This window comes from Vicugna pacos, chromosome 22 (assembly GCF_048564905.1).
Source record: "Vicugna pacos chromosome 22, VicPac4, whole genome shotgun sequence".
Taxonomy (NCBI): domain Eukaryota; kingdom Metazoa; phylum Chordata; class Mammalia; order Artiodactyla; family Camelidae; genus Vicugna; species Vicugna pacos.
The window spans coordinates 15,299,473-16,452,905 of NC_133008.1; the positions used below are offsets into that span (position 1 = coordinate 15,299,473).

General features: G+C 39.1%; 1 protein-coding gene and 3 long non-coding RNA genes across 10 annotated transcripts; 3 read left to right on the forward strand and 1 right to left on the reverse strand.

The window, feature by feature from the left end:
* Positions 1–55,236: 55,236 nt before the first annotated feature.
* Positions 55,237–651,140, reverse strand: LOC140688427 (teneurin-2-like). 3 transcript variants are annotated; one of them, XM_072947267.1, is made up of 6 exons: positions 651,086–651,140; positions 486,769–486,882; positions 301,714–302,013; positions 227,345–227,620; positions 59,368–59,462; positions 55,237–55,293 (listed from the first exon to the last, which is right to left on the reverse strand). In XM_072947267.1, exons 3-6 carry the CDS (start codon positions 301,937–301,939, stop codon positions 55,276–55,278), a joined length of 615 nt encoding a protein of 204 aa, XP_072803368.1. In that variant the 5' UTR covers positions 301,940–302,013; positions 486,769–486,882; positions 651,086–651,140; the 3' UTR covers positions 55,237–55,275. The 3 variants fall into 3 exon arrangements, with proteins under 3 accessions (XP_072803368.1, XP_072803367.1, XP_072803369.1); XM_072947266.1 differs by lacking the exon at positions 651,086–651,140 and adding an exon at positions 487,772–487,921; XM_072947268.1 differs by lacking the exons at positions 486,769–486,882; positions 651,086–651,140 and adding an exon at positions 457,652–458,023.
* Positions 92,286–181,737, forward strand: LOC140688428 (uncharacterized). Of its 5 annotated transcripts, none has more exons than XR_012063117.1 (6): positions 92,286–92,473; positions 92,899–92,986; positions 151,026–151,284; positions 152,378–152,581; positions 157,392–157,498; positions 168,932–169,053. It is a non-coding gene; the product is annotated as an uncharacterized lncRNA (long non-coding RNA). The 5 variants fall into 5 exon arrangements; XR_012063116.1 differs by lacking the exon at positions 168,932–169,053 and adding an exon at positions 158,511–158,562; XR_012063119.1 differs by lacking the exons at positions 157,392–157,498; positions 168,932–169,053 and adding an exon at positions 181,648–181,737.
* On the forward strand, positions 463,016–479,091 carry LOC140688348 (uncharacterized). Its single transcript, XR_012062989.1, has 5 exons — positions 463,016–463,083; positions 463,196–463,451; positions 473,540–473,703; positions 478,215–478,533; positions 479,006–479,091. It is a non-coding gene; the product is annotated as an uncharacterized lncRNA (long non-coding RNA).
* On the forward strand, positions 535,497–539,707 carry LOC140688349 (uncharacterized). Its single transcript, XR_012062990.1, has 2 exons — positions 535,497–535,562; positions 539,120–539,707. It is a non-coding gene; the product is annotated as an uncharacterized lncRNA (long non-coding RNA).
* Positions 651,141–1,153,433: the final 502,293 nt, after the last annotated feature.

The window sequence follows — 1,153,433 nt, forward strand, 5'->3', positions numbered from 1 at the left end:
AGCAGGAACAACACTCACTTGAACTGTGAGGTATGGCTTGATCTTAATGCTCAACTTTTTTCTTGGGTATCTTTCTAAAACCTGATTAGGGGAACAGAGGAACCTAAATCATCACCAGTACGTGGACAGAACCTGCCCATTGAGGAAGCTTGTTCTGAATCTCACCTCATTGTTTTATCATTTTATCCAATTCATTTTCCTTTTAAACATTAGTTCATTAAAGCCATATGTGTTTTTAACAGAGGGAAAACTTTTGTATCTCTCTGTATTGATGCAGTTTTCAGTCCTGAGCTCTTGAACTTCAGAGGTTTGCTGGTCTGCGCTGCCCAAAGGGTTTGTCTTACGCCTCCCTCAGCCAAGCTGGAGTTTACTTCCTGACGATAGAATCAAATAAACAGAATAGAACAAAAGTAGGAATAGAATAGTTTTCCAATTGCACTCACTTTGCTTGAATTAATAAAGATAAATCGTAAGGATGTTAAAAATTGACCCACCCATGGATTGTATTAAGATCCAGTACATAAAAGTGTAAACACATGCAGCTGTCAGCTGGGATCTCTCATGAATATACACACATATTAGTCTAAATGTTTTTGCCTTCGAGATTTTTATAATATGGTAGGAACTTCTCGGGAGAAATGAAAAGGAAGCCAATTCTCAAATTTCCTATGCATGAGAATTGTTGGAGGAGCCTGAACATGTGGAATGCAAGCTCTACTCTCAGGAAGTCTGGATTCATACGCTTGGAGTGAGGCATTGGGATCCTCATTGTAAATAACACACCTTGCCCCGTCCCAGACAACTTTGATGCAAGTAGGTTATGACCACACTTTGACAACAGTCCAGCTCAGTTTAGCAAACATATTTGCTAATTATATAGCAGGTCCCATGCTAGGTGCCCAGGGATGCAAAACTGATTAAGGTATAATCTTGACTCCCTGAGCTCACAGCATAGTGGTGGCAGTGACGTGAGTCTACTTGTGTTTATGTCATTTTGCTCCATTTCTACAAGAGGGAAGGCCACTGGGGAAGTCCTCATCCCTTAGAAAAAGGGTGGGCAGTGAAACAATGGTTCTGAATTAATATCTATACTATGGCATAGAAGGTCCAAAATGACCAGGCCCTGGGTACCATTCCCCATCTCTCACGCCATCCTTTCTACACTACTGGTCTTCTCACCTTAGGGTCTTTGAATGTGGCATCCTTTCCCCAGACTTCACCACTGCTTTCTTTCAGTCACTTAGGTCTCAGCTCAAATGCCACCAACCCCATACCGCCTTCTCTGATATCAGTCTAAAGCAATAATAGTTGACACCCTCCAAAGGCACCATCCTCTTTTATTTTTTTCATAGCCAATACTACTGTCTGAAATGATTTCATTCATTCATGTATGCCACTAGTGCCTGTCCTCCCACTAAAGGGTACTGAGACCTCGTCTTTCTTTTCTACGTTGTAACCTTGCTCCTAGAACAATATTTAGCACAGAGTTATTTGTTAAATATTTGCTAAATGATTGCATAAATAAAAAAAAAAGCAAAAAACAATGTCCTAAGTCTTTTCCATTCTGTCTATTCTTATTTCTTAGTGTTGATGTGAAGATCAGCAAAAAGCAAATGGATGTATAAGGAAGATGGAAATCAAAAGCAGCCATAAATGCAAAACATTCTCACACCATTATTTTTATAATTATTATTATTAACTATTCAGAGCCAGCTGCGAATGGAGACATTATCTTTTTTATAAGGAGAAGCCAAAGAACTGTTTTCTGTTATCCAAGGGTCAGGGAAAGTGGGGGATGGGGAAGACAGAAAAATAACCTGGGAGATGGAGGTAGACCAGAACTCTAAATTTTCTTTTCAAAATCATAGATGAATAAAAACATTTCTTCTCTCAAGACTGCTTCTCTTGAGAGTTGGAAGAGGGGAGAGGAGGACTCTGAGTCTGGAGTGGTAGCTCTCTCATTTACAAATACCAACATTTCAAGTGAGGCAAAGCTAAAATAATGTATGTCCTCGAAAGACATAGCTTTTCTACAGCACAATTTGAGCCCAGTTCTTGAGAAAGAAAAAGAAAAGCCAGAATACCAAGTTGTATCAAACAAGGCTTGAATGGGAGTTTAAATCCACGACAGCACTGTTATGAAGGAAGATGCACCATCTCAAACTATTCAGAGCAAGTTAAAAAAAAAAAAAACTGGACTGTAAACAGTCTTTGGCCCAAGAGTCACGCACTTATTTAAAAAACGTTTTTCAGTCAATTATGATCAAGAGGGACTTGAAAGCTACCACAGACGTACACTGAAAAGGTATAGCTTGAGACTTGCTTCTCAGGAATGTATGAATTGTTCCGATTTCTCTCTTTAAGCGCTCCCCACAGCTGTGCCCTGTCCTCTTGGTTGAAACTGATTATCATTATTACAGAGACACTTCCCAAATCACACATACCATCATCAGACCTCAGAGCCGGTCGGAATCGGGCTGTAGCTGCTCCGGCTGTCCTGTACCCCGCCGACCCCCACCCTGTCCCCTGCCACCCGGCCGGCCGCTGACCTCTGAGAAGGCTAACAGGCATTTATGGACGCGTCATGTTCAACATAACCCTATTCTTAAAACACATACATATATTCATTATTAATCCCACTTCGCTTCGAATCCTCGGGTTCTACAAACATAACCTCCAGATCAGGATGGTCCATGTAAGAGGGGGGTGGAAACTTGCATTTCTCCCCATCACCGTGAAGCCATCCATCCTGCTAATGTTTGAGAAATAGGGATAATGGGGAAAGGCCTGGCACTGTCAATGGAAGAGGTAGCAAAGGGGAACAAGTGGGTTGATCCAATGCCGGTGGTCAACAAAAGCAGTGAGACAAAGTCCTGGGGCAATGGATTGCCTGGTTTCACTATTTAAAAACATCACATTCCTTAAATATACCTCTCATGATGACTAGGGTCAATAATTTACCACTACGCACTTTATACACACAATTTAATTTAATCCTTAAGACAACCGTGAGAGTACCTTTCACTTCCATGGTGCAGACGAGGAAACGCAGGCTCTCAATGCTAAATAACTCATTTAAAGTCACGGGGCTGGTGAGCAGTAGCAAGAGGGTGGGTCTCACCCACACCGTGCTTTCCCCAGAGCCAGGGACGTGAGGCCCCCATCACCCTAGCATGGCTTTTCTACCTTCGATCTCACAGATGAGGAAACAGGACCCACAGAATTCTTTGCCTTGTCTACCACCAGAACGCCAATTTCTAGCCAAAATTAGAGCTCAGGGCACTCGGTAATGAGTGAGGAAAAATACATTATTTATCTCCAAATGCAAGAAGGTAGAAGAAGGTAGCCACTATATACAAGTTCTTTGGCGTTGTTACGGGTGACACACTACTGACCTGCACTGTGCTGAAAAAAAGAGCTGTATAAGATTGTAAGTCAACTATACCTCATTAAAAAAAATAGAAAGAAAAGAAGAAAAGGCACCCCCTCCAAACAAAAACAAAAGCAAAACAAATTTGGAACTAGCTGCCAAATAACTTTGTAATAGAAAACAAAATTAAAAAAAAATTAGATTTCTGGGGTCTCCTGAAAACTGGAAGCTCTACCTGTGCCGGATTTCTGTGTAGCTGCCTTGTGAGATCAGAGTAGTAAGTACCCCAAGAAATGGGACGGATATTCCCCAGGTTGCCCCCGTGATGACCACATTTGTCTTTTAAAAACAGGACATTCACTAGCCAGAGCCTTGTTCTCTTCATTCATTTACCTGAGCTGATTCCCCTAAACAGGCGAATTTTTAGGATTCCTGGTATAGAACCTTTCTTTGGCTTTCTTTCCTTTCGTTCTTTTTTTCTTTTGGCAAACAGACACCTTTATGTAGGTACATGCTATTAAAATGAACATCGGCGGCAGGTGGTGGTTGGTGGAGATGGAAAAACTGTAGCCGAGAATATGCAAAGCAGGTTGCTAACAAAAGGTGGGAAATTTATTACAAGGAAGGTAGACTCTCAGCTCCATCTCTCCAAGGGCAGGTGGCTGGGGTACCACTACCAAGCTTTGCAATGAACTTATCAGTAGAATAAGTAGGTTCCACTCTATACAGGCATCAAGTTCTGTAACTGGGCGAGGGATGCTCACCGTGGCTGTACGTCAGAACCACCTCAGAACTTTAACAAAATGCTCCCGCAGATAAATTAAGTAAGTGTCTCTGGGAGTGGGTGCAGGAAGAGGTCCTCAGATGATTCTAATATATCTCCAGGGTTGATAACCACTCACCATTTAAGAGCACCAGGGCACAAGTATGAAATGGAGACCATACAAGGTCGTCCGAAGGCACGTTTCCTGGGTTCAAGTCCCAGCTCGGCCACTCACAAGCCAATTATGGGTGACCCTGGACAAGTTATTTTACTAAACTCTAAGCTAGTAATGGAGTAAAATTAAAGGGGGAGAATGCATGTAAAGTGCTTAGAATACTAATCACTCGAGAAATGATCACCATTATCACCATCGTATGTTGCGGACGGCACCGATTCCCATTTGAGAGACAGGTAATTAGTGATAAATTTTGTCACAGTCCTCCTAAATTAGGTATCACTTCAAGACCTCCCATCTCAAATACAGCACCTCACCGGAGCAGTTGACAATTAATGAGTGCTCTTAGAATCTGAGCCAGTCACAAAGCACTCAAAGGAACAGATGGCTCGGCAGGAATGGAGTCCTGACTTGCTAAGGGACAAAACTCACTTGCGAATGAAATTAATCAATTAATTCCTTCACTCAGGATACATACAGTGTTTACTGTGTAGCAGGCATTGTGCAGATGTAGCCATTCTTTCTTTGCTCGGCCATCCTTCCATGACTTATCTTCTTTTTATGTCTTAGATTCTATGCCTTAGATTCAGTTGTATAGTTTTACACAACAATCAGACGTCCCAGAACAAGGTGGCCAGAGCTCAGAGCTTTAGTCCCACCTGGGACTAAAAAGACCATTCAGATATGGACCCTCTGCTAAGGGGTACCGGCGATAAGTGGGTACGAATCTATCCAATGTACCAAGAAGTAGAAAAAGAGAATTATGAATGTTCAAAGGCTGGCACTATCTCACGTGTTGGTTATAAAAATAACATTAATTTAATACTGATCAAATAGGAATCAATTTTCGCTGGTAGCAGTTTAGCAGGTAACGGCCTAAAACTACACATTACATTTTCGTTTAAACTTTTTACTTTAAAATAATTTAAGAGCCACTGAAGTTGCAAAAAACCTAGAGTTCCTGTGTAGCCTTCACTCAGCTTTTTCCAATGAAGTCTTACGTCACGAAAGTATATTACCAAAGCCAGAAAACTGACTCTGGTATGATATCATTAAGTAAATCACAGACCGTATTCAAATCTCAGCAGTTTCTACATGCATTCATTTGTGTATGTGCGTGTGTGTATGAGAGAGAGAGAGAGAGATACTATGAAATTTAATCATATGATTATACAGTATTTTAAAACATAGAGAAGATACGTAAGAAATACTATCTCATGGTGACACAGTTTAGGGGGCGAAACTCAACAAGCTAAAACTAGGGCTCCTATTGGAAAAACACCACCATACTTTTCAACACAGCAGCTCTGTTCCAACTGAAATTCAAAGCAATATTTGGGTAATATTTTCACCAGGATGTATAGTAAAATTTTGAACTGAAAGTTGCATTTATACAGGCACAAGGAGGAGAGGTAGATACATAAAATTCTGAACCAGATGATCATTCTAGAAGATTTCCTACAGAACAAATACTTGAAACCTGCATTCTCAAGTACTTCAGGTGTGGAAGGAAAGCAAAAAGCAAATGTACCTGGAGAAATGATAGCTCAGAAATTATCGGAAATTATCGTGTAAGCATGCGTTGTCCTTTCTGTGTTTGAGGAAACCAAAAGTAGAAGTAAACAATTACACTATTTCCCCAAGTTTCCATCACACCGAAAAAAACCACAGCCCTCCCTCTTCACCCTCCCTTTCTTTCTTCCTTCCCTTATTTCTTAAGAAATACTTCTGACAAAAAAAAGAAAAGAAAAAATCGAAGATCTGATTTCCCTAATACCCTTACAGCCTTTTAAATGAACGCATACATGCTTATAATTACAACTAAGGCATTTGCTATTTTGCATCAATGGAATTTAAGAAATTAAAAACCAAAAGGAGGTTTTCAGGAACACAGCAGAATTGCCTTTTTAATAATAGATTTGGCTCCTCTAATCCATTCTTAATCTAATTAAGACAATGAAAAGCATTGAGCTGCCATCTCAGAAAATGGCAAGGATGCTATAAACAGAGTGCAATAAAGTGATCAGTTCACACCCCATCAAATTTACTCACAGTCTGAATAACTGTTCTTCTTTTCTGTGTTTCATTTTTACAAGTTAACAAATGTTTTCATTCAGTTTCCACGGCTTCGTCTTCAGATCAAGCTCAGGCTGTGGGACTTCGAGTTCTGGAAAGTGTGTTATATCTGGTGAGGCAACACTCAGTGTGTTTGAGATTAGGGAGACCTACAAATTGACGCTAACATCTCCCTAATAATTAAGTGGTAAACCTTTGGCATTGAAAATAGCAATGGTGTTATTAATATCCAAACCGGCACCAAAACAAACAGCATTAATGGAACTTAATTAAATGATATTATGATTGTGTATTCTTTGCAAGCTCAGCTGATTACACTGGTTATCTTTAGATGAGTATTTAAATCTGGCAGCTAAGATTCTATCTAATGGCTTTTGTTCAACTATTTCCAGGAAAAAGAAAGGCGGGTTTTTTTTTCCCCCCAGTCAAAAGTAGAAAAGGAGTAATGGAGGAAAAAAAGAAACGATCTTGGTCTCTAGTACCACCACAGCATAAGAAATATTAAGGGGATGAAGGCTTAGTCCAACTGGGGAGTTTTCCTTGCCTTTCTTTTTGTTCTTAAGCGATGTGCAACTCGGGGAGAAAATGGACTGATGCTGTCTTCCTTAATTATAATTAAGATAGTCTGACTGTTTACTCAACGATGACACTAATGATTCAAAACAAAAAACCCCTGCCCTGTCACATGTCTGAGTCTCTCGTCCTGCCAATCGCCCAAACCCAGGGAATGCCAACCGGAAAATCTATTATATCTTGAAATTTTAACAGCGAGTGAAAAACAATGACTTGCTGTTTGATCCGGCAGAGGCAAAATGACGATAAATAATGACCAACAGTAGAGACCAAATGAGTCAAGGGGTCTCAATCTCAGGATCAGGGACCTACAACCTCCTCATCGCTTCGTTCAAAACAAAACAAAGCAAAAAAACACTTAACAACAATAACATCTGAACTCCGAAATACACCAGCAGTAAATTTCCTCAACTGCGAGACTCAATATGGGTCCATTCACCTGATAACATTTACCGTCCTCTAACTCTTCTTAAGGAAGAATCGTAGAAATGAACAGGTATTTCTAAACATAGAGGACAAAAAAAAAAAAAAAAGCACCCTACTCATATTATTCACAGTAACAGTCCAGAATAGAAATATGGTTATCGTATAAGTCCTTATTAGGTGCCAAAATATGTGTTTTGTTCCGAAACAAGATAAAGTTGTTTAGAATGTTTATGAGTATTGTCACAGGCTCCTCGCAGTCCTCATAAATTATAATTTCACTCTTAGATTCCTCGTTTACATAAAAGAACTAACAGGAAGGATGCTGCGCCCCCACAGAGGAAGGCACTACCTGCTCCCAGCCGGAGCTATCCCTGAGGAGGGAGCACACAGGTGGACGAGATCTCCCTCACGTACTCTCTGTGAGGGCTGTGTGCTTGTCCTGGGGGAAAGCCAAAGGGGAAGGAGAGTGAGGGACAGACAAGCTTTAAGACGCTGACACTGAGGGACGTGGTTCGCAGGAACCTGGACGTGACTTGCTTCCGTTTCCCCAGCATTCCCGGCTGCTCCTGGGTCATCCCCACAGACCAGAGCCCTAAGGGTGGACCCTGTGCCCTTGTGGATTTTGACGTGTTTCTCTCTTCCTCGTGCAATTGGAAAACGAGAGGCTGGAAAAACCTTCCTTTTATTTTCCACAATCCTTAAATCCAATCCTAGGACTCTAACCTCAAAGTAAATCCCATGAATCTTAAGAAGTGAATCCTATGAATCCAATCGAACAGCGGTTTCCACTTCCCAGATATAAATGCCAGATAATATTTCCTCTCTCCTGTGAGTTCACAGACCACACCGCTTCACTCTTGCCTTGTAACGAGCGTCAAGAGGCAGAACAATGTACTGACACTAACCAAGGCAGTGGACTGTGGGGGGCCGGGGTTCCTTTTCTATATCCCTGCCACCTTAAGGCATGATCTTAAAGATGTGACCTTGAACTACCCCCCACCCCCGCCCCTGGGAAGGTTTCTGCATATGCAAAATGCCTGGTTCCCATTAAATCTAAAGTAACACAATGGCTCGCTATGGGCCAAAGATGGCCTGCAGACAGGTAGCATTGTTTATCCTACAACAGTGTTGACACATATTTTGAATTAGTGATATTCAGAAACTAGGAACTTTTCTCATGAAAGTCAGATGCTACATTGCTATTGTTCAAAGCTGGCGTCCTTAGGCAAACCCGCTGGACCTCTGCTGCAGTCAGTACACGCCCTCCAGCCCACCCTGACCGGGGCCCTCTATTTGTCCAGACAAGAGCAGGTACACATTCAGATGAACTGGGAACCTGAGGACCCTGGACGCCTTCCTCTAAAGATGCCTTGAATTTTAAAACATCTAATTTATCACTGGGCGGTTTTCCAACGTTTCTTTCTGTGCTTAAGCCAAGATCAAGAAAAAAAGAAAACAAACAGTAAAAATCAACACTTCTCTCTAGTCAGAACAATACAGGGTTGAAAACGAGTGATTTCTAGGTAAAATTTCTTCCACGCTTGCATTTTAAAAGCATACTTAGCAGGTTATTTCCTTGTCGATATTCCCTTTAACGCTGTTACAAACGTGACGCTAACACTCAGGCGTACACACAGAGCCCAGTTTATTTCCTTCTTGAGAGAATGCAAATGTTTTAGACACAACTACCTGGTCCTGGCAGGGTGCAGACTTGCCTTTCTGTGTCAGGGCGCTTGGATTTACGGAGCTCACTTTTCTCAGTCGGTGACAGTGGGGTGGCCCCTGGTGTCACTGCTTCCGATCGTGGTTGATGTAGGGGGGACCTTCAGGTTCAATGACCACGCTTTACAGGTGACCAAACTGACCTAAAAGGTGTTGTCAGTTTCCCGACTCCCTGGTCTCTGCCCCTTTCTAGGCAGGGAGAACGCTGAACAGAAAAAGCGTCCACTGAACTCCCTGTTTCTTCATTTGTAAATTAAGCGATGATACTTGTACCATTTGGATTAAATGACTACCGTGCCAGGCACCTCACAGGGTCCTGCTGTATAAGAATCTTAGCTAACCTTGACTGAACTCAGATTACCCTCCTTCTAACGCTGGCAGGGAAGGAATATTATTAACCTGATTTTCACAGATTAGAAAACTGAAGTACCTGGATGCCGAGTGACTTGCCCAAAGTCACAGAGTAAGCCAGGGAGCCCACCGTGGAAGGCACACTGTCCGACCCGAGAGCCGGGGGCTTTCGGCACCCTGCTCTCTGCACCATGCTCCTCGAACTGCACTTCATTGTTGACAGTCGCTCTTCATTTCGATAATGAAATTATTTCCATAACCAGACCTGACTCTTCCACACACATATTTCCGCCTCCTCAGATCTACCCAAAGGAATTTTTTTTTTAATTCATGACCTCTTTCCCTTAGCTGTGGTTCAAATGTTGCCATTTTGCACCGAGAGCAAATACATCTATTTTTGTTATTGGAAACTCTCCGGGGGACAGTTCCATTTGCGAACAAGCCTCTGGAAGCTTTTCCAAATGCCACCATTTGGAAAACCTTTGAGTTGAACGCTGCCACACTTGTCATGTGCTGGTCTCATGTCATCGAGGAGGTCAAAGAGAAGTCACATATTCCAGTTCCCCTCCAAACATTCCGTATGTCAGGGCTGTGCTACATAAATGTAGCATGCTTGTCGTCAGTGTATGATAACAGTTTGTCAAATACAATTCACTGAGTCCAATTGAAATTAATGAAGGGTGTAAAAATGACAGCTATCTGACATATTTCAAATCTCAATTTGACATTTACAACCTTTTAAAGTTATTTTTAAATGCAGCAGTGTTTAAAATGTATTGAATATATCATATGCCGCTAAGCCAGTGTTGGCTGACTGGGTGCGTAGCCATGGAAATTAACACAGGGCCACATTCCCCAGCCTTAAAAAGAAGCAGGCAGTGTATCTATAGATGTTAAAGGAAATCAGGCAAGGTATCTTATGGAAATTAAATGAATGCCACTTTCTACCTCTCTCGTTTGGGGACGGGTGTTCATTGCCATGGAAATGTGTGTCTTGATGAAACTGTGGCACAGGTAGAAATGTGCACGTGTAAGCTCAGCGATGAAGGAGCTGGAAGCAGAGGGCACTGGATGGGGAGACAGCTCTATTTAGGAAGGCATGGTGCTGCTGAGAGCTCTGTCGGGGGGATGTAAAAGAAGTCAGCAGGGTGGGACTTGAGAACTGGTGTTCCAGTCAATCATGACTTGGTAATTCTGAACCTGGACATGACACTGTGTTTTACGTGTAAAATAAACACTGGGACAAATTTCACAGGGTGGAAGGATTGATCAATTGTGGTGGATGTGTAGGAAACTGCTTCAGAGGATCTGGACCATGATACAAAAATATAAAGTGTTATCATTCAGTTGATATGTTAACTATCCTTAAACTAGACTTCCTCCATCTAGGGTTTCTGGACAAAACTCTCTCTTCCTCCTGACAGGGACATCCCAGTGCAACAATGTTGCTCAGGGAGGTGCACGAAAAACAGAGGGTGAGGGGCTCTGAGAGGGAGGCAGCCTTCTTTGGTGGCAAGACCTGGATGCAACCCAAGTCCAGGGCTTCTTCCATCTTCTCTCAGCAAGACAATGCTCCAGGGGGTCAGACCGAGGGGACCCTATTTCAACCATGACTGCTCCTCTTTGGCCTATTTTATATACTGCCTTGTGAAAGGAAATCTGTGACCAAGGAGAGGCAAATTAGAGCTATTGATATTGATATGGTAAATGCCACTATGACCTCAAAAGAAGGAGTGACAAGATTAGTCCACTGAGAATAAGAAGGAGAGAAGGCGTGGGAGCCTGTAAAGGAAAAGCCCCCGGGAACAGTCAAGTTTACCAGATGACCATTTCTTCTCATCAAATAATGTGCATGGAACCGGTGGGAGGCCAGGATTCCTCTTGGTAGCCCCAGGGCTTAGCCGAGGGATGGGCCCATCGTCTGTGTGATAGAATTTGATGACTGAATGGAATTACAAGGGACTGTCTTCTTAGGAATGAGAGTGGGTTTAATACATTGAGGCTTCCTGGTTCAGGGATTTGAGAAGGTTGTAATTAAGAGCTAATTAAAGATCACATATTTTCCTACGAAAAGGACACTGAGAGTAACTAAAACATTCAATGGAAATGAACCAGCATGAGCATCAAGAAACATTCATCTGAGACTTCTGGAATAAAACAAGACAGGATTCAGACACGTCGTAAGTGCTGTTTTATTCAACTTAGGCCACCTGTCCCCTGCGCACCACTCTAGCCTGTTCCATCACTTAGAAGATGGAATTCACAAGAAGCCAAAGAAGCCAAAGGGGGCCGGCCACTGGCCCACGACAGACAGACCAGCACAGGACAGCACTGGTTCTCAGATACAAACCCAATGGCCCTATTTGTTTCTAGCATCGGAAGTTCATTCTGTCAAATCATTATTCAGAGCGATTGATTCTGTCTTATAAAGCACACCCAGATCAAGGTTTTTAAACCCAGGCTGTTTCTTTTCTTTCACTTTGCTTTCCTTAATTTTCCAAAAAAAAACCAAAAAAAAAAACTAAATAAATTTTTGCATCCTCCAGACAGGAAGAAAAGCAGAAATCGAATTCAGACTGATTAGTTTGACTTGGGGAAAAAAGAATGACTTGAGAAGAATGAATTGGAAATGGAGTTATAAAACAGCCATATGGCCCACAGAGAATCACTTCAACAGAACTGCATCTTTTTGATTGGATATCCAAATAGTAATGATGTTGTGGACTGGAGTCAACAGGCATGAGCTGGGAACGATACTCCACCCGTGCAATCCTGGGCGGTAACTTTCCTGATTCTCAGTTTTGCCGTCTCTAAAATGGGGGTAATAGTGCATGTCTGGCTACCTTGAAGGGTTGTTATGAATGGACTTGACACAGAACGTGTAAATTATTATACAAAGCATGGCCCCTACACGGTAAAGGACAAGGTGATAGAAAGAAAGAGTCACCCTCCACCTCCTGCAAATGATTTCCTAAAATTTAGACAAGGGTAGGGTGTTTGCTCATGAATAACAAAAAAAACTGTTCCATTCATTTTGTTGTTGTTGTCATTTATGAATTTGACTAAAATGCACAGGGTATAGATTTTCTCAACTGAAAAAGCTTGCTGTTGCCTCTTTGACCACAAAGAAATGACAGCAGTCATCAAACAGCAAAGTCACTGAAGAAAAAGAGAGAATCTATTTCCCCTTCCAAGAGAAGACATTCAGGTGTCCCAACTGACAAGCTTTCAATACCTCTTTCTACTGAAGCACAAAAGCATTTTCAAGAAACAGTGGACAACCCTCCAAAAAAATTATGTTTTGTTTTTTTGCAAATCTGTATGCTCCGGCGAGACACAAAGCAACGAGCTCTAGTCCATTAGTATGACAGGTAACGCTCTTACTAACAACTGCCTTTTACTCCCTCTGACAAATGTGCCTGGTGCCACGGTTGACGTTTGTGTGGTAATCAGGAGTGATGGAGAGGGGACGTCGGTGCTGCCGAAAGTGCCCCCCGATTTAATGTGAACGATTTGTCAAACGTGCTGTGATAGCAATGCTGTCAGACCCGGGCAGGGAAGCACTCTGTCATCTTTGCGCCAACCAAGGTCACTTTGGCAGGGAAAGGAGGGCTCTCGCCAATGAAATTTTCATGTTTATCGGTGATGCGCATGGCCTACTTTCACAACTTGTTTTTCCTTCTATTAACAGATAACCATCGCGGGGTTGGGGAGACACTTCCCTGGAGAGAAGCCCGCGACAAGAGACGGTCCCCAGGGTGAGCCACTTGGCATCACTCAGTGCCAAAAACCCAGGTTGCAGACAGAAAAGCCAGGAGACGGTGTCAACCAAATGCATCTGGGTGTCTTTGTTCCTGGCTGAATACAACGATCACGTAGCTTGCGTTTCCAATACCACGTTGACAGTATTAATTGTTATCATTACACTGGTGGTATGACTTCTAGTTTTATACCTTGACCTTCTAGGCATCAAATAGCCCCCAAGCATCAAAAGGACCAAAGGTTAGATGTGGTCTTCACATTATGGGCTCAATGCCTTGGCCAAATGCTTAAAAAAAAAAAAAAAAAAAGGAAAGAAGAGAAAAGGTGGATAAAAGAAATGGAAGAGTGTTTTCTGTTACTGAACTAGAAGCAACAGACTCTCTAGAGGAGGCTGGGTTGGACGTCTTTGTTTCACATTTCCGCCAGAGCCTTTCAGACCTCCATCACCACACTGGGCGTATGTCCTCCACTAGACTGGAAGCAACGTAGGGCAGGGGCTATGTCTTATTGAATTTCATATCATTATCCTCTAGCGCAGTGTCTGCTCAGTAAATCTTGATGTCATGAATGAGTATCATCCATAGAAATGAGTGCCAGAAAACTGAGTGAAAAGAAACCAGGGTCCAAGCCAAAGATGGCCAACTGGGCGCCAGCACAGCGATGCGTTTTGTTTGTGGATGAACAATGCCTGAAAAAAACCCAATGATTTAGTAGACAGAAGAGATGGAGTCAGAAGCCCAGAGGAGTGGTCATCAACTGGTGATGTCCAGATCAAATGGGGCACAGAGGCAAAATTCTGACTACAAATATGTTTTGTTTAGAGCAGGCAATGTGAGCCTGCAAAATCTTACTGTGTGAGAGTGTGTGTGTGTGTGTGTGTGTGTGCGCACGCACGTGTGCTTAATTAACTGCTAACATTTAAATATTGGGACTTTTTACCTAAAAGCATAGATTTGGGATTCTTGGAGAGGGGGGATTGGGGAGCCCTGGCAATGCTGGCCTGAGTCTCAACAGTTGCCCCCTTCAGATGGCGTTCAGCCTCTAGCTTCCCCAGCCCTGAGAGCCTGATGCCAGCTGCCATTTGTCACCACGTTTGCACTATTACTTTCCTAATAGCAGGGAGACATTTCTCTCTACGAGGTCTCAATCAAAAGTGGCTCAGAGCACTGAATGATCTCCCTCACAGCTGGCTCGCTCCCTCTGCATTTACATGATCTGTCCTGGCCCGGTGGGCTTTGGCACTTGTGACACTTGAGCTCCGCTTTCTGGTGGGGTGGCTTTCCTGAGATCATCAGAGCAGCAGCAGGTCCAAGTCAGGGCCAGCAGACAACCAGGGCCTTACAGGCTTTGTGGTACAAAATTAAAATACTGATTTCACGTGGAGCGCCTCACTAAAGACAGACAGGTAAGACTGAAAACTATTTTTACAATACTCTAGAGAGAACTAGCCCTTCTGAGATCTGTAATCTCATGTCATCAGCAGCAGCAGAGCTAGCAATACCATCCCCATTTTGTAGATGAGAATACCAAGGTTGTATTTGAAAGGCACAAAAAATAAAAAAGAAACAAAAAAAACCAAGGTTATGAGCAAAGTTACATCACCGGCAGGATGAACAGGGAGGCCTGGCAAACCTACTACATCTGAATCTCATGGGCTAGGACCGGAGTGCCAGGATTTTCCTAGAGATCCCCACGTGAGTCTAACGTGTAATCAGGGTGGTTGAGAACCACTCTCTTAGTGTAATGGGCTGAGAGTGTTTCTACAAAATTTATATGGCGAAGCCCTAACTCCCAATGTAAATGATATTAGGAGGTAAGGTCTTTGGGAGGTTAAATAGGTTGAGATGGGGTCATGAGGGTGGGGTCCTCATGACGCTACTGGTGCCCTTACAGGAAGAGACCAGAGAGCTTTCTCTCCCCTTCCTTCCTTTCTCTCTCCTTTTCTCTTTCTCTTTTTCTCTCTCCCCCTTTCCTGCCCTCCTCCCTCTCTTTCTCTGTGAGGTGAGGGCACAGTGAGAAGGCAGCCATCCATCAGCCAAGGAAGAGAGCCCTCACCAAGAACCCAACCACCCTGGCACCCTGGTCTCAGACATCCAGCCTCCAGAACTGTGAGAAATCAATGTCTATGTTTAAGCCACCTGGTCTATGGTATTTTGTTGTAGCAACCTGCGTTGACTAATACACTTTAGGAGTAGAATCTTCCTCCAGCCATCACCTTTAAGATTAAAGAACGGCAAACACAGATGTCTCGGCTCAAGTCCAGGGCTGGCCAGATGGACAGGGAAGAGGTGCGGGGATGGGAGCTGCCCTGGGCTAGGCTTCAGGGGATGGGATTTCCAGCCTTTGTTCTAAAAATCGATGCTTTGGGATATCTGAGGAGAATGAGCAGTTTTTCAAGTAGGTGAATGTGTAAGAATCTGAACACTACAGCTTCTTCAGGGTTCCAGCCCTCATGTGAGATCAGAGATGCTGACCTCTTTGCAGGGACCCATATATGCATAGCTTCAAAAAGTTCCTCTCTCAACCCCGATGTGTATTCCTGGTTAAGTAAGAATCACTGGGTGAGATGATAAGAACCCTTTATCTCATAGACAAAATCTCACAATTGATGAGAAATGTGAGGAGAATATGGCCAATGGACCCCCGTGCCTGAGCAGGTGCAATTACATTAAGAGGATGTGGTTACACCAAATGTTTACGCACATGTTGAAAACTGAGTTCTCACTAGAGAGTTACACAGGATTTGATGTAGAAATTGTCCACTGTGTGATGTCTGTTCTAGCCAATGAAGAGAAAGACTGGATCTACACATAATCCTCAAGCACACATGCAGGTGACCTAATTATACTCAGTAGCAGTCATCCCAGGGGATGACTTCTCAGTGGGGACAGAAGGCTATATTTAAAGGGAGCACTTTGGGGTGAACAGTGATTCACTGGCCCTTTTTGGATAATGTGACTTATTTTAATCATTGCCTTTGAGAGTCACAGCGTGTCCTACTGTGACTGTTTATTCCTTGTTCATACTTCTGTGTCCAGTATACAGACAAAAGCTGATTCATAGTAGAGTCTTTATATTGAATGATGAATTTAATATTTTTAAAAAGAGAATTAAAAATTGAGTACTGCTATTTTCAAACACCTGTTTATGAAAATGGTCTTTAAAAATTTTTTTTAAGTGAACAGAGAATCATTACATTCTCCTATTTAAAATTCTCTAATGATTCCCCCTGGACTACAGCATAGAGTGGAAAGCATGTGGGAACTCTAGGAGCATATGTACGATCTGGCCTGGACAACATCTTTGATTTCCTCTCTCACTGCACTGACAAGGGATGACCTTGTCATTAATTGCGGGTCAAGAATCACACTTTACTGCACACCTCCAAGTCTCTGATCAAAATGCTTCCTTCTGCCTGGACTATCACCCTTCTGTTTGCTTCCCCAATATGTCTCAAGGTTCAGCTCTATAAAATCTTTCTGAATCTGTCCAAGTAGAATTAATCATTCCTTTTCTTTTTGCATCATCTAACAAGTGTCGTTCATGCCAATTTCATTGGCTTACATCACTTAGTAATTGTGCATTTTTCCCTCCTAAAAAAACTTACAAACTATTAGAAGCTTGGTTCTAGGTTTGCTATTAAACTTAGGCATCTGCCAAAAGATTCAGGGCATTGTAGGCACCCACCAACAACAGCTGGAACACACTGATGCATCTCAACCTGGTGCCTCAGGAATCGGAAGCACACTCTAGAGGACTTACTTTTCTTGGATAGGGGAAAACAGTAGATGATTTTTGAATAATAAGCCTCATAGAAACCCAAATCCAACATAAGAATTTACTTACAGATCTGGAAACCCATGAGATGCTTAGATCCCAAGAAAGCTACCCCAGAAGACGAACAGCGACTAAACCACTTAAAGCAAAGCCCCCCGATGATGATCCAGACCAACATTGATCTTCAGTATCGATTTGCGATACAGAGGAGGGGCTTGAGAAAATGCCCGTTGCCCTAGCTCATCAACAAAATGGTAATTTGCGAATTACTAGCCATCCAATTTGAGTTTCAAAGCCAAAAGTGGAGGCGTGAGCTATTTTACCTGCTCTAGTTTTAGCTGCCAAGTGTGTGCTCTTTTCCTGTCTGTACTTTCTGCCATTCTTGACAAGTATTTCTTGAGCACCTACTATATGCCAGGCATGATTTTGGTAGTAAACAGGGTTGACAGGCCCTGCTCTTGCGTTTCATGTTTCTCTTTCCTTTTTCTTTTTACTGTCATCTATCATTTTGGGTCTTTGCAAATTAGGTGCTTTAAGAAAATTGGAAAACAGGTTGGGAATATTTTATTTCACCATAACCAGGTCTCTGAGTTATGAAAATGGGGGGAGTTCACTACTCATTTCTGAGACATTTCAAAACAGACATAAAACTTCAGAGCAATTAAAGGAGATACTCAAATGAAAATAAGCACTTCTATACAGTGTCTTTTTCGTGCCCCACTGTGATGTCCCCTCCCCCTTCCATCTGCTGGCTCTTATATGCAAGTGCTCTGTCTTTAGTGAGGCCTGGAGATACAGATCCTTCCGTTCTCCCTCACCACTGACGAGGAAGAGACAACAGTATCCGTTCAACTTCTTCGTTCCTATTCGTTCAGCTGATTTTACGGTCTTTTAAAAAAAATACTTGTAAGTATCCTGCAGGTATCTCCTAACCTAGACCTCTTCCCTTAATGCCCAGAAATGATCCGTGACACCTGAGAGCCAACCGAGACCTCCTCCCTAAAACAGACATTAAACAATTCAAGGAGTCAACTCGGGTCTAAGTTTCAACAAGAAAGCCTGCCATCATACTATTACCTCACAGCATCTAATGGAATTTAAGAAGCCACGTGGTCTGTAAATTGATTACTAGCCCATAACATGGGCAAAGTGACATTCTCAGTGGTCGAGCATCTAGTGACACTTCAGTGTCTATAACCTTCCTTCCACACCACCCCTCCGCTTTGTGCTGCTTCAGCCTACTGGATCTTGCTTCAGCCTACTGGATCTCTTGGTGTTCTGCTACATCTGAGAATCTGAAAGAGCAGAGTCGTATCCAGCTCAGGATCCTTGGCCTGGGTGTTCCTTGGGAAGTCCTACCCTATCTTTCCCCAAAGTAGGCTCCCTGTAACATCAACCAAGTCTCAGATCAAATGTCCCTGTTTTTAATGACACCTCCCACGACCATCCTCTTTCAGGGAGCCCTCCTCCTGACCAGTTACTATCATACTGCTCTGCTCTGATTTATTCCACAGCCTTTATCTTCATGAAGGTTTCCTCTGTCCCTTGTTTATGTATGTATTTTCTTTCTCCTTTCCGGCCCCACTGCTGGACAACATGTAAGTTCTCTTTATCAGCATTTCCTCGTCTGTCTTGCTGTCTTTTTCTTTCCCTTTCCTTGTATCATCAGAATCCAGGAAAGCCAGTGCAAAGTATGCACTCAATTCATATCAACTGAAAGAATGTATGAATTTGTATGAGTTTAAATGCATTCATAAGGTGTGTTTTCCTCTTCAGTAGACTTGAGCAAAAAGCCTAGTCTCAACAACATATATGCTGCCCCACCCCAAGCCCCAAGCTTGCTCGACCCAAACCATGACCCAGAACACTCAATCTTCAGTAGAAATTGACAGAGAAACATGTTTTTTTTTTCTTTGCTCTGCTCTCATCAATAAAAAAAAAATACAGATGGTGAGGCAATATGAAGGCATGAACCCCAGGTGGAGAGGTGACACACACGTCTCACAGATGGCCAGCAGGGGGTTGCATACGAAGCAGTGAGTTAAAAGGTCCTGGATATCAATCAGGAAGGAGAAGATGCAGAAAATTGTTTGGCTGATTTTTTTTCCTTCTTTGGCGAGAAACAGAATGAGAAACAAACAAGAAGCAGCTGAGGAACGTAGGGGCCAAAACCACTCGATTATTCTCCACCCTGCAAAACTGCAGGGACGAGGAATCTGGAGAGTAATAAAAATGCTGGCGGAAAGAAATGTGCCAGCAACTTTAATGATCAGAGCTGTATGCACGGCCAAAGGTTTTCCCACGTTCCCTGGCAACAAAGGCTACCTTCTCTGAGTTGTTCCAGGTCCCTGGTACCCTCCTCTCTCCCCTTCCTTCCTTTCCCCTTCCTCTTCCTCTCGACATCCTTCTCCATCCCCCAGCCCCACTTCCTTTTCTCTCTTTCAGTTCCCATTGTTAAATACATGCACCCTAGGAAATGAGAATGAGAAATTGGTTCCAGTGGAATGATGTTGAATGTAACTGTTGGTGAAAATATGTTTGCAGTTTTTTTTTACTCAGCAATAGCATAAGTTAAAGGAGGAGATTTATGGTAAGAAATCATATTAATCAACTAAATTAATGTATAATCTCAGTGATTCATAGAGTAAGAATAACAAATAAAAACTGGGCTCAGGAAAATATCCTCACCAGGTACAAGACTCAAGACCCAAATGAAAGATGACTTTGTAATCTACTCACACACTAAGATCAAGGACATTATTTCGTCATTTCCTTATCAAATATGCAAAAAACACAGTCATTCCCTCATGGATTCTTTCGGTCTTTGAAAGTGTTCCTTGTAGTTCATGGAGTAAATGATAAATCAAACTTGTGCATACCTTGTTCTGTCTTTATGCTGTGGCAAGTGACATTTTCAAGTGCAAAAGTAGATACAGGTTAACAATATGGTATATTTTAGACTGACGCTGTCTGATGTAGTAGTAGTCAGTAGCCATGTGTGACTGTTTATGTTTAAGTGTAAATTCATTAAAATTAAAGAAAATTAAAAATTCGATTCCTCAGTCACATCACCCACATTACAAGTTCTCAGTAAGTTAAACATGGCTAGTGCCTGTGTGCTGGAAAATACAGAGGGAGGATATTTCCATCATTGTGGGAAGTTCTACTGAATACTCCTCCATGGCAAACATTTATTATGCCAGGGGTAAAGAACGAGTTATCATTACATACGTGAAGTATCTAGTTGCTGCTCACATATTTCTGTTAATTAGAGATATTGGTGCAATTATTTACATAATGGCTTTCTCCCTGGATGGACTGCTAACATCACAAAGGCTTTTCTTTTTCGCTCTTCCTGTAACCTCAAGACCCTGGCAACATTTGGCCTTGCACCATGCCAACACCTGATAAATATTTGCTGAGTGACTGAATGATGGAATACACGTCAAACAGCAATGGCAAATACTCAAAACAAATGTACGTCTAAGGACAAAGAAAAAGAGAGAAAATGCCATTCAGTTAACATATAAATACGAGTAAGTGCTTCATTTTTTTCCTCATTGTTTTATCTGCCTAGAAAGAATCCAGAAATCAATTCCACCCTTAACATATGGGGATCCACTTGCCTAGATGAGCAAATGAACCCTAACCATATCAGCTGAAGAAACTGTGAAATTAATTGTGTTGACATCTACTTGGGCAGAAAACAGTTAACCCAGCGTGACAGGGTTATGATAGTGACTGAAAACTCCTCGGAGGCCCTCGAGAAAGAGTTGTTTTCATCTCATTATGTCTGCCTTGATAATTACAACCAACTCATCAGCCTTGAGTTGAACACCACATATAATCACTTTCCTGCATATTTTTTGAAGGAGGAAGCATAATAAGGTAAAATCTGCAGACTAATTTATGACATTTGTGGATCTATTTTCAGGAAAAGAAAAACTACAACACAGTGGGGGATGCTGAAATTCTCTTATAAATGGTGTAGATATTTTTAAGAACTGTGCTTAAAATTAAGACCCAAAAAATCTTTCTTACATTAAAATAAAGAGCAAGCACCCAACATTTAACACTCATTCTATTAACAAAAAACTTTATAACTTGTTGCCCAAATCAATCTCCGTCTTTAATTTCAAGAACATATTACTAGAAACAAAAGTGGAAATCCCATATCTGGTTAAAGGCACAGATTAAAACCCTAAATACAGGAACATACCATTAGTGAGCGCATAGAAGGGAAGAGTTATTGCCCAGAATGAACATTAACATATTTGTGCAATAAAGTAGCCTTGGGAGGACTTTTTTTTTTTTTCTCCTGGATTCCCTGTATCTGTAAATGAAAACAAAATAATGAAGCTCTTAATGTTATTCTCAATCACCTCACGGAGCTTTTATGCTCAGCAAGTCATCTGTCAGCTATCATAAGGACATTTTACTAATCAAAAAACAGTGAACAATTTTTAAAAAAAATCACATCTCTGCACTAAACACAAAACTCAAGCAATCAGCAACAAAGTTAAAAAAAAAAAAAGAAACAACTTCAACAAAACCATCTGGCTACTTCTATTTCAGGTCATAGCAGCTAAAAATGGCATTAAAGGAGATCAGGAGGAAACATAGTAACTGCTCTGCCCCAGAGGGGTTTAAAAGCGAGAAAACAGGTCTCTAAGTTTTGCCATGGGGGTCCCCAGACTCCACCTGGCAGCAGGAGTTCTTCCCTGATGGAATCAAACAGATCCATAGAAAATTCTTAATTTCGAGTTGCTGATAATGTTCAGATCTGATCAGATTTTAATTATGTGAAAGAGGCAGCACTTGAGAGTTACCTGGTTTATTTTTAACTGTGAAGCGTTAGGTGTAGGTGGTTTTGTAAAAATCAATTAAAATGCCCATCTGCAAATGGGGAATCTACATTTGCGTAAAGTTCCTAATTAAAGAGCCTTAGCCCACTCTTTTTCTTTGCCCTTGACAATCCGCTGCCGTACTAGGACGACGCACACACAAAAGCACCCGAGCCCTACCCTTAGCTGCCTGTTACGTTCCCCACTAATGCTAAGCACAAAGTTGTACACAAAGACATAAGAAGTCACTTTCCTTCCACCAGCCTTGGTTTCTCCCCTATATATTCTCTGCCCTTTAATGTTTGCTTCTGTGTTCATTTATTCCAAGTGTTCATTTTATAGCTCAAAAGGAATGCCTAAAAAAATTTTTCTTTCAAATGCCTTCTGAAGTGAAACAAAACCCTTTAATCTTTGAGGCTTTTCTAGAAGAGAGCAGTTGCTCAAATGAAGTTCAAAAGAACTCTTAATGTAAGAACTTTCCTGATGGGGGAGGGTGCGATTAACCCAGAGTCTGAATTATGCTTGTCTAACTTAATTTCCAGTTTAAGAGAATCACTTTTTCCCCCTTTACTTTGATAACTGCCAACATTTACATATATTACACAGTGCTCCCAACATTAAAATACTCTGACAATCATACCTTCAACTCTGTGTTGACGTGCTAGCGACTGCAGGAAACAGTATAGCTGTTTTGTAGGAAGGCTGTGATTAGAACACTTCAAGGTTCACAGTAGGTTCTGAATTGCCCCCACACGGAAATTCCAAGATGCTTTTCATCTTCTAACACGGGGTTACCCACCTAGTCAAATGCAATAATCTCCTTCCTCTTTAGACATCATTTGTATCCATATTTACCCACGCTGGCAAAATGTAGAAAGATTACTCCTTCCAGCTTTTTTTTAATTACCAAAATTGAAGTTGCTTTTAAAATACCACAGTCCCCCTCGAGATTTCAGGAGAGCAGGAGATCACCATGGCAATAAGAGAGTGGTGCCAGCATCATCTTGGCACTGACTCGTTACACATCTCAGGAGACTTTTGCACAGGAGAAAAACTGAACTGGTGTGTGAGAAAAGCAGGCACTCTCCCTTCAGTCCTTTATTTGGGGAATGAAATGACAAATTCCACGTTACAGAAGGTAAATAGGAAACCGTTGTAACCATATGCCTCCCTCTAGTACGCACAATTAAAATGCAATATCAATCTGCTCTCCTGGTGTGTAAAGTAAAAACGGAAAGTTGACAGACAGTAGCCCACAGATGATGTCCACGTGCCAGCTTCACTCTCCTCCTTCATGCTTTCCTGATCTCTCACAAAGCCAGCTCTCTGACTGCAAGAGGGGTTAATACATCTAAACTCCCGGGATGGGGGTGTCATCTCACTGCCTCCTGTCATTCATTCATTCTTTCAGTCCACATTCCCCGTCTGCTTAGAACACGCTAGGCAATGGAGAGCCAGGGCTGAAGGGCACAGAGCAGTAAGTGTACTGCGGAGTGGGAGCGGTGTGTGTGTGCGGGCACGCGCGTGTGTGTATGTGTGCATGTGTGTAATTATGAAACAGTGTGGTAAGTAAGTGGGAAAGTCCACACAGAATATTATAGAAATACTGAATATATAGTATTACATAGGCTCTTAAAAATAATACGGTAGCCTTATAATATTAAAGTACCTGTAACAAATAAATATTAATTTTAATGTAATAACTTACTAGTGCATACACATCAGTAGTCATATAATGCTATCATTTCTAATCATCTCCACTGTTCTCTCAAATGCTGCCCCTCTCCCGTGGTGTCAAATGCCTGTTCTATCTGTTTCATTTTGTTTCCTTTCCTTTGTTTGTTTGTTTGCGGTGGTGGGGGGAAGTAATTAGGTTTATTTATTTAGTCACTTTTTTAATTTAGGTACTGGGAACCAAACCTATGACCTTGTGCAAGGAAAGTGCACTCTCTACCACTGAGCTATACCCTCCCCCCGTTTTATCTGTCCTTTTTAAGTGAACCATTCGTGGGACTTTCCAAAGCAACACTTGCCCCAGGCTCACTTCAGGCAGAAGAAACCCTCATAACTCCGAGAGGGTGGGGGGCTGCAAAGGGAGGACTAAGCCCGTGAAGTTTTCCCTTAAGAAGCTGGATTTGCAAAAGCAAGGCTGCGACCTGGCTTCTTCATGTGTTTTGGGAGCACCTGTTCCAGCACCGTGGTGTCCCCGGAAGGTAAACTGATTGCCGGAGAACACCTTGGACCCTTCCCTTCAGATTCGACACAGACGTCTTGATGGAAGAAGAGCTATGTCTCAAGGCTGCTGATTTTTTTTTTCCTACCATTCACACAGAAAATTCATTGATGGAACAATGAAATCAATGGGAGCCAGCCCAAGAGAGTTTTGAAACTGAGGGTCTGTCTCTAGGGGTGTCATTGGAGGAGACGGTCCGGTAGAATGGGGCAAACAGGGGTGTGGCAGAGCCAAAGCCTAGCTTCCTGCTCCCTAGCTGTGGGACACCAGAGCAACAGCGTAGGTTTCTTCTGGTGCCTCAGTTTTCCTATCTGGAAAACAGAGATTTTATTCACTTTTGTCAGTCAGGTTTACTTGAGATAATGACATTAAACCAGCACATAATTAGCACTAAGTCAGTGATGCTGTTCCTCCGTCACCCCAGTTAATTGCTAAGTCACTAGAACACAACTTGCCATCACACTAGATTATCCACTAGGGGTCACCGGAGAAGGTGGCATTCAAAGGGAATTCAAGCCAAATCAAAAAGGGGAAACCCAAATAAAGGCGGGGAGGTTTTGCCTTCTGTTAACTTCTCAGGTAGATGTGAACATTTACACACCGAAATTACACTCAAACCAAACAGCTGTTCTGTCTTTCCATTAATCCCCATGCTCAGTGACGGCAGTGGAGTTTTTCCCTCCTTTCCTTTTTGGAGGGTGGGCCATGAGGGGAGAGACGGCAGATAGGGTTTACACAAGGCTGTTCTTGCTAAGAATTTCAACCAGGATCAATTTGTACATTACAAACATTAAGTGCAAACACTCTGACCAATCCTAGATCTGAAGTTCAATGTCAAAACCAGCCGTTAGTTTATATGTCATGCTTCGATATGAGGCTTCCTTTCTCAGACACAAATAAGTCTGAAATTGCTGAAGGAATACTAAACAACCAAAGAAATCCAAACGGCTCTCTGTTTACTCTCCTTAATGAGAACAGCAATACAAGAAATATTTCACAAACGCTTGAGGGCTAGTATTTTTTTGAGGAAGTAATTGGTTTGAAAATTAACCTTTTGTTTCAGAATGGGTCTGTTTACTGTGAATGTTAGTGATGTTAGATTTCTTGTCATCCGTCTTGATCAGGGACAAAACCAGAGTCAGTTCTCATCAACTCCCTCCTATTTTACTGTGTAAATGACTTCCATTCTCTGGGACTTAGTTTCCCCATTTTTCACAAGTCAGCCTTGGGCTACATATTTCTTGATGACAGAGTTTCTGCGATTCTAAGTGACCAACAAAAACTTGACTTTATTGCTTAAAGCCTTTTGGTTCATTTTTGCTAATTTCTCTTTTGATCACTCTGTCTCCCAGTAACCTGTCTTTTCCTTCTCATTTTAAGAAGTTAGGGGCTGTCTGGAGAGACAGTAGCTGCCCGTGTACAGGAAGATTTATCTGATAATACAGTGAGATGATTATTTTAAATCCTTGAAACTGATGCTCTTCAAATGAAGGACTCAAAAATGCCCTCTCGATTTTGCACTTATCGGTCCTGGCAGATTCCAATGAGTCATTTCAGTGTCGGGACCATTCCAAGGTTTGGAACCATTCTGTTTTCATTTGAGCTGGGGTCAGAACAAATATAATGCATTTCCAACTGCCAGAGCCAATCAGTCTTTCACTTCCTAATCTGGATTTGTAAGTAAAATTGCAAGGACTTTGGTGTATTAAACATAGTGTGACACAGGTGAACTGATCGGATTTTCTTCTCTGTCATCTAGGTCAACATATGATTGAAGACAGAAAATCACTGCTTGAGGTTAGTTCTTTCCCTATAAATGGAGACTGGAGTACACAGTTCTCTTTCCCTCAACTGTCTGAGTCTTTGCCACTGTAAAAATAAATAGTGAAGCATGCCACAAAATTGCAGTTACTATGAGAACATCCAATTCTGAATCTAGGCTTTAGAAATGTTCTTTTTAATGAATGAAAACATCATCTTTTGTAGTAAACAAAACACCCAAAAATTACATATCTGTGTAGAAGGATAGCTGGATGTGAACACTATTTCTCAATTGATTATTATCTTGATGATTCTTGATTTCCAATATCTAGAAGAGAGAGACTTATTTCATAACAACCCAGGTTTCTAGAACCATATTCAGTAACTACACCTCGATGTGGGTTAAAGCATTATATTTTTATAGATTATATATTTTAAAGATTAAAATAAAAAGCCATGTGCTTTCTCAAATTTGCATTTCTCATGCTGCATTTAGGTGCAAAGTCTTATGCTATCTATCAATGAGAAATACAACTTCTCCACTGGCTGGCTAAAGACAGAAGGAAAAGAAAGCTGGCACCTGGCATTGTATGACACGATCTTAATACAGTTTAATTTTAGCAGTCGATACATCAAGCCAGATTTCTAATCTACTAGCAGATTTAAAGAATTTAAGTTCTTGAATGCCGCATATTTAAAAAAATTGTTTTATTCAATATCCCTTCTTATCAGGCAGGAAATGTGTAACTTGAAGAATGTACATGAAAGCCTAGATGTGCAAGAGAAAAGCCACATTTCAGCAAAGAAAGGTGTCCCAGTCATCCCGCAATCTACATGTGGCTGTCACCAATGACATCTGCAGGATATGCCTAACATGGTGTGCCCACACGGGTTCTGCTGAGGTAAGAGAGAAGGTCGTAAGCATTCTTGCCATACAAGGGCCCATTCCAGAAATGCGTGTGACAAGTAATACGAAGATCTGCCATGGCAGTATATGTCAACACTCTAAAAGATACAGCTGTGACCGGAGATACTGTTTCCAATTTCAGGAGTGGTCCTATGAACTGAGTGGACAGACTCAAGGAATACAATGTATAATTTATCATCTAATGGCAAATCCACAAATCTTAGAATGAAGATGAGGAATTAGCATTTATAGTTTTAACTGAACTCAATTCCCAACTTCTTTTCCCAGATAGGTAGAAGTCTACAGCAATGAACACTAAGCGGAGTCCCAGGGTCTTGGGTGAGGCTCATGGCTAAATGGGATTTGGCAAAGAGCATAGGGCTTATAAGCCCCAAATGCAGTTCAAAAAAAGTATCATTTCAAAGAGCCCAAACAGAGGTGGAATTTACGTCTGTAAGAGGATGATCGAGTTAGGGGTCTGTGACTAAAAGAATTTCTCCGAAAGATGGCAGAACATGGAAAGCTTTTCCAAGGCTATCCTTTACACAAACAAACAAACAAACAAACAAAAACTTATATTCTTAGCATGAATGCGCAAAGAAGGCCAGATCAAATATTCCTTAGTGATTCAATTGAAACCCCAAGTCGTCCTTTTTATAATAGCTCCAAAATAAAAGGAACTTCAACCTCCACCAACTGAGGGTTATTTCCACAGGGATGTGGGCTGTGACTGTTTTATCTGGTACTGTATTCCTTCAGAGACTTGGGCAGGACCATGTCAAGAGGGAACCCTTGGTAAATGTTTATTTAAGGAATAACTGCTAAATGAAAGAAATTACAGATTTCAAATGTTGAAAAATCATAATTCTTGAAAAAGTTTTCAAGTGCAGAAAAAGACCACACACAATAGCATCAATTTAAAAACTAGCTTACCTAATAATTTTTGATACAAATCTCATTATTTTATTAAACATTTTACACAATACACAGAAAAATAGCTGAGCCCATAATTTCTCCATAATATTGAATATTATAATTATGACAGGAAAAAAAATCAAAAGGAAGTTTATGTTTTTCCAGTCTATAAGGAATATATATTTTGCTCAAGTAGTAAAGAATTTATATCTTTAAAAATATGATAAAAGCTAAAACTCACCAAAATTGAACAGTCTCACCTCGAGCTCATGGAACATAGGAAAAATTTCCACATTTAAATCTTTAGAAGTGACCAGGTTTTGGTGAAAGAAAAATCCATAAGACAGGCAGCGTGAAACCACATCTCTGAGGCACCATTTGTGTGAGTAAAACAACTTCACAATCAATGTAAAATTTTATGGGCAACCGATGCGAGGACTGAACTGATGGTTCTAAATATGCTGACGTGACAAAATGCCAGGAAGGATCTGGGCCGCCTTATACCCTTAAGCTGCATCCTATAAATAACACAGTTTAGAAGACCCACCAAAGGAGAATTACAGTAGTCTGGACTTAGAGTAATAAAGGGGTTTACCAACATTTCCACGTTGTTCTTGCTGAGCTGGGGCTTTGCTTCCAGGAGGATAAAAGGGCACACGAGTAACCATGGCAGGATGTTTACCCATTGATGAATCAAATGTCAACACAGCACAAAGGCGCTTACAACTTGGGGATGCTTTTAAGATCACATTCGGTAAACGGTTACCAGAGAAGCCCAGCTCAGCAAGCACTTGGAGCTGAGGAACTGAACTGCGATGGGATTTCAATTCAGTTTCATCCAACTGCGTGACAGTCCTCGATATCCAACTTGGGTAAAACCCTCACGTAGAAGGGACGGGTGTCTTTCCTCATTCTGGGTCGGCATGTACTGTACGGAGCATGGAATAATCACCCCCTGAGGACCCCTGTATCACTTGATTTCAGCTCCCTCAGTGCGTTTTCCTATTCTTTGCCTTCACTTCTTTGGAGACTCACCATCTCAACAGTGTTAAAATACATGCCAATTGCAAAGTATTATGAAACTGTTTCTTCTTATTGCACCAACTGTTGTGGTGTTTGAGAGCAGCGAGTATGTCCTATTCGTTTTCCTTGTAAATGATTATTAAGTGTAATGCCACCTGTAATTTTATAAGTGGCTCCTCTGTGTAGAAATTGTATTAAAAGCTTCATATGCATCATTGCTGCTGCTCCTAACCTCCTGCAACGACACTGTCCTCGCTGTACAGAAAAAAAGAAAGCGATCTGTTAAAAAAAAGTTTACTTTATTTGTAAAGGAGCATAGAGCTACTATGCATGATGACTATATAATGTTGCCTACTGCAAACACACTACTACTAACCATTAAGTAAATGGTCAGTGAGTGAAGTGCTTCCAGGCCCGCCTCTAAAGAGCTGAGGAGAACAATCTTTCATTCCACACCGAAAAGAAACAAGACTCACGGGAAATTGAAATTGATTGGAATAATGCCTGCACGATTTGAATACTCAATATGTTGGTTGGTTGAGTGGTAAGTATTACATTTATCCACAACAAAACACAAAGCATCAAACCAAAAAACCACACCCCCCCCTCTAAAAAATAGCAAATGTTTATGTTGTGGATTAAATCTGGGAGAAGTTGTGCTCTAACAATGAGAGAAGTTTTTATTGTAGAACTTTGTCAGAGCTTTTAATATGATAATAGCTATTCTGAAGTGCCAAGAAAGGGCTATTATATGAATTATTTCTCAAACTTATTTCACTAAGGAACACTTTCTTTGCAGAGGTCTGTACTGGGCTGATTTTCTATGTATTATATCTTAGAAAATTCTACCCTGGGGAAGCTAGAGTAATCAGAACTCTTCAGACTACGTTGTGCATTTAATGCTGACACATAAATGGATGAAGACCAACTACATTAAAATCAGCATTTTATTTTCTGCAGCTAGGTTTCAGAAAGTATGATTCAGCCCTTGGTAGTCTGACATAATGGGCACTTTTTAACAGACATGCATTGTTTTCCAAGAAGAGAAGAAAGTAATGCAGGAGAAATTTCCTGTATCATTGTATGCAAACACATAAAGAATTTTTTTTATGAAATTCTGAAAAAAATTGCCTGATTAAGACAAATGAGAGAATAATAGATCAAAACACAAAATCCATATGTTCAAAAGGGAAGAAATGGTTTACTGGAGAAAAAAAGAGAAAGAAGTAACTGCCATTTATAGAGCCTCAAATCAAAGATAAAAATACTGCTGAAGACAGTCACATTTCCCCACTATTCTAGGTATGCATACAATTGAATCTAATGTATACCATTTTAATATCATGATTCTATCTGATTTATTAGGAAAAATAAACAAATGAAAATAAGACATTCTGAACAGAAGGAAAACAAGGAAGAAAGCCTTCCTCTATTACTGTAAACTTAGTATAACAAAACAGTGGAGTAACAGTGCAAAAAATGCATGCACATGCTCAGACACACACACACACACACACACACACACACACACACACACACACACACACACACACACAAGTGTATCTTATGGAGCAGAAGGCCCTAAAGACTACTGCACAGGATAAGACTTCAGGTGAAAATGTTAATGATAGATCAACTTTGAGGTGAAAATTGATCCTTATCTGATGCATGCATACATATATTTCTAAATGGATTACAATGTTTAATATTATTAATATTATGTTTTGGATTACTCAGAGACAATAGTACTTATTTATTGGCACTTATAACTGGGATTCTTTTAAAGCTGAGAACCAATTCAAGCTATCTAAAATACTAGAAGAATCTTACTACATGGAGATTTTAAATATCTTTGTGTGAAAAACAAAATAAATATCTTATTTTTTTCTGGGGTAAAATATTACCAATGGATATGCCAAGCAAATGTTTACCATACTCTAAAAATATTGAGGGTACTTATCAAGAAAGAAATCTGAGTTTGTTTTCAGAAAAATAAAATTGAGCAGAAAATTCAGTGGAAAGTGAGTAAGAGATCAAGCATATAATCTCAATAGAAATAAATAATATACATTTTAAAATAATTATTAGTACTTACTGTATAGAGAAAATGATCAAAATGACACATCAAACTACGATCAGGATTTTTTAGAGTGGCATTTCAAAATCATTTTACTTTCACTTGTATATTTTTCCAAATTATTGTCTAATAAACATATAGTTTGATTTTTATAATCATAAAATTAATAAAAGTTACTCTTTAGATCATGACATATTTTTGAGGCATACACTTTGGTAGAATATGAACATAACGTTTTTGAGTACTGTTTAATACGGGAGAGAATTCCCACGGCATAACAATGAATGCATGGAACAAAATCCTGATTCTTAAGATATTCATTTGTTTAAGTGGGTAAAAAAAATACATTTGGGTGAGAATATGGGTGATTTTTATTGTGTAATTTTTTTCTGAATTTTCTGAATTTCATGCAAGGACCATTCTACTTTTATAGTTAGAAAATATGTATTTAAACAAATGTGCTAATTTCTATTGCTATCATGAAATTACTGGAGAGTGTGTATCCAAGAAAACATAGGATGGAATATGGTACAAAATGTGATATTCAGCATTCTTGTGTCTTCCTCATAATAATTCACCTTTATTTTTAAATTCTGATGTTAGTTTTTTTTTTTTTCCCCTAAGAACCAAACTGCGTACTCTTAACAAAGAGTTAACTTTCATTACTGATGTGCTGGTATTCAACAAATGTTAATCAATGTGTATATACTGCATTAACGGAACATTGAGAGAAACAACAACTAAAAAGTCTGTGGCTTTATAAAGATGGTGAAGCTGATACTCATTCTCTCATCGAGAGAAACATTTGTGTCATCTGATTTTTAATGTTTCTTGGCAGATCGGCAGATTGGCAGATCTGAAGGCAAGTTTCAGGAACAAAGAGATGAGATGAATTACATGGGACTCAAACATAAATGAAATATAGAAGTCCACACTTCAGTTGTTGAATAAACCAGCATCCTGTCCTTTACAAAACTAAGTAATTCTACGTAGGTGCTACACGTCTCTTCCATGGGTTCAGTAATTTTCTGTAAATCAGGTATACGTACTTTTAAAAATGATTAACTATTACATCAGTAGGCATCTATAGTAGATTCTACTTTATTTAATTTTTGTTTGTTTGAACTTCCTAAGCGATTGTGGGAACAAAAGTGGTTTAAAAAGGTAATCCGTAACTAAGTTCAAAAGGAAGTTATCTTTTAACAATGCTGAAAACCAACTGTACCTGTAGCTACATAGTTACCGTCTAAAATAAATTTTACTCAACGCACTCAGTTGATGGAAAGAAATAATACGATCACAGTCTGCCTAGAAAGATGATAAGTGATGTCTCACATTAAGGAAAAACTCGATGCATGAATATTCAAAAAAATATGCAAACGACTCTATACCAAGGCACCGTATCTAAACATTGCCACCAGACTTAGGCTATTAGCTATAACCAAGTGGGCAACCAAGATATTTAGAGCATGAAGACAAGAAGAAATTTCCCCTCAAATGCCAGCTTTCTACTACATCATCCAGCAGACATTGTCATGTTGCAATTAAGTTGCACACTCATTCCATTTATGATGAAACATATGGAAACTTAATTCTCTGAGAAGGTGAACAATAAGCCCTGGGAATATCTCTCACTTTCAACAGATTGAAATGGTTTGATCACCTCCTGCCATTTCCTGCCTTTTTCTGAGCTCAGATGCCTCTTCGGATCTCAGCGTGCGATTCTCATTAATGGCAGCAGAGGGGGGTGCGGGAGCTGTAGGTGACCATGCCTCTGCATTAAACCAGACCTTTGCGAACCACCAGGCTCGTGGGCTAAGGGGGGGAAAAAGTGGGAATTTCCCAGCCCCAGTAATGCCTTCTGACATATAAAAAGGGAAAATAGTTACACCTTTCATTGCATCACTGTGGGAAACTAATTTGTTTTGACATACTGAGAAGTAATCTGATGTTCGTATTTATTCCGAAAAAGGCTGTATTAGCTAAAAACAAATTTCATGAATAAAACCAGGGGTACAGAATCAGACACGTACATCTACTGAGCAGGGCTGATATGTAGGGAATTAACCAATGTTCATAAACTTCTCTTTAAAGGGACCTAATTTCTACCACTTGGAAATCTTTCCCCATTCCTCTCTCCAGCACTGTGAGGACCCAGGACACAGCTGTCTTCACGAACACATGGAAACATTATACCCCAAACACTAGCGGGCACTGATCCGACCCGCTTGTCTCATGCTTCTCCTTCCAAAGGGCCTTATAAATGATCTTGATTGAAGAGCTGTTTCAATACTCCTCTTGGCACAATGACAGTCACTGAAAACGTTCCTGAGCTGCAGCCTGCTTCACACAAGCTAACGCTCCACCTTGTGTATTTATCTTCAGTCTATGAGAAGCTAAGAGCTAAAATTCTATTCAAGCCTAAGAACTGCACCCCCAAGTCCCTCCTCCAAACTCTTCTGGTTAGGAAAGGCATATAGAAATACATTGTGCATTAAAGATAACAGAAGGAAAGGGGAAAAAAAAAAACCCAAGGAAACCACAGTGAGTGATAAGGGACTTAGAGTTACAAGTATTAAAAGAGATGAATTGCATTAACCCCTGCCCTTCCCCATTACATGCACTGCCCACTGGAAACAACAACAGAATTACGAAAATCCCACACTCTCTAATGGGATGGTAATAGGATTCAGAGGCCATTAGGGTAAAGACAATCCATATTTTACACTGTAATACGCTCAGACTGAAGTTGCCGCGCCCTTCCTCAGAGACCAACAATTACCAATTTAACATGAACAAATCCACAAGTGCTTTCAAAAATGGCAAAATCAGCCTAAGTTAAAAGCCAAAGGTCTAGATTTTATAACTGCATATTTTTTTTTTTTTGTGAAGTCAAGTCATCTAGCTAAATTGAAAGAAATTTTTGACTCTGATACTGATTATTTCTCGTTCCGGAAGGCTTTGGAAATGAGAGATCCTGTGACTGTTAGGAGGTGGTTATAATTCTTTACAAAAGGGATATATTTTCTCACGGCAAGTACTTTCCACTTTTCAGAGATTTTTTTTTTCTAAAATGTTCTTTTTTATTCTAGAAAAAAATCAAAACTATTTTTGGTATTAAGAGTTTCTACAAAAGATGTCTGAGTGAATTAAATAGGACACGCTGGAGAAGAAAAGAGTGAGGCAGAAGTGGACATCTTGACATTATCCTCATGGAAGCAAAAATCGGGCTAAGAGGTGTGAAAAATTAAAACAGATAGAAATGACAGTTGTGAACTCAAATCATTTAATACGCATATTGTCAGGGGGACAGTAAACTAACCAGCTTCTTAAAGTTTATTAGTATAATTTAAAATAATTTTTTATGATTTGACTAACATTTGTATTAAATTGTTACCTAAAGAAATTCTGGGATGGCTGTAAGGTTGTTTATGATTTTGTTAAGACAATGAATTTTTTGGAAAATATTTTGATTGATGAGGACTTAAATCTGCACCAGAGATGAAGAAAAGGATTTATTTGTCATTAATCTACATGTTCCTCTTTTTAACTTCCCTGACACAATACTAAAAAATAAAACCCCTGAAAATAGATAGCAAATGTTACCAAAGTATAGATTAACAGCCAGCTTCCCTTCACCCCCTGCACTGTATCATGTATGCTCTGGTTCTTCCTAAAACTTCCATTATTCTTCCTGAATCATAATACAGTTCCAAAGCTGCCTTAACCTTATAAATACATGGATATAATCTCATTTTATAATTTTTATAAAATACTTGCTCCCTTCTTTAGACAACAAGAAAAATAAATGACTGAACACAGGGCTGGAAGATCAAGGCAGAAGGTAATTTAAAATAATGAAGAGAAGATAATGTATCTGAATGTTCTTTCTACCATATTCCTCATACGTCTCACCAAACTCATCACACATTTGAAAATTAAAAGGTAGTAACACCTGGATTTCAGCTCTGTTAGAATCATGAAAGATGAAGGTTGCCTACCCTTTAATTCCAAACCCATTTTTAGTTAATTTTCAACCAACTAAAAACCAGATAGAAGTGAACTGGGTGCTCTGACACCAGTCATTTAAATGTGTCCATCTAGAGAGAATGATGGAGTAGGAATCTGGGACATCTCCGGTGTGGGATGCAAACATGCATCTCAATGTGTTAAAAGGAAGACTGACTCCTGTTAGGGTCTTTCATTTACAAGCAACCAGAGATAGCCCCATCTTAGCAAATCCGAGAACTCAAAGACCTTATTCAAACAATGAAGGAGAAGAGAGGGAACAGACAGCAGAGGAGGATGACTTGACAGAAGAAAATCCTCATGTATAGGGAGGTCCCTAGCCCAACTCAAAATAAATCAATATTCATTCATTCTGCATCAGCATTTCCAATCTCCAGTTCTTAGCAAAGGGTCTCATACTGAGTAACCAATCCATATTCACAGTGACACTGCCCAGAGTCCACAGTCTTTTAAAGTGGTTCCAATAGCCAAGGCTCCACATCTTAAACCAATCAGTAAGGTGGAGAGAGGGAGTCATCACTTTTAGGATTCACCAGAACAAGTCTACTACTGTCCATGATAAGTAACATAATCGGAGACCAGCAAGAAAACCACAGCTAAAATGTACGTGCCCCACTTCTGACTAAAAGGATGGTCCTTGCATAAGACTTGAGTCCAAACAAGGATATCAATCCTTTCCAGTTTCTCAAAGATGTGGTAACTTCTTTTTAATTTATCAGTGCCTTGTGATTACTTATGTACTTAAAAATTCATTCAGGAGTTACTGATTAAGTGAACTTCATGCCAGATATTGTTACTAGGCTTCAGTGTTCGGCAGTGGACAAGCAAGACCACATGGTTCCTGCCTTCACTGAGCTTAAAAGATCATGTGGAAAGGGACCAGTAACGGGTAGTTTAACAAAGTAAGAACAGTATCACAATAAGGTAAATACATTGTTAGATATATATATAGGGTCACAGAGAGGAGAGGAACAGTCCAAGAAAACTTCTAGGAGGAATCAACATTTAAACTGGGACCTAAGATGACTAGGACTTAGCCAGGGGCAAGCTGGCGTGTTAGGTTAAAAACAAGAAGGATGAGCATTTGCAAAGGCACAATTATGAAAGCTGGAAGAACTGAAAGGAATTCTGTAGAGGTGGAACGGAGAGTGCAGAAGCTCGCAAGAGCAGATACAGGGGCACAGAGGCAAGGGAGATGAAGCCAGGGAGGCAAAGATTACACTGTAAACTCCTTGAGAACAGAAAATATATTGCATCTCCCTCATTTAATAATTTGACAGCAAAGTAAGGACTACATTACCTATTGTAAGTACTCTATAAATATTTATCAAATATCTCTTGGTGATGACTGGAGCCACTCTAAGCCTAAAGTTCTGTTAAATACTTCATGTGATCACTCTCTGAAAACGCTTATAGGTTTTGCTTTGTTTTGGTGTGTGTATGTGTGTCTGCTTGTGCACTGAAAACTGAAATGCCTTCTTTTTTGCTCCCCATCACCTCCTACTGTCTTTCTTTTGTATATCTATTTTTAAATTTAAGTACAGTCAGTTTAGAATGCTGTGTCAATTTCTAGTGTACAGCATAATGTTTCAGTCATACATGAACATACACATATTTGTTTTCATATTCTTTTTCACCATAAGTCACTACAAGATATTGAATATAGTTACCTGTACTATGCAGTATGAACTTGTTGTTTATCTATTTTATATACATAAGTTAGTATATGCAAATCTTGAACTACCAATTTATCCCTTCCCACTCCCTTCCCCTCTAGCAACCATGTTTGTTTTCTATGTTTGTAACTCTGTTTCTGTTTTGTAAATAAGTGTCTTTTTTTTTAGATTCCACTTTATATCAATATAAGTGATATTATATGGTATTTTTCTTTCTCTTTCTGGCCTACTTCACTTAGAATGACATGCTCCAGGTCCATCCACGTTGCTGCAAATGGCATTATTTTATTCTTTTTATGGCTGAGTAGTATTCCACTGTATAAAGATACTACAACTTCTTTATCTGGTCATCTTTGGATGGACATTTAGGTTGTTTCCATGTTTTGGCTACTGTAAATAGTGCTGCTATGAACACTGGGGTGCATGTATTAATACAAATGGCCAATGGGCACATGAAAAAATGCTCAATATTGCTAACTATCAGAGAAATGCAAATCAAAACTACAATGAAGTATCACCTAACACCACTCAGAATGGCCATCATTCAAAAGTCCCCAAACAATAAGTGCTGGAGAGAGTGTGGAGAAAAGGGAATCCTCCTACACTGCTGGTGGGAATGCAGTTTGGTGCAGCCATTATGGAAAACAGTAAGGAGATTTCTCAGAAGTACTAAAAACAGACTTACCTTATGATCCAGTAATCCCACACTTGGGCATATGCCTCCTCTTGTCTTATTTCTGACTACTCCCCTCTAGCCATTGTTGTTTGCAATCCCTGGATTATGGTTTATCATGGGGGAAACTCAGCTAAGAATGCAACCTACCTATGTAAATGGACACATATGGGAACTGGCTATTGATGGCCTAGTTGCAAGCGTGAGTGATCTTCATGTGTGCAAGACATGGTAAGTTCTAAGCCATGGCATGCAACCTCCACTTAAATGAATAATCATTTCCTTTCAAATTCAGACAAAACCAGAAGTCCTGCTGCTGTTTTCTCTTGCACGGGATGGTGTGTAAGAGGTGCTGGCAACCCCACTGTCAAACAGTTCATAGCTGCCTGCCAGCAGTGTCTACACTTTTTTTGTGCATGACTTTTCTAGAGAAAAACTTGATCAACATGCTCAACTGTACAGCAATTTGCTGAACTGTCAACAGTTTTAGCTTTATATATCAAATAAATCACAGTTTCCTAATACATTTTCCAACATCGGGGACATTTAGTTCATAAGAACAAAAAGAAATGCAACATATAAATCATCAAATCACTCATTTCTAAGAGTTGAGGAGACTGAATTGGCAGCTAAAATAGAAATAGTGTTTTGGATGTAATAGTCGAGTGTTTAAAAACAATTTACTATTTTGTTCTGTTAATATTAAAAATACCTTCAAAAAACATTCTGGAGAATCACAGTCTTATAATAAACCATAATCAAGTAATTACAGCTTGGGTTTCTGTCAAGGTTCTTGCCATGTAAATGTTCATTTATCTGAAATTTGCTTAAAACAAATAGATTAGAATCATGTCAGGAACAAGAATGACATGACTTTTTTGTTAACACTGATTAATGATCTTAGTTCCTAACGTCATTAGTCGACAAGCATCATTTTACCATTTGAAAAATGCTCTACAGAATCTCTAGGTCGCATCTAGTTGTGAATGTTTGCCCATTTCTGATATTCTACTGACCTCTAGAGACTATCTGTGTGTGTATATAAATCACATATGATACGTGGTTATAAACACATGAGACATACATCCTAAGTGCCACGGAGACTGAGAAAAAAAGAATCCTCACTGCATAAGCCCATTTCATTTTAGAAAAATATGCATAAATTGTTTACATACATCTTCAAACAAGACCTTATGTCTACACATTTAATACTAAGCATGTTGATGACAGTTTCCTTGTGTTTTTGCTTGTACAGAACTCATAGAAAAGTGAATAGCAGAAAAACTGATCCTATCTTTGGTTTGTGACTTGCCAGCAGTAAGGGGTAACAGAGAATTCAGACACGCTGGTCTGGCTTTTCATTAAGCCAGATTTATTTTCAGTTGAGACCAGATCAGTCTATGTGAGAATCTTCTTCCCCCAAATCATGCTTGCCGGATTGCTTTCCCAATCCTCCTCCCGACCAGGCAAAGCATGTCAAGTTTACAGCTTCCTACTGAGGGCCCTGACGGCTTTGTCATCCTTGAATTTTTTCCCCTCAGTGTTTCCAATGGTTAAATATATCCATGAGTGAAACATGCAACATTAAAATCATTTCTAATTCAGGACTAGATCATCAACTCCTTGAGAGTGACGTCTGGTTCATCTTGGCATCCCTGGTACCTAGCACACTGCATGTCAGATCGTGGGAAATTAGTAACATCAGCTGAGAGTACAACCACACTGCATCTTACTAGCAATATGCTCATTCTCTCCCCTTTCTCTCTCCCTCTGAATATAGACATAGATACAGAGATCAATATAGATACAGCTGCAGAGATGGAGATACAGGCAGAAATACGCATGTACATATATAGAGTAACCATATATATATACATGCATATAAATGTGCACACATACAGAAATGACAAGTGGCATCACTTATATATGTACAACTCAGGACTGTCAACAATTTTTCTAGTAGTCACCGAGGTTTTCCATTTTCAGTTTTGTGTACTATGTTAACTATTTAAATTCTCAAGTACGATATGGATTGAAAATTACTGGTCATTAAACTTTATCATCAGCTATACCTCACCATTTAAAAATTTCAAGTAAATTTCTTTCGAATAAACTCAACTGTAATCTAGGGATGAGAAAATATTTTTGAGTATCAAGAGTGACAACATTTTTTGCCCTTTAGGGTATCTGTACCAACGATATTAGTCCTATGTATTTCATCAGTTACATTACATTACATAACAAATTTAGAAACAGAAACATCTTGTGAAGTTTGATCAGGCACCTCAAAGTGCAACCAATTATTTATAGGCACGTTTGTCAAATAGGGATGGTATAAGAGAAGACACTGTTACAAAGTGCCAGATATGACCACAAGATTTTGAAAATGTCCAAGCCACAACTAACATATAAGAAAAGGGGAGGAAATCAAATTCTGATTCTGTAGCAACATATCCAGAAGATGGACTCTGGCAACCTGTTCTGCAAACTTGGAAGATGGCTGGTAACATCCATGCCTATTCTGTGATGACAGCCTCTCTGGAAGAGCCAGCTACCCTTCCAATCCTTTCACCATTTCTACCTAATTCTAAGATCTAAGAAGTTTTTAAGTATTTAACGTCGTTTGGAAGTTTCTTCTGTATAGCATATGTTCAATATCTTGAAGTAATCTTTAATGAAAAACAATATGAAAATGAATATATGTATGTATATGCATGACTGGGACATTGAGCCGTACATCAGAAATTGATGCACTGTAACTGACTCTATTTAAATAAAAATAAATAAATAAATTTAAAAAATAAATAAAGTCATTTGGGACTTTGGCAACCTCTGGGGTCAAATCCTAAATATAAATAATTTTTCAAGGGTTGACTGGCAGTGACTGATGATGGAAATGAGACAGACCAGTGTTGGAGATTAATTAAGTGAGGTTTGGGTACCAATTATCCACTTTTGTACTTACTACTAGAAGAATACGCTTATGAGAACTCTGATAAACTGCACAAGGTATACTTGGCTTGATCCAAGGAGCCTTATAAAATTCCAACTGGGTACAATGTCCAACCAGTTAATTAAAAATGGTAGTTGGTTGGGTGGTACAGGAGGAGAATGACATAAGCCAGAACAATGAACCAGTTACTTGGCATCATTCAGACTGCTTAATTTACTTTTTGTCTCTTAAACACGTGGGTAAAATATGGGCATATTAACAGCTATAGTAAACTATCATTTGCAAATCAAAAAGGGGCACCTCCAAGTGGAAATGCAGTCAGTTTTAGTGAATAGTTTCAAAACCCTAGCCACTTAGACTTTTTACATAATTAGCTCTTCTGAAGGAAAATTCACAGGTTTGAATTTTGCTGTTCAAATATGCCTTTCCATACCATTAGCAGAGGTCCCAGTGATTAGAGAAATGATTCATGTCAGGTAGTTAGAGAAGACAGGGGAGTCAGAGAAGAAATCTGGGTAATCCCTATGCTGGAAATTCAAACCCTGGATAATCAGGACTGTACTATATATGCAATTATGATTCTGCCCAGTTAAGAAAAATCTGTAATCCACTCAGTTTCAAGCCTATAAAGTCACATTTCTCAAAAACTTGTATTTCAGCCTCCAATGGCTTAAAAAGTTCTCCTTGCTAGATTGTCTCCAATTACAGAAATCCTTCCCAAGTACAAGGCTACCGAAGTATATTAAACCTGTAGGATACCATGTAGCTGGCTGTTTTACAGAGCTTTACAGCGCACCCGATCTCCATGCGTGATGTAATACTGCTGAAGCAACTCACTACGATCTGATAACACTATTTGTTCGGCTCACAAACATTGTCTTACATATAGGGGTCAATTGTCTTTGAACAGAAGATTCAGAATAGAAAGCAAAGGGAGGTACAAATAAATTTATATCAACTTTAAGAATCCCTCCACCTATCTCAACACACATGCCAAGATTCCATGGGTAAACAAACACAGGCTTGCTATGGATTCAACAGACTTCTGGTCTACCCAGCAGTAATGGAGCTCTTGCAATGACCCCAGATGTGTGAGCTGGGAAAAAGATTTGGTCACAGCTGTCTGACAGAAGAACTGATGGCAACAGTGTAACGACAGCGCCAGTGCAGGGCTCAGAATTGATACTGCATGAAGAGGTGGTTGGTGCCTAGGAAATAACGGCTAATAACAGACTTGTAAATTGCCATTGAATTAATACATATCCCTTCAATGAATGTAAGGATGGGTATGTTGTGAATTTGTGAGTGTTAATTTTTCCAGGGTTTTCAGAACTCTCTGAGAACACACAGAAGCAAAACAGTCACGTGAGGCAGACTGAAGGCAACAGAAAAAAAAAATATATATATATATATATATATATTTTTATATATCCACCTACATTCAAGGTATGAAACAATGATTTCTAAGCCTTTGGGATCTATTTTTTTCCCTGGCATTGTAATGCAGTCAAGTGTATGAGTGATGCCTTTTGTGTTTGATAATGTCAAGTTTGAATGTCATGGGCAGCCCCCATCTCTGATGGTATTAAAATGGTGGGAAGATGAAAAGCTTGGAAAAAATAAATGGAACAAATTAGATTAAAGTGGTTGGAGGACAAGGCAAAGCACTCATCTACAGCTTGGTTCTGAGGGGATGCTGGTAACCCTGTCCACCTGACAGGCTGATTAAACCAATTTCCGAGGGAAACGGTGGCCCTCCACTTTCTTAATTGTGCTAATAATTATTTTTGCTTCTTGTCACTATGAAGTCTATTGGATGCAAGAAAACATCTTTTATGTTAACGTATAAACTTCCATTATATGTTTAGAGGAGTTTCCACAACCAAGCTTGTCATTCAAACATTCTGGGCTTCTCTGAGTTCAAGGTAAGTGAGGCGACATTCGTAGAAAATAACAGACACACAGGCAATTCAGGGAGGCTATTAATTCCAACAAATAAAGTATATACCTTTTCTGAGAGATTAGAGCTTGAAAGATCTTAGAAACCCATTCTAATCAAGGTCGGGAAACTTGAGATGAGCCTAACACTAATTGATTATATCCAAATAATACGGAGAGAATGCCACACCTTCTAAACTACAGGTTTCATCTCTGGCGAATGGTGAAGGATTTTCTTATGAAAACAAATGCATACATACAAATTCCCTGCCTAATGAGGCCATGACATATACAGCACACACAAGAAATTGCAATAATTACAATAGGAAGGTGTTTCTCCCAGTCACTCCCCTCCCCTCAACAGTGTTTCTCTACCACCTGTATCGAGGCTATTGCAACAGATGATTCAGTGGCTTTCCGCCTCAAGACTGGGTTTTCCCTGTTTTTTTTCAACAACATCCCTAGAAGGTAAAGCAAAAACCCACTCATAACAATAGCTCCTTAAGGTCACAATTTAATGGGAAAGCAGATGGTCCCTAGATAGGCATTTCAGCATCACTGTCTATGGCGAGGGGCATAGTATGGACCCACCCTATTCCAAATCTCCCCTGCTCCCATACTAAGAAAACTCCTCCAGAAGCTGCCAGGTCACATCTTTCCAGTGGCTACTGAATACCTGCCATCCAGGGGTCTCAGTTGTCCTAGCATTGGTCATTCATTTTGCTATCACTTCCCTGTGATTTTGCTCATGAGGATCACTTTATGTTTTCACCTTTCACTCCGAATTCAAAGACTCCCACCCTCAGGATCCCCTCAACCGTCAGCGACCTTGTCATCTTCGCTCTCCTCAGGAGAGAGCTAGGACCCAGCACATTTTAACCCACTAGGCAAGTCTCCAGATCTGGCTGACATTTTCCGTCTTCCTAAGGTTCTCACTGAGAAGACAGACATTTTTTACTGTTGTTACTAGAGGTACCATTCGGCACATTTAACTCAGGGTGCTGGGAGTATAGTTAGTGCTCGATAACTGGAATGAAAAAAGAGAGCCCCGAAAGCAAAGAGCAAATCAACCAGAAAAAGAAACCAAATTCTCCCGCCCAATTGTAAAGCTCTTCTTATTTAAAGACAGAAGGAAAGAAAAAAAATCACTATGGGTCAAACACAAAAAATGTATTTGCATCAAAGCAAAAAAAAATTTTTTTTTTGAAATAACCTCACCCCAGTAGACTTACAGTGCTAATTACAAAATAGGAGTAGCTAACACTCATGCCTTCTAAATATAAGCTTTTTCCTCTCAGAAAAGAGAAATAAATGAATGGGTGTTAAATCAAAACATCCTATGGACCATTTCACACCTCAGGAATGAAAACTGACAAAGGAGGGCTTCAACGCAAAAGAAAAAATGCATCAAGAAAAGAGCCTGGACTAAATTCAAGGAAAGAAAAACTGAAAGCTCTACCACATAGGTGCATACATTTCCTATCTAAATGTGCTTTTCTGATAGCCAACGTCCCCTTTGCACTGGAAAAATGATACACACTTCTGTTTCACAACTGAAATTGGTTAATTGATCATTTCCCCAAATAAATACTCCCATAGACAGAGGTCATTGGTTGCCCGAAATTGCATCAGTTTGTGTCTGGGTTCTAGAATCCTGGGCTCCTCTGGGATGTCTTTGTCATTTTATCAGAGTGATTACCAGCAGAGTAGTTCCAGCGTGGGTCCTCTCAGTCTCTTGCGCTGGTGCTTCCCCTCTGCCTTCCCAGTTTCTCCATCAAGCCTGTGGCTTTTGCTTTGGAAATCTGGCACTTAATAGCCAATGTTAATCATATTTCCTAGTCAGGGAAATCCTATTGGGCTAATTTTTCAAAATCACATAATAAAAGAACTTCAGTGACAAACCATGGAGGTTTTTCGATTGTTTTTTAAAGGATAGATCTATTAAGCACTTAATATTCAGTGGGAAAACAGTCTCAGAGCAATGAAATTCTATTACTTTGGAGGTTGCATGCTTTTAATTTCTTAATATTTCATTACATGTTGGCAACTGGTGCATATTTTTATAATGCGTTTGATCATTACTCTTCTCGGGGTATTCTATTTCAGTTCTTCCTCTGACATCATATTTGCATGTTAAAGGGTTTTAGCATTCAGGGATGAAATGTTCTGAATAGTAATGTGCAGTTAACTTGATTTTTTAAAATCGGAAAACAGCAAACAGACATTATATATAGGGACCGAAGAGAACAATCTCATAATTTAAAAATCTAACTCAAGTTTTAATAGCTTTCTATAGAACATCATAAAAGGTAATGCTTCAATATAAGTCATTAATTAGCAAATTATGCAAAATGCTATCAGCGGAGTTTGGGGAGAAGGATCTTTCTCGCTGGCTTTTCTAAGTCGACCGCATTTCTTTTTTTTCTGTAAAAAAAATGATCTTTTCTTTGCTCTCCAGCAACATCTACTGGAAAAGTCAGAAAAATGCTATTTATATAAATCAGATAGTTTGTGTAAGGATAGTTTTGGTTACCATCTGCTTAAAAAGTACACGTTGAACCACCATCCAGTTTACAACTGATTTATTTCTGCCTACTTTAATTCCACTTAGTTTTCCACGAGGATAGTTACTAGTCCAGTGGTACAAACAGCCAAGCTACAACTTCACGTTTAGCATCTCCTCACCTCAAAGGAGTCATTTTCATAAATAAAATTAAAACGCATATATGATGCAAACAACATAGTTCTCTCGGCCCATCTTCTCAACACTTGTCACTTACTTAAGAAGTCATCATCATTATCAGCGGCAGCCTAAAACACTCCATGGTTAGGTAACGCAAGAGTCAAAGAAAAGATTTTTTGAGAGAAAGCTATGTAAAATCACAGATTGAATTTGAGAAGAGCTACTCAGGAATCTGCCAACTTTCTTAAGTTAAAAAAAAAGAAAATTACATGTGATGTGATTTTAAAAATTCACTCTGCCCCCACCAGCATGATTACATCAAACATTCTACAGCAGTTTCTTTTCCCATTGTCCACATCTCTCCCCACTCTTTCAACCATGATGGAAAAATTAAACTTCCCCACACCTGTATGAGGGGCTTCCCAGAGAACTCCTGTTGGAGATTATCTCTAGATGATGCAGTGTGGTGTGACCCATAGTCCGTTTGGTTCCTCTCCCCAACATTCAGCAGCTCCTGAGGTCCTCATAAAATTGGATTCACGGGCTGCACCCAACAAGATGCCCTTAGATGGTCTGGCAAACACGAGACATGCCAGAGCAAGGAACTGAGGGGCAAGTTGCTTGGAAACTTGGGAAGAAAATCATCTTATCACTAAATAAATATATAAAATATTTTCTGCCTCATGGATGCTGAACTCAACAATGCCACAGGATAGCAATTCTAAGACCAAAGCTTGTGGAAGCATTAAAGTCACCTTTCTCTATCTCATTCCAGAGAAGCATTCTTTAAACAGAATTTTGTACTTTTAATATTCAGATTTTCCCATCCCTCAAAAAAGCCATCTAAAAATTAATTCAAACATTTTAGGTCACATTCCGTCCAGGTAAAATCCTGGATATAATTTGGGTTTCATTTTCCTTAAATAAAAACTCTGGCTAATTAGGTTTTTTTTTTTTTTTTGGCATTCTCAAATCTCAGTTCATTCATGCCAGCAATAAATTTTAGCAGCAGAGGCAATGAACATAAAATTAATGAAGGCTGGGGTTAAAAATAAATTGCCAAAACTTTAAAACAACAGCACCAGCGACAAAAATCTGGCACTGGGAGGCTACAGTATATTGCATTTTGTGTTTATTCAATGTTAAAATAGATGTGAGCCTTTTAAGCTTCACCCCAAAGCTCTTTAAAGGAGAAATGCCATCAAATATAACCCACAACTCTCATTCGTAGCGCACAAAAGGGACAGATTCCTCAAAGCCACCTCCAGTGGAAGTCCGCATGTATTCTATGTTGAGGATCCTAATGCAAAGTTCCGACTTGAGGCTGATAATTAGCCCCTTCATTATAGAGCTGCTGAAAATCCAGGAAGTCTGATAAAACAGCACCTCCAGAGTTAACTCCCATTTCAAACTGTCATAATTCAGTTATCCTAATTATTTACTAGATCCTTTTCTAACACATGCCCTAACCTGATGTTTTAACTTTGTATTTCATTTGGGACAACACTTAATCTCCATTTATGAGACATCAACCTGACACAGGTTTAAGGAGACAGAAGCAACGCTTTGCCCACAAGATCCAAGCCAAATACAGCCCAGCAGCTAGACTTAAATAAACTCTATCCTTGCTTAAACCTCCGGTGAAAAATTATTATAACGTAGCAGAAGTTGAGCGAGAAGGAAAAAAAATCTCAAATCCCATCTCTCTCCCAGGGTTTAAGTCCCGGAGTTCAAAAACAAGATTAATCCAATTATTATTATTTTTTTCCCCGTTAGCTGTTTAGAATTTAACGTAATGCAAAGTGCTGTTCTGATCAAAATCATCTTTCCCATCTCTCTCCCCTGAAATAAAACGGAGGAGAAATCATTCCGTATAAATGCATTTACTATACAAATCTATTTTCAATTGAATTTGCTGCATGCTCTAATTCATCAAAATTAATACAGGTACTTTCTATGTTAAACAAAAGGAAGCCGACTGAAAAATCGGCTTCTGCTGCAGATGCCTTTCTCAATTACAAAACGGTGAAAACAGAGATTTAACTAAGCCACTCGGTCAAACCCTCCGATGGGCGCTCTTACCTGTCTCAGCTGAAGGCTTCCTTCCCTTGTTAGCAGCGTGCAGCATCTCCACCAGCTCGCCCCAATCCTCACCACCGGTCTCAAATTACACCGCTAAATCCACCCCCTGCCTTTTTCCCCCCTCCTTTCTTTCTTTTCTTTCTTTCTTTCTTTTTTTTTTTTTCCTTTTCTTTTCCCCAGCAAGAAAATGCTTATTGAAAGTGATTAGTTTCTGTTGTCCCTTTTAAGTCCCTCCTGCGGGAAGGAACAGGGGAGCAATGTGACGCCACCTTTTAATCTTTTGTAAGAGTGAAAAGGGAGAAAAGGAATGCTCGATCAAACTGAGCTGCACACATGACTAAAACTCGCAGGAGAGGCTGCCGCTGCCTGGCGAAAGCACCGCTAGGCTCGAGTGTAAGAACAGAGAAGAGGGAAGAGTCAATGGAATGTGACAACGTATATGCATCAAAGGCAGGAGGAGAGAGAACAATGAGCGAGGGAAAGACAGCGAGGAGAGAGGGAGAGAGAGATGGAGAGAGCGAGGGAGAGAGAACACGGGGGAAAGACAGAGCGGGTTTCAGGCAAAGGATTCTGAGAATAAAGCCACAGTGCAGTGTCTGGCAGCTTCTGTTTTTATCTCAGCAAGCATGATACACTGCCTCTCTCATTTAGAAACACATTCGTGTATCTTCCAGGTTTGAAAACTGAGATAATCGCCATGTGTCTCTGGTTTTTGTCTGATTGGCGTTTTAACTGTGCGGTGTACCTGTGATTTTTTTTTTTAGGACGCATTTATGTGCAATTTATTTCGCATATTTATTTATGTAGGCAAAAATGAAAGCTGCTAATTTCTACGGCAATTTGCAACGTAGTTTTACTGGCAGATGGAACTCGACTTATCATAACTGCTGACAAACTGCCACGGGTAAACAAAAGAAGAAACAAATGCTTCGTCTTGATAATTGTCTTTAAAAGAAAGAGCCCGCACCAAAATATTAGCACTTGCGAAACCTCTGTTTCCTGGTTAAAGTTGGAAAGGTGGTTTCTCTCCATTAGTTTTGTTAAGAAAGGCAAAATAAAAGGCAGGGCAAGATGTTTGAAGGGAAGGTGTTGGAAAAGAGCTATTAGGGAAGCGAAAACCTCAATTCTTTCTGGTTTCCCTCCAAATGTGACAACACGCTTGCTTTCTCCTGAGTCCTGGAATGGAGTTTTTGAGTCACTATTTCTACGGACTTTTACGGCATCCTTCTGCCTTCCTGTACCACTTTAAAGTACGTTCCATTTTTAAAACAGAGTCCAAAAGGAACGATTTCCGAATTCAAATGGTTTCAAATGGTGTTTCACCCGCTTTGTTCCATTTCTACTCATCTCCTGCCACATGGGGGCTAGGATTACACAGTTAAATTCCCTAAGTGACCTCTTTTATAAGGATGTAAATTGCTTATTCCAAGGTCAAGTATTTGGTGTAAGTTAAGTCACTGGTGAAAATAACTGCCCGCTTTCCATGGTAACCCGAGCTAAGGCCGTAGAAAGCCAGCAAGAAGAGGAGACATTCGAACATTTGACTGACCATCTTTTCAAAATTAAGCAATTCTTTCTCATAACAGAAAATAAATCGCATGTGTCCTACTTGTAACAGTTACTATTTTGGAAAAAAACTAAAAGCAAAACAGAACAAAACACTCAATCATTTCACTTGAACTGCAGCATATCCCAGCAATATATCCCTGGACCCTAGGCACCTGGTATGTTCCTGCATAAGCCACCAGATACGGGCCAGGAATGAGACCTTCTCCCCCTACCCTGGCCACACTGCTGTATCCGAAGAGGGACTGCTTGATCTTGTTAAACCTGAAGTGTCAACATGTTCATGGTTTGCCACTAGGAGGTAATATTTTTTAGCTTGGACCCAAATAAAGAAGTAACAACCTTCCTCCATCCCCTGAATGGGATCAGGATGAAACCCGACTTATCGTGGCGGCAGAGCAGAGGATGGAGAATGCGCCGGGGCTGAACAGAAGGCAGCTGGCCAGAGAACAGAGCGTGCTCAGATGTGCAAGGGGCAGGAAGCTGCCGGGCCAGCAAGTAGCTGGGGAGGTGGTGGCCTGGTAAACCCAGAATTCTCTGCAGACACTTCAAAGAATGTATTGGAAGCAGCCTCCTTTCACTGGCATCATTGATATGGGCTCTGTGGTTAAAATTAATTTCATACAAGGGAGTAAGTAGACTGAGAATCTTCTGCCAGTAAAAATAAAGACCCTGTAACATGAATATAACCGTTTCAGTGCACTAAAGGCAGGGGAGGGGCCTGGGCCTTACGGAACAGAACGGGATCAGCAAAATATAGTCGATGAAAGATAAAAAGAAATCAGAGCGACCAAAGAGACTTTTTTTTTCCTAAAGCTATAAATGGCTATCAGTGTTGTTGCTTATTTTTACCACTTCCTTAGTGAGGAGTTGGGTACCCTGAGTGGGCAACGTTTGCAGTTTGATATATGTGACTTATTCTTAAGATATCTTGAAGCGAGGGGTGGGGTGGACTACCTGACTATACTGGGGCGCCCAAGGTGGCCCAAGTCACGTTAATATTTCTTGCTAGAATGTGACTTTTACACATTTTATTTCTCTGTGGGAGAGCTCTCTGCTTATGCAATTCTACGGTGGGGGAGACGATGGTTAAGGACAGGTTTTGAACGCAGTCTGCCTGGGATGGAATCCCAGCTCCCCCACTGGCTGGCTGTGTGGTCTTGACTGAGTTACCTTGCCTCTCTGTGGCCCTTTCTTCATCTTAAAATGAGTATAACATTCCCTGCCTCACGGGGTCGCCATCCAGAATAAACAACACACGTGATATTGTGATTTCTGTTTCCGGCACAGAGCGAGTGCTTCATGAATGTTTCCTCTTAGGAAATCCACCGAAGAGATTTTCTTTTTTTTAATAGCTAAAATAGACAATATTTTCTCACCTCAAAACAGACGACTCATAAAGACTTAATTCCACTCCCACCTGCCTTGTAAGCTTTAGTTACTCAGCCTGCCCTCTGGGTCTTTCCGCTTGGATAACATGCTCAAAACTCAAGAAGTTCTGCAACCAAACTCACGCATCAGAACAAGCTGTATCTCCCCCTTCCCTCAGCGGTGTCACGTGTGTACATCCTGGAGTCCTTTAGGGTTCCTTCCTTTCCTTTTTCTACCATTCAACCATCAGAAACTATCACCTACCATCCCTCATATCTTTTAAAGTCACTGTTTCATTTCCAGACTTTATTTAATGCCTTCTCCATCTGGGCACTTTGGCCTGGACTGTTGTGATAATCCTTAAACACATGGAAATCCCTCTCCATGCTCTTCTGTCCTGAAATACATGAGAGGGGACAAAGTGCAGCACCCACCCCTCGAGGGACAGTCTGAGGGTCCTACCAAAGACCCAACCAGATGGTAACACCACAGCTTTCTCCTTCTCTTAAGACAGCACTGGGAATCGAAGTGAAGGACGGTGACATTATTCTAGGAATGACCTTGAATCTGCTCTAATAGATGAAGCCGCTAATCTCCGGCAAGCCAATACTTTACTATTAGTGCCCTGTTGGTTGTGACACTTCGCCCAACTGTTATGACACAGCTATTGAAAACAACCATTTTAAGAGGTTTTCTTTTGTTCTCCGATTCATTCTTCACAAGCCAGAATAACCTCCTTCAGATGCCACTCTGAATGACATCCATCCCCAATAGTTATTGACTGGTCAATTGAAAGTCTGTTTTATTTCATTATCTTACGTAGAGGCTTAAGAAAAAATCACCAAAGGTTCAAAAACCCTGATAGTAAAAAAAAAAAAAAAAAAAAATCACTATCATCTGAAGAAACAAAGAGCATGCAGAAAAAAAAATTGAGGGAAAAGAAAGAGGTGTGTCAGGCTGATAATAAGATTGTGTCAGTTTCCTGGCACGTGTGATATTGGTGATTATTGTCAGTCTTTTCACATGTCTAATTCGTGATTTCTTTTCTCATTCTAAACACATATCCATTTTTATAAGAAAGCATCAAAGGTTCACAATTCTTTGGAGAACTAGTGAAAAATCACTTAGTGGAATATTTTTTTTTCCTCCCTCCGTATTCAGTCACCTCTGCGGTTTGACACCACCCTGCCCCGTGGGAATGCTTACATTCTGTCTCGTCTTCACAGGAGTCCCCAGATCCCCCAGCCTGACCCAAGCACACCCCTTCCAGACCCTCATGCTCATTCCTCGTTATCTTTAGAGTGTCCTCGTGTTCTTCATCACAGTGTGTTTAGCTCCCATCTCTTTAGGACCCGGACAAGTTACAAGTCCTCTGCAGACATTTCCTTGACCCTCCTAAGTGCTACAGCGATGCCACTGCTTTCATCCCAGGAACTGCTCAAGTGTTCCAGCAAAGGTGGTGTGTGTAATAGCAAGGAGCTTGGCTTTGCAGTTGCTCCGGGGTCTCAATCCTGACCTGAAGTTCGCTTCCTAATTGTGGGACATCGTTCAAATCTATTTCCTCTTTCAACTGCACTCTCTTCCCCTGTAAAATGTCATGATGACAATTTCACTAGGTGATACCTGCAAAAACCAATGAGCCCAACAGCTGGCACCTCCCCAGTACAGAATAGTGAGTAACACTGTAAGTCCTTATTAAATGACCGGGATTTATCATTGCCTCTAACTTCTGAATTTCGTGACAACGCACCAAATGGCTATTAGAACCATTCAACAGAAGATGAGGCTGAGGTTTAGCAGAAGTAACTCACTCAAAGAACAAACGGCAGAGTCAGAATAAAAACCCTTGTCTTCCCACCTTCTAGCGATTTTTTATCCGTCCCCATCATTTACCACTTAGCCTATATCATCCTGGTTTATTATTATTTGGGTTTTCTAGTTTGTGCCCTATTTTTCTAATCGTATTATAGAGTAAATGAGAGCAAAATTCATGTTTAAAATGTCTTTGGCATCTTTAGTATTTTCATAAATCTTTAAACAAAGTAGCTTGCCTCCTTGGTACATGTTGATGGCTTGATCATCTGGGCTCATGGGGATTCAAGTTTTTAACCGTATTTAAATTCAGTAACACTTTTTTTTTCTTTGAGGAAACGGCTTCATTATCCTTTCTATGCAAAATGTCCTAATTAGACAAAATAATATAAAAGAGAAACAGCACATGTGACTGGGGCATGGAGATAGAAAAGAACAGTGTTCTCTGCAAAAAAGCTGTCGGGAAGTGATACTCATCGATTTGATTCCTCCTACTTGGCATTTATAGTCTGCGTGACGACAGGAGCCTCAGGCTACCCATTTGATGCACGGAAAAGTGGAGGTTATTAGCTGAAAGTCATCCATTTCCGGTTACACAGAAAGGCAGAAATAACCTCTCAAATACCCGTGGCATTCCGTCACCTTTAGTTTTTTCTTTTAAAATAAACGTAGTAATTATATTCTCATTTATTTTCTTTCTGGCTATTAGTCTATACAATACTAAAACAACCCAGAATAATGTAAAATATTCAGTCAACCAACATGCATGTTTTTCGGTGTATGGAGTGATAAACAATGCTATTGAATTTTCAACAAGTGGAATGAATGCTGTTATTTCAAGTATGGACCGTGGTCTCTGCCCGTCTGTGCAGAAGTGAAAAGCAAGAGAATTAAGAAGAGAAACGCCCTGTGCACTCCACACAGGGTAATTAACGTGATCAAACGCTTCCTGTCTTGTAACCGGTCTTCTGATATTTGCATAAACTTTGTGAAGTTAGACTACGTTGTTCAGGCTGTATTCCTGGCACCTTAGAGCAGGGCTTAACTTACAGTGGGAGCTCAGTACATATGTGCTTGATAAGTGAATGAGCGAATGGGGTCATCTCCCAATTTTGCCTAAAACCATCGATTTCTAGTGATTTTTTTTATGCCCACACGACTGGTTTATATACATCCACGTGTATGTTGTGCACTGCCACCTCCACGTGTTAGTCCCCAAGGATGCTGCTTTGCTAAATGTGTGCTACCCTTTGTTCACTGCAACATGTCTGCATCCTCGAAGAACCCTTTCGAGATTATATGAGCTCATGGTACATGCTCTTTTTCTCCAATTTCAAAGCACCCATTGCCTGGAACATTTTATTACATATAATTTTCCAAATTAATCTTGTTCTGACCTTGGATATCTCATACTGTGAGTGAACTGTGATTCTCCTCACATCTCTAGTTTAGTCTTACTTCATTGCATAGATTTTAAGTTTCCTGAAGGTTGTAGGAACTAAGTGTCTTTCCTGTTTTCGTATATATCATTCTTCCTTTGAGAACACTCTTATAGATAATGTGTGTGTATTATATACATATATATATATCATGCTGATTTGATGTTTATACTGAAAGTGCTCATAGATATAAAATTCTATCATTCGGAAATTATGTGAAAAATATAATAAAGTCCTTGGCCTTTAGAAAACCGTTGTTAGAACACTGCTAGAATAGCGACAAAAGTACATAGAATTTTTTTTTTTTGGAGCTTATTCACCCCTTAGGTGGTATGAAAGGTCATTCCTTCATTTACTGCAATATATTTTTTTGAGTATATGCTCAAAACCAGCCAGCATTCTAGCTCATGCAGAGACTAACTCATTCCAACAAACTGAGATTCTTAGGGTACAAAGAATTAGCAACTGCCCTCTGGAAGAATATAATTTTCCCCCAATCATTTACACGGAGGCTGTAAGTCAGGTTATGCTGACCTGCTGGTTACTGATCCCTAGAGAGAGGGCTTCTCAATTCCATAGGGTCTTGTCTGTGGGGTCATTTCAGGCCCTATTAGACACTTACTTACTCCGGGAGGTTAGTTTTTCCTTAGGGGAGATATGATGGGAAGGAACATTGTGGAGGACACCTCACCTTAATAAGCCTTACTCCTTGGATACAAGGAGCTTTCTTAGGAAAGATTTTTCATCCTTGCAGTGGTTCTATATGGATTCACTGGAGCTTTCTTAGGAAAGATTTTTCATCCTTGCAGTGGTTCTATATGGATTCACTGGAGATTCAATTCACTGGAATTGTCTATAAAGCACTAGTTTTCAAAAAGAAAAAAAAAATCATTGTCCAAAATTATGAAAAGGACATAACTTCTGAAGTTTGGGGAAAAAAACCCTTAATGTATTCTTCTTACAGTAAAGATGAGATAATTCAGGTCCATTTTCAAATCTGTTTCCAAAATTGCAGTAAGTATATAAGATGATTAAAGGCTGGTGATATAAATAGTTTTCTGAAATTAGTTTATCGAAAATTCTAATGATATCAGACCTTACTTAGCCAATTAAAACAAATTATTTTGCTTATAAAATTGCTAACATTAATTACCACGTTCTGGCATGTTGGTTTTTTTGTCTGCTGAAGAGAAGTCCGTCCTGTCTGTTCCCCGTCTCTGATTTGCACAGTGATTTGAACACCCCGTTAAGTGAAAACCAAAGTGGCAGCCACTTCCTCATAAAGTCAAAATGGAAAGCAAATCAAGAGAGAACCTCAATTCTCTGTTTCCCATGGTGGACTGAACAGAGCTGGCCTCAGAGAAACTCTGAGAATTTACGTTCCTCTCCATCGAGTTGAATACAGGCTTTGGTGGACTATTTGGTTCTTGTTACCCATGTTTTTCAATACGGAACACTTGAAAGCATCCAACCAGAAGTTGCACAATGATCACAGCCCTGAACGTATTCATCAGAAAAATGCATTCACTGCTACAGGTTTGATTTTACAGTCAGCAGTGTACTGCAGTGTTTGCCAGGTTCTTCAGCACTCTTATACCTGGGACAATCACAAAAGCAATTCACAACCTTACTTATCAGATAGTTCTGTTTTTTTTTTTTTTCAATAATCTGGTTGCTATTTGTAAAATCCAGGATAAAACAGTGCAATTTCTGATGCTGAATATCTGAAAAGCTCTGGAAGCTGCTAGGAAGAGATATGCACTAAAATATGTAACGCGATGGAATTACAACAAACAGACATTCTGGAGGGTACACACTCAAGTGCATCTCCGAGTGCGTGACATTTAATGGCGCGACTTTCAAGGTTTACAAATAAATTCTGCATTTAAACGGTGCCCCGATCCACGCACAGTCTTTCTTCGCTCCCGATTTAATTCTCTCATTAAAAAAAAAAAAAGAAGGTAGAACCCTCTCAAAAAGAATGATCAATCAAAACAACCACCACTGAATAACTGTTTTCAGGATGAAATGAAAGGAAGGCTCTCAATTCAATAGTTTATTTCACGTGCTGGTTCCTAAATATCTGGATACATTCTGAAATGAACCACATCTTTCCGACGAGAATTTAACCAACGCAAAAAAAGTGGTGATTTTAACAGCTGACAAATCCCCTGTAATAAGGGGCTTAAAAAAACAATACAAACAAACCAACCACTTTTCCAGTGATTAGGCTGTGCAGATGTCAAGGAGGAGTGTGTCAAAGGCTCCCTTGAAGAGCATAGGTGCCCGTTAAATCTTTTAGGTGGAGTCTTCACTCTGCGTGTTCATGTAAGAGAGAAACAGGAATTGTGTGCACCACTGAGAGGCAGTGTAGTGCAATAGAAAAAGTTACAGTGTTTCAATTTCAGATCTGCCACCATCTCAGTATATGGCACTGGCCAGGTCCCAGGTTGCTTAACCACTGCCTGCCTCCACTTCTCCATCCACTAAATGGGACTAACATCTTCCAGCTTCTGATAATAAGATTAACACAGAAGCATTAGCATACTCATAGAGACAGACAATTCGGTGTTTTCCATGTGCAGTCAGATTCCACTAAAGCGAAATCTACTCCAAGGGAATAAGGAAACGTACTTTGGAAGCTGAGTGCTTTCTTTGAGGCTGCTGGGGCACCAATTAATAGAGTGAAGCAATAAAGCACTCAATAATCCTGCACTGGCTGAAAGAATTAATGCAGCTCACCTCTGCTGCTGTGAGTGCAATAAATATTAACTGACGATGATATTGACAGGATGCTGTGTACAGTCACAGTGCTAAGTGAATTACTAAGTTTACAATTGTTCAGGAAACACATTGATTAATTATTGGCAATAAGGAGACCCTACCTGTGACCTCATTTACTTTATGATGGTATCATCGCATGCATTGTAGAACCTTAGTTCTAGAACCTTAATAGGCTTACCCTAGTGACTTAGGAGATTACACATAAGGTTATCCTTCAGAGCACATTCAGAATCTAGGCACTCCTTAAAACTTCCATTGTCATCGCCCTGGTGCCATCTGTCATCATCTCTCTTCTGGATTATTGTAAAGCCTCCTAATGGCTCTCTGTGATCTCCACTTTCAGCTTCCGTGTCAGACTGCAGCAAGAAGGACTTCCAATGTATCTGACCTTCATGTGTCCATATTCTTACGTGGTTGTCTCCTTTCCTGACTCTGGGATTGGCCATGTGACTTGCTTTGGCCAATGGAACACAAGCAAATGCCATACAAATTAAAGGCATGAGAGGCACTTGTGAACTGGGGCTTGCCCGGCTGGAAGGGTGCCACAACCAGAAAAGAAAGCCTGGTCTCGTCTCGTGGAGGGTGAACGATCATACGAAGACAGAGAGAGAGAGAGAGAGAGACCCAATCATTTCCTGGAGTCCACCCATCACCTGACCCACCAGCTGCGAAGTGAGTACAGGCAAGCCTAGCCGAAGAACTGACCAGCCAACACACTGAAATTTGAGAAACAAATTCCTGATCCAAGCCACCAAATTTTGGTGTAGTTTGTCATCTAACCACAGGTAACTGAGACAGGCTCCTACTTACTATTCTCAATTCTGCAACCAGAGGGACCCTTTTTGTAATACAAGCCAGATAATCCCACTCCCCTGCTCAGCACCCTCCAAGAACCCCTCCTCCCCTCAAGAGGCCAAGGCAAAGCCTTCCCTATGCAGTAAAGACTGGACACGCTTTGTCTTCCCTGCAGTTTATCAGACCTCGAATCCTACTCATTTCTCCCTCGTTCTCTTCCCATCAGCTACACACGCCTCTGCCTAGAATGTTCTTCCTTGTGAACACGGATTATTCTGTCACATTTTCTGAGTTTCCTCCATCATTTTTTTTCCAGCAACGCCTACTTGATTTAAAACTGCATTACCCACTCACCTCAAATTCCCCCCCCCTTTATTCCTTCGCCAATGCACTGAACACACCTAAATCACTATAGTCGCTTATTTTTGTCATCATCTGATCCCTTTTCCAGAACGGAAGCTCCAAGAGAGTGGCAGGGGGTTGTTTTCTTCGTGCACTGTTAGATTCCCAGCACCTAGAACCATGCCTTGTCCACAGGACAGATTTAGTAACCATTTGCTAAATTACAAAATGAATTCTTCTGGGTTAAGGTGCCCTGAATGGATTCTACATTGAGTGATGAGGCCGAGAGTCTGTAAGGGCACACAGCTGATGCAACTGACAAAAGGTTTACAGGCCATCGCTTACTTGACGGAGCACAGAAGTAGCCTGGAGGTCAAGGAAAAGAGAAGGGCAAGGAGGTTCCTTGGTAAGTATCTTATCCCCAGGTCTCTTCAGCAGGTAGGGAGGATTGCAATCAAAAGCAAAGAGGTGATTCAACACCAAAATCGCCACCCTGGAGACGTTAAGGAGGAGCCCCAGGGAGGAAAACGAGACTCTCCAGGCCTGCTTGAGTCAGAAAGGCATGAGGTCCAAAGAGAGAGATACACAGAAAGGGTAAACCTGGTCTTGTGCAGGAAGGGGAAGTTTGTGATGTGCTCATACGGTTTTCAGAACAAAGCCCAAACATAAAGAGAAACACACCTGAGGCTCTGTCTTTCCATGTCGACGTCGGGGCTGAGGATATGCACTGAAGAAGAACACCTGTTCCCAGACTCAGGCGTGGGCCCAGAGGTCTGATGGGCTGGCACTTAGACTCCATAAACACGTGTATTACAAGGTTTGTCACTGTTTCCTTAAAAACCTAGCACTTGATTTGACCCATCAGAAAGTTGGCCAAGTCCCAGTTACAGGCTTCATCTGAATACTTCACTTTGTGAAAAAGTCCACCTTCCAAGGGCACAGCCTGGGCTGGCAGCGCGGCCCCCGGCTTGCAGCACAGGTGTGTGGCCGATAATTTACTTTCGTTAGTGCCGAACAGACGTGATCTGGGATGATTTCACCGTCACCTCTCTGACTCCATCTTGGTACAGATCTCATCCGAAACCATCCATTCTTTCCCTCCTTGCCCACACTTCATTTTCCCTGTTGCTCTGCAGTTATTTATTATCTGGCTCAGTAATTACACTGTTTGTAATGGCCATGCAAACTCTATTGTTATTGGGGGGAAAATGCCTCTTTGCCCAGCTCCAGAGTCCTGTGTGGGGAATAAAGGAGGCTGGTCTTCTACTGCTCTTCACATCCAACTTGCTGCGTTCGGGTTTCCTAAAAATGAAACTTGCCCAAAAGCGAAGTAGGCAGGAGATGGGTGGTTGGAGGCTGTTGTGGCTTCTAGTTCCCGCTGCTGGCTAGCGCCCCCGGCCTGGCAGCGGGGGGCGCTCCCTACCTCACTGCCCTGGCTCCTGGTTTCAGAGAAGCTGGCAACGCCCAGCCCTTTGGAATAGCGAGTCCCCCCTCCGCCCCACCGACCGGCTCCTTCGCTGCTTCTGTTACTCATCCCTGCCCTTTTCCTAAAGCGAAACACCGAGAGGCAGAGAGCTATTTTCCCAGCCCAGCAGGGGATGAGGCTGAAGGTGGGGCTGGGACTCAGTACATTTCTTATGCATGTGGGGTTCTCCTGTATATATTTCAGCATTTGATCCCATTTAACATAAAATATTTACATCTTGATGTGTGGTAGGGGAAATGTCATGTTTTAAAAAAAATTCCTTTAGCTTAATTACAAAAGATGTAAATGTGGTCTCACTTGTGGGGGGGGGAAGTTACTCTTAACAATGAGGTGTAAATTGGTGTCTGCTTAATCTGCTCACAGTAGGAATAAAACCTCACACTCGCCTCCTCGCCCTTATTTTTGCAGTTGTACCTGGGAAATTAATACATTCCTTGGTAGCATCTTGGATTTCTTAAGGAAACAAGAGACGGGAGTTACATGCTTGGTCCTTCCACCAGCTGCCAGGACATTTACTTTTGCTCCATTTCCAGCATCTCTTTTGGCCTGTGGACTGCAGTTGTATTGTCTGACCTCCGTCACAGGCAGCAAAAGTCTAGCCTTCTTTGGTCTCCTCTCTCTCCCTGACAATTGTGGTCTCCTGCACATCCCAAGTGGAGTCAAATTAACAGGGGAACCAGCGTTATTTATACAATGACCTTGTGCTCCTGGGGGAAGTGCAGGCGCTATTCTTTCACTTGCGATGTTTTACATTTCAAAGAACCTAACTCTCTTTGATATTAAAGAATGAAATGTGCTTTAATAGGTTAATCAGGCTGCATCAGGTTTTCCTGTGTGTGGTTTGGCTCCAAAGGAAATGATGTGGCTCCTGGTGGATGAATCCTGACAAGGCGGAGGGCTGGGGGGCAGCTCCACGTTAATATTTGAGAGAATAAATACACTGAGGTACCTAAATCCTCAAGAAAAATGCTGGCTTTGCTTACCTCGGTCCATCTGTGGGTAAGAGAGGGCTTCTCAGCATCGGCACTGTTAACATTTGGGGCCTGATCATGCTTTGTTGTGGGGGGTGTCCTGTGCACTGTAAGACATTTAACAGCATCCTTTGGCCTCTCCCAGCTGGAGGGCAGTAGCACCTTCCCCGTTCATGACAATCAAACATCTGCAGACACTGCCATACGTCCCCTGGTTAAGAACCACAAGGTTAATTGAAAAGTAGTGGGAGATGGTGGTGGGGGGGGATTTCTTTTAGGGCTTATGATATGTAGAGAGTGTACTGGTTTAAATGATAATTAAGATAATGGTAGCGAACATTTACTGAGAACTCACTATGAACCAATTAGCACGATGCTAATTACTTTACATCTTTGATCTCATTTGATCCTTAAAACAAACCTATGAGGTAGTTATTGTGATCCGCGTTTTACAGATCACAATACTGCATTTTACAGTTAAGGGAAGCGAGGCTTAGAAGAGTTCAAATAATTTGCCCAAGACTCCACCACGGTTGGAAAGTAGGTCAGTTAAGTAAGTCTAGATCCAGAACTGGGGTGCATTCAGCCTCTCTTCCCTTCCTGGGGGTTTTATAATCTTCTTGGGGTTATAACCTGAGGATCTAAGTTAAATTCAGGAGTTGATTAAGCACCACTAAGTTGAGGAAGTGCATCTACAAATGAAATAGGTCTGAAAAAAATAAGGTGATGCTTGCCCTCAAGTAACACATGCAAAATCGAAAGTATAACACAGAAATAAGTAAGAGAAGCCTGTAGTGACGGCCATGACGGTGGTCTGAGGGCAGAGTGCTCCGGGCCAGAGCTTCTCAGGCCTCCCTGTGCAGAAGGATCACCCGAGGTCTTATGAAAATGCAGGTTCTGATCCCGAGTAGGTGTGGACTGGGGGGCCTGGGGTTCTGTATTTCTAATCAGCTCCTGGGGGGACGGAGCTATTGGTCTGAGGACCACCTGTTTTTCCAGGAGGCTCTGATGTGCTAGGAAATGTAGCTTCGGTGCATCGGAGAAGTGAGACCCGACAGCATGTATCAGAGACACCAGGAAATCAGCACAAACGAGGAGGGGTGCAGGAGGGGGCAGGACTGCCTTGGCGGTGAGAGCCCCACGCGTCTCTCAGCCTTTCCCTGGCACATCCGAGTGGCGTGCCTACTCATGCCGACTGCCCACAGACACAGCTAAACATCTGCTATTGGAAAGGACAAATATTAATTTGAAGCACGGAAACACCTACCCAGTGAACACAACTTGTGTTCTGCAAACAGATTACACGCTTATGACCGGTTTTGTACTTAGAATACCTCTCTGTCTTCCACACACTCTGCTGTCGGCTCCCTAGATGTACTTCCATCTCCCCTCCAGACCTGGTGACTTGAATGACTATGGAACTGCCCCCCCCACCCTACCCCCCCAGCTAAGGGCTGATAGAACAACGGACAGTCATATGAGGGCGAAGCCAAAACCAAACAGATTTTTTTTTAATCCAGTGCAAGTCACGGTTAAAATTACGATTACAAGGGTTGTAAACCAGATTGCCATTTATTTGGCGGCGTTCAGAGAGACAGAATTGACTCCTGGAATAAACATTCACAAAGAAATGGCTGGGGAACTGATCTCCACTCGTGACTGTGGCATCTCCACCCAGACCCCAGGGACTGCTATGGATCACAGACTATTTTGTGACATCTGGGTTTGACCAAGGGGTCACATTAAAGGGGATGGATTTTGAGTCACTTGACCATCTGAACACACTGAGTTAATTCTTCATTCACGGTGCTGGGGAGCACAGTAGAGGAATGATTCACTGGGGTGGAGGGATGGACCATATGAAAGCAAAGGCTGAGAGGCTGAGGACCAGAATCACTGAATTACTGTTAACATTCCACTTGGCACAGAATGGGAAGGGAGTGTGTGTATTTGAGGTTACTGGTATACCACCATTCATACTGTATTGTACTGATGGAGTGAGACTGGGAGCTTAGGTTCATTCATTAGGCACCTAAATCCTCAGCACCTGCTGTGTGCCAGACCCCAGGACGTGCAGAGGAACTCTCTGTCACCCCTGACCTCGAGGGCCACCTGGGACAAAGTGGCTCCCATTCATGAGTCCTCCGGGCCACACCTTTATGATTTTTGCCACGTCTGCTACCGACTGTGCGGATATTTTTCTTTAGATAATCTCACTTCACAGTTTTAACTTGGCCTCATCTTCAGCAAGAACAGCTGTAAAACTGTATGTCTGAGATGCTTCTCAGGGCTGACCAAACCTACTGCTAAAATATTAAAATATACTTCTGTGACTACTGGCAGATAAAGCCTGCCCCAACCACCCACCCCGCTGGCCTGGCCCCCTGGACCCCTCCATGATCCAGCAACATCACAGGAGTCAGGCCCAGCCCAGGAGGGGCTTCTAGGCCTCTGATACTGTACTCTGGACAGTGTCTGTTCTGACCGGCCTGAGCCCATTCCTGACCAGCTGTAGTTCCACAAAACACACAGGATTTCCTGATCGGGGGTTTTGGAGAGGGCTTGTCCACATTCATCTTAAAAACGAAATAACCCCTCCTGCCCCAAAAGCCTGTTGCATGGTGGTTAGACACATCAATCCGCAGCGTGAGAAGTGATACTTTCTCTGAGCTTCAGGTTCCCTCTTCTGCAAGGTGAGCGTCATACTAATAAATCCTACTCCCCGGCTTAAAGCAGGGGTTTTCAGCCTCAGCTCTGTGAACATCGTGGGCTGGATAACTCTGTTGTGAAGACTGTCCTCGGCTTTGTAGGACACAGAACAGCATCCTTGGCCTGTATCCACGAGATGCCAATAGCATACCCCCATGTCTCGGCAATCCAGAATGCCTCTAGACATTGCCTTAAGTCCTCTGGGGGACAAAATCGACCCCAGTTGAGTACAAATGGAATAAATAAATGAACCCTGTAAACTTTTCAGCCTACTACCTGGCGCTGACTGCAAGCTCAGGAGTATTCATAGCACTTATTAAGCAAGCACTTACTATATGCCTGGCACACCTGTAAGCACTTTAAATCTATTATTTCACTGAATCCACACATAACCTTGGGAGCTAGGCCCTTTTAATCATTCCCATTTTTGAGATGAGGAAAATAAATGCCAGAAAGGTAAAGACACTTGCCTGGTGTTTCACAGTTAGCAAATGACAGGGCCACGATTCTAACACAGGTGACCTGTCAGCCAAGGACTTGCTCTCAGCCTTTTTGCTTTCCTCCCTTTGGAGAAAAAGAAGTCGCCCCCAAAACAGGCATCCTGGGGACAATCATGGTAAGGATGATGAAAAAATTAGATAGCACACGATATGCCAAGATTTTCACATTAAAAATTACATTCCAAGTAGACTGGTAAGTATACAAGGCACCTGGCATTAAGTTCTTGTATGGATCACACATAATTAAACATTCATATCCTGGGGTCTGTGTACACACATGCACTTTTGGCAAAATGATTAGAAAAATCTTAACTTTCCCCAAACTCACAGAGATTAAAAAAAATACAAACTTAGCATGTCAAATAAAGAAATCTGTATCCTGCTGGAACTGGTATGATGAGGGGTTTAGGGAGTTGAGGAGCCGTGGAAAGAGGCCATGCTGGTGCAGCACATGGCAAAGCACTGGGGAGGTCAGGCTGTGTTCAATATGGAGGCCACGTATTGGAGAGGATGACCATGACAACCTGTGGTGGGGCCACAGGCTGCAGTCCCCATTGGTTATTTGATTTTATGTTTTTACTATTATTGAAGTGTAGTCAGTTTACAACCTTGTATGTTTTCCCAGAGATTTTTCTCACCCCAGTGTACTGGGCAGCCACTGTATAGCATTTGCATGGACACAGGCTAGCATCTGTTTGTCAAGGTTGGTCTCAGAGAACCCAGAACAGTCCACTGACCTATTGTGGAGGCCTGAGAACTTAGTAACAATCTTGACGGTCCTTCTGCTTACCAGCAGCAAAGAGAAATACTCTGTGGCATTAAATGCCCCCTGTAAACAATATATAAGTGTATGTTGGTACACAGGTACTGTTCCCCTCGACAAACAAAAATTCACACACCAACAGCAAAATCAACGCAAGCAGAACAAGAAAAATGCAAACACAGGATCTCGATGTGAGATCTGTCTACATGAAGGAGAAGGTGAAATACAGACTAACAATCCAGAAAGAGACCAATATTTCCTTCCCCTGAAGTTTTAGAATCCAGGCTAATACTGAATTAAGTTTGTCATTGTTGAACACAGAAAAATGGGAGCTTTTCTACATTTGACTGAAAATCTTTGCATTTCTACCAGTCTGAAATAGAAACTTGCAATTAAATCAATTAAGCAATGAAAATCAAATATTCCATTAAAATCTAATTTTCCTCGTATCTGATTGGCTGTAACTCAACTGAGTTGGAAACAGATGAGAGAGTCAAAATGACTCAAAGTCTGAGGCACGGAGGCAGGAGAAAGGGAACATTTCAAACGTGTTGCTGGGAAATCTAATAAGGACATTTTATCTTTCTTCTGCTTGTGTAAGTTTAGCCATTAGGGGTTCCCCAAACATAGGCTCTCAGAACAAATTTAGCAGATTAAAATGCGAATAGCAGGATTCCTTTCTCTTCTGTCTTCTTTCTGCAAACGTGTCTTTGAAGTCTCTTTTTCCCCTTAAGGAATGTAAAAAGGCTGGTCCACGCTCCTACGCAAAAGGTGCTGTGTGTCTCTGAGCACCCAGCAGGCCTGGAGTTGAGTTGCTACGACTGACAGTCAGATTGGAACGGGCTGTGTTTGCTGATTCGAGGAGGTACTGGGACCCGACGTGTCCAGGACGGATTTCTTCCTCTTAGTAGCAAAACGGAGTCGTTGTCTCTTGGAGACGTTGGGAAAGAACGTGTCAAATGACTTAAACATTCTTTTCCCTTCGACCCTTAGGGGTGACACAAGCCAGCTATTTCCATCCCAGCTGTCACCCTGGGGAGGGAAGGCTGACTCTCCAAGAAGGAAGTGGAAAAATGACTCCACATATTGTTCAAAAAGCAAGTCAGTGAAGAGAAGACAACAGCTTACAAGGACAAAGCTTTTCCAAGTTTGACACAGATCAGGGTGCCCAACCAAGTCTGAATTAAACAGAATATCAAATGTGAATTTAAAAAAATACTATGTTAATAGGCAAAAAGGAAAGAGAAAGAGAACATTCAGGAACCACAGTGTGCTTCAAATATTAAACACGAAGGTGCTACTGTATCTCTAAAATGGCTTTAAAAAAATTCAATCATCAGAACCATTTTTAAAGCCAAAAGTGTTGGATTCTTCCAGAGAGCTATCCACATATTTGACTGCCACAGCCAGCCCCAGATTATGCGCGTCTGAGAAAGCACAGAGAACCACAGAAATTCTTCCAAGTGCCACTAGAAACGTATGCATGCCCACGTCTGTGTGCTAAAGGAGAAAAGGAAGTGTTTAATTTGGTGGCTCCCCTATAGTTTCCAGAAAGATGAGTGATGTGAAATTTGTGGTTTTAATCCTTACATTAAAAAAACAATAATTTACAAGGATTTTCTTTGCTTTGCTACTTGCACACCCTCCAAAGCATCTGTCGTCTTTGAACAGTTGGAACCGGCTGGAGGAGGAGGTGGAGGAGGAGCAGAGAAAGAGAAGTTCCTTTGAAAGTAAACAACTGCTCTTGAGTTTCTTATCTCTGCTAGGCTCTCAGCCTGATCCATTTCTTGGCGATGCAGATCATGGTTAGGGATACAGGTTCTGGGACCAGACTGCCGGGATCCGAATCCCAAGCGCTTCTGTTTATCAACTTAGTGACCTTGGGCAAATGACTTTACCTCTCTGTGCCTCAGTTTCCTGAGCTGCAAAATGCGAAAAATAACAGTATACATGTCCTAGGAGTGTTAGGACAATGAAAGTCATTCTAAGTGCCTTTTATTCACAGATAAGTATCCGTGGCTCTGAATGGACCTGTCAATGCTGCCCCTACCCTGGTACCGGTACTGTAACCCCCAGTCCCCTTTGCCGCTGCATTCATTTAAATAATGCAAACTGTACAGTGAGGTTACTGATCATAAGCATCTGATCAGAACCACTGTCAGAGAATGAATGGAAAAATCATCCACTCCCTTTAAAAACAGATATGCTCAAGTCTTTCCAAAGAGTCTGCCTCTGTTACCATCTTTTATGTTTAGAGTATAATATATCCAGTTATTGAGCGAAGGCATGGTAACCTTCCTGACTTCAATTTAACCGCTTTATAAGGCAGGTCTAGAGCAATGTCATTGCCGTTTTAGAACCAAGATAAATAACAATTTATTGTCCAAAAAATTGGAAAGCAGTACCACAGAGGTAAGTAAAGAAATAGATATTGCTCTGGTGATAATTCTGAGCAAAAAAAAAAAAAAAAGACACTGTATCAGAGGAAAGTCCATATGCCCCACTCAGTCCTGTTTGAGGAACTCATCGCACCCTTGGCCACGCAGTTGCCAGATCTGAACCGGCCCCTTCCATTTTGACAGGAGACCCGCATCTAGCCCTCCTCCTCCCGCTCCGAGGGAGACACTTGGGCTCTGTCCAGCCGGCCCTGCCCACCTGGAATCTTCCAGGCCTTTCTGTCACAATACCGCTTTAGAAAAGCCTGTGTGAAGGGGGGGACTCTGGTATTTAACTCCATCCATCAATGTCAACCCCACTTTCCCCTCTACCCCGACAGCTTGGTACATTTACCTAAAAGCTGAATAGTCTAAATGGATGGGTTTTGTGCTGGTCTCATTAGAAAGGGAAATTAGCCAGGCACTGTTCAGCTGTGCAGAAGGCGTGCTGGTCCTGAAAGCCTATTTCAAGCCCCGCCCCCAGCCTTTTCCTCACCCCATGTGATGTCCGTGATTCCTTTAACATTCCTTAAAGAGTTCCTCATCCATCACTCCAGTTCCCGTCTCCTTCTCTCGCTGCCCAGCCCCACACTAGGCACAGGTCTAGATGCTGCAGGGGAGTCAAGTGCTTTCATGCCCCTCTACACAGGTTTGTATTTAGAGTTGGCTTTTGAAAACAAAACAGAACAGCAACAACAAGTCAGGATTATTTGCTGACTTAGGATCTAATGTTTCGGTTCTTGAGGGCCCCTCCAGCCCAGCTCACACCAGCCTCTCCCAAGCCCTGAGTTCCTCCCACACCAACCTGCTCTCTGCTCTTGGGGACTGTGGGTTCCCAGCCACCACTGGGCCACGGCATCTGCTGTTAAGTGTTTCCAAAACAGCCTTCCCTGCTCGTCACTTCATTCACTCTCTGTCCTTTAGTTTTTATCTCATGATGCTTCCTCAGAGCAATCTTTGATTCCACCAGGTTTGGCCCTCTGCCTTCAAATGTGTTCTCTAAAACCATGTTTCTGTCCTTTGAAGTATTTTTCCTCAGCTTGTAATTATCTTTTTTATTTGTTGCCTATTTGAATAATGTCTTGCTTCGCTACCAAATTAGAATTCTGTTCCAGGGAGCAGGAACTATATCTTACTTGTTTATGCATTCATTCATTTATTCATTATTACTAACTTCCCATTGCACACCAGCACCTGTGATGGTGCTTGGCAACTAGTAGGTATTTACTAAGTCTTTGTCAAATGAATGAGTATCATGACCCCGCAAGAGGCGATGCCATCAGGATGCTGAAGAATATAATTGAAGACTGTAATTCGCCTATTTTCCTCTCACTTTTGAGCTCCCCGAAGACAGCAAGAGAAGAAATCTCAGTCTTATGCACAAGACCTATTTATGGAATATGCCCAAAGCTGCAAACCCCTCCAATGCCAATGGATGCTCAAGGCTGTCATGCCAGCGGGTTTACAATGCTAACATGGCACCATTATTTTGTGGGGGGGAAAGGGATAGGGGCCCATCTTTGGTTTCATAATCTCAGTTGCATTCAGCTTTAGCTAAATATGCAGCTTCTTAATGAAATACTGCAAAACTCAGAGACAAATATTAGAGGTTTCAGAGAATCAAAATAAAAATCATGTGAAAGAATTGGAACTCTCAAAAATGATGCTACACGTGACAGCTGAAATCTCCCGATGAACTGAAAAGAAATACTGTATCCTCTTGACTCTGCCTAATAGAGACCTCAGTATATATGTGCTGCTTGAACTTTAGAAGGTTAGAGAGCTCTGATTAATAACACAGCCATCCCAAGCTATTTCATACAAGTGGACCAAGGATTCTGCCACCCTCCTGGCATGTTCATTTATGAGAGCTCTGCACTGACAGGGGCCTAGAGATACTTTCTAGGGTACTTGAGAATTTCGATTAATAAGTAATAGACCAAAGTGATTTATTGCAGGTATTCTATCACACTTTTTCTCCCCAGAAAACCCCCAACATAGCTGTTCAGCGAATGAACAATTGGAGAGGATTCACCAAGGAGCTGCTACCTTCCGTCCTTGCTCCAAGGAGGTAAGCCCCATCCTCCTGTGCCCTCACCAGTGGCCTGGAAGTTGACCCCCACTCTGAAGCCCTCACTTTTAAACTAGCCTCCAGAGGTTGCTACAAGCGGTCCCAATAAAGAGCAGGCTGGGACCTTTCAAACTTCATAGAAATGAACATTCTGCTCCTCAAAGAAAGTATACTATGCAGTAGGTTTCTACAACCACTGAAATTACGCAAAATTGATGACTAGCCCTCGGTAAGAGAGAGAAACAAATAGGAGAGAGAGAGAGATGCAACAACCTCAAGACTTCTATTTTACATGTTTATACAGATAAGTTTGTGTCTACATCTCCACAAAGAAAGATTTAATTGTTCTATCTAGATCAATAAAATAATCTGTAAACTTTTATTTTGCTTACAGATTCACTTAGTTTATTGTAAAAGAAATATATTTATAAATGTATTTGTTTTGCTGATTGATAGACAGACAAATGGATGGATAGACAAAATAATCAATCACTTTATATTTAGCTTACAGGTTGTTTACTGCTCACGTGCTTACTGGTCTCTTCTCATGGGCATGGGAGCGCGCTAAGGATAGAAACCTTGTATTTCTAGGTAACCATTTCATTCCCAAGGCAGAGAAAAGTGCCTGGCATGTCCTAAGGACTATTTTCTGTTTTTAATAATAATCACGTCACACTTTACCTCATATAAATACAGCTGCATTACTGCACAAGGAGATACCAACCCGGTCACTTATACTGGACTTCACGGATGGTTCAAGAGACTTTCCGAGGCAATTTGGATCATGCTTAATCTTCACTCTCCGTGGTGATAGTAACTTTAAAGTCTTCTCCGCCACAATAGGGCTGCTCCAGTGTAGGGGAGGGGGTCACTCATTGTGTAGAAATTACTCAGACCATCGTGACGCTCTGGTTCTGCAGGGTGACCCGCATCCTGTCATTGTGTTAGCCATCAGCCTCTTGAAAGCAAACTACCAGGCTCCTGAGCGGCGTGGTGCTATTGACAAGTGCTGGGACACAAGCCGGGGTGTGCACAGTGTTGCAGTAAATGAGGTTCCTCTTTCTCCCTCCATGAAACTGCTAGAGTCATAAATTGATCACCACTGCACCAAAATAGAAAGTGATTTCTGACTCCATGGCGGAACAAGAATATTTATATTAATATTTTGATCCCAGAAGGCAAGAGATGGGAGGGACCCTGGCAAGAACATAAATCAGAGCCAGGGACTCTCGCACCACAATAAAATCTATGTTGGGCACAATGTGGTCCGGGAGAAGGGCAGAGCAACCGCGTGCACCGTGGCTTGAAACTCTCACTAGGTACTTCCAGGCACCATATGCTGGTTTCTTTAAGTAACCCATTACACAGAAATTAAATATCTTGTGACAGATTGTTTTGACAGTGGGGAAAAAAAAGAAAGCGGGGGAGAGTGGGAGAGATTTAATTTTTTGAAAAAAAATGCATTTGACTGAAGGCAAAATGTTAGGTAGATGTTAATTTAACAGATGTCTAGTTTTGCATCATCAGCCTGAAACGGGCAATTTCTGGCAAGCCTTCCTACTACCTCGCAACACAAAATCCTCTCAGTTCCACAGGGATATGCCTTTCACAACCTTCCATGTGAGCCATATTCATTCAAAGGAAAATGCCTGAAATTACTCAGGGAAGATGCTAACACCTGGCAATAGTTTTGAAGGAGGAGTCTGTGAATGCACCAAGGTATAATGGAACAAAATTCAGCTCACAGCAACTTTTTAGTTGCGAGAGAAAGCAGGAGGAAATGAATTCACACTGCAAAAACAGCTAACACATCACAAAGTTACTGCCTGTGATAAAATCACCTCAATCCTGTAACTGCTAACTAGTCCGTACATCCTACAAATACGTCAAATCTCCTTTGGCATTATAGTGAGGTTGTCTGAAACGTCATCTGGAAAGGGACACTTCAGGACTTCGTTGTTTACCAATTACCTCCAGATCAGGTCTGTATAGAAATGTAATACTTCAGGGTTATTTTCATCTAAATACCTAATTTATATATGACTGCATAAACACTGGCTTGGAGAGCAGTATACCAGTTGACAGACGACGGTAGGTTCAATATTTGGTAGACATTTAAACAACTAATTCGGATTTTGTAACTTTATTTTCATTTTGGAGCCATACACTTTCTTTTTAGGACACAGATATTTTGATAAGCCTTGCAAAGGTCAAGCGCGCCAGATACGGTGCTCCTATTGATTCAGGGGGAAATGTCCTTCAACATGAAATAAAACAGAGCTTATAGATTTCGGATTGGTGTTATCCTCAGTTGTTTCATGCCAAACATACGTTGAGATTCCTTCCTTGGTAGAAACCGTAAGCTAACTCTGCTAGGAGGGGCTGAATGGGGATACCACTATGAACACGGACCCTGGCACGGTTCCCACTGTGATGGATGTTTCTGGATGGAAGGAAGGGAGGCAGGAAAGGAGGGAGAGAGGGAGACAGGTAAAGCAGAATTCTCCTACAAAGGATGAATAATCTATTCTTATAGTTAAAAGGCGTCTCTACCACTCTGCAGGATTATTAATTAGCACTACTTATTTTAATAGCAAAGTACATTTTACAACGAATGTAATGAAACATTGCACTCTCAAGAAACTGCATACGCTATTGCTCCTCCCCACCTGCAATGCACAGAGGTTTCCAACAATCACACAATACCTTAGCTCGTGTGTGTGTGTGTGTGTGTGTGTGTGTGTAAAACAATTTGATTCAGCATTTTTATTTTTAGGTATTTAAAGTAAATGGTCTATATCTTGTTTTCTGACAGAATATGGCAAAAGGCCATCTTTAAGGGCTGAGAGAGATTAATGATATGATGGCAACCTTTGGAGAATGAAATAAGATTGGTCTGGTCTCCAAACAATTCAATCCAGGGAAGTGTGTGTGTGTGTGTGTGTGTGTGTGTGTTTGTGTGCACCTCTGTGACATGTAATAAATACTGAGTTACAGAACACTGTCCCCAGGTAATTCTATTCTGCTTTATAAACATCACAACCATGGGAAATGAGGAAAATTAGCCCTGTGAATTCAAAGAGCCTAAGATGCATATTGGAAAAAAATCCAAAAGGGAGCCAGACAGTTTATACCAACACGTATTGCTTCTCACGGGAGCTGTACCAAGTCAAGGACATGATCTGAAATTGAAGAAATTGGTAAGGAAAAAAAATTTTTTTAGCCACTATAGGACTGCAAAAAAGAATAAGAAAAAAACCTGTCAACACAAAAGATTCCTTTCTTACTCTCTGAAATTCTAATCCAGTAATCATGTCTTCCTTCTAAAGCGCCTTTCATCTGACTGTCTCACAGTCCTTTATGGTATTAAACAGTCACGGAATCCCTGAGGTGGCTAAAATTATTCTAGTCATTTTACAAATGTATCTGTTCTCTCAAACCTCTCATCTTGGGGAGGGGTAAGTCTGGGAATGAGAATCAGGAATCGATGAATGACCAGAGTCCTGATTCCTTTAACCGGCTTTTATCATTACTTGGGGGAAAATTCCGTGGTTTGCTCCGGGAAAGTGCCCTGATGAATTAAGTGTACGTTTTTGATTTGTTGTCTGTTATCTTCCTAGATGCCAATGTCTTTTTACTCTTACACTTGTTTTCTCCTCTCTCCTCCTACCTTTAATTGGAAAGACTGAAGTATATGTTAGAATATGATAAAACAGTGACATAGAAGTAACTAAAAATGCTAGAGCAAACGAGTGTAGTGGATACTTTCACATCTTTGGGTCTTAAAGAAAATTTAAGAGACTACAATTAGGTAGTCATATGACCTTCCACTAGGCATAGGACCTATCCAAGCCTCAGTTTACCTATCTGTAAAGAGAAGGTTAAATTATAGAAATTCTAAATCCCTGAAGCTCTACTATTTGTTGTGTGGGTCCATATTTATAGTCAATACAGTTTCTGTATTTTGGCATGAATCATTAAGAACATAAGATAAAAAAAAATCTAAGATAAATATTTCAAAAATATTCCCTAAACTAAATGTGGTGGAGGGGCATTTATAAGGTCAAAACCAACCATCCTTTTTCCTTCAAATGCCATTGTTCCTAATGGATCCTGAAGCGCAAATACCCCAGTTCGGAGCCCACTGCCAGAGAGATGCTAGTCCTCCAAAGTAAGTGGACCTCAAGATCAAGTCCCACCAGGACGGCCCTGCACTTCAAACTGACATGTTACAAATGTATCAAGTGCAGTCAATGTGGCTACTCCTTTGAAGGGGAGATAGATAACGTGGAGCCTCGGTACCCAGATTCCTCGGGAGAGGAGGCCAGGATGATGATGGAGGTGTCAGTTATGGGGCAGGGGAGAGAAATATGGCCTAAGGGTGTTAAGCTGTAAATGAGCACACTGGAGTTGACAGAGATTAGTTCAGCCGTTGAGTGTGGAAGGAAGCCAAGGGACCACGGAAGCTCTGATGCTTACTTCTCATGATTTCCACCCTGGAGAGTGCCTGTTCCCTTCTTTAACTGGAGTCCCTGCCAACATCTGTCTGGAGGACCCCTAAATCAGGAGACTCTCGAGTGTAGGCACCCATTCCCAATAGATCCTACCCGCTCCTTCCTCACATAGGCTTACATCTCAAAGAATATTTACCTTCCGTGCAACCTTCTGTCACTTAAATGTCCAGTTCAGCGGTTAGCTGAGCGTTAGGCACCTGGGGAGGTCTGAGCTAACAGAAGCACTGGGCTCTCTTTCTGGAATAAAGATTTCCTTTCAGGTCAGGGATGGAAACCTCAGCAGTATAAGGCTCCCACTGTAAGATTCCTGAACAGCTCGTACCATTTATAGGGGATAATTCCAGAAGACAGTGACTCACTTAATACAGGAATATTTTACAGGTCAGCCACTAGTTTCTGATATTAAAAAAAAAAAAATCGAGGACATTCCGTGTCTAGCTCTCCAGCAAATGACACAAATCACTTAGCTCCATGTGCTCTTCCATCAGTGGTCTACACAGCATGATGATGAAGCATGTAGATGCTGGAGTAGGAATAATGGAGTTCAGACCTCTGCTTCCCCACCTTCTAACCTATGTACTTGGATAAATTATTTAATCTCCCAGGGTCTCATATTCCCCATCTGCAAAACACTGATAACATTTCCTAACTCATGGGATGGTTCAGCACACTGAGTTGCTTCATATGTGGTAAGTCTCCATCAACTTTTTCCTAATAACGTTATCATTTGCAAACAATTATTACCATTGAAGATGCATCCTACACGACAGCACCACATTTGTTCCTTACCAAATTACTGCTATCATTGGCATGTATGACCTATCAAGTCTCAAAGCATGGTCCTAATTTAGTCGTGGAGGGTGTAAAAGGCAACCTTGTCCTTCAGCCTGAGTAGCAGATGTAATCAAGATGATTATGCCCAAGTTAAGATGATAAAATGCAATCCTAATGCAAGGTACTATTTAAAGGAGTTTTTTAAAAAAAGATTCACAACTTTGGATACATCCATAAAAGGAGAAAACCGCAAATATTATGTGAAAGCATGAATCAGATTTCAGTGTAAATGGCTTCTGTTAATGCTCTTTTAACATATGTGATGTATAATGTACCATTGGAAAGTCATACATTTTTGAAGATGCAAAAATTAACTACGGTTGTTTTCTTTATATGGGAAAGATAACAATTAAATCTTTTCGAAAATTTGTTTACCCAGCGAGGTGGTGCTCTCAATGTTGGACTGCCACTGTGCACAGGTGTCTGAGTGATATCACTTAAGAGAAGTGGTTATTCGATTGATCTGTCTTCAAGCGACTACTTTTTAAGACCATTTAAAAAGACCGTTAAAAAGACCAAAATGCTTGAATGTAGTTATAAAGAAAATAAACAAGTAAAAGTATCTGTTAAGCCCTTTTTTGTCAAAGAACATGGTTGGCAGTGTCATATATGTCATCTTATACAAGCTTTGGGATAACCTAAGAAGTAGGCATTATTACCTTCATTTAATGAGGATATTTACTAAACTCAGGGAGAGGAAATAACCATACTGCCAAACCTGAGTTCAAGTCCAGGTTTCCCAGAATCTAAAATCCATGCTCCTTACACAGCATCACAACAGTCACAGCAAGCTCAATTACTAATATTGATCAACATCAATTAGCAACTATCTCCATTAACTTGAAAAGGGTCACTGAACAATGACTACATCATTGCTGGTGGTGGTGGATGAGATATTTGGATACTACGGTATTAAAAAACAAATCTTTGTAAAATATGCTTTCACATGTTGCCTAGAGTTATTTGAACAAATATTAATACTATCCCCCAGTTACATATATATTTCTTCATAGCTCACTTTACTGCCTGAAACTGTATTTCATGCTGTATATTTATTCTTATTTTTAAATTCTATGTCTCCCTCTTGAATATTGACCCCACAAGGTCAGGGGAGAAATTGTTTCATTATGATTTTATTATTTCTGATTCTCCAGCCTCTCAGTAGGCACTTGGTCCCCATTTGTTGAATGAAAGAATGATGAATGAATAAATAAATGAATGAATATATTGATACAGCTAGATATAAATATACATATAGATAGACAGGTCTACATGTTCTGAAACCCAAAGTCTTATTACATAAGAGATAGCATGAAAGTCTCCTGGTAAGTTTCAGGGAAGATGATGTAAAACCATCACCTTACACACTGAAACTACATGTATCCTATTGCGGCCATCAATATTTCCCAGCTATAACATGACACTGTAAATGTGCCCCTGGTATTATTAGACTAAGTGATACCATCGATTTCCATGGTATGTAATAGGATACTTTAAAATACACAGCTCAGGCAGACATCGTCTTCTGAGGCTTTTCCATCCTAACATACACAGGTATCATCTTCTATGCTGACATCCTCTCCTGGGCTCCATGTCCAGTATATCACTAAACAATGAAACATTTATGTACTTATTCACACTAGAGGGTCAAGTATGCATTGGATTAAGAGGTTAATTAAGCTCTTTGGAATCTACCCTTCCTCCCAGTACAGAGTTACTCCTTGATTCTAAATACTGTAAAATACAGTCAACCACAGGACTGAAACCTAGGCAGGTGCTGTGGGTTGAAGTGTGTCCCCCACAAAAGGTATGCTGAAGTCCTAATCCCCAGGACCTCAGAATGTGACTGTGTTGGGAAACGGGATCATTGCGGATATAATTATTCTAATTAAGATAAGGTCACACTGAATTAGGGTGGACCCTTAATCCAGTGTGACTGGTGTCCTTTCAGATGATGTGAAGTTACAGGGAGAACCTCATGTGACAACAGAGGCAGAGACTGGAGGGGCGTAACTGCAAGCCAGCAAAAACTAACAATTGTTTGCAGACCACCCCTAAAACTAGGAAGAGGCCAGGAAGGACTCTCCCCTGTGGGCTTCAGAGTGGGTACAGTCGTCCTGATTTTGGACTTTTAGACTCTAGAACTGTCTGAAATTTCTGTTGCTTTAGGCCACTCAATTCTGTGTTATTTCATTATGGTCGCCCTATGAAACTTACACAATCAGCACTGTGTTTTGCATGGAAGAGAAAAATCCTTTAGGATGATGTTGGGAACCTTGTGAGAATAAGGCATCAGGTCTACCATGTTATTACTTAGCATGGGAGACTGCCTGCAAAGGGGGCCCAAACAATGCTTCTCATTTCTGCATCTGGGCCTCTTTGCTATTCTGTTCCATAGGAAGTGGAGACTATTTTCCTTCCCCTTGACTTTGGGCTGACCTTGTAATACTCTCACTAACAGAATAACAATGGCCAGTTTCTGTGCCCAGGCCCCCAGGGGACTTTCAGTGGAGGAAGGTCAGGCCAGCCCTTAGGAGGATGAGACCACCTGGAACAGAGATGAGCCCTCCCATCTAATACTTCCTACACCCGAGTTATTAAGCTTGCAAATGCACTGGAATCCCCTGGAAGATTTATTTAAAACAGACTGCTAACAGACTCACAGACATAGAACACAAAGTTATGGTTACCAGTGGAGGGGAAGGGGGTGGGAAGGGATAAACTGGGAATTCGAGATTTGCATACTACTATGTATATAATAGATAAACAACAAGTTCATACTGTGCAGCACAGGGAAATATATTCAATATCTTGCAGTAACTTACGGTGACAAAGAACGTGAAAACAAATATGTGTGTTCATGTATGACTGAAGCATCATGCTGTACACCAAAAATTGACGCAACATTTTAAACTGACCATACTTCAATAAAACATAAATATATATACGAAAAACAACTAAATATAAAACAGATTGCTGGGCCCCACTCAGAGGTTTTGCTTCAGCAGCTCTGGGATGGTGTCTGAGAACTTTCGTGTCTAACAGCTTCCCAAGTGACGCCATGGTACTGGTTCAATGGCCACACTTTGAGAATCACTGCCCTAGACCAGTCAGCCTTCAGTTAAGCCCTGAGTTGGCTGTGGTCATGTGACTGACCCCAGGTGAGTCCAGCAGAAGAACCGCTCAGTTGACCCGTGAGTCCTGACTTTCAGGATGGTTTGGTCCATAGCTAGAAACAACAGTGATCCCATGTTATTCTGGACACCTGGGACTCTACCTTATTCTGGCATCTTGTGTGGCGGACTTCTAACTCACTACCGGCTTTATCCAATCTTTTAAATTTCCACTGCAAAAGCCATTTGTGATTGACGGGTGGAAACCAGAAAATGGAACTGTTGGCAGAGGTAAAGTTCTTGTTTGGAGGAAAATAAAACACAAATGCTATGAGAGATGGCTTTATGGATGTAGGGATACATAAAGCCGATGCAAAGCATATGCAGAACAAACAACTGATTGTTTTTTGTTTGATGATGACCCAGAGATATTTCTCTCAAATGTCAAGGTAGTTAAGAAGCTCACTAACCATCGGATTCCAGGGCTTGACTGCTCAGAGATTTGGACAAAGGCAGTCAGGGAGAGCACCCAGTAATAGGTATTTTTAATAATTACCTCCACTCCTGGTGACCCTGATTTATACACCCAAGGACACCAAGGAAAGACCTAGAGGTAAGATCCTGGCGGCCAATGTTTCTAAGTCTCAGTAGAGTTCACACACACAAAGGCTCTTGAAAAATGTGTTAAACCACCAGCCTGGTTGGGAACATCTTCTCTTCAATATGAAGAACTGTGTGATCAATTTCCTCTTTGTGGTTATATTCACTTTCCCTTTCCCTTCTCTATTTGGCTTTTAAAATATGGTAGAAAAAACCCTCCAGCTGGTTAAAGTTCAAAGGCTTCTGGCTCACCTCATCCACCGGCAGCGGATCCTCCTGTCTGCTGGTAGGTCATCACAGCCCACCTCCACCCACCTGCTACCACTCTCCCTCCATACAACCTGCCTGCTGCCCAGGGCACTTCCAGGCTGCGTGGGCACATTAGGAGCACAGAGTGCCCAGTGCATAAGGCGGGGCTATTCCAGGACACCAGCTTCACCATCTATGGCAACCACTGAAAGCAATTCCTGTTTATGCTTTACGGCGTGTGATTATCTGCTACATGTAATTGTGAGCCCACTCCTCAAATTATTGACTTGTATGTCAGTCAGCTAAAATCAATGTTATTTCAAAATATTTTCCTAATGTGTATCGTTTCAGAGAAAACCATATTACTGTTGCTCACAACCCTCAGAGAGATAAAGTGGAGGCCATTATATCTTCAGCGTAAACCTCAGTTTTAAATGCTTTCTGTAGTTTGTAGTCTTGTTTCCCAAGAACATAGAAAGCAATTTGAATTATGGCCAAATTTCAACAAAGATATATTGATTCTAGAAGGCAATCTTACTATTTACATCACTGAACTTTGATGGCTGTGTGTGTGTGTGTGTGTGTGTGTGTCTTGATTAAAATTCCTGCTGCTCTGAAACACAGATTGCTTTCATCTTAGAGAAGAATTTCTTAAAGTTTTCAGTTTACCTTGAGCCCCATCCCTCCCCCCAAACACCTCATTCTCTGAAGAAAAAAAAACCCACAATTTTTCCTTGTAAAAGATAGGCTCCCTGTGGCATTTAATGAGTTACCCATCATTAACTCCGCAGGATGCAGTCAATAAATTTAATATGTGTGTACTTAAATGAAAGATCTGACAGCTATAAGTTGTAACCAGGAATTTGGTATAAACAGAGATTTTTATGAGTAAAAAAAATAAGAACAACATCATTGGACCTTACATGAACAATAAATTTTTTCCTGGCTACTTCCTTCCTTCAGGTTTTATTAGAAGAAGGAATTGATGCTTCAGGGCATTTGGGAACAAGATGGGGACAAAGTACCATAATATTAGAAGCAGAAATCTCCAGTGAGATCATTTAGTTTAATATCTATCCCTTCTTCCATCTTTTTCATGAATTGGGTGAAGAATTAATACAGCTTCCAGTTCTGGGTTGTTCACCCTCCCGTTTAGAAACCTTTTTAAGGAGGGTGAGAAAGAGAACCAATAAAGAAAGCTAACTTTATTTTGTATCTAGGAAGCTCTGGGATCCAGGGGAGTAGCTTTTACTATCTACCATGAGTCATGTGCCAAGGGAGGTACTTTATTTAAGTAGTTCTCTTTAGTTCTTAAAAACCTCAGTTTTCATAGATCTAAGGAGAGATTAATAATTTCTGTATTATCAACTGAGGCTTAGAGATTTTAAACCACCTACCCAAAGTCACACAGCTAACAAATTATGGAACTGTTATCAATCCACTTGACTCTCCAAACCGCTCTACTGTATCAAGATATTTGGCTTTTAATTCATGAATAGGCATTTTTTTTTTTCTGTAAAGGGCCAGAGAGTAAATATTTTAGGCTTTGAGAAGCATATGGTCTCTGTTACAACTAGTCAGCTCTGCCGTGGTAGGCGAAAACAGCCGCAGACAGTACATAAACGAGTAAGTATGGCTGTGTTCCAATAAAAAAAAAATTATGGACACTGAAATTTGAATTTCATTTAATTTTCATGTATCATGAAATATCACGCTTTTTTTTCAACCATGTTCCAGTTTATAGTCAGACAAAAAAATACTGTGGCTGGCTGAATCTGGCCCCACAGCCTTCGTTTGCAAACCCCTCTTTTAATTTCCTAAGGATCTGGAGTTCCGGGGCTAGGTTTCTCGCTTCTAACACAGAGCAGGCTCTTGCTAATATTTGGTGATTGGATTGGAAATGTGGCTCTCGATGGTGTCATTTTTATCTTTCCAATTGTATCTTCCTCGATCTCTTTCTACTTGAGCCTAAATTTACTCCATTGCTGTAATTTAAAATTTTTCAAAGAAAAATAAAAGTTGAATCATTTAAAGTTACTGTACCTTAAAAACGCACCTAAAGTGGCACTGGTTTTGCATGCATGAAAGCTCAAAGCCTCGACAACTCCCAAGAGCGATTAATCTTCTAACACTAATTAGATATTTGCTAATTAGCGTCTGATGTGTGAAATGAAAAAACATTTTGAAGCTGAAATGAATAGGGTCTAGAAAGATAGGGCTGTATTCCAGGTCCCCCTTTTCCATATTATTATCATATTTCATAAATATTAATAAGATCACATGATACCAGCTGCTCTATAAAATTCTCTCTCTGAACGAAGGCTTTTGTTTGATATAATAGGGATGTGTCAATATTTTGCATATGGAAGAAAGCACTCAATGAAGGAAAGCATTTTTTCCCCTCAGTGTTAAAGAGATGTCATATTTCGTGAATCACTTTTATGCTCGATCAACCAGTCCTACTTTTCAGCCTAGACTTCTTCCTATAAGGGAAGGTACAAAACCTTTCTCCAAATGATCACTTTTCTTCCTCTCTTACACCTTAATCTTATCTTGGTTTAAAGGAGAACTTAATAGAATGGGAAAAAAAAATCTGAAACCTATGATTCTGTGTAATGAAATAATAGAAATCATTACATAATGGTCAATTTCAATAAGGAATTTGACTGGTAAAAGAGAGTAATTTGAATTTCAGTAATTGTATGCATGAGGACAGTCCTAAAAAAACCTCCATATGCCATCTTAGTAAAAAAAAAATTATAAAGAATGGGATAGAGTTTTTAGTGCTTCAAGCTCACACACATAGGCTATCATATTCAAGTCATAAATATTAATTCATGTTGTGTTCATAAAATGTAACATTTTGATACGAAATATTTCTCCAGGGAGGGCCCACATTAAACATATTTGTTTCTGAAAGGAAAGACCTATAATAATAAACTATTTCAGTTGGTGTGGGATTTTTTTTTTTTTGAAAAACCACTCACCTGTGAATGCTGGTCATATCACAAATTACATCTAATTACAGCATTGATACAGTAATTTGAGATGATAGCTAAGCACAAGTTGACAAAGGTGACATTGAAACATAATGACGATGAGGTGATCGTCTTTTTAGGCTGACATTTTGTGATTACAATAACGCTGATCAAGATGATTAAAACCATAATGAAGGGAAAGCTTTAAGAACCAGAACAACACATACGGGGACCAGAGAGGGGCTAACTATTGTTTCGTCTTCTGCTTTGAAGACAACGTATGACTTGTCCCTTCAGTGTAAAGTCAGGCACTTGCACTAGCCCCGGAGAACTGTGGAAACTGCCCTTGGTAGATGGTACTTCCCACCTACTCACAGAAGTGTCTGTTTTTTAAAGCTGGGATGGGAGGATAAGGTCACCCAGGCCAATTTATCCATTTACCCTGGGGATTGTTTTCCAGTTGGCTCTGAGATTGTTTCTCAGCTGCCAGATGCAAAACACCAATACACTATCTGCACTGATCCTCAGTTACCAGCATCTTCAGCTTAAAATTCATGGTGATCCCGAGGCTCTGCACTGCTGCAAACAACAAGCGAACGGGGAAAGTCTGGCAGACACCACCCCTTCACTTATCATTAAATGAGAATAAAACCAGACAGCTTTTAATTACCAACAACAGAGAAATAAGTCAAGGGGAATCATACCCAATCAAGACATCACCAGTCAATCCAGCAGGCAGGCTGGCCGAACTTGGAAAATGAACGACATTCTGTTCTTTGTTCAAATGAGCTTATTTAAAATTGCAGCAAGTTCAAAGTATTTGATGAGACTTGTAGCTCCAGCTGAATTCTGACCCTCATTTCAAAAGTGGAGGATAAATGTGTCTCAGTTATTTAAAATGGCCTTCCCAGCTCTATGTGTGTTCTCAAATTTGGTTTTCATTTACCTAAGGTATTTGGGGTCTTAAAGGTTCACCAGAGATTCATGGGTATTCACCTGGAAGCAATCTGCAAGACATCTCCACCACCAGGTAGGTGGGTCCAATTGTCCCATTTTACTGGAGAGGCAACTGAGATGTAGACTGACAGGTTTGGACTATCAGTACTGAATCCTAATGGGAAACTTTCCATTATCCTATGGCATCTTACATTCTGCAACACTTGAAAAGTTTTCTTCCTCCCTTAAAGTGTAAGGTGACTGCTCGTTTTAGAGCTCAGATACCATGGCTTGGTTATTGCCACTTATTTTTCTGCGAATCGAAGAGGAATGTCATAGTGTGAAATGCCTGACATCCAAGTGTGCCCCGTTCCTAAGTAAAGGCTCCATGTGGTGTGCGAGCTTCATCCTCATACATTCCACGCTAATGATGCGCACCTGGATTGTAACAGCACCTTTTCCCAGGGGTCACCTACAACTTTAATCTTAGCAACACACTCAGGAAGAGGACCAAGATCATGGGAGCCAGCAAAGTCTTACACGTGTCCACACTCAGTGTCAGGGGTAGAAAGCAGTGGCCTTTTCTCCAGGTCTTATTTTGTTTTATTTTAAGAAAAAAGAAATGACCATCACTCAGAGATAAATATCCTCTTCCTGATGGATAAAGCTAATGTTTCCCCACTTTAAGTCAATCTCTCCTCAGAACTTTTCATCTCTCCTTTTATATCAGATGCTGACTATTGATACAATAATTTGAGATGATAGCTAAGCACATGTTGACAAAGGTGACATTGGAACACAATGATGCTGAGATGATCATCATTATGGGGCTGGCACTTTAATACACACATCTTATACAGTATCTCCTTTGTTCCTGACAACCCTTCTTTGCAATTTATAGATTAAGAAATCCAGATCAAAAAAAAACATTAAATCATCTCCATCCCTCAAAAGTATTTACTGAGCGCACACAGCATGCTGACCATCATGTTGGGGCTGAGCATCTGATTTTGAGCCAAAGAGACAACTGACAGTCTAGACTCTCACCACCTATCAGGGCTGCCTGAGATCTTAGGACAAGTAGCTTATGAGCTCTGTCTGTCTGTTGTCTGACTCCTAAAATTGCAGGTATCCCAAATTTCCAATCTTATTGCATTCTTTTTTATTATCAGGAGTCATCAAGAAGAGTCCCATGAACCAATTCTACTCTGAAGGTTGTTTTTGTATGACTCATAAGCTAAGAATGGTTTTTCCATTTTTAAATGGTTGTTTAAAAAAAAAGAAGGCAGCATGACAGAGACATCATGGTTCACAAAGCCTTAAATATTTACTATTTGGCCCTTTATAGAAAAAGGTTGCTGATGAATGATCTTTATGAGGTAAAGTTAAATCTGCCTCCAAGGCCTTTTACATGATTCCTAAATAGCTTTGTACAGACAGTATGTGCTGCTGTTTTTAGAGTTTTTTTGGTGGTAGTGGTTATTATTTATTTGCAACTATGTTCTAGTCATCGTGAGACACATTTTTTAGCACATCTATCCTATTACCCCTCAAAATGAGCCTAGGTAGGCACTGTTATTATTCCACTTTGCAGGTGAAGGGACTTAGGCTCAGGATGGGCAAGTATCAGACCACGTGGTCTGACAACTAGTCAGGATGCAGACCTTACTCTGTCCAGTCCCATCATTAGCCGAAACGGCACCCATACGCTGATAAGAAAAAGGTGTCCCCTCCTGATGAATGCAGACTGTGCTGGAAAAAGCTGCCTGGCAGGGAGATCAGGAGCTAGATTTCAGCCCCACTCTCCCTCTGGCCAAACTTCTCAACCACAAGTGGGTTGAGTTTATAAGCCTCTTGGGTAAATTGCCTCTTGTTCCTGAGCTCTGATTCTCATGCATTCACCTTCAGTGAGCATCCTCGTGTTTTGTAGCCTCTTGGCATTGTTTGCTCACTTACTGCTTTTTTTGTTTTGTTTTGTTTTGTTTTTAGGTGAAGTAGAGTCAGTTTCAAATGTTGTGTTGATTTCTGGTGTACAGCATAGTGATTCAGTTAAACATATAAATTCCTTTTCATATTCTTTTTCATTATAGGCCATTACAAGGTACTGGATATAGTTCCCTGGGCTATGCAGTAGGACCTTGTTGTCTGTTTGCTCACTTACGACTTTGGCTGTTCTTTAAGCAGAGTTGGGGCTTCCTCCAGGCATCATGACCATGGCCAGCTCTGCTAGGCTTCTGTGTGTCTCTCAGGCCCTGATGCCCCTAGCTCCTGGTAGTCATGTCAACCCTTAGAGGTTGCATGAAGAAGGGGCCAAAGGGGGAGCCTGAGTAACTCTACCCACTGACATGAGCCACAGAGAGGCCTGTGTCAAATGAGCAGGGCATCCTTCCTCAGAATGGTCCATAGCTGATGTTGTGCCTGTGGGCTCCTCACTGGAACCTTCTGAAAAGGCACATCTAGCAGGCACTGGAACAAGCAGAGAAAGGAGACGGCAAAGTCACCTGAATTCTGATTTCAGAAGTTCTATCTATTTCCTTGAAAACAAAAAGACAGCTCTTTCATCACAGAGAAATGGTGATTTCGCTTAACCTAGAACAACCATGCTAACAGCATGCTTCTAATTGCTCAAAATAAGAAAAAAAAAAAAAGGAATCACATGAAGGAGAAATTTTATCCTTAAGACACGGAAAATGCTGGGTTCCAGGGACTCTTGTTCAGGCGTCAGGTGTTCTGCAAAGGTGCATATGGCATGAGGAATAAGGAACAGTAGGAGTGTCAGCGCAGGGTGGAAGCATGTTGGAGGGCGGGCGGGCGGAAGGGGACATCTCATCAGCTCTTCCCTGTATTATTCCTAGACCACCCACAGCTACCATCCTTATTCTCAGTCTCTCCTCCTCGATCCTGCACACAAAATTAATCTTTCTAAAAATTGTTCCATCCTGTCACCCCATTGCTCAAATAGGCTTCAAATGGTTCTCACTGAAAATTAAGTCCAACCGCCTTTACATGGCCTTTCCATCCACGTAGGGCTGCCAGATAAAACACAGGACACCCAGTTCAATTTGAATTTCACCTAAACAATGATTTTGCTTGGATCATACCATGCTGAAAAATTATGTGTTGTTTAGGTGAAATTCAAATTGAACTGGATATCCTATACTTTTATTTGCTAAATCTGCAAATTCAAAGGCATTTTTAATCTGGCCCAACCCGCCTTTGGCGATTTTTCTCTTCTTGCTTTCCCTCAGAGTGGTTTTCTTGCTCTCTGAAATGCACAGGGAACACTGCCGTCTCCAAGTCTTGCTCACACCAGCGCCCTCACCTGGAACACCCATTTTATTTTTCTCTTTATCCAGTGAAGTACTACATCACAGTCTCCCGAGAGTATTCTTGGCCTTTGAAAAAATTAGATCTATAAGAAGTCTATGGAGTCCTCATTTGACAACGAGTAAATAAATGAATTGTTTTTATCAATAGTTTGACACCGCTAGTGGGGTGACATCTTTGGTCATTTAAGCCCTGAATTGTTATGCTGGTCTGACCACCCAGTCATGCTCCAGATGTGTCCTTCCTTAGGGACATGCTCAGTGACTCAATAAGGCTTAAACCTCAAACCAGTTGCTCCTGGTGCCTCTGAGAGGTTCAGGAGCTCGTCTAAGACCACCAGTCTGGCAAGTGACAGAGTGGCTTTTGAACCTAATTCAAAGATGTGTGTGTGACTCCTAAGCCATGCTGTCAGGTTTTTCTTTTTTCTTTTTTTTTAATTTTACCCCCCATGTGTATTGCACATCTGATCTTTTTTCCCATCACTATGCATTTCCCTCCGTGCCATTTTACCTCTGTGCTGTACACAAGCGATGGCTACGTGGCCAGCTTCTTTGCCAGCAGTATCACCCCCAAACTTCTACCACAATTCATTATACTCCAGTCTGTGAAAGATCTTCCTAAAACCACAATGAACATGGTACCTGCAAGTGCAGGAATCTTCATCCTTCCCAAGTGTATTGGCTGGTTTTTCCAGTTTTTCCATTTTCTGACCCCAGTCTACTGTTTTCTTTTACCGGTATTAATCCCTTTCAAGGACATTGTTTCACCCAAGCCATATCTTCTTGGAATATTTCCATTTTTCTGCTTCCCTGTCCTGTCTCCTGGAACCCTGTCCTTTCCCATCTCAAACACTCAAGGTTTTTCAACTTTCTACTCATATTTTACCTCCTTTGGGAGGACTTCTTTGATCATCCTACTCAGAAGTTACAGAACTTTTAAGTTTAGGAGGAAGGCTCCACAGTTCATCTCACATCATATTCTAGTTTGCACACTCATTTATTAGATATATATTTATCTTCCTACAGGACAAATATCTTGTGAAAGTTGGTGACCATGGTCCCCCATGTCTTACCTTCATTGCATCATCTAGATAGATTATTTACTGTACTTTATAGGGTGTATACACACACACATATTTCAATTTTAATTAGTTTTTACTGTATTTTCACGTCTTACCTAATAATAAAACTGTAAGTGTCTTATAGTGACAAAGAACAACTATTTTGGTCCTGAGATCTTAGGCAAGTCATTTACTTTTTAAAATATTCAGTCTCCTCACCTGCAAATGGGGCTAAAATTAGCTCCTATCCCATAATGTGGCCATGAGATTGAACAAGACCCCACAGGCCACTCCAGGCAGCTGCATTTGGAGAAAATTCCAAGTAAACATGTGCTGAAGAAATAAATGATGTTGAGAGAGGTACTCTCTCCCGCTCTACCCAGGAAGTGTGGCCTAACTTCTAGCATCAGCGAGGATGTAAAAAAACAGTGCTGGGTTTAGTAATGGTTTACTGAGGTTCAAGGACAGGGAGAGGAGGGCCAGAGTTCTAATGCCCATTACAAGATAACTTGTTGGGCCATTATTTACTATAATGAAGTAAAATTTAAAAAAAAAGGCTTTGATTTGAACCTTAATCTGTTTTCTCATAAAAAATGGTAGTCTCTGAAAACAATATAAAGGAAACCTGTCATTCTTGCCTCGAGCTTTAAAATCACCGGTAGAAAGACATACAGGGTATTTTTGGGCAAAGGCAGCCATCATCCAGGGCTCCAAGAGGCAGGAGGGGAAGTATACCACCAGAAACCCCTCAAAGACGAAGGAAGCCACGGCTGCACTACTTCTCATGTTTAACAAGGTCTGTAAACGCAATATTAGCTGTCCTGCAATACTCTGGTGTCATTTATGGGAAGGCAGCAAGTGGAACCTCTCCAGGCTCCCATGCTCCCCGCCGTCACGGACCTGGGTATGGCGGCTCTGCTTTTCCTTCACTTCAGTCGAGCCTGCACTCTCTTCAGCCTTCTGCTCTCAGACGGAGAAGTTAATGCAGTTAGATTGCTGCCGGGCTTCCAGCGGGACTACTTCAAATGATATTACTTCCATTTGTGACGTGCATCGCCAGCCGTGCTCACATCTGAGGCAAACAGCAAACAGACGTCGAAGTCGGCTTGCTGGTAAGAGAGGAACCGAGTGTCCCCCGCTCCCCACCCCGCACAGCCGGGCAGCAACAGGGCTATAAATCTGTCAATTTCCTAAACTCCGCGGCGCTGTGCGCCAGCCTCCACCTGAATGGGACTCTTGAGCCAGGCGACCGATGGCTCCGTGCTCACAGGACTTGGAGGGAACTCTGTTCACAGATCACAGGCCCATTTTGGCCACACGGATCGATGCCAGGGGAGCGAAAACTTAAATCAGGGCTTTCTTCGGATAACTGCCATTTGGGGAGAAAATCCACTTCGGGCCAAAAGGGAAGGCCCTCCAGAGCACCCCCTGGGCAGAGTTCCTCCAGGACTGAAAGGCACCATCGTGGGGAGTTAAGTACTAAGCTCAGGGCCTGAGCGGACAGTCAGAGCCACACAAAGGGTGCCACCCATGCACACAGATTATTTACCTACAAACTCTTGGGCAGCCCTTCCTAGTTTTCTGCCTTATTCTTTTGTTTATTTATGTTTAATTATTACACGTGGAACAGTGTTTATCAAATTATCCGTGCAAACAACTGATTTCTTTTTTAAGTTTCCATTCTGTCAGAGGCATTAAATATAAGAAGAAAATGAACTGCAAGGAAAATGGATATCCTGGCCATGTCCAGTGGCTCTAAAAGTCTCGAACGTTCTCATTGTCTCTCCATACCTGATGGTGGATCGGTAGCAGTCCGTTCTGCAGTCGTACCTGAGGAGCACTGCTTTGAAGTAAAGGCTATACAAAACTGCGTACAACACTGCACCTCCAAGTCATTTAATTTTGGAAGACCAGCCATTCCTTTCTTGTCTAGTCGACTTGTCAACTTCAAACATCTTGGTATGGGGTCTCCTGAGGACCCGTGAATGCTGTAACCTCTGTCACTTCTGTTTTCTGTCATCACAACAGACAGTTTAGAATTTAGAAAGGCTAAGAGAATATATTACAGAATTTGGAAAATTTAACTTGAAATCAGTGGGGTTTGTGTGTGTGTGTGTGTGTGTGATTTTATAAGATTTTACAAGTCACTTAGTTCTGAACTAATCATCAGAATCCAATCAATTCTTTATATGGTTTTACATGGAAAGTCACTGCTTTCAAGGTTTTAGAAGTTCTTCCTATCAAAAGTGCCACCCATTCCAGCTCTCCCTCTGTGTTGACTCCATGTGTTCTGATGCTCTGGGCTTAAGATACATGGTGGGTACTCCATGAAGGACACAGAGGTTCCTTTAAGTGCAAAAGGTGAACACATTTGGATGTAACGAAGAAGAGATGATACTAAACCAAGAAACGGGGGAGTGGATTCCAGTTATTGCAGCATTACTTAAAATCATAGGACTACAGTTTGCTCAAGGGCTTAAAGAAACTCCTGCAGATCATGTCCCAACTACCTTATTCATAAACGTGAAAACCAGAACAGGGACTTGAGAGTCGTCGGTCTGCAGCAGGACCAAGAATTTGACTCAGAAGGCCAGGGGACAGTGATTAAACAAACTATTTCTGACTGATATGCCTTTTTTCCACCTAAGTGTGACATAAAATTGAAAAAAAGATGTACACGTCACTTACTCATTCAGTTACCAACGCCTACTGTATATAAGCCCACATGAAGAAGAGATAAGGTTCTCCCCATGAAATGAGCCAAGTCAAAGTTTTCTTACCGATACTGTCTTTAGCATTATTAGAAACAGATGGAAAGTGGACTGTTAGAGAACTCTTTCTCTTATTTTTAATTGTGCTGCTCCAACCACTCCCACAGTTCTTAAATAAACTTAAATTAAAGGAAAAACTATCTGGGAATGTATAATGCAGAATTTCAAAGAGCCTAAAGACAGCTGTTAGTGGCAAAGGGCAACCAATACTGGGCTAAGATGCTTCTACAAACACACAATAAGGAGAGACAAGGGTATGAAAAGCTGACAGCAGCTCATTGTAATGAGCGCAAGAGAGACGGTTTTCATACGTAAGTAATTTCAGTCCCTGAGTGAACAGTCACCAACACTGGGCACGTGTTAAGTACCACAAAGTGCATGGTGAAAGAAAAGAATGAAATTCGGAAAAGTTAAATCACTTTCTCCATTTATACAGCTAGACAGACAGATAGGGGTTTGAATTCCGGTGGCTTAGTATGTGCCAGACACTATTATAAGATGTTTGCATGCGTAATTTTATTTAATCCTCTAAACAAAATCTAAAGTATTATCATAGCTCCACTTTAAAGATGAAATCGAGACTCAGATGAGGAAATTCAGCTAAATTAACAGTAAATTAGGTACAGAACTGGGATTCTGAATATGGAGTCCATGCCTGGTTCTTGGCTCCACTCTTTTTCTCCAATACCTTCTTCCAACCGGCAGCAAGGGAGGGGCAGGGTATTCAACCAAACACCACGCATGCCTAGTGCAGGAACACTTCCAGTCCATTTTAACTTCCAAATGAGGCAGGGACGCTGGAAGACAATGACCTTTCTTATCTAAGATGAATATATTTCCAATTACTGCACACCACCGCCACATTACATCATTCCAGATCGCTTCCTAATTCTCAGACCTCCAAATTGTCAGACTTTCACTGGACACTTTAATTAGTGAAGTTTATCTAAATAAAAAAAGAGGCAATATGAAATTTGTCAGAAGACTGATTTTATATGGCTATCAAAGCAAAGGCTGAATACCTTGTATGGACTTATTAAAAAAGTGTTTAATGGACTTGAGCTCAAACTATTTCTCATTCTTTCCCACCCCTCCCAACAAAGGGTGGAATTTCTTGGGAGATTTCAGAAAAGCTACAAGGTGTCATGATGCAGCCATTCTGATAGGGCAGAAACATCCTTTGCACACGGAAGAGGAACTCTGTTTTTTCTCATCAGAGCTAGAATGCCCTGATGCTATGTCATCTGATTAAACTTTCATTCAATAAGCATGCAGTGAGTGCCTACAATATACTACGTTTAAAGTACAAGGATTCAGGGTCCCTGCTCTCACAGAATTCTGAATCTATAATTCAGAAGGCACGTGTAATTTATTCAATGAAAAAATAACTATGAAAGAAGTATGCAGAAAATATTATGGGATCACAGATAAATAACCAACTGCTTCTATCACTGGAATCAGGGAATGTTCTAGGAGAAAAGGGGCCATTTTCTCCTATCTTTGAGGTATTAGCATCAGTTTACCGAGTGGGACAAGGGGTAGAACAATCCAGACAGAGGGAACGGTAACACTCTAGAGAGGGCAGAAAATGCAAAGCATGGGAAATCAAATGGTGGCTCTGAGAAGATGCCATATGCCTACATGCAAAAGGAAAAAAATTCGTAACATGAAATTCTGATTATCCAAATATTTGATATTCTGTTCGTATAATTTATGAGGGTCTGCTGAATTTTTTGAAGGGGGTATTCTCTCTCTTTTTTTTTTTTTATTAACAGAGGCACTGGGGATTGAACCCAGGACTGCGTGCATGCTAAGCATGTGCTCTACCACTGAGCTATACCCTCCCCCAGGGTACTCTTTTTCTGTTGAATCTTTATGCCTACTAAACACGATCCTTTGGGTTTGCCTGTGCATGAGGGCCTATGGAATATTTCAGATGTATCGTTTCTGCATCAATAAGTTAAATTCAAGAATGATTTCCTTCTAAGTGGGGATGCAAAGTTTCAGTTGTTCTTCATGAATAGCAAGTCTCTCCTTCCTTCTGAGAGTTGGGGGTGTGGGGCGGATGAGAAGGGAGTATGGCAAGGAGAGTGGGGGACACTCTGTCAAAGATCATATATTTCCAAAGTTCATTCTCCATGCTAGGACACAGGGGATCTACTGCACGTGAGTCCATGGGGACCCCATGCTTTCCTGAGGTGTGGGGTGGGGGGTCATATAAGGGTAGAGCATATGCCCTCAGAAATATTTGCATAATCATTTCAGCAAGATTCCTTGATCTTCCCTACATGACAGATCTGTGAACATTTCAGGAGCTGATTTCCACAGACACTGGCTGAGATTTTATTCTAGAAAACAAGTGTATGCTAATCAAGAAGGTATTAACCACGGTAGAGGACCCAGACCAACCAATTAACCAATGGATAGGAATAAGAAAGTATCTAATTTCCTAGGGATAGAGATCCAGAGAAATTGATGTTTTTTTTTTAATTTTGTTGGAGAATATGAAAACAAATATATGTATGTATATGCCTGACTGGGACATTGGGTTGTACACCAGAAATGGACACAATGTAACTGACTGTACTTCAGTAAAAAATTTTTGCTGGTATTTATAAAATAACCTTTTTTTTTAAAAAAAAGAGCTATAAAACAGTAAATGTTGACTACAAAGTAATCACGAAGTGCAAACCAGCCAAAAGAAGAAAAAGTTACACTGCATTTCCAAAGCATTCAACAGTTGTCATTGTGTTTTGGTTACATAACCAGTAGTATATAGGCCTGCTATAAAAACATTAAAAAATACACAACCAGGCACTGCCCTGCTCCGCTGTTAGCAATCTGTTGCAGAATATTCCATTCTTCTCTTCTGGATGTGTCTGTATCTGTGTGCATGTATATATTATTTCTTGCATGGATAGGGAGCAATATATAGATAGTTTTTGCCATTGGTAGCTGACTACATACATTCACATCCTGGGTGTTTTTTCAGCGACGACTCCCTGTTATCCCACTGTTCCAAACACACCTACGTATCTAATTATCTCCTTAGGCATTTTTAAAAACCTGGATTCTTGCAGTAGAAGTCTCCTTTTGTTGTTCATGAAGGCACAAGAAGCTGCTATGCAAATATTGGCTGTTTGTGTTTTCTTCTAGTTTTTAAGGCCAAGAATACATTTCTTCCTTCCTACGGCAGATCTTTCTTGCTTGATTAGGTGGGCTGGCCATTTACAAGTAAATCAATAGTAATGACTATGGAGAAAGACACATTCCCTCCCCAGTTCCATGCCCTGGTAATTAGGAGATAAGAAATAGACATACCTCGAGATATAGAATAATACCAGTAATAAAATAATGCAAAGTATATTCTTCTAATAGTGTCAACCAAGTCACATAACTGCTGAAGAGAGTCCCTAGGAACTTAAGCAGGGCTCACAATCTGCTTCTTTATTTTCCCCTTACACTTCTCAAAAAGGACTGTAAACCTGCTAGAAATGTCAAGTTCAGGGTGACTTCTACAGTAGATTTCTGACCTGAGAATATAGAAGGAGCTCAATATAAAAAGAGATAGCTGGTGAGAAATTGCCATGGGGACACACAGAAACGGGAGAAGGGTTTAGGCTTGGTCCTTTAGGTCCCAGGTTGATGGGACTGTAGTGATACCCAGGGTGTCATTTACATAGTGGAGTCGACCCTACGGAAATGTCCACATTCTGGAAATCCTATCATACTTAAAGTCTTTTGTTAAGGAACTGCCAGCACACTCATGCTTTTTTTTTTTTTTTTGGATAGCAGATCCCAGTGGAACTGAGCCATAAGTTACTCTTTGGTTCTTGAAATAGAGTGCTTAGGTTGGTACTTTGGGGGCTCAAGACCTATAAATAACTCCTTGAGGGAACACCCTTATATAAGGAGCATCCGACCGAAAAAAAAAATGATATTGGTCAAAATATTATTACTCCTTGACATTAAGGCTGGTCATAACTGTGTCATAATATTGTGACACATTATGGTGTCACATTAGACCCACCCCTATGAAGTACCAGTCCAGGCAATCCACTGGCACAGATTCACTCATTCAAAGGAAACTCTTCCTGATATTCTAGAGGGTGGTGAGCAGCTTGAAGACAGGGCAGTGGGTGATTTATGCATCTGATTTGGAAACTGGCCAACACAGTTTGGGAAGCTCGACATAGAAACTGCTCATCAAGCTGATTAACAAACGCAAACCAGGGATGATTCTTGTTAACAGCACCAGGTTGGGAAATACCAAAATATTGTGTTTCCCATAAGATACTTACAAGACTTACCATGGGCACCACTTCAAATATTTATTGTTTGTGCTGCTAGCTTCTTCCAGGTGGGGTGAGGATTTAATTCGCAATAGAGAGGACTGATTTTTTTTTTTAAACACCATTATTTGAGAGGATATGAACATGTTTATATAGTAAGAGAGTGGTTCTTGACTGTGGCTGCATGTTAGATTCCCTTGATGTTGTGAATGGAATGTTCACCTCCCCCCAACATTCATATTCTAAAACCCTGAACCTAATATGTTGATACGTGGAGGTGGGGAATTTAGGGGGTAATTAGATCATGTGGGTGGGGCCCCTGTGAATGGAATTAGTGCCTTTATTAAGACAAAGCCACTGAGCTAGCTCACTCTTTCTCTCTCCATACAAGAGGTCAACAGTCTGCAACCCACTAGGAGTTTCTCACCAGAACCCGTCCATGCTGGCACCTTGACTGCAGACTTCCAGTCTCCAGAACTGTGAGAAAAAAATTTCTGTTGTTTATGGTATTTTGTTACAGTAACCAGAACTAAGACTCAGGGAGCTGTTACAAAAATATTAATAGTCTGGGTTCCCACCACAGTAATTTTGATTTCATTGGTCTGTGGGTGGGGAGGGAGCTGTGCACTGGGATTTTCTGAAAGCTTCCCAGATGATAATAAAGTACAGGCAGTTTCACAGTCCACTCAAAGTGTGATCTTCAGACAGGCAGCCTCACCCAGGAGGTTGTTAAAAATACAGAAGTAGGTCCCATTCAGATCTACCAAACCAGAATCTGCATTTTAACATGATCCTCAGGTGAATCAAACAAAAATCATCTTTTGAGAAGCACTAACATAGGAAAAGGAGAGAGAACAATAAAGTGAGGGTATTTACCAACATTTGGTAATAATAAAGACAAACTGATTAAAATAACATGTTTATTAGTTGTTCACTATGTGCCAGGTCTTCCCCTGTACATGCCTTAACTCCTTTAATTCTCAAAACAGTCTAGGCGAGGAGATAGTGCTATTTTTTTCCTTCTAGTTTTATTGAGATATAATTGACACATACCAGTGCATAAGTTTAAAGTGTGTAGTGCAATGATTTGATATGTGTATATTGTGAAAGGATTATGCCACAAGGTTCGTTAGCATACATCACCTCACGTAGTTACAATTTTTTTTTCTTATAATGAAAACTTTGAGATCTGCTTACTTCATCTCTGTTTTCCAAATAAGAAAACTGAAGTTAATGGACTTAGGTAAGGTCTCACAGTTACTGAGGGCAGACTGGGCACCTGCAAGAACCTTCTCCTCTGTATTAAAGAAACATGAGGCTGAACTGCCAATGATGAATGACATTGAAGGACTTGGCATCCTAATTCGTTGGCCTAATTCAGCAATGCTGACTCAATGGGGATGAGGGGTTATATGAAATGTGAATGGCTTTGTTGTTCTCATCTAAAAAGAACCCTAGTCAAGACAGCCAAGGTGAACACCTAGTAAATGTAAGATATTAGGCAATCTGGGGGCACTATGATCACCAAGCTACTCAGCAATCAGACCACATTTGAAATTTTGAATTTGGATCTTAACTTCATTCCAGGGTCATGAAGCCCCATGGACCTCAATAAAGCTCACCAAATCATAGGTAACATCTCCAGAAAGGAAATGCAGAGCAAATGCTTTCTTTTTTTAAGGAAAATTATGAGACTTACATTTTGAGAGTGATTTTCTCAAAACAGCAAGGTCTCCCTGGGTCAATCTAAAATAAACATTATTCTATTAGGTGCTAAATAAATATTTGTTGAGTTAATGAATAGGGATACAAAGTACTATCTCAAAGGCAATGTTATTCTAGCAGCCCTTGCATGAATGTGGGTTTTATCTGGACTTTACAGTTTCTCTCTCTCTCTCTCTTTTTTTTTTCCCCTCAACATGCCATGATCAAATATCAGGGGATTTCACTCACACGTAGGCGCAAATCCAGGTTTCTAGCTTTTCTTTTAAAATTGGAAATTCTGTTAACACTGAGCCAGTGTTCCTACGTGCAACGGTAGCACTGACTGCGTGGCTGGTCTCATGGTACTGAGACGCATGCTCACTAGTTACGGGCTGTCCCACCGAGAGTGGGCTGAATGGCAGTCCCCAGAAATACACACTTGTCCTGATTCTTGGAACCTATAAATATTACCTTATACGGTAAAACAGTGAGTACTGCCTTATAGGGCAAAGGATGTGATGAATTATGATCTTGAGGGGAGGAGCTTACCTTGGATTATCCAGATGGCTCCTCAGAGCCCTCACCTGTATCCCTATATGAGAGAAGCAGAGAGAGACAGACACACAGAGAAGGTGACAAGAAAAGGGAGCAGAAGGAGATGTGACTGCAAGCCAGGGGATGCCGACAGCTTCCAAGGGATGAAAAGGATGAGGAGTGGTTCCTTCTACAGAGCCCTCAGAGAGACAGAGCAGCCCTGTGGACACCTTGTTTTGGACTCCTGGCCTTCAGAACTATGAGCAAATAAATTTCTGTTGTTTGAGGCATTTTGTTAAGGGAGCCCTAAGAAACGAATATAATACCGCTTGCATTTGGTGGCCACATGTCTATACAGGACATTTTTATTAGGACAGAGCATTTTTTTTTGGTTTTGTTTTGTTTTTAAATGGACAAAGGAGAACATGGTAGTAACCAGTCTTATCTCCCGGGGCGGCATGAGACTCTCAAAATCCAGGCATTATCCCTTAGAATGGATCTGGTTGGGATTCACTCATTTTTGTTCTCTGCCAGAACACTTGTTATCTTAATGTAAAAGTTATGGCTTCTTAGATAGATTTATATTTTTATATTCTAACTTTATAAAATGCCAGGATGAATGTTATTTCCCTTCAGGTATTAAATAAATAATGTAGGCAAATGATCCTTAGAGATTGAGCACTCCATCACCTCATTTTACAAATGGGAAAACTAGACCCAGAGAGAAAGTGAGGGGCCCAAGGTCACACAGATAATTAGGACAGAGTTGGGCACGGACCTCCTCACCCTTGGTTCATTGCTCACTTCGCATCCCAGCCCTCTTTCATGACCTAACTCTTTCAAGTTCTGACTCTTCGCTTTTGATCATTGAAATAAGGTTGACTGTGGGATCCATTTAGCTTAATAGAATGCCACTTTTGTTCAAAAGTAAGTGTAGACATGCCCTCAGTCTATAAAAGGGAATGCTTTAAGTCCATGTCCAAATGGGGACTTTTTCTAAGCAAGCTAATTTATCCAGAACATTTAAGCTACTTCATGTTTAACTGTAAAAAGGTCTTGTCATGATATGAGCAGTATTTAATACACTAAAGAGTAGGGATATTAAAAGAAATTAGACAGGAACAACTCAACTGGTAACTGTCTAAAGGGAAGGGAGAAATGTAGAATACATCAATTCATTAGAAAGATTTGAAAGGTCTTAAGAAAACCTGAAACTACGATTGTGCTATAGAAATTGAGGGTTAACACAGAGAGTTCAGCTCTCAAAGGACACTATAAATTAATATTGTACACCAATGTTCTTTTGGATATAAGTAAAAAATAAAAAAGAAAGTAGAACCTTTTAATTAAATTTTTTTCTAAAGGTAATTTTTTTAGAGCAATCACAGTTGCCCCAGTAAGGCAAGAGTTGACTGATACAGAGTTGCATTAGCTAACTTTTACATCTTTCTAAGCCTCAGGAGGCCAAGTCCACTTTTGGACTCTATTCTGCATAAATTTCACAGTTCAACACAATGGCAACACTTTCTTTAATGCTGATCCCAGAACTCCCTACAACACATGGAATTTGCATTGCTGAAGCTAATTCGTGAAATAATAAGGATTTCTGCAACCAGTCGGAAGGCATATTAAAATGCCACGTCCATATTTGACTGTGCCAAGAACCCACCATACACAGTGATAAGCCTGACTCACTAATGCCCCATATAAACCACACATGATGAATGCTTCTGCAGAGTCTCCAGATAAATCCTGTGGCTCTCACCATGTCCAGTCTTAGCCATGACACTGCCTGTTTATTCAAAGTCAATGGATATTCAAAATTTGAGCTTCATTGCTCTAGCGCTCTTCCAGTAAGCAAAGGTGTTAGAAATGAAACCAGCTGACCTCTTCCCAAGGAAAAATTCACATATTTGAGCAGCGATATAACTCGCTTTTTATTGGCTCAAGTAGTGGATTTGGCTTCACCCACTTAATCTGAGACATTAAAAGTTATCTTTGACAACCTTTGTCTCTGGCTATGAAGAGCCTGGATGTCTTTTATTTCTGAGACCTGTCCGTCATGACACAATTCCCTACATCACCCTCTGCAATAACAACCGTGACCGCAGCCCTTCCAGAATGCCCAGCTCCACCTGACCCTGTTGTTGGCCACTTGACCCTTCTATCACTATGATCTCACTGAATCTTGGCTCATTAACAAGAGGTGAGCCCTGACTGATAGGCAGTTGTGGTAAACAGGATCTGGCACCCAAAACCAACCAACAAACAATTCAACCACGCCATTATTTAATGAATTTGGGTAAATAACCAAGAAAGAATTTAGTGTTTAAGAAGTGGAGCTGAAGGTGAGAATTGAATTTGGGAGCTAAGTCAGACAGGCCATAACAGGCCCCGTGGAGGTAGAGTTTCAGGAAAGCAGGACCAGTGAGCAAGCAATGCCGTGATGGAGAGAAAGGATTAGATCACACAAAGACTACAGAGAATAACACAGAGAGAAGTCAAGCCACAAGCAACATGGACACAGCACTGAAATGATGGAGCATGGACTCTAGTCTGCAGAGGTCCTTGGGACCTTTTGCATCTAGAATAATCACGCCAGAATAGTCTACCTATGTCCAGAACAACTCTCATTCTTCATCTTCCATAGACATAATGGGCCAACTTTCCATATTATTAACCTCATGCAAAAATCCCACCTTCCCACTTCTTCCTGGAGGAACATGAATGTGCCTGTTTCTGGCAAGCAGGAGAGAGATTAACTAAAAACATTATATAGACCTAACCATTCATCTGATGATGTTACACCATTTTCCAAGTTTGATTACGTACTATTTGAGATATCTCTTTGCTTCCTGTGGAGATCCTGCTGTTTCATAACCACTTTGTTTGATGTTATACGGGCATCTCGAGTGATGGCATCTTGATATGCACTGCACAATAAGACCTAATCTAACACAGACGCAGCCTGGCTACAGAGAATACCAAAATACTTTAAAGCTCAGATGTGCACTTCCCCAACTGCTCGTTGCTGGGTATTTTAAGGCATCAGTTGATTAAATATCTGGTATCATTAACTCGAATTTTAACTTCAATTAAATGTCTAGGCTCCATTTAGTCTATGCTCACAAATGGTGAATCAAGTTTCTAATTTTCAACACTTTGTAACTTAAGTCTTCCATTTTAGAATGTTTTCTATGTTCTTTTAGGTGTCTTCAAGTACTCACTTACCACATTTTTAATGGTCCATCTTGCAAATGTCATATTAAAGTTAAAACTAACATTAACTTAATATTAATTTGACATGTTTCCTGGAGTGCCTAGATCCAAACTACTTATGTGTGTGTAGGTGTGTATATGTGTGTGTGTGTTTTAAAAGACAATCACCTTTTGATTATGAATTGTAAGTCAAAACCCACTTCTAAGAAATAATAAATTCAAACAATTTTGATATCTAAAGGAATTGGTTACATTTTTCGACTCTTCATGGTCTTCTCTAAGTAAAATATAATTTCATGTTTACTTAGAGGTAGTGATCTTTGGACACCTTGAGTTTTTCCCCTTCTTTTGAAAGTTATATAACCGTTTTAGCTGTTGAGCCATTAGCTCCAATGTAATAAATGTGTATTACACACCTAGAATCCTTATTCAAGAAAATGTATTGTTTTGGCACAGACTGTGGTGTTCCTGGTTGAATGATTCAATGCCTTAGAAAGAACTTCCAATGTTAATGTTCAGCGGCCCTGTATTCCTGTTCTATAAAGGCTTGGAAGACCATGAAGATAAACGGATTTGAGAAGTCAACCAGTCCCAAGGCTTGGACCGGGTCACCCAGCCCAGCAGGGAAGAGCCACCCCTGAACAACCCTGGCTTCCCCTTCAGCAGCTTCAAGAACTCAAATGCCCACTAGCACCGCTGTGATGAGCAGCTGAACCTGTGCTGGGAGTGGCGGAGTCCTGGCAAGACAAGAATAAAAGTGTCCTGCAGAACAGATACATCCTGTGTTCTGCTGGAGCTGAGGTTCTGCATCTCTGGAGGGTCCTCTGTCACCACTTGATGCTAAATTCCCAGCAGGTGCAGCTCCTTTTTGACAATGACGTTCTCCCTGATCATATGACCATGAAGCTGCTCTGGCTCTCCCGCTGGTCCGGCAAGCCCTCCCCTTTGGTTTTACGATAATACAGTGTGAAAGAGAAGAGGAGGTAAGGATCAAGCCCACCACTCCCACCCCTGCCCCTTCCCTCCCCAGATATTTGTGTGAAATTAACCTTGGCTTTGTTTTTTGAAATAACTTTTTAAAAAGCTTTAAAAAAGGGACCAGTGGTAGATCTGAGAGTGAAACTTTGAATCAAGGATCTTCACTGATCAACCAGTCAGCATGTATTTGGTGACCTGTTATATGTCTAGTATTGGAACAAACCTTGTAGGAAGTATAAAATAAAGATAAGACAGTGTTACTGTCTTGGAAGAGGTTCTTGCCTGGATAAGAAGATATTATGAAAGCATAGAAGCCATGAAAGAACCACACAGGACAAAATTTAACTAAATGCATGGTTGTTCTCTGTCAGAGCAAGGAAACAAGAGTGGCCTCCAGTGGACGGGAAAGCATTATGGATTTAAACCCTGTACTGCAAGAGGAAAGGGTGTGGACTGAGTAGAGCTTTGTTCTTTCCACATTCTCAACAGAAACACTGCTGGATAAACCTACAAGAAATAAGCCACCATAGTGGGTCATATGACTTCTCTCCCCCAAAGCTACATCTGAACACAGCCTGGGCCCTGCCTATGTGGCTGATTCTCCAGGCCCCAAGAGTCCTCTCTTTCCCCTTCTTCCCAGTGATTTCCACCACTGGTTGCACCTGAATCAGACTTAACATTCTATCATTTGGACTCTTTGGAGACAATATAAAATGAACATGGGCTTTAAAGTCATAAAAATCTTAGTTTAGTTCTGATCTGATCCTTCTGCTCTCACCGTGTGACCCTGGGTTGATCATTCGGTCTTAATTTTCATGTTGGATTATTAGAGGATTAAATGGTAGAATATATGACAGGTGTCTGAAACATATACCTAGTCTTGTGGAGAATATATAAACACTCACATGATCAGCCGATGGTCTTTACCTCTGTCCTTCTCACTAAAACCCCAGTTAACCTATACACATTATCTAGAAATTTCAAATTGAGCTGGAGAAAATGACCAACACTCAACTATTTGGTCCTACAAAAATGACAGCTTCACATGATACAACCTAATATAAATACATGCACCTTTTTTAGAGTTTTCTCCACTCTTATTGAATTGAATACTTTCGCGGTCTCTTGAGATCCTGAGGGAGGTGCGTAAAAGGCAAGTTTTGATTTTGGTCAAGGAAGAGGAAAATCCAATTTTGGAGGCTGGCTTTATTGGCGTCTATAGTAGGGTCATTGGACAGAAAGTGAATGTCATTGCTGAGTGTCTAGATCTGAACCAACGGATAAAGAGAAAGGAGAAGTGAACTGAGACCACCAAATATTTGGTCATAGGGTGGGCCCAGTTCTCTCCCACTCGAACCCCCCTCCCCTCCACAACCCCCTTGCACAAAACACTCACTCTGGGAGACACAACAGGAATTAGCTGACCTGCTATGCTACGTGGAATGGCATCAGCCTTCCTGAAATAGCATGAATCCAGGAAAGAACTCAAGCTAGGCAAGAAACTATAGGTTTGTTTACTGTATATGCTTTTAAATGTTCCCAGATAAAACCTCCATTTGTCAATGACCCAGTAGGGAGTAAATGAAAACGCTTATTCAGACCCCTCAGCAGAGAGAGCTCCCTTAATCCGCTCACTGATGAGATAACGCTGTAGGATTACAATAATCAACTTGCAGTATGTCCTCTATTAGTGCTTAAAACTAGAGCAGTTTACAAGCACGAGCAGACGTTTCTTCATTTACATAATATAGTGACAGACTTTCACCCTTCTGAGACCATCCATTATCTCCGTACCCCTCCCTTGAAGTATTTCAAATAGGTACAATTATATTGAGGACCATTTTAAAATCACATTCTAAATGTCTGGACTTAAAAGAATATACATATTCTTTTATGTATTTTAAAATTTTGTGTATACATATATATATGTATGTATACATACACGTAAGTTTGTGTATGTCCCATCACTTATTTAAGTCACTAAATTATAAACATATCTAGATATTAACAGTGACATTAAACTTCTCAGCTTCCTCGCAGAGTGAGAATTACAATGAAGTGTCTGTGAGACGGGTATGTAAACAGGGAAAGTAATCATCACAGACTCTTCTTAAAATACTTTCTATATCACTATTAGTTTATGCAGTGACATTTTAAAGTTATTTCCCTCTTCGTCCTTTCCTAGTTAGCCAATGTAACGCCTGCTGACAAAGAAGGCGCGTCCCGATACATATATTTTTTAAAGTTGGTTAAAATTCACATTATGAAATTGCAAAAGTTTAGATAATTCATTCACACTTGGCTTTTTTCCACCCACTTTTCTAAAGGAAATTTAAAGTGTCAAAAATACATATCTTGTGCTCATTATTAAATGCTAAATACCACAGTGTTTTGAGCTGCCTCGTGGCCATTGTAAAGAAAACAGGTGTTCTGATAGATTATAAAGTGTGAGTCAGATGATGTGTAGGACAGAATTTTAATGAAGCTGCAAGCACAGAACTCTGACTGGCCTCTTGAATATGATGCTAAAACCCTGAAAGTAGTTTTAAAGACAAAATAGCAAGAACACAACTCAGGAAGCCTGCATTAATAATCAACAAATAAATGGGGATGTGGAAAATCATTATAGTGAGGGACCTTAGCATTTCATTGCAATTTAATATAGCATTCACCTAAGAAGAAGGTAGGTGTAATTTGAAAGGACATGTATGTCTTTGTATATATGCAAATATACAAGGAAAGTCTCTTAATCACCACATTAAGTTACCAGTCAAGATCATAAGCAGAAGCCACGATTTTTCGAGATGCAGAGGTGCCCCTGGAGATGGGGAAAGGGTCATGATTATCGAATCAAAGGATAATTAGCAATTTCTTTAATTGGGTTTCTATTTAGAGATCTTTTGTGAAATCGAACTTTTCTCCTTTTTGCTTTTTGTTGAAATGTCTGGGGAAAATATGTAAATGAAGCTATGCTTGGATTTTTAGGTGTTCAATGAAATTTCAAAAGAAAGACTTAGGCTTCATATCTTCAAACTCTTAAAACGTTGTGAAATAAACACTATATATTAAGTTAGAGGATATCTTTCATTAACAATAATGAATTTTTATCTGGTTTCTTTTACAGAATCCTAGATCTTACCTGGTTTTCCTAGATTTTCCCCCTACACTTCCCCCACTTTTAAATATGGTTATGTATAATCCATATCAATACTTTAAATACAAATATTAGCATTTTGATATGTCTTCTGGCACTTGTATACAATTACTGTCAATAGAAATCTCTAGAAAATTGTGTCCCCTCTGCTCATATTCTAGCTATTTCAGAACAAAGCTTACTAGAGAGCTTATCAAAAGGACAGAACTTGCACACACATGAAGTTTCCTTTGGTCAAATAAACAAAATTAACAAGAAAACTGGAAATGAACTTGGCCCACATATTTACAGAGTAAACTAAAAATTGTCCTATGTTTTGCCTCTCAATCTTCTTCAACTGACTTCAGGCTCTTTGAAGGCAAGGCTCTGCAGACTTCTCCCTTGGCACCCCCAGCACTTAGCATGGTGGCTGGTTCTACGGCCACTGGGAATATTTCATCAAGATTTGTTTGCATGAACAAGAGGTCTAAATGTCTATGCATGATACAGAGTTCTGAGAAAAATATCAAGACTACGTGAAAAGGCAGCCCACAAAGTAGACTCTAAATTACATGTCTTGATTTACAAATCATCTAAAATCTATGAATAACACAATCCTGTATTGAATCCATACGATGACTGTGATATGAACAATGCTGCTTCCCTATTATTTGTGTTATGGAGACACATGCATGTATTTACTCATGGTCTACATCCTGTAGGCAGTAGAAAAATCGTGACTTCGCCAACTCTTTTCATGTGTATGCAGTATGAAGAGAGCAGGACTGTTGAAGTTTCATGCTTTAAATGCACTTTGCCAACGACCTACTTCAGATTAAAACGAAACTATGTGCCCTGTGGACAAGAGCCAAAATATGTTTACAACTCTCACTTCCAGTGTTTACCTTTGAGAACTCACTGATCATGATCAGAGAGTTTACTTTACCATCTCATGTGAGTTGTTTCCATTTCTAACTCTGCACCTACAGTCCTTTTTGTCGGAAATGACCTCTCCTGGCTTCTTACCTATAGAAGATCTACCTGTCAGTCATCAGGCCCTGCCCCTCCTTTAAGAAGCCCTAGCCAAACTTGCCATGGGCTCTCTCATGTCTCTGGATATCTGTGAGCATTTGTTTTCTAATAATCGCTTACCACTTGATAAACAACAAGTTCCTACAGTATAGCACAGGGAACTAAATTCAATACCTTGTAATGGTCTACAATGAAAAAGAGTATGAAAAGGAGTTACCCCCCCACACACACACATATATACATATATATAAATGAATCACTATGCTGGACACCAGAAATTAACACAACATTGTAAACTGACTATACTTCAATTAAAAAACAAAGAAATAGTTAAGAGAATATTTGGTGAAAGAACACACAATACTTAGATGCCTTATCATTCTTCCTTCCCAGAGAACTAAGGCACTGATTTGACCATGGTGAGACAGAGGAGAACAGAGTCCTAGTCAGCAAGATGATGACTGTCGGTCAACTCAATAGCCAAGCTAACAATAGGATGGCAGAGAAGGCTAAACTGCTTTTCATCTCATAGGAGTGGCTCCTGAATGTCTAGGATGAGATATTTTGAGATACAGGAAAGCTCCTGCTGAATGGATCTGGAGGAATCACAGAACATGACTGACTACTCCCAGCTAAGAATAAGTGCACTTCATTACAGCAGATGGAATGTGTTCAGCGTATCCAGTCAAATGCACCTGCTCTAAAGTGGCCATGCCGGGGGATTTTTGAGAATGACATGATACCAAAGGTAGGGCACAACTTGCCAAAACAAACATTTAGCTGCAGAAGTATAATGAGGTTTCACAGAATCTACATAGTTACCAGTGTTTCCTACCAAACAGGCTCATGAGGCATGTAAATATCTACTCTAAATCTGAGCATTTTCACTTCCGGGGGAAGGAGACTTCTCTCATCACCCCGGTTTTTCAGCCTGTGTTTGCTGTTTACTTTCTTTTCACTGAGTTTTGCTCTGTTATTAAAATGATATTCTGTATTTTCTTGCCCCTGAACATCTCCAAGTAAAACATATTTTAGTGCCCAAAGAAGTACAGGCATACTTTAAAGAGGTCTTTTGAAAACCCTCACAGCGTCCCTGGGTCATGTAAGTGACATGTTACTAAGGAAGATAAAAGAGAGCTCAAAGTAAACCATTATTCCTTGCTTTCTCTCCAATTAAATTAAAGCCAACAAATGGCTTAAACCCTGGTGGAATGAGAGTTACAGATTTTATCTCACGTCTATGAAAAATGAGACTTTGGGGAAACCTTTGTGTTTCAACTCTTCCACAATAAAATCAGATCTTCAAACTAGTTACACCTAGTCCCACTTTCTTTCAAAATCCAATCCCCCATCACTCCTTGATTCGTGGACTAATCAATTATAATTTAAGGGCACTGACAACTAGCCGCGCTCTGCGATGGCTCTTATCCTCACTTCAACGTAAGATACGATGCCACAACTTCTCCATTTAAAATCATAAAAGGGAGGGGGAAAAAAAAAACACCAGAAAACTACTTCATAAAAACAGACACCACCATGGCTCAGGCACAGGAAGGATTAAATTGCTTCTCCTGGACTTTCATAGGTAATTCTGACATTTGTGTCACTGGAGGGCAACGGATAAACTATACTTTAAACATAATTTTGTAATAACTCTCAGCCCTCTTCTAAACCTAAGAAGTGTAGTTAGGAGGCTAAATAGACTGTCAAAGAAACACCAGGAGAAGGAAAACAAACATTCAAAGGACGCTATTCCTTCCTGCTTTTTTAGAGGCACTGACAGTGCTCTTTCTATCAATCCCTTACCGCCAATGATTCAGATGGGCCCCTGGAAGTGTAGGGATTGTAATCCGTGTAACATAAAATAAAGATTATGCTTATTAACCACCATCATGTGCCTCGGCATCCAGTGTGAGGGTATTCATTTTAAAGGAACTATTTTGAAACCATGTTGATGAAACTCAGAATTTAAACAAGTGGAGTTTACAGTTGCCAGAAGAGCTGAGTGGGCCATGCCAAGTTATTTTAGCAACTAACAAATATATCTCAGTTTATATATCAGAGGTCTCCTCCTGCAAACATCCACCCATCTAAGCACACCGTTCTGTGCCTTCTCAAATGCTTTCCGTGATTCTTTGTGTCTCCTTCCTTGCATTACTTAAATAATCCAGTCACCAAGACATCTTTTGATACCTTCAAGATATCTTTTAAGTTCATTCATAAACAAGTCCAACTAACAGTCAATTATGTTCAAATCTAGAGCTTTCTAGCCCACTTCCCAGGCAATCCTGAGGTTGCCTGTCTGCTTCAGCTCTCTCTAAAATAGAAAATTGCACAACTCAAATGCTCAGGATTTCAGCTTTGCTTTAAAATCCAGATGTGTTGCTTATAAAGGCTGATCATGAGCTTCTAAGAGCACCTCTACAACTTGAGAACTTCTACCTCAAATCCCACTCTTCCTGGAGAAAGTCAGAAATAAAAGCATTCTGTAGTATTTAGGAACCCCAAATTGTCGAATGTCTCCTTGGTTGAGCCAATTAAATGTGTGGTTGGACATATGTGGCAAATGTAACACATTCTTTCATTCTATGCCAATGGCAGACATAACTAATGGATCACCTAATTCTTTCTGCTTTGTTCAGGCTTGGCCTGCTAGTGCTTACAACACAGCCTACCAGGCATGCCAGGCAGTCACAACCAATGGATTGGAGCTGGTACTTGCAACCTTAGTTCTAGTTCATTTCTCTTATTCATGGAGGAAGTTACTGAGGTTCAACAAAGAGAAGTAAATTCCTTTCTACCTCAAAGGAAGTTAATGGCAGAGTCCTTAAGATTGCCTCTATGGCAAGTCCTTTTACAACAAAGGTGTGCAAACTCTGTATCTACTGTAGGAATTGCTAGCAAAGAAGCATTCAGGTTGAACAGTGCCTGACAGTGGTTAGAAGGAGGCTGTTTTTATTCTAGGGTGGGAGAAGGAGGAGGGAACCAGTGTGCAGCGCTTCCTGGCCTCTCCATCTGACTGTCCACAGTAGCTGAAGCCTATTCTTTCCTCAAGGCCAACTCACATTTTACTTTCTCACTGAAATTTTTTCTTACCCTCCTGGCCTGTCCAAAACCAAAGACAATCTCTTTCGTTTTGAACGCCCACAATCTTTTATCTCACCAACTTGGAGAACAGTCAGCATTGTCTTCTGGTCTGTTTTATCTCTTCTCCACTAGATTATAGATTAGTTTAGGATATGGGGCCATTCTTACTTACCTTGGAATTTATGCTCATCTTTTATCACAGTGCTACATCCATAGAAGATATTTAATAAATATTTGTGGAATGCATGGCAGAGAACAAAATGCCCCCCAAAACAGGGATGGCAGCATGGACAAGGTGAATGCCATGCTCAAACATGACCTCACCTACTTCCCCAACTCCATTTCTCTTTCTCTCTCACTCACTTTTAAATTCTGTCCCACAGAGCACTTCACTCGGAATCCATCTCATCTTAAAATGAGAGATGAAGAGAGGCAATGATTTACATTTGTATTTGGAAACATAGCGAGACTGGGGATTATTTATGTACGTGACAATACATTGAAAGAATTGCAATTACAATTCAAGGGATGTAGATATAATCACAGGTGGAGCTCTCCAGCCCAGAAGCCAAACAACAATGACAATAAAACCAAACTGTATTAAATTGTCAACATTTTTTCTTTTCTCTTTTTTTTCTTCTCATTTCTTTTCTTTGAATAGGCATTGACTTTTTTCTATAAACACAGTTTGGAAAAATAACAATTGAGACATATTTATAATGTGAAACATAAAATGCTGACCCTCTGTCTTTGTTTCCCTCTTCATACCAAGGGTCCTTCTAATAGCAATAGCATTTGCAAAGGGAATAAGGTGAGCTCTACAAATTAGTGATAGCTTGCTTTGATATAACATAGAAATTCACTAGCTGCATCACAAGGTGCCACTGGCCATGTCATCGACACTATTTTATAGAAATCCATATTAGTGGGCACATGTAAATTGCTCTAGAGAAGAAGTTAGCAAGCATACTACTGCGTTTAGAAGACACAAGGCAAAGAAAGTCACTCAACTTGAAAACTTTAGAGGTTAAGTTATTCATGCATTAATAGGAGCTACGTTCTGAACTGAGCAAATGCATTTCATATTTTAGTATATTAAAAAAATAAACATCAATTAAATTAAATTGAACAAATATTTATGGAGAGCCTATTTGTGCTGAATGCTGTGCTAGGCTCTGGATGCAAGTTGAGATGACATACTGGACCTTCTTTCAAATGGATAAAGATGGGGTGTATGTATATACGCACAATGGAATATTATTCACCCATGAGAAAGGACATCAGGCCATTTGTGACAACATGGGTGGACCTTAAGGGTATTATGTTAAGCAAAGTAAGCCAGTCTGAGAAAGACAAACACTATTATGATATCGCTTATCCATGGAATCTAAAGAAGCAGAACTCATCAAAACAGAGTAGAATGGCAGTTACCACGGACTAGGAGGTGGGGGAAACAGGAAGGTATTGGCCAAAGAGTACAGATTTCCAGTGATAAGATGAATACTTATTCTAAAGATCTAATGTACAGCATGGTATTATAGCTAACATTACTGTATTATACACTTGAAAGCTTCTAAGAGAGTAAATATTAAACATTCTCATCACAAGAAAGGACTAGTAATTAGGTAATGTGCTGCTGGTGTTAGCTAATACTATGGTGGTGATCATTTTCCAATATAAAAGTGTATTAAATCAAGATGTTGTACACTTTAAACTTCTACAATGTTGTATGTGTCAATTAGATTTCAGTAAAGCTGCGGAAAAAAAACACCTTATATAATTCAGTAAAAGATATGCTGATAGTGGAAAGGCAGCCAGATGTGAGAGTTAAATACCATTCTTTATTTACCTTCATTTTTATTTTAGGTCTAACTGCGATATATCGCTCTACCATTCAATTTACTCCCACCAGATGGGCTTGGGAGTCAAGTAGAGTGGCTCTGACATTTAATAGCTTTTAAAGTGCATTGGGTTACTCAGCCTCCCTACGCTTAGAATGGGCTAAGAAATAATGAGAATATCTTCATTTAACAGCATTATTGTTAAAAGTATGTGAAGCGATGCTTGTGACATACTTTTGTGGTTCCTGGCACGTGCTAAGCGCTCAATACAACTTTCACTCTTATTACTATTATCACCAATAGTCATGACCTCTGCTAGAAAAATCAAACAGCCTTAATTACCCATTAAATTCCAAATTATCTGATTCTAGAGTGTGTAATTGTTACACATCAAAATACCACAATTGGGATAAGAAATATAATTCCAGGAAATAATCAACTGAAATTAAACATGTTAATTAAGTGTCAATTAAAGGCATCTACCTTAAAATTTGTTCTTGAAATAAATCTGCAGAGAAAGTACAACTTTTCAAGTTAATCCAATAACTTTGGCATTCTGAATGTGCTCAATTATTTTAAGTGAAGTAAAACTATCTCTAAATAAATCTCCCACGTGAGGAAACTGATTCAACAATGACTCAAGGGGAAATACAGCATCGCTTCTCACCACAATTAGAAATTTTAATATATTTAATTTAAGGACAATTAGTCTACACTCTACAAAGTTTACACCATCTGACAGTTACAGATAACACCCTAAGGTAGAAAAACATAGACAGGAAGAATGACCTTTATTTGTCACAGTGAGAAACAGGACACCCTAAAATATGAAACGATGTGTCAGACATCAGAGGAAAAACTGAGCTTGTGATTCTAACACGTATGTAATTTTGAGAGAGGGTTATGAGACCGCCCTGTGTTCAGCAAAACTGATCAAAGTGAAAGAAAGCATCTACTGTAACTTCATTTTTAAACGTGAACAGCTTCTAACACTGGCCTGTTTCTATTGGACAGGACTAGCTTTAAGAAAAAGGAAGGGTTCCCCGAGTGGGTGTCTCCTCCTGGTATGTTCGGTGTGATGATGTATAAAAGACAGCTGAAGTACTCTTTTGTTCTGGCTGTATTTTTTTTTTTCTTTTCCTTCAAATTCTGTGACTGTGTGGAGCCAGCAGGATCTGGTTTATAATTTAATTGAGCTGAGGTTTACACTCATAACTAAACAATAAAGTTAAAGTAATGAGTTTCAATCACAGGACTGTAGCACCTAGTTTAATTTACATAGATAATTAAAATCACCACCCCTACTGTCCTTTCTTTGTACTTGGAGCTGTCCTAGCAAGACAGCTGGGTATTACCAGTATCCCTTTCCATTCACGGGGGAGGGAGGGGAGAAAAGGGGGCGTGGAGGGCCGTTTAATATAACTCACCTTTCAAAACTGAAAATGCCCAAAGCGAATGAAATAGGTTGGGGCCAACTGGCTTTCAGTTCCAAGGGAAAATGATTCTGACAGTTAAGGTAAGTTTAACAAACAGTCACTAAGTGTTTCAACAGGAAACATGCCCCCCGACTTTACTCTCCTGCGTGTTCAGTGGGGTTTCCTTGGTAAACTTAACTGTGGCTCTTCATCTGCTGAGTCATGGAGCTATTTCTATGGGCAGTGATTTCTCCTTCTACTAATCACCTGCAAACTATTATTTAACTGTCAGATCCCCATAGTGAAGTGACAACTTCCAATTTTACAGTAGGAAGAAAAAGAAAATCCACAGAGAAAGAACCTTTATGGATTTCATTTAAAAAAAAATTCATACTCCGTACTCACTCTTCTGGTAATTTATTTATTTCATACTCCGTACTCACTCTTCTGGTAATTATTTATTTCTTGGCGAATCACTTTACTAACCCACCCACAGCAACTTGGTACTTGTTTTAGTTTAGTTTATTTTAGCTTAGTTTAGTTTAGTTGTTTTAGTTTTCATTGAGTTCTGCAATAAAAGTTAGAGCCTAGCAGCCTGATATTGTTTGACAGGGTGGAAGGGGAAGCCATTATTACTCGTGACACTAATGCCACCATTTGCATGATGTCACCAGGTCCAGGCCAGGGATAAGATGCCTACATTTATCCTGAATTGAAGATACTTGGTGGTGACAGGCATTACTGTGAGCGCTGCCACAATCTATGTGCTAATTTTTACAGAGGTTGGGAATTTTATGTAAAAGATGTATATGTGGCCCTAGGTTTCTTAGTTATCTTTGTTGGATCACATTGTATTTTTAATATTTTATTAAACACACTCTACCTCTGATATTGACAAAGCACTACCAAAACTGAGAGATCCTATTTTAATGAGGATTTACGTGGAGAGTTGGTACTATACCCCATTGCCAGTGAGATACTACTCACTCTAAAAAATTTAATAACTCAAATTACTTGGGAGTAATAAAGTTTAGAGATAATATTGAATTATTTTTTTCTTTTGATTTCTAAGGAGAGAAGCTATTCTATTTATCTGAAAGCACGTCATACTTAACAAAATTACAATTAGTTTACCATTAAGAAACTTGATAGTTGAGTTCTTATACTTAAGAACAACATACAGAAATCCAATTACAAATTCAAAAAATGCTTCCAGCAACTTGTTTTGCTTTAATAATATGTATTAATAATTAACTGACATTTTACACTAGAAAATTTGTTTAAGTCTGGTGGCTAATCACGTCAGCGAAGATAGGACATTCACAAACAAATTAATTTGGATTTATTTAATTTAGACATGTTTAAAAAGTAGACTCAAGATGACAGGTAATTTCCAAAGCCAGAAACTCATGTCTAGAAATATCATCAAATACTACACAGCAAATACTTCTATGTGCCAATTATGACCCTAGTTAAAACAATCACTCGTGTCCTGCAACTAGAAATCAAGCAAGAATTCAATAAAGTAGAACGGTGAAGCTAATAGTCTCAAAGAGCTACCCTCCTTTCTCACACTCTCTTACCTTAATAATAGGATTGGACATCAGGAAATGGACCAGAAGTCAAGCAACCCTTAAGTCTCATTATCCCAAATGAACTCTACACCAGGAAATGTGACTCGATTGCTGAGTCTTATTTACTAAGAATAGCTTTAAACTAAACTTCAGATATCAGCATATTTGTAGCAGTGAGATACCAAATTATTTTTCTTTTCTGAAACGTATTGATGTGCGGTTTCTGATTTTTTCATTCCAGCCTGGAATGAAAACCAACTTTCACAAACTTAGCTGTAGTTAAAGCTAGTCTCTCCAAGTCATTCAAAGCAGAACCTTTTGAGAAGAATCATCAAGGGGTTTTGTAAATAGGTGGAAAAAATAAGGACAATTGCATGGAATGACTTGCATGTATCTCCTTGTCCTTGCTAACAGTCAATTCGATATTGCATGGATTCTAAAAAATTTTTGCTAGAGTCCATGTGAAATATTATATGCTACTCTAAAAACATCTGATGGAGTAGGTAATCCATAAATGGGGAGCTCTCTTTGAAGGCATTTATATCACAGCAGATCATAGCCATGCTGATCTTCCTGTGTGAAATAGCTCTTCTTTCCACTGGTCCCTGGGTCAATTCTTACTCATATTTTAAGCCTGAGCTTAAATATCAATTCCCTAAAACAGATTTCCCTTGTCCAAGGTCATAAAGATTATGCCCCTTTCATATTGTCTCATCATCCCTTTCATTTCCTCCCACAGAATCTATCACAATTAGTGACTGTACATCTTCTAGGGTTTTCAGCTCATGCCTGCCTCTCCCAGCTCCATGAAGACAAAGCCTGTTTCTGTTTCGTGCGTTGCCATCTATTAAGGATTTTTTGAAAGAATGAATGAATGGCCACCTAGTTTGAACAGTTCATGTTTCTCATACACTTTATAAAATATCCAGACTCCATACAAATGGACAATTTTTAAAGAATAAGTTTACCTGCATCTTTCAACTCCCCTCCTATATCCATTAATTTTTTTTTGCATTCTTTTTAATTGATATATATAGTCAGTTTACAATGTTGTGTCAATTTCTGGTATATATCATAATATTTCAGTTATACATATACATACATATGTTCCTTTTCATATTTGTTTTCATTATAGGTTACTAAAAAATATTAATATAGTTCCCTGTGCTATACAGTATAAATTTGTTTATCTATTTTATGTATAGTAATTAGTATCTGCAAATCCATTAGTTTTTATATGATGACAAGAGTTTGGCTGACAAAGCAATCCTTTTCCTTGTATCCATATACATCCCTTGTTTTTTTAGGGTCTCTGTGTTTTATATATTTGTACTCAGAATAACTAAGTAGCAGTTAAGATCATCACATGTTCTGCTCCTGTGTGAAGGCTCAAAAATAATACCAACAGTAGAATAATAACCATGAATTTTATAAACGTATTTTGCATTTGACTAATTTACTCATGTTCAAGATTGGAGGTAACTAATAATTCATCAGTCTTTTTCCATATGCAAGCCAAGAAAATGATAACATCAGTTTGAATATCAAACATAATGATACCGAGGCAGCTTTCAATCATCACTACGAAAATGATAGCATCGGTATGAATACTGAACACAATGGTACTGACGCAGCGTTCAGTCATCTGTGTTAATCCATCGCCACCAATAAGCGCAAAGCCTCTCTTTACCCTTGATTTGTTTTCCCCTTTAACCCGTTGTAAGAGCTGCTAAGAGGTGAAAAGATGGAGCCCACCACTTCCATTTTTGCCTCTGCTCAACCTCTTTGAATGGGGTAACTAAAAGTAGTATAACATCCTTTAGGAAAAGGAGAAGGAGGGGAAGAAAGGACAGCAGGAGAGGAGGAGGAGGCATGGTTAACTCACAAAGAGGATTATGGGTCTCCAGATACTCCACAAGGAATTACATTTGGGAAGAAATTCTGAGCTACCGAACACAGGTTTGCCAATAACGGAAGAGAGAATGCAATGACATTAGACATTAACTCTGGATCAAAACCACACAACTAAAGGTGGGTCTAATGTCAGTGCTCTGGAGAGGCATAATGAAGTTCAGAGAAGTTATCAAGACTTTCATGTACAGAATCCTCCTCCACAGAGTCACCAGGCTCTTTCTGGTCTTCCTACCTCCAAGTGGTTAAAGCAATATTTCTGCCAGTGAGATGCATGTAATTTTTCATTATATGGTTTCAAATCAAGTTCCAGTCTTAGAAAACAGAAACAGAAAATCAACATTGTGAAGTATTATAGATTTTGCATGTCTAAACAGCTGTGATGAATTAGTCACAGTTACAATGAACTGTAGGAAAAATCTACAGGCAATGTATTGCTTTTGCAAGTTTTATATTAAAGTAAAAGAAAACCCTCAAGTAGTATTATATAATAAATTATTGTAACAGTGGTTGGTAGTAGAAGTAATTTAAATAAGATTAATTTAACAACCTTTAAATATCAATAAGTTATAAATATCTTCATGCATGGGGGTCCACATTTCGCTTTATTTAGAAATAATGAATAATGCCAGTAGCCTAATATAACCCTAATAAGAGAATAGGAATACACTGCACTTAAACAATTTTCATTAGAAGAGCTCAAATATTGCTTCCATTTGACAGAAACTGCATCTGTTCAATATTAGCCATGCAAAAGAGAAGTTCTGTGAAGTTTCCAAGTTAACGTTGCAAAGGAAAAGCAAACTAAATCCCAACACAACCAAATCATGAGATCCATCTCGCTGGCCGTGATCTGTTCTTAACTCTCATGGGAAGTAGTTGTCACAGCTCAGAGAGACCTAGCTCTTGACAGTGAGATCCTGGAGTCTCAAATAATCTATTGTAGAGTTTTTCAACTTACTTCTTTATTTCTGAACACCAAAAAAAGGCAAAGCAAAGCAAAGAAAAGAGAAAACAAAAGAAAAGAGGGAGGGTGTTATTCTATTGCTATATGCATCATGCATTTGGAGTAACTTTCAAATTGCCGCCATCATCCTCATCTTCCCATCTTTCTCCTCCTTTTTCTCCTTCTGCATCACCCCCCACCCCAACTTCTTTCCCTCTTCCTCCCTAAAGACTGAACTTCCACAAGGGTGCTGTCTAGGTTAAGCATCAGATCTGTTAAGGAATAAAAAGGAAGGTTAAACATTGCATATACATTATGTTCTAATGGCTTTTTCATTGTGTGCTTTCAATGTTTGAAAAACATAAGAACAGTAAAGATTTTGTATTGTGCAGTATTGAGTTATTTTTAGCTCTTAATCGTTTACTGTATTTCCAAATTCCCCACAGCAAAATGTATTACTTTGATTAGTAAATAATTGTAATATGTAAACTTCCAAATGTTATTTCTAAACTTAAATGAGCTATGGTCCCTGCCCAGAAGAATGTATGAAGATCAGAGTCTTAAATATCTCACATAAGAATGCATGTAATAGACTTCTGAGGGTTGATTTTGGGAGTGGAAGGTATACAAGTGGAGTGGGTGGGTGCTCCCTGCTCTGCACGGACCAGACAGCTGGACATTTGACTGGAAGAACAAAGAGAAGACACAGAATGGCTTTGAAGAGTGACAGAGCACAGCTGAAATAAAAGAAGACTAAATAGGTTTCGGACCAACTCCTTAAGAGTTGGGTTTGACTAGGAGTCTAAAACAGAACCACCAAAACTAGGGAGAAGAGGTTTGGTTGGATTGATTTATTAAAACTGAAAAAAGTGAAGTTTTAACCTATAAAGCAGTAAGTTAACAAAATAAATAAAATATAATTCACATAGACATATTAGGAGACTGACATTATGTAGGTGGTTTTTAAAACCTACTTCTTAGATGAATTATGTGCTACTGTTCACTTTAATACTTAAACTAGCAGTCTCAAAAGTTGGTGTGAACACTCTTCTGGAAGGTTGATAAAAATCTAGACCTCTGTTTTCTACACACATTTTGACGTTTGGGCTTAGAAGTGTCTCAGGAATGTGCTTTTTTAAGTGTGAATCCCCACCTGAAGCCAGTGCAATCACTCAAGAACCACACTCTGTAAAACACTGTAAAATCCCCAATGGGGATTCAGTGATTTTTTTTTTTTTTTACTAAAATCAACTATTTAACCAGCATGTTTTTCTAGGCAGATATTCTTAGACATCTTGAAAAGAAAAGAAATAACTTAACCAAGCAAAATGTAATGTCCTATAATTATGAAAGACTCCATTATAGACAGGGAAATATACAAATGCATTGGAAGGAGCTCAACAAAGATTTGAAAATGGCCAAGCTTTTCTGTATTGTTTGTCCAATGAATATTAAAATTCATAGTTGAACGAAATAGCAGTTAAAGAAAATGAAGCAAATAAATGGATTGCAAAAACTGTAATCTGAAAGTGGCATTTTATTTGTATCTTGAGCATATAACACATTTTTCTTTCATTAAACTGGTGCATGCTGTTTTCTTGCGTCTATTCATCCTATTAGCTCCTGATTCATAATTTGACTGCTTATGGTCCTGATTGTTAAACAAAAAGGAAGAAATAGGTCACTTAAGTTCTTCTACCAGAGGCTGCAGATACACTGGGCTCAAATAAGGCAGTCGAATTCTTAATATGGCCAGAGTGCATCACAATATTGTTATCATAAACTCTACCATAAATATATGCATTCTGGTCATTTACAAGTGAAAAGTGGTCAGAGTTCAAGTCAAAAATGAAATATTCCTAGCACATCGTAGCCATGCCAAAAATATCTAGAGCAAGCAACATGACCTAGTACTTTTTTTTTCGGTTTTGTTTCCAAGTTCCCTACTATCTTTGTCAAATGTCAAGTTCAGAAAAATAGTTCCTTTTTAGAGGTGACAACTATACAAATGATAACAAAAACCAAGCTTTCTCTTGACATATTTCTACTTCACCTTTTTTTTCTCTTTCCCCAGTACTTCTGCTATGATAATTAATTGGTTAGTTCAATAAATATTTATTTCTAAGAACTGCCATCCCAAACCAAAATATGGTGGGGGAGTGTGTGGTGAAATCCAGCCACCCCAAGTCCCCGTATCTTCCTTACTAAGAAGGAAGGAGCAATTGATTTAACAAGACCTGACATTCATTCACTCCAGTTAAAGGCCACCAAAGAGCTCCCACTCTTGGTTCCAACTGTAGAGTGGGTGATGTGAAGATGGGCAGAGGGTTGGAAACAACGAGATGGAAGGAGGATGTGAGGAATGCTGATGGGGAGGAAGAAGTCAGTAAAGAGTAAACCATGAAATATGAAAATGTACTGAACCTTATGCCACTGACCACTAATAAGAAATGGATTAAGAGAACTCTGAGAATGTATCTACACAAAGCCCACGATCAACGTGAACAAGCAGCCAGAGCTACAGAATGAAGTGCTCACTGAAAATCCATAATGGATGATCACCTGGTACAGACCATGTGCTGGTGGCCATGCAAGAGAAGACACGTGGTGAGGAACATGCTCCTTGCCCTCAAGGAGCTGACTCTCTAGCCTGAAGAGGGGAGAACCCCCACAATGACCTCGACCCTGAAAAGACCAGCACATCGTGATTCCCAGCTAAGTGCAGGGGAACACAGGTTATATGACTGGCAATCAAGAGGGATGAGCAAGAATGAGTGAGGCAAAGAGGTAAAAGAAGGGCAGCTCAGGTAGATACAGAAGCTTGACCCAAGCCATCTGGAAAAGGACAATAAGCAGCATGTTTGCAAAACAAATGATTTGCATGACTAGTATCTACAGCCTGGGTATGGACTAAAATGACTACAGATAAAGAGAGATTGGTGATGCTTATGAAAGTCTATGCTCTGATATCATCCTGAGAAGTATGGAATTAATTCTATAGTAACAGAAGCTGCTGAAGATTTTAAAGTTGATGAATAAAATGAGCAGTTGTGAGCATGGAGCAAACTGAGGAGGTCATTTATTATCTGGAGCCATCCAGGAATTTTTCCTTCTGCCAAACACCTACCCGTCTTCCTTTGGAGGGGCTGCCTCTGTCCCCTGGACTCAAGAGTCATCGGGGCTAGGGAGTGCAATACCCACCTCATCTCATCACACCCTTGGGGGACCCTATCTTCTCCTAGAATCTTCCACCCATCTTATAGGTACATCTAGAAAGTAGGCATGAAAAGCAAGCTCATTCCATCACACACTGCTTGCCTGGAATTTGGACTTGAGCCCATGATGGAGATGAAAACAAGGTAAGTACCCCCTTCACCTGCAGCACCCTCACCAGGTAGCTCTTAAAACTGCTCACAAATTTCACTCTTTCCTTCTCCTTGGCCATCCAAGTCACCTTTGTTCCTGCCCATGGCTTTCTATTTTTAAAAATTTTTTTGAGACATAACATGGACAATTTATTGACCACAAGCAACTTGGCAGATGATCCTTTTACATTATGTTGCACTGATTGAGAGCATACAAATCATCTCTTCACAATAATAAAACACACTCAGTAGGGAGAAAAGGACATTTATATTTTGGGTTTAGTATTCAGTGGACAGAAACCTCAAAGGCTGAAGTGATTATTAAACAGAACAGTTGCCAACTAAATATGGGACAGATCTGCTATAAAAAACAAGGCCCTGCAACTCTGTCCCCTCTGCTCTCAGGCGCCACACACTGTCAGCTTTATCACACACACGCCTTACAGAACCCACACACTCATAAGCACACATGCACACACCTGAGAGAATACAGGCACTTAAATATTTATACACATAAACATACACACATACATTTACATACATATACACACTCATTTCACAGAACATACTTTCACATACATGCACACACATACGTACACACACACACACACAGACACACACATCTTCACTGGTTGGATCAAAACAGGGCAGACAATAGGGACTAAGTGTATCTTCCTTACAGTGCGTCTTCCATCTAATCAAGAGTCACCACACCTGTCTCTGTCAGTTCAAAGTCATTGGGAAGCTCCCAAGAGCAGCCATCTTGCATCCATCTTTTCCTTTTTTTTTTTTTTTTTCATGGAAGTTTCAAACATGGCCCAAAATAAAGAGAACAGCAGATGCACTCATATACCCATCATCCAGCTACAAAACTCACCAACGCATCATGATTCTTGTCTCCTTTAAAGCCCCATCCACCTTCACCCTACCATGGAAAATTCTGAAGCGAACTCTAGAAAGAACATTATGTTATCTATAAATATTTCAGTATGCATTTCTAAAACAGGATTTTTTTTTTTTTTTGCCAACATCCCCCATGCTCATGGTTCTAGCGTTGGTTCTTTGCCTGGTTCAGTAATTCTCTGAGATTCTACTTTCCTTCCACTAAATCCCTCTGTTGCTCATTTCCCCAAAGTTGTCTGTGTTGCTTGCAGCTGAGGAGAGATACCTGATGAAGTAACTGTGATGAAAGCATCTGATGGTGGGACAGTGAAGGGCGCCCCCAGGACAATGTTAAGGACTCAGGGACCTTTGTCAGCAGTAGAAGAAGGTTACAGAAGACACAGTGGAAGGGGCCAGAAAAGGAGCACAGGATGAAAAAAAGCAAGGAGAGAGGACTGGCCAAACTAGGGGGGAAAGCACACAGACCACAGTCACTGTATTTTGGCAGCTATGGTACATTTTGATATACTTTAGAATTTTTTCTTTCTTTTGCATTAGACTGAGTTTTCGTTTGTTTACAACCACTATTCATGAAGCTCAACCTTGGTTTTACAATAAAATATAAATGATTGTACATTTTAAAATAACCCCTAATAAAGAGAATATTTTCATTGTCTCACTAATGACACTCCCACACAGGTCATCCTCTCCTGAAACTGAAGAGGGAAGATGATGAGACATTTTACAATTTGGAAGACAACGTTAACGAAATAAACCATGAAAAGGGTAGTTTGCCTGAAGTCACGTTGTGCCATCATCCTTGGGAGGACCCAAAGGTTCTCTGCGAGGCCGTCTGTGGAGGGCTGTCTACTCGGTGCTGGTGTGAAAACTTTCAGACAACAACTGCTTTGTTTCTCCCTGCACCCGCCCAGCTCCTGTGTCAGGATGGAGGAGTGCGCAGCTGTGTAGTAGGAAACGTTCAGACCCAAGGGCCAATGTCTCAAGTATAAGAACGAACCCTCTGGTGGAAAAAGATAATCCCTGAAATTCTTACTCCTCATGGCAATGCCACACCTGCTTAGAAGTTAAGGTCTAAAACCTGAACTCTCCAAAATGTGAGCAAAGTGGTAGAAACATGGCCAATGTAAGTATGATCACTGAAGTACAAAGTCATTCCGTAGACGGACCTAAAATCAGACTCTAAAGATTAATGTCTGCAGAAACAGGAAAAAAAGCACCAAACCTGATGCTGCTTAAGAGTTGCAAGTGCCTCTGCATCCAATGAACGGAGCAAAAAAAGAACAGCAGATGGCACAGACGACAATGTAATCCTAGACGCACGGAGGTCATGTTCAACGTTAAAAGCATGCAGCTCATTAGAACAACAAACTCGCCCCCTCCCCGCCCCTCAGAAGAACAGAGATTTGTAATCTGTAATTGGTCGGAAATGAAAGGCCAGCTCACAGTCTCTGGTCAGCTCCCACAAGGAGCCTCCTGACATAATTCTGAGGCTGTTAGGAGCCAATGATCTGAAGGATATTTTTGATTAGAGGTATACCAGATGGACAGATATCAGAGGCGAGCCAGGTTGCATCAAATCACAAGGATGGTTGTTATTTCTCTGATAACGAAGAGACTGTTCCAACTTGGGTCCTCCGCATTCACTCTCAAAGGAGACAACTGGCATTCGGGAACACTTAACTACCAAGTCGCCCTGTCCCACGCCACTCACCCTGTGGGTGACCCAATAAATATTAATTAAAGATGATAAAAAGCAGCTCATTCCGGGCCGAGGCAGGTTAGCTGATCAGCAGTGCAGCACCTACCCTTCTGCGACACCCCAGGTAGAAGAGGGAGGCAAAACGGTTTTCCTAATTGAAACTACAGGGGGTCTTCAGGTAACAGAATGCAATTACCTAACCTGGAATTTGGCCAGAGCAATGGGGTGTACGCCTCATGTTTCCAAAGAGGAGGTCATAATGGTGCAAAACAGCAGGAGATCTTCCGTCCACACTGGCAGGAAGTGACAAAACTGACCATGGTGAATGTGGAACTGTCAAAGGTACACGATGGTCCTGCTAAGAGAATGCATTACGGAGGTATCTGAGTAAGGATCTGTTTTGTAGGAGAACATCTCTTTAGAATTCATGAAAAGAGTCTGAGGAATGAGACCCCTGCTGCAAGGTGGGAGTCCTTCCTGTGCCTCTGCTTTTTTTGTGAACTGTATTGAGAGGGATCCTTCTGTATTGGGAAGTGTCGACAGTTCACCAGGCGCCAGGGGAGATGTAAGTGGGGGTAGATTCTTTCTCTCCAAAACGTCCCATTAGGATGGCTTGTCACTCATGCATCCTTCTCACCCGAAGTTTCTTCCCCTTTGATGCTACCATCCTACTCAGTCACTCTGACCTTCTAACACTGTAGGTAGCCTCTATGTAGCCAGAGGACGATGTTTTGACATGTGAAACAGGCACTGACTCCTCCTCGGCCAAAAGTGACCATCTAGATGGATTAAATTGCTGCAGGATTCTAATTATGCAAATAGTTTCTATAGACTCTTTCACATTTAAATTTTACGCTGCCCTTGTTTTTAAATCTGCCCGTGATGCGCTTCCGTGCCTATTTTATTTTGCAAGTCTCTCTAGGAGTACTGATTTAAACTCCATTTTTGAGGACAACGAGGAGGGGGAAAAAAAATCAAATCTACAGATGGCTAGCATCTGTGGTTCTACGGTGTTAACATGTACAATAACACACAGTCTCTAATTGAATACAAGAATGTAACTCAATCGACGGTCTGTGCTAACATCATAAACCGTGACAGTGCAACCCAAGCAATTAATAAATAGTAATAGCACCTCTCAATTGAATTCTGTCAGGAAGGGGCATTGTAATGGAGCTTCCTGCAGTATACTTTTCTTGAATTACACCTGCGAACAAAATAAAAGAGGAAACTCAAAAAATCATGTCGCAGCCATTAATTTTTTATGTGTGTCACTAAGGAGAAAAACCAACGACGACAACAAAAGAGAAGACGTATAATGGACAAAGAGGAAGTGATTAGTCACTGATTGCTGCTGTCTGGGAAGAGTTTTGGTCTCAGTGACATTAAGTTTCAGCTTACCAAAATCCATCTGAACCTACACATCCCCTCGGTGTCATTTTAAAAATCGAAGTAAACATCAGCATTGAAAGCAGTAATACAAAGAGACAGGGCAATCTTCTAAAGCTACCAGGCATTTCTCCCTGCTGCTGATAAACATACCCTTGAACAGTTCAGAGCACTAAACGAGGAGGGAGAATTTTGTGAGTCTTTCGAGCAACAGACTGAAATGAATCACATCAAGATCACAGCGTCACCCTGCAAGTCCTATTGTCTGCCCTAACTTAATTTCTAAAAGGACTTGTCCTAGTTCTGTTTTAAAATCCATTCCAATTGATTTAGAGTTCAAGATCATCTATATTTGTGGCAAGGCTGAAGCTCCCTTGCTTGCACTAGGAATTCTCTTTAGTCTGGGTTAGTATATGGCAGAGGAAACTATTTGAGAGCCTGCATAATATTCTGCAAAATTTTAAAACCACTGAAAAATGAACCTTGGCTTTGAGGTCACCAGAAGCAATTTTTAACCAATGACTTAACTACTTCTTGAGCTGAAAAACATTTTACACTGAGTATATGTTAGGCTAGCTTTATTATTTATTTACTTACATTTTTAATTGAAGTATCTTTGATTTAAAGAGTTTGTTAGTTTCAGGTGTACAGCATACTGATTTGGGGTCTTTTTTTTCAGATTATATTACAAGATATTGAATATAATTCCCTGTGTTACACAGTAAATTTTTGTTACTTATCTATTTTATGTATAGTAGTTTGTATTCATTAATCCCAGACTCCTAATTTGTCCCTCCTACCTTCCCTCTCCCCTTGGTAACCAGAAGTTTGTGTTTCTATGTCTGTGAGTCTGTTTCTGTTCTGTAAATAAGTTCATTTGTGTCATATTTTGTATATTATATATAAGTTATGTTCTATAGTATTTGTGTTTCCCTGTCTGACTTATTTCATGAAGCATAATATTCTCTAGGTCCATCCATGTTGCTGCAAATGGCAATACATTATTCTTTTTTATGGCTGAGTAATATTTCATTGTATATATGGAATATATATATTCATATATACATATGTATATATATATAAATAAAATGGAATATTACTCAAGAGGGTATGGAGAAAAGGGAACCCTCTTTTCTCCATACTCTCTTAAGCCTATTATTATTTGTAGACTTTTTGATGACAGCCATTCTGATTGGTGGGAGGTGATCCCTCACTGTGGTTTTGATTTGCAATTCTCTAATCATTAGCAATGTTGAGTATCATTTCTTGTGCCTGTTAGCCATCTGTATGTCTTCTCTGGAAAAAATGTCTATTTAGTCCGGCTCGTGTTTTGATTGGGTTGTTTGTTATTTTGATTGGCGTGTATGAGCTGTTTGGTGTATTTTGGCTATTAACCCCTTGTCAGTCACAACATTTGCAAATATTTTCTCTCTTTCTGTAGGTTGCTTTTACATGTTGTTGATGGTTTCTTTTGCTGTGCCAAAGCTTTTAAATTGGATTAGGCCCCATTTTAAAATTTTTGCTTAGGCTAATTTAAAAAATTCAAATTGCTATTGATTGCAATTGTAAAAGAACTGTAAGTCTTACATTCTTTTGGTTTTGTTTAGTCTCTAGTCTGCAAACAATGAAAACTAATTTAAGGAATCCTAAACAAGACAGGGATTTTATTGCAAGGATGCTGAACACCTTAAAGAATCCACATAAAACAGGAAAGATGAGGACTGCAGGAAGGGCAGAAATTAAGGTACTTCCACAGAGTACTGCCAGCAGTTATTCTGCAAACTTCCTTAACATGCATTAATTCCCAACTCCCATTCTCCACATTTCCAGAAGAAAATCTGCTAAATACTGCTCATTCCAGCTCGGGTTGTACATCTTGTTCTTACTCTAATCATTTGTTACCCAGGGAGGCTGGGTCATAAAATACACCTGGCTGCCCTTGTCCCACCCTTGTGCTCCTGTGAACAGAGACTACATTAAAGGAAGGATGCTGCTGTAGGCTGAGGAAGCATCGCCAAAGAATTTTCAAGTGCAACTCAACTGCCGTTTTGCTAGTGCCAACTTGGTCTCCCTGTTTTTATGTCCATTCTGGCTGTTTGTACTCTCAGTTGTGCAAAAATTGAACTTTGGAGAGGAAACTTTACATTGCTTTGTGATCTTAAAAGGAAAGCAGCATGCCTACGTACCAGTGTATTTAACGATGAGTTTGCCTTAGCTTACAAAACTGAGGGAGGCATTTGAAAAAGTTAACCTTGAGGCCTTCTCAACAAACGTGTGTGGTGTTTGTTCATTTGAAATTATTAAAATAGAAACTCTATATTAAAAAGTTCCACCATTGGAAAGATGATGGATCATCTAAATAAATTCATTTGCCTTTGTTAGATTGAAAATGTCATCTAACTACAGTGCATAAATTTTGGCAACCATATATTAAAATTATTCATAATAGTCTAAATGAAATCTCAAAAATATGAATTACTGTAGTTGCTTGAATATATTAGGTTTTTCTTATCCTAGCATTTTTATCTAGGGTCATCTCTTCAGTCCAGCTTTAAGTCTTGCTCATAACAGACTAAGGTAGACAGTTAGAAAAAGGGCATAATTGGATTTTTTAAAAAATCTTCTATTTTCCTAAGAATAAGGAAACACATTTATAGTTATTTCTCTAAACTTTCACTTCACTAGCAATCATAGCCCTCTTCATGTATTGGCTTTGAATATGTCTGTTCCATACCTGTTTGTATCTGTAATTCTCTCTAAAAGCAGGAAGGCCCCCTAAATCCTCTTGCTCCGGACCGGACACAGGATCAGTACTTGCTGAATGAATGAATGTATAAACGAATGACAGAGTGAGCAAGAAATCATATAACATCATAGGGAAGTACTGAAAGAGTTTCCTAACTGTCCCTGAGTTGGTTTTTCAAACATTTCATCACATTTCTCCCTTGTTCAGAAAATTTTAGGTAATTCCTTATTATCTAAAGAATAGAGTTCTACATCCTCTAAACCTTTACAACTGTAGGTAAGTCACTTCTCTAACCTTTTCTCCCACCAGTTAATTGCTCAATTTTCTGCAAGAAATCTGCTTCCTTCCCTTTGGCACTGTTGTTGCTCTGTTCCGTCTCAGAAACAGCTGCCTGTTCTCCACCTTGTGAGCCATGGGGGAATATTCTCATAAATTTCCAGTATTAAGTATAGGGAGTCTCACACACACACCAAGTACTAGTTGAGTGAACCAGCTAACGGATAGATCATGAAATGCTAGTCATCCTTTAAGAATGAACTCTAGCATCATTTTTTTGCTGTGAAGATTACCCAGAGATTCCTTTCCATCACCCAGGTAACAGATTCTGTCTCCTCCTCAGCCAGGTGGGTCCTGACCACACATGCTATCCCAACGTCATTCTCTATGCCTACTGCCCTATTTCACATGGTTTGTTTGTTCAACATCCCTCTCCTAAGATAGCAGCACGACAGCTCTATGATGTCAGGGAACTTTTTCCTTCTTCCTTGTTAATAGGTACAGACACATAAATGCTAAGTGAGTAGACTCCTGTAGAAAGATATGCACATATCAGTTACTCCCTTAGGTTCACAATTTTTGTCCTCAGGTCTTTCTCACTGACAAATGCTTAAAAGTTAAGACAGTAGGTAATTCATCTTTGATCCTGCATACATAAATGCACTTTCCTTTATTCAATATTAATAGTAGTAAAGCACAGATTTATTAAGTGCATACTAGATACCAGAAAATGTGCTAAGGGTATTACACACTGCATTTTATTTGATCCTCCTAGGGATCCTTTTAGGTAGAAACTACTGTTACTTTTATTTTCACATGAGTAAGTAAAGGCTTCAGAGAAGTCAAGTCATGTGATTTAAGAGGTCATAATGGATTCAATGCCAAGACCAAGACTGAACACAGGCGTATCAGACTCCACAATTTGGGCTCTTAATAAACAAGGTCCCAGGACATTTCTTGTTGTATCAATAAAAGTTTCCTGAATGAATGTTTCAATGGATACACATTTATCAAAAATGGAAATATCTGACTTTGACTTGAAATTCAGAATCATGGAATCCTACAGCAGGAAGGGCTCCTATCAATCACCTCACCTAACCCCCGCCCACTCCCTACTCATCACGTACGTCTTCTCTAGGATTTCCTGGCTAAGAGTTTGCCCTGCCTCTGCTTGGAAACCTCTAGGGAAAAGGTCTCTAGAAATAGACTTCACTACTGTAGATCAGTCTTGGATTTTAGAGTGAGTCAAAATCGTTTTATAATGAACCCAAATTTGTCTTCCTGAATATCCCATGGACACATCTGTTTCCTTTCCCCATGACCACTGCATTACTTATAACCATTGCTTGTAACCACACAGAAAATTTAACACTCAACATCTGTTTAACCTGTTCCTCTTGATGGCCAGCACCATATCCCCATGGAGCCTTCTCTTGAAGAGACAGAACATCCCCAGTGTTTTGACTGCTTTTCACTTTCTCATAGCACCAGGGGTAGCTTACTGGAAAATATGAAAAGCTTTGTAAAAAGTATTAGAGAGAGAGTCATACCCATATAAAATAAAAGGAATTATTTGCTCACAATCTTCTTAATAATGTTATGTATTATTGAACGGAAGCTAACATTCATTGATTCTTCCTTACTTTGTGGAGTGGTTATAGTCAGTGCATTATATGCACCATCTTGTTGCATCCTTATGAAGCATCAGGATGTAGGTGCTGTTATTAGAAATTTTAGTAATTTCATTTTCTAAATCATGAAACTAAGTCTCAAATAGGGTTATCCACTCTTCAAGGACATTCAAGTAGTAAGTGGAAATGATACTACTAATAAAAATAACCTCTCTGTGATTCTAAAACCTCTGCTCTTAACCACTACTCTACACTACCTCAAAAACTGCAAATTAACTATATATAAGTAGACATTTACAAAGTATAGAATGCCATTTGAATTTCCAAGATTTCTATAATTTTATAATGATATAAATTAAAGGCTTCTCTGCTATCTTAACTTCTCTCTTGCTCTATCTCAAGCAGTAAGTTTTACACTGAAAACATCCTTTTAGTCTTTAAAATACTAACAAAGCAATAGCCATAAAATTGAAAAAAACTTCTCGTCCTCCCCTTGTTCTCTCATCCTCTTTATTTACATCTTTTCAATCTGGTTTTGTTCTGCTTTGTTAGGGCAGCAATTACTGGAAATCACATTGCCACAGCTATTATGTGATACCCAAAGATCCCACATGCTCTGTTCATTCTCTGGATGACTCCTGATCCCTTGGTATTTTTTTTGGATTAGGTAGTTCATTGAGTGTGGGTGGGAAAAGAGTAAGGAGATGAATGTACAGGTGAGTGGCTGTACAAGTTTAATTGGGACTTTTAATAGAACACCTTGTGGACCATTCAGACAAGAGAGGAGGGAGCTGGGTATCCTTGACAACACTGGAGGTATACAGCTAAACAAAAGAAAGACCAGGAGCTTCACAGTAGGAGATCCGAGCAAGAGATCATTGGGGTAACAGCTGACAGCCTTTTGGTAAAAGCCTCAACATTTTTCAAATATGTTCATGAAATGTACCATGGACAGTGGGTCACTAGAACATTTGAACAAAAGGTCACTAATAATTGGCATCGTGGCTGATGGAACCACCATAAAAACTGATGTTGACTGTTAAATTTTCTGTGTGGTTACACGTAATGGTTATAAGTAATGCAGTTACAGACGGAAAGAATGATCAGTGAATAAGGAGTCAGAGCTGGCTTTTAGCACCGCTAACTCTGCTTCCTTGAGCTGAGTTTCCCCACAGGTAAAATGGGGTTAAAAAAATGTTTATCCTACTTACCTCACAGGTAATTGAAAACAGTGTTCATGACAGTTTGGGGATACTGTATGGTCTCATCTGAAATTAAAGTGGACTTCTTAATGATCATGTGTGAAATCTAATAACAGCAGACATTTATTGTTTAACTCCATGACATTCAGACTCTCTGCAGTAAACAGCTCCTAATTTTAATTCAGGGATATGCTTTCTTTCAGTCTCAGTGAATGAGATGCCATCTACTTCTAGGAGTGGACCCTTGCCCCTGGTAAAAGCCATTCAGCACAGTTTATTCCTTGTGTCCCTGGGACTAGTTCAGGAACCAAGAAGTGATCCATGAGATTTTTGCAGGAAGCTCTCTTACCATCCTGCAGGTCATGATAGATGAAGTCAGTGTGGACTTGAGAAATATAAAGATGCCAAGTGCTAACAACAACATGGGATTCCTGCATCTAGTTACTTTACCCCAGGACTGCTCACTACATCATACAACTCATTCCCTTTTGTGTTTAAGCAAGTTGAGTCAGAGTTTTTATCACGTGCAGCAGAGATTAACTGATCAATCATTAACTAATAAATCAAGAAATAACTTGAATCTAATTAATTTTGGTTAGAAAGCCATGCTTGAACAATAGTCTATATTAATATTTGCCAAATATTTATGATGATGCAACCCTTTTCTCATAAAATATCTACCAGTTTTAGAGAAATTACTGATAATATGATAAACATTTTGAGACTTGTGGGTATAAATGGTCACTGCTTTCAATAGATCTTAGTCTTACCGTATCTGAAATGGACAATATTACTTCATCAAAAATAGATTATACCATTTAAAAAACTGGCACATGACATACAATTATGTTTTATGAAAGAAGACATACAAATGACAAATGGGGAAAGTGGAATTCAACCTGGTTAAAAAAAAAAAAGGTACTCAAAACATTAATAGATGGAGTTAGTCAACAGTAGTATATCAATGCTAGTTTCTTAGTTTTGGCAAATGTACAAAGGTTATGTAAGATGTTAACAAAAGACTCTACTATCTTTGTACCCTTTATAAATCTAAAACTATTTCAAAATAAAAAGTTAATTAAAAACATTTATATACATTTTGCATATGAAGTTGGAGAGATTTTTTAACACCAATATAAAATGTGGCTTAGTGTACTGGGCAAAGGGTATCCTTATAACCTGCGATAGTAGAGTAAGTGAATGCCAACTTTCTGGAGGTTAATTTGGTTATATTTATCTAAATCCATAAAATTAGCTCACACTTTGGTCCAAATAACCTCTTCCAGAAAAATAATTCTTAGGAAATAACCTCAAGGGTAGGCAAATATTTACGTTGAAGGATATTTATGTAGGTGATATTCTTTATATTAGTTAAAAGTTCAAGCTATATCCATATCCAGTAATAGGGATCTAATAAATGATGAAACATTAATACAATGGAACACTACTGTACCAGGAACAAATCATACCGTAGTTAAGTAACAATACCTAGCAAAATGAGGGTAATACTAAGTAGAAAAAACGTACATCAGCATGTAATATATATAGTACAATGCTCATCATTTTATTATTCATTTCTGAAAACCATATATATATATCAAGCCCCTATTGTGTTTGGTGCAGGGGGATTTAGACAGCAGTGAACGAAAAGCACAAAAATCTCTGCCTTAATGGAGCATATAGTCTAGAGGCCAATAAGAGCAATAAACAAGGATAATATAGAGAATGTTAGGAGGTGGTATTTTTATAGAGAAAAGCAAAGCAGGTTGGGAGACAGGGAGTGTGGGAATGACCCAGGGCAGTATAAGAATTTTAAACTGGTGGGTCAGGAAAGATCTCTGAGGAAGTCATGCTCGAACAAAGGCCTGAATCTAGTGAGGGCTTGTGGCTTTCTAGGGGAACAGTGATCCAGAAAGAGGCACTACAGAGCACCCAGGCTTGGAGGTAAGGGCATGCCTGGAGATTCCTAGGACCTGCAAGGAGGCCAGGGTACTAGGGAGTAAAGGAAATGGGAGAGGCTAGGACAAGTTCAGCAGAGGGTAGACGGCACAGGTCCGTGAGCACGTGGCTTTTACTTGGAGGGAAAGGGAGAGCCACTGCAGGGGTCTGACATGAAAGAGGGGCATGGTTTGATTGATGTCTCAAAGGAATCATTCTGGCTGCCATTTTTGAAAACAGATTGAAGGAGTCGAGACTGAAACTGGGACAATGCATGATCTGGGGGACCATCGATGGTGGCTCAGACCTGAGGCAGAGCAGGGGAAGCGGTGAGCAGTTGAGTGGTGAGCTGGAGATGCTTCTAAATTATAGTAACTAAGAGAACTGGATGTAGGATGAAGGGCAACATGACTCAAAAACTACTTTATAAAAGATTCTGATCTGGGAAAATAGGAGGAGGAGGTTTCCACTGACTGAGACGGGGGAAGGCTGCAGCTGGGGACAGCTGGGAGGTAAGACCAGGAATTCAATTTTGAACATGTCAAGTCTGGGGTATTTATTAGACTTCCAAGTGCACATATTAGGGAAGCAGTTGAATATTTAACTATGGAGCTCAGGGGAAATCTCACCTGAAACTGGGTCTCATAAAAACTGAGACACAAGCCTGGGCAAGATCACCAGAGGAGGGGAGAGCCTACATGCCGAAAGGAAGGTTCCAGGGAGGGAGCCATGATGAGCTCCAAAAGTAAGAGGTCAGGGAGAACACACCCTTGCCCTTGTTAGAGAAAAGGCAGGCAGAGGAGACTCAGAAAAGGCAGTGAATGCGTTAGGAGGAAAATCTTCCTGGAGGCCAAGGGAATAGACTGTTTCAAAGAGGACAGAGTGATCTGCTGGGTGAAATGACACTTATGGGTCCAGTAAGATGAGACTGAGAATGGACCATGGATTTGGCAACATGGAGGTCATTAATGACCTTTACAAGGTCAATTTGGTGGAACAGAGTGTGTTTTAAGAGAAGGAAAGAGGACAAGGAGTGTTGACAGTGATTTCCAGGCAACTTCCTTATAAAAGAAGGGAAGTTTAGAGCCATTGCTAGCAGAGGAAGTGAGGTCAAGAACAGATTTTTAAAAAATAACATGCAATATAAAAGCAAACTTTGGACTTACAGTTAAGATCCAAGAAAGGGAGAATTTGTGTTGAAAGAGGAGAGAGAAACATTCCAGGAGTGACACATTAGAGCAGGAGAAAGGGACGAGATCTAATAGTCAATTCATGTTGGTGTGTGTGCGATTCAAACATGATCTGTAGATTCTGTGGCATTTCGTGTAGTCTTTGTTCTCTCAAATATTTCAAAATATTTTTCCAACAATTTTACAAATTATAAATGTTAGGGCCAGAAAATATTATGTTAATAATTTATAAGAAAGCACTGAACATTTCTTTAAATTTTGCACTACATATTGTTGCAATGGATTCAGAGGAAAATGGCTGAACACAAAATAAGTAACGCAGACTTGGGTGAGGTATTCCACTTACGTTTTCAAGACAGCCAAGCAACGATCCTACACGTTTGTCTACCATGTTAGATTTAATGGAGCTCTTTGTTTGATACTTAACTAAGCAAAAGATTAAACAGAAAAGATTTGTGAAAGTAGAGATTCCATTAGTTAATATGATGATCTGAATGTTTGTGTCCGCCTAAAATTCATATGTTAAAATCCTAACCCTCAAAGGAGATCGTATTATTAAGTGGGGGGGGCTCTTTGGAACGTGCTTCAACTATGAGGATAGAACTCTCTCTAATGGGATTAGTTCCTATTAAAAAGGCTGCAAAGTGATCCTTAGTCCCTTCCAACACGCGAGGGTACAATGAGAAGTCTGCAACTCGAAGGGGGTCCTCATCTGGCCGTGCTGGCACCCAGGTCTCAGATGTACAGCCTCCAGAACTGTGTGCAATAAATTTCTGTTGTGCCTAAGCCACCCATTCTGTGATATGTTGTTATAGCAGCCTGAATGGAGTAAGACAGTTAATCAGAAGAAAAAATGAAAAAAAAAATCACAAGAGTTGAAAAGGCATCAATGCACACTCACAGACACAGAGCTGACAAACATAATGACATATACCTACCATACCCACATGCATACAAAACACACGCATAAACGCACACAGTCACATGCAGAGTTACAACTCACACAAACATGCATCCATGTAGATAAATACACACACACATATACAAATGTACGCACCTAAATAGCCACAATCACACGCACTCCTACCTAGAAGCCCGCCGACAACCATGCACACATGCACACTCACACGGATGCACACAAGTCTGCCTAGTTCTGGTTCAAGCTGAGGGTCTTTGGTTTCCTCTGTGCTTTCTTTCCTCACAGATCATTTTCCACATGTTTCTGCAAACCCAGATATTAGCCTGAATAACCGAGATTCTTACAGAGAACTTTTTCAAGTGACATGAACATGCAGGCCTTGAGCCAAAGACAGCTGGAATTAGACTCGATCGTGGCCTAAATCCTCAAAGAACCTATCTCCACAAACCTCCACACTGGAGCACTACGTAAGATGAGATGCCTTCAGGTCACTCTTGAAAGAAATCCAGTCTAACTCGTAAGTTACTCTGCTCCCTCCACTGACAGATTACAACACTCTCTTGATATTTACGTATATGTATGTACATTTTTTCTGAACTTTTACATAAAAATTTTCAATAAATTATTCATAAATATGAAGTATAATTGCTCTTTTGATTTTTTCCCCTCTCCACTTTAAATCATAGAAAACATAAAAAGGCATACACCAGGCACTGATTTGGTCCTTTGATTAAGGCTCACCCTGCCCGGGCAAAGCAAACAGGTGACAGAGTTGTCACCTCCAATGTGTATAGGTGCCTCAACCAAATTCCACTCAGCAGTTGAGTGACAGAGGGGGAAAATAAAGCATTAAATTATATTCTTCCCTTTAGTGATGTGTTCTCTGGACCTATATCCCTGCACTTGTAACTTGTGTTCGATTTTATTTAAGGAATGGAACAGAGACAAAAATATCAGTCAGACTGTGAGCTCTCCGAGGGCAGGAGCAAAGTTCTTGGAGTTTCTCTCTAACACCAACCCAAGTACAGCTCTGGAATACAGTAGACACTCCTGTAAATTGATGTCATTCAACCTTCAAGTAGAGTCGCCGCTCTCCATGTAGAACTATATTATTCCCCACTCTCTATAAAAATCATTCTGAAAATAAGACGTGATTTCATTTTTTTTTTCCCTAGGAAATTCGAAGGGTACCTTACGAATCATGATGATGGGGGAGGCATTTCAACTCGATATCGGGAAAGTTTTAATGGGTGTGTGTGTTTGCAAATGTGCATTCTGTATAAAACTGGCGTGTGTACGTACATGGAGGCAGAGGCCCCTATTGGGCTTCACATGTGGGTATACACATGGGTTCGCAGGTATAGTTCATTATTAAGGCGGCTTTACCTACATCAAAGGGAGAGCAGCACCTGGAATCAACAGCCAGCACTTTGCAGCCCAATAGGTTCCAGGATACAAAATGTGTACCCTCTGCCCTCCTCAATTTGCTCTGCTCTTCCCCCTGAGACTTGTGACCAGATTGAGGCCTCTGGTATCACAGTGACACAGTCCTTCACAGGCCTCCCTATTCTGTTCCTCAACTCACTGCACTTTGGAAGCGACAAACGCCACTTCCCAGGGAGCTGCAAGACAGCCTCTCAGCGACAACGGAAGCCTATTTCCCTGCCCCCCTCCTGCCCCAAATTCCATCCTCGTGACACAGAAGCACAGTTAGAGATGAAAAATACGGTTCATTATCTGGGTAGCGCTGAGAAAAATGTTATGGCTTTATTTAGCAGTTGCTTTTATGCTTTTAAAAACATGTTAATTTCATTTTTTTAAATGTAATTGTGCATTAAATCATCTCAGACAATTGTGTGATTTGGAAATAAAAGTCCAACAAAATAAGTAAAAGCTATAATGTGGTTTTTTTCCCTTACCGCTTTTTGTAGTCTGTTTTTATGTTCCTCAAGCATTAGTGTCTTCTCTCCTTCCTGGAAAGATTAATCTGGAGGCTCACGGAGACTCTTGCCTTCCTGTCTTTAGTTCTCCCGGCGCTCTGAGCTTCTCCCTGTGGCTTCTGCATCTACTTCTCATGAATTACCAGCCCCGACATTAGGACTTATAAAGCCTCATAATCCCTTAGTCGACTCCCTAATAGGACCACCAGCTGGATGAAGACCTCAGCCCTGAGGGAGACATTTAAAAATAAAAAACCTCAACTGCCTAAAGGAAAAATATGAATCCCAGGCTCCAGAACCACGCTGCACTCACACAGAATACTGTGGATAGATTGTTGGTTTTTACTGGAATAGAGACAATGGAATGTATGCAGTATCATCCAGCATGTTTGAGAGATGTTTCTCTCTTTCCTTAAAGAAACTTTGGTCTATCTGACATGTACGTAGTCATTGTTCATATCTCCTACTCGAAGCATTTTGTGAGGGATGAGACTTTCTGATGGACATGAATGATGGACTGGGATGCCTGAGTGGGGCTGCCATGTCATGAATTGATTCAAGATTAATTTCACACATGTTAAATTTTTTTTCAAACGTTCCTCAACGCATATGAACAAACTCTTTTGTGTTACTCTCCATAGTGTGTTTTAACGTTGATTATCGTTACAAGGGGCTGTACTTCCTCTAAGGGAAGGTGTTCTGGTCTGCTGGTCTGTTCTAACAAAGTTCCGCAGACCAACAACAGCAACATATTGTCTAATGTTTTGGGAAGATGGTGGTCCAAGATCAAGGTGCTGACAAGTTTCATTTGTTTTGAGGGTTGTGAGGGAAGGGTGTGGTCCAGGCCTCTCTTCTTGGCTTACAGCTGGTCATCTTCTCCCTGCATCTCTTCACATTATCTTCCCTCCAGCATAACTCTGTGTACCATCTTCCCTTTTTACAAGGACACCAGTCACATTGGACTCACTTCCACCCACATGATCTCATTTTAACTTCATCACTTCTCAAGGAGCCTATCTCCCAAAAAGCTCACATGCCGAGGAAATAAGGGTTAGGGCTTCAACATATGAATTTTAGGGAACACAATTTAAATCATAACAGGATGTAACACTTCTGTTGTTTTCCAGCGGCGTTCACCCAACTTAAAAATACACAGCTTTCCAAAGACTGATACTCTGAAAAATCACTAAAGATTAACTTCTCTTGCACAGTTTTAGAATGCATGTTTATATGATACAGGCAATAGTACAGATAAAAACACACTTAATTTACTTATTGTGCAACCCTCAAGACAGATATACGTGTATGTAGGTGCACACGCACTAACCTATACAACTACCAAATTCCATGTACATAACCAGCGTTGAAATTAACTTCCGCTCGGGGCTACTATGAAATGTCAATTAAACTGCCAAACTTTCAGAGCTTGGCACTCTATCTTCCTGCCTTGGGGAGCTTTTGTATTCAATTTATTGTTAAATAAAACAGCTAACTTGGCAGCGGAGTTAGATTAACAAATTATAATGAACTTTATTTTTTTTGCTTAAAAATATAAGGTGAGCTAATATTCCTGAGGAATAAATTTCAGAGAGATTAAAGATTTTGAGAGAGGTTATTTGTTTCTAATCATTTCAAGTTGAGCAGTAGGGAAAAAAAAAAAGTGCCTACCAGCTTGTTTGACTTAAACAGCAGTGTAAAAAGAACCTGACCAGAAACTAATAGTGGTTTTGTTTAACATTTCTTTTATTAACATTTAATATTTTATTAGGAGGAACTTGATGTCAGAAGCCAAGAGGAGCCAGAGAACAGCTGTGGGCCTCAAATTTAAATGCCTTCCATTTGACCCATTTATATTCTTTTGTCACTTGCTTAAACTCACAGGTGCCCATACATGTGGACACTCACGCGCACACACACAGTTAATTAAATCAGCTTGTCTGCAAAGCCCACTCATCTGATTACGCAGCTGGGGCTACTGTTGCTCCAGGAAGACCCCACAATTCTCCTCTCCACCAAGGGGGATTAGGGAAGTTTCAGGAAGGCCACTGGGGCAACAAGGCATCTTCTGTCCAACTGCACTGTACATGTTAGTTATTATTGGCATTTGTGACAAGGTGTGGGCGGGCGAACTCCATAGAGGGGCTGGGCTAAGAGTTTTACATGTATTATCTAATTCAGTCCTCTCAAGAATCCATAAAGGTGAGGCAAAGGAGAATTAACAGAAATTAAGTGACTAGCTCACGGATGTAAATATCATTAGTGGGGACTGCTGCCGCTTCTGAAAGTTTGACAGTGTGAAGGGCGGGGGAAGAAGCCGAATTTATCGTAGGAGAAAGACTGCCTTTTCAAAGTCAAATGTGTATGTCTCAATTTAAGTGAGAGAAGAGGGCTGAATGTTTCTATTTTATGACACTGCAGCTAGCATTTATTGAGCTCCTACTGATTGCCAGACACTGGTCTAAGCACTTTATATATAGCATCTCCTTTCCTTTAACTGGAAGACAGTTACCCTATGAGATAAATTCTGCTGTTATTTCCAATTTCCTGAGCTTCAATACTTTACTTAGGTCACCCAACTGGGATTTAAAGGGCCCTGGCTTGTTCTAGAGTGTTTATTATTTTACTATTAGTCTGTGATAGGATAAAGCCAACTTTGTCATATCAAGCAACTGGTGGGTAGCTTGACTACCCATAGGGTGTGTTTATAAAAATTAGAGTGTGTTATCCAAACTCTTAGACTGAATTTTATATTAAATAAATGAAAGTAGTATATCATTTAAGAAATTCTGGAAATAGACCTTTTTTTTCCAAAGAAGACATACAGGTGTCCAACAGGCATATGAAAAGATGTCCAGCATCATTAATTATTAGAGAAATGCAAATCAAAACCACAATGAAGGATCACCTCACACTAGTCAGAATGGCTACCATCAAAAAGTCTGCAAATAATAAATGCTCCAGAGGGTATGGAGAAAAGGGAACCCTTCTACATAGTGGCTGGGATTATAAAGTGGTACAGCCACAATGGGAAAGAGTATGGAGGTTCCTTAAAAAACTAAAAATAGAGCTACCATATAATCCAGCAATCCCCCTGCTGGATATATACCTGGATAAAACAAAAACTCTAATTTGAAAAGATACATGCACCTCAGTGTTCATAGCAGCACTATTTACAATAGCCAAGACATGGAAACAACCCAATGCCCATCAACAGATGACTGGTTTAAGAAGATGTGATGTGTGTGCACACACAAACACACACATACACGGGAATATTACTCAGCCATGAAAAAGAATGACATATTGCCATTTGCAGCAACATGGATGGACCTAGAGAATATTATGCTTCATGAAATAAGTCAGATAGAGAAAGACAAATTCTGTATGACCTTACTTATATGTAGAATCTAAAAAACAATACAAATAATCTATATACAAAACAGAAACACTCACAGACATAGAGAACAAACTTCTGGTTACCAAAGAGGAGGGGGAAGGGACAAATTAGAAGTTTGGGATTAACAGATACAAATTCATATACATGAAATAGATAAGCAAGAAAGATTTACTGTGTTGCACAGGGAATTATGTTCAGTATATTATAGTAACTTATAATGGAATATAATCAGAAAAAAATAACTGAATTATTATACAGTACATCTGAAACTAACTAAATGTTCTTTTTGGAACATTTTATTTTGAAAAAAATTGTTTTTACATTTGTAGTGGTTTAAAATTGAAAAGCAGAATATTTTACAACACCTGAAAATTCCACATATTATCATATTGTAAATAACCTGTATATGTCAATAAAAAATTCTAAAAAAAAATCTGAAGTTTAAGCAACTAAATTATTCACCATAAGGTTATTTTAGTATTAAAAAAGTAAAAAAGTCAAAACCAAAAAATCTTAAGGATCTTAACTAAAGGAGAACTCAGACTATAGCACATCCAAATGAATGAATAATATTAAACCATGAAAATAGCATGTACAATGATTTACAAATGGTGTGGAAAACTACTCTTTGTATAAAGTTTTAAATAATACTGAGTATTGTTTCCATAGTAAGTTTGCAACTATATAAAAGTATTTGAAAAAAAGGTCTTGAGGGAAATACACTGACATGTTGGCAGGATTTATTCATATCCAGATGGTAAAAATTAAGGGAGGGGTTTCACTTACACCTTCTAGCCTTTTTTCAAATTGTCTATCAGTAGCACATATTATATAGTCAGAGAAAATCATATTTTTGATAGATAAGTCTACTGCAACGAGATATAACTGAAATAACCAACTCAATTTTTGTGCATTCAATGCTCAAAAACAAGGATCAGCAAACTTTTTCTGTAAAGAACCAGAGAATAAATATTATAGACTTGCAGACCAAGGGGCAAAATTGGGGATATTATGTAGCTAGATACTTAACAAGAAAGCAAACACATCCTCCCAGTTTTTTGACAAAATTCAAAATACAGTATTCATGATGGAGTATAACTTTTTGTAATACCAATGAAAAGGCTGCAATTCTTTTGGTATGTATGTGCTCACATTTTGCTTAACTGGGGTTCCAAGTTAGCATTCCCCATCACCAAAGTTTACTGCAAACGTTCATCTATTAATGCTGATTTGTAACGAGATTTTACGTATTTTATCTCTGAAAATAGCTTTTCACAAAGATAGGTGGCAACCTGTGGCACTTGAAACGTCAGCGAGCTGTAACTGCTTCACGGCAATTTATGCCGTGCCGAGCAGCGAGCGTCACACGTGGCCTCTGCTCTAACTACAGAACGGTGCCCTTTGTCGTGTGAAAGCAACCGCATACGTACACCAATAAGTGTGGCCGTGTGCCAAGAATCCTTTATTTCTAGGACACTAACATTTGAATTTCAAATAATTTTCAGGTGTTGCAAAATATTATTCTGCTTTTGAATTTTAAACCATTTCAAAAGTATAAACAAGTTTTTTTTTTCCAAAATGAAATGTTTAAAAAAGAAAAGACGCATCTCTTTTTAGCTAGTGGTCCACACAGTCACAGGCAAGGAGGCCATGCTGGGTCTGTGGGTTGGAACTGGCCCATCCCTACACGCCTCTCTTGTAAACTTCATCTGACACCTACCTCTGAGAGCATTGAGTATAGTAATATATCCTTTCTAAAAATTTTAAATACCTTTATGTAAAATGATGTCTCTAGTATATCTATGAATTAACTCTCCTGTGGGTAAATAAACTACACAACCAGACAGTGAACCATTCAAGAGACATTCGGAAGGAAATGATTACAGCATCAGATAGAAAATCGAGATTCTGAGAGCTAAACTCAGTGCTCTGTCCTCCAGATCGCTGGATATTTTTTATGGGAATTCTAGACTGTCAGGAAATGTGCTGAACAGACCCATTATGTTATCCATTTAAGAAATAACATCAAATACTTAGAATCTTAAAAATAAATTTGTCTAGTCTGTTAAAGTTCTGTACCCCGTTCTTACATTCATATGTCATTTCTCCCCTGACTGGCTATTTGAGACCTTAGGAGACCACAAAAGATGCATCAGAGTTTTGAGCAGGAAAATATTTGACGGAGGCTCAAAGAAGATGAAAAACTGTTGAAACACAGGAGCTATCTGTTTTGACCATATTTTTAGTGCAAAATTCCTCATGAAAACACCTCCATTGGGACCATCTGGGTTCCTTGTTAAAATGTGGATTTCCAAGTCCTAGGTGTTTCTCACAGCAGTCAACTTGGAGAATGAGAGTTTTAGAAGTTGTTTCAGGCAAACATGGCATGGCTTCCATTTACAAAGCGTAACATGTCTAGATTTCCCTCTTGAATAAACTTATATGTATAATCTGCCTCTTCCACTCACTTCCTTATGAGGTATAATTTCTTTTCAACAAAGGGATGACATTTGGAGATGCAATTTTGCACCTAGTAAAAAGATGTATGTTCTCACACAAAAATATCATAAAAAGTAATCAATGCTTATTCTAGGCAACTATTTATATAACTCATACCTTGGGAATGTGTTACACCCAGAGATGGAGAGAAACAGAAAGGGAGTGGTCAGTTAAGGGAGGTAACCAGGAAAGGTCTCAGGTTGGGACAGAAAAGAAGACCCAAGGGACTTTTGGATTAAGAGTGCCACATGAAGCGTATCTGTTAGGAGTAGGGATTTAAATGCGCAAAGCAGAGAAAGGAAATTCGAGAGTCAATCACAAATCAGGACCTTTCTCAATAACTCCCTAAAATTGTTTAAGGAAATCATGTTCCTTGAAGCGTCTTCTGAGATGCCCAAGGTACTTTTAAAAAATTCATATTCCTCGACCTATTCCAGACCTATTGATTCAGCATCTCTGCAATATGTTCATAAATCTATTTGAAATCACCTGACAAGTCATGCATTAAAATGTGTTAAAATTGATGGGTGAATAAAGAAAATGTGAATATGTGTGTGTATTGTGTGTGTGTTACACACACAACACACACACAATACACACACATACACATTGGAATATATATACATATACACAATGGAATATTATTCAGTCATAAAGAGAGAATGACATCTTGCAACTTGTGGCAACATGGACGGATCTTGAGAGCAATATACTAAGTGAAATAAGTCAGATGGAAAGACAAATACTGTATAATCTCACTTATCTGTGGACTCTTAAAAAAAAGAAATAAAAAGAAATACAATCCCCTAGCTCACAGATACAGAGATCAGATTGTTGGTTGTCAGAGGCAGGGAGCAAGGGGTAGGCAAAATGGGTGAAGGCTGTCAAAAAGTCCAAACCTCTAGTTATAAAATAAATCATCGAGATGTAATCTACAGCATGGTGACTGTAGTTAATAACACAGTGCTGAATTTTTGAAAGTTGCTAAGAGGGTAGATCTTAAAAAGTTCCCATCACAAGAAAAAAATTCTGTAACCCTGTATGGTGATGGATGTTAACTAGATTTATTGAGGTGATCATTTTACAGTATATACAAATATCAAATGATTATGTTGTATACCTAGAAGCAATATAATGTTATATGTCAATTATATCTCAAGTAAAAAGTGTTCAAATGGCCCACTCCCTGGGCACATGATACCAGTTTTCCTTTTGAGCTGTTAAAAATCCTTAAATTTATTCATTTCAACAAACAATTTATTCATCTAGCCACAATAAAGGATTCTACATACAATTTAAAAAATGAATTTGCTGTGGTAGCCTCAGAAAAAGTCCACAGTCTAGTAAGGAAATGCAGGTAAGTGGGCTGCCACAACACAGTGATAAATGCAGGTAAGTGGGCTGCCACAACGCAGTGATAAATGCCGTGACAATCAATAAATCCAAGGTGCCAAGGAAACACTCAAAAGTGAAAACAAAAAATGTATGTTCAGGTAAATAGCCCATTTTGCCTTCAGGATACTGTAATCTCCTTCTTCTCAGGTGTTTTTTCCTTGGTGACGATATTTTTTTAATCCTAAACTATTTATTCATGATTGAAATTTCCCTACTTTGACCATATCTTTGATGCTGTTTCTAAAAAGTGATCTATGAACCATTTACATCAAAATTATCTGGATGCAAATGAGTCAGTCCTTTGCCTTCAGTTGAGGGCTTAATCTATTCTGGACTGTTCCTCATGAAATTTTGTTATTAGTTTGGGATAGAAGAATCCCAAACCTTACACTTTTTAATTTAATTGTGTTCAGAGAAATAACATGTGAAGAAATTTCCTCCTGTTTCATACATGACTGAACTGAATAATTTGGGGGTTGAGTAGAATGAGACAGAGCAAAAGCTCTTGTTTCCAATTATTCTGATCTAAGAGAGAAGCCATGATAAACTCAGAGTTTTGGATAAACCTGGGTCTGATCCAAGGTCTAACTTACTAGCTGTGTGTCCTTGGACAGCTTAATCTCATTGCTTGTCTCCACTTATAACTATACTTGAGTTAGTAACATACAGATCATGGCCACAGCATGTATATTTGATACACACACAGAAACAAATGTACCTGCACACACACACACACACACACACACGCACACACACACATACACAAAGTACTTGTAAGTAATTGTGCTTATTTTGCAATATTGTGAAGATTAAATAAAAAAGTGAGTATAAAGTGATGAGCATAGATCCTGGCTCACAGCCGGTGCTCAGTGAACACTGGTGGTAGGGATGAGGGAAGGAGAGAAAAAGACCAGGAGCAGGAGGGATTTGAGGTTAAAGTGAAATTAAAAAAAAAAATTGAGAACTTCTATTACAAAAGTGAGACAGGAAGGTAAAAACTTTTTAAAAAAGGTTTACTCCTCCTATTTTGAACAGCTTGACTTTTTTGTAATTAGATACAAGATAGCCTGTGTGCTGGTTCGAGCAGTAGCCACGCCTCTCACCCACTGAACGGACATCATTAGAATAAGCACAAGACAGAGCAACCACAGAAGGGTTGTTAGTATTTCATCTGAATTCCAAAAATGTCAAGTCAGATAGGGCTGGTGGATGGTGATACAAAACCCATTTCCAGTTATCATATGTTAATGAATGGAAACAACGTGCAACCTACAAGGATGGAGAAAAACCCAGAATGAGCAGAGTCCAGCGTCTACATGGTTACCTACAATCTCAGCCTCATTAAAATATGCAGATCGTATCATTAGGAGAGAGTTTTCCGGCAGAGCCTTCTCCTAGAGTTCAGTCACGGGCACGTATTGGCAGTTGTTAGTACAATGAGTTTAACCACAGCTATATCCTTCTAGGTAAAAACAAAAAATGCTAAAGAAGGCAAGGGAACAGAAGCAGCTCTTACAAACCATGTTTTCATTTGGAGTGTGTTTTTTTTCCTCCCTCAAAGTATGAGTGTTTTTTTTTTTTCTTTTTAAGTGGCCGTTAATAGTTATTTGTTTTGTCCAAAAACATACCAGAACCTCATGTCGCAACTTCATACTGGTTTTCCAACCTTGGGTGCACACAAGAAATAGATTTAATGGGATAACACACATTGCACCTAGGTTTAATTCAGCACCATGATTAAGAGCAGCCAGTGATGACAAAGAAGAGTGATTTCAAAGACCTTCCCTGCCCCAACTTCAGTTTCAACCCAGATGAAAGCATCCTAGTGTTGTTCTCAGTTCCTGACTTCCTCCACATCTCCCTTCTTTAGTTCCTTCATTACTGCCTCAGTGCCTTCCTCCCTTCTCTTCTCCTTCCTTCTTAACGTCTAACCTTCCTATCCATCTCTCTGTCTAATCTATCTTTTTGGGGAGGAGGCAGGGTAGTATTAAAAAATGTCTCACCAATAAGCCTAACAGAATCTCACAAATGAACACTTTTGACCTGAAGGCCCAGGAGAGATACCACCTTGAGAAAACTGGTGACTAAACAGGAAAACAGCATGGTAAAAAGGAGATGAACAGGCAATCACCGTGACTTGTGCATATCGACATTTATCAGTGCCATAATGTGAAAAGTGCACATAAAGAGTAGATGCTGTTAATATTATTACAAATAAATACCACTTACTTAGTTTCTTCTGTCAGTGGTTTTCCAAACATAGTCTGAGGCCTCTGAAGGTCCCTAAAGTCAAAACTATTTTCATAATAATGTTTACATATTATTGTGTTTTTCACTGTTGGTGCAAAAGCAACGGAGGATAAAACTGCCAGTGTCTGAGCATAAATCAAGGTGGTGGCACTAAACAGTGCTAGCAGTCACTGTATTTTTCATCACTATTTACTTGCAGGGGAAAATGCTAGTTTCACTCAAGAATGCCCTTGATGAAACAGTAAAAATTGCTAATTTTATTAAATATTGACCTTTGAGTGCATTTTAAAAACATGCTGTGTGATAAGGTGGTTAAGTATACATGAAGCATTTTCTGCTGCAAATATCCAATAGCAGTCTTGAGGAAACACACCTGTGTGATTGTTTGAGTTGTGAACTGAACTATTCACTTTTTTATGGGACATTATATTTACTTAAAATAATTACTGAAAGACCACCTATGGTTATTCTGACTTGAATATTTAACAAATGCTCTCTGAGAAATGAATGAAGTAACTTAGTCACTTTAAGGAAGTCAACTCTTATTAGTATTTGTTCCCAAGGATAACATTCAGGCTTTCAAGCAAAAATTAACTTCATGTGAAACATGAATCCACCACCATGAGCTTTTCAATACTCAGCTTTCCAGCACTTCAAGACTCTTCTGATGAGACTGATGGTAATATTTACACATGTGATTTTTTGACATTTTATAACGAAATGTGTCAGTATGTGGAAGATCTGCACATTTCACTGAGCCAATATTTTCCAGATGACCAAGGCATGGTGTTACAACTTACTGCATAAGAAAAAAGATCCATTCCAAGTTCAAGAAAGGCCAATGGGTTTTCATTTAATGGAGTAAAAAGTTATTTACATAGTTTCAGAAAGATCCCACACTGTAAAGTCTTTGAGAAACTATCACTTGTTGAATTTTTATATTAACAATATCCATAATCAGCTGAAAATGCTAATAAAAAGTCTTTACACTTTGTATCTAAATGTCTGTATGAGGCTAGATTTTCTTTATATGTTTCGGCCAAAACAATGAACACAGTTGTACTAAGTCAGGGTTGAAGATATTTAGGAAGAATGTCATTCTTCTAACTTTTTTTTCTGCAAAACATTTTTTTTTTATGTTAACCTTTGATGAGTTTATTTTGCTATTTTTTAAATTAATAAAAATAAAAATTAAAACATTTCTTGGCTTTAATTTTTAATACAGTAAATATTTGCAGATATAATGTATATAAAATCCCTTTGGGTCAAAATTTTTAAGAGTGAAAAGGGATCTTTTAACTAAAATTTTGATAAATGCCATTCTAGGTACATTCTAGGTATTAAATCGTTAGCAGCCTATATATTATTTAATAATTTTAAGTATAAGTTATTTTAATTGAATTATATTCCTATACACAAGTTTAATGTAAGTGCCCACCAAAAGAAATATCCCTTAGAAACCAGATATTGCATATATTTGTGTTTATAATATTATGGTATGCCCTATCAATTACATTATTGTTGCAACATAATATACTTGAGGAAGACACACTAGCCTGAAACATTTCAAACAATGCTAGGCTTGCAAACTTTTGGAGGTCCATTGACTACACTGGAATCACTGAAAAAAGGGAGAGAAAGTTTACAAATAATGTAGATTTTGTCATTTTTCTAGGATTTATACAACTTGCAAAAAAAGCATGTCAGTAAATCTTTTACCTATCACTTTAAAAAACAATATAGTAACCATTTACTCTGGAGATAAACATTTGCCCATAGAATGAATGAAAAAACTAAGAGTTGTAATGGGCTCTTGTGACTCGAAATAAAATTGATACCATGCATGAATCAACAAACTGCTCTACCCTAGAACCCTCAGAATGAAGCAAAGATGAAAGCTCTGAAAACCTGCACTAGTTAACAAAGACACGGATATTGAATATGAATGTGAAATTAAAAGAATCTCACGGATTCTGTGTTACAGTTTGAACATACAGTACACTTAAAGTTCTGTAAAACTAAATTAATCAATTAAGGACTATAACTGAACACTTAACTATTTTATCTACCTTTTAAAAGTTTTCATAATTAACTTGGCCAAAAACATTTTCATTTTTAAAATCTCATCGTTTGGCTAATGGGGCAGCTTTTTTTCTTGAGATCACTTTACATTCAGGCTAGGTGAGATTTCTAATCCTCTACACATTTCATTAAGGAAAAAACAACTTTACAAATGGGAATCTGAGAATCAAAGAATTTGAGAACCTGCCCACACTTGCACAGTTAGGGAGCATGAGAACTGGAATTGGAACCCAGGTCCACTGTCAAGCTCATTATCTTTCCATAGGCTGCTGTTCACATAGCATCTTTCCCATGGCCCAGGGACTGCTCCCACATGAATATACGTGGAGAGGGTTGAATCTCTTAATTCCAGAGGTTATGCTTGATCTTAGAACAACATAGGGGTTAGAGGTGAAAATCTGCTTATAACTGTCGAATCCCCCCAATACTTAACTACTAAAATCTAATGTTGACCAGAAGTGTTATCGACAGCTTCAACTGTCGAATAACATATTTTGCATGTTACTTGTATAATGTATTGTATTCTTATATAATAAAGTAAGATAGAGAAAATGATATTAAAATTCGTAAGGAAGAAAAACTGCATTTTTAGAAATATTTAAGAAATGTAAAAAAAAAAATCCATGTATAAGTGGATCCATGCAGTTCAAACCCATGTAGTTCAAGGGTCAACTATATATATATATACATATATATATATATATATATATATATATATATATATATGTATATATATGTGTGTATATATATAATCTGTCGATCTATGTCATTAACAATCATGCAATGAGAATGATTATATATATTTGTCAAACAGCTCTGGCAGGGTGGACAGTCACATCTGCATAATATGCAGAGCCCAAAGGACACACTGCTCACAATGATAAATCTATGTAGGTACACAGCTCAATATTAATCATGAAGATATTAAAGTTTTGTTTTTTTTTTTTTTTGAGAAAGTACTACACAGAGGTGGGGAAATGGCAAATGTTAACACATATATGATAGTGTTATCATCCAAGAACCGAAAAGCATTCTGTTTTTTGTAAGTGTGTTTGTTTTTAGACTTTCAATTCCCACCCCAATTTGTTTATTGTCCAGTGGGGATGTAGAGAAGTTATTAAATTCCTCAAGGTCACACAGAAAGTCACGGCTGTTCTTGGGAAAGGGGCTTACAGGTTCCTGAATCCCAGTCAGGTCCTGTTGCTTCCTGCAGTGGATGGGTCCATGTGGAATGAAAGAATGCTCTTAAGCAAATTCCAATTACGGTTTATTAACTTCACACGTAGCATTTATCTTCCAGTTTCCAAAAATAGCAGAACCAATTAAACTGTCTGTTTAGCATGAAGTTTTTTTTTTAACTTTTAATTTTTCTTCAGATAAAGCCTTTATAGAAAGATAAGTGGAACATTATAGATACGGGCGGAGGGAAGGAAGCCATCACTTCCCTGTCACCACCACCATCTTCTTGGACTGTCATTCTAAGGCAACCAAGGCAAGGCCACTTCTGTTCCTGAATCGATAACAGGACAACCTCAGTCAAGCAAAGCAGGCCACTTGGGGCATGAATGGAGAGAAATGAAAATTAATTTTTTTTATTCAAGACAGTTGCTAATTTGAAATCAAAGCCCAACAAATTCTTGTGTTTTGTCCACTGTCAAAACAAGATTAAATAATTGCAGCAAAAAAAAAATAGCAGGCTTGTAAAAGAAGCCTTCAGAACAGTGTTTTGCTTTACACTTAGAACACTGTGGATAATTTCCAATCTGAGGTATACAAGGGAGAGTTAACTTGGTGAAAACCCAACAGGGAGCTAACTTTTGAGATGTTTCCTTTAAATCTCTCTTTTACAACTATTCTATTAAGGAACCACATGCCCAACTGAGGGCCACAGAGAGTTGGAATTGGAATTTCTACATTGGATGTCTTTAGTCAGAAAGAAAAGGCAGGATGTGTTTGCTCTGAACATTAGAGGGAGAAGAGTGAAATAGGAGACCTCAACTCTCAATTTGGCTAGATTACCACCAACTTCCAGAAATTACAAAAGGTCTAAAAAGCAAAAGGGTGAACAAATGGGGGCTCCAGCTTGTTTTGCCAGGAATGAAGTTGCACGTCAAGGAAGAGTCCCTGAAACTGAGGCTCAGAGAAAGAAAATGATTTTCCACCTATCACACTGCTGGGACTCAATCCTCAGCCTCTTGACACTTGATCTAGTCCATTTCCCACGATATGGCAATGCTGCGAACTGGAGATCACTTTTCTTCCTCCTCTAGATTTTTAACATCAAACCTCTCTTGACTTTTCCCCTATTATAGGTACCCTGCTTATGGGCCACTCACCACACACCTGTCCGTCTAACAAGAGCTGTGGGAACGTCATTGGACGTGCTCACACGGTCCTGTTAAATGTGTATGGTAATTATCTGACACTTCTAAGAGGTGGCAACCATCTTGAAATCATAAAATTGCAATTATCTTATCAAATTTAATATTCTGTGCACTTCAGAGCTTAACGTTTTTTATTGGAGATTGCGCTTCAGTGTAGCTGACTGAAGTCAAATTCTTACAGTAACGCACCTACGTCCTTTCATTCTCAGAGTTTCATTACTATAGTAATTAACTTCTTTGTTCCCACTACCACAATTCCATCTGTCTGTCTAGCTGTCTGTTAATCTGTCTGTCTATCTTTCTATCCAGCTGTCTATGTATGTATGTATGTATGTATCCATCCATCAATCCATCTATCCTCTTTAGAAAAGAGCTAAAAGTCCATTCCTCCTTTACAAACATTCAGAAAACCCTACTTAATGGGAAGTGATGCTAGCTCAAACCCGAAGAGACAATAAACTAGGATTGTACTTGCAAGTCTAACTCACAAGTAACCCAGTGTGCCTCACTCTGTACAGCGTAACAAGGAAGCACTGTCACCAGCATGCAACGTTAGGAACCAAGGCCAGGCCATTCAGAAGTGGTATCTTCATAACTGGCTTACACGCCTTCTGAGTGAAGGAATCCTCTCCAGAAGAGCCAAGGTCTTGTAGATTCAGATTTCTTTTTTAACTCCTTTCCTAAAAAAACTAGGGTCCTGCAATTCTAAAGGATTTATTCAGAATCATTCAGCTCTCCAAGAAAAATAACAGATTCCTTGACAATCCACTGGTTGCCCTTTCATCAGATTTTTACAACCAAATTGCTAATTCGTTTCTGGAGGATAGACCTCCTCCACTAGGCCTCCGTAAATAATTTTAAAAGAATGAACGGTTTCTGAATTTTACTGCAGGATCTCTTTCTACTTGATCCTAAGTGGCTATACCCACCTTGTGTTGCTTCCCCGAGCCTCCATGACCAGTCACGTGACTCCTGGTACTCTGCCAAGGCACTGGCTCAGAGCACTGAGTAAAGGCAACCCCTCTACCTTCCCCTCTACGGAACATATCATCATTCTTAGACCCACATCCAGATCAGATTAGCAAGAAAATATTACCTTGTGTTCTTTAGCCCTGCAACTGTGAACAAATCTTTCTAACTTAAAACGCAAAAATAAAAACCAAACCAAATTCATTGCAAATAGATTCTAAACAAATGAGCCACTCCACCTGACTCCAAGCAGCAAACAAACAACAACAACAAAAAAAAAACCAACAAATAACCATTGTGAACACGGCTCTTAATTTCTGAATGCACCATAACACGGAATAGCAGAATCATACCAGACTTTTAAAGGTTCTCCTGACATAGTGGAAGGGCAATGTTGATTTATAATTGCATGGCAGCCACATAAAATTAGCAATTATATTTGTCAATAGAGATAAATATAATTTCTGTGCTTAGGATCTGCTAACTTGATTTCCATGTTGGTCACCATCTATTATTGCAAAACTTTCTATCACTGGCTTATTAAAGCTTCATTATGGCAGAAAATGTTAATGCTCATTTGGTTCCAGTCCATGCAGAAAGCTTTGTAGTCACAAATGATTGACACAAATAATCTTTTCTAGTAGACTATTAAACTTGTAAAGATTGACTATTTAAACAGAGTCATTTTTGGAAAATGTTACGTGTGTAGAGACACAAGTATAAAGGAAGATAACAAATGCTAAAAATACGGTGAAATTATAAGACGATGATGAAACAAAACACCTTTGCAGTTTTTCTGAAATAGAAGTAAAGGTTTTCTTCTTCAGGACAGTAAGTGTAAGATTCCGGTTGTGACGGCTCCCGAACCAAGTTTCTATTCTGTGTAGTTTCTTTTAATAAACATACACAGCTAGAAAAAAGTTGATGTCATATTTTTGCTAAAAGAGTTTAGGTTTTCAATCGCCAATAAAAATGAATTGTAACTAAAAATGTAAAGGGCTAAGAATGAAATGAAAACTTAACTGGCAATCAGAAAAACCATCACAGAAGTAATTTGTTAATGGCTAATGACTCATTAAACAGAACACTGGCATCGTAAACCGTATAAGCACTTTAAAAACTGTGGCCCCAATTAAAAGGTTACACATAGCAAAGCATATTTGGGAAAATGCCAGAAAAGTCAGACTTTACTCCGCCAGACATTCAGAGTTGTGTCTAACATATTGCATTTAAGCCTCAAATTTAGAAAACTGATTTATAACATTAATCTTTACTTGCGAAAGTAACAAATGCTTATCATAATCACACTGTAATTAAAAAATAAAGTCTTGCAAGAGTCTCTTTCTACTGTAGCTTATAAGATGCCATTTCTGCATTGAAAAATACACTTTTTAAGTAACCATCAAACATGTTTATTAAAACCTAATTACACAGACATAAAATGTGCATTTTGATGCAGTGCTAGAACTAATCCCTGGTCTGATGATCGTCCTATCAGCCAAACTTCAGATTAAACACACACACACACACACACACACACACATTTTACTTTTTATCTGTTGTCAAGATTAAACACTCCTGGTAGACTGCCTGATGGAATAATTTGATTAGGAGAGTGCTGAAAGTTTCCACGCAAATCTAAAGACAACTCTGATTCTTAATACAGAAAAACAAGTCAGAATGAAAGTATATTCAATTATGCATCGTTTGGGAGGACAGAGATGTTTACTGGTGGCATCATTTTTGAATACGGCAAAGGTAGACTATTCAACTGAGTATAAGAGAAAAGTTCTGTATCACAGGAGAATCACAATTTTAAGAATATTTGCTCCCTCTTCCTGTGCATATTAATTGTTAAGACTGCTGAATTGTTTGAGTACCACAAAGAGAAAGTGGGAATGTATACAGCGTACATTTCATTCAATAATCAGTGATTCAACATACAGGTTCCTACAAACTGCCTACGTGAGTGAGGTATATCGGAACAGTATCTGTATTTGATGCTGGATTCCAGCACAAAGAGAGCGTTGCTCCAAGTTTTAGAGGAAGAGGATTAAACACAACTTTGCCTGATAGTTTTTCCAAATACTATACACTTTGAGTTACCTATTTCTAAGAATTATGAAATAAAAACACTTTCCCCAGGGTCCACGAAGTTCAGGAGGGGTTTTGTTTAGAAGGGGGAATATTTTAAAAGGTTATCTTTGAAGCCGCCTCTGAAAAGGCATGTGGCGACACCCCCTCAACTCCAAACAAGAGTGAGAATGACCTATTTTACTTTGCTGTCTTTTTGTAAATTTCATTTTACCCGTGGTTAGCACGTGGCTTTAAGGATTAAGATGCCGAACTTACTACTGAATCCAAAATTAAGATTCATTTCCTCAGAACTGGCTGGGTAAACTCTGGTTCATCCTATGATGCATGCCTTGATTGTATGTATAGCACATGGATACAATTGGCAAAAGGACCTAAATCCAAAACACTTTATGTGAATCCCAGTTCAGCTTAGGCCTCCTTGCACACAATCAAAAGGGATGGAGAGATTCTGCTCAAGTAAGAAAATCATTAGCAACAATTTAGAAATAAGTCAGAATTTGGCCAAAAGGTAAATAAGCAATTTTTACGATCCTGAAAGAGACAGTTAAAGATGCGCTTTCAAAAAAATCATTTTCCATTGAAAACAGTATTTTTTGGAAAATTGAAAGTCAATCCATTTATAAATTAAAAAAAAAAAGCTTTCCTATCTATTTATTTATTTTTACCTAACGGGAATAGTAAAAATATATTTAGCTATCATTTATAAATTTACTTCTTGGAAGATGTTTTCACAGTGCAAGATGTCAATGACCAGCAACATTACAGTAAATGAGAATTCTGGAAACAATAATACACAGTTTGTCACGTTGGATGAACTGAGACACATGTAGGTTTTTGGGCTCCATGCATCTGATTTACCCTTTTCTGTTACAGATATCAGACATGACGGAACTCTAAGGCCAGATACGGGTGTGATGAAGAGTTCTGCTGTGCTTTTCCAAAAACCAACTGCACTTGGAGCAGCGGGCTGTTTTATGATAACAGTAGGGAGAAAGTAGTATTCTTGGGCCCCACAGGAAGACGACTGCAGGGGAGTTAGGAGTGGAGGAGGAGGAGCTTCACTGTCTCTGAGCATCGAAATGTCAAACTATCTTTAGGAAGCTTTCAGAGCCATGAAAAGAGAACCATAATGGTAAGTTCTAGTATTACCTTCCTCTTCAAGGATATTTAATGGTCTGATAGTCCAAAGAATAGAGAATATAGCCGGACTGGGGGTTTAGATGTGAAATCAGTCATCGTTGGATCTTTTCTTTCTTAAGGGAAGATTATGTTTAGATCAGTATCATTAAGAATTGGCATCTTCATTTAGTCACGCACCCTGGATATTCATGGGCTTTGGGTTAAGGCAGATACTGGTAAACCCCAGCTTTGTAATTCCGTACCTCTGTGACCTTGGGCCTGTTTCTTACGCAGGCTGACCCTCAACTGCCACTCTGGATAATAACACATTTACGAGGTGGTTGCCAAGTCCAAGGAAAACCATGCAGATGGTGAAGCAAGTGCTTGGAGCAAAGGAAGAGCTCAGTTTATGCTTCTCCCTTTCAACATCGCTTCTCCTCATCTAACAGCACAAAAAGTCTTTCAAGAGAAAAACAATATGAAAAGGAATATATGCATGCATATGATGACTGAAACATTATGCTGTACACCAGAAATTGACACATCATTGTAAACTGACTATACTTCAATTTTTAAAAAAATTTAAAGAGTACTTGAATTTTAAAAATTAAAAAAAAAGAGAAAATGTGAACTAATGATATTTTTAATTGAGCAAAACAAGATACGTTCACCTTCAGTAACTTTCCACACTATTTCTGCAGCCCGGCTTCATGAAAAGCACCATATTAGAATCCTTAAATAAGCATACATGAAAACTTCTACCAAACCAGAGTGTGGCTATGAGTTAGCACCTAACACCCAAGGTGCTTACAACTGATGCCAGAGAGAAACTGCATGTGATATCACCTGCAACTTAAGAATCTCTAATAACGTGCAATTACTAGAAAAATGTGAAATATTGGGAGACATATGGTTTTTAAAATCTTTCCCAGGATAACCAGTGTGGCATGGCAAGTGTGAGACCCCCTTTTTTGGGAAAGTTATGGATCATAAGTTAGACTCATCTATAGGTACTATGTATGCTGATTATATGAATTAAATTTGAATAGTTGAGTGCATTTCCGGTAAATGCATAGTCATGTGCTTTTTTTGGTTGTTTTTTTTAGAGAATTTACTTGGAAAGAAACGAGTCTCTTGCTAATACTGATAAAGGGGATTTGAAAGCTGAAACGGTGTCCAGTCTTTTCCTGCAAGGGCAATTGACCATAATCTCCTGCAAGAGAGTAGAGTCAGACCTGTTGTGAAGAGACATGGTCAGTTCTCAACTTTTGCAGAAGAGGTTTACAAATGATTTGGTCTCTTCCGCTAAGGTAAGTATATTTATGGCTCCTCACTCTAATGTTATGATGAAAATGGGTTCAGTTCAGATAATGCTGGATAACAGGAAACAAAATAATAATACTGGATGACGGGGAACAAAAAATACCTAATACAGTATTCATGATCCAGGCTCATATTGGCAATTCATCACCAAAAGATTTCACTTGTCTTTCCCTGTAACTGCTATAAAAACTGTGCATCCAGATAGATGATTAGATTGTAACAGATGCTAACTTCTTTATTACTCGTATGCAGAAAGAGGATGCATCCTTGTCAAAGGTACAGCTCTTTAGTAACATGCGGTTGTAGACAGCACTACGGTTTACAAACTTAACATTGCACTATTCTCTTTATGGGAGGGAGAAGGAAAAGAAAACAATGCTCTCGATAAGATACGTTTTCTCCAGCTCACTGGTGCTTTTCCTTATGGCTTAAACTCTTCACTCCTTCCTGACACGCAGTCTCCCAAGATAAAAATATTACTCTGAGTCAGCAATGCAACCGCATACAGTGAAAGTAAAAAAAATTGTCCTTAAGTCTCCTGGAGGGGTTCTGGCCCCTATTTACCCAAAAGTGAGCTGGGCAGCTCCCTGGGATTTCACACGCAGCCGTCTTGATCTTTCTTACTTGAAATTTCATTGCGATCCGAACCCAGAGCTTCCTTGTGTCTGCCCACCGACTCACCACCACTGGAAACATTCTAGATTCACACTTTAAATGTTTTCTTCTATGAAATACAGCTCTCTGACCTCTAATAACTGAGAAAGGAACCAAACAACTAATAGTCTGGAGAAGTGGAAATGAAACAAATGTATCATGTATAAAATAGATGTTTTTTGGAGATCCTCAAATGCTCAGATATACATATATTACTGAAAAGACATTCACTTGCATTTGAGTTCTCAACAGTTGCCCTGGAATAAACACTTTCCTCTGGGCAGCTGCCAGCCAGCTAGTAGTTAACAATTGGCCAAAGTGATCCAGAGTGAAATACTCAGGGCTGGAATTCTAATTCTGCCACTTGCTGTCTTTATGATTTAGGATAATTTCTCTTATTCTCTGACCTGTGCTCTCCTTAAATATAAAATGGGGATTAAAAACCAGAGAAGTATCTCATGTGACTGGTGCGATGCTTCAATAAATTTGCCCATGTGAAGGGCTTATCAAGGTGCCTGGTGCACAAAACATGATCAATGAACTTGAGCTGCTGTCATCATCGGTAGGCATGCATGCCTGGCTACGTTTGCAGTCGTGACAGTGATATTGAGAAGGACAAAACGATAATTCCTTGTTTTGTCCCTTAGGATACATGATCTGTAGAAATTAAGCTAGAAAACACGACCTGTTCTTAGACCTTTTCTCTTGCCCCTTTCTGGATTTCCATGAAAGAGTAGCACCTCATGGTTTTATATTTTTGACTCTATGGGGATGACAGAGTTCGTTGCATTCATTATTTACTTCAGTACCCTATGGAGTGTATTAGTCTGAAAAGAATTCAAGGAAGGGGTGCATATGTGTGTGTGTATGTGTGCATGTGTCTGTATCCATGTGTGTGAACCTGACCAGCCAATTGGCTCTGAAACTTGACTGTCACATCTGTCTTTTGGGCTACATAGCTTATTTCTGTCTCTAACTTACAACTATTATGCTTTTCATGGGCCATTAATCACTCAGATTTGTTAAGCTTAAATTCATCTCAAGTATACTGTCAAACACTATCTGATCAATAGGCAATCAGTATCTGAAATTATCAAGAGTATGAGCTTCTAGGTGAAACAAATCAACAAAAATAAAATGTGTGAGTTAGAATCATACTACCAGAAATAGTTAAAGTAATTTATACCTTATTATAGAGATACATTTCCTTTTGCTTTGTGCCACACGTTTATTTCTCTGTCATAAAACTTTGGCTGCTGATTTTGGTATACTGTATTTGAGATGTAAGTAAGGTGCATGAAATAGAAGTATCACATATTTTTCTAAAATATTTATTGAGTGCCCATCTATGTAGATATGGTGCTGAATCACCAGAGTTCAGGGCAGTATAATAACTCTTATAAACATTTAAAAAATCTAGGGAAGGCTGAGTTTGCTGGAAAATTTTCAACACATTGGTATCACAATGTGACATTATTCTCCAATGAAAGTACATTTCAGTAGGTATTTCTGTGCATCTTCAAAGTTTGTTGGGGGGTAATGTACGAAGAACATTCTAGAAGAAAGCTCTCTCTAGGCCATCTAGTACATGGACCTCAAGGAAGAAGCCTGCTTCTAATGTGCCTTCTGTAAAGGAAAGAGTCCACATCTTTCTTGTATTCTCTTTGAAATATATACAAAGAACAATGGTGTCCCTGAAAGGAATTCAAGCATCCCCCGGAAGAACGTTTAAAAAAAGACTTTCTGGACTTCTATAAATCTTAATTGTTTTTTTAAAAAAACATAACAATGTATCTGAATATGAACTAAAAATTGTATACCCTCCCCACCAAAAATGAAACAACAACAACACAAAAAACCAGTAGTGACACAGAAAGTGCTGTGCTATGAAAAATATAAAACAGTGCTATGAACCTGTTGGGATGTTCAGGTGGGAGTGCCAAACACTGCACTTAGTCTAGGCGTTCTTCCTACCAAAAGGTGCATGGTGCTCACTTATTAGCTGCTTGTTTGTGGGTTGAAAGGGAAGCAGAGTTTACGATTTCATTGCAAGTGGATAAGCAACTGCAGTTTATTTCAACAGTGTGAGCAGCACAAATCACACAATCCCGAAGTTACAGAGTTGAAAACAGAAGGTATTCAAATAAAGAAGAGTCCCCCTAAAAGCCCAGCCAGGAGGCAAATAAAGTAGACATTTGACCTAACTGAAATTCAGCAGATTTCTTAAAGACACATTTTTGGGGGGTGGTTTAGGGAAACTGACATTGTCTTTGTTAGTGTTTTACAGAGGCATTTATTTTTAGTTATACAGCTGAAACTCTCCAGCCCAATGAACTGTGGCTGTCTGTGGTGTGTTCAGCAGACAGAAAAAAAAAAGACATTTTGCCATTAGTTCTAAAAATATCAGTGACATGTCAGGGTCATCATTTCTATGTTAAGAACCATGGTGAGTTAGATAGAGATGAACTTATGTCTTTCACACTCAGCATCTTGAGTGCAAATGAAATTTTGAAAGAACCTTTCATAGTTTTTAAGCTGAATATGCAACTCAATTCAAAATCTAAAACAAGCACACCTGTAACACATGGAAAATGATGGGGGATGACTCGCATCTGAACTCCATGTGGGAGATGAAAATTATTTTAAATTGACAGTATCCTTTTAATATCTATAATATAATACATAATGCTATATCCTGGAGATATGATAGTGAGATGTTGTAGATATTATCTTAAAGACATTGGATAATATCTTTTAGAGGTTGGATGGGGCACTAGATTGAGAGAGCTTTGAGACAGGCTGGATCAGGCTCTCACTACATTTGCAACTTGGGACCAGTCACTTAACCCGTCTGGACTTCAGTTTCCTCAACTTTGACATGAGACAACCGCTCCTTCCACACCAAAAATTCTGCACTTCAGAAATGAGAGGGACTAAATATGTCTGTCCTATTTTCTGTGAGATACACCAAAGCTTAATATGCATAATATAAAGTCTAATATACCTATATATTTGTATAATAACAAATGTTCCATATAGATATACGTATGTATATGTAATGCTTGAATAAACGTGTTTATCTTTACATCCGGTAATATGCAAAGGGATCTGGGGGCTTTTCTAGTTTGCAAACTGCAAACAACAAGTAAGAAAATATTTAGGAAATTTACTTTTGAGTGACATCGGCTAGAGTCTCAGCGTATGTATGTCGGTTTATGTGACTGATTAAAAAAGTCTGCCACCTCACACCCACTAGGATGGTTACTACTGAGAAACAACAAGAACAACAGAAAGTAACAAGTGTTGACAAGGATGTGGATAAACTGGAACTCTCACGCACTGTTGGTGGGGATGTAAGATGGTGCAGCCATTATGGAAAATAGTCTGGTGGCTCCCCACAAAGTTAAAAATAGAATTTTCATGTGATCCAGAAATTCCACTTTCAGTTCTATATCAGAGAGAATTGAAAGCTGAGTTTCTGATATTTGTACATTCATGGTCATAGCAGCATTGTGCACAATAGCCAAAAGATGGAAGTGACTCAAGCGTCTACCAACGGAGGACTAAACAAAATGCAGTATATACACACAATAGAATGCTGTTCAGACTTAAAAAAAAAGGAGGCGGGGGAGGCTAGCTCAAGGGTAGAGTGCATGCTTAGCATGCATGAAGTCCTGGGTTCCATCCCCACCAGTATTTCCACTAAAAAAAAAAAAAAAAGGAAGGAAAATCTGACATATGCTACACTGTGATGAACTTTGAGGACATGATGCTATGTGAAATAAACCAGACACAAAAGGATAGATCTTGTATAATTTCAATTACATGAAGCACCAAAATCACCCAAGTTCTTAGAAACAGAAAACAGAACAATAGTTGGCCAGGGGTTATGGAGAGAGGGGAATAGGGAGTTAGTGTTTGATGGGCACAGAGTTTCCCAATGGGCAGAGATGAAAAAGACTTCTGAGGATGGATGATGGTTGCACAATATATGAATGTACCTAACGCTTACTAAACTGTACACTTAAAAATAGTTAAGACTGTAAAATGTATGTTATACATATTATCCCACATTACATACATACACACATAATACATACATGAGAAGTGTGACTTGAAGCTGAATGTATCTGTTGTCTACAGTGCTCAGAGAAACAGCATTTCACGATGGCTAAGAGGACAGAGCCTGGAACTGGACCGCCTGCCTTTGAATTCTGGCTCCACCCCTCACCCACCATGCGCCACTTTGGGTCAGTTATGTAAATGCTCTGTGACTCCTTTTTCTCATCTGTAAACTGAGGACAGTGACAGTACTCTCTTCAGAGAGCTGTTGTGACACAGACACGTGTGGATATAGTAAGGCATTTCCCAAGGTGCCTGGCAAATATGAAACATGGTATCAGTGCTGCCTCTTGTTATTACTTAGTGTTTCTGCCGCTAACAAAGTTCTGCTGCAGTGCCTTTTAGGCACGATGTCAATTTCATCCTCCTAGTGGTAGCAAGGACATCCTCTTAGCTTGCTTGACGTTTTGAGATATCTCATAATTATAACTAAAATATTGGCTGCTCTTAAATGAATAGGCAAATGAGAATATTTTCTTATTTTCTTTTTTTGGCTGTAGTAAACAATATTTAGTCTACAATAATTTGAAGGTTTGGGAAGGGAAAGGGTCGTTGCAGAAGACTGATACCTTGACCCGTGTGATGGGAAGAACTGATGGCCTCCCTGAGTCTAAGACCATCAGTAAAAGGACATATCACATAAACAGATAACTCAAGCTGCCTTGAGTTCTGTGTCTCTTTTCATCAATGATCATGTTTGAAAATCTTGGCATTGTTTGCATAGCAAGTATTTCGCCTGGATGTTTCTCGGAAAACAGGAAATTTTGCTGTGACTTAAGGAGGGGTGCTACACGAACACAGGAAAAGGTCTCTAAAGAAACTGTTCACTTGTTCGACAAAAAAAAAAAAGAAAGAAAGACAAATGTGTTGTCTTCTGGGAGGGAGGTGTCTATGGTATAAAAGAGACCGTTTTCAAAGATGCTGAAGAGTGGCTTCTTTCAAAAAGGACTTGAACGTTTTGCATAAAGTTTGGGGAGGCAGAGAACAGCTTTTCAAGGCAGGAGACAAATGAACTTGAAAGATCTAAATTAATAAGCTTTCACCTGTGCGGTATGATTGCATACCTTTTCAAGGGATTGGTATGCTAGAAACAGGCTCTCTGCTAAGGTAACAGACTTTCCTGCCTCTTGACTGCTTTAGAGATCGCCAAGATGCGAGACGAGAGCTTTCCAAGATGGCTCTGAGGCTGAGGAGGAAAGAAGTTATTAAAATCATTTTTACATTTGTGCCTAAGGTAAGAAAGATCTGTGAGAAGAAACTATATGCTTCCAAACATAGCTGGAAACAGCAGAGGGGACAGAGGAATTCTCACTCTTGTGTTTAGCTCTGGTAATAGTCTTCTCTCCGGGAAATCAACTACAGGGTTCTTCGAGATGCAGCTTGACTTACGAATGTGGAAATTCAGATATTGGCAAATGTATACCTTTAATATTATCTGCCTGAACCTGACGAACAGATGGCATAAACTAAAATCAGCTTACCAGAAATAATTATACCAAATGAATATTAGATGGATGAAACCTAAAATTTGATGCTTTTTATATTAAGTCAAAATTAGAAATAGATAAGCTCATTTATGTAGCTAATAAATTGAAAGCAGAACATCCATCTTGTGTAAAAAGGAATACTCTGAAATGGAAATTAATATCCTAGTGCGTAAACACTTTGAAGCCCAGCTACCTCTATCTAGTCTATATTTTGTCTGAAAATGATGTTTTTACTAAACAACACAGTAAAGCCTCTGGAACAAAGGCACAGCACATAAAAAATAGATCTGTGTGTGTGTGTGTGTGTGTGTGTGTGTGTTCATGACAATCAGAAACGTACTTAGAAAAAAAAATAGAGTTGGAAAAGAAAAAACAGGTCAGATTTAGTTCAGTTTGATTCATCTGTACTTACTAGGCACCTACTATGTGTAAAGCCCGTAGTGCTAAGTCTAGAGAAGAAACCACAAAGATCATTATCTACTTGTGGGATTCGGTAAGTCATTGAAACAATGAAAGCTCTCTTCCCTTTCCCTGGGATGCTCAAAGTGGTTTGAGGTCCCTCCTTTTGACTAGAGTGTAACTGAACAATCAGATACAGCGGGGCATCTCTTCCAAGGGCACGCCCAACTCCGTATAGCCAACTTTGAGATTTCAGGGTTGTCAACCAAAAAATGAACACCTCTGCTTCATTTTGCCCAGCAATCCAAGTGGCACCTACTAAAGAAATTGTCTCCAAAATGTAGTGCACAGTAGCTCCCCTGAGAGACAGCCAATGAGAAAAAGTTAGTAAGACCACTCAACATTCATTCAAAATTCATGATTCACTTGTCCTTTCTAACCTCCGAAGGACAAGAAATTGGTGCCCTCTCATCATCTGGCTACCAGAGACACTATATTATTTTATGAAGAATCTATGAAATTGATTTGTAATAAATGCCCGTTTGGAGGTCAAGGTGCAGCTGAGAGCAGCTGTGTGTCTTCTGAAGAAAGGTCATGACTATTGCATACAAACAAGCCTGAAAACTATAATCACCCTTGAATGATCCCTTGGGTCAATGACAATTTAAAAGCTTTATAAACCCAAGGAGATTAGGGGAGGCACAGAGCAGCCTTTAAAAGCAAGAGCCAAATGAACCTGAATTATCAAAGATAAGTGGAATAGCAGATTCAGTTAACTTCTTTATCAACCAAAATTAACGTACTGACAAATTAAAAGCAACAGAGAATTACATGCCTTCCATATCTGGCAGAGACATCACTTCGAAAAAAAAATAAAAAGAAGATGGATAATAAAATGTTTTATTTTAATGTTCCCAGGAGATACATTTGAAAAATATACACATATATCGACAACAAGGGGATAAGCCATGCTTTTGACACTTTGAAATGAAGCATTTTAACATACACCCTTTTTCAGGAAATTTGATATTTTGTTTGGACTAAGACGAGATACCTGTTTCAGAGGAGAGCTGTATTTTCATTTCAAAGCTCAGAATAAAAGCCAAGTGATGAATTGCATGTTTTGAGTTTGACTACTTAGAAATTCCTTTGTTGTAATGTTTACTCATTGAACAAGAAACTCTTAATAATAGGGAATTTCTTTGGCTTCTCAAAAGAAAGAATTCAACATTAATGACTGCATGTGACATTTGGAAGATTGACATGAATGTAGGAGGAACAGATAAATTGGAGCTAGAAAGATCAGAAGGGGACCTATTGATCAATTTATGATCCTGCATTGCTTTGCTTCATACTTGTGTGTGTCAGAAACACAGAATCCACTTTCTGGGGGAAAACATCTCAGTTGATGCCTGCATGCTTCTCCTATGCCCTCTCTGATTTCTGGTAACAGCATCCTTATTTTCTTTGAAGAAGCCTCCCTTCTGTAACCTTAGGGAGCCTCGTCTGGGAGGGATAGCTCCATTGCAGACTCCTGCCGTGGACATGTTAACCAGATCTGGGATGATCGTGATGACGTTAATTCAGGGATGAACGTGCCTGAAAAGCAGGCCAGTCAGAGTGCCAGGGCTTTGGCTGGAACTATGGTAGAGTAAGGGTCTGATGTCACTTATAGCCAGAACTCCAAGATAAGCTGGCCTGAGAGCCAGGGTAACAGAAGAAAAAAGAATTAATGGCTGGGGGAGTGGGTAGGTAGAGAGGGGAAGAGGGAGAGGGGGAGAGAGAGAGATTTTTCTGGTGTCCTTGTTTTTTGAACCCTGGTATTTAGCTATGCCTGAAGCCATCCATATTCACTCCTTGATCTTCCTAATTAGATGAGCCAACAAATTCCCTTTCATGTTTATGCCGGTTTGAACTGCAGCTCCTCTCGTTTGAAACAGTAAACACCCTGACTGGTACAGCTCTTCCAGTTTGAGAGTGAGTCGAATGCCTGTTGGAAAGGGAAGAGAATGTTCTCACCACCACCGGCTTTCCAAGAACAAATTCCGTTCTCGTGCTACCGAGGAATGACTCAAGGGCATCACACTTAACTCCTCTGCCATCCCTTTAATATACCTTTCTTGGTGATCCCCTGTGACCTTGTAACATGATTATAGACATGGATGCTTTACAAGAAGTGAAAATTCAATTGGAATGATTCAAAGTGACTTTGATAAACTACAATCTGGGGGACGTGCATATTCTTGAAATACACATTTTCATTGATTACCTGTGTCCCTAAGCAGTGAAGAGATGGCAAATTAGAAGGCTTAAAACCCTCACAGACAGGGATGGAGGAAGACTCTAAAACACGTTAGTAATTGGTCAGAGCACGATTCGCCCAGTGAATATTCCAAAATGAATCAGAGCGGCTACGTACCAAAAGATCCCTTTCCCTTTCAAAATTCACACACAGGAAAACTGAATGCTGAGATGAGTGGACGGCTGAACTGAGTTTGATGTTTCTGCATTGGCTCAATTTACAGTTCATGACTCTAGTCCTTAAATTATCCATTCTTTTGATCCTGAATTAATGGTAGATTTGGACTCCAGGGCCCGTCTCTCCCTGGCCTATGAAATACATGAGGGATAAAAGAGATAAAAAGGAGCTTGGCCGGCCTCTAATTTAATGGCTTCCCTTCGAAATGAATAAACTGAGGTAAAGAAAGTTCAATGTGATTTGTCCAAAGTCACACAACCAGTTAATGACACAGTCATTTTGAAGTTTCCTGTCTCTTATTCTTATAATGAGATTCAGAGATGTTCAGAATGCTAGGTTTCATTATCAAAGGAAAAAGATAGATATGTCTTTTTTTTTTTTTTAAACTCCTCAAGCAATAGTGACCAGGCATGCTTAACCATTTCTTTCTTCAGTTACTGGTGGAAGATGGGTTTTCTGAGACAAAAAGAGTGGGCCATTTCAAGAAAACAAGTGTATTAGAAAGAGAATTTTTGAGTCTTTACATGAGCTGGAAAGCTTTAAAAACTCTATTTAAAAAAAAAATGATTTAACCTGTTGTTGCCAGCTTCTATTTTACTCAGTTATATAAGGAACTGAAGCTTCCAAAGGCAGTTACAATATATTGTGAAGTTCTCTCTCTGGGCTGTTTCCCATTTCTCACCCCACTTTGCTTGCTCTCTCTATCTCTCTTCCTCCATCCCTGGAAGTCTGACATGCTGTCAGAAAGCTCACCTCCTCACTCAGCTCCCCCCTCACCTACAGAAAGGCATTTACCTTCGCACATCTGCCATGTTGGCTTCCGACAATAAGATTCTGAACTTATTGTCAGCAAGTCTGATTTAATATCAGCACAGAGGCATTAAATTAAATAGATCCACGCATCAGGGTTCGAAGTAACCTGGGCAGGCATTCTGAATAAGGTGCGTGCCTAAGTCTCCTTTCCAATTTCCAAAACATTCCATTTTCACCACACCTCCTTTGCTACTGATGTAGCAGGAAACCACAGCATAACTAGATTCTGGTCTCATTCTAGCTACAAACTGGCTCTGTCACTCTGGGTTACCCACATCTTTCCTCTGCGTTTCTGTTTCCAACCATAAGAGAAGAGGCTAAACTGAGCATTCATTTACTGATAAATCTGACAAATATTCAGTGAATTCCCACTATGCCCTGGGCATGTATAATTCACTGATGAGAAAAGACCAGAGAGCCACAGCCACCCTCCTCCCACAGAACCTTCCAGTCTAGGGCCACATTAATTTCTAACTTTTAATGCATGTATATTTACAAAGAGCCAATTCTTTAGGAAATTTTGGGGGGAAAAATTTTTGCCCATCACTCTACCTGGAAGCCAGAAGCAAGCACATAACTGACTTGAACTAATGTTTGCAAATTCTATTAGATGGTTTATTAAACCCAAGCTTTATTTTTTTTCGTAAGTCACTACTGTACCTACGTAGGCAGTGTTTGATGCTCTGATTTAACTCTTGAGTCATAGAAAAAGCCATCACTTCCCCTCCCCAAATGAGGAAACCTTCACGGACTGCAGCCTTCGGGAAGACACTTATTATCTGGCACCTGCTCCCAAAATCACCCTTGAGAAAGGCAGCGTCATCCCACGGGCCTCAGACAAGTGTGGAAGCGAGAGGAAAAAGAGCAGGACAGGATTGGTACGATGACCCGGGCTATTCTTTTCAGTTTCTCTCATTTCAGTACAGAATCCCTTACTTCAGAGACTGCCTTCATACAGATGAAACAAACACTAGTAATGATGGGGAGAGGGAGATGCTGCAAGAAGAGGCCCAGGTATCTGAATCACGAAGACAAAGACCCTTTACATAGTTTCCAGTCGCTTCTTTCTGGCACCACACTGTCTAGTCATATAAAGCTGTAATTGAAACCATGTGGCGTGTGCACAGGGCTCATTACAGGCTCCTCCAGAGTAATCTCATGGCCAAGTCCTGTGGGGAGACTCTGACAATCTTGGGGTCAAGATATCATCGCTTAAATATGAGAAACGATACACGGACTTGCCTCCTCAAGGAAAACAAAACTGGTTTGAATTTAGTGTGTACAGATAAAGACTTTTGTTCCCAGGTACACGTTTATGATTTTATTGACATCTTTTATAAAAGAGGAAATACACTGTATGCAATAGTGTAGCAATTCACTTTATAATATTAAAAGGTAGCAGTTATAATAATGTTTAAAACAGTGATTTTTAAAAAATTAGAAACGATATATTCTTGCAAAATATTGCATTAACAATAGATATCAACACATTAAAGAGCCAGGAACAGTGAAATATGATGGGGTATTAATAGTAATATCCCACAGAGAAACATCCTTACTTTTTGACTAATAAGTCATACCACCCATTAAGGTATCTAATTTAGCACTGAGTGAAAGTCGTGAGAACTAAGCTGAGTTAGTGCCGGCTGAGAATGAGGGGAAAGTTGCGAACATCCATTCTGATGTGAACCTGAGCCCCTCCTTGTGAGCTGAGATCATCTGCCGCCCCAATGGTACTTGCTTTCTTCCCTAACGCTCCCAACATTAGCTGTTCCTTAAGACTTACCAACTTGAAAGAGTCCATAGACCTCTGAATGTAAGTACACACGTACGGGAAGTCAAAGAACAGCTTACAGTTCTGACAGTCTTACTTCCTCCATCCACCCCTCACAGATCAGGACCTATGCATGCGCATCCAAGAAAAGACACAGTTCTTGGCATAAGGAAAATAAAACGAAGTTTGACAAGGTCCTTGCTCTCCTGGGACTTACATTCTAGCAGCAGGGAGGTCATTAGCAGGTAAACGCACAGGGTACATTTTGCAAATAATGAGTCATAAGGAAAATAAAGCAGGAAAACACGATCACCTGTGTTAAGGGATGAGGAAGGGGAGGAAGAGAGACATTTGGGATGTTTGCTCAGTGGTGACAAAACGAGTCCTGTGAAAAGCCAGGAAGAGTGTTCCAGTGATGGAGAAAGACAAGCACAAAGGCCCTTGAACGAAAAATGAGCATGCATTTTTTTGAGAAAAATAAAAATAGCTTTATTCATATACATATATATACATATTCACTCTTTAAAAACTATACATGTATACATGTACAGATGTATAGTTTTTAAAGAGTGAGCAAAAAGAGGTTTCATATTTGAAGCTGGGGGAGCAGGCAGAGCCCGGAACATGAAGATATTTAAAAACTATATGAACTGCTTTTTCCCATCCATCCATCTACCCATTCATCCATCCAACCATCCATCCATCCTTCCAAATATGTCTCATACGAGACAAAGGGACCACTTTATTTCTTTTCTTAATGAAAATGTGCTTCAACCCAGTGTACATCTGAAATTACAAAGGACTGACATACCAAAGAATACAATTACACACACACACACACACACACACACTCACTCACTCACATATCTTTGGTACCTGAACACGTAGCCACAGCGTGGCCAGTCTCAGCTGTAGCCACAACCCAGAAGGTACCCTTCACTCCCGTTGAAGTACCGAGAGCCACTCAACCTGGGAGCCTGGGCGCATCCACCCACCTTCACCTCCCACTCCCCATAAATTCTCATTATCACGGTGTCAGCACTGTAGCCTGTGAACCTCTTCACTGCCCAGGCTGACAGGCAGGATCTGCTTATCAATTGGCCAGTGCTTCGTTTCACTGCTGTCTGCAACACCAGACTCTTATTTTTTCTCATCCCGAGAACCAGCGCTGAGTACCCCCAGTAAAAGCAGCGGGCACACACCCTAGCACTGCCTGCATTCTGTAGCTTTCACATCTAAATTGGTCACATTACAATTTCAGTTGGAAAGTAACTGCAAATTTTTATTTTCCCACACTCAATGCTTTCATAGTCCATCTTTAAAAAAAAAAATAAATGCCTTACCAGAGAAGAAGGTGCAAATAAAATTCTTTTACAGGTTAAGGACAGTTAGCATACCTACAGTAGAGTGTGTTTATAAATGATGGGCTGTTTTTGTTTTTGTTTTTGTTTTTTCTTTTTCTTTTGGCATTGTTCAGCTACGTAGGGCTAAGAACCACAAGAACTTGGTTAGGAAATCGCTGAATTGTTCTTCCACTGCCATAAGAACTCATGCAAGTTTACCATCTTGCATTATAAAGTGATTTTACTGAAATTAAGGCATTTTAGTTCCCAGTTATTTGGCCATAGAAACTTTCTTGGTGCGTTTCTGCAAAACCAGTTCCGTTGATAATAAATGCATTTAATTTTCATTCTAACGTGGTATGTCTTGCTCCCTGGTGCTATGTGTTGGCTGACAGCATCAACTTTTGCACATCCCTAATCAAATTTTGTCTAACAAAAAGCTGAACTAAGCATATTTGTTTTCCTATTTATAGCAGCATGTGCTTACATAACATATGAGGTAGCGAGATTAAAAAAAAAAATCCAAATCTTAAAATGCATTCATTATGTTTAGTTTAAATAAAAGCTATGTTCTCCCATTAAAAAGAATATTAAAAACAATTGGATGCAGATAGAAGCTTATTGCTTATTTTCCAACCAGTATAACCGCTGTGTTCATCCACAATAAAACAGAACAGTGGGCAGGAATTTATTGCTCCTGGGGAAAATTTTTCCCCACCCTCCCCATTTGCACAGTTGCCCTGGCACGACGCCCCTCTCACGTGGCACACAAGTCTCTTTGGTCGCCGGAGTACAGTACTGAATTATTACAATGTAGCCGGGGAGGGAGGGGTGTACCATTGTGCTGCATATAGGAAGCGATTTCTCTATATCAATAATTCTGACTGCCACTGGGAACCACTGTAGCTGAAACAGATGTTTCATGTTGATAAGTGGGGACTGGGAAAGGAATTTTTATCCCACTGTTCATTTTTCTCTATTTCCACTCCCCGTACCTGGCAGCGGCTCCTCCAGTACAGCTGTCTCTCGCAAGCCAATCTGTTCAATCCAGGCTCCCAGGTCTCATTTCATAAATCAAACTCAGCCCCGGACAAGCCACAGTCTCAGAGTACCTGCGCCACTCTCCGCGGCGGTAACGCCTCTGTCACAATGAGAGACACCAGGCCAATTGTGCTGAAATTAGCGCATCGTCACAAGTCATTAAGAAAGACAGCCTGGGCAGGGGATCTTCATGGTATTCCGCATTAACCGTTGAGGAGGTGGAGAATCACATAGGTGGCATTTTGCACTAGGCATTCACCTTCAAATGCAGCATCTGGGAGAAAGCCCAGAATTTCCCCGGGGAAGAAGTTCCAGGCCATTCCACTGGGGTCAGGTGCCACTGCTCATGTTTGCAAAGCATTCCCTCGTCCTTTTCACTGGAAATCAAACTTTACTGGCTGAGCCTTGGGTCAGAGATGCTTGCTCAACTCTGGGTTGTAACAGCTCAGTCGCTCGGTGAGGATCAAGGGAGATGCTTGTTAAATTAACTGGGAAAAAAATTGCTCAAGAGCGAACTATTTCACCACACTCTAACAGAGACTAATTTAAATGCAATTTCAACTTACTTTAATAACGAAGTACATATCATGTAGTAATTATTTAAAACACTTACCGTTTATTAAGTACCCATTATGGGCCAGGGATTCTGCCAAATTCTTAACACATGCTGCCTTACTTAATCTGCACGATCATCTCTGCAGTGGGATTTGCTCTCCCCTCCCCACAGAGTAGGAAATTCGAGAGGTTCCGAGGCTTACTTAACGTAGCTAAACTTCAAAAACCAGATCTAAAAAGTTCTAAAGCCCACAGTCATGTTTCTGTTAATTCTGATACTCCGTGCGTGTGTGTGTATTTGTTTTCAAGACTGAGATGGGACTGATGAGTGAAACAATTAAAATGTAAGTTGTGTTACCAAAGGTAGGCATTCCATGGGTAGCAACTCCCCTAGAAGTTTAGGTGTTCACTGCCTAATTTTTATAAGATTATTGTGTGTTTGAAGACAGTCAGCATAAAACTTTGAAAAATGGTTAGGGATAATAGCTCAGGGCAAAAGGTGATGAGAGGGAGGTGAAGGTAGGTGTCTGGAGTTCATGAACCCCTGCTGGCGGAGCGTGATGCGTCAGTTCCAAGTCACATATTTAGAAAGGCATCAGAAATTAACACACTTTGGCCCAGGAGATGTGTGGCTAGACTTTTTGAATGATAAATTCTCCAAATTGGAAGGCGGAGCAATTTAATCGATGCCAAACAAACAGACAAACTGGGGCAAAAAGCCACTAGTTTTATTTGTAGATCTCTTCCAGGCTCCAGAGGTAGGGCACCAGGAGGGAGTGCTGATAAGAGCGATTCAGAACTGCTTTCAGTTGGTCTGAATAGACCCAGTCAAGAGGCAAGAAAGGGAGTAGATGGCTTTTCAATGTTCCCTCAATTTTTAAAGTCCAAGAGAAAAGAGAGAAAAAAAAAAAACCAAACAAAACCAAACCTCAGCAAGAAGCAGAATTCAAATTGTTTACAATTTTTTTTCATTCCAACTCATGTCACTTTGACTTAAATCTCAGTCGTTAATTCATACGGTCAACACATGGTTTCATGAAAACAGGAAGCCACCTTCCTGTTACTCAGCGTTACCACCAGACCCCCAGCTGAAGAGGTCCACCAAACCCCAGGGAAGATGAAACGTTTCAGTACAACATCAGTTACGTACAATGACACCGTTTAGCCACAGCGATTAGCACGTACAGAAGCACCAAGGAGAAGCCAGGCTAGACTGAACAGACAGCCATCAAGGGTCTGAAAATCAAATGGCTTTTCTGCATTTATTTTCCTGCTCCATTTGTGGTGTCCAGACGAGGGACGGCTTGGGCAGCCTCACCATGGAATAAGCAGTGTTCGAGCCAACACTCTCAGTGTTGGATCCAGGCAAGCAATGGCTGAGGGCTTGGAAAACCATAGCATTTGCTCTCTGAAGACCTGGAATCAATTCTGCCTTTGCCACACCCTGGCTCACGATTCTAGGTTAGTGACGCCCTCCTCAGATTTTTTTTCCAGGTATAAAATGGGGATGATGAGACCAACCTTGCCGTGCTGCTGGGAGAATAAAACGGATGTACAAAGTCCCTTTATGACAGCTTTATTTGTTTGCTACTGAGTTATTCATAGTTCTTACTTCTGTCTTGAATACAATTGCTTTGAAATGACTTGCTTTTAATTTGTTTCCTCTCCAGGGATGGGCACTCACTGAGAGCAGAGACAACTTTGCAACTATGTTTATGTCCAATATCTCTGCCCAGAAGTAGGACAAAGCCTGCTTCGTGTGTGTAAAATCAATAAACAGATGAATGGCTAACATCTGTCTCTTACGATGAAGACTTTAGACAGGCATTTGTTAATGTTGGCATTATTTATTTACACTCTACGCTGGGAAATTTGGGGACATCTAAAGATGCTTTTGACTACTCTTACTAGTTCTGCTAGTACCAATGCCATGAGTATAAACACGTGATATTGATGGAGCACTAAATATAAGCACTTTTTAAAGTGTTTTATGGATACTAACTCTTAAGTCTCTCCTTAACCCCACAAGGTAGGTGTCGTTATACACAGTTTTCCAAAGGGCGAAATCGAGGCACAGAGAGATTTGAGCTTGTGATCACTTGAATGTCAATAACGAATAATATGTATAATTCAACGTGTGTCTTCGTCTGATAATACTGATGGTGTGACAATCTTTCCAGGAACACATTTTCAATACAGTAATTTGTTTTAATATCCGCCCAAATGTTCATTTATGTCACAAGCTGACTGAGCTTTGACCTAGCATGAGGTATTTTAGCTACAGGTTGAAGACACAAAGTTCCTCGCCTGTTTCCTGGCCAGTATAAACTCTCACTCATGTGTTCTCTGAATAAAATTACTGCCAACAATATGATAGGAACTAGTGTTAAGTTGAAGAACTGCAGGAACTTTTGGAAGAGAAATCTGCTTTTATTTATCCAGAACCAGCAACCTACCTCTGGGCGAGTTCTTTCTCTACGTGAGGGATAAGCCGGGATGCCTCTTTTAACGTGTATTTGTTCAAGGTGTGATAACTTCTGTTTTTATTTTAGGTATTCGCTAACAGTAGGGTCTGATTTTTCTCCAGACAGTTCATTACTTTTATATTGAAACTTGATTGTCCCCAAATGTCTGACTTTTCCTGGTTGAGAGCTTATTCATTTGTTACATGTGAAAGTCACCAATGTAATTTTTTTTTTACTATAACAGAGTTCAAGACAGTGTGCGTGTGTCTGTGTGTGTACATACATATGACTTTGAGACAAATTTACTGGATATTTGTTGTGTGGAAATATATAAAAAATTAATATTATAAGTTGTTTAAGACTTTGTAGTTCTTCTTTATGACTCTGCTGTTAAAATTTGAGGCTGGCAGTATTTTCTTGCATTAGTAAAACCTCCTAAGGTTATCTTACTTATCTACCACCATAACACCAGTCACTATGAAGTGAGGAAACATAAAATATAACTATTAAACATTTATTTGCCAATGAATATGCAAATATTTAATGCTATTTTAAGTAAGTCTTTCTGAACTTAATGAATTAACTTACTGGGATAAAATGACAAATGTTTTGAGTAATCGTAAGACAGATTTTTTTTTTACCATTAAATCAAACACTACAAAAATTCATAAACCCTAATTTAGCTGTCTTTTTTAAGTTTTAAAAGTTAGAGTTACTATGTGTAATAAGCTCCCTTTTTCCAAGTTAAAGGAGATATTATTTCAGTGACACATTAGAGAATAATAGCAAACAAAAGACACTGTTTACATTAGTCTAATTTTTCCCCAGTTAAGATGTTCTTCAGAAGTACTTGTACTATAATCCTCACCTCTTTCAGGACAAACAAAAATATTTTATCAACATTTCATGGTACATTTCCCACCATTGAAATCTATCTGCTAAGGCAATTATTAAAAGTTCTTTAGTAATAAAAATGCAGGATTCATATTATCTACTCACAAACTAGTTCTCAGACTTTCAGAATTCAGTCTGTGTCAGATTACGTACATAGTAGCCCCAGGGTAGGTAAATCTTTTCTGTAAAGGGCCAGGCAGCAAATAATTTAGGCTTTGCATCAGATGGCCCCATAGTTGCAACTTCTCATCGCAGTCTTTGTAAGCCAAGCAGCCAGAGATAATACAAAGGTAAGTGGACTTTGTTTAATTGCCCTGTTAAAGCTTTACTTACAAAAACAAGCTTTGGTCTGGATTTGACAGACAGGTGGTAACTTTCTGACCACTGCCAGACCAGCATCACTGAGTCCATGTGGAAACCAACCATCACTGCATGGGCACTCCCTTTCTCGGGCTTTATGATTTCAAAATGTTGAACAGATAGAGAAAATATCGAGCTATTGAAAGGTCCTGACCACCTGAAAGACTCTCACAGAATTACAAACCTTATCCTCATTTCCTTCTCAACCTGAGTGGCCCATTTCAAAGGCCTTCAAGCGGTGTGACCTTCCGTGCTGTATACACAGCAATTTCATTCTTAGCCCAGTAAAGGTAATGTTTCATAACCCATTCCTATATAAGCAAGTTGGCCAACTCCAAATCAAGACACCTGTATAACTGGGTCAGGAGTCCTACGTCTTCATAACCAGCCTGTGATAAACTCAACAGGGTGCTCACACAGCTAACTGATCCCTTGTCCTGAGAAGGTCAGAGGTCAGGGCTCTCACTGAAATCTCAACACATTATGTCATTTCTCCTTTTGCTCATCTAGTCATTCTAAGGCATAGGCAAATCATGCAATTTTTGAAAAATGTCTCAAAGATCTCAAATCTCTAAGACATTTTAAGTTCTTTTAAAATTATTATTTTTATTAGAACAGTTAACTCATTCACTGTGTAGATTTTTAAAAAATGAACCAAGAAATGATAAAAATATTTTTGTTCTGATAAAACTGGCAGATAAAGGCCAAGCTCTCATAGCAACAACAGTATCAAGTGTTGGTAAGATTGGAGGGAAATAGACATCTCTTAAGCTAGTGGTGGAAGCTTGCGTGGTACAGCAACTTTGAGGACAACGAGACAGTATTTCTTAAAACTAAAAACTGACATCCCTGTAATCTAGCAAATCCATTTCCAGGCATCAACCTTGGAGAGCCACTCACACATGTGTAAGGGTGTTCAACACAGCATTTTGTGTAATATAAAAAACTGCCAATAATATGAACATTCATCATTAGGAAATGGTTACATAAATGATTCACTCATGTAATATAATGCTATCAACAGTTGAAAGGAATGAAACCTAGTTATGTTATTGATATGTCATGACCCTGTCTCAGAAAACATCACTGAATGAAAAAACAAGTTAAAAAATGATAGGAATTTATAAAAATGATTACTTGTAGGGAAGTGAAAAATAGGATTGGGTTTCTATATGTAGAGTGTCTGGAATGGAAGAAACTGTTCAAAAATACTCAATTATTTTGGAGAAGACAATTTTCTTTTTTGTTATTTTCTCTTTTGGTAGAACAAAGTTTTTAAAGCAAACCCCCGAGGCTCAGAAAGCTTAAGAGATTGACCCAAGGATACATGTCCAGCAAGTGGCAAAGAAGGCACCAGATGCTAGGCAAGGTCACCAAGTGATGCCCCAGCTGTAACCCTTCTCTGGAGTGTCAACGTTCTCCCAATAGGAAACAGTGTAACTCCCCTCCACTGCCTCGTCCATCTTCACCAGAAAAGCACAGAAACTCATTTTCAGAAGGGAAAAACATAAAATTATTATAAAATCGAGTAAAAAATAAAAAAAACTCTGTTCATTAGAGAAAGACTTCCCACATCCCTCACCAACGTAACGTATGAAAGGTAGAGATAATTTTTCTCCCTTCTGTTTCTACCTAAGAAGCAGCACTAAGACCATATCACAGAGCTATTTGCCAGTAACAGTCACCTAACTGTTAATGAAGTATGGAACAAAATTACTCTGCAATGGAGTTTCCTCATTAGAATTTAATAAAAGGGGATTTATAGAGTTTAGATGATAGAAAAATAGAGAGATAGCCGGAAAAAAAAAAACGTTATACTTAAGGAAGTGCATGCTAATAAATTGTACAAGACGTAGAATACTATGTTTTATACTTATTTTGATGAATGAGTTTCAGAAACATCCATGGATAGAATTATGCAGCAATTTTACTTGAAAAATCAAGAGTTGAAGGGACACAAAGAAGAGGAAATTATTATTAGCTTTGGCTACTATAGAGGCAGGTAACAGTCAGTGACTAACACTAAATTTTCTTATATCACTTTCCTCTCTGCCCACCTCAAAACAAAAACCAAAAAAGCCTGTTATAAACATTACTTTTTAGAATATGTTCAGCATTATGACAAAAAAATTGCCTTTAGGCTGGCCTTGGAAAATGTTAATATTCAAGTAAATGTTTAGATTAATACCTAGGAAATCTGAAGGGCAATTAACTCTCCATGAAGGAGAGTGGTCTTGGAAAAACTGACATGGGAGGGTGAGCATGCAGGCATTTTCAAAGCAGCCAGCTTTAAATTACCTCCAGGAGGGAGGTGGGAAATAGATGCCTCCTGGGTCACTAGCTTGCTGGGAAGTTGAGGGAGGCGGTTAGCAAACAGGAATTCGGAACATCCATATGCTCATCAGGAAGAGCTACCTGGAGTCCTCCATGTGATCAGGAAGAATTACAACTGACCAGTTGGATACAACCAAACACAGCTATCATTTGAATCTGGTACAGATGCTTGATTTAACTGGGCACCTGGCTTAATACATCAGCACATTGGAGATGCTCAAAAAGCTGGAAGGGAGGAAAATGAAAGAGATAGAGAAAAGAAAGGGAATCTGAAAGCAGAAGAGGCGAAGGTAAAAAGAAGGGAGGAATGGGAGTGAGGACAGAGATAGACGACATGAGAAAGAAAAAAGTTTAAAAGAGGGAAAGCAGGCTGCCCATGATTAATACTACACGGTGCCTTCTTGTCGGGGGGTTGAACAGTAACTACAATATTGAAGGGAAATATTCTTGGTATTTTTTTCACATTTCCTTAGTAATTATAGATACGACAGTTATGTTTAATTTGGACAGGAAAAATAAACACCTGCCCTAGATCCACCGAAGTCTGCTCCTACACTCATAACCACCATGGCGCTCTTTGTTCCTAAGCCTGGATAATCCTTTTCATGCAGGGCTCCTGGAAGCAACTTCCACTGAGTCGCAGTTGGCACCCTGGATGAACACAGTTTGCCATCTCTCCATTAGGATAGTTGTCCTTGTTCTTATTTCACTTAGCATTGAAGCTTTTATCTCAGGAAACTCATTGTATTATGGAAATTCTATTTAATAACAAAAAACATTTATTTTCATTAAATTGCTATGAGTAGGATGATCTCAATGTATTATTTAAGAGACATGAAAATATGACTGTGTTATCTATAGTTATCTCATTAAAACAGGATCTAGTTATAAGGTATAAAGCACTGGATAGACATTTTTAAAACAAAATCTATTTACCGTAAATAAATTATGTCTGAAAACATCAGACAGTGGTAATTGGGGAAAGGTTAGAGCTGCCATGTAAAATGGGACATTTTTCCAGCCACAAGAGATGGTTAAATGTATAAATTAAATTAAATAATGCCTTTATACTGTAACTGAATTAGAACTGGCAATTATACATTATAGATAAAATGCTCCATCTCTTACAATTTGGCCTTGGTAATGATTTAGAATCCTGTTCTTTTCAAGAAAAATATAGGTGGTTAAGAATGCTTCATGACTCTCAAAGTGGTGAATATTCATGAAATGTCACTGAATTCTTTGTGACTTAGTCTAAGTTAGGAGTAGCCACAAGATGAAGCGGGGTAATGCTATTAATAATATTTCCACATATAGAGAACTTAACCACATGCCAATCTTTTGCATATTTGTATACAATTTATTATTCATTCATGCATGGACTCTAGGAAATTGGTATTATTATTCCAGTTTTCAGAGGGAGAAACCAGCCTAGAAAGGTGAAGTAAGTTTCCTAATATCACAAGAAGCAGAGATGGGCTTCAATTCAAGGTGTTTTCACCCTTGGATTTAGTGCCTTTAACAGTGGTTGGATCACTGAATCACAGCTCAGACAGCAACCCACAGAGATTCTTGCATCTTAGCCCCAAAAGCAGGTAGAGCATCTCTACAAAGCAAACCATCTCCTTTCTAAGTCTTCCCACTCATCACAGACAGGGATCCTATGATTTTAGAGCTCCTGATCCCATTTACAAAAGAAAAAAAGTTATGAGCTATATTACTTCATCGAGATGTCTTACCCTCTCCATAAAGCTAACTTGATCATCTGCCTCCTGTGAAAAACTCAGTGTTGATTCTCTTCTGTGATACATGTAGAAAAACCACATTTGATTGTTTTCTTTAGAATGCCTGGATAAAATTCAGGGGTAAGACATTTTGTGCTGCAGATATCTTAATCTTCTTTAAAGTAATTTAAAAAATTTGTTGTATGAGGTTCAGAAGCTCAATAATTGAACAGAAATTCATTTTTTGAGATTACATCTGAAATCAAAATAATTACTTACTTAGAAATAGTTTGGCTTGGGTATTTTAAGACTAAAATATTCATGAAAAATATATCTTGGTTTAGAAATGTTTTCATGTGTTATTAAATTATTTGATTATCTTATTGCATTATTATGATTTCAAATATGCTTTTATTTAATACATTTATATTAAGTATTTTAGAGCATCTGAAAAGTACCCTGTCCATCATATTAATTAGAAGTCATTTTTATATTAATTTTTTTTTGGTAAAGAGATAAAGGTATTTCACAGGAGAATAACTCAAAGGTAAATTATCACTTTGATATTTTTGTAGTTACACAGACCTCTTTTTAACTTTAAATAAGATATATTTGAGTTATTCTTGGATTCATAGATCTGGACTATACTGTATTTTTGCAAATACACTGACTTAAAGGTTAGGAGTTTTTTCAATAAAAAGGCAGTAATGATGTGCATTATCATATTTTATTCTGAAATGTTTCTTAGACTTTATCTTACTATTTTTTGAATTATGTTAATATTCATATTATATTTTCAGTTTAGGAGCAAAAGACAAATGTGGAATAAAGACTATATATTTGCTGGAAAGATACAAATAGAACAAATGTTACACTGCACTCTGTTCAAGTATTAACTATGTTTAGGCTTTAACTCAAGAAACAACTTTAGTAAAAAATCACTCCTTAAATCGCTTCAACTTCCTTTCTAATTAGGAGCTCAGAAATTTAAGGACATGAACCAAAACCATAAAAGAAAAAAAAAATTCCTCAAAGGAGCCAAAGCATAAACAGAAAGAGTCCAAACACTGGTCAGAATCTCAGCCTGCTGTTCTTCACCCTTCCTGAGTCTAAATCCTGAAACTAATTTTAAAGCCTTAGTTGGTTGTTTTCCCTACAATAACGCCTAACACAATACACTGTACACAGAAACCATTAAAAATGTTTGTTCGAGTTCTAAACTGAGTAGAGAACTCTCACAACTTCTGGAAACTGGCCACAGTATCTAATCTCTAGTGACATTGACTTGAAACCCATCAATGCCTTATAAATTCATTTTAGGGGCAAGGGATATGAGTCAACTGCTGTTAATAAGTTTTGTTAAGCGGGGGAAATACAGAAATACTTGTGTCTACTATTCAACGTTTATTCAGTGCTTATTACCAAAATTCAATTAATCTTTTGGATAGGAGATACAGCAACGTATTTTTGCTCTTGGCAGAGCAAGAGAAAACAAATTTAATCATCTAAGTGCTATATTTTAAAACAGCCTAGTAAATTCTCAGATTTGCCTTAAAACATTAAGGCATTAATTTATATTTATTCTGTTAATTGACAGTCTAACATGAGATTCAATCTTTGTCCAAAGGCTCATAATAGGAAAGTTTAAATTTTAGGGGCAGGGGAGTGGCTGTCTATCTCACTACCTTGACATTTGCTGAATGTGAAGTTTCATTTCCCACCCCCTCCTCCCCTTTACAGATAATTTTCAGAAGTGCTGAGGAAATGAGGGAGAAAGTTAGCATTTAAAAGTGAACCAGAATAGAAAGGAAAAGATGTTTTTCACTTATGAAAAGCAGCACCAATAATTATTCAATGAATTTGGAAATCAACTCCAGCAGAGAGGTATATGAGATTCCTGCTGACATTGGTCATCTAAGAAATAATGATTTATTGCTGTTTGGTATACGCTTACTTACGCGAATACAATTTTCCACAGTGGAATCAAAATAAAATAAGAGTTCCAACTGTTCGCAAGGTTTCTTTAAAGAGACAAAGAGAAACAAATTGAGCACTAGTGAGTGTGTTTAGCCAAGCTGATTCACTCTGTGACTGCGAAGAGTACAGCAAGCTGAAGGAAAACAGGCAGTGGGGTTACCTTAGCCGGTTTTTTATTTTTTAGGTACAGAGGAGAAATGATAAAGGCTGTGACTATGGAAATGACAATTTAGAGCGATATCAGACACCACTGCTTTTCAATCTTTCATTGCTTCATGATGCAAAACTCAAATGTTTGTAAATCAGATGCAAATACGGGGAGTGTGCGTCCGTGGTCCATGATGAGCTGTTTTGTGGGTATAAACCAGTCATGGTGCTTTTCCAAATTGGGAATGTCTCATAGAAAATGTCTATGGTGGCAAGCGGGTAACTGAACAAGGGTAAATGTTCATTTCCAGGGGAGATTTCGCTCCATTAGAATTTAACTTCTATATATTTTCTCCCATCTTGGCCACTATTTTTCTCAAGTATAGTTACATACTCAAAAGTTTCAGTTCACAGAAAGCATTGAAACATACAATGAAAAAATAGTGCAGTATCACACCTAAGTGCAAAGGAGTAATGATTCTTACTGTAAATAACATAAATGATTAAAACTTTTTTTAATGCTTGTGATGTAGTAGTAAAAATATTACTTGCAGGCATTCTGGATGAGAATGTCCTATGAGAAACAGCAGGTAGGAAAAACAAGTTTATCTTGTACTTGCTAAGTCGTGATCCATATGTACGTGGATATACAAATGGATAAATGTGTGTTTGTGTATAGGGGTAGAAATGTCTAGGCAGGCAGGCATTTATACAGATTTCAAGAACAAATGCAATGTATTTTGTAGAAAACACTAGTGAGGCAAGCAGGGAGGAGAGACATGAGAATGTAATGGGAAACAATTATCTCATTTTTCCTTCTTTTTCAATTGTTTTCCCAGGCTTGGGTTTGTAGGGATATAATCCCATTTTTTTCAAGTAATTTTCTTTACTTTTTATAAAATATTTTTAACATCCTACCCCGCCCTTATGTGTCTGAATAGATACAATTTTGTCCCTAGTTAAACATTCCAGAGAAATCTCCCTGCCTTCTTTGCCATCAAGTTAAACACGAGGGGACCAATCTTACCTATTTTGTATAATTCTCTTTTGAAAAATCCTTCTTTTTCACAGGCTGATATTAACCAAGCAATGAAATAAGGTATACCATTTGCTTCTGTATGTGATGGTTCAAATAAAAAGAAATTAGTAACTGTTTTAATGACCTACAGTCTAAATGTTATACCCTTACTATGAAAATTTCGTAGCAATATTATGGCTAGGCTAACAATAAAGATTCATAGTTCATTTGCTTTATATTTAAATGTTGAATTCCTTTCGTTATGAAGGGTTTTAGGTTGGGGACTCCTTAACCGAAACAGAGGACAAAATATACTTAATTTGGGGGGTATTGTTTCTATGTAAGCCATTCAACTAAATATTCTGAATCATTAAACACTCTTGAATTTCTTGAGTTCCATGAAATAGTTGGCTTGTATAGAAACACTGGAAATATGAAACAGCAGTAGATTACTTACTTCTATTTGCTGTTACCTGGACCCTTGAAAATTATGCACTGACTTATATGTTAGGTGTTGTTTGGCTCTGACATTTGTAGGCAACACGAATGATCTGGGATTCAAAATGGTTCTGCTAGAAGAAACTTTTTGAGAGCTGTCACATTAGAGTTTAACTGATATGTTATGAATGGGAAAATGTCCATTTTTAAACCCCTTGAAGTCCAAACCTGTTTGGGGACACTGTTTGTTTGTTCTGATGTTTGCTGCGAGGGCAGCCCCATGGGGCCACTCAGTAGGCTGCACCACTTCGCATCCTCCCTGGTCACCCTACTGGTGATGGCACTTCCAGCAGAGAACAGCTAAAATTAACAGACAGTAACCCAGACCCCCTGCTTCCTCCAGAGGCCCAAACGCCAGGAATCTCGGAGAAAACTGTCAAAAATCTCAGACACTAAGGGAGAGGAGGAGGACACAAAATAAATTAATGAATGGTCGCAGGCGAGAGGACCAAGAGGACACTTAAAAGAGACCTAAGTGTTCTCCTGAACATCTCCATCTGCTGAATGCTTCCTGCTGACGGGGCAGTTTATGCTGATTGTCTCATTTCAGCTTTGCCATGAGTGATGATGGCCACATGATGATCCTATGTGATACCATAATGATGCCCATTTGATAGATAACAAAACTATAGTTTAGGGAGGTAAGTCACAGTCAGGATTCATCTTGGTAGATTGTTGCATACATTCTTATTATTTTTAAATGCAAATTACACCATGCCACTCCTCCCACAAAAGCTCTTCAATGGCTTCACTTCCATATAAAATAAAATCAAAACTTCTTACACATCACAGCCCTATATGATTTTGCTCCCATGCCCCCATCAGTCCCGTCTCTTACACCCTCCAGCTCAGCCATATAAGGCTTGATGGAGATGCCCTTTCCTTCCACCAATTCGCCAAACCGTTCTTCTCAGGACACTAGGACATGTTTGGTTCTGGGTACGCCCATGGCTACCTCCATCTTTTTTATAATTCACATCTCAGCTCAGATAGGTCTTTAGAGAAGCTTTCCATGACCTTCCCTAGGAAGATCTTTGATGCTCTACTCACATGCTACCATATTGCATTTTCTGTTCTGCATTCCTCACTTTTGATTTTTGTCCCATTCTTTTTCAGGATTTCCCCACTGGAATTAAATTCCAGAAACACAGGTACTGTCTTGTATACACCTATGTCTGCAGCACCTTGAGGGGGACCTGGCAAAGAGTAAATGTGCAACAGTAATCTGGGATAGGTTAATTTAGTCCTCACAACAGTCTTTGGGGAAACATAGGAGGCAAGCTTACAAATGAAATCTCCACTGTTCAAGCCACAGAGCTGACTGCATGGAAAAGAACAATTAAAACAAACCCACAGGCAAAATCATGACCACTTTTCTACAAACTCACGCTAGACCCTCATCCCTGTCAGAAGCAGTCTTAATGAGAGGCATTGATTTTGAAGGAGAAAATGGCTGATTGCAAAGCAGGTAAAACTATGAGAAGGCTTTCAAAGATATTTATATTACAGGATTTCCATTCAAAAATTCCATTTATAGATCTGCCAGAAGAGAGGGAAAAAATACTATATGTGTATATAAATGCTTTGTGGGAATGTGGAAAATGATGGGTTTAACACCCAGAGGACATTACAGATGAAGAAGAATTTTATTTTTGTTAGTGATGGAACATGTTATCAGTGAACTACTTCTAAGCATTATGGGGTCCAAGAGAACAAAGCATGGGACTATCTTGTCTGAGGCTCTAACCACTGTTAAGAAGGAGAGGAAATACATTTTTCTCTGGGTATTGAGCTCAGCTTCGACTGAACAATTATTCAAGGTGGATATCATTTATAAGGGTAACCAGGGATAAAAAAAATACTTTTCCCCCACACTGTTCAGGGTTTTACACTAAAACAAGGCTACTCAATTTTGAGATAAAATCAAACACATCACATACATCTTTCAAGCCTTCAATATGACAGCACAGGAAACGTAGCCCAGGCAAATTTATCATTCTTCATTTTTGAAAAAGGCACATGTGAAATTTCAAATTCACTTTTCTCAATTTCAAAACTTCTTTAAGTAATCAAGTGTGAGTGAACAGAGATGATATAAAAAAAGAAGTTTAACTGCGACCCCGGCTCAGAGATCTACTAGCACATTTAAGTATTCAGCAAAGGTGTGCTTCTGATTATGAACATATTTAAACATATTTAACATATTAAAATGTTATTTTTAAAAACAGAGGCAATGACAATCTTTAGGAATTTCAATAACCTGTGAAAGTTTGCAAAAAAAAAAAATATGGAACTGAAATTTGGTTGTGCCAATCCCAGGCACCTTACTGCTTTAGATGCAGTTGGAATCCATTCCCTACTAAGCGTTTCCACGTAATCATAATAGTGAGAGGATTGTTTCTTTAAAAATCCATAATCTGTTGGGAAGAGGGCATTATCTCAATTTCTATACCATTTTGTCTTCTGCAAGAAGAGTATATTTACTCAAAATTGAGATATTCAAAGATGTGCAAGATTAACAGTAACCAATTAAAAAAAAGAGCACAGAAAAAATTCTCAATGAGAGAATACGGATGGAAAAATTGAGCAGAGTGCCAGATGCTGAAACCAGAGATGGTTACTGTTGACTCATTCCCTCTCTCTCCTTCCTTCATCAGTCCCTCCTCCTCGCTCTCCTTCCTTCTCTCTTTTTCTCTTTCTTTTCTTTTTCTTTCTCTGAACATAAAAACTGGACACACCCGCACATCCTGACCAAATGACGCCCTCTCAGCCCTCTCCTGTTTCTCTCAGCCTTTCAGCTGGGAGAACCGCAACTGGACCGTGCCTCTCCTTGTGGTTTTTTATTCTAGGATCTTGAAAATTTTTGTGTTTATGTGGCTGGTGGAGCTTTTTGTAATGAAGATGATCTTTGAGATAATCATTTAGGAATCAAAATAAATCTACAGCATACTTCTCTGTTTCTTTCCTAGAATTCAACTTGCTGCTACGTCTCTGAATTCTCCCCAAGGATTTGCCAACAAACACTAAAAGTCAACACTTAAGAGAGAACTGTGTCGACAACTGCCCACGTTTTGAGAGAGTAGACAAATCAGTTCAGTTAAAACAATAAATTCATCAAATACAAGATGACTCCCGATCATGGCAAAGCAGTTAAAACAGTAGCTGGGATGTGGAGACGTCATAAAAATGCTTAAATCCAGATACTCTTTAATAAAACATCTGCAAGATTATTTTAAACTAATATTATTTTGAACAGAAGTGCACATAAAGTGATCTTACAGTACCATTTTTATATAGTACCAATATTAGCATGACTAATATTAGGATTCTAGGAGAAATATATTTTACCGGCAGCCTTGTGGCCTTTAACAGTTACTAGCCAGATGTATCTCAAAGGTGCTACAAGACCTGTGTAATTCTTGGAAAAAATCTCCTCTTACACAATAATGGGAATAGCAATAATAATAATAGTTACATTTACTAAGCACTGGCCATAGGCTGGGCAGTGGACAGAGAGGTAAAATACCACAGAACTTAAGAGAAATGGGGAATTTAGATGAGGTTTAAATGATCTCCCCAAGCTCGCACAGCAAGTTACCGGCCAAAGTCGATTTGCAACAAAATCGGTCTGGTTCTAGACACAGGCACCATTTGGCTAGAACAGGTTCATGAATAGACATTCCCTGTAATCTCTCTGTGAATCACAGCCCTATGGATAATATTTTGTTTTATGCAATATATTCTTCTTCAGACCAACATACTGCATAGCCAAAAAGCTACGCTGGCCAGACAGATGAGAACTATGTGGAATGGAAAGCAGCTGTTAGCAATATGCACCCTCCTTTTTTTTATTTTTTATTTTTTTTTAAGTAGCAGGGCTGAGGTTCTCTCTCATTTACGAGGATATAAAAAAGCAACGTGAGAGATGGTGAGCAGCAGGGAAGAATGGGGCTGGATTACTTACTATGCTGGTGTTGCTTACAATGAAGAACTTAAATCTTGGTTGACTGCGTAGTCAGATACACATGCTGGACAAAGTGTAAGAAGAAAGTGGATGATTGGGGGCGCTTGGGATGTACTGAAAAACAGGTAATTTTGCTTTGCAAATACCTTCCCGTGGTGGACATTTGTGCTGTTTCCCCCACAAGACTGCTATGTCTTTTGCGTCATGGACATGCTGTAAACTTGTGAAACCTTTATTATGTCTGAACTAAATCCTAAAGTCATGCTGACTTTGGGCTCCTCTCCCTGTCAGCGTTAAAGAGGGGAAATCTCGCAGCTACCACAAACAACCATGAGACTAACACATTGTCTGCTAGGAGTGGTCTTTACAAAGGCCATCAAGGAAAATAAAAATGACCTCTTTGGCTTGTAGGAAGAGATCAAGAGAGAAAAACAATGAGGCTACTGTAAGCAGGAAGGATGCATTTAGAACCCTTGAGACTTCTGGAGGATTTGGGAGGGTGGGCCATGGTTAAGAGGCATGACAAACGTAGTCGGAGAGACAACATCCAGTAACAGTGCAGAAGCTCATGAAAATCTGAGTGATGTCGATTTTAAGAAAACACTTTTCAAAATATAGATTAATTAAAGAATTTCAAAGAGTGACTGACTGCAGTGTACTCCTGTGGGATGTGGTGTCTAGGGTCAGAACAAAGGGATTCCTGGTTCTTAAGTTTATTTTGAAGCCCCTTGCATCCCTAACATCAATGGTGAGGGTGGAGGAAGCAAAGACGAAGCTACTATGACTCAGGCTAAAGAACACTTAAGGGTGTTAGGATAGTGGGACAAGGGGAAACAGGTAGACTTGTCCCTCCTGACCCCAGGTCTTCCTTGTCCTCTGCATCACGCAAGGTAGACTGCTAAGACCCGGAGTCTAATTTAAAGAAACACGAGAGGAATGTGACACGTGCAAAAATGAGTAGCCACAAAATATTCCAGCTCTTTCTATTGACCTCTTATCTACAGCAGGGTTTCTAAAGATCACATTACCCTTAATACTAGTAACAATCACACTGGGATTCTGCAACTAACAGTAACACTTGGTGACTGAGCACTCGCTGCAGGGTCCACAGACATCTGGCAGATTCCTGCTCCAAGGCCCCTCAAGTGTCCAGTTACTGCCTTTAGTGCTAGCAAAGAACCTTCCTTTCCCAATACATACCTGCCTTAGCCGAACGAACTGCTCCAGATAATGATCAACTATGCAATGCCCGGAAGCCTGACCACCAGGACGGGTCACAACCCCCCTACCAAACTCCCCTCCCTTCCCTGTTAACCCAACATCGATCAACCAGAAACTCGTACACAAGCCAATCACGCACCTGCAACCCCCTTGTCCCTGGTGCCACATCAGCACAGGTCGTAAAAGATCACTCTCCCTTATAAAAGCCCTCCACAAGCAACTCTCTGTGCACCCGGACACCCCTCACCTCTGGCCTGCTGCTGTCTATAACAGACCCAATAACCCCCTTTTCTACTACCATCCTTTGTCTTTGGGAAGTTCTTTTAGCACCCGCGTATTGGCATGACACGTGCTATGTGTCAGGCGTTGAGTGAAGTACGTCCCAGGGATGGTCTCAGCTCATCTTCTCAGCAGCCTTGTGAAGCACCTGTCGCCCCCCGAAGCAGCAGCCACTGCTGTTTTCCAGGTGAGGAAACTGAGATGCAGAGAGAGAGTTAAGTCCTATTCCCATGTTCACATCGTTACTATGTTGTAGAACTAAGGACAAATAGACTATAATACTTTGCTCTTTCTCTTATTTCTACAGAAATTGCACATACGCTCCGGAAGGTAATCTAAAAATGTCTAAGGGGAAAAAAAACTCCAAAAACACGTATCAAACATCACAAACTATACGTTATGTAGAGTTGAAACTACAGAAATGGAAGCATGCATGTAGTATGCATTAGACTAGTGCCTGGCACACAGCAGGCACTCAGGGAGGGTTATTTACTTACCTCCATTAACCTATTTAATCCAGAGGCTCATCCTCGGAGCCGGGCATTATCACCCCGTTTATCCATGAAGCCACTAAGACCCTAAGAGGTCAAGACGCTGTTGACCTCAAGCCCAGCTCTTCCCATCACGCCTGCCTGCTTCTCAAAAGACCGATTCACTTTTTTCCTTTAGTTTATTGGATTATTTCCTTCAATTGCCCGGCTTGTTTTATCAGTCATCAGAATTACAGTTTCATACTGCCCTCATCTGTCTTGGGAGGAGTTAAGTGGTATTTAGAAATAGCTCCCAGATACTTGAAACTCTCATATTTACATTTTCAACACTTACAAATAAATTTTTCAAACTGTAGAGCAGGTACCATAACCAAACATATAAAGCCATCCATATTCCTCTTGGACGTTCACATGAAACTGCACTGTGCAAAACCTCATGATAACTACATTTCATTGGCAAATATTTATTGCATTTTTGATATACTTATAATAAAACAGCTTAATCCATCATTTCAACTAGATATGAATGCATGATTTTTTTCTGTAGATCATGGTATTTCCTTTATGAAACAGTGTAACTCCCAGGGCTGAGAGTATGAGGTTAAAAATAAAAAACCTTCAAGAATATTTTCAATAATTTTGGAATAAGTAATATGCTAACAAGTGCACAAGTCTCCCTGCTCAAAGCTGAACAGAAGATTTTTTTTTCCCACATAAAATACCAATTTCATATAATCAAAACATGACTTTCACAAAACAAAACAAGATGTAATTTCACATTTCTGGGGGGAATATTAAGAGCCTTGAGAAGATGTCTGCGTTAATTGTACTGTGAGGTGAAGCGTTCTTAAAGGGTTGCTCTCTCATAATAACCATCTGGATAGAATTCTGATCATAACAATTAAAAATAAAAGTGATGAGACTGCAGCAAAATTATTATACTTATAAATATTAGGAACCATTTAATAACCTTCGTTTTATTATAAAACATAAGTCTGAGCAGAATTTCTTCAAAAGTGCCATGAGGGGGCTCTTTTCTAATGTTGAAAACAGGTGATTTTGTGACTCATTACGATGAGTGTGAGGTAGGAGGGATTCTGAAGGAGCTCATGTTTTTGTGTGTGAGGGAGGGGTGGGGGTGGGGGACGTGGTGATGGTAGACAGCATTTCAGTTGTTCAAAGTACTCCAGAGACATTGTAAAAAGGGACTGAGGTACGCTGGGGTAAGGGGACTGTAGAGAACTGCAGAGAAATGTAAGAGATGTACAGGACCTTGAAGGACACATGGACATGTATTAGGTTGACAAATTCAAGAACATTTGAGATTTAAAAAAAAAAAGCAAGACAGAATGAGTGGATGTATTGGCCACTGGCCAGAAAACAGTGCATGGGTTACAGGCAGAGAGGCAGATTTTTGAAAGACGTGTTTTTAATTTGACAGTTCACAACCACAAAAAGGATTTGTTCTAAAGAGGCAATCTCAAGTACTACAAAGAGACATGGGATCAGGGACAGCAAATGTTAGTGCAGGGCATTTAAGGGGTTTGGAGAAAGCAATGATTTCACTGCAGTGGAGAGTCTGCAGTGAGAAGAAAGGGAAAAATATACGTCCCATGTGAGAATCATAAAATAGTTACTCGTGAATTTCAGAACACATAAAGTTGAACTTTGCTCATGGCCGAGGTTGAATGAAAACGATTCCCAAATTGCTCAGGTAAAACAAAACGCTTCCTGTAGACCGACGCTCCCCACACATCCCTGAAGATGTGGGCTGTCCTTTTCCACTGCGCACATCATGGGAACGGTTCAGTGATAAAGGACAGCAAATGTTTCAGGACAGTTATTAAAAGAGGACTTATTAACACTGTAATATTTCAAGGAGGCTTTCTTAACACCAGCGCATCAATCCTTCAATGTCTCTTTCCCTAATTTGCATAAACATTGTAATTGACAGCTTGTTAACAGTTCATTAAGAACACAGGAACCTTGTGAGAAACAACAGCCTGACAACCCCACGGGGGACAGAATACCTAGCCATGCATTTTACCCACCTCAACATCCAGCCAGTTCACCAACAGTAGATCCAAAAGGTGGCTTGGCTGGTCAGTATGTGCATACAGACAAGCGCTCAAACATCATGCCATAAAGCTCTCATTAAGGGCTGACTGGCAGTTAATTTGTGTCTTTCAAGCTAGCTAACTCCGCTGAGTAAATGTCTCCATGATCCCTACAAATACTAAAATCATTCTATATAAATAAACGCAAGTGTTACAAACACCCTCCAAATCATAAGAGGAAATTGGAAAAAACAAGAGAGAATGGCAGACATTAACGATTTGCATTTCCTATGTGCTGCTTAAAAAAAATATATATATATAGTTTCATGTGTGACTTTTTCTTCTTACTGGTCTAAAATGGAAAATTTTCCTGATTGCAGTGTGAAATATTCTGAACAGGAGCAGGAGTCAACACTGCACCAACGCAGAGAGAAATCTATTTGTGTTTTCCTGGTAAGAGCGCATCGTAAAACTACAGGCTGTTGTCCTTCCTTATCTTTGGATGAAAGCCTGATTATAAGCTCATTTCAGTTGAACAAATCTCTCTGGACTCCCTGCTGAGCAGGGCATTTAAACTTGAAAGCCAAGAGGTCTTCATTTTCTGTACCCTGACAGTGTGCTCCTTGCAGCCCTGGCATCCGGATTCACGCGGATGCATTAAGATTCAAGGGGGCGCCCCACAGTAAGGCCTTAAGTAACTCCACTTTACATTTTTCTTCTGGAAATGGACATCAAAGAGACGACGGCTATCAGCGGCGTGCATCCTAGGAACTCCCTCCTCTCCCCACCTGGAGTCATCTTCTCACAGGGAAGGGAAATGCAAAATAAGCACAGAACCGTCCTATAGAACACTCCAGTATGGACAGAGAGGCTGCCTGATAACATGTGGCTGCAGAGTCCTTTTGCAATATACGGGATTGGGAGAGAGCTGAAAAATCCCTTGAAAGGGTATCTTCCTACCTATTCGCTCTGGACTACTGACGTTCATAAAGGCTCACAGCTGAAGTCATGGATATGTTGATTTGCTGGGATAAATAGATCTCCTGGGATGCTGATTGGGGAATATAAAAAAAATGATCATGTTGAACTGCATGTTGTGGACTTCAAAAGAATTGAGTATTGTGAAAATGCTAGCCTAATGTTATGCATTCATAAATATATATATATATGCACATATTTGGCTAGGTTATATCCAATTGAAACAGAATAACTGTTCTAATGACCAAACTACCATCATCACCATCACCAATGGCAAACGGGTATGATGATTACTTATTAAAGCCATGGGTGGACCCTCTCAATGGGGAAGGCAATCTTAACATTCCTAGGAATACTACCACAAGTACCGTGTGAGACTTGAGAACAGTGTGATATGAGGAATCTTACATGCACTAGCTCGTACAATTAACAATAATCTTACGTGGTAGGTTTTCCCATTGTCTCTGTTTTATATAGGTAAGGAGACAACCTCCCAAGAAACTGTCTGGTTTACAGAGTGAGTAGAATTAGAAGAGCCATTTTAAACCCAGACTATCGAGCTCCAAAATCTGTGCTCTGGACTAGCAGATTAAATTGCCCATTGAGTCTCTCTGTTCACGGAAGCTCTTTCTAGGGGTTCCAACAGGGGCCACCTGCTGAGTGGACTGGACTCTCTTTAAACATCTCACGGATAACACCCTGTGATGAGATGCTACACCAGGAGTAGTCTGATCTCTAGTTACACGGAGCTACAATAGGCACTTAAGGTAGCTGACTGACTGAGAGCAAGGTTAATGTGCAGACAGTGGAAATGTTAATTTTGGTATAAGTGACTACTCCGTGAGAAGGTTTTGCAAAACAACCATTAACACTCAAATATAATTATCTTTATTGCGACTGTCAGAAAAAACAACACTGAATAGCATGGATCAGTGGCCTAAAAGTGACTGTTTCTTTTGAGATGTCAACAATTCTTTTTTTTTTTTTATATGTTTTGTTAATTAGAGAATACTCTTAAGTTTTAGTATCAACATTATTACTGCTTAACTGTGACCTCAAAATACTTTCACTATTTCATAAGCCTTTTCCAGTTCTTAATGCTCTGACCCCTTCAATCCTAAATTTGAAAGAAGGTCCTCTCTGCTCTGGTTAATTTAATTTAGTCTTGAACTCCAAAAGATGTGTATCTATTCTTTTTCATGATGGTCTTTAAATCACAAATGCATCCATCCCCTCACTTATTTCACTTTGCAACAAATGTTTCTAGTTTATTAGTAAACAAAACAAAAACTTCTTCTACCCTGAAACATTCCAGAGGGAGAGACAGATAAGAAGCAAAATTAGTGATATATAAGCAAATGGCATAGCAGATTGGAGGGTTTTAGTGCTCTGGAAAAAAGACAAGGGCTATCAGGGTAAAGTGGAGGTGGGAAGGGAGTTACCATTAGCTAGAACAGCCTTATTGAGAAGGTGATGTTTGAAACTGGGGACAGGGTTAGACAAGAAGATACCTGGGAGAAGACAGCTCGAGGCAGAGAGCACAGCCAGGGTGAAACTTCCCAAGTTGGTGCAGGTCTGGCTTGTTCAAAGACAGCGTAGCTGGGGAGGAGCAAGGCTGGGAGGACGGGTAGGAGGGGAGGTCATAGACCTTCCAGGGTTCCACTCAGCTATGCCACACTTGTGTCATACCCATTACAGGTAGACACGGGCCTCACAGTATGCTATAGACGTGAGCATCTAGGCGTCCACATGATCCTATGATTTTGGTACTACAATGCTTTAACAATTTAAATCATATTATTCAAAAATCAGAAGGTTTCTCAAAAATTGGATTTCAGGATTCTGTAGAAGAATCGGAGAACCGGTGCCCCCAGAGTTCATTCCCGGGGCAGGGCAATGACTAGCTGTTCACTTTTCACGGACATGTGCTTTTCAGGCTGCAAAATACTCTTGCTTCTGGCATCCTGACTTGTTAGGTGCCTGACCACACTCTGCAGAGATTACAGCTCTGTCCCTGCGTACACAGTTATCTTTTACTCTCTCTTCTTCTATCATTTTAACTACCACTTTTTCCCTTCAAGTTCAACTTAATTCTAACTCTCTCCATTAAAAAATAAAAATTTCTCTGTTGCTACAAAGTCCTAGAATGTTTACTGTTGGCAAAACCGGAGTGAGTCTCTTCTTGTTACTTGCAACTTCTCTTTTAACCTGATTTTAGTTCCAATAAGACCTGAGTTTTCCCTCCTTGGTTCTTCTCAGCCCTGTAACATAGGTAATTTTTATTCATAGTTTTACTGAAGAGAAGTCACATAACTCATCCAAAGAAACAGAGAAAGTCATGTGAAAATTCAGGATTGCAACTTAGCCTGTCTGGCTGTCGAATGGATGTACTTTGTATAATGTTAGGCAGGGGATGTGTTGAACTGTATAATGTAACTTTTAAAAAGCCATTTCTTTGCTTCCGGCCTTCTGACTGAGCAGGGCTTTTCAGAGTGCTAGGCAAAGTGGGAAATGATGCTGATGAAATGTTCTCTTTGTAACTATCTAGCTATCAACATATTTAAGTAATTATCTTTACATTTACGTCTTTATACATAGATACAATACTGCATACTTTATAATATAAATATACATGTGTATATGTATATAATTCTAAGTTTGGATTGTTTAATATGGTTATCCACCTTATTCAAATTATTTAACTTCCCTAAATGCTTTGTCTTATTTAATGATAACATTTAAACTACCCTGAAGCGATCACAACTTAAAAAAATGACATATCTATTTATTGATAAATATATATGATAATGATTTATATTTGTTCTTGATACCAAAGGACACTGTATGATCTATTCATCACTGGTTGCTTTGACCAATTTTGATTTCCCCATTCTTGACCTTGCAAAACAAAATAAGACAAACCCTAAGAATAAGTAACATTTTCCTCCTTTGAGAAAATATATTTGCAAGATTTATTTTTACAAAAAATGTTATGAAAAAGAAAAGTACAGACATTAATCACATAAAATTTTGAAAGTATCCAAATCTCCAAGTCTTCCAAATGGTCACCGATTCTTTACTATTTAAGCCCTGATCATTGTTCCGGATGTAGCTGGATGGTCAGGGGTTTGTTTGCAAAATGTTGCCTTACTAGTTTCATACTGGAAGAAAATATAAGTAGTCTATGGAAATGGAAATACTGTAATAAAATAGAGCAACCAAGCCACCGTTACAAAGTGACATGTTCATGTTCACCTTCACCGGGGACTACGGGTACAAAGTATTGCCCAGAAGATGTAAAATATTTTGATTCTATCTGTCTCTGCAGAGCAGTTTAATCTGATTGGGATGGAGACTAAGATACACATGGACATGCAGAGATATTAAGTGACACATTAGCCAATTAATTAATTAATTAATTAATTAATTGGCTAATGTGTCACTTTAATTAATACAGTAAAAAAATACAGAAATGTCAAAGGAAAAGCAGTAAAAAAAATACAGAAATGTCAAAGGAAAAGCAGTCAGTCTCTGCATGTGCACAAAGGGAAGGAGGGACACGAATTATCAGAAAACTGAATATTAAATATTGGACCTTTGAGGTCCTATCCATGCTCCAGGAGACCTTAAGATTGTCTGTGAGCCGAGGAGTATTTGAAGACCATCTTGAGAAGTGACCTCTAATCCAAAGTCCTAATGGAAGACCTCGTTTCTGTAAACTTCTCTGTACCTATTTGATACACTTTCTTCCTCTCCAGTGGAAGACTCAAATGTTTCCATTGGAGAATCTCTCAGCTGTCTTGTCCTCCTTTATTTCCCAGTTTCTTCCTATAGAGCCTTGGAATGACATATATGGGCTTTTATTTACCTTACATTATCTGCTGCTTCTGTCACAGGAGAGCAAGCAGCATGTTATATGTCAAATGCAGAAATGGATGTCCTCTGGGAACAGGCATTCCAGGTCTGCCATTAATACGTTAAAAAGAAATTCCAGAAATATATCAAATCCTCTCTTTCCATATAACCTTGGCTTTTTAAAATTTTTTAATTGAAGTGTAGTTGCTTTACAATGTTAGTTTCAGGTATACAGCAAAGTGATTCAGTTATACATATACATACAAATTATTTTCTCTTTTCAGATTCTTTTCCATTATTTGGTATTATAAGAAATTGAATACAGTTCCCTGTGCTATTAAGTCCCACTAAAAACATCAAATACACACCCTTTCACATTATAAGGAAGAGGGGGAGCATTTTGAAATAAAACATGAATGAAGGGAGGAAATAAGAGAGATTCAGTATTTACAAAATATGGCACTCACTGCATGTGTGTTTTAGAAATCTCTCCATATACATTTATTTTTAAAAAAGAATTCAAATTCACCCAAAGGTAATGTAATAGGGAAAAAGAAATCTGACTCTGTATTAGATCTGTTCCTTTAGCTCCAACCTGTGCTGTGTTTCCTGTTCTCAGTCACGCTGGTTCTGCCCCTTTTGTAAAAAAACGTTGCCTAGAGCCTGAAATATACAGGAGAGCCCATTCTCAAGGCTCTGACCTTTAAGGGTACAACACTCTTCCATTCATATAGAGATTAAAAAGTTGCAGAACAGAAAGTCACACTTGTCTTGTTGGAGGTTACAGGAACACTGTGACCTGATCTAAGTGGTCAGCAGCAAGAACAAAGGATTCTGACACCAAGAAGTTGGCAACAACCAACCCCATGCCCTCCCCTTTTTAGTATAAAAGGAGCCTGAATTCTGACTTGAGTAAGCTGGTCCTTTGGACACTAGTCCACCATCTTCTCGGTCTGCTGGCTTTCCAAATAAAGCTGCTATTCCTTGCCCCAACACCTCGTCTCTTGATTTATCGGCCTGTTGCGCAGTGAGCAGTACAACTCAGGCTTGGTAACAGTTATGGAAGTACAGCCACACGGGCAAGGGTACCAGTGCTGCACGGTGGCCTTCTGCATCACTGCAAAGCCAGACAGACATCCCTCGGACCCTGGTTCTCTCTCCTATAGCTGCATCTCAGTGGGAAAGTTATTTCACATTTCTGAGCCTCTGTTTTCTTGACTATAAAAGGGGCACTGTTCCACTGATCTTGCAGGAATGGTGCAAGGCTTAAATTAGATGATATAGGAAAAGCCCTATATGGTGCCTGGGTCAAAAAAAATTATAAATGACAAATGTAATTAGCCAACGATGTGTGCCAAGCAAAGGGGGAAAAAAGAAGCAAGGAAAAAAAGTGTCTAAGTTCCTTGGGCTGAAGTAAGAATAAGCAAAAGGCCCAGTGCCACAGGGAGGCAATATGAATGAATACGATCAATATTTAAGGCATCCATCTGGCAGCGTGGCATACATAGACTCTCCTGGCATCGGGGGGGAGGTGGCAGAGAGATGCAGTGGGACAGCAGCACGGTTCTCCAGGCACAGAAAGATGAAAGGGAACAGGGATGGTGGCTCTAGAAATGGAAAAAAAGTGGTGGTGGGGGCGGCAGATCTAAGAGACTCTGCTGGGAAAGAATCAGCAGGTGTTGGTGATAAATTGGACATGGAAGGGGAAGCAGAGAGTCGAAAATAACTCCCAGAGAAGGGCTTTAGGGAGCTCGCAAAACACTGGTGACAGTGAGAAAAGGGAGGGAGTGATAAGTGTCCTCCTATTACCTTCAAAGTGAAAGACCCAACTGACAAAGTTGGCAAGAAGCTCTTCTCAATTTATAATTCTGGGCAATTAAAGTTTGGGACAAGGTGAAGGGGGCTAAGGTGTACATAGAGGTGCTAAGACAACATCTTCTGATGGGTTTGCTTTGAAATTATGAAATCAATTTAGCAACTGATGAAAACAATAACTCCACAAAGAAAAGTAAAAGAAAAAAAAATACATACTCCATACTCTGCTTGGTCATCAAATGACCATCCTGCTCCAGGAATAAAAGGAATCATTTACACATGGCAAATTTCTATAGCCCACTAAGAGAAAAAGACAGCGGTTGTCTGCATGAATCTGGTTTGGAGTAAGACTGTCAGTACCCATGTCCATTGTACTCCTGAATATGCTCTCAGTAATCATTAAAATAGAAATGAAATAAACATGGCCAGGGAATGATGCTCATATAATAGTAGCATTGAGGTGACGTCACAGTTGTACATGTTTTGCAAATCCTGCCATAAATTTAGCCTAATGTGGTGGTGTGTCAGTACCTGCATCGTCCACCACTGTCATCACCAGCCTTTTAGAGGCATGTGACAGCCTGTTCATCTTGCGAACAGTTGCAAAGCAAAACAAAAGTAATGTTATATCTTAAGTTGCTTAAAAACTCCTTGCAATTAGGAGCCCCAAATGTCTCTAAATCAAAACATCCCAGCAATGTTTTCAGGATTGCTGTAAATGCAATACAGAGATGAGAATTTACAGTGTTTTACAGGCAGGGAAATTGTGATACCAGATTGCATTTACTTTTATCTTACCCAAAGTAACATTATCTTCTGCAAGCGTAAAGAAACTGCACTATCATATAAATCTATTTAAAAGAATTGGCACTGTTACAAAAATCCATATACTGTGGTTTATTTTCTGAAAATCACGCAAATGTCAGTGTCTAAAAACAGAGACTTGATTTCTTCCTGGATTTGCCACTAAACACCCCTTTCTCCATCACTCTTACACACGTATCCCTCAAACTGTGTTAAAAGCAGGAACAAATTTCCTAACCCAAACTGGAAAGTCCTTGGCTCTCCAACTGACTATAAATTGCGTGGCTAAGTGCACATGGCCACAGGGCTGTCACAGCTACTTCTCCTGACAATTCATCATCGCATACTAATTCTATAATATCATTACTGCGTCTCTTCTCACTGTACTGATCCAACCGGTTAATTTAATCAACCAATAATAGATTCAGAAATGGATGCAAGGGGCCCTAGCACTTCAAATTTCATTACTGGCGACGTATCTCGGTGAGGAGGGTGCATTCCTCACCATCCGATACGATCTCCAGAAGTTAGGTTACCTAATAAGGTAGCTGAGGCTACCTCGAATACTGCATTTGGAAAATGACAACCACAGAATTTTCTTTCACAATCAATACTTTTTTTTTCTTGTTAAAGTATACTAACCATGTCAACAGGGAAAAAAAACGAACTCTTTTTCTACGCTTCCTAAGTGCAGGGTTCATTATGGATATTAATAAGACATAAGAACTCAGAAGTTTTCATACGAGTAGAAGAAATCAGAGTTCTATGATTAACTACAAAGTGAGCCATTCAAGGATGGACAATTAATTTTATTAAATTTTAATCTTCTCTGCAAATGTCAATGATAATTAGAAAACATTATTCTTTAACATCACAGTCCATCTTGCATGTCACGAAGAGTAATAAGTTAATTTATTACAAAGAAAAAAATGGCCTGAAAACACAATGTTAGAACATATACAACAGGTAAAATAAATGTCACAAATATGCACATATGATTTATTCAAACGTACAGTAAAAGCTGTAGAATTTTTTTATAAGTGTCTCTTATTTGAAAGAAAAAGTTTTCTTTTAACACCTTTCTATCAAAAAGGAGTCGCCCAGCGATCCTCAAGTTGGAAGAGTGACAGAAAAGTCCAAGTGTGCTGAAGTCTGTCAGCCAACGCTATGGCTAGATTTGCTTGACAATTAACATGTGGATTAATTAAATGCTACTCGCTTGCCGTGGCAGTGATTTCCACCTGTTCAGACTCAGGAGGCAGGAATATCAGCTTGCAAAGAAACTTTTCTCACTAGTGCATCTCAAAATCACCACCAACCTGATGAAAACGTCTAACACAACAGTGGGCAAGCAGTATAGCATTAAGGTTTATCGTGGTGGTGTTTCCCATGTGAGTTCTGAACACATGAATATACTTGGTCTTTCCACTGATTTTTCCCCCTACTAATGCGAAGAATGACTCTTGCTTCTCTGCATGGAGCAATGTTCTCAAAAGCCCTAAGATGAGAGGCCATAAGCTAGGAGTTCGTGTACTGAAAATTGACCTAAGATGGCTTAAATTTTGCATTTAATTTTACTTTTAATGATTTAAAATCAAGAGACTTCATACTCATATCTGTACTTCTTTTATGCAAAACGCAAAATCTGGCATCGTTCTCCACCCAGACACAACAATTGGACGAACCTGAGAAGTGGGACGCTCACTGTCCAGTCAATCAGGGTCCTAGCACAACCTAATGGCTCCACAAATCGCTGGCTGAGTGTTAGCTACCGTTTTTCATCTCATATAGAACCAACTGTATCCATTTATGTTACCTACATTACCTGGACACCTGTAGCTATTCGAATTTCCAAATTCTCCTTTAAACAATCCAAAACTTAAAACGGACAGATTCTTTTAATGCAAAGGATTTTTTTTAAATAAAACATGTCTTCATCATAAGATTATTATTTCTCTTTTAAAAGATGCTTTGAGATTTTTCTGAATAGGATGATAATTTGACAAGACAGACTCATGCATTTAGAGATATTGACCTTAAAACTCCATGGGGAATGGCTTTTATCAGTATCAGAAATTTTATAGCAAAATGTGTTTCTACAAAAAGTCAGTACCTACCTGGTCTGAATCTTTCCTCTTTGTTAAAAAAAAAAGAGAAAACTGTCATCAGGTTTATGCTTCTGTATAGCTATTTTGAGAAACGAGTGGAAATTTGGTAAAATGTCCATCCAATGTCACCCTTCGCTAAATGTGATTCAAATCATGTTTGCCCAGGGTAAACGCAAGGCATGTTTATGAGCACTGTAATATAACAAAACAAATAATTTTCCTTTCATCAATATACAACAGCTTTGTTCATTATTGAGAAACGTTAGGTGGTAAAGTATTGAGTGCTATGCATTTTATGCTTAAATCAATGTACTGTCTTGCAGTTACGCCACCTAATGTGTTTTTAAGTCATCCACTACAGAGATCAATGTGATTCTTATTTGATATTCAGTGTTAAGTTCAGCCTCATAAATTTAGAATTGCACTCTGTTATTTTGATGGTTATATATTAACCACGTTCTGAAAGTTTTATGATTTTCTACTCAGCCAGGCTGTAAATCATATGGGGTTCCATACGTAAGGCATAGGGTCTGGCTTGATCTTTATGGCTCTGCTCAGAAGGCAACAGATGGATGACTGGATATCTGAGGGAAGTAAACCTACAACGTGTTTGGATAAATACCTGAGGTATGTGAGTGTGAAAGGCATGGTTCAGGAGATTCAAATTGGATAACTCAGGGCAACCAGCCTGACAGACATGGATAAGAATGCCACAGCGAGGAGGTGTCACAGACTGGCATCCTTCACATTAGTACCATCCCTGGGATGGGCCCTGACCTCTTTCAAGTTCATGGTGTTCACTGGGTGGTGAGTCTGACAAACACGGCTCCACGGGGCTAAACGTGCAAGGAGTGGCCTCATTAAGAGAGTTGGATCCCATTGCTCCTCAATCTAAGACCTACAGATTATTTCAGAGACTAAAAATAATGATCGATACCAGCATCACCTCCTGGAAACAAGCTGGGTTGTAACACTGGCATAAGAGTAACACTCTCTAATCGAACAGTTTCTTACTTCTGTCAAAAACTGATAGAATCAAATTAACAATGGTCATCAAAACCAGTAAAAAAAAAAACACAAAAAACAAAAAACAGATAAAGCCTTTTTAAAAAAAGATGCCAAAATGGTACAAAATTAGATACAGGAATAAAAATTTCTTTTATATAAATGATCTTCCTCAGTAAAATTACAGATATCAGTCCACTATAAAATTTTAATCCTTAGTTCTATTCCAAGAGATGAACAGTTAGCAGGATCTCAAATACTCATGTTCTCTGAAGATGCCTATGTAGTCCCTTTACAATATTTCTGTCATAAATTGAAGTCACTTTTTTTTTCCCTTTCGATGACATATTTTCAGACTCTGCATCAGCTCCCTAAGTTAAACATGAAACATCTTAAACTAGGACTACACTGACAGACATGACAAAACATTTCAAAGGGAATTATGCTAGGCTGGGCCAAAAGTCAGATCAATTTTGATTTAGCAGCATTTAGCAGAAATGTAACAGCCATTGTTTTGTTTCTCCCCCAAACCACTGGAAAGTACAAACTGCCTGATCTTTCTGTTTCCCCTGGTAAGTATTTCCTTTATTTCTGATTCAAGGGACAAACGTAGTTAAAAAGTATTCCATATTTTCTTTCACTACTTCCAAGACTGGTAAGAGACAATCTCATTATGAGAACAAAAAGTCTGACCTTGCCCACAAGTACAGGTGGTAACAAGCCAGGTAATCATTTTTCTTACTGAAAGAATATCTGTGGGGCAAAAAAAAAAAATCCGACAGATTACTGAAAGATAGAAATTGGGCTATCTTTCAGTAATCCATCAAATCTTTTTTAAAGAAGGAAAAAAAAATCACATTATATTTGCAAAGTTTGCCTTTGGTTCACAAGATTGATGTTACATCAGTGGTTCTCAAAGTTGAGTGATCATCAGAATCTTCTGGAGCCACATGGATTGATTCAGGAGGTCTGGGGTGGGGGTCTGAGAATTTGCGTATCTAGCAAGTTTTCTGGTGAGAAACTCTGAGGCTGCTAGTTTGGGGACCATACTTTGAGAACCATTGCTACAAAACACTTCCCAGTGACTTCCGTTCCTCTTTCTCTGGGAGACTGTTTTGCAAAAGAAAATTTGGTCGGGGTCTAAGAGCTTTGCAAATTGTAAAAGTTCCCTAAACTGGAGAGACTCGGGTCACCTGTTACATCTAGATGACATTTCAATATAGCTTCCAGGTGAATCTTCAAATCTCACTGCACTCAATTTGGTAGCTAGAGATTTATGCATCAAAATACATCTTGCTCAGCCTTCTGATAATGTTTTTGAATGAAAAGACTCACATTTAAGTAGCACATGTTTTTCTGGCCTTTACATTTCTGTATTTTGTCCTTTTCTACGCATACATGTGGTTTGGTCAGCAGTAATTTAAGTCAAAACAGAGGCACTTGGACATAAACGTGCTATGATACATATGAAGATATTGTAAAGAGAACACCTAATTACTGACAGATGAAAAAAATTAAGTCTTCATGGTTTCAGGTGCACTCTCCACACTGAGGAGGATGCTTGTCAAAATTGTGTGAATTTTGGTAATGTGGTTTAGCAGACTGACAGTGACACTATTCTAGATTATTTTCTAATTTTGAAAAACTTCTTCAAATCTCCTTGGAACCCCACGGTAACATTTTAAGCTAAGTCATTCAACTGTCTCTCATTATCTCACACACACACACACACACACACACACAAATAAATCATTATCACTCATCCACACACACACACACACAAATAAATGGAATAACCAATATTGTAGTTTTCGAAAACTGAGAATTTACATCAGGTTCATGTCTTGACTCTGAGACTGACTCCTTCTCTTTCAGTTCAAGGCTCAACATGCTCCAGAAAGACTAGACTTCTGTGTTATGTAATTAAAAGCCAAAGATACATTTTCTCAAACAGTGCGTTTCTAGGTGCAAAGGAATTAGTAATTGGTCTAGTAATTTTACATCCAACTCCCCAGATTATCAGAAAACAGCCATGGTTATGCAAGCACACATTTATACATGTAAAAACACGGTTTAGCTTTTTCAAAAATTTATTTTAGTTTTCATTACTTACATCACCATGCTGTCCTACACTCTTAGCCTCAGAGGGTTTCAGTAACGTGCTCAACGTCACACAGCTGAGCAAATGGCAGACTCACATTGGGAATCCATCTCAGTGACAAGCTCATGGTCTTTCACCTCATAACCCTACTTCCCCAAATTGACTCAATACATTATTCCTCTGTTCATAGAATTTATGCTTACAATTTTTTTTTCTGGGGAATACAACATGTAAAACAGAAGAATGCCTCTCCAACATTGGGCTTCGGTTACTGGATCACTCGGACGTGGCTGGAGGGATATAGGTCGAGTTTCCAGTCATACTCGCAGGTAGCCGCCTATTTTGATAGAACATCCTTTACAACACTGAATACAATGCACTGATGTGTACTTTAAAATACAGAAAGCTAACAATGAAAGGAACTCCCTTGTCTAAGGACTCAGAAACACTCCTTCTGAGCCCACAGTCAACCTCTAACTTAAGTAAGAATGACAGCGCGGCACTCCTCTCAGGAATTCCTTCTGGAATAATTTCAGCCCTGCTTTATGGACACTAAGGAAGCTGTCAGTTTATCTGATCTTCAAACGCACTGTGAACCCTATGGGGAGAATCTCTGGCAAATCAGAGACTGTTTACTTAAATGCATTTAACTCCCACCCCCCCTTTTTCCAATACAAAAGCTGCATTCTCTTTAACAATTTACTTGTTATTTGGAAGCTTTGCTAATTTTTGTAATTGAATTGCAGGGAATGCAGACATGATAAAGACATGGCAAAGAAGAGTTTTATGTCTACACCACAGAATGGAATAAATCAATTCACTGAGCATATGGCTTATTAGGCTTAAACAGCCCTTTTCCAAGATGATTCTAAGCACCATATTTTGAAAGATAAGGTAGTGGGCTGTTGTTTTTGGATATTTGCCTTCATAAAGACAGGCCATCTGTCCCAACAAGTGAAAAGAGTCGAACGCTTTGATTGCTATTTTCCTAATCAAGACTAATTCTAGTCTATTTTACTCTACTGATTAACCAGATCTGACATTACATCTTGGAGGTGTTCACTGGTATCGCCAGTGAAAGAATTCCATGCTGTCCACAGGTATTTCTACACATTCCATGGTGAAAATGCAGGAATTTTATTTTCTGATGGTAGAGAGAAATGAAACTAAAACAAAGTACTTATATCATAATGAAAGCATAGAATTTATACTTTTTTTAAAAATAGGGGAATGAAATTAATATCAGTTGCAAGGTTCTACCCCACCTCCACTCAATTCTTCTTTAATACTTGCCTTGTGACCTCATCTTCTAACTTAAAAAAAAACACTAAGGACAGTAGAGGAATTTGAAAACTACTAGAAAATTCTGCTATGACAGATCATCACCAAGTGTTCGAGATTCCATCAAGGATCACATATGTATCTGGCATTTCCCTTAGAGTCAATAAGCTAAAAAACCTTGAATAATAAAAATGGCATAAGCACTTTTCATATACTAACATAATTTTACTTAAAATATTTTCGCTGTATAAAGGAATTATATTCTTCTTATTCAACAAATCAGAAAAACAGAACAACACACAAAACCGTCTATAATCCTATTGTGTGTGCACGCCACTGTTCATATTTTTTGAGCACAAACTTCTAGTCTGCTTTCTATGTGAGTTTATCTTTTTTTTAAGCTTAATTGGTTCTATAATGTGCATGCCAATTTTTAGACTGCTTATTAACTTAACAATAGATGGGTGAACACTTCCCTATGTTATTAAAATTTCACAATTACTTTTAAAATTGCCCCTTCAGGATATGGAAGTGTCTTGGACCCTTTTTGGTACTTTTCAGTAAGTTTATCCACTTTGTTCAGTTTCGATATTCATTTTCTTGAGCCCTGAAAGCTGAGAGAAAACAAATTTCCATCTTAATTTGGATACACCTCTTTTCACCACACACCACTGTTAGCTACTCCTTATAATAAGAATACATTTTTTTTAAAAATAGAATGGATGTAGCTGCTTATTGTTACTACTTAATCCTTTCCAAATGACGTCTCTGAAGCTCTTTCTATGTAGGCAGAAGACTTGAGTTCATTTTGGCAACTAATGTGACCATTAAGATGGCCTCCCAAATGATTTTTGGGTAAAGTTGGCTTTTAAGTTTTATGTAGTGGGATTACTTCATTACAATAAGTGACAGCACACCCTATGAAATAACTATATATATATGCTTGTGTGTTTTTAATTATGTATACATTAGATTTCGGGGAAAATACACAGAAAGCCTACAGGTGTGAAATACTATTTCTTGGCTGGTACCTGGCCTCAAAAGTAAGTACTTCGGCACAACTCTAACATACTCGATAAGCTTGCTATTATTAACTAAAGACTGCATTTCAAGTACATTATGGCATCACTTGAAGTAATAGCAACTGAAATGTATCTACTTAATGGAATCGATCTTTCATAAAGACAGTGGTAAAGTATTATCAGAAGTCACTTATTGAACTTCATTCTCAATGATATAATAAAAAGTAGCATGTCAGGAATAAAAATGTCATTTGTCACCTGAATCTCGGGCACCTCAGAAATGTTATCAAGAAGTAGAGGCATTCCTTAAGAAATACAGGGAAGGTAAGGAATACTCATCTACTGAAGCTTCTTGTCAAAAGATCCCAAGTTCATTCACACTTAGACTCAAACACTGAAGTCACATGTATACATAGAGGTACATTCTTGAGAAGGAGCAATATTTATTGCATTTCTTTTTCCAAGTAAACTCCTTAACACTTCCACTTCCAAGATTCCTCATGATTTTGAGAGGTGAAAAGATTTAAGAGATTATACTTTGGTGGAGAATAATTTATTTTCTCTATTGTGTTTCTCTAGTTTTTTTTTTTTCTTCCTACGTGCTTGGTTTTCAAGATAAATTTGTTTGATTTGATATCTTTAAGTATAACAAGAAATCACAATGGGCCACAATGGAATTAAGAGGATGCAATGAAGTATACGGGTTTCTCTAGAAAAACAAAATGAGGGTTTGGTTATGTCTGATTCTCTGTATGAATTTCTGAATACTGAAATAATCAGAACGTAAACAGACCACTGTTCACTTTTTGTACCTCAGTATTAAATGGGGATGGGTTTTCTCTCCAGGGGAAAGGTCCCTTTAAGTGAAATTTGAAAGTAAATGGCGTGTGGATCAATATCTGCATCTTATGCTTTTGTTTGTTCTTCAAATGATTTTATTTCATTACATATAATCAAGTCAAATATTAAGGGAGTTCACAACTTTAAAAAAAACAACTATTGATTTCTGTCTTTATTTTGAAAGCTAGAAGATCTGGAAAAATCAGATGCTGATATCAAGGTGACAACAACCAAACAGAGCAAGGCATGTCTCCGTTAACCTGACACATATCTAGTGCTCTGCAGTTCCCATCACTTGCAAAAAACATGCACGTGGATCTCTAACCACCACACACCCAGTTCTGTATATCCCCTACCTGGTTCCTACCAGCATTTGAATTTGAGACCACTATTTTCAAGTACCCTGTCTCTCCACAAATCAGTCACTGCCAACCATCACTGTAATAGTAATTCTCCAAAACAAGGACAATAATCCTAGGAAAGAAGATGACCTTGAACGTCTCCGAAGCAATGGCAAAGCACATGGTATATTTCAAATGTGTATAGAATGAACCTATCCTCATTTCTTTTGTTTGCGTATTTGCATTCAGTGTTTATCAAATGAATTGCTGGTGTATGTTTTCCTTGAATGTTTAATTAATACTGTAAACAAACACCATATTTTTAAAAAATAAATTATTAATCAAGAATTACATTTACCCTGGCATCAGGAAATGCTGCATTCTGTCCACTACCAAATGTCCATGGGGCTCAGGAGCCCAGCAATTAAACTGATAACTCCAATGACATATCTATAAGCTAAAATTGAAAAAAAAAAAAAAAAACAAACCCTAAAGTAGGTAGGTACTTTCAAACCTATAGGAACACTTCATTCCCCAGAGAGGCCATAGGATGCAGACAATGTTACAAAGAACCGGAATCAAATGAATTTACTTACAAAACATAAAGAGATTTACAGAAATAGAAAATAACCTTAAGGTTACCAAAGGAGAAAGGTAGGGTGGAGCGATAAATTAGGGATTTATGGTTAGCAGGTACAAACTACTGTACATAAAATAGATAAACAGCAAGGTCCTACTGTATAGCACAGGGAACTACATTCAATATCTTGTAATAACCCATAATAAAAATAATATATATGTATAACTGAATCATTCTCCTGTACACCAGAAACTAATACAACATTGACAATCAATTATACTTCACTTAAAAAAAAATTAGAATCAGAAGTGTCTAGATTCCAATCTTGCTTCAGTACTTACAGTGTGATCTTAAATAAGACATTCTTCTTGTGTAAGAGTCAGTTTCCTCATCTATAAAATAGTTTTTTGTTCACAGAATTTTGTGAGGAAGAGCCGTGCTCATTATAATCTAAAACATTTCATGAACTATAAATCACGGAACAATACTGATGGTAACTGTCTTAAAAATCCAACTGATAAAGCAAGGATGGTGATTTCCTGCTGAAACGAATTCACATTTTATATTTCAAGGATTTGACCCGCCCTGAAATTTTCAATCACTTCTACTTCAGCATATGCAACTAAGCATGCAACTGCAAAAAATAACTGAGCTCTTTAAGTCCATCGATAATACTTAATTCCATGAATATTCATGCAGAGAATAATGCAATTTCCACAGGCTGCCTAATGTCAGGCTGTAAAGAGGGAGAAGCTGATTCTGATTTGGAAACTAAAGCAAACCCATCATTAAACATCCTGGATGAGAAGTGACAAGGTGAATTACTACACACTCTGAGCAAACTTTACAAGTAAGTTTAATTAAACAAGTCTGTTCATTTTTTGAAACCTCATTTAGACACATTTATTTAGGTGCAGCATTTCTACCGAGAGACTTGGGAGCTACTATCTTGGACTCAATTACTAAAGAAACTCTCAGCACGATCTCAGACTTCTAAAAGGGGTCCTATTTGTATCCTGTGTATTCTGGTATTCTTCTCTGGTTGAAATTAAAATGGAAAGTTTTAACAGCACATGATAAACAACACTTTAAGTTTAAAGACATGAAAAGGCTTTGTGCTCGGGTTTCTAAAATCCTGGGTTATCTAGGTGAATCCATGACGTTATCTTTGCTTCAACAGATAATGCTATGAAATGGGAAGACCTGTGTTAGTTCCCCTTTTGGACTGATTACCAGCATTGATTTAGTATTTTGTTGAATGCACTGTATCTAAGGCAAAGGTTTGCAGGGTTTACCTCCTGGGATTACAGAGTGAGGCTGAGTTAGGAAAAGAGGAGCAACTCTCACAGAGCTTTGCTGAGAGCATCTTGTAAGCACCAGCAGGTGTCTCTGAAGTCGTCACTTGCTTGATTTAAAATACAGCATAATAGCCTGGCATTACCCAGATTACTTTTATATAAAATATACAAGATTCTCCCAGGACAGGATCATATAATGTGACTGCCTGTTCAAGAAATGGAAACCTGTTCAACAATTATCTCATTTAATCCTCACAGCAAGCCAAAGGGACGGCATAAGATGCCTATTTGTACCAAATGAGGAAATAAGGGAACAAAAAGACTATCTACCTTGACCATGGACCCACAGCTAATTAGCAGCAGAACTGGGGTTTGAGCCCAGAGGCAGGTAACCCCAAAGCCTGTGCTCATCCCGCCATCGCGTTCAGAAATCATGCATGATGTCTAGACACAACAAGCATAGGGGCCGCCAAAAGCAGAAACAACCCAAGTGATGACCAACATGGTACATCCATGTGATGGAATATTATTTGTCAATAACAAGGAATGATCTATGGATACATTCTGTAGCACGGGGCGAATGTTGAGAAGAAGATGCTACATGAAAGAAGCAAGTCACAAAGACCACGTATTGCATGATTCCATTTAGATGCAATGTCGAGAACAGGCAGTTAGAGGACAAGACACACTGATGGCTGGATAGGGCTGTGGTTCAGGGGAAGGGGTGGGGGGAGAACGGGGAGCGACTGCTAAAGGGTTTCTTTGGGGAGTCCTAACAACATTCTAAAATTCATTATGCTGATCCTTGTGCAACTCTGTGACTATCCTAGAAACTGCTGGATTGTCTACTTCCCGTGGCTGAATGTATGCTATGTAAATTATACCACAATAACACTGTTACTGAAAAAAAGAGTCACAGGAGAAACTTGGAGAAGCAAGAGCCATCCCTAAAGGGCACCAAGAAGCAACTGGAGATAACCAACACCCAGAGAGAGGGACGTTACAGATTTCAACGGTCAGCAGCCCTGGGTTTACTGTCCCTGGAGAATGTGGTGAATGATAGGTTCATGCCAGAGCAATTGTGGCAAACTTCCTAGGGAGTCACGGGCAGCCCTGCTGACAAAAACGGTTGAAAGGGCTTCCTTCAAAGGCTTCTCTCTCGTGAAGGGGCTAGAGCAGAGCTTGATCGTTTTTACTCGCTTGAACTCACCTCGCTTGAGACCCAAGGGATTGTCAATCATAATATTTGCCTGCAGGAATCCTGCCTTCACCGTCATGATAGGGTCTTCTGATCTCACCCTAGGCTGATGGATAGTCAGTCATTTCATATATCCCCCGATCACCGTCATGAGTTCTTTCTCAGGGAAATGTACCAGGAGATTCTCTGGTTTCAGACCTTTCATCCGCCCTCCTGCCTCTCAAACCCTGCAATGCCTCTCTCTGCTTCTCCCTGTCTCCTACCCATCTTCAAGTTTAATGACTTTCTCTTGGCCGGGAGACAAGAGGAGAGGCACAGATGGCAGATTTCGAGATTTAAATTGGCTTAAAATTTAGGTGCCATTTCCTTCATGAAAGGTAAAGGATGGAAATCATTTCACAATTCTCCATGAAACCATTATTTTTAAAGAGAGGGGAACTGTTGGTGAAGGCGTCGTGTTTCACGTTTTAATACATGCAGCTGTTTTCACGCATTTCCCTTAAAAATGAAAAGAAAAAAACCCTTGGGTGATAAGAAAATGATTTTTTTGTTTAATAGTAACAGTATCAAGCTATAAAGAACCTCAGCCAAGGATGGAAGGAGGTTAGTAATCATGTCTATACTAATTTCAAAGTCACCACCAACTTTCTGGGTTATTCCCTCGTGGAAGTTTGTACATCTTTATAATGCCTTCAGAATAATTTATCACATAGTAAAGATTTTAAAAAATCATTATCCTTTTGATCTAAAAATCCTTATACTTCAACTTTAATATGTTCTTTCTGAAGAAGTTGCCACGTATATTTTCGTCCTTGGAGAAATCAGCAGCAGAGCACTCAAGCAAGGTTTTAGGGTCTTCCAATCCTATTTTCAAAACATTTCATAAAGGTTTTTTGTTGTGTCTGTCTAGCATGACACATACTTCTGGGTGCAAAATGTGAAGACCTTCGAAACATTAAGACAAAACCTAAGTTGGTGAGACCGTGAGACGTGGAGAGCCAGACATTGAAACTAATGGTTTAAAGTTAGTTTAATATTTTGAATTACTTCTTGCCTATGGCAAATATGCTAGCACAGCACAAGGAGGCTATGGACAACATTGATTTGTGTTTCTGTCTTTAGGCGACTTCAAACTGTTTTTTTGTTTGTTTGTTTTTGTTTTTGTTTTTTTACTAAAAAAACGCAAGGGTAGCAGACTTTTCAGTTTAGTTCGGCGTTCCCAGGGAGCATCTTTGTGAAGGCAATTGCACACGAACTAAATGTTGTAGTATTATTCTCTCAATATCAGGGGTATTTTATTCCAAAGCAACTTTGTTTATTAACCGAAACTAAAACACACACACACGCATGCCTGTGCATACAAACACACACTGTGTAGGCTGAGAAACCTTTGAGGAAAGGAACAAGAGCCATAACTAAATCCAGTCTCCCTTGTTCCTGTAATGGGGTCACGTCAAATCCACCAAAAGGTGCACAGTTTGGAGCTTTTAGGTATTAGCTTTAAGGAAATGTTCCTTTTGTCAGGCTCTGTGACTACAGAGAAAGACCAAAAGTAACACAAAGGGTCACCCTGCAGCCTGATCACACCGCATCACTGCAGCACCCGGGCATGGCCACCCAAGGGTGGATGAGGCAACAATGTCTCGGAGTTCTGATACTGCTGGCTCTGAAGAAGGCTCTTTTATTTGAAAAAAAAATTCTATTAGAACAAAAGGCATTAAAAATAGTAATTTATTGAGTGTTTACTATGTGCGAGGAACTGTGGCGTGCCTTTGGTTTACGGTGGTGTCCCATGATGCACCCTAGAGAATTCCCTGACGGTGGGAGATAGAGAAAGGAAAGAGAGAGAGTCTCTGCTTCAGCGAGAGGAAGGGATGGAGACAGAAATCTGCTCAGATGTCAGCATGTCATTTCCGGCTAATACTCATGGTGTGTGTGTCTTCACACACTTAATATATCCATGCTTGATACACACTCCTGTTATTATGTTCTGTGCGTTACTCTAAGCACTCAACTTTTATACCTACTTATCACAGGATAGGGCTGCGCTCACAAAACCATGCATTCTCTCTACCTTAGAGCCAATTTAAGGGATTTTCCAGCGGTGATTGCGTCTATATATGATGATGATTTTACCTCTTGTTTGAGTACAGAACTAAGGAAAGATGAAACACTGATATAACACACTAGCGTATTTAACCGTCGCGATGACCTTTTAGAATGAGTGTTAAGATTCTCTTTCGTGATTTTTCCAAAGATGAAAGAGAATCTCGGAAAGCTTAAGAGACTGGCTGACCACCCAACTTCCAAATTGAGAGAGGTGGGATTCTAACTCGGGTTTGTCTTACTCTAAAACCTAGGCCTGAACTGCTTCTTTTATTTAAAAAAAAAAAAAGGTACTGCCAATTGTATTATTTTAAAGGGATTACTGAAAAGCTTTAAAAAATGACATGGTCTATTAAAGAAAATTTAAAAAGAAAGGAGGGAGGCATTATTAATAATAATTATAATAACCAAATAATTATTATTAATTATTCACTTGCTGGAGAGGGAGGGAGATTTGTTTTTCTCCATCTTACATTGTCTTCCACCACTAGGGAAATGATAAAAATCAGCTGAATTTACAACTAAAAATAGTCAAAACTAATTAATTAACTTACTGACTACAACAAAAGCTAATTTGTCAGTGAGTTTTATGCCATTTGCCAAAATTCAGAGTACCAGTGTTCTGGTAGGAAAATGCACTCCCACACCTAAACTTGGAAAGTCGAGGTCTTCTTAGGGAAAAAAAAAAAAAGATTTGTGACTTAGTTCTAAATGGATCACGAAAGCCCACTGATCATTTCACATCGGGTATAACTTTGAGTAACTACATAACTACCGAACAGAGGGCAGTGGCTTTGATGAAAATTCTCTGATTAAGCTCGCAGAGAAGCCACATTTTTCAGTTAAGCCTTTTAGCCTTTTATTCAGAATATTTTATACTCCCTCCTTTTTAAAAATTAAAGACGTCTTGTTTTATAATAATGCCCCAAATGCTGTATAAATTATGAGACTCTTACCGACTGTCCACGCTTCTCAGCAAACATAACTCTTAAGAGTTCTAATTTGAGACATTCCAAGCATCTGCCCCTCTCTCTAAGCATCCTTGCTCTAGATCAAGGTCCTTTTGGACAGAATATGATGAAAACTATCATTTAGCATCACTCCTTTAAGTTGAAAGCCACAAAACACACACAGCAAGGGGCACGGTTAAGTCATCGACTATATATAAGGCATTGGTGCAGGAAATACAAGGTCTTCACAGATGTAAGGATGTAATGCCTGCTCTCGGCTTCCACTTCCTTCCCACCCTCCTCTCCATTAGCCATTTTAAAAAATCAAGCATCAGCAACTGCCTCACTTCAGAATGCTCCATCAAATGCCATCAATGTCAAACCCAAAGGTCTCTTCTCATTCTTCTTCCTAATTAGACGCTTCAGCGTCGTTGACCTTGCTCTTCTTGGTAATCTCTGCTTCCAGGAGGAGGAAAGATTGGCCCCTCTTTTCTCAGTATCCTTTCTCCACCAACTTTGTTGATTCCTCTTGCTTTGGATCGCCCTTGAAAAAGCAGCATTTCTAGGACCCTGTCCTTGGTCCTGATCACTGTGCATCCCCTGTCCCAGACATCCCACCCCTGAGGTAGCCCCACTTCAGTCCCATGGGTGAGAGTTTCCTGATCTCTGTTCCCAAGTTGCCATTCTGCCTTATTTTCACTAATGCATTTCTGAGTGCCTATTTAATATCTTCATACTAAGTCCAAGAAAATCCATATTCTCCAAACCTGAACTTCTTGTTTCCCCGCCAGATGGTCTCCTCTTCCTCACCTCTTTCTCATTTACTGCCTTTCTTCTAACCTCATCATCCTCCCTGTAATCCTCAGAATCACTCTTGAACCCTCCTTCTCCCTGTGAACCCGTCTCCGTCCTCTCTGGTCAGTTGCCAGCCACTGTCAAGTTGCCTGTAAAACCCCCCTTCCCCGCATTCTTTCCCATTGTTCTCACTGCCTCAGAAAGGACCATGATGGACTCTTAGCTGTCTAATTCCTCCTTCTGGTCCAAGCCCTCCCTCTCCAAATACAGATCGCACATTTAGAGTAACTTTTCTAAAATTCAACTCTCATCAAGTCACTCCTTTGTTAATAACCTTCAGCCACCCTCGTTTACTTATACAGTAAAGTCAAAGTATTCTGCCAGGCAATTCTAAGTTTTCCAAACGTTGTCCCAGAGTGAACTTTCCAGTCTCCTTTTGTTCACTTCCACTTTCTCCCCCACCCCTGAGAGATGGCTCTTTTCTCTATTATGAGATTGTTCTTTATTTCCCCAACTTTAACAGCACAGTCACAGCTGTGGATTCTGCAGTATCTTCAGTTCAAGATGTCATCAACTCCCTTTCTGTTCTTCCTGTAGCTTCAAAGTCCAGCCCAAATATTAACTTCTTAGTGAAACCTCTAATTGTGGGAAAATAGGTATTCTTGCCTTTATTAGATAGGAGGTACTGCATGAAGCCCATTTCAACATTTTACTCATTTACTTTTCACAGCAAATCCATGGGTAGATTCTTCCATTTTACCAATGAAAATACTCAGGCTCAGAGAGATGAAGTCATTTTCCCCATCCCAAAGGGTAGGAAGTGGCAAATCTGAGCTTTAAACCCAGACAATCTCATTTCAAAGAAATGTGCTTAATGACTGCACTATTGTACCTCGTGTTACCATTTAGGTCTCTTTCTTCCTGCTAGGATGTGACTTACTTGAGGGCAGGAATTATGTGAAATTTATCTTTGTGTTTCCAGCTCCCAGCATGTAGTAGATATTCAATAAATGTTTGATGACTTGTGTTCTGAAGGAGGGATACTGCAGTGTTCTGTAGTTCAAGGCCTTCTGCACTGCAGACTATGACTTGGCTTCTTGCATATTTTGTTCACAGCCCACATGTTTCGCTCTGCTTCTCATCCTGGTTCATTGTTGGCTTCAAACCCTTCCCAGCCTCTTTATCTCAAACTCTCTGAATCTGGGATGGTTGCATATCTGTATTTACGACATTAGACTCCTTAATTAATATGCAACTCCCTTTCCTTAAAGAACAGAATGAAAGCACAAATGAAATCAGCTTTTAGATTCCCTTTTTGATATACAAGGCAGACCTCCCACTTACGACAGGTGCCCAGAAAAAGGGGATGGCCACGCTAAGTGGAGATGGTCTAATCCCCATCACCTTGGCTGGAGGATCAATCCAAGAGCAAGGATTTACATTTCTGCCCAAGGATCTGATAGCGAAGGGTTAAGAAGGAGAGTCCAGAAATCATGCTGAGTCACTATCATGTGATAAATCCATAAACTTTAAAAGCAGTCTAAATTGATTAAATATGGCCACAAAGAAAATTATTTTAAAAGCGATAGTAAAAAAAAAAAATCTGTACTATGCATGGGGTGTTTACCACGTGTCAGACTCTATGCTAACAGCTTGACAGATTTCATTTGATAGTCATGAGCATAAAAGAACATAAAAGAGGTACAAGCATTATTCCCATTTTACAGAAGAGGACACAAGGGTTTTGAGAGCTTAGTGGTAAATTGGCAAGGTCAGACGGCTCATAAAGGACAGAGCTAGGATTCAAAGCTTGCCTATCTGACTCCAAGATCCATGCATTTAATAGCCATGCTACCCTGCCTCTGACGTGTTCATATCACAACCTACTGACACCTAATGAGATTAGTTCTGTTGTCCTCAGCCACACAGCTGGTTAGTTTTAGAGCCAGGGCAAGAACCCAGGTCTCTAGACTTTTTCTTTAAACCCTCCAGCCTCTCCCATGAATACGTCATACCAATATTAACATGTAACATGGAGTGTACATGCTCCTGCCCTGTCTTCAGTATAGCTGGGTTTTTTAAAACAGAAATAAATTGAAAGCTGAACAAAGGTCACGGTCAGGGATATCAGCAGAGTCTTCCTAGGGGAGATAGTGATAGAAATCACTGCTATTTTTAATGCATCATGCCCACTTGATAGACCCTCAAGAAAATGATCCTGAGTCCTGCTTTGGCACCTATTTTTGATATATATTTCAGGAAAGCAACAAAAGGTATACAAAATCAGGCTGTTACTCCTATGTCTTCAAAATACAGTTATCCCTCTTTCTTAACTTACTATTTCAGCAAGAACAAATTTTGTACCTTTTATATAATAAACACACATTTTTTTTTCTCCTATTACTTCTTGGCTCATTGGTTTCTTAACTCACCAGGTCAGTGCCTGTCCAAAATAAGCAGCACCAGATTTACATTAAACCATGGACACACATGCAGTCAAGCTAAGTTCAATTCTTACTCAACAAAACGTACTCAACAACAGACGACTGGATAAAGAAGTTGTGGTATATGTATACAACAGAATACTACTCAGCCATAAAAAAGAATAAAATAATGTCATTTGCAGCAACATGGATGGAACTGGAGATTGTTATTCTAAGTGAAATAAGCCCAAGAGAGAAAGAAAAATACCATATGATATCACTTATATGTGGAATCTAAAAAAAAGACACAAATGAACTTATCTACAAAACAGAAACAGACTCAGACATAGGAAACAAACTTATGGTTATCGTAGGGGGAAAGGGGAGGGAAGGGATAAACTGGGAGTTTGAGATTTGCAGACACTAACTACTACTTATAAAATAAACTGTATAGCACAGGGAACTATTCTCAATATCTATAGCAACCTAGAATGAAAAAGAATATGAAACTGAATATACGTACATATATATGCATGGCTGAACTATTTTGTGTATAGCAGAAATTGACACAACATTGTAAACTGACTATACTTCAGCTAAAAAAAATTAAAAAAAAAACTTTCATGGGTTCGATACTTTGCTATAAAGTACAGTGTGATTTCACCAAGTGAATGTTTCCTAATCTTTCATTCGAGTTTGATCCCTTTCTCTTTATCACTCAAAACACAAAGCCTTGCTTTCACCATTCATCTTAAATCAATCTCAGCCGTATCTCCAAATAGACATGCCACATTCTTGCTCCAACGGGAATCCTATTCTTCCTGGATTGTGCTCAAGTGGTGGCAGTTTCTCCTCCCTGTGCCTTCACACCACTGGGTCGGAAGACATGAAAGAGGGACATCTTGCTCCTTGTCACTGGTAGATCATGCTCCCTCAAGCTCTGTAAATATTCTCAGCCTTGAGTCTCTTGCCATCTGATTATAACTCACATGACCTCTCATCCACTGACACTGTATCTCTCTCCTGCCATCATTCTGCCTCCTTTCTGGATAATTTTGACTCCCAGCTCTCTGTCACTTACTAGGACTCCTCCTCACTACCCTGGTGGCGATTTCAGTACACACACAGGTGATGCTTCCAACACTTCCAGTTCTGTTGATGTGAACCACGCTTGCCATAGTTCTTGTGTTCTATGCAGCTTCAGCGACTCATGCTCATGGTCATACCTGTCAGTTTTGAGAACAACAACCCTTCTCTAATCTCCCCTTCATGTGGTCTACTTTCTCATTATCACTGCCTACTTTCATAGCTCATTCTGTCTCATGCCCTGACCCCATTAGTCTTTTGACGTCCATCAGCACCTCCACTCAGCTGATTTTTATGACCATCTCTCACCCCATGATGCTCTCATTCTCATCCTTACTTAGCTTAACTTTCATGATGAATCATTATAATCGCTACATTTACTCCGTGTACTCACTGACCCCTCTACTGCTTTATGGTGTTTGGTATTGGCTTGGTAAAACCACTGCCCTAAGTCAAATCAAACTCTTAACTCCTTTGTGTCTGCACATGCTATTAAAATGTGAACACACACACACACACTCACACGTGTACAGGTAAACACACACACACACGTGCACACCCGACCATGGGGAGTGGTAAGTGGTACTGTCTTCATTTTCCTAGCAAATTCTTCTGACTTCTTTTCTCTCTTTAAAATTTAACACCTCCTCCTCCATCCTCCCTTTCAGCTGATGACAACAGTTCACACATCATTGCAAAAATGGAAGCAATCAGTAGAGAAATTCTACAAAACTCCATCACATATCCACTCACCAACCATAATCTGCCCTCTCTCTTTACCACAAATGAACTTCTCATGCTTTGCTACTTGTAAAAGAGATCCCCCATTCTTTCATTTATTATCAATTGACTTTTCTTTTCTATTGGATTATTTTTACCCATCACACACAGTTCTTTCTCATTAAAAAAAAAAAAAAGAAAGAAAGCTCTCTTGACTCTCCTTCCTAGAGTTGCAGCAAAGCTCATGGACATTGTTGTCTCTATTTGTGTCTTTAGTTCTTATCACCCTGTTTTGTACTAACGCCACCATATTCAGTCTTTCATCGTTTCCCAATCTGAAATTTATTCCACCCACCTCAGTTTCAGGTGATGGAATTTACTGTTTCATTTGGGTCAAAAATCGTACCTCCAGTTGCTCAGGCCAAAGTCTTGGCGTCACCTTTTTCTCTTTTATGCCAATGCTTTCGGTGTCTTTTGAAGGATCCTCCTCCTCTACCCAACATGCAAGGGCTCTCCAGAGTTTGCTCCTGGCCCCCTACTCCTCCCTCTCTGCCTTTCTCCTTGTGTGGGTTCACCTGGTTCCATGGGTATAGAGAGAGAGGCCACTGTCATGCAGTACATTCTCCAATGGAGGTCTCCAGTTCAGACCTCTCCTCTAAGCTCCATTCTTAATAATTGCACGGCTCTCCACATGACCCTTCTGCTTGGGTCTCATGTTACTTAACAGTGCCCCAAACGGAACTCTCTGTCAGCTCCCAAGTCCTAGCCTCTCCAAACAGTCCCCATCTTAGTAACTAGGAATCCATACAGTCACTTAAGTCAGCAGTGATGCTCTTCTTCACCAGCTCCTACCTTCAAACCATGTTCAGTATATTCTACTTCCAAAATGCATCTCAAGTCATCTACTCCTCTACCTTGAAGTCTACACCATTTCTTCTAAGTTCCAAAACAAATGGATAAATAAAATGCTAAAGAAGTCAAAGGAGTGGGAGTTCATACACAGTGAAAGGGAGCAATATAGTTTCACCGAGGACTTGGCATACTAAAAACTTGTTTGACGATGTACAGAAATGTGACGGATGGGTGGGTTTGGGGATAACAAAGGAAGCAAAGGGAACAGGACAAAGAAAGACACAGAGGAGGAAAAACTATGCTCTGGGGAAAAAAAAAAGTAGTCCAGTTGGGCTGGAGCTGAAAATATATTTAGAGGAGAAGTGGGAGCAAGGGCTAAAAACATAAAATTGGACTACGTTGTGGAGGGCCTGAAATACCGCAAAGGGACAGATTAAGTTAATTTGTGTACTTCCTGCCTTCCCAATGTGCCTTGTTTTTTGTAACCATAAATGTGCATCAGCGGAAGTGGAAGACAGCCTGTATTCTGCTAATTGTTCTGCATTTCACTAGGGTCTTTTCCATTCTGAATGTACACGGGAATGCCTCAGAATATAGAACTTTTTCTGATCTTTTCTCCCCCCTATAACATCAATTATTAAGCAACACTCTATATTAGCAGAGCTATATGCTTATTATAACAGTAATTTCTTCCCCAGGATTATTTTCAGAGTATTTCTTTATGTACTGAGATATTTATCTTGCATGCAGAACTACCTATTTTGTACAAATACCAATAGCTGGAATACCACTGAGTTTATGATTACCATCCTCATTGAATCAAAGGCACCATAGATGGAGGAAGTTTTAAGAATATTTAATACATCATTTACTTGATTCTCTCTCCTCAAGGTGCCTTGCAGATTGTCTTAGCAGATGTGAATTCCCTTTCATCATGTGGAATGCAATTCTAGCCTTAGTTTGTTATAAATTAACAGTCTGAAATAAAGTCCTGCATTCTGAACAACAGCTGAAATATTTAATAAGGAAAAAAAATGTCCTACCCTACTCAGAGCTAGCTTTTCTCTTTTGGTAAATGCAACCATTTAAAATGGCTTTCCAGCTTTCAAGCCTGACGGATTAAGTGTGTATATATGTATACATATATATTTCTATTATATATAGAGAGAGATACACATATTTCTATTCTAAAGAAAATAAATCATGTTTTTGAGAATGTAGCCAAATGATTTTTCACACCTGTAAATGAACATTTTAAACCAGCTGTATAAATAACAAAGCACAACAGAATGCAATTGAGAATCACTGCAGGCATTGCAAAATGTTAATACTAACTAAAAAATGAGAAGAATAATTCTAACATCTTCTCGTCTGGAGAAGATGTACAAATCATAAAATAAGAAATACAAATAGACAACAAACACACGGATATAGTCACTCAGCCTTACTTGTATTCAAATAATTCATAAAACCATTTTCGTCAATAAATAGGAAAAGTTTTAAGATCGCTTTCAGTGACTTCTGAGCACAGGTGTGTGCACCAGGTTATTTGCACTCAGTGCTGGTGCAAAGGGAAAATTCCTTTAATGAAACTGAAAAGGACTGTCATTCTGCAAAACCATGTACGTTCTAAATATCCCAGGAACTTATAACAGGAAAAGAATTAGCAATGTGAACAGGAATTTAGCTGACAGGATTTTTGTTCATCATGGTGTTCTTTATTGCTTCTAAAATAAAAATAACTTAAACGTCCATTGAAAGAAAATGGAGGAGATGTCTTATGCTACAAAAGTACTATCAACCCCTTAACTATTGGGGAAAATATTTAAAGCCATGGAGAAAAGTTTATAATATATTTACTGGGAAAAAAAGAAGGCTAGATAAGCTTTATAAATTATGCCAACTCTGTAAAAATACTTGTATTGCACATACATGTATACACACAAGCACATACACTGAAAAAAGTATGCACCAAAATGTTAACCATGGTTATTTCTGGTGTCAAACTACACATGATTTTATTCTTCTTCAAGCTTCTCTGTGTGTGTGTGATACACGCAGGTGTATTTTCCCACATTTTAGACATCCTTTGCATAAGTATATAATTTACACATATGTATATTCATATACTTCTACATATATATCATATATTAACATATATTTATATATATCATATATATCTCACTTTAGACATCACAAGGATTTCAAAAAATTGGCCTTTTCCAGCAATTATTAGTACTGAAGTGAAAATCAGTAATATTACGATTCCATTTTGAGAGTCCAGATAGCTGAGACTCTTTAGAAAGAGAAGAACTCTTTGTATCAAATCCTACAGAACCAGGTACATATACTGACTCTAACCAAAAAAAAAAAAATGACTGCGAGTACCAACATTTAAAATTCATCTTAAAACATTAGAAAAAAGAACAAAATGTACTCCAAAAGTTAAAATGAAAGAATAATGAAGGATGAAATTAATAAAACAGAAAAAAAAACTAGAATACATAATAAAGACAAATCAAAAGCTTAAAAGAAAAATAAATCTATTTCAAGCTTGATTTTTAGAAAATGAGCAGTAAAAATATAAAGGATTAGGGATGAGAAGGGAAAGGTAACTAGAGTTACTGAGGAACTTACATTACATGAGAATTTGACTTGTGAAGAGTAACAAGGATACAGAAACAGAGATAATCTTCAAGAAACTGGTCATCAACCCGCACGAGTCCTAGTCCATGTTCACCTACAACACTGAATGTTCCTTTAAAAGTAATATTATGTATCTGCTGTACATGAGAAAGTAACACAACATTGTAAATCAACTCTACGTCAATGAAAAAAATAAAAATACACTTAAAAATAATATTATGACCTGTCTTCCTTGTACACAGCAGTATTCAATGTTACTTTATTATTTAATTCCATGATGAAACAGTTATAAGCACTGGAGTTCGGCTGCTGTAACACCGTGTCGCATGTGTGAGCATAATCACTTGCTCGGTAAGGAACATTTCCTGTACCCTATGAGCTTCAAACTAGATGTTTTCCAAATTTTAATATTGTAATTACAAATATTCAGCATTCATGTGCTAGTCAAAGGTTAATTTTTCCTAAGAAAATACTGAGAAGCAGGACTCTCTGCAGTCCAGAGATTGCTCGGGTCCTCCTATTTGGATGACAACATCTCTCTTGGGTATCACTGCTTTTTATTTTGTTACTTTCCTGTTCAAATATTTCTGTGTGGGCATGTGTGTCTGCGCTTTCATCAGATACTTCCTAAAACACAACCGTTCCTGCTCAGATAAAACTCTGACTAGTTAGTTCTCTAATTCTTCTTGGTCAGACCATAATTCCTTAGCCTGAAACTCAAAGCTCTTGGTCCTCTGTTCTTACACTTCTATTATCAAACATCTGCTGCTGTCTAAGCAAATCACCACATTCCCATTAGCCTGACCAGAGTGGGAATTTGGGGGAAGACGATGTTCCTGAAAAGCCATCATCACCTTTGCACCATGTCCTCATCTTCCAGCCACCATACGCACTGGTTGTCTTTCATTTGGAACAGCCATCATCTCGTTTCCACTTATAAAAACTCTCACCCTCACTTACCTAACCTAATTCAAACTCTCTCCTTAAAGCTGACCCTACTATACCAGTCGGCTGATGCACACAATGTTTATTTTCTTATTTCTCTATTGAGAAGAGGCAGGAGTTTCTCTATAAATGTACAGGGGTGCTTGCTTTCCTCGATAAAGAACAAAGTAAATATGTTTCATCTATCCACAAAAGAAGTAGAAGCTGATGCATGGAACTGAGAGAAGGAAACAGGAGTTGTATCAAAACAGAGTAAGGTGTGATCAGTACAGAAAGCTCTGAATGATGAGAAAGCCAGTCGATGCGGGTGCCACAAAATAACAGATTATCCAAACACTCCAAGGAGGGGCTGCAGCTTAGACTGCTTCTTCTGGGAAATAAAATGTCTGAAACAATAGTCACTGAACATTTTGTTAGCTATCTGTATCACTGTAAAATTTTTGGATGCACTTGCAATATATACATTTCTGCATTTATGTAATCTATCCTATCCGTGTGTGGGAGTGTGTATATACACTAATGTATTACATGTGCCATAAAACATGCTCCAAAATAGAAATGTGAAGGATAAATGAAAAGAAAAGTGCATTTAAATAAAAGCTTTTATTTTTTTTTTCCTGCAACCCAGTGAATCATGATGTTCAAGTCCAATTTGGGAAACATGATCCTACCGGTTTTAACAAGAGGGTAGAATGAAATAATGAAGAAACAAGTTCACTGATGGGGTGATCGGGCTTTGCTGGATGCAGGCTGAGAGGGGTCATCTTGGGGGAAGAGATCAGGGTTCGGAAGGGTGGAAAGATATGGAAGAATGTATTTTATGCTGCAAATAAATCAGTCTCCCCACCAAATCAGGTATTATTTCTCTGACGACTCAAACTGGTTTAGGGTTCCTAAGAGGCAAGAGTTCTAATGAGGGAACTGAGAGAAAGTGGGACTTTTACATGCATTCTGATTTACACGGATGGAACAGCGTACTCGGAAGAGTGGCTTGAAGCTTTCGAGGTGACCAACAGAGTTCAAGTTCCAAGAAGAATCAGCACAGTTCTCTCGACTCTCTTCCTAAAACTGCACTACAAAACGCCTACAAAACTCATTCTGGCATTTTCAGAAATAGCCTTATGTCACCATCTCCTTGGAACTTGATCAATTTTTATTTCTTGGTGTCTGTCCCTCTCAATAAACTCCCTCCTCCCATCTCCCCTCCATGTGTGCACAACACAAGACACACAAATACAAAGAGACACACAATGGCTTTGTGTTAACACTAAGCATCCAGCAGCCACTCCTTAACTTTTTTCAGACATAAAATAAGGATCCTTCAAACTGAAGTGTCTCCTCATCTGTGATCACTGAGCTCACATTCTGACAATGTTAAATAAAACACAACACACTTTTATTGGCATCATATAAGTATGTGTATTAAAATAGACATATTTAACCAATGTGCATTACTTTCCAAATATCAATTTTCTTTTTCTATATAAAAAAGATCAAAGATTCTTTTGGATTAGTGATAGTGTATTTCTTGTATAAAATGCACTATAAAGAAATACTTTCCAAACCTTCTCTTGTGCCTCACTCTCACCATCGAAATCCATGCCCCTTCTTTTTATGTTTAACGCAAGCAGAAATAGTTTTTCTGTTTCCATATTACTATAGAAATAGCAGTGTTGATCTTTTCTGTCCCCCTCAGGCCAGTATAAACCTCCACAAAGGGAGGTTCCAAAAAAAAAAAAAAAAAAAAGCCAGCTCAAATATTTCAGTCCCTTCCATTAGTAAACATCCCTGTATTTCAATTATCTCGTCTCCTTCACACCTATCCTTGGGGTACAGAGAGAACCGGGAGTAAACTGCACTGCGAGTCAGAGCTGCGCCTGACAGCACGTGGGTACCCCGCTTCTCCGCGTGTGGAGGAACACGTCTCAGTCTGTGGTGCCCCGTTCCTGACCCCCTTGTTCCCGAGTCAGCGTTCCCCAACCCCGCTCCAAGTCCTCCTCTCGTGGGGTGCTGGAGGTCTTCATCTATCATTGCGCTTTCCTCTTCTAGCCCCCAGCTGACTGTCTTCTGTTTCACTGTAACGGACTCTGTACACCACTTCCTTGCCTGATCAAAACTGAGCGTGATTAGCACAAAGTCTTTCTTCTCCTCTTTAAATGGCTTCCTCCTGAAAAGCCCTGGAGTCTTCCTCAATCCGTTGAAGTAGCGAAAGTTTTTCAAGTGGGTTCACCCTTCATCTATTTCCTAAAAGTCCACCTAAATACTTTTACATTAAAGTGACTCAAATATGGATGCTAAAATGAAAGACTCTGGCTCTAATTTTTCAGTACTTCAGGGCATCTCCTTCAGAAGACCCCACTTTCCATCCCCTGGTTTGCACCCATTATAATTAACTTTATTAATTTCCAAATGAAACTGGTTTTCATTTGACGCAGTTTTATCAGAACCCCGTTAAACTATTTTAGAAACTTGGAAAAGCAAAATGGAACCCACTTAACGAATTAGTCAAACTCATAAAAAAAAAGAAGCCACATCGCTATGCTAAACACATGTTAAATTAAGCTAAAACTGCCAGTTTCTAGCTTTCTTTCTACCATTTTTTGGATCGCCGATTTCCCTAACGTTTGTACACAGGTCAAGGTTGGTAATTTAAATGGCTACAAAGGCTAGGGCAGTGAGAGGAGTGGCTGGAGGGAGCTCCAGTGAAGCAGACGACACGGGATCGCCTGGAGCTGTGATGGTCACTGCTTCTCTCCCAGGGTGTCCAGAGGGAAACTTGGACAAGTGTTACCAGGTCTTGTATATTGCAAAGGAGGCCAGAAATGAAAATACCTAATACAAAATCTCCCATTCTTAAAATGTCAGTTACTCATGTAAAATGTCTTAAGCACTGAACTGACCCAGTAAAATAACTCACTGGCTGGATTCGTCACCGCTGCTGTGAATGACTATTCCGAGACTCACTTCCCTCTACCTCTGACTTCTTTAACATTCCTCAAACTGTTTAGGGAAGCCTTGAAAAGACAATTTTCTAGGCAGTTCTTTAGCTAGTACTGAAGAATGCTCAACATTAAATCACCAGCAATGTTTTTACCTTTGCGTATAGACGTAGAGACAGAATACATACACATTTGCAAATTCTGTTTTATTTACAAATCTGTCGTTTGAAATTTTCTCCTTCTACTTGCGTATCCCACTTTCGGAATGGGTAACTGAAATGTCTCGTTGGCTCTCACACACACTTCTCAACCCTTCTTAGTCTGATTTAGGTTCTGAGCAATCCAATTGTCTGTAGAAAAGTTGTTCTAGCAACTTCCTTACCTTTAACATATCATCTATGTCCTTAATACTTGATTACATCTCTCCCCACTCCGTATTTAAATTTAATCTGATCCCTGACAAACGACAATTAAACTAAAAAGTGACTAAACAGTAAGCAAAAAAGTTAAGAATTTTCTGAGTCAAGAGGTTTCCAATCACGAACTGACAAAAACATCGTGCTCTCAGCCGATTACAGCCTTTGCTCTTAAAGGAAGGGAGACTACAGACATCAGAAACTCAGCAGCTTAAAACCAAACGGTTATCCACCCAGCCCAATGTCTCCCCGAAGGCTTGGAGATTACACGTGTAATAATCAGGCTGCCCTTGCCGAAAGTAAGGCTTAATGCTTCATTTTATTTATTGTATTTATTGAATGCAGCCATTGCTCGATAGCCCCTGGGAGCATTAACAAACATGAAAGAAACCACAAAGGAAAAAAAGAAATATATAAATAACGAAAAACCATGCCACTAAACTTTATAATCTGGAACATGCAGTCCTGGAAATCAGGTACATACTCTTAACTTCCTTCAGGTACTCTGTTCCACATTAAAGTTATGAAAGCATTGCTTAATTTGCCAAAAACCTGAATCGCTCAAGTCCTATATGGGTACATTTGCAAAATACCAATCCTGTTGCTTCTGCTTGTGTTTCCTGCCATGTGACAATGTGATATTCCTAAATTTGGCCTCGGCTTCTAGGCTATTATCAGCTGTATTTTAACACTGTGATGATCATATATTTAAGACTCCTCGGAATAACATTCTGTAAGATAAGCTGTCCCTATGGCTTCCAGTATCTGGACTTCCAGGGAATTGCACCACCGGAGTTATTAAAATCAAATCATCCCTGCATTTAGGAGTACATAAGACTAAGGACACGTGACATTTTGTTCGTATGTCCTTCGTTTTTTTTTCCATCCAAGATAACTCATTTCAGATTCTTTTTGATCAATGTTATTCTTTCAAATTTGCAAGTATCAAAAAAAAAAAAGATAAAGTTTAGAAACACAACTTGAAATAATGGTCGTCCAAAACGGATTAAAGTTTGGTTTTGTTCTTAAGGGTACGAGGCAATATTTACTTTAGCTTCCATGGAAGTTTTTCCCATAAAACTGGGCTGAAGAAGAAATCATATCAACATTAAACATACCAATATTACTGGATGGTATTTGTAGCTACTTTTGCTTCTATTAAGAGCAAAATTTTGAGCTCTGCTATAACTGTCTGGCGCTTATAGTAAGTTTTTATATCTGTTCCAGGAATTCTCTGTAATTTTTACATGTCCAATGCAGGTGAGGAAAGGAGTAGAGTGGATTATAAAACACAAAGTAAATTGAAGAATATAAGATATAAGAGTAATAGAGTGGGGCAGAGAAAGAAAGCCACTGGCAGGTCTTGGGCGTGTTTACTTATAGAGCACTCCATGCAAAATTTATTCAGGCGCTGCCTTTTGAAGAGAACAAAGAAAGACTGAAGAGACTCACCTCCTAAGACAAACGAACGCAATATGTTGGCAGTAACAATCTACAGACATTGTCCCTGGCACCAAGGGAAATCCTCCCTTTCCACCTGAGTTCATGCCTCGAGTCTCTCTATTAACATGTGGCGAATACCTGGGTGTGCTCACATTCTCCCGAGGAGACAGGAACACGGCAGGACTTATCCAAGAGGACACACAATCTAACAGCCTCTGGGTTCCACAAATACACTTTACACAGATCCATTATGTGCCGAGAGCCAGCCTGCTTTATAAATGCATTTTGTGAAATGTAATGGAATTAACCTAACATTGATAGTTTCAACCTCAAAGTACATTATGAGAATTATAAATTTCCCAATTGACAACAGATGAAAATGAACGTTGTCCTTGTTTACTTTGGGTGGAAACAAACAGAGGAAGGGAAGGACACTTTCCTTCAAGCTTTATTCAAGGCCAGATTTAGTTTTCTGTAATTTCTGGCTCCCTACCCCATAGTCAAACTTACTTTCTTTCTTTTTTTTCTATGAGTTCTTTCTGGATTTCCAATAAAATATCTGAAAGTAGAATTTTGCTGGAGAAAAAAAAAAACAAAAAAACCTCAAGGATATTTTTAACTCCCCAAGGTGAAGAAACTGCCTAAGGGAGTCAAAAGTACATAGACCAGATTTTTTACAGTGTGTGCTATTCTGCATTTTTAAGGAGGCAATTAGTTATTCTTGTATATTAGTGACTGCCCCATTTTCTCCATAACTCAGGTGATAAAAAGGGCCTCGGAGAGGACATATTTCAAGTGGGACATTTATTACCCTAAAAAGGAATGATTCTAATTTAAAGTCACTGGGAAAGCCCTTTCTATGAACACAGTCAAATTTCACAGCTGCAAAAATCTGGCCTCACTGTTCATGCTCCGTCTCACTGCCATTTCTAACTAAGCCATCGTTAGCTTCAGCAGTTAAAGGACCTGGTAAACTAACCTGAACATGAGGCTGTTGTCTCTTTAAAGCAATCCAAGCCAGTGCAATATTAATTTGGTGGCCATAGAGGGAGTGTAAGATGCAGAGCTGTGACTGGTGATAACACTGAAGTATCTGCACTGGGGAATGAAAAAAAAAAAGGCAGGAGAAATTCATCCATGTGTTCAGAGTGACGCGACTTTCAAGTTACCGGCTCCTAGGAGGTCATTTTTGTCATGGCAGCAAGTACAAAGAACTGTTGGCAGTCAGGGATTTTTATTACATGTCTTTGAAGGTTGGATACATGTTCTAGGCTATAGAAAGCGAAGCTGATGTTTGAGACCTGCCTTGGCTTGCCACCTCTGGTTATTAGCAAAATGACAACAGGAATTTTTTAAGAGCCATTTTAAATAAGCACTGTGAAAATCTGTATACCCCAAGACTTTGCCATAAAAATGAAATAAGAATATATACGATCCAAAGAAAAGACTCATTCTGTAGCCACGTATCCTTAAAATCTAAAATGGAACTGTGGCCTTCTTTCCCAAAGTATAGATTCTCATTACTTCCTCTTCAAGAGAGGCATACCTAAAAGGTTATTGATTTGGTTCTGAAGGACAGGGTGTTTATTACGGAGGAAGCCGTGGCAGGGTACAAGTGTGAGAAATTAATGATGGCTTTGTGAGTGTCCATGCTGTGGTGTGGAACCAGTGGGGCAACTGTCAATCTATATGATAATACATTCCCAAACTTCATAAAATCAGTGATGTGAAAACGCATTGATTTTTTGTGTGTGTGAGCCAAACAGAATTTGTCAAAAAGAAAGAGCAAGAAGTTGACTGAAGTTAACACCTCAGCCCACAGAATAGCTCACACTTCACTTTTTACTTGGTTAAAGGGTTTATGATGTGGTGTGTAAAATTCCCGATTTTTATTTCTGGCCCCCAATGAGAACAGAACATGCATTATGCACATCTTTGAGGATATGTGAAATACTGAAAAGAAGTTTTAAAAAGAGAAAAGGGAACCCATTCTCTCTGCACATTTTACAGTAACCATCTATCACCTAAGCTTGAACTCTGGCTTCAGAACTTCATGATCTGCCGGACGCAGGAAAAAAAGAGCTGCTTAGTGATTCTAAGTCCATTTTCTATATGCGATTCCGACTGTATTATTACTAGCATTACGGGGGTGGGGATTGCGACATTGTATCTATTTCCTGTCAGGACACAGGGATTTGTATAGACACTCCCAAGGTGAAAACTGTTCAAATATAATATTTCACATAATAAACATCATAAAATAAATAAATATATAAAAATAAATAAAATAAAATTTTAATTTAATATTGAAAATAAAATGAATAAAATAAAATAAAAAATTAAAAAAATAAAAAGAGAGGCTACTGTTGGTCTACCAAATATAACGTTACTTATAAAATACTTTCATCCCTAACAGTTGTAGGTAAATTTTAGGCAAGCATTTTTGCTTCCTTTGCTTCACTGGAAACCTCCCCTTATAGTTGAGTTTTTAAGATGCATATAACTTCAAAAAGAGAGAGGTAAAAATTCTATAGGTATGTACAAGTAATCCATTATAGGTGGATCCCATGAGACCAGTGGGAATACCAACCAGGGAACATTTGCTAAAATACCTTGTTTAAAATGTGCCAAACGTTCTTGGATTACAAGTGATTTTATTTACTAGGCAATCAAACTGCCTCCATTTAAATAGTCTGACACACACGGAAGCTGAAAACGTACCTCAGTAAATGGATTCAATGTATGCCTTTATGAAAACTTCTAAAAGTAATTTCCTATCAAACAAGCACCTTTAGCATGTTGAATATGCCAAGTGTCAGAATTTTGTTAAAATTCAAAAGGAGTCAAGTGCAGATTTTTCCTTGAGAGTTCACCTTGATTAGCTACATGAACAGAGGCAGCAGTAAGACACATCCCCTTGTCCCCACTGCAGAATAGATTATTTCAGAATTAAACATACATTTAAATGCAACATAGTGACATCTTTTTGAATATACACAACTTACCCAGGAAACGATATATGTTCAACATGGTTTTGAGATTAAATGATACTTAGCTACGTTTCTGCATTCACAACAAGCTGTCTGCCTGCAAATTTCTTTTTCTTTCTTTCTTTCTTTCTTTTTTTTTTTTATGCAAGAAAACACTTAAAGCTGCTCTAGTCGAGGTTTAAGACATTTTATGGAAACATTCTTAACTGATCTATTTGTAAACATTTTAATGGGAATTCTTTTAGCCAACACACAAGATAGTCATAACAAACCACACAGCATTTGATGTTTCCTTCATAAATCAACTGTACCGAATGCAATTTATCTTTTAAAAAATGTTTTGGACGAAACAGAGTTCTGAGTCGCTAAGAAATCCACAAAATAAGCACCTTATCTCTTTAATGACTTGCTTGGGCTTCCCTATGTTTACTGCTTAATGATCGGAAGCATTTAATTTTCAAAGTTTCATTAAAATCCATCTCGAAAGCTGATGGATAAGGAGGAGTGATTTGCGAGAGAAGATGTGGGGAGACATTAACCTACATAGGGACCAAGGAGAAAAGTAAGCATAGGAGAATTTTTTTTTGAAGACAAGTCCCTTCCTATTTGTCATTATTAAACTCCAGAGCATCTGTTCCAAGTCTGATCTTCAATACGGATATGAGGCATTGCCGCCTGGAAATGAAAGTCTAAGATAAGCTAGGATTCTTAAGAGATCTTCAAGGGAAAAAATAAGCCAGGTTACCATTTCCTGGGAAGAGGAAATCAATACAAAGACCTAGAAACTTGTGGAGAGAGGACATTTTCTAGGTACAGGTCATAGTTTATCAAGCTGCCTCTTCTGCCGTGTAATTTACTTGCTAATAAGACCAACAGACTCTGCCTGAACAGTGTGTGTCATCATCAAAACGCGATTTTAAAATTCCTTCCTCATTTCTCGTGTGTTCGAGGCTTGCCGGTTTCTTCCCCCTGGCTCAGCGTGGGCCGACAAGGTCGATTTAAAAGAAAATGGATGGTTTCATACGCCTATTTAAAAAAAAAAAAAGCCAAAAAACAGCCCCAGCCCCACATTGTGCAGCACCCAGAACATCAAAAAATATTTAAGAAGCAGGCCTACCGTTCTCATCATCTGACTTATTTTCGTTGTCAGAATCGGTCAGGGTAAGGGCTGAGTTTTCACGACTGGACAGGCCGGAACTGCGCCTGGACTTTATCCCTCTCCCCCACAATCTGATGGCATGCTCTGGCGACATCCCTCCCTCCGTATCGGAGTCGGCGTCAGACCCTGTGCTCAGAGCGTAGCCCTGGTGAAGGATCCCCATGTCGGAACAGTAGCCGCTTCGGTGCGGGGAGGGCTCACAGATTCCCAGTTCCGCAAGGGTGAAGTTAGTTCCTAGGGTGACAGCGACAAAGAGACCGATTAAGACTTGTGAAATGCTTTCAGAGTTAAAATTCATTCTTACCAAGAGTGGACAGACAATCTTTCCATTCCACAAATACACCAGACTTGCCATGGTCTACAGGAATGGGTCTTGGGCAAGACGATCTAGGATAATGAGGTATTTTTAAGGACAACAGTAACTCAGAAGTAAACATCTAAGGTTAATTTTAATCCAAGGACAGAATGCTAAGATTTTTATTTCAGAAATTTTAAAGCATTTACTGTTGTCTAGGTATCGCCATGCAGCTAAAAAAAAGAAAAAAAAAACCCACTGGATTTATAAGAAGACCTAATATATACCAAACATTGACTTTGCTCCAGGCATCTCTGATTTTGCAATTTTTATCTTACGTTAAAAACATTTTGCAATGGCTTGATGATGATGATGATGATGATGATATTACTACAATCATTTTGTAAATAAGGAAACTGAGGAACAGAGAATTTAAGCGACTTACCCAAGGTCACACATCTAGATTGTAGCAAAACCTGGATCTGATCCTTGAGCAGTCTGTCTTCATGTCAAGGAAGCTTAATCCTCCAATACATGGGAGTGGTGGCCAAGGGACCTGGGTCCCTGGTCCTAGCTTCTCATTGTGGCAAGTCTCTTAACTCCTCGAGCCCCAATTTTCTCTTCTGTAAAATCTGGGTATTAATCTTTTAAGTTGCTCTCAGATCACTGTGTGTTTTATATGTGATAATATATACACCCGTGTATGTGTGTGTGTGTGTGTTTTCAAGTGAGTATATGTGTTACTTAAGTCAGCATCCTAGGGGTAAAGAGTCAGTCCATTTGCTTTTAAATGCTATCAAATGATTTCTTTTTGCTAAAACAACTTAAAACCACAAGTAGGCTTTCCCACTTAACGTGAATGTGTACACACGTGGGGGGCCCAGGGGTGAGCCCGTGGGAGCAGGACAGAACAGGCATGTATTGAGCACATCTACGTTACCATGTGTTGGGCAGGGGGTCATATACTCTAGAGGCTTTATCTCGTTTAAATCTCACACTAGTGCAGCAGTGGGGATGTTAACACTTCTCAGAAAGGCTGAATATTCTCTCCAAGGCCACACCTGGGCAAGCGGCAGACACAGGAGTCACCTCCACATCTGCCGACCCCAAGCCTGTGCTCTCTCTACAAGGTCAATTTGGTTTCAGTCACAGATCAGCCTGGCAGCAGTTCTGCACAGTGAAAGGCTCGCTCTACTCAGGTGCTTTAACATTCTGCTTCTTAAAAAGACACTTTAAGGTTTCCATGCGAGTGAGATGTCATCATGGGGTCCACTGTATTCATTGTAAATCTGATGGTTTTTTATTTCCTTGTTTTTATCCAGTTTATAGACAATGAAAAAAATGCAGTGAAGAAATGCATTTTCATGGTATAAGTGAAGAAAATCTTCTCAATCACACCAAGCCATGGGTTTACACATTCTCTCTACATTGCTACTTCAGGGCCACTCATGTCTCCAAGGTCACGATATAACTTAACACCATGATAGCTCACATACATGACGTCATTTCTCAGCTTTTATTTTTAAAAAAGCACCAACAACTGTTTATATTAACCTAGTATGAGTTAATTTGTAACAGACACACGTAGTTTTTATTCTGAGGTTTTCCTTTCCTTTCTTCACTGCACATAAATCTTCCACGGCCTTAGTTCCCCGTGTAAATGGAATCAAACACAATTCTATACATAATTGTCTCCGTAGAGGGAAACCTATTCATTAGAGCCAACCCAAGCAAAAATGTCTGTGGGCACGGGGTGAGGTACTACTGCATGGGCAGGGAAGAGGGGAAGTCCTCACCACCATCAGCACAGTTCTGAGTGTTCGTCCCCTGGGCACAGCTTGGCACACCATCTGAAATGCTCTCCCCAGGGCCTTCTGTCCCTGTCTGCATCCTTGGCGATAAGGTACTGTCTCCCAACTGGACACACAAATGTCTCTTTCGGTTGCAGTTGTCCATAAAACTAAAGTTACTGAGTTCGTATGGATCTGATATTACAACACTTTTCTCCCTGTTGCTGCTTTTCTCATTCCTAAGTAGCTGGAAAAGGTCATTTCCTGTGCGCATTCTCCCATCTTGTCTTGAGAGCCCAGGTTCGTTCTGGACAGGCGTGAACCACATCGCTTCCTTTTCCTCCAGTCAGCAAAAACAATCCCAGTGAAAACACACCTGTTTTGATTCCACCTGTGGGACTTTTTAGCTGTATGATTCCATTTGAAATGGAGTGTGTGCATGTGCATGAAGGCAGCTTTCCTGAAGGTCTTCTCATATCTCATTATCTGGAACGAGCTTCAAAGGCTTCCTCAGGAAAAGAGACGGCTATGTGAGCAAAGGGAGCCTCAGTTCTCTGAGAAGCCTGTGTGCTCTTCCATCTGGGCACTAGAAGGAGCAGGCAGGAAGCCTGGGGCCTGGGAAGCCATGGAATCAACACAGTGCCCTCCTCTGCTTATATGATTTACTTGATGACAAGACATTAAAATCATTTTCTGTTGAGACAAACTTGAACTCTTCATAAAGCACTTAAAATTGGCATGAATCTCCAAAATACCCACAATGTTAGAAAAGAAAAAAAAGGGGGGTCCTTCAAGAGTTTCGGCTTCAAGCTGACAACCCAAAGCCACAAACCAGCAGCATCATAAACAACACTGAAGGTACTGTACCGAATTCACCAGAACAAGTTAAAAAGTTCACATTGGCTTAGAGAGAGGCAGGTTTTCCTCTAAAAACAGAATTGTTTCTTCAAAAATATGACCTTCTAAACTTCTCAGCGTCATCTCCCAGTAGGACCACACTCCCCCAATGCTGTCCGATGTCTCCAATTCCCGGTTTGGTACCTTTTGGTCCTCAACTCACTCAGAGGCTAGAAACCTCATTCTAAGGACTTGGGTCAGATTCTGGAACAAGCCTTGCCCAAGTCTGCTGGCTTCCTGTTGGAAGCTGGAGAGCCATATGTGCAATAGAAAGGAAAAACTGGTCTACCGCTTATTAAATCACTCAGCACATATTTATTGTTCCTAGTGCTGTGCTAGGCATCGGGGATACAGCTGTGAGCAGCAAGAAAATACAGTCCATGACATTTACAGTCTGACCAGGAAAGGGGCATTAATCAAAGAATCACATAAGAAAGGTGCAATCTACACGAATCTACATAAATTCTATGTAGAAAAAAGAGAGGGAGCCATGAAAGATCGTACAGTGGTCCAGCCCTTCATCCTTTCACAGCGTGCCCACCGGAGGTTCATCCAATGGTAGACTCAAAGGAGTGCGAGTTTACTCCACGGTGAAGTTATCATGCCCCGCTTCAGTTTCCCAAACATTCCCCTCTGTGAGTTTATTTCAAACATGTTTCACATATTTTGTCTGACGGCACAGAGCCCTCATGTGATATACCATTCTGCTTAGCATGTCAGTAATATGGGGGAATTTTAATACTATGTCAGCTTATTGTTTGACACTTATATTGCTCATTGACAGGAGACAGATTTTGCTGTAATTCATCTTGTGTAATTATGCCTTTATTAAGCTCCATGGCAGCTTTGACTAAAAGAGAGAAGCTTAGTCATTGTGCAATTCTCCAGGCTAAGGTTTCCAATGGAAAGCAGTCACCATTTCACTGCTTCTTTACCGTCTTACAGAAAGATAAAAAGAGGCACGCTATTTCAGTATTCACGGAACACGTGTTTATCCTCTATCTGCCTCCAGCCTCCCTGACATCACTAGTTTAAGTGGGTGTGGACGACAGCTCTCCTTTCCTCAGGTGTGTATTTTATGGTTGTGACCTCTACACTGCTTAGTGTTGCCCCACATTACATTACCAAGGCCAGAGTCATTACTTTCACAGATAAATGATTATTCAAAAATCTGTGGTATTTACATCATGGAATTTCAGTGTAATTTAAGGTGTTGGGAGAGAACGTCAGTGTCTAAAATCTGTTAGGTAATCGGGATAGCGAAACATAAGTCTTTAAAAATTAACTCTATCCTTAAGTTTCTTTTTCTTTATCTTCTTTTTATTTTTTTTTTAATCATAACCTCAGGATATGACCCGGATCCTTCCCAAAATATTTTTAGAGAGACATCTTACGATAGATACCAAGTCATTCTTTGACCAACAAATTTTATCTGGGGACACAATTCTAAGGAAGAATATGTCAGCGCACCATGATCTTGGCTTTATTTTCTAAGTTTTCACTAACTTTTCCCACTTTGAAATAACCTTTAACTGGGAAAAGCACATATGTCGCTAAGTTAGAATTATCATGTCATGGTAATACCAGCGAATACAAATAGCACTGGAAATGTCAGCGTTGGAACAGATTTTCTACTATGAGGGCAGGAAGATAAAAGTGAGCTGTAGTAACAGAGGAGTATGATGTAGACAACTTTTATCATCTAAACGTTTACCGTGTGAGTCCCCTGAGCATAAGAGAAGACGCTTTACACAGGGAAGCAAAAATTGCTATAACATGAAAATAGTCAGCAGTCATCACTTACAAAACTAACCCCCACCTACCCTACCCACTTAATACTAGTATCTCTTCTTATATCAACCATATCAACGTTAATGTTCTCAATTAGTTGCTGATAACAGAAATTTGGCTGGTGCCAATCTGAGGTTAAACTGTAAAACTTGTGATTAGATGCAGATTTCCATGAAGTCAATCAAAGTGAGGCTGAAAAACACTAGGATCACAATCAAGTCAACAAAATAACCAAGATCTAACAGAATTAGGCTGTTAACAAGAGAAAACAGAAGTGAGTGTTGGCGTGATGATGGCTTCTGCAAAATATGATGAACTTCTGGTTCTAGACCAAGATGAAATTTCTCACTTCTCTACTCCTCCCACTAAGATACAGCTATAATCCCTGAACGGTACATGCAAAAACTACTTAAAACAAGTGTAAAAGGGGCTGAGAAGAAGACAGATCTACTAGAACCTGGGACCTGAAGAAAAACATAGCAGTGAGTTCCCTGGGTTTTCTTTTTGCCTTTTTGATATATATATTCCCATGCAGGGTGCTGGAGATATCTGCAAATTGGAAACATCAATGGGGGCAGATCAAATAAACCTAAAGTGAAGTCTACTGCAATGAGGGGTCCTTCTGCAGCTCCACAAACATACCAGGGTGGAATCAAACTGTATTCAATATCTTGCAGTAACCTATAATGAAAAAGAATATGGAAACAAATATATGTATGTATATGTATGACTGAACTATTATGCTGTACACCAGAAATTGACACAACATTGTAAACTGACTATACTTCAATTAAAAAAAGAAAAGAGAAAGAAGATAGAGTGGTGAGCTGGAACTTTCATTGTCGCCCAGTGGTAACCGGCTTTCCCTGGTTTCCCTACAAAGGTGTCCTTGGAAGCCCTAAGGAACTCTAGATTTTCATCTCCTCACAGTGGTAATGAGGTGCTCCTCCCTCTCCCTGCTGGTGTCAGAGGAGGATAAATGTCAAGTCCCCTCTCAGCAACACAGGGGGACTCATAGGTAACTGTCAGGAGGTGACCCCCTCCCTCTCAACCAGGCTGGTGTCTGCAGGGTCCTAGTCGGGAGTCTGAAAACCCAGCTCTGCCCAGTAAAAGGAGGCACCTCTCTCCATCCACCCCACTTCCCTCCTCCACAGAGGAGGCCAGGAGAGGAACCCAAACTGTCACCTCCACCTGGCAGTCAGGTCACAGGGTCCCACTTTTCCCACTGGCTTGGTGTCAGAGGAGGAGGCTGAAACAGAAGATTTAAATATGATGCAGACTTTCAAACCAGAACACTTCAAATAGCCAGGATACAATTAAAAAAAACAACAACCCACTCATCCTACCAAGAACCAGGGAAATCTCAACTTGAATGAGGAAAGGTAATTATTTAAATAACAGGTTAATGAGAGGCCCTTAGGAAAATTAATGAATCCATCAAATAGTTTTTGCAAAATGTGACCCTCTGTGATCATGCATGCTGCAAAAAGTGACTCTGAACGAAAGACGTAATATCCTGCAGTCATACAACCGTGCTATAAAATGTATACTACACCCCGTATGAGTTGCTATCCTTTATCCTTCTGAATAATTATAGCAGTTAGGATAATAAATTGTATTCAACATAACATAAAATGTAATCTTGATAATCAGTTTTATTTTCTCAAGATAAAAGTTGCAATAAGTTACTTTTACTATTTAATATGAAATACTGTTTCTTTTTAAACACTGATCCCTTTTTTAAGTGGCCTTTCTCTGGGATCATTTTTCCTAAGACAAAGAGAATCTCTTGTAAATAAACACGGGGCACTTTTCTTGGGCAAATGTTAGACTCTCCATTTTAAAGCCCCGAATGAATACTGACTCCAAATTTTTCTAGCAGATATGTAAGGAAAAAATATAAATTACAATGTTACAGTTCTTTTTATCACAGAAAGTGAAGTAATTTAATCGGATGTCATAAGAGTTTGCAAAATAGAAAGTTATCAAGGAAAAATAAGACAATTATGAGACAAAACATAACTTTTCATTTCTGTTTGAATAATCAAGACATATCACCAAACTGTTACCTTATATTTAATGTCAATACCTTATATTTACATTTTGAGCCCTTAAAGATATGTACGTATAAGCTACAGAAAACAATCAGTCCAAAGCTGTTACCAACATTATCTATTATTTTCATACACATCTAAAATCTACAGATTTGTATATGCAATGGTAACAGTTTTGAAAGCCACTAAAGGAACACCTTATGAATTCTAATGTTTCATGCTTGTGTATACTAAAATTCTTCACCTGAACTCTCTCTTAATGCCCTTCTAAAGTTCACCTGCTTTTACTAAACATTCAGATATTTTCCCAAATGTTGACAAAACTGTTCACAGAAAATCCTGTGGCTTAAAACTACAGAGTAGGTATACATGTATTATTATTCATAAAAATAGAAGTCAAATATTTACATTTCAAAAATACACTTTAAGAATTGCAATTTTCTTTTGTGTCTAGTAACCTCAAATGTTCTTTTTTTGATATTTCTAAACGTGCAGATTAATTATCTTCGCCTCTGTCTGAATCACAATGCATCCAATTTGTAACCAGAATCATTCCAATGTAAATAAACACTTTCCAAATCAAGGAAACACCAAAAAGGCTAGTGAAGACAGGAGAGTTTCCAACATCTGAGGTTTCTCTGTAAGCTCAAAGCCAAAGGTGAATGTGGCATTCTCCTCTGATGCGGTATTTTTACATTCTAACCTGAACAAAGCCCGATTTGGAAAACCCAAAAGCGGCCACAACAAAAGGTTCTGCTGGACGACTGTCAGTTCACAAACAGAAACGGAATGTCCAGTAACCTAGCTGGCTGGAGACTCTTTTCTGCTGCTGAAAATTTCAACAAGATTAAAAATCTATTCCAGTATTAAAATCTACACTAATCAGTTACTATTATCCCATGTAAGAGCATTACAAAGGCATACAGTCATCTGACCACATGAGATTCTGCTTCTCCAATTTTTTTTTTAATCAGAAAAAATAAATAAAGGACAACAGTGGGTTAGATGCAATGGTCTAGCTGTTCTGTGCTCGAGAATGTAAGATTAGCTTTTGTTTACTAAGGGTTCCTACTGTGACAGACAGTGTCCTAAGTGCTTTTATATACAGTTTTACAATTAATTACAACAGCCACCGTATAAAACAGTCACTACGTATACAGCCTAGGGTTGTTACAGTGGGAGTTCCAGTGGCTGTTTTAAAAATACCCTTGACCATGTCTTCTTAGAAGTAATTACTTCTGATGAGTCTCCATTTACTCATTTATAAAATAGACACAAAAATAGCGCCTGCCTCCCTAAGATGTTTGTGAGCACCGAATTCCCTAAGGCAGGTGAAAGTGCTGAGAACGCTGCCTGCCACAGAGTGACCACACAACAAATGTAAGTATGATGATGATCATCAGTTTACAAGTTTTTAAATTATAGGATTACTAACACTTTCCTTTTTTTTTCTTGAGTCACTTTTGAAAAATTTGGAACAATCAGTTTTTCTAGGAATATGTCTGTTTCTCCTGTGTTCTCAAGCGGATTAATGCAGTTATCCAAGTATTTTTAAGGCCCTCTAAATTTCTGCTAGGTTTGTAGAATATCGCCCTTTTAAAAAAATTTCTGACATTATTTGTGCCTTCTTTCTTTTAACTGGATTGTTCTCTGCAATGATTGAATAATTGTTTTTGTCTTTCAAAAAATAATTTTTGCTTTTCTGTTTCTTTTATCTATACAAGTTTTCTAGCTTATTAATCTCTACCTTTGTGTATACAAGTTATCTCTTTCTCTTCCCTTCTTTGAGTACATTCAGTTAACCTTTTCCATATCTTTAAAATTAGATTCTTTATGTCATTAGTGTTCGGCCATTCTTCCTTTTTACTGTAAGCATTTCAGACTGTATATTTCTCACTAAGGACCACTTTCACTGCATCTTACAAGCTCTGACTCTCAGCATTTTCACTGTTGTTTAGATCTAAATGTTTTCATATTTCTGCTGAATCTATGAAATCTCCAAATGCACTGGGACATTTCGTATACATTTCTGTTGTCGATTTCTAAATTAATTTTATTTGGCCAGAGAGCATCATTTTTATATTACTAAATTTTTAAACAACTTTGAAATCTGCACTATAACCTGCTAAATTTTTATAAGTATCCCATGTGTGTCTGAGAACAGCACATGTTCCCTAATTATTAAGTGCAAGATTCTATATATGCCACTTAAACCAAATTGTTCATCATGTGTTCAATTCTTCTAGATGGAACCAGTTTGCCATTTGCTTGTCTTATCAAGAATTGAACATATAAGATGAAATTTCCTACTCTGATGGAAGTTTCTCCCCACACGTTTCTCAATTTGCTTTATGTCTATTTAAGGCTACATTATAGGTACATATAGGCTTAGAATTATTACAGTTTTCTGATGGGTTGCACATTTTATCACTAATGTGCAGTAACTATCTCTAATAAATACTTTTGAGATAATATCTAGTTTTTAATACTAATTATATTTTATGAAGAATTTGTCCATTTCTTCTAAATTGTCAGAACCCTTGAATGTGTATAGGATATGTATAAAAATATTCCTTCTTTTATTCCTGATTTGCAGTATTTGTGTCTTTTCTCTCTTTTTCTTGGTCATTCTAGCTGTGGGTTTATAAATTTTTATCAGTTTTTCTAGAGACCTGCTTTTTGGCTCTGATATTTTCATTTATTATTAATTTTCCATCTCTTTAATTTTTGCTCTTAATTATTTATTTCTACTTTCTTGGGTTTAACTTGCTTATTCTTTTCTAGGCTTTGAGGTAGAAATGCAGATCACTGATTTAAAAACAATCTTCTTTATTTCTCAAATCCACAAACCTATCAGCTTTCCCTCTTTACCTACAATGCACAAATCTGGACATGTTGTATATTCATTATCATTCAATTTCAAATACTTTCTAATTTCTCTTGTACTTCTTTGATGCATGGGTTCCTGAGAAGTGTGTAATTTTATTTCCACATGTTTGGGACTTGTCCAGATTTTTTTTTATTGTTAATCATATTTCACTTAAGCACCCCAGAGACGGAGAACACATTCTCTAGGATTCCCTCTTGAAATTACCTTAGACTTACTGTGTAGCCAGAATATAGTACATGCTGCTGAATGTTCCACTGAAAACTAGAATGTATCCTGAAGTCATACGTGCTGTTCTACAAATGTCTGTTACGTCACGATGATTAACACTGCTGTTCTCTACACCCTCACTGGCATTTTTGTCTACTTGTTCTATCAGTTAGTGAGGAAAGGGTTACATCTGTAACTAATTACGTGTTTTTTTTTTCTTTCTTCCTTTACTTCTGTCAATTTTTCTCCTCCCCACCCCCAGCTTTCTCTTCCCTTTCTTCCTTCTTTGCCCCCTTTCTTTGGCCTATTTTTGAAACCATGTCATTAGACACACACAATTTTGTATCACCAAGGGGAACTGACTCTTTTGTCAACTTCAAATATCCATCTTTTCTCTCTGGTAATATTCCTGGTCTCAAATCCTATTTTGCCTGATACAAAAGGTTCAACTTTCTTCAAGTTTACTGTAAACTGTAAACGTATGTCTATTTTCATTCCTTTACGTTCAACTGTTCTGGGTCTTTGTACGTAAAATATGTCTCTTGTAGACAGCATATATTTGGGACTTGCTATTGAAATAATCTGACAGTCTGTTCCTTGTAACTGGTGTGACAGCCCATTTATATTAGTGGAATTACTGATATGGCTGGATGTAAGTTCACCACTTTGTTGTCTTTTCCTGCCTGTCCCTTTCCTCCTATTCTCCTTTTCTACCTTCACTCAGGTTAACAATTTTTAAAATTCCATTTTAATTTTTCTCTTGGCTTGTTAGCTCCCTCTTCACATAATTTTTTCGTGGTTGCTCTGGGGATTACAATATGTTACGTTAACATCAGTCTACTGAGTGTTCTAATCTACCTGATCCATGCTGTTCCTCCAATTTCTGTGTATTCATGATTTCTTTATTCTAAAAAAAATTCTTGGCCACTGCCTCTTCAGTATTTACTCACTTCCATACTTTTTATTGCCTTCACTAATTAAACTAAGACTATCCTCTCCTAATGTCTGTTATATGTTTAATATCTTTTCTTTCTGTGCTGTCTCTTGTTAATTTCTCCTGGCCATTTTTTTTCTTTTCAGTTGACTAATTCCCTTTTGAATTGTGCCTGAGCTCAGATTTACTGTATCTACTAAGCTTTTTCATTTTAACCGTTATGGATTTCATTTATACAATTTATACAGCATTTTAAGTGTTGCTGTTCAGTTTTTCCATTATAGTCTTACTTGCTAATTTGCATATTCTACATCACTGGAAGCATGTATCTGGCAAATTCTAACGTTTTAGGACTTTAAAAATCAAAATTGGTTTTTTGTTGATTTGCTCACTCTTAATTATAAACACTTGTTTTCTTACATATTTAATTCGATTTAATTCTAGCTGGCATTGGTTTAATTTTTAAAAATCACAAGGGCCTAAACTGAGGATTCTTGCCTCCTGAAAAATGTGTTTTTCTTTCCAGGCCATGGGGTACTATTAACTGCATGTCTCTTTTCAAGTTTCCAGCGTAATGTAAGAATCTCAACTTCATGGCCTCTGTCCTGCACCAAGTCCAAGGTCCAAGGTCCAATCTCCCAACCGCAGCTCGAGAGCAACCATTGCTCTCACTGAAGACTACTGTGAGCTTGCAATTATCTTCAGATTTCTGACGTCAACTACTTTTTAATTCTTGTTTTGTTTTGTTTTAGCTGCTTGAGATTTCTCTTACTCTGAGGACTATCTTGTTGTTTTGATCAAACGCTAGTTAATATTTCTATCAATTTTCTCACCTGTAAAATGGAGGATATTAGAGCAGTGCTTGCCTCTTGTGGTCACTATGTCGATGGGCAAATATATATATGTATATATTTTTATAACATTGTGGAACAGAGTAAGAAATCAATAAACATTAGGTATTATTATGACTGTTACTATTATGTTACCAGTAAGTGTAAACCTACAAAACAATGGGTGTGATTCCATTTTCGAAATTTTTTCTACCACTATACAAGTGAAACACTTTTGTCCAGCAAAGCTATGTATATTTAGATATATTGAATGTTTATTCCATTGTATAACAGAATATGCTGCTTTCTCAAAGCAAAGCAAAATACAAAGAATATTGATATGTCAGAAGGGAAAGCTAGCAATATGAACTGAAATTTTGACGAAGGCATACGACATTTGCATTCTCAGCACTCCTGGAGGTCCCTGTCTCCATCACGCCCTTGATGTTTTGAAAACATTTTGACTTTCCCATCACTGAAGAATTATTCTAGATTCAAGAGTTAATTAACTCATCTGCAGTCTGACATCTAGTGAGATGGATAGATCACAGTCTATCAGCAGGTGAATACATGTATAGCGGATATTTTGCTTCAGTGACTAATCAGAGTCTACATTGTAACCACAAATATTTGGTGACCCGGGGGGGGGGATGTTAATGATACATTCTTGTCTGTAAATCAGTTCCCTTAAATCTTACCTACTTTGTCACCAATTACCGTTAGGATTTAGATACTTGTCTAAAACGATGTGACGCATCCAGCCACCGGAGTTTCTGTGTGCCTGTTAGCATCCGTTAAACGGGGAGGGGATAATTGAAACTGAGTCAAGAGTTTTCCTTTCCTTCCTTTCCTACCTTGCTTCCTGCGTTCCAAACACATGTCGTAGGTTACAAATACATGTAAAGCTTTAATTACGTTTAGCATCCGGCAGCTGTTGACTTACAGAGAGTTGTTGAGTCACATGAATTCAAAGTCAAAATGAAATTCAGGAATAGAAGGCAGAAGCTTGCCCAAAGGGGTAAAAAAAAATCTTATGTCATCATCACAGCTGAAATACTCCACCATCAGCACCATTCTGTTCATGGTGTGAGCGATGCTGTAAGTTACCAGTTTCAACAACACCAGAGACTATCACCGCTAAAATACATATTCCCAAAGCAGTTAGCGCCATCAACCAAAGGGTCTTACAAGTATTACTTTCAACAAGTGATGGGTGCGTTCACCTCAGTGGAGACCACGGCTTCACAGAGATTTCAGTATCTGGACGCATGACTTTTTAAAAGCAAGATCGTCACACTATCCATTCGAAACTGTCACCACAGCGAGATGTGTTAAGTCATTTAATTCAGACCCTGCATACTTTTAGAAGAAGTGAGTCTCCTAAGAAACTGCACAGAAGAGCTACAAGCCTTCAACCCTGGCCACCATTTGCAACATAATACAATTTTATGAGGAGAGGACGGTCAGAAATAATAGTCCTGGTCTCAACAGAAAGAGAGCTCAAAATCCAAATGTTCAGTTACAAAAGCACAATTAGAAAAATATAATGAGTGCTATGTGTGGTTTACCGATACATATACACTAACGGGATAAATTTGAACTGGAAAAAATATGCACCACATCCTTAATAGCCATCATTTCTGGAGATGCAGAGAGAAGAAAGCAATGGCGTTGGGGTCATGGGGATGATAACGTTTCAAATTTGACAAAATAGTAACACTTGTTAATTAGAAATTATGAGTACTCTGTACTTTACTCTTTGTACTTTTCTGTGAATCAAAGGGTTTTTTCCCTTAAAATTAAAATAATTTAAAAAATAGACACCTTGGACCAGTCTACCTCCACTCCCTAATTTAGAATATTCACAGTATCACACTTCTTTCTATTGTCAAGTCATTCAAAATGCTCATGTTTTGATTTTCAAAACATGCTTCAAAACATATTTTTGATTTTGAAATTTCAAAAAATTTCATTTTCCTTCTGAGTTAAAAGAAATGCCTCCAGTGGCATGCTGTTTTAAGTTCCAGTCAATAAGAAACATACTTATGAAGCAAAAGTAAGTGCAATCAATGAATAAATAAACTATGTTACATTCAGACAATGGATTATAATTCAGCATTAAAAAGAAATGACCTATAAAGCCAGGAAAAGACAGAGAGGAACCTTAAATGCACATTACTAAGTGAAAGAAGCCAACCTGAAAAGGATATGCACTGTATGATTCCAACTATGTGATATTCTGGAAAAGGTAAAACCATGGAGACAGTAAAAAGGCCAGTGGTTGCCAGGGGCTGGGCAGAGGGAGATGAGTAGGCTGAGCACGGAGGCTTTTGGGGCAGTGAAAATACTCTGTATGACTCTACAATGACAGAGACAAATCCACAGGCACACAGCATCAAGAGTGAACCATGAGCCTATTGGCCATTTGTGTGTCTTCATTGGAGAATTGCTAGTTTAGGTCTTCTGCCCATTTTTGGATTGGGTTGTTTGTTTTTTTTGCTATTTAGTAGTATGAGCTGTTTATATATTCTGGAAATTAAACCTTTGTCAGTCGCATCATTTGCAAATGTTTTCTCCCATTCTGTAGGTTGTTGTTTTATTTTACTTACGGTTTCCTTTGCTGTGTGAAAGCTTATATATTTAATTAGGTCCTATTTGTTTATTTTCGCTCTTATTTCTATTGTCTGGGTAGACTGCCCTAGGAGAACACTGCTAAGATTTATGTCAGAGAATGTTTTGCCTATGTTTTCTTCTAGGAGTTTATTGTGTCTTAAATTTAAGTCTTTAAGCCATTTTGAGTTTACTTTTGCGTAAGGTGTCAGGGAGTGTTCTAACTTCATTGATTTACATGCTGCTGTCCAGTTTTCCCAACTGTATTTACTATCTTATAATACCTTTAATGAAAAAGAATATGAAAATGGATATATGCATGACTGGGACGTTGTGCTGTATACCAGAAATTGACACATTGTAACTGACTATACTTCAATTAAAAAAAAAAAGAGTGAACCATAATGTAAACAATAGACCTTAGGTAATTACGATGTACCAATGTAGATTCATCAGTTGTAACAAATGTGTGTCATTCTGATGGGGACGTTGATAATGTGGGAGGATATGCATGTGTGGGGAAGTGGGGGGGGCATATGGGAAATACCTGTACTTTCAATTTTGCTGTGAACCTTAAAGTGCCTTAAAAATTATCCTTAATTTAAAAATAAAAAGTAAACACAACCAAATCATTACATGACAGACATACTGCCGGGACAGCCTTGTCCTTTTCTCCCTAGAAGAACAACTCTGTATTCCCTGTGGTTAATGGTACTTCACAAGCAAGCAACTGGAGTTTGAATCTCTGCTCCGCCACTTCCGGTTTGATCACAGGTAAGTTAATCAACCCTAGAATTACAGTCTCACTTACAAAACAGGTTTGATCATAGGTACGCTCATAAAACACTTAGCAGTGTAGCTGGAGCAGAGGAAGTACTGAAGAAAATGTTTTTAAAAATGCTATAAAGTAGTAGAAACAGCAGCAGAGATTTTTTTCAGGTCCTCACTCTTGGAATCTACATTTGTTCATCACAGATACTGCTACCTCATCAGCCCACACCACAGTGCACGGTGGGCAGTATCAAGGCAGAAGGACTGCTGCTCCCATGCTGAGTACATGGGAGAGACATACACCTAAGAGAATGGGACTGCGGGCAAGCAGAACAAAGGTGAAGAGTCCATTCATTCATTCATTTCCCCATTCATTCATTCATTCATTCGATCAATATTTATCAAGTGCTTACTAAGTGCTCAGTCTTATTCTCAGGGTTTGGGATATATCCACAAACAGAAGAGATAAAGACCTCTGTTCTCCTAGAGCTTGTATTTTGGCTGGGGGAGACAGACAAGAAAATGCCAACATAATGACTAAGTTCTAGGATCTTCAAAGGTGATAAGTGCTATGAAAAGAAAAAAAGACCGTCGTGAAAGCCATGTGTGAGTATTTTGGATAATTTGATGTGAGAAGGTCTCATTGGGAAGATGGCATTTAAACAAGGGCTGCAAAGAGTTGAGTCAGCCTTTCTGGTACCTGGGGCCAGGAGCAACTCTCAGTGCAAAGCTCCCAGGCAGGAGCACACCCGGCATGTTCTAGAACAGCAAGGAGGACTGCATGGCTGGAATGAAGTGAACAAAGGTCACTTCAGAGGTAAGAGAAGGGGTCAGAGGGTTAATGAGGGCTGGACCCTGAAGGGCTCAGGGGGGTGATTTTAAGGAGACTGGTTTTCAGAGTGAAATTGAAAGTTACTGCATTGTGTCTGGGGAGAGGAGCCACATCCCCTAATTTACATTTTTTTTAAAGATTGCATAACTGTGTTAGAAGATGAGGCAGCGTCCAGGATCGCTCAGAATGCAGGTGTAACAGATGATCGCAGCCCATCCCGGACAGGAGCAGTGGAGCAGTGGGCAGAGTGGGATTTCCTGATGACTTGCACGGAGGCGTGGTCGAAAGAAAGAAATCGGAAGTGACATCAGTGCTTTCAAACTCAAAAGTAGGAGGGGGAAGGTTGCAAGAAGAATGAGGGTGTGTGTGTGTGTATGTGTGTGCACGTGCACACAGATGATAGGGATTTCAGTCTTAGATATCTGAGTTTTAAAATGTGTGTAAGACAGACAAATGGAGATGCTGAGTAGGTCAATGGATACAGAAGCAACAGGTCTGATAGAAGCCACGGAGATTTGGGAGTCACTGGCGTATAGATGCTATTTCATGTCCTGGAGCTGAACAAGGTCACCAGTGTGGAATAACTGTAGACAGAAAAAAGAACATCAGTGACTGAGTGCTGAGTTGCTTTTATATTCAGATGTTTGGGCAATGAGGAAGAATCAGCAAAGGAGTGTGAAAAAGAGCCATCCTTGCAGGAGCAGAGATGCCCCCAGCTTGGGCTGGAGGAGAACTTAACTGAAAAAATAGTGCATCAAAGAAGAGGGAGTGACCAACTGCTGCAAATGTTGCTGGCGGGTCATGAAGGTGAGACTGGGGAACTGACCATCACCATGTAGCCACGTGGCCATCGCTGGCGATCTTGGCAAGAGCGGTTACGTGGAGGGGTATGTGTCAGAATGACTGGACGGTGTTGATAAGAATCTAGAGGGGAGAGGCATTGATGGTAGCAAGCTAGACACCTCTTCTGAGATGTACGGTAGGAAGGGGTAGAGAATATGACAGCAGCTGGAGGGAGAAGTCATGAATGGAAATCGGGGAAAGCCACAGCGTGTTTGTGCGCTGGTAGGAATGAAAAGGTGGTTCACTTAGAGACAGGTGGGAGAATTCCTGGAGTGACATTCTTGAGTAGATCAGTGGGACCCTGATCTAGCACACAATTGGGGTTCCACCTGGGAGAAGAGTAGAGATTGTTCATTTAGAGTCATCGGTGGGAAGGCGGAGCTTGCAGTCATTGACCCTGGGAATGGGTAGATGGCAGGTGTGGATTTGGGGTTTCACCTCTGACTGAGGTTGGGAAAGAGGTGCCATTGATTTAGCAGAGAGTAGAGGGGATGGGCTGAGATCGGGGAGAAGGAGACAATGCAGAGACCAGACAGTTCAGGACAACTGCAGAGCAGAACCAAGGGAACACTTGAAATTTAACACACTTCAAAAACTGCTGGGAACAGATGTGTTACAGTGCACATACAACACTGAACCATCACTCACTGGGGCTGCTTGATTCACAGGGAAAATTAAATTATGGTGATTATATCCAGTTTTTAAAAAGAAGACCACAATAAATGCAATGTACAAACCCCGTCCTTAAAAGGAATGGCACTTATGTTAGGGCAAAAACAGAGCAATTACAAGGATGTGTTACACGTGGACCAAATTATTCCTTAAGTGAACATTGTTAACTGCGATTCTGAATCCACAGAAATTAATTAGCAGTATGTCACAAATTTCTACTTTTCATCAGATGGAGGTACCATCTTTAAGACAAGAGGTCTTTATCAGAAAACATTGAAATTCATACGTGTCCATCCTTGAGGGAATGCAGCAAAAAGACATGTTAGGTCAGGACCAATAAACAGACCCAGTAGAGGCTATAGACAGAGTCACCAGGGCCCAGACTGCTCTGCAGGGTCTCCAAAAATGGTTTAATGTCTTTTAAGATTAGGGGGAAAAATAAAAGTAAACTTCCAGCTTGTGGAAAATTTTTAAATCTCTAACAGTAATATATCCATCTTTATATTGATGCAGTTATAAAATACAATTCTAAATATTTTTTTAGGAAGGAAAGTCTCCCCAAAGCAAGTGTCAAGGGTCCACAGAGGTCATGGTACAGCCCTGCTTACTCCACGACAGCCTTAGATGGAAGGAAGACCAAAATCACAACGAATCAAAACACCAACCTCCCCAAAGGATTCGAGAAAGAAATGTGGATTGTGTTCTAATAGCGTCATCACCCCGAAAGGCACAAAAACCAACCCCCTGCCCCCGCCCCCTGCATAAACCTCAAACGCTCTGGCTGCTGGCTCTTTGAGCAGCCCAAGCAGAGTGTCTGGTCTCCGTTCTCATGTGTTCTGGCAAAGGTGTGTGTAGTGTTAATATCATCGTGCCTCTCCTAATTAGCAGAACAACTGTTCAGTCATTACAAACCTCTTCCTTGGCCCTGCCTCATTTCCGTAACATCTTCTGGAATCCCGTGACCTTACTTTTTCTCCCTTCTTTTTGGTAACCGGAGAGCACATTTATTGAAGACTTTCAACGTAAATGGAATCCTGCCTTAGGACTTGAGATCGCTCATGGAAAGTAGCAAAAGTTACCTCCCCTGAGAAGCAGAGAAATGGCGGGCAGAAGGGGTGCATCCTGGGCTTCCCAGAAGTCACACAGCATGCCTGTCATGGAGCTGAGAAGGGAGAGAGGGTGATGCATCTCTCTCTGGCATTTCCCTGTCTTTCGTTTTCTTTTAAAATGGGGCGGGGGCGTCACTCCAGGTAGGCTGCTTCTTTCTTAAAAAGCCAACTCTTCCCAGCAAAACTGCCAATTCTCTGGAACGACGGGCAATGAAATCCAATGTGACACTTCATTGTTCTCTATCGAGACATTCCTCTTTGCTGAGGTTTTTTTCCAGGTGTTTTATGAAAAACATTTGCCCTCTCTGGCACTTTGTGAGCCTTCATCTGAGAAACAACGTTTCCCTTATGAAGACGGCTTTGGTTTCACAGGGGACGATGGTTTTGCTTGCTCCCTCATAGCCCGTGAGCGGACCACCAGGGAAATTGCTGCTTCCCTGGCATAAATCCAGGATGCCTATGTCCCAAGGGGTGAGGAGCCTCATTAATTCCTGTGCTCTCATTTCAGGCTGTTTAGGGATCAGAAGCAGATTCTCATTTCAAACACATCTCTTGCTTCAATTTCCCTTCTCTTTGAATTGGCTCCTGATCACTTTCTCTTGTGTGTTATGTGTTCACTCTCCATTCGGGTAAGGAAATCAAGATTGTCCTTTCAGAATACCTCTCCGTCAACATGATCAGGAACACACCCACCAAGGCTTTGGCTTTCCTGCCTGTCTGGCAGGTTTTATGCTTCTTTGGATTTGTCTCCCCAAGATTCGCTTCCGTGATACGGCTCACACAGACCCAAGGGCACCCACCACTCGTGTTCAAACTGATTAGTTCAATTCAGTCCTACAAATAGACAAAAAGGTGTGCTAAGAACGAACTAGAGATACAGAGATGAAGAAGCAGTGTCCCTGCTTTCAGGAATTTCACAGAGTAATAAGTAAGGTAAACATACCAATATAGAACTATAATATCACATCATTTTCCTGGTAAATTTATTTTCTGCTCCACCTACATTGGTAGGGATGGGAAGGGAGATGCAGGGAGAGGCAACTATATTTCACGGTCCTCTAGAAAACAGAATTCTGGGAGGCAAATATATAATCATTGGTAAACTCCTTAATCCCCAAGCTCTCAGATTTTTATAAAATTAAAAGGATGGGAGCAGAAAGGTTGGCATCCTTCCTTCCTTCATTCATTCAACAAACATGTATGGCTTGATGTTGACTATGTTGTATGTGTCCACACCAGGTTATGAACGCTTTAGATGTGAAATCTCAGATAATGCCCAGCACAAAACTAGGAGGAAGGCATGGGGCTCAAAATAGAGCAATCACATTCCTAAAGCCACATCAAGAGAAGGTTGGGTAGACTCTATTCACGCTTTTCTCTTTTTGGCTCCAAAGCCTCTATGCTCACCTGCCATGCTTTCTAGCTGTGTCTAAAGACTTTCACCTTTAAACTTCTGTGATTATGTAATATTTCCAGCAAGAGACGAGGCATCAGAGTAACTTTTTCTTTTCCAATTAGGCTACTGGAAGGTGGGGTGATGGGAGAGGGGAAAGGCTCTTTGAAGAATCAGTAGAGGAAGGGGAAAGGAGGAAAGTAACCCTCTTCTAAGAGAACGGCTTATGGGCTCCTAGACTTAATTCTCTCCGAGCTGTTCAAAACAAAGAAATTATTCGTAATTATAAAAGCAAACTTGACTTACTTTTTAAAATACCTTTTTTTGCTTTTAACAAATGAGAAATGAGCACAGAGGTACAGGACTCAACGTAAAGAAGTGGGGAATTGAGAATCTCTCAGCCAAGTAAGTAGCTGACATGCGGCGTTGACACTGATCTGTTGACTTTTTAGTTTCCCTCGCCATCAGATACCCTGCAGCGACTCTGGCTGATCTGTACCCTTGTCAAGCCAGGTTCTAGTGTACTAGCTACTCAATAAACATTTGTCAAATTAATTAATTAAACAAAGATGAGCAGGTAGATTACAGCTAGAAAAAATGCACCAGTGTCATTCATCAAGAATGAATGTTTTATTTTGCTCTGTGCATCCCCTTTATTACCTTCCTTAACTTTCCCTTCTACCTGTTTTATGTATCTTAAAATACACATGGGGTATTCATACAGATTCTTAAAAAAATCTAAAACAGCTCTCCATATAATGGTTTTAACATCTTGGCAGTGCCATCTCCCCAACCATTCTGAGAATTAACATCTTCAAAAAAAAAAGTTACAAAATAAAACCCCTTATACTCTTCACTGTCACCCACTGGTCACTTGGACAGACCCAAAGACTTAGACCATATGAGAAGGGTGTGTAAATATTTGTGTGTTTCTATGTCTCTGCAGTCTACCAGGTTTTATTTCAAGCAAGAAATTATCTGCCCCTCCCTCCTTTTTTGCACATCACAGAGCCAAGTTTCCCGTGTTACACCAATTTCAAAATGTTCAGCACCATTTATCCCTTTTTTATAGTTCACATAAAGACATGACTCCAAGACCTCAAATAACAAAAAGTTTATTTATGTATTTATTTTTGCATGGCATGCGCTGATGAGCTAGTCTGCTCAGCCAGCATTTCACAGATTAGATGCCTGAGTATGGTTTCAGGCAAGGCTCCCTCATGTTTCTGCGTATTGGCTGATAAACACTTCAAAGTAAACCGCTCATAAATATGAAATGAAAAGCCGGGGAGTCGTTATGCACAGCTTTGAGATACAAATCTCTTTATTCCCTTCTGAAGTGGGGTTTGATTGACATAATGAGTCATAGATCCTGTCCAGGGACACACTGCCTTTTCCCCTTTTTCTCTGGAGACGGGGAGACTTTAAAGAAACCCACTTCAGAACTTGCTGATAGACAGCTCACTTGAAAAAATAATAAAGTTGAATCCTATATTAAATAACTTATTATTTTGTGTTAATGCTGACTTTGACAACCATGACATATGTCAGAGTTTCACTACACATCCTCAGAAAGACATTATTAGCTACAACTCTAAGAAAAGAGATGGCCAAATTTTTTTTTTAAAAAGTGCCATTATCTCTTTTGTCATATGTATTGTTGCTCTATAGACCCTTGGTCCAGTAAGAGAAAATCACTACTTAAATTAATTCAGAGCAGGAGATTAAAATCCTGTTAAGCCAAAAGGCTACAGGGAGTAACCCAGGCGATTGTGAATAATTATCATGGAAAATTCATTTTATAAATAAATGTCTTTCAAGAAGGAGAGGATCGTGCAGCAGAACTTTCTATGAAAAATAGGTTGAAGAACAATTCAAAGTGGAGATTCAATTTATTCTTGCTCAGAAGGTTTTAATAATTATCTGCTTGCCTGAAAAAGATAAAAATTTCAGGGAGGTCACACAATTTCCCATCAGGTCATATTTTGTAAATTTAAATGACTTACAGAAGCGAGGCAGTTAACATAAAGCAGCTAAGTCAGCTCGTTGACAGGGCAATAAGGAGTAGTGGGGCCTGTGAGAAAATGGGAAAAAAGTGCAAGACCCTTTGGATAAGGCAACTGTTCTTCAGTTCCAGTAGATTTCTGCCCCTCAAGAAGGTAGAATGAATGTTGCCAGGTCTTGCAATTTTTCTAGAAAAGCCTGAACTCTGGATTTTATGTGATATTTACCTATGTATAAATGATGGCCAAAAAAGTAATAAAAAAAAAAGTCCAATCCAAATAGAATAGGTCTTGGGTCTGCCAATCTCTCCTCTCTGCTCTAGATTTTCTAGTAGTCAATTACATAAGATTTTAGTAAGAGACAGAAAAGGAAGGGGAGGAATAAAAACTTGAAATGAGAGAACACTGAGAGAGAAAGGAATCCTGAGATAATCTCCAGTGGTTTTAATGTCTTTGCAGGATCTCTGGGGATTCTGTTGTGAACCTGCAGTCCCTTTGCAGGACCTACTTAGAGAGGTCTCTTCCCAAAGCCCCTTCAACCAGAGCACTTCTGCTTTCTTATTTAAAGAATGATTGTGGCCAGAAAGCTTCTGAAAACAGCTAATTAGGACCGTCTCCTCATCTGAGAGTGAGGATATCCATTTATTCACTACCCTCTCCTCAAACATTCAGTTGGCCCAAGGTTTTAGGCTCCATTAAGTATCAGGGTCAGATCACCTCTACCTTTCTGCCTTAGAAGCTCAGCTTGAGTGTCAGAGAAAATTAACAGGCCACCAAAATTACTATTTCCCATCCCACAATGTAGAACTGCCACTAGGAAGTGGCTTTCCAGCCAGGACCTATCATTCCGTTTCCAGTGCATCTAGCTCAGGCCATGTGTCTGCTTCTTGTTAACCTGGTGGAGCAGAAGTGATGGTGCCATGTAAGAACCAGAGACTTTGAAAGGCAAATGCTCCTTGTCCACGTTCTCTTTCACTGATGATGCCGGAGGAATGAGCCAAGACAGGCAGATTCAAGACGGCAGCACCACAAGATGCAAGTAACCCACTTCCTAGAGTTTCTACCTGGAGGGAACTCTGGCATCAGCATTCCTGACTGCTGACTTCCCAGGAATGAGACATGAGTTCTGATTCTGGTTGATTATTTATATACATTTAGATCTCCTTGTGCCATCATCCAGATTTACCCAAAATAACACAGTCAGTAATGAACTGTCTGACACTGTGTTTTACAGGAGATGTATACACAACTAAGTGATCCAAAAAATTAAACATCGGCCTCCTATTGAGAACTTGCTGATGCCAGTAACTGCCTGTCAGTGAGACCTACTGTGTGTTAAACAGCAGACGACCAGGGAAATTGCATGACCTGCTGAAGGAAACAGGTCCAGAGAAAAGCAGGGACTCAAACTCAGATTTTGAAAGCTCCAAAGAAGTTCTCACCAAACGTGCACTGATTTCTGTTGCAGTGTCATGAGTCAGTGTTTCGGTTTTTATTAAAATCCTTACCAGTCCAACTTGATGAAATTCAGTACCATTCTGATATGTCAGATGTTAGATCTCTGATTATTTGTACTACAAATTAAAAAAAAAACAACACTCTGAATAACACAAGTATCTCCTGATAAACACTCTGTCGTAAAGGATTAGTTGGCTAATGAATAATATTACAAAAATGTGTTTCAATATAGGCGCTTTTATTTTCAATAACAAAAAATGTTTATATGAGATGTTCTCATACATATGAGAAAAGAGATAATGCAATTTTTAAAATGAAAGAAAGTAACTATTATGTAAGTTAGCATCAGAAAATTGGAAGCCATCAAATCTTAAAAAAAAAACAAAATAAAAAAGAGACATGTCATGTAAATATATGTATATATATAATCTATGTATATATAGTAATAAGAAGAAGTGAGAAATGAGCAGAGTCAAATGGTACACACACGCACACACACACGAGTAACAGGAATAATCTTCGATTAATCTCCAATTCTGTTAAAATCCACAACCAGCTCCCTGTCAAGTTGGAGTGATGGTGCAACCCAGTGCAAAAGGGCTATGGAATCAGACTAAACCAAGGTCAAATCCTCCCACGTCTTAGTTCTGGGACCTTAGGTAAATTTCCTGGCTTCTCTCAATCTTAATGCCCTTATTTATAAATTAAGGATGGTAATATCAAGGATACAGACTAAAGTTCACACCCAAGGAAACTAAACCTAGACCTCCTAGGTGATGAGCATAAATCGTGATAATGTGAGGTTAGAATTAAACCATTTTATTGCCTGGGACTGGAGTTGGGAGCAAAGGAGTAGGAGAAATCTTTTTGGAAAAGGTAGCAATGTTCTAAAATTGTATTGTGGTGATGGGTGCACAACTGTTAATTTACTAAAATTAATTCAACCATACATTTGAAATGGGAGAATTTCATGATTTGCAAATTACACCTCAACAAAGCTGTTAAAAATTAAACTGGTTGCGTGCAAATATTTCTCTGTAGGTGGGTGAAAACTGCACCTGTAAAACCCAGAGAAAACAACAGAGCCAACACTGAAGATTCACAGGATGTGGAATAAACTAGGTGAAGCTAAACGACCCCTCTCGTATCAGGCACTGAAAGCAAGTAGGATCTCAATGCAGAGAAAGCTGCATTCGTGTAACCCCGTGCCTTTTATTTTGATTCCACCACAAATTTTAGCAGCTAAAATATTTCTAGAATGATAGTTACTCATTCCATTTGCTTTGAAAATTGGGAAGGCCCAAGTCCCCTGGGATGAAAACACTCTACGTTAACCATGTGGGTAAAAAGGAATAGCCTTTCTAAGAATAAATCTATACTGGAATACTTTTTCCATCTTGAGGTGTTTTAATCCTTTACATTGAAAACAGTTTGATTAAACAGGCTGCACTGGGATCATGCACACCATCTCAGTCCAGGAGGTAGCAGCTGTCAGTCACATCTCTGTCCTCCTCCCAGCATCCCTGGGGGGACAACGTAAGCGAGCTGTCTCCAGGATAAGCGCACCTCTGAGACTTACGGGCTCGCCGTGGCCTGCAGCAGAAAAGCAGCCACGCAGCTCACTCGGTCTATTAGCCCTTTGACTTCCTTCTCTCGTGCACAAATATAAATATAATGCTTAAGTGAGTAATTGCTACTGTCCCTAAAGAAATTTCAATTAAACACTTGGAATCCTCAGGAACGGTACCTAGGGAGATTCCCAACAGAGCTGCAATTTGTTATGTATTACTAAGTCTGGCTTCGAATTGTAAATCTTCTGTTTTTGTTTGTTTGTTTGTTTTTTTCTTTTCATGTGAGCTAGGGCCTTTCTCTAGCCTCCCATATGATTGGAACAACTCTTTCCCAAACTCTAAGCGGGACCAGTAGAATAGCGTGATTCCTGAATAACAAGCCCTCTGTCCAGTTTAAAAGGCAGATGGGACAATTCCCTTGTTCACTACCAGAGTTTGGGATGAGATACCCTTTCCTTTCTTCTCGAAGGGAAGGGAGGGCAGTAGGAAAAGTTTGATGGGGGCCGGGGTAGATTTTCCGTGCAGCATCCCATGCTTCCATCCATCATAGTCCTGCAGCATTGTGTGCGTAAAAGTTGATCACCAGAATTTAAGCTCCATGAAGGGAGTCCTTTCTCTAACTGACTTTGGTGTTTTCAGCACCTGTGGCCATACTAGGTGTATAGAGACAAGGCATTCCCTAAATACATGTGGATGGATGGGAGAAAGGAAGAAATAAAAGAAAGAAGAAGGAAGAATGAAAGAAAGGATGGGGGAATCGGTGGGCTTCACTAGAAGTCCCGTGATAACGAAGCCAGGTCTTTCTGCCCCACTTTTGGCAAAATTTCATAAAACATTTTCTCAGGCCACATTTACTACTGTGTCCTTTTGGAAGAAATTAGTTCAGAGCCAGATATTTGGTAAAACTCATGTTATGCTTCCTTTTACTGATTACTTGTTTTTCACGATGTATTATTCAGCTGAATTAAATGATCAGAGCTAATCAGATTATATTCAGAGATAAGAAGAAAAAAGTTCCTTCTCAAAAAAAAAAAATTCACTAGGGTCACTAGATTGCCAAATAACACCCCCTTCTATACTGAGGTTCTGTGATACATCCTCTTTTGGTTTGTTCAAATATAGTTTTTAAAGAAATCAGGAATATTAGCTTCTTTCCAGGACTGGGGCTTATGCCAATTACTTAAAATAATATAAATAAAAAATTTTAAAGGCCACTGAAAAATCCTATTTCTACCAAAGGCTAACGTCTGTATTAATACCTCTTCAAGTGTTCATTCTCCAAGTAAAGATGTGGTTTCAAATCTCCAGCAAATTAACAAAAAATTGAAACAATAAATGTAAATAAATCCTCTCCTTTTAATATCAATTTTCTTTCTATCATCTGCATATCCCTGTGGTCTCCAAATCTGACAAAACTGAAGCATAAATGACAAATAACTGAAAGTGAGTTTTCTGGTATTCTGGACTACCAGGCCAGTGGATCCCTGTGGCCACTGAAGCCAGAACAGAGACAGGGCCTGTGGACAGGAGCTTTCTCACATCATCGTGATGTCAACCCTTGGGATGCAGCAAGCTCACTTTTCGCCCACCTCATAGAACTCAGTGATGCCTGTTTTTGACTAATGACTCCAAAACCAAGAGGAATGGCTTTTAGGAATCCGGTCTCTAACTACTCTTACAGTGCTGATCAGCAGTGCAGCAGGAAAAGGCTTAAGAAAGCTGAAATTCTTTTTTCTCCCTCAAATGCCCCTCAGGGCCTGGGACACCAGAAGGACAACAGAGGCTTGGGATGGGCTGATTTTGGAAGATCAAACTGGTCATCACTGACCCAGCTTTCCTCTTCATATAAAGACTCTCCTCTTTCTGGTTGCCCAGGAGCTAAGAAAAGCTACTACGGGAAATTGAAGAGGAGACATGACATGGTAATCCCCTCCAGGTTTCTGGTGTGCCACGATGTCGTTTCTTGTCACCAATTCCACAAATCAGAAAGAGGGAAACAGGGGGGCAGATCACGGTCACAAAGGGTTACAAAAAAGTGAAGACAAAATAAAATGGTCTCAGAACTATTAATTTAACTCGTTAGTTACTAATTAACTAATTAACTCATTAGTTAAATTAATCATTAGTTATGATTTCATGTTAAGGAACAAACTTCTTTCCTTAATTCACTTTTTAAAAAATTCAGTTGCGGCATTTCCCTATCCAGTCTAGTTTGATTTCGCACATTTTCCTCAGACCTGAGTAGACTGTAGAAGAAAGCTAGGTTCTGTTGAACTAAAATAAAAGCACATCCCTTTTTGGATAGCCTCATCTGTCTGATTCTAGAGGTCCTAGCAGATGAAGCAAAATATCTGGAAACAAAACACAAGTTCATGCTGTACATAAATGGGAATAAAAGAAAACAGGATTTCTTCAGAGTGAGTGGGAGAAACATTCAGCCCTCAATGGCCAAATAAAATGAAAGTGAAGTCAAAACAGAGAATGGAAAACATCAAATCACACCTAAATCTTGGTTTTTAATACTATTTTCCAATTAAAAAAAGGGAACCAGGGCCCCATGGAGAAGTGGCTGATTCTAAGGGTGGGGATAGAAAATATACAAAAACTATGTAAGTCTGGTACATCTTGCAGTGCCAGACAGTAAGAAAGTGCTCCAAACGAAACAAAACAAAATAAAACCGCACACGATGGGTATATACCAAAGGGACCCAAGAGCCAACTGAAAGGGCTCCTGATAGCCAAACTGGAGCATTGTGAGCAACCAAATAAATTCAGTAGGATAGGCTTTAACCCAAAGTATAAAAAAAAAAAAAAAAGAGCCTACATCGATATGAATTACTGATTGAATAAATAAACAAAAATGTGCCTCTCCCAGGCAGAAAAACTCCGAATCACGTACATCCATACTCTGCCCTAGATGACGCAGAACATAACTCCTCACTCATAAAGTATGAGTGATTTTCTTCCAAAAAAAAAAAAAATTGCGAAAAGGAAGACAGAAAGAACAATGTTCCAGGGGAGAAGCTTGAGAACATCCCCTTGCTCAGGTAGTCGGGTCCTGTCGACAGTGATGTCATCCTGATAGAGTGTAACCTTGACATGTTATGATCAGCCTGGCCCTTTCCCCTCTGTGACGCTCCTCTGAAAACCACAGAACCCCACTCCAGCCGGGAGAGGACTATTAGATCAATCCCAACTCATGAACACTTTCAGAAACAGGACCAGAACTCCTCAAATCTGCTAAGGTCATTAAAAGCAAGGAAAATCTGGTTGACTATCACAACCGAGAGAAAGGCTCAGGAGACATTGAGTACTAAACGTCACAGATAAGATTCTGGAAGAGAAAAAGAACATTGAGGGGAAGCAAAACAAAAACCTGAGACAGTCTGAATGAAGTAAGAACTTTAGTTAATAGTAATGTGTCGCTGTTGGTTCATGAAGTGTGACAAGTGTACCATTCTGCTGCAAGATGTTAGTAAGAGGAAGAGACACTACAGGGGTATACCAGAACTATGGACCATCTTTGCAGGTGTTTCATGAATTTAAAACTTAAAAAAAATTTAAAACTGTGTTAAGATTACAAGTTTGCTTTTAAAATAATTGATCCTAATGTATCCTCTCACCTCATTCTATTCAGAAAGAAAAGACAAAAAAGAAAGTGATAGAAATGGGAGAAATTAACAGTATTTAGGGAGAGGAGTTGGGGACATATTTGGGAGATGTCAATTTTGCTTTGCTGCTTTGCTTTTTTTAAAAATTAAACCACAGCTAAATGAGCCAAATAATGTCACAACTGTTACTCTGCCCCCCGGGCACAGGAGTCATCCCTTTGGTTGAGAATAAGAGACCTACTGCCTCAATCTTGAACAACAGCACAGAGACACATGATTCCTCCTTCACGAAATTTAAGACAAGAGGTTTCTTCAATCATCTCAAATGTGAAGCACTTCATAAACGTCATGTGGTGCCTCCCTCTGAATCATTTAACAGCCTAGTAGTAACCAGCGGACTGAAATGTTCACAGGAAAATCAAGGAACAAACAGAAAAAAAAAAAAAGAAAGGAAGAAAAGAAGCAGTTGGACTTATTCTTTGTTGAAACAGGTAGATGATTCAGTTGAAAAATAACAAATAAAGAAATTGAGTGATGAACCTCGACTGATTTTTCTCACCAAAACAAAACAGAAAAAACAAAACAAAAAAACCCTAAAAAATCCTTCAGCGGCAGCAAAGAAAGAAAGATAATTTATCCTTAGGACAAACCAATGACTCACAGATACTGAGCTACAAGAAAATAAAATCTTTTTTTCTCATTTAAAAAACCTAAAAATGGAAGAAAAAAAAAAAAAGAAACCACACAATTAAACTAGAACGACTTGTAGGAGAGCTTGCCGAGACCTGTTCCGGGAGAAACGGTGGCACACCTATCGTTTATCTAAAGTTAGACCCCAACGGGAGTAGCACTCACAGCATCTGCAGGGGTGGCCCCACACTGAGGAAGAATCTGTAGGATGTCAGCACAACTGCCTCCATCCCACAAACGGAGTGGGAGTGGAAGGGAGGAGAGGCGACAACTGACAGGTGAGCAAGCTCCCATCCATTCGACTCCCTTCTGACTTGTCTGTTTTAGAATCCTGTTGAAATAAGTTAAAAAAAAAAAAAAGCCTATCCAGGAATATTTTAGGATCTACATCTTGACGGTATTTACTAACAATTTGGAGAGCACATAGTTTAACAATTTGTCAATATAATGAATGTAGCTGATGCTACTGGAGCACCATTCCATCTCTCATATGCCCGAATCACTTAGAGAATGTCATTCCCAAAGTTTACATTCAATCAAACTTTATACAAAATACATTAGGTGCTATGAGCTGCAAGGTGTCCCCCTTCCTGCAAATTCGTATGCTGAAGCTTTAGCCCTCCCAGTGATTGCACAGGAGACAGGGCCTTGGAGGAGACGATCAAGGTTAAACAAGGTCATAAAGGTACGGTCCTGATCTCACAGAACTGGTACCCTCCTAAGAAGATGAGACACTAGAGGTCTCTCTCTGCCATGTGAAGACACAGTGAGAAGGTGACTGTCTGCAAGCCAGTAAAAACACACTTAACCAGAATGCAGCCACACTGCACCCTGATTTCCGACTTCCAGTCTCCAGACCATGAGAGAGTAGATGCCTGTGGATTAAGCCACCCAGTTCATGATACTTTGTTAAGCAGCCTGAGCCGACCAGTACTTCATGCAGGAAACTTAGTGTGGCCCCCAGATAACTGGGGTTCTCTTCCTTCAAGGTGCATAGTAGGACCATACTTCCCTAGCCCCCTTTAAAAGTAGAGAAAGCCATGTGATACAGTTTAGCTAATGAAATGTCAGCAAGGGTGACATATGTCACTTTCAGTGCGTCTTTAATGCGAAGAGAAGGTATGGTTTTCCATATGCTTTGTTCTTCCTTCCTCTGCAACCTGCAGTGCTCCAGATGGTGAAGCCTGTGTCAGCGGAATGCCTGAACGAGGGCAATGGAAAAGCCAAGCCCCTGGTTTACCCGATGGACATGCAGTATGAGTGAGAAATAAACACATGTTGTTTTAAGTCACTGAGACTTTCCATTGTTAAGGTTGATATAGCAACGTTAGTCCTGTAAGGGAAAAAAAAGAAACAAAACAAAACAAAACAAAACAGGAAAGCAGGCAAGAAAACAAAATGAAAAACCCTTAGTCCTACAGGGGGAAAAAAGCAGAAGGGAACAACTTGGTAATGCTGTGCATAGCCCACGGAATAACCATATTGGGCATACATTACAGATGCGATAATAAATAAAAACGTGTTAACCTTTGTAACCGTGTAGACATTTTAATTACTAGATGGCCCAACTGATTTGCTATCTACTGAGACGGCACCAACTTTCATTTTATGCTTTAAGATTTTATTAAAAATATCTATACAGATCCCAGATAATTTGGGAGCAGAATTTTGATTTCATCTAACCTTGTTTAACATGATTTGCAAAGCTTTTATTATGTATAAGGGTGAACAACAGAAAATTAATCTTACTGGATTTATGAGAAAGCATCCCAACACACAGTGAGATTGGCATTTGAAATTGGTTATATTTTGGTATGAACTTTTTATAATCTCAACTATATTCCCAAGGATAATCCTTGCTCTCCTTCCTCACTGCTACTTCTTAACGTCACCCCACCACTGTGAACAATCCACCTTCTCCCTCGTGGGCGATAAGCTTTTGCAACACTGAGTCTTTACACAACGGGCTCCCTCTCCCTTGGAGGTCTCTTTCCTCCCATTCACCATCTGCAGGATGATTCCTCATTCCAGAAGACTCAACTCAAATGTCAATTTCTCCAAAACCTCTTGGTCAAAACCTCTAGCAACCAATTATTTCCTCGTTTAGGTTCCCAAATCTCATTATAGATATCTTTACTATAGCAGTCACTCCCTTATAATTTTCTGCTAATGTGTCTGTTCACTGTATTGTGAATTCTAAGCAGACTGAAAACATCCCTCACTTATTCCATTACAGAGCTACAACGTATTTGTTGAATGAATGGGTGTGAGTGTCAAATTATAAACTATTTCTACCTTAAAATGTTGGATACTTAAAAGCAAGTATTTACGTGCATAATGTTTAATTTTGTTTCTAATCATCCAAGGAAAAGGGATTATAAATTTACTTGCCTTCATTTTTCTTGTTTCTGCCCTATGGATTATATATTCTATTAAAACATAGCAGGTTTGCACATACTAGCATTTAAGTCTGCTGGACTATGCTTTGTAGCAGCTGATTAGAAAGAATATAAGGAGCCATAGAAGTCTCTACACTTCTGTCCAAATTTCCCTTTGCAAAGTTCTCACAAGTGATTTTTATTCCTTAGGTAATAAAGGAGCTTGCTTCAACTTTCTTCACAGCCAGCCTACTGAACCTCTTCAGTCTCCATCCCTAATTCCTGTGGGCAAGAACAAAAGCAGAAAAAAGCCAGAGACCAGAGATACCTTTTCATGGTCTTAATCAAAGGCTGGGGCTGCCTGAGCCTGACACACACTCCAAGCAGCTCTCACAAGTCGGGATGGTCCAGATGGGCTGGCCACCGCATGCAGCCGGCAAAAACAGAGGAAACTACACATTACCGCACCCACCCCCTACCCTGAACCCCTACCTTGACAAAGAAAGGAGAAACTGAAAGGACGGACATCAAATGAGACTGTGGAGAGATTGCTGTGGGTGCAAGTGCACGTTTACACATGTTCTAGTTTGGGAGAGGAGAGGGATGGATTGGAAATACATCAGGGGACTGCACTGCATAGAGGTTGGCATCAGTAGGATAGCATCTTGAAAGTAAATTCCACCACTGAATGACTATGGATTTCAGGAAATTACTTACACATTGTTCCGTCATTTACAAAGGTGGACGGTTCATGGTAGGTCCCCAACAGGGCTGCTGGGGTGATGGGGTAAGAAGTGTTGAACTTAGCACATGATACGTAGCTCATACTCCTACTGAGACCTTACGTATTATTAGGCCCCTTATAGTATAAACTGGATCAGAGCCTTCATTACTAACAACCACTAGAATTATACCAGCAACTGATAGTAGTTTGATTGGTTTGATTTGCTGCAATAATATGGGGGCAGTAGCTGGAATGGAACTTGGAAGAGCTGAGTCTGAGGCATGGCCGAGCCTCTAAGTGGCTGCATTATCTCACACATCACTCTTTCAGCTTCAGTTTCCTCATCTTTAAAATAAAAGCGTTACAACCATTGGTCTCAGCTGTAGTGCTAATGTTTAAATCTCTGGGATACACTAGACTGGATTATGTTATATGCAAAAAAGTGAAGTGCTGATAGAGGCTGGGGTGGAGTGAGAGAATGTATTCACAAAACAGGTGTCCTAAGGAAGCCACACAGCAGTAGATTGTTAGCTAACCAAGTTAACACCCATTCGAGACCTGCTCATGGTAACCTAAGAGGCTCCACTCTGGCAACGCAAATGAGTTACCTGCAATGAAGTCAGAGTTGCATTTCTATTTGATGACGAATTCTGTCACCTTACTCTTCTGCTGGATTTGAAATCTCTAAGCCCTCCCACGAATTCTGATTTTTAAAAGACAAACATGGCTTTGGCGACCACTGCAAAATGCGTTCTAATCAGAGCCTCAATGCTGGGTTTTTTTTTAAGACATCAGCAGAGCTTGCCACTTCAAATAATGTGACCTACAAACCTGAGGACGTTTTATAAGAGGACCTACTATCACCAAGATCAGTGTGCCTATAACTTGTTAACCCGAAGTGGAAAGTCTGGAAAAAATTAAAAGCACAAAGGAAGGAAGGGAGAAAAAGGAAGGGAAGAAGAAAAGGGAAGGGGAAGGACAGAAAACAAAAGATAAAAAAGGAGAATGCTTTGTTGAATGGGATTTCTTGCAATAGCAAATTCATTGTTTGCTTGGCCAAGTCTAAAATGGGCCACTGAGCTCCCGTTTTCAGAGACAGAGGTGGTGCTCATGCAGATGGTATTTTAATAATTTTCCATCATTAAGTATATCTGGAAACAAATTATTTTCAAAAGACAAACTCTTTCAAAATTAACATTGAGGGAATATTTTCAAAGTTCATCAAGTACCTTTCATGAACTGTAAGCAAGTTCCAGTGTCTTTCAGTCAAACCCAAATGGTGACCATAGATCTGCCTAAGGTCAGTTCTTGTTTTAAGTTTGGTTAAGATCATAGGTCCAGAGTCAGGATTCCTAGGCTAGAACTCAACTCCACTGTTTTATAACTGTGTGAACTTCAGCAAGCTACTCATACTCTTTTCCTCTGAGTTTTCCCATTGCCAAATAGGCAGAGTAAAAATAATCATAAAGGTTTGATGGGGTAATAAATAAAACAATTCATAAAAGCATTTAAAATAGTATCTGGAATACCATAAGTGCTCAATAAATATAAAGCTGAAATTATTAGTAGGGCTCATATTTAAGTGTTTTTAAATGTTATATATTTTGTTATAAAATAGGACATACATCAACTCATAATTGGATGCAGACAAGGTAACCTATACCAATGATTTAATGAGTTTATTATAATGCCATCGAAATTTTCTCCAACACTGCTGCCATATTGGGTGAAGCCAAGGCAATCACTGAATTCATGAGCCTAGAAGGTAGACCTTGGGAAGCTGACACAGATTCTTCTAAATCTCCTTGATTTTCTAAGACACCAATGTTATGCCAGTCTTGCTGTTTAGACACCTACTTTTAAAAACACACCTTCCCCACTACGTAGGTCAATCCACATCCCTCTCCTTGATGCAAAGGGGCAAGAACACCAAACATCCACGCCAACCACGAACTAGAAAGCACCAGCAACTCTAGTCTCTCTTTCACTTCCCTGGACGTACTCTAATCCAGTTCTGATGCCACCATTTGTACATCCCTGAGGAATGTGCCCTATACTGGCTGGCCCAAGGACACAAGGAAATACGTGATCATTCCAAATTTCTTTGCAATTGTTATTCTTTTAATTAAAAGGCTTACAAATTTGCGAGGGAGACTGATCAACTTGTCTAAAATATTTGTTTTCTTAATAATAATGATGATAAAAAATATTTATAGGAATAATAATAGCAGCTACTACATAACAGACACTAGGTATTGCTTTAAGACACTTATGTAGAGGTTAGCTCATTCAACAACCTTAGGGCGTGATATAATCATTCGCACTTTACATGTGAGAGATTTGGGACCAATAAGAGAAATAAGTAGTTCTAGGGGTCCCACAGTCAGAAACGGCTGAAGGCAGAACTTCAAGCAATTACAATAGTTCTCCTCCCATTTTCTTTGATTTGGCCCAAAAATCCATTAAGAATTCAGCCTAGGGGGAAGGGTATAGCTCAGTGGCAGAGCATGTGTTTAGCAAGCACGAGGTCCTGGGTTCAATTCCCAGTACCTCCATTAAAAAAAAAAAAAGTAAATAAATAAATCAATCTAATTACCTCCCCCCAAAAAAGAATTAAAGAAAAATTAAAAAAAGAAAAAAGAAAATAAAAGAATTCAGCCTAGTTTCTCCTGTTGCTCAGGAAAGGCTTCCTCCACTTAACATTTTCCTATGTTCATGTGTTTTACTTACAACCTGTATCACTGATATCGTGTTTCTTTCCTCTTTCTTGATGACTCATGGATTCAGTTTGGAATTTACATTACATGCACTATGGTTTCTGAGATTTAAATTCACATCCATTTCTTCCTTAATCTCATACTACCTTTTAAACCAACTTACTTACGTGGTTTGGCATTTGTACTGGCACATAATTCAAAGGATCGGTTTGCCTCTTCAACCTGGGATTCAGCCATAAAGTCTACAGGCAGTACCTTCTATTCCTGGCTCCCGTGATATGTGTGCCTCTACCGAATATCATTATTATACTGGAATATGTAGGACATGAAATATAAAAGATAATTAATGGCATTCACAACCCTGAAAGACCATTCTCTACGTACTCGAATGTTCAGTGCTTCCATGGTCATGGTTGAACTAATCAGTTTGTGTGTGTGTGTGTGTGTGTGTGTGTGTCTGATGAGTGTTTATGAACTCAACCCAGCCCAAGCAAAAAAAAATACAGAGCAGAATATTCCTCAAGTGACAGGTCACATGAAGAATCCCAAGGAGTGAAGGCATGCTACTCATGGGGATGAAACTGGGGCAAAGCCAAGCGTCCAGGGCCAGATGAAATGAATTCTCATCTCCTGCCCCCCTTCCCCAGCAAGACAGAAGCCCCTGGTTCAGTCTGTCACAAAGCTGTTTTCCAGGGAACAAAGCCTATTTCTGCTCAGGCGGTGCAGCTACCAGCAAAGAAACACCATGATTCAGCTGCTGTTCAGCTTAGGCGCATAGAAGGCAAAGGAAGCAATTTTGACAAAGAATAGCAAGAGCTATCCATACAAATGTAGAACAAAAACATTATAAAAAAAAAGCATAAAAGGTATTGATAATTAATTTCAAATACCATAAGGAAACCATAGCTAAAGTGAGGGGGAAAATAAAGCCCAACAAAGCCGTCCGAACTGCCAGGGCCAGGAAAGCCAGTGCCCCGACCCTCTGGGCTCAAGTTGCAACGCCCAAGTGTTTTTTCCTGTAATTACGGTTCTGCTTATCCCAGCTCAGATTCAAAGAAAAACTTGAGTGGATAGAGGATTATTTCATGCTGGGAATAGAGAAGTAAGTTTGAACAAATTGCCCATTTGTGATTATTTAAATAAAACATCATAATTGGAATATGTTGGTCGATAAAGGCAATTTTTTTTCCTTCTTTCTCTTTTGTGTAAGAACAATACACTAAATGCTATCTTGATTTTTTTTTTGCTGCATTTCTGTAAATACACTGTTTAATGCCAGGTGCCCCCTCAATTTTACATTGTGAGTGGTGCAGAAAAGAGAAAATGCACTCTGAGTTGTTTTCCATACCACTTGGGCTCCAGCAAATCATTAACAACATTCTCTGCTTGCCTATTGTCTTCTGTGATCATTCTCTGCAGCCTGACTCAGTGGTGCTCACGTTAAACAGGGCTTGCTTCTACCACGTTTATTTTAATGGTGGTTCCCTCATGTGGTTCCATTTCCCATCACTGTGTCCACAGACTCTTCGAAAATACCTCTTTCAAATGGCAGACATTCTCCTCCTCTTTTACTCCCAACAAAACATCTTCTCTTTTTCTCCCAACAAAAAGGATAGTTTTTGATTTTCATAAATGACAGAACTTCCTGCATTGAAAATTAATCTGTCCCAGGGATGGCTAAGGATGTTTAGACGCCCGATGTCATCACTTCCAAAGGCACACACACTCAGGTCTTGAGGTTAAAGGGCTTGGTCTTATTTCCAACACGCCACCCATCAAGCTTTTGATCATCAAAGAGTGTTAGTTGACTGGACTTTTCAGCTTTTATATCTACATGTTTGAAATAATTTCTTATTTCACCTGGCTTTTAAGCAGACTTGAACAAGTTATTCTTTCATAATATCCTTCAATAGATAAAAAAAATAGTATAATTTAAATGTGTATTGTGAGCAAAGTTTGGGTCTGCACATTGGAGAAGACCTGAAGAATGAATCTGCATCCCTGCCCTCAAAATTAATAAGAAAACCTAAGATATAAACATATGAATGTTAAATTAAAAAAAAAAACTGCAGTGGATCCCAGGTGCTAGAGGAATTAAGAGGAAACAGAAATGATACTCGGTGGTAGAAAACTGCCCAAGTGCAGTTTCTACCAATCTGAGTTCTTAGACCCTGAAATTACTCAAAACCATCTAATTCAGTTCCTATCTCGGGTCTTGGATCTCCTTGGGAAATACTTGGTGAGTGGAAGCACCAGGTGTCTATGTATCCCCAGCCTCTTCTTGAACCTCTCTTATGACAGGAAGATCACTTCCTGTCAAAAAAAAAAAAAAGAACAAACTCATCTTCCCTGCATTATGAAAATTCTTTCCTATATTGATTGGGAACCATGCAAATATCTTACTTCTACCCGAGGGATAATGCAATTTACTCCCCTGTTTAAGAGCACGGGATCTGGAGTCAGACTGGGTCTAAATTCAGATTTCAAAAATAAATCTCTGGTTTCCTCTTCCATGATGTTCTTTATATCATAATATAGTAACATTTAGGGAAGTGACATGATCAAGGTCACATGCCTGATAAACTACAGAAATGTAGCAAGAACTGAAATATCCTAAAAACAAAACAAAACAAAACAAAAACCAGTGACTTTGCCACTTTGAAACATTTCAGGAAAGTTTCAAAGGTTTTAGTCCAGACAATATCATGATTTCTTCCATAATAAATGGTACTACAAGATTCAAGGTAGATTTCAATATTCCCAATGACCATGTGGCTCAAATGCTTCGTGAGAGACTGGGCATATGAAAACTAGACAAATTGTCTTAATGAGAAAGAAGCTCGTTAACACCAGCAGTGGTCACTACTATAAGTAAGAAGCCATGATTTCCATTCCCCATTTCTCTTCCTCTTCTCTCCATTTCTGTATTCGAAACTGAAGCTTGGGAATTTGGCATATATCTTCCAGCTGGATTAATTCAGGAAATTTCTGACACATTTTTCCTAATTCCAAGGTCATGCTTCCTCCTTCATACCATTCTCCAAGTTATTATTAGCATAAAACACAGTACAATAAAATAGATAAAAAACAAGGACCTACTGTATAACACAGGGAACTATACTCAATATCTTGTAATAACTTATAACGGAAAATAATCTGAAAAAGAATGACTGAATCCCTTTGCTGCATACCTGAAACTAACACAACCTTATAAATCAGCTATATGACAGTTTAAAAAAATAAAGAAACAAAGAAACATAGGACACATTGCACCATCTCCCTCTTTAAAAACCTACTGAACCCCAAATAACTATAGGACCATGTCCTAACATCCTGGCAAGCTATTCCAGATTCTTTCAACTAGCCCCATATTTACCTACCCATACCCAGCCTTATCTCACACTGAGAGAGACACTGCAAGGAGTCAATAAAACCAATCCCTGACACACTCCAGCTGTCAATAAACTTTAGCTATTATAATAGCATTTATTCTGGAAGGCACTACTTTCTTCTGCAACTCCTGTCACTTATCTAATCATTCAACCAATGTGTAGAGAGTTTATATTTTAGTGGGGAGACAAGCAAAAGAGTAAAAATAAATTAATAAATACAAACTTTGTTCGATGTTGGTAACTAATAAGAAGAAAAATAGAGCAGAGAGAAAGGATACAGTATATTGGTGAGGAGTGTACGCACGTTTAGATCAGTGGCCAAGGAAGACCTCTGTGTGAAGGTGATATCTGAGCCAAGAGTCAAAAAACAAAGTGAAAGACTGCTTTCATGCGTATCTAGGGAATTCCATCTGGAAGGAACATCAATGACAAATAGGATGAGGTGGAGCGTATTTGTGGTGTCTGAATTCTGGGAGAAGGTCAGTGTGGTTAGCTCGAATCAAGTGAGGAGAACATTCACAGGAAAATGATTCAGAGATTTAACATGGGAGAAGAACATTTAGGGTACTGTACGTACGTCATACTAAGAATTTTACCTTTTTCTTTGAATGTTATGAGGAACCATTAGAGGGTTTGAGCAGAGGAACAAGACATTTTTTTTTTAAAGCAGGGTCACACCTGATGCATGTCAAGAGTATCTCCTAAGCTTTTAGCCTGAAAAACTGGAGGAAGGAAGACACATCATTCCACTTCATTCAGTGATTGTATTTATAAAACCTTTGGGTCCATCTGCTTTTATCCATCTGTGCTCTTGCTCCAGCCTAACCACCTACATTTTTTATCTAATTTAAGACAATATCATCATAACTGGTTTTCCACTGTCAGCTCTCATCTCCACTGAGTTAGTCTGTTTGGGAGAAATTAGGAGGGTCATTTAAACCGATGAAGCCCTGCCATGGCTTATCCATTAATTTAGAACATAACTTTACTCCTGGTGTCTTACAGTGTCTTACCCTACTTTGCCAGTATCTCCCTCTCTAACATCAGCCCTCTGGCTTTTTGATACATGCTAGAATTCTTTCCCACATCTGGACCTTCACACACTTGTTCCTTTACCTAGAGGCTGCCTCTCCCTGTGGTCTTTTGAATTGATAATGTCTTCACTTCCTTTCGATCACAGCTTAAGTGGTAGTTTCTCAGAGAGGCTTTTTCTGACCATGCTGTGTCAAGTATGTCACGCCCTGATATTCTATTACCCACCATTCATTCATTCATTCATAACTTCAGCCGATATTTGATCAAGCCCCTACATGCCAGTACTGTCTTAAGGGCTATTCTCTTCTTCTCATTGCATTCATCCTAATTTGTGACTATACTTCATATTTATTCCTGTCTTCCCAGCTGGACTACAGGCTCCACAGGAGCCGTATTTGTTCTGCTCACCATCTTATTATTTCCAGTGTGTGACAGGGAATGAAAATCCAAATAATGCTATTCAGAATCTGCTGGGTTTTCCTTCAGATTTCTATCATAAATTTTATTTCATTAACATTTATATCACAGGTCACTATAAATCGTTCTTTTCCTAGTAGTGTGCAGCTCATCTGAGACAGAAACCATTTCTTTATCATTATGATATTTTTCAAAAGGCCTAGCTTGGTTTTGTAACTACAAGTACGTCTTGAATTTAACTCGTGACTGGGTAGAACATTGGGGTTATCTCCAACATCGCAAATGAAAGTTCCTTAGGAGACTTGACTTCATTCCATTTTAAAAGGGTGGGGTAAAATGACTAAGGTTCTCGGTCAGCCCAGAAGTTTAACAACAAAGTAAATGCACTTTCCATGCTTCAAATCTAATGACTTCCTAATATCAAAAAATACCAAATGATCATAGCCTCCAGAAGCCTATAAAATATGTCCATATGTCCTGCTTTCTTCACCAAACTCACATTGCAGGACAATTTCCCTTCCCCCGTCCATGAAGGTTCAGCCCTGCGGGCCTTTCTTCAGTCCTAAACTGCACAGAGCACACCCCTCCCCCGGCCTGTGCACTGACCACACCTCTACCCAGAATGCCCTTCACCCCAGTGTCCACAGCTCAGGCTTCTGCTCCTCCTCTGGATTCCAAGCCAAATGTCACCTTTTCAGAGAGGTCTGTGCAGAAAGTTCTGTGCTGGGTCCTTTCTTTACTCTTCTCCAGAGTACCCTGTAATTGCTCTGCTTATCTTTTTCTTCTCAGTACTTAGTACTCACTGAAATTAACTTATTTCTTTATTTACGAATTCATGGTTGATCTCCTCACTATAGAATATAAGTTCAATGTAACACCAATCTTGGTGTGTTCCCCACTACTCTCCTAGAAAAATGCCTGGCGTGTGCTTGAACGTGCATGGTAAGTATTTGCAGGATGAAATGAATTAATGCATACGTAATTAAAATACTCCACTGGTATTTATTATAAACAGTCACACAGGATACAGCTCTTGAACTGTGTGTAAGCTAAAATCCACAAGACCTAATTAAGAGCAGAAGCAGAACAATTCTAAATTCTAAACCTGGAAATCACGTAAGTCTCTTTGGATAAGAGGTTATACAAGAAATAAAGAAGGTTTCTGGAACACAGGTACAGGATGATGGACTCTTAACACGGTCTGTAGTTCCTAGATTCCCAGAATTAGGCTTTTCTCCTCTGTGGGTCTCCAGAAACTAGCGTGTTTCCTGGCTCACATGAAACCTACAATGGATGCTTGTCGAATTGATCTGAAATTAGAACAGAACCCTATGCCAGAACATTTGCTGCTGTAAACTCCAGCATCACTCAAACTATATTTAAACCATATTTACTTATTTATAAGTATCATTTAAATACATGAATATAAATTCTTGTCGGCTAATTTCCAGTGATTTACTGAAATGCTCTATTTAAAAATGTCAAGTGGCCATTAGCAGTAAACCTCCAAAACTTTATCTGCCATAATATTCCTACTTAAATATTGTCATTGCGTTATTTCATTTTATTAGCTTATTTTTAAAATCTTTCTGAAACTGGTTGAAAGTTCCTAATAGCCATGTGTTCTCAACCTAAGGTGATTAAAACCCGTGGGGCAGAAACAGAAGGGGAACTCTCCACGGACTTACAAAACATCACTGTTCTAGTTGCCAGTAGAGGTTGCAAGAGTGGGTTTGCCCTTGAATAAGACTGAAAGGCACCGATACTGAAATGTGCCTCTTTAGGCCAAATTTAGTCTCTCTGGACCCTCTGCAGACTTAGAAGGAAGTTGTTGGGTTAGTTAACTTCATTTTGTTTCCTTTATTCCATAACTTATTTCAGCCATCTTCCCAAAGATCAATTTTCCTGGTTATAGAATAATGATATGATTAATATCTTAAGGCATTACACATAAAATTAAGAACACTTATAGTCACATCTATTTCTATTTCGTATTTATTTCTAGAGTCTTGTCTTTAGTTCTCCCCAAATGCACTGTGGCCCAAATGACTGCTCTTAGGAAGAGGGGTTTAGCCACCTGGTTCTATTTAGACCTTTCCATATGTGGTAAATAGAGAAAGGATGGAATTCCATACTTTCATACCTGCATTCCAGTTTTATGATTATATTGGAGCTTTCCTTGGAGAAGCTCATGTCCAGAATTATTAGCTCAAACTAAAACAATTAAATATTAAAAAAAAATAATTAGTGAACTTGCTTTAAAATGAGACTTAGTTGGCAAAGAAGAATCACATGATGTCTCTGAGGAGTACACAGTTTAAATAGACAGCAATCATGTCTCTCTGGCTGCAGTGCCATTTGCAAGTTCTAAATATTAACAACAGTGTGTTTCCTAGAGTGCACACAACCGTGTTTCTCAAGAATGAACTGTACAGCCAGACCGCTGATGGAAGCTACCATGGCTTCCTATAGTGGTATCATCAGTTGAGCTCCTTCAGTGGGTGAGACACTGCAGTCCCCGCTTCACACAATCTGCCTCCGACCTCCACGCCAACACTGCAGGGTAAATGCCACCTGCACTTCACCATGAAGAACACAGGGCTCACAGCTGGGTGGTTTACTCTAGGTCAGAGTCTAATGAGGGTCACAGCTAACACAAATCCAAACTCTGGTCTTTCAGACTGTACGGGATACCTAGGCTCTCTAGCTTGATCTGCCATCGGAACAGTCAGGTGGGCCTGTTAAAACCCAGGCCTCTGGGCTCATCTCCGGACTTGCTGACTCAGGAGGTCCTAGGTGGGGCCTGATGATATGTTCGCAGGTGATGATGTCACTGGTCCCAGACCACACTTTGGGTACTGTTCTCTTACATCACGTTCCTGGTTAGAAACGGAAGTCCTGGCAGTAAGACCAGCCAAGTACTGGTCTTACTACAGACGTTTTACATATACTTTTGTGAAATTTAAAAATATATCAATGTAACATTTATCTAAATGTTTACAGATGGTTACTTCTGGAATTTCAGGCAATTTTTAGCTTTCTTTATACCCTTCTTAACTGTTTGACCTTAAATTTTATTACTGATGAATAAAAAACGAATTGCATTTAGGAAAAAAAATGAAACCAAAAACCTCACAAGCATGACATTCACAGGGCTCTCAGCATCTCAATGCCTCTTCTAGGGAGGAGAATATACATACACACACACAGACACATGTATTATAGATATACGTATGCAGCACACACATATTCTTATGCGTAAAACAAGGAGACAAACTTCGTATTTTAGGCTACTCTAGGTTAGGAAGATCTGAGTTCAAATTCTGAACCAAGGGCTTATTCCACTTGGCCACACCAGTAAATTCACTGCTTCACATCTGTTTCTTTAGCTGTCCATTTAGAAGGTTGGGCTAGAATCATACATTGCAGAGTTAAAGGACATTTAAAAGACTATCTCGCCTCCAAAGTTCAGTCCAGTTCTATCCACTGCACTAATGTAAATTCTCCTTTCAGGATTTGAAGGAGAAAAGATCAAGTATCAGGCACCCTGAGATGTGAGGGTCGTTTAGATGAGACCGGAACAAACTGAAGGGTGTTCAACAAGATGGTTAAGGATGTGGGGCCAGTTGGTCAAAATTACCCCTGCTGCAGTTTTACATTTTTAAATGATATTGTATTACATAATGATAGCACATGACCGCTTACATTCTGCAAATTATGCCAGCTAAAGGAAATACCCTGGTATTCATGAGATGCTTAGTGCATCTGTCACCATGGCCTTATGGCCCAAATCAAAGTGATCGGAGCTATTAGGATGATTTCCCTATTTGTGTGAGTTTTAAAGACTATAGTTTTGGAGTCAGTGGCAGATGACCTGCTAATGGTATTTAATGGTTTTCTCAACAAATTGTGAAGTACCTTGAATGACCTACCAGTTAAGTATAGAAAAAAGGAAAATGGGAATTTTAACCACTTAATGCTTTATTCCCCCTTGTTTTTCTTTTGGACAACAGTGTTAGATTTCCACCTTCCAGAAAGAGTAGGGAGAGAAAAAAGGGGAAGAGAAAAGGAAATTAAAATTTTTTTTGAGCACTGTGCTAAACATTTGATATGAGCCATGGTATTTGATCTTCATAAATGCTACAGAAGAAGGAAATAGCTTTATTTTGGAAATGAGGAAAAGGTACAGAGAATTTGCATAACTGAGGTCACAGAGCCGGGGGCAAGGCAGTGGGGTTTGAATATGGTCTCTCTGAGTGAAGAGAACAAGTGCTTATGGGATGTTCCCGGGGTAGGGGGGTAAGAAATGCTCAGATTCTCTCTCCACGATGCAGGGGGCCTAAAAGGGACAAGAGGAGACTCCAAGTCCACTGAAGCTGAGATATAGTCTCCAGTGGGTCCCTTACTGATATTCCTTAATTTTGTCATTGTTGTTGTTCGGTTTTTCTTAAAACAAACATTTTTTGGCACCTAAGTAAATTAGCATCACAAACGAGCACATCAAAGAAAGTCAAGAAGAAAACAAAACAAAATGAAAAACAAACAAACAACCACCACAACAACAACAAAAACAAAGCAAGAGGTTCAAGAGCCAGGCAGACATTAAGGGGAAACAAAGTCTGAGCAGAGGAGGCTTCCTAGAGCTGAGAAACAGGGAAAGCAAAGCAAAACACAAAGCAAGCAGGCCTGGGTGACAGAGTGATCTGGCCATCCTAGCCTTCACTGCCTCCTTCCCCTTCTACCTTAGCGAACAGCCTAATCATTAGCCTGGAAACAAGGGGCAGGCCTTTGGCTGAGAACCCAAAGTCAAGGAAAGTTAGAGTGGACAACTTCCTGGCCAGGAATTTTCTCACCCTGGGAGCAGGTGATAAATCCTGCAGGGCTCATGTCTGCCAAAGGGGAAAAATATCTACACTCCACATAAAGTTCATTTCAGTGCTTCTAGGGGACCCCTGCCTGTCAGCCTCCAGATAGGAAAAGGGGAAAGCCAGCCTAAAAGAAAGAAGCTTCAAGAGTGACACTCATTTCCTTTCCTATCTTGGTCTGAACACCTCCAAAATGTTTTTTGTCGTTTTTTTTTTTTTTTTTTTTGCCTGTTTTGATACATTGCCAAACAAACAAGACTGCATCTTACTCTTGGACTCAAATGTCTTCATTTTGTGCATATGCATCACAGCTAGAATCGCCAGTGAAGAACATCCATTTTTTTTTAAATAAAAATATTTTTGACTGAACTAGCAATTTTCTAACTCTTTCTTGGTAACAAGAGTTTGTTTGAAAATGGAGAATTTATTTCAGGGGCCCTAAAGCTTCAGAGAGTAGGTGCTCTTTATCCTAGGTAGGGACTTAAAACAGCATGACAGGTGTGTTCCAGATGCATTTTTGTCATTATAGGAAGAGGTCCCTCTAAAAGAAAAAGGAATACTTGAAAAGGAAGGTCTGAATAATTCTTAAAGAAAGTTCTTTCTATGTGGCTGGGCCCTGAATGATCTACTTCTGTGTCTACCAAAAAAGAAGGGGAGAATCTGAGATGTCCTTTAGGACAGGATTCACCTGCATTTGTAAGGATCTATCTTTTCCTGAATGAAGTCCATTTCCTCTTTTGAGCCCTGACTATGTTCGGTGTGCTGGTTTTTCTACTGCCTTTTGCAGTTTAAGTGCATTCATTTTTTTTTCATACATATTTCACTCCCATTAGACTACAAGTCTGTCCACCCCACAAATACTTTACTGAGCATCAAGTATGTGCCACAATGCAAACACTGTAAGTTAGACTGAGGACCTATGCCTTATTTGGTTTTGATTCTTTTCTTCATCTATCATAAGATGGGAAGCATAGAAGCACTTATTTCATAGGGTTTCCACTGGAATCCAATTAGATTACACAAGCAAATCTTAACCTGTGGTCTGAAATGTCATGAGGGCTCAACACATATTGTCACCTGTATACACCAGGCATACACCCGGAGTTTAATAAGTATCTGCTGAATGAATGATCAATGGTCAGTTGCACACAGTGTCTAAAATGGCAGTGACCTTGCATGTCGTATAAAGCTGGTTTTATCTTTTATCATCAGTACTAACGGGTCCCATGGTTCCAGCCACTTAATAGGTTTTGGGTAGGTCTGCATACAGTAAGTTGACAATGAAGTCATTCTATGTTTAAAGGCTCAGAGAGTCTAGTTAATTTTTAGGTTGGCATATATGAGACCTATGTATTGTAGAAGAAATCATACAAGATTGGAGGAAATCCACCACGCTGATGGTGTCATTTCCTCCAACCAGATGCCTGACATTAGAAAAATCACCTCCTAGACATTCCTGAGCATTTCTTTTCCAAGCGTAAAATGAGGAGGATTGGACTAAGTTGAGGCTCCCTTTCAGCATTAACTCTTTGTGATTCTAAGTAATTTTCACAGTAAGATTCTGAAAGGCTTTTAAAAAATATAGAAGGCAAAGTTACATCTCTTTTGGTCTTCCCTCCATGACTTCCCTAGTGTGTACGGATGAATATAACTCACATAATGATGATCATTGCTAACGCTGTCTGAGGACTTCTAAATGCCAGGCAATGTGCTAAGTGCCTTTATGCGGATTTTCTCATTGAACACTCACAAGTCAAAATAAAGCAGTATTAATATCTCCATAGAACCAAAAACAAAAACTCAAACTTAGGGAAACTCACGAAATCATCGATGGTCCTGTAGCTAAAAAGCAGAATGAGGACATCTGACCTCAGAATATTCTACAACGGTAAAATCAATCAAATTCTGCCTATCTTCAACAGAAATATGAGTGGTCTTAAACTCCCTCCATGGATGACTGTACTTCCTTACTGAAGTACAGTCATCATCCCGAATTGGCCCACTGTATAGAGACTGACAGACAGATATTTTTAAACCTCTGACAGTGTGCAGTTGTGGTGTGTTTGCATGTGTGAGTGTGAGGGTGGGTCGCTAAGCATGGCTGCAGCATGGGCAATGACATTCCAGTTCACCATGCAAGAAAGCCTCAGTTGACAAAGTGCCTCCAGAAGATGTAACTAATGACTCTCCTGAGAAAAATGTGATTTTATGCATTCTCCCAATGCTCCTCTCATCGTCAACTTAATAGAAGACAGCTCTAAGCTGACAGTCTCAAAAGGGTAATTTAAAAAAAAAATTGTTTTAAGTTACTTTCTAAATAGGTCTCACACAGACAGATCCCACTTGTTGGATTTGGGTCACAAAGCAGCTGAGAAGTTGGAGACACCCAGAAGTCCATGGGATATTGCAAGTGGTCGGGAACCTAAGTCTTCCAAGCAGTCAGGGAGGCTGTGTATGGAAAGAAGGCGAATGTTCCTTGAAGTGAGAAGCCTCTAAACATGATTTCTAAAGGGAGAGGATGCTTTTTGACTCAGCTGCCATTGGAAAAGTAGTTAGGCCCTATTCTTACAATGCATCAGCAGAGGCCTTAAGTTAATTACAGCCTTGTATTCACTCTGACTCTATTATCTCATATTTACAGAGGCAAAGAAGATGGTTTAATCACCGAAGTGGTTTTAATGTGCACTTATCTCACTTTATTCATGCTGTGGGGAGAAAAAGAATGTGCATTTTTTTGTGTGAACATGTATTTGTATTTTTAAAAAAAAGGAAAAAAAGAATGAACGATTTCATCTGTTCTTCAATTTCGTAACATACATTTAAGGGAATCCAAGTTACTGTAGCCACCTGACAGATGCAGTGTAGCACTTTCCACCTCTTGAACGTGGAATCCATTTAAAAGGCTCCTCCATTCTTAAATGGTTAATTTCAAACTTTCCCAAGGTACTCTCCTCTAAGCCCCATTACCAACACATGATTGTCACTGCAACACGGCTTTACTGACACATCGGTGTTAAAAGGCACTGACAGAGCCAACAGGAGCGAGCCGAAGCCATTTATATATACTGTAGAACTACACTGACAATCCAAAGGAACACGCCATCTGTATTCTGTGTTGCTGCAACCTACTGAACTGTGGGTTTGCAATTTCAGAATTCAGAATGTCATGCCTGGCTCCACTTTTAGGGAGCTCCCACAGCTGCTACTTTTGCTTCCCTGCCTTCAGAATCTGATGCTGAAGTTAATATATGAAGACATTCTTGTGTAGTGATGGAGACATGGCAGTAGGGCATGCTAGAGCACCATATATTTTTATGTATTTATTTATTCAAGCTGTGTGGCCTTCCCCCACCCCCACCGCCTCCTTTCCCTTTGCAACTTATCAACCTTAGCCCTCAGACACTCACACCCACACAATGATCTCAGCAGGAAAGGAAGAAAAGCAAAAGCAAATGCACTTTAGGAAAAAGTACAGGAAACCAACACTGAAATGGCCATTACTGGGCATTTCCATTTTACCTGTGGTTTCAGCTTCTGCTCCAAGTGCATGCAATGAATGTGGCCTGATTACCTTAATTCAGTGATATTGGCAATAATCACAATGACAGGCAGTGCCCAGGAGATTGTCCTTGACAGAAGAGCCTCAAAAATGGAGCTACGGAAAATTACTGTTGAGCACAACACACAGAAGAAATAACAGAGAGATGCTCAGGGATCCATTTCCTGGGAGAAGGGTAGGTGGTCAAAGAGGAGAATTCACTTTGTGATGAACAATAGGGTTGACGAGTTGAGCTCTTATTGGTCTCTTCTAGCATTCTTACTCTCAATTAGAAAGGAGGATAAAAGATGAGCCAAGAGATATAACCACCACAGAGACAGTTTAGTGCTGATTCGACTTGGTACAGAGAAAAGAAATCTTTTAAAAAATGAGTAAGAACTAAATATAAAAATTAAGGCAATTGATTTTTTAAAGGCAAAATACCAAGGGTTACTTCATGAAGAAGAATCGTGAGCCAAATGAAAGGATCCTTTCTAGTTGCAGTATTGACCGCTGAGAGGAAAAAGATTGCCTGCCTCTGATGACCGTGGCCGTTTTACATGTAAGGAAGTCTGCTGTGCTGGGGGAATTGCAGATGAGATGGAAGCCAGGGGTTCATGACAGTACAAGTCATCGATGTGATGAAAACAAAACAAAACAAAACAAAACAAAACAAAAAACAGGCTAAGATGTGACCAATGAATAATAAGAAAACTGAGACCTAAGAAGACATGGGAATGGTCAGGGCGGAGATGGGGATACAGAGAAAGGCTGGAACACCACCAGACTGTGCTCTTTGTTTGCAGCACTGTCAGAAAAGCATCACTAGCCATAAAAAAGCATAACTTTTTATAGGATGCTCTACCTCTGGCCGACACAGGAGTTCTCTACCAGAACTGGAGCGAGAGTGTCAACTGAAATTCACCTGTTCCAGGCATCTCTCCATTGCAATACCTCGAGAAATCTTAAAAGGCTTTTATTTTATTTTTATTTTATTTATTGGGGGGGGAGGTAATTAGGTTCATTTATTTATCTATTTTTAGAGGAGATACTGGGGAATGAACCCAGAACCTTGTGCATGCTAGGCATGCACTCTACCGCTGGAGCTAATTCCTCCCCTCAAAAGGCTTTTAGAAGATATGAAAATGAGATTAACTGGTTCTACTCAACAGGACACCTCCCTGCAGAGTTTATTCAAGTTAACGTAAACTACCCTCTGCGTGTGGGTATGTATGTTTAGATGTATTCATAGCTGCATCACATCCATATGTGGATATATACCTATATCCCTACCTAACTAAAAATAACATACAATGAGCTTCTGGAGTCTACCTCCAAGCCCTCCTCAGGAAGAATGAAAACAGACTTAGATGTGGACGAGATCCAATCTTTCCTTCTATTTCATTGGCTGCCTTCATTCTCCACCATTTGCTGCATGGTGTCTTGGTCCCAATACTACATCTTGTTTACAATACTTTACTGGAATGGTCATTTATTTGTATCAGGTTTGATGTATCACCTGGAGTTTGGGTAACTTTTCCATTTGCGATATTCCACCATTCATTCGTTCATTCGTTTGTCCCTTCACTCAACAAATATTCGTGAAGCACTCGTTAGGTGGCAGGCAGTGTTCTACTGAGCCCTAAGAACGTGTTAGCGAGCAAAAGAGACAGAAACATACCAACTCTGTGCCCTTATGGAAGCGACCTTCTTGGGGCGCACACATACATTAGCCACCGAACGTCAGATTATGAAGCACGAAGCAGGTTGGGTAGGGAGTGAGGGGCACGGAGAGAGTGTAGTGTTTTCAGATTTTATAGAGTAGGCAGGGATGTACCACTTCAGCTCTGTGCTGTGCATCAGTGCTCTCTGTCCTTCTTTGTTTCTTCCCCATCTTTGCTTTGGAAAAGGAGGGATGTTATAGCTCCTGAAATACTAATTAGGAAGGGTCAATTTTCAAGTTTAGTATCACTTAAAAGAAAATCATCCTCACAGTGCCTGTTACTGACTTTACAACACTCCTCTAAACACTTGCTGCCTTACTATGTTAAATATTATTATTCTTGGCAACAGACACCTACTCATTTCATGGGTACCTTTGTTTGAACTAAGCTGAATCTCAATTCCATGAATATCTCAAAAATCTGCTAATGGAAAATTATGGCATCACATGTAGGCCACCTTATACATTACCACTTGTCAAAGAATAAAACATAGAAAGCTAAATTAATAAAGAAAAATGGCCATGCTATCTAATTACCTGTGAAATTCTTGGGGCAGATTGGTTAAAAGTAAGTTAACAACCATCTGGTACCATCTTATCTATTAATTTTGCAAAAATTATCACATAGTGATGCCATCTAATGCTGTTCAGCTTGTAGTTGAATTACAACCATAGTTAAATTACTGGTGGTCGTAGAAAATGATGAAAGTCATTTGGTGTTTCCAGAGCCACAAAAGAGTTCATTCTCTCCCTTCCACCCTGATAATCTGATTTCCAGAAACTTACTGTGAATGAATGCAAATTATTTATTGAAGCTTATTTATTATATTCAAAACAGAAGTGACCTAATTGCTTGACATGCAGGGGATCGTTAAGTTAAAATTTAGTGCATCAATCCGAAACGTGGCATTCAGGGATGAAAAAGGAACTCACTGAAGATGTGTGGGACTGAAGTATAATTGAAAAAAGCATACAAAAATGTTAGCTATTCTATATAAAGATGTATCCTGCTCTATAAATGATTCTATGTATTCAGATGGATGAGAACCACAATGAAAATGGAAAAATGAAAACTCATGATGTGTTAGGAATGGGTGATATAAAAAGGTATAGATTTTTGATATATATTAATATCAAATACATAGACTAATGTATTTTATATATGAAACCATCATTGCTCTAATATCACGCAATTTAAAAATATAATTTTAATGTCTGAGGCAAGTGAACTGTTGAACAAGTCTGTGAAATTGAATGAGATGGTAGTGCCCTACTTTTTTGTTAACTGTGTCATGTCGTCTTAAATACGATATCTATCTCATCTTATGTCAAGATTCCAGGGCTTCTAACTATATTAAATCACATATTAAACATATTTTCTCATTTCTCCAAATTCAAGATTTTAATTCCCTTTAATGCACTATTTTAATTGGAATGTTGCTAAATCCGTTGACAGTCTTACCGACCATTTTAACAGCCTTTTAATTTGTCGTCTAGAAAATTATAACTCTTCATTAACTTTGGGAGACACGGCATTGCAGTTGTGATATATCATTCCTCATTTTATTAACAATCTACTTAATGAAACTCAGGCTTCGAGCAGATGATGGTGATAATGTAAGCACTTGCCCTGGATTTTCTTTTTTCTTCTTAACAAAATTAAGAATTTACTGATAAGCATAATAGGAGAATAAACATTCAATTCCTCAGGAGTGCAAGAAGTGAAAACCTAAAGAAAGAGATTTTTGAGTCCTCCTATATATAATTAATATCCATATGAACTTCTCCAAAATGCCTAATCTCTTTACAACACCAATGGCATAATCTGGTAAGGAATTTTAGGAAGCATGACAATGACATTCAGGGCAGGAGTGGAGGAGAAAGGACACTCCTTTGGGGTGAATCTGGAGGTCCTTTACTCCAAATGGCACTCGCTTGTATGTGGACATTTAAATATAGTTGCCTTCTTGCTCATCAGATTTCTCATACTGTGGTATTAATAATTCTTGATAAAATTAATTATGACAAGATACATTCAGAGACATGGCAAGTCAGTTGAAGACCTGAGTCTGAGTCTACAGAGAAGCAGAGTTAGAGGAAGTGACCTGAGAGGGGTCTTCAGGATCAGTCACACTTTTCTTGGCCTCGCATGAGGAGGGGAAACTGACGCTTAAAGAGGATAACTGACTTGCCAAGGTAAAGAAAGTGAATTAGTGTTGGAATCCACGTAAGGGATGAGGCTTCATGAGGACAATGTGGTCCTCTTGCCAGGGTCCTCAGCTCGTGCGTGAGCTACTTAGCTCATGAATCCTCTGAGAATATCGCCTTACATTGCGTCCCCTCACCAGTGCCACACAAAACTAGAGACGGCTATGAAAGATAGCTGCAGAGGGAAAAGGCATCTTCTCACAAGGTTTTTTTTTTTTCTTTTTCCCCTTTTGTTCAGGTTTATATAGCAAATGTTGTAACACACTGAGATTAATTTCCACATAAGACCTATTTTTCCCATGGGAATCAGACATCATTTCATTTTTTTTGTTCCTTCCTCATATCATGACACTGCCCTCCCTAGGGATGATTTGCTGTATAGGTGGAAAGCTTCCCACAGACACATACAAAATGAGACAGAGAAATCCAACAATCCCTGCCTTTGTCTCTCGACTGCATCTTTTTGGTTCTAGGCATTTGTGCATTTTGGACCAGGACTGGAGAGTTCCTTTTTGAGATAAACTTTAAGCAACACTTTATAGTTAGGGCAAATGGAAACTAATAGCAGGTCAGATTGCTATTTGATCTATAGAATTTATAGGAATTGTACTAATGATCCTCTGATTAAAACACTTTACAACCAAACCAAATCAAATCACTCGACTCTATGTACAAACTCTTTATATAACATACACTTAATAAATATGATTTTATTTATATTCATGACCACAGATACATAAATACATATTTTAACATGTTTAATATAAGTAATATATTCTGTATGGTTTATGTAACATATGTATGTAATATGTGTATATTTGTACGCATGAATATAAATATATATGTGTATGGTCAAGTGAAAAAAAAAAGTGTATCCTTTAACTAGACATCACAATTCTAAATTTCATAGGATTTAGCAATTGAGATGCCATTGGCAATATCCTGAGGTTTGAAGAGTAGACATTTGACCTTCTGTAGCCCCTCCTTAACTGGATTCCAGAGAAACACGCCATAGGACTCCTACAGTCACACAGATTAAAATCGGTTTAGCAAAATATCATTATAAGAAAATGATACACTATAAAGTATGATGTTGGGATATGATTTGTAAGTCAAATTTTAATTCTGTTCTAAAACATATATTTGATTTTTGATGTGTGCCTGAAATGTTTAAACCTACATAGAAGTCTAACCTACTTATTTTTTTTCCTTCCATGTTAGCATCCTTTAAAACACAAGTGTTTCAGAGGAAATTAGTGACAGGCACAGAGATTTATGTAGAATGATGTTCACTGGAGCATTATAACAAAAAAAAAATGCATGAAAACTAAAATTCCACTGGAATAAAAAGATGAAATGAAAAGGAAACTGTGTGGGTATATTCACAAGAAAATGCCGTACAGCTGTTAAGGAAATCTTATTTCAGATGAATATTTTAAGAAAAGGAAAACATTCATGACATAAGTAAAAAGAGTAGGGTACCACACAGTACACAGAATTCCAAGTCTGAAAATATGTTTACACAAATACATAAACAATTAAAGGCTAGAAAATAAATATACCAAAATGGTTAACAGCAGTTACTGTTGGGACAGAAAATAATAGGCTGTCATCATTTTCTTCTTTATATACTTATTTGCAAAGTCTTTACAATGGATGTGAATTGCTTTTATCGAGGAAAAAACAAAATCCAAGGCAAGTACTTTAAAAAAACTCTTGAAGACGGATTCCCCAAATTATCCAAAACCCCACGCAGTATAGCCTGTACCTCACCCGCTCTGTCACTGAAGCTTGGTTATGCTGTCACGTGCAAATGTCCAGGTTCACAAATACCGAGTCACGCCGAGCACTAACGAACACACTATTTTCCAAAAATAAACAGTGAAACGAAGAAAGACTCTGAGTACTGGGCATTGTATGCTAGACACTTACTGTAATTATTAATAATAATTAATTTTATGAAAAGGATACTTAATAAAATAAACATAAACAGGGTTTAAGCTAAGTCCCTCCCCATCTGAGGTTCATTCAGGTCCCGGCTTAACATTTATTTACATTTAATATAAACTAATTTACTGTTATTATCATTTTTATTAGTGTCATCAGTTTCTCTGATTCACTTTCACATATTCAAGGGGAATCCACAATACTAATTTTCCAGCCTATAATTTGTATGTAACCACCAAGCCTAGTATACATCTCTCATACAAAATTAATTCTTGTCTCTTCTTTTAGTTATTTTGGATTCAGCTCTGATCAAATGAAATTCAAAACCTAGTTTATTATTTTTTTTTTTCTGAAACACAAAACCTCCTACTCAGGTCACTGAAACTGCATCAAACAAGAGGCTAATTAACGTGTTTATTACGTTTGCTCTGAAGTAAACACACATTTTCAAGAGTGAAAAGTCTTTTCCTTTTTCTTTCTCTCTTTTTTTTTAAAAGAAGTGCCAGGTGATAGCAGCCATAAACACAAACACTGCATACTCAAAGGAGAACTTTCTACAAATATTTTTAAAGGCTCCTTTTGGCTCTGAATAAAGCAATATACTGGGACTGCCACAGGAGCATAAGTCGGGCTGTGAGAAACCATAATCCGAATATGCTAAGAAAATGTAAGCAAAAAATTGCAAATAAAACTGCTTATATTCATGTAACTTGTTTGGCGACAGCCATATAGCATAAGGAAAGCTGCTATAACTCATAACAGCATCTTGTAATAAAACAGCTCTGTGCATCCCTCTCAGACTGCTCAGTGCTCGAATCTCATCAGATGGCTGAGTAAGCATTACACTTTGGGGCAGTAAATCTGCTTCCAATATGGTGTACATTCACAGATAGGCGTTTTAGTATTCAGCCTAAGACACTTGCAGCTAAGTACTTCTAAAGAAAGGGTAATCGTATATTTAAATATCGGGATGCTATTCTGTCTATTTTAGTCATCCGGTTCACAAGAGAGCAAACCTAAATGGATCTCAGGGAACCTTCAGCAAACTCAACCTTGGCTCGCAGCACAAACTCCCCACCCTACAAGGGTCTCCAGGAAGCCTTTCCTTCCCTCCGATAATACTGTGCGCTTCTCTCTGCCAGGGTAGTTTCTGTGTGGTATTAGCGTTACACAGTTCTTAACTACCTCCCCTGCACGAGCTTGTGAACTTCCTGAGAGTGTGGACTATGTACCTTTTTCATGTCTGTATCCCCAGCTCTGAAACAAAACCAGGGACAAAGCCAGCTCTGGGTGTTTGTTGACTGAGTGATCTCCCATGGTTTAAAGTAACCAGCCTGGATTTGAGGTTGCGAATCCCTTTCCACAGCCCGAAGGTTTGAATGGGGGTGAGGATAAAGCAACCAACAGATAAGGCTTTCAAGCTGTTTACAGACACTCATTTTTTCGGAGGGACCCATCCTGGTTTGAGCTTTGGAAAAGACTGCTTCTATTCTGGTACCAACCCACTGGGATCAGAGAGGGGGGAACAGAGGTCTTTGTCCCTCCCGTTTCTCTTTGTGGAACTACAGCCACAGCAAGCTTACCTGCCTCAGCACAGTGACACAAAAGAGGAGAATTATTACAGGAAACAGAAACATTCTCTTGGAAAAGTGTTTTGTTTTTTTTTTAATTTAAAATTATCCCCATACTGATAAAGATTTCAGCTCCTACCAAATCTGATCATTTAGAAGTCTAGGCAACTCTAAAGATAAATGTATCAAGTGGTTGGGTTGGTTTTAGATGAGTCTGAGCTCTGGCTGAGCAAGAATACCCCCTCTCCCACTTCTGCAATGGTTTGTCTTTCCCTTGGTCTGTCTTTCAGGGGGTCCTTTTTGCATATACGTATCCATGTCCCCACCTAGAAAAATGAAAATTGGTGAGCCCTGTGGTCTCAACGTCAGCCTATGAAGGCAGACTTCTCTCTTAGAGAACAGTACAGGCAGAACCTCACGACAGGTTTACATGGGGGACCTGGTGAGGTTTGGACCACAAGAAATGCCACCTCATCGCTAAGTGAGAGTTGAGAGTTGGGAAGTCACTGGCCCCATTTCTGGGTGGACACAGAACGGCACTGGTGGGCAGCAAAGCTAGAGGAAAGTATGGTATTTTCTGACCCCTAAAAGAATCCAGTAAGTTTGGGAGTACCTGGCCTTAGTCTCCTGGGCTGGGACAGATTTTCCCATGGGAGGTCTGTGTCAACACATGAACGTGTTTGGGCTTATGGGATTTGCAGGAAGAGTCGTCCTGGTTCCAAAATAATTTGTCACTAGGCAGTCTGGTGGTAACACACCTGTTTACGATGTATTTCACCATTAATGGACTCTACTCCCCAAATAACATTTGGAGTAGGTACTAAGACACCAATTGTACAGAGGAACACACTTCACTCCCCTAGAGACTTGACTAAGGCTCGCCTGACATCACGTGGTTCCCTGTGGTCTGACTCAGGCTTGAAGCCATCCCTTCCTGCTTCAAACGCTGTGTCCCTTTTACTGATCTCAAGGAGATCAGAATATCTGAGTTGCTGGAAAAATCTATGCAAAGGAACAAGTGAGGAGGGAGGCAGGAGCTGGAGAGATGGGCCTTGGGTTTCTTGGCAGGCTGGAACTCTGACTTGCTCTGATCCACCCTCTCTGCCGGTCCTGGAAACAGCAGGAGAGAGACAGGAGATGAAGGATGTGAGGGAAGGATGGGTGAGAACACAGCACGGAGCTGGCGGCTGCAGCAGGTGGAGAACAGCTCAGCCCATCACTTAGAACAAAGGGGTGAGGAGGTGCAAAGGTTCTCTTAGGATCCGAGAAAGGAAAGGTGCTCGCCAAACAGGTAACAGCGAGGAGAGCCAAGGACCACCAATCTGGGGTTAAAATGATAATACTCACGTGAATTCCAGGGAGCAAAGGGAGTAATTTCCAGCCCCTGCTTCCTACTTTTCTTTAACCTTGTTAAAACACAGATGCTTCACTTGACGTAAAACATAGAATTCGTTAAGTGTTACATAAAACTCAGCTCGATGAATTTAGGGGAAGGAAGCATGAACTTGACCAGCAGGTGATGGAGCTGGATGGACACTGTACTAGGAGGTGGGAACTAGGGTTCTAGTGCTGAATTTAGGAGCCTGTGTGACCTTGGCCACCAGAGAAGCCCCAGAGTCTCAGTTTCCTTATCTATCAGATGAGTGCTTTGAAACAGATGGCCCCAAGGCTCTGTCTGGTTCTGAGATTCTCTGGTCGTGGCACTTTTGAGAGTTTCCATGCCCTTACGGTTCACAGTTTCCAGAGAAAGAGCATCTGTCACGTCAATGACACAGCATTCGTATCCCTCCCTTTATTTTCCTCCTGCTAAGGTGCCTTAATCCTGACAGTATAATAGAATAAATCACAGCCATCAGAGATGGGAGTGACACTGGCCACACACATTAGAGATAAACAGTCAAAAATCATTCACCCGTGCCATCCCCTTGGCCCACAGCCTCTGCTGTCTGACAACACTAAGCTTGAACTATGATTTCCATCTGGCTGCACAGATCTGAGCACCAAAATAACCCTCTGCATTGTCCTAATAGCTGTAATGATACTCTGCTTCTCAGCAGCCTGCCTGTCCAGATCATCTCAACTTTTGGATTTGATTTCTTCCCTCCAGCAAGTACCAAGGGAAGCAGGGCTGTTATGTAGTCAATCAACAAACACTTTCTAGCACCGACAAACTGCAGCCGCCAAAGTCAGACCGCTACAGTTTGGTTCTCGTTCCATCCCTTACACATAAGGTGCCTGCCCTGGGTAGGGTAACTAAATCCTCTAAACCTTGCTTGTTCTGATGTGGTGATCTTCATGCACAAATTTCATAGGTTATAATGAGGCACAGAGAAACTGTTCGGTACATTTAAGCTACCAACATTATCGTGACAACATTTTTGTCTCTGTCTTAGACAAGAGGAGAGTACTATGGTGATACAGAAATGGGGAAATGGATGATGGCCACAGAAAGAAAACTCCAGAATGATAGAGATTTCAGAGTAATTGGCCTGGGCTAAACAAGGCATGCAATTGGCTTATTTTCAAGGTGCGCTCTTATCCATGGCTTTGTTTCATTTAACGCTTGGCTTCGCTGGCATTCCTGCATCTCTCCGTGAAAGCTACTTGTGAACGAGAAGCTGTGACATTCTGTACAACCCGCGATGGGTATGTTTTTATATAACAGAGGATATTCTGGTCTTTGAAACACATATTCCCTCTTATGGAAAAAAAGCTGTGATACACCTAAATTAAATCAGCTCTGAAAAGCCAAGGAATCCTTGTCCACTAAGGGTGACTGACGAGCAGGAAGCCAATGCTCAGGTTGTGTGGAGGGCAGCGGAGTGGAGACTAGTGGTGGCGGGGGGCACCTGGTTGGAGATAAAGAACAGGAGGGTTGGACCCGCTGCTTTGATTCAGAAAGCAAGACTGATGGATCGGGGCCATGATCAGACTGACATAGGTTTTCACTGTGCTCCACAGAACATCCAACGCTCATGTTGGAAACTTAGCAAATCCAGGACAAGGAGTGGGCTTACTACCTTCAAGGATGAATGAACTCAGAGACTCCAAACGTCCATCACACACCTGGACCCCGTCTAGGGCTCCAGACACCATTTCCTTTAAGGGATCCTGGATGACTCTCCCCACCTTAGGAACTATTTCCCACAGAGAACACTTAGGGACTGCCCTATCACGTAAATGATATTATACTGCTCTTCGGTTGGAAATCCTCCAATTAATTCCCACTGTCCACTGAGCCTTACTTACCTCTGATGTCTGTATCTCAGTTTTTCTATGTGTCAAATGAGGGAGATACTGAATTGATGGTGTGTGGAAGACCTCTTCGCACTTTATACTCAACCAAAAATACTGTCATTGAAAAAAAAAAACAAGACCCAACAAAACACTATGAAAGAAGATACCTTCTGTTTGTTTCATCCTTGACGCAGTCCCTTTATAAAATGTGCTGAACCTCTGCCTTAGAAAGCTGAATCCTTCTAATTCTGTTAAAAGACTGAAAGTAAGTAGCTTACAGTAATAAGCTACTACATAATTTAACATCCTATGACTAACCATTCTTCTGAGATGCAAACCAAGGTTGAACAAAAGCAAGCTGTTCACAAAGATACTAATTCTATCTTTTTTTTTAAACTGAAGCATAGTTAGTTTACAATGTTGCATTAATTTCTGGTGTACAGCATAGTGATTCAGTTATACATATATATTCTTTTTCATTACTGGCTATTACAAGGTATTGAACAGAGTTCCCTGTGCTGTACAGTAGGACCCTGTTGTTTATCTATTTTATATATAGTAGTTTGTATCTGCTTAATCCCAAACTCGCAATTTATCCCTCCGCCTCCCCCTTCTCCCTTGGCAACCATATTTGTTCCCTATGTCTGTAAGTCTGTTTCTGTTTTGGAAATAAGTTCATTTGTGCCCCAATTCTATCTTTTATGATATTGCAATCAAGCCATTTGAGTTTCCTGAAAAGGGTTAATAAAAGGAACATGTAAAGGTGTTCCAAGATCCGCAGCTGAAATTACCGCATGTGTTATTGTTAATGGTTTTTGTTAGCCATCCAATAAGTAAGCAGGGCATGTGCTTAGAGGATCTAGAAAAGAAACACAATGCATGTTGGATTTTACTCAGTGTTTGGCTAAAAATACACCATGACGTGTGGTGCCCAGGCATGTCCTAGAAAGCCCTCGTGGAACCAGGGGCGGCCAAGAGGCAGCTCTGGCTTGGCTTGGCAACAAGATCATGTAATCATGCCTATGAAAGTGGGGGGTCTGGCAAAGCCAGCCCTAAATAAAAAAAAAAAATGCCTTCTGATGTTCTTTCCCAGTCTACTGTGGCCAGACTAAAACCACACGGGGGAAAAGCTTGCCCTGTGGGGAGGCAGAAAGTGGAGTTGGGGGCGGGAGCAGAGCTGGGGGACCGGAAGTGATCCCTCCAGATCCCTCTGTGTGATGGGAATACCTCGTTCAACAAATATTTCTCAGATGACCCTGTGCGTGGCACTGTGGCAGATACTAAAGGGAACGGAAAAATGAATAAAGCGTTGTATTCATCCTCAAGGAACTTATAGGGTAAGTTTACCGCTTGCTAGTCTGTATTTACTGAGATCTGATATAATGGCTTCTAAGAGGAAAAAGCAATGTCAGGTTTGCTAGGCGTGTAGTCAAAAATCTCACCTGGACTACAAACTACAACAAAGAAGAACCAACCAGAGGACTCTATATTTTTACAACTTTTATGTGAAGGTAAAACTATTCTAAAATTAAAAGGTTATTAAATTTTTTTTGAAAAACCAACCAACCAAATAAGCAGAAAACAATCACCTTGTTTCTTATATAAAACAAAATAAAAAACAAATCACAAACCTCCTAAAATTTACTAAGTACCAAGTCACATCTTTAACACAAGCTTAGCATCTTTTTTTTTTTTTTAAATCAACCATTTCCCAACTAAGAGGCAGCTCCCTCTTCCCTACAGATAGTCCTCTTTTGGTCTATATACAGTAATTCTTCAAATAATTTAGCTGCCAAAAGCCTTAACCCACTTTGCTCCGAAAGCAGGGGTGGAGAAAAATTCTTGTGAACAAGCACATTATTTGGGAAGCAATTCAAATGAACAGGAGCCAAGGACAGGGTGAGAAACAAGACCAGAGGAAGCGCCGATACAGGAATGCATTACAGAGCTGGCCACTGCTGTGGGTGTTGAGTGATGATGGAGCTGGAAACTTCCAAGGCTGGGCTTCTTGGATGAAAGGGAGGGCATTTATCGTGAGCCTCCTATTCACTGGCTTCTGAACTTATCAGTCAAGTGAGCCCCACAGATGCTCACTGCGGACTTCATTACATTGCACTGTCCTCATCCTTAAGGGCGTTCAGTGCTTTATCATCAGAGAGTTCCAGGGCAGGAAATGAAGCCGGCAGGTGAGCAAAGCCTACTTAAACTGCACCACAAGGGCCATTACAGCAACGTTTAAAATTTGAGAATTTTTATAAAAATAAAATCCAGATTTCTCATTTTTTTTTTTGAAAAGTTGGAAAATTTAGCAACACTAGACCTGAATTCCCAAAGCTACCAAATCGCCAGAGCTGAGAGGCACAGCGTGGACATATATAATCCAGATCAGGACAGTGTCCACCAGGACACATGGGTAAAAACCCAGCCTGCGTCATCCCTCAATCTTACCTTCCCTGGGAGTGCTGGGGCTTTTGCCCTCGCTTGAGCTATTCTCAGGCTTAATCAATATTCACATTGAAAAGCAGGTAGGAACTGACTAGTAACACTATCTTTCCTCACTGGCTTCCCCTTTCAACACACACGTAACCAGACTGCCTTTCTTCTGAGGGTAGGTTTCAACTCAACACAACTGCTTTGACGTTGAAGATGGGGGATCTGTTGACATAATTAGTTGTGTGCGTGCTACAGTCCAAGCAAGGTGCTCAAATTACATTCTCTTAAACATTAAAAGTGAGGATTTAAGGTGAGATGCAGGAGTGTTGGAAGAATCAGTCCACTTGCTTCTTTTGACCTAGAACAAAGTGGACACTGGCACCGTAGACCTATGATAACTAATACAGAGCCAAATGGTCAGTCATTCCTGGTTTGGTTTGGTAACCAGTGTTGTAATACACTCCCAGCTACATGGCATTTATTAACCAAAACCCTCTAAGAATTCAGAGGCTCTAATAAAACTAGAATTATATCAGTATCTTGTAGTAGCCTATGATGAAAAAATATGAAAATGAATCTATGTATGTATATGTATGACTGAACCATCACGCTGTACACCAGAAACTGACACAACACTGTAAACTGACTACACTTCAACTTAAAACAAAAACAAAAACAAAAACAAACTAGAGTTATGGGCTTCTGAGTGAAAAGGGAGACTTCAAGTCACGATGCTAAGCATAAGACCCTGTAAGCTTGAAATGTTATCAGTTACCAAAGGAATTATTATTTTCTGCAGAGCATGTCCTGTTACACTCAACCCTGTGAGATGTTTCATTTATATAAAAGTACAGTTTTAAAAATCCTCGTGCCTAGGTCTGACTCTGCACCCCTCCCCGCCACCAGAGATTCTGCTTTAATTGGCTTAGGCGCAGGGTTTGTTTCAAAACTCCCCAGAAGAGTTTAACGAGTCACCACTGGTCCAGCGATGGAAATGGCATGAGGTGGTTGTCTCCCTTGTGGTCCTGTCACTGCTTGGCTAGGACAACTCAGCGCTTTGCTGTAGCCTCCCTGCTGTTCTGTCTCTGGGTTTGCGAAGCAGAAAGTGTTAACTGGGTCACCTCCAGGCTGGGCTTTTGCCACAAATACAAATGGGGGTCAGAGTGTGAGCATTAACTGAATTGTCACTGGGAACTAAGGAACATTTGAACCCGAGGTAGGGACCTTTTTAAAGTTGATGGTGTCACCTGAATTTGCAGTCATTTTGAGAGGGACCTGTCTGGGCTGTGGATATTTATCTCACAGTTGACAGGATCTTTTTTTTTTTTTTTGAGAACATTAATGTAATATTCCTCTCTTCTATCAATGTTCCAGCTGCAGCAGACAGATCCACAGAAACAAATTTAATCCACTGGAATTACTCTCGAAATAAATTCAACATTTGGTTCAAAGGACTGCAAATAAATTGAGTGCCTGAATTCCCCACGTGTAGAGCGGACCTGAACGGAACAAGGATGAACTGAGAGGCACCCGTGATACAGTCAAGGTAGCAACGGACATGGGGGAATTTAAAAGGAAGCGTTTTGAACTATTTTTAAAATAAAATGCATCCCACTGGGAAAGCAACTGCCCAGTGCCTACTATTCATAAATCAGGGTGAACAAAGACAAGCTTCACATTTTGTGGTTCTGGCCAAAGAAAAAGACCTGGAAGAGGTTGAAGAATAAGAGGTTTAGCTGAGAATACAACAGAGCCCATTTGATTTTACTCTGTGGTTTTTTTTGTTTTTTTTTAATTCCCAAAAAAGATCTTTCTATCTTGGAGAAAATGTATTAAACCTAATTCTCATAGTAACTTTGGTAAAAATATTCCAAATATTATAAAAGGCTGTTGGACATGATTAAATAAGTCCATGTTGCACTTATTTTTAATATCTCTGCGCACACTCCGTGTTTGCTCAGATGGCTTCCAGCAGAGATTTATTACCGAAGTCGATCTGACTTGAGGTTGAGTGGAAAGGGAAGCCGTCGGCGTGGGAGGAATATTGAGTGACTCAGTGGTACGATGGAGTCTGGCTGCAGTGGGAAGAGAAGGCTTGTGAGATCCGCCAATTAAGGTGCTCAAGTAATGAAACTGAATTTGTGTTGGGTAGACACCAGGCCCCTCCTCTTCATATGTCCCCAAGGATGCTTCTGGAATTGTCAGGGATGAAAATTAAATGATAAACCTAAAACATGCCACTGAAAATGTAATGTTCGCCTTTGACAATACCAGCACGATGGTTCCTCAATGGGTGGGAGGGCAGCCCTGCTGGACCTGGACTGGAAGCCTTGGTGAGACAGACCTAGGCGATTCCTCCATCTCTCATAGTACTGTATTTTGAAAGCTGCCGGTCAGAACTGCATCCTGTCACCAATCACATTGTACCAAAGGCTTCCTACTCATATGATGTAGTATGTCCCTCCAGAGACAGGACTGTGGTATGGGACACCAGCCTAGAAAAGCCCAGAGTATTACGGGATCGCCAATACTCAGAAAAGGCAAATGGTAGTGAAATTCCACCTGTGCGTCCCAAGGTGTGTGCAGAAAACCCTCACAGGCTGACATCTCACCATGTGAGATTTGCTACTGACATGCTGGACAGATCCACGGCCCACATTTCTAAGTGGAGTCCTTTTCTGAAGTCGTGCTTTCGATCCTTCTCATGAGAACAGGAAACGAGCCACTAGAAATAAACAAATTCTCTGGTCGTTGCATCTATGAATCAGAGCAGAAGACTGCAAAGCACTTCATTTCCCTCCCTATTCACAGGAGTCATGCAGTCCACAGGCTGGGGATACGGAGTCACTCATCACGAGGAACCACACTACCCAGACCCACGGAGGGCCACCGGAATTCAGAGGGCAGCCTTCTCCCCGGAGGCGGTCCGGAGGTTAGCTGAGCCTCAGGGGCTGAGAGGTTCTACAAGGAAGGAAGGGGCAGCGGAAGGTTCCTGCTGTTTCTGCAGTGGCAACAGGGCCCTGGCATGTAAAATAATCCACTGAAGAGGAGGACTGGTGCTAAGACAAAAGGCAGTGACGGGGCTGGTGGCAAACATGAATGTGAGTCGACTGGCTGCAGGCACGCTATTCAAATGTCTAACACAATCTGCAGACCGAACAGAATGTGTCCGGGCACCGAGCATGGCCCGTGTGCACGGACTTCATGACTTCAGATATTCAGGGGACAAAAAAGAAGCCACCTCTCTGAGTGGTGGACTGGGAAATAAAACTAGTGTGGTTTCACTTCTTTACACCTGGAATGGAGGCTCAGTTCAGAAGGACTGGGCAGAGCATCTAAAGGAAAGTCCGTTTTTTTCCTTCGCAGGAGCTTCTTCCCTGTCCTGTCCGTGGAGTACCTGTGTTCCCGTGTGAGCCCCTTATTTCGGCTGCTTGTACATTTTTCCTGGCTGATCACACCAAGTCCCACGAAATTATTAGCTGTCATCTCCTAAGTCTCTATCCGGCCCAAGCGTCTCCACAGAGCTTCAGAGCTGCACACTCAGCTGCCTGCTAGAAGTCCTACACGTGCATGGCCTCAGGGCTCCTCAGACTCAAACAGTCTGCAGTTGCACACACTTGCTCAACCCAGCAACCAGCCTGTCCTCTGCTTCAAGCCCTGGTGATGAGCACTAACATTTAGTCAGTTGTCATCAGCAGAAACTCCAGCAGTGTCCTTGTGAGACAGGAAGCGGGCAGGGCACAGCCATTCAAGGAATGCTACAGCAATTAACATTAAAATGGTGAAAGATTCAACCCCCAATAGCCTTGAGGCTCAAGATGATGGGAGATTTAGCTTCTAGTAGACCTAGAGCTTCATTATACGCTCATTGTAATATGTTAGCATGGTAAACAACATGCCCACAGGCACCATGGCAGTCCCAGGGCTAGGCACAAAAGGTCAAAGAGTGGGAAATGGCCAACTTCCTGGGAATCCCAGCCCCTGCCCCAGGCTTCTTAGACTGGTCCTTCCACTTATTAGCATTTGAAGCCACTGAGCCCATAAAAACTGGCAACACAGTGCCTCACGGCCACCGCCCTGTCTCTCCCTCTTCAGAGACGGCCCTCACTCTGTTTATGGAGTGTGTACCTACTTTTAATCTGAGTACCCAAACGCCATACCTCATGGCCTTTCTCTTGCCTTTCAGTGTGCCTCTCTGAATAAATCTACATTTACTCAACTGTGGCTCACTTTTGAATTCTTTCCCACGCAAAGCCAAGGACTCACACTTGGTGGGGCACATCCCAGGGGCTCAACCGAAGCCTGGGACGTGGCCCTCCTCACGCCCCACATTTGTTTTCCTGCATCACTTGCTGCTTCTTTTCTCCCTGCCCTTGCTTGTCGGTTGCCAGAAAGGACTGATACCATATTCTAAACGTCCTCTGCTTTGCTGGTCAAATTACCAACCACAGGAATAAGATACACACTCATGCATGTGTGCTCACGGGTACACACACACACACACACACACACACAGCTCTCACATCTGTTATGAGTCCTGATTTATTTAGCCAACAATAGAAGATGAACAATGTACTGCGGTCACACAGAGGAGCAACAGATGAAATGTAACCCTTCTCCTATATTTTCTTTGCCCCGGATCCTGTAAGATGCTCTGTTGCTGGCGCTACTCTTTGCACAGGCTGGCATAACAACGGTGAGAAAAACACCCAAATATACATTACACGGCAGTTTGATATTCGGACTCGTGTGGCCATTCCAGGGGGACTTGAACTAACAATCTATGCACTTCCGTTTAAGGGCTTATTTACACACATTGACTTTCCCTGGCTCTTTAAGTAATCTGGGCATTGGAAAAGCAGTATTCTCTTCGCAGGGGAAGAAAGGAGGCAACGTCAGAGAGACGGAGAACCATGCCTGCTTTGTTTATAGGGTCCTAAAAAGTCAACAGTCTTTGTTTCTCAACAGCATTTCTTCAGTCATCTCCACTGTCCCACTTCAGGCTACAAGGCTCCCCTGCCTAAGTGAAATCCAGCCTCCTACCCCGCCGCGCTGACCATCTTGTCTCCCCATAACATACTTCACACACTGAAGCAATCCATCGTTTCTCTGGAAGGCCTTCAGGAGCCAGTTTTTCCCTCCCGCTCCAGCTCATCTGTGCCCACTCCACATCCAGCTAACCTGAGCTTGTTTTAGATCTGTGGAACAACCCAATGTTGCCACCTCTGGGCCTTTGCATATGTTCTGTCTTTGGCCTGAACACTCTTTCTTGCCTCTTTGGTCACCCGACTCCTCTTCACCCTTCAAGAGTATGAAAGGGTGTCACAATTTCTGATATTCCTGATGCACACTTCAGGGTTGGACACCTCTCCAAAGCCATCCAAGAATTTCCCTTTCGCAGCATTTATCAGACTAAACCTAGTTACATGTCTATTATACTTTTCCCCTTTAGGACTACCAAGTTTTGTGAGCTTAGTGACCACGTTTGCCTTAGAGTCCCATAACTTAACACAGTTGCTTCGTGGGCACTCCCAAATATTTCTGAATTGATGTGAGTAAGAGGCAAAAATAATGCAGTGTTTTAGAAACTCAAGACTATCCCTGATACAAAAAAAAAAAAAGAAAGAAAGAAAGAAAGAGGGAAAAAGAAAAAGAAAAGCCAGGGGAAAGACTAGGAGGAAAAGGCAATTTAAATGGCGAAGCAGTTGGACAACGTTGAAATGCTGGAAGCTTCCCATGGGACGAGAAACTTGGAAATAAAATAAATTAAGAAGGTTGATGGTCAGGATGCAAGAAAAAGAGACAGTCTTGGAAGACTCTACCTAAAGGCAAGAGTTGTGACGCAATTCCCCAGAACTGGGGAATAAAAAATGAAAACAGATTTTGAGGAAAAGACAATGAAGTCTGTTTCCTGATTATCTAAGAAACACTATGCAAGGGCAGCTGGGAAAGCAGAGATGGAACTTGGAAAGACCATATGTGTGTTAGACTCAAGCATCACTAGTATGAGGGGTATGTACTATCAGACCAATCAATACTCCTTACCTCCTCCTTAAATCAGAACGTTTATTTTCTATATGGTATTCATTCCATCATGTTTAGGAAATACTCACCATAAGATACCTCTCCCAGGTACCAGGTTGTTTCTGTCCAAGCATGGCCAACTGCGGTCAGAGTGACAGAGGCATCGGCTCGTGTCTGAATTCCATCTGAATCTTCCTTAGGAACATAGTGCTGATAATTGCTCCCCTACCCACAAAAAAAGACTTTCCAAGGGAAGAGACTGAAAAAGTGGGATTATCAACAGACCTCTTCAAACAGATCTCTCTCTCGAGTAAAGCCAAGTAAGGAGAATGAGAAATAAGACATGATAAGTGTGAGGCCAGATGTATTGCTTGATTCTCCAATAAGACAAAGCATCAGATTTTTGCATGAGCTAATTTCAGTTGGGATATTATCTTACTTTCACTTGTAATTCAAAGAGTCTTGAGAAAGAGAAACAGTGTGCACTGAAATTATACAAACAAGACTGTTCTCATAGAGGCGCCACAGACGGAAAACAAAGAGGGGAGGTCTCAGGTGAAGTGGAGAATTACCACGGAAAAAGAACAGGGAAAGGAAGACAATTCAACGACAGTTAGATCCAAAGTTGAACGCGGAACTGACAACAGATAATTACTTACAGAGTAACAATTGGGTAACATGAAGACTGCAATCCTAGAAGGGCAGTGAATACCAACAGTGAAAATCTTGGTAAGCCTCGCTCTCTAAGTGATAATGACTCTAAATTATTACATGGAGAGCGATACGATGGATTCATTTTCACCCAGAGTGTATATGCATAAAGTCTCCTCCTAATTAAACCCACTCCTAAGATTTACAGGTCACTTATATGCCACAAAATGCACAACTTTTAAAAACTTGTATCCAGTGGCACTACCTTAGAGCATTTTTCCAATCTTTTTTTTTTTCTAACTTGCAGAGTCGTCTGCCTGGCAACTCTCTTACAGTGTGTTGGCATCAGCTGACAGTTGTTAGATGGTATCTTTCATTTCTTTCTAAAAATACGGAAGTAACGTGTGAGTTATATTCATCTCTGGAAACAAAAGGTATGGTACGTAGGGAGTCGAACACACGCTATCAACAACTGGAAGCGACATTCTGGGCATGAAGATGTCAGAATTTTTGCAAGTCACGGGAAACGAGTCCAAGCGCCGTGGGCAGATTTCTGTGGCACACGATACGATGCGGACTGCAGAGCTGCTGGTCTCCACTTTTGCTGGCAACAGGATTAAAATGACGATAATTATGACTGCCAGCATTTATTCAGCACTTATTAAAACAAAGACAACACCCACAGCATGACATATGCATAGTCGTAAGAAAGGATCCCAGTAAGTATACTGGCGGGAATATTTACAGGAGGAAAAAGTAAGACAGAGTCTACGTTCTAGATTCTGATCGCGGTCACGCTGACCAAACCCATCAATACTACAGTACAGCTGCAGTTGAACTGTGGGTCTGCATTATTAACTGCTCCCCCATATGCCTTTCGGAAGAAGCAACAAGGATTCCAGTTAGCCAGCAACAAGATAACGGATCATCTTATATTAAAGGCTGTAGGTTTATTTTCCAATTTTTTTTTAAAGCAACAGCACAAAGACTAAGCAGCAAAACATTACTCTCAGCTGAGGGAGGAAAAGGAGTCCTGCCAAGAGGCAGAAGAATAAAATTGAAAGCAATCTTCTCAAGGTGTTTTTCAGCCTCCCAAATACTGACGAACCAAACTCTTGAACTTTCCCCGTACAAGCTTTTCTTTGCAGGTTAAATTAGAAGGCTGGGGCTTTCAAAATAGAACTAACTCTTGCTTTGGGTACGGTGGGAAAATAAGTATTTTAAGACAATAGTTTAAAAAAAAAAGAGAGAGAGAGAGAAATGCTCATAGGTTTCCAAAGTCCTTTCACAATTATTATATACATTAACTGAATCAATACAGGGAATAGTTCAGTTTACTGGAAGTCCGTGAGTTTTCAGCTCATTAGCACAGGTTACGTTTATGCTAGGCTGAATTACACAGAGCCAACAAAGTATCGTCCAAAATATCTTAAAGATCACAGAAGTGAAAATTAGTCTATGAAACACCAAAATCAAACCTAGCCCCAAATGCATACATGTGCGTGTTTAGGTATTTTTAAGTGCATCGGCGGGTTAGTGTGAGTTATTCCTGTGCTAGGTCTGATGGGGTGAAGTGATACGAGCATGCTTTCAAAAATCCAAACCTCCCCCAATTCTTTCCTCAACCTTGGCCCAAAGAGACAGCCTGAGGGACAGAGAAAGGATACAATCTTGGCCCCTTTTCAAGAGACTTGTACCAATAACTGGAAAGAAGGCTTTTTGAGGTGTGAGCAGCCTGGCTGAACTGTCTGACCCACTGGGCCTTGGCTGACCCAGAAACCAGTCCATTCTGCTTAGCTGAGCAACATCATTTAGAGAGTCACCCCATTCTTGGTCAGGGTTCCAGGTTGAGAGATTGCATAAAAAGGTCATGATTATAGGGGAGGACAGAGAATCAGTGCAGACAGCCTGGCACACACGCTGACCCTAGGAGCTTCTTCCTGCAGTGCTGGGTGGTGGAGAAGCATTGGAGGAAGGAAGGCTTCTGGGAGTTTGGGACAGTTGTGGACTCGAAGGGGAACAGGTGAGGACAGGAGTATAGACCAGCGGCGCTGGTGGAAGTGGTCATGGTACATTCAATCAGTCCTATGCCAAGAAGGGTTTCAAGGTGTTCATACTTAAAAGGTTTATCTATTGAACTTCACAGCCGCTGACGCTTAATGTCTGGTTCTTGTTGGTTTCCTTATTTATTTGAGAAGTGAGCAAGCATAGTGATTTAAAACAGAGCTCTTGAATCCATCTCCCTGGCCTTGAAACCTGTCTCCACTTCTTCCTTACACCTGTGACCCTGGATGATTTATGTAATCTCCTCAGGCCTCAGTTTCCAAATCCATAAAAAAGAGACTAATATTAGTACCCACTTTACAATGTTGCTGTGAATGTTAACTGAGTTACTACAAGTAAAATGCTTAGAGTGGCACCTGATGGGTAGGGAGTCTCAATAAATGTTAGGCATGATTCTTTTATTACTATCTTTGCTGTTTCTAATACACCTGAAGACTATGTAACACTTCTGGCAAAACACAGAATGAGACCAGAGTCACAGGCACATCCATATGCAAAAGCAGAGTTCAAATCTATCTTTCAGCTCCGAAGCCACGGGGGAATGTCTTGTATATCACACTGCGCTACACCCCAACTTCCGGGTCCGAGAGAACAAGCTGATACAACCTGCCTGGGAACTCGGCTGACCTGCATTATTCAAAGGAGCATCGACTGCACAGATGAGACTGGGACTGGGTCTGGCCAGGGATCAGACCACTGGTCACTTCTGTCAGGTGCATTAGCTCTCAGGCCACCAGGATGCTATTCAGTGCAGGATTAGTCATTTACTAATTACTAATTACTCCTATGGCCACAGACCTCGGGTCAGCAATTTTCTCCCTTCACACCAGGAGGATTTAGCATGGTAAGAGGCCAGACAGGTAATTTGCATGGTCTCTTCTTGGGAGAAGAGACTCACAGTAGAAGGAGACAGAGGAGGACTGTGTGTTGAAAGCAAGCAAAAAAGTTTTAATTTGACAGGAGCTCCCATAGGCCTCTCAGGGGAACACCTGCCGGCACCTGCCGGCCCTCGCATTTGCTGCTTGCTGCCGGCCAGCTGGGGAAACGGACAAGGTCTGACCCTGGCCCCAGATCACTTTCACTGCCTGGCAATTCTTTTCCCCTCTGATCATCTGGAGAGCCATCCAACTGTGTTTGCCAAACTGGCTTGTGCGTGAGAAGCCTGTTTGTTTTACGATCGGTGTCTTGGGTTTTTAAGTAAGAATACCGCGGGAGATGATCCTGCTATGATCCTTGCTCGTGTACCTCTAGGCTAATAAGTACTGAGATGATCCTGCTCTTTGATTTCATGACTCAGAACATAAAATGGGAAATGCATGACATTTTTAAAAAAAATTATTGTTATTACTGAGTGTAAAATTTGTTTTTAACCCTCTCGGCAGTGGCTGAGTTTCACGTTAAAAGGGCGGCTTGCCAGAGAGTATCTCCTGTTCCTCCTTCTCCTTAAATATGAGCTTATTTACTTCCTGCAGAGTTCAATTTTAGAACCCATCAAAGTAGATCCACTCAGACTGACTACATTTTCATGCATAAATTCATAGCTGTCTTCAGAAGGAATTGCACTTGCATATGCAAATACTTCCAGTGCCTTTTCATTTCTACTTTTGGCCTGCACAGTTTTTAATTCATGCAAACACATTACACAAACAAATATGAGTTCAATAACAACACACGGCATGTGTGAATTGTTAATTGCACAGCTACACGTTCGATGTGGCCAAGCGACTTCCATTAGCATCAATGGGGAGGGACAAGATTACACAGGAAGAAGAAAGGTATATTTGAAAATGAAATCCCAAGCACTTGGTTTCGTTTTATGTAAATATTAATAAGGGGAAAGGAGACAGACAAATCCACAATTCAACAGTAATCTGGGATCTACAGCTCAGTGCACAACGGTCCAGAAGCCAGGAATCACCTTTAATGAGACTTAGGAAGTAGGGTTCTACATCTCAGCACAGACTCACGAGAAACAAAAATGTATGCAGTAATACCGTAAATGAAATCAAAAACACAGCAGAAAATGAAAGGCTTTCAACCACACATTGACTGTGCATCACTTTTCAGACTATTTGAGTCTTGTATTACTGATGCTCTTGGAAATAAAAGATAGGTGTCTTCATTTTTCATACTGGAAATTTAAACACTCCTTTATAATTAATTAAGCTGTGATTCCTCACAGTATTTTTTTTTCCAGTTCCCACTACATGCTCTTTTGGGGTCGGGTGAGAACTTAAAGTAAAACACTTGTTGAAGTTACTCACAGATCAAAGACTTTTGATATAGAAGCAGTTTTCAAGCAACCCTCCCCCTATTTGTAATGTGTTTCATTTACATGAAGATAACTCCAAAAATCAGAGTGCAGACTAAGTAAAAACTGTATTCTGCAAGAGTCTACAGTGGCGACAGAAACACGGTTTTAACTGGCTCTCTGCTGACTCTGTGGAATATTCTATTAAATATAAAAGCTGGAGCTAGGTGAAGCTAGGAACAATTGAGAACATGTTTTTTAGAACCACCACGGGATGATAGGATATTTATGTACATATATATGTGGTGTTTTCTGAGAAATAAGGGGGAGAAAAAAAAATCAAAGTAACTTAGGGAAGCAAAGAAACCAGGAATGGAATTCCAAGCTACTACAGACTAAATGTTTGTCACCCTCCAAATAAAATTTATAGGTGGGGCTTTGGGGAGGTAAAGAAGTTGCAAGTGTGGAGCCCTCATGAATGGGTTTAGTGTCCTTATAAAAGAGGCCCTGGGGTGGGGGGTGGAGGGTATGGTGCGTGCATGCACAAGGTCATGGGTTCAATCCCCAGTACCTCCATTTAAAAAAAATTACAAAATAAAAAATGCAAGTCACCCCTGAGAGCTGCCTTGCCTTCTTCAGCTACATGAGGACACAGGAAAAGATGATTCAGGAAGAGAGCTCTCATGAGACACCAGATCTGCTAGGGCCTTGATCTTAGCCTTCTCAGCTTCCAGAACTGGGCAAGATGCATTTCTGTGTCTACAAGCCACTGGTTTATGGCATTTTGTTACAGCAGCCTGAAAGGATGAAGCTAACAGATCTCCCGAGGAAGGAAATCAGCTGCAACATTTCCTGACAGGGACATAGAACACGAACTAAAAGAGTCAGGGTTATAAACACATCGTGCTGCAACCCACAGGCAGGGCCTTGACCCTCGGCACTGGCAGAGGGGCCCTTCCTGGTGCCATTCACTGTATTTCTGTGCGTGCACTTGTCATTCTGCTGCACTGTCATGTGAGTCACACACGTGGCAAAGCCAGCACACAGAGCACAGGATGCAGAGCCAGGGAGTCCACTTAGCCACACCTCTCAGCACTGTTCCTGGTTTAGCTACATGTCCACATATTTACAGCAACTCATGACAAGTGATAACAAAATCCCTCATGGATATTGAATAGGAAGAGAATGTCAACTGTTAAGTGCTTGGGAAGAAAATATTCTCCTCCCCGAAGAAATCAAAATATGCCAGGATAAGTTTGGGTGAAAGTAGGACGGGGGGAGGATTGTATCAGTGGAATTGAGTAATAATGTGTTCACCTGTGCTCTGACACATTTTTAAAAAATGTGCAAGTCAGAATTAACACCACATTTTTTGGAGGGGGGGACAAATTGTATATTATTATATGGGGCGAGGGAGGGAATACATTTTCATCATCATACCATTTTTTTCAAGAGAATATAATTGAGAAGCCCAACGGGAGAAGCAGGAGAAATTAGAACTCTTGGAGGTTCGTGTGTGTGCGTCAAAGAGAAGAGTTTAAAAACCACAGGTAAGCCTGCGTCCCTCAGGATGGGGGTCCGCGATGCTCTCAGGAACACCTCTCAGGGAACCAACAGTCTGCCGTCTGTTATGCCTGCAAAACCTACCACACTGGGTCTCCGAAGGCAGCCACCAAGCCATGAAAGAATTCAGTGTCCAAGACAAAACAGGCCCTTCTACGATACCCATAGGAGTTCGATACGAGTTGATGAAAAGCTTGTTCTCTTAAACTAAAACTTGAACAGGGAGTTGACGCCGGCACACTTTGCTCGCAGTTTCCACCAACCTCAGCCACCGGCTTACCAAGGGTGCAAAAACAGGAGAGCGCTCAGACCAAGTCAGCGGGGTCAGCTCTACCTACCTTGTCTTGGGAACTCATCCGACTCCCGGTGCACGAGGTCCGTGACTCGGTTTCCGTAGTGCATCCGGCTGTCGTGGTCATAGGCCTTCAGCGTCTCGCTGGAGCTGTAGGACTTCTGCGTGGGCACGCGGCAGTCCTCGCTGTCCAGGGAGGAGCTTGTGTAGCGACACTCTTTGCCACACCGGCCCCGGGTCAGAGAGCGGTGGCGCCGGTCCTTGACGTCCATGATTTCAGACCTGGCGGAAGGTTGGTGCGTTCAGGAAAGTCAGGCCCGACTTTGGACACTTGTCACTTTCCCACCTAAAAGCATCACGAGGGAAAAAAAAAACAAAACAAGGCTGTGATGATAAGAAATGCTGCCTTCAGTTCTGACTCACACAGTGACTCAGATAAAAACACAAAAAGGCGAAGCTGTTCCGCGCTGCGTCGTCTCTTCGGCAAACGCTTACTGTATACTTAAACAATCAGCCTACGTAGAAGGACTCGATACAGTAAATTAATTCTCTTGCTGTTTAATTTAATAGATTTGGGGCAAGAAAAGCAATAGCAAAATAACTCATCCTTTGATTTTCTATATATGCGAAGATGACATGATAAGTCTGTCACTCTAATGTGAGATCTTACCATGGGAGCGGTTCAAAGCACAAATGATTTTATCTGGCTTTAATTACATTCTCTTTTTGCTAGAGGAGGGCTGGGGAAAAACAAATATGAAAATTACATAAATAAAAATAAAAGAAAGGTGTAGGAGGCATAAATATTTGCTCCTGGCACTTTGTAATTGTACCAAGTGACATTTGACTAACATAAAACTGCCTGGCTGTGTCTGGAGATTAGTAATGCAAGGCATTCTGGACATGCAGACCATCTTCCACTGATTTCTTTCATAAGCCTTCAGCAAACTCTTCATCAGTTTCCCCTTCTTAAGCAGACCTTGTCTTGGACGCATCTGGTCGCTTCTTTTTCCCTAGTCACCTGCCGACAGGAGATCTTGCTGAAAAGAGGGCTGACTGGCACAATCACAGGACCAACAATCTAAGCCCGCCCATACTGCTGGGATGCCCCCCACCCACCACGGAAAGTAAAACGGGGGGAGAGCCCTGGATGCAACAGGTAAGACGGCGGAATGAAACCTCTCCAACGTATGATCTGGCAACCAGGGAACCCCACAGTCTGTTGCTTGCCACCCTGGGCCTGCAAGCACATGCCAAACATCACTCAGAAAACACTAGCCTTCTGCCTAGCAAATGTGACCAAAAAGCTTAGATGCCTCCAAGTTCCAAATGACAGGCCCTCACTGATTTCACTGGCCGTGCAACATAGCCTGGCCCATAGGGCCAGGGCCTGCACGGAATGGAAAAAGACAATTTTTAATTAAAATGACAAACACAACCCAGAGCCAGCACACTGGGTTTTCTCCAGGGCACTGCTGCTCACTGCCTCCTTAATACGTCAGGAAATACTTGGGGAGCGGATCTGTACCTCTGAACCCCTCTGCTCTTCTTCGGTTATTTACCATGCTTCAGTGGGATGCTGTCATCCACAAAGGACTAGCCTGGAGGTGCAGTAATGTGGACGGCACCTGTTCCAAGACAGCAGAAGCCAAGTCACCCCTTCCCTGTCTCCTCATACCAAGAGGTCCTGCTGGGTCTCATGAACCTTCCTAACTAAGACAACTTGTATACCTGATCAAATGCTGCCTGTAACTGTGGACAATTCTGTTTGACCATGGGCAATGAAGAAGAGGGTGCGTCTGCTGTGAACAACCACCACAGTTGTGCTGTCGCCACAGTCACTTATGAAAAATCAAATTCTCAGCTTCCCTGAGCCTACGGGAAGTTCTTGACTCAGGAAGTTGAGAAGCATCTTTGAGAGGCATGTCAAGACCCCTGGGCCAGCTTGGCGGACACAGTCAGTGCTGGCCTGGAATTTTTTGTGGCTGCGTACGTAGTCAATTCAAGTGTCTTAACATTAATGCCGTTTCTAGATGTCAAACATCTCCTCCCTTAATTTCCAACATGTGATCTCAACATTCTGGGATCCACATTACCGGCTGGTTAAGAACATGGCCACTGGAGTCTCGCTGGATGCCAATCCTGTCACAGCCACTGACTAGCCAGAGCTCTTGTAAAATTCCTCCTGGCCTTCAAACTCAGTTTCTCAACCAGTGAAGATGGAAAATAATATTATGTATGTCATAGGGTTTTTATAAAAATTAAGACAGATAATGTGATAAAACTCCCCAAATGCTGCCTAAACACACAGTAGGGGCTCTATCAGAAATAGTTAACTTTCTTTTATTTTTTTCTTCTCTGAATGATTAAAAACAATGATTTTTTTCCTCATTGAAGTAGTTCCAGATTTGCATGAGACAGAGGGTGAAGATGATACTATAAATCTCTGAAACTCAAACTTCTAATTATAAATATCAATACTTGAACTACTCGCCAATAAAGGAAGACCTTCAGTGCCTATTACTAAGGGTGTTTAGGAATGTACATACCAACACTGAAGATTCACAAGTGTTTTTTCTGGGGAAATTGCTGTTTTTGAATGGGTTTTATAATTCTCCTCTCTTCTGCTTCACCGTGAGTTTTTACTTTTTAATGTTTTCAGTGTTCCTAATTCATGAAATCCTATCTCCTCTAATTCACATCATGCTTTGGGAAGCAGGCTGACTTTACGTGTGTGTGCATATGATTTTATTTTAGACAAATTTTTAAAAACCATGCTCTAAGTGGGAGCCTAAAGGCTTATTACCTATTTATGAAGTACAAGAAATTTAGTGTTTGGACATTTTGACGTCTAATTTCGTTGCCTAGTTATCTTTTCCTGCTAAATTCCTCTTTCCTGGCTATGCCCCTCATAGTTAGGTTTGTCAGCAATGTCACCTCCAGATAAATGATAGACATTTATATAAAATGAGGTAAGAAGCTGACAAATCTTAGCCAGAGAAAGCTAATTTCTCAGGAAACTGAGCAGAATACATAGAGTGTTGGCCTGTAGACATTTTATATTTAGCCTGTCTGTTATTTAAAAATTAATTTTCTATATTAAAAAAGACAAAACAGGAGATTTTTTATATTAAAATCTGGGTCTCCAGCTTATAAAAAATTGGGCAATCTGGAAATGTCCACTTTCAAAAAGATGGAATAAGTGTACTTTTGTCTAGTTCTCCTGCTAGGTACAGCAAAAGTTGCTGTACATTATATATAAAACAACCATAGGAGGAATCTGAAAGGTGGAAATGAGATGCAGACTAACTAGCACTCTCAGGGAACAACACTCTGGTGAGTTTCTGAAACCTCTTTTTGCCCTGTATTTCTCAGACTCGGAGCTAAAGACACTGGGAACCCAGAAACAGCAACAGACACAGGTAACAAAGCTCCAACAAAAGCCTGCTTCCTCCAGTCAAAGGACTATGAAAGGAGCAGCCTGACAAGAGAGAAAACTTTTAGACAGTAACCATCTCACTCCAGCCAAACAACACAGAAAATGTGGTAGCCCCACTCTCACCTTCACCAGCAAAAGCCAAGTGTGGGGCTTAGATTTTCCATGCTGCTGGGGAAGCAATAAGATACCCTGACCCCAAACAGTGGTTTCAGAAACGGCTACGATGGGAACCAGAACTTTCATGACTTTTAGGGAGTAGGAGGCAACCCTCGCCCCCCAAACACAGTAGGTCAGTAGGTGGTAACGAGGTGCCCGTCTCCTCTGCTGCGGTGGTACAGGAGGGTCAGGGCTTCCATCATCTCCCAGTGGTAATGAGTCCTTCTGCCCCTTGGTGGTGGATGTTGGTGACAGTAGATGTCATGCGAGAAGGAGGAACGAGGCACTCCTATCCCTACCACCGAGGGAGGTATCAGTGGAGGTCTAGTGGGGCACAAGAACTCCCACCTCTTCCCCTCTTCCAGATCCTAACAAGGAACTCTCCGCCCTTGGGTGCTGGCAAAGTCTGAATGGGGAACCTGAACTATGGCAACCAGCAGTAATGAGGTGGGATCCTTCATGTAGTGTCAGGGGAAACCAGCTAAAACACAAGGTTTAAGTAAGATATAGACTCTCGGGGAGGGTACACTTCAGTGGTGGAGCACGTGCCTAGCATGCACAAGGTCCTGGGTTCAATCCCCACTACCTCTACTGAAATAAATAAATAAACTCAATTACCTCCTGCCAAAACAAAACAAAATAAAAAACACAAACAAAACCTCAGAAAAAAGATATAAAATCTCGTAACATAATACTCCAAATGTCCAGATTTCAGTAAAAACAACAACAACCTGGCACATCAAGAACTAGAAAGATCTCAAACTGAATGAAGAAAGTTTAATCAACAGATACCAACACTGAGATGACATGATGTTAGAATTATTTGACAGAGATTTTAAAACAGCCACCATAAAATGCTTTCATAGCAATTATGGACACATTTTAAACAAATGAAAAAAATAGAAAAAGTATCAGGAAACAAACAGATGATACAAAGTAGACTCCACTGGAAATTTTAGACGTGAACATTAAAATAACCAAATTAAAAAAAACACTTAATAGATGGGCTCAAGAGAAGAATGGATGGATAGAAGAAAAAATGAGGGAACTTGAAAACTGAACAATGGAAATTACCCGATATATACAATGGATTATGAAATAGACTAACGAAGAAAAATGAGCAGGGCCTCAAGCACCTGCAGAATGACAGCAGAAGACTTGATGTTGTCAGAGTCACAGAGGAAAAGAAAAAGAAAGAGGAGCTGAGGAAGTGCTGAAACAGCATCTGGATACATCCAAATTTGCAACAGACGTAAAGCTACACATTCAAGAAGCAGAACAAGTGCCACAGAGAACAAATCCAAATCCATCCATTTAAAGACATACCATAGTTAAGCTTCTGAAAACTCAAGACAAGGACAATCTTGAAAGCGCTGAAAGACAGATGACACCTCACCTACAGAGGAAAGAAATCTGAATGAAAGTAGATTTCTCATCAGAAACCATGGAGGCTGGAAAGAAATGACACCACATTTTTCAAATGCTGAGAGAAAAGACGTTTCATCACAGAAAACTACTATATCCAGTGAAAATATACTTCTAGAATGAGGGAGAAAACACGATATTCTCAGATAAAGGAAAAACTAAGAGAATTTATCACCAGCAGACTTATTCTAAAAGAACTGGTAAAGAGCTGGTTCTCTAAAACACAAAGTAAATTCTTCTTCTATTTTCTGGGAGAAATTTTGTAGAATTGGTGTTCATTCTTCTTTAAACATTTCACCAAAGAGAAAATACCCATGGCAAAAAAATACATAAAGAGGTGGTCGACATCATGAGTCATTAGAGAAATGCCGATTAAAGTCACAATGAGATATTACTACAGACTTGATAGAATGACTAAAAATTTTTTAAAAGGTGACAACAGTCAGTACCGATGAGGAAATGGAAAACCTAGATCCTTCATACGTTGCTGGCCTAGGTGTAAGATGACACAGTCTCTGTGGGAAATAGCTGAGTGTCTTTTAAAACCACTACATGTACAACTCCCATACAACCCAGTGATCGCCCCGCTGGGTGTTTACTCCAGAGAAATGAAAACTTGTATGCACACAAAAACCTGTGCATGAATGTTTATAGCAGAATGTCTATTTTAATAGCCCCCCAAATGGAAACAACCCAGATGTCCTTCAGGGGGTGACTGGTTAAACAAAACTCTGGTGCTCCCATGACAGGAAATACTGCCCTGTAATAAAAAATAAATAAACAAACTATTGATATTAACAAAAATCAGGGTGACTCTCCAGGGAGTAATGCTGTGAAAACAGCCAGTTCCAAAGGCTACATACAGTGTGCTCCGTTTATGTAATACTCTTGAAACGCCAAAATTACAGAAATGAGAACTGACGAATGGGTGCCAGAGGTAAGGAGGGTGTGAAGGTGTGAGGGAAATGAGAAAGGCTGTCAACAGAAGGAATCTGCAGTGATGGGACTGTTCTGCATCTTGGCTGTATCGGCCTCAGAATCCTGGTTGTGCTGTCAGACTGCAGTTTTGCAAGATGTTGCTACTGGTGGCAGTTGACTAAAGGTCACAAGAGATGTCTCTGTATTACTTCTTGAAATTGTACATGATTCTACAATCATGTCAAAATAAAGAGCTTCATTTAAAAAAATGTATCAGACAGTCCAGCAAATTTGGGCTGATACACCATCATGAAAATCATTGCCTAATTTGGAAGGTCACTCACAATTTTAAACTGGGTACCCGTGTTCCACGCTATTATTATCATTAATAGTAGCATTGGTAGTTGTTGTTTTGGTTTTATGGACATTTCTTTAGGTTGTATAGACAGTCCACTTCCCTTATTTGAAATCCTTGCTTGGCCATTATATTTGTGGATTTTGGAACAAAGGAAAAAGAGAACCACCTTCATGGCCCCTGTAAAGAATCACAAAGAGCCAGGTATAATATAAGCAGCAGCATCTGCCAACATATTTTTCTTCTTAAGACAATTCTAAAATAATAAGATATTGCTCTTAATTTGAATATCCATCCTCTATCTAACAAAATGCATTTACTACCTACTGCCGACAAGCACTCTTTTGCCTGGCTGTCCTTGAAAGTGAAGGTCAACATTTCATGTGGGGAAATGCAAGTTTAGAGACTGATTTTAAAAAGTAATTAAAATTGCCTTGAAGCAATAGGAAAGATGGTAACCAAAATTATAAATCTTTTCCCCAAGCCTCTGCCTTTTCCGGCACTGGAACATGGCAATCATTGGACGGCAATGCCTCTGCCAGCTCGTGACTGCTATGCTGAGGTTTTCTCCTGTTACATTCCACGCTTCCTCCCTAGAAGAGTGTTCACACTGTTTTTTTTCATCAGTTGCCTAAGTGGGTTCCATCACTTTAGCAGAACAGACGACAGAGATCTTGCCTGCAAGCCTTTGTCTAATTAACTAATCCTATGAGCTGTAACACTGCTCACTATTAACTTTTCAGATTATCCTGCTACTTAAGGGGGTTGACTTGTTAATCACTGACAGCCAATTTGAGGTGTGTGTGAGTGTGTGTGTGTGTGTGTGTGTGTGTGTGTGTGTGTGTGTGTGTAAATATATACATGAATGACGAATAGGTAGATTTCAGATGCATCCAATGGGGAGCTACATTTTCCCTGTCACAACTACCACCACAGACCATCATTTAAAATTGCCTTATCCTCATCACTGGTCTTTCGCTACACCCTGGGCATCACTGTCCTTGAATATTTGTATCTTACTAACTGACTGCAGACCCCTGAGAGGTGTGGTAACAGGAAAACCAGCCGTTTTCAAACATCCATATGATTTGGGACTCTTATCAATTCTGAATATTGATCCATGTGACCACCTTCCTCCCCCATTTCAAATTGCTATAAATCATTGAAGAAATCTGTCTACAAGGGAGGGGAAAGAGTCAGTACATGGGAGCAAATATTCTTGTTTCCTCATTTGAGCAGGTGTCACAGATATTTTAGAAATCCAATAATATGTTTCATTATAGGAGTGTGTTTTCAGTTTAAATAGGTATTTAAAAAAAAGCTCAATATGAAAGCTTCTGTGAAATATCTTTCTTCCTTCTGATAACATGTTAATTGGATTGCCCACTTGTTTCTTAAATATTGCAGGAATGTCATGTTTCTATGTTTAAAAAGATGTAATGGATAACGCATGGCCCCTTTATCCCTAACTCCTCTGTCAATTGTGCCTACTACCATAAGCAGAAATGCTAAGTCAACCTAAAAACAGTGCATTCACAGATTCCCTTCCTGTGTATTAGAACTCCTCTCTGCAAATGGTTTATTTTAAAAGCTTATTTAAAGCACCAAACACAACGTAATACAGACGCCCACACGTAAAAGAGAGAAGAGGAGGGCATTGGAAGCCTCACTCACCTGCCCCTCCCAACCCCCAGAGAGGGCTTTAAAGGACACCGTGCGAATACCAGACTGTGCCCTGGAAGACTTCCAGTCCTTCCTCTGAGGAACATTTAAGAACAAGTCTGAACACAGATGCACTTCTAAATACCTAGAGACAGACTCTCCCCGTGACCTCTGAGTGGACCAAGGAAAATCTGGTTTAAAATCTACAAAAGTGGAAGACAGTGCCCTAGTAATTTAATGCACTAGTAAATAAGAGGTCAAAGGCAATTTGCTTTCTGTTCCCCTGCGCTGTTATATTGATATGTCTGGGGATAAAAAGCCAACTCTGGTTAATGTCCAGAGCAGGAAAGGATAAGCAAATTCACAATTGTATTTTGCTCTCTCTCTCTTCAGAGGTCCATGTTGCTGCCTTTTAGAATCTGATAGGGTCCCGGGAGCCATCTGTGCAGGAAATGGTGAGAGCCGTCCCAGGATCTGCTGTCTCTACCTTCTACGAATGGTGAAAATGCAGAGATATTTCTCTGGGCAAGAAATCCCCATGGACTCAAGTCACAAAGGGGCAAAATGCACCCCATAAGTCTAAATATTTGCCATCTCAGGACATGCTTGTGTGTCTGTGTAGATTCTGATTTGAATAGCAATGCAAAGTCAAAAGCCTATGTCAGATTGGTATTTAGCCTAATTCTATGCCCCTTTCCCCCCTCTCCAGTCCAAACTGTTTAACATTCACGAAAGTCAGCATGGTTACACCTCCTGCTAAAATTTCAATATGAAATGAGGAAGTTTACTGAAGCCTTTGCCTCCTCAGCGCCGCCTTCCCCACACTCTGCTCTCCTCCCATGTTTCTCTCTGCCTCTTGCGATCAGGAGCTGCACAGATGGCTGTATCTTAGACACTGACTAAGCTACCATAACGGAAAGATGGTACCTCCCCTTTCCTCCTCCCTCTCAGGCAGTGCACAGAGAGGCAGCAGAGCCAGCCCGGGAGCCTGCAGCCTCAAAACCTAGTCAACACCCTCTTTCAATCCCACTGAGTGCCCTTCTGGTACATGAGGCTGAAAGCAGCCCCAAGTAAGCACAGGGAGCAGAGGGTGATGGACCACAGGTTTCCAGACAAAGCAGTCAAGTCAAAACCATTGTCAAGTCAAGCTCCCATTTAATGAATGCCTACAGAGCGCCAGACCTTGAGTTAGGCTCCTTATACAGGTTATCACTAATTTCACAATCCTGGGACACAGGTATACGTACCTGTGTTTTGGAGGTGGAGAAATGGAGACTCCAGGAGGTTAAACGACTTGCTAACTTCACATACCTAATAAATGTTCACGCATAGATTGGGACTGAGAGCTATCTGAATCCAAAGCTTGCTTTAATTATAAAACTCAACTATGCTACTTCTGGGTATTTACCCAAAGAATTTGAAAAAAAAAATCCCCACTAATCTGAAAAGATACCTGCATCATCATGTTAACTCTGGCACAATTTACAATAGCCAAAATATGGAAACAACCTAAGTGCCAATCAATGGATAAATGAGTGAAGAAGATGTGGAATATATACACAATGGAATACTCCTCAGTCATAAAAAAGATACAATCTTGCCATTTACGACAAGGATAGACCTTGAAGGCATTATGCTAGTGAAATAGGCCAGACGAAGAGAAACAAATACAGAATGATTTCACTCATACATGAAATATAAAAAACAAACAAAATAACTGAACAAACCAAACCAAACAATATCTTCACACAGAGAATAGAGTAGTAGTTACCAGAGGGGAAGGGGGCTGGGGGAGGGCAAAATGGGTAAAAGGGATTAATTGTCTGGTGATGGATAAAAAATAAATTTTGGGTAGTGAGAAAAAAATACTTGTAACTCAGGAAAAAATGCAGCCTTACAACTTTCTGTCATGTCCCTTTTAGTCAGTAGGTTTGTCATTGTCTGAGAACCCATTTCACTCAGTCCAATGCAGTTGCCTCAAGAAAGTCCCTAACTACATCACAGTCCTGGTTACTCAATAAGAGAAACATCCAATCAATTGACCAGTAGACACAAGTACCTCTTTTATATCTTGAACAATGGAAACAAAGGAGAGAGACATCACGAGAAATCTCATGAAATGTTGAGGGGGGTACAACCCAATCAAATAAATGGGTAGAAGATCTAAATAGACATTTCTCCAAAGAAGACATCCAATGGCCAATAGGCACATGAAAAGATGCTCAACGTTGCTAATCATCAAAGAAATGAAAATCAAAACCAAAATGAGGTATCACCTCATATCGGTCAGAACGGGCACCATCAAAAACTCTACAAATAATAAATGCTGGATAGGGTGTGGAGAAAAGGGAACCCTCCTACACTGTTGGCAGGAATGTAAATTGGTGCAGCCACTATGGAGAACAGTATGGAGGTTTCTTAAAAAGCTAAAAATAGAGTTACCATATGATCCAGCAATCCCACTCCTGAGTATGTATATGGAGAAAACTCTAATCTGAAAAGATACACCCACCTCCCCCCGACAACATTCATAGCAGCACAATAGCCAAGACATGGAAGCAACCTAAGTGTCCACTGACAGATGAATGGATAGAGAAGATGTGGTATAGATATATACACTGGAACATTACTCAGCCGTAAAACAGAATGAAATCATGCCATTTGCAGCAACACAGATGGACGGAGAGATTATCATATTAACTGAAGTAAGTCAGAGAAAGACAAATATCATATGATATCACTTATATGTAGAACCTAAAAAATGATAAAAAAAAAATTTGCTGCACAAAAGAAACTAACACAGCATTGTGAGTCAACTATACTTCAATACACAGAAACAAAAACAAACAAAAAGAGCTGAGAGGGAGAGGCCTCACTTTCCAGAGATTAAGAAACCTACTTTGAAGGGTTAATATGAGAATGTCAAACAGGCACATGTGAATCTCTTAAATAGATGCTCAAATTGTGACAGACTTTCCCCCCATCACCATCATCTTCATCATGGCCATCAGTTGTCAGTATCAGCCAGCCATAAGAAATTGTAGTAGCTGTTAATTAGTGATCCCCGAAGTACAAATACCACTATTCCAAGTAATGTCTGCTGGGGTGCCACATTTCTGAGATCTCAAAGGCTAGCACTGTAGCACTTGCTTAGGATCGACAGATACTAATATTCCTATGTTCAACCAATACTCCACGAAAGTTTCACTAACACTAAAAATCTGAAACTGCAGTGTTCTAACAACATCACCCATTCTTTAGCACATCAGATGCACTTTGCCCTGGATTTTAAGTAGACCACATTACAGTGCACATATGACGATGACACGGAAGGAGAAGAAAATGACAAGGATTTGTTGTTTATGATTAGTTCACTCTCTGTCCAGAAAGGTAGATCCCAGTAAGTGGCAATTCTGTTGTCTGCCAAAATTAAACGTTAGGTGTGGAGAAGTAAGATGTGATGAACTGAGACAGGTCTAAATTACTCTGCATAATAAGGAGAAATGTAGAAAGGTCTTAAGGGAGTAGGCGCAGGGCCTGGAACCAGAGGAATTTAGACAATATGGGAAGGATGTAAAAGTGCATATTCAGAGAGGCAGAAAGAGAACAGGTGGAGATGGGAGCTGTCCACTGGAGAACTTCAGAGTAGGATGCTAATGGGTGATGGTGACTCTCTGTATTTCACACCCTCCCTTGAGAAAAGATTTGGGGGTGTCCATAGTACAATTATAACATTTTGTTATGAATTTGACTACATGCATGTGTGAGGATTGAGTCAATATTTCCTACTATTCTACTATTAAGAGAAAGCAAATAACACTCATTAAAGACTTAATTTCAATGGTGACACAGTGCAAGAACTGAGGTGCAAAGTCCAGAAAGGGATGATGATGAGGAGAGGATATTCACTCTGCATCTGAGATGCTTCTTCAGGGCAGAGACCTTGTCTCCTGCCAGGAAATCTACCTCCAGGAGCACAGGAGCCCACCATTAAAGAGCACCCATTTAGCTCTGTTTAAATTACCTGTGCATTTTACATAGAGGCATCTAAAAAAAAAGGTGTGTGTGTGTGTGTTGGGGGGGGGTGTTTTAAAAAGCTTGGAAAATTTTTCTCTCTCTTAGTGTTTAGTTAAACACTGCCCTGAACATACTTTTTCATGTCACTTGTTAATTTGTAGGATTTACATAAGATTTTTCCATACAAAGTCTGTGACATATTTCCTCCTGCTTTGTCAAACAAATACAATTTAAGTGTTCTCTTTCAAAATAGCTTCTGCTTCCTTAAGTAGAAAACAAAATGTAAATATTGCTAACTGCTTGGAAAATTTTTAAATAGCACTCAAAGTATAGGAGTTAGCCCCTGATATGAGGTGAAGACAGAATCAATGGCCTACCTTTAAAACATCTTTCTGAGGTCTAGCATGACTATCTATCCAGAATCTACAAACATATCTGTAAAGATTTAGGGAGTAATTTTTTCCCCCATATTTGAGGCTCTGTTGCAACTCCTCCACTCAGCCACTGCAGCACAAAAGCAACCAGAGAAAATACTTAAATGACAAGCAGACTTTATTTGCAAAAGCAGCCAGCAAGCTGGATTTGACCCTCAGGCCACAGTATGCCAACCCTGGCTAGGTGGAGACAGGGAACAACCAAAAACCTGGAGTTTGAAATCCCAGCCACTTATTAACTTGAAATGAACCAAGCCTCACTCACCAAGGATCTCCCAGAGGAGGAGGACTTTCTCACCAGAAACTCTGTAACAATGTTAAATTAACATAAACAAGACGTTCATGATGAATAAGTGTGGAGGCACTAACTAGAACAGTATCACTGGAGGAAATGGCTTGTATTTAAAAGGTTGCTGATTTGAAATTGATACTTTTTCCTTAGGCTACAAGCCAAAACTGTGCATCTCTAGAGAAGATAAACTTGTAGCTGACTGCTCTTGTGACAATAGTTGGAAATTTGACCTTTTTACATAATATGTATTTAGTTCTTGCCTGACTGCTCCTGTTAATTATGACTTTGCCAATTCTCTTCTGGCATTTAGGTTTGTCAGTGAATACTAAAAGCACCAATGATGACATCAGATTCTTTTCTGACATCACTCTTTCTCCTGCTTTTAATGTCTCTATGTCTTATTTTATGCAGATGAGATAGAGGATGATAATTCATTTACCAAATGATCCCAAATGTTGATAGTTCAAGTTTCAAAATCCAGAGGAACCCAGACCCCCAGGAAGAAGCTCATATTCATTCTGGCTGAGAATTATATTTAACAAGAAATAAGGAGCAAGAATTTAGGTAATAGTTTAAGAGTTCATTTATACAAACCTTTATTAAAAGGATTCTTTGTAGCCTGTGCTTACTATTGTGGTTTGCTTGTAAATCAATAGGTGATATGAAAGATTAGAAAAAGAGCCCAATACAAAATTCTGTGCAAATTTAAAAATAACTCAATACCATCAATCTCAAAATTATGTACTTGCATTCCTGCATTTCTTAATGATCCCTCAAGGTACACCATTATATTTTTTACAGCCATTAGTACCGCCATTCACCAGAAACAACGCTGTAATCACTCAGAGGTTCAAGGAAATGAAAGTCTCTCACATTTGCCTACTACCCTCTGCTGTCTAATATAGTATCAAACGTTACAACAGTGTAAACTCTTCCATACATGTGGATAAAAGCCTCTGCGGGAGACAACTGTGATGGAACCGCCTGAGATATAGAGGTAGCTTCTGATTTTTGAGAGAGGAATGTTCCCTCCCAAAGCAATTACCAACATCCCTCATGCTATGAAATTTTCGTGTTCTGGTACAACAGCCTGGAAAGTGAATCTGGCTTTTTTCTTGCCTTTGATTATAAAAACGGAGCGTTACCTTTGGGCGGAAAGAATAAAGGCACAAAGAAGTCATCAAAACCCCACTTTCAAAAGACATACAGTCTTTAAAGCCTGGGAATGGCAAAGAAACCCAAGCTTGATAAATTAATATTGGTCTTCAATAGAGGTTGCTAGAAACCCTAAGTAGTCAGGATGGTTGGAGAAAAAAATGGCTCAAGACCCAAAACACAAATGGTCGTGCAAACAAAAGGAGGGTGCACACCAGAATCAAACGTCGGTCAGATGCTATCAAATGCCTTCCCAGAGTCCCCAGCAGGATAACCTACAATTTTCGGTAGGGACTCAGATACAACTTCGTAACGCTTTATGGAAACAGCAGGATTTTAAAAAGTAACAGGTTGATTTGGCCAGCAGGACCGGTGGATGACACAGAGCAGAGGCAACAACTCAACACACATTGAGGGGTGAACAAACAGAGCTCCATTTTTCCTATACACAACTGAAGAGACTGCAAAGGGGATCAGACTGTTCCTACCCATAGAAGGTGATTCACATGTCACGGGGCATTCCCATTTTCTGATTTGGCATGCGTTTTACCCCAAATTGTCATTAACCTATGTACCTGGATATCTGCAGTGTTTTACTGATACGAATTGGAAAGTTTCCAATGACTGTACAATGTCAGAGAGTCTATTTGCTAACTCTTTAAAGAACACTACAACCATTTTATTTAAGTATGCCATCCCTATTTTACCAATGAGCAATAAAGTAAAGAAACTTAACTTAAGATTACATAAAAGCAGAAGAGGTAGCATGTGAATCCAGATACCTGGTTTTAAATCCAGACTTCACCAATAAATGTCATCTTTTTTTCCCCTCTCTCTTCCATGTACTCCATTGTTCTTTTTTTTTAATCAGGTTAAATTTCTACAATGTACAAAATGCTCTCATATTTCAAGAATTTAGAAATGATTCTATGTCCAACCACCTCTCATCATGATCTAAATTTTGGAAAATTACATTTTCTTTCCAGTGAGAAGAAACTTCAAAAACAAATGAATGATTTTCTACCTCTTTATCAAAGTTAAATTCCTTGACCTCCCTTTCTGCGTTAACCGTTTCCCTTATACGCCCGTGTTTTTAGGTGATTTGTTAAAAAAAAAAAACTAAATTTGAATAACAATTCATTCCTGGGGAATTTTGCCCCTCTCCTTCAGATGACGAGTGACAATCTGCAATCTCACAGTCATGATAAATGATCACTGTAATACGGAGACACTAAAGGAAGAAACTCGGTTGGTTGAAGAAGGAAAAGAGTCTGACAGTCTCCACTCTCGTCACTGAGTAAGCCCTTACTGTGCACTGCCAAATAGGCAAGAACCATGCTGAATGTGGTGGACAGAAAACAAGTAAGACAGAGACTCTGTTCCAAGCTTCTCACCCACTTCTTGGTAGCCAGACCCAAGCACAGATAATTAACATGTTTGTTGCAATATCAGTGACATGAGCAATAGTATATAATGACCATATTGTAAAATGAATCCAATCCCCACTTCCATAGTTGGATTAAAGCAAGGGTGAGCACATGACCCAAGCTAGGCCAATCAGAGTTCCTTCTCCAGGAACATGGTAAAGGGGCGCCTCACTGAAACTGACTATATTCTAGTAGTTGGATCTGTAACGTACAAGCTTGGAAAATGTGAGGCCCACACTCCCTGCTCATAAGCAGATGAGCAGAATCCGATGAAGCCAGTTTGCAGAGTGAGAGCATAAAGCCGTTGTACAGAGATGTAGGAAGGAATGTCTATACTATTTTCCAATCACTCATTCTAGTCCTTTCCAGACCTGGGGGTATAATTCTGCACTTTGATTCACAGAGACAACTCTATCCCCTTAGAAAATCTTCCATTTCAGCTTAAACCAACATGAGATAGTTTAATGTTTTTAGAACCCAAAAGGCTCAATATAAGAAGCCATCACCTGAATTTACATGAAGTCAAATTATTTAATAATACCATAACCCACAATGGACCCCCAACAGCCTAGCATTCTATAAGCAAAGACCCTTTCAAGTGGCCATGATGCTCACCTTTTCCTCTGTTCATCTGCGTCATCCTCTCAAGAAAGTCTTCACTAGCTTCCTTTGTGTTGGGCTCATGAAAGAGCTAGCTGTTTCAGATACTAAAATATTAGGCTGAAAAAGCTATTTACCCCATTCTCTGTCTGACCTTGCACTTATCTCGGGCATCCAAATGCTTAAGTACAATTTGATGATGATAACAAGTCTGTCTGCCAGGTTGACTGGCTAAGCAAACGTCGGTAACATTCAATGTGCTAGATGTGTAAATTGCCGAAGAGATAATATGCAGATGGAAAAAAGATTCATGGCCTGGTGGCAGAATTGTTGCTTTCAAATTCACATCCAGTAGGGGAGGACACACAGGAAGCAAACAGGTAGAAACATCTTAACACCGTGCTTGCTTGGGTCAACGTGGTAATAATCCTGCAGTGAGATGGGCCCTACTCAAGATGCCAGTGAGGGCTTCTGTTCCTTTGCAGCTGCTGGAGGGACTGGAGGACGCGGCACACACTCCGTGGGAAAACAGCCCAGAGCTTAGGAACAAAACACACACTACTCAACCATCACATTTCCCAAGTCACTTATGAATATATTTCCATATGCAGTAACAGCCAAATTATTTCAATCATGCCCTCTCTTGTCTACCAAATCAGGATTTATACATTCCCTCCCCCCGAGCAAAAAAAAAGAAGAAGAAAGAAAGAAAGAAGGAGAGAGAAGCTGAGATATGGGTGGAGGTGAGAAAACATGCCCCTCAAGCTATCCTCAGGACTCCATAAATTTAACATTTCCATGCTCGCCTTATAGCCAAATGACAATCTTTCCATTTCTTCTGCAAAAGAAATAACAATACTCCAAATATAAAAACACAGTCACTTTATTTTCAGACCAGTCCTTCAGCAAAATCAACCTGTGGGAGATCATGAGACCTTCCGTTCACATCTACAGGAGGCACTGTGACTACTGGGAATTCTGCCTTTGACCTGGTCCTGGTCACCAAAGCTACAGCGCCAACAGTGGAAATATGTTTTTACTCTTCACTGGAAAAGAGGCAGAATTCCCAGGCATTTCTGACAGTTATATGAATCAAGAGAGTGGATACCAGAATGATGAAGGCTGGCACAGAAAAAGGCATTATTGAAATATTAAAGAATTGGAAACACAGGACTGAGGGAATATGTATCATTTTAGCATATGGGGAATTAAAGTTAAAATCCAGGTAGGCTATATAAAAACTAGTGGGTGGGTGGGATCCAGAGAACTCTAGTTCGAGGTGAAAACACTGTTAATTCTCTGTCTCAATCTGCTCACTTTTCTCCTGGGCTCGAATATTCAAGAGGTCAGTCTCTGACTCCACACACATGGATTTGAATTCCAGCTTGAACTCCTTTTGCTATCCGTGACCCTTGGGCAAAATTCTTAGGCTCCCTGCATCTTTCCTTTCTCCGCTGTGAAGTGAGAATGGCAACACTCACTTTTCTAGGATAGCACTGTAAGGACTAAGAGGGACCATTCGGTAACATATGGATGCAGCGCCTAATAGTCAGCCCTCACGCCCGCAAGCAAGTCTGCAAAAATTTGTTCACTGACTCAAAACAAGAAGGCAGGGGGAAATGAGCGTGAATCGACCAAAGTCATATGACTGGGTTGTAACAGAAGTGTGTTTAGACATAATCGCACTCAGGAAACCTAGAGCCTCACGTCATACTCAGCAGGGGTCCCAGAATATCTTCCCAGGTGTGTATCTGAGACCAGAAGATGTACCTCCTTTAACCCCCTTTCCCACCAAGCTTTCTTAAGCAGCTATTGGGTCTGCAATTCTGCTCCTCGCCCCTCCCTGCTCATAGATCCCCTATGCCACCTTGCCTCCCCCAAAGCCAACCAGTGCACACACATTTCATCACTTAGGGAAAGCACTGGAAAGAGCTGGCAATTATACCCTGCTGTTCTTTTGCCCTGTCCTGTTAAGTTGTACCATTTTGGAATCTCGTGAGTGGCAGCTTTATTTAACTCTTCAAGAAAAGGAAGGAAGGAAGGCAGGCAGGCAGGCAAAGAAAAAGAAAAGAAAAAATAAAGGTGATTGTAAGCTCTTATCTTCTAGTGAGATGAGAGTTTTCTGGCATATAACTTCCAATTTCCTCAGTGAGACTATATGAAGGTACATTTGTTTGTAATTTAAAAATTAAATTTAATGTCTTAATAATCATGTTTTGAAACAAACAGCTTGATGTACTATCATCCCATTTAAAAGATGAGGGAAACTTGGGCCCCCGGCCTGACGTCAAACAGCTGCTGAATGGCTGGAGCTGATTCTGAATCCAGTCTGATGCCAGAACAGGAGCTGTTCAACTCTCCCCCCAGAGAATATTAAAGACACGGGAAACCCAGTGGACTCAGCTGTCTATTCCAGAGAGATGCAATGTGTTTCTTTCAAATTACAACAATTACAGGGTAACATAAAAAAAAGAGAGAATTTATTCAGGACAGGCTACATCCATATATGTTCAAAGAAAGCAAAAAAAAGAAAAAATCCCTGTGGGGGAAGATTAATCAAAGAGGGGTTTTGAAGGATATAAATACTGAGGCCTTAATATTTCAATTCATTATTTGTGACCTGCTTCCGCCACAGAAGAGAGAAATGGTCCCCATACATATTCTGCCTAGGAAAACTATGTACTCTCTTCTCCCTGCCTTAATTCATGCTGCTCTCTGCCTGGATGGGGGGGATGATGATGATGTGATGACAATCATTGCAGTAAGAGCTACCATTTATTGAAAGCTTACTTTGTGTCAGGACCTGTGCTAAGAATTGTATGTGTACGATTTCACTGAATGCTGAGAACAAGTGATGAGGAGTAATGGCAACAGTGCTTCCCATTTCACAGATGATAGATCTGAGATTTAAAGAGGTTAAGAAATACATTCAAAGTTACACATGCAGTACGTGGCAAAAATGGGACCAATGATTAAGCACCATAACCTCTATGTCATATGTCAGACCCTTGGCTGCCCTACCCTCTTCACCCAAAGCTGTGATTCTTGAACTTTACTGAACATCAGAAGCAACTGGGAGGCGTGTCAAAACACAGATTTCTGTCCCACGCCTAGAAATTTTTACTCAATAAGACTGGGAGGGGGAGGGCACAGGAATCTGCACTTTTTATAAATTCCCATGTGACTCGGATCTTCCGGTCCTGAGATCAGAGAACATGGCAAACCACGGACCTCATAAAAATCTTCTCTGTCTTTGCACTGGTGAAATGGGACAAGCCTAGGACCAAACCCGCAGAGATCTTGTGAGGATTTAAAGAGCTAGTGCATGGAAAACGCTTAGAGCTAGCAACCAAGGCAGAGGAAGCACTGTGGGGTCAAGCACACTGTGGGGCTGGTCTTTCCTGCTGTTCTTTTTATTGTATAAGGCCAAGTTCAAATTTTACTAAATAGTCTAGCCAGACTAATTCCTCTTTCTACATCCTAAAGTTGTCTTTGCACCACCCCACACCAGTGATTACAGTTATATTTTAAGTTGATTATATATAGATGTCTAACTTTCGTGATAAACTGTTACTATAAGGCAGAAAATGAACTGAATTTGGATTGTTCTCCCACTTTTCACAGTGCCTAGCACACTGCTCCACAAGCATTTATCGAATTGTTTCTTGTTCGATAACGAAGTGACCCAAAAGCAAAGAGTGAAACTGGAGGAGATTTAAATTATACTATTAGATTCAGTCTAGTAGAAGACGTAGTAAGATTCTTTAGGTCTCCTGATTCAGAGTCTTAACATCAGCCTTCAGTTTGTGGCACAGACTTAGATATAACCAAGGAAAAAAGAGATAAACAGCCAATGTAATTACAGTGACATAATGGTTAAACTTTTATAGTTGAGGGGAGCAGCAAATAGGGCTTTAAAAATCAAATTAAAACTGTCATTCCACAACATTACGTTTCTAGAATTTTCATTTTTTAATATTAATGATTTTCTTCTCCAAAAAGGAACAAACAATGCTAATTCTACTGCTATGATACTGTTAATGAAGAAATAAAGAATAATTTATCATTGCATAATTAACACAGTACAGTTAAGCATGTTTTAATGATTTTGTATAATGGCCCCTCATAACTAGGTGATCCTTGTTAGTCATAGTAGGGGGGGGAAGAACTACACTAGGAATCATTAATGAAGATGGATAAACTGACCAGGATTTTATTTTATTCTTTTATATAAAGTGTTTACAAGATTTCTTGGTGTATTTTCACAGTGGTTTATTCCTGAATCTGTAGGTGACCAGATGGTTAGCAAAACTCAAGAAATGAAAGGCTGAGAAATAAAAGGCTAAGCATGAAACCCATGCAAATCAACAGGCTTTCTTCTTTGCTTCCAAATGGTACCAACTTTCCAAATGCCATCAACTCTTTTCTTCCCAAATGGTACAAACCCTTATCTTTACACATGGTACCAACTCATCTTTATAAATGGTACCAACTCTTGGCTGTCATGTTAAACTTTGAAAGTGGGAGAATATTGTTACCTTTAGCCATTTATAATACCTTCTATTTATCAGATGTAATGAGGCTATTTACTGAAGTTTTCTATTCAAAACATTTCAGGGACCAGGAGCTATAAGGAGAGGAAAAAAATCTAAGACCATGAATAAAGATGATAATAAACATGATCTTACAGCTACTCTTTCTTCTAATGCTGTTAACAAAAATAGACATATGCATTATTGAAGGTTGTATCTATAAGGAAGTGCTGTAAAAATTTCAACATCTACATCCAATCAAAGTAGATGCATAATTCAAGTTTGAGTTATTGGCTGGTTGGGGAGTAAGAGGGTGGGGGTGGACAGAGTTACATTCTGCCCACTGGAAAGATTTTGAAAAAGTGACCCACATGGCCATATCCAGCCTGAAGACACTTATCTACTTGAATAACATATTATTTAAATCCTGTTTTAGTTAATGCTCAACATATGCAAATTGAGAAATTACTCAGAAAAAAATATATATTTCCAGCTGCTCTTTAGAAGTCAGGTCGTGCACCAACACTGCAACATACCATCTTCAGAAGATCGCTGGGGGCTCTCCCCTTTCAGCAGGGACTTGCGTCTCCAGAGCTGTAGTTTCCAATATTCTCTGTTGTCTGACACTTAGTCCTACTTCATTGTTTACATTCCTGCTCAACCCCTGTTGTCATTTACATGTTTGACTCTGGTTTCCTGTATCTCTAACGCAGTGGCTCTCAAAGCACGGTCCCCAGACCACAAGCATGGGCATCACCTGTGAATCTGTTAGAAATACAAATTCTCAGCCCTACCCCAGGCCTACTGAATCAGAAACTCTGGGGATAGGACCCACCACTCTGTGTTTAATAAGCCCTTCAGGTGATTCGATGCCTGTCCAAGTCTGAGAACCACTGGTCTAGCACATTCTTCTTGCGTATCCAAGGCTTCAGACGCTTATTTATTCCTGCCTTACTTTCATTTCCAGAAGCCTGTGAAGGATCAATAACAGTGGAGACGTGAGTAAAAAAACCTTTTTGTTCTTGTCAGCTGCAGCAAATATTTTACTGCACAAATTGAAACAGAGACAGAGGGTAATCTCGCGAGGAAAGCCACAATCCCCTTTTACTCAGGTTTTCTGTATTTCAGCTGAAGTTTTAATAGAGAGTTAAGAATACAAAGTTTCATCCATGTCTATACATATTTCTAAATAGGAAGACGGCCTGAGCTTTCACGACAGAAGGAAGCTAAGAGAGGGAGGAAGAGCCTGTTTTGGGCACCACAGAATTCTAAACCAGAAAGTCCAAGACAGAAATGCTTTTGGAGCACTTGCACCTCACTGCCTCTGCCTTCTCGTAGGCCAAGCACAGATCCAAGGGCAGGGGACCACGCAAGGTGGTTCATTTGAGAGACAACGATGCAACACACCACCAGAGTACCTGAGACCCTGAATTGACATCAGGAGCCCACTTCTCTGAACTTTTTGTTACATGAGAAAATTTAACCTCTTTTTTTTGTTGTTGTTATTTTGTTCTGTTGTTTGTTTTAAGATCTCTTATTTGTGTTTTCTTTCACTTGCAGCTTAACACATTCCTAACTGATTTGGACATGACATCCACCACATACATGGAAAAGGAGAGCAAATATTGCATACAAAGAAAACAATGAAACACACTATCTCCTATGGTTAGCTACTTAATTAGACTACGTAATTTCTTCTCGGTTTTCTTAGTACTATGAGTATCAAGTTTCAAAGGGTGTTCCTTGCTTCTTGCTTTATGAAATAAGGAAAACAAAGGGGTGTGTGTCTCCTTCACCTAGCTTGGCATCATGATTTCATTAACCTTGCTTACCTAAGATCTGTCTTTACCTTTTAAAATTTAAGAGTATAATCCTTGGAATCTAGTCTCATAAAAATTGATTCTCGAGGATCTTAACTACTGTCCTTTGGATTTCTTCTAGCTTCTTTTTATTATTCTTGACTTGTTTTAATTACTACATTACTCTCCATTTAATGTACCGAATGCATTTTTCTATTCCACTTATGACATATTTACAACCTTTCACTGGTCCATTTAACCTACAAGACAGACTTCAGGAAAGAATTTATATTAATCACAAACCCTTTCTTGATTCATCTTGTAACATCTTTCTGGGTCTTCTCTGCTTCCTTTTCATAATTTTCTATGCTTAAGCTCTTCATTTTTTCAGTTGCCTGGATTCCTTCTTTGCTTTGCCTCATTTTGGCAATTCACTTCATAGACAATATTAGATACTTCTTATGATTTGATCCTTTATTTACAAATGATGTGTTCCTCACTAATTCTTGTCCCAGCAAAACAAATAGGCTATACTCAAAGATTTAGCTACATGGATATGTGCTGCAATACTGTTTATAGAAACTAAGTTTTTGCAAATGACTGGCTGTTGAAAACTAGGAGAATGAACTAATCAATTGCAATACTTCACACAATAAAATATTTCATAACCTTCAAATGGAATACAATGATACGTATCAGTATGTAGATATATTTAGTGGGAAAAGCAGGTTACAAAGCATTATATAGGATATGATCTTATTTTATGGTGGGGTAGTAGGGAAAAGTTGTACTATCTTTTTTGCATATTCTATTTTATCTGTATAACCTAATTTATTGATACAGTGCCTTAAGCTCTTCCATCAAAATCTTAATCTATATGCCTGTCAAAGAGAAAGATCCCATCTCAGCACAGTGATGCATGAGAAAGAAGCACAACTTTAACACTGAGTATATTGAAGGAAAATGTACATATCTTTACCGAAATGTTTTCAGAGTCTATGAAGGGATTAATGGAAAATTGCATCTCAGGATGTTCAGCAAACCTCCTTATCTTTTCGCACAGTAAAACTTCCCAGAAAGTTGCTTTACCACTTCATCTCCCCGAATCTCACACCACATAGCAGCCACTCCGTTTTTACTTTTCTTTCTCCTAAAGCCCTCCAAAACTTCTCTCCCTGTCTCCACATTAGTTTCCCTCTTTGCTTAATGGCTCCTTCCCTTCCTGGCTACTTTCTCACTAAGCACAGTAATCTAAATGGGGGGATCCTCTTTCTGCGTACTCTACTTGTTCCTCCTCGTATTTTGACAGAGAACAAGCCAAACAAAAGACCCTCTTCAATGGTGTGGTCCAAAGAGGGTAGGAGGAAAAAGGATCAATTGTATTGGTTTTTCAACATTTATGTTATATTTTACTAATGTTTCTTTATAGTACATTATACTTTGAGGTCAACACAATAATTTGAGTCCCAATTACATCTTTTGCTTCCCTTATATATTTCTGAAATAAAAAGGTCTGAATATTTATTTATATTTGTGTGTGTATATATATATACATAGACACACACACACACAGACATCTATAAACATCTATTAATTTTATAATAAGTAAAAACCAAAAGATAGATGACAGCAGAAACTCCCTGGCAGTTATCACTACTGCCATTGCTCAGCTAATCTAAGTACCCATCACCTCTACCCTTTGTAGCTTTGGATCAGTGGCTCGTGACCAAGCACAGCTCGATCACTGCCTTTCATTTCTCAGGTGGTAACACTTGGAGAACTCCCACTTCTTCCTCAGCGTTTTACCGTCACCCGTTGTCAGGGGTTGCAAACCCTGGACTCCTGCTCTCATGTGCAGCCAGGCATTCTGGGAATACCAAAACCTTATAAGCAGTATGTAGCCCATTCACTGGCACCTCATGCAATGCAAGTGGGCTGGCTCCAGAAAACACACCCAAAGGCACTTCATCATTTAGAGGGTGGGCACCACTTTGAGTAGGGTCACATCCAAAAACCCAAAACCAAAGCTAAACCCCAACAAATGCATAATGAGTGGGAATAAAGAGGATTGAATAAAACAGCAATCACAAGCCTCATCAAGTTCCCCAAGACATTTTACAAACCACCGTCAAAAACTCATTGTTTCCAAACATCTCTTTAATAATCCAGAGTTCCAGACAATTCTGGGGAGAAATGCAACTCTGGCAGCATGAATCCCAATAGCACCCCTGTATATCCAACAAAGAACAGGCATCACAAAGTGAAAATAAAACTTAAACCACATCAAATCTCCACTTTCCAACACATGCACCTCAGAGCTACCGTTTCATTTAAATCAACATGACATATTCTTTATTTTCTACTTGGAGGTTTTACGCCTTAACTGAAATGGTCTATAATTTCTTGTTCTCCCAGAACTTTTACTCCTTGTAAGTGGACAAACATCAAACACATGTAATTGTAACAATCAAAGCAATAAATAATTGAAATCTACGGTTCCATACAAGAAAGAATTGATAATACATGCCAATGGTTTGCCTGAAACTCACAGAAAAACATGCCAGGAAGAAAAAGGGGACTGGAGTTGATAATCGGCTTGTCATTCCTAATTAGCACTGATTCTGTTAACCATTTCATTCATTCTTGCAAAAGTAAGTGCTTTTAAATGGAAAACATGCCTTAAATAAAGAACATGGCTTTTAGCAATCACCCTTTGGAAGCAGGACCTTCCTAATGGTGTAATTTCTGATACATTAAATAGAAGTCTTTATTACTATCATCTGGAAAAAATTAAAGATTTTACTCTTTACTTTATCCTAAATGTAAGGGAAATGACAAAGGAATAAACTTTGCCACTCAAGAGTTCCCAATTTGCAAGTGTCAATAAATACTATTAAATTTTTTTTCGTGGTTCTCCATTTCTTTTGCAATTTGACTGACGCAGAGATTAAGATTTTGAATGCAGAGCTCAAGACACCAGAAAAGAACTTTCAGGAGCACAGAATATTTACCCACACGGAACAAACAAAGAGAAATCAATTCTTAGCAGGTACAAATGGTTTCTTATTGCACTTGGGATAAAATCTAAACTGTGGCCTATGAGGAACTTGGTCTATAATCTTCTGTTCTCACACCTTCTGCCATATTGACTACACTCTAGACAAAGGGTCTTCTTTCTGTTCCTTGCACTAGCCAAGAACACTGCACATAGTGCCTTAGCACTTGCTGCTCCCTGTTCCCAGAAGGGCCTGTCCTCAGAGCTATGTCTGACTGCCTCCTTGCCCCCATGCAGGCTTCAGCTCACATGCCCCCTACAAAGAAGGACCTTCCCAGATGGTCTTATCCAAATTCAACACTCACTCTTTACTTCCTGTACCCGGATGTTACTTCGTCAGCAGTAGTCATCACTCTCCCTCATAATACAGTTTTATTTTTTCCTGTTTATTGTTGAGATTCCTCCTCATTTTCTGGATAATGTCCATGAAGGGAAGAGCCTTATATTTCTTGAGTCCAATAAACCTTTGCAGACTGTGTTAGAGAAGGTGGAGAAATTTAAGACAAGGGCTGGTTAATTGGCTGACCCAGATAGAATCTACTCCACCTTGGAAGTTGGATAGCTGGATGAAGGAGCGACTTTGGCACAAATGCATAATAGAGAGCTCCCATTTCATCTCCACAGGCTGCACAGCAGGGAAGAGAGTGCTTTCTCTGTGCATTCAGCACTAGACATGGTTCTGACACGAAGCGCTTTCTTCCTGGGCTTTGTTTGAAGACTTTGAAGAAGGCAACTCTAGGTGGGAAAGGTCTGAAGAAGGCAGCTGTTCCCGAAGCTGCCCTTTCTCTCTTTTCCCCCTGTATCTCCCTGGTTCTGAACACTGTGTGATCCCTGGAAGCTCAGAAGTCCGTGGTCACCACGCCAGCTGATCTCTAGGAGTGTAAATGGTTCTTTTGTCAATCCTCACTGAAGTGTAGAAAATGGCTTTTCTTTTTTTCCATATGTCAGTCAAGCAATTTATACTAAATATCTCAGAGGAAGGAAAACCAAGAGATAAAAGAGTTTACCAACTTGACTTCAAATTGATTTGGCAGGCAAGCTTTAAACGTGCCTATCCAAGTTCCGCTCTTTTGGATCAGTCCCATCTGAGATAGAAAAATTGGACATCACCGTTATAGCAGAATCTTCAGAGTTTTAGCTCACAGCAAATTTGGATTGTTGTTAATTCTGGGGTATTGGTTTGAACACAGAGATTCAGCAAGTATCTGTAGAGCACAACTATGCACTAAACATGGCCTTAGACAGCACGTGATTGGCAGGATTTGGGGACAGGGAGGTAACTGATTATTCTTACACTAGTCACCCTAAAGAGTAAAGGAGAAAATATTTCTGTCTTCACAGATGCTAAAACATCTTTAAAAAAAAAAACTTAATCTCCACTTTTGGCTTATGAAAAAAAATTATTTGAGAAATAGGCATTGATAGCTATTTTAAGACACAAAACATGAGACTCAGATCTAAGATTTAATTTCTAAAAATCATTTTCACATTGCCAATATTTAATTCCTCTGACAACTTTGGGAGGTAAGTTGCTTCTTTTGTTTCTGGTTTTCGTCTTCCTCGTTAAAATGTTGAATCGAAGACTGAAAGAGGTGAAGACATTTATCCAAGCCTATAAAGCTATGAAGTCAAAACCAGGGACCCAAAACCAAGGTCTCCCAAACTTTGCATCCATCACATTGTTTATGTGGTCATGAGACAACAAGATGATGTAATGTTACACTTACTGGAATTTGTTCCCACAGAGCTGTGACATGTGAGACCAGAATCAAGCATGCAGCTGAACATATGTAAGATACTTGTGAAAAAAATGAAATGTTAAAGTATTGCCTTGGCATAGGGGACTGGGTTATGTCTACTCAAAAAGTGATGTGAAGGCAAAAAATCAGGCTGGGTTAAGGATGCCCAGGATCAACGTGCTGCTGAACCCATCGAGCGGGGATCCCGTGCTGCTGACCTAACGTCCCGTTCTCCTTTTCTGCCTTGGTGCACGTTTGGACTGTCTTTCACCATCTCCTTTGCAATTAGGTGTGGCTGTATAACTGAGATCTACTATCAACAGAAAGAGAGAAGAAGTGATGTGGACCATATCCAGGCACAATCCATAAAAATCTCCTAGATGCTTCTCCATGTTCCTTTCCCAAGACAGCTGGTCCAAATGAAGATGACCTTAGAAGATATACATTAAAGATAGCTGATTATCTACCAACCTGGGTCCCCTCTCCCTCCAAATGGTGGTGTGACAGAGAACCACTCACGGCTGTTCACCTGTCTCCTACAGTTATTGAGAAATGTATGCTTTCTTTGAGCTGCTTCACAACAGCGGTTGGCTGACATTAGCAGACACAGCTAGATTCCATCATACTTGTTGAACTATTTTAAAGACAAATATTTCCCCAAGTTTGGGGCTCAGCATCTCATCCTCCTCAATATCACCATAGTACTTCTATTCTGTAGCTTTCTTAGCTTCTGCAAAGCTCTCCCTAACCTCCATAAGGATATTTCATAGCTCTCCAAAATGTTCTCTTTCGGATTTCAGAAGCATAGAGCAAATTAACCTTGTGAACTTTTACTTGAGCAGATGCCAGGAGAAGTCCATCACACTAGGTCCCCCCAGAAAGGCCTGACCTTGGCCCTGAATACATCTCTCTACCTTGCTTAGTTTTCCTGAGCCATCTTTGCTGAGAAATTTTTCTACATTCCAAGTGTGGATAAAGCTTCATCGCTCATGATGCCAAACTGAGATGCGCCTTGGCATATGGTAGGTGTTCAATAAATATTTATCAACTACTATTTCTCCTGTAGGTCTTTAAGGGGTAGAATTAGACTTCCAATGCTATAACTTTGCATGTCAAAACAACATTCTACCCGAAGTAAAGCTGACACACAAAAATCTCAAAAATTTATGCAAAGGGAAAAGTGTCATTGCTTCACTGAACCACAGTCCCAAGTCAATGTGATTCTCTTAATCAAACAGAGAAACCTTAGGCAAAATTTATAAGGTCAACGAGACGTCATCCATCTCTTACTAAGACGAGGTGGGCTCAAACACTTGCCTATTTTTCAGTACCCGTGTGGAGTGCACACTGGATGTGATAAACTTGCCTGAATGAGCTCATCAGAAAACAGTGGAAGAGCCTTCACTTGTGTCCACTCTCCATCAAGAAGATTAAATGTAATATTACTTCTTGATCCCTTCTAATTTTAACTGAATGAGACAATAAAAATACCATCTAAGTTGGGGGAGAGTGTAGCTCAGTGATAGAGCACATGCTTAGCACACACAAGGTCCTGGGTTCACTCCCCAGTACCTCCATTTAAAAAATAAACAATAACCTAATTACCTTCCCCTCCAAAAAATAAATAAATAAATAAATAAATAAATAAATAAATAAATAACTTAAAATATCATCTAGAAGTATAATGGATACATAGCATTAGCATTAACATGCAGTTTAATTATTAACCTTACATTATTACAGTGAGGGTTTAGGTCTATAGATTTTCCTGTGGGAGAGTCTTGCTTCATTGTGTTGTGTTTACAGCATCGTATGCTCTAACTCTACTGGAATTTAGTTATTTGTTTGAAACCAAAGAGCCCCCTCAGTTGAAAGCAACTGCAAAAATATAGCCCATTCTCCTGCTTCGTTGCTTTATGTGCACACAAAGCTGGACCACAGAATCAACTTTTACGTCATGTTCCTTTTCTTTCCAGATGCCACAATCCCTCTGAATGTATTCAGAGTATAAAGACTCTCATCATTAGCACTGTTTCCTATTCAGGGATTTGAAACACCTACAAGCTGAAGCTGGATCTGCAGAGAACGGTCCCACCCTGCTACCAATTCTCATAGTTTATTCTTTCTCCAAAGAGAGAACCGATTTGCCTCACTATATTGCCACTTGGCCAAATAGAAACAAAACTGTCCAATCAACATAATCTCTGAAGCAACCAACCAAGGGATGGGACTCATGAAAGAAATACAGTTGGCATTTACATTGATCACCACACTCCTCAGAAGCTGCCCACGAAATCTATTCACTCAGCAGCAATCTTAGATGCTAAAGTTTTTGTACTGAGATGCACAATCCAACAATAGGTCAAAACAGTAAGCTTTTACAACACAACAGCTTTTCAGCAAGACACACATTTCTCTCTGTGTGGGGACTTGCCACAGCGCGGAGCAAGTGGGATGTAATGGTCTCATATTTCAGATCAGAGAGCCAAAGTGTGCAGTACACATCAGACTCCAGTCGCATGATACCTCCATCAAATAAAATCAGAGGTAGGGTGTACTCTGTATCAGAGCAGTGCGGCAGAAACATAACGGGCGACACAAATGCAAGCCGCCTATGTAACGTTACATTTTCCAGGAGCCATATTAAAAAACTGAAGAAACAGGTGAAATTAATTTTCATAGTATATTTGATTTAACCCAACATACCCACAGTACTATAATTTCAATATGTAAACAGTATTTTAAGTTTTACTAATAGGTATTCTTTTTTTTCTTACCAAGTCTTCAAACTCTATTGTGTGTTTTAGACTTGCAATGCATCTCAACTTGGACTGGCCGTATTCTAAATATTTATTGCTAATGGCTACCATACTGGACACCCAAGCTCCACACGCTTCAGTTCACGCTTGGGCACAATGTTACTGTGTGCCCCCTTCCTGTAATGCTCTTGGCTACCGCCTAACCCTTCATTTAGCTAGCCCTGTTCATAAACCAAGTTCAGAAGTATTTATTCAACACATATTTCTTGGGTGCACACAATGTTCTAGGCAGTCCTCTAGAGGCAGATAGAGGAAAAGAAATGGACAAGGCAAAGACTCTGCCTTTCAGAACATAGCAAGTTTAATCATTTACCCAGAGAAACCTGGCCCAGTTCCTTGACAGATCCTACCCTTCTGTCATATTCTTTGGCAGGACACACTCCTACTTTATAGGACGTTTCCTACTTTAAATTATCCGCTTAAGATCTACGATCCTTTAAGAGACCCCAAAGACCCATGCAATTGTGAAGACCACAGCTGTCTTTTTCATTGCTGCATTGCAAAGCCTACCTAGCACAGCCAGTGCCTGACACAGAGCAGATGTGCAGAACGACTTGTTGCCTATAAGGAAGAGAGGAGGTAAGTAAGAAAAAGAGGAAGGGAGGGAGGAAGGAAGGGGGGATGGAAGGAAGGGAGGGCGAGGATATACAATGGTAGAAAAAGAGACAGCTCTCTCTGAGTATCAGTGATGTTCATGAGCTAAATGGCAGACCCACCTGCCATAATTTACCACTCTCCACCTTTTTTCATATGCAGCCCTTTTTGGATTCTCCCAAGCTCCACAGAACGGGTACTTTATACCTTGTATTTCATTGACTCTTTTCCTGGATTTACTTCAACGATTTCATTCTGAATATGATCTACAGATATGGATGCAGGGGCTTATGTTTTACAGCCACCCCAGTAAATTTGGAAGACTTTTCTATCCAGTTTATGTTGCATCATATGCATTTTAAAGAAGCTGGCTTCGTTTCACCACTGTCATCTTGCCAAAGACTGACAGACAGGGTGGCTAGAGGCTGCCCTCCTCCCAGACCCAGCTCTAACTGCAGAGATGTGCAAATATTTCCCTTCTAGTGGCCTATCTTACTGATTTCATTTGTAGATCACCATAGTTTCATTTGGGGGCCAGTGTTTTGGGTTTTTTTTTTCTGTTTTTGTTTTTGCATTTCTGCTAACACATACCATATACGCATAGGAGGCATTTTCAAATTTATGTTTCAGTCAAGAACTCTGAAATGTTTTATGATATATATTGAGTTTTTGAATCTTTTCCCTCCCCGTCCATATTTTACTCATTCTCTCATTTATTTCATCAATCTATAGATTCAGTTAAGCTGGCCAATGCAGAAACTGTCTGTAGCCTTCCATCTCAACCCTGCCACCAATACCCACACACACAGCATCAGTGAAGGTTTTACTGACCCTGAAGTTTATGGTAAGGCATGGGAGCAAGCAGAAGATGGTTTGGCTTCTTCTAGGGAAGTCAGGGGTTTTTAATGTGTGGTCCAGGTACCAACAGCACAGATGTCACTCAGGAACTTGCTAGAAATGCAAATCTTCAGTCATCTCCCCAGACATACCAAATCAGAGAATCTGGGGATGGGGTCCAGCAATCTGTTTTATGGAGCCCTGCAGGGGACTCTGGCATACAATCCGACACACAGTTTAAAAACCACTGCTCTCGGGAACCTCTCGCCTGGTTGACTAAGTGAGATATTACCAAGGAAACAAAAGTGAATTAGCTTTTGGGAGCCCAATACGGTACCATGATAGAGAAACATATTTAAAGAACACATTTAAATCTTATGATATCAAATGATTTAAAAAATAAAACCATAAAAACAAATAAAATTTATACAAAAATGGCACAAACATTAAAAAAATAACAAGCCCTTAAAATTAAAGTGGAAATTTATCACATCTCATCATAAAGGGGAAAAGAAGTCACTGGGGCTATTTTAAAATCTACAACATTTCTGAAGTGAAATTCCAAGTTGTCTTTCAGTATTTGTTTACAGTATTTTTAGATCTCCCTCTGCACGCTGTGTTTTCTTTCAGACACACTGCCAACTTCTTGTATCTGTCATCTGGTTTCGAAAATGAAGTTTCTCATCATTTTTTAAGCATTTCGCCATTTCAATTGTCACACGAATGCCTGGTACATCTGGAAGTTCTCCTGATAGGATGGATTTAGAATCTACATTTAAAAGCGTATCAAATAATTACCAACATTTAATTTTGTATTCCTTCAGAAAAAAAAATCCATTAGAGTTTCTACAGTTTTTTCTTCCACGCCGTTCCCTAAATTAAATTTCCTATTAAAAAAGCTGGAATCTAGGACTTCTCAGGCTTTACATTTTCAAATTTAAATTCAAAAAAGCAGAAAGGAATGATATGGAATGAAGTTGATTTATTCCAGGGGTTTGTTCTTTTTAAACATAAAATAAACTGAGAATCACAAGGGGGTGGCTGGCAGAAAATCACATGACTGAGGCCGGCATCCTCACCTTATTTTCTTTGGGGATTACACGTTGCTTTGGGCTTTTTCTTTCAAGCACCAGTCATCGATTCTTTTTCCTCCAATAGTAATGTTCTGATAATTCTGATCCTTTTAATTACTTTTAATACAAACCATTTGGCACCCTAGAACTCTGATAGTGTTTCTCGGAAAGGTTCAAAATGGTAAACTCAAGTACCCTGGCATTCCCCAAAGTGCACTATGCCTTCAGGAAGTTAACTCCTGTCACACTGAAAAGGGTCAGACTGCAAAGGCTGTTTAGGATGGTAGCAAAGAGCACAAACTTGGGAGTCAAATTGTACAGGTACGAAATTAGCCTGGTCCCTGACTGGCCTCTTGACCTTGAGCAATTTTTTAAATTCCATGTCTAAGCTTTCTCATCTGTAAAAAGGGCATCAGAACTTAAGTCTTGAATTGTTGTTACAAAAGACTGAAGAATTCAGTGCATGGAAACAGTCTAGCAAGAGGCCAAATTCATAGTATCCAAACACTTACTGATATTCTTTGTTGATGCTCTTGTAATAACAGGTTCATCTCTGAAATGACGCCTTGGTAAGAAGTTCTTTCTGTCAGGGGCAAGTATTTAACACTTCCTATTTTGCGTTAACTAAAAAAGTTTATGGCGCTTTCCATAAACCTGTCAAAATGTATGATGGACACGTGACTGGACAAATAAGTGGGCGAGTCCATGGAGATTCCAGGAGGGTGCTTTCTTGGGAATAGGAGACACCACGTTCCCAGCAACCATCCTTCCTCCCCTTCCAGGGCTCTCCACCTTGTCCTCCCTTCCACACTCCGTGCCAACCAAAACAACACTGCCCCTCCACCATACACACACATGAGGAAGCAGGAGGTCCCCACTGCTCAAGTTTCTGTGGGCAACACACAGTTCTCTCCTGATGACTTTCCCCACCTAACAGAGAAAGGGTCCCTTGTGACGCCATATGGAAAGGTTACCTGTGCTCGTATTAAAGCACCTACAGAATTTTAGGACACGATGTGCATCAGGTTAACTGAGTCACTGCACCTTTTATTTTTCTTTTAAAATATATAGACATTTAGATCTATATTTATTACCATAATATACCAATATAACAAAATATACTATAATATACTATAAGTGTTAGAATGTACAAAGGAATACTTTTTATATAGTCCAGTATATGTTTATTTTATATATGTGTGTGTGTACATATAGAATTCATAAGAACACCAGATGCTCACTGTAGAAAATATTGTGCATGGATACATGGATACTTCCAGCCACTACATGCCCAGTAACACACACACACACACACACAGAGACATAAATGCGACCTTTCACTAAATGTATTTATTAGTGTTTATAGAAGTAGCAAGGGTAATAATCCTCTCTTCTCCTCTTGAATCCTAAGCTCATGAAGAAGCGGTGAAAAGCTGCAGGATATTAAGTGTGAAAGAAGCCTACGTTCCTCACTCCTCTCTTCCTGGAGAAAGGAAGAAACTCCCATGTTCCAGACAGAAAAAGCGTCTGGTTCCAGGATCCAGTTCCATCCCTCTCCAACCCCTCTGTTACTTCTCCCCAGGAGAGGGGGAGTCACTCACTTGATGCGTGAAAAATGAGAGGAAGTGGACAAGGAGATGCCACTCCCCAGCCACCATGACAGGGAGGCCTGGTCTCCCAGGACTGAGTGCCTGAGTTTCACGGGGATGGGGTAAGGTCAAGGAGTAACAGAGAGTATTTGGAAGCTGCTATTTTTAATCTCCATTACCTGGCTCTCCCTTTGCTGGTTTCCACCTTAGGTTAGGAACAGAGAGGGGGTGATTCTTTGGTGCTTGACACGTCTTTGGTAAGACCCAAATCTCTACTGTATAACTGGCTTGCTGTCCCTTCACATACAGAGAGTATTTCCCCCTGTCATTAAATGCTCTTTCTTCTGCGGCACCCTCTTTAATGACTATTCAGCATTTCCTTCCTTTGCATGATTCTCCATACCTCACTGAATCAGTCTCCTGGTTGAGTTGGGTTTTAAAGATAACTGGGTTTTGAAATATTAACTTATTGTAAATAATACAAACATACAGTAATCTTTCTAAACTGTTCAGTTCATCTCCTGAGGATGAATTCTGAAATGAAGACTGGCTGGATCAACACAGATGAACATTTGAAATGTTTTGTGTGTTCATTTTTTATATACAGTGCAAAGTTGTCATCCAGAAAGTTTGCATCATTTAATGCCCTCCCCCCAGAAGTACACGGGAATACCTGTTACCTTGTACCTGAACTAGAATAAAAGGACAGTATTACAAGACTTCGTCATATTTCACTTCCTGTGATTTTTTTACATGCTTTCGGTGGTGGAAAAGAGCCAGGTGGATGCTTTGTTTGGGAGGCACTGTTTTACTGCAGTTTGCCCAAGTGTGAAATGCCATATTCCCTTAAATCACGTTACCTAATCTCTTGACATTACAAATATTAGCATTTTAAAACCTGTTTTGAAATTAAGACAAAAGCAAACGTCCCTGCTAATGTACGTGTATGTGTGTGTGTGGAGGGGGAGTTCCATGGAAACCAGCAGAGGAATTAAAATGGCAATTAAGTCTGAGACAGCGGGATGGAGCCAGCAACGGACCGGATGAGGATGTAACTGGAACTGATAGGACAAGAATGAGAAGGTGTTCCTTTGCATTTTACATTTTCCTTACTTTTTTGGTCATGCTTTCAGGGACCCTCAATAAATCCTATCTCCACTACAGTGCTTCTCCTGCAGTTTCTTAAAAACACGACAGGCAGTTACAACATAAACACAGCTCAATTTAGGCCACAGGATGGCAGTCTGGGTGCATACAAGTGATGACGTGCCACACTCCCCCCCTCCCCAAAGAAAGGCTCTCTGTCCTCTGGGAGGCTGGGGGAGACACTACTCAGCCCAGGTCCAAGTCCAGCACCTGCAAGGGAGGAGCTGACAGTGACTAACGTTCTCTGCAGTCAGAACGCCTGGCTTCTCTGCTGTGTTTTCCCAACATGTCAAACGCTGGCCAGGGTCTCCCTAGAACACCTGACCTCCTAGCCTTCTCTCTTCCTTGAAGGTTACGCTGACAGAGAGCAAGGATATTCTTCCCATTAATGCAGTGCACCTGAAATGGACACATTGTAAACTGACCATACTTCAGTTTAAAAAAAAAAAACATTCTGATTGCTTCACAGGAAGCCGATATAACCCTGAGAGGAACACGTGGGGAAATGTAACCATTTCACTGCTTGTGCCTCACATGGTCAAAGTGCATTTTCCACATCATTCATACTTCCGAGTATCCAAAATAGCAGGGCTGTTTTACTTGAAACATAACGCAGATTCCATTATGTAGGAGTGGGGTGAACACGTGTTAAATGCAGCTGTAGGTTAAATCATATAGAATCATTTTCCCATATTTGGACAACTGCAGTTGCTCCTATTATGACAGTTATTATTAGTATTATTATTGTTTATCATTAAAACGTGATATAAAAAGAAAAAAGGTCCTTAAGCTTGAAATATTAAGACTTCTGACATAATCACTAGAACATCCAAAGAAGACACAAAGGATAAGACCTTGACAGACAAAGTACACTTAATTGAATCTTAGTAAACTACAAATAGCGGTAAAAAGAGATTAAAACCATCACAGTGATGTTCACTGATGGAAGGAAAGAGGAAGGAGTTTTCAGGCAAAGGCATTGCGGGGGTGGGGGAAGGGTAATAAGGAGACAGTGTGGGGACAAAGGGAACTCCTGCCAAGGAAATGCCAGAAAAATAATTCAATATTTAAAATATGACAAAATGAGAGAAATTCTTGAATGCCAACCTGGGTTGCCTTTTTTTTTTTTTTTTGATTTGCCCCAGACACAGAATGAAAACCTTCAAGCTAGGATGCTGGAGACACTATTTGGAGATCAATCAGGTACCATGGCAGAAAAGACTGGACTGAATTAGGACAGGACGGAGGCAGAGAGGAAGAGGAGAGACGTAGATGTGTTAGGAAGACACCGTAACTGACTAATGTAACAAGGGCTCAGACAAGAGGGGCTGCGGAGGAAATGGAGAAAAATCTGCAGGTTAGAGAGATCCTGGGAGAAATATGGGCTGTCCAGCCTAGGTGACTAAGTGCAACCAGCTGGGCAGCCTTCAAAAATCACAATTTCAGATACCCCAGCATCACCTCCAATCCTTTCAGCTCACAACAATAACTCTTTGAGCTGGTCTCCAAGGACTCATTTTTCTTCTTCTGCAGTCCCCTCTAGTCTTCATGTCATTCTTTTTCCTGCTCCACCAGAATAATGTCCTAGGAAGGGTCCTCAGTTCCCTTGCCTCTGGATTTATTGGACAGAACCCTGAACGCACCCAAGAAGCCATCAGCTTATTTCCAGCCCTACCGCACTGCTGCAGGCGAACAATGAAGGGGATTATCTGACAAGACAGAATGGCATAGGTATAAACCCATGAGAAGTGGCCTTAAATTGCCCCCCAAATTTCACTACATTTCTCTGTTATGGTCCATCTCTATGTTCAGTAACTATGAGGAGCATTTTCATAGGCAACACCTTAATTTTATTGGATAATGTTGCCTCATTCTCTTTAAGCATATTTGGAAACTGTGATATGGAAATTTCATCCCATATCTAGAAACCCACTGTGCCTGCAGCCATTCTCCCCTACTCTGTTATTACAACGGGAAAAATTTTCTTTCTTCCGTGAAATGCTGCAACTTTCACATGGGCACCGGATATGAGCCCTGCACCTTCAAAAAGATTTCTGTTTTGCAATTTTGACCTCACGTTCCGGAACTGATAACTTCCCACCCACACACAAACATGATCTAGACTGTCATTCGTTTCATCATCATGGTTTTAATAAGCACAAACTATGTATCAGGTGTTTATGACTCAGGGATTTATGAATTAAAATAAAAAACCCATAGTGTTCTAGAGTCTGCTAGTGGAAATTCTAGTCTCATTTGAAAACAAACAAAAAATAAAAATAAAACAATCTGCTTCCATTACCACGCAGTCTTCTGGAATCAACCATTACTCTGTTCCACTTCATAGAGAAATTGCTTCTGAGAGCTGTGTACCCACGATGTCCTGACGTTACCAACTTGCAATCGTTTTTCAAACCACTCCAGTCTTGCTCCTGTTCCCATCACCCCACTAAACCTGCTCCAGCTCAAGTCTCAAAAGGTATCCAGGTTGCCAAGTCCAACCTTGCCCTTCAGTCCTCATCCTCCCCTTGGCACCCCTGAACTGCGTCCTCAACCCTTTCTTTCCAAAGCACTCTTCTCTGAACTTTTGCTCTATCACACCCTTGGCTGGACTTCTTTCAGACCCTCGATTGTTCCACTCTGTGTGAATCTCCCCGTGCATGCAGCTCTCTCCGTCCGCCTCCACGCCTGCCTCCTTCTCCTCTTCAGGACTCAGCTTAACCATCACTTCTTCCAAGAAGCCTTTCCTATCCAGCCAATCTAATGTGAACTTCAGTTTCCCTTTCATGTTACCCTCTTCTTTGCCACCAGATCCTCTGTCACCAATGTATATAAGTACGTGCAAATTTGCTTTAAAAACAAGAATTTTCACTATTTTTTTCTTTTGAAAAAAAAATAAGTGTGGTAGTTAATAAAACACTTTTTTTCTTTTAAAAAAATAAATAAAAACAAGAATTTGTTGTACCATTACAAACTGAGTTTATATTACTATTCTGACTAGAAATGTCATGATGTGGGTCCTCTATGCCCTAATGCCTGGCTCAGAGTAAACAGTAGTTGAATAAATAAACTAGGTGTTACGCTCTTTTTATATTGTACCACATTTGAGATTTGTCTTTTGGAGTGGATAATAAGGAAAATCTCAGTGAAACCCATAATGCAGGAAAATTTGGAAGGGAACTTGCTCTTAGAAAAAGACTGTGATCCATTTTGAGCATTCTGAGCTGTTACTCAGTATTTAAAGGAAAGATCTAGCACGCAGATGGAGACCCGTTTTAGTAGACGGTGTGGCTTTCTCTCATTATCCACTCCACCATAACCCACTGCATTGAAGCCATATAACATAGTGGCTTGACCTCCCCTCCAGTGATAAAATTACTTATGGTCCTCTCATTTCTCCTTGTCAAGGATTTGTTTGTGAACCCAGGTCGAAGCCAATCAGTATAGAACATTCAGTGACAATAGGGTTTGGCTCAGGAATGAGCATGGGGCTCAACTCAAGGCAAGGAGACATGAAGGAAAGGTTTCTTAAAACAGACGGGAAAATTTGTCTTGTTCCTAGAGAACAAAGAAGAGATGTTCTTTCTGTCCTGCTGAAATCAGGGAGGAAGCACATGGCCCTAGCTGCCACTGTCAATTGTCACAAAGCAAAGTCACGTCTGGGATAAAGCCCATGTGTGGACTGCAAATCCAAAAGACAGAAGGAACCTGCTTTCCTGACTATGTCATCAATGGCTGGGTTAACAAGCCCTGAAGCCCCCGAACTCTGCTCTTTCCTGTTAGGACCCAATAACCTATTAACAGGCTATTTACAGCCAGATTGTCTGATTTCTTTTTTTTTTCTTTCTTTCTTTGAGCTGAAAACTTCTTACCTGTTACCATATAAGGCAAGAGCCTGGGGGAATGAGCAAAAGAAAAACCCAGAAAATGGACAAGCTCACTGAAAGAGTAACACCATTGACAAAACAGTGGGAGGAGTCAACCACTACAGTTGGCAAGTATTTTATCTAAAGAAGCAGGTTAATAGTTAGAAATAATAAATATAAATTGGGGCAAGTATGGCCAAAAAAAAGTGATCCACCCAAGTCAGTTAGCTATCCCTCTCTTCAGAGGAGCAATACTGGTCACATTATTCAATCACACGCTTATAGCAGTACGCAACAGAAGCCCAGGTACCAGAAAACGAAGAGCGCATGAAGAATTATTTCTAGGGAGAAACATCAACAAAATTCCAATAAGGAATATCAAGGAAAAGTTCACTGATTCACCCAAGAACAAATAACATTTTACAAGCGTTGCGCGAATGTTTCACTCTTTATGGAGAGATGTCTTTTATTCTAGGCACTGTCCAGGCTCCATGTCTACCCTTCAATTGCCCACAGACTCCTGGTGGAGAAGCAGACGAGGAAGAGGTACACCACAGTCTGGTTAATTCTGAAAAAAATGTGGGTACAGGTTCTGGTGCCATGGCAGTGACATAACCCACTGATGGAGTCTGGCCAGGTGAAACATCTCGGGGAAGTACCGCCTGAATGATGTGTCTAAGGAAGAGTAGTGGTTGTCAAGAAAAGGAGAAAGCAAGTTTTTGGCAAAAAACAAACAAACAAAAGCAAAACAAACAAACAAATCCTAGAGAAATGAGAGATAAGTAACATAACTCTCAAGTATGAGTCTTGTGTCCTGATCCAGATTAGAGCTTTCTGGTGCCCTTATATATGGCCTTGTGCAAATTAGAAAATAAATGAAAAGCGTCTCTTAGCCATGGCATTCTACATCACCACGTACGGTTAGATGAACGAACACGACAAACACCCTCCAAGAGTCCTTCAAGGTACCAGATCTTTTTGTATTCATTCCAAAAGGCAAATGGCTCAGACACCAGCTTCTCCGGGATTTATTTCATCTGCTGCTTACAGAAAGACCTGTAGACTCAGCCACATAAGGGTAGGGGTATATTTGGGAACCAAGTATGCAAATACTGTTATCAGATGATACTTTATGCACCTCAGTACAATGAACATGGGCCTCCAGATAAGGCTTCTCTCAAAGAATACCTGACCATAAGCAAATAAATGCGTCTGGTTTTCTAAAACAAAAACTGAAGCCAGTGGAGGAAATTTTATCTATGATCAAGAACATCTTTTCTGAATCAGTGGAGTCAGAGTCCAAACAACTTGACTATTTTTCATTCTTCATGAGCTTCTGATATGTTGATGAAGACCACTGTCCAAGGACCAGTTCCCACTATTTCCTAAGGTCTCGCTCTTGTCCCTGCGAAGTCTGAAGGAGGGAAGCCCAGCTCACCAATTATTCCATGAAAGGAAGTGTGCTCCTGACAAAAGCAGCTGCCCTGTGCATGCAAACCAAGGCAGAAGCTAACCATCACTGGCACAGAAAAAAAATTCCCCAGCAAATCTCAGAGGCTAAAGAATTTATAGTCTCCCTCGTAGCTAATTCTTGTCTTCAGCACATTCTAACTTTGCAGAAAGTCCCCCTTAGATTTAATTCAAGGCTATCTTCATGGAGAATAACTTAATATAGTCTCAGGAAGAAGCAGTAAATATTCCATGTGGCAAGATCTGAGGCATGATAACTAAGCCTTGGGGCCAAAAATCTCCCTCCCACTGATGTTACCGTATCTCAAAGGATTTAAAATCTATGGATTGTATGATATACCATTACTTCATAAATGACTAAGTAATGAAAAATATTGGCCATCAACTTATGAACTAATGCTTTATCACTTACATTTTTTGAACTCATTGAAAGAGCTCTTAAGACTTATTTAAACACAGATTCTAATTATATAATCCTTTTGTGGAAAATATGAACAGAATAAATTCCTAACACTTCCTATATTCAGAATCCAGCTCCTCCGAATCATGTGTTTTTACTGAGAGTCATAAATGTCTATGTTTTTCCACACATGAAACTTCTCTGAGCTGGAGAGTTGGTGATGCAGCATTTCTTAAAATAGTGCTCTGCTATCATCTCAGTGATTTTCCTCCAAGCTGTTGTCACCCATTCTCTAAGTTTTGTTGTTGACGCTTTCTTGATCTTAGGAGAAGGTTTAAATAGAAGATTATCAGAAAGCAACTAGGAGAAATATTTATTCTTTAGATATTCGCTAAAGGAAACATCAAGTTGCTGCATTTCAATGCAGACAAAACCAAACCCAACATCTATTACTGATACTGTGCATGGCTTGATTGAAATTTTGACTGTTCCCACATGCACAATGACCATGACAATTCCATTACAGTGGGCTCTGGTCAACAGGGATTCAGGGTGGTCATCAATTGTTACGGAGGTATTCAAACGTGAAAAACATGTCTTAAAATTGATGAAATATGGATACCCCGAGTAAATAAGGAATTCATTTATTCACTCATCAGACCACTAGAAATGGAAGCTATTGAGTGCTCACTGTCTGGTAGGCACATGGATAAGGGTCATGGACTGTTGAAATGGATGGATTGGTTTCTCCAATCACATGCTCAGAAATTTATAGATCTACAGTTACATACTGTTTTATAGTGTTTATGACCTGGTAATAAACAGGGGTTCCCAGTTTCTTACAAGGTTTCTGTTGATCAAGAAAAACCCCAGGAAGAGAAACTTTGCCATTCTGCTAAGATGTCGTATACCCTTAACAGGCGGAATAGTTAAGTGGAGAGATGTGTAGAAATTAATAGAGGTATTATTCTTAAATAATGTTTACCAAAGGCAGAGAAGGAACAGAGCAGACACAAACTAAGTGGACCGAGACATCCCTACATTTGGATGGAGAAAAAGTGTACACAAGCAGAGGCAGGCTGAGTGAGAAAGACATGAGAGTACCAGCCAGCCAGTGACATGGAAAGGGACCAAATGCAAGAAGCTATTCTTGTTGAAGTTCTACTTCCCTTGGACACCAGTGGATCCACCTACAGGATGCTCTTCCAATTTAGAATTTGCTTCCCTAGATGCAAGATCTAGATCTCTCCATCCCTACCCAACTCACACATCTGGATTCGGCCCTCCTGTCTACCTCCCCTGTATCACACCTTCATGTAACACTCAACTCTCTTCTGATCATATTTCCTCCTTTGACAAGGAAGCCATTTGATTATCATCCCACCAGTGTCTTCCAGTCCCTGATTCAATGACAGGTATCTCTGTCTCAGACACTCCCAGATGGATTCTTTTTGTTGCTTATATTAGGAATGATACTAGCTTCATATGGAATAAGTGTAACTTCTACATTTTGTGGTCCATCGAGGTGAGCAGCTTAAAACACAAGCATGGACACACTCACATGTGTAGAGACACTTCTAGGACTGAATCCTATACATCAGTCATCGTCTTGGTATTAGATGTACGGAAGGTAAAACTATGATCCCCTTCCCACTGGATCTCCTATGGCCCAGAGCAGAAGGAAGGCATGCAGAAGTCCACAGAACAAGATGTGGACAAGGTAGCATGTGTGCTTCCTTTGCTGAAAATATTCACAGATGATCTCAAAGAGGAGGAGATGCATGACTAGAGATCTGAGAGATAATGGGCGGCTTGTGAAGTGGGAGGGCGGGGTGAGGGTGGAGTCAACACCTACTGATTTCTGCCTGTTGAACTGCCCTTCTTCTTGCCTTTGATGACAGCAACATCAATTACCTGAGGGAACCCCCCCATCTCACCACGTGATTCATTCCACCTCTGATTCAGGGCCACTGTGCATCCCACTGACGTGACCAAGAGATTAGTTTTGTGATGGATAGAGTTCTTTAGGCAGACTAATGAGACTTGAATGTGGGACTTTTATTATAATAGGTGAGAAAGAAGCAGCCTCTCTTTGTGGAGTTGCCTATGGGTAGAATGTAATTTGGAGCAGTTGGCAAGCCATCTTATAATCACAAGGGAAAGCCTGTCTGAGTGTAGACATTACAGAGGAAAGCAGAACGGACAGATGGAGAATAAGACCAATACCTGATAAAAATCACTAAAGCACCTGGATCCAGCTATGCCTGAAACTGCCACAAATTGACCTCAAATTTTGCAACTGTGTGACTCGAGTGTTTTCCTTTTTCACTAAAGTCAGACTGAATTGTATTCTGTTTTCTGCATTTAAAGGGCTCCTAATGGCGGAGATGGGTGGGTGGTGTATGTGAGAAAGATTTTGAGGGACTGCGGGGTGGAGAGTTAGGGGCTGAGATGTGTTCTCTGAAAATTCACATGCTGAAGTCTTAGACCTCAGAGCTTTAGAATGTGACTATACTTGGTGACAGGGTCTTTAAAGAGGTAATTAAGGTTAAATGACATAACTGGAGGGGGCCCTAATCCAGTATGACTGATGTCCTTTCAGAAGAGGAGAGGAGGACACAGACATGCACACAGGGGACACCATGTGAAGACAAAGGGAGAGACGACACCTACAAACTAAGGAGAGAGACCTCAGAAGAAACCAACCCCACTGACACCTTGATCTTGGATTTCTAGCTTCTAGAACTGTGAGAAAATAATGTTCTGTTGTTCAAGCCATTGAGTGTGCACTGCTTTGTTATGGACGCTCTAGCAAATAGAGGCAGGCTCCCAGGAAGAAAGATTACCAAGGATAAAGGACCAGGGTTGTCAAAATAGGTCTGTTTAGAAGTGATGATAGGTTGAAAGCTCTAAGGTAGAAAGGAGACAGCGTAAAGTATGCTCAAATGGACACAGAAAGTGAAAGGGACGTATGCCACTTTCATCACAACTTTGTTTTGTTTCCTTCTCTCTTCCTTTTACAGAATCCCCCTGTCCAGGATGGAGGACAAGCCACAGCACTTAGTTTTTAGACACTGTGACTTAAGGCTTCGAATACCTATTTGTTTTGAAATGCATCAGGGTCCCACTTGTGCCACATATAATCAACCTTTCCTGCTAAGTTGACGGAATAACTCTCTTCCGCAAGAGCCCCGCGATTGTGATGTGCAGAGTCTGATGAAAGTCTGGCATTTTCAAGTTGGTCTTTTCAAGTAGCCTGGCTTCTAAGAAATGGGTTATTGTGATTTTTGCTTCAAAATGGTATGCGGTTCTTTCGTCTGTGCACAGCAGAGTCCTGAGGAAACAAAGTATAGCCTGGCCTTTAAACAATGATGACTTAAAAACAAAACAAACAAAAAAAACCCCCAATTCTTGAATCTTCAAAAACTTCTGCACCTCAAGGACACACTCTCACTATGAACCACAGTGAAGTTCTTCAGCTCTGGGAGTTAGAGGGAAGGAGAGGGAAAATGAAGGATGATTCAAAAGTTGGAGGAAAGGAATGAAGGAACTCTGCTTGAAAAAAAGAGAATTTTAAAAATGGGATTTGTTTGCCCTTAGCTCGGGTGTGCGGCGGACTCATTACCGACTAAATTCTTCATGTTTCGTCTGGATACACAAAGACAGAGCTGGAGCCGGTAACTCAAGGGAACCAGTCTTCTGTGTTATTTCTAACTCCCCACTTATTAAAGTTAGACCAGTGCTATTTCCTCTGGATCTACGAGTTTTAGCAGAGACATTTTAAAGTGCTCTTTACTCGCTTGATAGAAAGCATCTGGGCATTCTTGAGTGTTTTCATGGATTTTTACCCATGCTCATAAAAAAACCATAAGGTTCTTTTTTTTTCTTTTTTAAAGCACCATTTTGCTTCCTGATATAATTGTTTACTAATTTTCTGATCACTGTATAAATCACGTCCTCCATATCAGGCTGTCATACACACACGGACAGTTCTGGGGAGTTAAAAAAATTTTTTTTAGAAATTATACTTCCTTCTCAGACTCACGGATGCTCGCTTTCAGTCTCGCCTGAAATATTTTCTGTTGAGTCACTCTAAAAACAGCTCTTCTACATGTTTTTTAGACTTAGGGGGGTGGGGGAATGAAATAAAGTGCTTTTTTAAAAATCCTATTAAAGACATTCTATGTTAACAAGCATTTTCTTGTTTTTATAATGGAAAAAAATGTTAAGCACAATTTCACTCTCACTAATTGTAATAAAGCAGATTTGCTTTTAGACTGAAAAACAATAAACTCTCTGATTTAACAGCAGCCAACCCAAGGCAGGGTTTGAAATCCCAGTGAGGATGTGGATGTGCCTTATAAATGGGTGTCATTTTATGGATAGGTCAGGGTTTTAGGCCCTCCCTAAAATGTGTATTTCCACCTGGTTTCCTGCTTGACAGTTTTAGACATTGAGCTATAAATGGAAAAAAAAAAAAAGAGCAGGAGACATTGTTTTGCTAAAACTCATAGTTCTACATACGAAGATATGGCTTTTCTATTTAAAAATAAAGTTTGCATAAATCTGCATGAGCAGACAGCTGCAGTTATACTGACTTTCAGAAAAAAATATTTATCTAATTCCTACACAAACAGCAAGGTCAGGCTTTTACGTTCCACCTTCTCCAGCAGGCTTCCAACCTCCGAGCCCACGGTGACGGTCTCCCTCCCTGAACTCATGGACTATTTATCGTTGCCGCCACTGATTTGGCACTTTGCGTATGCTACCTGGCGTTGTTAATTATCTTTTTTATGTACACGTCCTGTCTGCCCAAGTAGCTGACTCTCCTTGACTGTAAGGGCAATATCTTAGAGTACTTTGTATCACCAGCACGTAGCAAAGTGCTTTGCTAGAGTAGGTTTTCAACATCTGTTTTTAGATGATGGTGGTGATGATGCAATAAAGGAGAGGCATTATTCTGTTTGCCCTGGGACATGAAGGCAACTTGAAAATCCTCTGCTATAACCAATCATAAAGCCTTGTATGTTATAGGAACTTAGCCAAGTTTGGCAAATTTTAAGCAATTTTCTTTCACTCCAAGGAAGCTGGTATTCAGCTACTGAGTTAATTCTCATTGCATTTCTGTAGACAAGTTTATTCTTCAAACAGATTCTTATTCATTAAAACCTTTGGTCAGTGGTTCTCCCTCCTGGCTTTATAGCAACACTGCCTGCAAAGCTTTATAAAATAAAGACGCCAGGGTCCCACCCAAGATCTAAAATATCAGAATATTTGGAGAGAAAATTCAATAATCTGTGGGGTTTTTTTTAAAATCCTTCTATTGATGATTCTAATGTGCAAACAGGTTTGAAAATCATTGAAAAATCCTACTCATGGACTGTATTCTTGCCAACATCTAGCCTTATTTTTCCCCTTTTGAAATGTTTTACAGACTTGCCATATTATTTAAATATTAAACCCTACCTGAAGAATGGGTGCATACAAAGAAAGGAGTGATCAAATAGCTATAATTTATGTGTGTCTGTGTACCCACATACTTCTTCATTTCCCACATTGTTTTACAAAAGATTTGAAGCAGCTTTTAGAAAACTTTAATCATCAAGGGAATTGAATCGAAGAAACAAAACAGCAGGGAGGGAAAAAAAAAGGGGGGGAGAGGAAATTCAGGAGCATAGTATTTGCAAACTGGGGTGCCCAGTGCCCTTTCAAAGGCTGAGGGTAGTGCACGGATTTATTTAAGTCCATGTTTCCCAGCAGCCAAGAGCCATTCTACAAGGAGCCTAAACTGTGTGATTATTCAGGAAGGAAATTTGAGAGAATGAAGAAGGTCTTTCAGGTAGTCTTCCAGAGATATTATTTCTAGTGACTGTGTTTTCGATAATAACGCATAGAAGTTTAAGACGCTGCAAACATGACAGCCTCGGGTGGCGGTAGTCCCCACTGCTAAGGGCGGACTCACTGGCTTGACCATCAGTTGTGTAGAGGGACAATTCTGGTTCTTTTTGCTAAAAATAAAAATCCAAATGGAGACACATGCTTGAGATGCTGAAAGCCCGTCTCTAGAGTTACATGGGCAAAAGCAGGCTCATTTCAACGGGGCCAAATTTTTCCTCAGAAAACCGTTCTCAGTCAACTTTAACACTGGATAGATGGGCCTTTCTTCAGTGTATAACCCCAAACTCCCTCAAGTTGAGCTGTGCATCCAATTGTTTCTTAAATGTAACATTTCAATAAATACTCAATTAGGTTTACTGCCCTTACAGGCCTTTCAAATAGACGGCCGGCCACCCTCACCTTTCCATCAGTATCTAGTCATGCTGTAGATGTCTTTTTTTTTTTTTTTAATGAGCATATTTAATCTGAGAGAGTAAACCAAAAGTACACAATTAGGATGCCGAGAAGAGACAAGCTGTAGAGCAAAGGCTTCCTGGAGAAATGAATTTCTGCCTCCCACCATTCACCAGTCGCCTGGCCTTGAACACATCCACTCCTCACGTGCACAATTTGTTTTCCCAGTTTTACTCAGTCCCACTGTATTGCTGAGCACTGTTGCTAGGATTAAAGGGGAGAGTGTCACTAAACATGTTTTTGTAAAGTGTAAGATGCCTGCTGAGTGCATGTATCCGTTTTTCCTGGGATTCCTGAAGAACCCTAGCCCAGAGACTGAAGAGGAGAGATCTTGACCTCTTACGACTCACTGAGAAGCAGCCGTGGACAGGTTCACACACACACACAGGGTCCTGCCTTGCTCTTGTCCCCTCATGTCTGCACAGGAGTGCCACGGTGACTCAGTTTTCATGGTCCTCAACTTACTAGCACAGGGCTGGGCACTAAAGTACAAAAATATGCCACTTCAGCATCCTAACTCCAACACATCCTTTTCATTGCTTTTCTTCTCATTTGCAAGATCTGGCACATTTGTTTTATTTGTGCACTCAGTTATGCACTTATGACTTATGGCAATGCTTACAAGCACTGACTGGCCTCAGCATTTGTCTTCTTCCCAAGTCACTTCCACAACTAGACTGTAAGCCCCAGGAAGGCAGGCATCACACCTGTCTGCATCCCCAAAACCTTGTGAAGTATGAGACACGCAGAAGGCACACAATAGTGTGGCGGAGTTTCTCATCACTTGTTTATGTAAGATGAGAACCACACCCCCCTTTTTCAGGCGAGAAAATAGATTATCGAAGAGGGGGTGTCATTTGCGCAATGTAACGAGGCTAAATTGTGGCAGAGTTGAGATTGGAACCCGGTGCCATAGACTCTCATCAGCCTACAGTGTATTACATGCCTGGATCTGATGCACAGATTCTCTAAGAACATCGGTGCCCTGGTCCAGCTCAGGGTTTCAAGTGTCACACAGCCGGTCTTACTTGGGAGGCAATAATCTAATTCAATTTATATGTATGAGCAGTGAAGTCAGCTACGTCCTCAGTTTGGCCTATAAAATACAGTCTTTTTAATTTTTTTTCTTTTTTACTTTATATTGCCTACTGTATTCTTACACACAGTAGCTGAAACGTCCACAAATTTGGTTCTTAGCTTCCTTGTGACTGAAAGAATCTAACACTATTGGCTGTAAGAATCCGAGTGTCTGTAACCTACTCCCCCCAAAACACACCTGGGCTTTAAAGAGAAGCACTTACTATTATTTTTTTTTCATACCAAAATCTCACGTGTCTTTTCTCTTCTCTGTGAGTTTAATAAAGAGGTGTTATCCAGAGCCTCTTTTCCCAGCACTGATTTTTTGGGGGAAACAAACGTTGGAGTCAGTACCGACTGAGTTCAAAGTCCTCAGCAAACTTCTCTGTGACCCAGACCCTCGCATCTCAGAGGTCTGGTCTGCTAAAGAGGTGCGGTTCTCCCCGTAGACACTCAAATCCTACCTCCTTTGTGTGGAAAAATAAGATTTCATGCACAATCAAGTTTATCTACCTCAAATCAATAAAAGCATTAAAAAAGATATAAAAGAAATACAGTTAACCAATTTAAATATTATTGAAAGTCTTGTAGAACTACAGATATGCTGAATGTGAAATTTCCTAGTTGAAAGGTGTGTTGAAAGCGGTTCAGGCAACACTAGAATGCTTTCAAACGATGCGCAGCCACTTATGAAAACCATTCAGGTGCTTTCCCTAATCTGAAAGGGAGTGCTTTTTCATAGCATTAGTTTTATAATGAGGCTTTTCAGGCAAATTTCAAAGGGTGCATGGTTCACATACTTTAAACTAAATTCACTCATAATTTAGCATCCCACAAAAGCTAATGCTTAATTGTCTCTAAAGAGACTATAGAAGGAAAACATTTTCCTTATTCACAAACATAGAGCTAAACAGTGGGGCTCCCTCCCCTAACCAGCCCTCCCTAATTTTCATAGGAACAATGGCTCTGTCAAGAGCTGGTCATGAGGAGACGGGGAGGGCAGATGCCAGGGTGACTCCGGAGGCAGGGGCTTTGCACAGTATCGACAGCCAGCCCTGGTCTGAACACCCTCAGGGATAAAAACTTCAACCTGGAGGCTGGAAGGGATCAAGCTTTGTAAGCTATGTTGACACAGGATAGCGGATCCTTTACTATTGGTGGACACCTTGAGATAAGTCATTCACATTTGCTGAGCTCCACCCAACTTCCTCCAGGGCCAAGTGAGGAGGCTGTGCTTGACAGGTGATCTGGGGATCACAATGGCTGAGAGCACCAGCAGACAAGAAAGCCAGAGGCTTGGCTTCGTAATCCTTGCCCTGCCATTTCCCCATCTTGACTTTAGACACCGTCAACGAAACTCTCCCTGCCTCAACTGCCTCCTCTGTAAAGCAGGGATAATAATCGTGCAATCCTTCTGGGACTATCATGAATATTAAATGAGTTCATGCACATAAAAAACCCAGAATACAAGTTCTTTATCCAGTCATCTGTCGATGGATATTTGGATCGTTTCCATGTTTTGGCTAGTGTAAATAGTGCTGCTATGAACATTGAGGTGGCATGTATCATTCTGAATCAGAGTTTCTCTGGATATATGCCCAGGAGTGGCATTGCTGGATCATACGGAAAGTCTATTTTTAATTTTTTGCAGAATCTCCATACTGGTTTCCATAGTGGCTGCACCAAACTACATTCCCACCAACAGTGTAGGAGGGTTCCCTTTTCTCCACATCCTCTCCAGCAGTTATCATTTATAGATTGTTTAATAATGGCCATTCTGACTGATGCCAGGTAATAATCTCGTTGTAGTTTTGGTCTGCATTTCTCTGATACTTAGCAATACTGAGCATTTAAGAAATTAAAAAAAAAAACCTAGAACAACGTCCAATTTGTGTAAGGAAGCACTATATACAGCTTAATGGCTATTACTCTCAGCATTACGACTACATCCTTCCCCACTCTGATTCTCTGAGTCTCTTGGAAAGGCAACAACCAGTTCTCTCACTTTTAGTCATTTAGCTTTCTTTCTTACAAGTTCTTTCAATTAGTGACTCCCTCCCTCCCCTTGGTGAAATCTTTGGACTCTCTGTTTTTCCTTTTGTTCTAGAACCTTTGTCAATAGGAAGGCACAAATGCCTTTTGAGATGTGGGGGGTAGGGAGAGGGAATCCTTTTAAACACCTACGACAAGGAAGGTGGCAACAGTCACGGAAGATGGAAAATGTTGTATTTCAATGATTTGAGAAAGCGCCTTTGGCAACAGAAGTTTTGCATCTATCCAATCCCAAGAAAACTGTAGAAAGAAGCTGATGAGAAAAAAAAAGTATAAGACAGAAAAAAAAATTTTCACTCATGTAAACCTTTTAACTTCTCTAGTCATTTTCATAATTGGGACACTTGGCACAATTTGATAGTATCTTACATTGATTCTCAGGTTTTAAGACAATAATCATTCCATTATTATCTGCAGCCTAAGCACTGAAGCATAACCTCCTAATTAGGATAAAAAAAAAAAACAACAGAGCCAGGAGCGGCCCCAGCAAGTCACAACAAGTCAATATTTTTAATAAGGATTAATTAAAAAAAAAACTCTACAAGGTTGTATTAGAGGCAATTCTGGCATGTCTATTGATTAACAGTTGGCATTACATCTCATAAAGGGCTCATTATGTAAAGCATCAATCTAAGTGTGATGTTCCCCCCTTCTTAAATACTATTGACTTGTTTTGATGTGTTTTTTTAAGCACAGTTTGGGAACCGAGAAGATTGAGAACTGGGTCTTGCAATCACATTGTCCATCACATTGCAGGACACCCAACAGAAATGGCAAAGAGGACTGATGTCCTTTTTTTTCCTTCCCACTCCAGTAGCCGGCTTCTACCGACTTCCCAGGCTGGCAGAGGAAATCTGCTGACCCACCCTGTCAGCCAAAGGGATCCAGATTTGCAACGGGTGTCATCCGCTCCCAGGCGGAGCGTCGGCTCAAGCTGGCATCCTCTCCAAGGAAGGGACTGAGTATTTTTCTTACCTGAAATAATTCTACGTGTCTTTGCTCCTCACTATTTCCTTTATATATTTATTTACATGCAAATAAACAAGGGTGCCATTTGGAAACCAGTGCCCTTCTGAAGGCTGCAGCGCGTGGAATCTGCAGGAAGACAGCGAGGCCACAGGTGCCTGCAACTCATGAATATGCAGCTCTGACATTTGAAACTCTTCCGCAGATTTCACAACCCCTTTCTTCATTGACACCAATTCACTCCCGATCACAAGGGTTTTCAAGTAAACAACATTGGTGGGAAGCTACTGCATATCCTTCCTGAAGAGATCTCCGTCCATGCTTCTTAAAAGATTGTACACTGATCCCCCTAATAATACTTTAAATACAGAAAAACCTCGATTGAAATTTTTTAATAAAAAAAGAAAAGAAAAAACATAAAAAACCCTGTGTGGTTGGTGCTAGGTGGCAGTGCTGTGTAATTAAAACTCCAAAGGATTCCACTAGAATTTGTGACTCAGGCCACCTACTTTTCTAAACACAATCCTAAGGTATAATTATGAGTAAAATACATTAGGAACTCATGGTTCTTTCTTAGAAACTCATTAAGAAGTCATGACGAAGCTTTTACCACTTGAAGGTCAGTATTTTTCAAAAAGAACCTAAAATAGGATAAATCTATGTGTATTTGCTATGGATTTTTTTAAATGACCAAACTAAGTAATACCAATAATTTACCAGAAAATGCACTGTTTATATACAACAAATTATGGTCTTCTATTATCTATGACATCATGAGCATGTAATTTAAAAAATCTTCCACCGGTAACCTAATGATACTAAAATCTAGAATACCTGCTGTCTGGATGCCAGCCTCTAGCATTATCAGGAACTGGGCATTCACTCATTTGTTACAAGTATCTATGAAGAACCAGTACATAGGCTAAGGACAGCATTAGACATGATGAAAGAGAAAAAAAGTGCATAATCCGTCATGGTCCTGATACTCAAGGATACTGTACCGGAGAAGGGAAAACTAAATAGCAAACAGACATGGTAGAATATAAGGACCAGGCTTGAAGAAAGGCACAAGGTGGCCCCGAGGAAATGACTCCATGGGGTGGGGCAAGCCTCCAGTGGAGACTGAAAGACTTTGAGACTTGCCTCTGTTCCTCTCCCCTCCCAGTAAGATCGTTTCCCCGTAAATGATCTGCAGGGGAAAAAAAAAATAACTGAATCCCCTCCCACAGAGTGAGTGAAAGCATGGCTGGACTAGCCCCAGCTTGGAGTGGGGACTTTGGAAAGTGCCCACCTGAGTGGGTTATTCCAGCTCTACCCTTAACTAGAAGTGTGACAATGAGCAAGATGCTTAAACCTCTCCCTGACTCAGTCCTATCGCTAAGCACAGCAAAACTGAACCTGCCTCGTGACGGCTATGAGGGTTGATGAGTACAAGCTTTCTTTCCAAGGTAATAAAAAGTGTCCTAAAATTAGCTTGTGGTTATAACTTCACTGCTCTACAGATCTATTCCATAGATATCATTGAATGGTATAATTTACATAGGTGAACTTGATGAGATGTAAATTTTTATCAATAAAACATTTAAAAAGATAAACCAACTGTGGTATGTCTATGCCACAGAATATCACTAAGTAATAAAAAGGAAAAAATATATATATGAAAAAAAGTTAATAACTGGTGACCCTTGAACAATATGGGTTTGAACCGTGTGGGTCCACCTATATGTGGGTATTTTTCAATAGTAAATACCAGAGTAATAGACAATGTGTGGTCTGCGGTATCCACGGATGTGGAGGGCTAAAGCAAGTTATACCTGGATTTACTAATGGCCAGAAAGTCAGCAGCCCTAACCCCCTAGCTCTTTCAAGGTATATATAAAATGGTTTGGCCCAGTGTGTACATTCTAAAAATATGAGCTCATCTTTTAGCCCTTTGACCATAGGTTATATGATCTTGGAAAGGTCACTTGGGACACTGGGAAAAATCTCCTGAGGCTTCAATTTCTTTCTTTTGAATGTGAGGCATTGGACTGCACTTCCCTGTAACGGATTTCAGTTCCATGATTACTGTAGATGCCTGGAAATGACTTTTGAGTTTTCCCCACCTATTCTTCCAATGATTTCCCTTTCCAGTAGGGTACGGGCTCTGTGTGTGCTCTGGGGAGCTGTCCACCACCTTCAGCTGACCATACCAGCCCTTTTCAACCTAAAGAGCCATCCTTTCTTTTACACACTTTATGGAGCCTGAACCATTTCTGAGTTGTGGATGGAAGAGAGAGACTATGACACTGTGGAACAGTGGTTCTCCACTCTGGCTATGGATGAGGCATTTCTGGAAAACATGCCGATACTCACACCCCTCCCCAGATTGACTGATTCTCAATCCCTGGTGGCACTTCAACATCAGTTGTTTCTCAAAAGCTTCTCAAGTGATGTCCACGTACAGAGCTGTGAACCAGTGCCAACTAAGTCCAGAGCAGTGTGAGATGTGTGATCATGTTCACCTAGACTGATTCAAAAGGAGGAGGTGCTGTTTGAACTGTATCTCGAAGGGCAGGAAGAGATGGATGTGAATATGTAATAAAGGAAAGGGATTCTAAGAAAGACAGCACCTCTCTCTGCTCCATCTTATTCTAGAGGATGAAGTACTCCTAGAGAGAACTGTATCAATAATCTAAGAAAGAAGCAGAAAGAAACACATTCTGAAGGAATGGTAGACAATCAAAACCCAGACCAGGAGATTGGCAAGGGAAGGGACTTAAAGGAAACAAAGAAAAAGGAAAATGCCCTGCTAGAGTTAGAGCACAAGGCAAAATGGAGAAAGCCCCTTAGCTAAGATCTATGTCTGCATGATAAGGTAAATGCGTCTGCTGCTAAGTCAACTTCCGTGAATGCATCATATTCAATCAATGGGCTGCTTACTCTTCCTCCTCTGCTGCATATGATCCCATCCTAATGCCAATCTCCAGTCCAACCCCGGGGTCCATTACTGCTAATCAAATCAGAATGTCAAGCCTACTTAATTGTAAGCCCCACACGCATTTTTTCTTCTGCTTGCCAAGAAATAAAGATAACTGGAGAACATTGGTCACATATCCAAACAATACGGTGACAGTCATACTGATGTCTAGACAAGGAACAAAGCAGGCCAAGAAAAGAAAGAGGAGGGTCTTATATTTTGTGCCTCTTCAGTATAAGGGATGAAGAAGGGCTCTGAATTACAAGTTTTATTATAAAAGGGTTATGGGCTTCTGCATAATTAAGGACTGACTATATGGTTCTCTCACACCCATGGATCCCTTCAGGTAAGGGTAGATTGCAGCCAGTTAGGACCAGCTCAGAATTGCTGACTGTTAACATTTTCTGGAATTGGATTAGCTGATGTTCAGTTTGGTAGTTTTTTGAGGCTGACCATGGTAGGAGTACCTACACCATCAAAAATGGCAAATACTACAAATTGGGGCTCCTCTAGTCCCAGCATCAATTGTTAAAAATTCTGGAGCACACTACTGTTACAGGGCCACAGCTGTGCCCAACTCTTAAGACGTGCCATCCACACAGACTGCAGTGTGAATGGCTCCCCCTGAGACTACCGCATGCATTTTCCTCCTGAGCTGGTCAACATTATGATCCTGCATCCCTTCATCCAGAGGTTTACTTGCAAGAATAGTAGGACTGTTATTCCAATTCTGTCCAGGTAATCCTTGTGAAAAATGGCATATAGTGGCCAACTTGGCAAGAAATTGGTCACCACCTTTGCAGAGCTTTTCAGGCTCTCATCCACCAGTAGGTCATTTTTATGCAAATTTCAATTCTTGAAAACCCCACATAACTAAAAGCTCACACTATTCAAGGTGCATTTTTCCCATGAGAATTTAGATCTTCAACGATTAGCAACATAGGTTTATTTCTACTTTTAACTTTCTTGGAATTGTTTCTAATGTTTTATAGAGGCCACTATCCCAAATTAACAATACAGGGTCCATTGGTGGTTGTTAGATCTTCTTCACAAAATAATCATCATGTGTAACTTCCCTTTTGAAGTAAGAATTTTCAGAATTGCATGAGAGACATTACTATTTGGTAAATATTAGGTGGCAGAGTTATAATATACAAGATATACAGCAATGGTGAACTTAACAATGACACAACAATACTGGACAGCATTATTTATAAGTAAAAAACAATGTGGTTCAATGACACAACAGAGCAGGCATTTCAAATTAACAACTAAACTAGCATGGCTGATGGTCTGGTCTGCTTTAAAACTGCAAAGCTCAACTATATTTTTTTTGGTAATTTAAAGGAATCATATTTCAAACCTTGCATATAATATCTATTTTATTTTATTATGGCTGAGTTGTAAATCATATTAAACTGTATTAATTCAAAGTCACATAAAGTGCGACATACTAGTCACCAGAATAATCTGGGGGTCCTTGCTAAAAATGAAGATTCCTGGTTTCTATTCCCATGTCCAGACTGCACCTCTGACAAGCAATCAGATAATAATCAGAAAACTCTGGTGTGGGTGGTGTAGGTCCAAAGAAATATTGCTCAGATACCTCTACCTTTTGAAAATACAAGCTGAAAAATCCTAAATGAAAGGCTTCAGCGTATATGAAAACAAAGCAGCTTTGTTTTATATAGTTTTTTAACTTTAACTTTGTATAAAGCAAATATACTTGAAATGCACTTCATCATCAGGGGAATGGTTCAATAAGCCATGGTACATCCACGAACCAGAGGCCGGAGACCACTTCGCACCTTATCAGGCTTCAAAAGCTCTTCAGGGAAAGCGTTATATCTGAAAGATTCATGCCACACCTCATTTTAATCACGGACACAATAACCCCTGTCTCTTCAAAGTCATTTAGCTGTGAATTTTCAAGAATACATCAAGTAGATTTTCTATGGGCCCATCTGTGCAGCACATTTATTTTCTGTGACTGTTTTGCTGAGCACAATGAAAACCTTGACTACTAATGAACGGGGACCCAGAGAATGGCAGGACGGCTGCCGCTGCTTCTGCTCTTGGGGAGAGAAGAATCCTTTTCACCTGAAGCTGCTGCCGCAGGTTTGTTGATCTAGGGAAGCTTTTCAGTTGAGCTGCCTCCCTTCTCTCTACTCCACTTGAAGAATCACTTCTAAAAAAATTTTTTTTTTCTGGTTATCAAGCCCCAGAGCTAAAAGCTCTCTTCTCTACTCTGTTCAAATCAGCAGAACTTGGGGTACCAGTGAGACATAAATGTTTGAAACTATTAGAAAGAATGATTCTGGTGGGAAAGTACCATACATTTAAAAGGATTTGGCCTTTGAGGACATTACTTCTGTAAGCCTCAGTCTTACCATCTGTAAAATGGGACTAATAATAAAATTGACCTCAATGGGGTCATTATGGGGAAAATGAGATCATGTATGTAAAGCTCTTAGCAAAATGATGGCAAATGATAAGTATCATCAGTCAACGTATTATATATGACATACAGTATTTATAATATAATAATACATAACCAATCTATGACAGCCATCATTAGTATTACTGAGAAAAAAACTGTAATCTTTCAGTCATAATGACCAGTCAGTCTATGGGCAGGGCTGCCAATAATAAGTCATTTTCTTGCAAGGTACTAAATACTGAGGAGCACCCACTGCCCACTGGGATTACAGTCTTCAGAATAGGGGGTAATTTATTAATTGAGCACTGGACACAAAAACAAAACCAAAAGAAAAAAAAAAAACAAAAAGAGAGTTCTTTTTATGTTATCATACTGCTGGAGGAATGAGGAAAACACATTCCTTAGCCAAGTATGCTTCAACACAACGTTGTGAATAATAAATCTATTTCTAAGGAAACCCATATTATATTATTGGCTACTGCGTCTTTTAAGCCCAAATGCATTATACATGATTATTCGCTGAGTCCACATGGATATCTCAATGATAGATGGTGATCAGACCATCTAATTTTATCAACTCTCATAAAAATGTTTATAATATTTTGTAGAAGCTTATCCTCAGGGTTGTCTCCATGTAGAATTTACAATCACACATATTTTACCCTATGGTTGAAATGGTGTTATTGTTTACTGTTCATAAAACCTTAATAGGTTGATTGTAGCTTCAAGTTAGACGTCAGAGTCACTATATTTTTTCAGAAAGTTCTAGGAAACCAGATTAACAAAAGTGGAATTGTGGAAAAGATACTGTTTTTTGGAGAAGAAATAAATTAGGTGACAAGAGATGATTTCAAAAAGAGATCAAAGTGAAATCTTCAGGTCTCTCAAAGCTCAAAAGGCCTTCGTGGACTCTCCCTTGAGTCTCTCCTTTCACAAGGTTGGCACAGGTATGTGTGTGTCCCTTGTTTTCACACTCTACTTTGTTTTATCATTATTTACTTCTCTGGGGTTATTAGTTGGTTTTCTCCTAAAGGGAAGGCACCACCTTCTCATTGACAGCTTTTCTCCCATAGTGCCTAGCAAACAATTTGGCCTGTGGTGTTTGTTCAATATACTGTTACAAAACTAACTAAATGACGTGTGAACTATATTGCTCAAACTTCATAGAAGAAAAGTGTGTAGAGGTAGTCATTGAAAAAGGCATTGAAAGTGCAAAGAAATATATCTGGCAGTTTAAGAATGAGTATTAAGCTAAGAAAAGGGAGATTTCTTTCTTTTTAGGTAGGACAAATATGCTAATATACAGAAGTGCTTCACAGACTATGATTACATTCCTTTGTGCATGCATTTGTTCACCTCATCTCTCAGGAAGAAGCAAAGCAGGGTGGTTAGAAACCGACTCTGGTCCCAACTGTTCAGTACCAGTCCTGTATCGACCACTGCTGGATACATGACCTCTGATCAGTTACATCTCTACACCTCAGTTTCCTATTGTGTAAAAATAGGAATAACAGTAACAACAGTAGCTGCTTTATGGAGTTGTCACATGAGATATATGAAATAATCCATGCAATAGGCTAAGCCAATTTAGTCATCAATTTTAGGAGTCTATTACGTTTCTAGCACTGTATGATTCACTGCAAGGAGCTGAAGATGTTAAGGCATGGTTTCCTACACTCAGAGGTTTACATTATACCAGGTAAGCCAGACACAAAGGAAAAAGTTAATAGCACACGACTAAATGCCATATTAATTCAGTGGCCACTGAGAGTTGATATAATTGAATAATTGAATTCTATATAAAGCTAAGACTATATTTTTGAGCCTTATTAGTATCAGGCATTAGCCCCTCAAAAATAGAACTTTTTTTCCCCCTCTCTCTTTTTAGCAATTGAAATTAGCCCTGGACCCTGAGGAACATGAGGTATCAAATTCGGGCATTTCCACAGAATTGGGTGAATTACATCAGGGAAAAAAGCAGCATTTACCAAAAGCAGGAAATGCAAAAAAAAAAAAAATCATTAGCTGCCTTAAATTAGAAACTTTAATTACTCAGTCAGTATAAGTTGAGGAATAACAATATTACTAAAAATAGCTAACATTTATTGAGGGTTTTCCATTCTCCAGGAAAGCTGTGGTTTTCACTTGCATGTTCTCATTTCTTCCTCATAACAGTATGATGAGAGAGGTATTATTATGATCCTCATTTGACACCTAAGCAAAGGAAACTTAAAGGACTCGAGCAAGTCTAGCCCAAGGTGCCAAGACAGTGTGGAGGCCTCCTGAGAACTGAGCAAGAAGGAACACGAGAAACTATGGAGAAAGTTGTCTGAAACTGGCGGCTCTTCCTCAGTCTTCCAGCTGACTCTCCTAGAAAGTCAGAAACTCCTATGGTCACTGTTCCCTCCTACCCAAGACTGACAGGAAACTTCACAGAGCAGCTTTGTTCTCATTCTGACCACCGACTTGAACAGAACCAAGAAGCAGAATGAAATGGCTTCCAAAAACACAAGGAAGAGGCAACGTCTCCCACTAAGCGCGCGGGACCTGACGTGTGTTTGGAGTCAGGAGCAATGCTCATGGGCAGAGAGCTACCTTGGGAACACAGACAAATCCAGGCATGGTAGAACATGACAGTCCTCATTAGCTTAGCTTCAACCACAGTGGTCTTATTAAGGGGAGGAGCAGTTAAATGACACGAAGCAAAGTCCCTGTGACTTTACATCTTCAATGGATACGCTTAGAAGAGCTCTAATTCACGACAAAGATACCGAAATGAGTCGACCTGCAGTCTAAATCTTAAGGCCACACGTGCATTCTCTGTGCCTGAAGAAAACATGAATTCTGTCCATGTAGTTCTAGTGCTCTTTGGCGAATGCCTGACTTATTTATTTCCAAGTACGTTGAAGTTAGCAGTTCAAATTTGAAACTATTCCATTGCTTTCTTCCCAGGACGAGGTACCCTGGAATGTTTTCGTCTCATCTCCCAAAGGCTCAATCATCTGCTATTAGCTTAGAATGATTAAAACAGGCATCAAGCTATGTCAGTTTATCTCAATCATACCGTTGCAATGAATATGTGTTTATTTGTCATGACTATCAGAAGCAACATAAAATAATTTGTATATCAAATCTTTTCTCTTTCTCTCTCTCTCTTCCTCTGTTCTCATCCTTCTCTCATATCACGTGTACGTGCACACACGCACGTGCACACACACACACACACACACCTTCCGTACAATGCACATCTCCCTCATAAGTTGACTTTAAATTTTAAAATAACATGACTTCCTTCTTAAATTCAGTGAAAGATTTAAGTAGGAATATCCTGCAGGAGTCACTTATGCAGCCCTCTGCACTTTAGAAAGGACCCCCCATGAATGCTGACACATTTCACTGGAGGGAAACTAAAGCACCAGGAAGTTGTGTGGCCAGTGGTGGAGAAGAAGGCCTGGTGCAGAGAATACTCAAAAGAACTGCTTGTCCTGATGGGGCCCCCATTCTCCAGCTGCACACCTGGCTACGAAACATCCACCGGTGGACCTCATCTAGCTAGTAGACATGTTCTACGTGGTCTGCACAGGGTCTGTAAACGTTGAATTCCTTGCCGATATTTAAAAATACAACTCTGTAACACAAATAAAATCCAGGTTTCCACCTCACTTTCAGGTGAGAAGATCTGACGTCATCACCAGCACTGTATCTCTCAGGACAACAACTGGCAGCTCAGTAGCTGCACCCGTGGGTTCTCTGTCCTGCTTTGGCCTCGCCTCCTTGCTCATCTGTGAGGCCACGTTTAGGTATCTGAATGTAGACAAGGCCCCAACCACATGTATCACATCAAAGATCCCCCCGCAGTCCACAGAGAAGCACCACAGCGTCCCAATGAGAGCATATGGAAAGCAGAATCAGGTTTAAGAACCAGAAATTCAGAACTGGGATAAATGCTGAGATCCTTCAATCTCCAACCATCAGATCACTCTACCTGATCAAACCAGCAGCTTCAAGTTTCCAGGGGGACACTCAAAATCATTTCCTTGAGTTTTTTTTCAATATTAAAATCTAATCGTCATAAGCAAAAATAAACCCACTTTCCTTCTCTAATACAAAATTATCTTATTTAAAACCTTGATTCCAATGGCCTTCCTTACATCCTACTTCTTCTTCCTTCAAGATGTTTTTCTGTTCTTTTTATTGTTTTGATGTGCCAATGATTATGTCAAATCACAGTAATGCTAGTTACAGTCACTGCCAATCAAGTGTTTTTGATTATGTGTGCTTGAAAGTAACACATGGTTTTGACAGATACACATGGGGGAAATTTATTTACTACTGAATAAATATGATTTGATATTAAAAATATTTTCAAACCGAAGTCCTCTGGGAGATAAAAATACATCTTTGATTACAATGAAAAGATGGGGAAACATCAATTTATTTTAATGCCTCATTATACAGAAGAGAAAGCTGTGGCTTAAATACATTAAGTGACTTATAGGTCTAAGATTATTCAATGGCCAAAGCTTGGAGCTAAAATTCTAAGTCAGGCACTTGCTCATGATACATGATCTGCCTCAATTATCTGTCACGGGATTTAAGACATGCCCGGTTCTCTCTAGCATAGATGAGAACATTCGCTCCTCAAGCACTGTATCAGGAACTGTGGCAGGCTTTGGGGATCCCAAAGCTAATAGCTCATAGCCCCTCCCTTCACGGAACCTTTCATAGTAAGGAAGGCAGGCAGAGAAATAATAAAGTACGATGTCATGGCCACCACGATGAAAAGGGACAGGAGAAGAAAAAGAGAACACAAAAGCAGAAACATTTTTGAGGGTGTCAGGAGTGACGATGGACTCAGTACTGAGTAGGGTAAAGTTTGGCACTGAAATCTAGGTGAGGCAGTTGGATATTTGGGCATGCATCTGTGGTAGGCAGAGTTTTGTTGCCCATGACCCTTTCCCTCTGGCATCATGCCAATGAATATATCACATGGAAAAAGGAGCTTTGCAGATGTAATTACGGTTACTAATCATTTGACCTTAACAGAGGAAGGCTCTCTCAGATTTATATAAGTGCACTGCAATCCCATGAGCCTTTAAAAGCAGAGCTTTCTCTTGGCTAAGATCAGTAAAGAAAGTTAAAAAAAAGTAGACGAGGAATCTGGAGAGATTCAAAGCACGATGAGGATTCAAGGCAGTGTCATTAGCTTGAGATGAAGAGAGCCACATGTCAAGAAAATGGGAACTGCATTCCTTCAACCACAAGGAACTAAATTCCACCAACCACCTGGATAAGCTTGTAAGTGGATTCTTCCCCAGAGTTCCAGCAAGCAAGGCAGCCTTACTGACACTTTGATTTTAGCCTTGTGAGACGCTAAACGTAGAGAATCCTTCTTAGCTATCTTGTTCCCAGGCATGTGACCCAGGTCAACTGTGAGATAATAGATCAGTATTGTGTTAAGTGGCTAAATTTGTGGTGATTTTAAAGCAGCAGTAGAAAAGTAATATGGTATCTTAGATAACAGGTTTGGGGGGGGGAATAATAAAAAGAAAAAAATTCTCCCTCACACTCTAACACCTTGCAGCTCAAAAGGAGGCTAGATCTACAGATAAATCTGCTATGTCAATTGAAGATCAACATCACATTTAATGTGGGGGTAGAAGTTAAAAAGAAGAAGCGGCATTGGTAACAAAAGAAAGACACACATTTCGTGGAAAGAGTTCCCATGTACCAGGCATTGTACGAGGTCCATCACAGTACTGTGTAATCACCATACGAAAGTGGTGGAGCAAATATATCATTCTCCCCATTTCATAGATGAAAAGACTAAGGCTCTTCGATTTGAGTGATAGGTCAAAGACAAACAGCTAATCACTGGGCAAGGCAGGAGTGGCTTTCAGAAAACCCAGATCTTTCTGATGAGTAAGCTCTCAGCGTTCATCTATGTAACACATATAGGAGGTCTGCTGTTCAGACCACGGTTGTCTGTGTTCATGTGTCCAGCTCAAACACGGTTGCTTCAGAGGCTCTACTGGGAACAACGATTTTTGAGCTTTTGAAGGAAGCTTTCAGCAAACAAGATGCTCATTTGAAGGTAACAGTAACTGTGCCATCCTCTCTGAAGTGATGCCCTCAAACAAGGACACCAGGCTGCCCTGGCCTTGGCGTGATAGGCAGTTCTAAACACGGCGGCATATGGTGCCCAATACTCGAAATGCAGCCCTTCTGAATTCTAGAATTAAGACTGGCAAAATCCTAAATGGGATTCCACTGAAGACCTTCATGCATTTCTAACTCCTGCAGGGAGGGGCAGCACCCTTCTGGCATCCGCCCCAGGAAATCTGTGCACGCATTTCACCTGGATCGCCGAACGGATTTTCTCACCTCTGGTCCACCTTGCTCCACTGGGGTTTGTCCACATTAATCTTCTCACTGATTTATCTCTTCTCGCTCTGAAAAGCTTCGGTGATACTGCTTCAATTATTTTCTTTGGGAAATTGTTCTGTTGTCTAATTGACCCTACTATTAATTTTATTTTCTATTATCTAATTTATTCCACCCCCTCAACACACACACACTAGTTTCAGGTCATTACTTCTTATTTCTTCCAGTTCCAGTCAATCAACACTTAGTTTTTTTTCTTTCTAAGGCCTTATAATAATCTCGAACAGCAGCAAATAGAGAGAACATAACATCCACAGTAAAAACTTTACATTATCCACTCACTCCTTCCACTGCAGGTATTAACCTCTCCCCATTATTATTTAAGAATGATCCATTTCTCTTCTCCTGGATTTTATACCTCCCCACATTTTTGTAGCTCCACTAAATCTTCTCTCTCCTTTCTTCCCCCATCTTCCCTCCCTTACTTTTTACCTTCTTTTTCTCTTCCCTCTTCTTTTTTCTTTACCTCTTTCTCCATCTTCCTGTCTTTCCCTCTTTATGTAAGGTTTACAGTTTTTCATCAGACCCACAGAAGCAACATTTTTATTTGATATCTTTTAGAAAATACAAGAAAGTGTAAGAAAGAAAAATTGGGGGAAAAAAAATCCATCATCACCAAAATCAAGATAACCACCAAAAGCATCTGCTATAGTCCTATTATTGTAGCATGACATATTCTAATCCACTGAGGGTTCTGGGGTTCTACTGGAATCAATGATCTCTAACTTTTTTTTTTTTTTAAGGAAGAGCCTCCACTGTCCTCTTTCTTCAAATGCAGAGAACTTTGCCTCCTTACTGACCCAACTGATAGGAAAGAAAAGTTATAAATTGCTACACTGGTTCAAGGGAAAAAAGCAGTGCTTCAGTCTGGGAACATCCTCATGCTTCAAGAGAGTCGTGAGAGTTCAGCTCTACCATCCATCGGGACCATGAGGGTCAGTTCTCAAAGCACCATGGAGGCCAGGAGAAGGAAAGGTAACACACAGAGAGAAATGGTGGCGTGAGAAAAAGAGGCACAAATTTTGACCAGTCGAAGGCGCAGGTGAAGAACACCGAGTTAGTCCTACAAACCTGGGCAGATAGGGTACCAGAAGTGATGCAGTGGGAAAAGGCTGGGGCGTCAGGTTAGCCAGGGACTGTGAGGGAGTGAAGGCAGGGTGAGGAATACAGAACTGGAACCCTGAAGGTCTCAGAGTAGTGACATGTCAACACTACTCTTTGGAAAATCATCTGAGCGGCACCGGAAGGTGATACTGTAGGGGAGAAGAACACGTGTTTTGATTTGGATTGGGGTCAGATTCTGCTTCTAACTTTTCCCTTTACAAGGTGAGTGTGGTATTCGGCAAATGACCTATGGTCGCTCTGACCTAGGTTTCTCATCCCTAAAATATGGATAATAGTATCTCATTGGATTTGCCTTGGTTCAAGTTCCTTGGAAGCAGAGCCTGAAGGCCTGAGAGGAGGACTCAAGTGCAAGATTTATTAGGGAAGCTCTCCCTGTGGGGACCCTGTCAGGATACAGAGGGGAGAAAAAGGGAGCAAGTCAAACAAGGGTACGATTTCAGGCTGCAGCTACGGAGACTGGCTTTCCCCTCATTCTCCCAGGTGACCCCAGAGCACCAGTTACCCCTCAGAGATGCCCTGATCCAAAGCAAGAGCGGTGGGGTCTTGTGCTCCTCGGAGCTACACCTGTGTGACTGGGAGGCTGGTGGTGTCATTAGTTGGGATACTTGTGTCAAAGATGGAGAATTTTGAAGAGAGGAACAGGAGAATAAATACCACTGTGGACATCATTATCCAAACCAGCAAATGAAGAAGTGGCCTTGCTTACTCCCATAGGATACCTAAACACCAAAGCAAGGTTAATTTCAATGTGATGAGAAATATAATTAACCACTATTGGTTACTGACATCCCTCGCTTCTCCCTGCAGACAAGAGGGCATTCAGCGGAAGGTAGGTTCTTTACTGAGCAAGACGAGGCAGTGGGGGTGCAGATTGGGTATGTCCAGAGAGTAGGAGGCTGACAAAGAAGAGCGGAGGAAGGGCAGACCTGTGGGAGGAAAGGAGAGAAGAGACTAGGAGATGCAGCAGAAGATGCTGGAGAAAGATTCAGAGGGAGAACCCAAAAGGATCTGAGAGCGTTTAAGAGGTCATGGTGGCTTCAGAGAGTAAAGGACATTCGGGGAGCCCAAGAAATTTTTAACAAGTTGTTTGGGGAGTTTGGCCATGTGGTGCTTCTTTCCATGAAAAGTCAACAGAACCTATGTCTTGAACTGCTGCCTCCAGCAGTGACTGTGGGGGCGCACAGAAGTGAGTGTTGGAGGAAATGGGTCCAGAGTGAGGCCAGGAGCCTCTCTGGACTCCCAACAACTGCCTGCCTTGAAGTCAATTCCATTCGGGTTATGCAAGAAACCAGTTCACTCCAAGAAAATGCTAAACAGCAGCCCTGCAAAGCAGGGTCGTCAGGCAGCCAGCAACCACCCAGAATGGAGCGGGGACTGGAAACAGTGGGGAGAGAAAAGGAAACAGCATCTGAACTCAATTACATCCGTCAGCCGATCAGTTTTCCCAAGGCATGGCATATTATTCAGAGTAAAAGTTAAAACAAAAAAAAAAAGAAAATGGAGACTAATCACAAAAAGCTTAATCATGAAAACAGAACACACGCATCTCCACACAAAGAGCTCTCGGAGCCAATCATAAACTCAAAATGAAGGGATGTACGGTACAGTTGTAAACTGGCTGAAGCATCAGGAAAAAACATCCCGAGTTAATCAGAAGGCATTCTCTCTCTACAGTGAGCGCGTACCCGCAGCAATCCACTGTGCTCGTGACCATTACTCAGAATGACAACGTCGTAACTAAAATCACCATTTGTTCAAGTTAATTTCTTAAGAATCTGTGATTTTCCCTCCATTACATTTAATATTGATGAATCCTAACTCCCTGGAACTTCTCTTATTTTCTGGTTATTACCATTCATTTTCCAGGATGTAAAATGAAGGTCATTAAAGTTGGACTTTTCCCTTTTTCTTTTTCATTCACCAGCATCACATCTTTCAAAGGCAATATAACTCCAATCCAGTGCTTGGCATACAATAACAGTTTTACCTTTCTTTTAATATTATGTTCCTGGGAACAAAATTCAGGTCCCCTTAACTTGACCTGCTACCTACAGATACTTCTCACTTTAAGCAATAGCTACTTGTTAACCAAGCAGGCTGGAAAGTGCGTGATTTTGTTAGGAAAATCCTGATCTCACTCTGACTTCTGTCAATAAAAGAGGAAAGAAGGCTCAAGAGAAACTGAAAACCAGTGGCAAGGAATGGAGGAAGCTGGGGGCAGAGTAACAGGCTGGATATGATGTTCTATGTCCCTCTTCCCCATCCCGGGCTCTGTCTTTGGAATGTCTCATTTGTCTCAGGACCCCTTTGGAAGATAACGTGCATGGGTCTTGGAACTCAGTGCCTTCTGACTTTTTCTGGGTTCTTAAGAGTGTGTAAATGAAATTGGCTTGGTTTGCCAGCGGATTCTACGATCAAACAAATGAGACAGCCTTCAAATTTTACCAATCTTTGGATTCCGAAGAGAAAATGGACACCCTTTCTAAATTTCTGGGGAAAATCTCTAAAACTGAGACTGCACAGAGCAGTGGCTGCTGGACTTGAATTACCTCGTGCAGTCACGCTCAGGCATCTCCCACCGCCTGGCATCACTGGAGATACGACTCTTAATTAAACACTGTAAACAAAAAAGGAGTTTTAATTCTCCACAAGATCCCTTATATTGGAGGAAGAGTTATTCTTAGATCTCATTTCTGTAGAACACTTCCCCACTCCTACTTCTTATTCCAATTTAGAAAACACTCTTTTCAGAGAGAGAATTCCAGAAAAGTTGCTCTGACATCATCTTTAGACCCCTTCCACCCATAGAAGGGGAGAGAGAAACAGAGATAGAAAGAAATGGAGAGAGAGAGAAGTAGAGAGACACAGAAAGAGAACAAAAAAGAAGGAAGGAAGGAAGAGAAAGAAAGGAAGGAAGGAAGAGAAAGAAAGAAAGGAAGGAAGGAAAAGAAAGAAAGAAGTAGAACTTAATGTTATAAAATGGAGACAAAAAAATAAGGGCTAACTGAAAAGTGAAAGGCTCCACTTGGACTGAACTGATATGGAATGGTCTCTCATGCTGGGAAAATGAGTTGAAAAGAACCCATACTGGGAATCAACTCCCACCATCATTGTAAAAAATATGGAGGAAAAAAAAAAAAAACCAAACTTAATGCCAGCTTTCAGTTGCAAATTAAATGCTTTGCCTTTGGAGAATTCACACAAAAGAGAAAAAAGGTGGGGAGTGGGAAGGCATTTCTTCTCTATTCTCTTTGAATTAGCGAAGAGAGTCAACCCTTTTCTTCAGTTGGCTCATCGTCAGAGAAAGTACTGGGTGGTGAAGAAAAGGGAGCTTGCAGAAAACCAGCCTTGCCAAGTAGCACTTCAGAGGACCAGCCCCCCCCAGACCAGCAGCCTACCCCCTTTCCTCCTTGGGGGGGGGTGGGACAAAGCAAAGATACTTATATCTTAACCCATGTATAAATTATACACAATGAACAAAGTAGGGATGGGGCTATTTTAGGGCTCCCTAAAATAATTCCATTGGCATTTAAAACAATAAATAGGCAAGAAAAAAAAGCCATCTTTTCTTTCTAGGAGCTCATGTTATAACATAAGCACTTATTGGAGAGTCTGTTGAGAAACATGTCAAAAGGGAGTAAGGCCCTCCTCACTGCCCTCAAAGAGCTGACTCCACAAAAGGGAGAAAACATGAAGCAAGAGAAAGGGCACAGCTTGGAAGAGTCAGGCAGGCCAGCAGAAAGAACAGCTGATGCTGAGAAAGACTCCCCAGAGGAGATGAGAGCTCACTGCCCTCCTGGAAATGGGAGCGCGTGGCCATCAGGTTACTGTCATGAGGATGGAAGGCAGATGAGGTGCGGGAGAGGAGACTGAGAAATTCAGAATTAAAAGCCTTCGAACGCGCTGGGCCTGGAAACTCAAGGGAGAGGGACAGGCGAACAGTGGCCGAGGAGTTGACTGCAAACGTGATCCTTCCCTCCAGAGGATAGATGAGAACGCCAGCTCCAAGAAGGTATAAACTGAACTGGCAGATAGCAGGCGATTAGAACAGAAACAGATCACTCTCCTTGCAACTGAAAGTATTCACACGTCTTTATGTTCACAGTCCTTTAAACACAGAGCAACTCAATAAATTCTTATTTATGTGATGCCAGCAGCAGCAGCGGTGCCTGCATAGTTTCCTTCTTTTGTTTATAGGTAGGAGGGCACAGATGCAAGTGATTTTTTCCCCTTTCTTTTCTGTCCATACCAGCCAGTGACCGCCCTTGGAGTTGCAGTGTGAAGACAGGAACTGAAGGGTTCTGACAGTTTTACCATACACCTTTTTATTCACAGAGACTTCTAATCTTGAAACCGGTTCTTTGTTTTAAATCAGGCCGCTATTGATTAACTGTGAGACCCAGCACGGCTCACTGGGGGCTGAGGTGGGGTACCCACTATGGAATTAGGACAGTTAAACACTGAAATCGATCCTTCCTTTCTCCCGCTGCTGCTGCTGGAGCAAGCAGTTTCTCTAAGCTATTAATTTTATTATTAGCACACCTGGAGGCATTGCTTCCCTCGGGGGAAAAGCAATTCAACTGTGTGTGCTACAAGGCTGGTGGCGAGTGATCAATGACACAGCTGGGATGGGGCCCGGAGGTACGTCCTCTCCTCACCTATTTGAAAGGTGGGGGTGATCTTTCTCGCCAAGTGGGGGACACAGAGTAAGACGGTGTTTCTGACTTCCCCCCTGCAGTCTTTCAGCAAACTTTGGTTACCCAATATCTTTTTTTTTAAAGAAAATATAAAAAAGAGAAGTCCTCTGAATTCTAGCCTTAACTCTCGCACTTTACTTAGTGGCTTCAAGCAAGCCAGGTCCCCGGTCTAGTTCCGGGGTGAAATGGTGAACCAGAAGGAAGGATGAGACACACCTAGATCATCAGAAGTTGTCAACTGGTTGCTCACAGACTGACTCTCTTTTCCAGCACATTACTTTCAGCCAGCGTGATGTCAGCCCTGCCTGGAAACTGCGTGCAACTTTTGAAAACAGAAATTACTGTCCAACTTTCAGAAAGCAGGATACTTCATGTGAGCATCTGGGTATCCGGTTTCTCATTAGAAAACCAGATGCACACACAACACTGAGCCTCTATGGCTTATTGTGCAATTAATGGAGTTGAAGAGCGACGCTCCCTTTTAGAGAAGGCGCGGGCTCCTGGGGATCCCCGCATCCTCGCTCAGCTCCCATCACCTGCTGCTGTTTACCTGCTCGGCCCCCCATGCGGGGGTACTTTGCAGTTTCTGGTGGAGACCGTCTCCACAATAATAATTTAAATCATCTGAGAGTATTCTAATACAAATAACTCCCTTCTCAGACCACTTAAAAGTATTTTCCCTCATTCTTTTTCTTTTTTTCTTGCTCCTTGCTCCTTTTTCTCTCTCTCTCCTTCTTTCTCTCAATTTCTCTCCCTCTCTCTCTGTATACAGAGAGGAACATAGATAGACAGACAGACAGACAGACAGACAGACAGACATACATGTAGATGTCAATACAGATGTATCATATTTCAGGAAGAAACAACTGTTTAGCAAAAGTCCATTGCATAACCAAGAACACAGAAAGAGAACCTGGTGTATGTCCAAGCGGACGTCACTGTTTGAAAGGTGTCTAGAGGACCGCGTTGAGGTGGCCCAGCTTATGATTATATGGATAGATACTCATCTGTTCTTATGGGGTGCACCATAGTGAAGTCATTGCCAGGGAAGTTCCAGGACACAGTTTATTCATTTTTCTGGTCCACGTTCTGATGTTCTGTCCGCCTAGGGTGGCAGGGAATGTGCGGTTTACAGTGAGGAGCAGGTTTCGCTCACAAGTAATCAATAGACTGTGTTCTGCCAGCACCAGACAAAAGTATTAAGAAGGTCACGGACCCTTGTAATCCAATTTCTATATCCTCCAAAGACTGACCCTCTCTCCCATTCTTTTAACAAATGTTGATTGAGCAAATGCTACGTGTGAGGTTCTGTTACAGAAACAAGTGATGGATTGGCTTCTAGCAAACTGTGCTGGAGGAGAAACCTGTGCTTTGAAAGGTGAGTTTGGGTCCTGGTCTTGCCACTTTACTGTGTCTTTCTGGCAAGTTACTTAATCTCTCTGATTTTATACATCTTGCCTTTTACAAGGATCACTAGTAAAAATGGTCCCAATAATGTCCATCTCTAGTAGAGTAATAAAAAAAAAAAGAAGCAGCTGCCCCATTCCTTGGTGAATCCCAGTGGCATGTCCCAGAATTTACTGCCAACCTTGGCATTCAGGATCCAGAATCGATCAACTGCTTCACGAGGTGAAACACACAATAGACACAAGAGGAGTGTGAGTTACACAGTCAGTTATACGCACTAGTGAGGATTTCACAGTTGAGATTTTTTGCACTTATATGTATTACATTAAAAACTGTGACTAAATAATAACTGTATGGAACAAATGAGGCATAAATGAAGGTATAGATAATACAATAAGTAGAATGTTATTAATTTTTGAACTTGGGTTATGGGTTTATGAAGGTTAATTATTCTATTCAGTTTATTTTAAACATATTTAAAGTCTTTCACATGTTCAATGATTAAAAAAAAAATTGGTAGCCAAATACAGAGGTGCATGTTAGATGGCAGAAAGCTCAGAAAAATAAGAAAACAGAAAGAGTCATTTATGAAGTTTTTGGAGGGAACTCTAATTCAAAAAGATGTATGTATTCCAGTATTCCTAGCAGCACTATTTACAATAGCCAAGACATGGAAGCAGTCTAAGTGTCCATCAACAGAGGATTGGATAAAGAAGTTGTGGTATGTTTATACAACGGAATACTACTCAGCCATAAAAAGAATAAAATTATGTCATTTGCAGCAACATGAATGGCCCTGGAGAATGTCATTCTAAGTGAAGTAAGCCAGAAAAACAAAAATGCCATATGATATCACTCATATGTAGAAAGAAAAGAAAGAAAGAAAGAAAGAAAGAAAGAAAGAAAGAAAGAAAGAAAGAAAGAAAGAAAGAAAGAAAGAAAGAAAGAAAGAAAGAAAGAAAGAAAGAAAGAAAGAGAAAGAGAGAGACACTATGAACTCATCTACAAAACAGAAACAGACTCACATAGTAAACAACTTTATGCTTACTGAGGGAAAAGGGGTGGGAAGGTACAAATTTGGGAGCTTGAGATTTGCAAAAGTTAACCACTGTATACATAAAATTTTTAAAAAAAACAAATTTCTTCTGTATAGCACAGGGAATTCTATTCAATATCTTATAACCTTAATGAAAAAGATTATGAAAATGAATATATGTATATATGCATGACTGGGACATTATGCTCTACACCAGAAACTGACACAATGTAACTGGCTCAATTAAAAAAAAATTGTATCAAGAAACAAAGACTTAAGCTCAGTGTCCCCATCTAAACAGTGGAGACAAAAATAACATTCAACTTTGGGGATCCGTAAGGATTAATAAGAAACTGCAAAGGAAGTGTTTCTCACAACCAACATTTACAGAGCATTACTATTTTTACACCTTGTGTTGCAAATGTCAGTACCTCCCAGGGATAATGATCCCTCCTAAATTGGGTTTGCCCAGAGACCAAAAGCTGGAGTATGTGACCTTCAAGAGCTGCTCCCTGTCCCAACCCCCGCCCCTTGTTCCTTCTCACCTTCATTAATCCTTGACTCAAAACTCAATTTCAGAAGAAGGGGAACAGCTTTCATAAAGTCACAGGTGCCTCCCATGGAAATCTCTTCCACATTCATAATTCGGTCACTCCACATGCTATCTTAATAGTCTACAGTTTCAGTAATAAAGACAGGTTAATTTTGCATTAGATGAGCTTTCATGTACATCTAGAAATCAGAAACTAGCTTATGTGTTCATTAGTGGAAATCTTGCCTAAAGTGGGTCATGCCGAAGGAGAGGAAATTCAGAGACTTTGGGAAGAAAGAGGTGTTTTGCCTCATGTGTCATCCTCTGTTATTTATGATGAGTTGGATGGTTGTGAATCAAATGAGTCTGATGCGTTTTCTAATGTTTCACTGGTACAGAACGGGATGAGACATCACCAGGGAAGCGGCTTCTGCCATGATGTTGGTATGCTGTGTTCAACTGTGGCGGGGTGGGGGTGGGGGAAGAGCGCTGCTATTGTTGCAGAAAAACGTGTTACAGCTCAGTTGTGAGAGCAACCTGGATCTGGGCGAGAGACCAAGCAGCACTGGCAAAGTTGGAGAACTCAGGTTTATTAAACCAGCGGGCCCAGAGGAGTTAACATTTCAAGCTCTGGACCCCATCTGTAGGTTTACACAGGCTTTTATAGGCAGCCAGTTTATACTTTGCAACATCATATGCAAATAAAGTATAACAAAAGTTGACTAATTATGAACAAGCTTTGTAGAAATGGACCAATCAGGAGGGAGAGAAGTAACCAATCAGGAGGGAGGGAAATGGACCAATCAGGAGTGAGAGAAATTACCAATCAGGAGTGAGCTCAGGGAACCAACAGAATTTTGGGGGTAAGTTCCACTTTCCTAGAAGTAAGCCATTTCAGAGGCAAAAAGTGAGAGCCTCTGGGCCAGGGAACCAGATGGTGCTGGCAGGGAGTAGTGGCCCTGCCTGGGGGTCCTGCCGGTCTTTTTTTATGGGGCTTCCCACCTCACTATGGCCTCATTACCAGTGAAGTAACCCCTGGTGTAACCTTCTGAGTTGGCACAAAAGCAAGGAGCCACCCTTGGCAGTGACTTGTTCTTCTCTAGAGATGTCATGCAGAGAACTTGGGCTTGAAATGAGACAGACCTGCAGCTGGCTTCTGGCGGTGCTAATAATCTTGGGCAAAATGTCTCACTATTGGGAGCCTCAGTGTCCTCGTCCAGAAAAATAAAAACAGGAACGTCTAGGACAAATAAAAGGCGCCTGGACAGCACACCACACTTCTGTCAAATGCGATCTAAATCAACGCATTCTTTGGGAAGGTCCTCGAAGAGCAAACACCCAGTAAATGATTATTCTGAGGGCAGTTACTGTCATCAGCAGCACTTTCACTGTCACTGCTGTCATTAAACGTGGACATGATCCAGAATTATTTTTATAGAGCGCATAGCCTCGAAAACCTGAGATAGAAACAGTAAGAGGCTCAAATGACAGGATGAACTTCAAAAGTTCAATCCACACCCACAAAGAGGTCTACCTCCCTGGGGCCTCAGACTCTGCCTAGGGTTAGAAGAGCTTGTATGTGAAAATGGAGAAGCCATTCCTCTATGTTGAGAAGAATGTGTTTGGCTTTTTTGTTTGTTTGCCCCCACCCACCCCCACCTTCCATCTGATGCAAACTGTGTGGCAGAGAGATTTCCCCAGGCTGTGTACAGAGGAACGGATTCACGGTCTCCACTGAAAGGAAGCTAAAACGCTGAAGAAAACAGAGGTATCGTCTGCCTAAGTGTCCCGGGTGTACGTGGGGAATCGGATTCACACTTCCATTTAACAGTCGCAAGAACTGCACACCGACAGTGATTTCCCAGGGGTACCAGGCTGCAAATATACCCCCAGGTGTCAGGAACACATTGTAGAGCGTTGTCTGTCTTTCCTGAAGACAACTGCAATGTCCGAGTTTTAATGGCTTGAAAAGAATAGGAACTGACATGAAAATGACACCTGGGGTGAACAAGATGGATGAGTTATTTTCCACACTCCTCCCCCCATCAGCAGGACTCTCCCCTTTGAGAGAAAAGTGTTCAGTCTGTGCTTCTATACTCTGGTGGCTGCTCAGACACAAACGTAGCTGTTTTCCAGTCCTGATCTTGAACTTGTACAAAAGGGGAACTGGATCCCATATAAGCTGTAAGATGCCTCTGCTGCCCCCCCTTCCCCCTAAACCCCTACATCGACTGCAGGTATTTATGTCCTACAATACTGTTTTCCTTTCTTCCTTCAGCTTCCCATGATGTCAGGCAGGTACAGAGAACATCCTTACCCACTGCCGTCATGAATAAGCTCCACATTCATACAACCCAGAGGGTCAGAAGTCATCACTACCTAGGACATCTCAGCAAAGGGCTAATGCACTGCAATTTCCCAGCCACGGTGGGAATGGCTCAACACCAACAGGAGGGAACGGGTCTCCTTCTTCATTACCCTATTTCAGTGATTCGATGACAGACCACATCGTAATCTGATCGGTTCTGATACGCGTATGCCGGGCTACAAGCCTCCAGAACCTGTTTCCACTTCATTGCTCTGCCCCTGGTTAGCTGTGGGCACGTAGGGAGTTCCCTTATCCTGCCTAGACCTCAGTGTCCTCACACATACAGCAAGTTGAGACAGGGAATTAAACAAACAAAAAGTCTGCACATCTTTCACCAACACCAAGCCACTGGTCGTAGCTGTAGGGGGGTCACCATGTTGAATGGATTCTGGTGTTGCAATCCAGACTTGGCAGAAAAGCCATGACGGTTGACTGGTGCTGCCTGCACTGAGATGAGAGGGAGGTTGGGGGGGGGGCAGCGAGTACCAGCTTTGCTCTACCTAGCTTGGACCCCCAAAGGATGGACGTGCCTTGGACCGCCAAAGGATGGATGTCAAAACAAATGATCCAGCTTGAACAATGAGGGCTTTTGAAGGATTCTTCTTGAAAATAAAATGTTTGCTTTCACTCCTGTGAAGCCGTGTATGGGTGCTGTTCACAGATGTGGTGACATGTCACGGTGCCAGCAAGATCACTTTCCCTGTGCCTGCTACATTATCATGTTTCTTTTGTGTGAAAGAATCAGCTTCCAAGTATTAAGAGGCAGAAGAATTGCTCACAAGTGATGAGTTCCATCTACTTCTTCAATGCGTTGTAAGCACACCTAAACAAACTGCCTATCTGATGCCACTGGGAGTGCACTTGCAAGTCTCTGCAGCAGATTATGTCATCACGGCACTTGTTTCCTGGTACCACACAGCCCTGTACAGACGTGCCACGGCTTGTTTTTGCAGACCCTGCAGAGGCTTTCACTGCACCCCTTTCTCAAAATGAGAATTTTCTCCTGTTACTAACATGCAAGAAAATGAATATAAAGTGCCCATAAGGCTTATCAAAACCTTGTCCTAAATAACACCCTTTGCAGCAACATGGATGGATCTGGAGATTGTCATTCTACATGAAGTAAGCCAGAAGAGAAAGAAAACTGCCATATGATATCACTTATATGTGGAATCTAAAAAAATGACACAAATGAACTTATTTACAAAACAGAAACAGACTCACAGACAGAGGAAATAAACTTACAGTTACCAGGGGGAAAGAGGGTGGCAAGGGATAAATTAAGAGTTTGAGACTTGCAGATACTAACTACTATATATAAAACAGATAAATGACACGTTTTCTACTGTACAGTACAGGGAACTGCATTCAATATTTTGTAGTAACCTATAATGAAAAAGAATATAAAAACAAATCCATATATATTTGTATGACTGAAACATTATGCTGCACACCAGAAATGGACACAACATTGTAAGCTGACTATCCTTCAATTTAAAAGAATTCAAAAAATAAATAAAGTTTTGCAGCCATGCCAAAAAAAATACAACACAACAATTCTATTTGAACAAACTTATGGTTACCAGGGTGGGAAGAGGTGGGAAAGGATAAATTGGGAGTTCGAGATTTGCAGATACTAACTAATATATATAAAATTGATTAACAGTAAGTCTACACTGTACAGCACAGGGAACCATATTCAGTATCTTGTAGTAACCTATGGTGAAGGAGAATATGAGAACAAATATATGTATGTTCCTATGTGACTGAAGTATTGTGCTGTACACCAGAAAATGACACAACATTGTACACTGTACTTCAGTAAAAATATTTCTATTTGAGTAAATATGTTCTTTTCACTGGACTTCTATCTACCTTTTTGTGGCTGGTCTCTGACCCTTTTGTTTCTACATACACAAAATATTACATTTAGCAAGAAACTACTATGAGTTAGATCGAGGCTTTAATTTAATTCTTTTATCAAGGGAATGCTTGAAGCAGAATTGTGGATGACAAGTGTATTAGTTTTCTATAGCTGTGTAACAAATTATCACAAACTTAGCAGCTTAAAACAAACCATGTATTATTTCACAGTTTCTATTTGTCAAAAGCCTGGGCGTTGCTTAGCTGGGTGCTCTGCTCAGGGTCTCACAAGACTAGAATCAAGGTGATGTCTAGACCTAAAGCCTTATCTGAGACTTGGGGTCCTCTCCAAGTTCATGGATCATGGGCAGAATATAGTTCCTTGTGGTTGTAGAACTGAAGCCCTCAGCTCCTAGATGCCACCTGCAGTTTCCTGCCCTTTGGCTCTCTCCATAACATGGTACTTTGTTCCTTCAATGAGAAGAACAAGCTCTCTGCTTTCCAGGTCCTTATTTTAAAAGCATCAGCTGATTAGGCCAGACCCACTCTTTAAAATTATTTGAAAGGCAACATACTAGAGACTTGAATTACATCTGAAAAATCCCTTGCTTCTGCCACAGAAGGTAACCTAAATATAGGCATGAACTCTCATCATATCCACATGTCCCACCCACACTCAAGGAGAGAAGGAGAGGGTATTACACAGGACATATACAGAAGAGGGTGGGGATCATGGAGACTGTCTTAGAAATCTGTCTACTTCAAGCATATGTGAAAGCACATGGATGATTATCTACACGAAGAAATGGAATCCTCGACAAAGCATTCCTGGAATGATCAGAAATACAGTCTTCAATCAATCTCATTCTCAAAAAATAACACATATATATATATATATATATATATATACACACACATATATATATACACACACATATATATGTATATATTCCCAGCAACTTTTATTGATGTGCAACACGCCTAAAACACAAAGATAGGAAAATATTACCAGCTACGCAATAAAGGAGAAAAAATGTAATTTAAGCATACCTATACGTGATTTTTAAAAATTGAAGAAAAACAAACTGGTATTTCACAAGAGTTAATAAATTCATGCAAAAATATTCAAGCTTCTAATCATAACACAAAGGAGCTAGTGTTGCCCACCTGCTTAATTAGCTATTTTCAACCAGTGAGCACATCCAGGTTAGTAGGAGTTGGGGAAGCCTCCTTCTCTCAAACACTGATGCTGAGTGCGTACAAAAGAGAAAGCCGGCGGGCCTTAAAAATATTTATAGGTTTTGACCTAGAAAATGTATTAGCCTACCGGGCTCCTTCTTCTCCTACTGCCATAGTTTTCAGAAACCTCAGGTAAAGTACTAAGGGGAGAAATAAATTACCTAGATAGATCCCTAGAGACTTTACTAGGCACGTAGCTTACATCAAACCACGGGCATCAAGAAGAACACAGATTCTAGCCTGGCTCAAGGGTGGAGGCTTTAGAAATGAAAAAAAAAAAAAAAGCCCTAAACATACAATAACTTAAAACATTTCCCCCTCTCATTCCTCTCTTGCTGCACCTCTGTTATCACATATCTAAGTGGGTCGTAGGGAGAGGGAGTATAGAGTTGTGTTGAAAGGCAGAGAACCTAAATCTTAACACAGGCTATTGCTTTCAGTAACAACTGGTCCTGTCCAGAAAACTATCTTCTCATCCTTGATGCCTGAATGCCATACCCTAAAAATCCCAAATTACAGAATGTATACATTGGATTGGGGAAATCATCATTATCCTTACCTCACACGTAGACCCTTACTGATGGGGAGGACTGTGACCCTCCAAGGCTGCATGTACCCTTTCAACTCCAACATCTGGGGTAGGGTTATTTCATGGAGATATTCCAGTTCAATTAGCCAAAAAGAATAAAACAAACCCATGCCAATATGGAACTGTTACAACCGTGTAAACATCAGGTATTCAAAGCCAGTCTGCCTCAAAGAATTTGAATAAAGTGTACATTAAGGTTGCCATACTGGAAGTTTTTTTGAGTTCATTTCCAGTAATTTTCTTTTAATTTTAGACTTTTATAGGACTCTGATGTCTCACTAGATTTTAATTTGGAGAATTTATGATAAACCATCGAAACCATGAATAAAAAGTTATAGCACAGGGTACTTAGTAAGGTATTATTTTTAACAGTGGAAAAAAAACAAGAAAAAGAAACATGCTTATGCCTCCAAATAGGGCATTGGGCATTTAAATTTTGTTACTTGTCTATGTCAGAATAATACGAATCCACCATCGAAGGTTGCTGTGATTTGGGAGTGTGAAAATTATAACATGAAGCTAAAAAAATTCTACACTGAAATAATAAGTCCAACCCCCCAGTTGTAAATTGCAGCTTTCAGAAACTAAATTCACACATACTGCAACCAAAGATACTTTCTCCCCTTACTTTGTAGTAAATGTAAGTGGAAAACTTTAAGTCTCCTTCAGACCATGAGTGATCCTATAAACTCCAGTAATTTATAAAGTAGTTTTATGGCAAAAGACCATCAGTTTGTCTGTTTATTCACTTGTTCATCCACTTACGTACGTATCTATGAACTGCCTGATTGTATCATCACTTCCATCTCAAGCTGTAGCAAGTAGCTTTCTTACTATGGTCATTTTCCCAGGATGTGGGGGAAAACTGATTCATGCAGACAGACTTTTTACAGATGTGAATTACTTCACACAAGAAAATGGCTAGAGAGTAGCACAAACATGTGTTGAAACTAAAAAGTAAATACATGAACCTCACCAGAACAGAAACATCATGAATCTAACTGATCTAACCCACCACATAACTTCGGGTTTACTTCATGGGCAAAAAGACCAGAAGGAAATAAATGCCAAATAATTTCTCCCTTCAGAGAGAGGCAAGGCATCATAGATTTTTATCACCCTATCTGTCTTTTCCAAATTTGCAAAAACATATTATTTCTAAAATTTTAAAGACCTCAGGGACATAAGAAACAATGTTCCGAGTGAGTGTAAACGCAGCTTGCACTACCACCTGAAGATTCCTCCTGGCTGTGCTAAATTACTTCCACCAGAAGCAACTGTTTCAAGACACAGAGAACTGGTCACATGACTTGTCAAAAATTAAAAACCTTGTCAAACTCTTCCCTTTGTGGCATTATAAACCATTAGTTGTCAAAAATGAGCTATTTACAAAAGCAGCATAAAAAGGGAGGGGGGAATGGTCTATTTCCCTTTTATACTAAGTACGATTTACTGATGAAGACTTGAGATGGAGTCTAAAAAAAGGAAACAAAGTTAAGTGGCTCATTTCGTGTTTTGAGAGGTAAAATATTAAGAGGAAAAAGAAGTGCTATCTCATTAATCACAAACCACATAAAGCTGGAAAAGTCATGCAGCCCTTTCCAGCAGTGGCCCGGGCTGAAGAACGCCACTGGCCTAGCGAGACCACCTTCTAATGCGTGAGAAGCTATTTCAATCTCCATCCCCATTTAATCACGGGGCTGTTTGAGCACTGACTGCCAATTATCCTGAATTATGTGTCATATAGCAGGTTTGTGATCTCGGCTATAGTGCATTAGGGACCCAGCGGAGACCACCATGTTGATTGGACAAGGTTCTTAGAGCCGGGATGAATAAATTAACGCAACAGAATGATTCTGATGAACAGAAGATTGGAGCCAAGCTCCCAGAGATGGAAGATTAGTGGCTAATCAGCTCTAACACCTGGTTTCCATAACACTCTAATAACAACTCCACGCGCTGCTGTAACAAAACACAACACCTCTGCCGGGGGGAAAAATGTGAAACAGCCTCAAAAGTTACAGCTTGGGGTGTTTTATTCACGACAGAATGTATTTCACCTGTTCTTGGAAAATTAAGAGCAGCGGTAATCCTCCTGCACCTCCACCCCCTTTATAATGGGATGGAGGGCAGGGAGGGCTGTGAACTCCAAACAACCAAGTACCCTGGAGAACAGACTGAATGAGAACCCCACTGCTGCTCACTTTCCAATTCAACTTACATCAGCTAAAGGGAGGCAGTGAAGAAAGAAGGAATGGGGAGGAATATGAGGAAGGTTGGGGGGCGGGGAGGAGTGTGGGGGACGGGCGTCCCAACAGCTACTGTTGATGGAAATTTAGAGTCACTTTCCATGGTGAAGAGAGACCCCATGTAATAGTCAAGTCCGACCTTTTTAACCTTTAGGTTCAGGGTAAACAAATGCAAAATCCCCCAGAACACTTACTTTGGTTAATCTGGAGAGAATGCCAGCCCCTTAACATCTACCATGTAAAAATCAAGATGCAAGACACAAGTAGTTCTCAAACAAAAGCAAGCAAAGGTCTTCAAGTCTACCTGGTGTCGCTGCTCCTCACCCCACAAATGAGGAAGTGCCATTTTGGCCAAGGCTGTCAGTCCGCATCAGAGGACGCGGTCCTCCCAAGACCCGCAGGATCCACCGTCGGTCTCCCTTCCACCATTTGCTCCTCGAAAGGCAAGTGACCAATGAGGATGAGCTTTGTTAAATCAGAGAGCGCTTCCCTGGGACAAACTGATGTTCACAACACCTGAGGCTGTGCTGGAGTAGCACTTTGACGTCTAGCCGCGTGGAGGAATCAAAGCAGGAGAATGATTCTCTTACGACTATTTAAAAATTGGTTAGTGCATTCTGTACTAACCTTGCCGGCAAATCTAACCAAGAAAGTAAGACCCAATTTATTAACAGAGAAGTTTGGAGCTGTAGTTGGTGGTAAGGAGGGGTTATTCACATTACAGGAAAAAAAGAAATTGCTTAATGGAAGACACGTGGTTAATGCTGCTGGATTTTTTTCAAACATGATGTGATACACAAAAAGGAGACTGACACTCAACCTTTCAAAGAAACAATCCCTTTTTTCAAAGGCGGGTTGGCCTGCCTTGCGGCTTCTATTGGCAACTACGATTTCTATTCACACCACCGGACTTTCTAGTCACAATCTGCTTAGTTCTGGAACTTAATCTCTAGCCTGGGGTGGGATCATCAATTTGGATTTCGTGTTTTCTTTTGTATCCAGGTAACCTCCCCACACAGGACACATGGCTGTGCCCCACATTCGGCTCAGCAGCCTGTGAGGACCCACGCTTTTTGCAGTGACTGACAGAGAAGCCACCTCCACACTGTCCCAAGGGCTGTTTCCAAGTTTGGTCTCCCAAAAGGAAACTCGCTCAAGTCCTCCCAGCCTGCTGTCAGACAGACCCATTTTCACAGCTTCCTTCCTTCAACACCTGATTCCTTCTTTGCCTCAGCCAGCCTGGCTGAAGACAGACGGGGGGAGAACAGCTGTTTTAATCTGTGTGACAGAAGAACTCCTTTCCTTCACCCTTTTTGCAGTGTTTCACCCCCAGACTCAGACTTAAGCCTCAGGGTCAAAGGAAAGAGATCTGTCTTTCAGACGCAGTGTCCGACAATAAACCCAGGTGAGATGATAGCTAATACTCTGTTTTTATTGTTTTATTTTCTCTCTGTTGAAATATTTTAGTGTCATGAAATGAAGATTCCTCTTGAAATAGACCTTCAAAGAGAAATTGGGGTCCGGCGGGGGAAGTCGGTCTTTGAAAGGACTGATTCAACTTGTAATCATGAAAGCCACCCTCTGGGATATATGCTGAATTTCACTTTGTTAAAAATGTTTTCTCTTCTTACCCCAAATGATAAATGCCCTCAACCGTCAAGCAGAAAAATGCCAGACATCATCAGGGTTCTGCTGAAAGATTACCTCAGACACCGCCAAAGGGGCCCCTGGACACTCACAGCAGTCATCTCGGACGTCAGGGGACCCGCAGGGAGCAGTTTTCTGTGTATACAGCATAAGTGAGAACACAGGTGTTATAACAACAAAACCCTCATATCTGGAGTAAGAGAAGCTTTGCTTCCTGCCCCCTGAAAGACACTCTGAAGGTTTCTGAAGGGCATGCAAGAAGCTTGGAGGTACACGTCATTTTTCTGAGCAACTCCAGTCAACAAATCATCTCCAAAAGAGATGGAACCCAATGACCTAGCCTACCCATGCCCGTCCTGTGGTTACATCATGAAGTTTCTACAACACTGAATAGACAGGAATCTTGAGGAAGAGCTGGAAATCCAAGACGGTGACTGACTGTGGGTCACAGAACTTTGAGAATCCGGTGACACATATAAAAACCTCACTCCAGAAAATTGCAGGTATGCGTATACACATAACAATGCACACATTATTTCAGGGTTTTAGTCAAGGACAAGAATCGCTATAAATGATAATAAATAAAATAATCTTGTCACGTACAATGTCACACAAAAGCACACTAAAATCCCCAAATCAACTACATTCTGAGCTTTAAGAGGAAAGATTGAAACCGGTGTGTTAAATGGGTTATAGTAAGCAAAGAAAAAAAAAAGAGCTCTGATTAACACTAAATCACGTACCGCTGGAAGGCAGGGGCAGGGAGGTGGTGAGTGGAGAAATTGCAAAGGATAATATATTGGTTTACTCAGTACGCTTCTCAGGAAGAAAACCAAAGAAATTATATCTGATCAGGATTCCTGTACTGGAAAGTTTCAACAATCAATGGAAGCAAAAAATTACGGCAACAAGGTGCTGTGGGAAGTACCTTTTCCACGGGCACTGGACCCAGGCGGTATTTCATAACATTAGGAAGATGCCGTCTGTTATCTATAAAATCAGTATGTTGCGTGTATCTAACTTACAGGCAATAGGGTGGCCTGAATGAGTTAACGTGTCTGAAAGAGATGTGCAGATTGTTAGGTACTGTACAAATGTCAATTATCACTGTTTCCAAAGTGCTGCAGACTTTTAGTAATATTCAGACTGGACAAAAACTTACAAGGTCCTGGCCTCCCTTTTTGCTTGCTCACGCATTAACCTAATGTAGGCGCCTGAACTGTTTAGAGTGCTAAAAAAGCAGACATACAGCTATGTACCCCAACAGAATTAGTACAGCAGCTGAAGTCTAGAATTCAGTCTGCAGCCATGCTAAACTAGTAATGTCTGCATCAATTATACCTTGCATTTTCCATATTATTTAAAACAGCCATCTCCAAACTGGGTTGCATCCCTCAGGTTTGGGGGCAAAAAAAAAAAATCACTGGGATAAAAGGAAGAAAACACGAGAACTACTATTCACTTTGATTTCTTTACCTTGTTTTGGAGAAAAATATTCATTTTTCATTTAACAATCTGCATGGCATATCAGTGCAGTTACATATTTACTTTATATATATCTCATATAAATATATATAATAAATATATATCTTTATTATATAATTAAATATATTAAGTATATTATATATTATATATAAATATATATAAATGTATTTAATTTATATAGAAATATATACGTATGTTAGAGACTGTGTTTACATGTTTTACTGCTTGGTGTGCATGCTCAAGAAATGTCAAATGAAGGGACAGACTGGGATTTCAAAATGTAGAACAGATAAACAAGATTATACTGTATAGCACAGGGAAATATATATAAGATCTTATGGTAGCTCACAGAGAAAAAAATGTGACAATGAATTATATATATGTTCATGTATAACTGAAAAATTGTGCTCTACACTGAAATTTGACACAACTTTGTAAAATGATTATAAATCGATAAAAAATATTAAAAAAAAACCACAGGGACTAGACAGAAACACTGGTAACACACAGACCTTTGAGAGGGGTGAGGGTAAAGTTAACAAAATAAAAGGGTATTTGGACAAAAAGTTTGAGATTTAAAAAAAATATCAAATATACATGTCCTTTTATGTACATAGCATTATTTGACCCTCCTAGCTGTGTTGGATTATTAAGGAAATCACGCCTGGGAAGACAGATTTCCACATCATATTATCTAGCAGGACAAGGACAGAATTCCAGGTTTTGGCTCTAAGACCTACACTCCAGACCTTTACACCAAACTGGCCCCTTCTAAATTCTCCTTTTTGCAGCTGTCACCAAAAAGTAGCCCGAGGGCTATAGAACAGACTACCTGGGGTTAAATCAGCAAACACAAAAATGGGATGAAGACACAAGAACGGGAGACGGGGTGACTTTCTTGGATAGGTTCAGAGCCACTCTGCTAATCCTGTACAGTAATATGTACAAATAAGGGTCAGGCACTCAGAGACCCCAACCATTGCAAATTGATCATGATCACTACCATGGAACGCCCTTTAAGTGCGCCAATAGACATTTAAATATGGTAGACATGAGACACTTTGCTCTACCCCACCCCATTAAATCAGAACAAAATAAAAACAAAAACTTGCTACCACCTCTAAGTTTATGTATTATTTATAAATGGCATTTTCAGTATTTCTGGCTCTTTCCTACCTAGTATAAGGTGCTATATAAATGCTAACCATTGTTTGTATTTTACAAGCCCCAGCCAGAGGAAAGATGTATGCACCTTGGTTTCTGCAATAAGGGCAAAAAAGGCTGGAAAGAAATTGCCTATTCTCGGTTACAGCAGCATGAACTTCACTTCCTCACTTTGTGTTCTCCTCCTTGTTTTCTGGTTCAAGACTATGCTCAGAGCCAAGAATTCATTTTCTGGGATATATCTTCAAAGGGTATGTTTTCAACAACAGGAATTAGTATAATTCTTGAAAACACCAAGTAATCTGTTCTGAGTGAGTTTTGTGTACACAGGTTGAGTGACCAGAAATGGCTCTAAAAACAACCTATCTTCCTGAATATGGAGATTTCAAAATCGTGTGTGCTTTTGGGCAAAAAAATAAATGTTAGAAAGCTTTGTTCTGAAGAAAATTGTAAGATTACCTTTACTGTGTAAAATGAGATGGGCATTTAACAATAAACTTACTATATTAGTTGCAGTAAATTTATTATATTAGTACATTTCCATTTCTGAAATTCGTATCTGAAATGTGTTTTAAAAATTCAGTAGATGGCCATTTTTTTCTTTATCTTATGGTTCAGGTAGCTCATAACGCTGATTTTGCAAGTTGTGTTGCTTGGATGTGAGTCACTTACATATAAAATACATACATTACAGAGTCAGAGACTCTGAAGGCTGGCAAATCTTTAAAACAAGCTAGATGATCTCTCATTTTTAAGGGAGAACAGAGTGCCATTTCCCCAAATGGAAAATCAAACAGCTGGGTCCGTATATGATGGGAACCTAAACATGATGTATTTATCCAGCAAATATTTGCTGAGAATGGATCACTGGCCTGATTCTGGGTGTATAGTTGTATCTGAAGACAATGATGTGGCCGTCTAAATTATCAAAACTAAGGGAGATATGAAATGTGTCATTTGTTGACAAGAAAGATGGCTTAACAACATGTTATCAGGTTTTTTCCTAGGTAAATAAGTATTTTGCTAACAGGGAAACTTCAATTTAAACATCTGTGTTATTAACAAGTATTACATCTATCAGATTTGCACACCAGGAAATTGCACGGAGACGATTTCCTTGAAGCTGTAGATGGAGTAAGTGGTAGAGTCAGGACCAATATAAATATCAGTTACACCAAGCTGAATGCATCATCAAAACAGCATCATTTTCATGCTTGACCTTCTGTACCATCACTTCTAATCATGTGTGTGAATGCAAGGGATAAAATAGACGACAATGAGGGATGATTTACAGCAAATCACGGTGAAAAATGACATAATGGGCCTTTAAATGCAACCTTCCCTAAACTGTATAAATAACATTAGTTCTCCTTGCTTGCATTTGTGGTAAAGAGGCAGAGGACAGAAATAAAGAGCTAATGGGAGATAAGTTAAAAAAACAACAAAAAAAAAGCGATTCACTTTACTGTTAGAATCTCTTCTTGAGCTTAAACACAATGTTAATATTTTTAAAATTAGGTGTAAATATTTAATAACGTGTTTATATTAATGGACACTTTACACATTTCATAAGATCTCCCCCAAATAGTTTTGACCTCAAAATAGCATGATGTTATTACTATTATTTGTAATTTGGGAGGAACTTCCTTGTTAAAGCAATAGAAGAGGAGTGGACCCTCTGTCTGAAATGCTACAAACATAGGAAATTGGTAGACTTATATGGAAACTCACTATATTTCTACACCTGCTCTTAAAAAATAAGTTATTTCTCTAACAATTTATTTGGGAATAGAGTAAAAAGGCAAATGTAAAATTAGAAGTTATGAATTCTTTTTAATTTAGAAATTTTCTAAGGTTGTAAAAACAATAAAGGGCATAAAAAGCTTAGAAATAATTTTATAAAGATTTCTAAAGTCATTTCTTTAAAAAATTTTTCTAGTCACTAATAGTCACTAATTGTGTAGTAGAAAATGGACAAAAAACATCAGGATGAAGCTTTAAATTAAAATACAAGATTCAAAGAGTACTTTAAAAAAGCAACAAAAGTCTTTCAAGAAACTAAGAAATATTTATGTAATGTTAAATGGATGCATTGAGCTGCCCCACTAATCTATTTGAAGAATAATTTCATTCATTCAATTGAATTTAGAAAAAAATCATCAAATATATATATATATAAATATATATACATACATATATATCATAGCAGAAATTTCCTCTCTATAGGAATTTTTAAACTTAAATCAACATCATTAACAATGCTGTTTTTCATCTCAGCATCCAAGTAGCAAATGATAAAATAACATTTAATTGAAATGTTTTGCTACTGTTTTAAATTTTTACAAGAAAGCAAATTGCACCTATGTTTTAAATTTGATAAGGATTATTAGTTATCAAAAATTACAAAATCTTTCTCAGTTTTAGTTGCATTATGAACGAAAACTCAAAAGTTAAGATCTGCTGCTTACAAATGACTGCTTTTTTTGGTAGAAATAAACAGGGAACACGGCATACACAGTACCCAGGCATGAAGAGTAAGGAAAAGCTTTTTCATTCTAAATCCCTTCTAAAGAAATCTAAGATTTGGGGCAACACGTAATATGTAGATTTCTTAAGTTTCATAACAAAACAAAAATGCAAGAGCTGTATATTGTTGCACGTGCTGTTTTACAATGCAAATTCATTTTAACATGTTTGTCCATCTCGCCACTGAAACCAACATATCTCACCATTTTTATTCCATGCAGAACTGGTTATGTAGTTTCAATCTTTCCACTGATACATTGATATGCAAGTGGGAACTCATTTAGGTACTTTCTGCTTTACACAACACTACTTCTTATTCCTAGGCTGAGGCAAAGGCACAGTTAGATCTTTTCTGCTTTACACAAAAGTATGTCATTCATCGTTGTTGACTGACAGGTAGGACGTGTGAAAAACACACACACTCAACACAAATGAGCTGCTTCCTCAAAAAACCACAGAACCAAGAGAAATCAAAGTTCTAAAAATGCAAACACTTGTGCTGATTTAAAAGAAAGGATGAAGAGAAGGAAGGAATGTAAAAGGGAGAAAGGAACAGGGGGAGGAAGGGAAAATAATTCTGATAAGGGAGAGAGAGGAGGTAAGGGATGCCCTTGGGTTTGTTTCTATAACAACGTTAACAGTTTCAATTCAGGGAAAATCAGGCCAACCAGTTCAGCAGTTTTACTGCCCTAAGTTCTAAAATACCATGGCTGCTGTACCCAAATTTCCCACAAAGCCTTTTAGGAATACCACTGTGCACATATAGGCCATGGTTATTTCTGGCCGATCGTTATGCTGATCTGCTCCTTACACAACTAAGAATCACTAGGGTTGAGAAATCGAAGTGCCCGCTCACAGACAAACTGAACCAGCCATCGGGTAACCGAGTCCATCCGGCTTAGATGATTTCTTTCTCACAGGAGAGGATTTGTAAATGAGCCACTGAATCTGAAAAAAGCTGGGGGAGACGGAGAGGTGAGGAGGAAACAGTGCAAGCATTAGGTCAAAAGGGAGCAAGGTGACTCCCTGGGGCCTGAGCCAGCTCCCTGTCCAGCGTTTCCCAGTCCTGCCTTTCGGGAATATCCTTCCTGTCTGCTCTGTGATCTCGGTCTTGACTCCTGGGAAACTTCATCTTTATTATTTTAGAACCGTCCACACGAAGCTGCTATCGGGCCTTCGAGCTCCAACACACAGGGTGGCCGACTCTCCTGCTTTGCCTGGGACCCAGGAGCTTCTGGGGACCTGAGACTTCTGGTGCTGAAACCGGGAATGCCAGGGACAAACTGGGGCAAGTTGGTCTCCCTCCCTAACCGCCAATTTCTTCTTCTGTCCTCAGGTCCCACCAGCCACACAGACGTTCTTAACTCTTCAGTCAGGGCCAGAAACAAAATGAGTTAAAAATAAAGCTATCAGGATAAAACCGGAAGTTCAGCAAGGCCTCAGGTAGCTTATGTCGTCAATAAGCTTTATTTACTGAAGAAGAAGAAAAAAAAAAGCCTGCAGTGTATAAATCCTATACTGACTGCTAATCCCCTCCAGGAAAAAAAAATTAAAAATAAAATAAAAAAGAATGCAGCTGATAAATTACTTACCGAAAATGTAACGCTCAAAGCAGTTACCACAATGCAATAATTATTGGACTTGATTAAACATAAAAATAAATCTGTCTTTTACTTCTCTCTCATCCCATTAGTACGTACAATGAAAGGAAAAGCCTTTTTAAAAGGTACCTCACGGCCAATTCTTTTCCTCCTTAATTCTGCATTGTAACAAACAAAGGTAAAATCAAAAATCATGCAAGCGGTGAAGTATAAGCTTTTCCCCATTATCCTTAGAAGGGTGACAGTGCCAATTAAAAACACGTTCCTGTGCAGCTCTCAGCAAATGCTTTTTTTTTCTTAACTCCTTGATAGTGGAATGCCTTATTAAGAGGAAAAGAATCACAAAGCGTAATGGCTTATAAACCATCAATAGTTCTGAAAAAGTCTAGTGGTCTATGGACCCTCTCCTAACCTCACTGACATAACTAATATTCCCTGTTCATAAAGTCTGAGACAAAAATGAGGATCTAATCTCTAAAACTGTATGCTAACCATGTTGCCTTTCTCAAAGTAACAAGGAAAAAAGCTGGAGTATTCAATAAAACGTGGTCAAATGAAGTTCTTTTCTGCTTTAAACGGAAGACAGCGACCCGATTTGAGACGCCTGTGTGCAAGTCTCAATGTGACTTTTTCCCTCTGTTGAGATGCTTGGCTTTGATTTTATTTTTATCATTTGCGCTCTGAAATGCCAACACCACGCCATTCCTACAAAACACGCTTTTATCCATCTTTTTCTTTTTCTTTTTTTTTTCAAGTCCGCGTTCAAGTTAGAAAGTAAGTCATATCTCCAGATCTCGTTTTGTAAAGGTTGTACTCGCCACAGGCTTAACACGACGGTGGGAGACAGTGTGGAAGGGATCGATAAAGCAGTATTACCCTTTGTGATGGTGAGTCTTGGCAGGACGTTCCAGCTTAACTCTGCTGTCTGCGCTGACGCTCCATCCTCACCCACTGGGAGAGAGGACTAAAGCATCGCGCTGGACCAAGAGCCCCCGACGAGGATGAGAAACGGGCTTCCTTCACCTTGCTCTGGGGCTGCTTTCATAAAGCTGGAGAAAATTTGGATGCCCGAAGATAGAGTTTTGAATTTGAAAGACAAAGGCAGAAACACACTGAGGTCTGAGGGCATAGGCCCTGACATGCAGACAGGTGCCGGCATCACTTGGGAAGTTTCACTTTGGCAGGGGGCCCAGCCATGCAGCTCTTCCCCAACTCCCACGTGTCACGGGTGATTTTCAAAAGCCAGCCATTGTGGTGGCCGGGATGCCACACCACCACATCAGTGAGTTTATATTAATCACCTCTTTCACTTGCCAAGTGGACTCGGGGAATATGAGGTTAAATGTGCCTCTAAAAGCAATGTTTATAATTTGTCACTTGGCACTATGAGACTGAGATCACAGCTCTGAGGTTAAGAATGCCATGGGGGGGAGGGGGCGGTGTAAGGAGCTGACCGCATGGTTCCCATCCTGTTCCTGGAGAGTCCCTGATGCTCTGTGGGTCTGACCACCTCCAGGCTTTCCATGTTTCACAACAGGGACCATACTAATCTGCGGTAGTTTTTTTCCCCCCTAGTAAAGAGTGCTGACTTTCATTTAATTAAACAGACCTCACTTTGCTATTCAGGCCAAGTCAATGATAAGTGATACAAATTCATTTGTAGGACCTTGTGACACTACAGCTAACTTCAGCCCTTTTCTGCATCTTTATTCTCTTTCAGGCCACATTTCAACGACTTTCCCTGACACAAATATCAGTAGCCTCCTGCCCCTTATCCTCTTTCACATCAACTGTTCCTCTCAGCAGACTACACAATTTCTCTTGAGTCTTGATACACCCCCTCCAGTCACCAGCATCAGACCAAGTCAGTTCTCATTAATCCAGTGCACCTTTGAATATCTGATGCAAAAAGTGTCACTGCTTCACAAACACTGACAGAGACCCTACCGTGGAATACATGCAAATAAATGAGGAAAGGGCTGCAGAAAACTGAAAACTGTATTTCCTGAACCTCAGCACATTATCTGCAAGGGACTGAAAACCAGCTCAAATAGGACATTTGCAGATTCACACAACTTGGGACCCTTCTCCATTCTAGGAGGAGAAGACCTACAGAGATGGGTTTCTGATTTTGGTCTGATTAGCTATTTCCCAGACTTGTAGCGATCCCCTGTATTCTAATGTTTTAGGGCTTATATTTACAAATATCTCAAATGATACCTTAATATACACGTACTAGTCATTCAGCACAAACACCATTCATTACACCTTTTTAGGCTGCCAGGAGAAAAACTGGAGAAAGGAGCCCTGCCCCTTTATCATGTACAACATACTTACTTCCCTTTTGTCTAAACTTCCCCTGCCTGGATTACACCTGGTGGTTACTTTTATAACTAAAAGCATCATTAATGTGATTAACTAAAGAGCCAGCTGCCCTGGATCAACACCTCCAACAATGCTAAGAACTTGCAGGAGCTTTGACATTGCAATTTCTCTTCACCACGTCCCGGATACAATTCTTAGGTCGAGCTGTGTACGGCCCCTGACAGTGGGAGGGGACAGTATTAAAAACACACCCCCTCATCCAGGTCCGCACCCAGATCAAGCCACAGGGATCACACAGAGACTCCTTTCTTTTCCATCCCAATAAGAGTTATTTCCCCCTATTTACTAAATTGATATCTTTTTCTAATAGCTTTCAGAAAATATAAACCTTTGTGTAAGGCACCTGACATAGAAGACACAGTTTTGAGTAAAAGAATAAGGCTTGCCCTTAAAGGACAGCAAATCCAACAGACAAGTCACAAATACAAACGGTTGTAACTGAGACCTCTGCAAAGCTTCTGAAGTCAGACAAGCATGGTGCCTCTGCTTCTGTGGAAGCAAGGGCTTAATGTGGATTTCTGAGCTGCATTTGGACCTAGCTTTCAAAGTTGGTAGAGGAATAAATAAGACTGTGAAGCCTTTAGTCCAAAGCTCCAAAATAATGCACTTGTAGTAAAGATACATGATTTCAATACATAAAGTTATTCTAATGCACAGCTCAGTAAAGTAGAATAACAAAATGGTAGGAAAAGTTCAGCGAGTTTGGGAGAGAGTTGGGTAGCCCTACCTGGCTGGTGGTTCAAGGGAGACTTCAGAAAAGCTAAAAGGCTGTGTTTAGACACAAAGAAAGTACTGGGTAAACAGAAAGGCCAGGGGGCGAGGGTGAGGGGTGAGAAGTTGGGTGGGGAGGTGTCTCGGGGGAAAAACAGGCATCTTGAGAAATAACCAGGTTTAGCTAGGATGTCAAGTTCCTACAGAGGATATTCTAGAAGATCAGCTTGGAAAAACAGGAGGAAGACTCACAGAGGGCCTGTCACCCAAGATTTACTATTTAATTGAATGAGGTTTTCAGAATGTTTAGAGAGATTTGCCAAACCTTCAGAAAGCAATCTGGTAAGTTTGTATATGAGTTTCGAATTGGGGATGACCTCAAACAGGGAAGCCAAAGCTTTGGGATAGTTTAGGCTCCAAAAAACAAGGATCTTTTATCAGAATAATGACAGTCAGAATGAAAAAACAAACAAAAAAACAAAAAAAACGACAAAGAGGAGAAACACCGAAGAAGTAGAAAATTCAAGACTTAGCGATTAATTAGATGTGGGGTAGGACAGAGGAAGAACAAATGAAAAAGCCACATTTCAAGTCCAGATGTCTCACACCGTGACAGAACATTAGATAGAAGAAAGCAATCAGTGGTGGGGACGATATTAGCTTCTGGGTCACATCAGCTAGCTTGGCTCTTGTTAAATCCGTTACCTCATTTAAAACTTGAAATGCAAACGGTCCTACCATTGGCCATCTGAAAATAAAATGACTGATGGCGTCAACTTCTAAATAAGTATACCATCTGGGATGCTTAATTATGTTTCAGGGCATATTTAGAATCTAAGATAAAGGGGTTCTATTTCTCAAAAAAAAAAGTTAAAAAAAATTTTTTGAAGGCCAACAACCATCATGATACCATCCTCACACAAAGCAACAGGGCATCCATGATATAAACACTGGGCACACAATTAAAACGTTGTCACATGGTAACTCTATTTACTAACCGTGGTTCTTCATTGTTTCATGAAACAAGGCCTGTATTGAGCAGGACTCATTATGTGCCAAAACAGCATTGTGGGAAGTGAGGCAGTAGGCAGAACCCCCAAAACAAATCCGCCCGATCAGAGGTGGCATTTGCTTCGTGTGACAGGGAAAATTAAAATCTTCATGCCTACATAAGTGTGTGAGAATAAGCCCGAGTTGAGGGTGGCCTTAATCTCAATCACTATTTATTTGTGGGTGTTTAGACATATCACACACAGGGTATGTTTTCCATTATTGTTGTTTTGAATGAAACACGCAGCATTTCATTGTGAGGAAACCAGGGAAATAATTTTCTCAGTTGCAGAACTCTGGTAACAAAGAAGAAAAAAAAAAAACCACTCCAAAACTCAGCTCACTTTATAGCTTGTATGCTTAGACCTGTCTTTACTTCCGGAGGGAGAAGGGGACAAAGAAAAGAAACCAAGAACAAACCGTTCCCTCATGTTATTAATACCAGAATATTCCTGCCTTATTCATATGATTTTTTTATAAAAAATCACATATGGATCATTAAGAAAGATTAAGATATGTCTGAAAAGAATTTCAGCAAAAAAGTGGTTAACATTCATCATAGCCTTTCAAAACAGAATTGAATTCTACTTTATCTGAAAACTTTCCAATGCAATATTACTTTTTCTTACATATACAGCCTGCAACTTACCTAGGGCACTATTTATCATTTGGACAACTTAAGTACACACACACACACACCAAAAAAAAAATCACCCTGAGACAAGTGAGAAATTCTCTCTTGGGAAACTCAAAACTGTATTAAAATGATAAGTAGCAAGTCTTCACTCTTCCTTCATTAACTTAGGAAGACAGGTGTGATGTACACAAACCAAAAAAAAAAAAAATCAAGGTTCTAACATGCTCCTGGTCATAATAATCATCTTTGCCTCCTCCATTCCACAAAGTTTGTTCATTTGAACAAAGACATTATAAGCTGTGATGGAAAAACCAGTACCCAGAGGAGCCGTCCAATTATCCACACAGGTAGCCTAGCCCATCTGGGGCCCCCAACAGGTATGGGTCAGGATTTAAGGATTCGAAATAATTATTGCTAAGGAAGTGCCTGAATGAATAATTTCTCTTTGGTATTCTGCTCACCTGCCATAGTAAAGCAGCGAGAAAGGAAGCAGACCTTTAGGATTGTAGAAGGTATCGATAATAATGGTGAGTAATAAAATTCAAGTTTGTCAATTGTTTCATGTACGTGGTACACAGATTCTCAAAGAGCACTTTGTAAGGTAAAGTCCAGCACTCCTACTTTACAGGTACTGCTGTCAAAACACCGTTAGGTGTCACCTGCTATAAATCTTCACACTTCAGAATTCTGGGCCCCACCTTACAGACAATGAGCCAGAAGGGAATCTGTTTCCATAGTTAACATGTGTATTTTAGGTACATTCTGTGTACAGAGATTGGGGCAAGGGATGTGGTCAAGGAGCAGCAGCACATCGTATCTTTAGACTCTGCTCTAGATTTTGGTCAAATCCAAGAATGAATTCAGATTTCTTTTTGAGAGAGAAAATCACGCAGTAAAGAAAGAGAAACTTTGCTAAGGATTTCTCATAAAAAAGATCAAAAATGACAGTTAAGACCTGGAGGAACTGATGGAGTGAGCCCAGCGGCTACCAGGGAGAGTGAGTTTACAGTTAACAGTGAAGAGCAAGTTCGAAAGCAGAGGCCTGTTTGGAATTTTCAAGGCAGGGAAGGAAGCAGGTGTGGCTGGAACAGAGTCAAAGAGACAACAGCCCTCCGTATTTAGGTGGCATTAGAGACGTGGGCCAGGATGGGATCCCCTAGAGAGCAAATTCCTCACAGAGAAGACAGGGAGGCCCAGGAGAGAGCTGTGGAGGGGAAGAGGGTGGACTGGCAAACAATGAAAGATGCTGAGAAGGAAAAACCGGGATCAAATGAGAATGAGGAAAATATGGCATCCAACAAATCAAATGAAATAAATACTGTGTATCACATTATTGCATAGCATTATCCCAGAAGGTGGATACATTCATGTGTCCTGAACAACTTTTCTTCTTATAAGAAACTGCACGCACGCACACACCCTCTGCCCCTATACCTGGCTAGCATTTGTGCAGTAGGTGGACATCCAAAATTTGAGATTTACACCAAATCCTATTTTAAGAGTGATCTGCACACCCATGAGGCTTTCCCAGGCTGGAAAATAGTAGTAACAACTTGTTTGTACATTTTTCTCCCAAGAAGGAATTGTAAAGGATCATATTTGTGAATCTTCCTACAAGGACTTCCACGGTGTGTTTAGCCCTTCGTAGAAATAGCACAGGCTCGAGGAAGAGGAAATCAGATTCCATGTAAATACTCCCATCAGTATAGGTAATTGTTTGACGTGAGCAAGAGCGTGTGAGTCCTTCAGATGGTGGCACGCACCCTGCAGGAGGCACGGGACTGACCACACCTGAGGAGTGTGGGTCCCCGGTGTCCTGCTGCGGGTCCACACGCTTTCCATGGTGACAGACGTCCTTCTGCTAGGAGTTGTGCTGAGCGTCAGATACACAGAAATCACGCAGGCAAGCCTCCTCCTACACAGAGAGCTCGCTCCTACAGAATCACAACCCCACGAAATGACACATGAAGCCACAAACGATTGTCCTATCAACTTGAACCCCACTTAAAGCCCATTTACCTTTTATTCCATGGCACCAAGAAGGAGGGCCAAAGAGGGGCGTGGGATTTAATGGGACTTTATTTTTGGAAAGATCGTTTTTACTGTGATACACGGTATCGTTTCCTCCAATGGCCATGTGGGTAGGGGCAAGCGAAATTCTCAATGAACATCACTGCTACTGTGAACACTAATAGCAGATAACATTTATTAAGTGCTGGATATGGTCTGGGAGCTGCGCTGAGTGTGTTACATGCAGCTTCATTGATTCCTCTAAACAGCACCGCGAGGAGAGCACTGGTACCTTTTTTTACTGTACAGAGAAACAGAGGGTCAGGGAGATCCTGGCTTGCCCAGGGTAACAGACCACACGCAAATGGTAGACTAGGGACCTGAGCACAGGAAGGCTGACCAACCCTCGGGTCTACAAAATACGTCACTCATACTGGATCACATGTAATGGCTGCTTACCATGATGCGTGACCTTGACGTGGATTTTATTTCCATGTGTTCCTTTTCACAACTACTATCATCCCATTTTACAGATGAGAAAAATCAAAGCATGAAGAGTTGAAGTAGACTGCCCTGGCTCACGCTGCCAAGGAGGGAAGAGACCCGCAATTGATACCTAACTCTTGACCCCAAAGAAAGTGCTGTATCCCACTGAACGGACACTTCTGTCCTAAAGTTTAATGTTATTATTGAACACAGGCATCATTTTCAAGAGTCTGCACACATGTATCACACACTTAACTATGGTCAAGTTCTTGCGCTAAATGCTATAACTGAACGCAAAGAAGTGAGGTTCCTTCTCAGTCACCTGAAAAGAGAGCTGGGAAAACAAAGCACAAAGGTTCATGAAAGTTTTCAGGTTTGATTCCGTTAAATATAGGTGTTTTTTTTTTTTAAGAAGGTATTCACAACATGTCTGAAGTAAGCATGTGATTATTTGAACAGAGATGAAAATTCATAGGATGGAGAGATCCCCGGGGACCTGTCATCTGGTAAGTTTCAGCAATAAAAATTTGATCAGTCTTAAAGAAAAGAGGTGGACTTTCAAAACAAACAAACAAACAAAAAAACCCAAAAACAGACGTGTGGACAATTTCAGCAAAGAGGGCTGACAAATACAGAGGATGCTTAGTGCAAATGGAGAGGAGTCCAAATGCCAGGCTGGATTTGGATTGTATTCTGTAAACGAAGAGACGTCTCACCTCAGGCTTGACATGATACAAAACACTGCTTGAAGGCGATAATTCTTCTGTTCTAGGTAAGCATAAACAATTCAAACTTTTATGCAGAAAGTAAATGAAGCTACAGCGAACGTGAGGGTTGATGTGAGATTGTTCAGAACACCTAGACTGCCTCCACCGTTGGTATGTTTACGCTCACGCTGAAAACAGGCAGATTGATTTTCCCGATTAGGGCTGCTTCAGTCTGGTCTGATGAGTAAATACGCAAAGCAGCCACATGCTTAGCTGCCCTCCCTCTGCAATTACTACCCTTTTTTTTTTCTCCCTACTCTAAATTTGTGGGTCTAAATTTGTAATTCTTAACTTTTCTGAGTAGGCAGAACTGTCAGTCACTGGTAATCCCCCTGCTCCTTCTAAGAGGGACATTCATTCATCCATTCACTCGCTGTGTGTTTACCAAATACCTACAAAGTGCCAGGCCAGGTGGTAGGCTTTGGAGATGCAAAAAAACCACACCATCTCTGCCTCCAAAGAGCTCACCGTGGGCCTGTTGGGCACCGAGGGAGACAGAAGGGAGCAGTCAGGATATACTGGCGAAAGCTCTGTAATGGTCCTACGTTCAGGGTGTTATGTGATCCCATACTGGAAAGCCTTCATTCTGCCTGGTGCATCCTAGCATGCCTCCCAGAGAAAGGCTTTTTTTTTTTTTAATTGAGGTATAGTCAGTTACAGTGTGTCAATTTCTGGTGTACAGCATGATGTTTCAGTCATACATATACATACATATATTCATTTTCATTATAGGTTACTACAAGATATTGAATAGAGTTCAAGGCATTTTTAAACTGAAGTGTCAAGAATAAGTAGCTATTCTCCAGGAGGCTGAGGAGGGAGAAGATACTCCTACCAGAGTCTAAAAAGTGTCTACATGCTTGGGAATCACAGTACCTGTCAGAAAGAGAGGTCCAGAGCTGAGTTTAGGACAGGGGAAGGATCAAGAAGGCCTGGACACTGCACAATGTTTGAATTTGACTTGGTCATGGCATTTGTCATCCAGAAACAACCAGAGACAGAGTGGTGAACAGGAACTGAATAAAAGTCATGTACGTCTCCAAGTTATCATTTAAAAAGCCATCTAATTTTATCCTGTGAATTTCCCTCCAGTCCCAAATCACTGAAGATTCCATGGTTTGTTAGAATTTGCAAGTGGAACTTGCTGATCCCCCAAAAAACCAACAAAAAAACTAGCCCTTTGTATTTCCCCAGGTCTATGTCAATAACATCAGTGAAATAACTGCCGTGAAACCTCCCCCTGGATGTTAACTCTGACAACTTACTGGCCAAGCATTTCGCTGAAACAATCATCCAGGTGGCCCCAGCTTGAAAGTGAAGGAATGATGTAGGAGGTTTGGTCTTCTCATGTATGGGAATTTGAAACCAAACCGGTGACCTGGCTTTAGTTGATCTAGACCCTGGACAGCATCTTAAACACATGTCTATACTGATTTGAGGCACTGAGACAAGCTGGGTTTGGGGTGGCTGAGAAACCATCCACTCCCTGACTCCCAACCCCTGTGCCCTGTGCCTCTGAAAGAATGTGAAATTGTCAGAGAAAAATGTTATAGTATTACTGAGAACAAGCAATCTGGGTATTTCATGATCAGTAATAAGAAGGTTAACCACAACAACAAAAAAATTATGGACACCAGCTATGAATGCCTCCTCTCTGCTGCTTTAATGTGTTATTTGAAGCATCCTCGATTTCGGTAGAAGTTTGTGTGAAGGTGTGATTTAAATAACTTTTCTTACAGGGGACTCAAATTAACCAGATAAATATTTGTAAATTAAAACAGTGGAAATAATAGTAAACCCCCCTTCCACATAGACACTTTACAGTTTAAAGAACACAAGCACAGACGTAATTGTGTCCGAAGCTCTTAACAGTATTACTTGGCAGAAAGGACAAAGGTTTCCATGTCCAGCCTACCTGGACAGACACAGATAAATGACAGAATTGTCCGAAAGCACAGGTTATAAAACTGGCACAGGTGAAATAAATATCAAAGACCAGGAAATCAAATACCTGGGCATTTTCCTGTCAGTTCCATTCTGAAGCGTGAAAAAGATGGAGCATCTGATTCATTCTCTTCTACCTGAAAGGGTGTGTATGTGTGTGTGTGTGTGTATTCAGTTTGCGCATCTACACGGGTGTATGTGTGTGTAGAACAATGCTTTGTAAATATGACCCTTACCTGTGGGCATGAAATTAAAAATTGATGATTAATAATAATAATAATAACAACAGTAACAGTACATGATACCTGAATGACCACTTACAAAATGTTTCTTCATTCACTACCAAATTTGAACTTCATTTTCATATCATGAAGCAGAAAAGCATTATGATACTCATTTTACAGATGACAAAGTGAGGTTCAGAAATCTTATTTAGGATTTTGCAGGAAGCAAGAGGCAGGGAGAGTAGGGAAATTCTGAGGGCTGAATTTGGAGCCCAATGCCAGTGCCCCCATATCAAGAAATTTCCAAATTCTCCCAAATTGTTAAGAATTAATCCCTCTTTTAAAAAGTACTGATACATGTCTGGATGGACAACCATGCTCTATGTTTTATTACCATATGATTATTGGCACACCTTACTTGTCTTATTTGCTTCAATGACTCCACAGTAGAGAAACCACTGCTCAGTGTAAGGCTTTCATGGATTGTGTTCACCAAACCTATCTTTAATTGACTTTAATTTGTCATCTAGGTCTTGTGGAAGGGACATTTAATGCTTGTTAGTATCTGTGTCTTGTCTTCTTTGTGGTCACTCAGCCAGACAGCATGCTCAGCCTTCCTTGAAGTTCATGCCAAAGATCCAGCCAGTGGAGCCCAAGTAGAAATGAGGCCCCCAATTCCAAGCTGAAACAATTGAGGAAATTCTCCCATTTATAATCCTTACTCTTTTTTTCTCAGTTACTCACCGAATAGAGAAGACCACCAAGTACCTAGAGAGGGTTGGAGCCACAATACAAAAGGGGCCTGGGTCCTTGAATGCTGTGATGGGCAGAACCCATTCCCCCAGAATCCTTTCTTTACCCCTTACTCCCACCAGCCCACAAAAGGCTATGTGATGTAAGCAAGAAATAAGCCCTTACGATGTTAAGCCACCGACATTTAGAGGTTATTTATTACAGCTGTTAGCCTACCCAGACTAATACGACTCTCCATTATAAGACGTTAATATCCACAAAGAACTAATATTCAAAAGACTCCAAAAGAGCACACATTGTAAAGAGATTTTAATAAGCTATTCCATATTGCTGATTCTGAGAATACACTTTTAGGGGGAAAGACCCACAAGGCTTCTCTTTCAAATAAATACATAATCGTGATTTTTGTGATCTAATTTTCCTATCATAGAAATTTTTAGGTCATGATGGATAAATTCTATGAAGCGCAGATTGTAATGTAAGACTGATATCAGATATTCAGCACATACTAATAAGAAAAGCAAATCTAATTTAAGTCAACCCTGCTGAGTCATTGGAGATATCTATCTATCCAAAATGAACATTATCCATTAGCATCAAAATAACAGAGCCCCCTCCCCCCTCGAAATGCAGAGGGGTCTAGTTCTATTCATGACTTTTATCAGCATGACATGGGGCTAATATTCATTTATCAAACAGTAAGAGTATTGTTTTGCACTCAAATAATTATCAGTTAATGAAGCTTTAAAAAAGACTCTCTCACATCTAGATTGAATTATTCTTTCTATGCTGCTTACCCTCATATTCCTAAATACTTAAAATGTTCCCATAGTAAATGAGGTCAGCTTATGTAAGCTCAAAAGCAATAGGGTATTTTAGCCTCGGAGCATAACAGCAAGAATATTAGAGTGCATTCACTCAATTCAAAACTTGAGTCTAATATTCCATACTTGGCTACATGCCTTTTATAGTTACATCTCTAGTGAAGATACATCACAGAAATACAGATGATCTCTCAGGTCCTTTTATAATAAAATGTGACGTCTCAACAATTCCATTTGATGGAAGAGAAAAACTCAGGGTCTGAGTGCTGAAGTGTCTTACCCAAAGCCACCCAGGAATCCACTCCTGGATGGAGGAAGACATCTTCTGAATCTCTTTTGGGTGAATGCTGGTCCCTCTGCCTTTTTTATTCCCATCCTGCCCCTTTCATTACTGAGATGAGAGAGGTCCCTTATTTTAAGCTGGAAACTTGCCGTGCTAGGACACACAGGTCTCTGATTTGGGGAGAGGGCTTACTTTTTCTAGCACTGTGGATGTCACCATGCTTGCACCCTAAAACAAAGGACACTGGACACACAATTACAGGGAACCCCTGAAAGTTCTCAGTAGGCGGAAGGCTCAAGGAGGAAGACCATAACTGAGCATCTTTGTCACAGAGGGTGTGGATACTCCTCCTTCGTCTCAGCTTTCTTTCCCTTCAGGTCTCCAGAGGCCTTGGCTCTGGGGGCTGTGTCTATCGAAACCTTCAAAACATTTTTGTTTTCTCTTATTATAGAGATACAGTAAAATACTCCAGAGACAAGTGACTTCCTGGGAAGCCACAGTGGCTGGAATGAATAAAAGAGCCGAATCTTCCCTGTGATGTTGCAGTCAGGAACACCATCAGTAGCATTGCCTGTGGTTATCTTAATCAGAAATCCCCACGGAAAAGCCGATTTCAATAACTTTCCAAGTTGTTGCTGAAAGTGTTAACACCTAGTACAGTGGCACATAGCAGATGGAATAGAGAAGTCCGGAAAACTCACAAATGAATATTCTTTTATTCCTCTATTGTGATGATTCTCAAGTTTTCTAGTTCCAGAATTTTTTTTAAGTCATACACATTTCCAATAAGATTTCATTGTATCTTAGAAATATATATATTCATATTTAGAAAGGCAACCAGAAATTCAAGAGGCTTTTCATTTGGTGGGCCCACTGATGAAAGGGCTACCCCCTTTTTTTTCCCAAATCAAATGTGGGCATCTTTTTTGTGGGGAGGGTATAGCTCAAGTGGTAGAGCACATACGTAGCATGCCCAAGGTCCAGGATTCAATGCCATGTACCTCTTCCAAGAATATATAAATAAACCTAATTAACCTCCCTCCAAAATGTGGGCATCTCTTTTCTTGAAACTCCCCTCAAATATGTGTTCCATGACAAGACAATGGATTCCTATCATATCACACCTATTCAATTAACACACATTCAACCAGCATTAGACAACAAAGCTTCACTTTAGCTATTATTTTTAAAAATCCTATTTGTCAACAGACTAATACTACATAGGCAAAATACTGCTGAAACCTATTTCCTCCTCATCCAGTTCTACCTTTTTCTGAAATAAACTCTGCTTTCTTTATGGTGGAATTGTTCATGAGTGCCAGACTTCTGGAAATACACTTCTTTTTCTTTCAATTACCAAAAAAAAAAAAATTACTTGCTTTTGTGTTTTTAACTTGGGGTTCCCTACCCCAGTCCCAGGGAAATATTTGCCATAAAGAAGCAAATAGGCTTTGGAGAGGTACACAAGACTCTTTAAAATTCCAAATAGTGCTTTGGTTCATGCACCGAGCTCTTGCAAGACTGACCATATGTGAAATTTGAATGTAGATTACAGTGTTTCAATTTAACAAGATTAAGGTGTGATTACATTGGCTATTTTGTAATTTCATATTTTCTCCATTAAGGGAAGTCAGCATTTTAGATCACTCTCAGTCATTTTTAACAGCATGCTAAAGTGGGGGAAAAAAATGCTTACCACTTTAAGTTACCAGCCACTTCACTTTCTTTAGTTTATATTTTCTAATCAGTTATTTCTTAAAATACATGTCTCCCATATCTTCACCACAATACTCCAAATTACAAGTCATGTCACTTTCTTTCATTTCTATTTTCTAATCTTGTTCTCTTAAGCTCAAGTTCCCCAATATTCACAGTGATGAAGAGGATAGAAAGAATAAAACAAATATATAGATAGACTACAGACAGATAGATAGATTGATAGATTTGCTGATAGAAATTTCTGTTTACTTACTGCCCAGGGAGAAGCAAGGCATACTAGAGCCATTCCCATGCTGCCTTCTGCTAAATACTGGTGTCCCACAAGATATTAGTTTAATTGAAAGAAGTAAATCATGGCCAGCACTACTGAGAAATGCCACATGCCCTATCAGTTTCTTGGAGAATCACAGTGTGTATTTGCCTATTAATGTCACATGTCCTATGGGAAGGAAATATGTTCAGTTTCATTTAAATAACTGTCTAATATCCATAGTTTATTTGAACATAGATCCTTTTTGTGTGTGTGCTTAGAACCTCTATTAAGATTTATCAGGATACTACTGTTTAAGAAACACAGTTTAGGAAAGCCAACTACAGTTGAAAATACATGGGTTTTGGCGTGTGTTTTTAAATCTCTAGCTTTGATACTTACCAGCTGTGTGACTTTGGATGAGTTACTTAACCTCTCTGAACCTCCTTTCAATTTTGCATTCCAACCAATATTTATTGCACATCTGTGGTGTTCCAGGTCCTGGGCCAACTCAGCACAGTAAACAAAACAGACACACCCCACCATCAGGTAATTTAAACAAATACATGTATATTTAGAGTATTGATAAGTGGCAGAAAGGAAAAAAGAGTAAGTAGCAGAGATAATTACAGGGAAAAACTAATGTAGATGGAGAGCACAGGGAAGTTCTCTGAGGAAGTGACAATTACATCGAGACCTGAACAAGATGTGAGACCCAGATAAGCAAAATGTGCCAATATAATGTTCCACAGAAGGAAAAAAAAATGAATAAAAAGGTCCCAGGACCAGTGTGGCATGCTGACTTTTCTTGAGAGAAAACTAAGTGCAAAGATACTGGAGTAGTACTATCTAAGTTTTCTAAAAAATCATACAAGGAAACTAGGAGACCAGTTAGAAGGTTATTTCTTGGTAAGAAAGAATTTCAGATTCCTCCCCTGCAAAACTAGGATGTTCACGCTTCACAAATACTGTTGTGGGAAGGAGTTGAAACCTGCACAAAAGCGTGGCACAGAAAAGGTGCCCAAAGAGCACTTCCAGCTCCCATTTCTCGCCTGAGACATGGCGCCCAACTCATTTAGAGACTTTCATCTGTCTGTCTGCACCGACCTCCTCCTTCCCAACCTTGTACATTCCACCCAGCTTTCTGAATCATAACCTCTTGAGATTGTTGGTATTTCAAACGGGCCACACCGTGAGTAACTGCAGAGAGAAAGCCTTCCCAGTCTACCTGCCCTCTCCAGTGCCCAGTGGGAGAGAGCAACATGAACCCTTCCTTGTAATTCAGAATCCCATCCCTGGGCAGGGTGTCACTGGGGCAGCGTTTGTGTTCAGATGTGCTTGGCTGTTCAAGCAGAACTGCAAGGTAGGTGGTAGAAAGACTAGAAACTAACTGAATACTTTTTACAAAGCGTCTCCTGGAAAATTTCTATGCTAGCCATTTGGATACCTTTTATCAAGTCAAAATTACTACTTTAAAAACAAAGAAATGACAGTCTCTTCAGATAAATTGCAAAGGCAGTGAAATGATGTGGGGGGAGAGGGGGCCGGAGGGGGACTGTAGATTAAAAGAGACTTAAAAATGGTGCCCAAACAGACAAATCAAGACCATGACATCTAGGAATACACCCCTGAGTGATAAAGAAAAATAAGAAAGTGCTCATATAAAATTCCATTCGTGGTTACTTTTTCAGGGAGGACAGGATGTGAGCTGCACAGGATTTTTGGGTAGGAGCAGTGGGGGTGCTGACCAAATTCTTTTTCTTGACCTGAGTGGTACTTACAAGGATGCTGCCTTATAACAACTTACTAAGTTATATATTTATTTTATTCAGTTCTATATCTGTGTTTTATTTTAAAAGAAGATGATTAACCAGTGAAAAGGAAATGAAGTGCAAATAAAAAATACATTTTTACATGTCAGTTATCTCAGTCAAAGCCATGTCACAAATCTTCAAAGTCAAAAAAAAAAATTGATCTTGGTGTTCACAAAATGGCTTGATTTGTGCTGCAACAGGAAAAAAAAACACACACACACAAAATGAGAGTAATGATAGTGTCCCATTTTCTGCTGAATTTTTCTCTCCCTTCCGATTGTACATCATAAGTGACTAATTAAACTGTTATTTCATTACAGAGTTCAGTTAATTTATATGTTGCTTAGCTGCCCCCATATCTTGATATTGTAAGACAAAAGTATCAATTAAATAACCAACAGGAAGGCATTTTTGTTGATAAGATTTTGAGGATAGATCTATAAAAATCTTACCTTCCAAACAAACTGGACAATTAATTTTATGATTCTTTAATTTCTAAGCAGTAATTCTACAATATAGTTCATGGGATATAATATAAAAAATAATAAGCAACTACAGTCCTTAGTGTTCATATAAATATAAAACCAGTCTTCCTCCTGAAATTGCCTTTTTTTTCCACCCCAGACATCAGAAGGAAACATACAAGTCTAAAAATCTTTACTGACTGTAAAAGACTCTTCACCTGTGGAAATTTTCCAGATTCTTTCATCATCTCCTAGCATCTTTGGTCATTTGAGTATAAATTCTTTGCATACCATCGTGACATAATAATATGTAGCAATTGGGACGTTTCATATTTAAGTACTCCATGAAAAATGTACATCATTACCTGGTGAGCAGGGAAGCTGCTCACTCTAAATGACAGGCTTATTGATAAACAAACCACTCTCATTCCACTTTGATTTACTCTATCTTGGAACCATGTGGTACCCTTTTGTTTTCAAGTAGGGAGAGGCCTTTTGAAACCTAAATAGTGGAGAACAAGAGCAGGATGGAAGCCTTTCTTTGCATAAAGTAAATGGAACCACCGAGGTGACTATATAAGATATTTTTACCTCTGTAACAGATTGCCAAAATTATCACAGCACCAGCGATATGCAAATCTACAAACTTGCTTTATTAACTCAGAATGTTGGGCTATTATGAATCATACTTGCATGAAAACAAATGGCAATGCTTAGTTCCTTAATAAAAAAATGTGAGTTTTCCAAAGTTGGAAATACCACAGTATTCACATAGAAACAACAGGTCACCACATTTTACCATTCTTTCACTTTCCCTTACGTTTGAAACCCCCTTAAAATACAACCAACATGCAACTGAGATATGTCAGAGACACCAACAGGTGCTCTGCTTAGCCATTTGGACTCAAAACTCTCCTAGTCCAGGAATTTTTTTTTAATTGTCATTTTATTCTGGGTAAGGGCTTGATGAGGCCAGGTGTACAACCAGGTTAGCTGTTTTTGCTCTCTTTGGGTTTCTCAGCAGGTGAGAGCAACCTGGCTGGAACCACTCATTTGCATGCCAGGACCCATAATGCCCTTCTAGCCGTCCACCACTTCCCAGCCGTGTGGGGACCCAACCTCTGGCAAGGCAGTGAGAGGTACGCAAGGGGTGGTAACTGAAGAGCTGGTCTGTGACTTGAGGTTCAAAAAGAGCTTGATGTTAGGAGGAGCAGTAGCGAATGAAAACCAAGAAAATGTTCACAGCTTTCATAGAATGATTTCATGGGCTAACTTCCATTACAGAATAACCACTGCAAACATCGATAGGTAGGTAAGTAGGTAGGCAGGCAGATAGATAAATAGATAGACAGACAGATAGATAGATAGGAGTTTGCGTCTTTTCTTTTTTTCCATTCTTTGCAGTTAAGGTGACAACACTACAATATTTGGAAATCCCATATGCAATTCAGTATTTGAAAAGGCCTGAAGGAGGTGAGTGAAACAGCCTTTGCCATATGTCATTTCTATAATGGCCATTAAAGAACCAAGCCCAAGGCTTACCTGGAGTATAAGAACAATATTTGTGCATGCCACCAAAGAAGCATAAAGCAGGGGCCATCAATAAATCATTTTATTTGAGAAACCTCAGGTATGTCCAAAACACATGCATATTTTCCTCTGCAGGCACCTCCTTCAGAAATTTATAAATAGATTGTCAGCAAAGTAATAAAGGTACTTGTTATTTGTATTCCTTAGCAACTAGACAAAACCCACTTGTCTCGTCACTTCATTTGCCCACTAACAAGACATCTGAAAAATCATAAAACTAAAGTGCTTTGCTATGGCTATACCCAGACAACTCAAGAGTGACAACAGAAGAAGCAGTTAGTAAAATATGGGACCTAGGGAATCATTTAGAAGACAGGTGAGGGCCTGAGACATCCAGGGCTGCTCAGACAATCCTTTTCTACGCATGCCCCATAACCACACACATGCAGCAGGAGTGTGGAGGAGTGAATGTACTGGAGGAGTGAATGTACTGAAATGCAAATAGATGACAGAGACAGAGTGACGGGGATGCATTTGACTTGGCTTGATTTGATTTCATTTTTGGGAAATCGCTTTTAAATGTCAGTACTTAATTGGGGAATTCCCATAGCACAGAAACTATCCTGGCATTGTGGAATCAGTGAAACCCAATGTTGCACCTGTGGTCCTGGCCACAGACTTACAGCATCACTTCTCAGACCCTATTCTTTACATTGAGCACCAGATACGTCCCCTTCAAAAAAGGGTTCAGGGCATGTGTGAAAACTGCTACCTCCCCGTCTTGAATTATCTCAGGGCACATCAGCACATTAAAGGTTCTGAGAGTTCTGCTTTCTCAGTATTATTGGGCCATGACAATGGGACTGGGTTGGAAAGTGGATCCTTAGTCATGTCTTTTGGACATAGCATCTCATAAAACATAGTTTGAAAATTTGTGCTCTGTAAAGCATCATTTTATATTTTCAAAAGTCACAACACGGCAGGTCCCTGAAGAAGTGAACTTTTTTTGGTTTCATCACTTACACTGATCCTCTTGACAGACCAAAATCCATGCATCGTTTAGTGAATTCTTAACGTTGGCTCCACAGAATAGACCCCATTATGCAACCAATTATGTCTTTACCAGCTCATCAGCAATATCAACGAAGAATATGACAAAAGCTTTACTATCAAGGTGGTTATGATATAATTAGGTTCATCCAATAAGAAACCATGAAAGATAACAAGGCAATATGCGTGACTTTTATGCTTTCATAAGGCAGACAGGGTTGGAATATTTCATAAAAGTTGCTTGTATGTATTCGGCACTTTCTACATGGCCAACATTCTTCTGTTTACTTTACATGTGGTAAATTCATTTGTACCTAAGGGCAAATATGCAAATTAGGCTAATTTTTCCCTGTTTTCCAAATCAGGCAATTCAGAAACTGAGAAATTAAGTGACTTGCACAAGGTCACACCATTAGTAAATGACAACAATGGAGAAAGATAATACAGACAGTTTGAGCCAGATTACAGATCAATTGCTAGTGAATAAAAATGCTTCACTCTGACAAACCAATGACAGAATCAGTTGATGTCTTCCACAAAAAAAGTAGAAGATTCTTAAACTAAAATACAGATTTTTCCTTAAGATTAAAACACTTAAAAATTCAAATCTATCATCATGTTCAAACTAGTCTATGCTTTCCTTCAATTTTTAGAAATTGTGTATTTTTCAATTAAAGGAATATTGGAATCCTTTGCATCTTGACATATTTCCTTCACCCACCACCCAGATTCATACCAAATTTACATAACTTAACAAGGCAACGGAGAGCTCTCATCAGTTCTATAATTACCTGTGTGGATCAGGTACACTACAAAGGTATAAATATTTTCAGCCCATGGAAAATGCTGGCAAGTTTTAAAATACATGTCCCAAACAAAATCTGTCATTGGTTCCATCCCTTCAGTGAGTGTAATTTTCACATCCAAAACAAAGGCCCTATTCTTCAACACCTAAACACAAGAACAGACCCATTCATCATCTTTATCATTTAGCTTCAGATCAATTGACTATTGACAGTCTCTGTCTGCTCTGGACAATACAAACAGAAATATTCATCTCCAGCAGAAAATCAGCACTCAGTCTTATTTTGTGCACAAAGAGACCCTGCCCTTGTATTTCACCGAGCTGAAAGCAGCTTTTATTGATTTCATGTTGGACTGAATTTGTTACAGTTTCTACGGCAGTGGCAGAAACGCTCTTTGGCAACATTATTAACGTAAAGGTGAAAACATAGATTTGAAAACAGGGAGGGTGATTATTAGAAAAGGCTCTGAATTTCTGGCAAGTCTGATAATTGTGTTAATTGTGACATGGGGTTTTTGTATTGCTTTTTAGATTTTTTACAAATTGGGTAAAAGGATGAAACGTTTATTTAATTATCTAATAAATATCTAATGAACATTAAGAAGAAAACCCTTCCATCCTCATTCTTAAAGTCAAATTGGATCCAGATTTTGACATGTTTAAAAATATATAATTATATCACAGCCAAGTGGAATATATATATATATATATATATATATATATATATATATATTCATTTATTGTTAACATCTAGAAGATTTAAAATAATTACAACCCCAGTGTAGTCCAAGTCACTAAACACTGCCAACAGAGGGCAAACTACTCTGTTAGCTAGGGTGCATTATTTGTAGCAAACAATTCAAAAAAAGAAAAAAACTTTTCTCCAGATGTGTCTAGACATGTCTAACACATACGCTTACCATGGACTATATATTTGAGAGGCTGCCCTTCAACTAAACACTATGTAACAGCTAGAAACTGGGGACCTATATGAAGATGTCATCTCTGCTTTAAACCCACAAAACTGAACGTTGACTTAATTCCCAATATGAGAGGCAAGACACACTCTCTCCTACCAGCTTTCATGTCGCTGTGACATCAAGTCTCTCATAAAACAAGTTTCGGGACAAATTCACCAGCAGATCTGAACCCCGTGTGCCTAAAATGACTGTCATAATGACATCCGCAGTTCAGTTAGGCTGTCAGCCCAGCCCTTACTTCTTCAGGTTCTAAAAGTGAACGGACTTCAGAATGAAGTGTCTGCCCCATTCCATGTAAATTTGCTTTGTGAAGAAACAGAAAAAAAATAAACAGCGCACAGTACAGAAATAAGTAGGAGAAATCAGAGCCTCCTGAAAGCATGTAGAGTGTCTGGCTTTCCCAATGTGATTATTCCTCTGACAAAAAGTAGCGACTGTTGTGTGCCTCCACCGGTGGTTCCAAATTGAGCCCCACACACTACACTGGCTTAACTGTTAGGCATCTAAATGGAGTGTGCGAAAGAGCCATAGTATGTGCAATGCCTGGATGGACATGCCGTCTCTCCCTTTTACTTGGAGCTGCTGAATGTAAAGAGAGTCAACAGGGATTTATTGGCCTCCCATAGAGTGGAAAACCGCACATTACCAAAAGGTTTCAGGTGCACTTTTAAAGAGGAAGAAAAGAGCCTGCTTTTTTTAGCTGCAAATATTAAAGGTACCAACTAGGGCCACGAAATTGTGAAAATCGTCATTAAGTAGCAGCTTCAGGAGGGCTCCTCCACTTTCCTCCAAATTATCCTCCGCAGCCATGAATGCTAAATGTTGGCATGCTATTGTGATATATATAATAAGAAATATGTATCTGGTCTTTGTCCTGGGTTCCAGGCACAGAGCTTCAAAACCCTTGGAATTCCCTGACAGGTGAGAGAGGTGTGTGATTTGTTCTTCATAACACATCCCTTTCAATCACACCTGAGTTTATGTTAATTAGGTGCCTTTTGGAAAAGTCTTAAAAAATGAGTAGGTGGGGTGGCTGGCTGCCCAGGGAACCCACTTTAGGATTGGAGGGTGGGAAATTTCAGCTCCACTCCCAGACCTCTGGGGAGGGGAAAGAGCCTGAAGATTGAGTTTAATCACCAATGGCCAATGATTTAATCAAACCTGGCTATGTAATGAAATCTCCATAAAAACCCTAAACATTGGGGTTTGGAGAGCTTCCATACTGGTGAACACATCGCAGGGCCAGGAGGGTGATACACCTGGACTGGGCATGGGAGATCTGAACCCCTTCCCTCATACCTTGTCCTATATACATCTCTTCCATTTGGCTGATCTTGAGTTGTATCGTATACAATGAAACAGCAATCGTAAGCAAACTTTTCCTGAATTCTGTAACCCGTGGTGGTTAGGTCAGTCAGCGGTGTAGAAACCCCAGGATGTTCAACGCTCATCTGAATTAGGGGACTGTCTTGTGGGACTGAGCCCTTAACCCTTGGGATCTGTGCTCACTCTGGGTGGTTAGAGCCAGAAGTGAATTCAACTGTAGGACACCCAGTTGGTGTGCACAGAAAACTGGGTGTGGAAAACCTGCACATTTGGTGTCAGAAGTGTGTGTAGATAGAAAGCAGATCTTAAGGACTGAAGAGCATTACATAGTGAGCTAACATTTATCTATCAGTATGCCTCACTCTACTCAATGGATAGATACCTTGTTGAAAGAAGGCATGTTCATAAAACATCACCAATGAAAAATAAAATAATGTTTCAGAAATTTCCTTACTTTCCATTTTAACTGATCTCCACTTGGCAGAGATGCTCAAGATCTCCTTTACTCTTCCCTGTCCTCCCAGTGTGCTCTCTAAGAATAAAAGATTTAACAACACTTAGTCATTCCTGTTGGAGGAGGAGTTTACCAAATACATTTCAAATCAATTGATTTAGTAAGAAAAGTCAGGAGACTCCAAGGGTATCTGTGTTGTTGTCCTGGTTCAACTGTCTTGATTTATTCTGAAATGAGTCCCAGAGAAGATGATCACCAGTTCCCTAAGATCGTCGTGATGATCGCAGTAATAATGTATTTAAGTAGCCAAGCCCAGCCCACCATTTTCCTGAAAATGAAATTTTAATAATCATACTATGCTGGTTTACATTATGAAACACCATTGTGCTTTCAACCATTGCCACAAAAGAGCTTTTGCCATCACCCAGGCTCCAGGATAAATCCCAAGAGAGGTTTGACAGGAGTTAGCTTGGAATCTAAACTACCTAGGTCAGAATTTCAACTAAACTTTGTCCAAGATGTGTGACCCTGGACAAATTATTTAACTTTCATAGGCCTCGGTTTCTTCATCTACAAGAGATATAAACTGTATTTAATTGGGTTGTTGTGGAATTCGATGAGCTGATCTTGTAAAACAGAATAGCTACTGGCATTGTAATTACTATGTAAGGATTCGCTATTATTATGAGAACTTGAAGAAGTCAATTCATAAAAATTTCCAATTCTAAGACCAGAAAACCCTGTTCTGGCCCTTAAGATGTGTTTTGAAAACAAGATGATAAGCTAATTAAATTTAAATGACCCCAAGCTTAAATATTTAAGCTTGTTACACAGACAAAATTTTTTTTTTCCCTATAATGATGACTTTTTTTCCCCTGAACTCCCAAAAGCAAGCTTGTAACAATTCTAATACAAGCAGAAATGAAGATTTCACCACTAAGTTCAACAATATAGGAGATCATTAAAATGTGCTGCAATTTTATGGTGATGGCTGCCCAAGGAGAGGGGGAACAGATAGTCAGAAAGGAGCAGGCCATGGAGTGGATGGAGGGAAATGGACGGGGTCTTTCATATAGACAAACACGCCTAACACATATAGTAATTTTTAAGTAAATCCTGTATTTCCCCCTCCTTTTTCTAACTTATGGTGGCTCTCCAGTGGAGGTAACCTTTTTGTATTAGTCATTGAAGCATCTCCTTTGATGTGTTTACCCTTTCATCTTTCTTCCATCCTTTCCCCTCCTTCCTCTCTCCCTTCCTTCCCTACAACACTGACAAAAGCCCCCTTTATGTCACGCACTCTGTTAGGCTTTGGGGCTATGACAGTGAATAAAACATAATCCTTGTCTTCAAGATCCTCCCAAGTCTAGTGGAAGAGACTGATCCACAGGCAGATCGTCACGGCCAACGCCATGAGTAAGGAGACAGTTACAGATGACAACAAAAACGTGGAAGGGACACCATGAGGAGGGTGGCAAGGAGAGATAAGGAAGGTTTTTTGAAAGACGAACTGATGGAGTTGAGTCTTCAAGAATTAGCAGAATTAGCTTGTGGGAACAGGAGAAAAGGGACTTGGAGAGCAGGGCAGCTGTGCACGCAGAGGGGAAGCCTGACAAAGGCAGGGTATTCAGAAGCCTTGTGACCTGTGCAAGGGACAGAAAATCAGGTCTATGCTGTTGGACTATACAGGCTCTGTTGCAATAGCTCAAGATTTTAGGCAACCACATGCACTGTTCTTTAAAATACTCCATATAATATAATTAGAAGCAGCACTTATGCCAAGTGTTTTTGAATGTGTACGTTTTTTCAGAAACATCCTAGGTCATTTTTCTGGCTGCAGAATCTATTAGATAAATAATCAGTAAGCACCTGATGTGTGCCAGGCTGTCCCAAGTACCAGATAGAGGAGTAAACAGGATAGACTTTATAAAGCTTGTAATTTAGCAGGGGAGAGGAAAAACAAATATATACAATGCAACAGTGTAAAATGAAAATACTCATTTTTGTTTTCAGATAATGAACTAGTTCTAATTCAAACTATAAAAGGAAATTCGTGGACTAGCTTAATAATTTATCAGGAACTAAGTTCCTTCCTACGCTTAGTAATAAGTTTTATCGTTAAAGAGATTTAGTTCATTTGTTCATTCAATTTACATAAATTTATTGAGCCCTTACTATGGTACAGAATACTGAATTAACTGACTTGCTTGGACTACATTCACAAACAAAACGGACAAAAAAACAAAGCCTTTGAATTCCTTTTTTCCCCCCCTCTCATTTCTCTGAATACTAGCAACAGCAAACCATTTTGATTCCTTTCTTATCACAAACATTTCATGAATCTTCCTAAGACTGTACTGAAGTATCAGAAAACTAATTGACTAGAAAGCAAAAAACTGTAGAAGCCTGGCTGTATTCTTGATCCTTTCTCTTGGCTAAAATCTACAGATGTTTGCATTAAAAAAAAAAAAAGCTTTATTTATGTAAGAAAACAATACATCAAGGTGTCTATGTAAACACTGGTAGCCCGATGGCATTTTTAAAGAAATCACATAAACCCACTGTGGGATCCTTAATGGACACAGAAGCCATGAAACCACAATAAGAAACATAATGCCAACCACAAGTTATCTAATATTTCAGAGATAACAACATCCTGTAATGTTGTACAATCATTTTAAGGCGGATTGAACGCAGTCCTGCAATTTTCATAGGGGAAAAAAAAAAAGTCTGCCCATTTTTGTGATTTTTCTTTTCTGACACATTAATTGCTCTTGCATACACGGGGAGAACAAAAGCAGCGGCATGCCATATTTATTCAATGAAGGGTGAGCCACGGGGGTTGTGGAACATTCTTTCTCCAACACTAGCCAAATTATCTCAGTGCCCAACTTGTAAGAGGCTGCAATAACACTCGATCATTTCAGAGCGCTGGTGGGGCGATGCATCATTTTAACAGCACGATGGCAGATTGTGATCATCTTCATGTTATAGGAATCTAGAGATAAGTGGCAGGCATGGTGAGTCATTTTCATACATCCTCATTCCGCATGGAAACCTTAAAGAGATAGCCCGAAATTGTTCTTCCGGTGTGGAAGGTCTACTAACTCCGGTAGTTAGGGAGGTGTGTGTAACACCCGGAAGGGTCATTGGGGAAGTGATCGCAGCTTCTGGTGTTCACTTTAGAGTAAGGGGGAGAGTGTGTAATTGCTAAAACTGATGCGCAGTGTGTTACAGAGTGAAAATACATCTCAAAACAAGGAAACGAATAATATGGACTGGAAGCACCATCAGGGCAGGGAGAGGACAGTCATATGGACTGATTTGGACATGCAGCATCTACCTAGCGCTGTACTGGAAACTTATTACTGGTGTTTAATAAAAATGGTTTCGAGGAATGATGCTGGAATGAATGGACGAATAATGTCCATTTAATAAATGTTCCACGTGTGCATTTGCGTTAGCAACGCCCATGTGAACTATTCCCTGTCAATCCAAGAAGCTGGATATCTGACCACTAAAATACATTATAAAAAATAAGATTTTTTTTTGTCATCATAATGAATTTGTATGCACCAAACAGCTACCATTTAACCACTTGAATAAAAAAGACATTCAGCATGTTTATGCCAATTCAACTGCCATCAACATCCGAACACCCACAAAAAAAAAAATCATCATCACAGATAATCAGTTCTTTTGGTAAAGGCACAAAGCAGTTTGGAAAAACTTAATTGAAAACTGGACACAACTGGATGATGATTGATGATGAATGCGATGGTGATGAATTAATTTATTTCTTAATGAGCAGGCTCAGATCCTTCATTTCCTCTAAGAGATTAGCATATTTAAATACAATATGTTATGTTTCCCTATAAGATCTAATCTTTTAAGCACTGGGCCTCGCTAAAAGACTATTTTAATAAAAGAGAAAGGGATAAAAATAATTCTGTGTACAACCAAAGCTATAGAAGCATAAGTTTTAGGAGAAGGTGTGTCTTTGTAAGTCTGCCCTCTATTTGAAATCCAAAGGTGACACTTATGACCCGTCAAGCCAAGAAGTCAAAAAATTCAAATTCAAATGACCTACCCCTGAAAATAAGTTCCTCCATTCCTTGCAATGCCACAAATGTACCATCTCACATCCTAAAAATAAGACCCTCTCTTTTATATCAAATCATGACTGTTTCACTTTTCTGTTCATCTCTTCCTGGTGTGGGCCTCCTTTTTTTTGTTTTTTAAACTTTCATTTCTTTTAGGCTTAATTAGTGTCCTTTTTTTTCAGGGTTTTTCTTTTTCTTTTTTGAGGTATCTCAAAAGCAGAGATAAGGGATTTGATTTAAAATCAGTGTGACACCAGAGTTAGTGAAGGATGTCAGAGAATAAAGGGGTCTCTTCACTGGCCTGGCACTTGAGTCCATTTTCAGGCTCGAGGCAGTCAAGCTGTACTCGGTTGATAATTTATTTCTCTGTCATCTACGTTGGTAAATATAGTTTTGAGCTGGATCGTTCCCCTCATTCAATTATAAGCACTTTACAGGGAGAGCCCACGTCTTCCACTTCTTTCCACCCCCAATTGTACTTGGTAAATTCTGTCTAGAATGGCTCAGAAGAAAGGTTGCTCTCAAGCTGTAAAACCCCAAACCTGTATTACACAGAAGCCACAGGAACAAAGGTTATCAACGGATCTCCCAAGTCTGGACAGAAAAGAATATTGAAATAGAACTTTCCCCACGTATCTCATCAGCTCACTTGGGGCCCCGAGACATCACCTGGGGCAATGTGAATTAACTCTTAGTTAATGGAATTTTTGACCAACCAGAACTTCCGCTGCCTTCCCATTCAAGATAGCAAAGCTTTTATTGTAATTGTGGCATTCGTAACAAGACAAGTTATCCCATATTGTCAGCTCCATAAATAATTGGGTCCCAGAAGGACTGGCAGAGAGCTTTGGTGATACATAGCTACCAAGTACACTGACAAATTGTGATCAGGCTGCCTTTGTTCGGAAAGCAGCCCGTCTCAATATAAACTCAGAATGGCAGGGGAATTGTGCAGCATAAAGCAGTCCGATAAATGAGGCTCCCATCTGTCACAGGGAGTTCCACCCCAGAACAGAGGTCACTGGATAATAATAATAATACTGAGAGCAATAATGTGAATAATGACATCATCATCATAATAGGTGAACACGCCATAAAGAGTACAAGGGGTGCCCATTGTCAGCTCGGCCGCGCTGACGCGGAACTTTGACTGTCTTCCCGGAAGATGGGCAAATCAAATTCAAATGCCTATTGTTCTCCACGGGGGCAGCATCAGTCAGACGGTTTTCAGTCCCAGGGGCGTCCTGTGACACAAGGCAGCTGGGTGACAGGAAGAATCTGTCAAAAACCACCAGTGCACATGACCCAATGTGAGAAGATGTAGGGAGAAAATACCCTGGTTCTTAGTGACACAAATAAAATGAGAATGTCTTAAATCTCCTACGTGCATTAATACTTCTCTAACTGTGAAGTCCACTGACAGAGAAACAAAAACAAAAACAAAAACAAAAACAAAAACAAAAACAGAAACAACCTAGCCAGCCATTTCTGTTGACCAGTAATTTGGCCTGATCAGACTGTGAAGTGCTCCAAATGCTCCATTCTTTCTACATTTACTTCTTGAAGGTCAGGTGGGGATTACATTTGTGGAACACCTACTATGTAAAGCCTGTTGCTCTTCAGACATTACCTGTGGAGTTGGCAGGATCATTCCCATTTTATGGGTTAAAAAAAAAAATAGAGGGTTAATAACTTGCCCAAAGATGAATGGGTAGCAGCTGGCAAAGCTAGAATTCACATCAAGATCCAGCCCCCTCCCAAGCTCATCCTTGAGGGAGGATGACAAGCAGTCTCTGTAAGACGTTCACATTCAAATCCCCAGGACTGAGAATCCACTACCTTACGTGGTAAAGGGGACTTGGTAGAGATGACTAAGATGAAGATCTCAAAATGGGGAGATGATCATGTATTACCCAGGCAGACTCAGTACGACAGGGGTCCTCCTAAGAGAAAGGCAGAGGGAGGCTCTAGAGACGAGGTCAAGCTGGTGCGGAGGAAGCAGAGACGGGAGTGACACAGCCAAGAGGCAAGGAACGGGGCAGTGCTTAGAAGATAAAGAACCAAGGAATAGATTCTTTCCTGGATCCTCCAGAAGGAAACAGCCCTGCTGACACTTTGATTTTAGCTCAGTAAGACTCAACTTGGACTTCTAACCTCCAGAATTATGAGAGAATAAATCTGTGTTGTCAGAATCCACTAAGCTTGTGATAATTTGCTATGGCAGCACTATTAGAAAACTAATACATTGACCCTTTAACCAAACATTGACCCTTTGAACTGCATGGGTCCACTTATACATGGGGTTTTTTTTGCAATAAATAAAGAGTTTTACTCCATATCCACAGAATCTGCAGGGGCCAAGGGCTAAGTGTAAGGGACTTGAGCTTCCACAGATTTCAGTATCTGCCCCAGGGGTGGGGTGAGAGGAGTGGGAGGGGGACCTGGAATCAACCCTCCTGCAAATACTGAGGGACCACAGTACACACCTTTGGAGGGATGCTTTCTTAACTAACGACGGGGCACCCAGGCTGCTCTCACACTAAAAGACCAAAGTCACCTCTCACGTCGTTATTTAATTAATAGCATAAAGCTTGGAGGTGGGGGCTTATAAATAATTTCCTCCCAAAAGTGAAGGAAAGAAATGAGGTCCCAATGGATCCCGTGGATCTCTTGGTCTGTAGAAAGTGAATCAACCCTCCAGAGACTGTTAACTGTTTAGTACATCACAGCCAGCGCATGACACTACCCAATGGACAGAGGAGAGAAACCAAAAGAAAATCTAAGAGAAAAGAAATGCTCTACCCTTTCTGGGCTTAGTTTATATTGGACACTGTAACTCAAAATGAAATGGGCTGGAACAAAGCACTGGGGTTTCCTTCGGAGACAAGAGTTTACCTAATCAAACATCAACAAACAGCTGGAGCAGGCTCTCCGTGTCTCTGAATCTCTTGCCACCTGTGACACGGAGCATCCATCCCCGGACCCCTGCTTGTGGGAAGAGTACTCCAAGGCAGCAGAAGAGTGACGGGACGGCCTCCCAGGAGCCCACACACACACACGCAAGCCGCTGTCACCACCCGTGTCGTCGCTGTCACTTAAAATATTTTTTTTTACAAAATTAAAAATATTTAATGAGATGTTTACGTCACACCCATTTGGGGAAACTAAGCTTTTATTTTAAGGAGGAAGAATACAGCTGCTTGGGTTTTAAAAAAATCCCCTCATTTCAATGTGAATGCAGCACAGCTGTCTTGATGAGCCATTGCAGAAGGCGGGCGGCGCCATTGGACCAAAGTTGGAGCGTGTAATGATGTCCTGTCGCCCATGGCTCCTTTGTAAAAATAACAGCAGTTTGCCAGGATAGTGTTGGTCCAGAAAGGGGCTGGTCAACGGCGGCTCATATGTAAGCCTGGCAGAGCCTGGCATGTGCGAAATGTGAAGTGTGGGAGATGCACGTGGATATATTTAGTTCTCCTAAAAGCGCAGTGGTCACCCATCCTCACACGGCTTGGTGGGAATCGGCTTAGTTAGCATCAGCTGCACAAGTTGCTCATGCATGATGGAAAGCTCCGATCATCTGACATTTTTGTTCTAAAAACTATTTTCAAAATGTCAGCAAGTCTCCAGACTTCAACTCAGTGGTTAAGGCCTACTCAAAATCTGCTACTAGGAACTACTCTGTGGTTGGAGTGTGTGTGTGTGTGTGTGCACGTGCGTGTGTGTTTCCTTTTCAGTGAATATTCATACAGGAAGGAGCTCACGGGTAAGATACCAAAAGAAGTAGGGGGGAAAAAAGTCTTCCTTATAATCCCACAATATATGAGATCAATTTCCAGCTCCAGAAAACCATTTACAAAGGAAAAATTAGATTGAAGGAAATTATAATAAAGGAGATAAAATATAGGAGTCCAATAAATGACTGTAAAGCACAGAAAACTCAATAATGATCCCCCACTCCTACTAATTTTGAATTCTAGGTAAAGGCAAACACAATTAGAAAAATCCATACACTGTTTCCTTTGGCACCTCATTGCCAAGCACACCATCTAATAAGCTTCTCTCTCAGTTCCACATAGCCATGGTCACATCTAATCCTTGTCATGCTCATCAGTAAATAAAAGTTCATTCTAACGCCTGTGAAGCACCACGGGGCTGCACTCATTTGGGCTGCCCTCATTCACAACTTGAGGCTAGTGGATGCAGATACTAAAGTTTACGATGACAGCGAGCAAATTGATACTTAAGGGACCCAGTCTCTGGGCTTCTACCACACCACTACTAAAGCTTATACTTGACACCACACTTAGTGGAGATTCAGAAAGCGGGTATCCGAGCCACTGCAGGACTCCGGTCCTTCATGGATGCTTCAGGGTTCCTGTGAGCCCTTTACCTCCTCCTCCTCTGTAGGACATCATGCGACGTGGACCACTCAGATTTACTAGCTTCAAAATATGAATAAAAGTTAAAAGCAAGCCACTTCAAAAACGTCAGGATCTTAAACAAAGTAGAGCAACAGTCCTCAAGATGATGGGTGATAAATCCTAAAGACTTGGAAAGCATGCATGGGGAGGGGATGGAACGGGAGCCATTATCATAACATAGCAAGGAAAACATACTTACAAGGGGCTAGGTCTCTGGGCAGGAGGTACAGGTTGGTGAGAAAGTCAGCGAGAGTCCTTCCTCCCAAAAGGTCCTTAGAATGCATGGAAAAAATCTTCTATAAACACATGCACCTACACCCCCAGATCAACATCCTTCCAGGAGGTTCAGTTTTTCAATACTAATTCTCCTTGTACATTTCAGATGTGCTGGTATATAAGGAACCCTAGGCGAGGTTGATACTGCTTCCTTTTCTTCCCCCAGTTTGCCACTTCATGAAGATATTTTAACTACTTGTCATTGATCATGATTACACACAAGTGACTACTCCTCATTAAAAACTTGGCACTAATACACAAATAATTATTGACACAATTAAGCTTTGACACTGTGCCCATCAAATTCCTTTTGTCCTTGCCATGTATCAGTCCCACATTATTCTTTTCGTAAAAAGAGAAAATTATCTGTTTTAATCAGAGCTAAACTCTCTCAAGTTTGGTCACAGTATAAATATAAGGAAATGCTGAATTACTAAAAATAGCCACTGCTCCATCCAGTATGTTATTAGCATTCATAAAGGGGAAATGAAAAAGCCATGTTCAGACACTGAAGGACAGACATCTAATGCAATTAAAAAAAAAAGAAATAATTCAGCATGAGAGTGACCAAATAAAAGAAGGCTGTCATTGCCAATGACTGCAAATGCAGCGTGGTGATGGTTATTTAAACAATCTATATGTATGTACGAGCACATAAACGGATATATCAGCCACACAGTGTTTAATTTCATTTCCCAATTTCTTAAAGTTGACGGAGTATATGTTTGCTAATATAGTCAGTGCGTAATTACTCTGGTCAGTATGAATATGTAACAAATGTTGCAAATGCACAAGGGCCATTTTTCTTTCTGGAATAAAAAAAAGGGTGCAATTTTTTTTTTAAGCCCCACGCAATCATTTCCATCAAGAAAGATGATACCATGGACTCCCTTCCAAATATAGTTTGGGCCACATCTGCCACAAGAGAGCTTGAAATATTATCATAGAAATGTTTGGGTAATTAGCAATTAATTTCCATTGACTAATATACAATAAAAATAGAGCTGCGTATGCATGAAGCAAATCGCAGTATGTGGTCTCCCTTCCTTCTTGATCACACTTCCACGGGGGTAAAATCTGGCTGATATACATTCCAAAGGCAGTCTGAAATCGACTGAATGGAAAAAAAATCTACCAACCATGTTTCAGAGAAACTGAAGGAGGCAGAAAACAGAATACAAGTCCCAGTGTAAACATGGGAGGGGGCAGTAATGCCAGGTTCTTTCTATATCGCAGCCTGCCCCAGTCCTCCTGGTTTTAATGGCAGGCGTAGGACAGGGCTTGCATGCTCATTTTAAATGTCTGACTTTATTCTTTATTAAGCCACTGATAATAAGTTTCTGAAAAGAATTCCCACTACCCATCCAAATCCTTCTCCCATCTGGTGTCACTCTTCCCTTCAGTCATTTGGTTCCTAAGGAATCCAAAAGCAGAGATTTTAGACAGTCATTCTACTTTACAAAAGCCCGAGAGCAGTCTGTCACCATTCATACAGCAGCCCCCACCCTACATAAGATTCTATAAAAAGGTACTTTTTCATATTACAAGTCTCCTAAATCTTCTCCAAAAACACTATTCAGTTCTATAGGTCTCAGGCAAAGTATTTATTAATGTGAAATACTCAGTCCTAGCTTCTAAAAACATGAAACTACCTAAGGGAACCAGGGTTGTGAGGGACGGGTATTAGCTGAGAAGTGAAGGCAACAAATACTGAATCAGTTCATAGCAATCAGACATGGCAGTGTTCAGCATTCATCGAACATCAAATCAGCATCGGAATTAGCACTGTATTCAATTCAGAATTTTGCTGCTTTTTAGCGGAAAAACTTGAGGCAGGTCACTGGACCTTTATAAAAAAAATAAGCATCATCACCTGCAGAAAAGAAAGTGAAATCCTTCTCATGATGCCAGTGTTAGAATAAAATATAAAAATACACGTTAAAGTAACTAGCATCTTTCTCTCTAATCAATAAGAGCCACAAAGAACGAACCATCATGAAAGCAAGTAACAGCATATCGGAGGTCATTACAATCCCTGGTTTCGATTTTTCAGACATATTTACGTTTCCTTTGTCCTGAATCATTTCGTTTTCATATTTACACTTCTGCTACGTATGGTCATTTTTCAGTTGCATTAAATCTTTTGTAGACTGTGTAAGGGGTAGATAAGTCACACATGTATAAATTACATATAGCATTGCAATAAAATTTTCTGTACTGCAAAATAATATACTATCATGAGTTGGTGATTCACTTTCACTGAGGGAAAAGTGTTTCTCATATAAAAATATGTATGTCAGAAAGTCTCCTAGAATTTATCTTACCAAGATGATTACAGATAAACAAAAAAACAGCCTATGTCCAGAAGCTTATGAATTTGTCTGAAGTTTAGAGTTTTATGCCCTAAACTCTTGCGGACATTTGGTTATATGCCCACTATACAAATCTATGTATCATACAATTTGATGGTATACAGATTGTTAAAAAAAAAAAAAAGTTTTCACATACGTAACATACATAAAACATATTCTCTAACCTCTTCACTCAAAACAACTCTGATAAAGGAACATTTTAATTCTCATTGTCTTCCTCTGTGTATCAGTTGAGGAAATGTTGACACTTAAAGGCAGATTGCATAAAATAGAAGTGATCGAAGGAAAAGAAACGTGCAGAATAGATCACTGAAATTTGGCAATACGAGTACAGTTATGAATGAAAAAAAATTAGCTTCTATAAAGTTCAATGCCTTGTCTAAGATCAGAGTTTCTAAGTGGTAGACCAATTTATAAGACATCAGGCTACCACTCTTTGAAGGTTCTCATAACCAACCACATTACCTCCCACATAGTTAATTGTCCAGATACTCCCAGACAGTCATGAAGTCCCCGTCCATCACTCCAATCCTGGGTCATCCCTGGGCTTCGTTAAGAAACTTTCTGAGTCAGTTTAAAAAACATTCATGGAATGTTTTTCAGTACATTTTAAGTGCTATATTGTGCTCTTAGAAAAGCAAGATTTGCCATTTTACCTCCAGCTAGATGCTTCTTTGATTCTTTTTTAGGTAAACACTTCTTTGATTCTCTTTTTTTTTAATCTTTGATTCTTTTCTAAATCTTTGAAAGCAAACATTATAGAGATCCGAACAGACAGTAATGAGGCTGAAGCCTTGGCTGACTCTCGACGCCTAACTTTCAAGCAACATTGGCTAAATCACTTTATAATCTTACTCTTGGAACTAGTTATGTCAGAATTGATAATATAAATATTTCAAGCTGTTAATATAGATGGATTTTTATTTTCTTGACTCTTACCCTTAGAAAACGAATTAGATGAAATTTTCTGGTCAGTTTGCTGCCCCATCAAGAAAGCAATGGTGTCAGATTTTGAAATGTGAAAATGGCTGATTGGTCTTTAATGAAAGATTCTAATTTATACCAGTTTCTTTGAAAACACATGACTAGTTTCTGTTAATAGCCTAAATGATCACAGTTCCACCAATTAAAGTTAACAAGGCGGTAGTCAGTACAGCTCACATCGAGAAACAAATATATATGACTCGACCATAAATCTGGACTCAGAAAGGAGAAAGTGATGAAATTAATAGGAGCCTTCCTTGTTTTTCCCTACTCTAGATATGTTCTAAACTAGATTAAGGTCTTTGGCACAGTTACACAGAAACCTCATGGCTTGAACCCACTGTCAAGCTGCATCAGTGATGGACATCTGGGGTACCTAGAGCACAGCCTGAATTTAGAACCCGCACACGTTTTCCTCCTTCACAGTGCTCCCCAAGGGGGGCACATTAAGACCCAGAAAAGGGGTTTTATCCTTTCCCCCGACAGTTTTATATTTGTGAATTCACCTTTCAATTTAAGCAAATGGTACTGGCTTCAACCTACAGTGCTGATCTAATATTTTCTTTTAAAAGTATTTTAAGTACAACAAGGGAGTCCCGTTTCAGTAAAAATACTAAGTAATGTTGAAAGGGGTGGGGAGGGGGGAGATCAAGGTTAATTAACACAAAAAGACAGAGGAGGTCGGTGCTATGAACTGAACTGTGTTCCCCCAAATTCACATGTTAAAGCCCTAACTCCCAGCGCGACGGTGTTTGGAAGCAGGTCTTTGGGAGGTAATTAGGGTTAAACGATGACATGAGGGTAGGACCCTCATGATGGGATAAGTGGCTTTAGAAGAAGAGGAAGAGAGAGAGATCATTTTTTGTCTGCCAGGTGAGTGCACATGGAGAAGGCAGCCATCCGCAAGTCAGGAAAAGAGCCCTCACCAAGAACTACATCAGCTGGCACCCTTGATCGTGGACTTTCCAGTCTCCAAAATGGTGAGAAGCAGTATCTGCTATCCAACCTACTCAGCCTAGAGCATTTTGACACAGCAGCCTGAGAAGACTAACATGGTCAGAGAATGTAGAGAAACATATAAAATATCTGACACTCTGGGATGAAAAACCCAGTATGAGGACAAGAACTTCAGCCCACCGTGAGACTGGGGTGAGCCACAGATTCAGCCGGAATGGGAACACATGGAAGAAGGAGCCTGCACTGAGCACGTATCACTCTTGGCCATCTTGGCAGCAGGACCCCTTCTCCATTCTAAGGATGTTACAATGAAAAAGCAACACAGAAATGATAAAGAAATTGAGGGGGGACAACATGTGATCTGATTAGCTTTATCACAGAGACAGGCATGGGGAGAAATCTGGACAAGAATAAGCAAACATGGGTGAGTATAAGGGTTTAACATGGCTACAATCCTGAGATTCTCTGGATGTTGTGTTCCCCTGCTACTTCTTCTACTGGTTTATTCACAGCCAGTACAATGAATCCAACCTAGTGGCACTTGCACTGCTTCTCATTCATTCTACTAGTGTCAATGCCTGGGAGGGACTTGGGACTAGGAAGTGGTGGGACTCACAATCCTGAGGACCAAGGCTGGTGACTGGACAACTATCTGTTGATTAGTTCAGCCACTTAAGGTTCAGACCACAGTGAGGAGGGATGAGATAGAACCATAGGTTAAAAAATAATAGCCCTGCTGGGTTGATATGTGGACAAGGGAAATAGCTGAAGAGATACATAAAGGACTGAATTTAGGAAATACTGGTCTAATGGTAAGCTTTTTAAGCATAAAATATAACTAATACATACACTCAAAGGTTAACCACCCTCTCTCCTTAAATACAGGGCTTAGAAGTTGTCCATATTTGTATACTGTATTAATGACTGGGGTGGGATATGGAGTTGGAAGCTACTTTGTTACCTGTCTCATTAAAATGGAAAACTCGGATGTACTAATGCACTACTGGTAACAAAATCCACTACTTTACCTTGCTCTTGACATAAGTCTCAATGAACCAGGATAAATAACCAAGTTCATTATATGTTTCTGCAAGAACTGTCAAAATACATGCCATTTGTTTCTTCATCTGTTAAGAACCAAGGATGTAGAGATTTTTTTTAAACAGTAACTTCAATAAATGAGACGGAATACAATTTTCTGCATATTGGCAAACACTTGCTTTCAGTGGATCTATAAATTCTATGCCAAATATAAGGAATTCTGTTAATAGCTTAAAAATGTATGAGGGTTCAATTCACTTAAAGGTGAAGTGTCGTACTGTGATTATTTGATGAAATAAAACTGGAGAGTGCTCCTGTTTTGAAAGTGTTAGCAAAACCAGGATCAGTCTGACAGTCATAGAATGAGATTAATAAATAACAACAATAATAAAAACTGAGCTCTAAACCCCAGAAAGGCAATTTTGAAACAATTACAGGCAACTATTATGGTGTGCCTCTAAACAGTTTTAGCTAAATTCCCGGAGCACAGCTCTGATGACAATAATGTGCACTGCGTATGCAGTTCACTGCACACACTTGAAAATGTACTCTGCTGTATTTTGTATTAATGAATAAGGCTACCGGCTTAATATACTATCCTTAACAATAGAATTGTTCACAAGTGTGAGAGGACAACAATGTTCCCTCTGTGGCTTCACATCCAGGAGAGAGGTAATTTTTTGTGTGGGTGTTTTAAAGTCATTACTGCAGCCACTGTGGCTAGACTTACATCACCAATGCTTAAATTCTACCAAAAGCCTGGAATCAGGAAGAAAAATATGTACCAAGAGACCGTAATTTTCCTTTGCCAAGATGGTGATGGTTCTAGCCAATGAAATATGTGTTTGTCCAGTACAACAGTGGGGAAAAAATGGGTCAGAGATAGGTTCTAAGTAAAGGAAATATACAGAACCAGCCAGGCCAGGCTCCGAGTCTAATTCCACTTTGCCAGGCTTTTTGTCAACTCTCCACTTACTGGAGGAAATCAACATTCATGACTGAGCTCTCATAAAAATAAACAAGAACTAGAATGTAGCAAGGGTACGTTATAAAAATCTACTGCTAACAATGAACGCTATGAACAATTATCTATTTAGAAAAGTCATTCACCTCCACTAATTTTTATCTTTTTTCCTTTCAGTGTTTTATTGGATTTTATAAACATATGCTGCCCCCCTACCAAAAAAATCAAAATTCATTTTATAAAATGATATCATCAAGATAACAGTTGTGAAAAAGCTGTCCAATATCTAGCTATTAAAGAGCCTTTGACCACGCTCACTGACAGTTTCTTTTTAAGTTTCATATTAAAATCTTTCTGCTGTTAAAGCAATTATTTTTCCCCCAAATCAATAACCATTTCTTCTTTTGACTTTCAAGAGTTCCAGTTTTGCTGTTGTTTATTTTGAAACAAGCTATTTAAAATAGCAAAGCTGTCACTGTATTTCGTTAAATAGCAGTATTATGTTTGATTAACTATTCTATGGATAAAGATTCTGCAAACCGCATTTCTGTGGAGGAGGATGGCTCTCTGTCTCTGCGGTCTGTAATGTCCAATCTTGAGTGATTTTAGAAACTCTGAAATGGATGTCACAATGAAAAAGAATATCTCTGAAAAAAAAAAAAGACCTTTGGTTCAAATCTGGTTTTAACTTTTACTGGTTTTGTGGCCTTAGGAATATTATTTAATTTTCTGGGCCCTGATTTCTCTTTGTGGAAAAATGTGCAGAATCGCAGAAAAGGACTGGCTAGCCAGCCAGATTTCTGTATTTGTTTGTTTTGTCATTTGAGCACCTTTAAATAAGGCGCCTGCCCTCAAGTTTACTACAAGCCCCTGTGTTTGCAATAATCAACATCTGGCAGCGATACATCTTTTCTGTCTGCCTAGATTCCATAGGTATTTGATTTTCAACTTTTGACAGCAAGGCCTGATTGATAGGATGGGGCTTCTGTTCCACTCAATTCCACTCTATTCCATTGCATTCCACTCTATCCCACCCCAACCTATCCTACTCCACCTTATTCTAGCCTGGTCTAGTCTACGGAGTGGTCAGGTGATCAATCAGGTGCTCAGAACATTCCGGGGGACCGGAACGAGCCTTGCCTCTCTGCAAACAAAATCCCAAAGCAGACACACCTCACAGAGCCGGGCAGGGCTGTGTGGCACGGTTCCCTGGACCACAAAAGCAGGTGGACAGGGAGGCTGTATCTGCCTCAGCGCTGACCTTCAGTTCCTCCCCTTCCTTTGTTGTCGTAGCCACTCTCTGTCTGTAGCCTGTATGCTTCCCATTCTCCCCTCCTCCTTTGCTCTTTCCTGCTTATCAGTCAGCCTGCCCACTGGGTGCTATGCTGTGCATCTGCCTCTTCAGTCACATGCCTCTCTGATGACTGTCTCTCTCTCATCCTGAGTCATTCCCCTTGCTTTTCAATCTGCTAACACTGCCAAGTTCATGCTCGTGCTTTAATAAATGTTTCATGCGACATGTTCGGTGTCCTAGGAGAGCTCCCAGACTTTCCCCACTGAAGTTACCGTAGGCAGAGAGGAATGAACATGTACCCCTGGGGGACCTGGGGGCTTAGCCCAAAGCAGCCGAAAGCAAGCCTGAAAGTGCTTTAAAGTATTGTGTTTCGTTTTAAAAATTCATGTGAATTTTTATATGCGGTTCTATAAATATCTCCGTATTTGTGATACTATTAAAATAATATTTCCCTCCAACTTGTTCAGTAAAATTGATGCTCCCGGAAGACGTGTCACGCTAATCCTGTGATACTTGGTGCATCTTGTGATAGCATCATCTACCCTCCAGGGGTTCACACACCTAATGCAGGTCGGGGGAGGACTTCTCCACTCCTTAGATTTCTCCCCTGTGACTGGCGATCTATTAGCATAACACGCCTGACCAACCTAGACGCCACCCTCAGTTATTCCCAGGGGAAGGAGGAGGGCCTTAATCCCTTGGCAAATTTGAAAGGAAAAACTGCTCAGCAGTAGCTCAGTCTCTCTCTCTCTCCTTCTTTCTCCTCCTCTGCCTACCTTGGGAGGAAGCATCTCATAAGATGCACAAATGCTACTCTGTCCCTCCAGATCATAACATTCGAAAGGGCTTGTCCAAACTCCCCGTACAGTGATAGAGGTTAGAAGAGGGGTTTCCTTCAGGAGGGAGCCTCTTGGGATGCTAGAAACCTGCTAAATCTGGGTGGTGGTCACACAGGTGTGTGTGTGTGTGTGTGTGTGTGTGTGTGTGTGTGTGTCTGTGTACCCACATATATATATATATACACACATACACATACACACACAAAATTTGATCAAGCTGTAGAAGATATTTGACTTCCTTCTTTATAAGTTATATGCCACTAAAAAAGCAAAAAAAAAGCAACAAGAAACAACAACAAAATGAATTTTTTTAAAGGGATTTGATACTTCTTTACCCACAGCAGCTCTTTGGGGTTCCAAGCTCTGCCAGTGCCTAGCAGAGCGTGTTTTTCCATTTCCAGTTACTGATATCGGTTTTATTAGCAAAGAGGGTACAATCTCATCTCCTCTCCCTCATCGTCTTATTATTTCTTTCTTGGTTCAGAACTCTGAAATGCTACTGATGAGTGCTACTCTGGAGTGTCTAGGTAACCAGGATGGGGATCCCTAAGGAAGCTACTAGGTAGCTTGTAAGCCTTCCCTAAGTTAAGGGAGGGGACATCATGACCAGGAGCCCCAGTGATATTGGAGACAAATCCCCCGATCAGAGCCATATGTTCTAGCTAAGGTGTTAGGACACAGACCCTCAATCAGGGCTGTCCAGGCTGGACAGGTAGGCGGTATATCACCCCATCCTGCAGTCAGAAAAACACACAGCCCGAAGCCTGGTACATATCAGGTATTTCAAGAAATGTCATTTCTTCACCTTCTATTCCCTAATTTGAGCTTCTGTGTCCCTAAGGAAAATGTGCAATTGATGTCTTATATAGAAACTATGGCTTCAAGAAGAAACAAACACATCTGTAACATTGTAAGAGAATTCCTAGGTCTCCAGCCCATTAGGAGAATGTTTTAACCTAACCATGATGAGATATTGCGCACCCAGAAAGTATTTCATCGAATGCCATTTTCACAGAAAACATTCAACAGAAATTTGATGACAGGCTACAAAGCGACATGTAGACATGGTCAGAGTTCAAGTTATGCTTAATTACGGGCTGTCAGTTACCAAGTGGGAAGTTCAAAATGCCACAGTTAACCAACACGCATGCTAACCTATTCCACTAGAAGGAAAACATTTTTTAAACAGCATTTAACATTTGCTACAAAGCCCTGGAAAGAAGCCAGGGGAAAAGAAACAATTAAAAGATTGTTTCAAGTGACAAATCTACTTGTCTGAGCAAACAGGAGTATGGGACTAGCATCTGCAATGTGTGGGTATCCCAAGCAGGGTAGCAATAAAAACTGTCCACGGAGAGAATATACTGAATCACTGTCACTACATGGACAGTGGTGGAGGGGGAGCTTTGTGTTGCTCAAGGGAAACAGAGCCTGGGTGTGGTCCCACCTGTTCAACCCTGCCTGTGCCGGCAGGCAACAAGTAGAGCTTTGGGGACTGGAAAAGGAAACAGGAACTGCCAATGACGTTTGGCTTGAGTCCATGGACCCACAAGCCATACTGCTTTGAGTTCACGTGGTGCCTTGTGAATGACCCAACCTCTTTGTGCCTTGGTCACATCATCCATAAATTAAGCACCAGAATAGTACCTACCTCGTGCTGTTCTAAGGATTGCATGGCTAAATAAATATTAAAGCACTTAGAATTAGGCTTGACATGTAGACAACACTCTGTGTGTTGACTACTATTATTTTCGTCTATCCAAATTATCTGCATCTGCAGATAATAAAAAGCACACACACACATACTGATCTATATGTCCATAGAAATCCATCAACACTCCCGGGTCATTCTTCACATGTTTGCGCATCGGGTCCAGATTACCCAATTGTGCGCTGTGCCCAAGTCATCTAACTGAGTTTACACCATTCTATCTTTAAAAGATAAATGCTGATAGCAATCTGCAATAACCCACACGGAAGCCTACATCAAGGAAAATTCTAAGGGCCCAGATCCTTCCTTTTATTTTCTGTAATTCAATGACTTCTTAACCTCCAGCTCCCCAGTGACAGCATAGCCATGGAGTGTAACTGCCGTCCAAGCACTCTGTCCCTGTTGTGAACTCCAACCATATTGAAACCTACAATCATACAAACTGCTATATACAAAATGGATCAACAGCAAGGTCCTACTGTAGAGCACAGGGAACTATATTCAATACCTTGTAATCACCTATTATGAAAAAGAATATATATATTATATATATATATATAATATATATAATGACTAACTCACTATGCCGTATACCAGAAACTAATACAACACTGTAAACGAACAATATACTTCAATTAAAAAAATAAAGCAAAACTCTGCACTGGATTATTTCCTGAGTAATGAATACTGAGCAATATATAATCAAAGGCTTCTTTTGAGTGTGGTCAGCTTTTCCTACCAAGCTATTCTGTAAATTCTTTGTGGATAAAGAACAAAATCACATACCTCTGTGCACATGACATAGCCTCAACCCCTTAGGCACTGAGAGTTTATCACAGCTACGCCACACAGCTCTGTCTTGCATCCTTCCTACATTCTAAGCACTGTGCTAAGTATTTTTTTATAGGCATCCTCTTATTTAATATGCATGATAATTTATTACTCCCATAGATTACAGATAAGGAAACCAACACTTAGAAAACTAAAGCACAAGATGGGTGTAGAAGCTAGGATTCAAATACCTTTTACTTTCAGCCTAGAACCTGAAGCTCAATATTCTAACCTGTCAATGTAGAGGTTTCTTATTCCGTGGTTCCCCTTCCAACAGCATCTCCACTTCATTCTTACACTCTTGCTTAGTTTGGGGTTTCTCGTATTTTGCTTGAGTTTGGAGAGTAGATTTCTAACTACACTCTCTGTGTCTCATATGGTCTGCTGGGTGGGGGAAACAGTGATTCTGGAAGAGATTCAGAGAGGGTCTCAGGAAGACAGTGGAGAGATCGGGACACCAGCGATGAGTTCAGTCCCACTTCCCGGACAAGGCCGCCTTGGCCCTGAACTAGCTCTCTCCACATCCCATCACTCCTCACACATTTCCTGAGAGTCTCCTAAGGCCCAGCACCTTGACTGGGTTCCGGGGGCACTGAGATCTATAAGGCATAGGTGCCGTCCTAAAGAACTCAGTATGAAGGAAGGGCAAAGAAACAAAACTTATGAGCAATGAGTGCCTAGGGGAAGCAGGAACTACTCCAGCAAGTTAGGGAAGGTTTTGTGACTTATGAAACTCTAGCCAGGACTCACTAGTATAGTCAACAAATAACAATGTGTCTGAAGGGGAAAACCACTCTTACAAAGGCAACAGGACTGAACAAAGGGCACGGGGAGAATGCTTGTTTGTTCATTTGTTCCAGCAGTTTATTTAGTAGCTGCCCTGTGCCAGGCAGCACATATGACCGACGTTGCAAAGATGGATGTGACATGCTCCCTGCCCTGGGAATAGTTGCTGGTCCAGGCAGGAGATAAACACGCAGTGTGCAAACTGAACACCTGCAATGCGATGGGGTCAGTGCTAGAGAAGCTAATGGAACCCACGGGTACGTAGGATGACACACCACAGAACAAAAGCCAGTTCTGGTGGGAGGAATTAGCCAAGGCTTGAGTGAGGTGCTTTGAGCAGGGCCCTGGTGTCAACTGCTGGTGCAGAGAGAAGAGTGGCATTTTCTAGAAAGGGGAGATGACACTAGTGGTTCTCAAAGGGGCCAGCCGCATCATCACCACCTGTGAACCTGTTGGAACTGTAAACTCCTTCGCCTGTCCTCACTCCTACTGACCCAGAAGCTCTGTAAGTGAGGCCCGGCAAGTCCTCCGGAACGTTTGTGATTCAGGCTCAAGTTTAAGATCCCCCCGGACCAGAACATAAATGAAGAGGCAAGAAGTGGGGCGGGGGGTAGAAATGGCAAGCAATAACCTTCTATAGCAAACCAGTAAACCCAGGGCCAGTTCATGGTGGACTTTGTAAGCCATACTGAGAAATATTATTCCCAACCTCATAATAGATACCTTTTTCGTCTTCTTAAGGATGGCACTGTGCCAAGTTGTTTTTTTCTAGGCTATTTCATTCATCCTTCAAAGCAACTCCTTGTAATAGCACCGTAGTTTTGCTCTTGTAACATATATGGACTTGGAGGCACAAGAAGGCTCTAAAGAAGCAGTATTTGTACTCAGCATCCACACACTGGCATCTTCAGCATTAACCACTTTGCTAAGGTGCCTTCTGTGGTGACAGACCCCATGCAGCGGGGCTGCTGAGATGCTGGAGGGTTCCAAGTAGAACCCTCGTGTCTTAGGAAACTCCTCCAGGCAGTGGCGGGGATGATGGCCTAGGCAGTGTTTGCATTTTGATGCCAAGGTCATTTGCCAAAGAGGCACCTCATGGAGGAGTGTGGGATATGCCTTTGCTTTGTTGAACTAAAAAGCACTAAAATGACTAGTTTAACGTTCACACCATTGGACATTTCACAGCATAAATGCAAGTGAATGCGAGTGGCTCTGAGACCAGAGGCTCATTAAAGTAATTACTCATTAGTGGCTTTTTTTTTCTTTTTTCAAAATTTGTACTCTAAAGGCAGGCCTTTCCTTTTCGAGACCATTACTTTTCAACCCATTTAATGTTTCCTTGTAGGGTCACGATGCTAATTTTAAGGTTCTGTTCTAATGGCTTTCTAAATGACACTTTCATTGTAGTCAAATGAATGCATCAAGTCACTCTTGCAGGTAGAGATGTACCACTGACTCACAGTTAGAAGGTTATGAAGATTTCTAAACTGTTCATTTGAAGATGTATTAATCACTTGCAAACTTAAAGAAAGTGAATAAAAGTGGTGTTTTCACTAAAGCCTTTTGGGGTTGGGAAAGCTGCCTATAAATTGCTTTTTGAATTCCCCTATAGACAACTGCTTTTGCTCATTTTTGAAAACCCTTAATTCTCACTGAGAGCTTATTTTTTCAAAGGGACCGTTTTTATAGAGAGTACAAATTTGGGAAACATTCCTGCTTCTGCTAAATAAACCAAACACTTCTTCTTGACCCAAATCAAAATGATTTGCTTTTCTTGGCCACAGATGCCTTTCCGGTGGCTACCTGTCACCCTGCTGAGGAAGCTTCATGTCCTAGGGCAGCTTTCAATGAGGAGTAAAGGCAGGTGAGGTGAATGCACCTGTGAAGTCACGTCTCTGTCTCGTGAATCATGGTTCCATGACACATAGTCTGATTTCAGAGACTATCAAAATAACTATGTGTGAAAACAGAAGTCAAAATGATAACAAAACAGTCTGGAGCCATCCACTGTTCACAGAAGTAGATCTGACGCACTTACCTTACTAAGCCCAACGCTCCAGGGAAACATTGCCACCTGAAACCTTCCTTAGCACAACTGGAATTTAAAGTGATAATCTTTGGGGTTTTCCTTGATGCAGTTTTTTTTTTAAGGTAAAGTAGCATGGATATGATTTACCTCAGAAATCAAAACAACAAAAAACGAATGTGCAGTACATTCTGAGTGGTGCTATAAGGGGATGCCATTACAGCTGTATTTGTTTTTATTATTAAGTATTATGCCATCAGCATAATACTTCCTGTTAGGAAATGAATGCGTTTCCTTGTGCTTGTGACTTTGCAGTTTATAATTCTTCCACCTTAAATCGATAAGGAGGGAGTAGCAATCAGGGAAATATACACCGTGGGTTCTTTCCGGTTTTATTTATGTTGTTTAACATAAAGATGAAATTAGCATCAAGGGTATTTCGAGGGAAGAAAGAAGTCACAAAAGGGCAAGCTGCAGGAAATACATGATGAGAGAGAGGACATTTTAACCATACGCCAAGAAACAGAGAAGAGCCTGGAAGTTGGAGGGGGAAGATGTGGGATCAGTTTTGTGCCAGCTGGTAAAGACACCACCTTCTTTCCCAGTGGCTGCTGCCCTGAAATATGCCTGATCATCTATATATATCACTCCCCTCCCCAAACCCACGCTCATATATCCTCACAGCTATATCCCGGTTTGCCATATTTTAGGACTAGCTCAAGTTCTATATCTATAGACATTAGAATTCTCAGCCTCTCTGAATGTGCACATGACATTTTGAAGGCTGCTTCAAACCCAATTAACTATGGTGCCTGATACCTTTTCTTCAAGTCATGAGAAGTCTCGGGACAGGAAAAATACACGTCAAGTTAAAGTGAACATTGATGAGGCAGAGTTTGTCTGTGCACATACTTTTAATTAGAAAGTCATTCTGTCCCATGAACTTTCAGTGTAGTGGCTGAGAGAGAGGAATCTAGAGCCAGATTACCTGATTGAGCCCTCGTTTGTCACTTACCAGCAGTACGACCTGGGGCAAGTGACTTACCTTTTACTGAGTCATTTAAGCAGAGTTAACAATTCCTACTTGAAGAAATCTGAGAGTTAGACATCGTGTGTAAAAGACCTAGGGAAGTGCCTCGTACAGAGCTGGTACTTAATCCATATTAATTGTCTCCCAATAGTACAAAGCATGCTACCCACTGAATATTATAGTCCTCGGTGAATATTTCTGTGTATGTTTGTAAATGCACGTACCTGTATAGATAGTTCACGAGCCAGCTTATGAAAAATCACAGAGGATACGGCCACTAACTCCAAGAATGGTACAGGGTAAAAAAATACACAAAAGCATCCTATTAAATAGGTTCCATATTGCTCTGTTAGAATCAAATAGATTTAGACTCTCCTCCTGAACCCGCACAGCATCAAAGGCACAAATTCTGCTCAGACTCATTCCTTAGTGGGACTTGCCTAAACTGTAGACTTTCAGTTCTTCCTGGGACAGACCATGCCTGCACCGGCATGTTGGGTTTGCAGCATGCATGAGTTTGTGACTGTGCACTCAGCGTAGCGATTACGAGCTTCCTCCCCAGGCTGTAACTCTGAGAAAGCAGTGGTTGCAAAATTCCTATTCTTTTTGTCTTTGGCATCTCACTGTGACACGCTCCTCCCCAGGTACCTTCACCACGGCTCTCTGATATCCTGGAACAGTGGTTCACATACGTTAGGGGGCATGAGAATCACCAGAGGACTTGTTTCAACACAGATAGCTGGATTCCACCCCAGAGTTTCTGATTCAACCCAATGAGAACTCACATTTCTAACAAGTTCCTAGGAGATGCTGTTACTGCTGTTCCAGTAACTACTCTGAATATTGTCCCGAAAGTGGATTAGATGCCTAGTTCTACTGTGAGGAAACACCGCACATTTTCCCAAGCAGCACCAAAGACTTTTAACCAAACCCAGACACCAGTGATAAAGTCACAACATCTGAAGCAGTATCTAATCATTATAGGATGGTCTTTTTAGACCATCTTTGATTCCAAAAATAATGAAAATACTAACACTAGAGAGTGTATGTGTAGCTGATGGGGAAACCAGCTCTATCATCTACTGAACGCTGGCTACTGCTAGGCACTGCCCTGGCCTTGACGCTGGTGACTCTCGCATGTGCGGGTGGTCACATACTACCACGATTAGAAGCTCCCTGGGACAGAAGATGAAATCTGTAGAACTCTCACAGCATCAGGCACAGTGCTCTGCTCGTAACAGGTGCTCAGGAAAGTTTTTACCAAAGGTAGGAGTGAGTGACATATCGGAAATTTCAATAAGCCACACAAGAACATTCTGTGGGAGGCAACCATCCAAGAGAGATGCGTGTATGGAATGCCTAACAGGCGCAAGGTTTTATACAAAGTCCTCCTTGTGTCTATTTTGATCTGCATCCTAGGAAGGGAAGGTAGGTGAGTACATAAATAATTATATCCCAAAGTGGACATCAAATAAAACAATGCAGACACATTGCTATGGGAACCACAGCTTAATATCAGGGAGATGGACCCTGGATGGTACATCACAACATCTTCTGTCCTTAGGAAAACGGTCCTTATAAAAACATTTATGGTTTTTGCTTTTATTCCTCGGAATTCTAGAATTTTAAAGATGACAGGTACCCTCAGAATAAACTTCTGTGTAACCCTTTAGTTTATGGCTGAGGAATCGGAAGTCCGCAAAAAAGTAAAGAACCCAAGATCACAAAATGAATCTTAGAAAACCCACATCACTTCACCCTTAGAGGGGTATTATTCCGAGGCGAAAAAAACTGATGGCATATGAAGCTATTTTTCCATCTAGACACCACTGGTCCACATTACATATGAAAGCCTGGAAATACATATCTACAATTATTACAATTAAAAAATTTTACAATAAGTTGGGGCTCAAACCAGGTTTACTTAGAATTATATGAGCTAACAATCTTACCTTTCTCAAAAGAATTAGAACATTCGTTACTGATGCTTTAAAAGCTCTAGAAGGTGGCATAACTTGCCTAGATATAAATATAATTTTTCTTTTTCTGTACTTTTGGGAGAAGAATTTCCTTTCTGCGTATACCTGCATATACCTTTATATAGAAAGCAGAATTTAAGATTCATTTGTCTTTTCTTTTGAGGAAGGAAAAAAAAAATACACCGGGAGATTACAAAGAGCAGTATTTGGGGAGCTTAGTTAAATGCATATGCTTTCAGATTGGAATGTAAGGCATCCTTTTAGCATGGGTTTTCCTGTCCACATCCAGGGGTAGCCAGGTGTCTATGCCCTGTGCTCTACATCAGGGGATACACTGAGAAAGGATTTCAGGGTCTGTTTATTCTAGATGCCTCCCTTATGAGTTACATCACTGGATTATCACAATTTAAAATAGGCATTAAGATCGTGGTCAAGAGAGAAAAAAAGAACAGCCAGAATCAGGCCTGTTTCCTGGAAAGAGTCTGGTAGGGACAAATATTTCCTAGGATGTGGATGAAGAAATGATTCTGCAGATGTTAATCATTTTCACCCTGCAGATCCCTCCTTCCCCAGGTATGACTTTGCACATCAACAGACCTTTCTGTTAACTTGTTGAGAAACATTCGTAGGTAAGCTCACACCTTTTTACATCCATGTCAGAAACACACTTGATGTCCATGAAATCCTGTATAATGAGACTCACCTTTTAGGATGGGAACTGGCTCTGGGAACAGGCATATCCTGATGATTGCAGGGGCACACAAAGCCCTTGAACTTCCCCCAAATGTATTACTCTCAATTAGCTGCAATGCTGACCTCCAAATCTACTTGGCTTCCTAATTCTGCCATTAGTCATGCCTTTGAAAGTTAGGTATTAACCGTCAAAGGTCACCATGAAAGTGTATACAAGCTAGGCTGAAGGGGAGTGTGGACCATTAACAGCCATTTACACATTTGCCTGGATTTATTAGGCTCATAGGCTGTCACTGGGGAGCACCCTGTAAGGAATGGGATACAGAGAACAGGAAAATCAGTCTGGGGAGGGGAGACTGGGGGAGAGAGGAAGGGAGGGGAAAGGACAGTACATTTAATGGAATATATGCACATATCAAACGGGGCAGCCTGAAACCTGGCCACAATACACCCCAGCAGGAAATATTTAGGGACAAATTGCCAAATCAAATTCAACAGCCTTCGCGTATTGCTTGAGCACATGAATCTTGAAAGATTCACTTCATTTTATTTCTTACTTATAATTAGTAAGGTATGTATATAAATTGGGAGCTTGGGACCTCAAAAATTGAAAAAATTTAATGATGTTTTATCACAGTTTGGATTTTAACCAGAGGTTTATGTATAAATTAAGGTGCGTGGAAAGAATCCACGAATGCAAGACTACAGGAAGAAATCTGAAGTCAAGTAATTTAAACTCTCTGCCTCATTTTATCCATCTGGAAAAAAAAAAAATAGCTATCGCTATTTCCTACCAATTCTCACAGGGTCGGTACAAGATTTAAATGAGCTTCACAATCTTTTTTGAGATTCTCCAGAAGCGGCTTGCAATATATCAAAGTATTTAAACTGTGTTCCCCATTGTATAAATTCAAAGTACTTGTCAGCACCCCATGAATGTTTTACTAAGGTCACTTGAAGGAAACACACTTATTCCAGGTTTCTATTTTCCACTCTAATCTATATAGAGCCAAGTTTTTGATCCTATCAGCTGTTTGATCTTGGCAGTTATAATCAAGGAGTTTCCTATGAAAAGAGAGACAGGGCTACGTACTCATGGAGACTTTCAAAAGCACCGCACTAAGAAACTGGAGACCGAGGACTAGCCCCTCACTTTTCGACCGCCTGGGGCCACCGAGCAAGATGCTAAAATTCCCATTCCTGAGAGACACGGAAACACGATCTGGACCCCGCCTGACTCTTACATCTCACCAGGTCCCACGGTCCCGTTCACTCAAGGTGCCTCCACCCTGCAGGCTCTCTGTTCTGTTCCTTAAACTCTCAGCTCCTTTTAGCTTAACGTCTCCACTTGCTCTCCGTACTGCCTGGTGCAATCCTCTGTCAGATCTTGGCCCCAGTGGCTCTTTCTTCTCATTCAAGTCTCGGCTAGAATGTCCTCTCTTCTGAGGCGACCCTCCTGACCTGCCACCCCACTACCATGTTTTAACTGTTTCTCATCACTGTGCCCAGGCTTGTATTGTCTTCATAATCTTCAGCTGCCATCTGACAGTCTCTTCCTTACTTGTTTATCTATTACCCACCTCCCACTAGAAGATGGTCTCCCTAAAAGCAGGGACCCTGTCTGCAGTGTTAAAAGCTGGAAATCTATCACTCAAAACAAGAACACAAGAAAAGGTGATGTGGCCACAGAGTCACCCTAGTTGAACATGTTAAGGAAATGAATGAAGCTTCTCGGTGCTGGGAGCCACGTGACATGGTTTTCTTTGCAGCCATGCTTCTAACTAGGTCGGTGACCTTTGGCAAGTCTACTGATGCTATGGGGCTTGGATCTTTTACCCTAGTAATGGACAGGCAAAGCCTATGTGCTTCTGCTCCACCCCACTGCCCCCATGATGGGCATCTTTAGTTGATCTGGTCACTTTTCCACCAACCATATGAGACTCATATTCTCTGTCAACACAGCACTCCAAGCAGCCACGATTAAGACTTGGCTGATGGCGTTTGAGATAAACAGTTTTCTGCCACCACTTCATTAGATGATCTCTAATGAGACTTTCAGGCTCTGCTCAAATATCTATGATTGAAGACAAGGGCCAAAGAAAATCTTATAATCTTATCTAAAGTGCCAAAAAATTAGGTCCATGCCCCAGGACCTAGGAAGAGGGCAGCAAGAAGTACCAGGAAGGAATGTAAGTCCACAGCGTTCTAAGATGGATGAACATCTCGGAAAGACGACTCCCGATGGCTAATTCTGCATTTTCCCTCCTCTTCTCAGGGCCTGGAAAGGGCAGATAAGACTATGCAACACTGAGAAACAGCAAGCCTGGGTTTCATGCTTTTTCTTCAATTCAAATCCCATTCCGGGATAATGGTCAGCATGATTTCGCTGGAGTCCTGTGTGTGCCATTTCCATGTCCATCACTACTTCCTCACTGCTCTCTAGGGGATGAGGTTCCAGCCTCATCACCTTTGAGTGGAGTGTCACCGAAGTGGGCTTTCAGCCTTTTCTCCTCTGGCCTTCTCCCAACCTTTCCTCCCTGCAGCAGGAGACTGCAGTTTATCAATTCAAATCCCTCCCTCTCCGACCAGACCACTCCCCGACTGAAAATGTCCCAATGGCCTCCTTTCTCTCTCAAGGTAGCACCTACACTCCCCAACCTGCAGAGCCCTTCCTGACCTAGACATGCCATGGCACTGACCTTCATCCCCACTGTGCTCCTCACCAGGCTCCAGGGCTCACTTCTTTTTCTCTGCGTCCAGTGTCCCAGCCAGTCTTTCTCACTGAGAGCACAACGCACACACCACGCCCCCTTCCACTCTTCTCTACCTCCAAAGCCCACTCCTAGGTTTGAGACGTAAGTTTCTCAGTGGAAACATCACACTGTGTCAATCCTTATTACATCACTTGCCACATTCTCTTATAACTACATTTTACCCTCCCTCCTCCATCAGACAGAGTTCTTAGACCACAGAAGTGCTGACTCTTACCTCTGCCTCCCCTGTAGCTATCACAGTGGCCTCTGTGAAACAAGTATGTAATAAACAAGAACTCAAAAGTAAACTTTTTGAAACGCGATATATTTCCTGCTTTGAGAGTCTGCCTGTCTCTGACGGATTGTTTTCTGTTGTAATAAGTCACCAACACCTAGCAGAGTGCTTCACTACGTATTATACACTCATTATGCATCTTAAACACTTAAATATTTTATTTTCATGAAAAAGACAATTGCATAGTTACGTGCTGGGCAATTGTCTACATACTTTAAAAACATTAACTAATTGCATCTGTATTTGAGTTAGGTACTATTAATTTCCTCATTTTACAGATGAAGAAACCAAGGCAGAGAGAGACCAAGTAATCTGCACTGGGTGACAAGGATACTAAGAGGCGGAGCAGGGATGTGTGAGCAGGTGGCTTTTGGAGCAAATGTGCGTGTGCACACAAACAGGAACAAATCATGGTTGGGTCCGCTGATGACAGTACTAGGTAGACCCAATGATTAGAACTAGGCAAATGCTTGTCAGCTTTTTCTACTTTCACGATCCAAAAGCCTTCCTTTTCTTATCATACTATCTCAAGTCCTTCTCTGGAATAAACAGCGAAGGATGAGAACTCCTTGAGAAAGACTGAAAGGAGACAAAGCAAAACACACAGAGCTCTGTGCTGCCGCCCTTGCTAGGCAACATCTGCTCCCCTCCCTCCCCCTTCACTTGTGATATATCGGCACATAAGCACATTGATACTCGTGAGAAAAATTACAGTCATCAAGGTTATCTCCCCAAGAAGCAACTCTCTTTCTTTATTAATATGCTTCAGATTGTCGCAACACTACAAAGCCAAAAATAAGTTTTCTTTGATCAATAAATTGTAGGCTGGGAAAGAAAATACTAATTTTCCATTTCTTTGAGACCCAGCACTAACATATAACAGAGCTTTCCAAAAGGGTTCTCAGAAACCTGATACAGAATTATCTGAAATTACACTCAACCATGCCTGCAAGATCATTCTGTTCTCTGCCACTTTAGAGAGGTGTCTTCTGCACTTGGCAGGCTTTTTTTTTTTTAAACAAAAATCTTTGTGTACAGATATATCTTCCAATTTAAGTGTAAGCTGGGCAAAGAAAGCATCCTACATCTCCGAGTCAGTCCCTAAGAGAAAGATTGTTGAACTCCCTCTTCCCTGTCAATTTTGGGCTTCAGAACATGCCCCTTCTATCTCCAAGAGGAACTTCATTTTTAATCCTCTACAGAAGGGAGTATCAAGCCTTGCCTTCTGTGCAGTAAAATGTGTAGAATGCTGAACAGCCCACAAACTGGAAGAATGGGTAAATAGGAATGGTTGTGAAAAAAATAAACAACTCAACTGAAGACCCATGTAATTAAGCACTGAATCAGAGGCAGCATTCCACGTACTCCCATACATAGAAAGTATGCGTAGTCCCAGGATTTGAGTTGTGGTGCTAGTTTTGCCAAAGGCTTTGGTGGCTTGTTTCACACTCTCAAGGTTTGCTTGATTGCCTCATCACTAAATCAGCGGTTATGAACTGGGGATGATTTTATGCCTTCAGGGACATTTCGCGATTCTGAATGTATCTTTCTTGTTGTTGTCATCACAACTGGAAGACAGGACGAGGGATGTTACAGGTGCTCTAGTGGAAGAGCCCAGGGATGCTTCTGAGCATCCTTCAAGGCACGGGGACCAGCGCACCCCAACAACAAAGAATGACCAGGCTCGTGCTGAGAAAGCCTGTTCCAGAATAAAGCAGGATTAGATGAACACTAAGAGTCTACCCCCAACCCTTTTTTATTTTTTTTGGTGATTTTTGTGATTCTAAGAGGTATGATCTAAATACCAGACCCATTTCTTTCTAATTTCTACAAGTATCAGGGATTTGGGCTTTCATCATGTTTTCTTCTATGTTTTTCATGTTTAGGGTCCCTAATTTTTTTTTAATTGAAGTATAGTCAATTTACAATGTGGTGTCAGTTTCTGGTATACAACAGTGTGATTTAGTTATATATATATATATATATATATCTTGTAATAACCTATACTATGTAGCACAAGAAACTATATTCAGTATCTTGTAATAACCTAGAATATATATATATTCTTTTTCATTATAGGTTATTACAAGATACTGAATATAGTTTCTTGTGCTACATAGTTCAACCTTGTTGTTTATTTTATATGTAGTAGTTAGTATCTGCAAATCCCAAACTCCCAAATTACACCTCCCTAGGGTCCCTAATTTCTGTGAGGAAAAATCACAGAGATCAACCTGAAAAGTTAATCAGGTAAAATCAATTCAGTGAAACATTCAAAAAATATTTGCTGGGGGCCTTCTATGTCCCAGTCATCTTGTTAGGAGGCCCCGTGACAATCACGATGGACCGATGCCTTGCTTAACAGTATTCCTGAGCTCCAGTCGGCAGCATCTTTAAAATGGATTCAGTGAGTTGAATTCCTCAGGTTTCAAGCACTGGGTATCGAATAGTGGAGGCGGATTCACTACCACACATCATCAAATCAAACTGTTCTGCTGGTAAACCTGAAATGCTCGGTAATTTCAAAGATAAGAGAGTCTATGTGTTTTCACAGACACATATTTTCATGTGAAAATTAGTCCTCATAAAGTCTTACCAAGTCAAGCTAATGGAAACGCCAGATTACTGGAAAGAAAATTTTTGCATTATAAAATATTGAAAGGAAATAGCTGTCAGCTACCTTACATTTCCAAAGCCCTTTTTTTTCACTATGAAAAATGAAATGCTTCCACATATAATGTCTCAAATCTTTAGTCCTGAAAGAAGTGTGCAATACCTATTTTATTTTACCCATTTCATCGGTGAGAATTGAGGTTCAGAGCTAGGGTACCGTGAGCACAAGCTACCAAAATGCTGGAGTGAAGAAATGGGTTAATGAATAAATACTAAGGATGTGTAACTACTGTAGCCAATCACAAGCAGTGGCCCTGGCGGTGGCAGGAAGGCATACACACGCCTCTACTGTGGGATGCTGCCTGTTAACTCCCTAGTAGATGTCCTTCAGCACCCATGACCACCTTCACAGAGTCCCTGCCCTTCTTGGAATGTTCCCAGCCCATGACCACACAGGCCTCCTCCAGTGGGACAGGGGACTTCAACAGATGACTCTGGCACAAGGACTTTGCATCAAACTGCCCCAGGCTTTCTTAGGACTCTGCTGCAGTCTGAGACTTCCCGACTCCACCTGTCTTTCCTGCCCTCCCTCTTTGACAGGTGTCAGACATACACGACTGCCTGAAAGCTCTCCCCACTAAGCCTGCTTCTCTCCCTTCATCCTTCGCAGATAATTTCCCTCAGTTAATCCCCCCATGTGTAATTCCACTGCCACATCCGCAAAAGGATCCGAGCTAACACAGGCGTTCTCTGCCTCACGTGGGAACAAGCAGTATCAGAGAGACCTGACCCCGTGCCACGCGACGTGCTAGTTGCTTTACAGGTATCTCATTTCACTGCCTTGTCAAAACAACCCTGTCTGGTGTGCATGTTGTTATTATTCCAATGTTATAATTCAAGAACCGTCTCGAAAACTCTCAGGGATTTCCTGGCAAACGCAGACTTCAATCTGGGCAGTGGGACTTTGAAGACCCAAGCTCTCTTAAACACTCCGCTCAACTTCCTTAAATCCATTTTATTTATTATAGGTAAACATTACTACTGCAGAATGTTTCATGCATTCCCTAATTAAAATTCTTCTTTCAATATTGCTTATGCTATTTTTTTCCTTACACTATAATTTATTTGCTATTTCCAGGCTTATTTTTAGATTCCCAAATAATACATGAACATGTTCTTATTCTAACAGCATCTAACAACACAGAAGCAGAAATCCTATTTATAGACAGCTAACTACAGACCGTAGCTTTTGAGGAGGTGAATTTCAATGAATAGCTCCCTATCTGAATTATTCTTTATTCCAACTAAATCAAATGCAGTGATATTTGAAACTACAATCTGAATCCTGATGTACAACTGTGAATAAATGGCCTTCAGGAGCCATGGGTGCCCCAAAGTTTGAGGAGAGAACCCAGGGGGAAAAATGCAACCTTTATTATTAAGAATAGGTCCATGCATCTGCAGTGAGGAGTCCATCTTTCAAAGGAGATAAAATGTCAATGTAGGTGCCCTCAGATTCTTTTTTTTTTTTTAAGCCAAAGCGGAAGATGTTCACCTCTCAGAAATGGTTCTGTAGACTCTGAGACTGGCCCAGCCTCCTGAATCAGACTCCCCAGACCAGCCCAGGTGGCCGTGCTCCTTCAGAGTTTCCTTTCTGTGATCTCCCCTTTATTGTGCAAATTCAACTCTGGTCACCCACACACGCTTCTCGAACAAAAGTTACTCATTTTTAAGCGCGTGATCTTGGATCTCAGCTTCAAGGTCTTCCTGGAGTTGAGCCGAGATGACTTTGTTATCTGCAAATCCAGGTTGACTCCTGCAACTCTCATTCGATGCTAATGCCCTTTACTTCTCATTCAGAGTTTCAGAACCTCTTGTCTCTCGGCAAATGGAGAAGGCAGGGATGAGGCGGCATTCCCTTCTCGGGTGCCGCATGTCAACCTGATCTTTTCACTCTCTCTGTCAAATTCAAATGTCACTCCACTATTCATGCGTATGGGAAGGATTCTCATCTACACCTCTCCAGCTTCTTTCAGAATTGCTTCAATTTCTCTGAAGTCAAAGGCCTTTTCAACCTTTGGAAATTACCTATGGAATCCATTAACATGACTTACTCAGTACACAATTACAGATGCTGTTGAGGGCTCAATAAAAAGAGAGAAGGTAAAATAAAAAAAAAAGAAAGAAAGAAAAGAAAGCAAGCAAATAAAGGCTCAATAAAAAAAAATTAAAGGTTTTGATGTGGAATTATTTCCAAGAAGAATTCTAACTTATGTAAGACTTCTGAATATGTGTTCTTTCCTTGTAGAGGTCTCTCACAGTTAATTTTAACTGATACCTTCTCTAGCAAACATTCATGATTATTTTCCTGATGATACAAGTAGTAAGATCAATACATTTTGCCCTCAGAACTTAGTGATGAGGTTTTTAATATAAGAATTTATTAAATTAACCCCTTCTGGTTTTTCCCAAATGAATAAAAATCTGGTGGGCCTACCTTTGCTTCTTTAAAAGTGAGCTAATAATTTGTAACCATGTTTTTGGAAAAGTCTTCCCATACTGACATAGGAAATATTCAAAGTATTAAATGAATGAAAAGGGCAGAGTCCAATACTGTATATTATCAACTCAATTTTGTCAGTATGGAAGGATGGATGGATGGATAGAATAAAAAACTCTGACAGAAACAGAAAGCAAAAAGGTCCTTCTGGAAATTGATGTGGGTCTTTTGGTGATAGTTTCGGTGGCAGGGGGTGGTCATAATATTTAAAGATTAGGGACCATTTCTTTGGGGCTAACAAAGGCCACAGATCATTATGACTCTTCTGGCCTCATGCCTGTAAAGAGCAAAATGGGGACACCAGGGTGGCTCAGATGTTCCCTCTGCGTGTCCTGATTTTCGCAGCCTTAATGATGCCTCATAAAACTTGTGAATTAAACTGCTCATTGTCTATGAGTTTTATTCCTACCATCTTTGTGTTCACTCTCAGTCTTCTAGGACTAAGGATAAGACGGTTAACCACAGTGATCTCTGAATGGGGAGAGAGAAAATATTCCCTTTTAGTTTTATACGTTTTCTACAATGAGTACGTCTTGCCTTTACAATTAAAATGTCATAAGGTAAGATAAAAGATTACATGAATTTTACATAAGGTTCCAGGAGTCTGACACTTCCTCTGTGTTTAACATCTTAAAAGAGTGAATATTCAAAGCCTTCAGGGCAATCCTAGAGAAAGATATCAAGGGATGGACCTTGGACTCACCACTGCATGCCTATGTGGAGCCTCTTTGTGACTCCCTCCATTTCTCTTCTGCAAAACAAATGGAACAGACACATGACGTTCTCATCTTTGCTAAATTATCCATCCTCAGTTATGTGAGGGTCCCTGATCGGTAATTTATCTTCCAGGAAATGGCCTGGGTCCTTCCTTGTTTCCCACTGCCCTCAACTCCCATGCGCCCTTGCTGGCAGCTCTACATCCTTTGGCAACTCATCTAATCCTCCTTCCAACTCCCCTCTGTGCATATCTCTTTCAGGATAGGGTCTGGAGACCATGCAATGTAAAATTTTACATGTATCCTGTTTTCCAAAGAGCAGCATGTCTCTTCTCCAACTCGTGTTACCATGTGCAAACCCGACCAGGATGCATTTGGAAAGAGGCGGTTGTCATGAAGCTCTATCTACTTGGCCCGTTATCTCTCGATGCCACACCTCTGCTCTAATTGCTCCATTCACACTGTGAATTTCCCAATCTTCCCTTAGGAGAGCTCCCTGGAATTTCAGAAGAGCAGCATGATGCCAGATTGTATAGACTGGAACACTTTCAATTCGTGAGATTCAACTGGCAATATTAAAGAATTAATTATAATGAAAATGCAAAGAAACAGAATCTTCAGTGAATTCCATCTGGGAACAGTCTTTTCTTAGGCCTCATACAATTTTTTGATCCAACCGAGCCTCCGATTTTTCTCTTTGCTTCATATCATGTGAAATACTGAATACTATGAGACATTGGCCCAAAATTTTGGATAGAGGCTATCACTGGATTTCAATGCATTCTCAAAAGAATGTATTACCCCTACAAGTGGCTACATATCCAGCCTACCTTCCAAGTGTACATGGCGATATTTTCCCCAAGAGCCTGACTTACACCTTAACTGCTCTGAGATGTTATTCCACACACACAAGAGGATCGACTCAAAAGGAAATCTCCAAAGATTTACACATCTTTTACTGAGTCAAAACAGCTATTAATGTAGGTGGGAAGAATCTATTTCCATTTACCACAGTGGAGTGAGAAGGAGAAAGACTATGATATTCATGCCCTGCCAAACAAATTCTTTGCTGTTTACCTGAATGATTTTTTAGGTACATTGGCTCATCTCTCATGTTTAGAAACAATGATGAAGTTGTTGCCAGGAAAACAGCTTCGGTGTGTCATATATGGATTAGCCTCCTCCTCGCCCTGCAAGTTCATTGTCAATCATTTTAATGTCCCAGCCTAACATACATTTTGCAGGGTGTATTTGGGTGTCAACTCACAATATGGCAGAAAAGAGAAAAAAGTGACAAGGGAATTGATATCCAGTTCATGTGAAGGCGTCCAAACATATGGCCAAGTGAACAAATTAATAAATCTAGTGCAGAAATAAGGAAACACATCACTTACATAAGTAATTTGAAGAAGGCATAATAAAAGGGAACAAAAGTGACAATGAAAAAAACATGATACAGGCTGGTTAATTTGATAATTTCACCGGACTAAGTGTATAAAACAGTCTCCTAAAATTAACATATCTCATCTATTATAAATAGATTCTATTTTAGCACAAAGGTTTCCTCAGAATGGCTATGTTTTATGATTTCTGTGACTTAAGAAAAGAAAGGAGTAGAAGTAAAGTAGCAAAATGCAGATCTGTTGTATAGAATGCAGACTCAGTATACATTTCAATATAAACAACAGTAAATGTGGACATCAAATACAGGCTAGATGACAAATCTGAGCCCAGAGAGGGGACTTGGGTAATTCCTTAGCTGCAATAAATGGCTGTGAACTCCTATTGGTTTTCCTAGCTCAATAAGCCCTCCCTGCCTACAACGACTGACACCAGAGGATGTCACTTTGGTTTCTTTCTGCTCTGTGTAGCTTAATGGACATGCCAGATTTTAATAATAATAATAATAATAACAATAATAATAATAATAGTGTCAGTGAACAAAAGAGTTATACCCTGGCACAAATTAAAACTCAACTAATTAAATGTATCAACAGTTAAAAGTGGTATCACTGAGATCTTGTTCAAGGTTCAATATTGTAATATTTTGCACTCCAGGTTACCAAAGAACTACAACAGAAAGGTTACTGATATTACTCATAAATGAGGCCAATGCATATAGCCAGACCTAAGCAAACCAAAATATAATGGGGAGAGGTATTATAGAAACATTCCTGAAACATTATTTAAAAGAGCATAAGTGCATTAAAGTCTATGAAAACATAAGTTCCACAGTTTTTATCATCCCAAATCCTTAGCTTCTTTGCATCACTCCCAAAGAAGCTTATTCAAGGAGTTCTTTTGAGAGAGAGAAAGAACAGAGAAGAAGCTGCCGGGCCAGGACAACCAGTCAATGGAAAGAACGCATTTACCTGCTATTTTTCTGTTTTTCTGCCACATTTCTTTATTCCCCCCCCACACACACACACAATTAAAGTACAAATTCTCAAATAAAGGAAAACACATGCCTGAAAAATGGTCATACACAAACTGTCCATCGTGGAGAGATACTGTATATTTTTCTGAGCTTCCAAAAATGTTTTAATTATAAAATAAGACAGTCTAGTCTCAGCTCAGGAGAACCTATATTTAAACAGCAAAGATCCCAAATCAAAGAAAAAATTAAGAAATCGCCAAGGTAATAAAGCTGATAAGTGGCAGAGGTGGAGCCCAGATCTTCTTATTTCAAAGTTATTCTGGAAAAGTCTTTGACACGATGTACTTAACTGACAATCAATTAACCAGAGAATCCAGGAAGAGCTATGCTAAATGCCTATGAAGTTGTGTGTTGGGTCCTACTATAGTTAAGATTAAATGACTTCTAGCATGAACAGAGAATGAGCAGGCAACCTGGAGGGAGGAGTGACTTTTCAGACTTCGGTTCTTTCTTCATTTACTACCATGGATCCTCTCAAGGTGGGATGGTTTTGATTGGTTAGCAGCTACATGCATCTCTCCTTTGTTCTCTGTATCACCAACAGATAGCATCATAATGTTTTCGTTAAAGAAACATGTGTCCAGTTCTTTAACACTGCCACACCCCAGTACACAAGGCTGGGATGAAAAAGGAGAGGAAAGACTGTTTTACTTATTCAATACATCAAATCTAAAATTTAGGATGTCTGACATTTGTTATCAAATTCAGTGGTGGACAATACGACATATAAAAAGACTAGACACAGGACAAAGCCTGGATAACAAATTAGCTGTTTGGAGGGGGGGCAACCTTCTCACTCCTGCCCCTGCCCTACCATATGGTAGCTGGTTATCTTGGTAACAGCAAAAGAAATTGGTGGGAGGCAACTTAGAAAGTTAATCTAATTCTGGAGCTTACAAAAATTATTTGCATTGCTCTGAAAGGCAAGAAATGAGACTTTCCCTAATTCCATGGCATGAAGGTATACCATATGGCCAATAAAATGCTCTAATAATCTGCCAGCCAAAAGATTTCTGTCTTTATTTCCATCACTCTCAGGCCCTGAGGACCACACGTGTGGTAGGGGATGGGGAACACAACAGTTACCAACATTTTAGGGCAAAGTCTGAGAAATATGGGCACCAAAACTAAACACTGAAAAACCAAAGAATAGATGCTCCATTCACTTTAATCCTTGAAGTTAAAGTGAGAAATAAACTGTATTTAAAGGATTTAGAGAATTTGGAATTGAGAAACCAATGTTCCTAATCAGTATCTTTTTGTAGCTGTTGTTCAATGCTCAGGACTGTTCTTTATAGTTTTCTTATAAAATGTCCATTTTCTGTTGTATGCGAAATTGGTCAATGTAGGCTAATATGAGGTAACAAATAATAGTTTCAAGAATCTTTTAAGCTGAGTGAAAATTAGTGTTTCTTAGTGAACATTTCATTACTCCACATTCATTTTATCAAATGAGAACGGTTCAGTTATAATTAGTTCTTGGGGGCTCTGTCCTCTTTACTTAAAAAAAAAAAATTAAAAGCCCTTAAAAGTGTTCTATTTGCCCATAAGGTCTGGCTGTATTAAACAGATAGTGCCTTACCATTTTCTAATATACAGTAAAAATACCATAAAGTTTTGCAATTAGTTAAAAAGTCAAAAACTCAGCAAGAAGTCTGATTTTTCCTCTCAACTATCCATTAATGAAGGTTTCAACGTTAATTGCCTTTTCATTAAAAATTCTTTAAAACCCTTTCTTAACATTCCGTACGAAATCAAATTAGCCTCTAAGCTTTGGAACAATCTCTCTAATTCTGTTGTGGACTCCCCTGTTCATTATTTGGATTGGTGAGATTAAGTAATGAACGTGTGCCTTTCAGATACTCCAGCAGACTGACTTTAAATTTTCTGGCATTATTATGGAGTTCTTTTTATTCAAGTCTTCTCTGAAATGAGTCATATTAGACAGAATCCTATTACCACAAGCACTGACTAAAGAAAAAAAAATCTGCCATATAACAGAACTAAAATTCATGCCCCTAAAGTCTTGCCTCTGAAAACAGTGCTTTTGTTTCTGTTTGTTCCCACAAGGATGAGGTCCTACTATGCGTAAGGCACTAGTCTAGTCACCTATAGCACTCTTCTTGTTCTAGACAAGGGTTCATATCCTTATCTATGACTGAACTCTTCTTGAATCTCTGGGTGAGTTACTGGTTGAGCTACATATTTCTCTTCTAAAAATGGAGATAATTACAGTGTCACCTCATGGGGTTACAAGTGAGTCAGTGCAACCAAGGCAGTGTAAGGTCCTGGGCTGCCTATTGAGGAAAGACAAGATAATGCTTGGATTCAAAATGCCTACAGTCCAGTAGGAGAGAAACAATGTGTATCAATGTGTATGATGGAAGTAGAGAGAACTATGGGTCTTAAACAACATCCAGAAGGGGTGTTAGAAGGGTTAAGAGAGAGGAAAGAATTGGGATGAAAAAAGAAAGGAATAAATATCCATTGTCTGCTTTCTGAAGGTCAAGTCCTCTGCTGGGTAGCTGTGAATAATTTCACATCAAAGAAGATGTTAGGTTCTCCATGAAACCCCAGTGAGTATAGCCACTGAGAATCAGATGCCTTGAAGATGAATCAGATTTGAACATTTCCACGTGCAGTGTGGTTTAAGAACACAGACTTTGAGACAGACAAGGATCTGAATTCCTGTTCTACGTTGGGCCATTCATTTCATCTCTCCAAGCCTCAGTGCTCTCACTGGGAAATGGGAATGCTAATATCCCTTCCTCCAGCTTTCTTCAAGTTTTCTGAATTAACTAAGATAATTCACGTGCAACTTAACCTGAGCCTGGCACATTCTCAATAATCATTACCTATGAAAAGTGAGAGGAATACAAGAGAGTTAGGTCTCCATATTTGTCAAATTTCCTTTTGATACATTATGTTGAGTATTAATTAAATTTTTTTCTTATAAAGGTATTTCATTCATCTATTACCAATCATAAAAACAAATATAATAATACTCCTTCCAATTTTTAGTCCTACCCCGAGCCTCCCTCCTGGACTTAGGATCCATATTTACAACACATCTGCCCATTGATTTTGTGGTTACATTCCTTATGTTCAAAACCAAATATATCTGCTCTACCATCATCAACTTTTTTTTTTCCATTTTCTATCTATATCAATGGCCTCATTTCCTCTGCAACTTCTCTGTTATTCTCAAATTCCCCATGCCTTCCCCACCATGTATGACCTCTCACTGATTAGACAGGGAAACGTCTTTAAAATCCCTATCCCATCTCCTTCACGCCTACTAACACAGGCACCGGTCTGGTTCTGTCTCTCACCTGGAGTACAACAGAGAGATATCGACACACTCTCTGGCTTGCAGATCTCTTCCCTGCTCTAATCCCCTTTCACATTTATCAGCAAACCTAGTTCTCTAAAATGTAAGCTGAGTCATGCCAGCTCCCTGCTTCAAAACTCATGAGTATCTCCCCTGTACCTCTAGAATCAAGTGAAAACTCCTTAGTACTGTATGATTCCAGATTATCTTTCTAGCCTCATTTCCCAATAAATTAAGCCCTTCTCCTTGGCAATGTAGTAGTTAACAGTACAATCAACAAGCCAACTACATTCATAATGACCATGCAGTTCCTGCCTTTTTATTTCGTCCTTATGCTTCAGGATATAGTTCACATGTTCCCTTTTCCACAGATAATCCCTCTCCCCCAGCAGTAGAGCTGGGTCCCTCCTTCGGGTCCATCCCGCATGATCCTCTGAATTTCACTTACTCCTCCATAAAAAGGAAATGCATGCCTGACAGCTTGAGAACCAAATAGAACAATGTTTATTTAATACTGGAAAATTATAAACCATTATAAAAAACAATGCCAGGCATGGAGCCAAGAACTTTATAGACATTATCTCATTCAATCCTTTAAATATTAAGGAGATACCACAAGTGAGGAAGTGTGTTCTTATTTAAAAAAAAAAAAAAAAAGAATAGGAGAAAAAGACCAAAAACTTCCCCCATCACATCATCTTTCATTTGTAGGATAAAATTTCACTCTTCTCAGAGGTGCTTCCACACATATAACTCTTTTGATCCCTTTTCTAAAAATTACACTTTCTTTTAACAACACGTAATCACTTGACATTAACTGGTCCACTGTACAGCAGGCTGCTATACAGACTGCTAACCAGAAATCTAACGTGATATTAAACTAGGTGGGGTGTTTGAGTCCCATTTGAAGGGTTAAACTGCATTAATTAATTATGTAAGTTGAAATTCCTCAGGAGCCTTGGGGCCAAGGACCAATTCACAGAGCAGGAGGAGAATGAAACTAAAAGAACCTAATTAGTCATGTAATTAACTCTTTCAGTGATGTGATGATAACACTGCACAGTAGAAGTGTTAGGAATATGCTCAAGGACCATCAGGGTATCACTTGAATGTTTTCAAGAATGTGTCCAACACTGGAAAGAGAATTTAGCCTCACGAGTCAAAAATTATAGACTCATTTAAACTGCATCAATATGCTATGAACATGTACTGACCCTCCAGAACTGAGTCTACTTTTTTTCCTAATTAAATATATTTTATCTATACACCTTGAAATATAGCGTCTGACAAAACACATTTTCTCCGTGGTTTTTGATAGACAGCAAATCTAAAATAACTCAAAGGAAAAATGCGCTTTGTGGAAGTAGCTTATTTCATTCCGGAGACTAAATGCATTTGCAGAAAGGATTACATTTTGTTCGGCAATTTATTTTATTGACAAAACATATTTCATCACATATTCCATCACATTCAGCAGACAAATGCATGTTGTCAAATACCTTATTTCCTGCTTTTGACGAAAAACACATATATTTCAGATTCCATATTTTTGTAAATGGTGGCATTCCACCAATAAGCAACATTTGCTCTAATGTGTCCAGAGGTGTCTAGATTTGGACTTGATCCAAGATTTATGACTTCTTCTTGCAGTGTAATGTAAATTAACCTCAGAGGGAATATTAATGTCCATCTTCACCCATAAAAACATCAAAATGCAGTTTACGTTGTAATCATTATGAGAGGATCCTATTGTCTAAACATAAAACTCAAATGGTTCCCATACACTCACCAGCTGCTAAAATGCAATTACCCTTTACAAGGTAATGCACATGCAAAGTAAATATTTAATCTAACCTATTTGTATATCTGTTTAATGTTGGTAATTCAATTATTGTCTGTCCTTTCCATATTTGCCCTCATGCCTGATAGAAGTATTAAATTATAAATAAGTTCTCAGAGGTCAAGAAGCAGGTCTGTGTAATTTGTTCTGAGGAACACGCAGCACAGCACTTCATGAAAACAGGTGCTTGATAAATTCATGGTTGTGGCACAAGGGTAGTGACCTTTCCCAGCCAAAAATCTTCTATCACCAAAACATGTTTGCCTTTTCTCATGTCCACCATCATTTAATGAGCAACCACCATATGGCAAGCACTGTAAAAACTTCAAAGGATGAAGAGACTGACAACCATGGTCCCTGCCCTCATGGGGTCTACAGTCTAGTAGGCAGAGTAGACATGAAGATAATTACAATCCAGGCTGATCCAGGAAAGATGGAGTTTGTGCTGGGTCCACATATGGTACAAAGGCAGGAGGGACTGACACTTTTGGACTGGGTGGAAAAAGGATGTATTTGATAAGTAGACATGAGTGGGGTTTTGAGACCAAACAGCAGTGAAAGATGCTCCAGGAAGGGAAAGACGTCGTGTGATACAGAGGAAACAGGCGTGCATCTGTGTGTGTGTGTGTGCGAGCGCGCGTGCGTGCGTGTCTGAGTGTCTATAAACCCGTCATTCTATCAATATTACTCTAATGTGAAGTACAAGGGAGACCTACACAAAATGACATTAAAGAGGTTAAACGAGCCTTGAGGGGCCTTAGATGCCAAAGAGCTTGGTAAATCATGTGTATGTCTTGGGAAACCACTGATAATTCACACACGGTCAGATTTTCATGGAAAATCATTGGAATGGGTGGGCAGAAAGTACAATGACAAATTTGAAGCCTGTTGAGTTACTCCAAGAAACACGTAAAGGGTGTAAACAATGGTAGTAGTAATGTGAATAAGGAGATTGCAAGGATTCTAGAGACAATCAGGAGGTTAAAAAAAATAAGACAGCACATAAAGGGTGAAGAAGTATAGGGATTCCTGGGGCTTCTGCTCTGAGTAACCGAAAACTGAAAACTAGCTTATTTACAGCTTTTAAAAGTCCCTGAACTCAATCTGTAGACAGAATGAGCTCAAGAAACCTCCTCAAACCTTACCCACACGTTCACTTACGCATTAATCCAAGTCCGCTTAGATGATGAGGTCTTACATGCAAGGCTGGTCCTCTAAGCCAGAAACCACAAGATACTGTGAAGGTACAGAATACTGGGAATATTTGTGTTCCTCAGCTTCTCGGCATAGAAAATTGCCTACCATGTCCAAATATCTATTCAAAAAGGTGCTTTTATAAATAGAAAGGGCAGTGGACTGTGAGTCAAAGGACATGGTCCCAGGATGAGTTCTCATCTATCGTGGGATCTCGAACTAGGAGTTTAAGCGCTACAAGACTCAGTTACATCCTCCGTATCTGGGACAGCCACCTGCTCTATGTATCTAACTCATGGTCTTAGAGTGAGTACCAAATGTTATAGTTGCATGTCAAACACAGAAAAGTGAACAGTCACTCGTATACAAGGCAATAAAATCATAACGCATTATGTTATTATTATTACTGTGTGAGCTTTGTCAAACTTTTGCAGTACCCGAGTCTTGCAATTCTAATGCTAATCAATTCTAATTTTAATGCCCTCACTGCCCTTCAGGAGCATTAATTATTTCTGGCAATATTTGATGGAAGAGATTTTTATCACACTTCTGACCTCATTGGCTAGAAACCATTTTTACCACTTTCTATTTTTTTTTTCAACCCTTATATGCAACCTGTTATTAAGCTGTGTCATTTATTTCTTTGAAACTTCTCTAAATTTACCCTTAATTGTATCAGTGTGCCACCCACCCAATACTCTCTTGGGCTAACTAAACAACATCTGAGCTGTTCTCTTTTCTCCTGGTTGCCCACACCACCCAGGTTGGCCCAGCCGCCATGTTGTTGCTGGAGTCACCTTCCACTGAACTGGTAACCTAGACATTCTCCTCCCAGATCAAACACTCAGATGCTTACATCTCTGAAGTTCTATCTCTGAAGAAACCCATCCAGCACCCGGTAGCATCCTCCTCCTCAGCTCTTCTTCCTGGTTTGTTCTCCATCCATGCACTCATGAATTCCTTTCCTAGTTCAGCTGTTCCCATGGTTACCTACACGTTAAATGCCTGCCTCTCCTCTTCGATGCTGCTTATCTAAATCTTACACACCTGACCAGGCTCAGTGTAGACTTGATCTCCTCACAAAGTCTAAAGCCACCCCACCTCAGAGTGATACTATCTCTGAACTCATATGCCAGTGCTAGACTGAATTGTATTTAACCCTTAGGTACATCATCGACCCAAGCAGTTAAGGACAGAGGCTCCAAGTTTTCTTCTGTCACTTGCTATGTAAGTGTACTGTTTCACCTCCCTTTGCCTTAGTTCCCTCACCTACACAGTGGGAAGTGCTATGATGCCAAACCCAGGGACCTGGTGACATAGGCACTGAGTCACAAAACCTGGCACACAGCAAACAATAGATGGGAAGTTTTATGACTTGATTATTATTCCCGGGCATGTCAGTAGCACTCTTTCACTGCTCTCCGTTTTGCTCAGTCCTCTATCATCAGATGTTGGCAAGAGTGAATCAGTCCCAGCAGCGTAAAACACCAGATTCTTTGGGTCAAGATTTTGGACAGGACATAGGCAGCTGAACCGCATCTGTTCCACAATGTATGGGGCCTCCACTGGGAAGGTTCTGGTCTGGGGTCTGAAATCATTTTCACTCATGTCTGATTCTTGGGTACAGAGGACCCAAAGGCTGGAGTCAGAGCACTTATACCAGGCCCCTTCCCATTGACCTGAGGTCTCACAGCACGGCAGCCGGATTCCAAGAGGGCACTCCCTGAGAGGAAGTGTCTGCAGAGCAAGCATCCTGAAAGATCCAGGGGAAGCTGCCTGACCTTTTCCGACCTAGCCTCCGAAGTTCGTTGGTTACAAGTGAGTCACTAGACCAGTCTCCACCAAGGGGATGGGAAACTGACTCTACCTTTGGATGAGCGAGAGGCAAGACCACATTCCAGAATAGCATGTCTGATGGGAGATCCTACTACTGCCCCATCTTTGGAAAATACAATCTCCCAGCAAGGGATACTGTGTAAAACTCCTTACTTCTTCAAGACCCAAAAACCTGTTCGTACATAAATAATATGTATGGAATATAGCTGGTATTTTCTGCAAGTAGTTATTGAATAAACAGATACACAATTTCCCCTTAGTTTCATATGAGTCTTCTCCCCTGAATTAGACTAGAGGCTTCTTGAAGGCAGGAATTACACCATGTACTCTTTCTATATAACCAACAAAGCCAAAAAAAGTTACTAGAATTGAGGCAGGTCAATCTATTGATTATTACACTATTGATTACACTGTTGATTTTTGTGAGGAACAGAATATAAATCTCGAATTAACTAGAAAAGAGGAGCATTCAAAACGTCAAGCAAGGAGAGAGACCCTTTGTAGTGTGGTTACAAGGTCCATAAATTTCAGTTATCTTTATATTCCTAGGACTATATATTTGAAAAATGATGCAAATGATACCTAAACATACATCTCCCGAACTTCAGCATTACTTCTCTCAATATAAACTAACTAAAGATGAATAACTGTAATTACTGCCTTTTTAATCCTTTCCTATTTGTGTTGAATTTGTGTCACCTTGTAGTATTTAGATCCTGTTCTATTTGCTCTGATTCAGATTCTGAGTCATCAAAATGTCTGAAAAAGGTCTGAAAATAGCCTGAATTAATTCTCTGGATGGCTGTTTATAACAGATATACAAGGGAAGCATTTTATAAAACTCACTTTGCTGCCAAAAAAAAAAAAAAAAACCCTGAGAAGTTGATTCTCAGGCACCACGTATGTTAAAGAATGCGGCAGGGGCAAAGGAGATGGTGAGAAAGAAAGATGCTTTCCTTACATGGGAAAAAAAGGAAAACATTCAGCTCTTAAAAAGGACTGAGTCTAAATGCATTAATGTACTTATAAAGAGCAATCTGAAGGACCCTCTCAGTCCTCCAAAATCTGGTCTCAAGGAAAACAAAAGTGATCTACCAGCAAGAAGAGGGAGAGGCCTGGTGCCTTTGGAGGCAGCCACAACTGATGACTCATGGTAACCGGAGACAGGTGGCCCAGGGACCCCAGGTGACAATGGTGGGTCTACTGGGACCAGAAGAGAAACAGTATCACCATCTCACATCCCCACAGGTGCCACTGGCAACTGAACAGCAGGAACCATTCGCACCCCATCTCTGTCTGTGCCTTCCCCCTTTCCAGTTACTGCTAGATGACCAGAGGCAAAACACTGTCATTCGCTCAGATGTCTGTCTAATAGCTATAATTAAAGCCCTCTAATCGCCAAAAGCCCAGTGTGTGGGGACTTGGCTGAAAATGAGTACGGTGAAAGGCCATTGTTACGGGGGGAAAGGTGACAGGCATGTTCTTAACTGCCGGATGGACGGCCTTCGGTGTGCGGGTGTGCAGGGGTGCGGGGAGCTACACACAGGTTTTGGCCGTGGCCATTGGCAAAGGTGAAGGCACTGGAGGGTGAGGAAGTGTGGAGAAATCTGTCATGTGGTTCAGCCAATGAATAAGACGGCAGGGCTGACTCTAAGCCAGTCATCCGCCCTCAAGGCAGCCTTCTCCAGGCTGCAGCCTACTGCATCTCTCCTGAAAGCTGCTGAAATGAATAGCCCAAATACAGAAAACCTGTTCACTTCTCTTTTTTCATTTTTTGCAGTTTTTTTTTTTTGAGAGAGAGCTCCAGAGGTGGTCATTTCTACACTTCAAAAACATATGAGGCTTCTGTTGATATAGTTATTCTACGTGTCTGTTATAGGTACACTCTGACGTAATTATTATTGCTTTTATTAATAAAACAATAACAACTATACTGGTCTAATAACAACTACAATGAACCCTTACAAGCACATGTGATATGTGCAGAGTGCAAACAGCTTCACAGAGATGGTCTCACCAAAGTCCCAAAACAACCCTGAAAAGTCACACCACTTCCCCTCCCATTTCACAAACGTGCAACTGAGAGGTCAGGTAACTAGAGTAAAGGAGCAGTGGACCTTAGGGTACAGAGCCAGCTGGTCAGGCTCCACACCCCACTCTCTTAACAGCTTTGTAGCAATAAAGTCAAAAGATATACAATTTCGGCAAATACATCTCTTGCACAGACATTTTAGAAAAGGTCTAAGGCAGCAGATTCCTGGGCCCTGGGCCCTGACTGCCCGGGTGCTAATTCCAGAGGTTGGTGTGGACTGAGGCATCCACAAGGTAGCAAGGCCCCAGAGATGCTATGCACAGGAGTGACACAGACGTGGTTCCAAAAACAGCACTAGTGACTCTGTGTAGTTGGCTACAGAAGAGAAAAAGCCATGCTTATTCAGGTCGTGTTGTTTCCCAACACTGTCTCCCTTTGTTTCCTATCTATTGTGGGAGCAACCTCCCTACGCATGGAAACTGGGCGTCAGAAGTAACCCATGTTAGCCATCTCAGCTTCTAAACTGACCATTTCCTCCTTACAGGGCTCCCTTTCTCTATAGCGTGTTTTCAAGTTTACTGTTTTCACCTCGAATAATGTCTCAGCTGGGTTCTAATATGCATTTAAAAGTTGCTAATCTCTTCTTTGCTAAGAAAACAGGCAGAAACAACGGGGAGGAACAGCTCAGAGAGGGATGAGGGCCAGGCTGGAGTACCCAATGGGAGCGGAGCCCCGGGGGATGCTCGTTTAGGTGTATGGCCTGCACCTGCAAGTACAGATCTCAAATTTCAATGCTTTCTTATACACGTGGATTTTAAAGAGGGCTAAGACTCACCTACCATTCAAAAATAGCTCTCCTTTATTATCAATACGTAAGTGGAAAGTCCCAGCTAGAAACAAGAAGCAAAGGCATGGTTGATTATATGATAACCATTCTCTTCTGTTAACACGTCACTTGTGTGATTCGCACTTAAATGTCATGGGGCTCCATCAGGTCAAATACACCTACTTCCCCATGTTATTTATCGTGATTCTTGTTAAGGGTTTAAAAACACACACACACACACTGGAGCAGAAATGATAGCCTAAGGTAACTGTATTCATTTCCCAGATGACGACCACATAAAAGTAATCTATTTTAGCAAAATTGATTTGCTTGGAATAGAATTTCATGACTCAAGAGAGTTTTTTTTTTTAAATGGGGGAGACAAGGAGACAAAATTTGGCACGCTATTACTTGTATGATAAGTCACGTCATTCAAATATCGTTGTCGCTGCAACCACAACGCAAACAAAAATTAGAAGTAATTTGCACAGAGGAGATGCACCATCAGAAAAGAACTAGCTGCCCAGAGAAGCCGGAACAGAGGAGCAGTTCCTGGGCTACAGCAGTGAGCACTTCTTATGTGCCAGGCTCTTTTCTAAGTTTGTGATGTGAAAAACGTGAAAAATAAAAACACATATCATGAAAAATGAACTTGTAGAAAGGGTCTTGTTATCCACTCCCCGACCCTGAGAAATGACGAAGATAGAACTTGCATTAGAAATAAATCCAACTCTCCTTTGGAATAAATATATAAATCTTCAGTGTTGTTGTCTTGCTGCCAAAAAGCACTATCTAATTCACTGATGTTGGATCTTAAACACACGGAAATGCAAACAACGGATTGTGACTAATGCATCAAAACACACAAAATGGATTATAACCATTGCCATTTCTTGGGCGCACTACCTATGGGCAAATGCCAAAGATGATACAAAGCTTCCATATCTGGCCATCCTGACGCTGATCATTACATTTCAGGAGCAAAGTGAGGCAGTAAGGACCACACACGTTCTCTACCCATGAACAGCATGTTAACACTGACCTTTGAATATTTACCTTGATGCCAGTTAAATATTTGTAATGGCAGCGTTGATAAGAAAGAAAGTCTTGGCTAAGGCCCCATTTACCCGTTTCCTCTGCCATTCTTTATAAATTACATCCTGAATTTTTAACACATCAACCCACACAGAGCACACTCAATCAAATCATCTGAAAAATAAGCAAATTCCACAGATCCATTACCTCCAAAGACCACAGGACTAGCACAAGCAAACACCCACCATTGACAAGTCAGTGCCTTGAGCATCTGACTGTCTCAAAAAAAAAAAAAAAAAGGCATTAGTTAGCATTTAGATGGATAACAAGGCAGCAGACAGTGAAGTCTGAACCAGGCAGAAAGGCATCCAGTGTTCTCTGAGTGTGTAAGCCTTCATGACTGACTGAGTAGATCACAAACAAAAATGACTCATAGTGCAAGATAAAGAGAAACACCAAACAGTTTCAGCAGTTTTACCAAACCAACCGCAGTGTGTTTGGGCTCAGCCTACAGGTCATATAAGACTTCTCCTTTAAAAAATGACAAGGCTTCACTGAGGTAGAATTTACCGATCTGTCCTCTCTGTATTACCATCGTGATTATTTTCTCTAAATCATTTAGTATATTCATTCTCATTACCACCATATATTTCTGCTTACCCTTCCACTAGATAATATAAATAAAAACCCAATGTGGAAGGGCTGAGCAACACTGTCAGTGCTCAGAGAACACAGGCCTGTCTGGAATGGATGGATTACGGGCTTCCAGCTTTATGAAAAGGCAGCATTTGAGCTGAGGCTGGTAAGGCTTATAGAATTTGGACGAGTAGAAGAGAGGAGAGACCAGAATCTCACCAGGAACCAACCTTGAAAATAAAGTACCTGAGAAAGTCTGAAAGAGAATAATCAGATATCAGGAGGTCTGTGGTAAGTAACTAACTGGGGCCAGAAAAAAGAGAATGGTGATTCTTAAAAAGTGTTAGGATTCCAGAGAGGTAAATAAGAATGCAAGTCAGATAACTACACGGAGGTGAAACCTACCCTCCGCCTACGGTTTTTCTCTGAGTTGGTATTTTTAAAGCAAATCAGAAAAGGCCACAAGATCCTTCCACTTTCTCAGATTGGAAATACCCTGTATCTCATTTTGGATGGTGATGTTATGCAGAAATAATGTTCAACTGCCAAAACTCAATATGAACACTTAAAAATCTGTGCCATTTAATTGTATGAATTTGATGTATTAATTTTATTGTGTTAACTTGACCTCATTTTTCAAATAAAATTACATTACAGGGGAAAAAAAGATCAGATATTCCCTCCTTTAAATTCCTCTTGGGGGGTCCCTGGTTCATTTAATAACATCAAAACCCCAAACTCTTGATCATGGCTGATAAAACCTTCCAGGATCTTCCCCTGCCTGCCTCTCCACCATCACTTCCAGTCACTCTTCCCCATTCACTCTCCCAGCCAAATCCTCCTCATCTGTGTTCCATTAACCATGAAACACACACCAGTCTGTGCTTGTGGTTCTCTCCACCTCCTGGAATGTTCTTGCCCTTAACTCCTGTGCTCCTCAGCAAGGCTGTCCATGATTTCTTCCTATAAAATGGGCTTCCTAAATTACTACCTCTTCATCCTGTTTATTTCCACCGTAAAATTTCTACTCAATCTGCCTACATATGTATTTAATCACTTTTCATCTGTCTCTTCCACTAGGAAGTAAGCTCTGTGATTGAAGCAGGATAGCCACTTCCCCAAGATCCAGTTCAGACCCAGCATATAATAAATGCTCAATAAACAGCTGTTTGTAAACTGCTGTATATAATGTACCTTCTTGAACCCTGTACCACTATTGCACTAGAAGTCCCTCCAGGGCACCTGTGCTGTCATCATCTCTACATCTCTGCAACCAAGCTCAGTACTTGGCACATATTAGAAGCCCTTGAAAGGTTTGCTGAATTCACACATATGTTTACAGTTAGAGCTAACATATCTTTGCCAATAAATTCCAAGAATATTTCATTTTGCAGGGAAATTTCTTCTGTCTCCTAAGAAATGCATGGACTTAATCTAATTTTACATCACAGAAACTGAGGTTTACAAGGATTTTCCCAGTCTGCAGATTAGATTTGGCTTCCTGACTCAAAGGGATAAGAAAGTCAACTTGCAGCAAATTCACCCAGATCTTCTCCAGGTGACCCATACAAGTAGCACAATTCTTAATGAAACCATTTCAAAAATGATCAATTTTGGAGAAATTTAGTGATTCTCTCACTGGGCTGTACACACAAATTTTAAAAATTAATGTTAGATTTTTAGATAGTGATAAGTGATGGAGATTCCTGCTTCATTTCTTTGGTTGGAATTATAAAGAGCAATGAAAAAGTATAAGCTGTTGATTCACACAACATCGTGGGTTAATCTCCACACACTGAGTGAAAGAAAACAGATCTCACACTCCCCCCGCAAACAGTATATACTGACTGATTCCACTCATACAAAATTTTGGAAAATTCAAACTTACATACAGTGACAGAAAGCGGAAGAGTGGTTTTGTGAGAATGGAGATGGAGGTAGGGATGGATTACCAAGGGACACAAGGAAAGTTTGGAGGTGATGAAATTGATTACCATGATGGTTTCCTGGGGGTATACCTTTGTCAAAACTCATCAAATTGCATACTTTAAATAGGCATACTTTACTATATGTCAATTATATCTCAATAAAACTGTGATAGATAAAACAGGAAGTTGCCATTTGGGGTGATTTTTAAAAACCTTAAATACGTCATCAAATTAGCAACATTTTAATTTTTGTAATTACTGGATGTGTGCTAGTAGCCTGCTGTAGTGCACTAAGTCCTCCCTGTCACCTGTCCATTTTTATTCTCCCTCCAAAGCTCAGCTCAGGGGTCACCAGTCCCTACTCTTAAAAAGATGTCAGAGGGCATTTCTCATCATCCACTGGGTCAGTGAGCAATCCCTTGGCGGTGCTTTCCAAGAATCACTGCCCAGAGATACCACAGCACTTTGATGACTTTGCATCATCAAAGGTCAAGGACTATGAAAATCATCTTTTCATTCCAGGGTGTCACCAAATATAGCGATAAATTCACTTGAATTTGGTCTACACCGTATCCAAACCCTCTCCTGCACACTCTGGAAACTGAAAAGGCCTCATGGACCTTCCTTCCCACATGTGGCTGATGAAATAATGCACAAAGTTGAAGATCTGGGCAATTGGTTATTCCCATCCATGACTGTGAATGTTTAGGAAAGACACAAAGGTAAAGGGACAGGTCAAATCTGATCAAGGTAGCAGTATTCAGTAGCACCAATACTAGTTACAGTATCCCATTCAGCCCAACTCTTCAGTTGGGCATATACTGCAGCCCTTCTTGCCAAACTCTTCTGTTCTTGCCTCCTTTTTTTTTTTTTAATTGAAGTATAGTCAGTTTACAATGTTGTGTCAATTTCTGGTGTATAGAATTAAGTTTCAGTCACACATACAAATACATATATTCCTTTTCATATTCTTTTCTTTATAGGTTACTACAAGATATTAAATATAGTTTCCCACCTATACAGTAGAAACTTACTATATCTATTTTATATATAGCAGTTAGTATCTGCAAATCTCAAACTACCAATTTATCTCTTCCCACCCTCTTTCCCCTCTGATAACCGTAAGATTGTTTACTATGTCTGCACATCTGTTTCTGTTTTGTAAATAAGTTCATTTGTGTCTCTTTTTTTTTTATTCCACATATGAGAGCTATCATATGGTATATTTTTCTTTCTCTTTCTGGCTTACTTCACTTAGAATGAGGATCTCCAGCTCTGTCCATGTTGCTGCAAATGGCATCATGTTATTCTTTTTTATGGCTGAGTAGTATTCCATTGCATAAATATACCACAGCTTCTTTAACCAGTCATCTGTCAATGGACATTTAGGTTATTTACATGTCTTGGCTATTGTAATATTGCTGCTATGAACATTGGGGTACATGTATCTTTTTGAATTAGAATTCCCCCCAGATATATGCCCAGGAGTGGGATTGCTGGATCATATGGTCAGTCTATTTTTAGTTTCTAAAGGAATCTCCACACTGTTTTCCATAATGGCTGCACCTGTTCTTGTCTCCTTTATCAATCTTGTTTTCCTGGCTTCCTGATGATTCTAGAAGCTACCTGACATTCTTCCAACAAGTTCCTTCTCTACTTAGGTTGCTTACAGATTAGAATCCTAGTTTATACAAAGACAGTCTAGCACAAAGCACAGGACCAAAAAAACAGAAGTGAGCAAGGAAGTAGCCTAAGACCTTTAGAACCTCCCCATAAGCACCTGTTTCCATGGAATCTTAGATTATTAAAGTGAATCTGGCTTAAATAGCTTTCCCAACACCACAGAGTCATGTCCCAGACCCTCAGGGAGCACTTGTTTAGTGCTCATAACAACTTATTTTTCTCCCCATTGAATTCTCTCTCATAGAGAGTCCACTAGAGGAATCCACTTCTCCTACAGGGTCTGTGAGCACAATGAAGTTCTGGCCAGTGGAAACACCAGTGAGGGGATCTGAAAGTTATCTTTCAGAAGCTCTGGAGACTCCCTGAATTATCAACCATAGCGTGAGGAGGAAAGAAATCCAAATCTCAGATTCTAAGACAGAAAACCAGAAAGGGCTTCAATAAATCCTCTCATCTTCATCCCCAAATTCACAGCTGTGCGGGCAAGCAGGCATTTGTCTGTCTTCATTGAGGAAATAAACATCTACTCTTCTCCTTTGTTTTTCTACTGAACTGTTCTCCTTTTTCTCTTTGACCTGTTAAGGGCTGGTGCTCATAGAAATGTCTATAGTGCAGTTGTTAAAATATGGATTTTTGCCCTCAGACAAACCTTATTTTTGTGGTCTTGGGCAAATCTTTTGTTTGTTTACTTATCTATGAAGTGGGAAACATTTTGACACCCACCTCAGAGAGCTACAGTAGAAATCCACAGGGATAAGACACACAAAATATTTAGCACAGTCGTTGGGACAGTAAGGTTCTCTTTAAACGTTAGCTGCATTTATTAGTGTTAGAAAATATCATATGTGTCACAGTTTAACAAATTCTCTCTGACACTGTAACCTAAATCTAGAGCAGGCATCAGAGAACTCTCTGGAAAGGTCCAGATAGTCAGTACTTTAGGCTTTCTGGGCCATATCATCTCTGTTGCAACTACTCAGCCATGATATTGTAACAAGAAAGCAGCCATAGACCAGAGGTACATCAGTGGGTGTGCCCTGAGCCACTAAAAATCTCATTTCTAAACACTGATGTTTTAATGTATACATTTTCACGTTACAAAGTATTTTTCTTTCTTTGATTTTTTCCAATTATTTAATCTGTTCTTAGAAGCAATGTTTATGTAAACTAAAAATATGTGCAGTATACTGTATATATGTATTTACATGCAATATGATGGATGTGTGCAATCAAACTGTAATAATTCTACCTAATAAAACTGAAAAAGGTTAAAAAAAAAAAAAAGACAGTCCTTAGTTCACCGACCACATAAAAACAGGCAATGGGTCAAATTTCATCCACAGGCCACAGTGTCCCAATCTCTTATCTAGAGAAAGAAACAAAGCCCTCATACAGGGCCCTCATTTCAGGCAACATTCCTTTCCAGGCCTGCACCTGCTGTTAAGTGACAGGCTGATAGACAATATGGTAGAACTTGATCCACAAAGCCTGCACTGTAACTCTGAGAGCCTCCAGAGTATGTTACAAATGCTACATCAAGTGCCAAGATTTTCTTTACACTGAATTTTTTAAACTTTCGATAAAAAAGTCACCAACAGCTATTCGAGTCTCTTTCTACTTGGTTGTTAGGAAAATTCTTTCTACTTTCATTATATTAAAGGCATCTTGAAAGGAAATTAACAGTTTGTCACCTTAGCAGTGCGAAATTATGCAGACAAAAACTGTAATTTATAAAAGAGAATACCTTGTATTCATTTATATTCATCAGCGTTCACTAGGAATATCTGTATTTAGAGGATTTTTAAAGAAAGTACTTCATGAATTATAGAACTATCTCCAAACAGTTTGCTTAACTATGCCTACATTTTTATTCTGAGATCTCATCGAATTTCCAACCAGCAATGTTTTCATGACTCGCATGATGTACTAAGCTACGTCCACCCAGAGCTCAATGTGAAATAAATGTCACTGCGAGGTTAAAAACAAGTTTTAGCTCCTGTTTCTTATCTGTACTATATGCATATTACAACATGCAACAATAAAATCAAAATTATTATTCAAATTTCTACGAGAATTGATATACATTTAACATTCATTGTATTTGCCTTGATAGTTATCTATGCCTATGTGAATGTTATACACAACCTGATTTTGAAACTAGATTCAGCACATTTTTACACTTCCGATTAGTAATCATCCGACTCCCACCCACCTTTAAGAGACCAAAATAGGCTCCTGAGGCCAATGATGTGACGAGCTATTCCACATCTGGTTATCGGAAGCATATTCCCTGATTTAAAAAAAAAAATCACAAAAAGCTGTTTTTACATGCTTGGTTTCTCCTTCTGTTATTACCCATTTAACAGTAGTTTCACATACAGCCAAGCATGTGCCAAACATAGGGGCCAATAATAAAAAATACTGACTTAATATAATTTGCTTCCTTGACTGCTAGGAAAGCAGAAAGCGTTGAAAAACTGTTTGGTGTTTATTAGTGAAGCTATTGTAGAGGGTGATTGGGGTTTCATTATAAGGGGCCTGCAAACAGTTTTAGCACAAATGCCAATATACATTTTCGAATCGAGTGCAATTTTGAGCACTTTCGCTCAAATGGTTTTGCAGAATCTACAACTCAAATAAGAAGTATATTGTGTTTTAACACCACCACCAACTCCTCTACTATTTGTCACATTGATCTCCATTGTGAATGCTTCAAATCTTTCCACTTTCATGAAATGTAATGGGCAAGTATATTCCTTGGAATCCCAAGGTATGATTAGTTACTAAGCAATCAGAAAAAAAATCATAGCAAGGCATACTTCGGAAAGAAATTAGAAAGAGTGAAAGATCACCTCTCTATTTGTGTTACATAGCAAGTCACACAATGCCTCATCGATGGTACTGTATATATTAGCTAACCACCGTGGGCTAGCTAGAAGCTCATACATCAATGAAAAGATCTTTGTCAATTGCTGTATGCCTCATTATCTCACTAAGATTTCTTGGCAACAATTAACAGTTACCCAATTCATAGAAATTGCCTTTATTATTTTTGAAGCAGCTACTTTCTTTGGCTTTAATGACTAAGAGAATAGAGACAGATGTCTCTGTTGCTAGGGAGACTGAATTAAAAAAAAAAAACCTTTGAGACGAAGTAAATAAGCAGCTACCATCTTTTTTTTTTTAAAGGAGAATTCTGTTAGTTTTGAATTAACTATTTGTTTTAAAAACAAACCAGCAGTAGCTCTACTTTTTGAAGGAAATACACTGGAATGGTTTATTACCATTCTTCTCTGACACTAATAAATCATTAAAAAACAGGAAAGCAAAATAAACCCACCTGTGCACTCAATATCAATTGAGGCTGATTATCAGAACCTAGTACTTTCTTTGTACTGGTACTTGAATTCAACAGGAATTACCTTTTTTATATGATCTGTCAATCCTCCATCACTAAAGAGAAAGCAGCCCTTGGCCTGAGTCAGAAGCACCTCCTTGCAGACAAGCCTGGCCCACTGAGTTCTTACAGCTGATGCCCTCTCGTCACCCAGCTCCAAACTTACCAGCAGCCCCATACCCTGGACTCTGGACAAGTAAAGCGATGCAAGCCAGTAACGGCCCGGTGACTGGGCCTAACCCAAGTAACATTTCTTCTTTCAAATTTCTCTCTGCGCTCATCCCTCCTCCTCTGTCTCTAATTTCTGATGCTCAATAGTACACTGAATGCATTTGTATTTTCTTGCATCTTTGAGCTGCACGTCCTGTCCAAACCCTCCCACCATCCTACCCCTTCTATTAACATGCTTTAAGAGGGATGATGCCACCACGTGAAAAGAAAAATATGATCCTGTTCGAAATGAAATCACACAGAGTAAAAACAACTGCAGTTCACCTAAATTCTTTGAAGGAGCCCCAGTCTCCTTTGACATCAGCACAAAGATCACTCAGACATCTTTTTCATCTGTTCTAATTAAACCATTAATGGGCATGAGCAATCAATTTAAGTATAAACTGAAGACTGAATGGGCATTCTGGGGGCCTATTTTGCTGAAATATTAGTACAGTATATTAAAACACAGGCAAACTGTTTATTTTTTCTATTCTAAATGTTATATGCTACTGCTATAATTAAAAATTATCCATAGGATGTAAAACAACATGCAAAATAAAAGTTTTTTTTTCTTGTTTAAGAAAATGTTCAGAATTATGTTTGGCTTCTGTGGGCTGGGGATCTGAGCAGTATTCATAAAATTCCTCCTTTGTGAAGGTATATTTCAAGCTTCAAATGCTGGACTTTAAAAGTTTGTAAGCAATTATAATCCGAAGACTTTCAGGACTTTCTATTAAAATTCTGGTTTGGTAAGATGTCATTAGTATGAAAGACAGACAATCATCAGGGTCACACCTGATGAAATTGGGTCCAAATCAAGGCGTGTAGCATTCTGGGTGAAGACAGCAGCTTTTCGCTTCATGATTCTGGGCACAAATGACATTGCAACCATTTACTTGGGGTAGGATTTCAGTCAAGGGCTTGACCTCTCTCTCTAAGTCTGTTTTGTTGATAGTAAACTCTGAATATGAATCACCTCAGAAGTTTCCTGCAAGGGTTAGAATGTTATAAGTATTTGGTCCAATGCCCAGCACTAAGGAAGCACTCCATAAACAGTCAGCATTGTTGTTGTTGTTTTATTAATATTAGCTGCTTAGGTTTTTGAGAATATTAATTGAAAATCAAGGTTTTATGGGAATTGGAGAAAACGCATTTTCTCTATGGCAATTACAATCGTATTGTTTAGCGATATTTGCATTAGACACCATTTGTGATCTATTTCCAAATACCGTTATCACGTTGCATGATTTCATTGTATCATGAGGCTGGGTTAATTTTAATCATAGTCTGTTCATCCCAGCAAAGCCAACTAGCTCATGCTACACTGAGCATGACTTGCTCTACCCTAAAGGGTTACCGCTCCCTTTACAAACATCACCCTCCCAACATCTTGCCAGAGACCACCCTCTCTTTACTGGAAATCTATTTACTCCAGCTATTAAAATTTCCTGATGAACTTCAACTACCTTATATCACCGTCTTAGGGCAGAGATTTTCAGCTTTGAGCACCAAACACAGAAATATTGATTTAACAAATGTTTACCAGGCACCTACTGTATGCAAGGTACTAGTCCAGGTACCAGAAACACAATACTAGACAAGTTAGAGTAAATTCCTACTCTCTTGGTTCCCACATTCTAGTGATAGGAGGTAAAAATAAATAAATAAAACATAATCCAATGAATAAATTGGTCTCAGTAACTTGGGAAAGAAAAAAGTGAGTTGATTTGAGACTGTCGTGCTGACAGTCAGGGAAAGCAGTCCCCTAGTTTGTGGCCTCCCTTGACATGTGCTGCACAACTCCACAAGGTCCTGCTTATGTAGACTCCAACAAGATGGGCTGTGAGCTAAGAGCTAAATGGCACAAAAGGAATGGCCAGGCAAAGACCTAGGTAAAGAGCAGAAGGGAAAAGACAGAACAGAGATCCTAGAGAAGAAATGAGCTTTGGATGCTCAAACAGAATGCAGGACAGTTGACGGCAGCACATAAGCATGGAAGCAGATGCCCAGAGATCAGGTGGGAAAGGTAGGTGTTATGGTTCTCAGGCTCAATTACATGATATCACACAGCTTTGGCAAAATACGGGTATGTGGGTCCCACCTTATTGCCGGAGAAGAGATTCTTGTCTCCTGCAGGAAAGAGTGAGACTTAGTAAAGTGATAGCAGATTTATTCGGGGATAGGTAACACACTCCATAGATAGGTTGTGGGCCATCTAAGAAGGTGAGAGGTGGCCCTAGAGCATGGGATCCTTAGTTTTTACGGGCTGGGTAATTTCATATGCTAATGATAGGAGGATTATTCCAGCTGTTTTGAGAAAGGGGCAGGGATTTCCTGCAATTGGACCTCTGCCCACTTTTTGGCCTTTTATGGTTAGCCTGGGAACTGTCATGGCGCCTGTGGGTAAATCGTTAGCATGTTCATGTATTGCAAAAAGCCTAGAATGAGGCTCAAGGTCTACTGGCAGTGGAATCTTCTGCCATCTTTAACCAAGTTGGTTCTAACAAGTTTGTGTTCTATCTTTAATTGCTGTGTCATTCCTTTAATGGTTTTGCCCTGCCTCCTTCCCTCCTGTCTCAATTACAGACTAATTAAATCACACTCACTAAAGGTGGAGTCCAAGGTCTGTGTATGAATGTGTGTGTGTGTGTGTGTGTGTATGTGTGTGTGTGTCCGTGTATGTTTTATGGTTCCCTAGATGATATTAAAATGCAACCAGCATTAAAAGCCATTGATAAACAGCTTTGTAGTGATGATTGCTATGTTGTGTTTTCATTAATGTCTCTGGTTAATGTTTAGTGTCTCAGCTCCCCATTTAAAGTTTGCATTCCAGGCATTTCTAAACATCATACCTTTGCAAGATTGCACTAGAAAACTATGTATGCAAGAATTGTATTGTTGTGTAAGATGCACAATACAAGGCTATGATTGTCTTCTGTGTGCCTATATCAGTTTCAAGTGCATGAGAGAAAGAGACCCATGCTTCTAGGCATATTCCCAATTACATTTTAAAAAATAAACAAACAGGTGCATGCAAACACCAGCACTTAGCAGCTGGCTCCTGTGCATTCGCTCCAGGGACATGAAGATACTGGTTAGGAATTCTCCAAAGTATTTAAAAAGAAGACAAAGGAAGGTTATTTTGATTTTTTGGTTAGGACGTGAACAATACCAGGACCTTCTGGGCCACAAGGAAGCAAGTTAATACTGCCAACTGCTGATAAACATACACCAAGATATTCATCTCGCCAGAGACCCAGTGATTTCTCTAAGAGGAGAGAATTGTTCCCTCGATCTTTGAAGTTTTCACAGAGCTACAGAGGTAAGATCCTGAGGAAGTTCACACAGAAAGCGGGAGGGAGAGCGTAAGCAAAAAATTGTGGTGTTTGAAAATGACTGTTGGCACACGTAGAATTCCAAAGAGTCATTCCAGGATTGTTTGAGGGAGGTCTAGCTGTGACATCTGTCACCACCATGGCAGCCAGGGTTCGTTTTGATAAATCTCTGCTTTCTATGCTCACTTTAAGAGAAGGCCCTTCCCAAATGGAAGAGAATCATCCTTCAATTTTGGTTGACAGGAATCCCCAGAGAGGCTTCTGGGTAATGCAGGATGGGAAAGAAATTACATCCTGGTAGCTTACTCCTGACATTCTGAAAGTAGGGCACAAAAGTAGCTGTGAGCACTCCAGACTCACATCAGCAATCTTCCTTCCTGTGTTGTTCAGAAATTTGACCTGTAGGTACGGCCAACCTTAAACAAGGCTTTCCACATCATACAATATTCACATATGCTTTGACACTCTGATTCTAGTTATTTTTAAAAGGGTTTTGAATTTGAACCTAGGTTTGACTATTACTTCTGCCACTTACTAACTGTATGACCTACAGATGCAATCTCCATGAAGATGGGGGTTTTAATCTGATTTTGTATAAGGATACACCATTTTAAATAATTAAAATCAGATTCTGATTTTTCATACAGATACACCATTAAAAATCTAAAATCATGAATATATATATTTTCATGTATAACTGGAAAATTGTGGAATTTGACACAACATTGTAAAATGAATATAAATCAATAAAAAATGTTTAAAAAAAAAACCTAAAATCAGATCCAAGCCAAAACTCAAAAGAACTTTAAAGTCTTTGTCTCTTTTCCCTCATTTTTTGCATCTTTAAAATGGAATGATTATACTATGTCATAGATTTTTTTTTAACTATTAAATGAAATAACACATGTAAAACATTTTGTGCATAGCATAGGAATGGTAAACATTCAATATTATTAGTCGCAGAAAAATCAGTGTGAGTATAATGTCTTTTAGCAAAATATTGATAATGATAAGATAACCTTGCAATTAACTGCAAATATTTTAACAAAAGAAGGGTCATCTCTCAGGCTACCTTAACAATCATCTTGGGTATATGATCCCAAACATAAGCTGCAAACTTCAAACTAAGAAACTTCAAACTAAGTTTCTAACAATGGCTAGAAATTACACCCAGGTCTTCAATTCACCTATTTCAGCATCTTTGCTCTGAAAACTCCTCCACTTTCATTCTGAGCTCAGTCTAGGAAACAATAAAATCACCATGGTGACAACTGCCCCCTCTTTAGAGCACATTCAAATTTATGTTGAGTTCTGCTTGAATGCTACTGAGTCTTGCCTTTGAATTGTCTCTTGGAGTCACTCCAAGGTCAGAGGAATTTCCTTATCATTTAAGGTGGCCTTCAAGGATACAAAACAGCAATCTGGAGTTCATGATCTCCAGTTGATAAATCTGAAAATAAATAATTCTATCATAGTTGAATCAAGCAAATAATTTACTAGGGCCCCTGTGTTAAAGAAGTTGTAGGTGATGCTGTGATTAAGAGCCTTGTACAACGAAAAAGTATGTATAATGCCTTTCTTTTGCCTGGAATATTTGGTCGAGACATTCACTGAATGGGTATTAACTTGTTCAGAAAGCTGCCATTTAAAATACGTAACGTCAGCTTGGGTTCTGATAGGGACATAATTGAGCAAACAAACGTGGGTCTTTTTGTTTTCTATTAAACAATAATGGCTTGAATTACACTGTGAAAAAATTGTTATGTCAATAGGAACTGAAAAACAAAATGCAGGTACAGCTGATTGATGAAGAGAAGGTTTAGAGAGCACAGAAGGTATGTGTGTGGCATGTCCCATGGAGTGTAGCAGGAATCAAATGAGATACTGCATGTATGTTAGTTCCTAGCAGAACCAACCCATGACATTACGTGGTCTCTGTACGTGAGCTATTATTCAGTTTCAGAATTTATTATTATTATTGTTGTTGTTACTGAATTTCACCATTTGGTCTGAAATATAACTACACTTTGGGAAAATTCTCAATCTGCTTTGTATACATAAAGAACTAAAATGGTTCTCTAAAGCAATCCCACAACACGGAGCTTGACAGGTAATTAGAGGCAAAATCTTGGATATCATATTGACACATCTTCAGACTATTAGTCAGTCTAGGGTTGTGTTTGAGAAAGTAGTCAGAACTTAACTGCTTTGCAGTGAATTTGGGAAAGCGTGATGCAACATTCCTTATTACAAAATATCTATAACCTTCCTCCCTGTACTCCTGCTAAATAATCACCATTCTTGTACCTGAGATAGAAAGCACACCAAAAGCAGAATCATCCTATAAATGGCTGATTTCACATGTTTTTAATATTCTCTGTATACAAAGAGGAAGCTCCAGAGGGACAGAGCAGGCAACTTTTCTGAAAGCATTTCCCTTGACAACCTCAACTTAAAACACACAGACACGCATACGCAGGACCACAGTACAGAATTAATTCACCAATCACTCGGCTTCATGTCCTGTTAAAACAGCAATATCGCTGTGAGGGAGCATAATCTCTTTGCTCTCCACTGCCCTACTGAAGTGATCTTCCACCCCACGGCTGGCAAGGCATTAGAACTGATGTGATCCTTCAAGAAAACTCAGTGGTCAGTCATATTTCTTCTCCTGAAGCCCCCATGGTCATAGAGGCATCCCAGGAGTGACATGTGTGTGTACTTTGGGTCTCCTGAATCAATTTACTATCTCAATTTGTGCTACCAGTGTTTCATCTGACCGTGAAAACACTTCTGTGGTGACACTGGTGACCTCACTGAAGGTCATCTATCTTCTACATTTTCAATTAATTCACTTATGCGCCCTATGCCAAGCTCATCAAAGTTTTCGGATGTAATCACACAAATAAAAAATGAACTCAGTGAAGGAGCCTGATGAGACAGAATTCACTCCTTCATTCAGAACTGTTCACTGAGCACTTAGAATGTCCCAACCACTTGGTTAGGACTTGGGGACAGAGCACTTAGGAAGTCAGCCACAGTGGCTGCCCTGGAGGAACTCAGTTTCCTAAGGTGGAAAGCCTGAATCAAACTGGCCATTCCAAAAAGGTTTCCTGAATTTAAATTAAAAAAAAGCAGTGGTCGCTGATGACCCTCACTTGAATGTTGTCATTTAGAGAAGAGGTTTTCCAATAATTGTCCACAGCCCAGTGCTGCCTCACTGACCCCCACTTACACCACTCCTTGGTGAAATGAGGAAATGAGGGCTTCACTGGCCTTATATTCCACGAATTCTCCATGTAAACCTTCCATCCACATCACAGTCTTCTGTTTTCTCACCGCCTTTTTTTCTTTTTTTTTTTTTTTGCCAGCTTCCTCCCGGGCAGGATTTCCCCATCATATTTCCATCACTAACTTCCCAACAGTCACCATCTCATACCATCAGCATTATTTCTTAATATTTTTACTTATCTTGAAGAATTTTTGTTCTTTAAACACACTCTTTTAAAAGTCAATTATAAAAGACTTAAGTATACAAAACAGTCCTATTTACTATGAATAGAAGGTGGCTGTTAAAATTAATTTAATTTTTAAAGTGCTCCTAATTGAAAACTAGATACAGTTAGCTAATGGAAGCTCTGAGTCCGAGCCTGTCATTTTTTCCCCCCTAAAATAGAGAAAAGAATGAGTTTAAGGAAGTTGTTAAAACTCATATAGAGGCAAACTGAGACGCACTTCTTGAAGTGATGGATTTATCAGAGAAATCTGAAATGGGAATAACTTCCTCATTGTTCTGCTTCCCTGTTTCACTCTTCTATTAATCACTTAAACATCCTGTACCACCAAGGATATTTACATTGCTTTTTTGGGTAACAATGTTAAATAATAACAAAAATAGTGAGGATGCCTTTGCCACAACTAATAGTAGTAATAATAATAACAATAAAATAACAATTAAAGTAATAATGATAAAAATTAAAGTGCTTACTCCAAGTCCAGCCCTGTTTTAAGCACTTTTACACATCATAAGTAACTGACTCCTCCTAATAGCCCATGAGGGAAGCACTTTTACACTTGAGAACCTGCAGCTCTAAAAAGCGTGGTAACTTGCTCAAGCTCACAGACCTGTCAAGTTTAAGGGCAGTCACTGACCAAACCTCAGCTCTAAGTCAGACAGACCTTGTTTCCAGCTTCACCATTTACTTTGTGACCCCAGGCAAGCCATTTTAATGCCACATTGCAGGAGAAACAGAAACCTGGAGAGGTAAGAACTAAATTATACTTTTCCCACTGTTACTTAGGTCGGAATTCACCTTCTGAGGTTCTACTGACATGACCTTTCTCATTCACATAATTATAAACTGAAAAAATTAATCCACTACAAGGTTACTGCCTGCCTTTTTAAAGAGAGTAGAGTATGTTAAATAAGGTGGTAAAGAGAAGCTTGTAAGCCTCTCTCTCTTTTCTTTTTTTTTTTTTTTTTTTGCTTTCTAAAAAGTTCAATTGCATCGGAAGTGCAAGTCGGTTCTTGTGGAAAAATGAAATAAGTGATATGAAATTCAGAGGAAAGAGTTATCAGTGTGGTTATCATCGCGGCAGCGCACAGAGGGAAAGCACCAGAGACGGAGCGGCACAGAATGAGCCGAGAATGATGGCCGGGGACTTGATAAACACGCTGCAGAATAATCACACGGGCTGCTTACTGAGGGCCTGTTACATCCCGGCTACCGTGCTAGACTTTCACTGCCAACCCCTTCAAAATGGTCACTGCGACGTTATTCGGGAGCTGATATCATCTCATTTTACAGATGAAGAAAGTGAGACTCAGATAGTAAACAACCTTCTCAAGGTTAAAGAGCTAACAAGTGGCAGCAGAAAGATTCAAACCCCGCTCCCTTCCTCTGTTCCTCCTCTGCCTCCTCTTTCCTGAGTCCTACCAGCTTTTGCAGAATGAGCTTTCAGGCTTTATCAGAGCATGTCCTCGTCCAGCCTGGGTTCAGAACCAGAGGGAGTTGGTCTGAGTCCGTCTTAAAAACCAGACTGGGTCTGAGTTAAGCTGGACTGGGTCCGACTTAAGCTGGACTGGGTCCAGGGTGAGGACTCGGGTGAATGAAATTTTGTTTCAAGGCTAAACAAGTAGGTTAACCTTACAGAAAGATGATCTTGAATTACAGTAGAGGACTTTCATTCAACTTAAATAAGGTTATCCATTTATGAGGTGCCCTAGAGAAAAAGGGGTCTCCACCAGGCCCTCACTCCTAAGGGACAATCATTATTTCTCCTCTACAGTTGCTGGTGACCAGAAAGTGACCTGCTGGGACACCACACTTACTACAGAGCCCAGAGGGGATCCTGGGGAAACTGGTAGAAGTTGGCAAATGGTGAAGATTCCTTCCAAAGCCAGCTCTCCCAGACCTCTATCGGTGATTCCTGGTCAAGAGTGGAAAGTAAAATTTCATGGAGTCTTTTCCTTTGCAAGCTCAGATTAGCAGGAAAAAAAGCACTGATAATGAATCCTGTCTCTCCCCGTTATCTCCCAGATACTGCTTCTTATTTGTTTCATTTTCTGTTCAGAGAACTTGGCATGGCAACTGGCAGATGGGCGGCCCCCCAAGCACGGCAAGACAGAAGGGTGGACTGCGCTCTATCTGTGGCTCGGGCCCTACCCAGTGCTGCCAGCTTTCAGGGGAGCTGTCTGAGTCTTTCTTCCTTTTGGCTGTCTTTGAGAGTGGCTCTGGATCTTGGGAGGGTAATATCTTTCCCACTCTTTTGGGGGACTCATCTTGTGTCCAGGGGGTTGTTCAATACTGTCAGGAGTATTTACTGTTTGCCCTGGCTGAAACCCGACAAGATATTCAAAAGGACTATTTTTTACGTGGACCTATGGTCAGAAGTTGACCCAATTAAAAGTTGATACTCAGAGCCTTATAGGAACTTTTTTCAGGTCTCCTTCTTAAAGGTTAAATGAAACTACACAAGGGAAAGACAGACATTCAGAAACAATTGTGGAAGATTTTACTAACATATTCCAAAGACACAGAGCTCTGTATCTCGAACACAGGAATCTTGTGATTTCCAACTGAGAGGAAGACCTTCTTCCTGATATAAAGAAGGAATTGGAGGACACTGCCTTTAGACGGCTGGATCAGCTTCTGGACATTATTCAGGTTACAGCCCAATTTTCTGAGAAATGTAAGAACAACTGTATTTGTCTTACAAATTGGGTCTCTACAAGAACAGAAATGTGACTCCAGAAATAATTCAAAGCCTACTTAACCCTTTTATCAACCCCTAAACCTCCCCCATCCCTCTGAAAGCATTACAGGTATTGTAAAAATCTAGACTGAGGGGACAAAAATCCCTTTGCTGAGAAACTGAAATCCTTTCTCTGGGCCTTTGGGATGTAAATACTCTACCTGGCCTTCTCTAAGAACCTAGAACCATCTCTTGAAATGCAAACTTCAGGAAGCTATTTGGAAACTGGGCGAATAAAAAAAATCTTTAAAGTCTTCTCCACAAATATTAGTAAAAGCTATAGCCATCTGAGAAGGTAACATTAACTTATTCTATACGCCAGAAATGCAATTCGGATTCAACTGTTTCTTTATAAACTAGTGACTTTCGCGTTATCTTCCTTGTCTTATGGCTAAAATTTAAAAATGAAAACTCTAAGACATCAGTAAGTTTATATATGCCTACGTATATATGTATATACGTTTTCCTACCTCCAGATGATATTACCAGAATCAGTTCATAAAGGGCTCTACTTAATTGTCTCAAAGACAAACAGCCATTTATATAAATCAAGTATATTCTCAGAAATACAGAAACTAACCAAACTGTTTTTGAAGTTCACATGATCTAGGATAATCTTCAATAAATAAAAGCTAGTTTAAGTTTGTTGGTTTCAGTGAAAACAGGTGTGTTTTCAGTGTTATCAATATTAAACATAATACTTCTATTCTACCTAGGTTTACTAAAATTCAAGTAAGCACAGGTTATCTCTCTTACAGAATCCTTCGGCAAGAAAGATAACTTAAGACGATGGTTAGCTGTCTAATGTCTCATGAAATTTTCATTAGTAATCTAAACATAATTTTTATGAATAAATAAATAGATGCAAGTAAGATCAATGTTTATAAATGACCTTTTCAACGATAATTATGCTTTATGGCATGTCTATTTAAAATAGTTTCCAAGATCTTTTTGGTAAATTGAAACCTTAATGTTGCATTCACCTTCCTTGACTTAAGATGGGATAATAGTCCAATAAACCCATTGTAAGTTGAAAATATGAAAGTTGAAAATGCACTTAATACATCTAACCTACCAAACATCATAGCTTAGCTTAGCCTACCTTAAAGGTGTTCAGAACACTTACATCAGCCTACAGTTGGGCAAAATCACCGAACACAAAGCTTGTAAGAAAGAGTTGGACACCTCATGGACTCTACTGAGAACTGTATTGAAAGTGAAAAACAGAATGGTTGTATTGACAGTTTACTTTCATGATCACATGGCTGACTGGGAGCTGGGGCTCATGGCCACTACCCAGCCTCATGAGAGAGTCATGTACCCGAAAAAAGCTCAAAATTCAAAATTCGAAGAATGGTTTCTACTAAACGTGTATCTCCTTTGCACCATCATAAAATTGAAAGAAATCTTCAGTCAAACCATCCTGAGTCGGGGACCGTCTGTAGTGAGAGAAATTCAGTGATGAATATTCACTGAGTAACTAGATCATTTCCAAATAAGATAAAATACTGAAACATTAATTACTGAACATAGGTTTATCCACTTTTGGTTTCTCTGTTTTACAGAGGAACTAAAGATATTTGTAACTCTAGAATCAAGCCTCTTGGCACTTTCATAGTCACGTACAGAGCAGGGAAAACTTCGAGTCACCTGCTGCCAGGGCTTCCAGCTGCGATGCTGGTAACAATGAACTGTTTCTGCACTCAGATCGTAAGTGTCCTTTTCATTGTCTACTTAGTGCCCGGTTTTTCACATTTTTTTGTACATTTTGTTGGTGAGTTTGCTATGTAAAAGTGACCCTGAAGCGTGGCACTGCAGGGCTGACTAGTGAGCTTAAGTGCAATGTGACTTATGGGGGAAATTCGTGCCCTCGGTAAGCTTTGCTCAGGTGCGAGTTACGCTGCTGTCTTCTGTGAGTTCACTGTTAACAGTCAACAGTACATATTAAATAAGAAGCCTTTAAACAGAAACACACATCAACAAGGTGATGTATTGATCTGTTGACTGGCTGACAAAAACGTGGCGACCACAGTGCTACACTTCCCTAATCTTCTACTCCCACTAGGAGCAATGCTTCAGCATTTGTTAACTCAGTGTTCCAGGCAACTTTATAGAACACGACGACCACAAAGAAGGAGAACCAAGAGTATTTATTAATTTCCCCTATGTTCTTGACATTTAACTCTTTTATGAATGTGATTCTATATTCTTAAGTCCTTTCTTAAGATGCCTACTTTTGTAACCCATTTTTTTTATGGACCTCGGTGTGATATGCACGAACACAACACACACACACACACAAGCAAATATCCATTTAAAGACCTTAACTGTAACCTTTTGATTTATAATTTATGTTATGTGGGATGATATTTAATTTATACTAAATTGATCTTTTAACAATATATTTTTATCTTTTAGTTTTCCAGTCAAATTGGATTCATTTACTTAATTGTCCTCTATTTACTCAACACCTTGTTAAACTGCCTGGTGTCACCCAAATTCTGTCTGTTTGTTCATCCTGGTTTGCAGTTTTAACGATACAACAAACAGCTACAGAATACTTTTCTTCTTTTTGTAACTGTTTTGTAATAGTAAACTAAGTCATTCAAAGATATTCCCTCCTTCTCAATTTTCCCAATGAACTGCTTAAAAACGTAAAAAGCATCTTATAATTACTTTTCTTAGTTTGTATTACAAACATCTCACTGATTTATATATTCAGGGATTTGAACACCAAAATCTGCATCCGGTGATGGTTGGAAAAAAAATAAGCACACTTGTCTCGTTTCAGCATAAGTGACAACAGGGGACGTTTACAAAACAATCCATCCTTTAGAAAGTTATGTAATTAATTTTCTAGATCATAGCTTGTCAGATCATATTCTTCATAATAAAACACATGCCTTTCTCTAGATCCCATATTTTTACTGCTCAAAACATACTCACTCAGTGGAACAGTATCTGGAGAAACAGTTTAGACCAAAAAACTTCATTCTTCTCCCTCTTAACTATGCGAACTTGAGCAAGATATGTAACCTCTTGGGGCTTCAGTTATTAGGATTAAAGAGGGCTTTGTTTATATGTTAAATAAAATAATTTATGTTAAAGAAAAAACCTTTTAAAATGGGGGATATGGTATACATTTAGTAACTATGTGTATCATATATTAGTTCCGGTTATGTAAGTTCTGTTTTATTCTTAAAATGTTCAAGAAAATATTTTGTGAAATGTGTAATATTGCAAGACTTTATGCGAGACAATGTGAAATATTTAAAGAAAACCTGTTGTAAATCTCACAATGTTAAGCAGCAACTCAGGCATGTAATGTAGGCAAAAAAAAAATCTCAAAATGCACTCATCTTAAAGGTTAGATGTTGAGTATGAAAGGGTGTTTCTCTGTTGGCAAAAAAAGAAAAGGGAAAAAAGAGCTCAGTGTAATACTTTTGAAATGGTGCTAATAATTTCAGTTCTTGCATAGAAGTGGATTTTAAACTAGAGAAAAAAATGTGTTAATCTTTTTTTTTTTTCTTTTTAAAGAGACTTGGTCACTTACATATTCAGCACATACTGATTATTATGAACTCTTGAAATGGGAAAGAAAGTGAAAAAATGTCTCACTTGCATTCTACTGATAGGGAATAAATCCACACATCACCCACTGCAGGATGTGTTGCTGCAAACATAGCCTTCATGTAGGTCTGTTGACTTTCCCAAAATTCCTACCTAAAGCGGGGTTTCATTTTAATAATATAAGAAACATTGATTCTGTTTAGCCTTTATCAAAGGCAATCTTTCAAAGTATCAGGGTGTTTTTTTTTTTCTATGATTTAAAATTTTCTTTCTCTTTTATCTTCATTTTTAAAATAGTGAAAAATAGCCCCAAAGCATATGATGACAAGATCATTTCTTGCATTCCATCCTCGTCCGGTTGAAAGCAGATACGACTGCCTTAGAATTATGAGAATCTACAGTTAAATCTAGTGTTTCCTATGAGTCCACCGTGGAGTAAAAACCATTACACGTACTACCAGTTAAGCCAAAGGAACCACACAGAAAAGCTTAAGGTGGATCCCTGGCCGGAGAAGCTGTACACTTTATGATACTGTCTCTTACGAACAAGAGAGTAGCATTTGAAACTTCAAACATAAACCTAAGTGAAAAGAAAAAAGCTAGAGGTGGCCTAGAAGGAAACTGAAAACCTGGGCAAACCCCAGCATATGTTTATAAAACGTGGGGAAGCTACCCTCATTTATTGTCTTGGGGCTGCAAATGATGCTCTGAATGAACAGCAGAGGGCAGAGACCTTGCAAAGTCCTTTTCCAAGTAGGTAGGTATCTCTTGACAACAGGTTGAATAGACTATAGAAATACAGTGCTGACGGTTAGCACGAAGCCCTCCTTACAGTTATTATTTTAAGTAGTAGTTTCCTGCAAACCAAGCCCCGCCTCACTGACTGGCTTATTATTCAGCCAACATTCAAAGCACTGCTGGTTGCAATAGTAAATCATCAAAGCACTGCACTCCCTAACAGAATGATGGCAAAACCTAACGAGAGCATTGAGAATACATAATGAATTTTCAGGCCAGCACGTTAGACAGATCCCCAAGATTCTGAGATTTGCTTCATTGTCAAGGAAATTCCTAAGACCATGGAGCCTTGTCTATCTCTCCCCACACCTACATGCTCTTCCTCATTATCCCGCCTGTTTCCCTGACCTCCATGTCCCAAAGATCCATCTTTTTCAGAAAACCTAATCAAAAGATTAAATGATAAGATTAGGATGATGGACAAGAAAAACAGGGGACAACTGCTGGATCTAACGTGGTCAGGAAAATCCTCTGGGAATCCTAAGCACAGATCTCATCCTCCCAAGCAGGCTCCATTCTTGCAGGTCCTGTCCCACCAAACTCACCTCCTCTAACTCTGCAGCGCTCTCATCTGGTACTTGCTCTGGGTAAGGACAGATGGGCTAGGATGGGACAGGACGGAAACTATAGTTTGATTATATGCCCTTCTGTTTCTTCCAAAGTTTGTCAACTTTTGTCAACAACATGTATAATGGATTTCCTGAGCATTAGGTGACCCTTGCTTAAAAACAGAAGCAAGGATGAACCCAAGCTTCCAAGACAGGAAGTGGAACCAGGAGATGATCTGGGAGGGGATGGCCCCCGATCTGTGTGCAAGCAACTTTAAAGTCAGAGATGTGCTCTAACTAAAAGCAAGATTTCCTCGTACAACCCAGTTTGGATCTGACCTCCAAGACACTAGGAACAACTATGCTCCAGAGAAAGTTAGGGTGTTGGCTGAGCATTACTGAATTTAATGCCTTTCCCAGAATGAAAGCACAGTACAATCCAAAAAGAAACCACTAATACTCTGATGGAGGACTGTCCCCACTCAGACCATACACCCAAGAAAATATATGAGAACATAAGAACGATGTGGAAAAGCAGCAGTAGTAGAAAGGTCCATTTCAAGCAAGCCGCTTGGACTTCAGTTTCTTTGCCAGCAAAATGGAGTTAAAACTGCTGGTAACATTCATTTATCCCCAACTACGTGTTCAGCTACCAGGGTAAGTACCTTATTGCATCATCTGCTTTAATTGTCACTACAGCTGCATGAGATTCTGATTCAGGCATTATATTATCCACTCCGTAAGTATTTCCTAAACGGACTGTTTCAACCGGGCTGTCTGATGACTGTATTACACACACCTCCTTCACGGAGGCATTTACATCATCATCCCTCCCTCAAACCCATTCTCACTCCCCCAGCCACATGAGACCTACCCTTTACTCATTGCCTCATTTTCACTGAAATCGCTTGCAAGCAATAATAAAAAAAAACAGAGAAAAAGAAAAAAGAATTTAATCCAGATATTTTTTCTATTTATCCATCGGATCCCTTACAAATATCTACTATATTTCTTTTCATACTTTATCCTTGGCCATAAAACCTCTCTATATACTCAAATTACTGAAATCATTCTGTAACTGATGTTTTTGCTAAGTCAGATGTCCCCCGTCTCCAAATTAGAATTGCATGATGCATTAACTGTCCCCATAAAACCCTCTAACTGCCCCATCCAAAAGTGAGCCATCTTAGTAGGAACTGACTTGTAAAAATATAAAAAGCAAGATCAAAAAAAGCTGAACACTAGAGAAAAATGAAGGTAGGAGGCCCAAGAAAGCCTTAAGGAGATGTTCAAAATATGATGCTAGATGCTGTGGAAATATACTAAGGATGCCAGTTCAGGGACAATAAACGCAAAAAGGATTTTACTAGGAGCATTAGAAAGACGTACTGGCTTCCTTTTTTCTTTTTTCCCTACATAGATTAACAACGTTAAAAAGGTCAAGGGGGCCAAGTTTTTCCATCCAAAAGGTCTTTGCACAGGACAATGTGGTCCAGCTAGTCACAACTGTCACCTTTGATTTCCGTATGTACATTTTGTACATTTCAAACACCAAGAGCGTAGTAGACAAATGATTCAGAGAGTCCAGGGGATGAGGAGTAGGGGTCTGGAGGGGGATCCACCCATGTAAATAAGAAGCTGTAAAGTCATTCTATTGGGTTGGGAGGGGGAGAGACAACTGCAGATTTCAGAGACAGAAAATGACAGTACAAATTACTTTGGTTCATAAAGAAGAAAGGGAAAAGAAAAAAAAAAGCAAGCTTTCCTTCACGGAGCTGGAAGAGCCCTATTTGGCACACTGTATGAAAGCACTTCAGTCAACAATGCAAACACGACTTGAGGCCGAGCAAAACACAGAACTGTAGCTATGAGGCCACTCACCGGAAGGGTGGATCTTCCACGTGCAATTCAGTGAGCGGGACAGGCGTGCTCCACAGCAAAGCCAAGTGACGAAGCAAGCCCCAGACCGCGTAGGGAATAAAGAGCTGGGTGTAACTGTTAAAAAAGAAGACAGAAACAAAGAAAATAGGTAAGATTCAAATGAACACCTAAAACAAAAACAAATAAAAATGCAAATAAATACCATATATCTTCAAAACGGAGGGAAGCTGGAATTGGGAGTCACATTGGCTTACTTGCATACCTTCTCCTTTGGAATATCTTTCAATAGAGGAATGTAGAATATGGCATAAAATATATGAAGGGCCAAGACGGCGGAGTGGAGGACGCTGGGAGCTCGCCCTCTCCCACGAATACACCAAGACTGACATCCAGGGACCCACCCAGCCACTCCCAACACCCGCTGAACCTTGACAGAACATTGCCCTCTTCAAAAGACTAAGTTCGCCATAAATCTGATAGGAGAAAAGGCAAACAGAAAGAAGAAAAAGCAAAGAAGTGCAGGACCGGTCCCGCGGGGAGGGAGTGGCAGAGGAGGATCGGCGCTCGCTGGCTGGGTCTCCCCTCCCTGCGGAGAGGCCAGCGGGACGGAGGGGGAGCCTCCGACGTTCGGATCTGTACAGCGTGGCCCTTGAGAGACAGAACTAAGTTAAAAGGGCACCGAGGGTCCCTGCGACACCCAGCCCGAGATGTGAGCCGACAGCTGGGGCCGGGACAGGCCGCCGAGCAGGGCGGAGGGCGGAGGCGGCTGCACTGAGGCAGCCCCAGGGGACTGCAGGGGGGCTGCGCACCGTGGCTGTGAGGGGACACAGAGCAGAACAACGTGGGTCCCCCACAAAATGCAACGAAAAACACTCAAGCAACACTGCTAGTGTGCCCCGGGGGGAGGGGCGCCGCAGCCTTTGTCTCCTCAGATCTGAGGAACCATTATTGGCGGGACCTCAGGGGAGGAGAGGCTGGGCGCAGCCACAGCCGCCATATTTACCATATTCTCTGCTGCGCCAGCCCCAGGCTGAGGGACCGTTCTCCCTGGTGCCTCTGTGAACTCAAGCCTCTGAGACAAACGAACAAGGAGCGGAGCTGTGGCACAGAACCTGGGTGACAGCCGGTGTGGCCATTTTCTCAGAGCGCGCACCTGACGCACTGTGGAGAGCGGCGCTCAACTAGGGAGGGACCGGACGTGCAAGCGTGACGTAGAGACGCAGCGCTGGGAGGGGGCGCGAACACCCGCCTGCCGCGCAAGGCTGCACCGAGACTGTGTGCAGAGAGGGCGCGACCTCCGCGCCTACTAGGAGCAGCACAGACAGGGGCGCGACCAGAGGGCCTCAGGAACCAGCGAGCGGAGTTCGCATGGCAGGGTGAGAGCAGGAGCAGCGGCAACCACAGAATGAAAAGGAGGCCCCGCTGCATGGCCAGGGCAGGCTCTGGTCACCACAACACTGGCCACACCCGCAGCCAAAGGATAACAGACAAAAGGCATGGAAGGAAGACTTGGCAACCACCCATACTTAAGAAGGACCTCTCAACAAAATTATTCAGAGTGCATAGTCTCCTCGGGAACACATCCACCTTTTTCTTTTCTTCTCTTTAATTTTTTAATCCCTTTTAAAATTTTCTTTAAATTTTTTATTAATTTTTAAAAATTTGTCTCTTTGATCATGTTTTGTTCTGTTAATTATCCTGTTTTCAAATCATTTTTCTTTTAAATTTTTTAAAATTTCTCTCAATTTGATTTTTCTCTTTGGTTTGTTCTTCTGTTATTGATTATACTGTTTTCAAATCTCTTTTTCTTCTTTAAAAAAAATTTTTTTAGTTTTATTTCCATATCCGGTTTAGATAAATAAATAACTAAACCCCTTCAGGACCACAGTAGGTAACTGATACTACTCCATAATCCATAGTGCCAGAGAAATATAAGTAAAATGAAGAAGCAGAGGAACCACTCCCAATTAAAAGAAGACAATCCCCTGAAAGAGCAATCAATGAAATGTATCTTGATAGTCTACCGGATCATGATTTCAAAAAAGGAGTGATCAAAGTATTGAAGGAACTAAAAGAGATTATGAATAGAGACAGAGAATATGTCAAAAAGGAAACTGAAAGTATAAAGAGGAGTCAGTTAAAACTGGAAAACTCATTTGCTGAGATAAGAGCTGAGCTAAAGGCTGTAAAAAGTAGGGTAGATAATACAGAGGAATAAATAAGTGACTTAGAAGACAGGACAACAGAAGTCACTCAATCAGAACAGCTGAGAGAAAATCAAATAAAAACCAATGAAAACAATATAAGGGACCTTGGGATAATATAAAATGTGCCAACCAATGCACAATAGGGGTCCCAAAAGAAGAAGAGCAAAGGGGATTGAAAAGGTATTTGAAGCAATCATGGCTGAAAACTTCCCAAACCTAAGAAGGAATCAGATATCCAAGTACAGGAAACACAGAGGGTCCCAAACAAGAAGAACCCAAACAGATGCACACCAAGACATTATAATCAGGATGGCCAGGGTTAAGGATAAAGAAATGATTCTAAAGGCAGCAAGAGAAAAACAAAGAGTTAGATACAAGGGAACCCTCATAAGGCTTTCAGCTGACTTCTCTACAAAAATAAGAAGGAAGATAAAGAAGGACGTTATATAATGATTAAAGGAGCAATACAACATGAGAATATTACAGTTGTTAACATATATGCACCCAATATAGAAGCACCTAAATATATAAAGCAAATATTAACAGATATAAAGGGAGAAATTAATGGGAACACAATCATAGTAGGAGACTTTAACACCCCATGAACATCACTGGACAGATCTTCCAGACAGAAAATTAATAAGGCAACAGAGAAACTAAATGATACAATAGAAAGAATAAATAAAATTTGACAAACCTATGGGCAAGCTCATGAAGAAATAGAGACATAAATAAACAAAATAAGAAAGGAAAATGGAGAAATTACAACCAATACCACAGAAATATAAAATATCATACAAGAATACTACAAACAACTATATGGAAACAAAATGGATAACCTAGAAAAAATGGACAAGTTTCTGGAAACTTACAGTCCACCAAGACTGAATCAAGAAGAAACTGATCACTTGAACAAATCAATCACTAGAAATGAAATAGAATTAGCAATAAAAAACCTCCCTACAAACAAAAGTCCAGGATCGGGTGGCTTCACTGGGGAATTCTACCAAGCATACAAAGAAGAACTCATACTGGTCCTTCTCAAACTCTTCCAGAAGATTGAAAAGGAGGGAGTACTCCCAAACTGATCACCCTGATACCAAAACCAGACAAAGACACTACCAAAAAAGAAAACTACAGGCCAATATCACTGATGAACATAGGTGCAAAAATCCTCAACAAAATATTATCAAGCAGAATCGAACAGCACATAAAAAAGATAATAGATCATAATATAGTTGGGTTCATCCCAGGAACACAAGAGTGGTTCAGCATATGCAAATCAATGTGATACACTACATCCACAAAAGAAAGGACAAAAACCATATGGTTATCTCAGTAGATGCAGAAAAAGCATTTAACAAAATTCAACACCTATTTATGATAAAAACCCTTAACGAAGTGGGTATAGAGGGAACATATTTCAACATAATAAAAGCTATGTATGACAAACCTACAGCCAGCAGAGTACTCAATGGTGAAAAACTGAAAACCTCCCCACTAAAATTGAGACAAGACAAGGTTGCCCATTCTCACCATTACTATTCAACATAGTCTTAGAAGTCCTAGCCACAGCAATCAGGGAAGAAAAAGAAATAAAAGGGATCCAAATTGGAAAAGAAGAGGTAAAAATTGTCACTATATGCAGATAACATGATACGACACACAGAAGACCCTAAAAGCTCCAGACAAAAACTACTAGAGCTAATAAAAGAATTCGGCAAGGTAGCAGGATACAAGATTAATGTATAAAAATCAGTTGCATTTCTTTACACTAATAAATCAACAGGAAAAGAAAGTAAAGAAACAATCCCTTTTAAAATAGCACCCAAAGTAATAAAATACCTAGGAATAAATCTAACCAAGAATGTGAAAGAATTATACGTGGACAACTACAAAACACTGATTGAGGAAATGAAAGAAGATTTAAAAAATGGAAAGACATCCTATGCTCCTGGATTAGAAGAATCAATATTTTTAAAATGACCATACTGCCCAAGGCAATCTACAGGTTTAATGCAATCCCTATCAAATTACCCAGGACATTTTTCACAGAAATAGAACAAATCATACTAAAATTTATATGGAATCACAAAAGACCCAGAATTGCCAAAGCATTACTGAAGGAAAAGAATGAAGCTGGAGAAATAACCCTCCCAGACTTCAGACAATACTACAGAGCTACAGTCATCAAAACAGCATAGCTTTGGCACAAAAGCAGACATATGGATCAATGGAACAGAAAAGAGAGCCCAGAAATAACTCACTAACTTTTGTTCAATTAATCTTTGACAAAGGAGGCAAGAACATACAATGGAATAAAGACAGTCTCTTCAGCAAATGGTGTTGGGCAAACTGGATAGCAGCATGTAAATCAATGAAGTTAGAATACTCCCTCACATCACACACAAAAATAAACTCAAAATGGCTTAAAGACTTAAACATAAGATAAGATATAATAAATCTCCTAGAAGAAAGCATAGGCAAAACATTATCTCACATACATCTTGGCAATGTTTTCCTAGAGCAGTCTGCCCAAGCAATAGAAATAAAAGTAACAATAAACAAATGGGACCTAATTAAACATACACGCTTTTGCATAGAAAGGGAAACCATAAGCAAAACAACAACCTACAGAATGGCAGAAAATATTTGCAAAAGATGAGACTGATAAGGGCTTGATTTCCAGAATATATAAACAGCTCATATGACTTAGTAAGAAAAAAAACAAATAACCCAATCCAAAAATGGGCAGAATACCTAAACAAGCAATTCTCCAATGAAGACATATGAATGGCCAATAGGCACATGAAAAAATGCTCAATATCACTAATTATCAGAGAAATGCAAATCAAAACTACAATGAGGCTAAAAATAGAGTTACCATATGATCCAGCTATCCCACTCCTGGGTATATATTCCAAAGAAAACTCTAATTTGAAAAGATACATGCACCCCAATGTTCATAAGAGCACTATTTACAATAGCCAAGACATGGAAGCAACCTAAATGTCCATTGACAGATGATTGTATAAAGAAGCTGTGGTATATTTATACAATGCGATACTACTCAGCCATAAAAAATGATAAAATAATGCCACTTGCACCAACGTGGATGGCCCTGGAGAATGTCATTCTAAGTGAAGTAAGCCAGAAGGAGAAAGACTAATACCACATGATATCACTTATACATAGAACCTAAAAAATAGACAAATGAACTTATTTACAAAACAGAAACAGACTCACAGACATAGAAAACAAACTTATGGTTACCATGGGGGAAGTGGGTGGGAAGGGATAAACCGGGAGTTTGAGATTTGTAGATACTGACTAATATATATAAAATAGATAAACAAGTCTATACTGTATAGCACAGGGAACTATATTTAATGTCTGTAGTAGCTTATGGTGAAAAAGAATATGAAAATGAATATATGTATGTCCATATACGACTGAAGCATTGTGCTGCATACCAGAAATTGACACAACATTGTAAACTGACTATATCTCAGTTAAAAAAAAAAATAAATGCATCTTTCTGGCAACATACAGAATTTAAGTCTGCTCTTCACATTTACAAATGTTTCATTTTGAAATGTATTACTTGCTCATCCATACCATTTGAACATTATTTTGCCAACTTTTAAATTCAAATAATTGCTAGTTTGTGCCACAGTCAATAGGATATGGGAGTGTATTATATACTGGGGAGTCCCCTGACTCTGACACAACTTGTTCTGTGCAAATAACCTAAGCTTGCATAACCTAAAAATTAGGACATAATAGCACCTATTTCACAGAAATGTTTTGAAGATGAAACTCCAAAATCCATCAAAGCTCCTAGTACGGTGCCTGGGACACAGACCCCTACAGTATTTGTCAGTTGTCAGTGTTGTCATTGTGGTTACCGTCCTTCCAAGGCCACATGTCTGAAATCATCAACAGAGATTTGGGGCTCATTTCCTAATGACTCCCCCCTGGCCAGGAGAACTGGGGCAGTGATGGAGACACTGGGAGATGTCTTCAGTTTGCAAAGGGATTTCACAAACAATGCAAAAACTGGAAAGAGATGGCAACAAAGAGTGACAACAGGTAAAATCAAGTGGTTCTAATTTCCCAGCTTAGTTCGAATCATTTTCCTCCTGAACACTAGAAATTGACCTCTACCCATGAAAAGGAGCTCCTCCACCATCAGCATGTCCCAGGCAGGGTTCTAGGTAATGCAGGTGAGTGAGAGAGGGGCCAGTCTGGCTGAACCCATCGCCAGTGCCCAGAAGTGACCACTGCCAAATACCACACTCCTAGTCACCTTCCTCCCCAGGGCAAGTGGTATTTTCAGACTGCTGGCACTACCTTCTCTAACTCTTCTGAAAGCCTTTCAGCCCTCCACCAAGACTCCTGGTAATATGGAATAAATATTGGGTGCTAGCTGCCTGATCTTCCAGACAGGAAGAGGGCTTGCCACAAAGCCCTGGAGAGGATGGAATTTAAATCACAGCAGACCTGAGTTTGAATTGTGTCCCTCTCACTAGTAAGTATAACCTCAGACAAGATTCCTCAGACCGCCCGAGCCTCAGTCTATTTATCTGCAAAATGGAGGCAGAGGGCAAAATCCTACTCACATGAAATTGAATAAGACGGAAAGACAATGTTTCAAGAATGCAGCAGGCAGACAACAAACCTTAATCACAATTTTTGCTGTCTTTGCTCAGCTATCATGCTTATTTTGGTACCTTGATAATCAGATTATAAGGAAATGACAGAAGCAGAATTGTCTGATCAAGACTACGCATCTTTAAAAGACCAATTGACAAGAGTGGACAGAATTTTAAGACCTTGGGTAAACTTGCTTTGTTTTCATTTTGTTTTATTCTTCTCAAGTTTTCAACCTGGCAATCAGAGCCCAGCAAAGCAATATGGTGCTCTGATTTCCTCCTTAGAAACTCTGCGGCCTTCATTGTCTTTATAGCTACAACTTTAGCAGTTAATTATATCCTACCTTGTAATAATTAGGTGTCCTTATAATGAAGTCTGTTTACTCACTTGTGCGGTTCTGATCCTTTAATCTCTCTTGAATTTTAGTTTTTAATGCTAATAAGAGCCACAATTTAACAATTTTATTACTAAATCAAATTGCAAGAATATTTTAAGGAAGATTCACGAATGGGTTGAATCTAAAAACAACTTTTATAATTAGGAATAGTACCAAATCATAAGAAGCAGCCTCAATGGTAGAAGCACACAGAGCTTGTGCGCCTGCCCAGCAAACAGTGGCACAGCCTTGGGCCAGTCACTGACCTTCATCTTCAGACCTGTTGGATAAGCCTGCAGGAGTCAGCTATCTGCCTCAGCTAGATCACAAATTTATTTTAAAGATAAGTTAGGAATTCCCTATGATACTAAGACGGCTGTTAATTTTAGGCAAGAGATATGTTACTGGCTTTGTTATTTCAGATCATGTTAATTACAAATTTAAAAGCCTTCTGCTACAATGTAGAATAAAAATAGTCATGGTCAGTGTGCATGGCATATTCAATTCAACACGGCGCAATGATGAAATCACCAGGCTTTACCGTTAAACTGCTTGGGTTTAGCATGTGATACAAACATCTAATAACCATGAGTTCCAAGGCAAATCTTAATCCCCTATATTCCTTAAACTCCTCCCGGGTAAAACAGGGCTGATAACAATATCTGACTTATGGGGTTGTTGTCAGGATTACATAGATAACTCACTCAATGACTGGTACATAGTAAATGTTAGCTATTAGTACTTTTTTATTAGTGACGTAGAATTACATAAAAATCTGCTTTCTGAAGTATCAAATACAGCCCGTATTTTACAATAGGCATTATAAAAATCTGTCAATTGGATAAATGGAAATGATTTTTTGACCAGTATATTTCACTCATCAAATATTCAGTAACAAACAATGCATGCTTTAAGGCAATGCATTTACCAAATGTTATTTATTAGGTTTTCATCTGCGTTGACACATCAGATAATATATATTGATTAAAATTAAATACCTTATTAATTATACTACAACTAAACTTTATTTTTTTTCAAAATTTAAATTTCTGTTAAGATTTTACATATGGGATTTTATGTAACTACATTGAAATCTATGTTTTCAAATTTATTGTTGAAAATTCCTTTATAGTATAATTATAAAAAGAGGTACAGTTAAATAAACAAAGACAGTAAAAGTCATTCAAAAGCACATCAGCCAGTGATAACTGCTGCTTCCATGTGGGTTTAACACCATTCTAGCCATCCCTCTATAAATAAATTCATATGGAATTCACAAAATTGTGCATAAATAGGACAATGCCATCCATCTCTTTTTATTCCAAACCCTTTTCTCTAAAAGAAATGTACTTTCTAGATTACTGATCGCAGGTCATCTGGGTCCATGGCTGATTCAATCAAATTATTTTAACTTTTCATTTAATGTTTATAGGAAATTTGAGAAATCTAAATATTCTTTTTAAAAGTATTACAAAACAAGCAATTTAAATTAATTAAATATCATTGACATTTGGGGAGTCATTTAGGGATGCCTCAATTTGCATCTTTGAGATAGATTTTTCCATCATTAAACATATAAATCAGAAAAGTTAAATAAATATCAGAGTACATATTTTACACAAGTGCCACAAAACCAAATGATCTAGACAAATTCACAGAAAGTCAGAGAATAGAAGTAAAATTTGCAAGATGTTATCTTCATTCAAACTACCAGTTTTCTTAACGGAAATTAAGTTTATAGGCTGAAAAGAAATATGAGCAATTTTCCCTTTAGATATAAAGAGAATGATATTACAGTGCAAGGAGTGGGAGATTAGTAAATGCAAATTAATTGACTTCTTTCTAATGCATAAAAATAAAGGTTTCAGAGACATAAAAATATGAGTATGTGGGTTTCATTCCACACAGCAGAAGAAAATGAAATGATGCGGTCAAACAAGTGAATTTCAGAGTTCTCAAGACATTTTGCATTCTACTATTCCTATAAATGTTTAGAGACCAGAGCCTTACTTGAAAAAGAAATATTCCAAGTCCAAAGAAAAGATCTTTCTACTCATTTAGCATGGAAATTTGATAATGAGGCATTTGGACTTGCAATGAAATAAATTTTATGATGCAGACAATTGTTAATTGATCTGGATATACTAAGACCCACCAGCTAGTACCATTCTCCTGTTTATTTGATAAACATTTAATAGATCACATATCAGATACTAATTCAAGCTCAAGATCTATGCTGTCCAACAGAGGAGCCACCAGCCACACAGGGCTATTTACTGGCTACAGAGCACTTACAATGTGGCTAGTCTGCAGTGACACATGCTGTAAAATGCACACACGATTTCACAGGCTCAGTATAAAAAAATGTAAACTAGCTTGATAACATTTTTTTGTACCGGTTACACATTGAAAAGATAATGCTTGATATCATATATGAATTAACGTGATTAATTTTACCACCTTCTTTCCATTATTTTTCAATGTGCCTATTAGAAATTTTAAAATAACATGGGGTTTGCATTACATTTCTATGGGACAGCCTTCCCTCAGAAGATGATAGTAGTTAAGAAGGAAATCAGATCTTTGTATCTGCATCTGAGTGTTTATGGGCAGGCACTAAAGCTGTTTAAGGACCTGGGGCAGAACCTGAGGGAGGAGCATTGAAGTGGGAGCTGCAAGCCAAGCCCTGAAATGTTGCCATCTAGTCCTATGCATCAGAAAGACACATCGAAAGTCACAGAAAGGCAAAGCTATTAGATACAAACAAGGAAAATATAACGCTGCTTTGTGCAAAGAAATCTCTCCAGTGAAGTGATGGCTGTCCAATGCATCTCACTTCTCTTAGCCAAAGGAGAGCATGAGGTCAATCTGTGGTGCAGAAAGTACCCCTGGGGTGGTGGGCATGCTCCTCTGTCTACAGGGGAGGGAGGAGGAGCTCATATTTTATTTGCTTTTAATGGCAAATTTGTACAGTGGAGCAAAGAGAGCAACCTCATCACATATGCTATTTGAAATGCATTGATATCCCCAAGCTAGCTAGGCTGGATCTGAGGAGGACAGAGCCCCGAGAAAACATTTCAAAACATCCGGAGGTCCCTGAAGCCTCCCAGAGGATCTGAAGGCCCACTGCGGCTGTGACAAACAGATTACAGAACTGTCAAGTATATGTTAGAGATAATTAGCAGAGCACACTCTTTGGTGCCTCTGACCGACATCGCACGTATCGACAAGGTATGCTTACAATAAACGTAAAACAGCATCTTTCTACTTTTGTATTTTATTCCCTCTAAAACATGTGGGCAAATAAGCCTCGTTTTCTCATTATATGGAATCTCTGAATTTTCACTCTTTAGGATAACACTTCAATTAATGTAAATCATCTTCGCTCCCACAGAGAGATTTCCACAATAGCCTGTCAAATTCGAGCATAATTTTGCTCAGAGTACGTGGTTCCTATCATAGAGATGCACCAAACCAATCAAAACACAATCATATTTTCGACGTTCAAATACAGAATCTGGGATCCAAAGCTTATGTTCAAAGATTTCAATAAAAGTGGGAAAAAAAATCGACAGAAGTGGAAAAGACATGCCACGTAATACCAATTCATTAGGCAATTTTGAAAGGGTCGAATCTTATTTTGCTTAAGGCTTATCTGACAGAGAAATTCCTGGAGATTTATAAAATATTCACTCTCTTCCTGCTTATTTTTGAATGAATAAATATGAGGCCCATTTTATACAGAATCACTCTAACTTGAACTAATAATCGTGCATCGCAGCCTAGAATAATGTTTGCTTCAGAGGGATAAATCTAAAAAGGAATGCAAAAGAAATCATTAAGTCAGACAGTAATTATAATTAATTTATAGATAGTTGAGGTTCGTTCGTTTTTGCCAAAGTATGTAAAATAGCATTTACACGGAGGCTCAGAGGACAATTAAAACAGTACTCCATCACATAAAGACTGTTTACTTGCTGAATAGCATTAGGATACAATATATAATTTACCATATACCATTTTCAAAGACAAACTGGCTCAAGAAGAAACCTGCAGGTCTCTGTGTAACCCCTGATGATTCATTTCCTTTACTTTGAGGAACGGACATGGGTCCTTTGGAGAAATTTTGAAATCTTGAAGGAAAAAAAAAAAAAAAAACCTTGCCAAAAGACATTGCTTGAGATTGAGTTACAGTGAAACATTCTGGGGCATTGGATTTGCATTGAAACATATAAACAGATTTACAAAATTATCATCATGTCTTTTTAAATATGGATAGATGGAGAGCTAACCCATGGAATAAAAGAATGCTTTCAAAATCATTAAAAGAGTTTTGAATTCTGTGTACGGTAGCCATCTCTTTTTAACCCATTTCCCAGAGTGCTCAGTCACGATCATAGTTTAGTAATCATCATATCTGACCCCAGTCTATCAGCAAACTCTTTAATTGTTCATCTGACCCCCTCAACTATCTCCCACAACAGCCTCAAAGAGTAACTTAATTGTTCATCGTATTAATCCCCTGATGCAGAGACGCCTGAACTTCTTTCCTACACTTTCACCACCCAGGGAAGGTTATTCAAGAGAGCAAGAGAACAAGTTATCAAGTGAACCAACCACCTAAAACTTTACGTCAATGCATAGTCAACCTTGGAGAGAGCATGACCTGGAGTATGGAATAACTGGAGGATACAAACAGCCACAGCATTCCACCAAATGCTATCAAACTACAAAAGAAGCCGATGGAAGAAAGTTTAGGGCATTCGGTTTATAAGGAATTTGGTTTCCAAATACAGGAACACTGACCAGGGCTGGTCTACAGCACTTTTTCACAGTAGGAAATTTTTCACAGAAAAATTAATAGATTCAATACAGTTATCTAGTCTGTGTACAAAATCTTTTGAAGCACCTTTAAGTTTGCTTTATTGGCACTCAATTTGAAATGGTCAATTTACTACAAATCATAATTGATTCATATCTTTGCATTAAGAATAAGCACCAGTGGGACTTCTCTTACTTTATCAGCCATCACTATGTCTTCTCTGTAATTGGCTGAAAATAATGAAATTGTATTTCCTTAAAAAAAATAATTCATATTTATCCCCTTCAGTCACACTACTCAGCACACACACACACACATTTTCTCTCAATCACACATGCACATCGACTTATTATAGGTCAACTGAATTGGAAGGGATTTACTCTGTGTTCAATATTTCAGAATAAGAAAGGGAAAAGGAGGTGGAGAAATGTGGAAGTAACATGTGTTGGCAATATTTTGAAAACTAAAGATCCCATATTCCAAATGTCATATACATATAATTTTATTTTGGGATTTTCTAAAAGTACAATCACTAAACAGATGAAGCTGTTAGAATATTAAAATAAAAGGCTATGTTCTAAATTTTTAATACAAATAATGCCTATTTTAATCACACTGCTGTCAGATCTAATGGCATTGATAAAAATTAAGGCTACCTCAATTCCAATTAATTTCAGAGCTAAAACACTCATTGTATAAGGTGCTAGTGGAAATAATGCTGCTCTTCCTGAAGAAGAAATAAAAATGAACTGGTTATCTCCTTCCCATGTTCATCCCACCAGCATGAACTGTATCCTTTAAGATAAAAATTCTCCCTGAAAAATAAATATAACCACACTCCCAATAAGAAATCAGCATGATTACTATATTAAAAAAAAATATGGTCCCAGAAAATCATTATATTAAGTAGCAAACCAATGCCTTCATCTCTGTCATTACCCTCCCCCTAATTAATTAAAGATTGGCACAGTGTAAGAACTAAATTTATTTTCAATTAAAATAAGAAGCCCGTATGTCATGATAATTTTTTTGCTACTATTTCTAATGTGCAAAACAAAGGTTTGCTGTTAGCATTGAACACAGTAATCAAAACAAATCCTTTAATTTTCAATAACTGCAAGGAGACTTGAAGGGTCGCTCTCCTAGCAAGGTACTACCTCAATGGCTAATCCTATTAAGAACTGAGTCATGCACCTCCACTAAATCCTCTGGGGAATTTGAGGAATCAAAGGCTTACTGCACACTTAGAAGGCAACGACTTTGGTAAAGGGCTCTATTCTATGAGGAACAAAAGAATACCCCTTGTGTACTTAAATATCATCTGCTTTTCCTTCCAAAATACTCCATTTTTAAGTAAAGATATGTGATTTCAATGTATTTAGAGTTTAGCTTTTGGCACCACTCTCGCTTCTGAGCACAAGTGCCATCTGCGGGCCCCATGGCTCACACATAATGATATGCTTACAAGCTGCTTCTCTTTTCTGCACAATGTACCCTTTTCACTTTAACATACATTTTCCATAAATTTTTGAATAACAAATTGGGCTGGTGGAAGTTTGTTGAAACGGGACAAGGGAAATGCCTGTAGGCTAGAAAGCGGCGATTTTACTAAAGCAATTGGCGCAGTGGAAAATATCCACCCCACGCCTCCCCCACTGCCACCCCGCCCCTCCCCATATACCTCTCCTGAGCTGCGATGGATGCTTTAAAATTGCACAGGAAACTTCTCCCCTCGATATATTAGGTCTGTACGTTCACTTGGGCAAAGAGCCCACATGCCTGCCATCCATTACACCTGCTGGGTGACAAACAGATGAGAGTCACCCTGCAGACTCCCAGCGTTTGATCTCCTGATATCGCCAGATGTCCCCCATTTACATTCAAACATAACCGCCGTCATTAATGCAACTCGCCCGGCTGACATTTAATGGGGGGAAAAAGTTGAATTCTAATCTAAAACCCTAACTATCCAAAGCTTTTGGGATGTGAATATAGACACTAGTAAATATGTTTCAATTGGTGTAACTGATTTCATTGTTAAGACTGGGAGCTGGTACAGATGGTCAGATTTTGTACATATTTCAAAAGAGAAGACCTGTATTTTGCTCCATTTGCCTTCTGAATTTTGAATTTAAACAGTAAATCTGCCTTTATCTGCTGTATTCTTTTTCTTAATGGAAGTATAGTTGATTTACAAAGTTGGGTTAGTTACTGACATGCAGCCTAGTGATTCAGTTATACATATATATATATAATTCTTGTTCATATTCTTTTTCATTATAGGTTATTACAAAGTATTAAATATAACTCCCTGTGCTATTCAGTAGGACCTTGTTGTTTATCTATTTTGTATACAGTAGTTTGTATCTGCTAATCCCAAACTCCTACTTTATCCCTCCCCAACCTTTCCCCTTTGGTAACCTTAAGTTTGTTTTTGATGTCTTAAATACAGTAAGAATAATCTTGATTGTTGGCTCCACTTCAAATATACCACTTACTAAGGGAGTAAATTAGTAAAAAAAAAAACAACAAAAGTCAAGAAAGTCTTGGAAAAGGTAAATCTTAGTTTCTCCCCCACCTACCTCCCTAAACAGCACCCCAAAACTGCTTACTGATAAGATTCAACTGGAGAACTTAGGGAAAAAAGACAGAAATCAAATGTACACATGTCACTCCCGATCAGTAAGAGTTCTCCAAAGGTGAGATCCAGAATATTTTACATTTCTATGCTCTTTTTGAAATTGTTCCTAGACCTTGAACTTGGCACATTCCTGGAAGTATATTCAGGAACTATTCATGAGAACCTGATTAACAGCTTGACTTTTTGAGACTTTCTTTCCCATCCTTTCTTTTATGCAGAAAATATTTACAGTGTACCTACTCTGGGCCTGGCACTGAGCACTAGGGATACAGAGAATCTGTTCAGATACAAGGTTTATCTCTGGAGAGTCAAAAGGTGAGTTTAGGAACAGACTCCAGGCTACCTAATATTATGAGAGCAGAGAGATTCTTGTACGAGGACTAAAGGGAGTGAAAAAGCCCTGAGCTACCTTCCAACAATTTACAATGTGTCTACCAATTTGGACATTTCTACACGATTTGGGAAGGAAACCTACTAGACTTACCAGAAAGATCTCAACATCCATGCCTGAGAGAGACTCTGATTGTTCAGGGGAAAAAGGGCGAACTTAAGCACTGAAGAGGAAGCCAGAAAGATGTTAGCTGCTTCCTGCATACTTCCTCTGCTTATACTTAGATCTCCCTTCTTCTAGCTGCTCTCCCTCTGGATTGAAGAGATGTTATCTTCAGAGAGGTCGTTAATGAGCACCTGCCCAGGACCCCCAGTGGCTCTCCCACAACCCCTGGTCCTGTTTTCCTCCTCTCACTCACTGCGATAGGCAGTCGTCCTGTTCGTTTGTTTATTCATCTCTTATCTGTCTCCCTACATCAGAGCAGAGACCTTGCCTGTCAGTCCCCTGTCCCCAGGACCTAGAACAACACCTGGCATGAAGTGGGTATCCGATACATGTTGAATGAATGCATTAATGAACCCAAGATAGTTATACCTACTATTCCTTGATCTCTTTCATCATCAGATCCAGATTTATTTTCAGTATATCTTCTAGGATTTAGAATATTAGTGAAGTTTTCATCTGAAGTCCAACCTGATTCTTTTTTATGATTTTTTTGGGGGTCTGTTATCTAGCTTTTATCCACGGGGGGGTGCTTACACTTGAACTCAGCTCAGCAGCAATCCACGTTTATGCAAAACCAACACATCTTCAGTCCATCTCTCATTATAACTTATAAAGTATCCTAATGCCTCTCGGCAGTGTTAGAGTTCCAAATCTTATTTGAATCTTACACTCCATACTAAAGAAGAACAACAGGAAAACAAATCCCCTCAAAGGAAAAAAAAAAAATCCTTGAGGAATTTCTGTTTCAAGGTCAAGGCAATAGAGGACAAACCCAGACCATCAGCTCCCAGAGTAAAAGGAATTAAACAATGAAATCATTGATTTAAGGCTTCCAGTAATAATGGCAAAATATTAAATTAGGCTTAAAATTACTAAGAACTCTCAAGCCACGTTTATTTTAGCTCTTTTTCCCTCCAGCTGCTCAAAACCTCCCTGCAATTCAATGGCACCTTCTAATGGAAAGGGAGCTCAGAGTCTATTGACAGTTCCATGACAAGTCATACTTCACCTTGCATTGTCCAGTCTCCTTAGCTGTTCATTATCTTGACTGCTGTGCCTACGAGATAATGACACACTCTGCTTCTACCCCTGACTGTAACACATTTTTGCTCCAGGGTCCTTTTTAATTGAGACACACTGTCTGCATTACTGTTTTGGGTGCAAAAGTAAACACGTTTAACACAAGAATTTCAGTTGGTATTTGCTTCACCAAAAGGAAGTGTGTAAAAAGTCACTGGCCTCTAGAAAAGGGATGGAATGTTCCTTTTGAGACATTTAATGTTTTTACTCTTTTCTTTAACTGTCATGAACACCTGACACTTCGGGGGATGTGATGATCAATGATCTCTGTGAGGGAAAAAAAACGTTATGGTCACATCTTTACCAATTCCCTGACTGTCCCAAACTCATCCAGGAAGTACTGAGTAATGTCTACTCAACCGTAAAGCATAAAATTGACTGAAAATGTTTTGGCTCTTAAAAAACAGAGGCGGGGGGAGAATCTAATAAATTGTGCCTGGTAAATTATCTGTGTTCCTGGTACATCCAATTGAGTAGCCCGCCACTGACTCGAACAGAAATGCCCAGCTTCAAGATTAGTGGCAGCTGATCATGGCCAAAATGTGGCTCTTGTCTAGCAGACATTCTCAGAATTTGAACGCTTTGAATAAAAATAAGCGAATTATTTCTGCCAAGAAGTATATTTCCAAAAATAAATACATGCATGAGGAGCATTAGGGTTTATTCTCTCATTAGCTGGCAAAACCCAAAAAGGATGGTGTGCTAACCACAGAAGAATCATAGCATGTTAAGTACTGTGCAGATCTTCATTTTATCCCATGCAATTGTTACAACCATACCGATGATATGGGAACACTCACCACTCTCATTTCACGAACGAGAACACCTAGGCGTGGGAATAGTAAACCTAGTGTCCAAGGACACACCATGGAGCTGGATCTTGAACCCAGATCTATCTGATACCCAACCCCAGGGTCTGAGCCAGCACTGGGCTATGCCTGTTCTCTTATACCTGAATTCTTTAGAGTTAGCATATAAAAGCAGTCCAGTGGAGTTACCTAATGACTCTCATGTGTTCTTATATCCAAAAGTATATGGATTTACATTTTGAAAATATAAAATGGACTCACAAATTATTCAGTATTCAGACTGACCTAAGATATTAATATTTTGGTAGCATTCCTTTTATTTATAAAGAGTCACGTTACTTGTTGTCTTTTCTAATCATTGTGGAAAACACACATTTTTTTCCAACACCATATACTTGGGAAAGGGGAAATGGAAGAAAGAGAATTTACTCCCTCTTCCAGAAAGTCAGTAATTAACTGAGATTAACACTCTGTGTGTGTGTGTGCATGTGTGTGTGTGTGTGTGTGTGTGTATGTGAGTGAAAGAGAGAGAGAGAGAAGGTGGGAAGGGATTAATTGTTCACCACTCTTAGAAGTAAAATGATTCTTAAATGTTAACATGCAGAAGAGTCAGCTGGAAAAATTTCTAAATTTCAGATCATAAGACCCTCCATCAGAGGTTCTGATTCAATAAGTGTCAGGTAAGATTAAGGAATCCGGATTTTTAATAAGCAACAACAGGTGATCCTACAATAAGACAGTCTGCTCCAGTGTTGTCCAATAAGGTAGCCATTAAGCATTTAAAGTGTGGCTAGTCCAGGAATAGACTTACCATATGACCCTGTAATCCCACTCCTCGGCATATATCCAGAAGGAACCCTACTTCAAAAAGACACCTGCACCCCAATGCTCATAGCAGCACTATTTACAATAGCCAAGACATGGAAACAGCCTAAATGTCTATCAACAGATGACTGCACAAAGAAGATGTGGTATATTTATACAGTGGAATACTATTCAGCCATAAAAATGAAAACATAATGCCATTTGCAGCAGCATGGATGTCCGTGGAGAATGTCATTCTAAGTGAAGTAAGCCAGAAAGAGAAAGAAAAATACCATATGAGATCGCTCATATGTGGAATCTAAAAAAAAAAAGAACATAAATACAAAACAGAAACAGACTCATAGAAATAGAATGCAAACTTGTGGTTGCCAAGGGGGAGGAGGGTGGGAAGGGATAGACTGGGAGTTCAAAATTTGTAGATACTGACAGGCATATGTAGAATACATAAACAAGATTATACTGTATAGCACAGGGAAATATATACAAGATCTTGTGGTAGCTCATAGCAAAAAAAATGTGACAATGAATATATGTATGTTCATGTATAACTGAAAAATTGTGCTCTACACTGGAATTTGACACAACATTGTAAAATGACTGTAACTCAAAAAAAATGTTTAAAAAATATAAAGTGTGGCTAGTCCAAAATGAGGTGCACTGAATGGAAAAAAAAAAAAACACACTAGATTTCAGACTAGTACGAGACTCAGTACGAAAGTAAACATCTAAAATACCTTACAAATAATTTTTGTTACATGTGGATAATATTTTAGGGATATTAAGTTTAATAAAATGTATTACACAAATTAATTTCATTTTATTTCTTTTTACTTATTTTTTAATGTGGTACTATCAAATTTTAAATCTTATATATAGCTCATATTGGTATTTCAACTGAACATTGTATCTCTATGTGAACTTGTTTTTGTTGAGGTGTGGGGGCAACACTGGTTGACCCTCTCATTTCAAAACGAAAGTAGTAAAATTATTCTAAATTAAAATCAGGACCATGGTGTATGTATTAAAAAGTTTAGTATGTAATATTTTTTTTAAACATCTAAAGATTTGAAATAGATATACCAAATTTTTTTTTATTAAGAAAACTGAAGCATTAACTAACTATCCTTAACTATCATTCAAAGATTATCAAATCCCATCTGTGGCTGGGATTCAGCCTTCAATTATGAATCCCCTTGGGGCATGATATAGGTATATATGTATGTATGTTTGTATGTTTGGATGCTATTTAGACAATCCACCACAAGGTAAGACCTTTCATCCAGTGCCTTGTCCACAGAGTAGTGGAAACATTCAGCCAACTGGTAAATATCATCCAGTATTGTTGTAACTGGCATTATCTATGTAACGAGATAAATAGGCGTATACAGGTATGTGGGAACATAATGACCTTTGTTAACATTCTCTCTGTTGGCCAAGGTACAGTTGACATTTGAACAACATGGGGTTGGAACCACGTGGCCCCACTTATATGCGGATTTTTTCCCAATGAATACGTACTACAAGTGCTGCACAATTCCCATTTGGCTAAATCAGCAGATGTGGAACCACCATACAGAGGGTCAACTGCAAAGTTACAGCCATGTGTTCCACTGCCAGAGAGTGTGCCTCTATCACTCTCACTGTTGAAGGGCCAACTGTACTATGAACCCTAAAGCGCTGACCTAAGTTGGAGCTTCTGCAATCAACGTATTAGGAATTATTACTTGTATTCTGTAAATTAACCACCATTATGCTACTAAAGTGAGGTTCATGTATTTATTTTCATAGTATTTCATATGTTTTAATGATGATGAGTGAATTTCAGTCTTGACTTTCCTGATATGGACCATATACTCATATTTTGATAATTCGTTTTTATCAGAAGTCCCCAGGCACTCTCTGTTTACAGAGTCCTTGGTGTCTCAGGGTATTTTCATGGTGCCCTAGGGTAAAAGAATTATGTAACAGCTGCATGTATTAAGTAATTAGGCCCAAACAACTTAATCATAATTATTTAAGCAGATGTTGCTGTCTTTAAATATTTTAAATATCTCATAGGTCCCAAGTTGAGTTTGCTAAAGTTAATACAGTTGCCTCAGCCCAGTTTTAGAACTACAGAACTACATTGACTTTAAATGTTTAAGAAAAGAAAATTCTGTCATTTCTAAGGGAAAGAATACACCTAATACTAATAGCTATTCAGAGCTTTGTTACTTTTAACACATTCTAATTATTATCAGGGTTTGTAAAAGTCATCATGTACTGCACTACTGGTCAACTATTTCAGATTGACAATTAGGGTAGATTATATCAGTCAATCAGTTGGTGAGTCAACAAGCGTTTCTAGAATGCCTATTATATATCCAAGTGTCTACTCTCAAACAGCCAATACCAATTTATCTGCAGATACATCTCAATGTTTTAATTTTCCACATTTTTCTAAAAAAAACCATCACATGACTCAAATAGGGAGCTCAAATGATTAATATAATCTCAATCATTTTGTTTCTTATCTTTGCTTATTATGCTTTTCAAATTAACCTATGATTAAAAATTCTTGTGATGACTAGGAGGTCTTGTGAAATTCTGAAGATGAAATACTTTAACTACAATGTTGCTGTCATTTTCAGAACACAGATAGAGGTAGGGACTCAAACAGTGAAAGAGTCAACAAAAACTAAAAACTAACTTTCAACTTCCAGTTCCTATCTGCATGTAAATTATTCAGAAGTTGCCACTCCATTCTAACAAATAAAAAGCTGAACAAACTGAAAAATTACAACCATTCTTTGATATGATAGAGACATGAGGCCACTGCCCTCAAAAATTGCAGAGACAGACAGGCAGATACAGAGAATCACAACCTCCCAGAGCAGAAAGCCACAAACAGAAACCTCCATGGGAACCAGTGCCAGGGAAAGAAGACATGAACTATAATGAACAAACTGCTGGAGGCTCATTGTGGACAAATAAAAGAGTTAAAGACTCCAGGAGCCCACAGTCACTGTGAGTCTCCCACACTTTTGTGAGTTTTACCTCCAGAAGCTCTATCAGGTTCTCACAGTGATTATGGGAGAAAAATTCCCTTGTGCTTCTGGCAAGGGAGAGGAAAAGAAACCACTTTTAAATATGCCAGAGCATTCTATACTTCTTAACAAGGTCTGACTTCAGGTGAAACTCTATTACCAGAGTTTAAACTGGCAGAAATTTATCAGAGACTAACCTATCTGTGGGAAGAGACATGCTCAATTCCAGCTCCCTCTAGCCTTCCACGTGGAGGAAGAGAAATATCCAAATCCAACCTTCTCAGCCTTTCACGTGAGGGAAGGGAAGGACACATCAGCCCCTACCAGTCACCCTGCCCCACCTAAATGGGGAAAAACTGAGAAGTACTGGTAAAGTTCACAGTCCAAGTTTACTAAGACTGAATCATAGGACTATAGAACACTTCCCTCCCTCTACACATTACCACTACACTACTAAAGATCTATTTAACACAATTCCTTCTATCTAGTACAACATGTTTGCCTTTCAACAAAAAATTACAAGGCATACTAAAAGGCAAGAAGCATAGTGTGAAGGGAGTGAACAAGCATTAGAACCAGAGTCAGAAATATCAGAAATGTTAGAATTACTGGACTATATTTTTTTGAACTGTGATTAAATGCTAAGGATATTAATGAAAAATGTGGAGGGCATGCGAAAATAGATGGATAATATAAGTAGAAACAAGGAAATTATAAGAAAGAATCAAAAAGAAATATTAAAAATCAAAATAACTAACATAAATAAAGAACGCCTTTGATAGGCTCACTAATTAGACATGATTGAAGAAAGAATGTCTAAACTCTAGGATATGACAAAAGTAACTTCCAAAACTGAAAAACAAAGAGAAAAAGGACTGGGAAGAAATAAAGAACAAAACACCCAAGAACTATGGGACAACTACAAAAGGTATAACATATGTGTAATGGGAGTAACAGAAAAAAGAGGAGAGAAAGAAAAAAACAAAAACAAAAACAATACTTGAAGCAACAATGACTGAGAAATTCCCCAAAATTAATGTCAATATCAAACCACAGATCCAGGGAAATTAGCAAATGCCAGGCAGAATAAATGCCTAATAAACTACACTTAAGCATATAATGTTCAAACTTCAGAGAATCAAAAATAAAGACAAAATCTTGAAAGAAACTAGAGGAAAAAAACAACCTATAGAGGAACAAAATAAGAATGATACCCAGTTTCTCTGAAGAAATGCAAGCATAAAGAGAGTAGAGTGAAACACTCAACGTTTTGAAAAGATAAAAAATCCATCAATCTAGAATTCTATACCTTACAAAATTATCCTTTAAAACTGAAGGAGAAATAGAGACTTTATCAGACAAATAAAATGCAGATAATTTATTGGCAGTAGACCTGCTTTGCAAGAAATTTTAAAAGAAGTTTTTAGAGAGAATGAAAATAATATAGGTTAGAAACTTAGATCTACATAAAAAGAAAAGCATTGGAGAATGAATAAATAAAACTAAAATAAAACTTAATTTTTCAATTGATCTAACAACAGTTTTTACAAAAGAATAACAGCAAGAATATATTTGGTTATGTATGCTTTTGTATAGATGTGTAGCTCCTTAGATAAGTTTATGTATAAGTGAAAAGAGTAATAGCACCAACATAAGAAATGGGAGGGAGGAATTAAGGATTTTTTAATAAGCTACTCATACTACTCATGATGGGATATAGTATTTTTTGAAAGTTAACCTGGATATTCTAAATGTATACTGCAAACCCTAGGGCAACCACTTTAAAAAAGTGCAATTAATATACTAACGAAGGATAGAAAGTAAAATATAAATGCTCAAAATCATAAAAATGGAACACAAAACAAATAAAGAAAAAGTGTAACAGCAGTAAAAAATATAGTAGATATTAATCTGACTATATTACTAATTACTTTAAAAGTCAATTGTGTAAATACATAAATCAAAAGACAGAAATAGAGTGGATCAAAAAACAAGATCCAACTATATGGTCTTTATAAGATATACATTAAAAGTAAAGATGTGGAAAGATATATCATGCTAACATGCTAATCAAAAGAAAGTAGAAATAACTATATTAATTTCAGATAGAGGAGGAGAGGAATTTAGAGCAAGGAAGTTAACAGGGATGATATGTGGCATTACTTAAAAATAAAAGGATCAATAATCCAGGAAGGGATAACAATCTTTCTTGTGTAATGTAGAAAAACAGAGCATTAAAATATGTGATCCTAAAACTGGTTAGAGCCACAAGGAGACATAGATTAATCCACTATTATAGTTGAAGGTATTGACACTCTTCTATGGGAAATAGACAGGTCAAATTGAGCAGTCAGGAAATCAGTAAGGACACAGCTGAATTCAAAAGCATTATTAATCATCTGGATATAACTGACTTTTACAGACTACTTCCTCTAACAATAGTAGATTACACCTATTCTTAAGCTCATGTGGAAATTTCACCAATATAGACCCATTCTGATTCACACCTTAATAAATTTAAAAAATAAAAGAAAACATGCAATTTCTTCTCTCATACCACAATGGAATTAAACTTGAAATTAATAATAGAAAGATAGTTGGAAAATCCCAAAATACATGGGGATTAAACAATACATTTCTAAATAATACATGGTCAAAGAAGAAATCTCAAGAGAAATGTAAAAATATTTTAAATTAAATGAAAATGAAAATACAACCTACCAAAATTCATGAGATGCAGCAAAAGTAATGCTTAGAATAAAATGAATAGCACTGAAAAATATATATACATAGAAAGAAGAAAGATCTAAAATCAATAATCTAAGTTTCCACCTTAGAAAAATACAAAAAGAGTAAATAATAGTGCAAGTAAACAGACAGAAATTAATAAAAATTATAGCAGAAATCAATGTTACTGAAAACAGGAAATCAATAGAGGAAACCAACTAATCAACTAAATAACTTATTCCTTGAAAAGATCACTAAAATCAATGAGCCTTTAGCCAGGCTAACTAAGAAAAAGAGAGAGGACACACATTAGTAACATCAGAGATGAAAGTGGGCCATCATACAGATTCTATGGACATTAAAAGGATAATGATAAAGAAATGTTCTGAAAAATAAAATGCCCCCAAATTTGACAACCTATATGAAATAAACCAACCTCTTGAAAGACACATTCGGTTAGAACTCACACAAGATAAAATAGGCAATCTGGATAGGTTTATGTCTATTAAAGCAACTGTCCATAATTAATAAACCTCCAAAAGGGAAAACTCTAGGTCTTGATGGATTTGCTGGTGAATTCTACCAAATATTTATGGAAGAAATTTTACTAATTCTCTACAATCTCTTCCAGAGATATAAGCAGAGGAAATACTTTCTAACTCATTCTGTAAGACCAACACTACCCTAATACCAAACTCAGAAAAAAAATTACAAAAAAACTACAAATCACTATTCCTCATGAATGTAGATGCAAAAATGTCCAAAAAATATAGGCAAACTGAATCTGCAATGTATAAAAAGAATTATACACCATGATAAAATGGGATTCATCCCAGGTATGCAAGGTTGGTTCAACATGCAAAATTCGATTAATGTAATCCATCACATCAACAGATTAAAGATGAAAATCACATGATTATATCAACAAGTGCAGAAAATCATTTGAAAAAAAATCCAACATCCACTTATGATAAAAAGTCTCAGCAAACTAAGAATAGAGGAGGATTTCTTCAGTGTAGTAAATAATATATATATATATATTTTAAAAACCTATAACTAACTTCCATCTAAATGGTGAGAAACATGAAGCATTACCATTAAGATTAGGAAAAAAGTAAGGCTGTCATTTCTCACCATTGCTTTTTAACACCCTACTAGAAGTCTTAAATAATGCAATAAGACAGGAAAAGTAAATGAAAGTTACACAGATTGGAAAGCAAGAAATAAAACAGTCTTTCCTTGCAGATGACATGATTGTCTATGTAGAAAGTCCCAAAGAATCCAACAACAACAACAACAACAACTTCTGGAACTAGTAAGCAATTACAGCAAGGTTACAGGATGCATGTTAACATACAAAATTCAATCATTTTAATATATACCATCAATTAACAAGTGATATTCAAAACTGAAAATACAATGTCATTTACATTAATAGATGTAAAACTTAGGGTTATACAAGAACTATATGAGAAAGAATACAAAGCTCTGACAAAAGATATCAAAGAAGAACTAAACAAATGGAGAGATATTCCATGTTCATGAATAGGAAGATTCAATATCGTCAAGAGGTCAGTTCTACCCAACTTTACGTATAGAGTCAATGTGATCACTGTCAAAATCCTATTATTAATTTATAGTAATCAAAACAGTATGGTACCGGTGAAAGAACAGATAAAAAAAAATCTATCAATGGAGCAGAATAGAAAACTCAAGAATAGACTCATAAATATAGCCAATCAAACTTCAATAAAGGAGAAAAGGCAATACAATAGGACAAAGACAGTCTCTTTAACAACTGGTGCTACAACAACTGGACATCACATCAAAAAAAAAATCTAGACACAGACCTTACTCCCTTCAAAAATTAATTCAAAATGATCACAGACCTAAGGGTAAAACATAAAACTATAAACCTCCTAGAAGGTAACAGAGTATACCTAGATGGCCTTGGATATGACTGTGAATTTTTAGACACAACACAAAAAGCATGATCCACAAAAGAAATAATAGATCAGTAGGGCTTAAGCGAAATTAAAAACTTTTGCTCTAGAAAGGACAATGTTGAGAGAGTGGTAAGACAAATCATAGACTGAGAGAGGGTATTTGCAAGAGACACATCTGATAAAAGGCTATTATTCAGAATACACAAAGAATGCTTAAAACTCAACAATAAGAAAATTAACGACCCTATTTTTAAAATGGGAAAAGGCCTGAACAGATACCTCACCAAAGAATATATACAGATGGCAAGTAAGCCTATGAAAAGATATTCCACATCATCGGTCATCAGGGAATTGCAAATGAAAACAAGATACCACTACACACCTATTAGAATGTCCAAAACCCCAAACACTTACAGTATCAAATGTTGGTAAGGATGTGGAGCAACAGGAACTCTAATTCACTGCTGCTGTGACTACGAAATGATACAGCCAGTATCACCAGAAGACAGTTTGTCAGCTTCTTACAAAACTAAACAACTCACCATAATATCTGACATTCACACTCCTTAGTATCCACCCCAAGGAACTGAAAACTCCTGTCTACACAAAAAAGCTGAACATGACAGCTTTATCTGTAATTGCCAAAACTTGGAGGCAACCAAGATGTCCTTCAGTAGTTGAGTGGATAAACTGTGGTACATCCCATGAAATTTTATTCAGCACTAAAAAGAAACGAGTTTTCAAGTCGTGAAAAGAGATGGAGGATTCTTAAATGCATATTACTAAGTGAAAGAAGCCAATCTGAAAAAGCTTCAGATTGTATGATTCCAAGTGTATGTATGACATTCTGGAAAAGGTAAAGCTAGGGAAACAGTAAAAAGATTAGTGTTTGCCAGCAGCTAGTGGGGATAAAAAGATGAACAGGCAGAGCATAGGGGATTTTTAAGGTGGTGAAACTATTCAGGGTGATACGGTAGTGGTGGATGCATGACATTATGCATTTGTTGAAACCCATAAAAAGTCTAATACCAAGAGTGAAACCTAATGTAGACAATGGACATAGAGTGGTAATGAAATGTCAATTTAGGTTCATGGATCATAACAAATACACCATTCAGATGTGGTAAACTGACAGTGAAGGGAATTATAAGCCTGTGAGGAGAGGGGGTTTATGGGAATTCTTCATATTGTCCATTCAATTTTGTTGTGAACCTAGCATTGCTCTTAAAAATAACTTTTATTCATTAAAAAAACCCTTACTCTCAAGAGAGCTCCATCTGGGAATACCTATGTTGGTCACACAACCCTACAAAATGATGAGGTGGTTAACATAAAAGATGAATACTCTGTAAAGTGGATGGAAAAACTGATACTTCCAACCAAACAGGAATTCCTAATGGTGGAAAAGTTCATGCACAGACAAGGGTAACAGTTTATGGTGGTAGTTTTGAAGTTAAAACCAGTTTAAACGGAGCCACGATGTAAAATTCGTTCAAAGGAAAAGCAGTATGGCCACTCCTGCTGTACACACATCTGTTCCAAGAGTGGCTCCATTCATTCCACAGCCAGTAATTAATTGGCTACTCTGAAGAAGACACTGCACAAGTGCCTCAGAGGATGAGTGAGGCGTACAGTCCTCTGGCAGGCATCTTGGAAGCTAACATGGAGGTGTCACACGCATAAGAAAAAAATAATTCTTTTGTAAGTCTAAATGGAAAGGAAAATAAAGAATATAGTAAACGAAGCCAATGCTGGAGAAAAACTTCTGTCTGAGAAAGAGGCAGCATATGGACCAAGTCTGGGAAGATGAAAAAAATCACCAGGTGGAATGGGAGGTGCGGAGGAATTCTACCGGAGGGAGCAGCGTGAAGCAACGGGAGTGCAGAGAGGGCCCTGTTCCGGGGACTGGAGTTTGGCTGGGATGTGAGGGATGCAAATGGAAGTAGGTAGAAGCCAGACTGGAGAACTGTAAGTGGCAGTTTGGACTAGATTGTGTCAACACTAGGGAAGAAAGCTTTGAACAATTTTAAGCAGACGAGGATAACATGAATCTCACTGAGTTTTAAAAAGATCAAATCAATAGAACTGCTGATTAGATATGAGAAGAGGGGATGGGATGATAAAACCTATCTCCAAGGGTGCCCAGGAGAATTAAGTTACATTTACTTAGGAAAAAAAAAAAACCTTAGAAAACTCATGTCTTGGCTTATAATGTAAAAGCTGCATACACAGTCTATACCATAGTAACATCAACATGGTTGCGATTCTGAGAGGAATGAATATTTCAGCGCACGATAATCCAGTAACGTCATATATTAAATCACCTTAAGTGAATTAGAAGAGTTTATTCTCTAAAACAGCAATGAAATACAATTAAGTAATTCACAATTTTCCAAAGTGTCTTTTAAAAGCGCATATTTGGTGTGTCATATACTACAATGCTCTTTCAAAGGAACTTTTTAAAATAAAGCACCAGATCCTCTCTGTATGTGGAACAATGTTAAATTCCAGCTCTGCTTTGAGCATAATTAAGTACCCATAACACCATAAAACTTTTATTAAATTACGGTGTTGGGAATGAAATGTAAATTTGTCTTCCAATATGATGTTGGCATTTCAACCTTTTTTTTTTTACAGTCTGAATATCATTAATAGTAAAAGTTCAAGGAATAAGTAATGCTGAAGTATTGAGTAGAATTCAAGGTGTCACATAATTATAAATACTAGTGAAATTATATTCTTGAGCTATTATCTATCCTTCCTGCTTATTTTCTAAATAACCATCACTGATACAGTCTATAATTATAAAAGAGATAGTAAGATGGGGTTAACATGCCAACCACCACCTATAAATGAGCTTTATCTTTTGTCATAATATATGGAGGACAGAAATGGCTTTACTGGTCAATTATTTACACTACAAACTCCAAAACACACAAATATTATAAGCAGAAGATATCTATTCAAGTTCAAAAGCACAAAGAAAATGATACAAAGAGAATCTGTATTTTTCTTAACACATAGAAGGCATAAAGAAATCTACTTAAGCTTTAAATGAATTGAAAAAATAAAAATAAATATATATTATCTTTGTTCTGCAGTGCTGAAGAGACGGGGCAAAGATCAGAGAATTTAGCTTCTTGTTGGTTATAGCTGATTATTTTGTATTAAAACTTGTTTTGAAGACATCCTACCCAAATAAAGAATTTTCTCCCTTTAAGGAAAGGAAAATGCTGCTTTTATTTCAGAAAAATCTGCCTTGCCCCAATAGAAAATGCTCACAATGCAAATATGCTCAGGGACCACGTCTGTCTAGGATGTGTTGTGAGCAAGCAGAAGTTTCTCTCACCTTCCCCAGTCCCCCTGGAGATCTGACCCAAAGAGAATGTGAATAGACTTTTCCATTTTGTTTCACATCAGGGTCTCCTGAGAGGCAAAGGACTGGAAAGCCATAGCCACAATATCCAAAGCATGATTCAAGCTGATGTCCTAGTAAAGGAAATGTACACTCCAAGCTTTTCTTTTTTTTTTTTTCCCAACCCACCATTCGCTCCAAATGATAAAATCACAGCCTCAAGGAAAATCACACCTTAAAAAAAAAAATTGTTTGTGTTGGCTGTTCTCTTAGAGAAGTTGAGTTTTCCTGGAAAGTTAACATTCCTTGTCAGAAAGGAAATAAAAATAAATGCAGCATAGGCAAAGATGACATTTGAATCGAAACAAAAGTTTGTCTTTTGCTTTTTTTTTTTCCCCTCTTTTCTCCGGATCATACACTGATGTGCTAAGAAAAACAGCCCCAATTTAGCTTTCCATAAGCCCTTCAGTGTGGTTCATATATACAGTCTCTCCTAAAGAGGTTTACTCACAACCCTTATGAAAAAAGGGACAAATATGCCATATGAAAACCGAGTGTTGGTTAGAGCATCAACAGAGAGGCCATGGGGGGTCGGGGAGGGGGGGGGAATGCCAGTGGCTTATTTATTGAAATAATTCAATGTTTTAGACAAGAGAAGATTGAAGCATGCCTCAATAGCTGAAATCACCTTCACTGTGACAAACTTCCACCTACTGAACTTAAAAACATCAGTGTACGATACACCAAGTTCAGGCTTCGATTATAAGCATCTAGGCTAAACCTGGGCCAGTCACAGACTTACTAGTTCCAGACTTAATCCACTATGCATTTACACTGGATCCAGATACATGTATGACAGTCACGAAGGGCGGTGACGGTAAACACACCAGAATGGTGACCCACAGCGGACAAAACCTGGGAGGAGCCTCTGACATTCTCAGCATTGAATTCTGGGTAGCATCACTTCTCCGCTGGATTCCCGTAAGGATCTCAATCACGTCTCCCTGGTGGCCATAGTGCCTCACTCTCACTCGTTGTTCACAATGTAACTTCTCATTCTCCTGTTTACAGTCTAATGTTCGTACGACCACAGGATGAAATCCCAACTCCCTCCCATCAGGTCATTCAAGGAACAGAGCCTGTCTTTCGGAGTCTACTCTTCCCAAGCTCATACTCTCCAACTCCTGGTCCCAGACGTGGAGGCTTCACATTCCCCATGTCACTTCTTCTTTGTCTCTGGGTATTTGTGACACGCTGTTCTCTCAGCCTAGAATACACCCCTTCTCCATCACAAGCCCCCCTTTGCCCTCGTGACGGGATACCTTTAATAGGTTCCATTACATTCTACACTTAACTATTATTTTTATAGACTAGGTTGAAGTAAGTGGTTCACTTTTCTCTCACATTATAAAGATGCATGGTCTTTAAACACTACCTGTAACAGTGCCTGGTACAATGGAGATACAGAAAAAAAAATATTTTGAACGAATAAATGACTGAAAAATAAGTCATTTGTCTTCTTAGTTAAAATCAAATTGTCCAAAAAACATTCAGTATATTGAAATCCAAACGTGAGTAGTAGACAGTAAAATTATCACGGTGTCCAAGGGCTTAATAAGCATTCAATAACTGTGAGCACTAACCATTATTGTTTACATTACAAAAGCATTTATGATTTACAACATTCTTCACAGCTACTACTTCTATTGCAAACTCATATAAAGATGACCACTGAAAACTTGTTAAAATACAGTTTGATGTATATACTGTTTTTATTTTTGCAAAAATGTATTTAAGCGAAGAAAACTTGTAAAGACAAAAGGACTCCCAGTTGAACCATATGATCACATGCTACTGTAACAAAAAATAATTATTGTGAAAAATAGTTCACTCTATTTATGTAGAGGCTAGGCAATGTTAGGGAAAAAAAGGCAGTGATAAAGACCCCCAAGTGCTCTACAAAAAAATTACATAATCCCAGTGATACACACACAGGTGGCTTGAATGTCATTTCAATAAAAGTGCCTAGAGGGCACTGATTTGCCATGTTTCTCTGGATCTGTGTGGCAAGCACGGCGTATGTGTGGGTATTACTTGTGGGTAAGCACTATTTACTCTACAAATAAATTACTATGTAGCTTACATTGTTAGGGTCGCATGATAGCCCTATAGCTTAAAAGACTGAAATAACCATGCATTTATCTTGTCACTACAGGTACTTACAGTGTAATTACAAGGTCAACAGTTACTATGTAATTACGTAGTTTCAACATTGTGGTTCTTAAAAAAAGAAAAAAAAAGTACACTGTTCTCCCAGTACCTGCTGGGAGCCCCTATCTCGGCTCCACTATCCTCACTTGAAAATGTGAACAGCTGCAAAAAAAACTCCAAAGGAAAATAAATCGAAGAATCTCTATTGGAATGCTAGTTACCTTAGAATTCTATTATATGATGATAGCAGTCAGACCTGTGACATATTCTGGTCCAATGGCCTCATTTTGTTGGAGATTTTCTTTTTAAATCTCTTATGGTACTATTCCTAATTTAGAAGATAACTTGAGATTAAAAAGTAACACAAATAGGTGTTTTTGTTTAGCAGCAATAGGGTGGGCTCCTCTATTTAAGTTAATCAAAAGAAAAGGGTACTAAATCATAACTTACAATATAACAGCCCTAAAATTTCAGTCTTCCAAAGTTCAGATTCGAAGTGCATTTCTGTAGGTCTGATGAATAAAGGCATAACTTTTATCTCTAATTTTTGAGTTGGTCCTGTGTGTGTGTGGTGTGATTAAAACTCTTATTTGTTTCTTTTCCAATGTATGGTGATTCTGAAATCATGAGTGTTATTAAAGTCTTTTTATAAAACCCTTCAAATTCTCCCCCTCCTTTATTCAGAGAGGCAGAAGGACACTGCTTTGATAGTCAATATTTGAACAACTCACTCCAAATTTATTATAGGTTACTATCATACAGAGAATAATAAAGAATTTTTTAATTACTTTAGCTCATAAGAATGGGCTGATAGATATTCCATCAATGTTATGATTCCCTTGGATGGAGAAATGCTAAATGCTAACCCAAACAGATTTTAAAACCATAATTACTTGGTAAACAAGGGAATCGTAGCCAAATAATTATTCATGAATACAGATTAAATTCATTTAGATTTTTTTAAAAAAAAATTCTTATTGAATTCTTCTGTCTGTGGCAAAGCCACTGAGCATAGCACTATCCAAGCAGTATTGCTTCTTCAATATGTTTTGCACAAAAAGAGCAAGCTGTAGGCAGGCTTTTGCTATAGGGTCTTTCTTCCTTCTCTCTCCAGCAATGAGGTGTGTGTGCATCATACTAAGAGAGGATGCTTGCTCCCTGATGCAGTGATTCACTGAAAAGCAAAAGCCAGGCAACAGAAGGCACATCCCCACACAGTCAGTTCTCACAACTAAAGACTCACTAGGTTGAGAGTCATCAGCAAGGAAACCACTCTCTACACAGACCAGTGCAGAAAAGTCCGCTTCAAAACAGCATCTCACAATCTCAAGAGATAATGTAAACTAGCCTCTCCCTTATCACCTAATGAAGCCAAGAAGTTCACTTAAATAGTTGCAGGATTTACCTCCCAATACCTGCTCACAATTGATTTACTGGTGAAGAGCTTCTTCTTTTCAACAGTTCAAGAAGAATTTGAACATTTCTTTGTTAAGTCTCACGTTATAAGTGAAGAGAGCAAAAAACAAGCTAAATCTAGGACATATCAGAGGCTGAAAAATGCAAGGTGTAGATGAACACGTACAGGATGATGTTTTGCTGTTAAGAAGGAAAATGATGACATAGGGACCACACTGAGCAGAGAGGCTGGGAGGAGGAGACCCAGATGTGCAATGAGGGTCAGAGGCATCACAGGTCTTCTCTGCGATGATTCAGTACGACTTACAAGAGGGATATGCAGACATTAAACATAATAACCAAAATTATGAAAACACATCAGAGAGTAAAGCAAATTGGAATAAAGCCTCCATGAAGAAAAACAGAGTATTTCTCCACCTGTTGGGAGCAGAGTTTTCCACTTCGTTGGTGAGAACTCCACTAACACAGGCTGTTGGAAATCAGAGGACAGAGAGAGGGGATAGTCTTCAACCTGCTTATTATACAGATGCATGGAGAAAACTACCAACAGCGACACTCTTACTGACCTTGCAGTTACTAAAAGTGAGAAAAATGTGTATTATTAGTAGTGTACTGACCCATAGGATCTGACCAAGAAACGATTCACACTGTTTATTCCATGCTTTATGTAAGTATGCATTTCAATGACTGCTCGCCTTCCTTTTTTTTTTTTTTTTTTTTTTGCTGGTAATTTTCAGTATGAAAGAAGCACTGTAGCTTTAAGTTTTAAATATAAAAAATGACACTGATTAACCTTTAAAATGGTGCCATTTAATCAAAGCAAGTAGATCTTTAATGGGTTTTCAATGGACTAATAAATCACAAGATTCTTTTTCACCATGGAAATAAATAAAATATTTTGGGGGAAAAAATCTCATTATACCTCTTGGTGTGTCTGTGCATGTAAGGATGGGCAAGAAAGGGCACAGAGACACGTGGCAGGGGTCCACACATGGTTATGCCACACGTGACTATGATTTGGAAGGAGACCACTCTGCCTTTTTTCCCAGTGTGTTCTTGATTCCTTTTTGCTGTATGTGCTCACAAGCAAGGCTGTAAGTGGCTACATTGGATGTTTTAAGGAACTTTGACAAATTTTGAGATGGGGACCAAGAAATAGAGTTAAGCATCACGTTTAAGACAAGTGACCTTTCACTCTAGGAGAAGCTAGCAGAGAAGATGAGCATGGTTTACTCCCTCCAGTCACCCCTCTGCCAACACGAATCCTCCCTGGGCACAAATGAAAAACCAAGCAACCATCAGTCTCCAAAAGTGTGGACTGAAGTCCTTATGTCCAGAGCTGAGTGTGTGGGCAAATAACTACTGTTTCACCTCGAGATGCAGCATTCTGTTTGCTCCCCAGGGATGCGCAGGTTGGTCTGAGCACTGTGACAGACCCTCCGCCTGGCTTATGGTGCCTTAATGCAAACAAGCTGAGTGTATGAACTGGAAAAACAATGACAGCTTGATAATGATAGACTGGTTGTGCCTTCCCTTTGAACCATGCAGGGATGGAAATACAGAGTAACGGGATGCCACGCACAATAAATTGACCAACTCTAAAAGGCAACCACAGGACAGGATGAGGAAGGTGGCAGGGTAGGTCTGCAAGTGGGAGGAAGGAGAAGGGAAGGGAGAGAAGCCACACCTGCAGAAGGGAATGAAAAGGATCAGGAAGGATGTAGGAACGAAAGAGCTCCTCAGCCGGCCCTTAGTGAGAGCCGCCATCTGCATGCACTTACATGGAGTCGGGTACCAAAGTGAGACCCCTACAGGCGTTCTCTCCTTTCATCCCTGTAACTCAGCACGGCTTAGCTACTTAGTGTCACAATTTTACAGATGAGAACGCTGAAGACAAGAGAGGTAATAAAAACTTGCTCCAGGACACACAGCCAGAGAGTCAGGATTTATATTCAAAATCACGCAGTTTGGGTGGGTTTTCCACGTTACTTCCTCTCCCTCAAACAAGGCTGCACCCACGTTATCCTCCTCTGCAGCCTGAAAGCGTGCACTCTCCCTTCTCCTTGTCAAAGGCAGCTTTCCCTCTGCGCCATTGATCACAGCATCCAGGAACATACCCTTTTATTTTTATCTTTTTAATTTTTTAAATTAATTTATTTTTATTGCAGTACAATTACCATGTGTCAATTTCTGGTGTATGGCACAATGTCCCAGTCATGCATATACACGCATATATTCATAGGAATGTCCCCTTTTAATGTGCCCCCTCACCTCTAGGTCCAGTCTCTCCCATTCTAGAGTCTTCCTCCCCATCAGTCTCTAACACTGCTCAAATCTGCCCACCCCAGTCCCATTCCTTGACCCCTGCACTTTCTCTGAACATCACCACTTTGTGCCGGAATCCTTATCTGTACAGTTGACCTTTGAACAACATGGGTTTGAACTATAAATAGATATTTTGTCAATCAACACCACAGTACTACATGATCTGCGGCTGGCTGAGTCCCAGGGTGAGAACTTCAGATTTAAAGGGCCAACTATAAAAAGCTATATTCTGATTTACATTTGGGAGGGAGTTGGTGTCCCTAACCTCCTCATTGTTCCAGGGTCAACTGTACCTGGTTTTTCCCATCTTCTCTCTTGCTTCCGGACTAGACCTCTGCCCCCCACCATGCCAGGAACTGCCTCTCCTGAAGTCACCAATACTCTACCTCAATGGACAAGTCAAATAGACACTTTCCAGCACTCATCTTACCATGACCGGAGACTTCGGACTCATTAGAACACTCTTTCCTTGTCTGCTAAACTCAGCCCGCTGGCTCCCCATTCCTTAGCAGGTTTCTACTGAGGGCTCTTCCCTTCAACATCTCAGAAATGTTGGTGGCACTCAGAATTTCCCTGGTGTCCTTCTTTTCTGCTGCCTCTCTGGATGCTCACAATCTCTCATGAGCTTAAGTGACTTGTACACACGGGCAATTCCTTTACCTCTACCGCCAACCTGTGTTTCTCACCTGAAAACCAGAACTGGACATCCCACTGGGTGGGGGACACGAGGACCTCATGGATGAGTGTGGTAACTTCAAACTGAACATACTCACAACTGAGCGCACTGTGTCCTCACTCCTCTTCTCCACCCCAGTGTCACTTTGTATCCCATGTCATTTATAGAAGCCAACACTCTGGACATCACCCTTGACACTTCTGTCTCCACAACAGCCTCTTTCTCATTTCACACAGTTCCCCAGGCCACCAAATCCTCTCTGATAAACCACCCTACTTTGTCATAATTCAGGCCCTTACCACTCGTGCCTGGGCCAAGGAGATGGCCTACGTCCTGTGTCCCCAGGCCCATTCCTACCCCTTTCAATCAGTCCTCTTCACTGTCCGGACAACACAAATCAGATCATGCTTCACATCTGCACGAGCCCTTCTCTGGATTCCCACGGCCAGCTCCCTTGGCGGGAGTGTGCGGGACTCGGCTCTGTCTTCCTCTTCAGCCCCATCTCCCCACCGCCATCCCCGCCCCAGGCACCCCATTCCTGTACCTCCTGCGCAGCGGCGTGCTCTGAGCATCCTGCAATTTTTCACATCTCTGGATATCTGCACTTTCAGTTTTTCTTCTCCACCTTGAATGCCCTTTTTTTATAAAAACAATCTTGCCAGGAAACCACCTATTTTCTCTTCAGTACCTCACCCAGTCAAGACTCTTCTCTGTCTTGAAACAGCTGTTGGTCTTTCCCAGAGGTAAGCCCTCTCCTCCTTGAATGCAGGTCCAAGCAGCATGAAGTTTCTAGCATTTACACTTTCCACTGTGTTGTAATGTTATTTTTGCCGGAGTCTGTCTGCCTCACTAGACTTTGAAACCAGAAGCTAACTTTTCAATCACTTTGGTATTTCCAGGACGAAGCACAGGGCCTATCACACGGCAGACGCTGGGGAAGTAACTGGTGAACTCCACCTGCCGTCTGGTGGAGTTTTCAGTTTTAAGCTCAAGCGAATAAACAGGCAGCCTCAATTATTTTGAAAACAATCAGTATGCCTTAGAAGCAATGTAGCCAGAGAACAAATGAGATTTCTTTCGGAGATCAATAAATTGGAAGTCAGAAATGTTTAGCTCCAGAACACGTGGTGTCACTGGCCAACCGTGAATCTTGGACAAATCATTTATCGCTGCTTCATCTAAGCGTTTCACCTGTAAAGTGAGGTGACTAGGATAATCTCTAAAATCTCTCTAGCTCTCAAGTATCTATTTTTTTTTATGTGAGGTCATAACTGACCACACAGGCAGACATTCAAAGAAAAGAGCTAAAGCAATCTACCAAAAAAAAAAAAAAAAACCCTATTTGTTGTAAATAACCAGAGATGTGCACTGAGTTAAGAAGAAATAACAAATTGCTTCCAACCACCTTCCCAAAAGTACTTATGTAACTGAATCTTTCATACTTAGCTCTAAAAAATAACCCCCCCAAAACTGCCTTGGAAAACAGTCCTTTGGCTAGGAAATGTATGTCTTTATAGATGCATCAAAGGCCTCTTTTCTATCTTTTCCTTCACATTTTCAAATCAAGTACACAATCCTATTATTCACGGCCCTAAGTTTCCCCCCCAAAATATCAAATTTGTCTTTGATTCCACAGATCCTGAATATTTATATGCCTTTCAAGTCAGCATAGTTTGTTGGGGAAAAGAACACAGCTCAGTCACGTCTATTAAATATTAAGTATTTTGCTGCGAAAGCAGATACAGGTACACAGATGTGTGATCACAGCCTCTAGAGATACAAACATGATGCTTTCCCCCCCATTTGGTTGCAAATGAGGAAAAAAAAAACTGTGCTAAAAGAAATCTTGCTTAAGTAACATGGCGAGCAGTAATGCGGTGTTCAAAGGAAATGTGTTTGAAGTTGCACATTACAGCCAAAGGAGCACCACCATAATTCATAGTGATTAATGTTAACGTCAAAAATATTAAAGGAAGTAATAATGATTTGTATCTTCATGTAATGGGCTACCCTTTCTTTGATCTTTTATTCCCTTTGATCAATGAAATTAACGGACAATACATTTCAAACCAATAAAAGAGGAATTCGTCTTTAGCCAGCACACATTGGTCAGCCTGTGGGAATAATCACTGCATGAGGTCAGAGAGACAAATGCTGAACTGGTGTGGAAAAGGGATCAGATAATTTTATGACCATTAATAACGTTTGTCGTGCTGCAACCTCACGTGCAGATAAGAGTAATCCAATCATCCTCCTGGGCTCAGACTAATTACCTTTGGGATCACAAAGACCCCACCGGACCAGCACCCAGCATGGGACACTTGTGTGCTTTGAGAGGGGAGGAGGTGCTTTGCTTCCATTTCAGGGCAGAACAAGGTCAGCTGAAGACCTTTAAAGAGCCCTAAAACCTGAAAACAGTTTGGTGCGTCCTCTTGCATTTGTTATTTTTAAAAAATCATAAAACACACAATTTCATGCACATGCTGAAATTAAAATGGAGTTTTTCTAGATTCCTTTGGTTGCAAAGTTCCAGTTTTTCCTTCCAGCTGAATGTTTAGAAATGTTTTGGTGTCCCTGCTTTTGGTGTCCCTTTCTTTCTTAGGACCATGAGCCCTTTCACAATTTACCTCTTTGGTAATTAGCCACTTGGTGGGAAAAGTGAAGATGGATTTTCCCACAGCCAAGAAAACCAGCACACACTTGGTTCCCTCGCTCAGGTCCCTAATATCAGAATCTATTTCAGGAGCTCTGCTTCCCTAGGCATAGGTGGTGGTTGTGGATTTCTGAGATCTTTAGTTAGGGCTGGTTGCATAGATTATGTCCTCTTGAGGGTATCTTCCCAACCAAAGGCATTCCTGAAGACATTCCTTATGCATTAATTCCATATCTGGAATGAGCTCTGTATCTACACTGATACTAGTCATCAGTGCCAGATAAATGTTGAACACATCCAGGGAACTGCACTCAGTAAAGGCTGTCTTGTCACAACTTCAATGCCAAGGGCTGAAGAAATGCATAATGTGTAGATGGTTAACTATTTCCACATATGTGGCTATCTGTTTATTGTGCTCTGCTCCCCTTTCTCCAAATGCCTGATGTGTCACAGAAAAGAAAATGAATCTTATTAGTATCTAATAACCTAAGGGTTACTGAAAACTGACCACCATGTTGCTAAATCATTCTACCCACAGCTCTCAGCAGCAGGAAACCGTGATTCTCCTAATAGACTTATAATATACAAACAGAATTTGCTTCCATAAAACTGCAGGGGTACAGCTCTAGTTGGCTTTGGTGTGAGGAAATTCATGATCATCAATAATTTATCTCAAAGATTCATTAAAGCTCAATGTATTTATAGCCGTCTAACTACAGTAAAATAAGATTCATAACCATCAGTGGAGGAAATGTTATTCATATAATTTTCAGCATTTATTAAAAAACATTGTATAGATTTTTTTTTCCCTTTGCATGGAAGCTCAGTGAAGCCTCTACAAGGAAAAATAAGTTTTGGGAAGGAAGAATTTTCCAGACCCAGATTCAGAGACAAGGACTATAGGTCTAATTATAGACAGGTAAGGTCTCAAAGATTTCCTTTAGCCCCTGCGAGTGCTTATTCTCATAGGAACTGTGGCATCTCACCTGTGTTCTGCCAACTCCTTTGCTGCCTTCTGTGTTCCTGACCCTAATTCCACAAGGTGATTGTCGTTCACTCTCTCGGTTTAGTGTTTAGCTTCACAAGGCCGTGCCTCTGACCTGGGGACTTCACTTTCAGCCTCCTGCCAGCCCATTTCTCACTTGCCTAAATTGCTAGCCTCAACTTTGAGACTCATATCCAAGCTTACCTCCTCTGGGAACCATTTCTGTTCCCCGGTTTTGACAACGGAAAGGACTGGAGTGGTAATATACATTGGGAATGATCTGAAAACTGGAAGAACCCTTGAGATCATCAGGATACTGGGTTCAAGAAAGGATGGTAGGAGAAGAATTGAAGACCACGAGTGAAGAAAGCTCCTGGGAAATTCTGCTGTAAAGCAGATCAGTGGGGGGTTAGGTCGACCGATGTGTCAGATAAAGCCACGCATGTGTGTTTTAATGCAGTGAACAGCATGTTTGCATGTTTAAAAATACTTATGGAGGAATGAATGAATCCTATAAGCCCTATTTCTGCTGCCAGGAAGAAGGCTGTGTCTCTAGGCTGACTGATGAACTCCTATTGTAAATAGCAGGAGCAGAAGATTATTAGTCTCAATTTGGAAACTAAATCCCGAAAGAGCCATGCAGAACACAGACAGGCCTTCAAACTTGACTCCACTCAACTGAGCGGATGAAGACTTGTGCTTCTTTTTTTTTTTTTTATGACAATGAAAGATTAACTTCTGTATACAGAAACTTCACTTCAGAATCTTGTGTTATTTTGGTTACAGAAATGCTTATCACTTCGGAAAACTAAATCTTTACAGTGAAACCAATGCTGATACGGACACATGGCTTCACACATCAGAGATGCACAGATGTTTCTGGTAGCACCAAGTCAAAATCTGTTGGGGCTTCAACCTTCTATTTTTGTAATTAATACTGCATCTGTCCTCTGTTTAGCGTCCCTTGGCTGGCTACCACAGCCGGAAAGGCGAACACAATCCAGCTACAAAACTGCAGGATGGGCAGCTGCCATACTGGTCGTGGTGGGACACATGTACCACTGCAGGGGCTCTGGGTGCAGGTGCCCAGCCTACGTGTGGCAGTGGTAACTGCCCAGCGATGGCGGTCCGGGTTCCTGGGCACTGCCTCTTCAGCAACATGCTATCAACATCTAGAACCTCGGTGCTGGCAAGGGACACCAAGGTATGCAATCTGAGATTGCCCCCAATGCAGGGCTCCCCTGCAGCATCCCTTGTTTTCAGCCAATCAGTCTTCACTTGCAACTATCTAGAGATGGTAGCTTACTCTCATAGGAACACCCATTCCAGGATCTAAAAACAGCTCAGAACACTTTAAAGCTGTCGTTTGATTAGTGCATCATCTATCTTCCTAGAATGCGCCCAGTTTGCTTCTATGAAGACACACAGAATTAGAGTCCTTCACCTACAAAACATGAAGCTAGGTGCCAAATTCTTTCACTTTTACACACTAAATACGTCCCTTGCCCTTATATTCGCTCCTCAAGGATCTCGGATCTCTTATCATCCTGTCCCCTTCTCCTGGTATTACATTTCCTGCTGAACTTCTCCTTGGCCAGATCTGGACTTCATTTCTACCAACCAAAGAGACAAAGAGTAGGTATCAAATAAAGGCTGGGTCTGCTGACTCCAAGGAGATTCTGAGCTGCTGAACTGAAAGTCTCATCACTTAAGTTTATATTCTTGGTCATCTCTAAAAGGAAAAAAGGTAAATGTTAGGTTGAAAGGGCAGAATTACACCAGGTACAGGTGGAAACAAATTAGACTTGACCATCCCTCTCATGTAAGCCCTTTCTTGCAGTGGTGGCTTGTCTCTCTCTTTAAGGACAACCTGGCCTGACCCCACGACTACTCTAACCGCTCTGAGATAATAAAAGTCCGTCAGTGACTTTCAGTTAACTAAAATGCTTTTCAGTTAAAAAAAAAAGTCTTCCAGATTTAAAATGTCTATTCCAAGTTAAAACTCCAAAATTCATTTAAAGATAAATTATTCCCTCTCTCCTCCTTCAGTTCCGTTTCAAGTCTAAACTCCACGGTCATGGAGAAGGGCCACTGCCATTCCCTGAATGGCAGAACAGCTTGCTCTCTCTCTTCTCCCCCCATTCCTAGCTTCTCTGTCTCGATTTCTGAGCCTTACAGACCTGGAGCTGGGAAGCAGAGAAGGGGTAAAAGGTAGAGGGGACATGACCACTGACTTGACTAGCATTGATGTAACCTGGCCGTGGAGTCCTGTGGTCGTGAAAGATGTCTGATGCTCGACTGCTGACTCTTCAAGCATTCCTCCCACACCATCTCCGTCACAGATCGCCCAGGAGGCCAGTGTCCCCATTGACTGCTTCTAGCAATGACTCTCAGTCTTCATTTCACAATACAGCCCCAGGCTCTTCTGTGCCTGTCTTGCCTTCCAAGAGCTCTCCTTCAGGAAAGTTTCTCCCACAAAGTCCACAGGAAACATACACATCTTTCCCTTCACCAGGACCCAGGAGCACAGGCCATTCTAAAAGAAGCCCCTCTCCCCACTCCCGGATCTAAGTCATGTCTCTCACCGCGTCTTCTCCAGGAATGGTCCCAGCACCAGACTCTATGCCGCAGAGACAGCGGGGGATCCGGGTCAGTCACTCTCTGAAGACTTGCTCAGTGGGCCTGGGGAGAGAGACCTCTCCTTGCCCCTTCATAAGACCCTACATTGCCCTCCCAGAAATCGCACCCTCCATTTCCACTTTTCCTACCAGTTTCTGCCGCCTCTTTAACAGGAAAGGTGGTGGTGGTGTAAAAGTAGCAAAACCAGTTCTCAGGCATTTCTTCTGCAGGTTTTGCATGGTTGGCCTGGGACCCTGTGCTGGAACGAGAGCAACTGGGGCCGAAGGCAGAAAGCAGACACAGAGATTCCCTATGGAACTGCCTGCTACAGACTGGCAATGGATCTGTAAAACATCCTTCTTGTCTTTGAGCATATTTGAAAAAGTCTCTAAATGAAGACCTTAAAAACAAAAAGCTTCAAATCATAGAACTTAATAAAAACAATAGCAATAAACACAAGTGACTCACAGCACCTGGGATCAGCCAAGGAAAATTTTGTCCAGAAACCATCACCAAAGTGCCTCAAGAAATGCAATGATCATAACATAACTTAAAACTTGTAGAGCAAGGATACGGAGGTGCTGTTTTTCTACCGAGGGGAAAAGAGCAAAGTGGGAGGTAATTTGCTAAAATCTTTCTCAAAATGCAAATGTCCTCACGAGTCCTGAAGAAACCAATACACCTTCCCATATATATAAGATGCACTCTTTTTTTTTTTTTTTTTAAATAGAAACAGGATTCACACACTCTGCTTTCCAAACTGGATTCCGAGTAAGGGAGAAATATTTTGACAATGGAGTTGAGGATCACAAAGCAAAATAGCATTTAAATGGCAAAGCATGTTCAGTGTGGGAAGGTCAGCCTGGTCTCATTTGATATCTTCATTAATGGTCCAGACCAGAGAAATAAACAAGTTAATTAAACCTACAGGTAGTATTAAATTGGTCTGAGGGGCAAAGACTGGTGAGAGATAATAAGGCGGCTTTGGAGATTAGGGAGAGAGAGCAAATAAAAAAGAATTCAGGAAAGTGCATATGTTTAACAGGATAAGGCCCTTGGAAAACAGGATGGTGAAAGACAAATTCAACTGCTTATACAGACAATTAAATAAATCCTAGATTCAGTGCCTCTGGAAAATAATCACCAACATCATTTGGCCTTCCCACTCAAGGATGTAGAATAATAATAAGTAAGGGGAGAAAAACTTCATGAAATATACCTCAATTCCTGGGGAAAAAATGTGTTTATGTCTAAATAATATATAAGAATTCAAAGCAAGGATGTTTTATTGATATAATTTCATAACCATAATATAACTAAACTAGAGAAGAAATTAAGATTACCTATTGAAATGTGATTGATCATTGTATCACTGGTCTAAAGAATTTCAAAAATTAAAATTTTTGAAGAATATAGTTTGTTTGTTAAGTAAGCCATCTTGGAAATGCTTGACAATTATTATAAACAAAGCAGATGAATCACCATAAAGGAGAAGAAGGACTGAAATAGCCTGACTCCCCCTTACCTGTTGTGCTTCCTCTCTTTCCTAATTTCGGTGATGTACATAATGTACCATCTCCAAAGGTTAAAACAAACCTTCCAGTGGCCCTGTGCATGGTCCCTTGCAATGCTTCTCCCTTCATTCGAGGACACCCCCCTCCCCAAGTCCGCCCAGATCCTCCCCAGGCTGGAGTCAGGGCACACATCCCCTGACCATCATACTTAACGCTGACCTTCCTACCAAGCCCGTTATGTTACCTTTACTCTGCTCTATTTTCTCTGCGGGACTTACCCACTATGTAAAACTACCCTCTAGTCAATTCATTATTTACTTTGCTTCTTTCTGTCTCCCCCTTCTTCCCCTCAAACATAAGCTCTGGGAAGGCAGCCTCCTCACCTCTTTCACTACTGTGGCCTCAGCTCCAATAAGAGCTTCCTCCATAAGAGATCACTGAGTATATGAACGTACATAACCTGGCTGACAGGACACTGTGAAAACCCCACCCAGACAGGAAGAAGGGAGACACGGTAACGGAGCAAATGGTGGTGGGTGACGTCATTACCAATGTGCAACTGCACCGAATCTAAACTCAGACTGAAGTTTTCAATAAACCGAATTAACACAAATTTCAATAAACAGCATTAATACAAATCCATCAGAGTAGTTAAATCGCCAACTCTGCAGTTACTCATTTGGTCGTGTGAGGCCTCGAAGGATGACATTTTGAGGACCAGTCATCCAACAGCATCACATCAGTGCCTATACTGACTCATGAAAATTCATATGAAGTTAACTACCCTGTGGTTACTTCCAGTTTTCTTTTTTTTTTCCTTTTTCCAACAGAGTTGAATTAATGTGTGCCACCTAATGAAATATGCTGCAATTAAAGAACTACTGTGCATAGTAATAGCCCTGCGTGTGTATGTTTCAAATAACGTAGAGGCTGTGGTGACATTTCAGGAATGGAAAGAATGAAAAACAAAATTAAATCGCTATTAGATTTCAGATTGCATCTGGGTAACCTGAATGCGAAGACAGCCAATGAAACACTGATGGTTTAACGTGCTCCCGCCCATTCTGAAACATGATATGTCTGGAGGTTTGTTTTATGTTTGTAATGAAATATAACGTGGCCCACAAATCAAGAAATATGAGAACACTTTCATATGTAACAGAAAATCATCAACACAAATGTTCTTAACCTACTCCAGAAAAGTATTTGCCCTTTGGAGAAGGAATTTTGGCGTCTTAGAAGACAGTATTAATTTCTACTGTAGCCAAGGTTCCCTGCAACCCTAAAATACGACTGGAGTGCTCAGCCTGAAATCTAGTAAAGTAGATACTCGTAAAAACCAACTCATGGCTTCTAGCCTCAAAAGACTCAGAAATGATCAGCACAGTTAAAGAGTTGCCTGCAACAGCTACTGGAAGAAAATAAAAATATTAATTCAACTCAGTTTCCTGAACCACTAATTTAAAGTAATTTCACATGGGGATGGAGGGTATAGCTCAGTGGTACAGTGTTTACTTAGTATGCACAAGGTCCTGGGTTCAATACCCAGTGCCTCCATGAAAAAAATTAATAAGTAAATAAACCCAATTACCTCTTCCAAAAAAAAAAAAACCAATAAAAAACAAAACAAAAACAAAATAAAAATAATTTCACATGTACACTTGCCTCTCTTTCTGCTATCTTTTCCTCCTTACAGTCAGAAAAAGCTCAGTGCTAAGATATCACTATGGAACAACCAACTCTTATACCACCTAATGCTAACATATCTAAATGAAAGGAAACCTTGAAAGGATGGACTAGATTTTGCTACTGAATCCTCAAGACGGCATTCGGTGGCAAGAGTCATCAGCAGTTTGGGGGATTATTTAGGCTGGTCTGGAAAGTAGGAAACTGCATAGAAACACCCAGCGCCATCTTCTTATTTCCTAATATCTTGTCCAGATTTCCTTTCTGGAGTTCAGAGAAGGTTTTCCTCACTTACCTGCTCTACCCACCCCGTCACCCCACTCAAGATATCTGAAGTGCCCAACTCCAATATAGTATTTGATCCAGGAACTTTTAGACATAGACAAATACCTATTTTCAGAACTATCTTGAGGATTTAGGAAAGTTCAAGTAGACACCTAGTCAGAAAGACATTCATATTGACTTACCGAATACACATAAAAATGGGTCATTAATGGATTTTTCTCGTTTCTTTAATTTTATTTAAAGAAGGAAAAATCATTAAAAAGTTATAGGCACTGCAACAATATAAGATTTTCACTTTGTAATATCATTTATCTTGCCCCCCAAAAGTCTGAACACCAAACCCCACCTCCCAAAAATACACTGAATTACAAATGTTAAATGATAGTGTGGTGTTTGCAGTGTGTCTACTTACATTCGCTAAAAACAGAAAAAGCCTTCCCCTAATGAGAATCAATGTTCCCCAGAACAATAGTTAAGGTACTTATGTTCACATGCTTACCTTCTTTCAAATGATACAATTTTAAAAATTTCACTGTTATCTCTTTTGAATATTAGGTACAAAAAAGTCCGTCATATATTTTCATAAAAAAAAAAAAGAGACAGGAAAGGAAAACTACAAAATCACTATGAAATAAACTGAAATCGACTAGCTGGCTTCCACGTTTCAAACTGCACCTTCGACAAAAAGAAACAGCAAATAAAATTGCAAGCACACCTTGCAAAGGCTCCTCTTCGGTGCTAAAGACAACAATCAGCTTATCATAATTAACTTCACAACTGAGGGAAAAACGGACGTCAGCTAAGATGTGATGTCCAAGCCTACAGTTTGAAAGATGGAACTCAAGTGGATGGGAACTGAACGTGGGCCAGACGGCTTTATTCTAGTCACCCTGTTCCACAAATCAAGTAGAGGAATATCTGCCCATCAGCAAGGTTGTATATTAGTTCCGTTTGACTGGACTGAGTGCATTATCCCATAAAGCAAATTTTCTCAAAAAAAAAAAATAGCAAGAATGAAGAGATGGGATTTATATGTGTCCTTCATCACAATATACTGTTGACTTGTTCAGTGTGGTCCCTGCAGATAGTACTAAACTGCATCCTATTCCTCTGATCTCACACTCGTCAATCTGGCATGCAACGCTGAGGAAAGCATTCCAGCAAGCGAGCCCACGTGCTTCCTCCTGTTCCCTTCTCTCACTGCAGTTCTCCCGCTGCCCTGCCTCCATGCACCTACTTGGTATTGCTTGCAATAATTACACCTCAATTTCTGAGCTGAAAAATAAAATAAAGCCATCCAGGTGAGATTTTCATCTATAGGGGCCTTGGCTTCACCTCAGAAACACCTGACGGAATAGATACAAGATAGCAGGAAATAAACATGACAAAGTCCTTCAGCTGAGTTAGAAATGAAGTATGCAAACTGCCCTGTAGCACCCCACAATTTCCGCAGGGAGCAAATGCAAAAGGGAAACCAAGACTCACAACCACAACTTCCGTGCAGATGGCGCTGGCTGCTGACCTGGGGTGAGGTAAGAAGAGGGCGGGAGAGAGGAAGAGGAATCCAGTTCCACTTTTCATTGCATGATTCACATGCATATATATATCAGAAGAGTTCTCTTGACCAAGCATTTATTAGAAATCCTCGCCCAGCCTGCTTATAAACAATTTGAGAACTCATGCACTACAATATTCATAGCCGTGCTCAGGAAGTGACCTTCTGAGCCGACTTTATTAGGAGCTATAAAAAGTGCTAGCTAATAAAACACAAGGGCATTTAGTTGATTTCCAAGATTTTACTTTCCAGGCCTCTCATCCTCTTCCAAAAAGCTCTCCTACTAATGATCAGAATTGTTGTGTGATCCACCCTTGACAATACAGAAACCCAACAGCAAAGGCAGCAAAAATATAAATCCCACTGCATCTTTGGGACATTATTCAACCTGAAGTCTAAGGCTAGGCTTGCAAATTGCGCCACTGAGCATCTCTATTGTGGCTTATTTGTGGCGCAATTATATGCATGCACTTTTTGGTGGTTTTACCCTTGAGTCTGTATTCCACAAAAGCTCATAAATTTCTCAAAATTAGCTATACCTGTAATCTTATAATATTCCCCAGACCATGAATAAAATTGTACTTATTCACTTAAAATTAATATCCTTCTCTGGATTCTCAGTGGAAATCTGACAGAACACTGAACTTCCTGTTCACATGGCGAGGTGTTTTAATCCAGCAATCGTGGCTATCCATCTTCGAAGGATGGCAAAGCAAGATTGGAAAGTGGCCTGCTGCTCGCAGGCTGAACTTCCAATACAAACCTGTATGAAGGTCACCTTAGCAGGAAAGAGACCTGAGCAACTCATAAGGCTTTTAAAGAATTCAAAACATACAACAGGAAAAAAAAAAAAAAAAGGAAATGGACGCAGGAAACCCTCTTTCAACCCTTACAAGCCGTTCATTCTATTCTCGCTATAAGTTTAATTATATATAGAATGTATGAGGTTGTCCTATTTTGGAATCAACTCCAGACTTGAGCACTCAGGCGACTGCAAGTTTACTAACTTAAGGAATGTTATGTGGGAATGCAAGGTTGCCATTTCTCAAGGAAAGCCAAAAAAAAATCTAACTTGTTTTTAATGTGAAAATTCCAACATTAAAATTCTCTCTACTTTTGGCTCCAATGAAAGCTGGTCTAAATTGGATACTAAACTGGAAAACAAATACTCTGTGGTACCCTCCAATGAATGTTTACATGGAGAGATGTTGGCTCCTGCACATAAGCACGAGCCTGTCTGGAGCATGAGCTTCTTAGACAGCTTTGCCCCTTGTCTGGGTTTCAGATTTTCTACATGCAAAGTGAAGTTTTGATTGGTTTCTAGCTGTCTTTCTGTGGATCAGCTCCTCAGAAGACCTGCATCACCTTTAACAACTGCAAGTTCCCAGGTCCCACTCAGCTCTACTGAACCAAAAATGCCAGAGGTGATGCTCAGGAAACTCCACAGGCAAAGCCTGGAGGTGGTTGGTGACGCACAGGACTAGAGGAGCGGGGACTAGAGCCCTTCAGCTCTTGCACAATGTAACATTGCCAGGAACCCCTGCAGGAAGTGACGTTCCGTGCAAGAGGAACAAGGAGGCAAGGAGTGGTACATAAAGGATGCCTGGCAGGCATCAGCAGAGTTTAAACATAGGACAGGGTTGCCACTTCTCCCTTTATGCAGACTTTGTCCTTCCCTTTCCTTTTTAGGACTCTCACCCCCTGCTGGTACTACCCAGAATTTCTCACTTCCCCGCTCTGTTCCCGTTACTATGGAGACAGAAGCCAGAAGCAGCAGCAGAGATGCAAACAGAGAGCTGAATCCTGAAAGTGGGGAAGGAAGGAGCAAGGTCAGAAGAAAGAAGTAAGCAAATGGGAGTTAGGAGGAAAAACCCAGTCCTCATAGGGCAGAATCCACAAGCGGGTGAGGAATGAAGACACAGCTGGGGAAATGGAAAGGAGAGAAAAACGTTGGGGATGCTGAGCACAGTGAGCATGTGACCCATCCAAAAGGTCACCAGTCAACTGCAACTGTGTAGGAATAAGAGCCCAGGGCTGCCATATCCACTGTTTGTTTTTTTTTTACCCCCAAGAAAATTCGGAAATCTAGATTTTATTCGCAATTCTTAACATGTAAGTGTTCATAAATAATTAAAATATATTTATTCGTTAAATTCTACCAACCAAACTGACCCCCAGCCTGCATCTACTATCCTAGAAGATGTGTGAATCATGAGAAAGCGACCAGTGAAGAAGGAATGTGCCCAGGAAGGAAAACGCGATGCAGGACAATGGAAAAGGAACGAGCTTCCCGTTACTCTTCAACAGAGGACCAGGGAACTGTTAGAGATTAGCCAGGATGTTTGGCTGATCCCTGACAATCACAGATGTAATTGCTTTGTTTCTAAGAAATCACTGGCTATTTTTTGCCCACATCAGAGGAACGTCCACGTGGCTGTCAGTGGTAAGGACGTGAAGCACTAGCTGGAGGGCTGCTCCCAGGACACAGGGAGTCAAGTAATTAGCAAGGTGCAGCCAGGACTCTAACCAGCACTGGCTTTACAGCTCTGTAACTGGAAACGGAACAAAATGTTTCATAATTTTCACCCATGGAAGAGTGTTGTGGAACTAAGAAAGCAACATTCATGGAGGGGCAAGTACTAAGCGTGGAAGGGTTGTGAAAATAACAACAAATCTAGTCCGCAGTCCCTGGCGCCCAGCACTGGATAAATGCCAGCCATTCTTAACATCTGGGTTACCTCTGACAACAGCCCCATGATGGGAAATTAATTTAATCCCAATTCTGAAGATGAGGATGACAGAGAGAGCCTGCAAAGTGACTTGCCTGTGCATGTAGGAAGCAATGGAGCCAAGTTTAGGGCTTTGAATCACTGTGTACACTCCCATTGCTGAGCATAGAGTCTGGAAAAGTATGGGCATTGCAGAGATGTTAAGTGTTCCCTTCCCACCCGTCTAAAACGTTTCAGATAAACTAAAGCATTGATTATACTATTTTCTGTTGACTCATCGGAGCACAAAGGGGATTGTTCTAAAGTTCTAGTTGTCCTTCACTCCATTTTATAAAGAAAATGGTGCGTTTGCTATGTTTATGACCGTGAGAACGCACAATGGTCAAGGGTCTGTACTGGCACATGGAGTGTCAGGGAGAGGAAAACACTTCAGTTCAGCCTTCTGCACCATAAGCTACAAAGCAGCAAAGAGACATGTTTATTGGGGAACTCATCCTAGGATTAAGAATATCCAGTCCATATAAGCCACACAACTAATGTAACTAGATTGGCCCGGATTAAAAAAGACTAAAAATAAAGCACAACTCTGCTTAACTGATCAAATTAGATTGCTGAGTGACAAAGTTTTTATGTTCTGTTCTTAAGAAACTTAAGTCATGTTTTTCAAAGATTCAGTGATAATGTAGAAAACCCCAATAAAATGTTAAGACAGATTCAAATAATTTTAGATCTTATAAACAATTTCATACAACTCTCTCATGTAGTATGTTAGGAAATTTAGAAAGAATGAGAATACAAGCCTCGAATCACATTGACTCATCAGTGGCAGAGCTTAGACAGCTTGGACCAACTACTGATCAAATAGATGAAGCCGGCTTGGTCTTTTGTTACTTTAATAAATGGACCCAATAAATTTGATATCATTTTTAAGGAAAAATACATGAAAGACAAGGTTAATAAGTATGACTACTTGCTATGAATGTTTGCTATAAATACACATCATTTGATAAAACAAATATTCTGAGTTCTTTCACATTTATAAGAAAAATGGGAACATCTGTCTACAAAAATTGGCAGGAGAAATCTAGAAAATAAATAGTAATCAGAGATACGAAAATTGAAGAGATAAATTTTCTCACCTAGATTGGCAAAGACTGAAAACATAATAAAACATATTGTTGGTGAATACATGGGTAAATCAACACAAAGTATTTGTTGATAATTCTGTGAAGGAAATTTCACAACGTGCATCAAGATACATAATGTGTATGTATAGCCTTAGATTCATTAAATTCAATACCAAGGATTCACTTAAAAAAAAAAGAGTTGTCTAAAAGTACATAAATACGGATGTTCATTTTAATGTGTATAGTAAAAAACTTATATGCCATATTAGTAAAATAATTTATAGTAAATTTATTTTATGAGATTCTTATACCCCCACAAAAATTATAATGTTCTGTATTTATGGGCATGTCTCTAAGGTTTTATCACTGAGAGGGTAAAAAATAGATGAATAAAAATGCTTAAAATTTAAGTACATAATGCCATTTATGTAAAATTTTATATTTGAGTAAAGAGATAAATTTTAAAAATGAGTAAAGTAAAGTGCATATGGGACAATATGCACCAAAGTATTAACAGTGATAGTTTTTGGATGTTAGATTTTGGATAATATTTACATTCTTCCTATATGTTCCTGAATCATTTAAATCAAATTTAAATGATCATGAATTATAATTAAGTGAAAAAAATAGATACTTTAGTGTGATTTTTTTTTCTGAAGTAAATGTAATTTTTCTAAAAAAGAAAATAAAAGCACAAGATTACACTAATAGCCTAGTTTTTTCCTAAATAATATCTAATATTCACCATTTTTTAAAAAAGCAAGCAGAATTATCTTTACTATCCTAACAAATTTTGCATCCAAAGTCAGTGCTAATAAATAAGCATCTCCAGGGCTGTACGGAGTAAGAGGATGTTTGAATTAAAATAGAGACTTCAATGCTATCTATCTGGGTGAACGAGACCCAACCAGTAAACGTTCCCTAGACTGCATTTACTAAGGCATTGCATGAGAAATTGGAGGTTGATGACCTCTGAAGACATTTTTACAACAACAACAATACTTCAGTAACTCAACATCCCCTCAAAATGATCCCAACTCCTATCTGAATATGATTCTAGATTACAAAGGATAAAGTCATATTTTAAATGGAGTTACAAAAACGTAAAATTCTTCCACAATGCCTTGAAGAGACTCTTAAGAACTAAACAACATGCCTGTATTAACATACGCGTAGCAACTTGTTTGGTGGGGGTTTTGTGGACAAGATAACACCAGAGGGAAAGAAGGAAAGAAAGGACCGAGATGAAGGAAATTTAGAAAGATGACCATAACCAAAGGCACACAGACATGGAAGTCTTGGTCTTTATTATTATTATTATTATTATTATTATTATTATTATTATTATTATTATTATTATTATTATTTTCATTCTAGAGATTCAACTGAATTATAAGATTAAGTATGGGGCAGGTGGAATGGGGAAGGGTAGAAGAAAAATCTAACCAATTGTTAAGTCTACTGTATTGCACTAAATGCTTGACCTCTGCTTCCATAATTAACTCCAATGATACTATGGTAACAATAATATTCATCTTTTACAGGTGGGAGAATTAAGGCTGGCAGGCATGGACTAATCGACAATCCCACAGCACACAGTTGGGACTGAAGCCCATTAATGTCTGACTGCAAAACTCAAGTTCTTAATCCAGGACTGTGTCATGCTGGACAACTCACGTTCAGATCAGACTCACATTCCAAAGCCTCACTGTAAGGATGACAGTCACTCGCCCTGGATGGCCTTGGAGCACTTGAGGTGTGGCTAAGGAGACTAAGGAACTTATTAACCTTTCGATTTTATTTCATTTTTAGTTAACAATTCAATTTTTGACAATGATACTCAGTTCAGTTACTGGAAGATCTTAAGTACGTGATGGACAGCTCAGGTGCGGGCACCTTCTTTTTTCAACCATGAATTTGATGTCCTCCAAATGTAAGTCAAGTAATTCTGATGAACATTTCCCATCAGAATTGAGATGTGCTTCAGGTATAAAATACGGACCGGATTCCAAGGATTTGGTGTGAAAAAAAGGAATCTGACATATTTCTTAATAATTTTTGTATTGATTACATATTGAGCCGGTGGTATCTTGAACATATTGGGTTAAGCAAAAATACACTATTAAAGTTAACTCTATCTGTTTCTTCTTACCTGTTAACGTGGCCAGTAAAATACAGGGGGCTTGTATTATAATTCTGCTGGATTGCATAAGTCTACATCAGTGTTTCTAAACCTTGCCCGTATCTTCCCATCAGCTGGAAGCTAGATAAATTATCAATGTCAAGCCTGACTGGATTAGCTGGGGTGGGACCTGAGCATTTATACTGTTAAAGATGTCCCAGCGATTCTCGCAGTGAGGAATGAGGTGGCATGCTAAAATGAGTCCATTTTCTTGTGCAGACAGTGAGAAGATGCTGAAAGGTTTTCAAAGGGGAAGGAACAGAGTGCTGTCAGATACGTACAGAGGTGCATCTGGGAGTCCTGGGCTGAAAGAAGCATATGCGTGGATGCCCCTGCCTGGTCCAGCCCACTCACCTCCCAGCCTCACCGTCACTACTGTCCCCCTGGCTCACTAACATCCAGTCACAATGCCTCTCCTTCAGCTCCTTGAAGTAGCCATGCTAGTCTCACCTTACAGCTCTTATGTTTGCGGTTGCTTCTGCCCACAAAGCTCGTAACACAGATCCTTACAGGAATGGTTCTGTGTCTTCTGTTACCCCTATTTCCATGCCCAAACCTGATTCCAGGATTTGAAGTCGTCTCACCAGCCCTGTCTCTCACTCTCACTCCTGCCCCTTCCCTCATCCGCACTTCATTTTCTTCATGATGCCTGACACCGTCTGACAACCTCTTGTTCACTGCTTACCTTAGGTCTCTCCTTCTAGAAAGGAGCTCCAGGAGAAGAGACTGGTCCCTATTAGCCGCTCTTCTATCCCCAGTGCCTAGAACAGTGACTAGCAAATAGGGGAACCTCCATAACTATTTACCAAGAAAGGCAATGAGCACCCGATGCTGAAGAACAGATTATAACCATGACGCTCTCATTTTCAAATAGTTTACCAACATTTTGAGATAATTTTTTCAAAGACTTAGAGCTAATGACTAAATTCAGAAGAGAGAGAGTTGATTAATACTCACTTCTGGCAAGTCTCTATTCTTTACAAAAATTTTTAAAAATTTTTATTTTTAAATTTTTTAAAATTGAAGTACAGTCAGTTACAATGTGTCGATTTCTGGTACACAGCACAATGACCCAGTCATGCAAATGTCAGCCACTGTATATAAAAACACAAAAATTTTAATTTCTTCTGTATAGCTCTGGGAACTACATTCAGTATCTTATAATAACCTTTAATGAAAAAGAATAAGAAAACAAATATATGCATGTATATGCATGACTGGGACATTGTGCTGTACACCAGAAACTGACACATTGTAAATCTCCATTCTTAAGGCTAATTTGATTGCTTGTTCATTTATTTGAATAGCCTATTACCTCAATTTGAAATGTGGCTATATTAAAATTTCAGTTAAGCCTATTTTCCTTGAGTAAAATGCCACACGTCAATTTTTAAGAATACCAGTAAATAAATAAGTATTCCTTTGCTAATGGTCCTTCCCACTAGCAAGCCTTCTTGAATAATTTGCTTTCAGAAGAGAAGTGTTGACCAGGGGACAAGTCACTAAGGGGATTATGTTTTCTGTCTCAACAGTAGCAGAAAAATGCAGCTGAACCCAGACTTGTAGACTTAGACTGATATGTGGCCTATTTACTCCTTGATGGTAAGGTAGACACCCTCACATTGCAATTTCTATTTTGGACCTATAGGTGCATTCTCAGGAAACATGTTGGCTTGAGGGAAAAACCGAAAAGATAACAGAGAGGGGTTTTGAAAAGAGATGCTTTTAACTCATTGACTCTCTGATTCTACTGTCATTCTGGTCAACGATAAACCATCATCCTTCAGGGAAACAGGGGCAAAAGAATAGCATTTTTATTAGATGCATTTCACCTTTGAAAATTATCTACACTTTTACACTCCCACAGTCAGTTCACAGTACTAATATCACACCTAATTTCTCTGAATCTCAAAAGATTTTCAAATAATTCTCTCATAGTTTGTGTCCATATAAACCAATAAATGGATTACATTCATCCAGGTATATGACTTTCTCACTGGTGACAGGTATAATGTGTGTAATGCTCTTCACATATTAAGCCAAGTGCAATTCAAGAAATTACTAATGTTGAGTTAATATCCTTCATTTCATTTGAACCACTTCAGAATGCCATGCATTAAAACACACTAAGCTGGAAATTGCTAATGAAGTTTAGTTGCAAGGGAAAGCAAGAATTCCTGTTACTGTCCTTGGATTGGACCCAGGAGTGCAGAATGTTAGAATTATGATTCCTCATCTACAAGTTGCCAGAATCTTAGAAGCTCAAATTCTCAGAAGGAGGATGGAGCATTTAAGAGGGCCAGTGGGTGGTAAGTCCCAGAGGCCTTATTAGCACATCACAGCTTCGAGGGAACTGTTTTCATTTGGCGAGATAATGCCTTGGCAAAGTATCTACAGATCTTACAGTAAATAGATCGTGCTTGAGTAATTTACTAAATTACTGTATCTTTGAACCTTTATTAATAAACATGCACGCTGAAATGAGCAAAATACATTAAAATTCCAAATTCCTATTTAGTCATTAGAGTAAAGATTTCAAAACCAAAGGTCTCCAGGAGAAAGTGATGGAAATTAGAGACAAAGGAATGAAGAAAGACAATGAGGAGGGGAAGACGGTGTTGACTGTGAGTACTCGCCTCACGGGAAGGGAACAGAAGCTTCAAGTCCAATTTGTTATTGCGTCTCAGGTCCAGTTTTGCCAAATCTGCTAATTTTTCAAAAAAGCAAGAATTTGTATTTCATTGTAAAAATCCCCCAAATTTTAGAAGTTGGCAATTAGCACCTGCTTTTTATAATGATACTCTGTGACTTGAGTTGCCAGAATTAACCAATAAAATTGTAACACATCCAGGTTATTTTGAATTTCAGGTAAATAATGAAAAATGTTTTTGTATAAGAACATCCAGGATATACTTATAGTGGAAATGACTGGTTGTTTACCCGGGGATTCAAATTTAGCTGTGTATCCTCTGGCAATCCTTGTATCTGGTAACCGTACATACGAACCATTTGCAAGCTAGATTCAACGCTGGGCTGCACCAACTTTAAAAAAATTCCTGCCTTGATGAATTCCAACAGACTCTTCACATGGGTATTCAATTTGAACCATTATATTAGAGTCTGTTATTCTATTACTGTGTTTCTGTGTTTTTAAAATTTTTGGTGGGGACATCTTGTTTTAACAAATAGATGTTAAAGTCCCTTGAATGCAAAAACATCCTCTTCCTTTTGATAGTAGCTACACAGAGGTAAGTTCAAAAGCAGATAAAATGTAACATGAAGTCTTGTATATACATGTGGAAGAACATAAACTTCTGTGAATTTCCACTGGAAAGATAATTTGGATCATTGAATCAAGGACAAAAATAACAATAATAAATAATCAGCATCCTTTAAAGCGTATGCTGTGCATCGGATCTTTTTCTGAGTGCTTTATATGCATTAAATTACTTAATTCTCTTGTTGCTACAAATTGCGGTAATCTTAACTATTCTCATTTTCCAAATGAAGTAGAGAGGCCTACAGAGAAGGTAAGTATCTTATCCAGGGTCACAGTGTCAGTGCCCAGCAGAACCGGAACCTCGATATTTCCTCCACAGTCTTCCAATAAAGAGCTAAAAAAATCAATGAGCAGGAACCTCTCAAAGACAGGCACAACCAGGCAAAATATCTTTCAGTTTTACAGAAAGCTGAGACAGAGAAATTTAATTCAGGTTTAGATTCATGAACAAAAATTTGCCAGATCCAAGGAGCAGCATCTGGTGTAATCTGTGTTGCCTTTTTGCACACAGAGACCAAAAAAAAAAAAAAAAAAAAGTCTTTCAAGATAATCTCTTCTTGGAAAAAAAAAAAAATCACAACATGAAGCTGAGACCAGGGCCTCCCAGTCAGAAGAGTAAAGTATAGCTCTGGCTTTATGAGTCGTTCTGTGAATTTTATGTTCTGTGCGTTCCACAAAGTAACGGGAAATTAAATTAACACAGTTCTTTATAGCATTTTAAATTTTTACCACAATTAATTTCCTGTACTACTGTATTTTGGTCCTGCAGCCATCATTTGAGTAAATTTAACTCAGATGTGGCATTCCATCCCCCAAATTAAAGAAGTAAGCCATTTGTCTTTCCTGACTGACTTCATTGATAACTCACCAGTCTGCCTTATTTTAGGCGAAAGGTTGTGCACTTAACAGAGCGGGGCCGAATATAGGTCTCCTTTCAAGGATGTTCTCTATCCCATGAATACCTCTTTCAAAAAAGATCTCTTCGTGCAATGAATAAAACATACCATGGTCACAGATTATATATAAACTTTCATCACTGTCTTGGGTGTTTCCTTAAGAAATCACCACGGGCAAACTTTGGCAAGAGCAGATACACAGGGGAGGAGATTCTCTTTGTCCCCAACTCAGACCAATAAACACCTGCCTCTCAAAAAGGAAGACTCAACCAGCCAATGAAGACAGCCCTTACTGTTTACCTGGTCTGAACTCTTTAAAGACAAGAAGCTGAAATCCGAAGGGGTGAAATGACTAATAATAATCTTACACCCACTTTAGAGAGGTTCCTTAAGCCTTTCCTCTGTCCCAGGCCCAGGAGAAGGGGTGCCCGGGCTGACCGAGTACATCCAGGGACTGCACATCTGCAAATCTCTGTCTTCAGCTATAAAACGAGAAGAGGAAAAAAGTATTTCTGAGTTTCTTCCTAGCATTCTTCATACTCGGTAGCTTCCAAAATGATTTCCAGGACCTTGAGTCATCAGGTCTACAGAACGCTGACTTTTAGGCGCTTCGGTGCACAGAGCAGAGTTCTTCCTGAACCCAGTGCTGACTGTCCACTCATTGGCATGCTATGTTCCAAAAGTATCTGCGAGTCAAGTTTTGCCTGGAATAACTCCCCCACAGAAAACGCATCCTATGTGCCGACATGACCGGATGGGCCAGAAGATAAACAACTTTAACACTAGGTGAATATTTCTCATTTCAGGGCACAGAGCTGGGTCTAGTATAGACATGGGAAAAACTTTTTCAACACTGTCCCACATTTTATTATTCTTACTCCATTTTTTGTTATTCTTTTTCTTTTTTTTCCCCCTCTGATCTACATGACCTCCCATCCCCAAAGAGCTAGAATTTGTCAAATTACCCACTGGCTCTTGGCCTTGAATAGAAATCTTTTTTCTTTTGTTCAGAAGGAAAGATAAATTAATGGTTAAATAATAAATTAATGGTTAAATTAATTTAGTCTTAATTTGGAGGGCTTGAGAACCCGAAAGTTATTCTGGAAGCAGTCTAAATATCTAGAGCACCTGTGGTCTGTTCCTGGAAAAGTCCAGATTGCTCAGAAGGGTCTTTTGCCATCTCTCCACAACCAACCTCGCCAGGCCATTTTGATACCCACGCAGGCATCTGACCACAGCCAGTCACAGACCTAACTGACTGACATCAATGACTCCAGAAGGCCCTTCCCTCTGGAGAAAACATCCATCAAGACTATTGAATCATCACGACCCTTTCAGAGAGAATCACCTCAATCCCTCTAAAGGACAGAAAATGAATGTTGAGTGATAAACGGATGGATGGATGCATGCATGCATGGATGGATGGATGGATGCATGCATGGATGGATGGATGCATGCACAGATGGATGGATGCATGCATGCACTGATGGATGGATGGATGCATGGATGGATGGATGGATGCATGCATGCATGCACGGATGGACGGATGCATGCACGCATGCATGGATAAATAGAAGAGATTATGCCTTAACCTAAAATCTGTAATTTGTGGGATTGAGGCAAGGTAAATCAAAGTGAAGAGAAGAACCAGTGACGCAGATAGAAAACACGGAGAAAGAACTCACGTTCAGGTGTGCTGACCGGACCTCAGAAGGAATCTACTCTGCACAAGATTTTTAAATCCTTCATTCCCATAGAATCACATCAGAGTACAATGCATTTTCACACATATATTACCTTACTTGATTTTAACAAGCCTCTAAAGCAGTCAGGAAGTACATTATTTGTCCCATTTTACAAACATCAGAATTGAAGCTTCAAGAACAGAAATGTCTTTTTTTTTTTTTTTCCTGATCAACTAAACTGTGGTACAGTCTCCCAGACCTCCACCACCTGGTTGCCCTGTTGAAAGGTTCAGATCATCCCCAAATTTTCTTTCACTTTTGTTTACCTTAGACACTCTAGATGATTCTTCCCCACATATTTCCCTGGCAGTGAGGGTGAAAGAAGACAGATTAGATTCAGGCGGAAATCTCATCTCCTCACATGTTATTGGTGAACAAATGAATGAGCTATTACTTGTGTGCATCCCTAAAATTAAAATTTGTATTTCTCATGAGTTATTGTTCTTAGTAGATACAAATGGCATATGCTATGATCATAATAAACCTTCGTTAATTCATTCATCTCTGACTCAAAGATGATATCTGGTTTATGTGTTTTATATAAAAATTTATATATATATATAAATTTAAAAAAATATATATATATTTTAAAGTGGAATTTAGGGGGAAAAAAAGAAACAGGTAAGATGGATTTTCAACTATCAAGCGCCCTGATAGTTTTATTGCTGTCTGCCAAGCACCTGTATCTTTACTACAGGTGTGACACTGACCCACTAAAACCAAACACTAAAACCAATTTATTTTACTCCAGGAGTAACAAGAACTGTGATGTATTATTTCAGGGGAAACTGACTGAATATGTCATTTTTATATGCAGTGTAGCTCATTTAATGTTAATGAAGGTGACTGAGTGGCTTTCTATCCCTTGAATCTACCTGTACATTTTATAATTAAGAGAGGAATATATTAATTATGAGGAGGGTTGGAACCAAAAAAGACTATTCAGTGTTATTTTCCATGAACAACTTCGTTTTTTAAATAAAAGATGAACACCTGATAATCACATGTTCATCAACATGATAAGGGTCCCTCCCATATTTTCTCTTTTCCTAGGCCTTTTATGCTACTTTTATCGACATTGACTTGTCATCTTCAACAGGTTAAGCTGCCAGTCAAGACAGGAATGTTACTTTCACGAGTAAGTGTCAACACAGTCTGGAAGAAAAGGTTTCCAGAATGCTATGACAATCCAAAAATAAGACAAATTTCCTGCAGATATCCAAATGGCAGAGGATGCACTTTAAAATTTTATGCTAGGAAGTAATATAATATCAAGTCTTAGCAATTATGAATGTTAATAGCTCTTAAATCTACAATATATCAAATATGGAAATTCTGCTGGAATAAAAGTTTCTGATTCAAAATGTATATTAAAACTGCTACTAATGTATACAAATCAGAAGCCTACATTTTAGAGGATAGAGATCTTTAAAGATCAACCAGTTCAGAGGTGGGCAAACTGGAATCCATGGGTCACCACTATTAGTGTAAATGAAGTGTTTTGTAACACAGCCACGCCCATCCATTTACATATCACCACGCCTGCGTTCACACTATATGGGCAGAGTGGCATGGTGCGTTGTAACAAAGCCTAAAATGTTTCAATTCACTCTTCCTTTGTACACATAGGGAAACTGAGGCCAAGGGAGAGTGACATGTCCAAGGCAACGCAGATTTTTTTTTAAGTTTTATTGAAAATATATTCTCATAAGTAAGACCTGATATTCATCACCAGAGACAACAGAGAAGCCTGGGTTTCTGAAATGAAAAAGATGTAATTTCAGGGTAGGGACCACCAGTCAGAAGCCATAAAGCCTTATGGATTATCCAGTCCCTCTGTTTTTGGACAATGATTTTTACCTGAAATCCATTCATGCCTCCCTCCCTCCTCCACAGAATCTTAACCCCGTCCAGTTACCCATTCTCCCCACCGTAACCAAAGAAAGGGGGAGGGAAAGCTGACCTCACCTTCACCTCCACCCTGAGCTCTGATATGTATAAGCTTAGGGTAATCCCCTTCCTCTTTGCCGGTGATTGGCTCAGGAAGGGGCACCAGAACAGGCATGGTCAACGTGATGTGAATAAAGGCTTGCTGCAGAGGTTTCTGGGAAAATTCTTCCTTTCCCCAGAGACTAACAGGGAGCCAGTTTTTCTTTCTACCACTAGATATGAACAAGGAAGTCTTTTGCTCCAATCAATTTTAACAACTCTTTCTAACCATTAGGAAAAACAATTGGAGGACAATGGTGACACAGAGATTAGGATCGATTGAGTAGAAAGGCCAAAAAAAAGAAAAAGGTAAGCCAGAAATCTAACCAGATCCTGCCTGGTAATGATGTATTTCTAGATTTCCAGTTTTACAAGATAAAATTTCCTTATTGCTTTCGTCAGTTTCAGACTATTCCTTATAACTAAAAGCATCTGAATATTTAAAATACTTCTCCAAATTTCAGAATAAGAAAACACCTATCTCACAGGGCTGTTCTGAGGATGACATGAGCTAATACGTCACGTGTTTGGCACACAGTACTCAGTGGAAGGTAGTTATTTTCACTGATTTCAATGAATATTAATTTCCACTGGACAAAATGTCTAGAAAACGCACACACATTTACAAATGTGCAAAATACAATGAGGCTGTGCATACAACATTTATAGTCAAAATAATATAACTTTTCTACTGCAATATAAATAATTATATTGCAGTATTTCCAGATAAATAATTCAGATTTCCCCTGGTGTTCTTTAGTTATATGGCCAAAGGAGCACAAGAACACTGGGATGGAAATTGGTCTGTTTATTTTGTCAAAATTAACCCAGCTGAAATATATTGATTCATCTCAGCAGACATGAAAAATCCCACAAGTATAATATTCAAGATGAAGAACTTTTATTTGTAATAAGACCAGGAAGGGAAAATACCTATCACTCAATCAACTCTCCTAAGGAAATGCTCATAATGTATATATTTGCAAGTCAAGACAGGAAGGACAAGAGGCTAAGAGACTTTAATTTGGGGCAGGAGCAGGTACCTGAATCTGAGGCATCACTGTTAGCAGCTGACAGCTATCTCTAAGGAATACCCACAACAATCGCCTGGAATCCAGGTACCACCAAACCCCGTTTTCTCATTATGTACTAATCAGGTGGGCTTTGACGTAAACAAAAGTATCTTGCTCTCACAGGGGAATCTATCCTGATCTTATTAAGATGAGTGATGATATTAGTAGGAATGAAAGCATTTTCCTTTGTCCTTCCTCCCTAGCACCGTTCCAATAACCAGGAGAGAGTTCAGAGCTGCAGTGAACGGAGCCACCTTGGTGTCATGACTGAAGTCGCATCAGACAAGAAGTGTTTATCAACCTTTTTCCTTCAACCCAAAAATCAGAGAGGAGAGAAACTATTGCTGGGAATGTGAAGTCAATTCATATATCCATTCTCTATTTTACCCACATAATCAGGGCGTCTTTGGGTTTTGGTCCCATTTCCTTTCTAATACACGCAAAACCAGAAATTAAACGGACTATCAGGAGAAAAGGCATTTGTCAATATGATAAACGGTGTGCACTAATGGTTCTTCAGGAAGGACAACAGACGGGAGGCCTCTAACTCTCTTCTAACGCCAGAATTTTCCTCACTTTCTGGGCCTCTGAGGATTACTTAGGGCAGAAAAGGGAAAAGTCAATTGGTCCAAGGGAAGCGGAAAGGGAATTGGCTTTGATATATCTGGAGTTAGTACCATGATGACTCAACATCACAGACTGGAGAAGCAGTGAGTCTATTTCTGATTTAAATCAGAGGGGAAAACCTAAAACAAACAAAACAAATCCAAACACCCTTACATCTTGTCCTTTAGCATAAAGACTTAATTTACCTGCTTGAAAAAGGTACACAATTGTGCATGTTGGGATCCTTTCCATGAAAGTACAGATGGCAAGATGTCAAACAAACTATCAAAAGGTGCAAACACTTTACAGAAATCATGTATTATCTTACAAAACAACAATTTTCTAAGGTATAGATAAGAATTTTTTTTCAAGTTTATTTTATAAAGCATTCACTAATAAGATCATCCAGCAATCCTGGGAAGTATATGAATAAATAGTAAACACAACACAAAATATATTCTTATGCTATGATTACAATGTTCTGTCTGCTCTTTAGAGAAATACCTATGTTTAAAAAGTGATTTCCAGGTTGGAATTCCAACCAAACACCCATATGCCAAAATATCATTGTGCAAGGAATTTTTTTACTACCCCTACTTAAATCTAAAAATGATGGTAAATGTTCTCTTCTGTAACTGTATAACTAAAAAAGAATTACTATGTTCTCTAAACTCGCATCGTATTTTAGAGGAGCGTGGCATTTTGAAGAGAAAATTCTGTTTTTACCAACCACTGAAATAACCAAAAATACTTAGACTCTCAAAATATCACAGGAAACTAAAAGATTCGTCTGGTCATTCTTATAGTCACCAACTAAAGACATTTATTGAGAGTCTAGTATGTGCTAGAAAAACGTTTAAACCATCTATACACTTTATATATAAATAGTAAACTGCGCCCAAGAGAGCCTCGCATTACAGCTAGAAAACAGGTTGGTATAATGATGGTTTATATAAATTTTTGGACCCTTTAAATAGACAGCTCTATCACAAAGCAAAGCTATAGGTTTTTATGTACCCTTTTCAAAAGGGATTAATTTAGGTAGACTCTGCAGAAGCCTCCTACATTCACAAACGCATTTATTTAAGGGAAAAGGTGAAATGTCACAGCTGGGATTGATAATGTTTGGCTTCACCCTGGTCTTTGATGATAACTCTTAGACTCCAAGCAGCATTGTATCTCGAAAGAAGAGTGGGTGTAAGGATGCTCAGCGTAATGAAACAGGCCAGGTTTAATTCCCTTAATCGCTTGGTCAGGGCAACTGAATTAACCAGCCACATCTGTTCACTTTGAAGTACCCAGTCTGGGTTCTTTCTCTTTATGTAACAGGGTTCTGTAGGGTTATTGTACTGTTTAGTCTCTTTGGCCCATTTGTTTCTTACCTCTCCTCACCCTGGGGGGATGGAAGGGGGGGCTCATTAAAATTCAGAACACAGGCCCGTCCGTGTGATCACCTTTCCTGTGTGAATAGGGAACTTAATCCTTAAACAGACTCCTTGACTGGGCCAGATCTTTCACAATGTGGTTAGGGGAAGGGGCACGGGAGAGTAGGAGAATTCAGACCCACCGAATTGAGTGTTGGTTGGTTGGTTTGTTTTTTTTAATTCCTTTCCCTAGAGCTACGAGCAGATCACCGAAACCTCCTCTATTGTTAAACCTAAAATACACCCATGCTTTGTTCTATCTTTCTCCAAAAACCATTGTCAAATTCGAATTCTGTGACGTTCAGAAACCTTAAGCCCAAAACTAGCTGTCAGGGTCTTCCTCTTACAAAGCTCACGATCATTTTGGGGGGAAATGATTGGTTTTCTTCGATGGCATCAAACACCAGTCAATAATTCCTAAGTCCTACAGTCTAATACGTGCTTTTCACAAAATGAAAGTATATAATGCATTTTAATCCTGACGCACTTAGGCGATGACAATGTACTGGTTCTATTTCAGATTTCACTGACGGTCTCAGGTTCTGCAGCTTGCTGACCTGCTGCGTTCTCACAAGAAGCTTTTCAATATTCTCTGATGAATGTATCATGTTTGAAAGCTTTATCATACGTTAGTTGCAATAATATCTTGTCAGGAATCTTATAATCTATTTGAGCACTAACAGGTCAATTTTACACACCTAACTCACCCAAAACTGTAGCCTATAAAGTGGTCGTCACTCTAAACAAAGCAAAACAAAACTCACATATGTACCCTCGGGTGGACATAGTCCCCTCAGGTGCTCTGCTTGGCAAAAGGACAGCCTTTGTGGTTAAAACAAACAAACAAAAAGTCCTGCTGTTTCTCAGGGAAGACGCAGCCCCCTGCCTCGTAGCACAGCTTTGTAAGAGGAGCAAAGTTTGCAGACTCGACTTCTCCACTTGTCCAGGTGCCTTTTATGCAGTGCACATACTGCACAACCTTCCATGGCAGTCCTGGAACCCCTCTGGCTGGAAGCTCTTCCTCCAGAATCTTTCCATCTGATTCCTTTCCATTGCTTAGATTTCAGGTCATCTCACCTCCTCTGAGAGTCTCCCCTGACTACCTCCCTTTCTCAGCCCCATCACCCTCTCTGTACACTACACATTTATTACCTCTCCTGAATTATCACCACCTGAAGTTGTCTCAATACTGATTGTTCATATGGTATTATCTGTCTTCTCCTCACTAGAATATGAGCTCCCAGAGCGAGGGCATCTTGTCAGTCTGAGTCACCATGGTATCTCCAGAACCAATGGCATTCCTCATGTGTGGAAGCATTTGATAACTATGTGTACATGATGGCTGGATGCAGGCACTAGAGTTTAGTGTGGAAAGAAAATTAAATCAATGGGCATACTGAGAAGTTTGGTGATTTTCTCCACGAAACCTTTTCATTCCAAATGTGTTGGATCTGGGACATGGCAAGACTTCTACAGAGAAAGAAATAGTAAAAGGCCAATAAAATCTGTGAAGATGCTAGAAGCCAAATTGTGTTCATCTTCTGTATTCTGATGCTTATGGTTACTGAGAGGCCACAACTCCAGGGGGAAAAGAATCCTGACAGCAACAGAAGAGAAGGGACAGTCAGAAGAGAATGCAGAGCTGAAAGCTTTCATGGCCATCACCCGCCATGACAGTTGGCCCCAGCTATTTCACAACCAATAGAACCATGCACTTTATAAGTCAACAACCTTGATTCCACAACAAAGACAAAAATAATCTAATAACAAATCATATCCTGTGACATAAATCCATATTACTAATATTAGTGTCTCGGGTAGGAAATGGAATCATAGTATACGTCACCTGCCAAGTGAGTTCACCAGAGAAATCGACATAACTCAATTCCTAATGGAAGGGACAAAAACTCCAACCCCAGGTCTGGCCTCAAATTTCTCCTATTAATGGGAGAAGAGGGAATCCCAAACCTGGGCTGCCAAGGCAAGTATATACTAACAAACAAGGACTCCCTGTCAACTGTGCCCTGTCCTGGCTTAATCGCTCTGGCTCAGCATCCCCTCTGAGCAAGGTTCTCAACCTCCCTCACCAAGTGCCCAAAGAACACAGAGACTTACAGTTCTCGATATGTTAAGACTCCATTGTCAAACTCACAGTGGGTACCTCTCCATAAATGCTGAAGCACTGCACCTGTCCAGGCTCCTATGACCAAAAGCCAAACATGTAAGCATTCACCCTGGGAACTACAGATGTTATGACCCACGGCTAGGTTTAAGTTTGCCTTTGTGTGATGAAGACAGGGCTTACTAGACAGAGAATTACAGAGATATAATTCACTACTTAGAAGTTTGTGGATTTCACCATTTTTTTTTGGTCAGTTACAATGACTCTTGCTCAAGGTGGACAGTGTTAACCATTTCCTTGCACAAGAAAAGCAGAAGAAGTAGTCATGAGCAGTTACTCTGAGTTAGTGCAAGAAAAAAAACCCATCAACTTCATCTCTGAAAAATTTGTATTTCCGGATGTCCTAAACTTCAAATAAGGAATGAAGGAATTTTACTTTATTAGCTAAGGCACAGTCTGACCATGTTACTTCACGTGTGTTATTTTTTTCCTTCCCATCTGTAAAACAAGGCTACTTACACTACCTGGGCACACGGGTGTTATGAGGAATAAATGGTGTCACGTTTTATAAAGTGCTGGGCCAAACAGCAGGCACATACTAAGACCTCATGTTTGTTTATCACGTGCTATGGTACCACTTAAATATAATTCATCCAAAAGCTGTGGCCTTCACTGTTGTCATGTTAAAACAATAGTCCTAGTTTCATAAATGTTGTGTTACATGAAAATGGGAAAAAAAAGGCAAAAGAAATAGAATCAAAGCATTTCTTCCCATTTAAAACAAATATACTACTTCTTTGGAAAGGCATATAAAATATCATGGTGAAATTTGTACGGAGGAACTATTAGGTGTAACGAAAAAAGAGGTTTGCCCCAACAGCCGTAAAGAAGCAGAATGGCTAGCTCTAGTAGGTATCCAAGTGGGAGATTTTTATTCATTTTTCAACAACAGTGAATTTATTGCCAAAAAGTAACACTCCAGATGTTCTCACCCAGCACTGCCATCGTAGTTCACATACCTAGGAGGCTGTCCATTTCAATGCCAAATGGACAGTATCTCCAGGCAAAGGGTTTGACCTCCTAAAAGATCGTGTTCCTTTGTAAAATTTAATGGCTGTTCCAACACCAGCTTGTGCTATGTTCTTCACTTACGGTTCATATGTGAACTGAAGAGCTAAGAACTGTACCCTAAAACCAATAAAAAAAAATTCAATTACATTTTGGGATAAATTCCCGTGATATCTTTAACACTAACTTACCCATTTAAGAAATGTAGTAGTCGTCTCTATGAAAAATGCTCCTAATTCAGATACTTTCCTGGCTGACATTACCAGCAACCTAAACACCAGAGTGATAGATGGAAAAAGTTAAAAATATTTCACTCTGTGGTTCCAACATTTCAGAAGCGCAATTGCTGGGAACTAGATTTAAGCTTTAATTAGGAACCGTATATATCACAGGGCTGCTCCTCTCCTGTGATGAGGCGGGGTGAGAGGTAGGGAACTTTATGTGCATGGGCTGAAATGCAGAGATCACTGAAAAGCAAGTGTGAACAACTCCAAGGCCAAAGAAGCTTTGAGGAATTTGGAGATTTAAAAGATGATCTCCATAAAACTGGGACCATGTCCATTAATTATACTCTGATTGAGGGGTATGTACTAGATACAGAAATCCATTCCTTAAATATTAGTTAGCTTAATTATTATATACATAGATAGTCTTTCATATTTTTAACACTTCGCACCAAGGGGAAAAAAGCGTACTTCACGAAAAGTCTGTTAATTATACAGACATCTATTTGTTTTGAAAAGCAACTATTTTTAAACTTCTAATTATTAAAAGTAAGCAGAGAGGCAGAGTGATATGGAAAAATTAATGGATGGGATGGATTAGAAAGGAAATAAAAGGTGAACAGCACAGAGGAGCCCAACGTGCAGGAAAGGGCTTTTCCCTCCCTTGGCCCCAGTGAACCAGGGGAGGGAACGGAACCGGGCAGGGCGGGTGCGTGCTGGGCATGTGCCCACGTGCACCTGACCATTTAATCAATATAAACCATCACAGCAGCTCTTTCAAGCCTAAAATTTAACTTGGGAGCTCATGTCCCTGCTGCAGGGTGTAAATGAGCTGATGTGTACCGCGCGGTGGAGTTGATCCTCTCACGTTTCCTGGTGGGAGCTCATTTTCCCACAAGTGCCTGATAACCACACACTTGGACAGCCCGGCCTCCGATCCGCTGCCTCCTCTCACGTCTTGACGTGCAGCACAAAGCCGTAAGTGGGACAGCCTGCAGGACTGATGCTAAAAGCTTTGTTGTGGGAATTCCTAAAGCGGGAGTCCTATAAATAGGACGGTCTGCAATGAGTCAAGTTGTGCACACTGACCCAAATAGGAACGATGCATATGATTCACAAATGTGCACATCAAGACGCTGGGACGCGAACGGGCAGGCACGGTTCCCAAGCCGGGGATGTCTCCTTAGACATAGCCTCAGTGTTTTTATCTGCCTCTCCTTTGAAATGATTTTTGAAACAAACTCCAAACAAACAAACAACTGGAAGGACATAGTTTCAATCTACATGTAGACAAAGAATGAAGAGATCTCAATACAAACACATCTTACAAACTGTTAAGAAAAAGGTGGCACCCCTAATAATATGAAAGACTCTGCCAATCCACAAAGATGTGGCGAACGGCAAAACTGATAGAAACACAAACCAACGCATGAAAGGAGGCGCAAGGCGTCTAGGAATCAGGTATAACAAAAACCTTCTTGACTGGTTAGGTTAAGAAAAAATTTTTTAATTGTTACTACCCAGCGTGATTAATGTGCAGGAAAACCGTCAGGCACACACATCGTGTGCTGGAAGGAGTGTGAATGTCTGCCAACATTTTTGGATTTTCTTCCAGCTCTTGTCTATTAAAATTTAAAAATGACATCAACTCTTTTACTCAAAAATCAGTGTGAGGGTTCATCTATCCTGTAACAAAGGAAAACGGTCGAGACTCCTTAAATGTCCATTAGCAGGGAAGAAAATCTAGACACACTCTATGTCTTAGGCTGAGTTCCCCAGGAACTGGCCCTGAGAGGAGATTTGTGTAAAAATGATTTATTAAGAAGTGCTCCTAGGAGAAACAGCCTGCGAGGAGGCACAGGGAGGGGAGGGGGACCACTGTGCAATTTTCAGCAGTGTCCCACCGTGGCAACTGGCTCAGTCACAGAGAGAAGTTCTGGACGCTGCGGGGGTCACAGTCAGTGTTGTTCCCAGCGGTCCCCTGCACCTGTCAGTCATCGGTTCCAGGCTGCCCGCAGGGGATGAAAAGTCAGCTCGGGCAGCTGGAGCCAAGCCCCTCAGAGAGAAGCAGGTGCTGGCTGGTGGAAGTGAGAGCACACCAGGAGCCGGCGGCCACAGAAATGGCGGAGAGATTGAACCTCACCTGTGGCACGATAGTGTATAACGTGCTATTAAAAAGAATGAATGAGGTATGTACATTTAACTCTAGGGCTGATCATCATATATAAGAGCAGTAGGAGGAGCATATTAGACAATAACAGGGATGATGAAACACCAGATTTTTTTTTCCTGGGAATGGGGCACCTTATTGAACGATCAATTTATATAAGCCTACACTAAAGTGTGGAATGAGAAGCATCAAAATATTAACATAAAAATTACCCAAGGGTGGTACGGGAGGTAGACTGAAGAAACAGTGAGCAGAGAGAATTAGCCATATATATATATATATATGCGCATACACACAGACACACACACAGATATACTTTTATACTTTTGTGTTGCCTATGCATGCATTGCATTCATAAATTAACAGCCAAGTAAGGCAAAAGATTAAATATGCTTCATCAAAATTAACTTCTGCAAGCTCTTTTCCTTAAATTGGAAATGCTCAGATTAAAATACTTTCTCAGAGCGAACAGGCTTGTCCTTTTTAACTGCAAGCTGGGAAATGCCTTTGACTGAAGGCTCTGTGTACGTTCCTGAAATTAACAGACAAGCAGACCCAGTCATCCTGGGCAACGGAGGGATGAGGGAAAAAGCAAGGGACATGTGCATGTTGAAGCATTCCAGTAACGCTATTCAGAGTGCAGGCGCCTCCCTTGTTTATAACACTGCAAAGAATCGATAGCAGGAAAATGAGTAAATGAATTAAAATGTGTCAGACAGAATCACGCACTGCACAGGCATTAAATTATATTTTTGAAAATTTTTATTGACCAAAAAAGCATAATATAATCTGAGGTTTAAAAAAAAAAAAGGAGTATGCAGTGCTGTGTAAATAAGTAACTCATTACATAAAGTTAAATATATCGTGTACCTGTGCTCCTGTACGTGCACAGATACACACACAAGTAAATAAAACTGTGTTTCTCTAGAATAACTCGTGCCATCTAAATGTTGACAGCAGTTAGATGTAGGTTCCAGGAACACGTCTGAATTTTAAACTTTCTTCCTTTTACTTTTTCTGTATTGTTTTACTTTCAGAAATGCCATGCTTCAGCATTTTCATCAAGTAAAAGCAAATCAAATTAGAAAACAGCTTGCTTTAAAAAAAAAAAAAAGGGAGAAAGAAATATGTGTAAAGAAACACGCTCCCTTCTACTTAGCAATTTGGGCAGATTAAGCCACTATATAAAAACATAGGTTTTAAAAAGTTTCTTTTGTATAGCACAGGGAACTATGTTCAATATCTTGTAATAATTTTTAATGGAAAGGAATATGAAAATAAATGTATGTACGTATATGCATGACTGGGACATTGTGCTGTGCACCACATTGTAATTGACTGCACTTCAATTTAAAAAAAATAAGAATGGAATAAGGGTGTGTACTTTCTCTTCTAATGTTGAACTAACCAAAACTTTTCTAAGAAGTATTGAGCATCTGGGTTATTTTTACGTTTTTTGTAAAATTTACAGTAAGTATATTAACCTGGTACCCAGGCCATAGCATTTCTGGAATCTCAGGGCTTCCAGGCTGGCTCAAAGGATAATAAAGTTGGGGGGAAACCCAAGACTTCAGGTCCTTTAGGACTAGGAAAGCTAGTCCAGGCTCGATGGGTCTGTGTCCGCCTCCTACTACAATTAAAGACTTCAGCAGTTAGAGTAGGAATTGGCATTCCCTGTCAGCAAGCACATCCACATAGATGAGAAAGAATAAACTTTTTTTTTTAATTAAACATATTGGAAACATAACACTGAGTTAAAAGTTTGGTATACTACACATTATCTTGTCATCTGCCCTCTTAGAAGCCAAGGGCACCACATTTTAAAAGTCCGAAATGATGGACACAGAGTAACATCCTCCAGTTAAAAAGTATCACAGTGCTCCTGGAGAATGTTCTGCAGGCTTCAGTTAAAAACTAGCTTTCTCTTGGACCGACAAATTAAGGAAGTAAATATATTTGATACTCGGGGAGTGGGCGACAAAACTTCTTTACATCCTTCAGATGTTGTCTCCCCTCCACAGACCATTCCCAACATCCAACAGCTCTTTCTGTGAAGTGGTGCCCACCGCGTGCAGAAGCAGTAAAGGACACCAGAGCAGAAAGTCCGTGAACCCGCACTGCATTGCTGCAGAGACGGCGAGGCAGCAAAGGGACTCACAGAGTCCAGTTGAAAGGAAAACAAAACCAAACCCCAACCAACTTCCTTTCTAGAATTTGTGTTTAAATTTCTCTTTTTGTTTTTTCTTCATGATTTGCATTGTAGACATTTTCTTGATTTTTTACTTTCTTTTTTTTTTTTTAATGAATGAATGAATGAATGAATCACTTTCTTTTTCCTGACTCTGTATTCCAATCATCTTAGGAAAACAGGCAGAAAGGAAGGTCAGTTCAGGAGTGAGGTTTAGGTGAATAATTATGATCAGACAATTCTTTTTACTTGATTCTAAAGTACAGCTGACAGGCTCCATTCCCACACTCCTGTCACACAAGCCGGCTACAGGGTGGAAGAAAAGCTCTTCTCTGACACTGAACAACGCCAGGCCCTTCTAATCCAGCGAAGCACACTGCCTAAAAGGAGCACAGCTCCAAGCCAGAAGACTATTAAAAATCTTTTTATATCTCAAGTTTTATTTGCAGACTAACGTACCTACTCATAACCAAATAATAAGCCATGTACGTATTCAAAGAGTAATAACATTTCCCATCTTTGATTTTAAACACAAAGATTTCTAAAAAGTAAAGCCAATGAATCTAGCAAATACAATAAGACTTTAGAGAATATGCCATTAATTATCTTCTTTGCAACTGTATTTTTTAAATTCCTGCCTGAAATTGAAAAAGTATCAGATTACATAATACTGCCACCAGTAAATAAGTTTTGTAAGTGATGGTTTCTCTATATACTGTAAAATGATACTTTATTGCAGGGCAAGGCATAGCTAACTTAAAGCAAATATAGTACAGTTTATATGAAACATCATCTTTTTGCAACAGATCAAAAACAGAAACTCAACTTTTCTTTTGGCAAGACATAACGCAATCTTGTATTTTTTCAAATGTGACACAAAACTAAGTCTTTTTCCTCATCAGGAAAAACTAAAATTATATGTTTTCCCGAAATATATTTCAGTGACTAAATTTTAAAACATCCTTCAATACATCAAATTCAGTCTATCTTAATGGAGAAGTGCAGCGCTGTGAATTACCCATTATGCTGGAGAATCCAGAAGTCGTTTTAATTGGTTTTGAATGAAAGCATTATTCTGCATTTCTAATCATGTTTCTACCCCTAAGGCTAATATTAAAAATGAATTACAATTCCTGAGCAAAGGAACTGACTCGGAATCATGGCTGGGATTAACATTTTGTTACAGATAATCCACAAACTAGAGAGTCCAAACGCCTATAAGTGAGAGTTGACGACATTTTCCAAGTAAGAAGCTAAAACGCTCATTAGATACACTCCATGTTAATAATGAACCATCTGAAAAGAATACATGTGTTATGCAAAGCGTTCTACATTCTATTGTATAATGTGAGTCCCTCTTCTAAGATCACCAGTCTAAGCATTTATTCACTGAATTTGATTAGAGTTCTAGAAACCAGACACTTGCAGGGCTGTCAACTGTCTTGCCCTGAATTACACATATCTTCAAAAAATGTCCTTGTAAATTTAAGACATAAAAGAAGTTCTACCTTTGCAATCAGGCAACAAACGGTGATTGTCAATCACAAAGACACACTTACGAGTTTAAAATAAACCTGACATCATGGTCACAATAAATGAAATTATGCTACAAGACACAGCTTGTCATTTGTGCCACAATGGGTTTTCAAGGAAAACTTCAAATATTAATGAGGACATATAAACTGACCTACTGGCTGACAATTAGGTAACTCGCATTTGAGCACCGGAAGTCATTTGCATAATGAAATACCCTTCCCCCAATTATCCAAATCACAGTTTAAAAGGAAAAGAACACTCAAGAAGAGGTTTTTATTTGTAGGGACATTTTAATGAGGTGATAGGTATCTTAATAAGTGTTCTCGGGTGAAGACACCTGGATCATTAAACAGCAATTCTGCTGTATCCCATATTAATTCATAGGAAGATTTTATCAGGTCTGTTTAATTTACCAGAGACTTGAACTACTCAGTATCACTTACATGGTTTAAAGTAAACCAATTTAAACAAAAGATGAAATAAATGGCAAGTTTGGATGATTTGCGTTTTTCAGATATTTTTCTTTTAGCTCAACAATAATTCACCACAAGTACAAATCAGGAAGATCTGCATGAAATTAACTTCAAAGCAGCTTTGCAAATGAGTCCTAGAGGGCTTTATGAAAAAAAAGTCACCAAGCAAAAGAAGAATTTTAAATATATTAATCGTATTTAATTATTTCTTATGCGGAGGAACTTTAAGGAGGAAGAAAAATCCCTATCATTGCAAAATTATCTTTCAAGAGTCTAATATTTCTTAAGAGGAAACTCCTACCTGGAATAATTAAAAGGCATTTATTATTATTATTATTATTATTATTATTGTTGTTGTTGTTGTTGTTGTTGTTGTTGTTGTTGTTATTATTATTATGACGACAATGACGACTGATTGATTATTAAGCAATTTTGGTTATAATTTATTTCACTCCAGATTGCTTCAACTCACTGGAGTTACTCTTTTCTCAAGAAGAGATTTCTAAATATAGTGTTAATTTTTTTAAAAAATAGGAAGTTAACATACAACTTAATAGCTTACGGTAAGTTTCATTTAGGGAATGCAGCATGTTTTATAGGTATTTTCACAACTTGTTTGCATTGCTTTAGGCCCAAATTTCCTTCTTTAAGAGGTTGAACTAAATGTTCTCCCAAGTGATTTACAGCTCTGGAATGGTTACGCTACTCCGTGATATTTTTCTGAGAAAGACTGTTTTTTTCCCCTAATTCTTTTTTCATAGGAACTACAGAGACTGTCCAAAAATATCCCGTGTCATTTTACTGTTACAAGAAGGGGAAAATATTATTGGGAATAATAGAATCAATTTGATATAAGTACAAAAAGGGCTTTTATGTGATATGAATTAAATCAACTCAGGCAAGCAACTCCTTCTGTTAAGTGACTCACTGAATAAGCAAAGGGAGGAACAGCAGAAAGGAAAATAAAATAAGAATTTGACAATCCAATGAGATTTGTCTATTAAAAAAGAAAGAGAGAGTGAGAACTACAGGAATAGTCAAAGCCCAGCTATCAACCAGCTTGTACGTGCTCTTTCCTGCATAAAACAATCCCTGCCACTGACACGTTGTTTCTTTTGACCCAATGGGCTGCTCCCACGGAGAAAGTAGAAGGCAGCATTTGTAACAACATGTGATGGGGATTCTACAGCCTGCTTTGAAAAAGCCTAACATTTGATTGACTTTAATAGTCAAGAACTGTAAAAAAATAAGGAACATTGAATACGTTTTTGCTATTACTGTTACTGGTGTTTTTTTTTTTTTTAATTCCACTTTGGGTAGGTCTTGGACAGTGTCCTTTTCATGCAACAAAGTATAACGGCAGTGAGACATGTCACCGTAACTCCTTCAGCCCCATAAATCAGACCAGTGCTGCTCTGTACAGAAATCAAGATTCAACATCTGAGATTACTGCATACACTCTGGAGAATAAGCTATGTGAAATACGTATGAATGCCTGGAGAATGATTTTTCCATAAGCTCGAAGGAAATGAGAGTAACTCATGATATTGGGAGTGTTAGGAGGTAATTTCCTTTCCGTATCAAACTTCAGGACCTTTAACCAAGGCTTTTATGCATGAAGACTCTAAGGCCAAACTTTCTTTCTTGAAATGTATACCCATAAACTTACAACTTTAGGGCTTCCCCTCAAATCAAAATAGTGTCTTAATTTAGAAATGCGGAACTTCTGGATCTTTACAATCTTTGAGGTAGCTTTTGCACCAGCCTAAAATTTCTATCTCAAAAGCTCCAAAGGATGACAAAATTAATTAATTGGTCGATTCACTAACCAATCCATCAGCCAATGTATTGGCTAACTGACTAAATTGTCATTTCGTATCAGGCAAATAGAAACAAAGTTTAAAAAAAACCTGATTTTTACTCTAGGAAGTCCAATGATCCGAGAGCTTTTACATGAGTAAATTATAGACTGTTTTAAACCACCTGATTAAATTTTGAAAAGAATAACTTTCTATGAATAGAACTAAAAGTTCCAATGATCTTATCTATATACATAATCATTGATTTATACAATATCATTTATAATAAATTTAACCATTTATTCATTCCAAAAACTAGGTCTGTACAAGGTATTCATATCTCTATGTGTAAAAATATTGTTTTAAAATGTTCCAAGCTACTTTCTCCATTTTATTAAATAAATGGGCTCCTAATTAAGCAATCAAGCCAGAACAAATATATGATATACTCCAAAAAACAAGTCTATATCAATGGCTCAAACATCTGCTATTTTTGGCACACAGGATTCTTTACCCACTACATTTTCAGTGGTCTTTTCTTTAAGCAACAAATATACAAATGAATTTAGTAGTTAGAGGTTACTTTTGAATTATAAAAGCAAACGTGTTCCCAATTATAAACTCCTGAGTGAGATTTATAACATAAAACCAGCATATGAACAGTCCAATTTCACAAAGCAAAGCAAAGTAAAACTCATGATTACTAATGGCAGGAGAGGGAAAATTCTAACAATTCAAATAGGCTTTTGGCATGTATCATTTGACATCTGATAGATTTTTTTTTAATTTTCTTTTTGATCTCCCTAATTTCTATTTGGTGTTTGCCGAGTTTCTGACTGGATTAGGTATCTCAGTTTCCATCTCCTGTACTTCCATTAACTGCGTAAACCAATGCAGCCTTGCCTTCCATGGACTGGGATCTTGCTAAAATGTAACAGTGGCTTAATGGTCAAACACGATGAAGGCTTTCCAGTCCAAATCTAATGAACGCTTCAGCAGTATCTGACATTGACTGTGGTGTCCTGCTTCTTGAAACTCCTTTCTGCCTTGGTTTTACAGCATTACTCTCACGTGGTCCCTTCCCTTGCATTTTTTTATCCTCCCCAACCCTCCCTCTTCCTCAGTCTAAGCTGGAAACGCTGGTGTTTCCCAACACTCTAGCTCCACTTCTCTTTTCTCCTCTCTTCTGTCTTCTAAGTCCCCTGGGCAACTTTGCTCACACGGACACTCCTGAAGGCTCTTGTTCTTATCTCTTCTTTAAGCTTCAGACTCATACAGTTACCTAGACAGGACATCCCTATGAAAGGCACCTCAAAACCAGGTGGCTCAAGTTGGACTTCTAATCTTCTCCCCCCAAGCTTGCTCTACTCTGACTGCAACTGCTCACTGTCTACCATATGCTCACCATCAACCTGAAGGCACCATTGGGTCTTCCTTCCCCCCTCATTTCTACCTCCAATTAAGTCATGCCGATTCCTCTTCCAAAATATGCTGGACATCCCTTGTCTTCTCTCCATCCTAACTTTCAACAACTGAGTCAGCTTGAGCAGCATCTCTCATCAGGATCAACATGCTGGTCTTTCCTTTATCTCAAACTCACTCACGCCAGGACTCAGTCACCTAGTCTTTTCCTGATCTTGCTACCAGTCAACCTGTCTTCAGCGGGTCCTCACTGCTTTTAAGTGTGGTTTTGGGATTTACCCCTCAAAAGATATTCTTTCTCCATAAATGATGCCACCATTTAATTTAATGCTCAAACCAAAACCTTGGTTCTTTTCTTACTCTTATTTTTTGCATCCAAAACAAGAGCTGTCAATTCCACATCAAAAACACATCCCGTATCTCTTGCGTCTTGCTCCTGCTACAACCCTCACCTGAGTTCATCAGTGCCTGAGAGTTTCAGGACAAAATTACGATGGTGCTGATTATATCCCTCCAGTGTCTTTGAAACATATTTCTCTTTCCCTCTATCTCCTATGAATTGATTATTGGAGCTAGAAGTTTGATAGCTATTCACTTTAAGCAGATTCATTGAGATATCATTTAGATACAGTACCATTCAAGGGAGGGTAATCACTTTTTTTAATATTAATATGACCATAGCCCTCTTCTGCTTAAAATAATCCAATAAATTCTTACTGCACTGAGAATAAAATCTAAAAATTCTTCACTGAGGCCTCACAATCTGGTCACTGACCAGAACTCATCACAGCCTACTCTTCTTCCCTGACCTCGAAACCGCATCCGGTCTTCCCTCCATCCCTCCGACACTCCATGACCATTCCCACTTCACGGCCTTGGCACTTACTGTTCCTTTTGCCTGAGAAAATCCCACACCTGTCCAAGTACCTGATTCCTTCTGGTTACTGAGTTCCTGGCTCAAAGACCATGGCTTCAGAAAAGCCTTCTCTGTCCACCCTATCTAAATTAACTGGTCCACGCACGCACACAGATGAACACTTAGGTACGTACACATCACTCCCACTGGTCTTCCAAGTCCTTATCACTTTCTGAAATTATTTTGATCATTCACTTGTTTACTTAGTTTTTGTCTATCTCATCCCACTAGACCATAAACCACATGTCTATTTCCTACCCCAGTGCTGAAATCAGTGCCTGGTACTTAGAGATTCCATAAACGTTTGCTAAATAAACCAGTGACTCATGAATGATCTGACTCCGGTAACTTCCCATTCTCCTCACTGTTGCTCTGCTTCAGGTGAACTGAATGAAGACATCTGCTTTCCCCAGATCCACCACACTCCCTCTGGCCTCTGGGCCCTTGCATGTGATATCCGATTTGCCTTCTTTCTGTCTCCATTTTTGCCATGTTCATTCAGACTCATTCTTTACATTTCAGTTAAACACAAAAAGCCATTCACTGATGCCACAGCCACAGTAAACTGTACGTATAAAATATGCCGTTTGTACTTGAGGGGGAGCCCAGTAGAATGGTGGTCAAGAATATGGTTCTGGAGTCACATGGCCTAGACCTCAGTCTCTGCTCCATATCTGACATATTGAGGTTAATTCCAGAAAATCTCTTTGCCTCAGCTTCCTCTTCTTATGAAGAATGGGACTCTTTGGAGCATTACATGATATGATACATGTAAAGCGTTTAGAACATTGGCTTGATAAATATCAGCTATTTTAATGAAGTATTACGGACTTTATTTAGCATCTCATACTGAAATGATTTGGTTTCTGTCTGCTTCTTACCACCAGCAGGTCTTGGTCTGGCAGACTTTTTCTTTCTTTCATTTTTCTAATCCCAGGCCTGGGCATAACTCCTGACACAGCATAGTACTCCATACACATCTTGTGAGTGACTACACGTGAATTTGGTTTCCTGGGGCCAGTCACACTCCTGGTGGAGGAAGGGGGGTGTCCAAAGGCATGTGAATAAAAACCAGGAATGCAAGCCACCACTAGTTTCACTGATAAAAAACCAAATATGCCTGGGATAACTGCTGTGCTTGTATGCAGACAGGGAGAGGGTAGCTAATCCAAATGGTCTGAAAAAATCAGAAAAAAAAAAAAAAAAAGAATGGAAAGTTCCAATTCCAACCTAAAGCCCTGTCCTTTGAACACATCGCTTTCTCACCTTAGAAGGAAACATTCAGTCTATTCTGCTGTAAAACCAAGAGCTAACATCATCCTATTCAGGTACAAAATCTTTGGTTCACATAGTCAGTAATCCATAAGCTCAAAAATTCCAGAGCAGGTCAAATCTAGCTGTCTATACGAGCCCATAAACTCATAAAAAAACAGAACCAGTGTTGCTGCATTGCCTGTGAACCACTGCAAATCATACTTTAGATAAGGATGGCACACTTTTTCTATAAAATGGACAAACAGTAAATATTTTAGGACTGTGGGTCATACTAATCATTACCACTGTTACACTGCAAAAAAAAAAAAAAGCAGCCACCAAAAACAGGCAACTGAATGGGCATGGCTCTGTTCCAATAAAATTTTATTTATGGACACAGACTTTTTAATTTTATACAATTTTTAAGAGTCATGAAATATGACCCTTCTTTTGATTTTTTCCCCCCAACCACTTGAGGGAAAAAAAAATTCTTAGCTTATGGGCATGGTGAAAAGAAGTTCACATTTTAAGGCCAAACAAGCAAATTTCAAACACAGAACTTTTCTCTGCCCTTTGGCCTCCTCCTTCCCCTGTAACGTGCACCGTGCATCTGCACTGCGTATTACCCAGTCCTCCCCCCGGCACAAACACCTGCTCAGCTCTAAAGATCAATCTCTCTCCTTCTGGCACCATCCATGTAACTTTTCAAAAGACAACATTCCTTTCTCAGTCCTGTAAGGGGTCCCGGTGACCCACCCCTCACCTGGGATGTGCAAAGACCTTTGGTGAGCTTTACGTCCAATGCCAGTGTATCATTTCCCTTGAAGACAGTGACTGGTGCAAAACAGAGTGGTCAGAGGGCCTGGGGAGATACTGGGATGCACCTAATACAAGTTCTTAGCTTAAATACTCAGTTATGACCTTATTAATGGTACTAGCTCTATTACTTGTGCCTGTTTTACAAGATTATTGCTTCTTGTGTTACCAAATGTGTGACTGAGCCTCAGATAAAACTAATGATGGTCAGGGGACCTGAAACAAGTGACCAAATATATAGATCAAGGCAGGCGGTCCAGAGGCTTCTGGTTCCTGTCAACAAGCCCTAGTCCAGTACAAGCACAGTGTGTGGCCCATCAATGAACCCTCTGCCTGACCTGGGAATGAGCATTCTCAGTGCCAGGAAACAAATCGGTCATGAAGTGCCTCCCAAACCTTGGTGGCGATTAAGACCAAAAGGGAAGGGACTGTAAAACAAAGAACGTTTCCCACCACCCAGGTCTATTCGCCACTGCGGTCGCTACAGAACATTCTGGAAGGAATTCAGGGAACGATCAGGATAAGGCAGTCTGCTCCAGGAAAACTGGCAGAACAGGCCTGCAGATAGATATTTTCAGGAGGAATTTTTTTATGAACCTAGATTCTTGCACCTTCCCATACGTGCAAATGCACTAAAACCGTTAACGAGAGATGTCTGCTCCTCGTGACTGACAGCAACCACTACTGAGACGTGTGCTTCATGGCATGTGTTCCCTTTGCCAAAATCACACCTACACTAACCTCCCCCACCCCGCTACCTCTGTGGAGCAGTTCTCAGAGCTCTCTCAGAGGCTGTCTTCCAAGTTATAATCCTGAGTTTGGCTTGCATAAAATTTTCTGTTTCTTTCTTAGATTGACCATTGATCAATATTTTTTTTTTCAATGACAGGCATATAAAACAGGTACTAGGTCATATTTTGCCCACGGGTCACAGTTTGCTGACCTGTACATTAAACCAATTTTATTGGCTCTTTTCCCAACTTCCAGCAAGACACTAGATACCTGGCTTCTCTTTGTAAATGGAAAGTGATAATGACATATTTTCTCACTCCAGAAAGATGGCTACTGCCATCATCCCTGTGCAGTAACTACTACAGCATCTTTTAAATAACGTGAAGGAAGAGAAGAAAAAAATAATGATTTACAATATCTTCATACTCTACATTTGGTGGACACCTAATTCAGGGTTCTAATCATTCTAACTCTGCCACACATGTATTGCTCAATATCTGAGTCTGTCTTTCAGTCTTAGGATGATTTCTTTATTTATTAAAGAACAGAACATGCAGCAACATAATTCCAATGTCTATCCATGAAACCAAGACTACTCAATCAGCCAGTCATTGTTAAAAAAAAAAAAATCGCATGGAAGATTCTTTCCATGCTCTCAAAGGAAAAAAAAAAAAAGAAACCATGATGCTTTCACTCCACAGATACTTATCAAACACACATTCTATGCAAGGCAATGTGAAAAGACAGTAACCTTTCTGGCATGTGTCCAAGAATCATCCATCTTTTTTTTTGTGTGTGTGCATTTACAAATAAGTGTGTGAAACACTTACATGAAAAACGTCACCATTATTTGGATAAACCTCAGAAGACATGCAACCATCTTCCCTCAAGAATCAATATGACCCTGGGTTTTCAAGACCCAAGAGTTCTCCAGAGAGGGCTACAAATCAACAAGATCATCTCCAAGGGATCATCTCCATGAGATACAATGGAAGACACATAAACCCGGAAGGGAAGAGCCCCCCTCTCCGAAATTTAATATTGGCCAGACAAGTGCAGGGGCTCAAGAAGTCAGGCTGCATCTTCCACAAGCCAACTGTGAGTCACTCTCGCTAAACTGGCTCCACGGTTGCGATGTTCAGTTTCCAGAGGGCCCTCCTAAGAGCTGATTGGGGTAGGGGAGAATAAAAGCCAGCTTTTCCCCCAAATATATACCTCTTGGCCATCTGCCACACCAACTCAGAAAGGACATGCAGATCTGAAAACAGAAACTTCTGGGACCCTATCAGGATAATGGTAGATCTGAAGTTGGACATAGGAGCTGCTGTCAGGCACTCACACACGTGACGCAGTCTGGCTTTGGAGACCTACGGACCAGACCTGGAGAAATAAACTTGGCACAAAGGGACCCTGGCATCCTCAGCCCCAAACAAGTGAGCAACAGGAAAACTGTATGAAACTCTTCTTTTGTTTATTTTCCAAATAAGTCAGGAATCTCAAAAAAAAAAAAAAAAAGGGAGAATAGACGAAGCTAAGACTATGACCTACCACATTAACCCCTTTCTGGGAATTTGAAGGAAACTCATGATCTGGCTCAAGGCATGAGTCACAAACATTGAATTTCACTATCTTTCAGATGGCGGATCTTCTGCATTTATCTCATCAACTGCGTGTGGTAGAGAGTTAGGAGGTTGGGAAGTGCGTGATAAATATGGGTGAAAGCTGGCATTTCAGGGTGCCACAGTGACCTGGGCTTCATGTAACACAGCTGTGCAGGCATGTTGTGTGTGCACACCCACACACACACACACACATCACATGCATCTAGAGAGAGAGGTGGAGAAAGAAGAACAATGAAGAAAAGATTATCTCTCACATACACATCTATTTTTGCAGACACAGATAGAGAAATAGTGAACAGAGAACCAATATCATCTCTCAGAGAAAAATGATTCAAGTCCTTTCAGTCTCCTCAAAGCATGCTTTCTTTGTGCCCGGATTAGGGGACAGATAATCCCTGCATTACTATTTTCTACAGGTGTCCTGAAGTCGTGTCCGTAATTTAATCTGCAGGGTAAATGAGATGCCTATATTCTCACCTGGCATGACTCTCAAAACCCTGGATCTGTCTTTACAACCCTTCTGGTTTCCTGGAAAGTTCACCAAGTTGACATTTAGCACCATGACTGAATTCTAAAGAGGGATGAATACAATGATTAATGGACTCTTTCCCCCCTCCCCTCTCTCTCCGCTTTCCCCCATGAGTCATGGTTGGCCATCGACAAGAACAAAATATCTAACTGAGGAAAACTGTCTTCCAACCGCAGCATCTGTCTCCCTGGCAAGCTCAGCTGACAGTTGGGTCCTGGCTCTGGAACTGCTCAAGAATCTCTTTCAGGCGGTGCTATCAGTGGGCTCTCCTCCTCCGAGGTGCTGCTTCCTACTGGTTCCACTCAACTGGAAAGATGGATGTGTATATATTTATCCTTCTGAGAATCTGCTATTGTGCAAATATCTCAAATTGAGACCCCCGTGGGAGGGCGCGCACGACGCGGGAGCACTGGCTTTTCTCTTTCTGTAAAATATCCGTCAAAGAGCGAGGTGGTTCCCCAGGGTCTGCTTCTGGGTATTATATAAGCAGCTTCTCCCTCAGAAAGGAAAAGAGAGGCTTCAAGACACAGGGATAAAAATGCCCACAGTTCTCTAAGGGAATTTCAAAATAGCAAGTTGCTTAAATACCGAGGAAAGCACCTGCTTTCTCTCCAAGCCTAAAGATAGCCTGTGATGGTTGGAGACACGGAAGCAGGAGAGGGGGAGGGGAGGGGGGCGCCGGGAGGTCACGAACAGCGCAGGGGAGATTGTGGAACACACGCAACAACCTGGCAATGCACATCCAAGTCAGCGCCATCAAATTCCAGAAAGAGTCTTTCGTTGAACAAGTTCTACATTCTGGGTTTGGAAAAGTGGTCCAGGTGGAGGCACATTTTGTAGGCACGCTACTCCAGCAACAGCACATCTGTCTGGCTCTAATTCAGAGCCCAAAATACTTCTGTCAGGCTCTCCCTTTCCTTCTTAAAAATTTCTTCCCAAATCTACTTTATCTACTTTATTCCCCCCCCCAACAATTACTCAACCCTTAGACCCCGGGGAGGCTCCTGATTCTTAAAACAAATTAGGAAAGATCTCCAGTTATGATTTGATCCCATTTTAGACTGAGAAGAAAGCAGCAAATGGAAAAGACAGGCACTCCTTTATGTGGCCTGAGTTACTTTTGAAATTTGCTTCATTCAAAGACCAGAATAGCATGGAGCACCTTCAAACTATGAAAAAGAAGTCAACCGGACCTATTATTTGTAACTCTCTCAGTGCAAGTAAAAATAATTTCACCACCTCCTCCAAAGACCCAGAGGCGTTTGAGAGAATCCACGAAGCTCCGTACATTTAGTATTTTCTAAGAATAACTACAGAGCAAAAGATTAAGCCTTCAAATATCTCACTTATGTAAGTCTGACAACAACAAAAAGATACACAGTGGAAAAGACAAATCTCAAACAAAATGTGGAAAAGAGGCTTTTGCAGAAAACTATTCCTCTGGCTAGATCTCTTTTGTTTACAAGAAGAAGTAGAATTTGGACCCATTATAAATTCCTTCTTATGGTCCCCTCTGTGAATTGAGGTTGTTAAAGTAACATTGTAATTATCTTTTATCTATAGCATAATTTATTTATACTATGAAGTCCCCTTTCACATTTTTAGAGTCTTAATAAGTGACTGCTCTCCTTAGCAATCGGGAAAAATAATGTCAAAATATGAAACAAATTATTTGTTTCACCATTTTTCCCCCTCAAAACTACGAATGTGACTCCAATAAAAACATGGCTACAATTTTGTTTTAAATGTTTCAAATTTTTTTCTTCAACTTCAGAGGTCAAATTTAGAACTGAACCAACTATGAATATAAATAAGATTGTAGGCCATGCCTCAAGCGGGTGTCTTTTCAAGTAAAAGACAAGACTTACTAATAGTCCCATTTGTTTTCCATTAAAAATCTACTCATTTTATTCACAGCAATCCACATGCCAGTGTGTGAGCCTGCTCGGACAAAGCCTTTGCTTTGTGTGTATCAGATGCAAAATTTACTTAAATTCCCGATAATTGCAAGTGCATCTGCTAGGCATTGTCACTGGTCTATACGAACATTTCCACAGTGTATACAAAGAGCAATTACCCAACAACTAAAGAAAAAGAAACAGTCATTTCTGCAAATCACAGCCAGCTCCTTTATCGAGGAATGAGTTTGTGCTAAAAGAATGCTACCCCAAAACACTTCTTAAAAATAAAATGCATTCCCTCACATCACATACATTAACTATACAGAGCAAAAAAAAAAAAAAAAAGGGAGCTTTTTCAACTGTTAAATTACTAGGTCTGAAATGAGGATCGCTGTAATTTCAAATAAAATCATCTCACAAAACATTAAAGTTCCACCCCCACCCCGACGCCCCAGAGAAAACAAAACAAAACAAAAAAAAAACCCAGCCGATTTAAACCAATTTGATGTGCTGGTTTATGTCCTTATTCTGTATTTGTGACAAAATATGCCAATAATAGTCACTTACCCGACTGATCATCGGGTTTTACTTCCCTAATTTGAGACACAAGTGCACAGACTCAAGAACGTCAAGAAAAGTCAAACGGGTCTTTTTTTTTTTTTCAAACTGAAACAATTAAGAAGTCTTCACTGAAAAGTTTTTGCTCTATTCACTACATAGTGGATTCTACACATACCTAAGTTTCTCCAGTTGCCCTATTTGGTCAACAATTCTCTGTCTTTCTCTCCTTCGTTCTTTCCCCCTTTCCTTCCTTTCCTTTCCTTTACCTTCCTTCCTTCTTCCCTTCCCTCCCCTCCCCTCCCTTCCTTCTTTCTTTCTTTCCTTCACCTTCCTTCCTTCTTCCCTTCCCTTCCCTCCCCTCCCCTCCCTTCCTTCTTTCTTTCTTTCCTTCTTTCTCTCTCCCCACCCCTTTTCTTTTTTAATCTTCATGAACAGTCCCATTTGGACGGTCACATTCAACACAGTCAACCTTCCTTCAAAGCCCAACCCAGTTTTCAGACTGTTACACCTCACGTCAACTAAACATCAACAACACTCCTCCTCAAGGGCCTATAAGGACAATCTGTTCTTTTAACAAAATCTCGAGGCCATTCACAATGATCACAGTGGTGTCATCAGAACAGAAAACGATTTAACACACAGACTAAAAAAAAAAATGTGCGTGATGTTTGATCTGTTTGAAATCTATCAAGTCAGTGGCCACTTATTTCCTGCTACACTTTCATTTAAATATCTTCATTATCATTTTGTAAAATGTATTTTATGTTACCAGCCAAAGCTATTAGTCAGTAACCAAAAAAAAAAAAAATTCCCTATTCCCCAAACTAGAGAACTATCATTATCATTAATATTTCATGAAACTGCATTAAATGAGACAATATTCAATATTTAACTACCTAATCCTACAATAATTTATATTAGAAAATACCAACCACGTGAGAATTCAGTCAGTTGGATTATTTTATTGGATGAACCTTTGTCATAATTAATAACACTGCAGTATCTCATAGTTTTTCAGCACAGAATGTAACATCCAAGGACTGAAAGTGATTTTGTTTCTAATTAATTCTCAAAATCCCTGGGAGACAGTGATAGAAGGATAAATATATTAATTTGGAAGTAAAGAAGAAGGGACTGAGCCTCCAGATGCAAAAGTTTTACGAGAGACAGGGATTGCTTGTGTGGGTCCTACACCTCACCAGTTCGGCTAACAATTTAGTGAGGAAAACATGTTCGAACCTCAGAGAGCCTAAACGGAGGGAAAAAAAGAAACATGGTTTTACTTCTTTCAAGAACCACAATTACTCTTATTAGCAGTTTATAAGTAGAAAGTTGGTCTCGTCTTTTACCCCAGATTCCTATTCACTTCCTTCCACGCAAATTACTCAGCCATCCAGATGTTTTCCTTATGTACTTTAAACCAAACTTCACTTTTTCATACGATTTATCAACTTTACCTATTTATACATAGGCAACCTTCAGACCATTCTAAGTAAATTATCTTTCATTTCAACAGGAGAAGAATTCAAATGGGTAACACTGTAATATGGCTCTTGGTGATAATAAAAAGAATTCTTCATGACGAACATATGTGAGATTGGCATATGCTAAAATCAAAAGCATTGTACTTTGTGCCCTTATAATGAGGACTGTCTTCCAGCCCATTTTAGTTCTGCCTGCTGTCTGCCTTTCGAGTTCATGCCCTGAGGCCCTTGTGGTCCATCCCCTAAGATCCTACAGGTCACTTACGGTAAATACTTGCTGAGGCATTTTTTGTTTTATCTTTTGATTGACTGCCTCCCACTTTTATTTTGAGGGAACTCCATCATTTGTATCTTGCTCAACATCTAGGTCGCCTTGCCTCACTATGGAGCACAAAGGATCAGCCTCTCAACTTCCCAGAACAAGGCTATGACACTTGATCAAGATGCAGCCAATCAGAAGGAGGTACCTGACCAGAACTTTGCGTAGAGAGCCAAGGATCCCCAGAAGAAAAGACAGGGGTACCAGGTCTGGTACACAGAGTCCCCTCTCCAGGGCGGCAGTGCTGGCTGATGCTAACGGCAGCGGCAGAGCCCAGAGTCAGGGATGTGGACAGCCACAGCTGGGCACCCAGTATTCAGCATCAGAAGCAGAAGCGCCTGCCTGGTTCTGCATCTTTCTTGGTGATGCCATTATTTGCATTATCCTTCTAATACATTCCCTTTCTGTCGATGTGAGCCGTAATTAGTCTTTTCAAATTATAAGTAAGAATATAACCCAATTCCACAACCAAAAATAATAAATCAAATTGTGCTTTTACTCTGTGTTGGTTAATTGTATAAACCACTGGGAAATAAATTAAGAGATTCTGCAATATTGTGAGTTGCAAAGAACATTCTCTCATCATAAAGACTAGGAAACATCCTATCCAGATGGACTCCTGCAGCAAATGGTAAGTGGGCTCAGAAATCCTTAGAAATTCATGTACCCAACAGGCAAAGAGCCAGGAGTCAAAGTTTAAATGAGGGTTGCATTAGCCAAGCCATTCCTATTTTTCTTAGCCATTGCTTCTCTCATTCGGATCCACAAGGAACAGAAGATGGAAAAGAAATTTGATGGTTTAGCGATGATTTGCTAGAAATGAGATATGCACATCTTGAAAATCAGAGTGAAAATGAGCATTAATCAAGGGCCTGGCCAGTGCTATCAAAAGTCAAATCTGGCCGCCAGAAGTCCAGGAAGCTACTACCTGGGGCTGTGGAAAGGGTCGGCACCTCTGTGCGCCCCTCCTTTGCCATCCACTTCCAGAGCTATTCACCTGGTACTTTTCAAGAATATTACCATTCCCACAAATGACTGATAAGAGATATATTTGAGAAAGGAGTAAGTTTTGAAAACTAAATCCCTGACCCTATATATTCACCCTATGCTTCCAAGTTCAAAAGGGAAAAGTGCTCCTTTAGAGAACATTTTTCATCCATGGGAACATTTGGAAATTTTCTTTCCTTCCCGATTTCAATCATTTTCCAAAGCCCTCCATTTAAAAAAAAAAAAAAGGTAAATCATAAATTGATTCATTGGTCATGAAAAATGTAAATTGACAGCTTTGGGGCACGACATCCTTCATCGACTCACTGATTGAATTTACACAGGTAACAGGCGTGTCCTAAAAATGACCAGCATCAGAATCTGTCTTTCCTCTGAAACCTAGATGTTATCCTGGCAAGAATCCACAGCTTAATACTAGCCTTCTGGCGTTACGCCTTACTTAAAACATGTCTGCTATTAGATATCTGAATTTAAAAGAAAGGAAGCTGAGAAGTTATATTCCTGACCTCCCTCGAAGCCATGGGTGTCTCAAAGTAAATGCATTTGGAGTTCCAGCACGACGCTACAAGAAACAAAACAAAACGACTACTAACTTCTGTAATTAAAATATGATTTTACACACACAATCATACTTTTGCCGGCAAACTATAAGCTTCTAAACCTGAAACCAATAATACACACACCTCACCCCAAACACTACATGACTCTGTGTAAACCCCATGGGGGTTTAATAAACAGTTATGAATTGACTGACAAGAGGGAAAAAACAAGAAATGACAACCTTCAGGGTAGCCGTAACACAATTTTAACTTGAAAATTGCCCAGGAATAGACTTCACAATCTATGGGAACGTACACAAATCATATAAAAAGAACTGGTTCCCCTTATGTACCAAGACAGTCCTTAGGGAAAAAAAAATCACTGTTGTAGGAAGGAGAGTTCGGGCTCTTTATCTATTTACTGCTTGGCTTCTTCAGTGAATCCAGCTGAGAGCAACTTTTATTCTGCAATGAAGGTTATTACAGAATAACTTTTAAAATACAGATCAGAATAAATGCAAAATTTAGCTCATCTCTCATATTTTCCTGCTAAGCCAACAGGTATAAAACTACCTTTTCCTCTCCGCTCTCAAGATTCACATTGCCATTTTAATTTCGCTGCAGCCAGTCGTAACAAAACCATAATGCACAATGCTTAAGTAGTTCCTTCAACAGCAGCATCCCCAAATAAACGGCAATTAGCAATAAATCATAATTTACCCATTGTCTTCTCTAAAGGACGCATTCACAGTGCGCTACGATTCTTAAAAAACGCATTTCATTCAGTGTTTCCTTGAAGACAGTCCTCACATGCCTCAAGTTCCCAAGCGGTTTTGTGTGTTTGTTTGTTTCCCTGAAGTTGACATGCACGGTCTACCTTAAGGGTATGGACAGGGTAGATGAACAGAAAATGTAGTGGTCCCTGGAATTCAAGAATGGCAGAGATAAGATAATGCTTCTGTTACTAGTTTACTTGCCCCATTAACTTGAAATGGTGGTTATTCCACTTATTATCTGTTTTGAAGAACAACTTGCACAATGATAAATCTCCAAAAATGTATGAGAAGAGAGAAAACACTAAGAAATAAGCTATGCTCAAAATCGATCTCATTGAATTGGGCCAGGGGTGGGTAAAAAAATGAGAAGAAAACATTTCTGGTGGCAGTAAGGAATTTAAAAAAATGTATCTGCGAGAACAAAAATGCCTGTGTATGTCTTTGCCATCAAAGATCAAAAACAAAAGCTATGTTAATTCACTGCTTTAACCATGTTGTCTTAGCACTTACTCATCGGGGTACCAGGCAGTGGTCAATAACCTTGCAAATGCCACCTTGCAGACCCCTTCACCCTTCCCACTCACCAAACCTCATCCCACCCCACCATCCTTTCCCTGCTTCCCACAGTCCAGGGCACAGTCAAGGGGCAGGCTTGGTCATCCGCACTGTAGCATAATTTGAGTTTGTTTTCCAACACACACCTCTGAACATCTAAATCACTACTTGTTTCTAAGCACAACGAACTCCTTACATTTCCTCCTAACATTAAATCTAGGGGTTAAGAAAAATCTGGTAACAACTCCGAATCTTTTCCAGATCTTCCTAACATCAAACCAAACACATTTTCAGGGTGATAGTTATTTTTCAGTTTTCAGTCCCCCCACCTTGATAGCAATGAGAAATGATAGGGTTGTGCTTTTCGTTTGTTTGTTTGCTTGTTTCCCTTATTTTCTTGGCAGGCTCCTCTGGATTGTGAGAAGTGATGATTGATCATTTTTCCACACTCATCCATGGCCCTCTCTGCGGCCATGTGTAAATACGCCAATGGCTAATTAAGCAACAGACACATCCAATAAATATAATAAATAAATTAGATTTTTTTCCCCTTAGTAATTGGTTTCATCTGACTGAGTCTGATTATGTGTGGGGATATATAAACAGGATTAGAGAGGAGAAAAATTAGATGCTATGTCACACAAATTGCAGAGCCCTAACCACTGCAAAATATTTTTGTAATAATTATATTATTATTCTTAGGGTTAGAGAAGCAGTTTGTGTCTTCCCCAGAAGTGGAGGTGAGGCTAAAAATAAAACTTGGTGCCATGATTATTGCTATAAGGAAATGGTAGCCAAATTCAGAATACATTTTCCTCTGGTCTGCAAACTCAACCCACAAACTCACACTGCCTTTCCCTGGTGTCTCCACTAAATCCATGCAAGTAGCACCAAACTTTACTGAGGTCTCTAATTCCAGGGGTCACATCACACCAGACGACACGAGGAGATACGAGTGGGGCATATGGAAGATGGAGAATGAGAAGATGTTTGTCTATAGTCACTGCCTGAGCCAACCCTAAACTACAGTTAAATTAAGTCACTTTTCTAATATACTCTCAAGAGACACAAAGAGCAAAGCTTTAGCTTGTATTTAAAAAACAAAAACAAAAACAAAACACCCACCTCTATTCTCATTTAACTTTCTTACACATCCTTTCGGCATCAAATGGCTCTTAACCATAAGATTTAGCTCTTAGGGGAGCACAGAACTTAGCCTGTCTTGGGAATCTAAAAACTGCTTATTGAAGAAAAAATGAATAAAATAAAAGACTGAAATATATTTATCTGCAGCTTTAATTTGTCTATGTTCCTTCCCAGTAATAGATAGTATCTACTGAAATGTATGGTATATAACCATATACTCTCCCATTGGAAATGGCTTAGAAAAATTATCACAGTTAAGATCAAAAGGTCTGTTGGAATAAGATCTCTAATAATGAGTATGATTTTAGCTATGCAGATATTTACTGTTTGAAAGAAGGACATATACGTGGGCATAGCTGTTTCTCTCATCAATCTCATTCTTAGAAATAATCTAAGACCCTAACTTGACTACTTCTATCATTTAAGACAAAATTTTTAAGTGGCACTTAAAAAATATTGTTACAAATATACAAAGCAGCTTATACAATTTTGTGTTTTTTTTGTTTTTGTTTTTTACATCAGGGGATTTTTTTTTTAACCTTTGCCAAAATCACTTCTATTTAATGATGTATTTCATTTTCCACATATACTCTTATTCCTCTAATTGAAGAAGAAGAAAAGTCAAAACACTGAGTATCAGTTAAACTCTAAGCAATAATAAAAATGACATTTAAACATAAGCCTTTTCCAAAACAATCATCTACAGAAATATCCTCTGAAGACTTTAAATAATTACATTATTGTTGGTATCAATTCTATCTTCACCAAATAAATTATATTCTCTGACTTTAGTTTTTGCCTCCTAATAGGTAAACTGAAGACTGGGGAAACTAAACAAACAAACAAACAAGTGACTTATTCTTTTGCACCAAATTCATAAATCAATTCTTTATTTTATAAGGGCCATAACTCCCTTTTATATATCACAAAATAAATGTTTTACCAAGGCCAGACTAATAGAAATGGATCCTACAAAATTTCTAATATTCTTTAACAGGCTGAAGCTTATACAGCTAAATTACTGAGTCACCAGAACAATTAAATAGACCTGTCTTTTAGAAAACTGAGTCCCAAACTTTAAAAGGTCTGCCTCATCTCCCAGATATCACACACTACTGAGATGATAAGAACTAAACGGGGAAATCTGGCATCACATTTGTATGTGAATAACCTGTGGCAGAATGAAATCAGGGAGAGGAGGACGGAGGGCAAGTCTTCACGCGTGATCTCAATACATGTCAAGGATAGCAAAGCCCCCTTCTGCAAGAACTGAAGTCAAGGCCTGAGAAGGCTAAATTCTTTAAGAAACCATCTCCTTCCTCCCAAACCATGCACTAATATGTTCCCAATACGGGTGCAGAATCTTTGGTACCCACCACCGATATTCTGGGGAAGTGATGAGGAAGGCATTCAATCACGCCATTAGAATCAGACATCAATTCATATTGTCCAGGGTGAGGAGAGAAATCCTTGTTGGGGAAACGAGATTTTGCTTTAACATATTAGCTGTATTATTTAGCTTCAATTTCTATTCACTAAATTTACATAAAAGGAGTTAAAACACCTGCTCTCTTCTCCCCTACACTACTGCTGAAAAGCATGTGACTGTACTTTTTTCCCCTGATAATTCTTTTTGTCTAAAAGATTCGGATTTCTACGCTTAGGAGAGCTGGACCAATTAAAGTCTTTCAGCAAAAACGAGGGAATTTGATTTGCAAACTATTTCTCAATGTGCTTCATTTTTTTGCCATGAGGAATTCATAAAAAAAAAAAGGTGCAATATTTCAAGTACAAAATCACATTGGAGAATGTGATGTATTAACTGGATGTGGGGCAGTGAGTAGCGTGAATTTTAGGGAAAAGATTTGATACCTCTTCAACTTCATAAAATCTTTTAGAAATACGGGCAGGATACATTTAGCATAGCTAAAATAATTAAGTAGTGGTTTACCTTTGTTAGGTAGAGAAAACAATCCTATATATATATGTATAATTTACTGGTAGCGCAAAGTCTTGAACATTGTGAATGTTCCTTTTACAAAGCAAACCAGAAACCAGGAGTACAAAGATATACTTTGACAAAGCTACTATTTGCTGTCATTACAGAAGACTCATAAAATTACTGCTGGTTTCACAAATTTTTACATGGGGTATTATCTAATTAGATCTACATCACATTTTATGAAACATTGCTATGCCCCTTTCCTATTAAGGATGTATCAAAAGACAGCCATCCACTGAAAAAAATTGCTCTTACAATCTTCCCTGAAGATTGAGAATCTGTTGCATGTACTATGAGTACAGAATGGAAGGTTTCTCTCTGTGAGTCTATCAGGGATACTAGGACCCAGGAAGTTAAAAAAAATAAAATAAAACTGTTGCTTCACACAAAGTAATGAGAGAGGAAAACATATGCTTTCCACATAGTCCCGTTTGAGGTAGGAGCCTCATACAAGTTTTGTCTCTGTAAATCTGACTTTCAGTTTGAATTCTTACATGGAGAAGGATACAAAGGCCCTTGGCAATGACCTTGACCATATTTCACCAGAAATTACTTCTCAAAATTAAGTCTATACAGAATAGAAAACAATGGAAAAGCTCGCCCACTCAGGTTTTCCTTCAAAAGACACAAGGAGTTCGGAGTTCCTCTCAATTATACAATGGAAAAAAAAAAACAACTAGAAATTACTTTTAAGAAACATTTCAGGAGCTCTAGCATGATAAACGCCTCATATATGCAGAGAAAACACTCCTGTTATCGAAATGAAAATAGGAACCTTAGCCATAGGGGCAAATGTGATTGTCAAGTTCCAGGAACCAACGGTCGCTTTCTACACAGCTGTCTCTTCCCAAGCAAGTTACCTTCTCCCCACGATGTCAGAGGCCATGCCTTTGGAAATGCTGCAATTCAACACAAACACCAACTGAAAGTAAACTCCCTAATTTACCAACAAGCTTAGCAAAAGGAGGGTATTATTTTGATACGTTAACCTGAGATCAACACCGGACACAGAAAGTTCAAATGAGCTTAGTGAAGATTTACTCGGAAAAACTTAACAACCAACAACAATAAAACCACCAACATGCCACAAACACTGTGCCACACAGAACCATAGAAGAGCAATCACAAATCCAGCTGACTGAATAGTAATCTCACCAGGCATTCCACCCAAAACGTAGGTATGTTTAATATTTTAACACAGATTCTCAGAGCTTTTCAGGAGTTGCCAGGAAACTAGACGTAGAAAGAGGAGTGGGTGGCTGAAAAACCAACCTCAGCAGGAAGGAGTATGTTCTTTAAATCAATGGACTCTTGGTCTTCGTGTCTAGTGAAGATGCTAAAACTGAAGCTAACTGTGCTGTTTCGTAAACAAATTCATGCTCTGAATACATTACAGAATGATTAGAAAGCTTGCCTCCTGGGCCACGTGAAATGGGTCCTTAGCCTGGTCAGTTATCTGTTTGTGCCCATGTGTGTGGAATATGCGAGAAAATAAGGCAGCTGCTCAGCATGGAGTATATTGCTTTCTGGTTTTGGTCCTAGAATGAGGAAAGCATGATGCTTTAGAAGACTTGGGTTCTTAGGATCATAAGGTACTCTATGAATTCATTTTTCTTTGGTACTTAGGCAAACGAATGCTTCAAGACAACTGTGATCTTAGTGAATGGAAGTTGGGTTTTTTCCCCCCAAACTTGATCAAAATGGTAAATGCGAAGGTCCATAAAAATATTTTAAAATAGCAATATTGTCATCTCAAGGGACCCATGAGTAAGCTGAGCTTTCACTCCAAATAAGACGTCTTATTCTCCTCAGCAGATTACAAAGGAAGAAATAAGCTTTAGATCTCAGGAATCCTGTCCACAATCTCAAGAAAAGCTTTCGTCAACAGAGGCAACCCAGAGCAGGTAGATTTGCATGATGCCGTGAAGTTCTTTCTATAGAAAAGAAGGACTGACTAGTTCAGTTCATTTATAGTTCGTTTTGGTTCCCTGTCCAAAACACGCTGCACTGTTTCATGCTGTTCTTCCAACATCAGCTAAGTTTACATTAGAACAAAGTTGAACAGCATTATTGCAAACGTACTCTTTGCACGTAGGTAATTACTGTTCTGTGAGGTGGCAACCACGTAGTGGAAGGAGGCTTCCTTAAAGAGCAGCATTTTTTCCCTCTGGAAAATGTATATGCCTCAGACTGTCCCTGAACTGGATAGTCCTCACCTGGGTCTAGAGTTCAAAGTGCCTCAGGATGGGAACACACATCCTGAAACTGCAGTCATTCGGCTCTACCCCTGACCTCCCTCCCTACACGTAAGCTGCCATTATTTTAGCCCATTTTTTCCCATGGCTTAGCAGAATTTTTAACAACTCTAAACTGATTTCTTTTGAAACTGCTGATCTGCCTTTACTCACTGACCCTTCAGTTACTGAAACTGAAAACTTGGGGGGAAAAGAGCCGAACAAATGAAACAGGGTAACTGCTAAGGACCCCTCAAAGAACTTAAATAGGAATACATTAGAGAACTGTTGTATGTTAATTTTTTAAATAATATTTAAAACAGATCCTGGAAGCAAGAGTTACAGAGTCGGTTCTATTTTTAAGAAAAGAGTTAAGAGTTCAATTTGCATATGCATTATGCTGGCTATTTTAAATAATTGTATTCCATGTGGACGAAACTGCCCTTCCCCTCCCCAATTGACAAGATGCCACTTCAAGCAAGATCTAAGAAAGGGCTGGTTTAGGGGTTAGAAATTGCTGTCCGTGTCTCAGTTTTGAATAAAACAATACCAGCAATCTCCCTCCTTCTCCACAGCCCTCAGTTTATTATTAAGTAAATTTAGCAATAGCTCAATCGCTGGAGATCAGGACAGTATGTGATGCACTAAACCACTTAGATGTTTATTATCTTTGCAAGCAACATGAGTAGTGGTGTCTATTATTGCCTCCTGCAAATCTGCAGTAATGTGATGCAAAACAGCATTTTAAAGAAATTCTGTTTTGGAATGCAAATTATTCTTCCTCCAATTTTGAATATTTTAGCCAGCATGTACCACACAGTAGTTCTGGAATCACTGGCATTTGCCATGCTGTCAAACTGAGTCAAAATGCATTGTAATCCTGGAGAAGGATAACCTTAAACATCAAGGCAACGTTAAAATGCATCCTAAAAAAAAATCCCTATAATTGCGATGAACATTAGAGAGAAACCGGCAGTCCTTCTGCAGAGAAATAACAGTCCGCTCTACCAATCTTTCCCCTCCCCCCTGAAACTCATGCAACTAATGATGACCTCCCGAAGTGCCGAATTTAAATGTTCCAGCATTCATCTGAGGATGAAGGAGGAAAAAAATACATAGAAAACCACGAAACAAGTTGCAAACTGCACAAACGCCAGGAGAGAGAGAAAGGAGAACTGCAGGCAGATTCAGGAGCGATTGCAGAATGAGGAGCAACAGAAAGGAAACGAGGAAGAAAGAAAAGGGGGGGAAAAGCCTTAAGCATTAAAGAGTAAGAAGTGAAAAACATTTACCAGCGGCTCGGTCAGTAGCTTCGCTCCCTGACACCATCTACATAGAGAGATAACTTAGCCTAGAGTCTTCGGTCCCAGCTCGCTTTGGAGCAAAATTCCTTCACTTCGAGGGGGCAACACACACCCTCAAGAAAAAGAGAGAGGGAAAGAAGGGGAAAATAATCCCAAAGACCAAGACAGGCTTTCCCCCTCCTCCCTCTTACCCGCCCCCCGGACTCCCCAAACGGTGCTCCCGTCTGCACAGTTCTGCCCGCTGCGCCGCCGAGCTGCTGCCTCCGCTGTCGACGTCGCCGCGGCGGCTGCTGCTGCTGCTGCTGCTGCTGCTGCTGCTGCTGCTGCTGCTGCTGCTGCTGCTACTTCGGAAACGATTAGGAGGAGGACGCCCAAGCACGACCTGAGCCTGCGAGCCACCCAGGACCAATGTGCAACCTGCTCTGGAATCAAACCCATAACACACGCACGCACACCCAGCGACTCCCGCACTGGAGCCCTCGCGCGCGCACACACACGCGCCCGCCCGCGCGCCGCACAGACACACACGCGCGCACACGCACACACATGCATACGCGCGCACACACATATACACACAAACACACACACACACACAGACACGGAGCGCCGCACACCTCCCGCCCGCCAGCGCAGCCCCTGAACGGGGAGTGCGAGCCAATCCCCCGCCCCGAGCGCGCGCACGGGCCGAGGCCGCCGGGGCTGGGTGGTGGCGCTCGGGCTGCAGCCCCTGTGACTGTTACGGGGAACAGGACCACGGAGGGGATCGCGGCTGCGAAAAGAGGGGCGCTGGGGGGCATGTGCACCCCTTTGTCTGCAGACAGACCCCCCCTCACCCCCCAACCTTCTCCTCCCCAAACCGGGCGTTTCCAAAACCAGACACTGAGCGCGCGAACCGCGGGCGGTGCAGAGTTCAGTTCGGCTCAGGGGTCGGCCGGGGGAGGCTCGGCTCCTCTGGCGGCACGCACCGCGGTTCCAGCTCTGCGAAACACGAAGCACCGCAGTTGCACCCGGGTCCCAGCACACGGCGGAGCACAGCCAGCTGGCGCGCCCAGCGGACGACCCGAGCCTGCCTCGGCTTGCGAGCATGCCCACTGCTCGGCCGGAACCTCAGATCGCGCCTTTCAGGGTTAGGGACGCAGAGAGGGACACAGCCGACCTCGGTGGTTTCGAGAGGGAAGGCAGAGGTCCCAGCGCCTTGAGCCCCTGCTGACCTGCCTCACCTAGACTGTTCAGTGGCCCGAAGCTGCCCTGGAAGGCGCGGTGCCCGGGGAAGCTAGGCTTCCAGACCTCAGAGGGGAATTGCTTTTTCTTCCTCCCATAAAGGGAATTACAAAAGGAAGCAATTCCCCGGCCCGGGGAAAGGCTGATTCAGTTGCAGAGTAATTGACAGAACATCCAGCAGGGCCTGGCCGTCCTCATAGTCACCGCTCACAGGTATTGCTTACTTCTCCTGTGCCGGCTTTGTGCTCTGTGATGCCCATGAATTACCTGATTTTATTCTGTCCACACACTATATGATTAGCCCTAGAAGGAAACTGAGGCTCCAGAATATTTTTACTAACTGCTAGTCGACGGTAACCAAAGTACCCGGCAATCCAAACCTGCAGTTTGACTCAGGCACTGGAGAGAGAATGCAGTGAGACTGATGAACTCCAGGCATATCTGGCAAAGTAAAGGTCCGCTGGATGTCTGGATGCTAACACCCTCTGGCTTTCAAGCTGTACCTGGCCTGTCTTCAGCAGTCTGCAACTCTTTGAAAAAACTGCACGCCTGCAATTTGCCAATGTCCTAATACTAAGAACATTCATAATACTCATCTCCTGACTATGTACTCGGGGACACCCTTTTAATTAGGCATTGCGTACTTACCATTATCATCTTTAAAATAACCCTGTAAAGAGGCTTATCTTTATTCAGATTTTACACATGAGGAGATTGGCACAGAGATGTCCTGTGACTTCCTCAAGGTGGCAGGGCTAGAAGCATGAAGGCGTGGTTTATTTGCCTCCAAGGTCCATGTTGGGTTTTGACTAAATTATGTGTCTTCCGTAACTGCATCCTGAACAAAGCCGTGAGTTGAGGGCAGAGCAGTGACTTTTTATTTCGTTCACCAAACACATATTGATTTGCTACTAACGTTCACTCATTCAAGAAAGATTTACTGAGCATTTACTTCCTGCAGGGAACGGTCTTAGCAGTGACACATGACAAAGAAACAATCCCAGAACGCTCTGAGTTTATCATGTGACAAGAAGATAGTGATCATATTCTTGTGATGCGGATGCTGACAGCTCACTAGCAATGCATGTCGCTCCCTCCCCTGCTCGTCCGGCAACCTTCTATCTGTCCTTAGTCTTTCTGCTCCAGGGTCACTTCTTCAAGGAAGCCACCTGTGCTCTCCCTGGCTGAGTCAAATCCCGCTTAGATAGAGGCTTTCAAGGCATCACATCACTCTCCTTTTTCAAAGTTGTTGGACTTTCAGTTTTCCACGGATGCCATCATTCAGCTAGTGCAGCCTCCCCCATGCACCCAGCACAGCAGACCATAAACTCCAACAGGGATGTCTCTTTCCATTTTCCATTATCTCGTAGTATCTGGTGGACGTTCACCTTGCTGTTTCTCTCTGTCTCTTACACACACACACACTCTTACACATACACACAAATACTCCTGGAATAGGAATAATGATTCCACCTCCATTTAAAAGATGAGTAACACAAGGCTGAGTGAGGTTAAGTAGCTTGCCAAGGGTGCACATCTGAGTAAGTGACAGAGAAGGGTTCTAACAGGTCTGTCTGGTGCTTATATCTACATGAAGAGCCCTCAGGCTCTGCTGCTTGGACCACGTTATCCAGTAATCAATCAGAGTACACAAAAGTGGCTCATGGAAAATACAGCAGATAGATTGCTGGGGACGGCGTTATGGGGGGAAACAGAGATAATTCAACATTATAGAAACTGGAAGGGCATGCAACTGGGCATCAGTAATCCACACCGAGCACCTACCACGTGCCAGGCACCTGGCTCAGAACTTCTCTCATTTTAACCTTAACAGCAATTCTTCCAGCAACAGTGCTGTTATTCCCATCTTACAGATGAGGAAACCGAGGGTCCCCAACAGAAAATAATATCCACTAGGCTGTCAATGCCAGGGGGAAAGTGACATATTTATTTTTATTTGTCATTTTATCCAAAAGTACCTAACAGCCTTTAAACTCACTTTCTGTCTTTTGCTGGCTCTCTTACACAAACACACACACACACACACACACACACACACACACACACACATCAGGCAACTTGCCCAAGGTCTTACAGCTCGTAAACTCCAGAGCTGGGATTTGAACTGAGTTTGTCTTATTTTAGAGATTCAGGGGGTATTGGGATTAAGGGGTCAGGATGGGGTTTGCAGCTTAACCGTGCTGTTGTGCCTGAGGATATATTTGGGTCTACCACGAGAGAGAGCCCCTGCTGGTCCATTACATCTTACAAGGAATCTGAGATTCAGAGACTGAAAGCTATTTGATCAAGGTCACAGCTAGTATCATCATGCAGAGGCAGGTTTTAAACCCAGGCCTCTCTCAGAACAGATGTGTGCTGCAGTGTCATGAGTGGCAGACAGAGTATCCAAGATTTTCAGAGGTTTCAAAGGAGGGTGGGGGGTGTGGGATGAGGACCAAGGGAGTCCTCATTCTGAGACAAAATGCTGCAGCGAACCAAGCAAGCCTTTGGCACCTCCCTTCCCACCTGTTACCACTCCTCCAGGTTCCACCTTTGCTCAGGCCCCTGTGCCTCTGCCTTTTCTGGCCTCACCTTGAACCCAATGCCTCACTGTCTCCCTACTCATTTTCAGCAGTGGCAGTGGCTATAAACCGGGAAAGTAATACTGCATTTTGCACAGATCCGCTTCTAGCAGGCTACTGGGCATGCTCCGTGACAAGGGGCTGCTTTGATCACTAGCAGAAAGCTTTTGTTAAACACCTTCTCATTTTCCATTTTTGAGTATTACTTCTAAATGGAGTATTGGTGTGTAGCACTTGGCAGAGACTCCTAGCCTGTAAGAATTCTTACTTGTCTATGAGAATGAGATGCTTGCTATGGAAAAAGTCTCAACCCCATGTGTTTTCTACTCCATCTCTGGTATTCGTCTCTCTGTTCTGTCCTCCCTGTGCACAAGCAAGCATCCACAAATTGTGTCCGTGTATTTACATACGTCACAGCCATAGACATGCACATCCAGCCACAAATACACAGCCAGCCCTTTACCATGGATAGGTCTCCTGCAACTGTTTGGCTAGTAACTTGCTCTAGACTGAAATACTAAGAATAAAGTGAGGGAGGGGTTGCTAAGGAAAAGTTAAACATTAACCCTCTTTCCTTCCCCTTAAGAATAAGTTCATTCCCTGGAGAATGTTTCAGAAGGCAGAAAGCTCCCTGGGATTCTCAATGACCCCCTTTCTACACACGTTAGGCTGATTTTTGTCGTGAGAGCAGCAGGGTCTTTAACGCATGATGAGTATAACCTGTTAAGAAAGTCCCAGAGGGCAACCTTCAGGAAAACGGTGCCGAGAACTTGAAATGTTAGTGGATGTCCTGCAGCGACGCCCAGGACATGAACTTTAAAGCTTTCCGAGGAGCCTTCTCCTAATTCTAAGTCTGAGTACTATAACAAGAGATCGGCAAGGTCATTGCCCACAGCAGCACTCCGGGGCTAGCACAGTTACAATCCCCATTTTGGAGATGAAGAAACAGAGACTCTGAAAGAGTAAAACCATTAACAGCAGAGCGGCCCAACAACCGAGTCGCCGAGCTGGGGCGCAAGCCCAAGGGGGTCGGATGTCACCGCCTGCGCGCGGAGCTCTGCCATCCGCCGCCGCCCCGAGCTCCCCTTTGCACGCGGAGCTGGATGGAGGAGGGGCGGCGGCGAGGCGGGGAGCGAACCCGCGCTTCGTGCGCACAGTACGTCGCGCAGGGTACCGCCGCTGTCCCCCCCGGGCCCCGCGGAAGGAGGAACCCATCAACACGCATGTCATCAGAGCAAAGGACTCTGAGCTCCCTTTGACAAGACTTGATTCCCTTTCCTTTCAAACAGCATTCCAACGCAGCTGTCTACCATTTCCCAGATCGTTCACTCTTCGTTGACATGCTCCTCAATTTCTGAGCATCCTGTGCAGAGTACATGCTGGAAAAATGTTCACTTTCCTAAGGATGGGAAATTTAGAAGTAGAGACAACCTGAGCTTTTCAAAATCGCCGCGCTTCTCCGTTATTTGTTTCCAGTGTCTGTAAACGTCCTTTTGAAAGTTCAGTATGTTAGGATTTTGCGCTTTTGCGAGAGGTCAGGAAAGACCCCCAGGATGTGATTCTATCCAGGCAGATTAATTGGGTGCCAGGCAGCTCACCTGCGTGGCAACATTTGCATTTTTTGCATAGGATCCCTTGTACAGAAAAGGATAACTGATGACAGCCCGGCTCTATAACTTAAGGGTAGAGATTGTATCTTGTAGAGTAATCATTCATCTCTCCAGAAATCAGCCCGATAAAAGAAATGATGTCTGAGCAGCTCACATAGATGTAATAGTATCTGAATTTAAATTCTGACAATCCCTCAAACAATTGCTCAGAGCCTACATATTTTAATTTTATGCAGTATTCCAATAAATCTGAGTTTACAAGCCTATAGGGAATCAGAAAACAAGAAGTTAACTGCTCTTGTTAGAAAATTAATAACAAAAACCAGAAACTGATAACCAGAGTTAATAAAGAAGGTGATAAAATTTTAATTTTACACAAAATATCTGAAAGCCTTAATGTAACGTTTAGGTAAGCCTCCAATCACCCACATTCCAACAGAACTTCCGTGTATCTTCGGATTACGTTGCTGTAGACCAGCCAACGATATTAATGGTGCTGACTCCGAACGCATCCTTGATTACAACTTGAAGCCAGAAAAATAAAGCTTGGATTCCTCAGCCCGTCACTTAGGGCTCTCCATGCAGTGGTCCAGGAGCGGCACGTGGCTTTCCTCTCCTGAACGTGTGTGTTGCAGTACATCTGATTAGAAGTGACTGCTCGGAGAGGAGTCTCAACAGGGATGTGGATGCAACATTTGTGGGACCTACACTGTTCTGATTAGTGATGGCTGTTACTGCGGCAGACCCAGGACAGCACCGCTTGTGCCATGCATCTCCCAAACACAGAACCAGTCCTCATTTCCTACGTTATCCTCCCTAACCTTCTTCCCCACCTAGGCTCCAGTCAGAATTACTAATCCTTGTCCATACATCCCCCCATCTTATTGCCCCTTTATCCGGAGGAGTATCTCCTCTTTCATCATTTCTACAACCCAATTCCTCTTCAAATATCCCACTCAGTTGTCAACTATCCCCAGAAGTCTTCGCTGCATGCCCCAGCCAGAAATCCTCCCCGCTTTTTGTGAAAGTACCTCACTGCAGGTGAGTATCAGGTCCTTCTCATATTAAATATATCCATGCTCCTGCCTTCGCTCTCCTCCTGGACAACAAACGTGAATGAAATAACACTGTCTGGATCATTTTTGAATCCATCACCATGAGTCACACAAAGACTTGCACTGAATAAAGTGTATGCTATAGGAATATATAAATAAATGAATGGCGGATGCTCAATATTTGCTGAATTAATGAACATAAGATTATTATTGCTACGCTCCTGATATGTCACAAAGAGATTAAGTTGCATTCCGTGGGCTGGAGAAGAGGGCTAATGTGGGGGAGTTTCTGTGAGCAGCTAGGTTCTAAGGCCGTGGTAACAAAGCCCCAGCTCTCAAGGGGCTCCCAGGCCAGTAGAGGAGCCGGGAAAGTAGATGGGCATCAGAGGTGACATTGATACTTGACCCTCAACGGGAGTTTTCCGTCTTGACTTGGCTGGCAGGTCAATAAAAAGCTGATAACCAGAGGAGATGAGAGAACCTTATGTAGTATTTTAACGTTTTCAATGTCAACAGGCATCATGATGAAGGAATAGTCTGTGTTTGCGTGTATGGGGGTGTGTGGGGGTGCATGTTCACATGCTCATGCTGGCTGGGATGTAGAGACTGAGAGTGGCATGCAGAGAGTCCTCCAAATGTCTCCAAAAAAGAAACCGACGATTCCCTCAAGACTAAAGGGAAACATCACTGAATAAATAATACCTTTCAAGAGGCTTAATACATTGTAAAGAGCATTTTCACTGATTGGTAGACATTCTTTTTGATTAATTAATTAGTTAATGTTTTCAAAGCACTTTCAAGATGAAAAACATTTGGTGAGGGCTACATAACTGTTCCCCCCCCCCACCACCAGGTACCTGGGTCTCCCACATCGCCAGCTTTTCCTCCCAGATCGCTCCCGGAGCCCTCATGCTTGGTGTGTGGACTACTCTTAGACAAAGAGACGGGGTGCCGGTGAGCAGAGAATATGGAAAAAATGACACTGAAAATACATTTTCAAACTATACTGGAAATGTAATCATGCAAGAAAACAGAAGGAAGCGTGATGATGAAAACTAGTGATGTCCTCCAACAGGGAGATTCCTTTTGCTCCCTCGCCTTGCACCACATCTGGATTAATACCGATGTGTTCAAGGAACAATGACTAGCTTTTACGAACTGCTCACTATCTTCTAGGTATTAGTCAAGTTCTCTGCACATGCTTATATTCTCCTCAAAACAACTGTTGGAGGTACTATTGTTGGAAACATTTTATAGATGAAGAAACTGAGAACTAGAAATTTTAAGCGGCTCACCCAAGGTCACGGACAGCTTGTGGCATGCCTCAGCACGTGGCCGTGATGCTAGGAGGAAGGAAAGCGGGAGAGGGCAAGAAGGGGAGGACTAGAGGCGGCAAAAGAGAGAAATTCCAACACAAGCCTACCCTTACAAGATCCTATGACTCACACTGATAGATTAACATACAGGAAGTGAATGAGGCCAGCGTGTCACGCTGGTGGAACTAATTCACATGGCAAAGGTGATTTAGCTTCATTTCCAAAGTGAAGATCTGTATTTAATACTCAAAGGATCACCTGACATTCTGCCCACAAGCAAGGCTCCTACAGTCCTCATCCCATCCAATGACACGGCACCACGGTGAGAATGAAGTCCTGGGTCGTGAACCTCCAATTTCCCTTTGGGTAAAAGCAACGGTCACATGCTTTCTTTAAAAGCATCTTGATAGAGTAAAAGACCAAGGGCTTCAGATGACCTCAGCCCCTTACGAGCTGGGTGACCCTGCTCCTTATTGCTTAGCATCTCTGAACCTCAGTCATCACATTGATAAAATGGAGGCAAACAAAGCGCTTCTCTCCTAGATCTGTTGTGAGCATTATTTGTGACCGTATGGGGCAAGCAAGTAGCAATGCCTAGATTGTAGTAGGTGCTGATAAAAAAAAAAACAGTAATTCTTTTTCTTCCTCCTTCTCTTTCTCCTCTTTTTCCTCCCTCTCAAGCTTCTGTGGACTGGCCCACTGAAAGACAAATCAACAAATTCTTAGTGTTTGCTTCCAACGTCTGTAAGCATCCTTTGGAAAATTTAATGGATGCTATGATCTGGAGCAGGTGGCGGGTACCAAAAATGGTGAATGGAGCAGAATAATGCCTCTGAAACCTATCCTGTGGTTCAGCTGTGTCACTCCCCCTCCCCAGTAATGAAAATGTCAATGAGATGAGCAAGATGTGTAGTCTCTGAAATGGACACGTTTATTCTGAGGGCAGGTATCCAGCACAGGGACTAGAATCCAGTAAGACAGGTGTCCACAATTCACTGGTCTTACTGGCTGCAGGGTTCTCATTAATGCTAATGTCATTACAAGGTTCTTTTCTGATATAAGATATAAAGATGCTAAAGACATAGAGATGACGGAGGAACGGAGCAGAGCTCATCTGACCCTCTCCATCCACTAACTCAGTGATCTCAGTTTTTAAGCCTCAGTCACTAACCATCAGGGTCCCTGTCAGTGGAAAATGAGCTAATCCATGGAAAGGGCATGGAGCACTACCTAACTGTTAGCCGTGGTCCTGGAGGTGGGGGAAGGATCAGCCCTCTCTAGGAGAAAAGATGCTACTTCAAATAAGCTGTTCACAGAAACACTATTTACAGTGGCCAAGACATGGAAACAACCTGACTGTCCATCAACAGATGACTGGATAAAGAAGCTGTGAGATATTTATACAATGGAATGCTACTCAGCCATAAAAAAGAATCAAATAATGCCATTTGCAGCAACATGGATGGACCTGGAGAATGTAAGTAAGCCAGAAAGAGAAAGAAAAATACCATATGATATCACTTATAGGTGGAATCTAAAAAAAAAAAAAAAAGAGAGATAAATGAACTTACTTACAAAACAGAAACAGACTCAGAAACATAGAAAACAAACTTATGGTTACCAGAGGGGGAAGATGGTGGAAAGGGCTAAATCGGGAGTTCGAGATTTGCAGATACTAACTAATAAATATAAAATAGATAAACAACAAATTCATACTATATAGCACAGGGAACTAGATTCAGTACCTTGCAGTAACTTGAATATGAAAAAGAATATGAAAATGAATACATGTATGTATATGTATGACTGAAACATGATGCTGTACACCAGAAATTGACACAACATTGTAAACTGACTCTACTTCAATTAAAAAAAAAAAGCATTGAAAAAAAGCTGCCATTCTGCAACCCACATCCATAAAAAAATAAAAAATAAGGTGCTCAAGGTGGGGCTGGGAGGAGGTGAGTAGGAACAGAGGGATGGAGGCAATATCAAAAAAGATCTTTCTTCCAATGTGCAGTTCTGTTAAGGAGCAGCAAAAAACGGTTCAGAAGCAGCTCTCGTGTGCACGTGCTTTCAAGAGGCCTCGGGAACCTTCGCTGCTGTGGTCCCTCACACACTCCACGATCTAAGAGGCACAGCACAGAGTCCGCCGACTCAAGTAGGGGATATTGAATGGGTGGGAATTCAACTCCCTGTTTTTCTTTCTTTTCTCTTCCACAAAGCCTTTGAACAGTTCACAGCCATCAACAAACACGCTCAGAGAAGTAACAGGTTAAGGACAGGTGAGGAGTCCGGTTATAGTAAGAACATCCGCCGCATCTTCCAGACCTTACGTATCTGGTAAAGAGACCATCTTTCCTGCCAGGCTTCCAGAAGCACTCAGAAGGGCCCTGGACTTAGGGCACAGTGACTCAGAGGGGCAGGATGCCTTCCAGAGGGCAATGATGTTGGAGAAATAAGAAGAAGCCGGGAGAGTATTTCTGGTTCTCGGATTAAAAGGCCAGTGTCCTTTCCTGCCAGCCCAAATTCCAGCCTCCACCCCCAGCCGGAAACACTTCAAAGATATTCTAATGGGAAAGGTTGCCAACTCATTGTCAGAGAGGATTAGTCTTATCAGTGACCAAACTGTGAGCCTTTGGCCTCCTGGCAAGCCAAGTGAAGACAGAAGCCAGCTCCCAAGAGCAGTTTCTATGGAAAACAGAGAAGGAGCCCTTATCCTAGGGTACCCAGACCTGGGCAGCATTTAGCACCCCGTGTGAGCAGACCACCTATTCTCAGGACCAATCAGATACAGGGCACAGTGCCCTCAATTCTATTTTATGAAAAAGATCAAATACTGGAGGTCAAAGCAAGCAGTAAACAAAGTAGCCATTAAAGGATTTGGATTAGGAAATGTAATTATCCCATTCCTACCCCCACCCTCATCCCAAGTGGGTTCAGAACCTTTAGAGCGAGCTCCAACAGCCCAGAGCACAGCCGTAAGCACGGGGAGGAAAGGAGAGTTGAGGGGAACTGAGGACCAATCACACATCCCACCCCACATCTCAGCTAGGGAGAAGGTCCTGAGGAGGACACCACGACAGAGGCGCTTTACTAAGGAACTACGCACCACTCCAGTCACTGAATGTGAAGGCAAATGGTAAGAAACTGCGACACAAATTGATTTGATAATCTAGCAGGGGCGGGGGAGGGGGTAGGGAGAAGAGGAAGCAGAGGAACACAGAGACTACTGGAAAATTCCTGCTGAGAATGTTCCCTCACCAAGGATCTTGTGATGAGCTGTGTTTCTTCCTGATAAGACAAAGCTGCATCCATAAATCTCTTTCTTAACAAGCCAGCTTAAAAATCTCTTTATCTTAGAGATTTTATCATGCCATCTTTTTCTTAAACATCGTCCATTGCTCCCAATGGCCTTAAAAATGAGATTTAAACCCAACAGCAGGGCACGCCTTGCCCCTGACATCTATTTTAAATTTACCATCCAGTACCATCTTTCCCTACTTCCCAGCCACGGACCCCACATTTTGATGACACTGACTCCACTATCTTTTTATAAATAAAATTTGCTCTGTGCCTTGGCGTGTCTTGTTTCCTGCCCAATCAATATTCTTTTCTTTTCCGCGTTTGGTGAGCTATTTATCCTTCAAAGCTTTGATTAATAGGAAAACATTACTGTGAAATGTTCCCAGATTCCACTAGGAAGAATGCAGCACTCTCTCCCGTGCCACTTTATTGCCTCTTATGTGACACTTAACAATTCTTTTACTTTATAATTTGATTCCATAGTAATTGTCTTCTATAATACCTCACTAGAGAACTGAGTGATTTGAGGGTCGACTCTGTCGTTCTCTTATTTATACGGTGAATGCGCGCCAACAAGGAAGCAATCCGTTAAGTGTTTTGTTTTTTGTTTTGCTTTGTTTTGTTCCATTTTTGACAAATAGAGTAAGACTTGAGTATTCATAGTTTGACTACGAGCTCACCTCACCTATTTCACGATGCTAATGGTGGCTGAGATCATGTGATCTTGACCAAAGCAAACACCGCCATCTGGTGGCAACAGACACAAATTGCAGTATTGAGTTTTTAAGACGGGTAAATTTTGGAAATTTACACCTGCGAGCTTAAATTTAAAAAATATGAACCACAGTAAGAGTTACTACCTTTTGATCACGTTGGCAACCTGTTACTATACTGGTTATTAACAGATAACTTCAAAGATACTTGCAATGCATCTGATTATTCGGTATCTTCAGTTATTTTCCATTTTTAAAGTCTACTTACATACTTTAAACAAAAGCACTTTATTTGCCATAAATGCTATCCTTAAATAGTTGATTTTTAAAGTCTTTTCACGATATAATGCCTCTTCATGTCAAGTCTCTGCATCTGTTACTTTAATAAATGAACATGTTACGTACAAAACAATGGATCAGACACTACATCATAAGACGTCTTCTCTTAGATGAAAATATAACAGCAACACACATGCCCAGCACTTGGCCAACCAAAATTTTCTATAAATAAGCTCATTTTTATGCATAAAATGATCAGTGCCTTTTAATGACGATCCTTATCACTTTAGTTGCTACTGATCTTAAAAGATCACGTAACTATTGAGTAAAAAAAAAAAAACTGATACACGTTCAGGATTAAGTATTTTCAGCTGGTGTAATATCCAAAAGATATAATTTCCCAAGATTTTATGGTAACCCCTCTCCATCAGAAGAGCTTATCAATGCCCTGTTCCATGACCACATAAAAAACTTACAGTACAACAGTCATACTGCTACTGGAAAAATACAACTATATTTCTTCTACCATTAGAATTCTGTCCTTCTTCCTCTAATACTGGGGGGAGGTATGTTATGGACGCAGCAACAAAGGTGCACTGCAAACCCCAGCGGCCACTCAGGATAAGAGGTACTCTGTCTCTATTCAGACACACAACATCGCTCTAAAGTCAGGCTGCTGGAAAAGATAAGAACTCCTGACAGTGAAACAATGTGCTCTGAAGATAAGAACTTGCCGACTGAACTGCACGCTGGTCTGAGTTTCACTCCTGGCGTGTTTGTGGACTGAGAATTCACACCGAGGCCTCTCTGAGCACCTCTCCCTCTCCGGCTTCTCCCTGTCCCTCATTTGTTCTGCAGATTGTCACAGGATTATTGTCCTACACCGTCCCTACACACACATCCCCACAGAACACAGTTTTAACTGCTTCTTCGAGCAATCAAAGCACCTGGTGACTCGGCCTCCACTTGATCGCACCTGCCCAACACGCCATACCATCTGCCTCACCCACCTTCACCTACTGGCCCTTGGTACCACTTGCCAACCCCCACTTGTACTCTCTAGTTTCCCATCTTGGTCTTTTGTTCTCTGCCAGCGCTTCTCAAACTTCAATGTGCACACACATCAATGTGCAGCTGCTGATTCATGGGGTCTGGGATAGCCTGAGAGTCCGCATCTCTGACCAACTCCAAGGTGATACTGGCACTGCTGGTCCCAAGACCACATTTGAGGAGCAAGGATCTCTTCCATATCCCAACAAGACTTTCCACTCCCATGGGCACCCCTAACATTTCTGACTTTTCAAATCCTTACTTCTCCTTGACAAATCAACTCTGAACCTCTCTCCATCCAAACATTTTTCCCTAGTCCCTCCAGCCCAGGGTTTTCAACTTGGCTGCACATTAGAATCACCAGGGGAACATTAAAAACTCCAGCTGCACAAAGGCACACCAGGTCAATTAAGCCAAAATCACTGGGGCTGGGACCAAGGCACCAGGATTTTTTTTTTTTTTCTTTAAATCCTCAGGCGATTACAACCTGCCGCTAGGGTGGAGAACCGCTGCTTTTGGAAGGAACTGACTTTTTCCTTTCAGCACTTAATAGCTTTTTGTTTTTACCTATTCTTCTATTTGAATTAACTGAGAACTCTCCTTGTCTGCTTAAATGTCCTATTCCCCTTACCAGCATACACACTTTTTGAGGACAAGATGCCTGCCATCCCTTGGCAGGCTGAATATGTCAGCACTCAAGCAAGGGCTGCTGAGGCAGAGTTTCTGAGTTCAACTCCCAGACCTACCATGTACAATCTTGCTTAAGCTTTTTATGTCTCAGTTTTCTTCTCCGAGAATTGGAAATAGCAATAGCAGCTGCATCATCAGGTATTTTTAATAAAATATAAGTTTAAGAAGATAAACATATGAAGCACCGGGCTCGGGCGCACGGTGTCTCCTCGACAAATGTTAGCCATTATCATTATTAACTAGGCTCCTCTGTCTGTCTCACATTGTGTAACATAGCAGTAAGCAGTCAATAATCATTTGCTGGATGAATAAGTCAATAAATGATGGAAAATAAATCATATTTAATTGCTCTAAAATAAGCCCAGAATAGCAGCCTTCTACTGAAAAAGTTCCAGTTAATGAAGGTTCACTCTCTGCACAGGCCTGTAGGTATCCATGCTGCCACTGGCCTGCTGAACTCAAGTCCAAGAAAAGCTAGGTGGCTCTTCACGATGGAAGATATGGGGAGAAAGATAATGATCATGCCTCAAAAAATAAAAGTGTTTAAACACTGTCAGTAGCACGTGTTTGCTAAAATTCATCGAACCTACTGACATAAATTTAAAAGGCTGCATTGAAATACTTTTGCGGGGGGGGGGCAAACACCTTTAAAACCCAATCCATATTCTTTTTCATTATAGTCTTTACAAGGTAGCGAATCTAGTTCCCTTGTTGGCCTACAAGGAAAAAGAATATGAAAAAGAATGTCTTTATGTATAAATGAATGACTATGCTGTCTGTACACCAGAAATTAACACAACATTGTAAATTGACTATACTTCAATTAAAAAAACAAACTCCAAAAAAAAAAAACTCAGGAAAAAAGAAACCCTAATCCAAATCTCAGCATGCACTAAATTTTGTCATCTTTAAAATGTGTGAATTGTCTGTCCTGTTGTCATACACAGTGCCTCACCCCCACCCCCCTCATTGGAAGGACACAGTCTTGGCCACCAGACATGTAAACAGCCCAGCTTTGAAATCATTCTTATGCCAACAGAGCATTTCATTACCACTGAACAGTAAGTAGGTAGGTGACCGAAGACGCTAGTCATAATACATAATGTGATGGAACCGGTGAAGTCTGCCTATTACCAGTGTGAATAGAGCTCTTTTGTTGGAATCCATCCTGGTGGAATGAATAGTCCCTATTATGTTTATTGATCACACCCTCAGCACTGAGGTAGAGGTGGCCAGAGCTGCCCGGGAAAATAGTCAGATGCCATTGTACGCCTTCCGTTTTGGCAAGACCAGATCATCAGTCAGAATTCACTTTTAAACTCGAAACAAAATGTTCGATATTCTTACATCCCCCAAGATTAAAATGAGGCAGAAAAAGAAATGTCTTAAGTAACTTGGCTCTGAGCACTGGTCACTCTCTCTGTGGCTGCCCTCCACGTCCGGAGGGCCCCGGACCTCAGCCTGAAGGGCTGCTAGCCAGGCCCGTCCTCCATGCTTCTCATGCAGCCCACACAGCTGCAAAAGTGCTGCCTGATCCTGGCACTGTCCCCCTTCAAGCCCTCCGATGACTTGCTATTGTATGTGGAATAAATTCCAGACCTGCTGGTGGTCTCACCTGACCTCAGACGGTTCAGTCTGGCTTCTTCCTCTGACCTCCTCTCATTCCCTGGGAATCTCTGCCAGGCACGGGCAGGGCTCTCTTCTGCTCCCTGGACATCAGCCTCTTCAGCTGCTTATCCTCCTTCTGCACTTGCCTGGGGCTCTGTGCCCTTGGACTTTGCAGATCCTTCCCCTCATTTAATCCTACCCCGATACTGTCTCTCCCATGACCCTCTTTTGTTAGCTTCATTTCAGTTATCACCACCAGCTAGCAGCTTATTAATTTGTTGACTTGTTTAGCGTCTGTTTTCACAGCAGCTTGTTCACCGTTTAGGACCCTTGGCCCCAAGCTGACCTTGACACATTATAAGGGTTCAATGCACAGTTGTGCTTCAATCCATAAATGAATTTAGCAACGTTTTACGTCATAAAAGTTATTTTTGCACATAACATCAAGTATTATTCATGTTTTGCCACAAATCACAGACCTCTGTCCTTCAATTAAAAAAAAAGAATTAAAGAAATTCCCTAAATGGTAACAATTTTTCTTTTCGTAACACTGTTATTGTTATCTTCTGGGTATTAAAAAACACTGGGACTTGTTATTGACAAAAAAGTTGAAGAAAACAGAGGCTTTATGTCCAGTTATCCCTCATTATGACGCATTATATCCACATGGAATTATACACAGTCTTTTGTGACTCGTTTTATTTTCATTTACCATATTTTCAAGCTTCATTTGTGTTGTAGCATGTATTAGCACTTCATTTATTTTTATTGTTGAACAATATTTCATTAAATGGAGGTACCACATTTTATTTATCCATCTATCAGTGGATAGATAATTTGGATTGTTTACCCTTTTTGGCCTTTGTGAACAGGGCTGCTTTGAACATGCGTGCACAAGTTTTGCACATTTATGTTCAAGTTTTGTGCACACGTATCACATGTATGTCTTCGTTTATCGTCGGTATAGGATAACTTGGGCCACAGGGTAACTCTACATTTAGATTTTTGAGGAACTAGCAGATTGTTTTCTAAAGTGGACTGTACCAGGTTAGATTCCTGCCAGCAATACAAGAGTTCCAATTTCTTCACATCCTCAACATTTATTATTGACTGTCTTTTTAAATGTATCAATCCTAGAGGGTGGAGAGTGGCACCTCATCCTGTCTTTGAGTGCATTTTCCTAGTGATTGACGCTGAGTATCTTTGAATGTGCTTATTTTGTCATTTGTACATATTCTTTGACGAAATGCCTATTCTGATCCTCTGCTCATTCATTAATGGGATTATTTTTCATTGAATTTTTAGAATTATTTATATATCCTAGACACAAGTCCCCAGATACATGTTTTGCAAATATTTCTCCCATCCTGAGGGTTTTTTCACTTTCTTTATGGTGCACTCAGAAGCATACACTTTTTTTTTTCCATTTTGATGATGTCTACTCTATTTGTTGTTGTTTGTCAAATCTAAAAAAGAAAAATTCCCTACCCCGAGGTCACAAAGATTTACTCCTTTGCATTCTAGGATTTCTGAAGTTTTAGCTCTTACATTTAAGTCTAAGATTAATTTTGAGTTAATTTTTTGTGCATGGTGTGAGGTAGGAGTCCAACTTCATTCTTCTGTATGTAGATATCCAGTTGTCCAACACCATCAGTTAGAAAGACCATTCTTTCCCCGTAAACTTTTCTTGCCACTTTTGTACAAAGTCAATTAGCCATAAATGTACGGGTTTAATTCTGGAATCTCAATTCTCTTTCATTGATCTGTGTGTCCATCCTCATGCTGGCACTGATTTGAGCATTACAGCTTTTTAGTCAGCTTTGAAATCAAGAGATGTGAGTTCTCCAACTTAGTTCTTCTTTTATAAAATTGTTTTGGATATTCTGGGTCCCTCCCTTGCATTTCCACATGAATTTTTGGATTCACTTGTCAATTTCTGCAAAAGAGTTAGCTAGGATTTCAATAGGGATTGTGTTTGAATCTAGATCAATTTGAGGAATAGTGCCATCTTAACAATTATGTCCTCCAATTCATGACCATTTATTTAGATCTTTAATTTCTTCCAGCGGTTTTGTAGTTTTCATTGTACATGTCTTACACTCCATAATTATTTTATTCCTCTTGACGCGGCTGTAAATGGAATTGTTTTCTTAATTTCATTTTCATAGATACATTCCAAAATTTGATGCATTAAACATAAATGACTTAGGCAATTGTCTTGCAGGGAAATATAGCACATCGCTAATTTTATGCAAAGTTTGAACAATGCCAAGGATGGTTTCCATGTTTAATTTTTACCATTGTATTCTGGGTGCAGTATAAGAAAATCAGGCAACAACAACTGAAGAAGTTAAATTAGGGACATTTCTCCCATAGGCAGTAAAATACCAAATGTTTAAAGAGTATGCTAAAAAATGATGCGGGTTAAACTCTCTTCTCCCCTTGTTTTAGGCGGCATCTGTCTTTGGAAGCCTACTCTCATATCAGGTCCTAACAGGCACAGTTTTCAGTATAGGATTTCTGAACTAGAAAAGCAAAGAGACCTTTAAAAACTGGAGCAAATCATACAGAAAATGTAAACAAAAATTTCACCTTGGAAGTCTACATCAAGGCATGTCTATGGACAGTGTATTCTGAAGCATAAGACACTGTTGCTCATACTATGTTCAGTGATTCTGTTCATTATAATCATTGTGATTAATGATATCATCTCTCAGAGATGTATTTTATATATTTTACTGACTAAAGTATTATATCCTTATAGCATTAAAAAATCGGAGCAACCAACTCTTGATTTTTATATTTAATTGATAATTCAGCCTTAATACTTTTTAAAAATTCAAATGAAATTATACCAGCCAAGGCTTCGAGCAGTGGTCTGCCCTTTCTGGTCATTGCTTTACACCTTTTCTACTTAAATTATAAAAGGAGAGCCAGATGTCGTGGGGGTATACAGCTGTGTTATTTCTTGAAGCAGCTGGTGCCAACTTGTCAAAAGAAAAGGTCTCCTTTCCAAATATGTGCAAACCTTGTGTAAGTAGATATAACGTAAGCTCTGTATCCGCAGCTATTGATTCTGTTCATTGACAGCTGAGGTGTTTAATACATTCATCCTGTTCGTAATGCCATTTAAAAACTCAGAGGATTAGGAAGGCTGTTTGTCTCAAAGGTACTCTTCAGAGAGCAAAGGCTAACTAGCCCTGCAGTTGGGAGGGCTCTGACAGAAACCTGAGCGATGAGAACGGAGCAGAGAAGCCAGCAGATACGTTCTAACCTGCCACAAATAATGATTTTTAAAAAGCCCCAGAAGAATGCGCTTTGCTGCTTTACATAACGCTATAATGCATTAACTCATGTAATATGACTAGCAAAAGTTTATTTATTCATTTATTTCTGCTGCAGGCAAATACCGGATAAATGCTTACAATGGCAGGTTAGCAGGTGTTTTAGCTACAGCCATTAGTACCTCCTTGACATACAGTAACTGTTCGACTGCTCGCCTCATTCTAGCCCACGTGGAAACTGTCAAAGCCTTTCATGATTTTCAGGGGAAAAAAAAAAAAGACTGAGATTTTAAACTGTAGGATTTAAATCAATAGGGGATTGGGTACATTCATGCTTGGATAACTAGTTCACGACAGATTAGACCATACGCATAGCAGACGTAATCTGTACCTCAAGATAGTCATCGTTTTCACTGTCCACTCATCTTATTTACTTATCCATTTTGAAAAATATTCTGGGATGCTGTTCAACTGCCTCACTAATGCCCTCTGTGCTAATAATAAACTTCAGATACCTCTTCAGCGGTTCACTTTTATTATTCTGTGTAATATACCTTCAGGCTACTGAGTGCATCTCTAGGTCTCCTCTCCGTGATACGTGATACGTCGTCCTGTGTGCTTAGCAGCTCGCTGAACTGAACTGATGTAAATGAGGCTTGAAATGTTAAACACAACTTGTAATATCAAAGCTTTTCATATCAAATAATTTTGCTCCTAGAGAATCCTAGGGAGATTAAGGATGCACGGGGTGTCTAAAACGTCCACCAGTTACACGCACGATCCCAGCAGTAGATGGATAATTACCAGCTCACACGAGGAATACAAAGAAAACACAGCCAGTTCATCCTGCCCATGTAAACAGACTGGGGAGTTTTTCTGGGAATTAGGTCCATATAAAGCTTACTGAATACAGAACCCAAAATAACTGCAGACATCTGTCTGATGGAACCTTCCGTGATGGGGCCTTGAGGTAGCATTTTCCTTACAACTACAGTCGCCACAATTTCCTAAGCCCAGCTGAGAAGCAAAATGAGTAAGGCTGAGCTTTCAAACTAGCCTCTGTCAACTTATCTCAAAACCCTGTGAAATAAGTTTTTCATAACCTGTAATGCTAAACTGATTTTCCGGGTACATTTATACGGCTGTTCTGTACTCAGTGTGAGAGAATTCCTGACTCCGGGCACGGGGGTAGGTAGTGAGCCAACATGTCATAAACAGACTGGAAATGAAGGTTTCCTAAACCACGACACTGGGGTTTCCTAGTTAGGAAGAATCAAACTGGAATAACGTATCCAAAATTGACCGCCGAAGGAGGTGCTGCTGGAGACAGACGTGCAGTGCTGCGATGCACAGTAAGGAGGGCTGGCCGCCAGCGAAGACCAGACCGATCGTTCTGAACTAGCGGCGATTCTGATCATCAGGGAACATCTGGCAATGTTTGGGGACATTTCTGGTTTTCACAACTAGAGGGGGTGCTCCTGGTGTCTGGTGGACAGAGGCCAAGGCTGTTGCTAAACCTCCTACCCATACACAGGACAACCCCAGCAACAAAGAAATCTCCAGCCCCCAAAGTGAAGACTGCTGAGTTTGAAAAACCCTGGCATTGAGTAATGAGACAACTAACTCACTGACTCAGAGTGAGCAGAGGTTTGGGACTGATTCGTCCAAATCATTCCTTTAAACTCTCCACTTGGCTCTGTCCGTGGAGGGCTGGTCTGAGACCACAGATAACGATGCCTTGGTTTGAGTTAATCAGTATTAACATTCAAAGGATATGGAGGTTTCTTCAGAGTGCAGGCTGAGATCAGCCGATCAATTGCTTCTGTTTTTAATCCATCATGACGAGCGATCATTCCCACAGGTACAGACACAGTGAGGTGACGTTTCCAAGGACTAACATTACAGCAAGGGACGTGCTAATTCATTGGTGTTGCAACCTCATTCCAACAAGTGCCATTATTTAGTTAAGGTTTATAAAGTGTTGTGAAGAGAGAAAATGCTATATAAATGCTAAGTATGGTTATTGTTATCATCTTTCTGAGTAATTCCTTCTGTGAGTGATGTTACAGTATAAAAACACACACAGAGATCACTTTGTACCTGTTTGTACTTTTAAGGAGAGGTGACTATCATGAGTAATTCACATTGTGTCACCTCCTTTACACTCTGAATTAAAACAAATTAAATAAAGCTTAATTAGAGAGTGTTTTATGCACTACAGAAATGCAACTGATTGATATTCTGAGTAAATACAGGTTAGCTGTGGAAGGAATAATACTGAAAAAGCTCCAGAATCATAAAATCAGGACTGAATTTCCATGATATTAAACATATGGATAAAACAGATAAACGCCCTCAATGTATTCTGATTTTTTTCCCAACTTTTTTTTAGTGTTAACGTCTAAAACAATAAATTTAAAGATTTCCTCATTTTTAGTGAATGTTTGCTATCCTAGGACTCTCATGTTACTAAAATTTCTTTTTTTAACTTTAATTGTGCAGAGAAGGGTCTCTTAAACACACTGTGAAAAAATAACATTTAATAACCAGAAAAAAACCCTTTAAACAAAGCCTAAACCATGCTATTTGAGTGATTGCTTAAAATATATAGTATGATATATTTGTAATTATTTTAGATTTAATTTTGCAATGGTAGTTACTTTCTAAAATGGCAAGCTTGTCTTAGGATTTTGATTCAGGTGGAAACTGTCAAACTGTCAATGGATGTAGCAGTTACATTTCGATTGTCACGCCCAGGGCAGTGTCGAAGACACCAAAACAACATGGTGCCACTAATGATTCAATTGTTAGGAGAACACAGGCAGACATGGTTTTTGCTTACTTGTGTATGCTCATTGTGTATGTCTCAGCCTCTTTCATTTTTATGGGAACATACAGGGAAACCAGGTTTATCAATTTAACACATTCCTGCCACTTTTTGCCCAAATCAAGCCAAACTCTTTGACTCACTCCTTCTGATTAGTTAAGGTCTTTTTTTTTAACACTGTCGGAGACAGGGAGATTGAAACTGAGGATTTATGGCAGAAGCAAATTAATTTCCAAAAGAAAAGTAAGAACATGTCATCTGTGTAAATGTTAAAACCACAGCATAGTTACATTTTTGCATTTCTATACATGCTAATTTTTTTACTCAGAGCCAAAGCCAGATATGCCTTGGTTCCCAGCATCTGCCTTTTCCCACTTTCCATGTTCGGCCACCCAACAGGCAGATGAAACATCACTCAAGGCACTGGCATCATTGTAGAGTAAGTCATCTGATCAAAAAGAAAAAGGGAGAGGTGGGAGAAGGCAGTCCTGACGAACTTATCTAGAGTTTTGCAAACAAAAAAGTTAGAAAGCTATTTAAATTTCCCTGGTCATGTTAAGTTTTTTTTTCTTTTTCAGGTTACATTTTTATTTCATTTATTTTTGTTATTGAAGTAGTCAGTTTACAATGGTGTGTCCATTTCTGGTGTACAGCATAATGCTTCAGTCACACACATCCCTACCTATATTCCTTTTCATATTCTTTAAATTATAGGTTACTACAAGATGTTGAATATAATTCACGTAGGTTTTGAGTTCGATTTTGTTTTTTCTTATTTTGAATTATGTATTCCTATTGGCAATGGAGTCATTCCCTGATTAGAACCAACAAAGTCTTAATCTGTCCCTCTTCCCCATTTTCTGACATTCAAACATGGTTTCCCAACATGCAGGGGAAACAAGTGTCAAGGGACTAAGTGACAAGGGACTAGGGATGGAGATCAAAACTAGTATGGACAGTCATGGCAGGAAGAACTGGAAACAAAATGAACTGAAATTCTTCAACACTCACACTGGCCCATTATTTCATTCCTGTATCTAACCAAGACAGAGGTTGGAGAGGGCACCCATCTTCCCAAAGAGGAGAGCTATAAAGAAATGTTTGGGGTTCGTGTGAATATGCACACTTTCAGAGCTACAGTTGAAATCATCAAATGTCTATGTATATTTATTAATTTAATCACACATACCTATGAAAGAGTAGAGGTTTTTCAACATTTTATTTTGACATATTCACCTATAGTACCATTTACCCATTTAAAAGGTACAATTCAATGTTTTTTTTTTTTTTTTTTTAGTATATTCAGAGTTCCCATAAGAAAGGTATACCCTTTGGCTACCACCTCCCTATCAGCCCATCCCTTTTCTCAGACTCAGGCAACCACCAATAGGTGGAAATGTCACTACAGATTTCCTTGTTCTGGCCATTTTATATGAAGAAAATCATATAATGTATGGTCTTCTGTGACTGGCTTATTCCTCTTAGCATGTTTTCAATGTTTATCTATGTTGTAGCATTTATCAGTTCTCCATTCTTTTTTTAGGGCTGAATAATATTTCATTGTGTGGATCCATCACTTCTGATTATCCATTAGTCAGTTGATAGACATCTGTATTGTTTCTACCTTTTAGCTATCATGTATAATGCTGCTATAAATGTATATGTACAGTTTTTGTTGGGACATATACCTAGAATCCGAGATTTTCAAATGATTAATTTAAGAGTATTTTTGTACTTTCACATTTCTTGAAACGATTTTATTCAAACTCTTCATAGGCACCTTCAACATTAATCTTCATCAGCAACAAACTCACTTTCTGACTTACTTGATGGCTGTCCAGATCACATCATTTTCATTATATTCTAATTTCTTGGAAATAGACAAATTAAAAATCCATGGATAATAATCTCAGCGGAAATTTTAGACCAATCCACAAGAACTCTTTCATATAACATTTGAACACTTTGCTGATTTTCCCACTCATATATATGATCTGTAAGATGTAATCCACTTACTTAACTGCTGTTGAGAGAAACTTTTCAACGTTTGTTTACCATGGTGTAGAACACTTTCAAGTGTGAGGTCAGACCACAAGAATAATTACTAAGTTTGTGTTAAATGTCTTTATTTTATTTTCCTAGCTTCGTCCATTGATTTCTTTGAGAATCCAAACAGGGCTCTGACTGAGATCATCTCTGGATGGTGTATTTTCCCACTGATTTTGCATCTGCTGTTCCTCTGGTTGGGATGCTTTCCCCCACCAGATACCCAGTGCCTGAATCCCTCACTCACTGAACTGTCATTTTATTTCACAGAGGTTAGACTATGTAAACGGGTAACCCCACCTGAGACTTCCTAAATGAAAGATCTTGTTCCTGCTTCGTCTCCTTAGCATTTGTGATCATGTAACATTGATATGCTTTCTTACTTAGTTTGGTGCATCATTCATCTCTTCCACTAGATTGTAAACTGTGAGAAGCAGGGAATTCTAGACTGTGCTCATGGCTGAAATGCAGCATCTAGAACAGTGCCTTGCACTTAATAAGCACTCAGTATTTGCCAAACGAGTAAATTAGTTGTTGAGTAAATTAGCCTACTACTCAAAAAATAAAATAACTGAGGGAGCTCCCCATGATGTGAGAAGCTTTGTAACAAACCAAATGTTGACTCTTTCATTGATAATGAATAATTCAGAGCAATAATATTCCTTAATAATTTGGCATATATATTATCTGTTAAAGTCTGTCATCTTATTTAACTTTTCATTATTGTTAAATATTTGCCTACAGAGATCAAAATAAAAATGTAAAGCTCATAAAGTGAACGCTGATATAACCACTCCCCTGGTGAAGCAACAGAACACCCTTGTGCTCTTTTGCTCGCACACCTTCCCTCCCTGTTCAAAGATAATTACTCTTCCGTCATTTTTAGTTATCACTTCTTTGCTTTCATTTATGCTTTTTCTATAAATAACATGCCCCAAATACTATGATTTTGCCTGTTTTTCTTTTTACTAGTGAAATAAAAAAAATGCATCCTTTTTACTACTGAAATAAAGAATGTTATGTGTAGCTATAATGCATTTATTCTCGTTACTATATTTTACACACTGCATGAATTACCACCATTTACTTTACTACTGATCGACATTGATATTGCTTCCAGTTTGGAACAATTTTATAAATGAAACTGTTTTGAACCTTCTTGTACATGTTTTCTATGTACACCTGTATGCATTTCAGCTGGGTATATCAGTTTGGATATATTAGACATCTAATTTCATATGGTTCAAGCTACTATCTAAGGGTGAAATTTCTAGTTGTATGAATTTTTGACTTTAATTTTCCAAAGGTGTGCCAAACTGTCCACAGTGTATGAGAGTTCCAGGTGCTCCATACACATCCTTGCCAGCATCTCATATTGTCAGGGTGTTCATTTTTAGGCACTCTGCTGGGTACGTAGTCTTATCACATAGTGACTTTCATTTGTACAACCTTGATAACTTACGAGGCTGACAAACCTTACATGTGCGTATCAGGCATCTTTGACAAAATGACTGTTCAAGTACTTATCTGTTTTTTTCTCTTGCACTATCTCTGTTTTGCTAATTGTTTTGCAGGAGTTCTTTGTATATTTTGGATTTAAGCCCCTTTGCATAATATGTGTTGAAAATATATTCTTTCACCCTGAAACTTAATTTTTCACCCTATTCATCCTGAGCTTTAATATACCAATATTCCTAATATAAATGCAGTTTAATTACCGATTTTCTTTATGTTTATGACTATTCTATTCCTTTAAAACTTTCTCTATGCCAAATATAATGTTCCAGAAAAAATCACTGTTTTGTCTTTCACAATTTAAGCTACAATTCACCTGGAATTAGTTTTTTTGTGTGTGAGGTTGGGTTTTGTTTTGTTTTGTTTTGTTTTCCTATGTGGATTTCCAACAGAATCAGCAACATTTATTGAACAATGGTACTTCCTCCACAATGCAGTACCAAGTTTGTCATAGATCAGGAATCAGTACATGAGAGAAGCTGTTTATGGAATTTTTGTTTCAGTGCTCAGTTTGTCTATGTTTATAGCAATATTGTTCTGTCTTAATTATAACAGCTCTATAATAAAGTCTTAATATTACATAGAATAAGTCACCAACTTTGTCTTTTCCACATTATACTGGTTATTCTTGGCTCTTGGCAATTCCGTATGCATTTATCATCAACTTGTCAAGTTATATCAAGCAAAAGGAAATTTTTTTAAAACTCCATTCAATTTATTTAGATCATCTTTATGTTCTGTCAATACTATATCAGAGTTTCATTTGCAGAGGTGTGCATAGCTTTCATTAGATTTGGTCTTCAGTGGTTTGTATTTCTGGTACTTTCATGAATGGTATTGTTTTATAAAATTCATTTTCTAATTGCTTGTTTAGTGCAATCAATACAGTTGATTTTTACCTACTGACATTAGTAATTCCAGTATTTTTAATGTAATTTTTTTTGACTTTTCATGTAGATTTGTCTGCAAATAAATGGTTTTATTTCCTGGGTCTCAATCATGACTTCATTCTTTTCCTTTTTTTTTCCCTTGATTTGTGATATTGGCTACAACCATTAGTGCATTATTGAACCACACTTCTGTTATTTTAGGCACACTTGTCTTGAACTCAATCTCAGAGAAAACTTGCAATATTTTACACTAAATATAATGTTTGAAGTGATTCATTTTTTAATTTTTAAATTTCTTTTGTGAGTAACTTTTATAACTTAAGGAAGTTCTCTTTTTCAGTTTGCTAAACTTTTTATCAATAAAGAATGTTGTATTTCACTAAGATTTTCTGTATCTTTTTCCCTTTTTCTGTTAGTATGCTGTATTACAGTGATTTTCAAATATTAAACAAACCTTGCATTGATGGCATAAGCCTATTTACAATGCATTATTCTTTTTTAAATTGCTGGATTTGGTTTGTTAATAATTTGTTTAGGATGTTCTCCTCTACATTCATGAGTAATACTGGCCATTAATTTCCTTTTCTAATAATCACCTTTTCAGCTTTTTGGTGTCATAAAATGAGCGGGGGAAATATCTGCTCCTTGTTCTAGCTTTTGAAAGAATTTATGCTAGATTAGCATCATTTCTTCCAGAAATGTCTGCTAGAATTTCCTGGACCTGGAATTTTACTTTTTGGAAGGTTTTAATTCATAAATTAAATTTCCTTAATAATTACAGATAAATTTAGATTTAAAATTTATTCTTATGTAATTCTTTTGTGGATTTATCTAATCTAAATGTATATGTTTATTGGCATAGAATTGTCATATCTTTAATTATCTTTTTAATATCTACACATATGCAATATTGACTTCTTTTCATTCCTAACATTGGTAGACTTTCTTATCACATCCTCTTTTATACACTCTTGTGCTTTTCTATATTTTTGTCCCTCTATGATTTATTCTGAAAATTTTCTTATGTATCTTCCAATTCACTTAGTCTCTCTTTATCTCTATCTAATCCACTGATAAAAGTACCCACTGAGTACCTAACTTTAGTTATTGTATTTTTTCAGTTATCAAATATCTATTTTTTTTCTCTTATTTCCATGTTCCCCCGTAATTTTAATATTTTATTATTTTGATCATAACAAGCATGGTTACTTTAAAAATCTATATTCCATAGCTTTAATATCTGAAGTCCCAATGAATCTGTTTTTATTGTCTGTTGCTGTTATTGGTATTTATTCATGTTGTAAATTATTTGTAATGGTTTTTACCTATGTGATCTCATAACTCTATGTGCTGCTTCTAAAGAATGTGTCCCAACACTGAATTAAACAAATGTAGCGATAGCTCAAAGACCTGGGTCATGTTATTCTTCTCTTGATTAAAAAATAATAATAATGTTTGTTTCCATAAGATGCCCGGGGGCACAGTTACTCTGTGATTTCTCAGTCCAGTTTCCAGTTTAGCTTGGTGGGAAGCAGAGCTGCCGTCCCTGTGAGGATTTATCCAGTTTCCGCTCCTCTACAGACTCGGTCCCTCAGAGTCACAAACCAAAGTGATCAGAGTTTTACAACAGCCTCCCTTCCTTCTCCTGGTAGGCTCTAAATTTCTGATACCTTAGCTCCATGCACTATTTAAACTTCAGTCTCTCAGGTGATTGGCTTCATAATCAGAAAACACTCTGGGGGGGGGGGAACCAGAAGAACTCTAAGAATGGGATCCTCCTCAGGGCCTCCACCATCTTATTGATCCTGGCCTGGTAACATTTTTGTTCCCCAGTAGTTTCAAATAGCCATTTTTAACATTTTGTCTAAGTTTTCTAGCTGTCTTCATAAGAAATTTGGTTCAAATTACCTGGTGATTTATTACTAGAAGCTGAAGTCTAAATAATCTTTATGATGATATAAAATAACAAATTTTTTCAAAATGATGGAAAAGCTTATGTGCTTTAGATCAAAAGCTAAATTATTTGGAATTTACATTTTTTTTTAGTAAAATCAGTTCCTTAACAAGTGATGCTGCATATTATTAAATGATCAGAGTATAAGAAAGGATAAAGGAAACTAATACAATACTAATATTACTAACACTGATTAATCAAATAGCTAATATTAATAAACATAGAAAACCAATATTTATTGATAGTTGTGGTCCACTGACTACAAATGTACGTGTGTGTATGTGTATATATGTGTGTGTGCTTTTATATATATATAAAACTTGGAATATGTATATATATTCCTCCTATTATTTGATTCCAAGTTTACAAGCAGGTGCTGAAAGCTAATGAACCCACCATGACCACTAATGATTGCATTTTGGGTGTTTTTTTGCTCTTTTGTTGTATTAGAACAGCAAGCAATTCATTACTTCAGCCCACAATTAAAATGTAAGTATCTTTAAAGTAAACGGCAAAAACAACCCCTACATATTCCTCCTTTGAAAGAAGTAATTTTAACAGACCTTAAAAAAAAAAATTTCCCCCCCTTCCAGTGACCCAATCAAATCCTCCCAGATAACTGCTAAAAATAAGCACTATTTTCTAGCCTCTGGTTCAAAAACTCACAAAACTTAATGGAAAATAAAACTGAGGCAGAACTGGAATGAGATAAGAGTAAAATTCAGAAATCATGAGCTTTACTATCTAGTGGTAACAACAGACAATTAGCTGAAAGCTAATTTAGCTGAAAGCTCATTTAAACATAAATAGCTTGTCTGGGTTGAAATAAACCTGTACAAGGAGAGGTCTCCAAAGAGAGTCATGGGGCTGGGAGAAATTAGTTCATAGTTAAGGCTTTGATGGGACCTATTTTCTCCTCTCTTCCTTATTAACTGTGTAACCTGTTAGAACTTATGTAATTCTTGGCCTGTAACGTAAGAATAATAATAAATCTACCTCTTGGGGTTCTTATGAAGACTGATCAACACACACCAAAGCTTTGAACAATGAAGAGAACACAGGACACACTCAGTGAGGACTGTGTACCATTGTCATCATCATTATCACTAACGTTAGACAACTGAAAAGATTTTATCATGGCTCCAGGAAATCTGAGTAGGTCAGAAACATCAGACGAGTCTACGTTACATGAGTATCATACAAAATATACAACCCCAGAAATGATGGATACCATAAGTCTCTTTCCTACTCATTGTGAAGAAGTCATTTTTGTGACCTCTCCAAACTTCCTCTGAAACAAATTAGACATGTTATACTGTCCACTCCCAGCGGAATCTGCTGGTTTCATAAGGACAAAATACTAATAGGATTTGTTTTGATCTTCTCTGGGTAACTTCACAACCGGGGAGTTCTAGAAAGATGAGGGGAAACAATGCTTTAAATATCCATAGTCTGGCCCATAAACACAATTTGAATTATATTATAGCTTAGAAAGTCAAGTTATGAGTTAATGTATATGACTGAGTGAGGAATAAATGGCTTACAAATGAATTTTGAATCATACCTTTCTCAGAAATTAGATACTCCCTATATAAATACAAATTTGAATTGATTTCCTCTTCATATTTAGTAGTTTTCTTCTTGCTTCCATGAATATAGTCTGACTTCTCTCAGGGACTCAACTTGTCACCTTTAACAGAGCAGGCGGTTGACAAATGTTTTCCATAAAGGGTCAGAGAGTAACTATGTTAATTTTTCTGGCCATGTGATCTTCATTCCAACTGCTCAAGTCTAGTGCAGAAGCACAAAAGTGGCCATAGGCAATGTGGTGAACAAATGGGAGTTACAGTTACAATAAAATTTTACTTACAAAAACAAGTGGGTGGCTGGATTTGACCCTTGGGCCATGGTGTGCCTACCCCTGAAAAGTAATAGAAAGTCAAAGACTTTCTGTATCTCAGTCACTCCTACAAAGGGAATGACTTTGTTCTGGCTAACTATAGTTTGAAATCTTCACGCAGCTTTCTTTTACGGCTAGCACTGTGAGATATTTATTATTTATTTAAAGAATGCAATCTTGGGACAGAAGAAGGTATGCATTATTCAAACTTGCAATAATTTTTTTTTAAGTCTCTGGTATATAACGATACCTTGAGTTTAAGTGTATTTGAAAAGAATTCTTTCTCTCACATTGTTATGCAGACACTCAGGAGCTGTAGCAAACAGTTTGCACATCTGATTCTTTTCAGTATTTTCTCACCAACACTTTGATGAAAAAAGACTGTTATTTTAAAGATAATTTGAAGACTACCAGACATCACATTGTAGGGACTACAGTTTGAACTTTCAGGACTATAAAGCTATTTTATTAAGACAGAGGTAGGAAAGCACTAGAAAGCTCTACTCTTTCTCTCTTTCTCACTTTCTTTCTTTCTTTCTTTCCTCCTTTTAGAGGAAAGCACAGAAGTCTTGAAAAACTGAAATTATTCTTTTAACTTTGGTTCTTGAGTTTGTGAAGTTTTTTTTTTTTTCCTTTTTCTTGATAGACATGCTTTCATAGCATTTGACAATACTGAGGTGGGTACATTTTACTTAACAACTGGGACAGAGGACTGAAGCCAAAATTCTAAGCATGACTTAAATTTAGACACTGACTTCCCATCTGGACTGGAAGAAAAAGATTGGCTTTCTCCTTAACTTGTATTTACCTATCTTGTTGCAATATAATGAAAATTAATTAATCTGTGTTAGGGAAACACGTGGAAGACGAGAATGCCTTATAAGTACTAGATATCTTTAAAAGATGTCCCTGTTGGAATAAATGACTCCTGCCAAAATACTTGGAGAGAGAATATTGCTTTGCATTTAAAACCCTAATTTAATTTTCAGTAAAATGTTATTGCTTTCTTTGTTAAATAGATTGAATAACCATAAAGTCTTTGATCAAATAAATGCTACCATGGATGGATTATTGTCACATTGTGGTTGGAACAAACACGAGATATTGATCTTAGTGATGTTTTATTCATATTAGAAATCATGTCAATACAAGCCATTTGGACAGATGGAGAGTCATATACTTAACTACAGAATTTAACTACCTGTCCTTGTTTTCTTAAATTTTCCAGTTCATTAAAGCATCATTTTTATTAGTAAATCCAAGAATTAATGAGCTTGATAGCAGCTTCTATCACTGGGCTTTTGAGCAAGATTTTCTATTATCACCTGCAGACTAGCCTTCTGGGCATACAAATTTCATTCTTTTTCTCTTCCCTGAATTTTTCCATGAAACTTGCTTTGACGTTACTAATAGCAGACCAGAATTTAATGATTTTCAAGCAAAATGCCACTGGTGAATATAACTGCCTAGATTGCCTCAAATTTGTGAACAGTGCTAAAATAAACATTAATATAATTAATGGAGTGTCGTTTTACTGGCTTTCCTTCAGATAAATCCTGCCTCAGATCTGTTTAAAATAAAGATGTTTTAATTGGTATGTTGTAACTGACTTTCACTTCTTTTAATATGCAAAGGGGTAAAACAAATTCTCTATGAACTTAACTATTTTTAGTTTGGGTTTTGTGTTTGTTCAATCATCTGAAAATCAGTGGCTAAAATTGAGAATACACCCCCTCACCCCCTAATAAAGTATATAGCATACAAATTGCTTCTTTGGATTTGGTAGCATTCTGATGCGTAACACTGTGCTTCAAACGCTGTTTTGTTCTAGTTTGGGGGCCCGGGCTAGAGGCCAGTTCATTCCTCTTCCTGAACAGCTAATTCCACACCCTAACCACCTCCCTCATCAGGCTCTCACATTCCTGGCCACTATACCCTCACCTTAATCACCCCAGGGCCAGGTACCAGACAACCAGATACAAGCCCTGTGCCCCAGAGCCCACTGAAATCATTCCAACTGGCCAGTCCTAGGCCTGTTTCCTGATTTGTCATCTCTTCCCTTGGAAACCACAGTAAAGGTGCTCTGCTCGCAGCTCCCAGCTTCCTCTGCCTTGTGATGGACGCTGTGTGCCATGTACCACCTGCAACCTCGGGAATGATGAGAAGACTGAACTGTCTTTTCAATGGCAGTCATCTCCTATCTATTCTCCTTATCATACCTAGATAATAAAACCTATTAATTAAAGCAAGCTGGACTTACTTTGTTTCGCTTTTTTATTTTTCCCTCTCTCCCTCTTTCTGAACCCCCTTCCTCTGTCCCTCTCTCCATCCCTTCCTTCCACCAAGCACAAGCAGCCATCTCTGCTCTCTGACTTGAAGATGCTTCTTTATATTCTGTGCTTTATGACACATTTCAAAACTGAAAACAGAGTGACGAGAGGAATGTCAAGCAGTCTGCCCCACTGAGGACTCACCGGACACTGCTGGGGCGCCCAGAATGGGGCCACCATGTGAAAGGGACACTTTATGAGGCCAAGCACTAAAAAGTGGATCGGCTCACTGAAGCCGCCTCAAGTGGATTCATGAATGCTGTTGATGACCTGCCTTGTATTTCACAGGTGTTTTCTGATGCCCCCCCCCACTACATGCCCCCATGCTCCTGACTTCCAGTAACTCCTGTCATGAAGCACACAAAGGAACTGTAGTTGTGTCACTGTGATAAGCAGGTCTCATCCGTGCAAAATGGGGGAAAAGATCAGATGTCACCATTGTAAAAGGGATTTAATCTGTGGAGACAGCGCTGAACATTTAGTGCTTAGCTCAAATGTTATTTCCCCAGGAAAACTTTCCCCAGAGTCTCAAACGAATAGACTGCGGTTAGGAATTTAGGGGAGGAGACACAGAGTAACGAGCTATTTTTATCAGGTCATATCAAGGATAGTTTATCACGGTTGACAAGGAATTTGATCACTTGGCTGAAGTAGGGTTTGCCGGATTTCTATACTATGTAACTACTCTCTTGTCCCCCTTTCCAGATTGTATTCTTCGGAAGGAAGTCACTATAAACAGCCCACACTTGAGGAGGGGGGAGTTATGAGAATGGAGTATCTACGTCAATTGTTTAGAATTCTTCTTCATAGGAGATTTGTCTCTTCTCTCCCATTAATTTATTCAATAATTTAATTATATCACTATAAACTTACGGATATTTATTTTATACCTTAGGTCATATTCGAATTTATGCTTTACTTTATTGCTTACATAGTTTCAGCCTTGGCCACTGAATGTTCTTTTTAGTTGACGCCTATGTCCCTTTAATGTACCCCCATCCTTGTGCTTTGTTTTGTTTTGTTTGTAGCACTGTCTTACTGTCTTGCACTAGAAAATGCTCCAAGCTCACTTGTACATTTTCTGCCCCAATCCTCGAATCAGTCCTTTCTCCAAGGAGCCTTAGCTCCTTTAAGAATGGTATTAGAAACAAAAATCTGGGTACTAGGGGTGCTCATTACTACTGAGGTGTCATTATTTCTAAGCTTGACAGAACACTGAAATATATGTGAATATACTAACTAAAGTATATATACATACTTATAAATATTTCCATATTTAACCCTCTGTAACTATATTAAGCTAAACACAAGAGTTCATATTGATGTCTCCAAATCTAATCCATTACTACCTGGATCATTTTAGACGTTTCCCTTTGCTTATCTGTAAATTCCCACTTCAACAGGGAGAAATCTGGCTCCTACCAATTGCCCTTTGTTTACTTAATGGTTCCTTTTCAGGATTCACAGATAGGAGTTTCAGCAGAGTTGTTAACTCATAAATCTGGAGGAATCAACACCATCCACTAGAGTACAGTGCTGAAGTATAGTTTGTTTGGACTTTCATCATACAGACTCTACGCATGTTCAGTGTTAACTTAGGTCAGCATCCTTTCTCCTATAGGCTTCAGGAAGATAGTTTTGCAGATGTGTAATACACTTAGATGTTAAAACAAACAAACAAACAAACAAGCAAAACACCATACTCTAATTTCCATCTTGGAATCCCCTGAAGAACTAAATGAACTTAAAAAAACAAACAAACAAACTTGTGTACATGTCACTCTTTGTGCCATCAAGTTCTAAGGGTTTTGACTGATGCACAGTGCCATGTATCGTACAGAATAGTTTCCTGTCCTAAAAGTTCCCCTGTGCTTTGTCTACTCAGTACATCCCAACTCCTTGAATCTCTGCAACCACTGACCTTTGTATTGTTGTTGTAGTTCTACCGTTTTCCAAAATGTCATATAATTGGAATCATACAATTTGCAAACTCTCCAGGCTGGCTTGTCTTACTTAAGATAAATTAAAAATTTAAAACAATTTCATTTTACCATAATTTATTCCTTTTTCAACACTCTCGTTTCCTTTATATAGATCCGAGTTTCTCACATATAACGTTTTCCTTCTACCTGAAAAACGTTTTAAAACATTTCTGACAGAGCAGGTGTGATGGGGATGAGTTCCTACTTCTTCTTTTTTATTTTATTTTTTTTTTGACTGAGAAAATATTTATCCTTCAATTTTGAAGAATAATTTAGCTAGATATAGAACTTCAGACTGGCAGTTTATTCCTTTCAATATTTTAAACATTGCACTCTACTGTCTTCTTCCTTGCATGGTTCTGACAAGAAAAAGTCCACTGAATTCTTATCCTCTGTAGAGAAGGTGTTCTCCCATCCCGGGCATCCTTCAAAATTTTCTCTGGTTTGGGTTTTCTGCACTTTGAATACAGTATGCCTGAGAGCAGATGTTTTGGTATTTATTCTGCTTGATGTTCTCTGAGCCTCCTTTATCCTTGGTTTGGTGTCTTTCATTGATCTTTGAAAATTCTTGACCATTATTCCTTCAAATATTTCTTCTACTCCATTCTCCCTTTCCTCTTCTTGGTATTCCAATTATGTGTGTGTCTAGGTTTTGAAGTTTTCCAGCAGGTCTTGGGTTTTGATTCTATTTTTTTCATTATTTTTTCCACTTTCCATTTCAATTTGGAAACTTTCTACTAACTTATCTTCAAATTAACTGATTCTTTCCTCAGCCGCGTCCAGTCTACAGATGAGACCATAAAAGGCGTCCTTCATTTCTGTTACAGTGTTTTTTATTTCCAGAATCTCCCTTTGATTCTTTCTCAGAGTATCCAACTCTTTTATTACCTTGGCCATCTGTTCTTGCATGTTGTCTTACTTTTTCCACTAGCGCTCTTGACATATTGACCACAGTTACTTTAAATGTCTCTGTCAGATAATGCCAAAATCTCTCTCATAGCTGGGTCTGGTTCTCATGTTTTCTTTGTCTCTTAAGACTATGGTTTTCCTTGCTTTTTAAGCATACCTTGTAAGCAACAAGCACCGAGATAAACAGGCCTTTAGTTTAAGGTTTCACATTCATCTGACTTGGAGCTGGTCTGTGCTTTACCTTTGCTACAGCTCTTGGTGCCAGAGGCTTCAAAGTTCTCTAGAAGCCTTGATGTTTGACTCTCGTGTTGTCTCTGGTCTTCCCTAAGAACTACTCCTCAGATCAGGACTGTGTCTTGCAACGATTTTAGCTTTAATGCACCATTGTTACAATAAAAACATGTTCACGTGGTGAAAAAATATAGGACAGGGGAGGCATTTTATAGTCACACAATTACAGCTCAGTCATTTAGTGGCCTAGACTATGAGCTTCACAGAGTGTTTCTTAGATCCTTACTCTCACCCTCCCAGAGGCTATTTGCCCACTTTGGATAGATACGCTTCTGGTAAAGTATCTTCTGGAGAGTGGACTTTAGTTATGGAGAATGTACTGGCATATTTCACAATGCCCCCTCCTCCCCTCCTCTGCCAGAGCCACGAGGAGATCTTCTCTGACTTTTTGTCATAAGAACCTCGTGGGGTTCCCAGAGATAGAGCCCACTAATGTATGAGAAGCCCCTGAGACCACGACCTTCCAAGAGTCTCTCACTCCCAAGAAATCCACACTCAGCCTCCAACACTTTGTTATGGTTACCATTTGAGGGCTCCTGCCAGCTTATGGCTCCAGCAGCTTCTGCTCCATCATGGAGACCTTGGCGATGTCTCTCTGGATTCCCCTTTCTCTCTAGATTCTGCAGTAGCACTTTGCCTTGCAACCTCAGTTCACTGATGGATGCAAAAGAAGGTAACAGTTTTCAGTTCATTCAGCTTTATTATTATTTTTTTAAGGATGGGAGTGATAACTTCCAATGTCTTAACATGTTGGAGCTAAAACATGAAGTTTAGTAATATATTTATGATGTCCTGTTAGGTAAAAGAGAAGCATGTTTTAAAACATGACATAAAGTACAAGGTTTTTATACTTACATATGTGTATATGTAATGAAAAACATATACCAAATTATTAATAGTTCTTAATCCCAGAGTACTGGGATAAAAGGTTATTTTATTTTCATCTACTTCTTTCATTTTGCTTTCTAAAGTTTCTACAATGAACTGTTATCACTTTGAAAACATATTATTTTAATCTTTTTATTATGAAATATGTTAAACATACATTAAAAAGTAATAAACAACCAGCTCCCCTTCTTTAGAGTGACTGTTTGTCCTGGTACTCCCTAACCAAGTTTTAAACTTTTAGTTGATATGCATGTACATGAAGTGTTTGTGTTTTAAAAATTTATAAATACGTTGTATTCTGTACATAACTTCCTGAAACTTGCATATTCTAGTTGAAGATGTGTATGCCTACAACCCAGGAATTTCAACATAAATGCCCTAAAGATGTTCCCTCATGAGTGCATAATGAAAGTTTATAATAGTATTTAATTTTGCATTATTACATTTGGGCAAAAAAAAACTGAAAACAACCTAAATTTCCATCAGTTAGAGGGTAGATAATAGATTAGCATATTCGTACAAATGAATAGTGTAAAAAAATTAAAATGTGCGATTAGATCAACAGGCCATGAACACAGGTAAATCTCAAGTAACATTATACTGGCTTAAACATCTGTAAATATTTAAATAAAAAAAGTATTCACTCTTTATTCCTGTTCTCAAATTAATAATAGCAACATTCTCTTTTTAATAATTCAACAGCTATCCTGGAGTTCTTTTCACTTCATCACTTCCATCACCGTCAGCTATTTCAAAAATTACACTTGTGATATCACCAATACTTGGATTTCAAATTACTCTCCCACAGTTTAATGATCATCTTCACTCATTTTGTCCATCTTTAAACACTTCTTGATTTTATCCTGAACTAAGTAACATCCAAGGCGACAATCTCCTAAACTCTATCTAGCACACCGTATCTTCCTCCCCTCATTCCTCCTGTCAGTGCAGTCTTGCTGAAGATGTTCCTTTGCCTTCATAATAATCTTCACCCCTCCAGCTTCTCACTGCTTCCCATTTTTTGTGAGATTCTGGAGGATCTCACGTGCCTCCTTCCTCATAGCATATTTAGCTATCTCACTGTCGTTCTCATGAATACCCTAGATTCATGCCTCATTTTTTTTTTCCCCTGACTTTACAATTCTGTTGATTTTCAACCCTGAGTCACTCCTCTCTCCTCCAACCCATTTTCTTTCTCCTTTGACTACTGAACACTGCTGGAGGAGGTTACGGGATCAGGCACAGCATGAAACACACCAATTCCTAACACAACTGGGCTTCTAAGGCTGCTTGGTAACCATTATTTCTGTGTCAGTTTCTTATTACACACCTGCAGGGGTTTGCAAGTCTTCCCTGGTCTTCTCACAATACCAAAGCCCTTGACTACCTTCCCCACTGGAATTAGCCTTGATACCTCATTGTCTACAACTGTACTGGGAATGTTAAGTTTGTTTAATTTCTCTTTATCTTTCTCTATATCTCAGTATTACTCTCTACCTTCAACCAGTATTTCCTTCCTCCTTCTTGTAGAAGAAATATGACTTCCTCCTGTCATAACTAACAGCTACCTGTATGCCTGTTTTGACATCCCACACGTGTCACCATGATTTTACTCTTTTACCTTTTATATTGCCTATTTCCCCTTTCTTCAAAGCCCCTTCTCTCCTGCTTACAAATATACTTAGATCTCCCCTCTCCAAATAGAATTTTATATTTTTCTTGCTGTTCCCTTGTTATCATCCAGCCTCCCTTTTTATCTCTTTGCTTACTCTTACTTGCCAAAAATGTTAGTTTAACATCTAAAAATTTTACATTCAGAATTATATCACAGAAAATAACATTAGAAGACTACCACAGCTGAGATTAAGTAAGTATGAAATCTGTTTCATGCTTCCTGAAAATCTTTTTAACAGAAAGTAATAAATCGTAACACGAAAAGCCCTAATCCCCAAGCCTTCCCTTTCTCCCTCGCCAGAGGTTGTCTCTCTCCTGAAGTAGACTTGTCATTCCATGCTTTTTCTGCATTTTGTATTTTTGCACTATATATGTATGTATGTATATATACAGTGCAAAAATACATATGTGGGTATATATATATATGTATATACATATATATGTTTTGTGTGTGTGTGTGTCTTTAAAAATTCAAACAGGGTCACATACTGTATATATTCTTTAATTTGTTTTCACTTCACGTTAGGTTTTCAAAATTAATTCATGTTAATACATTGTAGTGCTCATTTGTGAATTTTAACAACTGTATAAAGCTGCATTGTATTAATGAATGACAGTTTATTTCTCTCTCTCTCTCCCTACAGAAGTGTTTATATCATTTCCCCTTTCTTACTATTACAAGCAGTGCCAACGTCTCCTTGCCCAAGTGGGAGAGTTTATCTGCGGAGACCATCTAGAAGTGAAGTGCTGGGCTGAAGCATAGTCAGTATTACTAATGTGCACTTCAAAACGATCGTTCAAATTTACATTCAAACCAGACTTTGTGTCACTGCTTGTTTCCAGAAATCTTCACCAATACTTCGTGTTATCCAACTTAATTTGTTTTGCCAGTCTGATGAAAATGAAGTGCTATCTTAATTTAGTTTTTCATTTTGTTGATTATTACTTTGTAGAGCAGCCTTTCCTGTGCTGACTGGCCACTTGTGTGTTCTGTTCAAATAACTGTCTGTTTATACCACTTGTCCAGTTTCTTTTTTTTTTTATTGATGGGCATTCATTCATTTATTCAACAAGTATTTACTGAACATTCCGTCTCTAGGCACTCTTTTATGAGCTAGAGAAACCTCAATGAACAAAACAAAAATATTTGACATTTTGGAGTTTACACTTCTGAAGGGGTGTAGACAAAGAAGTTAAAAAATAAGGAAAATACATATTGTGTGGCAAGGTGATATATAAAATGGAAATAAAAATAGAGCACGGTAAAGGGAAATGTGTAAGTGGCAGTATGAAATACTGTGGTCAGTGCAGTTCTCACTGAGGGGAAACTTGATCAGACTTGAAATTGCCAAAGAAGTTAGCCAAACCATTTCCTGCAGAACAAAGCAGCTCAGACAAAGGAAACAGTGAGAACAAAGTCAGTAAGGTAGGTGCATGCTGGCCATGTCTGAAGAACAGAAAGGAGACTAGTGTGTGACTGGACCAGAACGAGGGAGGGAGGAAGAAACTGGAGTGGAGATGAGGGAGTCGCTGCAGGGTTCTGAGCTATGATCTGCCCTAAGGCTTTAAAGCAGCCCGTGGCTGCTGTGTAAGAATATGACAGAAGCAGGGAGAGCAACCAGCAGACTGTTGGCACAATACTGGCAAGAGATGACAACGGCTTGATCCAGGATGGTGGCAATGTACATGGTGAAAGGTGGTCAGATTCTGGACAAAGTTCGAACATTGAGATGGACTGGTTGTGAAGTGTTAAAGAAAAGAGAAGTCAACAGCTGCTCTGGGCTAGAGTTTGCCTTGAGTCACGGCAAGGATGCAGGTACTTCAACTGTGATGGGGGAAGGCTGGGGGCGGATCACGTCTATGAATCATCACAGGTATACTTGGCATAAAGATGGATGAAATCAACAAAGGAATAAATTAGAAAGACAAGAGGACAAGGATTTGGCTCTGTGCTAGTTTAACTAAGTATTGTAGGAATTCTTAGTATATTAGGAGATTATGGTCCTCTGAGAATTACCTGCGTGGAAAAATTGTCTCAGTCTGAGACTTTCCACTTCATTTTGTTCAGGGTGTCTTTATAATATACAAGTTCTAAGTTTTAATAGAATTAAATTTATAAATCTTTTTATCATCTTAATTTTAGGGGTTTTAAAATTTTTTTCTTAAAAATTAAAGCCATCTTTTGTTACACTTATTCCTAGTTACCTCATAGATTTAAATGCTATCTTCTCTAGAATTATATTTCTGTTTACTGTCAATGTATAAGAATATTACTAGATTTTGTATGTAGCTCTTCTGCGTTCTAATTTAGATTCTCTTGTGAATAATAAATGTACTGTTCATTTCTTTCCATTCACTATATACATTAAAAAAATCTCTTGGCATTAGTTAGGATCATTATAAAATGTGGAACAGAAAAGAGACAAGAGAACCACTGACTGACTTCATGATGAATATTTTTACCTTTTATTATTAAGATGCTGGGTTAATTTTTTGGTACCTTCATTGTATTAAGGATGTCTTCTTAGATTCCCTGGATTCTTTTTTTTTTTAATCAGAAATAGGTGTCTAATTTTATTAAATTATTTTATTTTGTATCCTTTGAGAAGACCATCTAATTCCTCCTCCTTTAACCTGTTAACATATTTAATTACATTAATATTTTTTCTACTGCTAAACCATCCGTGAATTCTTGAGGGAAACTCTACCTGGTCACAAAGTATTTCTTACACATTTCTTTGTTTGGCATGCTAATATTCTATCTAGGATTTTTGCATGTAGAATTTTAATTGAGTCAGACTACAATTTTTTTTCTCACACTTTCCTTGTTTCATTTGGGTATCTAGGTTATATATTACCTTTAAAGTAATATTGCAAAATATTCCTTCTTTTTAATCTCTCTTGAACAGCATGTAAAAGCCAAAGATTTCATGCTTGCAGAAGTTCTGGTTAAATTCATCTCTAAAATTATCAGGACTCACTGGGGTCTGTTCTCCTCACCTATATACGGTCTATTTCTGTGGTATACGTGCTGAACCACCGCAGGGCCCTCTAATTGCTCTCTTAACATCCTCCATTGCCAGGATGATCTTTGTAAACTCTCAATCAAATCATGCCACTTTCTAATGGTTTCCTATGGCCTGGAAGGTCCTGTGTGATCTGGCCCTACCTGCCTTTCTGACCTCATCCACCGCCATTCTCTTCCTAACCCAGTATGTTTCAAAATTAGTGGTTCTTATTCTATTCTTCAAGCTCACCAGAACTCACTCCCAGTTCAGGGCCCTTGCACTTTGCTGTGCCCTCTGCTTGGAATGCTCTTTCCTTAGAGCGGAGTTTGGCTGCCTTAATCTCATCCTTCCTATCTCAGTTCAAACATCACCTTTCAGAAGGGCTTCACCTGACTTCTGAGTGTAAACGATCAACCCCTCCCCTAGTCCCTCTCTACCCATGATCTGGTTTTGGTTTTCATTGTTATTGTTTGTTTATTTTTACTAACAGTTACCAATATCGAAGCTGAATTATTTTTCTAACAGATACCAACATTAGAACATATTTTTTATTTAATTGAAATAGAGTTGCTTTACAATGTTGGGTTAGTTTCTGGTGCACAGCATAGTGATTCAGTTATACATACGTTTATATGTGTGTATATATATATATATATATATATATATTTTATATCCATGTGTGTATATTTGTTATAAATGTTCCTTTTCCCATTCATTGTTTCTATAGGCTATTACAAAATATTAAATGTAGGTCCCTGTGCTATACACTAGGGCCTCATTGTCTATGTATTGAGTCTATTGCTTTTATTTATTTATTTTGATTTTGATCTGTTTGTGTTAGTTCCCTGTATCTTCTCCCCTAATATAGTGAAAAAGCTTAATGAAGGCAGGAACTCTTTCTCTGTTCTCCACTAAAATGTCTCCAAGTCCTAGAACAGTGTGAGTGCTTGGTACACAGGCTCTCAGGAGTATTTACTGAATGGTTAAATTAGTGGAGGGATAAAAGAAGTGACCCTCATTCTTCACAAATATTAAAGAAGGCCATAAAATCCTAATATGCCGAATTCCTCACACATCACTTGTTCAACAGACTTTTATTAATTGCCTACTCTGGGTCAGACGCTGTCGACGACATTGCATAGACAGCAGCGAACCACACAAGCCCGCTGCCCTCACTGAGCTTTCACTCTAGTGGTGGACAGCAGTCAACATCTAAAGAAGTAAACATGGACTATGTCTTGTGGCATTCTGGTAAGCCAGAGAAGAGAAGCTCTGACTGGTAGCAGCTGCCAACTTCCATGGTGTGAATAGTCAATTTCCAGCTTTTATGTCTTCACAATCACTGCACAAAATTTCTGAAAATTTAAATACTGGCTCTGGTGGGCAGGGCTTATTTTGTCAGACAGAATCAAGGGCTATGGAGAAACACAGTGCAGGGGTGGAAGGGAGGAGACTTGGAGCGAAGTGGCATTTGAGCAGAGGCTGGAAGGAACTGGGGGACCAATGTGGTTAAGCGTCTGGAGGAAGAACAGTTGAGGGAGGAGGAATGGAAAACAGAAAGGCCTGAGGTCAGGAGCACGTCTGGAATAACACGGATGGTGTGACTGGGGCAGAGGGAGCAAGTAGAGAGGAGTGGTGAGGCCAGGTGAGATCAGAGCGCCTCAGAGCCTATTCCAAGGACTGTCCCTCCTCTTCCGAAGGAGATGGGGCACCACTGGATCGGAGCAGAGGAATAACAAGATTTATAATATATAGTCATGCTAAATTATTAAGAACTACTGTCATGTTCTGCCTCCAAAATAAATAATAAACGCAACAACACAGCCCAGAAATCCTACGAAAGTCATGATCCGCTCAAGTGTACATGTAGCAAAATCTTTTTTTAAACCTGCAGTGGTGTTTTTGTTTTTTTTTCTTTATGAATGTAGGTTACAGATGTGTGAATGTCACATTTTTTTGTGGCTAACTGGAAGCACTTGTTTGTCGTTCTACCAATGACCTGCAAGTCTGGCAAATCCAAATGTCTGTCTGGCAGTTGGTGGCCTGTAACTCAGGGTAAACAGTCACCCATTATGTTGTACAGCAAATTTCCCTGCTAGATCATTTTATGATACTCATTTGGTTTTTAAGCGGACCTCCCTGCACAGGCTTAGTAACAGCCTAGAGAACAGGCACAGATTTTGATAAAAAAACTGATTTTTAATGTTAAGACTAGTTTTAATACGAGCGATTTTTGTGCTAATGGCTTTTTAAAGTGCCACTTACCTGAATATTATAGCTAAAGTGGGTAACACTGCAAGAAGTAATTCTGCATTTTGTATCCATAAAACTCTGGTTTTGGTTTGTGAATTCTACTAATGAGGTCTATATATGAGATAGTTAATACCCACTTGGCCTTCTTACAGATGCATCCCCTGACAAGAGGAGAGCTCTGTAAGAGAGTGTGAGTGGTTCTGCACAAACTCATAAGAAGCATCAGGGAAAAAAAAAATAGAAAAGGTAAAACCGTTCCCTCTTACTGAGCACTTGCTATTTGCCCAGCAAAACGCTAAGAGCTTTGTTTACATTACCTCCATCATCTCCCTTGAGCTAAGTTATTAACAGGTCAGGTTCAAAGCCTCTAAGTGAGTCATACAAAGCCATGTGGGTTGTACATGGCAGACTTAGGACTTGATCCAACAGTGTGTTTTCCCACCTGCCATGATTTACTGTCTCTAGTTAAAGGGTCAGAAGTAATAATGCCACAGGTAACCAGCACATATTACCCCAAAGATGTTTCCCCGTTAAATTTTTATAAATTAACCCATAAATCATGAGAGGTTATAAAACCAATATTGACACACAAATTATTTTACTTTTTTATGTATCACGAGCCACTTTAAGTTCTTTGATTGGCATTTCCCAAAGGATATCCCATGGACCGCTAATTCCATGGACTTTTCATGGTATCTTCTGGCCAAATTAGTTGGGGATACGCAGGGTAAACAAAGTTATATAAGCTGTTGTTGTTGCTTGTTTGTTTCTAAGGACCTCTTGGATTCTTTAATTACGGTCTTTGCCAATTCCTAAGAGGCCAGCCAATTTATTTCATTTCCCTAACCATATTTGATCAGGGAGCAGTCTCTTCCCACATAGTAGCCCATGGAATGAGAGCTTCACAAGAGCATTTGGGGGGGAACTTCCTTATGTTCAGGTTTCTAATACAAACAGAAGCCTTGTCTCTTCAGGAGAACGCCTATCCCAGAGTTCAGTATTATCTCTGAAAGGGATGAATCAGAGCTGCGCACTTGTTTGTTTCTGTTTTAAAGAGTCTGGCATCCGTTCAGCTTCCGACAGAGATGTGTAGATCTCGCTAAAATCAAAGAACAAAATTGTATTCCTTGAAGATAACTCTTATCACATTCTTAGACACCACAGGGGTATTTTCTTTGTAACTGGTAAGATATTGAACATCACCCAAGAACAAGCTGGCTTGGTTATAGACACTGACTGGAGGCAAAAGCCCAGATCCTTCTGTCTTCCACACGGTGTTTTCCCATTTGCAGGAAAGTGTGTATGTATTTGTGTGTGCGTGCATGTGCCTGTGAGTGTGTGTTCCCCGCCAGCACCTTTGGGCAAGTTTTGGTCTTGTCAAAAATAACAGAATTATCAGCCTTTAGTCATCTAATCTGCCTGACTTCCCCCGGAGATTCAGCAAATTGCTCCTCAGAACCGGAAAAAGGGAGGGGAGGGAATCTTCAGACTGACTGAAGACTTGGCCTCTCTGTGTATATTTCTTCTTGCCTTGAATAAACTTTCCTCTGAGCTGTGGATCAGAAAACTCAACCCACCATGTACTAAACGGGGAAGGCTTCGTTCTACAGAGAGCAGGCTTCAAAGTCAGTTAAGGGCTGAATGCAATCAGGGCTCTATCCATTCCCTTCCAGGCCGAGATTTTATTTAGGTTTTCCTAAACCCATCATGCATTTCTTCAGCAAACAGTTATTGATTGCATTTTATGTTTCCAGACCTTGTTCTCATTTGAGGTCCACAATATCGAAATTGGGAATTTACAGCACTGGCAGTGAGAAATAAATGAAAATATGCATACAGAGTGTCTAGTATAGTGCCTAGCCCCTAAGATAGGCTTAATAAATCATAGTGATCATAAAAACCAAGGATGATAACAATTTTTACTGATTCATAGCTCTCAGAGATTTGAAGATTTCACACAATCAAGGATATTTCTTTGCATAAGGATGAAAAAAAAGCAGCTGCTTAAACTGTGTGTGGGGTTTTTTCCCCCTAGTAACTAGCTATAATTTCCAAAGTATTTACTCCTTGAAGTCTAGATAATACAGACGGCTTTAAAGAAAAGATGCTGTCTTACAGGGGTGTCATTTTAAGCCCCATTTATTACAAATGCTCTAATTCATACTGGTTTATCAGATTAGTTTACAAATTACTCGGCAGGCACCTGAAAGATTAGGAAGTTGAAGTGTACATTTTATTAGAAGGGATTACAAAATGTCTTAGGCAAAGGGACTATTAGGGGAGCTACAAGAGAAGAGTCTCAGAAACCAGGGAATGGAAGTTCAAAGAGAGCAGAAGGAAGAAGGCAGACACCTTCAGATGGATAATACAGTTTCTTTTAAGCCTTCTAGAACCGACATGAGCCAGAAGCCCCCGGATGGCTGGCTGGCTCTCTTGCCTCATATTATACTGCTATCTCTTTGTTCGTTACACTCAGTCACACAGATCTACTGGTCCATCAAACTCCAAAAACGCCCCCATCCCAGTTTTGTGGCCTTGGGGTTCTCGCATTTGCCAGAATCCTCCTCTTCTCCCTCATGCTCCCTGACGTTTTCCCATGGTCGGCTCAAAGGCCTCAGCTCATTCATTAGAGAGGTCTTCCCTGATCATTTGACTTGAGGTATCCCCAGATACAGATATACTCCAACATATCATCCTAACTTGGGACTATCACTGCCTTTACTATAATCCAGAATTTTCTTCCTTATTAACTTAGTTATTTAGTTCAGTTGAGTTTAGTCTGACTCCATCCTAGTCTCTAGAATATACACGGGGTGGTTGACTATTTTTTAATCGCTGTATCTCGAGCACTGAGGACTGTGTCTGCCAACTAGTCAGTTGGCTCTCAGTTAAAAAATTGGTGAATGAATAAATGATTGAATTCAGCATAAATAAAATCCTTCAAAGGGATGTTGAGAAATGGCAAAGAATAACTTCACCAAATTGACAATTTTGCCTACGGCAAAAGCAGAACATAACATTAATAATGTTCATTGATATTTTCTGGACTAATTTTGACATCTCTAATGAAAGAGTTGCTCCTTCATGCATGCAATTCTGGGAAATCAGTTATTATTCTAATCAATGTCTTGTTAATTTGAACAGTGGCTATTTTAAATCACCATAAAGGTGTGTTTGACCATGTGTCACAGGCAGAATTTTCTACCCTTACATTTCTATTTAGTATAAGGTAACTCAACTTACATACAGAGGATTAATAATTATGCAGATACTTGTATATTACAGGCTATCACGATGAACAATAACAGCTTTTATTTAAATGGATGCTTGACAAAATAGCATTACCTTTACACCCCTCAAAGACATATAACCAAGTCATTACTTGTTTCATTTTATTAGTGACAAATTTCATTAGGTTAAGATTTTTTTTTAAATCCCACAGTTTCCCTCTTTGCTGTCATATTTCTTCTAAGAATGTCAGACTCCTGCTAACCCAATAAATAAGATACTCAGCGCTGTATGTCAAACACAAGTTCTTATCCAGAGCTCAAAAACATCTCATGCTACAAACAGAATGGCGATTACTGATGCAAAAAACGTATAGCTCCCTCAAGGCTTTTCAGAAATCTTGATTATTTAATCAGTGTTCCTGATTTGTAAGGCTAGGTAGTTGATGGTTCCCAAAATGTGTCACTTTGGACATTATCCAGATGGAGTGCCAGTTTTCATTTGCGATTAAAGAGGTAAAACCCAACAAGAAAGGTTTTCCACCATCTCGGACTACAGCTCAACTTATATCAGATGACAAATAAAACGTGGCAGTCTGCTTTGCCGGTGATTTTAAAACAGAAACTTCATTGAACTGTCAGTTACCAAATGAGGTGATTAACTCTGATGCTGATTAAAGTTTTATACCGTGTTTTTATTACTGACGAGTTTCTTTTTTTCTTCTCCCTTTTGGGGGTCTAGTTCTTTCAATATAATGCTTACCTCCTGTGTAAGATTTCATGACGGCATTTAGGTTTGCACGTCTATACTGACTGGGGCTATCTTCAAGGACTTTCTATCGTGTGCTTGCAGAATTAATGTACAATATGCACTGCATAAAAAGAAAAAACCAAATCATGCATATTCCTTTCCCAGCTACACACAGGAACACCACAGTGACACTCAACTTAACTCTCCCAGACATCTCTGCCTCTCTCTCTTTCCAGTCCTTTCATTTTCTGTGTACAGAGTTTCAATTTCTAATGACTAGGCTCCCAATTTAGAGCAACGTCATTCCTGAGATTGGCAGCTATACTGCCGAACTGGCAAAAGCTACAAGAAAAGTCGGACAGGGATTGGACAATAGCGAGCAGTCAGACCCCCCGGCCCCCAGAAGCATTTATTAGTATCACTACTAAGAAGTGCACAAGAGGTTCAGGGCCCAGGAGACAGAAGTCCAGGGGCTGAGGAAGCCGTCAGCTTAGGTGTTCAGGCCGGGGACGAGCCAGGATGCCAGGTTATGAGGCACCTTAAATGACGGGTACAAATGATGAGGTCAACGGGCTGGCCTGACCCAAAGATGGAATCAGACTGTGTTGGAAGTGTCCCCTTATACAACATTTCCCCTTCCTCTAGCTTCGGTCCTAAGCAACTTCTTTCCATTTCCTGGACAGATCCCACTCACTCGGATTGTAAGGCATACATATTAATTTTCCTTCTTCCCAGAACATCCTTTCCCTTTCCTCTCCCCACTCCCCGCTATTTCTCCAGCTTTACGGTTGCGTCTCTCTCAGTTTTCATTTAGACACCACTCCTATAGCAGAAAGGCTCTGGTGACTGTGCGTGTACATTTTGTGTTCCCTTAAGGTCCGAGATATTTTCCAGCAGAGCACTTGGGCTGTAACAGGACTGCAGGTAACCAGTCTAGGTTGCTCACCAGGTACTAAATACCTTGAAGGTAAGCGCCATATTGATTTTTACACATCCTTGTATCTCCAGGATCCAGCACAGTGCCTTCCAAATGTTCAATAAGTATTTGTTGAAGGAAAAAACATTGCTGGTGGGTGTGGGTGTTTGTGGGCACTTGGGTACAAGGAGGAAATTGATCGCTCCTTGTTGAAGAGTGAGCATTATAGTGGTTGAAAAACTGCTATCTTCAGGGGCAGCTGAAGAAACTGAGATTGCTGACAATGATATAGGAAGAGGGTATAACTCTGTGGTACTCCATTCAGCAGTCCTGGGCATGCTGGTTTAGGTATTAGGAAAGCAGGTAATAGTAATAATGCTTTCCAATCTCACTGCACTTCATACCCAAAGGGTTTATTGAGTTTTATAAACACTGATTAATCATCCTTGCCCTAGTGAGGTGGGGACTAGTTATTATGTTCATATTATGGAGAGGAAAACCAAGGCAGGGAGAGATTAAGCGGTTAACCCAAGGTGAGGCAGTGTGTCACACGGAAAGCGGGCACTTAGGCACGGAGTTCTAAGCTTGCAGCTCTGGGCTGAGTGCACTAAGCACAGAACTGGAAGTTAATGCCTTCCTGATCCGCCCAGAAAGGAGGAGAACCTCTCTTTCCCGTAATTTCCCATTGCCATTTGCACCATCACTGCCACTGTCTTAACTGCATGCCATAGACACACCTAGCCCTTTCTGTAATTAAGTCAATGACTCTGGGGGTGGGGGGAGGGGGAACACTTGAAATAAATTTTATTTTTACCACTTTAAAGATAAGAAAGCTGACTCTTAAAAACATTAATTAACTATTCATTAGGAGACTTGGGATTCAGAGCCCTGCTTCTCAGAAGTGAAAGCCGGTGTTGTGTTGTTTTACAACATTGTGTAACCGGAAGGCTTGCGTGTGTGCCGGTGCACGGTGGGGTCAGGGACGAGGTACCGGGAGGTGGTGCAACTCACAGAGGACCGCAGAGTAGTAGGATATAAATGAGTCTCAGTAAATGTTTGTGGAATAAATACAAGAAAGAAGCTAAACTTCCTCCCAAGATCCTAGGAAACGGAAGCTAGAGTCCAGCCTTGAATGGCCCAGGGTGACAGAGAATGAGCTCATGTCAAGTTCATTGCTATGACTCCTGGAGGCAAACACGATGAGCTGCGTCTGGGTGTCCTCCCACGAAGGGGAAATGGGAGGCAGAGGCAAGAGCTACCTTAACCACATCCTCACATCCCTTCCATTCCAGCAAGGCATACAGATCTACCCTTATTTTTTTCTCATTTAAATGTATATAGAAAGTGTATACGAAGGTGAATATATCAAGAAATTCATTACGATTCTGCTTAAACTAAGGAAGAATCTAGATCACCACCTGAACAGCCAACAAATGAGTATTAATTCAATTTACCAGTATCTTCAGCTATCTTACAACTTTTGCAGCCATTAAACACCGTGCTGTAGAAGTGATCTTTCAACACGTCGGCACTGCGAGTGCGTGGTTAAATGAAAAGAGGCACGTTACAGCAATATTAAATAGGTGTGGCCTTGGTCTTGCTTTGTGAAATAAAACTTATGTGTAAACACAAAAAACTCTGGAAGGAGACGCCCAGATAGTAACAGTGGTTATCTCCGGCGTGTGGGATTACCGGTGTCTTTCTTTGGTTCATCTAGATTTTCTGAATCTTCTGAAATGATCATGCATTGTACTTGTAATGAGAACAACAAAAATTATTTTAATTTCGGGAAAAAAATTCAAACAGATGCCTGTGGAGAAAGAATAGGTTTTGAACCACCGGAATCATACACTAGGCACCAGCTGCTACCTGAAAAATCTCAGCTTTCGAATAAGCCACAGACTCCTAAACAAACTGAAGCACGTGTCCTCCCTCCCTCGCCACACATACTGTTCTCAGCTACAAGAAATCAAATGATTCATCCTGTTCCCCTCCACCTCACCCTGACATAGCAAAGACGGAATGTGCACTATTTCCAAATCAAAATAGGCACGGTGCAGCAAAAGGCACTTCCAAATGATGAAATTAGATTAGAAGTTAAGACAAAATACACTTAACTGGCTTTTAAAGAAATTTGGTGGAACACATGGCTATAAACAGTACATTTGGGCAGCCAAACAAACTTTGCCCAGGGAAAATCAATTTTGCTCCCCAAACAATGAGAAAAATTACTTTAGATTCAACATTAAATGTTGTCCTAAGTATTTTTTAAGAAGCATTTCTATAACTGTGTAGAAACAGGAGTCAAAGGATGCCTCTGTTACCATGGTAACAGACTCTCTCAGAAGAGCCAAGGATGAAGTAGCATACATTCGTCCTGCATATATTTGGCCAATCAGTAAACAAAAGACTTAATCTGCATGCATCACATTAGGAAAGTGGTCAAGGTGTCCATGATTAGTAAAAGGGTAGGGGGTATTCAAGTATCCTGGGTTCAATCACACAGCCTCATTTTCAACTGAGCATTGATAACATTTTCTTCATTAGAAACCCATTATGAAGAGAAACCACTGCTAAAATGCCTGTAGATGCTTGAAAAATGGAAATCTTCATTACAGAATTTTTAACACATCAGCATCACATGCAAGATGGTACACTGCGACTAGAGGTATAGAGAAAATATGTGATAGTGTGAGAAACACATGCACCCTGAAACTCTGGGAGTGATGGTAACAATAACAGTAGCTAACGTTCCCTGAACATCTCCTATGGTTCAAACAAGAGCCAAGTGTCCTAATTTTTTTCACTGACTCTTTCAAACAACATTAAGAGTTACAACAATGAGCTTTTTTTTATTCCCATTTTACAAACGATGGGAGAACTATTATTATTTGTTCTGCTGATGAGGGGACTCACACTTAGAGAATGAATCAACTGGGTCAAAGGTTCCCATCGTGGAAGGGTTGGAGCCTGGGGTTCACACCCAAGCAATGGGCTACTGCGGACTCTGTCCACCCCACTGCGCTGCCAGCTGGGCCAGGGACTGACAGCATGGCTTTATAAACGTGACCTCACTTCTGAGTCCCTGGCTCAGGCTTTTGTGGGATTACAGTTAAGCAATGTACGTTAAGAGAAAGCATGTAATAGTAACACAGTAAACACATAAACGTTCCTTCCTCCCTCTTGAAAACCTTCAGTTCCTCAGACCCAAGAAGGGGTTACTGCAGCTATGAACAGATCTTGACTCACTCAGCATGAGAGAGGTTTGGGAATGGTTACAGTACTAAAAGCTCATTTTACTTTTTGGATTCAACTTCCTATTCCTTGAACATATGAACAGAGTTACCTACAAATAATACGGGCACGTGCTCACACGCACACACACATCCACGGGTTTCTGCTCGTATTTACTGACCCCCATCGTGTGAAATGGCCACAAGAAAAATGGTGGCAGGAATGGCAGCCAAGGGAAATACAATCAGAAAACAGTCACCAGAAAACGAGATCTGTGACTCTGGGAGCTTCTGGGATGTCACCTTCCTCGGCTTCAATTTCCCCTGCTGGAGCAGGGAGGAGCTGGACGTTATTTCTTCTCAAGAACCTCCCAGGGGTAACCGTCCACGACGTGACTGCTGCTGTGAACTGAGTGGCCCCTGTTCATCCGAACCTTCCCTACGCCTCTCATACCTTTTTAGGACGTTCATACCTGGCAACGGGGAATGACCCATTTTGAGCTCCAGCGCCTGTCGCCTGCCTTCCACGCAGTTAACCTGACCCTTGTCAGTCTCTTCTTCATAACAGGCTTCTATAATGTGGCCCCGTATTAAAAATTTGATGCTCTTCTTTTTTAGTGTTTTTATTGAAATATCTGTCCTCAGTTCTGTCACTCTATGAATTAGCACCTGGGGATAAAGACCCTATAACTGGAGAGGGGACAGCACATCCTTGCTTAAGTGATCCAAATAGCCTCCAATATTCAAAATACTGACAGAGGTACTAATAACAGCAAAAAAAATGGTGGCCCTTTGGAGGATCAGTTATTTGGGAACAGAATTATGGACTTGTTTTACTCTTCCTGACATGAACATTAAGTGGAATATTCTGTCACCTGGACCTGGGTTCATTTTTCAACGGCCTCATGATGCATTCTCGTTAGTAACATCCACTCAGAGAAGAGTATTTAGCATCTGTCTTTTACTTGACGCCTTTTCTTAGGTAAAATCATAAATAGATTCCCTGGATTTCACACCCACCTAAGCATAACATGAAGCTCATATTTAAGTCACCGACAGGGAATGTTTTCCTGCAAACCCGCCACGTGAGTACACGGAGCCTCCCTTTTCTGTGGTGGGGGGAGGTAGGAGCTTTGTGCCTTAAAAGGCACGACCAGGAGTGTCAATCGTCTGGCCCCTTAAGAGGCAGGCCCATTTGTTGCCTCAAATACCAGCAGCAGTTTGAATTCACCCAGAATGGTGTTTCAGAGAAATGCTTTTCATTGTCAAGAAGGGGAAGCTCTTCACCAAAGAAATGATCCCACGTTGGCAATGAGAATCGGGACCTTCCTCTCACCACCCCTCTAGAGCGGAATCTGCAAACTGCTGGCCCACAGGTTAACCCTAGAAGAGATTATACGGGGCTGCAGTGGGGGCTGAATAGTGTTCTACATTTGAATTAATTGCCAATGTTTAAAAATCATTAGATTTCACTGCTTCTCTTGAAAAAGCTGGCAGCTCTGGGCCTGCATTCCCACATGGCGACCATCTGCTGGACCTGGTAGGGGCTGCTCATGTTTACAGTGGCATGTGCTCTCCACGCCCCAGCGTCCCCACCACTCCTGAGGGTTTCCTCTTCCACGGGGCTCAATGTCACCAGCCCCAGAGCATCTCACACCTGGGCCACTTCGCCATTTACTTCACCTGGACGGATACATATTTAACGGCAGGTGTGGCCTGGAGCCCCGAACACTGGGCATTAGTGCGGGACTTGGTTTTACACCTAGAGGCAGTGTCCTGGAGCTCCCTGCTGTGCGACAAGTTCACCCTTTTGTTGTGAGACTGGATGCGTAGTGGTAAGAGCGTCCTAGGAAATAACCCAGGATACCTGGGGCAGCTTGAGGCTCCTTGGGGGGTGTGAGGCAGTAACTATTCTTGATCTGCTGTGAAAGAGCCCGTACTTGGTGCTGAATTATCAGCCTTGCCCCAAGAGTTAACATTTGTGACCCTAGCTCTCAAGGATGCGTTCCTGAGCACACACATACATAACTGGTCCTACAAGCAAGGAAAAAAGATGCATACTGATGGCAAAATGACATAGCACTGACTTTTTAGTCCCATCTTCCCCTTGACTATCATAGAGTGCTTCATTCATGATGACGCTTTAATTTAAAATATCTGACAACTTTCTGTAACTTACAACAGCACCACTTGGAAACTTCTACAAAGCTTCGTGCCTGGTGTATATCAGAATTTCTCAGCCTCAGTCCTGCTGACATTTTCGACCAGATGAAGTTTGGGTGGTGGTGGGGATGGGACTGTGCTATGCATGGTAACATTTTTTTTCTGCAGCATCCCTGGTCTCTACGTCTGACATGCCAGCAACATCCCCAGAGTGCCAACAGTCTCCTGGAAGACAAATGACTCTCGGTTGAGAGCCACTGGTCTATATTCCCACAACCCAGAAGGGTCATGTGGCTGACAATTGGCTGCTTACAACCCAAAGTGTCATATAATACATGATTAGGAACATAATGATGACTTAATTTCTCTATTACTACAAGTGGAGATTTCGTAATTTGTGACACTGCTTAACAGGTTATTAAATGATCAGGTCATTTAATTTCTTTAGTCTTTTGGGAAAAATTGAAAAGGAACAGTAGACAGTCATTTGGTATCTCCAAACTTTTGTTTTTTGAGAGACAGGGGTATGAGAAAAAGCACATACGACCTTTTTTTTTTTAATATTCTCTAATCTCATTAAAATTCTAATTCTTCTGTCTTCTGGAACATTTGGGATGATTTCAAGGTCTTCCCTCCAGAATACTTACTATGACTGATTTTTTTTAAAAAACACACACGTGCTTAATTACTAACCTTCCTACAAACACGAGACCACAAGGAAGAATCAGACTTAGGGAAGTTAAATGACTCCTCCAGAGCCAAAGACTGTTCCCAGTTTTGATCCTTACACTTGTCTTCGATCTCTTTCGAGGGAAGAATCTCGGGCGTGATTTGCAGAGACGGTACATTAAGTAGTTTTTCTCACTCCCTGTTCTGGGTATTTCCCACAGCATTACAATAAACTACGGCTCAAATCATGGACAGGGAGTATCACCAGATCCTGAAAGCACCTCTGAAACCAGCAAAAATTATTAAATTAAGTCCAGTGTAGTTTTAATATTTAATAGCACCAGCATTCAGCTGGTTCGAGCTTTTCAGGCTACACTTGATGTCTCCCTTTCATCAACTACCTTTAACAATCCCTGTAGAACTATGCCTTAAAATGGTTTTGAAATCTTTTTCCTTCCTCACGTCGATCCCTCGAAGACTGCTTCGACCCTCATTATCTGTACCCTCGACTATTCCAATGGTCAACCAGTTGCTTGGTCAAGTCGTGTTTCTTAACAAATCATCCACCATTTTGATGCTATAATTATTGTATGTAAAACTCAAATATGACTTTAACTTTCTTACTTAAAAGCCTCCAATCACGTCCCATTGCTTATCAGTCAAAGGCTAAATTCTATACAAAACAAACATGTATGTATCTTTTCATTCTCAGATTGTGCCACTTTTTCACTGCAGGCTAATTCTTGAGCTCATGGGCGACTTGAAAAAGGACTGTTATATGCTCTCTCCATTTCTGAGTCCCCTTGGTGTGTGATATTCATACTTGGAAAGGTTCTGCTTCTTTTATATTCACCTACAATGCTATCCTTCCTGTGTTTTACTATCCTCTTGAAGACTTAACCTTCCTTGTTCCAAATCTTCTACAGAAATATTTTATAATTGCAATGGCTTGAGCATCTGTTTCATCCACTGTACTATGAGCTCTCGTAAGAAAAAGGGCCATGTTTGACTATTTTTTAATACATATATCCTTCACTTGATAAAGGGTCCACTGTAGAGAAAGTTCTTTAATACTCAGTTCATTCACTTTAAAAAGGGTCTATCATATGGAAAGAAAGCATTCAGTAGGTATTCCGAAATATCTGTCTTATTTGAAAACCTATAATGCATTTAGATCATTTCTTCAAAAAAATACTTAGTAAATGCTTTGTGTTCTAGCTCCTGTTCTAGGCAGTGTAAATCAATAATATGCATTTGTTCGTATAGAAAATAAAGAAATAGATAAAATTCCTTAGTGTTTATATAAGGGAGAGGTTTCTTAGAGACAGAATCAGAGAGGTGGTTTTTCAGTTCGTTTTTCAATACATACAGATCCAAGTTAGATTCTGTTATTTGAAAATACATAATACCGTTATCACAGACCCTCACACTTAGTAAAAGGCAAACATAATTTGGTTAACACTATATTTACTGTTATTATCTATTCGAGGGCATATCTCAAACTGGAAAAATCCAGATAATGTGAGATACAAGGAAACTGCAAAGATCAAAATCTATGATCTTGAAGCAACATATTTCTCTAACTTCAATTTACTTTTAACTCAGTTAATACCTACTGACTCCAACGACACCAGAAAAAGATCACATCAGCTCAAGTAAAATATGCTATGTATAAAAAGATGGGCATGTCATTATCCCTGAAATGCAAATATTTCCACTTAGAACACAAATGAAGTTAAGAAATAAAGCAAATAATGAAAGATTTATTTTAGATGGTACATTTCTATATGGTATACGTAGTACCTTTCTATTGACTAGAATATCTGATTCAGTAGACTCGATCACTAACCACGTAGCTAAGGATTCTGTAAACAAAGAGTACACATTACTCGTCATTTACAGTAGGGCAGGTAATGGGAGATTATCTCTGCACTTGAGTCTTCTCATTTTATGCCACATAGTGTTAACTGGATTTGCCTATCAGTAATTATTCCCTTTACAGGAAGTCATATTTATTCAGAGAAATTCTATTGCCTATGGACAATCCTAGTTTTGTTGTTTAATTATATATTTAGTTTTTGGATAGTTATCTTGGGCAAATTATTTAAAATTTAAGTTTAAACAAACAAATATTTAAGAGACAGAATTGTATTTGCTCTTATACTTTTCAGCATTGGCATTGTACTTTCCAATATGGTAGCCATGTAAATACGTGTGGGCTTTGAACTTTCTGAATTTAAATCTGCTCTAAGATCTCAAAGAGTCAGTATAGAAAGTAACATAAAATAGGCCATATATGAAACAGATCATGTAATCATGTGTGTATATGTATGTATATATGTGTGTATACATATATACATGCATACACATATGATCACATGCTGAAATACTATTTTGCATATACTGAGTTATATAAAATAGTAAAATTAATTCCATTGTTTTCTTATTTTAATGTGCCTATTAGAGAGCTTTAAATTGCCTACATGGATCACCTTATATGTCTCTTGGATGGTCTGGATTAGATGCTTTGTCCCTAGAATGATTTATACCTTTGTTTTCCTTTTTACCATGTCCAATGTTATTGAAAGAGAATTACAGGATTAACTACTCCAGTAACCAAATTTTACAGATGAGGAAATAAGAGGTTCGGAGACACCCCTGATCAGGGTCATAAGACTAACTAGAGACACAGCAGAACAGGAACAGAGAACTCCAGACGTGCAGTCCTGAGCCAAGTGACTGGCGAAGTAGCAGAAGCAATGACCAGCCACCGGAAGAAGAAATGGAGACAGTGTCCCCCTGCTGTGTTGCATTCATCTATGAGAGTCCGACATGAATCTTCCTCGCGTTCAACGGGGAGAAGGCAAAGTAGTTGTGCTCAGTAATAACAGTGATAAAGTTAGCGTCAGAAAAAACCCAATAAATTCCAATCCGGGGTCTTTAAGCCTCATGAGAAATGACTGATGAAATGAACCTGGTAAAGAGCCGCTGACCAACCCTAGAGTTGGATGACTTTGTTTACAAAGTAGGAAGAATGAGACTGTGTCAATGAATGAAAAATAAAACCTAACATTTCTTGGGAAGGAGGCATCCGTCTTTCTCTATTTGTAAATGCTGACGAGCAGAGTTTAAGGAGGGCTAATGTCACCCATTCATCTTAATTAAAGAGTTAATTGCTCGTGTATCCTGATTTAGTTAGCCGAGCCTGGGAGCGTGGGAAGCCTTTCCCTCTATGTATTTTATTGACCGGTGTAATGACATCATCAGTGAGTCTCAGGATTTATTCATGCTTCAGCCTATCCTCATAATGTTAATAGCCCTGTACATGATAAAACTTTTAAGAGGAAAGGAACCCTTGTGCCTGGCACAGAATACAGAAAGGACCGGGGCTGCTAAACGCCTTGCTTCAGCTGTCATTGAAGCATTCCTTCAAAGTCCAGAGTCACGAAAACAGTACAAAGTCATTTCAAATGCTAGTTTTCATAAAACGTTTGCGTGCGGAATCACGTAGCAGGTTTTTTTTTACAATCGCATAGGGAAATATTTGAAAGTTAACAGCTTTTATTCTACTGAACCCTGGATAGGAAAGTGTGTGTTCCAGGGACAGAAAGATTCTGCTGTTTGCATGTTTAAGACAATTGCTTTAGAGTGAGAATTGTTAAAGAATATCTTGGAAACACACATACTCACACGCACTCAGGAAAAATCGACACCAAATAATCACCTGCAAATTGGATGAAAGGATTCCTAAAAACAAGGTTTTTCAACCTTTAAAATGTAAGTTTTCTCAAAATCCTCTACCATTTCTCTAGAAATAATATGTTTAGATAAACTAAAAGGCTACCGTGGATACATGACTAATTTTAGACTCCTACTCTTTGCTAATACTTTTTTTTTTTAATGGAAAAAAGAGGCAAAAATCAAAGAACAGCAGGGAAAAAGTACTATCTTGAGGGCATACAGAAGCAAAAACACGGAAATGATGTTCAGAGTTAATGGGCCTTTTTGTGTCTCTTTTCACATGGAGCTATAAGCAGTCCTAGTTACAGTTAATTAAAGTTAGTGCCTTGCTTTCACAAACGAAACGAAACTGGTCCAAGAATCATAGCCTATTTCTAAGATGCTGATTACTTATTAAACGTCATGTTATGGCCAAGGTAAGGACCCTGCGGTTATATTAAGAAAAATGAGTAACAACAGAAGGTTAGAAGGTATAAGTTTTATATATAGATAGATAGATGTATATGTACTTATTTTAAATATATGTATAAACACATATAGTGTTAGATATAACTATATAATAATATGCAACATATATAGTATATTTCTCTCTTACAGCCTGAGGCGTCCCAGTAGCCTTAAGGTTACCATCTAACTCATCTGCTCCTCAGTTTGCACATCTTTAAAATGGTGACCATCAGAGTATTCCTCCCATGGAGTTACTGTCAGGGTGAAATGGGGGACCGTGCGTAACACTCAGGACACTGCCCGGCACATGGTAAACATCATCAAGATGTGACCTCGTAATGATTCTCACGAGTAAGTCTGCCCTTTTAAGAGAACAATTCACTAGAGTCTCCTGAATACAGAGTTTGACTTTAGGTCTTAGAAATTTCATTTTCCCATTTTTTTTAAAGTTTTAATTGCTTTTTATATAGAAGAAAAGACAATTCTGCTGTGATTACATACAGCAGGGTATACATATAGAGGGATGCCATCTGCAGAGGGGCTTCTATGAGGCCCAAGGAATCGGGCTTTATCTTCATCATCGAAAACTCCATAAGGTGATGCAAACTTCTGAGGGATCAGATTTCTTGCATCAGTTCTTAAGGAGTCTCCATAAAGGGTTTATTCAGACTTCCCTTAGTTATTATCTTCCCCTTTTTTTGATGATATAATCCAAAAATATTTAAACATTTTAAAGAATTTTCTCCTAAGGTAGAATTTACTTGATTCTTAGAGGCTGTTATATACTTCTATTTTTTTTCCCTTTAGGACATGTATTCAAATTATAATTATAAAATAATGGACACTTAACAGGAAGAAGACATATGTTCTCCAGTGAAGAGATGAGAAAAAGGTCATGGCTATTTCTGGAAATGATTTCAAATGAAAAAGAGACTAGAAATGTTGACATTTTTAACATAATAATAGTAACAAGGACTACGAGTTATTGAGCACCTCTATTATGTTAGTTTCTGAATGAAAATGTTTATAGATGGTATCGCATCCAACCTTCCAACTATTCACAGAGCAGGTACAATTATCCCAATTTAAAAAAAAAAGAGAAACGTGAGGCTGAGAAATACCGTTTGCCCAAAGTGAAACCAAGATCCAAACCCAAATCTGTTGAACTTTTTCTTCTTTTTTTTTTTTTTTAATAAATCTGTTGAACTTCTAAGCTCAATGCTGCCCACCACACGCAGGGGTGGCCCACTTGTGTCAACACTGATCACTAACGTTAACTATCAACTGCAAAGTGTCAACTGTATGTAGCTGTCAGACTTTCTTTTTCAAATATGAATCAAAACTTTTAATAACGGGAAGCAGTAACTCAGAAAAATATTTGTTGTAGGTTGCCAAGACCCCTTGAATAACAGTAAGTTTTTTTTTTTTTATAAAACTGAGTCTCATTTTGAGATATAGCTTCTTTTCGATTGAAGTACTTTTTTAATAAATGTAACTCTGGACAAGCCTAGTATCAGAATGGAACCTCTTCCAATACTATCTCCTTACTAATAAACCTGTGCAGAGAGCGGAACAGAGCAGAGGGTTTATAATTCCTTGACTGTATCTGCTAGCAAAGACTTCTGATATCATCATGTACAAAATTGAAGAATAAAACCTCCCAAGCAGCTGATGCGGGAAAACGGGACAAGCTGCGAGATAGGTAGAGAACAGGCCACCAGGAACTTGAACAACACAGAGGCACAGACACGGGGAAGAAAATAAAGGTGACTGAGAGAAAATGTTCAAGAGGCTTCAGAGCCAAAAAAATAAAGATGTTAATCTCATGATAAACGTAGCATGTTGAAGGAGAAAAAGCCGGCACAGTCTCATTCCACTGAGCTGAAATGATTCAGTCGGGAGAAATAAATTTTTTAGAGATTCAAAAGAAAAGGGACCAGAGAAATAAAGTGAAAGACAATCCAATACAAAAATAAACGGCCAAGCAGGCAGAGAAATACTGTATTGACAAGAGAGATTGATTCTCCACATCCGAAGGACAGAACCGGGGCAAGGAGAGAGGTTCCCAATTTCCAAATAAGAATGATTTTTGGGTGTGGGGTGGAGGTGGGGAGCAATTAAGAAAAAAAATAGATAAATAAAAAATCAAGTGAAAAGAGAAATTTATTAGAATCCGGGGCAATTATGTGCTACTAGGGGGAAATTCTATCACAATGAGGATTTTAGTAGGTTGAGCAGAAGGGTATAAAGAGGTACTATTAGATTGTCCAAAATATCCCACTTTACAACCAACAAATTTAAGTATTTAGTTCATTCATATATTGGTAATTGAAGGCAAATCAATAACTTGTAAAAATCTTTGCGAAAGGGCAGAGATAGTTTCATCAGGATCATAATTAGCTTTGTAAACTTAGCTCACAGTGCTGGTGAGAAAGCTCAAACTCATATTTAGCAGACTGGAAGTCGACTCTCAAGCCTGCTTTTACAGGAAGTTGAGCTGGGCCAGGTCATGTATCTCCTGTTTTCCTTTCTATTAAACGGGGAGGGGCAAAGCCCTTATCAGCCAGGTCTACCTCACCACTCACTCATTTTGTCGGAACAAATTCCACCTACTTGTTGCTTTGGAAAGACAGTTTGGTAAAACAGGAAAAGTGTGGGTTGTGGAATGAGACAAATCTGGATCAGAATCCAGTCTCTGGTGTCCATTGTTTGTGGGACCTCCCAGAATTCATGAACGCCCCTGACCCTCAGTCTCTTCATCTACAAAGTGAGGACAATAATGTGGATATCACAGAAGTGGGGTGAGGATGGAATGAGCTAATGCTCTGGCAAACAGCAGGCACTGACTGAAAAACGATCCCCTTTTCCTTAATATCAAATATCAATACTACTATCACCATTCTGACTGTTGCTAAGTCTGATACACTGATAACCTTCTTGTGTGTGTGTGTGAACAGCTGTGTAATTGTGGGCCCTATTTCTGCTCATGCAGCATTCCAGCCTGGTTCTCTAGTTCTTAAAAAAAATTATTGTGTGTGTGTGCACGTGCGCATGTGTGTGAGTACCCCAGTAACTTTCAAATAAATTCTTTCTGTTGTTGCCATTGCTGTTAAAAATAACCAGAGGCTTTCTCTTGATGCCAGCTCAAACCCTGGATCTACACAAAGAATAAGAAACAAATGGCTGTGAAGTCAGACAATAGGCTTCTTCCAACCTCATCTCTGTTGTGTACATTCATTCACTCATCTACAGAAAATTTAAATGTATCAACTATGAACCTGTATCTACTGGGCCCTCACTAACCCCCACAGACATGTCAGCCAGTCCCCACAGCTTTGGATACAGTTTTTAACGTAAGGACATCAATGTATATCTCCCAGGTGCTAACTCTGCTTTGGACTTCAGATGACCTGGATATCCAACTGCCAGACTAAATACTATCTCAGGTAGGATGTCTAACAGGCATCTCAAATTTAGCAAGCCCCACACCTAGCTCCAAATCTTCCCCCTCCCCCAAAATTCTGTCTTGCAATAGACCATGTCTCTGTTAAATGATACCTCCATCTTTCCAGTTGTTCAGGCCAAAATCCTTGTGGTCATCTTTGATCTCCCTTTGTCATTCACACTCCCCTTATCTATGCTGTCAGATTCATCTTCAACATATATCCCAAATTACACTATTCGCCGCCTTCACGGCCACCCACCCTCAGCTTAAGCCACGTGTGATTATGCTTCCCTGAATTATTCTAAGATGTTCCAAGTATTCTCCCTGCTTCCATTCTTGACCTCGTCCAGTCTGTTCTCAACGCAGCACTCTGCGATGATCCTATGAAAGGTAAGTCAGGCCGCACCACGCCCTTTGTTCAGACTTTCCTTTGGCTTTGCATCTCACTCATAGCAAATTGCCTACAATGGTCTAGAAATTCGTACCCCCCTCTACCACTGCCTGTCTGGTCCGATACCCAACCCTGCTCTTTTCCGTCTCACTCAGCTCTCCCCAGCCATGCCGGCCTCTGTGCTATATACTCAGACACCTCACACCACGCACTGGCTGTTCCCTCTACCCGTAAACACTTGTTCTTTGATTTGTCCTTGTGACTCCCTCCTTTACCTCCTCAGGTGTTAGTTCACTGTCCCTTTCTCTGGAAGAAGTCCCTGACCACTCCCTCCCTAGTCCCTTGCTCTGCTTTATTATTCTTCATGGTGCCTTTCTCCATTTAATTCCCTATGCTCTGCACAATGTCTTTAAATTTTTTTAAATTGAAGTACAGTCAGGTACAGTGCATCCACTTCTGGCGTACAGTGCAACGTCCCAGTCATGCATATACCTACATACGTTTGTTTTCATATTCTTTTCCATTAAACGGTTATTACAAGATATTGTAGTAAGATATTCCCTGTGCTGTACAGAAGAAATTTTTTAAAATCTATTTTTATACGTAGTGGTTAACATTTACGTAATTTTTATGCTTATGCTTTGTCTCCCTACACTCGAATGCCAGCTCTTCGAGGACAGGGAGGGCTGTTTGGTTTTGTTCATTATTTCTTTAGTCCTGGCATACGCTAGGCGTTTCATAAATATTTGTTGAATACATGTAATGAATGTATCAGACTCTATAGAGTATAATAATGAATAGGATAAAGTCCCAGTCCTCATGGAGCTTAAATTCCAGGGCTGGGAGAGGTGGAGACAGTAAACAGGGAGACTGGTACCCAACTCAGATGGGGAAAGAGGGGTTTCTTAGACTTAAATGCACTGGCAAGTCACGTAAACACTCTGAACTTTAGCTTCCTCATCAGGAAACTATAGACATAATCAATCTATCCCTGAGGATGAGAGTCCAGTAAGATTATGGCTGTAACACACCTGCCAGAGAATGGGCACCTCAAGACACACAAAACGTGTTCAGCTCCACTGCCGCCCTCACTAGGGATTTTATATTTTCATCTTGTTCTATCTCTGCCATTTTCTCCCTCTCAGTCTTTATGTTAAATATTCAAGGCGGTAAGCAGCAGAATTCTATTGGCTACTGTAGGTCCAAGTAAACCATCAAATTTTCTAGAATCTGCTGAAGAACCACTGCCTGTAATAATTGTCCTAATCATCTGACTACTGAAAAGTAATCGCAATTAATGCAAAATGGTCAAGTAGTGAACAATGTGGCTGCCTCAAAAGGTGTTACTCAAAGGATGTTAGCAGGCCTGTCTCTCTACTGTAAACCTCTCAACTGCAGTGGGCTCTAAAAAGCCCCTTCCCTACTCTTAGGGGAGGCCCGTGGCCATCTAACTTCTGAAATTATTATCAGCTCTGTACTTAGATGATATCAAAATCCAGCTGAGGTATGGTTAATGCTGATCCTAGGTCTGTTAACTTGGATAATTTTTCCCTCTGCCCTACATATATCCTCATAAAAGATTAGAGCTAAACCCTCAGGGCTGCCTGATACAGTGAGTGTTTATATACCTACACACACACACACACACACACACACACACACAGACACACACTTAGCAAATAGAGCGGGCACACGTGTGCACTACAGCTGTCATCTACTGTAACTGAGTAATTGTGTATAGCTAAAGAAATAAATGAATATGTGACAATGCTTTGATCAGTAACTCATTTTATGCTAGCTTACGTATGTATAAATGCAAATTTAAGTGCTCTCTATATTACTTACAGAGTGTATATGGGCTGTTTATGGTAAAAAAAAATTTATGTATTCCTTTAGTCATTCTTCCAAAATGTGCTTAGAAATGCTCATGATAAAAGGCTTAACCACGTCTCACTACACTATTTCCCACTGAAAATTATCTGAGAAGAAAGAAGAAGGCATAAGTTAGGATGCCCCCCAAATGCTTTTTGACTAGGGCATTTTCTTCTTTTTAAGACATTGACCTTTACCCTGAAGGAGGCAACATGGGACTGTTTCTGTTTCTTGAAAGGCATTAAATTCATTTCACTTCGATTTGCGAAAGAGTTATCGAGTGCTTTCATGAATGTCCAATGGACTGAGAAAACAGGAAGAAGAGGAACTCTCTGCTCTTAAGGAGGTTAACCACCCAGGGCAGCAGAGACTAAAATCCACACCAGGTAAGACGAAAACCCTGAAGGAAAAGCCATGATTATAAAGAATAAAAAGTGAAAGTACAGACAAAATTTAGTAAGGCATATTCTCAACGAACTGATGCAAGTTCAGAAAGGAAATACTGCACTGACTTATCCATATTCATGTATACCTTTAAATGCCATATGGACCAAAGCATCCTATTAAGACCCTCAAATTTAATTTTTAGAATTTCTCAACTCAAGGATCGCACTGTAATGTTAGAATCAAATAGAGGACTCTTTGAAATTGATGGAAGAAAAAAAAAAGAGAGCCCTAAGCCCTCCTTGAGCTGAAACAGATGGTATCCACTCAAAGGGCAGGAAGAATTTAAGCGTTTTCTTCATATGTTTGACATGTGACAAAAACGCTGAATGAAATCCTGCAAAATGATTATCGCTCAAGGCCTCCTGTTACGTCTAGAGGTACAGCCTGCTTTATGAATGCTTCGTTTTCAGATCAGTGAAGCTGGTTTCCAGGATTTTCCTTCTTTCACAATAGCCAAATTGATACTAAGGGTCAGAGTCTTTTGCAAAAAGTATTAACGTAGAGAAGAAAATCCATTAAGTTGAGGAAACTAACAAAACAGAATCTTAGGCTCGGGGACAAGAATAATTTATTTGTGGAATGTGGGACAATGAGTTATTTGGTCTTTCTTCACAAATGAGATAACTGTCACACCCCATCATGTCCCACTACCATGAATTATATATAACAACATTTGGTGAAATATGAAATTCTAAAAATACACTGAAAGGCTGGAGTCATCTTAATGGTTTATTATGATAGGTGTTCCTGGTTTTGAAATATCTTCTTTCAGGGAAGACAAATGGGGGCGACATTATTTTAGAAAGTCCACATCTTTTAAAAAGATGGATTAAAAGCTCTTTGAGACAGCTGTGCTGTTTTATTAGAAGAACAACATTTTCTTCCTAAATAGTCCTTGAGGGCAACTGCATGGATGATGGAATAATCAGGGGACACGGTGGGTTCCATTCAGAACTGAGGCTCAAGGAAAGGCTGCAGAGGACAAGACAACAGGGGAATCGCTTTTGCTCTGAATTTGTGCACGTGACTAAGGACAAGAAAGGAAATCAGACTTCAATCCAAGTAACGTTTCACTGCGGCTAATACTTGGCTTTGGAGTCAGAGGAGACAAGCCTTGAGCACCTTCTCTGATCTGTAGTCCCACGTGACCTTGGTCAAGTTCATAAATTCTCGTCACCTCCCTCTCTTCCTCTGTGACATGGGGATAGTATTTTGTACCTCTCTTGGTGGTTGTGGGGGTTAAATGAGGTCATGTAAGTAATGGGCTTATCGCAGGGGCTGTGCCTTGGATAGGTGAACAAACCTGCCACTCTGGAAACTACGGGGCTCAGTCGGTAAGCCCGTGAGTTCTGATACTCCAGTTTCCAGATCTGCTGTCTGCCTTCCAGAGTCACTGTGAAAGCCTGACTCGGTCTGTATGAACTCTAGTTGACTCGTCTAAAAAGCACAGATGATGTAAGCACTCACCTCTAAAGACACGAAGGTTAATCCCCAAATGTAAAGTGCTTAGGACAGTGCCTGACACACCATTTTAACAACAGCTAACAGTGACAGGTATACACATGACCTTAAATAACAATTAATTCACACATAATATAAACATTCACAACTTCCAAGCTGCTGCTGCTTCTTTTCTTTTTTATTTTAAGGGTCTTCTGGTTTTGTTCCTTGTCTATTTTCCTATCTCCGAAGAGCTCGGGAGAAAAATCCTAAATATATAACAGATTCACGAGGGCCCCGTGGAACACGGGCCCTGCACCTGTCAACACGTCACTCATAATCACGTTTCCCCGGCTCAAACGTGCACACCTGGGGAAGGTTGACAACTCAGTCTCCGACATCATCCCCCATTACAGTTAGGTAGGGAACATCTGGCCAATTAATTTTCATGTGGTCTAGGAAGCCGGATCACCAATTACAGCATTCAAGGGTTCCTACTTTCATTACCCTCCTAGCGTGAGCACACACGAGACTCGGGGAGCTGCTGGCTGTGAGAGCTGGCGCTGCTGACATTCCAGAGCAGGACACACAGAGAGGACCACAAATCATACAAGGCAGAACAGTAATTGGATAGGATGCTCTCTTCAGATTTCTCTTACAAATACACTAAGTGCCTGTAAGTAAGCCAAGTCAGCCAAGTTATGAATCTAAATACTCTGCCAAAGCTAGGAACTCATTTCCACTTGGGCTAACCACGAGGTCAGGCCAAAGTCTTCAAAACATCCTCACTCATTCTGTTTACTAACAAAGAAAAGGAAACCTAGTCTTCAGGGTAAGTATTAAGAGTTCCAAAAGTTTATCTTGAAGAGGGTGGTTCATTTTTAAATAACGAACTCTATCTTCCTATTACAAACAAATAATTATTTTCTACAGTGGCAATGCTCACCAAAAAAAGTCTCAGTTTGGGTCCATCACTGAAGCAGAAATTTAGGGGTAGGAGATGTTCATGCAGCTGGCTTTTCTCTAGGACTCGGTGCTCTGTGGAACTACCATTTGTCCAATAAATACAAGTCTCTGACAGTTCTGTGGTGAACTCAGCAGGGTCCAGGCTATTATTTCAGGCTTTTTTAAGAATAAATATCAAATAATCTGAAAAGACATCTTAAAGGGTAAAAGTGCAACCATTTCTTTTTTTTTTTAACGGTTGCTAGTGGTGGGGAATCAAAGGAGAATTTTCCTCCTCTTGGAAAGCAGACTTTCACTATGGCTAACGGAGAATATACATCAACAACGTCACAGGTGGCACAGAATTTCAACATGCCTGTTCAACACCTATAATCATCCTAAAGCAGGCAGGGTGTACTGGTGCTGGAATATTGGAAGAAAATTCAGTAATTACAACTTTGTACCAATGTATGTCTACATATGCATGTATAGGTTGTATGTTATGTGCACGTATGTTTACACACATACATGGTTTTAGAGTAGGTCAGAAGTTGTACCGGCGTCTAGAATTTTGCACCTGATGAACACTTGGTCCCTCACCAGAGACGATGTTGGTTAGAACTGAAGTATCTCATCTCCCCTGTCAATAGGTGGGCATATGAATCCAGCTTCACCAATCAGATCCTGGTTCCCAAGTCTCTCTTATGGCAGACCCTTGAAGAAACCACCCCCCTACTAGCTTCTTACCTAGATTTCAGAGCTTCTCCACTTTCCAGCCTTTTATGAGGCTTGACTGTGCAGCCATTCATTTGATTTTGTGAGACAGTCAATAGGCTTTCAATTTATTCGTTTTTCTACTTTCGTTCGTCAGTATTTGTGTCTGTTGCATGCAACCAATGGTTTCTGATTCGTGATGTATTTATCTCCCCAGGCTTAATGCAACCTCCCACTTTGCAAAAGTGGACACAGGATACGTGTCCTCTCCTGTCCTCATAAAAAGCAAGGCTACCCTGGATTTAACTTTTAAAACATTCTCACATTCACTTACATTAATAAAGTACTCTTTTAAGGCCAATGCAAATGATTTAAATATGTGTTTTGTTTTAGTTTTCACTTTCCTACCAACTAAAAACTTTAAAAAAATTAACTTCATTGGTTTTGACACATTAATCTTTTCTCAGTACTTGGACAGAAGCTGACTATATGCAAATAGGTTAGTTTCTGTATTTGGACATCAGTAGCAATATTTCTCCAAGTTTTAAATCATCTACATAGCATGTTAAATTATAGTGCCTCTCTTTCTTCTCTGACAGATTCCAACCTTTTGAGGCTCTGCCTTCTTTCTTTGCTACAGTAAATTGATCCTTTAAAACATCCAGGTGCAAATGAATTAATGGTCTTCTATTGTGTGTGAGAGTGATGGAGGCCCTCCCCCCTCCTCCTCCACATTGAGGTCCCTTCCCCTTCTGAGAAACCCACATATCAATTAAACTCACCTGCTAATTAAAAGCTTGTTTGGAAAAATCCTTGCTAGTTAGAAGCAAAAGAAGAGTGTAAAGGTGTCTAAAAATAGCGGCTTTGCATGTCAATTATTTCCTTCCTCCTCGGTTCCTGGTTCTTTGGGTTGAATTGAACACTGGCGAAGAGCTAGGAGAAGCAAAAAGAAGAAAGAAAAAAGGGTGAGTATCTTTTTCACCTGTTCTTCTCTGGGAAGCCTATCATTGGCTTGGTAGCTTCAGCTCTTTGTCAGCAACATCAAGATACAGTTTTTATTCATGAGATGAAAACACCATCTCACACTCCTCATGCAGCCACACTGCACTCCTGTACAAAGGCAGGAGAAACCAGAGTTCTTACGTGTTGACTGTCAACTCTCAAGCCAGAGCTTTTGCAAGCTGGAATATCAGAGGAATGAAACTGAGTGTGGAAACAATGCTCAGTTCTCTCCTTAATGACATGTGCTCTTAGATCTTCAACCACAGCCCCTTCCTGTCTGCTTTTTCCTGAGAAATGGGTCCTAAGGGTGGATATATACCAACGCTAAGTTGTCTTCTTTCTTTTCTCCCCCAGACTTAAAAGCTATATTGCTCTGAAGTAACATGCTAAGTATCAAACTATACAAAATAAAACTGTAAAAATAGAACCTGGGGGACTGGGAAAGTTACAGGTATGAACAAAGCCCCACCTTTTTTTTTTTCCATGTACCAAAGAGAACCAATTAAATTATGGTCTGCCTTAGAAAATGACGGCCAGTGTATCCATTTATTCATTCACTCGGTAGATTTTTGGGACAGGTCCACTATTCGGAAGTCACTGAGCTGGGAGGTGGTGTTTGAATTGTAATTATGATCCAGTCCCAACCCTGGAGGAGTGTATAGTCCAGGAAAGAAACTAAGAGTAACAGATATTCCAAGAGCTTGTGACAAAGCTGGTCACAGAAGAAACACAGGCAGCTAACTCAGATGTGGAGGGTTAAATGAAGGCTTTTAGAAATGGTTAACGTTAAACTAAGGCCAAAAGGTTGAAGATAGGTAAACAGGAAGGAGAGTATGAAGAGACGGTGCTGAATGGGCGCCATGAAAGCGGCCATGACACTTTGAGGGAACTGTCCATAGATATTTGGACCAGGAGCCAGAGACTGAAGAAAAATCCCAGAGAAAGAACAAAGTAGGATGGCATTTCAACCTGTCTTCTGTAATAATCATAAATTAGTGATTTTTTTTTCCTAATAGGATGTACAGATAGAAATAGGAAAGGACAAATGTTCTTCATTCCATGACTTCCTTTCTGATGTGCAAAACAAAATAGGGCATGTTTAGGGGGCTACGAAAAATATGGTTTACAAACTACTTGAGGGTTTAACAGATTACACATTTTTTAAGTCCAAAACAGATATATGCCATAGAGATTTAAATTAATAGGATTAAGGCGGACTGTATGTCACAGAATGAGGATAATACAGTGAGTAATATAGTAAAACCTTGTGAAAACATAAACCCTTCTTGGGAAAAAAAATGATTTTCCAGTATATTTATGTTCAAAACTAGAACATGCTTTGGAAACAAAAGAGAAGATGACTTCACACAATGGAATACTGTGTACCAATGAAATGAACACCAACATGATAATCTTCAATTCTGTTCAATTCAGTTCGGTTAAGAATTATTGAGTACCTACTATGTGTCGAGCATTTTAGTAAGCTCTAGGGCAATCTCAGTTGATGAATAATGCAGGCAAGTCCTGAAGCTGAGGGACTTGCAGGGATGATAGACTATTATCAAGAATCCTCAGGAAGTGTTCAGAGTTATAATACGTTCCTTCTATTCTATTACCTAGAATGTAAAGCAAGAAACTTTCTTACTTACAGCTGTATCCCTGTTGCCTAAAACAGTGCCTGGCTCAGTGACTATGTTAAACGTGTAAAGTCTACCTTGATGAGTGGTCTCTGGATATGAGCGCTTAAGCTCCAGTTTCAAAGTAGCACTAAGACAAGGCCCTCAATCTTTTTCTACATTTTGTTTTTGTCTGAGGTCCAAAGAAACTGCACTCCTCGCTGTGAAATACAAAATTCTTAGCTTACATCCTATAGCCCCAAATTAATCCTCCAAGTTGCAAATCACCCTCCAATGGTTTCTTGCGACAATTAAAATAAAATCGTACCTTTTGACTAAGACCTCTTATTCCCCCAACGATATCTCCTACTTGGTCTCAACATTCATCTGACATTTTTCGCACTCTAAGCACCCTGACTTTCTTTCTGTCCCTTCAGCATACCACACATGTTTCCATCTTATGGTCTTCGCCTTTTTCTCTCTGCCTGCAGTGCTCTTCCTCAAGAACTTTGCCTGGTTCACTCTCATCATAAAGGTCTCAGGCTGAATGTCGTATCTTCAGTGGGCCCTTCTCTGACCATCCTTCTAAAATGGCCACGTTCACCCATCAGTATTATCTCCTCATGTCAGCCTGCTCCGTATTCTTCATAGCAATTCTTAGTGTTTTGACATTTTCCTCTTGTTTGCGTCTTTTCCCAGCCTCTACAACTAGCCTGTTAGCGCCACAAAGGAAACCATATTGTTTATCACTAAAGGAGTACCTTGTACAAAGCAAGTACTTAATGTCTGTTGACTGCATAAATGAATAAATTAGCCAATGATGCACCGTCCTTCATTTACGTTGCGAGGAACTCTGCGCATTGCTAAATGTAACAGAAAATCCAGGCAGTAGCCATAATATGACAACAAACCCAGTTTTCAGTGGTGTAGAACTAAGTGATAAGCCTGAAGGTGACATCCCTTCTTTAAAGGTACTTTTTTTTTAAATGCATAAAGGACTTGGAGGGCATTATACTAAGGGAAGTAAGTCAGACAAAGACACATTTCTGTATGATATTGCATCTGTGGAATCTACAAAATACAACAAACTAGAGAATAAAACAAAAAAGCAGCAGACTCACAGACACAAAGAACAAACCAGTGGTTATCAGTGGGGAGAGGAGAGGGGAGAAGGGGCAGCACTGGGATAGGGAAAGAACAAAAAAGGTTAATACAGGATTATTTGAAATCACGTGTATGAAACTTCTGAAAATTGTCAAACTCTGAAAAATTTTAAAAGTCTCATTTAATTAAAAAATTTTAAAAACATAAGAAAAGTCAAAAGCAAATCAATAGACTGTGATTCTCCGTATCCCCTCCACCCCTCAAAAAAGTGCTTACTTTTTTTCTTTAATTGAAGTATAGTCAGTTATAATGTATCAATTTCTGGTGTACAGCATAATATTAAAGATGAATTTATTCCAAAAAAAGTTTTAATCTGACAAATGACCCAATGGGCACAAGAGTATGGAGGGTAAAAACCTCCACTGTAATTTTCCTTAATATTTTAAACTTCAAATAGCTTTTCTAAATTGAGCATAAAATATCTTCACTCATCCTGACTATAAAGAAAAATACAGCATGAAGAATGTCATTCTGCAAGACCCATGAATTACTCCTTTTTTTTTTTTTTACTAAGGTCTAAAGTCTAGATTGCACCAGTGACTAGATCACTGCAGGGCAAAATTTGCACAAAAGAGAACAAAATATAGAATTGATTTTCAATGCTAGCATCATGACAGACCGTATTCTGAAATGCAAAGAAAGAAAGACACCGAAGCCACTTCTCCAGAGTTTAATGTCATATAAAATTACGAGCAAACGTTACATTGTGAGTGACCACAGTCCTTTACAAGAGTGATTCATATGGTCAAATTTTACTTAAAACAGCTGCTCATTTCACTGCTATGGAGAAGGTACAATTTAACTTAGGGAGGTAACACAGGGGAGTGGTTAAAAACATGGGTGTTGGAACCAGTAAACCCTAGATTCATAACTCATCCTTTTACTATCTATGAGTTCTTGGGCGAATTGACTGTCAGTTTGTGAATCACAGTTTCCTCCTCTGTAAAATACAGATAGTAATTCTCACTGCTGTGGAGCTGTGAGCCAAAATAGGATAATGAATGTGTTTAACATAGTACTTGACACATACTGAATGCTCAGTACACATTACCAATTATTATTAGCCTCATTATTTTTAGAAGAAAATTAAAAAAGTGAAGTGACATTCTAAAAAGTGTAAAATTAACCCTTAAATTCAACTATTTTAAAAGACTTTTGAAATTTAGGTACCTGAAAACACAGGCTTTAAAAAAATATTTTCCTTTAGCTGACAGTTTCTTTAATTTCTAAATGAACCACATTGTCTGCTCCACATCTCAGCTTTTATGCTTGCCCACATTTCATCGTGATTTCCCGGTGCTTCTTTTGGGTAATGTAAAATCACACTTCATTTTACTTTCTGTTTCATGTGCAGAGGCTATCATCCCAAAATGTCTGTGGTGTGTGCACAGTGCCCTCTCAGATCTCAAGTTTCTCTTAGGAGCTTCCTAACGTGCTCTGTGTCTACTTATCAGGAATTCGGGTAATTCTTGCTCATGTCACCGTTCCCTTCACTGAGCCAGTTCCCCTCGCTTGCATTCCACCGTGTCCTCCTACCCTGGGCAGAGAATGCCTACTCTACACCTTCAGAAAGCAATCAGTGAGCCAGATTTCAATATAAAGCTTGCACACAATTTTGTTTTCATCTTGTCTCCTATCCTTTTCATTCATCTGGTGTCGTCCTAAAATGCCCCAAATCAGGATACGTGCCGCAGTTAACAACAGCATGCAAAACTTCTTTCATCCTTCACAAGGTTAATCCTTTATTCTCTTTGAAAAACAGAATTCACCTTTTTTTCTCCTAGAGAGTAAGAATAATTCTGTTTTTGCAGAAATCTGTAATGTTTGCTTACCCTTGAAGCCCGTATATGGAAAACCAACTAGAGCAGGATCTTTTTTTTTTTTTTTGGTTATTTGTACATCATACAATTTTTTAAAAGTCTATAATCAGCTAGAGTTCCAGAGATGTGAATTATTGCCTAACGACTCTGATTAATTAGACTGCTATTTAATTTTTGTAATTCAGCCTGAGTCTGAATAGTGCAAAATCCATTTGACCTGTATCTTACAGTCATCCCTTTGTCACAAGTCTCAGACCTTTATAATGATGAGCTGCTATGACTGGTAATCACCTTTGGACCTCCTGTTCCTTCTCTTTACAAATTAAAAAGGAGCCTACAAAAACATCCTGGTGCAGGGTGCACAGGTAATGTGGTAAGGTTGCAAGAGTAGGATTCTATGAGCATTCCTGAATACTGATGACTGAAAGAGGTAGTGAAGCCATCTCCGACATCCTCCACTATTTGTGCATTTAGGGGAGAAAAAAAAAACGAAGAGGCACGTTGAGCTTGAAGGAAGAGCAGCAGAGGATGAGCTGGAGATGCAGATGTGGATCACGTGCTGTACGAGGAAGAGGAGGCGGACAGCATTAGATTGCAATTTTAAGAGATCCTACAGAGTGTGAGTTAGGGGGATAAATATTAAAGTGATACAGATGAAAAGACAATGTGATGCAAATAGTGAGTTGGCTTATAATCCAAGCAAGAAAGAATAGTGGTTGGATATATAGGAGAGTGGTATTAAAAAAAAAATCACTCATTTAAGTATTCTTTATTAAACAGCTATCATGCTAGGCCCTATTTTAGATGTTGGGAGTTTTGAATCCAGTGAAAAGCTTCCTTCTCTAATAAAACGTATGCTCAAATTGGAGAAAGCCGAGAGGAAGAATGAATCAATAGACAACAGGCAAAAGTATCTGGTTACTACTGTAGGGCGATTAATTCAGGGAAAGTTGAGAGGGACTTCAGATTGGGAGATCAGGAGAAAAGGGTTCTCTGAACAGAGGACACCAAAATGAAGCACTGACCAATGAGAAAAGTAGTTCCCAAGTATACGAAGCAGGAACAAGGTTGATGTATTCAAGGCAAAGAAGGAAAAGCTGGTGTGACTGGAGCAGAGTGGGAGATGGGAGAATAAAAGTTGATGAAGTCAAAGAAGTCAGACTTTTTAAATTGGGTAAGATTTTGGATGTTCAGTGAAGACGTTTATGAAAGGAAATAACATGACCGGAGATAGGTTTTTAAGAAACGACTCCAGCTCCTGAGTAGTTCACGGATTAGAGAGGTCAAGAAGAGGCCGAGCTAGACCAGATCATAACTTTTTACTCCAGAGCACATGTTACAAGGATGAGAGCAGCAGAGATGGGGAACAGAGACAGGGTTTGGGGGAGATCTGGGAGGTTACATTCACAGCCCTTCCCGATGAGCTGCACATGGAGGTGGGAAGAACGAAACAAACCAAGTTAAAACTCTAGCTCTTGAGCTTCAGCAATTAGGTGGATGTAGCACCATTTGTGAGATGGGGCAACTCAGAGAAGAGCAAGACTGGAGACAGAACTATGGCTATGATGTGACCAAAGGCATGCCTACCACAATGTCCACGCAGATATGCCAGATCGGAAGTAAGGGACATGAGTCTGGTGTGAGGGATAAGTTCACAAAGGAGTGATAAAGACAGCCCCTATTAGGAAATTGGAAATAGGAAACATCCCCCGTTTTACAGCATAAAATTAGATGAGTGTGAAAACACACACAAAAAACCAAGACTGGGGCCTTCTAGGGGCAAGGAGAGCAGCAGACATCTGCAAGTGTGAGAAGGGGAAGCCAAGGGGTTGGAGGAAACCCAGAGTGTGTCATGAGAGTCAAGAGCACAAAGAAGTTCAAGAAGCAGAAACGGGGCCACTGCGGGAAATGCTGCTCAGAGTTCAAGTCACAAAAGAGGGAGAAAGCGGATGAGTTCCACAATTTATGTGGGAGGAGTCTTCCATCAAGATTGTGCTGATGGATTGGATGCCCTTAGCCATGTCACTCCAGCCTCCTCCTCTTTCTCTGCCTCCCGCATACTTCTGGGCCATCATCTCACAAAAAACAATCAAGGAAAAGCAAGCATTTCTAGTTTGCGATCCTTTCTCTGCCTTTAATTTTTCTCTTCTACTGCCTCTTTTTTCACAAAGTTGCCAATAAAATTCAGCTTAGATTCTTCCTTCAAAAATCTCCAGCAGCTTTCCTTTGTCTGAGATTAAATTAAAAATTCCACCTTTAAAGCTCAGCTTTAATGCATCTGACCCATCAAATGGTCTCTGATTGCCCCTGCAGAATTATTCATTCTTCTGCTGTCTCCGTAGTACATTGCTTGTGCCTGCACATAGAACTCTTAAAATTCTGCCTTGGGGTGTTTATATTTCACTTCCCTCCCTTACGCTGAAAACGTCTAGAGAAGAATTACTAAAACCTGGGCTGAAGCAACAGCAAAACAACACAAAACAAAAAAGCAGTAGCAAGAGCACCAGGTCAAAAACCATGCCTGGAATTTAAGTGCTGAGAATTTTCCAGGGACAATATGTAGCCCTTTAAATAGATCACTTTATTTAATATTTCTTGATTTTGTGGGGCAAGTGCCAGGATTATTCCAACTTTACAGATGAAGGGGCTGAGGCAGAGAAAGGTAAGTCGTGTGTCTGAGATCAAATGGCGACTGCGTATAGAGCACATGTACCCAGGACAGGATGTGAAGTTAATCTTTTCCCCCAAGTTGATGGGGGTCTTCCCTGTGGTGATGCATAGGAACAATCAGTGGACTTATTTTCAGAAAGACCAGAGTCGCTTAACTTCATTATTATGAATTTCTGCTGAAGAGCTTCTGTGGCTTCCAAATCAATCCAAAGTTACTGCCTAGTCTGTTTTCTAGACAGTGTATACACTGTGGGCGAGAGAGTTTTCAATTTGCCAGGGTCCACATGCACCTCTAACTGAGGTCTGCTAATGAGGACAATTAATTACCAAGATCCAACCTACGTGTGTGCCCGGGGCATGGTGAATGAGGCTGACGTGGGTAGCCTGAAAAGGGGGAAAAAAAAATCAAAGCACCCACCAGATCACGGGGCAAGAGGAGAGAGAACTTTGGGAGCACTTGCCTTAAGGACCCCTTGACACAGCACAGGAGGAAAAGCAGGTGGGCCTGGCCAATTTCCTATTGCCCAATGAAAGGATATTTCATTCCTAATTATGGGCGAGCTATTTTTGTCATGTTCCCCTACAGGGTCACTGCCTCTAATCCTGCACTTATTAATTTGGGAAGCATTTTGGAAAATACTTGAGATTAAGACTGATGGGTGCTATTTTAAACTCTACTCCAAAGAGAGAGGCTGAAATAAGCAAGTCAGTGCATCCTTTGGTAAGTTGACAGGCGGTGAATTGCAGCAAAAGAAATTAAGCTCCAGGCCAAAATTAAGTCCTTTAAAGCATAGCTTTATAATCATTTCCATGGCTGTGAAACCTGGTTGTGTTAGCACAAGGACATTTAGTTTCTTGAGAAATTTTGTTCGAATGCCTCTGAATTAGGATACCATTCAGTGAAGAGCTGTAATGGTTTGTCTGTTTTTAGAAAAACATTTACACTTCCCTTTTCCTTTCCTCGGTCTGGGTCTTCTTCACCTCATACCTAGGTTATGATAGTCTTTGAATGAACATCTTTGATGGTCATTCCTAGATCTATCCTATTCCACAAGGTGTGACCAGTCAATCCTTTCTAAAACATCACGTGTACCATGTCACTCACTATCCCCTGCTGCAGAAGAATCCACGATGTCTCCCTGCCGTCCACTGAGCCAATTCCGTATCATTCAACTTGACATTCAACTGGCCCCACCCTTTGTGTTCAGTCTGAAAGGAAACCCCCTCAGTCCTGCTGATTCCAAATTCCTCATCACGAGACATACATACGAGGCTTTTCTTCTTACCTATTCTTTCTCAATCCCTATTTTTTGTTTCTCAATGTCTAGCACAAAAATGACTCCCTTAATGAAGCTCTCTCCCAAATAACTCCCTGCCCTTTTATTTAGCGACCTATTAATTCAACACCTGTTTCAACGCAGCACAGAATGCAAGTTTCTAACAACCTTAACTAATTGCCTTTACAAACGTGCTCGATTTCTTTCATGTGCATGTATTGTCTTCTCAATTTAATAAATTCCTCGAGGGAGCACATGGCTTGTTGTTGTTGTTGTAATGTGACTCCCCATCCTCGAATACAGTGTTAGGCAAGCAGAAGGAACTTAATAACTATGTGTAGAAGGAAGTAAAAAAAAAAAAAAAAAGAAAGAAAAAAATTCTAGAGCACGCCAGACAGACTAAGAAGTTATAAAGCAAGATCTGGTTTTGACCATAGCGCCTATCAACCGTGTGGTGTTGAGTAAATCGTTTAACTCCTCTAAGACCCGGTTTACAAATTTAGAAGCCAAGAGTAATAACAGTACCTTCCACTCTTACTGCAAAAGCCCGATGTGAAGAAGGAAGGAAACGATGTATGTCAAAGTGTTTTCTTTTCAAAGGAAGACATTTCTATGTTTAATTATATTTCCACACACAGTGTGGAAACCAACCTTCCTCCATCCTGGAGTTGTTTTTTTTTTTTTTTTGAGATTGATTTTTACTCGGTTGATACAGTGAACAAGGGCAAACAAATGACACAAAACAATATAAAAAATGATTTACAATTTGACCAAACAAAAGACTTATACATGAGGGCCCAGAGTAGCTTTATTCATTATAACTCAAAATTGAAAATGAACTAAAACATCTATCAAAAGGTTCATAAATACGTAAACTGTGGCATATTCATCCAATGAAATAGTACTTGGGAATAAAAAATGAATGAGTTAAGAGGAATGGATCTCAAAAGGGTCACGCCAAGCAAAAGAAGCCAGATTCCAAAAAGTACATGATACATAGCTCCATTTAGATGGAAGTCTAGAAAAGGCAAATCTGATCTCTATTATGAGCCAAGCAGAACAGTGGTCACCTGGTGCCAAAGGTGGGAGCAGAGATGGACTGGGATGGAGCACAAGGACCTCTCTGTAGCAAATGAAACATTTTGTCTTGATTGTCATGGTGATAACCTGGCTATACATGTATTTGTCAAAAGTTATCGATCTCTAGCTTAAATAGGTGCATTTATTGTATGTAAATTTTACCTTAATAACATTTTAAAAAATTGTGTTTGAAATTGGTATGTGACTTCACAGTAGTTCCTGCAGAGAAATAAAGATTAATGTGAATACTACATATGGCCTTATTTTACAAATGGGAGAAAAAAATGAATTACTTCCTCTTTCAAGGAACACTGTGGATTTTAGCCAGTCGGTCGCTACTTTGGCAGAGAAGAAAGCAAAGTTAGATGGAATTTGTTCATCGGCCTTTGAGATCTAGCCCATCTGACAAAATTAGATGCATTACTTTCTTTTTATTATTGGTGAATTAAAACCTCTCTCTCTCTCTTTTTTTCCTTCCAGGATTCAGAGGAGAACATTACCTCATTGAAAACAGGTCAGATTTCCACAGTCCACAAAGTGACCAACCCCCACACTGTAGAATTTGCATTTCCAGACTCTCAAAAAATCAGCAAAAGCTGACAACCGTACAGCTTCTGTACTCTCCAATTATCTCCTTTCAGAGCCAGAACACACAAACACTTTCTTGCATTTAATTAAGTATTGCAGTTCCAGATTATCTTTGATTAATGAAGAGCAATACAGCGTATAGCTAGAATTATGTGATTATTTCACAATTGATCTTTAATTATTCCATCTGATAATAATTTCACTAATTTTTCATAATGTTCTCATCTAGCTTCTTATAAATGAGCTATAACAATTAATAATTTTCATTAATTTTCCTTGAAAATGATGTGAAGTTTCAGATAGAACTCTTAACCTTCAAAAACTGTTTTTGAACATTTAATTAAAGGATAAGCTGCACTATCATATGGAAAAACCGCATGATTTCTGCAGCGATAACAAGTCAAGTCAACACTCCAATGTTTCCCTCTCTTTTTTGTTGTTGGTACTTGGGTGATTGGTATTTTTTTCTATCTCCCAACCTGCATTCTTAGTGGCTGGATTTCAGAGCCAGATGGATGTTGACTTTATGCCCATTTGACCCTTTCTATATGATTTTGGTCAATTTACTTAACCTCTCCAAACTACCGCAGGGTGTTAATAAGTTGGAAGTTAGAGCTTTCACTGAGAATTAGGTGGTGCGTTAAGACATGGGATTGGATGAGGAAGCCTAGGGCAAGTCTGGAGGTGGAAGAACCGAGGTCAGAGCCTTGAGGCTCTTCATTTCTAGTCAAGCAGGGCAGAGGGACTGGCAGGGAGACAGAGAAGGAGCCAGCTGTGAGGCTGGAGGAAGCCCAGAGGATACCGTAAGAGGCAAAAGAAGGAAGAGTTTCAAGAAGTTTACCGTGCACTAAATAAATTCTCTTAACATTCGGCATTCAATTTAACCCTTACAGCAGCCCTCTGAAGTGCATGTATTGTCATCCGTATTTTAAAAAAGTGGACAAGGAAGTAGACCAAGGCCATCCAGCTAATGAAAACAGTTAAGACTTCAATCTAAAATGTCCTGATTGAGAACCAATGTGTATGCATTTATTAAATGGAAACTTCCTCTTGCTTATTTACTAGTTATAAACACTTAGGTGTTAGCCTTCCTGGCTGCCATCTGTCGCTATATAGATTGAGTTATGAGTGCATGGCCCTGACACGGCCTAGGCAGGCAACAGCAAGGTGACCTGGGCACTGTTTGACTACAGAACCTAATCTAGCAACTGGGTTTTGGGAGACTGTTTGGACCACTGGAGATGATGAAGGGACATGGCAGGACTAATGACTACTGACGAACTTACACCTTTGTGCTGAGAATTTCATCCTAACTCCTTATATTTAGAAGGCATGACTTCAAAGTTGTTGGAAAATATATTGCCATTCATCACTGTTTAGAAACTCATGTATTGCTTCCAAATACATTTTAAGCAAAGACATCTGCCATTTATTAAGGATGTATAAACCAGACATTGTGCTAAATATTCAATACCCATTCAACACTGTGAGATAGGCATTTTTATTTATTCCCATTTTCTATGTGGAACCCCCCCCCCGAGATTTAGAGAGTCAGAGTAACTTGCTGAAGGTCACAGGACTTGGAAATGCAAAACCAGGACTGCAACTCTGAAACTTATTCCAGATTTAAGTCTATAAAGGATGTTAGAATGGATTACTGACTTGAGGAGCCAGAGACTGGCTTACTGGGCATCACAGGTTGTCAATAACTGAATGTTCCCAAGAAGTTAACAATTCAGGGAACCAAATTTTAAAACTGTTCATTGTTGAGGAGTAGAACTCTTCCTAAAATTGTTGCATGCCCTCCTGCCTTCTTTGGTACTGAACACTAGATAAGGGTTTACATTTTCTTGACAGCATAAGGCATTCATTACAATTATCATTCATGGTCCTGTTTCACAGGTTTTTAATACTTAGTGGGTTGCAGAGTTAAATGAAGAAAAACTCTATACTAAGAGTTTCATTTCTTGAAAAGATCCTTTCAGTGTATCGGCTCACTTTATTTTGGATGTTTGCATCTTTCTTAAAAAGACTGAGAAAACAGTATTCACATATCAGACTTCTGAGAAGACAATACAGCCAACTTTGTACAAAACATATTAGGGAATGAGTCTAAGCTCAAAATACTGACTTCCCAGGGGTTTTTTTTTTTCTTCTTCTTCTCTAGAAAATGAGCTTGTTCCATGGTGCCCTCCTTTTTCTTTGTCTTATCAACCAGAGTCAGGGCACAGTGTAGGATTCCTGCATTAGTAACACGAGGGGTAAAATGCCTCTCCTTGTAAGTCTACACCTGTATGTCTTTCAGACTCACTCACAGTGAATACACGGGTGTGGATGGAGTATCGAAAATCTAGCACCATCAGGAGAATTTTTAAGAAGGAATAATTCAGAACCTGCATATTGTTTTTAACTAGAAGTTGATAACATAGAACAAGAATGTACATTAACAATTTTTAAAAAAGGACTCTTGGATATTCAAGGAGATCAGAGTATAAGAAACACAGTTATCTAACCTTTAAAGTCACAAAGGGCTTCAATATTCACACACTATGGTACCTGAATGTTTTGATTAAGGTGCTGGTGCTATGGGTAGATTGAATGTAAGCCAAAAATTAATACCTATAAAGAAGGATTAAAGAAAGAAGTGCAGGACACCATCTCTGCTCCCTCATAGCAAACTTTTCCTTTGTGTGACAGATCAGCTTACTCTCTTCAGGTCAGTCCACCCTTATGAAAGGATCGCTTCTTGAATGCACTGAAAGATCGATGAATTAGCCAGGAAAGTATATTCTAACTCACTCTGTTAAATATTTGGCATATTAGAAAGCTCAGGGATAATGATAACTCCCAATTACTTATCTTTTTATGGAAGTCTAAGGTTTATGAAAGATTAAGTGAGGTTCAGTGTTCCATGGTGCCCCTTTTCTTTGTCTTATCAGCATCCTTCTCTACTCTTCAGACTGGCAAGCTCCTTTGCCCCTCCAGGGCAACTTCTGTTATCTGTCGCCTCTCTTTTCTGTCCATTCTTTAGCCATCTCCATTTCTGTAGTTCTCCCTTGATTCTCCCATGACTCTCAACTTTCTGGCTGAGCAACTTGATTTTCATAGCAGCTAGGGCATGCTCCCATGCTCTCCCTTTCACCTAAACAATAGCATTTTACTTCTAACCATTGGATATTTGGACCTCTGACCTATTGGATCACCCAACTGGAAAGCCATGCCACACACTGACAGAGAGCTCAAGCCATGGAATCAGATTAAATCTTGACTCCACCATTTCTAGCTGGATGACCTAAGTTGAGTTCCTTAAGGTCTCTGAGACTCAGTTTCCTCATCTGGAAAATGGGAAGAACAATTACACCCCACATCCCATAGGGTTGCTGTGATAGTTAAATAAAATAATACAGACCAAAGCACTGAGAACAGTGGCATGGTAAGCACTCAATCAACCATAACTATTTTAAAAAAATTACTGTATTCTGCTCAAGACTTGCTTTCTTTTTCTTTTTTTCTTGTGTAAGGGGTAATTTTTAAAAGACAACCATTTGTAGATTTTTCTTTTCTAATGATGCCTGATACCAAATCTTATACATACTCAGAGTGTATAAGTTTCACAATGATTTTTGCCAATATGTCTTAGTTTTAACCTATAGATGTCTTCAAAGAACAATGAATGTGCACACGTGCACACACATACTCATTGCCTATTGGCTGTTCTAGGTCAGCAGATGGAACCCTCTTATTTTAAGTTAGACCGGGCATATTCATCTGTAAAGATGGTAAGCTGGTTGATATAATAAGAAAGAGATCCATTTAGAGTAATATTTAGAGCACAGCGAACTTAAATTCATTTTTGTTCCTATGCCATAAAAAATTCCATCTGCCATTTATTAATATTGAGGAATTTGATTACAACTTACACTTTGTGCAAATGAATGGTATTAAAAAAAAATGCAATCCTTCGTAAGTGCTAAAAATGAACTAGGGGCCAAGACATATCAGGAAAAGAAAGCAGCATGGGGTAATTCCACTGAGTGGCTTAAAAGCTCGTATTGTACTACTTGCCATGTAAGGAAGGGGAAGGCTCCTGCCAAACACATCACTGAAATAAGAATTGTTTAAACTACAAAAAGCATGACAGCTCCATGCAAATATCTTAAAGGCTCAAGGTCACTTACAAAGGAGAACCAGGTGGTGAAACCTTGGAGTGGTAAAATCATAGCCCTATCTTAACTCTAGCTACCCTCAGAGGAGAAACATTTTACCATTTTCAAAAACAGAGATTTCCTTCGGCATGTGGATTAGTGCAAAATTTCAGAAAACAGAAGCTTAAGAATTTTCTCCTGGTTAGTCTGGCTCTTTCTACTCTGATTACCTTCCTGGTGCTTTCCATCAGAACCACTTTTGCATCAGAATAATTCATAGTCTAAGACCCAAAATAAATAAATACCACAAAATCAGAATCTTCATAGGACTGGGTCCAGCTGTGTCCAGTTTCAAGACATTCCCCAGGTGTTTCTACCTCTTTTAAAGGTCACTGTTCTAATCAAATCAATTCTACACGTAAGGGAAATAAGGTTCAGAAAGCTGATGGCACGGAGAATTAAAATTCTTTGGTCACCTACATACTACACGGAGAGTCAAAAATGGAACAGTGACAAGGAGCACAGGAGCAAATTCCACTGCCAGTAATTACAGCCTCTGTTTCCCTAAGAAAGTTAACCTTTTTCTGCCTTAGTTTCCCCCATCTGAGCAGGGGATTATAATATTACTCAGCATGTAAAATTGTTAGCTGAGTTAAAACTTACACAGTGAAAAAAGCAGAGCCCAGCGAAGAGAGAGCACTCAATAAAACAAGAGCTGAATTTACTACGTGACAATCCTTTACCAAGATTTTATGTGTTATATTATTTAAGTCTCCATCAATCCTGAGTAAGGCCATGTTATTCCACTTCACAGACAGAAAAACAGATTCAGAAATAATACGTAGCTTACCAGAGTCCACCCACCAGTGAGCAACTGTGTACCCTTTCTACATTCCTGCATGACTCTAAAAAGCCAATTCCATGATGCAGCAGTTATCTCCTTGACCCTGTGAAAAGCACGATGGGTTTAAACTTGTTTTTTTTTTTTTTTGGCATTTGAAGAAATGAAAATGAACCAAAGTCTTTTAAAAATTACAGTGCAACTTTCTTCCTCTGCAAACTAGAATGACTCATTTTATACTTTTTGCATTTGATTTTTAAAGTGATAACACTGAAACAAACGTATCTGAAAGGACCATGCTCTCCTGGGCACATATAAATGTCCCTGGCATGAATTGCACGCGTAACTGGGATTATTTTGGAGAAGAGGAGAAGGTAAAAAGAACAAAAACAAAAAAACAAAAACAAACCCACATGTGTAATAAATGTATTGCTAACTGTGTCTAGGTGAAATTCTGTAAGATTGTTTTGAGCTTCCATTGGATGCTAGTTCCTGTACATACTAAGAAAACTGCCAGACCACACGTCACCCATCCAACCTAAAACGGACCACGATGGTGGATGAAGCTTCAGAGATTGTTCCTTTGCATCAATGCTCCCTGACTTGCCTTCTACCACGTTACTTCCTTCTTACCTATTAAAAAACTCCAAAGACAGTGGGTCTACAGGTGAAACCATGTGAGAATTTTATCAAAAGAAAGTCAAGACTAGCAGTGCATGAAATTCTTACATCCAAACTGGAGTCTAAAGGGCGGTCTCATCCAGTAGAAACAAGCCACTCATGCAAACCATCTGTAGAATAACCACACGGCAGACCCAGTGGTGGCTTCGCAGTTGCCAACAAAACAAGCTTAGAAGCCTCCCTAGGAGACAAATGCTTCTGAAAAATTTCTTCCACTGCTTAGCATATGGGTCTGTGATTGCTGCCCAAACAAAAGGATAAAGCAAGGAAGGACAGAGCTACAGCTGAAAAAATGTTTTTTTCTTTCTTTCTTCTTCCTTTTATTATAATAAAGAGATGCTTTCCTTTTCATTTCTTTTTCTTTTTTCAGAACCCCCAGAAAGGTGCTCAGTCTTCCTGACCAATGTTAAGGTTTAACGGCATTTTCTCCAGCGCTCAGGGAAACTGGATTTATTCAAGAAGATGCGGGGACTTGCTTGTTTTAAATTTCAGCAGCGTGATATCTTCCCCTGCTGAAGGAGATAGTGAAGGCCAAAAGATGAGCTGGCAAATCATTTTTTCATTTAAGTCTCTTTGCATTCTCTCTACTCTACAACTTGATACCAAGGCAGCTTTCCCTCTCCTCTTTGTGTGGGGCTGTGGAATAGTGAAACCAGAAGGTCTAGTCTGCAGGGCAGAGCAGCATCCCACGTCACCCTGCCGTGCTCCCTGTGGCTGACGGGGTAGAGGAAATCACAAGCTTGGAAGGGCATTTGAATGGAACCTCCTTGGCCAGAGGCACTGAGAAGATGGGAAGCTACACTGGCAGGAAGGAACAATGTTAACAATTATTTATTTAAGCTTCTCCCAGGTCACACCCTTTTTCTTTTTCCTCTCCCTCTGAATTAAAAAAATACTCATATACACATACAATATTTAGACAAAAAAAGGCAAGAGAGGAAAAGAAAATCTACTTCTCCCTAATTTCCAATGCAACAAAAGACAATGTGTCCAGAAGTGCAAAATCTCTTTTAATGACCTCGCCTCGTCTTGCCAAATGGTACTCAATGAATCACAATTAACTGGGCTCCTAATAAACTCCAGTGGGAAAAAAAATCAGGCATCACGTGGTGAATCATTCAGAATCTACATGAAACAAGCAAAAGGGAGCCCAAAGACTCAACATTTTAAAATGGGTACATTATTGCTTAAACATTGCAACAAAATAAACTGATTTTAAAAGTGAAATGTATCTCTCCCACCAGAAGCAACAGAAACAGTGGAGTTCAAGCAGTAACGTGACAGATAAGGAAGCAACATGAAAAATGAGCAGTATATCACAACCTCCAGTGAATGGAGAACATTCCATTATATGGAGTTCTGTACTATAGGTCAGGACTGGCATAGTGTAGACTTAGTCTACTCAAGTGACCACGTCCATCATTAGACAGATGCTCCAAAGGGAGGTGGGGAGTTTTAGAGAGAAGGGAGGTTGGGGGATACAGAGCAAGTGCATCTCACCATTTCCTCCTTTTCTGGTTCCCAAAATAAGACTTACAAATGTGAGCTAACTAAAGAATGAAACGAGATAATACACAATTAGGTGCAAAATTATATTAGACACTCCAACTATAGTATTGGCATTAATGGTGAAGAAAAAAAATGAATGGGTCTAGAGTTCTTGGGAAAACCCTATTGAGAAGAATCCGGAGGTTCTGACAGAATTAAGTGAAGAAAAGTTAGGGCAATAATTTTCAGATAAGAGAAAGCTCAGGAGCAAAGACATATTAGTCAGAATAAGCCAACTGCGAGTAGGATAAATTAAAACAGGGAGAAGAGAAGTGTATGGCAGACAGGAAGCAGAATTTTTTTAAAAATTAGAATAGTCAGTTGATCAGACAGTTGGAATAAAGTTGTTTCACCTGGACTTTACCCAGAAGGTCCTCTGAAGCCTTTTAAATATATCATCAGTATTATTGCTAGTAACAACTTTCTGTTCATTGAGTCATCCTTCAGGGACAGGCACTGTCTGAGCATTTTACATGCATTATTTTACATCATCTTCATGGCAACCCTATATGGCAGGAGTCGTCATTGTTTCCACATTAAGATGAAGTCTTGCAAAACCAAAGAATTTTGGAAAATTCCCCCTGGTCCTGCAGTAGAATTTGAATCAAAGCTTTTTCACCTCAGAACTTGAGAGTGGAGAGATGAACGCTAGTGTTTTCCACATCAGCAGTAATTACTGAGTGCATATTAGATAACGAAGTTCTTAACGTTACGTATGAGAGGTGTGTTATCTGATTTCCCAAAGAGGAGGCATGTCCTAATTCTCGAGTTTCTATCAGATCAAGACCATGTTGTTTGCTTCACTTACTCATCAAATAGCACATCCCCCTGCAAGGAGGTGCTCCCTCTCACATGCATGCGGGTATGCACCCCCGCACACACACACACAGACAGACACACACACAATTAAACAAACTCATGTCCAGAGAAGCAAGATCACCTCTACCCAGGGTCATACACACCCATGGTAGAGCTCGGATCCATAACCAAATCAATCTCTTTCCTACACAAGGGGTTGGCAGATGCTAGCCCGCAAGCCAAATCTGGCCCATAGCCTGTTTCTGTATGGCTCATGAGCTAAGAATGTTTTTTATATTTTTAAATGGTTGGGGGAAAATAAAATCAAAGGAAGAGTATTTCAGGAGACATGAAAATCATATGAAATTCCAATTACTGTGCCCATAAATACAGTCTTATTGGAACACCATGCACATTTGTTTGGGTATTGTCTGTGGCTGCTTTCATACGACAATAGCAGAGTTGAGTAGTTGCAACAGAGACTGTCCGGTCTGCCAAGCCTGAAATACCTACCATTTGGCTCTTCAGAGAGAAACCTTTCTTGACCCTGTCCTGAATCATGACCTTTCCACTCTGTCACCCTGCCTTTCGTTCTGCTCTCCTATCTCTACAATAGACACGTCTGACAGAGCTAAGCTAGGGGATAAGAACATCGCAAAAAGTAAGGAACATTTCTCCATCACGTTTAACTTCTGATTTGTGGTAACTAGCATACTGAAGGCTATTTATTTCCTCCTAGTCTGTGGACCTGACATGCAGGTGCAGAATGACAGAAAGAAAATATACTATAGGAGCATCTGATGAAGATAATTCTGGGGAAGAAAGAGAAGTAAAGTGGGTCAGAGGCAAGCAGGTAACTTGAAGGATGGTTTCTGTGATTCAGGCATCGGGTGTCAAGTCTCAATCTGCTGGGATATTTGTGAAATGATAGTGACACCCCTCATCTGAGCCAAGCAACTAACTGCTTCTCTGGAAGGATATTCGGGAAAAATAAAAATAAGAGGGTCTGGTATTATGTTTTAAGTGGTCTTTGTCACTGAGAACTATACATTTGCCTACCCAGGTTTCAAACCACGAGCCACTTACGAGGCTATTTCAACCGAATATGGCAGCTGTTCAGCTACTCACGTTAACCCAGACACTAAGAGGACCATTCTCTGAAATCCTCCAGCTTCACATGCTGCATCTCTTATGCAAACGTGACTCAGAGCTATGCACTGCAAGACGCTTCACTCGAGGGGTTTACGCCTTGGTGTGTGGAGACAATCTCTCCGACAAGATGTCAATCTTCAGCCACTGATACGTGTAATCAGCGCTTGTGTCCCCTGTGAACCACAGTCTCCAAAATTAAGGCAGAGACCGGACAAAGCATGTAAATCATCGCTGCATGGGGAGCGAAAAGCAAGGTTTAACATCCAAGGCACGAATCACCAACTAGGGGTTCCAGAGTGTCAGACTCTAGCCTGCAACCTTTTATAGGTGGCAACTCCTAGCGACAATGACAGCAACAATACCTTCAAAGAAAACACTGCTGCCTGGTGTTTAAGGATTTTATTCTGGGGAAAAAAAAAGACAAAACTCTCTCTCTTATTTTTTTTTGAGCTAACGTGTCACAATGTCAAGGTTGTGTCAACCATAAAGGTGATATGCAGAAATGACAATATTTACTAACATAAAAATAAGTGTGCTTCCCCCTAAACTGCAGTTTGCTTAACCTCATTTTTTAAAAATATATTGCCTAAAGCAGACAGTAAGAAAATTTGGGCATCATCGGTTGTCCGCATTTGAGCACCACTATCTAAAAAAGCACACACCAAAAGCTTTTAAGAAGGTGCTGTGCGATGCTTTTTCATTAGGGTCAGTCTGTCAGGTAATTATCCCCTGAGAGCACTGGGACTATAGTTTTTCTTTTTTTTTTTCCATGCTAGAGAAAGCCAAGGGAACTGTCCCATGTCCAACCCCACTTTTTGGTTCTAAGGGGAGTTTTTCTGGGGTCAGCTCATGCCCCAGCTTCTCTGTGGGTTTGAGAGTCCAAATGTTCTTCCTCATCGGGTCACCACTTTTTATTCCAAGATTCCTACTGAGCACAGTCAAAAGACCACCCTCCACAGAGGTTCACAGGAAGTAGTGAAGTCGATTTTAGAAGAAAGGGACCTTGGGGTCTTGCGTTTGTTTGAAAAGGGCCAGGGATAATACATAAGACATCGTCAAACAAACACGGTTACAATAGGACTTCCTCCATCTGGTTCACTTATCCCTGTGGCCACACTGAAAGCAACCGGGAAGTCATTTACACGTAGATTTATGCACAGATTGGATAAGTAGTATTTCCTATATCTAAGTAGGATAATTTGTCAAATGTTTAGAGATGCTGTGATTAACAAAAGAGTTTCATTGAAAAGTGATAGATTCATAGTAATTTTTTTTTTGCCTTTGTGTATTTCTTAAACAAACAGTAACCTGAAAAGTACAACCACAAGACTCTGAAGATCTGAGACAAATTTTGGCATTTTAAGAAGGTACTTGTACTCAAAGACCTTGGGAATAACATGCCTGAGACTTTAGGGGGGAAAAAATGTCTGAAAACTCAGAGGGAAAAAAAAAAACAAAACCTGTTATTCCATGGTGAGTGATGCAAAGAACAAATGAAATTTGTCCTCTAAACTAGTTAAGCTTCTATAGTGAATTAATAACCAGATGGTTTTAGAAAAGAGATCACTGTGAACCAGCATACATTTACTACAAACAAACAAATCTAATTTCCTGTGACAAAAGGGTTACTAGACTGATCAGCATACAAAGTACTGTAGAGAGTCTATATATAACTTTCAATAAAACAGATGACAGAGATTCCCACGATATTCTTGTCACCAGAGGAGAATGTGGACTAGGTAATAATACGGTGCCTCAGCTGGAGCACTTGGCAAATGTCAGAAACCTAATGTGAACTGGCTGAAGCCAAAGAGTTCACATTCCGGCTTATGTAACAGCACAGTCTAGACCTGGCTTTGACTCCAGAGCAGCTCAATGTGTGTTTGGTCTCTTTGTTTTTCTCTCTGGGCTCCACTTTTATCTGTCACTTGAATGGACCTCTTAACAAGGACCTCTCCGTGGGGAGACTCCTAGAAACGCCAGCCTTAAGCCTTCCCAGTTTCAATCCCTGCAGGAGAGTCTCTCTTCCCAACAACCCTACAAAAGGCCAAAGATTGAATCTCATTAGAAAGACTTGGATTATCTTCCCCGTTCTGGAGCCAGCATCAGTTCACATTCTCATTGACCCAGTTTGGTCACAGGACACCCTGAGAACCAGGGATAGACTGAGCCCTCAAAATGGTAGAAAGTGAAAATGGCACAAGAATGGTTCTCAAGGAAATGCATCACCAGAGAAAGGAGAAATGGGTATCAGGCAGCATGAACAACTGTCTACTACACACTGTTAGGTATTGGCAGGTTTTATTTATGTATCAGTGTATCAACTTAGAGAAGTCTCTGATGCATAACCCAGGCTTTTATTTTTGTATCTTTGTCTTATGCTTTACTGAAGTCACTGAATGATGTTTATCATATTTTCAGTGGATACAAATGTTTATTCAACATGTTGGATGCCTTAAGTATGATTCATGTTAGACCCATGGGCCAAAATCAAGATGACAGAATTTTACATTCTAAAGTAGAAGGTATGGGGTTGCTGTTTTAAAGTCAATTGTACAAGTAGAGGGGAGGGGAAAGCTGATATGACAGAAGCACATTTTTAAAAGACAAAGAGGTTTGGGTTAACCACAAGCTCAAAATGAGCCCGCCAAAGCCATCTTTTAGGCTGCAGTATCACAAAGAACTCAGATCAAGCTCAGTAATAGTTTCTCTGTTTTTGTGAGGTCAGATCAGACCTAGAAGTTATATAGCATTCTGGATATTCTGTTTTAGTTCTAGGTGATCTCCTCTTTTCTGCTTAACACGGTTCACAATTATGTATCTGTGTTGTTCTTCAGTTCCAGTTTATCTGCGCCTTCTTGAACATAAATTCCTTGAGGATAAGATGAGATGATGTGTATGTGTGTGTGTTTTACCATTGGGTCACCATATGAAAGCATCAATAAACATGCTTTGTGAGAAAAAAAAAATAAACCTGAAAATGCCCTGATGAAGATGAGGAATCTGGAAGAGATTTGGGAACTCGTTCATGAAAAGAAGAGATGAGATAACAGACATGCTGAGCTTGGAGAAGGATGCTGAAATAATATGGTGTCTGCCTTTAATTTTTGAAAGACCTTTGGATGAGCAAGTAGTGCTTATACAATAGTTCCGTCTCCTTTTCTTTAGCCACTCAAATAGAGCTTAGATGAACATCTCTTAAGGATGTCTTACAAGGAGTTTCAATTGGGTGGGAGGGGAGATGACTACGTTGTAAGATTCCTTGTAATTCTGAAAGGATAAGGTATTCTAATTCTACAAAGACTACCAAACTCCTGGGAACCTTAGTGCCTTGTCCAGTCATGTCAAATTAGTACCATTCTTGGGGACCAGGTTGTACTGAGCCACGCAAAAGCCAGCAACTCACCTGTCTGTGCCAAAGGTTATAACTGATGGCAGGTTTGTCTGCAGTGATATGCAACAGAGCCGCATTTCTCTTAACTATGTAGGAATGAGGCCATCACAACTTGGGACCATATGGAAAGGAAGCATCAGGTTGATACACAGCATATACAAGTCAAATTCCAACTTCATTTTTCTTCCTCTCTTCCTTCCCAAGAATAGAGTTTTAAAACACCTTTGGAAATACGTGAGCCATTGTCTGGCATTTGGAGAACTTTTTCATGCATCCATATATATTTAGAATTTCGTATGGCTCGAGGTAATTATTTATGTAACGAGTCTTATATTTGCATGTAGGCTGAAGTATATATAAATGTATACGGAAATGCAAATTTTTAATTATTTATACTGTGAATAGAACTAGGCTTTGGTATCCTCTACATATTCCAAAGAAGACAACTCTAATATTTCATTCAGATTCCCCTCCCTTTCGAAGTCCTACATCGACTCTTCTTTAAAAATCTAGATCACACCCCTTCTACTTAAGCCCCACCATATTCACAGTTCTTACCCCATTATACTGTCTGACTATTTATTTGAGTATATAAATCCAGTTTCCTGTGGAGCATTACGTGCCGAACACTGTGCTACTACGTGCCGAACACTGTGCTACAAATGTTGTAAGTGATGGTAGAGATTTCCATTTGACTCCACGCAATGTGAGGCAGCTAGAGCACTCTACTCCCACGCAAATCCATAAAAAGCCCAACACGATCCTGGGCACACAATTTTTTGTTTGTTTAATATTTAGACTCACGGCTGAGCTCCTGGGGAGAAAAAAGATCCCCCTTTTCTGGTAATTTCCATCATTTCTTCAAATGCATCCATGGAAACCCCTGGGGCTTCAAGGCAGTGCTTAGATTCTTTAAAAAGTGTTTTTACAAAGGAATTCATCTATAATCAAAGCAGCAATAATGAGTCAACCTGGGAAACATGATAATTTCTCCTAAGGGTTAAGTTGTTTCAAATCAGAAGTCAAAATTATATTTATCCTAATGACAACCTTAAAAATGTAACACAGCATCCAATTTTTGCATAAAAATTACACATTTTAAATACCAAAAGCTTGATGTGAATTTTACACTCTGTTTATGTTAAACCAAAAAAGTGAACTTAAAAGTAATCATGTAAATTGAATGATAATAAGAGTTCTTTTATATTTTTAGACTACTTCAAATGAATAATTTAAAAGGCATCAAGCAAAATATTTTATTAACATAAAGTTAATGGTATATTTTTATAGTACCTGATTTTCAAAAATTTGCACTAAGACATTATCATAATCAGCTCATGTCAGTTGTGTGCCATTTTACATACACTATTTTTGAATAAAGTTAATGCACTCATTGGCGCAGAAGCTCAGTTTAAATCTCATTCCTGAACTACCACTGCTAGCCTTATTAAAATACTTTTAATTTGCCAACTTCTACGTAAATCTGAGGTGAAGATGGCTCTACTCATGGAAATGTAATTTCTGTCAGCAGTGTTTCTGATTCTATAACGAGGTCAAATAAAAAATTTGAGACATTTTTGTTCAAATAGGAGGGAAATCATAAGAATCGGCAGGTTACCCACCATGAAATAGAGCAGAAAGTATTTTTACTAGGAAATCACATCATGATACAAATAAAACTTTATGGTGGTTACTCTCCTATAAATTAGGTATTTATTCTTCTCCCATTACTGGGCCTTTTCTCAATGTGTTGGCTTAAACTGTAATATAAATCTGTAAATTACACGTGCCAAAGAGAATTGGCTTATTTTCAAATATGAATTTTCATGTACAATAATTTTACAGCAGATTATATTTGATATAAAATTGGGCAATTATTCAATAATGTCTCTTTTATGTGTTAAAAAGAACAGAATAAATATCCTTTGACACTGCAAACTGTTCTGCCCTCCTAATTGACATCTGGCCTACAATACTACAATTTGATGGATCTTATGGTAAAGGATGACACATACTTAACTTACAAAGTCAGTTTGAAATTTGATTTCTGATTATCAGTTCTCTTTTCTGTTAGTTAGTTTATCCAGCAAGTTTCACCATGAAATAATTTATTCCCTAAGTGAATCTCATTACAGATCCTCTAACTGATGGATATTAAACTGAACAAGCATCAGGTCCACTTTCTTGAGTACCCAAGAAGAAAAAAAAAGGGCTGTCTTACTGGAGAATCCTAAACACATTTGGGGTCAATTGCACTCAGTTATTTTTACGTAATTTTTTTGCTTTCTCTTTGTCTTCCACCCGGAGTGCTTCTCTGAGTGTCATATTCCATCCTTGATTTGCCCCAGCAAGTCTCACTGGTATTTTGTACTTGAATAAAAGGCTCAGAATAGTCTTTTAGAAGGCTTTAAATAAATAAATGGATGCGCGCCAAGAATGTATTTTTTTCATTGCTCCTGAGAATTTCTTTAAACTCCCATTGGTTGCCCATGAACAAAGAACATTTTTTTTTCTATTTCTCTAGATGTTTTAAACTTTGTTTTCTTAGCATCTATTTTCTTTCCCGTAGTGTGTGTGTTTTAGTCGAATAGTGCTTTTGAGTGCCCAGGCACTGCTGTGATAAGTGCCACAAAAATACTTAGGTGGAAAGATAGATTACTCAGAACTGGCTCCCATCCTCCTTTTTCCAAACAAAACTTCGAGTGACAGGAAAAAAAAAAAACCCACAAAAACCAAAATGCCACCCATTTATAAAAATCAATGGTGCTTTTGTATGCATAAGGAGTATGGAATTATGTCAAAAGGAGTGATAAAATCAATGACTGAGCCCTAGAAGATGGTCTTTTCTTTAGAAGAAAAACAGTTGAAAATTAAAAATAATAATAATAATTAAAAAAGACGAAGCCTCAGAAGCAGGGTATTTCCCTGGGAATTTCACCCGCATAGGTTGTAAGTGATTGGATTCCTTCTTCTCTAAGCTTACAAGGAATTAAGAATAAATAGATTTCTCAAACACTATAAAATAAAATGCAGAGAAAGCAGGACCATAGCCACTAGATAAGCAACTGCAGACGCAGGGCTCTAGAAACAAACTCGGCATGTTTAATTACCCTTATCAAAAGACTTGGAACTTTGATAATATACTATGTAGAAATTGCTGGAACATTTGAGAATAGTCTGAATTAAAAATTCCACTTGATGGTGAGTTAAAATAAAATCGGAAAAGATGGGGAGGGCGAATACGGTGTCCCAAGCGCTTTCCCTCAGTACGTCAGTGTGTTTATAATCACCCAGTGCACATCTGAAGCCCCAGCGTGTTCAAATGATTAATTTCAAAAAGAAACAAAGCAAGAGGATTTTGGTATGTGCAGTCCAGTGGCCTACTTCAAAGATGCCATGAGCAGAGAACAGTTTGTGGTGGAAATTCTTTTCCTCTGGGGTTTCCCATTGCCATTCAATATTCAGGATGCTTTTCCCATGTTTTTCCTAGCATGGTATATACCCTTCTTCTCTAAAGAGCCCAGACATTATTTGGGGGAAAAAGAGAGGGGGACAGAGAGAGAAAGAGAGAGAGAGGGAGAGAGGGAGAGGGAGAGACGGGGGGAGAGGGGGAGGGGGAGAGAGAGAGAGAGAGAGGGATGACAGAAATCATTGGAGTTTCAGTTTCATGGAAACCATGTCACCTCGGGGAGCCAATGTTACGTCTTTTCTGAAGTGAACCCCATATGGGTAAAGTGCCTTGCATCATGTTTGTGTGCTCTGAAACCAAAGAGAAGCATTTTAATTAATTTCTGGTTCTCTCTGGCTTATTCCTGTCAACCACAGGCTATTTATGAAGCTGCTAATGGCTAGCCAGCTTATCCTAGAACTTCTCTATTCTTCCCAACTGGGTTTTAACGTTACACTGTATCCCCAAGCTTACCTGCAAAACTCTCAGTGTGTGTGTGTTTCTTTTTTTTTCTGTCACTGCATTATTATGTTAACGTGTTCAGACCTTGGGCTAGCTGCTTCTTTCCTGCATGACTCCTCTACTAGATTGTGAGCCTTAACTAAGTGGAACCCTCTATTCCTGGAAGCCCTGTCACTCGGAACTACTCATTGGCCCCACAATTCACTGATTATTTTCATGACTGTAGAATTGGAGGCTCTCCTTCTTCCTGAGATGCATTTTCCTCCTTTGTTCACCTGGGGGTTTCAACTGCCTTCTCTGGGAATTTGCCCCAGTTCCACCCCATCCCTGCTGACTTAGCAGGATGCAGTGTTTCAGTGAGTATGCTGTGGCAAACGCTCTACATACCTTCTATTCAGCACATACCACGGAATTATCTGTACTGTTCTCTCTCCTCCATTCCTTCAGCGTGCTGTTTTCTATGTCTTTATGTCCCAAGTATTGAGCAGAGTTCTTGGCATAAAAATAGATACTTGATAAATGTTTACTGCTCGCCTTTGCATCTTTCACATTGCCTTACATGACTCTGCTTCAAACAGACACCGAATAAGGTTGGCTAAACAGGATGACATATTTTCCTAAAAGAATCTTCCCAGTTATGGAATAAGCACGATGGAATAAACATATTGGGCTGTCATATAACAATCTCCTTTTCCCATGTGCCCACAGCAAGGCACCTAACCCAAGCAGAAACAATGAGAATTCCTTTGGCAAAAAAAAAAAAAAAAGATGAGGAAGGGAAGGTTAGAGAAAGACAGAGAACTCTCCATTGAGATTCTGCCTTTGGGTGACTGAACTTGTAGCCTGTAACTCTGATCTGCCAACAACTGTATTCAGTTGGGCAGACTGAGGAGACTGAAAGAGCTAACTTAGGGTTAGTTTTTAGAGAAGAGCAAAAAGGAAATGTGGAAGGGATAACTCTAGACAGTCTTTCTGCTGGTGGTTCCAGACACGTTTTAAGGGACTGGCTAAATTGCTTTCCTTGGGTTTTGTGAGATCTCCCTGAATCCTTAAAAAGAACTCTTCCTGCTCTACTGTATCTTGCTCAGTTTGGCTTGCTACTTATGACAGGAGGATTCCTAATTTTTTTCAGGAGAAGTTCCTAAGGATATAAAGATTCTCAGAGAAGATGACTGTCAGGATGGTTTGTATTACTCTTCTCACTGCCTAGATTCGTTCTCTATTGATGCTGTAACAAATTATCTCACGTTTAATGGCTTAAAACAACACAGATTCATTATTTGACAGTTCCAAAGGCCTAAAGTCTGAGACAGGTCTCAACAGGACCAAGTCACGGTATTAGTATGGCTGCATTCCTTTCTGAGGCCTCTAGGGGAGAACGCATTTCCTTGTCTTTTACAGCTCCCAGAGGCTGCCTTCATTCCTAGGCTCACAGTCTCCTTCCTCTGTATGAAAAAAAAAGGAAAGAAAAGAAAGGAAGAAAGAAAGGAAGGAAGGAAGAAAGGAAGAAAGAAAGAAAGAAAAAGAAAGAAAGAAAGAAGGAAATGAACTGATTTACAAACCAGAAATGCACTCAAAGAAAAAGCAAACAAACTATGATTACCAAAGGGGAAAGGGAAAGGGGCAGAGGGGTAAAGTAGGAGTTTGGGATTAACACATACACACTACTATCTATTAAAGAGATCAATGACAAGGATCTACAGCAGAGCACCGGGAACTGTATTCAACATTTTGTAGTCACCTATAATGGTAAAGAATCTGAAAAAAATATATATGTATGTGTAAATGAATCACTTTGCTGTGCATCTGAAACTAACGCAATATGTAAATCAACCATACTTCAATTTAAAAAAAGACATCAATAGTGGCTTGAATGCTTCACACACCATATCCCTCTGACCTCCTCCTCTGCCCAACTCTTCCATTTTTATGGACTGTGTGATTACACTGGGCCATTCCAGATAACCCTGGATAATATCCCCATCTCAAATTCCTTAATTTAATCTGCAAAGTACTATGTGTCATGCAAGGGAACATGGTCACAGATTCTGGGGATTAGAACACGGACCTTTTTTAAAGGGGAGGAATTATTCCACCTACTACCCATCAAGCCGTAAATTGTGATGACCTGCATTGTTATGTACCACAATCCCTGCCTCCAGAAAAACAAACAAATAAACGAAACTAGAGTGTAAGTTCCGTGAAAGCTTGATGTTTTTGTCTTGTTGACTGCCATTCCCTCCAGTGCCTACAACAGGACCTGGTACAGTATATGTGTTCAATAAATATCTGATAAAATAAATTTAATCAGTCCCCCTGTAAACTCTGGAGTTTTTTCCTACCTTTTATTAGAAAAGATTTACAGCAAGAGAACATCAATATGTGAATTCTGCTTTTTAAGGTTTCACCTCGTCAGAGGCTTCTAACGTCTATATGCAAGGGCTTTGGGTCAGGCAGACCTGATTTAAATCCTTTCCTCATTTCCTTGCATGAGACAGAAAATGCAAAACACCCAGCATAGTTTACCATGAACCAAACACTGTTCTAACTACTTAACATGCGTGTTCTCATTTTATCTTCGTAAAGGTGCTGCAAAGTGGAATCATGGAAGGCTTCCTCCATGGTGGGTAAAATAGGACACGAGCACGTCCTTCTGCCTTGTCTGCGGTAGACAGAATAATGCCTGACTCCAAAGATCCTCGTGTTCTAATCCCCAAATACAAGTTTCCTCTGCTCTCTGAAAGCAGAGTGTTCCTACAAAGATTTTCGTAAACTGAAATGGTGTAAAGCAAAGAAGTAATTACCTTAGGACACATCTTGCTAACTGATGCACAAAATAAATCAAGCTAAAGCACAGATGCTCACGGACCCCGTTCAAATCTGTGGTGGCTTGACGCTGAGATGCTGAGAGTAGTTCTCAGGAAAGGAGTTCAGTGAAAGCTATTTTCCTTTTCCACCTTTTTTTATTTTTTGTAAAAGTGAAAATTCCTCCTCAGATTTCTTTTAGTTCATGAAAACAGGCGCTAATGTAGGTCTTCCATAAAAGCAAAGTTGTGTAAGTTGGAGTTATGAAAAGCAGGGAATACGTACATGGCCCTGGAAACTGAATATGCTAAATTACATGGCAAAATAGAACAGTGGTTGTAGATCAAATGAAGGTGGATAATCAGCCGACCTTAAGACAGAGAAATTATCCTGTATTATGCATGTGGGACCAGTGTAATCACAAAGGTTCTTAAAAGTGGAAGAGGGATGCAGAAAAAAAAAAGTCATAAGAAGATGTTACAATGAAAGAATGGTCAGAGAAATAAAACGTTGCTGACTTTGAATTTGGAGGAAGGAGATCATGAGCCAAGGAATGTAGACAACTGTAGAATGTGGGAAGAGACAGACAATGGATTTACCCTCTAGAGACTCCTGAAAGAAATGCAGCCCTGTTGGCACCTTGATTTAATTCCAGAGAGACTCATGTTGGTATTTCTAACCTGCTGAACTATTAAAAAATAAATGTGTGTTGTTTTAAGCCACTCAGTTTGTAGTAACTTGTTATAGCAGCAAATCAAAAAACCTGTACTGAGCAATTTCTAATTTCCCTTGAGCAAATTTCACTGTATTTCTTTTATCGTTTTCCCCTCAATCTGCTCTCTCTCCTTCTTTCTTTCTCTTTATTCCTCACCACTGCTTTTTTGCCTCTTCCCATTCCAGGTTTGGGTACCCATCTTCAGGGAGTTGGGAAGAACAACCTTGTCTGCAAGTTCACTGATTTTTTTCAGGACCACGGACAGTGGTCTCATTTACTTAAGAAAACACAAATAAGCTATGCAATTATCTTGAAAACAATTTCATTTTGAAATTTATTTCTAAATTTTACTTTTATTCAAAACCCTTGTCTTCACACATGTCTTGATCCCGCAAGCCAAGCCCCTATGGCATCAGATATCTCATTATTAACTTATCAATTGTTTGAAGATTTTCATTAGCACCCTATGGTGCTAAGTAAATGAACATGCTTACTTTTTAATATTTTGATTTATACTCTTCTCAGGCTCACTTCCTGGCTTCTTATTTCTGGTCTTGTTCACAGTTTTGTCCTCAAAAAATAGTAGAAAATATGTGTAGACTGCAAATTAATGCTATTCAGCTTCAGCTGGACCACACCTGTGAGTCATTTATATCACTACATTATAACATTAAAAAATTTGCATGTCAAAATAAAACATATATATATTGAAATGGTCAAATAATAAATTTTTGTAAGGTTTGACCTACCTAGCTGATTTTAATTCCAAATAATATTTCCAGTAGAATTTTTCAAAACCATTTCACTACCATCAAATTAACAACCTCAAACTTGTATTTCCTTCCTGCATAAGTTATTTTATTTCTATTCACTGCACAGGTTGCCTGATCACAAGAAAGAAATTCACTCAATTTTTCATCTTACTTCTTCATAATCTGTTTTCCTCCTCACATCCACTTTTTCTCTGCTCTCAGAGGAGTTTCACTGGTCTCAAATCCAACAAGACCTACCCATACCTTTTATTCTCAAGTCCTAAAACCTCATCTGGAATACTGGTTCGTATTTATCCTTCAGACTCACCTTCATCACTTGACTATGTCCTTGATTTCTGCCTTCAAGTTTACTCAGATCTTCCTTTTAAAAATAAACTTGCCCTTGACACTGCTATTGCTTACTGAAATATCTGCCAACTTAAGGGGGAAAAAGATCCACATTCTCTACCTTCACTTTTCCTAACCCCACCTTAAATAGAGTTTCAGCTCTCACTGCTTAAAAGAAACCATTATCTCAAGGTTCACTGAAGATTCCTTAACTGACAGATTTGATGTCATTTTTCCCTTCTGAGTCATCCCTACCCTGGCCACCTCCACAACAGTTGTCTGTGTATCCATTCCTCAGTGCTACCACTCTTTTTTTCTCCACTCCTTGACTCTTCCTACTCCCAGATGAGACGGTCTCCACAACTTTGCTCTTCTTTTTATCACAGTGCTTTCTTTATATCAATTCCCAGCCTTTCCTCTTAGCTCCATACTCTTATGTTCCATTGTCCTTTTAAACTTCTGTGTTTTCCCAGTGTAGAGTTGAAAAGTCAGCATTTACTTCTCTCTGGTCTCTCCATTAGGTCCCTTACCTTTTATCTCCCTAATGTTTCTTAGGCCTCTCCTCTCCTTTTTAAAACATTAAAATATTGGGTGGAAGAGGCCTGTCAAAAGTGTTCTCAAAAAATCAATACTCTTAAACCATACTGTGTGTGTGATGGGGGGATGGATAGGGGGTTAAGCAGTTAAATATGCATGATCAACATTTATACTTTGTTATTTTCTTGTAGCTCTACTTTGTATATTGGCATATTAAAGGTTCTAAAAAGTCCTTCAGTTAATAAACCTGTTTAACTCTGTTTAACCCAATGTTCCCAAACTGATTTGACCTTGTAAACATTCTGCTCATCATTTTTTATAACATTTTGTTGAGCACAAAGGGAAATGTCTTCCTAACAGAACAGACATTTTCTTTGGAGTCTGACAAACACATTCAAATCCTGATTTTGGTACTTATTAGCTCTGTGGGCAAGCTATTTAGCCTCTTTGAGCTCCTTCTATTCCTTCAGAATTAGTAACAACTACCTTGAAACCATCTCTTGAGGACAAGAGATAGTGAATTAATAACTCCATGTGGTGTCTAGCACACAGCGAGTGCACCCTAAATGTTAGCATCATCAATGTCGTTATTATTACTGCATTATAGTCATTTATAATGTCTTACACATACTACATTACAGTATATCCTGACGTCTCAATGACTCATATTCCTGGTAGAATGTCTCACACATAGCTTTGCTCCATAAACACTGGGATGAAGATATGATGCATATAGTAGGAGGGTGAGATGCAGGAAAAAGATGAGTTTTTTAAAAATTATTCTGTTACATCATATTTGAGTTGAAGAGGAGACACTGCTCTGTTAATAAATTAATACCCAAGCTTGTGTCTAAAAACCACACCAATTTTTCAGTGGAAAAATTCCAGTAGTTAATAGATAGTTTATAAGCAGTTTGGAAAACATCTTGGAAATTAAAATGTATTATTTTCATCATTAACTGCTGTTTTTGAAATAGTTACTTGAATGAATTCATTTCCCTCTCTTTTATTTTCTGCTACACTGTGTTTGGTATTCTTATTAAAACAGCATGCATCCACAGCCATGGAACGAGGGAGTTCCTACTACGCCTTCCAACAACACTTAAGACATTTCAAAAGGATGCCGTGCAGTTGTTCTGACAGTGCAGTGATATGCGTATCTCCAAGACACACACAGAAACTCTACAGCCTCTGGTTTCTGTGTTGATCTAACTGATAGAATTTCTATGGTTTAGTTACCTAGGATATAAACTAAAGCTAAGAAAATAATACCACTTTCTTTGTGATAAAATAACAAATTTGGTTGAGAAGTAAGCATACTAAAATACATAATGTAGTGAGCATACTGACATAGTAAAAATAAATAAATAACCTTTAAAAAAGCATAATTTACTTAGTGAAGTCTGAATCTGAAAGGCCAAATTTGTTTAAACAAAGATGGTCAAACCAGTTGTTCTGAAGGTAATTGAGAACAATAATTTGCACTCTATATCATTTTTCAATGGGTTAGTCAATCAAATGCTAACTTTTATCCTTTTTTTTTTTAACTTACTGGTCAACATAGGCTGAGTCACACATGACATGACATGCTGGTCATGATAACAACACAACCAACTTCCCATTCTTGCTGAAAGTCCTTTACCAACACTCTCTAGCTCACAGAAGCAATCATCAGGTTACTACCTGTGCCAGAGCAAGACTGATTCAAAAAACAGGCCTTACGTTTGCTGTTTTTTCTGCTTGAAATCATCTTTTCTTAGGGGCATTGTAGTGTTTTAATTAACAGACAAGATTTGGGTTCAAATTCTAGCTCTGACATTTACAACCTTGAGCAAAGGACTTAATCTCTATGCATTTCAGATTCTTGTCCTGTAAACTTATTAATAATCTTGTCTACCCACAGGACGATTCTGAGGATTAAATAAGTTAGTGTGTGTAACGCATATGGAACAATGTTTGCACAGGGTAGCGCTACATGTGTCTGCTTCCATCATCACTATCACCACCACCACCATTATCATCTTTGCATGACTGGCTCCTTTACTTATGTTTCCTCCCCAGAGAGGCCTGCACTGACCAACCTATGTGAAGAAGTCCCCAAACCATTTTCTTTCTAGCACTTTTCACTTTTGCATTTTTTCCCATTCTTCTCCCTTCATAGAACAGTCTTTTTTGTTGTTCTTGTTCAGTGTTCTACTTCCAGTGCTTAATGGAGAACCTTGCATGTAGTAGGTACTCAATAAACACTGCGCTGGTGCGCCATGATACAGCCTGGTTTAAAAATCTCTACCTAATAATGTCTAAATCAGTAGAAATGACTATTTCCAAAACTTGGTCTAAATAATTTATAGGCACTAGTTGGTTGTGAGTGCGAGAAGAATTCAGCAGACACTAAAAATCAAGACGTGATGAACCAGATTCTCTGGAAGTCAAAGCTTCTGAGTCCCAGTAAGCTGCTATGTGCACCTGTGCAATAAATCCCCGTTTAAATTACGCTGGCCTGATGAGGTCTCTCTTCCTACCCAAGATGCTTAAATAACAGAGCTGCAAGTTCTTTGCTCCAAAACTCTACTTCAACTCAGACTGAATAATGGTATGGTGAGAGAAAATAAAAAATAAATAAAATAAAATAAAACACAAAATACGTTCTATTTTCCCCAAACATAAAAGCCAATTTAGAAAGCTGAAATTTGTAACCAGCATGTGTAAACAGCTAAAGTTAGAAGAGGAGTCAACAATTTTCCATGGTCTCATGGGGCCTTATATTTGTCAGTTAATTAAAATGACCTGAAGTGTTGAACTGTCTTTCTCTAGGGGATATTTTAAATAATTCCCTATTTCCCAGAGGAATAACCATTTAGTTTCACTCTCATTTTTTTGTTGTTGTTGTTGTTGGGAAAATAAGGGCACAAGCAAGTCAGTTAGCTTTTCTGGGTTCAGAGCCTTCAGAATTTTAAAGTAAACCTGGCCCCCCACCAACTTCATTTTGCAGGTGAAGAAAATGAGGCCCAGAGAGAAGAGTACTTTACCCAAAATTACCTGCAGCTAGTTTAGGTCTTTCTCCTGCAACAGACTGTATTATCCTTCACTAAGAGCCCAGAAAGTAAGCTCATGACAGGATTCAGCTCAAAGCCATACTTAGAACGTAATCACACCAGATGATAAAAACAGAAACCAGCAGTGGTGGTGCTAGTGAGCAGTAACTGGGTGTTTACTTGGCTCAGGTACTCCGTTAGTCATTTGTGCGTGTTAAACTCAGGACACCCTCACGAAGTAGTTATCATCATTACCATTTTGCAGATGAAGAGAGACTTTACAGGGGTTGCCCTGAACCTGGTCACTCAGCTAACAAACTGCTGAACAGAAATCTGAATCAAATTCGGATTTGACTGTAAACCTCACATTGCTGGCTGTGAGGCCAAGTCTAGCCCCACGAGCCAATTCTGGTGCACTGCCTGTTTCTTTGTGGCCCCGAGTTAAGAACAGGTTTTTTTTTTTTTTTTTTTTTTTTTTTTTTTTACATTTTAAAGGATTGAAAAAGCAGAACAGTTTTTCATGACACTTGAAATTATATGAAATTCAAATTTTGGTGTCCGTAATAAATAAAATTTTATTGGAACAGAACCATGTTCTTTTGTTTACATTTTTTCTATGGCTGTTTCCATGCTCAGAGCTGAGAGGTTAGGACAGAGACCACATAGACTTCCAAGCATAAAATGTTGATGATCTGGCCCTTTTCTGAGTTTGCAGCCCCCTTATTCATAAAGTTCTTAATCATTATCCATACCACTGCCAAAGTGAGTAATTAGAAATAAAACTACAATGCAACTACAATTGAAAGAGAGGCTTCAAGACGGTGGAACAGAAGGACCCAGAGCTCACCCTCTCCCACAGATAGGTCAAAAATACATCTACATGTGGAACAGTTCTCACAGAACACCTACTGAACTCGGACAGAAGATCTTGTACAAGTGAAACTACAAGGAAAATCTTCATGAAACCAGATAAACAAGGTCTTACTGTACAGCACAAGGAACTATACCCAATACCTTGTAATAGCCTGTGATGAAAAAGAGTATGAAAAGGAATATATATATACACATACACAAAACTGAATCACTGTGCTGTATACAGGGAAATAACAGAACATGGTAAATCAAATACACTTTAACTGAAAAAAAAAAACAAAACTAGAGCGTGCAACCAGCAGCTAAGTGAGAAGGACAAATGCATGTCTCTTCAAACCAGGGACAATGCTGTGTATGTACGGAGAACGATATTCAAGAGCAACATTCTGACACGAGGGAAATAATCCGGTGCAAGGAAAGCAAACTCTGCTATATTCTATGCAAGATAACCATGTTATCCTTAAATAGGTCACAGTCATTCCTCTTAGGAAATTCCCACACGGCTCACCCATCGAAAAGCAAAAAAACATCCACTTTTAATCTACACCAGTAATTCACAAAGTGTGCTCCAAGAACCACTAGGAAATCCCTGAGACCCATTCAGGGGTCTATGAGATCACAACAATTTTAATAATGTTACTAAGGTCTCCTGACCTCTTTCACTCTCATTGTCTCATAAACGTACAGTGGAGTTTTCCAGAGGTTGCACGACAAATGATACCATGACGGACTGCAGAAGCAGGCTGAATGAGAAACCAGGTGTTGTATTTGACCCGCATATCAAGGAGAATCACATAAATGTAAAACAGGGTCACTCATCTTGCTAAGGTTGTTTTGTTTTAGAAAATATAGTCATAAAATATATGTTACTGATGCAAATACAAGTTTTTGGAAAGTTCTGAGATACTACTATCTTTTAAATGTCTCACTTTTAACTATTAACATGATAAATATTGATAGATAAAACTCAGAAACAAGCAAAAAAAAAGTTCTTAACCATCTTCAAAAAGTTTGTAAGACCAAAAAGTGTGAGAATTGATGCCATCCAAATTTACTCCATCCTTCACTGTTCAACCCAAGCTTGACTATGGACATGATGTCTTTCCAACTATTCTTCACTACTGTACTAGGAGTCCCGAAGCCTGAATTCACATCAGAATCATCTAAAAAGCTTGATAACAGCACATCTCTATGGTACAAAATCTCTGAGGGTAGTGCCCAAATTGCTATATTTTATTCTCAGATGATTCTGGCCCAACCAGTGTTGGATCAGGGCTAGGGAAACCTGCCATAGATAATGTTGACGTCCTCTGTTATGAGTTGAATTGTGCTTCTTCCCCAATTAATATGCTGAAGTCTCAATCCCCTAATAACTCCGAATGTGACTGTACTTTGAAATAAGGCCTCTGAAGAGGTAACCCAGTTAAAATGAAATCTTTAGGATGAGCCCTAGTCCAATATGGCTGGTGTTTCTGTAAGAAGAGATTAGGACACAGAGACACAAACAGAGGAAGGACCGTGTGAAGGCACCGCAAGAAGACAGTCATCTATAATCCAAGGAGGGGGACCTTAGAAGGAACCAACCCTGTGAACACCCTGATCTTGGACGTCTACCTTCCAGAAGCGTGAGGAAACACGCTCCTGCTGTTTAAGCTACCTGGTCTGTGGCACTTTGTCACGACAGCCCTAGTGAACTAATACAGCCTCCTTCTCTGAAACTTCACTCTTCTAGTCTGTATTCTATCTTCTGCATAATTGTTTCCACAATCTTTCCTTGTCTTGTTATGCTTTTCCTTTTCATCTCCTCCACCACAGTACAAACACCATGAGGACTGAGAGCAGTACATCTGTGTTACCTATCACAGTATTTTTGACTCCTAATACAGTGATGGTATATGGTAGACAATATATATTTGGAGACTGAATCTATAACTGAATGTTGACATTTACACGCTATTTACTTAACTACTTCAGTGTTTCTAAATGTGTGTCTCCTCCACCCAAAGAGATTCTAAACTTCTGAATTGCAGAGATTATGGTTCCTCCTCCTTCTCTATCCTCTTTGTAAACTTTGTAGGTTATGTTTCAAAAAAAGGAAACTGATAAAGGAAAGACTTGACAACATGATTGGAGAGCTAAAATGAAAGCATCGTTTCCTGGGTTAATGGCAATAGAGAAAATGAATGTTTGAACATATTTACTCCAAGTATTTTGTGTGTAACCTGGTCTGGCTGAATTTTAAAATAATTAGACTTTCCTGAATAAGTCTACTGATGACTAGCTGGTACCGCAAGGATCTCTAGTATCTTATCTGCATGTATTGATCTGCCTAAGTCTTTTGCCTGAATGCTGAGTGACATGGTTTGGGAATATAGGCACATGGCTCGAAGATACCTGGAGACCACTGATGGGAAAGGAAGAACACTGTTATGTTGCCCAGATCCCTAAATTGGTTTTAAGCCCCAGCAAGAAAATGGGTTAGAAACAGAAGCTCAAGAGGCAGTTTTCATAAGGCTTTTTGATATGATATTAGTTTGGCCCAAACCTGAAGCATTACGTTAGAGGCCAAGTTATGGTGGAGAGAGATACACTGCGCCTCCTGCATTTCCTAAAGGACTGGTGGCTACAGGAGCGAGTCCAAAGACAATGCACTTGGCAGAAATGGTGGCATTGTCACCATGATGCCATCAGCTATACCATCAGAAAGTCTTCCTCAAAGATTTCCAGTAATTTAAGTCAATGATAAGGAAGTGGTAGAGCAAAGAAGGAAGAGGGTATAGCTTTACCTGATGGGCAGGCTCATGAGGTCACATGAGGCATAACCGAGGAATCCTAGAAATACCAGTGATGGGTGGGTGGGGATGTGACTTTGCAGAAGGTTGGGAGACACGGAGTTAGCAGCGAAGGCAGGAACACAGGAAATGTTAGTCACCGATGGGAACATACCCACAGTCTGCGGAGTCATGGGAGCATTTTCCTCCTTGTGATTTTGCCTAATGTAATTCTTAGGTCAAGCTTCTAGGGTACATATAAGTATTCTATTTTCTATGTTTGTAGAGCATAGAAAAGTTTAGAAAAGTTCAGTTATTTGAGAGGAACTACTGTAACAAGAGGCAGTGGTTACACACTGTGACTAAGCATGAGGACTGGAGTCAGTTCCAGCTTTGTTACTTGTGAGTGGAGCAAGTTATTTATACCCCCTGTGCCTTATTTCCTCACTTACAGAATGAGGATGACAAATAACAGTAACACTAAAAACACGGATCTCAATGAGTTGTGAGGATTAAATCATTTTATGTGGGTGAATCTCTTCAACAGTCCCTTACACAAAAGAACACTTCGAAAAGAGTTGTTTTCATTACAGCAGGTCACATGATAAGAAAATAGCATTTTCAGGAATCAAAACTCTGATTTTTCTGACTCTAAAGTCTATGTTCCTCAGAATTATGATATATTGTCAGTAACAACTTGAATAAGTACTTCCTCTCCTCTGCTTCCTCCTTCTTCTGCATATTGCACTTTTTTCTTCTTGTATATCCCTTTTATATTCACCTTTACAGTGCTTGATAGAGAGCTCTGAGGTTAAAGAAAGCTAAGCCATGCTTTGCTGCCTGACAACAGAGAATTTCATTTATTTCATTCATTTATTCACTTCTCACAAAATGCAAGGCAATGAGCTACCAAAATAAATAAATTGTGATCATTATTTTGGAACACAGCTGGTCCTCTTTTTTAGCATACGCATGAAAGGCAGCAGGGGTCCCTCCCTAGGTATATCTTCTTTATACCTAATAGGAAGAAGCACCTGACAAGACGATTTTCAGGTAATCTCCAGCTTCAATGCAATAAATGTGTAGGTACCAAACTTGAAAGCTTGTGACATGTGACAGTATATCAATGAAACTGTTATGCACAGCTAAGGTTTGGACTATGTAAAACTCTATCTATCACAGGAGATGAATGGCAATGTTTCAACAGCTATGAAATGATAACCTTGTTGGCTATGTTTAAGTTTGCACAACACAGAAAAGAAGAAAATGCCCCTTGGAACCACTTAGAAATGCAGGCAAGTCATATTTGCAATTGCATGGATGTGACTTTCCATGAAACTGTACTAAAAAAGAATGGCAAGGGAATGGAATAAAATATGAAGATGCAACAGTTTCTCAATTTGTTAGCTGTGCATTTTGTTCCTGCTTTATTAACTCAACTGTCATATAATTAATTTACTATAAAGGTTGCCCCTAAAATTGTATGATTGGAAATCTTAAAGGTGATACAGAGAGAATGTAAGCATTTGAGGTTGATGAACAAGCTCCTTTAAGACACCAAAGAATTTTTAAAAAACTAAAAGAAAACAAGCAGAAAAATTTAAAAAAAAATCCAAAACTAAGACAAAAAACAAATTTATTGAATTTTCATCCCAGTTCTCCAATGTTAGCCCTATCAACACAAATAATTCCTAAAAGTCCTAAAATACTTCCACGGATTTCGATGGATAAGAATCCTTAACTAATCTGAGGTCTTTCCGATGCCACAATTTACCACATTCAGACCTCAGTTCTTCATTTGAACAGTGTCAAACCAATAATACTTATTCCTGGAAATATATGCAAGAAAGCCAATTGTCATGACTTAAGAGGGCTCCACACACACTCGGTGAAAAAGGCAGAGTTCACTGAGCATCAGTGGCAGGAAGGTTGCTCCAAAGGAACATCAACACATAAAGTAATCATTAGGAAGTGAATAGGCTCCTGGAGGTGGACTGTCCTTGAAACGAGGGGATGTGGACCAATGAATCTCAGCTTTAGGCCAAGGCACTCTTCTGTCTAGGTGAAACTGAGCATACTTATTCAAATAAGTTGTGTGTGTGTGTGTGTCTGTGCACGTGGGTTACTTTATGAATCACGTGGGAAGATATACTGAGAAGTGGACCATCCGTGATCATCCAGTCTTGGGAAGTAAGTAAAGTTTATTGTAAATAAAAATGAGGTATGAATACATACCTTTCTCTTTCATGACAGACTCTAAAAGAAAAAACATTCTTTTTATTTTAAACGGAATTTGTAAGAATTACAGAATGACTGTAAGAAAGATTAGACAATTTCAAATAGGCAATTAGAAAGGGGAATGAAGAATGGTCTGGATTTTCTTTCCATGATAGAAAAACTTTCCTTAATGTATAACTTACTTTCGAGGGGAAGGCAGACAGGTGGGAAGGGTTAAACTAAGGATTTTTTTTTTAAATGAAAACAGAGCAAAGCTGTGTCAGAAGAGATGATATATTCTGATCATTAATGCCTCTCATTTAGGATAAAAATTCAAGTTCCTGGGAATTCTGCAGAAGTCAAATTCTCTGAATAAAATACTGATATACTAGGAAAGCAGAATTATGTAAGTTCCTAGCAGATACTAGGCTAGAATTCCCAATGAGTCCTTCACAGTAACACGTATTTTAGGGTGGTTGATGGTTGAGTTTTCTTGTTTGAGAGAGCTGTTTTGGGTTTTTGTTTGTTTGTTTGTTTATGTGTTTGTTTGGTGCTTTGTGGCTGCTGTTTTAGAGCTTAAGTGTTTCACTTCATGTCATGGACCCATGAGAGACAGTTTTCCTTTCTCTGGTAAGTACTCAGAAGGATATCGCTGACATATGAAGTATACAGAGGTTTAAATTCACTAGTTGCTGCCAGCTTATTCCATCCAGAACCTGCTCAAATACACATGACACAGGAGATAAAGTTTCCTGTTTGAAAATATCCTTTCCAACACTTGATAATATCCAACCTTCTAACTTTTGTCAGTCTGATGGGTGTAAAATGATATTTCATTTTTGGTTTAATTTACAACTTCTGATAGCTAATGTAGTTGAGAATTTCTCCACAAATTTGATAGCCATTATGGTCCCCCTTTTGTGAATTATTTCTTTGTAGACATTTCTCATTTTCTGACTGATATTCTTTTCCTTATTAATTCTCTGTATTTCTACAGATACCATGACAGTCACTAATACTAAATACAGTTGATCCTAAAGAAATCAAAATCGTTAAGTCAATATTTTAGATAATGAATAGAAATGGAGAAAGCTAAAGCTTTCCCAACAAAGCCAAATAAAGGATAAAGACGGCTAGCTATACAGTTTTAGATGAGGGATCAACAAGCTTCCTGAAAAGGGCCAGCTAGTAAATATTCTAGGCTTTCCAGGCCATGATCTCCATCACAACCATGCAACTCTACTGCTGTTAACACGAAAGCATCATTTACATACACCACATGTAAAGGGATGGGCCTGGCTAGGTTCCATCTTGATTTACAGGAACAATAAGTAGATTAATTTGGGCTATGATTAGTCAACATCTGTTTTAGACAGAATAAGTGTTTTTGTTTTGTTTAATGTGAATGATGTAACAGTGTGGTCCAATTCTATATTCTATTTTTCTTTTAAAGTCATGTGGAATATGGTGACTTATACTGCTGTAATTGAATTGTCAGTGCTCATTCCACATATATTTTATTTGGTAGCAAAAGTGGAACTCATCTGGAGAGACATATGGCTCTCTCTTCCCTTTTATCTGATGGGACCCTAGTGGGTACATTGTTATTATTACAATTTAATATTCCCTTTAATTTCTAACTGTATCTAGTTTTCCCCAAATGTCAAAAAATTATATATATATACATACACACACACACACATATATGTGTATATATATATAAATCAGTACAACAAATATTCATACATTTTAGAGGGCACAGCTATTGACTACACAGTTAAAGTGAGAGCCATGTTATAATGACTAGATATTTATTATAGATTTATATTTTCTATAATTACTTGTGATTATTTAATAATATCAAGCCTCATACAGTATTTGCTTAGTGTTGCTAACTCTAAAATTCTACATGCATTTAAGAGCCCCAAAGTCTATTAAAAATTTAAATCTAAATTGCTAAAAGACATATTTATATATTTCCCTTTTATAGTTGAATAATGTATAAAATTAAGTTTATCAATAATTACTTCTAGTACTATATTACTAGGAATTTCCATTATTCTTACATTGTAAATTATAAGGCATAATGAACCATGACCAAATCCATCCACGTATCTCTTTTGATTCTTAATTTTATGTCACTTGTTCATGTCTCTCCTATAAGATTGTAAAACCTTGAGGCCAGGAGATTTAATTAACAAGCAATTAGCAAATTTTTCATAAGAATCTGAAATGATGGACTAAAACAAGCAATTTTGTCATGCTGCCTATTCATGTGTCCTCATATACTGAAATTAAATGGTTTCATAAAAATAAATTAAGAAGAAATAGCAAGCCCTTATATCAGGTACCTACGCGAAGAATGTCCAACTGGGTACAACAGCTGTACCCCTAGTCATCAGTCAAAACATACGTACTGAAGGAAAAAGAAACACACAATGTCTGTTTGTCTCCATTCCTCTTCACTTCCTACAGGAATAGGCCTGTAATTTTCCTACAGCACTAAAAAAGAAAAGTAGGCTAGTGTCCTCACTCCAGTGGACATTGGCTTTTGTACTGGTCATACAACAAAGATGCTAACAGACATGCCTCCTGGGTCTCCTCCCATCAAGCCTAAGTGATGTTTCTGCACTAAAAGCTAAAATGGACTCACTTAAATCCTGATAGCTGTGAATTTGTCTAAAATCTATACTTCATTAGCTCATACATACTTCATATGTGGCATACTTCGTATGTCTCATAACATAAGCACTTTCCATGTCAAGTTGGGGTCCTTGACACAAAGGATCAACTGTGCCCATAGCTCAGGGAATTACACCTATTTTACTTGGAAACAGAGGAAAAGCATCTCTGTTTTACTTTCTGCTCAGAAGATGATAACAATCTGGTAAAATTATCTTTAGGGGAGGCTCATCTCATTCTCTCTGCCTAAAGGATAGAAGTTTCATCTAGACTAAATTAGGTGTTACCCATTTTTACCTAGACACTGTTTACTGTCTCCCTCAATTCTTATATTTCTAGGACAAATAAAACCAATGACATGATTTAAACAGTGGGGAGTTACTTGTGAACAAAACCACTTTCATCAACTAATTTAAGAGCTATAAGAATAGTACAGAGTATATCCAGACCTTTAGCTTTATTCATTGTTCTCTCACAAATTTCCTCTTTCCTCCAGACCTGGCATTAACAAACTTTTTTTTTTTTTTATAAAAGGCCAGGTCGTAAATATTTCAGGATTGCAGTTCATAGTTCTCTGTCACAATTACTCAACTCTGCCTTTGTAGCATGAAAACACAGGCAATATGGAAATGAATGAATGTGTCTCTATTCCAGTAAAACTTTGTTTACAGACATTGAAATATGAATTTCATACAGTTTTCATGTGTCATGAAATGTTGTTTTTCTTTTTTTTTTTTCAAACAAGTAAAAACATCCAACTAGTCTTGGCTCAGAAAGTGGTCATGGGGTAACATACTTCAACATAATAAAGGCCATATATGACAAACCTATAGCTAACATCATATTCAATGGTGGAAAGCTGAAGGCATTTCCTCCAAGATCAGGAACAAGACAAGGATGCCCACTCTCACCACTTTTATTTATATAGTTTTGGAAGTCTTAGCCACTGCAATCAGAAAAGAAAAGGAAATAAAAGGAATCCAAATTAGAAAAGAAGTAAAACTGCCACTGTTTGCCGATGGCATGATACCATACATAGAAAATCCTAAAGATGCTACCAGAAACTACTAGAGCTCATCAGCAAATTCAGTAAAGTTAGAGGATACAAAATTAATATACAGAAATCAGTTGCATTTCTATACACTGACAACGAAATAGCAGAAATAGAAATTAAGGAAACAATGCCACTTACCTTCACATCAAAAAGAATAAAATATCTAGGAATAGACACAATTAAGGAGGCAAAGGACCTACTCCAAAAGCTGTAAGACACTGATGAGAGAAACTGAAGATGACATAAACAGATGGAAAGACATGCAATGCTCTTGGACTGGAAGAATCAATATTGTTAAAGTGGCCATACTACCCAAGGCAATATATAGATACAATGCAATCCCTATCAAGTTACTAATGACATTTTCTTCACAGAACTGAAACAAAAAATGTTAAAAATTTGTATGGAATCACAAAAGAACCCAAATAGCCAAAACAATCCTGAGAAACAATGGAGCTGGGGGAATCATGCTCCCTGATATCAGACTATACTACAAAGCTTCAGTAACCAAAACAGTATGATATTGGCACAAAAAGAGACACACCGACCCATGGAATATGACAGACAGTCCAGAAATAAACCCACGTACTTACAGTCAATTAATCTACGACAAACGAGGCAAGAATATACAATGGAGAAATGACAGTCTCTTCAATAAGTGGTGCTGAGTAAAGTCGGCAAGTATATGTCAAAGAATAAAATGAGAACATTTTCTCATAACATATACAAAAATAAAATGGATTAAAGACAAAAATCTAAAACCAGTTACTATAAAACTCCTAGAGGAAAATATAGGCAGAATACTCTTTGACATAAATCAGAGCAATATTTTTTTGGATCCATGTCCTAGAGGAATGGAAATAAAAACAAAAATAGACAAATGGGACCTAATTAAACTTAAAAGCTTTTTGCACAGTAAGGGAAACCATAAACAAAATGAAAAGACAACATACAGAATGGGAGACAATATTTGAAAATGACATGAGGGACAAGGGACTAATTTCCAAAATGTACAAACAATCGTATAGTTTAATATAAAAAAACAAGCAACCCAATCAAAAAACAGGCAGAAAACTTAAATAAACCTTTCTCCAAAGAAGACATCCAAATGGCCAACAGGTACATGAAAAGATGCTCATCATCGCTAATTATGCAAATCAAAACTACAATGAGGTTATCACCTCATACCCATCGAATGGTCATCATTAATCTAAGTCTACAAATAATAAATGCTGGAGAGGGTGTGGAAAAAAAAGGAACCCTCCTACAGTGTCGGTGGGGATGTAAACTGTTCCCATGGAGGACAGTATGGAGTTTCTTAAAAAACTAAAAACAGACTTACCATATGATCCAGAAACCCCACTCCTGGGTATTTACCAGGAGAAAAATATAATTCAAAAAAACACATGCACTTCAGTGTTCACAGCAGGACTATTTACAATAGCCAAGACATGGAAACAACCTAAGTGTCCACCAACAGATGACTGGATAAAGAAGACAGGGTATGTGTCTGTGTGTGCGTACACACACACACACACACACTGCATTTTATCCATCCATAAAAAGGAATGCCATCATGCCATCTGTAGCAACACTGATGGTCCTAGAGACTACCATATTAAACGAAGTGAGACAGAGAAAGACAAGTATCATATGATATCACTTATATGTGGAGTCCAAAGAAAGATACAAATTTTATTTACAAACCAGAAACAGACTCCTGGAGACTGAAAATAAACTAAGGTTACCAGAAGGGAAATGGCAGGGGAGGGATAAATGAGGAGTGTGGGGTTAACAGATACACACTACTATATGTAAAATAGATAATGAGCAAGAACGTACTGTACAGCACAGGGAACTATATTCAATTTCTTGTAATAAGCTGTAACGGAAAAGAACCTGAAAAATGTATGTATGTATGTATATGTATCACTGAATCGGTATGCTGCAACCTGAAACCAACAGTGTAAATCAACTACACTTCAATAAAAAAATAAAATTAAAGGAAAAAAATACTATTCTTGGCTTATGAACTGTACAAAAAAACAGGTGACAGGCCAGATTTGGCCCACAGAATGTTGTCCGCCAACCTCTGCTCTAGACTGCACTCTCCATGTGTCACACCTAATTCTTTTATTTTAGCTAACTGCTGTCACCAGTCTCCATTCTAATCCTGAAGATAATAAACACTTCCCTTTCCTTCCTTCCTCTTCCCTCTCCTTTCCTTCCCTTCCCTTCTCTTCTCTTCCCTGTGTCCACCTACATCATGTTCCATTGCCCCTTAGTCTCTTTCTGTCCCTGACTCTCCAAACTACTCATTCACTATCAGGACATCAACATTTTGGAGGGAAAAGTCCGGCTTCCAAGCAGTATCTCCAGGAATACAAACCTCCAGGAAAAAGAGTGTTCTCTCTATGGTGCATTCTGTTCCTTTGATTTAAAATATCTCCTACCACAGCAGAGTAGCAATACTTCAAACAGAGGCTGCTGGATATTAGATGCTTTCATATCTAACCCTGCACAGTCCACTTCATGTAGGTTACATGAGCAAGATAGCCTCCTACATAGGAGGAGATAAGAAAGCCGGCTCTGAAAATTGTAGAGGGCGCCAACTTTCACCTGGAAGGGATTTTTTTTTTTTTAAATCATAATCTGCTCTCAAATTACCAGCATTGTCATTAAGATGTGATTAATTTCAGGCACAGAAACATATTAGGGAGAAAGGATACGGGGAGCATGGTACTCAGAGACGAATAACTACGTGCAAAGGATATGCTGCTTAACTCACCAACCTGCAGAGGGAAATTCACAGGCTCTTCCATTCGTAGGAAAGAATCAGTTCTCATCAGAAACACGGAATAAAAGTTTCTTTTGCTTTTGCTTTTTCCGCCCTGACCCAGTCCTGCATTGTGCATGGAAAGCACGAACCTTACAGAGCAGGAATGACAAGTAATTACACCACCAGAAGCTGCAAATCCTTCGTATTTTGAAGTTAAAAAAAAAAAAAGCTTCAAATATTAAATCTTTAGATCTTTTATTAAAAATATTTTCTCAAATCACATACTAATTGATAAACAAGTTTCCTCATCGTTTCATCTTGACTTATCTTCTTGCATTACTCATCTTACCCTTTTCTACTTAAATGAATCTGTTTAACATCTAAAATATCACACATCAAAGCTACAGTTATTTCTTTTTTTTTTTTTTTCATTTGGTAGTGGTTGTGGGGTTGGGCAGAGAATCCTATGTGGTTTCTTCTTATTTCTTCTCAGGCATGCTTGGATCTTCCTCTGAGCAGCTAGAATATATATTTTGAAACCTCTTTTATAAAGAGTTTTTAGCACGTGGAATGCTTTATATTGTTTGACATTTGTATTCACCTAAATCTACACAGTCCTCAGAGTTCACCAGTTTAAGACCTGTGTGAACACTGCGTTCAAGGGGTTAAACTGAGAATAACGGTCCATGAGACGCATCTCATGTCTGGGTCACCCTGCCACCATTCACACCTCCTTCGGGCAAAAATTTCTGATCATCACTGAGGAATGTGTCTATCCAGCATTGTTCAGTCTCTGCCACCTTTGAGGGCACTCCAGGAAGGGAGTGTGCTATTTAGACCAAGCCTGTTAGTGAACTCCATTCCTCTGGTCACAGGGACAGTCACATGATCAAAGCTGTCCAATGAGAGGGAATGCATGGATGCCCCCAGGACATTTGTGGATACGATCAGAAAAGACACTTGCAAGTTTCTCCTAGACGAGAACATGCTGCTCAGGAGAGCTAGTAACCATGTACACTACCTATGCAGGGAAAGCTTGTGTGAAACTGAAGCCAATCCATGGAGGAGGGTGGGACCAAAGGATCAAAAATCAAAGGAAACCAGACTTTCCTAACATGACAGCCTGGGGTACTTGAAGCCAAACATCTTGCTGGACTTTTTAATGAGTTTTCAGTGAATTCTGTTTGCCTGTTTGTCAGTTTAAGGAGGCTTTTCTCTTACTTTCAACAACTATTACCACCATGTATAATAACTATAATCTTTGGTTATAATCTTACGTTTACCTACTACTATGTTATTTGACCAGGCAAGAGTATTTAAGAGCATTTCAGAGTCCTTTCAAGAGGATAATACACTAAAAGTCATGTCCTAGGGAGACTAGTCTGGCAGATGATGTGCAGGACGGGAGAGGCCAGACAAGGCAGAACACAGTTGCAGCAGTCGAAATGGGACTTGATGAAGGTCTGGCCTTAGGGGAGAGAGGAGACAGGACTGTTATCCCTCTCAGCTCAGAGAGAGATCCAGGATGTTGCCTGAGGATATATAGCAAGACAACCCTGAAAAAAGAACACAGAGGAGTCCTACCCATTTCTTTTGTGACCTTCTAGTGTTTTTCCTGTGGTTAACAAGAGTTTACGAATCACCCACTAAGGACCTAAGTACAATGTGTTACACTGTGGACCATAGGAGATACATTTAAAACCAGTCTTCAGCTTCCAAAGTTGTAACATGTCCTTCCCTCCACTTAAATATCTTTCAGCTAAAATTCAGAAGACACAAAGAAACTGAAGAGTTATTTCCTATCTTATTCTAAAGATTATCATGTATCCCAACTTAGCTGCACAGTGTACAGGGCAATTTCAGTTTCTTTACAGTAGCTATACTGTGAGTTTTCTGTTATTCAATTAGTTCTCACCGACACCTGGAAGCCAGAGTTCAGAGCTGAAAGCACAATCAAATTCATGAGGTATTCACATGTACTCATCACAGCGCATCCTTTAAGGTGACATTAATGAGAGTAAAATGTCTGACTCTCACAGTATTATGATTAGAGATACAATCATAACGTAGAATCTGCCACAAGGGTGGAGATACCCATTGCAAGATAATGTTCTGAGCACTTAAAGGCAGTGGTAGGCTCCTTGAGAGATGCGTTCAAAAACCGATGTCTTGTTCTCCTCTCTGAGGCTACAAGGGGCCATCATCCTTCTTATTAATATTAATTCCAGTGCTCCCAATGTGCTGCTCAGTGAGAACCCATTGTCTGAGTGTCTGAAAAAGGTGAAATATAAAAAAGATCATGTCTCTCTGTGCTTGTTTACCTTCCTTCTGAGCTCTCCTAGAATTTGTGATAACTGGAAGAAATTTCTCTTAAAAATTGAATCAAGGGTACCTGTTGTTCTGCTGAAGGATTATTATGAAGTAGGAATAATAATAAAACCTTCACTGAGTCCTTCAACTTTGCACATGAATGCATGCTGTAAGTGATTTCCATGGTCCTTATTAGCAATGTTATATAGGTGAGGAAACTCGAGCCTGGAAGGGGTAAGCAGACTGACCTAAACTTGCAGAGAGCTCATGTGGGCAGAGCTAGGTGTGACCCAGGCAAATGGACTTTCAAAGTCCAAACGCTGCCAGCCTGTGAAATTAACACGTGGCTCCAAGTCCTAGATGGAGCAACCATCTCGGTCAGCGCTCCCAGCAGCAGTTAGGCTGGGACCTCTGCAAAGGCACAGGCTGTTTCTTAGTCATACTTTGTTCGTTTGTTTTTGACTACTTCTGGAATGTAGTGAAAGGCTCTCGGTAAAAGTATACTAGTAATTAGAGGGGCACCACGATACGGAAGGCATGTTATCTCCCCCATTCTTAACAACCACCTTATAGAGTGGTACTCGTATTCCCATGGAAAAAAGATGATGACCCGACATGCTAACAAGTTCACTGATGCTCACAAAGCCAACGTGTGGCAGAGAGTTTGAATTCAGCACGGTAACACCCCAAAGCAAAAGTATGCTGGCAAATCCATTTCTAAATGAGTCTATGACTGAACGATTCTGACTTGCATCACACCAATTGCTTGGTCACTCAAAGGCTGGTTTCTTTAGCTGTAACTTCAGCAGAATTTCTACCTCTCCCTAGAGAGGGAGGAGAGAGATGTGATGTATAAACACACACACGTGTGTGTTTGTTCATTTACACTGCATCATCTTTCAAATACGATTCTAACTGGAGACTAAAAGTATATAATGTGTCTAGAGGATGTTTTATATTCTTTATATTCTTCAAAATATCTTTCCCTAAAATGTTGGCAAACCCTCAAATGAGGAACTCTTCGAGAACTGGGATTTTTAAAACGGGATTTTTTAAAATTCACGGTTAATATTCTATTTGTTTGATATGCAGAAAAGAAGTTACATAATGCTTCATCAGATGAAATGTTGGAAGATTTTAAAGTTTGCCCCTGCCAGTTTCAAATTATACACGATGATTAAGCATATTTTGCTGAAAATTAAACACTGAAATAAATTGTGGCTTTTGATTTGCTGATTGGACGATGGGTTGTTACAACAGAACAGGAAAATAATAATCCCAGGCAACATTTACAGAGTCCCTGCACCCTAGACTTACGTGTTTTCTCATCCTCACCAAAGTGAGTCGTGTGCTCATTATACCAGCGAGGAAGCTGAGACTCCCCACGGTGAAACAGCCAGCCTGCACTGACGGAGTTGGAAAGAGAAAAAGCAGGGAATGTAAGTCCAGGTCCCTTCGTGTCCAAAGTCCATTTTTTTTAATCATTACCTTTCACTGGACAGTACATTTTGGTGTAGGTGACAAAAATACTTTCTTCCTTCCTTTCAAACAAAACTAAACAACAAAAAGCAGCAGCCGTGGGAGGGATAGCTAAATTCCAGCTGAAGAATGCAACAAGAGAATAGGCGAAAGGGGAAGGAAAGAAGGACACTGTCCACTGAGAATCTGGTTATCGAAAAATCAACACAGAAACATCAATTTGAAGAGCTAGATGCCCACCTGTGTTCATCACAGCATAGTTTATAATAGCCAAGATACGGAAACAACCCAAGTGTCCATCCACTGATGGATGAATAGATAAAGAAGATGTGTCCATATATAATATATACCACACATATTACTCAGCCATAAAAAAAAAAGAATGAAATCCTGTCACTTGTAACAACATGGATAGACCCTGACGATATTATGCTAAGTGAAGTAAGTCAGATGGAGAAAGACAAACACCATATGATTTCATTCATATGTGGAATCTAGGACTTTTTTTTTTTTTAAAAGGGGGACAAACAAATTAAAACAAAAACAAACTCATAGATACAGACAACAGATTAGTAGTTATCAGACGAGAAGGGGGTTGGGGGTTGGGTGAAGAGGGTGAAGGGGATCAACTGTACGGTAACGGGTGGTAACTAAACCTGTGGTGGTGACCACGCTGTAGTGTATACAGAGGTCGAACTGCAATGTTGTACACGTGAAAAGTAAAAACTGAAAAAGAAGAAAAAAACCCCTCACATCCCCCCAAAAATCTTTCAGAAAAAAGGAACAAACCCTTGGGCTAGCAGAAAAATTAGCAACGGCATGAGGAGATGAGGGAAGAAGACACGTGAAGGACTTCTCCATGGTACTTGGAAAACAGAGACTCGGTAACAAGCCAGGAAAATAGATTTTAAGAATGTAAGCAACTAGGTACTAGCAAATTGGTAAATAATACTAAATCAAACAATAATGAGCAAATCAATATTGAATATACACAATGTACAAAACGTGTCCCTGAGCATAGAAACACAGGTGTAAATCATAGCTGTGTCCTGAAACAGCTGGAAAAGGCTGAGAAAATTTAAGAATCAGAACTAAACAATCCACCAGCATGTAATAATTTTACAATAATAATAACATTTACTGAGCACTTTCTGTGTCCCTAACACATGCTAAGTACTTGATATTTATGAGCTCTTTAACTATCACAATAATCATAAAGAGAAAGTGATGGTATTTTTCCAATTTTATAGACACACACTTGCCAAGGTTACAGAATTCAGGAAGCGCAGGGCTGCAATTTGAACCCAGCTGCACATTTTCTATCACTGCAATATACCCTTGACATTCGCGATAGTCTTCTACCTTAACGTATTTATATCACCCTTTAAAATTTTTTCTGTGTCCTACCTTGTGGGTATTGCTTAATGATGATAATCTCCCACTTCAAACAAAATACTCCACTTTTATCTGCTCTTATTTACTGGCTTTCTTTACACATGAAAAACTTTCTCAAGCAGACATTTTTTTCTCAAAAAAGAAAAAAACTCTGAAAGTGAATAAAATAGATAATTCTTAGGGCTGCTTGCTCATATGAAGGGTGCTTTATACACTTCACAAAACTCTGCCACAGAAGAACAATAGAAGATACATTTCCATTTAAAATGCTAAGTCTTTGATCTATGATCTAAATCACATTAATTCAAACTCTGCCAATTTGAAATTCATCGACCTATAGAATTTTAGAGATGAGCAAATTAGAAGGATAAGTAGGAGTTCAGTGAGAATATTTATTCTCCTTAGGAAAACACATTTGAGGGACTCAAAAAAAAAAAAACCAAAACACAGTATGCCAATCTCAAATGCTTTGTACATCATTATTAAAAGTAGTCTAGTGGCACCTCTCCTTCTCAAGATATTTTTGTCTCATGTGTTTCCAAGAATGATAAACATGTATTTTATCGTCAGTATACTGCAGCGTAGACTTTTGTCTCCATAGATCTGGCTTACAGTGGTGGGTATGGGATACACTTTAAATAACTGAGAATAAGTAATTTAATTATAATCTGAGCACAGAAGCCCCGATAAGCCCTGCGAAGCACAGTTGCAAGTGGTATCCAGTACCTTAGCCCTAAGTCATCTCACATTTTCTCCCTCTGCTTCTGAGGCTAATGTTTCCTCATACTGGTTTTTCTGCCACAAATTAACAGGCATGCTTTGAAAAGTATTCTGTGTCATAATCAAGTCTGGGAAACAAGAGGTTAAAAGGACCTTCTTGTAGGAGTTCTCAGAGCATCTAATATGCTAATGAATGGAGTAAATATCCCAGAAATGGATTTTGTAGGCAGTGTTTCACAACCTTAAATGTCATTGTGCATATCTGTTATTATCATCTAAAATTGTTTTCCACAAAATTTCATTGTGGGAAAGGCTCTTCTAAGTTAACCATGACTTGAGAGAGAAACCACCTTGTGCGGAGTTTTCCTGCTCACTTCTCTCTGCTTCCTGGAGAAGGAAGTATTTTCCCAGCCAATCACTGAGCTGCTCGTGATAACCTCACTCCCAGGTAGCCAGCCTGAAGCTCGCCATTGGCCATCATTAATTTCTGCAAGAACAGATGATTAATTACAATGTTTAATTGAGTTTTGGAAACCTCTGTCATTTCTTGGTTTAGATCCTCGAGTCCGGTAGGAACCTATGGATTATGAATGATGAAAATGACAGACGCAAGCTGCTAAACTCAAGGCGTATCATTCTTGAATAGAGGGACACAGATATTAAAATGGGCTATTTAAATCCAATGAAGTAAATACCATGTTAGCAACAGTACGGTTGCAAATAGAAGAGGCATCTAACACAGTCTGGGCGATTCCAGGAAGACTTCCTAATGAAACTCGCCTCCCAAACTGGGCATTAGATGAACTCCTTAGTGAGCACTTCTTAGTCATGTGGTGGGTGTATATTCTAGGGAGAGAAGGACGTAGGGAGGGAGTGCTCCAGGCATAGAGTATAAACAGAGGTGGGAGCTGGCCCTGTTTAACGAATTAAAAGATATCCCCAAGTAGGGTAGAGATCGAAAAGGGAAATGAAGAGAGATGTGTCTGGAGAAGGAAACAGGGATAAACAGATCTTGAGCCAAAACGTTTGAATCACGACTTCCCTCCATTGCCCTCCAAATGCCAAGCACATTACAATTACCTTGCCCATCTGCCTTCCAGTTTTTCCTCCCTAAAATGCTTTACCTAAATTCTATCTTTCTTTTATGACCCAGGCGAGAAACACCCATCTCTCAACAATCTTGCATTTCACTGAACTACTCTAAGATTCTCTACCATCCCCACCGTTAGTTATAGTCCGTGGCCACTTGAACACAGAACTAAAAATAGCAATGTAGGCTCTCTCCTTCTGACCAACCTAGAAGGTCCAAGGGCAAGAGCTGCACTGAAGAATCTTTGAAAGTAAAAGAGAAAGCCGTAAATATTCAATACAAAATGATTCAGGATAAAAGAGGGGGCTGGCCATAGAAAAGAATGAAATCATGCCATTTGCAGCAACATGGATGGACCTAGAGATTATCATCGTAAGTGAAGTAAGTCAGACAGAGAAATACAAGTTATCATACGATATCACTTAAATGTGGAATCTTAAAAAAAAAAAAAAGATACAAATGAACTTGTTCACAAACCAGAAACAGGCTCACAGACTTAAAAAACAAACTGGCCACCAAAGGGGAAAGGAGGAGGAGGAGGGATAAATTAGGAGTTTGGGATTAGCAGATATAAACTATTATATATAAAATAGATAAACAACAAGCATGTACTATATACCACAGGGAACTGTATTCAATATCTTACAATAACCTATAATGGAAAAGAATCTGAAAAAGAATAGATGCATCTATCTGAATCACTTTGCTATATACCTAAAACTAACACAGATCATTTTAAATCAACTATACTCCAATAAAAAACAATTTAAAAATAAGGGGGGGGCTGACATATTTGGGCAAAGTTTTATATCTTATTCACAAAGAACCATTTTTAAAATGTCTCCAGATTGTAGGAATTTATCCGAAGAACATAATAGGACCAGTGCACAGTAGTCCACAAAGATGTTCATTAAAACCTGCTTATAATAGCAAAAAAAGTTGGAAACAATTTCAAGATCTTTTAGAAAGGGATTGGTTTAAAAATGATGGTTTTTCCACACAAAGGAGTACCATGCAGCCATTAAAAATAATGATGTAGATCTAAATATGCTGTGATCAGAAGGGGTCCATGACATATCGTTAAATGACAAAAGCAGGTTGCCAACAAGCCAGTATGGAATGACCTCAATTATGTAAAATGTTATAAATACCTAGTCATAGACAGATGTTAAGAGTAACAGTCACCGAAAAGATAACAATGATTAATTCAAGGCGGGATACTGTCAGGTGATTTTTGTTTTCTTCCTTATAGTCTGCTGTACTGTTTGATTTCTTTTAAATAATGAGCATAGTTCTATGTGCAGAACAGTTTAAAAATCTAGTTCAATTGTGATTTTAAAAGTATTACATTTTCAATGGACAGAAGAACATGACATGTTTTCGGCATGTGGCTTATTTGGGAAATAGTTCTCAGATATTCTCCCCCTTGGTTATACCCAGGGGCCACCTCACTTGGGACCACTGTAGACATGAGCCAGTCTGTGGTCCTGGGCCACTGGCAGTAGGGGGGAGCTGACTGCTGGTCCATCTACCTCTCTCCCACCGATCTGGGATATGAATTGCTATGTTAGATTATTGGTGTGACATGCCCACAGGGAAGGGAAAGTCTTCCATGAGATAACTGAGTCCTAGGATTTGGAGACATGGCTGAGAACACAACTGGCAGGTTTTGACTGGTACTAGGGGGTGTAATACAATTTGTTTCTCCTCTCAGGAAACACAAGCTTGAACCTCATGAGAATTTGGTTCCAACAGGTGTTTCAATAAATGCTTCTCATACCAATGACAAGATTTTATATATTAAATGGAGTTCCAAGAAGGCATATCTGAAAAGAATCAAGTCAATGTAAACCATTTTCTTATCATGTATATCCCACCCATTCTTATCCGACTGGCATCCTTGATCCAGGTACTCAGTGTTCTTCTCTGAGATAATGTCCTCCATCTTCCTGAAAATCCACAATGTTCAGGTTGTTCAAAGGCAGCTCCCATTCTTCTCAATCAGGAAACCTTCCTTCATAACCCTTCTTGGTCCAAAGTGCATTCCTAAGCTGGATCTCCTAGCACTCATCCTTTCATTCTACTTTCTACTCATTTGCACATCCAGGTCATGTTGGACTGTGGAGTTTCCATGTCGATTTCTTGAATCCTCAGCTTCCATGACAATTGCACATTTGCAGATTGCTGGCTATATCTTCTACTTTTTCTATTCTGGCACTTTTCCATACCACCCTTAGGAAAAACGCATCAGTGATTTGCTACCAGCAAAATTCTGTCCTCCTCAAAATTTCTATGCTGAAGATGTAACCCCCAGGACCTCAAAATGTGGCTGCATTTAGACATGGGTCCTTTCAATGATAAGTTAAAATGAAGCTGTTAGGATGGGCCCTGATCCAGTCTGACTGATGTTCTTATAAGGAGAAGAAATGTGGACACACAGAGAGACACCAGGGCTATGGGAGCATAGAAAAAAGGCGATGTGAGAGAAATAAGAGGGTGTGGTCAACTGCAAACCATGGAAAGAGGCTTCAGAAGAAATCAAACCTTTTGATGACCTTGATCATGGGCCTGCAGCCTCCAGAGAGGATATGAAGAGGATAGAATGTTTTCTGATCAGAAAAATAAATTTCTTTTGTTTTAGCCACCCCATCTGTGGGGTCTGGTCATGGCAACCCTGGAAAGTGAATACAGTGATGTAAATCCCAGTCTTCCATTAACACTGAAAGTTAAACCTTAAAGGAGAGTAGATTCTATCTCCCAGTGAGTGATTTCGGACTCCTTTATTAAGCAATCTATTCGATTCTTTCCCCTCAACAGATTAGGGAGAAGTTTGCCCCCTTGGTATCTCATATAAATTAAAAGAAAACAAGAGTCTGATTCACAGTGGACTTATTATGTCTGTCCTGGTGAAAATAACTAAAATTAGGCAGAACCCCTCTCAGTCATAAATGTTCTTCTTCAAACATTTAGAAAACTTTGGAGGATGGAATCAAAGGACAGATTCTCAATAATGTAATATACAGCCATCTGGGGGCAAATTCGGATTTTGAGTAAATGCATTCTCAAATGCAACAATCAGCTGGAACTGTGCAGAGGGTATCTGGGTGATAAGGTGATAGGTATCCAGGTTGCCACAGTCCCCACCACTCTCTACTGCCTCCTTGACAAAGAGGAGTAGTCAGCTGCCATTCATCAGTGTTGGAGCTATTATTTTACTGAGAGTACAGAAATATCCCTCAGTGCCCAGATTTCTATCTGAAAGGAGAACATAAAAAATAGGCCAAGAAGGCTGATTTCTCTGTCTTAACACCAAGCACACGCCTTGACCGAATCCTGTAGACACCAAGTTTGTGGCCCAATTTTAGGTCCTCAAGTATGACTTCCAGTGTGATAACAGGAGGTAGAAAGGTTTATTTTGGGTAGCATTCATTTCGCCAGTCAGTCATCACACGGCCACTGAGTGTCTGCCATATGTCAGACACTCTAAGAGACACCAGAAATGATGATGATGGTGATGGTAAAAAAAAAATGATAAATATTTATGCAAGGCCAGATATTGCTCTCTGCAGGCTGTCATCTGAGGCTCACAACAACCCTCCGAGACAGATTCTATTACTATCCTCATTTCACAGATGAGAAAACAGGGTTCAGAGAGGCAAAGTAAATTGCTCAAGATGTGCTAAGAAGTGCGCTGGCTGGGTTATAAACTCAGCAGTCTAAGTACAGTACAGACGCCTTAACCATGAAACTACATGGCCCCTGATGTCATGGATGCCCAGGGGCAGGACCTTGGTCTCCTGGGTTTTGTACGTGCTTCTTTCTAGACTTTTGTAAGGAGACTGCAGACATAATGAGACCTCTTGTCTCACCATGTTTTTAAGTTTTATGTGTGTTTTCTGAATTTCCCACCATGTTTGCTCAACATTTTTCATCTGGATCATTTACCAAATCCCTTGTTTTCCAATATTTTAACTAATTTCTTTGAAGATCGGCCACTGCTAGATCGCTCCTCTATCCATGTCTGGAGTTATAAATCCCAATAAGGAAACGTAAACAAACAAAGAGAACCCCCACTAATCCTCCCTGATAATTCCCGTGTTTTGCCTAATGAGCCCTAATGCGTTTGGATAAACAACCATTCCAAACTACTTGGTCAGAATTTAGAGAATCAATTTTTTTAAGCACTTGGGTGATTTTCTTTTCTTCACTCAGTTCAGCTCTAAATAAGCTTCAGATGCAAACTCCAGGACCTCGTCCCTTTTGCTTGATTTTTCTTTAGACTAAGAGCAGACTCTCTGGAAAATTTCTATATGCAAGGGCATTCATGACAGTTCAGCACACCACCTCATTCCCTTGAAGCAAAGGGCTAAGTAGCCATGCCAGGCACGCATTTTGGAAGTTGTTTCTGGTGAACCCCAGCGTAGAACCCTAAGCAAGTCTGGTAGAGTCTGATCATTGTACTGTTTATTTGATCCAAATTCCAGTTTGTTTTCAATGTAGACAGAAAAGCTCTACCCGTCTCAGCTCTTCTGCGTGCCTCCATTCTCTGATTTCTCTACCTGTTTGAAACCTTAACGTTATGAAATACTCAGACCCTTCAACACTCTGTTTGCTCCTTCTCCTCTACTATTTGAAACCTGAAAGCAAACAGAATTATGCTGTGGGCTCTCCCCTCTTCTCCAGTAGTGACTTTCTTATCTTAAAAGACAAAACTGCTTATGGAATAACATCAACATTCCACTTCATTTTGCCCGGAAAATAAAGAGTCTGTGGTTTACCACTCATCAAAGAATTACTTTATGCTTTCAAGAAAAGTAAGATAAATGTAAGAGGGATGAGATGGTATCTGGTGTCCTTGTTATCTTCTCCAGCAGTCACAAACAGCTGAAGTCAGGTAGAGTCACAGGTAGTCAAAAATCTACAGCTCACTCAAGTCCCAAATAGGTCTTCAGCATGTTGAGTTTTATAATCCAATTATCCTCCCATAATGAACTTGATTCTGCAACCTGCAGCTTCTTGGCTCTCTACCTCCACCATTCAAGAGATTTCGATTCACCAAAGAAAGTTAAACATCTCTAGTTGGGTGTACTTTATATTTTACCGAACACTTTCTCCACCTCAATCAAGCCTTTGTTCTCGGCTTACACTGACCACCTTTCCTGCTTCTTCTCTTTAACACACCTCTTATACTACTAAAAAACTTGAACATACTCTCAAGAATTCCCCCTAAACTTTCACTCTAACTCATTCATTTGTCTGACATGTAATTTATTGAGCACCTACTATGAGCCACACTCTCATTTCCATGATGGGGCTACAGGTGGTCAACAAATCAGAGTCTGCCTCAGCGCTGCTCAATGCACTGAGCCTCAGTAACAGCTCAGTGCTGTTAGTGATGGATAAAATAGCAAATAAACAAGAGAATTTAATGTAATAATAAGCACCATGAGATAAAAAAGAAGAGGATAATGTGATGGAGAATGACTCAAGGAGGGAGTTACTGTAGATTTGGAGGAAAGTATGGAGAACAATCTTTGCTTGAAAACCATACATCCTGCTCAATTCCTCTAGAAGTCACTCCTTTTCTCACACCTGGAGTCAGGAGTCAGCGTCGAATTCCGTTCACTTCCTACTGCCACTTCCCAATTATTTGCCATCCCTTTCATTCAACAACTCCAGCTTTTTAGGAAGCCCACGCCATTTAACTCTTCATTTTTCCATTTAGCCATCAAACTGTGCCAACTTTCACGGTGTTTCCTTTACATTCTTTGACATCTTTATTCCGTAAATCATAGATTCTCCATTTTGCACCTTGTCCCTCCATTCTCTAGCTTTGATGGATGTATTATTCCCAAGGATCAAGACAACAACACCCTAGTGTATCAGTTCTTGGATTTATTTCTACTCCAATGACCCTGAGCTCCAGTCCACATGGGCAACCCATGAACAGCCACTCTTGTACCTCACTAGTCCTCTCTGACAGTAAACTGGAATTTCTGCTCCTGGTCTACAGGCCCCCATCATTCCACTTCACACTAACCACATTCTTCTCTTCACGTGGATCTGTGTAGTGATCCCCTCCAAGTCTACCTGTGCTCTTCTGACCCACCTCAGAGTGCTGAATCTGTAGAACAGATCTGAGTTCATACCCACCCTCTCCCTAGAGCTGTGGGACTTCAGGAAAAAGTTATTTACCTTATCCTAAGACCCTCTTTTCATTTTCTGTAAAATGGGGAAAATATTACATGAGTATGTGCATATAAAGACATTAACAACTCCCTGACACACAGGAAATGTGTCATGAAAACGGTCATGATTTTTATTATCTTTCTACCTAGTCCTGCCTCTCTTGTAGGCCTTAATCAGTAATCAGTACCATTTGAAGCTGTAAAACATTTTGCCAGACATCGTGACTGGAAAATACATTCACTAGTCATTTTTCTCTTTAGTTTCCATATTACTGACTTTTTGACAGCAGAATTCCCGCAACTGTATCGACGGCTTACAGTTCATTTTGTTGTTATCAACTTCCCACCAATTGATATTCACCAAATCTTTTTTTTCATTGCTAATTGACTGTCTACCTCCTTTACTGGAGTCCCTTCTTCTCTTTTATTAACCACAAAAATCCCTAAATGCCCTCATTCGGTTTCAATAAATGATCTAATCTCCCATTTTACTAATGTACCAGGATGTTAAATTCAACTCTTCCTGTTGTCTTGAAATTTCTGCATAGGTTCTTGGCTGAGAATAACACAATAGTTGCCAAAGACTCCCCATTCTAAAGAGAATTGCTAAACCAGCTACACAGGACTTGCAAAACAGATGGCTCAAAACCAATTCTGCTAGCATAGGCCCATCACTACTCTTTGAATGTATAAGATATTGAAGTTTAAGAGGTCATGAGGGAACTTACAGAGGAGGAAAGTTGCAAGAGCTTTACATCCTGTCCTTGCTCCCCCCCTTATACCAGGTAAAAGAGCTTCCCACAGGACCCCAAGGAGACCTTGATATATGTACCTGGGGCTAGGCCTAAGGTTTGACCTCTGATTCTTACTGGGAAAGGTCTGAAGGGAAAAGTTGGAGCTGAGGGGAAACTTCCTCTCCACCAACAGCTGTATAAGATGCACATTTCCTGGGAAATAAATTGCCTCTCAAGATAGACTGTCAGCCTGAGATCATCTTAAGATCTGCATGGAAGGCTGAAGTGACCCAGCAGAGAGATGGACAACCCAAAGGCCAGAGAATGATGGTGGACTTGAAAGCAGCCAGCCAGACTCGAAGTCTTGCCTGGATTACAGAAGATACAATTGTTGCTTCCCAGTGGGAACATCTTTGAAAAGCTCAGCAAAAGATTCACTTTTGAGAAACTCAAAGAAAGAGACGTGAAGCTTGGAACTGTACATCTATCTCAAGAGGATAAGGACAACAGATGACAACTATTCCACCACACAGACTGAGCAGTGTCCCCCTTGGTCCACTCCCCACCTAACTCTATCCTGGAGGAGTGAAAATACATAGAGGGAAGTAGGGGAATGGGAAAATAAGGGAAAGAGAAGAATGAACCCATGCATCCTTCCCCACGTTAAGCCTAAAGTAAGTCTGAGCTGGGAAGGAGAGACAGTTTTAAATGGAATGCCTTTGAGATTAAATATTATATTGTCTGGTTGGGACTGAATCAAACGTACAAGATTCTGTATGGCAAAGGAAACCATAAACAAAGTGAAAAGACAACCTACAGACCAGGAGAAAATACTGAAAACAATGTGAATGCAAGGGATTAATTTCCAAAGCATACAAACACCTCATACGACTCAAAACAACAACAACAACAACAAAATCCAATCAAAAAAATGTGCAGAAGACCTGAACAGACATGTCTCCAAAGAAGACACCCAGATGGTCAAGACGCACGTGAAAAGATGCTCAGCATCACTAATTATTAGAGAAATGCAAATCAAAACTACAGTGAGGTATCGTCTCACACTGGTCAGAATGGCCATCATCAAAAAATCTACAAATAAATGCTGGAGAGGGTGTGGAGAAAAGGGAACCCTTCTACACTGTTGGTGGAAATGTAAATTAGTGCAGCCCTTATGGAGAATAGTATGGAGGTCCCTTAAAAAACTAAAAACAGACTTACCGTATTATTCTGCAATCCCTCTCTTAGGCGTTTATCTGGGAGGGAATGCTAATTTGAAAAAAGAGATGCTCCCCAATGTTCACAGTAGCACTAAATACAATATCCATGACATGGAGAAACCTAAATGTCCATTGACAGATGAATGGGTAAAGAATAGTGGTATGTATCTATACAATGGAATATTACTCAGCCATAAAAAAGAATGAAATAATGCCATTTGTAGCAACATGGATGGACCTAGAGATTATCATACTAAGTGAAGTAAGTCAGAGAAAGACAAAGTCATGGTATCATTTATATATAGAATCTTAAAAATGATACAAATGAACTTAGTTACAAAGCAAGAAAAAAAAATCACAGACATAGAAAACAAACGTGATTACCAAAGGGAAGGGGGTGGGATAAATTAGGGGTTAAGAATTGGCAGACAGAAACTACTATATATAAAACAAGGTCCTACTGTATAGCACAGAGAATTGTACTCAATTATCTTGTAATAAACTATAATGGAAAAAAAAGAATGTGAAAAATAATATATAGTTTATGTATTATATATAAAAATAAATGAATTGTTTTGCTGTACACCATAAACTCACACAACATTATAAACCATATGTCAGTTTAAGAAAATTACATTGTCTGGGACTATTCAACTAGCAAACTAGGGCTAGTCTTGGGAATTAAAGAGGTCAGAAAAGCAGTGGTACCCAGCTGAGATTTTATCCAGGTTATGAATGAGTCTGGGCATCCAGCTGAAGGGGTAGTGGAAGAAAGAATAAACTCACTATGTTACGCTGTATTACTTCACCCAGATCCAGATCATTCAACAAAACAAAACATTAAGGCTCTTTAATATGGACCTTGTCAACCCCTCTCCCCTTCTCTTTAACATTTTACTGTTTGTTCACTTGTCTTTTTCTTATTTTCTCATGGCTTATAAAAAAAAAAACCTTTCTCCAGTAAGATAATTTTCACCAACTTCCTCCCCATAATCTTCATGTATTCTCCAATTGATTTTTCTTTTGAATTTGATACTTCCTCATTTTCCATGACACTGCATTCCCTTTGCTGCCTATTGTGGCCATTTCTTAGTCTCCATGGCTATGGTTTGTTTTTATTTTTCTTTATATTTCCTTTCCTTCTGTTCATAGCCTCTTTCTCTATGACTCTCTTTCTCTGTTTGCGGCTTTATATAACACCACTATTATTATAACAGCCATAGCTACATTTCCACCCTTGGTGTTTTGCCTAAGCCTAAGATGCAGAGTTTCAAAGTCCAGCAAGGCATCCTCATATTTTTATTTCTGGAGTACTTTGCCACCACTTTATGTTTCTTTAGTGAAATCCTATTCTTCAATTAAGAGCAGTTCAAAGTTCACTTACTTTGTGAATTCTTCTTCCCATAGAGGAAGGTACACACAAAATTTCATTCTTCTGCATAATGTCCAAAACAGACGGTTTTTTATTTGACTATCCCATATGTTAAGATCTCCATGGACAACCAACGCTATCTTTACTCTGCACCTTTCAAAGCACCTAACACAATCCTTCTACAATTAGAACATTCACAACCACTGCCAAGTTAAAGCGAAATAAAGACTTCAGGTAAAACAAATGAACATGACACCTGTGAAAACAGTCTGTCCAAATACTTACAGTTAAAACTATGAAGAAGCTGTAGCCAGAATACATAGAAAGGCAGATATAGGACTTGGAGGAGTCTTATTATTCCTTCTGTATATTCTTAGGTGTTTTCTTGAACATTTATTTTTTAGTATGTTTTGTTTTCTCAAGTACAGCAGTACCTCCCCTTCTCTGCAGGGGATATATTCCAAGAATCCCAAGGATGCCTGAAACCATGGCTAGTACCAAACCTTATTCGTACCATGTTATGCCCACGCACATAGACCTATGATAAAGTTTAATTTATAAATTAGGCACCACAAGAGAATCACCAAATTGCCAGCACCATTACTCTTGCACTTTGGCGCCATTATTAAATAAAATAAGTGTTACTTGAACACATGCACTGAGATATCATGACAGTTCATCTGATGACCTAAAGGCCACTAAGGGATGAATGGGGGAGGAGGGGAGAACACATATGGAGTGGATATGGGGGACAAAGGGATGGTTCATTTCCTGGGTGAGATAGAGCAGGAGGGCACGAGATTTCCCCATGCTACTCAGAACAGCTGACAATTCCAAACTGATGAATTGTTTATTTCTCGGATTTTCCATAGACTGTTTCCTGGCCACGACTGACCAGGAGCAACTGAATCCCTGGAAAGCATAACCATGGATGAAGAGGGATTACTGGAAACTGGAAACTCCTTGAGACTAGAGAGATTTTACCCATTGAGGAAAAAAAGTTAACTATAAGGATCCTTCAGATAAGTTTTAGTCTCAATATCCAGGATGGTAGGAAAATTCTAAACTTAGCCAAGGCAATGGGGGAATGGTAATTAACCATACCTAAAATGCACAAATATGTATGAGATGTACATACAGATATCAAGTACGTACACATAAATGTGTATTCAGATACTTATGGGACTAGATTTGCTTAGTGAATTTAATTTGGAGTCACAGAATGAAAATTTTGTTAGACATGCTCCTTCAGGAGTGACTTATTGTAAAGCAAAAAAAAATCCAAAATCTTTTGTATTGTAAAAATGAGCCGTGGTCAGCTGCCCAGACTCTCCTGAGTTCTGATTCCTGATTCTTGATTGCTTCCATGACAACCATGTCATTTCACTGCCAGAATATCTTATAAACAGTTCAGATGAATGGAAATATATGCGTGCTCTCCTGAAATTAATTGTTAAGACATAAAAGAGAGAACTAAAGTTATTCATTTGTGAGCTTCATTCTACATGGATAAAGAAGACATTCCCGGCTAAGCCCCCTCCACATGGGATCAAATTTGGTATGCTATTTATTCTCATGTAGGAGGGTGTCTGCAGTTACTCTCTGTCTGATTCACGACTGGGCATCTTGCTTCCTTCAGTAGAATATTAACTCTCACAAGTCTAATCTTGTGTTTCTTTTTTTTTTATTGAGCCTTTGCTTCACGCCAGGCACTGGTATTCACTCCCATGATGCAATGAGATTTAATCTTTACAGAAATCATTTTTAAGATGAGGAAACTGAGGCACCAAGCAGTTAAACAGTTAATTCACATGTAATTAAAGAAGGAGATGAGTTTAAAATAAGCTCTAATGATCTTTTTAACTCATTTCTTACATTGATTACTCTCCTCCTTATATACTTCTGAAGGAATTTCATTTTCTGTTACTTACTATTGTCAAGTCATCACCTTTCTCTGTATCCATGTCTTTGGCTCTGTGGTTTTTTAATTCCTCCATTAAAGGAAGAGTCTAATTTCTCACCTCATTCATGTTGAGCTAGACTGTGTGATTTCTTTTGCCAGTAGAATATGGGATAAGTGACAATGTGTCCAGAGTCTAGTCTTTAAGAGCCATTGGAGGTTTTGGCTTGCCCTCTTATGCTTCTGGCATCACTGTGTTGAAAGCATTCTTTGGCTAGTACATTTAATCAGGGAAGATGAAAGACACTTAGAACAAATCCTGATGCAGTCTATCACTTTGTGTCAAGCCAAGTAAAGAGCAAGCTGGGTCAGGCAACACCTACCGAGGCAACCCACAGACAAGGAAGCAAGAATTATTGCTGTTATAGGTCACTGAGTTCTGGAGTGTTTTTGTTATGCAGCATTACTGTGCAATAGTAACTGATACACTCATGGTATTCTTTATGCCCATAACTAATTTCCTTTATGACAGAATATGAGCTGTTCAAAGTCCTTTAAGTCTCCTTTTCGACCTACAGAACAACTAATACAATATCTTGCAGGGTCTAAGTGTTCAAACAATGTTGAATGAATAAATGTATATCTTCTTTCCTATTTCCCAAACTATGCTGCTAAGTAAGTCTTGATGCTTTGCAATAAAAATACATGAATCTCATGTAATCAAATCTTTATAAGATAAAATAATTTGTACTGCATTCTCGTCTCATTGTATTTGTCACTGGAGGATTGTAAAGTTTTCCTATTTAAAACGTCAATTTTCTAAAAAGTGAATTGTTTCAAAATACTAGTGTGACCTCTTGAGAACAGTGACTTTGTATTATGAAAAGAACACAGTTTTAGCACGGTCCTATTACTTACAGGGAATGCCAACATGGGACAAGATTCATTGACTTCGCTGAGACCAAGTTCTCATATAGACAGTAGGGATAATAGTATTATTTCTCGTGGGATTTTTAATGCAGATTAGAATAACTGATACAGATAAAGGCCTCTTTGTAATTTAAGAATTACCATTTACTGCACATCCACTATGTGTCATTAGTCTTTTACTCATTATTTATTACTCATGGCATAACCACATCACCTTGCTCTCGAATATCAATTTTACCTAACCCCATATAATAATTTCATGAACTTTATAAACAAAAAACTACAAATACATTTTTCACATGCAGGTAGTCTGGGGCTGGATTTTCTAACTTTCAGAAGTTTGATTCCTTCTTTAGCAGGGCTTTGTGAATGTATTCGTCTACTCAGGCTGCCATAACAAAATACTGCAGGCCAGATGGCTTAAATAATTGTTTATTCTTCTCACAGTTCTATAGGCTGGAAGTCCACGATCTGGGTACTGGGAAGATTGGTTTCTGGTCAGGTCACTCTCCTTGGTTTCTTGATGTGCCCTCACATGGCCTTTTATTTCTGCACACACAATTAAAGGGGGGAGGGGAATCAATCAATCTCTGGAGCTTCTTCCTTTCTTATAAGGACACCAGTTCTACTGGCTTAGGGTCCCTCACTAATGATTTCATTTAATCTAATTACTCCCTTAAAGATCCTATCTCCACATGCAATCATACTGGGGGCCAGGGCTTCAACGTATGATTTTCGGGGAGGATGCAAGTCAGTCCATTCACATAAGGTGTGGTGGTTTGTTAAACGTCCAGAATTTTTTCTGATACTCATCTCTTTAAGAGGTAGTAGTGTTTAACTCTCCTCTTCGTGAGGGCAGGCTGGATTCATAACTTACTTCTACTGCATAAAATATGCAGAACCGGAGATGTCATTCCAAGAAGAGGCTGTACAAAGGCTGCAGCTTCAACTTGCATGTTCTAACTCACTCTCTCACTCTACGTCTTACTCTCTTGGATCGTTTGATCCGGGGAAAACCACCTCCCATAGGGAGAACCACATAATGAGGGATTAAGGCCTCTAACCTATATCCAGGGAGGCACTGAAGTCTGCCAACTACCATATGCATGAAGTTATGAGAAGATTCACCCACTCCACTCAGACCTCGAGGCGACCACAGATACAGCCGACAGTCAACTGCAACCTCATAATTCCTAGGAACGTTGTTCCAAGTACTGCCTGGTTTCTCCTTGCTCGTTACAGTAAGATGAGACGGGGGGAAAATAAACTAAAGGAAAGGCCATGAAACTTGAAAGAAATAGGCCTTAATGGTTTTGAGACATCTCAGACATTCCAGATAGTAAACAATTCTAAAATCAAGTAGTGGCTTCTCAGCAAAGAGCGCATACAGAGTGTTGCCAGGAAAACTAGTCTAAAGATGAAGTCAAGGATGTGACCATCAAATTATTTCGGAAGACCTCAGAAAGAGCTACAGCAGTGCCTGAGAGCTTCCTGCGATCAGACAAAAGATTCACCACACATATCAACTGAGTGTCTTACAGATCCTCTCGATCAAACAATAGGGGTGCTAGGAATCTTAAAGGCACAGTCCTTCACCAGTCTCAGCAGAATCCTACAGTGGAGAAAGGCTTATCTGTAGGAAACTGGGGGTGTGGCTTTTGTCTAATAGAGTCACCCTCTATAAGCATCACGCTGATGAGGTTTGCAGAAGAACTACAGATGCAAAAGCACTGCCAGCTTGAACTGAAAAGGACAGAAACAACGGAGAATGAAAAGAGGCTTTGGACCTCCAAAATTCTACTGTCAGAATGCAGGCCCAGAAAACTACTCAGCTGCAAACACATTCTGTGTGTCATGAAAAAGGAAGGAGGAAGAACCAAAGGCCCAGATGGTGGAGCTGAGAGCCGTGGGAAATTACCCCCAAATCCGGAGATCTTATTGATAAATATTCAAAAGTCGCCCAGCAGGATTTCACAATAGTTATGGACCAATGACATTTTGTGCCTGTGTTTACTCATTTGGATCTGGAAAGCACAGAGTGGTTATCCGAAGCCTGCCCCAATATTACAGGTGCGTGTGTGTACACTGTGCGTGTTGTCAGCAAATAACATGCCTTTAGTTCCATAGGTGGAGGGACACTGTCCTCAAGGGGCCATACTTAAGGAACTAAATCCTGAGTCTTATCTACACCTGGACTCAATTTACATGATGAGATTCTGGGCTTTGAGCTGAGGCTGCAATAGGATGAGACTTTCGGTGGCCTTGAGACCGGGTATATATTTGTGTGTGAGATGAATGTAAACTGCGTAGTAGGAAAGGCTTGGTTTTACAAATATATCCACAAACCCTTTGATATTCATCTCTTTAAGAAGTGGAGCTTACTTCTCTTCTTGAGTGTGGGCGTGCTGGGCATCGTGGATGTCAATAGCTTGTTTCCAGTAAATAATCTACATCAAGAGTAACGAGGTGTGACTTCTGAGATGAGGAATTATAAAAGAGCATGGCTTCCTTGTTGGATGACTTTTCTTGTTCTTCTGCTCTTATACCCTTCTCAGATTACTCATTCTCACGGAAGCCAGCTGCTACTCATTCTCACGGAAGTCAGGACCACGTGACTAGGAACAGTGGCCTCGGGCCAACAGCCAGCATGGGATGGAAACCTTCAACTTCCACGAGTGAGCTTGGAAGCAGGTTTTCAGCCTCAGTCGAGTCTCCAGATGACTGTAGCTGGGGCTAATGTCTGACTGCAATCTCATGAGAGATCCTGAGCCAGAATCACCCAGCTAAGCTACTAAATGTTGAGTGTAATCTGTTATGCTGCAACAGATGACAAATATGGGGGAAAACCTTTCACAATCCTGTACAGGTAAACCTACCTATTCCATAGATAAGGCAGCTGAGGTATAAAAATGTCAAAAGGATTTTTCTCAAACCACACTGTTAATAAATGGCAGGAAAAAGATTTGAATTCACATTTTGGTGTCTCAGAAGAAAAAAGAAAAAAAAAAGCCAGTTGTGTGTAAATAAAAGTCAAAATATAAGGAAACTACAATCGTTTATAAAAATAATGTTTGGGCTGAGACAAAAAGTCCAATAATGAGACTGAAAATTACCACCTGCTTGAGGAATAACTGAGGTGTTGGGCAGGCAGAGAAAAGTACAGGAGATGCTTAAATCCATATACCACAGGGGCCAGGACATCTGGTAAAAAAGAGGTGAGCCATTCCTTCTCAATTCCAGCTTTCCCAATTATGTTAATTGTAACAGAACTTGGCTTGCTGGCAATGCAGAGCTAGTGAGGCATTTGACACACTGTAGAATTTAAGTTCAAAAGTAAAATTGTTTAATGAATGCACACCCTATTCCTTATTCATTATGCAAAGTCGGGTTGTAGAGTTTTTCAATATGTGCTCTAATTCCCTTTAAGAAACGTGATTCCACATTCCTCATATTAGTGCAGGAGGGGGGAAAAAGATATTCTGCTGGAAGAGGCTCTGGGGTCAGTTAGAAATTCTCTGCTCTGTTTTTAAAAGGAAGGTATAATCCCCTTTTCTCAGCAATTGTGTTTTATTCTGTTGAAGGTTGATGGCTGTAAAACACAGCACCTCCCCTTCAACTTTTCCATATAACTTGATTAGACAGGAATAATCTCTTATGCTTTCATGCACAAATTTAGGAGTGACCCAGAACAAACGAGTTTCCTTCATCACCATAGCAACCAGGACTATGGAAAAATGCCACTTACTAGGCTATGCAAGTCAGATTTCATTCCTTTGATGTTAATTAACAAATTGCTTTCAGAAAATCAATGATTTCCCCTGCTCCCCTCTAAATGTTTGTGATATATATTTTTTTAATATTTCCTCAAGTGATGTGGTATAGGGATGGATCGGAGAGACAGAGAGGAACAGAGCACTACCTTCTCCTGGTGTAACACACAGATGATTAGGAATGCAAGAGTGCATGTGGCCAAGATTAGTACTCACTTGGACCTCTTGGGCATTGAGGCACAAACCTAAATTCCTGTTTTCCTACTACACAATTTTCCTTCCTCATGGAAAATGGTAACTGCTTCTGTTCCAGAAAAAAAGTACGAATATATATATATATATATATATATATATATACACACTAAACAAAAGAGCTATCACAAAATTTGTTGTAGAAACTTATAATTAGATTCCTCTATTTTTCTGAACATGCTCCTGGGAATGTAAAATCTCTCAAGGGAAATTTGGTGATCTTCACCAAAAACCTTTACATACCTTTCACTCAGAAATTTGACTCCTAAGAGAATTATTACAAAGAGATATACTCAGAGAAGGGTACACAGATAAATGTACATGGGTAGTCTTCACAGTGATATTTATAATAAATGTTAAAAATGTGACAATGAACATATATATGTTCATGTGTAACCGAAAAATTGTGCTCTACACTGGAATTTGACATTGTAAAGTGACTATAACTCAATAAAAATGTTAAAAAAATAAAAATAATAAAAAAATAAAAAACAAAGTTTCTAAACGCACACACACACAGAAATAAAGTTGGAAACATTCTAAAGGACAATGAGGGATTAAAGTGATCTAAAATGTGTTTTTAGAGAAATTAAACAGGGTTTATAAACTTTTAAGTGGAAAGAGCATGCTCAAAAAGACACTGCCCAGATGATGCATTAAAAAAAATAAATAAGTTTCCAAGCAAAAGTTTCAGAATTTGGCAAAAGAATAAATAAACCTCACATGAAGGGTTTTCTCTTTGTGTGTGTGTCTCTTCCCGAGGTTTGCAGCTGTTTTAACTGCACATATGTGATGGGATATGAAATGATTTTGACAGAAATATATGAAAGATCTAGTTACCTGTAACAGGTCCTCAGACAGGTGTGCACCTATCTTTTTTACTAGATGATGAAAGTTTATTCAAAGATATCATGTCACTGGTCCCAAGAAGTCTCACCACTCTATTCACTGTAATCTGATGTGAAAGAACAATTCAAAGAAGGTATACTTGGAATTTGCTTAATTAAGTTATTGATAAAAGGATTAAAAACTGACATTTTCAAACACACTGAGTCTTACCAAAAAACCCAATTATTAAAAACCATTATCTACTTATAAGTCATGAAAATAATTTCTAGATAAAATGCTGTAAGGGTCAGACACAAATGTACAAATGTGATCAGAGTCTCTTTTCAGCTCCAGGATGAAACCTGAAAGTCTTTTGAAATAAAATTCATGAAGAGCAATTATTTTCAAGTTATTTTGACCAGGAGAATCATTCAAAGAAAATTTTATTCAAAGAAAAACCAATAGACAAAACTAAATGAAATACGGTGTGTCCAGCTGGAAGGGCTGAAGGAGCCATCTCGAGCCCACCCACTTTATTCTATGAACGACAGTTTGGAAACCACCATGGCAGAAGATAGCTTTTACAGCTCCACCCCATCCACTCTTGCCTTTCTTTTAAAAATCAGAGAGCTAGGGACTAAGTCAGGATATCTAGGCTCTTGCAACAACAGCCACAGGGTAATGCAACACTGAACAAGAAATTAACCATTTTGCACTTCCGTTTTCTTGGCTATAAAACGAGAAGATGGATTAGATTGTTTCTCTATATGGAGGGCATCCTCTGAAATGGCTTCCAGTGGTCCAACCTCTTGGTAGTCATGCCCTGTGTAAATTGCTCTCTTCAATTCCCTCTCTTTGAGTGTGGGCTGAACCTAATTAATTCACTTCTCATAAATAGAATAAGATGAAAGTGACAGAACGAAACTTCTGAGATTATGGTGCAAGGACCGTGATCTTCGTCAGTCTCTCTCTCTCCTCCTTCCTCCTCCAACCCCCCACCATTTTCTCTCTTGAAAGGACTCTTCTAGCTTGTGAACAGCCCTATGGAGAGGTCCATGAAGTGAGTGGGCCTGGAAGTGAATCCTCCCAAAGTCAAGGCTTAGGATGACCGAAGCCCTGGTCAGCACTTCAGTTACAGTCTCGACTGCAGCCTAGTGAGAGACTACAACCAGCAGGCAAACTAAGTGTGCCTGGATCCCTGACCCATAGAATTTCAAAGGTATCACAGGCTTGTAGTTTTAAGGTGCAAAGTTTTGAGGTAATTCTGCACAGAATCAGGTAACTACACATAGCAGATCATGTTTTCTTCTATTTCTGAGGTTCTTTCCTTTGAAAAGGTGTTTAAAGAGCATTGGTAGTTACCTATGAATCCAGAGCAAAGCTTGATAGCTTAAAAAAGCAATTTACCCTGATTTTGAATTTTTAATCATCTTTTGAAAAATCCATTCTTCCTAGTTTTTATTCCTCATCCTGTCTAGATGCTGGAATGAACTACGTACTGAACTTGCCTCAAAATCATAGACACTCCGCACTCCTTCTTCTGGCCTTTACAGTATCTGTGACATAAGCGGCTGACAATTCACATTAGGGATCCCACTGAGTTGAATTCAGCTTTGAGAGGAAACCATTCTTTCCTCTTAAGAAGCATAAATGCAAAGGCCCTTTAAGAGTTAAAGGGAAACTGTTCAGGAAATTTTTTGCCAAATCAAAGCCAAATTGCATTATCTTAAAGAGAAGCCGTTTTCACCCTACTACCTTGTATAGCTTAAGCTCGTAACTTGGTCCTGTTCATCACAACTGGTCGAGTCTTTGTGAATTACCACTCAAAATAAATTCCATAACCACGCTTTATATAATCTCATATTTCTTAGGCATTATATGCTAACTTGTAATGAACTAAACTAACTATACCCCACTCCTCCAACTCACCCTACATTCAAATTACATAATCTCCCTGAAGAAAAAATGCAATATTTACTGCGTCTTTACAAAATAAGACAGTAAGCATCCAACAGGTGTTTAAACTGCAAATGCTTTGGGAATTGATGGAATTATCATTTTGTGTATTTCTTAGTGCCAATTACTATGTTGCCTAAGAGGCACTCACATATTATTTGTTGAAAGAAATGACATTCTAATATGAAACAGTAATCTACCCCTCTCCCCAAAATTCCAGTCTTACTCCCACCCATAGAGTATAACTATCTCCATTATTATTATTTTTTTTTGAAATCCTAGGTAGAGCAACCAACTCTAACATAACAAAACAACTCTAGAATATGGGGCATAAATTTGCTAATAAAACATATAATAAATAGTACCAAAGTAAAGACCAAAAAAATCCAGTTTTCTCTCATAACGTCCTGAAATGTACCTCTGAGCACCCCTTCCTGGGACCACATGCAGTCTGGCCTGTTCACTTAATATTCATATTCATGTTTGGGAGAGGAGGAAATGTCCCTCTATGTAGGTCGATGAGAAACTGGAGGCACCTCTGCAAAGTCAGCTGTCTTGAAGCCACCGTGACCACATTTGATCTGTAAGCGTGGAAAACGGGAAGCCAATTTGGTGGCCTCCGTTTGATAGGCCAGCTCTTTGGAAAAACTGAAAGGTAGAAGAGAGCCAGGAAGGCTCTTGACACTGTATGACAGTGTCAGGGGAAAAGCAGAAAGTCACATTAGCATGTGATTATGCTGACAATCAACCGGAGTCACCTAGCACCCATTTTTGATTAGAGATTAGATGGTGGAATTGACAGACCCGAGATGCATTATGAAGTTGTGCATTCAAGTAGCACCACAGAGGAGAAGAGCTAACACGAACTTCCTTTTGGAGTATATTTTGGGAGGCTCATTTTTCTAAAGAAAAAAAAAAAAAAGAAAAACTCATGTATACTATCTAGCATAGCATCTTTATACCAAGACGACCTATTTTCTTATAAAAGCAAGAAGCACTGGAGTTTCCAAGAGTAGATACTAAATGAAATAACACATCTTAATTCCAAATATAAGAAAAGACTTAAAAGATTACTATTTAATTCTCTTTACTTTGGGAGGATTTTTTTTAAAGATAATTCTTAAATTATAAGCTGCTGTAACTATTATTTACAAATCACTATCATAGCTGCATGGGATGCCAAATATTAAAATGTGTCCAAAAAGAATAGCTTTCAGTCCTAGCTATTTATTAATCACCTGGGGAGATTATTTTTTTAAAAACCACTGAGAGAGAGAGAGAGAGAGAGAGCGCGATTCCTTAGATCATATTGAACGAGAAAGTTTAGGGCTGGGAACCAGAAACAAGTATTCCTAAAAGTTCAAAATTTCATTAAAATATGTTCCCAGGCATCCTTAGAAAAGAGAGAGGAAAATCAGTGCTTGAATCTATGATTCTGTCCAGAAGCACGTATGACCTCACTGCCGCTCATCTGTGGCCAGTAACTGTTTCTCACTTTCAGACCACGTCTCTGTCTTACACTAGATGCTCCTCCATCCTCACTTTCTGGAGCATACCATGCTCAAGAGGATGGTGCTTCCTTCCAAACATGGGGAAGACTGGTTTCCGAGCAGTCCATGGACTGAGGGATCTGAGACTCTGCTGGATTTCTCCCTGGGAAAGTTCCCTTCTCTTCTGCCAGCGCCTTGAGGGAAGAGTTGTAAAGAAGTTTCAGGGAAATGAAATCTTTCCTGAGCTTATCTATGATCTCCTTGTTATCTGCAGCAATTTTGCTTCCTCTGGGTTCAGTTGGATTAACCAAGCAGCCCTCCCCGCAGGAAAAGTGAGAGTGGCTTTCTGTCCACACTCTGGGTGGGAGACTCTCCTCTGTTTCTGCATGCTTTACAGCATTCTTTGTTGTTGTTGTTCTGTGGTTTTCAAGGATGGTTGTGTAGCAAACAGCATTAGAACACAGAGATCATGTCTTTCTCTAGGGGTGAGGGCAGATTTCTCTCCTGACCAGAATAATAAAGGTACCATCTTCCCTCCAGGCAAGCAAAGATCAGGAAGTTTCAACTCCTTATAAACTTGAGCGGGGGAGGTGTTCTAAGCTTTCAGTTCCTCCGCTGTGGTGCAAGCCCACTGTGGGCAACACCCACCTGGGCCACCCCACATCACCCTTGTGAGCCTTGGGGTCAGGAAGAACCCAGGGGAACACAGAGCCTTTGCTTCCTGCTGTAGCACGAGCAATAAAGTGATTTTTTTTTTCCTGAGCCAGGAGTCCTGTGTGCCAAGGCCCATGAGATCATGCCAGGCTAATTAGTTCATGTAATAGGGCAAAATCACAGACCTTCATAGCTTGAAAGAGCATGGATTAAGTCCCTGGACTCCACGGGACACCTGGTCAGTGGTGAGCCCCAGCTCTACCACTTACTTGCTGTAAGACTAACTGGCTCCACCACGTGCTGGCTACGTCACTAACAACAGGACTTTCCAGTTGGGATCTTGGCAGGAACAGCCGCAGTGGTAACAACAGGAACAGAAAATAAACACCACGATCGCGGAAACTAATAATAGTGAATTTCCGTCAGCTGTATTTTAGACACTGTGTGGAGTGCTTTATGTAACTTAGCTCGTTCAATCACAGATGCCATACAAAATAAGATATCAGAGGCTATCAGCATTTTATCTTGCAGCATTATCACAAAGATCAAAAGGAAATATTGATAGTGAGGTATACTGGGAGCTGTAAACAGAAATCCACAAGTCAGTCTATTTCCTTCTCTCTGTGCACCAGGAGCTCAAGCTGGGCCCTTTCATCTCCGCCTTTGCACGTGCTGTGTCATCTGTCTGAAATGCTTTTGTCTTTCTTCTTCTGCAGCCTCCTGTTTGTCCTGCACGACTCAGCTCAGAGAAGCAGTGTGAGGGGGACAGATGTTCGCCCTCTCAACATGTTTCCTTTTTGAGCCAAAATGTAACTTCTTCTGACCTCCTGGGTCAGAGAAAGTGTTCACCCTTCTTTGCAACACCATTTCTCACTTACGTTCACGGGAGGCAGAGGGACTTCACTGTGCGGAAAGAGGAAAAAAGTGCTCCTGCATATTCATCTTCCTCTTGAGGCTCTCTCCCAAGAGAGTCGCCCACCACCTCCATCTCCGCAGGGTGAGTCACCCAGGGGAGCTCTTCCCTGGCCTGGGGAGCTGAGCGGCAGGGATCTGGGTCCTTTGCCAGTGATCAGGGAGTAACCAGCTCATCTGGGCAGGCCATCACGGCTGCGGGCTGGGAAAAACCCAAGTGGACCCCTGGTTCAAGTCACCTTCTCCAGTCCCACTCTACTGTAATGACGTCGATAATTTTTACTGCTCTCTCACTCCTATATTGACTTTTGATTGATTTGGAAGCTGGAGGGTAGGGTTAGCAAATAACGGGCACATCCTGAAAACAATCCACCCCAGCCTCCCCTAGCTCCCCCAGCAATGTTCTTAGAGAACAATTAGGGCACTGTTTCCCTGCCTGACTCTTCATGCAGCTGAGCCAGGGGTGGAGTCAACCGACATCTGCATCCTCAGTACGAGCAGGATTTGGGACACCGTGTACTGAGCATTGTGTATTGAGGATGTAGTAGGTAACAATCAAGGAAAGAGCAGGAGTAACTCCGAGAGAGTCTCTCAGTGCTTTCTTAGCTTATCTTTGCAGCAGTCACATTTGAATGTTGGCCCCACTCCAGACAAGCGATACCACTTGAGAGCCCTGCACCCAAAGATCAGAACAAGAAGATCACCTCTAACTAGGAGGACTCCATGCACGTGGTTCTGTGTTTGTCTTCCAAAGGTGGCAAGTCATCCGGATGAGATGCCAGAATGTCATACAGTCACTGGCTTCCAAGCCATGTCAGAATATTAGGAAAAATCTCTCACTAGTGATGTTTCATTTTATATCAAAGGATTTCATAGTCATTAAAAAAAATGGCAACGAGGAACACTTCTTAGCTCTCCAAGAACATTATTAACCACCAAAACACTGAAGAGATGGACAAAGGAGGGCACCCTCTGAGATGCCCCTGACAGTCTGTGTTGATTACATGTTCTGCCCTTCTGGCTTCTTCCAACTAAAGCCGGAGCTACACTCTTATACAAGTTTCTGAAAATATGGAACTGGCCTTGGTACTCAAAGCATAACACTAAGCATTTGTCCCGGAACTTGGAAGACTAAGACTGAGACACCGTAAGTCCTCAAGTAGTCTGTGATGACAGTTTCCAAATTACACTTTGACAGTGAAAGTCTTAATTTTTAGCTGGCATTTATTGAGTGTTACTACACACCAAGTGTTTTATCTGTAGCATTTCATTTAATCCTCGCAACACTCAAGGGAGAGAGAGAATGTTACTCTCATTTTACAGATGGGGAGATGGAGTTCTGATAACTTGCCCAAGTTAAGGTAGTCAGTAGAGGGACCAGGATTAAAACCCGCATTTTGCTACCCCCATGGCCAAACTGCCTCTCCCTGGCTCAGGTTTTAAGAGTGATCCAATCCATGGGCAACTCCTCAGGTGTGCATATTGGTAAATGCCTTGGATTGTTTAGCTGAGAAACTGTTTCAAAAATTCAAGCTAACATCAATAACTTGGTCTATTTGTCCACTGACATGAGATCACATAGGATAGTAGGTCGGTGTGTGGGTTCTGTGACCTGACAGCCCTGTGTTTAAATGACCTAAAGAAAGTAACTTCCTCTTGGGAAACTGGAGTTATGTCAGCTGTTAAAATGGGAATAACAGAAGTATCTACTTTTATAGAGTTTTTATAAATATCAAAAGCAATGAAAAACGTTTCTTCTGTAAAGCATAGGGAACCATATTCAATATCTTGTAGTAACTTATTATGAAAATGAATATACATATGTTCATGTATGACTGAAACATTATGCTGTACACCAGAAATTGACACATTGCAAACTGAGCATACTTCAATTAAAAATAAATAAATAAAAGGCAATAAAGAATTTAGAAAAGGGATTGGCCCCCAGAAAGTTATCAACAGATGTTAGAAATTAACCTGTGGGTTTCAAATGAAGAAAATCCTTTGTAATTCTAGTGGCTTCTATATAAACTCTCAAAGATTTGTGAAAAGTTTTTGTTTTAATTGAAGTTTTGTTTATTTATTTATTTTAGTTTTAGGGGTTTCTTTCTGGGGGGGAGGAGAAGTAATTAGGTTTGTTTATTTGTTTATTTATTTATTTTTAAATGGAGGTACTGGGGATTGAATCCAGGACCTTGTGCATGCTAGGCACACAATTTACCACTGAGCTATACTCTCTCCCCTTTGACGTTTTTTTTTTTTTTTGGAAACAATATCTCATCTGGTAAAAAAATACATTAGACTCAAGATTTTAAAAGGGAAGACAAGAACTTTACAGAAATTTATATAGACTAACTGTTCCCTCAAAATGCATCTGTCTTCCTGAACCCCTCACTGATGGACAGAGAACGTGTGCTTTCCAAGTTCATGACATCCCAAAGGGTAGCCTTGGAATATTACTATAGATTCTAGAAAAGTATAACTTACTTCTAGCATTGTAAATTGAAGAGCGAATAGCTCCTAACCCTGTTGATCAGCTGCTGTTGAGGGTTGAAACTGACCATGGAGGAGAAAAAAAAAAAAACTCTCTTCTTAAAGGCTCCCAAAAAATATCCCGACACATGGAGACTAGCACACTTGTTATTCCACCAGATTTCCCCACACCTGCATGCATATAACACATCATTTTAAAAATTCACTACCAACATTTGAAATTGGATTCATTTTAACGTGGGGGAAAAAAATACTAAGAAAACTGCTAGTTACCAATGGCCAAAAAGGAAGACTTTTCCATACAAGGAACAATTTCTGGAGCTCTGTGCAAAGCTAATTTTGTCCTCCTCCTTCTTTTATTTATATTACAGATATTTTGCAAGTTCCGTAAGACTCCATCCCACACAAGACAGTGAATCGAAGTGTCACAGAAGACTGAATTTCCTCAGCATTTCACAGTTACCAAAACACCTGTGCTAAATACTTTTCTGTGTATCAGCTGTGAAAAACTCCCTGTTCAGTAGCCCTCCAATTTCTCATTTATTACCCATGGTGGAGGAATTCTGGGTGCCTAACAATAGGTTATTGTTAAGCACTTGGAAGAATAGTGTTTCAAGAGCTTCACAATGGATTTAAAAAAAAAAAGGTACCAGCAAATTTCACCTACACTCCTTACAGACAGTCGCTTCTACCTCTTCTGAGATGCCGCCTTATCTGGAAATTAATTAAGCAGAAACTAGATGGGCACAAATACCGTAACATCCTGAAGCTTAATTAGCAAATGCTTTTTAACTTCACAACAGGTCCTAGCCTTGTTGGTTACTTTGTTTCTTAAGAGAGGAGAAAGCCAAGCTGGTATTATTCTTTGCTTCTTTTCAGAGAGGAAACAAGCATGGAAATTTAAAAATAGATCAAGGGATGCTTGGAGGGCAGCTCCCTAGCAACCCGGGCTGCCTAGCCGGTATGCTAACATGAGTGGCCAGCTCTCTGCCAGGTGTATCTGCAAGCCACTCCCACTGATGGCGAAGATGTGGAGGGAATACAAATGCGTGCAGACAGGGAGAGGCCACGCACAGGTGCCAGGTATCCCTCCAAGTCGCAGGCAATCTGACTGGGGGTGGGGGGGTGTCCATGACTGTGCCCAGCAAATTTCTCAACTACACCCCCCCCCCCAGTGAGGCTACCAGCCCATCTCCTGGGGTCAAGCAGAGAGGCTGGAGGTGGGAGGACTCGTGGTCATCAAAGACCCATGAGAAGAGAAATCATTTCTGAAATGATTGCTGTTTGACAGTCAAAAATCATGGCTCTGCCTTTTCTTTATTAAGTAACAAAGGAGAAAATGAAAAAGATGGAATGTTTATTGATAGTCTTTGTGCCTGGTGCCACAGAGCTTGTTTTTGAGGCTCTGATGTGAAGGGGGAAAATAAAATTCCTGCATGTCATAGAGCTGCAGAGTACAGGCGCCCTGGTGTGCACTGTGAAAATACCATAGAAAAATATGACATCAAATTGTCTGCCTACGATGATACCATTTCTTATTAAAATAAAAAGAAGAAAGGTATAGAGACTAACAATGCATTTCTTTTTCTCACTCAGACTTCACATAAGGAAATTTACCTGGATTTTCAAGATGTTAAAAACAAGTCCTCGTGTCAAAAATGGAATAATTAAGCATTCAATACCAGCCCATTAACCAGATGTGATTCCCCCACATATTGATTTTTTTTTTCTTTTTGGCTTGCTTGTTCAAGATGTCTTTGAAGGAAAATGTCAAGCAACTTATTTTTATTCAAAATGTTTTTCCTTTCTCCCTCCCTTCCCCTTCCTTCCTTTTAAGACACCAGTCTCAAATCGTTGGCCATTCATTACTTTTTGTACAAATATTTTTGTCTTCAACTTTCTTTGAACAGTGAAAAATTCTACAATAAAAAGGTACAAAGAGGAATATAATGAAGTTTCATGTTTTCATCACCAAGATTAAGGAATGAAATCCTACAAATGATACTGAAGTTCACATTTTTACCTCCTGATCTCATTCCTTTCCCACACACTGAGAGGCAGTGTTCCCAGAATTTGGTATATATCATTTCCAAGAATCTCTTTATAACTTCCTTCTATATGCACCTATCTGTAAACAATATTGTCTATGTTTCCAAATTTTTAATTTATTGTTATATTATACAACTTGATTTTTTAAATTCTGTAACTTGCTTTTAAAAAAACGCAAAATTGTATTTTTGAGATTTATTCATGTTAGTACATTTGTTTTCATTTCATAGACTATCTACTCAAATGAATAAAATACAATTTAATTATCCACTTTTTTCAACTGTAAGTCCTGGTTTCCATTTTTCACATAATTATAAGTAATGCTGGTATTATCACTCTTGCTCATGTTTAAAGACAAATTCTTATCTGCTTGAAACAAATAGTTCCAAAGCACATGTTGTCACCTCCCCATATATTCCATGACAACCTATGATGTTGCCTTAAAAAAAAAAATTAAAATGTACTGCACTCTTATTTGGTAAGACCGCTCTGCTGGCTCTGTGTTTTCCATTATATACCTCTCGTTGTAGGAGTCTGAAGTAGGTTATTTTATCTTTGTTTTACAGAAACAGAAACTGGGGCTCAGAGAATGGAAGCAACAGGCAGGCAGAGAGCAGGTGTGGTCTTCAAACATAGAGCTGCCTGACTCCAGAAGCTCCACCCTACACCACCATCCTCTGCCGCTGACCGTGCATAGAAAACTTGCTCCACTGGCCTCCCTAAGTTGAGCATTCTTCCCAACAGAAATTTGTCGGGCATGAATTCAATCAATTCTTATTAAAACGCATATAATATGCATTTAACACTGTACCAGTGAATACACAGTATGAAGCACATGAAAAGCACAAAAGGCCGAGATGAGCATGGAATATTGTATTATTAATTAATGACCCAAAACACCATGCTCTTTCTGAAACATAAATAGCAGTTATTATTACTGTCATATAGATTGCATATATTAGTATTATTTTGACAAGCAGGCATCTTATTGCTTTTATATTTGATTAGAAGTTTAAGAATGAAGAAATGGTTTTATTCGGATATCAGGAAAACAAAGGCATATATTGTGCACTTACTCATCTGATACCTATTCTATTGTTCTTTGTGCCTGTATTTCAGAGTCTAGAAGTGCATGAACATCACTGTCATCACCATCAGCCTCACCTTTAATATATTTATAGTGAGGGCAAAGTAACTGAACATACACTTTGTGTTACAGAAACGTGCAGGTCTGCTTCCAAGTTCAATGTAATTTTTTTCCCCTGAACATGTGTTTTTAATCATTGTCATTGATAAAAAAGGAAACCTCACCAATCATTGACTGTGCTTACTAAATCATAATATTCATTTTTCATTCTCATTCACCAATTTGGTAAGGGTATTTCTTGCTTAAATGTAGCTCATGAATTTCAATCTTCTTTAATGTCATTCTGCTATTCTTGCAAACTATACATAATGTGTTATTTTTATTATAATGTAAAAGATTAGTCCAAAACTTAAAAAAAAATCTTAAAAACACTATTTAGAAGATTTTAAAATAGGTTTGAAAATGCTATTTCCAAATTTTTTAATACTTAGACGTGAGGCAGATTTTTTTTTAAGTGACACACATTGTTTTCAGCAACAAAACTGCCTTTTAATGTATGCTTTTCCAAGCATCGTATTTCAAAATGCCTTCCCAGAGCATAAGTTTTATAAAATATGTACTTCTTTCACAGTTTGTGAAAATATTACCAAAGAGATTGTTTAAGTGTGTCTTTTTAAAAGATATCTTTGCTAGAATAAAATAATGCCATTTGCAGCAACATGGATGAAACTGGAAATTGTCATTCTAAGTGAAGTGGGCCAGAAAAAAGAAATGCCATATGATATCACTTACATGTGGAATCAAAAAAAAAAAGGACACCAATGAACTACTTATTATTTATAAGTTATACGATTGATTTCTTGAATATGTGTAAGCACATTTGACTGTCCTTTATGACTGGATTACTGCCTTCTGTTGATTCTGACTTGTGAGTGGCTTTCTTCCTTTGAGAACTACGTAAGTTTGAAAAGCTAAAGCTCTAATCTGTTCTCAGAAACAATAATCAGTACCAATATGTTAACTAAAAACATGTGCAGTATATTGCATATACGTATTTACATGTAATATAATGTATATGTGCTGTCAAATTGTAACAGTTCTACCAATAAAACTGAAAAATGAAAAGAAAATACCTTTGCTAATTAATTAGCAAACTCACACATACCCCTTGAGTTCAGTAACACTTTTAAGAACTTTACCAAGAGAAAATCTGAGAACCTCTACGAGGGACAAAAGCCTTCTTATCAATCTCCATTTCACTATGTACTATACTATATAATGACTCACCTTTACTTTAAGAGTCTTGTTTTTATAAAATTAGCCACACTGTCGATAACCGGTATTAAAATACGAATTTTTAGTAGACTCCTGAATGAGGTGGTGTATGAACTTCATACCTGATGGTTTTCTCATAATCTTAACCCTGTAATCTTTCTTATTCTGCTCAACATCTATGCTATCAATCATTCCACTTCCTGAAATAATCCCACACCTTTCCACAAAACATAGTTTGTAGGAGAGGAACTGTGCAATAGTGAAAAATTACTTCATGGGAACACTTTTCTTTAGTGACTCAAAAAAAAAGTTATTTTGTAATACGTTGTTGAATAAAAATCTGGCAAATAACCATAAATTGGAGGAATTAAACTCTATTTATTATATTTATTAAACTATACAGATAAGTTCTTCACAATTCTAAATGATGGTTGTATCGCCCAACACTTAGGTATTTTCTATGCATCGTTTGACAGTATTTATTGACAAATATTAAGTACTTTAGTTTGTGTTCTATATTATTTTCGTATGTTGTTTCAGCTATTTTTGCTGTAGCAGAAAGAACATGTGGCTTTTTATTTCTTGCTAAGACACCTCAAAATAGGCTTCTACATATTAGTCATGAAGTGTACTAACATTTTGTAAGGTACTGGAAAGAGCACAGTGTGCATTTTAATATCCCTGAAGCAAGTCTAGGCCTTGCCTTCAAGCAGCTCTAGGGTGTGCCTTCAAGTTCCACATGGCTAGCTTGTAAATGTCTTGTTAATTGTGATGGCTTCATTCTTCTAACCTTAGCTTGTTTCTCAAGGCACAACCCACACTCAGCGAAAATTTTGTGGTCTTTCACACAAGTAAATCTAAATCCTTACATCAGCTGTGATTCTTCCTAAATTCAGTTTATGGACACCAACTTTTCAGGCAAGTGTGATTAGATAATTATTATTTGGTTGGTTTTTACTTGGTTTTGTGACTTCTGAAGACTTCATTCTAACAGAAGTGTCAGTTCTTTCATTTTCAGTTGTTCATTTATGTTTCCATCTTTAGTATTTTATCATCTCTAATCTATAGTTTCTTTGCAAGAATCTATTTAGTTAAACCTTGTGTGCATTCTGCAAATCCATTTAACAAAGCCTACATGAAGTGCAATACGTCTCAATCCGTCCAAGGAAGATAAAGGAGAAAGGGGGTCTCTGTCGACACCCCATCATGTGGGTTTCCTACACCCCCACCCCAGGGACACGTCAGATTAATTTTTCTATAAAATATTATTAAAGTTAATTCCATCTTCTATGTTCATCTAAATAGAAAATGTAAATCTCATTCTCATATTTTCTTCCTATCACCTGGGGTACATGCAGCCACTTTACATGATGGTTATAGTATTCTAGACCTAGTTGAAGGGGCTCAAACCCAGATTGAAGTTCATTCCCACATTCAGCAAGTGTTTATTCAGTGCCTACCACATGCCAGGCATAATGCTGATCATGAGGAACACAAAAGAGTTCAACAGAAGAGAATCCGTTTTCATGGAACCTACCGCCTGGTGCGTGAAAAGACAACTAAGTTAAAAGGCGTAGACTGATAAACTGTAATAAGTAACCTGATGGAAATGAACACGAGTGGGAGCACAGACATAATTTCGATGGTGAGAGCAAAGAAGATGTCTTTGAGGAGACTTGAAAGATGAGAAGATAGTACTGGGAAGAGATGGAAGAACAGGACTCTAACCAACAGCTGGTACAGTTAGATCACAGTGGGAAAGGGGGAGAGTCTCTATCAGTCTCTCTAAAATTCCAATGCTAGAACAATGGAACTTCTGGAGGCCAATGACAGGATCCAAGGAAGGGGGCAAGAGGTGTCCCAGTACTAAGGGCAATGAGCAGCTCCAAGGAGACCAAATGGAGGATACAATTTGGATGCCACGTAATTGCTGTGGAAAACAAAACAAAACAAAACCTATTTCAGGAGCCCTTGGACTCCTAGAACACTTGCAATACCTTCGGTGGGGGATAAGGGAAGTCTAACGGGACAGCGAAAGTGGGTAGGGATGAAAAGAAAATAATAAAAAATAAAAGGTTATGGGCAACAGCAGTTTGCTATGTGTGTACAAATGGATAAGACTTTGTCCTCACTGTTAGATGAAGCTGGGTTTCAGTGCCAGTCCCACCACCTGCTACCTGAGTTATCCTGATACGGTTAGTTCACCTCTGAGTGACAGCTAGATACAGCTATAAAATAGGAATAAAAACAATCACCTGCCCACATAGGTTCTCTGGTAAGTGTGTGATGAGTTGACGTATGTAGTGTTTAACCTGATGCCTGACACACAGAAGAACTTGATGGACTTCAGCTATCTGTATTGTTACTTCATGAGTAACATGAAATACTTTTTGTCCCTTGGACATCTGAGAGCCAGCAGACCTCTGAGCGAAGGTTCCAGACTTCCAGGATTAGCAATCTTACCCTGTATGTAGGAAGACGCTGTTTTACAGACGGAGCCATCCCTTTGGAAGCAGAATATTGTCATCACAGAGCAAAAAGGACCAGACCACTGGAGAAAACAAGGACACCCAAGCTGCCGTTCAGTCTGTCACAGGACCTGCTGCCCTCATTCACCGACACACTAACCAATGGTTAGTTCGTTAAATTCCTCTTTCATTTGGTGATGCTACATAGCACTGACCTTTTCCAGCTCTATGGACGACAATGCTGAAAACAATGTGCTTCAAAGACAATGAAGAGGCAGGGGTCGGACACAAGGACATAAACGAGCCTTTACATATATAGTTTTAGAGGAACGGGACTGCCCTTAGCCAGAATTTGTCTCTCTCACCAGTTCACATGAATTCTACTACTGGATTTCATCATTTCAGCCTTTCCATTCTTTAACAATTTACCATCGTAAGAGGCATAACAGAGTTTTCAGCCAAAACTTTAAACAGGAAATAACTTATCATTTTATTGGACTAAAAGGTAACATGGCCTTATAGAAATGGGAAGAAGGGTGGCACAGAGGTGGCAGAAAAGACAAGCAGTATCACAAGGGAGCACATTGTTAGTTGCAGCCACCTTTCCATTTAGGAAAATGGAAGAAGGCTGCCAGTAGAGCCTTAGATCTTGGTGCCCAAAACCCTTTGACTCAGTTTCTTCCTAAGAAGAGATTACAACCTAAAACATCTCTTCAAGTGGACCATAGTCCTCAGAGGCCCAGAGGCACTCTGCCTTCCCTAGAACAGAGTAACTGAAAATTGGACTGGGGCATCCATGAATGTAGAATTAAAATAACAGTAAATACACTGTTTTACAAAATGATTTATTGTGTGTTGGATTGATATTCTGAGAAGATGCTGATGAGAAGGATACTTTCCCCTCTTTTTTTTTTTTTTAACAATGTGGATAGCCTAGTATAGTTTTTTCTTAAAGTAACACTTGTCAGTTCACACATACACAAATAATTAATAAATAAATAATAATAACAATAATAATAATAATGAGGAGGAGGAGGCGGAGGAGGAAGGAGGAGAAGAAGCAGCAGCTGCCATACTCACAGTATAGTTCTTGGCTAAAAGTACTTAATGTAGCAGCTGTGAAGTTTCACCTAATAGTGTTTGCAGGTTTAAAGCAGAGACAGTCTTTTGTGATTATTACACATGCAATGGACAGCAGTCAAAATAACCTACTCCTTCTGAGAGCTCACTAGCATATAGTATATACCCTTTCCTTTTGGGGGTAATAGTAAAGCTAAATTAGGAACACTAACATTATAAATTCCAAGAACTGTGTTGAGTATCTTAAAAGCGCTATGTGAGACTAGCCCTATTATTACTATTTTAATGTTAAGCAAATTGGTTCCAGCTCCAGATGAGAGAGAGAGAGCACACCCCTCCCCACCCCACCTCTCGCTCTGTACACAGTCCCCAGAGAGCTACGTGACATCTACGCTGCTACACAACCTGACGGACACGTGGAGGAACTGTATGTGGACTCTGAAAAATCAACAGCAGCAGTAAGACTCGGGAAGAGACAAAAAACCATAGCACTACTGAATCGGCAAGGAGCTTACTAATATCTTCCCTCTTGTTTCTCTCAACCTGATGGATTGCAATATAATCTGAAACACAAAAGTGGTAACTGAGGCACAGGCAGAGAGAGTTCCTCCTCATTTTGGCTGGAAGAGTGGAAAGAAGAATTGCCAACCACAGAGAGAGGACAGACAGACACCTCCCCCACACACTGTTTATTTTATTACTTCTCCATTTCCTCACACTCCAGCCCCCTAGAAATCCTGTGTTGGCAGCAGTAGCGGCAGAAACAGGAGCCTGCAGGAGCCAAAACGAAGAACACCTTCCCCTCTATTTTATCAAACTATGGGTCCAAGAGAGTGGGGAGAACTTTTTTTTTCCTTTCTGTCCTCTTGCAACTTGGCCTTGGATGCAGATATAATCACAACAGTGCACAGCAAAGTGGGGTGATGGGTTACCAAAGACCCAGCATTCTGGATGGAGAACTGAAAAGGGGTGCTTCAGAGAAATGGAAAATATGTGGGAGATTGTAGAGGAGATATCGTTTGGGACAATAATCCCATGAACTTTTTCATAGACTACGTGGATCTGATCCTAATCAGCACGTTGAATAATCTGAGAGCTGAACAAAAAGACCACTGCCCGGATCCCAGAGTGGTCACTATGTGGCGGCACACATGTGGAACAGATCTGAATAGCTTTGCAAAGGATCTGAACACTGAACTGACATAGAGGTCACAGCCCAAAGAAGGGACATTATAGCTTACAGTTTGAACCTGATCTTCTCAATCAAAAACGTAAACATTCTCCTTGAAATTTAACAGTCTCAAATTTCATAACATAATATTCAAAATGTCCAGGATTTAACCCAAGGTTACCAGACACACAGAGAACCAGGAAAATCTCAACTTTATGGGAAATGACAATTAACGGACGTTGATGCTCTGATGAGAAAAAAAGTTGGAATTATTTAATAAAAAAAAAAAGCATAAAAATGCTTTAACAAATAATTGTGAATATACTTAAAGCAAATGGAAAAACAGAAAAGTCCTGTCAGAGAAAAAGATAATATCGAGAAGAATTAATTAAACTAATGAATGGAAAAAAAATAATAAATGGAACCGTAAACTCACTGGATGTGCTTATTAGCAGAATGGAGGTAACAGAAAAAATAGTCATTGAATCTGAAGATAGAACAATAGAAATAATCTAACCTGAACAACAAAAAGAAAAAAAAAAAAGAACAGTCTCAGGCAACTGTGGAACAGTAACAGAATGTCTACCACTATCTCTGAGAGAAGAGGAATAGTACTAAACAGTTTTGGAAGAAATAATGGCTAGAAACTTCTCAAGTCTGATGAAATACATAAACCTACAGATTCAAAAGGCTCAATAAATCTCAAAAAAGGAAAAAAAAAAAAGCAATACCCCCAGACATAATTAAACTGCTAAAAAAAAATAAAAGACAAAGGAAAACAAAACAAAACCAAACCAAACCTTGAAAAACAACATGTTAACTATAGGGGAAATAATGATTTAAATGATAGCAAATTTCTTTTCAGAAATTATGGGGTCAAAAGACAGTGTCATAGCACTTTTCAAGTGTTAAAAGGAAAATATTATGAACCTAGAATTTTCTTAAAATTTAAATATATTGAATATAATTGAAATATAAGTGAAAATATTCTTCAGAAATGAAGAGCAAAACAAAACGCAAAACATTATCACATGAAGGACAACTAAGAGAATTCACTGCCAGCAAATCTGCTCTGAAGTTAGGCAAAGATGTCAGAAAGACAAAACAACTTTTGGATCACTTGATTATTCTCTTTCCTAAGTTCTCAGTTCTGTGTCTATAACAACAATGTGTACACGTCTCTGGAACCCAGTAAACACTAGTCTGACGTGGTAAAGGACAAGGATGTGCATTTATTCCTCAGGTGGAAGTTCTCTCTGATAACATGCCTTCACTCTTTTCTTCTCGCAGAAGCATGTAAAGTGAAAGGTCTTTTTTTTATGATATTTGATTTTGAATTTCTTATTACAATAACAAAAAAATTAGGGGAGATTTCTGGAATCTTTCCAAGAGAAAGATCTGACTACATCAGGGGGGAATACAAGGAAAACAGTACTTTGGGGGAACAATTTTCTCGTTACTTATCAAAAGCAAGGCAGTGTTACCACAATAGCCAATACAGCTAGACTCCTCCGCTCTGAATTCCACAAGAGTCCCCCAGATCCCTTCACCTCTCTGAGGTTAGAAAATCTAGAGAATCTCTCTTTTGGGTTGTCCCGATTTCCTCACAGAGATGTTGCGAGCGTTAAGGTCTATACATGTACTTGAGGGTCTTCAGCTATGACTTTGAAAAGGGTGAAAATCACAGGAAAGAGAGTTATGGATTTGTCTCCATCCTATGTTAATGTTTTTATGTATCTTCTGAAAATTTAACTTACACATGTTGGTCCTCTGCTAGACTAACATTTCTCACGAGTTGAAGTTTCCAAACCAAAACTAAGTTTCAGCAATAATAGTCCTCTTGATAAATCCTCCTCTCTCTTTGGGTGACTACATTATTTTTTAAAGCACACTATGTCTGAAAATATGTTATTTTTCTTGATTCATTTACAGCCTGCTTAAGAGTGTCTTCTCCATCTGCTTTTATTCCTTATTTGAGTTTAAAAGGAAGAGCTGCCTAAACTAAGCAGATCAATAGACAGCAGCATACACTAATGCATTCATTATGGTGTTAAAATCCTGTTTCCTGTTAATATGGCTCATCTGGGCTCTCATGTCGGCTGTAAGGGCATTTTATAGCTGATCTTTCTCTGGAATGTTTTACTTGTTGAGAATTCTGCCTTGATGAAGGTACAAGGAAGTGACTTGACCATTAACCACCAAAGTTCCCCAGTGACCACTTCTGTTCTCACCCATACAGCAGGCACAACAATGAGTAAATATCTCCTTGCATATTAAGTGCTTAATCCAAATCCTCTGTTTCAGCGCAGACGTCTCAGCCAAATGGGGCAATGAGAAATGAACATATACTGAGATTTCACTGCTTTCTAGCAAAACTGAAGAACTGGCTGTCTTGCTGTAGGAAGGTTTTATAATGATCAAGACCTTTTGGAGTGATTCAAACCTGTTTATATAATCCTGCTGCTGAGATCTGCTTTTTGCTTTTCTCTGTCAGCAGCATGACAAAGTGGACTGCCTTCTCAATGACTTGTCCGGGAGGGGGACCCAGAAAGAAAAGTCGAGCACAGACCATGCCACTCGGAGCAGGAAACCGGAGACCAACTGCTGGTGCTGGTTTGCTCCACAGCTCCCAATGGTGACAACGGCTTTATAGCCTTATTCTCAGATCAAGTGGGAAATTACAAACACATTAATGCCCTCCAGTCAAATACTTGCCAAGATAACAGATGGCCGATACCACCAAGCAACCTTGACCTGTGGTCACCCGCCCTGTCAATCAAATACAGAATCTCTTCTCTGGGGAAAACGCTGTCTTCTGTGCAACACAGCATGTTCAACTAACATTGCAGATTTAATAAAACACATAGCCCATGCAGCAAATATGGCCACAGCCTCTTCCTTCAAGTGAACTAAGGGATCAGCATGCTAAAGAAATCCCCTCAAGTCTTCAACTGCTTCCACATAAACACTGGACAGAAAATGGAACACTGCTGAGCCAGAACCGACAATTATATTCAACATCTGAAATAAAAAGAAATCTCTCTTTGGGGGCTGACAGAACACATGAGTGTCTTACACCTTGCAAGTAAGTGCCCCTCTAAATCACAGGAAATAGCCATCACCTATAGATTAAATATATGCTATTAACCAGTGTGCTTGGATGCACCCATTAGATGTGAAAACCCTGCAAATATTTCAGAGCGTATCTGCCATTTGGTGGTAAAGGGGAGAGCGCTCTTACTAATGTTAAAACTCCACGTGCACAAAGGCTGACATAAAGAAGCTATCTAAAGGTATATGTGAAGGCTGACATTCAGAGCCCAGCTGTAAAGCTTTATCAAGAGGTCATCAGGGAGCTTTTGCAGCCATTTCTGCAACAGACCCATTCTTTCTGGAAGGGGAGAGGAGAGGAGGTGTGTGGCTGGGGATTTGGTAGCCCAAAAACTAACATCACAAAGACCCACTGACTTGGAAGCAAGAGGTCAGGCTTGGGTTTACTCTGGGTCCTACTCCCAACTGGCCACTGTCATGGGAAATAACTTAGATATTGAGCAAGAACTTGGACTCTGGATCTAAGATGAGCCTGTGCTTGAGCCCTAACACTGCAACTTACTACTTCCATGGCCTGGGGCGTCTGAAATCAACCCTCTGCCTCAGTTTCCTCATCAGTCAGATGAGGACAGTAAGAGTTTTTTCCAAGGTCTTATTGGAATCATTAAATGTAGTAAAGCATGCTAAGCCTTTAGCATGATGCCTGGTACAGACCGAGACTCATTAAATGTTAGTTATCATTAATAAATGTTCATCATGACTATTAACAGTTTAGTAAATCTTGGGAAAATTACTTATGCACTCTGAGCCCATTTTCTCATCTGTAGAGGGAGAAATTGGAGTGGGTTATTATGATAAAATGCTTCCAGCTCTCACATTCTATGGATTCGTAACTCCGATTTATTGCTGGTAAATATAGATGCCTCCTACAGACACATAATAGGTGACTAATGCATTTCTTGGAGCAGAAAATTGTTTAAGCTGACATTCTGTGTCCTGAAAGGTCCAAGGCATTACCTCATTAAATCCTCACCACAACTCTGTGAGGCAGTAAGAGAAGGGGAAACTGAGGCTCAAACAAGTTAGGAGGCTGCCCACGGTCACACAGCTTCTGAGACTAAAAACCAGCGCAGAGCAGCAACAGGATGGAGAAAGGGGAGTGAGAGCACACGCCGGGAGGCAAGCTTGTCGAGGCTCCTGGCAGAACAGGTAACCATGACCGTGCGCCACCTGGGCCCGTAAGATGCCAGTGTTCCCTGGGAGACGACTGAAACTCAGGCTCCGCAGCCAAGGGGAAGGAGAAGAGGAGGGATGTTGCGTTAATTTATTTAACATAAATAATGGATTCCTTAATTATCTGCCACATGATTAAGTAATTCTGCTGTAAATAATTTAAATCAAGGGGAGGGGAGGACATCGAGCATAGGGAGCTCTGTTTTTAAAAATGTACTTTCCAGGTAGAGGTCAATTGGGATTTCAAATAAAAGCTTCATGAGATCATTTACTCACTGACACTTGGGATTGCTGCCATGTGCCAAGTACTGTGTGAGACACTGTGAGTATAATGAAGAGCAATCTGAGCTCTCAGCTTAGGACGGTACAGTCTAATGAGGAAGCCAGCTATATAACCAAAAAATGGGATTCTAAGTGTCATCAGTCCTGTGGGGGAACAGAGGAGACAGCAACCAATTGCCAGGAAGGTGAACTAAGGAAGGACTCGAGCTGGAGCTTAAAATAGAACAAACAGGAAAAGAGTGAGGTGCCTGGGAGACCGGGTGGGAGGGGGGCTTGCCACAGCTCCTTTGGAATTAGACACCACTGCTAATTCAAAAGAGAGGGAGAAACAGAGAGAGAGAACCTGTTGTGAAAGGAGAATTTAATTTGCCCTCTCCTTTATTGTTGTGAAAGAAACAAGTATACTGTTCTCAGCGATTTTCAGCACAACCCTTTAAGGAATGAGAACTCAAAGATGCGACCCGCCAAGCAAAAGCAGAGTTCAGTTTTAAAAGGCAGGAACGCGGGGCGAGCAGAGCTTGTCTTTGGAGCCAAACTTCCTGTGTTTGAGTTCTGCCTCCAACTCTCAGCAACCGGGAGACTTCAGGTGGTTCACTTTTACCTCCCTGAGCTTCAGTTTCTTCATCTATAAAGAGACGATGAGAATAATACTGATAATGTCTACTGTGTAAAGTTTCAATGAAATAATGCATATGCTCAGGCAAACGCAGAGACTGAGAAAAAGCAGGTGATCCATAATGTTTAACTGTTAGTATTAGCAGCATTATACTAACTGTTTCTAGAGGAACAATAAGCATCAGAAAACATGGGGCTCTCAGAACTGACAATCTTTCTGAGACCGAAATAAGCGTTCACTGTTGAGAGAAATCTGCACTATGTAATACTGCACACACTATGCCCTGCACGTAAGGCGGGGAAATAATCATGAAATTTCTCATACTGTGGAGAACAAGGACTTGGGGAGGGCTTTCTGCTTACTGCCTTTGTTATTTTGAGTAAGTCATTTGCCAAAGATACTAAGTTTTCTCATCTGAAACATGGGCTCTCTCCTCTCTAACTCATGAAAGCAATTCCCAGAGATGGAGTCAGAAGAAAAATAAATAAATGACAAAAAAAAAAAAAAGCATGAGTTACAGAGTACGGCAGTGTATGTCCTTCACAAAAGTATTTCCTTCTAGTCGGCTCCTTTGAGACTACTTCTGTGAATTACCCTATTATATAAAATGCTTGGATAACAGAGTGGTTTTCCTTCTCATCTGGGCCTCTTCATGCTCTGCAGCCTCGGTGTGCAGCTGAAGTCTTGCTGTTTGGCACACGAAGTCCTGCCCACGGGTGTAAGGTATCCAGAATGCTGACTCATTTTCACGTTTTCCCCTTGCCATTTCACTGGGATAATCACACTGGACCACGGGCTTGTAAAATGCATCGTGCTGCTTCTTCCTCACATGCATCCTGAGTCTCAGATGCAATGAGTTAAGTAGGATACTGGCAGTTGCCTTAAGGATGAAGATCTGTTGAAAAGACCGAATTCAGCCCCTAGAAAACGAGGCTGTTAGGATCACTGTGCCTCCTAAATGATACTCAGCTGTGGAACAGAAAATTGTACTATGCAATCTAGCAATCTGCGGTGTCTTAGGCCCCATTCGGCAGGAATATCAGCTAGGGTTTGGTTACAAGTAACAGAAAGTAAGTCCAGCTATCTTAAGCTAATTTAAAAAAATCTAAATACAAGAAAAACTGAACAATCAAGCCTCTGAAAAGATAATAACTGGGCGGCTCTAAGCATCAAAATTCAGGAAACAAAGGAGAATCTCTTCATGGTTCTATGGTCGAGATCAACACCTGCCAACCATGTCCTGCCCATATATCATTCGGATGCCCAAAGGAGAGTCTACCTGGCCTACTGGGGTCAGGCGTCTACCCTCTGGCCAGAGGAAAGCAAGACACCTTGAATGAGTATCACACAAAGACTGTACATGTTGGGCAAAGTGCAGTTTTTCAAAGGAAAATTGAAATGCTGTTTCCAAAATAAGGGGGAATGGATGCTGGGCAGGCAAAAACAACAGATGTCCATTGCAGCAGGTCTATTTGGTCTATCTTTGATGAGCCAAAAGACCAGAAACTGTGCAAAGACACATGCATCACATACACACCACACACAATTTTGTGTCGATTCCTAGAGCAAGTCTGCCTCAGAGTTGACTGACTTTATTCCACTTTGATTCTCTTCTTGCTTTTCAGAACAATGTCTACCTCTCTCCAACCTCATTCCTTTTGCCCAGTTTCCCACACAACATATCTCCTACTGCTAGGATATTTCCCACAAACACAGTCAACTAAGTGCCCAATCCTACTCCATTCCTATCACTGAATAAACAACACAAATGGTGCCAAAGACAGAAGTATTATGCACACTTTCGAAAAAAAAATTGTTCTAAATTACCTTCCACTATTTTTAGTTGGGGACAAAAACAGATTCATTTTTGTTAAACAATGATCTATTCTTATTGTTATATTCCACCCTGAATATGACATATCATATATCTTTCCTCTAATAGTTTTCTATAAAGTAGAATGCAATCCTCTGTTTTCAATCTTTAGATGCCACAGATTGCTATGGTAACCTTGGATTTCTTGATGTATAAATTTCTTCCTTTATAAAAGAAATAATTTTAGTTTAATTTACTAATGGATTTTAACTCAATCTACAATAACAAATAAGTCCAACCATACCGCTTTTTATTAAAAATCTATAATCAGAATTTTGCAAATGGAAAGGTTGTTTCTCAAAGACCTTGAAATGTAATATATAGTTGGAAAAACATGAAAATGTGAATAAAGCAACATATCAAAGCCAAAATACAGTAGCTACTTCAATGGAAATTTTTTTTCAAAAAAAAAAGCATTTACCTTAGAAGATCAAAAGATAAGCTTGGAATAGTAATCACACTATCAAAAAAAATAACTAAACGAAACTCCCAAATTCATGAAGCATTGTGCTCAAGAATGCATGTATTTATTTATTCTTTGTTGTGAAAAATCCTGGAATGTAGATTCAAATAGACAGATCCAAATGGTATTTTGACACATAACATCAGGGCTGAATGTGCCCTAGTTTACTTCAGTTCCTGCTTTACTTCTACCGGATTCAGTGTAGGGTCCAAAAACCTACTGGAAATTTTAACTTGAAACAAAGTGAAATGTCCTAACACATCTAGTTGTCTGTCTTCTGGCTCTGTGTTTCTCCCCTCTGCAAAATCAACAGGGAGGTTTAGTGGAAAGGGAGTTGGGTCAAGAATCAGAAGACTTCAACATCTATTGTAAGCCCTGCCATCTCCGTGCTGTGTGTGCTTAGGCAAGTCATGCAAACACTCTGAGCTGTGTCTTTTAAGACCCTCCCAGTCGACATCAGATGGCGTTGTCATGTTGTTAGGATTAAATAATGTAAGTGTACCAGAGGCTTTCAAATTTACAAAGTTGGACTCAAATGTAGGGTGCTGTCCTGAACAGGGCCAAATCCTGACATCGGCTTCTTAAGCAGGAAGACAGTGACATTCTGGGGTTCTTTTGCCTCTCAGACTACATCTCATGACTTTGCCACATGGTCCCAGGGAAGACAGGGAAGTCCAGAGGGTAGAAGTTCTCTAATTTAAGCACAATGTAAGACCTCTGTAAGAGAAAATGTTATCAAAACAAAGCCGGGGCCACCTAAGGAGGTGCTAAGGAGCCATCCAGAGATCTCGTGACATATTTCTTTAAGATTTATTTCATAAATGCGTATTTCCTTTCATCTGCCTCAGACTGAATTCAAATAGGTGGCATTTCTGTTCTCCAAAGAATAATGAAACCTCTGTTGTGTGTACTTATCCCAGCTCTTAGATGGAAAATTTTTCTTCTTCCCAAATTTCAACACATGAAGTTCACCCCCTTTGAATTCTGTCTGTTAAAATTGAAGTATCCCTCACATGCATCTTAGTTTACAGCACTGTCTAAGCCAAACACTTAGTAACCGTACAAGTTCTTCCTAGGATGCTGCTGCCTGGACGTCTGAGTGGAGAGTGAGCTGCCTGGCACGGCCCCATCTTTGCTTGGGGGGAGACAGTAAAGAGGAAAAGGAACCTAAGTCTTGGGTTCAGAGGCCTCAGTGGGAGTGCAGGTCGGCCCACATGTAACCTGTCAGACTTGACGGGAAGTTTCCAGACTTAAGGAACAAAAGTACTGCCCCTAGTCTGTCAAGATCATAGGCCTGTCCTCTGGGAGCACTTGCTGAATAAACTAGACCATGCTTGACTACAAGTGAAGAATCACCGATGACTTGAGTCTGGCCTAATTTTACATTTGTTTCTTCATCTTCTATAAAAAGTATCTCATTTCTTTTCTGATTTTAGAATAATGCATGTCTGCCTTTGGGGAATTTGGAAAATATGGACAGTACAAAGAAAAACTGTCTTCTATGCCACTCCCCACATATAATCACGGGCCACCTTTTGAGGTGTTTCTTTCTACTGGGCGCATATACACAGGCATGTACGGTACAGTATGTGCCATGTGTATCCTGATTTTTTTTTTCTCATCACATGGTATTAAATGTGTTTTCCATGTTTGTTGCTATTCTTAGACACCATGAGATTAATGGCTCCTTACACTTACATCCTACGACTCTGCCAAGTTTGCCTTTGCCTGTCCTCAATTTCACATTCTTAAAAACATTATTTTCAAAGTGAAACCTCAGCTTAAAAAAAAAAAGCAAACAGAAGTTTAAAGTAAAAATAGTAAATATTCTATTTACTCCCCATTGTCCTGCTTCCTATCCAGAGGCATCTTCTACAGCACGTTTTCTGTAACCTTGCAGAACTGTTTCTGAATGTTCACAAAAATAATCTCTATATTCTTGCCACTCAAGATCTGTTAACATCAGCATTCTCTTGGAGCTTGTTGGAAGCAAGGAGTCTCAGGTCCCATTCCAGCTCCACAAAACCAAGTCCACATCTTAACAAGATCTCAAGCAGTCTGTACACATATTAAAGTTTGAGAAGCTTGTCTGCATCGGGGAGCTTGGGGCCAGACCCAGCCTGCTTCCTGTTTTTGCAAGGCATGCCAAATATGAACACCTTTTACATTTTCACGTGGGTGAAAAGAGATTAAAAAAAAAAAGATCACTACTGAGTGACACATGAAGCAAAGCCATGAAATGTTCCATATATTTAAAAAATTTTTAAAAGCGTAAAGGGAGATAAATAACTAAGAGAATGGAAATTGGCACTCCCTGGGCATAAGCACAAGGTATTTAGAGGGGTTGGGTTTTTAGGTCTAGGATTTTTTTGTCTCTCATTTCTAACCGATGCCAACATCTCACGTGGTTGCAAATGAGCAGAGAATTTCCACACCCAGAAACTGTTTTAATTAAGAAAACAAGAATCCAGCAGGGAACCCTGCAATTTGCTCACCTACATTATCCCCCGGAGTGAACTCACTTGTACGAATTCGGCTGCTTTTAAGAGTTGATTAATCCAACATTCTGATTTGCACACTGTTCAGATATGCCAGGTACTAACATTAGCGGCCTGATTGCCACGCTAGGCCTGAGAAACCTGTTTGTCTCAGGACAGAAGAGGTAAGAAGGATGCTGCTGCTGCTAAAACACACGGGCTTACGACAAGTTTGGGGCTTCGTGACTCAACAGTCTTATTTATCGTCACTGAGGGCATTTTCTCTAAGTGACAGCTGCAGGAGGAGACGAAAATACGTTAGCACCAACTCTCTCTGCTGCTTTAGTAATTATTTCATATGTGTATTTCACCCGTGTGTGTTAAAATATGGTGTGGTATTTAAAAATACATTTCTATCACATGATAACCCTGAACCTATCATTTTAGTGTGCTGAACTTTCAATAAACATTTTTATTCACTAAAGATGAACATTTCAGAAAGACTGAAAATAGGCATTTTGCTTATCTAAAAATAATTAGCTATTCTCAAATCCCAAGGGGCCATTTTTTTTGACATTTTTTATCAATTTATAATCATTTTACAAAGTTGTGTCAAATTCCAGTGTAGAGCACAATTTTTCAGTGAACATATATATATTCATTGTCACATTTTTTTCTCAAATTACCCAGGATATATTTCACAGAACTAGAACAAATCATAAAAAATTTATACGGAACCATCAAAGACCTAGAATTGCCAAAGCATTACTGAAGAGAAAGAAAGAGGCTGGAGGAATAACTCTCCCAGACTTCAGACAATACTACAGAGCTACAGTCATCAAGACAGCATGGTATTGGTACCAAAACAGACATATAGACCAATGGAACAGAATAGAGAGCCCAGAAATGAACCCACAAACTTTTGGTCAACTCATCTTCGACAAAGGAGGCAAGAATATACAATGGAACCAAGAGACCATTTTTAATTTACTAGAGAATCTCACTTACAAGCCAGTTCCACAGCAGGATCTCCACTTTACAACCAAGCCCTTATAAATCACGGCAGAAGATTCCTTTTTCCTCCAAAAAAGTTCCTTTTTTCTTTTTATTCTTAGAACCAGCTAGTTCATTATGCTCAGAACAGGACGTTTTATCATCAGTGATCAATGCACTGTCCTTTTTTCCTTTTATTCCTCTGGTTTGTCTGCTTCATTTCATTTTATCTGCATTTTCCTACACCTCCCTACCCTCACAAGGAAACCATTTTAATGTGTTCATGCAGCATTGGTTTGGCATAGGGTTGACAGACAGAATACAGGACTGCCAGTTAGATATGAGTTTCAGATAAACTACAAATGATTTATTAATATGAGTACGTCTCCAACACTGTATGGGACATACTCATACTAAATGTTTGACACACACTTATAACTAAAGAAATTTTATATTTTATCTTAAATTCAAATTTAACCCGGCATCCTGCATTTTTATTTGCTAGTTCAGATCATCGTAGTTTGGTGCCATCTGTACAATATGTTTCTTATTTTGCTGCATGTATCTTAGTGTATTTTAAAAATAAATGGATAATTGTCTCTCTCGTTTTTATACTAAGAATGATATTTTCACAACCCACCTATCTGCATTTATGTCATCCAATTATTACTTCTGCTTCTGCGAATCCTGAGGGCTTCCTTGTACTTCATGGACACAGCCATCACTGGGGACCTGTCTAGTACCTGCTAGATACTCAGGTTGGGATAGATCCTGATTTCCAATCACCAGGAGCAATACTGTGACCAGCACGCTCCCACACGCCCTTTATCATCTGTGTGAGATCATTTTTAGACTCTAAACAAAGGGGCACGACTGCATGATCATAGTATATGTGCATGTGTCTCTATGTTCAGCATATATGTGTATATATTTTATACATATTTATTATACATTATAAAATTAGAAATATATATACATTTAATATACGTACGGTGTATATATACTCATATACATTGAATTTGAGTAAGAACTGCCAAGCGATCTCCAGAGTAATGGCCATAAGCTCCACTCCCACCACCATTTCGTGTTTTCCCCTATTTTAATTTTTTTGCTAATTTATGAGGTATAAAGTTATAGCTCACGCTTGTCTGAGTTTAATTACTAATACATTTCAGAAACTTCTGATACACTTGTTAGCTTTTGGAGAGTCCATTTATGGAAACTGTCTGTGCTTTTCCTCTGACATTTCTTTAGAGTTGTATTCTTTTTGTTGACTTGCAGGAGTTCGTTGTGAATTCCAGACATTAATCCTCTGTCTCTCTCTGTCTCTGTCTCTGTCTCTGTCTCTGTCTCTGTCTCTCTCTCAGCAGTCTTTAGCAAAAGTCTGAAAATCTTTTCAAGGAACCAATTTTTGTTTTTACCGATCTTTAATGCGTTAGATGCATGTAATATCATCTTGCTCTAATGTTCTTTCTACAAGTAACCTCCATTTCCGACCCTTACAATGTTCTTGGAGAAGTTAGATTCCTGAGTGGCTGCTCCCCTGCAGTACACCAGAGCTCAGGAACAGTTCTACAATGTTATCTTGCACACGCTAAGGCAAAGGGGCATCTTAAGAAGACAAGAGTCAAAAGAGAAAAAGGAGATAAGATCCCTGCATCCTCCCATCACTCCACAGAGAGGTGGAGCAGGGCCTGCACCCACAGCATGGGCCCATTTTTCAGGGGGCAGAGCTGAAACCCTTTCTGAGTTCTTTAATGGAGAAAATTTATCAATAAAAAATCCCCCAGGTGCCAGGTGTTTTGAATATAGATAATGGCTCTTTACAGGCATTGTCTGTAATTATCTCTCTTCCACTTGCAGGGGAAGGGCCACTAATCTCATGGCAAACTAAGTTCAAATGCATTCTTTCTTCCTGGTAGGAAAAGAGGAGAATGAGGCTGAATCCAGCTTGTACTTTTTCTTAGGTAACCCAGAGCAAAATTCTCAACAAATGTGCTCATTAAACCACTTTTTTCCCCCATCCAAATTATATTTTGTCTGATATTAAGAGTATCATTCCATTTTAGTTGTCACTCCTACTTGCCTGGTCTGTATTTTCCATCTTTTATTCTTAATATTTTTTAATTGTTCTGTATTACATGTCTCTTTTCGTAAAGAGCGTCTCATTGGATCATTTTTGATATTGTTAAAGATCCAGTCCTAAGACTGTCTGGTATTTATTTATTATCAATATTTTAATTATTACTATCGCAGGACATTTCTGCTGTTTCACTCGATTTATCTGTTAATTTTCTGTACGTTTTTCTCTCCATTTTCTCCTTTCTTACTTCCCTCTATATAAACAAGTTTTGTTCTTCATATTTGAAATTATATGTTACACATTAGTACTCATGTTTTCTGCCTTTAAGACCAAGGCTGTGTATATCCAGTCATTAAATTCTTAAACTTACCAATATCCATAGCTTCTCTTGTACTGTCTATATAGTTTCATTCTTAATTGTTAAGAATACACTTATAGCTCTTTTTTTGCTTTTTAAACCTAAACTTAACCAAGTTACTTGATTTCCCCCATTTCCCATATTACTTACAAAAGCCTCCCGGTATTGTTTCCTTCTTCTATGGAATGGTGTTATATACAGAAAATGCTAAAGACTCCACCAAAAAACTGTTTGAACTAATAAACAAATTCAGTAAATGTGCAGGGTACAAAAGCAATACGCAAAGATCTGTTGTGTTTCTATACACTGACAACAAACCACCAGAAAGAGAAATCAAGTAAATAATCTCACTTAAAATCGCATCAAAAAGAATAAAATGCCTAGGAATTAGTTTAACCAAGGGGATAAACAAACCTGTACACATATGTCTATAAGACATCGTAGATATTGTCCATATAGAGGAAAGCTGAAGAAGTCACACATAAATGGAAAGATACTCCATGCTCATGGATTGGAAGAATTAATATTGTTAAAATGTCCTAAAATTTGTATGGCACCACAAAAGACCCCAAGTAGCCAAAGGAATCTTGAGAAAGAAGAACAAAGCTGGAGATACACCATGTCCCAATTTCAAACTATATTACAAAATTATAGTAATCAAAACAGTATGATATTGATATAAAAACAGACACACAGATCAACACTACAGGGTAGACAGCCAAGAAATAAACCCAAGAATGTATCGTCAATTTATGACAAAGGGGCTAAGAATATACAATGGAGAAAAACAATCTCTTCAATAAATGGTGTTGGGAAAACCAGACAGCCACATGCAAAAGAATGAAATTGGACCACTATCTTACACCATACACAAAAATCAACACAAAATGAATTAAGGAGTTGAATGTAAGACCTGAAACCATAAAATTCCTAGAACACAACATAGGCAGTAAGCTCCCTGAAATGGATCTTGGCAATGATTTTTAGGATTTGACACCAAAAGCAAAGGCAGCAAAAGCAAAAATAAACAGCTGAGACCACATCAAACAAAAAAGCTTCCACACAGAAGAGGAAACTATCAGTAAAATAAAAAGGCAGTCTACTAAAAGGGAGGAAATATTTGCAAACCCCATATCTGATAAGGGATTAATGCACAAAATATACGAAGAACTCATACAAATTAATTCCAAAAAAAGGTTTGATTTAAAAAAATGGGCAGAGGATCTAAATAGATATTTTTCCAAAGAAGACATACAGATGGCCAACAGGTACATGAAAAGAAGCTCAACCTCACTAATCATCAGACAAGGCAACTCAAAACCAAACTGAGACATCACCTCACATCTGTCAGAATGGCTAATATTAAAAAGACAACAAATAACAAGTGTTGCCAAGAATGTGAAGAAAAGAGAACCCTTGTGTATTGCTGGTAGGAATGTAAATTGGTTCAACCACCATGGGAAACAGTATGGAGGTTCCTCAAAGAATCAAAACTAAAACTACCATGTGATCCAGTAGTTCCACTTTTGAGTATTTACCTGGAGAAAACTCAAACAGTAGCTGAAAAAGCTATTTACAGCCCTGTGTTCACTGCAGCATATTCACAACAGCCAAGATATGGAAGCAATCTAAGGGTCCACTGATGGGTGAATAGAGAAAATGTGATACACACACACAATGGAATGTCTACACACACACACACACACACACACACAGATACTATTTAGCCATTAAAAAAAAATGAAATCTTGCTACTTGTAACAACATGGATGGACCATCAGGGCATTATGGTAAGTTTTCTCACTTATCCATCAATCTAAAAAACAGAAAAAACAAAAACAAAAAAAGCCCTCACAAAGCTCATAGATACAGAGATCAGACTGGTGGTTGCCAGAGGCAGTGGATATGGAGGGGATGGTTTACAAGATGGGTGAAGGGGCTCAAAAGGTACTAACTTCCAGTTGTGAAATAAATAACTCACAAGGATGTAATGTACAGAATGGTGACTATAGTGAAAAATATACTCCATCGTAAAACTTAAAAGTTCTTATCACAAGGGAAAAATTTGGGACTATGTACCGTCACAGATGTTGGTTGGACTTATTGTGGTGATGCTTTCACAATGTATACAAAAACCAAGTCACTGTGTTGTACACCTGAAACTCATACAATGTTACACGTCAATTATATCTTAAATACATAAATGAGTAAGTGACAGTGTAGGTGGCTTGCTCTTTCTCTCTGGAATTTTTTTTTCCTTTTTGCTTAAATTTCACTAAAATATTTGAATGTGACAATGTCTTAACCCTCCTGTTTGCCTTGTTCTTGTCTCTTCCAATTTGAGACCCTTTAATATGGTAATTTACAACTTTAATTTTAGAAAATTTCTTATTGATTTCTTCAGATATTTCCTTTCTTCTGTTTTCTCCCTCATTCTGTACTTTCTGTTGCTTAGCTGTTAGTATGTTTATTTTTCAACATTTTTATCCACTGACTCTTTTTTTAAAATTATCACATTGTACACTTAATTTTTTAATTTTTATTTTTCAGGCATAGGCAAATATTTTTTTAACTTTTTAAAAATTTTTATTTTCTGTTATAGTCAGTTACAATGTGTCAATACAGCACAATGTCCCAGTCTTGCATGTACGTACATATATTTGTTTTCATATTCTTTTTCATTAAAGATTATTATAGGATTTTGAATATGGTTCCCTGTGCTATACAGAAGAAATTTGTTTTTAATCTATTTTTATATATAGTGGCTAACATTTGCAAATCTCAAACTCCCAAATTTATCCCTTCCCACCCCCTTTCCCTGGTAACCATAAGATTGTTTACTGTGTCTGTGAGTCTGTTTCTATTTTGTAGATAAGGTCATTAGTGTCCTTTTTTTCCTTTCTTTATTTTTTATTTAGATTCCACATATTAGTGATATCATATGGTATTTTTCTTTCTTTTTTTTTTTTTTTCAAAGGCCATCCACCTGATTTTCTCTCCCTAATCTATGTCCTGCTATTTATCATGCTCACTGAGTTCCTTATTTCTATCACTTTTATTCCTGTTTTCCCACTTGGTCCTTTTCATGATATTGCAAACATCTTCCTGCATCTTTCAGTGCACTTATCATGCTTATTTCAAGTTCTTTCTTTGTATGTTTCAATTATTCTGCCTCAGATGGTCTATGTTGTTCCTCTGTGACCTTTGTTTGCTAGTAGTTATTTTGCAAGTGTCTAGTTTTTTGCCGGTGAATTCATGTCACAGGGTACATGAAGATCTCTGTGGAATCTGCGATAGAAAGGGCTGAAAGACTTGGTTGGAATACCTTCAGGTGAATAGAAGGAGTTAGAAAGGGAAAAAGCTCCCAAGCACAGAACTCCAGCAACCCTCGGATGTCTGCTAAGCACTCTTATTTATTTCCAATCTCTTCTGATCATTATTCCACCTATCAACACTAAGAAAGCAGCAGGAGTTGGGTCTCTGGGTCCCAATTTTTTATTGCTGAGTTTAGAGGAACGGAGATGTGAAGACCTGAGCAGGTCTGGCCAGCCTTCAAGTTTTCACTGTCACACCAGTATGCCTTTTACATAGCCCTGAACTTCGCCCTGCTCTTATCCAACATGGGGGCCTTGAATATTGTGTCCAATTTCTGTTGTAAAAGAGCAGGAGCAAAATTTCATAGGATCCTACAACCTATGTCGTCATGGCTGCCTCCTTTCATTCCTAATTTAGTCTTTAACCATCACCCACCAAAACTCTCAGAGAGCCAAGGCAGACCTCAGACTCCTCAAGGGTTCTGTGGTTCTCCCCTTTTCATTCCTCAAATCCATGCTTTTCTCCAGCTTCTTTAGCTTCCTTGGGGCTGAGTTCGGGGAAAGAACCAATATCCCAGGCCAGTTTGTCATCTCAACAAGAACCCAGTATTTAGTGTTCTAAGTTGTATTTTGCCTACAGCCCAAGTCCATATTATTAACCAATCCATATTATTAACCAACTCCAGCCTGTTCCTATTAAATGTCCTTAATTCATTCTCTGATTTATTCTTCCAACAAATATTATTGAGATTAAGACATGCTGGCCTTCTCACAGGTTCCAGGGACACAAAATGAATTAAAGTATGATACAGACCTTGAAGCATTTAGCTAAAACCAGTCTAAAAGGACTTTTGGGGAACACATAATAAAAATCCTTTGCAACTACCACATCAGTTATTTGAATTACAGTGGCGATTAGAATGTATTTTGTCCCATCCACGTAACTCAAAAAGATTATTTTTAATGAGCTATTATTTCATTTCCCAGGCTTTATTTCTCATCTAATTCTTTTAAAAATAGCATTTCATATTATTGAGGGGTTAGCTCATCTGCTGATTGCTATACCTTCTGGGATTCCTTCTGTCCCCTAAGGCTGAGGCAAAACCCAAATTTACTAATGAACTGCCAAAAAAATTCACTTCACAAATTCCTACTCATGTGCCATTACTGTAAAGGCTTTGTAGTTATTACAGTGATGAGTTTATAGCCTGGAAAGTAGGACAATGCTGTTTTGACTAATTCATTACCTACACTTTACACATTTTAAAGAGGAAAAAAAGAGTGTGTGCGTGTGTGTGCGTGTGTGTGAGAGGGACAGACAGAGAGGTGGAGAACTGTATGTGTTTTCTCACTGGCATTGGACTCCATTCTACAACATGATAAAGGACTGATTAAACATTTATTTCAGTCTTGCTCTTTGAACTCATGTCAGCCTTTGGTAACTCCTGCCCCTTCCGTAGGTCATTCATTTATTTGTTCATTCAATGAATGTTAATTTCATGCCCACTCTGCGTGTGCCCACTCTGAAGGTGCTGAAGATGTAGCTATTGGGGTGGCTTTGTAATGGATCAGCCTGGCTCGGCTGAATGACATTTCCCAGAATTCCGTTTCCTGCGTATGTCTGGTTAGACTGGGCCACAAGGAACATTTCTTATGGGAGATTTGGAGGATGAAAGTGAAGTAAGAGCCACTGCGTATTTCACACCCACTGACGGTGAGCTGCTGACTCACCTTGTCGGCGTGAATTACTAGCTGGACCTCTAATGCTGCACCTTCCCCTAGATCTTCCTCAAGCTTCTTTGACTTACGGAATATGTGTTCCCTCCATCAGAATAGGTCCTAGTTTCTGCAGGACATCCATACCACCACTGTCAGAGGAAACAAGCCCTGACATGGGGTTCAGCCCATCCTTGAGGGGTTCCAGCTCATGCTTGTGGGTTCCAGCCTACTCCTGATCTCCCCTCCTCTACGTCCACCTTCCATTCCTGACTGCCTGTGTACGTACCTTAAAACTTCAGCACGATATAGGAAGACAAAGTCTTAAAGACAAGGCTTAACCAAGCCCCGCACTGCATGATGTCAAACCCCAGCAGCAAATTCCTTCATATTATATGGATGCATCGCCTCCTGGTTCTGCTTCTCTGATGGAACCCTGACTGATACAACTATAAATAAGATCATCATAATTTCTGTCCTAATGGAGCTTACAGATAGGGAGGAATATACTTTCAAAATATTACATCACAGTTAATGCATTACATCTATGAAACTGTGAGCAAAAATTCAGAGTGCAAGAGATCCTTTTAGCAGGGGTCTTCTGGAGAGATTCTCAGAAGGATTTTGGAGCCAAGAGTGTGTTCCATTTCACTTAGATCCCCTTAGATCCTGATTCATCCCGTTTGTAAATGCTCCCTGGTTTCAGTGTACCTTTGTTTCCAAAAACAGCAATTCTTGTTTGAAGGACTGCTCTTGGGCTATTGAAGCCTGCTTGGCCCTCACGAGGAGAACCTGACCTGTAATCCACAAGGCATGGTGGTCTCTAAACTTATTTGTTTCTATGATCCAGGAAAGAGCTTCCCTCAACCGTCTTTTATCTGGTAACTTTACTTGCTTAGTGACTCCTGTGGATGGAATCAAAGCAGATGATGATAAACCATTTTTTTTTCACTTAGAATTGAACATCCAGAAGCTATTAGATATACATTTAATGCTTTAATAACAGCTAATCAATTTTAGAAATGCTTATTCTATCCACTGTTCTCAGATATAATGTTATCTTACTTCTTCCAAAGCTCCCCTGCCAACCGAAAACAAGTGGCTTCTCTTTATCTGAGCAAATGGCACTTTAATTGACGCAGCTGCCAACCTGAGCGTTACCTCAGCCTCTTTACTTCTCGGTCCCTCCCATCACATCAGTTGCCAAGTCATTTAAGACATACTTTCGTTTCTTTCCAACCTGTTTCCTTTTCCACCCCTTTCTTTCAGTCCTCTTTACGACTGGCCTAGCTAAGAACCATTATCATCTCTTGTCCAGCTTGTTCCAGGAGTGTCTTAACTTTTCTCCCTCCAGTCCTGCCACCTTCAGTTTATCTTCTACTCTATCTCAGAAGGAACTTGCACTCCATGGCAACCATACAAGCACCCACCTCAAAATTCAACAAGTGTTCACAAGCATAAACCAATGTACTTTGATTTTAGTAGAACTCACCTGAAAAACTTAACATGCACATGGATGCTCCACTGTACATCATATATAAAAACGTTTCAGTGTCTTCATGAAGATTAGGATTTAGTCTGGCCACTGCTCAGCTGTCTGGCTCTTCCCTCACATTCTTTTCTATCCTTTGAAACTCTATTCATCTACTGAGTGTTCTCTTTTTCTACCTCCTGGCCTTTGCATATGCTGTTTCTACTACTCAGAATGTCCTGCCTCCCCTTGTCAAAGCTGCATTGCTCTGTCAATTCACACATCGTTGTGGGACACCTTCCCTGATACCCTCGGGCACAACAAGCTTTGGTTTCTCTAGGCGTCTGCTGTACTCTGTGCCTTTAAAATAACACTCATGTCACAATTGGCACTTGGGCATATATCCTTTTCCCAAATAGACTGTAAATCCTTGATAGCAAGAAACCAGCCTTTTAATTTTCAAATTCACCAACATATCAGAGATGACTTAAATATATCTGATAAAGAGTTAACATATACTGCTCTCTGAGGAACTCAAAGCATTCTGAAACGACTTCTGCTCTATTATAGGGTATGTAACAAATAGGAAATGACCTCTCTTTTGTACCCAAAGACTTAGCTCTGTCCCCACCAAACTCCCATCTCCCACTCAACAAAATAAACTCCCTTCAGTTACCCAGACTTTCCTTTATTTGAACCGAATTGTAATTACTCAAGCTTTTATTTTAAGGATCTCACCTGCCCCCCCCAGTCAAGCCCCCAAGCACTTAATCATGTTAATCTTTTCAACCAGAGTTTTGGAAAATACAATTTCCCCTATGTAATCATACTTGCTGTGATATCTCAGTGTCCCTTAAAGAGAGATGCTCTGGACAACGGCCCAAGCAGCCGACCCTGGATCTGATGTATCTTGAGTGGTCACTAATAGGCTCCCATCAGAAGCACCCTACGATGTATTCAGGAGCTTTGAGGAAATGCGCAAAACCTACACCACTTCTAGTGAACAAATAGCCTTGAGTTAAAACAAATCACACTGAGCAAATTTCTCACTTACGTCTGATTCAGCACCAGTAACACTGACCAAGTGGTGGTTAACTGTAACAAGGGTGGAGAACATGAATTTTTCTTGGTCCCTAGGCCAGTGTTTCTCAAGCTGTGGACATCAGACTGCCTGCATCTGAATCAACAACATGTTTCTTAAAATACACCTTCCTTAGGTCTATCTATTAAGACTTTGTCCGAATCCCTAGAGACAGGACTCAGGACTCCCAGCTGGTTTGGTGCTGCTCTTGTTTGCAAACTTAAGAGCAATGCTAATCCTCAAGGCAAAAATGCAAAATTAACAAAACATTTTATTTCAAGTCCTCTCACATCTCTGGATACCTAGCCACTGCCATAGTCTTCCTGCAACACCTTTTTGCAGAGTTTTCCTCTCATAATAAATGGTACTTCATTTTCAACATCACCGGTGCAATGATCTCGCAATCAGCATTTCAGATGTTAGCTAGAAAAAAAAATTCTTTCTTCTGAGTATAATAAGAGATTTATTATTATTAAAAAGAGTCATTTAAACTTATTAGGTGCATAAAAGTGACACCAAGTACCTGAAATCTTCCTTGATGTGCAGATAAAATTATTTTTTAAAAAAATGGAGCTAAGGCAATGTTGAGTGTCTTTAATCACTTCATTTACTTTAACTCATGTCTACAAGGGCAAACATAACGGAGCACTGCCCAGTTATTTCGAGAGCCTGAACATAATAGATTGTAAAAAATCTGATTAATAGTTATTATAGTTTCTATTTTCCTCCCAAAATGAGTTGCTTTGAATGACCCATGTAATTGTATTATCCCTTTACTTCTTTTGGCTTTTTAAATAAACAATTCCTTGAGGGTAAAACTCATTTCCACATTTCTTTAGTACAGTACGCATATCCTAGTTTGGCACTGTTCATTTTGAGAAGTTCTAGTTGGCAAGCACACCAAGACTTACAATATTAGGTTAAAAAAAATATATATATATATACACTCTAAGAAATATATATATACACACACATATATATATATGTGTATATATATATACTTTAAGAAATTAAAATATTTCCAAATAGTCATTATCTACCTGAATGTCACCATTTTATGCTTCTTTTTTTTTTTTTTGGTACTAATTCTCTAAATAGAGAACAGTAGTAAATGTTTGAATTAAGATCTTAGTTACAGGTCCAAAATGAACAACACTCACTCACTTAGCTTAAGCATCTATGTTTTCAAAGCAATTGTTATTATGTAAAAATTCTGAATAAAAGTGGCCCTTCTAATAAACACGGTTCAATAGCAAACACATTCATTGTGCCCATGCATTTCTTCTAAAGAAAAACTAAAAGGAAGCTAAGGGGCCTTCAGAATAAAGCAGCAAATAACAAATGTAGAAAGAAGGGTGCCATGACTTCATTCTCATTAATGACTTTGACGATCATTACTTGCTGTCAAGGGGCATTAGTCAGGGTTCAGTCTTTAGCCCAGGCATTTAGCATTCAATATCATACAGCCAAAGTGAAGAACTTCTCCACGTCAATTATCTATTACAAACAAACTATCAAGTCCCTTTGAAATAGTTAAACAAATCTATACATTGATATTTGCCGGGAACTTTTTATGCTACATTGAACCGACTTGAGGTTTATGCAGTATTAACTTCTGCGCGTGGATATTTCTGAGATCTTAAAATTGGGAAACTCTCAAAGGAGATGAAGATTCTGATGCACTGCAGAAATGCTGGCTATTCCTATCAAGACAGTGAAAACACGGAGAAGTGCATTTCCAGTGCCCCAAATTAAGGATGCTTTCTAAATCTTCCATTTCATTAAATTGCATGGCTGGATAGGAGAGTCTTGCTAAAATATTGTGATTAACACAAAGGAAACTTAACAGACAATGCTATTATAGGTGAAAGACTGCTAATTGCCATCTTCCCAATAACTTATTGATTTTAATCAAATCTTCCTAGAGCAGCATGCCAGAGGCAAATGGATAACTAGACAGAGGGAAAACACAACAATGGAAGGAGTAATATGGAAGAAATTATTCATGTTTGATTTGTATAAAATTGAACAAATATTCTTGATCAGCATTTATACAAATATAGAACCGTCGGGAAGGTGTTATCTCAATTGCTCCTCTCACAGTGTATTGAAAATTACCATAACTGTTAGCATTTTTAATTATTTTGATCTGCTGAAAATAGATTAAACTGAATGGGAAATTGGCTTATTAAGGCTTATATATCTGAGTTAATATGAAATGTTCTCAGCCACTGTGCCTTGAGAATCTTTCAGTCTAAAAGATTGCACTGTCTCTGGTCGACAATGGGAGGAGGAAGGGTATAGGATTTAATCCTCAGAAAGTGAAGTTCTGTTTTGGGGTGGGTGTTAAGTAAAAACCTTCTCGCTCCCATCATTTCATTAGGACAACTTAACCACATCTGGTAATGGGAATATTTCATAAATGAACAACACGTCTGTTTGAGAAACAGAACTGAGTTTTCATAAGGGAAAAAAAAATCTTGCTAGACTAAACTTAACACTTGAAAGAAAATGGAGAATCCTTGAAATCTGTCTTGTCTTACAAGAGCAGTTTCTCAGTGGGAGGTTCAGTATAGTGTGAAACACTGAAGAACTCACACTTGGGTCATTCAGGGATGATGAGAAAGCCGCACGATGCTGAGTTTCAATTGCAGTCTTGAGGCAGGTCCCATGGTTCCCACTGTCTTTGGAGAATGTCTTGCTCATCAAATTGGTAACACTGGACCCAAAGGTAAATCTCAAATATGAGCATGACTGTATTTTTCTAAAAAGAGTGTGTAAGTAGTGTCTCTGATACAACAATGAAGAGCAGAAAGATTTCAGTTACAAAATTATCTCCTTCAACATCTATTTTAGAATTAAGTGTTTAATTACTTAAGCGAAGGATAGGTCAATTTCACCACTACTGACATTCTGGGTCTGGATAACTCTTAGTTGTAGGAGGCTGTTTTGTATCTTGCAGGATGTTTAGCAGTGTCCCTGACCTCTACCCACTAGATGGCAGAAGCACTTCCTCCCCTTGAGTCAACCAAAAGTCTCCTGACACGGCCGAATGTTTCCTGGTAGGTAAAATAGCTCCTGACTGAGAATCCCTGGATTACTAGAAGGATGATAATGATGTAGCCTAAATTATTCTCTAGAAAATTTCCATTTCACCGTAAAAATGCATCAACAGAACAATGACTTTTGCATTATGGCTCCGAAGTCTGAGAAGTTGCTGTCTAAATACAATGTATTCACAAAACACCTACATCTTGGTTAACATTTTAAAGTCACAAGATGCCTTGCCTCTAAGAAACATGTAGTAAAATTAATCACAATGGTAGTTTGAAAGGCAAAAAAGTGTCATATTCTAAGATGCTACCTTCTGTTTAAGGTTTCAACAGGAAAATACAGTACAGTCCAACAATGGCAAACAGTTTGGAAATAGATGCCAAAACTCCAGCTGACTGGTAGTGGCTGATGAGAGCCTGTATGGAGAACGATTCTGATGATGGGTCCAGGATCAGCAGGAAAGAGGGCTGTGATGGATTAGCAATGTCTGCCTTGGACAATGCAAAGGAAATAATGGCACATATTTCACAAACTGGCTCATTCCCTTCCAGTCATTTTAACCAACTTGCTCTCTAGATTTTTTTTAAGCATCTTAGGAGACTGTGTTATGCTCTTGTTTTTGTGTTGCATAAGTAAATACATAAAAGAAAAAAAAGATGAAAATAAAGATCACTTCTAAGTACTGATGAAGCATCTCCTCTTCCTTAGGCACTACTTTTGGCTAATGGACAGTCCACTGAATTAAAAAAAAACCGTCTTTTATATCAAAATGAATGCTCTCCTGTGGGGGCAGGGAAGTGGGGGAACAAACCATTCTTTTATTTTAAAAATAGTCACACCGAGTATTGACTTCCCAGGAACATACAGTTTCTACTCAAATCTGTCTAGTTCTTTTTTTTTTTTTTTGCTTTTGTTTTTTTCATATTTTTCCAGTATTTCTCTTAATTTCTGAGTTGCAAAGAATAAATATCAGGCCAATTTCTCTTTACAGTGAGATGGTGGTATGAATTTAGTCTTCATGAATGCTGTGATATAGAAAGTTCTGTGCTTCTTTAGGGATAATAATGGGTACACTTATGATAATTCTTGTGGAATGTTAACAAGAAGTGGTCAGGCATAAAACAGGATATGTCAATGACCCTTTGGAAGGTTCCCCTCCAAATAACACTGTATGTTATTTATTATTTCTCCCATAAAATTAAATAAGGGATAACCAAGTAGTTGTAAACAACTCCTTTAGATTAATGCTGGGTACATAATAATCGTAATAATAATTTACAAAACGATTTTCTAGTTATAAGCCATCCCCTTTCTTGACTTTCCCATTTCTATGGCTAGGACTAGCAGATATTAGATTAGTAGCCAGTGTTCACAAAAAAAGAAAAGTTCTCCTCGTTTTTCCTCAGTTGTACATATAGTGAGAATCAAATTAATAAGCTCTTCTGAGATAAGGGTTCTGGGCTCCCTGCCCATGGAATGACTGTAAGGCAACCCAACTTGGAAGGGCCCAATCAAATTTGTATCTCGGCACCAAAAGTGCAAATAACATGGAAAAAGTGAAACCACAGCTATTAAATTCTTAACTGCTAAGGGTCTGCTATAGATAATGTGGACATAAAGCTGTGTTGACCTGATTTCTTTGTGTCATGGGTTGATTTAATTTCCCTGGTAAAAGATTGGACTTTATGGGGTGGGTTTTGGGGTATTACCTCAAAGTAGATTAAAGTCTTGGGAATAGACTTGCATATGGATGATAAAAGGGTGAAAATAAACCCTTGACCCCAAATCGGAGGTAAGTTGGGCTTCTAAAGATAATGGCCACAAAAGTTCATTGGGAAATGTGACTGGCCACTTTGAAGTCATAGCTTTATCAGTTCCAGGTGGAATGGTTATAGAGGAGTTCAGCACAGACTCATTACTGAGCCTCAAGTCCACTGGTTGAGCAGTTCCAAGTTCACTATCGAGCCGTTTTCCGCCCACTCTGACCAGTTCTTTAAGAAGCAGTTGTTTCACTTCTTCCTTGCTGACCTCCTGCTATTTTTACACTCCTAATGCTCAAGGTCATGTCAAGATCAAGTCTGACTGCACAAGTTCAAGTAGCTTTGGAAATATCCTTTACCACCCTCAGGTTAACCAGACTTCTGCAACAGCTTCAAAAGAAAGAATACACTTCTCAGAGAAAGAAGAAAATATACTTTACCTTTAGAGGGGAAAATATTAGTAATAGTGAATGATTTCATTCATTGGGAGCACGCTGGCAAATTGTTTGGGTTTCCGGAAAAGAAAGTTAGGGTTAAAATCCAATAGAAAAGACAGAGCACACTCAAGACAAACCCACGGGTTCCTTGGTCAAACATCCTGTGTCGCAGAACTGGCTTCTCTGCAATTTGGTGCCAAAAATTAATCTGAGATAAGGTCAAGGACAGAGCCACTGAGGGGATTTTAAAAGTATATTTAGATGCACACTGCAATTGAACTAATGTTGGGTAAGTGAGGGAGTAAAACAAATTACACGATTCGTTATCAGCGTGAAAGATTTGGATAGAGAAGACTCCCATTTGAAAGAACACTTTGGGGCTTTTCCTTCTGCAAGAAACATGTTTCATGTCATCCAGACACTAAGTAGATTTCTTTCACAAAAACTGTTACATTATCTGGGTAAACATGTCAATCAAAACTACAACTAGCAATTTACAGCAATGATGCTAGATTTAACATCTAGAGAGCAAGATTCCAGTGGGAAATTGTGTTTTTATTTACCTTTTTGTTACTAGAACAATTTAAAAAAAATTTATATAAAGAGCTTTGAAAAGAGAGTATTTATGTTACAACCAAAACAAATCTTTAAAACTTTGAAGGCTTTTTTATTGGATTGCTCTGGTTTTCAGTTTAAGAGATGATTTCTCCAAAACACTATTTACACAATTTTTGAGGGTATCTCAGAACAAACACTTTTTCTAACAATGAAGCTTTCGGAGAGTGGTGGCATGGTATCTTACTCTGCTTGTACGTCGGAGGCTTAATCATTACTTATTAATTTTCCTATTTTCATGAGATTTTTCTCAAACTTAATATTCTATTAAGGTAGCATCTGTTAGAGGAATTATCTTGGTTTTTTAAAGCAAATTTTAGCTGATTACCATGAATCTACATAATTAGAATTAGGTCTAATTATGTAGTGTAAATACATGTAATATATTTATAACATATAATGACATAATTATGATTCACAATAATGTTGAAAAACTCCTCCTTAAAATTAGTATAAAAAAATATGCTGCTCAACCCCTCTACAATTTATTAGCAATTTTACAATGCGTATTTTTCTGTAGCTTCTAAAATGGAACTTGGTAAGAAAATATAATTAAAGATAAACATATTTTGAAGTTATTGCCCCAAAAGAATACCACCAAACCTTCACTAGATTTCAAAACTATAAATATTTTGCAACTTGCTTAAAAAGAGTGCATCTTAAAATGCTAATCCTAATAACCATACCAAATTCCGAATGTTTAGAATATCTAGCAAGTGTTTATACAGTATGGTTCTAATTTGTCTTATAAATCACTTATCAAAATGTTAGAAAATGTAGCAAAATATGATGATTTTCACCTGTATACTAACTGGAAGTATGATGGGAAAAACTGGGAGGTCCATCTGCACATTTCATATACTGTTTAATTACAATGTACATTTCAAATGATAGGAAACAACTATTCACTTAATTCATATGATACATATGATAAACACAGGAGGACTGACTTTTTTTTCCCTGTAAAGAATCAGACAGTAAATATTTTAAGTAAAGAGGGCCATATGGTCTGTTACAAGTACTCAGCTTTGCTGTTGTAGCTCTAAAGTAGCCACAGACAATACGTCAATGGACGTGGCTCTGGTCTGACAGAACTTTATCTACAAAACAGGCAGTTGTGGGACTTGACCTTGGAGGGGTGTGGAGGATACCTATCCCAGCAGCGTTTCTTAGGGACCGAAAGAATGGATTCTGGAGCTTGTCCTCTCTGCTTATACCTTGCTGTCACCATTGAGTAACTCTGTGACCTTGACTAACTTACTTTAGTTTTCTCACTTGTAAAATGGCAGGAATACCCATTTCCTAATTCATAAGGTTGTTGTGAGGATAAAAACGAAGTAATTTATGTAAAACACTTACTATAATAGGGGATGTCTTCATTGTAGGAGGAATAAATTCGTGTTTATAGATACATAGCATGTATATGCAAAATATTTGGTACTCAACATTCATTTTCAAAGTTTGATAGCATTGAAGTTTTACAACCATTGGTGTAGCTGTTGGAGCAAAGTAGCCAACCTGATCAATTATTTTTCCAAAATGGAAAAGAACACTGCGTCCTAATGAGTTTGATCTTATACGTAAGGCATCAATTACAAAAATACACTAAATAAATTATGTATACTTAGATGATATACTTTATATTTATATATACATATCACTCCATATATAGAAAGCATATGATTATCTATTCATGCATATTCAATCAACAAACAATTGTTCAATGACTAATATACATAGCAGCAGTGACACTGTCAGAAATGCAGAATCTTGGGCCCCATCCTGGTCCTAATAAACCAGAATCTGCATTTTAACAAGAGCCCCTGGTGATGATTCCCAGGAACATTAACATTTGGAAAGTGACGTGTGGTACTGCTGAAAGCCTTGGCAGTAACGCCTTTCCAAGGAAGAGGATGGGGCAGAGAACATCTAACCCCTTGGGCTCAACTTCACAGATGTACACACAATCCCTCCAGTCAACTCTGCAGCCCCTGGGCTGTGGGAGAATTCTCTACTATCCATATACCACTAGGTCAATGGAACATACCAAAATAATACAGAGTTGCTAACCTGCCCCTGTATGCTTACACACTAAACCTTACTTCCAGGACTTGACTTGTCCTGTTTACCTACATACCTGTGTTTCCTATGAAGATTTAAGCCACTTTGGTGCAGGGGGACAGACTTGGTTTTATCCATTTTCCATTCTTCTCATCCCAGATTTCTCCCTGACCCTCCTCGTATCTAATACTGACAGAGTGTCCACCACATACTTGATGCTAAGGAAATGTATGCTAAATTTTTGATAATCCATAGAGACAAGTCTACTACAAAAGATAATTCTTTTACTCACAGGGAACAGAGCAAGGCCAAGACATATAGAGCAGGGGGTGGCAAATTACAACCCTCCATCCGCTTTTGTAAATAAAGTTTTATTGGCAGCCATACTTTGATGCTCACGTATTGTCTACGACTGCTTCTGCACTACACTGGTACACTGGGCAGTTGTGACAGAAACGAGGTGGCCCACAATGACTAAAATGTGTACTATCTGGCCATTTACAGAAAATTCGCCCGCTCCTCTCACAAAGCTCGGGCATGGGTCCTTAAAGCCCTCCGTGCTTGCTTATACGTGGTAACACTGCTGACCTCCGTGGGCTGGTGAATTCAGCAAGAATGGTCCAAATTGCACAGGGGCCAGGACTCACTTGGGGAACGAAAAAGCCTTTCAGGAGAAGCAAAAGTAACCAGCAGTGAGTCTCCTTCCTGGTCTTTCAAGCCTGACTCTTTTTCACAGAACATGTAATACAATTTTGAGTAGGACCAAACGTTAACTCACACTTTGATGATCAAAACACATCCTCCACCCCCTTCTCGTTTAAACTATGTGTAATTGAGTAAATTTGGAAAAGCATTCATGCAACTTGTTCTGTTAACCTTAAAATTCCCCCATCTCCTCACCATTCTGCCTTCTCCTGTGTTCTGACAAATCTTCTAAATCCCCATAGGGAAAGAAAAATTCTCTATGGGACCTCTCTCTCCAGTTCTGCTTAAATTAGACAGCTGTACTCTTAACAGTCATTCAAAACGTCCTGTCCCATCTCACAAGGCAAAACCTTCTAATATTTTACTGATATGTGAGACCTTTGTCCCCTTAACCATAACTGAAATTTATTTCACATTTTTTACCTTCCTACATACTGTTCCAAATATCACTCATGTATCACTCAGGGTTTGATCAGAGAAGTGGATACATAATATCCAGTGTTTAATGGAATGTCTTAGTAACACTCCACCTTGTATTTTAGCATTTAAAGTATCATTACTATTATTATTTGTTTGCTTTGAATACACTGCTACTGTAGTCTTAGGGATTCTGAATATGCACTTTCCCAGACAAAAGTTTCATTAAAGGACACATTTGCTATTTGTCAATTGGATGGAGACAGCAGGACAAGGTAGAGCCAAGCTCACTCCTCGACATTAACTCACTGCCTCGTATCTTTGTCCTTCTTCTCTGAGGGCGAGGATGAGGATCACGGTCCTGGCCCCACAGTCAATTCCCAACCCTAGGAGGACACATAACTATCATAATTGGGTCAGAGCCAGCTCTTGGACTTTGCTGTGTCCACCTGCCCGGAACTGAAATATCCAGAGAAAGGACAATCTAAATGTCATTTTTTTAGGCTTTACAAATCATTACCTTTCTGTGTCAAGGATTTGCTAAAGAAAAAGCATTACATGAATTCCAATTAACATTGCCAGTGTTACTGACGTAACTCTTTGTGAGTCACTGTAATTATTTTAAATGTATAAGAACCGATCCAATATAAAGATGACAGTGGATGTGAATGAACCCAGCTACTTCCCGATGCCCACGGACCTGAGCCAACTTGGTTATTTGCCGCTGTGAAAGTTACACGTCAGCTGCAGACCAGACCTCCGTCTTATGCACTCAATAACAGGTCACAGTGGAAGCAAGTGTCAGGGCAAATTTAGCCCCACAAACAGGCATTTGTGAGCAGGCCCAGGGGATCACACATCCGAACGCCAGGCCTCCATCTTTTCAGGTGCTCCAAGAACACCTTGCATACGCTGTTATCATTAAGGCAGGTGCTTTCAGAAGGATCTGGCCAACCACAGAGTTAGAAGACCTAACTGATCAGTAGCCCAGTAACCTGAGAATTCAGTCTAATATTTCTCTCAATTCTGAATTTTCTGCGAGATCAGAGAGCCCTCAACAGTATTTTATCAATGCACTCGTCTTCAGTGCCACAGATTTCCCAATGACCTCTTCTTACTAACAGTTCTTATGCTATTTAACAAAACTCCAGTGTCGTTCAGAGAAAAAGAGAGTGGCTTCCTGTAACAGCTGCCTCTGGAATGTGGCCTTTTGTGTGGAATGTACACACCTGATTAGGGCAACGAACCACCTCACATCCTATAGTCAAGGGAACACAAATAAACACACCACAGTGCCAGTGCTGAATTTTTTTTCACTGTTAGTTACAGACTTGATAACATTTCCAGTATTCTCACATCCACTAATTGTGGTACCCAGTCCTTCCCTCAAAGAAATAGGCATTAGGCTGAAGCCCTGTGCTATATAGACTGAGGTCATAAAGATGAATGACAGAGCCCTGCTGTTCAAATGTCCCAGCGTAGGGCCTCACTCTTCCAAGTGTGGTCCACAGACCAACAGCGTCAGTATCATTTGAGATCACGTTAGAAATGCAGGGTCTCAGCCCCCAGCTCAAATTTTCTGAAGCAGTTACATTTTAACGAGATGCCAGGGGCCCCCTCTGCACGTGAATGTTTCGGATGCAAGATCTCGCGTGGGAGACGTCCTCCAGTATTAGAGTGCATCTAAGTTACCCAGGCTGTGGGGAGGAGCCTGATAGAGATTGCGTATTTTCAAGCCTTTCTTTAGGGTGGGATAGGGCCCAGTGGTATGCAATTAACAAGCAGGCAATTTTTCTGCAGGGGGTTCTGAGAGGTCTTTGAAAAAACAGTAGACAGTTGGAGGGTAATAAGAGCAATTTGGGGGCAGGGGGCGATGGGGGAGGGTAAAGGAGTCAGTGTTGAAAGTATCTTCAGTTTAAAACTACTGCGCTTTGTGTTGCTGGCATTGAATACTTTGTTTTTTGGGTCTGATGGAACAGACAGCTTGCCTAATTGCTGCTCCAGCTCAGAAGGGTCACAGACTTGAATATCTGTTGCTGCTAGAGGTCTTTTTTCATACCTAATGCATATCAAATAATTTAGGCCATTTCTGTGTCTGACAAAATGGATTTTTGACAGAAACAAGGAGGTCTAAACATTAGTCATTACGGAGAGCTAATCACAGGGTAGTAAGACACTTGTTCATTATTATTAAGCATCTCATTCACTTTGCATTTTTCTAAAGTAAACTGCTTTGCATTCGTGTGAGGGGAGAGGGACAGAGAATCTGCCCCAACAAGGTCTGTGAGTTCATCGTCTAAAGCCTAACAAATGAACTGTATCCCTATTTTTTTTTAACATATCAACTAAAGAGAAATGTTAATGACACGCCCAAGAGCAGCTTTCCATAACCAGAGCTGAGCTACTGCCTTGCAATTCTGCCTCCAGTCTTAGTTTTTTGAGCCAAGTTAACAAGGAAAAGGTTTTCAGGTAACCTAGATTGCTGCTTTTGTAAGTGCTTGTTATAGCTGTAGAGAAATAAAAAGAAGTGCCGAGTGGGAGGAACACATTATCACCTAGAAAAATGAGTAAGAAAGGAATCATTTTAGGCCTGCACGCTGGATAGAAAGTGAAAAGGCCCATCAGTGCAGGTCTAGAAATTTGCTAATTTTCAGGTCATCACACAGAAAGGGAGTTCTCATTCAAAGATAAGATGTAATTTGAGGTGGCTGCCTTGGGGACTCTGTACTTTTGGCAGTGCTGAAAAGGATTTTTAGCTCAGTTTTCCTTTTCAAAGAATTTATTCTATAGACTTACCCAGACAAGAGTGCAAAGATGGTGTCTAGAGGGGTATTTGCTACAGTATTATTTTCACTGGTGAATAATTGGAAAACACACAAATATAGATTGATAAAAGTTCAGGTGAATAAGTTATGAAATATCCAACAATGGAATACTATACAGCCATTAAAAAGAAAAACTAGTTTGTTTTTATGAAAGTATGCCTACTTACTAAACAGAAAAGCAAGTTGCAGAACAGTATCTATGAACTATAATATGTAAAAATATTCACATGTGAGTAAGAAAGATCTCAGAGAATACACAGTAAAATATTGAGAAAAGCTATTTTTGAGTAAGGCAGAGGTAATTTTTATACTCAAATGTATACTTTTGTACTAATTTACTTAACAATCATGCATTGTCCTTAACATCGGGAAACAAAAAATAGTGTGTAAAGGATCCTGAGAGATTGTCAGTCAGCCTATTTACTCTAATCTTTTTTTTTTTTTCCCAATAGATGAGCATTCTGGGGTCTAGGAATGGACTGGCCTGAATTCTACAAGGGAGTTAATTGTTAAGAAAGCCACATCAATTGCCAAGGCCCACTGGAAACTTCAAAAGAGCAAATGCCTGCGTGGCTGTCGTCTGCCTCCTGAATCTTCCTGGCAAAGACTTTCAGAGTCTCCAGTGTTGTGATCAGGAGCTGGAGGAAGCCGAAGATCTGCATCAACAGATGATAAAGCTCAGCCAGAGATCTAGAAGGGAGAGGCTCTGCTGTGCACATGTCTTTCAAATTAATAATCTGGCAGCTAATTTTTGAACTAACTATAATTTGTATGTGGCACCTTCTGTCAAAGCTGTCGACATGGAGCTGCTTTCACTTCACACTGGCTTTCTAGCTGGAAGGGCTGGCGTGGGTCCAGGTGCTACACCCTGCTAACACAGGCTGCCATCAAGTTGTACTCTTTGGCTGAAACCACTGGGTAATTCCACGAGCAAATGCAGGTACCTATTTATAAATGTGATTTCTACTAGAAAGACACTAGGAAAGACTAGAAAGATTACTACAAAGATGCAAGAAAGAGATAAGAGACCAGAGACCCCCTACCCCACCTCCACCCTTCTACCTCACCTCTTCTCCAGAAGATAAAACCAAAGTTCCAAATCTCAGAGAAGCGTTAAGCATGAAGTCAGGATATCTAGAACTCAGGCCGTTCAGCAATTCTATACTGTCAGCTAGTTACAGGATTTTGAATAAAGGATTGGAGGCATTGCCACAGTTTCCTCACCTATCAAATATCAGTAAAAATATTTACTTGAGGGGGAGGGTATAGCTCCGTGGTAGAGTGTGTGCCTAGCATGCCCAGGGTCCTGGGTTCATTCCCAAGTACCTCCATCAAAATAAACAAACAAACCAACCTAATTATCCAGCCCCTAATCTTTTTGAATCAAAAAAATTAAAAATAAAAAAATATTTACCTGATCTACTTTGTAAACACTACATGAAATATCAGGTTGTCAAGGAGAGCTTCCATGTTTGGATATTGACCTTTTTTTGTGAATCAAAATTGAGTATCTCAACACTTCAATCCCAACAACCTTTCCACAGGGTACCACTCATACAACCTGAAGCAGCAGCACAAGCAATAGCCTCTCTTGGTCTTTTTTTCTGTCAATAGACCCCTGTTATTCTGCTTTATCCCTAGGGGTCCATGTCTGCAGGGAGGCAGTCCTGGCCCCAGGGGATAACTGGTAATTGGTCTGATCTAATCCCATGACCTCCCTCCCTTGCTTCCAATTCCTTTAAACATTATGTACCATCTCTTCCAGTTGACTGATGGGTTATCTTCTTAAGGCTTCTCGGAAGCGTTTTCCTTCATCTTATAAAAAGACCTTTAAGAAGAAACTTCACGCCTTTGGCAACCAGCCACTCTCAACTGCAAATGGTACCTGACTGCACAGAAATCTTGAAAGCACAAGAAGAGAGCAGGCAGAAGGCAATGAGGAGCCGTGGCAATGACACCACTGTCCCTGGGCTGTGGAATCCTACAATGGTGACAAAGTTTTCCAATTTTCTTCCAAGACCACATAACTGGCCAGGTCACAAGCTATGGTTTTTGATGAAAGCCATCTTTATCTCCCTTCTGCCTTTTGCATTAGTACGCACAATCAAGTCCAAGAGTACAGTGAAAATATTTCCTGCCTTAGAGCTCTTAGGAAGTTCAAATTCCCAGGACCAAGGTTAAGGTGGAACTAGAAATCTGATCAGTAAAATATCTGCAGGTATCAAGGAACCTATAAGGTAGCTGTATTTCTTAAAATGTATTGTAGCACATACATATCCTGTAAAATGTTACTAAATTTAGATGGACTGAAAGAGGGACATCGGGAAAGGGTGGGTGTAAAAAAGTTAAACAGGCTGCTCATTTTTTTTTCCAATTTTTGACACTGTTGTTGATTTCATTGATTATTTTATTGTAGACGTTCTCAGAACTCTGAACATGTCAACATACACTGTACATCTCCGATAGGAAGATGCAGTTTTTAATGTTTTCTAATTATTCTGATTATATTATTGTATTTAACTTGAGCATTTCATAGGTGAGGCACTCATCAGAAAAACAAAATAAAACCACAAAACAATAAGGATAAAACCCCACAAATTTGGAAGCCACTGTTTTGTTGACGTACAGATTACATCATTTAGCCTGCTCATTTTGTTGACCTGGGAGACTTCGATTTCATTCTGTCTAAGGTGTCCCTGGGGTGTCTGTGCCTTAGCCACAAAAGGAGTCATTTTCTTCTGAAACACGAGATAGGACAAAATTATAACCATCGTAATCACCATCGTCTTCAAAATGAATCTTATTCATTTATTCAACACAAATATTTATATTTATTGAGTACCTACCACCTGTCTGATAGTGTTGTAAGCATACGGACGAGAACACATCCCTGTTCTCATGGGACAGACAATTTAATTGGGGTAAAACATTGTTGGGAGACACTTCTCCATACATCTGTGGCATTCCTACCCGCTCAGTAATTAAAAGCCCGTATGCTCCGGGCCTACTTTTTAGGAACGCTTATACAAGCAGGCATCTCCGGAAAGAAGGAAAACAAGATCTCCTGAGGAACATACGTATAAACAGTCCTGGATAAGTCAAGTCAGCAGAGTGAGTTTTTCCTGAGAGATTTAGAGACATAAGACCTCTCTCCTTGAAGATATGTGCTCACATTCCGTGATAGTAACAATAATCTCTCTCTTTTGGAGGGAGAATGGGCAGATCTGCAAGCGACCCTTACCTAAGAGTAGAGTCTCCTAAGTGAAGCAGAGTCTCCTCTCTTGTAATGTCCCCACTGCAGATACAAGTACCATCTGGTCCTCACCAAACTGCCCTGAGGGACTGAGTCTCAGGGAACTGCTCCTATAACTGATGGCTGCTTTTGTTGTGAGTAATAATCTGTCCGTGTCTCTGATCCCGGGGTCTCCTAGTTTCTTAGAATCTTCGTACTTCCCAATTTTAGACTGAATGGCCAGAAGTCTGGCCAAGCTGTAATGCGTCACAGCTTCAGGGTTTTTTTTTTTTTTTTTTTTTCAAGCTTAGCAAGAGAGACACTGTATCTCTCTTCAGCCTGTACGTGGTGGTCATGTTGGAATGGGATGCCACCAGAATGACAGCTCCATGATGGTGGGGGTTTCCGTCTATTTCATATTCATGGCTGTATCCTCCGTGTCTAGAGCAACACCTGGTAGACAGCAGGTACACAGTCAGTTTTCACTGATTGAATGAATGATGGGTACAGACAGCCTTCTTCTGTCTTGCCTCAACTCACAGACCACCACCATAGGAACCAAGAAAAAGAATAACCATTCCTGATGGATGGTGATGCTGGACTGGAGGAGAAAAACTGCCTTTCTGTCTTTGGGTAAGGAAAAAAGAAATATTATTAATACGTGAGTTATGAGTCTATATTAAAAAATAATTTCCTCTGGATGCTTGGTTTCATTTGGACCCGTCATACCAAATACAGTAAATAAATTATGTTAAAAAAAAATAAGTTCCAAACCAAATAAATGTACATATACCTGCAGGCATTCCAACTGGATTTTTTAAAACTCAAAAAGTAATTACGCCATTATCTATTACTGGACGTAGTGAGCTGTGAAGAGATAGTGGAATTCATGTCTACTATTACCGAGTCATTTTTTTTTCTTGCTAAGAACTAATATGTCAGAAAAGTAGCCAAGAATAAAAAAAAGGAAACATTAGAAATACTGATATTAATAACTATTACGGTCATATAGCACAAATAGGGAAACAGATACATTGATAAGAAGTAAAAATCCGCATCAGTGTCACTTTGTGCTCAGATTCTAAAAACTACCCTAACAATATTACTACACTTACTAATTGCATTTTGTTTGAACATGTGAAACACGTGCTGGCTACTAACAGGATTGATGCAACATGAGATTTAAAGGAAATAATAACTTTCTTAAAGTGAACTCGAAGGTACTGATACTATGATTATTTTTAAGGCTTCTGGCCATGGCAAAATGTGTAAAAAAATGTACTCATTTGCCTGAGATAAAACAATTCCATTTATTTCATTTTTCATATTTCTGCAAGAGTCTCCCTTTGGGGGTTTTAAGAGTAGGAACAAGATTCTTGCATTATTTCAAGCAGAAACAGGTAACAGCAAAAACAAAATTAACAGGTAAAATGTCCTGAGCCTGTAGCCTATGCCAGGAGCTGCAGTAAGGGTGTCATTCATCCTTCCAGAAGCCCTATGATCCGAGAACGGTCATATGGCCAACTTTCCAGATGAGAGATCTGAGGCTGAAAGGGGGCAAATAACTCGCCCAAGAGGATGACACCTGCCGCAGAGGAACTAGGATCCCATGCTCAGCAGTCAAAGCCTTGATCACGGCACTATTCGGTGTTTATGAAAACTCCTGCTAGGCACTGAGCAAGCACCTGGCAGGGGGTCTGCTGAGTGACCTAGGTCTGCCGGCGCCATCGGCAGCCCGTGCTGAGTCTGGCTGCAGTGTGGCTGACACCAGGCCTCTCAGCACTGGTGGCATAAAACTGGAAGGTGATGAATGGCAAAGAAATAATCATGATCTGCTTCGTGAACCAATCTGCACTCAGGATCTTGTCTTTGCTGCACCTCTTCCTTATTGCCCTGTGTCTACCTTTTTTGATTCCCGCTTAGAAGACCCGCCCCTACCGAGGGACACTTCAGAAACAAAAATTTAGCTTGGCTTCACATCACCTTTTGGTGGTCTATATTGCTTTTCCCTGCTAAGAACAGCAGTGCAAACTAGGAGTCCATTACGCACGGGCACTAAAAACTTAGCGAAAAGTCTGACTCCTTCTCAGTGACACACCCAGCCTTTAAAGTATTTAGAGTATTCTGATATGAATGCCTCTCCAAGCTACCCTTCCTATCTTACGTTGTCCCTGAATCCCCAGGGAACATTTCAGCCACATCAGAGTCGGGTTTTGTCTTTACCCAGACATTCCGGACACTTGCTCCAGGACCTGGGGACTCCTAATCCCTGATTAAGTACCTTCTAGCCCAAGCTCACATCCTAAGTCTTCTGAGACTCTGACTGTCCTCAACCAAAGGGACTTCCCTTTGTCGCAACCATGCAGTCCACACTGACCATAAATGGATGGTTTAGAATCATATAAAATATGACTGCTAAAATTTCCCCAACTTGGTGTGAAAATAGATGAAGATGGCCATTAAGGAGTCTCTAATTGAGTTAATTATGAACTTCATTTTAAGCAATTCAGAATCATCCTTATGTGATATACCCATATGTGTTGTGGGAGTTCTGAGAAAGAATAGAAATTATTCTGCGAACTGAAATATTTAATTCCACGATTCCTATGCTCTTCTAGTGAACACCAGTGAAACCGAAAATAAAAGTGACGCAGTCAGATGAGAGTTCCCAAATCACATTATCTACTGGTAAGTTGCAATGTGTAGCACATGAAAGGTCTGAGAAGCTTTTCAGTTAAAAAGAAAAACACAAAAAACAAACAGAAAAACAACTTAGCTTTTTAACTCCCCTCCCCCCATTTCCAAGTTGGATTTTTACCGTGGAACACCTCCCTCACAGAAAAATGATTAAGAACACATGCAATCATTTTTATATAACATGCACAGCCATGATGTAGTCTCTGCAGAAACAGTCTGAGAGAAACAGAAGTGAAATAACATTTCTATTCTGCTTATGAATCTCCTGTATATATTTGGAAGTTAAGGGGTGAGGTCATGGCTTTGAACAACCTGGGGGTGGTGAGGATTCTACCGTTCTAAAATAACGATTGTGCTTCCTCAATCCTAATTTATTTAAAGCTTTAATCAGGCTTTGAAGTTGGACTAAAACTCCCAGAAAAGGCTCTACTTTCAATGAGTGGCCACCAAGAAGATTGACCAAGGGTCACCTTTCCTAGAACACCCAGCTCATCTCTTGAACACGTGAGTTCAAGATTTGAGTCCATGATTTGAGTCTATCTTAGATAAAGTAGTCACCTATTTGGGGGCTTTGAAGAGCTCAGGGCCCAACCTGAGTCTACCCTCCTTCAACCAAAAAACTGCACACAGAAGAGATGATTGTCAAAGTGTTCGTTCTCTGCATCTGTTTCACTATACCACTGGGCACTGCAGATATATTTTGCAGGGTGGAGAGCCCAAAATGAATAGTTAAAATGATCTGCAGAGAAGGAGTAGCCTCTGGCATTTGCCTGAGGAGTAGTACAGAGGTTTGGAATACAGCTTCTGAGTCAGATAAACCGAGGATAAAATCCAGCTCTGCTTTTACTACTGTGTGACTTTTGGCCAGTTATTTGCTTAGAGAAATCATCTCTAAGCAAAACCAGCTTCTTAAAAAAAATGTGGTTAGAAGGTTTAACTGAGATAGTATGCATAACACTTAATAAATATTAGGATGATTTCTATTGCGCTGTCTACTACTTCTCGCACTACTGTTCCTTTAAATTGCCACTTAAGAAGAATCATTTGTTAAATTTAATGGTTATTGCTAATCTGTTCAGTGCCAGGGCCATGCTAAACTTGAACGACACAGCAATGAACAAGATATAGTCACTACATGTAAGAGCTCAGGGTCTTGGGAGAAAGGCAGATCAGTAAACTCAAAATTGAGATACAGTCTGGAAAGTACTCCAAGTCAGGGACGCCCAGCGTATCCTGGGGACACAGAACAAGTCAACTCAGCAGAGGTGAGATCAGGACAGCACTCCGAGAAGCAGAAGCGGCTGAGGTGACTATGAGGGCACAAAGAATTAGCCAGTTGGGCAAAGCTAGAGATGGGTGGGTGGAGGAGAGGGAAAAAGCATTTCGGCCTGGCTGAGGGAGCTCTGAAAGTTTGAAAAATTTGCAAGTCATGTTTTTAAGCACGTAAAAAGGGGTTATGCTGTGCCGTGGGGCCAAGGGGAATGCTCTATTCTCTAGTTCACATCCAAAGGATGACAGTGTGATTTGGACGGATGCAGGGGACGGTATTAGGGAAGAGACCTAGTAGCCAGCTTCTGAAATTGTCGAGGTCATTAATATTCAACACATTATCTGCATGTCACCTGTTCTGGGTAACGTGATCAAATAATCAGGTCTTCTCCATAAGAGCTCTCTACTAGTGTAGCAGATGAAGAAATCATTGGTGCCCACCTTTTTTTTCCCTTTGTTACAGACTCACTATAAAGGAATAAAATCTCCCTACTCCCAACTTACCTTGGGCAGCCTCAGCTTGGGGTCTTACAGGTATAGGCTCTCTTATTTGTAGACAAAAAATGAGAGGTTCTTTTCCCCCCTTTTTTCTCTTACTTTCCTTTTGTTTTTTTGTTTGTTTGTTTCCCTCTTACTTTCCTTTTGCTTTTTAAGCCTAGGATCTAAAATATAAAGAAACATCTGGATTATTTTCAAGAAGGAGGGCTCTTGATTTATGGAGAACCAGTCGGACTCCAGTTATTTCTGCTAAGTTATTTCTAGAGTGGCCAGATCTCCCATCAGTCGATGGAGAGGCCAGGTGAGGCACTGAAAAATAAATCCTGCAATCTTGGGTCCCGAGCAAAAGATGCAGGGGCCAAATGTGGCCTGGGTGAATGGCCAGGCGTCCCAAGAGGCCAGTGGAATTTAGGACTAAGTATCTCAGAGGTTATCACTGAAGACTAAGGAACAGAATGCCCTCCAGAGTCTCAGAGATCTTAAGGAAGAGCTCCCGTTCTGCCCCCAGGAGGAAACGCGCATTTCTCACAAATCCCAGGTGGAGGAGGAGGGGTTGGTGACAGCAGGCAATGTGAATTTGCATAACAAATTAACTAAGTGTTACCAAAACTTGGGGTTGTGAGCTGAAGTTAGCAAGTTAACAGACTAGCTACAGTAGGGGAAGACCCTGGTGGTAAGCCGGGTTGCCACGCAGAACTTGCCACAAAGGACAGAGTGCCCATGTCAATACACTTATTTAAAGCTGGAATTTTCAGGCAGCTCATCTTGTTTGCAATCTGTTATCAGAGCTGATTGGATCTGCTTGTAGTTTTCACTTGCTGCTGTTCTGTTTTTTTCAATTATTATTATAGATTACTATTACTTTACTCATTATAGATTTAGTTTTTATTCGTTGTCTGGGTAACCCCAAAGTCTACAGGTTACTCTACCAGTGTTTTTGGCCTATAATTCTTTAATAATAAGACTTAGAAAGATATTTATGTTCAAAGATGAACCACTGACATTCCTAGTGCTAAAGACGTGTTACAGCCGTGAGGTGCCACTCCAGTCTTTGGATACTTTCGTGACACTTAAATAGCTTGTGAAATACTATGAGAAGTGAGTGCATATTTTAAGTTTATAGGACATCTGCTTATATTCCTAGGACACTGCGTTTGTAAATAAGCTTGCTTTTGTTTTTTTTTTTAATCGACTAAATGATGCCCAATTCATCTACATCGTAGGAAAAACTCTACTTCCTTTGTTGTTTTGTCCCTTTGAATTAATTGCTCATTGACAGACTTATTTTCCACTGAAAAGCACCCTTGGGTGGGACTGGAGGGAGCTGTGCTCCATGTTCTCTGGCCCTCTGAAAATGGAGCGTGATCCAAAAAATTTGAGAATTGCTGGTATGAATTTCGTGAAGTGAGGAGACCTTCAAGATAGGCAGGAAATCCTCTGAGGAAGGGGTGGTAAATTTCATCATCACCCGGGGCAGACAAGCCCTTGGCATTATATTAACCTTTCAGGTTAACCTGCAGCTTAGGCAGAAGTGGAGAATGTAGGGAGGACCTCCGTGAGCCACTCTCCATCACTCACTTAGCTTCCCAACCTTCTCCGTGCTCGGAATTAATGGATAAAATCCCTACCCACTTGCAACCTGCTTCCCCATATGCACCTGCACTGCTTGCCACCAGTATTCTGAATAAAGACTCTTTTACCTCCCCTGACAAATCTAACCATGATTCTAGGGCCAATAAGAGTCATAATTTATAGATCAGCAATAGCAGAAAGCAAACAATCATGCTCTGGATATAATCAATATTAAGTATCTGATTATATGTCTAGAAAATTTGATCTGGAGAGATACAAACCAAATTATTAATAGTGGAGAATTGCGGCAAAGGGATTATTGGAAACTTTCATCTTCTATCCTATATGTATTTTAACAATATTTGATTTCTCAAGTAGAAAGCACGTACTGCCTTATAATCAGGCTAGACTGACGGGCGTTTTGGTTTTGTTTTAGGATTCAGATATTGTCTTCTCCTACGCCTCACAATTCAAAAACACAAAGAGATGGGACTGGAATCTATGTTCTGTGGGCTCTCTAATCAGCCACAAACCACTTAACATCTCGACTGCCATTTGTACAATTGTTTACTTAATATTTTAGCTTCATCCCAAGCAATAAAACCTGGGAAATGATGTGTTTGAAATGCTAGTGATATTAAAATAAATACCTGTCCTTTCAGGCACCGCTGCGGTGACTTTGCACAACCTCATACGGGAGCTGCACTGAGGAGGAACTTTCATCAGAGGGCTCCCAAGATTCCTTTCAATCCCAAGACTCTACAAGTTCTGGGAAGAAAAAACTAACCACCCTGCTGCTTTTTATCAAACCGAACTTGTCTACTTTCTCAGTTCCTCAGGTAGCACTGGATGATTCAGCATTGGATGCAGCTTTCCAGACGATTTTCTTGACTATGGAACATTGCACAATGCAGGGGCAGCCTAATACTTTTTCAGTCAAGGATCAGATAGTAAATATTCTAGGTTTTGGGGGCCCCCTTCCCCTCCTCTGTCTCATCTTAGTCTTTGTCTTCCACAATGTTCTAGAAAGGTAGAAACCACGCTCAGCTCCTAAGCTGCATGAAAAGAGGCCGTGGACTGGATGTGACCCACCGCCCATAGCTCTGACCCCTGGGATGGTACCTTGACACATCCAGCAGAGTTTGGTAAAAATACAGGTAGTTTGGGCATAGCAGGCGTGCAAGAGATACTTGTTGGTTTGATCTGGAGAGGAATTAGTATTCATACAGCTCTGTTCTTCTCTTAGTCAACAGCTTTAGCGAGAGTCTGGGTGGTGGAGAATGGTAACACGGAATGGCTCAATTTTCCATGGATTTTAATTATCCAGATCATTTCTCTACGCCCCCTAACACCTCACCCCACCACTGGTATAACAAGTCCCTCAAAACTCTCTGTGGTTCATTGCCTCTGACAGTGCCCAGATGTTCAGAACCCCTTCGTGAAGCCCAGTGTGGGAGTGGAAGAGACACACCTTTGCAGAGGCCACGGTTGGCTTTTAAAATATATTTGAGTTTGAACAATTTCACATTCATTTCTGTTAATGACTGGGGAAGTGAAGCTTTCCTTTGAGTCACTTTTTCCTTTTCGAAAAGAGTGTCTGCATTTCACCTTTACGGGAAGCTCTGGGCTTACTGCCTCATCCCACATCAAAACTCCCCCCTGGGATTTCCACCTTCAAACAAGTGAAACAAATGCATTCCCGCAGGGGGGCGTGCTGTCAAAGAGGAGGGAAGTGATCCTGATATCAGAACGATTCAGGTAGGATTGCCTCCTCAGAGGAAATCAGCGGCTGATGGAGAATACTTTCAGTGGGGGACCACTTAGCACTCCATCCCACGTGCTCCCAATCTCTTTAGAGCCAGTTAGGGGAAAAAAAAGTCCCTCTACATTTACATAAGCCAACAAAGTGTATAATGGACGATGAGACTCAGCATGAGCCACCCAATATGTTCTGATTACCTTTATCTTAACCTTCCCCAATTAATGGAAGCTTTCCCACAAAAAAAGTCATATTCCCCTGGAACAAAGCCTTCCTTCTCTCTAAATCTGCCCCATTTTACCATTTACCTAAAAGAAAAGATGGATAAGGAGAGATGCTTCTTATTAAAAAAAAAAAAAAAAAGAAAAGAAAAGAAAAAGAAAAAAGAAAAGAAAAAAGTAGTTCCATTAGCAACTTTGGTAAGAAATTGCTCCACATTGTTCCTCTGACAAGTAATTTTTCCCAGCATGTGTGCATCTTAAAAGTATTGCAAAAACAATATCTTAAAATGAACTGATTAGTATGCATGCTCTGTGGTCACATTTAAGTTCTATTTATAAAATCTATTCTGTTCCAGGCTCAGACAAACAAAACTGAAATGCAGCTGTGTAACACATTGATAATTTTCATTAGTTCTAAAAGCCTCAATAGAATTTGCAATTTTATTCATTACATCTAAATAATCCTGGAAAACCCATTGTGAAGGTGACCTTTCACTTTTTCCCCCCTGGCCTTGGTGACTTGTCAGTGTGTATTTGTGTGTGTGTGTGTCTTTGTGTGCACGTGAATCAGTAAGGGATGGGTGGAGGGGAAGGACATTTTTGCAAGAGTGAAGCACAAAACAGAACAAGAAATCAAGTCAGGCAAAGACGAAAACTGAGGCATAGGGAATCAAAATCACCCACGTGGATTCTGAAAGCCCTTCTAACTAGGGGCATCCTGCCATCATCCCCCAGATGTGAACAAGCCCAGATTTCTGAAATCACTGTGATACTGCGGGCAAATGTGGACTGTATTCTAATTCACTGGGAAGCGGTTCTCTTTTTTTGATCTGCAGGGATGAGGATTTTCCCAGAGAGTGAGCCAAAGGACAGGCCCATGAGAAACAAACAGCTCTGCTCCTTTCAACTCAAACTCGTTCTTGCAAAACAAAAGAGTGCCAACTTTGGGGATGGCTTTTCTTACTGGGAGCATTTCTAGTGTGTGGACCTTGAAAAATCATTTTCAACACGCACACTTCCCAGAATGCTGGCAGCCAGCCATGAAAACCGCAAAGAAGTCTTCAGAAAATTAAGATGATAAAAAATAAGTGCAGGACAGGGAAGGTAAAAACAATAAAGACAAACACTTGCAATTTTAGCAGCTACCGAGATGATGCTTCAACACTGACCAGGCAATTAAAACAATAAAACCTTGTGTGTAGAGAACGGGAGGCACCTGTCTTAGGTAAATACATATGTGTGGCGACAAAGGCACACACTTAAGAGCTTATCTGATAATTGTTAATTTGGGACTAAAGACAATGACAGTTATGAATTACCCATTACACACAAGTGCCACCTCGCGTATTGCATCTTCCCTGAGCCAGGGTCTCAGCAAGGATTACATTATCTCAGTGTCTCTAAAGGCATCACATTTAGCAAAAGGAGGAGGCAAGTCGGGGTAGTGGCAAGGTGAAATTCAGGGGAATATTAGGTTAAGCAAAGTTAAGACGGCTTCTTTAACAGTTTAGAACTTTTAACAGGAGAATATCAGTTGTTAACCTCCAAGAGAGAGGATGCACTACAAGGCATTGCCCACAGTGGTGAAACCACAAAGAGAACTTTCTTTTTTTCCCCCCTTTGCCTTTCTCTGTAGAGTATCCTGTAGACTTAGGGTTCAGAGAACATTTTCTTGCGGTGGGGGGGAATGCTACTTCATCTGAATAATTACTTGAACAGCCACTGTCAACTAACAGAAATTGAGGTTCAGAGGGAAGACCACTGTAGAATAATTCATCTTGAGTGAGGAGAGAGAGAAGGGAAGCACGGCCACCTGGGTTCCTTTGAGACAGACTGGACTCTCCAAGGACTCAGAGACGAAAACACATGGGCAAAAGAGGGGTAAGTGTGGGAATGTTCACTTTGCTCACTTTCTGCCTTTTGGTGCTACAATTTAAGATGGAAATTTGCCAACAAATTTGAAAGGTTCTACATGTTTCCTTGTCAACGGTCAGAAAAACGAGCATCTTCCCACGAATGCATTACAGGTTTATCAAAAACGTGGCTACAAATGTGAAATTCCACCTCATGTCAAAACATCTATATATCCAGTGACATTCAGGAGAAGGCAGCCTACACCGTTAGACTTTGAGACGGTCGTTTGGCACCAAAGGACTCTTCCGTGAAGAGATGTCCTGTCAACATCTGAGAGAGCACGGAAAGGGCACAGAGCACGGGACATGCACCTCTGTTCTCAAGGGTGAAGAGTTCCAGAGCTCAGTCTCAAGAAGGAAGGTTCCCTGACTCACCTACGTTACCACTGAAGAAGCAGAGACTGTTCAATGGCTTTACCTCATGAAGATTCTTAGGCTTGGAAACCTATGCAGCGATCCCTTTATTCTGAACATGGCTAGGACCACAGACAAGCTTACGTGCAGTGTACGACACTCAAGCCCTAAGAGCTGCCGGCACGTAACACTAGTTGGGAGATTTTACTAGAATCAAATACAGGCAACTAAGAGCATATGGACCTACAATTAGGTAACAGGTTGCAGCCATTGTGGTGCTAACTGGGCTTGGTGGAGCTATTAAGAGTTTGGTCATTTTTTTAGAAATATTTGTGTAAAATATGTACTTGAAATAAGTCATACACAGATAACACTTTGAAATTAATGAATATTCTACCAATTAAAAAAAAACCTGTCAATCATTACATCATTTAGAAATTTTAGATCCAGTGGGTATGTAAATGACATTACTGCTGTTGATGTGTGTTGGTTCCACAGTGGCTGATAAAGGGAAATGTTTATTATCCTTTTTCAACATCAGGTGAGCCAAGCTGTTATTGCCAAGTAACAGAACTTCTGAATGATCTGGCAGCTTGCTGCACTATTATTTTAGCATTTCCTCCTACGGTATCTTTAAATTGCTTTAATAATGGCAAGCAAGTGTTCATTTTCTAGCCATGATCATGCTCCAGCTGAAAAGTAGGAACTTCAGAAAGAATTTTACCTGGGATGAAAGCTGGGAAGGCCAAAGAACTACTATCATACAAAATGTTGTGTATTTAGGCCAGGATGCTGTGGGAATTATTGAAGATGGGATGCTGACAAAATAAAAAAGCAACTCCAGTCTAGCTACACTTTGAGTGTGTAAAAATTATCTCATATAACCAGGCAAATAAGGTGGAAGAAAGGCTGGGGACAACGGCCACAAAAAATCAACCCCTAAGCTATAGCCAAGACAGACTTAAAGGCTTTGTGAATGCACTCCGATTACATCCTGTTGGTTACTATGGCAAAATTAACACTGCATTAGGCCAGTTCTGAATGCTGAAACCTTTTTAGGAAAATACCTTTGGCATAAAACAACACCGCCCTGCACTAGCATTTCATTTCTTCTGAACAACATCAACTGCCAAGCCAACCCAACAAAGATGCACCTGAGTGCTGTCCTGTACAACGAGAAAACAAGAGGAATGGCTCACATTTACTGCTTGGTATGCACCTAGCAGATGCTAAGACTTTCTACCCACTTTTCATAATACCTAACAATCATGCATTGATGTGTCTGCTGGCATTATGCATATTTAATAGTGACTTTTATGACGTTTAAAGGGTTGATATTATTGCCCAAGATCACACCATTTCACCCATAGGTTCTGCAAGTCCACAGCCCCCCACTCTTAACCACAAACTACATGAAGGCAGAGTTAAGACAGAAGTACCTGAGAGCTCGGTTACCCTGCCTTTCCTTCCTGAATTTGCCTTGCTTCGACAGAGCGTGGTTTTGATGTGTTTGTAACGCTAAGAAAAATTGTAAATTACCGTGCACACTGTTATTTCTTTAATTCCATAAAAGGAAGATAATAAGGATAATGAGGACTGTGCCTTGGTAATTCCAGGGCGATGTTTTTGTGGGTGGGTTTCGAAGCACATGGCGTGCAATTAGAGATAACGTGGACGGTGCCCTGTCTTCTGGGCCTGTGCCGTCCGCCGGGCGTCTGCTGAGAGCGCCCGATGTGTGTGGGGCGGGGGTCGAGTGGACATTTCGCTGGCCTCTCAAGCTGGAGAGCCCTCAGGGTTTTGGCAGCAGCATGCGCCCTCGAATGACTCATAATGGAGATCTACCAGGGAGGCGGCTTTATTATATTTTAAATCTAGTTTTTCGTTCTCCTCCTGACAATACTTCCTCCTTGTCTTGGACGTCTTCCCTGTACTTAAAATCGCCACAGTCACCAGGAAAGTGACTCTTGAAACTGTGGCCCACTTGCTTTCCTGTTTATTCTCTTGCTATGACTTTCATCGTAACTTTTCAGAAGGCACCGACCAGAAGAGAGCTCTTCTCCCTGCCAAGGCATTTAAGCTCAGCAGAAGCAGATGTCCAGCTGTGTAATTTCTGCCCAAGTGTCACTGATATATTATTGAGGAAACATCAGATCAGATGAGGACGGGAAAAATGAGAGCCTCTCCCACCCCGTCTCTCTGCTTGACCTACACTCCATTAACCTTCCAGCCCACATATTCCCCGAACCTTTACCCAAGTGTTATGGGGGAAGAAAAAAAAAAAACAAAAAGCACTTCTTTTTCCGTATGTGCTGTTCAATGGTGCTTTTGGTTTGCATGTTTTTTTTAAAAAATTGTTGTCACTCGTCCTTTTTTCTTTCTTTTTTTTTCCATACCATGTTCTACCCCCTGTCCCTGCCAAGACAACCTGACATGCATCCTTCCACATTCCAAACTGTCCCTGAAGTGTTAGTGATTGCTACTTCAGAAAAAGAAAAGCATCACATTCTTCACACTGCTCTGCACCTTGCTTTATTTACTCACTCACACAACTTGACCACTTGTTTTTAAGTATCTCTCACCTCAGTTGCTCCTGGGCTCCTTACCATGGGAGTCCGTTGCTTGGATAGGTTAAAGACTCTGATGGCAATACTCCAGAGAGTTTATTCACGACATTCCACCAGCTGGCCCACTCTCAGCTAATACTGAGTAGGAAGGGAAAGACGCACCAGTAATACATCTGCTCTTAAAGCACATATCGTCTAATCGTTAATTGATTTAACCATCCCTTCATGCAGTGTCTACCATGTTCCTAGCACTTTTCTGCAGTTGTGCATTAGAAGAAGTACTCTACTTTCTAGTAATGTTGCAGGAAAGCTGATCATAAACACACACGTAAGACAGCGTCAGAGAGTAATAATGCTCTTAGGAAAATCAAAACTGAATAATGGTATAGAGAGCAAAAGGCACCATCAAAGGAGGTAACAATCTCAACATAGAGCTGAGTGATAGAAAGAATTGGCCACACTGAGAAAAGGCTTGAGGAACAGCATTGCAGGAAGAGAGGCTCTGAGTTAGAAGTGAGCTGAGAGCATTTGAGGAACCAACAGAGGCCAGAAGGGAAAGAACAGGACAGGAAAGGGGGGCTTGTAAGAGATGATCCTGTTGAGATGGAAAGGAGCCAGAGCACAACAAGGTCACCAGGGAAACAGCTCAGAAAACTTGTGGCTGTTAATTTCTATGAGAACAGTTCAACACGCTATGGGAAAATAAAGGAGTATGTGTACATGTGCATGTGTACCCATCTTCACGGAAGGAGTAATATTTGAGATGGGCTTTGAAAGATGGGTAGATTTAGACAGATGACAAATAGAGGAATAGATGTGGTCAAAGGGAAGAGTGGTTGGCGGGAACAGCCTGTGTAAGGGAAAACAGGTGAGAGTGATCCGGCATTTCTGTGCCTAACCAGTGGTCCATCGTAAGTGGGTGAACAAGAAACGGGGGATATAAAGCTTGTAAGAGCCGTGACTGGAATCGAACACCGAAACAAGAAAACCATCGAACAGTTCCTCTGGAACCACTGAAGGTGTGGGGACAAATAAATAACAGTCAGAGCCGAGATTTCAAAGGATTTCTTTGACACTCGACTGTTGAAATAGATTGAGTTGGGAAGACTGGTGGTAAGGAGGCTAGTTAGGAGGCTTTTAAAAACAGTTATGTAGAGTGGACATAAGACCTTAACGAAGAGACCACCACACATTATGGTTGAGAAAAATCTTAGACATGGAATCTGTCCTACACCTGACGTAGAATTTCCTTCTCCATCACGCTCATTGGATGATGGGAGTCTCACTAAAATCTCTCTAGTGACAGGAAAAAATGTTACCTCCTGGGAAAACGGATTCAGTTGTTGCAAGACTTCAGCTGTTTAAGAAAGCCCCTTCTTTAGTGTGAACTGGAATCTGCTTCCCCATAATGAGCATCCACTGACTCTGGTCTCACCTTCTGCTACAAGCCAACCTTTCACATATTTGAAACTGATTGTTAATTTTATCTTTCGTTACTTCCAGGTTAAGACTCTTCCACTTTCTTCAAGCCCATATATTTCACATGGTTGTACAGACTGTATATTGTATTTTAATAAATCATTAGCATTTACTGACCCTTAGACGCCATTAACAATAGGGACATATTTTTCCTGAAGGCTTGTTTTTTCATTTAGAAGAATGTATTTTGTCAAAACTCTCTCCTATATAAATGCTAGGCTCTCATTGTAAAACTGGGGGACGAGAAAACCATAATCACCCTGCCCTATGTAACACTATTCTAGGCTGGGGCCAGCGGACGATGGCCTGTAAGCTAAGAATGGTTTTCCAATTTTTCAATGGATTGGAAAAATATAAAAATAAAAAGACTTTGTTGAGATACATAATAATTTTATGAAATTCTAATTTCAGTGTCCTTAAACAGAGTTTTATAAAAACAGGCCCATCCTTTCATGCACTGTCTATGCCTCCTTCCATATTGCAACAGAAAATGTGTGGCCAGCAAAGTCTAAAATATTTTCTAGTTCAGATTCAACTCTATTTAGATTTAACTCTCAGAGGCATATGCTCTGTGGACTGATAGTGCCTGCTTCACCTGGGAGCTTGTGAGAAATGGAGAATCTCAGGGTCCACTGAGACCCACTGAATGAGAATCTGCATTTTAACTGATTTGCAGGTGATGTGCAGGTATGAGAAGCTGGAGCAGGGCTTCTCAACTTTGGCATGCTTAAGAATCACCCTGAGAGTCTGTGGATGTACCAATTCCTGGGTCCCACTCCCAGGAAGAAGACTGGGTGGGGCCTGAGAGTCTCCATTTCCAATAAGCTCCCAAAAGATATCGACACTGTTCTCTCTTTTCAAAAATATTTTAACATCTTTAGTGTAGCATGATTCCTGTACAGTAAACTATACCTATTTCAAATGTACAATTTGATGAATTTTGACGGATGTATACACCACCACCACAATCAAGATAGCTAACATTTCCATCACCCCCCAAGAGGTGCAAATTTCAAATTCCCACTTTATCCCTTTACCCACTGGTAACCGTAAGTTTGTTCTTTATGTCTGTAAGCCTATTTCTGTTTTGTAAATAAGTTCATTTGTGTCCTTTTTTTTTTTAGATTCCACATATAAGGGATGTCATGTAGTATTTTTCTTTCCCTTTCTGGCTTCCTTCACTTAGAATGACAGCGTTCTTCTCTGATCACACTTTAAAAGACACTAAGGGACTCTCTTCTGTCCACGTTTAAATCCTTCTCCCTTTGCAAGGTTTTCACTGACCACTCCAGCCACAAAAAATTTTCCCTCCCTTCTTTGACCTTCTATACTACAAACAGAGCTAATTTTGCATTTATATAACAGCATTTGGCATTAGTAGGTATCTCAAGTGGAAAGAACTTGCTATGTTACTCACTGAATGACCTCTTGCTGTTCCCTAAACCTGCTCATAAGCACATTCCCATCTCAGAGCTCTTATGTTTTGTTCCCGCGGCCCGGCAAGCAGTGATGTCACTCGGGACTATCCTCAAACACCCCCTCTTTAGCAGTGCACCGCTAACCTCACTTTCAGAGGGGAGAAAAATTTACCAACCCCGAATGGCATGGAGATGAGTTTAGGCTGATTGTTTTTGAGAAGCATGAGACTCAGGAAGCTCTTCTTTTACCTCCCCCTTAACTGTCTAAAAGAATTTAGACCCGGAGGCTATACCAGGAAGAGATAGCACCAAAGAGAACTCGGTTTTACACACAAAGACTTCTCAGCAAGGCATGGAAAACATCTGTTTACCAAACATCTCCTCCTCCCCTTTGAAGTCCCAGGCCCCCACCCCCTTCTCCATATCCCCCGAGGGCATGTAAGCCTCAACTTCCTGACTTGCCCACCGGCCTCATATTCTTATGGGCCTCCCAACATGTGAAATTAAATCTGATTTTCTTTTCTCAATCCATTTCATGTCAATTTAACTCTCCAGAAGAGCCTAGTAAGGTGAGGACAAACTTTTCCTCCCCAACACTTTCTAAAATTGCTTTCTATCACCACTCCATGACTCCTCCCTCATGTCGCTTTATTTTTCTTTCTAGAACATAACAGGACTTTACATTATGTATATATTTCATGTATCTTTCCTGCAACGAAATATAAATTCTGTGATATTAGGGACTTTTCATGTATTCAACAGTGATTCATCAAGCACCCACTATGGTGCTTTTTGCTGGGTACTGTTCTAGAGTTAGAAGACAGGTGAGTTTACTTAGGGAAATGCCTTTCACTCACCACACATTCAGTGAATACCTGTTGAATAAATAAAGAACGGATTCCCTTTCAAGCCACTTGGAGCAGAATTAGGTTCCAAGAATTATTTATATACCCATTATTAGGATGAGTAAGTACACAAAAATATCAAATGAAGGCTGATGTTCATTGAATACTTATATTGTGGTGGCAATTAAAGCACTTACAACTTTTATCCTCCTTTTAAGTTTAGGAAACCTGAGAACTAAGAAGGTTATAAACTTTAAAATGTTTAAACACATACATCAATCTGGGCGGTCTCCAGGTAACCATCACAAATCTCCCTCCTCAAAATGAAACCTGTGGACAGTCTGGCAGGTTTGCGTGGTGAATGGACAATACCATAAGGTTTGCCTGTAAAATGTGAAACATCCACTCACTACTTGCATCATTCCACAAAAGACGGAAGGGAATTCTTACAAAGATATGTGATAGACAGAAATGGATATAAATAATTAGGTCCAGGTAAAATATAACTAAGAACTAGTAAATAAGGATGAAGAAAAAAAAACATAGCTATGGAAATCAAAGTTGTCACTGAGCTTGAGTATTTAACTCTCAACTTCATGGTGTCTGATATGGGCTGAACTGTGTCACACACACACACACACACACACACACACACACACACAAAAGATATGCTGAAATCCTAATTCCCCAGTAATTCAGAACTTGAGCTTCTTTGCAACTAGTGTCTTTATAGATGTAATTAGTTAAGGTGACGTCATAGTGGAGTAGGGTGAGCTCCTAGTTGAGAAGGACTGGTGTCCTTCTAAGCAGACAGTGCTGTGAAGACAGGAGACGTGCAGGGAGAGAGCACCATGCAGAGATGGAGGCTGAGGCTGGAGAGATGCATCTGTAGGCCAAGGAATGCCAGGAATATGTAGCCACCTTTGAAGGCTTGAAACTGCAAGCAATTTTTCTCCCCTGCAGATTTTAGGAGGAGCATGGCCCTGTTGACATCTTAGGTTTTGAACTTCTAGCCCCCAGAACTGTGAGACTATACATTTCTATTATTTTAAGCCATTGAGTTTGTGATGCTTTGTTAAGGTAGCCCTTGGAAAAGGGCAAAAAAAAAAATTGTATTTTCTGGAAGAGCACAAGAGGTAGGCTTATTTCAGGGGGTGAAATCTTCACATTTGAGATTTACTGGATTCTTACAGAAAGAAAATAAATTTGCAGTGATGTGGAAGAAAAAAAAAACACTCTGGGAGCATAATTCCCTAACGGACACAATAAAGTGTTATTCATAAAGCTCTAGTGAGGACCAGCATCACGGGGTGTGTGACCCATGCAGCCACAAGGCCTGTTCTTAGAAGGGCCCCGTGCTTGGGCTAACACTCTGCTGTCACTGTTGTGAAATTCTTAATAATTTCTGAACAAGGTCCCTCCACTTTCATGTCACTCTGGGCCTGGAAATTACATAGCTGGTCCTGACTCCAGCAATAAAGACAGTATTGGTACTAGCACAGAAACTGGGGAGCACCCTGAGAAAATAGCACAGAGAGCCCAGACATACAGCAGAGATAGTGTTTCAGGTCAGTGGAGAAAGGATGGACGTTGCCATCAATGCTGATGAGACAGTTGGTTATCCATATGGAAAAAGAGAAATAATTTGGGACCCAAATTGACACCACAGTAAAAAAAAAAAATCAGTTCTAGGGACATAAAATGACCTAAATGTGAAGGCAAAAACATGTAACATATCAAAGACAAAATCTGAGAATATCTTAATGTTCCTGGGTGCAGTAGATGATTTCTTCAACAAAATGTGAAAAAAAAAAAAAAAAAAACTATAAAGGAAAAGTTTGATTCATTTAGCTACATTATAATTAATTATTTCTTCTCCACATCCTCCTCTTTCATGGAGAGCTGAGATTTTGAACTGTACCTATGACTCTCTGGGGCCGGGGCTTGGGCTGCACTCCAAATGGGCAGGGCTCACGTCCAGGGCGGAGCTTTCAATGAGGTTTTCCTCCTTATTCTGTCCCTTCTTTAGTGGCTTGCAAGCCCGAAGGACTAGGGACCAGTGGAGGAGAACTGTCAGTGGGTTAGGGCTCACCTTTGGACTGACTCACCCACAACTTTGTTTACATACAGGGGAGACTGATCTAATAAGTAAATATATGGAGGGTAATGGAGCCAAATTTCTCATTGCTAAAATAAAGAAGGGTGTTAGAAACATGGAATAGAAAAGACTACAATAAACTGGTATTTGATTAGCTTCAGAAATCATTGTAAATCCATAGTTATTAACTTGTCTATTGCTATGTAGGAACATACAGGTGTAGGGGTGTGTGTGTATGTGTGCACGTGCATAAGATATAGACTTAAATTTCCTACCTGTGTTTGCTAAGAGGTCCTAGAAGCAATGTTACCTCAGTAGCAGTTAGCCCACTTAATCTTAATGTCTAAATACCATTTTCTACTAAAAGAACTTGGACTCCCTAGAGAAATAGCTGACTCAGTGGGAGAAATATAAGATGAGCCTACAGCTAGCTGAGCCAGGAAGTAAGAAAGTCCTCCAAGAATCAGGGTCAGGCCCAAAGTCACAGAACCCAGATTGAAGAGGTTTCCATTAGCCCCATCTTGGAGAATTTGATGACGAAAATAAGTAAGAATAGTAAAGGACTGTAAACCTTTGAGTAAAATAGGAATGCACAAGTCTATACTGATATAAGTAAATAAACACATGAATTAATTAATTGAATGGAAGGGAGGGAAAAGCCCTACCTTGCAACAGAATACCAACAAGTAATCTAGATGGAATTAGAAAATCCCCATTGGGCATGCACTTTTGTCATAATTAAGTCAGGCAAGAATCATTAATGGACTTTAAATGTGGTGGGTGAATGGGGAACAGGGTATGTGCATAATTTTAAGGAATCTCCTCAAAACATACTTATGAGTTACATACCAATTTGCATTCAACATTTATGCAAATTTAAGGGTAGAGGGTCCTGTTATTCAACATCCTAGCCACATGATAAAAAGTTAACATCATCAGTAATGGGGCAAGTCAGGTGGTGTACCACTTGACACGATGCACTGAGAATAGCACAACATGACTTCTGTGGAATGCCGAGCAAAAAGCGTGAGCCATGAGAAAACATCAGGATCCAAATTAACAGACCATCTACAAAGTAACTGACCTGTACTCTTCAGAAATGTCAAGGTATGAAGAGAAATGCAGGTAGAGAAACTGTTCTAAATTGAAGAAGACTATAGAGACTTGAGAACTAAATGTGTTGCTGGACTGGATCCTGGATCTATAAAGAACATTATTAGGACAAATAGCCAAACCTGAATGGTATCTTTAGATTAACGGTAATATTGGATCAATGCTAACTTCTTGATCTTGATGGATGTATTGTGATCATTCTCTTGTATAAGAAATACATACTGATGTATTGAGAGGTAATGGGGCATCATGTCCCAACTTACTCCCAAATGCTTCAGAAGAAAGAAAAATGAATTCTGAGCAAAGACTACACTGCATCTTTCTATATACTTTCTGCAATGTTTAAGTTTAAATTCAAACTTATTTCAAAATGTTTGAAAAACATGAAGTTCTTCTCTTATCATAAGACATAATTATAGCTGTGTTTTAGGAGAAGACATTGGCACCACAAAACTGAGAAAGTATTATCAACCAGAGAAGGCATTCCTATGAGTTACTAAGAAAAAGAGTGACAGAGACATTTAACGAGTTTAACAAACAGGCAAAATGATTAATCAGAAACTTCACAGAATTATTTTTAAAAAGGCCTATAACATATGAAACGATGTTCAACTTCATTAGTACTCAGAGAAATGCAAATTAAAACAACAATGAGACATCACTCACTCCTGTTAGACTAATAAGAATGTAAAAGTCAGGTAACAAGGAGCATTGGTGAAGGCATGGACAAAAGAATTCTGTTCCTGTTGTTGGAAGTGCAATTTGATGCAATCACTCTGAAAACAGTTTGATGTTACTCATAAAGTTAAGTACACACTGTGGAGGACTGTATTGCTGTCGCCAAACGTCCTGGCGCATTTATCTGCAGTGCCACTCCCTGCATTTTAAATCCCACCTTGCGGAATTCAGAGTAGGCCACGTGACTTACTTTAGCACATAGAATATGAACGAGAATGACGTGTATGACTTGTGAGCAGAAGCTTTCACTTGCCAGTTGTTCTGTGCTGTGGTCCTTCCCTCTCTGGCACGACACTGGCAATCTTACCATTTGGGGTTTCTCTTTCAGGCTAGTCCTGGATTGCAGAACACACAGAGCAGACTCCCAGACCACAAATGATGCACGTGTAACAGGAGAGCGAAACAAGCCTCTGCGAGGGAAAGCCTCTGAGATTTGCCTCGGCTGTTGCTATCTGATTACACGTCCAGCATATCCAACGTATTCTGACTCACACATACGTGTATATACTCTACAACCCTACCATTTTATTACTAAACATATACCCTAGAGAAACTGTTGCAAAAGTACACTAGGATATATTTTTCAAAATATTTACAGCTGCACTATAAAAGGAAAAAAAAAGAATCATCAATTCAAATCTTCATTTAGAGTGAAATCAGTTAAGTCGTGGAATATTCATGCACTGGGATAATAACCGAGCATTACACCTTGACAATGATAAGCCTCAAAGATATAATATTATATGAAGGAATTAAGACCGAAGAAAATATACTGCACGGTTCCACATATTTTTTTAAAGCAGGTGAAACTAAACAATATACTATTTATTGAAGCACACATACATGGGGTAAAAACTACCAAGATAAGGAAAGAAATGCCACAAAACTCAGGACAGCAGTGACTACGAGAGAAAGGGGAGAAGAGAGATGTGAATTCAGGAAGAAGCCCACAATAATGTTCCAAGTATGATAATGCTTACTTTTCAGCCTTGTAGTGGGTACAAAGTGATCATTTAATTTTGTCCTCTAAATAACACACTTGCATTTTCATGCAACACTTCATGTATATTCTATCTCACAATGGAAAAAAATGAGGTAAGGCATGCTGAATAAAGGAAGTAGAAATAACTCAGGATATCGAAACTTCAGTCCTTCCTTCATCTTTAAAAAAAAAAATTATCTTCAGTGTAACTCATTCATGTTTTGCCTATCTAGACATAGCTTCTCTTGAAGGAGAATTTTCTCCAGCATTTTTACTCAGTAGCAAAACCCAAACAATTACTGGTGATTTCTTTATTTCCAGGGAAGGTATGTGTGTGTATGTGCAGTAATGTTTTAACGTTTGAATCCGAAAATCAAGATCCTTTTTGTTGTTTTAAATAGTAAAATCAACCTGAAAGGAAGGGTAGCAACTCAAGTATTGGATGATGTCACTGGATTTATTGACCACAGCCTATTCATGATGCAGTGAGGACGTGCACAAATGGACAGGCACTTCAGAAGCCCAAAAGAAAAATCACATGCAATTCACACATTTTCACCTAAAATCCACAGGGGACTAGCTGTAGCAAATGCAGAAATAATGCGGGTGGGGGAAAAAAGGCATAGAGACATCATAACATAGAAGGACAGCTTCTGTTTTAGAGGCCTTCTCAGTCTAAGTACTGTTTTCTCATTTCTAGATACGTTTGATTATTTTAAAAATAGCACACATGCACGTGCAAAAACACAAGGCAGTTGATTGAAAGATACGTCGTTGAAAAAAGAAAATGCATTTGTTTTCTACCTTGAAGATCATAAGCAAGTCCTACTGCCTAGGAGAAACCCGGAGAGCAGATAAAGAGAAAGTCACATCAGATTCTTCAACATCTTTCGAGAATAATGCAGTTCTAAGAAGCATGACAAGAGTAATACAGATGAGAGAACAGGCGAAACACACGAGCAGTGCAAAGGGAACGCATACAAATGACCCAGTTACCAAACAACCAGAAAAGGGCGAGTAATATTTGCTGAGAATGAACGCCTCAAGATCTGTGGTCAAGTACTTGCTCAAAATGAGAGCTGGTCAGGTCAACATCTTGGCTGGTGACTTGATTACTGGGTAATTCAGATAATAAATAGAAAATTCTGACTTGGAAAGGAAAGGCTGCCAAGGACTTAAAGGGCTGAAAAATGGTCCTACATTGATCGGTTGATTCATCCATCTGCCTGCCCATTCATCCATCCACCAGCCAATCAGATATCCATTCATTTATTCAATTATTCATTTATCAAATATTATCTGAACATAGATAGGTTAAGCCTTGTTAAACCCTGGATATCAAAAAATTTAGCAGTGATTTCCTTGTCTTCAAAGAGTTTACAGTCCAGTGCATAATTTTTCAACCTCAGGACTACTGACATTATGAGATGGATAATTCTCGGTTGTGGGAGGCTGTCTCATGCATTGTAGGATGTTTCAGCAGCATCCTTGACCTCTGCTCAGCTAGATTATGAAAGCCCTCCTTTCTCCTTTCAAGATGTAACAGCCAAAAATGTCTCCAAACACTGCTCAATGTCCCTCGGAGACACAAGATCCTGGTTGAGAATCACTGGTTTAGCAGAGGAGACAAATGTGCTCCCAAATATTTGCAATACAGTGTAAACATTTTGATAGTTAGGAAACATTTTTAAAATGGTGATTAACACAATGGAGAGAGAAAGAAAGTGACAATGAGGGAGCAAGGGGGAAGGGGAAGAGGCTGACAGGAGGGAGGGAAGGAGGGAAAAGGAGACAGAGAGAGAGACAAGACAGACAGACAGACAACGCATGAACACGTCTGCCTGCAGGAATTTAGTAAGGGTACACAGAGGAGAATCCTGAGCTGGGTCTTAGAGAAAGAGGAGCCTTTATCATTTTTAGGAGAAGACAGCCCTGCAAATATGTGAAAATGCAAAGATTATACTCTCTATTCCAGGTTAACACATTTAGTTTCTTTACCCTCTGATTATAAGGGGCCTAACATGTTTGAATATTTTCTGGCACGTAACATAGCGTCACTGAATTATTTTCAGCTAGAAAGTGACAACCATTCATTCATTCATTGACCAAACAGTTACTAAGCACTATGCCAATACGGTGCTAGGTTTCTGAGTACATGAGATAAAATAGACAACAGGCCTGCACTGGAGGATGCGAAAGTCTAACGGAAAACAATTTAGCCAAACAACATTTTCCAAATCTTTAGAAACTGGCTTTCGTGCTAAACAGCATAAAATATTAGAGAGATACTACCTAATCCTTTCACAAACTTACCTGATGGCTAATTTTGCAGCTTGCAGTCTACAAATGAGGCAGGTTTGTACACAAATAGTTATGAAGTTCAGTATTAAGTGATTTAGTAGCAGCATGTGACAACTACCAGGGACCGCGAGGAAAAGGAGATGGCCTTTGTCGGGGGCTCTGTCTGGAAGGCTTTTCTACAGTCATGACATTTAAAGTGGCCTTAAAGACAAGAAGAAGTTCGTTGTTTGGGAAAGGGGGAATGAGTAGATGGGACAGCAAATGAGAAGACACACAAAAAAAGTTAGAATGCTCAGGAAATAGTGAGAATTCTTCATTGACTTATGACCACAGAGACAGGGTTATCACAACAAGGCGGGGTTCTCACACTCTCTTACCAGGTGGGAGCAGGCAGCTCAGTTTGACAGACAGTAGTAGGTAAGTAACGACAGGTAAGTTGGTGCACTGGTGAAGTGAAAACCCCTCCCTCCACACACACACACACACACACACACACACACACACACACACACACTCCCATGGATGAGGAAATGCCACTGGGGGTGCCCTTCTGTCAAATATGCTAGATGACCATGATGACTAGCCAGGTCTTCCCACACCAACTGGAGACCTCGATGTTTATAAGGTCAAGGCCCCTCGCACGGCTCTAAGCACCTGTTTTGACATTTATTTTGACAAGCCCTTTGCTGACTCAGATGAGAAAGAAAAAAACAACAGCAGTCTGAGAGATGGAGATTCCGATTCAATCCTCCTCAGCTACATTTTAATCCACATCGCAGAACATGCACCGCATAAAGGGCCGTTGAGATTAAGGAGGGTGCGCGGCTCAGCTGAGCACAGCCAATGGCAGGGGGCGGGGGGCCACGTGAAGACCTGCTGATACTCGCTATGCGACGGGCTTCAAGAGAATGAATGACACTGGTATGTCCGCCCAGGGCTGGGCACGGCTCGTTCACTTCTACCACGGTTGCCTGCCTCTTCGTGCACTGTCACCAGAACAATCAGATGCCACAACTTACCGACAGAAGGAACTAGTCCACAGGCACTCAGCACACCACACCACACGTCACACACACAAAGACAGACTTCCAGACTTTCAGAGCTTTCTGTTGAGCACATCCACAATCAGAAGCCCAGGTGGCTGGGCACTGCTGCTGGCATCACCCTTCGCCTTCCTGCTCCTCTCCACCCAAGCACCGGTGGATGCTCTCAGCTCCCCAGGGTTTTCAGACCCACTATCTTTGGAATCCGGTAAGTATTTGCCTGTTGAGAAAACTGAAGGACAAGAAAGCCAGCCGAGCTGGTCTTTTAAAATGCATAACTCAGTAGGCTGCGCGAGGGGAGAGAGGGGGCTGCCACTGAAGGCCAAGGATGCAAGGTTAGAGCCACCCTGGACTCTATTAAAGAAAACAACACAGCTCTGTGATGTGAAGAAACATCCGTGGGGTACAGATGGGACCAGCCCTTGCTCACCAGCCCGACGAAGAACTGCAGGAGGAGCACAATCTTATGTTTATTCATCACTGGCAGATGCTAATACATTTCTGGATCGACATTTGGCAGAAATATGAATAAACACAGAGAATTCACAATCAGATATCAGAGCGAGAAAGCTGAATACTACTGATGGATTGATTATGTTTTGGAGCTATTTAGATAATTGGACATACTAAGTACAGAGCTTTCTGCAATGATAATGGACCTGTGCCGTTGTGGTCTATTTAACAAACACTTGGACTATTTTTTTTTTTTGTAAAGCTTGTTTACATTCCTGTACATCCTGGCTTTATTGATATTCTGTCCTTTGAATTACAGTGTCACCCTAGCAACGCTCCAGAGAAAGTTGAGGAGGGCATTATCATTGTTCACCCACGTTTTTTTTTGTTTTGTTTTGTTTTCAAAGCCTAAGAAAGCAATCCCCTTCCAGGCTGAATCAGGAGCTGGTCTTTCTTATCTTTTTTCCCCAACACACACACCCCCATTTCGCCGCTGGTCAAAGATGGGAGTGGCGGGGAGAAGGATGTCTCTACCTCCTGTTTCTAAACAGAAGGGTCTTTCTGCGTACATTTTTGACTGCAGAGCACCCTGCCTGACAGGTTTTCCCCCAGATCTGTCCACGTTCTCACTCCTGTCAGCCAAGTCTCAGCTCCCAGGTTCCCTCTCAGAAAGTTACTCCTCTTATCTCAAGTCGGTCCTCAGTGAATATGCCTTATTTGAGTCTCTGCATAACACTTACTTACTGAATTATTATTTTGCTGTGTTCCTCTCCTGTGTTAATGAGGTAAACTCCTTGAGCACAGAGACCACAGCTACCTTCCACAACATTCTGCCCCTGCGGTCTAATACAACACCTGAGAAGTGGTTGGTATATAATTATGTGCCCACTTTGAAGACTGCAAACTCTTCAACAGAACTAGTCCTTTGCTGTGGAACATGCCATGTCCAAGTCGGGTCCAGACACCCAGTTCAATAGGTGATTTCTCTTCTCTTTGAAACATGGCGCCTGGAGCTTGAAGCAGTGGGCTTGTGTTGAGCCACATGACTTGGACAGTTCATTTCTCTGGAGACATGCATGCCTGGCTCTGAATAGATTTTTATGGCACTCATTAAAAAATTCTATAGCTCTTCTAACTTTCTAAGAAGAGCTCCCCGCTGACCACTTGAGCCCATCCTCCCTGAGAAAGGAGCGTTGGCATTGGCGACCGAAGTTCTGAGAGCACGATATAACCCGCAGATTACGTTGTTTATCCCAGTTCTAACATTCCCACAGATTCATGTGTGCCAGTGCTTAACTCATTACACCACTCTCCTCAAAACATAATTCAGATAAAACATTTCTCCTCCTGAAACGGTGTCTAGGTACCCCATGAATTGTAGAGATACTGACACTGGTTTTGTATAAAGGATAAGTAAAATGCTGGACTGGGGATACAGAAATGGTATTATTTACTTCAAAGTTATAGAGCTTGGTATTTCCGATCTTTACAGAAGTAAAGGATGCCTTTAATTATCAGGTAGTCCTAGGCAATTCTGTCTCCTGGGTACCAGTGTAACAACTGAATTCCAATTCTGGATGACTTCCCAATAATTCCTAAGCTGCTTTATGGACTTGATGATGACTCACAGTTTGTATTTTTGAGACTGTAAAATGGTGAGATTATCCAGTCTTGATTTCTTGATTTATTTATAGTATTTCTTTGGCCTTGCATTTCACAAAACTTTTAGATGACTTCTCCTAAAAAGTAGAAGCACCATTAACCATTTCCTTCAACAGCAAGAGAGGGTGGCCTCTCTGAATCAGCTCCATTTTGAATCTTTGGTAACAGGCATTCCAGAATTCAGTTTATTGTGTTTGATCTCGCATACAAAAATAAAGTCGCGGGAGAAGGCAGAAAGCTTTACATGCTGTTTGAAGTTATCTGACAGATTCCCTGAGCATTTATTTGCTTTGTTTTGTTTTCACATAATCAATTTATGAAAGTTGTCTGGGGTTTTGGAGTTGCAAGGTGGCACTCTTAATCCCTGGGCTCCTTAGAACTCAGACCCAGTGCCACAGCTCAGGTCAACCTCTGTTACGGTGTTAAGAGGTGAGCTTCAGAATCCTGATTTCTCTCTTTTGTTCTCAGCAGAAGAGAAAAGAAAGACTAAAATTCTCCCAGGTTATTAAAAAAACAAAAACAAAAACTTGGAGGCTGACCCTGCAGAAGTTAGGGAACTTGTCGGTCGCCTTGGTAATGAGAAACGTTAGGCCAACTCCTCTTTAGGGTTGGCTCCATAATTTGAATATGGGGAGGGAGTGAAAGAAAAGTGATTGGAAGTTGGAGGAGGGGGTAGGTGGGAGCCACAAGGAGAGTCGGAGTTTGAAAATAGTGCCTGCCTAGAGAACAGGCTGATTTTATTTAGATTGTATGTTTATTTGAGGTAGTCTGTTAGAAGCTTATCTGGGGTCTGAATTGCTGGACCCCATGGGAGGAAGTCTGTGCTGAAACACAGCGCACAGTCATGGTGCAAACACCGATTTCTTCATGTGTGAAATGACAATAATAAATACATCCATCTCCGAATATTGATGTGAGGATGAAATGATTTAATGTATGTAAAGTCTTAGTGCTTGGCACTGTTAAGAATCATTATCTGATATAAGCACTGTATTATTGAAGACCCATCTACAACCCACAGGCTAACATTTAGGATTACCACGGCTCGTGCTCAAGTAGGTTACCCCTCCTTCACGAGAGGATTTATTTGATTATTATTTCACTCTATATGGGTAAATTGTCCATATTAAATAAAAATGAAATCCCCCCATAGAAATGATGGATTTAATAATTATTTTGTGTTCCCAGAGAAACAACAACAAAATCAACAAAGAAAAAAAAATCATAAGCCACACACCATAGACTCTCAAATGACAAAATCTGAGTTAAACTTTTAAGGAGTCAACCTGACTTATTTTATTCAATCAGCTTTTTTTTTTTTTCCTTCCTCTCTCTTTCCCCTAAACATCTGAACTTTACATTGGGTTTAAACAGGAATCAACAGAAGATGAATGAAATATTAGTTTCATCTTTTCACCATACTTTCTCATTTAACAGTATTTTCAGATAATCATTTCTAAAATTACATTTTTAAGGCAATTTTCCCACTTGTATTATGTTTTTGAAGTTCATTGTTCTTGGGAGGTGAAAGATTCCAAATGCTATAAAGCAAAATGTCACACTGCAAGTTGTAGGCAAGGGTAATAAACTTGACTTTTCCTTGTAGTGCATTTCAATTAGGTGCTTTGGTACCTGGGGCATAAGGATTACTGCATTTCCTTTTGCAATGATCGGTACAACTGTTGAATCGTGTGCATATGAGTATCAACTAATGATACAAATAAACATATATAAAAGGGTGGTCTTCAAGAAAGCAAATTATATGGATGGATGATTTTTTTCACTTAAGATTCTGGCAATCTTATGAAAAATCTAAAATATTTAATTTTCCCCAGGTAATTTCTCTTCATTCTCATTGTATAAATTCAATCTGCTTCATTCTGCTGCTCATGTAGGTCAGAAACAAGAAACCTATTGTGAAATGCTTGTCTTAGCAAAGTCATCAGCTGTCACCAAAAAACGATGCAAATGCAGGGGAACAAAACTTGCCCCCTGCCATAATGTGTCTTTTTGGCATCAGGATTCTGGGGGTTGATTGTTTTTCAGAAACAAAAGGTTCAGGAAGTGCTTATATGTCCTCCCCTTAACTGCCTAAAAGAATTTAGACAAAAGGCTTATTCCAGTAAAAAGAACTATCTCCATAAATCCCTAAAGTATAATGTGAACTGGGTGGGGTTGACCGGGGGAAACAGCAAGACCTGTCTGATGAAAGTCTTCTCTATCCCCCTGTCTCTGCTCAGTCCAGCAAACATTTGTTCACCAAACATTGGCTCTTCTGCCTGTCAACTGCTTCCTTCCCTTTGAAGTTGCAAACCCCTATCCCCTTCTCCTTCTCTCAGATGCCAGTTAAGCTTCAAGTGCCTAACTTGTTTTGGGGATCCACAGTCTTATGGAATCCTCGTAAGTACTTAGTAACATTTGATTTTCTCCTCTTAATCTATCTCATGTCAATTTAATGCTTAGAGCAGCCAGAAGAACCTAGAAGGGCAAAGTGTTTTTTTTCTCCCCACATAAATAGTGGTTGATTAGTGATATTTACTTACTTAGTGACAATTTTGCTTTCAGACAAAAATATGCCTAATTGCCAAAGGGTAAAAATCAGGTCACAAGACAGAAAGAATCGGACTTGCAAGACTTCCTTCCCAGAGGAATGAACACTCAGTGATACTCCAGACAAAGAACAGGAATCCACTAACTGGTAAAACAAAGTTGCATAGAAACTAACTCATAAAGCACAAAAGTCAATGATCAAAGCAGCTTAGGTGAAATTTTTTTTTAAAGGAAGATTTCATTTTATGATTTGCATGGATTAATAATTAAAAAAAAATCTTTCCAAAAGATGAGGTATCTGATGTAATTTTGTATCTCAGGATTATAAGATATGATACACAATGAAAATTCATTTAAAAATTTGCTTACATAAGGTGATTCACAATCATGTAATCCTTTGCAACCCATGTAATTACAATTTTGGAAATATGAAGCTTATGAGTCTCAAATATTAAAATTATAAAAGATTCAGGGACCTACTGTATATTGGTCTAACAAAGTATAGAAGAAAAACTCCTGAAGCTGCAGAAATTTTGGAAAATATACATGAGCAGACGAAAATATTAACTCAGTTCTCTCGCCCAGCCAAATGACAAAAGTCAACACTCTGCGCACACAGAGAGACCAATATTCCCCAGGACTTACTTGTGCCTTAAGATGTAGTGACATAAAAATGTTTATCAGATGCTCCAATTCTGCATCCACAGGTCAGAGAAGCTGACTCATAATAATTTAGGTGAGTTAGATTTATATAGCACTTTCTCAGTGTGTAGAGCATGCTTCATTTCTATACAATTTGATTGCACATTCATTTAAAACAACCTGAAAAAACTAACTGGCAATTAACTTTAGCAACACCATGTAAACGACTAAGAGAGATGAATCTGACCGATGTGCAATGACATGTCCAAAGCCACGAAACTAGCAAGAGTCAGAATTTCTCATGTTCAGGTTTTCATGTGGTTCTACTGTGCTAGAAATAGAAATATAGACAGATAGGCAAAGGTAGTTAAATAAGATGTAGAAAATGCTGATTTGAGCTGTTCTTCCTTTTTCCGAGCTTCCATTTGGAATGTTGTTGCATTGATACACGCGGGCATTTTTTAAATGCTTGATTTTTATACTAAATTAATTTCTTTTTTTGTAAAACTTTCAATGAATATTGTATGAACCTGAGGCGAAGATGCAGAATCAGTTTTAAGATTATTTTGCATAACACATTTGCACAATGTAAGTAATACTACCCAGAAGGGAAAAGAGCATTTGATAACATGGTGTGCTACCTTTCAGGACTTCAGCTCCGGCCTGTTCTTAGTGTCATGTACAACCAGGAAGGGCGTCTTTTAAAATTTAAATGTCTCGTACACATTAGCTGAGGGAGCGATGAATTCCATTTTGAAAAAAGTACAGTGGGTTCCAAATGCCACTTCTGAACCATTCCTTAATTGCCTATCTAAGAAAAGACTCAATCAGAAAAAAAAAAGATAAATTTAAAATTGAATAGCTAGAGAATAGATATGTAGGTGATACTGAATACCTTTTTAAAAATCTTTTAAAAATATAAATGTGCCTAATTGTATTAACCATGAATTTTTATGAAAAAAGAAAAAAAAGCTTATCAATTTTTGGCATCAAGAGAAAAAAAAATCTGCCTTGGGGCAGATTCCACCTTTCTTATGCAAAATAGGAGGCTGGAGAGTGTTTGTAGGAGGTAGGTTTTCCTGTCTGAGCCAGAGCATCACTAATTCTTTTCCTTTGCCTAAAGAATGAACGGTTGTGGGGGAGGGTACAGCTCAGTGGTAGAGCACATGCTTAGCATGCATGATGTCCTTGGGTACCTTCACCAATCAATAAATCTAACCCTCTCCCCCAGTACAAAACAAAATAAAATAAAAAGAATGAACAGTCTTTACTTGGCTCCATTGTCATTACTGACAGAAGGAAAGGTCATCAGCCGAATACTGCGGGGCTCACAGTATTCCTCACAGCTGCCCAATTTTTTCTTCATAGAACTTACTTAACACAATTCCCATGATGCTTTTGAAGTCCAAATCCCCACCCACTTCGTCCTCTCAGGTGGTTTATAAGCCTCAACATAAGCCTAGCCCGTCCTCAGGTCTCGTATTTTTATGGAGGCCCTGCTATGTAATTGTATTTCATTTTCTCCTGTTAATCTGTCTCATATCAATTTTGTTCTTAGATCAGCCAGAAGCACCTATAAAGGGTATGTGGAAATTTTTTCCTTCTCTATCATGGCCATTCTTCACATGCTATAGATAGACTCAAAATAATCTTTATGGATCCTTAAACAGAATGATTTTAAAGTCCCAATTCTCTTCCTGAAGAGTAAGGTTGATTTTTTTTTTTTTAAATCCTGGAGAGAGTAAATATTGGTCTGAACTCAACACCTGCTCCCTCAATCCAGAGCTGGTTTCAGAATTTTCCCCAGTATCATCAGCACAGCCAAGAAATAGTGTTTAAAGTCAGCTCATACCCCCTACAACACGGTCTAGGGGGATCTTTGCTTTTAATTCCTTATTCAGTGCATCCTACATCTTTGAGCCAAAACTCAGCCTGCAGTCAACTGTGCACAAAGGAGACCTCAAAGGGGGATTATTTCATTGTATGCACTTTCTCAATTACTACCCTCCCCACACAGCCAGGGCTACAGTTTTCTAAAATGAAAATGGCAACAACTTTATCTCCCACGACTTAGAAACGTGTGCAACCATCACGCTGGACTGTACAAACTCTCTGATTCAGGTTGGAACTCTCATTCTTTACCACAGGTGGTTTAGCCTCACACTCAGTAAGATTGTCAAAGGCAAGTATTATTCTTCTGGGGGGAAAATAACAAACCAAAAAAATTTCTTTTCCACCTTCACGTATCTCCACCCAGTGCCCCCTCTGGGCAAAGTGACCTTGAAGCTGGAAAGGTATCTGGAACAATATCCAAGCCTGAGGTTTGGAAGTTTGGTATATACACTTGAACATCATTATTTAGTATTCTTAATAGCCCTAGGTATTGGATTCCTACTGTGCGCCACTGGTAATCTATAGGGAAGAGCCCTTTTAATTTAATCCTGTTAAAATAAGCCTAAAAGACAACATTACAAAGATGGAAGAAGGTAAGTAAATTTCTAGAGCAAAACAGATGGAAAACTCCAGTACTGACACAGTGGGGATTAGAACCCATGTCTAAGTTATTCCAAAGCTGGTATCTCTCCTTACTTCACACCAATGCCTCACCCACAGTGCAATTATGTATACAAACGCACCTCCCCCTGCCCCCTCACCTCCCAGCACCATAAATGGTTTAATAAGCATGGCTAACTATCACTGCTACTTAATTCCTAAAAGCCAGGATTCTAAAAACTGTGTTTCACTTTGTGAATCATTCGGATCAGGGAAAGAAAGTTGTCAGGAAAACTGGAAGGAACTATGAGGAAATATGGGTGCTAAATGCCTGCAGATGGGAGCCAGGAAGGTAGCAGAGCACGGACAGGCCATGATACAACAGTCACTCACTAGCATTTTCCTGAGCACGTGCTATGTGTGTGACACCAATAAAAATGCTTCTTGTGTATTATTTCAATTAATTTGTAATACGGATCTATGAGAGGTCAACTCACCTATTCACTCATTCCTTAACTGAACAAGTATTTACTGGGTGACTACTATGTTCCAGGCACTCCTCTCATTGCTGGCAAAACAGAAGTGAACAAGACAGAGAGGGTTCTTGCTTTCCTTCCACTCGGGAGAGACGGGAAATAAACAAGTAGACAAGTCAGTAAACCAGATTATTTAAGATAGTGATATATGCTCTGGGAGAAAATAAAGATGGTGTGCCAGACTGTCAACGTGAGGGAACTGTTTAGATGGATGGTCTGAGAAAGGTGTGGTGATATCTGAGCTAAAGTTTGCACGTTATAAGGAGCCAACCACAGGAAGAAGAGAGAAGAGGGTTTCTGGCACGATGCCCTAAGGGAAGAATAAATTTAAGCCGGGTCAGGGAGGCGACCAGCAACAAATCACTCTACAGCCTTATAGATCTGGATAGGGGTTTAGTTTATTCTGAGTAAACAGGAGATCATGAGAGAGTCCTGTGCAGGTGAGTGACATTATCTGATTTACCATTTCCAAAAATCATTCCCGCTGTTCAATAGTTCCCCGTGCAGGGGGAAAAAGGCTGTAAAAATGAGAACGAAGAAGAAGAGGAAGCCCAAAAGGATGGATTTCCATAAGATGATGATGACTTGTTTTAGGACAGTACCTTAAAAGTAAATCCTTCTGTTTGTCTTACTTATAAAAGAGAAAAGAGACTTTAGAGGGATTTACCCGAAGTCCCCAGCTAGGGGTTGGGGGACTCTGCTCGGAGCCTCGTCAGTCTGACCCCGGGTTCTTAGGCACTGTACTGCCTCCCACAGTGGAGCAGGGAGAGAACCACTGCCGTTTCTTGGATTCCCTTTTTTGCTGAGAATCCCGCCAAACCACAGAAAGGAGAAGGCAGCTACAGCACGAGGCTTTGCATCTTCCAGGTGATAGGAGCTAACAGTGATCTTGGAACATTATTCCCGTTTATCAGTAAGTCAACCTAAAACAATTTCAACCGCATAGAAACTACCTTTCTGGTTTATTCCCCTTTTGCAGAAGTTTCTCTTTGTCTCTGACAAAGAGACGCCTGATGGTTCAGGCCAGCAAGCACATGTGGTCTTTAGATACCTCGGCCATTATGATGGTCAGAATGTGGGGTACCGTCCACATGCTACCAGTACAACTGTAGGGAAAACTGAATAAAGCTGCCCCCGAGAAGTCTTAAGTGTACAGAGAAAAAAATTAATTGAGTCTGAATAAAAGCGCCTTTTACTATATGGCCCAACTCTCATCATTCATGCTGATGAAGGCTTATAACCTCCAGATTCACATTCTTCACTTCCTGTGCAGTGGTCCTTCAGTTTCCCAGCCTCCAGGTCTTCTGGGTCCCACCCTCTTAAACCTCGGTATCCAGAGCTCACTGCAAAAGCCACCGACCTCTACGGTTCTCTTAACCAACCCCTCTATCATCCACCTAAGTGAGTGATTCTTTTCCCCAAATACAGTGCTTTCTCTAAGCCTCCAAGAAACAGTTAATGCTGGTGATTAATCCCCCTTTCCTACAGACTCACTTCAAAGACACTTGCCCTTAGTGTGTTCCATAGTTTATTATCTCTTCTTTTGAAGCCAGCAAACTTTAGTTTGCTTTAAGATAATAGTCCTCTCTCTGAATATTAATGAAGGAGATCAAGTTTGAAACACATTAGGGTATCATAAAAAGCAATCAAGGATGCATACTATCCCCAACTCTACTGCAATACATGGTTTGAACCAGGAAGTATGTGCTGAGTGCCTACTGTGTGCTAATTGCAGCCAAGTGTATGAAATGCATAAGAATTCTTGCCTTAATTTTTAAAATTTCATTTCTAGCTAAGAATTAGGAAAGACATTTTAATCAGCAACTAAATGCTTTGTACAGTAAATATCAAGTGAAGTGTATACACTACTGCGGACACCATCAGGGAGAACCTTTGATGGAGCTGAGACCAGATTGTGACCATCGAGGTGAGTAGGGAAGAGACAGGCAATTCTAACAGCTCCCTGGATCCAAGATCTCCCTTTTCCATTCAGAAAGAAAACTCCTAGTTAGAGATCAAATTTCCCTCAAGGCTAGTTATGTGACTCTATTTTGGTCACTGAGAAGAGATTGGTGCAACTTCCAGATTGAACTTTAAAAGGATGTTGTTTGTCCTCCACTTCCTTTCTTTCTCCATCCACAAGGATGGGATGTGGATGTGGTGTGGATAAGCCAGTTAGACCAGGCAGAAAAAGGCAATGCCTCTAGGAGGCGGTGGAGCATCAGATGGCAGTGACCCAGGTCCCCGAATGAAGGGTCTCACAGCAATGCAACTTCCTGAACCACTCACTTATCTCTAGATTGCTACAGGAGAGAGGAGTAAAGCTTCTCTATTACTGGAGCCACTGCATTTGCACGCCTCTGGTTTATATGGATTTAGGCTGTACCATAAATGGTAAGTTTGTGAGGGGATGAGGTGCTCAGCTCATGCTCCGTGGTGTGTATTTATATAAGGAAAGAAGAAGGAGTTACTAGGATGATTAAGCCATTTATGTCAGGAGTAAGGAATATTCAAGCTGAGATACAAAGTCAATACCATAAGAGACTATGAAAAAGGACAAATGAACTGGCTAGAGGACCAGTGGGCTTCTGTCTTGGGAGGAAGAAAAGCAAAAAGCAAGAGGGAGAAGAGACAAGAGGAGGGAATGAAGAGGAAAAAAAACATAGAAAGAACAGAGGTGGAGGTGGTGGTCATGGCCAAGAACTGCTTAGGAAATCACTGTGTGAAACTTACTCTGTCCATCGTCTGAGTTTGCGGAGGGGGAATTACTAGATTTTGGACCAAACAGTAAATGATCAGTCACTCTTATCTGGTAGTTCACTAAGGAACTTCTACCCAGACTCTACAATGCAGTGTGTTCAAGTTCTGGGTAAATAGAATTTCTTGCAGGCAGAAAAGCACCTGATTCCTGCTTGGTTTGGGCAGTGGAATAATGGTTAAGAGCTTGGGACAAATGCTGAGAGATGAGGTTGCAAGGAGATTTAGCTGTCAAGAAAGACTTTGGTCTCTATAAAAAATGAGAAGCTCTGGAACAGTTTCTTGGATTAAGACTAGCAGAATCAGAGCCATTTCTTGGAGTGGTTTATTCATCTAACCAAATCTTTACTGAAGTTTTACTCCATGGCAATCACACGGTGATTAATTTGATGGTAGTAATACAGAGAAGGTAGGGAATTTCCCAATAAATTCATCCTCACGTCAGAAGAGAGTGAACAGGCAGCTTGAATAATTAAAAAAAAATGTGAGGCCCTGGTAATTAAAAATTAAAATGAAAAGAAATGTTTAAAAAGCAATCATGTCTGTTTTAACCTAAAAATATTGTTTTCAGTCATTTACGATTAAATATAACTGATGCTCCAGGAAGACGCGACACACTGGCTTCTAGTGCCCGCACGGCACACTTTCAAGTGCCCTGGGTCACGGTGCAGCCAGTTTCCACGTCGGGGGCCAGTGTGAAGTGCGGCCGAGACTTTGGCTGGGGGAATGAGTAGATGCCACCAGGAAGGTATGCGGGCAGCACGCTGTCTCTGTGTCTCAGTCTTATTTTCACGTTATTTATTCTACGTGTCTTTGCTGTGGTCACCATAGCTGTCAGGTCATCAAATACCTTTAACAGAAAAAGGCAGGCTGCTCCTGCTGTTTTCCTTCCTATGCTAGTTGTCCCAGGAGGTCATTTGGAGACACAGATCTTTGGGCTGAAGGATTTTCCCAACATTCAAGTCTACCCAGAACCTCGGAATTACAACCTTATTTGAAAATAGAATCTTTGGAGACATCATTAGTTCAGATGAGGCCATAACGGGTTAGGGCGGACCCCAAATCCAATGACTGATGTATAAAAAAAGCAGAGACCATGCAGAGAGAGACACACAGACACAGAGGAGATAGAGCCACAGAGAAGAAGGTGTAAAGGCAGAAATTAGAACGATACAGGATACGTCTACAAGCCAAGGAATGCCAAGGACGGCTGGGAGCTACCCGAGGAAAGGAAAAGGCAGGGAAGGATCCTTCCCCAGAGCCTTCAAGGACAACATGGTCCTGCTAGCACTGATTTTAGGCTGCCAGTCTCCAGAGTGGTGAGAGAATGTATTTCTGTTGCTTGCAGCCATGCCGTTTGTGACACTTTGTGACATTTGTTATGGGCTATTCTCTCAGTGGATTATTTCTGTCTTGAACCAGTCTTAAGGACTGAAAGTCTTCTAGTGGGCTCAGGTAGAGGCCATGAGAAGAAAAAAAAAAAAATTAAGGCACCCAAGCACATTAAAAAACAAAGAAATGACAAAACAGTATTTCAAAAAGTAATGGTTGCTTTTTAATATTTAATAGACTATATATATTTGTATCTAGCAATGTAAGTGTATTTGTACAACTGCATTTGAAAATAACATAATGCTCTTAAAGTTAATATAAAGTTTTAAAGAACATTAGCTCCAGGTTAAATAATCCTCTGGCTGTGAGCCTCTGGCTCCACATACCCTCCCCCCACCCCCAAGGACCTGCCAAAGACCTTTCTCCCTAAGCCGAGGTCAGAATCAGGGTGCTGCCTTTCCTAGGGCTCACTTCTGTCCTTATTTTAACCATGCTCCCGATTGAGGCTTGGTAAGACAGAGGAATCTTGGCTATTATTTACATGTGTGGAGCTAGCTCATTTTTCTAGGTCACTGTACAGAACCTTAGTCAGCAGTTAGAGGTCAAACCACAGTGACCTTAAATGGGATTTTTTTTTTTTAACGAACTGGATTGAGCTGGATCAAACTGGATCAAACACCAAGAATTTGTTTTGGTGCCGAAAAGTGACAGCACTCTTTTCCCAGGATGAAACCCTGTCTTTTGTCCACAGCCGAATGGGAACCTGCAGTAGCCGATAAAGTGCTAATCATCTCAACTTTAGGACAGTGGCTCTTCTCTGAGACACAGTCCTAAATAAAGAGTTCAGCAAAGTACTCACAAATAGTCTATTCAGATGAGAAAACCAATCACAAGAGACCAGTCAGGAAAATTGGCAGTGTTTGGAGGAGGCAGCTCCAAGCTTCTACCAACCTGCAAAGTGAATCATTTGCAACCCCCTGAGAAGGTACCATCTTCAGCTCAGGGCAGGGGTCAATAGCCACACAGCGTGATGCAGGCGCATGTTCACGGCCACACGCACACGCTCTACCTGGTCTATGAATAGAAAACACCAAGCTACCTCAGCGTTTTCATTCTCCTGACCTTCCTGAGTGGAGCTGTCCCAGCAGCGGGAAAAATAAACCACGAGGGGTAGAAACGGGAAAATTAAAATGTGAAAAACTATATTGTAACAAATATCATGTGATGTTGCTTATATGTGGAATTTTAAAAAACAAAACAAATTTTATTTATAAACCAGAAGTAGAAAATAAACTGTGGTTACCAGGAGAGAAAAAAAAAAAGCAGAGATACATTAAGAGTTTGGGATTAATAGATACACACTAATATATATTAAATAGATAAACAACAAGGACCTACTGTGTAGCACGGGGAACTATATTCAATTTCTTGTAATGCGCTGTAATGGAAAAAGAATCTGAAAATATATGTATGTATATGTATAACTGAATCATTTTGCTGTACATATGAAACTAACATTGTAAATCCACTAGTCTTCAGTAAAAACTAAGAATTTTTTAAAAAGCTATATTATAGCTCATTTGTGACCTTTACAAAAAAATTAGGCTTGAGAATATTAGGCTGGAGTGGATACAACAAAGTCTGACAGCTGTAAAGTCATAGTTTTTTTGTTTGGGTTTTTTTTTCTTCTTTGAGTGGCTTTCTACCAAAATCTTAAACAATAAGCAGACCCTGCATGTTTCTTGCTGGCTGACAGCCAGAGTAAATGGAGAATTTTGATCAGTGCTTAACTATTGAAAGAAATTTGCCTTGAATTTCAGAGCGATCCTCTCTTCTATAAGCTATTTGCAGGGTTTGTCAAAGAGTCAGTTCCTATTAATAAGAAATGCAAAATGCTGCAGATTGAAAGTTATGCGGCGATATTCTTTCCCCGTAAACTTCCATGTAAGTTGGCTTCCTAAGCGAATTCAGCATGACAAGCAAACGTCGGAAGCCACCGGTGTTATCATAAGAATACTTCCAGAAGAGCTGTGTTAGAAATGATGGCAAGTGTCAATATATTCCAACTACCTAAAGCACTCAGATGTAAAAGCCAAAATACGATTGTTGTTAGAACCATGTGCCGAAGGCTGAAGACAGTCTGCTGCCGTGTGCAGGATAAAAGGATTTTATTGTCCCTAAGAAAAGGAGCCCAGAGGTTTTCCAGGCATCTTCATCCCTGACAATAAACAAATAAGCAAACAAACAAATCCACCCAGGATTTCATAGCAATTAAGTATTCATTTGCTCTAAACCAAATGATCTTTCTACTTGGTGTGGGTGCAAGGGGGACAAAACAGTATCTTTTGTTTCTTTGTTTGTTTGTTTTGCTTTCTTTGACATCTTTGGGTAATCAGCGTTTAGCTCATTCTGCTTACTTTAATTCTCAGACATTCTATTATCTCTCCTTACTGTCTGAAAATCATTTTCTGTGGTTACGGATATTTTTAAATAGCCATTTAATTTCTATCTTTTTTAAAGACTGGATACTCACAAACAAATCTACTAAGCCTTGAGACTTAAACTCAGGGCAAAGGTAATTTTAAGATTGTATTTTTGGATCATGTTCTGACCACACATCAGAAACATCATTAAAGGTCAGTCAAAATTAATACGGAGATTAACAAGGGTCAGAAGTTATTTTGCAGAGGCTGCAGAATACGTTTGCAATCTGACTTTGTGGAATATCTATTACAAATGAGAAAGAATCTCAGTGGTTTTTGCAGAATCCCATTTTCTTAATAGGAAATTGATGAATGACAGCATCTGGTAAGAAGGAAAAAGCATATGGTCTAACTCACTGTTTCTAGCTTTGGAATTTCTCTGGTTGCCGTTATGATTGACAGACCATCAAATGAATCACTCACTTTTCTTTCCCCCTCCATCGGTCCCATGTACTGACAAAGACACAGGGGGCAGTCGGTGGTGTGGTGCATGAGAAATTAGACATGCAATGCCCATTAGCATAAATGGATTTTTTTGCACCTAATTCCCTACACACCATGCAAAATTCTACCCGCAGGACATGGAGAATGCATGTTTTCTTGTTCTTTCTATTTATCATTTTTAATTATTAATTTCATATATAATTGGTTTCTTTAGAGAATGAAATGCCTAGTCGGTTATCTAAAACACTGTTTTGGAGTCTTGGGGCTTGATGCTGCAAAAAGATGGGCTGATACAAAAAGATGTTATGGTATGTAAGACAAACAATGAAAATGAGGCTGAGAGATCTGGAGTGAAGTCAGGCTAATTAAACAATTCTCAGTGTTTAAATTCTTGCTACCTTCTCCAGGGTATACTGCCAATCATCTCATCTTGGGGGACGGCTCTGGTTTGCCCTCACCTCCAGGCTCACTTAATAAATGTAACCCTCAAAGAATTTATCAAATACTTTCACTCTAATAATGAAAGCTGTTTTGGTGTTTTCAACTCACTTGATTTCTTTCTCTTTTCTCCTCTGTCCTATTTGGTTTAAATACACCTAAGAGGAAAGTGAATTCTGAAAGGAGGAAGCTTGTCTAATTTCATCATTACGTGTTCTAGAACCACCGCCCACCCCACAACCTCCTACCCAAATTTGCTCAGTTGGGCCCAGGTTTTGTTTGTGTTCCTCCAGTAACCAGAAACAGATCGTCTCAGCAAGTAGCTTATTCTGTCACTGGACAGTTCCATCGTGGTGGCTGACCTTCAAGATGGCCCCCAAAGATTTTTGATTCTGGGTATATGTGCGCCTAGGAGTCTCCACCTCCCAACACTGACGAGGGCTAACCTATATAACAGACAAAATTTTGCATAAGTGATGGAATGTGACTTCCAAGACCACGTCATCAAAGACAGTACAGTTCTTGACTTGCTACCTCTTGGATGGATGGTTCTTTGGGAAGCCAGCTTCCAGGGAGTGAGGACTGTCAGACAGCTCTGAGGAGAGGGCCATGTGTGGAGAAGCACATGGGAAGAGACCATGCATGCTCCTGCCAACAGCCAGTAGCCACACCCGTCAGTCACCTGAGCTCACGGCTTTGGGGGTTGGTCACCCTGCCTCAGTTAAAGCCCTCGGATCACTAGGCCTTGGCCAACAACCTGACTGTAATTTTGTGAGAGATTCCCAACCAGAACTACCCCACTAAGCTACTCCTGACTCCCTGACTCACAGAAATCACTGACAACAAATGTTTGTTATTGTTTTAAGCTCTTAAATTTGTGTTACTTTTTATATAGAAAATGTAGATGGCTGGCACAGATTGCAGTATCTTTTTGTTATTCCTCACTCACCCAGTGAAGACTCAGGAAATCAATGAAATCCTCTTTCCATATGACAGCAAATTCCAGATGAGAGTAAATCTGTTTCTTGTCGGGTAATACATTCTCAATCCCTTCAGTCTTCTGGTCCCCTGCTTTGCTTTCTCAATCTAGATCTTTCTGGGTCATCTCACTCACAAGCCTCTGACATGACACTGAGGTCCCCTACACTGTACACAGGCATTTCCAATCGTCTACTGCTCAGATCTTTCTCACAGCCTAAAAGCACCTCAAGTTCAGAGGATCAGAATTAAACTCATTTATCATTTGCATCCAAATCTGTTCTCTAACGGGTTTGGTCTTTCTTGCCTGAGTACACTGCTAGCCACTCGAATTTCCAAATCATAAATACAACGTATCTTACGTTCCTCTTTGTAACACAAATTCTGAACACATCACTCCCTTGCTGAAGACTCCTTTGGGACCCTCTACCGCCTTCAGCTAAGAAACCAGTAACTGGGTAAATGCCCAAAGTGGGTAATTGCTAACTCAGTGGGCTTATGAACTGTGGTGCTGTGGTCTCTGTCTTAAAGACGTATTTACAGCTACTGCCAACAGATACCAGTATTTCTAGTCTACGACAGCATCCATTAACCAATTTGAAAAAACTCCACTGAAAAACTAATCCAACTCTACAATGTAGGTCTGTTACTTAGTTGGATATTTTTAGTTTTCTGTTGCCATAGTAGCTGTACATGGGAGCAAGGACATAAACTGAGACATCAGTGCTATGATCCACCATAAATGTAAGATTTGATTACACTTAGCATTATATCAACTTTCATGATTACCATTCGTTAGGAGTCTTAGAATTACACTCTCATTAAACATAAAGCAACATAATTTATCATACTGACCTCCAACAGTACATAAATTTATTCCTCATGAAAAAGCACCAGGTTGACACCTGATAATGGTAAAGTCATTTTCTTTATGTAAAAGAGCAAGGATGCTCAAAGCCAGGTATGCAGATGAAGTCAGAGAAATTCGTTCAATGATCCAAATGTCACAATGGCACGTCAACAAAACCTTCAGATATGCAATAAATTTTTACCATCTTGCCTTGATACCTACACATCATTTAGACACCTATCGGAAACTAGGAAGTGTTCTAAATGAAATCTAAAACCTTTAAATGACTCTGAAAATTGCTCAGTTTGATTCTAATTTGGACAAAGGGCATTTTTATTTGAGGCTATGCCTCTGAACACACTCAAATTTGGGAATATAGAGCTGGAATCACCCAAAAAGTGGTGACTGAAATATTTTAAATCTTTAAAGAAAGAGAAGGCAACCCCTAAGAAGTAAAGGAAAATAACCTTTCCACTAAGATACACAGTATACAAAATAAGGGTAATCACTCTAACAGTATTTCTGGCCTGAAACGTGAAGCACAGTTGAACATTAATAGACCCCTTTTATATATAAACTTGGGCTTTCTGGCCAGAAAAATCAAAGCTTCAGAAAATGTAAATCCATTTTTTTTAAATACAAGCATATGGGTCTTTTGTTTGAAATAGCACTCTCTTTCTAAAAGCTAAGACAATTTGACCAATATATTATGCCTTAACTTTAAATGCCAGAGGCCAATTCTAAAGTTTTTCTTTTGTCTGAAATATTACATGCTTATAAAAACTAAATATAATCTTAGGCAACTATAAGCCAAAGATACTACAGTTTGCATTTGTCCCATCATGTCATTAATTTATAATATTTTAAGTATTTTCTATTCCTTTCTTAATGTACCTGGCATTTTAATTCTGGCTTTAACTGCTGACATGTACTGGGCATACAGTGCAAAGAGCCCACTATAGACAGAAGGACTCCTAAATATTTTTCCTCAAAGGAGCTATCAGAGCCTATCAGAGCAGAGATGGGTTTCAAGACTATTTTGGCCAATACCCATTATTTGTCACAGTATTCTAGGTTATATTTCATGTAGTATGCAATTCCCTAAAGTGCTTACATCCACTTGGGAGTTTTTCCAGAATTCCAAGTTTCCATCAACCACAATAACTCAGTAGCGTGTGCCAACGTCACTTGTCGGCTTCCCTTGGTCTCTTTCAGGAAAGAAATGACTAATGAAGAGATAATTACGTCCTGTGTCCTAACTCTGTCCCCCTCCTGTCTCCTCCCCCACGTCTCCAGGACTGACTCAATCCAAATAATTGTGTTTTTAAACATGCGGAGAAAACATTAGAAATTTCTTCATGCTTGAGAACTAATCTAACCACCACTCATCTACACCTTTGAAACTTTCATAGATTGTAGACACATTTTAACGTATGACCCTTCAGAAGCGTATTGAGAGTTTCATTTTATCTTTCTCCCCCCACATGTGAGTCTGATAATCATCTACAGCACCTGGTATGCATTATTTTTCATCAAATGCCACCATATTTAGAGGCTAAGTGTATAGATTTTAGATCATCAGAAAGCTTCTCTTTGAATCCTGGGTCTGCCACCTGCTTGGGCAAATTTTTTAACTTCCCTAAGCCCCAGTTTCCTTGTTTGCAAAGTGGGGAAAAATACCAGCCTATGAGATTGTTAGAAAAATTAAGTGACACAATCTATGGACAGAATTAACATCTGGAACATAGCTTATTATTCCTGTCATTTACAAAAATGTCGAGCAAAAATCTCACCAATGTCCACACATTAAAAGTGAGATGAATGTCTACATTTGGTCTATAGTTTAGACTCAATATCACATAAAACAACATACTTTGGGACCTACGAGAAACATGAGAATGTAGTTTCCTTGAGAGCCAGGACAACAGCTGATACATGCCTGGTTCTACCCTTACAGCCCACCACAACAGGCTATACACAGTCTGAGATAAGAGACTCACTTAAAATGATAGTTTCTCTCCATATAGGGAATAAATTGTCAGCCCTTAAATATGACATTCAAGACCCTCACTGCTAAGACCAGAAAACATATGATGCTTCCTCCAGCGTCATCGTAGGCCACCTTCCCAACTGTATAGCATCCTGGCCATTTAGCAGGCTTGACTCCACCCCTAACGCCAGCGAGGAAGCCTCTGGTGGTCAGTGTAATTCTACTTCCCTCAACACCGCTCTGGATTAGGTATGGGACTGTTAATCAAACCTAAACCAATAAACAAGAATGGAACTCCCCAGCTACCATGCTAGTGTCAAGGATGATTATGTGATGTAAGTTGGCTAAACCAAGGTAAAACATGTAACTTTCATCAATGAATTGAGAGGACCTCCCTCTCTGTCTCTCAGAAGGCAAAAATGAAAAAGCATGAAATTGTGTTGCTTTTGACAGTCATTCTTTGAATGAAAAAAGGAGTTCCTCATGGGGAGCTGATACCCTAGAGGGCAGACCACAGACACATCGAGAAACTGACATTTTCTTGTCGCTGATGTTGCTCAGTGGACCAACTCTTATATAGAGTGTACTTAACCAAGACATTTCTTTACTTTTCAGTTGATTTGAGCACACTTCTACTAGGAAAGTTTGTGAACTCAAACGTGCACCAAACAGTTTTCTCGAGTAAGATCCGACTAGATTTTTCATAAACATTATGGTCCAGCTATTACTTGCTGATTTATCATTCCCCGAAGACCTTCCACACATTAACCACATCTGAATGCTTTCTGAAATAGATCCTTGCATCAAAAACTCTTCCCTCACAGACACAGAATGGTTATCCTTATGGTTATCAAAGGGAAAACGGGGGTGAGGGATAAATTACAAGTTTGGGAGTAACAGATACACACTACTATATATAAAACAGATAAATAGTAAAGACCTACCACATAGCACAGGGAACTACAGTCAATAACTTGTAATAACCTATAATCTGAAAAAGAATATATATGTGTGTATATATATATATATTTTTGCTGTTCACCTGAAACTAACACAACATTATTGATCAAGTATACTTCAATTGAAAAAAAAAAACTGAGGAAGGAAAAAAAAAATCTTTCCTTTTTTATTCTACTTGTTCTTCCAATTCCAGCCCAAATAAACCCCCGCTTGCAAATCTTTCCATGAATTTTTGGATTATGCCACAAATACAATGGTCTGTACCCTCCCATCTCCCTTTTGCTCCCCACCTGCAGATAGTCAGTCACTTACAGGGAGAGCTGACGCCATGTTGGGCTTTGTGTCTCACCAGCGAACCTAGTACATCCTTACATTCAATAATCCCACTGATTTTAATCAAACCAGACGTTTTGGCTGCATATGTAGGGGAAAATGTATTAACGGCGGACCTACCTCATTGTTGACAGTGAGGAGTTAACATGTTTTGGACAACTATGTGTTAAGCACTATGTTATAGGGTTTTACATACTCGTAAGTTACATCACTTAATTTTCAACACAGACTTTGGATTCTTCTCTTTGTTTTACAGATCAGGAAACGGGGGCTCAGAAAGGCAAGTAACTCGCCTAAAATCACAACGTTTGTGAGTGAAGAGGCCAGAATGAGAAAGAGTCACAAAGTCCACAATAGGGTAAGATTACTAAGTGGGCACAGACGTATCCTACAGAAATTCCAGACCTGGCAGAATTGGTCTATTTAGTTCGAAGATCAGCATGAAATCATGTTTAGTATTATGCAGTCCTTTGTTGTTTGACTGAGCCTGGTTTAAAGAACTAAAAGTTTAAGGGAGGAAACTGATTAATTTCCCTGAAGGAATTGCCCTAAAGGAAAACTACAGAGTTAACTTCTGTTCTCCTTTCATTTATTATACAAGTATTTATTCAGTGCCTTTTACATGGCATGCTGTATTCTAGGTGCTTGGATATATCACACACACATACACATTATAAATATATATGTATGTATATACATACACACACACACACTCTCCAACATAACTGGGTCAATATAGTGTTGTTGGAGATTTCTCCACACATACAATGCTAGTAGATCAAAAGCTAATAACCAAGAATTTTTAAATGTGAATATAATTTGTAAATTTTTGAAGCCTCTTATTTGTCTAAAGTAAAAGTATCAAAAAACTAAAATCAGTTTTACATAAACTTCCTTACAGTGATTTGAGAGAAGTAATTCACAGAGGTTAGGGGTAGAATCACCTGCCATTTTCTTTTCCTACTTCCCAGATGGAGTCAAATGATAGAATTATTCATGGAGGTGTTTTTTTGGTTCCAGTCATGTCAACCACAGACTAAGGGCAATTTTCAAACTAATAGTCAAAGCAGATCAAGACCTATACCTTCATTTTGATCTTTACCTCGAGAAAGTTCTAAGCTGACTGCTGCTGTAACACTTCCTTTCTCATTTTTCCCTAAGATTTCAAAGAAGGGCAAGAAAAAAAAAATCAACATCTCAAATTCTCCTTCCTGAGAGTTTATTTTTGAATCCTCTTTTGAATATCAGGCTCAAAGTTACAAGGAAAGGATTAATAAAAGCAAAATTTAGGATATAATTAAATCTTACATGGAGGAAGGGGAATTGAAGAGGAAACATATTTAAGACTTGAAATATACTGTTGGTAGATTTTTTTTTAATCCAAGTTTTTGAGAAAAAAAGTCCCTCAAAACATCAGTTCATCATTAATAGTCTTTTTTTGGTACCCTTTCTTTTAGCTTGTAACAGGAATATTAAGGTTTCATTCTGAATGATTCTGATTGCAAAGCAGCCTTTCGATACAGTAATTTTCTCTGAAAAGATGCCACTTACTTAACAAGGGTCAAAGTGTAGGAGGGGAGAGCAGAAGGCAGGTCTAACCAGAAAATGGGTGCCAGTCACACAGTGCAATTGAATTTTATATGCACAGAATTAAAGTTGAACAAAATTGATATCTCTCAAAACTAGATTTGTGGAAACAGTTTCCTTCCAAAGGTCTATTTTTCTCCTTTTGATGACAATATCCAAGATACTACAGATTTATTGGTCACATCTAAATAGTATTCTCCAGAGGCAGAAATTATCAAACAATCTTAGCATCGTATCTTCAAGCCTGAGTGCACTGCTTTGCTGAATAAAACTTCATTCACATGGTAATGAACTAATTCTTAAGGGAACAGCCTTGGAATTCAAAATGAAAAAATTTAGAAAGATTGCAAAATCACAGTGTTGGTGATATGGGAGAGAAACAGGGGTTCTTAGAAGGAGCTCAAATGATTTTACCTAGAGTCCAATATTTAGAGGACAGACTTTTAATACCTATAAAAATCTTTAAAATAAGTTGATCTTTGATCTAATGAACTCACGTCTAGGAATTTATCCAAAAGAAAAAAATTAGAAAAGTGCCCAGGCAGATATATATTTCCCATCCAGGAGAATCCTGCACTACAATGAAGATAAACCAAGTCAGCGACATACCTGAACATGGACCACTCTTGGACATACGACTCTGAGGGTAAAAAGCAAGTCACAGAAGACTACGTACAGGATAATTCATTTTTTAATAAAACTCAAAAATGGGCAAAACCAAACAATACTTTTCTTAGGGATAGCTAGACAGCAAAATTATAAATCAAAGTGAAAGACCATTAAAAACAACACTGAAAACAGTAATTAGATCGCAGGAGAAGGAAAGGTACTCAAAGAAGAAACATCTCCACAGTTAAGACTTAGGATACAAATGTGGAACCACCTGCATTTCTAAAACTTTTGATTCCTCTTCCATAAATGACATCACAGCCCAGACATGAAATATGCACTCAATAAAGTGGCTCTGAAAACCAACCTTGTTATCTCAAGGTTTCAGGAAAAGGGGATCTTCCCTGTTAAAACATTCATGGGGAGTACAATTAATTAAAAGATGCTTGTGAGGAAAATATCTATTGATGCTACAAATGTTAGTTCTTCAACAGGTTTGCTCTTGGAACTTGTTACAGGAATGCTAAGTGTTCAGCAGAATTATTTGTTATCGGTAAAGGGGCCAGAAATACATATAAAACATAATGGAACATGCAATGGGAGGGGCTGTCTTGTAGAAACATTTTTCATACATTGGTAATGTAAATAGTTCTTTTGTCTCTTGTTCTGTATTGCAGATATAAAAGATCTAGACAGATTCAAACCTAAATTATGTAAATATGTTTATCCTTGTTACTATCATGTGTCATTTAGAAGACAGAAACAGAATCAACACAGAAATATTTAAAATTACATTAAGATCGGGGGCTAAGTGTCCCATGTTAAGCAAAAGAAGACATATTAATGAAATGGAAATTTTCAGGACAGATAAATTAGTTTAAAATAGTCTTAGAAAAAATATAAAAAGAATATGAAATGTTCAATTACAATAGAAATAAAATACAGGGTGATAAAATGTGACTCTAAGATATAAGTGGGAATTTAAGGTGCAAGTAAGTGAAGTCATAACCAGTAAGTATTAAGTATAATTCCGTAAAAACTCTAAATTATAATTGTAGTAAGTAAAGTGGCAGCAGAACTCCTATTAAGAACAAAGAAGAAGGTGAAAAGGTAACAAAATCTTATACAAAGGTGAAAATGTCCATGTAATTTTGGAATGGTGTGAGATGAAAAGCTGAAAATAGAACAGGAATAGATAAAAGAAAGTAAATAATGACAAAAAGAAAAGGGACTTGAGAAGAGTCACAACTTCAGTGTAGCATGAAATTGAAACATGGCAAACGGATAATATGAAAGTCTGAAAAGGCAAATGACAAAAGGACAAAAGAAAACCTCAAATGGTTAAAAAACAAGGCAAAGCTTAAAAGATTTTGGGTGATTCTGAAGAATTAAGTTAACAATGCATTGGGATATGTTGAAACATACAAATGAGAACCAATGATTGAACTCTACAAAGAAAATGAATAATGAAAGACTTTAGGAAGTTTTTTTTTAAAATTTTACTTTAAAGCTGAATAAGGTGAGATAAACATCTCGCTCAAAACCTGAAAAGAAACACATGGAAACAAATGCTTGCTTTAATGGGAGGTCAAAGAGCAAGAGAGAAATTGCAGAAATGCTTTTGAAAAGATAAAAGGCCAACAGAAAGCTGAAAGGAACTAGGAAAAAAAAAAGAAGGTTACTAAGAGAAGGAACTGCTGAGAAAGGCACCTTTCTCAATTATTTATCGGCTTTCTGAAGTAAGTTGTTATGAGATATTGCTACAAAGGATGCTACTAAATAGGAAACAATACAAGACATGATTACAAAGTATAAGAATTTAAAAAATATGAACCATAAACAAATGCAAAGAGAATCGGATGCCAAAGACAGCAGAATTCTATGTATACAGAAAGCTGAAATATTACTGCCACAATTTGAGACAGAAATTTGGACCAACCAGTCACTGTCCCTGCTGCTTGTACTACAAACTGGATATTTAAAATATAAAATAAAATCAATTGCTGGTACCATTGGGGATGGAACACACTCATCTATTTCACAAAACCCCACACCACCCTTGTATATGTATACGTGACTGGACTTTAAACTCCTTTACTGCCGTAAGTGTGAGGTGATAAAGATATAGTAAAATAAAGGAAATTTATATAAACTAAAATGGACAACACTAAAAAAAAATTGGGAAACTAAAGACATCAACACAAAAATAGTTTACTTTTATCTGATGAAGTATTCGTCAAAAAAAAAAAAAGTTTGACTAAATAAGAGGAGGAAATACACCTGAGAGATAATTATGCAAGAAAAATAGGAGAAAGGCTGCATAAGAAAGCACACCTTTGAAACTATGTTAAGATAACAAGTTTTGAATTTGACAAAATTTAACAAAATTGTTGAATTCAAGACTTCTTTTAGAGTAAGCTTAGAGAATATTACGGTCAGTTTGGAAAGTTAACTTTTTAAGATCCTGGAAATCAATCATTAAAAAACTGCCTAAGGAAAGAGCACACATGGTAGGAAGGAGAGGGGGAAAAAAAAAAAGCAGATCAAAAGAAATGTGATACATTAGTTTGATAACAAGGAAGACTGATAATGGGTAAGAAGAGGATGGCTTGAAACCACCCCTGAGATGGTACAGGGTGCTATCTCTAAGTACAAAAGCATCATGTGGAATCACTTTTCTCTTGTCTCTCTGGGCTGTCTAGAGTTTGTTAGTGGGATGAGGTCACCACTTTGACCAAGCAGCTGGTAGAAACTGCTAAAAGCCATCTTCGAATTTTAGAAGCCTTGATGAAATCTTTATTACACGAACACAGGATTTGCCTTCCAAAATTTGCCTGAGGAGTGAAGTCAAACCGCATCTCCACAATCATTTGATCAGAGTTATTTTCAATCTCCATCAGGCCATTTTGGCATGATGAACTTAAGACAAGAGCTGGGCCTAGAATCCAAGTGGCTTCACTCTCATTTCAGGCTTGCTCTGCTTTAACTCATACGAAGTCAGGCAACAATGAAGATCACCCCTCTTAAGCCTTAAGTCTAGACAACTCTGTAATGAGATTTTCAAGATATAGAACTCCAATACCTTATTTTTAAGGCATTCATTCACTTACACATTGAATCTGATCCTTATAACAACCTTCTGAGAGATGTAGAGAGGGTCTTATCATCCCAGTATCTCCAAAGAGGAAAGAGGTTCAAGAATTCGTACAACTATTCAGGTTAATAAAGTACATGGCAGTACAAATTAAAATCTAGATTTTTTTCTGGACCTTCCATACACAGTACCCTAAAATTACAGACTGCTAATATTTACTCATTCCTCTCTCTCCATGCAGCATACTGGCTTATTAAAGAAAACATTTAACATCTCAGTCTGAACGATTTGCATCTGTACTATTTTTAAAAGAATATAAAATAGCTAGGTACTTGATTTAAATTTGCGTTAGTAAGAATTGCATTGAGGTATGTGAAGTTGAACCATTTTCCTTTTCCTGGTCAAGAAAATAGATCTCAGGTAGACCCAATGACCGAACACTGGTGCCCCTGTCCTCCACACCCAGCTCCAGGTCCTTCCTCTTTGCAGCGCCTTTTGAGTTCTCACTCACACACTTTACATTTGGTACACATTGCCACGCTCTTGAAAGCAATTTTCTCAGAGCACAAAGGATTTCTTAAAATGTTACAGTATAATCTAACAACTTTACACACTGTTTAAGAAATACAGAAAAGGACAACTTGCTCTCATTTGCTTCTCAAATGTCAAACCCATATACAGTAACACAGTTTTATGGAATGTAGGGTTTTTCCCCCCCTTCTTGGCATTAGACATTACATTACTTTTCTGTGACATAAATTGAAAACAAAATCATATTACCTGACAAATTGTCAGCAATTTGCCAACACTAAATGTTACTGGGTCCATTAGTACTTGTATATTGAGTTTGTTTTATATGATTTTTTTTCCCTTCCGTATAGCCACTGGTAGAAGAGAAATGCAAAGTGAAAAGAAAAAGTAGTTTAATCAGTTAGCACAGAATGCAGATTTTGATGTAAAAAGAAAGCCTTGCTCCATATTAGTAATTTTGCAAAACAGGTTCCCAAATTACCTCTCTGGACATTTGGAGAATTTCTAGAGAGCTAAATGTACACAGAAGCTATTTTGGAGGCTTTCCTTAGAGAAGAATTTGATACATACATAAATATATACTTTTTTTTCTCATTTGAACACAGGCTTTATCATCATATGTTTGCACTGTATTTAGGGATCATCAAGGACAGTTGTAGGTCAAGGTCTTGTACACCCACACAGAATGGCGGCATCATTAACAGAAACAGTTTAAAATTATATTTGGATTGGCATAGGAGAGGGAATGTGATGTTTAAAGATTCAGATAATGGAGCCTGAAGCTAGAATACAAGGAAATTGGAAAATGTGGGCCACATATTTCCTTTGGGTTCTACATACGGCCCGTAATTGGTTAGATAAGATGGCAGATGCTCGATGTTCCTTGTGCAAGTGGATGGATGAATAGATGGGCATGTCAAGATTCAAAATGGGGAATTCCAATGGGCAGCTGGAGAAAGAAACAACCTAAGGGTTTTTTTCCCTTCGTTATGATGATGCTATGCAGGATTTTTAAGGATGGTCCACTTGAAAATTTACAGTAATCCTCAGATACCATCCTGAGAAGTAGACAAATCAAAGAACTCTCATGGTAATTTTTAGCAGCCATTTTTTTTTTTTTTTACTAGGTGTGAGTCAAACTGTCCAACCTTGTATTACTTCCCAAGTTCTGGAGAGGTGATGCTAAGTATTTTAATGGAGAAGCTATGAAGAATGTCCTCCACATACAAAACAGATCCTTTGGATATTCTCATCTTTTTTTTTTCCACACAGAAAACATATGTTTAAAAAAAAAATCTTCAGAGAAAAGAGTTTGGGTAGAATCGATGTTAACAGAATCCACAGGTATCTTCCATGACCATGTGGTCTTTGGACTGGTAGAGGGCTTGTCTGTTCTCTGCTTTTGTGTTTTTTAATATGATTGTAATAGAGGAGAACAAATCTGACTCTATATTGGATCTGTTCCTTTAGTTTTGACCACTGTGCCTCGTTTTCTAGGCTTAGTCTTGCTAGCCCTGCACCTTTTGTAAAACAGAGTTGCCTTTAGCCTGAAATACATAGGAGAGCCTATTCTCGGGGCTCTGACCTTTAAGGATGTTAACACTTTTGCACTTACGCAGAAAAGGCAAGTTGCAAAATAGAGAATAACCTTTGTTTTGCTGGAGATTTACAGGGACACCATGGCCTGACCCACATGGACTGCTGCAAGAACAAAGAATTTCTGCAGTAATAAGTTTGCAACAACTAACCACACCCCCTCCCCTGTTTTTTGAATAAAAGGAGCCTCTATTCTGACTGGAGTAGGATGGCTCTCCAAGACATTAGTCTGCCATCCTCTCGGTCTGCTGGCTTTCCAAATAAAGTCACTATCCTTTGCCCCAACACCTTGTCTCCCGATTTATTGGCCTGTTGTGCAGCGAGCAGAGTGAGTTTGGACTCGGTAACACTATGACAATTCCAAAAGCAAGCATCTTCTTTAAATACAAGTGATTATATAAGTCCAAACAAACAAACAAACAAACAGAAAGTGGGAATTTTAGATGAGATTCTGAATTTTTCAGGAGAAAATGATAACCATGTCTTCATGCAGTTAATCAGGAAATAGGTGAATGAGACAGTACCACAGGTCTATCTAATGCTTCAGGACTAGCTACTCCGACGCTGCGGTATTTTAATAATCTAATATAATGCATGACTTACTATTACAGCTGTATATCAGAAATAAACACAATAAATAAACCCTCCCTGGAATAGAATCTGTAAGCTTGTTGCTACAAAGATTTAAAGTGTGATTTTTAAAATTGCTTTGAACAGTGGCATCTGTATGTTTTGTTTTTAAAAAATGTCACATGAAATAAACTGATATTTTTTTTCCCCCTCTTTGTGCTCAAGAATTTACTTTCTTCACATTAGGGAAATCTTTTGGTTTTCGTCATCATTTTCTTCTTCTTCTTCTTCTTTGTAAATTTTAATTTCTACTTCCAATGATCAATGAATCCTAGACGTAAGAGATGAGAAATCACAGCAAATCTTGAGAAAGTTCTGCCAGATTTGGAGGGAGGGGAAGAAACGTGTCCCATTTTTCAGGAGGTGTTTTGTGTGTTTTTTCTAAAATTGTCATGGACATGGCTAAGTAATTCAGATTAAGGGAGATACATAAACATTAGAGTATTTTAAGTCGCCTTGTTAAAGGCCATGGGGTCATACAATATGCTTGAGGGTGAGAGAAAGCTTTCTCTTGAAAAGGAAGGATTCCTCACCATCAATCATCTTGGGAAAACTTTAACTCCAAACTGAAACCAATGAAAAGGTATTGGACTGAAAACAATTGCAGGGGACTAGGCCAGCCATACCAGGGAAGTACATGGAACCATCCCTGTGGTTGGAGAAAAACTGTAGCCTGTCCTGTGTATCCAAGCCAGCAAGGGAGTCTGGGAGCCAGGAGGCAGAGACCCCATATGTTGTAGTTAAAAGGGCTGAGCATCTACTTTGAGCAAATGAGACAGGAAAGAGTGGTGGGGGCTTCCCAGGAGCCTGAGGGCTGAGACCAGGAAGGCTCCTTGAGGATGCTAGCTGTATCCAAAGAAGCCAAGCTCTTAGCAACAGAGCCAGTGGCCTAGCAGCAAGGTGAACTGGCCTAGCGGAACACAGTGCATTCAGTCATAGCTAAGATCTGAGGGAGGGAATGCAGGGGGTCAATGGCACGAAGTAGACCAGCGGCGACTCATGCCACAATCACTTGTGGTTATAAAGGGAAACATGGCTGTACTTTGTAGCTAAAGCCAAAACTCTACAAGACTCCCTAGAGACTCTGAAGCTAGACTTTTATAACCTATTTGCAAGCCTACTCTATCTTGTTTATTTGCTTAGTTTCTTAGGTCGGTGCTACCCAAAATGTGGTCCCGCAAGTGGGCAGAATCAGCCTCACCTGAGAACCTGTCAGACCTGTAAATAAACCTTCAGGCCCAGCCAGGCACACAGAATCACAATCTCCGGAGAATTCATGTTTTAACAACTTTCCTCAGCTATTCTTATGCATGCTAAAATTTGAGAACTATTGCCTTAGACCTTAGACCGCATATTGTGGTGGTTTAAAGCAAGACCTCTGAAGCCAGACTGCCTGGAATCGAATCCCAGCTCCACTACATATCAGCTGTGTGATTTTGGCCAACTTACTTAACCTCTCTGTACCTCAGATTACTCACTTGTTAAACAATAGCAGCAGCAGTAATAGTACCTGTCTCAATGTGTCATGAGGGTTGCCCTGAAAGTTATTTTATTAAGTAAATAAAGTGGTATTTGTGAAGTGCTCAAAACAGAACCTGGCATATAGTAAGCACAATGTAATAACAAAACACCTACTCAAAGAAGTTAAGTCTCCAATTTCTAAATTACCTTTGCAGCCTGGAGAACTCATTTGACTCAAGTAGACAATCATTATTATTTCTACCTATTCTTTGTTATGAGTAAGAAGAACCTAGATACTCAAAAGTTAATAATATTTTCTTCAAATTCCTCTTTACATTAGACAGTAACTGTTCTTTGGCTGTGGTTTTTAGATTTTGAAACTCTGGGGTATCAATATAGATAGACAGATAGCTATTTTATTCAGAAGGCAAAATTCTACTCTATCCCTGTATAGGTTTGGAAGGAAGAAAAAAAAAAAGAGGCTTCATTTGTGAATTGGGCAGGGCATCAGGTACCCCAGCAATGGGGAGGAAAACACGAAAGCCTGTGTTAATGCTGGTATGGCAATATTTAAGAGTGTTCACGTCAAGGGGCCTGTGACTACAGACTGGACTCCTGAGAACCCCTCCTTTCTATCTACTTCTTTCCCCAAGTCCTTCAACTTCCTTTTCTGGATCAGCACTACTTAAAAGTAAGTAGAGAAAAATCTCACTTTCTCTCTGCTTTTATATTCTATGACAAGGCATTTGCCAGCACCTGTGGAATACCTATTGTTACCGGGACTCACAGCTTTAATACAATTATGGATTTCAACCCACTCTTCACAGTTTCCCGGGGAAGTTAAATATGGTTCAAGAATATTAAGTGGCTCTAAAAAATAAGATGAATTGTGGAAAAAAGAATCAGAGTTTCAAAAAACGTACTTCTAAAAATATTTCTGCAAGTGCAACCTTCATTGATTTTTAAGAGCAGCTTTATTTCTTCTCCCAAAATGCTGGGGAAAAAGTCAATTGGTTTTCTCTGTTTTACTTTACTTTGCAAAATAATGCTGATTTGGAAAAAAAAAATCATCACAATGGCCTAAAGTTCTGTGAAATAATGATGCGGTGTGGCTTCTAGCTAATGGTCCCAGTATATTTGTAAATCAGAAGATTTATTCTGGAAGTTGTTACATAAATATCAGCAGGGTGGATTTCTTTCATTTATTTTGCATAATTACATTCAAAATGGATAGTTCTAGCATTTTAAAACCAATGCAATTGCCTGTAGGAGAAGGCCTTTTTATATTCATGGAAACATCAGCATATTGCAAAGACATGTCTTGGTAGGTCAGAATTATTTGGGGTATCTACTTACCATCACAAATGAGAATTAGGGGAAAGAAAACCCTGTCTAGACGGAAAATGAAAATGGCACTGGAGGAATGGAGAGTGTCCCCTAAGTGTCTGACGTTCATGTTTTTACATGTTTACATTGCCCATTTTTAAAGAAAATAGGAGTCATTCTTAGGAGATATTTACATAGGACACTTAAAGATGAAAAAGTGCAGGCAACTTACTATCCCCCTAAAAATGTTTTTAAAACCTGCTTCCCATTTTCCACCTGACTCTACCTCATCAGCCCTTACTCTTATAGACTACAGACCCCACACGTTCTGATCTTAGCAATCCGACCTTATAGTTAATTTGCAGCAACATAAATACTGCCAACCTATATGGGCAAAGATCTATTTTAAGTCAATCAACAATCCTCCCCTCTCCTAAGTGAGGAGGTTCCCCTGAATTTCTCTTGGAAAGTAAAAACCAAGCTTTCAGTGCCTTTCATAAGATTTACAAATATGATCCTATTTCTAAAGGCAAATTCATATGATCCAACACTCCACTTAGCTTCTGTCAATTTTTCTCCCAAAATTTTTCAGAGGACCAGAGACCACAGAATCTAAACTGGAGTCATTTATGAAAAGAAAGTGCAACCTGTCTCCAACAGTTTAATTAATTTTGCCTTAAATAAATGCCAAGTTTCATTTTCCCAGCTCGGGATGATGGTGGTCATCTTTGCCTGGTTGATATCAATATTTTCTCCCTGATTTGCTGATGGCCATACATTTCTAAAGTTGTTCAGATCCCTTCTTGTTTTAAAATGACTTTCAGAATAGTTTGTCTTCATCAACGTGTCCTCTAGTGCGTCCGTAACTTTTGGAGAGCTGATTTTTCCATTCTTAGGCTGCAATGTACTTCCCTTCCAAGTTTATCATGCCTGGGCCCCCATGGCTTCAGGCTTCTTGAATAGAGTACGTAGTGCAGGATGTCTGGGAAACAGTTGAGTGTTTTCCTAAGTGCTTATGTCCAAACATACATCTCAGAAAATCGAAGTCAGACTTTTGATAAAAAATTCACCACCAAGTGAAAGTTGATGAAAAAAAAAGTTTTTAATTATTCCAAGAAAAACACTTATAACAAAACTCCCATAGTCTCACAGTTCAATGAGTTCTTGATTTCTTCCTAGCCAAGTGCACTGATGTCTGAAATGGTTCCAGAGATGTACACATGCAATAGCTTATTACCATTATAAAACACTAAAATGCAGAAGCCAAAGGAGAGCCTTGGAAAAAAAAATTCAGTAGAGGAATCATTAATTATTACTGAATGTAAATGGATGATTTCATTCTGCATGGTGGGATCAGCTCACCCAAGTCTGCATCTAAAAGCTTCCGTTTAACCAAATTTAGTGCTGTTGATAAATTTCCAGGTATCCCACGATATCTGTATCTTAGATGGTATAAAGTATGTTAAAGTTTTTTTTTTTTTCTTAAGCTATCCAAAGGAGAAGGCAAAGATTATTTTACACCACAAATTGTTACCGGAAGTGTGGGCTTGCGTGATAATCTCTGGATTGGCTATTTTTTACCCTTGATTGATTTATAGGTGGGCCATTTGCTTTTTGGTACCCTGAATAAATAGCAACAAAAGTATTACAATGATGGCTGAATGTGTGTAATTGATTTTTGCTTCAAAAGTCTACTGTCATCACAAGTTTCTGTTATGCTGATTAGAACATGTATATAAAATTGGGTTTCAGAATATTCCTGCTGGGGATTCAGATTCAGCAAAATTCTTACCTACTGAAATTTAGACAGAATCCTGAAAGGTCCATGCAGTAAGGAAAACCAGTAACCTGAATAGTTTAGGTTACCTTCTACTCAGACAGTCCCAGTATAACAAATTGTTCAAAAGAGGTAAGTTTTAACATAAGACAGCGTAGGTTCCCTGTAGTTTCCATGTTAACTCTCAGGGTTTATGTATCTCAAGTCAGCTTCCAAACAAAAGATCTTTTTGATGACTTCGCAATTGGTTTCATGATGAGTAGCACTTGGAAATGCTAAAAAAAATATGGCCTCACAATGTGTGCAGATCAAGCAGAAGAGCTAAAGTTTAATATATCCTCATTAAGAAGATATGATCTATTTACCCACATCTGCCATTACTAGGAAGACTCAATGTTTAAAATGCAGGCTGTCGGTTTATTTCATTCTGTGCCCATAGGAAGCATTATTGCAACATGTCCAATAAATTGCAACTGCCCTATCTTTCTTAGATTATTATCTGTATTACTCTGAAAGAAAGAGAGCAAATGGGTCTTTTCTCATCTCTCCATTTGTTATTCCGGTGGTTAGCAACAAGAATAACAGATGTAAATAAGGCCATGGTCCCTGGAGGTGCTGGCCACACAACAGGTAAGATAATTTCATCCTAACACTACTAAAAAAAGACTTCTTGGGTAACAATCCCAGAAGGATCTGTAGCAATATTACAGATCCTTCCTGGCATGTTTGTCCACATTATGGTCAGTGATGTCTTGTTCTTCACACTTAAAATGAAAAGGAATATGGTCTGGATTCTTCTCACGCATCCTAAAAGGCTAGCCTGGAAACTCTGCTTTTATTATGTTACAACTGCTCATTTTGTTCCTACAAGCTTCCTTTCTTGCGAGTTCACAATGTAATTTTATCTAATTCATACAATTTCCCCCGACACAAATCTGGGAAGGGCTGTATACAGAAATCCACCTACTTATAGGCCAGACCTCTCAAAGTGGAGAGAATTGTTTATAATATTAGCTCTTAGCACAAAACTGGAAGCAATGGAGTACCAACTATACATCAGGGGCACATGAATCTATTTACCAAGGTAAATGTTCTCATCTGGTCTCTTAAGACATTGACATGAAAGATTCGTATATCTATTTGTAATAAACTAATTATATATAATCATGGGTTCATAATGGATAGTGATTATTTAGATTGCCAATTTAGCTGAGTAGTCCTAAATTAGTAATTGACACCGTATCCTTCTATATTTATTAATAATAATAAACAACTAAAAATTACAGTGGATTAGGTGGTACAATTTGATTGTATCTCACGTAAATATTTTCATACCATACTTGCCAAATCCAAGTGGCCAGCGTTATTATTATTATTGTTATTATTATTACTGCATGCATTATAATATAAACCAAGAACAATTATTTGGGGAAGGCAATCTGGCAGTTACAATCAGAAAAAGTTGTGTGCATGTTATGCCTTCTAAAAGTCTAATTCATGGAAATATTCAGTAGAAATATTCACACAATTTTGTAAAATATATGACCAAAGAAGTGTGTCAAAGCATTACCTGTGTAAGATAAAAATTAGACGTATGAATGTCATCAATAAGAGGATTGGGAAACATATTATGGGCCAACTAGACGATACAGTGCTATGCGGGAATGCGGGGGTGAATGTTTGGAGGTAGTCAGACTATAAAATTTATACACATATATTTTTGTCTCCTTAATAATAAGCCATATATACACACACACGTGTATACATACATATTCATTCATTCAGACATAAATCAAAAACATTAAAACCATAATCAATTTTACCCTAAGTCTTAGCAGTTTAAGTTAATATATTCAAAGTTAAGACATTAATAAAAAATAAAGTATTTTATTAAATTATTTTAATGAAGCTTCTGGCTAACTGTCATGTAGCCTTCATCTTAATTTTCTGTTATTCTTCATTGAAATACATTCTATTGTCCACCATACTTTCACCTCCCGGAATCAAAAGCCAGTATTGCCATTCTCTCGGTATTCTGCCAGTACCTAGAAGAGCAATGGCAAACCAAAGCAAACACTCCTTATGTGTAACTTGAGCAAATCACGAGAAGTCAGAAGACAATTCCGCCAGCTCCAGCAATCAGCACAGCACTATGTACAACACTAAAGTCTTGGCTCGACTCCCAAAATATGTGCTACTCTTGGTAACAAGCAAGCTCATGCAAGTCACCAAATACTGTGCTACCACTGTCCTCTGCAGAGGCTATCAGAACAATGAGCTCTCCTTCTGCGAGGGTACCGTTCCTGACAGAAATAAACAGGGGAATACTCTCTGCCCATCTAGGGATATGAAACATGAAACTGCTTCCTCTTTTGCCATGAGAGTAAACATGCTTGGGTTTTTAAAAATTACCTTTAGAGAATGTTTGCTTCTAGCTAAGACTGAGTAATGAAGACCAAAATTACCCTCTCTTTAAAAACATCCAAAAAATAGACATGATATATGAAACAGTGATTTTCAAGACACCAGGCAATGAAGGGCAATAACTCCTGAAAGAAGGGGAGCCTGACAATTACCTAGTTTACTGCTTTGAGAAATTTTCCAGACTGCAGCACAGGGAGGGGGAAACCAGGCCAGAATGTGAAGAACCACTGAGTTAGGGGGACTGTGCTGAGAGTGAGAGAGGAAGACAAAGGAAGGCAGAGGCTGCAAGTCACAGTACTATAGAGCAGAGAGCTACACAGAGAGAAAATTCTGTAACTCTGTAGCAAGCACCCCCTAAATATTCGGCAGGTGATGATCAATGTGCGCATGCAAGGAAACCAATGGTGGCCAGAAAATGAACAGCCTAAAAGGATCAGAGGAAACAATACCCAGTGCTCAGGCAGGGACAGCAAAGTACCTCTTCCCAAGACGCAAACTGGAAAAACCTCAAAATTCACAAAGAATTAGGTCAAGTACCCAGAGGAGTTTGCTTCTACAGTGGAGAATAATTAGCTCTAGGCTAACAAGGATAAAGCCTTGCTAGTCTGCTTGACAAATCTCAAAAACAAGACCTGGAAAGATCATGCTGTTTTTGGGTAACTCGGCTACATCTCAGAACAAACTTAGAAATATGCAAAGGAATACAAAAGTACCCAGCACTAAACATGGTAAAATTCAAAATGTTTGACGTCCAGTAAAAAAGTAACAGCCATGAAAAAAAGCAGAAAATATGAGCCATCATGAGAAGAAAAAAATCAATCACTGAAACTGATGTAGAACTTACACAGATGTTAAAATTAGCAGATGAGGAATATAATGTTATTGTACACTCTACATCCAAGAAATTAACTAGAGATGTGAAAGATATAAAAATAGACCTACATCAAAATTCTAGAGCAGAAAATAACAATGTCTAAGATCAATTGTATGCTGGATGGTACTGACAGCAAACGGGATAATGGAGAAAAAAATGATTAGTGAACTTGAAAGCAGAGAGCAACGAGGCTATGTAAAACTATACAGAGTAAAAATAATTTTAAAAGTGAACTAAAAATCTGTGAGTTGTAAAACAACCTTAAGTGGACTAATATACATGTGATCTGTGTCCAAGAAAGGGAAAAGGGAAGACAAATAGTTGAAGAAAAAATTACCAAAATGTCCAAATTTGATAAAAACTATGACCCCACAAACCTAAGACACTCAACAAGCTCCAAGTACAAAAAAATGAAGGAATTACATCAAGGTAAGTCATAATAAAATAAAATAAAATAAAATTAATATAAAATATTCAACATCCAGTGATAAAGAGAAGTCTTAAAATCAGCAAAGAACACACACACATACCCCCCCTACAGAGGAACAAAGAGGACAGAAGATTTCTTGTTGGAAACAAAGCAAGCAAGCAGACAGTGGGACGATATTAAAGTACTCAAAAACAAATGTCAACCTATAATTCTATACCCAGCAAATACACCATGACAAAGATGAAATGAAGTCTTTTACACATACTAACACTGAAATAACTCACCACCAGCAGATCTGCACTACAAGAGAAATGTCAAAAAACAAATAAAAGGGAACAAAACTAGATGAAAATATGGATCCATGTAGAGGAATGAAGAACACTTGAAATTCCCTGTGCAATAAGCTTCACAATTCTTTTACAAATGAGGAAACTGAGGTTTACTGAGATTCAGTGATCACCAGTAAATAACAGCGTCACTACTAGAATTCACACAGCGTTTCCCAGATATACAGGTGGGTCAATGGCTTATGCTAAGCATGTTTCCGTCTGACCTCCTTTTAGAAATCAACATTGGGGAATTGCTTTCTCTGCTGTCATCCTTCGAAACGATCATTTCTGGGAGTCAACTTCAGTATTTGAGACGACTCAGGATTCATGGAGTTATTTATCCTTTTATGAATTAATTCCTACATTTTTGGAGGTTTGCCCAATTAATAACTATTTGAATCACTTATTTATCTCTCAGCATCTTCATAAGGAATTGTACAATTTCTCCCATAAATGCAAAGTTTTTTTTTTGTAACCCCCTCATGTGTAGCACAGTGTGAAATACATATACGACAGTCATCAAATATATCTGATCTTCTCTATTAGACTCCACTCTTTGAAGGCAGCACAGTATGTGTTTATCTCCTGATTCCTAGGGCAATGCCTGGAACAAAGCAACACTCCATAAATATTCACTGACCAAATCAATACATTAAATGAAATTAGTAGAATGTAACTGCTAGAAAAATAGTTATCTACCCTTCTCGATAGAGTCAATAGTTAATAGGATGAATGCTCAAGAGTTGTCTTAATTCTTCCTCAATCCATGTCTTCCCTCCTGCCTTCCTTACTATTTCTCATCTTCTTAGTTCTGAATTGGGGGAAAAAAAAAAAAAGCTTTTTCAACTCTTTTTATCTGAGCCTTGGGCAGTAAAATTTTCTTTTGCTCTGTTGCTTGAACAGGAAATGAGCTAGTCAACAACTGACCTGAGTATTGCAGTTCACTTGAGGGTTTAACTGTGAGAGTAAATTAATCAACTCTTCTTTGAAATTGCCATATATCTATATATATCAGATACAGATATAAAAAAAACTTGAGTCTTAGATTATTTTAATTTAAATTAAACGTACAGGTGATTTTAATAACTTTATGGTAGAACTACTGAATTTTTTAAAATTTTTCCAAGCCCCTTGTGAGCAGGGTTATGCTCTCTTAAAGAAGGGGATGTGTGAAAAGCAAATAATGAAAGGACATAAGGACAAGTTACTTTTCATTTTGGTTTTAATATTAGTCTAAAACATTCCCTTAGCAGAGCTTCTGAACAATTCTGAAAAAGGAAACAGGTCATCATTACACTAGTTTTCCCAATATGTAGAGTACAGACTATCAGCAATAGAATAATTGAAGATACTTCTTAAAATGTAGAAGCTAGTGCTTTTTTTTTTTTCCCCCATCTCTTTCTGCTGCCAACTGCAATCAAAGTCTCTATGGTTGGAGACTGAGAATGTGTTTTTAGTCAAGTTCCTTAAGGGCTTTTTACATGTTGCAAGAGACTCTGGAACCCATGAACAGCTACCTAATCCTCACGTAAAGGTGTGGATTCCTTTCATTGTAGGCAACAGAAACCCAGCACCTACTGGCTCATCTAACTGAAAAAATTCAGTTCGGATTCAGGCTCTGGCTGCTGCAGGATGAAGGGGATGGGGGGTGTCTCAAACAGATCCTGGTTTCTGCCTGTCTGTCTCAGCTCTCCTGGTGTTGAACTTGCTCTCTTTTCAGTCCGGCTCTTGCCCTGTGGTGGCAAGTTGGATGAACTGTCTCAAGATTTATCACATTCTCACCAAGAGGAGTGGTTAAAAAAAAAAATCCACATGCTCATTTACTCTAATTGGCTCTAAAGCAGTCAAAGGACTTAGTGGGGTTTGATGCTCTATGTGGCCAAGCCTGAGTCCCCTGCCTAGCCCAGAGGGGAGAGAGAAATTTACTTTTTTTCTGTCCCTCTCTACATATATACATATGCATATATACACACACACATATATATACACATATATGTACATATATACAATATATATTATAGATATACTTTTTTGTCTGTGTGTATATACACAAAGACAAAGAGAGACTGCAGATTCCTAGGACAATAAATGTATAGAGCTCCATGCAAAACTTGTCCCCTAGAGTAACGACTGAGTCCACATTTCTTAACCATTACTCTTTAGGTCACCTACAATTGCCATATTAACTTGGGAATTAGTTTGAGGCTGTGGAGCAATGCCAGCGTTCCAATTTGAACCTAAGACCTTTTCTTCTAGAGGAAAATAAGTTACTCTGAATACAGACTATTTGGGAGATTTCACCGAACCCTGGAATTAGAAAAAAATATATATATATATGTGTGTATGTGTGTGTGTGTGTGTGTGTATATATATATGTATATATATGTATGTGTGTATATATGTATGTGTGTGTGTGTGTGTGTATATATATATATATATATAGGAAAAGGGAGCTAAGGAATAAAATCGATCATCCAAAAAGAATTAGAAAAAAAAATTGAAAATAGAAATCTAATGTACTGATGATGAGGAGATGCATTCTCATCATAATTTCTTCTTCACAATCTAATTACAATTCCCATCTGTTCTCCCTGCCAATATCAATACAGTGCTTTCTTTGAAACTGAAAAACTATTTTGTAAACTAAGCCAAAGCAATAACAGACTATTTTCAGAAAGGAGAACCGTGGAATTAGTTTACCTAATCTCAGTTGTTCCAGTTACCAGATCATTTTGGTTTCTTTAGCTGGTCTCCAAGAGACCTCGGATCTAAGCTACCTTTGTGATGATTTTGGGGCTGCTATCCTTTTGAAATGTATGTCTGCTTTTTCTCGTTTAAGAAAGATACACTTTGCCAATGATATTTCACTTGTTCAAACTGTATTCAGTGAGCAATTGAGAGCATTAAATTGAAAAAACAGGCAAAACAGAAAGATAACGAGGCTAATTTTAATAGCTCATGTATGTTATCAATTCTACATTTTTGAATTATGTGAATGAATAACAAACAGTCTATCATTGGCATGGGTTTATTCTCCACAGAGATCCTTATTCTGAGGATCTCTGGAAATTCTGGGCTTCTATTAACTTAAATCTATGCCACTTTCGTTTAAGATACAATTGGCCTATATCTTCAGAGCCTAGAAATGAGTACAGCCTAGAATCCTATCCTTAGGGAGTTGAGGTTGGCTGATGTGACAGATAAGAAACCACACAGTGTAATACGGCACATGATAAAGGCAGGTATAAGGTGCTGCAGAAGCGTGGTATTGGGACTACGTTCTGACAGGGCTCAGGAACTGCTAAGAGACCTCCTCTTCATAGGAACAAAGAAGCAAACTAGAGATTAAATTATTTTGACAGAGGAAAAGGCATTTAACTCAAGGAGAACAGCATGTGCAAAGGCCCAGAGGGATGAGAAGCCATGGTTCATCCAGGAACACGTAAAATGTCTCCCTATGTTTGGAGCCCATAGTTCTTAATGTCACAGGAGAAGGTAAGCGGTGGCCAAATTACACACGACCTTGATTATCATGCTGGATTTTCCCGATGTGAAGACAGGGAGCCACAAGAATTTCACGGAGATGAACGCAACATTGTTGAGCATTTACCATGTACGACACATTGTTTTAAGTGTTACTTAATAACCTTACAACTCTACTCCAAGGAAAACTCAGACACAAAGGCTAATTCGTATTGTCTCATGATTCTCAGCCAGAAAGGGCTGTGCCTGATACTTTGACCCATTCTATGCCTCCAGGAGAATGAAACCACATTGTCCCATTATAGGGATGATTGTATTTTAGGCAGAAATATTATTATGGTGGATTGGGAAGAATGAACTGAGGAGGAGGCAAGACCAAAGACAAAAACAGTCCAAGAACAGAGAGACTGGAGATCATAAAGAATTAAACAGAGGGAGCTGCTTGCAGTGAGTGAAGAACAGAATAAGTAAATTCTATAAACATAGAAGCAAGAAAATTTGGGAGACAGAAGACTCTACAATGACTTCCAGGGTTATATTTTCACCAATCAGGAAGGAAAGTCCGTGAGATATAGGCATCCCATTTAGAAAAAGGAAAGTTCCGAAAACACAGAAAGACGAGCAGTGTTTCAGAGGGGAAAGCTTATGAGTTCAATTTTGGGGGGGAAAAATGAATTTCAATCATGTGTGGCTATCCAGGAAGTTAGACTAGCAACATGTTTTTAATGACGGCTTCAACTTCTCACTAAGTGATTGCTTCTCACACCAAAGAATGAGTGAGAATCTTTCTTTCATCTGTTCTCTTTCCAATTCAAGTTGTAACCAAAATCAATCTATTATGACCCCTACTTAAATTCCCACACCTGTGCTTCTCTCAACTTGGCTTATCACAAAAAGATAGATCTTCTCACTTCTGCTCTTGAAGGAAGCATGAATCATACTCAGTGGTAGAAACACAGCATTGGGAGTCTTAAAAATGGTAGGTACCGCATCTCTCTCACATCTGTAATTCAGTGACCTGCTCTCACCTGAAAAATATTTATAAATACAAGAAGACTTCCTCTCAGTCCTTTTAGTCTGCAACTTCAGTTTATTTATTTAAAGAGGTTTTATGGAATACTTAGTACATTTCAAAACCCAGGTAACAGCAATACAGAAGTTTCTTTTGTAATTTTGGCTCCTTAAGAAAAAAAACATTTTAATTATTTTCTCAACATTAAAGGAAGGAATTGTCATTAATTTATCTTCAGCCTTGACAAATCTCTGAGGTTTCTTTGGAACTCTTGGTGGCAGATACTGTTTTCTTTGCTACAATACCTGTCCTTATGCAGTTCTTTTTTGGTATATTCCTAAGTCACAAATATGATCAATATTTCTCTATAATTGAGCAGTCTTTGATGATGTCATATTAATATTAAATAAAAGTTCAAAATTCTTAAGTATGTCACGAGAATCCTTCATCGGTTGGTCCCCTATCCCTCTCTATTTCTACTTTCAGTTACTCTCCCAAACAAACCACATCTTGCTCTCTCAGACTCACCACCCTCTCCCTCATGCCTTGGCTTCTGCTGAAATTACTTCCTCTGTTGGAATTTCCTGCTCTGGCAACACATCAACACTTACCCCATTGGTATTTCATACTTCGGTCAACAAAGTCCAATTTAAATGCTGACACTTCCTCTCTGAAGCCTTCCTTCATTTCCTCTAGCAAAATTAACTGCCCTTGCTTCTATGCCAATTTCACTTTGTATGTATCTCTATGATACTTCTCACATTTTACTGTAACTTAGGTTTTCCCAAACTGGGAAACTTGTATTCTTGGAATGTGCCTCGGAATTTTTTGAAAATGTTCAAATTTGTGTTTTCATTCCTTTAACAACCTAAAACAATGTGTGTGTGTGTATGTGTGTGTGTATACAGACAGACAGACATACATAAGCATTTTTAAATCATCGAGTTGAGCATTTGTAACTAAGTACCGTGGTACTACTTGAATGCCAAAGCTTGCATTTGCATTTTTAAGCGTGTTCAAGATATCATACTATTTTTATTGTTGTGCTAACAAGAAAAAGAACATGAGGCAGGCAATGTAGAAACGAAGCAATGTAAAAATGATTTCTCCCACGTGAAGGCCTAATAAATGGATTTACATTGCCATCCGCAGAAGTCACATATTTAAAGGAAACAACGGTAACAGGAGTAGAGTGTCATTTATAATTTTTGTTTGCCTTATAATTGTTCAAAAGTGAAATGCTATTTGTTCATTTAGGTTTTACTTCTGTACATATTGGATTAACCTTATAACAAAATTAATTTATGTCATACTTTTTCTTTTTCATTGTAATTTAAAATGGATTTTACATTACTCAAGACTGAGAAATAATACTATAGATTTTTTTTATGGTTTTCTTTTCCACTATTTTGGGAAAAGTGATACGAATAAGAGAACTCCTTGTGCTTATCAAAGTATTCTATATATAGGACAATCCTAGGGATAAAGATTCAATAGCTTATTGTAACACATTGTTTTTAAATTATGGTAAAACCATATAACAAAGTTTATCATCTTAACCATCTGTAGGTATAAAGTTGAATAGTGTCAGACATTCACGCTGCTGTGAAACAGATCTCCGTAACTTTTTCATCTTGCAAAACTGAAACCCTAAACCCACAGAACAATAACTCCCCACTTCTCCCTCCCCTCAGTCCCTAGGAATCATCACTTTGCTTTGTATTCCTATGAAGATGATCACTTCAGACACCTCATATAAGTAGAATCATACAATATTTGTTCTTCTGTGCCTATAGCATTTCACTTAGCAAAATGTTCTCAAGATCCACTCACACTGTAGCATAAGACAGGATTTCTTTCTTTTTAAGGCTGAGGAGTATTCCATCCTGCGGGTATGTCCCACATTGTCTATCCATTCAGCCATGGCAGATATCTGAGTTGTTTCCACCTCTTGCTTACTATGAATAATACTAGTATGAATATGAGTGTGCAAATATCTTTTCAAGATCCTGCTTTCAATTCTTAATACAAACATTTTTTGTTAAGAGGTAAGTAAAAAAACACCTCCATTTGCTGAGGGTCAAGAGGGCTATTCTTTAGATGTTCCAGGTACTCTGATTTTTGCAGGCACTACCGGGTATCAAATTGAAAATATTAACATGCACCCATGTTTGACATTATAATGGTTTGAAATTGGTGAAGGCTTATTTTTTATAATTTTATTGGGGAAATTATTTCACTATATGTCACTAACTTAATTTATGATCCGCAGTGATTCCTCAACAGTCATTACTCATACCCAGGAATTCTTATAAAACAAGGCCACTTAACTTGCAAATTATTTTTAAATGTTATGAAATTTTGATGATATTGAACAATTTTTTTATTATTATCTTTGCTTTAATTGAAGGACAGCTGACCTACAATATTTTTTATTGAAGTATAGTCAGTTTACAGTGTGTCAATTTCTGATGTATAGCATTATGTTTCAGTTGTATATATACATACATATATTCATTTTCATTATAGGTCATCACAAGATATTGAATATAGTTCCCTATGCTATACAGGAGAAACTTACTACTTACCTATTTTTATATAGTAGTTAATATTTGCAAATCTCAAACTCCTAATTTATCTTTTCAAACCACCTTTCCCCCCAGTAACCAGAAGTTTACTATGTAATTTAAAATATTAGTTTCAGGTATACAACATAGTGATTCAATATTTTTATAGATTCATTCAATACAAAATTATAATATTGACTACTTCTCCATGCTGTACATTAAATACTTGTAATTAATTTATTTTGTAACTAATAATTTACCTCTATTAAACTTAATAATCTTATGGACACTGAATTAAACATGCATTATTTAAAATTCAAGTTTTGGGGGTTTTTCCCCATATCTGAGACAATACTTTTTTCTTTTTTCATGTCGCAAGCATTTTTAAGTCCCTTAATAAGATCATAAGCCATAAGCGCCCAGTACTTAATGGATAAAGCACACCTGAAGACAAATAGTCCACCTCTAAAACTATGTAAGAACTAAGCCTCTAAGGTTTTAATATGGGATATGAGAAAATAAATGGATTTAGAGGTGGTCCTTTCTGAATGTTGTGTTTCTGGAATGTTACCCTGAGTAGTAGAAATATTTTAAAGTCAAAATATATGCTAGGGTCAAGAAAATGAACAGAGAAACTGCTTTATTAAATTGAAACCATTCATCAAGTTAGGAGAATTAGAGTGCCAAAAAGAAAAGGTAGGAGTCTCCATGGGCCTAAAAACTTCAAGAAAGCCATTGCATTTTCGGGTAGTTTCACAGACATCTGTATGCCAAGATTTCATAAGGATCCCTCCTGCCCTTAATTCTTCTTCCCTCCAAACCCCAAACTTCACAGCTCATTCCTCAGTGACAGAGGAGGGAGTCTTTATTTCAAAACAAGAGAAAACCAGAAATATTTCTCGATGGAATTTCAATTAAATATCTGTCTTTAGAAGGCATTTAACTTCTGAAACACCCTGACTCATGTAGATACTTGTTTAAGGTGTCCTGAAAACATGACCTGATCTTCGTATCCTAAAAGAACGGGGGTCCGGTAATTAGCGCTGTAACTGCTGCTTGCGACTGCTCTCAGCAGATAACCGTGAGGCTTGTGTGTGTACTAAACTCACTTTCACTGGGAGTCCTTTAAAAACATACAGCAAGCAATCACACAGAAATATTAATTTGCACTCAAACGCTTGATGCCACAAGACACTCCAATTATCTCTCTCTGTTTAAGCCAGAAGACTTTTCCAGGCTTTAAACTAGTCTCTGAAGAGATTTAATTCAATATTACTTACCCCAAAGCAGCCAGCATACTCTTTTTTTGACCTTCAGGTCAATGAGAGCGACCCAACTGAGACCCAATCAAATCTGAATATGTACCCCGCCTCAAGAACTGTTCACAAGGTTAATTGTATACTGCTTCTATTTGCTGAATAAGGAATCAATTAAAGGGAATAGCAGAAGAAGGCAAAAATGGCTTCATGAACTACACAGAAGCGAGCCATGTAGAGAAACAGGCTCCCCTCTGCTTCCGTTCCTCCTAGATCCCTAAACAGAAGGAGACAGAACAAGGACAGAAGCATCCTCACGCTTCCTATCATCAGTGTAGTCAATACCTTATTTCACTCTTGCATCAGCATCACATTGTGTTATCTGAGAACCACAGAGGTCAGATACCTAAAAATCTTCCATTACTGGTCCTATGGCAAAGTTCATTGGACTGGAATGCTATCACAATGCGTTAAGTCACGGATCTGTAAGGGAACAACACTAAGTTTGCCTGTAACCAGCCGGTGAGGGGGTGGGAAGGGAAGGCTGGAGTGAATGTGCCGCTGTGTGTTAACTTTCAAGGTTTATGTGTGGGCACTGGAAAAATATATATCAAAAGAGCACAATGTATAAAGAAAGATAATAGGAAGAGGAAAAAATGCTTTCTATAGGAAATACAAAAAAGGGCCAGAGCACCTCAGTCCTTAACATTCCGCTCAGTTATATAATAGGCTCATGAGGAAACAGAGGGAAAACAGCCTTTAGAACCTGAGAACAGTAACAGCCATCTGAGGGCTTACTACGGCCAAGTGTTATGCTAAAAGCTGTAGAAGCCTCTTGTCATTCCTTGCCACAATCTGTGAGATCTTACCTTCCTCACTCAGGGTCATGAAGCAAAGAAAATGAAGAGTTTGAAGCTAAAACGTTGTGGCCAACTCTGTGTAATAGGGAAGAGCACATCTGACTCCACCTCCACGTTAGATTCATTCCTTTGGCTCTAACCCTGCGCTGGGTTTCCTGTGCTTAGTCATTCTGCTTCTGCACCTTTTGTAAAAGAATGTTGCCTAGAGCCTGAAATATACAGGAGAGCCCATTCTCAGGGCTCTGGCCTTTAAGAGTATAGCACTTTCCCATTCATATAAAGATAGGAAGTTGCAGAATAGAAAATAGCATTTGTCTGGTTGGAGGCTGACGGGAACACCATGACCTGACCCACGTGGACAGCTGTAAGGATAAAGGATTCCGACAGCAAGAAGTTTGCAACAACCAACACCACCTTGCCCTTTGGCTGCAACAACCAACAACACCTATACCTTTTTGGTATAAAAGGAGCCTAAATTCTGACTTAGGGAAGATGGTTCTCCAGGACATTAGTCAGCCATCTTCTTAGGCTGCCTGCTTTCTGAACAAAGTTGCTATTCCTTGCCCCAACACCTTATCTCCTGATTTACTAGCCTGTTGTGTGGCAGGCGGAATGAGTTTGGACTCAGTAACATCTTGATATTTAACTTTGCCTTCTATCCAACTATTACCAAAGATAAGACATGCAGACACAACAGTCCACTGTACAAACAGTGAGTATGAACGCTTATAATAATGTGGTAACTGGAGTGGAACCGCAATTAAGGAGGCTTCAGTGGAGAGTGAGTGGTGGCACTTTAGAAACAGAAGCCCCAATGAGCCAGAGCCAACAGTTAAGGCCTTAGTCAACTGCAGGCCTCCCCCAGCTTACAATCAGAGCCAAGTTCCTCTCGGCGGCTGATCCGTGTTGATTATCCAGAGTCCCCAGTATTAGCAGTTCCTTGGCCTACTCTGGACAAAGCAAACGTGACATTTCACTAAGTTGCCTGGGAAGGGATGAGGCTGGAGACTTTTGGCATAAATCCTGCATATGGCTAAAATAAATGAAATTCTGACTTGCCTCTCTAAAACATACCAATAATGGCATTTTAAGGTCAGAAATCATGGTCACTCATTCTATAATGAAGGCCTCCCTTCCCCTTTATTTTTTAATCAATCCATTTATCCTCTCAAACGTTAATTCTTTATGGAGCTGAGCTCTGTACTCAGGCCCTAAACTTGAGTGTGACGTGTGTGTGTGTGTGAGTGTGTGTAGGCAGAATACTGATAAATCCAAGCTTGTTAGTTGTAAATCTCCTGGTAATCTTCTAATTCTTAAACCACATCAAGAATTCTCCCTAAACCCTTTGTTCTTCCTTAGGTTAGATACCTAGTTCCTTCTGAAAGTGTAAATGCCATGTTCAACCCAATCCTTTCCTTGGAAAGACAGAGCTGTTATTCCAACAGCAGGCTCTCCCCTCCTCCTTACGCACTTTCCCTCCCCCGATCCCATTGTGTCTGGACTACAGGAGGCCAGAGCATCTGATCTTGGGTTCTGGGGCACCTCTGATGTAGTCTGCCTCACAGTAGCTCAAGTGCTTCTCCCATTCAGCAGGTGCTACTCCCAGGGATATGAAGCCAAGACAGGATCAACATTTGAATCAGGATTAGCTATCAATGGAACCCAACCGTTTACCAGGTTTCGTGAGGGAGCCTGGCTTTTCTGAACAATTCTTCCCTCGGAAAAGCATGACTAACACACTGAAGGGGAGCAGCAAGAGGGACGGAGCAGGCTACACTTGTTAAATCACAGTGGTGTGCTGCGATCAATAACTGTAACGGGAAGAGAGAAACCAAAAGGTGCAGCATTTATGGGATAGACACAGGAGCGGGAACCCGTATGTCTGTCATTAATATACCAACTCTTGAACTCCAAGTAACCAACGAAAACTACAGCACTTCCCTGGCGGCCAAACTTAACTCTTCTAGGCTTTTTGCCTTCTTAAGTCTCCCAGGTAAGACCTAACGAATTCTGTAAGAGAAATCACTATGTTCTCTGAAATTGTTTCAAGTGAAAATGCAGGTTAAATTTATTGAAGGAATTAGTCTAGTAAGGACTTCTTGAATGTAATGTACGCCCACACTGTGTGGGTTTTTGTGCATCTTTTGATGCTGTAGCGCAAGGTTAGCAAGGGTGAGAGGATGCTTACCGCTCTGGGTCCCACAGAAACCTTTCAATGTGCTTGCTCTCCCCAGTACAGGTGCCCTTGTCATCAAAGAGTTGTTTTAACCAAGCACTGATTATACACAACTGTGTGTGGGGCCAAGCAGGAATTTCACGACCCTGTACCTTCTTGAGCCTGATTACTAGGCTCCTCCAAAAAGTCCCTCATTTGCTGTCCCTTCTGTGAAATATGTGTTCCCAGGAAGTAGTTAGCCGCAAGCAACTGTAATTAATGGATTCTCTGAAGGACTTTTCTGGAAGCTGGCCACCTGCTGAGGTGAGTCTTTCCCAAAGGGAACTAGGCTAAGCCTGAACCTGGCTTCCAGGTTCCTTATTGTACCCTTAAGCATGCCTGAACTAAAACGAGTCCCAGACACCCAGGCAGAGAGCGCAGCGCTGCTTCATTCCGTAAGTGATGGAGCATAACTCAGAGCCCACGCCACAGGCTCAGCTTGATCCCTGTCAAGTACTCTCCCATCTCTTGACAAACTTGACAAAGCAGGCATTTCTGACTGTTCATGGATTTCTCTTCTGCTGGGTGATCCTAAACCATGGGAACAACTTTGATTTTACTCTAAGTGCAATACAATAATCTCTAGAGGGTTTTTTTCCCCCCAGAGAAGCAACAGAACCTGACTTTAGTTTTTAATACAATCTCCACGCTTCCTAAAACTGGGGGAGGCGGGGATCTCTCTCCATTTCTCCCACTAGAATCCTAACTGGAATGAACATCATCTAATGCTTTGACCACTCCACCCTTCTACTTCTTTCTTTTTCAATAGCCATAGTGATTCTTCCCCGCGAGCATTTTATTATGAAAATTCTCAAACATACAGAAATAGTGAAACAACTGTATTGTAAAAACCTATATAACCACCACTTAGGTCTTACAATCAATATTTATATTGATTTCGAGTATCTGTAAGTTAGAACAATCACACCATTCCCTAAATGAGCAAGTTCTTATCGTACGCAGGATAACATCCAAATTCTTTGCCACAGTCTACCAGGCTCAAGCTGATTTGACTTCTAGCTTCTCCATGACCTCACTTCTTATTCCTCCTCCCCTCCAATACTGGTATCCAGAAACACTGCCATCCTTTATATTCTCCAAATCTATTGAGTTTTCCCAACTTGGGGGTCTTTGGCTCTTCTACTGGATCTTCCCGTGACCAGCTCTTTCTCTTCCTTCTGGTCTCAGCTTCAACACATCTACCAGGAGACCCTTTCCTTGACCTTTGCACCTGAGCACATCTTCTGCTCCCAGTTACTCCCAAAACAACACCACACTTGATGGCATTGAGAGCACCTACCACTCACTCTCGGAAATTCTCGTTTTTGTGTATAGTCAGTTTACAATGTTGTGCCCGTTTCTGGTGTACAGCATAATAGTTCAGTCATATACATATATGTGTATATATATACACAACACACATACACATACTCATTTACTTATTTTTTCAACTATAGGTTTATAGATATTGAATAGAGTTCCCTGTGCTATACAGTATAAATTTGTTGTTCATCTGTTTTACATATAGTAGTTAGTATCTGCAAATCTCAAACTCCCTATTTATTCCTTCCCATGCTCTTCCCCTCCTGGTAACCATAAGTTGTTTTCTATGTCTGTGAGCCTATTTCTATTTTGTAAGTAAGTTCATTTGTCTTTTTTTTTTTTAGGTTCCACATGTAAGGGACACCAGATAGTATTTTTCTTTCTCTTTCTGGCTTAATTCACTTGCAAAGACAATCTCCAGGTCCATCCATGTTGCTGCAAATGGCATTGTTATTCTTTTTTATGGCTGAGTAGTATTCCATTGCATAAATATACCACAACTTCTTTATCCAGTCATCTGTTGATGGACATTTAGGTTGTTTCCATGTCTTGGCTATTATAAATAGTGCTGCTATGAACGTTGGGGTGCATGTACCTTTTCTAATTAAAGTTTCCTCTGAATATAGACCCAGGAGTGGGATTGCTGGATCATATGGTAACTCTATTTTTAGTTTTTTGAGGAATCTCCATACTGTTTTCCGTAGCAGCTGCACCAAACTATGTTCCCACCAACAGTGTAGGAGGGTTCCCTTCTCTCCACACCCTCCCCAGCACCTACTGTTTGCAGACATTTTAATGATGGCCATTGTGACTGGTGAGAGGTGAGAGTGAATATTTTGGAGTATCATGAAAAGCCAATACTCCTTCTGCATAACTAAGCACACTGCTTTGGGGAAATCAAACAAACAAAATACAAACAGAAGAACCCTAAGACCTGGAATACATAGGCATTCATGAAGTTAACTGTCTCCAGCATTACTAGGGGGATTTCCCAGGCTGGCACAGAAAGAGGTACCAGTTAAGGAAGACTACTTATTGTCAATGTGGCACCCTAATCACTGTAGACACAGCTGCAGTGGATCTACATCTTCGACAACCATGCAAAGGGAAAAGCTAGACACACAGGTAGGAAAGCACTTGACTTTTTTTTTTTATTACACGAGCTAAAAATCTAGGAAATAGGCAAAGATGCTGCATTGGTGGCACTGCATTTTCTGTAAAACATTTCTAACCTACTGCAACTGTTTTGAATATATTCTTTTAGGTTCAATATGACATTTCTTGCAAATATTTTGGAGAATTTTTTTTTCTTCTGCATAACCTTCTTCCTAGCACCATGGAAAGCTTCCGGATAAAAAGAGAACTGTGGTGATTTTCCTACTAATTAGTTGCTCTTATTAAAAAGAGCAAGATAATTGATTTTAGGATGCACTACCCCTTATTAAGACCTAATTAAGCTGTATATCAAAGACTAATTAAATGGCATTATTCCATCTCACTGATGAGTCTTGATGCTTGGTGAATAGATTTGGGTGGTAGATGAATACTCCTGGAATAGATTTCACAGCCAGACAGATAAATACAGACTAAGAAGCTGAGTAAATGGAATTTTCGATTATCTAAACCCAACATTATTGGTATTTCTTCTGCCTGACAGTTTGCAATGCACAAAGTGAAACATTTAAATACTAACTCAGTGCTGTGGCAGGATGGGGAGCAATGAAAGAGCTTCTCTGGAAAAACCAAAAATTTAAATATGGCATTAATCCTGCTAGTGAAATGGTGGACTGAAGAATTGAAGGCAGTTAGGCATTTGGGTTTTTTGGTTTGTTTGGGGGTTTTTTGGTTTTCATTTTTTTGGCTTCGTTTGATAAGTCAAGCTTCTCGGTCGTGATGAATCCCAAATAAGAGCTCAGTGACACCGGTAAAACAAATATCTGAAAACCTGAGATCATTTTTAGAGTTGCCAATCACCATCTTTACTAAGTTATTCTGTGGATCTCAGGGAGAGAAAAGGGGCACCAGTAAGATAGTATTATCATGGTAAGAAATTTGAATATAGTAGGAGCCCAGAGATTGATGGAGCTGTAGTCCAGCCAAATAGAAACGTCCCTTAAAAAAATATTTGGAGAGTAAGAGCTATTAATAAGATAAATGTTTTTCAGAATTTTATTCTACAGCAGAAATGAATGTTTTTAACAGCAAATCAATCTCTGATAAGTCAGTATTTTATTTGACAAAGAAAACCATCTACCAGCATTTCAAATGTTATGTAAATCCATTCATTGCTTTAATCCCATCAAGTTAACCTTATACTGCCAAGGCTGTGTCTTTAAGGCTGTGTCACTGTGACAACAGAAACTCATCACTCCATTTAATCTATGAGGTCACCACCTCCCTGGATTACGGTGAGTAGTCTCTCACATTCTCTGGGGCTTCATAATGCAAGAGCTTTTGAATAAATCACAAGATATTTGCAGAAAGTAATGACTTGACTATACAGCTGGGCTATGTTTGATTGTCTTTAATAGTTACCTTCACTGGCAGTATAATAATTTGCAAACAATAACATGGGTCATATGTCACTTTTGCACTCATTACCGGCCAAGGTATAACCCCTCAGAACCAATAATCTATACTACTAAGCATCTAAATTAAATGTCACTCTGTACTAAGTGCAGGTTATTCATTTGAAGCTGAACTTTCACAACTGCAACGTGTGTTTTGAATTATCTGAAGGACATCTACCCTTGAACTCTTTTTGCATTAATACACACAGAAGAGGAAATAGCTGCCACGTCACGAAGAAAAGCTCGTGCACAGAGAGAACTGAAATCTCTCTTACTGGAAAATGAGTAAACAATTTATTTTTAGCTATCTTTACAGAACTCATGGGCAGGAGATAAAAGCTTTGACTCTAGTATTTCAAGGTTGTCATTCGAGGTACTTTGTTAGCTGTAATAAAGTTTGTAAATAGTTAGGCTACCTTTGAGATGGAGCTACTGTTTCATTTTTCAATTTCATGTAAAATGATGGATTTTCACGTAATTTTGGATAATTGCGCACTGCACATGATTGCCGAAAAACAATCAATTAGTGACAACTGTAATCCTTTCTTTCGCTTTGCATTCCATGCTTATTTTTTCTAATAGAGGTAGAAGGTGATGGAAGAATGAGACTGGGGGGGGGGGGTTCATTAATCTCTTGGGCTTTCATGAGCCTGAATTGTAAATCCATAAATTCGTAAGTCTAATCAACAACATTAATAAAAGAGTCTGTGACACATTCATTAAGTGCTTTGAGATCCATCAAGGAAAACTGCTGGTGATATTATGGGAGAAATATCAACGGATTGTGGAAGAAAATGGCTCTAATGGAAATTTAAGGCAGTAAGTACATAAAGGGCACTTTATGATACTTGCAGACAGCCAGTCCTCTGACAACTGGTTCACAATCATTAAACTGAAAGTATCCTCATCTAACTGCCCAGGAAAATGGCTGTGCGTTAACCTTGAACATGAGTTCATTTGAAAACAGAAAGTCTCAAGACACTAAGGAAAAAATATTTCTTTGCCCAGCACACAATAAATACCTCAGTGTTCAAGACAAAGCTGCCCTTTCCATAGATGATATATTAGAAGACAAGACAAGAGAATTGAAAATTTGGACCTAAGCTTTGCAGTACAGTGGTATTACAGTACACATTAACAATGGATACTGTTAATCACAATAAAATTAGCTAATCAAAATATGCTTTGGTTTAGGGAAACTGCCATTCACTTATGAGCAATTTGGGGAACCTGCACGTCCAAACAGCAATCAAAGTATAATGTGTATGATCTCCTCATTGCCACTGGCTTCCGCTGGGTGGCAGAGACAGATGAGAGCAGGGTTTGTGCTTGACTGGGGGGTGGGGGTGGGGTTCACAGCTTGTGCCAAACCAGTTGCCAGCTCAGCAAACGCAAAGGCTCATAAGCCTCACTGCAACTTGAGTGGGTGCTCACACCCATCCCTGAGACTTGAAGTGACTCGAGGCGAGTCATAAAACTATAAAAAATAAAAAGATATGATATTAGAAATGCACTTTAATTTCTCTATTTTAATTGCTGAGTAGAATGATATTTCTTTAAAATGTGTGAGAAGCATATTCTAGACATTAGCTCCTTTATAAGTTCTTCTTTAATCTTTTTCTTTCTTCTCGTTTTAATTACTTGTCTTATTTCTGCTATTATTGAACTATGAAGTTGAGTTTTAGAAAACTGGAAAAGAAATGTGGTCCTTTAGCAAGCACAGTCATCTTAAAATCTCTTTCAAAATACAAACTTTATCTTTGTTTTTTGGGGTTTTTTTCCCCCCAAATTCTCTACCACTTCTCTCCCATTTCCACTCTGGGATTATACTGGCTTTATTTAGGTACACACGGTATCTTCCATCATGACTGCTGATCTCAAGGAAGTCATGGTCCTTTTTGCTTAATGCAGGGTCCTGCACACAGTATGCATTCAATAATCATTGACTGATGGAATAAAACGGATGCAAAAATTGCAATAGGAAGTAATAAATATCAGGAAATGAATTTCTAAAGATGCCTAGCATTGTGCATGATTGGAATAAGCATTTGCTCACTTTTTGGAAATATTGAGAAGCCTTGTAAATTTACCCTATACCCAGTAATTTTCTATTTTTTTTAATGTGACCCACAGTGCAAAATAGATTTCGCATGATGACCCACTACTTACACAGCTATACACACTTACTTCAGCACATGAGCCTGTAACTGTACATTCACACATATTAAAACCACATGATAGGCAAAACTTGACAATGAATCCCAATGAATCATGCTTTCGTATAATCCTTACTCCCCTTAGTAAGGACAACGCCTGTGTAAGACAAGATGCTATCCCTTAGGTGGTATTATATGGAGAGGGAAAGAAAATTTTCAAATGTAATTAACATCTCTAGCCCCTAATCAGTTAAATATAAGTTAACCAAAGAAAGATTACCCTTGGTGGGCCTTACCTAATCAGGAGATCTCTTTAAAACAGAGTACAGAGATCAGAGACTTGAGGTTGGAATCCCTCTCCTGGCTTAAAGAAGCCAGATGTTCTGTAACTGCAAGGAAATGAATTCTTCCACCAACTGCATGACGTTGGAACATAAAGGGGTTCTGATACCAATTCCAACACAGGGGGCTCCCTCACACTACCAAGCAACGCTGTCAACACCAGCTTCATGTCCTACAATTCAACACAGTCCTAACACTGTCTTTCAGGAGACAGCAACAGATTCCACAGGTTAATGGTTCAGCCCTGAAGACTATACTCCACCCCCCCCCACCACACACACACATTCATCTGAGATGCCAATCACCAGCTAAGGATGTTATCCACATTTCTGACCCAGCGGCTATGAACCAGAGGTTCCCACAGTCCTTGGTTTCAATTAACTTTCCAGAATGGCTCACATAAGTCAAGAACCCTATTTACTCACTAGACTGCTGGTTATTGTAAAAGGATACAACTTAGGAACGGCCAGATGGAAGAGATGCATAGGGCAAGGTATGAGGAAAAGGCACACTTCCCTCCAAGTGTGCTGCACTCCTGAAACTGCTGCGTGTTCAGCAACCAGTAAGTTTTTCATATCCAGCATTTCTGGGGTTTTATGGAGGCTTCATTACATAGGCATGATTGATTAAGTCACTGGCCACTGGTGACTGATTCACATCCAGCCCATCTCCCACCCCCAAAGATCAAAAGCAGGGACTGAAAGTTCTAACCCTCTAGTCACACAGTTGGTTCTCCTGGCAACCGGCCCCTACCCTTAGGTGGTCCAACAGTCACCATTAACAGAACAAAAGACATTTCTTGTCATCACTTAGAAAATTCTAAGAGTTTTTATAGACCCTGCCAGAAATTGAGATGAAGAGCAAACAAATATTTCTTATTTTAAATCTTAACACAAATGAGATTCCTGAGACTACAGTAAGACCCAGACAGCCCTATGCACACCTTTACTGCAGACTGTGAGCAGAGGATCCAGCTCAGTTGTGCCCCAACACCCAACCAACAGAAACTGTGAGATAACCATGTTGTCTTAAGCTGCTAAGGTTGTGATAAGTTGTTATACAGCACTGGAAAAGTAATACAATCCAACTTCCTTTTTTTTTTTTTAATGCTGGTCACAGTCAACTACATTGACAGCATGTCAAATAAGGAGGCCACAACCCACATTGTGAAAAATCACAGCTGCATCTTAAAGCCGTCTTTTCCATGACGCTGAAATATTTATCAACGGAGGTTCATTCTTGAGAGTTAAATAATTCTGTAGACAAAATTCTCTTAAACATTAAAAGGCTTTATCAGCCATTGACATCCTTAGTTACCAATGCATTTGCTCATTTTCTAAACATTTGTTGCATGCCAACTATACACCAGGCACTCTACTTGGCACTGGTTCCCAGTGGTGAACAAAATATATATCAATACTCATCCCTTAGAACTTCAAGTCTGAAGGTTGTGAAGGAACATAAAAACAAAACCAGATATATAATTATAGTCATTCAATAAATATTTACTCAGGACTCTTTCAAACACTGAACATGCATTTTTGGGGAGGTTAATCATGACAAATAAATAGAACCATTAAATAGTCTGTATTTTGAAGGGCTACAATACCTACTGGGAACTATAAAATTGATAAATAAGTTTTCCATGAGAATTTTGTACTTAGTGTTAAGAAAACTTAAGCTATAGCAGCACAGAGTAACAAACTCTACCCAGGGAACTGATGGAGGGCTTCAGGGAAGAGGTGACATCTTCGGCGGAACCTGTGGGTAAAAATGGGTCTGCAAAGTATCTCTAGTGGGGAAGAGGCTCCCATGTACCTTGTGACACATCTTTTTTTTTTTTTAATATTTTTTATCGATTTATAATCATTTTACAATGCTGTGTCAAATTCCAGTGTAGAGCACAATTTTTCAGTTATACATGAACATATGTATATTCATTGTCACATTTTTTTCTCTGTGAGCTACCATAATAAGATCTTGTATATATTTCCCTGTGCTATACAGTGTAATCTTGTTTATCTATTCTACAATTTTGAAATCCCAGTCTATCTCTTCTCACCTCCCACCCCCTTGGCAACAAGTTTATATTCTATGTCTGTTGTAACACTTTTTTTTAAAGTCTTGTTGAGGAATTTGGGCTTTGAGGCAATGCATATTATTGAAGTTTTTGGGGGTTTTTCTGGCTGGTTTGTTTTAAATGGGACTGTAGCATAAAGTTTTATCCCTGAAACACAAACTTAATTACGTGAAATTAGCAGTAGCAGCACCAACAGAACATGGATCAGTGACAAGTTAGTGAAGTTCTGCAGGAATAAGGCAGGGAGAGATGAAGAATGAGTCTTCTGGTTACTTTCTAAGGTAGGGACAGAAGTAGCACACGCAAGCTAACCGAATTAGCTGAAATGATAATAATTACCTAGGTGGGAGGAGTCCAAGCAGGGCTTTATTTACTTTTCAAAGAACTGTCCTAAATCAAGCCCTAACACACACAAATTCATAAACCATTCTGCTCTGCAGCCCAGTCTGGAAGGTTCCATTATGGTTTTGGGGTTTTTGGGGGGAGGTGTTGTTTTAAACTAAAGTACAGTCAGTTACGATGTGTCCATTTCTGGTGCACAGCACAATGTCCCAGTCATGCGTATACATCACTGTTAAAAGAGTCACATCCTTCTCTTTTACTCCCCTGCTGTGTTTGTAACACAGCAAAGGTTGGGAAATGGAGAATAACTACAGAAACAAAGTCAAAATAAATATCACAGTTTATTCTGTGTCTCTTTACTAGGTCTGTTTTTCAGGTCTCCTTCCGCCCCGGTTTATCGTTGTTTTAGACACAAGTCTAACAAACCTTCTTGTCTTCCTTCCTAACCTAGGGCAAGTGAGAAGTACCACACTGTGCCTTTCAAACAATGCTACTGTTGGTTTTCAAAAGTTTTCCATTTTATTCTATAAAGAAGAATTTTCAAAAATCTTTGATTGGATAGTTCAGTGGTAGGGTGTGTACTTGGCACACATAAGGTCCTAGGTTCAGTCCCCAGTACTTCCATTAAAAAATAATAAATAAATAAACAAACAAACAAACCTAATTGCCTCCCCCCAACAAAAAAAGTGTTAAAAAAAAAACTTTGATGTGCAGAGAAGTTAGCTTTATCTATGCTCCAGAGAAAAACTGTTAAAAGAAAAAAAAATCAATGTTTCTTTTAGAATAAATTTATTTTATTTTCAATATATAGGAAAAATATTAACTAGTGGGTTTGTATTTGGCCCAGGGGACTGTTTTCTGGTGGTACTCCGCTCCTTTGCAACAGAAAATAGGGTCTCATAAAGAAATTCTGAATATGATCACCTCCCAAATTTGATGATACCAAAATGCTTTTATTCGGGATTTAATAATATTTATCAGGGTTTCTATTTCTATCTTACTGAATTTTTTTTTAAAGAGGGACTATGTTTTTAGGGGGAAGAATACTGGATGGAAAGAATCACAGTGTACAGAATTTCACATCACAAAAATAGCCTGGTAAAAGCTTGGCTGAGGATATTTCTCCTCTGGGGACCAAAGGCAATTCTAAACAAACAAACAAAAAAAGACCAGCTGTAGATGCTTATTGGTTCCAGGTATAATGATTGCTAACATTCAAACATGATAGAAAGCATGAACAGCTGAATTAGACCTGTGACACCCCAATATTCAGAATTTTGACCTCGATCAAGAGATGTGTAGCTAAGCCTGAAATTCTTTCAAAATAATCCCCTGTTGCTTGTGACCTCAGGAGCATGAGTCATTCGATTTTTTTTAATCAGGTTTTCACTATTAAGAAATGCAAATATTGACTATGAAAAAATGAAAGCATTAATATCATTTAAATTTGCACAGTATTCTGGCCATACAAAATGAATCATTCAGACCATCTTATTCTATTCCACCGTATTATTTTCATGATAAAATGTTAAAATTCTCATATCTTATTCTGAATCCAAACAAGTGTAGGCTGTGTAAAAATGGCCACAGAACCATTCCTTTTTAAGGTCTTTAAGCGTTAAGTTAATGGATCAAGGCAAAACAGGATTATGTCTGGATCCAAAGATTTAATTATAATTTGGTATGAAGCTATTGTAACTTTGTTTCAATGAAAGATAATGTCAGGACTTCAGCTCATAAGAGATGTTTCATATATATCTTAATATAAAAGCATGTCTTAGATTTAAATTATCTGTGACATTTGTCCATTCAAATTTAAAGCACCCAAATCTTAGATGAAAAGAATACACAAAACAAGATACTCGTCAAAGAAAACTTGAGAAGTAGGTATTGATTCATTTGTTGACTGATTTATTGTAGCAGTTGGTCTCCGAGTGTATAGCCTGCCTGTATTTTATCTGTATACCAATGAGTTACTTTATACCAATGGATAATTTGTGAATTATTTACAATGTTGAGCATCAAACAGAATGGACTATATATTCCACTTTGTTTATGACTGCTTTGATGTACTTTTTGACTTAATAGCATCTCTGACAAATTTTTTTCCCTTTCGGAAAATTTGCTTTGGGACAGTTGTAAAAAACAGTATCCCACTGCCCTGCGTGATGACAGCTCTGCCCTCCCTGTGTACTTACTACTCAGGAGTAACTTCCAGACTAAGAAGCTGTATCATTTGCCCAGTAAATAAATTTCTTTATGCCTTCATTTTCTACCTGTGAAATGAGGATTCTATTGTTAGAGTGTTGTTTGAAGGATTAAATAGAACCATCTTTGTACTGCATATAGCACAGAGTCTGGCATAGGGTAAGTGCTTTATAACACTCTGCATTAGCAATAGCATTTTTATGACAATAAGGCATTTGGCCTCAAGTAGTTCACAATTTGTAAGGAAACCAGACATGTGTGCAGTACAACACTTGGACGTTTAATAAAGATAAATTCTAGCATATCCCAAAATAGAGACATCTTTCTTCCTTAACTCCACTTCCCCTTCCTCCTTTAAATTAGACTTCAGTTTCCATCCTCCCCTAAAGGACATCACAGATGAAACATAAAGAGTAACAAGAGAAGTTAATTTTTGACTTTAAAATTATCCAGGGCCTTGGTCTGGGTGACTTAAGTTTGCCCCCTTTGCTATGTGACTTTTCACTTTTTCACTAAAGGGATGGACCATGTCTTTATCCCCAGCAATGGGTCCAGCCATAGGATTTGCTTTAGATAATAGAATGAGATAGAAATGGTAGTGTGGTGCTGTACAGCAGAAACGGACACAACACTGTAAACTGACTATACTTCAATAAAAAATATATATACAAAAAAAAAAAAAAGAAGAAGAAAGCAAGCAAGCAAGAAAAGGTAGTGTGGCGGTTCCAGGCCTGAGGCATTGAGAGGCTCCTCTGTTCTATTCACCCACTTGCAGTTCTGCCTTCTCCATGAGAGGATCATGTTTAACCTTCTGACTTTAAAAGAAGCAAGACATGCATGGTGCAGTTTCACCACTGCTGCGCCAGCCCAGCCCAACCTGGGACCACCTGCATCCATCCAAAAGAGTCATGTGCCAACTAATGCCATGTGCTTAATGGTATGTGTCACTGAGGTTTGTATTTTCTTCATTTGGAGTTTCAGCGTAGAAAAGCTGCCCAACACAAACAGTTCCAACAGGTCGGGGTATTAAAATGAATTTTTACTTTTAAAAGTAACTTCATTTTTTCAAATCACCATGTCTAACCACACTGCTCAATGTCTTCATTGCATTAACCCATTACCAATCAGGTATCTTGGGCAAATTCTGTAACTGGTCTCTTCAGTCATGTATTAAAAAACAAACCAATGGCCAAATAGGGATCCTGACATAAGGACAGATATACAGACCAACAGAATAGAACAGAGTACCCAGAAATAAACCCTCAAATATATGGTGAAGTGATTTTTTGACTGAGACCATTCAATAGGGAAGGAGAGTCTTTTTTACAAAAAATGGGAAACTAAGTATCTACATAAAAAAGAATGAAGTGGGACCCTTACCTTACACCATACACAAATATTAACTCAAAATGGATCAAAGACCTAAATGTAAGTGAAATTAAACATCTATTGGAGAAAAGAAAGAAAGAAAGAAACAAACAAACAAACAAACATAAGGGGAAAAGTCCATGACATTGAATTTGGTAAAGGTTTCTTAGATAAAACACTAAAAACAAAAGTAACAAAGGAACAAATTAGACAAATTATACTTCATTAAATTTAAAGCCTCCGTGTATAAAGGACACTATTAACAAAGTGAAAAGGCAACCCGGAGAATGGGAGAAAATATTTGCAAATCATGTATCAGATAAAGGATTAATATTCAGAATATATATAGAATTCTTAGAACTTAATAACAACAAAAACAAATTTTTTTAAGAATGGGCAAAGGACTTAAAAAGTCATGTCTCCAAAGAAGATATGCAGATGTCTAATGAAACCATGAAAAGATGATCAGCATCACCAATTATTAGGGAAACGAAAATCAAAACCACAAAGAGATACCACAAGGAGACCCACGTTATTCCACTAGGGAGATGGTCACTACAAAAAAAAAAAACACACAAAAAAACAGAAGGGTTGGTGAGAAGGTGGAAACATTAGATATCCACACATCTCTGTTTATAGCAACATTACTCACAATAGTCAAAATGTGGAAACAAAGTATCCACTAATTGATGAGTGGATAAGCAAAATGTGGTACACACACACACACACTGGAATGTAATTCAAAAGGAAGGAAATTCTGACACATAAAAAAACTGTAACAGATGAACATTGATGACATCGTGCTAAGTGAAATATACCAGTCACAAAGGGAGAAATATTGTATGATTCTACTTACATGAAACACCTAGAGTAGTCCAATTCATAGAGACAGAAAGTAGAATGGTGGCTGCCAGGGACTGAAGAGGAGGATGATGGGGAGTTAATATTTAAAGGATACAAAGTTTCAGTTTAGGAATATGGAAAAGTTTTGGAGATGAATGGTGGTGATGGCTATACAGCGATGGAAATTCCACCACTGGCCACCAGCACATGGTTAAAACGGTAAATTTCATGTTATGTGTATTTTACCATAAAATAAGCAAACCAACACACAAACTTATAAGCAAACAACTGATTCCAGACCAGTTTAAATTATCCATTTGAACAATGATCTCCTTCTCACAGTCACTAAGTAAACCTCAAACTTAGGGTCCTAGCCTGGGGGTGCACTGGGTGAAAAAGGCAAGTTGTGCTTGTTTGTTGATTGACTGCTTTTGTTTTTGGTCTCCTCCTACCCTCTTCTAGTTCCTCCTATCCAGGGTTAAAGTCTAGAAGGTAGGAGAAAGACATAAAGGCTGCTTTTAATGGCATAAGCCCGTTGACTCTGGCAGGGATGGTCCAGGTCTCGTTCTGGCTTGGTCTGGTCTGATGGCTGCTGTGGCCTCTGCTGGTTTCCTGTTTCCATGTGTGCTGGGCTCTCGCAAGATGTCTCTCACTCTGCCTGGCTCTGCTCCCACTGCACCCGGTAGCAAGACTGCTGATTCTGTAGCTCAGCACGTCTCCAGGCACAGAGTGAGATGCCAACCTCTCGTTAACGCTGCCTGTTATTTACTTTAAAAACCTGGGTATAGACAGTGGGATGTGGCAGCCTGTGCACTGAATTTACTGTCTTGGAAACATTTAGTTTACATTTTATTCACTCTGATCAGAAATGAATAGTCCAGGGAAGGCTCACTAGCTTCTGAAGACTTCACTCAGGGATCTAAAGATGGCTAAGACAAGAATTTTAAATATCCATATGTAAATCTTCATTAGAGGGTTTTTTTTTTTAAAACTAGGATAACGTATACGACAATAATGTTTCATTTATGGAAAGAGTGACGTTTAACTGTGGCAGTGGCTACAATGGCTGTCCTTGCCTGAACAGGGTAACATCAGGAACATGGCCAGCCTCACTCACAGCCTAACCCACTTAGAGAAATACCTTCAGTCCATGACACCTCACACTCTCACCTGCCCTTTCCCCATTTCAAACTTAATTGAAGGATTGTGTTACTTGATTCAGTTAGAAAACGAGGTGATCATACCATCAGAATATTGTAAAATTGCATGCAACCACTTGTCAAAGTACATAACGGCCCGAGTGGGAATTCCTCAAGCCCACAGAAAGAGGATGAATGACTACCTTCGTCTGCTTGCTAATAAAGTTTGTATGAGTCGCAAAATTTGTTCCAAGCACATAGCAGGTGCTCAGTCATGTTTGTTGGACATATGAATGCAGAGGAATATACAAAAAAAAGAAACAAAAAACGACTATTTTTTATTTGCCAAAGAGGAAATGAGGCTGGACTGGGTCTTGAGCAATCAGGAAAATTTACTAATAAAGTGGGACTGGAGCACAAAGGGTAAACTGGCTGTGGGTAGCTAGCTAGCTGAGTAAGTAGACAATTGAACGGGTTTCACTGTTGCTTATGTCAGTTTGTAACGGTTGAAGAATTCATCCACCATTCTCTTTACGTTCTTAGCCCTCTTCTTGGAGCTGGGAATAATGTACCCTGTTGTAACAGGTTCCAAGGGGACACCAAGTAAAATATCTCCCTTGAGCCCAATTACACACCCTCTTCCAAACAGGAACCCTGCGACTCTCACAAAGTGGTGGAATCTCAGAGGAGCAGCAGCTGGAGCGGCAGCTGGAATGCTGAATAGAACCTTAAGTAAATAGCCTAGAAGGCCAGTGAACAATGAATTATAATAAACCAACTATAATTAGTAATAAAGGCCTGAAAATAACTGTACTCATGAGATAGTACTGGTCATATCCTTGCTGTGTTCTGGAAATACTACAATCGTTTTGTTTTGTTTTGTTTTTCACCAGTGTAACTACATTGGTAATTAAAAGCTGATTTAAAATCAAAGGCAACCTCAAGGTTATAAATCTAAGTCTCTGGCTCTGAAAGTGCAAGTATCTTGTTCATTCCACATCTTTATATTTTTAAAAAAAAAGTGGTAAAGGGCTTTTGGAGCCTGTTTAAAAAAAAGACAAACACAACTGAGCAAAATCAGCTAGTAACTGAAGCAAATCACTCAGTGGATACTTTTCTTTTTCCCTGAAGCATCTGTGGGAGAAAGAACACAAGGCAGCCTAAAGGGGGGAAGAAGGTCTGTTTGCACTGCGTTTTCCCTCTGGATAAGGAGTGTTTTAATCGCTAATTTCCACAACGTAAGAGGTGAAAGAAATCTGGAAATGCTGTTGAATACTGTAGGCAAAAGTTGTTGGATGACACTAAACAGACGAGGTTTAGGCCAGGAAAGTTTCTACCTGGCTCTGTGCGGTGCGAATACTGATGGTTGCATTTCTCCTGTAACAGGGAAGAACCCATCTGACTCCGTATTTGATCCGTTCCTTTGGCTCTAACCTGTGCTCTGCGTCCTGAGCTTAGTCATGCTGCTCCAGCACCTTTTGTAAAAGAACGCTGCCTATAGCCAGAGATACACAGGAGAGCCCATTCTGAAGGCTCTAACTTTTAAAGGTATAACACTTTTCCATTCATACAGAGACAGAAAGTTGTGGAACAGAGAATCACATTTGTCTCCTTGGAACAGGAGCATCGTGACCTACATGGACAGCAGCAAGAACAAAAGGAGCCTGAATTCTGACCTGACGAAGATGGTTCTCCAGGACCTTAGTCTACCATCTTCTCAGTCTGCCATCTTTCCAAATAAAGTCATTATTCCTTGCCTTGACACCTTGTTTCCCGATTTGTTGGTCTGTCATTCAGCAAGCAGAACAAGTTTGGACTCAGTAATACTCTCACAATTTCATAGTCACTTACTGTTGTAAATTTAAATTTTGTTTAATTGATGAAATCATCATCTCTAGGTACAAGCCCAAAACCACAGCAGTGAGAAGGTATCAAAACCATTAAGGCCAATGTTTAAAGACAAAACAAAACAAAACAAAACAAAACAAACACATGTGTCGTTTTAGATTCAGTGCTTTGGAATCAACCTAATATTATATTAACAAGGGGTTTCCAGGGGAAATGGGATGTGATCTCAGGTAGCAGGTATCAGAAATAGCAAAACAAAGACAGATTTGTCCTCATGGAGTTCACAGCCCAGTGTGGGAGAAAGACATGAAGCCGCTAAGGACACAGATCCGTGAACAACGACAACAATGCTAAGTGCTATAAAGGGACATCCAGGGGGCCAGGAAAGTGTAGGACAGCATTAGCCTAGTCAGGGGAAGGTGGGGAGGTAGTCAGAGGACGAATCCCTGAGGGAGAGCCCTTCGTTGTGATAGGAGGAATGATCACAAGGTGCAGGGGCCACGTGCAGTAGCGGGATGGGGACAAGGGTGGGGAAGGAGCAGAGTGATTTCTGCCTGTGCAAAAACAGTCCACGGCTCAAGGTGTCATGGCACATAAAGGGATTTACCAAAAGCCATTTTTTTTCCCCACAAGACAGGTATTTGGAAAATGTGCTGGTTCTGTTAGTCAATCAAGAATGGCTCATCTATGACCGGAGTCTTTCCTCTTCTCTCTTCTGTGCTGCTGGCATCCTTTACTGTGTTGAGACACAGCCTTGGAATCCTTCTACACACAGCAACCTAGGAATTCACCAAGGCAAGTGGCAACATACTTGTTAGCCTTACCACAAAGGGAAGGAAACAAGTCTGTATTCATCTGTATGTCCCCGTGGTCTAAGTTCCTGTCACATTGTAAGTCCTCAATAAACACTGAGGAAGTCAAAGGACAAAGGAAGATCACGGACTTTGACAGTGCAACGATAATAAGGTGATGATGGATACATTAAAATCAGGCTATGCTTATTTGTTAAAAAAAACATTATTGAGCACCTACCAATTATTAATCACTTTTTTTTTTCTGATTCCAAGGAATAGACTCACTCACAGTCAAGACAGAAAAGGTCTTTTATCTTACGGAGTATACACGCTAACAGGGTCAAAAGAGGTCACATTCATGTAATTAAATCAATAAACACAGTAGATTCTGATGAGTGCCACAAAGACAATACATGCTGTGGTGACAGAGTAACGCAGGTTGGTCAAAAAGCCCTCTCTCTAATTGGGTAATATCTGAGCTGAGACATGAGGGATGAGAACAGGTCCCCTTTGTGAGACACAAAGAGCCACAAGACACAGATTCTCAGGTGGAAGAGAGGCTGGGATATTGCAGGAAGAAAAAGACGCTCGTGCTGACCAGAGAGTGGTGAGTGAGCAGGAGTAAGGTGTCTCATGGGGCTGGAGAGATAAGAAAGAGTAAAATTGTGCAGGACTGTTTTAAGTCCAAGAGAAGAGGTCAGAGTGTCTCCGGAGACCAAGGGGAAGTGAACCAAGAGTTTTAGGCATCTGTGGTGCCTATGTCACAAAGATCCTTCTGAATGTTTGGTGGAGAAGATCTGCATCACAGAGGACAGCAGGAAAATCACACGCTGACCACCAGGGGTCCCGCGGCTGTGTGGACAGAGAAAGCCTCTCTGTTTTGGTGGCAAACAAAATAAATGAAACAAAGCAGGACAAACATGTCAATGTACTGTGGTGAACATGAAACATTGGCCAGGAAAAGATCAGAGCATACTCACAGTCTCCAACAGACACAAAGTAAGTAACAGATGGATGAATATACAAGTGAGTGAATAAATGAGCGACTCAGACCCAAAGCTGAACTGTGCCATTTGTTCACACGAGGCCAACAAGCATCATGTATCAACCAAGGACTCCCTATCTTGACAAAGGATCCCTTGACTTTAACTATGACTTATAGCAGGATCTTATCCCCAGTTCCCATTCCATCAGACAAATATATTCCTATTATATAGGCATATTGCTTTGAAAGCAGTATTTTTCCATTATCTGACATCAAAAAAAATTTAGGCTTCAGATTAATTTTTTGCCTGCACTCCAAAGGAAACTCTTCTGATGGTATTCTGATGGATGTCAAGGGACACACTGGGTTTTGTTTGTTTTTTGGGTTTTTTTGGGGGGGAGGATAATTAGGTTTGCTTATTCATTTATTTAATGGAGGTACTGGGGATTGAACCCAGGACCTCATGCATGCTAGGCACACACTTGACCACTAAGCTATACCCTCCCCAGTAACACACTGTTTTAATTCATCCTCAACTGTGACAATTCGTGCTCATTTCTCTTCTATGTGAGAAAATGTGCCTTCCACTTGTGGCCCCCCGATTCTCGACCCTGGGTAGTCCACTGTCATGATCTGACCTGGATCCCTGATTTTTGACCTTGGCTTTTTGACCCTTCCCATTTCTTACCCTGAGAGTGTCCTCATTTGGCTTCTGACCTCAGCTTCTCTCATTAGCAGGCACTAGTGAGCACTTCAGTCAAAGCAGAAGGAAGACCCTTGTCACACTTGTACTCCTCTTGGAATTTATGTACTGCTAGGCCTCACTTCCAATCCAGAGAAAATTGGGGTCAAAATATACTCACAGATTTATCATCACACAAATAAAAGGTTCTACTTGGATGTATCTTATCAACTTTGGCAAAAGCCCACAGCTTTTGAGCCAAATTACTACCTTTTTGCATGGTATCCTCTACAGAGTTGGTGGAATAACAGGAATAACCAAAATTTTTAAGGTATCTGTTGTGGTCCCGACACTACTCCATATACTATTTCCTGATTTCATCAGGATAACAAGCTCGAAAGATGGGCTGTATTGTAATTCCCCCTTTACAGGTTGGGAAACTGTAACTTGAAGATGCTAAATAGCTTGCCAAGATTTCACAGCTAGAAAAATGGCGAAGACACCACTTATCTCCAACCTGTGTTGTTCTAAAGCACTCACCCTTGGCCATCAGCGAGAGTGTCATCCAGGAAAGAACAAAGTGAAACACTTACTCCTCCACGCTGTAGCACATGCTTTATTCTTATGTTTAGAAAAAGATTCAATTCATGTCATAATATAAAAATAGGATATTTTGAGAAAAGAAAAAGTTTCACATGTGAGTATGAAAATTTAATTATCATTATACCAGCTTATCTAGACAAAAAGATTTAAAATATTAACCACCACTAAGTTTCTCCCACAGGTTATCTTGGGACTGACATAATGTCAAAGAGCAGGCCAGCTGTTCAAAGAACAAATCACCAATTCTTAAGTTACACCTTAAGACATTCAACTGAGTTTTAGTGTCATGGAGGACCTTCCTCATTCCTGGGCTAATTATCTTTCTTTCTGTCTCCAAATAGGACTGAAAAATGTCCACTTCTAAACAAGATGATGTAAAACTTGCAGAATATTGAGAATTCTGCTTCAAGACTAGGAAACACAGTTTCTTTAATAATTCAAACCTCTGTCTTCCTAGGTGGGCTTCGCAATTGCAACGAAAAGTTAGGAAGCATGAGGCTGCCTACCTCCCCCAGGAAGCAAACTCTTAGCATACCCATCACAGCATTTTCCTCTTTGTCTTCAGTGGATCAATCATCCTGAGGCTGCCAAAGTGTCCATCCAACAGAGGGCTCAATTTCAGAATTCACCCATGAAGTGTCTCCAAACACAGCAATTGATATGATCCACAACTCTCTGATTTCTTCGTTCCTCTGACCATGGCTTACATGTATCTGACACCAAGAGTTCCTTTTCCAAGCCTTTTGCATTGTGGCAATTTCCGTTGGGATTATATTTCAGTAAGTAAAATGCTCTTTGGGAACTATTTAATTTTTTCCTCTACTTGTTCTTTTTCCTGAGCCCCCTCCCCAGATCCCACAGACATGTCATTTTTAGAGCTGAAGTATCAGCTTTACCATAAAGTGTATTCTCTGTAGTCATGAACAAGCAAAACCGAAGTGAAAGAAATGAATTGTAAAGGGGGGAAAAAAAACCTGGAAATCTTTAGAAAGCACACATATATACATACAGACAGACCAGCCCTCTTGTACACAGCACAAAAAGACGAAAACAGCCCATGAAAACACCACAAAAAAAATGCAGAGTTGATTCATGTCACAGGTTCAAGAGTCAGACATTCCCGTGTGTTTCTTAAGAAGCAAAATGAGTAATAATAAATGATAGATTCCTTTATAAAGAATGTAGGATTCTTTATAGTTTTCAGAGTGCTGTTGCATATGTTATCTCACTGCCTCTTTAAAACCTTCGAGCAAATCTAATGCAGCATGCAATTTGTCTTGATACTATATTATGCATCTTTTTTATGAAAGAAAACTGTAAATAAGGGTAGACGTGCAAAAAAAGCAAAACGAACCATTTACTAAACAGAGAAAAGGCATCCATGAAGAGAGCAAAGACAGCGGAACTTCGAAAAAGCACATAATTAACCATAGCTTGGAACTTTTCCAAAATCTCATTCACCAACTGGCTAGCACTTAGACTGAAACACACGGGGTGGGTGACGGGAAGAGCTCTCAGGGTGAGAACCACCGTCAGCTCTGAGACAGTCAGCCTCATCAGAACACGCCCAGTCTCCCTCCAGCGTGGCTCCTCTTTCTCCAGGGCGAAGGTACAATGCGTATACAACCAACGGAAAGGATGCACCGTCATGTGCTCATTGATCAGAATAGCCAAGTCAAGATGGTAGCTTGCTTGGAAAGCAAGATCACACTAGTGAAAACTGCAAACGTGCAAAATCGAAACTTGATGGAATCCTAGAGGGTGGACTTCATGATTTTATATATAGACAGCAGCAATATAATTGTTCAAAGTTTTCTGTTATCAGTTCATTCAAGCATTTCAACAACTTTCTTTAAGCACCATGTCAGACGCTGGGGGTTAAAAAAATGATTAAGGCACCATCTTTACCAGCAAGAAGCTCCTGGCTTAGAGGTGAAACAGGGAGTAGGAGAATTACAGTAAGTGGCAAACTGAGAGGGTAAAGGGGGTTCTGCATAACTAAGCCTGGGAGGAGGGAAGGGCAACTCCTTCTTTTTTGTTTTCTTTTTTTTTGATAAACACGTGCCTTCCCGGCTGCCCCACCCCACCCCATGTACATGAGCAGCAAGAGCAAGAAACGGTCCTAAGAACAAGAAAAATACCAAACGAGGTTACTGCTGACTAGGAGCAAGCACTCACAGGCGCTTTGACTGGGTGAACACAGTCGCAATGCTCCTGGTTTACGGCACACATGTGCCGCCGTTCCCGGGGATTACCTGGAGAGGAGCTTCACCAGGGGCTGCTCTCAAAGCACAGCGCGGAGCGGAGCCGTCTGGACGTCTTCGTCGAATCTGGAAGACGAGAAACGCATCGGTTAAAGCGATCAGCTTAGGACACAAAGGTAGCGCGGAGAATAAGCGATAGGAAATATCCACACCAAAAAGATCTGCCCACGGAACACGGAGAAGGCCAAGGACACAGGTGGATTAGGGGTTTATCTCCGAAGTGACAGCTTTCTGCATTTCAGAGGCGTCAGGCTGGGGTGGGTGAGGGAAGAGCTTTGTATGACTAAAACCAGGATCCCCATTCACTGGGAAATCTTGGGCTTCTTTTTTGATCTCAACTCAGTTTGGAAATCCTAGATTAACCCGATAGAGCCAGTTTTTCTTCAGTCTCAGTTGCTGCTTCCATGAGGATTTGAGCAGATTCTGAAAGGCAATGCCTGTCACTAGAACTGTTAAGAAACATGATATGGAAAGCAAAGAAAAAATGTTAAAAAAAAAAAAAAAAGGCAAACTAAAAACATTTTTTTTAAACCCCCTTTTTTAAGACCTTCCTCCCAAGGTCACACAAGCCATTTATTTGTCTCTCTTTTGGGTGACTGTACACATTTCATCATTTATAGAAAGATAATCGGAAAGTCATTACTTGTCCTCAGTGTACACTTAATTCAGTGCAAAGGAAGGCAATGAAACAAGCATTATGAAAGCTGCAAAACAGGACACCTTACTTTGTTGATATTCCACAGGTAAGCCTTTATATTGGGTTCAATCTTTCAGCGGGATCTTAGACAACTTACAACAAACAACAGTAACACACGCGAAATCTCCCTTACTGTTAGCAGCACAAATTAAAAGCAGCAACAAGGACAAAATGACAGTTGGGTCCTCTCCAAGCACAAGCATGAGAATGAAGGTGACAGGACAGCATTCAGTGGAGAGAAACCTGATGATTTTATCGGGTTTTTGCATTCCTGTGGGACTTCGCTCTGATTTCTCATGGGCAATCAGATGAAAATTGTCAATTGTGATCATTGGGAAATACCTAGCAAAATCTGACAGTACAGCTCTGAAATGTTTCTCACTACCTTAGAATTTCTGGAATCATAATCCTGAGATAAAGACAGTGGAGTTGGAAAGGCAGCTATTTTGACCCCTATTTCCAAGGGAACGGTACTAACCACTAACTTTTAATGAATGTCAGCCCTTGACAGCTTCACTTCTTGGGCCCAGTTTTTCAAGAAGGAACCTAAACATCTCTGCATAAAACTGTTTTGACGGGCATGATAGTTTTCTTCGCCTTTGAAAGGAAAACAACAATAATTAAACACTCAAAGCGCCCATGGATGAGGTTAACTGTTTTTTTATTATTTAAGAAATAAAATCATCAGACTCTTTGCAAACAGGACCTAATTAATGCAACTAGTTTCATCATAATTATCAAAATCTCAGGACAAATTCTGTATTCTTGATGTTCCATGTGCACGAAATCCCTTTAGTCTTAACAACACTGGCCACCAGAGTTTACCAAAAGGTACTGTGAAGAAACAAGCCCATTAGAATGACAGGTTTCATTTACCAGAAGATATTAAAATCCTGTCACAATGTGATTTCTATCAAGAAGGTTTTCACTGAAATAATAAAAAATGAATGAAGGAAATCAAAGGTAGTCATCTAGTTAAATATTTATTTTCTAATCTTTAGGGAGGTGTTTATTATACTTTGAACACCTGGCCTTTAGTAGCACGTGGTCTGGTTTTAAACTTGTTATCACGCCACAGCAAATTCCAAGAGGGCTGTAAATTAAGCCCATTATGAAAAAGCCAAGATAACAAAGTGCCCTCCTTCTCCATCCAGGAATGATATAGGGAAACTGATTCCAGAACAAAATACCTAGATACTCCTACAGCCGGGGCTTAGGTGAAGCTACTAACGGTACAAATCTTCAGGGGGGCTTCCTTCGGAGTTGCTGAGATTCAATGCTTGCATCACGCTCATAGGAAGGGTCTCCTTAAATTTTGCACCCTGGATAACTCATTTACCTCACTCCAGTCCGGGTTCTAAGCCCCCTGGCACTTGTCATCATAGTATTTAATTTTAAAGTTTTATTGAAAAACATGGAAACAACAATAAACAATGTTTCATGTATCTGACAGAATTGTTAAGACAGTATGTTCTCCACAACTGCAACTTAAGACAACATACTTTTTGATGTATATAATAGAGAAAATCAGCGCAGACATCTACAGTGGGCAGAAGAGGTAAGAGACGAGGTGAAATGTGACCTTTGTAGGTCATTTCCTAATCTCATTTCCCCCCAGGACGTGCGCTGGACCGAAGAAGTCAGGTGCACCAGGGAAAACGTAAGAAGGAAAGAAACACAGCGTGCATAAGGCAAAGAACTTGAGAAGGCACACGGCTCACTGAAACGAAAGGAAAAGTGAAACAGTCCGCATGCTTCGGCGGGAGGCGGAAAGAAAGTGGTTGCAGAAACCAGGATTTCACTCCTTGGTTCAAATCTGAACCTTGTCGTGTTAGGAGAACTTTCTGAAGGAAGTTAATGTCTGGGAAATAGGTTCCTCATCTATCAAGTAAGACTGATAGAAACGACAGTAAACCAACACCAAAGCAAGAGCGGGCTCACTGCCGTGCTCCCCATGTACCCAGCACCTGGAACAAGTGTTACCTCAGTTTGTGACAAAGCCCTGGGAGACAGGCTTGTTCCCATTTTACTGAAAAGGAAATTCTGGTAACATAATGCATTACATCATACAGACCATACACATATAGTATAATGATAATACATGAAGTTTTTTTGTTTTATATATATATATGCATTTGTATATACATATAGATGTATATGTATTTATACATATGTATATTTATGTGTGTGTGTGTGTATATATAAAGCTCTTAGAGAGGCATTATGTGGAAGCTCAAGAAAGTGTAGCTATGATTATAGTAAATTAAAAGCCTATTTACCAAATGCTATTTTAATATAATCAAAAGGTTTTAAAATTTCTCATGTGGACCATCTAAATTTATTAGTTTATCTTCTTCCAGATATTCTTCCATGAACGTGGAAAAAAAGCAGCAAATAAAAAAGGTGTCCATATGTACTGTCACCAACTTCCCCCAAAAGGCTTCACTAGAATTGGAGCTTCGGAAACCCCAGTGAATTCTTTGATACTTATGAAAACAAACCCTCATCAGTCATAGAGACAAAGGGTGAGGAGGGGGGAATTTGGAGGCTGTGGATTTTCATAATACAAATGAAATGCTGAGAAGCTTCAGTGTGGATAGGAGCTCTCACACGGACAGAGCCAAGGCTCCTGCTCCTGCTGGAGCAAATCCAGATTCTGGGGACAAGATTAGAAAACGGAATGAGGAGTTAGGATGGACACTGGGATACTCTCGGGCTAGACAACCTTCTTTGTCGGCACCAACGAATCTCTTAGGAGGTTGGGAGTTGACTAAGAGAAACAAAGTTCCCCAAACACCGTTACTGGCTGGACAACACAGATATCCTAGCCCGCAATTAATACTTTTACAACCTAGGAGTTTCAGATTTCAGCTATAAGCGTACAGCTAAATATCTCTAGGAAATGTTTTCCCTTCTTTTTTTCCCCCTTCCATTTAGCTTTGTTAAACAAAGGGTGATGATTTGTCAACTCAAGAGAAAAGCTTCGAGCCACAAGGTCTCTTATCTACACACAGGGGCCAGGAGCACCGAGGACTTTAAAACAAACAAGCAAACAAACAAAACATAGCTTGAAATAGGAAATACTATGGCTGAGCAATCCGGCTCGCCCTCTCCTTCCAAAAATACACTGGAGAAAACCCACCACCGCTTACTGTACTGGCTCACATCAGGAAGCAGGATGTCAAAGGAAACTAGCTGATTAAAAAAAATTATGTATGTATATCTTTCATTAGCAATCGTTTAAAAAAAAAGCAAATAACATAACTAAAGCCAAAATGCCAGAACAAATATAAAATGACTCCATTCTTGTTCCCAGTATGTAGGTTCTATTGTGTTAGAAAATTCTAAAGGTGGAGTGTAGACTAAAGGACTTAACAGATTTTTAATAGGTCAGGGAGATTTGGCTTTGAAGGGAGGGATTCTCACAACTGCTGCTCCTGGCTCCTTGGGGGAAGGTGCTGTCCTTTCTTGTTCTATGTAATGAGAACATGTATGGGACAGGCTTCCTTTGGTTTAATACAACATGTTACACCTGAACCTCACTAACCACATCTGAGAAGGCAGATGGTTATGAATCTGAAAACCATGAGGGGATAAAGTCCCAGGAAGCCTGAAATCTCCTGACTCAGAGGCTCTGGGTGGAGGAGGACAGATCATGCATATAGATGCATTGGTAGCAAGGCTGCCAGGGAGGAAGCTGCTGTTGACCTTGAAGGCACAGATTAAGTTGCTTGGGAGAGGAATACGAGTAGACAGATTGGGGATGTATCTTAGACAACCAGTCAATCTCACTTTAGAAATCTCTGTGAACTTTGGTCTTCTGCAATCACCCTAACTAATATTTAATGCAGCTTGAAATCAATTAACTCTATTATATTACCCTGATTCTTATCTTCCCCCCTTAGCCTTGATCAATTATAAAAGTATCTTGCTTATTTCTTTGTTGTCTCTCAACAACAAGAGAATTCTGGATTTTCCACCCCTAACGTCTTAGTTTCAAAGAACAGTGCTTGGCACTATTAAGCAATAGGCAAAACTTTATAAATAATATAGAAACTGTATCCTAAATGGTATGGCAAATCTCAATAAAATGTCCACTACATTATATACTAAATAACTATATATTAATAAATGTACATTTTAATATATTGCACATCAAAAGGCTACATAATGTACATACGTGGGTTGAATAATAACTAAATGAAAACCCACATGGCTACAACTGGCTTAAGAAACAGAACACTACTGTTATCTTTGAAGCTCTCTTCCACAAAAGCAGACCCAGTCCATAAAAGGGACATAAATCCTCTTCACACACTGTGCTCTTTCCTTTCTTTGCTGCTATCTTCATTGACCAGATTTTCAAAAGAGAGAAAGTATTAAACAATGTGGTATACTGGCTAGAACCATGGATCCAAATTTTTCGATTATATGCCCCACGTATAAGTCTTTTTTGTGATACGCATTCATTATGAAAATACATATTTATGAACTATATGTATTTATACATTATAAAAGCTATAAGATAATGAAACGTACAAAGTATGCTTTTAGAAAAATATAAAACTGAAGTATTTCATAAATTGTATTTACTGATAAATTAATTGTACAAAATTGATTTTTTTCTCATTAAGGGTATTACCATTAACATTATTAGTGCTATCTCCCATTAAATGTTAGATACACTATTATTTCATGCGCCACTAAGGAAGGAAAAATACTGCCAATTTAACTATCATATGTTACCCATCAATCCTAAGGTACACCTCTAATTTTAGAGATTTTAAAATACACACCTTATAACCGATGAAATGCAGTAATTTTTTAAAGGGAAAACCCAAGTAAATATAGTTCATTAGTTTTGAAGGTTATGTTTTAAAACTATGATACAACACTTATACTTTCTGGTTATATACGTTACTATATATAAAATAATCAACAAGGACCTACTGTATAGCACAGGGAACTATATTCGATAATGGAAAAGAAACTGAAAATAAATAAATGTATGTATGTAAATGTATAACTGAATCACTTTCGCATACACCTGAAACTAACATTGTAACTCGACTACACTTCAATAAAAAATAAGAATTAAAAAAAAGATTTATGTGAATGCTAATTTTAGGTTTCATGACTGTCATAGCAAGAAAAAAGATATCTCAAAAATATATTTATGGATCCAAATATAAGAAAACATTGGATCATTTTTCAATAATAAAAACTTTTAAATCCAATCTACCATTTATGTGAAAAATTTGACTGTTGTGCTTGTAAATTCTCAGGGAAGACTGCATTTGAATTTTTTTAAACTGATTTAAATTTTTTAATTTTTTTAAAATTTAAAAACTTTTTAAATTTTTTAAACTGATTTAAAAATCAGCTTTATATTTTGAAGATTTTAAAACAGGTTCAATGATTCTGTATCTAGGTGTGTAGGTATGTAAGTGTGTGAGTGTGTAAGAGAGATAAATCTTGGACATTTTTCTTCTTTTAGCTGACACACTTATGGCTTTCAGAATGGAACAATGGAAGTATTTCTAAGCATCTTTTTAAAAATATTTTCTTCACAGTTCAAAAACAGGAACTTTCATGTTCAATGTTGAAATGTCACCTTTACCTTGAAAAAATTCATTTTTAGTGGATAACTTATCAGGCCTTAACAGATCATAATGGGTTTTGCTCATAATGTGGCTGATGAAGACTATATTAGGAATGCAGGCAGCTCTGTCATGTTCACTTGTTCCAGACTATCAATGTTATTTATTATCTCTATTTCTTAACAGGTATCTTTCAATGTCAGCTGTCCACTCTGAGAGATTATCATATAATTTTTACTTTTAATTAAACTTTACCATCATATCATGTTGAAAGTGACCCAAAAAATGATAGTGCAACTGTTGACTCCTCCACAACATGGAAAACTTACTATTCTCTAAATAGCCCATGTGCCACATAAGACACATCACCATGTGATGCAATGAATGTGGGTACCATGTCATTAGGTGTATTAAATCTTAGCAAAACACAATTTCTTTTTCATTTTAATCTAAAAATAATTGTAAGCAGAAGCTCTAATATTGCCTTATGGAACTTAGTGAACGGCCCTGTGCGTCATTGGGCTGGGCACATCTTTTATCGGATGCCACTGGACCAACACTGGATTTTGAAATGAGTCTTACAAGTTGCAAACTCAAAAATCCATGGGTGCCAGTTTTGCAATGCAAAAGGGAAAAATGGGCTGGATTTTGGCAAATTAGACGATGCATGGCTCATCTAAAGAAGCAACTTCTATAGGCCTGGTATTCCTAGATCTGAGTTTTAGTGAGAAATGGGATAGCCACATATTTTTATGAACTATAGCCAGTTGGAAATGCTAAAAAGAGGTAAAAAGTTTTTATAAAATTTTAGTGGACCAAAAGCATTTGTAGGCTGGATTTATCCATGGGTCTTCCAATTCACTTTTTACAAATGGAAATAAAAGAGGATATATAGAAATAAAATTTAAAGAAAAAAAAACATGAAAAAGGAGAACAAGGAGGGGGAACAAGAAGAATAGAATCTGAGAGCTCTAAATCAATTATTTAAACGTTCTGAAATAAATATCACATGTAAAAGGTACTTCTCCCATTTTAATGTAAAAAATTCCCTTATACAAATAAAACTAGGAGAAAATTTCCAAAGGCTGTCACAGGAGGTTCTCTTCTTTATCTCTGATGGCATTTTATTCAGAGCTGACCCAGATGATGCAAAATCTTTTCTAAGAGTGCCATGTAAGCACCAATTCAATTGTGAAATATTAACTGTGTATTAGACATAACAGTAACAAAATTCCTCCCACCCTCCTCCCTTCATTTCTTCTTTCCATAGTTCTATCTCTCCTTACTTGCCTGAGTGTCCTCTCTCTCTTTATAGTGAGTGGGAAAGTTTGTCTCTTAAAAGTTTTTATTCCTTTAGTGAGTTCCCCCATGTAGTTTCTTGAGTTGGTTTTTGGAAATTAGTATACTGAAGATCTATTTATAAGATAATCTAATCTACCACTTATGTGCAAAGTTTTCCCGTTGTACTTGTAAACTCTCACGAAGGAGCATATTTAAAATTTTTTACCAATGACAAATCATTTACAAGATCATGAAATAAATGACTGCAGTCCTGTAAACTACTCTTACGCTAGGCCAGGCATACAATCTGGCTTCAACTCACGTTCTCTTTTTTTGGTGCTAATATTGGTAAATTGCTGCTTTATAAAAAGTACTCTTACCAATAAATAATGTATTCGTATCTTAATGTTGTTGTCTTTGCAACACATTCATCGTAACAGATTTGTTTTGTTGCCAATGTGTACTGGAGCATCGCCAACAAGAGCTGTTCGTAAAAATACGACCTTCCACATTTTCTTCCCAAAAAGATGATGTAAAGAGAGGAACCCAAATAATCTAAACAATGTTTAACACCTTTAGCATCTGTTGGAAAGCAAAACTGAAGACTAATGTTCTCCTAGATAGCTCATTCAATGTTTATCTTGATGACTAGAAAACAAGCCGCAGAACAGCTACTGAACTGAATTACAATAAAATATACATTTTTCAGAGAGAGGAACACAAAATCAGTTTTCATTTGGCATGCTAAGTATGCTATATTTGAACAGAATGTTACATATTCATTTCATTCATCATTTAAAGGCAGATAATCAGGAAGTCATTACGTGGCCTGCATTGGGCAGCTATTCGATTAGAGCATAATTGAGCAGTCTGTAACTCAGCCAGAGCTGACAGGCCGGGAATGCACAATAGCCATCCTAGGTATTTTGAATGTGGGGGGGAAGTATGGGGCAAAGAGTATTTGCTGGTTAAAACAGGCCGCTGGGATAAAGGAGATGACCTAAAAAAAAACAACAACAAAAAATCAATTCTTGTCATTTTCATCCACCCAATTTCTGGCACCCTTGTTACAGGAGCACAAGGAAGCTAACACAAATGCTAAAGAGAAAATACTCGTCCCTCTGTCTCTTAAAGTCACTAAGTTAGTTACTAAGGTAACAGAAATAAAATAGTATTAGTAAATGTTTGCAAATTCTTTGGCCAAATACATTTCATTTCCAAACACAGTTCTCTACTGCAGTATAGTAAATTTCCCTTCTTATTGAAATTTCACATTGGATGTGGACAAGAAATCTAAAAGGGAGGAGGAGGGTCATGCTGGCATCCTTCACTGTTGCTGCAGACTGGCTGTTCATAGACTCTTAGACGTAAAGGTGGTCATTTAAGGCAGAAAATGGATTTATCCAGGATTTTGTCATGTAGGGAACTGGGTGGGGAGGTACAGAGTACAGAAGTAGATGCTAAGGCAGAGAAAAAAACAGGTAACAAGACACTTCAGATATTTTTATTATGGTTGTGGTTGGTGAAGGCAGGACATCATAATACAAATGGCAGGATGTGTATGACTCTGGCATTTACATCATGACTAACAGGTATTGTCGGCACACCTACTCCTTTTAAGCATTGGCAACACATGGCAGACATGGCTTTCCACGTGTCTACTCACTGTTCCCTGCTTGTCAAGTTCCTCCTCCTGCCTTTAAACTTCCCGTCCAAATCCAAGGTGAATTTTCAATCAGAAAGGAAATCTATTACATTGCAGTAGAGAAATAAGTTTAGGAATGAAATGTATTTGGCTGAAGAATGTGCAAATATTTACTAATATTATTTTATTTTTGTTACCTTAGTAACTAACTTAGTGATTTTAAAAAGACAGGAGGAGGAGTGCTTTCTCATCAGCATTTGTGTTAGCTTCCTGGGGCTCCCGTAACAAAGTACCATAAATTGGGTGGATTAAAACAACAGTAATTTATTTTCTCACAGTTCTGGAGGCCAGAAGCCTGAAATCAAGGGCTGTCAGGCTTGGCTCCTTCTGAGTCCTCTGAAGGGAAAGTCAGTTCCATGACTCTCTCCCAGCTTCTGGTCAAACACCACCACCTTTGGTGTTTCCCAACCTGTTAATGTATCACCCCAATCTCCGGCTACACATTCACAGGGCGTCACTCTCCCTGTGTCCTCATGTCTTCACATGGCTGTCCTCTTGTAAGGACTCCGTCATACAAGATGGGGGCCCATGCCCCTCCTGGACGGCCTCATTTTCACATGATTAACCACATCTGTTAACAATCCGAGGTCCAATTAAGGTCGCATTCTGAGGTACTCAAGATTAGGACTTTAAAATATCTTTTTTGGAGGGGGTTACAATTCAATTTGTAACAGCATTGTTTAGAATTGTTGGCACATGGCAATAATAAAAACAAATTGACTTTTATTTGGTCTTAAAACTGGCTTTAAATTCCATACAGAAAAAAAACTCCCCTTCATTGCGTACACCTGGGAACAATCACGCTCACCGCCCTCTCCTGATACCCACTGCCTTTCAGGTCAAAGGCGTATTAAGACACAGGAATTGCGTGAAGAGGAAACCTGTAAAGAAATTAAATTCTCGTGGTCACAAGAATAGACTCAGCCAAGAACAGAGAGGTAGAAGTTTCAACTAAGAAAGAAGAGAACCTCCCTGTCTCTGCTGAAAGGTCTCCTCCTCCGTTCTGTCGCTGATAGAAGGTGCATGTCCACATTCAAATAAATCTCGGTAAGTTCTGGTTCGAGATGGCAATGTCAAAGCATCCAAAACTCACCGCCTCCCATTAACACAGTGAATCTACAGCTACATACAGAACAACGTCCTCTGAAGGAAACCTTTAAAAAACAGCTGAATGACTCCTACACGTGGGAGGAGGAGAGAAAGCTCAGGTGGAACCTGGTAGCAGAGGCTGGGACCCAACCTCGCTGTAAACTGCAGCCCTGGCAGCGACTCACGGTCAAAACCTGGCACTTCTCCCTGAGGTGCGAAGGGGTTGAACCCCACAAGGAGCTCCTGTGACTTTTAAAACTTTCACCTCAAAGACGAGCCCCTCAAACACCTAGCTTTGAAAACCAACAGGACTCGCATCCACGAGACCGTCCCAGTAAAGAGCTCATGAGCACAGACTCACCTGCGTCAGGGCCCAGCCCAGAAGCGGCCCAACCCAAGGGCTCCCCGACTCTGGGAGATTAGTTTGCTTGTCTTGGAGCATCAGCCAGAGATGCAGGCATGAGATATGACCCACTTTTGGGGGGCTGGTTGGGCGTTCTCCGGGATGGAGACCCACAGCCCCATCCTCGCCTTCGCCCTGGCGGTTTGCTGGGAGACACACGCGCTCTTGAGACCTTCCCCTTGTGGGCGGGACTGAGGGGAGACATGCGCTCTTGAGACCTTCCCTTGTGGGCGGGACTGAGGAGAGACATGCGCTCTTGAGACCTTCCCCTTGTGGGCGGGACTGAGGAGAGACATGCGCTCTTGAGACCTTCCCCTTGTGGGCGGGACGGAGGAGAGCCTGGGAGGACTTTTTAAGTTCTCAGTTAAGACGGTAAATAAAATGGAAATACGGAGACTATGCGCTCCAGAACTGCTTGGCGACTGATGCTGTGTGCTCCTTCCCCCACGGGGATAGTCTCTAGAGCACAGAATCTACAACAGGATATTAAGATGGAAGTTTCAGCCACAAAGTGAAGAAAATCAATTGCAAATTCCCAAATGAGATGCTAAATAAAGATGCATATTTTTCTAAGCAAATTGGTGTGAATCTATGAGGCCAGCCTAAACACCCTTATCTGTGTAAAGGATCTGACAGTGCCTGGAAAAGAGAGCTTTTGTGACTTGAGTTATTGTTAGTTGTGAGTCCGTTTGTAACAACGAGAGGGACTGGGTGCAATGACTCTCACTTCAAGCTTGATTGGGAGCTACTTCAACGAGATCATTTCAGGAAACCTGATAGGCACCCTCTTTGCTTAGGCTCTGTGAGGGCTGGGGTCGGACTCGCACCTGAGAAATCTAAAAGTTGGGAAATGGGATGGCTGCTGCCAAATGATGCATCAGGAAGAGGTAATGGCGTGGTACAGCCTTCTCAGTCTGCGAAAGCTGTGTGGTTTGTCCTACAGATGATTCACATGTGTGAGAGAGAATTCTCAGGCATGTTTTTATGTCTTGTCCAGGGGACCATCTAGAGAGGAAAGTGTTGCTTAGTTGATGGAAGCTGTAAGAAGAATCTATAAAAGACAGACTGGATAAGAGGACGTTGTCAGGATCAAGAGATAGGGTGGAGACAGAGGACAGTGGTGGGGGAGAGAAGGGTTTCTATGAAAAGTTCACAAAGGCGCCTCATAAGAGAAAAAGACGCTTTTAAGTTCCTGCCAGAACCAGGGAATGTGAAACCACCTCCCAAATTTATCAAGAAAGTGAGAATCTTCTTGTCTGTTATCTTCTCTCCTTCCCCCTCTCCTCTCTGCCAACACCCCTTACTAGAGGCATTTTCCAGCCAAAAAAGACACAACTTAGAGGAGAGAGAAGACTGAACTTCAATCAGGTGTAGTGATTTTGTTATTGTAGGAGGATACACATTCTAATTTCCGAATAAAAACCCTGCATTTGCAATTTAGTGACCCTGAAGTACCCCAAAGTTTTTCATGTATAAATTTATGTATTTATTAACCCACAATGAGCAGAAAAGTTATGATGCCTGCTTAAGTTTTCAGAGAGCAGGGGAAGAAGTAAACTCATGAAGAAGCAGATGTACAGAGAGCATGAGGATTAAGAAATAAAATTGCTCTGATAACAAATCCAGTTTTTTATTTTTTCACTGAACTGATTTCATTCATATCTATAGACTTGTTTTACTTCACCTTTCCTACTTGTTGTCACTGTTCCATGGGGAGGACTGTAAACTAGAAGCTGGTGGTGCTGCTTCTCAAAGACACTTCTGTAAGTTGCAGTTGGATGCTAGTAACTGACGCAGCTGGAACAGGTAGACTAGATGGAAAACAGGAATCACTCCCCTATCTTTTGACTTTCCCTCTGTTTAATATCAATACCACTCACTTGGTGGATAAGGGTACTTACAGAGGGAATGATCAGAATTTGGGTAACCTTTTGGAGCATCCAGCTTATAGAAAGAAAATTATAAAATCTGCCTGGATTCTCCTCTTTATGTTCCTGCCACAGTCCTCCATGATCAGATGCCTTCTCTGTAACAGCCCTAGTTTTTCATGTGCATCATTTTATGATGACAGTATCTCAAAAAACATTCAAGCCATTTGGCTTTTAGAGTTTTTATGGACTATTTTATGATTAAGATACATGTAAAGTACATATAAATGTGTTATATTTTCCTCTCTTACTTGTTAGGTATGCTTTATGTAATTTAATATTTTTAATGCAACCTGGTTCAGGGGCAAGGATGCCTTGAGTTTCAGTGACATAGCAAATGCCAAAAAACAAAAGTAGCACCTAGAGGAATCTAGAATGTTTTCAGCCTAACTGGTGGTACAGTAAATCAAATACAGCAAAGACCATGAGAAAAATTATGGCTCTGAATATTTACTTTGGAAGATGTATATTATGTGTTGGGCTGTATCCCTCCCAAAATAATATGTTGAAGCCCTAACCTCCATTAACTCAAAATGTGGCCTTATTTGGCCACAGATGTTCTTTACAGTGGTGATCAAGTTAAAATGAGCTCATTAGGGTGGGCCTAATCCAATAGGACTGGCACCCTTATACCAAGGGGAAATTTGGACACAGAGACGGAAATCTGGACATTCTCGCACAAGGGGAGAATGCAAAGTAAAGACACTTGGGAGAAGATGGTCCACATGATTGGTGATGCATCAGTAAGCCAGGAAATAGCAAGGATGGCCAGCAAAGACCAGAAACTAGAAAAGGCAGAGGACTCTCCGCTAGAAACTTCAAAGAGAACAGATCCCTGAAGACACACTGATTTCAAACATTCAGCTCCCAAAAATGTGAAAGAATAAATTTCCACTATTTTGAGCAATCCCCTTTTTGGCATTTTGTCATGGCAGCCCTAGCAAACGAATACAGTGGGTTGTTGGGTCGTTGCAAGAACACGAGTTGAAAGTGAGTTTCAGAGACTATACAACAATTTTGGAGAAAGAGTCAAGCTTATATAAATTTGGGGAAAAGTTTACTTCTTGAGTAGGGTCAGGGGGAGCACAACATATATTCAATAAAAAGTCCTAGGATTCTAGGCACTACATGGGTTTCTTTTTGCTCAATAATATCTTAAGGCCTCAAGGAGTCATCCCTATAGAAGTAGAGTTTGATGGAGGAGCAGGAGTTGAAGGATGGTAACACATTAAGTTTCCTACAGCTGGTAATAAAATATCACCTATTTTGAAATTTTCTTTGTATAATTACTTCCTTTTGTACATTTTTGTCTCCACAAATTAATTACAGGTTTCTGCGGTCATAGAATATGCTCTGCAGTTTGGAAAATCCTCTCAAAAATAGAAATTTCATCACACACAGTAGGTAAGTGATGAATTCAGAGTCAAGCTAAAATAGCAGAGTGGTGCAAAATTATATTTTTGGGTCATACGCACGGATGTCTTTTGAATAGGCAGCTATAAACCCTTCATGACAAAAGATCAACTAGGTGCTACTTTTTTTTTAATCCACTGCATTTTAATTAGCTTTGATGAACAGTGCAAAGAGCTAAAGGAACGCAGGATCTATTTCTTTCTTTTTCCTTTTCTTTGCTTTTTTCTTTAAAGTCAATATGTGAGGGATTTACATTCACTAGTCTAATGCTCTCACATATCACCAGCAGAATTGGGCCCCAAGCAATTTATTCATTTGCAGCCCTAATAAATGACTCAGGGGATTGAAATGGTGAAAGACTCTGTCATTTGAAGATTTGTAGTGATTGGTTACAATAAGAAAATGAATTCCACAGAGCCAACTAGAGTATGTATAATGAATTCATTGCTTCAGTTACCACAAAGACGAAATACCAAAAAGTTTAGCTCCCAAATATAAAATAGAAATCACTAGTAATATTATGTGAAAGGCAAAAATGTTGAGACAACTGAGCCCATAGTTATGCATGTGCAATAGAACAGGCTGTTCCAGCATCTTAGGCAGCCAGAGATAAGCCGTACAACTCCTGCAGATTCTTTGTAATTCTAGACATTGTCTGTTGTCCTTTGGCTTCACACTTACCTTTTCACACTATCCTTTCGATCCCTGGGGCTGGAAGCCCAAAAGCTCTGTTTTCAGATACCCTTGCCAACTGGTTTCTTGCTAGGTTTTGCCAATGGGAGATACCAGTTGAAGATTAGAAGGTTAGAGAAAAAAAAAAAAGAGAGAGAGAGAAGAGAAGGTTTTGTTTACTTCTTTCTTTTTCGCTGCTTATTTCAGTGCCTCTGGCAGAAGAGCAGAAGCAGAGAGCCAAGGAGCGTGACCACAGGCAGCAACAGGTGACAGGTTCTGCAGCATCATGCAGTGCGGGCTCTCTTAGCAACAATGGTAGGATTCCAAAAGCACCATGAGCAGCACCTCCAGCACCTCAGCAGCAACTGCAGTCAGATGAGGAGCAACTCCTTGAATTCTGAGCAGTAATGACCTCCCCCCTTGCCCCCCCAGCCCTCCTTTTTTTCACTCTGTTGCTTTTTTAGCTCTTCAGCATCTCCGATCCTTTGTGTTAAACCTCTCTCCTCCTGAAATGTCTAAAATCACTTCTGTTCTCCTGACTGGATGCTAATCAATGCAGCATTATACCAGGAATGTTCTCACAAACAAACAGATGAAAAAAAAATCTAGAATTGGTTATGTCATCTGATTGGGGCTAAATATAGTCATGATTTTACTGTCAGTAGAAAATGGGAAACCAGTAGCTCATGCCATGCAGGCATAATGCAGTAACTGCAATTGTCTCCTGTCACCACCTGGGATGATGTGCGTATAAATGCTGACCTTGAAAATTCCAAGTGACTGCTTCTTGGTGGACATGATTATAGGACTGAGGGGCAGTTAGGTAGCTTCTGACTATATTGCAGAGCTTAAAGAAAGGAAGTGACCATCTCCCGGCTTTAAATGCCCAGCTCAAAATAGGGACAGAGAGGTTCTGTGATGGCCCTAACAGAGTCTCTTATGAAGTCAGAGAACTGAAAATCAGACCCAGAATTTGACCTGTAAGTTGTAGAATAAGAACACAGCTTGAATTCACAGCTTCAGCCTGTGTCTTACATGCATGTCAGGACATTGGTTAACAAGGAGGTGAACTCTGAAAATTGTAATGAGGAGCTGTCGGTGGATTCAGATTAATCTGAAAGCTCTGAAAGTCCATGTCCCTCTGAGCCTCCTTTTCTGAGGAGGCAGTTCTTATTTCCCAAGGAGGAGGAAAGCAAGCCTTCCCCTGCTCTAGGAACCTATGATAAGCTCAAGTGAGGCAGTCACTTTGCAAGATGGTGCCAGTTATTTTCAGGATCCATCTACACCCTGATAATGGCCTCCATGCTCAAACCCCGAGTCATATCCTAATAGGTTCAGGATTATGAGAGTAAAGCACGGCCTAGAAGAAGATAGCTTATACACTGAAGAAATTGTAAACCTCAGCTAATTTATATTGGCAGAACCGGGGTAATATGTATAGGAAAGGATTCTGAGATTGTCAAGCCAAGGACAGGACACGACAATGGATTCATGTGTGTTAGACTGATCAGGTGGACGTGGCTGTAACGGTTTGCTTGGCTGGTTGATTGAAACACTGAGTCAATAGTGATAGATATTTAATAAGGTTGTGATGACAGGCCTTCCCTAAAATAATGTTTAGGTGGAATCCAGTGATTTAGGAATGCTGCCATGTATTTATCAAATGCTACTGACTGCCTCACCCACTGCCTTTCATGTCCCCTGACAGAGTCCAGACAATTCTTCACATCCACCACAGCACTAAGTCTGTATGCCAGGACTACAGTGATCCTTGAAAAGCATTTAATTATCTGTCCTCTTCAGTTGATTATTATGAGAAGTGATGTCATTGAAGGAGCTTTCTGATTTGAGAATAATTAGGTAGGAGAGGTCAAATAGCAAGGAGAGTGCAGGGGTCAAAGGGATACCAGGGTTGGAGTGACTGTTAGACTATATATATATTTTTAAGAAGGGATTTTTGGTAGTGGCTAATAAGTCAAAGGTCCTTTGGAGGGAATTAGATTAGAGGTTGAAAAACTATGGACTGTGGACCAAATCCAGCATGTTAGCCATTTTGTAAACAGTTTTACTGGAAATCTGTCTTGCCCATTCACATATATGTACATATTTCTAAGGCTGCTTTCACACCACAGTGGCAACAGAGAGCATATGGCCTGCAATGCCTAAGATAATTACTATCTAGCCCATTATAGAAAAAGTGTTTGCTGACTCTAGATTAGATGGTTAACCGATTGTTGTATTGATTGTTATGTATAATCAGTCAAACACCTAGGTCTGGTATACAGAGACTTGACTTGGGTCACTATGATACAGATAATGGCCTCTTAACCAATTCCTACACCTGAACAGGTCAGCAGATCTGTAACCCTTTGAATGAAGGGAGTCTGGGTTTTTGCAGAAGGACCTCCCCCTTCAAACACACTCTCCAAGTGACCCTGCTGTATTTACTGAAAATATTCCTCTAGACCTTCTATAAAGTGGGCTGTGTCTGGCCAGATAACCATGCACCCAAGAAAATGAAACCCAGATCTTTGGCGAGTTACCAGATATAGGCTCTAGGTTGATGCTGTCCCTGGGGACCCGAATGCTGTGGTCGTTGTTAAGATGGGAGGCGAGACGATCAATGGAATCTGGCACATTTCCATCTTGCAGTTAGCACAGGGAGGCCAGAGACCACCCTGCTATCGTTTACCTAGTTCTTGAATTCCCGTTGGAACAGATATCTAGAGTAACTTCTAGAGCCCCTAACTTTGACTCTCTGACTCCTGGAGGGAGTGTGTTATCTTTGGCCCTGCAGTAACTGCAGCTTCCTAGCTCTGCTTTAACAACCTTCCTCACCTCTTTGCTCCCTTTAAACCTTTTGACTTAGTCCTTTACTCTTGCTGCTTGTTCTATATATACCTTTGCATTTAATCCCTTGCTTTTAATTTCCCTCTGCTTGAAATATACTCCTGATACACCTGCTTACAATCATCTTGTTGCTCAGACACTGGGAGAAGGTAACAGGCTCGGACCATCATGGGACCTTCTGCTCAGTTTCCTCACGTGTAATATGAAGACGTTATACCTGGAGAGACTGAGCGAGTTGCTCAAGGTCATGTATCTAGATAGTTGGCAAACATGAGTATTAAGAATTCCTGGCTCCTGGCCCAATAGGCTAGAGATTCTAAATTTATTTCTTAACTGTGCTTAAATATTGTTTAAAAGTGTACAGAATCTCTGGTAGAACTGAGATCTCATAAAACTAAATCTCTAGGGAAACATCCCAGGGAAACATCTTTTACTAAAAGCCTACATCATCCCTAGAGCAACATTTGGGAACTACAGCACTGTCTCTAATACAGAGGGATTGCATCACAGTGCATTTTTTTTTAATGAAAATTCAACTTTATGTGAATAAGGGGGGAGGAGACAAAAAAGAGAAAATAAAAATGAATAAATAAAGCAAGTAATTTTGTTCTCATTCTCGTCAATGAATGTGTATCCCAGTACCCAGAGAAAGTATGATAAGAATTGGATGTTTCTTTGGTCAGTCTTAGTTTCTATAAGACTTTCATGGTGAGAATGCCTTCCCTGTCTTCGGTAAGACTATAAAGATGTGCAACCATAGAATCAGTCAGAAGTTTTTGTAATAGCTTTAAAAGTTATGTAGTCCCACCAGACAGGAAGAGTATTTCTGTGCAACATTCCATCATTCCAAATGTATCTTTGGAGCCATAAAGGAACATATTTCAAAATCTTAAGAGGCATAAAGGTGCAAATTCAATCAGGTAGTATGGTCATCTGAGTGGAATAGCAGATTTCTATGAGATGATTAGGTTAATTAGGTAGTAATATGTCTCAAACTGAAGGGAGACGAGTCTCTGACCATCTTCTTTTCTAAGTTGTAAAGTTGAAGCTATAGTGAATGTAGGAATGGACTCAGTCTGGCAATTGAGGTCAAAGGAAATTACCCCGGACGTCTTAGAAATTACTTTAGGTATCTCCATTACTTAATATATTTTTCATTATTTGATTTCAACTGGCTATGAAGACGTCCCCTAAACTGCCTAAGGTGACATAATTATCTTTTTAGTGGGTAATATTTTTAAACCTGGGTAATATTTATAATGAAATACAGAAGAAGTACTTAAGAGACTAAAACTGTAACATTAATATTTTTGTATTAAGGAAACTATGTCTATTTGATTTTTCATGTACTTACAATATATACAAGATTTTTACCTTATAAAGTAACTGGACAGTCTTGTAATTCCAATGTAGAATTTGAAATTGAGCAACTAATTTAAACATGTTTTAGGCTGAAATCCTACTGTTCTTATATGCAGAGTTGGAACATATCAGGGAACTTAAAAATCATTATAAGTTTTATTTATAAGATACATATGTTATTTAGCTTCTTGTTAAGACTCATCAAACAATTGAAGTAATTAAAAGGAAATCAAGTATATTAAATTTACACATGCACTTTAAAAGTTTGAAGTTGTTTAACTAACTTAACTTGTAAATGGGTTCCAACAGTAATCAAAAGCATCCTTAAAGGTAATTGCTAAAATTTGTTGTACTTATAAATAGAATAGTAACTTTCGTACACTGAATCGAAAAGCTTAAGAACCAGGTTTATGAATTTGTTTTTAGTGTACTGAATTTTAATTTAAATAAACACCTGAATCTCCTTTGTGTCGTCCAAAGCTGCACAGTAGACAATGAAAAAACTGACAGTTCTGGACTACATATATAAGGACTAGTATTTTTCACATAAAGATCTTAAACACAAGCCATAGAACTTCCCCAAAAACATCTAATGTGGAAGCTGTGCTGAAATTATATAAAAATGATAGATGTCAAATTAGTCTCCAACATGGAATTTTCAAGGTTAAAGTTGACTACAAGCCATTTCTTGCCCGACACAAAACTCCCCATGTAACACTAACGCTCAATGTAGAAAATTCAGGACATTCACTCATAAAATTTCAGCCTTGAAAAGAATCTCAGTCCTTCAATTTCAGCGCCTCATTTTGTGACAAGGGGATGGAAGCTCAGAGATGTAAAATACCTGTGGGCACAGTGAAGGATCATAAAAGAAAGGAGACAGGGAGCCAAGTCTCCTGGGTACCAGCGCCAGTCATCATCTCTAATTCATAGCGCTTAACCCATCAAGTCTTTCAGCATTTGACCCCTAAGCCAGGTCATCATTTTAACCTCCAATTTTGAAATGAGGATCAGGAAATTAATGCCGCATTATACAGTGATATCACCATTATCAGCACCCAGCCAGCTGAGATGCTAGTGTTCTGTTTTTTTTTCCACAGGACCCCGTTGCTTTCATTTCTCAACCCAGCACCTTCTGTTGCCACTAAGTATTCACTTGGAGTTCTTTTAAAAGGAAAGTTTCATACACTTCCAGCGGTCTCAACTCTCTCCTAGAAGGAGTGACATTTGAGAATTCTGGCAGTAAGACATCTCTGACATCAATCACAGAGTGCGAAAATGAATATTTTCCACATGCATCTTTGAAGGCTGGTGCTCTTTTAACATAGCCTTTCAGTTTTACTTGAGATTGACTGCAGGGGAATTGGATGGTAGTTCAAGCAGCACAACAGAGGATGTTTGATAATCAGTGCCCAGTGTAAGAGGAAGGAGGATGGGGCCTCTGTTGTGCCAAGGCGAGGCAAAGCCCGTGGCTCAGGGAGAGATAATTGATCCAAAGAAATTTAGCGCTTCTACTGAAGATTTCCATGGCGAATTGTGTGTGCTCAAATTCTGCTCTCTAGCTGGCGCTGAGATTGCTTCCATAGTTTATTTCTTTTTTTTTTCCCAAATTCCTACTGACCAGAGAATTTGGTACAGTATTGGTTGGTGTCAACTCATAAAATACATATACATGTAAACTCGCCACATATACATGATATATAATATAATATACATAATACTCTAATATATAATATATATGGTTATATATAAGAGAGCTTAAAAAGAAAGAGACATTTCAAAAAAAGGAAATACAATAAAGAAGTGAAAGATGAATACCTTTTTTTGTCTTAGTTATTGTGGAAGAAGAAATTCCCTCTTGATATGTGCTCAGTAGCACTTCAGAGTTTGGAATAAAAATGTCCTCATACAAAATATGATGGTTAGGTGTTTAAGACATTAACCACCTTGATGTTAGAAAACTCTCTCTCCCTCTTGTTTTTTTTTTTTTTTTTGGCTTGTTCTATGTGTGTTATAAGCCCCACAAAGTATTGCTATCATTTTTGCTTTTAATAGTCATCTTCTAGACCTACCCACATACTTACTATGTCTGATGCTCTTCATTCATTTCTGCAGATCTGGGGCTCCAAGTGCTATTGTTTCACTTCAGCCTGAATAATTTATTTTAGTATTTCTCATAGTACAGGTTTGTAAAGACAAACTGCCTCATCTTTTGATGTCTAAAAATATTTGATTTCACCTTCCTTTCTGAAAGATGATTTTTCTGAATATGGGATGCCCAGTTGACACTCGCCATCCTCTGCACACACATCTTGCCCCTGAAAAGATATTGCTTCATTGTCCCCGGACTTCCTCTATGATGGGAATTTAGCCAGCATTTCATGCTCTTATAAATGTTCCCCTTTATGCAATGCATCTCTTCTCACCTTATGGATGCTTTCAAAATTTTCTTGTTATCTTTGGTTTTCAATAGTTTGACTACAATGTGTCTGGGGGTGTTTATCCAGCTTGGGGATGCTGTGCACTTGGGTTTTCATGTTGATGTCTTTCATCAACTGTGGAAAATTGTCCCCTGTAATCTCTTTTGATATTTTTCAGCACCACTAGCTGTCTCCACTCCTACTAAGATTGTAGTTATATGTATATTAGACCACTTGGTACTCTTCTGATGTACTTGTTATGAGTAAATTGTGTTCCTGGAAAAATTCATATGGTGAAGTCCCAACACAGTACCTCAGAATGCAACTAAATTTGTAGATAGGGTTTTTAAGAGATAATTAAATTAAAATGAAGTCGTTAGGGTAGGTCCTAATTCAATGACCCGGTATTCTTGGAAGAAGAGGAAATCTGCACATAGACATGCACAGAAGGAAGAGCATGTGAAGACACAGGGAGAAGACGACCATGGTAAGCCAAGGAGAGAGATGGGGAAGAAACCAATTGTGCCAACAAGGGCTTCTAGCCTCCAGAACCCTGTGAAAATAAATTTCTGTTGTTTAAGCCACACAGTCTGTAGAACTTTGTTATGATAGTCCTAGAAAACTAATAAAATGCCTCTCTGTGTTTTCAGTTTGAATAATTTATATTGATCTCTGAGTTCACTGAATCATCTCTATTCTGGGTACCATCTGCTATTGAAACATTCTCTTTTCCGTAGTCTTTCTCATTTTGTAGAATGTCCATATTGTTCTTCCTGACAGTTTTCGTCTTTCTGCCGAAATTCTCCATTTGCTAATACATGTTGTCAGCTTTTCTTACTACATCCTTTGACATATTTATCATCCTCATTGTAAAATCTTTGCTGGATAATTCCCCCATCTGTGCTCTTCCTAGATCTGCTTCTATTGAGTGTTTCTTCTTTTGATAATCAGTCAATGTTTTCTTTCTTCTCTGCACATTTCATACTTTTTGACTTGTAAGCGATATGTTGTGCATATGCAGACAGCAGAGACTAAAGTAAATCGTATTTACCCCTAGAACATAGCATGTCTCTTCTTCTGCCAGGCAGCAGTGCTGGGGAGGAGGAAGGTTAAGCAGGACTTAACATCAGTGGGACTGGGTCTAGGTTTGGTTACAGCTTTAAACAGATTCAGTGCACTACTGGTTTCAAATGTTTTGAGGATCCCTGGGGAGTTAGAACTGTTCTTCTCTCCAGTACACCCAGACTTCTGTGCCTGGGGAAACCTCTCTTTACCCTTCTCCCTTCTCCAATCTTTGAATAATCTCCAGAGTACTCTGATGAAGGCCTCAAGTGCCTCAGTGGGGTTTCACTCAGTCAGTTCTCTTGTCTCATCCCCAGTCTTTGAAGCCATTGGATCACATTCAGTAAGAACCTGAAGGTCCTAAGAAGTTTCCTCTTGGCTCTTGGGCCCCACCCAGCTTTTAGTCAGTCACTGTCTTGCACCCCCAAAAGATCTGTGCTGCTCAGGGGGGTCTCTTTCGGTTGTAAGTCCTTCCCTCTTAGGAATGACTTGGTATTGTACAGACAGTAGATCATTTAAGCATCGTTATGTCCTCTGCTTTCAGATGCTCTTTTAAAACTCTGTGATTTGGTAGCTTATCCGGATAATTATCACTGTTAGAATGAGTTGGTCACATCTTGAAACTTTATACAATCACCTGAAATAGCAACTTCTCCTACAACATGACCTAGATTACATGAATTGTGCCAGAATACTAGAAATACATGTTTCATTAGTTGATCTGGGAATTTTGTTCTCTATTTGCTCTACCAAATGTATCTGCTCATAAATAATTTGCCTGCATTATCCTTTTGTTGATTATAAAGTTCCAATGTGACTCTGTTTTGTATCTCTATTTGCAGTCACTGAAAATACACCAGAAGTTAGTCTGACAATAATGACTTAGTGATTTAAATTCTGAATAAAACAAAATATTTCCTTAGGTAGAAATGACCAAAAGATGGTTCTAATACTAAGCTTCTATGTTGCCTTCACTCATTTGATTTCAGCCAAAGAGGGGTAAAATGTTTCCTTTAACCTAAATACTAGTAGTATATGTGCCCATCCTCAAGTGAGTTATAGTCCAGTTTAGGGAAATAAGATACATGAATTAATACAATAAATAATAAACAGTGTCTCATAGCAGTTGTCACAGACTGAAATTATTTTTTTCATGTCTACATGTGTTTAGTGTATGTCTCTGATCATAAGCGTCATAAAGATAAGGTCCATGTTCATTTTCTTTACCACTGTTTCCAAGTCCCTGCTTGAATGATATATTGAGAGGTGAATGCATAAATGAGAGGCACTTCTAGCTGGGAAGGGTTTTGGTGTTTTGTTTGTTTGTTTGTTTCTTTTTTTAAATAGCAGACAGCATTCTACCTGGGCCTGTAAGCCTGGTCAGGGTTTGAATGAGATTGGGTTTGAAGCAGAGAGCCTTATAAACAAGAGAACATAGGTACCAAAATATGCAGCACGTATGAAGAATGTCAAAAAAAGCACAGTTTGGTTGAAGTATTTGATATATGAAGCTGAGTTATGGAATATGAGGTTGGAAAGGAGGTTTGGGACCAGAGGGCCTTTTATTTCAATCTGAGAAGTTTTACTTTTATTTTGTAGACAATGGGAGTCAGTGAAGGATGGTGCCCTGAGGAATGAGCAGAGCTATGGTACAGGATGATTAATCTGGGAGACGTCTGCAGACTGGATTAGAATGTGGAGAGATTGGAGGGAAGGCGACAAGTTAGCTATAAATTACAAGCGAATAACAATGAAGTCTGAAAACAGAGAAAAGGAAGTGAGGATAGAGATACAGTGACGTATGGTAATTATTATTACTGTTAACAATTATTACAGCCACAACAATCATTTATTATTCTGGCACTTTTTCCTATTTATTATAAGAGCATGGTTGCATTCTTTTGTTTCCACAAAGCAGCGTGGTCAGGTGTATAACATTAACCCTGTTTTGCACATGAGAACATGAAACACCCACGGCATACCTTGCAATTGGCAGAGCCAGAACTTGAACCCAGATAATGACACCTGAACCTAAGCTCAAAGCAAATCTTAGTTATGCAGAAGTTAAATCAATAGTCTTGAGTAATTCTCTAGGTGTGGAGTCAAAAGAGGGGGGGGGTCTTCCTATTTTACCTATAAGATCTCAAATTGATAATACTCATAGGAGGAAAGCGTGTATTTATGGTTAGGATACATTGGGCTTTTGATGCCCCCAGGGTTATCCAATGGAGCGTTCTAGCAGGCAACTTGAACTGTAAGATGAAAGTTCAAAACATGGTCAGGGAATGGAGATTTAAAAGTGTTAGCGCAGAGGACATATTTGAAATCACACTATTGCTGTGACGAAGAGTATAAGAAAGCAGAACAGAAGCTGAAGGTCCAACCCCCTGAGGATGCTTCACTGGCTTGGAGGAGAAAGGGCAAACAGAAGGAAACTAAGGAGGATTGAGAAAGACAGAGTTGAATTGTGTCCCCATAAAAAGATATTAAACTCCTAACTCCTAGTACCTCAGAATGTAACTTTATTTGGAAATGGGTCTTTACAGATTTAACCAGATTAAGATTAGGGTGGGCCTTAATCTAATATGAACGATGTCGTTATAAAAAGGTAAGGTATGGACACAGACAGACACAGAGGGAAGACGATTAGAAGACACAGGAAAAAGACCATCTCATAACTGAAGGTGAAGCATCTACAGGCCAAAAATGCCAAAGCTTGCCAGCAAATATCAGAAACTAGAAGAGCTAAGGAAGGATTCTCCCCTAGAACTGTCAGAGAGAGAACGGTCCAGCCGGGACCTTGATTTCTACTTCTAAGCCTCCAGAAATGTGAGAACAAATTTCTGCTGTTTTTAGCTACCTAATTTTTGGTATTTTATTATAACAGTCCTAGAAAAGTAGTACAGAAGGCAAACCAAGAGATTCTATTGGGAAACACACATGTATACACACAACACACACACACACACACACACACACACAGGACCAGACTGTTTCAAAATGATGGATGGGAATGGTCAACAGCCTAAATGCTGTCAAGATATCCTTGAGTGTAAAGACTGGGCAAATCCTATTTTAGTTGATAATTAGATGCTGATTAGTGATCACTGAGGGACCAGTTTCAGTGTACTGGTGAGAGGAGAAGCATATTTAAATTTAAATACAGACAGTAAACTAAAGTATGTGAAGTAGTGGATGAAAGATAAGAACAAGTGGTGAAGACTCTGACAAGCAGATGATGTCATGCTCCCTAAAGACATCCCATTTCTTTCTTTTTTTTTAATTACTAGAATGGCAAAGGAAAACATGTCTGCAGTCCATGAATGCACATCATTTGTCAACGAGTAAGTCTTGTCATCGCTAATTCTCCATGTCCATGATGCAACGGAGAGCAGAATGAGAATTTTAAGGTTACAGGACCGAAAGAAAGTGTTTTGAGAATACTGTAGAAAATATTGATTCTTTCAATATAAGAACAGGATCTATCTTTCCATCTGTTTGTGTTGTCTTCAATTTCTTTTATCAGTGTGTCACAGTTTTCCAAGTACAGGTCTTTTGCCTCCTTAGGTAGGGTTATTCCTGGGTATTTTATTCTTTTTGATGTGATGGTAAATGGGATTGTTTACTGAGACTTATTTTATAATCAAGTATGTTGTCAATCTTTGTGAAGTCTTTTGAAAATTAAGTATATTCTGTGGTTTTGTGGCTTAATATGGGTTAATATAGGTTTGGGGGGGTGGGTTAAATGTCAATTAGGTCCAGTTGATTGACAGTATTGTTTACATCTATATTCCACTGATATTTTAGTCTGCTTATTATTAATTATTGAGAAAAGTATGCTATATAATCTGACTAAAGTTCCCTATTCCTTTTATTGGCTCTATCAGTTTTCTTTCTTGAATTTTAATACTAACTTATTAGATGCATATATATTGAAGATTGTTATGTCTTTCAGATGAAACATTTCTTTTATCATTAGTTAATATCCCCTTTTGTATCTTGTGATATTCTGTTTTTGAAATTTATTTTATTACATATTAATTTAGCTGTGCCAGCTTTCTTACGCTCATGGCTTGCACAGTATAATTTTTCCATTATTATACTTTCAATCTACCTATATCTTTACATTTAAAATGCACATATTATAGACAGCATATGGTTTGGCTTTGCTTTATCCTTCTGGTAACCCTTTTCTTTAAATAAGATATTTAGTTGATTTACCATTCTTGTGGACGTTCAGAAGGATATGACAAAGGCCTTTGAAAAAATTTAAAAATAATGTTCTCCTAGGGCAGTCTATCCAGGCAATAGAAATAAAAGCAAAACTAAACAAATGGAACCTAATAAAACTTAAACAAGCTTTTGCACAGCAAAGGAAACCATTAGCAAAGCAAAAAGACAAGCTACAGAATGGGAGAAAATGTTTGCAAAAGATGAGACTGATAAGGGCTTAACTTCCAGAATATATAAATAGCTCATACAACTTAATAACAAAAAAACAAACAACCCAATCCAAAATGGGCAGAAGACCTAAACAAGCAATTCTCCAATGAAGAAATACAAATGGCCAATAGACACATGAAAAAATGCTCAGTATTGCTAATTACCAGAGAAATGTAAATCCAAACTACAATGAGGAATCATCTCACACCAGTCAGAATGGCCATCATTCAAAAGTCCACAACGATAAATGCTGGAGAGGATGTGGAGAAAAGGGAACCCTCCTCTACTGTTGGTGGGAATGTAGTTTGGTGCAACCATTATGAAAAACAGTATGGAGATTCCTCAAAAAACTAAAAATAGAGTTACCATATGATCCACCAATTCCACTCCTGGGCATATATCCAGAGGGAACCTTAATTCAAAAAGATACATGCACCCCAATGTTCATAGAAGCACTATATACAATAGCTAAGACAGGGAAACAACCTAAATGTCTATTGACAGATGACTGGATAAAGAAGCTGTGGTATATTTATACAATGGAGTACTACTCAGCCATAAAAAGAATAAAATAATGCCATTTGCAGCAACATGGATGGACTTGGAGATTGTCATTCTAAGTGAAGTAAGCCAGAAAGAGAAAGAAAAATACCATATGAAATTACTTCTGTGTGGAATCTAAAAAAAGAAAAAAAAAAGAAAAGACAAATGAACTTATTTATAAAACAGAACAGATTCACAGACACAGAAAACAATCTTATAGTTAGAGGGAAGAGGGTGGGAAGGGATAAATTGGGAGTTTGATATTTGAAGATACTAAATAATATATATAAAGTAGATAAACAACAAGTTCATATTGTATAGCACAGGGAACTATAGTCACTATCTTGTAGTAACCTACGGTGAAAAAGAATATGAAAATGATTATATGTATGCTCATGTATGGCTAAAGCATTATGCTTATACCAGAAATGGACACAATATTGTAAACTGACTTCAATAAAAAAATATATACACAAAAAAGAATTTCTGAAATATGTGAAGAACAGCAACTTCACTGGAATAAACATGACTATTTTAAATAAGACAATAGTGATACATTAATAAGTTAATTTAAATAGGCAAAATTACTTTACACAAATGGTCTTCATTTAATGGGCGGTGTATCAATGAGGTGCTTTCACTCTTGGCTTAGATTTTTGTTAGTTTTTTCATAAATTTTAATTATTGCCCTATCTCTTCACTGTCTTCTATGGCTTTCCAGTTTGTATGGGAGAACTCTCCTGATTTCCTATCACCTATCTGATAGGATTATATGTAAGTTTCTAGAGATCAGATGGCAGCTTTTAGTTTATGAGAAGCCAAGAAGAGGAACATTCTCATATTTTTATTAAATTAATTTTGGCAAGAGTGCTTTTTGTCAGTTTATTGACTTTAACATGTGAACAAAAAAGAAAACAATAAATATTTTTAAAAAAATAAACAGCCTCCACAGACTCACATTATATTTGGCTTCTGCGGCACGCGTCTGAGTGCAGATATGACTGATGTAAATTAACATAGTAGTACCAATGCACTCATCTAGGGACATATTTTTCTTTTGAGTAATTTGATTTCAGCAACATTCACTCTTAGTACCCTGCAGGAAATATAACAATTGCTCTTTAACTGGAAGACCATAATAAGCAGATAAAAACACAGTGTATGAATTCATAAATTTGGTAGCTTAGTGGCTACTTCCAAACTATTTCTTGTTCTTATACATCTGATCATGATCGTACAACTTTGGTTAGAACCAGAAGTAAAAACACAAATCATCTGGCAATGATTGTAATGTTTTTCCTATTAACAACAAATTCAATAAATTTTACCCTTGTAACATTTTCTCCTTCTTCTTCTTGGTATGTAGGTCAGCCTTTATTATTCTTAGCTAGAATAATGCATGCTGTCCTTATTTGTTTCCCTACCTCTAGTCTCTTCCTACTGTAATTAATCTTAAGCAACTTTGTAGAGTGATTTTTCTTAAACCCAACTTGGATCATGTTGGCAACTCTCCATTGTCCAATTAGTCCAGGATGCTTTGAATGTTTCTATCATGTCTGCATTCAAAGCTGTCACTCTCCAACTTCCTAACAAGTCAGCCAGAGAATTCTGGCTTAGAATTCTTTCAGGCTTTGTCTTCTTTTGGTTTATTCTCAATGTGTCCTTTAAAATGAAATTAAAAAAAATTTTTTTTTTTCCCTGTCAGGACTCATCTTTTTTGGTTTTCTGTCTTGGATCCACCATCATCATTTATCCCCATCTGAGTTTCGATTCTAAACTGGTGGTGAATTTTCCCAGTTGCTCTCTCACACAATAGTACAGAGGCCTTGTGTCTCCTCTAGTTCTAGAAAATTACAACCAGACTCTCAATGTTATAGCAGAAGCTTCAACTTGGCCATGATACAGTTCCCACGTGAAGATTTCAAGGTGCAAAGACTCAGTCTGAAGGAGGATATAATCTTTCTCTTTCTTTTCTTCCTTTCTTCCTTTCTTTCTTTTTCTTTCTTTTCCTTCCTTCCTTCCTTTTTTGAAACCTTGCATGTATTAGAAATCATTTGGGTGGGAAGGGGCTACAGATGACAGAAATCCAATTCAAACAGGGACAAACAAAAGCTAATTTATTGTTTCTAATATCCAGAAGTCTAGATGTAAAGCTGGCTTCAAGCCTGGATGTATTTAGAGCTCATGTAATGTAAATATGACTTTTCCCTTCTCTTTATCTTCCTGTATTGTCTGATATTTTGTCCATAATAGGCTTAGGTAGAGAATTTATATATCTAAATGTTTCCCACTAAAAAACCCGACTTTCACTTCGAACATTTTGGGCAGGAGTTCATCACTGATTTATAGTATGGAATGAAATTCACTTCTTATTAATTTTTCTTACCTTGTTTGTAGAGTACTTTTAGTTATCTAACTAAATGTATTCCTTTCCTCTGCCCAACTCTTAGCCAAACCTTGAGTTTGTTAAAATATTTATTCCTACATGTAATTCAGGGGATGGTGATCCTATTCTTGGCCTGGGGTGATTCCTAACTTGTCTGGGTCAAATCTCATAACCTAATCCCTTGTGGTACTGAGGCGTTTAGGAAATACGCAGGGGAACTAACTTTGGCCAGTGAAGCATGAAGTATAGTCATCCAGGTGGGCATAGAAATGGGATCCTAGAAAAGGCTTCCTGCTACTAAGAAATGAAAACAAGAAGAAAGGACCGCTTTTTCCCCCTCTGGACATTCTCACGCCTGAATGTGATTAGCAGTATGGAGGTAGTCATCCAACTAATGACTTAAGCATGATGTCATCACAAGGAGATAAAGTCAAGAAGTAACACAGAAGGAGAGTTCCAAGCCCGAGGACCTATGCCTGTATATAGCACTGCCTCTCTCCTTCCACATATTCAGGCTATAAACACCTTATTGTTTAAGGAAGTCTGAGCTGATATTTTCTTCTGCAAGTAAAGGCATCCTGACGTACCTGTGATGCTTGAGGGGTGCATATGTGCATGTTTGAGCATGCGCGGCCCACAAATACCTGAAAGCAGGTGAGATTCCCAGACGAGTGACTTAAAGTTGACTACAAAGATTTCTCTTTTTAAAGGCAATAACTATAAGTTCCTGCTAAAATATGAGCTTTGCTCAACTAATCATTTATTGGATATAAAAATATGGTTATGAAAAATCTAAAAACCTGAATCCCATAAAACACAGAAATGGAGGAGAAAAATATATTGTACAGGTATAACTCAGCAATCATAGAGGCAGATTCTCGTTCAGGGTTATTCTACTGGGAGTAAGAATAAATTAAGAAGAGTTGTGTTTCGGTATTAATTAGAAAGGAAAAGTAGTAAATTTTATTGAAATCTCTCTTGGGGACTAATAATTTCTATCTAAAAATCTTAATATCTTGTTGGAAGAAAGTCAAATAATTAAAACATTTTATATAATCTGGTAAAAAGATATTCATGGAGTAAAAAGGTGAAAAACTATTAAAAATATCAGACCCTGAATAAGGACAAACATGACGCTAAGATCTCAAATATTCACATACTGTGACTCATTTTAACGTATGGAAGTGTGTTGGGAGTCAGAAGAGGCATTAGGAAGACAGAAAAAAAAAAGTAAAGAGAGAGAAGGTAAACAAAAAGGAAAGAACACAAATAAGCTTATTTCCTAAAGTGTGTGAAGTACCTTATCAATTATATTCCACACAACCAAGAAGTTAAGCTGTGGCAAGAAAACCTATATTAATGACAGATAAATAGATAGGTAGATAGACAGACAAAGATAGGTATTTGCTCTTTCTGTGACAACACAGAACTCCCCCAGACCCGAAGTAAAGTTGACGTTTCTGAAATTGACCAAGCGGAGAAACATCTTGCCTTGGTGAAGTGTTCACTTGGCAAAGGAGGGAGTCAGAAGCTGGGATGAAAACTCTGATCGTGTTTATTAGCAGCTTGCCCTGGTACGCGGTATTTGGCCAGGAAGTGATGTCTCCCTGTTAACTCCATCTCCAACCCCCTCCCCACTTCCTTTTTGGAATGGCGTGCCCTGTCTTGAAATGTCAAGTCTCACTGTGCAATTATGTAATTCATCCTACACTAATCAAGTGATTCTGCAATTAGAAATTTTCTAAGGTTTTCGCTGTTATGTTAGTTAATCTTTCCTTGATGGCCCTGGCCGTGCAACTCTGCAAAAAGCTCTCTTTCCAGAAATGGACAGCATCTCATGAAGCTTCTCTTGTCCCAGTCCATCACCTCTGAAATCTCTTTTGGACCCGAGTTTCTTTTGAATGTGAAAGTTGCCAAGCCACTAACACCAAGGGATGTGAGCTTAACCATGTGTCAGTACAAGCTTTCCCTACAGATGGGCTTCTCGGTCACTTTCTTCTCTCAGGAATGGCCTTTGTATTGTTTTCTGCTATTATTTCAATGCTATTCCCTGATACTATATGCTGGTGCTAAGAAGATAGATGAACTTGATTTACAGAGAAAAGAGTGGTGTGGTCTTGTACGCCTCTATGGTATTCAAAGGCGTCATTCTCTAGGCAAAAGAGGAATGCTTGTCATTCAGACCTACAGGACACTACAGGATGACACTCTTCATTTATCTTTACTTTCACACCTGTAAACCATCCTCCTTTTTACACTTTCTTTGTAGTTTCAAACTAAAGAATATGCTGCTGCTGATATATCAATTAATTTCTATTAATCATGGGCCTCCAAAGTGACTATTTGTGCCAGTATTGAGATTCAGGAAAAAAAAATGATGCTGGCACACTGAGTTAGTACCTACAGCAAGTAGAAGTTAATATCCTACAGCTGATCAATTTTTTCTTTAGAAACACTGTATCTTGTCATCTGATGAAGCCTGTACCATTTCTGCTCCAAGTATATACATGAGCTAGTGCCAGTCCACAGATGTTTGCCCTGATCCACAGTAAAATAAGTAAAGAGACTGAGAGTAAAGGTGTACAGACATATAGCAAATTGACAGTGATTTTACGCCCAACAAATATAAAATAATAATAATGAATAGACCCTGTGGAAGGGGTGGGTGGGAAAGAAAAGAATAGTAGTGATAAAGAAAGCACGTAATGAAAATGTTATTCAGGAGATAAAACAGCAAAGATAGCCAATTTCCACATCTGGGGAGTCACAACAAAACAAACATTACACATGGGTGACTCATGTGACTGTGTGTGTTTGATGCAATGGCAAAAAATTAACGATCCCAGTCCTTCAACCGAACAAACAAAATGTTTGAGACATCTGATCACATTAATCTAAAGAAAGAAAACGTGTTAAGTGTTATTTGTTTTAACAAAATTAAAATAATAGAAATTAAGTTGCATTCAGCACAATGGGCCATTGAAAGTTGGAATAGGTGGTTAAGATGTGAAGCCTGTATCTTTGTGTAAATTGTGTCCATTTGTCCTCAGACTTTCCCTTTATACTCAACTTGACTGATGGATGATTGGTTCATTACTAAGGGTAGGTCCCAGGATTACGATTAGATGAGCTCTATAAAACGCATTTCACAGAAAATAAAAAGAGAATAAGGTTAAATAAAAAAACAACCCAAATTCCCATAACCTCAACCACTCCCTGGCTCTAAAATAAAAAACAACAACAAATTTATGTATAAACCAAGAATGCAGTCTGAGATATCTACGTTGCTGTTGCTATATTTAATGTTCCCCTAGAGAGGAAAAATTTCTCACTGGAGAAATTTAGCAACCTATTTTTATCTTCTCTATTGGCTTTGTAGCTACACCCTGTGATTTTCTTTTTAGTAGTTGCTCTAGGGACTACAGTGCGCATCCTTAACTTACCACAGTTTACCGTAGATTAATATTATACCATCTGTATAATACAGCACTTGTATGAGTAATGTAAATGCCTCACAATCGTGTAATTCCATTTACACCCTCCCATGTTTTTAACTTTATTGTAGTACATTTTATTGATACATGATTATAAACCACAAAACACACTGCTGTTATTTACACTTTGAAGACAAACACTTACACTTACGTATGTACAAAAATGAGGGGTTAAAAAATCTTGTATGCATCCACATATTTATAATTTCACAGCTCTTCATTCCTAGGGGTAAATCTTTTCCCTTCAGCCGAAAGAACTTTTAACATTTCATGTGGGACACTTCTGGGGTGATAAACAATCTGAGCTTTTACTTATTTGAAAACGTCTTAAATTTGGCTTCATTTTTGAAGGATATTGTTGTTGGATATAGAATTCAAGGTTGACAGCACTTAAAAAAAGTCATTCCATCATCTTCCAGTGGATACTTCCCCCTGTATATACTGAAGTCACCCCACCTCCAGTCTGGAGACTTTTACTATTTCTTTTTCTTTATCACTATTTTTCAGAAATTTGATTATGGTTGACATGGGTGGTTTTCTTTCCACTTACTCTTTTCGGAATTTTTTTTGAACTTCTGGCATCTTACATTGATGTTTTTCTTAAGATTTAGGAAATATTTCAACCAATATTTCTTTTTCTTTTCTTTCTTTCTTCTTCCTCTTCTTTTTTTTTTTTTTTTTTTTTTTTTTTTGTTTAATGTGTGTCCCTAAGTTTCTCTCTCCTTTAATTCAGGAATGTTGCTTGACATTTTATCACACCATATTAAAGATAACTGTTCATCTTTCCTTCCCCAGCCTTTTCTCTTTCTGTACTTCTAGCTAGTTTCTATTGTCCTGTCTTTTTATATACTAAGGCTCCTCATCTGCTCATTTGTCTTTTTAAAATTTTTTATACTTTTTTGGGGGTGGGTAATTAGGTTTATTTATTTATGTATTAAGTTTTTTAATGGAGGTACTGGGGATTGAACCCAAGACCACATGCATGTTAGGTATGCACTCTGCCCCTGAGCTATATTCCCTCCCCTCCTCCTCATCCATTCAGTTGTTATACCCCATTGTACCCATCATTTTTTTTTCTTTAAATTCTTGAACATATTTATAAAGACCATTTGAAGTTCTTGTCTTGTAGTTCAAACATCTGTTATCACTGGGCCTACTTCCACGGACTATTTTACCATTCTGAATTTTCTCTCCTGTTTCTCCCCTGCCCCTACTTCTCTCTTATGGGTCACATTGTCTTGCCTTTTTGTATGTCTGGTAATTTTTTATGAACTGCTAGATGGTTGGATGCTATATTATTAAGAGTCTGGATTGAGTAGTATTTCTTTAAATAGTTTTGAGCCTTATTCAGATAGCCAGCTAATTTATTGATGACTTTGCCTGATTCTGCTGAGGCTCAGTTTTATGTTATCTAGAGTTGCACCACAACTAAGGCATGTCCATTTGAGCATGCTGGGTGACCAGGTGAATGACCTGGTTTGACTGAATAGGGTAATGAGCAAAATCTCCTCCTTTTGGTTAGAAACCCCAAGCCATTTCGTTAGCCCTCCAAAGTGCCCAAGCACTGTGCAGTTCCTGGAATATTTGTTCAGCTCAAAACTCTTCAGTCTTCCTTATCTGACCAACCTCTTGGTGTCTTGCCTGAGGATGTATCATTTAATATTTGGGCAAAGACACTAAGAAGTACAAATGCAGATAGCTCGGGCTCATTCTCTACACAGTTTCAGTCTCTCTTTTACTGTTCCATAATTTCCAATTATTTCAGCAGTCCTGAACTCATCTCTACCTCCTCAGCTCAGTGAGGACTGTCATAGACTTTATCTGCTTATGCTGCACTGTGGAAACTGACCCCAGGCAGAAATCTGGGACCACTCGGGGCTCACCTCATTTTGCTCTGCTCTGAGGGATTACAGTCCTGTGTCCCTGCTGTTTAAATTTGAAAACACTTGCTATATAAATTTTTTTTCATTTTTACAGTTGGCATAAGGGCTAGTCCAGTAATAGTCCATCATGGCTGGAAGTGAAACTTAATTAAAATATTTAAATGAATATTTTGCATTATAACGAGATCAGATCAGTGTACACATGGGAATTACACCTAAGGATAGAGTGCTGAGACCTCCAAAGTCTGTTTTAAAGCTAGCATAAGAATTTATAGGATAATTCTACATTTATAATTTCTGAGTAGCAAAAAACATTTATAGGGACTTCCCCAGGTCCGTTAGAGTTTTAAAAAAAAAAACACAGAAAAGATCTTAAGTGTCTACATATAGTAAAATAAAGTACCAGATGTTATATATCTGACCTTGGATATTTTATTGGTGTTATTGAATTACCTCCTTCTAATATATTGGACTTGTGATCAAAATGAAATGTATATATGTTAAATATATATAATCATATATATAGCTGCCAAAAAGTATGGTAGATGAAGGGGGTGCTTTGGTCTTGTGGAAATAATAATGCATTTGAAGGCAGAAGACATGGATTGAGGGCTCTGCTTCATTAGCTATTACTATGGGACCTGGAGCAATTTACATAACTTCTTTTTTTTTCTTTTTAAACAAACAGCTTTATTAATACAAACTACTAATATATACCTACAAACTATGAGGTGCTAGAAAATTTAAATATCTGTGTGTTCATCTGTAAAATGGGTCTAGTAAAACCTGGCCCAGAAGTGTGCTGTCCAAGAAATGTAAAATGCTTGTAAATGGGCTCTTTAAATCATGAATTCTTAAGCCAAAAATAAAGGCAATATTATTATTTTCTAGAAAATATAGGCATTTGGAGACAATTCTTCATGGTTCTGTCTGGGAACAAGCTATTGTTCTGGGGTATCTTCTTAAAGGTGTTTGTATAGCAATCAGCCTTGGAATGCAGAAACAATATTTTCTTCTGGAGAAAGGGGAGAATTCCTCAGGACCTTAGGAGAGAGAGAGAGCATCTCCCTTTGGAATGACGGATAGGCATGCTTACTTTCCATTATAAAAGATTTGGGTTCCCTACGATCAGGGTTCCTCCCCTATAACAAACCCCTGTGTTTGCAGGTAGCACTTGGCATTATCCTGTGGAAACTGGAGCTCTAATAACTGACATGACAGATGCAGATACTCTCGCTACTGCTTTTCCTATGAAAAATACAATTATTTTTCTGTGATGTGGTTTTGCATGGAGCCTAAATTGACAGTTATTGACAATAGGCAGATATCTTTCTAGAATAATTTGTGTTCAGTCTAGCCTAGAGACAGAAAGTGAGAGTTCACATGACCTTGGACATTTTATTGATATAATTAAATTATCTCCTTCCCATGTATTTATGTCTTGTGATTAAAAGAAAAACATATTAATGATTCCAATTTTTGTATGCTTTGTATTTATTTCCTAGCCAATATGTTGAGAGGCACTCATGAGGATGCTATATTAAACCTCCACTCTTTAAAAAAACATATGCCAAGAAAACTCTGTCTACAAAGAGGACGTTTTGACCTTTTTGCCACTACATTCATTATGTAAATAAAAATCAGCATATCCTTCAAATTAGTATTATTGTTTTGAATAAATAAACAAATGAAATAAAAATAAAGCAGTCAATGACCTTAAAATTAAGTCACATTTCTCTAGGGATTCTAATATGTCTCCACTGAAATATCTTCCATTGTGGCTGGAAACAAAATGAAAAAACAGTATTTACCTACCCTATCTATTTTTACAAACCATAAGCTCATAAGATTCTTGTTAAAGTTTCCACGTCAGGAATGCTGAGATGTACTTAATCAGCCAGTGAGCTCATTTGAACAGTGCACTTAGAGACCATTGTTTCTTGTTTTTTCACTTTACCTAAGCGGCCTCAAGACATTTAACCAATACCTAGTGTAGTCATTCTTTACAGTAAAAGATAAGAAGGCAGTTACGATACTAGGACGGGGAACGTCTTGTAGACACACGTACATTTCTTCACCCTAGAGTAGATTTAATTCCATTGCAAATAAAAACAAATAGGGAGGACATCACCTCTCAAATTATTCTCACTGGTCACTGAGCTGTCAATCCCTTACGTCCGGAGTTATCAGTCTCCCACAAGCACAAAGTCTATCTCTTCGCTCTAATTAAATGTGATCCAAAACAAACTCTATTTTAATCTTGAGGCTGAATTTCAGATCAGCTTCTCAAATAGGGAAACTAAAGTAAGAAGATAAATTTCAAGTTTATGTTAGACATTCTAATTCCGAATGGCTCATATTTTCTTTAATGTCTTTACATAACTGAAGCACAGAGTGTGGAAGGGATTTGCCCCCAGCTTAAATAGCTATATAAATGGTGGTCCCTTTGGGAACTTTCCAGATACCTAAAAAAAAAATTCTGTAAGCCTATTTGTGACATGGAAAATTAATACATTTATGTTTCTTTCTTGTCTGGTATATTTCAAAAGGCTCAATTATTATATAAGATTTGAAGAATTGGGAAGGGGATTGGATTTTAAAAACTATTTTATAATCAAAGTCCAATGTGTTCTATTTAAAGGAATAAACTAAGAAGCTGTAATATAAGTCAGATTTGTGAGCGCTCCAATATGAAGCTTTATTGGATTTTCAATTATAATTAACAGAATAATAACTAAAGACATAACCAGAAACAGAAATGACTGTACTATCAAACACCTGCTTCATAATTATTTGAACAACAAAATGTTTTTGAGTCTCCCACTTATTTATAATCCTGGCATGTTTTTTTAAATGTCTGTCTATGTATCAATCTGCTTAATTATTTTACAGCTCTCCATGAGACAAACACAGCTCAAAAAAATAATCCGATCCAGTTGACAAACTAGAAGCAGTAAGAATATTACTGGGAGGTCAGTTTATGCAAGGAAAGCCGAAAAACTAGGCAAGTGCAAAAGCATTTGAAAGTTCTTGTGAATTAAATCCTCGGTCAAAGGGTGTTGGGATGGCCCCAAAACGTCAATTTAAGGCAAAGTCAGTGGGTTCATAGTAATCTTATAACTGAGACGTGGGAACGACTTGGAAAACCATCTTCAGGGAGCGACTGCTGAATAAAAGCAAGCCTCTGCCATTTTCCCATAAAAAAGGCTACGTACAACTTTCATTTGGCATCCTAACAATCTTGTATTTGGTTTGAGCAGTACATTTTCATTTCATTCATCATTTAAAGACAGATAATCAGAAAGTCATTACATTGGCTGACACCAGACCCTTCGCTCGATTGTATTGTAATTGAGCACTGCAGCGCGTGTGCCAGATCTAATGGATAATGAATATATTATGTCAGCAGAACCGCCTCAGTGAGGCTCCAGGGGAATAGACAGAGAGGCTTGTGGTGGTGACATACAGGGTCACAGATGTTGCACTGATTTACTGATGGGCTGATTGTGTAATTAGGTAATCAATGATGGGTAGTGCGCTATTTGCGGGCATCTCGCTCTGCAAATGGAAAGGGTGTATGAGTGAACCTGTCACCGTTCATTCAATATAGTTCAGAAAGACCAGACGCAGCATGGGATGGAGCATATAGTTACTGCATAACCTCTGAAGTGCAGATGTCTTGAGACAGAAAGGCAAAAACGCAGACATGAGCCCAGTTAGGTTTTACTGAGAATTATCTAGAACGGCTCTTATGACCTTTTACATCATAGCCTGGGCAGGGTCCTTTTTCTTGCTTTAGAACAATGAAGTCAATGCAGAAGTACAGACATACTCTTATGCCATTCTTCCACTTAGAACAATCTCCTTTTCTTTTATAATTAACTATATTCAAGGATTTTTTTCAGTCCCAAGAAATAGTTAAGTACATCATCATCATCATCATCATAATGTTGATAATAATAGCTATATCATTATATCAAATGATTACATGTTTGAAGTTTCAGCATTTTCTAATTACTTTTTTAAAACATTTTTTATTGATTCATTATCATTTTACAATGTTGTGTTCTAATTACTTCATATGAATTATTTATTCAAAATAACCCTGGTAGATGATATTATTATTGTTGTTGTTGTTGTTTTTATTGTTATTATTATCATCATCATCATCCCCATTATACAGATTTGCAAACTAAAGCACACATTATTCTAATGACTTGTAAAGACCATGAAGTAGTAAATGACTAAATCAGTACTCAAAATTGGCTGCGTGACTTCAAAATCCATACTTATAACTATGCTGCCTTAATATCTTCTCAGTCTGGCTGAAATCCAGTGATGTATTGTTTTTAATCCCATTTTCTCTTGTAAAGTCAGTTTCTCACTCTAACATTTATGAAGGTTATGCTAGAGAATGTGCAATGTTATAGATAAAAAATAAGAAGACTAAGTTATATATAATGTTCAAGGACACAAACCAAATAGTGCTAGAGATATATTAAGGATGGAGATCTTTTGCTGCACGGCATTCTTTCTGGTACTCTGGGAAATCTGATAAAACAACACAGAGCATCTAAAATGCTGTACATTTTATTTTTACCATTACTAGTAATAACTAAATATCACCCACTATCGTTTACATAAACCCCAATTTTATTCCATCTTGTGTATAAGCATTACATCATTTGATTCCATTTACCTAGGTAGTGATTGATACATTTATGCCAATCTAGATAGACTGTGATTTTGGTTATTTAAAATAGGAGGATAAGCTTCTACAAAATAGTGTGCATTGCTAATACCAAAAAGGTTCATTGAATATTTAAACATACGTGTAATGACAGTCTGAAGAAACATTTTGTCCATGAGAGATTAGAATTCAATTAAAAAATTATGAAGAATATCATGTACCAAACCAAGTGATGAAGTGGGGGTGGGAGGAGATAACAGAAATGAAACCACAAGTGACCCAGATATTGGAGTATCAGATACAGGGATTTAAACTGCGAAGACTAATACATATCAAAAATAGATTAAAAAATGTAGATTTTTAACAGGATGAACAGAATCAATATAAAAGACAAAAAGAAACTGTAGAACTCAAGTGTGAGTCATCCAACATCAGATTAGATATAGCAGAAGAGAGGATTCGTAAAATAAAATATAAATGAGTAGAAGATATTTATATTGAGGCACACTGAAGGATATTTTTTAAACAGAGTAGGAAACACCTAAGACATGCTTGAAAGGTCTAGTCTATGCGTAAGTTACATTCCAAGAGGAGAAGAAAGAGGATGTGTTAGTTCCCTACTGTTGTGTAATAAATTACTGCAATACTTAGTGGCTTAATGACAACAACTATTTATCTCAAAATTTCTATGGATCAGGAATCTGGGCAAGAATTAGCTGGAGGCCCTTATTTTAATGTCTCTAGTTAGATTTCAGTCACACTAACAACCAGAGCTGCAGTTTCATCTGAAAATTTGACTGAGAGAGAGTCTGCTCGCAAGTATGTTTGCTGGCAGAATTCCATTCCTTCTGGGCTTTTAGACTAAAAGATATAGCTCTTTTCCAGGTATTGGCTGGAAATGACTCAGTTCCTTGCCACGTGGGTCTCTCCATAGGGAAACTCACACCCCATACCGTGGCAGCTGACTTCTTAAAGAGGAAGTAAGACAAAGACAGAGGAAGCCCAAAGCCATAGACTATTTATAGTCCCATCTGCAAAGTGACCTGCCATTATTTTGACAATATTCTACTCGTTAGAAACAGATCACTATGTCCTTCCCACACTCAAAGGGAGAGAAATATATAACATCATAATCAACCAAGGAAAGTATCACAGGAAACCATCTTAGAGGCTACCCACCACAGAGAGAATGGAGCATAAGTAGTATTTGAAAAGATAGTGTGGTGACATGAGAAAATGCCTCTCAGATCTATGACTGCAGGGTACATAACAGGCATACAACTCATCTGAAAACATCACCCTGTTGGTGCCAAGACCACAAGTCCTATAGGCTGCTCCCAGACAAAGAGTATATCCTGTATGAATACTAAGATAGACATGTTCCTGGAAGACACAAGTCTGTTCTGGGTGACTGTGGCTCAAGGACTGTTCAATGACCTTGGCAAGCTGTTCTTAGGACTATATTGCAGTCTAAGATGCTGTCACTCAAACTTCCTCCTCTTTCTCTCTTTCTACTCAGGATCAGACATGAATTGTCCGATAGATCATCTACCTTCTTCTGGATCCTTACTATTTTCTCTCACAGACCTTTTCTCCAATACATTTCTTGCACATAATTTTGTCTTGGTGTTTGCTTTTTGTAAGAACTAGATACTGGCTAAAATTATTCCAACATTGACATATATAAAGTCATAGTTTGAAGAAGTGCAATAAATCCCAAGCAAATTTTTTTTATTTTGAAATCTAATACAAAGAAAAAATATTTAAAGCAGTCCTAGGGGAAAAAAGATCCATTGTTTTCAAAGAAGAAATAAGCCTCTGGGTGATTTATCAAAAGAAACTATGAAAAGTGACAACAGAATAACTATTTAAGAATGCTAAAAAGCATTCTGTCATGTTAGTACTCTATAACAAAAAAGTCAATAATTATGCTAAAATATAAGTATTTTCATTCAAACAAAAATCAGAATTTGTCACCAACAGAACCATATTCAAAAAATACTGAAGTTATTTACACTGGCGAAAGAAACACAATCCCAGATGGAAACAGTAATTCAGGAAGAAATAAAGAAAACTAAAAGGGTACGTATGTGTTAAATCTAAATGAATATTGAATTCTTAAAACAATTAAGTAGTTCTTGTGTGTTTAAAACATATTAAAATACATGAAGAAAATAGCACAAAAAGGAGCAGGGTTAAAAATGGAGTTAAGGTATTATAAGGTTCTAAAAATACAGAAAATTATAAAAGCATTACTTTAAGGTGGATGCTAGTAATTCAAAAATGCATGTTGTAATTTCTGGGGTAATCACTGAAAGGCTTTAAAATAAAATGAATTATTAAAAAATGTTTGATTATTCCAAGAGAAAGATAAGAGAAAAAAAAAAAAGAAGAGTTGGGAAAACTAGACAACAAGTAACAAAATATTATATTTAAATACAAACATATCAGCAAAGACACTAAATATAAATGAAAAAATATATGTCAGTTAAAAAGCAAGATTGTAACCACCTGGGCTGGAGTTTACAATACACTTAATATTGTGTGCAGAATGAGTAAGACAACCCTCCTGTCTAGGTCTACGTTGAACTGTAGCAGGAAATGGTTGTATATGACACGTCAACAAGCAAGGAACAAATGTTATCAAATTCATCTTACATGCTCAGAGTTTTGGGATAATATGAGTATTAACTTCTTCTGGTAAAGGTAAATATTCTATGCTGTTAGAAGACAATAGCACTTTTATACTAGCATGGTGAGGGTGTTCAGACACTGTCACGATGAGTGTTCTAACACATGTGCTACACAAGACAACTGTGAGGAGCAAATGATGCCTGCGACCATTAAAATTCAGTATTTTCTGGTGGAAGAATCACAGGAGAAAGCTTGATTTAAGTGAGGGAAAACATCGTATGTTCGAAAATCCTTAACAGAAATTTATGAGGGCAGAATATAATAATTGAATAAGAACTAGCTAGGATATATTCACCGATATTCTCAATTTTGGTTATTTTATAAGGTATCATGGGACTGTTCCATGACTGCCAAGATCCAGTTTCCTCTGGAGTTGGTAAAACAACTAAATTTCTTTTTCTTCATAATTACTTATTATGTTCCTTGCATATAAAAACAAAAGTAACCTCCCCTTTCATCTCCTTAATCCCCACTCCTGTTTTTTTTTTTTTTTTTGAGGATGGGGTTGGGGGAATTTTCTAATGTGACTGCAGCCTGAGAGGAAGACAATTTTAGTAAAATGAGATACAGAAGAAATTTTTAGCGTATTGTTAACCTTCATAATAAGAAAAATTTAATTGCCTTCAGATTTTCCATGATGATGGCCTCTGACCCTCCTCTTTTTCATCCTGAAGAATTAAAGGATCATTTTCTCATATGCCAAGGGTTGTCTGTTAATGCCTCAGCATTTCTGTTACTTCTGCGAAGCAATCTGACAGCTTCTAATAAATTGGTGTTAGTGCAAGCATTCTGTGGACCCTCAGCGTGTTCTGATTTTCCTAGATCAGGTCCTCACTACTTGTATTAGAATATTCTCATTCTGATAAAATCTGGCAAAAAAGGATCTCATGGGAGATTTTCCCTTTTTTTCTTCCTTCCTTCCTTTGTATTTGTAAATGTAGCAGTGTTCAGGACACCTGAGACAGGGTAACACAATGTTCTAGATAATTCAGACCAGAGAAATAAGATATTTACAATTTTCCAAGGGCAAATACTTTTTATTATGTGGAAACTATGGTGAACTTCTCCTTTCCTCTTTTTCCATTTTTCTAAACAGATTTAACTCTGGTAGCCAAGGTGACCACACATTATGGCCACATTCTATGTGACAGAGATGATCTTTTAATAAGATTTTTCATCGCTAAGAAGGTAGCAATACCCTCGTCTCGTGGTACTAAGCCTTATTCTTAGGAAAAACTGTCATTTCACTCAAATCAGTCAAAGAACTACTTTCTTCTCCTTGTACAGCTAAACGCTCTGCTCTCATAATTTGAGAACTAAAACACTGCCAACGACAAAAGGCCTCTGACAACTTTATTGTCTGTCATAAATCAATCTGGGAAGATCAAGTGACAAAATATAAAATGTCAAATACATACCTCTGTCTGGTAAAATCATAGTATTCCCTGTGTATTTAATGCACCTATTTATTTTTTCTAACCTACCAGTAAGTAACACTGCTTGATGCTTGACGGGGGGAAAATCACATTGCACAAATAAAGAAGACAAGACAGTTTAAGACATGAGGCATTATCACTTTTCAGAAAGCCAAGCTAAAATGTTTTTAAACAATATGTGGAATAATCACAGTAAGCAATAGACCTGAACATTACAAGTACATTATTAGGACTTGAATAAGGCCAGCCTCTAAGAAAGGTCCATGATTTAAAGGTGAAATGACTGAGTTAACAGCATTTCAGATGATTCATCACAATTATTAGCAGAATGCCAGTAACACTTGTAGTTTTCCTACGATACAGATTTGGGGCATAGTTTATGAAATCTTATTTCTAATTTCTGAAATTATAGACCCTGACCAAAGGATAGGTAGTGATGTCCAGGAAAATTCCTAGTCATTCTTAAAGAACTGATGGAGGGGCCAGTCATCACCTCCCCATGTGAAATGCTCAAGACAATACAAGGACTGAATGGATGGACTTTATCATGTTATTATTAAAATGAGGGAGACTAGGTAAATGGAGATCAGAACAAGAGATCTTTTTTTCCCCTCATGTTACGTCAAAGTAAATTGCCAAGTCTATGTCTATGCATTAGCCTGAAACTTTGTCGTTGAATCACTGCCCCCTTTTCCTCTTAAGATCTTGAATTGCGTGGCTAATCATCATCCTATATACTGACAACTTCTTGCTTTATTTTTCTCCTTACTGCTTATCACATTGGACAAATAGTATCCTATAATTATTTACATGTTTGTTGTCTGTCACCATCCCATTATAAGCTCCCTGAAGGCAGTTTTCACTGCTACTTTCTAAACAGCTAAGGTAGTGTCTGGCATTCACTTGGCACTTAATAAATTATTTTGGATGAATGAACGAATGAAAGAATGCATCCATTAACTAAAATATAGGAAAAGAGAATTAAAAAGGAGAAAAATAGCGTAAAATATGATGGTAAAGTGAATTAACCATTATAAGCAGCCACAGTAACTATAAATTGAATTTAAATCACAGGAAAATATAGAGATTGACAGAATGAAGTAAAATACATACACACACACACACACACACACACACACACAAATTCTATGTACTTCCCAATTTTTAGCAGCTAAGCAGGGATACAGAAAGATTGAAAATAAATGAGGAAAGTTTATGCCAATACTAGTTAAAAGAAACTCTGTAACTATTAGAGCAACAGACCAATAAATTATAAGGGTAAAAAATCCTTACATATAAAGAGGGGGTACTGTCTAATGACAAAAGATTCCATTCACTAGAAAGGTAAAAGAGTTCCTAATTGTATAAACCTAATAACACATTCAAAATGTAATGAAAAATATATAGAATTTGACAAATCCACAATCATAAAGGGGGATTTTCACACACCTCTATTATTAATCTCTTTATCAAACAGAACAAAAAATTAAGAAATAAAAAAAAAATCTAGTAAGGACAGATATACTTTAAAGTCCTATATATTCAGCTCAATCAAATGGATGTATACTAGAACACTGTCCTCAATAGTGATACCACAGACTCTGCTCAAACATACATAGAAAAGCAAAAGCTTTCTAAGCTATAATACAAATCTCAGCTCACTTAAAAGCATCAGAATCACACGGACAACATTCTCTCATTGCATAAAATCAAGGCTGAAAAAAAGAACTAAGTTTCCAAAACATTTGGAAACTTTAACACATTATTCTAAATACATTGTGCATTAAGAGGGAAATCAAAATGAGAATCATAAATAGTTAGAAATGAATAATATTATAAATAATTATGGGATAAAGGTAGGTAGCTATTATTAAAAAAAAAAAAAAGCAGAGCCTTAATGTTTATGTTAAGAGTGAGGAAATGCTGAAAAATCATGATCTAAGCATTTATCCAACTCAAGAAATTAGAAAACAAACAGAATAAATTCAAAGGAAAATAAAGACAATTCTACAGAAAACATTAAAAAAAAGAAGAAGAATACAAGATAATAGAAAGATGGACTAGTAATGATTAACCAAACCAAAAGGTGGTTCTTAATAAAGACTTAAAAAATAAACACACTTCTCAGAGCATTAGTCAAATAATTTTTTAAAGGCAAAGTAAGTAAGATTAGGGATAAAAGCCCAGCAGAAATTCAAACAATAAGAGAATAATACTTTGGGAAACAAACAAAAATAAAATTTTCCTGTAATAATTTAACTTACCAAATGTAACTAAGAAGAAATAGAAAGTATCAAAAGACCTTTAACCACCGAAGAAATTTAATCAGTAAATTAAAAACATACCCAGAAAAGAAACACACAGGGCACGGATGATAATTTCTAACAAATACACAAGGAATGACTCACAATTCAAGCACAAACTCTTTCAGCGAAGGGAACAGATGTTTTCCAAGCTCAGTCATACATATATCAAGCAAATGCATCCAAGTTAGCACAGCTTTTAAAGGCAAGACAAAAGGGTGTCTGATAAAAGATAAATACAGGCCAATCTTATTTTCAGATACAGAAAAAAACTCTAAGCAAAATGTTAGGAATCCAGATCCAGCAATATAATAACAATAATAGTAGTAATAATACTACTTCATGATCAGTTAGACAGTCTTCAGATATGCAAAAGCATTTTAATATCAGAATGCGTATTATTAATTTAACTTAACATATCAATTGATACAATGAAAAATCTTACAACATAGGCATTAAAAAGTAATTTGACAAAACTTAATAGCAATTGATAAATAAAAGCCTCAGGAAAACCAGGAATATAAAAAATATTCTGAACTTTATAAAAAGCCATCTACTAAAAAAACCCCAAAAACTATATTCAATTTTAGCATCATCATTTTCTAAAAAAAATCTAGCCCACCTGGTACTAGAAACCTCTGGTGAAGCAATAAAACAGAGAGGTTATAAAAATTGAAATGGGAAGACACAAAATCGACCTTACTGACAAGTACTAAGTTTGTCTACATTGCAAACTTAAGGGATTTGATAGAACAAAGTAAGTTGAATAAGAATTCAGTGAGGTGGCTAGCTGTAAGATCAATACATAAAAATTAATGGTATTACCACACATTGACAATAAACAGGTGATATAAAAGAAAAATACAATTTACAACAGTAACAAAAACTTTGATATACTTATGATTAACGCTATTCAAAGCATACATGTGTTGAGAAAATTATAAGAACTAAAAAAATAAATTCTAAATTAACAAGAAGGTGTCCCCTGACCAAGGGTTAGAAATGCAATGATATAAAGGTTTAAATTATACCCAGATATCTGCATAAACACATAAAATTTCAATCAAGTTCCCTAAAGATGATACCATAAAATGTATAGAGGAACAGTCAAGAACAGGGAAGATATCTCTGAAAAAATAAGAATAAGGGAGGATGAGTTGTGCTGTGAAATATTAAGCTTATAGGAACACTGTGGTGCTGGAGCAGTGGCAGGGCCAGGCGCAGGCAGGGATGAGTTAAGGCTAAGAGAGTTGAAAGCCTCAGTTGCACTGTCCAATAGCTCTTCCTGTGACAATGAAACTGGTGCACATCTGCAATGTCCGATACAGTAGTGACTTGCCACATACGGCTAGTGAGTACTTGAAATGCGGCTAGTGTGACTGAGAACCCGAATTTTTAAATTTAGCTTAATTGTAATTAAACTTAAATGTGCATTGCTACTGTAACTGCTGGCTCCCACATTAGGCAGTGCAGCTTTAGAAATAAGAGTCTGTGGAAATAGTGTCTAACAGGTCATTGCAGATGAACAGGATTGGTGCTGGAACGTGGATCCCAACCTCACAAAATATAGCCCAAATTTCACATGTATTAAATTTAAAAATAAGACATAGAAAAATGAACCACGATGAATTAAATTTTAAATCTTGGGTGTGTCAAAAGTTACCATAACTTAAATGACAAAAGATAAACTAGACAGAGAGACAGTACCTGTAAGGCATATTCTGTGACCCAAATAAAGACTCATAAAATCCATTTAAAACTTTAAAAACATAATAAAATATATAAAGGCAATTCACAGAAGATTCTATATGAAGTGTGAATATGCATATGAAATGATACAGAATCTTGCTAAGCATTAGGAAATACAAGATAAACTAAACTGGATTTGCCTATCAAATGGACAAACTTAAATCTGACCGACAGTTTCAGGAACTGGCAGACATATAAATCTGTAAGAATTCTTTTGCATCAATAATGAGAAAGTAAATTATTATAAGCGCTTTTGAGAGAAAGGTGGCAAAAATCTAGTCAAGTTGAAAACGCTTATGATTTTTCACCTACCAATTCCATTCCTAGGAAGTCTAAAGAAATAGTTTCACAGCCATAAATCAGGGAAACACTGTCAGTAAAAAAGAGGAAAACAACCTAAATGTCCACAGTAGAAGAATAAAGTGTTAATATTCTTATAGTGGCACATTATACAATCATGAAAATAAATGAGTTATAGCTGTATCTATTAATGCATCCTGCAACTGTGTTAAGAGAGAAGAGCCCTGCAGAGGAACAGTGCAGTGTGATCTGATTTTAGAGCGCTTTACTTTATTTTGCCGGAGTGCATGTGTGCGTGCATATGCACATATAAAATTCTGTATCATATATATTAAAAGTATAAAGAGACCTTTTGGAATGTGAGCACACATTTCAGGACAGTTGCTACTTCTCAGGAGAAGGAAGAATTACGCACTTACCTAACGGTGCACACACAAATACACTCACAAAATACTACTGGAGGAGGATGAGGATATAATTTCTGAATTCTGCCTTTTTAATCTCCAAATTTTACTAATGTTTCCTCTGTTGCAGCTCCCAAATGCATACCAGGAAGATTCAAATGTCCCTCATTTCTCAAAGGTATGTCTATTTAAACCATTTAAAAAAAAATGTAGGAAGGAAGGATGGGGAGATAGAAACTATAAAGAAACTTCCACAATCTCCATCTGTCATCACATTAGTATGATTTTGGGGATGTGCTTTTCAGATCTATGCATTTAATATTGTTTACTGACTAACAGGTATGTAGTTTTAGATTTAGAACTATCTGATATCCCTCTGGTTTGAATTTTATTGCCTGAACAAGAATTCTTCCCTTTTTTTTAGATATAAATTGGATGTGAAGACTCTATCAAACATTACTGAATTCATTAGGTTAGTCCAAGAAGTCATTTGGTGAGTGGGAAAGCTACTATATATAGGCAAGAGGTCTTGAAAATATCTCTAGCTATCCTTTGCAGTGGAGGGGGGATAAAAAAACCCACCATGCCTCCAATTGCTGCATTACATTCTTAATTTCAGTATTACACGGCCGTCTAAAAGCATTTCACAGGTGTTTGCTGGAACTCATTAGACTATTTGGAACTCCTTCATGCTCCCTAAAAGGCAATTAAAATGTGTCTGCAAATTACCTCATGTTGGCCAAAGCACAGCTGCCTCTTCCCCCAGCTACGACGCAGTGTTTCCAAACACCAGAAAACTGCTTGGAAACCATCAGTTTGCAGAGGCAAAAAAGGGCCTTTGGGTGGCTTCCTTTCTTCTCTTCCCCAGATAGGCCCATTCACTTGGGGTCTGTTGCCAAAACACAAAACAAGGCTGTTAAATGATAGAACTGGCTGATTACAAAGAGAGCTTCCAGGGTCTGTGGCTACAATAAAGACTTCACTGATCCACTGAACTGGTGGAGTCTGCTTTTAAAATCCTCTTCTCCGATAATAAGTGTCACACAGTGTGCGTCACTGAATTGGGAATTTGGTGACTTGTTGAAGGGCAGAGCACTGGCTTTCTTGGGTTGTGAATCTCATAGTGTCTAAATAATTACTGGTGTGTTTCTCCAAATAACAGCCTCATGGTGGGTATACACTCCTCAGATCTGGTCTGTACGTGTAATCCTGTAACAGAAAGAAGGCCTTTCCGGTTTCTGGGGAATTTTACTTCTGCAGGCAGAAAAGGGACATTCATTGAGCAGTCATGAACATCCTCATGGCAGTCCTTTGCATTAACTACTCTATTTAATTCCACTGTACAGATCCTGACCCTGAGGCTTACAAAAGGCACAGGCAGAGTCAACTGGCACTTGGTAAAGTGGGATTCAGATAAGCTGATTCCAAATCACAAGAACTTAATCAAACATGCATCCAAAGTAACACAAAATAAGTCTCTAATTATTCCATTTGTATCAAATTTTTTCTTGGTCCAATTTTTAACTAGAATTATTTCCCCTGAACTGGAAGGACATCAATTGATGTCACTTTATAGCTGAGTTTCTTGATTTCAATTAAATCATGATAAATCATTTATTTTGAAATGGTATAACTCGAAGTGAAAGCAAAAATTAAGGAATAGGAAACTGCTATTTATTTCCCCAAAATTTTGTACCAGAAAATCAGCGTGTGTAATCACATGAGTATCTAAATGTTGAATGCCATCAAAATGCATTATTTAAATATTTTTTTAAAGTTCTGTTTCTCTAATCAGAGATCAAGCTACAAATTGGTAATGGGGAGGGTGAAATCCTCCCCACCCCCCGCCCCATCCCTTGAGTTCTTTTGGCTGGTCAGATAATTAAATTGACAGAAAACAGATGAACAACACAGGAAAACAAAAACAAAAACAAAAAAAACAAATCTAATTTATGTATACAGGGGCCTCATGGAAATAGGACCTAAGAAGTGATCAAGGCAGGCAGCGTTTATACTTTCTAGACAAAGAAGTATTGAATTTGTAAGGAATTAACAGAACAAAGAAACTCAGGTTTGGGCGCATAATTGGTGAAGCATCTAAACGGAGTTTGGGCTTGGGGTAGTGAATTAGTAAAGGAATAGCAAGATTTGTTTCCATCGGCTTCTCAGCCCTGCATCTCCTGTCTCTGGTGATAAGGATGCCTTTCTATGTACCTTTCATATGGGAGATTTATTTCCTGTTTTCAGGGGGACAGAGAGGAGGGTCAGAGTGCCCTTCTTGCACCAGCTGTTTCTTAAGTAACTTCAATTCAAAATAGTCAGTATGCTACTTTGGCATATTTTGAGGTGGCCTGCCTTGAGCCTCAACCCTGGGATTTTTACAGCAAGATTTGCGCAAAGAAGGAGATGTTAGGTACAAAACAAGTGAGGCACCATTGAAGGTATTCATTGCAAATGACAAAACAGTATGGAAGAAATTTAATATTTTCCCAGATAGCATGCAGGGCATAGATTTCCAATAATTTAATTGGAATGCTGTTAACAATAACGAAATGATGACTGCAAGCAATTTTGTAATTACAAAGTGCTAAACAATAAAAGTTGGCTAATTACCATTAAAAAATACATGGATGATTACTAGAAGGGGAAGAATGAGATGACAGTGATGGGTTTAATATCTAAATTAGTAACCATCTTAGCCAGTTTACTGCTGGCCGATTAAAGAGATAAATGAAATGTTAAAGACAATGTACTGATACCTTGTTACATCTTAGTCTGCAAAACAAAATTCCACATGGCAGAATTGGAAGTGGGTAAAAGCCACCTGCTGTAGCATAAAGCTTGAAAGACAGTAAGAGGTGATGGCTCACGTTAAGTTTAATTTGTGATTTTAGGTCTTCTAAAAATGTAATTTTAGCTCCTCATCTACTGAACAATAGAGTTAATGCTTTTTTTCCCCCCATATCCAACATTCTTCTTCATGAAGTCCTTCCTGACTACAACTCACAGTGTTCTTTCCCTGGGCTGGGGTAATTACATCCTGTACCTTGCTTTTCTTTTTTTTTTTTTTTGGTCCCTTATGGCCCTCATCACTACTTGGCATGATGTTGAAAAATGTATGTGTAGGTTTCTGTTTCTGTGTTTCATGATCTTTATTCAGCTATACTTTGCATTAAAACAGAAGCTTCTAGAAGGCAGAGATATGGTTTCTTTTCTCCCACTGTAGTGTCAGGACTGTCTCTTAACAGTGCCTCAATGATTTGGTGCCTTAGCAAGGAAATCAGGGCATTCCCTGTAAGTCTCCTGAACAAGTACTAGTAGTACTTGTTTTAGGTTATCAAATGATCAGATCAGTCAGTGTCCTTTGGCAAGTCCAGAAATTCAGTCCTCTGAAGGGGGCCATACTGGGATTGATTCACATTAACTAAACTTACAAGATACAGATATATAAACTGGCACATCCAAGGTTGAGATGGCTAGGTGGCATCTAAGTCAAAATATCACATAGGCACTTGGATTTATTCAATCTAGGAATCAGACTGAAAGGGAGACAGACAGCAGTCATCAGCCTACAGATGGTATTTAAAGCTACTATTGAAATCTTATTTAATATTATATATGAACATATCTCCCCAACTAAATATTAAATTCAGCTGTGGCCACACATATCCTTTCTTTGGTAATTTTAGATATGCCGAGTTTGCCTGTACGTGAATCTCTGCATGCAAGCAGTGATCCTGGCCTCACCTCCTCCCTTCTTTGCCACCCCCGCCTGCTACGCAACCACACCTTCTCCATCTTATCCTTGATTCATCATAACACGTTTTCTTTTTTATTTACTTCCTTATTTGTTCATTGCCTCTCCCACACCTCCTCTATCCTAAAGGAATGTAAACCCACAAGGCTGGGGGACTTCGAATCCCTGTTAAATTCTGGAACTGTCCGGCACAAAACAAAAATTACTGGAATGACTGACTGTATGAACATTGCTTTTAACATTAGTGTGTTTGGTAAGATCAAAAGAGTAGTAATATAGGCTTGTAAAGAGAATTTAATACACATAGGTAAAGCACCGGAAACACAGGTTCTCAATAAATGACAAGCACAAGTATTTGCACCGAAAACTAAATGATTCACATGTCTTCCTCCAGATCACTTGGATGAAGAATCTAATTGAAGCGAAAATTTTAGGTACAGTGTTTTTCCAAAGCCTCATGTGAAATCTACCACAAAAGACTACAATAAACACTGTTATAAACATACAAAAAAAAAAACCAAACAAACCCAAAAGCCCTCCGTTTTGAGCTTTTCATTTTAAGTGGTGTTTTGTAAAATATATTCATCATTTTGAAATGTTGATTAATTGCCTCGACTCCTTAACTTCCTAATTTAGTGTTTTGAAAAATGGTTTCCATTTTTGGCATTTATTTTGCAATATTTTATCTTCAACTGAACTTTACTCAGGTTGCCGTCACAAGTTTTATACGATGGAGTTAGCAAGCAAAGTCAGTATCTGGCAACACTCCTATGCACTACTTATAAGTACACTCTCCAGCATCATTTCAGCAATCCATAACAAAAGATGGATGGTGCCAAACTCTGCTGTCTTATTAGACTCACATAATGTGGTGGGCTTTAACAGACGAAATATACACATTAAAGTGCCTTAAACCAAAGCTAAAGCATCTCCAGTAAAGCCCACTGGCTTTACTCAGCATGTATCAAAGAATGATACAGAGGAAAATCTTAGGGCAACTTTAATACTCTCATTCACTCCCTGGGTGAGATTTAAAATTGATGCCTTGTCAGGTTAAAAACCCTGTGATCTGATGACATACACGAAGATAATTTGATATCCCTAACAATGCTCTCTTGAGTTCTAAAACCAGAAAGCTAAAATCATCCACTGCCCATTCCAGGGATTTGGCAGTAGCTTCTGGAATCTAAGCTTAAATTCTTAACGCCTAATCCCTAACCAGTTAATTGGTTATTAAGGTACAGGTACCATGCGGACAATAAAAAAGCTTCTGGGCGTGGTTATTTTCCTTTCTTTGTCCAACTAAATCCTGGTGGATCCTGTGAAGCTTGGTAAGGACTCACTAAAGGTAATGGTACTTGAGATAATTTATAAGATTCTGTCCTCAGAGTTACAAAGACAAAATTAAAATATTATATTCAAAGTCTGTGATGGTGAATTCTATGTGTTAACTCTCCTGGGCTAAGATAAAGCATTATTTCTGGGTATGTCTGTGAGGGTCTGAGGAGAAGAGATTAGTACTTAGAGCAGGAGACTGAGCAGAGCTGGCCCTCAGCAGTGCTGGTGGGCACGAGCCACTAGTTGTTCTGAAAAGAACAAAAAGATGGAGAAAGGGAAAATGCGCTCTTTTTGCTGGGGCTGGGACATTTCTCTTCTCCTGACCTTAGACATCAGTGTTCTAGGTCTCGGGCATTCAGACTGGGAACTGAATTAGTTTCCTGGTTCCCCGCCTTGCAGACGGTAGACGGCCTCTGTAACTGGGTGAGCCAGTTCCTCCAATAAACCTGTGTCTCCATCTCTGTTTCTGTTTCTCCCCCCACCCCTCTCTCTCCCTCTCTCCCTGACTCTCCCTTTCTCTCTCTCTCCTATTGGTTTGTTTCTCTAATACAGAGCACTATGCCACATTTTAAATCACCTTTGAAAACCTGCATGTGCACTTCGGGTACAAATCTGCTTTGATGGATATCTTGGTAGAATATCCAAAAACCTCTGACCATCAGAATGGCTGACACAAATTCAAAAACAATCTTCCCTCATTAAGGCAATTATCCAGGCGTTTTGTTTGTTTGTTTTAATGTTCACATGCCAGTGGGAATGTTTTGAATGAATCCATTAAGGAACCCCACCCCTTCCCTATCCTTAAAAGTCAGTATCTTAAGCCAGTTGTTCCAATACTTGAATGGGCACCAGTATCACTTCAGAGAGTTTTAAAATATATTGAGTCCCCAAACTCGTTTAATCCCTTTGAATGAGAACTCAGAAGTTGAAGTACATAAGATATTTAGAACAAAGAAACAAGCAAAGAAAAACAACAGCGACAGCCCATGGAGAATACAAGTTAAAATCAGTGTATGATGCGTGTATACTCACCAGCGTGGCTGAAATGAAAGAGCTAGAGACATGACAAGGACTGGCAAGGATGTCGTGTGCTGCGACAAGGAATCTGATACTATCACTCTAGAAAACTATTTGACTGTGTCTGCTGAAGCTCATGTTATACACATACCCTGTGACCCAGTAATTCCACTCCTGGGTACTTAATTCAGCGGAAATGTGTGCATATGTTTACTAAAAGACAGGTACCAGGATGTTCACAGTGGCACTTTCTGTAATAGCCTTAAATGGAAATTTAGTAAAATACCCATCCATATCCATCCACGGTCAAATCCATCATGGCATATTTAACCAAAAAGGCAGCATGCCTTAATGACAATGAAAGAGCTATTACACCACCAACAATATGGGTGAGTCAAACATAATGTGGAATGAAATAAGCCAACTACAAAAAAAATACATTGTTTGATTACATTTTTATCATGTTTTGAAAAAATGCACAATCTACGGTGTTGGAAGTCAGGGTAGTGGTTACCCTGGGTTAGGAGGAGGGAGACAAAAGGAAGGGGGACACAGGGGCTTCCTGGATGCTGGAAATGCTCTGATCCCATATTTGCCTACTGAGTGGAACGATAGGTTAGATTTGTGAAAATTCACTAAGCTGTACGGATATAATTTGTATACTTCTCTTTATTTGTTAAATTACAATAAGAAGCGTAAAAAGGGGGAAAAAAGAAAACCTTCCCTTGTAGTTTTGCTGATCAATAAACATACCTAACTATTAATTTCTTCCAGGTTTACCCCAGCTGCTCTGGACCAGGCTTCCGCTGCAGAGTGCAAACGCTCTTTGCCACATATGAAAATCTCTATGAAGAATAGATTTTGTGAGGCAAAAGGTAAGGGAGCTGATACAATTCTTACTCTGAGATTTTGCTACGATTCTGTTTCAGAGTCTCAATTTGGGAATATTGTCATTACCCAATTTTCTCAAACTTTAGTGTAAATAATAGGTTTGGAGTGAGTTCCAAGAATGGGCATATTTACAAACATTTTAGATGATTATGATGTAATCTATACACAGGTTACACTTCCAGAAATACTGACTCTAAGTGGGAAAGTGAATATTCAACATGGATGGCTCAGGCACTGCAGCCCAGAGACACAAGGCGGGCGGGCTTTGACAACGGAAGTCCTTCATCCGGCAACCTTGAAATCCTTGTGCTGGAAGTGGCTGCCTCTGCATAGACCTGAGCATTTCTCTAGTTCTGACAACAATGTTTGCATAGCTATACTTCTTAAATCATGCGGTAAGACTTGGTAAGGTTCTAACTGATTAGAAAAAAATTTTGTCCATTTTTTTTAATGCAAAGATTTACATAAATCTCCTATGCACCAAACACTGTGAGTGCAAAACCATACATCATGTGTAACACATGGTCCCTGTCCCCACAAATTTGCAAGGAAATCTCTTTCAGGCCTTTTTATCTGAGTTCTAACTATTTACTTGCTGAAACTTAGTCTTGGGCCAAAAGGCAATCATGGGCTATCTTTTCACACAGTCAGATCATGGTTCAAGATGTGTTGTTGTTTTTTTCTTGCCAGTAGGAGTTATGCAGAGAATTAGAGGAAGCAAACTTTAGTTAAAGCTAAACTAGACAAGATTAGAATAATATATGTCATAAAGCCCCATGTGAACACATGCACTTACGCATATGCTCTTATACTTAGTTATTCTCTCTCCTTCGATAGGTCTGTGCTGATAATGACTTCTCCTTTCTAGCACGTATAATTTCATAAACAGTAATTCCTAGTTCTTTAAGATCTCCAGATACCAAAGAGGACAGCTGATAAGCACGGAAGTAAACAGTGCCCTGCTCAGCATCACAAAGGCAAAGGCGTTCTTGCTAGATTAGAAAGATTTTCTCCTTTCTTTCCTTTCTTCTTCTCTCTCCCCTCTCCCTACTTCCCTCTCTACCTTCCTTTCTACCTTCTTCATTTTTTAAATGTGTTAAGTCTCTTAATACAAAAATTACACACATTCACGGTAGAAATTTTAAAAAATAAGAAAAAGCACAAAGAAGATAAAAATCAATAATGCAACCAACCATAGATAATATATTCATGTTTTCCTTTATCTCTTTTCATCTTTTTAAGATACACATGTGTGCACACACACATATATATATACATACACATATTCTATATAATTATAACTCTATATTTTATAATAAAAGTGATTATGCTATATATACTGCTTTGTGACCTGATTCTTTACATACGAATGTGTGATTGAATACTTTATAAGCTCAATTTAAAATTAATAGTGCTCATACATCAGTGAAACCAAGTTCCCCTAAAACTGAGTTGACTTACCAAGTTTTTGATTAATCTCTCTATCCAAAATTTTATTCCTTTTCTTGTCCTCTCTGGCTTCAGTCCTGTGCTAACTGAATACTAACCAACCAGAGTCACATGACCAAAACTCCTGTTGTCAATAACATGGTTACTGTACTAAAATTGCTATTACAGATATTATCATTCACATACAAACTCAGGTTGCTTCTCTAAGTCAAGATAAGCTAATAGACTGCCGAGCCATGATGACCTGGCCAGAGGACTGAAAATCAGAGAAATCCCAACTCCTGAAACTACGATTAAGAAATGTCCCAGAACTGCAAGATGATGATTAATCTCAGCCTCTGTCCTTCCCCTTTAAAAAAATTCCCTAACTCGAAGACCTGGTTGGAGTTGATCTGAAGCTTGTCTTCCACCTCCTTGCTTGACACCCTACAATAAACACTGTACTTTCCTTCACCACAACCTGGTGTCAGGAGACTGGCTTTGCTGCGCTTTGGGTGAGCAGATTTGAGTTCCATTCGGTGACAACAGCTTAAATTGCCAGTTGTCTTTGCTCCAGGTTAGACCACTGGCCTATACTATGCCACAGCCACATATAAAAACTTTAAAGCAAGAGAGAGAGAGGGAAAGGGTGAGGAGGGAGAGAGAAAAGGAAGAAAGGAAGAAAAAGGAAGGAAGGAAGGAAGGGTGGGTTAGGTGAATAACATGTAAATGGCAAAGATTTCACAATTCAGTAATTCTTAAAACAGTTCTTTTGACTAAATTCTAATTTTAAAGCATTTTCTTATATTGTCTTGCAATGCTCTGAAATCATACCTTTTCTACAACACAGTTTCTCTATCTCCAAAAACAACTAAATCAAAAGAGAGAAACTTTCTTACTCTGTCTCCTCAAGTACAACAAAAAACTCGATAATGGGTATTGAACAGTCAAGGAGAAAATTCCAAGAAGTCTGTAGATCTTACAATAAAATGCTTGATGGTAAAAGTTCAGAGTATTGAAAGTAACTTTGTCAACCTATCTGCGCTTTAACTTTACATTTTAAATAGAAGATGATTTGATAGTCCTTGTGTATTTAAAATTGGAAAAATGTTCATTGAGAATTAGTGTTCACAATTTCTTAATCTCCAGACAGAATTGGCAAGTTTTTACAAGCACTCTTATTCATTCTTTAGTTTAAGAACATCTCTTCCCAGTGGTCACAATATTCTAGTTGAATACTTTTAATATTTAATATTTAATATTTAAATATTTAAATTTTGCATACGTATGTACTTTAACTTTAAAAAAGTCTACAGATCATTTCTAGCTTTGGGAGCAGACGAGAGGTTTCAAAAGCAAATTAATTTTAGAGGCACCTACCAAATTCCCTTCCCAAAGAAAGAATATGAATGGAAAAATGAATGTGTACTAATCAGTATGCTAGGATCAGTGAAATTTCAACAGTGAAGGATTTAATCAAATTACATTCACATAACATTGGAATATGAAGAACTATTTTAATGACAATTTTGATGTTTATTGGATTAAGTAAAAAAAATTTAAGGATAAGGATGTCTATGGCATGGTTTTAACAAGGTGTATGAAATAGCTTTTGACATAAAAATACATATTTGCATGGACTGGACTACAGTAATACATGTACATGTGTGTGGACACACGCATGCATAAAAAGAATGTGAAATGTAGCAACTCATGTAATTATCATCAATTTACGGGGGGAGGATAACCCACACATGAAGTAGGATGGTATTTCCAGGACACGGGTTATCCCTCTCTTTGCCCCACGAGGAAATTCCTTCTGAAATGCCTCAGCTGTGAAGCTCCTCCCACTATAAAGGAAGTCATTCTCATTCTCTCCAGTTCAGTGAGTCTAATTCCATTCACACTCAAATCGGTTTTCTTAAAGAACACCAAAAACAACACATTTTTAAAAATTCAAGCCTTTATTGTAAATATATGTTTAGCTAGCTTACAAAAGTGGAACGTAGTATGCAAAACTTTAAATCTGAACACTGATTATTGGAGCCAGTATGTATGAGAGAGAGTGTGTGTGTGTGTGTGTGTGTATTTATGTGTTTTGTAAAAGTTGGATGGTTGGTAGGATTTAAAAACAGAAACAGCTATAACAACTTTAAGAATTGGTTGTTTTTTAATCGCGTGCGCGCGCGCGCGCACACACACACACACACACACACACACACACACACACACACACGTTTGATACCATCATGAGCTTTCCCAAATGCAGGTTTTAGTTTTCATCTATAAACATGCAATAGCTTATGTGATATCAAAGCACCTAGCAAATCTAACAGGGAAATAATCAGTCAAAAGAGGCCTATAATGTTAAACGATTCCCTTTTTCTTGTATTTTTGAATATAAGGTGGAAAAAAAATCGTTTCCTTAACTGAAAATAGAGGAAGATTTCATGCGATGAAATGTTACCACCTGGAGCAAATATTAAGAGGACTGAATGGGATTTCAGGGAAAAATCACTAGGGAAAAAGCCAAAAAGAGAAGGGAGAGGGAAACCCTACGGCAGAATGGAAAGCGAAGTAAGTTTGATGGCTTTAATTCAATGTAAAGGAAATAGTGGGGAGGTGGGGAAGAAAACTTCAATAGTGCAAGCAGAGGACTGTCTCAGAAGGTGACAGAACTTAATCCTATCAACATCTCATTTGCATACCCATAGTAAAAAAATAACAATGGCATTTTTGTGACCAAAAATATATGCAAAGCAGTCATTGTGACAGTTCAGTAGCTATTTTTGAAATGGAAATTTCTTTACAATTCGAAACAGCTCCTTCTTCAAAACACCAAAAGGCATCAGCGGCTACTTTAGACTACAGCCTTTTTTCAATGTGATATGCTGGATTTAACCGTGGTATTCCTTTTAGAGGCAAAATTTACCCCTGTCTGTAAAAAATTGGTATTTTTTTTATGTGTAGCTGAGATTGCTATAAGCATCTGAATTGAGTAATTAAAAAAAAAACTGCATCAGTGCAGTGAAGTGATATAGCTTTGTCAGTTGCTGCGTATGATAATAAAAAAGTAATTTTTTTTCCCCCAAGCTCTGGGGAAAAAAAAATTATGTCTCAAGTAGAAAAGCTAAGTAATTTTATCACCAGTACCACACACACAAAATTCTTTGTTTACTAGTCGTGACCTCCCCCTTCACTGATGTCTTGATGTCTGTATAAACCCACATTCTCACCACTGATTGTGTGCGTCTATTCAGCACTAACATTTTAATAAGAAAAAAAAAGTTAAATATCAAAGTAATAGATGAGCATTTCTCCAAAAGCCAATTTCATTAAATACCATCGGTATTAATCTTTCTAAATCTTAATTACAGCCTTTTGACATATTACCCCCCATTTGACCTTTTCTGCTCAATTCCAGTAAAGAACTGTAGGACAGACAGGGATACCAGCCCCTGGAAACCTACAGGAATGTGTCATTTTAATGCTGCTGGGCAAGTGGGAATGATGACCCAAATTATATTTTACTCAGGAGTCAACGAGACCACATTTTTCTGTGATCCACCGAGTTCAGTCTGTTTCAAGATTAAGACATCCAAAATGAGATGCCTGTAAGTTTAACCACATAAAGCTCTAAAAAGTGGGGACTTAACAAAAATCTATTGCTGAAGAACAAAACTTCCCGAACGAGATATGTCCCACGAAATTTAAAAAACAATTAGTAATGGCAGCCTGTAATCGAACAACTTGATGTTCTGCTGAGAACAGTGGGGACTGGCAGATCCAAGATTTAAAAAGTAATGATTCTGTTATTAAGCCACATTTGCACCGATCAATAACTCAAAAGCATCCTTATTTTGTTAGAGTCACTGAATAAGCACAAGCAAAATCTTTGAGGAAAGGGGGCTGAAGAAATTTCTTAACCAGGACCACGTAAAGCTTCTTTATTTTCAGGAACCAGAAATTTAAGTGGCAATTTATTTAGCACAATTATCTTTCCCCATGCTTTTTCTCCTTTTTATATTCCATACACTTTGATTCAGTTTATTTCTTTTTCTTTTTAAAATCTTTGCATATTTCCCCTTTTCTTTGTCCCCCTCCTCCGTTATATCATCTTTATGTTCTTGGATCTACTGGCCTCTCTCTTCCTTCATTATTTTTTCAGCAGTAAACCGATAAGAAAATGGGAAGAATGCAGCAAGTACAATAGTTCACAGTGTAAGTGATTTTGAAAATATCCTGAACGTTTCCTCCAAGATCTACCATTAAATTTTACATATAAGGTGGACAGCCTAGAATCATAGATTACCACTATTCTGGAGTATATCAGTTGCACAATTTCCAAACACATCAGTAAACACATTTAAAACAATGATACACAGAATCTATTCTATCTGGGACAAAGCCCACAATTCCAGATGTTTAAAGCTGAGTATAAAATTGGCATATTCAAAAGATGTTTATGATAGTGTCTTTTTTAAATAAAAGTGCGATTAATGACCTTCTTGCTTTCATATAAGAAAGAGTCAAAGATTTGCTAAGAAAGAGAGCAAAAACCTACAGCCAGTGGAATTTGGAACTTACGAGGCTGCTTCTGCCCGCCTGCCCTAAGGACGCAAAAGGTAGTAATAAAGTGTTTTTTTGGAGAAACGTTTCCTTCACTTTGCAACATCAAATCAGTCTTTAATTCTGATCCACTGTAGCCTTAGAAACTGACAAGGGAACTAACATATAGAAGTGAATGAAGAGGGAGTTCATAGTCTGCTTTCTGTAATCTGAAAAATCACTCCTTCCCTCAAGGTAAAAATCGGGGTGGTGTCCCTAATGTATGATTTTTGGTTTTTTGGTTAGGCTTCTTAAAGCTGACTTCACCCACTCTCTTTTTTTTGAAAGAAGACATTCTGCAGGTAGCACAGAAAGTATCACACACTTTAACATAAAACATTATTACAAAATCTATTAGCTATTATTTATTGAGGCTTATTTTGTGTTAAGACACACATTCACAAATACCTAATTTAATTTCACAGTAACTCTAAGGAGAGGAAGGGAGAATTTTACTATTAACTTTTCTACTTATTCACACAGTGAGGCTCAGAGAGCACATTGCAGTCCCCCACATCACAGTTACTAAGGGACAGAGCCAGAATCTGAGCCCAGGTCTGCAGGGTTCCACAATGCACGTGGCTAAGCTAACCACTACATTGTACTGACTTTTCTGGGGGTTTTTTTAGGTTGATTTCTCCCTGGCCTGGAGACCTAGTCCCCATGAAACATTTATTTGGGGTCACTGAACTGCTGAGCTGGTTGCCATGTCTGGTTGGCATCTGGGGTGTTTTAGAAGGAGGTCATTTGAGAGGGGATTGTTTTCAGAGGAAGGGATTGCTGAAGGAGCAGGCAGAACCTGAAAATGAGCTTCAGAAAATTCCCCAAGATCCACTGGGAGGCGAAGCGCAGGAGGCAATTTTCCACGTACACATGCAGCCCAAATTCTTCGTGTTAGGTCTGACTTGGAGCGCTATTTCCATAATGCACATTAATAAGGCAATTTTCTTGGAAAAATCATCGGGGCTACTTGCATGGCTTATTCAACCCAATTTCCATGGGAATACGGCAGTTTGGTGCCCTACGAAGAAGGATGGAACCCTTCCACAGCAGGGCTCTTAACTTGGAGGTTCACTGCTGACCTTTACCATATATTTTTTATAACTTCCCTTAAATCCACCGTGTGAAGAAAACAACCTCCCTGCTCTTCAGTTCTCTGGGGCTTATGTGCTCGTGTTGCGCTAGTCATGTTGCATTAGATGTTGTAACTAAAAGGAACTTAGGTGATGCAGCATAATGAGAAACCCTGGGAGGAGAATTCGAAAGGTGGAAGTGACAGGTGGAGTACGAAGAACCCAGCACCTTGAACTGATAGACAAGCGATTCTCATGAAGCTGCCTTCCCCTTACTTGGTGATGCTGAGAGCATACGGGTTTCATTTAATTCCAGACACGTTTCCTGGGTATCTAGAAGGTGCTTTATTAAGCACAGAGTGTGTTTATAAAGATGAACTCAACATGATCTTTGCCCCCTGAGGGCTGATAATCAAGTGGAAGAGAAAGACATGCACACGAAGAGGAACAATAATTGTGAAATAGTGGTTCAGAGCATGGATTTGGTTCTGATAGGCTGGGAGTAAGTAGTCTGCCGGCTCTGTCTTTTATTAGCTCTGAGACCTTGGTCAAGTTGTTTATCCTCCCTAAGTGTCGGTTTCCTTATCTGTAAGGTGATGATAATAATAATACTTACAGGGTTGTTTTGACAAAGGAATGAGTGTTGTGTCTGATTCACAAAATCACTCTGTAATCTTGTAATTATAGTGTTAGAAGTAACATCAGTAATAATAATAAAAGGTAGCTTGGGTGAAGTAGGTTAAGTGAAGGCACTGTAAGGTGCTCTGAGTGAAGAGAAGACCAAGGAGTAATTCTTTAATTAGATTAGGGAAGGCTACAGATTAGAGGGTAGTGCTTGAAATAAGACTAGAAGGGTGGGAAGGATTTGAATAGAAATAAATAATCCTGAATAAATAAATAATACTGAAAATGTCAAACAAAAGAAGAAGTCATGGAAGTAGAAGTAAAGGATGTATTCATAGAGCATTGAAATAGGCTATCATCTGAACAGGGCAGGGGAATGTGGGCAAGGCTGTGAATTTCGGTACTGACCAACTTGTGGAGGACCATACATAAAGGCACTAAACACTGAATTCTTTCTTAAAGTAATTGATGTTTGTGGAGTAGACTTTTTTCCAGGACGTTAATATCAATACTGCTAAAACAGCACCTATGGTAATGGGGGAAAGAATGAATTAAACAACGTCAACAGACGTCTTAGCTGTAGGACTTTTTGTAGCTTTTAAAAGGCCACCCTACACTGGATTGAGGATGGCACACAAGGACTTGTTTCAACAGACCACACAACATTTTCTTGTGATACACCCACTTAGAAAAATAATTTAGAAAGTAATTTTCCATAGACAATGGAAAAGTTTTAAGAGTTTGAGCATAATAGTGACACTTATTTATTTATTTACTTTAGGTGTGAAAAGTTTGCTTTCCTTTTTTTTTTTTAATAGAGTACAATGTTGTGTTAATTTCTGGTGTATAGCACAGTGATTCAGTTATATATATATATATATACACACACACACATATATTCCTTTTTGTATTCTTTTTCATTACAGTTATTACAAGGTATTGAATATAGTTCCCTGTGCTATACAGTAAGACCTTGTTTATTTTATATATAGTAGTTAGTATCTGTAAATTGCAAACTTCGAATTTATCCCTCCTCACTCCCTTTCCCCCTGGTAACCCCCTGACCTAATTTGTTTTCTACATCTGTGAGTTTGTTTCTGTTTTATAAATAAGTTCATGTGTTTTTTTTTTTTAGATTCTACATATAAGTGATGATGTATGATTTTTTTTTCCTCTTTCTGTCTTATTCCACTTGGTATGATAATCTCCAGGTCCATCCATATGGCTGGCAATGGTATTATTTCATTCATTTTTATGGCTGAGTAGTATTCCACTGTATAAATATACCACAACTTCTTTATCCAATCATCTGTCAGTGGACATTTAGGTTGCTTCCACGTCTTGGCTATTGTAAATAGAGCTGCTATGAACATTGGGGTGCACCCATTTTTTCAAATTAGACTTCCCTCTGGATATATGCCCAGGAGTGGGATTGCTGGAGTGGCATGTTTATTTGGTTTCATACATAACAAGTTTGAGAAACCTTCAAATCACTCATGTGTGAAAATGAAAAGATTTAATTTTTCTCCAATTGTTGATTTCACACTTTACTGTCAGACAGCCCCTCTACATGGCTATTTATCAGTATCTGCGTGGGTTCTGTAACATTCTGGGTGAGTTTTAACATCACAATTTGAGGCTGTCCAATTTTAAAATTCTAATGTCTTAACTGATTCAAAGCTTGACGTTCCCTCCTCCTCCCTGTAGGCTTCAATGCATTTAGTGTGTGAGGGTGGAAGAAGAGAGAAAAGGTCAACTTTTCTTTTTTTTTTTTAATTCCCTGAAGCTGTAGCTGTATCATGTTATTGGCTAACACTGCACTGACCATCAGCACCTCTGTGTGGCAGGCATCCTTAACCTGGCTCTCCTAAGCACATGGGTATAGATTCTTCAGAAGGACCCACACAGTGTCAACGTTTGTTTGGTCCCTTGACATGGCAGTTCCATCTCTTTTCTCCATCTCCCAACACCAGGCAAGTTGCTGTGGCCCTTCAGGGTGAGGAACCAGCAGGAGGACTTAAGTCAGCTACTTCCCTGGTGCCTGTCTGACCACTGGAAATTCTCATCTTTGCTAAGACAGCAGGCATCCAGGCTGTTCAAGTGTATTTCACCTGAAATATCTTCCCAATTATCTTTCCTCCATTTGGATGGTCATGGGCACAGAGCAGTAAGCATATTACCTAAGAAGAGGTCTCACCAGGGAACAGAAGCCATGCTAGTTTCTCCTTCTCACTGTCACTTCTCGTATTTGCTCACCTGAAGTCACCTTTCCCCATCTCAAGCACACACCTACTTGGCTTTTTAAGGAAGAAACACCCCGTGGAGAGAAGGAATCACTGTACCACCAATCCTCCACTTCCAACAGGGCCTGTGACCCTGATTCTCCCTTTCCTTTATCCTACCCACTTTTTATGTTCACTGAGAGTAAGAAAGGGGCTGGGATGGGTTAGTGATAGGAAAAGTACAGTTTATGTTAATTAGGAATTTTGGGGAGGTGGGGAGGGAGAGGGGCGGTAGTTAGGTTTGTTTCTTTGCTTTTTTTAATGGAGGTGTTAGGAACTGAACCCAGGACCTCATGCTAAGCATGCACTTTACCACTTGAGCTATACCCTCCCTTCCAATATAGGTTTATAGGTGGTTAACCTTGGGTTTTCTGGCCCCACAAGCTAGGAGATCCTTAGCAGCTCTTTTTAGTACATAAAATGCACAATTCTTTGAATTCCCACTGAGACTCTGTCCTCTACCACAATCCCTGGAGAACCAGAAGAGTCCTAGCCAATATTCTGCTACAAATGCTGAAATTTTTTATTTCAAATTAATTAAATTAAAACTAAATTAATTTAGTATTCACATTCATATACACATGTACTTATGTATACACATGTTTGTGTGTGTATCCACACAGAACAAAAGTGTAGTGGGCTATGACGGACATGTGATATGAGAAACAAACCATTGTTGTTACAAGCCATGAACATACTTGAGCTCAATTCTTAGAGCAGCAAAGCCTAGTCTGTATTGGGTGATACAGATGTTGAGTACTTTGGAAGAAAAGGAAAGCAGAGAAGAGAGTTAGAGAGCACTGCAGTGGGAGAGAGGGCGGTACTTCGGTTTTACTGGAAAAATCAGGGGAGCCCTCACTGAAGTGTCATCTCATCTAGGACTCAGAGAAGATGAGGGAAGGAGATCCTTGAGTGTTAGGTGGTGGTGATGTGAGTTTTGCTTCCCAGTCCTCAGCTGTCCATCAAGAGACTCAGTTGAGTTCTTGACTCTAGTTGCTATAAGATACCTTGCTGTCTCCCCCAAATTTCTCTCCTTGTGCTCAGCCTAATTTGAATCAGCTTTGTTTCTGGCATCATAACCTAGCCTCTTCTTTCATTTCTTGCTAAAGAAGAATGGTAATCAAGACTAGAAAACTGGATTGTAGATGTTCTAATATCTTCCATGATGTTATCATGATGCTCATGGTGTGTGTGTGTGTGTGTGTGTGTGTGAATATACTGTGTATCCTGACACTGGTCACTGAGAAAACAGCCTGAAGCTGAGGGTGAGACTGAAGCCTTCTGTCTCCTGCAATTTACAGTCATTTGAACATGAACATTTCTTTTAAAAAAAAGAAATTTCAAATGAGAAAAGGAAGATCCTCAACCAGAGAAAAGTAACACAGTGGACATAGATATGGACGTCTAGTCTTAATGTGAAATGACCACCAAAAGCAAAAGGTCTCTTTTCAGAATGGGTCCCTCACTGGCAGGCAGCTGTGTGAAAGACAAGCTTGTTTTCATGTGAGCAGAGTGTCTCACACTCCGCAGACACTCAGTCAATAACTGTGGAATGAATGCCGAAAGCCTATTTTTCTGCTCCTATTTGTAGACAAGTGTTCTTGTTTTTCTTTTGTTCTCTATTTATTCGGTAGCTGTTTATTTTCCCTGCCCGACATCCAATTCCTCCTCTTTTAATAAGAGGATACAGATTTTCGAGGGAACTGCCTTCACAGGGTGGTGCTGGCCTTGACACTGAAGAGCCCTGACCTTGTCGGGCCAGAGGAGAAACATGCAACCCAGGGCCAGACGCGCATTGTGTCTCCTGGACATCTGAATTCCAAGTAGGGCAACACAAAAGAGGACAATTGGAGGAGCTGATTCTCTTGTGCTGTTGCCCTGTGTGGCAATCCATTCAATCCTGTTTTCTAGATCCATCAGAGACATCCTGGTTCTTGTATTTCCCAGTGCTCAATTGCTTGGCATTTTCCAGCTCTTCTTTGAATTCTACCCCATGGTTACGAACAAAACAGGAGAACAACAAAAAAACCTCTTTTTTTTTTTATTCTCAATTTCCTTGCAAACAAACAAAGGCTAACAGATGTACTTTTGAAGAAGAGCTATTTGAAATATCTCTGGGACTGATGGTGACAATGTGTGATGGCCGTGCTTCACCATTCAAGCCAGAGTTCTACACTTTCCTCACTTGGGGTCCCTAAAGCTGTTATTGCAATCATCCTTCCCAAGACCAGAAGGTCAACCTCCCTTAGGAGATCTGGGGTTGGCTGGTATGTTCTCATCTCTCCCTCTCTATAACTCAGCTATTCTGTTACTGAGTACCCACAGTGTAGACATCTTCAATTAACTCACTGAAATAAAACTCTGATAATTTATGAAGACACTGCATGGCTTTCTGTGAGTTACAGAATGATGCTGGGAAACTGTTAAACCCTGTGGCTAAGATCTAGAACCAGGTCAGAGACACCTGCTTAAGCATCTCGTATAACAACCCCCTGTCCCAATCTGCTGCTGGAAGTTTCCAAAGAAGAGGAATGAGTTCTGTATCTGCTTATATAATGAGGCACAAACGGTTATCCTTAAAATCATTTCTGTTTTCTTTTTGCTCTTGCTTTTCCGTAAGGATAGTGGTAAGAGACACATGAGTTAATTTAAGGACTAGGTGGACACTGAAACATCTTCATTTATAACTTTAGCAAGTACTGTGAGAGCAAGTTCAGACAATACAGAACACGCCTGGAAAACTCTCGGTCCAATATGTAATTGTATAGTTATGAGAACCATACAATTATAGCAACTTATGTTTACACAGTCGTAAGCTCCCTGGTCCAAATTTCCACCTGTGCAATCTTAGAGCTTGCCTGTTATCATAGGTCAGGTGAGTGTTATCAGTCATCACACTTTTCCCTGCTTATCTCCAGTGGTGAGGACCCTCTGTCTACAGCGGGCAGTTCATTTCACTTTCAGATGGGTCCATTTTTTTTTTAATGTTCTGATTTAATGCATAAGCCCTTTATAATTTTTACTCACTGGTTTTGGACCTACTCTCTAAAGCAATATGAAACTCTCTGTACTGTTTAAACATATTTTAAGTTAGATTTGGACAAAATCTACTAGCTTGTCTTGAAAGCCTAAATGGTAAGTTCCTAATAGCCCAAATAAACTCATTAGAAATTGCAATTTAATTACACATTAATTACTCTCCATTTTCTTTTTAATTAGTGTCACTTAAGGTGAACTGTGACTACAAATTTGTTTCTATTGATTGTGATGGTAATAAAGCTCAACTTAGAGTAATACCTTTTTTCCCCCCCTTTTAAAAACATTTCTCAATGGATTAGTGTGGTTTTACATTCCTTGCTTTCTTTCCTAGGGTATTGTACCAAGTGGATTAGAACTTCAAATGCTACAAAGATACAAAAGCGCTTTACTGTAAAATCCAAGACATGGGTAATTATCACCCAGGTTTTCAATGAGTTTTTTGATGTTGAGGTGGAGCTTTGAGCAATAAAAAAAAATTTTTTTAAAGAGAGAATAAAAAATATTTCAGAGGAGATATAATAGTCTTCAATGCCTCATCTATTGATTTTCTTCAGATGTTTAAAACCTCAGTGTGACTTAAATTTTATGAAATGGGGGTCACTGACACCTGAAAAAGTACAACAAAAATATACACTGAATGTCCTGTGGACTGAAACACATAATTGCCTAATGAAAAGGTTATCCACTGTGTTAAGTCCATCACTGACAGAAATTTTCTATTACTTCTAAAAGAGCAGATTTGGCTGTATCTTCAAAGAGTTCAAATTTTATGCTGACTGGAATTTGTCCATGGGTATTACTATGTTCTATTACCAGCTTATGGTATCTAATTTATAAAGTCAATTTACATGCAAAGCTTTTTGTATTCTTTGTACTGCTCAAATTAATCACAATACATTTATATTTCCTTTGTGAAATCACTTCCTGGCTCCCAGCTTTTCAACACATAACTTTTTAAACAAAAGAAGCTAATTTAAATGGTTTTTCCAATAAACCAACTCTAATTCAGCAACTGGGTCCATAAAACCTTAAAGAAATACTTGTATCTAGCAGAATATATTCATGGATTGGGAAAGATCACTTACTCAATATCACTATCAACATAGTAATTCATATTTTCCAGCATGGTTAATAGCTAACACCAAATGCTATTTATAACAGGCTGAGGGGCCTGAGAAAAATCCAACAGAACAAGTTGACATGATTTTTTTTAAAAGGAGGAAAGAAGATGGGTATGAAATTAGTAGTGCCTAGAAAAAATTCTCACCCTTAACTCTGGTGCTGATTTGGAGAAATGGTCTCCTATGTCCTATGGTTGGATGTATGTATACAACCTATTCTCCCCCTCTCATTCCCTCCCCTGTGGCTGGCAGAATGACCTTTCTTAATTTCCATCTTGTACCTCATTCCTCATGTCGGCAGCCTTTCTGAATGGATACTCAGTTGTCTCACTTGCAATAGTGTAAAGCTCATTTATTGAAATACATCAAATCATATTTCAATAAAGATAATTCTGGCTATCAAACAAAGCCCATCTATTTTTAAGACAGAATTTTATTAAATATGATTTAAAATGAACCCATAAATGAGAATCGTTTTCAAAAGGCCCTACATTTTACTCATGTAAAATGTTCATGACCATGAGTGATGTTCCTTATAAGGAAAAAAGAGGGTTCATAGCTAGATAGGATTCTGTGACTCCGTTGTAAGTTTGACTGAGGAAGTAGTTATCCAACATTTGCCACTTTCTTCCTGCTACAGGTAATATCACGTGCAAGGCATCCTAATGTACTGTAAATACCAAGACAATTCAGGAAGTATAGTCAATCCACTTCAGTGGGTATTCTGTGAAGTGTGTGTATGTGACTTTATTGAAAAGCCCTATGAATTCAAGAGCGCTACGCCAACATTATTAGAGAAATCCTACCTCCTGGTAGAGGTTTCTCTCTCTTACCTAAATAACGTTTTAGATGTTGACAATTGTTGGTGTATAATTGAGATGTTTACTGGAGTAAAAACCAATGAATATGACTTCAATTTCAACTGCAAACTATATTGTTCAATAGAAAGTTTTTTTTTTTAATCAATGTATTTAGAAACATTTTTGGAAGTAGCATATGATAGAAAAATCACCCACCTCAAAGCAAGTTGCTTGAAATTTCTAATTTTACATCTTTATGATCAAAAATGTCATCAGTTTTCAACGTTCTTTTCAACTACCTGATAGTCCTCAACTTTAAACAGTTTTGAAAATGTAGATACGGTTAATAAAAATATTCTCAGGTATGTTATATTTTCAGTTTGGAACGTATTCTTAGAACTCATATTAGAAGACAAGGTTTTCCAGCAATTCTTTTTAAAATTAAAGTCAAAACCTGTATTGATTTATTTGGTGAGTTCAGAAGCATGAGAAAGACCAGGAAGGTTAAAGAATGAATTGTTTCCTTTAAAGTGCACTGATAATAGTACAAAGATAGATTGAGTTTTAAACTCTGAATATGTAATCTCTACAGGAATCATTTGAAATAATTTCTGGAGCTTCTTTTGTTTAATGATCTGAAATCTAAAAAATAAGAATAAGGAATGCTAGTTTGGTTTCTCTCTGAAGAATTCACATAACATGCCTGTAAAACAGGAAAACAACTCTGTACTTTCAGATTATTTGATATGCCTGGTTTAGACCTTAGCAAAATGAAATGGATGTGAAACTGAAAAGAACTGAAATTAGTAAGAAAGCTAACTCTGTCACAAGTTGAAACAGGCATTAAGCTCTCTGAATCCTGAAAGGTATCATTGTTAGGAAATGTTTGGGGTTGTTTTAGAAAGTACAGTTCTCTAAGGTCCTTAAAATCTTTTCAGATACTCCCTTTGTTTATAACACAGTGCTCTATAGTCATAGAACAAAGAAGGTTAAATATATTTGTGACTTGATACAGAGTTAGGTAACAAGCAATTCTTTGCTTTTATATTGTATTAGAAAACATCTTTTACTGGTGTTGAGTAACACTGAATCAACAAGATAGAGAGAGTTGTCGGTAGTCACAGTGCAAGGAAACACATCAGGAATTTATTAGATTTGGATTTATCAGTGCGTAGAAATTCATGATGTTTAACTTAAAGGCAAAAAGAGCAGAACACTTTGAATAATAGCTTGAAGTGGATGATTAGCTAAGGGGATGCAACATTTAATAGCCAAAATAAATTACTATAATTATTTTATTACCTATGCTAACTGATTCCATTGTTTTTATTGAAATAACAGCTCCCCGAGGAAGGGAACAGTGCTTCAATGAATCTCAGCTGTAGGCTGGTGTGTTCTTCTACAGCAATCAAAACCTATGAAAAATAGCCTTCATGGGTAATACTCTTAATGTCTGCTGCATTTCAGCACTTGGAGAAAACATCCTGTCCAAGTGAAAACACCTGGAAATATCTGGAAGCTTCTGGACAGAAGAGAAAGCCTATGAAAGACAATGTGGTTGTATGGTTTTAGTTCCCCACATTTGCACTCTTTTACTGGTTCATGCCCTCACCATACGTCTTCTTTCTTTTCCATTGTATTTTCTAGGAAAGAACTTGAACTTGCGAGATATCCTCCTTCCAGCAAAAGTGTACACATGTACTTGCATTTGGGTGCACAGTTCCTCAAAGTACTAGGAAGGATGTGGGGTGAGTCAGGGTGCCAGAAAGTGTGGGAGGCCACGGAAGAAGACACTGCATATTCCTAGAAAGTCAGTTTTACTTGAAGATTTGTGGGAAAATATGTATTTTTATAAAATAAAAATGGACACATATTGATTATACAAACATGTCCGTATCTGAAAAAAGCAATTCCAACCGTGTAGGTGCTCAACTAAATGTCTCTCTGTTGAGAAAATGGAGTCCCTCATGACACATGTCACTGAATTAAGAATAAAGATCTCAGAGGGAAACTCACTTTTCTCATTTCTACTGATATTTTCCTCCACACTCTTACACGGAAAACAAGCTTTGATGAATTTGGGAGAGGATACAACTAAAAGGAGCCTTTGAAATGAGAGAAGGAATTTTTGTTTGTTGTTTCTTGTATCTCCCTTTTCAGAATAGTCCTAGTTTACTTTGATAGTCACATCACTAAAATCTGCTGAAGGTTCATCACTTCAAATCCCTCCAAGGACTAGAACCACTAAAAGGAAAAGTGCTGTCTTGGCATTTAAGTAAACGACTAAATTTTAGATTGTAACAGGCAGATAGAAGTTAAGATTAAAAACAAACAAAAACCCAGAACTAACATTCTAACAAATGATATGATCATGTTAATTTAGAGGCTCCAGGAAAAAGAAAAGAGGTTGAACACACAAAAGGAAGTACAAAAATGTCTTGGAAAAATGTGCTTTTTTTTTTAATGCGGATAACTCATGATTGCACTTCATGATACACAGAATTCATAACTGAAACATCTACATGATACTCAAGTTTCAATAAAGTGGCTATCATTTGTTAGTTAGATAGCAAGGTGTATGTTACATGTATTGTCCGTTATCATTCCTAGGAGAGCCCTATTTTATGGAAAAGGTACCTGAGACTCAGAAACACTAATGAGTTACAGAAATAAAAAGCTGGGAGAGATGCAGATGGGACTGAACTCAGATCCAACTAACTGTAACATCTATTCTCTTCCCTGTAGAGTTTTTCTCTCTCCTTTGGGGACTTTAGTAAAGACCACATAACATACTCCGAGCTCATTCTAATTCTGAGGGAGACAAATAAGGGTGACATAAATCAATAAATCATAATTTCTGTCAATTATGCTATTTATCCAAAGAGATCCTTAGGAAACTGAAAGCTAGGCAATGACTGAAAGAGGCAGGCTCCTACTGATATATATATCTATCAGTAAGAGATATGTTATTAGCTAAATCATGTTGATGGTACCAGTGTCCAGAGAAGGGGTCAAATCTACAAGACACCAAAGTGATGGGCCTTGAGCATAAAGGACACACCTTATAGGCATTATGCTACAAAAGACAGAAGTGAGATAAAGCCTTAGAAGGCAGGGAAGGAAGAGAATAATAAAGATAAGTTGTAATAATAATAATGATAATGATAATGATAATAATAATAATAATAAATTTCTAACCCTGTCAAAATTCTACAAAGTCAAAATTATTATCCTTATTTTACCCCAAAGGAAACTAATACACAGAGAGGTTAAAGGCTTACCAAGGGGGAACATATTATTTAGTAGAAGAATTCAAATTTTATAGCAGTTTTACCTTTATTCAAAGTCTGGGTGCTTTTCATTTTGCACTAAGTTCTGGTTTATATTTGATTAGGTTTAAATATTCAGTTTGTTATCCTTCAGTCAGTATTCTTTAGGATAGGTAGGAAAACAGGAAAGAGAGGGAATATTGAAAGAGATTTCTTTAAGGCAGGGTTTTCAACATCGGCCACTAACAGACATTTCAGGTAGGATCATTCTTTGTAGGGGAGGCTGTCTTGCACACTGTAGATGCTCTGCAGCATTCCTGGCCTCTACTGACTAAATGACTGTTGCACCACACCCTCAATTTTGACAGCCACTCAAGTCTCCAGACATTGCCAAGTGTCCCCCGCAAAGCCAACGACCCCACCTCCTCCACTTTGAGAACCACTGCTCTACAGGAGCCTGGACTCACGACACCCATACTGCAGTCCTGCTTCAATCGCTTGTTACTTCTGTGAATTTCAGAAATTCTTGACTTTATCTGAGACTTAGAGATCTCATCTAAAAAAAAAAAAACTGAGAAAACTATAATAATTAGAATATCTCCAAATAAATGTGAGAACTGATGTGGAATTAATGCAGATCTGTAAAAGCGCTATTCAACATAAAGGGACACACTATTATTACTCGTTTGTGGGGAAAAAATTTTTTTTAAATCGGGAAACAGAAATTTAAATCATTTAAAAAAAATTCCTGGTTCCTGAAAATACCAGAAATCATAGATATGGGAGTGCTAACTCATAACAACTGAGAAGACTGCTTAAAACTGCCAGGCAAATGTAAGTGCTCATCAACGAAGGAATGGATAAAGGAGATGGTGTATATCTCTCTCTCTATAGATAGATAAGATAGATAGACAGACAGACAGATAGATGGATAGATATAGATAGATAGATAGACAGACAGACAGACAGAAAAATATAGTAGAATATTACTCAGTCATAAAAAGAATTAAATTTTACCATTTGCAACCATATGGAGGGTATTATGTTTAGTGAAATAAGTCAGACAGAGAAAGACAAATACTGTATGATATCACTTTTATGTGGAATCTAAAAAATACCATGAATGAGTGTTAACAAAACAGAATCAGACTCACAGATATAGAGAACAAACTAGGGGTTACCATTGGGGATACAGAAGAGGGGAAGGACAAGAAAGAGGTAGGGGATAAAGAGGTACAAATACTATGTATAAAATAAATAAGCTACAAGGATATATTATATAACACAGGGAATACAGCAAATATTTTATAGTAAGTTTGAATGGAGTATAATCTATACAAATTCTGAATCACTATGTTGAATACCTAATACTGACATACTATTGTAAATCAACTATATTTCAGTTAACACAAAATAAAAACAAAACTGTCATGCAAGAAAATCAGGTAACTTTAATAGAGTTTTTTGATCACCTAAAAGTTGTTAGTCTCTATGCAGTAAGTGACACGTGGGAGTTCATCCCACTTGTCAACAAGCTGATGTAGAACAAGAAAGCTTTGTTCCTCTGGAATTGTAAAACAAACACTGTATCCAGTTGAGTTAATTTCTAATTTCATATCTGTCAAGAATTAGCTTAGTGACCCTAAACCAGGATCTTTCTGAAATCCAGTGTCTTTATCTTTTCAGTGATAAGTCAATTAATTTACTTGATTTGTAGTCATGTTGGGGACAGTCCATGAGATAATGTACGTGGTAACAGTTAAAAGTACACAGTGCAACATCAAGCCAAGCCATGTTACTACAGCTGTTTTTCAACATGTAAAATGAGTGGTATTTCAGAAGCAGCTGCTTCAAACAATGAGATACTGCCATCTTTTCCAAAACTCTAAAACATATGGTGTGCTCCACCTGGGCCTAAAGAGACTAGATTTTAAGTGAAAAAGAATTAATTGACTCTTCACATAGAAGAAATCCATATCAAATAATCCTCTAGCTACCCACACTGTATCTTAAAACATCTAAAACCTCCAGAAATTTCCAACTATACATATTTTTATTCTAATTTCTCTATGTTCCCTTTGGAAAGGGAAATTCTACCCAATCCCACCTTGAACTGTAATGGTAATTCATTCTAAATATTAGTCAGGTTGATAAGCTCCACAAGCATAAACATGTTGTTAGCGCTCATTAAGTTATCAGAAGGAGAAAAAAAAAGACACCTGTAACAATCAGAATAAGATAGAAATGCCAAAAGGTACATGAAATTAACTGTGCCCAGTTTGGGACAAGAATAATTCTTTACTACAGTGTGATAACTGAAAATATGTTTTCATTATATGAAAGATAGAAAAAAAATAGGAGCATTCAACTGATACTTCAATAACTGCTATCTTTACGAGTAGAGAAAATGTCCTTTCTCTGTACTCTAGAACTTTTTTCCCCTAATGATATATTGTTAATGGTATTACTTATTATATCCTTTTATTTCCTTTCTGGAGCCATCTCAGTTTGACCAAAGCCATGGTAGCTTGCTTCCTGGAGACTGAATGCTTAAATACCACTTCAAAAGAAAAATGTTTTTATCCTTTTCTTATCTCAGAAGTTATGCCTTTCCAGTGGCCACATACATTTGTCTCTTTTTTTTTTCTCTAACTTTCTCTCTCCCATATTTCTACCACTTCTTGATTTATTAGTTTCAGAACTCTGGAGATGTTGGGCAGACAGCTCTCATGGGCCAAAGTTAGAAGAATAAAAACTGTATGGACAGTAAAAATGATGGCTCAGCACCATGGACAGCAACACAGCAATTCGGCCTGGGATAAAGCTTTGTAGTATTTTACTATTTTAGGCCCACCAGTAAGATTCCTCAAGATCCACACTCAGTAATTTATTTGCCAGTTTTGGCTGAACCTTAGTCCTTGTTTTGCTGCTGAGGGTTTCTTACTCACTTCTAAGAAAGAACATGAGACTTTCAAATAAATGACAAAAGAACTTGCTCTGTGAACCACAAAGGGAAAGTGAGACTTGAACAACAAAATGTAGTCTTGGCAAACAAACATCACTTGGCCAATGAAAATCTCATGGCACCCTAGAGCAGAGTCAGAAAAGTGGCTTTTCTGAAGCTCTGTGCTTTAAATGCCTGAGTAGAGATGCTATACATATTCTTAATCATAATGTGATGATATCAAAACCATATCTATACATATAATGTATATACGTGTATGTATATATATATATATGAATCACTATGCTGTACACCAGAAATTAACACAACATTGTAAACTGACGTCAATACAAAATTTTTAAAAAAATAACATGATGATAGAATGTCTTATTTTACTTCTTACGTCTTCCTACTGTAAGTCAAAAATCCCAGGGTTTCCTTTACATTTGCAGTAGTGTATTTGTCTTTTTCAAGATATCTTTACCTGGATTTAGAAACTAAGAAACAAAGTGTGCCAGTCATATTAGTTCTCTCCTGTAGGTTGTGGACTCAGCAATACTTCTGACAGATTTCTATCAGATCTGGAGAGCCTTCAATATAATTTTCTAAATGTTTATTGAAGGTTAGTACACACATTTTTCCTTTTCATTGTAGGAAGGATAAAACCTGTACCACAATTGTATTTTACAACAGCCCTTTCTCAGGGTCATAAAACTGAAGTTGTAATTTAGGATTGATAGCTACAAAAAAGAACAAGCGTTCAGGATTTTTCGAGTTTAAGACAAACACTTTGCACATGCACCAGTTAAACCTCTAGCACTTACAATCCTGTGAAGTAAATTCAGGCCCTGGGGCTCGATGGGATAAGAACTACAGGTACTTTATAACAGCAAGTGAAATCATCAATTTAACACATTTGATACATGTGCTGTTCAGTTTTCAAAAAGTAAAAAGAAAGCTGAAGGAAATGAACACGGCATATGACTGGATGCTAAGCATTTTGAAAATGCACATTTAGAACTGGAACATAATTTATCTTGCAGCTACACCAGCATTCTAGAGGCCTCTATGCAGAGTCAGCAAAGTGCCATGCACCGGCAATCAGCCTGGAGGAATGTGAGGTCCCTGACCAGCTTGTAGCACGGAGACCTTGCATTTTTGTACAGATTTTGATCAGTAATATAAAGATGGTGTTTTTTTACCTTGACTAAATTTTAACGTTGAGAGGATTAGAATATGAGATAAACATAACTTTGTGCCCTCTGAAAAACTGGCTAACATCTCATATTCCTGGCTCAGAACAGTATTTCTAGCTTAGTCAATTTTACAAGCAAAAGAAAACCATGCTAAATGCAAGATAGCATGAGAAATGATCAAAAAAATCTATCTTGGTTAAGAATTTTATTTGGAATATCAGCAACTGAGTTGAATATACATAACATTGATAGTAAGGAAAAATAAGAAGTAACCAACTCAGGTGTCCATATATTTGGGAATAGCAGCACACAAAAATGCAAGTATCAGGCAACACCATTTTCAGCTTTATCCATGCGTATGTACCTTTTGCAATGTACTTGGGGTCTAAAACAAAGATAGCCCTTGCCCTCAGTGTATTTTCCTGGTCTCACAGGGAAACAAATCAAATTTATGGTATCTTACTTAGTAATACAATAATATATACACTTTTTAAAAAGTATCAAGAGAGGAAAGAATGATTAGTATCTGTTGTACCCAACCTATGAGATAAGGAAGAGTGCTCAAACAAGAGCCTAGAAAGCACAACTGTGTTGGGAAAAAGATACAGGTTATGGACTACATATGGAAGCAGAAGCTTAATGGAAAAAAAATCTTAGATCTGATGTAACACTGAAGATTTTGAAACAATAAAATTGTAATTCAATTTTAATAAGCCTAACTCTTACAGAAGTGAGGCAGATTATTCAGTATTTGCCATCAAATCCATGATGGGAGTGTGTCAGTGGAGTTTTGATGATGGTGTCAGTAGCTAAAAGCAGCTGAACCAGCCAAGAGACTAATGTCCAGCATAGGTGAGGGATCAGAGTCTGAACTAAAGGCATGGCATGGGGTAACAGAGAAGGAAAGGTTAGTAATTAAGAAAATAAAACTAGTAATTGTAACTGTAATAGTTAATATTCAATGGAAACATAAAAATTCATCTACCCAATAATTCTTGGGGCAATCATCCTTGTGATGATCATTTTAAACGCCACCATAAAAAATATTTTTCCAAGTACGTGTAAGAATCAGTAAGAACAAAAACCGTACATTCAGAGCAATACAGGAAGAAGAAACCATATTAAAATTATACCTAATTTCTATAAAAGTTGAACAGAGCATTGCCTGTGCTCCTGAAATTTCACTTTAAGATATACATACCCTGCAAAAATGTGTAGTCAGCAAAACACATGTAGACTATTTTTAGAAACTCTATTCATAACAGCCTCAAAATAAAAACCACCAAAAACCCATCATCAGTAGAGCTGACCATAAAGGGTGGTATATTCTCACAGCGCCATACAGTAAGAATAAACAAATCACAATCTCACAGAAAAATACAAATAAATCTCATAAACATAGTGCTGAACGAAAGAAGTCAGGGAGAAAAGAGTCTATACTATATGGATGCTACGAATATAACGTAAAACAAATTATGATGCTATAACTCAGCAGTCGTTCTTCGGGGGAAGACAGTGACCAGGAGACAAGGAGAAGAACTGGGGGGTTCTGGTAATGTTCTGTCTGTGTCACCCGAGTGTGGTCAGTTTCAGACAACCCACCTGGCTGTCCCTTTACGATTACGTGGTATACTTTTCTGTATTTAAATTGTAGTTTTAAAAAAGCGTTTCAAAAATTATAATTAGTGAAGAGGAGAGTAAACAGACACAAGGAAATGCGTTGTTACTGGGCAAATGCAATTAGACCTCTCACTGACTCTTACACCTACCTGTGGTCTTACATACTAAGACAAAGAGACAAATCAGCCTCACTTAGGGGTCACTGCCTCATTGTTTTCAAGTGATTCCTCCAACGTGTATTCTTTTGACTTTGATGTCACTTATACACTTCCAAGAGTTTAGGCTTTTGCAAATGGCATCCAAAAATTGTCCACTGGTTGTGTGGTTTTGTGTGTATATAACCATTCCGAGGCCTTGTGTGGGCTGTCCACGGAAACTCCACAAGTGGTCATGGATTGGAACAATACACTACTTTATCCCCTGGAATTAACGGTGTCCATCCAACTCATGAGAAGAATGAAATGGCCTCATATCAGACTCCCTGCTGTGCATTAGAATTTCAGTTACAGCCGTTACCTTGTTATAACATCTACATTTCTTCAATCACAAGGCCAGCTTCACAGAAAAAAATGCCCTGTATTCATTGTCCAATTATCAATTTCACATACCTTGGAAGCAGACTATAGCTCAAGCATGTGTATGTTCAAAACACTACTGTAAGGCTACGATCTGGAACAATAGAAAAAAAAATTCCAGCCGCTGTTCATGGGCTCGTGAACAGAAAAATAATGACATAGAATTAGCATTTAAAAAAATTTTTAACTTTTAAGTGGATAGATTTATTTGTGGAAATATGAAGTGATTTAGATAAAAGGGAAGAAAAATTCTGACACGAAACAAGGAGGTCCAAGAACTTGTTCAGAACACTGGCAGCCTGCCGAGCGTACCTCTGGAAGGAGACGTCAACTTTAACCTTTATTATTACGGACTAATCGTAAGTGGGCTGATCCTGAACACCATCCTGCTCTCCATGAAGCACTGGAGTTACAGACTGCTCACTCAACATGCCCTTCACCCCCACTCTCCACTTTCACCGAAGTCCCTTTTTGAAAGATTGAGTTTTAAAGTTTATTATGATTAATATTCTTTACAGGAACCATGTATTTTTAATGAGTAGCAGAATGGATGGTGCAGGCTCCTTCTTCAACGCTGAAAAGCCAACTGAACGGGAGAAAATACTCTTATCTAACTTGAGATCTCTTTTCAGGCAGGATACAGAAGAACTTCCAGTTGGGTGCTCAGATGAGTCTTCAAAGATTAGATACTACACAACTCTTTAACCTACTTATCTTGCCATGTAGATCCTTGTAACTGAGCAGGACCCTACGGGGCCTTCCTGGGGCAGACCCCTCTCCCCATATCCCCTGTGGTAGTTCCTCTCTGAAGTACCTAGATAATAATATCTCAGCTTATCTCCTGAGGTGTTTTATAGATGCTAAAACCATCACCAAGTGTAAGAAATTAACTACCTAACTGATGCTCATGAGCACACAGCTTAAGGATTGATGACATTAACCCCTGTGACATCTCCCTGCTACCTCACCATCAACCAATCAGAGAACTGTGCACAGGCTGATCACATACCCTTGTGACCCCCTCCTTCACCTGGCCTGCCCAAATGCTTTGCTGAAGCCCTTTGGCGGGGTTCAGGTTTTTTCAGTGCTAGCTCTCCTTGACTCCTTCCCTGGTGCTCTGCAATGAATGTTTCCTTGAGCACAAACTGGTGTCAGTATATTGGCTTTACTGCACATGGGCAAGTGGATCCAAGTTTGGTTTGGTAAGGTACTCAATTTAGATTAGTGATAAAAAGATAAAGACAGGTGGACTGTTTAATATAGAATAAAAAGAAGGCTGTGCATTCTGGTTTCTAATATTATAATACCCTAAATAAAACAAGGTAACTCTAATTATTTGTTTTACTGTATTCGATTGAAAATTGTGCTCCACTGAACAGAACGCATCACATCAAGTCACTTAGACTGTGTGGGAACCTAGAATAAACCAGTGATGTTTTATAAAACACATCTGGCCATAGAGGAATGACTGCCTTGTTATACAGAAGGTCAGTGTGGACTGAATGGTATTTCTCCAAAATGTATATCTGTGTCCTCACCCCTGATATTTGAGGCATATGGAGATGAGAGCAAAGGTGAGACTCATGCATCTACAAGCCAAAGAATGCCAGATACTGTTGGCCGCCATCAGAAGCTAGGAAGAGACATGGACCAGATTCACCTACACTGCCTCCAAAAGAAACCACCCTGGAGACCCCATGGACCTCTGACCTCCAGATCTCTAAAAGAATACATTTCTGTTGTTTTAAGCCCCTTCCCCGCTACCTCCAACCTCAGTTTGTGGCATCTGTTACAGCTCTAAGAAACCGCTACAAGGATGCTTACTATTAAATGAAATTTCCTGAGAATCTTCCTGCGAGCTTAGGAAAGAGATTCGTTAGTGTTCAGAAGACACTGGCTGCTGGTAGAACTAAATGGCTTCGCCCTCCTCCCTTATATTTCACATTTTTGACTCCTTCACTGCTTCCCTTCCTTTGCCAAGATACGTTAGAGAGACTGCTTAGAAACCAAAGGAATTGCTTTTTGAGGGCCATGATATGAGAGATTTCAGAAAATTCATGAGAGTATTTTCTGCAGAATCTTGAGAGAGTCTATGGACAACATGATGTAAGTGTAAAGATGTCACTGTATTTTATAGACACCAGAGTGACACTGGAGGTACAAACATTCTGCCGTGGATACCTGAGCATAGCGGCTTACTTTGATTATGGAAACACAACACATTTTCCCCAAAGACAATGTACATTTACACATGAAATCAGCTTGCTTTTGTATTTCCCTGATTAGTGTCACCGTAGTGTCTGATAACTTTCCTAAGGCAAGCTCCTACCATCCAAATAACATATGTTACTGCTTCCTAGGGCCTCTTTGAAAGGATACCACTAAATTATTGTCAAAATGCATACTTATGGCTCAGCATAACTCAATTACCCCAACAGCAGTTTTTATATTTATCTTTTATAGCTTAAAGATTTATTGTTCTGTTCCTTAAATAAAACTGTGGAGCAAATTAAAAAAAAAAAACAATTTATTCCTAATTTGCAAAGGTAGTAACAGACAACTTCAATCTCTTAAACATAAGATTACTAAAGATAATGCTCTGAATTCCTTTAATGCATCAAACAGAATTTTTAAACAGGGTTATGTGTTAAGATTGAAGCCCTTCTCTTTTAAGACTATTCCTTATCTTGTGAAGTTGTCCTTGTGAGAGACTCACAATGACAAAATATCAGAGGATTACGGCTGATTGGGGATAGCTGGGATAAAGAAAAAAATTTCAATGTTAACAAATATTTTGAAGTTTTCTTTTCACCTGCTCTAATGACATGTGCATAAAGGAAAATGAACAGAAATTGTTTTAAGATAATAATAGGTGCAGAACAGTGAAAACCATAATTTAGATGTAAGAAATAACTTTAATGCAATGAAACAAAAATGTGTTGAAAGAAAAGAACAGAACTTGAGCATTTCTCACAGGCGTTCATGGCACTTAATAGATATGTCCATTGGTAAGTCATACAGGAAGTCACAGGTAACAAGTCTACTATGGATACAGTTTAACTCTTAGCTGTTAACAGCGTTACTTTGCTGTACCTTTCATTCCTTACCTAGAAAATGCAGAACTGAAGGCAAATGGTTTCTTTTAGTTTCCCAGGGCTAACATACAAAGTTAGGATAAATGTATTGGATTAAAGCAAAAGGAATTTGTTCTCTCACAGCTCTGGATGTCCAAAATCAACATACGAGCTCAGCCGTGGTGGTTCTGAAGCTTCTAAGGAAGCACACTTCCTGGCCTCTTCCTAGCCTCTGGTGGCTCCTGGCAATCTTTGCTGGTCCCCAGCTTGTACACACAGGACCCTAATCCTTGCTTCTATTACTTTCTTCTCTATGTCCCTGTCCCCTCTGAGTCTATGGGTCTTTCTGTGTGTCCTCTCCTCTTCTTATAAAGGCACCAACGGATATAGAACCCACCCTAATCCAGTGTGGCCTCATCTTAACTAATTACAACTGCAAAGACCCTATTTCGAAATAAGCTGGTTATTTGGGTGGACATATACTTCAGAGGTATTCAACCAACTATAGTTTCCAATGCTGTGATTCTAAAAACAGCCTTCCTTATTCTTTTTATCTCTTTACTAACTAAAGGAAAGAAAAAAGAAGCACTCGTGTATTTTGATTCTCCATGAATTCTTATATATGGATGGGAAAAAATAGAATTATTTAATTGGTCTGGTTATCTGAGTGTCTGCCCACAAGTCAAAGAAGGCTATTATTACAGTATCTGGTGCTAGTCAACTTGGGTAAGTTAGAGAGAGTGATGTTGGAAACCCAAACTGCCTGCCGTATTTCACAATACCCTAAGACTCTGGGCAGCTACAGACAAAATGCCAACCCTTAGAAAGAATGGAAAATAAATAAATCCAAACCTATCACTACTAACTGAAAAATTAATACAACAACATCTGTTACAGAGGGGTGAACTGAAGTTGCCTTTATAAATATCATCTCCAAGTAACCAGGACCATATGTAAACTATGTTTTCTTTTTCAGTTCCCATTAATTATTGCCTTTTAGAATAGATAGAAACCATTGATACTCCTAAAGAAATTTTGTAGTCTTCTATTAAGAAAGGTCAAAAATATCTATTTTTTTTTCCAGGTGATTTTCTATTCATGACCTTTTGATTCTGCAGTTCAAGTATAGTGGTAAGAGTTATTTCCACATAAGTTGCATTATCTGCCAGAAATACACTGAGTATAAAGAGTTGACACAAACACTAAACATTTTACATGTATTACTTCACTTGATAGGAAAAAAAAAACCCTACTGAAGCAGGAACTTTAATTCTCCTCATTCTGAGGATAAGAAAATTGAAGGGAAGGAAATGAACTGAACTCTCCAAGATCACAAATCTCATAAGTGAAGGACCTGAGACACAAAACCAAATAATCTGAGTCCACGTACTTTACCATTATGCCACACTTCATCTCAAAAATCTCTTAAATTTCAAATTTGCATACAAACTGCCAGGAATCTCCAGGAACTTCTCTCATCTCAAACCTTACAGAGAGGGCTTCTATGCCCTTGGCCTTTTGTCATGCTACTTTATCCCCAATTATTCTGCTAGATTTGTCTTTCTTTTGAAGCCAGTTACCCTCTGCTATCTCTCTGCCAGGACTCTAGTCTTGTATCCAGTTCTAGTTTCTTAATCAACAGTCTCCAAGTCCCCCTTCCCCCACAAGCTATTTCCTTACTGGTCTTAGCTCAGGCTGCTGTTACAAAATGCCATAGACTAGATGGCTTGAAAAACAGACATTATTTCTCACAGTTTTGGAGGATGGAAAGCCTAAGATGAAGGTGTAGGCAAATTCAGTTCTTGGTGAGGGCTCTCTTCCTGGCTTTAAGACAGCCACCTTCTTGGTGCATTCTTACACGGCAGACAATGGAAGCTCTGGTGTCTCTCCCTCTTCTTATATAAGGAGACTAATTTTATCATGGGGTCCCCACCCTCATGGCCTCATCTAAACCTAATTATCTCCCAAAGGCTCCACCTCCTAACACCATCATGTGGGGATTAAGGCTTCAACATATGCATTTGGGGGATATGCATATACTCAGCCCAGAATATCATCTAAATGGAAAACACAGGAGTATATTTTTTCATTGTCAGGATTTTGTTGCTATTCTCAGATGGAGAAACAGAATAGAGACAAACATAGGGAATTCAGAAGATTTCATGATGCTCATCCATTTTCTTCGAGATGTTTCTTCATGGAAACCTTAAACAATATCTACAAATCATTTAATTTAGAGGATTGCTTGAACTGGCTTCCCAGAGCTGGACGGTCAGAGCCTAGTTTAACTTGAAGACAGTTAGATTCATTTCTTTTTGAAAACGTGTTGCTTATTTTTTCATCCTTGGAGGATCTGATTATTAAAATCTGTGGAATGCTCAAAGCCAGAGCACTGTTTTAGGATCCCCATAGCAAGCCTTGGAATCTCTGCTCTTTCACTCACTTAAACCTGGGAGAGAACTGCATGGTCGGCACATTTCCCTTGCTGCAGGGAAGCCAGAGGTCAGTTCTCCTTCTGTTAGGACCTCAGGAACTGTCCACAGTTGAGTTAGCTACAGCCTTAGGCTTGTTTTATTTCATCTTCCGAAATTTTACCCTTGTAACTCTACTCTCTTGTTCTACTAAATTACCGATAAGCCTGCTCTTTATTTTGCTTAACAGATTCTTTGGGGGATGAAGAGCCCAAGGGAGGCTGGTGGCCCCAAACCAAGAACAGATTAGCTTCTAGAAAATGGTCTATTGAAAAATGCATCTTAGTAAGTACAATTCTCTCCAGTACATTATTTCCAAAATGGTGGTAAGCACAAAATCATTGACAGTATTTTAGGTAATGCAGGGATGAGCACCACACAAATTAAAAATTGTGCATTAATTATAAAATAGAGCTCAAAAAACTTAACTGGTCTAGCATACATGCATTGGGTTATTACTTCTTAGAACAAGGCAAAGTTAACAAAGTGAGTAGAACTAAAGTCGATTGAAAGGGAAAAAAAAAGTCACTAAACAATTATGTAAGTGGTACCTAGTAATGGCAAACTACATGATGGTACTAACTGAATGAAAGAAGTCTGCAAAGTATTGTCTTAAAAGATTAAGACACTCACTAAAAACAGGAAAAGAAATATGCACATGCAGACTTTGGAGTGAGAAGACTCACCAACTGGGTCACCATGGACAAAATTACTTTTAATTCCTGAGCCCTTCCTCAGTTTCCTAATCCAAAAATATAGAATCACTTTCTCAAAGTGCACTTATGAGTACTAACAACATACCTATGTGATGGAGCCCTAACGGGTAGCTATTAAGTTTTAGTTCGTTTTCTTCCCCTACATTCATCTGATAAAATAATAAACATAGTCAGTGATGTTTAGGGGTATGTTCAGGTCCACAAATATTTTCCTTTCTCCCCATTCCCACCTATTCTTTTTCAACCCCACAGATGACCTCTATTAGTCCTTGAAAACAGGATTTATTCTCGGAAGATTTCTGGATTCGTATTTTGAAGGAAAAAAGCCCACCAGCTTCAAAAAATCTTTTAAAATCTGTTCTAAGATGTTTTGTTTCTTTGAAAGACGGGAATTGCCACTCTTATTTTCCAATGGCTATTTAGAAGGTAGGTCACAAGAGGTTAACTTCTTAAAGAAATGAAAAACAAGTTGCCTTTTCCGCAAAAAACAAACCAAAAAACCCCCCAAAATCTGACTATCAGTGAGAATAAAGCAATATTCCAGTAAAAATGAATAGTTTTCTAGCAATTTTTCAATAATCATCAGTGATAAATTTTTATAAGAGATGTAATTCAATGGTTCTAAAATTTAAATACACTTCTGAATTGTCTGAAAAAGTGAAAAGTTGATTTTTATGGGAATATGGAATTATTTGGCTTAATACCATATAGTAATTAATTAAAACAGCAATCATTTCAATAGAGGGATATTTGCATAGTTTTAAATGATTCCTTGCATATAGTAAGTAAATTTCTTGAAACTTTTATTTTATATTTAACCAAATACTTGCTTGCAAAACACTTTAAAAGAAGGAAGAGAGCTAGCTTTTTTATTTAAAAAAACATGATTAATAATTACACATATACAATATGTGTATAAGTTTTAGGACACAGCCATTAGGTAAAAAATAAATTAATCTTTTGACTCTGACCTTTATAAAAAGTTTTCAGTGTATCTCTCAAAGGGATATTTATCAATTGGAACTAAAAAAAAAAAATTCTAAGATACTGTAAATACACAGGAGAGAGATAGTCACTAAGGAGGCTTAGAGATTTCTCCTGGAGGAGATAACCTACTCCTTTTGGGACTTTGAGTTGAAAACCCTTTAGAGATACTGCAAGGCAGAAGATATCTCAAAGGCAAATGTAAGTTGTTTGGGACTCACCGTGGGAAGACCATGCCTCCATAATTTCTAGGAAGACAACATTACAATATTCTTATACATTGGCCTGCTTGGGTGATTTATCTCCTTGTAAGTTTAAATGCTAGAGAATAAACTGAAAGAGGTCTTTTCTTAAAAACAAACAAACATATATACATATGTAAAAAACTTAACAAAAAGAAGTCTATTAAGAGTTCCAGATAACCATAGGGTAATGATTGCTACCTAAATTTAATTCTATGATCTTCAAAAGAAGAAACAAAAGTAACAGTAAACAACAGGAGTAAAGGGAATCATCCACTGCCCATGAACACAGCTGACCGTCTTCGATTTGCATATAAATGGGGAGAAAATACCCCTAAACCAGTAGTTAACCATGTCAGTGAGTCTGAAGAGATAAATCATACTATTTCTGAATACTCCAAAAGGACAAATTCTCAAAATTATGTAATAGAGCAGGAATTTATGGATGCCTCATTAACATAATATCTATATTATTTATGTAAACATATTTATCTCTATTAATCAATTATCTATTATCGATCTGTATGGATACAGAGATCAACAGTTACTTTAGTCAAACATAAGCATCTTACTTAATGGAAAGACAATGACTGATTTCCCACCAAAGACAAGAACATTTCAAAAGTGCCTGCAATTCTACCTTGTTTAATACTTAATACCGGAGATGTTACCAGTGTAACCAGGCCAGAGAAAACAATTAGAGGCATAAAACTGGAAAGATGTAAAACTATCTGTATGTATAAATTGTAAGATGATATACCTAAAAAATCCAAAAGAATTGATTTTAAAATACTACATAATACAATAAAAATTCACTAAAATAGCAGAATCTATAAATAACATAAAGTACCAATAGATTTTATATATCTTCAAACAATAATGAATTAGAAGAGATAATAAAAGAGAAAAATCCCATTTCCAGTAGCAAATTTAAAGATTAAATAGCTAGATCTACAGGTGATAAAAATGAGCAAAGTCTGCATAAAGACAATTTTTAAATTTCTTTAAAGATCAAAAGTGGAATTGCACAAATGGAAGGACAAACCATATTCTTAGATGGGATAATGATATCATAAAAATGTCAATGATCTCCAAGCTAGTAAATTTAAAACAGTTATGATAAAATTTGCAATTTATTAGCTGGAGCTAGACAAGTTTACTAAAATGTCCTTCTTAAAAATATACATATACTAACTAAAAATGACAGGGAAAAAAAAAAGTTCAAAAAGACAAGCAATTAGATGGGGGGTGGGTGGAAGTAGAGGGAGGGTAGACCTACCAGAAATTGAAATATAGTAAAAATCTATAATGTACTGGTATTCAAAATGTGTAGGTGTTGGCATATGAATAGACAGATAGCAATATTTAGGAAAAGAAAAGTCCAGAAACTTGAGATAGGAATTCTTTAGAATAGAGAATTCCAGAATCTTGATGTATGTTTTCAGTGACATCTGTAATCACTGAGGGGAGCAAACTTTTAAACTAATGATGGGACAAATGGATAGTCATTTATAAGTTGATAAAACTGGACTAGATCCCACATGTTACACAAGACTATTTTCAAATGGATTAGAGATTTTCAAAACTAGAAGTAGTAAATGAGAACATGAATGGATTAGTTTATAATCAAGAACTAAAGATAGGTATTCCAGCATTCAAAATTAAGAAGGTACAAAAGATAGGACATTACACTTAAAAAGAAAAACTAAACATCAATTATAAATAATTATAAATCAATTATATTACAGGCAGATGGTTTAATATCCTAGCATATAAAAAGGGCCTAAAAAAATCAAGAAGAAAACGGTCAAAAATCCAATACAAAATTGAGCATATATTGTGAAGAGGGTTCCAGTAAAAGCTAAGCAAGTGATACTTAAGTCTTATTTAAAAAAAAAAGTGATTGTTCTCATTCTTGGTAAGATACAAACAAATTAAACTACAAAGAGATACTACCATTTCTCACCTATTAAGTTGACACAGATGCAAAAGTTTTACAATGTAGTCTGCTGGCAATGCTTGGGAGAAAGGAGAAAGGAACGCATTAATGTTGTCGGAGTGACTAAAAAATGGTATAATTCTTAAAGAGAAGTTGGCATTATCAAACAGAATTGTATATTATTAACCCCTTGGTTTGGCAATCTGACTATAACAATTTTATCTAGGGGAGAAAGAAAAACATCCCAGGTATAAAATATCAAGGCAATAGTTATTCTTAGCAGAATTATTTAAAACCACAAACAGTCGGAAACAATTCAATTGTACAGCATAGAGGACAGTTTTAATGAGCTACTGTGTTTCCACAGTAGTCCAGAGTGCATTATGTTCTGCAAAGAGGCGCAGAGATCAGTATTTATGCACTGGTAGTAAAGCATCTCCAGATTATACTAAACTACCTTTTTGAAGAAGTGGGAATAAGAATACACATAGGCACGTAGCTGCTTATTTTCATAAAAAAAATAAACACTGGATAAGAAACAAGAAATAATAAAAAAGGTTTACTTATAAAGAGAATAAAAATTAGAATGAAAGCAAGATTTCTCTGAGAAGAATTTAAAATATTTTCCCTTTTAAATCATATATATGCATTAAAAAATAAACCTAATTACCTTCCCCCCAAAACCATATATATGATTTTATTTATATACTAAAACATAAATGAATCATGAGAAATAACCCTAAAATTAGAAACAAAGTAAAAACATGTGGATAAACTGTTATATAAAATTTGATTTCATCATTATATAGAGTTTAAGTATATAATAAGTGTATTATTCATATGATATACCCATAACAGTATATATTGTAGGACAAAAAGAACTACAAAAAAGTCTTAAACATCATTTAGTTGTTTTATTTTTAATATAATTATGAAATGTAGAGTAAATCAAATAATTATACAGGGTAGTATTAGGAACCAAGCATTTCAATATAAGAGAGAAAAAAAAAACCAAATAGAAAATTAAAGAAGTTAAGAAAGAAATCCTATAATATTAAATTTATATTAGGAATATCATATATAGTCATGAATATACAGCTTAAAAGGTTAAACACATTCTTCAGGGTTTAGTTAGCATCTCATCATCATTTGTATGTAATTATTTAAAACACACACATTATGAATTATTGAAAAATAGCTATTAAATACAGAGAGTGAATTTTTATTGAAAATCATTCTCTCAATGCGATAAACATTCACGGTAGTCTGTCACCTTGATTCTTAACATCAGTTATAAGCACATTTTGAGATATCCTTTGTTTGTCACTCCAGAGGCTTGTTTTGTTTTGTTTTGTTTGGAGTGGAAGAATTAGAAGATTTAGGTCTGGGCTGGATAAAACACCTTTTGTGGCTTCAGGATAAGGCAATTATGACAGAGAGGGGTCACCGCAGGGTTCTAGGACAGATCAATTTTAAGAAAAGATCCACAGAATAGTTGGGATTTGGGAATCAAATCCCTTTCAACTTTCCATGCTTGATGCTTGAAGACCCTTTGGACAATGCTTAGGCAGACCCAGGCATTCAGGTACCCAGGTTGAAGACTCCTGCCCTAAGATCACCCAAATGTAATTGAATCACTGGCATCCTCCTTCCCTGGTGTCTTTCCTCTTCCCTCCCTTCAGCTGTTATTCCTCTCTAGAATATGGTTATTCATAATTAAACAAAAATAAGCCTCACTTGCATAAAAAAAAAATCTAGAGAATACTCACATGTGAACAAATTACAGATATTCCATACAGTGACCAAGCTTTCATAATTTCACATAGCTTGTTATTCTAATGCTGTCTTATTTATTACCTGTGGCAAAAGAAACACTGCTCCTTAAATAATAGCAATGTTAACAAGAGGTATTTATTGATTGCCCACATTATATCAGACGTTGTACTGCGATGATATTGTTCGGTCCTCATTTGTCTTAATAATCTGAATTTCACAGATGAGGCTCCCAAGCTTGGCTTAGCGAAATACTATCCCGTGTCCAAGGTCACATCAACCAGTAACACAGAATTCCAAATACATCTGACTTCAAATGCTGTGCATTATGCTGCTATGGTTGCCTGGTTTCAGGTTGAAAAACTGTATTCTTCCATATTTGGGGGGCTCCAATATTCTGTTTTATAGTCAATGCCTTTTTTATCTTGAGTTTGAATGAATCAGTTTTATATTGCGTATTTCAAATTCCTCTAAAATTCTTGTCTTGGCCAAATACCTGGCTTGGTCGATTTTGAAGCTCCCTTCTAGCACGGAAGCTTTGTAGGTCTACAAGTTCTTCTTTAGTCTATAGCTCATTGAAAGCATTTCACATAAGGCAATTACTACAACAACAAACCCAACCTGCTAATCTTATCCTTTCTGGCTGATAAAAGCAGCTGCTCTGAACTAAATCCAGCAGACACTATTCTAGCTTTTCTTTCTTGTCACTCCTTTTCTTTCCCAACTTTGCCTTTTTTTTTTTTAATAAGCTGCTTCTTCATTTCTTTTTATCATTTCTGCTCCTTTACTGGTCACTGATTTGGAGAGTCAAGGAGGCCTGCCAAACAATTATTCCAAGAGTCAGCTTTAATAATTGTTAACCTTTTCTGCAAAGCAAGGCTCATATTATTAGAGAAGGCAATGGTTCCACACAGGGGCTGTTTTCTCATGAATAATTCTGAAAGACTGAAAAGGCCTCCAAAAATACCTCTCTCATTTTTCTGCCAGGACATCTGAAATATGTGCTATTGGACTCACTCTTTGCCCGATGACACTGAGGTGCCTTCTAAAATGCATGTAGGTTGAGTGAACGAAGGGTGAGGAAACAGGGTGTAGAGGAATAGAAGAGTAAGCTGGAATCACTTATTAAATGTTTAAAATGATTTTACTTAAATCACTGCATCACACAGTTATGGAGATCCTAGGGGAACAGGGCAATGACCTGCTAAATTTTGAGTGTTCACACTGGAGAGACTCTGCCTGATGAAGTGAGGGGTGGACTAACCCTTGGGAGGCAGGAGCAGCCTGAGGGCATTCTGGTGAAATGACAAATGGAACTGGGAACTCTGCCTACTTAACAACTTCGCCCAAGGCCAGCCTATCTCTGGAGGTCATCTTCAACCTCAGGTCTGCAGACTTGATTGCATCGGAAACCGCACAGGACAGTGGGTTCCTATCCAATACCTAAATATCTCTGGTCAAGGAATTCCAATGACCTTGGCCCAGAGAGAATTTATCTCAAACTGTTTACTTCACATTCCTGAAAGTGTAAATACCCAAAGCCAGGCAATAATGATGGCTCTTTATAAACTCCGCCACTGCCACTCTCTGAGATGACCCAGAGCTGCACAAGCGATGGAAACACGATATACTTGCTCTCTTGCAAATTAAGCTGTGAAGATCTGCCTCAAACCTTCTACAGAGATTTCTCAATGAAAAGGGAAGCGTCTGCATCGTTCGCCCTGCAGTACACTCAGAGCACCAAGATTTCTAATTATAAACCTGTTCTTTCTAAAAAAGCCCCCAGGCACACATCTGCAGCAGAAACCCCCACTGATAACTGGATTTCAGCTCTTTTCAAAGGGCAAGACCTTGGAAAAGGCACTGAGTGACAGATAAGGGTTTGGAGAAACATGCAGAGGACAGGTGCATACATCTAGGGTTTCTGAATTTTCGAATGGCAGCTCTGTCTGAACATCTAAGCACTCAGCCAAAAATAATGTATCAGAAACAGAAATGAGGGACGATTATGATGTCTTATGTCCAGCATCTCATCGAACCAAGGTGTGCAAACTCTCCCTAATGGACAGAATGCAGCCCAAAAATATACCATCAAGAAATGTATTCTCCTGCCTTTGACAATGCTTGCTTATTGGGGCTCACCTAACAGCGGTCTTGTTGACTAGAAGCTGTTTTATTCCTGCATGAGGGGCAATAATGTTAACACAGGTGACATGATACTAAACTTAAAATATGCACTGGCATGCAGAATTAAAGCAGAGATGCAAGTCCTCATTGCTCTGTTCACCTATGGAGCAAAATATTAGCACACTGCTTTAATTGGCTTCTTCTATGATCAATTTTTGAAAATAAATCATGCAACTCTAGAATGTCACCATAGGAAGTTATAAGCGGGTAGCTTTAGAAGTCCTTTAATGCTCTTTTATGGTTAAAGAGAGGGATACAGATTACTTGATTTTTCATTTGTTAGATTTTTTTTCTTTTTAAACAGATACGGGAGTCAGTCATTCTAAGGTGATTCCCTTTTTAAACCTAATCTCACATTCATATAGCAAGGCTTAATGAGTCCACCAGGAGTAAACAAATTAGTCTCTGGGATAGATTATGCATTAATTAATCAAACTAATAGTATTGTATAATGTGCAATAGATGAAAATTAGTTCTCAGCAAAATACGCACATCCAAGAAGAGAACTGGAGGAAAAAATATGGAGTAATAAAGAAAAATCAGTTTCTAGAAATGTAAGCTAAACAGCTCAGCTTTCCCGCCACACGTCTGAGGCCATTCAGTGGCAGAGAGAACATTCAAAGACGGCCTTTACAGCGGAAATGGCTGTGTGACAGAGATGTTATAATGAGGAAGAAAGCGGCTTTGAGTGGTGATACCTGCAGGGCTGTCGAAGGGGTGAGCAAACCACAGACTGCAATCCATTTTTGTGCGATTGACGAGCAAACCATTGTTTTTACATTTTTAAACGGTCGAAAGAAACCAAAAGAAGAGTAGCATTTCGTGACGTGGGAATCGCATGAAATTCAAATTTCAACGTCCATCAGTAAGGCTGGAACAGAGTCACCCGTGTTCGTTACACATTGCCCGCGGTAACTTCCATGCTACAACAGCAGGTTGAGGAGTTATGACACAGGCTTGGCCCGCAAAGTCAAAAATATTTACTTTCTGGCTCTTCACAGAAAAAAAATTGGCCAACTCTACTCTCTAGGAAATAAAAATCCCCTGCTATGTGAGGATCAGTGAGTACAGGGTACAAGAACGGATCTTAAAAATTAGAGGAGAAAGCAGATCCCATCTCATGTGATGCACTACAAAGAATACATCACTTCTTGCTCTTCCTGCCAAATTCCTCTGTCAAATTTCGAGGGAAAAAAAATCAAGACAACCAAAATAGACATTATTCAAAAGCATATTATATACTTTTATATACAATATTAGACTTTTTTAAAAATGACAAGGTTGTGAAAGACAAAGAGAGACCAAAGAATGGATCCAGGATAAAGGAGACTAGAGAGACATCACAACCAAATTCAACATGTGACCCGGGATTGGAATGTGGACCAGATTTTTTTTACTTTTTAAATATTTGGCAACAGAGGACATCATTGTAATAACAGAATGAAATTTAAGTAAGCTTTGAAGATTAGATAATAGTACTGAATCAAAGCTAGTTCTCTGTTTTTGATCACTGTGGTCATGTAAGAGGAGGTTCTCGCTCTTAGGAGATACACAGGGAAGTATTTGGAGATAAAAAGGCTGCTGTACTAGTGTCCCATTTATTCTCAAATGTTTCAGGAAAAGTACTGTGTAAATGTATGTGTATCCATCCATCTATCTGTCTACCTGTCTTTCTATCTATTGAGATGGAGAAAATATGCAGTTTTGGCAAAATGGGAAAATCTGGGTAAAGGATATAATGGAGTTCTTTATACAGCACAACTTTTCTGTAAGTCTGAAATTATTTAAAAGTAAAACATAATTTTTTTTTATTGAAGAACAGTCAATTACAATGTGTCAATTTCTGGTGTACAGCACAATGCCCCAGTTATGCCTATACATACACATATTCATTTTCATATTTAAAAGTAAAATATTAAAGAAAAATAGGATGAAAGCCCTTCTAACTCTGGTAGCAGTTGCAGGGGGTGAGACAGGCTTGGACTCCAGTGTGCCTTTCTCTCCATACCCGGATCTCCCCTGTGACTCTCTCCACCAGCTCCCCGCGTAGCATAAGGTCTAATTCATATTTTATAGAAAAATCCCTTATTCTGTATCACTAATAGTGGTTCTGCTCCTCCAATCAACTCTGACTCATAGCCTTGGCTCCCAGAAATACAGCAAAGGTCATTTAGCAAGCACTTGACCCATTCATCTCAACTCAAGTCTCACTTCATTACTTTATCCTTTGAAAGCATCTCATTACCTCGAACTGCCAGGAGAGTGTACTGAGAAGTGCATAATAATAAAAATGAATGAAATCACCATTTGTTGAGCGCCTACTATGTGAAGAACCCTGTGACACACATTACCTCTAAAACTCACTAACACCCCACAAGCTAGTTATCATCCTAAAAACTGAGAGTCAGAGAGGTTAAGTCACTTGTCCAACAACTCCCACACATGTGATGGTAAAGCACAAACTCAAAAGCAGTTCTACGCAACTTTCAAGTTCGTATTTCTTTCAAGTTCATTTTTTTTTAATGCACCAAGGTGTCATCTTAGGAAAAAGAAGTAGCCATCTCAGGCTTCAGAGGAAATATGCTTTGTGACTGCCCAGAAATTTATCAAATCTCAATATTCCATTCTTGCTTATTCATATCATAGAGTTATTATATATTTGAAGAACAATAACGACTGGATACATATTAACAACTTTATGAAGTCCCTGTGTCCTAGAAAATAAAATGACAGTAAATGCTGATGTGCACAGTGAGAAACATCACGTAACCCTTCAATAAAGAGCTATTCAGTTATCTCAACATATAGACACTTTTACTTAGCTTTTTATTTTTTTTGACCTGCAGACCTTTTCAAACTGTTAAAAAACTTTTTTCCTTAACACTCTTTTGATGGACTTCTACACCCATGCTCTCATTTAAACTTTACAATAACGAACCAAGGCAATCTATAGAACTTGTGTTACCCACGTTTGCTCTACAGACGTACAGATTAAATCCTAAGAGACCACATAAATCATCTTAAGTGGAATCTGCTGGTTTTATCTAGTTAGTTTCCTTTCTCCTTTTACTTTATAAGAACAGATTTTGCTCGAAGACTCCCCTTCCCACACAATTTTCAGCTCCTGTCGTCTGCCCAGGGCTGGTTCTACCATCATGACTAGCGGAGGGGATATTACGCTGCCCTGGGAAGTCATGATGCATCAGGCACCCAATCACAATGATCTGTTCAGAACAGAGCTGCAATTCATGGCGGTGTATTCAGGGCTAAGCTCAGAAGGAGGACCATGATGGGACCATCCACCTCCCCTGAATTTGGAGCTAAAAGAATGTAAGCTTCTAGTCGTATAGGTCAATACACAGTGAAGAATGAGCTTGAAGTCAACACAGAAGTAAGGAAAGGGGGTACGCAGAATAATAGCTTCACGTTACTTAAATACCTGGCCCCAGCTATAGTGGAAGGCAACGACCTTAGAATTTTTCAGTTACATTTAAAATTGATTCTGTTTTCCTGCATCTATCTCCATCCCTCCTACTTTCCTTTCCTCCCCTTCCATCCTTTCCTCACCTCTAACTAAGCTTTGCTGTCCAAAGCTGAATAATAATAATACTGAATAATCATACCCATCCAAGTTTCCAAGTCTTAACTGCAAGTCTAGGACTTCGGTTTACCGATACACAGCATAGGCGACTTATTTCCCAGGCAAGCTACCTCTTTAGAAGATGGTACTTGTTTCCTCTTTTATGGAGATACACTTTAAATCCAAACATTCATTCCACTTTTGCTTCTCTAGAGGCTTTTCTTTCTTGAATATCCACTGGAAGAATAAATGCGTGTGGAATCTGACATTTTTCTAAGCTGTGTAATTGCATATGTAGCATAAAGGACACCAAGAAGGCAAGATTGATTTGAGTGATATTTTTCTGCTGAAGAAACCCAGTTGGTTTATGCTATAATCAAAGCCCAGAAATTGAATTATAACATCAGTCATCAATGTCTCCCTTAATCAATTATTTTTATTATGTTTAGGGAAGATTTACAAGCAAAAGCAAGCATTTCTGAATTGTTTCTGTGTGGGGTTTTCGTCCCATGTTCTTTCAAACAAGAGACTGATAAACCCTGTACAGTACTGTGGCAGGAATTCACTATATTTTGATGAAAAGGAAGTGAGAACATTTTTGTCTGAGTGATGAAGAGGCAGGCATTAGGTAATTTATAGCAAAATAAAAGTGATACTGTATTATACTATAAAGCTGTCAATTGGATTATCACCGAATAAGCTGTTCAGTGTTTACTTGTATGCAACTGATATGTTGAACAAGCAGAATGAGTAGAATGCAATCAGAAAACAACTTTATTTTTTCCCCCTCACTGCTTCTTCAAATCCGTTTTATGCAAACAGTTCTTCTGCACCGAAAAGAAATCATGGGCAAGTCTCATGATGGAGCTTCTTCCCTTTACCCAATAAACCACTTCAGTTAACCTCAGCCACGAAAAAAAAATTATCTCCTTTTAGTAATTACTTTGTCCACCGTGTTGTATTGATCACAAACCCAGAAGGTGATTCAAAGTTAAAGGTTTCTCCCAATGGACCCTCCTTCCAGCAGCCCCGCTCTCCTCCGGTAGCAGGAAGGGGGCGCGGGGTTGGTGTCGTTTTTCCCCCTTGACTGCTGCTCCTCCTCCCTCGTTCACTAGGCTGCCTGTGGCTTCTCCAGGGCTGAAACAGAGGAGGGAGGAGAGGCTGCTGACAGGAAGGGTCTTCCTGGGCTGACACTGGGTAAATGGGGTGCTGGTTTTCTCTGGAAGTGGGAGATGTTTAAAGGTGATCCTTTTCTGCACACGTGCTCCCTTTTCCTCCTGGGAGGTGTCCCCAGAGTTCCTCTTACTTGGGTAGCTGGCTCTCCTTCAGTGGGCCATTTACCGCCCCTCCTCAGTTCTGTACCTCACTGTGTACTTCCCGCCTCTTCTGCTGAGGTCACTTGTCATTGGGCAGAGGCTCTCTGGGGAAGCAGCCTAGAGCCATCATTCCCACTGGGGGATGTCATGGAGTTAGGGAGAAGGTGGTTTCTTCCCAAATGCAGCTCTGTTCTCCGCTGCCGTGACCTTTGGGCAGCCTCTGCTGCAGCCTTTTAGTTCAGGAGTGAATCAGACACCAGGCGCCATGTCTACTCACCTTCAAGATTCATACCTCCAGGATGTTCGTGGGGAACCTTTTCAACCAGGTTTGAGGGGAAGTGAAAACCGTCAGTCCATCCTCTGCCATGAATAACTCTTCCAAGAAATTCTTTTATTTTCAAACTGTTGGCCCCTCTAAGCTAAAACTTTTTAAAAGATTGGCAAAACTGGTTTGAAGCCACCTCTCACTCTCTCTGTAAGTCCTGCTTGGGCAGTCTAGCCCCTCCCAGTTGGCACCTACTTTATTAGAGCTCTGGTTAAATCTGAGTCACATTAAATAGCTCACTGATGTGAATCCTTTCCACTCAAAGAAGTTGCACCAAATGTCACAGCATTTTCATTTTAAAAATCATATTCTATAGCTAAGTCAATCTACAGTTGTCTACACATATGCTAGTTAGGGATAACTAAGGAACTGTTTTTACCTTGCTGGTATACAGTTAACATTTAGATTTAATTTTCAGTTAACTAATCTGCTTGACAGCCGCATGCTGAGTAGAGTTATATATCTCTTAAAGAATAAATGCACTATATAAAATAGATAAAGAACAAGGTCCTACTGTGTAACATAGAGGACTATATTCAATACCTTTTGATGGCCTATAATGAACAAGAATATGAAAAGGAATATATTTATATAAATATAAATGAATTACTATGCTGTACACCAGAAATTAACACAACATTGTAAATCAACTATACTTCAATAAAAAGAAAGAAAGAAAAAAGAAAGAAAGAAAGAATAAATGTACTAACTAGTTGTAGAATGTGAGGAAATATTCTAAAGAAACAGTTCCATGAAATAGGCATTTCCCAGGAGGAGGCACTCCGCCACTAACCCTTAACAGGGTAGATAGATTGACAGATAGAAGATAACTCGATAGATGGAATGACAGATAGAAATAAATAGATAGAAAGAAGACAAATAGATAAATATATAGGCAGATAAAAAGAATAGGTCTGGTAAAGGTTTGTTTTTTTTTTCCCCCTACTGACTAGACGTAAGCAGAGAAGTTTGCTGAGATTTTAGTTTCAATGATAAGCAAATCCAAGAGGACACCTAGTTAATATACGAGGAAGAAAGTTAACACCTCTGGTGACAACAGCACAGTGGCTGTGAATCAGGGATGACTGTATCCCCTAGGGGACCATCTGGCAATAGCTGGAGACATTTTTGACCACACAGCTGTAAGGGGGCAGGTGTGCTGCTGGTACCTTGTGGGTAGAGGCCAGAGGTGCTGCTAAATACACTCCAGTGCACAAGACAGCTCCCACAACAAAGAAGGATCTCGTCTGAAATGTCAGCAGTGTTGAGGGTAGGAAGCCCAGCTCCAAACGAGGAGGAACACCATAAACTGTCAACAAAGGGTAATGAATATAAAACTTTGTAATTTTTACACCTTTTAACCAGCTTCCTTTCTTCCACTTATTCCATGAGGAAAGGACATTGTAGAGTGTATGCTGATCTGGTAAGTGAGGAAAAGAAATTCAAGGGACTCTCGAGGACTCCCTACTCCTCCCTTGAATCAGCTTTAAAGTGGAAGAAACCCAGCACAGTGAGCTTCAAAACGCAAGACTGGGTGTTCTCCAAAAGACTTTTCAAAAACCATGTATGTCTTCACACATTTTTAAACTGATATCTAAATTTCAAATTATCATTTGTGTAGAATTGCAACTTATGCATTTTCCAGAAGTGAGGCAGATTGCATATGTCTTAAACACACACGTGTCAACAGTTAAGAGCTGCAGATTTAGTTCACTCAACTGAACAAGCTAATTGGCAAAACTCACCCTCATTGTCAAACCAGCCCTTCACATCAAATGTAACGTCAATCAGAAAAATGTCTGATTTTAGTTTTTATTTAAAAAAAAGATAATGTACCTCCTTGTGACAACCTTCCTCATTTATTAATTCTTATTTAAGACAGACGAGAAAAGGACAGGAAGGAAGGAAAGAAGGATGAGACAAAGGAAGGAAGTTAGTGTGCCACTACAGTGTAAGCACCAAAAGGGCAAACATTTTTTTTACTGTTGGTTATAATACATTCTCTGAACAGTAGCACACTGTAGATGCTGTATCAGTTTTTAAAATGCTTTACAATTTAATACTTAATGGAAGAAAAGATGATGGGTAGATAGAAAGAAAGACAGATAGACAGAAAGTAGATTGATATAAGATACATCGATAGATGGAAAAACAGATAAATAGAAAGGAGATAAATAAATAAGTATACAGACAGATAAAAAAGGTAGAAAGATAGATCAAAAGACAGAAAGAAGATAAACTGGTAGATCAATAGATCAACAGATAGATTGAAGATAAGTAGTTAAAGATAATTGATAAAGATAAAAAGATCAATAGATGGAAAGAAGATAAATCGACCAATCAATGGAAAGACAGATAGATAGACAGATAGACAGATAAAAACCAAGACTGATCAATCGATTGACTGATTGATAGACAGAGGCGCAGAGCTCTCCCACAAATTACAGCCAGTATGAAATAAAACCTGTCAGTCTCCTCACTGAGCCTCTGCATTCTCAAGTTATCCCTGGGAGTCTTTAAAAACGGGGGCGATACAACATACTGAGATTTCGGCTGAGAGACAGTTAACTTTTTTAGTGCAGCAAGAGAAGAACACCATGCAAAGGGAGCAAGGAAGGAAGCGGAAGACCGCAGACAGACAGGTACTGAAAAAGCCGACTGTGGAAAGGAGAACCGTTAAGGAAATGAATTGCTGTAAAGCTATCCATGCCGATGCAATTTCTAGACAGTCTGCTTGTGCTACGATTTAAAGGCCAGGCCACTAAAGATCGGGGAATGACGTGTTAATGATGAAACCAAAGCAGGCCAACAGGCCAGGAGAGCAAAAAGTGTGTGCATGTTGCGTGGTGGGGGTGGGAAACCAGGAATGGGCCAGATCAGTGACTCAATGAAAGGACGACCTAGAGGATTTCTCTAAAGGAACAAGGAAGACAGAACCTAACGGAAGCGCAGAGCAGATGGAGGGGGTCTAACAATGACCTTCTGTGTCATCTTACATGCTTTACTCTTCCTGATAGAAGTTGTTTTTCATTGACATGATACTCAATATTATTTGCTTCTTTGTTCTCCACCAGTAAACAATGTGAAGGTGGAATTTTGTTTTTTCTTTTTTCCAGCTTTATCCCTAATGCCTGCAATGGTGCCAGGTAAAGAGAAGGGGTTCAGTCAATCTTTACTGGTTTAGTGTTGACCACACTACCTTGAAAATCTACGTAGACCAAGCATGAGGAAGCCAAATGGGCTCCTGACTACTCCTTGAGCGACAGTGGGTTTGTTATGAACCACCCTGGGGTTTCAGTGCCTTTGAAACAAGGAGGTGGGAGTTGATATTCACTAGGATCTCTTTCAGTTGTGTTTTCAGATTCCAGCACGGACGTTTATCTGGAAGTGTACATAGATGTTCACGCTTGCATGTGTGCATCTCTGTGTGTTTCTGAAGAGGCCAATTCAGAAACTAGCAATGCTGTGCATTTTCAAAATGAAGAAAGTATTGTAGGCTGATGGGGCAGAAGACCCAAGGCAAAATGAAATAGTGTAGGTGAAATATTTGACTTGGTTGGGTGAGGGAATAAAGGCCTGCAATAAAGAGAGCTGAATAAGAGGAAAATATGATGGGGGAGTTTGTGAAACTGTTTTTTTTTTTTTTAATGGAGTAGGAATATGGAACACTTTCGTATTTAACAGCTTTTAAATTATTATTCGTAACATTATTTTGAGCATATGATTATCTCCTAATTATAATGATACTCAAAAATATTTAGGCCAAGAAGTATTGTTTTGGAGACATATAAGAAATTTCTAACCGTAATATCATGAGCAGATCATTTATTCTTCAGGAAGCATCACCAAATATAAAAACAGACCTGTTCAAACTCATTTTAAACGTTCCAAAGAAATAAATGTCATCAATTAATCTTTGTTAAGAAGATGGTTCTTAAAACCAGAGATGATCAATGGGTAAAATAACTCCAAAATTTGTGGAATCCTAGCAACTCTGTTGATATATACACAGACTGGGTGCCATGTAAAATTGCCAATAACAAAACTATTAACTACTGGTAACTATGTGTCAGCGATATACAAGCATTATTTCACTTAATTCTTTTAGCAAATCCATGACATAGGCACTTGAGTTTCCCCATTAAGCAGGTGAAGAAACATAGCCTTAGGAAAGGTCAATGTCAACCCCAAGGTCACACATTCAGCGAAGTAAAGCTAGCGCACTTGAGTGATGTCTTTCATACAAAGTTTAAACACTTGCCAAATTTACTATCGTTTGTCATAGGCTTTGCTGTCTAGACGTAGCAAGCTTCTTCCGAGGAGAAGGTCTAGCTCGAGGTGCCAAAAAAACTCTAGAATGGTTTAAGCCAGGCAAACTCTGTGATTGAAGGTAAATTACAACCATTGTTTGCCTGCTCACTTTTACTTTTAATGTACGTTTGTGCGAGAGTGCAGAGATGAAAGTCTTGTCAGTCACAGGTATACTTTAGAAATCAATCCAAAAGCAAAAAGAGTTTGAAAAAAGATTCTACAGTGGCAACGTGAGCGAGCCCCAAATGTCTATTTTCCATTCAATTGCTTTTCAAAAGTTTGAAAGCTGCTTGTTAACTCTGTGTTTTTTTTTTTAATGTAAGATTTTAAGGTATTTGTTATTTCTGAGTAACAGGATGGAGTCGGGTGTTTTATTAAGATGTCAACAGAAAAAAATGTGGTTTTTTTCTTTAAGATGGCAGTAGGAGATAATCAATATAATTAGTCATTATGACATTCACTAACAGTAAGATATTATCATTTATTCTTTTAAACTGTGCTAACATTTTATTAAAGGACACACATAAGCGTAATTGTCACAGAACCCTAATAATGTTTTATGTTTGATTAGTGAACATCATTCTCTTCGTTCCATGACTTTCTTTTCTTTTTCCTACCATGAAGAAGCGGTTTCATCTGGGTGGTCTTCTGTCTGTGGTTATGTAAATGCGAACCATTTTGTAAATATTACTTCGGGAGGAATATACAAAGGTTTTTTTTTTTTTCAACAGAAATCTAACAGGTACTAGGCTTCTATTCTATGAGAACTTAACAAGTGCTGAAACCCACATGGTTCAATTTCTGTGTAGACCAGACTCTGTCCACCAGATGGACACTAAAATGAAACTCCAGCTTCTGTATTCACTTCTGAGATCACTGAAGTTCCCTCACTGGTCCTTCTAGAAACCCGTCCCTCCGATGCCTAATGTTTTCTTACCTCTTGTCTATTCTAAAGTCCTTCAAACCCTGAAATCTCAAACCTTCTTCTCTCCGATCGTCTCTCAGCTCCTCTCTTTTCTCTCCTTTGTAGTTAGAATTAATCTTTCTAGATGCATCATCCCCCTTCTCTCTTCACATTCTGAAAGATCTTCCTACCTTCCCCCATTCTCCTAATTTTGAATCATAAAGCATTCTGGAACCATGCTGACAAACACTTTGCTTTACCGGGAGGTAGGAGCACGAAGAAGAGAGGGGAAGATAGCTACTACTCAGACAATAATGCATCCTAATTCACTGTGCCATTAGTAAGGGCAGGAGTCCCAGACCTTCCTGTTAAGTTTCTGTGTCTTGCCGTCATAATTAGTTTCCAGCCTCCAGCTTTCTTCGAAGCTCTCTGAACCAACCCTGGTGTGTCCCCCAGAGTAACCAGCACCATCTGGGCCACACCACTCCTATTCGAAAGTCTCACTCACATCTAGGGGACCCAAGGCAATTATGCCAGGTGAGCAGACTATCTCTCACATATCTGAGTCCCACTTGTGGGGAGTCCTTTGTCAAATTTTCCTGGTTGTGACACCCCAGCTGCTTGCTTTGCTCCCCCAGCTCACAAGGTGATGGCTGTATCCTGTAGTTACTATGTCCAGATTGCCTCAGTGGTCCTTCTGCGTTGATTTATTCCTCTAACATCTACATAACTGATTCCTCATATTCAATTCCCCTATAGAAATACCTGGTGTGGTTTCTGGTTTCCTCACTGGGGCTGGATTGAAGCAGGGCTGGAGGATGCTAAATTGTAAACCACTGGAAGGTGACTCAAAAAGTTTCACACTCTATAGGTGGAGGAGAAACACTGTTCTGATTTGAAATTCAATGTAGAATGTTGAAAATTACTGTTGAAAGCAGTTACCCAGTTCTGAGTTCAGATGAAGGCAGTTTACATTTTAAAAAATTTTTTATTTAAATTTTTTGAAGGCAGTTTAAATGAAAATCTCTATTCCTTATATATTTTTATACTTAAGAGTGTTTTTAAAAGATAATATGGTACTGTTGTTTATTAAATAATTACATGTTCTTGAAATACATCAAATTTTATGCAAAACCTTATAACATTAATACATTCCTAAATTGAGTCCCAGTGAATCCAAAGAGGGAAATTTAAGGTAAATTATTTCTTCATATTTCTGCTCCTTGTGGAGGACCAATAACATTTGAGGCTTTCTGGAAATTTACTCATACATTCAGTAACAGTTAAAACTGTTTTGGTTTGTCCTTTACCTCCAGGAAAACAAATGACATGTGGCAAATGACCCTCCTTTTTACATGTTTTGCCACTATGATACTTACAATATCACTGTATCTTTGAATAGACTTTGATTATGCACAAACTTACTTCTGTATCTCTTACCACTTACATTCTTATCCAAGGCTATCAATAATATATTCCCTATATTTTCCTTTAAAGAATCTTAAACTCAGAAGAATTCAAAAATTTGCCACGTCTCTAGAGTACGAGGCGGCATCTGATCTTACACTTAAATCTCAGAACTTTCTATGCAGGCACTACTTTCTTTTACTCCATTATCGTTGACTTGACTGTTCCATAGAAAGTATGTAGTCAAACATGGGACTCTCCTGATGGCCCAACTAGGCTGAAAATCTTAAAATCAACAATGTTGGGGAAAAAAAAAAACTTTATCACACTTATCGTGTGCCTTAGGTATTTTTGCTGTGTTTAACACAAGGTTTACCAGGGATGGGGCTCTAAAGAACCAACTGGAAGGTATAATTACCTTCAGGGATATTTTATTATTAAAAGGTATAATGAGAGGTACTATAAGAGTAGATTAAACTATTAGGGAACCTGCCACAAGTGACTTTGCAATTTGAAAGATCATTTATCATTTTCAATCATGACTTTTAGTTCATATTTCTCTGGGTGATTTTTCAAAATACCCTAATTTTTTTCTTTTTTGATTGCTAAGTAGATAAATTGTGCTTCTTTTTAAGCAGAGAAAATAAAGGCACGTTTGGTAATTAATCTAGTTATACAGATACTACTTGGATTTACAATAGCACTTTAAAAATTTATTTTTAAGTAGTTACTGGATACTCAAGTCTTCCTACTTTAGAAATCTATTCCCGTGGATTGAATTTACTTGATCTCTTGGTGCTTGTAAACTTGTTCAAAAAATAGTTATAAACTATTGACAATTCTTCAGAAAGAAGTAACTAAAATAAAGCATATAACTTTGACCTATTGATGAAACTTCAATGTGTATGTCTTTATGTATATGCATATACAATGTTTTGGCAGAAACTGCTAATTGCCTACTCAACATCAATTTCCCACTGCCCCTCCTTACTCGGGAACATCTATAATGCTGGATTCAGCAAATACCCAGTTACAGATTGTATTGTCAACACTCCTGTACAGATAAGGGTGATTAATGATGTCTAAACAACCATTTGTTGGTGCTTCCTAAAATCACCTCTTTTAGGAAAGCTTACTCAGGTGGCAGGTTTTTACAATTTTACAAATCTGTTTTCCCCCTTCTTTCATTCTGACTCATTGATATGGATGGAGATATGATGGCTGGAGCTACAGTCTCCATACTGTGGATGATAGGCAAATTTAAGGAATGGCGGCATATTCTAAAATCAACAAAGCAGACTGACAAAAAGATCACGGACCACTGATAGCGTGAGGCGCTTCCCCATACATCCCTAAACTGACTGTCTGAGTTTTTTGTTAATAAAGAAACCACTGTAATTTTAGATCAATTACTAGCAGCCACAAATTTTCTAAGATAAGGGATGCTCTTGTGCATTTCTCCTAGAAGTGTACACGGCTATATAGTCTGGAAGATAAATCAGCTATCAAAAGTCTGTAAGTACATACATTCTGACATAGCAATTTTACAACTAGCAGTTTCTCTAAAGGAAACAACCGCGAGTGTAATATGTACTTGTAGTGATGTTCAACACTATATTGCCTACATCTGTTGGAATTATTGAACCAACAAAAATGCTCGATAAAAAGGAGAAGTGATTAAATTATTATTAAATTGTACACAACTCAGGCACTAAAATGTTTTGCATAATATTGTGATATGCAATATTTATGATATTGTGAACCATTTTAACGTGGCATCATATATTTAATGAAACCACCTAAAAGGTATAAGATGTACACTATGCTACAATGTAATCCACAAAAAAAATCACACATATGCATAGAAAGTAACTGCATGGACATATGCTCAAAAGTTGACAGTTAGTCACCTCTGGTTGTTCCAGCACTCAGTAATTTATATTTGAGCTTATCTTTTAAAAGATTTTTGTAATAAATATGTTTCCTTCATATGCTAAGAGTCTTCCTTGAACACATGCTGGACAGGCGGCTAAAATGTAAGCTGAAGGCTTTGAGAAAGTGGACAGATGTCCATTAGGAATTGGTATAACAGTGCTGAAACCAGTATCTCTTGTGACCGCAGCTCTCCAATTTCCATAAACAAGTGGTGATACTCCAAACCCAATTACCCTGCCTTCTGTTATGCTGGCTGACCACCGGATTGATGATAGAGCAAAGGTAACAAAATTAAACAAAACAGGGATTTTCATGTAAGAGGGATTTATCTTTGCCTTTGTGATACGGTGTATTATCATTGTTATAAGAGGTTTTAACTAAGTGAGGCATTTTATATTACCTGTAAAATACATTTTAAAGTGCTAACCTTGAGAAGAATAACTCTGATTAATTATAGTTCCCAATAATTAATTCACTCTTTTAAATTTTTTATCCAATTATAATCCTTCTTCCTAGCTGGTTTCCACTATAATCACTCATGTTCTGTAAGAATAAAATACTCAGAAATGGACTTAATTCAGAAACCTGATTATAGCAGCACTAATTATAAAAGTAAACTGTAAAGAATGTCAAAAATAATTTGACAGATTGTTTTTTTCCTATGACAACTTAAGGAATTAATAGGTTCAACTCAAATGTATCCCTTTTAAAGTTCCACATAGATACTCTGATTTCTCCATATATCTCTTCAGAACTGCTAGGAGATTAGCCCGTTGAAACCATGAGCTATTTTTTTTTCCCTGTAATCTCCCAAATAATAAACACTAAAAAAAAAAAAAAACCCACATGCACACAGAATCAAAACAAATGAACAAAATAATAAAAGAAAGAACTATTTCAAATACAGAAAATATTTTTAAAAATATTTGTTGTTTGTGAACAGTCAACCTTGGTGCATAGAACTCAGACAGCAGTTTCCTTATAAGAACACAGAGTTCCAAACCTTATGTTCAAGATTTTTCTGATTAGATGAGAACAAATCCACAGGGAGAAAGAAAATGAAGCAGCCCAGTAGAACACACCTGAACAGGTAAACTGTTACGTAGAGCGTAGAAAACAGGAAAGCTTTGAAAAAACACTTTTTCTATAGTGAAAACTATGAATTCAGGCTGAACAAGTTTTCATTAAGAAATACGGTCAAGGACTGGCTTCAGAAGACTTAATTTTTAATTTTCTTTTAAATTGAAGTATAATCACTTTACAATGTTGTGTTAATTTCTGGTGTACAGCATGATGTTTCAGTCACACATATACATACATATATTCACTTTCATATTCTTTTTTATTATAGGTTACTACAAGACATTGAATAGAGTCCCCTGGGCTAGACTGAAGAAACTTGTTTAAAGACTTAGGAAAAATGTTAGAAATCTCTTGTTACATAGCTTTGGGACTGGAAGTGTCATACAATAAAGGAAATAATTAAAGAGATATGGATGAGAGGGCCAATTCTTCAGGAGCACACCAGAGAAACAATTCATCACCATGGGGAATCTGAGAGATTGGTGGCCGGGGGTTAATATCAGGAGCTAAAAAGTTAGATTCATCAGGTGCTTAGGATCTATCCAGGATGCTATTCTGCAGAATGATCAAATTTTTTACCAGGAAGTTGGAAGTATGGACTAACACAAGCCAGCTGAGTTCTCCTGGGATCATTTCTAAAATGCAGATACTGGAAGATAGGAAGGAGTCCACACCAGCTCTCCAGTTCTGAAAGGTGGTACAAGTGAAATTTCCTTCAGGCTAACATAGAAATTTTCATCATTTAGCAAACCGTGTCACATTTGGATGAAATAATGGAAAGTAACTAAAAGCTAGAAACTCTGTACATGGAAGCAAGCAAAGTGCTCTGTGATGAGGCATTTGGGAAATTAGAGAGAGGACTCTGGGCCCCATAAAACTATACATTTTATCAGATAATAGATTTTTAATCCACCCTTAGTTTTTCAGCAATAATTTCTCCGAAAAATACTACCTGGGTTTTCAGGAGCTTGGAGTGGGGTAGGAAACCCCACAATGATTAAATACACAAAGATTAAGGACTGAGTCATCTCTACAGCACCCATGTGGTGCCCCAGTTTGGTGACGGAGATGGATCCCCTTGGAAATCTTGGTCAGAGAAGAAGGAATAAAAATAAGGGTTAAAAAGAAGGGATTAAAAAAATGAAGCTCATTAGTTCTTTTCTAACAATGCCATCCCCCATACTAAATGAAGTTTAGAATAAGCAAAGACATCTTTATTTCTAGGTATATCACGTTTTGTTTATTGCACCCTGGAGCAGAGGCATTTACATGCTATTTTCCATCTGGGACTATAGACAAGTGGGGTCTAGATTTAGAAGAAGAATATTATAATGGACCAGGATCTCTACCCTCAAGGACAGATGCAAAGTATACATAACGCCTTTCCAGCCAAATTTAAGTAATTTGTAGATAAGGAAATATACAAACACACACACACACACATACACATCAATACTACATATATTTGTATGTCTTTACAGGTTGATAGGTATTAGGATATTATTGCATTATGCAGGGGTGTGATCGTGTAGTTGTATAATTTTTACACCAATAAAACTCTTACAATATGGCTATTATTATTCTCCATTTGAGTTGAGGAATTCAATGCCTGCTGCCTGCTCTCTGGCTTTGCTGAATTTGAAATTCTCTCCTTGGATCTCTTTGCACTCTAGACCCTCCTCCCCGCCCCCATACAATACAGAAATAACTCTTAATTGAACCCTTCATTAAAAATACTGGCATCCTGTTTGTCCTTTTAGAAAGCTCTTGTGATTATGGACCTGCCTTCTCATTGATGGCTTTGGTTAATCACTCTTTAAATCCACTTTTCTATTCAGATCAAGCCTTTACTCAAAAACTGTGAATCTCAGTTTCTGAATGCCTACTCTCCTTTGACGGACTGCATTGCTACCTAAGTTGTATTCCACAAAAGTTGAAAAAGAGGAGGAGAAATGATTATTACAACTAGGTACAAACTCCAGTAACATGTCTATCTTGAGACAAATCAATTGCCAAGAGAAAAAAGGCGTCACAAGAATGCCTAAATCCTCTCCACGTGCGTTTTATTCCTGAGTTGTCCACTGGCCATTGGACAACCAGCCTGGGTGTAGGATACAGCTGAAACATTCTTTACTCTTCAAATTGCTGGTACCACTCTCTGTGGTACTTCTGAGAACAGAGAAGCATAGTTCTTATTTATGTCTGACTTCATATTAAAGTAAAAGGTATGCGGTAGATATCTGTGCTGGCTTTGATTGATAACCTAACTCGCATGCACTGGTCAATCCTCAAGTGCCTAGGAATTAATAGATTCTAAACATGCTTTGTTTTTGTGTACTCTATTCTGTAGTGGAGAACTAATGTGAATCCCAGAATTCTGTGGCTTCAACGACCATACTCTTCATTATGTTTTAAAGCAATAAAGCAATCAGGAGTTATTTCTCCTCGTAAGGATAACTAAACCCACATAAGTGGGGTTGTGCTACATAAAATGAAATAATATCTTTGAAATTACACCTAAGATTTGGAAGGTTTTTAAAAATTTTTCTCCAAAGGGAACCCCCCTAACACTGTCGGTGGGAATGCAGTTTGGTGCAGCCATTATGGAAAACAGTATGGAGATTCCTTTAAAAACTAAAAATAGATTTACCATATGATCCAGCAGTCCCACTTCTGGGTATATATCCAGAGGGAATTCTAAGTCGAAAAGATACAAGCACTCCCATGTTCATAGCAGCACTATTTACAATAGCCAAGACATGGAAACAACCTAAATCTCTACCAACAGATGATTGGATAAAGAATTTGTGAGATACACACACACGCGCACACACGCACAATGGCGTACTACTCAGCCATAAACATAATAAAATAACGTCATTTGCAGCAACATGGATGGACCTGGAGATCATCATTCTAAGTGAAGTAAGCCAGAAAGAGAAAGAAAAATGCCATATGATATCACTTATATGTGCCCCCCCCAAAATAAGACACAAATGAACTTATTTACTAAATAGACAGAGACTCACGGACATAGAAAACAAACTGTGGTTACCAGCAGGTAAAGAAGGTGGTAACAAGATAAATTGGGACTTGGAGATTTGCAGATGCTAACAACTATATCTGGGATAGATAAACAAGTTCATATTATACAGCACAGGGAACTCTATACAATATCTTAGAGTAACCTATAATGAAAAAGAACATGAAAAGAACATATGTATGCATATATATGACTGAAATGTTATGCTGTACACCAGAAATTGACACAACATTGTAAACTGACTATACTTCAATTAAAAAAAAATTCTTCATGCAAAAGACATGTAATTGTCACACTCAGTACCTCAGTGATGAGAGAGAGAGAGACTCAGGAAGCATGAGATGAAAAATTCTATACTGAGTTTCTCCTTTACTTTGTTAGGAGACTGAACTAAACAATGATGTTGGTCTGGGAGATAAGCATAGCATCTGAAGCCAGCGTTTGGATGGGGGTAATTTAAGCCACAAACAGAAACTATCAGAGTGGAAAGGACTATTGGCTGAATTACCAGTTGAAAGCACTCTTTATGGAAAATATACACAAAGCTCCTAACACAATATTGATGGGCACAGGATGAACCACCACTCAGCGGGCACCAAATCCGTTTCACTAATTCCCTTGGTCAGAAGAAAGGACACTAACCCAGAATGGGGCCAATCAGCAAAGCCAAGGTGCGCCATGCAAGCTGTACTCACTGGCAATCCATAAATCTATTGTAATTGTGGTAGTCTCTTAGAGAAACATTTTCAAAAGATTGGATGAGCAAATAGGCAAAGTATTGAATGAAAACACTAAGAAACAGTGAGGTATAACATTATTATTTGTATAAACTAAAACTATATATACACAAAATAATCCTTTCGCAAGAACACATACAAACAAAAAAAATCCTTTTTTAATCAGAATGATTTAAGGTGGGTGGGAGGGGGAAATTGAGGATTTGAGGTTAAAACATTTTTAGAATTACCTAAGCTTCTGAAAGTTTCATTCTCTATTAAAGAACTACAGAGTTTATAAGAAACCTAATTATCTAGAACTAATCTATTTCTAAGCAAGATTATTTAAAATTTAAAGTTGTTAATGATAATATTAGTTAATAATATTAGTTATTAATAATAATAATGATAATAATATTCACACTATTTACATGAATACATTATTAATTTAATTATATTTAACTCTCACATTGACTCTCTAAATTGGGTACAATTATTTCCATTTAATAACTGAAACAACTGAAGTTCGGGGGATACAGTAACATGCCCAGCTTCTCACAGTTACAAATATGGGAGACAGACTCATTTGGTCTGATAGTAAATGTCTCCCTCATAATCAATGAGCATGCAAATGAAGGAACGGGAACCCAGATTAATACTTTTTCCTTATATCTAATTTATAGGATAGTTTAGGGGCTTAAATTCTGAATGCAATCCATGTTTTCTAAAGAACCAACTATTACCTTTTATTTTTGAAACTGTAATGATCATATCAAACAACCATGAAGACAATCAGTAAAACATCTAAAGAGAGAAGCCCAATATTTCATTCATTCATTCATTCACTCATTCACTCAAATATGTACTCAACATGCTAAAGCACTCCACTACTTAAGCAGTTTTGTTTTTCCTAGGCAACAACACAGACATTCTATTTTTTCCCCCACAAGAATAAGATATATTCACTGCAAAATTAACTCTAGTTTTATTTTACTGAAGGGACTGATGAATATCATGATAACCTGAAAAATATGCAGATTTTTCAGAGGGCCCCAGTACAGAGGGAAATAGACTCAGTTTAGTATGAAAGAGAAATGGACAATTTGCCCATTAACTCTTTATCAGATTGACAATGGAAGGTTAATTGATAACTCAATAATTTTAACTATAACCATGGTATTCCTTCAGCTTAGAATACAGGAAGAACAGAATCATTGGCTTAGAAAAACTCACAGGTAAGTCACTTCTAAAAGTTGTTAATTGAATTTTAAAAAATCTATAAACAGTCTATTCTGAGACCAAAGCAATCTTGAGAAAGAGTAACAAAGCTGGAGATAGCACATGCCCTGATTTTGAACTATACAACAAAGCTGTAGTAATCAAAAGAATATGGTACTGGCGTTAAAAACAGACACATAGACCAATGGAGCATAATTGAGAGCCTAGAAATAAACCAACACTTCATGTGGTCAATTAACTTACAACAAAGAAGCCAAGAACATTCTATGGGGAAAGGACAGTCTCTTCAATGAATGGCACTGAAAAATTGGACAGACACATGCAAAATAATGAAATTAAACCACTATCTTACAACATACACCAAAGTTAACTTACAATTGATCAAAAACTTAATGTAAGACCTGAGACCATAAAACTAGAAGAAAACATAGACCTAGAAAAAAACATAAAACTGGTAAGTTTCTTGACATCAGTCATGGTGTGGAGTTTTTGGATCTGATCCCGAATACAAAGGCAACAAAAGTAAAACACAAAGTAGAACTATATCCAGTGAAAAGCTTCTGCATAGCAAAGGAACATGTCAACAAAATGATAAGGCAACCTACTGAACAGCAGAAGATATTTGCAAACCATATATCCGATAAGGGTTAACATCCCAAATACATAAAGAATTCAAACAACTTAATAGAAAAAATATACGATTAAAAAATGGGCAGAGGATCTAGACAGACATTTTTCCAAAGAAGACGTACAGATGGTCAGCAGGCACATGAATAAATGTTCAACATCTCTATTAGGGAAATGCAAATCAAAATCACAATAATATATCACCTCATACCTGTTAGAATGACTATATCATCAAAAAGACAAGAAATAAGAAGTGTTGGCAAGGATGTAGAGAAAAGGGAACCCTCCTACACTATTGATGGGAATGTAAATTGATGCAGCCTCTATGGAAAACAGTATGGAGGGTCCTCAAAAAATAAAAAATGAAGTTACCATACACACACAGACACACACACACAAGGGAAAGCTACTCAGTTATAAAAAAAAAAATTATCCAAAAACACGGGTGGAACATGACGGTATTATGCTAAGTGAAATAAATCAGAAAGAAAGACAAATACCACACAATTTTATTTACATGTGAAATATGAAAAACAAAAGAAATGAACAAACAAAGCAAAACTTATAGATAACAGAGAACAGACTGGTGCTTATGAGAAGGGAAGGGCGCTAGGGAGTGGGCGAAATGGGTGAAGACGGTCAGTTGTACGGTGAAGGATGGTAACTAGACTTACTATGGTTCTTACTTCATAGTGTACATAACACTTGAATTATTATGTTGTACACCTGAAACTACAACAGAATAATATATTGTTAATATAATTTACCAATTTTATTTCAAAAAAAAATCCCTCTGGAGTAGTACATAATGTCTACTCTTTGCCAGGAGCATGAAATAAAGGCTCAGACAAGGGAATTCTGTAATACTGAAATTTCTAACATCATGTGGTCATAAATAAGTTACCTAATAGATAAAGTCTTACTTTGAGCTGGCAATGTGCTAACACCTATATTCTCTTTATCTTTAAAAAAGCAGTTTGATCCTCGAGAAAACTCTTTTGCAGTTTATTTTATGAAAAGTTAAAAAATACATTGTTTCAGTCTAGATTGATGCCATATTTCCACACATTCTACAGATGGGGTCAGTTCTAGAAAAACTGGGCTCTCATTTCACTTTCCTGAGAAATCTAAGCTGCAGTATGATTCTGGTGGAGCCTCAGTGAGTATCATTAGAAGGCTCTGATGTAGGTAAATGTTTGCAGACAGAGGACACCGAGCAACAACTTAATTTCAACAAAAATGGCACAACTGTCAGTCACTACTTTAGAATCTGAACGTATGAAAAAGGAAAGAGAAAAAAAAAGAAGATAGTAAGATTTTTCTTAAACAAGGTCAATCATTCTGTTCTTAGCCATGTAGTTAACTAATGAGTTCATTTATTTGTTCATGCAATCATATAAGTACTAATCATCTAGTATGTGCCAAAATCTCAGTTAAGCAGTGTAAGATATAATGGTTCACAGAGACTCAGGGACCTTAAAGTGGAATGAGAAGGACACATAAGCAACTACACAACTACAATGTAGTGATACAAGTGCCAAGTTAAGGGCACTTTTGGTTTAAGCATAAAATGGGTTTCAATTATGCTGCTGATGGGAGCCAAATGAAACTAATTTTAACTTACACAACTGCATGTAGGGTTACGGTACTGCTGGGAGTAAAGGTGGCCCCCTTTACTCGTATATGTCTTCACTGGGATGCACTTCATCTTTTATGTAATTTAGTCATTAAAAATAGAGAGGAGAGGGACAGACATGAAGATCTAAAACATTTCTGATGGAAAACGCTGCAAGATAGGACAAGAAGGGGAACAGAACATAAAGGAAATTAGGATCTAAATATTTTCTCTCGTTAGAACACTGAGATCTCACAGATCAATGGTGACTCTTGGCACAATGTGGAGACCACTAAATGTACCTTAGCTTTTTCCTGTTGGTTCCTTTCTTATGATGAAGAAAATGACTGTGGGGTGTGTGTGTGTGTGTAAGGGATGTGTAGGTGTGTGTGTGTGTGAGTGTACTACTAAGAGGTGTAATACTCAGGAGCCACGTAAATTTATTGAAGAACATTTACTTCTTAGGGATACTGCTACCTGGGCGAACTGCAGAGGCCCAGGCTGAGGCCTCAGAGGGGCAGGTAGCTGGACCAGCAACACTGATCTTCACAGGTTTTTTCTCACTGCAGAGGATTGTGGTCTGAACCACAGTGGCAGTAAGGATGGGGAAAAATACATGGCCTTCAGAGATGCTAAAAGGTGTTGGACTAGTTATCTACTGCTGCGTAACAACTTACCCCAAACATTAAGTCAACATTTATTATCTCACACATCTCCATTATCTTGCACAGTTTACAGGAATCTAGAATCACCTGAGCTGAATGATTCTGGTTTAGGGTCTCTCAAGAGGTTGCAATGATGACATTGACCAGAAATGTAGTCAATCTGAGGGCTTGAATAAAGCTGGATAATTTTTTTTTTTCCCACAGAGGCTCACTCACATTCCTTGCAATTTAGTGCTGGTTGTTGGCACAAGGCCTCAGAATTCCTCACCTTTTAGACCTCGCTATTTAAGTTTATTTGAGTGTCCTCACGACAGTGTAGTTAGTTCTCCCCAGAGCAAGTGATCCAAGAGACTGAAGGGGACCTAGCCATGGAAGTCACACCATTTCTGCAATACCTAGGGGTCTCAGAGGCCACCCTTTTCTGTGTGAGGGAGACTACACAGAGGTATGAATACCAGGAAACAGAAATCATTGGGGGACATCTTGAAGGCTGGTTATGACAGAGGAAGAAGCAAAATTACTTGTTTATTGGCAGTTTGGATACAAGAAAGAGTGAGGAAATTAAATATGAAACTCAGAGTCTGGCTTCTGACAGTATCACTGCTTTTGTTTAGAAGTGCTTTGCATTTACACTTTCCTGCTGAATATTTGTTAATACGTATAGATGGTGACTGTTATTCCTCTAGGGAAAGTCACTGGTCCAATTTGTTAGATCACAGTGAGGTGGTTAACTGGTAACATCTCCTGGAGAAAGGTAAGGAAAAGGTCCTGGGGACTGTTATGAAACTATTTCAACAATTTAATGAAACCAGACTGTCTATATCTCTCAGATAGACAAAAGGTGTAGGAACTGAGAATTAATCAGTAGTCTTTAGCACTGGAGAACAAGTTTAAGGTTGGTAGGATATGAGAACTGCCGATTTTAGCTTTTTAACACGTTGTGCTATTGCACATTAGGGTGGATTATTATTATTTTTCTGTTGTTGTTATGGGTACACGCCTCTTTATTGCACAGTATTTACCAGCATCCTTTGCCTCTATACTCACTAAATGCCAGTAGCACCTTCCTATCATTGTGAAAACAATCCGATGCTAGACATCACCAGATGTACCCACTGGGCTGGGGGACAAAAACACCCTTAGGTGAGAAAAATTAGTCTGAGAACTGTTTTTGGCTAGTTAAAAAAAAAAAAACCCTTTTGGTTAAAGCTTTGAAAAAACTATGTTAAAATAAAAATCTGGCTTTGGTGAAATCTTGTGATTAACCCACCTCCTCAAGTCAGTGCTTGTCATGAAAATAGAATTTCTCTCTAATTCAACTCAAAATACAGGGCAAGGAACTCATTCAGATAAAAATGAAAACAAAATTTTATGTCAAGCCAGCCTTCAAAAATGGAATGCCTGCAGTCTAAACCTTCTAATGATTTGGACTTTTTGTATTGGAAAAGGCACCTTCTGCTCTCCTTTACTATTGGAGAGAAGTAAAGATGAAATTGCCTGATGGGATGGAGTAGAGACCTGTATTCTGAGGAGCTTTGCCTAGAAATAGTATTAGAGAAATATTTATGGGAAAATTCAAGAGTCTTTTCTAAAAATGACCTTATAAAGTACCATAAGTCTTACTGTTATTCCCATCAAAGTCCCAGAGTTATTCCAGGTCAGGCTAAAGTCCACAAAACTTGGGAAACCAGTAAGAATATATTTCTACCTTTATTTGTGGAAGGTGTAACAAAAAAAATTTCCTGCTGTAATAAGTAAGGCAGATTGCACAATAGCTAGTTGCTTTCTTCCAAAATATATAGCCTTAAGATTATTTTGAACATTGCTAAAATGTATCATCGAAGAGTAAATCACAGAATGACTTTAAGAATGAAAGATTATGAAGTTCTGTGGACCATCTTCTTAGGATCACAACCATATTAGTAAAACCCATTAAAAACAATCACCACCACCACCATATAAAACCTGGAAACTGTCTAAGGGCATACAGAAAATTAAAACAAGACTAAACTAAACTAAACTAATCTTATTAAGAACTGCAAGAGTCCATGGTACTTGAACCAAGACTCTCGCTCCCACCCCAGCTCAGCTTGATGGAAGCTCTACCCAGAGGAGGCACAGCCAAGAATATAGTGATAAGACATTCTTTCTCCTCAGCACCTACTAGTTCTAGCCAAGTTGCTTTCCCTGTAGGAGGGTTAGGTCCCCAACATTTTTAATTCTCCCCAGCTCTGTGTTGCAGAAGCTATTCAGGCAATTAACAGCTGAGAAGTCTGGGGCTTTCCTTTTCCACCCCGCTCCCACTCATAGAGCAGAAACTCTACTACTCTCAGTGGCAGACTGAGAACCCTGGGGCACCAGTTGCCCTAACCACAGCTCACTAGTCGGGTAAAGGTTTTATGCCAGGAAAGGCAAGCTGAGAAGACCGGTGACTACCAACCCCACTTAGTTTCTTCCTCCTAAAGCAGGGGTGTCACTCTGAGAGAAGGCCACTATTTCCCTTTCACTGCTAAGAGCAGTGGTACAGAGATTTTGCCTAGAGGAAAGGCAGGCTTTAAGAACAGAGACCTTCAAAGTTCTCCCAAAGAAAACTGCATTTAGTATAGTCCATAGGGAAGTTTAAGCTGAATGGTGTCCTTCAAACCTAAGGATATTTTGGTGACAAAGCAATTAAGAGGAGGCTGGTGCTCCTGGAGAACAGCAAGTTAAATTGTTGATGAAATAGAAGTTTCCCAGGGAGGACCAGGAAAAGAGTCTAAGAAGATTTCCCTTGCAGTTGAAGCAAGACTCAAAATCTGACCCAAAGGCTACTCCTACAAGAGGACTGAGTTGATTGGATCAGACACTGGAGTGGTTTATGCTCTGTGGTGTTGTTGAAAAATATAGAAAAATCAGCTGGCAACTGATGGAGAATCCAGCCAAAACACTGTCATCCCAGAGAGAATGTGTGAGAAGTAACGGCAGAGGCTGTGCATTGTAGGGGAAATAAACTTCACTAAAATGATCCAGCCAACTCACTAAAGAAACAGAAAAGCAAACAACAACAAAAAACAAGACTCCAAAGGTAGGGATCAAAATCCAGAGTTTCTACAATTTCTAAATTTTCTAAAATGTACAGTTTTCACCAAGAAAAGAAAAGAAAATACTAGACAAAGAGACAGGAATATAAGTCTCATACACAAGAAAAAAGCACATACAAGAAACTGCCATTGATAGGGCTCAGAAGGTGGACTCAGCAGACAGAGACTTCAAAGAACTATTATAAATTTGTTTCAGGAACAAAAGGAAATCCTGATTAAAGAGGTAAAGCAAGGTATGATGATAATACCTCACTAAACAAAGAATATTGATAAAGATACAGAAATTCTAACAATAAACTAATGGGAAATTCTGGATTTTACGAGTACAAAAACTTAAAAGAAAGTTACACTAGAAAGGTTCAAGACTAAAGCTGAGCTAGCAGAAGACAGAGATAGTGAAATGAAGGATAGGTAGATAAAGCTTATGCAATCTGAAGAACAAAGAAAAAAAGAATGAGAAATAATGAGCAGAGCCTCAGAGAACTGTATGCGTAATGAGAGTACTAAAAGATAAGAGATAGAAAAAGAAAAAAATGTATTTGAAAAAATAACGGCTTAAACCTTTTCAAATTTGATGACAAACAGTTATCCACATGTTCAAGAAGCTCAACAAACCCCAAAGAAGAGAAATCAAAGAGACTCTAGACACATCAGAGCAAAAATGTTGAAAGCCAAAGGCAGAGAACATCTTAAACCTGCAAGAGAAATACATTATCAAGTACTAAGAAATCTGAATGAGATTAACAGTGGACTTTCTAGCAGAGACAATGAAATCTGAAAGGCAATGAATGAGATAACATATTTAAAGTAAAAACTGTCAACCAAGAAATCATTGACACAGGAAAACTATGTTTCAAAAATGAGAGTGAAATAAAGACATTCCCACATGAGCAAAAACTGAGAGAATTTGTTTATGGCATATCTGACTTACAAGAAATACTAAAGAGATTTCTTTAGGCAGAAAGGAAATCAACCCAGGCAGTAATTTGAATCCACATGAAAAAATAAAGTGTGTTGTTAAAGATAATTATGTAATTATGAAAGACAGTTTAAGTGCATATTTCTTTTTCTTGCATCTTTTAACTCATCTAGAAAGTAATTGTATAAAACAATATGCATATAATTTTATTGTTGGGCCTGTAAAATATAGACATATAATACATTTGATAATAATAGCAGGAGGCCAGTGGGAGAAAAGCTGTACTGAAGTCAGGAAATGACACCAGGTGGGAACTCAAATCGACAGGAACAAATTAAGGGAAGTAGACATGGTAAATAATAAAATTAACATGACAAACTCTATAAATAAATACTTGATCTCTTTTCTTCTCTAAGCTTATATAAGAGACATACAATTACATAAAGTAATAATTGAAACAATGTACTACGGCTGTTACAACCTACATAGATGTGGCATGTATATAATAATAGCAAAACTGGGAAGAAAGAATAGAGTTATAGAGGAGCAACATTTCAATATTTCATTAGAATTAACCTAGTATAAATCCAAACTACATATTCATAAGTTAAGATGTGTATGTGGTAAGCCTTAGTGTAAACACAGAAAATAACTCAAAAAGTAACTAAAAGTTATAACATATTAAAGTGTTGCACTAGAAAATACTAAACTATTTTTTAAAAAGTAATAAAGGAAGAGATAATAAAATACAGGGGACATAGAACACAGAAAGTGAAATGGCATCTATAAATCTAATATATGAATAATAACACTAAATGTGAGTGGATTCAATAATTAAATCAAAAGGCAGAGATTGCCAGATTGGAGGAAAGAAAAGAAAGGAAAATGAAAGGAAAGGAAAGGAAAAAGAAAAGGGGAAGGGAGGGGGAGGGAAGGGATGGGAAGAGAAGGGGAAGGAGGGGAGGGGAGGCAAGATGAAACAAGATTCATCCCTATGCAGTCTACAGGGGATATACTTTACATTCAAACAAAGATAAAAATTGGTTGAAAGGAAACTATTCAAACAACACAATAAGAGTCCTGAAGTAACTATAGTAATATTAGTCAAGTATATTTTAAGAGAAATAGGGACTTAACAATACTAGTTTGACACTTTGATACCCCACTTTCGATAATGATCAGAACAATTGGGCTAGTCAGAAAGTCAACAGAGAAATAAAATACTACAGCAACCAATTAGACCTAACAGACATCTATAGTTAGAATACTCAACCAAACTACAGCAGAGTATGTATTTTCTCAAGTGTACGCGGAGAGGAGTCTTCTCTAGGATAGGCCATATGCTACACTACAAAAGAAGTCTCAGTACATTTTTAAATTATTTAAGTCATGCAAAGTATGTTTCCAACCAAAATGGAATTAAATTAGCAATCAATAATAAATAATTTTGAGACATTCCCCAATATGATGAAATTAAACAACACACTCCAACATGAACCAATGGGTCAAAGAAGAAATCACAAAGGAAGTTAGAAAATACTTTAAAATGAATGAAAATGAAGACACAACATACCAAAACTAATGAGATGCTATGAAATCAGTCTCTATAAATAAATGTATAGCTGTAACATTTACAATGACAAATAGGAAAGATCACAAGTCAGTTGTCTACCTTCTACCCTAAGACTGAGAAAAAAAAAAAAAAGGCATACTAAATCTAAAGCAAGCAGATAGAGGAAATAATAAAGATTAGAGTAGGAATTAATAAAACAGAGAGTAGAAAAATAAGAAAGAAAAACGGATGAAACCAAAAGTAGCTTCTTTGAAAAAATCAAGTAAGTTGAAATACAGTCAATAAGAAAAAAGAGACAGAAGGCTCAAATTAGTAAAATAAAAAATAAAATAGGGGTTATCACTACCAGGCTTCCAGAAATAAGGGTATCATAAGGGAATACCATGAACAACTGTGCCAACAGATTATATAACCGTGAAAAGAACTCTGAAAAAAAAAAAGTAAAGAGAATGAATTACTAATTCAAAATTTCACATACAAAAAATTAAGAAGCCAAGACTTAGATGACTTCAGTGGTGAATTCTATCAAACCTTAAAAAAAAAAAAAAGAATTAATACCAAAATTTAGGGACTCTTTCAAAAAATATGAGAAAGTAACACACGTCAGCTTATTCTATGAGATCAGTATTATCTTCATGCCAAAATGGACAAAAACATTACAGAAAACTAAAACTACAGATAAGTATCTCTTATGAATATAGATACCAAACTCCACAACAAAACACTAGCAAACCAAATCAGCAATATATAAAAGTAATTATACAACACAACCAAAGGAGATTTATTCTACAATTTGTTAGTAGTTTGGCTTCTGAAAATCAACCAGTGTCATACACCATATCAATGGAATAAATGACAAAAACTATGTGGTAATTTCAATACATACATAAAAGGCATTTGACAAAATCTAACACACTTTCATGATCAAAAACAACAACAAACTAGAAATAGCAGGAAAATTCTTCAGTCTGACAAATGGTATCAATTAAAAAAAAACACACACAAATAAAGTTAGTGATGAAGGACTGAATGTTTTCCCCTAAGACTGAGATCAAGACAAGGATGTTCACTTTCACCGAAGCAATTAGGTAAGAAAATGAAATAAATAGTATCCAGATTGGAAATAGGGAGTTCAAACTATCTGTATTTACAAAGGATATGATCTTGTATAAAGAAAATTCTGAGACATACTCTAAAAAGCTATCAGAACTAATGAACAAGTTGGCAAGTTTGCAGTGTGCAGGATGACTGTTTAAAATCTGATTTCTACATACTTGCAATGGACAATGTGAGCATGAATTCAATTAAACAGTTTCACATAATATAGTGTCAAAATGGTGAAATAACTAGGAATCTGGGAATAAATTTAACAAAAGAGGTGAAATGATGCAACTACATTGAAAGAAATATAAACAGATATAAATACATGAAAATGTATCCCATTTTGTAGATGGATAAATGATATTGTTAAGATAGTAATAATTCCCCAAATGATCCATGGATTCAAAATGATTCATGTCCAAATTCCAGCTGGCATCTCTCACGAAAATATGAGGCTGATCCTAAATTTTTTATGGAAGTGTAAGAGGCCCAGAACAGCCAAAACAGAACTGAAAAATGACAACATTGGAGGGCACACCTTGCCTTCTTCAAAGCTTACTACAGAGCTACTGTAATCAGGTCAATGTGATACTGGAATAGGAATGGACATGTCGATCAATGGAATAAAATTAGAGGGATATTATCTCCATCATCAGATGAAAAAATTGAGGCCAACAGAAGTTTATTAATTTGGCCAAGGTCACAAATGAAAGCTCAAAAAAGCAGAATTTGCCATATTCTACATTTACATCAAGTCATTTTTCATTTTCATTAAGGAATTTAACTGGTGTTTTTAAGGGTGAACAAATTCACAGGTCATTGCAACATGTGGACTTATGTTTCTGAACCTGCTTCTAAGCAAAATATATACGCTGAAATTAATTATAACAGTGCGGTATAGAGGGATTGTATAAGTGAAATCATTCCAATGAGCATTAAATAAATTTCTGACATGACAAATTCTAGAAGAATTTTTAAGTTCTAATATTCTGAGATTTTTTAACATTTTCTAAAAGAAGCAATGTCTTTCTTTCTCAGAAATGATACGTTTCATTTCAAAATTTCCGGCATAAACATTCTAATAAGAGTTTTAGTCTCTCTCTGTCAGAAGGATGATTGCTTATTGTATACCAAAGCTGTGTTCACATTCTTTAAAAATTGTGAGAATGTGACTTTTCAAGCTTGGTGTTCAAATAATATCAACTTTTATGCAAAAATCTTGATTCAGATTGTAAATATAAACTGTCTTGATTATGTCTTTTAGCTTATTGCTTAAAGTGTTTTATTCAAAATTAAGAATTTATTTAGCATGCTTATTTAGTAGTGTGTGATATTTCCGCAGGGCAGTTCTTCACATTAAATACGTCCTGTAGCAGTTTTTTGTCCCAGGCTGTCTTTTCAAAAATGTTTATATATCCGAATGACCTTGGAAGATAGAGATAGTATCTCCCTCTGGGGCAAAGGGCATATTTTTTTCCCTGAAGAATATAATAAAAATAACTTCCCCCTCTTGAGCAAGGACTCAATACCTTTGCTAGCAGAGCCTTTAAAAGATTGGGGTTTCCTAAGATCCATGTTCCTCAGAACGACAGAGATACACTGTGCACATAGCATCCACCTAGGTCCATCTCATCATTGCCCTATGGGACTTGGAGGTCAAGAGGAACTAATGCAAACATGAAGTTTCGCTGCCTGCGGTGCTGGGAGTGATAGTCATGGGTGTTGAACCCAGAAGTCTCATGTTTCTGCCAGCATCCAGGATACTGTGGCAAGCTATCTTGTTAGATTGTAACTAGGAAAAAAATCTCAAACCCTTCACAGTTACTGACAGCTATAACTTTCTCAACACAGACTCACACAACGTGGATATTCTTAACATAATACGCAAACATTGATAAAAAGTACATCGCCAAATCCACATGTCTAATGGCTATGATAATGATCATAACAGATCCGTATAATGAAACGTGCACCTTGATCACCCACGGTCACCATTTCACATGTTCATTTGTAAATCATGGAGTTTTCTTACATACGTTCTATTTTTTTGTTAAAAAAAATTAGTTTCAGCATACTAAAATTGCAATTATATTTTTCTATTAAACTTTACATATATACTCTCAGAGTTTATTATCATAGATAAACAGAAACCCAAGCACAACATCATAGGTGTAAATGCTTTTACTAATGGTTTTTTGGACTCCCTATGATTGTCAAATTTAAAGCTTTTGTGTTAGCTAAAAACCCATGGACAATATACTTTTGTCAGCTTAAGCCTTAATCCAAAAATAGTCATCTAAAAAAAAAAAAAAAAACCAAAAACACTGACTATGCTAGCGTTGTATCAGACATACTTTTCACCAAATAAATCTGTGTTACAAAATTAAGTAGTTGTTATACATTTTTTTCCCTTTCTAGTTCAAATCGAATAAGCTAGGAAGGCAAGGACTATTCCTCCTTGTGTTCTACACCACCAACAAACAGTGCCCACGATAATAAACGTTAACTGAATGAATGTACTGTTATGTTAAAAGCTCCTACTGTTGCTACGCTTTAAGAATACTGAACTACTAAAAAAAAAAAAAAAGACTTGGGTTTTCACATTCAGATGGCGAGTCCACCTGATACCGCCAGAGTAATTAGTACTGTAAAGGCTGTTTGAGAAAAATGTACAGAGGAAAACTCTGGCCAATTCTATTCAAGGTCATCTAACTAATTTGAAACATCACTGGTTCAAGTCAAACATCCTATGTAACTCCTGAAGGTCTCTGCACCGCCTAACAAAATTCACTACGAAACGGCCGACATTTATAAAATGCCCAACCTTCCTTAGGTGACACCGTTAATAACCACAGACAGGACCCGGCCTACAGGGCTCAAGGGCTGAAACTGACAGAAAGGCAGGCAAAATATGAACAAGCGAACTGCGAAAGCGGGTGACTCCCACCATCTGCTTAGCTTGTTTCGACTCTCATTTTGCCAGGAGCCTTTTGAGAAGACATGAAACCATGCTGATGCCCTCCGTCGTATGTTCTCTCTCCTTCCCACCTGCGATGCCCTCTCCATGCTCAATGACACTACTTTGGCTTTGCCCTTCCCTACTGAAATGTACAAGATGAAGGAAGGCGAAGGAAGGGGATCCCCAAGCCCACAAGCATGTTGAGGATGAGGGAAGGATGGGAAGTTAAGCTCCACTTTTTTTTGGGGGGGGTAGGATGTGGAAGGGCCAATTTAGGATATGGTCCACAACACCGCAGGACACGTGGAAACATTTATTTATTTATTCAATAAACATTTACCAAATATGTGAGGTGTGGCAGGTAGTGCAGTAGGCTCTGGAGATAACTAGGGGAAAAGGGAGTCGGGGAGAAAAGGCTTCATTCTTGACTTCAAGGAGTTTTTAAGTTAAAGAGGCAGAAAACAAAGACACAAAATAATTATAAACAATTGAACGCTGCTATGTAAGGTAAAATATTGAAGCTTAGATATGGAATAACTGGGAGTGGGGAAAATTACTGTGAAGAAAAAGTTGGTTAAGAAAGACGATCTCCATGAGATGATGGATGTTCATTAAGCTTATGGTGGTCATCATTTCATGACGTATGTAAGTCAAGTCATTATGCTGTACACCTCACACGCAGACAGTGCTATACGTCAGTTACATCTCAATAAGACTGGAAGTAAAAATTTAATAAATACCTTTTTAAAAATTTTAAAGAAGACGTCAATGGGGCAGTAACATTTAGGCTGACACCTGCGTGGTGAGAAACAGCCCAGTAAACAATTAGTTTATGGTAAGAGCAGGGAGAGGGGAAACATGACCAAAGGTTTGGAGGAAGGAAAAAACACTGTGTGCCCGAGGTGAAGACAGAAGGTCTGGGGTGGGATGAGTGAGGGGAAGAGCAGCGTGAAAGGAGGTAAGTGAAGAAGAGGTGAGCACAGATCTTGTCGAGTCTTGGGGCCATTCAGAAGAGTTCTGAATTTATTCCAAGCGCTACAAGAGCCATTGGACATTTTTATCGAGGAGCTGCCATAATCACAGTTACTTTTAAGAAAATCCCTGTTGTCTCTAGAGTGGATTGGAGGGAACTAACTCAGTTACAGGGAAAACAGCATGTAGTGAGGGTATGATTTGGAAGAGAAATTAGAATGGTGACAGAGCTCAGAGAAGGGAGTAAGAACCAAAGCACTGTGACCACAGTCACCTTTGGCAATGCCAACGGCATGACAGGGTGACCGAGTCCGGATGAGGAAGGTATTTTCCGTATGACAACCTGTTTATGATTCTCCAGGGGGAGTACTGTCTACTTATTCTGTCTCCTCCATGTGATCTGAATTCCCCAGTCAGATTTTCATATTTATATTTCTTGACAAATATTTGCCCACTTCTCAACAGGAAACACTGAATACATCCAGAAAGATCACGACAGCGGCTGGGATGACAGCTTCTGGGTCCTGATTATTTGCTATCGTTCCTTCTGATGCTATCGCCATCAGGTCAAACATGCTGGAAGGATATTGCAGCCCTCGCCCGGCCACGCCGGAGTACGGGAGTCACCCGCCTTTCCTCGAGATAACAAGGGTAGGCGCTCCCTGCTCAGCACGGCCCACCGCAGCATTGCAAATGGCACCAGCTTAAACGCCTTGTACGACATTGCAGGGGGAAATCTACAGGTTTTTCAGAGCCGAGAAGGAGCACTGTGTATCTGCTCATTATTAAAAAGGAAGAAGGTGTTTCACAAAATATGGCCTTGTGGGCTGAAGCTGTCTGTCTTTGTTCCTTGGAACCGCGGAGTGTGGCTTTACATCTCAGGCCAATTATCCTCCACCATTTTTCCGAAACTGACAAAACCTGTAAAATGAACAATGATCCGAAGACAGCCTACCACACTGCAGTTTACTCCGTACCCTGCATTTGCATCAAAATTTGGTGTATCTCTACTTGCAGGGTAGGGGGAGAGTCTCACTCCTGGGACCAAAGATTTCCTAATATGAGAACGTAACAAAACAAAAAGCTGCTAATTCCAGCCGCCTCTCATCTCCTGGCTAAACAGCTCTCCTCAAGAAAGGGGACTCCTCTCAATCCCCAAAATTAGTTGTTGTGTTTTTTTTTTCCCCCTGAGATACTGGGATTAGCCAGGAGTAAAGCTGCACATCTTGCTACCCTTAAAGAGAGCCCTTGCTCTAGCCTGGGTTTTGAGGAGGCCACCTTAGCTTTCATTGAGAACCGCTGGAGTCCGATGGGAGAAACAATCCACCGGGGCATGTGGAGTGACTTCCTACAGGCTTACTCTCACAGAAGAGCAAAGAGCCGGAGATAGAAATTCATCGTGACTCTCCATCAATAAGGCACTGTGTTCCCTCAGGTTAATGCCGTACGGGCCCCCGGACACCCCAGCAAGCCCAGAGACACTGTCCCGCAGGCTCCTGTTGGCAGCTCTCCCCATGAGGAAGCCAAGACAGGAAGTGGATGCTAAAAATCAAACTGGGACTGAATAAAGGACAGGGACATTTTCTGATTTTGTTTTCACTTTCACAACACACGAGATTTACTAAGAATATACCCATAGTAAAAAGAGAAATGATCAGAGGGATGTGGAGTAGAGCCTGCTGAAAAGTGATTTTCAGATACTCAGTCATGTTCTGCCAGAGAAAACATTGTGTCAAATGTGAATTAAATTTGAACAACAGCCTTTCAAATGCAAATCCCTCAGAAGGGATGTCATTGATATACAACCTCTACAAAACCTTTCAAGAGAAGTAAAATGGATAAATGTGATAATTAAGATCTCTATTTATAGGAAAATGATCAGATCACATTTGTTCTGAAATGATTTTGTGCCTGCAACATGGAGGGCAGCTATAAAGATGTAAGGATCGATTTTGAAATTTGCAGGTTGGAGGTGAAAATGGAATGATACCTTGTCTGACAGAGGAGAGGACTTTCCTCCAGTTCCCTAAGACCCATCATTATGCAGCCATAATTGCCAAGGCCCCCGATGACCTCTATTCACTCTTCCCCATGCAGTCTTGGGTTCCGCTCGCCCTACAACACCCCCCTCCCCCAATGGAAAGTGTGAGCTACTCTGGTCTCTGCAGCAGTGTTCTGCCAGACAGCAGTATTTATGGGAAGCTGACTGGCCAATTTGAGTATCTAAGAGCAAGCACTGTTTTGCACTGCGTTTTGGGGAAACAGAAAATTCTATGCGGAGAGTTTAATAGCAAGTGATCTCAGCAGACACCACAGAAGCAAGTGAGGATGGCAGGATGGGGGCAGAGGAAGAAGATGACGGACAATGTGGCTGTGACTGAATCCTCAGCCAATCCTAAAACAAAGTGGAGGTGGGTGATCCGGAGCTGGGATGTCTCTTCAGAACTGACACAAATTGAAGTAAGTGGGAGGAGGGGGAGAGAGAGAATGAGAGAGGGAGAGAGAGGAGTGCTTTGTCTTCCTGTATCTGCCCACCTTTGGTTACCGCTGTCTCTGGGAGAGGGTATTCTTGGTAAAGACAACCTCTGAGGTCAAGGGCCTTTCCCAGTGAGATGTGCAACTGTGATCGCCCAGAAGTTGGGGGATGGGTGAGAGGCTCCAGGTGGTACCACAGTGTCCACTACACTTGTACACATGATGGGATGTAAGGACATGCCTCCCCCCAGGATTACCTCTCATCAGCTGGACATTATTACTTCCTTTTTATCAATAAATTGCTCTCAGTAAATGGCCTTTACCTCAGAAAACACATAAAACTATTCTGTAACATTTATAGGTTACCTAACAATGAATTGCTTTATCACATCCTTTCCAACTACAGTAGTAAGAGCATATTTATGGCGAATGAAGAGATGAGACCAGGTTACGGAGGGTGAGAGAAATCCTTGGCTGAGAAACCCTGGGTAGTCGCAGTAGAGAAAGAGTAACCAAGAACCTAGAAGAGCCTCATATCACAGGTGACACTGGACAACAAGAGGATGATGAGAAGAGAAGAAACACTGGCTACTCAGATTTGCCCATGGTCAGTGCTATGCCTCGATGGCATGGTAATGGGAAGGAGGGTGAAGAGACAAAAAAGCAGTAGGCTGTTGTAAAGACAGATTCATTCTTTCTTCTGACTGAGTTTTTACAGCAATACTCTTATTATAAGCATCTATTCTAGGAGTGGAAAAGTCCGGCAACATGGAAGACAGAATATCACCCATGGGTGACAGTGTTGTTACACCACGTTTTGAGTGTTCTGTGGTCCTACAGTTGGTTTCCTAACCTCAATCATCTGTAAGCCCTTCTAGTTTTTGTTTCTTAACCAGACATTTATGTATATCATTTGTACCTCTATTCATAATCCCATTTTCTTTGATCAAATAGTAGCTAAAATCTGGGAAAACTGCCTTGAAGGGCATTTAAGGCACACTCTTCTGTGCCATTTGGCTGAACTCGCCTAAATTGCTCATGATATTTTTCTGGCCAGATTTGTTCAGGAAGCGGCCAAACATTCCAAGGACCGTTTTGCTCTTGCAATATTCCTTTCAGCTGGTTCTCTGCATTGATGAGGTTCAGAGGGTTTAGAAAACTATCTGAACTCTTGGGATTTTATTTGAACTAAAACCCAAACTTTGAACCCTTTATGGTTTGACACATCACAAGTAAATGTGTCTCCTGCCTTGATATTATCCCCTCTGGTTCCCTCCTGACTCTTTGTCCCTTGAATAAAACTGAACAGTTAGTTGGAGATCAAAACTTGATCCAAGGGTCATCTCCAATTGACGACCTTCTCTCTCCAACAACCACTTTAATTAAAGACCACATCTATGAGCAACCACTTTTCCATGGGCCCTTGGATGTGTTCTCAAGACAGATTTTTCTGTAACCCAGCAGCTGTATCCCCCTTGCTCTGAAGAGGAGCAAGTCCCAGTGGATCACAGATCTTAACCCCATGACTGGCCAACCTATTTATGCTGGCTACTAATAATGACTTGTGTTTATAATGGCACTATTCATCCCAGAGGCTGGCTCCCAGCACTCCACTGACCACATGTGTGCTCTTTGTAATGGCCATGTGTCTCTATACACCCACATATCACAACTGCACAAAGGTCTTGACTGCTGTGGCTTTAATCAGCCCTTTCTTCCTTTTGCTTAGCTTCAGGGTCTGATCCCTGGGATTAGGGGAACGAGTGCACCCTCCTCTTTGTCACTGGGAAAAAAAAAAAAAAAAGAATTGAACAATTGGGAGTCTAGCTCCTGATTCACTTTGCTGCTTATTAGGGTCTGTGTACATCAGCCGTGATGCTGCAAAGGCAGTTGAGAGAAACCTTGTGCAATACATATTTAATAGTGGGAACTCTCTTCCCATTTTATCGTTTCCCCTTTTCTCCTTCCATTTAATGAACCAATTATTCTGACAAGGAGGAGAATGCTCCCTTCCTAGCTCCCTCTCACTTTGAGCCTTTATTCCCTGCTTCTCTAAAGTGCTGCCTAATTTGGCATCAGACACTATTGTAGGTTATTTTTACATTCACCATGAATTGTGTAAGATTGTTTCAGCACTTTGAAATTCTTCTTTTAAAGCAGAAGGAATTATTTTATCGCCATGTGAGTGACAGATAAGATGTGATGGTAAGAGAATGTCCAAATCTGCATATGAACTCACCTGCCTTCATTTTACCTAACAAGATTACTGTTTGTTTTCTATAACAGATTAAACACAAAGGAAAACACCTAGACTACACATGTATGGATTTCCATTTCTGTTTTTGTTGAAATGCTTAAAATGCAGCGAATCTTTATTTACATGCGTAGAAATCTGCAGAATTACTACTGATCACCGAATATTTTAAGGATACAGACGGAAGAAGATTTCAATGGTGCTGTCTACATTATTTTTCTTCAGGCACTGGATCCTCTCTATTGGGTAGATACCTTGATTACTGATCTATTTTGGAGAGTGTAACCTGAATCAGATGATGGTTGCTCTTTGTCAATATATAGTTTTAAAGTGTTTGGTTTGTTCTCTAAATCAGCTGAACTGAATGACACTGGTATAGTACCTTTAATCAGAGGACCTGTGATCAGTTCAATTTTTAATCAGTAATGAGTGCCAAGCGCTCTGATGGGTCACAGTTTCAATAACATGAACAAGAAACAGCCTCTTCCCTCAAGAGGCTTCTGGACCACTGGGGAGAAAGGCTTTCTGAACTCACAAATGTCATGAGAGAAACAGGGATGACACACCTGCTATTTTTGCAGTCTCAATAGCTCTTCTTTTGATAACAACACTCAGATTTACTTTTAAAGACTCACAGGATCCTCCAATGCCAAACTATGTAGCTAGGGAGGAGCTGACTCTGCCTGCTTCTTCTAAGAGTCAGTATGTGTCCCCGTCCTGGCCAACTGGATCATTCCATTCTCCTCGTCACAAGAATGGATAAATAATATGAAAACCAATCAGTGTTTCCTGGGAATTATTCTAGAGCCAGAGAGAAACAGCATGCCCTTTATACCAAGTTTGCTAGTCTAATAGAAGATAAATCTGAAGTTCTTGGTGCCCACATTTGGAAATTAAACCAACATGGCAAAGGCAAAGTTAAGAGCTAGAGAGAATCCTATTGAGATCTCTTGAATGTTTGGATCTAGCTATAACTAAACCATAAAGTCTATGAACATTTATTAGGGCAGTTAATGCCTGTTTTTATATAGGCATGTTTGTTTACATGTCTGTCTGTATGTATGTGCTTTATTTTATGTAGTTTGAACTGAAACTCATAGACTACAAACAAAAATTTCTAAAAGCGTGCACTGAAAGAGAAGGCACTAAAAGATTTCTGGAAGAGATTTCAGATGAAATGTTTATAACCTACCAAAAGACACTTGGAGATGTTGATTTCATTTAAGTCTAGAGATCAAGCTTTAAAAACCAAAAATCTAAGAACCAGTTTTACCATGAGTTCAAGTTTAAACTAAAGATCATATAAATTTTTTTTGTTGGAAAATGTGTATGTGATGTTCCTGTTCATGGATGCCTGCTTCCTATTTATTGAGTTCTTAGTCATTAAATAACCTTATACATAAGTAAGAATTTGATGAGCTCAGAGCTGCTAAGTTACCTTTGGCAGAGACAAGAATAACTTTCTGAATTCATTCTGTGGCTCCAACAGCCAGCACTGATACCCTATCCAAGAAGGTAAGTAAACCTTTGCTCTGAAAATTCATTATGCCAATTGACTATATTTTGATTATATTGATTGATCATAATTGATAGGTATAATTGATTATATTGCCAATAAACTTGTGAATTAATGCTTCAGGGTAGCATATGGATTAAGTGACATTTCATGATCTCTTCTATCTCTACAAATCTTATGGGTCTATAAGACTCTCTTCCTTTTCCCACAACATTCTAACTAATGTTAACACATGACCAGTCAGTTCTGAATTTAGGTAAGTCAGGGGGTTCCTGTTATTCCAAAATTGTTAATTTTCTTCCTGTTATGTTGCATGTGCTTCTCCATCAGAAATACAGAATGAAGAATAAAATTGGAAAGTGCAATGAGCCCTTAAAATGGACCTCTCATTTTCCACTACACATCCTCTTGAACCTGTCTCTTGCTTCCCAGTGTCCAGCTGAGCACACTTTGACCATCTGGGGCAGGTGCTTTGCCCTGAGCTCACATCGCTATTCCTCTTGCTTCTTGTCCTGGGGCTCCTCTGAACACAAAGTGATCTGCCCATGGGAACCAACTCAGTGTTCACGCTCGTGCAAACAGAAAGTGTAGGGAACTCGACAATGAGACACAAATATAGGTGAACACATGCTTCCCCCTTCCTCCCTCAGGTGGATCGTTCTGAGAAGCAGTTTGTATGGCTGTTCAGAAGGTCAGAGGGGAGATTAAATTCTATCCCCATAGCCAGTGACCTCTCTGGTCAAGCTGACAAGCATCCTAGTATGTTGTTTGTTTCTTTCTGTGTTCCAGCACCCTATTCTTCACTTCTGTCTTCCTTCCAAATAAACTACCTACACATAAACCTTTGTCTTATGTTCTGCTTTGGAAGATGGGGAGAACCCAGGCTAAGCAGTACTAACAATATTCTTTCCCCTTAGAAGGCGTCTAAAGACACCAGTATCCTGATGTCCGGTTTCTAACCGACAGCATTCTTATAACTACTCTGCCACGCTGCAATCAATAAATGCTAAACAAAAGAAAGAAACTGGGAGAGAAATATGAGCATATGAAACCCTATTTCAACAACAATAACAATAAGGACTTTAATTTTAAAATGTTACTGGTGATGCAGACCTGGTTCCAACTAAAAACACTGCAAGAATGATCTTCTACACTCATTTCACAAAGAACCTACAATTCATCGAATCTTAGAAGTCATATCCATACTGGTCAACATTTGTATGTATCTTTGAAAGATGACTTTCACTTCTTTTCGAACACTCTAAGTGACCTACTGATTATTGTTAGGTTCTACAATGTAAAAAAACATATGGAGAAACGAATAAGAGTGTCATTTACTGACACAACATCCCTAGAGAAAAAAAAAAATTGGCTTTGGGGACCTTGCATAAGATCATATTTTAAACATGACATCAGGGGTTCTGTTGTTAGACTTCCTTTGAATCTCTTTAATTCCTACTAGCTTTGTTAACCTGGACAAGATAGGCAACTTCTCCAAGCTTCAGATATCCCTTCTGAGAAAGGATGACAACAAAACCTACTTTGTGGCGTTCTAGAGTATTCTAAATGAGAATATTTTGGGAAAACATTTAAACTATGTCCGACACACAGTACGCCCTAAAGAAATGTGAGATACTTTCCAAGCCAGAATAGGGATCAATTTTACAGTCAGAACAGTAATTATCAACCGTGTTTTTGCAAAATGGAATAAGGAAGGAAAAACAAGATAAAAGATGTCAGAGAACTTTCCTGGGCCGCTGAAATGGTGGTGTCTAAGTAAAGTGAATTTGGGTACTTCAGATAACTCAAATTCATTTCTTTAACTCATCTAATATAAGTATTATATTGCTGAGATAGATAGATTTTAATCCCAGATTCCCTGAATATGTTATTTTACCTTCCTTTGCATTTCATATGTATAATCTGAGAATTATTTTTCAAAACTAGTTTTCAAAATTGGTTTGTAAAAATGTTTTATAGAGAGAGGCACATATCTATCTCTTACTAGACAACATAACCAACTGGTTTGAAATTTTAGCTAACAGAAATCAAATTGAAGTTAATAAGTGGACAAAGAAAAATATTTAAATCATAATAGACAAAACTCTGGCCTGGCTGTTGCAGTAGAGGATTCAGTGGCTATTCTAAAGCCTGCCATTAATAATATGCATAGCCTTTATCAGCTCACTTGATTCCTCTAGGGTTCAATTTCCCCTAGATCAGATCTGTCTGAAACAAATGGGATGGGCTTGATCATCTCTGAGGACCTTTCTTTCCACTTCTAAAATGTCGTGATTCTGTAATTTTAAATTCCCTTTTTATGGGAGAGATCAAAGCATAAATAGACTAGTAAACTTTTTTTTTTTGCACTAAGAATGAAGCAAAATCATTTGTTCCTGACCTTGATCTTGACATAAATTCCATCAGAGAAATCACAAAAAGTCAGAAGTCCGGTTCACTAGGAGGCATATGGTGTTTCTTTTGAAAAAGACATATGACATTTACTTTGGGTTTTCTGAAGCTGTAATAACATCAAAATCTGTAGTAGAACTTCACTAATGAAACTTCAGGGTTGAGAGAGGAGGAAAGAAGCCAGACAAGAAAGGTTTGTAATTAGCATATCAATTATGTGTATGTAGGTAAATAGGTACTCCTGAAGAAATTTAAGGAGCTTAAAAATGAAGATCTCTAGAAACACTTCAAGGACTTCCTTGCTTCTGGTGTATATCCTTAATCCATACTCACTTTGAAGAAAAAGACTACTGCTTAAAGACAAAGGGTTCTTCAAATCCTTCTCAATTTTTTTACTTCGATTTTGTGGACATATAAACACATGGGTTTGGGCTAGTCTTAAAATATTGGTCAATGATAAGTTCATAATTCAATAAAGGGAGCAAAACTGGGGAAAGGATTCTTGTGCTTTGGGTAAATACCAAAGGAGGACTTTTACTTTTTATTCTAAGAAGAACAACAATGAAAAATCCATCTTTACAGTAACAGGAAGAGAAGTAATAAAATATGAGACGGCCACACCAAAATGGCTTTTTGCCATCACAGATGGAAAAATTATTCAACAGATTTAGGCAACTTCTCCACAAATCTCTGGATCAGGTTTCTAATTATTATCTGTCTGATTTTATCTGAAGTAACTCTCAAAAGTTGTCTAAATCTCTTACAGAATAATGGCAAATGAACTTGGAGGTTACAGAATGAACAAATGCCACCTATTATTTGATTAATTGGACAAATTAAACTCATGAGTAAGTGGAAAGACCTTCCAAACTCTCATATCCCTACCTCAGAAGATGAGTTCTAGTATCATAATGGGGACAATAATTAATAGGAAATGACTTAAGCACATTTTGATGAATTAAGAGTAACGTTTTTATAATGCCCTGGTTATTTTACGGTATCATGGAAAATTAAAGATAATTATAACATGCCAATGCTTTTTTTTTATGTTGCGCAAAGGAAGTTATCTATCTGCAGTATGGAAAGGAGGTATGATATGATTATCAACAAGTCTCACAGTTTAAACCTCTAATCTTCATATATCATCATACAAGTAGAAATGCCTTTAAATAAACCTGTTTCAATTTAAGAGCATATCATAACTTGCAATCAGCATTTCTTTAATAAAATGGAAATAAACACCTTGAAGGCAATGGGTATTTCGTACAGAACCCAAAAATAGAATTTGCATTGAACTAGAAATTGGTCCTTGCTTCACCACAGTAATCTGAACTAAAGATTACATTCCTACGCTCACAGCTATCAGATGTGAGTTTCAGGCAATGAAAACATTTAAGAAGCACAATGTGGAGGAGATTCTATAATGTTAAAAATGTCAAGTTCCAGTGTAACAAAATACAGGAATCCATGGGCTTAGCAGTGTCAGTGTGGGCTCTCACCAAACGGACTATGATAATAAGGGTAAACCCCTCCCCCCACAAAATTAAAAAATTAAAAATTAAAAAAATGGAGGAGATCAAGGAATCTTATTGTACTTGGCACTTCATATCTCAAGTAACTTGTGGCATTACTGAGCTTAAGAGAAAAGTGGCTTATTATAAATGGATGGTGAACTTTATCAAACCCTTTTTCTGCATACTGAGATGATCATATGTTTTTTGTTCTTCAATTTGTTAATGTAGTGTATCACACTGATTTGTGTGAGGATATTGAAGAATCCTACATACCTGGAATACATCCCACTGGATTTGGTTTGCTAGTATTTTGTTGAGGATTTTTGCATCTAAGTTCATCAGTGTTTTTCGCCTGTAATTTTCTTTTTTTGTAGTATCTTTGCTTTTGTTACCAGAGTGATGGTGGCCTCATACAATGAGTTTGGAAATGTCCCTTCCTTTGCAATTTTTTGGAATAGTTTGAGAAGGATAGGTGTTAAGTCTTCTCTCAATATTTGGGAGAATGCACCTGTGAAGTCATCTGGTCCTGGGTTTTTGTTTGTTGGGAGCTTTTAAATGACTGATTCAAAGTCATTTCTGGTAATTGGTCTGTTCTCATTTCCTACTTCTTTCTGGTTCAGTCTTGAGAGATTGTGTCTTCCTAAGAATTTGTCTCTTTCTTCTAGGTTGTCCATTTTACTAGTATATTGTTGTCATAGTAATCTCTTATGATCTTTTCTATTTCTGTGGTGTCAATTGTAATTTATCCTTTTTCATTTCTAATTTTATTGATTGTGAGCCCTCTTTTTTTTTTCTTGATGAATCTGGCTAAAGGTTTATTGATTTTGTTTATCTTTTCAAAGAATCAGCTTTTACTTTCATTGATTTTTTTTATTGGTTTTTAGTCTCTGCTTCACTTATTTCTGCTCTGATCTTTATTATTTCTTTCTTCTACTAACTTTAGGTTATGCTTGTTCTTCTTTCTCTAGTTGCTTCAGCTGTAAGGTTAGGTTGTTTATTTGAGATTTTTCTTGTTTTCTGAGGTAAGCTTGTATTCTTATAAAAGTCCCTCTTAGAATTGCTTTTGCTGCATTCTATGGCTGTGGGTCATTGTGTTTTTGTTTTCATTTGCCTCCAGCTATTTTTTAATTTCCACTCTGATTTCTTCAGTGATCCATTAGTTGTTTAGTAGCATATTGTTTAGCCTCTCTGTGTTTGTGTTTTATGTGTTTGTCTTTCTTGTAGTTGATTTCTAGTCTCATAGCATTGTGATCAGAAAAAAAAATGCTTGATATGTTTTCCATTTTATTAAATTTACCAAGGATTGTTTTGTGCCTTAGCATGTGAGAATAGGATGTGCACTTGAAAAGAATGTGTATCCTGCTGCTTTTGGATAGAATGTTCTCTCTCTGTTTATCTATTAAGACCATTTGGTCTATTTTGTCATTTAAGATTTGTATTTCCTTATTGATTTTCTGTACAGATGTTCAGTCCATTGACGTAAGTGGGGGTGTTAAAGTCCTCTGCTGTTATTGTGTTACTGTCAATTTCTCCTTGTATGTCTGTTAATATCTACTTTATACATTTAGGTGCTCCTACATTGGGTACATATATATTTATGATAGTTGTATCTGTTACATCTTCTTGAATTGATTCCTTGAGTATTATGTAGTGTCCTTCTTTGTCTCTTGTAACAGTCTTTATTCTAAAGTCTACTTTGTCTGATATAAGTATTGCTACTCTGGATTTTTTTTATCTCCATTTGCATGGAATAACTTTTTGCCATCCCCTCACTTTCAGTCTGTATGTGTCACTAGATCTGAAGTGAGTCCCTTATAGGCAGCACATATAGGGGTCTTGTTTTTTGTATCCATTCAGTCACCCTACATCTTTTTGTTGGTGCATTAAGTCCATTTACATTTAAGGTAATTATCCATGTGTATATTCTTATTGCCATAGAGGGAACATATCTCAACATAATAAAGGTCAAATATGATAAATCTACAGCTAATATGATACTCATTGGTGAAAAGCTGAAAGCATTTCCTTTAAGATCAGGATCAAGGCAAGGATGCCTACTCTCAACAATTTTATTCAACATAATTTTGGAAGTCCTAGTCACAGTAATTAGAGAAGAAAAAGAAATAAAAGGAATCTAAATTGGAAAGGAAGAAGTAAAACTGTCAGTGTTTGCAGATGACATGATAATATACATATAAAATCCTAAAGACTCCACCAGAAAACTACTAGAGCTCATTAGTGAAAGATACAAAATTAATATACAGGAATCTGTTGCATTTCTATACACTAACAATGAAATATGTAAAAGAGAAATTAAGAGAATAATTTCATTTACCATTGAATCAAAAAGAATAAAATACCTAAGAATAAAATTACCTAAGGAGGCAAAAGATCTCTACTCCAGAATCTATAAAACACTGATTAAAGAAAGTGAAGATGACACAAACAAATGGAAAGATATACTGTGTTCTTGGATTGGAAGGATCAATATTGTTAAAATGGCCGTACTACCCAAGGCAATCTACAGACTGAATGCAATCCGTATCAAAATACTAATGGCATTTTTCACAGAACTAGACTAAATAAGTTTAAAATTTGTAATGGAAACATAAAAGACCCCGAATAGCCAAAATAATCTTGAGAAAAAAGAATAGAGCTGAAGGAATCATGCTTCATGATTTCAGACTATACTACAGAGCTATAGTCATCAAACCAGTATGCTACTGGCACAAAAACAGGCACATAGATCAATGGAACAGAATAGAGAGCCTAGAAATAAACCCACATAATTATAGTCAATTAATCTATGACAAAGGAGCCAAGGATATATAATGGAGAAAAGATAGTCTCTTCAATAAGTGGTGCTGAGAAAACCGGACAGCTACTTGTAAAAGAATAAAGTTAGAACACTGTCTCACACCATATACAAAAATAAACTCAAAATGGATTAAAGACATAAATGTAAGACAGGAAACTATAAAACTCTTAGAGGAAAATATATGCAGAACACTCTTTAACCTAAATCACACCAAAATCGTTTTGGGCCCATTTCCTAAAGTAAAGAAAATAAAAATAAAAACAAACAGATGGGACACCTAATGAAACTTAAAAGCTTTTCCACAGTAAAGGAAACCATCAACAAAATGAAAAGATAACCTACTGAATAAGAGAAGGTATTTTCAAATGATATGAGTGAAAATGGATTAGTATCTCACATATATAAATAGCTCATATAACTCAACATGAAAAAAAAAAAACCCTAATTTAAAAATAGACACTTTTCCAAAGAGGAAATGCTGATGGCCAACAGGCACATGAAAAGGTGCTCAACATTGCCAATCATCAGGGAACTGCAAATCAAAACCACAATAATATATCACCTCACACCTGTCAGAATGGCTACCATCCAAAAACAACAGAAATAACAAATGCTGGCAAGGATGTGGTGACAAGGGCACTCTTGTGCACTGTTGGTAAGAATATAAAATTAATAATGCAGGCACTGTGGAAAGCAGTATGGAGGTTTCTCAAAAAACTAAAAATAGAACTACCATAATGACCTAGAAATTCCACTCCTGAGTATATATTCAGGGGGAAAAAAAACCCTAAAACACCAATTTGAAAAGATACATGTACCCTAGTGTTCACAGCACCATTATTTACAACTGTCAAGATATGGAGGCAACCTAAATGTCCATCAACAGATGAATGAACTGAATGGATAAAGAAGCTATGGTCTATGTATACAATGGAATACTACTCACCCATAAAAAATGAAATTTTGCCATTTGCTGCAACATGGATGGACTTGGAGAGCATTATGCTAAGTGAAATAAGTCAGACAGAGAAAGACAAATAGCGTATGACATCACTTACATGTAGAATCTTAAGCATACAACAAACTAGTGAATATGACCAAAAAAAGAAGCAGACTCATAGATACAGAGAACAAAGTGGTGGTTACCAGTGGAGGGGGAAGGGCAATATAGGGATGGGAGAGTAGAAGGTACAAACTACTAGGTATAAGATAGGCTTAAGGATGTGTTGTACAACATGAGGGATAGAGCCAATATTTTGTAATAACTGTAATGGAAGGTAATTTTTAAAATTTGTATACAAAATTAATTTTTTTAAATAAATAAATATATCTGTTCAGAAATTTTTTAAAAAAAAGGGAGAAAGGGGACTTTGAAATGAACTCCCATACATGGTAGCATCATGAAGCATTTCTCCCACTCTGGGCTCATGGACCAAACACTGTTTGAAATTCATACTTAAGTGTTGGAGGAGAACAAACTGACTTTGCTTGTGGTGAAGAGAGAGTACAGCCCATTGAACAGACAAGTGCTAGACACATCCTTTATGTTTTATTAAGAAAAGTGGAATCTGGAAGGTTTATTCAAACACACAGAAAAGAAAATAAATCAGGAAAAGTTCAATGAATTGAGTGCTTTTAAGAGAGATGGCATGTAATAGAATTAGCTTTTATTTACCATTTATACTTAAATCAAGCACTCAACACTAGCTTCTTTGAGTGCATCACACAACAAAGCATAGAATCTGCTAACCATAAAAATCAAAGCAGAGCCATATCTGATGAAAATGCTAACTCCTTGTCAACCCAGCTTCCCTCTGCTGCCTGGTAATGAGAGACTCTGACACCACTTGACATGTCACACTTCTACAGAAATTTCAAACATATCATGCAAGAGATTCACAGATCAATCCCCACTTCCCCACTGAAACCACTGGAGTGAGACAGAAAAGCCATCTTGAATGGGCTCAGCAGAGCAGAACGCAACTACGTACAATTCCCACACCCCACCCTCCCAACCTGTACCGGAGAACCCAGGGCACACGGTTAGATGGCTAGTGGTAACATCGAAGATGGTGGTTCTGACATGACACCACCACTCAGTACATTTTTTTTACACATTTAGATGCAATACCAAAAAGCATCATTTCAGAGCTGATCTTTATTAAAAACACTGACCTCCATCCACGAACGCTATAGGGCTATTGCTGAATGTCTTCTATTAAAAACTAATCAATTATTCAATATTAAGTCCAGAATGTTTCCTTTGATATTATGAAATTCAATTTGTTGTCACTTATTTTAGGTATAGTTCATAGAGATTTTAGGAAAAGAAAACAATATTCTTTGGCTGTAGGGTTTATAATCCCTATAATTAAACACAATACTTGAAAAAGAAAAACCTCCAGTATCTTGGGACATTATTGGAAAATACTTAGCTAGGCATTCCTCTGGCAGAAAACCTGCCAATATTTTCTCAAGACACAATTTCTAGAACCCGTTAATAGGCTTAATAATTGAAATAAACTGTTTAAAAGAAGTATTTTGAATGGTGTATTGGCTGGAATGGTTTGAATATTCAAACATATTGAGTTTAGTTACTAGAGTATTTCCTATTTGATTACCTTTCATAAACTCATTAGATTATCAATTTATTATAAAAGGACATGAAGGATACGCGTCAACAGCCAGATAAAGAGATACATAGGGTGAGGTCCCTAACAAAGAAGCTCCTGTCTTTGTGGAGCTTGGGGCCCAGCGTGGTGGCAGGTGGTCCCCGAGATAGAAATTCTTTGAATAACCTGAATGATCTGTTAACTATAGATGCTGAGATTGCTGTCTGTAAGTATATACAAACAGGAAGGATTTCTATGTTGAAATGAGTTGAACTGAATTGGCCGTGTGTTTCAGCTAGGTAAAAACTTGATACCTTTTCTCTAATTCCTAGATGCAGTATTTGTCTCTAAGTGGGAACTTTGTTAGCACCCAAAAAGCAACAACTTGCCATAAAAGAAGAGAATATTTGGCTTTAATCAGAACCTTAAATAGATATATTAGAGCTCATTATAAATACTTATTTCTTAACAGGAGTGCTCTGCTGCTGTAGGAATCCACACATCTTTACCCAGTTGGAAAGGGACTCACGGTTGGTGACTGGAGTCTACTTGGATGCCTCGCTGTCTCTGCACATACCATCTGCTCTCTGCATTTTTGTTCCCTCTAAGGCCTCTCAGGAAGTTAACTGGAGCTTGCTATATGGCAAGAATCTTACTTGTGTGAGTACAGCTGAACTTCTGATTTCTTTTGGCATAAGGTAGTAACTGAGCAAGAGTTCAAAAGATGGAGTACCTAGATCTGAATCCTGTTTATGCAGAAGTCTTCATGCACAAGTCTCTAGTGCATTGATGCAAGAGTTTCTCAAATGTACATATCGAATAGCATTATGACTGACTGAGGATATACAAATGTTTAACTCAACTAACTGATGATATCATACTAATTTCCAGAGTGGCTGAACCACAGCTGTAGCCAGCATTATTGATGAGAGTATCCATTGTCCCATAGTTTTCACAACCCCTGACATTGCCTGACTTTTTGACTTATGCTCATTTAAAAGAAAGGATGATTTTATGTAATGTGATTAATGTTGTTAAACACCTCTTCATGTCTATGGGCCATTTGTGCTTCCTTTTTTTGTGTATTATCACTCATTTCCTCCATACTTTTCTATTTCGTTGCTTGTATTGTTTTATTGAATCTTTCTGTTCCTTTATAGATTAAATTATTTGAGCTCTTTACATATTGTGTAATTTACTCAAACTTCTAGATGCTCCATTTCTTTCCATTAAAATGAGGATAATATGAGGATTTTGTTGGTTGTTGTGACACATACATGAGCTAATAAATTTTTAAATGTTTAAAATATTGCCTGGCATAGACTAAGAACCAGTTGGTATATTATTACTAAATATATACTTGCTATGAGTAATTATCTTTTATGAGACATACTAGATGAAATTAGTAGCTAAAGCGAAGTTGTGTGGAAAGTCTAATATACCAGCATTATCCTTCCACGTAGGACACAGAAAGTAAAAAGGGAATATTCTTCCCTCCCACAAAATAAAAACAAACTAAATAACATACAAAATCCCAGTTTACTAGAGCTTATTAAAAAGCAGAAGTCATAAAGAAACTTAACAAAAATTTTTTAAAAATTAAATGCTGCTTTCCTGCTTGACAGAATACCAGAAAGAGGTGGAAAATTCCACAGAGATGGGTAAAAAGCAGCTAAATTTATCAAAAATTTAAAGCCTGAATGTACAGAAAAAATGGTGTTGATCGAATTGCTTGAATCAGGATTGCCATAAACCTTCAACTTAAAAAAAAACACAACACGTGCAAAGCACAGTGAAGGGAAACGCAATCAAATGAGGCATGCCTGTACACAAGTTGGTCATTTACTGATCTAAGTTTTTACCAGTATTTGCTCATTTAATCATCACAACTACCTCATGATCCCCATTTCACAGATGAGAAAACTGAGCCTCAAAAAACATTAAGTAACTTGCTCAAAATCACACTGTAAGTGGCAGACCTGGAAATCAAATTCAAGCCATCTGACTCCACAGTATGTGTTCTTCATCACAATGCTACATAACAATATTTTTTTCCATTCTACAGAAATTTTAATAATAATAATTAATCATAATCATAATCATATAAAAAATAAAAGCACACATAAAAAGTGCACACTTATCAAAATGATTTGGTATATGTTTCATGATCTTAAAGAAGGAGATTAATATGAGTTAAAACCTAAAAGTGGCACCATAATTGAAAAGTACTTAAATCGGGGCACTAGCAATGAGTAGGACTTGGGTAGGAAGATGGTCAAAGTTCTGAATAGCCAAAATTTAGACATTCAAATTTTTTTTCACTTCTATTTATTCTGCTTTAGTTTGACTGAAGTTCAGGTCTGTGTGTTTCAGGACAGGAAAATGAATAAACTCATTCTTCTAGGAAAGAATGGATGCTTATAAAGGTGGAATTTGAATTTCCTGCTGTTATTGTTCGTTTTCTTTTTTTTAAGGTAGGTTTTCTCCCTGCTGTGTGATTGAATATTAATTGAAAGAACAGCAGCTGAACTAGAATTTCAGGGTAAGAACTCCAGGGTAAAGCATTTCAGGGTAAGCATTTCAACGTCGGGATACAAATAAATGCATGCAGCTTACACTATGGAAAGGAAGCTTTTTCCCCTCAAGTGACCCCATTGTAGTGAAATGTTTATCACTTATGAGGTACTTGTTTCTTTACTCACTGGTGGTGGGTTTAGCTGATGAGTAACATGTATGAAAAACTGGGAAGGCTCCCACCCAGACGCCTTGCCCCACAAAAAGTATTTCTCCTCGTCCAAGGGATCATGTCTTTTTCCTTCAGTGTCATATGCAAATATTATAGGAGAGGCGTATCCATTTAGTAAGTGTAGTTTAGTGAGGATAGTTTTACCAGCCTACTTTCCTCTGGACCACAGAGATATGGGAATATAAGCATCCTGGGCCCAGTGCCAGGTCTGCTCCTATACCGAAAGAATCAAACTGGCTAATAACTCAAAGTGTCTTGTACACTCTGAAGTCTATATCACTGAGTGTTAACCTTTGGGGGGCCAAGAATTCCTTTGTGATTGTAATGAAATTCACAAATTATTTACATGAGAAGGATGCACATGTTACATATCATCACCACAAGCAGTACAGAATTTTGCATATAATTTCAGGGGATTTGTGGACTTCCTATAAATAACTGGAGGTTCCACAGACTCTTAAGTTAAGAACCCTAGGTCTATAGTAACATAAGAGACTGTTATTTTGAAATATAGGGAGGAATCTTCTGAAAAGCCAGCACGACTCTTTATTCAACTTCCTTTTTCTCATTTTTTGGGTACCTGATCACATCCAATTTTCTTTTTCTTTTGTATTACTCAGTAAAAACTTTATACTTTAAAAAATAATTACTGCAATCAAGTTATTGAATTTAATTTTAAATTTATTATTAATATTTACTATCAATATTAGTTTCAATACTAATATATTAACTTCCTCTGTTGGATGTTAAAGATGGATGTTTAATTCTTATTTCTGTTATTATTATTACTGCCACCAAATCATCTGCAAGCATTTTGAAATAAACATCAAGATTTAGAGGCTTCAATTAGTTGATTTAAAATTTCAGTGACTCAAACATTGTTTTCCAGTCTTATCAGGAAAATATTTTTATAGATGATTACTAAAAAATATCTGTGAGTTTACGTCTGCATGAAAACAGATCACATCTTTAACTGTTTCTCCTCCTTTCTCTGTTTCCTAGCGCTACATACACCCACCCCAATACCTGGTCCTTCTCACTCCAGTAAACTGACATTTTAAGGCATTAATAGAATCAGATACTTCTTGCACTGACAGAATATATAGCTTCATAGCTTTTTTAATGTAATTTGGGAACCTGACTAAGAATTCTCATTAGACATTTCTATACTTTGTCTCCTACTAGATTCCAGTTTAAAACAACCAACCTACCTAGCTTTGTTGTTGGTCCAGTTTAAGACTGCTTTAATAAAGCTCTGCCCTTCTTTCCATTGTAGATACTATTTTGATTTTACTTGAAACTCAGATTTAAAAATTTATAATAACTTATTACATGTCATTGTGACTATTGGCTAAGCACATGCCAATAAAAAAAAATTGTTATACTGGCACGATACAAATCCCCCAAGTTCTGGGTAGAATGAAAATTCTAACTGAAGAAAATAAATTCATAAAGTAAAATATAAGAATTTTTAAAATGTTCTTTGAGGCAGGGAGAGATGACCTTTCCAAACTTGAGGCCTACGTTATATTGTTAATTGTGAAAAGCAAGCTGTATAATCTTATTAAAATAATACATTTAAATAAGTAGAAGAAAAAGTATGGAGAGAATAATGTCAAACTCTTAGTTAGGAGTGAGATGGGGGTTGACATGGGTCATGGCAGACATTTCTAATGCACGTGATACATTCATTCCTACATTGTTTGAATTTGTTACAATAGTAGTAATAACACTTGTAATTTAGTAAAAGCTGGTAACAATAACAAAGGAGTAGAGGTTACTCCTTTGTCACGACTTCCGTTTGATTTTACAAAGCTATAAAAAATTTCCAAATATATTTTAAATTTCAATGCAATGCTTCTCATGTTTTCACATAAAAGTGAGAACTGTGCCTTTATGAGATTATAAAATGAATAAAATATATAATGGAACCCAATAAGAAATCTTGAGATATCTTTGAAGTAGAGAGTTATATGTTACAGACTGTCAACTACAATACAGTATTTTCAAGGTTGGCACCAACTTTATATGTGCAAGACAGCATTATGGACCATGAGATTTAATGAATCCAAAGTAGCCTCAAAAAGTAACAAAAAGAACTTCAGTAATCATCCCAGGATTTTAAATGCAGGTTTTTAATTACACTAACATTAGGATGTCATTGAAAGACATTTTTTGAAGAATCAAAGATTTCTGACTCTAGATATATGTTGTCATATATCTAAATGTTACCTGTGCTTTCAAGGAGCAAAGACATAAATCAAAGAAAGCAGTACATATTAAAATCTTCCAAAAAAAGAATAAAACCTGATAAAAATATTCCTAAATTTATATTACGGTTTTTTGATCCACTGACTTTTTAAACATCTAAATTGTTTGATCACTGATGGCATATACTTAATTTGTCCAGACTATTGAAAATAGATTGGTTGGTAAATATCTTTATATAATTCAATCCCAAAATACCTGTCCAACATTAAAATTGATGAATGTGGCATTCAGGCAAATGCTACCAGCCCTTGGGGAAGAGTGTATCTTGGCTTCTGCTGCAATGCTGAGAAACTGGACCACGCTATGTCCAAGTCATGAGTCTTTTGGCAGTGGCAATTTCACAAAATATTGACTTGGGAAAAGAATTCTAGTTCTTTGTCCATAGATAAATTCATGAACTAAGCCTCCGATTGTTAACTCCCATTGGAAATGCTATTTAGCTAGCTATCTAGTTAACTATGTATCTTTTAAGACTTAAAAACATTTAGGAAAACTTGTATATGAACTGCCAGAATTATATAGAACACCTGCTTTCAAATACCTACTCTGACGGTTTCAAACCAGTAACTTAGAGGTTGTCATTTATTTTGAATAAGCTCTAGGTAAAATAACCACTTAGCCAACATTCTGATCTCATATTGATAAAAAGTCACAGTCCTGGTGGTGGCAGTGGTGGAATTTGAGGAGTTGAAAGATTGAACCCAAATACAGGTTTGTGACTGTGTTGGCTGATTGAGGATATCAAAGACATTCTCAATATTTTGCCAAAATCCAAGCAGAAAATGTACAGAATTTCTGAGAGAATTTTTGACTCGGTATCCTTAATGGGTACAAAATGACTAGGGACTGGCTGGAAGTTCAGAGAAGAGTATAAATGGGACTGGTCCATTCCCTTGGGCAGGCATGGATTTTGGATGAACTTTATATGTACTCAGTGGTCAAAAATAAACACTAGAGTCCTACTAATTTGTTTGACCATACAAATTCATGTTCTTTGTCCTGCAAAATGGTTGAAATATCGAATTTACTAATAATTTACTGTTAGAAAGATCTTTAGGGTGGGTAACATGCAATCTTGTCAGAGATAACGTAGCTAATATGTAACATGTAGTAGCTACAGATAAGTTTAAACTTTCAACCCTTTGTTCTGGCTGTAAAACGTCAGTTGGACCCATTTTGGTGCTTTTTATTACTGCATCAAAACCATGCTGTGAATTTGTAGCTGCCATAAATGCTTAATGTAAGAGCTCATTGTGCAATAAAGTGTCAGAACACTGTTTTTAAACACGTTTTTAAAGCAACATTTTACAGCTTACATTTTTTCCCACTGTGTACTATAAAAAGTACAGATTTTCAATGTCACATTCATAAGAAGCACATAATTGTTCCTGGGAAAACTGAGCACGGTGAGAATGAAATGGTTCCTCCTCAACCTTTTTATAAACCTTGTGTTTTCTCCTGCTACTTCGATCTTCCTCAAAGGAAAAAACTACAGTCTTGGATGAACAGGGTGTAGTCAGAGACTAATTTGAGGGCTTTGATCCTTAATTGATTTAAACATGAAGATGAACACAAAAAGATGTGGATCTCCCACATTTCATCTCAGGTTACCTTATACATCATAAAATAACCTTATGACTTATTTACCACCCAAAATAGTTAGTCTTTTTTTTTTAAATTAAAAGACACTATTTATTTTTTTGGCCTTGTTTGAGTTAGAATTTTATTTTCATTTGAAATCTCTCTTCCTATCGTCCACCCAACATTCTCATTCTTTTATGGTTAAAATAATTACCATATTTCATCTGATGCTCACTTGCTTGTCAATACAACCTTGAGTATACCTTGAGATTTTTTTTTTCATATTTTTCTGATTATTTCCCATCTTGAATTAACTGGCAGTCTTTGTGGCCAGAGCTTTCTAGCAACCAAACTCAAGTTCTAGAGGAAAGAAATGCCCCTGCAAGCCTCAGACACTCCTTGTTTGGCACAAATTTAGACTGAAAAGTATCCCAGGATTTATCCTGAACTCCTGTATTGATCTGTGATTGGCAGTGTCCTGTAAACTTGGGAACAATGGAATTCTCTCTACTTTTCAAAGATTTACCTGGATGGAATCAAGCCACTGTTTCTGTAACAGAAACACAGGCTGTTTCATAACCTTCTCCAGTACTGAAGATGAGGAAGCATCCTTCTTGTGGAGTGATTTCTCCTCTGTTTGAAAATGATTCTATCTGATTCCTAAGGCACAAGGGAAAGAATTTTGTCTGTTGTTGCTCGCCATTACCTCTCCAGGAATTTGGCACAAGGCTGAGCACTTAGGAGGCACTCAGTAAATATCTGTTGAATATGTCAACAGATTAATTTGAATAAGTGAATAAAATAAAGTATGTTCACACAATCTTGTTTTTTTTTTTTAACGTCTGAGAAATTTGACTTAAGATTGGCAAATTCCTACATTAAGTATGATCTTTGAAATGACAAAAGTTTGTCTCGAGATCCAATCTAAAGGTCACCTTCAGAATAGCCTGGACTTTTCAGTCCAGAAAAATGGCTCAACTCCAAAGAGTTTAGGAATAGTTTTCTTTGACTCTAGTTTTTTTCCCTTTTTGCCTGACTCAAAACACGAAGTTTCCGTTTTTTCCCTAATTCAACAACATCAAGCCAAGGCATCATAAAATGTATAAAAGTGTTACGGAGTGGACTGAGCAACCAATTAACATCTTTGACTGTAAACCCAACCAAAAACTTCACATCTTATAACATAATGACTTTCATAAGAGACAAAATCCTTTGAAGCAACTGCTATCAAGAAAAACACCACTAACTTTTGAGCCACTCTTGGTAAACATGGAAATAAGTTGGTGATTCATTCTTATTCAGAGAAAAGCATTTGATTTTTTTTTAAAGCCCAAAGAAAAATGCCAACTATAAAATGCCAAAGAGATTAAAAGGAAGTGCAGACATTCATGAGAAGCCTTTAAAAAAGTTACTTTTACATTCCAACCAATTTTCTTTTCTTTTCTTTTTGGCCACATGGCATGTATCTGTTTAATATGCATGAAGTTGGCACAAATGGGTTTTTTTTCCCTACTAGCTAGTGACAACCTAAGCATTTGAAGTACACAGCATTTTTCCGTATTCTAAGGTATGACGGTTTATTACTCAAATTTAAGTTTTCAGAATGTTTTCTGACTGTAGAATTGCAACCTTTACATAACCCTAGGATCTCCACCCACACTAATCATTGCCTAAAGTTTGTCATTTATAATTTCTTACAAACAGTAATGTCAATGAAAACCACAATACATTAGAGGTGATAAAAGAAGAGACCAAAATATTTAAACTCTCATCAGCTATTTCAGCCCTAGCTTCCATTAGTTTTTTAAATTTTTTTCCTGGCTTATTTTAGATGATGAGTGTATGGGTGGGTGTATATTTAATAAAAGCACTAACATTTTTACTGTTTTTGGAAAATTTAAATTGTTTTACAGATTTATGATATAAGATAATAAATCCTACCTCAGGAATCAATCCTGGATTTATTTTTGCTTCTCTTAAGCTAGTTTTACTCTGTAATTTTATGTCCTCTGACCTTTAATGTGTTGAAACTGCTGAATTACACTTACTTAAAGCATCTGTGGGTTGATTAGTTGTTCCGTCCACGAAATTATATTTAGGGAGTTAAAGTATTAAATGTGATCAGAAAAAGAATATTAGCTTTTGAGAATTAAATCCTCTAAACCTTCCATTCTGCAGCGCTAAAGAGGTAAAATTCAATTAAGAGATTGAAGGCAGCCTGACAACAGCATTCTAACTTCTTATTTTCTACTTGGTTATAAATGGTATGTAATACGGGCTGTGTTAACTTTCCTACTTGAAAATCCAGCAACACACAAAAGAAAAGACAAGGCATGGTGGTGAATGGAAGGAAGTTTCTCAGGGCAGAGCTTCTGGGGAATGCCAAGAAGTAGATCTTGAGGTCACAATGTGAATACAAGTCAACAAGATTCCTGGTGTTCCAGCACCAAGTGTGTTCTAAGCAGTCCTAGCAGATGACTCCATCCTCTAGTGATGTAAGAGGGAGACACATCGCCTGGGGTTAAACCATCCAGTGCCTTAGGTGGATTGCATTTGAGATGAGCACAGAACCTTGTAACCACACCTTTCTCATTTCATGGGGTTCATAAATGATGACATGTTCCTTCTCATGTTTCACCTAGCACATGTATATTTTTAACAACAAAAAACTTTACTAAAAGCTTTAAGCAAGACTAAAAGAAAGCACATAATTTTCACACTTTGTAAGACTTTACATTTTAAACTTTACATCCCATGTTTTTATGCTTTCAAGGCGGGAAACCAAATGCCAAGATAAGTAGCTTGTACAGGTAAAAATTATAGTTCATCTGCTCAGTCATTTTTTCCCACTTATTCAACAAATTTTAAGCACTAAATGGCACAGATCTGGGTACCAGAAATGTAACAGAGAGCAGAACAGATAAACCCAGGCAATAGATCATTAAAAAATGAATGTACTCTGGATCAGATGGTTGTAAGGGAAATCACGAAAACTAAGTAAAAGGTAGGTGATAGAGAAAGGGTAGTCCTACTATAGGAAGTAAGTGAAGGAAGATTCAGAAGGTTTAGCTGAGTGAGAAAGCAAGCCAAGGACTACGTAAGGGGTAAAGTTCATCAGGCAGAAGGAACAGTGAAGAACTGATGCACTGTTTTTCTTATATTAAAGGACCCACATCTCTGTTCAATATAAACCGTGTTACGCTTGGACACAGCTGTCTCACTTCTAGGTATTTAATATGGGTGACATGCTTGTATTTGCATGCATTTTAATTGCAACATAAAGAATGAATGTTAAAAACAACCTAAATCTGCATCAACATAAGGATGTTTAAATTATGACTCATCCATCCTATAAAAAAAAAAAACCCAACAGCACGTAAAACAATTAGTAAATCTATATGAATTTGCATGGAAAGATCTCCAAAAACATTGCTTTCTGAAAAACTCAGTTATAGAAAAATGTTTAGAATTTGAGTTGATTCATATTAAAATTTACTTAAATAAAAGAACAGATACATAAACACTATATACATATATACTCATATATATTTTAGAAGTCTTAGATAATTACAAAATTGATAAAAGTAATCATCTTTCTGGATGAGTGTTTTCTTTCTTCTGTGTTTTTTGAAACTTGAAATATAGTTTAAAAATCCACTTATTAATTTTTCTAAGAAATTATGAAAACCAAAAAGGACCCTGCCTAAACACATGTAACTTACAACATTCCTTGTGTAACTTCTTGATTAAGACAAAGTATTTTTTTAAAAATGTTTACACATAAATATATATTAATTATCCTTCCCATGTAAATATTGTTACCAACATACATGTGATTAAACAAAACATAAAAAATATCGTTCTACATACCCACAGTACTGTTAATGTAAAAGGGCTTGGAACTTTTACGGGTAAGGAACAACTACATAAAGAGAACATATTTTTGAATTGAAAGGGTAGGAACTTCACACACTTGATCAAAAGTATTTTCAATGTTCTCAAACCTAAAGAATGTTGTGCATTTCTGTCTTAGGTCTGCTATACAATGAACTCTTGACATTACTGACTGTTGACACCGCTACATAGAACCTAAGTTATAATAAGGAGCAGAAAGAAAAATGTGGAACAGTTAAAGTATGTAAAACAAATGCAAGTTTGTTTAAGCCTGTTTGCTGGTGCCCTTTAACTTCATATGATCAGTAGTTCTGATTAGTATTTGAGTAAAGGTATCATTTCTCCACCATGTCAATAATTAGCATCCTTAGTTTTCTTTAAATAATAAACTGTATTCATCTGGGGCTTTTGTTTGCTAACCAAACATTCAAGGAATCCTTAAAACTCGTCTAGAAATTGGTCATGTTTTGAATCTTTAAAAATCTGTAACTGCCAAGTTTTACCTGTTTCCATAAACAGCTTTACCTCTGTGAATTAACACAAATGTGGTACAAGGCTAAAAAGAGCTGCTGTTTTTTCATAAAATATGAATTTTTTTTTAATTGGGCAAGAGTGTCCCAATTCCAAGCCAAAGTAAATATAACAGCTAAAGTTGGTTTTAACTAGACATCTTAGAGAGGAAAGTTGCTGGAGAAGATGAACCAAATGAATGATCAGGACCTTTGCAAAGCAATGTATAAACAATTGCTCTCAAGCATTCTGTCTTATTATTCTATTAGTGCTGTGTGGTTTCGCTCAGATTTGATTTACTTTCAGCCAATCAGCATCCTCGTGTACGGTATTCCAATCAGCTATAATTCAGCCAGCATTATGACAGTTTAAGAACCAGCTTTAGAGCTTAATAGGCAGGCTAGTATTTCAGTACCATGCGTCAGTAAAAGCTGGTGCCCTGATCCGCAATGGACCTGCTCAGATGAATTAGACACCAGTACACCAAGCAGGTGGCTGCGCTCTTAATTAAGTGAGGAACAGCCTCCCTGAGGGGCTGCGATCAACCAGATCAGGCTGTCTCTTACCACCGTAGCCACGTTTTTGTTGTTGTTTCCACTGCAGGCTGACTGAATCTCTGATGGTGGGGGAGGATACAGTTCTAGCTCTCAGGAATTTCTCAGATGAGAGCTGTCTCCAGTACTGTGTCTTCTGAATTCCATTTGGAACTGTGTGCCTAAGCACACACCCGTGTGTTTGCATTTACTCTTTAAGGGGAAATGCCAGAGGTGGATGGTGCGGCTTCCTGGAAATGTATGCCATGTTTCTAGCTTCCATCACACACAGCAATCTAAACACAAATTGTTCCAGAACATCACGTTGTGACGTGATGGAGGACCACAAGACTTGTATGTCAGAGGGACTGAGGCTAAAAAGTTGTAAAAACCACACTGAAAGCAGAAAGTCTGAGAGGTCTGAGATTCACAGCCTGGCGGAGACACTTGTGGGATGTAAGTGACAATTGTGGATCGTTTGGCATAGGCTGGAGATTTCCAAGAGTCAGAGATCTTAGAAAATACAGAAGAAAAGAAGGAGAAGAGGAAGAGGGAAGAACAGATAAGAAAAAACAAAACAAAACAAAACAAAACAAAGGTAGAAGCAAGAGCAGCAACAGCCTTCACCCACTGTGGTTCCTTCTTTTGAAATATTTTTCTTCTCCAGTTTGTCTCCTGACTAGCAAGTTTATCAGGATAAAAGGAAAATCACTGGAGACATTAAGGCACTGGTTTCCTTCTCAGTCATGGTGAGGGAATGAACTGACTATGGCTTTTGTTGGTGGGTTAGTTTGGCAACACTTCTCTGGGTCAGTTTCATCTCATTACTTGGCAATTAAATGTCCAACGCGATAGGAAAAAGAAATTGCAAATGTGACAGTGAGTGTGTATATGTCCATGTATGACTGAAAAATTGTGCTGAACACTGGAATTTGACACAACATTGTAAAATGATTATAAATTAATAAAAAGTTTTAAAAAAACCCCAAAAACCCAAAAACAAACAAAAAAAGAAATTGCAAGTAGGCATGTAGATGGACTGACCACTCTTATTATTTTTCTACTTTAATAAATTATTTGACAATGATGCCCTCAAGAATCATAAACTAAGGGATTGCAGTGTATGCTCTGGAAAGGTATATTAGAGAAGGGAAAAGAAAAATATCTATACACATCCTGGAAGGAAGTTTTACAGAACTTTGTAAACCAAACTATATTCTAACATTGTTCGTGCAAGGTGAAATGTGATACACAGCAAAGACTGCTCTCCCCATGGCTAAAACTCATGTCAGCTCTGGTGGAACAGTTCATGTCCAGGCTGGACCCAGGATCAGCTAGGTTCAACTGCCAGAGATTTCACTAGAATCATACACAGAAAGCAAAACAGAAAGCTTCCATCTCTCGTGTCATCACTGACATAAAATCTGCACAAGAACATGGCACAAACAGTGAGACAAATTCAATTTTGCTTTTGCCATTCATCACGTTAGCGCATCCAGGAAAGTATGCTATTTTCTTTACGGAAGTATTTCTCAATTTTGACATGGGCTTTTTTCCATGGGCTTAGAAAACATAAAAAAGACATTTTCCCCCTCTCCTCTATACAGTAAAAGGGTTCTATAAATATGTTCGCAGGAATAAACTCATTGGCTATTCAATATCCTGTCAGATGCACAGATCTGGCCTCTTTCATAAGTTAACAGCCTGATTGGCTGAGGGTTTGATGCAATCAAAACGGTAGCCTCTATACTAAAAAAAAAAAAAAACTGTATGATAAATGTGTGTTTTCCTATTTTGCTTAAAAGGAAACCTATTATGTGGGCAGCTGCCTTTTGAATGATATTAATGTCAAAGTGAAGCTTTATATTACAAAGTAAAATGAAGCCAGCTTTTAATATTAGGCAGAAAAGTATTGTTATGCAGCAGGAGGAGTGACCTTTGACTCCAGCAAGAAAGCTGATTTATATAATGAAATGCAGAGAGACAGACTTTAAAAATGCTAACACCTTCCTTTTTCTTAGGGAAGAAAACCAGAAACAAATTACAGAAGTAGTTATATGAAGTATGCCAAGGAGAAATAACCTCCAAGGAGGCATCCCAGCGAAAGCTTTAACTTTTCTGAAAATTGAGTGAAAAGTCCAAAGCCACAGGTGGGAAGGGCATAGTCCATCAAGGACTGAGTGTACGTACCAGAGAAATCCAGGCAAAGACAGCAAATTGATTGGGACCATCTCACCTGGGCATCAGGTTGCCTTGAGGGGAACAGAGGACACGTGCTGGTCTAGGTTAGGATGGATCTCAGCAGAGGAGGAACTTCGCTGATTTCCAAAAGGAATTTCCATGTGGGCAGCTCCAAGGAAGAACTTGGTGGGAGGAGGGAGGAGGCTGACGCTACAGTATGTCAGGATTTGTTCTGGACTGATCCACCTTTCCATCAAAATTTCATATCTAACTGTCAAATAATATGTGCAGTGGCCAGGTCCTATACAGTGATGTCAAAGATAATGTTTTGACAGTTTATCTCAGTATGTGTTTTCACTGCCCAATTCAGAAAAGACGTTTGTCATGAGCAGTCATGGTTCCATTCAACAGGGCTGTGTTCCTGTTGTAAAGAGGGGCTGTGACGAGGAAAAACTCTCTGTGAAAGAAAAGGAAATGAATGTGATTTTTAATATTCTAAAGTAAAAAGTACAGGGATTGGACAGGAATGGGTTTCAAAAAATGTATTCAAGTCCATTTAAATATCGTGTTCTCTTAAATACACAATGTAATTTTCACATATACGCTATTGAGAACCCTCTGAATTGAAGCAAACGTGGATGAAATGAGAGACACTTGAATTTGCATTGCTTATCAAACAGAGTGAGATAAGCATTATTGCTTTCAACATGCTACAGGAGAAGAATGTTCATCTCTGGCTTTGGACTTGGTTTCCCTAAGACTAGCAACAAATGGTGCCAAATTCTACTCTCAGACTGCTTTGTACACAGCCTCCAGAGAGAAGACGGAGCCAAAGGTCAAAGCTTGGAGCCTTCGAGGAATGTATTAAAATATATTATAAACTACTGATTTAGAGGAAATGCAGGATTAAAACCCCAAAGCAGTGCCTCTGCTCCTTGCTTTACAATGTTCTAAGCATTCTCAGTGGCCGAGCACTGATGTGATTTTACAACTTTGAGTTCCCCCAAACTCCTGACCGTTATTATTGCCAGTTGCTAAAGTCATAACGTTGCCGTGAGAGACCACCCAAATGTATGTCAAATCCAGTTACAATGCACTTCCCCTGTCACAGCGACCTACAATCTTTGAAATGTCCCCTAATTCAGATGACACGAGAGGAAATCAGGGCCATAAAAGCTTTTTCTGCCAAATGCTCATGTTTCTTGGTGCTGTTTGCAATCTTTGCAGAAAGAGATGTGTATGAAAGCAGAGAAACGGACTAGTGAGTCCAATTCTGATACATGACTTATTTTACTGTAGTGTCATCCTCTTGGCTTTGGGTGGACTTTCCGTCCCTGTGAAGTATCCAGTATTCCTCAGGAGACATAACTATTAAATGAGAGATCATATGTAAAATGTTTAACACTCAGTAATTACTGACTTTGCAGAATACAGCTATTTTTCTTTGAAGTTAAGGGACAGTCAATGCTATTTGAATTCCTGTATCAGGAGGTCCTGGCATGATTTTCTAGGACATAAAAGGGATTGTTTTCATTGTTGGTGTTGCTGTTTTTAAATTTAATTTTGTGCATGTTTAGGAAAAATGCTTTTTCTACCACATCCACTGTAGAGGCATGAGAAGATGTCAAACCCTGTGAAACATTCCTGAACTCAAGCCACTGACTTTGATTTTGAGTTAGAGTCTATTTCAATTTCTCATATTTTCAGCTCAAATGTATATCCCTATGGAGCTTGAAAATTCTGGACTGTTCTCAGACATTCTCACACAGTTTTCTGTTTGGCGATCAACTTGTTGCCCTTGAGAGTTTAGAATGTGACACATGCCTTGTTTGCTTAATTTTGGAATTTGTCTTGTCCCATCCCCCCCCAATTCAAATTCAACTATCTCTCTCTGTTTTTATTTCCACAACATTTATAGGTTATTAGTATTATGAATTAACATATATCCAATGCTCAAACACATAAAGCTCATCAAAAATGATTAATAAATACTTAAGAAAAAAGTCATTGGCATTTGAAATCAAAGCAACCCGACAGATGGGACAGTGCTCTGCATTAGACAGTCAGGTCAGTTCTGTTCTGCTTTAGGTCCTGCCAGCAACTAGAGCCTGGCTTTTACCTCATTGCAAAATGAATCATTTAAGTGAGATCTTCTCAAAGACCAGGTGCTAGAACTCCAAGAGTCTGAGATGTGCCACCGTCCGCTGTGTACCAATGGCTATATTTTAGTGTGCACATCAAAAATAAATAACTTTTTGGATAAAAGCTGTTTCTGTATAAACGTAGGATTCTGGATTACCTAGAGGTCAGCTAGGTTTAGCTTCTCAATTATATATCATATATATATGGGGGGGGGAGTGGAAATCCAATTTCCCCAGATTTCTGCATATTCCTGCAGGGCCACAATTCTCAACTCCTTCCAGCTCCCCTCTCTAAGTTCAGTTTATGGGTAATCCCAATGTCACGCACATGCTGCCTTTACTCTAAGACACTGACCCAGGTGTGGAATGCAGCTGTCTTCTGAACTGTCAACAAAACAACATTTTTTGCACAAGATTTCTCTCTATGGCAGCTTCACTGAGGGTTTAAATAGGATAGGCAAAGTATAGCACATTATAGCAACAAAACAACTGTAAATCATAGATAGAAAGTGATTTTTTTAAATGTCTATATAAAAATAAGGTACCATATGATATAACAATTTCACTTCTGGGTATTTAACCAAGGAAAATAAAAACACTAACTCAAAAAGATATATGCACTCCCATGTTCACTGCATTAAAGTCAAGATATGGAATCAGCCGAAGTGTCTATCAATAGATAAATGGATAAAGAAAATGTGGTATATATTATACACAATTTAATATAATTCAGCCATAAAAAAACAAGGAAATCCTACCATTTGCAATAACATGGATGAAACTTGAAGACATTATGCTAAGTAAATCAGAGAAAGACAATTACTGTACAATCTCATATATATGTGGAATCTAAAAAAAAAAACTCCAAACCAAAACCCACCAAATTCATGAAAAGAGATCAGATTTGTAGTTACCAGAGGCAGGGGGTGGAGGGATGGGAAACTGAAGGAGGATGGTCAAAAGGTAAAAACTTCAACTTCTAAATAAGTACTAGGGATGTAATGTGCAACACGATGACTGCAGTTAACACTGACGTATGATCCATGTACAGGAAAGTCATTAGGAGAGTAGATCCTAACAGTTCTCATCCCAAGGGGAATTTTCTTTCTTTCCTTTTTACCTTATCTGTGTGAGATGATGAATGTTAACCAAAGCTATTATGGTAATCACTTTACAATATATGGAAATTAAACCATCATGCTGTACGCTTTAAACTTACACAGTGATGTATATAAATTATTTCTCAATAAAACTGGAGGAACAAGCTCAAAGATACAGAGAACAGATTGTTGGTTGCTAGAGGCAGGGGAGTCGGTGGGGCAAACGGAATCTAAAGGTACAAACTTCCAGTTATAAAATAAATAAGTCATGGGGATGTGATGTAAGCATGACGGCCATAGTTGATAATACTGCATTGTATACCTGAAAGTTGCTAAGATAGTACATTTTAAAAGTTCTCATCACAAGGAAAAACTATCTGTAACTCTGTACACTGATGGATCTTGACTTACTGTGATCATTTCACAATATACAAAAATATTGAATCATTATGTTGTGCACCTGGAAACTAGTATAATGATGTATGTCAATTATACCTCCATCATCACAACAGATGTCTTTGGATACATTCCTTAGCCCTCTCCTTTTCCCCTTCTCACCTCTCCTAGGTCAGTTATAACACAGAGACACTCAGCTGTGATTTTATTATCTTGCCTCCTGCTAACCGGTTGCTGGAAGAGCCTCACCTACCACTTTAAATGGCTTCTCAAGATTTCCCCCTAGCCACAATGTTCTCTTTCAGGGGAATTCTGGCGTAAGCATGTAAAATATTTTTTCCACTATATTAGATACATAAATTAAAAAAAAATCCCCTTCTCTATTTTTTCAGTTGTTCTACAGAAGCAACCATAAAAGATATCACTTACTAACAATGGCTGCAATTCTTTGTTTGGCTTACTCTCTTCCTCTCTCATTCAGGAAGACAAAGAACAGGCTATTAATATAATACCTAAGAACAAAGGAAAAGGGGGTGAACAGGGTAGCAACGTGACTTTCTTCACCTAACACTTCGAGGGGTGTGTAGGTGCCTCGGGCACGTGTGTTTTCTCCCAGTAACCCTCCGTGGATCTGAATGATCCAGGGATCATTTTGTTTTCCACATCATTTTCTTTCTTGCAGGCACAAGTCCTACTCTTTTTTTTTTTTTTCAATCAGAAAATTTGTATCCAAGGGGGTATGGGCAAAAACATATCCCACTGCACTATCACTGGTTTCCCGAAAAGTTGCAGGGGCATTTTGGTTGTTTTTAATTACTGTTTTGGCAAATAGAATCCCATTCAATGTCGACTGTTGACTCACATTACTGTCTCTAAGGTGATTTATTTTCACTTATGCTTGAACAACTACTGCCAAGAGCACCTCTCTGCTTCCTCTAGATCCTGTGTCTCCTCCCTTCCTGCCTTCCTGGAAAACAGTTAAGGCTCGGTAATAAACATTTAAAGGCACCAAGGGAGATAGCTGCTTTTTTTTTAAGTGGAGAGGAAGTATACATATATATACTTTTTTATTTTTATAACTTGGGTCTTGAACATTTAGAATGATTCCTATTATTTATTTATTTTATTATTATTGTTTTTGCTGAACTAAGAAAGTCACAAAGACTGCTGTTGACTTGGGTTTTTGCAGATAAGTGAAAGGCATACCCCTCCAAGGTGTATAAACAAAGGGACTGTACCATTTACAGAGGGATTTAGGACAAATGGAGAAGGAAAGTTTCTTTTTGACTTCAAAAGAGTTTCCTCCCATCCCAATCCACCCCACCTGCCAAAAAGCAAGAATTGCACTGACTAGCATGCCTCGATGAGTGGTGTGTCCTTTTTTTTTTTGTATATATATATTTTCATTAAAGTATAGTCAGTTTATAGTGTTGTCAATTTCTGGTGTACAGCACAATGCTTTAGTCATACATGAACATATGTATGTATTTGTTTGCATATTCTTTTTCACCATAAGTTACTATAAGATATTGAATATAGTTCCCTGCGCTATACAGTATAAACTTGGTGTTTATCTATTTTATATATAGTACTTAGTATCTGCAAATCTTGAACTCCCAATTTATCACTTCCGACCCCTTTTCCCCACTGGTGTTTATAAATTTGTTTTCTATGTCTGTGAGTCTGCTTCTGTTTTGTAAATAAGTTCATTTGTGTCTTTTTTTTTTATGGTTCCAGATATAAGTGATATATGGTATTTTTCTTTCTCTTTGGTGTATGCTTTTTGACTGTAAGGGAAGTCTGAGGAGAGCGTGCACTTGGGTCTAAAGAGAGATGTGTTACATTATTGTCAAAAATAACAACAGCTCATGATTTATGGATATTGACTTCTCCAAAATATTGTTTTGCATCTTTGAAAATGCCAAATGTCAGAGGAGAGACAGAATATGAACGCTTAAAAGTTCTAACTCCTCTTCTATTCTTACATAAGCCTATATAAACTTTTACAAAGCTCACTCACATGGGTTCACTCACATGGAGTTCTTAGTCCCTGAGTCCAAAGCTGCCTTTTCCTTATTCCATTAATTCCAAAGTCAGTGATAAAAGTCATGCGATATACTCATTTAGTCAGTATTTGCCCCAAACCTAACAAGTGGGCTCTGTTCACAATAAGGCAAAGTCCTTCTATTCTTTTTATTCATTCTCAAGATTTAATGTAAAACATCACGCTTTTAAAAAGCTAATTTTGGACTCTCTTCATATCTTTATTTTACAGTATTTATGATTTTTACTTCTTACATTCTTGTCTGTCTCACTCTATTCCTCTCTTTTATTCCCTCTCCCACAAAGATAGAAATTACTGAAATAAAAGATGTTTGTCATAAAAAGAAATCAGAGAACAAGGGAAAATATAAAGAAGAAATAGAAAATTGCCATCTTATATATGATCATGGCCAGTTTGTCTGTGTGTGGGGGTGGGTGGGTAGGGTGGGGGAGACTAACATGGGATTATGGTATTTTTTTCTGTTGTGTCCTAATTTTAAACAATTTTAACAATGGACCTCTTTCCAAGTCAACAGATACATGGAAATATATCTTATTTCATATCAATGTTAATTCTGTAAGATAAGCGGGGGACATGTTTCTCCTCTCACTCATTTTAGAACTACAGGAACCAGAATGAAGAGAGACTAAGTACTTCGCCCAAAGCCACACAGCCAGTTGGAGTCACAACTATGATGAAAACTTGAAGCTGATCACATCTTTCTGCCACAGACCATGTTTTCTAAGTAATATCCAGGCCAGATTGTGCATTCTCTGTGGCTCAATGTCTCTTTAAACCAGACCCATGAACAATGCCTGTTCTCAGCCCCCTTGGAAACACAGACTGGCCGGCTCCCCCGTATGCACTGAATATCTGATGGCTTTTTGCTGCATGCAAATAGATTACTTTGTACTTGTCCATAATAAATCCCATGTTGTCCTTCTCTGACCCTGCATTTGTCATCATTCAGGTGATTTCCAGCATTTTTAGCTGTGAGTCATGTAAGCAAGCGCTCCCTCTGTTACAATCAATGCTAAGTTTCATCCGTATGTTTAAAGCTCTACCACCTCCCAGATACAGTGGCATTTATTTTGTCTGGTGATGAGGAGAAGTGGTGAAGTTTCTCTGTAATACTCAGATTATCTATTAGGGAAAAATAGGTGGACTGTGAAAGAAGCCACTTTCTCCCTCATTTGGAATCCTTGCTCTTATCTAGAAACCCACTCATGGCAGGTAATGACAGGGTGGTCACCAGCAGCTCCTCTGCAGTCCAGGACACAGATAAACCAAGGGGACTCCGCGTCATCTGAACCTCAGAGATTACTTTTAAGAGACAGACAGTTTATGGCAAAAACCTCACTTGAATGAAGGAATAGGGTCATTGAGGGCACTGACTGGTTTTATTTCTGTGGTTGTTAACTGCCACAGTAAGTGAAGGAATTACTGACTTATATGAGTATTACAAAGGCTTTATCTGGGATGGCTGAAGACAGTTTTCTCTCTCTCTCTTTTTTTTCTAAAAAAAAGGAATATGATACTTGACCCTTAAAAATGGGTGAAGCCCTAAAATTACACATTCTTTTGTTTCAAAGACTTGAAAAAGACTTATTAACATATTGCATGCAAAAAGTGTATCCGAGTAGGGTCAGAGTATAGACCATGAGGTGTATTGTTGAGTTTCAGCTAAGCTTCTTGGCTGTGCGCTTTTGGACAAAGGCCTTCTTTCCTCAGTGAGCATGTAGAACAGTAAAGTATTGCAAAACATGCCTTTTGAGATTTTGTGGGCTTTGAGATAATATTTGCAAAGCACTTAGCATAGTGCCTACCACCTAGTAGGGGTAACTATGCGCTTACAAGGAGATTCCACCAGCAATGCTTGTCCTCATTCCACTTTGCAAACTGAAAAATCACACAGAATCTCCCTACACTGAAGGTATACGGGCTGGCACTGGTTCATAAGAAGCACTCACACAGCTTCAAAGCAAGCACCTAACAGTAATTCTTATTGTTCTTAATAGGACGTAATTGGTTCATTAAACAAATATTTATGGGGTGCTCACTTTTTGCCAAGAATACTTCTACGGTCTTGGGACAGATCTGAGAATAAAACAAGAAATGGTCTTGCCCTTGTTGAATCTGCCATCTATTCAGATGACCACATAGCAAAACACTGAGGGAACACTGAGAGGAGACAGATTATTATAAACACGTGATCTAAATCAAAAGAGGAAAGGTGAACTGAAGCTGAATTCTTCCCAATTTTAAAGGATATGTCTTTCAGGACAAAGGGAACTTTTCATGCCTGACATTGTACTCTTTGTAGAAGTGACTGTATGCAACACTAGATTTTGCCTGCTCATTTAGTAGACTGTTAGGGGGTGGGACTTGCTTGTATGTATGATCTCATGGTCTAAGAAGTATACATGAATCAGTTCAGAACTACTTTGATCAAGTGTTCAGGATTGATAATGCATGTATTCCTCTTTGTATCCAGAAGTAATAAACAACGAGCTGAGTGTGTAGGCCCTATTTGATTTTTTCCCTCAATGGTAGCCTTGGGGTTGACTCCTTTCCAATTGGAGGCTGTCCTTAACCCTACACCTCCGCCTGGGCACAAAGCAGATTTCGCCTGTTCTCCTGGAAAGAATGAAAGTGCCCTTCTAGGTGATTTACAAGCTGAAAATTATGTTTTTGCAAGTGCACCACACCTCACTGTTAAAGAAAGCAAAAGTTAAATACAAGATGTAATTCTCTCTTGATACAACTTTTTGTTTAGAAAGAACTCTTAGCTAGTCTTTTCCATGGTAGCCATTCAAATTTCTCATTTGAAAACAATGTTGAGCAGAAACTTGTTAAAGGTAACTTGACATTCCTCATTAGGCATCCACTGGCACATAATTTTGTAGTAGGCACTATCATAGGAACAAACAAGTATTTGTTTTTCTATACCACATATTTCTTCTTTCACTAAAAAGATTTTTCTGTTCCCTGAAGGCATCCCTTGTATGCATTCAATGAAGGAGAACTCCAGATACGTTCTACTAATTCTCAATTATTTTAAAAATGTAAAGATTCAAGCAAGGTTAGGTAGCTTTTTACTGCAATACTGTTCCTCATTCACAAGGAGAATAAAATTCATTTTTTAATTCACTGATTGATTTTTTGAAGTTGTCTGTAGGGGTCAAACATTTGAGATGTAGTAGCTTTCAGGAATCGTAGGAATGGAAATGCTAGGATTAAAAAAAGACTGTAAAAAGAAGAATGAAGAGTGTTGAAAGAAATGTTCTGTGTTTTAGAGGATTCTTCTAATTCTACTCTTGCAGTAGAAGGGGCTTGAGCATGGCCACGTTCAGTGAACACACTGACTGGTTGGGTTTACCCAGCATTACAGAGTAATCAGTGTCCTAAAAAAGTATTTTTACATATAACTGAGGCTGAAATGTAGAGTCTATGACTTTTTAAAGCGTTCAAATATTTCAGCTAAAAATGTTTCTGAATGTATTTTATTCTTCCCTGCTGTCTTACAGGATATGCTGAATATTGGATCAATAATGCAAAGATCATGTTTATCTTATAAATAATATCGTAGTACACTAATAATAGACATACTAATTAACCAATTCATGCCCAGCTGAGGTTCTCTAAAGTACTTATTAACATTAATGGGGATGACTGTATATTTCGCATCACTTGTTCCTTCACTATATGGTACCACAGCATTTGTTTTTATATTTTATAATTATTATATATTTGTCTTTTTTTTTTTTTACAGCCAGCTGTCACATCCCATGGTTGTTTATTCTAAGTGCTTGTTTTCCAACTTAAAATTAATAACACAATTAAAAACCTGTGAATGCTTTATAGTTTCATGAAACTCTCTCATCTCCATTTTCACATATAATCATATCAATTGTATGAGAAAAAGTATCAATTATACACATTCAGTGATTTACTTGAGGCTAATTATACCCTCTCCGGAGGGGAAAAAAGGGACTAAAATTTTAAGTTTGGGGGAAGAAGACTTGGGTAGAATATAAAGACCAGATTTCTAAGAATTAGAAAATGGACACAAATAGACTTAACTTCTTTATTATATTGGAACTAATGATGTTCAACAACTAGAACCAAATGAGATCTTAAAAGATCTCACCTGGGAAACAAAGTTAGGCCATCACAAGCTTTGAAAGCAATAAACTCAGAACCGAATTGAAGAAGACAAGGAATCCTTACAAGAAGCTTACCCTAGAAAGCCAACTTATGGATTCTAGGAAATGATGTCCTGTCATGGTTTAATATTGCTACAATTAGGCAAAATTAGATAGTAGGAAACAGAGACAGATCATCTTCTAGCAGAGATAAGTGAAAAACAGAGCCATAGAGAAGAAACTTTGCAAAGAGGGCATCCTCCAGGGGGGAAATGGGAGATTATACAGTTTTTGGCATCAAGCTTGAGAGCTGAGGTCTCTCTGGTCAAGGTCCAGGCTCTCAGCCGCCCTCACTGGAACGATTAGTGAAAAATCAGAAATTAATTCAGTGTAATGTAGATTGTCCTCAAATTTTTTTATATTTTCAGTACTTTGAGCTCAGGTCCAATCTTTTTTATTTAAAACAGATGAAACTTATCTAAAAAACAGTAGCTAACTAAAGCATATACTGAGATTTTCATTTCTAACTCCAACCATCAACCAAAATGTAGTCAGTATTTGTCATCAAAATCTTCCCACTGCCAAATCCTTTCATCTTTCCTTATTCCTCAAACTATCTCTGCTGTTGGGAATTCAGGTAGATGGAACATCTTGGGGGACCACTCTTCTATTCTAATTCGGAAGATTTTTCTTGCTACCACACTGAACTTGCTGTCTCAGTCACCATGGGGTCTCCTCTTCTTTGTCTGTCCCCTTCATCAGCACCACCCTAATTACCAGGCCATTATTCTTCTTCTTCTTACCCAGCCTCAGCCTCTTTCTTGGTAACTGTGCAATTCTATACAGAGAGTCTCTGGGTACATTTACCTCTAGCTTGAAATTCTTCTCCTGACACTAGAGGTTCATGGCCTTTTGGACACTAACAACTGTGTGTTTTGCAACCAAATCAAACTCATAATCTCTCACCGTACATTATCATTTTTTTGATATCTCAGTTTCTATTAATGGATGCAATATTCTCCTTGCCTATTAACCCACAACTTTAGCGGGGAAAGAAACAAAAGTAATATACTGTAAACAATGATTCTGTTACCTTAATATCTTTGCACCTGCAACACTCTCATTTTTACACAACATCCCACCTTATCATTTCATCACCAGCAGAATGATACCTGTGAGTCTTTACACCTATTGTCTTACTCTTCCCCAGTCCTTCTTATACACGACTGCCACAATACTGTTCCAAAATATATGGCCCTCATTGTGCCACTGCTCAACTCAAAAAACATCTGCCAGTACGAATCCACTGAATCACAAACTCCTCAGTCTCTTGATCATGGTTCTTTATACTCTGGTCTTAAATCGCCTTCTGAATCTAAATTCCCAATTATTCCACCACATGAGGCAATAGCCAGACTCTGCTGATAATTTCACTTTTCTCTGCATATGTAATAAACTTTCATACTTTACTCTTGCCTTCTGCTCGAGATGCTAACTCGCATATATGCCTTGTGAATGTGTTCTTGTTTTGCAAATATCCTTCCTCCAACCTATGTGACATCTGTCTACTTTGAACTCTTCCAGAACTGAGCCAAGGGCCTTCCACATGGGTTTTCAATAAATACTTATTCAATTCAACTGAATTGAATGGAGGTTCTTTTATGGACTCGTAATAAAAAAGTTAAACATCCACTGGTCTTTACTTTTCTTCTGTATTTGGTCTTCTTTAGTATTCCCTTCCCTCCACTCCTCTACTTTTTTTTTTTTTAATGTTGCAAAAACATCAACTGAAAGAAGTTACAAAGACACATGGGAACATCTGCTCTCAGAAGCCACTTGAAAAATAAGTATGCCACAGAATGGGGAAAACATCTGTGCAGTGTTCATGAGATTATTAGCAGTGCTGTAGGAAAGTAGCTGAGGGAAAACACACATGCACACACACACACCCCCATACACCCCCCAAAATCTGGAAATAAGCCTCAGCAAGAACTAGTGGACCCTCCAGTTGGAGACCACGGTACTACTTTATTTTGCCTCAACTTTCTGCCTCAGGTTTTTTTTCAGAAGGAGGAAAACAGATATTTCGCCCATCAGTTTGTATTCCTGAATCAGAAACATTCACAGTTGTAACTTCAGCTGATTAGTCCAAATGAGCTGTAAGTTTAAAATTGCCAACATTTTATCTCAAATGATACAAATAATCTCATAATTAAGAATAATGAATTATATGCAGATTCCAGGCAGCTGCCTATTGCTGTAATAGAAACTAAGCGAAATTAGCATTAGAAGACTTGAGTTCTGTATCTGGATTTGCAACTCAAATTGGCTGTTTTGAAATGAAATATTTTAATTTTTATTTGTTTTACTGAATTTTATTAAATTGAAAATAAGTCTGTGCCTTGTATCTTCATCAGCGTTTCCTCTATAAAAGAAGTGCAGATCAAATCTGGCCTCACTCAAACCATGGCACTCCGATAAACTACGCTAAACCTTCAATCTACAAATAACTCAGATCCAATCCTTACATAAGATAATATTAAAAACTAGTTTGTCTTCCTCTTCCCCCAAAACACAAATAACATAGACTGTTTCCATTAACATAATAAGGTATTTTAATCTTGGGCAAACCAGATTAGGATCTTACAGTCTTCCCAGGTCCAAAAATCTGTTTTAGTAGTTTTATTGAAGATTCACTTAAAATTCTGGGAAATGTACACAACTGAGGTGTTTTCCATTATTAATTTTTGTACTTAAAGGGGCTCTAACCAGCCTACTATATTTTGCTCAGAGCAGTCATCTGCAGCTTACCATATGCTTTAGAATATACCCAGAAAGTGGGGACTAAAGCTACCAACCACAAATAGAATTTCAAGGGAGCAGAAGCTGCTTTCTCCAAAATATACGGTGAGGACAAGACATTTAGATTTGGGAGAAATAATCATCATCTAATCCAGTCTTCTTAGTTTGCAAATACTACACAAGAGGTAATTCATAAAGAAAAAAAAAGAAGTATTCATGGCAACACTAGATGATTAGATACTGGATGTCTTCTTCAGCATGCTTCAAGATAGAAGACTTAAAGACCACCTACTATTTTCCTTACAGCGATTTCAGATATATATATATATCGCTTAGTTATCTTTTCCTAACTTAAATTCAAAATTAAAGGGGGCCATCTTGTTTTTGTTCTCTGACAGCACATTATCTTGGAGAAGAGATGAATTAAGAGAATGGCGAGGTTGCTCCCTTAAATATAAAAATAACTGTCACCAGGAAGAATTCATTTTAATCTGTGTTGCCCCAGAGGGCAAAACTTGGGCCAGTGGTTATACAAAAGAGGAAGGCAGATGGTAGTTCATTATAATAAAAAATGTTGAGACATTAACACTAAAAATGGTCTAGGAATTAATATGACTTCCCAGTAGTGGAGAGAATGCTAACCCCTGGAGGTGTTCATTCACAGGCAAGGGAAATAGATGACAGGGATATTCTGGAGATTTTACACTAAGTTTATATAACATTATTTCGTTATTAAAGAAAAGTTCTTTATTTACTCATTTAGAGTTGAAAGAAATGATGACAAATAAATTAATGTCGTTAATAACTCCTCCCGCTGGGAATGTGAAGGAGCAGCCCTCTTGGAATGGTGTGTCAATAAGAATGTGGCAGTCATGACAAAGAATATGAAAACAATATATATATGTACATGCATGACTGAAACATTATGTCGCACACCAGAAATTGGCATAGCGTTGTAAACCCACTATACTTCATTAAAAAAAGAGTAATAAAAAGAAAGTTACAGCAGACTGTTACAGTTACAGGATGTGGCAGGCTGAATGTGGGAAGAATTGGAGGCATGGGGACGAAGCTCCTAGCCTCTGTTACGCTTCACTCTGTAAAATGGAAAGGACTTGAATGCATGCCTTATCAGTGGTTCAGCTCAAACGGAATTCAAGCTCATAAGTTAGTGATTTTCCGTTAAAGCCCTTCCTTCTCAACTCATCAAGGGAAGAGGAAGCTCATTCTCTTGTGGACACTGGGGATGTGAGTGGTATTAAGTAAGTGGCTTCCCTTTGTTTAGTCTGTGTTCTCATCCCAATGGCTGATTATTTGAGAAACAGCATACTGTCCACTTTAAATACTTCAGTTAAGAGAAACTGTCTTCTTCCAATTGCCTAGCGTGAGGCCAATCTTGGAAAATCGTGAGCACACCTGTGTCTACTTCAGTACCACCCCTCCCCTCCCGCCCCCCCAAAAAAACAAAAAACAAAAACACACACATTATGAAGACAGTTAGGACTAAGAAAAGTGAATCTTGAGAATTCTGTAAAAGGAGGGAATATCTTAGCAGAATTTCCATATTTATATACTCTCAGTGTTTTTACTTAAATCACTTGCAGATCATGAAATGGGGCCCCAGGGACTTTAAGGCTGTATGATCAGAATGACTATGTATGTTTCACTTCATCTCAGGCCCTGGAAAGATAAATATTCTCCTCACCCAGCCAGGCACCAAGGGATAATGAAACTATTTCGTTATGGCCTCCTGGTGGGTGAGCATCGTCCTGAAAACACTCTTCCTACAGGGTGAAAAATAAAGCTCCGTGTATAAAAAAATACTCTGAGCTCTTTAGGAGAAAAATCCGGGATAAATTTTAGCTATTATTATTATCACTAGTATCTCGCACTCAATCAATATAATCTGACACACTGTATTCCCTTTAGGCCTATGGTACCTCTTTTCTGAATGTTAGTTCATAAAAAAATTCACATAGAGTAAAAAATTCTGTGCGCCTGGAAATTCAGTGAACCCCTTATTTTATGGAAAAGCTGTTCCTTCTGCTCATTAAAAAAAAATCTATTTTTTCTTAGATGTTTGCATTTCCATCAATCGTGTTCTATCAGAAACAATCCAAGATATGGGGGAAAAAAAAAAGGGTAGGAGAATAGAAACAAGATTGCATGGGAGAATCCGTTTCTATAAACCCATCTTGCACTTCAAGACTTTTTCGGAGGCATTAATTTCCCCATATTCTCTTCACAGAGCTGAAATTGATCTTTTCTTTTTTTTTTTTTTAAGGTATGACTCTTTTCAAGGAGTGTCATTTAAATGCTGAGAGCATCAAATTCAAAAATGAGGAATCCTTGCAAGGACTCCATAATGTCTCAATTTCAATTCACTGTAAAGACTGAAATAAATTGTGTATGATTCTTCCAAAGTGGTACTTATTAGTATATTGTAAAGGAACAGGAAATAGGGAGAGTCTTTTCAGTTACGTAATTTTTTAAAAAAGGGGGAATTAGATGTTTAGGGAACTCTCTTGTCACAATGGGATCTTTAACATTAGGATTGCACTAAATTAGAGAATGACTGATACATGTGTCTCTATTTTAACTAAGGGGACATGGTGCCTGACTAATATCCTACCCCAAATTCAGATTTCTTTACTTTAGTAAGTATGTAAAGTCAGCTTCACCAGTTACATCTTCTGGAGCTTAGAACCTGGTTCATCTAACAAAATTTCCAAAAAAAATTAACGGCTGCATAACTGCATCCAAAGTACCTTTCTAGAATTGGAGAAATATGGAAGAGTGAGAGATATTCCCCTGTGGTCTGAAACCACAAGCTATGGAAAGAGAAACAGACATATAAAATATGGAATCCAGATGTCAGCTGTTCCCACATGCTGTGTCCAATGTATCATTTCAAATTCCACGTAGTACTAAAACATCTCCTGGTATACTCCAGAAAGGTTCTCTCACACCAAATATATAAGGAAAAGCTGTAGTTTTGTTTTGTTTTGTTTTGTTTTGTTTTTCTTCAAACTAGGTGGTAGAAATGGAGGAGGGGTTCATAGCTTATACCCTAGTCCCAAAGACAGAAAGATCTCCATCAGGTACCATGTAATCCTAACTGCCTCTTTCCCAGTAGGTGGCAGAGGGGCACTGAGGGCGAAGGCCAGTCAGGCTTTCCCTGTCATTCTTCCAGGCATGAGACCCTCTGGTTCTGTCTGCCTTGAATCTGTGCACTTTCACTGATTCCCACCTCTCTTCACTCGTTGCACAAACCAATTCATCCCTCTCATGGCTTCTCCCACCAGACTTAACGCACACATACTCACCACTGTGCCCCAGACAATGAAGGAACATCTATCATCCCTTAGAGCCATATGAGTTAGTTACACAAGGACTAATAATTCTGGTGAAAATAAATATATGCCTATTTTCTAAGACAGATATAGATAAAACAGCATGAGCACCAGGGAGAGAACTTAATTTCCCTCTCATCTACCTGGCAGGGCACAGGTGAACACAGTTCAGACACCTGCACTGCCAGCATCTGCAGTTCCCATTGGCATCACCACCTCTGGGGCTCTGTCACTCTCAGGAGGGAAGAAGATGAGACAGAAGCTGATTCTTTCAGGATGGTATTAACGGCAACCTAGAAGAGTAAAGGTAACTTTATGTGCCTCCCTCCCTTTCTCTCTCATTAAATAAAGAATGTATAATGTCCTTTTCATGAATTCTTGGGTCTGATAGAAGTCTTCTCATTTTCATTTTTTAATATTTTAAAAATTTAACTAGACCACCTCTTTGAAGACTTGCCTTTTCTTTTAACTTTCTGGTTTTTTTTCCTTGAACTCCCATTTGATGTTTTTTATTTCTATTCCAATTTTGACTTGTACACAGTCACGATTGTATAAAGACATTAAATTCAATGTTTAAAAAATTAGAATATAATTTTATTAAAAATGCAAGCTAAATAAAATGTATACCAAAAATACCAAAATTTTAAAATATTTTAAAATAACTGAATTATTCATTAAAATTAAAAAGAAAAATAAAAATTAGAATAATTATAAAATGATTTATTAAATAAAAAATAATACCATAATTTTAAACACAAGTATTCAGATAAAACTGAAATGCTTTATTTTCTTTTTTGAAATTTAATTTGATGTTTTAAAATAGTTTTATAAGAGGAAAATATAATTTTAGTATCCATTGTCTCTCTAGTGGATAATGTAAAAAATCACTTCTTTATACTTCAAATATATTTGTATAGATTTGTGTAATTTAAACAAATTTTAGATGAGTACATATTATTTAATAATTTTAAAATTCTTCAGTTTGCATGCACAATGGCGAACACTGCACTAATTCATAAATACCTCAGGACCACACAAATTGGAACAGGACGAGAACAAGAAATGGCTAGTTAGCACTGCTGGGGTGTACTGCTCCATCATTCAGGAATCTATTACACGTATGCCAAGACAGAGAGGACTTGACAAGTTAATTAATTTGTCTTTTCTCTTATTTAAGTGCTTCCCTGCTCAAAACCTGCCTGTACTCTGAAGCAGTGTCCATCTTCAATGGTGGCTGCGACAAAACCCAGAACCTCCAGAGCATCTGAACTCACCTGCCTTTTATTTTAAGACATCAGGCAAGAGGCATGAAGAAGTACTTTCCTGGGGCCTGAAGTGTGATGCAAAGGGTGAGGAACATACCTGAGCCTGCTCTACATGCCAGAACCTGACAGTAAAAGCATCTCGTCTTTTCTAATAAGCTTGTTTCTTTGTGTTTTTGAGACACACAAAACTCCAAAACATGATGGGATAATGCAAGGACCTCTCTTGCCCACCTAGAAGTGTTTAACTACTGTGGACAAGGGCAGGAAAGAGAATTACTTTTCTTTACATGCTCCATCTTACAGATTTTTTTAACCACATAAATACATAACCAAATCAAAATGTACACCTGGATTTTTCTAGAGGCAGATGCTAAATCAAGAATAATTTTTATATAGTTTATTGAGGAGTGATCTCAGGAAACACTGATGGAGAAGTAGGTCAGTAAGACAGAAGAGGGAAGAAAGCTAACAAAGTGTGCACTGACAGCCACTGGGGACAGATGAGCACAATCCTGGGGGACTCTGGGAAACAGCGTAGAGCACATGCCTTAGAGATCTTTCTCTTGAGGGACAAGTGAGGTGAGGTACGTGTCAATCAATTTCTTTCGGTCACTAATTGAGTGTTGCTTTCCCAGGGCATTATTAACACCCTGGCACTTCCAGCCTGCCTCGTGCCTAGGCAGAACTGGACTCCAGGGCACAGAGATCCTTCGGCCAAGAGTCCCCTCTGCCAGCAGTGGTTAAGTTCAGTTACGCTCCAAAACCGTCAGCTGGGGATGGGGTGGGAGGGTAGGAGGGAAGCACTCACAGTGCCTCCATTCAAAAAAAGACCTACTTTGTTTTAAATTGAGGAAAGACATATTTGCACATTCAGTGAATGTAAAATTTAAAGTGAAGTCAGATTTTCCCTTATTCCAAAGGTCCCGTGAGTCAGATGTAGCTTTACTGTGATGAAGGAGCATGCCCTAATATTTGCAATATTAGCAACAGTTAGATTCACGCAGTGTCAATGGGGTTAAACTTACTTTTTTTTATAACATAGACAATAGACCGTATCATTTCACGGTAAGTAGGAACATGTGACCCTGACTGCTATTAATGGCTGCATTTATACATTCCCCAGCATCTTATCAGTATGTTTCCCCCAACATACTCCAAGGGCCTTTACAAACACTTTGTATACATTTGCTTACAAAATCCTTTAAAACCAAATCAATGCTTTTAGATTTCCAATGCCGCAGGCCAGGCAAAGCCCCCAAATCTCTGATATTACATAGAAGTACACCTATTCTCAGTGGAACTATGCCGTCTCTCTCTCTCTCTCTCTTTTCATGAAATCTTTAAAGAAAATATTGTATAAATTTACTGAATCTCCTTTAGTGTCACCTGAAGTAGGCCGTTCATGAAAGTGCTTATTGTTTTAAAAAGGACTGGTCTTTTCAAGAAAAGGAAATCATAATTTTGAGAGTCTGGACTTAATGGTTCGAAAAAAAATGTCCAAATGCATTCAGTAGATTAATTCTAATCAGTGATAAAACTGTGACCTGAAATCTTATTTAGAATAAGACACTCAAAAAAACCCCAATAAAAGTGTATTTGCTTGGTCCATTTTTTTTTTCTATTTCAGATACACTCCAAATATTTTTCTCGTAATTTTTGAAGCCAGGTTATCAAATATAAGAAAGATCTGCTCCAAAAACTTAAGTCTTAAAGCTTGCACATTAGAAAGTTTTATTTTCTTTTAATAAAAGCAAGCAAATAAAACACATAAACACATATAACCACTGCTGATGGAAATAATAATTGTTGCATATGTAGGTACAGATATAACTTGCAAGAGTGCTCTTAGGTGATGAAAATTTCTCATATAAAATTACATATGTATAAATTTTATTTGTATATATGAATAACTATCTGGTTTCCTTTTTAAACAATTTCCTGGTTTCCTTTTTAAACACTTTCCTTTAATTACTTTCTGTTCTTATTATTTTAAGAAAGAAAGCAGATATAGCCTGTAAATTCCAAGCATCTAGCAACAGAAAACATGATTGGGTTGTCTTCTCACAACACAAATCATTTTCATTAGGAATTTAATTCACTGAATGTGTTGATTTGTCTACCAGTTAAGAAGAGTTTATGTTGTGTCCCTATGAGAAATGTCTCCCTTGCAGTAAGATATTATTTAAAATCTAGGAAAGGAGGAAAATGCAGTGTAGGATGGGCAATATATTCCTTCCCTCCTCCCCCTAAGAGTCTACAAACACAGACTTCATTGAGGAACAAAATAAAACCTCTTTAAATATAGAATTGCCATTTCCAAAGAATACACAGATGGAAAGATATTTGTTAATTTGTAGAAATATGTTTCCCCCTTCTTGTCAAAGCACATCGTCTAGAAACAAATAAGACTTCCATGCATTTTGGGCATTTCTAGCTTCTTTTTTTTCATATTATTGAAAGTGACTTCATCTTTTAATTATTCTTCTACCTATGGTAAAAATCTTTTCGCGGCATGCCTCATGGTTACCACAGAATGATGGGGATGCTGTCAGCGAGAAGCATGAATTCAGGAGTACGTAAGAATTAGAAGCTAATGAGGCCAGAATCCATTAATGTGACAAATTTCATCTTCTAAAGCCAAAGCCATAAATATTTTTTAAGAAAATTAGATACTGAAGTATAATTGTTTCTGAGTGTTTCTGTAAGATTTCTTTCGGTTTTTCTAATCACTAAAAAGATACCCTTAGCTCTTTATATCCATAAAGATGTAAGAACATGCAGTCATGGTTGCAACTGCTTCTTTGATAATCCGAGAATCAAATCACCAGGATTAAGAAAATAAACTAAGAATTGAATAGATTGTTCCACTGGTTGATTGGTGATATTTAAGCAAAAAAATGAATGACAGCAAAACAACAATTGTGATCTCTACCTGATCTGTGAGCAGTTTCTCAAAGAGTACAACACGTTTTGAGTTTTAAAAATTTTCTGTAAGGTACAGACAAATAATGAAGCCAAAAGTTGGAGCGAGATGTTTCTGAATTTCTCAAGAGGAGAATGCTGATAAAATGTAGCATTTAAATATACATTTTTCCCAACAGAGTAATCTATAAACCATTTTTCTTTCTTTTCCTCTATTGAACATAGCTTTGAATTACACTGGTTTCCTCAGTGCCCAGTTTCAGGGTGACTGAGAAACATTTAGATTATCTCCCAAGGCAAAGTGGGTTAGAGAGTTAAAAATAATCTCACCAGTTTGGATATTTTAGGGCAAAGGGAAATTATATTCCACATTGGAAGGCAGAGCTCTCTAAACCCAAGACTCCTGTGTCTCCACCTTCATCATCTCAATTATCTACATAATTGTTCTAACTACCCATAAACACAACCTTAATATCCACTTAGATACCTCATAATACTCTCTAAATTCTCTTGGACACCAGTAAATCCAATTTACATGCTTTCACTGCTTGGTTGTGGGAAAATAAACCATGTACTTCATCAAATCCCATTTAATGCCAAAAAAAAAAAAGGTTAAAAAAAAAAAGCTTTTGTTTTAAATACCTAAAATACATGGGTTTCCCAACTGCACCCATAGTTTAAAAAATTCAACTAATATCTTAACTATTTATATTAAGTTCTTTTAAACAGAGATCAAGCATGAGTTGAACCCTCATAGTACTAAGAAACCAGTCCTCAGACGCATATCAAGATGGTTTTGCTCCAAAAGTTTCAATTAGATTAAAAAAGAACACAAACAAATAGGGGTACTTAATTTATTAATAGCTTGATTGTTCCTAGGATTTTGAAAATGTGGGCTCCGTGGCAGAGAGACACGCACATACAGTTCTAATTAACACCAATCACAAACGCTAATGGTAGAACCTACTGCTTAAGTAAATGAACATCCTCACCCCTGCTGCTTTGAAGAGCCTGATAGGCATGCACTTTATTGACAAAGTAAGCTAATTTACAGAGTGATTGTCCAAGAGGGAACTGCTGTTTATTTGCAGAGTTTTTCCCATTGAACTCACAGGGCAAACACTGCACTTAAATTGTTAATTGAAATATCAACAGATAAAAATGTAAACATTGGGTTTTCTTCAGAGCAGAGTGACAGCCACTCACTCATTCAGCACCAAGCCCTGAGATCCTCCCCATCATTGGTTTCTGAAGAATGAGAGCAAGTGCTCTGGAAAGGTTAGGAGGCTGAGCTTTCTTTGCACCCAAAGAAGAAAACTTATGAGGGTAAAACAACAAACTTTGACTCTCAATCCATCCACACAGAGGAACCAAAAACCTAAGGAGGTCTCCACTTTCTTTATGCCTTCGGTGGTAGCCATCTGTGTTTACCAGATGTGACCATCCACGCTTTCAAGAGTTTAAGGGTTGCGTGAAAGCAGGCTGGTGACGGTGTGTTTTCCTTAAGAAGTGTGAATAAAGTTCGTATTGTACGGCAAGAAAAGACAAATTCAAACAAACAAACAAAAATTTCTCTGCCCTCTAGTCTCCTTTCTCCCCACCAGCTTGTGCATTGTGTATCCGCGTTGTGCACTGACCAAAATCTCCCCGTCGGCAGAAACACCTGCTCAACCATAAAGAGCAACATTCTCCTGGCATCAGTAAGACCACTCCTTAAAGATAACATTCCTTTTTTTTTTTTTTTTGGTTTGTTTTCTTCATTTATTATTTGGAATGATTTTGAGAAAAGAAGACAGAAGAGAGAGAGAGATCTCTATGAGTCTTGGGATATTTTCAGAGGAAAACGTCATGCTGAGTTATTGAATTGAGAATTAAAAGGTGTTTCAAAATGTAGGACTTAAACAGCATGAGAAGAACAATTATTTCTTTCATGTAACTGGATGATGATAATTCTTAAAGCTCCCCTTTCTGGTCAGTTATCTTTGACCTTGCTTTTGGATTCTGTACTAACATTCCTTCTTGATAAGGGGTCACATGACACTTAGATCTGGATTATGTAAACTGTCAATAATGCATCATTTGATGCACAGCCCTCTGTCCCAAAAAACTTACATAACTGTGCGTTGACTTCTCATGGATGGAACAGTTCCCAGAGCTTTCTGAGATGCTCTTCCTGGGTTATAATCCTCAAATTTAGATCAATTCAAATTTCCCATTTCTTTCTTAGATAGACTGATTACTTTTTTGCCAACAGAAGAAACTGTAGTAAAGAGCAGGAAAGAAGGAGGCGCAGTGTCCACTTAGCTATGAAAGGAAAATGTGTCTTAAACTCGTAACAAAAAAGCCTCTGGCTCTTTCCTTAAAATGTAAAAGTTTAATTCTGGAAACCAAGACTCTATTATTGTGAAATTTTGAAGTTAAGTGGATAAAGGCACTGCTAGTGTGACTTGTTTTGGTTGGTTTCTTTCTAAGGTATTTTATCAACCCTAGCTCCTCAGGCTACAGAGCCAAGAGAGAGCCTTCCTCGGTTCTTTTCTTAGGATGACCATGTATCTTTGCTCTTCTGAATCAAGCCTTGGGTTATTTCTAGAAGTGCACCTGATGATATGGGAAAGATGATCTTTAATGCTGCAAAACCGGGTCCTGTTCCTGAAATGCACTTCTCTGGACCTCACTGCCCTTTTTAAGCTGGGTTCTGAGGAAACGCAGGGCTGCCTTAGGAGGTGAAGAGGGAGGTGAGAGGAGCAGAGTTCCAGAAGCTCCCTTCCCCTTACACCCAGCAGAGCAGTAGATTTTAATCTGTGCCTGGTATAAGCACTCTGGCCAAAAGCCAGTCTGAAGGAGGCCTATTTCCAACAGCTGGGAAAGGTGGCAGGATGGGCGGGCAGTGGCATCAGACAAGAATCTCCTGGACGAGACAACTTCAATTTTCCCTTGAGCTATCAAATTTTTTTTAGAGCTGTACATTTTTAAATGACTATTTTAGTTGACAGAAAAGTCTTTAGATATTTGCCTGTGTGTGTGTGTGTGAGGAGAGAAAGTCCGAGAGACTGAGAAATAGCATTGATAACTTGTCCTTGTTTATATGCATATTTCTTACCTCACGGGAAATAGGCAGGTCAAAATAACATACCAAGTGCAGGGTGTGTTTTGTCCAGTTACTTAACGTGCTTAAGTACTCAAAGAGGTATTTAACTGAATGAACAAAATAAGTTATCCAATGATTTTCGGTGAACTTGGCAAGTGAGCTGATGGGCTAGGTTTTTCTCATCTGTAAACTCCATCCCCACACATGGAATTGTTAAGAAGATGTAATAAACGCTCATAACATTTCAACATCTAGACGTACCTTGGTGCTCATCTACTTAAAGCTCTGAATCCAGTGCTCTTTAATAGAACTAGAATAAGAAGCCACAAATGTGAGCCACACGTGGAATTTAAAATTTTCTAGTCGCCCCAGGTAATAAGTGAAAAACAAAAACAACCAAAACCAAAATAACACCAAGTTAAAAAAAAAAACAAACTAAATTTCTAAAATCAGCCTTTGAAATTTGGAATATATTTTACAGTTACAGCACACTGCAATTTGCACTAGTCGCATTTCTTGTGCTCGGTAGCCATGTGCGGCTAGTGGATCTGTAATGGACAACGTATCTCTGAGCCTTGAGTGAGGACTCTGCCAAAAGGGAAGGTATATTGAAACCAAATTAATTTCATTTCTCTCCAGCAATAAAGATAAGAGTACAGTGTCAGTACAGATCTTCCTGTAGTACAAGGGCTTAATCAATGCCCAAACCAATCCTTGTACACTTGGAACTATCTCCATTTGCCCAAGACCACTGGTTGGTCTCCAGACTTAGTGGAACCTGCCTAGAAACCAAGAAATAGTGTTGAAGCAATGGAGTTGCCCAGAGCTCGAATGGTTCTAGGGAAAGTGCCAGTTCACAAGGAGTAGCTACAGAAATGTCAACTTAAAACTCAAATCTCTTCATGACAAGCAGGCTTGTAGTTTGCTGGTAGTAGTTTAAAACATTTTCTTATTTGCTTTTTAAGAATCTTACAGTGAAAACAAAATAATGTGTTCTTTTTCTCCGTGAGTTTCCATAGCTCTCTGCGTGCTGTGCTGTGGTAACCTTTACACTGATATTTTTAATTATCTAATTTATATACCTAATTTCCCTGCATGACGAGGACAAGAGGCTATGTCATATTTATGTTTTTATCTACAAGGCCTGATACACATCAGGTGTTCAATAAACGTCAAAAAATAACTGACTACTTAAAGAGAATTTATATTTATCAAATGTCTAGGTGAAACATTAATACCAAGCACTGTTTTTTAACATTTTTTCTTATTAAAATACAACATGTTTTTGATGAAACTATAGATAATTAAAGCAGAGAAATTATATGTAAGCCCAACATTGCTGCTGTGATTTTTAAACCTGGTATTTTAGCCTTCAAGTTCTTTTCCCCCATGCAGGTTACAGAGACATATTATTTTTTTAACCGTAAAATTTCTGATTATATTGGTGCTAAGTTTCATTAGCCTATTTCTTGAGTTAAATGTATTGGAAAATCTTTTCTGTATCATTACATATGACCCTACTGCAGCAATTAAAAATGATTTTATATTAAAAAAACATAAAGTAGAAAAATTAATACAATGAGCCCAACTGTACCTAATGCTTGAGTTCAGTAATACTGATGTCTTGCCATTCTTGTTTCCCTGAGTCCCTTACATTGATACCTTTTACGACATTGCTATGGACTGAATATTTGTGTCTTCCTTCCCCCAGTTCATATATTTGAAGGCCTTACCTCCAGTGTGATGGTCTTAGGAGGGGCCTTTGGGAAGTACTCAGGTTTAGATGAGGTCATGAAGGTAGCGTCCCCATGATGGTATTAATACCCTTATAAAAGGAAGACACTTCAGTGTCTCCATCTCTCTCTCTCCCCATTGTAAGGACACAGTGAGGAGGGGGCCATCTGGAAGCCAGGAAGAAGAGAGGTCTCACCAGAATCTGACCAAGCTGCCTCCCTGATCTTACACTTCCACCTTCCATTCAATGTGGAAGTGCACAATACTACAGCCAAAACTTGGTTCCTGTCAATATTTATTTCTTCCTCAGATTAATTCTTAAAAGCACAACCATTAGATTAAAGGGCTTGCAAAATTATGTTTTTGCCCAAATTTATTGTTCAACAGCCCTCCAAAATTAATACAACTATTTGTAACCTATTTATAATTTAATATTTTCACCAAGCTGATAAAGTATATTTTATTATTAATTTTATTACTTGCATTTTTCCATATTCAATAAATATGTGTACATTTTTATCTTTGAAAATGGCATATTAATGTCTACTGATCATTCCTCTACTTGCCTATATGTCTTTTGCTTAATGATTTATAGGACCTGTTTATATGTCATGGATATTAACATTTTGCAAAATAAATTGCAAATATTTTTACCTGTTTTTGATTTGTGATTAATTTTGTTATATGAGAACTTAATTATAATATGGTTGTATCTATAAATGCATTCCTTTATGGCTTCTGTCTTTGATTTCATGAAAGTAAATTTTCTCTATTCAAATATAATATATATAATTATATTTGACTATATTTTTTAAAATAATTTTACTTTTCTAACAAACTAATTTTTAGATAAAATAGATATATTTAAGTCACAAGTTAGGTATATAACTTTATTATTTTTTGCAATTGTGAGCTCCCTGTTCTAATGCCATTTACTGAGGCATCCATTGCTTCCTTCTCTTTACCACATATTAAATACTAGTATGTTAGAGTGTTAGATATTATATTGTGGGACATTGATCTTTCTTAGATATTCCTTCCTTGGTACTATGTCATATCATTGTTATCATTATTGTCATGGTTGTGTCATTTATGTCATAATATCAGGCAAGGCAAATTCTCATCCATTAGGCCCTTACGATTTTCTTTGCTGACTTCTTATATTTAGAGTTCAGATAATTTCCAGTATAATTTTCAATAATATCTTGGTTCTATTCTTAAAGTCCTGAGTCAGCTGGAGGAATATGCTGCCTCCTTTGCATTCCTCCCTCACCTCTGTCTGCTAAGCCTAGGACCAGCTGACCCATCTCTTTAAAGTAAGGAAAACTATTTCCTGTCATTCCCTGCCATTCATGCCTGCCACCTTCTGTTGCCCCAGATGTTTCATGGTGTTGCCTACCTGGGATCTGACCTCTCTATGTAGCTGACAACGTAATGTTAATTTATCAGGATGTTAATATACTAATCAAATAATCAAGGGGGTAGACATTGTCTCAAGAACCTACCTGCATTTATGAAATAGGCCGCTTCTAGAAACATAATCATTTAACTCAGTTTCCACTAAATTTTAATTACTTACACACCACTTTCATAGTTTTTGCTACTTCGACATACAGTTATATTTTAATTTCTTAATAGAGTTTTAATTAATTCACTATTTTAAAAGCTAGAAGTGCCTATTTTACCTTTTCCTTAAGGAATACTTATCAGATAAAGGGTTTGGTTTGTTACCACATTTTTAAAAACACACATTAAAAGAAATATACAACTGCTAAGATGAAAGATGTTCCTCTACCACAGAAAGCCATCTCATATATCATATGATATGCATGAGCCAATGTGGAAAATACTGTCTTACTTCAAAGATTCATACCAGGGGTTCCCAAACTTATCTGCACTTTCAATTATGAGGGGATCTTTAAAGTCCCAACCTCAAGCCATTGTCAAGACTAATAAATTCACAACGTATGGGAGTGGGACACAGGGCATCCATATTTTTTAAGTTTCCCAGGTAATTTCAATATGCAGCCAAGTTGGGAAAGCAGTGGTTCAAATTATTTAAACTAACTTCCTCTATGGCTGTTTATTGTGACTACGTTGGGACTCTTCCCACAAAAAGTGGACAGCGGTCAAAACATCCAAGTTTTCTAGTTTTCTCATCTTAATTTAGTTTCTCTGATCCTTAGTTTCTTCACCAATTCAAAAAAAACAAAAAACAAACTTTGTCTTAAAGTAGCATTTCTTAAAGCCTCCTTGAGATCTGCCTGCATCAGACTGACCAGCAGATGTTTTTTTTTTAACATACAGAGTACTCCTCGTCCTTGACAGAGATCTCATAATTCTCCCTCTCCCCTTCTCACTGGCTGACATTTATTCTCTGGGGGAGGGACTCAGGAATCTGCATATTTACCAAGTGTTCCAAGTGAATTTTGTACACAGTAAAATTTTAGTTATCTTCAGTCCTAAGAAGTTGAAGGATATGACGTATATGAAAGCACGCTACAAACTGACACATGTTCTATTAAAACAGATTGGAAAACCAGAAATAAGATGCTATATTGCTTAACTCCCTTTTTGCATCCACCCCTTCTCCCGTGCCTTCTCTGATGCTCATGTTCTATTTCGGGTGGAAATGCACAATTGCTTACTTGGGCAAGGAAGGACTAGAGGGAGTACTGCTTAATTCCCAGGCTAGCAGTGGGTGTGCTCTGTGGTAGCTGAACACAAATAAACTTCGTGCTGGGAAGTCTTTTCAGAAATGGATTCCTCTTCCTGACCCCCTCCTATTTCGCAAGCAAAGGGAGGGCGCTTCTGTTGTAAAGATGGGGCTCTCATCTAATTAGGGCTTTAGAAATCCGAATTAGACGTTTGCCCATCCTGCAACAGAACCAAGTTCTGAATGAGAAGCCCTCGCTTTGATTTTGCACACTAGGTGCAGATCCGAAAGGATTTGCTTTTGTCCTCAACTTGATTCATCGTTTTGTCACCCCCGAAACTAGAGCTGCGATTAATCACACACATAATCTACAACAGCTCTTCTGTGGGGCTTGCGGTCCTGGTATAAATGATCATGTCAAGGATTAATCCATTTTATGTGCCTTAATCCTCCATTTTCATTCTCTTTCTCTTCCCTCTAACGGCACCCTGTTTACTCAGCTTTTGTGCACAAGGGTTCCAATTGTGTGTTTGACAACTGGAATCTGAATGATTAATCACAGTGACAGAAACTTGACCAAGGGTTCGACAAACCATGAAGAAAAACACTGAGCCCAAGGTCAGCACAGGTTATGCATGAGCTCCATCCCCAAACAGAAAAAGGGGTGGGGTGGGGGTGAGGGAGAAAAGCCGTTTCTTCAGGCAATGATGCCTCTCACGGGGGATCGTCTGACTGCAGCCTGTCTAGCCACTTCCCCCACACAGACGCCTTCTGTTATTAGACTTGCTGTGTAGGCCACCCAGCCTGGTGGAACGGCTCACTTCAGCAATTTCAAATCACAGCTAAATGCTGATGCCTCCCGGGCTTTGACTCTTGCAAACAAAGTGAGCTGGCAAGTTGCAGACGCTTCCCTCAAGTGCGATAGAGGATCGTAAATTTCGCGCGATGGCTATTAAGCGGCATACGTCGCGGTAGTCAGAGCATCTTACAATCAGCGCCCCTCCGGGCCTTCCCGTCAGGGCTGAGAGGGCACCCAGCCCAAATCGACAAGCAGCAACGTGTGGTATTGATTCATGACGGGGCCAGTCAATGCTGGTTTCGAAACTTCTAGGCATGGGTGTAATGTGAAGGATGAACTCTTAGATTTCAGGAGGAATATGTTAAACAGAGGGGCCAGAGCAAAGCCATGTGCTAACAGAAAGCTAAATAAATCAGTGAATGATGAGGACCTCGGAGGGTGTCTCTGGCTAATGGAGGAATGAAACGTGGTCACTGTGTTGGCAAATCAGGTACCAGCGAGCTTACAATACACAGATGGCACAATTTTAAAAAAGAAAGTTATTGTGTGAAGAGTCTGATTTTACAACATGAGGAAGCCAGATTGGACCCGACACAAAGTGAGAGAAACACCAAGCTCATTCACCTAACACATCTGTTAAGATACGGCTTTGTGGCGAACACCAAGAGGGCGGCAGGGAAGAAGATGTATGTGGTGTCTGCCCTAAAGGAACCCTTATTTGATAAGAAGGTCAACCAAAGAGGAATAATAGCCAACTCCTCCAGCTCATTAAGAAAGTTACTATACATGTCAGATTTACTGTGACTCAAGATCACTTGGAGTGGAGAGAAAGGCTTTCAATTTCCACCCTTCTGCATGTCAGGGAGCACAGACGAAGCATGTTGCACAGACAGCCTAGACACAAAAATACTCGTGGATCATGTGATAGATACCCAGTGGTGTTTTGAGCTTAATAGTTAAGAAGATGACAAAATGAAATAAGACCCAGTATATTTGGTGATCAAAACAGGCTAAGGCAGAATTTAAACAAGATAAAAATCAAAGATAAGATCAATAAAGCATTCTAGGCAAAAACTACCTTCACTCTGAATTCACTGAATTGCAAGCTCCTTTCTTAGCCGTTAATGATGACAAGATGGTATTTTTATTTTCTTAGTTAAATAGAATTTTCAACATCTACCTTCAAGTTCATGGAAATACTTTCAGTGATAATTGCTAAACACGCCAAGTGCATTTATAAAAGCCGGCATATATGTTGTCTATATTTGGGACGTTTTATGTAAACATAGACATTCGATAATTATCACAGTGGCTGTTCATTTCACTGGGCGGGGAGACAGCGCAAATGCAAGACCAATCATTTCATTTATAAGGCAAAAGGAATGCTTTTGGATCACAATTCAAGCTCACCACATAAAAACCACTGTTGTCTCTATTTCTTTAAACCAAAAAAAAAAAAAAGTATTAAAACACACAAGTACATGAAGACCCACAAGTGTTTCTACCTTAAAACAGTTGATCTAAGGAGATAGTACAAATACAATTTAAGAGAATATTTCATCAAGTCAACTCTCAAAAAACAGTATTTATTAATGAAATCAAATACTCAAAACTCAGGGCTGCTGAGATGGGGCCAGCTCACCGTTTAGAAACTCTGCATTGAGAATATAATTAGAACTTTCATCCTTCTCCCTGGCAAACAGACACTGGATGGAAAGTAAATCGGTTAATCATTCTGGATTTGTGTCCTGTGGTCAATAATTAAATAATAATAATAAGGATAATGATGATAATAATAATGTTACCAGCTCCATAACAAATATAATAAGGACATTGATAATAGCAACAGGATAATAGTAGCTGCCATTAACAGAACTCTTATTACATGCTTACACACGACGTTCGAGTCCTACCGTGAACTCTGTGACATCCCAGGACCAGAATAGATGTATATCATCTAAAATGAGATACTTCTTTCAGTATGACTTCCACCACTTATTTATACATTCCTTATTTTGTTTTCTTGGACCTTATCATCATTTCTATTTCCATTTCCTTTCAAGATCCTTGCAAGGTTGTAAGGGACCCAGTGAATGACTATCTCCCAGTGACCCATTCCCCAGAATCCTTCTAAGAGGTCATATCCGTGTGCTCGTTTGCTCTGTCCAAAGGCTATGAGAAAAGGAAAATAAGATATTAAGTGATTACCAAGCTTTGCAAGATACTCCGAGGTTCATGGATGAGTTGTATATCATCAACATTGGTATTAGAGGATTTTGGAAGAGAGGAAGTACAGTGAGATAACTGTCCTGACCAAAGTGAAGAACACAAGCACATCTTTTCGGCCCAATCACTGATGGCCTGAAAGTCAGACTGAGTCTAGATCTATGTGTAAGGAATAGGGGGTAATGAAGGTTTATAGGCAAGAGACAAGTGTTAAGCCTTGTGCTGGGGCTTGACAGTAAGGCTCTCCCCTCCAGATCTCTTAATTTCAATACTTGTCTGTGCCTGTCCATCAAATCAAAGTAGGTTTATCTGCCACAACCATCCCCTACCTCAAATGCTACATGTAATGAGAATCAGTTAGTTTACTTGAAATGAGAATGACTGTACATGTTATAATGGAACCTTTGCCATTATCCATTCCATGTGTCACATGTTCATCCTGGCTGTTCATAAATTCTCTTGTGTTTTTGTGTGGTTAATTACTGTATCATAATGCATGATATCATAAAGACCAGTTTCTTAGCAAATCTGTGAAAGGAATACATAAGTACTTAGCATCTGTCATCAAGCTTGAATTTCCAAAAGCCATGGGGGTCTAGGCTAATATGTTTAAGAATGAATCATAGATTATATTTACCAAATAAGACTAGTAAAATCCATATGGACATATAGCTGTTGAATGTCTCTTAGTAACTCTTCACTGTATGACTATCTTTTGGCATTCTGAGTCCTTCTATTTTCATAATGGGCAAGATGCAGTTTCTGCTACTTCAAAGTCTGGATCATGTAGGTGGAGTCAGGTCTCCAAACAGCATATGCATCTCACCTGAAACCCCCAACTTTGGAAACTAAGAAGGGTTGGACTAGAACGAACAAACGGTAGGACAGGTTGTAATACTGTGGGGGGAGGGGTGGTGCAGGGAACCAGGTCCAGAGCCTAAGTTGGGAGAGCCGTGCCACTTGTTGGTTGACCATGGGGCAATTAACCAGCACACACATACTATTAACATTTGAACATGGATCCAATGGCCTTTTGAGCAGCCTAGCATTGGCTTTTACCCTGTTAACACCAAAGGCTTTCTATCATCATCTTAACTGCTACAGTGAAAATACGTTGAAGAGGCGCCATTTTGAAGAAGTGATTGCTTCCCCTACTCGATCCCAGTTATGCCTCGTGAGTGGAAATCACATAAAGCAAGAGTTAGCAGTAATCTTCAGGCTATTTCTATGAACTCACAGTGGTCTCCTTGACTGGCGTGAAGAAGGAGTTTGGAGTAATGTGGTGAGATAGACTTTTAAGCACTCAACCTCTTCATTAGTTAGAGTCATTTTCTTATACTTTGCTTTAAACATTCAGATTGGACAGAAGAAAAAAAGTTTAAAACAAAGGCAAAGAAAGATTTTTTTTTTTTTTGCTAAAAACCAACTGCAACAAAAACAGTAACAAGGAAGAAACTAAGACAAGAGAGACAGTTCTAACAAGATAATTTAGGGCAATGAAACTACTCTGAATGATACTATAATGGTGGATACATGTCATTATACGTTAGTCCAAATCCATAGAACGCACAACACCAAGAGTGAATCCTTGTGTGAGCTGTGGGCTTTGGGTGGTAATGATGTGTTAATGTACATTCATCAACTGTAACAAAAGTACCACTCTAGTGGGGGACCGTGACAACAGGGGAGGCTACACACACGTGGGAACAGTAGGTAAAAGAGAAGTCTCTGTACCTTCCACTCGACTTTGCTGTAAACCTAAAAATGCTCTCAAAAATAAAGTCTATAAAAAAAAAAAGAAAGGAAGGAAGGAGGGAAGGAAGGAAGGAAGGAGGAAAGGAAGAAAGGAAGAAAGGAAGGAAGAAAGGAAGAAAGGAAGAAAGGAAGAAAGAAAGAAAGAAACCCATCTGTAAAACCACTGATCTGGTCTAAAGGAAGAAATAATCCTAGAGAGGATGAATGCCTTGCCTCTGGTCATTCTGCTCGTAAGTGTCATAACCTATGAGCTTCCTGAGATTGTGAATTCAATACTGTTCTAAAGCACAACTGCATTTTACAAGATGGCAAAGGCAATGATCTTTGCATTGTGTGAAAGGCTTCTAAATCTCACACCAAACATGCACACAGGAAATGAGCCTCCTTCCTCCTCCTCCTCAAGTGTTTCTTCCATAGTGCCTTATTGTCACGCAAACAGTCGAGCCTTAAGGTTGAAACTCAACTTTCAGGAGAGTCTTATTAAATTGCAAATATGTTACATAGTTGGAATAAAACATTACTTGTATGGTAAATATGAACACACTGACACCTAAAAATGGTGTTTACCATCTGCTCCCACAAGTATTAAGTCAGTAGCCACTGCAGCCACTGACCTTTCACAAATCCAGAAAGGAGTTCAGGGTAGGGACAGGGAATGGGGCCCTCCGTGCTCTGGGAAAATTGGCAGAACAGGCTTTCAAATAGTTAGATACTTTCAGGAGAACATTTTTTATGAACCCAAACTCTTGCATTTTCCCATACTTCAAAAAGCACTAAGACCATTCACTAAGATGTCTGTTCCTTGTGACTAGCAGCAACCTTGTAGCAAGATGTGTGCCTGTCTGCATGCACACCCCTCTCCGAAGTCACAGATACAGTGACCTCCCCTCTACCTCTCCAGAGCAGTTCCTCAGAGCTCTCTGAGAGGCTGTCTCCCAGGCTGTCATCCTCAAATAAAACCGAACTCAGCTCTCACATTGAATTCTTTTTTTTTTTCCCCAGTTGTCAACGCATAGGGTTGAAAAGGGGAGAAGAGAATAAAGCATGAGTAAGGGTTGGGAGAACAGCAGTAGGAACAAGTATGTCTGGAGAGGGTGACACAGGTTTGAGAAGGAGTTTCGCAGACTGGGAGTATCAGAAGACCCTGCAAGGATGGAGGGTACACAGACACACACACATAACCTAGGGCAGAAGTCCTGCAGATATTCTTAATAGCAATAAATGAATAAACAAATTTATTGGGACCTATCTTATAACAAGAACATAATAAATAGCTAAATAGTTATAGACTTCTCACGTAACAAGTATTTCTTTGTTAAATGAGATATTTGCATTTTTCAGTGAATAGATGTCCCTCTGTTGTATTGAGAAAGAGACAGAACAAACATAACATATATAAACAGAAACCCTTTCTAGAGTTAGAAGAATTAAATTTAAAACATAGAATGATAAAAACTTTTTTTTTAATTGGCATTTTAGTTCTTTCTCTGCCAAAGAAGAGGACCAGGTCATAGTGAGAGCAAATCAACCATTGAGAACAAGCAACAGATAATTAGTATTTACATACATTTTAAAATTCTTAGACACTCATTGAATGATTATGCTTTGACTTTATGGGCTGATTTCTTGTGACATACTATAGATTTAAGCCAATATAGTGTATAGCTGGGAAATGATGAGTTTCCTGGGATTGTGATTTTGGTATTATTATGAGACACAACCTCGTTTTGCAAGGTGGCACAAGAAATACGTTTCTTGTGTGGAATGTTTCTGAAACTCATAAAAAATGCATGTATGAACGCAGACCATGTCCATCTGCTATTCCTGTGATTAAAGTTTAGTATCATTCAACTTAATCGACATTTTTGAGGGGACATATCATAGTGCTGTGAGGCTTGAGGTTTGGGTATTTTAGGAAGAAAGCACACACACAAATGTTAAGGACAAAAGTGCACGCCCGTATCATGAATGCTGTAGGAGAGATGGTTGGGGTTGACAGAAAGGAGAGTTCCACGCTTCCTCTATCTGATGGAATGAGCAGCCCCAGGAGGAATGGCCGCAAACTGAGTTTTTAATAATGAGAACCATCGATTCTAGCAGACAGGGAGGGAGAGTCGGTCCTGGGCATGAAAATGTTTATGAGCAAATTCAAATGACTTTATGGGGAGGTAAGGCAGGGGGAAGCAGGCAAGTTAACCTGACTATAATTGAGAGGCTGGGTCTGCTGGGGGTGAACAACACGAAGGAAGAGGATGTGGTGGTAGTGTCCTGAATTCCTGGAGCAAGGAAGACAAACGTGCCCCGAAAGTTAACTCTGTTGGTATTTTTGGTTGAACTCAATTGTTTCTTGCAACCAGTAGATCTTTTCTACACCGCAGAGGTTTGAGAATGTGAGACGGGGTGCTGCATAATTAGAACAGGACCTAATGCGCTAGACTACTTTTTAAAAAAAAATGAAAAATTACTCTAGATTATTTAATTACTTGAGAAGTTACTTAGAAACCAACGCTGTGTTCATAGGAACAGTAACTCAGATGTAGTTCTGAGCAAACAGGATCATGCTACTCCCATGCTCTTTTTAAGGGAACTTCAGAAAAACCCAAGCTCTTTAGCTGGGTTTTCAAGCTCCTCCATCATCTGACCCCCGGTGACCCCTTCTTGCTCCTTTTTTTTCCATTTCTTTATCTGAATTACTTTCACTTCTCTTTGGAGATGTGGTTCAGAGGTTGGCTCCTTTGGGAAGACATTTATGAATGCTCCTCACTCCCCATGGGGCTTTGTTCCTTCTTAGTATTCCCATCAAAACCTACACATGTTTCCATCACTGTATTTTCTGCATTGCTGTGTATTACCTGTTAATGTGTCACTTGCTCCCCTAGACTAGCCTGCTTATCATTGTGTCCTCAATCCCCAGCACAAAAGCTTCCATAGATTCAATATTCAGTATTTACTTGAGCTAAGGAGAGTAATACCCACGAATAGCTTTGAGTTTTTCTTTAGGTAAATGACCCTTGTGTGGTGATCATGTTTTATGCAGTTGATTATTTATTGAACTCTCACTCATACTTTTGGAATTTAATTAGATCAAGTTATTTTTATAAGGTTAAATATGATATTATTTTATTACACAATTTAATTACACATTTAAAAGAGCAACCCGTGGAATGTTCAAGAAACACTGGCATTTAAATGTATATAGTAGGTTCTTACAGCATTGTCTACGAAGCGCTTTTGGTCTGGAGATCACCCCTCAACCTTCATTCCATCCATCCACATGGTTATTTTAAGAACTGTTAGCTTGGCTGTCGTGAAAGCCCCATCATATCACTACAGTTGAGTACTTAAATTCAGGCATTTCACCTGAGCGACAATATGAGTCCCTCCCTAGGAATTCTGGAGCTGAAACAGAATACGTGGCTGTCTCTTTTGGAGAGCCTAAACTAGAAGATGGGATTTTGGCCAACTAGATTTCTTCCCACAAGGACCAAGGAAGCACAGAAAATCCTTTACAGAGAGAAAGAGAAGACTAGCTCTGATCACTGGAGAGAAGAGACAAAATACGGAAACCGCATTTTAAACATGTTTGAGTTCCTCGTTTCAGTAATTCGTGAGGTCCAGCCATACTCTTGTTCTTGGGTTTCATTAGTGACCTTAAGTATCCTTACAATAAATCTATACCTTTGCTTAAGTCCGTTTCAGTTGGAGATCTCTCACTTGCAACAAAGACCTAATTATTACAATATACTAGACAGGGTCCAAGTTTCTCTTCAGTTATGCATTTCAATTATTTTTCTGATACATGACACATTTTCTTAAAATATTTCAATTGGGTAATTGCAAACTTTATTCTGGTAACTAATTAGTGAAAAATCAAGGTCTGTGAAAAACAACCATTCCTACACTGCATGTGTAAAGAAGGAAATTAGAGGCAATTTAGAATTGTAGAAGCATAGAGTGAGTGAAGTCCAAACTCCTAATGTGAATGCTCTTTTTGTTCTAAAAACTCATTTAAAATAGTAGATCCTCAGTGGCAACTAACATTAAAAGGAAGGGAAAAAAACATTTTTCCTCCATTTAAAGACAAAATGTATTTGGAAATTTTTGTCCAATTTCATGTTTTCCTAATTCACCCAGGATTTTTCCCATCATCTCGTCATCTTATTTGGGTGGTGATTAGAGATTTTTGTGAAGACTAATTCCAGTAATAATCATTCTTCTTTGTCGCTGGAGAGCACTTCCCTCCTCAATGCACCTCACAAACATTTCTTGATTAGACCTTCCCACGGTTCTTGGAAGGAAATTGGGTGATATTGTCCGTGACTGCATGGTCTCTGAGGAAACTCTCTACTGGGATAAACCAATTATAAAGACAGGAAGAATATTTATCAGCCAAAGGATAGAAATCACAACATCCTGAAAGTCTTACTCATCAAACAGGAAGTCACTGCCAAATGAACATTGAGCTAATTCCCTAATGAAGCTCTGGCTGTGATTATAAGATGATAGCAACAAAGACTTACAGTACAGCCAGTAGATTTTTTAATATTTCTTTGTGGCTAAGTATTCAAACATTTTTAATTTCAAGACAATATTGATTTATACAAACTCTGCTTTAGGTTGAATCCGACTGCCAACAAACTCCATATAAGCAAACTTATGTGTGTGTGTGTGTATGTGTGTGTGTGTGAGACAGAGAGAGAGAGAGAAAGAGGAGAGAGAGAGGAAGAGGGAGAGGTGGAGGAGGATGAGACGGAGAAGGAGGAGAAGGCAGCAGTAAGAAATATCAGGGTCACATTATACTTATTTTTTGATGAACACATATTAGTCTAGGTTGGGTGATGAGGGTAAATGTAAGTTTTATTATCTAATAATGATGGTATGTTAATACTATATATTGTTCAATTATATTGCACTATTGCTCAATATAATTTTTTTCTTCTCCCTATTTAGAGGTCAGATATGTAGAGATGAATTATATAGCATGACATAAATTTTGCATTATGCGTAACTAGGCAACAGTTATTTTATAAATACAGTTGACCTCTGAACAACTGGGTGGTTGGGGCACCAACCATTTGCACAGTCAAAAATCCATGAATAACTTATAATCAGTCCTTCGTATAAGTGGTTCCCCTGTATGTGCAGTTCCTCTGTATCCGAGCTTCTGGATATGTGGATTCAACCATGCGGACTGTGTAGCTCTGTAGCATTTACTACTGAAAAATTTGCATATAAATGGACCTATGCAGTTTAAATTCATGTTGTTCAAGGGCCAGTGGGATATGTTAAGTCTTCATACATAAATACACACATATAAAGTGGTAAGAAAAATCGCACCCTTATTTTAAGCATGACAATAGGGGGCCACACTTACTAACTCATGTGATTATTCAAACGTTCTCTTGAATAATATGGAACATTTTAGACCTTGGGTTAGATTATGGTAACTCCATACTAAGCAAAGAGAAGGCAAATGTGCAAATACAAATAAATGGATCTTCCATGTAGTAAGATAGGGTGAGGTGGCTTACCCTTTGCTTTTATCAGATACATTCAATCACTGTTACTGAGAAAAATGATTGTCAAAGAAGAGACTGAAAAACTAACCAAGTCAATAATGCCATTTTCAGTTGCATTTCAGATTTTTAGGACTGTAGTCAGTAAAACAGAGCTTAACAAATATTAGGAGGAAGCCACTTTAAAGAGTTTAGAAGGACCACAATGGATCTTCTCCAATCTGCACGGCAGACATGAGTCGATTAGCAATCTGGAGTGATCTCTACAAGTTATCTGATCTTTCCTGCATTACATGGTCCTGCACTGTTGGCAACACGGGAAGTTCCAGATGCTTATTGAGGAAGGGTGTGAGTGCAAACTCAGACAACTCTAGCTGAGTTTAATCTACGAAATCAATGTTCTAAAGAGGTTGGTTTGACCCCTGCTTTAGAAACGGTGGTCACACTTCTCTGTTGGGTATTCTGTTACTTGCTTAAATATTCAAACTTTTTTATGTCACATCAAAATATTCATGGCTACTAGCAAAATGTAAGATTCTGGTACAAAAGGCCACATTTGAGGCAGAATTAATAATAAGGTATTACACAAGACAAGAAATTTTTTGCCCTGCAATGGGAGCAATACGTTGGCATTTAGCCCTAGAGAGCGTTTTGTGGAGCATTCTACAGAAGCCAAAAATGGCAAGTCTAGAAAAGATATTTTTTTGTTATTATTTACCCAAGCTAAATTAGATGATGCTCTGTAGACAAATCTCTACAAATCTAACTTCTTCTTCATTCATTGTTATATTTATGGTTGGATGGATGGCAAAAAACCCAAATAGTTCAATTAAAAAATGGGCAGGGGAACTGAATAGATATTTTTCCAAACATACACATACGAAAAAGATGCACCTGGCCAACAGTTACATGCAAATGTGCTCAACATCACTTATCATCAGAGAAATGCAAATCAAAATCACAGTGTTGTATCACCTCACACCTGTTTGATGGCTATCATCAAAAAGACAAAAGATAAAAACTGTTGGTGGGGATGTGCAGAAAAAGCAACCTTTGTGCATTGTTGGTGAGCAGGTAAACTGGTGCAGCCACCATGGAAAAAAACAACTCTGTATGATGTGAAGTTCCTGAAAAAATTAAAAACAGAACTACCGTATGATTTAGCAATTTCACTCCTGGGTATATATCCAAAGAAATGAAGACAAGATATTGAAGAGATATCTGCACTTCCATGTCCATTGCAGCATTATTCACAAGAGCCAAAATACAGAAACAAGCTAAGTGTTCATCAACAGATTAACTGACAAAGAAAATGTGGTATACACACACACACACAATGGAATATTATTCCACCACGAGAAAGAAGGAAATCCTGTCATTTGTACCATGGATGGAACTTGAGGTGTATTAAGCTAAGTGAAAAAAGACAGAAAAACAAATACTTGGTGGTATCACGTAAATGTAGAATCTAAAACAAAGTCAAACTCTACAAAGAGTAGAAAAATGGTTACCAAGGGATGGAGGATGAGGGAAACAGGAAGAGGCCGGTAAAAGGGTACAAACTTTCAGCTATAAAATGAATAAGGTCTGAGGATCTAATATATACCTTAGATAGTTGATAACACTATACTGTACAACTGAAATTTGCTGAGAGTAGACTTAGTTGTTCATATATATGTATATATCTATAAAATGAGTGATGGAGGTGTTAGATGGCAGGAGTCCTTTCACAATGTATATATTTATCAAATTATCATGATGTACATTTTAAATATCTTATGACTTTGTTTGCCAGTTTACTTCAACAGAGTTGAAAAGTATACGTATATAGTTTAGTTGATCTGAGAGGTTTGTACTAGGAGTAGATATGAAACACAGTTCTGTTTTTTCAGTACCCGCCTCCCTTTTTCGGAGGAACTGTTTTCAATGAGTATCTCCATTCTATCTCCATGAGTACCATGGGAAGAATGAATTAATGCAATGTTACTTTTTCCATCTCTCTGGGACTATATTCATTTGTCCTAGGATATGTAACTAATTCATCCTGGACCAGTAAATCCCTGCCCAAATTTTATTTTGGAAATTATGGAAAGTTAAGCAGGTACTCACTGTACTCTTGTCAATTTGAACTGAACTGTATGTGCTGAACTTTAATTTTTAGGAAAGGCAGACTGGGTTTAAGTATATTTTTCTAATCAGGTTGCTATTTTGCAAGGATGAAGTTGTGAATTTTAGCACTTATAATCCAATCACATCATTTGAGGAAGGGTAATAAAGCATGGCTTGTATGATGTATCCAATCAGAGATAAAAACAGGGAATATGATTGTCTTCTATAATTTTGTTATAAATCACAAAATGTGTAATTTTCACCCTAATAAGCAATGAAAGCTTAAGAGAGACAACGTGGTTTGCCATAGTTGGCTTTTTTTCCTAGGAGACAGCTTAAAAGGAGCAATGAAGCATTTTTATCTGGTTGCTGCTCAAAAACAGGGAGCCTCGACAGTGGAAAGAAATAATCATTAACTTCAGAACCTGGATTTCATAGAGAACCGCGTGACCTCCAAATTCAGCGGTAACATGTGCGGTGCTGTTTAGGCAATCTGAAAACAGACTAAGAAGTGACATTCAGTTGGGACCCAGGGTGCCTCTTTGGAGGGGCTTGACTTCCAGGAATCACATGCTCAACCAACATCAGGTTTGCCCTACTCAAGTCCTTTCGGAAGAGTCATCTTCTATAATGGAGTTCTTACCATCCTCTAGATCCAGTGGTACATAATTTATGAAGATAATGATGATGACGGCGAAGATGATGATAAAAGAAAATGGCAATGGAAAGTTGAAATAAAAATGAATGATAAGAGGAGACAAAGGAAGAGAAAAGGAGGAAAATGAGAAAGAAAAAAAAAAAAGGAGCAAAGCCAAATAACCAAATGCTGCACCTTGTACTTCATATACACAAGCTCTCTGAATTCTCCTAACTCTGTGAGGTAGTTATTCTTTCCCCCCATTTTACAGATGCAAAAGTCATGTTCAGAGATATGAAGAGACTCTCCCAAGCTGTACTGGACATGTGCTGTTTCCAATGCTCAGAATTAGTTTCCCCTTCCCACTTTTTTCCCTAAGAGAGGATTCCAATTTTTCACTCCTGAGCCACTTATCATCCAGTCTTGTTACATGTGCTTGAGTTGGAGCTCCAGGAGACAGCATGTGACCCAGACTTATGCTGTCCAGTCAGTTCGTCCCGTTCCTCTGGCCTCAGTTATAGGCTCAGGAATGCACCTCTTAGACTTACAAGACTTTTGTTTGAATTATTAGACCAAGAGAGCTCCCTTTTCCACTGAGCTTGAACCTGGAAGCATTTAGGATTGGATCATGTCATCAAGTGGAGCCTAAGAATGAAGTCGATGGAAAGAAGAGAGTTGGATTACAGACAGAGATCGGGTCTTGGTGACATTGTCAAAATCTTGAAGCTAACCATGCCTGAAAACTACATTACTCTGGCAATTTCAGTTATATAAGAAATAACTTTTTCTGCCAATATTTGTGTGCATGTAAGCCAGTATTATTCTCTAATGGCAGCAGAAAAAAATCCTGTTACATAAAGTCAACTAAGGAGCTAGCGGTAAAAAGCAAATTTTAATGAAGATTCTCTGACTCTACCAGTTATAAATAACAAACCGTACAGCTCCCCAACTTAAAGGAGAATTTATAATGCAAATAACATGACTCAATAAGGGGAATGCCCTAATTTTGGTTTGGCTTGTTATAGTGTCAATTTTTTTTCCTCTTTTGAAAATCCAGGATGATAACATTATCTATCTCATTGGGTTGTTGTAAATACTCAGAGATAATTCATGTAAAATGCCTTGAATAATTACAGGCACATGCTAAATATTTATGTGAGCAGTTGTTGGAATTATTCATAATTCTTATAGTCGAGTGTGCCGGAGAGGAACTGTTTTCAAAATTTTCCTTTCTTTTAGATGATAAGAATCATGACGGTATTGTTTACTTGGGACTTCAGTTTTACCAGTTGTTATCAAAATCAAACAAAAGAGAAAAATAAGAAACGCTAAGTGAAAATGCTTTACACCTTAGACCTTTGTGTAAAAGTTTTATCTGGACCATTTTTTAAGAAAACATCTTTCAGAAGTTCAGCTCACAACTCTGGTGCTCTGGTCTATCTAGAGTCAAGAAAGCCACCAGAAGAAACTTTTTTAGGTGTCAACATAGTGATACGAGATTTGGATGAGTTTTGCAACTTTTCCAGACTTGTTTTGCATCACTGTACACGACAGACACATCCTCCCACTCTGGTGATCATGCTAAATTTAAAGGTTTTTGTTTGGAATCAAGGTGCACAGATAAGGAAAGTAGAAATTGAGTTGTTTCAAGGATAGAGACGGCGCCCGCTAAATGCTAAGCCAGACCACTCTGAAAAAATGAATGGCCAAATTCATCACACTTATGCCAAGCCCTCCGAATCAATCTGATTCCAGGTGCTCACAGGCAGAATCAAGGAGAAGAGTAGGAACTACAGGCTGCGAGTAACTCCCATTGGACAGGGACTGCGACATGCCAAAAGGTTCGTGTAAATTCAAAACTGTAAGGCCCAGAGGTGCGTTGAGAAATACTCTGGTCATATTTTTCAAGTCTTTCCTTGCATTATCAGTGACAATCTGCCAGAGGAAGTGAGTACAAAAACGCTCGACTTAATCTCTCCCCAAAGCCACAGGTGCAAGCTGATTTCTAGAGCCGGCCTCTAGAGACGCACAAACATATTACAACGGATGTCATTAGACGTACAGAAGGTAGCATAAAATGCCTAATTTATTCACAAAGTGACATTTTATTTAGTGCAAATAGGCAATCTGGGCATTTACCGGAGGCACTTTCAGTAATAAAGGGGTGTTACTAAAACAGGTTAGAACACCTGACATTGTTGTCTTTGTAACGCAAGTTGCTGCTCTTTGGCTGTGGCAGAATTTAACCATGAAATATACGATGTCTAGTGTTTCAATAAACTTCTTAATGAACATATGCTCCTCCCTAGTCCGACACTACATGATACCTCCCTAGTTATAAGCTGTGGAGGTCAAGTTCCTGTTTATAATTATGCATCAGTGTTTCCAGAGTGATTTTTGCATAGGAGTATTTTTTGGAGCTCTGCATTAATTTACTACCACAGTCAAAGGTTAACTACTGTAGTGAATGCTGTGCTTAGTCGAACACAGGGTCACTGTGTACTTCTGCTGCACTGACAATTTCTATGTGTTGACGGTATCGGGCAATATGGCTTGATAGCGGGGTCATCCTTAAACGTTAGCCATCTTATACATTCCCATCGGCCCTCTAAACATTTAATAACTGTTCTATAATTCTAGAGAGTTGCAACTTTTTTTTCTCATCTCCTTATTCTTTTTTTTATGTCTAAGCTTCCTGCTGAATGTACACAAAGCATATTAGAAATCAAATGACATATTATGACAAGCGACTGTCAAGTGCACAGATTTATCACACATGTAACTGAGTCTATTTCTTGTTGAAATTGCAAGAAAAGTCAAGCCTATTCATTCTGCACTCTTCTTGCCAAGCTCAGATTGGATCTAGTTCTCAACTTAGCCCAAGATCCAAAAAAAACTTCTTATCAACTCCTTGAAAGAGAAGGGACTGTATGTCCATCCTTGATTCCTAGAGCCCAGTAGACCTTCTGATACCTAAAAAGTGCTCAGTATATGTTTCCTGAACTGAGCTAAGTAATAACTTTATCTTTTACCAGTTTCTGGTACCTTGTTATTCTAACAAATGAATCTTGAGGGTGTAAATGTCTTTACTTACTGAGAGACAACCTTTAATTGTGGATTTCAAAGGCTCCGAAGGAGAGGTATTTTGAGGGAGGGGATTCTGAGGCATTTCATTTATCACATCTTGGACCAAAGCCTGCTGGTAAAGCTGGACCTGAATGATATCTAACTTTAAAATAAGATAAAACTAAAACCTTACCTCCCGCGACTATGTAAACTACCCACATGGCAGGCCTTCATGCTGAGAGAAATAATGATTCTTTAAAAAGAGACTTCAAATGGTTGTAAAATATAAGCTTCATAATTAGAAAGCTGAGAGAGAAAGCTGCCAAGCATTTCATTATGAGGACTACTGTTGTGCTCCGTCAGACCTGTGACGGGTGGCTTTAGGGGCCAGACACGGTCTCTCCATGTGAGATTTTCAGGACACGCCACCGCCTCTAAATAGAGCACTCAACAGAGGGATGACTGCTCTCCTGCGGGTTTTCTGCACAGCACCTATGAATGCAGAACACAACTGTTCAAAGGAAGTTTGTGGTTCTCTCCATCAGATCTGTGAGCTGCTTAAAGCTACCTGCTAAAGGTGAAAACCTACTTTCTAATGAAAAGTTTGCCTGCAAACAATGGCGGTCCAGGAGTGGTGTGCAGCACTTAGCCTGAGCACAAAGGGTCCACCCAAGACACCAGCCCCTGTCATCTCCTTTCTCCTGAGTCAGCAGGGACCAGAATGCACGGGGATCTTGTATGGGCCAGGTATCAAAGAGCTCAGATTTGTCGATGCTACTTCCTACTGGCTAGCAAGAATAGAAGCGTAGAGGGCCAGGGAAAGTACGTTAAAGCCATATTCCCTAGAGGACCTGAGAACACATCCCAGCACTGTGAATAAATTCTAAGGCACAAAGGGACCAACAAAAGTCCCTGTTGGGTAAACTTCAGACAGCAATTAGGAAAAAAAAAATATCCTGAGTCCTGCCTTCCTCTATGATTAATACGAGTTACATTAGCTTGTCGGTAATGGCAAATAAAGACAGCTACGTGGGAGAGAATATGATCTTCAGTTACACAACTGTCAGTGAGTTTCTTTTAATTTCATGAATGCACTATGAAACTTTTTATCATTTCACTCTAGTTTTGACATTGCTTATATGTACATGTTTCATATGGCCTCACAGTTTCCTGTAGAACCACTGTTTTAATCAGCCAGTTGGTCTGCGTAAGTGATCGCAAGTGGGATTCTGAAATAATTTCATCATTGTTGTCTTGAAACTCTTACTATGAGGGGAAAAAAGAAACCCACATCATTTGAGGAAGAACAGCAGTTGTAATACTAAACTTAATATTCAAATAAATAAAAAAAAGGGGGGAAGCTCTCCTGGAACACATTCATTCATTGAATCATGCCTCTTCCCACTCCTCAGAAAAATCTGCTGAAAATGCATTAGGAATTTATAGCAATAAAACTCATTCCTTTGTGGTATCCGTCATTGCTGCAGATAGACTATTATGTTGTAATTTATTGGACACAAAATCTAATCTGATGAGATAAGACTTTTGGATTTGGGGTAATGATGATTAGAATTATGAGTGTGGCCAATGTGAATGGTGTTTACAATGGCTGTTCATAAGATACCCTAGCACTGTTTAAAGCTCTCCATGCCACTGACTCCGGGGTGAGGTGTACATATCAGCCAACACTCCTCCATAACACATTTCAACAATTCTGAATTGCAATAATATCAAGATTCCTAGGGGCTCCTATTACAAGAAAGGCTGCTAGAAATAGCAATTATTAGGGTATGTGTGTCTGTGTCTGTGCGCGTAGATGCTTTCCCCCACTGAGTTATAAAACCGTAATTCTTCGCATTAATACTGAGGTTTTAGAACCACGGTGATATATCCATTGCTAAGACACCACACAATGGGAGTCTTATATGTGAGTAAAAAATGTTGAATAAAGATTAGCCTTGCTTTAAGCAGCATTACAAATATCTGATTCTGCATTTATTTTTCAATTGTTCATAGTTACTCTTTTATTATGTACTCTGCATGAGACTTCTATTTGACCCTGGATTGTTCATTATTACAGGAAACACAACACAAAAGCCTGCCTTTCTGGATTGTAATATCCACCAGCAAAACCCTGGAGTTTTACAGAAATAGATACAGGTATTGATTTCTCTCCATACAGATCATAGGGAATTCATGACTTCTTGGCCACTTTTAATTAGCATAAAACATGCTTTGTTGAGTGAAATACTGGGTCTCTGAATGTTTAAAGAGAACTTATTATAGCCATACGAGAAATATAATAATCTGGGGAGTCTAGGTAAAACTTTTTTTTCTCTAAAAAAATAATGCTCTCCAAATCTTTATGCTGAAGTTAGGTTGCACAATACTTTTCATTTTCTTCCCATGGTATTGTATTTAGTTTTTCTGTACATTTAAACCATGTCTCCAATTGATTGAATGGTTCAAAGCAATACAATGTTATTATAAAGCTTTTGCAAGGCTGTGGTGATGTTTTGTTCTGCACTTGTATATTACTTGTCACTGTGGAAAATGTACCAGTATAAACACTGAGGATCTCAGCAGAATAGAGAGGTTGCTTCCAAATGTGTGCCTGGCACAAAGAAAGATTTCACACTGAATTTCAAACTATAAGGTCTCATTTTGATAAGGAGGCTCCCTATTTTATGGACGCAAAACAAACCAGTACAAGTCACTTGTCACTCAAGACCACTTGTTACTTAGGGAAACCATGTATCCGTCAAGGAAGCATCATCTCCAAGAAGTTGCTAAAAATGTCCCTCTGATGCAATTAATTAAAGTAGACCTACTTCCCTCTGGACTTATAACCTTAACTCTATTAGTAATTTACTGCAGGCCTTAAGTGACAGGTTGTCTGAGTTGAAGAGCACAGAGTTTTCCAAAGGCTCGATTGTAAGATTAATTTTAGTTGGTGGTAACACTTCAAACACACAGCGTGCAAAAAGTTTCCTTTTCGAGTCTTTCAATGCTTCCTGCTACATCAAAGAGAAAAACTCTGCTGCTCTATGTCTTTAACATCTCTTTAATACTTCCCAATCTCTCTGTTTAATAATGAAAAGGCCTTGGGCTCAGAGTTTTTGACAGATAACAGGATCTAACTAGACTGAATATTATTGGTTCTTTTAATTTTTTTTTTTCTGGAGGTGGGGTATATTTAAGGTTATCTTCTATTTATAACAACTGGTATAGGTATTTTAGAATTAAAAAAAGGTTTGTTTCTGCAGTGCATTTAAAAATTAATGTTAATTTAAGAATGCTGTTTAGACATAGAATTAGGCAGCAGGCTGTGTGATGTAGTCCATTCTGAAGGCTGAATGTGATGGAACCCAGGTATACTGCAGTCAAGAAAGCAGTACATTGGCGACGGCTCTTTGGAGAGGACACAGTGCAAGTAGAGCCACACATTTAAAGGCCAAATGAACCAACTATCTTCCTTAGATTGCAATGAAGGATGTGGACAGACACTGATTGCCTTTTGTGAGTTTCTAGAGAGGCCAGCTGAAGCCAACCCAGAAAACGTGGTCACACGCACAAATGGGAAGAGGGTTTGCCTACACCAGAGAAACCGGGTTCTGCAGAGGAGTGCTCTGAAAATTCAGCGTGCTCCTCAACCTCCTGTGATCTTGTTGATTAATATGCAACATTCGATTTAGTAGATCTGGGATGAGGCCTGAAATTCTGTATTTCTCAGGAGAGGTCCCATGGCTGGTCCAGAATAGCAAGGAACACAGAAAGTTAAAGAATGGATTACTGGCAATTCTCATTAAGAAGCTGTGGAGAGAGGATCCTTGGATGTAGCGCATTGGAGACAGGCCTGCAAGAGTAATCTAAATTGGTTACTCTTACCTGGATTTTGTGGGCTGGACCTCTGTATTATAATTCAATGGAAGGGTGTTACAACATTGTAAGGGAAGAGCCCCAAAGAAATAGGCTGCTTAGACAGGAGGCAGAGCAGGGGTGAGTGTCATGAAGATGTACATTCATATGGAAATGTCCAGACCTGAGGGTAGGAGCATATGGGTTAGGACGGAAGAGCACAGAAGTGTGATCGTTACGAGAGTACCCTGGGACACATGGAGGAAATGGATGGTGTGTTACTAACACAGACTGTAAGATCCGTGCAGAGAAAAGACAGAGTAGTGATGGGGATTTCAGCTCTCCAGACATCTGCTGGAAGTCTCATTTGGTTCACAGCAGAACGCCTAACAGGTCCTTGACTTGCTTTGCTAACAGCTTCTTCTCCCTGGAGGACAACGTTTCCCAGGGGAACTATCATCCTGTACTCATTTTTGGCCAACCAGAAGAGTCCGTTGGCATTTCAACAGTGCTGAGTAATTTAGGTGGGAGCCATCGTATCATTTCAGAGTTTAGGATAGGCTGGCAGGGAGAAGATAGTCCCATGTATTATAATGCATTCAGCTGAATTCCAAACAGTTTAGAGACGACTTGACATGAGATCTTTGGGAGGGAAATTTACATCAGCTCTCGAAAATTCAGTTTTCGTTGCGTAACACAATACGATCTGAAGGAGAACAGAAAGTAAGGGGCACCTGGAAATCACTGTGGGTACTTAGAAAACGGTTTGGTGGCCAAAGAGACTTCCAGTGTCCACGGAGCCAATGCATTCTGCATTGCTGGAGATAATCTCTCAGTAGAGGGCACTGGAAGCAGCAGCAGGGTTGGATGACCTGATTTGCCATCTCTGCTCTAGCTGCCCTGAACTTGTTTTGTACCTGGAAAGTACCATTCTCCCTCTCACCCCCGGCACCTCCTGCATGCTGTCTCTGAGAATGCCCCACCTTGTTTGTTGGTTGGTTTTCTTTGAAGGTACTGGGGATTGAATTCAGGACCTTGTACATGCTAAGCATGAGCTCTATCCACCCACTCCTCCTTGCCCCCTTGCAATTTGCTGAATAGCTAATTTCAGCTCATCATTTGGTGCCAGCTTAATTATATGGTAGATGTTTCAGACAGGTTAGATTCCACTCCCGCTCCCAAACAGCCCACATTTCTACATTATTCAAATCATTTTATTTTGTGTCTCCATCTTTTCCAACAATTGCTAGTTAGGCTCAAGGATCTTGTCGGGTTTTTTTTTACTGTATCCCCAGCGTTTAACTAAGGCTTGCCATATACTAGGATCTTGTAAGTATTTATGCTATGAATGAATGAGGTAAACTCTGTATTATTTCCAACGCCTGAAGATCAAGGGCTCTAACTTCCGAGTGTTCCCATCCTCTTGGGTTTTAGCAGTGTTTCTTGTACATCTTTATTTGCTGAATTGACTTGACTCCCTTCCTTCTGCCCCATCCGCCCCCACTTCTCACTCCTTCTGCTTGTGTCCTCAGAGGGAAATGAAGAAGACACATGAACGTTTCGGTTCATTCCTCGACTCTTCCTTTCATTAAGCACATGAGACCATTAAATAAAATATAACCAGAATCAAGTGAAAAGGCGTAATCATGTCGCTAGGGATGAACATTTGGAAGAGCAGAGATGGAACAGGAACCCAAAGCGCTACCTGAGATGGATTCCTCCCAGTGCTTCCTGGGCCCTCAGAACAGAAAGAAATAGGTACATGGTGAGGTAATGGGAGTTAAAACGGTCCCATATCTCATGGAGACTGGATCCTGGGTTCATTTTTTTACAACTACAGGGTGGAGCATCCTTCCTCTGCCTGGGAAACAGAATGTAACTGAGTGATTCCTGCAGTTAAAGTGTCTATGAAGCTAAATGAAAGGGTAAAAACAGGTCTAGTCTCTCAGTCAAGCCTGGGCCAGGCTGCCCATCAGTTTGGTGACTGGATCTGAACCCCACAAGACAGGAATCCTGAGCTGCAGCTATACGACCATGAGAACTTGGTTTTGGACCAGGAGTCCCAAGGGGCCTCTTCAAGGGTTGAATATTGTGAAGAGGTTTCCATTGAAGATGAAACTTGCAGCTGAAATTTCAAAACTGGCTGGGAAAAGTTACCACATGCAGGATCACAAAATTGACAAGCAGGTGATTAACTCACTCCAATATATAAGGAAATGATGAAACACCCCCCCCCAAAAAATGACTTTATATTGAATATGTTTAGGATCTTCCAAGATAAATGAAGAAATTAAGCCCAAAATATGGAACAGAAATTATCAAAAAAAATTTCATGCAAATAAGAAATAAAAACAGGTGGGGATTTTAAAAAGAACCAGGTAGTATTATGGAAATGAAAAATGTAGTCACTGATTTAAAAGAAACCCGAAAACATCTATCTAGTAGGGGAGCTGGAACAACAAACAGGTAATAATAGAATTACGAGGTGAATGCAGTAATGATGATAAGCAAATGGCACCACAAAGGTCTTAACCCTGTTGGCCCTGATTCTTGGAGCAAAAAGAAATCAGAGAAAGGGGAGGAGGGTGAACAGTGCTGAAGGAAGAACAGAAGTTAGCAGAGAAACAAATGGTGTCCATCAGAGATGGAATAAGAAAGGCAAGAAACAGCATATAGAGGAACTACAAGCAGTTCAGTGCTACTGGAGCAAAAAGTGTGAGTAGAGGGGATAACAAATGGGACTGGAAAGGTTGATGCTATGTTTGGAAGCCCAGATTTTATCTTGTGGTGGACAGGGCAAGTCATTGGAGGGTTTAAATGCAAGGTTCAATGTGGTCAGATTTATTTTTGAGGTGGGTTGCTTTTAATGGCTGGGTGAAGGAAAAATCAGAAGATTGGTAAGATACGGGTCAGAGAAATTAGACAGAAGACCGCTTTAATAGCCTAGTTTAGAAATGATGATGAGAACAGCTTTTTCCTCTTTATTTTTGTGCTCCCAGCACTTCAGTTCAGAACCTGGCACCCAGTAGGTGTCTCAATCATGTCTGAAGAAGTGATTCTGTATAGCTTCAAGTCAGATAATTTCCAAAGCTGATACAGATGAAGTCATCATTCGTCAGAGATCTCTAGCCAGAAGCAGTGTTTCTACAGATGGATCAGCAGGAATCCTGATCGACGTAAACCCCTTGCATGGGTTTCAGAAAGGCACCTAGATGGTATCGTGCTCTAAATGATTCATTTTAATCGCATAGTCCTAGAGATAAACTGGCCATTGGCTAAGGCTTGGAATGATATTTGTCATGACAGGAGTTGAGCTGGGTCCAGATTTTCTGTGTGATTGGACAAATCCTATGCCAAAGGATTAGAGGCGCATTTCATTCTTGCTATAGCACTAGTTTGAGGAAATTAGTGGGAGGAAAACACATTTCATTAAGAGCGTGGGAAAAAAAACCCACAGAAAGATAAATATGGACAGTGATACAGACACCCTGCATGTACAGCACACATCCTTGCCTTCACATTACGCAGTCTTCCTGCACCTAACTGTCGGCACACAGCAAATGCAAAATATTAGCAATAATAATTACACTCTGCATATGCTTAACGTCTATCAATAAGGCTATGGCTCTTAAATTCCCTTAAGCTTCTTTCCATTAGAAGCAGTAAATTAAATATATATATTCAAACAAATTAAATGCTGCTAACAGCTTTTCTAATTTGTAAACACTTGCATAAACATGAGCTTTATCAAATGCTTAATTAATCTGAAATGCCAACTTAAAAAGCGAAGTAGCGAACAATAAGCATATCACCACCTTACGGTGTTACTCCATCTGGGTCCTTTTACGCAAAGTTTAAAGATACGGTTTCTGTGTAAACTGGCTGAAGTTGTGAGAAATCAATCAGCTCTTAGGGATTAAGAGTAGTCTGCAGCTGACCAAGGTTGGTTAGCTTTCTGAATACACTATTTAATGGAAAAGAGAATCTCATAGGCTTTTAATAAGCAAGTAGCTTTCAAGTCAATGAAAGCGAGGTCTGGATTTTATGCATTTGAGTTTTCACTTACTGCAATACAGTCAACTGTTGAGCTATAATTTAAGGAGAAAACATAATTAATTTGCAAGACTCTAAATGTAACTTTTTAAACTTAAGAGTTTATAGTAGTCCTTGTTTTTTATCTATTAGCAAAGATTCCATTTTAACATTTTTCTATAATTGCTGCTTTTTAGAGAGTTTTGATATAGATACTGTGTATGATACATAAAAGGTGGGAGTTGCTGCCTTTGGCAAATTCATCTTTTATTTCTTCTCATTGTACCTATTAAGCATTCAAAAACACTCAACATAACTGCTATGCAAATGAACCACTGTGAAAATATGAGAGTTATCATCAAGAGAGGAAAAAGGGCAATGTCTCCTGTGGAATTTTTGTTTGGTAAATGGAAGTTGTAAATGATTGAAAAGCCCCTAATGCCTATGAGAACCTTCAACTTCATTCCCCAGATCATGAAGAAATCCCTAAAATAGTATTAGCCTAAGGATCATACAATTTTAAAGCAAGACACGACCTTAGAAATAAATACTCAAAACCCACCCATTTTACAGAATGTGAAACTGAGCCCCAGAGATAATTACTCAGATCCAGTGATACAGGCATGAAAGGTGATCAAGAAATCTCCTGTGTCCTCACTGCAAAGCCACTGATGGCTCTTTTACAATACACTGTGGGCTATGCGGCTCTACCATCCCTTAAAACGTGCTTCTATCCTGAGACATTGATAACCATCCTTCTGGGGCTGTGTTTTGGCATTTATGCTTCTACCTAATAGTAGTACGGCATCGCCCAGTCTTTCTAGCCCACTGATGGGAACGCTATGTAGGACACCATCAGAAGCCTCAGTGAAATTGAGGTAGATTACATCTATCACTTCCCCTTTATCTCTTGGCCTGCCACTCTGTCATAGAAGGAAATTAAGTTGGTCTGGTATGATTCGCTCTTCACAAAACCTTGTTTGCTACTCAGAACTCTGTCCCTCTCCAGAGGATTGTAATGCAATTTTTTTGGGGGATAATTTTTTCTAGTATCTTCTTGAAGGTTATCGCTAAGCTGACCAAAGTGTAGTTAGCTGGGTAGTGCCTTTCCAAACACCTGTGTTTTTAAGGCAAGGTTTAAATGTGCTCTTTCCTTTGGAGCCTCTCTTTGTCTTTTAAAAGTTCTAGCAATTAATAATAGAGTATCCTGCAAAATCTTGTACCAGTCTCTGAGTATGCAGAATGTGTATTACCAGACACTGCTGATCTGAAATAGGCAATGATTTGTAAAGTATCTTCAAATATTTTCTGCCTTTTCATCCTTCAGTTTCTTCCTTTTTCTCTCATCTTGACTTTCCAGGCAGCACTCCTTCTGATTTTCTGGCCAAGATAAACTCTTTTCTTAAAGACAGAAGTCAAAATCCAAAACAAAATCATGAAATCTCTTGTTTTGTTTTTTTTTTTCTCCTCATTTGTCATCGGATTTCTCTCCCTAACAGTGCTTGACATTTTGCTTGATTCTGTTTTGCTTTGTAGAACTGCGAAATCCTTCTTTGTTATTGCTTCTACATTAAAAAAAAAATTTACTCCTCATTGTGGAGAGTCTCACCTCCCATTACTAAAGAACAAACAGTCTGAGCATTGCTACTCTTTCTCCCGTGGCAGCTATTTGGTTACGATGCTGACCATTTTGCTCTACAGGCACAGGGGTGGTACCAAGACTTCATTCACTCATTCATTTTGTTCAGCAGTCATCACTGAGCACATCCTGGCACGTGCCAGGCACAGACGTAGGTGCAGTGGGTACTGTTGTGAAATGGACAAGGCTCCTGCCTTCATGGAGTTTATCTTCTGGTGAAAAATACAGGCAAATGTATGTGATAAACAGCACGATTTCACTTAGTTGTAATCACTATGAAATAACTCAGAGTAACACTAGTGGGTGGAGGTGGAGTGTATGTGATCAAATGCATCTGAGCGGCAACTCCCCTGATAGGAAGCAGCTGGCTGTCTGAAGATGATATAAGAACATATCAAGCAAGAGAAAGCAGCGTGCGCAAAGCCTTGAAGAGGATGAGGACGGATGTGTTGTGGGACTTTGGTTCAGAGTTCAACTTGCCTTTACAAAAACGAAATAGTCCCCATCTTTATAGCCATTTCAGAGTATCCTTATTGGACTCCCTCTGAGTGGACCACCTGTCTTCTGGGTGTGCCCGGTCTCAGGCACATCCAACCTGGGAACTTCTCTGTGGTACCCCAGTGAGAAGTGTTGACTCACTCCCACTCAAGGCCAGTAGCAGTTGGCAGAGGGAGTCGTTCGGGAAATGTGGTGCTTCCTTCTGCCTTCTTCTTTTTTGTAACCTCAGAAAAATCCCCTCACAAAATACAATCCACAGATTTAACATAATGAGAGGGGTATCTCTAGATGAGTTGGGCTGTGTAGCTCAGGGATTCTCAAACTCTCTCTTTTTTTTTTTTTTCTTTTTTACTTCTTTCAGTTAGAAAAGTGTTTCTCAACCTCAGCACATTGACAGTCTGGGTGGGATGGTTGTTTTTTTGGGGGGTGTTATCCTTACCTTGTAGGATGTTTAGGAGTGAAGAAAGAAAGAAAATGAAAGAAAGAATGAAAGGAAAGGAGGAAGGAAGGAAGGATGGAAGGAAGGAAGGAAGGAAGGAAGGAAGGAAGGAAGGAAGGAAGGAAGGAAGGATGGAAGGAAGGAAGGAAGGAAGGAAGGAAGGAAGGAAGGATGGAAGGAAGGAAGGAAGGAAGGATGGAAGGAAGGAAAGAAGGAAAGGAAAGGAAAGGAAAGGAAGGAATGGAGCGAAAGAGGGAAGAAAGAAAGGAAGAAGGAACCAGCAACCCTGGACATTTGGAACCTAGCCTGACACTTAGAGCTAGACCATGTTATTCTTACATTAGATACAAAATTCTTACAGAATACCAACCTCAGACCAGGTTATTCTGAGACCATGATAAAGTGAGACAAAGTTAGGCCATTCCTAATTTGGTCCAAGCACAGACAAAAACAAGGTCATGCTACCATCTACAAATACCAAACTCCGCGCTCTTGGCCAAAGTGAATGACTGCTACTTCTTCAGCAGCTGCAGACTTATCCTCCTGTAGTCTCCTCTCCATCTAGATGAGAGTTATTGAGATAACGGATTATAGAATTGCCCTTGCCTTCTGGCAGCATCCATCAGAGTAAATCACTAAGGTGAGCTCCCCATGGTCCTTAGCAATAGGGCGCTGACAGTGCATCCCTGCCCTCTATGCACTAGATGCCAGTAGCAACACCCCCGCCCCCAAGTTGTGACAACCATGCACATGTCTCCAGACATTGCCAATTGTTGGATTGGGGTGGGGGTGCAAAATCTCTTCTGGTTAAGAACCACTCACGTAGCTGGGTCCCCATCACAAACTGGAGTCAGCCTTGCCATCACGTACATATAAACACACAGTCAACTCACTGAAGGTTTCGAGTTGCAGGATCTCCCTGCCCTTCTGAACCTCTCGTTTTTACTTTTCTCTTCTTCCTTTTTATTTCCTCTTCTTTCTCATCCTCAAACTCATTATGAAATTACCCTGTCAGCCATTTAACTTGTTTGAATCCTTTGTGTAGCATTTTAAAAAAAATCATTATGGTTCACTTCAGGAAAAAAAAAACACATATGTAAAAGAAAAAAAGGCCAACTTCCATTTTATTTTTTAATAAAGTCTGTTTTGCATGGATTCCAAGCCCTCCAGGCACCCTAGAATTCTATAGTTGTTTTCTGATTTCTACTCAGAGGAGAATCTCAAAAGCTAGGGAGGTTTCCAGAGACTGCTGTGAAAAGTTAGTCTTGTGTTTATTAATTTTTGTACACATGCCCATAGGCCTTAGGGCGACGGGTTTATTTAAACAAATAGAAATAATACATAAATAACCACGTTTTCCCCTAATTCATCTCTATGATTAGTCCCACGGAACAGCGATGCAGGTTTGTAACTCTACCTGTGCACTGTCTGAAAAGCAAAAGTTTCCACTAACTATCTAGGGTCTTTATGATACTTAAGCCCAGTGATGGGGAATAAATCATATTTATTTGCTTGGAGAGTGGTTCTAATCACCCTCCAGTCTCTCTTATTTTCCTTCTTTATCATTAGGATTATTCTGTAGTAAGCCAAGGAAATTCACCCTAGCTAAATTAAAAAAACAAAAAACAGAATCCATTGGCAAGATATGGGAGTTCACAGAAATAAATGAATAAAGAATACGGCAAAGAAACTAATGAAACTTCAGAGAATTTTTGTAACAGGAGTTCTGTGACAGCCTCATTCAGATTCTGCCGCTGAAATAAATAATTCTCAAACTTTCTCAATCTTTGGGTCATTTTTCTCAGGTGTCAGTTTGCAGAATGAAGCACAATTGGCTTTTGCCCGGGTAACAGGGCTAGCCTTAGACTAGGGAGGGCAGCGTATGTCGATTAGAGCCCCTGTGAGGCTGCACCCAGTGCAAGAGTTTCACTTGTTACGGAAGACAGAATAATGGCTCTTCAAAGACTTCCATGCCCTCATCCCAGGAACCTCAGTGTGTTAGATTACATGACAAAGAGGAATGAGGACTGCAGATGAAGTTAATTTTGCTAATTGCCAACCTTCAAATAGGGAGAGTCTCCTGAACTATCTCCATGGGCCCAAAGTAATAAGAAGAGTCCTTAAAAGTAGAAGGAGGCGAAAGGGGAGAGTCAGTCAGAGGAACAAGTGCCTCTTAGAGAAAGATACAGAGAAATGAAACACTGCTGGCTGGGAAGATGGAAAAAGGGGATTGGGAACCAAGGAAGAGGGGTGGCTTCTGGAAGCTGGCAAGGACAAAGGAACACATTCTCCTTCTAAAGCCTCAAATAGGAGGGCAGCCCTGCCAACGTCTAGATTTTTACTCGCTGAGATATATTTTGGACTTAGGATCTCCAGAACTGAGAGGTAACAAATCTGTACCATTTAAGCCACTAAATTTGCAGTAATCTGTTAAATCAGCAGTAGAAAATTAACACAATTACCTATAAGAAAAAAAGACCATGAAAATCTGTAATAAATATTTGCTGATGGTTGAAAGAACAAAAAATCAAAATCTCTTTCTACGTATATAATAGCATCCGTTCCACCAAATCAAAACGAGATAAGTAACAAAATTTCTGACTTTGTATTACATTTTTTATGTTCATACTATTTTTCTACTTGGAAACCATAAAGATGACACACACAAATACCACTGTCTAGGATTCATGTGACAAGTCAATCAAAGTAATGGAGAATCACCTATCAATCCCAAAGAAAACAGACTAAATAGAAAGACTTTGAATTGTTTAACAAAATTCCTCAATGCTTCACCTTCTCTCAGAACCAAATAATTCAGAACATTTTTCTGCACAGAATGAATATGGGTGACAGAAAGACTGCCTTATATTAGGACTTGGTCATTTTCCATTGTTCGATTAGAAGCATTCTGTAATCTACAATGTTTCACAGGTCCAAGTCTATGAAAAACAGATACGGTCCAAGAAATCCTGTGTGTGATGGTTAATTTTATGTGTTAACTTGACTCGGCCATGATGTGATAGACATTTGGTTAAACATTACTTTGGGTTTCCGGAAGGGTGTTTTTGAATGAGTTTACCATTTAAATCAATAGACGGACTAAAACAGATTGTTCTCCATCATGTTGGTGGGCCTCACTCAATCAGTTGAAGGTATGAGTAGAACAAAAGGCTGACATTCCATGAGTAAGGAGAAATTCCTCCTGCCTATCTTCAAGCTAGGATATCAGTTTTTTTCTGCCTTGGGACTCAACCTGAAGCATCATTTCTTACTGAGCCTGAGTTGCCAGATTTTAGACAGGAAATTACACCTTCAGCCCTCTGGTTCTCAGGCCTTCAGACTTAGACTGAAAGTACACCCGAGCTCTCCTGGGTCTCCAGCCTGATGACTATAGATCTTGGGGACTTATTAGCAGCCTTCAAAATTGTGTGAGCCAATTTGTTATAATAGATACATACATCCTATTGGGTCTGTTTCTCTGGAGAACACTGACCAAATCCCTGCGTAAGGAAAACATACCTTCTGTGATCATTGGAAATTCTATTAGTATTAGGCATATTTAAAGAGAGAAAAAAAAGAAGCTATTGCCACTATCATTCAGGATTATAAAGTAAGGTCTGCTCATTGTAAAAACAACACAGCATACAAAAAACAGAAACGTCTAAAAATTGCCTTTCTTGTATATCAAATATACTATTTATATATATATATATATATATATATATGTGTGTGTTTACCCCATTTTATATCCTGCCTTTATTATTAACGATAAAATCTGAGCATCCCTCATTTCAATAAACATACTTCTACATCATTTCCATTAACTACACACCAGTTTTCTATTGTTCAACATTTAAGGTGCTTCTAAGCTTCTATTTAATAGTCAACACAAAAAGAGACATCACAGGATGTATCAAGCAAGTTCTTTGGGGTGGAATTTCTGGGTGAAAATATTGGTGAAAAATGCCAAATCATACTACACTTCTGAGCCGTTAGTATGTCATCACTAAGTGATTTGAAACAAGCTAATGACTTTTGGTAATGTCTTCTTCTTAGAAGGCAAAAAAACCTCTAAGTCACAAGTAGGGCATGGTGTCCAAGATTATTGCTGGTTGTCTTGGAAAAAAATCAGGAGACCTTTCAGGAAATGGAGGGAAACACATAAAAACCAGCTCTACTAATGCCAGCAACTGGTTGCAGGGTGTAGTTGCCAGTCATTTAAAGGTGACCAGATTGTCTCCTGTTTGCCGCTGAGGAGACAGTCTGGGTGCGTTTTGGCTCTCACACCAGCCAATTCTGAATCACTCTTCCTGGCTCATGTTGCTTCTCTCTTTGTCCAGTCTGCTTCATAAATCATACATCATGTGTTGGAGCAAAATGCTAGCCAGTTTCTGGGAGGAGAGAGGCATTTAAAATCAAATCACTAATTTTTCTGTTGCTTGTCATTAATCTTTAGGTGTTTAAAATGCCTCAATGAAAATACGTCTTTTTGTGTCAGTAAAATGCACTTAGTGGATTAAGAATACAAGTGCGTAACAAATTTGTACATATAAAAGACATATATGTAGACAGATAAACAGACAGACAGATAGTTATTTTTACATAGGAGTGATTCTCTTTTAGTTCTAACAAGGAAATCAAAGACATTTAATCTATATTCTCTATTTTTCACATGAATAAATTTGCCAATCTCTAGCAAGTGCCAAATGCAAATTTATTATAATTTTAAATTGGCTCCATAATGGGCTCAGTGACAAAACATATGATTTAATATTCTTCATTATGGTATTGTTTATGTTCTATTGGAAAGTTCCTTTATTACTATTTAACCACATTAATTTTCCCTAAGGAGTCTGATTATCCATTAATGCTTTTAAATAGATATGTCGCCTTGGACTGAGTTTAATCTTTGACAGAGACCAGATGATGTCTTAGGAGAAGGAAAGGGGGACATGGGGAAATATCCATTCTGTGTAATCAAGCACCATGGGATAGGGGACAGCAGTCCCCACTGGCCACAGTTTTACTTTCCATGGTTTCAGTTACCTGTGGTAAACTGCAGTCTGAAAATATTAAATGGAAAATTCCAGAAATAAATCATTCATAAGTTTTAAATTGTATGCCCTTCTGAGTAGCAAGATGAAACCTCCTGCTACCCTGCACCATTCTGCTCCATCCTGCCTGGGATTCCCTACCATCAACATCTCCTGCTCCTGGAATCAGACCATCAACATCATCAGGGCTCAATGATCCAGGATCACCCAAAGCGGATGATCTGATGTACGTCAGAAGGTCAACAGTAGCCTAATTCTATGTTGCCATGCCTATGTGATTTACCTGACTTCATCTTGTCACATAGCATTTTATCATATCGTATCATCACAAGAAGAAGGGTGAGTAGAGTACAGTAAGATATTTTAAGAGAGGCCGTATTCACATCACTTCTATCACAGTATATTGTTATAATGGTTCTCTTTTATTAGTTTGTGTTGTTAATCTCTTACTGTGACTAATTTATAAAACCAAACTTTATCATAGGTATGGATCTATAGGAAAAAAAAAGTGATATATGTAGGGTTCAGACGATCTGTGGTTTCAGGCATTCACTGTGGGTCTTGGAACACATCTCCTGTAGATACAGAGAGACTACTGTACAGATATTTTGTTTTGACTTAACCAAAAAATTACGTTACCCTGAAGCATAGGGTTGAATTATTCTTGAGATTCTCTTCTTAACTAGCCTATCTGAAGATGATACACGTACATCCTTCAGTATTTTTTATCTTCATCACAAAAAGTACTAGTCTTCAGTAAAGGAGGACCCCTTGACAAGTCTTAACTAAACTTTGTTTTCATTACTGATGAAGTTAAGCTCCAAGTGCAGAACACAGCAAAGTCATGAAGATTTATGTTGGACCATTATAGAGACACTGTATAAAGTCACTGCAGAAGTCTGAGTGGGAATTTATTTAGATTTTGAGATATTTTATTTGGCACAGTTAAAAAAAAAATAAGAGCAAAGGAAATCTCTTTTAAATCATTCATTTCTGGAACTAAACATTCAATAATTCTTTGTAAGTAGAATACATTCCCTTGGCTTTATCTTTTTTACTTTATTACTTTTCCACATAATTCATAGTCTTTTTTTATCAGTCTAGAAGCTAGGTCAGAAATCTAAGCCCTTAAGAATCCTGCCAATAAATCACCACAGATTTCCGATTCATTCTCCAGTTATACACAAGGAATGAAGAGCATTTATACAAACATCACAAGTTCATTCAGACATTCATTCAATATATATTCACTAGGTATGTGAGAGGAAGGGAGCCCTCATGAAACAGTAAATGTATTTCATTTCTCTTAGGAAAAACTGCAGACACCTTAGTAAGGCTTCCTCTTCCTCCAGCCTTATGTCACACCTTTTCTCCTTTGTTGCCTGGTTCTAGCCCCACTGTCTTTTCCACTTCCTCCTATCCACTGTCCGAGGTTCATGTTCCCTCTTGCCATTGGCCCTCGACATCTCTGTCCCATTTGTATGGAACACTCTAACCAGTCCCTTCTATAGCTAACTCCTAATCAGATAACTCCTCTCCCATCTTTTCTTTGACTAAGCTTTTTGACCCTCAAGACTAGATCAGATTTCTTTGTTACATGTTCTTCTTGCAAAGTATAATTCTGCAAACATTAGAGTGATACTTTGACTGACATCTATTCTGTCTATCTCCCTGTCAACCTAAAAGCTTCATGAAAAAAAGGACCATGGCTTTCTTTTGTAACTATTTTATCCCTGGGGCCTTGTATGTTGCCTAGAAAATGAAACACGTGCTAAAAAAGAATACCCAAAGAGTAGTCAGTGAATTAAAATTATAAGCTATTGCCTTGAATGTACAAAATACATACAAACAAAAGAGCAGAATAACAATCCAAGTGAAAGTGAGATGAAGGATGAGATGAGTGATGTAGATAATAGAGGCTTGTATGACTTCAGTCAAAGATGAAGGATGCTACGGGCCAAGTTCAAGAGAGATGAAGTTCGAGTCCTGTAAGACATGGAGGATTTGGGTGAGTGGTAAAGAAACAAAAATTCTGGATTCTTCATTGCAAGTTACAAAACTCCACCCCAGCATTTGGAAGAGAGCTTTGAAGAGAGACACTGAAAGCCAGAAGATCAGGTAAAGATGAGAAACTGGAGGATAAAAATGAGCAAGAAGAGCTTGGACCAGGTGGTTAAGTGGTCCAAACAGAGGAGGTTGGAGGAGTGATTAATCTGAGAAGGTTCATTGGCAGAAGCTGGGCAGCGAGGACACATGTGCGCAGACATACAGAGTGAACTTTATGACAGATAAGATTTAGAAGGCAAACAAAGGAAAAAAGTCAACGATGGCTCCAAAATTTCCTTTTAATGTGACTGCAATTTTTCATTAAATATATTGGGTTATATTTATCTATCAACTATATCATATATGAAGTGTTAACGATGAAGAACTGTGCACCATTATTTACAAGCATTATTATTTTGTTTTAGCCTCAAAACAATGTGAAGGAGGCATTATTTTCCCCCGGGGAGTTGCGGTAAGTGCTGTGAGTCCTGTCATTACGGAAGGGCAGCATCAGGATTCAGATCATTTCTTTGTCTCAAAAGCCCTCCCCAGGGCTATGAAAAATTGCCTCTCTTTGCTCTTTGTCTCTTTTAGAGGTTGGTTTCGTGTGTGATACAGTATTAACCTCATATTAATCTAATGTTAGCTTCATGTTAGATAAAATGATAAGATCTGCCCTAGAATAAAATGTTGAAGCAGGTAAAGTTGCCTTTAGGCTTTATTGGCCCAACTGTCACTCTCACCCAGTACAGCCTCGGGCTCACTCTGACTGCTCACCCAAGCACTCACCCTCTAAATACTCCCTCCTGGCACTTAGACCAAACACATGCCATAACAGTTTTAGTACAACTGTGGACCTTGACAAAGAGTAAGTCTCTGGGTCCATTCAGTTAATACTTCTCTTTTGGACTGGCTTGGGCGCTAACTTAATTCAGACTAAAGTGTTAATGTTTGTTAACCATCCTTCTTTCTCAAAAAACTTGCATTTTAACTTTAAATGTAATACTTTCTTTCTAACAAATTTCAATATTTGAAGGCACTGAAACCTCCATGTTAAAAACAGATACAAATATTGCTGCTTTGGTTAATAGAGTGGTGGTGGCTTAGTGCCTTTTACCCCATCAGCAAAAAAAAAAAAATTTAAAAAGGTATGTGGGAAGAGAAATTCTAGTTCTCTGAGTAATCATTTTAAAATCTACTATTTTGATGCAAGGAAACAATTAACAGATTAGTTTTAGACACTAGTAAGTAGAGATAAGTAGAGATAAATAGGTAGACAAGAAGGGAGAAATCTTAGATGCCTATAAAAAAAAATCAAGACATACAGACACTACTTACTCCCCCCAGACATGAAGATAAAAGTTATCTATGGCTTGAGTGAGTCCAAAGGATAGATCCTCAGATAGTTTAATCAGGAATTCATTCGACACAACGTATTTGCTTGGTCTTAGACCTGGGGTAGCTTTGAATAGCCTCCCTGAATTTGGATGATCAAAGGAGAAAATAGAGATGGATGACTCCGCCACGGAAGCAGTTGGTTTAATCGCAGTGTGGTTGTGTTTCCTGGGGCCACCTGGGCTTGAAATGTCCCACACTGAGCACCAGTGAAAAATGGCGTTTTCTTTCCGCTTAGGATTCTCTCCTGATCCCGAATGCCTTCCATAATTAAGGAGTAACTACGAAGGTGTAGGGCATTTCTAGGGGATTAATGGCCATCTGGGAGAGTTGATGGCCCAGAGCCAAGTGGGGACTTACTAACTTCGGCTGGTCATTCATTCCTTAAGTGCTGCCTGGGGTTGGGGACAAGGGAGGGCGTGTGTGCAGGGGGTGGGGCGCGCACAACTCATTTTGACTGTATTTCCAGGAAAAGAAAAAAAGTTAACTTTTAAATACGCAGGAGCACCGTGTGCCTCCCTTAGCAATCCGGAATGCTGTCCCTAGCATTTCAACCGCATCTTCTCATCAAGTCTCCCACCTCGTGGAGTCTTTTTCACCATGGGTGCTAATGTTAGAGAGAGCAGAGATAAATGAGACAGGCTCTGAAGTGGCAACCGAGGTGAAGAGCCTGGAAGATGCTGAGTGATGAAGTTAAAGGGGTTATATTTCAGACCAGCCGAGCCTCACCCTTTCTGAGTTACAGCCCTGATACAGGTACTGAGGGGCATCACTAGTCTAGTTAATCTTGTGCTATTCCTTCCTCCTTCCCCCTCTCCCTTCAGAATATTCACCAGAAAGTAAAAGATGTTTAAAAATATCCGGTGCTGCAGAGAGTGGTGCAAATGGGTCCTCTATTACATGGCTAGTAGGAGTAGATATTGGAATAACCAATTAGAGAAGCAAGTGGACACTGGCTCTTGAAAACTGAAACTTGCATGTCCTGTGATCCGGAATCCCATTCTTCCTTATCCTCCACCACCCCCGCCCACAAAACAAACATAAACAAAAAACAAAAACAAAACTTTGCATATGTGGACAAGGTCATGACAGACAAGGAAGTATTGGGCAAGTCCCCTACCAGGGCTACCGGAAGCCGTTTGCTTTGGGGTCAGGAAGTCAAAAGTCCTACGTGCAAAATACTGCCCGCAAACGATGGTACAAAATCATGACGACATCTTATTAACCCTTTAGCAGGAGTTCTTTTATTGAGAGGAGTTAATGCCTCCGTGGACCGTGCATTCTTGATGGCATCACCTCCCATCTCGGCATTGCCCTCACTTGGAAGGTTAAATGGGTACATTTGAATCTTATGTTCTTCTTGTTTTTTCTATTTCGTTTTTATTGGGATATAATTGACATGTAATATTATATTAGTTCAAGGTATACAACATGATTGATATATATATATATGATGAAATGATCACCATGATAAACGTCATTAACATCCATCATCCATCCATCATAGTTACACATTTTTTCCTTATGATGAGAACTTTGAAGATCTATTCTCTTAACAGTTTTCAAATACACAATATTCTTAATTGTAGTCAACATGCTATATAGTACAAACCCAGAACTTATTAATCTTAAAATTGGAAATCTGTACCTTTTGACCACTTCTACCCATTTTTCTCACTCCATAGTCCCTGCCTCTGTCAACCACCAGTCTGTTCTCTGTTTATGAGGGTTTTTTGTTTGTCTGTTTGTTTGTTTAAGATTCTGCATTATAAGAGAGCAGACAGTATCTATCTTTCTCGGTCTCACTTACTTCACATAACATAATGCCCTCAAAGTCCATCCATGTTATAGCAAATGACAGAATTCTTTCTCATAACTGAGTAACATTCCACAATGTGTGTATATATATATATATATATATGATATTTATATATGATATATATGTATATGTCTCATACCACCATTCCAAATGAGGGCAACGCAGATGACGGGAGGTGATGCCATCAAGAAGGCACGGGTCCATCCTACAAGTCCATCTTGCAGTCGTGCACACCACATTTGGACACACCCTCCTCAGCCTGCCTGTCTCAGTCTCTGTTAGTGGTTACAGACTATCATTCCAGTCAGTCAACCCCATTTCTCTTGCACTTTCCTGCTCTTTCTAGCTGAGTTTTATTTATTTTCTTTATTAAAAAGGGAGACAAGTGATATTGGTGGTCCTGATACAGTTACCAATAGCACCACTGACATAGACATACCTAAGAGTGAATCACGCAATGAGAAAGCCTCCCCTTCCCCGTTTTCTCTCAACGATTCTGGTAACATCAAAACCAGCATCTCTACGCATTGCCAGAATGTCTTTAATACCCCTTTAACATGTGTTCATCTCCCTTTTGTCACCAAGAAAACCTCAGGCACAGATCCTTCTATGGTGAACAGGGGTGGCCACAATTTAATGGGCTTGTTTCATTGGAGATATGTTTATTTATTTTTGGTTAACATCTATTCATGATAAGCTGTACTGCTTTAACTTTCTTGATAATGATACAATGACTACTTTTTAAAATAAATATATTTTTAAGGGAAGAAACTGAAAGAAAACTACTACGGAAATAGTACGTGGATGAGTGAGGTTAGATCCTCCTGGTGCTGTAACAGCTTCATTCATCTGAGGCACCTTAATGCACTGCTCTCCTTCCCCAGAAGACAGGGCATTCGGTAAGGCCCTTAATCAGACTACTGTCTGTCAGTAATCACTCTTTTAACTCCAGGACCTTAGCTTAATGCCTGGGCCTAGGAAGTTGTCAAAAAACGCATGTTGTCTAAGTGAATGACGAAAAGCAGGAATAAAAGGAGAAGCCTCGACCAGAACAAAATGGCAGAGTGACTGGCTGGTTTCCCCAAGACCGCTGAGTCTGGTTGTGTCTGCCCGGGGGGAGGGTGGGTAGCGGGGTGGGTTAGGATGGTGGGTTAGGGGATGTGAGGGGCTAGGACCACCTGCAGGTGTCTCTCTACCTGATGAGGCATCCAACTTCAATGATATTATCAAGAACAATGTTCTCAAAGCACGGTCCCAGGGCTAGCAGCATTTCCATCAACTTCCACTTGTTAGAAATGCACATGGTCAGGTCCCACTCCAGACCTACTGAAGCAGAAACTCTGGGGGTGGAGCCTCAACGCTTTTTTGTTTTTCTGGGTTTTTTCTTCCCTTTTTTCTTTTGGAGATCTCTAGGTGATTTTAATGCATTCTAAATTTTGAAAGCCACTATCACACTGGTACTGGTCAAAGTTGTGAATCTGAAGGAGAGGAAGAGAACCTAAATCTGATGAAATTTGGGAACCAGAGAGATTAAGTACTTCTAGTTATCAAAACAGTACACGGATTTAAAGGAAGCTGGGAAACACTCTTTTTCGTAACTCCATTCATCTGATACGCCGGATAAAGGTACTGTAGTATCGCCACTCTCACTGTTTGGAATAAAGCCAAACTCCTTTTCTAAAGCACAGGAAGACAGGCCCATCCAGTCGTCCTGGATTTTAAGTTCTAACTCATTTCTAAACTAGCACATCAAGACTACCGATCAAAGCAGCTAAAAGTGTAAGCTACACCCAGTTAAAGAGACTGCTACCCCAAAGACCCCAGACTGGACGACCCCGCACTGCTTTTGAGCTTTGTAGATGATGGAAGACAAGGATGCTGGAGTTTCCTCTCTCAGCACCCTGGAGAGAGCACCAGAAGTTAAGAAGGGAATAGGGAGGGGCTTGTGGACCTGCTGAAGAAGCCATTTTAAGAGTCCTTATAAGCCTGTTTGAAACATTTTCTTCAAAGGAAGTTCCCGCAACAATTATTACAGCTCATTTGCCTGCAAATGTGCTCTCTGTTGTTAATCAGCCAGTCTTTAACCTCAGCAATAGCAATGTGTTGTCACCATGCATTTCAAAGAGGTGCATGGAGATGGGCGGTCTTTAAAGAGCTGCTTAAGCTGAAGGAGCTCATTACGTCTACATCGCTCACTCTTCCAAGGTAAACACACCCTCAAAACAAAGATTTTTCTGCCTGGGGCGCTCCTTGCCCTCTCCGAAGCTTTTCCTAAGAGTCATGCCCACAGTTTTCCTTGATTGTCAGGGAAACGGTCTCGGGGACGAAATAACATACTGGGAAAAATTGGCCGACTAGGACAGAGATGAAGTTCGGTCTAAGGTCTTACAGTTTAGGGTTCTGAAAGAGCAATTGCTCCTCGCCTTCCTCGCCAGCAGAAAACCCAAGCCTCAGAGAAAGAAGCCAGAAGAGGCCAAATGGGGGCCGTTCATTATCCAGAGAACAAACTCTAATGTCCTCAGCCTGTAGTTTTTCTCCCCAAAGCGGTCATTTAGAAACCCTTGTGTGTGCTCAGCCTGTAGTTTGTCCCTACATCAACCCTCCATTAGGCCACCGAATCCTCAGGGTAGAACTTGGTCCTGCCCCTGGCCCTTTCTGTACATTCTCAGGCAATGGAAAAAGGTGCTTCAGAGACAGTGGATAAATTACACGATGCTTATCAGAAGGCTGGGAACGGCCTAAAACTGTACGCAGAATTTTCTCTCCCTCTGAATTTTTCTATGGTAGGATCCATAGCTTTCATCCTTTTCATGATAAAAGTAAAGAACTGCTAGAAAAACACTCCCAAATTTAACCTTTAGTGAACACGTATCAACTGTAATTATATTTGCTTTGACGTCTAGTACGTTGAACCCCGCAGAATGACCGTTTTCATAGGTCAAATGCAGCTGAGGACCAGAAGTTTCAGCTGGTTCAACCTAATAAACATTTTACATAAACTTACAAATAAGTAAGTATATATTGACTAAGTTTTATGTAAATGAAAATAACGTTTTAACGTAACTGTTATACAAACAGTATATTTAATAGTGTGATAATTCTATATAAGGAAATATATGTTAAATATATTTGTACAGGGCTGTGTTTGATATACAAATAAGCTGTTACTAGAGCTTTACACTATATTTACTGGATACACAGGCATGTACAGGGTAATGAAAACACTGGCAGCATTATAGCCTGTCACTGGTCTCTGGGCTGACTGGATGAAATTTTTCCTTTTTCAGAATCTGAATTTCAAAAACCATTAGTGTACCTTATGTACAAAGGCATCAAAAGAATATAAATCTCCAAATAATGGACAGGTCTCATCCTCCTAAGACTGCAGGTAGATTGGCTTCTAAACGTTTAAATTCATTTTGATACAGATCCCCCTGTTAAAAATTATAACCCCACAGACAGGCTTCAGAATACATGGGAGCACACCCCTGCTTAATAAAGGGCATTTCTGGATGTAGGTAGACTGCCCCCACTCCCCCCACCCCATCTTACATATTCCCTTCTTCTGTTATGGCAATTTACATACATAAAGCTATCAATTTAGTTAATTAGGCTTTAAAACTGCTATTTCAATGAGGATGAAACTTTTTTTCTCTGATAAAATAACACAAATAAATGATTGCTGCTGTCATAGACTGCCCAGCTGCTACTTCACTCGAAAGCTTCAAAGTGTACCTTTGATGTGAAAAGACTCTTAGTTAGGGAATATGCATATGAGAAAGGATTCTGAAAAGGAAAGCTTTAACACAGCCTCAGAAAAAAAAAAGATATAAAAATACAGCCAGCCAGAACCTTCTCTCTAATGGGTGGCAACTGAAGGAATTCAAAAAAATAAGATTTTCCCCTCTGGATCAAAATGATAATAGTTAAAAAAAAATGTCTTTTTTTGTTCTCCAATTTTCAGATCCTTATTGTCTCCAAATATAGAGGTATAGAAAATGTTTTGAGTCTTTGCGGATGTGGAGAGGGGTGTGAATAAAAAAAGGAGATGAAACCATTGTTACAGAAGATACTGTCATGCTTAAGAGGGTCAAATTGGACTGATGGAGTTTGCTTCTGGTTGATAATTGATCAATCAGGCATGAAAGTAAAATGTTTTAAGATTTCAGAAGAAGGAAAAGCATTCCTTTATGATGACTCTAACCCCTTGATTCTTAAACTCCACATTTGACACAAGAAACCAGGTCACAAAGCCCAGGTCTAGAAAGCCCCCAGGGGAGAGCAATGAACTTGGCAGAGCTAGAATCAAAAAGATGTCTCATCTTCATTCACGTGTGTGTGCAACAAATATCCATTTGCAGATCTAATGCTTTTTTTTTTCAATTTTTCCTTAACCCCGTACTGTGACTTCAATGAATGACAAATGAATCGGTCTCCTTAAGATTTAAAAAAAAAAAAAAAAAAGTTCTTTCTATTCTATTCCTTTTTAAGGCAGTGGATAATTTAAAGCAAAAAGAATGAAACTTTGATGATTGACTCATTTCTCTTGCAGGAAGCCACTTCAACAAAGATACTAACAGAGGAATTATTATTATTATTTTTTTGTACCTGCACACTTTAGTCCTGATGAAGACAGAATTTGTCGTCAAGAGGCAGCCTTAGATTTCTGCTGTGAAGCAGTGTCTGATAAACACTGTCTACTGCCAACAGAAAAGCAGAGGTAATCTTTTATAAATAAATAGATAAATAAATAAATAAATAAATTCTTTTTTAAAAAAAGGCTCAAGATCAACTTCATAGGGATAAGAGAGCTCTTAAATGAGAAAGCTCTTCCTCGAAACTGAAACTAAGGTACCATATGGTTCCCATCAAATTAAAATGCTAATAGAGAGGGTGGCAGGCAGGCGGCTGTATCTTAGATCAAGTTTTAGTTTTCTTTGGTTTTACTTGCTGTCAGGGTTTTTCTATCATACTGTATCAGGAAAAGCATTGCACTCACATCAAATCACATCGTTAATGGAAAGGGCGGCAGCCTAAAGTACCCTTGATCAACTGCTAATTTTGTTTTATTCTTCTTCCTCTTAACAGCTATTCTCTGAAATGAATAACTCTGCATTCAAAAGAGGTTTTTGAGAGAAACTGGGCACTAAAACAGAGTAAGATGAACTGAAGACACAGAAAACCATTATGCTCACAGAATCAACAGTTTTAGTCGTTTAACATTATAATAAATGTGTTTGGCTGTGACGTGCGGCTTTCACCACTAAAAGGTCTCCTGTTACATCTGCACATGTCTCCGCACTGGGCAACCGATACGGACAGGACGGCCAGGGGTGACAGTCTCTCTGTCAACGCTGAATTTGTGATTCTGAGGGTCGGACAATTGCTCTAAACGTGCCTCTCTTCAAAATGGGGAGGCAGTGAATTCAGTGTTGCTGAGAAGTGTCAGGTTTACTGCTTTAAGGATCGAAGTAATCAATTTATCTGGAAGATCAGGGAAACAGCAAGAGACGCAGACTCCGCCCCATCCCTGGCTCTGCCTTTGATGGCCAGGGCTCTGGGTAACAAAGGTCTGTCAGCTTTTCTGCCATACCCAATCCTCGGGGATCTGCACTAAGGCTGAAGATTCAGAGCCCCTTGCTGCCCTATTGGAAAACGAAGTGTCTGCCGATCCAGCAGTGATGTGAGGGAGACAATCACTTGCTGTCCCAGTGTTCATTTAGTCTTTTAGATATAAAACTTGCCTTCAAACCCAGGGTAAAGGGAAAATGAGACCAACCAAAAGTACATGTCTTTTGATAAGCTGCTGACAAAGTGGATTGGGGTGGTGGTTCATTTACCTCGGAGACTGGCTTTGCAGAGCATAAGACGTTTGCTACGTGACTGTGTAATGCGCTGGGCATTTACCTTCAGAAAGAAGTCCAGGAAAATCAGGCAATGGAAAGGAAAAGAGCTGGAAACTATTGTTAACACTCGTAACTACAACTTACCCAGGATTCAGGGAGCAACTTAAACTACTAGACTCTGTTATTTGGGGGTTTCACAGATAAACACAGGGACACAAACATGGGCCAAAAATCCAGCAAAAAATAATTCTGGTTCTCTCTCTATAATAAGTGTCTTGAAAGTTCCTCTCTTAAGCCTCTATTTCTCCCTCCAATTAATAATCTGACCATAATTATTAGAAATCATTCTTGCCATGAGAATTTGTTACTGAGCTGTGATTTCATCTCCTATGGTTCAAATGCAGCTTTTACATCTTTTTGGTCTCCAAAATAATCGTGGTATTTTCAGTCTCTTTCTTTGGAGCAAATTAATTTGGTTTCCAATTTCCAATAGTATCAATGGGAGAAAGTATACCTGTTTCAACATAGTGATTGAGTCTGATAAGTCAAAATCAACCATCAAACAAATAAAACCAAACAACAACAATAAAAAACTTCAAGATAATCATATTAAGGTTTTTTCCCCCCCAAACAAGTGGAATGGATAGGATGCAATGATAAAATATTACCAGAGCAAATGTGTAATCCCTAAAGTGGGAATAAAAGTGAAATGCATTATTCACAATTTGCATATAGACATATATAACCTATGCACAGGGTTAAGATGGAATTCTAAAGTATGGATTTTCTGATGGGAAAACTAATGATCTATTAAGTCCTCAAGTGCTGGAATCCACAATCGTCATGAAAGGTAATGCTGCTGCTAAGTGCTATGTGGTTCAGGGCAGAAAGGTTTCTGGGGGCAGTGGAATGGGTACCATTTCAGGAAGAGGTGCGGGCCCCTGTCAATATTGAAGTCCATTCACGCCATCCAGCTCTGATCTCTCCACCTCCCAATCTGGCTCCTGGTGGGTTTGTTCTCCAGAATCTCACTGACCCTTCAGATCGCTTCCCTAATGAAATGCTTGTCAGCGGCTGCACAGGAGGTGCCCCCACCACCGAATTTTGATTTAAACTTTTGCAGTCAATGAGCCTCTATGATTTTTTTTCCCTAGAGAGAAGAGGCTCAGTTGGTTTATTTCTCGAGCTTATCCCTGATCTAGTGTATCCATCTATCCATGTATTTATGTATCAATTTATCTATCTGCCTAAGTTTTCCAATAAAGGATACACCTGTCTGTCTGATTTTAAGTGGTCATATATGAAATAACCCTAAACCACTTCTATCTAAGGCCTCTTTTTTTTTTCTTTTCCCCGGATGGTGGGGAAAGCTGCTTTGAAATATAGGTTTTGATCAATTTTATATTATCCCTTTTTCAGGTCTCTAATGTCTATTTCAAGGGATGTTTTAACAGTGTAAGTTTTACAGCAGCTCCTAAATGATAATGAAGACTTTCCCAGTACTCTTTCTCCTTTGACACCTGAATTCCAAACTGAGATTTAAATATATAGCAATTATGCCTGATATCACAGACGAATATCAGATTACAGAGTATATACGATATCACAAATTCCTTTGTTAATGCTGAATTCCCAACCAAGGGAAGCTCAAAAAGGCATCAGTGGATACTGGAGATAGAGGTTCTTTTTTTATGCTCAGTGGATTTCGCATCGACGATGTGCTTTAAAGGAAAACCTAAAGAGAATATGTCAGCCTCAAATAAAATTGCTACTTTGTGTCCTATGGATTTAGATTATCTGGTACAGTGGCTTTAGAAAATCTGAATATTTTTAAGGAAGAATATGCCGTAGAAAATAACTTTTGATAGGTAAATAATACCCAACTTTAATCATTCTAGTGTTCCAATTTAGAAACAAGTTCAGAGATAACTCTATTCTGCTCACCAAGGAAAAACAGTAATTTTAAATAAAAAGCATGCAAAAAACCCTTTCATCTGTAGTCTTAGATCAGCTAGGCAGTATAGGGGATGCAGAGCTAAGTAAAATTTCTTTAAAAGATGGCAGGAGATTTTTATATAATTCAGCTGAAGCATTTAATATGCATCTACCTTGTCCAAGGCACTGATCTAGGCACTGTGAGTTCTTAGAGATGAATATGACTGAGTCCCTTAAGAGACAATATGTTCTGACTGAAAAAACAAACAAACAAAAAAACCCAGCCAATTTGGAAGCCAACAGCAAATGAAGTGAAACTGTATCTTCAAATACAAGAGCGAGGTTCTCAAATCAACAAGGCAATTAAGGCCAACATCACTGATTATTCAAAATTATCTTTGACACTTCTTTAAATCTGGAGGACCCCTGGCTCTGGGAAGCTCAAAAAGCTAAGAATTAACTACAGTACTTTGATTTCACTTTGCCCTGGGGCTTTCCTATTCCTGAGGGTGATAGAGGTCTGGGTCTGCTTTGAAATGGGAAGGAGAGGGGAGATGAGAAAAAGAGAAGGGGATGGTGGGGATGGAGGGGGTGAGGGGGCAGGAAATGGGGCTTAAGGAAGGGAGGAGTAAAGAGAAATATCCCTGCTTCTCTCGTCTTTTCCAAAAAGGGTGGAGGTTGAATTCTCATGAGTGAGGGCAACATATACCTCTGCTCTGTCTCTCTGGTGGTCCTAATGCTTGCTGAGGATGGAACTAAGTCACAGCTTCAGATGATACCTTGAGAGGTGAGGACTACAAGGGGCCCATGCGTTTTCCTTTATCATGAGAAACCCCCTTGAGAAGGTAGCAGCCATTGGTACCCGCTGGTTCTTAGTCTCAGAGGAAGAAAGTTCAGAACGACAGAGTATGCTTCCAGAGGTTGGGGTTATTCATTGGTTCTTCCTTCTGGGTGTCAGCCTCACACTTCTGACACCAACCCTCACCCTTCTGACATGGTGGATTTATTACCAAATAAAGCTATTCTTTTGGAAGCAGTGGCCAACCATATTTCATCCCCACCACCATTTAAGAGACCATACAATTTCTGAGGATATCATTAACCCAGGCTTCAATGCACAGAACATGCAGAGACAGTGAAATAGCAAAATGTATTTTGTAAGACCTCTATTCCCCTACACAGTAATGGCTTAACACTTTGGCATTAATTCCATTTGTCAAGCTGTAAGATAAATACATGCACATCAGACACTTTCCCAGCGTTTATTCAAAGGGCAGACAGTGAAGACCACTATTTAAATGGGAAATGGATCCATTTGTTTCTGAAAACAAAGCAGAGATTCACAACTCACAAAACATGTCAATCTTTTTAAAGAGACAGTGCAATTTTTTCAGAACAAGATGACTGCCGGCTAGGCTTAATCTCCCCGTAAGAATAATGATGATATTAGTTTAAAAAAAAATTAGAAATCCTAAAGTAAAGTGAATACTTTAGATTCTCTGGTCAAAAGTGAAAAGTCAAAATACCTAAAGCCCTCACCAATAATACTTTTATTTAGGATTTCTGGGTATCTCTATTAGTACCTTCATTTAATACAATTCCATAGTTTCTAAACTTGGACATACTGCATTAAGTTTTCCACCCAGTGAAGCTTTTTACATGCAATGATATTCACGCATGGATAAATTACCATATCTTGAAAGAGATTTCCAGACTTCTCCTTATGTCTCTTGCCTAAATTGATCTCTATTTATATTGCAACGCCAGGTTGACTCTGTTCTTTAAAACGATGATGAGTAGTTTTTATTTTTACTTTTTGGCTTTCCAAGCGATCCGAAGCATTAAGGTCGGATATATGGCCTCAATCAAGTATTCTCCTTCGAGGGATCTACTACAGTTGAAAGAGAATCACCAAGAATGGATCAGAAAATAGAAAGAAATTTTGAAACCCTCTGCCTCAACACAACTTTTCTGTATATAGAGATATGTGCATTTTTTTTTAGTTCCTGGAAAGAAAACCTGTGACATCATTCAGATGGTCAAAGAGTTCCATGCTGCAGGTAAATGCTTAAGAAAAACATCTCTAGTCCACTTCTGCCGTCTCTGTTCACCCTGTTCCTTCCGACACTGGTAAACGCCCACCTCACTACCCTGCTCAAATCTCTCCAGATGATTTCTCCTTTCCTTCAGAGAAAAATACAAAGTTCTTATCTTGGGTTTTAACACACCCTCCATCTCTCCGGCCTCAGGGCCTTTGTACTTCCTGTTCCTTCAGCCTGGAAAGCTCTCCTACCATTTAATTTCTGGTTTCTTTCCTTCTCTATTCACCTGTCATCTTCCCAAGGAAGCCTTCCCAGACAACCCACAGCCCCACCCAGGTCCCCCCCCCCCCCGACTACTTCCTTGCCATCCCCTTTTCTTGCTCTATTCCCAAGCACTCTTATATGACCTCGGACAGATTATAAATAACTATTTACCAACTTCAGTTGATTCCCTAACTTCTAGAAAATAGGCATTAAGTAACTGTTAAAGAATTCCTTCCTTCCTTCCTTCCTTTTTACTTTTATAAGTGTAACCTCTAGGAGAAACAGTTGAGGTAACTGACACCTAGAGAAGCTAAGTGTTTTGTCCAGTCATCATCCAAAGGTGATCTAAACTGCAATGTGACAGGTGCCTATGAGAGTCTCACTGGTCTTTTTTCTGTTACATCATACCTTTAACAGAGTTTACACAAAGCTATGATGATGTCAGCATAGGACTGGATGTTACCTGTCACCTACTCCGGCCCCCTTATTCCTAATCTGCTTTCTCTTGAGAAACTAAGATGCACACTTAGGTGTGAACATGGATACATTAACATGCATATAAACACACACACACACACACATATACCTACATCTCTTTCAGACTTTCTGTTTGCGTGTATACCTACTCATAGAATTCTGATAAGATAATACACTTTAATTCTCTCATTACACGTGAAGATTCAAGGACCAAAGAAAATAAATGGCTTCTTCAAAATTATAAAGCTAATCAATGCTAGAGGCTGAGACATAATGATGTCATTTTGATTTCAATCTTTAAAAGAAAAAAAGAAAAGGGTAAAAAGGGTGAGTTGAACAAAGGGCATCCTAATTTTAAACTGTTTAAATTGTTTTACAGGTAACAAATACTAGTGGGTGTGTGATAGATGGAGTGACTGAATCTTGAGTGACTAAGAATTAGGAAACATGGTTGAAAAGTTCCAACTGAAATAAATGAGATGATAAAAGTTGTCCTTTCAGATTGCTTTCTGAATTTACAGTTGCCTTCAGGTTTGTATCTCCCCTGTTGTGAGGGCCACGAGGTCAGGGACTTTCTTTTTCCATCTCTGTTTCCCCAGCACCTAGAACAGTGTGCTTGCCGCATAGTATGTGTTCAATAAATATGTGTTGGGTTAAGTCTAAGCCTTTAACCTGTGCTGGGCAGACACTGTACTAAGCCTGTGCACACCTCCTCTTTTATCCTCACAAAATCCCATCAGCAAGATCCTACTATTATCCCCAGTTCTTGAAAGAGAAATTCAGGTTAGGCTCCGATAGTTTGAAATGAGTTACTTCTGAGAACTTCCAAACTCACCTTTCTTACCCTCACCAATTGCATCTATTTGTCTAACCCTGTGATCAGATTAGAATACATCCCGATTCACTGTATCTATACGACTTCAAAAGGGTTGTTAATTTACTCATATTATCTCATGTGAAATGTAGGTGCCATCATGTAGATGCCTCTTATGTGGACACAACCTAGAGAATAGTCTGATGATGAGATTTCTCCCTTTGCTGCCTAGAGGTCAACAATCAGCCTGCTTTTCATTCCCCATTTGGATATCAGCAGTCTAAAGAGATTACAACCTAAGAAATACTGTTACACACCAAAATTACTAAAAAATACACTGCCAGAGCTAAAACAGTCTAACATATTTAAAGCATTATGCTTTCAAAAACAAATCAAAATTTATTTCCAGAGCTGCAACACAAAAATCAATATTGGAATAAACATCTAAATTGAAAGATAGAAATACATACTCTGTAAGGAATTGTCATTTTAATCTATGCTATACATTTATAGCTGATAAAAATCTCAGTTGAAAACTTTCAAATTTATAATTGCATATAGCACACAGGAAACGCCATAGTCAATTGACTTAACTATCAGTCCTATTATAACACCCCAAGGCACAAGAGTGATAAAGTATATGAACCAACCGATATAGTTTTTGTTTTCTATATCCAATTATTAATATCTCTGAATCCTGCCTTTGTTTCTGTAAATGACATAAAATCACGTGTCATGTCACAATAAAATTAATGCTATTTTATCGTTTCTAAACTCTAAAGCACTGTGATTTGTATGAAATTTATACACTTTATAACTTAATTTGAGGTTATTTGTGTACATATGTGAAGCAGCCCACGACTCGTGACCGGATCATCCTGGTCTTTCAAATACCATACATTGTGCAGAGTAAGTGCTTAATAAATGTTTTTGAATAAAGGAAAGAAAGCACGCAGGAAATACCTAATGTGAGGATTAAAAAAAATGAGCAGAATGAAATACGTAGTGATAAGAGTTAAGTGGATGTTGCTGGTTGCTGGTTAACTTCATGGATAACTTGAAGACGTCTCGCTTCTGACTGCAAATCAAATGAGGTCCAGCCAGACAGTCAAAGCCTCCATGATCCCACTGGAAGGAGGCTTGATGAGACAACCAGTTTAACAGTCTAATGACGCTGAACTACCACACAGTTTTCCGGAAGCAGTATTTTGGGACCACCTGCATCTGAGTAACCTGGACTGTTTGTTTAAAAGCAAAAACTAACAAAAAAACAGATTGCCAGGCCTCCCCTATTCCAGACCTGCTTTATCACAGTTTCTCTTATGGGAAAAAAAAAAAAAAAAGGATCTGAGTTGAGTCTAGGCTCTCTGAACATTAAGACTCACTGTTCTTGTCACTGTCTTCTGCGCTATTATTAGGGCAACTTTGAGCAAGCTAGGAAAAAAACCGTCTCTTTTGGGGCCCTTCCTTGGTAGAGATTAGAAAAAAGATACCTATTGAGGGTGGATGTAACATGTTGGTAAAGTGTTAAGTTTAGAGATAGGAATGCATATGAATTCAATGCCCCCCTGACCCACTGTCATTTTATTTGGTGCTTTTGTGCAGCCCATAAATTGCATAACTGTGTGCAATGGCTCTGGGTACCTGCGAAGGACCAAATTATATAGTTACCACATTCTAAATGGGAGAACAAATTCCAAGATATACTATGCAGCTTGAGCCCTCAACTTTAAAACGTCTTTTTTTTTTTTTCCTTCTCCAGCAGAATTCCAGGGGGAAAAAAAAAAACAGTATATTTCAGGTATGTAAAAGCATTTCCTGATGGAGAGGTTATTAAACCCCACAGTAGGCAGGTAATAATGCCTCAGTGTCTGGGATGGGGTAAATGACCTCCTCACCAAAAGCCGGGCTAGGGAGTTGGGGACAGGATAATGTCTCAAACTCCCCTGTAGCCACAGGAGTTCACAATTTTATTACCTAAGGATGCAAAAACATTTTGGCACATGCTGGGCTCAGGCAATTCCACTGTAGCCTAAGTGGCCTTTAAGATGCAAAGACCTTCTTTAAATCCTACTCTATGAACATTTAATATTTGAAATTATTTGAGATGAAAGCATAATATCCAATTGTTACCGCTTCGTAAGTGACTCTCTTACTCGCCTAATTAGGGCAAGCAATGCTGTCAATAGTAAAACATTTTCGAGGGATTAACTTTGTACAATAAGAGCTCCTGTGCCAGCCGGAAAATCCTTTCAAGTGTTTCACCTATTTCACAACACTGAGTGGCCAGCAACTCATTTTAATATTTACAGACAAAATGGTATTTGGATAAAGCAAAGGTCAGGCTTAAAAAAAAAACCAAAACAAGGCAGAATGACATCCTAATTGAAGTTCCAGCTTGTGGCTCTCAACTTGGCAGCCAGTATGTGGTGAGACAAAAATAGAGGGAAGTAAATGTCACTAGGTCCTCTCCTTGTTAAGAACCACCAAAACTTACACAATTTCTCAGATAACCTTAAAAGAATTAAGAAATCCTTCCAACAAAGCCACACCATGCATCTGTCCTTTCTGCTACAGTTAATTCCATATTTAGGACTGAGCCTTTTGTAGTGTATACTGATGATTTTTCGTTAGAATTCCTTGTTCGAAGCACAAGAATGTTATTCCTGTTATTGACAAGAAATCTCACAACGGAACAGGAGATTGGCCTGACTCCCCACATGGGTGGTATGATTCCAAATCTGGTTGATGATCAAATATCCTGGGATGCATTCTTAAAACTGTAGTTGCCAAGTCACACACTGTCAGTGATTTTGATTTAGTAAGTATTTTTTTTCTTTTATAGTCCTTCAGGGGAATTCCACTCAGCCAAGTTTAGAAATCCCTGGACCAGGGGATAACTTACACATTAGAAACACAGGACTCCTGAAGGTCTCCTTTATGCTGATATAGCTTCATCCATCTACTCACTAAATATGGGAATTCCATGAACATTCCATTAAAAAAATTATAACTTCTCATTCAACAGTTAGGAATACAAACACGATTAGAATAGGAGATGTTAATTAACTTACGATAATCATTGGCAACAGTCTTCAAAGTCTAGTGGAACCAGGCCCTTGCTAGACCACGGAGGAATGAACAAGGGGTTCAGGTTTGAGGGGAGCTTTGCATGACCAGCATCGCACGACAGTATAGAGTAATGATAAAACTTTGCTCAAATCCACGGTCAGAGAGTGGACTTGCATCGTGCTTTGATCACTTTGGCCTCTGTGACTTTGCGCAATTTACTTAACCGCTCTGAGCCTCATCTGTACATGAAAAGAATTGGATACACTTCATATTTCAGTGAGGAAGAGGTTCCTAATATATTCATATTCGTATTAATGCTCCCTTCACAATTCAGCTGAATAATTCCTAACCGAGCTAAATGTTGGTATGGCCTACATTTTCACAAATCACATTAATACCCTGGTCTGCCATCAAGAGATTCAGTAAGTCTGGGTGGACCTGAGAATCTGCATTCGGAAAGGCCCGCAGATAATTCCTACACAAAGCCCATGGAATGAAGGGAGAGCTAGAATTGCTGGACTTAAGGAGGGACAGTGAAATGAGGCCACAAGTTGGTAAAAGCCGTGACAGCTATAAACACACGGAATTCTTAAGTCAAACTGATATGCACATAATGTTAAAACAAATCACTAGTTCTGCAAGTCTTCTCCATTTTGTCCCATCCTGCCCTTGATTCCTGTTTCCAAAAGACAACTATTCTCTAAGCTTTAACCTATTTTTCAGGGGAGGCAGTGACATTTACCTTCCCATTTCTATACACCCTGCTCCTACTGTGCTTTTAGCTGTAATTTTTTTTTTTTTCAGTTTTAGGCATCTTCTAATCACTCTCTCCCTTGGAAAGGAGAGATGCATTTTTTTAACCACTCTTTCAGCACACACACACACACACCCCACCTCCCTTCCTCCCAGCCTTTTAAAATAGTTGTGTCATAACTTTTTATTGGATTAGTTTTTAAAAATTATATCCCATCTGTCAGGCAAATACTAACCACAATAGACACATGTTATATGATACAAACACATTTTTTCATACAGTATTTTGACTTCTCTGAAATTAATACTGTCTCGCTTTTTCACCTACCCAGTTTCCCAAGCACGTATCCCTATTTCTTACATAAACACTAAGGTGACTAATAACTCCACTTATTTCTTGCTCTACTGTGGCCTGTCTGATTTCTGGGCTTGCTGTCCCGTCTTTCTGGTACCTTCCATCAGTACCATCCTGGGCATTCTCATTGCCTCTCTCTCCTGTATGGGGTGCTCTATTTCATGGATATCCTTCTTGATTATTTCCCTGTCTTAATAGATCACATTCTTCCACAGCTTGGAGGCTGTTACGTTAAGACCCTGCATAGCTGAAAATGTGTGTGTTCTACTTTACACGCTTGTTTGATATTTTGGACGGATGAGAGATTGCCAATAATTTTCCCTGGATTTTTGTGCTTTTTCTGATCTACTAAACCCATCAGCTTCAACTTCCTGCTTTTCAATAATACGATTAAAAATACCTGTATTGTGATCTTTACTGTGGTTTTTAGAAGGGGGAAAGATGTATGCTTGTATCACTTAAGTTACTACCATATGCTTTAGCAGATAAGCCATCGGTAGCATAACACAATGTCAACTTCTTTCTCTCTAACATAAATTACGACTGATGGGTTTCTTATGCTAGCACCTAAAGGGAAGTTCTGCTCATCCAGGAACCTAGGACCTCTCTTCAGTATGTGAATGGTGTTCATTTCCAGCTAGCAGGTGGGGAAAGAGACAGAGTGAGTATGGTGAAGAGGTTTTTGTGTGTTTTTATATGTCAGACCAAAGTGGCATGTGTCAGTTTCAAGCACATTTCATTTGCCAGAACTCGGTCCAGTGGCTATGACTAATATTACAATGATAGTCTAGTGATTGCCTGGGCATAAACAGAAACTTTTTCACTGGGTACATCACTGCTGAAGAAAAGTCTCATTGTCCTTGCTACCATAATTTGACATCACTGGCTATGGGGTTCCATCATAGTAGCATGATAGTAAATTAGGTAACATTTCGTCAGATCGAAAACATGCCCCTGGTTATGGCTTTGAAAGAGAAATGTCACCTCTATTTTATTCTCTGTGACAGTGTTCAGTTTATCAGATGTATTCAGAAAAGCTAAAGTCATTGAATTACCATAAAAACTGTGGCAATGATGATGATGATATTAGTAACATTAACAGATGACATTGGGTTCTAAATCCGCATCTGATCCTATGCTGAGCTCTTTATGGGCTGTTTCTACTCCGGTTCATACAATAAAACATGAGCTAGGTAATAGTTTTATCCCTGTTTCACAGGTGAGCCACAGAGGGTCTCAGAATTTGATCACAGTCCTACAGTTAGGATATGCTGGTTTCAAGCCTAGGCCTGTGCTATTGAAAAAGATAACAGTTTTCCCACTATACCATGCTGCTCTGCATTATGCCACAGGAATTTAAACAGAGCCTTATAAAAATGTTCAAGGTATAACGTGTCTTTCTAATCCTCTGTCATTAATAAGCCTTCTCTGACTCAATCAAAAATTTGGATTTGAGTTATAAGAAGCCAAAGAATAGTTTCAGTATTTCTGAATATTTATATATATATATATATATATATAAACTTGAGTATTTGTTCTTTATGGTCAAACGACTAAAATTCATAAGTGGCATAAATAATTCGACAATAGCAAGCCCGTTGTGTTTAATGCATGTTCAGTGCTGTAATTTAGTCTCGAAAATTGTCCTCTCCGGTAAAGCTGCCAAGCCGAAACAATAAAGGGTTTTAGCTACAAAGTGAAGTTTTCTGGAATTATAATATTCCTTTTGACCTCTGGGATGACTAAATGCTATTTAATTCCTTCCCTTTATTCACTACAGCGAAAATGACTTGGAAACATGCTGGAGCAGAGGTAACATTTCCTTTCAAAGCCACAGCCAGACATTAATACTCTCAGGAGAGGAGGAAGTGCTCTCAAGTTGGTGGTGGAATACGTTATTTACCGTGATGCTACAAATGTCCTTCTCTTCCTGGCTGGCTTTGCAAAAATCGTGATGTTAACTCTCGAGTCCAGTATTTCAAATTATAGTGACTGGAACAATTACACGCTTTCTTCTGCAGTAGTGTGCTGGAAATTTCACCGGGGCTGAAATGGAACTCGTTTGTGACTGGCCGAAGGTTGCTTCTCCCAGAGCAGGATGGTGGCGCCTTTTTCAAAAGGTCTAGCTTTTAGGTTCTGCTGCTACTAACTACTTTAGGTGAGAAACACGCTAGCTGTCAAACTTCACCCTCCACCCCGCCTTTGAACCAGCTAAAACAGAAATGCCTGAGTAGCTAAGGTTCTGATTCTTTCTCTTGCCATTTCATAGAGGTGCTAAATGCAAAGCAACCTTTGTGTTCAATCCCCTCTCCTGGCTGATTCAATAGTATTTGATCTGACGTGAGGATTTTTAGCTTCTTGACTATACATAGCCCCAGCGTGATCAATACCAAAATGCATCTCCAATCTGGGCTATTTTACAGCCTATTTGCCTAAAGAGTTTAGATAATGAAATTCACAAGCAGCAAAATCTATAAATGAGTTAGTGACAAAGAGGGTGTGTCACCCAGAGATGTGGATTCTAAGGAGGGATGATACCTGAAGCTGACTGATAAGGTTTTAAAACCGCCTGCCTGTATCATCAGCAACACAGCCAGCCAGCCCCAGGCAAAAGAAGCAGCCAGAGCTGGCCTCGGCACCCTCCCGGGCTGCTCAGTCTGTACTTTGCAGCGGCATCTGCCGGCCCCTCCTCTTCCTGTGCTCACACTCTCTGCTCCAAAGCTTGTTTCTACTTCTTCATTTACACTGAGCGCACAAATGATAGATTAACACTGCAAGTGTTATTACACTCCTAAGAGGAGATGTTGCATTTTCATAAGGAACCAGTCTAGGTGAAGAAAAATATTGGAATTGCATATTAAACCAAAGGGCTTGTGAAGCATGTGAGATCTTCCTGGCACCCATAAAACTCCTACAAAGCAGTCAGTCCCTTCCTTTTCATATGGGTAAAGTAAACGCAGGTGGAGAGTGAGATTTAGAGCCCAGGACTAGAGGATTTATTTAGGCCAGTGTTTCCTTTTTAAAAATGAAACTTATGAAACAGCTGTATCAGGAGAGTGACACTGAAGGGGCTTAGGAAGCAAGCTGACAAATGCAAGAAGTCATACACATTCTTGGACCTTAGCCAAAGAGAAGAGACTATTGGTGATGAGTCCCTGGAATCTGCATTTAGGCAAGCATCTCCAGATAGTGAGTAGCATAGTGGTCATAAATTCTGAAGTCAATCTGCCTGGGTTCCTGTCCTCAACCCAGCCATTTGTCATGCACACGTGTGTCAGTTTCTTCGTCTGTCAAATGGAGATGTTAATGGAACCTAGCTCATATGGTTGAAGGTCATGAAGGCTAAAGGAGTTAACAACTGTTTAAGACTCTTAGAACAGTGCCTGGCACTATATAGAATTTTACTAAATACTAATTAAATACGCTCATCTTTAAGAAACACAGATCTAAATGGCAATACCTTTAAAATTACTGCCACGACCTCAGATCATCAGTCTAAAAGATACAAGTTTCCAAGCTGATGCTAGTAAACACATCATACTAATTGAATTGATGCCTTGTTTATAATAAATTGAATAAATATGGCCTAATAGAAGGTACTACATTTGTGTAGACTGCATTAAAAGGGAGGGGGAAGAATCCAGACTTCAGATAGAGGTGTCATCTGATGCTGTTGTAGCTTCTTTGTCTAGGAATCAATTCATGCAGAAATATATTGACTTGGGAGAAATACGTGCAGAACATTTATGTAATGTAGGTAATTTGTGAAGACATGAATAAGCCAGCAGGATGAAATAAACACCCTAATCTCCAAAGAAGCTCATTTCAGTAGCGTGTATTGGGAAAAGAGGTTTCATGAATGAAATGTCCATCAAATGTGTTGTATCATATCCGAACATGCCTGGAATGATGCATGTAAGAGTCATCCATGGAAATCTTATGCAATGAAGTGAAAAGACAGATTTTCTTTGAAGTGTTTTCTTGTAACAAGAGATAAAAGCAGGCATCTATTTTCTTTGATGTTTTTATCCTAAATTTTGTGTTTGATTTTCCTGTAGACATTATAGAATTTTTCCCTTTTCAATTCACTAGACCATATCCGTATTTTCAAAGAAGCAAAGAGGTACAGAAATGGCAAGTCCCTCGTAGGCATCTCAACAATGAGCAGATTTTGCATGGCGGGGTTGTGCGTTTCACTTTTTACTTTTCTGAGTTTTAATCCATTATGCAAACTAATGTATCCATCTCCAACCAAATGTTCTGCACTGCCGCACTTTGCATGCCATTTACTTCTCAGAAGAGAAAAGGAAAGGGTGTTAAACCTCAGAGAAGTAAGGTGCACATCTATGAACCACAATGATATCATTCAATGCCATGTTTATACCTAGTTAGAAATAAGTGAACATCTGCTGATTAAAAAATAGAACTGTAATAGTGGCCAGCAGGGAATAAAACAGTTTATTGAGCTTTGTTATGTAGATGGAAATGTGCTTCATAGAAAGTGCTTTATTTGCAAATAAAACAAGTAATTGCTGGAGCTAGAAATACAGGCACAAAGTAGATTCCGAAGTAATTTTGAGAAAGTATTAGTTTTCATGTGAGCATCAGCTGATGCTGCTGCTTTGCCCAAATTTATATTGATCACTTTCACAAGCTTGATTTCGGCAACTGGGAGGAAGACTTGCATGGCTCACAACATCCTGCTCACGGAGGGATCGATGCATGCGCTAGCCAGCGTTATAATTCCTGGGGTCTTTTCCTCAAGTTCTTGCAAAATGTCTTTCATCTTTTTCATTCATTCATTCATTCATTCATTCATCCATTCATTCAACAATATAACTAAAGTCCTAGCATTTCTAGTCTGACACCTAATATATCCATTTTTTTCTAAAAGGCATGCTAAAGCAAATCTTAGAACACATTATGAACAAAAGATACTTTGCTGCATTTATCTTTATTCTCAATTTGCCTTCCCTACCCTCTGGAAATGGGCTCTTTAGGTCACCCAGGTCTTCCACAATTTCAAAGTTGAAATTTCCTATTTAGCCCAACCTGACCAGAGATTTGTGCAGACTTCCAAAGTTTGAGTAGCCTCTCCCTTCTTGAAAATATTTCCTGAGGGCAGCACTGAACATGTGTGATTTTCCCTCTATGCTTCTAAATGGTCTTTCTCTCACTATTCTTGGTCCTCGACCTTGTGAAGGGGGATACTCCTCAGGGTCTCAGAGACCTTTGTTCATCTGTCACATGTCGACCCTCCCCTTTCCGTGCTCACCTCATTCTGCACCCACCATGTCTCAGTGAGTCTCTCCAACATATGTCTTCCATCTTCCCTCTCTTCCCCAAGCTGAAGCTACTTGAGTATCTTCATCTTATAATCTTTGGGGAACAGGTTGGCGATTTCCCATGAAGCTAAGCACATGTTTACAATGTAACCTAGTAACTGACCCCTCTCAAGAGAAATGAAAAACTTTTGTTCACACAAAAACCTGCAGATGGATACTTACAGTGATTCTCTTCATAATAATTCAAACTAAAAATAACAAATATCCTATAACTGGTGAACAGATAAGCCAACTGTGGTACATCTATACAACATAATACTACTTAGCAACAATAAGGTACAAACTACTCATACACACAACGTGGGTCAATCTCAGATCAATTTTGCTATATGAAAGAATCCAGATTCAAAAGACTATGTACTATATGATGCCATTTACATGGAATTCTAGAAGAGGCAAAATTAAAGGGATTGAGAACAGCTAAATGGTTGCCAGGGGTTGACGACAAGAAAGAGCAACAATAAGCAAACATTTTGGGTTGATGGAACTATTTTTTATTTTCACTATGGTGGTTCTGGCATGACTTTATGCATTTGTCAAAACTCACAGAACTATGTACCCCCCAAAAAAGTGAGTTTTACTGTATATAAATTTAAAATGAATTAATAAAAGGTTAAAAAAAGAAGACATTGGTAAGGTCAATAATTAGCCTTGAGAAGGTCAGTGTATGTAAAAAGAGACCATTCTTTGTTCTCCACTCCCTTCTGGGGAGAAACAAGTAGGACCAATTGATTGGAAAAAATACCATTTTCAACTCATGCATTTAAACAATAGTTATTGATTTTTTGACCTATTATAATTATTACTTGAATAAAGTTCAAATAGACCTGTCTTTGATCAAGGACTATTTATTGGCTACAGTATTCTTTCCACATGACCCCCAAGTTGTCTTGGATTGGTTCCTTGGCATCTGGAATCACAAAGTGTCCCAAGTTCAGCCTATGTATTTCCTGCCCCAGACCTAAAATGAGCCCTATAAAAAGTCCTGGTTTATTTCAGTGGGAAATGCTATTTAAAAAAATCACAGTCTGTTCCTTAGATTCTTGAGATCAGGGGACACCTCGTCACCTAAATTTGTTGTAAAAGTTGTCCAAGGATTTGCGGTTTTGTCCTCTAGGCACTTGTCTGTTTTCAAGTGGTGATTTATGAGATTCAAAACCTCTGCTGTTCCTGCTGCCAAGGTTATTTCTAGAATCCTTGGTGGATAAATACTTTTGAGTCAAGATATATTCTGTAGATAGAGAATTACTGATGAATCAAATGTCAGGTCTGAGGGAAAGCAATGAATGTAGGCCGACTGTTAGGTTTCTGATCTGAGTATCTGGGTGAATACAGAAGTATTTTCTCTGACAGGGAAGGCTAGGGGATGTAACAGGTTGGGGGCTGAGGGGACACCTGGAGATAGATTTATAGTTCTTATGTAGATATGCCAGACATGGAGGTGGAGTTCTTGGTTAAATGAGTCTAGAGCTTAAGTAAAAGATTAGGGCTGGAGATGTGGAGAGGAGGTGTCACCAACCCATGGGTGCCAGTGAAAGCAAGGAGACCAGGTGAGAGGAGAGTTAGAGAAAAGATGCTCTAAGACAGATGTTTAGGAAACTCAGTGAGGAAAAGCCAAAGAGGCAGAGAAGGAGCTTCAGGTAAAGCAGAAGGGACTCTGGGCACAGATCTGCGCCAACGGGTGAGATTCATGGCTGATGATTTCAGTGTGGTTACTCCCACTGGAGTAACAGAGGCAGTGCTTTTGATTTTCCAAGATAATCTCTTTCCTTGGCTCCACAATTGAAATGTAGAGCTAACACACTACATCTCAGAGATACTTTCAGGTGTGCCTGCTAGATCACCTCATCCGAAAGTCTACTACTTCCCAGGGCCTATTGTCTAAAGTGCAGGCATTTTAATCAGTCCTTAAGGCTATCTATAATGAAGAGCAAAGCCACCCTCCCACCTCATCCCACGTTACTCTTCTCTAGGCCTTCAGCAGCCCCCGACGCTGACTTCTATGCTTCATGGTTCTCTGTGAATGCTTTAAGTTCTAGTATCCATGGGCCTTCATTAATACGACTCCACTCATGTAGAGCCCCTCTTCCTGCCCTCATTCTCCAACTTCCACATGTCTAAATCAGACTCATCACTAAAGTTACTTAGAAGAGCCACATGAACTTCCCCCCACCCACAAACACACACACTGAGAATCTTGGAGGTGAGTCAGAACAGAAGAAGCACCAATATCCTGAGAAGGGAATCCATGCAAGAATTCTACAAGGAAAAATCACATTTCTCTTAGGGTCTGGCAGAGATTATTAGAAAAGAAGAAAAGCTAGTATGAATAGAAACAGATAAAACATGAAACAAATGAAGCTTAAGGTTCAGGGCCAGGTACTTACACAATCCCCCCAAAACTTGCATGATTGTTTTGATTGCTTGTTTGGTAAAGAGATCCTTGAAATTGTATGAGGGGAACTCACATAATATTAACATTATATTATTACAGTGCAAAAAAGTAAATAAATAAAAACGAAAACACCGTGGCTTTAGTAAATGACTACTTACACTGCACCGTGATCAAGTTAACCTTTCTCTGCCCTAGTTTTCTCCTCTTTAAAATGAGGATAAGGTCACCTTCTTTATCTGTATTAAAGACTTCTGGTGAGGATCAGACAGAGCCTCCAATCATTCAACAAATGTTTATCAAGAAACTACAATGTGCCAGGTTCAATGACAACTGCTAGGGGCTTACTGATGAATAAAGAAAGACATGGTCCATGCTCTTGTACTGCTAATAGCTTCATGTGAGACAGACATTACCAGAAAATCATCAAAATAAAATCAACATATGTAAGAGCATTTAATACATAAGGTGGTAACTGTAATACCACAAATGTGATATTAAAAACAAGTCCAATGTCTGTGTGTCTTGTATAGATCTGTGTTTTTAATCATCAATATATCCAGAGGTGATTAATTCCCAGGAGAGGAAAAACCAACTGTCTCAAAATACCCCAAACCCCAAACTAATTGGAACCAGCAAATCAATTAAACAACGGATAATGGAAGATACAACAGCTATGAAGATGAATGTTCAAAAAAGCTGGTCAGCATGTTCTTTCCCAAGAGTGGGGTCCACCTAAACAAAGATGAGAAATTTGCTTTATAAATATGTAAGATGAGGAAAAGGCAAGAACTGTGAAGCTCACCCTACAGGGTAACAACAGTAGGTGTTCCCCCTGTGTGCAACCCCAGTGACACTGGCCACGCAAATGTGTGACACTGAGCAGACACAGATCTTGCCACCTTCCCTCCAGTAGATCTGCTTCTCATGCAAGGCTCCGAAACATTGTTTTAAGGAGCATTACATTGTATGGTTGTTCAAAGTGTGAACTCTGAAGTCAGACAGACAAAGTGACCAAGCATCTCAGTTTCCCAGGGTTTTCACAAAACTCTAACCAAATTTACACAGCACCATTCAAGACACTAAGAATCAGGAAAAAGAATTTCAGTTTCCAAGACAAGGAGACATATTTAAATCCCACCTCGGCTACATACTAGCTATGTGACCTGAAGCAAATTACTAATTTCAGTTTCTTCTCTATCAAGTGTGAGTAGTCACAGTCCCCTCTGATTGGGCAGTTACAGGATTCAGTGAGAATTCTTATAAGGCACTTAGAGCCATGTCTGCTGTATATTAGGCACTGAATAAAAATTCACTATTCACCACGACCACCACCATTATTACCATTACTACTACTACTAACTACTATGGCTGCTGCTGTTTTTACTGTTACTACTATTTTTTGCTTTGTTGACCTCAAAACCATCTCAGAGTATTTTAGGGAAATAACTCTGCTGGCCCCAGATACTACCAAGACAGAGGACTGGGCAGTTGGCTTAATGGTTATTAGACCACATTCTTCAACATGTAGAAAGACCATTGCTCTATTCTTGGCACATGCTAGTTACCCTCCTCCCCAATGTCCCCCTGCACTAGGGGAGCCTGATCAAGAGGAAGGTTAATGAGATTAGCTCTGCAGTCTTGTCAAGTATATGTGTGTGTGGTGGGGGGTGGAGCGGGAGGTTGGGGTGGGAGTGGAGTGAAGGGCGGGGTGGGGGTGGAGCGAGGGGTGGGGTGGGGTGGAGCGGGGGTTGGGGTGGGGGTGGAGCGAGGGGTGGGTGTGGTGGAGAGAGGGGTGGGGTGGGGTGGAGCGGGGGGCGGGGTGGGGGGCGCTCAATGGAGTTGAAGTCATCCTCAGTGCATACTTCTGCGAACTTATCATTTGCCCAAAGCCACTGCTCTTTTTCTCTCTCATCCAGATGTTGGCTATCACAAAAACACAGGCTGCTTCTATCGGATAAATCCACTCTGGGGAGACTGATGGAAACATGTCCTTTCCCTCAGGAAAATGGCAAAGGAAGGAAAAAGATGAAAAGTCAAGGTGTCTTTGGCTGCTGTGTAAAAATCTAGAGAAGCTGCTGAAAAGAAAATCCTTGATAATACATATTTGCTTCAACTAAGGAAATAAGGAGAAGGATGTTGATTTTATTCAGTATTAATAACAGGAGAGAGTTGTTTGACGTGGCAACAACCACCTAATGCCCTGCAGAATCCCGGGTGTGTGCAATCCATCTCCTCTGACAAGGGGATTATTCCAGTCTCTGTGCCAGAGTAAAGAAAAATACCACAAAATGTTGTTTTCTACAAACCAGGGTTTTTTTTTTCTTCTTCTTCTTTTTTTAACCTCCTTGATAAATCTTTTGCATTTTGGTTCTTTCTGTTCCAATTAAAATAGTTGCCTGAGTTCAATTCATGGGTCTAATAAGTAGGATTTCTTTCAGAGCTCCATTCCTAATTAAAAGCAGCATTTACAGAGAAAGGGTTTTACATACTTATGTATTACCTTATTCAATCCAAGCAATTGCTTCCCTATGTAAACTTCTGAATAGTTTCATTTCTTCAAACACAGAAAGCTATTCTAATGTAGATTTTGCAATAATTTGGGGAAAGAAAATGCAGCATAGTCTTACTGGAGTTCCTATTTCTAAAATTAATTCTTGGTTTTATAAGCTGATATAAACACACACAAACGTGTGTGTGTGTGTGTGTGTGTGTGTCTACCTCGGTAAGTCTGAACATTTTGATTATTCAGGAAATTTATGCAAAGAATTTTCTTTTAAACATTTTTTTCTGTGAAAAAAAGGAATAGAATTGGGAAGGAAACAGGGCATAGTGGTAACAGCAAACATATGAGAAATGTGTACCAGGTTATTTATATACACTAATTTAATTCTAACACTATTGTTTAGTATTGCTCCCATTTTACAGATGAGGGCGTTGAAACACAGAGAGGCTAAGTAACCTGCCTAAAGTCACTTACATGGGAGAAGCTGGGATTCAAACCCAGGCCAGTGGGCCCATAAGTTTGCTTTCCAACCTACACCTACACCACAGCCCCAGGATGGTCTAATGGAGAGAAGTTGTAGAGATAGACAGATCAGGGCTCAGAACCTAACTTTGCCTCCTTCTGGCTGTTTAATGGGGGACCAGCCCCTTGGACTCTCTGCTCCTAAGGTTCCTTCTATCTAACAAAATGAGGCAATCATGTCTGAAACTATGGGTTCAGGATGGATGTCAAATTTAAGTTAAACTCTGCCAACAAATCTTTCTTCCCTTTCTTGCTCGCTTTCGCTCTAGAGATTTAATTAACCTCAATTTATCATTAGCCCTCGCTCTTCCTCCTCTATGCAGTCTCATGCTGGATGATGACTTGTGGTGACCACTGTAATGGTCAGGGACGTTTTAACAGTCAGACTGGTGTCTGCATCTCACACGGGCACCAGCCCACTCATACATCTTGTTAGAGTGAACTTGCCTGAGGACTTCATAGCTAGCATTGCTCATGGTATTTGTTCAAAAAACAATCATAGCTCATAATGGATATAATTAGATTTGTTTAATTTTCTCCAAAAAAAAAAAATCTTTTGGCACAAAACTTTTTGAGGAGACGCTGAAAACTGCATCTCACTAGAAGCTGACGGTATTGGATACCAGCCCAGCCAGGTGTTCAGAGATGATCCCAAGCTGTCGTTTGATTCTGGAGGTGGGGAGAGGGTCATTCCACATTCCTGCAGGGCTGATTCTTGGCTTGCCTCTCCTACCTTCCCACTGCATGTTATCTAGCGATAATGGGTGGATGAGGCTTTTAAAAAACTATCTGACCCTCTTTGAACTCCAAAACTCTTTCCAAGACCTTAACAGGCTCACAGGGGGATCCAGAAACCAGCATTTATGTCAGTTCCTGATGTAAACCATCAATCTAGTAAGCAGATTGTACAAATTTCATCCATACACCCTGATAAAGCTTGATGAAAATGTCAGAATTGGAGTTTTGCTGATGAATGTAAGGAAAAGCGATGCAAAGGAAGGTATGGTGTATCCCTCCAGACCAATGTCACGACAACAGAATGCTTCAGAAACAACAGGTATTTCTAAACCAATTTGTTAGTGAGAGATGGGGATGATGAGGCATGCCTCTAAACATAAAAATGAGATAATTACTATATACAGTTAAATAAATCCATTTCAGAAAGGAAAAGTTAAAAATGCAAGCGTAATGTTTTTAGTGACTCACTGTCCAGGGAGCAAAAGCTTCTTCCAGTTAGAAAGTTTCTGAAAAACCATGAAGATTAGTTTAGATGGCTTCAAAGACTTGTTCAATGGGAAAGAGTGAGAACAAGAAAGCATAACTATGGTTCAAAGACTTGTTCCTCCAACATCCACCCATATCTCTCTGCCCACTTCTAGGAAAGACCTTCATATATATATTATACACACACACACACACACACACACACACACACACACACACACACACACATATATGCAGAGATATTTGCAAACAAATATATAGGACCTCTTAGGCAATTATTAAACATGAAGTGCATGCTTATTGGTCTTGATACAACATTTGTTACAAATACTAAAATTTTTACAGTTTTCCATATACTGATAATTTCAGTAAACCAGTGTCCTTAAACATAATTTACTCTTTGACTTCATTTTTGTTACCACTTGCTAAAATTTAACTCTTAAAAGTGCCTATCATGTAGTACTTGTTCAAGATAATGTAATTCTTAAGAGTGATTAATCTATTACATCTTATTAACTTGCATTCAACATTCTTTCAAAAACCTGAAAAAAGGCAAATAAAATGATTGCATAGGTGCCCCTCAACTTTCAAAAACATATTTTAATCCTGAAAAACAAATGCTCCCATTCATTACACATTAACACATCTTGATACTTCCATATAATGGATTTGTTCTTGCACACATCAGTTGACAGTTACGAGCAATTTCACGGATGCCCCAATAGGCGAGCCGTTGGTTCAGTTCCAACATGATCACCACTTGTGTTTGTGTAACAATACCTGTGTCATCATTTGAATGCATTACTGTAATTTGGCCCTTGAAAGTGGTAACATGATAGGCCTCTTAGATGTGGTACAATTAAGAGAAGGATGGCGATCATTAGTTTATGCTGAGCGTAGAGACCACATGCACTTGTGACAGCAAAGAACAAAAGAAAAAATAAAAGTTCCTTTACGAAATACTAAACATGTGTCATCATAGGTTGTATGTCAAGGATGAGGTGCAATGGTAGTGTGACAAAACTTCCTTTAACTCCCAGGGTCTAGACCCTCCTTTATAACCTATGAACCTATGGTCCGACGTGTTGGGTTTTGAACGCATTTCCAAAGAGGCATCACGGACGTCAGTGACTGGCCGACCCCCACTAGCCCGCAACGCTTTTCCTGTTGTCTGTGCCTCCCTGCTTGGCAGGTGCTCACAGCCCCTTTATGGTATGCCAGGCTTGTACGGGGGCCAGTCACGCAATACTAGGATGCTTTTAGACATTCTGCTTAAATACCAATTTCAAAATCTTAATGTTGGTAACATGGATTTTGGTTTTCTGACAGATTAACTCAGTGCTCGCTATTTTGTCCAAGACCTGGACCTTGACTTGTGCTGTGTCCTCCTAAATACTCCCCTGAATGATACACCGGGCTTGGCAAACCGTGACAATCCTAACTGCAAATGCTTTCAGTTTTGTGGGCCAGAGGTCTTCTACTGCAACCCCTCAGCTCTACTGATGCAGCATGAAGGTACCAGAGAGAAGATGGAACTGAACAGATGTGCTGTGCTCCCATAGGATTTTGTTTCCAAAACAGGTGGCCGATGGTGGGTAGGATTTGGCACACAGGCTATGGTCTGCAGACCCCGTTAACAGTTAAGCTTTCTTGTTCTCACTCTTTCCCACTCAATGGTTTAACAGACACATCCCGTCAAGGCCCAGCTTTCGTGAGCACTAGGTGTCCCAGCTCTCATACTTGCTTCTGCTGGCAATAAACTTGCAACGCTCCGTGCCAGACATGGGGCAAATGAGAGCAATGTGCCTCAGATGGAACGAGGTGAAATCCTTTTAATGCCTTTAATAACAATGGTAAACGTGGAAGCAGCAACTGTTTCCTGTGTGCTCTCATGTGCCCTACAGTCCGCTAAGCATCTTCCACCTCTTGTATTATTTCAGCTGCCCAACATTCTTCAGAAATAGATGTTATTCCAGCTACAGTTATAGATGAGACATCTGAGGCTTTCTAAATGTTACAGTTGGAAACATGGTCAGAGGTGCGATTAGATTCCATGCCTGCCTTCTCTCAGGGGCCACAGCAGGATCACAGCCCAGTTTTTCACGGCCCCCTCTTCACCATCATCTTGCTGCAATGGTTCCAATTCCAATGAAAAGCTGCAGTTCTAAATAAGACACCTCAAATGTGGAATTTCATTTGATTCTTACAGAAATCCACATGTGGTCAACAGGAGAAAATTCATGACCTTTCACTTGAGGTGAGGAATGAGAATTCTGAGAATGTTTAGCGCGTTACTAAAGGCCAAAGAGCCAGTCAAGATCAGATTCAGAGAGAAAACCATGTCTTCCCACTTTTAAATCAATGTTTTCCTCAACCACACCCTGCTGGATTGTCAGATGCCTCTACTTCTGTTTGCAACTGGAGTTCAAACCTTCCTTCCCTTGTTGCCAAACCAAGGAGCTGGAGAGACAGCATCATGGTAAGAGGAGGACGTATCATTGTCACATTGCTCCCTTGCATTCATTCAGCCTGGCCATGCATTCTCACCCACGCTCAGAGATACAGACTACAAGGCAGCTCTGGAGTATATACAGGAAAACAACCACCATGAGCACTGCAACCAAGCAAAGTCGGTCTTGGGTCACAGCCACATTCCTGTTTTGAAACCAAATGACCCACAGCCCCCGGCCAAGCTTTCTTCTGAGAATGTGAAACTAGTGAGTATGTCACTGAGTAAATGGAGACAGAGAGCACAATTGTGGCTTTAATTCTAAGTGAATTATGATCTTCACAGAGCAATAATGTTGTCGTCTGATTACACAGCCCTTTGAATTTAAAACTGAGATTTGTCTGAAAGAAAGAACGCACAAGACGATGCATATTAAGCACAATTTAATATCTATGAGGTTCGGTTATCAGTTCTGCTAACTAGTACCAGACTCTCCCATTTAAATATAAAACGTGGAGACACATCCCTTTATTATTAATACCGTAATTGTTCTCTGGTATCTTCAAATCCATTATGTTTGATGGAAGTCTTACACAGTCAAGGACGTCTCCTTGCCATTTGCATTTTTTATTTTCTCAGCACATAAAAGCCCAGCAGAAAATGGGCCTTAATCCCTGATGTGCCTCCCTGGATGCCTGGGGAAAAACAGCTAGGTGTGTCTCACTGTATGATAATGTTTACTCATTACACCTATTTTCATCAATAGTGATTGATTTTTTTTTTTATAAAGTGAGGTGAGATCTTCTAATAAAATTTATGCTAGCTTAATCGACATGCTTTTAAGCTATTCTTTATTTCCCTTTAAAATTCAGGTTTTCTGAATAACAAAGCAGAAATTGTTCCAAAGAAGCAGTATTCAGCACATTTTAGTCTAAGGAGACGCATAATTAGTAAAATTTGCACACAGTATTTTAAAAGGTGATCAGATCTTTTCTCTCTGGTAAGTGCCAGCGAGAGAACATATTTGACCAGCTCACAGATGCTACAGTGTCTGAATAATTTCTTTCTAAAAAATTTCATTGAAAATAATGCACATGACTTGTTTATTATTATAAATGTAATCTCTAATACCTTCCCATTCATCAGGGTGGATTCACTTGGAGATGAATTTATATGCTACTTAAGTACCACAGATATTATCAAATGATGTCAGATTTAATTAGTAAAAAGCAGATTTTATAAGCATTGACCTTGGTTCAGGGGAAATGAAAAAAAAAAAAAAAGAACCTGAAGATAAGGAGGTAACAATTGATGGATGGAACATTATTCTATTTGAGAAAACAAAAAATGGTAAAGCATTCAGAAATTGAATTCATGACCTGCAAAACAAGATCAAATTAAAAACTGTCAGACTGGTGAAAAATCCCTAAATGTGTGAAGGCAGAACATTCTAGTTCTGAAATGTAAATGAGGATAGTTAGAAATGTTTCAACTGAAAGCTGGTTTCCCTATTGCAAGAAAGAGGAAAAAAGATTTAAAGGAGAAAATGTAGGTAAATATATCTGGGTTCTGAATTGGTGGTAATAGAAAGGAGATGAAGTGCTAACAATGTCATAAACTAGGTTAATGTTCACAAGGAAAATCATTCTCTACCTGTGTTATGTAAAAAGGATAGACATTCCCACTGGAAGAGTTCTAGGACATTTTAACTTGTGATTAAACAAAAGTGTAATATAATCTACTACATTCATTGAACATTGTCTTGCATGTGGTAAACACTCAATAATGATTTATTGAAGAAGTGGAGGGATAGTAAACCACATTTGAAAGTGACCAGGAATAATAAAAGATAGTGTTAACTCATTTTCAGTAAACTGTGTAAGAGCAACAAATGATATTTTCCGATATTTGAGAGAAAAGTGGATACTAATATCACAATTATACTGTGGATTTTTATACTTACAGGAAATCCTAGTACATTTTACATGAGCTATGATTTACCTCTGTGTACTCTAATGATAATAAAGAAGTAGGATTCTTAAAATATCATAAAGTAGTCCTAAGTATATAAACCACAACTAAGAGGGCCAGTGACTTTAACTTACCAAGCCTCAAGAGACATGAACATAAAACAGACTCTTCACACGAGTGAATTTTAAGATGGGCAAAATTGGACTGAATATTGAGCTAATATTAGATAGTAGTGACAACAGTGCATTATATGTATAAAACACAATCATATTTTTAAACATCTCACATTTCATAATGTATCAGAGAGAAGGTAGTTATAAATCCATTAATCCAGCTGATGAATGAGAAGACTGAACTTTAAAAAATTTCATTCAGTCACTCGTTTGACTAATGTTGACTGAACATTTACTATGTGCCAGGGTCTCTGCCAGATGCTTCAAATACAAAAGTGAGCCTTTCCCCACAAGGTGGTTTATACTACAGAAAAAGAAGGCCTTGGTAAAATAATCAAGCAAAAGTCCATAAAACAGCAAACTGAGAAGCCTGCTAAAAGAAGACTGTCTCTAAAAAATTTTTCTTTGAATGAACAACTAATTCAGTTTGCAGATCCAGAGACCTCCCTGAGAAAGTACCGGTAACGCTGATAAGTGAAGGATGAGTCATACCTTATACAGTAAAGGAAAGAGGAGAGTAAAATGGAAGGGAATAGTTGTCTAGGCAGATGAAAGAGCATGTGCAAAGGCCCTGTGGTAAGAGTCAGAGTAGCAAAACTCTAGGAAGTTCCTACTCATCCACTGAAACCCACATCAGATGCTATCTCTTTTGTCAGTTTTCCCAAGCTGCCCATATTTGATTTCCTACATGTTCCCTTGAAGCATTAAAATCACAATATTACAGCCCTTATCATCCTCTAGTGGAATTATTATCTTAAATATTCTTTTTCTTGAACCATAACTCAACCTCCCGGCTTCACTTCTTAATTGTTCACTCAGCAATGTACAGTACAAGATAGAGCAAAGATAGGATCTAACTAAATACTTAGAAAAATCAGTGAATATACAGATGAATCCAGGACACACAAGAGAGGCCATCTTCACTTAAAATGCCAAATTAGGAAATAGCAAAAGGAAAAATTTTTTCTACCAAAATTTTAAGAAAGAGCATTTAAGAAGAATGTTTTTCAAGCAAATTAAAAACACAGGTGTTTAGAGGATAAGTACATAATATGCTAAACTGTTTGAAGGAACTAACCAAAGAAAATGGGATTTGGACAATGATTATTTTTTGCCTGAAAGGCAAAAACAAATTTGTCTTGAAACTTTGAGAAACATATTTAAATATGATTTTCAAAATCCAAGATCTGGATTATTGTCTTATTCTCCTTCAGGATTGTGAGCAATTTATAAATATTTTAGTAGGGCCTGAAAGACATGTTGATTTACCTTCCTTGTTAATAATTTACTGGGGAGTGTGATGCATCTTTCTCTCCTAGACATCACTGGGTTGTTGTTGTTGTTGTTTGTTTCTTTTCTTTAATAACAAGGGAATTTACACCCAAAGTGGTAGAGAAAAATATAAATGTCCTAGATGACTGGAACACAGCTATCTTCTGTTTGCCCACTGAGGCTATGTTGGATATTGATTTTAGAATGTGTGGAGCAGTATTCTTTGTCTAACTATTGCTGCTCTTTTAGTTCTGTTTTAGTAAACAAGTCAATATTTCACAAATTAGATACCTCCCCTAAAATAGTTATCTTATGAAGCAGAAATGATGGAGTTCTGAGCTCCCAAAAGTATTCCGACAATCTGATTAGTAAAGACTACTTGAGTTACTTAGTAAGAATTGAAGCTTTGATGTACTTAAATAAGATCTAATGGTCTCTGGGTGGTGCTGGCAAACTCATAATCTACCACGTATGACATCCAACCAATGTTTTGCTTAGGAGGAAAATGACTTGGGGTTTGGGAGGCAAAAGAATATGTCTGCACACGTGTACCTATGTTGTATACGTGTGTATATGTCTGTGCACATGAATATGTAGTCTGAGAAACTGTATTCAATAATACAAGGCTATTTTATATTAAAACACTGCTTAAAGGCCTCTTACCTTCTCATTACAAATTACTTATAAATCAAATCTAACAAAAACACTCTTGGCCAATGGGGATCACAACTGAAGCAACATAGAAACTACCAGTCTGGTCTATGATTGGCAGTCACCAGCCAACAAATTAATGATGGAACAAATAAGTTTCATAAGCCATCCAAAAGCATCATTATGTCCTTTTCTGAACCCAATTTTACTTTTTTGGCCAGCTGTGATCAGTTAGGCAGAAATGAAATTTAGAGATGAACTACATTTTGAATAACCTTATTAGTCCAATTAGAATACCAATGTTTAAAATTCACACACTCGAAATGATAATACAGAATAAACAAATAAACAAATGAAAAGAAAAAAATCATGTTTACACATAATGAAAATCAACCCACAGTGGAGTAAGCTGGAATATCCCAGGCACAAATAATGATTTTTGGAACAGCAAAAAGCAGGAGTATTTCAAATGAAAGAATTCCAGGTCAAAGTAGCTTAGAAAAACATCTGGTTTCACAAATTGAAATCATTGGGAAAGTCAGAGGTGTAGATAGGGGAGAGGAGCAGAATTTGCCATCCTAAAATATGCCTCTTTGGCTTAAAGCTTATTTTAGGCTGATTATTTTTGAGAGGCTACAGACACGGAACAAATTCTGAAGTTACTCTTTTGTGAGAGACATTTACATTCATAACGAACATCTCTATTTGTAAGGGTGTCCATTTCTGTACCAGGAAAAGGAGGGTGAGAAACTCTCATCAATGGAGAAGGCTACAATTTAAATCTGCACTACAACCAAACCCTTGTTTATACTGTGCTTTTCCTGGTAACCTCCCATAAATGGCCTTTCTCCCACCCCTCAACCCCAATATCTTTCTTTTTGTCTTCAGTTGAGGATGGTATTTAAGGTGATAGCTAGAGCCCTTTCAGAGAGTTACTCAGTTTTCCTGCACATGATCCCATGTATACAGGAGGAATACATGTTGTTAAACTTCTATTTGTTATTCTGTTAATGTATTTTTTTATTACAGGGTGTGGGGGCGTCTTAGCCAAGAAACTAGAAGGGAAGAGGAAGACTTACTTTTCCTCCTCTATGCTAGGAATATTGCCAATAATGTCTCTTAGACCAATCCCCACTCCTGCTTCTTTCTGGGTGTCAAATGGTGATTGGGATTGGCTACCATCACTGGAGATATGCATAGTGTGACTAAACAGATAAATACTCCACAACTTACATGAGACGGATTGGATGTTATTTTTGTTATAATCCATATGCAAAAAAATTTACATAAATGTGATGATATTAAAAATACTGTTCTATTATCCACTTTAATCCTTAACTGCCATTTGATGCCAGTACATAAAGGTCAAACCTATCTTTTTCTTAATGACTTCATAATATGAATTCATAATATGTTCAGATCTGCTACTTACTAGCTGTTTAACTTTGAGCTGGTACTTAACATCTCTACAGCTCAGCTTCTTCATCCAAGAAATGGGGATAATTGTGGTACATATATAATTAGGATGTGGAGAGAATTAAGTGATATAACAAATGTAAAGTGCTTAATATATTGCTGACATAGTAAAAACTCAACAAAGATGATCTACTTATTATTATTATTATTTTATGAATTCTATATCAACATATGTGAATTTTTCATCAGTATAAATGTTAGAATATTCTTATCTTTATCTTTGAATCCTTTCTTCCCCCTTCTTTAGGGTTAATTTCCAGAAATTGAATTAACAGATCAAAAGACTTACACATTTAAAATGTGGAGACATATTACTAGATGGTTCACCTGAAAGGTTGTATCAATTCATACAGCCATCTCTAGGGACATTTTTCCAAACTCTTAGCAGCATTAAATGTTTAGATGATTACAAGTTAGTCTGTTCTGAATTCTACCTTTGGTTTCAAAATAAATATTCTTTATGACCTGCTATCCTATAATGTTACAAATACTTAAAACAGAAATAAAATGGAAGTAAAATAGTGTTTGGGGACTATAAAAAAAGAGTTTTCCAACTGTGAATCCTACTGCTGTTGATTAAGAGGGCGTCTGGGGAAGAGGTAAATAATTCTGGGGTGAGCAGCCTTAGCTGTTAAGTAGAAAATTCAGGAAAAAAGCCAAGTGTGTTTAACTTCCCACAATACATCACTTCAACCATCTGTGAGAAAGATAATGTTCTCTTAAAAGGAGAAACAATTACTGAAAAAGGGGGTTTAGGAGAATAACTTGATACAAATTTCCTGTTCTTCAACTAGCTCTTTGTTGATGGGTTGCTAAGACATGTAAAAAGTAACTAACTGATGTTTGAAACACTAATATTGAACAAAATAAAGATCCGTGAAATAAAATAAAATAATACTGCCAGTTATAACTTTCTTTGGGCACATAATGAAGTTTAAATACTACTTCCATCTTCTTTCATCAATGGATACATGGATAAACAGATAAATAAGAAAATTCTATCATCAATTTATTAATAAAATATTGTAACTTACATAAAAATGGCTTTCCTGAAAGAATGATTCTAAGTAGAATTATTTCTAAAATATTTGATTTTGGGGTGGGGAGGTTATTGTTCTTTTTTATTCCAGTTCCCCACAGATGAATATTCTTACAATTTTTTGACACATTTTTCTCTACAGTTTATCTTTATATTTAATAAATATCTAGGGCTATTATCTATATGGTAAATATTTAGGTTCCATCACTCACTTTATGGAAGCAGAACAATTTTCAAAAGAACTGTCTCCATGGCAGAAAAATCGACTATACAAAGAACAATACCAGAAATTACAGGATCAAATATCTCAGCGAACACGTGCTCCAATTGTACATTAAAATTCGTTTCTGTCGTGGTGCTACAAACAACATTCTTGGAAAAAAAAAATCACGAGAAACTTCAAATTATGGGAAGCATTTGGTTTGCAAGAACAAGTTTAAAAAAAAAATCCTGTGTAAAATTTCCTAGAAACACAGTTTATGTCCTCGCATGCTGAAAGGCGAGGGTTGTCCCAGGCAACAGCAGCTTTTGTTCCGCGTATCTGTCTTTCGGTGGATTCGTGGACCGTCTGCAATCAGTGTTGAAATGCAGGCTCCAGTGAAAACTGTGAGAAGCTGAGAAATGTTACATGCATAATTCATAGTTCCCTCATCACTGGATGGATGTGTGTGAAGACCCGGGTTACACGGCTACCCTAGTTCATTAAAAGTGTGAATCTGGACATATTCAACATTTTTTACTCATATTAAAAATACATATATACATTTATATATTTTATGCATATATACATATAAAATATATTTTATGTATATATTTATGAATATATTATATATTTGTATATATTATATAGGCACAAATATGTATATTATATATACACACACACACACACGTATATATACACGTATTTTTCATTAAAAGGAAGAACTTCTGGAAGAGTATTCTTACCTTAACACTCCCAATTTCCCACCATGACCTACCCAGCCCTGAATTATCTGGTTTCTATTTATGCTCCAATATTATTACATATTCCTGTCTCCATCCTCCACCTTTAGGCTACACTGGTCTTTTGATAATTTCTAGAACATTCCAAGATCTTTCCTGACTCAAAACTTTTGGTACCAAACTGTTGTCTCCACCTGTGATGGGCAGGCTCTACAATGCCCCCTGCCCTGCCATGAGCCCTACTTCTTTGACATTCAAACACTTGTTTAATCTCCTCCCCTGAGAGGAGTGGATCCAGTGATCAGTTTCTAATGAACAGAACAGAGCAAAGTGATGGACTGTCCCTTCTGTGATTAGGTTACAAAAGACCAAGTGTTCTTTCTTGCTTACGCTGAGAAAAGCCAGCTGCAGGGTTGTGAGCCTCCCTGTGGAAAGGGCAATGTGGCAGGGCACTGAGGGACGTCAGAAGTCATTAAACAACTGACATCCTCAGTCCAATTGCTGGTGAGGATCTGAACTCTTGACTATATCCATGGACTGTATGTTGGAGCAAATCCTGCCCTAGCCGAGCCTTCAAAGGCCAACAGCATAACAGCAAGTCCTAAGAGACTTTGGATCAGAGTCCCCCAGCAAAGCTGTGTCTAGATTCATGACCTGAAGAAACCATAAGCCATAAATGTGTGTTGTTTCAAGGCAGTAAGTTGAGAAGTATTTTGTTACGCAGGGACAGATAACTAACATGTCACCTAAACCATTCTTCTCTTGGTCTTTGTATTCTCTTTCCCTTTCGTCCCTCTGAGCTTCAAAGTCAGCCTCTCAGTGATGACTGTCTCCTGATCACTCTACATGAAGCAGACCACCCCCTACTCTCTCTTCCCTATCTAAAAACCTTTTACATTTCTTACTCGGTTACCAAGTGGCACATTTTCTACTTGTTTATAATAAAACTTAAACTTTGGGGGGGAGGGGTCTTATACTTTACTCATTCATAGTGTCTATCCCAGGGCCTAGTATTTAGTAAGATCTCAGCAAATACTTGCTGAATGAATTATTAACCAAATCAAAAGTATACATAAACTACAAGAGTTCAGATTTTTTTTTAATGATAAGCATTTTATGATTGTTATAACTGGTAGTATTTGGGGTTATTAAAATGACTATGAATAAACAGAATATGATAGATATGTCATAAATATGTAATGAATTTCACATAAGCATTTATTTCAAATTTGTCCTTAAATGATTTTGTGCCTGTTTAGGATTTATGGGGCTGACTTTATCGAATAATGAATGAAGTTATCTTCTGTGTATTTCAGAAACAAAGGAGGAAAGAAGCTGAGGCAATGTTTCTGAAATATCTCTTGCCTTGTCCAACTTTAGGTTCCTCACAGAATAGTATTCACGGTTAGAATGTAAGACAAAGGTGTCCATACAATTTCTTACCCTCATTTTAAAAGCTAAATGGTTCATCCAAGTCACCCAGAGTTAAATTTTGCTATGTAAAGAAACATCAATAATTTTTGCGTCAGAGTTATAGATTTGTAAATCTAAGAATTAAGTTGTGGTGTTAAGATAACAGACCTTTTACATCCTAAAATGATTTGAAATACAACATTGTAAGAGGCATACATTCTTATTCCATTCACGACAATAGGCTGAGCTACTGCCAAAATAATCTGTGGTTTGGATAACTTTACGTTGAGTTGAATAGAGGCTCAAATGGTAAAAACAAACCATGCAGGCCAAGGGTGAGACCCTTTCGAAAAATGTAGCAGAAGTGCTGAAGTAGTCTATAACTCTTAGATGTATCTCGTGTGAGATGAGGAATGATTTAAACAATAAAGCAAATCTAGAGAGAGGTTGAGACACTTCTCTTAACATGAAAATTAAATCATTGTACATCAATAACCATGTTCAGGAAAAAGTTCCAGAAAGCAGGGAAAGACTATTATTCTCAGATTAGTGGTTTATTAAGCTCTTCTGAATTAAAAACTAATAGGTACTCAATAATTTAGAAACCCAATATAAAATGTTCCAGATAAAATGAGAATAGAAAGTAAATTTTGGCAGAAAGCATAAAAATACTCATAACAGAAAAAATAAAGTAAAATATTACCTTCCTCTTGTTTCTAAAGCTATTTTATATTGCTTTTCAATAAAAAGAATATCATGATTTTTAAAAAAGTCAGACAGACAGAGTTATGTTTTTATCCTTTTCCTGCCACTTACCCACTAAGTGATTTCAACCACTTACTATTTTTTTGTTGTTCGTTCCCAGGGCATGTAAAAGTTATACATTTAAAATATTGCTGTCTATTAAGAGTGAAATAACATTCATCTAAAAAATGTATATACCTTTTTTTTAGTATTTTTTTATTGATTTATAATTATTTTACAGTGTTGTGTCAAATTCCAGTGTAGAGCACAATTTTTCAGTTATACACGATCAACCACTTACTAAACATCCCTGAGCCACTATCTGTGAAATGAAAGAAAGAAAACTTTTCTCTGAGTTGATCTGAAGGCTAAATGAGCCCCTAAATCCAAAGCTTCACACTGAGCACAGAACTTGTCACAAAATAAAGGCTCAATAAGATCACCTACAGATTAAAAGGAATGGTTATCATTATCACTTTGGTATTATTATTATTTATTACCACTCTCAAAATACAGAAGAGGAAAACTATCATGTCTATCTAACTCAATGGTAAAGAAAATTAGAATTATATTAGTATGTTGAGGTAGTACCACTGATCATAACTCATGAGTATGGGGGAAACCTTTGGAAAGCCCTCTGTGAGACATAAGCAATGTATCTGTATCACAAAGACTTTTCTACAATTTATTACTTCAAACAGTATGTATCAATCCATCATTATTTGGTTGCATAGTGTAAATACTTACGGAAATATTAGAGAAAATAAGCAATTGTATCAGTGATCTTTACATTTAAACCTAATTGCTCAATCTCTCCGGGAACAAAGAAACAGGTCTGAAGTCAACACAGCATTCTGTTTTATCCCTTAATATGAAATTAATGATTTCCAAGGTGACCTTAAATTTTGAATCACACTAGTGGTAACAGTTTTGATTATAGATCTGACTACAGATTTAACAATTTCAATATTCATTTTTACCAAGTTACTATACGTGCCAAAAACGTATATTTGGTGTCTTCTACACTTAAAGACACTTAAGAGTTTCTTCTGATTATACTCTAGCTATCTGAACAGAACTATCTACTGTTGCTTGACGTTTTTTTTTTCACTGCTAGATCCCAAGGCAACATGAGTTAGAAAAAGAGTAAGAAAAACTATATTTCAACACAAACAAGGATGATGTTAACCTTCAGGAAGAATCAGCTTGGTATAGTCATCATAAGACAGCAAATATGCAAATATCACGAAGAATTGCTGAAGAATGTTTCAGAAAAGTCAGCTGAGCTTGCTGAGTAAGAAAGGCTTTTTTGTTTGTAACAAGGGCTTATTTTAAAACATCGGTTTTTGAAAATTCATGACTCTGAAACAGCTACACTGCTGAAGAAGACAACATAGGAGCCTGGCTATAAAGTAAGCAAATAAATTAATAGTCTCATCAGAGTTTGCCTATAAAGACTGTTATTGGATGAGGAGAACAGGAAATCACTGACGAAAAAGGAGTTAGAATGGAAACGTCACTCTCACAACATCAACCACACGAAGGTGCTCAGGAATCGGCAAATACAGTTACAGCGAAAATGTTTGGGATGAATGAGCTCAGCTTTGCTGGTGTTTTAGCTCGAAGTCCTGTCCCAGAATCTGCCTGCCCAGTTGTCACATGTCTTAATAATAACCTTCCACACCCTCTGACCACTCACTAGTGACTCTACTCAAGGAATAACTGATAATGGTCAGCTGTAGGCAAATCCCTGTTGGTCATTTTTATTGACTAGCATCCACCAAAATTAGAACCATTCTTATACCAGATTGTGTCCAACTCATCTTGATACTACTTACCAATTTCCATGTCACATGGTTTCGATTTATCCTTTAACAGTTCTCACGGCTAAAGCAGAAAGAACCGAAATGCCTAGCTATCCATATTTATAAACAGGTCAACCTTAAGACTGTGATTTCCCTTGCATGAATCCCTTCCCTTCCATTGTTTCCAGGAGGAATTCAATGATAAGCATGAAGTAGGATCCCCAGGAGGTAGAGGTTCTTTTATAACAGTGAGAACATTCTTAAAGCCTACAGAGTTACACAAGAGAGGTTTCTCCCCCATCCACCTACCTAATTAGCCAGGAAGAGACAAAGAATAAAGAATCACTTTCTTCTGAAAATGCGTAACACTGGGGTGATGCATACCCCACTGTTCTATCCCTCTTACCTAGCTAGACACCGGTTTTTCAAAATAAGAAACAGAGAAAATTCTACTCACTGGAAAGAAAGATTTTTTTTCAGTTTACATTATACCACTTGCTCTAACTTACTGAATACAGTGAGACACGTAACCTTTTCTTGTCCTGTTATCACTCAAGAAAGAATCTATTTGGGCTTGATAATGGCAATTATTAGCAATGATTTCAACTGAAGATCTTTTCTTAAAAATGTGGTTTAAAATTGATGTGTGATATACAAATGTCTATAGGAAAAAAAGCAAAAAAAAATTTTTTTTAAATAAAAAACTTCCAAGAGATTTAGTTTCAAAATAGATAGCCTGATTCTTTGTATTATCTGTAATTAAAGTGTCTGAAGGGAACACAACTACAATTATTGTGACTCACAACTCTCTATGGCATGAAATCACAGTAAGCAAAACCTTCAGTAAAACAGAAGTGCTGACTCTCAAAAGAAAAACAGTGACTAACAATTGGAGGCTACACTTGGCAAATGAATCATTGCTTTACCAAGAGATGTTACTATGTAAAGTAGAAATGGGCACAGATGGATATTCAGTATCCTCTCAAATGTGAATCTGACTACTATTTAGATATAGTCTCATGGCTTCAGGATCATGTCATGACACTTCTTCTTACCTTTTCTTACTCTCCACTTTCGGAGACCTCCATTTTGAAGGCGTTCCCTGTTTATCTATATTCCTATTGTTAGGATTATGGTGATAAACCAGGAACAATTTTTCTCTATATCAGTGCCTCTGAAACTTGAATGTGCATGGAGATCCCCTAGGGATCATGTTAAACTGCGGATTCTGATTCAGTCGGTCTGGGCTGGGGATAATGATTCTGCATTTCCGGGTGATGCTGATACTGCTCACCCAAGGACCACACTTTGAGCAGGCTAGCTCTGTGTGACTTGGAGTAAGGTAAATGCAGTGTTACATAGGACCGGACAGAGAATCATTAGCCTTGTCAGTTATGACAATTAATGTCTTAAACAAAAGGAACTACAGTTATGATGATTCACAAACCCCCGAGAAGAAAGAAGTAACGAAGAACTGGACAATAAACTCCACATTTCTAGTCTGATGACTGAGAACAAAATGCATTTCTCCAAGTACGTTTTCATTATGTCTATAATGGGGACAAAAATATGTACTTTATAATATCACGTGAAGATTAAATGAGATACCGTTTCGAAGGCACTTATCATGGTGGCTGGTACAGAGTAAGGGTTCAATGGCCATTACTCACCCACCACTGATATTACTATCACTATCTTCCATCAATAAAATAGATTCTTGAAGACACGAGGAAGAAACCAGACCAGTGCATTCTCTATACAGATGATAAAACTGCAGCCCCAGCCGTGGAAGCGACTTGTCCAAGGTCATACAACAAATCAGTAGCAGAGCTAAGGCATGAAACTGATCTTTTAAAAATCTAAGTCATGAATTCATTCACTCAAGTCATTCTTTCAGACATTTGAGTGTCAACCATCCGGAGTCACTATGCCGTCAACACAAAATGAGAACACATGACACCCTGCCTTCACAGAAACTTGAGGAACTGTTTTTCCACTAGGCAGGCACTGAAATGATTATACATAAAGAATACATTAATCAATTAATAATTTCTAGGAGAGAAGAGGCAAGATGGTGGAGTAGAAGGACGCTAGTAAGTCACCCTCTCCCATAAATACACCAAGACCCACATCTACAGACCCACTCGGCCAACCAGAGCACCTGCGGAACTCCGACAGAACATCGCCCTCTTCAAAAGATAGACACCAAAAATCTGGTAGGAGAAAAGGAAAAAAGAAAACAAAAGGCAAAGCAGCGCGGGACGGGTCCCGCGGGGAGGGAGCGGCAAAGGAGGACTGGCGCTCGCTCGCTGGGTCTCCCCTCTCCAACTGAGAGGCCAGCGGGACGGAGGGGGAGCCTCCGAGGCTCGGATCTGTACAGAGCAGCCCTTGACTGACAACACTAAGTTAAACGGGCACAGAGCGTCCCCCCGACACCCAGCCTGAGACGCGGGCCGGCAGCGGCGGGCAGGGCCAGGCTGCACAAGCCGGCCGGAGGACGGGGGCGGCTGCATGGAGGCAGCTCCGGGGGACTGCAAGGGGCTGGGCGCCGGGGCTGTGGGTGTACAGGACAGAACAACCTGGGCCCTCCATAAAACAGCAAGGTTGATGTGCTCTCGGGGGAAGGGTGCACACCCCCATCTCTGAAAACCCGTGGAAACTTTTCAGGGGAAGAGAGGCGGGGCTCAGGCACAGCCTCCGTATTCTCTGGCGCTGAGCACCCAGGCGGGGGCGGGGGCGAAACCTGCATCCGCACCGACGGGCTTAGCAGCCTCAAAGGCCAGACTGAGACGGGCCTACAGCCCAGAGCAGGGAGGATCCTTCCATCCTGGTCCCTCAGAGAACTTGCTCCACAAAGACAAACAAGGAGATGGGTCTTGGCTCAGAGCAGGGAAGAGGCTGTCCCTCGGTCTTCCCCGAGCCCACCCGCGGAGCGTGACCAGGGCGGAGCGCCGACCAGGGAGGAGCGCCGACCAGGGAGGAGCACGCAGCTGCACAGAGCAGCGGAGCTACCAGCGGCGCAGGCAGAGGGAGAGCGCACCCCCCCCCCCGCTTCCCCCCCCCCCCCCCCCCCCCCCCGCCTGTCGGGCAGGAACACAGCCCCTGACCCAGGTGCTGGGAGGGGGCACGACCCGCCCTCCTGCCTGGCCAGTCTGCAACATCTGACTGCGGCATCCGGAGGGGCAGTGACCCGCCCGTCCGCAGCAGAGGAGAGCTGCATCTGACCCCGTGTTAGGAGGAGGCGCGATCTGCTTGCCGACAGGTGCTGGGAGCAGCACAGAAGAGGGCGCCAACGGAGGGCCTCTGAAAACAAGCTGAGCTTCCAAAACAGGACGAAGACAGAAGGACTTCACATTAAAAGCACACAGACTCCAGGAGAACACCGACAACCCCCCCCTTTTTTTTTTTAAATCTGTTTTTACCTGTCCTATTTCCAATTACTCTCTTAATTTTTACTTCTTAATTCATTTCTATTTCTCTTGGGTTTTGATGTCCTGTTATTGATTAGACACAGGCTTCAAATACATCTATTCATCTCCCCACCCCTTTTTTCTTTCTTTTTTTTTTTTTAAAGGTTTTAAAAGCACGTCTCAACCCGATTAATACTCGGCTTCAACTCACTCTTCTATTATTCATTATACACTGTTTTCAAACCCTCTTTCTCCCTTCTTTTAAAAATCTTTCTCTCTCTCTCTTATTCCTTCTTCTTTTCTAAGTTCTATTCATAAATAGGCATTAGATAGATAAAATCCTTAAGATCCAAAATAGACAACTGATACTCCATAAACCATAGTGCCAGAGAGGTATGAGCAAGATGAAGAAGTAGAGAAACCTTTCCCAATTAAAAGAACAAGAGGAATCCCCTGAAAGAAAGATCAATCAAATAGATATCAATAGCCTACTAGATCAAGATTTCAAAAAAGGAGTGATCAAATTGCTGAAGGAATTAAAAGAGATAGTGCTTAGAGAGGTAAAATATGTCAAAAATGAAATTTAAGCTATAAAGAAGAGCCAAGCAGAATGGGTAAACTCATTGACAGAGATGAGGAATGATCTAATAGCTGTGCAAAGCCGACTAGTTAATTCAGAGGAACGAATTAGTGATCTAGAAGACAGGGCAATAGAAAGCACCCATTCAGAAGAACTACAAGATAAGCAAATAAAAAATAATGATAATAGCATAAGGGACCTATGGGATAATATAAAGCATCCCAATCTTCGCATAATAGGGGTCCCAGAAGGGGAAGAAGGATCAAAGGGGATTGAAAAGGTTTTTGAAGAAATCATGACTGAAAACTTCCCAAATTTAAAGAAGGAATCAGATATCCAAGTACAGGAAGCTCAGAGGGTCCCAAATAGGAAGAATCCAAATAGACCCACACCAAGACATATCATAATCAAGATGGCCAGAGTCAAGGATAAAGAAATGATTCTAAAGGCAGCACAGCAAGAGAAAAGCAAAGAGTGAATTACAAGGGAACCCCCATAAGGCTCTCAGCTGATTTCTCTACACAAACACTGCAGGCCAGAAGGGAGTGGCAAGATATATTCAAAGCCCTGAATGAGAAAAAGATGCAGCCTAGGATACTTTATCCAGCAAGGCTATCCTTTAGGATAGAAGGAGAAATAAAGAGTTTCACAGACAAAAAAAAGCTGCAGGAGTTTGGCAACACTAAACCCATGCTAAAAGAAATATTGAAAGGGCTATTCTAAATAGAAAAGCAACAGGATGCTACAGAAATGAGAAACTCACAACTGGAAAGGTGATAACTCATGAATTACAAATAAAGAAAACACGAAATTATAAAAGAAGACATACAAATCACTGAGAGTGGGAGAGGGAGGCAGGGAAATATAGAATTTTTTTTCTTTCTTTTTTAAATTTTTTTAACAGTAGGATGGGTTTGAGATCATGTTATTATCTTTAATAAAAACAGGTATAGGTTAATAGACTTACAAAAAAGGGTAGCCACAAGTCAAAAATTTACAAGGGAGTCACAAAAATTGAATAAAATCCATGATAATACAAAGGAAAATTACCAAACCACAAAAGGAAGAAGAAAGGAACAAAGAGGATATACCAATTCAACTGCAAAGATAAGTTCAGAATGGCAATAAACACACATCTATCATTAATTACTGTAAATGTTAATGGACTAAATGCTCCAGTCAAAAGACATAGGGTGGCAGACTGGATAATAAAGCAAGAGCCTTCAATATGCTGCATACAAGAGACTCACTTTAGGGAGAAGGACACATATAGATTGAGAGTGAAAGGATGGAAAAGGATATTCCATGCAAATGGAAAAGCCAAAAAAGCAGGTGTTGCCGTACTGATTTCAGACAAAATAGACTTTAAAACAAAGGCCATAAAGAAAGATAAAGAGGGACATTTTATAATGATTAAAGGAGTGATACAAGATGAAGACATTACACTCGTTAATATATATGCACCCAATATAGGAGCACCTAAGTATATACAAGAATTACTAACAGAGATAAAGGGCAATATTGATGGGAATACAATCATAGTTGGAGATTTTAACACTGCATTAACATCACTAGACAGATCTTCCAGACAGAAAATAAACAAGGCAACAGAGAAATTAAATACTACAATAGAAAAACTAGATTTGGTGGATATTTTCAGAGCATTACACCCCCCAAAAATAGAATATACATTCTTTTCAAGTGCACATGGAACATTTTCCAGGATCGATCATGTACTTGGACACAAAAGAAACCTCAACAAATTTAAGAAGATAGAAATTATCTCAAGCATCTTTACTGACCACAATGCCATGAAACTGGAAATCAACAACAGAGAAACAAAGGAGAAAAAAAGAAAAGCATGGAGATTAAACAATATGTTATTGAAAACACAATGGATCAATGAGGAAATCAAAGCTGAAATTAAAAAATACCTTGAGACAAATGATAATGAAAGCACAACCACTCAAAACCTATGGGACACAGCAAAGGCAGTGCTAAGAGGGAAGTTTATAGCGATACAGGCCTTTCTCAAAAAAGAAGAACAATCTCAAACAAGTTAACCCACCACCTGAATCAATGAGAAAAAGAAGAACAAAAAGCCCCAAAAAGCAGCAGAAGGAAGGAAATAATAAAGATCAGAGAGGAATTAAATACAATAGAGATTAACAAGACCATAGAAAAAATCAACCAAACCAAAAGCTGGTTTTTTGAAAAAGTAAGTAAAATCGACAAACCTCTGGCTAAACTCACAAAGAAGAAAAAAGAGAGAGCACAAATTAGCAAAATAAGAAAGGAAAATGGAGAAATTACAACAAACAAAATAGAAATACAGAATATCATACGAGAATATTATGAAAAACTATATGGAACCAAACTGGATAACCTAGAGGAGATGGACAAGTTTCTGGAAACATACTGTCCACCAAAACTGGATCAAGAAGAAACTGAACACTTGAACAATCCAATCACTAGAAAGGAAATACAAATAGCAATTAAAAACCTCCCTACAAATAAAAGTCCAGGACCAGACGGCTTCACCGGGGAATTCTACCAAACATACAAAGAAGAACTCATACCAGTCCTTCTCAAACTCTTCCAGACGATTGAAAAGGAGGGAATACTCCCAAACTCATTCTATGAAGCCACCATCACCCTGATACCAAAACCAGGCAAAGACACTACAAAAAAAGAGAATTATAGGCCAATATCACTGATGAACATAGACACCAAAATCCTCACCAAAATTTTAGCAAATAGAATCCAACAACACATAAAAAAGATTATACATCATGACCAAGTGGGGTTCATCCCAGGGACACAAGGCTGGTTCAACATACGCAAATCAATCAATGTAATACATCACATCAACAAGAGAAAGGACAAAAACCACATGATCATCTCAATCGATGCAGAAAAAGCATTTGATAAAATTCAACACCCATTTATGATAAAAACTCCCACCAAACTAGGTATAGAGGGAACATATCTCAACATAATAAAAGCTATATATGACAAACCTATAGCCAGCATAGTTCTCAACGGTGAAAAACTCAAAAGCTTCCCACTAAAATCTGGGACAAGACAAAGATGCCCACTATCACCACTCGTATTCAACATAGTCCTGGAAGTCCTAGCCACAGCAATCAGGCAAGAGAAAGAAATAAAAGGGATCCAAATTGGAAAAGAAGAGGTAAAAGTGTCATTATATGCTGACGACATGTTACTATATATAGAAAACCCTAAAAGGTCCACACAAAAGCTACTAGAGCTGATTGAAGAATTCAGCAAGGTAGCAGGTTACAAAATTAATGTTCAAAAATCAGTTGCATTTCTTTACACTAACGATAAATCAACAGAAAAAGAAAGTAAAGAAACAATCCCCTTTAAAATAGCACCCAAAGTAATAAAATATCTGGGAATAAATCTAACCAAAGAGGTGAAAGAATTATACACAGAAAACTATAAACCATTGATGAAGGAAATTAAAGAAGACTTTAAAAAATGGAAAGATATTCCATGCTCTTGGATTGGAAGAATCAATATTGTTAAAATGGTCACACTGCCCAAGGCAATCTACAGATTTAATGCAATCCCTATCCAATTACCCAGGACATATTTCACAGAACTAGAACAAATCATAATAAAATTTATATGGAACCATCAAAGACCTAGAATTGCTAAAGCATTACTGAAGAGAAAGAAAGAGGCTGGAGGAATAACTCTCCCAGACTTCAGACAATACTATAGAGCTACAGTCATCAAGACAGCATGGTATAGGTACCAAAACAGACATATGGACCAATGGAACAGAGAGCCCAGAAATGAACCCACAAACCTTTGGTCAATTAATCTTCGACAAAGGAGGCAAGAATATACAATGGAATAAAGACAGTCTCTTCAGCAAATGGTGTTGGGAAAACTGGACAGCAGCATGTAAAACAATGAAGCTAGAACACACCCTTACACCATATACAAAAATCAACTCAAAATGGATTAAAGACTTAAACATAAGACAAGATACAATAAACCTCCTAGAGGAAAACATAGGCAAAACATTATCTGACATACATTTCAAAAATTTTCTCCTAGAAGAAATAAAAGCAAGAATAAACAAATGGGACCTAATGAAACTTACAAGCTTCTGCAGAGCAAAGGAAACCAGAAATAGAACAAGAAGAAAACCTACGGAATGGGAGAAAATTTTTGCAAGTGAAACCGACAAAGGCTTGATCTCCAAAATATATAAGCAGCTCATATGACTCAATAAGAAAAAAATAAACAACCCAATCCAAAAATGGGCAGAAGACCTAAACAAGCAATTCTCCAAGGAAGACATACAAATGATCAAAAAGCACATGAAAAAATGCTCAATATCACTAATTATCAGAGAAATGCAAATCAAAACTACAATGAGGTATCACCTCACACCAGTCAGAATGGCCGTCATTCAAAAATCGAAAAATGACAAATGCTGGAGAGGCTGTGGAGAAAGGGGAACCCTCCTACACTGCTGGTGGGAATGCAGTTTGGTGCAGCCACTGTGGAAAACAGTGTGGAGATTCCTCAAAAGACTAGGAATAGACTTACCATATGACCCAGGAATCCCACTCCTGGGCTTGTATCCAGAAGGAAATCTACTTCAGGATGACACCTGCACTCCAATGTTCATAGCAGCACTATTTACAATAGCCAAAACATGGAAACAGCCTAAATGTCCATCAATAAGTGACTGGATAAAGAAGAAGTGGTATATTTATACAATGGAATACTACTCAGCCATAAAAACTGACAACATAACGCCATTTGCAGCAACATGGATGCTCCTAGAGAATGTCATTCTAAGTGAAGTAAGCCAGAAAGAGAAAGAAAAATACCACATGAGATCGCTCATATGTGGAATCTAAAGACTCATGGACAGAGAATATAGACTTGTGGTTACCAGGGGGGTAGAGGGTGGGAAGGGATAGACTGGGATTTCAAAATTGTAGAATAGATAAACAAGATTACACTGTATAGCACAGGGAACTATACACAAAATGTTATGATAAATCACAGAGAAAAAAATGAAACAATGAGTGTGTATATGTCCATGAATGACTGAAAAATTGTGCTGAACACTGGAATTTGACACAACATTGTAAAATGATTATAAATCAATAAAAATGTTATTATAAAAAAAATTAATAATTTCTATAATACCAGAAATACAAAGGAAAGATTTCGTAGAAAAATAGAAAATGAAGATTTTGCTAAGTAGGAGAGAGAAAGATATTTTTTGGCAAAAGGAGTTTGCATTGTAAGGCTTAAGTATGGAGTTCACCTCTTGAAGACTTGACCTCAAGTAAAATTTGCCATGTACAATTTTTAAATTTTTTTTAAACTGGGGAATTTTATATGAATATTCAACTTCTCAGCTTTTCTTGAAAATTTAAAAGACCATCGTATACGGAGTCTGTCATTCCATGTACCAAAGCTGAATTAGAACTCTGTGATGGTTGTCTCTTTTAAATGGCTTATCTGTTTCCCAGATTCAAATTCCTATTGATGCATATCTGAATCCTTTAGGCTTTTGAAATTTATGACCCAGCCAGTTCATATATTAGAACTTGCCTACTTTTAATGCTAAACAGCACTGAACTCTTTAGAACTTGAGATTCTTGGCCAGTGGATGATATACCAAAATGACAGATTTTCCAAAGACTTCCTATATTGGGGAAGTCAATTACTGATAACAAGAAGGTGAATTTTGAATGTGAGGATCTGTCTTGATCACTGATTAGTACCTAAGTCAAAGTCCTAAGATCAATTTCCTTGGACAGAAGTTCACTTACTTGATCCACAGCCATCATTACAAATGGAGGATTACCACTGAGCTATCATCTACAGTAGGAAAACAAATTTCAAAATGAAGTACTCAAAGCAAGTAAGTTGTTTATACATGTTAATGTTCAAATTTCTCCACAAATACAAAGAAAGTGAACAGAAAATATAAAGATAACTCCTGAATAAAACTCATACTTTCAAATGAATACAAAAAGGGGTTCCAAATGGGCAAAGATATGACAAAGACAGCTCTATAAAAAGACAGTTCCTTATACTAAGTGCAGAAACATATCATGCAGAAAGGAAAAAAAAAAGTCTTTTGAATATTTATGTGACTTTGCCTGTAATCTTGAATACAATTTCCTCAACTAGTTCATTTTTATGAAATCATCAAATTCCACTAAGATATCTGAAACCAGAAGGGAAATTTAACTGGTGTCATTTGTCTGAATTTACAAAATGCATTTATTTATTCCTTTGGTATTTTAGGAGAAATGCAATGACTAGTGTGGTTTCTAAAGATGTAATACACATTTATTCAACTCCAGTTTTGGATAAATAATATGAAAATGTATTAATGGGACTATTTCTAGCATTTATTGGCATAGAATAAATGAGGATAACGTGTACGCTTTTAGGCAACAGGGTAACAGATTTCTGAAACTAAATGGTCAGGGAGGACTGTCATATTCTTTACTACTTTGTGTCCTTTCAGATGGATAAATTGTCTATGACTTTCTATTGAGTGCATATATTTTAATAGCCTTACTCTTTTTGGTGGTAGTTTTTGGTTGACATTTTGAACTGTTATTGCCATGAGAAAGAACAATGTCCTTAAAAGACAATATGTGAGTAATAGCACACAGACCTAGCCATCTATTTCTATACAATTTTACTGTCATCATTTATATAGCATAAAATTACACATTTTAAGTGTACAATTCAGAAACTTTTAGTAAACTTACTGAGTCTTGCAACTATCATCATGATCTAATTTTCACCCCAGTAAGATCCTTGAGCCTTTTTACAGCTAATCCACGTGCCCACACCCAGCCCAGGCAGCCACTAATTGACTTCCTGTTGCACAGATTTGACTTTTCTAGAGATTTCATATAAATGGACTCATATGTTATATGATCTTTTGTGCCTAGCTTCTTTCACTCAGCATAATGTTTTTTGAGGTTCATTAAGTTTGCATTATATGTAAGTAGCTTGTTCTTTTTTATTATATGGATATACCGTATTTTATTTACTCATCCACCAGTCTAAGCCTCTCTCCTTTTATTATTTTATTCACAATATTTAGAGAACTATTTTGTTGGTTCCATTTTAGAACGTTTCATTTGTAAACGGCAATCTTCCTGTTTCCCTGCTCTTGGAGAGGAGTATGAGACATACATCTGGACCCCATTTTAACTCAGAGCTGGCCAGGCCCTGATGATTTTACATTTTATAAACTAGTTAACCAAACTACTTCCTAATTAAATGAATATAATTTAATTTTGAATACAAATTTTATTGGAGTGAAAAATCTTCCAAGACACAAAAAAGAATTTTTCTTGACAATGTCACACCAGCAAGACCAACAGCATGAGCCACAGGGAAGAGATGTGGGAAAAAAGAGTTACAAATGGAAAAATCCATTAATAAAAAGAGCATGCTTAAAGATATTCCATTTTTCTAGCAGAGGTCAGAAGGAGCTGTTTTGTTCAGCAAAGCTTTAATGCTTCATGAACACACAGAAAAGCTAATCCCAGGCGAGTTAAAAATGCCAAGTTCATGCAATGGCAAAAAGAAATGTTATACTGCTTATGGGTCTGTGTAGAGTAAAAAAAAAAAGACATAAAATATTATGAAATATGTTGCTCTATATGCTAACAGGCTTTGGAAGAAGTTTCATTCTGTTTATAATCAAAATGCTGATACTGGCTGACATATTCTCCGAATGTGTAAACAGAGAGACGCAAAAGAAGGTGTGGAAGATTAAGCAGAGTGTTGTATAATTTATGAACCCCTGGAAAATGAGAGAGTATAACAGAAAACAACTGAGACTCATTATCTGTGTACATGGAAAAGGCAAAGTATCTGAGTAGCACTCAAATATATTTCCCTTGTGAGCCCAAATATACTTAATTTGCAGTTAGTTTTTTTTTTATAGTCCTACACTTTATGATTTTTAAATTTCAAAATATTTTCTACATATTCTGCCCTTTTCACTTTTTTTTTTTAAAACAAAAGAAATTTTACTAAAAGGAAGTGAATACCCAAATCTGGATTCTTCCTTGATGGGTTTTTCAATGAAGCATCATGTCGGTGGTTTCATTTTCTCTGGGCCAAATCTAAATTCTTAGCATTTGTAAGCAGTAAAACCTCTGCTTCATTAAACAAAGTCCTTGGAATACAAAATATCTCTGCACCCTAGGTCAAGGGCAGTCCTTCTGTCACAGCACTTGCTACTGAACTGCTAGAGAGAAAGAAAGAATGTCTCATGGAAGTAAAATAACAGTATCATTTCATGGATGTTTGGAAATAGTTTGTTTCTCTTAGCAGTTACTTTGCTTTGGGATCAAGAGTTTTGACACTTTATTTCTAAAGATATATATATATATATATATATATATAAACCATTCTCTTGTGTTTGAGGAAAAAATATATGTTATCTAGAAAGCTGCTTTTTAATTTTGGTCCTATTTTTATTCCAGAACTCTTTTAACATGGTGAGTATTACTGAAAGTTGCTAGATTTTGTTGGCCCACTCTAGAGTTCCTTGGTATGAGAATGTCAGTATATATAGCTCTCAAAATGGTCCAGCAAGACCTAGGGAAAGAGCACCTGGCAGAGATAACGTATATATTATTTCGAGATGCTATTCCTTCACTCAAAGGCTTTGGAATTCATTAGTTCATTCATTTGTTCCACAAATATGTATTGAGCATTTTGCTTTGTGCCAGACACTATTCTACACACAACTGAGGAGTAAAGAGCAAAGAAAAAAAAGAAATCCCTGCCTCACTGAGATTATACTTGAGAGAGAGAGCAACCAACGTATTATAGGTAAGTAAAATATATAGAAGGTTAAAGAGTGACTAATGATAAGAGAAAGAAATACACTAGGGAAAGGGAACATAAAATGTTGGGGTAAGGTGAAATGCTACATAGGGAGGCCTGGAGAGGGCTTTCTAAGAAGGTGAAGGGGTTGGCCTTGGGAATACCTACAGGGAAAGCATTAAATCAAAGAACAATGCCTAGGCTTCAAAGCAGGAATATGTTCAGTAAGTTCTAATTATTTCCAAAATCCAACCACAACTCACCACCCACTTTTCTACCACTCTGGTCCAGCCACGAACAATAACACGCTCCTCAATTCCTGCAAAGTCCCACACCTGGTCTCCTTACTTACTCAACGCCGAGATCCCCTTGGCTGTGGAGGGCAAGGGACTGAGTGGGGAAACTAGTCAGGAACTAGAACCCAGGGGAAGCTGCCTGATGGGATGCAAAGGAGCAGATGGGGATGGAACAGGAGTTCAGTTTTAGATAAACCTCACGTAACTACTTGAGATACACATCAGATGTCCAGGTAGAGATGCAAGTCAGCAACTGGATGAGTGTGTCTTGAGTTCAGTTCACAAGTTTTGATGGAAGAAAGATGTTAGGAGTTATCAGTTTATAACTGGTATTTGAAGCCATAAGAGTAGGTAGATTATCTTGATAGCTAAGATAGGCAGAAAAAAAAAATCGAGGTCCAGGGATTCAGTCCTGGACCTCTCCAAAACATAGAGGTCCAAGGGAAGGGAAGACGCCCACGAGGAAAATGACAAGGAGGAATGAGTACTGAGAGGAAAACCAGGCAAATGTGGGGATTTACAATCCATAAGGAGGCAGCCTTGTAGGTTTGCTTTCCAGTGCTGACTCCACCATCCCCATCACCTTCCCCAGTGGGGCTGAGCCCCAGGAGTTAGATCCATCTGGTCCCTAGTGGCTCAGGCCAACACAGAGTGCAGCTCTTGAACTCTCGTTAATTATCTGCATTCTATCAATCACCTTGTCCTTTCTGTTTGGCTACTTCAGTGTTTCTCAAAATTATTCCCTTTTCTTCCTTTTCCTGCCATTGTCCCACTCGTGGCCACAATCATCTAGGTTCAGGATAAGGAAAGAAGCCCCCATTCTTATCTGTGCCTCAACCCCTCCAGGCTTTCATCCCTTAAACCCACCCACCATGTGATCTTTTCAAAATGTAAATCTAATAAATGAAAAGTCATTTAATCACTTTCCATTGATTTCAAGATCAAGGCTAAACTCAAGGCTCTCCACGATCTATATATGCCACTTTCTTCTCCAGGCTTCAGTCTCCCATTAAGGACCTCATATATTCTACCCATTTAATCCCAGTTTTGATTCCTTCAAACCATCAGTTCTATCCTCAAGACACAGTACAAAGCTGTTCCCATGATGCAGAACAGCCCCGTCTCCAGCTGTGCCTAGATTACTCTTACTCATGTTTTAGTCTTGGTTTAAGTGTTGCTCCTTCCCTCCAGAACCCATCACTGACATTTCTTACCTGCTCTCTTCTGGGCTTCTTATTTCAGCAACCACAACTCTGATTTTGCTTTATCATTTTTATTGTAGTATAACTGGCATATAAAATTGTAAGATAAATAAGGTGTACATCATGGTGACTTGATGTATGTATGTGTTGTGAGAGAAACCTCCATCTGTTAATCAACACATCTGTCACTTTACATGTTCACCTTTTGCATGTATGAGAGCATTTAAGTTTACTTTCTTAGCAAATTTCCAATTATACAACACAGTATTATCAACTGTAATCATCACCTTCTACATTAGATCTTCAGAGCTTATTCATCTTATACCTGAAAGTTTGTACCATTGTACCCACCTCTTCCTGTTGCTCCCACACCCAGCCCTTGGCAACTGCCTTTCTACTCAGTTTCTAGGGTTTGACTTTTTAAAAAGTGTTCAAATGTTAATATTGATCACACTCTTGTTGCCTGAGAAGGCTTCTACTGGTACTCAACTCTACCCAGACCAGGTTCTTGGAAATGGTTCTTGCAACGAGTCACGGCTCCACTAACTTGCCTTCATTCCATTTTGTCCACAGGACCTGGTTCTCCAACCTTGGAACCCCGTGGTGATTTCTGTACTTGGTTTGCTTTACCTCCTTACAACAAATCAATGCCAAGCCTTATTAATAGGTCTGTCAGAACATATTTCTTCAGCTTTTTCTTTTTTCTTTTTATTTCTTCTTTTCTTCCCTGTGGAATCACATGAAGTTGCAGATTTTCACCACTCCACATTGATCTTCCCACTTCCAGTGGCAACGAATTATGGAGACACATAATAGAATAGTTAGTACTAAGGGCTACCTGACCATATTTGCCATAAAACGTAGTTATAAAAATTGCTGGCCTGTGTCGTTCTCCTTGTATTAAACTATTCCCACTTAACTCTTTGACAACTGTAATTCTTTAATTTCCTTTAATACGAATCTTCCTGAAGATTTTTTTGATCACATTTAGCTCATTAAAATCTTTACTTCTCTGAATTATTTTCTCATCTGAAATACTTGTGTAATCTACTATTTTGTTATATGTTACATATTAATGTTCTCCCCCATGAAATGACTTCTTGCCTTTTAAATCTTATTGTAACTCATTCAAAAGAAGTGATCTGTTTCAAGTTACTTTATGTGGGTCCCACCACACGTTCTAGCAGAGTGCTAAGTGCAGTTTGTGGTTAATATCTTCGTACTGATGGATAAGTACAAAAAATTCTAATGATCAATACGCAATTAGCATCTTCATCTTTAAGTGCCATGCGATTCAAATGCTACAGAACTTCTTCAGTACTTGGTTGATTTCTCAGACTTATGTGCAGTTTCTTTTCTTAAAATACTTAAGCATGGTCTGCTAGTCAGGAAAAATAATTTCCAAATCTCTCTATGAGTAAATATAATTTTCAGAGAGCTGGCTTTAGTTATTATCATCATATTTCTTATTAGATCCAATTTCTGATCACCTTTAAATACATTTTATTTCAGTTGTCGTGCTGGCAAATTCTTAATTAATCTGATTTTCCTTCGTGGAAATTTTGACCACAATAAAGTTCATAATAAACCTTCAGAGACTTATATAAAACCAGGCCTAATGAATAAATTGTGACCTAGCGCTGGCTTCTAAAGGCCATTTTGTCTTATTCCAAATCTCTAAGGCTATTTTTAAACTGGAGGTAGAAGGTGAAATAAAAGGAATTTCTCGATTTGTTCTAAAACATTTCTGGAGCTGGCAGAATGGCCCTCCAGTGAGGAGCCACCAGGGCCTGCCAATCTTATAGTGGGTCTCAAGAGCCTACTGAAGTGCTGGCTTAAAGCTTTGAACATAATATTTATTACTGCAGAGTGTCTTCTAACTGCACTTCAACTCTAATACTATATAATGCTAAGTCTTAACTCCAGGCCAGCTTACTGATATCATAGCTTAGGCATTTGCATATTTCCACTGGATTGGTGGTGATAAAAAATCTTAAAGTAATAGTCAGTTTCCAAATAACCCTTAGGTTTCTCCCCAAACCTGGGCAGTAACTGGAAGTCATGTGTTGCCTCTTCATTTACTGTGCCCTCTTTGTTCTATTTATTTACAATGGCAAGTTGCTTTTGGTTGCCGTTTTGAACCTATACTGATGACTCACACCACTTCTGCTGCAGGGTGATAAAGAATTACTTGTTTCTCCAGAATTGTTGACTATTTTGAGAATCCTTACGGTAAGCAGGTTCTTGTAAACAAAAGGATTTTCTAAATACAGAGGACAGACATGATGGATGGTGGCCCATCCATTTATTTGGATGCATCCATATGTTGGCCTGAATTAATAAACAAAAAGACTGATGGCATGCGTTGTGGGGAAAGAAATAAGGTGTTACTAAGTACTATTAAGGTGCCATTTTAAGGACCATACAATATTAACTATGTTTTAACTGTGTGCTCATTATTAAGTGTATTTTTATGTGTCCATATGCGCACAAATGCATGTGTGTGCACTTTTTTTTTTTAACATGTGGTTAAATTCCTTGGTTCATCCTCTATCACTGGAAATGGCTGCAAAACAAACTTTCTCATTATCTGATGCTCCTGTGTTACACTGCTTGCTAGCCGTCACGACTTCGGCCTCCGTTTCGAGAACTCCTTGGAGGAAGAGTGCCTGAAGAATGCTGTTCACAAGGATTCTAAGTGTTTAGAATGCTTTCCTGATTGACTAAGTCAGTGACACACAAAATCTGACCAGATTTCTACCAGTCACACTGATGACAAAAGGCATTTAGACTGAAATCCTGACGCTGCCCCCAGTCATGAGAGCCACTACGCCCACTGGGAGTTTTCTGCCAGCTCAGTTATGGGGTTTTGCTATTTTTATAGCCTTTTCTTAAATTTAAGCCTAATGGACACAATGCATCTTGGAAAAAAGAGGGTGCAATACATATGCCTCTCAATGTGAGATGTGAAGGCTAGTAGGCACTTACATGATTCTAAACATGTATATTTTTATTTAGTGGAGCCTAGAAACTTTCTGAGAATTTTAGAAACTATCCTTCAAATTGGGCAGTTTTATGGAAAATAAGTGGGGGGACTGTGAGCCCTCCCTGCCCCCAGCATCTACCTTCTGCTCTTCTCCCCTGGAGCTGGTGGGAGAATCTCCCATATATCCCCAAGGTAGCACATGACTCACTTTGGAGATGGAAGGAATCTGTCCTACATCGGGAATAAAATTTATAATGTAAAAAAAAAAATCTGTCTGTGTCATATCTGTCCCTGTGATACTGTGTTATTTGATGCCACATCTCCAGGACGTCTTTGGCAAGAAAACCAGTGTCTGCTTCCTCGGTGAGCTCTTTTCTGCACTGCTGCACAGAGATTTCTCTTTGAATCCCTTACCTTTTATTTGCCCAGCTGTTCCAGTTACTCCTCTTGGTCTCTTTGCTTACCCACTTCTTACAACTCTCAGTCTTGCCCCCAGTCAGGTTACGACCCTCTGGTTCTCAGGTTGAGATAAGGGAGACATGAGGAACAGCTGCTGGAATGAAGGACTCCCAAAGAGTAAACGCCATCATTCCATTTCATGCAATTCTCTATACTCTTCAAGTTGTCAGAATTAAAATAATTTTTTTCTTTAGAACATTTATTGTTTCTGTACAATTTATTTATTTATTTTGGGAGGGAGTTAGCTAGGTTCATTTCTTTCTTTCTTTTTGAGTGGAGGTACTGGGGATTGAACCTAGAGACCTGGTGCATGCCGAGAACGCACCCTACCATGGAGCTGTACCCTCCCTGACGTCAGAATGTCTTTGAAGCATTAAATAGCAAGATGATGCTTGCTGTACGTTTTCCTCAGTATTTCCTTCTATCATGTGGCTTTTCCCCCAGGTTGTCGGCTAGATATTTTATATCATGGCTTCAAGGGACCGAGCGGGCTCAGGAAGGCCACCTCCCACCTCAGCACAAGAGAGGAATGCTCAAAGGCCATCCATGGTCTTTGAGTTTAGGCTTCAGGCTCCAAAAACGAGAATGAAATGTGGGGCATGAGCAACACATTCAGGACACGACTTAACATGAAACGGTGACCTACATTTCCCGGAGTTAGGAGGAAAAGGAAGGAAGTAGAGGATGCTAAGAGTCAAGGGACATGAGTCCCCGAGAAAGAGAGCTTTGTTCCCTGCTGTGTAGACCAAGCCTCAAGCTGAAGGGAGTTGAGAGGGCTATCCCTGGGAAGCTGGGTATTAGGGAGAATCGGAGCTTCACTCTCTGGGTAGAACCCCAGGGGAGTTAATGAGATGACAGACATCACAGAGTTTGAGATGCGGGGGGCCTGAAAGAGCCTCACTGACTCCCCTGAGCCAACGGCATCAGAGAACAGCGTTCAGAGCGCTTTGAAGGACCTCAACCAGAAGACTCCTTGAAGATGGAACTGAAAGCTGATGCATCTTGGACGAGTGATGTGAAAACTGGATGACTGACAGACACAGTGAGAAGCCCCTGCCCACAGCACTGAAACTCCTACCACCATCAAACAAGCCCGGCCTCTCCGTGCATCTATGTAAGCTAAATACACGTGGGAAGGGGGAGGAAAAAGAAGAACCAACACAGTTTAAGCCTACATGAAAGCTCATATTTGAAATTAAGAGGGGTTCTCAACATTAAATCATATTTTTTGCCACCCATCTGAAGAGTTAGGTGTAATTCCTATCAGATACACACACACACACACACACACACACACACACACACGTGTATATATAAGAATATATTATTTAAAATATCACTTTTCTATAGGATGCAGGGTCCTTTTTATTTAGATGTCATTTACAAATAAAAATAAAATAGAGAAGGAAAGATAAGACCTGTAACATAAATTGCTGTCTCTCTGATATAAGTAATATGGTGTGCTATAGGGTGCTTCACAAGTACTTAGCATTTTCATGAAACCTGTGTGATAAATACTATTATTGCCA

Bases quoted from the DNA above. Each gene is read 5' to 3' on its own strand.
- LOC140688427 (XM_072947267.1), bottom strand. From the start codon at position 301,939: ATGGACGTCAAGGACCGGCGCCACCGCTCTCTGACCCGGGGCCGGTGT. The intron at 227,621-301,713 runs GTAGGTAGAGCT...CTGTCACCCTAG, and splicing joins GGATGAGTTCCCAAGACAAG to GAACTAACTTCACCCTTGCG. The intron at 59,463-227,344 runs GTAGGCCTGCTT...AATGTCTTACAG, and splicing joins TAAGTCAGATGATGAGAACG to TGCACAGGACACCCCCCACA.